General features: G+C 40.0%; 8 protein-coding genes across 31 annotated transcripts; 6 read left to right on the top strand and 2 right to left on the bottom strand.

Annotated features, from left to right (window-relative positions):
- Nucleotides 1-22,225: 22,225 nt before the first annotated feature.
- On the top strand, nucleotides 22,226-24,992 carry LOC108388477 (polyadenylate-binding protein 1-like 2). Its single transcript, XM_073227692.1, has one exon. The coding sequence runs from the start codon at nucleotides 22,798-22,800 to the stop codon at nucleotides 23,398-23,400; it is 603 nt and encodes a 200-aa protein (XP_073083793.1). The 5' UTR covers nucleotides 22,226-22,797; the 3' UTR covers nucleotides 23,401-24,992.
- Nucleotides 24,993-226,152: 201,160 nt separating this feature from the next.
- PABPC1L2B (poly(A) binding protein cytoplasmic 1 like 2B) lies at nucleotides 226,153-230,534 on the bottom strand. Its single transcript, XM_073227669.1, has one exon. The coding sequence runs from the start codon at nucleotides 229,956-229,958 to the stop codon at nucleotides 229,356-229,358; it is 603 nt and encodes a 200-aa protein (XP_073083770.1). The 5' UTR covers nucleotides 229,959-230,534; the 3' UTR covers nucleotides 226,153-229,355.
- A 66,955-nt stretch (nucleotides 230,535-297,489) lies between these two features.
- Nucleotides 297,490-361,809, bottom strand: DMRTC1B (DMRT like family C1B). Its single transcript, XM_017681333.3, is given in 7 exon segments — nucleotides 297,490-297,519; nucleotides 299,075-299,295; nucleotides 359,921-359,976; nucleotides 359,978-360,063; nucleotides 360,589-360,725; nucleotides 361,358-361,512; nucleotides 361,595-361,809. Coding segments are annotated over 7 exon segments (900 nt in total).
- Nucleotides 361,810-434,329: 72,520 nt separating this feature from the next.
- PHKA1 (phosphorylase kinase regulatory subunit alpha 1) lies at nucleotides 434,330-611,380 on the top strand. 6 transcript variants are annotated; one of them, XM_037002880.2, is made up of 31 exons: nucleotides 434,332-434,822; nucleotides 435,541-435,699; nucleotides 443,600-443,647; nucleotides 445,422-445,590; nucleotides 468,401-468,483; nucleotides 472,045-472,125; nucleotides 498,529-498,627; nucleotides 499,577-499,723; nucleotides 500,714-500,767; nucleotides 501,959-502,081; nucleotides 512,692-512,787; nucleotides 513,711-513,818; nucleotides 515,292-515,370; nucleotides 521,939-522,073; nucleotides 546,630-546,739; nucleotides 553,434-553,578; nucleotides 560,508-560,583; nucleotides 561,581-561,747; nucleotides 564,025-564,201; nucleotides 565,745-565,836; nucleotides 566,414-566,553; nucleotides 582,259-582,415; nucleotides 582,883-582,962; nucleotides 584,144-584,222; nucleotides 584,363-584,492; nucleotides 586,436-586,537; nucleotides 588,208-588,323; nucleotides 605,325-605,495; nucleotides 607,925-607,978; nucleotides 609,625-609,825; nucleotides 611,010-611,380. In XM_037002880.2, exons 1-31 carry the CDS (start codon nucleotides 434,745-434,747, stop codon nucleotides 611,181-611,183), a joined length of 3,630 nt encoding a protein of 1,209 aa, XP_036858775.1. In that variant the 5' UTR covers nucleotides 434,332-434,744; the 3' UTR covers nucleotides 611,184-611,380. The 6 variants fall into 6 exon arrangements, with proteins under 6 accessions (XP_073083982.1, XP_036858777.1, XP_036858775.1 ...); XM_037002879.2 differs by having other exon boundaries at nucleotides 560,505-560,583; XM_073227881.1 differs by lacking the exon at nucleotides 586,436-586,537 and having other exon boundaries at nucleotides 434,330-434,822; nucleotides 560,505-560,583.
- A 6,859-nt stretch (nucleotides 611,381-618,239) lies between these two features.
- On the top strand, nucleotides 618,240-916,702 carry HDAC8 (histone deacetylase 8). 12 transcript variants are annotated; one of them, XM_017662711.3, is made up of 12 exons: nucleotides 618,255-618,712; nucleotides 619,221-619,273; nucleotides 621,453-621,583; nucleotides 624,128-624,269; nucleotides 723,025-723,137; nucleotides 726,993-727,070; nucleotides 727,682-727,790; nucleotides 778,995-779,167; nucleotides 781,641-781,735; nucleotides 888,052-888,157; nucleotides 915,459-915,539; nucleotides 916,145-916,702. In XM_017662711.3, exons 1-12 carry the CDS (start codon nucleotides 618,602-618,604, stop codon nucleotides 916,165-916,167), a joined length of 1,215 nt encoding a protein of 404 aa, XP_017518200.1. In that variant the 5' UTR covers nucleotides 618,255-618,601; the 3' UTR covers nucleotides 916,168-916,702. The 12 variants fall into 12 exon arrangements, 10 of the variants coding, with proteins under 10 accessions (XP_073083984.1, XP_073083983.1, XP_036858888.1 ...); XR_001853462.3 differs by lacking the exons at nucleotides 915,459-915,539; nucleotides 916,145-916,702 and adding an exon at nucleotides 878,660-878,897 and having other exon boundaries at nucleotides 618,254-618,712; XM_017662712.3 differs by lacking the exon at nucleotides 915,459-915,539 and having other exon boundaries at nucleotides 618,264-618,712.
- Nucleotides 916,703-943,928: 27,226 nt separating this feature from the next.
- CITED1 (Cbp/p300 interacting transactivator with Glu/Asp rich carboxy-terminal domain 1) lies at nucleotides 943,929-949,580 on the top strand. Of its 7 annotated transcripts, XM_073227761.1 has the most exons (5): nucleotides 944,530-944,880; nucleotides 944,998-945,239; nucleotides 945,416-945,529; nucleotides 948,277-948,401; nucleotides 948,983-949,580. In XM_073227761.1, exons 3-5 carry the CDS (start codon nucleotides 945,526-945,528, stop codon nucleotides 949,502-949,504), a joined length of 651 nt encoding a protein of 216 aa, XP_073083862.1. In that variant the 5' UTR covers nucleotides 944,530-944,880; nucleotides 944,998-945,239; nucleotides 945,416-945,525; the 3' UTR covers nucleotides 949,505-949,580. The 7 variants fall into 7 exon arrangements, with proteins under 7 accessions (XP_017518194.1, XP_017518192.1, XP_017518197.1 ...); XM_017662705.3 differs by lacking the exons at nucleotides 944,530-944,880; nucleotides 944,998-945,239; nucleotides 945,416-945,529 and adding an exon at nucleotides 943,929-944,349; XM_017662703.3 differs by lacking the exons at nucleotides 944,530-944,880; nucleotides 944,998-945,239; nucleotides 945,416-945,529 and adding an exon at nucleotides 944,422-944,514.
- Nucleotides 949,581-986,811: 37,231 nt separating this feature from the next.
- Nucleotides 986,812-992,275, top strand: RPS4X (ribosomal protein S4 X-linked). Of its 2 annotated transcripts, none has more exons than XM_073227481.1 (7): nucleotides 986,812-986,989; nucleotides 987,927-988,034; nucleotides 988,525-988,705; nucleotides 989,002-989,099; nucleotides 990,415-990,586; nucleotides 991,414-991,571; nucleotides 992,114-992,275. In XM_073227481.1, exons 1-7 carry the CDS (start codon nucleotides 986,987-986,989, stop codon nucleotides 992,213-992,215), a joined length of 822 nt encoding a protein of 273 aa, XP_073083582.1. In that variant the 5' UTR covers nucleotides 986,812-986,986; the 3' UTR covers nucleotides 992,216-992,275. The 2 variants fall into 2 exon arrangements, with proteins under 2 accessions (XP_073083582.1, XP_017518198.1); XM_017662709.3 differs by having other exon boundaries at nucleotides 986,914-986,989; nucleotides 987,927-988,004.
- An 80,264-nt stretch (nucleotides 992,276-1,072,539) lies between these two features.
- On the top strand, nucleotides 1,072,540-1,152,395 carry ERCC6L (ERCC excision repair 6 like, spindle assembly checkpoint helicase). The gene is made up of 2 exons (XM_037002884.2): nucleotides 1,072,540-1,072,659; nucleotides 1,147,332-1,152,395. The coding sequence occupies exons 1-2, from the start codon at nucleotides 1,072,571-1,072,573 to the stop codon at nucleotides 1,150,915-1,150,917; spliced, it is 3,675 nt and encodes a 1,224-aa protein (XP_036858779.1). The 5' UTR covers nucleotides 1,072,540-1,072,570; the 3' UTR covers nucleotides 1,150,918-1,152,395.
- Nucleotides 1,152,396-1,153,433: the final 1,038 nt, after the last annotated feature.

The following is a 1,153,433-nucleotide window of genomic DNA, read 5'->3' as shown; positions in this document are numbered from 1 at the left end:
ATTACCAGTTCAATCTTGTTACTAGTAATTAGTCTGTTCATATTTTCTGTTTCTTCCTAGGTTTATCTTGGAAGGTTGTACTTTTGTAAGAACTTGTTCATTTTTCATAGGTTCTCCAATTTACTGGCATATAGTTTTGCATATAATTCTCTAATATTTCTTTGTATTTATGTGGTGTCAGTTGTAACTTCTTTTTCATCTCTGATTTCATTTACTTGTTTCCTCTGTCTTTTTTCTTGATAAGCCTGGCTAGGGGTTTGTCCATTTTGTTTCTCTTCTCAAAGAACCAGCTCTTGGTCTCAATTTTTTCTATTGTTTTCTTATTCTCTATTTTGTTTATTTCTCCTCTGATCTTTATTATGTCTTTCCTTCTACTATCTTTGGGTTTCATTTGTTCTTTTTCTAGATTCTTTAGTTCAGATTTAGATTGTTTATTTGGGATTGTTCTTGTTTCACGAGGTAGGTCTCTTTTGCAATGTACTTTCCTCTTAGAACTGTTTCTGCAGCATCCCACATACTTTGAACTGTTGTGCTTGTTTTCATTTGTCTCCATGTATTATTTGATTCTTTGATTTGTTCATTGATCCATTGATTATTTAAATGCATGTCGTTTAACCTCATGTGTTTGTGGGTTTTTTAAATTTCTTCATGTAATTGATTTATAGCTTCATATTATTGTCATTGAAAAGATGCTTGATACAATTTAAATATTATTTAATAGATTGAGGCTCTTTTTGTGTCCTAATATGTGATCTATTCTGGAGAATGTTCCATGTGCACTTGAGAAAAATGTGTTCCCTTCTGCTTTTGGGTGAAACAATCTGTATATATCTGTTATGTCCATCTGGTCTACTATGTCATTCAAGCCACTGCTAATTTATTTTTTTTCTGGATGATCTATTGAAGTAAGTGGCATGTTAAAATCACCTAATATGATTGTACTGCAGTCTATTACCCCCTTTAGGTCTGTTAGTATTTGTTTTATATATCTAGGTGTTCTGATGTTGGCTGCATGGGTATTTACAGTTGTTATATCCTCTTGATGGATTGATTCCTTTATGACTATGTAATATCCTTCTTTGTCTCTTGTGGCTTTGTTTTGAAGTATGATATAAGTACTGCTACTCCTGCTTTTCTCTCCCTTTTATCTGCATGAAATATCTTTTTCCATCCCTTCACTTTCAGTCTGTGTATGTCTCAGGTCTGAAATGAATCTCTTGTAGGCAGCAGACAGATGGGTCTTGTTTCTTTATCCATTCTGCAACCCTAAGTCATTTGACTGGTGCATTCAGTCCATTTACATTAAGGCAGTTGTTGATAGGTATATACGTACTGCCATTTTATTAATTGTTTTCTCTTTGTTTTTGTAGTTCCTTTCTGTTCCTTTCCTCCTCTCTCGTCCTTTTCTATTGTGATTTGTTGCTTTTCTTTAGTTTTATGGTAAAGAGAATTGGATTCATTTTAAAAAATTTTTGTGTATTTATTATAGGCTTTAGGTTTGTGGTTACCATATGGTTTTTAGATAGGTTACTAAATATATAACAGTCTGTATTAAGTTGATGTTTGCTGCTTTTTGAACACAATCTAAAAGTACTACATTGTTTTCTTCCTTTTCCTCCACACTTTATGTATAAGATGTCATAATCTACATCTTTTGTGTATCTCTTGACTGATTTTGTGTATAGCTGATTTAACTACTTTTGTTTTCTTACCTTTATACTTTCTTAGTAAGTTATTCATCTACTACTTTACTGTAGGTTTATTTTTACTGGTCAAAAATATTTAGGCTTAAGAACATTTCTATCCACAGATGTCTCCTTAAGATATATTGTAAGGCTGGTTTAATGGTGGTGAATTCTTTTAACTTCCACTTATCTGGGAAACTTTGAATCTCTCCTTCAATTCTGAATGATAATCTTGTTGTTTTGAGGATTCTTGTTTTTAGGTTCTTCCATTTCATTAATTAAGTATTTCATGCCACTCCCTTCTGGCCTAAATAACTTCTGCTGAGAAATCTGCTGATAGCCTTAGGGTGCTTCCCTTATATGTAACTGTCTACCTCTCTTGTTGCTTTTAAGATTCTCTCTTTATCTTTAATCTTTGCCATTTTAATCACTGTATGTCTTGGTGTTGTCTTCCTGGAGTTCCTTTTGTTTAGGGCTTTCTGTACTTCCAGGATCTTGGTGTCTATTTCCTTCCCCTGATTGGGGAAGTTTTCAGCCATTATTTCTTCAGAGAGATTCTACTCCTCTGTATTCTCTTCTCCTTCCAGGGCCCCTATTATGCAAATATTGTTTCATTTGGACTTGTCACACAGCTCTCTTAGCATCCTCTCATTTTTAGAAATTCTTTTTTGTCTGTGTTCCTCAGCATGGTTGTTTTCCTGTTCTCTAATTTCCATCTCACTGATTTCTCTCCTTTTACTCCCAGCAGTCCACTCTTCATTCCATGGTATTTTTCATTGCAGTTATTGTATTGTTCAGCTCTGAGTGGTTCTTTTTCAAATATTCTATCTCTTTGTTGAAGTTCTCACTGAGATCATCCATTCTTCTCTCCAGGTCAGTGAGCATCTTTATTACTATTACTTAATTTCATTTGAATGTATACCCAGAAGTGGGATTTCTGGGTCCTAAGGCAGCTGCATTTTTATTTTCTTTTTATAGTAACCTGCTACCTGTTTCTAGGGTGGGTGCACTAATTTACATTTCTACCAGCACTGTACATTTCCTTTCCTTCATCTTCTCACCAGCATTTATCTTTATTTTTATAACAGCCATTTTAATAAGCATGAAGCAATATCTCATTGTGTTTTTGATTCACACTTCTCTGATGATTAGTGATGTCAAGCAACTTTTCACATATCTGATGGCGACTTTTTATGTCTTCTTTTGACAAATGTCTATTTAGGTTTTCCAGTCCATTTGGGCTGCATAAAAATACTATATACTGGGTAGGTTTTATATAAACAAAGAGCATTTTTTTCACAGTTCTAGAGTCTGGGACATCCAAGATCAAGGGCCTGACAAATTCAGTGTCTGGTTGAGGATCTGGTTCTTTTTTCATAGAAGGCCATGTTTTCATTGTGTCCTCCCATGGCAGAATCAAGGGAGATTTCTGGGGTCTTGTTTATAAGGACTCTAATCCCATTCATGAGACCTCATGACCTAGCCATTCACAAAATGATCCAACCTCCAAATACCATCAAATTGAGGATTAGATTTCAACATATAAATTTTGAGAGGACACAGTCATTCTATAATATTCTGCCCCTGACCCACCAAGATTCATGTCCTTCTCACACACAGAATGCATTCATCACATCCCATCAGTCCCCAAAGTCTTCACTCTTTCCAACATCAACTCAAAAGTCTAACGTCCAAAGTCTCATCGAAATATCATCTAAAGCAGTTATGGGTGAAACTCAAGTTATAATTCATATTGAGACAAATTCCTCTCCAGCTGTGAACCTGTAAATTCAACATGTTACACATTTCAAAAAAGTACAATGGTGGCACAGGCAGAGGATAGACATTCTCATCCTAAAAGAAAGAAATAGGAAAGACGAAAGGATAACAGAACCTAAGCAAGTCCAGACTACAAGGAAAATTCTATGAGATTTTGTGGCTTGAAAACAATCTTCTTGGGCTGGATGCTCTGCCATCCAGACCCACTGGGAAAGAGGTCCCGCCTTCCAGATCCCCTGCTGCGGCAGTTCTAGTACTACACCTTTGCTGCACTGGAGTTGGGCCCCCATGTTCCAGGTAGGCCTGCACCAAAGCATTTGGTGGCCCTGCTTGCATGGCTTCTTCTAGCATGCACCTCAGAACTTTTCTAGCTTCTATCCTTTACCCAATTCCAAAGCTGCATCCATACTTTTTACATATTTATTACAGCAGCTTTCTACTTCTGGTATCAAATTCTGTCTTAGTCTGCTTGGGCTGTTATAACAAAATACTATATATTGTTTGGTTTATTAACAGCAAACATTTATTCTTCACAGTTCTGAATGCTGGGATGTCCAAGATCCAAGTGCTGGAAGATTCAGTGTCTGTGAGGGTCTGCCTCCTTGTTCATGGTGTTTTTGCTGTGCCCTCACATGATGGAAGTGGATAGGGAGCTTTCTATGTTCATTTTTATAAGATCATTAATCTCATTCATGAGTACTCCAACCTCATGACCTAATAACCTCTCAAACATCCCACCTGCAGATACCATCACACTGGGGATGAGGTTTCAGCATAAGAATTTTGAGGGTACACATTTAGTCTATAGCAAGGTCCTTTTTCTACCTTTTAATCAAGTCATTTTAGTTTTGCAATTGACTTGTATGTATTCCCTATTTGTTTTGACTATTAACCACCTGCCAGATATATGGTTTGCAAATATTTTCCTCCCATTCCATAGATTGCTTTTCCCACTCTGTTGATTGTTTCCTTTGCTGTACAAAAGCTTTTTAGTGTGATGCAGTCCCACTTGTCTATTTCTGCTCTTGTTTCCTGTGCTTTTGGGGACATACCCAAAAAAATCATTGCCCAGACCAATGTCAAGAAACTTTTCCCCTGTGTTTCCTTCTACTAATTCTATGGTTTTAGGTCTTACATTTAAGTCTTTAATCCATTTTGAGTTGTTTTTTATATGATGTGAGGTATGAATTTAATTTCATTCTTCTGTGTGTGAATATCCAGTATTTCCAACATTTATTGAAGAGACTGTCCCTTCCTTATTGTGTGTTCTTGACACCTTTGTCAAAAATCAGTTGACTATGGATGACGGATACATTTCTGGGCTCCATATACTGTTGCCTGGGTGTATGTGTCCATTTTTATACCAGTACAATACTGTTTTGATTACTATTGCTTTGTAATATACTTTGAAATCATGACGCCTCTAGCTTTGTTCACTTAGCTCAAGATTGCTTTGACTATGGAGGGTCTTTTGTTGCTACATTTGAATTTTAGGACTGATTGTTCCATTTCTGTAAGGAATGTAGTCAGTGTTTTAATGGGGATTCCAATGACTTTATAGATGACTTTGGATTGCATGGACATTTTAACATACGAATTTTTCCAATCCATGAATATGGGATGTCTTTCCATTTACCTACATCTTCTTTAATTTTCTTCATCAATGTGCTACAATTTGTGTACAAGTCTTTCACTTCTTTGACTAAGTTTATTTCTGAGTATTATATTCTTTTTGTTGCTATTATGAATGGGATTATTTACATGTTTTTTTAGTTGGTATTTAGAGTTTTTTGCACATATGAACATGTCATCTGTAAGCAGAGATAATTTTACTTCTTACTTTCTGGTGTGGACAACTTTTGGTCTTTTTCTTGCTTCCTTGTCTTGGCCAGGATTTCCAGTACTATATTAAATAAAGTGACAAGAGTGGTCATCCTTGCCTAGAACTGTATGTTAGAGGTCAAGCTTTCACGTTTTTCCCAGTGATTCTTATATTTGCTCTGGGCTTTTCGTATACAGCCTGTATAGTGTTGAAGTAAGTCATTTTTATACCTATTTTATTGAGACTTTTCAATCGTGAAAGGGTGTTGAATTCTGGCAGTTTTTCGGTGTCTATTGAATGATCACGTCTCTTTTTAAAACCATTTTGTTAAGGTAGTGTGTCACATTTATTGATTTGCATATGTCAAACCATTCCTTTTATCAGTTTTATTGAAGTATGACTGGCAAATAAATTTTGTACATATTTAGATTCTACAGTGTGATGTTTTATAAAGTGCACAAAGTAACAGATTAGCATACATATCCATTGTGAAATGATCATTACAACCACATTAATTAACACACCCATCCTGTCAGATAGTTACTTTTTCTTGCGGTGAGAACAGTAAAGACATATTCTCTTGACAAATGCTTCTCTTTGAAGTATACAGCACAGTATTTTAACTATGGTCACCATGCTGTACATTACATCTCCAGAATATATTCATATTATAACTGAGAGTTTGTGTCCCATGACCAACATCTCATTTTCCCCACTTACCAGTTCCTGATAATGATCATTCTGCTCTCTGCTTCTGTGAGTTTAACTTTTTGTATTTTGCATATAAGTGAGACCATACAGTATTTGTCTTTCTCCTTCTGGCTTTTTTCACTTAGAGTATTGTCGTCCAGATTCACCCATTCACCCATATGACCTCAAATGGCAGGACTTCCTTCTTTATTTAATTGGTGAGGAATATTCATATATGTATTATTTTTATATATCATTTTAAAAATACTGTTTGCATTTGCATTGTATATACACACACAAGTGGGATTGCTGGATCATATGGTAGTTTTATTTTAACTTTTTTAGGACCCTCATACTGCTTTTCATAATGGCTGTACCAATTTACATTCTCACCTACAACTCCTACAAGGGTTCCATTTATGCTACACTTTCACCAACACTTGTTACCTTTAGTCTTTTTGATAATAGCCACATGAAGTGGTAAGAGGTTTTGATTTGCATTTGCTTGATGATTGGTGTCCGGTAAATGGCAGAATTTCCAGAATCTCCCGCCTGGCCTTAGTCCATTTACACATCAATGGGTGTTTATTGCTGCAGCCTCCCACAGCCTCTGGCGGATCTGGGATGAGGGGTGGAAAGAAAATGGCCATTCTCTCCTTCTCTCCATTCATGATATGTAATTGGCCTGGCATCTGCCAGTCACCAAGGACCTGCCCATGGAGTTCCTCAAAGAGTGGGTGGGTGGGGAGAAGTGGGAGTGTGCACCACAGCCAGAGGGGATAGGCAGAGCCAGGCTGGGCTAGTGAATTCGAGCAAGCTGTGAGCAACAAACATGTTTTTTTCATTGCCTTACTTCACTTTCACCAGATTCATAGGGGAATTTGTTCCAGGAGGGGAACCCCCTTACACCCAGAGCTACATTTAGTGTAGACTCAGCAGGGTCTGGTGAACCCAAAATCTGTCCTTATGGGTCCAGTGTTTCAGCAGGCTGTCCCTATAGATGATGGAGAACTACCCTTGGACCCCCACCCATGGGTGGTGGGGAGGCAGGCACCTGGGGACCCTCCTGTGGATGGTTTGGATTCACCTGGAGATTCCCCAGTGGGGATTTGGTCAAGATGCCTCCTAGAAGAGTGGTGGGGACTGGAGACCACATGTAGAATTAGCAATTCAAGGTGCCTCCCAGAATTGGGGATGGCTGGGGACACTGGAGGCTGTGCAGTTCGCCTTCTGCAAAATAAGGGACTCCTTAGGGGAACTGAGTGGCCATGGGGTGGCAGAAAATGTGGAGTGGTTGTTTCTCATGGCATTGGAAAGGGTTGTCAAGGAGAGAGACACACTTCAGCATCAGCAGAACAGGGAGACGAGTTGTGGGATGCTCTGAGAGAGGAACAACAGCTATTGAGAACTGAGATCGTGCTGCTGAGAGACATACTAGTGGCATGGGAGGGGGCAGCAGAAAAATGTAAGCTGCAAAAGGCCGTGAGGAAGGTGAAGGAAGGGGTGGTGCCTTCAGCTCTGGAAATGATAAAGGAGATGTCAGAGGGGGAGGAGCCAGGGGAGGATGAAGGGGTGGGGCTGAGGGTGGAACTGTTGCTGAGGCTGCAACCTGAGGAACCAGCCCCTCCTGTATTGAAAGCCCACCTGGTTGTAGTTAAGGAAACAAAGACACAGCAACTGTGGGTTCCTCAGGGAAAGAAGCAGCCCCCTCCCCAGGTTGTGGAGCACTCCATGCTCCACCCATATACCCGGGCTGAGCTGGTGGATTTGAGCACCGAGTTTCAGCAGAAGCCCTCAGAGCCTCTGCCCACACAGATTTTGAATCTTTGGGATTTAGGAGAAGAGGGCATTGTTCTGTCTGCATCATAAATGGGAAAAGTGGCTTCCCTGATGACTCACCCCTCTCTCCTGCAGAGGTTGCAAAATGCCCATCACGCCTCAGGGAATCATGTGCTTCTGGATTGGCTGACAGAAGCCCTTAGGGCAGTTTGGCCTAATCAGGGTGATTTACCATATATCCCTGCTAGCTGGCAAACATATGCAGAGCTCCAGCAGGTTTTATGGGAGTTGGGCATGAAAAATATCATCTATAATATGGGCCCTCAGGGCCCCAATGAGGAGCTGTTCAACATGGGAATGAGAAACCTAGTGCTCCATATAGCTCACCCATCCCTCTTTGGGCCCCTAGTGATTATTCTTGCCCTTCATGTAGGGCAACCCATAAGTGAGGTTACTCATACTATAGCAGATCTGGGGGAGGTTGAAACAATAAAAGTGCAGAAAACACATTCTACTACTGAAAGAAGAGGTTCAGAGGGCTCCAAGAAGGTCTCAAGGACCCAGACATAGATTGATTGATAAAGGTGAGGGCGGTGAAAGAAAAACTTGGTGGACATCTCAATAGGATCTTGCTAGAGCTGTGGCATCAAAGCCAGAGGAGCAACTCCAGCTGCTGCTGGGGTCAAAGACAGAAGCCAGAGGCAAAGCCCCATGTGCTTGCAGGACTTCCTAGAGGAGAGTACCCAGACCCCATCTAGACCCCTGACTCCACAGGAAGGCGATAGGACATTGTGGTTTGAAGGCGGAGGGGTCAAGACCCCCACCTTGGGGGACATGGTGGGGACTGGAGACCACATGTAAATTAGCAATTCATTGGTCCCCAGGAATGTACAACATGTCCTGGCACCGGTGGACACAGGGGCTGAATGCTCTCTAATTTATGGCAACCCTGAGTGATTTCCTGGGACCCCTGCTGTGATAGATGGCTTATGGGGGTAAGGAAATTAGAGTGAAGAAAGCCCAAATCCCACTGGGAATAGTGCATTTACCCTTAAAGGAGTATACCATGTATATTTCTCCCATCCCTGAATTTATTTTGGTGGTGGATATCCTGCAGGGCCTGTGGTTACAGACCACTGCAGGTGGGTTCAGACTGAGGTTATGTGTAGTAAAGGCAGCTCTGAGGGGACATGCTAAGCACCCACCTGTAGCTTTGCCTGTACCTCAGTGGGTGACAAATACTAAGCAATATAAATTGCCCAGGGGGCACAAAGAAATTAGAGAAAGTCCACAGGAGCTGAAGAATGTGGGTATCAGAAAGCCCACTCATAGTCCTTTTAATTCCCCAGCATAGTCAGTGAAAAAGCCAGATGGCCCCTGGTGTATAACCATGGATTACAGAGAACTGAATAAAGTCACACCACCTCTGCATGTTGCTGTCCCCTCTATAGCAGTCCTTGTGGACATACTCAGTCATGAGCTAGAAACATATCATGTTGTGGACCTTGCAAATGCTTTATTCTCTACTGACATAGCAAAAGAAAGCCAGGAACAGGTTGCCTTCATGTGGGAAGGCCAGCAGGGGACATTCACTGTCCTTCCACAGGGACACCTCCACAGTCTCACCATTTGTCATGGACTTGTAGCCCAGGACTTGGCCACACGGAAGAAACCGCAAGAGGTGCAGCTGTATCACTACACTGATGATATTATGCTCATGTCTGATTCTCTTGTAGACTGAGAAGGGACAGTTCCTATACTGCTGCAACATCTACAGGAGGAAGGATGGGCTGTGAACACCAAGATTCAGGGACCTGGTTTGTCAGTAAAGTTCTTGGGGGTTTTCTGGTCGGGTAAGACTAAAGTTATCCCAGAAGCATTCATAGATAACGTCCAGGCTTTCCCTACCCCTACAGCTGTGGCAGTATTACAAGAGTTTTGGGGTCTTTTGGGCTACTGGAGAGTGTTTACTCCTACACTTGGCACAGATTCTGAGGCCCTTATACAGGTTGGCACAAAAAGGCATCAGGTGGGACTGGGATGTAACATGTGCATCTGCTTTTACTGCTCCTAAATGAGCAGTCAAGGCCATATAGGCCTTGACTATAATGGACCCATCAAGTCCCTGTGAGCTAGATGTTCATGTAATGGAAGATGGTTATGGATGGTGGTCTCTGGCAGTGGCTTGAATGAACCTGCCAACCTATTGGATTCTGGTTGCAACTCTGGAAAGGAGCAGAGGTCCGGTACACCTTGATAGAGAAGCAACTGGCTGCTGTGTACCATGCCTTGCTGGCTATAGAGCCCATCACCAGAACAGCTCTGACCAAGGTAATAACCACTGATCCCATCATGGGGGTGGGTGAAAGACTGGACTCAAAGGCTAAAGAATGGCATGGCACAGACACCTACACTGGTCAAATGGGGCACATATTTACAGCAGTGTAGCATCCTTTCCAATAGCCGCTTATTGGGGCCAGTGATACATACCAGTGGAAAGCAGAAATTGGTAGCCAAGAGTCCTTATCAGGAGGGAAAAGCCTCTGTACCTGAAGATGTTTGCCTTACAGATGGCTCCAGTCATGGGCAGCCCCCTGAAGTGGAGGGCTGTGGCTTTCCATCTTAAGATGGAAACTATATGGATGGAAGATGGGGAGGGGAAGAGTAGTCAATGAGGTGAGCTGTGGGCAGTATGGTTCATGATCATCCAGGAGCCCTCCCCAATAGTTGTCTGCACTGACAGCTTGGCTGTCTGTTGAGGGTTGATTCTGTGGCTACTGACATGGTACCATGCCAGCTGGATGGTTGGTCACTGGCCCCTTTGGGGGCAAGAGTTTTGGCAAGACCTATGGGCCTCTAGTCTGACTAAGACAGTCACTGTATATCATGTGAATGGCCATTTGCCTTTGGCATCCCCAGGGAATGATGAAGCAGACACATTGGTGCAGGTGCGTTGACTAGAAGGAAAGCCTGCCTCTGATGTAGCCCAATGGTTACATCAGTGTTTGTTGCACACAGGGCAAAAGACAAAGTGGGCTGTAGCCCGTTGGTGGGGCTTGCTGTTGACCTTTGAAGAAGTCAGCAGAGCCCAGAGGGCCTGCGTTGTGTGCTCTAAGGGGGACTTACACTGAGTCCCGCAGCAACTTGGGACACTAGTAAAGGGGCCGATACCCCTTGTTATGTGGCAGATAGACTATATTGGGCCTCTGCCCATATCAGAAGGGCATCAGTATGCCATGACTTGTGGGGACACAGCTACTGGACTGTTGTTTGCTTTTCCTGCACGTCATGCAGATCAGCAACCACCAAAAGGGGCCTAGAGCATCTCTTTGCAACCTATGGTCAGCTGCAGGTAATTGAGGGTGATCAAGGCACCCACTTTACTGGACATGCATTACAAGAATGCGCACAACAATTAGGGATACGGTGGAAGTTTCATGCACCATGGAGCTCTACCAGGGTAGATAGAAAGGCGCAATGGTTTGTTAAAATCTGGCCTGAAGTCAGGCACCAATGGCCTATGGGACTGGTCAGTCAGCTTGTGGACAGTGTTACAGCATTTGAATGAGAAGTGCCGGAAGGGGGCATTGAGCCCTGTGGACATGCTAACACACATTGCTGCCTCTTTTATACAAGTGAATATGCAAACCAAGGAGGAATTATTGAAGCCAGGATTTGGCCTGCAGAACAACATCCTGCTGCCAGGACCAACCATGCTCAACCCTGGAGGCTCTGTTGAGTGGACGTAGCCCTGGACATTTCGACACATGGACCAGTAATGGTTGGCCCTTCTGGTGCTTTGGGGGCAAGTCCTGGAAGCTGGCCTTCTGTGTGTTCCTGGAGTAACAGCAGAGTGGCCCCCAAAGATCATGGTAATGTATCCAAAATGGCCAGAAAGTAAGAGCATCTTGCAGGGGAGTTTTGTTTTGTCCTTATGGCCAATGCATGTACATCGTGTAGCCCTACAAATTGACCCATCTGTAACTCCCACAGGGAGAGGGGTGAAGGTCTGGTATGATAGACCAGGACAGGACCCCATTCCTGCCACTGTCCTATCATAGGACCACTCTCTTGCACGCATCCTACCTGATGGACAGGACTTGCCTATGCTGGTATCATTGAAAAATGAATCTAATCATCCTTAAGGTTATTCTCTTCCACAGTCTTTGTGGATTGGGTCCACCACCCCCTAGCCACAGCTGCTACTCGCTGGGTTTGTGTGGAGCTCCCTACAGGTTCAGCTGTTGGCCTCCTGTGGAATGGGCAAGCTACAGACTTAACTGGAATAGGACTTTGAACTCAGCTGTACCCTCAGGCTTGAGGATTGTCATGAATTTATTGCTCCCTGTATCACAATTTCTGTTGTTATTGTATGTTATTAGTCTTGTTGCAGTACTCCAGCTTTCTCACAGAGGGGCCATTGTGGAAGATTGAGGGTGTGTGGATTGTAAGGGGAGAATTCTGGAGAGGTGGGTTGTGGGGTAAAGGGCAGAATTTCCAGAATCTCCTGCCTGGCTTTACAACATGCATCAATGGGTGTTTACCACTGCTACCTCCCACAGCCTCTGGTAGATTCGGAGCAAGTGGTGGAGAGAAAACGGCCATTCTCTCCTCCCCTCCATCCTTGGTATGTAATTGGTCTGGCATCTGCCAGTCATCAAGAACCCACCTGTGGATTTCCTTCCTCCCAGAGGGGACGAGTGGGGGGAAGTGCGAGTGCACAGTGGGGACAGAGGGGACTAACAGAGCTGGGCCTGCCTAGCAAATTTGAGCAAGCTGTGAGCAATAAAAACGTTTTTGTTTTTTCTTTTTTGTCCTTGCCTTAGGTTTCATGGATTCATAGGGGAATTTGTTCTGGGAGGGGAATCCCCTTACTTCTGGAGCTACAATTAGTATCGTTGAGTACCTTTACATAAGCCTGTTGGCTACTGTATGTTTTCATTAGAAAAATGTCTATTCAGATCTTTTGCTCATTTTTTGATCAGATCATGTGTTATTTTGCTATTGAGTTGTATGAGTTCATTACAGTTTTTGGATATTAACCCCTTACCAGATATATGATTTTCAAATATTTTCTCCCATCCCATATGTGGCAACTTCATTTTCTTTCATTGATTTCTTTGCTGTACAGAAGCTTTTTAGTTTGATATAGTCCCATTTTATTTTTGCTTATACTCCACATCTTATTATGTCATATCCAGAACTATCATTGAGTCCAGTATCAGTGGGGTTTTCCCCTAGGAACTTTATGGTTTCAGGTTGTACAGTTAAGTGTTTGGTCCATTACCAGGTATTTTTTCTGTTTGGTTTAAGTGTCCAATTACATTCTATACCCTCTCCCTTGTGTGTTCTTGGCTCATTTGTAAAAAACTAGTTGACTAAGTAAATGTGTTACAGAAATTGATCTCCAAAATGGCCCCAAAAAGGGTGCTCAAAGGGATGAAGAGCAATTGAGGGAAAATTCACTCCCAACTCAATACCCCACTTCATTGGTAATAGCATTACTAAGTCTTCAGGGTGGTTTTCCTGAGTACAGAAAATGGCATGCTTTCATGTGCTGACTTGTGAGATCCTTGGACCTCAGGGCAAATAAATAAATGGATCATATACAGGTCTTAAGGAAAACCTGAGTGAGGGTGTAAGCTAAGTGAGTTTAGGCCAGAGAATCAGGGAGTTGCCGAGAGTAAAATCCAGCCATACTCTGGGATGTAATCCAGAGAATCAGACTCCCTCTGACCTGACAGTTTGGTCCTGGTTAGAGGGAAAATTCCAGGCTTCCTTGGACACCAGAAAGGAAAGACACTGGGCCTCCAAGAAACCAGCTGAACAAGGATATCTTCAGGACAGAGGGAGATGACATTAATACGGAGTCTCCTGTGTTGGGCAGTGAATGCATGCCAGGCACTATGAAACACATTTAACGTACATTATCACTTCTTTTCACCCTTACAAGTATCCCTTTGTACAGATGAAGACTCCAAAGCTAAAGAAACAAACAAAAAAGGTAAGGCAACTTGACCAAGGTAAGCACAGATAGTAAGTCATGGCCTGGGGCATATCTATAGGTATATTTTGGTAAGATCCCTTCTGTAAACCGCCTAAGATCATGACAAAGAAGGGCGCTAGTTAAAATTTTAAGCATATGTTGGAAGGAGAAGTGGTTCCCAGAGAGAAAAAAAAAATATCTGAAATGCTGTGTAAAATCCATCAATCGAGATACCACTTTGCTCTTGGTTCCTAAGTAGGGTTGGGGTAAAACTGCTTCTTATAAAGGAAATTCCTGACAAGCTTAATTATGGTTTCTGAAATTAAAGCGCAAAGCACATACTGAGACTCAGAGTGGTTAGGTGTTTTGTTCTGGAATTCTGCCTATGAGTAAATCCATTTGACTCCAAGGCCCCTCTTCTTCGAGGAATTTAGGCCCAGGAATTTAGAAATATGTAAGAACTGCTAACAGTATTGGCTTCTTCATCTCTCATGACCATTCTGAGCCCAAATACCACCAACTATGTTCCCTTTTGTGGACCCTGTCTGCTTCTGAGAGACAAAGAGCAAAGGACCAAAGAAATTCCCGACCTCAGGGAAGGAAAAAGACAGAGACAGAAAAATAAATTAGAGAGAGAAACTGCGGACTTACTTGTCTTCTACCTTTAACCACACCCAGAAGTGATCTAGGTATGGTATGTGCCCTACTGGGGGAGAGGGGAATGGAATTGGACAGTGCCCCAAAGGGGAAGGTAGCTGTATTTTGCACTGTTTTATCACCCAAAAATCTAGACATCTGAAACAAAAATAGGGCATATGTTTTTGTTTTTCTTCATTGTGAGTGATGTGTACTTGAATGAGTGTTCTGTGACTCACGATAATTTTCTGTATGTTTAAGGACCTGTCCATGATTTTAAAAAGATGGAGAAAGATGGTTTCAAGTAGGCAGAAGCCCTCAGGAAGGATCGAGACTGGATCCTGGAGTAGTCAGAATATTCTAAAGAAGGCCTACGATGACCAAGATATAGAGAGGTGAGAATGGAGAGGTTGGCAAGGGCCAGGCCATGCAGTGCATTCCATGTAAGCCAAGTTGAAGAGTTTGCATTTTAGTCGAGGTGAAATGGAGAGTCTTTCTGTGGTTTTGAGTAGGGGAGGCTAAAAGCGCCATTTGTTTTTCAGAAAGATCAGTCTGGCTACTGGATGGAGAAGGGAGTTTGGTGGAAGCTGGCGACTGTCAGGAGGCTACAACAGGAACTCATGGAGTTGGAGAGGTTCAAGTGATGTTTGGGAGATAGAGGTGATAAGAATGGCTGAAGGATGAGATTGTGGCCAGAGGAAGATGTGAGAGTGGGAGAGGAAGCAAATAAAGATGTCCCTCTATTTTTATTTCAGTTGAATACCTGGATGGATGGTGGTGTTATTCATTGGGAAGGGGAAGGCTTCTGTGGGAGGAGCAAAGGGCAAGGAGCGTAGGCAGCTGGAGGTGAAAGAAGCTCAGGAGTCACACTTTTGTCATTTCACGTAGAAATGCCTATGAGACATCCAGGTGGATATTCAAATACACAAACAAATATGAGATCACAACCTCCTATCTTCACCCCCCTCACACACAGATGGGGCCATGTACTGTTTCCTTCTCTGCAATCCACTTTTCTCACTTAACAATAGCATATTTTGGAAGTCTCCCTAAATCAGCCCATATAGACATAACTCATGCCTGTTAGTGGTTGTATGGTACATGGAACCGCTGCACTACAATGTCTTCAGTCGCTCCCCAACTGATGAGTACTTGCTTCATGTCCTAGTTTGCCCAATATGAATCTTGCTGTGACAGACAGGCTGGTGCATATGTCCTGATGTTTTGGTGCTCTTATTTCTATAGGCCCGCATTCCCACTCCTTCCTGGCCCCACATGTATGTCTCTCTGAACACTTCGCTTTATAAGGATCCAAAGGACCGTTTGGTAAGTGTGCTGTATTTATCTAAGACAACTTAATAGTCATTGTTATTATTTGTTAAATAACAGGGGCACATCCAAGCACTTACCAATTATTCCTAAAGAAAAGTCAAAGGCTGCCTGTTTTGTTGGCCTATACCTCGTAACTTAATTTGCGCAATTTGGGGAGGCATGTGAATTGACAAAAGGAATTTCCCTATTCCAAGATACAGTTCTGCTTTCATCCTCTGTTCCCCTGAGCATCCTTCCTGTAGCTGTGTCAATGACAAATTGGTAGGAAGAGACTTCTTTATCTAGGTCCCTGTTTTCAGGGTTTTGGTTCATTTTTGCATACAGAATCAATCTGCCCCACTCCCCATTGGTACTCCATCCCCCACGTTCTTCCATTCTTTTCTACTCTTTTCCCCTGCTCTCTGAATCGCATCCCCACTCTGTTCTATTTCTCTCTCCTGATAGGAAGAAGGAGGTGGGCCATATGAAATGGAAACACAGCACTGGCTCCAAACACTCGTTGAATATCTCTGTATTTGAACCTACCTCTTTTTATAGCTCCACTGAGAAATGAACAGAAAGAGAAGACTACACCCTAGCACACAGTCTTTGCTGTCCAGCTTTAAACCAACTTCCATACACATGCAGCAGGAGCACTGAAAGCAGGACCTGAGAGAGGACCTTGAGGCTGGACCATGCAAGGCCTTGGAGAGAAGTTAGGTTTGGGGCCAGCCTATTTACTGCCCCATCCTTCTCAACCTCTTTTGCTGCCCGGTCATCCTCAATCCAGCCTCTACTATGTTGGCATGTCTCAGGGAATAGCCCTGCACCTTCTTCCCCTGACTATAGTGTCTCTAGGTGATCCTGCCCAGTCTCTTGGCTTTAAATACTATCTGTGTCTCAATAATTCTGTTTCTCCAGCTCACATGGATGACAAATAAACGTCAGAGACTTAATATGTGCAATAGGAACTCTTGACAGCCCCGCCCCCAACTGTCTTTCTCCCTTCTCTGAATCTACCACAACCACTCCCTGTATTGCCCACGACCATCCATAACACTTCCATGATCAAGACTTGCAAGAAAATACTCTCACAGTAATCATTGTTTTCTTAAGACTGTTTACCGACTGCCTTCAATCCATCAACAAGTGATGTCTCTTGTCTTCCCCAAATATCATGTGAACCTAAGCACTATTCTCCAAATTCGTGGGGCCAGTCTGGGCCAAGCCACAGCCATCTCTCAACTGGACTACTGCAAGAGGGTCTGAATCGGTCTCCTTACTTCCCTTTGCACCTTGTCCACTTGGAGTATTTTCCACAGAGAGCAGCCTGAGATAAATTATTGAATATAATTACGTCACAGCACTCCCTTGATTCAGTCCTCTCTCTGGCTCCCCAGAGCACTTTGAGTAAAAACCAAACTCTTCATCATGGCTCCTTCTCACCACTACATCTTCCCCCTCAGTTCCCTACATCCCCTCTCTCACTGGGCTCCAGTCACCCTGGCATCCTTTCTGCCCCTTTGATGGCCCCTGTTTTCCACCACAAGGCTAGGTAAACTGCAGTTCTCCCTGCTGGGCAGGTGTTTTCCCCTGGTTTCTAGCAGGGCTGGCCACTTATCATTGTCCTCAGAAAGGCTGTCCCTGACCTTTGCCACTTCTCTTGGGCTCTAGGCAATATGTGCCAAATCATGTTGTTTATTTCCCTGAGGGCATTTACAGCAACCTTTAAGTGCTTTTATATTTTCTGATGTGTTTATTGTCTGTCATTCACCTACTATGAAATAAGCTCTCTGAGTGCAGGGACCCTCTGCCTAGAAGAATGCCTGGTACATAGCAGGCCCTCCATTAGTACTTGCGGAATCACTGAGTGAATGAAATGAAGAGCACTTCCTCCCACAAGAAAGGGACCTCTCCCTCCCTCCACTGATGCTCCACAGGGCTCTTCATTTTTGCCTCTGTTGCAGCACCTAGTGGTCAAAATACTTTTGACTGCAGATGGCAGAAACTGACCAAAAAAGGGGAGGGGGGACCACCATGGAGGTCTCTGTGAGGAAGAACTTGGAGAGCACTCTCCAGCAGCTCTCCTTGTCACTTTAATAGCCCCATTCCTGTCGCTGGAGGTTCAGGGGACTAGGGGTTGTCTTCAGATTTGACAGGTTTGGGGATTTGCTGGCCACAGCATGACTTACTGAAACCTCTCTTCCCTGCTGTTTCACTGATTTTCATTGGCTCTGTGGGCTGGAAGTCAAGGCCAGAGAAAGAGATGCTGTTGAGTCCTGGTCCTTGAATTGGTCCGCTTTGTCATTTTTGTCTCCTAGCAATGGGCAGAGAAGTTCTTCTCATCATCCCCACATCCCCTACTCCCCACCCCACCCCGAGCAATCATGGCTTCCCCCTTGGCCTCTGCCTCCTTGGGCCCCTTTTGGATGGCCACTTGCAAAGGTGAGGTACAGTCCATTGGCCTCCTGCCCACAAGCAACCTAGACCCCCATGAGATGGCACCTAACAGCATTGACAGTGATCACCTTGGTCAGGCACCAGTACAGCAGTCTTTACCCAGGTCTCTGTCCCTTTCCTTTGCTGGCAGAGGGCTGAACTTTGCAAGCTGGCAAGGTACATGTCTGTGTGTCTGCTTCTCAGGTGTCTTGGGATGCTTTCCAGCCAACAATGGGGAAGTTCTCACTGCCTCGCACCTCCTGGTGACTCGGTCACTTCTGCAGGTTGAGGGTTGTTCTGTCACGTGCAACTGCCCAGGTCCAGCCAACGCTACTAGCACAAAAACCAAATTTATTTACCCAAAGAAGGTGGATGGGTGGGAATGAGGGGAAGGAGAGACTATGTGCTGGGCAGATGAAATTCCATGGCCATTATAGTCCAATCGCATAGCTCGTATAGCCCTCTGCTGGCATTTCTGTTGCTTGTAATGGGCAGCCTGAGCTTTAGTGGAGTGAGACATCCTGATGGAAAGCACTAATGTTTGATCATATTTTTTATATATGACCCCACAGCCCACATAGTTCAATGCCCCGGTCATGGTAAGTGTGAAACTCCCTATTTGTTGAAGGAAAAGAGGGACTAAGAGAAGGGTTGTTTTGACTCTTTTGAAAGTGGTCACATCTGACTTCTTTTTGTTCTGTCAGCTCTGTCTCAGTTGTGTGTGTATGTGTGTGCATATGTGCATTTGTATATGTATTGATGGGGTTTATCCCTCTCAGTTTTATTGAGATATAATTGACATATAATATTGCATAGGTTTAAGGTGTACAAAATGACGATACAAAATGATGATTTGATCATGTGTTGCAAAATGATTACCACAATTAAGTTTAGTTAACATCCATCACCTTGCATAGTTGCACATTTTCTACTTTATAATGAGAACTTTTAAGATCGACTTTTTAAAAAGAAATCCTGCCATTTGCGACAACATAGATGGACCTAGAGGCTGTTTTGCTAAGTGAAATAAGCCAGGCGGAGAAAGACAAGTGCCATATGATTTAACTTGTATGTGGAATCTAAAACAAAATAAAATAACAAAACAGCAGTAGACTCATAGACACTGGGAAGGGACTGGAGTTGACATGGGGGAGGGTTTGGGGTGGGTGGGTGAAACAGGTTGAAGGGAATAAAGAAGCACAAAATCTCAATCACAATATAAATCAGTCATGGGGATGAAAGTACATCATAGAGAATATAGTCAACAGTTGGGTAACATCTTTCTATGTTGACAGATAGTCACTGCACGAGTTAGGGTGAGGATTTAATAATGTGTATAACTGTTGAATCACTATGTTGTATACTTGAAGCCAATAAAATATTGTATATCAGCTATACTTCAATTAGAAATTAATTAAAAATAATAAACATATCAATAGAAAAAAAGAAGACCTACTCTTTTAGCTACTTTCTGCATTGATGTTTAGTTTGTACTCTTCCTAAGATCTGATCATGCCAATTCCCTCCTTGAATGTGGTGAGTGGTGTCCATGAGCTTGTGTTTACAGTCCCCAAGCACCTTAACTTGCTTTTTAGGGTCGCGCACCTTCCAGCCCCATCTCCTGCCATATGCTCTTGGAGACCATGAACTCTGTCCATGCCAGATTAAGAGGCCTGACCAGGAGTAACCACGTATGTGCTAGGGAGACAGGGACCATGGGATTAGGCAGAGTAGGGTGAGGGCCTCTGGAGAAAAAGCAGAGCAAGATAATTACAGTCAGAACAATGTAACAATATGCAAAGAAGTCCCTACCAAAACTCTGTGTTAAGCATTATGCAAAGTCAGAGTCACACTAATTCTCTAGGGTAAAGATTTGTATACATGACTAGGAATATAGACACTCTTCAGTGAAATCGCTTAAAGCTCAAAAGACCAGGAGCAACTTGGCCTGGAATGTTTGAGCGTTCTGCAGATAAAGAAAAGTATCTCAGCATAAACCATCACTTTATTGTATCAATTACATCATGACAATGTAAAATTTACCTTATCCTGCTAAAAGGCCCAGTTTATTTTAATTGTAACTATGTGCTATTTTCCCTTCTCTAATCGTAATCAAGTAATCTGCAACATAGGCAAAAGACTACTTTGGTAAGCAATCTCAACTATAAACAACCCAAGCAAACAGACAACAACCCAGCCCACCTTGGGGGCAGGGCAGGCGGTCTTACAAGTCTGCACCCCTAACCCTGTACCCTCATTCCTGAAAATGCTCAACCGCGCAATAAAACCTCTAGGCAATGAGCCAAGCACAGACTCTGTTGTCCCCTCCTGGCGTGAGCTGGGAGCTCTGTCCTCTCACTTTACCTCTAAATAAAAGCCTGTACCTTGCTCTCCTACCTTGAGTGTTTGTGAAGCTCATTTTTCGGCTTTGTGAACAAGAACCCCGGCATCACTAGCATGCCACAGGGTCTTGGACACGCACTGACCCCCTCTGGCTAGAATGCCTTCCCTTCTGCCTGGGCATGGTGGACTGCTGCTCATTTCTCAGAGCTCACCTTGGGGGTTTCATCTTCTGTGCAGCGTCACTTGATTCCTACCAGGAAGAGTTAATGGCTGGGTCCTCCTTTCTGAAGTGGGACATTAGCCTCTTTTACGCTCCACTCTAATGGTTGCGTGCTTGCCGATCCCCTAGGCATTTGGCCCTGTGTGGCCTCTCTGTTCCCACAACACACACTGCCCACCTTTTTTCACCCTGCCCTACATCTTCAATACATGAACTCTCACTGCTTGCTTATCATAAATTGCGTGTAGCTTAGCCTCCCAGTGCCCAGTGCCTGATAAGGCTTCCAAAAATATTAGCTGGTGAACTGAGACCAGGCACCTCATTCTAAAGAGACTTTAGGTTTTGTGTTTGTTTTGAACATGGATGTGCCTTTCTTGGTTCATGTTGGGAACCTCAGCACCTTGAGAACTGAGTGAGGAACAAACCAGTGCCTGGCTCGGGACCAGGCCCCGTCTCCAGACCTTGGTTTGGTTTCCCTCACTGTATCATGGAAGACAGCAAGCACTAAGGACAGGGTGCTCTTGACCACCCCCTACCCCTCACCCCAGGCTGCATGTATTGAGTCTGGATGGGCGGGAGGAGCTGGAGGGCTGAAAAACCCCTGGTTCCTCCTTCTCCTATAATCTGGAGCAGGGGCAGGATTGCCAGTCCAGACTGTCCACTCCCAGAGGCAAGCTCAAAACGTGCCCTCCAGACCCCAGTATTCCTAGGGACCCGCACCAGCTCCATAACTATTTGTGGCATGGTATTATGAATGTATGAATGAATAGTGTTCTTGTGTTCTATATTCCTCCTTTTGCAAGTGTTGCAGAAGAAGGAAAGAGCTGGAAAAAGAGGAGGGGTCTCTAGGAAAATGGGCCAGCAGGCTGCAGTGGGAGCTTGTCCTCCACACCCCCAGTTCCTGCTCACAGGAATAGAAGTTGTTTCCTTGGTGGCAGTGATGTTGGAGAGCCTGCGTACTTTGAGGTGGGGAAAACCCCTAAATGTGAAAAAACCATTTTTCTTGGCTTTGTTTAGGCCGGGCAAGTGGGCAAGTGTATTCTCAATGGCACCCACCCTCTCTCGCAGGGTAGTTGATTGAATCATGTAAATGGTCTATGCAGAGAGGAGGGATGAAACAAAACTCCCTAAACCTAAGCTGTATTCCCTCAGGCCACAGCGGAGCCCTAGCCCTGGCTTCCTCTTCATAAATATTCACGTGACCCGAGAGGCTGAGGACTCACACCCTCACACCCTCGAACCCCTCGCCCTCCCAGCCTCCTGCTCCCGCCCCCTCCCACCGCCCGCAGCCCCGCAGCCCCGCAGCCCCGCAGCCCCCCGCAGCAGCCACAGGGGGAACCAAAGAGACAGAAGCCTTCCCAGCTGCCCGGACCACAGACGCCAACAACCCCCCGCCCCCCACCACACGCCCGCCCGCCCGCGCCCCGCACGCTAGCCCACGACCGAGCGGCGGCGGCAGCAGCAGGCTGCAGGCGGCGGCGACTCGCACCGGCGTGCTCCTGGCAGCGCTCGCCATCCCAGGTGACTTGGACTCGCCAGATCGGCTGGCCCCGGGTCCCCCGCCCCAGCTCCCGCTCGCGCCCCGGGCCCAGGTTCCGGGTCCCACCCGCCCTCCTGCTCTCTCCCGCCTTTCCGCTCCCCAGCTCGCGGGAAGGGAGGTCGCGGCAGCGGCCTGGCGGCACCGGCGACCGTGGCGACAGCGGCAACAGTGGCGGCGGCGGTGGCGGCAGCGGCGGCGGCGGCGGCGGAGGCTGCGGCGGCGACCGTGGCGGAGGCGGTGGCAGAGGCCTCCGTGGCAGAGGCGGAAGCAGAGGTGGAGGCTGAAGTGGAGGCCGAGGCCTCAGTAGAGGAGGCAGTGGCGGAGGCCAACCTGCGGGAGGCAGCGGCCTCCCTGGCAGGGGAGGAGGCGGAGGCCGCCCTGGCGGCCGCGGCCGCGGCTGTGGCCGAGGCCAGCGCAGCCGAAGCAGGCTCTGCAGCAGAGGTTGCGGCGCCCCCCTTGGGGGAGGGGGAGGCGGATGCGGATGCGGATGCGGATGTAGGGGTGGCGGCGGCTGCAGATGCAGATGCGGAGACGGGCGGGGGCTCCGAGGGGAACCCAGACTTTCCTATGGCCTCACTGTACGTGGGCGACCTGCACCCTGAGGTGACAGAGGCAATGCTGTACGAGAAGTTCAGCCCGGCCGGGCCCATCCTCTCCATCCGCATCTGCAGGGACAAGATTACCCGCCGCTCGCTGGGCTACGCGTATGTCAACTACCAGCAACCAGTGGACGCCAAGCGGGCCCTGGAGACCCTGAACTTCGATGTCATCAAGGGCAGGCCAGTGCGCATCATGTGGTCGCAGCGGGACCCATCGCTCCGCAAGAGCGGGGTGGGCAACGTCTTCATCAAGAACCTGGGCAAGACCATCGACAACAAGGCGCTGTACAACATCTTCTCGGCGTTTGGCAACATCCTCTCCTGCAAAGTGGCCTGCGACGAAAAGGGGCCCAAGGGCTACGGGTTTGTGCACTTCCAGAAACAGGAATCAGCCGAGCGGGCCATCGACGCGATGAATGGAATGTTCCTGAACTACCGCAAAATTTTCGTTGGGAGGTTCAAATCGCACAAAGAACGAGAGGCGGAAAGGGGAGCCTGGGCCAGGCAGTCCACCAGTGCTGACGTCAAGGATTTCGAGGAAGACACTGACGAGGAGGCCACCTTGCGATGAAGACATCTCGGGAGCGGGCCAGCCAGCAGAGCCAACCCTTGGCTCCCACCCGGTTTACAACCCTCCCTTTGACCCCTTAACCCACCAGCAGTGTATTGTATTGGGAGTGCAGGTCTCTCTCTCTGTCTCCCCACCCCTTTCCTCTCTCTCTCTCTTCCAGTCTCCACCCCTCCCTCTTTCTCTTCTCCCCTTCCCTCCTCTGGCTTCCCCTCTTCTCCCCTCCCCTCCCTTTCTCCCCCCTCCCCTTCCCTCCCCTCCCTTCCCACCACTCCCCTCCCTTCTTCCCCTCTCCTGTCTTCTCCCTTCCCTTCCCTTTACCCCAACCCGTCAAGGGCGTTGTGAATAACCTTGCTAATCTGTGCCACTTGATAGGTTACAGGCTGCCTCTTCTCCTTGTGGTTTGGTTTAAAAGCACTTTCATTCTCGCTTTGTTTACTACACAGGTGATAACAATTTCATGGTAGAAACATCAATAAGGAGAAGGAAATCAGATGAGGCAAAACCAAGAAAGCAGTTACTCCCCGTGATCCTACCACCCAGAGACAACCACTTTTACCTTTTTGGTGTGCTGTTTTTCCAGGCTCTCCTCTCTGCCCTTCCTCACCACCACCCCACCTTCCCTTTTAACACACTGTTATAGAATGGTTCCTGTATGTGCTGTTTCTTAACCTGCTTTCAGAAACTAAAACCAAACAAAAATCAACCCACTGAACTTCTTTCCATGTTATTCAACAGGCTTCCGAAACGTCATTTTCAGTGCCTGCCGAGTGTATCCATGGACCTTAACATTTCTGTAATCATTCCCGCACTGTTGGACATTCAGGTGGTGCCTAGTTCTCTCCCTGTGTTTAAACCCAACACTGCGTACTCTGATGAGTGAACCCTTCCCTGTCAAGCCAAATCTCCGTTAGCATACTGGATGGCCTTCTTAATTGTGGACTTGCAGGATCCACATGTGGACATTTTAAAGATATTTCCTGTGTGTTGCCAAATGGCCCCTTCATAAGCATTGTACCAATTTGCATTCATGCCAGCCAGCACAGCTAGTAAAAAGAGTATGTCCATTTTCCCTGCATAGTCTCCTAGTCACTGTAATTGACTCTGTGTGTGTGTGTGTGTGTGTGTGTGTGTGTGTGTGTGTGTGTGTGTGTGCGCGCGCGTGCCAGCTTGGTGGGCTGCAAATGGCATTTTGCTGTCCTTGATTGTTTTCCTGGATTTAAATACTGTTTATTACCTCCTTCCCCTGTGTCCACTTACTGCCCTTTTCCCCATGGTCAGAAAAATAATTCAGCTTCATCGCAGCAAAAACATCACAAAGCAGGCAAGTTAAAAGAAGCAAATTAATGCCTCCAGTAAACCATCTTACTGACCATATCTTCTTGAAACATTTTCGTTCATACCTCTGTAATTTCCCAAGAACTACCTGATATATTTTTGACTGCACCTCTGGTATTTTTCTTTTGCATATATCATATGTAAATAATAATGTACATAGTGTTTTTATATCTCCTTTTTCATATTTAATTGTGTGTATATATATATATTTATACACACACATACCCTTGATTTTCAGTCACGTCATTAAAGTTACTTTCAAAATATTTTCTCAGGTTGTTAATATCTCATTGAATTGATGACTCAATAGATGGATGGATGTGTGTACATGTATATCCATGGGTATACCTCTGTTTTTGTAGTTGTGTATATGCACTTTAACTAGTTCCTCACTGTTGATTATCTAGGTTATTCCTGGTTTTTCTTTAACTAAACAAAGCTGCCAAATACATCATAATGCACAAATGCCGGTGACTTTCAAGATCATTTTCTAAACAAACTTAGCTAAAAGAGGAAATGAAGTGTCAAAGGACAAGGGCAGTTTGGCAGAGATGTGCATTATTAAATGGCCATCTATAAAGATAATATAAGTGTATCTTTATAATGTGCAGTAATATTATAAAAGGACCCAGATACTTGTATTATTTTCTGCACTTGTCATTGCAGTCATTTCTGCATTTTCCCAATATTTTATCAAGGAAACAGGAGGGTTTTTTGTTTTTATTTATTTTAAACTTATTTTAAAGAAATTGTATATGATTATAATAGGAAATATCTTTTAAAAATAAAATGTAACAAAGGAAAGTAAAAATCCTAATACTACTACTTGATAAAATAAATTTTTAACAGATATCTACATACCTTTATATTTATAATACAATATGCATTGTTTCATTGGAGGGTATTTTCATTATAACAGTTCTCTGGGATCTTCTAAATCATTAAATATTCTCCTCTAATTCTATTGTTATATAATATTACTTCATAAAGATGATCTATAATTTCTACAACTGAGACTCCTTGGATTATATTGAAAACATTTCTGATTTTTTTACTTATAAGGTCAGTTCTGTGATGAACACCTTTGTGCCTGAATGCCTTGGAATATTTTATTGCTTCCTATTCCTTACTATTAGAATTGCAGGCTGATAGATATGGATGTGTCAAATATTTTTTTTAGTCTGTTGCCAAATGTTTCTCCCCTAAAATATACATCAAGCAGTAGTGTAGAAGAGTGCACATATCCATGCCCAGCTTCTTAAACTGGTCAAAACATTCTTTTAAGTTTTATGAAATTGAAGTGGTTTGCACATTTTTCTTTCATTACTTTGTTTTACAAGTATACTTTTTAAAAAATGAAATCAAGCACATTAAAATGTAGATAACAAACACTTTAGACATTATTTTCTTTTTCTTTTTTTTTTTTACATTTTCGGTTATTTATTTATTTATTTATTTTCATGTTGCAAATGTTTTAATATGTATTTCTAAAGATAAGGATTTCTGTAATACCCTAAATATTATAATGATAGTTTTGTTTTTCATTGCTACTCCTTCCTACATGAATTTGCCCAGGTCTCTTTTTATTTATTTATTTATTTATTAAATTTTTTATTTTCTTATCATTAATCTACAATTACATGAAGAACATTATGTTTACTATGCTCTCCCCTACCCCAAGTCTCCCCCACAAACCGCATTACAGTCACTGTCCGTCAGCATAGTAAGATGTTGTACAATCACTACTTGCTTCTCTGTGTTGCACAGCCCTCCCGTTTCCGCCAACCGCCACACTATACATGCTAATCGTCAAGCCCCCTTTCTTCTTCCCCACCCTTCTCCCTCCCTACCCTCTCATTCTCCCCAGTCTCTTTACCTTTGGTAACTGTTAGTCCATTCCTGGGTTCTATGATTCTGCTGCTGTTTAGTTTCTTCAGTTTTTCCTTTGTTCTTATACTCCACAGATGAGTGAAATCATTAGGTATTTGTCTTTCTCTGCTTGGCTTATTTCACTGAGCATAATACCCTCTAGCTCCATCCATGTTGCTGCAAATTGTAGGATTTGTTTTATTCTTATGGCTGAATAATATTCCATTTTGTATATGTACCACATCTTCTTTATCCATTCACTTGCTGATGGACACTTAGGTTGCTTCCATTTCTTGGCTATTGTAAATAGTGCTGCGATAAACATAGGGGTGCATCTGTCTTTTTCAAACTGGAGTGCTGCATTCTTAGGGTAAATTCCTAGAAGTGGAATTCCTGGGTCAAATGGTAAGTCTATTTTGAGCATTTTGAGGAAACTCCATACTGCTTTCCACAATGGTTGAACTAATTTACATTCCTACCAGCAGTGTAGGAGTGTTCCCCTTTCTCCACAACCACACCAACATTTGTTGTTGTTTGTCTTTTGGATGGTAGCCATCCTTACTGGTGTGAGGTGATATCTCATTGTGATTTTCATTTGCATTTCTCTGATAATTAGCGATGTGGAGCATCTTTTCATGTGTCTATTGGCCATCTGAATTTCTTCTTTGGAGAACTGTCTGTTCAGCTCCTCTGCCCATTTTTTAATTGGATTATTTGCTTTTGTTTGTGGAGGTGCATGAGCTCTTTATATACTTTGGATGTCAAGCCTTTATCGGATTTGTCATTTACGAATATATTCTCCCATAGTGTAGGCTAACTTTTTGTTCTGTAGATGGTGTCCTTTGCTGTACAGAAGCTTTTCAGCTTGATATAGTCCCACTTGTTTATTTTCGCTTTTGTTTTCCTTGTCCGGGGAGATATATTCCTGAAGAAGTCGCTAATGTTTATGTCCAAGAGATTTTTGCCTAGGTTTTTTTCTATGAGTTTTATGATTTCATAACTTACATTCAGGTCTTTGATCCATTTCGAATTTACTTTTGTGTATGGGGTTAGACAGTGATCCAGTTTCATTCTCTTACATGTAGTTGTCCAGTTTTGCCAGCACCATCTGTTGAAGAGACTATCATTTCCCCATTGTATTTCCATGGCTCCTTTATCATGTATTAATTGGCCACATATATGTTTGGGTTAATATCTGGAGTCTCTAATCTGTTCCACTGGTCTGTGGCTCTATTCTTGTGCCAGTACCAAATTGTCTTGATTACTGTAGCTTTGTAGTAGAGCTTGAAGATGAGAAGTGAGATCTCCCCCACATTATTCTTCCTTCTCAGGATTGCTTTGGTTATTTGGGGTCTTCGGTGATTCCATATGAATTTCTGAACTATTTGTTCCAGTTCATTGAAGAATGCTGTTGGGAATTTGATAGGGATTGCATCAAATCTGTATATTGCTTTGGGCAGGATGGCCATTTTGACTATATTAATTCTTCCTAGCCAAGAGCATGGGATGAGTTTCCATTCGTTAGTGTCCTCTTTAATTTCTCTTAAGAGTGTCTTATAGTTTTCAGGGTATAGGTCTTCACTTCTTTGGTTAGGTTTATTCCTAGGTATTTAATTCTTTTTGATGCAATTGTGAATGGAATTGTTTTTCTGATTTCTCTTTCTATTGGCAAATTGTTAGTGTATAGGAAAGCCACAGATTTCGGTGTGTTAATTTTGTATCCTGCAACTTTGCTGTATTCCGATATCAGTTCTTAATAGTTTTAGAGTGGAGTCTTTAGGGTTTTTTATGTACCTGCACATAGTGACAATTTAACTTCTTCTTTACCAATCTGGATTCCTCGTATTTCTTTGTTTGGTCTAATTGCTGTGGCTAGGACCTCTAGTACTATGTTAAATAACAGTGGGGAGAGTGGGCATCCCTGCCTTGTTCCCGATCTTGGAGGAAAAGCTTTCAGCTTCTCGCTGTTCAGTATGATGTTGGCTGTGAGTTTATAATATATGGCCCTTATTATGTTGAGGTACTTGCCCTCTATTCCCATTTTGCTGAGAGTTTTTATCATGAATGGATGTTGAATTTTATCAAATGCTTTTTCAGCATCTATGGAGATGATCATGTGGTTTTTGTCTTTCATTTTGTTGATGTGGTGGATGATGTTGATAGATTTTCGAATGTTGTACCATCCTTGCATCCCTGGGATTAATCCCACTTGGTTGTAGTGTATGATCCTTTAGATATATTTTTGAATTCGGTTTGCGAATATTTTACTGAGTATTTTTGCATCTATGTTCATCAGGAATATTGGTCTGTAATTTTCTTTTCTGGTGGGGTCTTTGCCTGGTTTTGGTATTAGGGTAATGTTGGCTTCATAGAATGAGTTTGGGAGTATTCCCTCCTCTTATATTTTTTGGAAAACGTTAAGGAAAATAGGTATTATATCTTCTCTGTATGTCTCATAAAATTCCGAGGTAAATCCATGTGCCCCGGGGCTTTTGTTCTTGGGTAGTTTTTGATTACTGCTTAAAATTCTTTGCTGGTAATTGGCTTGTTTAGTTTTTGTGTTTCTTCCTTGGTTAGTCTTGGAAGGTTGTACTTTTCTAGGAAGTTTTCCATTTCTGCTAGGTTTTCAAGCTTCTTAGCATATAGGTTTTCCTAGTAGTCTCTAATAATTCTTTGTATTTCTGTTGGCTTTGTCGTTATGTTTCCTTTCTTGTTTCTGATTCTGTTGATGTGTGTTGATTCTCTTTTTCTCTTAATAAGTCTGTCTAGAGGCTTATCTATTTTGTTTATTTTCTCAAAGAACCAGCTCTTGGTTTCATTGATTTTTTTCTATTGTTTTTTTCGTTTTTTTCTTAGAGGGCATCTCTCATATTTATTGATCAAATGGTTGTTAACAACAATAAAAATCTGTATAGGGGGTCAATGCTCAATGCACAATCATTAATCCATCTCAAGCCTAATTCTCGTCAGTCTCCAATCTTCTGAAGCATAACGAACAAGTTCTTACATGGTGAACGAATTCTTACATAGTGAATAAGTTACATGGTGAACAGTACAAGGGCAGTCATCACAGAAACTTTCGGTTTTGATCATGCATTATGAACTATAAACAATCAGGTCAAATATGAATATTAGTTTGATTTTTATACTTGATTTATATGTTGATCCCACATTTCCCCCTTTATTATTATTATTATTATTTTTATTTTTAATAAAATGCTGAAGTGGTAGGTAGATGCAAGATAAAGGTAGAAAACATAGTTTAGTGCTATAAGAGGGCAAATGTTCATGATCAGGTGTGTGCCTATGGACTAAGTATTAATCCAAGCTAGACAAGGGCAGCAAAACATCCACGGATGCAGAAGATTTCTCTCAAGCAGGGGGTGTGAGGTTCTGAGCCTCACCTCTGTTGATCCCCAATTTCTCACCGGATGACCCCCCTGAGACTGTGCCTGTCTTAGGTTGTTCCTCCCTTGAGGAATCTTACCTGTCTCTGGCTAACCAGTCATCTTCCGGGGCCATACAGGGAAATGTAAAGTTGGTAAGTGAGAGAGAAGCCATAGTGTTTGAAAAGGTTAGCTTTTTTCTTCTTTGCAGATTTATGCCCTGTGGCTTCTATGCCCAGCACTTGCCTCGAGGTATCTTTACCACCTGGAGGAATTATGATACTCGGTAAATTCGATATGAGGCACGAATTCTATTTAAGGGTTGTAATTAGGAAGGAAGAAGAAAAGCTATAGAGGTAGCATATGGAAGAAAACATGGGAGGATTGATTATTTCTTTGACAAATCTTCTTATAGAGTACCTTAAGTATGTATAGGTTTTAAACTGCTAACTAATTTGCACACACATATTAACATAATAGGAATACGGTGACATAAACAAAGCAAATCTATAATTACCAGCCATCTCCAGTGAAGCCAAGAAAACCATTTAGGCACCCTAGGCATTTGTGAAAATTTGTCTATGATATGATGGATATTGTCCAACTGTACTTGAACATTCTGAGAGAAATCAGACAAATTAAAGCAGCCCATTTCTGGGATCTATTCACATCCCCTTTGTTCTTTTAACTGTAGATAGTCTATAGTCATACGATTTTGGAGTGCTACAACTTGCACCCCTCCCAACTCCTGGTTGAGTTCCAACAGTACAGATCCGGTCAAATTCGTTGTCTCACTGTATGCACATGCCAGCCTAGACATCTCCCTCCTCATTCCAATGGCAAGTCCAGGAAAAGGTGGGGTGGATGCAGCCACAACCGCAGCATCACGCAGATCCCTGTGGAGGCTTTTTGTTGATCATTCCCCTGGCAATAGTCCTCCAGAGAGTGCTGATGCTGGACGCTCCTCCTCATATCGTATCTTAGTTCATTTTCTGGGTATCCAAGCTAGGCCTTGATCTTCTGCATAGAAACAAACAGACCCTTTGCCCACACTTTGACATGCCCTCTATACCACTGTGCAGAACTCACTGGAGGTCAGCACACAGGAACTGCTTTTTAAAAAATTTTTTTTATGTTTTATTAAGAGAAAGGAACATTATCAGAAAAGAGTACCTCCAGAGCTGATCATCTGACACCCTTTAAGTGATCAACATTAAGGATATTTAAAGCATGTGTTAATCTTTATTTACCAATAGTTTTATCCTATCAAGGAGTAATCCCCCTTTTCTTTCTTTCTTTCTTTTTTTTTAATCTTTAATCTTCACTTACATGAAGAATACTATGTTTACTATGCTCTCCCCTATATCAGGTCCCCACTAACAACCACATTACGGTTACTGTCCATCAGCTTAGCAAAATGTTGTAGAATCACTACTTGTCCTCTCTGTGTTGTGCAGCCCACCCTCCCCTTTCTCCCTCTCACCCATGCATGCTAATCTTAATACCCCCCTTCTTTTCCCCCCCCTTATCCCTCCCTGCCCACCCATCCTCCCCAGTTCCTTTCCCTTTGGTACCTGTTAGTCCATTTTTGGGTTCTGTAATTCCGCTGCTGTTTTGTTCTTTCACTTTTTCCTTTGTTCTTATACTCCTCAGATGAGTGAAATCATTTGGTATTTCTCTTTCTCTGCTTGGCTTATTTCACTGAGCATAATACTCTCCAGCTCCATCCATGTTGCTGCAAATGGTTGGATTTTTCCACTTCTTATGGCTGAGTAGTATTCCATTGTGTATATGTACCACATCTTCTTTATGCATTCATCTACCGATGGACATTTAGGTGGCTTCCAATTCTTGGCTATTGTAAATACTGCTGCGATAAACATAGGGGTGCATCTGTCTTTCTCAAACTTGATTGCTGCGTTCTTAGGGTAAATTCCTAGGAGTGGAATTCCTGGGTCAAATGGTAGGTCTGTTTTGAGCATTTTGATGAACCTCCATACTGCTTTCCACAATGGTTGAACTAATTTACATTCCCACCGGCAGTGCAGGAGGGTTCCGTTTTCTCCACAGCCTCGCCAACATTTGTTGTTGTTTGTCTTTTGGATGGCAGCTATCCTTACTGGTGTGAGGTGATACCTCATTGTAGTTTTAGTTTGCATTTCTCAGAAAATTAGCGATGTGGAGCATCTTTTCATGTGTCTCTTGGCCATCTGTATTTCTTTTTTAGAGAACTGTCTGTTCAGTTCCTCTGCCCATTTTTTAATTGGGTTATTTATTTTTGTTTGTTGAGGCGTGTGAGCTCTTTATATATTCCGGACGTCAAGCCTTTATTGGATCTGTCATTTTCAAATATATTCTCCCATACTGTAGGGTTCCTTTTTGTTCTATTGATGGTGTCTTTTGCTGTACAGAAGCTTTTCAGCTTAATATAGCCCCACTTCGTTGATTTTTGCTATTGTTTTATTCTTCTCAATATTGTTTATTTCTTCTCTGATCTTTATTATGTCCCTCATTCTGCTGACTTTAGGCCTCATTTGTTCTTCTTTTTCCAGTTTCGATAATTGTGATGTTAGACTATTCATTTGGGATTGTTCTTCCTTCTTCAAGTGTGCCTGGATTACTATATACTTTCCTCTTAAGACTGCTTTCGCTGCATCCCACAGAAGTTGGGGCTTAGTGTTGTTGTCATTTGTTTCTATATATTCCGTGATCCCTATTTTGATTGGTTCATTGATCCATTGATTATTTAGTAGCATGTTGTTAAGCCTCCATGTGTTTGTGAGCCTTTTTGTTTTCTTTGTAGAATTTATTTCTACTTTTATGCCTTTGTGGTCTGAAAAATTGGTTGGTAGAATTTCAATATTTTGGAATTTACTGTGGCTCTTTTTGTGAGCTAGTATGTGGTCTATTCTGGAGAATGTTCCATGTGCACTTGAGAAGAATGTATATCCTGTTGCTTTTGGATGTAGAGTTCTATAGATGTCTATTAGGTCCATCTGTTCTAGTGTTTTGTTCAGTGCCTGTGTGTCCTTACTTATTTTCTGCTGGGTGGATCTATCCTTTGGGGTGAGTGGTGTATTGAAGTCTCCTACAATGAATGCATTGCAGTCTATTTCCCTCTTTAGTTCTGTTAGTATTTGCTTCACATATGCTGGTGCTCCTGTATTGGGTGCATATATATTTAGAATGGTTATATCCTCTTGTTGGACTGAGCCCTTTATCATTATGTAGTGGCCTTCTTTATCTCTTGTTACTTTCTGTGTTTTGAAGTCTATTTTGTCTGATATTAGTACTGCAACCCCTGCTTTCTTCTCACTGTTGTTTGCCTGAAATATGTTTTTCCATCCCTTGACTTTTAGTCTATGCTTGTCTTTGGGTTTAAGGTGAGTTTCTTGTAAGCAGCATGTAGATGGGTCTTGCTTTTTTATCCATTCTATTACTCTGTAGTTTTGCCTTTTCATGGTGATAGAGATCGTTTGCAGAGCTGATACAAGTGACAGCTGGGAGAGCTTTCCTTCTTGTTGGTTTGTGGCCTTCCTCTCCTGGGGGAATAGCAACCTCTAGTGGCTTGTGATGGCAGCTGTGTGCAGACAGGGCTTCTGCTTCCTGCCCAGTTGCTATGGCGTTTATCTCCGCTGTTGCTGTGGGCGTGGCCTGGCTGGGGCTGCTCCTCCAAAATGGTGGAGCCCCGTTGGAAGGGGAGCGGCCGGGAGGCTATTTATCTCCGTAAAGGGCCTCTGTGCTTCCTTCTGCCCAGGGGGTTAGAGGCCCCAGCGATCCCCAGATTCCCTGCCTCTGGTCTAAGTGACCTGTCCTGCCCATTTAAGACTTCCAAAAAGCACTCTCCAAACCAAACAACAACAGCAACAATGAGAGAGGGAACAGGAAAAAAAAAAAAAAAGGAAAAAACACGCAATTTTTTTTTTTGTCCTCAGGCGCCGGTCCCAGACACCCGCTCACTGGTCGTGCTGCCCTGTCTCGCTAGCACCAGTGTCCCTGTCTCTTCAAGGCTTCCAAAAAGCACCCACCCACCGGTCCCGCTGGGAAAAACGCGCTATATTCTTTGTCCTCAGGCGCTGGTCCCAGGCTCCCACTCACCAGTCCCGCCGCCCTGCCTCCCTAGCACCAGGGTCCCTGTCCCTTTAAGGCTTCCAAAAAACACTCGCCAAAAAGAGGAAAAAAAAGGGGAAAACGCGCGATTTCCTCCATCTTCAGGTGCTGATCTCAGGCACCCGCAGGGAAAAATGCGGGATATTCTTTGTCCTCAGGCACTGGTCCCAGGCACCCGCTCACCAGTCCCGCCGACCTGCCTCCTTAGCACCAGGGTCCTTGTCCCTTTAAGGCTTCCAAAAAGCACTCGCCAAAAAGAGAAAAAAAAAGGGGGGGGAAACGCGCGATTTCCTCCGTCCTCAGGTGCTGGTCTCAGGCACCTGCCCACCGGTCCTGCAGGGAAAGACGCGGGATATTCTTTGTCCTCAGGCGCCGGTCCCAGACACCCGCTCACCAGTTCTGCCACCCTGCCTCCCTAGCACCGGGGTCCCTGTCCATTTAAGGCTTCCAAAAAGCACTCGCCAAAAAGAAGGAAAAAAAGTGGAAAAATGCGCGATCTCCTCCGTCCTCAGGTGCCGGTCTCAGGCACCCGCCCACCGGTCCCGCAGGGAAAAACGCGCAATATTCTTTGCCCTCAGGCGCTGCTCCCAGGCACCCACTCACCGGTCTTGCTGCTCTGCCTCCCTAGCACTGGTGTCCCTGTCCCTTTAAGGCTTCCAAAAAGCAATCGCCAAAAAGAGAAAAAAAAAGGGGAAAAACACATGATTTCCTCCATCCTCAGGTGCCGGTCTCAGGCACCCGCCCTCCGGTCCCGCAGGGAAAAATGCGGGATATTCTTTGTCCTCAGGCAACGGTCCCAGGCACCCACTCACCGGTCCCACCACCCTGCCTCCCTAGCACCGGGGTCCCTGTCCCTTTAAGGCTTCCAAAAAGCACTCGCCAAAAAGAAAAAAAAAGGGAAAAACGCGCAATTTCCTCCATCCTCAGGTGCCGGTCCCAGGCACCCGCTCACTGGTCCTGCTGCCCTGCCTCCCTAGCACCGGGGTCCCTGTCCCTTCAAGGCTTCCAAAAAGCACCCGCCCACCGGTCCCGCAGGAAAAATGCGTGATATTCTTTGTCCTCAGGCGCCGGTCCCAGGCACCCGCTCACCAGTCCTGCTGCTCTGCCTCCATAGCACCGGGGTCCCTGTCCCTTTAAGGCTTCCAAAAAGCACTCGCCAAAAAAAAAACAAAAAACGCTCCGGTTTCTTTCCACCCGCTGGGAGCCGGGGGGAGGGGCGCTCGGGTTCCGCCGGGCTGGAGCTTGTATCTTACCCCCTTCGCAAGGCGCTGGGTTCTTGCAGGTGTGGATGTGGTCTGGATGTTGTCCTGTGTCCTCTGGTCTCTATTTTAGGAAGAGCTTTCTTTGATATATTTTCATAGCTCTATGTGTTTTTGGGAGGAGATTTCCACTGCTCTACTGACACCGCCATCCTGGCTCTGCCCTCCTCTATTGTTTCATTCTTTTCAATTTTGTTTATTTCTTCTCTGATCTTTATAATGTCCCTCTGTCTGCTGACTTAGGCCTCATTTGTTCTTCTTTTTCCTATTTTGATCATTGTGATGTTAGACTATTCATTTGTGTTTGTTCTTCCTTCTTTAAATATGCCTGGATTGCTATATACTTTCCTCTTAAGTCTGCTTTTGCTGCATCCCACATAAGTTGGAGGTTTGTGTTGTTGTTGTCATTTATTTCCATATATTGCTGGATCTCCATTTTAATTTGGTCGTTCATCCATTTACTATTTAGGAGCATGTTGTTGAACCTCCATGTGTCTGTGAGCCTTTTTGCTTTCTTTGAGCAATTTATTTCTAGTTTTATACCTTTTTGGTCTGAAAAGTTGGTTGGTAGAATTTCAATCTTTTGGAATTTACTGAGGCTCTTTTTGTGTCCTATTATGTGGTCTATTCTGGAGAATGTTCCATGTGCACTTGAGAAGAATGTGTATCCTGTTGCTTTGGGGTATAGAGTTCTATAGATGTCTATTAGGTCCATCTGTTCTAGTGAGGTTTTCAGTGCCTCTGTGTCCTTACTTATTTTCTACCTGGTGGGTCTATCCTTTGGAGTGAATGGTGTGTTGAAGTCTCCTAAAATGAATGCATTGCAGTCTATTTCCCTCTTTAGTTTTGTTAGTATTTGTTTCACAAATGCTGGTGCTCCTGTGTTGGGTGCATATATATTTATAATGGTTATATCCTCCTGTTGGACTGAGACCTTTATCATTATGTAATGTCCTTCTTTATCTCTTGTTACTTTCTTTGTTTTGAAGTCTATTTTGTCTGATACTAGCACTGCAAAACCTGCTTTTTTCTCCCTATTATTTGCATGAAATATCTTTTTCCATCCCTTGATTTTAGTCTGTGCATGTCTTTGGGTTTGAGGTGAGTCTCTTATAAGCTGCATATAGATGGGTCTTGTTTTTTTATCCATTCATTAACTCTATGTCTTTTGATTGCTGCATTCAGTCCATTTACATTTAGGGTGATTATCGATAGGTATGTACTTATTGCCATTTCAGGCTTTAGATTCATGGTTACCAAATGTTCCAGGTTACTTTCCTTACTATCTAAGAGTCTAACTTAACTCACTTAGTATGCTGTTACAAACACAATATAAAGGTTCTTTTCTATTTTCCTCCTTTTTCTTCCTCCTTCATTCTGTATATATTAGGTATCAAATTCTGTGCTTCTGGTCTGTCCCTTGATTGACATTGGGGATAGTCAATTTAATTTTGCATTTGCCTCACAATCAGCTGCTCTACCCTCCCTACCTTAGTTTTACTACCTCTGGTGACAGCTATCCAACCCTACGAACACTGCCGTCTATAGCAGTCCCTCCAAAATAGACTGCAGAGATGGTTTGTGAGCGGTAAACTCTCTCAGCTTTTGCTTATCTGGAAATTGTTTAATCCCTCCTTCAAATTTAAATGATAATCTTGCCGGGTAAAGTAATCTTGGTTCCAGGACCTTCTGTTTCATAGCATTGAATACATCATGCCACTCCCTTCTGGCCTGTAAGGTTTCTGCTGAAAAGTCTGATGACAGCCTGGTGGGCTTTCCTTTGTATGTGATCTTATTTCTGCCTCTGGTTTCTTTTAACAGTCTGTCCTTATCCTTGATCTTTCCCATTCTAATTACTATGTGTCTTGGTGTTGTCTTCCTTGGATCCCTTCTGTTGGGAGATCTGTGGATCTCCATGGCCTGAGAGACTATCTCCTTCCCCAGATTGGGGAAGTTTTCAGCAACTACCTCCTCAAATACACTTTCTATTCCTTTATCTCTCTCTTCTTCTTCTCGTGTCCCTATAATGTGAATATTGTTCTGCTTGGATTGGTCACACAGTTCTCTCAATATTCTTTCATTTTTAGTGATCCTTTTTTTCTCTCTGTGCTTCAGCTTCTTTGTATTCCTCTTGTCTAGTTTCTATTTCATTTATTGTCTCCTCCACCATATCCAACCTGCTTTTAATACCCTCCATTTTGCTCTTAAATGATTGGATCTCTGACTTGAATTCATTCCTAAGTTCTTAGATGTCTTTCCATACCTCCATTTGTATGTTGATGATTTTTATTTTGAACTCCCTTTCAGGAAGAGTCATGAGGTCCACATCATTTAAGTCTTTCTCAGGAGTTGTATTAATAATTTTACTCTGGACAAGGTTCCTTTGGCATTTCATGTTTGTATATGGCACCCTCTAGTGTCCAGAAGCTCTACTCCAGAGCTGCTAAGCCCCTGAAACAATGTCAGGGGTCGCAGGGGAGCGGTACTGGTACCTGGGGGGAGGGAAGAGCTGTTCCCCGCCTCCTGGCTGCTGTGCCTGTCTCCACTACCTGAGCCAGTTGGCTGGGCAAACAGGTATAAGTTTTTGTCCAAGAGCAGCCCGATATGGATCCCTGCTTTCCACAAGTGGCCGGAATCCCAGTCTCCCCAGGAACTCTGCCTGTATTAACTTTCCAACCTGGTAGTCATGTGAGTCTGAAAGCACCATAAAATGTAGGTTTGTGCTCCCAGTGCTGATCTCCAGAGCTAGGTACTCAGCAGTCCCAAGCCTTCCACTCCCTCCCTGCTCCATTTCTCTTCCTCCCGCCAGTGAGCTGGGGTGAGGGAGGGGCTTGGGTTCCGTGGAGCCACATCTCTGGTCTGGTACGTTACCCCGGTTGGTGAGGTCTGCTCTTTTCTCCAAGTGTGTGCAGTCTGACGCTGTCCTCTTTCCTGTTGCTCTCTCAGGATTAGTTGTGCCAACTATATTTTCTAATTGTATCCAGTTTTAGGAGGAAACCTCTGTCTCTCCTCTCATGCCACCATCTTTAATCCCTATAGACATTACTTTCTATTCCTTTACATGTTTTCTCTATCCATCTAGAAGCATTTTTTGAAAATTATAGAACCATACTGAATATATTTTATCCTGTAATTTACTTCCCAATGTATTGCAAACATATGTAAAATATCTATGGCTATTCAGTTTTCTTCTACAACTCAGTATCATTGTATAGGCCTGGAATTTTTTTAAAGAGTGCCCTAATTTTGGATATCAAATTAGTTCCCATATTTCCCCATTAAATCCAACTTAACCGTCAATTTTCTCAGTGGAATCTCTTCTTCCCCCAGGTAAAAACATTTAACATTCCTTTACCTAGCACACACTGTGAGTTAACACTTAAAAATCAAGACAAGGGTCAGAAACAGTGATTTTAAAGGAAGAAGAAGCATCTTTAAGGAGCCATTTATAGTTAACACATTTTTACAAACTATAAAGATGTGAAAAGAAGGTCCCTGTCTTGGTGGAAGAAAAAGCCTACTTCTGTTAAGGCTATGTACAGACCCTCATTTTAGGCCAATGTAGCTTTGACCATTTGGCAATACTTCAGGACAAATAAGCCCTTTCTTTTAAGGTTTATGTTTGCAGTATATGAATTGATGTTATTTATTCATACAAATTGTATATTTTATTTTGTTGTTATATTTCTGTATCCCATTATATAAAGGGTTCAGAAATAACCCCTCATTCCCATGCCCTGAGGTGGATAGCTGTTGTTAGTCTATGTTCAGCACTAGGAAGGATCTGGAATCAGCTTTGATCTGATCAGGATAAAATACATCTCAACACCACTGGGAAAATAAGCTGAAAATAATGAGGGTTTGGGGAAGAGAGAGAGAAGAGAGAGGGAGAGGGAGAGGGAAAAAAGGAGAAAGGGAGAGAGAGATGCCAGAGCTGAATAACTAGGAGAAACCATGGCCAGAATAGTGATACAGTGCTGCCTGGAAAAAAGTCATTTAATGGCTACCATCCTAAAAATCCAACCAATTATATAAATACAGTGAAAATTCTCTTGACAATATGTAATGTGATTTTGGATTAAGAGGAAAAAATGTTATATTATTACAGAAAATGTTATCCCTGTATTTAAGAATAGAAATTATAAAACATCATGATATAAACAAAATTAAAACTAACATTGTGAGCATTCACATGTTAAAAATTACATGTATTTTATAATCCTTGCAGAAGTAGGTATTTTTTCTTTCAAACCTCACATCTAATTAAGCACAAAATTCTGTTGGTTTTATCCCCATAATATTGCTAGAATGTGCCCCTTCTCTCCATTTCTACTGCTATGTTTCTGGTTCAAGCCTCTAACATCTCTCACTCAGAATGTTACAGTATCTTCAGGCTGAACTCTGTATCCAGTCTTGATCATGTATAATTCACCCTCTATCTTGCAGTTAGAAAAGGTATCTAAAATTTTATATAATTTCATGAAATACCCATGCTTAATTAGATGTGAGGCTTGAGAGAAAATAATACCTAAGAGAATTTTCCAGATGAAGGCAATCTCTGCCTGTATTAACTTTTTATAACAGCTTTTTAAAATGTAATTTTAGTATCACACAGTTTGTCCATTTAAAATATACAATTGAATGTTTTCTGGTATATTCACAGAATTGTGCAAGCATTGCCACAGTCAATTTTAGAACATTTTCATCACCCCATAAAGAAACCCTATGACCATTAGCACCCTTTACTTCTCTCCAACCCAGCCAGCCCTATGCTACCAATAATCTATTTTTGATATCTGTAGATTTTCCAGTGATGAACATTTACATTAAGGGACTCATGCAATGTGTGGTCCTTTGTTACTGGCTTTTTAAACTTCACTTATTTTCAAGATCCATCCATGTTGTAGCATATGTCACTACTTCATTACTTTTTATTGTCAAGTAATATCCTAGTGTATGGATATAGCACTTTGTCCGTGATGGACATTGGTTTGTTTCCACTTTTCAGCTATTATAGAAATGCTATTATGAACAAGCTTCTTCATAGACACATGTTTTAAATTCTTTTGGGTCTATACTGAAGAATGAAATTGCTGATCATAGAAAAATATTGCACCTTTTGAGAAATTGCAAGAGTGCTTCCAACAGAGGATGTGCCATTTTATGTGCTGACCAGCAGTGTATAAGGATTCCAATTCCTCCACATACTTGCCAAGACTTGTTACCTTTTTAAAATTGTAGCCATCCTTGAAGGTGTAATGTGGTATTTGATTGTGATTTTTACATTTATTTCCCTGAAGACTAGGTTGAACATCTCTTAATTTGCTTATTGGCTGTTTTTTGTTTTCTTTAGAGAAATGTCTATCTAGATCCTTTGCAAAATTTTTTCAAAATTAGGTAATTTGTCTCATTATTTTGTTGAAAGTGTTCTGTATATATTCTTGATAGAAGTTCCTCATGAAATACATGATTTGCAAATGCTTCCTCCAATTCCATGGGTTATCTTTGAACTTTCTTGGTGATATCTTTTGAAGCACAATGTTCTCAATATCAGTGAAGTCCAACTTAATTTATCTTTATTCTGTCACTCGTGCTTTGGTTGTTGAATCTAAGGACACTTCAACCAAAGTTCATGAACAATTGCTCCTATAATTTATTGTACAATTTTAATAATTTTAGTTCTTACATTTGGGTTTGTGATTCATTTAGAGTTTTAATAATATGAGAAAAGAATCCACCTTCATTATTTTGCATGCAAGACATGCAGTTGTTCCTGTACCAACTGTTGAGAAGACTTCTTTTCTCATTGAAATGGAACACTTGCCAAAAACTGATTGACCAAAAATATAGGGTTTATTTCTGGACTTGTAATTATATTATGTTGATCAATATATGTATCCTGTGCCAGTACTACAGTCTTGATTATTGTAGCTTTATGATAAATTTTGGAATCAAGAAGTGTAAGTCCTCCATCTTTGTTCTTCATTTCAACATTGTTTTATCTATTCTGGGTCTTTTGCAATTCTATATAAATTTTAAAATCAATTTATCTATGTCTACAAAGAAGACAGCTGAGGCTCTGATAGGAATTATGTAAAATATGTGGATCAATTTGTGTAGCATTGTCAATTTAGCAATGTTAAGTTTTCTAATCCATGGACATTGGATGTCTTACCATTTATGTAGGTCTTTAATTTCTATCAGCAATGTTTTGTGGCTTTCAGAGTAACACCTTGCACTGACTGTGTTAAATTTCTTCTTAAGCTTTTAACTATTTTGGATGCTGTTTTAAATAGAGTTGTTTTCTTAATTTCATTTTTGGTTTTCTCATTGCTACTGAATAGAAATGTTACAGATTTCTGTACATTGATCTCTTATTCCAAAACTTGCTGGAGTCACCTATCAGTTTGAATATATTTTAATAGATTCCTTAGGATTGTCTGCATAATAAATTATGTTATCTGTGGTAGAGATAGTTTCTTCTTTTCCAATCTGGATGCCTTTTACTTCATTTTCTTGCCTAGTCATCTTGGCTAGAACCTTCAAATAAAATGTTAACTAGAAGTGTCAAGAGTGGATACCCATGTCTTGTTCCTGATGTTAAGAAGGAAAGCATTTACTCTTTCACCATTAAGTGTTATGCTAACTGTGGGTTTTTGTAGATGTTGTTTTTCAGATTATGGAAGATCCCATGTATGCCTAATTTTTACAGTGTTTTTACCATGAAAGGGTGTTGGGTTTTATCAAATGCTTTTTCTGGGTCTTTGAGATGATCTTGTCTTTTTTATTCCTTATTGTATTGGTCTGGTGTATTACATTAAGCAATTTTCATATGTGAAATCAATTTTGCATTCTTTGAATAAAACTCACTTGGATCTTGTACATTAATGAATTCAGTTTGCTAGTATTTTGTTGGGGATTTTTCCTCAACATATGTTAAAAAAATAAATATACCTATATTCATGAAGCATATTGTTTTGTGGTTTTCTTTTCTTGTGTTGTGCTGGTTGGTTTTGTTACCAGGATAATACTGGACTAATGAGTTGGAAAGTGTTTTACTTTTTCTATTTTCTGGAAGATACTTTGATGAAATGGCATTCATTTTTCTTTGAATGTGTGGTAAAATTCACCAGTGATGTAATCTGTGTCTAGATTTATTTTTGTAGAACTTTAAAAAATGTTCTAACTTTAGTTACTAAGCATCTATTCATATTTTCTATTTCTTTTTTTGGTCAGTTTCAGTCGTTTGTGTCTATCTAGGAATTTTTCTATTTCATGTGTGTGATCTAATTTGTTGGTATACAACAGTTCATAGTTTTCCTTTATAATCCTTTTTATAACTGTAAAGTTGGTAGTGATATCCCCTTCTTGATTCCTGATTTTATTAATTTGTTTCTTTTCCCTTTTCTCCTGGTCTAGCTAAATATTTGTCAATATTGTTGATCTTTTTAAAGAACCAATTTCAGGTTTTGATTTTTCTTTGCTGTTTTTCTGCTCTTCATTTCATTAATTTCTCTTTTAATTTCTAGTATTTCCTTCCTTATGCTTCCATTATTATTAATTTGCTCTCCTTGCTCTAATGTCTTAATGTGGAAATTTATGAACTGAGATCTTTCCTTTTACTTAATATAGGCACTTACAGCCTATATTCCCACTTGCATTTCCTTCTAAACACTGCTTTAGTTGCATCCCATAGTTTTGATATATTGTGTTTTCATTTTCCTTTTTCTCAAAGTATTTTAGAATTTCCCTTGTAATTTCTGTAATTCTATATGAATTTTAAAATCAATTTGTCTATTTCTACAAAGAAGACAGCTGAGCCTTTGATAGGAATTATGTAAAATATATGTCCTGTTATTGATTACTAATTTTATTTCATTGTGTTTGGGGAACATACATTGTGTGACTGTAATTATTTTAAATTTATTTGGGCTTGTTTAATGCTCTAAAATATGGTCTCTCCTGGAGAATGTTCCATGTGTAGTTGAGAAGAATGTTTATTCTACTATTGTTTGGTGGAGTGTTCTCTAGATGTCTGTTAGGTCTAGTTGGTTTATAATGTTCAAAATTTCCTATTTCAATGTTGATCTCTGCCTGATAGTTCTATCCATTATTGAAAATTACTCATTGAAGTCTCCCACTGTTATTATTGAATTGTGTATTTCTCTCTATTTCTGTTAATTTTTCCTTCATTTATTTTAGGGCTCTGTTTTTAGTTGTATATATACTTATACTTTTTGTTTCTTCTTGAGGTATTGAAACATTTATCATTATAATGTATCCCTCTTTATCTCTAGCAACATTATTTTTACTTTAAAGTCTGTTTTGTATAATAGTGTAGCCACATCATCTTTTTAAAGTTTAATTTTATATAAAATTTTTATTGGAATAGAGTTGATATACAATATTATATTGGTTTCAGATATATGACATAGTAACTCAATAATTATATACATTACTAAACGTTCACCATAGGAAGTGTAGATACCCCCTGTAACCATACCAAAATATTACAAGATTACTGGTTATGTTATCTACATTGTACTGCCATTCCTGTGACTAATTAATTTTATAATTTGAAGTCTGTATCTCTTTTATCCCGTTCACCTATTTAACCAATCCTCCCTATGGCAACCAAAACTCTCTTGTCAGTATTTATGGGTCTATTTCTTTTTTGTTTGTTTGTTTTCTAGATTCCACATATAAGTAAAATCATATGGCATTTGCCTTTCTCTGACTTATTTCGCTTATCATGATACCCTCTATGCACATCAGTGTTGTCACAAAAGGCAAGATTTCATTATTTATTTATGGCTGAGTAATATTCCATTGCACATCACCTCTCTTATGCTTTCTTTAGACTTATTTGTATCTTTGAATCTAAAATGTGGTTCCTGTAGAAAACATATACTTTCATCTTGCTTTTTTTATTTAGTCTTACAATATTTGCCTCTTGATTGGATTGTTTAATCCTTTCATGTTTAATGTTTTTATTAATAAAACTGGATAGTTGGATATACATCAGCCATTTTATTTTGTTTTCAATATATTTCATGTCTTTTTTGTTCCCTATCCCTCCTTTACTGCTGTATTTGTATTACATGCATATTTTTGAGTATAATATTTTAATACATTTACTGACTTTTTTGCTGTATTTCTGAGTAATTTTTTACTGTTTTATCTGGGGCTTAATATATACATCTTATTAGAAATTTATTCAGATATATACTAACTTAATTCCTGTGAGATATGCAAATGTTATTCCCATGTAGTTTTATTTGCTCTTCCTCCTTTCGGGGCTATTATCTTATATATACTGCATGTATATATGTTAAAAATCTAACAATACATTATTATAATTATTAATATATATGATTCTGTGTCTTTTGAGCAACCTGAGAGAAGAAAGGAGAGTGAGTATATGTTTATAGAATTTTTTTATATTATGTTTCATTTTTTTAACATTTTGGTTTCTTTACTTTTTTCTGTGGATTTGAGTGTCTGTTCCTTACCCCAATTCAGCTTTGCTTTCATCTGCCTTCTTTGTATTGTTATTGTCAAATATATTACATTTCTATGTTATAGATCCAACAATACAATCATATGCATATTGTATTATAACATTTATTTTTAAATCAATTAAGAGAAAAAAGGAAATAGAATATTCATTTATACACTGTTTTGTTATTAAATAATTATCTTTAGTTGTGCTCTTGCTTTTTCATATGTATTCAAACTGCTGTCTGGAGTCACTTTCAGCCTGCAAAAATTCATTATCTCTTGTATGGACTGTGTGATAGCAACAAATTCTATTTTTGTTTACCTTGGAATGTCTTTGTTTCATCTACATTTTTCCACATTTATTGAGAAATAATTGACATATATCATTATATAAGTTTAAAGTGTATAGCATGATGGTTTCATTTCAATATATTGTGAAAATGATTACTGCAATAGGTTCAGCTAACATCTGTCTTCCCATATAGATACAATAAAAAGAAAAAGGAAAAAAGGAAAAATAAGTTCTCCTTGTAATGAAAACTGTTAGGATTTACTCTTAACATCTTCCTATATATCATACATCAGTGTTAGCAATACTCATGTTGTACATTACATTCTCAGTACTAATTTATCTTATAAGTAGAACTTTGTACCTTTTAATCATCTTCCTCCAGTTCCTCCTCTCCTCACCCTTCACTTCTGGTAACCAAAAGTCCAATCTCTTTTTCCATGATTTTGGGTTTTTTGTTCACTTTGTTTTGTTTAGATTTCACATATAATTGAGAGTCATGGTATTTTCTTTCTCTGTCCAACTTACTTCATTTAGCATAATGCCTTCAAGTCCCACCCATGTTGTTGCAAATTTTAGGATTTCCTCATTTTTAATGGCTGAATAATATTCTATTATATATATATATATATATATATATATATATATATATATATATATCACAACTTCTTTATATATTCATCTATTATTAATACTTAGATTGTTTCAATGTCTTGTCTAAATAATTCTGCTATGAACATGGGTTGCAGATATATTTTTGAGTGAGTATTTTCATTTCCTTTGAATACATTCCCAGACGTGGAATTGCTGGATCATTGCTGGTAGTTCTATTTTTAATTTTTGAGGATCTTCCATATTGCGGTCCATAGTGGCTGTACCAATTTACAACCCACAAACAGTGCCAAGTGCTCCCTTTTCTCCACATCCACACCAACATTTGTTATCTCCTGTCTTTTTTTATGATAGCCATTCTAGTAGGCATGAGGTGATACCGCATTACAGTTTTGATTTGTTTCCCTAATGACTAGTGCTGTGGAGAATATGTTGGTCTTTCATATATCTTCTTTGGGAATGATTAATCAGGTCTTTTACCCATTTTTTAACAGGGATATTTGATTTTTGCTATCCAGTTGTATAAGTTATTTACATATTTTGGATATTAAACCCTTAACAGATATGTGGTTTGCAAATAATTTACTCATTCTGGGGGCTGTCTTTTCACTTTGTTCATGGTTTCTCTATATTTTTTAATTTGGTGCTTGTGATCTTTATTCCTATGTTATCTTTTAGGAATTTCATGGTTTCAAGTCTTATATTTAGCCTTTAATCCATTTTGAGTTAATTTTTGTGAGTGGTAAAAGGGATGGGTGTAGTTTCAGTATTTTACATGTGAATATCCAATTATCCCAGCACTATTTATTGAAAAGAGTCTTTCTCCATTGAGTATTCTAGGCTCTTCTGTCAAATATTAGTTGACTATATGAGTTTATTTTTGGGCTCTTCTCTTCTGCTCCTTTGTTTGTCTGTTTTTTTGCCAGTACCATACTGTTTTGATGACTATAGCTCTATAGTACAGCTAAATTTAGGAAATATGAGGCCTCCTGCTGTTTTATCTTTCTCAGTATTTATTTGGCTATTCAGGGCCTTTTGTGGTTCAATATAAATTTTAAGAGTGTTTTTTCTACTTCTATAAAAAAAATTCCTTGGGACTCCTGATAGGAATTGCATTGAATCTTTAGATAGATTTTTATAGTATTGATATTTTAACAATATTAATTCTTCCAATCCATAAACATGAGCTACTTTTCCATTTATTTGCATACTCTTCAGTTTTCATCAATGCCTTGTAGTTTGCACAGTAGATATCTTTTGCTTCAATTAAATTTATTCTGAGAATTTTCTTGTTTTTGATGTTATTGTAAATGGTAATTTTTCTTTTTTGGAAGATTTGTTAGTGTGTAGGTTTTTACTTATTAACTTAACATACTAAAACTTTGCTGAATTCATTGGTTAGATCTAACATGTCTTGGTTGAGTCTTTAGGATTTCCTATGTATAAAATCATGTTATCTGCAAACAGAGACAGTTTTATTTTTTCCTTTCCAAGTCTGATACCCTTTGTTTCTTTTTCTTCACTGATTGCTCTAACTAGGACTTCTAGTATTATATTGAATGAAAACAGTGATAGTGGACACTCTTTTCTTGTACCTGATCTTAGGGGAAAAGCTTTCACCCTTTCACCATTGAATATGGTTAGCTATGAACTTGTCATATATGGCCTTTATTATGTTAATATATATTCCCTGTATTCCTACTTTGTTAAGAGTTTTATTTATAAAATAAATTTGTTATCATGAATAGATGTTAAATTTTGTCATATGCTTTTTCTGTGTCTATTGAAATGAGAATAAATGAGAATGTGATTCTTTACTTTCATTCTATTAATGTGATGCAACACATTGATTTCTATATATTGTACCATCCAAGCATCCCAGGGATAAATCCCACTTGATCATGGTGAATGATACTTGTATGCTGCTGACTTTGATTCGATAGTGTTTTATTGAGCATTTTTTCATCTATATTCATCAGGGATATTGGCCTGTAGTTTTCTTTTCTGAGGGCGTCCTTTTCTGGTTTTGGAATCAGGAGAATGTTGGCCTTGTAAGATGAGTTCAGGAATACTCCCTCCTCTTCATTTCTTTGGAAGAATTTCAAAAATATTGGTATTAATTTTTCTTTAAATGTTTGGTAAAATTCACCAATGCAGCCATACTGTCATTTTCTTCATTGGAAGAATTTTGATTACTGATTCAATCTCCTTACTAGTAATTGTTCCATTCAGATTTTCTTTTTCTTCCTCATTGAGTCTTAGTAAGTTGTATGCTTCTAAGATTTTTCCATTGCTTCTAGGTTGTCTGATTTGTTGGAATGTAGTTATTCATACTACATTTTTTGAAAGCCTATTAAAAATATCAGATTATTGGTTGACTATCTTTTCTTTTTCTCTTTCAGCTTTGGATATACTATCCCACCATCTTCTGACTTCCATTGTTTCTGGTAAGAAGTCAGGTCTTATCTTGTTGGGTTTTCCTTGTAGGTGACAAACTGTTTTTCTTTTCATGCTTTCAAGACTTTCTTTTTATTTCTTTCTTTCAGCATTTTTATTGTGATGTGCTTAAGTGGAGATCTGGAATGATCAGTATTATGTGTCAAGTTGGTAGGCTACAGTCCCAAGTTATTTACTCAATAAAAATCTAGGTTTTGCTGTGAAGATACTTTGTAAATGTGATTAAAGTCAATAATCAGTTGACTTTAAATAAGGGAAATTATCCTCAATAGTCTGCATTGACATGATTCAGTGAGTTGAAAAGCCTTAAGAACAGAATCAAAACTCCCTGAAGAAGAAATTCCACCTGTGAGTAGCAGCTTTACCTCATACCTTAGATGTCTAGTCTGCCTTTCCTAGTGGCCTGCTCTGTGTAATTTGAACTGCTTACCCAGCTGCACCATCATGTAAGCCAATTACTTACATTTATTAATATACCTCTTACTGGTTCTATTCCTGTGGTTGACTCCTGGCTGACACATATTTTGTTACTGAATTAATTCTAGAGGAATATAATTTCACAGATGAATTTCTGAATTGGTTCTGGGTTTTCTGAAACTGATTCTTTAATCTGATTAGATTCAGTCATTAATGACTCTTCTTTCAGTAAAGAGGGTACATGTAACACATAACATGATATGGCCATAGAGATAAGCAAAGTACTTATAGGTGATGGTCTGAGTGACCATGTATTGGCTACTTTAGAACATTTTAGTCAAAACAAGAAATATAATTCTGAATCTCTGCTTAATGGGCCCTTATGTGAATAAGTTGCTACTCCTAATTGTACTGTAGAAATTGGGGAAATAAAAAGATATACCAAAGTGTCAAATTCTCAGCTCAACCTCTGCATAAATGACCCAAAAGCTTTTTATATACCCTGACTGAAACCCTTATCTCCTATAGTCACAAAGTCAAACTTTCTTGTTTTATTGAAATATAGTTGATATACAATATTTGAAAGGTTTCAGATGTACAACATAGTGATTCAACAATTATATACATTATGAAATGTTAACCATAAGTTAACATTTGTATGTTAACCATACAAATATATTACAATATTTATGACCATATTGAACTTTTCATTCCCTTAACTTATTTATTTTACAATTAGAAATCTGTCCCTCTTTATTCTCTTCACTTATTTCACCAACCCCCTTCACTATGGCAACCACTAGTTTGTTTTCAGTGTTTATGAGTTTATTTTTGTTTTGTTTGCTCATTTGTTTTATTTTTTAGATTCCATATGTAAGTGAAATCATATGGCACTTGTCTTTAACCAAGATTTCTGAAAACCATACCCAGAGTCTCATTCCGGGAGTCACTGAATCACAACATTAATTGAGATAACAACTTGTCATGGTGTCTTCTGTTAAAATGAGACATTGATTGGGAAGGGAAAGGATCCTAAAAATTGGAAAAGAAACATATGAGCCATTCTTGGTGACTCTGGAGACCTCAAACCCCTAAAATCTGCTGACATTTTTTACCAGTAGAAGCAACCCATCCACCTCTGCCTAAGGAAGTTGGTTTCCCTTTACCTGAATAACTTTTAGTGCCTTCCTTATCAGGTAGTTACCCTACAAAGTACAGCTTGTTTTGTACTACCTTGTCACTCCTTTTTGATTCCAGACCTATAGCTAGTCTTAAGTCCCAGCAGGCTCCAAGAGTGAGATACAAAGTGTGACCTATGAGAACCTGCACTACTACCAAAAGAATTACATGACTTTTCCAGTTCTTACAGATGGAAACCTGAGGAATAAGACTTGGAAAGGATCCTAAGGCTGTGGGATTTTAGTGGAAGTAATATAAAGTTAAATAAGGAAATATTTGTTGATAAGGTCCAATTAAGCAGAGATTCAGATTTAAATGTTTTTTTTTTTTAATTGAGAGGGCATCTGTCATATTTATTGATCAAATGGTTGTTAACAACAATAAAATTCTGTATAGGGGACTCAATGCACAGTCATTAATCAACCCCAAGCCTATATCACAACAGTCTCCAATCTTCTGAAGCATAACAAACAAGTTCTTACATGGTGAACAAGTTCTTACATAGTGAATAAGTTCTTACATGGTGAACAGTGCAAGGGCAGTCATATCACAGAAACTTTCAGTTTTGATCATGCCTCATGAACTATAAACATCAGATTTAAATGTTTTATCTTGAGAGGTTATAAATGTTTCTAATAGCCTGTTTGGTTAATAGACTGAAACATGTTCCCAAAGGTGACTACACTAAATGAACTTGAAATGCCAGAACTGCCTTAGTATACTATAGAGGAGTGTATATAAAACATTAAGAAGATTGGAATGTTGAAGTGGATTAATTATGTAAGACTTTCTCATCCACCCTTGGAGGTTCCATATGTGGATGGTCTTTTATACCATTACTGAAAAATAAATTTTTGAGGGAAATACCAGTGTCCTTGAAGAGCTCTGTGGTCACTGTTTTCTGTAGATCAGAAATTACAGTTGGAACAGCTATACATGGAGCCAGAATCCCTAAATGCAATGAGGATAAATGAGATATCAGGACAGCAGGGCCAAGTGACAGTATTTAGTTGCTAAATACAAGGTGTGCATGGTTAATGAGAAGGACACTGGAGCCAAAACAGTAATCAGAATATTAGGATGAAGAAAGACACATGGTATTAGTGGAACATGGTGTCACAGAAGAGGAATAGATGGGCAATCTACCATATTCTTACTTGATTTGCATAAATGGGTTTCTAGGTCAGGTTAACAAAAATCTAACATAAATCACTAAAACAAGAATCACAGATCCTCAATCAATTTCCTGACTTGAACCCATTTACAGATTCAGAATCCCTTGAATGGAGAGGTGGCTGGGCCTCTTGAGGAAGGACCCAGATACACTGCCAAAAATTTATACTGTTAATTTTTCTCCAAGCCTTCTCCAAAAGGACCTATGGCCTTTTACCACTGTGACTGTGGATTGGGGAAAATAATCAGTTTTCTGATTATTTCTGAACACTGACACTAATTCAAGGATACCCAAAATGTCACTGTGTTCCACAATCACAGCAGGGGTTTATGGAGGTCAGGTGATCTATGGAGCTTTAACTTTACACAGTTAACCTTACACAGGGTTCAGTGGGTATCCAAACCAATCCTGTGGTTATTTCTCCAGTTCTAGAATGCATAATTAAAAAAGACATACTCAGGAACTGGAAGAACCCCCACATTGGTCCCCTTACCAGTGGAGTGAGGACTTTTATGGTGGAAAGGCCAAATGGAGGTCACTACAACTGCTTCTAGTTAGGAAAATAGTAAACCAAAAGCAAAATCACATTCCTGGAAGGATTTTAGAGAATGGTTTTTAACCATCAAGGATTTTTAAAATGAGGGGCAGTGATTCCCACCATATCCCCATTTAATTCAATTGTTTAGTCTATTCTGAAAACAGATGAATTATAGTGAATGATAGTGGATTATCATAAACTTATCTAAGAGATGACTTTAGTTGAAGTTGCTGTTCCAGATGTGGTTTCAGTTCTTAAGTAAACTGACACACTTTCTGGCATCTGGTATAGAACTATTGATATAGCAAATATTTTTTTTCTCAATACCTGCTGGTAAAAACTACCATAAGCATTTTCCTTCACCTGACAAGGTCAGCAGTACACCATCATTATTCTACCTCAGGGGTATATTAACTCTCCAGCTGTATGTCATAATTTATTCTGCAAGGACTTTGATAGCTTTTCTCTTTCAGAAGACACCACAACAGTACATTGATTTTATGATATTATGCTGATTGGACATAGTGAACAAGAAGTAGAAACTACTGGAGACTTACCAGTAAGATTTTCTTGTCATAAAGTGGAAAACAAATCTGACAAAAATTTAGAGACCTTCCATTTCAGTGAAGTTACTAGGGACCCAGTGGTGTGGGGCATGTTGATATATTCCTTGTAAGGTGAAGGATAAAATTGCTGCATCTAGCTTCTCTGCATTTAAAACAATAGGCACAATGCCTAGTTGGCCTCTTCATTTCAGAGGCAACATATCCCTCATTTGGGTGTGACACAGTGGCCTATTTACTGTGTGACCTACACAGCTGATGATTTTGAGTGAGGCTCAGTAAAGGAGAAGGCTCTGCAACAGGTCCACACTGCCATGCAAACAATGGATCTTCAGGTGTGGCAGATAGAGATGCTGTTTGGAACATTTCACAGGCCCCTAAAGGTGAATCACATCACAGACTGTTAGGATGTTGGAGCAAAGCTCTTCCATCCTCTGCAGATAACTCTCAGTTTGAGAAACAGCGTTTATCTTGCTGCTGGGCCTTATAACAGATTGAACAGTTAACCACAGGCCATTAAATTGCCATGTAACCTGAATTTCCCATCATGACCTGGGTGTTGCCTGACCCACCACTCCATTACAATGAGTGTGCACAGCAGCAGTCCATCATCAAATGGAAGTAATGTATATGAGACCAGGATTGAACAGTCCCTGAAAGCACTAGTAAATTGCATGAAGAAGTGGGTCAAATGCCCATTGCCTTTACGCCTGCTATATTGCCTTCTTTTTCCCAGCTTACATCTCTGGACTCAGAAGTAGTTCTTTGTGATAAATTATCTGAGGAAGAGAAAACTCAGGCCTGAGTTACAGGTGGTTCTGTATAATATGCAGGAAACACTCAAAAGTTTAGAGCAATACTACTGTGGCCCATTTCTGGGTTTTCTCTAATACAATGGTGAAGGGGAAATTCTCTCAGTAGAGAGAAGTTTGAGCATGTATATATTCATTTTGCTTCAAATAAGACATGGTTAGAGGTCTGAATCTATACCCATTCATGGGCTATGACAAATGATATGGATGTATGTCAGTGATCAGAAAGGACATGAGAAAACTGGTGACAAGGAAGTCTGGGGAAGAAGTATGTGGACAAACTTTACCAAATTGCAAAAGGTGTGAAAATGTTTGTGTCTCATGTGCATGCTTACCAAAGGATAAACTCAGCAAAGAAGGATTTTAACAATCAAGTAGACAGGAAGACTCTTTCTGTGGATACCATTCAGCCTCTTTCTCCAGCCACCATTAGAATTCCCTAATGTTCTCATGAGCAAACTGACCATGGTGGCAAGGATGGATGTTAGGCATAAGCTCAACAACATGGCTTCCACTCACCAAAGCCAACCTGGCTATGGTCACTGTTGAGTGTCCAATTGGCTAGTCCCCAGTATGGGACAATTACCCAGAGTAATCAACCAGCTACCTGGTGGCAGGTTGAGTATATTGGAACATTTCTATCATGGAAGAAGCTGTGCTTTATTTATCACTGTAATAGACACTTGCTAGGGGTGTAGATGTGCTTTCCCTACATATAATATTTCTACCAAAACTACTGTCCATTTTCTTACAGAATGCCTCTTCACCAACATGGTATTCTACACAGAATTATTCTGGTCAATGAGCTCAGTTCACAACAAAATACATGAGACATTGGGACTGTGTTCATAGAATTCATTTTTTGCTGATTTATTTATTTATTATTTAAAAAAAATAATTGACATACATAATTGTATTAGTTTTGGGTTTGCAACTTAATGATTGGATACTTATATATATTATGAAATAGTCATCACAATAAATCTAGTTACCATCTGTCACCACAAAAAGTTGTTAAAATATTATTGGCTATGTTCCCTATGCAGTACATTCCATCACCCCATATTATTTATTTTATAACAGGAAGATTGTATTTCTTAAGCCCCTTCATCTATTTTAACCATCCTCCAATTCACACCCATCTGATAACCACCAATTTATTTCCTATATCTGAGTCTGTTTCTGTTTTATTTTGATTATTCATTTGTTTTGTTTTTTAGGTTCCACATATAAGTGAAGTCATGGTATGTCTTTTCCTGACATATTTGATTTAAAGTAACAGTCTCTAGGTCCATCCAATTGTAGCAAATGCCAAAGTTTCATTCTTTTTATGGCTAAGTAATATCCCATTGTACATACATATGAGATCTTCTTTATACATTCATTCAGCAATGGACATTTAGTTGCTTGCATATCTTGGAAACTGTAAATAATGTCATGAGAAACATAGGGGAGTCTTTTTGAATTAGCATTTTTGTTTTCTTTGGATAAATACCTAGAAGTGGAATAACTGGATTACATGTTAGTTCTGTTTTTAAGCTTTTGAGAAACCTCCATACTGTTTTTCATAGTAGCTGTACCAATTTAGATTCCCACCAAAAGTGTACATGAGTTTTCTTTTCTCCATGTCATTACTGTCTTTTTGATAATAATAGCCAATCTGAAAGGTGTAAGATGATTTTTTGTGGTTTTCACTTATATTTTCCTGAAGATTGGAAATGTTTAGCATCTTTTCACATGCTTGTTAGCAATGTATTTGTCTTTGGAAAAATGTCTGTTCAGGTCTACCCATTTTTCAATTGAATTGTTTGTTTTCTTCATATTGAGTTTTGTGAGTCCTTTAATTATTTCAGATGTTAACTCCTTATCAGATATATCATTTGTGAGTATTTCTCCCATTCACCAGGTGCCTTTTCATTTGTTTTGATATTTCTCTGCTTTGAAAAAGCTTTTTAGTTTGATGTGGTCCATTCTTTGTTTATTTTTGCTATTGTTGCCCTTGCCTGAGAAAACACATCCAAAAAAATATTGCTTATGTCAAATAGCTTACTTCCTACGAATTCTTCTATCTTCATTCAGGTTTATATTTAATAATTTTATTAAGTACTAAACTTATTCATTCAGATCTTATATTTAAATCTCTAATCCACTTTGAGTTTATTTTATATATGGTGTAAGAAATTGGTCCAGTTTCATTCTTCTTCAAGTAGCTGTCCAGTTTCCCAGCACCATTTGTTGAAGAGAATTTTTCCCATTGCATATGCATTCCACCTTTATCATAGATTGATTGACCATATAAGTGTAAGATTATTTCTGTGCTCTCTATTCTACTCCATTGATCTACGGGTCTGTTTTTGTGCCACTATCATCCTGTTCTGATTACTATAGCTTTGTAGGATAGTTTGCCATCCAGGAGCATACTATATTTTGCTCTTATATCTCAAGATTGTTTTGTCTATTCAGGGTCTTTTTTGGTTCCATGCAAATTTTAGGATTAGTTAGTCAAGTTGTGAGAAAAATGCTATTGGTTTTTTGATAGGGATTGCATGGAATTTATAGATTGCTTTATGTAGTATTGATATATTAGTAATATTAATTCTTCCAATGTATAAGTGCAGTATATTTTTGCATTTATTTCTCTTATGTTCAATTTCTTTCATAAGAGTTTTATAGTTTTCAGAGTTCAGGATATTTACTCACTTGGTTAAACTTATTCCTAGGTATTTTATTCTGATTGATTAAGTTATAAATGGGATTTTTAAAATTTATATTTCTTCTATTTTTTTATTAGAATAAAGTTGATATACAATATTATATTGCAGATGTGCAATACAGTGATGCAATAACTACATACACTGCTAGATGTTGCTATGATAAGTATAGTTATCCCATTGCCATGCCAGATATTGTAATACTATTAGATATATTCTCTCTGTTCTACTTCCACTCCTTTGATTAACTTATATTATCTGTAGTTTTTAATTATTTATCTGTCTTACCAATTTCACCCATTGCCCCACAGCCTTCCCTATGGTAATCAACAGTCTATTATCCATATTTATGTGTCTATATCTTCTTCGTTGGTTGGTGTGTTAGATTCCACATACACATTAAATTTTATGGTATTTATCTTCCCTGCCTGGCTTATTTCACTCAGCAAGATATGCTCTAGTTCCATCCATGTTGTTGCAAATGGAAAGATTTCCTTCTTTTACATGGCAAAAAAAAATCCATTTGGTATATGTCCCACATCTTCTTTATCCATTCATCTCTTTTTTAAAATTTTGATATCATTAATATACAATTACATGAGCAACATTGTGGTTACTAGACTCCCCCCATCATCAAGTCCCTACCAGATACCCCATTACAGTCTCTATCCATCAGGATAGTAAGATGCTATAGAATCACTACTTGTCTTCTCTGTGTCGTACAGCCCTCCCTGTGCCCCCCCTACATTATGTCTGCTAATCATAATGCCCCATTTCCCCCTTGTCCCTCCTTTCCCTCCCATCCTCCCTAGTCACTTTCCCTTTGGTAACCGTTAGTCTATTCTTGGGTTCTGTGAGTCTACTGCTGTTTGGTTCCTTCAGTTTTTTTTCTTTGTTTTTATATTCCATAGATGAGTGAAATCATCTGATACTTGTTTTTCCCGACCTGGCTTATTTCACTGAGCATAATACCCTCTACCTCCATCAGTGTTGTTGCAAATGGTAGGATTTGTTTTCTTCTTATGGCTGAATAATATTTCATTGTGTATATGAACCACATCTTCTTTATTCATTCATCTACTGATGGACACTTAGGTTGCTTCCATTTCTTGGCTATTGTAAATAGTGGTGCAATAAACATAGGGGTGCTTAGGTTTATCTCCCCAAGCTCCTTCTCAGGGGTTGTCTCTGTTAGTCTGGTCTGGAGCAAATTCTTCTGCATTTTCATGGTGATAGAGGTAGTTGTGGGGAGTTGGCATGTGTATCAGCTGGAGAGAACATCCGTTCTTGCTAGTTTGTTGCCTTCTTCTTCTGTGGGAATTTTGACCCTTAGTGGCTTGTGCTGGACAGCTGCACCCAGTCGGAGTCTCTGATTCTTGCATGGGCCAGTGTGGAGGAAGCTCTGCACAGCTGCTGTGGGAATGACCGGCCTCAGCCTGCTGCTCCTCTATGGCATGGCCATGCTAGAGGGGGAACAGGCAGGAGGCTGTCTATCACTGTGAGGGGCCTCCACACTTCACTGCCGCCCAGGGGTTTATGGCACCGGGAGTTCCCTGGGATTCCCAGCTGCTGGGTTGAGTACACCAGGATACTTCTGTACAGCCGTCAGGCCCCTGTCCCTTTAAGACTTTCAAAAAGCAGTCAGTTTTCTCTTGTCCCAGGGGCACCAGCTATGGGGACCCACTCACAGATTTTACTGTCCCATTTCCCTAGTATCCAGCACACCATGCACTGTGTGTCTGTGCTCCTGGTGCAGATGGCTAGGGCTGGGTATTTAGCAGTCCTGAGCTCCCTCTCCCTCCCTGCTCCAACTCCTATCCTGCCAAAGACCTGGGGTGAGGGGTGCGTTTGCATCCCGCCGGGCTGCAGCTGGTATTTTACCACCTTCATGAGGTGCTGGGTTCTCACAGGTGTAGATGTAGTCTGGCTGTTGTATTGTATCTTCTGGTCTCTCTTTTAGGAATAGTTGTATTTGTTGTATTTTCAAAAATATATGTGGTTTTGGGAGGAGATTTTGCCTGCTCTACTCACGCCGCCATCTTGTCTCCAGATATTATTATTTTTTTGGTGTAATTGAAAATGGAATTGTTTTCCTGATTTCTCTTTCTGCTAGTTCATTTTTAATATATAGGAATGCAACAGATTTTTGTATATTGCTGTTATATTCTGCATCTCTGCTGAATCTAGTTACTAGTTCTAAGTTTTCTGATGGAGTCTTTAGGATTTTCTATATAATTTATCATGTCATCTGCAAATAGTGACAGGTTCACTTCTTCCTTACCAATTTGGATGCCTTTTATTTCTTTATCTTTATCTTGTCTGTTGCATGGCTAGGACTTCCAGTACTGTGTTGAGTAAGAGTACTGAGAATGGGCATCCTTGTCTTGTTTCTGATCTTTGAGAAAAGGCTTTCAGTTTTTGCCATTAATAATGATGGTAGTTGTGGGTTTGTCATATATGACCTTTACTATGTTGATGTATGTTACTTCTATATCCATTTTGTTGAGACTTTTTATCATGAATGGATGTTGAATTTTGTCAAATGCTTTTTTAGCATCTATTGTGATGCTCATATGGTTTTTACCTTTCTTCTGTTAATGTGGTGTATAACATTTTTTGATTTATGTCTGTTGTTCCATCCTTGCATCCCTGGAATAAATTGCACTAGTTCCTGATGAATGATCCTTTTGTCAAATTTTTCAATTTTTTTGCTAATATTTTCTTGAGGACTTTTGCATCAGTATTCATCAGATATATTGTTCTATAATAATTTTTTGTAATGTCTTTGTTTTTTGTATTAGAGTAAAATTGGTCTCATACAATGAGTTTGGAAGTATTTCCTCTTTTTCTATGTTTTGAAATACTTTAAGAAGGATAGGTATCAGCTCATCATTAAATGTGAGGAAGAATTCAGCTGTGAACTCATCTGGCCAATGTCTTGTTTCTTGGGAGTTTTTTTTGTTACAGTTTAATTTTTTTACTAGTAATTAGTCTGTTAAAAATTTTTGTTTCTTCCTTGGTTCATCTTGGAAGATTTATGTTACCCTGAATTTATCTGTTTCTTGTAGGTTTTTTGCCATATATTTCCCCATTTATTGCCATATAACTTTTCATAAAATTCTATTATAATTCTTTGAATTTCTGTGGTGGTGTGTGTAACTTCTCCTTTTTAATTTCTCATTTGGTTTATTTTTGTCCTGTCTCCTTTTCTCTTTATGTGTATGTCTAGGGGTTTGTCTATTTTGTTTATCTTCTTGAAGAACCAGCTTTTGGTTTTGTTGACTTTTTTCTATTGTTTTCTCCATCTCTATTTTATTTGTTTCTGTTCTGATCTTTATAATGTTCCTCCTTCTACTAATTTTAGGTTTTGTTCTTCTTTTTCTATTTCCTTTGGTTGTAAGATTATATAGTTTATTTGGGGTTGTTATTGTTTCTTGACGTAGGCTTGTGTAATATGGACTCCCCCTCTTAGAACCACTTTTGCTGCATTCTATATATTTTGAACCACTGTGTTTCTGTTTTCATTTGTCTCCACCTATTGTTTGAATTCCTCTGTTCTTTTCCTTGATCCACTGATTATGTAGAAGCATGTTGTTTTACCTGCACAAGTGTGTGATTTTTCAATTTTTTCCTTGTAATAGATTTCTAGTTTCATACCATTTTAGTATGAGAATATGCTTGATACAATTTCAATTTTAAATTTCTTGATACATTTTCTGTCCTTATATGTGATCTATTTTGGAGAATGTTCCATGTGCACTTGACAAAAATGAGTATTCTGTTGCTTTGTGGTGGAATGTTCTGTATATATCTGTTAAGTCCATCTGGTCTAATGTACCATTCAGTGCCTCTATTTCTTTGTTTATTTTCTGTCTGGCTGATATATCCATTGATGTAAGTGGGATGATAAAGTCCCTTACTATTATAATGTTGCTATCATTTCCTCCCTTTTGTTCTATTAGTATTTGTTTTATGCAGTTAGGTACTCCTGTGTTGGTTGCATGTTTTTGATTGTTATATCCTTTTGTTGGACCACTCCCTTTATCATTATGTAATGTCCCTCTTTGTCTCTTAGTTTGTTTTGAAGTCTATTTTGTTTGATATATGTTTCACAACTCCAACTTTTTTAACCCTATTTGCACAGTATAACTTTTACTGTCTCTTCTTTTTCAGTCTGTCCTTAGATCTGAAGTGAGTCTCTTGTAGGCAGCAAATAGATGGGTCTTGCTTTTTTATCCATTCTCCGATCCTATGTATTTTTATCACAGCATTTAGTCCACTTGCATTTAAAGTAATTACTAATATGTATGGACATATTGTCATTATGTAAAATGTTTCCTTGTTGTTTTTGCTGTTCTTTTCTGATCATTTCTTCTCTTGCTCTCTTCTCCTGTGTTTTATGGCTTTCTTTAGTGTTATGAATGGGTTCCCTTCTATCCTTTATTGTATGTCTATTGTAAGTTTTTGTTTGTACTTATCATGGAGTTCTTATATAACATCCTATAACAATCGATAATGAACTGATTGTCACTTACGTTCAATTGCATTCTAACAGCACTATATTTTGTACTCTCCCTCCTTCACATTTTATGTATATATCTTCTTACCCCACATGTTATTTAGTAATTCCCTTAACTAATTTTAGATATAATTGCTTTTGCTACTTTTGTCTTTTTTTTTTTTGAAAGGGCATCTCTCATATTTATTGATCAAATGGTTGTTAAAAACAATAAACTTCTGTATAGGGAGATCAATGCTCAGTGCACAATCATTAATCCATCTCAACCCTAATTCTCATCAGTCTCCAATCTTCTGAAGCATAACAAACAAGTTCTTACATGGTGAACGAATTCTTACATAGTGAATAAGTTCTTACATGGTGAACAGTACAAGGGCATTCATCACAGAAAATTTCGGTTTTGATCATGCATTATGAATTACAAACAATCAGGTCAAATATGAATATTTGTTTGAATTTTATACTTGATTTATATGTGGATCCCACATTTCTCCCTTTATTATTATTTTTATTTTTAATAAACTGCTGGAGTGGTAGGTAGATGCAAGATAAAGGTAGAAAACATAGTTTAGTGTTGTAAGAGAGCAATTGTAGATGATCAGGTGTGTGCCTGTAGACTATGTGCTACTTCGAGCTATACAAGGGGAATAAAACATCCATGGATGCAGAAGCTTTCTCTCAACACAGGGAGGGGGGGTGAGGTTCTAAGCTTCACCACTGTTGTTCCCCAATTTCTCATCTGATGGCCCTCCTGCAACTGTGCCTGTCTTAGGTTGTTCCTCCCTTCAGGAATTTTACCCGTCTCTGGCTAACCAGTCATCTTCCGGGGCCATACAGGGAGATGTAAAGTTCGTAAGTGAGAGAGAAGCCATATTGTTTGAAAAGGTTAGCTTTTTACTTCTTTGCAGATTTATGCCCAGTGGCTTCTATGCCCAGCACTTGTCTCGAGGTATCTTTACCACCTGGAGAAATTATGATGCTCAGTAAATTCGATATGAGGCACGAATTCTATTTAAGGGTTGTAATTAGGATGGAAGAAGAAAAGCTATAGAGGTAGCATATGGAAGGAAACATGGGAGGTTTGATTATTTCTTTGACATATCTTCTTGTAAAGTACCTTAAGCAGGTTTTAAACTACTAACATGTGCACACATATTAACATAATAGGAATACGGTGACATAAACTAAGCAAATCTATAATTACCAGCCATCTCCAGTGAAGCCAAGAAAACCTGTTAGGCACCCTAGGCATTTGTGAGAATTTGTCTATGATATGATGGATATTGTCCAACTGTACTTGAACAGTCTGAGAGAAATCAGACAAATTAAAGCAACCCATTTCTGGGATCTGTTCACATCCCATATGTTCTTTTAACCGTAGATAGTCTATAGTCATAAGATTTTGGAGCGTTACAACTTGCACCCCTCCCAACTCCTGGTTGAGTTCCAACAGTACAGATCCACTCAAATTCATTGTCTCACTGTATGCACATGCCAGCCTAGACATCTCCCTCCTCATTCCAGTGGCAAGCCCAGGAAACGGTGGGATGGACACAGCCACAACCGCAGCATTGCCCGGATCCCTGTGGAGGCTTTTTGATGATCATCCCCCGGCACGAGTCCTCCAGAGAGTGCTGATGCCGGAAGCTCCTCCTCATATCGTATCTTAGTTCATTTTCTGGGTAGCCAAGCTAGTCCTTGATCTTTTGCATAAAAACAAACAGACCCTTTGCCCACACTTTGACATGCCCTCTATACCACTGTATAGAACTCATTGGAGGTCAGCACACAGGACCTGCATTTTTTTTTTATTAAGAGAAAGGAATATTATCAGAAAAGAGTACCTCCCTAGCTGATCATCTGACACCCTTTAAATGATCAAAATTAAGGATATTTAAAGCATGCGTTAATCTTTGATTTACCAATAGTTTTATCCCGTCAAGGAGTAATCCCCCTTTTCTTTCTTTCTTTCTTTCTTTCTTTCTTTCTTTCTTTCTTTCTTTCTTTCTTTCTTTCTTTCTTTCTTTCTTTCTTTCTTTCTTTCTTTCTCTCTCTCTCTCTTTCTTTCTTTCTTTCTTTTCCTTTTTTTTAAAATCTTAAATCTACACTTACATGAAGAATACTATGTTTACTATGCTCTCCCCTATACCAAGTCCCCCCTAAAAACCACATTACAGTCACTGTCCATCAGCTTAGCAAAATGTTGTATAATCACTACTTGTCCTCTCTGTGTTGTACAGCCCTCCCTCCACTTTCTCCCTTCCCCCCATGCATGTTAATCTTAATACACCCTTTCTTCTTCCCCCCCTTGTCGCTCCCTGCCCACACATCCTCCCCAGTTCCTTTCCCTTTGGTACCTGTTAGTCCATTTTTGGATTCTGTAATTCCACTGCTGTTTCGTTCCTTCAGTTTTTCCTTTGTTCTTATACTCCTCAGATGAGTGAAATCATTTGGTATTTCTCTTTGTCTTCTTGGCTTATTTCACTGAGCATAATACTCTCTAGCTCCATCCATGTTGCTGCAAATGGTAGGATTTTCCCTCTTCTTATGGCTGAGAAGTATTCCATTGTGTATATGTACCACATCTTCTTTATCCATTCATCTACTGATGGACATTTAGGTTGCCTCCAATTTTTGGCTATTGTAAATAGTGCTGCGATAAAGATAGGGGTGCATCTGCCTTTCTCAAACTTGATTGCTGCGTTCTTAGGGTAAATTCCTAGGAGTGTAATTCCTGGGTCAAATGGTAGGTCTGTTTTGAGCATTTTGATGAACCTCCATACTGCTTTCCACAATGGTTGAACTAATTTGCATTCCCACCAGCAGTGTAGGAGGGTTTCCCTTTCTCCACAGCCTCGCCAACATTTGTTGTTGTTTGTCTTTTGGATGGCAGCCATCCTTACTGGTGTGAGGTGATACCTCATTGTAGTTTTAATTTGCATTTCTCTGATAATTAGCGATGTGGAGCATCTTTTCATGTGTCTGTTGGTCATCTGTATTTCTTTTTTAGAGAACTGTCTGTTCAGTTCCTCTGCCCATTTTTTAATTGGGTTATTTGTTTTTTGTTTGTTGAGGCGTGTGAGCTCTTTATATATTCTGGACGTCAAGCCTTTATCAGATTTGTCATTTTCAAATATATTCTCCCATACTGTAGGGTTCCTTTTTGTTCTATTGATGGTGCCTTTCACTGTACAGAAGCTTTTCAGCTTAATGTAGTCCCACTTGCTCATTTTTGCTGTTGTTTTCCTTGCCCAGGGAGATATGTTCAAGAAGAGGTCACTCATGTTTATGTCTAAGAGGTTTTTGCCTATGTTTTTTTCCAAGAGTTTAATGGTTTCATCACTTACATTCAGGTCTTTGATCCATTTTGAATTTACCTTTGTATATGGGGTTAAACAATGGTCCAGTTTCATTCTCCTACATGTAGTTGTCCAGTTCTGCCAGCACCATCTGTTGAAGAGACTATCATTTTGCCATTGTATGTCCATGGCTCCTTTATCAAATATTAATTGACCATATATGTTTGGGTTAATTTCTGGTGTCTCTAATCTGTTCCACTGGTCTGTGGCTCTGTACTTGTGCCAGTACCAAATTGTCTTGATTACTGTAGCTTTGTAGTAGAGCTTGAAGTTGGGGAGTGAGAACCCCCCCCCCCCCCGCGTTATTCTTCTTTCTCTGGATTGCTTTGGCTCTTCAGGGTCTTTGGTGTTTCCATATGAATTTTTGAACTATTTGTTCCAGTTCATTGAAGAATGTTGTTGGTAATTTGATAGGGATTGCATCAAATCTGTAAATTGCTTTGGGCAGGATGGCCATTTAGGCTATATTAATTCTTCCTAGCCAGGAGCAGGGGATGAGTTTCCATTTGTTAGTGTCCTCTTTAATTTCTCTTAAGAGTGTCTTATAGTTCTCAGGGTATAGGTCTTTCACATTTTTGGTTAGGTTTATTCCTAGGTATTTTATTCTTTTGGATGCAATTGCGAATGGAATTGTTTTCCTGATTTCTCTTTCTATTGGTTCATTGTTAGTGTATAGGAAAGCCACAGATTTCTGTGTGTTAATTTTATATCCTACAGCTTTGCTGTATTCCAATATCAGTTCTAGTAGTCTTGGAGTGGAGTCTTTAGGGTTTTTATTTACAATATCATGTCATCTGCAAATAGTGACAGTTTACCTTCTTCTTTACCAATCTGGATTCCATGTAGTTCTTTGTTTTGTCTAATTGCCTTGGCTAGGACCTCCAGTACTCTGTTAAATAATAGTGGGGAGAGTGGGCATTCCTGTCTTGTTCCCAATATCAGAGGAAAAGCTTTCAGCTTCTCGCTGTTCGGTATGATGTTGGCTGTGTGTTTATCATATATGGCCTTTATTATTTTGAGGTACTAGCCCTCTATACACATTTTTCTGAGAGTTTTTATCATGAACGGATGTTGAATTTTGTCTAATGCTTTTTCAGCATCTATGGAGATGATCATGTGGTTTTTGTCCATCTTTTTGCTGATGTGGTGGATGATGTTGATGGATTTTCGAATGTTGTACCATCCTTGCATCCCTGGGATGAATCCCACTTGGTAGTGGTGTATGAACCTTTTGATATATTTTTGAATTCTGTTTGCTAATATTTTATTTAGTGTTTTTGCATCTACATTCATCAGGGATATTGGTCTGTAATTTCCTTTTCTGGTGGTGTCTTTGCCTGGTTTTGGTATTAGGGTGATGTTGGCTTCATAGAATGAGTTTAGCAGTATTTCCTCCTCTTCTATTTTTTTGAAAATTTTAAGGAGAATGGGTTTTATATCTTCTCTGGATGTCTGATAAAATTCCAAGAAAAATCCGTCTAGCCCATGGGTTTCGTTCTTGGATAGTTTTTTGATTGCCACTTCAATTTCTTTGCTGGTAATTGGTTTGTTTAGATTGTGTGCTTCTTCTTGGTCAGTCTTGGAAGGTTGTATTTTTCTAGGAAGTTGTCCTTTTCTTCTAGGTTTTCCAGCTTGTTAGCATATAGGTTTTCATAGTAGTCTCTAATAATTGTTTGTATTTCTGTTGAGTCCGTCGTGATGTTTCCTTTCTCGTTTCTGATTCTGTTGATGTGTGTTGATTCTCTTTTTCTCTTAGTAAGTCTGGCTAGAGGCTTATCTATTTTGTTTATATTCTCCAAGAACCAGCTCTTTGTTTCATTGATTTTTTTCTATTGTTTTATTCTTCTCAATTTTATTAATTTCTTCTCTGATCTTTATTATGTCCCTCTTTCTGCAGACTTTAGGCCTCATTTGTTCTTCTTTTCTCAATTTTGATAATTGTGACATTAGACTATTCATTTGAGTTTGTTCTTCTTTCTTTAAATATGCCTGGATTGCTATATACTTTCCTCTTAAGACTGCTTTTGCTGCGTCCCACAGAAGGTGGGGCTTTGTGTTCTTGTTGTCATATCTTTCCATATATTGCTGGATCTCCATTTTAATTTGGTCAGTGATCCATTGACTATTTAGGAGCATGTTGTTAAGCCTCCATGTGTTTGTGAGCCATTTTCATTCTTTGTACAATTTATTTCTAGTTTTATACCTTTGTGGTCTGAAAAGTTGGTTGGTAGAATTTCAATCTTTTGGAATTTACTGCAGCTCTTTTTGTGGCCTAGTATGTGGTCTATTCTGGGGAATGTTCCATGTGCACTTGAGAAGAATTTGTATCCTGTTGCTTTTGGATGTAGAGTTCTGTAGAGTTCCATCTGTTCTAGTGTGTTTTTCAGTGCCTCTGTGTCCTTACTTATTTTCTGCCTGGTGGGTCTATCCTTTGGAGTGAATGGTGTGTTGAAGTCTCCTAAAATGAATGCATTGCAGTCTATTTCCCTCTTTAGTTTTGTTAGTATTTGTTTCACAAATGCTGGTGCTCCTGTGTTGGGTGCATATATATTTATAATGGTTATATCCTCTTGTTGGACTGAGCCCTTTATCATTACGTAATGTCCTTCTTTATCTCTTGTTACTTTGTTTTGAAGTCCATTTTGTCTGATACTAGTACTGCAACACCTGCTTTTTTCTCCCTATTATTTGCATGAAATATCTTTTTCTATCCCTTGACTTTTAGTCTGTGCATGTCTTCGGGTTTGAGGTGAGTCTATTGTAAGCAGCATATAGATGGGTCTTGTTTTTTATCCATTCAGTGACTCTATGTCTTTTGATTGGTCCATTCAGTCCATTTACATTTAGGGTGATTATCAATAGGTATGTACTTATTGCCATTTCAGGCTTTAGATTCGTGGTTAACAACGGTTCCAGGTTACTTTCCTTACTATCTAAGAGTGTAACTTAACTCACTTAGTATGCTATTACAAACACAAGCTATAGGTTCTTTTCTATTTCTCCTCCTTTTTTGTCCTCCTTCATTCTTCATATATTAGTTTTCAAATTGTGTACTTTTTGTGTCTATTCCTTGATTGACTTTGGGGATAGTCTATTTAAATTTGCATTTGCCTCACAATCAGTTGCTCCACCCTCCCTACCATGGTTTTACTACCTCTGGTGACAGCTGTCCAACCTGAGGAACACTTCCGTCCATAGCAGTCCCTCCAAAATAGACTGCAGAGATGGTTTGTGTAAGGTAAACTCTCTCAGATTTTGCTTATCTGGAAATTGTTTAATCCCTCCTTCAAATTTAAATGATAATCTTGCCGGATAAAGTAATCTTGGTTCCAGGACCTTCTGCTTCATGGCATTGAATACATCATGCCACTCCCTTCTGGCCTGTAAGCTTTCTGCTGAGAAGTCTGATGACAGCCTGATGGGCTTTCCCTTGTATGTGATCTTATTTCTGCTTCTGGCTGCTTTTAACAGTCTGTTCTTATCCTTGATCTTTCCCATTTTAGTTACTGTGTGTCTTGGTGTTGTCTTCCTTAGATCCCTTGTGTTGGGAGATCTGTGGATCTTCATGGCCTGTGTGACAATCTCCTTCCCCAGATTGGGGAAGTTTTCAGCAACTACCTCCTCAAAGACATTTTCTATCCCTTTCTGTCTCTCTTCTTCTTCTGGTATCCCTATAATGCAAATATTGTTCCACTTGGATTGGTCACACAGTTCTCTCAATATTCTTTCATTTTTAGAGATCCTTTTTTCTCTCTGTGCCTCAGCTTCTTTGTATTCCTCTTCTCTAGTTTGTATATTTCATTTATTGTCTCCTCCACCGTATCCAGCCTTCTTTTAATGTGCTCTTCAATGAATTAGTTGAAAGTGCTCACTCTCCAAGTCCTGAAGAATTGGACTTGTGTGGGAGATTTCTCTAGGTAGACTCCATATGCCTCATGGCTTTGGCAAACTGGAGGACTAGTTAGTGTGAGATGCAGTTTTCCTGTTTCTGGGGCTTTGAAGGCATGGTCCCAGGTGTGAGACCTTTGGGGCCTGTTTCATGAACTCTTGCATAGATACCTGTGGAGTCTGTGCTTCTAGGGGCAAGGTGGTGGGACAGTGGCAAGTTTGGGGTGCACTCTCAGATTTGCAGCAGCTGAGTTCCCAATGCCTCCTCACCCAGATGCCTGCTCATTCCTTCAGCCACTCTGGATCACTTTTGGGCATTCCTCCATTGGGTGCCCATTGGGTCCAACTCCAGCATAGAATCAGGCCCCATGCACATTCTGTCTCAGCCCCTACATGCTCTGGGCTACTCCCAGGAATTCCTGAGTTGAGAAATGTGTACCTGTTTGTGGCGGGGATCAGGCACCATGGACGCATGTGTTCAATTCCCAGGGAATTCCTGTGTCAGTGCCCACCGCATCCTGCTCATGACCAGGGGTAAGGCCCCACACTCAAGTTCCCCTGCAGCATTTTGGGGAGTTACTTCAGTGATACCAGCCCACAGATTCTTGACCTTCCTGTGTGCCAAGGAAATTTCTGTTTCTGATGATGGGGTCTGAGCCTAGATCAAATCTGAGATTGGTCTGTGCACCCAGATGCTTCTTTCAGCTTCACTAAGATTTTCAGAAAGAGCACACTCTATGGGGCTGGCTTGCTCCTCTTGTCCCAGATTGCCTCCAATTGTTTCATTGCCAAGCAGTAGGTGTTTAGTTCTGCAACTTAGATTCTTTTACTTATGGCCTAGTTACACTTTAAAACACAGCTTTTTTCCTGCCCCTCAGGGCATGGAGTCCATTCCTGGCTCTCTCAGTGATATCCCTTCCTCTCCCCTTTACCAGTCAGTATGCTGGGGATAGGGTTCCCATGGTTACCATGTCTCTTTCATCATTTGGGTTCTTTAAGTGTGATCTTTCTGTTCCTCATTGTATAGAAGGTGTTCAGTTCAGTATCCATTCTTCTTCATGGTGAAATGCTCTGTGCGTAGGTATAGATTTGGTGGGCAGGTGGGAGAAGATGGATTCAGGCTCACTCTACTTGCCATCTTCCCAGAATTCTCCTCTTAATTTCAATTTCTGGTAGTTCATTATTAATGTACAGAAATGCAACAGATATCTATATATTCATTTTGTATCCTGAAACTTTACAGAATTCATTAGTTCTAACAGTTTTGGGTTGGAGGGTTTAGGGTTGTCCATATATAGTATAATATCATGACTTCTGCAAATAGTTCCAGTTTTACCTCTTCTTCTCTAATTTGGATGCCCTTTTTTCTTTTTCTTGTCTAATTGCTGTGACTAGTATATCCACTATTGTGTTGAATAATGTGGCTTATCTTACTCCTGGTCTTAGAGGGAAAGCCTTCAGATTTTCACCATTGAATATAATGTTAGCTGTTGATTTATAATATATAGCCTTTATTATGTTGAGATACATTCTCTTTATATCCACTTTGTTGAGAGTTTTTTATCATAAAGGGATGTTGAGTTTTGTCAAATATTTATTAAGCATTTATTCTGATCATTTGAGTTTTATCATTTGTTTTACTTATGTGGTGTATGGTATTGATTGATTTTCACATATTGAACCATCCTTGCGTCCCTGAAATAAGTTCCCTTTGATCATGATGTATGATCCTTTTAATGTATGGTTGAATTTGGTTTGCTAATATTTTATTGAGGATTTTTGCATCTATGAATATAGGAGGTATTGGTCTGTAATCTTTCTCTTTGTAGTGCCTTTGTCTAATTAGGTATAAGGCTAATCCTGGTCTCATAGAATGAACGTTGAAGTGTTCCTTCATCTTCAGTTTTTTGTAACAGTTTGAGAAAGGTAAGTATTAATTTTCTTTAAATGTTTAGTAGAATTTAACTGTAAAGCTGTCTTGTCCTTGAGGGCTTTTTTGTTAGGATTTTTTTCTTAATTCAATTTCATTATTAGTAATTAGCCTATTCACATTTTCTCTTCCTGATTTAGTCTTGGAATATTGTATGTTTCTAGGAATTTAGAACTTCTTCTAGGTATCTAATTTGTTAGTGTATTACTGCTTGTAGTAGTCTCGCAATCCTTTGTATTTCTGTGGTGTACATTGTGACTTGTCCACTTTCATTTCTGACTTTATTTGGGGCCTCTTTTATCTTGATGTATCTTACCAATGGCTTATCAATTTTGTTTATCTTTTCCAAGAACCAGACCCTTGTTTCATTAATTTTTTCTGTGTTTTAGGCTTTATTTTATTTATTTCCTCTATCATCTTTATTATTTCCTTTCTTATACTAATTTTAGGATTTGTATTTTTCTTCTTTTTTTAGTTCCTTTAGGTGTAAGGTTAGATTTTTTTATTTGATATTTTTTTTGTTTATTGAGGTGAGCCTATATCATGCTGTTCTTCCTTCTTAAAGCTGCTTTTGCTATGTCTTATAGACTTTAGAGCACTAAGTTTTCATTTTCATTTTCCCCAAGGTTTAAAAAATTTCCTCATTGATTTCTTCTTTGAGCAAGTGGTTGTTTAGTAGCATGTTATTTAGTCTCCATTTGTTTGTGTTTTTTCTAATTTTCTTTTTGTCATTGATATCTAGTTTTATATTGTGGTTGAAAAAATCCTGATATGATTTCAATCTTCTTAAATTTATTGAGATTTGTTTTGTGGCCTAACATGTGACCTACAGAGAATGTTCCATGTGCACTTGAAAAGAATATGTATTCTACTGACTAGATGGAATTTTCCGTATATTTCTGTTAAGTCCATCTTGTTTAATGTGTCATTCAAGACCAATGTATCCTTAATAATGTTCTGTCTGGATAATTTCAATTGATGTAAGTAGGGATTTAAAGTCCCCTATTATTATTGTATTACTATCAATTTCTCCCTTTTTGTCTGTTAATATTTGCTTTATGCACTGAGGTGCTCCTTTTTGAGGTGCATAAATATTTATAAATATATCTTTTTGTTGGGTTGGTGGCTTTATCATTAAGTAATGCCTATCTATGTTTCTTGCTACACCCTTTGTTTTAAAGTTGATTTTGTCTTATTGTTACACCAGCTTTCTTTTCATTTCCATTTGCATAGAATATTTTTTCTATCCCTTCACTTTCAGGTTTTGTGTTTTTAGATCTAAATTGATTCTTTTGTAGTCAGCATACAGATGGGACTAGTTTATTTATACATTCAATCACCCTGTGTGTTTTTTTTGGAGCATTTAGTCCACTTACATTTAAATTAATTATTTACAGGTATGTAGTTATTGTAATTTTGTTAGTTATTTTCCAATTTTTATGTAGTCCTTCTTAGTTCCTTTCTCCTTCCCTTGTAGTTTGATATCTATCTCTAGCATTATAGTTGAATACTTATCTCTTTATTTTTGTGTATCTATTATAGATTTTTTAGTTTGCAGTTACCAAGAGGCTCATACATAACAGCTTATGTATATAGGAGTCTATTTTAAGTTGGTGCTCATTTAAGTTTGAATGCATTCTGAAAACACTATTTGTAGTCTCCCCTCCACATTTTATACTTTTGATGTAATATTTTTTTTTTGAGAGGGCATCTCTCATATTTATTGATCAAATGGTTGTTAACAACAATAAAATTCAGTATAGGGGGGTCAATGCTCAATGTACAATCATTAATCCATCTCAAGCCTAATTCTCGTCAGTCTCCAATCTTCTGAAGCATAATGAACAAGTTCTTACATGGTGAACGAATTCTTACATAGTGAATAAATTCTTACATGGTGAACAGTACAAGGGCATTCATCACAGAAACTTACGGTTTTGATCACGCATTATAACCCATAAACAATCAGGTCAAATATGAATATCCATTTGATTTTTGTACTTGATTTATATGTTGACCCACATTTCTCCCTCTATTATTATTATTATTTTTAATTTTAATAAAATGCTGCAGTGGTAGGTAGATGCAACATAAAGGTAGAAAACAGAGTTTAGTGCTGTAAGAGAGCAAATGTAGATGATCAGATGATCAGGTGTGTGCCTACGGACTAAGTATTAATCCAGGCTAGACAAGGGCAGCAAGACATCCATGGATGGAGAAGATTTCTCTCAAAGCGGGGGGGGGGGGGTGAGGTTCTGAGCCTCACCTCTGTTGATCACCAAATTCTCCCCTGATGGCCCCCATGCGAATGTGCCTGTCTTAGGTTGTTCCTCCCTTGAGGAATCTTACCCGTCTCTGGCTAACCAGCCATCTTCTGGGGCCATACAGGGAAATGTAAAGTTGGTAAGTGAGAGAGAAGCCATATTGTTTGAAAAGGTTAGCTTTTTACTTCTTTGCAGATTTATGCCCTGTGGCTTCTATGCCCAGCACTTGTCTCGAGGTATCTTTACCACCTGGAGGAATTATGATACTCGGTAAATTCGATATGAGGCACGAATTCTATTTAAGGGTTGTAATTAGGAAGGAAGAAGAAAAGCTATAGAGGTAGCATATGGAAGGAAACATGGGAGGATTGATTATTTCTTTGACATATCTTCTTGTAGAGTACCTTAAGTATGTATAGGTTTTACAACTACTAACTAATTTGCACACACATATTAACATAATAGGAATACGGTGACATAAACAAAGCAAATCTATAATTACCATCCATCGCCAGTGAAGTCAAGAAAACCATTTAGGCACCCTAGGCATTTGTGAAAATTTATGTATGATATGATGGATATTGTCCAACTGTACTTGAACAATCAGACAAATTAAAGCAGCCCATTTCTGGGATCTGTTCACATCCCATATGTTCTTTTAACCGTACATAGTCTATAGTCATAAGATTTTGGAGTGCTACAACTTGCACCCCTCCCAACTCCTGGTTGAGTTCCAACAGTACAGATCTGGTCAAATTCATTGTCTCACTGTATGCACATGCCAGCCTAGACATCTCCCTCCTCATTCCTATGGCAAGTCCAGGAGATGGTGGGCTGGATGCAGCCACAACCGCAGCATCGTCCGGATCCCTGTGGAAACATTTTGATGATCATCCCCCTGGCACAAGTCCTCCAGAGAGTGCTGATGCCGGAAGCTCCTCCTCATATCATATCTTAGTTCATTTTCTGGGTATCAAAGCTAGGCCATGATCTTCTGCATAGAAACAAATAGACCCTTTGCCCACACTTTGACATGCCCTCTATACCACTGTGCAGAACTCATTGGAGGTCAGCACACAGTAACTGCTTTTTTTTGTTATTAAGAGAAAGGAATATTATCAGAAAAGAGTACCTCCATAGCTGATCATCTGACACCCTTTAAGTGATCAACATTAAGGATATTTAAAGCATGCATTGATCTTTGATTTACCAATAGTTTTATCCTATCAAGTAGTAATCCCCCTTTTCTTTCTTTCTTTCTTTCTTTCTTTCTTTCTTTTTTTTTTTAGTTTTTAATCTACACTTACATGAAGAATACTATGTTTACTATGCTCTCCCTATATCAGGTCCCCCCTAACAACCACATTACGGTTACTGTCCATCAGCTTAGCAAAATGTTGTAGAGTCACTACTTGTCCTCTCTGAGTTGTGCAGCCCACCCTCCCCTTTCTCCCTCTCCCCCATGCATGCTAATCTTAATACCCCCCTTCTTCTTCCCCCCCCTTATCCCTCCCTGCCCACCCATCCTCCCCAGTTCCTTTCCCTTTGGTACCTGTTAGTCCATTTTTGGGTTCTGTAATTCTGCTGCTGTTTTGTTCCTTCAGTTTTTCCTTTGTTCCTATAGTCCTCAGATGAGTGAAATCATTTGGTATTTCTCTTTCTCCGCTTGGCTTATTTCACTGAGCATAATACTCTCAAGCTCCATCCATGTTGTTGCAAATGGTTGGAATTTTCCAGTTCTTATGGCTGAGTAGTATTCCATTGTGTATATGTACCACATCTTCTTTATCCATTCATCTACCGATGGACATTAAGGTTGCTTCCAATTCTTGGCTATTGTAAATAGTGCTGCGATAAACATAGGGGTGCATCTGTCTTTCTCAAACTTGATTGCTGTGTTCGTAGGGTAAATTCCTAGGAGTGGAATTCCTGGGTCAAATGGTAGGTCTGTTTTGAGCATTTTGATGAACCTCCAAACTGCTTTCCACAATGGTTGAACTAATTTACATTCCCACCAGCAGTGTAGGAGGGTTCCCCTTTCTCCACAGCCTCGCCAACATTTGTTGTTGTTTGTCTTTTGGATGGCAGCTATCCTTACTGGTGTGAGGTGATACCGCATTGTAGTTTTAGTTTGCATTTCTCTGATAATTAGCGATGTGGAGCATCTTTTCATGTGTCTGTTGGCCATCTGTATTTCTTTTTTAGAGAACTGTCTGTTCAGTTCCTCTGCCCATTTTTTAATTGGGTTATTTGTTTTTTGTTTGTTGAGGCCTGTGAGCTCTTTATATATTCTGGACGTCAAGCCTTTATGGGATCTGTCATTTTCAAATATATTCTCCCATAATGTAGGGTTCTTTTTGTTCTATTGATGGTGTCTTTCGCTGTACAGAAGCTTTTCAGCTTAATGTAGTCCCACTTGCTCATTTTTGCTGTTGTTTTACTTGCCCGGGGAGATATATTCAAGAAGAGGTCACTCATGTTTATGTCTAAGAGGTTTTTGCCTATGTTTTTTTCCAAGAGTTTAATGGTTTCATGACTTAATTCAGGTCTTTGATCCATTTTGAGTTTACCTTTGTATATGGGGTTAGACAATGGTCCAGTTTCATTCTCCTACATGTAGCTGTCCAGTTTTGCCAGCACCATCTGTTGAAGAGACTGTCATTTTACCATTGTACGTCCATGGCTCCTTTATCAAATATTAATTGACCATATATGTTTGGGTTAATTTCTGGAGTCTATAATCTGTTCCACTGGTCTGTGGCTCTGTTCTTGTTCCAGTACCAAATTGTCTTGATTACTATGGCTTTGTAGTAGAGCTTGAAGTTGTGGAGTGAGATCCCCCCTATTTATTCTTCTTTTTCAGGATTGCTTTGGCTATTCGGGGTCTTTGCTGTTTCCATACGAATTTTTGAATTATTTGTTCCAATTCATTGAAGAATGTTGCTGGTAATTTGAGAGGGATTGCATCAAATCTTTATATTGCTTTGGGCAGGATGGCCATTTTGACGATATTAATTCTTCCTAGCCATGAGCATGGGATGAGTTTCCATTTATTAGTGTCCCCTTTAATTTCTCTTAAGAGTGACTTGTAGTTTTCAGAGTATAAGTCTTTCACTTCTTTGGTTAGGTTTATTCCTAGGTATTTTATTCTTTTTGATGCAATGGTGAATGGAATTGTTTTCCTGATTTCTCTTTCTATTGATTCATTGTTAGTGTATAGGAAAGCTACAGATTTCTGTGTGTTAGTTTTGTATCCTGCAACTTTGCTGTATTCCGATATCAGTTCTAGTAGTTTTGGAGTGGAGTCTTAGGGTTTTTTATGTACAGTATCATATCATCTGCAAATAGTGACAGTTTAACTTCTTCTTTACCAATCTGGATTCCTTGTATTTCTTTGTTTTGTCTGATTGCCGTGGCTAGGACCTCCAGTACTATGTTAAATAACAGTGGGGAGAGTGGGGTTCCCTGTCTGGTTCCCGATCTCAGAGGAAATGCTTTCAGCTTCTCACTGTTCAGTATAATGGTGTCTGTGGGTTTATCATATATGGCCTTTATTATGTTGAGGTACTTGCCCTCTATTCCCATTTTGCTGAGAGTTTTTATCATGAATGGATGTTGAATTTTGTCAAATGCTTTTTCAGCATCTATGGAGATGATCATGTGGTTTTTGTCTTTCTTTTTGTTGATGTGGTGGATGATGTTGATGGATTTTCGAATGTTGTACCATCCTTGCATCCCTGGGATGTACCCCACTTGGTTATGATGTATGATCCTTATGATATACTGTTGAATTCTGTTTGCTAATATTTTGTTGAGTATTTTTGCATCTACATTCATCAGGGATATTGGTCTGTAATTTTCTTTTTTGGTGGGGTCTTTGCCTGGTTTTGGTATTAGGGTGATGTTGGCTTCATAGAATGAGTTTGGGAGTATTCCCTCTTATTCTATTTTGTGGAACACTTTAAGGAGAATGGGTATTATGTCTTCTCTGTGTGTCTGATAAAATTCCGAGGTAAATCCGTCTGGCCCCGGGATTTTGTTCTTGGGTAGTTTTTGGTTACTGTTTCAATTTCTTTGCTCGTAATTGGTTTGTTTAACTTTTCTGTTTCTTCCTTGGTCAGTCTTAGGAGGTTGTATTTTTCTAGGAAGTTGTCCATTTCTTCTAGGTTTTCCAGCTTGTTGGCATATGGGTTTTCATAGTAGTCTTTAATAATTCTTTTTATTTCTGTGGAGTCTGTCGTGATTTTTCCATTCTCATTTCTGATTCTGTTGATTTGTGTTGATTCTCTTTTTCTCTTAATAAGTTGGGCTAGAGGCTTATCTATTTTGTTTATTTTCTCGAAGAACCAGCTCTTGGTTTCGTTGATTTTTGCTATTGTTTTATTCTTCTCAGTTTTGTTTATTTCTTCTCTGATCTTTATTATATCCCTCCTTCTGCTGACTTTAGGCCTCATTTGTTCTTCTTTTTCCAGTTTCGATAATTGTGATGTTAGACTATTCATTTGGGATTGTTCTTCCTTCTTCAAGTGTGCCTGGATTGCTATATACTTTCCTCTTAAGACTGCTTTCGCTGCGTCCCACAGAATTTGGGGCTTAGTGTTGTTGCTGTCATTTGTTTCTATATATTCCTTGATCTCTATTTTGATTTGTTCAGTGATCCATTGATTATTTAGTAGCATGTTGTTAAGCCTCCATGTGTTTGTGAGCCTTTTTGTTTTCTTTGTAGAATTTATTTCTACTTTTATACCTTTGTGGTCTGAAAAATTGGTTGGTAGAATTTCAATATTTTGGAATTTACTGAGGCTCTTTTTGTGAGCTAGTATGTGGTCTATTCTGGAGAATGTTCCATGTGCACTTGAGAAGAATGTATATCCTGTTTCTTTTGGATGTAGAGTTCTATAGATGTCTATTAGGTCCATCTGTTCTAGTGTGTTGTTTAGTGCCTGTGTGTTCTTACTTATTTTCTGCTCTGTGGATCTATCCTTTTTGGTGAGTGGTGTGTTGAAGTCTCCTACAATGAATGCATTGCAGTCTATTTCCCTCTTTAGTTCTGTTAGTATTTGCTTCACATATGCTGGTGCTCCTGTATTGGGTGCATATATATTTAGAATGGTTATATCCTCTTGTTGGACTGAGCCCTTTATCATTATGTAGTGGCCTTCTTTATCTCTTGTTACTTTCTGTGTTTTGAAGTCTATTTTGTCTGATATTAGTACTGCAACCCCTGCTTTCTTCTCACTGTTGTTTGCCTGAAATATGTTTTTCCATCCCTTGACTTTTAGTCTATGCTTGTCTTTGGGTTTAAGGTGAGTTTCTTGTAAGCAGCATGTAGATGGGTCTTGCTTTTTTATCCATTCTATTACTCTGTAGTTTTGCCTTTTCATGGTGATAGAGATCGTTTGCAGAGCTGATACAAGTGACAGCTGGGAGAGCTTTCCTTCTTGTTGGTTTGTGGCCTTCCTCTCCTGGGGGAATAGCAACCTCTAGTGGCTTGTGATGGCAGCTGTGTGCAGACAGGGATTCTGCTTCCTGCCCAGTTGCTATGGCGTTTATCTCCGCTGTTGCTGTGGGCGTGGCCTGGCTGGGGCTGCTCCTCCAAAATGGTGGAGCCCCGTTGGAAGGGGAGCGGCCGGGAGGCTATTTATCTCCGTAAAGGGCCTCTGTGCTTCCTTCTGCCCAGGGGGTTAGAGGCCCCAGCGATCCCCAGATTCCCTGCCTCTGGTCTAAGTGACCTGTCCTGCCCATTTAAGACTTCCAAAAAGCACTCTCCAAACCAAACAACAACAGCAACAATGAGAGAGGGAACAGGAAAAAAAAAAAAAAAGGAAAAAACACGCAATTTTTTTTTTTGTCCTCAGGCGCCGGTCCCAGACACCCGCTCACTGGTCGTGCTGCCCTGTCTCGCTAGCACCAGTGTCCCTGTCTCTTCAAGGCTTCCAAAAAGCACCCACCCACCGGTCCCGCTGGGAAAAACGCGCTATATTCTTTGTCCTCAGGCGCTGGTCCCAGGCTCCCACTCACCAGTCCCGCCGCCCTGCCTCCCTAGCACCAGGGTCCCTGTCCCTTTAAGGCTTCCAAAAAACACTCGCCAAAAAGAGGAAAAAAAAGGGGAAAACGCGCGATTTCCTCCATCCTCAGGTGCTGATCTCAGGCACCCGCAGGGAAAAATGCGGGATATTCTTTGTCCTCAGGCACTGGTCCCAGGCACCCGCTCACCAGTCCCGCCGACCTGCCTCCTTAGCACCAGGGTCCTTGTCCCTTTAAGGCTTCCAAAAAGCACTCGCCAAAAAGAGAAAAAAAAAGGGGGGGGAAACGCGCGATTTCCTCCGTCCTCAGGTGCTGGTCTCAGGCACCTGCCCACCGGTCCTGCAGGGAAAGACGCGGGATATTCTTTGTCCTCAGGCGCCGGTCCCAGACACCCGCTCACCAGTTCTGCCACCCTGCCTCCCTAGCACCGGGGTCCCTGTCCCTTTAAGGCTTCCAAAGAGCGCTCGCCAAAAAGAAAAAAAAAAGGGGGAAAAACTCGTGATTTCCCCTGTCCTCAGTTACCGGTCTCAGGCACTCTCCCACCGGTCCCTTAGGGAAAGACGCTGGATATTCTTTGTCCTCAGGTGCCGGTCCCAGGCACCTGCTCACCAGTCCCGCCGCCCTGCCTCCCTAGCACCGGGGTCCCTGTCCCTTTAAGGCTTCCAAAAAACGCTCGCCAAAAAGAGAAAAAAAAAGGGGAAAAACGCGCGATTTCCTCCGTCCTCAGGTGCCGGTCTCAGGCACCCGCCCACCGGTCCCTCAGGGAAAGACACGGGATATTCTTTGTCCTCAGGCACCGGTCCCAGGCACCCGCTCACCAGTCCCGCCACCCTGCCTCCCTAGCAACAGGGGCCCTGTCCCTTTAAGGCTTCCGAAAAGCACTCACCAAAAAAAAAACCGCTGTGGTTTCTTTCCACCCACCGGGAGCCGGGGGGGTGGGGCGTTCGGGTCCCGCTGGGCCGGGGCTTGTATCTTACCCCCTTCACAAGGCGCTGGGTTCTTGCAGGTGTGGATGTGGTCTGGATGTTGTCCTGTGTCCTGTGGTCTCTGTTTTAGGAAGATTTTTCTTTGTTATATTTTCATAGCTCTATGTGTTTTTGGGAGGAGATTTCCACTGCTCTACTCACGCTTCCATCCTGGCTCCGCCTCCTTGATGTAATATTTTAAATATTTTTAAAAGTGTATCACTTAACTCATTATTGTAGTTTTATTTGATTTTAATACTTTTGTTTTTAACCCTTATAATAGCTTTATAAGTGGTTGATCTGCTATCTTTTCCATGTTTGCCTTTATCAATGAGATATTTTCCTTTCATGTATTCATTTAGTTCTAGTTATGCTTTTCCTTTTCCACTTAAAGACATCCCTTTAATATTTCTTGTAAAGCCAGTTTAGTGATGACAAACTCTTTTTGATTTTTGCTTGTCTAGGAAACTTTCTCTTCCCTTAAAATCTAAATGATAACCTTGCCTGGAAGAGAGTATCCTTGGTTGTAATTATTTTTTCCTTTCAGAAATTTGAATATATTGTTCCACTCCCTTCTGGTCTTCTATGTTTCTTCTGAACAATCAGTAAGTATCTCATGAGGATTCCGTTATATGTAACTAATTGCTTGTCTCTTGCTGCTTTTAAGATTATCTTTATCTTTAATTTTTCTCATTTTAATTATAATGTGTCCTGTTGTGGATTATGTTGAGTTCATCTTTTTTGGGACTCTCCGTGATTCCTGTATCTGGATAACTGTTTCCTTCCACAGGCTAGGGAAGTTTTCAGTGATTATTTATTCAAATAATTGTTCTGCTCTTTTCAATCTCCCTTTTCCTTCCATGACTCCTATAATATATCCGTTAGCATGTTTTTGATGTTATCCAGAGTTCCCTTATTCTGCTCTCAATTTTTCTTATTCCTTTTTTCCTGCTATTCAGTATGGTTAATTAACACTACCCTTTCTCCCAGATCACTGATCCACTTTTTTCTGTATCTTCTAATCTGCTATTTATTCCACCTAGAATATTTTTCATTTCTGTCATTTTATTTTTCAGCTCTTATTGGTGTTTTATGTTTCATATGTTTTTGTTGAAGTTCTCACTGTGTTAATTTCTTCTTCTCCTGACTTCAGTAAGCATCTTTATGACATTACTTTCAACTCTTTATTGGATAGATTTCTTATCTCAATTTCTCTCAGATCGTTTTATGAGATTTTGTCTTGTTATTTTGTTTGGAACATATTCCTTTGTCTCCTCATTTCACATAACTCTGTTTATTTATTAGTTGTGTCTCCTTGGTCTTCAAGGAGTTGTCTAATGTAGGAGATGTCCTGTGTGGCCCAGAAGTGCAATGTCCCCTGGCCAGTACAGCCAATGCTCCAGGTTTTTTTCTCTGGTGTCTGGCTTTGAAGTCTGGCTGTGACTGCTGTGGGCACACAGATGGGTGGGATGGCTGTAGGTCCAACTGGCAGCAAGACCTTTCAATGACTGCTGCAGGCATGCTGTTGGGCACAGCTGACTCCTGGTATGACTGGCTGCAAGGTCTGGTCACAATTTCTGTGGGTACACTGGTTGGTGGGGTTATCATCCTATTGGCTCTGAGGCCCAGCCAAGGTGCATAGTTTGGAGCTCTTACTGGGGTGACCCACTGAAGTTAAAAATCCAATGGAAGGGTTCCAAAATGGTGCCTGCTACTTCTGGGATCAGCATGGCAGAAGCAGATAGCAAAAATGGCTGTTGCCAATGTCTCAATTTCCAGGAAGAGGCCCAGCTTCCTCCTCCCTTTCCAACATGTGATCCAAGATTATTAAGTGTGTCTCTGTCCTATGGTCTATGCACTTTTTGATCCTGTATTTGGTTTATTCATTGAGTGAGTCTGAATGCAGGTGCCTTAAGAGTGGGTTTTCTGTTACCTACACTTCTAATAGGTTTCCTGGAGATACTCCTTATTGTTTTTCAAGTCAGGTGTTTAGGGGCTTGTCTCTCCTCTGAAGGACCTAAGGCTTGGGTTGTCTGATGTGGGAATTTTCAAAGGAAAATTATGCACCTTCAAGATCCTCCCAACAATAGAGTTCTGTGATTGGGGTGTGCATTTTCCTTAGTGAGACCATATTTCTGCCTCTTTTACTTGTCTTAGTGCTGTCCCTTTTTGTGGAGGCTCTATTCATCCAGTTTCCAGGTACCCCTTAGAAGGAATTGTTCTGAATGCTGTTTAGGTTGTTGTGTCTGTGAGAGGAGATAAGCTAAGGATCTTCTCAGTGTAGACATCTTGAAACTTCTACTGGAATTCACTGGAATTACCATCTTCTCCATCATTGTGAGGAATGGTTTGATAGAATGATAGAATTTGTGAAATAACCTTTTGAATACACAATTACAGTGCTAGCTATATGGCAATACCTTGTGGGTATGGAGCAATGTCTTCAGGGATGGTATAGATACCCTAAATTAAATTTCAATATGCAGTGATATTTTTCCATAGCCAGTATTCATGGGTACAGGAATCAAATATTGGGAATGGGACTTGCACAACTCACTGTTTGATCCACTATCAAAATATTTCCATTTTCATCAGTAATGACTTTAGATTATGTTGTTTAGAAGTATTTGTTCAAAATGCATGACTACTTCCACCTGAAGTTATAACAGTGACTCCATTGAACTCAAAGTTGAAACTGCCATATAAATATTTTCATCTGTTCATGCTCTGAATCAACAGGCAACAAATGAAGTTACTGTACTGAGTCAGGCAATTAATCCTGGTTATTCATGGGATAAGTAAGAGGGTAATTAAGATTGTATATTATCCATGGGATAAGATAATAGGGTTAAGTAAGATTGTGTCTGGAATACAGAGGATACCTTAGGACATGTCTTAGTACTAAAATGTCCTATGGTTAGGAGTAATGCAAACTCTAACAACCCAATTCAGGAAGGAGTCATAATATTCCAGACACATTAGGAATGAAGGTTTGGGTAGCCCAAGAAAGAAATGAACCATGATGAGCTGAGGGTTATGAAAGTCAAGGGAATATAGAATGAATAGTGAAGAAGGTGGTTATAAATACCAGCTCTGATTATATAACCAGTTGCACAAATGAGGACTAGTTATATTTATTTCTTAATGTATGAATATGTTTGTATATATATTAACTGAATATTTTTGTGTACTTTCCTCTATTTTTCCCTTTTCATCTTTAACATAACATGTATCAATAATGATTAACTCTATTACTGTATTTCAGTTACAGGATATCAAAGAAGAGTAAACATCATTCAGTGACTATGCATTCCTTTCTTGGTAAACACCAAACTTTCAGATGTATAAAGGATAGTATTATGATTGGTATAAGTATGACTTTGTTATTGTATTTATGTGATGATTAGATATCATTTATGAAGATGTGTATGGGTGCCAAACTGACAAGGGGTAGACTGTAATGGTCAGTTTTATGTGTTATTTTGGCCATGTTACTATACCAGTTGTTTAAACACTAATCTAGGTGTTAATGTGATAGTTTTCATAAATATGTGATTAAAGTCCATAATCAGATGAATTTAAGTAAGGGATATTATCCTACATAATCTGGGTGGGCCTGATTCAATGAGCTGAAAGGACTTAAGAGCATTTTCTAGAGCTCCTTGAAGAAGAAATTCCACCTGTGGATAGCAACATCAGCTTGCGTCTGAGAGTTCCACTCTGGCTTTGCTAAGGATCCACTCTACATATTTCAGACTTGTCTAGGTACCCTCACAACTGCATAACTCTATTCCCTGCAATATATATATTTTTACAGTTAGGCAAATAGAATAAACCCTGAATAATAACTATTTTATCTGTGCATTATCTTTGCATGGAGGTTGTTGTGATTCTGTGATGTAAAGATTAATGATTTCATCACATTTGGGTAGTTTTCACCTTTATCTTGCATTTTTTCTGCCTATTTCTCTCTCTCCTTTCCTTCTAATATTCTCATGCATTTGTTGGTGTACTTAATGGTTTCCAACATTTCTGTGAATCCCCAACCATTTGTATTTTTCTCTCTGTGTTCCTTCTATTGCATAATCTCTTTCAAGTTCAATGACCATTTCTGCTGCCTGCTAAATAAATCTACTGTTCAGTTCCTGTAGTGAATTTTTCAATTCAGTTATTATAATTTTCAACCCAGTAGTTCTATTTGGTTCATTTCTTACAGTTTCTATCTCTTTATTAATATTCTCTATGTCATATGGTATTACCACCATATTTTCCTTGATGTCTTTAAATGTGGTATCCTTTAAAATTTGAAATATTTATCATAGCTGCTCTCAGATTATTGTTTACAGTCCTGTGTCTCTGTAAGTCTTTAAAATCTTTTTTTGAAAATTGGACATTTAAAATAATGTAGCAATTCTGCATATTGATATTATTTTTCTAGGGCTTCTTATTGTAGTTATTTGTCTGTTTGTTTGATGAATTAGCTGAATATTTTATTGAAGTCAGTTTCCCACAGTGCTAACCCCATCATGCACCCTGTCTCCTTGGGATAGCAGTGATTTCAACAGAGTTTGTTTTTCTGTTCCATCTTCTCATTTCTTTATTAAATTGTCTTTCTCTGCTACTACCACACCCAGCTATTGATCTCCATGAATCGCCAGCTGATTGCTACATTATACTTGAAATGTCCTCTTGCATACATTAATCTAGAAACCTGATCCATTTAGATTTATGTTCATGTATTTTGATAATAATTTATTTTTTAGGAAACAGTTTTGGGTTTATAATAAAATTGATAAGAAGGTACAAATATTTCCTATATACCCCTATCCCCACAAATGCATAGCCTTCAACAGTAACAATATCATTTACAAGCATGGAACTATTTTGTTTTACCAAGTATGAATTTATATTGACATGTCATACATCATCCAAAGTTTATAGTTTACCTAAGGATTAAATTTTGGTGTTGTATATTCTATGGGTTTGGACAAATGTGTAATGACATATATCCATCATTATAACATCAGACAGAGTATTTTCACTGTCTTAAAAATTCTCTTTGCTTTGCCTATTCATCTCCTCCTTCACCACCCAGGAGCAACTACTGAACTTTTGAGTGATTCCATAGTTTGCCTTTTCCAGAATGTTATATAGTTGGACTCATACAGTATATAGCCTTCTCATGTTGTATTCTTTCACCTAATAATATGCATTTAAGGTTCCTCCTCCATATCTTTGAATGGCTTAATAGCTCATTTCTTTTTAGTGCTGATTAATATTACATTTTCTGGGTGTGCCCTGGTTTATTTATCCATTAACCTACTGAAGGACCTCTTGGTTGCTTCCAAATGTTCCCAATCAGGAATAAAAGTTCTATAAATATCTGTGTGCAGATTTTTGTGTGGACATAAATTTTCAACACCTTTGAATAAATGCCAAGAAATCTGATTGCTGGATTGTATGGGGAGTGTGTTTAATTTTGTAAGAGGCTGCTAAACTGTCTTCCAAAATGGTTGCACTATTTTGTATTACCATTTGTAATGAATGAAAGTTCCTGTTGCTCCATATTCTTATCAGCATTTTGTCATTGTTCTAGGTTTTGGCCATTCGAATAGGCATGTAGTGGTATATTATTGTTGTTTTAATTTGCATTTCCTCGATAACATATGATGTGGAACATATGCTTATTTGCCATTTGTATATCTTCTTTGGTGAAGTGTATTTAGGTCCTTGTCCTATTTCTTAAATGGGTTGCTCTCTTATTGTTGAGTTTTAAGAGTTCTTTGTATATTTTGCATGATAGTTGTTTATTAGATATATCTTCTACAAATATTTTTCATCTCTGTGATTTGTCTTATGATTTTTTTATTGCATGATTGTATTCATATGAAATATACAGAAGAGACAAAGCTTTATGCAGGAAGTCGATTTGTAGTTGCCCAGAGTAAGGGGTTGACAGTAAATGTGCATGAGGGATCTTATTGAGTCATGAAAATAGTCTAAAACTGCTTTATGGTGATGGTTACACATGTAAAATAGTACAATAACTCTATTAAAATCATTGAATTATATACTTTATATGAGTGAATTATGTGATATGCATATATGCCTTAATAAAATTGTTGAGAACAAGATAAATTTAACAATTTTTCCATCTCAGCCACTATTCTAACAATTTTTTTATTGAAGTGTAGTTGGTACATAATCTTATATTGGTTTCAAGTATAAAATGCAGGCCTCCAACAGTTACCCATATTAAATCCTCACCCCCAATATTAGTTATCTGTCAACATAGGAAGATGTTATAGAAATACTGGTTATATTCTCCATATTGTACTACCATACCTGTAACCAACTTATGTTATTATTGAGAATTTTCATGCCCCATTACCCCCTTAACCCTCCCCATCCACCCACTCCAGACCTGCCCTCATTGAAACCACCAGTCACTTCTCAGTGTCTGTGCATTTACTGCTATTTTGTTCATTTTGTCTTGTTCTGTCTTTGGATTTCACAAATAAGTGACATCATATTGTATTTCTCTTTCTCCACCTGGCTCATTTCACTTACCATAATACCCTGTAGGTCCATCCATGTTGTCACAAATGGCATGGTTTCTTTCTTTTTAACAGCAGAATAATATTTTATCATGTATATATACCACTTCTTCTTTATCCATTCATCTTTTGATGGACACTTTGGTTGCTTCCAAATTTTGGTTCTTATAAATAATGTAGCAATAAACACAGGGGTGCATACATCTTTTTTGAATCAGGTATTTTGTTTTCTTTGGGTAAATTCCTACACATGGAATTACTGGGTCTTATGGTATTTCTAGTTTTAGTTTCTTGAGGAACCTCCATACTGCTTTGCACAGTTCACTGCACCAATTTACATTCCCACCAACAGTGCAGAAGTGTTTCATTTTCTGCACCTCCTTGTCAACACTTGCTGTTTCTTGTCTTTTGGATAGTAACGATCTGTTCTAACTAGTGTGAGATGCTATCTTATTGTGGTTTTGATTTGCATTTCCCTAATGATTATCAATGTGAAGCATTCTTTCATGTGGTTCTTGGCCATCTGTATTTCTTCTTTGGAAAAATGTTCAGGTCCTCTGCTCACTTTTTAATGAAGTTACTTGTTATTTTGGTGTTGAGTAATATCAGAGCTTTATATATTTTGGATGTTAACCGCTTATCAGATAAATCATTTGCAAGTATATTCTCCCATATTATTCATTGCTCTATTGTTCTGTTAATGGTGTCCTTTGGTGTACAGAAGCTTTTTAGTTTGATGTAGTCCTACTTGTTTATTTTGTTTTGTCCAAGGAGAGGGGACAAGAAAAAAATTGATCATGCTTATGTTCAAGAGATTTTTGCCTGTTTTCTTCTGAGTCTTATGGTTTCATGCCTTACAAATGGATATTTCATCCATTTTGAGATTACTTTTCTGCATGGATTTATACAGTAATACAGTTTCATTATTTTGCATGTAGCTGACCAGTTTTCCCAGCACCAGTTATTGAAGAAGATGTCTTTTCCACATTGTATATTCATGGTTCCTTTATCATATACTAATTGACCATATATACATGGTTTATATCTGGGCTTTCTATTCTGTTCTATAGATCTATGAGTCAGTTATTTTGCCAGTAGCATACTGCTTTAATTACTGTAACTTCATAGTATACTTTAAAGTCACGGAGAAAAACACATCCACTTTGTTCTTCTTTCTCAGGATTGCTTTGGCTATTATGGATCTTTTGTAGTTCCATATGAATTTTAGGATTCATTGATCTAGTTCACTGACAAATGCTGTTCATATTTTTATCAGGAGTGCATTGAATCTGTAAATTGTCATAGGCTGAATGGCCATTTTGACAATATTAATTCTTCCTATCCTTAAACATGGGAGAGATATCTATTTATTTGTGTCTTCTTTAATTTCTTTCATGAGGTTTTATAGTTTTCTGAGTGCAGGTCTTTCACCTCCTTGGTTAGGTTTTTTCCTAGGTTTTTTTTTTATGCAATTGTAAATGAATTGCTTTCCTGGTTGTTGTTTCTTCTATTTCGTTTATAGTATATAGGAATAGAAGAAATTTCTGTGTATTAATTTTATATCCTGAAACTTTGCTGAATCCACTGATTAGTCCTAATAGGTTTGTGGTAGAGTCTTTAGGGTTTTCTCTATATAATACCATGTCATCTGCAAATAGTGACAATTTTACTTCTTACTTACGAATTTGGATGCCTTTTATGGTATTTTATTTATTTTTTACTAAGGTATTATTGATATACACTATTATGAAGGTTTCAAATGCAAAAACAATGTGGTTATTACATTTACCCATATTATCAAGTCCCCAACCATACCCCAATGCAGTCACTGCCCATCATTGTAGTAAGATGCCACAGATTCACTACTTGCCTTCTCTGTGCTACACTGTTTTCCCCATGATTCCCCACACCATGTGTACTAAACATAATACCCCTCAACCCCCTTCTCCCTCCCTCCACACCCACCCTCCCACATCTCTCCTCTTTGGTAACCACTAGTTCCTTCTTGGAGTCTCTGAGTCTCCTGCTGTTTTGTTCCTTCAGTTTTGCTTCATTGTCATACTCCAGAAATGAGGGAAATAATTTGGCACTTGTCTTTCTATGCCTGGCTTATTTCACTGAGCATAATGTCCTCTAGCTCCATCCATGTTGTTGCAAATGGTAGGATTTGTTTCTTTCTTATGGCTGAATAGTATTCCATTGTGTATATGTACCACATCTTCTTTATCCATTCATCTACTGATGGACACTTAGGTTGCTTCCATGTCTTGGCTATTGTTAAAAGTGCTGCAATGAATATAGGGGTGCATATGTCTTTTTGAATATGAGAAATTGTATTCTTTGGGTAAATTCCAAGGAGTGGGATTCCCAGGTCAAATGTATTTCTATTTTCAGTTTTTTAAGGAACCTCCATATTGCTTTCCACAATAGAATGAACTAGCTTACATTCCCACCAGCAGTGTAGGAGGGTTACCCTTTCTCTGCATCCTCACCAGCAATTTGGATGCCTTTTATCTCTATCTTCTCTGGCTGCTAAGGCTAGGACCTCCAATATTCTGTTGAATGAGTTGTGTGAATGGATATCCTTGTCTTATTCCTGATTTAAGAGGAAATGCTAACAGCATTTCACCATTGAGTATGATATTAGTTGTGGTTTTGGCATATATAGCCCTTATTATGTTGAAGTATATATCCTCTCTACCCACTTTTGTTGAGAGTGTTTATAATGAATGGATATTGAATGTTATCAAATGCTGTTTCAGCATCTACTGATATGATCAGGTGGTTTTTGTCCTTCTTTTTGTTAAAGTGGTATATGATGTTGATTGATTTATGAATATTGTACCATCCTTGCATCCCTGGAATAAATCCCACTTGGTTATGATGGATGATCCTTTTGATGTAGTTTTAAATTAAGTTTGCTAATACTCTGTTGAGTATTTTTGCATCTATGTTCATCCGAGTTATTGGTCTATAATTTTCTCTTTTTTGTAATGTCTTTTTCTGGTTTGTGTATTAAAGTGATGCTAGCTTCATAGAACGAATTTGAAAGTATTTTTTCCTTTCTACTTTTTGGATTATTTTAAGAATGATGTGTATTAGCTCTTTTTTAAATGTTTGGTAAAATTCAGCTGTGATTCCACCTGTTTCTGGACTTTTATTTGTTGGGAGTTTTCTGATTACCAACTCAATTTTGTTATTGGTAATTGGTTCGTTCAGATTTTCTGTTTCTTCCTGGGTCAGCCTTGGAAGGTTTTACTTTTCTAAGAATTTGTCCCTTTCTTCTAAGTTGTCCAGCTTATTGGCATGTACATTTTCATAGTATTGTCTAATAATTCTTTATACTTGTGTGGTATCAGTTGTGACTATTCTTTCTTCATTTCTGATTTTGTTTATTATGTGTTCTCATTTTTTCTTGATATGGCTGGATAAGGGTTTGTCTATTTTGTTTATCTTCTCCAAGAATCAGTGTTTTGTTGCATTGATTTTTTTCTATTTTTTCTTCTCTATTTTATTTATTTCTGCTCTGGTCTTTATTATGTCCCTTCTCCTAACTTTGGCTTTCATTTGTTCATCTTTTTAAAATTTCTTTAATTGTGTTTATAGACTTTATTTGGGATTGTTATTGTTTTATGAGGTATGCTTGTATGTCTATGTACTTCCCTCTCAGAGCAAATTTTGTGCCATCCCACAAATTTTGGACTGTTGTATTTTTGTTTCCATTTGACTCCATCCATTGCTTTAGTTCTGTATTGATTTTTTAATTATTTAGAAGAATAATGAAAATTTCTTCATTATTCACTATTTCTATCTAATAATTCTTCATTATTAGAAGAAATTTGATTTCTTCATTATTTAGAAGAAATAAAATGAAGTATTTGATTTCTTCATTATTATTAGAAGAAAACACATACCTCTATGTGTTTGTGGGCTTTTTTGATTTTGTGTAATTTATTTCTAGTTTCATAACAATATGGTCTGAGAAGTTGTTTCATATAATTTCAATCTTTTAAATTTCATTTTGGTCCTTTTTGTGGCCTTGTATATTATCTGTACTAGAGAATATTCAATGTACATGAGAACAATGTGTCTCCTGCTGCTTTCGGGTCAATGGTCTGTAAATATCTCTTAAATCCATCTGATCTAATATGATGTTCAGTGCTTCTGTTTCCTTATTTATTTTCTGTCTGACTGATCTGTCTATTGATGTGAGTGTGTGTAGAGACCTCTAATATGAATGAGCGTCAGCCTATTTCTCTCTTTAGTGGTGTTAGTATTTGTTTTACATATTTAGGTACTCATGCTGGGTACATAGAAATTTATAATTATTATAACACCTTGTTGGACTGATTCCTTTACAATTATGTAATATACTTCTTTGTCTCTAGTTAATTTCATTGTTTTGAAGTCCATTTTGTATATAAGTACTTTGGATATAAGTAATACTACTCATGCTGTTTTTTTATCCCTGTTGTTTGTATGAAATATCTTTTCTATCCCTTCACTTTCACTCATGTATGTCTTTAGGTCTGAAATGAGTCTTTTGTAGAAAGCATATATATGGGCCTTCCCTCTTTATTCATTATGCCACCCTATGTCTGTTGATTCATGCATGCAGTCCATTTACATTTAAGGTATGTACTTACTACCATTTTATTAATTGTTTTCTGGTTGTTTTTGTAGCTCCTTTCAGTTCCTTTCTTCCTCTCTCATACTTTTGTTATTTGATGGTTTCCTTTAGTTTGATTGGATTTAAAAAAATTTTGTGTATCTATTATTGGTTGGTTTGTAGTTACTATATATAGGTTCATGGATAGTTTCCTAAATATAGAAGAGTCTATATTAAGTTGGTGATTGCCCTATTTCAAACATAATCTAAAAGTATGTTTTTATTCTTCTTTCTCCTCCACACTTGATGTACTACATGTTACAATCTTCACTTTTTGTGTATACCTTGACTGATTTTGTGCATATTTGGTTTTACTACTTTTAATTCCATACTTGCTTGATAAATAATTGGTCTATTACCTGTACTTTGGGTTTATTTTCACTAGTGAAAAATATTTAGGCTTAAGAACATTTCCATCTATAAAATTCCCTTTAACATATCCTGTAATGCAAATTTAGTGGTGTTGAATTCATTCAGCCTTCATTTTTCTGTGAAATGTTTAATCTGCCTTTCAATTTTGAATGATAATCTTGTTGGATAGAGGATTCTTGATTGAATTTCCTTTTGTTCAATATATTAAATATTTCATGCCACTCCCTTCTGGCCTGTAAAGTTTCTGCTGATTAGTCTTCTGATAGCTTTTGTCAGGGGCTCTCTGCATTTCCAGAATCTGGGTGTCTATTTCCTTTCCCAGATTGGGGGATTTTTGAGCAATTATTTCTTCAAAGAAACTTTCTACCCTTTTGTCTCTCTTTTCTCCTTCTGGGAGCCCTATAATATGAATATTGTTTCCTTTGTAGTTGCCACACAGCTCTTTAAGTATCCTCTTCTTTCTAGAGATTCTTTTTTTCTCTCTGTTTCTCAGCTTCATTATGTTACTACTCTCTAATTTTCATCTCATTGATTGTCTCCTTTACTTGAAGCAATCTATTATTCTTTCCCTCCATTGTATGTTTCATTTCAGTTACTGTATTCAGCTCTGAGTGGCTCTTTTCCAGCTCTTGTATCTCTTTGTTGAAGTCCTCCCTGAGATCTTTAATACTTTTATGCAGATCAGTGAGCATAGTTATGACTATTTTGAAATATTTATCAGGAAGATTGGTGATCTCCATGTCATTTACCTCTCTTTGTGATGTCTCATCCTGTACTTTTGTATGGAACATATTCCTCTGCCTCATTTTGTCAGGGTTTCTGTGTTTCTTCCTTTGTATAAGATGTATCTGCCATGCTTCCAAGTCCAGAAAGTAATGTCTTTATGAAGAAGATGTCCTGTGATGCTCAGAACAAGTGCCTGGTTCTCCTTTGCAGTGGAGCCCCAGTTTTGGTGGTGGGCTATGGGTGATGTTGCCTTTTTACCTTTCTGTCTGTGGTTGCCTATTTCAGTCTGCTGTAGACGGAAGCTCCCCTCAGCTGGCCCTTCGTGAGCTGAGAAGTGGTGCTGGTGCTGAGATTGTTGTGGGTAGAGCTGCTCTCTGCCTGCCCTGTAATGTAAGCAGCACTGCTGGCCTAACAGGTTGGGTGGGGCAAGTATACAGTGCTGGTGTGGATGCAGGGCAGTTGGGCATGCATAGACAAGTGAACATGTGGGCGAGAGGCACTGGGATGGCTGCCTGGAAGAATGAAGGAGCATTTCAACTTGCACTGCCCACAGAAGCCTCCCCAGTTGAGCTGAGAGAGGGCCAAGAATGTTGGGAAAGCCTCCCTTTGCATGTCAGGCAGCATAGTCTGCTACTACTGATCCAATCAGCCTGGGTGTGTGGGCAGCTGGGCAGGGAGGCACCTCAGGGCTTAGCTGCCAGTGAGAGTTTTGGAGCACTTGGGGTGCCTGTGCATGCCTGACCAGTTAGGCTGAGGAGGGATGGAGAAGTGTCGTCCACCTCCATTTTCTCCTGTGGGGCAAGTTCCATACGACCCTTGCCTCTCTCACACCCTTACCATTGCTAGTAAATCCTTCAAACTACTATCTCTATCTTGGGTCTCAGCAGGACGGATGGAGTCAGCAGTGAGCCTGTCCTCCACAAGCAGTAAGAGTCTCATCTTCCCAAAGTGTTCTGATTCTCTCTGGTGTCCAGTTCCATTAATCACCAAAGCCCAATGCAATGTGGACTCATATTTCCAAAACAGATATTTAGGGCAAGGTGTGCAGAGTTCCTGAGTGCTTATCCCCTCTCTGCTCTGTTCCTCTTCCCTTCCGCTTGTGGGCTGGGATTGGGGAATGGCTGAGTTCTTGATCAATCATGGCTCTGCCACTTTACCCTTATTTGTGTGGTCCTCTCTTCTTTACCATGTGTAGATGGTCTGTTCTGCAGTCTTGAAGTCATTTTCAGAGTTAGTTGTATTTGTGTAGTTGCTTCCTTGCTGTGCGTGTGGGAGGAGGTTTCCACCTTGCCTTCCTACTGTGCCATCTTTTTCTCCCTCCCATAATTTCTTGATACTGTCTTTTAGGGAGCAGAAGTTTTTAATTTAATGAAATCTTACTTATCGGTTATTTCAAGAACTGTGTCTTTGTTGTTGTATCTAAAAAGACATTGCTTTAACCTAGATCATCCAGGTTTTCTCTTATGTTATAGGAGTTTCATGGTTTTGTGTTTCATATTTAGGTCTATGATCCATTTTGAGTTATTTTTATGAGGTATGTATAGTCTATATACAGATTAAATTTGTTGCATATGAATGCCCAGTAGATCCAGCACCACTTGTTTAAGAGACTATATTTGCTCTATTATACTGCTTTTGCTCCTTTGTCAAAGATCAGTTGGGTCTGGATTTGAGATTTCTATTTTATATATCCACTGATCTATTTGTTCTTTCCTCAATATCACACTGTCTTCATTATTGCAGCCTTATACTATCTGGATGTCATCTAGTGTCAGTCCTTTGACTTTGTTCTCCTTCAATATTGTGTTGGATATTCTGGATTTTTGTGTCTCCACATAAACCCTAGAACTGGCTTTTCAATATCTGTAAAATAACTTGCTAAGATTTTGATTGTTGTCTAGGGAAGTTTCCTTGGACAACTAGAGTTTCCAAGATAAATAAAAGATATAAGCAGAGATAATCTTTCCTTTTTGTGAAAAATCAATCAATGTTTCTTTTCTAAGGTAAAAATGAGGATGAGAAAACTGTGGATTTGAATTTTACATAGTGTTTTCATTTGGTAATTCACTTGGCAATCTTTGGCTTACAGCCCATGATTTCTACATCCACTGTTTGTAGGAATGTAAATCTGCTTTTAAAAGCATTTTTCTCTTTGTTTTCATGCCATATGTTCAAATGCATAAAATTACACTAATTTAGTCAAACTTTCTATCAGTCTAGATGCATTACATTTTCTACCATTTTATTATCTTTATTCCCATTGCCCAACCTAACATACATCTAATTTGCTTTCTTCCAGGTCACTTTCTATGTCTTTTATTTCATCTATTATGACTATGATATTATGACCATTCATTTCATAATATGACAATACTAATATTAATAAATGCTAAAACATTTAGTATATGGCAACAGATTGTATAATTCATTATATAAGTTATTTTTTATGTAATTCTATTTTTGAGATCTATTGATATTAAGCAATTATATCTGGTTGATTCATTTAAAATCATTGTAATGTTAACTTATATAACTATACCATAATTTATTTGTCCATTCTGCCTTTGATGGACATCTTAGGTTTTCCCAACATTTTGCTAATAATACCACATAGCAATGAACACTTTTACATGTATTTCCTTAGAAAAGTTTGTAGAGTTGGAATTTCTGTATCTTAGAATTGTATTCCAATTTACTATATATACTGTCATAATATTATTTTAAATTGCTGTACTGATTTACATTTCCACCAGATGGTTAGGAGAATCTCCATTTCTGCTTGCCTCATCTATATCATATATTATTTTAATTTATAATCTTAATAATTACATAGGTAAAATTCTATCTTTCTCAAATCTAGATGCTGCCAGAATGTTACTCATTCTTTAATTTTTAGTTAATAACAAATTGTACCATGTGCAATTTATGACGTTGTCAGTTTATTCCATGGAGGTTATCTATACCAATAATGGTTAATGCAAATTTTATATTTATTTCTCAGCTAATCCATATGAAAATTGTAAGAAATTTAATACAATAAAAGGGTAATAGGCAAAAGAAAGTAGGATGGGTGAATGGCAAAGGCAAGAGACAATGAAGTAAAGTGAGACAAAGAAAGTATACAAAGAAAGATCAAAACAGGTCAGTAAATTTTAACAGCCAAAAGATACACAATGATGGGGTTGGATAGTACTAAATATAACCTAATAATTCTATCTCTTCAAGGTTAATCATGAAAACAGCTTCCCTTGAAATACAAATTCCTGAAGATTCCTCAAAAGCATTTCTGTATTTCTTAATTTTGATTTCCTTACATAATGATCTGCATCAGAGTAACAATGTGACACATCAATGAAACATCTTTCTACATGACAATACAAACCAGTTAATATGCATAATATTTAATATTGTCTCTATATGCTAAATTATTAGCCTGAGGATATTCATCAATATGACAGGAGACACATATAGATAGAGATGTAGATATGGATATATATACATAAACATTTAAATTCTACCCTCTTAGCAAATTTCAGTTATAGAATACAGTGTCATCAAGTATTGTCACCATATTATAAATTACATCCTCAGACATTATTCATATTATAGCTGAAAATTTGTACATTTTTACCAACTTCTCCCTACTTCCTCCACTCCACAACCTGGCAACAACTTTTCTATTTTCTGTTTCTAGGAGTTTGACTTTCTGTTTTTAAGATTCCATGCATAAATGATACTATGCAGTATTGTCATTTTATGTCTGTATTATTTCACTTAGCATAATGCCCTCAAGGTCATATGTTATTGCAAATGACAGGGTGTCTGGACAGACATGTAGATTGTTTCCATAACTTGGCTATTGTGAATAATGAAGCTTTGAACATGGGCTGCAGATATATCTTCATGGCTGTGATTTCATTTCTTTGGCTATGTATCCAAAGTTTGGATTGCCGGATCATATGATACTTCTATTGGGGAAGTTTGAGCTGTTATTTCTTCAAACCGATTTTCTACCCCTTTAGATCTCTCTTCTCCTTCTGGGACCATGATTATGCAAATATTCTTTCATTTGGAGTTGTCACACAGCTCTCTTAGTGATGCTGGGGTTCTTGTTTATGAAGCAGAATAATGAACTTCACAAACCCTCAAGGTAGGAGAGCAAGGTACAGGCTTTTATTTAGAGATAAAGTGAAAGGACAGAGCTCCCAGCTCATGCCAGGAGGGGACAAGAGAGTCCGTGGTGGTGTGTTGTCTAGGGGTTTTATAGGCAGTTGAGGATATTTGGGAACGTGAAAAAAAACTTATGGATGTGGACTTGTTAAGTGGTCCCTGAATGTTAAAAATTAACTTAACATATGGAATTTCCTGCCTTGATTTCTCTCTGGGATACTGGCATCTGGTCTGGGAGCATATCAAAAGGCTGCCTGCCCAGCCTCCAAGGTGGGCTGAGGTATTGTCTATTTGCTGAAGAATCCTGCCTCTCAAACTTCCTGGATGTTAAAATGCAATCTTTTAAGATGGAATTCTTCCTGCCTTTTACTATGTCGTCTACAGCTGGGTCTGCATGCTGTTAGTTGCTCAGTTTGCAAAATCACCTCATCAGATCTGAAGGAGGAACGACAGCACATAGGCCTGGATCTTTAGTATGCTAAAGTGAATCTTACACATCATTACAAATGATTAGCAAAATAAAACATGTCCTGCTCTTCTTTACCTGGGGAACATTAACTGATCTCACTGAAGAATTATTCTAGAGCTTAATGTTTAACATAGAGTTTTAGTAGGGGGGGTTTCCTTGCATGTAGTTACATTGCCCTGACTGCAAATATCCCGCCCTGCCCCCTCAAGGGGCCCTCACCCTACTCTGACTACATCTATGGTCCCTGTCTCATTCCCCCCTCTGCAGATAGAGACCCTGGCTGCTGCTAGGGAAAGGAGGCGATGACCGCTCTGGCTCCTTCATGCTGAGAGGGGGCGCAGTAAGGGGTGCAGCTAGGTCTCCATCAGTGGACGGTTGAGAGGGCCTCAGAAGATGGGCACTTCTATTCCAGGTTCCATTTCAATTACTATTTGCAGTTTTGTGGCTTCTAGGCAAGATAGAAAAAATCACGTTATTAAGTTAAGTAGCAGTATCTGGAGTTGGATTTTCCATTCTGGAAGGACAAACTTGATGAGATTAAGAATGCATGGTTGAATATAAGAACTAGAAATAGTAAAACTTTAATTGAAATGATAGGAGAAAACTAAAACCTCTGGGAAATCATAGTCAGATATTTTGAAGAAGCTAGAATTCTGGATCTAGTTTATGTCCTAATGACTAGTATTAGGATTTAGTATGGATAAGGCTGCATTATTGAAACAATACTTTTCTCCAAAATCACCCTCATTTTTATTAGAAGTAACCAGATTAAGAAAATAACACTTGGCTTTATTATTTGCATAAGTGCAGCAAAAAGAGCAATTGATTACATAGGCTCTTTTAAATGTGCTTTGCTGGAACTTTTTGTAAAGAATTTCAGATTGAACTTTTAAAGGCCTCTCGAGGTTAGAAAGCCAAGTAAGACTTGCTCTCAGGTTTTGCCTGTGGTACCTGTAGATCTGGGTGAATTCCTCTCTTCTCGAAGTCAAGACATCCTGAGGTTCCTGTACCTGCCAGGAAGTGACCTTCTTTACTCACCTGGTAAGGCTGCTAGGAACCTGTAACAAGGTACCAGGCCAGTTCTTCCAAGGGGCTTTGTTGGCTTTATAAAGTCAACCTTAGTTCCTTAAAGCTGTTCATATCTGAGCTTTATGCACGTGTCTCTCAGGTATGATATTCTAGTCAAAGCCTTGGTAGTATAATCTGTGTTTTTAATTGGTCTTCTTACAAGGAAAGCAGGTTCTTATTGAACTTATGCAAATACTGCCATGAAATATAAAAATACTGAAAGCCTTTAAATTCTTGAGGGGTCAGGTAGAGAGAAAGATAAATGTTTCAATTCTGCTTATAAAGGTATTGTAATTTACAAAACTGTTGTCAGTCAGCTTAAGAAAAAAAGCTTTAAACACTTTATGAGCAACATTTGAAACAAAAAGCCACAAAATCATCTTTAGTTACTTAATCTTATGTAACTAATACCTGTTCTGCTGAAATCTGGTTCTTTACTAGCTTAGGAGCAATAATAGTGACTCTAAATGACAAACTACTTATAAATGACAATGGTTAAAGATCTGATGAGAGCTTACTGTAAGACAGTTGACATAAGGAAATTCTGATATTTCTGTAACACAAAACATTCAGTAACAAAGTTTAGCATCATTCCCTTTGGCAGTGCTTTCCAGGTAATTAAGCAGGTAATTAAATAAGCCAAATTACCCAAATACTTTCTCCAATGAGAAAAAATTCCTCTGATATGTTCCAGGGGCCCTCTGGAACATATCAGAGTTAACTATCAGAACTTAAAACTATTAGGTACCTTAATGTTTAGTAAACAATGAGAAGCAGGCTATTATAAACTGAAAGGAAAGGAGCAACACACAGCAGCAATTCACCGGAGGGAAATTGCTGGGTTATATTAGGGAAAGGTGCTGGGTTATATAGGAAGGGGCATGAATTGATTGAGGTGTCACTTCTACGGGGCTGGTGGCTGCTGGCTAGGTGCTGGGATTGGGAGGGGGGCGAGAGGTGATTGGGCTTCAGGTGGCGCCGGCGAAACCGAGGACCCCCGAAGAGAAGCCGGAAGTTTGCCATCTTACTGGTGGGGGCCCTTCATTCCTCCCTTTCTCCTCCATGGGGTTGTGGAAGTTGCTTTCTCTCTGGCTGTTTCTTGCTGAACAGGGGCGGAGAAGGGAGTGAGGGCTTGAGGATTGGGAGGAAAGGGGTGATAGGACTCCCCACAGTAAGGATAAGTAGATGTGGACTTCTTCAGGTTTGGAAATCAATGAAGGTTCCCTGTAACCATAGGTCGAGGACCTGTTGATTCCAATGGTGCCAAGAGGATATGGGTGTCAGGAGCCAGGCGTCTGCTGCCATTGTTTCTAGGAACAGCTTCCAGTGGAGAGACGGGTCCATCTCAGCATGTGGTGAGGAGGTCATGTGAGGGTGAGGGATCTTCTGTGGCCAGAAGCTGGTAGTTCCTGAGTAAAAGCTGATTGAAAGCTTGATTAGAGATTTTTCCGACTTGTGATTTGATGAACTTTATTATACAAGGTAAGAAGAGACAGGCGAGAAGAATGATTATTATGGGGCCTGCAATGGGCCAGAGCTAGGTGAGGAGGGGTTTTGTTAGTATTGAAGAGAATGGGTTGGAATTGGAAGCAGAGTGGAGGCTGGAGGCAAGGTCGGTGAGTTTGGTGATGTCAGTTTCTACAATGCCGGATTCGTTGATGTAATAGCAGCACTCTTCCCAGAGGAAGACGCAGGTGCCGACCTTCTCGGGTGTAAGCAGATCTAGGGCCCGCCGGTTTTGAAGGGTGACCTTAGCTAGCGAAGTGACTTGTCTTTGGAGAGAGGCTAGGGAATCGGCAGTGGATGTCAGGGCTCCCTCAAGTTTGGCGTTGAGATCTCTAACTGCCCATAAAGAGTAACCCAAGGCTTCTCCCGAAAACCCTGCCCCAATGGCTGAGGTGATCAAAGAGCTACTGACCAAGATGGGAAGGAAAGCAGCTCTTTTTTGTGCGCGAGGGCAAGGGAGGTTGGAGCTCAAGAAATTCTGCCATGCTGTAAAGTGTAAATTGTGGGATTAGGGTGACGAGAATACAGGGTGTATCAGAGTTGAGAGGCAGTGAATTGAAAAGACTGCCATTACACCAAAAGAAGTGTCCTGGTTGCGTAAAAGTCTTAGAGCTGGAGGTAGGGGTGTAGATAGAGAGGCAGTGAAGTGCGCTGGAGGGGGGTGGAGTTGGGCTTACACAGTGGTGGATGGTGAGATTATCTGCGTATTCTGGTTTCCATAGGGGTATGTCTGCCAGGGGGCAGAGGGGTTGTCTTTCTGCATGGAAGGAGTAATTGGAAATATTAAGGGGCACGGCGGCCAGCAGCGGGTGCTGTAGTGATGCGCACAAGAAACAATTGGCTGTGTTAAGGGTGTGGTTGAGAAAGATGGTGGTGTCCTGAATGCGCTGTAATGAAGAGTAGGAGAAATGGGAAGAGGGGCGGGGATAAGAAGATGAAGAGGCGCCGTCAAGAGTTTGGATAATGACTTTTTCTGAATGTCTGCTATCTGATGCAACTTGAGAGATCTGGGAATGAGAGGGAACATACTTTCGAGAGATATGAAGGGTACCATTGGGGGTCGAGGATCCCTCATAGTAAACTAAGGCTTTGACTCCGGCGGCCCATCGAGAGTCCCAGGGATCTGGGATTGATAAGTAGAATGAGCCATTGGGATATTTCATGAAACGGTTGGAGGAGTAATACTGTGGGTACTGGAAGTTACTCATGTAGTGAATGGCGCAAGACCAGTAGGGACATTTCCTGTAGGTGTCTGGCTATCACCTGCGATAGGCTTGTTTTTGGTCATAGAGGAAGCAGAGGTAGGGAGAATAAGGGTAGCTGCTAGTGAACACTTCGGTGGAGGGAGGAAAGTGGAGGTATAAAGGCTCAGAGCAGCTTTTCAGAGGGCAGTCTGGTGTGGCAATGAGGGCGGTAACTTTTGTTTGATGCTGTGTGTAAGTCTGTCTGACTTTGAATCTCCATACAAAGGAGGCTGGGGTGGCGGGGAAGACAACAAGAATGAGGAAAAAAAGCAAGAGAGCAGTAAAGGAGGAAAAAGTCATGATTCGGGTATGGATGGCAAAGGGGGTGAACGGGATTTTGAAGGAAAGAGGACAGTAAGGTCAGGAGTCTGAAGGGAGGGAGAGTCTATGAACTTTTGTAGGTTAAGAGATCTTTTAGGTGATGTGGGGACAGAATGGTAAGGGACGCCCTGAATGTCAGTTTATGAGCTTCTTTCTGCAAGAGCTGTCTAGCGGCTAATGCTCGTAGGTAGGGGGCCCATCCCCAAACTGTGGGGTCTAATTGCTTGGAGAGATAAGCTACTGGGGCAAAGGATGGGCCATAATATTGGCCTAGGACTCCTAGAGCTTGACTGGACCTCTCATGAATGTATAATGAGAAGGGTTTCGACAAATCAGAGAGATGGAGAGCTGGAGCTTTCACAAGGGCTTGACGGAGCTTAATGAAGGAGTGTCGGGGTGAGGAGGATAATGGTTCTTTAGGGGGGCCCTTGCTGAGGTCGTATAGGGGACTTGCTAACAGGGAGAAGTTAGGGATCTACACTCTAAAATATCTAGCCAGGCCTAGAAAGGGAAGAATTTTTGTCTTGGCTTTGGGAACAGGCAGGTCAGAGAGGAGCCATTTTCTGTCTAAGGTAATGGACTTTCTTTGTTGAGATAGAAGGAATCTGAGGTAAGTGACAGGAGGGGAAGAGATTTGAGCTTTGACGGGGGATACTCGGTAACCTCTGGAAGCTAGAAGGTTAAGTAGGGAGGCAGTGTCAAGTTGAGACTGTTCCCACGAGGGACTGCAGAGTAGAAGATTGTCCATGTATTGTAATAAGGTGGACTTGGAGTGATCATGATGAAACTGTTTGAGGTCCTGAGCTAGGACCTGTCTAAAAATATGGGGACTATCTTGGAAGCTTTGTGGCAAAACTAAGTGAGTTGTTCAGAATGTCTTGTGTATGTGTCCTTCCAGGTGAAGATCATAAAATCTTGGGAGCAGGGGTCTAGAGGGATAGAAAAATGGGTCCTTGAGATCTAGGACTGAGAAGTGGGATGCTGAGGCTGTATGGATTTGGAACTAAGGGATGGATAGGGACAATGGCTATGTTGATGAGGCGAAGGTTTTGGACAAGGCGGAAAGATCCGTTGGTTTTTTTAACAGCTAATATGGGGGTATTAAATGGGGAGTGAGTGGGTCTTCTTGAATGATAGGTTGGAGGCCTATGAGGGCTGAAGTGGTTAGGGGGTATTGGGCCTGACAGATATACTGAGAGGGGTCACATAATTTGATAGAGGCAGGGGGACATAGGGCCACGGAGGGGCTTGTAATGTCCCAAACTTTGGGATTTACAGGGTGTATGAGGGCGGAACTGGAGCTTTCATTGGGTAGAGGGGGGTTGTCGGCTATGAGGGCCATCAGAAAGGGAGTACTGGGGGCTGTGGGAGTGGATATAGTTATGGAAATGTGGAGGAGGGAAAGGTTGTCTCGTCTTAGTGAAGGGACACTGGGGCATAACTAGGAAGGAGTGGGAGAAACGTATGGGACTGTCTAGGATTGTGCTTAAAAGGGGGGGGTGGTTTTAATGGGAAAATCTGTTTACCTCCTACCCCGACTATAGGAGTAATGGCTGGCGTGGTAGGGCCCCGGTATTCTCGCAAGACTGAGAAGGTGGCTCTTGTATCTAGGAGGAAGGAGATGGGGCGACCGTCTACTGTTAAAGTAACCCTGGGCTCCTGTTTGGTGATGGAAATGGTCGGGCGAGAAGCTCCCAGGCCCCGTCAATCTTCTTCTGCCAGCCCCACTATGGCGGGCTTAGGATGGGGGTTGTTCGTCCAGCCTCCCCTTTGGGTGGTTGGGCAATCAGACCCCCAGTGGCCCTTTCTGTGGCATCTGGGGCATGGGATGGTAGGAGATCTGGGGGAGGGGCACGCCCTTGACCAATGTCCCTCTTTTCTACACTTGAAACAAGCTCTTGGTGGGAGCTTGTTTGTAGAGGGGCGCCCAGGTTGTGGTTTTATCAGCTGGGCTAACATCTGGAAATTGGCCTGATCAGCCTTTTGTTTACGGCATTCTTTCTCCTCCTCCCGGTTATGGAAGACTTTAAAGGCCACTGTTAGGATCTCAGTCTGTGGGATAGTGGGGCCCTGTTCTAACTTTTTGAGTTTATCTTTAATGTCGGGATAGCTTTGAGCTAGGATGTCATAAGGACATGTCTTCTTTCAGGTGTTTCTGGGTCCAGGCTGGTATGCTGTAATAGGGCTTGAGTGAGTCTAAGAACTCAGAGGGGGTTTCGTCTCTCTTTTGAATTATGTCTTGGAGCTTTTGAAAATTGACTACTTTACGAACTGCCTTTTTCAGACTTGCTATTAAGCAGGAGGCAAAAATATTTCGAGAGCAGAGACTCATGGCGGTGTTATAATCTCAGTGTGGGTCTTGTTCAGGGACAGCAGTGGGGCCAGGGGGATAGGTGGGGTCAGTCTTGTGGGTTTCGGTAGCGTGCATTTGGGCGAAGTCTCAAACTCGTCTACGCTCTTCAGGGAGGAGAGTATTGGCCAGGAGCATGAAAATGTCATGATGTGTGAGGCTGTAAGACTGGAGGGTCCATTGAAACTCCCTGATGTATGTCGTGGGATCAGTGGAAAAGGAACTTAAGCGTTTCTCTAGTTGGGCTAAATCTCCTAAGGAGAAAGGGATGTGAACGCGCAGGATGCCTTCGGATCTTGCTACTTCCCAGAGGGGGGCGATAATTTTGGGAGGCTCTCGGGACTGAGTCTGAGGGGGACTGAAGGGTTCTGGCTCAGTCTGTGGGGGAGTGACGTGGTCTAGCTGTGCCTATTCAAGCAGGTCCTGAAGTGCAGAAGGGGGGCAAAGAAAATAAAGAAAGATAGAATCAGACTCACATGTTGCCAGCCTGCAGCCCAGCTGCTTGCCTCTGCTGCTCTAGTTGGGCTTGAATTCATGACTCTGAGGTTAAGAGTCTCATGCTCTACTAATTGAGCTACAGCAGGGCTCCAGTTAATTGCTTATGGAATGCGTTGTTTTCTATTCTTGCCACATCGGCAAGTGGAGGAAGGGCATAGCTAGAAGCAGGGGCAGTGTTTCTACACATCTTTAAGGTCTCCCTATTTTCAGAGTGAGGAGTCTTGGCAAGATATGTTTTTGTGGACAGATAACTTCTAAGGACTGCACATGTTTTTGTGGACAGATAACTTCTAAGGACTGCACCAGTTTTTTTTAGCTTGTGCTTTCCCATGCTGCGTTCAGACATGGGGGGAGGTGCTTTCCCATTCTCTCTACAAACATGTGAGAAGACAAAGGCAGTCCCTAACAGGGGAGAAACAGGTGATGAGGGCAAAGACGGAGGAGGCCCCTGGGACTTAGTTAAAGGGGGGCTGAAAGGCTCAGGCTTAAACTGCAGGGAATGAAGGTGGAGGAGGTGAGATGGGGGAGGAGATGGTTGGGGAGGAAGGGAGGAGGGCTGTTGTAGAAGAAGAAGGGGAAGGGAGTGAACGGGAGGCTTCTGCAGGGGCGGCGGCTTCCAGGCTAGGAGAACTTGGGAGGGGGCGGGGAGAGGAGGAGGCGGAAAGCTTTGATATAGGGAATCTCCTTCCATTTTTTCAGGCGCTGGCAGTAGTTAAAAAGATTGCGAGTGATGTTAGGATTAAGAGTTCCCCCTGCGGGCCATTGGTTGTTATTGTCTAGGGGGTATGTCGGCCAATCTTGGGAGCAATATTTACGGAGAAGTTTTGGTTTTATATCAGGCATCAGGGAGAGGGTAGCCAGATGCTTAAGCAGGCATTCAAGAGGTGAACTTTCAGGGAGGGATGAGGAGGCTCCCATGGCTAAAGGAGAGAGAAGGAGACAAACAGGGGAAGACGAACAGAGATCCTCGAACTGGAAGTAGACCACAAGGAGACAAAGGGCATCTCCGATGATCCTTGGTGGTCTGCGGAAACTCGTATACGAGTCAGAATTTCTTAGGAAGTGTGGGTCGTCACCCAGACTTCCCTAAGAAGGCAGAGTGCCGGAGTCACGAGGTACCTAGCGCTAGGTGTTTTCGGTGGACAGAGCAGAAGGAGGAGGGGGGGAAAAGGGAGCGTTCTCATCCACAAAGGAGTCACCTCGTTTATGGCTGTTGGAGGGGGGTGCCTGAGAGTCGGCCGCAGCCGTGAAGGCCTGAGGCGGGGAGAGTTCCCTCCTCATCCCCAAGCGTCAGGGCCTTGCTGGACGATCACGGTCAATGGCACTGCGATAGCTCGGGGAAGTGTGGCTCACCCCGGGGAAATTTTGCTTAAAAACTTTTAGCACTGATGGAAGGGACGGTGAATGCATTTATGACTGTTGGAGGAGGGGCCTGAGCGTCCGCTGCAGCCGTAAAGGCTTGAGGTGAGGATTTATGGCTGTTGGAGTAGGGGCCTGAGGGTCCGCCGCAGCCGTGAAGGCCTGAGGCAGGGAGAGTTCCCTCCTCATCTCCAAGTGTCCGGGCCTTGCCGGACGATCACGGTCAATGGCACTGCGATAGCTCGGAGAAGAGTGGCCCACTCCGGGGGGAAAACTTACCTAAAGGCCAGAGAGGAGTGGTGAGTGTGATGAGCCAGCGCCGGAAAAAGAGGACGAGGGCAAGCTGCTGCTGGTGTCGGGGGGAAGACGGGGCCCAGTTGGGGTGTCCCGTCTCCCGGGTTTCGGCACCAATGAAAGGAAAGGAGCGACACATAGCAGCAATTCACCGGAGAGTTCTGCTTTATTAGGGAAAGGTGCTGGGTTATATAGGAAGGGGAATGAATTGATTGAGGTGTCACTTCTACAGGGCTGTTGGCTGTGGGCTAGGTGCTGGGATTGGGAGGGGGGCAAGAGGTGATTGGGCTTCAGGTGGTGCCGGCGGGAACTGAGGACCCCGAAGAGATGCCGGAAGTTTGCCATCTTACTGGTGGGGACCCTTCACTCTCAAACACCAGTTTCTGCCACTGCCTGGAAATTATCCCACTAGTCACCCACTGTAAGAAATCTTATCACTGAGACAAGAGGTCAGGTGTCATTGGCGACTCTCGCATAGGCAGCAGCCTAGCTGGAGGTTCACTCAGTGCCATCAGATCAATCGGCCGGAGCCGAGATCCAAGAACCACTGTCTACTAGTCCGGTCTGCCCTCGGAGTCCACAGATTAGGAGAGGAAAGTAGGAAATCGGCTCAGTCACTCCCCGATATTCCTGTCCATCTGGAGGCAGGGGATCAAGGAGCGGCAGACACCGGGAAACCTTTCACCCGAGACTTAAGACTGGTAGCTGATGCTAATCGTCTTTTAAGTGGCTAACGGGTGCCGAGACACATTTTTATGAGATAAAAAGTATAGCATTTTAGTTAGGAATAAGAGTGGAGCGTGGATCTCCTACCTTGCCATGGTGAGCATTGGGTTCCATGAAATTGATAAAGTTAGAAGGGAGTTAGGAATGCCCCCTGCCTCACTGAGGCCAGGGTGGCCTGAAGAAGCAGGCTGGAAGTCAAAGAGAAAGAGAGACGCTCCTCATGGATACCCAGCTGGGCTGTCGGGGTCTGATTCCAGACACGCGGGCCTTTGAGAAACCGCTGAAGTGTAGCCTCAGCCTAGACTCTCGCAGTTGCCTACGGCTTTCCTCAGTCCCTCACATCCAAGGAGATGCCTCTGAAAGGGAATCCTGGCCTCCACTCCGCTGACATTCCCGGCTCCCAAGGGAGATTGGGGATCCACTGAGGGAGATGCAGGGGAAGCTGTCGCTTGAGACTTTGAGATCAACAGCCAGGCTAGTCCCATTTAAGTGGCTGACAAGCACCCTATTTTGTGTGCCACAGATGGCTTCCTTCTATAAGGACAGTGAAAGAAAAGGCAGGCTAGGATGCCTATACTCACCTCCGAAGTTATCCCGGACGAGCCCCCAAAAATGATGCCGGGGTTCTTGTTTACAGAGCTGAAGAATGAGCTTCACAAACAGTCAACGTAGGAGAGCAAGGTACAGGCTTTTATTTGGAGATAAAGTGAAAGGACAGAGCTCCCAGCTCATGCCAGGAGGGGACAAGAGAGTACGTAGTGGTGCATTGTCTAGGGGGTTTTATAGGCAGTTGAGGATTTTTCTAGAACATGAAAACACTTAGGGGTGGGGACTTGTTAAGTGGTCCCTGAATATTAAAAATTAACTTAACTGTAAGGAATTTCCTGCCTTGATTTCTCTCTGGGACACCAGCGCCTTGGTCTGGAAGCATATCAAAAGGCTGCCTGCCTAGCCCCCAAGGTGGGCTGATGTATTGTCTACTTGCTTAAGAATCTTGCCTCTTGAACTTCCTGGGTGTTAAAATGCAATCTTATCTTCAAGATGGAATTCTTCCTGCCCTTTACTATACTGGGTCCTCATGCTAAGTTAGTTGCTCAGTTTGCAGAATCACCTGTCAGATCCAAAAGGAGGAAAGACAGCACATAGGCCTGGGCCTTTTAGTATGCTAAAGTGAATCTTACACATGGCTACAAATGATTAGCATGATAAAACATGTGCTACTCTTCTTTATCTGGGGAACATTAACTGATCTCACTGAAGAATGATTCTAGAGCTCAATGTTTAACATAGAGTTTTAGTAGGGGGTTTCCTTGCATGTCGTTACATTGCCCTGACAGCAAATATCCCGCCCTGCCCCCTCGGGGGACCCTCCCCCTACTCTGACTACATCTATGGTCCCTGTCTCAGGTATGCAGGGGAGTGCCACTGCTGAGGTGAACTGCCAGGAAGGCAGTTGGAGAGTTCCACAGCTGGCTCCCCAAAAGTGCCTGACCAGTTGGGCTGGGAGAGGGCTGATAAAGTATTGTCCACCAATCCTTTCTCCTCTGCAGAAAGCTCCCTCTGACCCTCACCATTCTGGCATACTTTCCACTGCTAGCAAATCTTTCAAACTGTCACCCTTGTGTTGGATCTCAGTGGCACCAACAGAATTCACCAGTCCTCCACAAGCAACAGGGGACTTGGTCACCCACAGCACTCTAACTTCCCATTTTTCCAGGCCTGTTAATCATCAAAGCCCAATGCAATGTGGACTCATAGTCCCTGAGCAGATCTTCAGGGCCAGCTGTGCTGGATTTCTGAGCATTTATCTCCTCCCTGCTCCATTTCACTCCCTTCTACTTGTGGAATGGAAGAAGATCAATCAATCAATCATAGTTCTCAATCAATCATAGTTCTGCCACTTTGCCCTCTTCTATGTGGTCTTCTTTTTTTACTAGGTCATTTTCAGGGTTGATTATATTGTAGTTGCTTTCTCTCTGTGTTTGTGGGAGGTTTTTGCCTTGCCATCCTATTCAGCCATCTTCTTCTGTTTGACTCCCATTCTGATCTTTATTATTTCCTTCCTTTTATGAATTTTTGCCTTTGTTCCTTTTCTATTTCTTTTTGGCATTAAGTTATATTGATAGGGAAAATTTACAAGGACAGCAACTTAGCAGGTGGCTCCACTCTGTCTTGCACCCCTCCATCCTCAACATAAACAACACTACAAGGACAGTAATTTATGAGGTGGCTCCCTCTGCCTCAACTCCCTCCTCAACCCAAGCAAAAAAAGTACACTCCCCTGGTTCCCACTCTGCTGAGCACCTGGTCCCACGGTTCATTCCCTAAACTCCCTCACCATTGCCTGCTCGCTCGCTGTGCCCATAGGAATGTTACAGATAAGGAAGCAGAAAGGTATATATTGCTCCCTTTTCCTTTGTTCGGGGCTCAGACTTTTTGGGAGATTACTCCCCTCTGAGCTTGCCGGTGTGAAATAAAGCCTCAACACTCCAAGACCTCCTAGTGCCACTTGGTTTTTTCCGTCGGTGATGTAGTCCAGACTTTTTTTCAGTATTTTCCATAACAATGTTGTTTATTTGGGATTTTTCTTGTGTCTTGGGGTAGGCATGCATTGCTATGAACTTCCCCTCTTGGAACTACTTTTTTTGTTTCTGATAGATTTTAGAAAGATGGGTTTCCATTTTCATTTGTATTAAAATACTTTTTATTTCCTCTTTGATTTCTTTTTGGCCCATTGGTTGTTTAGTTTCTGCGTGTTTGTATTTTTTCAGTTTTTTTCTTTTAATTAATTGCTAGTTTCATGTCACTGTGGTCAGAAAAGTTGTTTGATATAATTTCAATTTTAAATTTATTGAGACTTGTTCTGTGGCTTAAAATGTGCTCTATTCTGGAGAATATTATGTGTGAACTTGGAAAGGATGTGCATTCTGTAATTTGGGGATGAAATATTCTGTATATATCTATTAAATCTATTTGTTGTAATGTGCCCTTTAAACCCATGTTTCCTTATTGATTTTCTGCCTGAATGATCTATCCATTGATGCAAGTAAGGTGTTAAAGACCCCTACCATTATTGTATTTCTGTTAATTTCTCCCTTTACGTATGTTAATATTTGCTTTATATACATATATGCTCCTATGTTGGGGTCATAAATATTTATGAATGTATCCTCTTCTTGGATTGACTCATTTATCATTATGTAATGTTCTTTGCTCTCTGTTACATTCTTTGTTTTAAAGTCTTTTGTGTGGTATGAGTATTGCTACAACTGTTTCTTTTTGTTTCAATTTGTATGGAATATATATATTTTGTCCTTTAATTTTTAGTCTGTGTATGCCCTTATATCTGAAGTGAGTTTCTTGTAGGCCGCATATACATGGGCCTTTTTTAAAAAAATACATTCAGCCACCCTGTGTCTTTTGATTGTAACATTTAGTTCAATTACATTGAAAATAATTATCGAGAGGTATATATTTATTACCATTTTCTTAATTGCTTTCTGATCATTTTTGCTGTTCTTCCCTGTTCCTTCCCTTGGAATTTTGCCTTATGGTTTCATGGTTTTCTTTAATGTTATGCTTTGGTTCCTTTATTTTTATTTTTTGTGTATCTCTTAGTCTGTGGTTACCAAGAGGTTTATATATATTGACATATATGTCAATCTATTTTAAGCTGATATCACTTAAGTTTGAACACATTCTAAATGCACTACGTTTTTGATATCTCATTTGACATCTTTTACTTTGTGTATCTCCTAACTACTCATTGTATTTACAACTGTAGTTACAATTGACTTTACTATTTTAGTCTTTTAACTTTCATACTAACTTTTTTTTTAAGTGGCTGGTTTCCTGCCTTTTCTTGGTATTTGCTATTATATATTTTTTTCTTTCATATATATTTTTACTTCTAGTTATTTTCCTTTATTTTCCACTTAAGGAAAAGAAAACATTTCTGTAAGTCTTTAACATTTAACATTTAACATTTAACATTTTTTGTAAGGCTGGTTTAGTGGTGATGAACTCCCAGATGGTTGTCTGGTAAATTTTATCTGTTCTTCAGTTCTGAATGATTAGTTTACCAGGCAGAGTATTATTTGTTGCAAGTTTTTCCTTTTCATCTCTTTAAATATATGTTGCTACTCCTTTCTGGACTACAGATTTTTCTGATGAAAAATTAGTTGATCATATTATGGGATTTCCCTTCTATGGGGCTCTTCATTTTTCTCTTGCTGCCTTTTCTTTTTATGCTTAATGTTGCTATTTTAGTTATCATTATACTTCTTCATATGAATATCTTTGGTTTCATCTTATTTAGGACTCTCTGTACCTCCTGGACTTGGATGTCTGTTTAATTCCACAGGTTAGGGAAGTTTTCAGCCAATATTTCTTCAAATACATTTTTTTGCCACTTTCTATCTCACTTCCTTCTGGGACTTGTATGTGAATTTATTCTGCTTTATGTTGTCTCAAAGGGTCCCTTAAGCTATTCTCATTTTTTAAAGTTCTTTTTTTCATTTTGCTATCTTGATTGGATAATTTCCACTATTCTCTCTTCCAGATTACTTATCCATTCTTCTCTATCATCTAATCTGTTGTTGATTCCTTCTAGTGTACTTTTCAGTTCATATTTCATATTCTTCAACTTTGTGTCATCTGTTTGGTACTTTCTTGTATTTTCTAATTTGTTGAATTTCTCACTGTGTTCCTCAATACTTCTGAGTTCATAGAGCATCACTGAGACTCTTACATTGATTTCTTTATTATGTAAATTACTTCATTTCTTTAGGGGTTTTTTTTAGAGTTTCATCTTATTCTTTTGTTTGAAATATATTCCTAGTTCTGCTCATTGACTATTTTTTGTTTGTTTATGTGAATTAGGTTGAACAGCTCCCTTTCCTGGTTTTGAAGGAATGACCTTTGTAGGAATATCCTCTGTGTAGACTATGTGTGCTTGGTGGCTGCCTGGCCAGCTGGAGGTGAAGCAGGTGGGGGCTGACACTTCCTGGGGAGCTGTGTGACAGGACTTCCTTGGTGGGATAGCTGTAACTAGAATGGGTGAACTTGAGGTTCTTCATGCCAGTGTTGCCTTAGCAAGACAGCTGGAACTGGAGCTGGCATATGCTAAGAATGTTCTGGGGGGAGCACCATGCCATGGTACCTTACCTGATGGCTGGAGCAGGTGCTGGGTGGAGCACTGCACATAGTGGGTGCTTTGGCAGGAAGGTAGGAGCTTGGATGTGTGTGGTTGACACATCCCAGGGAACTCTACACCATGGTTGCTCTGGTAAGTTGGCTGAAGTTGGAGCAGGCATGGGCTAGCAGTTTCTCGGCACTCCATGCAGGGACTTCCCTGGTTGGACAGTTGGAGCTGGAGTGGAAGCAGACCATGGAGTTAGTTCTGAGGTGATCCATTCTGGGGCTACCCCAGCAGGACAGCTGGAGATGCAGTGGGTATAGGCTGGGGCATCTGATGATGTGGACATCCTGGTAAGACTGCTGTAGCCATAATGGGAGGAAGCTGGGTGGATCACAGGGTTCTCTGCACCAGAGATTTCCTAGCAGGAGAGCTGGAACTGCAGTGGGTGTTGGCTGGGGTACTCCACACCAGTACTGCTCTGGAAGGATTGCTGGAACTGGATCAAATGTTGGGCTACTTGGGGAATGGCTGGAGCTGGTGTGGTTTACTTGGAATCCCAAAGCTCACTTGGGAGCTATAGTGCCTGAACCCTGATCTCATATGCACTCTCAAGGTGGAGGAGAAACATAAACAATAGAAATTCCTAGCACATTGAACACCATGGAGAATTCTAGTAGTTCACCCATTTTGCAAACAGTCTAGGATTAATATATACATTTCCTTCACTTACAGCCTCAGTGTCCTATTTTGCTGTGGCTCGATGTGGGCAAGTGTGCATGGGGGATTCTCAGTGATACCACTGTATACTACAGGTGGTCACATCAGGGGTGGAGTTCCTCTGGTTACCATGTTCCTATCACACTTCTATATGTGGTTCCTCTATTATTTTCTGTTGCACAAGCTGTCCAATGATCCTTCAGTCCTTCTTCAGAAGGAATCACTCTATATGTAGATGTAGATTCAGTGTGTCTATGGGAGGAAGTGAATTCAATGTTTTCCTATGCCACCATCTTGGACAATCTCCCAAATATAAGAATTACAAACATATGCACCTAGCAACTAAGTACCAAAATAAATGCAACAAAATTTGCCATAAATGAAGGGAAAAATAGAAAATCAAAATAGTAATCAGAAACCTCAATACACCAATTTCAACAGAAAAACTAGGTAGAAGATCAATAGGAAAATAGAAGAATTGAACACTAAAAACCTACTAGATGTAACAGACATCTATAGTACACTTAACTCAACAGTAGAATATATTCTTTTTTTATTTTTAGTTTTTACACTCTTATGAAAATTTCACAAGAAAATCAATGTGGTTACTACATTCACCCTTATTATCGAGTCCTCCCCATACCCCATTGCAGTCACTGTCCATCAGTGTAGTAAGATGCCACAGAATCCCTACTTGTCTTCTCTATGCTACACTATTTTCCCCATGAACCCACACACACCATGTGCACTAATCACGATACCCCATTATCTCCTTCTCCCTCCCTCCCCACCCACCCTCTCCCAACCCTCCCCCTTGGTAACTGCTAGTCCCTTCTCGGAGTCTGTGAGTCTGCTGCTCTTTTGTTCCTTCAGTATTGTTTCACTGTTATACTCAACAGATGAGGCAAATCGCTTGGTATTTGTCTTTCTCTGCCTGACTTATTTCACTGAACACAATACTCTAGCTCCATCCATGTTGTTGCAAATGGTAGGATTTGTTTCTTACTTATAGCTGAATAGTATTCCATCATGTATATGTACCACTTCTTCATTATCCATTCATCTACTGATGGACACTTTGGTTGCTACCATATCTTGGCTATTGTAAGTAGTGCTGCAATAAACATAGGGGTGCATATGTCTTTCTGAATCTGAGAAGTTGTTTTCTTTGGGTAAATTCCTAGGAGTGGAATTCTTGGGTCAAATGGTATTTCTATTTTTAGTTTTTTGAGGAAACTCCACATTGCTTTCCACAATGGTGGAACTAGTTTGCATTTCCACCAGCAGTAAAGAGGGTTCACATTTCTTTGTATCCTCACCAGCATTTGTTGTTCCTAGTCTTTTGGAGGTTGGCCATCCTAACTGGTGTGAGGTGATATCTCATTGTGGTTTTAATCTGCATTTCCCCGATAATTAATGATGTGGAATATTTTTCCATGTGCCTATTGGCAATCTGAATTTCTTCTTTGTAGAAGTGTATGTTCAGATCCTCCCCCCATTTTTTAATGGGGTTATTTGCTTTATGGGTGCTGAGGCATGTGAGCTCTTTATATATTTTAGATGTTAACCCCTTGTCAGATATGTCATTTACAAATATATTCTCCCACACTGTAGGATGTGTTTATGTTCTGTTGATGGTGTCCTTCACTCTACAGAAGCTTTTTAGCTTGATGTAGTCCCACTTGTTCATTTTTGCTTTTGTTTCCCTTACCCAAGGAAATGCATTCAGGAAAAAGTTGCTGATGCTTATATTCAATAAATATTTGCATATGTTTTCATGGAAAAGTTTTATGGTTTCATTGACTTACATTTAGGTCTATGATCCATTTTGAGTTTACTTTTGTGTATGGGGTTAGACAATAATCCAGTTTCATTCTCTTGCATGGAGCTGTCCAGTTTCACCAACACAAGTTTTAGAGGAGGCTGTCATTTCCCCATTGTATATCCATGGCTCCTTTATCATATATTAATTGACCATATATGCCTGGGTTTATATCTGGGCTCTCTATAGTTCATTCTATGGATCTCCTCTTGTGCCAGTACCAAATTGTCTTGACTACTGTGGCTTTGTAGTAGAGGTTGAACTCAGGGAGCATAGTCCCCTCAGCTTTATTCTTCCTTCTCAGGATTGCTTTGGCTACTGAGGTCTTTTATGGTTCCATATGAATTTTAGAACTGTTTGTTCCAGTTTGTTGAAGAATGCTGTTGGTATTATTATAGGGATGGCATTGAATCTGTAGAATGCTTTAGGCAGATGGCCATTTTGACAATATTAATTCTTCCTATCCATGAGCATGGGATGTGTTTCCATTTCTTTGTATCTTCTTTAATTTCTCTCATGAGTGTCTTGTAGTTTTCAGGGTATAGGTCTTTCACTTTCTTGGTTAGGTTTATTCCTAGGTATTTCATTATTTTTGATGCAACTGTGAATGAAATTGTTTTCCTGATATCTTTCTGCTAGTTCATCGTTAGTGTATAGGAAAACAACATATTTCTCTGTATTAATTTGTATCCTGCAACTTTGCTGAATTCAGATATTAGATCTAGTAGTTTTGGAGCAGATTCTTTAGGGTTTTTAATGTAAAATATAATGTCATATGCAAACAGGGACAGTTCAACTTCTTCCTTGCCAATCTGTATAATTTTTATTCTTTGTGTTGTCTGATTGCCGTGGGTAGGATCTCCAGAACTATGTTGAATAAAAGTGGAGAGAGTGGGCATCCTTGTGTTCTTCCCGATCTTAAAGGAAAAGCTTTCAGATTCTCACTGTGAAGTATGATGTTGCTTGTGTGTTTGTTATATATGGCCTTTATTATGTTGAGGTACGTGCCCTCTATACCCATTTTGTTGAGAGTTTTTATCATGAATGGATGTTGAATTTTTCGAATGCTTTTTCAGCATCTATGGAGATGATCATGTGATTTTTGTCCTTCTGTTGATGTAGTGCATGATGTTGACAGATGTTCTAATATTGTATCATCCTTGCATCCCCAGAATAAATACTAGTTGATCATGATGGGTGATCTTTCTGATTTATTTTTGAATTCAGTTCGCTAATATTTTGTTTAAGATTTTTGCATCTATGTTCATCAAGGATATTGGTCTGTAATTTTCTTTTTTTGTGGTATCTTTGCTTGGTTTTGGTGCTAGAGTGATGCTGGACTCATAGAATGTAATTTTGAGTATTCCCTCCTCTTGTACTTTTTGGAAAACTTTAAGGAGGATGGGTACTAGGTCTTCACTAAATGGTGGATAAAATTCAGCAGTTCAACCATCTGGTCCAGGAGTTTTGTTCTTCGGTAGTTTTTTTTTTTTAATTCAATTTTGTTGCTGCTAATTGGTCTGTTCAGATTTTCTGTTTCTTCCTGGGTCAGCCTCAGAAGGTTGTATTTTTCTAGAAAGTTGTCCATTTCTTCTAGGTTATCCAGTTTGTTAGCATAATTTTTCATAGTATTCTCTCATAATTCTGTGTATTTCTGTGGTGTCCATAGTGATTTTTCCTTTATTATTTCTGATTCTGTTTATGTGTGTAGACTCTCTTTTTTTCTTGATAAGTCTGGCTAGGGTTTTATCTATTTTGTTTATTTTCTTGAAGAACCAGATCTTGCTTTCATTGATTCTTTCTATTGTTTTATTCTTCTCAATTTTATTTATTTCTTTTCTCATCTTTATTATGTCCCTCCTTCTACTGAATTTGGGCCTTGTTTTTTCTTCTTTTTCTAGTTTCTTTAATTGTGTGTTCAGACTGTTCATATGGGATTGTTCTTCTTTCCTGAATAGGCCTGTGTTGCAATATACTTCCCTCTTATCATGGCCCTTGCTTCATCCCACAGCTTTTGTGGTGTTTAATTATTGTCATTTTTCTCCATATATTGCTTAATCTCTGTTTTTATTTGGTCATTGATCCATTGGTTCTTTAGGAGCATGTTGTTAAGCCTCCATGTGTTTGTGGGCTCTTTCATTTTCTTTACATTATTTATTTCTAATTTTATTCCTTTGTGGTCTGAGAAGCTGGTTGGTACAATTTCAATCTTTTTGAATTTACTGAGACTCTTTTTGTGGCCTAGTATATGATCTATTCTTCAAAATATTCCATGTGCACTTGAGAAGAATGTGTATCCTTCTGCTTTTTTGTGGTCTGTTCTGTAGATGTCTGATAGGTCCATCTCTTCTAATGTGTTTTTCAGTGCCTCTGTCTCCTTACTTATTTTCTGTTTGGTCAATTTGTCCTTTGGAGTCAGTAGTGTCTTGAAGTCTCCTAAAATGAATGCATTGTACTCTATTTCCCCCTTCAATTCTGTTTGTATTTGTTTCACATATGTAGGTGGTCCTGTGTTGAGTGCATAGATATTTATAGTAGTTATATCCTCTTGTTGGACTGACTGCTTTATCATTATGTATTGCCCTTCTTTGTCCCTCTTGCGATTTTCTTTGTTTTGAAGTAAATTTTGTCTGATACACATACTGCAACCTCTGCTTTGTTCTTCTTATTAGTTGCATGAACTTTTCTTTTCCATCCCTTCACTTTCAGTCTGTGTATGTCTTTGGGTTAAAGTGAGTCCCTTGTAGGCAGCATATGGATTGGTCTTTTTTTTTTAATCCATTCAGTGACTCTGTGTCTTTGGTGTATTCAGACCATTTACATTTAGGGTGATTATCAATAGGTATCTACTTATTGCCATTGCAGGCTGTGCTTTTGTTGTTACCAAAGGTTCAAGGTAATTTTCTTACTATCTGTCTAATTTAAATCAGTATGTTACTACAAACACAACTTAAAGGTTCTATTACTTTTCCCTCCTTTTACTTCCTCCTCCATTCTTCATATATTAGGTGTCATATTCTGTACTCTTTGTCTATCCCTTAACTTACTTTGGGGATAGTTGATTTGATTTTGCATCTGTTTAGTAATTAATTGTTCTACTTTCTTTACTGTAGTTTTATTTCCTTTGGTGACAGCTATATAGCCTTAGGAACACTTCAATCTATAGCAGTCCCTCCAAAATACACTGTACAAGTGGTTTGTGGGAGGATCAGTTCTCTCAATTTTTGCTTATCTGGAAATTGTTTAAACCCTCCTTCAAATTTAAATGATAATCTTACCGGGTAGAGTAGTCTTGGTTCAAGGCCCTTCTGTTCCATTTCATTAAATATATCATGCCCTCCCTTCTGGTCTGTAAGGTTTCTGTTGAGTAGTATGATGATAGCCTTGTGGGTTTTACTTTGTATGTGACTTTTTCCTCTCTCTAGCTGCTTTTAAAAATCTGTCCTTAGCCTTGATCTTTGCCATTTTAATTATTATATGTCTTGATGTTGTCTTCCTTGGGTCCCTTGTGTTGGAAGATCTGTGCCCCTCCATGGCATGAAAAACTATCTCCTTCCCCAGATTGGGGAAGTTTTCAGCAATTACCTCCTCCAAGACACTTTCTGTTCCTTTTTCTCTCTTCTTCTTCTTCTGGTACCCCTATAATGCGAATACTGATCCTTTTGGATTGGTCACACAGTTCTCTCAATATTCTTTCATTCCTAGTGATCCTTTTTTCTCCCTGTGATTCAGCTTCTTTGTATTCCTCTTCCCTAATTTCTATTCCATTTACTCTCTCTTCTACTACACCTAATGTGCTTTTAAATCCCTCCTTTGTATGTTCCATTTCAGATATAGAATTTCTCAATGATTGAATTTTTACATCTGGAGTTCTTCCCTGAGTTCTTGAATATTTTTCTGTTCTCCCAAGAGCATGTTTATGATTTTTATTTTGAAATCTCTTTCAGGAAGATTGATGAGTTCAGTTTCACTGGCTGTTTTTTTGGTGTTTGTGGGATTTGGTTTGACCAGGTTCCATTGATGTTTCAGATTTGTATGTGGTGCCCTCCAGTGCCCAGAAGCTCTACTCTTTCGAGTTTCTCAGCTGCTGGAGTGATGTCGGGGGTCACAGGGGAGTGGCACTGGTGCATGGGTGGGGGGAAGAGCTGTTTCCTGCTTCCCTGCTGCTGTGCCTGTCTCCACTGTCATAATCAGTGGGCCAAGCACACAGGGGAAAGCCTCTGTGTTTTGCATTTGTAGCTGCTGTAGGCAGGGGCTCCCTCTAGCTAGTCTGATGCTAGGGCAAGGACTGCTGGTTTGCGAGCCAGTGCCAGCAGGTCAGGAGGAAAGTGCAGCAGGGTGCTTATCACATTGGGGGTCCTCAGAGCTGAGTAGCCAGGCAGGGGGATGGAGTGCATGAAGCTCCTGAAAGTTCCCAACCTGCTGGGCAGAGTGCACCCATACAATTTTTTCCACCTATCCTTTCTCATGAGCACTAAGCTCTGTGCAATCCTTGTCCCTTTAGCAAAGCTATCATTGTTAAGAAGTCTCTCCAACTGTCCACTTTTCTTTTGTCCCAGAGCAGCCAGATTTGGATCTCTGTTTTCCATAAATGGCTGGAATCTCAGTCTCTCTAAGTATTCTACCTGTTAGCTTTCCAACCCCACTAATCTCAGAGCACCATGTAATGTAGGTTTGTGCTCCCAAAGAAGATCTCCAGGGTTGGGTGTTCAGCAGTCCTAAGATACCACTCACTCCTCACTCCATTTCTCTTTCTCCTACTGGTGAGCTGGGGTGGGGAAAGGGCTTAGGTCCCACCAGATCAAGGCTTTGGTATGTTACACTGTTTCATAAGGTCTGCTCTTTTCTCCAGGTTTCTGCAGTCTGGCCAGCCTTCTTTCCTGTTGCTCTTTTAGGATTAGTTGTGTTAACTATATTTTCATATTATATGTAGTTTTTGGAGGAGTTCTCAGTGTCACCTCTCCTGCTGCCATCTTTAATCCTCCACAGGTCAGTAAAATCAGTAGAACATATTCTTATTAAGTACTTATGGATAGTCTTCAAGATAGTCCACATATTATATCACAAAGCAAGTATCAATAATGTTTTTAAATGAAAAAATGGAAAGCACCTTGTCTGTCCACAGTGGAAAGACCCTGGAAATCAATAATGGGTGGACACATGGAAAATTCACAGTTATTTGAAAATGAAATAGTGACTCTTAAATAACCGATTAATAAAAGAAAAAATTACAGTGGAAATTAGGAAATACTTGGAGACAAATTAAATCAAACCCACAGCATACCAAAACTTATCAGAACAAAAGCAAAATTCATACAGAATTCACATTTTAAATGCCTATATTAAACAGGAAAAAAAGATATCAAATCACAAACCAAACAGGATATGTTAAGGATTTAGAAAAATATGAGTAAAATTAACATAAAGTGAGTTGAAGAATGGAAGTAACAAGCATTAGAGCAGACATAAGTAATATAGAGTATGGAACACAAGAGAATGAACAAAACCAATAGTTAATTCTTTTAAAAGTTCAACAAAATTGATAAACCATTAGGCTGACCAATAAAGAAAGATAGAATACTAAAATCACAAAATCCATAGTGAAATTAGCAACATTAATAACAATCACAAAGATTTAAAAGAGTTGTGAAGGAAACCTATGACTAATTGGATCACCTAGAGGAAATGGTCTAATTTCTATAAACACCGAGACTATCAGAACTCAAGAAAAAATATAAAATCTTTAAAAGAGATTAAATCTATTAAATGGAAAGAGGTTGAATCAGTAACCTAAAACTTCCCAACAAAGAAACATCCAAGATAAAATGCGTTCACTAGGAAATTATACAAAACAACTAAAAAAGAAATAGAACTGAAGCTTTTCAAACTCTTTTAAAAATAGAGAATTAGGGAATGTGTCTTTAATTATTCTATTGGAAAATAATATACCTGATAGCAATGATAGAGACATCACAAGAAAAGATAATTACAAAACAAAGGTGGAGAAGATGGTGAAATAGGTCACTGTGGTAACTTCCTCCCATGTATACATTGAGGAAGCAAGTATATCTAATACAGTTAACTCTGAAAAATGGCCTGAAGAGCGACAGAAAAGTCTTTCTACACCTGGCAAACATGAGAAGACCACATTAAGAAAGGTAAAGGGGCAGAGCCATGATCAGTTGAGATCTAAGCTCTTCCTCCATCCCAAACTGCAGGTGGGAGAGAGAAAGGAATGGAGTGGGGAGGAGATAGATGTCCATGAACCTGGCACACCTGGTTCTGGGGATCTGACCTGAGAAGATGAGTCCCCATACACTGGACTTTGAACATGAGCAGGAGTGGATTCAAGGTAGACCTGGAGGTCTGTTGTGGGGCCAAGTCTCTACTCACTCATGGAGGACCAGAATGCTCTGTTGTTTACTGTGAGACCCATAACAGAAATAGCAGTTTGAAATGAGATTTGCTAGCTTTGGCAAGTGTGCCAGAGGAACATCAATCTGAGGGAGCTATCTCTAGTGCAGAAAGGCCTTTCCTCAGCCCAGCTGGCCAGACTTTTTGGGGGAGCCAGTTCTGAAACTGTCTATGTGTCCCGACCTGCAGGACTATCAACGGGGGTTGACGACCTGGAAGAGAGAATGAAGGGGCAAGGGACACAAAGAACGGACAGCAAGACAGGATGTCTGATCAAGCTGACACAGTTTATTGTTTGCAGGCTCAATTTATACAGGTAACAAGGAAGGGGTTGGTCAGAAAGTGATTGGGCCTTAGGTGGCGCTGGCAGCAAGGTGTAGGGGGGGTGATTGGGCCTTGGCTGGCGCTGGTGGGAGCGGAGGACCCGGAAGAGAAGCAGGGAGTTCGCCATCTTGTGGGTGGGGGCCCTTGGGAGGGAGGTTTCAAGGGTGGGGCTTTCCCCTGGGGCAGAGGGTGTTTCTTGATTAACAAGATGTTGGAAATATTAATAGGCCAGTGGAAAGAACAGAAAAGCACAGGTTGCTAGGTAACTTAACCACTAGTTCCGGCTTAGGAGTTTGCTAAATGCGTTTCTTGGTAATAGGGGAAAACTTGTTTCTAACGCATGGATGGATTCATTGTTTCTGACTTTACAGGAGAGACTTTACTCAAAGGTTGCTGTTGTCTTAAGGCTTTTGTAACCGAGCCTGCTTAAAGGCCCACAGGTTGCTCCCAACATCTATGTACCCAAGTTGCTCTGCACTAGCATTTTCCCCTGCTGACTGCTCCATGTAAAAGCCCAGCCAAGTGGGAGTTGCATTAGCCATTGCTGACAGCCAGGATGAGTGTGGAACCCAACCACAGAACTTCATAATGAAGCAGCCAATCATTAACCTGCTCCAATGTTGTACACTGAGGCAGAAGTGTCTATCAAAATTTTTGTTAGCCAGACAGAATGCTGGCCTAACCTAAAGCCCACAAATAGTAGTCATGGCTCAGACACCACAGGAGGGTACACATAGCCTACAGGGGAGAACACTGGAGCATCTGGCTCTGGTGAGCAGGGGATTTTGTGATTATGTGCAGTACAGGATACCTACTTCATAAAGCCACTACTTCCAAGATGGGAAGACATAGCTCATCTATCCAATGCATAGAAACGAAGCCAGACCAGACAAAATATGGAGGTAGAAGAATACGTTCCACACAAAAGAACAAGATAAAACAAGGAAAAGTGCTAAATGAGACAGATACAAGCACTCAACCTGATAAAGAATTCAAAGTAATAGTCATAAAAATGCTCACTGAACTGGAGAAAAGAATAGATGAATTCAGAGAGGACTTCAAAAGACATATAAAATATAAAAAGAATTAGTCACAGCTGAAAAACACAATAACCAAAACTAAAACATAATATAGGGAATGAATAGAAGGCTAGAAAATGCAGAAGAACAGATTAGCAAGCTGGAAAAGAGAGTAGTGGAATGTAATCAAAATGAGGAACATAGAGAAAAATATTTTCTAAAAATTAAAACATTCTAAGAGAGCTCTGCAACAACCACAAGTGAAACAATATTTCCATAATAGGGGTCCCAGAAGGGGAAAAGTGAGAAATTGGTAGAAAGTGTATTCAAAGAAATAAAAGCTACAATGTCCCCAACCTGGGGAAGGAAACAGATATCCATGTCCTGGAAGTGCAGAAAGCCCCTAAGAAGATGAACCCAAAAGAAGTTCACACCAAATACATAGTAATTAAAGTGGCAAATATTAAAGATAGAGAATCTTAAAAGGAGTAAGAGAAAGGCAGGCAGTTTCCTGTAAGAGAAACTCCTTAAGGCTATCAGCACACTTCTCCAAAGAAATTTTGCAGGCTCAATGGGAATGAAATAGATATTCAAAGTGCTAAATGGGAAAAATCTACAAGCAAAAATAATCTACCCAGTGAGATTATTATTGAGAATTGAAGGGGAGATAAAAACATTTGCAGATAAACAAGTGTTAAAAGAATTCATTGTCATTAAACTGCTCTTTCAAGATACGTTAAAAGGGCTTCTTTAAATGGAAATGTTTTTCAATTTAAATGTTTTTCATCAGAGAAATTGAGCCTATAGTAAAGGTAGTAGACCAATTACTTACAAAGTGAGTATGAAGTTCAAAAGAAAAACATAGCAAAATCAATTATACACAAAAGTTACTCAAGGGATACATAAATAAAAAGATAAATTATGACATAAAATAAAATGTGGAGAGAGGGAAAGTAATAAAATAGGCTTTTAGAATGTGTTCAAAATTAAGCAACCATCAACCTAATATAGACTGTATGTATATTGGATGTCATATACGATAATTATGGAACAACAAGGCAAAAGCATCTAATAGATGCACAAAAAATAAAGAGAAAGGAATCCAAGCATAACAATAAAGTAATCAAATCACAAAGAAGAGAGGAATAAAGGAACAAAGAAGAACTACAAATACAAACAAAGAAACAACAAAAACAGCAATAAGTATAAACTTATGAATAATTACTTTAAAAATAAGTGGACTAAATGCTCCAATTAGAAGACATAGAGTGACTGACTGTATAAGAAACAAGAATCATCTATATGCTGCCTTCAAGAGACTTATTTCACAACTAATGACACATATAAACTAAAAGTGGAGGGTTGGAAAAAATATTCCATGGAAACAAGAGTGAGAAAAAGGAAGAGTAGCAACACTTACATCAAACAAAATAGTCTTCAAAACAAAGAAAGTAAGAGATAAGTCCAACAAGAGGATATAATTGTAAATATCTATGCCCCCAAAATAGAAACATGTAAATATGTAAACCAAATACTGACATAAAAGGAGATATTGACAATAATATAATAATAGAGGTGGAATGTAACACCGCATTTACACCTATGGATAGATGATCCAGACAGAAAATCAATAAGGAAAAAGTGGATCTTGATGTCACATTATACCTGATGGATATCACCAATACATATAGAACATTCCACCCAAAAGCAGCAGAATACATATTCTTCTCAAGTGCACATGAAACATTCTCCAGGACTGACCATATGTTAGGTCATAAAACAAGTTTCAATAGATAAAAGAATACCGAAACTGTATCAAGCAGTTTCTCTGACTACACTTGTAGGAAACTAGAAATTAATTAAAAGAAAAAACTGGGAAAACATGTCAAAGTTAAATAACATGCTTCTAAATAATCAATGGATCAAGGAACAGATCAAAAAGGAAACAAAATAATACATGGAAACAAATGAAATCAGAAACACAGTGTTTCAAAATTTGTGAGATAGAGATACAGCAAAAACAGTTCTAACAGGGGTGTTCATAGCAATACACACCTATATAAAGAAACAAAAATAACCTGAAATAAACAATCTAACCTTAATACTAAAGGACATAGAAAAAGAACAATTAAAGCCCAAAGTTAGTAGAAGAGGGGACATAATAAAAATGGGAGCAGAAATAAATGAGATAAAGATTTTTTAAAGAAAGTACAAAAAAATAAATGAAACCATGATTTAGTTTCTTGAAAAGTAAACAAGATAAACAAACTCTTAGCCAGACTTATCATGAAAAAAGAAGCCACAAATAAAATAAAAAATGAAAAAGAAGTTACAACTGACTCCATGGAAATTTAAATGAAAATAGGAGAATTCTATAAAATATTATATGCCAACAAATTGGGCAATCTAGAAAAAATGAATAAATACATAGGAACATATAATCTTCAAAGACTAACAAGAAAGAAACATAATATATGAACAGATGGATTACTAGTAATGAAATTGAATTGGTAATCATAAAACGCCCAACAAACAAAAGTCTAGAAAGAGATGGCTTCATGACTGAGTTCTACGAAATATTTGAACAGCTAATACTTATCCTTCTTAAAGTATTACAAAAAATAAAAGAGGAAGGAATATTGCCAAACACATCCTATGATGCTTGCATTACTCTAATACCTAAACCAAAGACACCTCAAAAATAGTAAACTGAAGGACACTTCCCCAAAAATCCTTAACAAAGTATTAGCAAACATTTCACAAATACATCAAAAGGATCATTCACCATGACATATGGGATTTATTCCAGGGAAGCAAGGAAATTCAACATATGCTAGTCAATCGATGTGATACACACCAACAAAATGAAGGGTAAAATATAAAGGGTCATCTCAACTGATGCTGAAAAAACATTTGACAAAATTCAACATCCATTCATGCTAATAACTCTCAACAAAGTGGATATAGAACGAGGATGCTTCAATGTAATAAAGACCAAGTAGGACGAATCCACAGCTGACATCACACTCAATGGTGAAAAGTTGAATGTTTTTCCTCTAAGACTAGAAACAAGACAAGGGTGTCCTCTCATCATTCTTATTCATCATAGCACTGAAAATCCTAGCCATGGCAAAAAGAAAAGGAAAAGGAATAAAAGACATCCAAACTGGTAAGGAAGAGGTAAAACTGTCAGTATTTGCAGATGACATGATACTATTTATTGAAGACCCTAAAGACGCCTCCTAAAGATATTGAAACAAATAAGTGAGGAGGATTTCTACAAAAGAGAGTGAAGTAGAAAGGCAAGGTGGACCCTTCCTACCACACTGTCTGGCCAATGGGTTTCAGCCCTGGGCAAGTTCCCTATGGAATCAATATGACCAAAGAAATTGACAGCAAAACGTTCTTGGAGTGAAAGGGTTATACCCAACTTTATTTCCAGGTGGCAGTTCAGTCACTAAAACCCCATTCACTCAGAGCGAGTCTGCATGCAGAAACACGGTCTCTGCCTCTGGGTCCCTCTGCACAGCCATCCTCTGAGCCTCCCTGCTTCCACAGCCGTTCCACACAGCTGTCCTCTGGGCTTCTCTGCCTGCACAGGTGTCCTGCACAGCTGTCCCACACAGCCTTCCTCTGGGTCTCTGTCCTCAGTGCTGCCACCACTCCAGCCTCTGCTCTGCTCTCCTGCAGCCTTGCAGCCATGCCACCATGTTGTGCCCAGAGCACTGGGTGGAGCTCTTTATATAGAGTTAACAGCCATTTATTGCCCAGAGGTGTGCAGTGAGCTAGTCAACCAGGGTCAGGTGAGAATCCTGGCCACAGGAACTCTCACTTTATCCACACTCCTCCCCTCCAGGATTCTCTCCTCACAATCTATGTGCCCTTAGTCCTCCAGAATGGTCCCTGTGCAAAGAAGCTTAAATATTCTTCTCCAGCCTTTCCAGCAAAAAGTCTTGCAGACACACAGACCAGACTCATGGCTCTGTCTCTGATCTCTGCCTCTTTAGCCTTAATGGCTTGAACTGCTGCACTGGTTTCAGTTGTTTCTATAGCTCTACTAAGATCCAGTTTGACTTCCCATCTAATTTCCTTCCATCTACTCCTGCCTGTAGTAAATAAACCAACATCTGGGTCCTCATAACCTTCATAGGGTCCCTAAAATTCTTCTTCTGGGTAACAGGTCTTATTTCTTTCTGGGTTCCCATTGCTTCAGCCTCTCCTAAGTCTGCTACTGTATGTGACACCTCTCTTATGGGATGCCCTAAGTGAGGGGAAAGAATGGCCACTAGAGACCCAAAGAGGGATATAGGAGCCATTCGAAGTACAATATTTTTCATCCCAGTAGTGAAAATCTCTTCATCTGGACCATATTTCTCTGGACTATAGATGGCATTTCTTATGCCTAGCTCTCATAACACCTGTTGGAACTCAGCATACATCTGCCATCTAACACCTGTTGGAACTCAGCATACATCTGCCATAGATCACCCAGATTGGGCCACACAGTACAAAATGCAGCCATAAGCCAATTGAGGAGCGAATGACTCCCTGGGGTCTGATGTGCACTTTGTAATTGCTGCCTCAAGGCAGGCTTCACTGTCAGGGAAGACAGCTTTCCCATCTCTAATCCTGAGAGAACAATTCCATCCACCCCTAAGTCCCACAGATGCAGGAGCCAAGCTCATATTGACTACAAGTGCTTCTGCCTAAACTGGGAGCCCAAATCCACCAGGTCAGCCTGAATATAGGGGTGGAGCATAGAGTGCTCCATGACCTGGAGAGGGGGCTGCTCTTCTGCTTTGGGAACTTTCAGCTGCTGGGTCTTTATTTTCTTTACAACCACTGGGCTAGTTTTCAATACAGGAGGGGCCAGTGCCTCTGGCACCACCCCTTCATCCTTCCCCAGCTGCTCCATTTCTGGGGTTGATGGCATCTTTCTCTCCCTTCTCCCTAGTGCCTCCTCTGCTACAACCTTTACCTTTTCTGTGCCTCACAGCAATGCTATCTCAGTCTTCAGATGCTCCCTTATGTTCACCTCAATGCTGTGCAGCTAACATTCTCATGCCACCTCTGCCTGTGCTTCCCTTAGGAGTTCATCTTTTTCCCTGATGATCGCTTCCTCCTTCAGAACACCTGATAGTGCTGCCATCTCATTTTATAAAGAATCATTTACCTCTCCAGTGGCACCCAGCTGCCGGCATTCTTGTGCTGCCTCCTCTCACATCAATGCCATTTCCTTCTTCAGGGAATCCACAGAAGTTTGCAGCTCGCATTATTGTGCTGCCATTTCCTGGGTCTCTTCCATAGACCTTTTAAATACTGTCAGAATCAGCCAACCTACAGTCCCCACTGCCTCATGGGCACTCTGTTTCTCCAAGGATATACTCACAATACCAAGGGCCACCCCTACAGCCTCAGGTGTCACCTCCACTTGCCTCCAGTCCTGAGGTGATACCCAGTTCTCTAGGAGGCAAGCCATCACAACCACATACCCATTGGGAGACAATCCACTGTTTCCCCGTTCACAGGGGCAGCCTGCTGAAGCACCCCTCCCATAAGGGTAGCCTGTCTTTTTCCTTGGTCAACAATGAATCCTTCCAACTATGCCAATTGTCTTGCCAGTGGGTTTCAACCATGGGCAAGTTCGCTATGGATTCAATGTGACCAAAGAAATTGACAGCAATACGTTCTTGGGGTGAAAGGGTTATACCCAACTTTACTTCCAGGTGGCAGGTCAGTCACTAAAATCCCGTTCACTCAGAGTGAGTCTGTATGCAGCAAGCCAGTCGCTGCCTCTCGGCCCCCTGTCCACACATCTGTACTCGGGCCCCTCTGTCTGCACAGCCATCCTCTGGGCCTCTCTGCCTGCACAGTCATCCCACACAGCCATCCTCTGAGCCTCTCTGCCTGCACAGCTGTCCTCTGGGCCTCTGCACAGTCATCTCACACAGCTGTCCTCTGGGACTCTGCCGCCACTCCAGCCTCTGCTCTGGTCTCATGCAGCTTTGCAACTGTGCCACCATGTCATGCCCAGAGCACTGGGTGGCGCTCTTTATATAGAGTTAACAGCCATGTATTGCCCACAGGTGTGCAGTGAGCTAGTCAAACAGGGCTGGGAGAGAATCCTGGCCACAGGAACTCTCATTTTATCCACACACACACACCAAGAAGCAACTATAGCAAATAAAACTAAACCTGAAAATACCTGAAATCTACAAACAGACCTACTACACATGATGAAGAAGAGAAAACCACACTGAGAAGGGTAAAGGGGCAAAGCCATGATTGATTGGGCCCTAAGTCCTACCCCCATCCCACCCCACAAGTGGGAGAGAAAGGGATAGAACAAGGAGGGGATAAACACTCAGGAATCTGGCACAACTGCTCCAGAAACATGAGCCAACATAGCATTGTGTTTCAGTGATTAATGGGGCTGGACACCAGGGAGACTTGGAGAACTGGGAGGCCAAGACCCTTGTCACTTGTGGAGAACAGGCATGCTCCACTGATCCTACTGAGAGCTGACACAGAGGTGGCAGTTTGAAAGATTTACCAGCAGCAAGATGTGTGCCAGAGGGATGGAGGGTGGAGATAGCTCTCTGTGGAAGTGAAAAGGCAGATGGAATAAGATTACATAGCCCCCCATCTCCCCAACTGTTTGGGTGCTCATGGGAGCCAGCTCCAAATGCTCAATCTCCATTGTTGATGACTCAGCCCTGTGGCAGCACTTCCCTGTGTACCAGCCCTGCCCGGAACACACAGCCCAACAGTTGTCCAACATTCCTGTCCAGAAAGACAAAGGAGGACACTTTCCCACATCTGTGGCCCTCCTTCAACCCAAAGGTCAGAAACTTGTGGTAGCCAACTCAAAATTCTCCAGCTCCCTCACCAGTGCTTCAGCCCTATGGTGCTATTTCCCTGCATACCCTGCCTGGCCCATCCATCCCTGCAGTAGCCACAATTGCTGACCAGCAGATGACAGCCCCACCCACCACAAATCCCAGCAGAAGTGCCTCATGTCACACAAAGGACATAGAGTCAGGCTGTCAACCTCTGCTAAGAGAGATCAGCCAGTGTGGGCAGGCTGGAAGAAAGGTGCCCCTGCCCAAAACCCATCAATATCAACTGTGTCTTTACCATGAAGGAGAATGAGGCACTGGTGAGCAGGCTCTTGAGCTTATGGGCACCACAAGACAACTACTTCATAAAGCCATTACTTTCTAGACAAGGAAGCATAACTAATCTAATATAAAGGAAGAAATACAGAAATACAGACAAAATGAGGAGGCAGAGGAATACCTTTGAAACAAAAGAACAAGGTAAGACACCAGAACAAAAGGTGAAATAAAATGGAGATTAGCAATCTTGATAAAGATTTCAAAGTAAGAATCATAAAGATGCTCACTGACCTGGGAGAAAGAATTCATGTAGTGAGAGATTTAACAAAGATAACATTTGAAAAAACCACTCAGAGCTGAAGAACACAATAATTGAAAAAAATGCAATGTAGGTACTTAATAGTAGACTGCTGGAAGTCGGGGATAAAATTAATGTGGAAGACAGTGAACAGGAAAACAACAAAGAAGGACAGGTAGAAGAATGAATTTCTAATAGAGAAACCTCAAGAAGAAAAGAGATGACATAAATAAACAAAATAAAAAAGGAAAAAGGAGAAGTTTAAAACTGACACCACAGAAATACAAAGTATTATTAAAGAATTCTATGAAAAATTGTATGTCAATCAATTGGACAACTCAGAAGAAATGGACAAATTCCTAGAAAACTACAATCTTCTAAAACTGACCCAAAAAGAAACATAAACTCAGGACACACCAATTACCAGTAACAAAATTGCATTGCTAATCAAAAAACTACCAAAAACAAAATTCCAAGACTAGGTGGCTTCACAGCTGAATTCTACCAAACATTTAAAAAAGAACTAATGCCTATCCTTAAAATATTTCAAAAAGTGAAAGAGGAGAGAATACTTCCTTATTCATTATATGAAGCAAACATCACTCTAGTATCAAAACCAGACACACACACACAAAAGAGAAAATTATAGACCAATAACCTGATGAACATAGATGCAAAAGTCCTCAACAAAATATTAACAATGTGATTTCAAAAATACTTCAAAACAATCATCCATCATGATCAAGTGAGATTTATTACAATGAGGCAAGGATGTTACAATATTCATAAATCAATCAGTGTGATATACCACATTAACAAAAGGAAAGATAAAAGATATGTTCCTCACAATAAATGCTGAAAATACACTTGAAAAAATTCGGTATCCATTAATGATAAATACTCAACAAAATGCGATTGAGGGAACATACCTCAATGTAATAAAGGCCATATATGACAAACCCACAGTCAACATCATACTCAATAGTAACAAGCAGAAAGTTTTCCTTTAAAATCAGAAAAAAGTCAGGGATTCCCACTCTCACACTTTTATTCAACATAGCACTGGAGGTCCTAGCTATAGCAAGCAGATAAGAAAAAGAGACAAAAAACCATCTAAATTGATAAGGAAGGAGAAAACTGTCATTATTTGCAAATGACATGATAATATATGTGGAAAACCCTAAAGACTACACACAAACAAAATTAGAGTTAATAACTGGATTCAGCAAAGTCACAGGATAAAAAATCAATTAACAGAAATCTGTTGCATTCCTATATACTAACTAGCAGAAATAGAAATCAGTAAAACAGTTGATTGTAATTGCACTAAAAATATAAAGATCGGTACTCTGATAATTATACAACACTGATGAAATAATTGAGAAAGACACAGATAAATGGAAATCTCTCCCATGCTCAAGCATAGGAAGAATTAACATTTTCTAAATCTCTATCGTGCCCAAATATATTTACAGATTCAATGTAATCCTTATCAAAACACCCATGGCATTTTTCAATGAGCTAGAGTAAAGAATCTTAAAATTTATATGAAACCACAAAGGACTCCAAATGGCCAAAGCAATCATGAGAAAGAAGAACAAAGCTGGGGGTGTCATGCTCCTTGACTTCAAGCTGTACTACAAAGCTACAGTGATCAAAACTGTACAGTACTGGCACAAGAAGAGACTCATAGATCAATGGTACAGAGTAGAAAGCCCAGAAATAAACCTATGTATATATGGTCAATGAATATATAGAAAGAAGATATAAATATGAAGTGCAGAAAAGAGTCTCTTCAATAGCTGGTGTTGGGAAAACTGGACAGCTACATGCAAAAGAATTAAACTGGCTAACTGTTTAACTGCATAAAAAATGTAAACTCAAAATGGCTTAAAGACCTAAATATAAGACATGAAACAATAAAACTCTAGAAGAAAACATAGGCAAAAATCCCTTGAGCATAATGATGAGCAATTTTTTTTCTGGATCCATCTCCTTGGGCAAGGGAGAGAAAATAAAAAATGAACAATTGGCACTACATCAAAGTAATAAGTTTCTGTACAACAAAGGAAAGCACCAACAAAACAAGACAAAATAAAGGCCACCTACAGTATGGGAGAATATATTCATAAATATTACCAATAAGGTGTTAACATTCAAAATATATAAAAATTCATACATCTCAACAACCAAAAATAAAAAAAAAATTGGCAGAAGACCTGAATAGATATTTTTTCTAAGCAAAAATACAGATGGCCAACAGACACATGAAAAGATGCTCCACATTGCTAATCATTAGGGAAATGCAAATCAAAACCACAATGCGATATCACTTTACACTAGTCAGAATGTCCACTATCCAAAAGATAAGAAATACCAAGTATTGGGGCAGATATGGAGAAAAGGAAACATTCCTACAGTGTTGGTGGGAATGCAAATTGGTACAGCCACTATGAAAGCAGTATGGAGTTTATTCAAAAAACAAAAAAGTAGTACCATATGATGCAGTAACTCCACTCATAAGAATTTACCCAAAGAAAAGAAAATCTCTGATTTGAAGATACATGGACACCGATGTTTATTGCCATATTATTTACAATAGCCAAGGTATGGAATAAACCTAAATGTCTATCAATAGATGAGTAGATAAAGAAGAGGTGGTATGTATACATTTTTCAGCCATAAGAAAGAAATCCTGTCATTTGTGACAACATGGATGGACCTATAGGGTATTATGTTAGGTGATATAAGACAGTCAGAAGAAGACAAATACCATATAATTTCACTTATTTGTGGAATCTAAAACCAAAACAAAACAAAATAAACAAAGCAATAGACTTATAGACACTTAGAAGTGACAGGTGGTTACCATGATGCAGGAATTGAGATGGGTTGCTGAAATAGGTGAAGGGGATAAAGAGACACAAAATCTCAATCACAGTATAAATTAGTCATGGGGATGAAAGTACAACACGGAGAATATAGACAATAGTTCTGTAACATTTTTCTATGTTGACAGTAACTACACTAGTTGAGTGAGAATTTAATACTGTGTATAACTTTGGAATCACAATGTTGTATATATGATACCAATATAATATTACATATCAACTATACTTCAGTAAAAATTTAAATAACGGAATAAGTGAATTCATTGATGTTTCAGGAAACAAAATTAATACATAGATTTCTGTTACATTCTATATACGAATAATGAACTAGTAGGAAGAAATCAAGAATACAATTTAATTTATAATTGCATCAAAAAAATAAAACACTAGTAATAAATCTGACGAAGGAAATGAATGGCCTGTACTCAAAAGCATTAAGACATTGATGAAAAAAATTGAAGGTGACACAAATAAATGGAAACATTGTAGATTTTTTGTAATATTCCTCTAAATATTAAAAATAGAACTATCATATGATATAACAATTCTGGTTCAAATGTTAAATCATATCATTGTACACCTGAAACTAATCTGATGTTATTTATACCTCAATTAAAAAATAAGATAAAATCCTGTGTTGTTTGCTAATGTGAGGTTTTATAAGGGAAGGGACAGGAATAGTATACAAATATACACCAGGTGAACTTGGGCATCACTTGAATATGATTACATTAGAGATGAAGTTCCTTCCAGAAGTGATTTTCAGAGACAGTAGTGTGAAGCCACCATTTTAAGAAATAATATCTGAAATTTTAAAAAATATAATGAGATACATAACTCCACACAAATCTCAATGAAAGAATCTCATGGTTCTCCAAGAATCTCAATGAAAACCTAGTATGATAAATTCTAAGAAATTGACACCAAGTCACATTATAATCGATATTTCCATAACCAAAGATAAAAGGAGGACCCTGATAGCAGAAACAGAGGAGTGAATCATGTACAGTGGGAACTCACATAGACTAAGAGCCAATTTATTATGAGAAAACATGAACACAAGGAGCAGTGGATATTTTTTGTGTTAAAATATAAAACTGTTGACAAAAAATTCTATACTGATCAAAAATAATATTCAAATAGAGAATATCTTAAAACATTCCAACATAATCAAAAGGTAAGGAAGTTTTTATTAATATACAGGACCTACAGGCCATAATAAAGGTACTGCTCCAGGTTGAAATTATTGGACTCTAGTCATATTCAAAGTCATATAAAGAAATAAAGGATGCTGCTACAGGTAACTATGTAGATAAATACAAATTTACAATTAATATATTTTTCGTTTGTAACCTATTATTTCCTATATGATTTAAAAGACCAAGATATATAGCAATAATTGCACATTGATTTTAATAGGCACACAATGTGTAAAGGTGTAACACATGAAAATAACAATATAAAAATAGGACATATCTGTCTAGGAATAGTTTTTAATCCATTGAAGCTAGACTGCTACAAATTTACAAATTTATAAATTTATAAATTTATTGTAACCACCTGGTTACCCATTAATAAAACACATAAGGTACAGAAAAGGAATGAGAATGTAATGAAAATGCTACACTGAGAAACAAAGAAGTCAGTAATGGAGAAAATGAGAAGTAAAAAATGATTCAACAGGAGCCAGGATGGCGGCGTGAGTAGAGCAGTGGAAATCTCCTCCTAAAAACACATAGAGCTATGAAAATATAACAAAGAAAAATCTTCCTAAAATAGAGACCACAGGACACAGGACAACATCCAGACCACATCCACACCCGCAGGAACCCAGCGCCTTGCGAAGGGGAGTGCTTTTTGGAAGTCTTAAAGGGGCAGGACAGGTCACTTAGACCAGAGGCAGGGAATCTGGGGATCTCTGGGCACTCTAACCCCCTGGGCAGCAGGGAGCACAGAGAACCCTTACGGAGATAAATAGCCTCCTGGCCACTCCCCCTCCAAAGGGGCTCCACCATTTAGGAGGAACAGCCCCAGCCAGGCCAAGCCCACAGCAACAGCGGAGATAAACCGCAAAGCAACTGGGCAGGAAGCAGAAGCCCTGTCTGCGCACAGCTGCCCAGCACAAGCAACTAGAGGTCGCTATTCTCCCAGGAAAAGGCTACAAACCAACAAGAAGGGAAGCTCTTCCAGCGGTCACTTGTACCAGCTCTGCAAACTATCTCTATCACCATGAAAACGCAAAACTACAGGCAGACAAAGATCACAGAGACAACACCTGAGAAGGAGACAGACCTAACTAGTCCTCCTGAAAAAGAATTCAAAATAAAAATCATGAACATGCTGACAGAGATGCAGAGAAAAATGCAAGAGCAATGGGATGAGATGCAGAGAAAAATGCAAGAGCAGTGGGATGAGATGCAGAGGAAAATGCAAGAGCAGTGGGATGAAGTCCGGAAGGAGATCACAGATGTCAGGAAAGAGATCACAGAAGTGAAACAATCCCTGGAAGGATTTATAAGCAGAATGGATAAGATGCAAGAGGCCATTGAAGGAATAGAAGCCAGAGAACAGGAACGTATAGAAGCTGACATAGAGAGAGATAAAAGGATCTCCAGGAATGAAACAACACTAAGAGAAATATGTGACCAATACAAAAGGAATAACATTCGTATTATAGGGATACCAGAAGAGGAAGAAAGAGGAAAAGGGATAGAAAGTGTCTTTGAAGAAATAATTGCTGAAAACTTCCCCAAACTGGGGGAGGAAATAATCGAACAGACCATGGAATTACACAGAGCCCCCAACAGAAAGGATCCAAGGAGGACAACACCAAGACACATAGTAATTAAAATGGCAGTGATCAAGGACAAGGAAAGAGTTTTAAAGGCAGCTAGAGAGAAAAAGGTCACCTATAAAGGAAAACGAATCAGGCTAACATCAGGCTTCTCAACAGAAACCCTACAGGCCAGAAGAGAATGGCATGATATACTTAATGCAATGAAACAGAAGGGCCTTGAACCAAGGATACTGTATCCAGCACGACTATCATTTAAATATGATGGTGGGATCAAACAATTCCCAGACAAGCAAAAGCTGAGGGAATTTGCTTCCCACAAACCACCTTTACAGGGCATCCTACAGGGACTGCTCTAGATGGGAGCACCCCTAAAAAGAGCACAGAACAAAACACACAACATATGAAGAATGGAGGAGGAGGAATAAGAAGGGAGAGAAGAAAAGAATCTCCAGACAGTGTATATAACAGCTCAATAAGCGAGATAAGTTAGGCAGTAAGATACTAAAGAAGCTAACCTTGAACCTTTGGTAACCACGAATCTAAAGCCTGAAATGGCAATAAGTACATATCTCTCAATAGTCACCCTAAATGTAAATGGACTTAATGCACCAATCAAAAGACATAGAGTAATAGAATGGATAAAAAAGCAAGACCCATCTATATGCAGCTTACAAGAAATTCACCTTAAACCCAAAGATAAGCATAGACTAAAAGTCAAGGGATGGAAAAACATATTTCAGGCAAACAACAGTGAGAAGAAAGCAGGGGTTGCAGTAGTACTATCAGACAAAATAGACTTTAAAACAAAGAAAGTAACAAGAGATAAAGAAGGCCACTACATAATGATAAAGGGCTCAGTCCAACAAGAGGATATAATCATTCTAAATATATATGCACCCAAAACAGGAGCACCATCATATGTGAAGCAAATACTAACAGAACTAAAGAGGGAAATAGACTGCAATGCATTCATTGTAGGAGAATTTAACACACCACTCACCCCAAAGGATAGATCCACCGGGCAGAAAATAAGTAAAGACACACAGGGACTGAAAAACACACTAGAATAGATGGACCTAATAGATATCTATAGAACTCTACATCCAAAAGCAACAGGATATACATTCTTCTCAAGTGCACATGGAACATTCTCCAGAATAGACCACATACTAGCTCACAAAAAGAGCCTCAGTAAATTCCAAAATATTGAAATTCTACCAACCAATTTTTCAGACCACAAAGGTATGAAAGTAGAAATAAATTCTACAAAAAAAACAAAAAGGCTCACAAACACATGGAGGCTTAACAACATGCGACTAAATAATCAATGGATCACTGAACAAATCAAAATAGAGATCAAGGAATATATAGAAACAAATGACAACAACAACACTAAGCCCCAACTTCTGTGGGATGCAGCGAAAGCAGTCTTAAGAGGAAAGTATATAGCAATCCAGGCACACTTGAAGAAGGAAGAACAATCCCAAATGAATGTCTAACATCACAATTATTAAAACTGGAAAAAGAAGAACAAAGAAGGCCTAAAGTCAGCAGAAGGAGGGACATAATAAAGATCAGAGAAGAAATAAACAAAATTGAGAAGAATAAAACAATAGCAAAAATCAACGAAACCAAGAGCTGGTTCTTTGAGAAAATAAACAAAACAGATAAGCCTCTAGCCCAACTTATTAAGAGAAAAAGAGAGTCAACACAAATCAACATAATCAGAAATGAGAATGGAAAAATCATGACAGACTCCACAGAAATACAAAGAATTATTAAAGACTACTATGAAAACCTATATGCCAACAAGCTGGAAAACCTAGAAGAAATGGACAACTTCCTAGAAAAATACAACCTCCCAAGACTGACCAAGGAAGAAACACAAAAGTTAAACAAACCAATTACAAGCAAAGAAATTGAAACAGTAATCAAAAAACTACCCAAGAACAAAACCCAGGGGCCGGATGGATTTACCTCGGAATTTTATCAGACACACAGAGAAGACATAATACCCATTCTCCTTAAAGTGTTCCACAAAATAGAAGAAGAGGGAATACTCCCAAACTCATTCTATGAAGCCAACATCACCCTAATACCAAAACCAGGCAAAGACCCCACCAAAAAAGAAAATTACAGACCAATAACCCTGATGAATGTAGATGCAAAAATACTCAATAAAATATTAGCAAACAGAATTCAACAGTATATCAAAAGGATCATACACCATGACCAAGTGGGGTTCATCCCAGGGATGCAAGGATGGTACAACATTCGAAAATCCATCAACATCATCCACCACATCAACAAAAAGAAAGACAAAAACCACATGATCATCTCCATAGATGCTGAAAAAGCATTTGACAAAATTCAACATCCATTCATGATAAAAACTCTCAGCAAAATGGGAATAGAGGGCAAGTACCTCAACATAATAAAGGCCATATATGATAAACCCACAGCCAGCATTATACTGAACAGCGAGAAGCTGAAAGCATTTCCACTGAGATCGGGAACCAGACAGGGATGCCCACTCTCTCCACTGTTATTTAACATAGTACTGGAGGTCCTAGCCACAGCAATCAGACAAAACAAAGAAATACAAGGAATCCAGATTGGTAAAGAAGAAGTTAAACTGTCACTATTTGCAGATGATATGATACTGTACATAAAAAACCCTAAAGACTCCACTCCAAAACTACTAGAACTGATATCGGAATACAGCAAAGTTGCAGGATACAAAATTAACACACAGAAATCTGTAGCTTTCCTATACACTAACAACGAATCAATAGAAAGAGAAATCAGGAAAACAATTCCATTCACAATTGCATCAAAAAGAATAAAATACCTAGGAATAAACCTAACCAAAGAAGTGAAAGACTTATACTCTGAAAACTACAAGTCACTCTTAAGAGAAATTAAAGGGGACACTAATAAATGGAAACTCATCCCATGCTCATGGCTAGGAAGAATTAATATCGTCAAAATGGCCATCCTGCCCAAAGCAATATACAGATTTGATGCAATCCCTCTCAAATTACCAGCAACATTCTTCAATGAATTGGAACAAATAATTCAAAAATTCGTATGGAAACAGCAAAGACCCCGAATAGCCAAAGCAATACTGAAAAAGAAGAATAAATAGGGGGGATCTCACTCCACAACTTCAAGCTCTACTACAAAGCCATAGTAATCAAGACAATTTGGTACTGGCACAAGAACTGGGCCACAGACCAGTGGAACAGATTAGAGACCCCAGTAATTAACCCAAACATATACGGTCAATTAATATTTGATAAAGGAGCCATGGACATACAATGGCAAAATGACAGTCTCTTCAACAGATGGTGCTGGCAAAACTGGACAGCTACATGTAGGAGAATGAAACTGGACCATTGTCTAACCCCATATACAAAGGTAAACTCAAAATGGATCAAAGACCTGAATGTAAGTCATGAAACCATTAAACTCTTGGAAAAAAACATAGGCAAAAACCTCTTAGACATAAACATGAGTGACCTCTTCTTGAACATATCTCCCCGGGCAAGGAAAACAACAGCAAAAATGAGCAAGTGGGACTACATTAAGCTGAAAAGCTTCTGTACAGCGAAAGACACCATCAATAGAACAAAAAGGAACCCTACAGTATGGGAGAATATATTTGAAAATGACAGATCTGATAAAGGCTTGACATCCAGAATATATAAAGAGCTCACACGCCTCAACAAACAAAAAACAAATAACCCAATTAAAAAATGGGCAGAGGAACTGAACAGACAGGTCTCCAAAAAAGAAATACAGATGGCCAAGAGACACATGAAAAGATGTTCCACATCGCTAACTATCAGAGAAATGCAAATTAAAACTACAATGAGGTATCACCTCACACCAGTAAGGATAGCTGCCATCCAAAAGACAAACAACAACAAATGTTGGCGAGGCTGTGGAGAAAGGGGAACCCTCCTACACTCCTGGTGGGAATGTAAATTAGTTCAACCACTGTGGAAAGCAGTATGGAGGTGCATCAAAATGCTCAAAACAGACCTACCATTTGACCCAGGAATTCCACTCCTAGGAATTTACCCTAAGAACGCAGCAATCAAGTTTGAGAAAGACAGATGCACTCCTATGTTTATCACAGCACTATTTACAATAGCCAGGAATTGGAAGGAACCTAAATGTCCATCGGTAGATGAATGGATAAAGAAGATGTGGTATATATACACAATGGAATACTACTCAGCCATAAGAAGTGGAAAAATCCAACCATTTGCAGCAACATGGATGGAGCTGGAGAGTATTATGCTCAGTGAAATAAGCCAAGCGGAGAAAGAGAAATACCAAATGATTTCACTCATCTGAGGAGTATAGGAACAAAGGAAAAACTGAAGGAACAAAACAGCAGCGGAATTACAGAACCCACAAATGGACTAACAGGTACCAAAGGGAAAGGAACTGGGGAGGATGGGTGGGCAGGGAGGGATAAGGGGGGGGAAGAAGAAGGGGGGTATTAAGATTAGCATGCATGGGGGGAGGGAGAAAGGGGAGGGTGGGCTGCACAACACAGAGAGGACATGTAGTGACTCTACAACATTTTGCTAAGCTGATGGACAGTAACCGTAATGTGGTTGTTAGGGGGGACCTGATATAGGGGAGAGCATAGTAAACATAGCATTCTTCATGTAAGTGTAGATTAAAAATTAAAAAAAAAAAAGTAAGAAAGAAAAGGGGGATTACTCCTTAACAGGATAAAACTATTGGTAAATCAAAGATCAACGCATGCTTTAAATATCCTTAATGTTGATCACTTAAAGGGTGTCAGATGATCAGCTATGGAGGTACTCTTTTCTGATAATATTCCTTTCTCTTAATTAAAAAAAAAAAAGCAGTTACTGTGTGCTGACCTCCAATGAGTTCTGCACAGTGATATAGAGGGCATGTCAAAGTGTGGGCAAAGGGTCTGTTTGTTTCTATGCAGAAGATCAAGGCCTAGCTTGGATACCCAGAAAATGAACTAAGATACAATATGAGGAGGAGCTTCCGGCATCAGCACTCTCTGGAGGACTTGTGCCAGGGGGATGATCATCAAAAAGCTTTCACAGGGATCCGGACGATGGTGCGGTTGGGGCTGCATCCAGCCCACCGTCTCCTGGACTTGCCATAGGAATGAGGAGGGAGATGTCTAGGCTGGCATGTGCATACAGTGAGACAACGAATTTTACCGGATCTGTACTGTTGGAACTCAACCAGGAGTTGGGAGGGGTGCAAGTTGTAGCACTCCAAAATCTCATGACTATAGACTATCTATGGTTAAAAGAACATATGGGATGTGAACAGATCCCAGAAATGGGCTGCTTTAATTTGTCTGATGGTTCAAGTACAGTTGGACAATATCCATCATATCATAGATAAATTTTCACAAATGCCTAGGGTGCCTAAATGGTTTTCTTGGCTTCACTGGAGATGGATGGTAATTATAGATTTGCTTTGTTTATGTCACCGTACTCCTATTATGTTAATATGTGTGTGCAAATTAGTTAGTAGTTCAAAACCTATACATACTTAAGGTACTATACAAGAAGATATGTCAAAGAAATAATCAATCCTCCCATGTTTCCTTCCTATGCTACATCTATAGCTTTTCTTCTTCCTTTCTAATTACAACCCTTAAATAGAATTCGTGCCTCATGTCTAATTTACCGAGTATCATAATTCCTCCAGGTGGTAAAGATACCTCGAGACAAGTGCTGGGCATAGAAGCCACAGGGCATAAATCTGCAAAGAAGTAAAAAGCTAACCTTTGCAAACAATATGGCTTCTCTCTCACTTACCAACTTTACATTTCCCTGTATGGCCCTGGAAGATGACTGGTTAGCCAGAGACGGGTAAGATTCCTCAAGGGAGGAACAACCTAAGACAGGCACAGTCGCAGGGGGGCCATCAGGTGAGAATTTGGGGATCAACAGAGGTGAGGCTCAGAACCTCACCCCCCCTGCTTTGAGAGAAATCTTCTGCATCCGTGAATGTCTTGCTGCCCTTGTCTAGCCTGGATTAATACTTAGTCCATAGGCACACACCTGATCATCTGATCATCTACATTTGCCTTCTTACAGCACTAAACTATGTTTTCTACCTTTATCTTGCATCTACCTATCACTTCAGCATTTTATTAAAAATAAAAAAAATAATAATAATAGGAGAAATGTGGGATCAACATATAAATCAAGTACAAAAATCAAACGAATATTCATATTTGACCTGATTGTTTATAGGTCATATTGCATGATCGAAACCGAAAGTTTCTGTGATGAATGCCCTTGTACTGTTTGTTCACCATGTAAGAATTTATTCACTATTTAAGAATTCGTTCACCATGTAAGAACTTGTTTGTTATGCTTCAGAAGATTGGAGACTGACGAGAATTAGGCTTGAGATGGATTAATGATTGTACATTGAGCGTTGACCCCCCTATACTGAATTTTATTGTTGTTAACAACCATTTGATCAATAAATATGAGAGATGCTCTCTCAAAAAAAAAATGATTCAACATACAGAAATGAAATAACAAAATGGAAAAAGTCCTTCCTTTTCAGTGAACATTTTAAATATAAATAGTTTTATACAATCCAATTAAAATACAAAAATGGGAAAAATTGGGTAAAAAATGTCACCAATAATATGGTATCTACAAGAGACTCAGTTTAGATCCAAAGATAAAAATCGATTGCAGTAAATGGACTGAAAATGTATAGTATGGAAAGAATAACAAAAATATAACTGAGATGATCTAGTAATATCAGCCAAAAGAGACTTTAAGTTAAAAAATTGATACAAGAGACAAAGAAGTTTATAACATGATTACAAAAGGGTCACTCCATCAGGAAGAGATAGCAATTGTAAGTATATAAGCACTGAAAGACAGACCCAAATTTTACCTTCAGAAATTGACACAATTGAATGGAAATATTCACTCTCTTGGAAAATAAATATTGCCATTGGATGTCAATAATAGTTGGGGATTTGAATATCCTGGCATCAGTAATGGATAAAACATCTATACAATTTAATAATGACATTGAGTATTTGAACAATATAAACCAACTAGACTTAAAAGACATAGAACACTTCACCCACAAAGAGCAGAATACATGTATTTCTCAAGTGCACATGGGGTATTCCTTACAATAGACCATATGTTAGGGCATAAGACTATCAGAAAGTCAGAGTTGAAATAATACAAGATATCTTTTCTGACCACAATGGAATAAAACTAGACATAAATATCCCAAAGAAAACTGGAAAATTCCCAAATAATGAAAATTTAACAACACACTCAACCAACCAGTATGTCAAGTGAAATCACAATGAAGAATAGAAAACACTTAGAGATTAATGAAAATGAAAACACAGCACACCAAAATTAATAGGATATAGCAAAAGCAGTGTACAAGAAGAAATGCACAACTGTAAATGCCTATATTAAAATATAAGAAATATCCCAAATCAACTAACTTTAAACCTTAATGATCCTTGATTGAAAGAGCACAGTGAACCCAAAACTAGGAGAAACAGGATACACTAAAGATTAAGGTTGCAAATAAATGAAATAGAAAAAAGGCAAACAATATATAGAGAGTGACATAAAAAAACCCTCCCTTCTTCCAGAGATACTGAAATAACACCAATAAATAAACCAGAATATCTCTGAAAACTCTATAGACCATTTGAAAAGTTACAGCTCCCATCCCACTGTCAAATCAAGAGGGAATTGCAGCAAAAATTATTGGGGAAATTTACAGTATTTAGCACATCAATCCATGTCTTTCCAACTATCCAGTGTAGCATGCAGCAAGCAGAAGGAAATTCTCCACACCAGGTCTCTTACCTCCAGATGGAAACAACAGTAGACCATGATGTTTTAGCTAATTTTGATGTTGCCCAAGGAAGTACATTGCCTGGCTCAGGGTGCTGATGTGACTAATGTCAGCATTTGCAGGTTTCCAAAAACAGTGACTAGAATGCAACACACTACAGCTGCCATTGTTCAGGCAGGTACCAGGAAGAGCAAGAGATTAGAAAATATTTGAGAAGTACTAGCACATTTAGTAAAATTGGAAACCTGTATGGATAGACTGGGAGAGTTGGATTTCCAAAAAAAAGTATTACCAGGGAAGTGATGGTTTGTAAATGCCCAAAACCCAATTAAAGATTACAAGGCATACAAAGAAACAGACAATATAAAGCTGAATTGAAAGAAAGAAATAAAATTCCAGGAACCTACCCTAGAGAAATGCAGATCTATGAGCTGACTGACTTTAAAAGAGTTAAAATAACTATCAAAAGATGCTCAAGGAGATTAATGAAAGACAACTAAACAAAATGAGAAAAAGCATTGCATGAACAGAATGAATATATCAAAAAGAAAAGGAAACTATTTTTTTAAAACCCAGAAAAATTCTGGACCTAAAAAATACAATATCTGCACTAAAAAGCTTATTAGAAGTGTTCAACAGCAGCCTAAATCAGGAAAATGAAGGAATAAGTAAATTTGAAACAGGTCATTTGAAATCATTAATTCAGAGAAGAAAAAAGAAAAAAATGAAGAAAAATGGAGAGCTTGAGGAACTTATGGGTTAATTTTAAACAGGCCAAAATATGCATTATGGGAATCCCAGATGGAGAAAATTGATATATACAGAGCTTCTTTGAAGAAATAGTGGCTGAAAACTTACTAAATCTGAGGAAAGAGATAGACAAGAATCTCAAAATCAACAAATATGAAAAATCCAAAGAGAACTACATTGAGACACGGTACCATCAATGTATCTAATGTCAAAGACAGAGAATTATGACAGCAGCAAGAAAACATATGTGATTTGTCACATAAATGGTGTTTCCATAAAATTATCAGATTTCTCAGCAGAAACTTTACAGTCCAGATGATAGTGGGGTGATATATTCAAAGGTACTGCAAGGTAAAAATTATCTATCAAAAATACTGTAAAAACTGCCTTTCAAAAATAAAGGAGTCATTAAGACATTCCCAGTTAAACAAGAGTTAAGGTAATGAATTGTCACTAGACATGATCTACAAAAAATGCTGGAGTACTTCCAGATGAAAAAAAAATAGGATGGAAGACAGTTGTATGAAAATATAAGGTCCTAATGAACAAGTGGGTCTATATTAAGCTGAAAAGCTTCTGTACAGCAAAAGACACCATCAATGGAACAAAAAGGAACCCTACAGTATGGGAGAATATATTTGTAAATGAAAGATCTGATAAAGGCTTGACATCCAAAATATATAAAGAGCTCACATGCCACAACAAACAAAAATCAAATAATCCAATTAAAAAATGGGCAGAGGAACTGAACAGACAGTCCTCCAAAAAAGAAATACAGATGGCCAACAGACACATGAAAAGATGCTCCACATCGCTAATTATCAGAGAAATGCAAATTAAAGCTACAATGAGGTATCACCTCACACCAGTAAGGATGGCTGCCATCCAAAAGACAAACAACAAATGTTGGCAACGCTGTGGAGAAAGGGGAACCCTCCTACACTGCTGGTGGGAATGTAAATTAGTTCAACCATTGTGGAAAGCAGTATGGAGGTTCATCAAAATGTTCAAAACAGACTTACCATTTGACCCAGGAATTCCACTCCTAGGAATTTACCCTAAGAATGCAGCAATCAAGTTTGGGAAAGAGAGATGCACCCCTATGTTTATCACAGCACTATTTACAATAGCCAAGAATTGGAAGCAAACTAAGTGTCCATAAGTAGATGAATGGATAAAGAAGATGTGGTACATATACACAATGGAATACTACTCAGCCATAAGAAGAGGCAAATCCTAACATTTGCAGCAATATGGATGGACCTGGAGGGTATTATGCTCAGTGAAATAAGCCAAGCAGAGAAAGAGAAATACCGAATGATTTCACTTATCTGTGGAGTATAAGAAAAAAGGAAAAACTGAAGGAACAAAACAGCAGCAGAATCACAGAACCCAAGAATGGACTAACAGTTACCAAAGGGAAAGGGACTGGGGAGGATGGGTGGGTAGGGAGGGATAAGGGGTGGGAAGAAGAAAGGGGGTATTATGATTAGCATGCATAATGTGGGGGTGGGAGAAGGGGGAGGGCTGGGCAACACAGAGAAGACAAGTAGTGATTCCAGAACATTTTGCTATGCTGGTGGACAGTGACTGTAGTGGGGTTTGTGGGGTGTCTTGGTATAGGGGAGAGCCTAGTAAACATAATATTCTTCATGTAATTGTAGATTAATGATTAGAAAAAAAGGCGAATTATTCCCTGATAGGATAAAACTAACTGCAAATCAACTATTAATGCATGCTTTATATATCCTTAATTTTGATCTTTCAAAAGGTGTCAGATGATCAGCTATGGAAGTACATTTTTCTGATAATATTCCTTTCTCTTAAAGAAAAAAGCAGTTCCTGTGTGGTGATCTCCAATAGGTTCATCACAATGGTATAAAGTTCATATCAAAGTGTGGGCAAAGGGTTTGTTTGTGTTTATACAGAGTATCAAATCCTAATTTGGCCTCACAGAAAACGAATTAAGATACGATATGAAGAAGAACTTCCAACATTAACATCCTCTGGAAGAGTCATTCCAGAAGATGAACATCAAAAAACTTCAACAAAGATCCTGGCGCTGCTGCATTTGTAGCTGCAGTCATCCCACCAGTTCCTGGACTTGCCATTGGAATGAAGAAGGAGAGATCTAAGCTGGCCTGTGCATACAGTAAAACAACAAATTTGACTGGATCCATACTGTCGGAACTCAACCAAGAATTAGGAGAAGTGCAATTTGCAGCACTTCAAAATCGTGAGACTATAGACTATCTACTGTTAAAAGAACACATGGGATGTGAACACTTCCCAGGAATGTGTTGCTTTAATTTGTCTGATTTTTCTCAAATTATTCAAATCCAGTTAAGCAATATCCATCATATCATTGGTAAGTTTTCACAAATGCCTAGGAGACCTAACTGGTTTTCTTGGTTTCACTGGAGACGGCTGGTAATTGTAGGTCTGCTTTTATTATGTAGCTGTATTCCTATTATATTAATGTATGTGCAGAATTTAATTAGTAATTTAAAACCTATACATGCTTATGTTACTCTACAAGAAGATATATCAAAGAAATAATCAATCTTCCCATGTTTTCTTCCATCTGCTACTTCTATAGCTTTTCATCTTCCTTCCTAATTACAACCCATTAGTAGAATTAGTGCCTCATATAAAAAATTAATGAGTATTGTAATTCTTCCAAGTGGTAAAGATACCTCAAGATACATGCTGGGCATAGAAGCCACAGGGCATAAATCTGCAAAGAAGTAAAAACCTAACCTTTTCAAACAATATTGCTTCTCTCTCACTTACCAACTTTACATTTCCCTGTATGGCCCCAGAAGATGACTTGTTAGCCAGAAATGGGTAAGATTCCTCAAGGGAGGAACAACCTAAGACAGGCACAGTTGCAGAGGGGCCATCAGGTGAGAAATCAGGGATCAACAGAGGTGAGACTTAGAACCTCACACACCCCCTGTTTTGAGAGAAATCTTCTGCATCCATGGATGTTTTGTTGCCCTTGTCTAGCTTGGATTAATACTTAGTCTATAGGTACACACCTGATCATCTACATTTGTCCTCTTACAGCACTAAATTATGTTTTCTACCTTTATCTTGCATCTACCTACCACTTCAGCATTTCATTAAAACAAAAATGGAGAAATGTGGGATCCACATATAAATCAAGTATAAAAATCAAATGAATATTCATATTTGACCTGATTGTTTATAGTTCATAATGCGTGATCGAAACTGAATGTGTCTGTGATGACTGCCCTTGCACTGTTCACCATGTAAGAACTTATTCACTATGAGAGAATTTGTTCACCATGTAAGAACTTGTTCGTTATGCTTCAGAAGATTGGAGACTGTTGAGATATAGTCTTGGGGTTTATTAATGACTGTGTATTGAGTCCCCTATACAGAACTTTATTGTTTTTAACAACCATTTGATCAATAAATATGAGAGATGCCCTCTAAAAAAAAGCAGTTAACAAAATAGCAAGAGTAAGTCTTCCCTATCAGTAATTAGTTTAAATAAAAATGGATTTAAATATCCAGTAAAAACAAAGATTGGCTGAATGCATTTACAAAGAAAGTTCCAACTACTGTTGTTTCAAAGAGACCCATACTACACCTAATGACACATATAGGTTGAAAGTGAAAGGATACAAAAAGATATTCCATGCAAAAGTTAAGGAAAGATAGAAGGAGCCAAGATGGTGGCATAAGAAGGGAAGCAGGAATTTCCTTCCAAAACCATACATATTTTTGAAAATACAACAAATACAACTACTCCTAAAAGAGAGACCAGAAGATACAATAAAACAGCCAGGCTACATCTACACCTGTGAGAACCTAGTGCCTCACAAAGGGGGTAACATACTAGCTGCGGCCTGGCGGGACCAGAGTGTGCCCCTGACCACAGCTCCCGGGCAGGAGGAGAGGAGTCAGAGTGGAGATGGTGTGGGAGCCCAGGACTGCTAAATACCCAGGCCTAGTCATCCACACTGGGAGAGCAGACACACAGTGTGTGGTGAGCTAGATTCCAGGGAAACGGAACAGTAAAACCTGAGAGCAGGTCTCCACAGCCGGTGCCCCCAGGACAAAAGAAAAGTGAGTGCTTTTTGAAAGTTATAAAGGGACAAGAGCCTCACAACTTCATGGAAGCATACTGGCACACTCAGCCCAGCAGCTGAGAATCCCGGGGAACTCCGGGTGCCCTAACCCTCTGGACCACATCACATATCTGAGGCCCCTTTACGGTGATAAACAGCCTCCTGCATGTTCCAGCCAGGGCATGACCCAGCCGCAGTGGAGCAGCAGCCAGAGACCGGCCATGCCCACAGCAGCTACGCAGAGCCACTTCCGCAGTTGCCTGGGCCAGACTAAGAGGCCCCATTGGTGCACAGCTGCCCAGCTCAAGCTTCTTGGAGTTGCCATACATGCAGGAGAGGAAGGTGACGAGTAAGCACGAAGGGACTTTGTTCTCCCAGCTGACGTACGTACCGACTGCCAACAACTACCTCTATCACCATGAAAATACAGAAGAATTTGATACAGATCAGAATAACCCAGACAGCCCCTGAGAAGGAACCTGGGGAGATAGATTTAACCAATCTTCCTGAAAAATTATTCAAAATAGAGGTCATAACCATGTTGATGGAGCTGCAGAGAAAAATGCAAGAGCTAATGGATAAAGTTGGGAGGGAGAATACAGAAATAAAACAATCTCTGGAAGGGCTTAAAAGCAGAATGGATGAGATGGAGGAGGCCATTAATGGAATAGAAATCAGAGAACAGGAATGCAGAGAAGCTGATGCAGAGAGAGATAAAAGGATCTCCAGGAATGGAACAGTATTAAGAGAACTGTGTGACCAATCCAAACTGAAAAATATCCACATTACAGGGGTACCAGAAGAAGAAGAGAGATAAAAAGGGATAGAAAGTGTATTTGAAGAAATAACTGCTGAAAACTTCCCCAAACTGAGGGAGGAAATAGTTGCTCAGATCATGGAAGCATACAGAACTACCAACAGAAGGGACCCAAGGAGGACAACAGTAAGACACATAATAAATAAAATGGCAAAGATCAAGGACAAGGACAGAGTATTAAAGGCAGCCAGAGAGAGAAGAAAGGTCAACTACAAAGGAAAACCCATCAGGCTATCGTCAGACTTCTCAACAGATACCTTACAGGCTAGAAGAGAATGGCATGATATATTTTATGCAATGAAATAGAAGGGCCTTGAACCAAGAATACTGTATCCAGCACAATTATCATTTAAATATGAAGCAGGGATTAAACAATTCCCAGAAAAGCAAAAGTTGAGGGAATTTGTCTCCCACAAACCAACTCTACAGGGTATTCTAGAGGGACTGCTCTAGATGGAAGCACTCCCAAGGCTAAACAGATATCACCAGAGAAAATAAAATCACAGCAAAGAAAGCAGACAAACCAAATACTAACTAAAGGCAAAAAATAAAATCAACTACCCACAAAAGCAGTCAAAGGAAACACAAAAGAGCACAGAATAAAACATCCAACACATAAAGAATGGAGGGGGAGGAATAAGAATGGAGAGAAATAAAGAATCATCAGACTATGTTTATAATAGCTCAATAAGTGAGTTAAGTTAGACGGTAAGATACTAAAAAAACTAACCTCTTGAAACCATGAATCTAAAGCCTGCAATGGCAATAAGTACGTATATTTCAATAATTACCCTAAATGTAAATGGACTGAATGCACAAATCAAAAGACACAAAGTAAGAGAATGCATTAAAAAGCCAAACCCATCTATATGCTGCTTACAAGAGACTGACCTCAAACCCAAAGACATGCACAGATTAAAAGTCAAGGGATGGAAAAAGATATTTCATGCAAACAACAAAGAGAAAAAAGCAGGTGTTGCAGTACCAATATCAGACAAAATAGACTTCAAAACAATGGAAATAACAAGAGATAAAGAAGGACACTACGTAGTGATAAAGAGGTCAGTCCAACAGGAGGATATAACCATTATAAATATATATGCACCCAATACAGGAGCACCAACATATGTGAAACAAATACTAACAGAACTAAAGGAGGAAATAGAATGCAATGCATTCATTTTAGGAGACTTCAACACATTACTCACTCCAACGGACAGACCCACTAGACAGAAAATGAGTAAGGACACAGAGACACTGAACAACACACTAGAACAGATGGACCTAATAGAAATCTACAGAACTCTACACCCGAAAGCAGCAGGACACCCACTCTTCTCAAGTGCACATGGAACATTTTTCCAGAATTGGCCACATACTAGGCAACAAAAAGAGCCTCAGTAAATTTCAAGATTGAAATTCTACCAACCAACTTTTCAGACCACAAAGGTATCAAACTAGAAATAAATTGTACAAAGAAAACAAAAAGGTTCACAAACACATGGAGACTTAACAACATGCTCCTAAATAATCAATGGATCAATGTCCAAATTAAAATAAAGATCAAGTAATATATGGAAACAAATGAAAACAACAACACAAAGTACCAGCTTCTGCGGGATGCAGTGAAAGCAGTTCTAAGGGGAAAATATATAGCAATCCAGGCATATTTAAAGATGGAAGAACAATCCCAAATGAAAAGTCTAAAGTCACAATTATCGAAATTTTGAAAAGAAGAAATGAGGCCTAAAGTCAGCATAAGGAGAGACATAAAAATATCTGAGATAAAATAAGTAAAATTGAAAAGAATAAAAAAAAAAATCAATGAAACCAAGAGCTGGTTCTTTCAGATAATAAACAGAATAGTAAGCCTCTAGCCAGACTTACTAAGAGAAAAAGAGAATCGACACACATAAACAGAATCAGAAATGAGAAAGGAAAAATCATGATGGACACCACAGAAATAGAATTATTAGAGAATACTATGAAAACCTGTATGCTAACAAGCTGGAAAACCTAGAAGAAATTGACAACTTCCTAGAAAAATGTAACCTTCCAAGACTGACCAAGGAAGAAACAGAAAATCTACACAGACCAATTACTAGCAACAAAATTGCAGCAGTAATCAAAAATCTACCCAAGAGCAAAACTCCCAGGCTGGATGGATTTACCATGGAGTTTTATCAGACATACAGAGAAGACATAAAACCCTTCCTCCTTAAATTTTTCCAAAAAATAGAAGAGGAGGGAATACTTTCAGACAGATCCTATGAAGCCAGCATCACCCTAATACCAAAACCAGGCAAAGACACCACCAATAAAGAAAATTACAGACCAATATCCCTAATGAACCCAGATGTAAAAATACTCAACAAAATATTAGCAAACCGAATTCAAAAATATATCAACAGGATCATACAACATGACCAAGTGGGATTCATCCCAGGGATGCAAGGATGGTACAACATTTGAAAATCCATCAACATCATTCACCACATAAAGAAAAGGGACGAAAATCACATGATCATCTCCATAAATGCTGAAAAAGCTTTCGACAAACCATTCATGATAAAAACTCTCAACAAAATGGATATGGAGGGCAAATACCTCAACATAATAAAGGCCATACATGATAAACCCACAGCCAACATCATGCTGAACAGAGAGAAGCTGAAAGCTTTTCGTCTAAGGTCGGGAACAAGACAGGGATGCACAATCTCCCCACTGTTATTCAACATAGTACTGGAGGTCCTAGCACGGCAATTAGACAAAGCAAAGAAATACAAGGAGACCGGATTGGTAAAGAAGAAGTCAAACTGTCACTATTTACAGATGACATGGTATTGTACATAAAAAACCCTAAAGATTCCACTACAAAACTACTAGATTTAATATCGGAATACAGCAAAGTTGCAGGATACAAAATTAATCTAAATTACATAAAGAACATTATGTTTACTAGTCTCCCCCTTCACCAAGTCCACCAAAATTAATACATAGAAATTCCTGTACAATAATGATGAACTAGCAGAAAGATAAATCGGGGAAAAAAACTCCATTCACAATTGCATCAAAAAGAATAAAACACCTAGGAATAAACCTAACCAAGGAAGTGGAAGACCTATACCCTGAAAACTACAAGACACTCTTAAGAGAAATTAAGGAGGACACTAACAAATGGAAACTCATCCTATGCTCTTGGCTAGGAAAAATTAATATTGCCAAAATGGCCATTCTGCCTAAAGCAGTCTACAGATTTGATACAATCCCTATCAAATTACCAAAAGCATTCTTCAACGAACTGGAACAATTAGTTCAAAAATTCATATGGAAACACCAAAGAGCCTGAATAGCCAAAGCAATCCTGAGAAGGAAGAATAAAGTGTGGGGAGGATCTCGTTCCCCAACTTCAAGCTCTACTACAAAGCCAAAGTAATCAAGACAATTTGGTACTGGCACAAGAACAGAGTCACAGACCAGTGGAACAGAATAGGGATTCCTGATATTAACCCAAACATATATGGTCAATTAACATATGATAAAAGAGCCATGGACATACAATGGGGAAGTGACAGCCTCTTCAACAGCTGGTGTTGGCAAAATTGGACAGCTACATGTAAGAGAATGAAACTGGATCATTGTCTAACCCCATACACAAAAGTAAATTCGAAATGATTCAAAGACCTGAATGTAAGTCATAAAACCATAAAACTCTTAGAAAAAAACATAGGCAAACATCGGTCGGACATAAGCATGAGCGACTTCCTCATGAATATATCTCCCAAGGAAAGAGAAAGAAAAGCAAAAAAAACCCAGTAGGACTATATCAAGCTGAAAAGCTTCTGTACAGCAAAGGACACCATCAATAGAACAAAATGGTATCCTACAGTATGGGAGAATATATTCATAACTGACAGGTTGGATAAAGGGATCACATCCAAAATATATAAAGAGCTCACACACCTCAACAAACAAAAAGCAAATAATCCAATTAAAAAATGGGCAGAGGAGCTGAACAGACAGTTCTCCAAAATAGAAATTCAGATGGTTAACAGGCACATGAAAAGATGCTCCACATTACTAGTCATCAGAGAAATGCAAATGAAAACTGCAATGAGATATTACCTCACACCACTAAGGTTCGCCACCATGCAAAAGACAAACAACAACAAATGTTGGTGAGGTTGTGGAGAAAGGGGAACCCTCCTACAATGCTGGCAGGAATGTAAACTAGTTCCACCATTGTGGAAAGCAATATGGACGTTCCTCAAAAATATCAAAATAGAAATACCATTTGACCCAGGAATTCTACCTCTAGGAATTTACCCTAAGAATACAGCAGCCCAGTTTGAAAAAAATAGATGCACCCCTATGTTTATCACAGCACTGTTTACAATAGCCAAGAAATGGAAGCAACCTAAGTGTCCATCAGTAGATGAGTGGATATAGAAGATGTGGTACATATACAGAATGGAATATTATTTAGCCATAAGAAGAAAACAAATCCTACCATTTGCAACAACATGGATGGAGCTAGAGTGTATTATGCTCAGTGAAATAAGCTAGGCAGAGAAAGACTAGTATCAAATGATTTTACTCATATGTGGAGTATAAGAACAAAGAAAAAACTGAAGGAACAAAACAGCAGCAGAATCACAGAACCCAAGAGTGGACGAACAGTTACCAAAGGGAAAGGAACTGGGGAGGATGTGTGGGAAGGGAGAAATAAGGCGAGGGGGGAGAGAAAGGGGACATTACGATTAGCATGTATAATGTGGTGGGGGCATGGGGAGGGATGTGCAGCGCAGAGAAGACAAGTAATGATTCTATAGCATCTTACTATGCTAATGGACAGTGACTGTAATGGGGTTGATGGGGTGGACTTGGTGAAGGGGGACACTAGTAAACATAATGTTCTTTATGTAATTTAGATTAATGATACAAAAAAAGTTATGCAAAAGAGAGCAGGAATGCCTATATTAATATCACACAAAGTCAAAAACTGTTAAGGGAAATAGGGTCAGACATTATAAAATAATAAAATATTAAGTTCTCCAAGAATATAAATATAAATATTTATTCACCAAACCTTACAGCTCCTAAATATATGTGGTAAACTTTGACAGAATTGTGTGATGAGCAGCAACACAATAATAGTAAGATACTTCAAAACTTACTTTATGTGTAGAACAAAACCAGACAGAATATTAATAAGGAAATTATAGATGTGAACAACACTATAGACCAATGGGGCCTCACATATTTAAAACATTCCATCCAAATATGTTAAAGTATAAATTTGTCTCAAGTACACATAGAACACTCTCCAGGAGATGACATGATAGGCAACAAAAGAAGTTTTAAATAATTCAAGAAGATTCTAATCATACAAAGCAAGTTTTCATATCACAATGGAATAAAACTATAAATCAGTAACAGAAGACCTGAAAAATTCACAAATATGTGTAAATTAAACAACACACACCTAAAGAACCAATGTGGAAAATAAGTCACAAAGGAAATTATCAAATATCTGGAGACAAATGAAAACAGCCTGTCAAAAGTTACAGGACTACTATAAAAGATAATATCACCAAGATGGCATTGTAGAAAACCACAGTTTCTGTCCTTCCAACAAAGATCATCAAGTAGACAGCTATCCATGAGCAAGGACAACTCTGAGAGAGCTTTGGAGTCCACTTAGGAAACTTCATCAACACAGTGGAACAAAACATATGAGAATAGCTACACAAAAAGGGAAGGAAGGATGGTTTCATTTTATCTGCATCATCTCATCCTCCAAGCCAGCATTAATCAATGCTAGAAAGAACCCCTCTTACTGAAAAAGGAAGATGAGGGTGAGCAACAAGCCTCCCTCACTCTTTGGAGAATTACAAGGGGGACCCGCTTCAGTTTCACCCTACCCAGGGACTGGCAAAGCTGAGATATATAGGTATGCCTGGGAAAGGAAGAAAAACAGAGAGTATACCAGTATCGGCCATACAGCAGGAGTGACTGCAGTAGTAGTGACCTATGAAAATGACCTCAGGAGTTTTTGCCACTGAAAAAAACAATGGTCAACACAGCTGCCACAGACCCCCTGCATACTTCAGTGAGTTTCTTGCCACAGGCATTCATGTTCATGATGCCAGCCAGTGGAGTCCTTCCCTGCTTCCTCCTGCCACACAGTGCATGAGCACAGGGCCTGCACAGTAAGCCAAATAGACATCTGCAGCTGCACAATTGAAAGAGCCCAGAATCAAACCCTACAGCTGATCTCCACCATCATACATGTGCTCAAGACTAGCCCCTCCAGCTATATACTTGCATGCCACTGCCTAAGGCCCATTATCAGCCTCCATTGTAATGAGTGCACCTGTGGCAAGAATCTCCAGACATGGAAGCACACACTGAAAGTAAAGGCCCCACAGTTGCTTGTGGCCCCACATGCAGCCCTATTTCCTGTCATTGGTCTGCATCACTGGGCTCACAACTATGTCCACCAGCTTGTACCTGCATGCCCTCAGTCTAATCCCTGTTGATGGCCTACACTGTTGTGTGTCAGTGATGAAAAGTTTCAACCACAGAACACACACATATCCAGGGCCCCTGCAATTGCATGGATTTCATCCTGTCTCCTATCATTGACCTGCACAACTGCACTCAACTATAGCTAGCTCATCCATTTGTGGACCTGTGTGATCCTGAGTACCAACACTATCTTTGACTGTCATTCACCTGTCATGAGAAACAACTGTCCCAGAAGTATACTCTGATAGCCAGGGCTCCTGTAGATACCAGTGCACCTGATGTTTTCCATCCTTTGCTGTTTGCCATGGTTCTTACCATTATATGTGTGTCTCCAGTCAGATCCTGACACTACCCAGAGACCAGTAGCTGGCTCCCAAAGCCAAAAGTGTGCACACCACAAGCTCTAGCTACAACTGCTGCCTGCCCTGGTCCTTAGCTCCTGGACTGGGAAGTGCTGCTGAGGACCTCAATAGTCATTGTGGTCTCTGAAAACTCACCAGTATTCACCAAGCACCACACATATGTCAATGCTGAGGAACACAGTGGCCACTTGCCCATGAACTTGGTACCTTGCACCACTAGACCCAGGGACACAATAGGACACCTGAAGTTTAGGGCCCTGAAATTGCTTGGATTTGGTCCTGTCTCTTATCAATGGCCTGCACAACTGCACTCAACTATAGCTAGCTCACCCTTTTGTGGACCTGTGTGCTCTGAGGTGACTTCATCTGAAAGTAAAAGTCATTTACTACAATCAGTACATGAAATCTGGAAGAGATTTCTACTTCTTCACAGTCACAGAAAACTATGTAAGTCTACAGGGATCATGAAGTATCATGGAAACATGATGTCAAAAAAGGAATAAACTTTCAACTGATCCCAAAGAAATGAACATATGAATTGCCAAAGAATTAAACATTTTTCTAAAAATGCTTAGAGAGCTACAAAAGAACACAGATAGAAAACTTAAATAATAAGAAAAACAATACAGGAACAAAATGAGAATCTCAACAGAGACTAAAAAAAAAAAAAAGCAAAAAACAGAAATTTTGCAGCTCAATAACCAATAGTTGAACTGGAGAATTCAATAGAGATCTTCAAGAGCTGACTAGACCAAGCAGAAAAATATCAGTGAGCCTGAAGACAGATCATTTAAAATAATCCCCTCAGAGGAACATAAAGAAAAAAAAGAATGAATAAAGCATCTGAAATTTATGGTATATCATTAAGAAAACAATATATGCATCACTACAGTCCAAGAAAGAGATGCGAGGGACAAAGGGGTAGAAAGCTTATTTAAAGAAATAATGCCTGTAAAGATGGAGGTGTGAGAGGTGAGACAGAGGCCTCCTCCCAAAACCACATATAATACAAAAATATAATTAATAAAACTAATCCTGAAAGAGCAACAGGAAAGAAGGATGCACCACACTGCATACACCGGGATAAGAGAAAATAACATCATGGGTCAGAATAACGTACCAAAGCCATATCTGTTGGGACCCAAGCCCTTCCCCCACTCCAGCTCACCAGTGGGAGGAAGAGAAACAGGGTGGGGAGGGTGTGGAGGCTTAGGACTGCTGAACAAACAGCCTTGGAGATCTGCTCTGGGAACACGAACCTACATTGCAGGGCGCTTCTACAGATTAGTGGGATTGGAAAGCTAAAACCGGTGGAATACTTGGAGACACTGAGATTCTAGTGATTTGTGGGAAACAGGGATCCACATCCAGCTGCTCTGGGACAAAAGAAAGGCGGGCAATTTGAGAGATGTCCTAACAGCAAGAAGGCTGCTGAAAGAGCAAGGATTGCATAGACCTTATTCCTCAGGAAAAGAAGAAGTAGACAAATTTATCTGGGTGCATTCTGCCCAGCAGTTTGGGAACTTTCAGGAGGTTCTGGCACTCCTTCCACCTGACAGTTTATACAGCTCCAAGGCCCCCCACCATGATATGCAGCCTGCTGTGTCTTTCTCCTGGACAGCCTGCACTGGCTGGCAAACTGGCAGCCCCTTACTTGGCGTCAGGTCAGCCAGAGGGAAGCCTGGCCTATGGCAGCTACAAACACAAAGCACAGAGGCTTACACCTGAGTGCTTGGCCACTCGTTCTGGCAGTGGAGGCAGGCATAGCAGCAAAGAAGCAGGAAACAGCTCTTTCCTCCCCACAGGCACCAGTACTGCTCCCCTGCAACCCCTGACACCACTCCAGAGGAAAAGCAGTTTGCAAGAGTAGAGCTTCTGGGCACTAGATGGTGCCACATACAAATATGAAATGTCAAAGGAACCTAGTTCAACCCAAAATCCCACAAATACCAGGAAAAGGACCAAGTGAAACTAAACTCATCAATCTTCCTGAAAGAGATTTAAAAATAAACATCATGAGGGGCAGAGCCAAGATGGCGGCGTGAGTAGAGCAGAGGAACTCTCCTCACAAAACCACATAGAATTATGAAAATATAACAAAGACAACTTCCTAAAATAGAGACCAGAGGACACAGGACAACATCCAGACCACATCCACACCTGCGAGAACCCAGTGCCTCACGAAGGGAATAAGATACAAGCCCTGGCCCGGCGGGACCCGAGCGCCCCTCCCCCCAGCTCCCGGTGGGTGGAAAGAAATTGGAGCAGATTTTTCTTTTTTTTTTTTGGTGAGTGCATTTTGGAAGCCTTAAAGGGACAGGGACCCCAATACCAGGGAAACAGGGCAGTAAGGCCGGTGAGTGGGTGCCTAAGACCAGCACCTGAGGACAAAGAAAATCGCAAGTTTCTCCCCTTTTTTTTGGCGAGTGCTATTTGGAAGCCTTAAAGGGACAGGGACCCAAATACTAGGGAAACAGGGAAGCAAGACCAGTGAGCGGGTGCCTCAGACCGGCACCTGAGGCAAAGAAAATCGTACGTTTTCCCCTTTTTTTTGGCGAGTGCTTTTTGGAAGCCTTAAGGGGACAGGTTCCCCAATACTAGGGAAAGAGGGGAGCAAGACCGGTGAGCGGGTGCCTGAGACAGGTGCATGAGGACAAACAATATCACGCGTTTCTCCCTTTTTTTTTTTTTTGAGAGTGATTTTTGGAAGCCTTAAAGGGACAGGGACCCCAATACTAGGGAAACAAGGCAGCAAGACTGGTGAGCAGGTGCCTGAGACTGGCGCCTGAGGACAAAGAAAATCGCGCATTTTTTCCTTTTTTTTTCTTTCCTCTTTCATTGTTGCTGTTGTTGTTTTGGTTTGGAGAGTGCTTTTTGGAAGTCTTAAAGGGACAGGACAGAACACTTAGCCCAGAGGCAGAGAATCTGGGGATCTCTGGGCACTCTAACGCACAGGGAAACAGAGAGCACAGAGGCCCACTACAGAGATAAATAGCCTCCCGGCCACTCCCCATCCAACGGGGCACCACCATTTTGGAGGAGCAGCCCCAGCCAGGCCACGCCCACCGCAAGAGTGCATATAAACTCCATAGCAACCGGGCAGGTAGCAGAAGCCCTGTCTGCACAGAGCTGCCAAGCATAAGCCACTAGAGGTCGCTCTTCTCTCAGGAGAGGACGGCCACAAACCAACAAGAAGGGAAGCTCTTCCAGTGGTCACTCGTACCAACTCTGCAAACTATCTCTATCACCACGAAAAGGCAAAACTACAGGCAGACAAAGATCATAGAGACAACACCGGAGAAGGAGACAGACCTAACCAGTCCTCCTGAAAAAGAATTCACAATACAAATCATGAACATGCTGACAGAGATGCAGAGAAAAATGCAAGAGCAATGGGATGAGATGCAGAGAAAAATGCAAGAGCAGTGGGATGAGATGCAGAGAAAAATGCAAGAGCAATGGGATGAAGTCCCGAGGGAGATCACAGATGTCAGGAAGGAGATCACAGAAGTGAAACAATCCCTGGAAGGATTTATAAGCAGAATGGATAAGATGCAAGAGGCCATTGAAGGAATAGAAACCAGAGAACAGGAACGTACAGCAGCTGACATAGAAAGAGATAAAAGGATCTCCAGGAACGAAACAACACTAAGAGAACTATGTGACCAATCCAAAAGGAATAATATTCATATAATAGGGGTACCAGAAGAAGAAGAAAGAGGAAAAGGGATAGAAAGTCTCTTTGAAGAAATAACTGCTGAAAACTTCCCCAAACTGGGGGAGGAAATAATCGAACAGACCACAGAAATACACAGAACCCCCAACAGAAAGGATCCAAGGAGGACAACACCAAGACACATAGTAATTAAAATGGCAAGGATCAAGGACAAGGAAAGAGTTTTAAAGGCAGCTAGAGAGAAAAAGGTCACCTATAAAGGAAAACCCATCAGGCTAACATCAGCCTTCTCGACAGAAACCCTGCAGGCCAAAAGAGAATGGCATGATATATTAAATGCAATGAAACAGAAGGGCCTTGAACCAAGGATACTGTATCCAGCACGACTATCATTTAAATATGATGGCGGGATTAGACAATTCTCAGACACGAAAAAGCTGAGGGAATTTGCTTCCAACAAACCACCTCTACAGGGCAACATACAGGGACTGCTCTAGATGGCAGCACCCCTAAAAAGAGCACAGAACAAAACATACAACATATGAAGAATGGAGGAGGAGGAATAAGAAGGGAGAGAAGAAAAGAATCTCCAGACAGTGTATATAACAGCTCAATAAGTGAGCTAAGTTAGGCAGTAAGATACTAAAGAAGCTAACCTTGAACCTTTGGTAACCACAAATCTAAAGCCTGCAATGGCAATAAGTACATATTTCTCAATAGTAACCCTAAATGTAAATGGACTTAATGCACCAATCAAAAGACACAGAGTAATAGAATGGATAAAAAAGCAAGACCCATCTATATGCTGCTTACAAGAAACTCACCTCAAATCCAAAGACAAGCACAGACTAAAAGTCAAAGGATGGAAAAACGTATTTCAGGCAAACAGCAGTGAGAGAAAGTAGGGGTTGCAGTACTAATATCAGACAAAATAGACTTCAAAACAAAGAAAGTAACAAGAGATAAAGAAGGACACTGCATAATGATAAAGGACTCAGTCCAACAAGAGGATATAACCATTCTAAATATATATGCACTCAAAACAGGAGCACCAGCATTTGTGAAACAAATACAAACAGAACTAAAGAGGGAAATAGACTGCAATGCATTCATCTTAGGAGACTTCAACACAGCACTCACCCCAAAGGATAGATCCACCGGGCAGAAAATAAGTAAGGACACACAGGCATTGAACAACACACTAGAACAGATGGACCTAACAGACATCTATAGAACTCTACATCCAAAAGCAACAGGATATACATTCTTCTCAAGTACACATGGAACATTCTCCAGAATAGACCACATACTAGCTCACAAAAAGAGCCTCAGTAAATTCCAAAATATTGAAATTCTACCAACCAATTGTTCAGACCACAAAGGTATAAAACTAGAAATAAATTCTACAAAGAAAACAAAAAGGCTCACAAACACGTGGAGGCTTAACAATATGCTTCTCAATAATCAATGGATGAATGAACAAATCAAAATAGAGATCAAGGAATATATAGAAACAAATGACAACAACAACACAAAGCCCCAACTTCTGTGGGACGCAGCGAAAGCAGTCTTAAGAGGAAAGTATATAGTGATCCAGGCACACCTGAAGAAGGAAGAAAAATCCCAAATGAATAGTTTAACATCACAACTATCAAAACTGGAAAAAGAAGAACAAATGAGGCCTAATGTCAGCAGAAGGAGGGACATAATAAAGTTCAGAGAAGAAATAAACAAAATTGAGAAGAATCAAACAATAGCAAAAATCAACGAAACCAAGAGCTGGTTCTTTGAGAAAATAAACAAAATAGATAAGCCTCTAGCCAAACTTATTAAGAGAAAAAGAGAATCAACACAAATCAACAGCATCAGAAATGAGAATGGAAAAATCACGACTGACCCTACAGAAATACAAAGAATTATTAAAGACTACTATGAAAACTTATATGCCAACAAGCTGGAAAACCTAGAAGAAATGGACAACTTCCTAGAAAAATACAACCTCCCATGACTGACCAAGGAAGAAACACAAAACTTAAACAAACCAATTACGAGCAAAGAAATTGAAACGGTAATCAAAAAACTACCCAAGAACAAAACCCCGGGGCCGGACGGATTTACCTCGGAATTTTATCAGACACACAGAGAAGACATAATACCCATTCTCCTTAAAGTGTTCCAATAAATAGAAGAGGAGGGAATACTCCCAAACTCATTCTATGAAGCCAACATCACCCTAATGCCAAAACCAGGCAAAGACCACAACAAAAAAGAAAACTACAGACCAATATCCCTGATGAACGTAGCTGCAAAAATACTCACCAAAATATTAGTAAACCGAATTCAAAAATACATTAAAATGATCATACACCATGACCAAGTGGGATTCATCCCAGGGATGCAAGGATGGTACAACATTCAAAAATCCATCAACATCACCCACCACATCAACAAAAAGGATAAAAACCACATGATCATATCCATAGATGCTGAAAAAGCATTCGACAAAATTCAACATCCATTCATGATAAAAACTCTCAGCAAAATGGGCAAGGAGGGCAAGTACCTCAACATAATAAAGGCCATATATGATAAACCCTCAGCCAGCATTATACTGAACAGCGTAAAGCTGAAAGCATTTCCTCTGATATCGGGAACCAGACAGGGTTGCCCACTCTCCCCACTGTTAGTTAACATAGTACTGGAGGTCCTAGCCACAGCAATCAGACAAAATAAAGAAATACAAGGAATCCAGATTGGTAAAGAAGAAGTTAAACTGTCACTATTTGCAGATGATATGATACTGTACATAAAAATCCCTAAAGACTCCACTCCAAAACTACTAGAACTGATATCGGAATACAGCAAAGTTGCAGGATACAAAATTAACACACAGAAATCTGTAGCTTTCCTATACACTAACAATGAACCAATAGAAAGAGAAATCAGGAAAACAATTCCATTCACAATTGCATCAAAAAAATAAAATACCTAGGAATAAGCCTAACCAAAGAAGTGAAAGACTTATACTCTGAAAACTACAAGTCACTCTTAAGAGAAATTAAAGGGGACACTGACAAATGGAAACTCATCCCCTGCTCATGGCTAGGAAGAATTAATATCGTCAAAATGGCCATCCTGCCTAAAGCAATATACAGATTTGATGCAATCCCTATCAAAATACCAGCAACATTCTTCAATGAACTGGAACAAATGATTCAAAAATTCATATGGGAACACCAAAGACCCTGAATAGTCAAAGCAATCCTGAGAAAGAAGAATGAAGTAGGGGGGATCTCACTCCCCAACTTCAAGCTCTACTACAAAGCCATAGTAATCCAGACAATTTGGTACTGGCACAAGAACAGAGCCACAGACCAGTGAAACAGATGAGAGACTCCAGAAATTAACCCAAACATATACGGTCAATTAATATTTGATAAAAGAGCCATGGACATACAATGGCAAAATGACAGTCTCTTCAGCAGATGGTGCTGGCAAAACTGGACAGCTACATGTAGGAGAATGAAACTGGGCTTTTGTCTACCCCATATACAAAGGTAAACTCAAAATGGATCAAAGACCTGAATGTAAGTCATGAAACCATTAAACTCTTGGAAAAAAACATAGGCAAAAACCTCTTAGACATAAACATGAGTGACCTCTTCTTGAACTTATCTCCCCAGGCAAGGAAAACAACAGCCAAAATGAGCAAGTGGGACAACACTAAGCTGAAAAGTTTCTGTACAGCGAAAGAAACCGTCAATAGAATAAAAAGGAACCCTACAGTATGGGAGAATATATTTGAAAATGACAGGTCCGATAAAGGATTGACATCCAGAATATATAAAGAGCTCACACGCCTCAACAAACAAAAAACAAATAACCCAATTAAAAAATGGGCAGAGAAACTGGACAGACAGTTCTCCAAAAAAGAAATACAGATGGCCAACAGACACATGAAAAGATGCTCCACATAGCTAATTATCAGAGAAATGCAGATTAAAACTACAATGAGGTATCACCTCACACCAGTAAGGATAGCTGCCATCCAAAAGACAAACAGCAACAAATGTTGGCGAGGCTGTGGTGAAAGGGGAACCCTCCTACACTGCTGGTGGGAATGTAAATTAGTTCAACAATTGTGGAAAGCAGTATGGAGGTTCATCAAAATACTCAAAACAGACCTACCATTTGACCCAGGAATTCCACGTCTAGGAATTTACCCTAAGAATGCAGCAATCAAGTTTGAGAAAGACAGATGCACCCCTATGTTTATCGCAGCACTATTTACAATAGCCAAGAATTGGAAGCCGCCTAAATGTCCATCGGTAGATGAATGCATAAAGAAGATGTGGTACATATACACAATGGAATACTACTCAGCCTTAAGAAGAGGAAAAATCTTGCCATTTGCAGCAACATGGATGGAGCTGGGCAGTATTATGCTCAGTGAAGTAAGCCAAGCAGAGAAAGAGAAATACCAAATGATTTCACTCATCTGAGGAGTATAAGAACAAAGGAAAAACTGAAGGAACAAAACAGCAACAGAATTACAGAACCAAAAAATGGACTATCAGGTACCAATGGGAAAGGAACTGGGGAGGATTGGTGGGCAGGGGGGATAAGGTGGGGGGAAGAAGAAGGGGGGTATTAAGATTAGCATGTGTAGTGGGGGGAGGGAGTAAGGCGAGGGAGGGCTATACAACACAGAGAGGACAAGTAGTGATTCTACATTTTGCTATGCTGATGGACAGTGACCGTAATGTGGTTTTATTGGGGACCTGATATAGGGGAGAGCATAGTAAACATAGTATTCTTCATGTATGTGTAGATTTAAGATTTTAAAAAAATCAGTTCCTGTGTGCTGACCTCCAATGAGTTCTACACAGTGGTATAGAGGGCATGTCAAAGTGTGAGCAAGGGTCTGCTTGTTTCTATGCCGAACATCAAGGCCTAGCTTGGCTACCCAGAAAATGAACTAAGATATGATATGAGGAGGAACTTCCGGCATCAGCACTCTCTGAAAGACTTGGGCCGGGGGATGATCATCAAAATGCCTCCACAGGGATCTGGGCGATGCTGCGGTTGTGGCTGCGTCCACCTCACCGTTTCCTGGACTTGCCATTGGAATGAGGAGGGAGATGTCTAGGCTGGCATGTGCATACAGTGAAACAACGAGTTTGACCAGATCTGTACTGTTGGAACTCAATCAGGAGTTGGGAGGGGTGCAAGTGGTAGCACTCCAAAATCTTACGACTATAGACTATCTACGGTTAAAAGAACATATGGGATATGAACAGATCCCAGAAATGGGTTGCTTTAATTTGTCTGACTTCTCTCAGACTGTTCAAGTACAGTTGGACAATATCCATCATATCATAGACTAATTTTCACAAATGCCTACGGTGCCTAAATGGTTTTCCTGGCGTCACTGGAGATGGCTGGTAATTGTAGATTTGCTTTGTTTATGTCACTATATTCCTCTTATTTTAATATGTGTGAGCAAGTTAGTTAGTAGTTTAAAACCTATACATACTTAAGGTACTCTACAAGAAGATATGTCAAAGAAATAATCAATCCTCCCATGTTTTCTTTCATATGCTACCTCTATAGCTTTTCTTCTTCCTTCCTCATTACAACCCTTAAATAGAATTCGTGCCTCATATCGAATTTACCAAGTATCATAATTCCTCCAGGTGGTAAAGATACCTCGAGACAAGTGCTGGGCATAGAAGCCACAGGGCATAAATATGCAAAGAAGTAAAAAGCTAGCCTTTTCAAACAATATGGCTTCTCTCTCACTTACCAACTTTACATTTCCCTGTATGGCCCTGGAAGATGACTGGTTAGCCAGAGACGGGTAAGATTCCTGAAGGGAGGAACAACCTAAGACAGGCACAGTCACAGGAGGGCCATCAGGTGAGAAATTGGGGAACAACAGTGTTGAAGCTTAGAACCTCACCCCCCCTCCCTGTGTTGAGAGAAAGCTTCTGCATCCATGGATGTTTTATTCCCCTTTTCTAGCTCAAAGTACCACATAGTCTACAGGCACACACCTGATCATCTACAATTGCTCTCTTACAACACTAAACTATGTTTTCTACCTTTATCTTGCATCTACCTACCACTTCAGCAGTTTATTAAAAATAAAAATAATATTAAAGGGAGAAATGTGGGATCCACAAGTAAATCAAGTATAAAAATCAAACGAATATTCATATTTGACCTGATTGTTTATAGTTCATAATGCGTGATCAAAACCAAAAGTTTCTGTGATGAATGCCCTTGTACTGTTCACCATGTAAGAACTTATTCACTATGTAACAATTCGTTCACCATGTAAGAACTTGTTTGTTATGCTTCAGAAGATTGGAGACTGAAGAGAACTAGGCTTGAGATCGATTAATGACTGTGCATTGAGCATTGACACCCCTATACAGAATTTTATTGTTGTTAACAACCATTTGATCAATAAATATGAGAGATGCCCTCTCAAAAAAAGTAAAAAATAAGAAAAAATAAACATCCTAACCATACTCATGGAGGTACAGAAAAATATTCAAGAAATAGGGAAGAATTCTGGATGGACATTCAATTATTACTGAATATAGTATCAGAAATGAACCATACAATAGAGGAATTTAAAAGCAGATTAGATATAGTGGAGAAAATGGAAAATGGAATAGAAATTCGACAAGAGGAATACAAAGAAGCTGAGTTACAGAGGGTAAAAAGGATCTCTAGGAATGAAAGAATATTGAGACAATTGTGTGAACAATCAAAATGGAACAATATTTCCTTTATAGGAGTAACAGAAAAAGAAGAGAGAGAAAACGGGTCAGAAAGTGTCTTCAAGGAGGTAATTGTTGAAAACTTCCCCAATCTGGGGAAGGAGATAGTCTTTTAGGCCATGGAGGCGCACAGATCTTCCAACACAAGGGACCCAAGGAAGACAACATCAAGCCATATAACAATTAGAATGGCAAAGATCAAAGATAAGGACAGAGTATTAAAAGCAGCCAGAGAGAGAAAAAAGATCACATACAAAGGAAAACCCATCAGGCTATCATCACATTTCTCAGCAAAAACCTTACAGGCCAGAAGGGAGTGGCATGACATATTTAATACAATGAAATGTAAGGACATTGAACCAGGAATACTTTATACAACAAGACTATCTTTTAAATTTGAAGGAGGGATTGAACAATTTCCAGAGAAGCAAAAGCTTAGAGAATTTACCCCCCACAAACCATCTCTACAGTGCATTTTGGAGGGACTACTATAGATTGAAGTATTCCTAAGGCTAAGTAGCTGCCATCAGAGGAAATGAAAAAACAGTAAAGAAAGTAGAACAATTAAATGCTAAGCAGATGCAAAAGTAAATCAACTACCCCCAAAGTCAGTCAAGAGATAGACAAAGAGCACAGAATATGACACCAAATATATGAAGAATGGAGGAGGAAGAAAAAGGATGGAAAAAGAAAACCTTTAGATTGTGCTTACAATAGCAAACTTAGTGAGTTAAGTTAGACTGTTAGATAGTAAGGAAGTTATCATTGAACCTTTGGTAATCAAAAATCTAAAGCCTGCAAAGACAGTAAGTACATACCTATCAATAATCACCATAAATGTATATGGTCTGAATGCACCAATCAAAAGATAGAGTCAATAAATGGATAAAAAAACAAGATGCATCTATATGCTTCCTACAAGAGACTTCAAACCAAAGACATACACAGAATGAAAGTGAAGGGATGGAAAAAGATATTTCATGAACCTAATAGGGAGAAAAAAGGAGAAGTTGCATTACTTGTATCAGAAAAAATAGACTTTGAAACAAAGAAAGTCACAAGAGACAAAGAAGGACATTACAAAATGATAAAGGGGTCAGTCCAAGGAGAGGACATAACCATCATAAAAATTTTTGCACCCAACACAGAAGCACTTACATATATGAAACAAATACTGACAGAATTGAAAGGGGAAATAGAATGCAATGCATTCATTTAGAAGAGTACTACACACCACTCACTCCAAAGGACAGATCAACCACACAGAATACAAGTAAGGAGACAGAGTCACTGAACGAACACATTAGAACAGATGGATATAACAGACATCTACAGAACACTCCACCCAAAAGCAGCAAGGTACACATTCTTCTCAAGTGTACATGGAATATTTGGAAGAATAGATCATATACTAGGCCACAAAAAGGGCCTCAGTAAATTTAAAAAGATTGAAATTGTACCAACCACCTTTAAAGACCACAGAGGTATGAAACCAGAAGTCAATTATGCAAAGAAAATGAAAAATCTCACAAAAACATGGAGGCTTAACAACATGCTCCTTAACAATGAATGGATCATTTAACCAAATAAAAATAGAGATCAAGCAATATATGGAGAAAAATGAAAACAATAATTCAACAACACAAAAATCTGTGGGACACAGCAAAGACCATGCTAATAGAGAAGTATATTGCAATATAGGCCTACCCCAGGAAAGAAGAACAATCCCATGTGAACAGTCTAAACTCACAATTAACAAATGTAGAAAAAGAAGAACAAATGAGTCCCAAAGTCATGAGAAGGAGGGACATAATAAAGATTAGAGCATAAATAAATAAAATTGAGAAGAATAAAACAATGGAAAGAATCAATAAAAGCATGAGCTAGTTCTTTGAGAAAATAAATAAAATAGATAAACCCCTAACCAGACTTATCAAGACAAAAAGAGAGTCTGCACACATAAACAAAATCAGAAATAAGAAAGGAAAAATCACTACAGACACCACAGAAATACAAAGAACTATTAGAGAATACTATGAAAAATAATATGCTACCAAACTTTTTAACCTAGAAGAAATGGACAACTTTCTAGAAAAATACAACTTTCCAAGGCTGACCCAGGAAGAAACAGAAAATCTGAATAGACAAATTACCAGCAAGGAAATTGAACTGGTAATCAAAAAACTACCTAAGAACAAAAACCTGCAACAGATGGTTTCATTGCTGAATTTTATCAAACATTTAGTGAAGACAGCACCCTTCCTTCTTAAAGTTTTCCAAAAAGTAGAAGAGGAGGGAATACTGCCAAACTCATTCTATGAGGCCAGCATCACTCTAGTACCAAAACCAGGAAAAGACACCACAAAAAAATAAAATTACAGACCAATATCCCTGACGAACGTAGATGCAAAAATCCTCAATAAAATAGTAACAAACCGAATTAAAAAATACATCAAAATGATCATGCATCATGATCGAGTAGGATTTTTTCTGGGGATATAAGGGTTATATAATATTAGAAAATCCATCAACATCATCGACCACATCAAAAAAAGGGCAAAAACCACATGATCATCTCCATAGATGCTGAAAAAGCAGTAGACAAAATTCAACATGCATTCATGATAAAAAACCCTCAACAAAATGGGTTTAGAGGGCACATATCTCAGCATAATAAATGCCATATATGACAAACCCACAACCAACATCATACTTCACAGTGAGAATCTGAAAGCTTTTTCTTTAAGATCGGGAACAACACAGGAATGCCCACTCTCTGCACTTTTATTCAACATAGTTCTGGAGGTCCTAGCCACAGCAATCAGACAACACAAAGAAATAAAAGGCATCCAGATTGCCAAGGAATTTAAACTGTCCCTGTTTGCACATGACATTATATTGTACATTCAAAACCCTAAAGAATCCACTCCAAACTACTAGACTTAATATGTGAATTCAACAAAGTTACAGGGTACAAATTAATACAGATAAATCTGTTGCATTCCTATACACTAACGATGAACTAGCAGAAAGAGAAATCAGGAAAGCAATTCCATTCGTAGTTGTATCAAAAAAGAATAAAGTACCTAGGAAAAACCTAACCAAGGAAGTGAAAGACCTATACCCTGAAAATTACAAGGCACTCATGACAGAAATTAAAGAATATATCGATAAATGGAAACACATCCCATGCTCATGGATAGGAAGAATTAATAGTGTCAAAATGGCCATCCTGCCTAAAGCAATCTGTAGACTCAATGCCATCCCTATAATAATACCAACAGCATTCTTCACCAAACTAGAGCAAATAGTTCTAAAGTTCATATGGAACCACAAAAGACCCCAAATAGCCAAACTGATCCTGAAAAGGAAGAGTAAAGCTGGGGGGATTATGCTCCCTGACTTCGAGTTCTACTATAAAGCCACAGTGATCAAGAAAATTTGGCACTGGCACAAGAACAGATCCATAGACAAATGGAACAGACTAGAGAGTCCAGGTATAAACCCAACCATATATGGTCAATTAATATATGATAAATGAGCCATGGACATACAATGGGGGAATGACAGCCTCTTCAACAGCTGGTGTTGGCAAAACTGGAAAGCTACGTGTAAGAGAATGAAACTGTATTATTGTCTAACCCCATACACAAAAGTAAACTCAAAATGAATCAAAGACCTGAATGTATGTCATGAAACCATAAAACTCTTAAAAGACAACATATGCAAAATTTTTTTAATATAAACATGCGCAACTTTTTCCTGAATGCATCTCCTTGGGCAAGGGAAACAAAAGCAAAAATGAACACATGGGAGTATAACAAGCTAAAAAGCTTCTGTACAGCAAAGGACGCCATCAGATAAATGAAAAGGGATCCTACAGTATGGGAGAATATATTTGTATATGACATATCTGACAAGGGGTGAACATGCAAAATATATAAAAACTCACATGCCTCAACAACCTAAAGCAAATAACCCCATTAAAAATTGGTTGGGGGATATGAACAGACAATTCTCCAAAGAAGAAATTGAGATGGCCAGAGGCAAATGAAAATATGTCCAGATGGCTAATTATCAGGGAAATTCAAATTAAAACCACAATGAGATATCACCTCACACCAGTTAGGATGGCCAGCATTTTAAAAAGACTAAGAACAACAAATGCTGGTGAGGATGCAAGAACGGGAACCTTCCTACACTGTTGGTGAGAATGTAATCTAGTTCAACAAGTGTGGAAAGAAATATGTAGGTTCTTCAAAAAACTAAAAATAGAAATACCATTTGACCCGGGAATTCCACTCCTAGGAATTTACCCAAAGAATACATGTTCTTAGATTCAAACAGACATATGCACCCCTGTGTTTATCACAGCACAATTTACAATAGCCAAGATATGGAATCAACCTAAGTGTCTGTCAGTTAATGAATGGATAATGAAGTTGTATATATACATAATGGAATACTATTCAGCCATAAGAGAGAAACAAATCCTACCACTTGCAACAACATGGATGGAGCTAGAAGGTATTATGCTCAGTGAAATAATCCAGGCAGAGAAAGACAAGTACCAACTGATTTCCCTCATTTGTGGAGTATAACAATGAAGCAAAACTGTAGGAACAAAACAGCAGGAGACTCACAAACTCCATACAACTAGCAGTTACCAAAGGGGAGGGGTGGGTGAGGATGGGTGGGGAGGGAGAAGGGGATTGAGGGGTATTATGATTAGAACACGTGGTTTGGGGGGAATTCTGGAGAAGACAGAGTAGCACAGAGAAGTCATTTAGTGACTCTGTGGAATCTTACTACACTGATGGACAGTGACTGCAATGGGGAATGGGGAGAGTCAACATGGGTGAATGTAGTAACCACATTGTTTTTCATGTGAAACCTTCCTAAGAGTGTATATCAGTAACACCTCAATAAAAAATTGTAAAAGAAAAAAGAAAGTATGGCTGAGGACATCCCAACCTGGGGAGAGATATAGACGTTCATGTTCACGAAGTTAACAGGTCCCCCCAAAATCTCAACTCAAAACTATCTTCTCTGAAACACGTCCAAATAAAACTATCAAATATCAAAAATGAAGAAAGAATTTTTACAGTAGCAGTAGAAAAATATTTCTTTCATACAAGGGTACCTATACAAGACTATTAGATTTCTCAGCAGAAAACTTGGTGGATACCAGAGAATGGGATGGTGCAGTCAAATTGCTGAAAGAGAGAAACTGCTAACCAAGAAAACTTTACCTAGAAGAGTTATCCCTCAAAAATTAAGGTAAGGGAAGACTTTCCCTAACAAAGGAAAGCTAAAGGAATTCATCACCACTATACCTACCTTACAATAAATGCTGGAAAGAGTTCTTCAAAATGAAATGAGCAGAAAATAATTAGTAGTAAGAAATTATAAGTATACAAATACTGGTAAGGTAAGTATACAATGGGATTCACAATACTCTAATACTATAATATGCCATATATTAACCCATAATTCTGGTATAAATATATAAAGACAAATGTATTTATAATTGTTATTGTTATAGCCACTAAAATTTATTAATGAATACACAATATAAAAATGTAAATTGTGGCATAAAGAAACAAAATTTGAAGGGGCTGTAAAAGTTTAGAGTTTTTGTATGCAATCAAAGTTATAGCTTAAAATGAACTTTTGTATTTATAATAAATCGCAAGTAAGCCTCAGAATAACCAAAAAGCAAAACCCTATAGTAGATACATCCAATATAAAGGTATGGGAATTAAACTATAGTAGAGTAAATCCTTAGTTCATAAATGAAGAGAGCAAGGGAAGAAGAAAGAAGCAAAGGAAATAAAACAACTATAAAACAATTAACAAGATGGCAATAGTATGTTCATACCTATGACAAATTACTTGAAATGTTTATGGATCAAATATCCAATCAAAAGTCATTTAGTGGCTGAATGGGTGAAAAACAAGCCCCAGATTAATACTACCTAGAGAGACTCTTTAGCTCCAAGGACACTCATAGGCTTAAACTGAAGTGATGGAAAAAGATATCCCATGCCAATGAAAAAAACTGAGAACAGGTGTAGCTATACTTACATAAGACAAAACAGACCTTAAATCATAAACAACACTACTAGGACAAAAAGAGTCATTATATAAGGACAAAGGGTGAATTCTTCAAGGGGAATAACAATTGTAAATCAATATGCACTCGACATATGAACTCCTAACTTTAGTAAGCAAATACTAACATATCTGATGGGAGAAATAGACAACAGGCAATATGAGTAGGAGAGTTCAATATCCCACTTTCAACAATATATAGGCCATCTAGACAGAAAATCAATATGGAAGCAGTGGAATTGAACTATATTTCAGAAAAATTGGGCCTGACAAACATATATAGAACATCCCACTCAGTAGGAACAGAAAAAATTCTTCGCAAGTGTACATGAAACATTCTCCAGGTTTTATATGTTAGGTCACAAAACATGTCCTAGCAAATTTAAGGAGATCGAAATCATGCCAAGTACTTTTCAGACCACAATGGTATGAAACTACAAATCAACAACAGGAGAAAACTAAAAAACTAACATATATGGAAATTAAACAGCACACTTCTGAAAAACAAATAGGTCATGGATGAAAAATGTCTTGGAATAAGCAAAAATGAAGCACATCTGCTAAAACTTATGGTATGCTGCAAACAGTGATTAGACGGAATTTTATAGTAACAAATACCTGCATTAAGAAAGAAAAAATGATCTCAAATAATGTAACTTTTAATCTCAAAGAACTAGAAAATCAGTAACAAACTGAGCCCAAGTTAACACATGGAAGGGGATAACAAAAATCAGTATAAACAAATGAAATAAATCTCAGAAAAATAATAGAAAAGATAAGTGAAACTGGATTGGCTTCTGTAAAATATAAACAAAATAGAGAAGCCTTAGCTAGACTTTCCCAGAGAAAAAAGAAAGGACTGAAATAAAAAACTGATAGATGAAAGAACGACCTTAATATGATACTGTAGAAATGCAAATGAAAGATGGCACTTAATATGATACTGTAGAAATGCAAAGGATCATAAGAGTGTACTCTGAAAACTTATATGTCAACTAATTTTGCAACCTAAAAGAACTGGATAAATTTGTACAAACATACAACCAACCAGGTCTGAATAAAGAAGGAATAGAAAATCTGAACAGACCAAAGAATATCACAATGAGATTGAATTAGTAATCCTAAATCACCCAACAAAAGAAAGCCCAAACTGGATGGCTCATGGGAAAAGCCATCAAATAATTAAGGAAGAAAGAAATACAAAGTTTTCTAAAACTCTTTCATAAACTGAGAGGGAGAAAATGCTCCAAACCCCATTTAATGAGACCAGCATTACTCTGACACCAAAGCCAGATAAGCACACTACAAGAAAATAAAACTACAGAACAATACCTTTAATGAGTATAGATGCAAAAATTCTCACCAAAATACCATCAAATCAAATTCAAAACCCCATTAAAAAGATAATACACAACCCATGCTTCTGGGTAGGAAGAATTAATATTGTCAAAATGGCCATTCTGCCTAAAGCAATCTACAGATTCAATGCAATCCCAATCAAAATACCTACAGCATTCTTCAATGAACTAGAAAAAATAGTTCTAAAATTCATATGGAACCACCAAAGATCCCAAATAGACAAAGAAATCCTGAGAAGGAAGAATAAAGTAAGGGGATCTTGCTTCCCAACTTCAAGCTCTACTACAAAGCCACAATAATTAAGACAATTTGGTACTGGCACAAAAACAGACACCCAGAACAGTGGAACAGAATAGAGAGTCAAGATATTAACCCAAACATAAATGGCCAATTAATATACAACAAAGGAGCCATGGACATATGATGGGGAAATGACAGCCTCTTCAACAGCTGGTGTTGGCAAAACTGGACAGCTACATGTAAGAGAATGAAACTGAATCATTGTCTAACCGCATACATAAAAGTATATTTGAAATGGATCAAAGACCTGAACGTAAGTCATGAAACCATAAAACTCTTAGAAAAAATCATAGGCAAAACTCTTTTGAATATATCATGAGCTACTTCTTCATGAAGATACTTCCCCAGGCAAAAGAAACACAAGCAAAAATGAACAAGTGGGACTATATAAAATGAAAAAGCTTCTATACAGCAAAGGACAACATCAATAGAACAAAAAGGCATCCTACAGTATGGGAGAATATATTCATAAATGACATAACCAATTAAGTGTTGACATCCAAAATATATAAAGAGCTCATGCACCTCAACAAACAAAATCCAAATAAGCCAATTAAAAAATGGGCAGATGATCCGAACAGACACTCCTCCCAAGAAGAAATTCAGATAGCCAACAGGCACATGAAAAGATGCTCCACATCGCTAATCATCAGAGAAATGAAAATTAAAACCACAAAGAGGTATCACCTCACACCAGTTAGGATGGCCACCATCCAAAAGACAAACAACAACAAATGTTGGCAAGGTTGTGGAGAAAGGGGAACCCTCTTACACTGCTGGTGGGGATGTAAATTAGTTCATCCATTGTGGAAAGCAGTATGGAGGTTCCTCAAAAATCTCAAAAAAGAAGTACCATTTGACCCAGGAATTCCACTCCTAGGAATTTATCTTAAGAATTCAGGAGCCCAGTTTGAAGAAGACATATGCACCCATATGTTTATTGTAGCACTATTTACAATAGCCAATAAATGGCAGCAAACTAAGTGTTCATCAGTAGATGAAAAGATAAAGAAGATGTGGTATATATATATATACAATGGAATATCATTCAGCCATAAGAAGAAAACAAATCCTACCATTTGCAACAACATGGATGGAGCTAGAGGGTATTATGCTCAGTGAAATAAGCCAGGCAGAGAAAGACAAGTATCAAATGATTTTACTCATATGTGGAGTACAAGAACAAAGAAAAAACTGAAGAACAAAATAACAGCAGACTCACAGAACCCAAGAATGGCTTAACAGTTACCAAAGGGAAAGGAACTGGGGAGGATGGGTGGGAAGGGAGGGATAAGGGGGTAAAAGGTGCATTACGATTAGCATACTAAATCTAGGGGGCTGCACGGGGAAGGCTGTACAACACAGAGAAGACAAGTAGTGATTGTACAGCATCTTACTATGCTGATGGACAGTGACTGTAATGGGGTATGTGGTGGGAACTTGATAATGGGGGGAGTCTAGTAACCATAATGTTGGTCATGTAATTATAGATTAATGATACAAAAAAATATATACCATACACCATGATCCAGTAGGATTTATTTTCCTGGGGTGCAAGGATGTTTCATATATGCAAATCAGTGAATGTGATACACCATTTTAGTAGAATAATGAAACAAAAAATATCTCTACAGGTATAGAAAAAGAATTTGCCAAAATTCAAGATCCTTTTGTGATAAAAATTACAACAAATTGTGCACAAAAGGAACAAACCTCAACATAATAAAGGCAATAGATAGCAAACTTACAGTTACTATCATCACCAACAGTGAAACCATTAAACCTTTCCCTCTAAAATCAGTGATAAGACAAAAGTACCCACTTTCATAACACCTGTTCACTTAATACTTGTAGTCCTAGCCAGAATAATTAGGCAGAAAAAAGAAATAATAGGCATCCAAATCAGAAAGGAAGAAGTGAAAGTGTTTCCGTTTGCTAATCACATTATCTCACATGTAGTAAATCCTGCCAATTCCACCAAAATATTTTGACTTAAAAAAATTCAGTAAATTCTCAGTGTACAAAATCAACAAACATAAATCAGTTGTACTTGCATAAATTAACAATGGACATGCTGAAAAAGAATAAATCAAACAATAATATGAATAGGCAACCTATGGAATGGGGGGAAATATTTGCAATTGGTATGTTTAACAAAGGTTTAACATCCAAAATATATAAGAAACTTATACACCTCAATAGCAGTAAAGCATAAACAATACCAACTGAAAAGTGAGCAGAAGAATTGAATAGACTCATTTAAAAAGAAGACATACAAATGGGCAACAAGTACATGGAAATGTGTTCAACATCACTAATCATCACAGAAATTTAAATCAAAGCCACAATAAGCTATCACTCACACCTATTAGAATGGCTATTATCAAAAACACAAATAATATAAATTAGATGGTGATAATGTAGTGAAACAGAAATCCTGGTATACCATGAGTGAGAATGCAAATTCATACATCCACTATAGAAAAAATTATAGAAGTTCTTCAAAAAATTCAAAACAATAGTACCATATATCAACAATCCCACTTTTGAGTATATATCTGAAAAAGATAAAATTAGTATTTTTCAGAGATATCTGCACTTCCATTATGGTTATAGCATTATTTACCATAGCCAAGGCATGGAAGCAAGCTAACTGTTCATTTATGAATAAGTGGATAAAGATAATGTAGTGTACATATATACTATTGAATATTATTCAGCCCTGAAAAGGAGGGAAACCTGCCATGTGCAGCATGGATGAACCTTCAGGTCATTACACTAGGTGAAATGTCAGACTGTATGATCTCATTTATGTATGGAATCACAAAAATCTCAATCCATAGAAAGAGCATAACATGGTGGTTGCCAGAGGCTGAGAACTGGGGGTAATAGGGAGATGTTGGTCAAAGGGTATGAATTTTGAGTTAAAAGTTCTGGGGAATCTAATGTACAGCATGATGAATAGAGTTAACAATACTGTCTTGCACACTTCAAAGTAGCCCCATCAACTCATCAAATTTTCTACCATATGCTTATATAATGTTATGTCATTTATATATCAATAAATCTGGGTAAAAAAATCGAAATCACAATGAGATACTACCTCACACCTATTCATATACAAATAAACAGCAAAATATAACAAATTTTAGTGAGAATGTAGAGAGATTAGAACACTTGTGAATTGCTGATAGGAAAGTGAAATGTAGCCATTATGGAAATCTGTTCAGTGGTTCTTCAAAATACTAAACTTAAAATTCAGCTCCAAAATTACGTGACTATAGACTAGCTACTATTAAAAGAACATATGGGATGTGAACAGTTCCCAGGAATGTGTTGTTTTAATTTGTCTGATTTTTCTCAAACTATTCAAATTCAGTTAGAGAATATCCATCATATCATTGATAAGTTTTCACAAATGCCTAGGGTGCCTAACTGGTTTTCTTGGTTTCACTGGATATGGCTGGTAATTGTAGGTCTGCTTTTGTTATGTATCTGTATTTCTATTCTGTTAATGTGTGTATGCAATTTATTTAGCAGTTTGTTAAAACCTATACATGCTTATGTTACTCTACAAGAAGATATGTCAAAGAAATAATCAATCTTCCCATGTTTTCTTCCGTCTGCTACTTCTATAGCTTTTCTTCTTCCTTCCTAATTACAACCCTTTAGTAGAATTTGTGCCTCATATCGAAATTACCAAGTATCATAATTCTTCCAAGTGGTAAAGATACCTCAAGACGCATGCTGGGCATAGAAGCCACAGGGCATAAATATGCAAAGAAGTAAAAAGCTAACCTTTTCAAACAATATTGCTTCTCTCTCACCAACTTTACATTTCCCTGTATGGTCCCGGAAGATGACTGGTTAGCCAGAGATGGGTAAGATTCCTCAAGGGAGGAACAACCTAAGGCAGGCACAGTCGCAGGGGGGGCCATCAGGTGAGAAATTGGGGATCAACAGAGGGGATGCTTAGAACCTCACCCCCCTGTTTTGAGAGAAATCTTCTGCATCCGTGGATGTTTTGTTGCCTTTGTCTAGCTTGGATTAATACTTAGTCTATAGGCACAGACCTGATCATCTACATTTGCCCTCTTGCAGCACTAAATTATGTTTTCTACCTTTATCTTGCATCTACCTACCACTTCAGCGTTTTATTTAAAAAAATAATAATAATAAGGGAGAAGTGTGGAATTCACATATAAATCAAGTATAAATATAAAACGAATAATCATATCTGACTTTATTGTTTATAGTTCATGATGCGTGATCAAAACCGAAAGTTTCTGTGATATGACTGCCCTTGCACTGTTCACCATGTAAGAACTTATTCACTATGTAAAAACTTGTTCACCATATAAGAACTTGTTCATTATGCTTCAGAAGATTGGAGACTGTTGAGGATTAGGCTTGGGGTTGATTAATGATTGTGCATTGAGTCCCCTATACAGAATTTTATTGTTGTTAACAACCATTTGATCAATAAATATGAGAGATGACCTCTCAAAAAAAATTCAGCTTACCATGAATCAAAGGAATTTAAAGCAGGAACTTGAATACAGCTACCTGTTCATAACAGTATTATTTGCAAAAGCCAAAAGGTGGAAACAACCCAAATGTCCATCAATAGGTGAATGATTAAACAAACTATGATGTATCCGTACAATGGAATATTACTCAGCCTTTAAAAAGGATGGAATTCTGATACATGATACAATATTGATAAACCTTGAAAACATTATGTAAAGTGAAAGAAGTCAAACATAAAATGACAAATATTGTATGATCCCAGTTATAAAAGGTACATAGGTTAGTCAAATTCATAAAGATAGAAAGCAGAATTGTTCCCATTAGCAGGGTTTTTTTTTTATTGTGTACAGTGTTTCTGTTTGGGGTGATGAGCAAGTTTTGGAGATGAATGGTGGTGATAACTGCACAACATTGTGAATGTACTAATACCTCCAAATTGTATTCTTAAGTACGGTTAAGATTATAAATTTTATGTTATCTAATTTTACCATAATTTTTTAAAACGTGAAAAAAATTTATGCGATGCCATGGAAGCAGTGCTAATTATGTATGTAAAAAATGAGGACCACAAATCAACAGCTTGTTTCTATACTTTAAGTAATTAGAAAAAGAAGAAGAAAAGTAAACCCAAAGCTAACAGAAGGATGGAAATAAAAAAGATGAGAGCAGAGATAGACTAGAAAAACATACAAAAAGTCAACAAAACTACGAGTTTGTTTTGAAAATATCAACGAAATTGAAAAATACTTAGCTAGATTAAGCAAAAGAGAGAGCGTAGTTATATAACTAACAAAAATTTAAACAGGGGTCATTACAAACAATGCTAAAGAAATAATTATTATAATTTTTCATCCTTTTTTTCCAATTTTTTATTCTTATTTATTTATTTATTTTATTTTTTGGTATCATTAATCTAAAATTACATGAAGAACATTATGTTTACTAGACTCCCCCCATCACCAAGTACCCCCCCACAAGCCCAATTACAGTCACTGTCCATCAGCATAGCAAGATGCTGTAAAATCACAACTTGTCTTCTCTGTGCTGCACAGCCCTCCCCATGCCCCCACCACCACATTATACATGTTAATCATATTTTGAACAATTATACACCAACAAATTAAATTTGAGGAAATGGATAACTTACTAGAAACACATAACCTACCAAGACATATTTATGAATTGAAAACCTTAACAAACAAGGTTCAGGAGATTGAATCAGAAATCAAAAACCTCCCAACAAAGAAAATAGGAACATATGGCTTCATTGGAGAATTATATGAAACATTTTAAGACTGAGCGCCAATTCTCTTCAAACTCTTTGCAAAAATTGAGGAGTAGGGAATAATTCCATATGGACTCAAGAATTACCATGATACCAAAGACAAAGACTCCAGAAGGAAAGATAACTGTGGAATATTGATACAAAAATCCTCAAAAAACAACATAAACTGAATCCAACATTGTATTAGAAAGACTATACAACATGACAAAGTGGGAGTTATTCCTGGAATACAAGGATGGCTAATATATGTAAACCAATCAGTGAAATACACTATATTATCAGAATGAAGGAGAAAAAACTTGTGACCATCTCAATTGGTGGATAAAACCCATTTTACATAATTCAACATGTTTTCATCATATGAAACACTCACAAACTAGGACTAGAAGGAAACTACTTCAAAACAGCAAAGACCATTCATGGAAAGCCCACAATTAGCTTAATACTCATTGATGAAGACTTTGAACTTTTCCCCTAAGATCAGGAACAAAGAAAAAATGCCTACTCTCACTATTATTCAACATAGTATTGGAAATGCTAACCAGGGTGATTAGGCAGGAAAAAATAAATAAAATACATCAAAATTGGAATGGAAATAGTAAAATTATCCTTCTGTACAGATGACATGATCTTATAAGAAAACCCAAAGATTCCACAAAATAATCTAGTGTAACTAATAAATAAATTTGCAGAATACAAAACCAACACATAAAACCAGCTGCGTTTCTATATACTAACAATGATAATTCAGAAGAAGGAAATGAAGAAAAGAATCTCATTTACAATAGCCTCAAAAGAATAAAATACTTAAGAGTAGAGCTTGCCAAGGAATTAAAAGACTTGTATAAACTATAAAACAACAATGAAAGAAATTAAAGAAGATACAAATAAATGGGAAGATATCCCATGTTCATGGATGAGAAGACTTCATATATTTAAGATGTCAATACTACCCAAAGAAATGTACAGATTCAACAAAATCACTATCAACATGTCCATGACATTCCTTGCAACAATAGAAAAATTAATCTTAAAATGCATGTTGAATATCAATGGACTCCAAATAGACAAGGCAATTTTGACAGAGTATATTGGAGGAATCAGATTTTCTAGTTTCAAAACATTTCAAAGCTGTGATAATCAAAACAGTGGTACTAACATAAATATAGACAAATTAAGCAATGAAATAGAATGGAGATCCCAGAAATAAATCCTATTTTATATGGTTAAATGATCTTTTACAAGGGACCCTAGATAACTCAATGGGAAAAGGGCAGTCCCTACAAAAACTGTTAAGAAAATTGAATTTCTATATATCAAATAGCAAAATTGGTCCCAGGAATTTAAGGCTAGCTCAACATATGAAAAGCAACCAATGTAATACATCTCATTAATAGACTGAAGAAAAAAAGCTAAAGAGCCATAAAAATACATGTGATACATTTGACAGAATCTAACGACCTTCCATGATATAAAACACCCAGCAAATAAGGAATAAAAGGGAAATTCAGGATTATGATAAAGGAGATTTATAAAAAAGGAGCTATTAGCTAATATTATACCCAAAGGTGAAAAACTGGAATCTTTGCCCTTAAAATCAGGAACAAGACAAATGAGCTCACTCTTGCCTTCTCTATTCAATATTGCACTGGAAATCCTAGCCAAGAAAAGAATTAAAATCACCCAAATTGGAGCAGAAGTGAAATTATCTCTATATACTGATAATACTATTCCACATATAAAAAAACTCTAATCCACAAAAATAATCAGAGATAATATACAAATTCAGCAAACTGCAGGATAGAACATCAGTCTGCAATGATAACAGCAACATTATGGTTGCTAAACTACCCACATTATCAAGACATACCCCATTATAGTCACTGTCCATCAGTTTAGTGAGATGCTATAGAGTCACTACTTGTCTTCTCTGTGCTATACTGCCTTCCCTGTGCAATATGTGTGCTAATCACAATGCCCCTTATTCCCCTTATCCCTTCCTTCCCACCCATCCTCCCCAGTCCCTTTCCCTTTGGTAACTGTTAGTACATTCTTGGGTTCTGTGAGTCTGCTGCTGTTTTGTTCCTTCAGTTCTTTCTTTGTTCTTATACTTACAGATAAGTGAAATCATTCGATATTTGTCTTTCTCCACCTGGTTTATTTCACTGAGCATAATACCCTGTAGCTCCATCCATGTAGTTGCAAACGGTAGGATTTGTTTTCTTCTTACGGCTGAATGATATTCCATTGTGTGTATGGCACACATATTGTTTATCAGTTCATCTACTGATGGACACTTAAGTTGCTTTCATTTCTTGGCTATTGTAAATAGTGATGCGATAAACATATGGGTGAATATGCCTTTTTTATATTGGGCTCCTGCATTCTTAGAGTAGATTCCTAGGAGTGGAATTCCTGGGTCAAATGGTATTCCTATTTTGACTTTTTTGAGGAACCTCTATACTGCTTTCCACAATGGTTGAACTAATTTACATTCCCACCAGCAGTGTAGGAGGGTTCCCCTTTCTCCACCTCATCACCAACATTTGCTGTTGTTTGTCTTTTGGATGTTGGCCATCCTAACTGATGTGAGGTTTTATCTCAGTATGGTTTTAATTTTCATTTCTCTGATGATTAGTGATGTGGAGCATCTTTTCATGTGCCTGTTGGCCAACTGAATTTCTTCTTTGGAGAAGTGCCTGTTCAGATCCTTTCCCCAATTTTTAATTGGTTTATTTGCTTTTTATTTGTTGAAGTGTGTGAGCTCTTTATATATTTTGGATGTCAATCTTTTATCGGATCTGTCATTTATGAATATATTCTCCCATACTGTAGGATGCCTTTTTGTTCTATTGGTGGTGTCCTTTGCTATACAGAAGCTTTTCAGCTTGACATAGTCCCACTTCTTCATTTTTGCTTTTGTTTCCTTGCCCAGAGAGATGTAGTCATGAAGAAGTCGCTGATGTTTATGTCCAAGAGATTTTTGCCTATGTTTTTTTCTGAGTTTTATGGTTTCATGACTTACATTCAGGTCTTTGATCCATTTCGAATTTACTTTTGTGTATGGAGTTAGACAATGATCCAGTTTCATTCTCTTACATGTAGCTGTCCAGTTTTGCCAGCACCAACTGTTGAAGAGGCTGTCATTTCCCCTTTTTATGTCCATGGCTCCTTTATAGTATATTAACTGACCATACAGGTTAGGGTTAATGTCTGGAGTCTCTATTCTGTTCCACTTGTCTGTGGCGCTGTTCTTGTGCCAGTACCAAATTGTCTTGATTACTGTGGCTTTGTAGTAGAGCTTGAAGTTGGGAAGCGAGATCCCCCCAGCTTTATTCTTCCATCTCAGTATTGCTTTGTGTATTCAGGGTCTTTTGTGGTTCCATATGAATTTCAGAACTATTTGTTGTAATTCATTGAAGAATGCTGTAGGTATTTTGATAGGGATTGCATTGAATCTGTAGATTGCTTTAGGCAGGATGGCCATTTTGGCAATATTAATTCTTCCTACCCAAGAGCATGGGATGAGTTTCCATTTGTTAGTGTCCTCTTTAATTTCTTTTAAGAGTGTCTTCTAGTTTTGAGGGTATAGGTCTTTCACTTCCTTCATTAGCTTCATTCCTTGGTATTTCATTATTTTTAATGCAATTGTGAATGGAGTTTTTTCCTGATTTATCTTTCTGCTAGTTCATCATTAGTGTATAGGAATGCAACAGATTTCTGTGTATTAATTTTGTGTCCTGAAACTTTGATTAATTCAGATATTAGTTCTAGACAATGATAACTTTTAATTCTATGCACCAGTAATGAATAATATGAAAATGACTTTAAGGAAAAAACTCCATTTACAATGGAAAGAGGACATACAAAATTTAGCAATAAAGTTAAGGAAGTACAAGACTTGTACACTGAGACCTATAAGACATTGCTGAAAGAAATTTTAAAAGTCCTAAATTAATGAGGAACATCCTGTATTTATGGATTTGAAGATTAGTTAAGATGGAAATATTCCCCAAAATATCTACAGATTCAATACAATCTTTATAAAAGTCTCAATGGACTTCTTTTCAGAAGTGGAAAAATTAATGATAATGTACATATGGTCACACCATATTGTGAATGAACTAAATGCCACTGAATATTACACACTGAAATGGTTAATTATATGCTATATGAGTTTTACTTCAATAAAGCATCCATATAAAAAGATACCTTATAAAGTTACAAAAATTGATCAAAATGATACCAGACTTCTCATCAGGGACCATACAAACAAGAAGCTGAACACAGTATAGAAATAACCTAATTTGTATGTTTTAAAGCCATTTAAATATATTGTGGCTTGATTCATAGCTTATCCCATGAACTATCAGGAAGAATGATCCATGTACACGAGATAAATACATATATATTTGATGTTCTTGGGTGAACTGTTGTATAAATATTGTTTGGTCTACATTGCATACAATTTTGTTCAAATCTAATACTTTGTTCAAATTTTTACTAGTTCTACCATGAATGTAACTGGGGTTTAGAATTCTCCAACTCTTCTATTTATTGTTTCTTTCCATTTAATTCTGTTACATATTGCTGTATGTATTTTTTAGCTCTGATGATAGATGCATATATATATTTAAAATATCTTTGTCAATAGATTTTCCCTTTTTTCCTTATAAAATGTGTGTATTTTTCCTCTGGTAAACTGTCTGTATTAACGTCTGTTTTGTTTGATATTTTTGTTATCATTCCCAGTATCTTTTGGATACAGTTTGTATGGAACTGTTGCAAACAGGTATATCTTTTTAACTCTTTTACTTTTAACCAATTTGTACTTCATTGTAAAGTGTTTTCTTTGTAGGGAGTATTTAGACGAATCATTTCCTTTTATCCATTCTGCCAATATCTACCCTTCAATTGAATTGTTTAATCAATTTAAAAATAATATAATTACTATTAAGATTTACATGTGAAATTTTAGGGTTTTTTAAAATTAAAGTACAATTGATACACACTATTTTATTGTTTTCAAGTATACAACACAGTGGCTCTACAATTAAACACATTAAAACCTCTCCCTAATTAGGGTAGTTATTATTTGTTACCATACAAAGATGTTACAGAACAATTGCCTGTATTATCCATGCTTCACTTCCATCCCTGTGCCAACTTACATGATTATTGGGACTTTTGTGCCCTTTTATCCCCCTCACACATGCTACCCATTTATCCCAACCTATCCCTCATGGCAACCACCAGTCACTTCTCAGTTTCTCTCACTCTATTGATGTTTTGTTCATTCAGTTTTCTTTTGTTTTTAGATTCTAAAAATAAGTTAAATCATATGGTATTTGACTTTCTCTGCCTGGCTTATTTCACTTAGCATAATACCCTCTAGGTCCATCCATGTTGTTTCAAATGGCAGGATATCTTTCTCTTCATGGCTGAGTAATATTCCATTGTGTATATGTACCACATCTTTTTTATCCATTAATCTACTGACAGATTGGTTGCTTCTATATTGGCTATTGTAAATAATGCAGCAATAAACATAAGGGTGCATATGTCTTTTTTAATCAGAGATTTTGTTTTCTTTGGGTATATAACCAGGAGTGCAGTTACTGGGTCATATGAATTTCTATTTTAAGTTTTTTGAGGAACCTCCATACTGCTTTCTATAGTGGCTGCACTACTTTACATTCTCACCAACAGCGTGGGAGGTTTTCTTTTTCTCAACATCCTTGCCAACACGTTATTTCTTGTCTTTTGAAATAGTGGCCATTCTGACTGGTGTGAGTTGATATCTCATTGTGGTTTTGACTTGCATTTCTCTGATGATTAGTAACATGCAACATCTTTTCATGTGCCTGTTGGCTATCTATTTTTTTTGGAAAAATGTCTGTTCAGGTCCTCTGCCCATTTTTTAATCAGGTCACTGTCTTTTTGGTGTTGAGGCATATGCGTTCTTTATATATTTTCAATTTTAACCTCTTATCTAATAAGTCTTTATTAAGATATTCTCCTATATTGTAGGTTGCCTTTTTGTTTTGTTGATAGTGTCCTTTGCTATACAGAAGCATTTTAGTTTCATGTAGTCCCAAGTGCTCATCTTTTATTTTGTTTCCCTTGTGTGGGAAACTGTGTCCAGAAAAAAAATTGTTCATATGATTTTCAAGAGATTTTTATCTATGTTTTCTTCTAAAAGTTCTATGGTTTCATGTCTTGTATTTGGGTCTTCTATCCATTTTGAGTTTAGTTTTGCTTATGGAGTTAGATAGTAATCCAGTTTCTTTCTTTTGCTTGGAGTTGTCCAGTTTTCCCAACACCATTTATTGAATAGAATGTCTTTTTCCCATTGTATATTCATGGCTACTTTGTCATATGTAATTGACATTTATACATGGGTTTATTTATTGGCTCTCTATTCTGTTCCACTGGTTTATGCTTTAGTTCTTGCGCCAGTACCATACTGTTTTGATTACTATAACTTTGTCATTTAGCTTGAAGTCAGGAAGAATAATACCCATTTTGTTCTTCCCAAGATTGTTTTAGCTATTTTGTAGTTGCACATGAATTTTAGGATTCTTTCCTCTAGTTCATTGAAAAATGCCATTGATATTTTGATAGGAATTGCACTGAATGTGTAAATTACTTATGGCAGGATGGTCATTTTCACAATATTGATTCTTCCTATCCATGAGCATGGACTAGATTTCCATTTATTTGTGTCTTTTTCAATTTATTTCATCAATGGCTCATTTTCAGAGTACAGGTATTTCACCTCCTTGGTTAGGTTTATTTCTAGGTATTATTCTTTTTGATACAATTTTAAATGGAATTGTTTGCTTGATTTCTCTTTCTGCTAGCTCATTGTTAGTATTTAGGGGTGCAACAGGTTTCTGTGTATTAATTTTGTATGTTACAACTTTGCTGAATTCAGTTATTATCACTGCTGGGCTTATAGAGTGGTTGGGGGGAGTTTGTAGGGAAGAGTGATGTAGGCCTGAGCCACCAGTGAGGGAAAGGAGTCCTTGGAGCTGGCTCTAACTGTCACCTCCCTGTTGGAGGGAGAGAGGGCCAGGAATGCTGGAAAGTCTCCCTCTGCCTGCCAGGCAGCAGAGTCTTCCCACTTTTGGGCCAAATGTACCAGCAGGCAGGAGGGTGGGAGCATGCAGGGAAGGCCCTTGGGGCTGCATTGCCAGCAGGATTGATGGAACATTTGGAGTGGCTCCCATGAGTGTCCAACAATTTGGGCTGAGGGATGTTTAGGGAAGCATTATTCACCTAACCTTTCTCCTCTAGAGAAAGCACCCTCCAACCCCCGCCCTTCTTGCATGCTTCCTGTTGCTTGTAAATCTTTCAAATTGCTGTCTCTGGGTCTCAGAAGCATGGATGGAGCATGCCTGTCCTACTCAAATGATAGGAGTCTCAGCCTCCCAGTGTCCTCCAGCTATCCCTATTATCCAGCCCAGTGCAATCTGGATTTGTATTTCCAGGGCAGATCCCCAGGGCCAGGTGTGCAGGATTCCTGCATGCTTTTCCCCTAAGTACTCAGTTCCCTTCCCTCCCACTTATGGGCTGAGATGTGAGAACAGCTTGGCTCTCACTCAATCGCTGCTCTGCCACTTTACTTTTCTCTATGTTGTCTTCATTTCACCAGGTTTTGATGGTCTGTTCTGCATGCTTCAGTTCATTTTCAGCGTTAGTTGTATATGCTGTAGTTGCTTCCTAAGGTGGGAAGAGGTTTCCTTCTGACCTTACTACTCTTCCATTTATCCCCCAACATTTTACTATTAGGTTTCTGTATGTCTTCTGTATTTTATTCCTCTATGACTACCTTCCTTTTTTAATAGATATTTTTTAGTATACTCTTTAAAATACCTTGTCACTCTCTTACTAACTTTTTTGAGTTTTCTATTTTAGTGGCTAACCTGTGATTACAATTAACCTGTTAACTTAAACTAACTTGAATAATACCAACTTAACTTAAATATTATACAAAAATGTATCAATGAGCTTCATTCTCTCCATCCTACTATACGCTATTACTGTCATAAAAATTATATCATTATACACTATGTGCCCATAAATGATGGTTTTCCTAGCTTTATTTTACATCAATAGGAGAGAAAAGAATCACAAACAAAAAATATAGTCATACTGTTTCTTGTACTATATTATTATTTTACCATTGTTCTTTGTTCATCTGACTTTGAGTTTCTGTCTAGTATACTCGATTCCAGCCTGAAGTATATTTGTAGGTTTGGCTGTTGACAATGAAATCTTTCAGCTTTAATTTGTCTCAGAATGTCTTAATTTCTTCTTCATTTGTGAATGTTAGTTTTGCTGTGTATAGAAATCTTGGTTTGTTGGGACCTTTTGCCTCTTTTAGGCCTGTGACGGCCGCAGACTGGAGGTTTCCATCCTCCCTCATTACTTCTGCATTCATGGCCTAACTAGCTTCCCGTGCATGCACTCTTGGCCCTAACTCCACCTCCCCACCTAACCCAAAACCTGCCTAAAGACCCTACTGACAGATGAGATAATAAATTCCCATTGGTTTCTGTTACTTCCTTATCTTCCCCTATATAACTAAGCCTCTGATGGAATAAAGCTGAAGTTTGCTGCGCCCTTGAGGCTGACACATCTCCTGGCTTGGTGTGGTTTTTTTTTTTCCCCAGATCTCGGGGTGGGGTGGGGTGTCCAAGCTGCCGACACTTGCCCTCTCGCTCAGCCCCGGGGATAACAGGCTGGTCCTGCTTGTCCCCCCACCTTCTTGTTGCTGAAGAGCAACAACTGGTGCCCCATGTGAGGAACGAGGAACTTCACTGATGAGCTAATCATACTACGGGTAAGTGTAATCCCATAAAATAAGGGACATTCTTCTTCCAAGCCTGATCCCTCTCTTGAATCCCTTAGGGTCCTCCTCCGAAGTAGAGGCCTAGAGCTCTCTAACAGCCAAGCTATCAAAACCTGGAAGACCTTAGTTAAGGTCGCCCCGTGGCTGCCTGCAAGTAATTTGTTTGACTGGGAAACTTGGGACAGGGTGGAGCAACTCATACGCAAAGCCCAAGTTAATTGGGGTGATATCCCCCTCTGGGGACCTCCCCCACTTTAGCAGCCCTTAAGAGTTGCTTCCCTCCTCAGCCATCGAAGCCAGCTGCCAAGAACTTAATAGACAGGGAAACCACCGGGTCAGGAGCCCCTTTCCAGGGAGATTCTGATCCCCTTCCTCAGGCTGAGTCCACGTTGGCAGGACAAGAAAGCCATAAAGAGCCAGATGAGAATCGTGGCAATGGCACCCTCGACCCTTTTGATGCTGCCCCCTGGCCTCCCAAATCCATGGCTCCTTTGTACCCACCACTTCCTGGTACTAGTTCCTCTTCTAACCCTTTCAAATCATCATCAGCCCCCCTCCTCCATACCAACGGGCAGGGGTTTCAGCTCCTCTCCCATATAAGGATTTAGGCTCTCCTATTGGTTGTCAACCTCAAGAGAATCCAGGGCTCCACCCACAACCTGCCTAGGACCATGTCAGCTATTTCCGGTCAATGTTAATACTGAAGGTTACCGACCTGCCTCCTGGTACCCTTGGGAGCCAGGGGAACTTAAGGAATTAAAGAAGGCCATTCTTGAGGATGGCCCCAATGCTCCTTGGACTGAGACCATCCTCCAGGGACTTGCTCACCATCTTGTACACCACTGCAGATTGGAGGGCTCTTGCCTGGGCAGTTCTCCCTGTCCCCCTTTATATTAAGTGGTGTGTTTTGTATAAAGAGGAATGCCAGCAACAAGCGGAGAGGAATCTGATATACTCTTTTACATATATATGGATGATATTATCTTGGAGGCCACTTGTTCCCACAAATTAGACGACCTCTTTAAAAGGTGCCTTTCCCTGCTCAAAAACTACAACTTTCAAATTGCCCCAGATAAAGTTCAACAGATAGCTCCTTTTAAAATTTTGAGGACTACTTTAACATTAGATGTTGTCTCCCCTGTTAAGCCCCAGTTATGTATTCAAGACGCATATATGCTACCACAGCTCCAGAAATTGCTAGGAGAAATCAATTGGATGAGGCCCTGGATTCCTATAACCACAGCTGATCTTATCCCTATTTTTGACCTATTAAAAGGCCTTGATCTAGCTTCAACAGTGACTTTAAACCCTATACATAGAAATACATTAACAAAAGTTCAACATGCCATTGATAATGCTGCCTTAAAAAGATATGATCCAAACTTGCCGCTGTTCCTCTATATTATGGCAGGAGGGACCCTCCTCACTGCCCTTTTGGCTCAGAAGGGAGATCCCATACATTGGATACATCTATCTGTGGGAGGGGCACCCCGAGTGTACTCGATAGTGGATCAAATGGCCAACTGCATTGTCAAGGGACGAGATCTTTCTGTCCGTCTTTTTGGGTGTGAACCCACTCTTTGATCATCCCTTTTCGGGTCAATGATTTCTCGTGGCTACAGAGAAATAATTCCAGATTGGCAATGGCCATGGAAAGCTTTCTGGAGATAGTGGACTGTCACTATGGTCCCTATAAGTGGATGAGTTCTTTTAGCCAGTTGGCATGGCAGCCGCCAAAAATGTTCCTCACTGAGGCAGACCCCTCTTTCCCCTCTGTTTTTACTGACAGGGGTAAACGGGGAGTCTCTATGGTAATGTTCCCCCCAGGCACAAGTGAGTGCCCTCCGGCCATAACCCTCTTTCATGAGGTACAGGGCTCCGCCCAGTTTAAAGAGCTTTATGCTGTTGTTTTAGCTCTATCTGAGATCCAAGGCCCTCTTAATCTGTTTTCAGATAGCCTTTACATTGTCAATCTACTGCCCAACCTTGTGGGCGCACACATCAGACTTGACAATAATCCCATCACTCCTTTGATGATTCAAGCCCACAATTTGTTAAAACAGAGACTATTTCCCCTTTTTGTACAACATCGAAGGGGACATCAAGATTTGCCAAGCTTTTTGTCAAGAGGCAATGCTCTTGCCGACCAACTAGCTTCAGCCTACGCAGTACAGGAGGCCACCTCTTTTCATCAACTTACACATGCTAATTGGAGGGGACTATACCATCGGTTCCCTCAGGTCCCTGTCAGAGACTTAAAAAAGATCATTAGAACATGTAAATCATACCAACGCTTTCTACAGGTTCCTCCGCTTCAAAAGGGTGGAGTGAACCCTCGAGGCCTGAGGCCCAATAACCTTTGGCAGACTGATGTCACACATTTTGCCCCTTTTGGGAAGCTTAGATACATATTTATAACAGTTGATACCTTCTCCCATGCTTGTTGGGCCACAGCCCATCTGGGAGAAAAATCCAAACATGCCATAAGCCATTTTCTCCAGTGCTTTGCCGTCCTTGGCCTGCCAGATCAAATCAAAACTGATAGTGGTCCCTGCTTTATCAGTAGGTCTTTTACTGAATTCTTGAGTAAATGGCAAATCTCTCATGCCACTGGAATTCCTCATAACCCTAAAGAAAAACACAATCATATCCTCAAAGGTCAATTAATAAAACAAAAAGGGGGAACACTTTCCCCCCATGATCAACTAAAGATGGCATTATTTACTCTGAATATTTTAAATTTTGCCAAAGGCGAACACTTCTCGCCTTTCCAAAAGCACTGGACAACAACCGTTACTTATCAGATGATTAGAGCCCGATGGAAGGACCCCCTTACTGGAGAATGGAGGGGCCCAGACCCCCTCACTACAGCTAGAAGGGGATTCAGCTGTGTCTTTCTGACCAATGAAAAAAGGCCTATCTGGGTCTCCGCAAGGGATCCTAAGTATTACCCCCCAAAGGAGGGGGAGTTCATTGATGTCAATGATGACCCAGAAGGCTCCCCACCTCCTGAGGATATCTCTCTTCTTTCTTTCTTTCAGAGTCTGCAATGAACCCAATGATGCCGGTCTTCCTGTTAATGGCAATAAATCTCCCATTAGCTAGGACAGGATTTGGAGATCCTGGTCAAGCAAGAGCCATACTATGAAAAACCATCGGAGACCCCTGCACAGCCTGCACTTACTCCAAGGCCCCTCCCCCCGCACACTGTTATACTTCTACCAAAACCTGCCCTAATGGGCAACGGGCAGTTACACTTATGCAAGGGACAGAAAATGGATGCCCCGGAAGGGTTCTCAATCATAAATGTTGGCGAGGCCCCAAAGTATCCTCACCCGCCCCAGGGAAACCCCCTCTAATTGTCCTTGCACCACTTTTCAAGCCTGCGTTCATGCTACATGCTATCAGGAGGTTAGCCCCTGCACTCACCATAACAAAACATACTGGTATGCGATTCTGACAAAAGGCAAGGCTGAATATGCTGACTGTCAAAAGAATAGGGGACAGCAAGTCTGTTGGAATACATATGCCCCTATAGGCATCTCTGATGGGGGCAGAGTCCAAGATCAGGCTCGACAGCACAAAATTAGAAAACTGGTAGACAGGCTGATTGAAGACCCAAATCCCCTAATTTACCACCCTCTTAGCCTCCCGGAGATCAGGGGAGAATTGCTCTTGATCCTGAGACACAATCAATCATACAGGCTGCTTTTACCTTACTCAACACTACCAATCCCGATTTAGCTAAAGATTGCTGGCTGTGCCTGAAGCCGGGACCATTACGAGTCAATGCTCTTCTTGTTAACCTGTCACAGACCAAGCCCCAGTGCCCTCTATTGCCCTCAAGCTCTGGGGTCTATCTAGACCCTCTCTTCCCTAAAGGCCCATGCTTCAAAGCTGACCCCCATTCTGATAATACTAGTGGGATAGATGTAGGTCGAATCCACTATTCCTTTTGCCAACAAAATATTACTGTGAATAATACCTTTCTTTGTCCCCTTAATGGAACAGTCTTCATTTGCGGGGAAGACTCGTTTAGCTTTCTCCCGACGAACTGGATGGGGCTTTGTGCTCCAGCTGTAATTTTCCCTGACATTGGAGTGGTCCCTAATAATCAGAGTCTCCCTATTCCTGCTTTAGACCACATCGGAGGAAGATCAAAAAGGGCCATTCAGGTTATCCCCCTGCTTTTAGGCCTTGGGGTGGCCACCAGAGCTGCCACAGGGGCAGCAGGATTAGGGACCTCCCTACATTATTATAAAGCCCTTTCTCAACAGATGATCGATGATATACAAGCTGTAGCCAGCACAATTCTTGACCTCCAAGCACAATTGGATTCCCTCACGACAGTAGTCCTACAGAACCGTAGGGGGCTTGATCTCCTCACAGCTGAAAAGGGAGGCTTATGTCTCTTTTTACAGGAAGAGTGCTGCTTTTATGTAAACCACTCCAGCATAGTCCAAAATAAGGTCAAGCAACTTCAAGAAGACCTCAAGAGATGCCGAAAAGAATGACAAGCCAATTTTCTTTGGACTGAGTTACATGGGTGGTTGCCCTATATTCTGCCATTCCTTGGTCCTATTCTTCTTTTGCTCCTTCTTTTCACTTTTGGGCCCTGCATTATTAACAAGATTATCCAGCTTGTCCAAAAAAGATTTGAATCAATTCAGTTGATGTGCATGCAGGTACATTAACAGAGAGTTGCCACAGAAGCCAGTGACCCCTATGATCGCTGTGAACCTTATGATGAGGCTGTGTCCATTAATTCCCCCTAACTATCTCCCCACGTGCCCATGACGGGTAAGATCTCCAAGGTGGAGACAACCTAAGATAGGCCCCGGAGGATGAGTAAGCTTGGGAAAACCAAAGAGCTGCAAGGTACCCAGTGATGGGTAAGATCCCCAGAGGGGGACAACCTAAGACAGGGGCCTTGCCTGCTGGGACATCCCAGAGCATTTATAAAACAAAAAGGGGGAATTGTTGGGACCTTTTGCCTCTTTTAGGCCTGTGATGGCTGCAGACTGGAGGTTTCCATCCTCCCTCGTTACTTCCGCGTTCGTGGCCTAACTAGCTTCCCGCGCATGTGCTCTTGACCCTAACTCCGCCTCCCCGCCTAACCCAAAACCTGCCTAAAGACCCTACTGACAGATGAGATAATCAATTCCCATTGGTTTCTGTTACTTCCTTATCTTCCCCTATATAACCAAGCCTCTGATGGAATAAAGCTGAGTTTTGCTGCACCCTTGAGGCTGACACATCTCCTGGCTTGGTGTGGTTTCATTTTTCCCCAGATCTCAGGGGAGGGTGTCCAAGCTGCCGACACTTGCCCTCTCACTCAGCCCCGGGGATAACAAGCTGGTCCTGCTTGTCCCCCAGCCTTCTTGTTGCTGAAGAGCAACATTGGTTCACTTTTTATTTTAGTTCTTCATGTCTTCACACTTCCTGAATCCTCCATATTTTCCAATAAGTATGCAGCTTATAAGGATATGGTTTTTTGATCAATTGCTTCTTTTGTGATGCTTTCATGATTATTTCTTTGACTTTGACATTTTGCAATTGATTATGATGTGTGTGGCTCTCCTTGATTTTTTTTCTATATGGAGTTTTTTGAGCTATGGAATATGTAGATTAGTGTTTCCTTCAACTTTGAAGAATGTGCAATATAGTGTCCTACTTGTCTCTAGGTTCTGTTTTCGTGTCACACATTCACTTATCTTTCTGTTTATCAGACTCTACAATCCCAATTTGCCTTTATTCAAGTATGCTTATTCTTTCTTCTGCTTATTCAGAACTATTGAAGTCATTTAAAAATTTTTAACTTTAATTTTAATTTATATTGTAATTCTCAACTTCAAAATTTACTTTTGGTTATTTTTCTATAATTCCTAATTCTACATTGATATTCTCTGTATGTTTAGAAATGGTTCTTACATATGTATTTATTTTTTATTTGATTTCCTTTTTGTTTTTAAACATATTTAAAATAGTTGACTTAACATCCAGCACCTAGGATTCTTCTTTGGAGAGAGGTTCCTACTGAATGCTTTCTATCCTGATTATGGGATATATGTTTTGTTTTTTTGCACACCATTTGGTGACAGCTCAGACCTCAGCCACTTACCACAGTACATTGTTCTTTTTTTGCTTAGTGATTAATTGACATGACTGGTAAAGTATGAAATATTTGTATATGAGCTTAATAGGTATATACAGATTATTCTACCCAAAAGCAGCAAAATTTACCTCCTTTTTGGGTGCACATGGAATGTTCATCAGAGTATATCATATGTCAGGTCACAAAACAAGTCTCAACAAATTTAAGAAGATTGAAATCATATCAAGCATATTGTTCAATCATAAGATATGAAAATAGAAACCAATTATGAGAAGAAAACTTGAAAAAAGACAAATATGTGGAGATTAAAGTACATGATACTGAACAACCAATAAATCAGTGAAGAAATCAAAGGAGAAATAAAAAATACTTCTAGACAAATAACATAGAAATGCAAAATACCAAAATCTATGGGATATAGCAAAAGCAGTTCTAAAGGGAAGATTATAGTGATACAAGGCTACCTCAAGGAACAAGAAAAAATGTAAATAATCTAACTTTACACCTAAAGGAACTAGAAAATAACACACAAATCTCAAAGTTAGTAGAAGAAAGGACATAACAAAGATCAGAGAGGATTCTAATGAAATAGAGATTAAAAAGACAATAGGAAAGATCACTGAAATGAGGAACTGTTTCTTTGAGAAGATTAACATTAATTTGCAAACTTTTAGCTAGATTAACAAAGAAAAGAAAGGACTCAAAATGAAAAATGAGAGAGGAAAAATTACAACTGATGCCACAGAAATACAAAGGATGACAAGAAATTACAATGAACAATTACATGTCTACAAACTGAACAACCTGGAAGAAAAAGATAAATTCCTGGAAGCATAAAATCTTCCAAGAATGAATCATGAAGAAACAGAAAATCTGATCACAACAATTACTAGAAAGGAGATTGAATTAGTAATCAAACACCTCCTAACAAACAAAAGTCCAATATGAGATGGCTTTACTGGTGAATTCTACCAAACATTGAAAGAAGAGTTAATACAAGTCCTTTTCTAACCTTTCCCCCCAAGAAAGAAGAGATGACAATACTTTCAAACTCATTTTAGGAGGCCAGAATTACCCTTATACCGAAACAAGGGACGGACACCACAAAAAAGAAAATTATAAACCAATATCCCTTATGAACAAAGATATAAAAATCCTCAACAAAATATTAGCAAACTGATTTTATCACATTACATTAAAAAGATCAGACAGTAGGATTTATTCCAGCTATGCAAGGATGGTTCAATATCTGCTAATCAATTCTGATAAAGCACATTAATAAAAGGAAGGATAAAAAGTATATGATTATCTCAATAGACACAAAAAGCCATTTGACAAAATTCAACAACCATTTATGATTAAAACTCTCAAGGAAGTGGGTATAGAGGGAATGTACCTCAACAAGATAAAGGCCATACCTGACAAGCCCACAGACAATATCATACAATGGTTAAAAACGGAGAGATTTTCCTCTAGTTCAGGAACAAGATGAAGATACCCACTCTTACCACTTTTATTTAACATAGTATTAGAAGTCCTAGACAGAGAAATTAGGGGTAATATGCAAAATATATAAAAAACTTGTACAACTAAATAGGCAAAAAAATCAATCTGATTTAAAAGTGGGCAGAAGATATGAATAGATGTTTTCCCAAAGAAGACACAGATGGCCATCAGGTACATTAATGTGCTCGATGTCACTAATCATCAGGGAAATTTAAACAAAACCCACAATATGTTATCAACTCACACCTGTTAAAGTGGATATTATGAAAATGGCAAGAAATAATGTTTGGCAAGGGTGTGGAGAAAAGGAAACCCTTGTGCATTGTTGGTGGAAATGTAAATTAGTTCAGCAACTGTGGAAAATACAATGGCGGTCCCTCAAAAAATTAAAAATAGCACTATCATATGATAAATCAATTCCACTCCTGGAATAATATGAACTAATTTAAAACTATGTATTCAGCTGCTCCCTCTCTCTGGGGGCAGCCATTTTCTCTTTCAGATAATAAAATCTCTTGCATGGGCCTGGGTCTCCTGAGTTGTTCTGGGTAAGGAGAGTCACAGCAAGATACCCTTTCATTGGTGCCATGAGTTCAGATGAGGTTCTCCCATTGACTTTGCTCTTCCTCTGGGAATCTAAGCTGTTCTGGGAACCCACACTGCCCTATCCTCCTCCGTGGGCTCACTGTCCATTCCCCAGTCACTCGTCTTCTTGCTCAAAATCAGCCTTCAATTTGTTACTCCTTCAGGGCTATCAAGGCCTTCTCACGAAGAATAATGAAACCAGCTAGATGACATCACGAATCATCTCAAGATTCCCACCCTTCTTCAACACTATAGCAATGACCTTGCTAACCCCAGAATCTGTGCCCCCTTCCAGCAGGAAGTAGCTAGAGAATGAGATTCTACACCCACTCCCCCAGAGGCCCAATTAAGAAAAGAAAAAGATGGGAATGAAGGCAAATTCTGTCACACTTAAGATCCAATCACCAACACAGAACACACCCTACCCCTACTCCTTAAAAATGCGCTTCCTCACCCACGAGCTGCTGCTCCCTCTCTGTGGGGGCAGCCATTTTCTCTTTCAGATAATAAAATCTCTTGTGTGGGAAAAAAAATATATGTATGCAGGCTTATGTTAATTTCGGCATTACTTTAAGATATGAAAACTACCTAAGTGTCCATCAATAAAAGAATGGATAGAATGGATAAAGATGTGGTGTTGTGTGTGTGTGTGTATATAATGGACTACTACTCATCCATAAAAAAGAATGAAATATTGCCATTTGTGACAACATGGATGGATCTTGAGGGTATTATTCTAAATGAAATAAGTCAGACACTGACAAACACTGTAAGATCACACTTATGTGTTAAACCTAAAAAATATAAAACTCACAGATGTAAAAACAAAGTGGTGGTTGCCATAGTGTAGGGGTTTGTGTGTGAGTGAAATGGGTAAAGGGAGTCAAGAAGTACTAACCTAAAGTTGAAAAATAAATAAGGTATGGGGATATAATCTATAGAATTGGGATTATAGTCAATAATATTTTAGTGAATATTTGAAAATTGTCAAAAGGGTAAATCTTAAAAGTTTCATCACAAGAAAAAATTTGTATAACTTTGTATGGTAACATGGTAACTAGACTTATTGTGGTGTTCATTTTGCAGTATATACAAATATCCAATCATTACTTTGTAAACCTCAATCCCATATGTCATATATCAATTATACCTCAGAAATCATTTGTGTTCTATACACATAATTATGAAAAAATAAATTACGAAAATAATCCTATTTACTAAAGCATAAAAAGTCATAAAATACTTAGGAATAAATTTAACCAAGGAGGTGAAAGATATGTACACTAGAATCTATAAGACATTGATGAAAGCAATTGAAAAGAACACAGCTGCAAAAGGTCTCATGTTCATAGATTAGAAAAATTAATATTGTTGAAAAGTCTATACTACATAAAATTATCTGCAGATTTAATACAATCCCTATCAAAATTCCAATGGCATTTTCACAGAAACAGAAATAACATTCTTAAGTTTCATGTGGAACCACAAAAGATCCCAAATACCCAAAGTAATACTGAAAAAGAACAAAGCTGGAGACATCACACTTCCTGATTTTATATTATATTATAAAGCATAGTAATCAAAACAATATGTCATAAAAACAAATTCAGAGACCAATGAAAGAGATTCAAAACCCCAGAAATAAGCCTACACGTATATTGTCGACTAATATTAGACAAGAGAGCCAAGAATACTCAATGGAGAAAAGATAGTCTTCAATAAATGGTTCTGAGAAACTGGATATTCACATGCCCAATAATTAAACTGGAACCTTACATTATACTGCTTATTAAAAATTAACTTAAAATGGATTAATAATTTAAAATAAGACCTGAAACCATAAAACTCCAAGAAGAAAATAAATTGAAGACTTTCTTGATATTTGTCTTAGGAATGATTTTATGGATATGACACTGAAACTACAAGCAACCAAAGAAAAATTAACAGGTATAAATATACCAAACTTAAAAACACATCTGCACAGCAAAAGAGATGATAAACAAAATGAAAAGGTAACCTATGAAATGGAGAAAATATTTCCCAAGCATATATGTAATAATGGGTTAATATCTAAAATATATAAGGAATTCATACAACGGAACAAAAACAATGAAGATTTTAAAGCAGGCAAAGGCTGTGAACAGACATATTTCCAAAGAAGATATTCAAATGGCCAACAGGTACATGCACATATGCTCAACATCACTACTCTTCAGGAAAATTTAAATCAAGACCACAAGGAAATAACTTCACAACTTTGGAATGCCTACTATTGAACAGAAAAGAGGCAACATGTTCTGACAAATATTTGGAGAAAAGGGAACCCTATTGCACTGTGTGGTTATGTAAACTGATCTATCCACTGTGGAATACAGTATGGGAGTTCCTCAAAAACTAAAAACAGAACTACCTTATGATCCAGCAATTCCACTACTAGATGTATATCTCAAGGAAATAAGATCACTATGTCATAGATATATCTGCACCCCTATGTCCATGACAGCATTATTTACATAGATAAGATATGAAAAGAGCTTCAGTTTCCATTGATGAATGAATGAAGAAAATGAGATTTATATATGAACATGTATTTTATAAATGTACAAAATGGATGACTCTTAAGGGCACTATGCTAAGTGAAATATGTCAGACAGAGAAAGACAAATACTGTATGCTCTCACTTATATATGGAGTCTAAAGAAATCAAATTCATAAACAGAGAACAGATTGGTGGTTGCCAGAGGGTGGGGGTGTGGGGGAAATGGAGTGAAGGTGGTGTAAGTGTAAAAACTTCCAGTTATAAGATCAATAACTTGTGGGCATTTAATGTAGAACATGGTGACTATAGTTAATAACTGTATTGTTTATTTGAAAGTTGCTAAGAGAGTAGATTTTTACATTTTCCCCCTAAAAAATTATAACAATATGAGGTGATGGATGTGTTAACTAACCTTACTGTGGTAATCACTTTGCAATATATTCATATATAAAATCACTATTTTCTACACCTTAAACTAATATCATATCATATGTTAATTGTATCTCAGTATAGCTGGGGAAAAATAATTAATTTGAATTCTTCTGAAGCTCTTCTAAAAAACTGATGAGGAAAGAACACTCACAAAATGATTGTATGAGACCAACATTATCCTGATACCAAAGCCAGATAAGGACACCACAAGAATATAAAACTGCAGGCCAATATCCATGATTAATCAGCAAAATACTAGCAAACCATATTCACCAGAATTTTAAAAGGTACACACACACCATGAACAAGTAGGATTTATTCTGGGATGCAAAGATGTTCTAACATAAGTGAATCAATAAATTTGATGCATCACATTAATAAAATAAAAGACACAAATGATATGATCTCAATAGATGCAGAAAAAGCATTTGACAAAATTTAGCATCCATTCATGATTAAAAACTCTCAGCAAATTGTGGGTAGGAGAATGTACCTCATCATAATAAAGGCAATATGTTACAAGTCTATACCTAAAATCATACTCAACAGGAAAAGGTTGAAAGCTTTTTTTTCTAACATCATGAATTACGCAAGTGTGAACACTTTTACCATTTCTATTCAACATGGTACTGGAAGTCCTAGTCAGAGCAGTCAGGAAAGAAAAATAAATAAAAAGTATACAAATTGAAAGGAGAAGAATTGTGTAGATTAAGTAAGAGAAAAAGATGGAAGACTCTGACTGAAATTTGAGATTGGAAGACGATGTTGTTAAGATGTCACTGTTAAATTGATTGACAAATTCAATACAATACCTACAAAAATCACAGTGGCATTTTTTGCAGAAATAGAAATATCCATCACAAAATTCAAATGGGATCTCAGAGTTCTACAAAGAGCCAAAATAATCTTGAAAAATGTCAATTTGGAGGTGTTACACTTCTTTTTTTGTCTATTAAATTTCTTTTTAATTAAAAAAATTAACTGACAGGAATCTCTTCAAATCTTCAACCCATTTGGAGTATGATGCTCTTTTTTATTTTTTTTATTTATTCATTTTGTTATCTTTAATCTACAATTACATGAAGAACATATGTTTACTAGATCCCCCCTTCACCAAGTTTCCCCGCAAACCCAATTATAGTCACTGTCCATCAGCGTAGTAAGATGCTGTAGAATCACTACTTGTTTTCTGTGTTGCACGGACCTCCCCGTGCACCCCCCCCACATTATACATGCTAATCCTAAGGCCCCCTTTCTTTTTCTCCGCCCTTTCCCTCCCTTTCCACCCATCCTCCCCAGTCCCTTTCCCTTTGGTATCTGTTAGTCCATTCTTGAGTTCTGTGATTCTGCTGCTGTTTTGTTCCTTCACTTTTTCTTTGTTCTTATACTCCACATATGAGTGAAATCATTTGTTACTTGCCTTTCTCCGCCTGGCTTATTTCACTCAGCATAATACACTCTAGTTTCATTCATGTTGTTGCAAATGGTAGGATTTGTTTTCTTATGGCTGAATAATATTCCATTGTGTATATGTGCCACATCTTTATCCATTCATCTACTGATGGAGACTTAGGTTGTTTCCATTTCTCGGCTATTGTAAATAGTGCTGCGATAAACATAGGGGTGCATCTGTCTTTTTCAAACTGGGCTGCTGCATTTTTAGGGTAAATTCCTAGAAGAGGAATTCCTGGGTCAAATGGTATTTCTCATTTGAGTTTTTTGAGGAACCTCCATACTGCTTTCCACAATGGTTGAACTAATTTACATTCCCACCAGCAGTGTAGGAGGGTTCCCCTTTCTCCACAACCTTGCCAGTATTTTTTGTTGTTTGTCTTTTGGATGGTGGCCATCCTTACTGGTGTGAGGTGATATCTCATTGTGTTTTTCATTTGCATTTCTCTGATGACTAGTGATGTGGAGCATCTTTTCATGTGTCTGTTGGCCATCTGAATTTCTTTTTTGGAGAACTGTCTGTTCAGCTCCTCTGCCCATTTCTTAATTGGATTATTTGCTTTTTGTTTGTTGAGGTGTGTGAGCTCTTTATATATTTTGGATGTCAAGCCTCTATCAGATCTGTCATTTATGAATATATTCTCCCATCCTGTAGGATACCTTTTTGTTCTATTCCTGGTGTCGTTTGCTGTACAGAAGCTTTTCAGCTTGACGTAGTCCCACTTGTTCATTTTTCTTTTCTTTCCCTTGTCTGGGGAGATATATTCATGAAGAAGTAGCTCATGTTTATCTCCAAGATATTTTTGCCTGTTTTTTTCTAAGAGTTTTTATGGTTTCATGACTTACATTCAGGTCTTTGATCCATTTCAAATTTACTTTTGTGTATGGAGTTAGACAATGATCCAGTTTCATTCTCTTACATTTAACTGTCCAGTTTTGCCAGCACTATCTGTTGAAGAGACTGTCATTTCCCCATTGTATGTCCATGGCTCCTTTATCATGTATTCATTGACCATATATGTTTGGGTTAATGTCTGGAGTCTCTATTTTGTTCCATTGGTCTGTGGCTCTGTTCTTGTGCCAGTACCAAACTGTCTTGATTACTATGGCTTTGTAGTAGAGCTTGAAGTTGGGGAGCGAGATCCCCCTCCACTTTATTCTTCCTTCTCAGCATTGCTTTGGCTATTCGGGCTCTTTGGTGTTTCCATAAGAATTTTTGAACTATTTGTTCCAGTTCGTTGAAGAATGCTGTTGGTAATTTGATAGGGATTGCATCAAATCTGTAGACTGCTTTAGGCAGAATGGCCATTTTGGCAATATTAATTATTCCTAGCCAGGAGCATGGGATGAATTTCCATTTGTTAGTGTCCTCTTTAATTTCTTTTAAGAGTGTCTTATAGTTTTCAGGGAATAGGTCTTTCACATCTTTGGTTAGGTTTATTCCTAGGTATTTTTCTTTATGCAATTGTGAATGGAATTCTTTGCCTGATTTCTCTTTCTATTGGTTCATTGTTACTGTATAGAAAAGCCACAGATTTCTGTGTGTTAATTTTGTATCCTGCAACTTTGCTGTATTCCGATATCAGTTCTAGTAGTTTTGGAGTGGATTCTTTTGGGTATTTTATGTACAATATCATGTCATCTGCACATAGTGACAGTTTAGCTTCTTCTTTATCAATCTGGATTCCCTGTAATTCTTGGTTTTGTCTAATTGCTGTGGGTAGGACCTCCAGTACTATGTTGAATAACAGTGGGGAGAGTGGGCATCCCTGTCTTGTTCCCGATCTCAGAGGAAAATCTTTCAGCTTCGCACTGTTCAGTATTATGTTGGCTGTGGGTTTATCATTTATGGCCTTTATTATGTTAATGTACTTGCCCTGTATACCCATTTTGTTAAGAGTTTTTATCATGAGTGGATGTTGAATTTCATCAAGTGCTTTTTCAGCATCTATGGAGATGATCATGTGGTTTTTGTCCTTTTTGTTTATGTGGTGGGTGATGTTGATGGATTTTCGAATGTTGTACGATCCTTGCATCCCTGGGATGAATTCCACTTGGTCATGGTGTGTGATCCTCTTGATGTATTTTTGAATTCGGTTTGCTAATATTTTGTTGAGTATTTTTGCTTCTACGTTCCTCAGGGATATTGGTCTGTAATTTTCTTTTTTGGTGGGGTCTTTGCCTGGTTTTGGTATTAGGGTGATGTTGGCTTCATAGAATGAGTTTGGGAGTATTCCCTCCTCTTCTATTTTTTGGAAAACTTTAAGGAGAATTGGTATTATATCTTCTTTGTGTGTCTGATAAAAATCCATCTGACCCGCGGGTTTTGTTTTTGGGTAGTTTTTTAATTACTGCTTCAATTTCTTTGCTGGTAATTGACTTGTTTAAATTTTGTGTTTCTTCCTTGGTCAGTCTTGGAAGGTTGTATTTTACTAGGAAGTTGTTCATTCCTTCTAGGTTTTCCAGCTTGTTAGCATATAGGTTTTCATAGTATTCTCTAATAATTCTTTGTAGTTCTGTGGTGTCCGTCATGATGTTTCCTTTCTTATTTCTGATTCTGTTGATGTGTGTTGATTCTCTTTTTCTCTTAACAAGTCTGGCTAGAGACTTATCTATTTTGTTTATTCTGTTGAAGAACCAGCTCTTGGTTTCATTGATTTTTTTCTATTGTTTTATTATTCTCAATTTTATTTATTTGTTCTCTGATCTTTATTATGTCCCTCCTTCTGCTGACTGTAGACCTCATTTGTTCTTCTTTTTCCAATTTCAATAATTATGATGTTAGACTATTCAATTGGGTTTGTTCTTCCTTCTTTAAATATGCCTGGATTTCTATATACTTTCCTGTTAAAACTGCTTTCGTTGCATCCCACAGAAGTTTGGGTTTTGTGTTGTTGTCATTTATTTCCATATATTGCTTGATCTCTATTTTAATTTGTTCATTGATCAATTGATTATTTATGAGCATGTTGTTAAGCCTCCATGTGTTTGTGGGCCTTTTGATTTCTTTGTACAATTTATTTCTAGTTTTATAACTTTGTGGTCTGAAAAGTTGGTTGGTAGAATTTCAATCTTTTTGAATTTACTGAGGCTCTTTTTGTGGCCTAGTATGTGGTCTATTCTGGAGAATGTTCCATGTGTACTTGAGAAGAATGTATATCCTGTTGCTTTTGGATATAGAGTTCTGTAGATGTCTATTAGGTCCATCTGTTCTAGTGTGTTGTTCAGTGCCTCTGTGTCTTTACTTATTTTCTATTTGGTGGATCTGTCCTTTGGAGTGAATGGCATGTTGAAGTCTCCTAAAATGAATGCATTGCATTCTATTTTCTCCTTTAGTTTTGTTAGTATTTGTTTCACATATGTTTGTGCTCCTGTGTTGGGTTCATATATATTTATAATGGTTATATCCTCTTGTTTGACTGAGCCCTTTATCATTATGTAATGCCCTTCTTTATCTCTTGTTACTTTCTTTCTTTTGAAGTCTATTTTGTCTGATACTAGTACTGCAACACCTGCTTTTTTCTCTCTGTTGTTTGCATGAAATATCTTTTTCCATCCTTTGACATTTAGTCTGTGCATGTCTTTGGGTTTGAGGTGAGTCTCTTGTAAGCATAAAAATGGGTCTTGTTTTTTTATCCATTCAGTGACTCCATGTCTTTTGATTTGTGCATTCAGTCCATTTACATTTAGGGTGATTATCGATAGGTATGTACTTATTGCCATTTCAGGCTTTAGATTCGTGGTTAACAAAGGTTCTAGGTTACTTTCCTTACTATCTTAGAGTCTAACTTAACTCACTTTGTATGCTATTACAAACACAATCTAAAGGTTCTTTCCTGTTTCTTCTCCTTTTTCTTCTTCCTCCATTCTTTACATACTAGGTATCATATTCTGTACTTTTTGAATATCCCTTGATTGACTTTGGGAATAGTTAATTTAACTTTGCATTTGCTTAGTAATTAGCTATTCAACTTTCTTTACTGCTGTTTTATTAACTCTGTTGACAGCTATTCAACCTTAGGAACACATCTATCTATGGTAGTCCCTCCAAAATAGACTGTAGAGATGGTTTGTGGGAGCTAAATTCTCTCAACTTTTCCTTATCTGGAAATTGTTTAATCCCTCCTTCAAATTTAAATGATAATCTCATTGGATAAAGTAATCTTGGTTTCAGGCCCTTGTCCTTCATGGCATTAAATACATCATGCCACTCCCTTCTGGCCTTTAAGGTTTCTGCTGAGAAGTCTCATGTTAGCCTGATGGGTTTTCCTTCTTATGTGATCTTATTTCTGTCTCTGGCTGCTTTTATCAGTCTGTCCTTATCTTTTATTTTTTCCATTTTAATTATTATGTGTCTTGGTGGTGTCTTCCTTGGATCCCTTGTGTTGGGAGATCTGTGGATCTCCATGGCCTTAGTGACAATCTCCTTCTCCTGATTGGGGAAGATTTCAGCAACTACCTCCTCAAAGACACTTTCTATCCCTTTCTCTCTCTTCTTCTTCTGGTATCCCTATAATGTGAATATTATTCTGTTTGGAATGGTCACACAGTTCTCTTAATATTCTTTCATTATTACGGATCCTTTTTTCTCTCTGTGCCTCAGCTTCTTTGTATTCCTCTTCTCTAGTTTCTATTTCATTTCCCGTCTCCTCCACCATACCCAACCTGCTTTTAATACCCTCCATCATGCTCTTCTATGATTGGATCTCTGACCTGAATTCATTCCTGAGTTCTTGGATGTCTTTCCATACCTCCATTAGCATGTTGATGATTTTTATTTGAACTCCCTTTCAGAAAGAGTCAGAAGGTCCTTATCATTTAAATATTTCTCAGGGGTTGTATTAATAATTTTTCTCTGGACCGGGTTTCTTTGGTGTTTCATGTTTGTATATGGCACTCTCTAGTGTCCAGAAACTCTATTCTGGAGCTGCTCAGACCCTGAGGTGATGTCGGGGGTTGCTGCCAGCAGTATTGGTGCCTGGGGGGAGCAAAGAGCTATTCCCCACTTCCCCACTGCTGTGCCTGTCTCCCCACTGCCTGAACCAGTGGGCTGAACACACAGGTATAAGCTTTTGTTCCAGAACAGCTGGATATGTATCCCTGCCTTCCACAAGTGGCCAGAATCACAGTCTCCCCAGGAACTCAACCCATGCCAGCTTTCCAACCCTGTAATCAGAAGAGTATAATAAAAGTACCATGAAATGTAGGTTTGTGCTCCCAGCACAGATCTCCAGAGCTAGGTATTCAGCAGTCCCAAGCCTTCCACTCCCTCCCAGCTCAGTTTCTCTTCCTCCCACTGGTGAGCTGGGGTGGGGGATGGGCATGGTTCCTGCTGAACCACAGCTCTGGTACGTTACCCCATTCAGTGAGGTCTTCTCTTTTCTCCAGGTGTGTGCAGTCTGGCACCATCCTCTTTCCTGTTGCTCTCTTAGGATTAGTTGTGCAAACTATATTTTCTAATTGTATCCAGTTTTAGGAGGAAGCCTCTGTCTCTCCTCTCATGCCTCCATCTTTAATCCAATGATCTTAGTATCAAAAGTTATTAAAGAACTACCACAATCAAAATAATGTGATATTGGAAGAAGCTCAAGATGGCGGCATGTGTAGGGCAGCAAACATCTCCTCCCAAAACCATATATATATATATATATGTGTGTGTGTGTGTGTGTGTGTGTGTGTGTGTGTGTGTGTGTGTATGTATTGAAAATACAACAAATACAACTATTCGTAAAAGAGAGACCAGAAGATACAGTACAATAGCCAGGCTACATCTACATCTCTGAGAACTCAGCATCTCATGAAAGGGGTAAGCTACAAAGTCGTGACCCAACAGAATCAAAGCACTCCCCCCACCCCAGCTCACCTGTGGGAGGAAAAGAGTCAGAGTGGGGAGGGAGTGGAAGCACAGGACAGCTAAATAACCAGCCCTAGGAATCTGCACTTGGAGTACAGACACACATTTCATGGTATAGTGGATATTAGTGAAGCGAAAAAGTGAAATCCGAGATGGAGACTATGAGCAGATCCTCACAGCCAGCTCCCCTGAAACAAAAGAAATGCGGATGCTTTTTAAAAGTCTTAAAGGGACAAGGGCTCAACAGCTGGACAAAATCGTCCCAACACACAGCCCAGCAGGATGGGAATCTTGAGGAACTTCAGGCCCCCTAATCCCTTGAGGCATAAGGCAGCCCCAAAATCCCTCACAGTGATAAGCAGCCTGACATTTGTTCCCCCCTTACCCCTGGCCAGCACTACAAGTTGATGGGCTGACCCACCACAGCTGTGGGGCAGCCAGAGAACAGCCCCACCCAAAGCAACCACACAGAGTCTTCTCCCAGCATACTGCTAACCAGGACAGACGAAGGAACCCAGAGCAAGGTTCGGAAGGCATGAAAGGGTGACATTCTCACAGGAGAACACATCCAGCATGTCTTCCAATCCCCCCATGCCCACCCTGAGGCTATCTTGAGGCCTGCCCCACCCATGGAAGCTCAGGAGATTGTCCCAGAGACTGCTTGTGTGTGCGGGTAACCAGCACAGGCAGCGCAAGCCAGAGCAAGGTCCAGAAGGCACCAAGAGGTGCCATTGTCACAGGAGAATACACCTGGCATGGCTGCGACTCCATGCAGTGCTCTACGTTGGCCTGAGGGTGGCCCTGCCCACAGCAGCTCAGGAGATTATCCCAGAGTCTGCTCCCAGTGTGCGGGTAACCGGTACATTCAGCGGAAGCCAGAGTAAGGTCTGGAAGCCACTAAGGGGTGCCCTTCTCACAGGAGAACACACCCAGCACAGCTGAGACCCCCTGCAAAGCTCCAGGCTAGCCCCCAGGAAGCCCCACCAATGGCAGCAAAGAAGATTGTCACAGAGACTGCCTCCAGTGTGTGGGTAACTAGCACAGGCAGTGTAAGCCAAAGCAAGGTCCAGAAGGCACCAAGGGGCACCAATATCACAGGAGAACACCACTGGTGCAGCTGCAACCCACTGCAGTACTCTAGTTTTGCCCCAGTGTGGCCCTGCCCATGGCTGCAAACCAGATTGTCCCAGAGACTGCCTCCCAGTGTGTGGGTAACCAGCACAGGCAGTAGAAGCCAGAGCAAGGTCAGTAAGGCAGCAAGGGATACTGTTCGCAGAGGAGAGCACACTCGGCCAGTTTGCGACCTGCCACAGTATGGTAGGCTACCCCGAGGGCTGCCCCACCCATGGCAGCTCAGGAGTTGTCCCAGAGACTGCTCCCAGTGTGCAGGTAGATAGCACAGACAGCAGAGAAGGGCAAGGCAACCAACAAGCAGGAAGGGACATTGTTTTACCAGCTGACAAATGCACCACCTGTCTCAACCACTTCTATCACCATTAAAAGGCAAAAAAATCTGGTCTAGTCAAAATTCACTCAGGCAACCTCAGAGAGAGGGCCTGGTGAGATAGATATAACCAATCTTCTGGAAAAATAATTCAAACTAAAAGTCATAAACATGCTGATGGACATGCAGAGAAATATGCAAGAGCTAAGGGATGAATTCAGGAGGGAGACAACAGAAATGAAACAATCAACAGAAGGTCTAAAGAGCAGATGAGACGAGCTGCAAGAGACTGAATAGAATCGAAATAAGAGAACATGAATACAGAGAAGCAGAGAGAGATAAAAGGATCTCTAGGAATGAGAGAATATTAAGAGAACTGTGTGACCAATCAAAATGGAACAATATTCAGATTATAGGGTTACCAGAAGAAGAAGGGAGAGAAAAAGGGATAGAAAGTGTCTTTGAAGGAATAATTGCCGAAAATTTCCCCAAGATGGGGAAGGAAATAGTCTCTCACACCATGGAAGCACATAGATCTCCCAACACAAGGGACCGAAAGAGGACAACACCAAGACAAGGACAGAGTATTAGAGGCAGCCAGAGAGAGAAAAATCACCTGCAAAGTAAAACCAATCAGGCTATCAACAGACTTCTCAACAGAAACCTTACAGGCCAGAAGAGAATGGCATGACATATTCACTGCAATGAAACAGAAGGGCCTCGAACCAAGAATACTGTATTCAGCAAGATTATCATTTAAATTTGAAGGAGGGATTAAACAATTCCAAATAAGCAAAAGTTGAGGGAATTTGCCTCCCACAAACTATCTCTACAGGATATCTTAAAGGGGCTGCTGTAGATGAAAGCTCTCCTAAGGCTAAATAGATGTCACCAGAGAAAATAAAATCACAGCAAATAAAGCAGACCAACCAAATACCCACTAAAGGCAAAAAGGAAAATCAACTATTCCCAAAAGCAGTCAAAGAAAACACAAAAGAACACAGAATAAAACACGTAACACATAAAGAATGGAAGATGAAGAATAAGAAGGAAGAGAAATAAAGAATCATCAGACTGTGTTTATAACAGCTTAATAAGAGAGGTAAGTAAGATGGTTAGATAGTAGAGCAGCTACCCTTGAACCTTTGGTAAACATGAATCCAAAGCCTGCAGTGACAATAAAGTACATATCTTTCAATAATCACCCTAAATGTAAATGGACTGAATGCAATAATCAAAAGACACAGAGTAACAGAATGGACAAAAAAGCAAGACCCTTCTATATGCTTTTACAAGAGACTCACCACAAACCCAAACATATACACAGACTAAAAGTGAAGGAATGGAAAAAGATATTTCACGCAAACAATAGGGAGAAAAAAGCAGGTGTTGCAGTACTTGTATGAGAGAAAATAGACATCAAAACAAAGAAAGTCACAAGAGATAAAGAAGGACATTACATAATGATAAAGGGGTCAGTGCAATAAGAGGATATAACCATTATAAATATATATGCACCCAACACAGGAGCACCAACATATGTGAAACAAATACTAACAGAATTAAAGGAAGAAATAGAATGCAATGCATTCATTTTAGTAGACTTTAACACACCACTCACTCCAGAGGACAGATCAACTAGACAGAAAATAAGTAAGGACACAGAGGCACTGAACAACACACTAGAACAGATGGAACTAACCGACATCTACAGAACTCTACACCCAAAAGCAGCAGGATACACATTCCTCTCAAGTGCACATGGAACATTTTCCAGAATGGACCACATACTAGGCCACAAAAAGAACCTCAGTAAATTAAAAAAGTTTGAAATTCTACCAACCAACTTTTCAGATCACGAAGGTATAAAACTAGAAATAAATAGTACAAAGAAAACAGAAAAGCTAACAAACACATGGAGGCTTAACAACATGCTTCTAAATAATCAATGGATCGAAGATCAAATTAGAGCAGAGATCAAGCAATATATGGAGAGAAAGCACAATAACAGCACAAAGCCCCAACTTCTGTGAGATGCAGTGAAGGCAGTTCTAAGAGGAAAGTGCATTGCAATCCAGGCCTATTTAAAGAAGGAAGAACAATCCCAAATTAAAAGTCTAAAGTCACAATTATTGAAACTGGAAAAAGAAGAACAAGTGAGACACAAAGTCAGCAGAAGGAGGGACATAATAAAAATCAGACAAGAAATAAATAAAATTAGGAAGAATAAAACAATAGAAAAAAATCAATGAGATCAAGAGCTGGTTCTTTGAGAAAATAAACAAAATAAATAAACCCCTAGCCAGACTTATTAAGAGAAAAAGAGAATCTACACACATAAACAGGGTCAGAAATGAGAAAGGAAAATCACAATGAACCCCACAGAAATACAAAGAATTATTAGAGATTACTATGAAAATCTATATGCTAACAAGCTGGAAGACCTAGAAGAAATGGACAGCTTCTTAGAAAAATACAACATTCCAGACTGACCAAGGAAGAAACAGAAAATCTAAACAGACCAATTACCAGCAAATAAATTGAATTGAAAATCAAAAAACTACCCAAGAATAAACCCCCACTGAATTTTATTAGACATATAGAGCAGACATAATGCCCATTCTTCTTAAAGTTTTCCAAAAAATAGAAGAGGAGGGAATACTTCCAAACTCATTCTATGAAGCCAACATCACTCTAGTACCAAAACCAGGCAAGACCTCACCAAAAAAGAAAATTACAGACCTATGTCCCTGATGAACATAGATGCAAAAATCCTCAACAAATTATTAGCATGCACAATTTAAAAATACATCAAGATTATCATACACCATGATCAAGTGGGATTCATCCCAGGGATGCAAGGATGGTAAAACATTCGAAATCCTTCAACATCATCCACCACTTTAACAAAAAAAACCAAAAACCACATGACCATCTCCAAAGATGCTGGAAAAACATTCAACTAAATTCAACATCCATTCATGATAAAAATTCTCAAAAAATGTGTAGAGAGGGCAGTTACCTCAACATAATAAAGGCCATACATGACAAACCCACAGCCAACATCATACATAACAGCAAGAACCTGAAAACTTTTCAGCTAAGATTGGCAACAAGCCAGGGATGCCCTCTCTCCCCCACTGTTATTCTACATAGTACTGCAGGTCCTAGCCATGGCAATCAGACAAAACAAAGAAATACACTGCATCCACATTGCTAAAGAAGAAGTCAAACTTTTACTATTTGCAGATAACATGATATTGTACATAAAAAAAACCCTGAACACTCCACTCCAAAACTACTATCAGTAATATCTGAATTCAGCAAAGTTGCAGGATACAAAATTATTACACAGAAATCTGTTGCTTTCCTTATACACTAACGATGAGCTAGCATAAAGAAGAAACAGGAAAACAATTCCATTCACAGTTGCATCAAAATAATGAAATACCTAGGAAAAGACCTAATCAAGGAAGTGAGAGACCTATATGCTGGAAACTACAAGACACTCCTAAAAGAAATTAAAGAGAACACTAGCAAATGGAAACTCATCCCATCCTCTTGGCTAGGAAGAATTAATATTGTCAAAATGGCCATCCTGCCTAAAGAAATCTACAGATTCAATGCAATCCTTATCAAAATACCAATAGCATTCTTCAATGAACTGGAACAAATAGTTCTAAAATTCATATGGAACCACAAAAGACCCCAAATAGCCAAAGCAATCCTGAGAAGGAAGAATAAAGTAAAGGGGATCTTGCTTCCCAACTTCAAGCTCTACTACAAAGCCACAGTAATCTAGACAATTTAGTACTGTCACTAGAACAGATCTACAGACCAGTGGAACAGAATAGAGAGTCTGGATATTAACCCAAACATATATGGTCAATTAATATATGATAAAGAAGCCATGGATATACAATGGGGAAATGACAGCCTCTTCAACAGCTGGTGTTGGTAAAATTGGACAGCTACATGTAAGAGAATGAAACTGTTTTAATGTCTAACTCTATACACAAAAGTAAACTCAAAATGGATCAGACCTGAATATAAGTCTTGAAATCATAAAACTCTTAGAAAAAAACATAGGCAAAAATCTCTTGGACATAAATGTGAGCAACTTCTTCATGAACATATCTCCCTGGGCAAAGGAAACCAAAGCAAAAATGAACAAGTGGGTCTCTAGCTGGAAACAGGGAAAAATCTTCATGACATTGGATTTGGCAGTGATTTCTGGGTGCATGATACCAAAAGTGCAGGCAGCAATAGAAATAATAGGGAAGCGGGAATACATTGACATTAAAAATAATTGTGCATAAAGAACATAAACAACAGAGTGAAATATTAACCCATAGACTGGGATGAAGTATTTTCAAATCATATATGTCATAAGGGGTTAATATTTAGAAAATATAAAAATTCCTGGAGTTTCAGCTTAAGATGGCAATGTAGGAAGATCTTGAACTCATTTCTTCCAATGGGCATGCCAAATCTGAATCTACATATGGAACAACTTCCTCTCAAAAAAACCCTGAAAACTGGCTGTGTGAACTTGTATACATCAGGCAAATGAGGGAACACCCACACTGAAGCAAGTAAGAGAGGCTAGGATACAATCTCACCACAAACGCTATCCCTGGCATGGCAACCCACAACTAGAGGGAACTCATAACTTGGAGATTTTCCCTGAGGAATTAAGTGATTTAATCCCACATCAGGCACCTCATCTTTGAAGATCTGCACATAAGAGATGAGCTCTCAAAATATCTAGTTTCAAAACCAGCTGGACTTATGTCCATGAGACATACAAAGGTATAAGAAAACAAGAAATGGTTCTTAAATGACTCACATGCACTTACCTGTCCCAGGGCTTAGTACTGAGGTAACTGGTCAAAAAGTGCCCTGACTTTATGTGAAGGAGGCTCATTTGCTGGTCTTGGAGCCTGAGGTACAGGCTTCTAATTAAATATACATCTAAAGACTGATTATAATCTTTTCCAGAGGCTTCAGCAGGTGGGCACTATCTTTACATTCTTTCTCTATTGTGCTCCAGAGTGCCAGTATCTTCCAGAGGGGAGATTTTACACTTGGTTAGTGCCTTGGTTTTTAAGTCTGGTGTCCCACTTTTTGTGTCTGCTGTCCAGGGCACTCTCTTTGATCACCCACTTCTGGTGGCAAGGAGGCCTGGTGTTCCTGGGTACTACAGGAGTGTAACAAGTAGAAAGACAGTTCTTGGCAGACTACCACACTAAGGGTACTTCACAGACAGCAGACAGAAACACACCCCCAGTCTTTCTGTGAAAGAAGCATATGTGCTTGTTCTGGAGCTTTGGCCTAAGGAACAAGCTTCAGGCACACATTTATGGCCTATAGAGAGGTCTTCTCAGAAAATGTAGGCCAGTGGTTGCTATCTTTGCACTCTCCCTCTGCCTCACTACAATTTGCAGATATTTTCCAGAAAAGAATTTATACACTTGTCTGGAGCTTTAATTTTTGCAACTGCAACACAGAGGACACCTCCAGATCCCCTGTCTCTGGTAGCCAGCAGAACTTAAGCTTGCAGTATCACAAGACTGTATATATTTGTTCACTTTAAAAGCTGTAGCCTTAGTGTATGGCTTCCAAGCAGCCTGAAATTAGGTGTTGCCTGACATCCTCCCCTTTGGGACACTAACAGGTCTGGGCACACCCTCAACTACTGAGAGCCATTAAAAAGAAAATAGGCTGCTTTGACATCATAAAGGTTTGAAAGACAACCAAAGGCTAGGCAGGGTTGAACAGTAAGTTTTATTTCCTGAGCAAGTTCACTCCTTCAAGACTGGGAGTGGTAGCTCTTTTATCTAATGCATAGAAACCAATGCACAGAGTCAAACAAAGTAATGAAACAGCAGAGTATGTTCCAAAGCAAAGAAAAAGATAATACCGCAGGAGAAAACCTTAATGAAAGAGAAATAGTTAACCTGATAAGTACTTCAAAATGATGGTCATAAAGATAATGAACTCAAGAGAAGAATGGATGAACACAAGAACTTCACCAAAGGGATAGAAAATATAAGAAAATGCCAAACAGAAATAACAGAGCTGAATAATACAATAAATTAACTGAAAAATACACTACATGTGGTCAACAGCAGACCAGATGAAGCAGAAGAATTGTTCAGTACACTTGAAAACAGAACAGTGGAAATCACCTAATCAGAGCAGCATAAAGATTTTAAAAAATGGAAAAAAGTGAAGATAGCTTATGGGACTATGATAGAGCATCAAGTGAGGACTAACATTCACATTATAGGGTTGCAGAAGGAGAAGAGAGAAAGAAAGGGCAGAAAAATTATTTAAATAAATAATGACTGAAAACAATGGTAACCTGGTGAAGGAAACAGACAGCTAGGTCCAGGAAGCCCAGAGTATCCCAAATAAGATAACTTAAAGAGACCCAGTCTGAGACACATTATAATTGAAATGTCAAAAATTTAAAGACAAGAGAGAATCTTAAAAAGAACAAGAGAAAAACAACTTGTTATATACAGGGGAAGCCTCATAAGTCTATAGCAGATTTTTCAGCAGAAACTTTGCAGGTTAGAAGGTAGATAGTTGTACAATACATTCAAAGTGCTGTAAGAAAAAATTCTAACCGAGAATACTCTACTCAGCAAGTTACCATTGAGAAGTGAAGGAGAGATAGTTTTACAGATAAGCTAAAGTCAAGGGAGACCACCACCACTTAATCCACCTTACAAATAATGTTGAAGGGGCTTCTTTAAGCTGAAAAGAGAAGACACTATTAATAACAAGAAAATATGTGAAAGTATAAATGACACTGGTAAATGTAAGTACATAGCAAAGGTAGTGGATAAGTCATTTATAAAGTTAGTATGAAGATTAAAAGACAAGTAATAAAAATAACTTAACTACAATAATTAGTTGAGACACACAAGATAAAAAGGTGTAAAATGTGACATAAGAAACTAAAAATGTTGGAGGAGGGAAAGTAAAACTAGTGCTTTGGAAAGTGTTCAAATAAGTTATTAACTTAAAATAGACTGATATAAATTTAAGTTGCTTTATTTAAGCTTCATGGTAATGACAAATAAAAAAACATATAGTAGGTATTCAAAACATAAAGAGAAAGAAATCTAAGCATACCATTAAGGAAAGTCATCAATCACAAAGGAAGTGAGAAAGAGAAGTTAAGAGGAACAGGGAGGAACTATAAAGGAGTCAGAAAACAATTAACAACATTGCAATAAGCACGTACCTATAAATAATTATTTTAAGTGTAAATGGACTTAATTCTCCAATCAAAAAAATGAGGTGGCTCAACGGATTTAAAAAAACCCATTTATATAAAGCCTACAAGAGAGTCACTTCAGATGAAAGCACACACACATACTGAAAATGAAGGGGTAAGAAAAGATATTCTACACAAACGAGAACAAAAGGAAACTGAGTTAGCTAAACTTATATCATACAAAGTAGACTTTGTTGACTTTAAAAATAAAATCTTTAGTTATTTTTCCAGCAAAAATGGGTTTATTCAGGAATAGCAGAGAATTGAAACTCAGAACAAGTAATTTAGATGGTGTCCTCCCAACTTCACTTTAGTGAGGGTTCCCTTTCTTAATTTTCTCAACTTTAAAATGAAGACTACAATAAGAGACAAAGAATGACATTATATCATGATGAAAGGGCCAATCCAGCAAAGAGTCATTACATCTGTAAATATTTATGCACACAGGGAGCATCTAAAAATATAAAGCAAAAATTATCAGACCTAAAGGAAGAACTCAAATCCATACAATAATACCACATTTATGTCAATGAATGTATCATCCGGACAGAAAATTAATAAAGAATTATGGGCTTTAAATGACACATTAGACCAGAGGGACTTATATACAAAACATTCCATCCAAAAGTAACAGACTCCACATTCTTCTCACTTGCAAATGGAACATTCTCAAGTATAGGTCATAAGTGAGGTCACAATAAAAGTCTTAATAAACCTAAGATAACTGAAATCATATCAAGCATCTTCTCTAACCATAATGGTATGAAGTTAGAAATCAACTGCAAGAAGAAAACTGGGAAACTCAAAGATATGTGGAGATTAAACAACATGATACTGAATAACAAATGTGTCAAGGGAGAAATAAAATAATGACAAATGAAAATGGAAACACAATATACCAAAACTTATAGGATGCAACAAAAGGAGTTCTAAGAGGAAACTTCATATCAATAAATGCATGCCTCATGAAATAAGAAAAAAATCAAGTAGGCAATCAATCTTTACACCTGTATGAACTTGAAAAAGAACAAATGAGCCCAAAGTTACTAGAAGAAAAGAATTAATAAAGATCAGAGAGGAAATAAATGAACTAGAGACTAAAAAGACAAGAGAAATGAGCAATGAAACTAAGAGCTGGGTTCTTTGAAAAGATAAATTTGACAAATCTTTAAGCACATTCACCAAGAAAAAAAGGGAGAGCACTCAAAAAAATGAAATCATAAATGAAAGAGAGGTTACAAGTGATACCACAGAAATACCAAAAATCATGAGACCACTGTGAACAATTATATGTCACCAAATTTAACCACCTAGGAGAAATGGATAAATTCCTGGAAGCATACAACCTACCAAGATTCAATAATGAAGAAACAGAAAATCTAAGTAGACCAATTACTAGTAAGAGGATTAAATCAATAATAACAAAACCTCCCAACAAACAAAACTCCAGGAACAGGCAGCTTCACTGATGAATTCACACTAATCCTTCCCAAATTCTTCCAAAAAAAGAGGAGAAAGGAGTACTTCCAAAGTCGTTTTACAAGGCCAGAGTTACTCTGATGCCAAAATCAGATAAAGATAACACAGGAAAATAAAAGTACAAGACACGTCTTATGAACACATTTACAAAAGTCCAACAAAATATTAGCAAACTGAATTAAACAATACATTAAAAGAATCATATACCATGATTGAATGGAATTTGTTCCAGGGATGCAAGGATGGTTCAATGTCTGTAAATCAATCAATGTGATACAACACATTTACAAAATGAAGGATAAAAATTATATGATCATTTCCATAAATGTAGAAAAAGCATTTAACAAGATTCAACATTCATTCATGATAAATACATCAACAGAGTGGGTGAAAGGGAATATACCCCAATATAATAAAGACCATGTATGACAAGCCCACACCTAGCATCACATTCAGTGGTGAAAAACTGAAAGCTTTTCTAAGATCTGGAACAAGATAGGAGTGTTCACTCTTGCCACCTTTATTCAACATAGCATTGGAAGTCTTAACCAGCACAATTAGGCAAGAAAAAGAAATAAAATCATCCAAATCAGAAAATAAGACATAGATTGTTTTTGCAGAGTACCTAATATATATGGGAAAGACGAAGGAACTGTTAGAATTAATTTAGATTCAAAAAGGAAGATAATTCTGATACATGGTACAACATAGATGAATCTTGAAGACATTATGCTAAATGAAAGAAGGTATTCATGAAAAAGAAAATACTGTTTGGTTTCACCTATATGCATTACATAGACTAGTCAAATTCATAGAGATAGAAAATAGAATAGTAGTTTTCAGAATCTAGTGTGAGGAAGAAATGGGGTGTTATACAGTTTCAGTTTGAAAACATTTCAGAAATAGGTAGTCATGATGGTTTCGTAACAATGTGAATATACTTAATGACACTCATCTGTACACTTAAAATAATTAAAATAGTAAATTTTATGCTAGAGATGTCTTATCTCAACAAAAAATTAAAATATGCCACATATTGTATGATTTAATTTTAATGAAATGTCCAGAATAAGTGAATTTATGGAAAAGTAATGCATACTAGTGATTTCCTTGCACTGGGGGGCAGGTAAGGAATGAAAATGTCTGGTATTTGTTACAGTATATCTTGCTGAGGTGATGGAAATGTTTTAAAAATTGACATAATGGTGATGGTTGCACAGCCATGTGAATATACAAAAATAATTGAGTTTAACACTTTAAATGGGTAAATTTTATGGCATGTGAATTATAGTTTAAGATGTTAAAAATAATAAAAATATTGGACCAGACTTTCATAACATAGTATCCAATAGGCCTAGTGTTCAATATAAAATCACTCATAACAAAAAGAAACAGAAAAATTGCATGTTGAATATGAAAACATAATCAACAGATGCCAACACAGAAATAAATAATATATTGAAATTACCCAACAAGGACTTTAAAGCAGCTTTCATACAAATGTTTCAACACACTGTTACTAATTATTTTGCAACAAGGAAACTCATATAAAATGTCAGGAAAGAAATAAAATACATAAAAACAATGAAAATTATACTACTGAAATATATAATAACCAAAATTAGAAACTTACTGGACTCAGTAATAGAGGGGAGATTGTAGAGAATTGAATTGGTAAATTTGAAACAGATCATTGGAATTTATCTAAACTGAACAATATGCAACAGGAACAGAAAAAAGTAATCAGAGACCTCTGGGTCTTTAAAAATTGAGATAACTTATGTACCAGTTGAGTCCCAGAAGGAGAGGCAAGACACAAGTTGACCTGAAAAAGTATTAGAAGAAATAATGACTGGAAACTTATGGAGTTTGGTGAAAGACATAATGCTAAGGATTCACAAAGTTAGTGAAACAGAAGTAGGATAAACTCAAAGAAATCCAAATCAGGTCATATCATAATGAAACTCCTGAATGTAAACACCAAGAATTGAAAGCCACACTAACAATGAAGGAATACTAATTTGAATGACAGCTGGTCTTTATTCTGAAACCAGGGAGGCCTGAGAGAAGTGATACAACATAGCTGAAGTGTTAAAATTAAAACAAAAATACAACCTATCAGATCAAAATTCTATATATGAGCAACAATGTCAGGAATGAAGGAAAAATATATTTTCAGACAAAGGGAAACTAAGAGTATTTGTTACTTACAAATCTATTCCTAAAGAAAGACTAAAAGGAAGGTTTCCAAAGAGAAAACATTATAAAAGAAAAACTTAGAACTTCAGAAAGGAAAGGACATGAGAATGGATGAAAACAGAATGTACAGAAAATACAAGAGCCCACTGTGCTTTATCATGAGTTTCTTAAATCATAGCTAATTATCGAATCAAAAGTTATAATGAAATCTGATGTGATAGTCAAATACATAAAGGAAGTACTTAAGACAATTATATTTTTAAAGTATAAAATGTAGAAAACTCTAAATGGAAGTAAGGTTTCTGTATGTCACTCAGAGTGGTAAAACACTGATATCAGTATACTGTGTTGTTATGTATGTACATTTTAATACCTGGAATGACAGCTAAGGAAACTATGTAAGGCAATATACTAAAAGCAAGAATAAAATGTAAGTAAATCAAGATGAAGTCTCCTAAAAATGTTTAAGTAACACATAGGAAGGCACGAAAAGTGTTAGAGGAAATGAGAACCAGAGGAGATAAATACAAAATGTATAATAAAATGTTAGATTTAATTACTAACATACCATCAATTGCCTTAAAATTAAATGTTCTAAATACAACAATTTAAAGACAGATTGGCAGAGATGATTAAAAACAAAAATGAGCCAATAATATGCTGCCTACAAGAAAATCACTGCAGATTCAATACCATACGTAGCTTAAAAATAAAAGGATGAGAAGAAAACAAATCCTACTATTTGCAACAACATGGATGGAGCTAGAGGGTATTATGCTCAGTGAAATAAGCCAGGTGGAAAAAGACAAGTATCAAATGATTTCATTCATCTGTGGAGTATAAGAACAAAGCAAACACTGAAGGGACAAAACAGCAGCAGATTCACAGAATCCAAGAATGGACTAACAGTTACCAAGGGGAAAGGGACTGGGGAAGATGGGTGGGAAGGGTGGGATAAGGGAGAAAAGGGGGCATTACGATTAGCACACATAATGCAGGGGGTGGGACACGGGAAAGGCAGTATAACACAGAGAAGACAAGTAGTGACTCTATAGCATCTTACTATGCTGATGGACAGTGACTGTAATGGGGTATGTGGTGGGGACTTGATAATAGGGGGAGTCTAGTAACCATAATGTTGCTCATGTGATTGTATATCAATGATACCTTAATGTAAATAAATAAATAGATAGATAGATAGATAGATAGATAGATAGATAGATAGATAGATAAATAAATAAAAGATAAAAGGATGGACCAATCTGTACCATGCAAATATTATCTTTTTTAAAAGGAGTGTTTATATTGATATCAGAAAGAGTGGACTTCAGGACAAAGAGAATTACTAAAAACAAAGGAACTTACAACTCACCATGAAGACATCAAATGTGTGTGGTTCAAACAACAAAGCTTCAAAATACATAAAACATAACCTAATGCGTGATAGAAGGATAGACAAAACTCACAATTTCATTTAAAAATTCTGTTTAATTTGCTGTGATAGGTTTTTCATTGTTTGATCAGCTAGTACAATAAAAACGATATTTAACTTTTGACAGTATATCTGATAACATTCATTTAAGAAATCTGTTATATATATGTATAGTTTTGATCCATATATTGACCTCTTCAGGTACTACTTTTATTTCATTTTACAGATCAAGGTTTTGTTTCAGAAAGGACTTTCCCACAGCGAGTGGTAGAAATAGATATACAGAAATTTTCTTTTTTAAGTACCAAAAAGAAAAAGAGAGAAAAATAAAAGTGTTCACTTTTTAATCCCACATTTGCTAAAGTAGGTATGCTTATTCATATGAAATCACAAAGTCATGCAGAAAGAATTAATTGCAATTATCTCTTATGGAACCGTTAGTGAATGTTTTTTTCTTGCTGTGTATTCCAAATTTTCTTCAACAGCCTTCTATTTCTAATGCCATATGTAAAAATGTTAAAAACATGTGAAATAAGCTATCATTTTAACATCATCCAATTCATGAAGTTTAAAAAGTGATTAAAGTTTGGATGGAGTTTGTTTAGGGAAATAAACAGTCTCCCAGTGTTAAGAATACATATTACTACAAACATGATAGAATGCAATTAAACATTTTACTAAAAAATCTTAAAATGTTTTATCTATGGATTTTTTGACAATGCTTTCTAAATCAATAATATTTAAAAGAAGGGTTACCCTACTATGTTTATAGCAGTCTCAACTTTTAAAACTTAATAGGCTTTATACACAACGGTTGTAGATTTACAGAAAAATTGAGCAGATAAAACAGAGGATTCCCACATAACCTAGCAAATCCTGTGCACAGGTTCCCTTATTATCTTGCATTAATACAGTACTTTTGTTACAATTAATGTACCAATATTGATACATTACTACTTAAAAAGATCTATACTCTACATTAAGGTTCATTCATTTTGTTGTGTGGTTCTATTGGTTTTGACAAATGTATATCATGCATCCATCATTAAAGTCTCATACAGAATAAAATCCTTTCGTACTTTTCCTATCCATCCCTCTTTCCCTCCCACAGGACCACTGGCAACCAATGATATATTTACCATCTTATAGTTTTGCCTTTTCTGGCATGTCATATAGTTGGAAGAGTACAGTATGTAGCAGGCTGGCTGCTTTAATATTATTCATGTAAGGTTTCTCCATACCTTTTTTTGTGGCATGGCAGCTCATTTTTTTTGCACTGAAAAATACTCCACTGTATAATATATAAAAGTGTATCCATTCACCCATGGAATGGTATCTTGTCTGTTTCTAGCTTTTGGACATCATAAATAAAGCGTCTATATAAATACACATGCAGGTTTTTGTGTTGCCGTGTTTTCAACTCATTTGGGTAAATTACCTAGGAGCACTATTGCTGGATCTTATGGTAAGACTATATTTAGTTTCTACAAAATTGCCAAATGGCCTTGCAAAGTACCTGTTACATTTTGCATTACAAAGAACAATTCATGGCAGTGCCGGTTTCTTTTCATCATTGCCACCATCTGCTGTTGTCTGTGTTTGGATTTTGGCTATTCTACTATGTGTGTAGTGGTCTCATTGTAATTTTAATTTGCAATTCCCTAACGACATCTGATGTTGAGAACGGTTTTGTGTGTTTATTTGCTATCTGTATATCTTCTTTCATGAAGTTTTTGTTCAGATCTTATGCCTATTTTTTAATTGGGACTTATTTTTAATTGAAGTATCATTGATATTGTTTTCAATCTTGTATTGACTTCAAGTATACAACACAGTGGTTCAACAGTCACCCATATTATTAAATCCTCACCCTACTATTGCAGTTACTATCTGTCAACTTAGGAAGATGTTACAGAATCATTTCCTATGTTCTCCATGGTATACTACTATTCCCGTGACCAACTTCTTTTCTTATTGTTTAGTTTTAAGTATTCTTCAAGTATTCTGGATACAAGATATGTGTTTTGCAAATATTTTCCTGTAGACTGTGTTTTATCTTTTTCATTCTCTTAACAGTGACTTTTATAGAGCAGTTTTAAACTTTTATTTTGTTTTTACTTATATTTTTCCAGCGTTATTGAAAATTAACAAAAAATTGTATACATTTAAAGTGTACAATGTGATGATACAATAAACATTGTGAAATGATTACCCCAGGCAAGTTAATAAATACATCCATTACCTCACATGGTTACCTTTTTATGTGGTGACAATGATTAATTAAGATCACTCTCTTAGCAAATTTCAAGTGTACTTGAAATATAGTATTATAAACTATATTCACTGTACTGTACATTAGGTCCCCAGAACTAATACATCTTATAACTGAAACTTTGTACACTTTGACCAGTAATCTCATTTCCTCCACACCTCCAGTCCTTGGCCACCACCATTCTACTCTGTTTCAATTGGTTTGTCTTTTTTTTTTTTTTTAGATTCCACGTGTAAGTGAGATCATACAGTATTTGTCTTTCTCTACTCGGCTTATTTCACTTAGCATAATGTCCTCCAGATTCATCCATGTTGTTGGAAATGACTGGATTTACTTTTTTTTATGGCTCAATAGCATTCCATTGTGTATGTGCATTGGTATGTGTGTGTGGGGGGTATGTGTGCATGTATGACATTTTCATAATGTATTCATCCATTGATGGACCCTTAGGTTGTTTTCTCATTTTGACTATTGTGAATAATGCTGCAGTGAACATGGGAGTGGAGCTCTATCTTTAAGATACTGATTTTATCTTTGAATATATTCCCAGAAGTAGGAATGGTAGATCATACACTAGATCTATTTTACATTTTTTGAGGAACCTCCCCACTGTTTTCCATAATGGCTGTGCCACCTTACATCCCACCAACAGTGTGCAAGTGTTCCCTTCTCTCCATATCCTTGTCAATACTTCTTATTTCCTGTATTCTTCATAATAGTTACCCTAACATGTGTGAGGTAACTAACTGGTTTTGATTTGCATTTCCCTGATGATTAGTAATGTTGACCACATTTTTATGTATCTGTTGGATACTTGAATATCTTCTTTGGAGAAATATCTGTTCAGGTTCTTTGCCCACTTTTTAATTTATCTTTTTATATTGAGATGTATGAGTTCCTTGTGTATTATGGAAATTTATATATATTGTTTGCAAGTATTTTCTTCCATTCAGCATGTTGCCTTTTCACTCTTGATTTTCTTTGCTACAGCAACTTTTTAGTTTGATATATACTTGTCTATATTTGTTTTGGTTGCCTGTGTATTTGGTGTTATGCCCAAAATATAAATGCCAGGGTCAATATCAAGGATCTTTTCCCTTGTTTTATTCTAGAATTTTTACACTTTCCAGCCTTATATTTCAAGGTAATTTTTGAACAGTGTAAGATAGGAGTTCACTTTCATTTATTTTTGCATATGAATATCCAGTTTCCTAACACCATTTATTGAATAGACAATCTTTTCCCCATTGTGTGCTTTTGGTACCCTTGTCAAATAGTAGTTGACTTATGTAGTTGGGTTTATCTCTGGGCTCTCATTCTGTGTCTTTGATTCTTTCTTCTGCTTGATTGACCCTGCTGTTCAAGCTCTCTATTGAAATCTTCAGTTCAGTCGTTGTATTCTTCAGCTCTAATATTTGTTTGTTTCTTTTTGGTGGTGTCTATTTCTTTGGTGAACTTCTCATTTTGTTCATTCATTGTGCTCCTAATTTCATGTGTTTTTGTGTTCTTGTAATTCACAGAACTTCTTTATTACTCTGAGTTATTTGTCTGACAGTTCACACATGCATCTCCATTTCTTTAAGGTCAGTTATTGGACCTTTATTAGTTTCCTTTGTTGTTGTAACCATTACTTGATTCTTCATGATCCTTGACTCTTTGCATTAGTATCTGCTTATCTGAGTGAGTGGTCTCCTCTTCAATATTTTCTTGAGCAAGGAAAGACCTTCACAAGTCAGCTTGGCTGGTAGCATATCTGGGCAGGTGTGGATTGCCTCTGGGGTCTCTAGTTGGGTGCAGCCACTGCCCATGTTATGTGGTTATGTGGGACCATGAGCTGAGTTCTGTAGTCACCTCTGGTCAGGTGAGGTTACAGGCTATGTTCATAGGTAGGGTGGTGCCAAGGGTTGTATTCCATGAGTGGGCAGGGATGTAGGCTGGGCTCCACTATCTGTCCTGGATAGGTGGAGTTTTGAGCTGTGCTTCCAGATCAGATGGTGTTGCTGGCTTGACTCCAGGTCCAGTTGGGGCCACAGGCACATCTTCACAATCAGGTAAGTCACTGACTGTTGCACAAGGTCGCCGGCTAGGCTGTCTAGTCAGGAGGGGTGTCCAGCTGCATCGTATGATTGGATGGGCCAGAGACCAGGCAAAATGCTTTGTAGTCAGCTGAGCATGTGGTTCATGCTCTGTAACTGGGCAGGATCACTGGCTGGGTTCCCTGCCTGAGTAGGGCCACAGGTTATGTTAGAAAATTGGGTGGGGTTGTAGGCTGGGTTTCACAGCTCAGAATACCATGAGCTAGGCTCTGATCCTGCCTAGGTTCACTGTTCAGGCTCTCTGGTTATGTGGGGTGAAAGGCTGTTTTCAGCAGTTGGACAACGTTTCTGCCTCACGTCCTTCCCCAAGCAGGGCTGGAGGATAGGTTCCACAGCTGCCAGTGTTCTCTGAATAGGTTTCTTGATGGGCATGACTCTAGGCTACCCTTAGCAGTTAGAAAGGGCTGCAACTTTGCTTCCCTCCTTCGGTGGAGCAGTAGGATGGGCTCCCTGGTGAGTAAGGTCTGTTGACTGGGGATCCATATCAGGCATAACTGCCAAAATCGAACTCCCAGGCCAGATAGGTCACTGCCTCAGCTCTGCAGATGGGCAGAGTCACTGGCTGGGATCTCTGCTCTGAAGCCACTGCAAGCAGGATTGAGGTCTGCAAAGATCTGAGCACTGATTGCTATAAAACCCTCTCATCTCCTCTGTCTCTACTTGATCTCTAGTTGTAGAGTCCCACAGATTCTCTCAGTACTCCTTGTGGGATAACACCGAAGTGGGCTTACTAGGAAGTGTTCTACAACACTGGGGAAGCCTGGATGTCGATCTTGGGTTCTCCTTCACCCCTGGAGAAACCATACCACAGGGGACCCTTTTGGTGTGGCTCCATGTCAGCCTGGGGGAGGGGTGATACTGTCACATTGTAGTCCCTCCTCCTACCCATCTAATGGGGTCTTTCTTGGTCTCTGTGGGGCAAAGGGGAGGTTTAGCCTCACTTTCGGATTCTGGTATCTTCTTAAAGATGTCGTATCTATGGACAGTTGCTAGTTGGTCTTCTTGAGAGTAGGACGAAAAAGGAGCACAACCTGCATCATCATTTTGATGACATTATCCACTTTTTTAAAGATGTGTTTTACTAAGTAAAACCCTTAAGGAAAATTTATTTGAATGTATTTTTTGTTAAAATATGCTTACATATGCATAAGAAAAAGGGATTTGGAAACATAAGGAACATTATGGACAGTCATGTTTTTTCAAAACTACACTTCAGTAGTTAACAGCACAGACTATGAATCTATACTGCATGGGTTCATATTCTAGTCGATTGTTACCTGTATGACTTTGGACTACAACCTGGCTTCTCTATGTCTCAGTCACCTTATCTGTAAACTGGGGAAAATAATATTATATATAACATAGGTGTTTTTCTGAGGATTAAATTAGTTATTACATGAGAAGCACTTATAACAATGCCTGACACAAATTGATTATATTCTGACTCAAACAATTTCAAATCATGTTTTAAAAATAAATAGAAAAATGATTTGCCTTTTGAAACATGTTTACCCCACACTTTAAAAAGAATTACAAGTGAATATAACAGTGCAAAAAAGTGAACAAAACTGTAAACTAGAGATGGATTGTGGAGGGTTAAAGTGGAAAAGATCTCACAGTGTTCATGACAGCGTGATGATTTACTTCGTAATTAAACTTTGAATAAATGTATGATAAATAAACTCTTCTGAATGTGTGAATATATGACTGTAAAAATAGTCCTCCCATAGGTTTGATTTAACATGGAAACAAAAATCCACTATGTAATTCAGCTGGTTTATAAAAATGATGACCTATACGTACCTTAATATACTATGTAAGTACTGCAAATAGTATTGTGTAATATTAAGTGACATGGATATATGTCAATAAGGCATTTTAGGAAAACAACAAGTATTGGATATGTAGATATAGGTATATGCACCTAAGTCTATGCATATATAAGTGTCAAGTGAATGATTATATAACTAAATTTACATGTGGTATCTACTCAGTAGTAGGATTATAGTTATGTTCCATTTTATACAACCTGTTTAACAATACATTATGAATTTTCTAGGATTTGTATGCCTAGAAAACAGAAGCAAAAAGAAAAAAATGGAATTACAAGTAAAATTTTAAACTATGAATTCTGTTTTATCCACTGAAAACATAGAAAAGTTTAATATAAATTCTAATACCAAATTCAGAGCCCCGTGCAAATAACTGGGTACACATTTATACTGAAAATAACAATAATACTGTAAGTTGACATAACTTTATAAGTGGAAATTTGACCATAAGGTGTAGTCTGGGAAATATTCTACTTTCTTCTGCTTTTTTCCTCTCAAAGTGCTTGCTATAGAAAAAATTATGGATGTGACTGTAAATTTAGGTAAAAAGTAACAAATATAGTGGTTTTAAATTAAAAGAGAATTGGAACCAAAGAAAATAACAATGTAGGAATTAAAGAACAAATTGATCCATATACACAATAGGTTCAAAGGTCATTGTAAATAATGTGAAAAAATAAACATGAAAATATATCCAAGGTTTATTACTAAATATTTTGAAACAATATAAAGGTGTAAAGTGTGATATATCTTACATATAATATATATATGTAATCATTATGTATTATAAAATGCAATATCATATATACACATATGTATACATAAAATTTTTTATTTGTGTTAGCAATGCTTTTATTTTCTTTATTTTGCCTAACAATGCCATGTGATTTTTTTTAGTGAATTTATATTCCCTGAATAACAAGCAAAACATTTTTTAAAAGTTGGAAAAGGAAAAGAAAAAATTAGCTATTTTTGGTAGCATTTTGTCAGCATAAAATAAAGTTTATAATATCCAGGGAGAAATTTGTGCAGTAAAATGAGCATTCCTCCAACATATCAGTGGAAATGCAAATTGGTATATCCAGGACACTTGATGGTACATTAAAGTCTTTTTAAGGCTTCTACTTTTCAATTCCAGTTCTTTGCATTTATGAAAATACAATAATTCTGTGGCAAAATTATTCACCACAGATTTTAGTTTAATGGGGAAAATTTAGAAACTAAAGTCCAAAGTAAAGAACACTTTAAAAAAAATTCTGATCCACCTATACAATGATAGTGAGTTGTGGGAGAATATTAAATGGCCAAAGATGTTTTCGATGTATTTACAATATATTGGAAATGAAATTTTGACAGAATAAATTGTGATCCTATATTTGTTTTAAACTTTATGGAAAAATAGGAAAAAACCTGTAAAGGCAAAAAATAATATCTTTAAAGTGGTTGTTGTGTATATTTAATATGTGTATCATCCTTATCAAGCAATGTACTTGTAAAGTTAAATAATAAAAGAAAAAATCCACAAGCCTAACCCATTTCTCATAACAAAAAAATACTAATCTGAGAAGATGAGCAGTGAAATATACTCTTTTGTACTGTTAATGGTCATAAGCTTCATGGTAGAAGCATTTGGCAACAGACTGGCAAGATATATAAGGCAATTAAATATCTCAATGTCACCAAATATTGAGTTACAAATGTGTTCCCTGTTGAATTAATCATACTGGGAAAAATCCAGAACAATTTAATGTATACCAAGGAGCTGAATTCTAGAAATTATAGTTCATCCATAAGATGGAACATAAGTAAAGACAAAATTAGAGCATATTTAATAATTTGGAAAGATGAGAAAGAACAATTACAGTGAAAGTCTCCCATAATGAAAAAATTCATGTTACATTTTTGAATATATTAGTTTTTAATGTACATGTTTCATGTGTTTCATATTTTTTGTCAAGTGATAGAATTAAAAGTGATTTAAGATTTTTTTCCTTATTGTTCAAAAGTGTCTACTATGATACTGTACTATTTTTATAAAAATAAATGTTTAAAATAAAAAAAGCTACAGTTCCCCTAATAAAATATTGGGAGAGTGCAGAAATTATTGAAATACCAAGTCCAGAAAAGTAAGCAAGTTTCCAAGTCCTCTCACATTATTTATGTACTTGATGAGGGTAAACTGATTTTTGTGGGCAGTCATTTAATAACTAAACAACAAAAAAGATTTAAAACCTTCCAACCTTCGACACTTTAATTTTTCTTTTAGCAATGTTTGTTCGGGAAATGACCTTGAATGCAACTAAGGTTTGTGCACTAATATTATTAGAAGCTTGAGTTGGATAAGGAAAAAATAACAGAAAACATACAAATATTCAACAATGAGGAAGTAAGGAAAACAACTATTCCCATACTTATATCTAAATATGGATATATATGCATAAAATATCCATCTATTCCACTATTTAGCCCATCCGCTGGAAAACTAAACAGCCATGAAAACTATTTTAGAAGAATATTTAATGAAATGAAAAGAAGTTCAAGAATATCTATCTATACAACAATATCCCTATATATTATATATTCATGTGTGAAAAAGCAGATATTCAAACAATATATACATTAAAATTCACATATATATCACATGAAAAATACTGGCAGGTGCAGATGAAAATGATTCAGAAAGTTATAGTCATTAGGGTGGAATACTGGAGGCATTCTTCTGTTAACTTGTCTGCTTTGTGATGTTTTTGCTGCGATGAAGCTGAATTATTTTTCTGACCATGGGGAAAAGGGCAGTAAGTGGACACAGGGGAAGGAGGTAATAAACAGTATTTAAATCCAGGAAAACAATCAAGGACAGCAAAATGCCATTTGCAGCCCACGAGGCTGGCACGCGTGCGCACGCACACACACACACACACACACACACACACACACACACAGAGTCAATTACAGTGACTAGGAGACTATGCAGGGAAAATGGACATACTCTTTTTACTAGCTGTGCTGGCTGGCATGAATGCAAATTGGTACAATGCTTATGAAGGGGCCATTTGGCAACACACAGGAAATGTCTTTAAAATGTCCACATGTGGATCCTGCAAGTCCATAATTAAGAAGGCCATCCAGTATGCTAGCGGAGATTTGGCTTGACAGGGAAGGGTTCACTCATCAGAGTACGCAGTGTTGGGTTTAAACACAGGGAGAGAACTAGGCACCACCTGAATGTCCAACAGTGCGGGAATGATTACAGAAATGTTAAGGTCCATGGATACACTCGGCAGGCACTGAAAATGACGTTTCGGAAGCCTGTTGAATAACATGGAAAGAAGTTCAGTGGGTTGATTTTTGTTTGGTTTTAGTTTCTGAAAGCAGGTTAAGAAACAGCACATACAGGAACCATTCTATAACAGTGTGTTAAAAGGGAAGGTGGGGTGGTGGTGAGGAAGGGCAGAGAGGAGAGCCTGGAAAAACAGCACACCAAAAAGGTAAAAGTGGTTGTCTCTGGGTGGTAGGATCACGGGGAGTAACTGCTTTCTTGGTTTTGCCTCATCTGATTTCCTTCTCCTTATTGATGTTTCTACCATGAAATTGTTATCACCTGTGTAGTAAACAAAGCGAGAATGAAAGTGCTTTTAAACCAAACCACAAGGAGAAGAGGCAGCCTGTAACCTATCAAGTGGCACAGATTAGCAAGGTTATTCACAACGCCCTTGACGGGTTGGGGTAAAGGGAAGGGAAGGGAGAAGACAGGAGAGGGGAAGAAGGGAGGGGAGTGGTGGGAAGGGAGGGGAGGGAAGGGGAGGGGGGAGAAAGGGAGGGGAGGGGAGAAGAGGGGAAGCCAGAGGAGGGAAGGGGAGAAGAGAAAGAGGGAGGGGTGGAGACTGGAAGAGAGAGAGAGAGGAAAGGGGTGGGGAGACAGAGAGAGAGACCTGCACTCCCAATACAATACACTGCTGGTGGGTTAAGGGGTCAAAGGGAGGGTTGTAAACCGGGTGGGAGCCAAGGGTTGGCTCTGCTGGCTGGCCCGCTCCCGAGATGTCTTCATCGCAAGGTGGCCTCCTCGTCAGTGTCTTCCTCGAAATCCTTGACGTCAGCACTGGTGGACTGCCTGGCCCAGGCTCCCCTTTCCGCCTCTCGTTCTTTGTGCGATTTGAACCTCCCAACGAAAATTTTGCGGTAGTTCAGGAACATTCCATTCATCGCGTCGATGGCCCGCTCGGCTGATTCCTGTTTCTGGAAGTGCACAAACCCGTAGCCCTTGGGCCCCTTTTCGTCGCAGGCCACTTTGCAGGAGAGGATGTTGCCAAACGCCGAGAAGATGTTGTACAGCGCCTTGTTGTCGATGGTCTTGCCCAGGTTCTTGATGAAGACGTTGCCCACCCCGCTCTTGCGGAGCGATGGGTCCCGCTGCGACCACATGATGCGCACTGGCCTGCCCTTGATGACATCGAAGTTCAGGGTCTCCAGGGCCCGCTTGGCGTCCACTGGTTGCTGGTAGTTGACATACGCGTAGCCCAGCGAGCGGCGGGTAATCTTGTCCCTGCAGATGCGGATGGAGAGGATGGGCCCGGCCGGGCTGAACTTCTCGTACAGCATTGCCTCTGTCACCTCAGGGTGCAGGTCGCCCACGTACAGTGAGGCCATAGGAAAGTCTGGGTTCCCCTCGGAGCCCCCGCCCGTCTCCGCATCTGCATCTGCAGCCGCCGCCACCCCTACATCCGCATCCGCATCCGCATCCGCCTCCCCCTCCCCCAAGGGGGGCGCCGCAACCTCTGCTGCAGAGCCTGCTTCGGCTGCGCTGGCCTCGGCCACAGCCGCGGCCGCGGCCGCCAGGGCGGCCTCCGCCTCCTCCCCTGCCAGGGAGGCCGCTGCCTCCCGCAGGTTGGCCTCCGCCACTGCCTCCTCTACTGAGGCCTCGGCCTCCACTTCAGCCTCCACCTCTGCTTCCGCCTCTGCCACGGAGGCCTCTGCCACCGCCTCCGCCACGGTCGCCGCCGCAGCCTCCGCCGCCGCCGCCGCCGCTGCCGCCACCGCCGCCGCCACTGTTGCCGCTGTCGCCACGGTCGCCGGTGCCGCCAGGCCGCTGCCGCGACCTCCCTTCCCGCGAGCTGGGGAGCGGAAAGGCGGGAGAGAGCAGGAGGGCGGGTGGGACCCGGAACCTGGGCCCGGGGCGCGAGCGGGAGCTGGGGCGGGGGACCCGGGGCCAGCCGATCTGGCGAGTCCAAGTCACCTGGGATGGCGAGCGCTGCCAGGAGCACGCCGGTGCGAGTCGCCGCCGCCTGCAGCCTGCTGCTGCCGCCGCCGCTCGGTCGTGGGCTAGCGTGCGGGGCGCGGGCGGGCGGGCGTGTGGTGGGGGGCGGGGGGTTGTTGGCGTCTGTGGTCCGGGCAGCTGGGAAGGCTTCTGTCTCTTTGGTTCCCCCTGTGGCTGCTGCGGGGGGCTGCGGGGCTGCGGGGCTGCGGGGCTGCGGGCGGTGGGAGGGGGCGGGAGCAGGAGGCTGGGAGGGCGAGGGGTTCGAGGGTGTGAGGGTGTGAGTCCTCAGCCTCTCGGGTCACGTGAATATTTATGAAGAGGAAGCCAGGGCTAGGGCTCCGCTGTGGCCTGAGGGAATACAGCTTAGGTTTAGGGAGTTTTGTTTCATCCCTCCTCTCTGCATAGACCATTTACATGATTCAATCAACTACCCTGCGAGAGAGGGTGGGTGCCATTGAGAATACACTTGCCCACTTGCCCGGCCTAAACAAAGCCAAGAAAAATGGTTTTTTCACATTTAGGGGTTTTCCCCACCTCAAAGTACGCAGGCTCTCCAACATCACTGCCACCAAGGAAACAACTTCTATTCCTGTGAGCAGGAACTGGGGGTGTGGAGGACAAGCTCCCACTGCAGCCTGCTGGCCCATTTTCCTAGAGACCCCTCCTCTTTTTCCAGCTCTTTCCTTCTTCTGCAACACTTGCAAAAGGAGGAATATAGAACACAAGAACACTATTCATTCATACATTCATAATACCATGCCACAAATAGTTATGGAGCTGGTGCGGGTCCCTAGGAATACTGGGGTCTGGAGGGCACGTTTTGAGCTTGCCTCTGGGAGTGGACAGTCTGGACTGGCAATCCTGCCCCTGCTCCAGATTATAGGAGAAGGAGGAACCAGGGGTTTTTCAGCCCTCCAGCTCCTCCCGCCCATCCAGACTCAATACATGCAGCCTGGGGTGAGGGGTAGGGGGTGGTCAAGAGCACCCTGTCCTTAGTGCTTGCTGTCTTCCATGATACAGTGAGGGAAACCAAACCAAGGTCTGGAGACGGGGCCTGGTCCCGAGCCAGGCACTGGTTTGTTCCTCACTCAGTTCTCAAGGTGCTGAGGTTCCCAACATGAACCAAGAAAGGCACATCCATGTTCAAAACAAACACAAAACCTAAAGTCTCTTTAGAATGAGGTGCCTGGTCTCAGTTCACCAGCTAATATTTTTGGAAGCCTTATCAGGCACTGGGCACTGGGAGGCTAAGCTACACGCAATTTATGATAAGCAAGCAGTGAGAGTTCATGTATTGAAGATGTAGGGCAGGGTGAAAAAAGGTGGGCAGTGTGTGTTGTGGGAACAGAGAGGCCACACAGGGCCAAATGCCTAGGGGATCGGCAAGCACGCAACCATTAGAGTGGAGCGTAAAAGAGGCTAATGTCCCACTTCAGAAAGGAGGACCCAGCCATTAACTCTTCCTGGTAGGAATCAAGTGACGCTGCACAGAAGATGAAACCCCCAAGGTGAGCTCTGAGAAATGAGCAGCAGTCCACCATGCCCAGGCAGAAGGGAAGGCATTCTAGCCAGAGGGGGTCAGTGCGTGTCCAAGACCCTGTGGCATGCTAGTGATGCCGGGGTTCTTGTTCACAAAGCCGAAAAATGAGCTTCACAAACACTCAAGGTAGGAGAGCAAGGTACAGGCTTTTATTTAGAGGTAAAGTGAGAGGACAGAGCTCCCAGCTCACGCCAGGAGGGGACAACAGAGTCTGTGCTTGGCTCATTGCCTAGAGGTTTTATTGCGCGGTTGAGCATTTTCAGGAATGAGGGTACAGGGTTAGGGGTGCAGACTTGTAAGACCGCCTGCCCTGCCCCCAAGGTGGGCTGGGTTGTTGTCTGTTTGCTTGGGTTGTTTATAGTTGAGATTGCTTACCAAAGTAGTCTTTTGCCTATGTTGCAGATTACTTGATTACGATTAGAGAAGGGAAAATAGCACATAGTTACAATTAAAATAAACTGGGCCTTTTAGCAGGATAAGGTAAATTTTACATTGTCATGATGTAATTGATACAATAAAGTGATGGTTTATGCTGAGATACTTTTCTTTATCTGCAGAACGCTCAAACATTCCAGGCCAAGTTGCTCCTGGTCTTTTGAGCTTTAAGCGATTTCACTGAAGAGTGTCTATATTCCTAGTCATGTATACAAATCTTTACCCTAGAGAATTAGTGTGACTCTGACTTTGCATAATGCTTAACACAGAGTTTTGGTAGGGACTTCTTTGCATATTGTTACATTGTTCTGACTGTAATTATCTTGCTCTGCTTTTTCTCCAGAGGCCCTCACCCTACTCTGCCTAATCCCATGGTCCCTGTCTCCCTAGCACATACGTGGTTACTCCTGGTCAGGCCTCTTAATCTGGCATGGACAGAGTTCATGGTCTCCAAGAGCATATGGCAGGAGATGGGGCTGGAAGGTGCGCGACCCTAAAAAGCAAGTTAAGGTGCTTGGGGACTGTAAACACAAGCTCATGGACACCACTCACCACATTCAAGGAGGGAATTGGCATGATCAGATCTTAGGAAGAGTACAAACTAAACATCAATGCAGAAAGTAGCTAAAAGAGTAGGTCTTCTTTTTTTCTATTGATATGTTTATTATTTTTAATTAATTTCTAATTGAAGTATAGCTGATATACAATATTTTATTGGCTTCAAGTATACAACATAGTGATTCAACAGTTATACACATTATTAAATCCTCACCCTAACTCGTGCAGTGACTATCTGTCAACATAGAAAGATGTTACCCAACTGTTGACTATATTCTCTATGATGTACTTTCATCCCCATGACTGATTTATATTGTGATTGAGATTTTGTGCTTCTTTATTCCCTTCAACCTGTTTCACCCACCCACCCCAAACCCTCCCCCATGTCAACTCCAGTCCCTTCCCAGTGTCTATGAGTCTACTGCTGTTTTGTTATTTTATTTTGTTTTAGATTCCACATACAAGTTAAATCATATGGCACTTGTCTTTCTCCGCCTGGCTTATTTCACTTAGCAAAACAGCCTCTAGGTCCATCTATGTTGTCGCAAATGGCAGGATTTCTTTTTAAAAAGTCGATCTTAAAAGTTCTCATTATAAAGTAGAAAATGTGCAACTATGCAAGGTGATGGATGTTAACTAAACTTAATTGTGGTAATCATTTTGCAACACATGATCAAATCATCATTTTGTATCGTCATTTTGTACACCTTAAACCTATGCAATATTATATGTCAATTATATCTCAATAAAACTGAGAGGGATAAACCCCATCAATACATATACAAATGCACATATGCACACACATACACACACAACTGAGACAGAGCTGACAGAACAAAAAGAAGTCAGATGTGACCACTTTCAAAAGAGTCAAAACAACCCTTCTCTTAGTCCCTCTTTTCCTTCAACAAATAGGGAGTTTCACACTTACCATGACCGGGGCATTGAACTATGTGGGCTGTGGGGTCATATATAAAAAATATGATCAAACATTAGTGCTTTCCATCAGGATGTCTCACTCCACTAAAGCTCAGGCTGCCCATTACAAGCAACAGAAATGCCAGCAGAGGGCTATACGAGCTATGCGATTGGACTATAATGGCCATGGAATTTCATCTGCCCAGCACATAGTCTCTCCTTCCCCTCATTCCCACCCATCCACCTTCTTTGGGTAAATAAATTTGGTTTTTGTGCTAGTAGCGTTGGCTGGACCTGGGCAGTTGCACGTGACAGAACAACCCTCAACCTGCAGAAGTGACCGAGTCACCAGGAGGTGCGAGGCAGTGAGAACTTCCCCATTGTTGGCTGGAAAGCATCCCAAGACACCTGAGAAGCAGACACACAGACATGTACCTTGCCAGCTTGCAAAGTTCAGCCCTCTGCCAGCAAAGGAAAGGGACAGAGACCTGGGTAAAGACTGCTGTACTGGTGCCTGACCAAGGTGATCACTGTCAATGCTGTTAGGTGCCATCTCATGGGGGTCTAGGTTGCTTGTGGGCAGGAGGCCAATGGACTGTACCTCACCTTTGCAAGTGGCCATCCAAAAGGGGCCCAAGGAGGCAGAGGCCAAGGGGGAAGCCATGATTGCTCGGGGTGGGGTGGGGAGTAGGGGATGTGGGGATGATGAGAAGAACTTCTCTGCCCATTGCTAGGAGACAAAAATGACAAAGCGGACCAATTCAAGGACCAGGACTCAACAGCATCTCTTTCTCTGGCCTTGACTTCCAGCCCACAGAGCCAATGAAAATCAGTGAAACAGCAGGGAAGAGAGGTTTCAGTAAGTCATGCTGTGGCCAGCAAATCCCCAAACCTGTCAAATCTGAAGACAACCCCTAGTCCCCTGAACCTCCAGCGACAGGAATGGGGCTATTAAAGTGACAAGGAGAGCTGCTGGAGAGTGCTCTCCAAGTTCTTCCTCACAGAGACCTCCATGGTGGTCCCCCCTCCCCTTTTTTGGTCAGTTTCTGCCATCTGCAGTCAAAAGTATTTTGACCACTAGGTGCTGCAACAGAGGCAAAAATGAAGAGCCCTGTGGAGCATCAGTGGAGGGAGGGAGAGGTCCCTTTCTTGTGGGAGGAAGTGCTCTTCATTTCATTCACTCAGTGATTCCGCAAGTACTAATGGAGGGCCTGCTATGTACCAGGCATTCTTCTAGGCAGAGGGTCCCTGCACTCAGAGAGCTTATTTCATAGTAGGTGAATGACAGACAATAAACACATCAGAAAATATAAAAGCACTTAAAGGTTGCTGTAAATGCCCTCAGGGAAATAAACAACATGATTTGGCACATATTGCCTAGAGCCCAAGAGAAGTGGCAAAGGTCAGGGACAGCCTTTCTGAGGACAATGATAAGTGGCCAGCCCTGCTAGAAACCAGGGGAAAACACCTGCCCAGCAGGGAGAACTGCAGTTTACCTAGCCTTGTGGTGGAAAACAGGGGCCATCAAAGGGGCAGAAAGGATGCCAGGGTGACTGGAGCCCAGTGAGAGAGGGGATGTAGGGAACTGAGGGGGAAGATGTAGTGGTGAGAAGGAGCCATGATGAAGAGTTTGGTTTTTACTCAAAGTGCTCTGGGGAGCCAGAGAGAGGACTGAATCAAGGGAGTGCTGTGACGTAATTATATTCAATAATTTATCTCAGGCTGCTCTCTGTGGAAAATACTCCAAGTGGACAAGGTGCAAAGGGAAGTAAGGAGACCGATTCAGACCCTCTTGCAGTAGTCCAGTTGAGAGATGGCTGTGGCTTGGCCCAGACTGGCCCCACGAATTTGGAGAATAGTGCTTAGGTTCACATGATATTTGGGGAAGACAAGAGACATCACTTGTTGATGGATTGAAGGCAGTCGGTAAACAGTCTTAAGAAAACAATGATTACTGTGAGAGTATTTTCTTGCAAGTCTTGATCATGGAAGTGTTATGGATGGTCGTGGGCAATACAGGGAGTGGTTGTGGTAGATTCAGAGAAGGGAGAAAGACAGTTGGGGGCGGGGCTGTCAAGAGTTCCTATTGCACATATTAAGTCTCTGACGTTTATTTGTCATCCATGTGAGCTGGAGAAACAGAATTATTGAGACACAGATAGTATTTAAAGCCAAGAGACTGGGCAGGATCACCTAGAGACACTATAGTCAGGGGAAGAAGGTGCAGGGCTATTCCCTGAGACATGCCAACATAGTAGAGGCTGGATTGAGGATGACCGGGCAGCAAAAGAGGTTGAGAAGGATGGGGCAGTAAATAGGCTGGCCCCAAACCTAACTTCTCTCCAAGGCCTTGCATGGTCCAGCCTCAAGGTCCTCTCTCAGGTCCTGCTTTCAGTGCTCCTGCTGCATGTGTATGGAAGTTGGTTTAAAGCTGGACAGCAAAGACTGTGTGCTAGGGTGTAGTCTTCTCTTTCTGTTCATTTCTCAGTGGAGCTATAAAAAGAGGTAGGTTCAAATACAGAGATATTCAACGAGTGTTTGGAGCCAGTGCTGTGTTTCCATTTCATATGGCCCACCTCCTTCTTCCTATCAGGAGAGAGAAATAGAACAGAGTGGGGATGCGATTCAGAGAGCAGGGGAAAAGAGTAGAAAAGAATGGAAGAACGTGGGGGATGGAGTACCAATGGGGAGTGGGGCAGATTGATTCTGTATGCAAAAATGAACCAAAACCCTGAAAACAGGGACCTAGATAAAGAAGTCTCTTCCTACCAATTTGTCATTGACACAGCTACAGGAAGGATGCTCAGGGGAACAGAGGATGAAAGCAGAACTGTATCTTGGAATAGGGAAATTCCTTTTGTCAATTCACATGCCTCCCCAAATTGCGCAAATTAAGTTACGAGGTATAGGCCAACAAAACAGGCAGCCTTTGACTTTTCTTTAGGAATAATTGGTAAGTGCTTGGATGTGCCCCTGTTATTTAACAAATAATAACAATGACTATTAAGTTGTCTTAGATAAATACAGCACACTTACCAAACGGTCCTTTGGATCCTTATAAAGCGAAGTGTTCAGAGAGACATACATGTGGGGCCAGGAAGGAGTGGGAATGCGGGCCTATAGAAATAAGAGCACCAAAACATCAGGACATATGCACCAGCCTGTCTGTCACAGCAAGATTCATATTGGGCAAACTAGGACATGAAGCAAGTACTCATCAGTTGGGGAGCGACTGAAGACATTGTAGTGCAGCGGTTCCATGTACCATACAACCACTAACAGGCATGAGTTATGTCTATATGGGCTGATTTAGGGAGACTTCCAAAATATGCTATTGTTAAGTGAGAAAAGTGGATTGCAGAGAAGGAAACAGTACATGGCCCCATCTGTGTGTGAGGGGGGTGAAGATAGGAGGTTGTGATCTCATATTTGTTTGTGTATTTGAATATCCACCTGGATGTCTCATAGGCATTTCTACGTGAAATGACAAAAGTGTGACTCCTGAGCTTCTTTCACCTCCAGCTGCCTACGCTCCTTGCCTTTTGCTCCTCCCACAGAAGCCTTCCCCTTCCCAATGAATAACACCACCATCCATCCAGGTATTCAACTGAAATAAAAATAGAGGGACATCTTTATTTGCTTCCTCTCCCACTCTCACATCTTCCTCTGGCCAAAATCTCATCCTTCAGCCATTCTTATCACCTCTATCTCCCAAACATCACTTGAACCTCTCCAACTCCATGAGTTCCTGTTGTAGCCTCCTGACAGTCGCCAGCTTCCACCAAACTCCCTTCTCCATCCAGTAGCCAGACTGATCTTTCTGAAAAACAAATGGTGCTTTTAGCCTCCCCTACTCAAAACCACAGAAAGACTCTCCATTTCACCTCGACTAAAATGCAAACTCTTCAACTTGGCTTACATGGAATGCACTGCATGGCCTGGCCCTTGCCAACCTCTCCATTCTCACCTCTCTATATCTTGGTCATCGTAGGCCTTCTTTAGAATATTCTGACTACTCCAGGATCCAGTCTCGATCCTTCCTGAGGGCTTCTGCCTACTTGAAACCATCTTTCTCCATCTTTTTAAAATCATGGACAGGTCCTTAAACATACAGAAAATTATCGTGAGTCACAGAACACTCATTCAAGTACACATCACTCACAATGAAGAAAAACAAAAACATATGCCCTATTTTTGTTTCAGATGTCTAGATTTTTGGGTGATAAAACAGTGCAAAATACAGCTACCTTCCCCTTTGGGGCACTGTCCAATTCCATTCCCCTCTCCCCCAGTAGGGCACATACCATACCTAGATCACTTCTGGGTGTGGTTAAAGGTAGAAGACAAGTAAGTCCGCGGTTTCTCTCTCTAATTTCTTTTTCTGTCTCTGTCTTTTTCCTTCCCTGAGGTCGGGAATTTCTTTGGTCCTTTGCTCTTTGTCTCTCAGAAGCAGACAGGGTCCACAAAAGGGAACATAGTTGGTGGTATTTGGGCTCAGAATGGTCATGAGAGATGAAGAAGCCAATACTGTTAGCAGTTCTTACATATTTCTAAATTCCTGGGCCTAAATTCCTCGAAGAAGAGGGGCCTTGGAGTCAAATGGATTTACTCATAGGCAGAATTCCAGAACAAAACACCTAACCACTCTGAGTCTCAGTATGTGCTTTGCGCTTTAATTTCAGAAACCATAATTAAGCTTGTCAGGAATTTCCTTTATAAGAAGCAGTTTTACCCCAACCCTACTTAGGAACCAAGAGCAAAGTGGTATCTCGATTGATGGATTTTACACAGCATTTCAGATATTTTTTTTTTCTCTCTGGGAACCACTTCTCCTTCCAACATATGCTTAAAATTTTAACTAGCGCCCTTCTTTGTCATGATCTTAGGCGGTTTACAGAAGGGATCTTACCAAAATATACCTATAGATATGCCCCAGGCCATGACTTACTATCTGTGCTTACCTTGGTCAAGTTGCCTTACCTTTTTTGTTTGTTTCTTTAGCTTTGGAGTCTTCATCTGTACAAAGGGATACTTGTAAGGGTGAAAAGAAGTGATAATGTACGTTAAATGTGTTTCATAGTGCCTGGCATGCATTCACTGCCCAACACAGGAGACTCCGTATTAATGTCATCTCCCTCTGTCCTGAAGATATCCTTGTTCAGCTGGTTTCTTGGAGGCCCAGTGTCTTTCCTTTCTGGTGTCCAAGGAAGCCTGGAATTTTCCCTCTAACCAGGACCAAACTGTCAGGTCAGAGGGAGTCTGATTCTCTGGATTACATCCCAGAGTATGGCTGGATTTTACTCTCGGCAACTCCCTGATTCTCTGGCCTAAACTCACTTAGCTTACACCCTCACTCAGGTTTTCCTTAAGACCTGTATATGATCCATTTATTTATTTGCCCTGAGGTCCAAGGATCTCACAAGTCAGCACATGAAAGCATGCCATTTTCTGTACTCAGGAAAACCACCCTGAAGACTTAGTAATGCTATTACCAATGAAGTGGGGTATTGAGTTGGGAGTGAATTTTCCCTCAATTGCTCTTCATCCCTTTGAGCACCCTTTTTGGGGCCATTTTGGAGATCAATTTCTGTAACACATTTACTTAGTCAACTAGTTTTTTACAAATGAGCCAAGAACACACAAGGGAGAGGGTATAGAATGTAATTGGACACTTAAACCAAACAGAAAAAATACCTGGTAATGGACCAAACACTTAACTGTACAACCTGAAACCATAAAGTTCCTAGGGGAAAACCCCACTGATACTGGACTCAATGATAGTTCTGGATATGACATAATAAGATGTGGAGTATAAGCAAAAATAAAATGGGACTATATCAAACTAAAAAGCTTCTGTACAGCAAAGAAATCAATGAAAGAAAATGAAGTTGCCACATATGGGATGGGAGAAAATATTTGAAAATCATATATCTGGTAAGGGGTTAATATCCAAAAACTGTAATGAACTCATACAACTCAATAGCAAAATAACACATGATCTGATCAAAAAATGAGCAAAAGATCTGAATAGACATTTTTCTAATGAAAACATACAGTAGCCAACAGGCTTATGTAAAGGTACTCAACGATACTAATTGTAGCTCCAGAAGTAAGGGGATTCCCCTCCCAGAACAAATTCCCCTATGAATCCATGAAACCTAAGGCAAGGACAAAAAAGAAAAAACAAAAACGTTTTTATTGCTCACAGCTTGCTCAAATTTGCTAGGCAGGCCCAGCTCTGTTAGTCCCCTCTGGCCCCACTGTGCACTCGCACTTCCCCCCACTCGTCCCCTCTGGGAGGAAGGAAATCCACAGGTGGGTTCTTGATGACTGGCAGATGCCAGACCAATTACATACCAAGGATGGAGGGGAGGAGAGAATGGCCGTTTTCTCTCCACCACTTGCTCCGAATCTACCAGAGGCTGTGGGAGTAGCAGTGGTAAACACCCATTGATGCATGTTGTAAAGCCAGGCAGGAGATTCTGGAAATTCTGCCCTTTACCCCACAACCCACCTCTCCAGAATTCTCCCCTTACAATCCACACACCCTCAATCTTCCACAATGGCCCCTCTGTGAGAAAGCTGGAGTACTGCAACAAGACTAATAACATACAATAACAACAGAAATTGTGATACAGGGAGCAATAAATTCATGACAATCCTCAAGCCTGAGGGTACAGCTGAGTTCAAAGTCCTATTCCAGTTAAGTCTGTAGCTTGCCCATTCCACAGGAGGCCAACAGCTGAACCTGTAGGGAGCTCCACACAAACCCAGCGAGTAGCAGCTGTGGCTAGGGGGTGGTGGACCCAATCCACAAAGACTGTGGAAGAGAATAACCTTAAGGATGATTAGATTCATTTTTCAATGATACCAGCATAGGCAAGTCCTGTCCATCAGGTAGGATGCGTGCAAGAGAGTGGTCCTATGATAGGACAGTGGCAGGAATGGGGTCCTGTCCTGGTCTATCATACCAGACCTTCACCCCTCTCCCTGTGGGAGTTACAGATGGGTCAATTTGTAGGGCTACACGATGTACATGCATTGGCCATAAGGACAAAACAAAACTCCCCTGCAAGATGCTCTTACTTTCTGGCCATTTTGGATACATTACCATGATCTTTGGGGGCCACTCTGCTGTTACTCCAGGAACACACAGAAGGCCAGCTTCCAGGACTTGCCCCCAAAGCACCAGAAGGGCCAACCATTACTGGTCCATGTGTCGAAATGTCCAGGGCTACGTCCACTCAACAGAGCCTCCAGGGTTGAGCATGGTTGGTCCTGGCAGCAGGATGTTGTTCTGCAGGCCAAATCCTGGCTTCAATAATTCCTCCTTGGTTTGCATATTCACTTGTATAAAAGAGGCAGCAATGTGTGTTAGCATGTCCACAGGGCTCAATGCCCCCTTCCGGCACTTCTCATTCAAATGCTGTAACACTGTCCACAAGCTGACTGACCAGTCCCATAGGCCATTGGTGCCTGACTTCAGGCCAGATTTTAACAAACCATTGCGCCTTTCTATCTACCCTGGTAGAGCTCCATGGTGCATGAAACTTCCACCGTATCCCTAATTGTTGTGCGCATTCTTGTAATGCATGTCCAGTAAAGTGGGTGCCTTGATCACCCTCAATTACCTGCAGCTGACCATAGGTTGCAAAGAGATGCTCTAGGCCCCTTTTGGTGGTTGCTGATCTGCATGACGTGCAGGAAAAGCAAACAACAGTCCAGTAGCTGTGTCCCCACAAGTCATGGCATACTGATGCCCTTCTGATATGGGCAGAGGCCCAATATAGTCTATCTGCCACATAACAAGGGGTATCGGCCCCTTTACTAGTGTCCCAAGTTGCTGCGGGACTCAGTGTAAGTCCCCCTTAGAGCACACAACGCAGGCCCTCTGGGCTCTGCTGACTTCTTCAAAGGTCAACAGCAAGCCCCACCAACGGGCTACAGCCCACTTTGTCTTTTGCCCTGTGTGCAACAAACACTGATGTAACCATTGGGCTACATCAGAGGCAGGCTTTCCTTCTAGTCAACGCACCTGCACCAATGTGTCTGCTTCATCATTCCCTGGGGATGCCAAAGGCAAATGGCCATTCACATGATATACAGTGACTGTCTTAGTCAGACTAGAGGCCCATAGGTCTTGCCAAAACTCTTGCCCCCAAAGGGGCCAGTGACCAACCATCCAGCTGGCATGGTACCATGTCAGTAGCCACAGAATCAACCCTCAACAGACAGCCAAGCTGTCAGTGCAGACAACTATTGGGGAGGGCTCCTGGATGATCATGAACCATACTGCCCACAGCTCACCTCATTGACTACTCTTCCCCTCCCCATCTTCCATCCATATAGTTTCCATCTTAAGATGGAAAGCCACAGCCCTCCACTTCAGGGGGCTGCCCATGACTGGAGCCATCTGTAAGGCAAACATCTTCAGGTATAGAGGCTTTTCCCTCCTGATAAGGACTCTTGGCTACCAATTTCTGCTTTCCACTGGTATGTATCACTGGCCCCAATAAGCGGCTATTGGAAAGGATGCTACACTGCTGTAAATATGTGCCCCATTTGACCAGTGTAGGTGTCTGTGCCATGCCATTCTTTAGCCTTTGAGTCCAGTCTTTCACCCACCCCCATGATGGGATCAGTGGTTATTACCTTGGTCAGAGCTGTTCTGGTGATGGGCTCTATAGCCAGCAAGGCATGGTACACAGCAGCCAGTTGCTTCTCTATCAAGGTGTACCGGACCTCTGCTCCTTTCCAGAGTTGCAACCAGAATCCAATAGGTTGGCAGGTTCATTCAAGCCACTGCCAGAGACCACCATCCATAACCATCTTCCATTACATGAACATCTAGCTCACAGGGACTTGATGGGTCCATTATAGTCAAGGCCTATATGGCCTTGACTGCTCATTTAGGAGCAGTAAAAGCAGATGCACATGTTACATCCCAGTCCCACCTGATGCCTTTTTGTGCCAACCTGTATAAGGGCCTCAGAATCTGTGCCAAGTGTAGGAGTAAACACTCTCCAGTAGCCCAAAAGACCCCAAAACTCTTGTAATACTGCCACAGCTGTAGGGGTAGGGAAAGCCTGGACGTTATCTATGAATGCTTCTGGGATAACTTTAGTCTTACCCGACCAGAAAACCCCCAAGAACTTTACTGACAAACCAGGTCCCTGAATCTTGGTGTTCACAGCCCATCCTTCCTCCTGTAGATGTTGCAGCAGTATAGGAACTGTCCCTTCTCAGTCTACAAGAGAATCAGACATGAGCATAATATCATCAGTGTAGTGATACAGCTGCACCTCTTGCGGTTTCTTCCGTGTGGCCAAGTCCTGGGCTACAAGTCCATGACAAATGGTGAGACTGTGGAGGTGTCCCTGTGGAAGGACAGTGAATGTCCCCTGCTGGCCTTCCCACATGAAGGCAACCTGTTCCTGGCTTTCTTTTGCTATGTCAGTAGAGAATAAAGCATTTGCAAGGTCCACAACATGATATGTTTCTAGCTCATGACTGAGTATGTCCACAAGGACTGCTATAGAGGGGACAGCAACATGCAGAGGTGGTGTGACTTTATTCAGTTCTCTGTAATCCATGGTTATACACCAGGGGCCATCTGGCTTTTTCACTGACTATGCTGGGGAATTAAAAGGACTATGAGTGGGCTTTCTGATACCCACATTCTTCAGCTCCTGTGGACTTTCTCTAATTTCTTTGTGCCCCCTGGGCAATTTATATTGCTTAGTATTTGTCACCCACTGAGGTACAGGCAAAGCTACAGGTGGGTGCTTAGCATGTCCCCTCAGAGCTGCCTTTACTACACATAACCTCAGTCTGAACCCACCTGCAGTGGTCTGTAACCACAGGCCCTGCAGGATATCCACCACCAAAATAAATTCAGGGATGGGAGAAATATACATGGTATACTCCTTTAAGGGTAAATGCACTATTCCCAGTGGGATTTGGGCTTTCTTCACTCTAATTTCCTTACCCCCATAAGCCATCTATCACAGCAGGGGTCCCAGGAAATCACTCAGGGTTGCCATAAATTAGAGAGCATTCAGCCCCTGTGTCCACCGGTGCCAGGACATGTTGTACATTCCTGGGGACCAATGAATTGCTAATTTACATGTGGTCTCCAGTCCCCACCATGTCCCCCAAGGTGGGGGTCTTGACCCCTCCGCCTTCAAACCACAATGTCCTATCGCCTTCCTGTGGAGTCAGGGGTCTAGATGGGGTCTGGGTACTCTCCTCTAGGAAGTCCTGCAAGCACATGGGGCTTTGCCTCTGGCTTCTGTCTTTGACCCCAGCAGCAGCTGGAGTTGCTCCTCTGGCTTTGATGCCACAGCTCTAGCAAGATCCTATTGAGATGTCCACCAAGTTTTTCTTTCACCGCCCTCACCTTTATCAATCAATCTATGTCTGGGTCCTTGAGACCTTCTTGGAGCCCTCTGAACCTCTTCTTTCAGTAGTAGAATGTGTTTTCTGCACTTTTATTGTTTCAACCTCCCCCAGATCTGCTATAGTATGAGTAACCTCACTTATGGGTTGCCCTACATGAAGGGCAAGAATAATCACTAGGGGCCCAAAGAGGGATGGGTGAGCTATATGGAGCACTAGGTTTCTCATTCCCATGTTGAACAGCTCCTCATTGGGGCCCTGAGGGCCCATATTATAGATGATATTTTTCATGCCCAACTCCCATAAAACCTGCTGGAGCTCTGCATATGTTTGCCAGCTAGCAGGGATATATGGTAAATCACCCTGATTAGGCCAAACTGCCCTAAGGGCTTCTGTCAGCCAATCCAGAAGCACATGATTCCCTGAGGCGTGATGGGCATTTTGCAACCTCTGCAGGAGAGAGGGGTGAGTCATCAGGGAAGCCACTTTTCCCATTTATGATGCAGACAGAACAATGCCCTCTTCTCCTAAATCCCAAAGATTCAAAATCTGTGTGGGCAGAGGCTCTGAGGGCTTCTGCTGAAACTCGGTGCTCAAATCCACCAGCTCAGCCCGGGTATATGGGTGGAGCATGGAGTGCTCCACAACCTGGGGAGGGGGCTGCTTCTTTCCCTGAGGAACCCACAGTTGCTGTGTCTTTGTTTCCTTAACTACAACCAGGTGGGCTTTCAATACAGGAGGGGCTGGTTCCTCAGGTTGCAGCCTCAGCAACAGTTCCACCCTCAGCCCCACCCCTTCATCCTCCCCTGGCTCCTCCCCCTCTGACATCTCCTTTATCATTTCCAGAGCTGAAGGCACCACCCCTTCCTTCACCTTCCTCACGGCCTTTTGCAGCTTACATTTTTCTGCTGCCCCCTCCCATGCCACTAGTATGTCTCTCAGCAGCACGATCTCAGTTCTCAATAGCTGTTGTTCCTCTCTCAGAGCATCCCACAACTCGTCTCCCTGTTCTGCTGATGCTGAAGTGTGTCTCTCTCCTTGACAACCCTTTCCAATGCCATGAGAAACAACCACTCCACATTTTCTGCCACCCCATGGCCACTCAGTTCCCCTAAGGAGTCCCTTATTTTGCAGAAGGCGAACTGCACAGCCTCCAGTGTCCCCAGCCATCCCCAATTCTGGGAGGCACCTTGAATTGCTAATTCTACATGTGGTCTCCAGTCCCCACCACTCTTCTAGGAGGCATCTTGACCAAATCCCCACTGGGGAATCTCCAGGTGAATCCAAACCATCCACAGGAGGGTCCCCAGGTGCCTGCCTCCCCACCACCCATGGGTGGGGGTCCAAGGGTAGTTCTCCATCATCTATAGGGACAGCCTGCTGAAACACTGGACCCATAAGGACAGATTTTGGGTTCACCAGACCCTGCTGAGTCTACACTAAATGTAGCTCTGGGTGTAAGGGGGTTCCCCTCCTGGAACAAATTCCCCTATGAATCTGGTGAAAGTGAAGTAAGGCAATGAAAAAAACATGTTTGTTGCTCACAGCTTGCTCGAATTCACTAGCCCAGCCTGGCTCTGCCTATCCCCTCTGGCTGTGGTGCACACTCCCACTTCTCCCCACCCACCCACTCTTTGAGGAACTCCATGGGCAGGTCCTTGGTGACTGGCAGATGCCAGGCCAATTACATATCATGAATGGAGAGAAGGAGAGAATGGCCATTTTCTTTCCACCCCTCATCCCAGATCCGCCAGAGGCTGTGGGAGGCTGCAGCAATAAACACCCATTGATGTGTAAATGGACTAAGGCCAGGCGGGAGATTCTGGAAATTCTGCCATTTACCGGACACCAATCATCAAGCAAATGCAAATCAAAACCTCTTACCACTTCATGTGGCTATTATCAAAAAGACTAAAGGTAACAAGTGTTGGTGAAAGTGTAGCATAAATGGAACCCTTGTAGGAGTTGTAGGTGAGAATGTAAATTGGTACAGCCATTATGAAAAGCAGTATGAGGGTCCTAAAAAAGTTAAAATAAAACTACCATATGATCCAGCAATCCCACTTGTGTGTGTATATACAATGCAAATGCAAACAGTATTTTTAAAATGATATATAAAAATAATACATATATGAATATTCCTCACCAATTAAATAAAGAAGGAAGTCCTGCCATTTGAGGTCATATGGGTGAATGGGTGAATCTGGACGACAATACTCTAAGTGAAAAAAGCCAGAAGGAGAAAGACAAATACTGTATGGTCTCACTTATATGCAAAATACAAAAAGTTAAACTCACAGAAGCAGAGAGCAGAATGATCATTATCAGGAACTGGTAAGTGGGGAAAATGAGATGTTGGTCATGGGACACAAACTCTCAGTTATAATATGAATATATTCTGGAGATGTAATGTACAGCATGGTGACCATAGTTAAAATACTGTGCTGTATACTTCAAAGAGAAGCATTTGTCAAGAGAATATGTCTTTACTGTTCTCACCGCAAGAAAAAGTAACTATCTGACAGGATGGGTGTGTTAATTAATGTGGTTGTAATGATCATTTCACAATGGATATGTATGCTAATCTGTTACTTTGTGCACTTTATAAAACATCACACTGTAGAATCTAAATATGTACAAAATTTATTTGCCAGTCATACTTCAATAAAACTGATAAAAGGAATGGTTTGACATATGCAAATCAATAAATGTGACACACTACCTTAACAAAATGGTTTTAAAAAGAGACGTGATCATTCAATAGACACCGAAAAACTGCCAGAATTCAACACCCTTTCACGATTGAAAAGTCTCAATAAAATAGGTATAAAAATGACTTACTTCAACACTATACAGGCTGTATACGAAAAGCCCAGAGCAAATATAAGAATCACTGGGAAAAACGTGAAAGCTTGACCTCTAACATACAGTTCTAGGCAAGGATGACCACTCTTGTCACTTTATTTAATATAGTACTGGAAATCCTGGCCAAGACAAGGAAGCAAGAAAAAGACCAAAAGTTGTCCACACCAGAAAGTAAGAAGTAAAATTATCTCTGCTTACAGATGACATGTTCATATGTGCAAAAAACTCTAAATACCAACTAAAAAAACATGTAAATAATCCCATTCATAATAGCAACAAAAAGAATATAATACTCAGAAATAAACTTAGTCAAAGAAGTGAAAGACTTGTACACAAATTGTAGCACATTGATGAAGAAAATTAAAGAAGATGTAGGTAAATGGAAAGACATCCCATATTCATGGATTGGAAAAATTCGTATGTTAAAATGTCCATGCAATCCAAAGTCATCTATAAAGTCATTGGAATCCCCATTAAAACACTGACTACATTCCTTACAGAAATGGAACAATCAGTCCTAAAATTCAAATGTAGCAACAAAAGACCCTCCATAGTCAAAGCAATCTTGAGCTAAGTGAACAAAGCTAGAGGCGTCATGATTTCAAAGTATATTACAAAGCAATAGTAATCAAAACAGTATTGTACTGGTATAAAAATGGACACATACACCCAGGCAACAGTATATGGAGCCCAGAAATGTATCCGTCATCCATAGTCAACTGATTTTTGACAAAGGTGTCAAGAACACACAATAAGGAAGGGACAGTCTCTTCAATAAATGTTGGAAATACTGGATATTCACACACAGAAGAATGAAATTAAATTCATACCTCACATCATATAAAAAACAACTCAAAATGGATTAAAGACTTAAATGTAAGACCTAAAACCATAGAATTAGTAGAAGGAAACACAGGGGAAAAGTTTCTTGACATTGGTCTGGGCAATGATTTTTTTGGGTATGTCCCCAAAAGCACAGGAAACAAGAGCAGAAATAGACAAGTGGGACTGCATCACACTAAAAAGCTTTTGTACAGCAAAGGAAACAATCAACAGAGTGGGAAAAGCAATCTATGGAATGGGAGGAAAATATTTGCAAACCATATATCTGGCAGGTGGTTAATAGTCAAAACAAATAGGGAATACATACAAGTCAATTGCAAAACTAAAATGACTTGATTAAAAGGTAGAAAAAGGACCTTGCTATAGACTAAATGTGTACCCTCAAAATTCTTATGCTGAAACCTCATCCCCAGTGTGATGGTATTTGCAGGTGGGATGTTTGAGAGGTTATTAGGTCATGAGGTTGGAGTACTCATGAATGAGATTAATGATCTTATAAAAATGAACATAGAAAGCTCCCTATCCACTTCCATCATGTGAGGGCACAGCAAAAACACCATGAACAAGGAGGCAGACCCTCACAGACACTGAATCTTCCAGCACTTGGATCTTGGACATCCCAGCATTCAGAACTGTGAAGAATAAATGTTTGCTGTTAATAAACCAAACAATATATAGTATTTTGTTATAACAGCCCAAGCAGACTAAGACAGAATTTGATACCAGAAGTAGAAAGCTGCTGTAATAAATATGTAAAAAGTATGGATGCAGCTTTGGAATTGGGTAAAGGATAGAAGCTAGAAAAGTTCTGAGGTGCATGCTAGAAGAAGCCATGCAAGCAGGGCCACCAAATGCTTTGGTGCAGGCCTACCTGGAACATGGGGGCCCAACTCCAGTGCAGCAAAGGTGTAGTACTAGAACTGCCGCAGCAGGGGATCTGGAAGGCGGGACCTCTTTCCCAGTGGGTCTGGATGGCAGAGCATCCAGCCCAAGAAGATTGTTTTCAAGCCACAAAATCTCATAGAATTTTCCTTGTAGTCTGGACTTGCTTAGGTTCTGTTATCCTTTCGTCTTTCCTATTTCTTTCTTTTAGGATGAGAATGTCTATCCTCTGCCTGTGCCACCATTGTACTTTTTTGAAATGTGTAACATGTTGAATTTACAGGTTCACAGCTGGAGAGGAATTTGTCTCAATATGAATTATAACTTGAGTTTCACCCATAACTGCTTTAGATGATATTTCGATGAGACTTTGGACGTTAGACTTTTGAGTTGATGTTGGAAAGAGTGAAGACTTTGGGGACTGATGGGATGTGATGAATGCATTCTGTGTGTGAGAAGGACATGAATCTTGGTGGGTCAGGGGCAGAATATTATAGAATGACTGTGTCCTCTCAAAATTTATATGTTGAAATCTAATCCTCAATTTGATGGTATTTGGAGGTTGGATCATTTTGTGAATGGCTAGGTCATGAGGTCTCATGAATGGGATTAGAGTCCTTATAAACAAGACCCCAGAAATCTCCCTTGATTCTGCCATGGGAGGACACAATGAAAACATGGCCTTCTATGAAAAAAGAACCAGATCCTCAACCAGACACTGAATTTGTCAGGCCCTTGATCTTGGATGTCCCAGACTCTAGAACTGTGAAAAAAATGCTCTTTGTTTATATAAAACCTACCCAGTATATAGTATTTTTATGCAGCCCAAATGGACTGGAAAACCTAAATAGACATTTGTCAAAAGAAGACATAAAAAGTCGCCATCAGATATGTGAAAAGTTGCTTGACATCACTAATCATCAGAGAAGTGTGAATCAAAAACACAATGAGATATTGCTTCATGCTTATTAAAATGGCTGTTATAAAAATAAAGATAAATGCTGGTGAGAAGATGAAGGAAAGGAAATGTACAGTGCTGGTAGAAATGTAAATTAGTGCACCCACCCTAGAAACAGGTAGCAGGTTACTATAAAAAGAAAATAAAAATGCAGCTGCCTTAGGACCCAGAAATCCCACTTCTGGGTATACATTCAAATGAAATTAAGTAATAGTAATAAAGATGCTCACTGACCTGGAGAGAAGAATGGATGATCTCAGTGAGAACTTCAACAAAGAGATAGAATATTTGAAAAAGAACCACTCAGAGCTGAACAATACAATAACTGCAATGAAAAATACCATGGAATGAAGAGTGGACTGCTGGGAGTAAAAGGAGAGAAATCAGTGAGATGGAAATTAGAGAACAGGAAAACAACCATGCTGAGGAACACAGACAAAAAAGAATTTCTAAAAATGAGAGGATGCTAAGAGAGCTGTGTGACAAGTCCAAATGAAACAATATTTGCATAATAGGGGCCCTGGAAGGAGAAGAGAATACAGAGGAGTAGAATCTCTCTGAAGAAATAATGGCTGAAAACTTCCCCAATCAGGGGAAGGAAATAGACACCAAGATCCTGGAAGTACAGAAAGCCCTAAACAAAAGGAACTCCAGGAAGACAACACCAAGACATACAGTGATTAAAATGGCAAAGATTAAAGATAAAGAGAGAATCTTAAAAGCAACAAGAGAGGTAGACAGTTACATATAAGGGAAGCACCCTAAGGCTATCAGCAGATTTCTCAGCAGAAGTTATTTAGGCCAGAAGGGAGTGGCATGAAATACTTAATTAATGAAATGGAAGAACCTAAAAACAAGAATCCTCAAAACAACAAGATTATCATTCAGAATTGAAGGAGAGATTCAAAGTTTCCCAGATAAGTGGAAGTTAAAAGAATTCACCACCATTAAACCAGCCTTACAATATATCTTAAGGAGACATCTGTGGATAGAAATGTTCTTAAGCCTAAATATTTTTGACCAGTAAAAATAAACCTACAGTAAAGTAGTAGATGAATAACTTACTAAGAAAGTATAAAGGTAAGAAAACAAAAGTAGTTAAATCAGCTATACACAAAATCAGTCAAGAGATACACAAAAGATGTAGATTATGACATCTTATACATAAAGTGTGGAGGAAAAGGAAGAAAACAATGTAGTACTTTTAGATTGTGTTCAAAAAGCAGCAAACATCAACTTAATACAGACTGTTATATATTTAGTAACCTATCTAAAAACCATATGGTAACCACAAACCTAAAGCCTATAATAAATACACAAAAATTTTTTAAAATGAATCCAATTCTCTTTACCATAAAACTAAAGAAAAGCAACAAATCACAATAGAAAAGGACGAGAGAGGAGGAAAGGAACAGAAAGGAACTACAAAAACAAAGAGAAAACAATTAATAAAATGGCAGTACGTATATACCTATCAACAACTGCCTTAATGTAAATGGACTGAATGCACCAGTCAAATGACTTAGGGTTGCAGAATGGATAAAGAAACAAGACCCATCTGTCTGCTGCCTACAAGAGATTCATTTCAGACCTGAGACATACACAGACTGAAAGTGAAGGGATGGAAAAAGATATTTCATGCAGATAAAAGGGAGAGAAAAGCAGGAGTAGCAGTACTTATATCATACTTCAAAACAAAGCCACAAGAGACAAAGAAGGATATTACATAGTCATAAAGGAATCAATCCATCAAGAGGATATAACAACTGTAAATACCCATGCAGCCAACATCAGAACACCTAGATATATAAAACAAATACTAACAGACCTAAAGGGGGTAATAGACTGCAGTACAATCATATTAGGTGATTTTAACATGCCACTTACTTCAATAGATCATCCAGAAAAAAAATAAATTAGCAGTGGCTTGAATGACATAGTAGACCAGATGGACATAACAGATATATACAGATTGTTTCACCCAAAAGCAGAAGGGAACACATTTTTCTCAAGTGCACATGGAACATTCTCCAGAATAGATCACATATTAGGACACAAAAAGAGCCTCAATCTATTAAATAATATTTAAATTGTATCAAGCATCTTTTCAATGACAATAATATGAAGCTATAAATCAATTACATGAAGAAATTTAAAAAACCCACAAACACATGAGGTTAAACGACATGCATTTAAATAATCAATGGATCAATGAACAAATCAAAGAATCAAATAATACATGGAGACAAATGAAAACAAGCACAACAGTTCAAAGTATGTGGGATGCTGCAGAAACAGTTCTAAGAGGAAAGTACATTGCAAAAGAGACCTACCTCGTGAAACAAGAACAATCCCAAATAAACAATCTAAATCTGAACTAAAGAATCTAGAAAAAGAACAAATGAAACCCAAAGATAGTAGAAGGAAAGACATAATAAAGATCAGAGGAGAAATAAACAAAATAGAGAATAAGAAAACAATAGAAAAAATTGAGACCAAGAGCTGGTTCTTTGAGAAGAGAAACAAAATGGACAAACCCCTAGCCAGGCTTATCAAGAAAAAAGACAGAGGAAACAAGTAAATGAAATCAGGGATGAAAAAGAAGTTACAACTGACACCACATAAATACAAAGAAATATTAGAGAATTATATGCAAAACTATATGCCAGTAAATTGGAGAACCTATGAAAAATGAACAAGTTCTTACAAAAGTACAACCTTCCAAGATAAACCTAGGAAGAAACAGAAAATATGAACAGACTAATTACTAGTAACAAGATTGAACTGGTAATCAAAAAACTTCTAACAAACAAAAAAGTCAAGGAGCAGATGGCTTCACAAGTGAATTCTACCAAACATTTAAAGAAAAGCTAACACCCATTCTTCTTAAAGGATACCAAAAAATAGAAGAGGAGGGAATACTTCCCAAATCATTCTATGAGGCCAACATCACTGTAATACCAGAACCAGAGAAAGACACTACAGAAAAAGAAAATTGTAGACCAATAATGCTGATGAACATAGGTGCAAAAATCCTCAACAAAATATTAGCAAACTGAATTAAAAAATACATCAAAAAGAGCATTGTTCATGACCATGTGGGATTTATTCCACTGATGCAAGGATGGTACAATATTGGTAAATCAATGTGATACACCATTTTAAAAAAGGAAGGATAGAAACCATATGATCATCTCAATAGATGCTGAAAAAGCATTGGACAAAATTCACCATCCATTCACGCTAAAAAACGTACAACAAAATGGGTATCAAGGGAACATAGCTCAACATAATAAAGGTCATATATGACAAAACCATAGTCAACATCATACTCCATGACAAAACGTTGAAAGCTTTTCCTCTAAGACCAGGAATGAGACAAGGATGCCCACTCTCACTAGTTTTATTCAACATAGTACTGGAAGCCCTAGCCATGGAAATCAGAAGAGAAAAGGCAATTAAAGGCATTCAGATTGGTTAGGAAGAAGTAAAACTGTCACGATTTGAAGATGACGTGATACTATATATAGAAAACCCTAAAGACTCCACCAGAAAACCACTAGAACTAATGAACAGATTCACAAGAGATCCAAGATACAAAATCAATATACAGAAATCTGTTTCATTCCTATATACAAACAATGAACTAGGAGGAAGAGAAATTAGGAAAAGGATTCCATTAACAAGTTCATCAAAAAGAATAAACTACCTAGGAATAAACCTAACCAAGGAAGTGAAAGACATGTACTCCAAAAAGTATAAGAGATTGATGAAAGAAATAGAAGACACAAATCAATGGAAATAGATACTATGCTCAGGAATAGGAAGAATTAACATTGTGCATATGGCCATGTTGCCGAAAGCAATTTACAGATTCACTGCAATCCCAATAAAAATTCCAACAACATTTTTCAAAGAACTAGAGCAAAGAATCCTAAAATTCATATGGAACCATGAAAGAACCCAAATAGCCAAAGTAATCTTGAGAAAGAAGAACAAAGCTGGAGGTGTCATGCTTCCTGGTATCAAGCTATACTACAAAGCTACAGTGATGAAAACAGTATGGTACTGGCATAAGAACAGATGCGTAGATCAATGGAACAGAATGGGAAGCCCAGAAATAAACCCATGCATATACGATCAACTGATATATGATAAAGTCCTATGAATATACAAAGGGAAAAGGCAGTTGTTTCAATAAATGGTGTTGGGAAAAATGGACAGCTACCTGCAATGCAATGGCACTGGATTACTGTCTAACTCCGTACACAAAAGTAAACTCAAAATGGATTAAAGAACTGAGTATAAAACATGAAACCATAAAACTCTTAGAAGAAAACACAGGCAAAACTATCTTGAACATAAGCACGAGCAATTTTTTTCTGGACATGACTCCCCGGGCAAGAGAAACAAATGCAAAAATTAACAAAGGGAACTACATCAAACTGAAAAAGCTTCTGTGCAGCAAGGGACACTATTAACAAAACAAAGAATGGAGAATATGTTGGTAAATGATAATATCTGATAGAGTCAACATCCAAAATTTATAAAGAACTCATAGACATCAATACCAGAAAAACAGATAACCGGATTAAGAAATGGGAAGAGGACCTACATAGACACTTTTCCAAAGAAGACATAAAGATGGCCATTAAACACATGAAAAGATGCTCCACATCACTAATCATCAGGGAAATGTAAACCAAAATCACAATGAGATGTCACCTCGCACCAGTCAGAATGACCACTATCCAAAAGACAAGAAATAACAAGTGTTGGCAAGGATGTGGAGAAGAGGGAACCCTCCTGCGTTGTTGGTGGGATTGTAAATTGGTGCAGCCACTATGGAAATTAATATGGAGGTTCCTCAAAAACTAAAAGGAGAAATACCATATGACTCAGTAACTCCACTTCTAGGAATTTCATCGAAAGAAAAAAAAATATCTGATTCGAAATGATATATGCACCCCTATGTTTACTGCTGCATTATTTACAATAGCCAAGATATGGGAAGGAATTAAAGTGTCCTTTAGATGAATGGATAAAGAAGAAATTGTACATGTACACAGTGGAATATTATTCATCCCTAGAAAGAAAGAAATCCTGCCATTTGCGACAACATGGATGGACCTAGAAGGTATTATGCTAAGAGAAATAAGCCAGGAAGAGAAAGACAAATACCATATGATTTCACTTACATGAGGAATCTAAAAACAAAACAAAGCAAAATGAACAGAACGGCAGTAGAGACTCATAGACACTGAGAAGTGACTGGTGGTTGCCATTGGGGAGGCGTTTTGGGTGGGTGGTGAAGTAGGTGAAGGGGATAAAGAGGCACAAAATCTCGACTGAAATATAAATTAGTCACGGGGATGAAAGCACAGAGTAGAGAACATAGTCAGTAGTTCTGTAACATCTTTCTATGTTGACAGATAGTAACTACACTAGATGGGGTGAGGATTTAATAATGTATATAACTGTTGAATTACTATGTTGTCCCCTTGAAATGAGTATAGTATTGTATATCAACTGTACTTCAATTAAAGAAAACAGTTATAGTGGCACATAAATCGATGCAGAGATCAATGGAACAGAACTGAGACCCAGAAATAAACCCTCCCATGTGAGGTTAACAAATATGTGACAAGGGAACCAAAAAGAATCGATGGGAAAAAAGATAGTCACTTCTATAAATGGTGTTGGGAACCTGGAGGTAACTACATGCAGAAGATTGAAATTGAATTCCCATCGTACACCATCAGACAAACTAACTTGAAATGGATTAAAGACTTAAAGATAAGAACTGAAACTAAACGTATCCTAGAAGAAACCGTAGGGAGAAAACTTCTTGACATTGACCTTGGCAATGATCTTTTTGTATACAATAGCAAAAGCACAAGCAACAGAAACAAAAATTTAAAAGTGGGACTGCATCAAACTAAAAAGCTTCTGTACAGCAAAAGCAGTAATCAACAAAATGCAAAGGCAACCTACAGAATGGGAGAAAATATTTGCAAACCACATATTTGATAAGGGGTTAATATCCAAAATATATAAAGAACTCATATAACTCAACAGGAAATATATCCTGTTAAAAAATGGGTAGATGACCTGAATAGGCATTTTTCCAAAGAAGACATACAGATAGCCAATAGGTATGTGAAAATATGCTCAAAATCACTAATCATCAGGGAAATGCAAATGAAACCACAATGAGATATCACGTCACATCTGTTAGACTATCATCAAAAAGATGAAATATAAGTGTTGGTGAGACAGTGGAGAAATGTGAACCCTTGTAGACTGTTGCTGGGAATGCAAATTGCACAGCCGCTATGGAAAACAGTATGGAAGTTCCCCCCAAAACTAAAAATAGAATTGCCATATGGTGCATCTATCCCACTTCGGGATATATACCCAAAGGAAATGAAATCATGATCTCAAAGAGTTAGCTATACTACCATGTTCATTGCAGCATTATTCATGATAGGGAGATACAAAAACAACCTAAGCATCTTATATATATGCAATGACATACTGCTCAGCCATGACAAAGAAGGAAGTCCTGTTGTTTATGACAACATGGATGGACCTTAAGGGCATTATGCTAAGTGAAAAGATTCAGATGAAGAAAGACAAGTCCTGTATGATCCTCCCACTTATATGTAGACCCTGAGGAATAAAAAGCAAAACCAACTGAACTCATAGATACAGCAGACACATTGGTGTCAGGGTAGGTGAAAAAGGTCAAGGTGTTCCAAAGGTATAAACTTCCAGTATAAAATAAGTGAGTCCTGGGGATGTAATGTACAGCATAGTGACTGTAGTTCACAATACAGTATTACATATTTGAAAGTTGCCCAGAGTAGATTTAAGTGTTCGCACCACAAGAAAATAAAATGGTAATACAGAGAGGTGATGGAGGTGTAAGCTAATGCTACATCTAATCATATCTCAATATATAAATGTATGAAATCAACATGATGTGTATCTTAAATCTAAACAATGTTGTATCTCAAATGTAAAAATTAAAGTTAAAAATAAATATAAATTTGGCTAATCTGCATCCAAGAATTAAATATGTGTCTGTAAATATACAAACTGTGGCATGTAGTCATAACGTAAGTAATCTCCGATGAATTTTTTTCTTTCTCTCTCTCTGTTGTTATTGTTGTTGTTTTTGTAGTTCAATGTCCATATTATGTCTGATATGGATACAAATAGAGCTGGAAAAAAAGTGCTAGAAGAAAATATATGAGGAAAGACCCGAGTAGATATTTCTCAAATGACAATATTCTGATGGGCAACAAGTACACGAAAAGATGCATAGTCATTAGGGAAATGCAAATCAAAACTACATTGGGATGCGATTTCACATTCAACTAGATGGCTATAGTAAAAAGACAAACACTAACAAGAACTGGGAAGTCTGTGGAGTAAAAAATTAAAGGGCTGCTACATTGCTGGTGGGAGTATAAAACGACACAACTCCTATGGAAAACAGTATGGCAATTGATCAAATGAGTAAATGTAAACCTCATGACCCAGTAATTGCACACCTAAGTATATATCCGAAAGCATAGAACACGTAGGTCCACACAAAAGCTTTTATAAGACTCTCATAGTAGCAATATTTATAATAGTCATAAAAGGTGGAAACAGCCCAAATGTCTATCACCTGATTAACAGATAAACATAAGTGGTATGGCCATACAATGGAATATTATTCAGGCACAAAACCGGAATGAAGTACTAATACATGTTACAACATGGGTGACCCTTGTGAACATTATGTTGAAGAGAAATAAGCCATCACAAAGATGACATCCTATATTATTTCATCTACATGAAATGTCCAGAGTAGGCAAATCCATAAGGCAGAGAGTAGATTACCAGTTTTCTGAGTCTGGTGGATGGGGGCAATGGAGAATGATGGCTACTGGATGGCGCTTTTTTGGGGGGTGGATGATGAAATTTTTCTAAAATTGATTGGCGATGGTTTCACAAGTCTGTGAGCATACCTAAAACCACTGAATTGTATACCCTACGAGGGTGATGTTTATGGTATGAGAATTGTATCTCAATAAGAATATATATATTTATATGTATGTTTAGATATTGCTAAGCACTGGTAAATGATTCTCCGAAAAGGTGGTGCTAATTCACAGTCCTGGGCCTAGCACAGGAGGGCATCCATTTTTCTTCACCTTCCACATTTGATGTTATCCTCATTTTAAAATTCTGCAAATTTGATGGTTGGAATGTGGGAAGGTGTCGGTGACAGCCTCCCTTACATAAACAGTGGGGGTACATGCCTGGTCTTCCCTTGGATTCTTTCACAGGTTAGGCCCTGGGGATGCAAGAGGAATAAAGTATAGCTACCATCACAGGCCCGGGAGCATGGGGTGCAGGGAACAGGACAATTATCACAGAGAGGGATAGAGAGAGCCTTTGGGGCTCTGAGAGAGCTCAGGCTGGATACTCTGTGCTAGGTGACAGGCTTGGAGTCAGTGAAGGCTTCCTACCCAAATGAGTATGGAAAAAAGTTAGCCAGGGTCAGTATCGCATGAAATACAAGCAATAAAGTGAGAGTATGCAACTTCAGGTAACCAGACCCAGCTTTCTGTTCTGTGCCTCAGTGGAAGTCAACATCAGACACAGGAGGCAGAACAGGATTAAAAACGTGTGGCCCAGCATGACTCAGAGCATGTTAACTCATTTATTAAGAACCCTGATGTTCATTCAGTGCTCAGACTGAATCCTGGGTGACCCTCCCAAGTTCTAGCCCTCTAGGATGAACAGAGATATATCCAGGGCATTATCTAGAGCTTCTGAAACATTCCACTGTGGCTTAGGGTGGTGACATCTGCTTTCACCTCCAGGAACCTGGGCTACGATGTGCCACTGACCCCACAGCTCTGGGCTATGGAGTTGGAAGCTTTAGGTAGAATGAGGAGCCTGAAGTATCAGTCAGTGTCTTAAAGAAAAGAGCCAATGGGGAGCCACATGGAAAACATCCCCCTGAAACCCACACCCAACCCCAGTGCAACAGTGTGCTCAGGGGCCCTACAACAAGTCTTTGGCTGGTATAGAAGTCAGCTGCAAGCATACCAATCCCCTAAATGGCATACCATCGTGGGCTGTGAGAGCCAAACTGTTCAAGGCTACTGGTTGTACATGGGGAGACTCAGGCCTGAGGAGAAGAAGGATGGGCCTTGTGCGAGCTTGACTGGAGAGCTGATGGCTCCCCCTGGCTGAGAGCATGAGAACAGGGGTGTTTGTGTTCAGACGGTGAGTGAGGACAGTGTTATTAGGACTGACTGATAAAACATGTCTTCCCCTGGAGCAGAGAAGGCCCAGAAACAAAGGGTATGGGCAAAGAGGGCGGTGGGTGGGTCCTATTGAGGCATCATGGCAAGGAGGGCCTGAGGTGAGTCAGAACAGTCAGGAACCAAATCAACAGCAGTGGTGTTCCTGTAACGGCACAATGCTTGATTGATACTGTGTGTGTATATAAGTAACCCCTTGGTGGTGGTGAACAGGGAGTTGTTGTGAGCCTGGGCTGTGTGTGTGTCTGTGTATGACGGGATGGGGCATGAGGAATACAGGTGAAGTCTCTTGATTGCCAAGCCGTACTCCATTAAATCCCACCATTGCCACTTGAGTTTCTAGCATTGTTTGTCAAGTTATGGCCCCTGTTTACCCACTGGATTGGAGGGAGAGTGGTGCCATCACAGCCAAGGGTCCCTTCTCCAAGCACTGTCCTGAAGTGAAGGAGTGAGGAGGCCTCAGAACCTTGTCCCTTGGGCCTGGGATCTGTCAGCAGTGGCAGCAGCTACGTCCACCTCTGTATCCCATGCGGTCTCACGCCCCTTGCCCTTCCTATTGTTGGCCAGACCAGATTCATTTGAGGAATGCAGAAAAGCCTTTGGCACCTCCAGGAAGGAAGGCTGCTGTCAGCTGAGACTTTGGAAGCATCCAACTTCATTCGGGCAGGAGGCTCTGGCCTCCATGCTAGGAGAAATAAAAAGAATACAGCTTGCCATTGTCCCAGATCAGAGAGTACAGGAACGTTAAAGGCTTAATGAAACCATGCTCACTGACTCACCTTTTTCGGTAAACATTTATCGGGACCGTGCTACATGTGAAGTCCCAGTGTCATGTAATGGTTGGTCCAGGACCAACAAGGCACAGCTCCTGCCCTAGAGATGAGAGTCTGGGTGGGACAGTCATGAAAAATTGACCCATCAGGGTGACATGTCAGTGTGAGAAATGCTGTGGGAGGGGGAAGTATCCGGTGTGTTTGTGTGCACAGCAGAGGCGGGGCAGGTGACCACGGGCTGGGGAGATCTGGGAAGAAGGAAGAGTCTCCTTCTGGGTGTAGGAATATGAGAGACCACAAGGACAAGTGAAAGGTCACATAGGGAAATATTGGTTTCAGAGGAGAGCTGTAAGTACAAAGGCCCCGAGGCAAGCAAGAACCTTTTTGGGATTGAACACAAATTTTAGATATGCTCTGGAGAGAGATGAGGCTGTTGGAAGGGAACAGAGTCCAGATGTCTCAGAGTCCAGGTGGTCTGAGAGATGGGAGACAAAATCTTAGATGGAAAGGGCATCTTGCAGAATCATCTCATTTTGGATCTGGGTGACCCAGAAAGAAGACTCATTCCTGGTCTGGAATATGTCCTGGGCTCCTGTCCCTGTGCAGATTTCTACACTGTACAAACTGGGTCTTCTAAATGTTCCACCTCTAGGGAACAATGGGGAGGTCAGGGTGATGCCCACCTGAGCTGCTCCCCAGAAGCCAGTGACTAGGGACTATCTGTTGCGTCCTGGAGTAACCAGAGACCAGTGCACAATGAGAACATTGATGTGAGTTTATCTAGAATAAAACGAGGGAAAGATAAGGAAGTGCTGGCTATTTAGGAGTTGTGAAATGCATGAAAAGAGGCAGAATTGTGGGGATAGGACCTTGGAAATGGGAAACAAAGAGAGAGGGGAAGGGAAGGAGGGAGGGAGACAAAGAGGGTTGGCAATGGTGAGGGGGAGGAAGAGGGAGAGGGAAATGTGGGTATTTGTTCCTTTGTATAAGGGATATGGCCTCTGAACTGCATCCAGCTGGGACTGCCTCCCTCACACCAGAATGTTTGTTTGTTTGTTTGTTTGTTTGTTTGTTTGTTTGTTTGTTTAGAAAAGCATCTGCTCTGATATGCTTCCTTTTTGGAGAACAAAAGCTTTTGTGCTACTTGATAGGAAGGTATTTTTTCCTGGGTTGGTTTTTTGAGTACTGAAACCCTCCTGGGTCACTGGGGAGCTCCTGCGAGGCTGATGCAGGGTCCCAGATCAACTATGTTAATACTCATGGGCACCATTTACTGAGAGCCTAGTATGTATCAGACATCCTGTCATTGAGTTGCAAAGAAATTGACAGTTATCTTTCCAATACTCCTGTAAGTTGAGCATCAGCCGAATCTCACAGAAGAGTAAACTAAGCCAGAGACTTTGAGTGATTTGCCTGAGGTGACACAGATGATTAGTGACAAAGCTGCGACTAGAGCCCAGGTCAGACTAATATGTGGACACGCCTTGTGCCACCCTGGCCCCTAAGAAGCCCTCCCAGGCTGAGTCAGGCCTGTCTTATGGCCCCAGCCTCCAGAGATTCCTGCTGTCTTCAATATTATTGAGTGCTGCATAACAAATTACCGTGAAACATGGTGGCATAAAACGACACACAGTTCTTTCTCAGGGGGCTGTGGACCGGGGACTATCATGGGTACGACATAAGTGGTTCCCTTACTTTCCATCTCTCACAAGGCTGCACTCAAGGTGTCAGCTCAGGGACTGCGGTCTCATCTGAAGGCTCAAGTTGGGGAGGATCCACTTCCAAGCTCACTCATATGACTATTGGCAGGATCCAGTTCCGCCTGGGTTATTGGGCTGACGGCCTCGGTTCTTCTCTGGCTGTTGTCCGGGGACTGCCATCAGCTCCGTGCCACGTGGCCCTCTCCATCAGAGCAAGAATGCAAGAAGTGCCAGAGGGAGAGGAGGAAGGCCAGCAAGATGAAAGTTGCAGTCTTGGTATAGCCGAACGTCGGAAATGACATGCCATTACTTTTGACAAATTGTGTTGGTTAGAGGCAAGTTAGGCCCAGCCCACACTCCAGGGGGAAGAGGTGATATAGGGGCATGAGTGCCAGGTTGCAGGGATCTGTACAGGCCATTTTAGAAAGCTGCCTACCACGTACTTGCTGTCTGCACCCACCTCAGTACAGTGAGCCCCTGCAGGTTTCAGCCACCTTGATGGAGCTCATGGCTGATGGGTCACCTTGGACAGGGCTGCATGGTCTGGTGATCCCAGCCGGCTTCCAGTAGGCCCACTGGGTGGGTCTCACCAGGACTCGGGTCTGCCTGGTCCTGCTTTCTTCCCCATCCCCACCAGCCATACCTGACATTGAGCCCATGGGGCATGACAGCAGCTGTCAAGGGACCAGCCCCTTGTGTGAATGAAGCATTCCTGTCACTTGAGCAGGGCTGGGAACCAGGATGGTGCCCCTGGCCTCTCTTGGTAAAAGAGATGAAGAGCTCAGCTCCCCCACTGAGACAGGGCCTACCTCACAGGAACACATTTCTAGATGGGAGAGGACTGGGTCCTGGTTTATCTGTAAAAGATGCTGAGGTGTTCTTGCTTTTGCCCCCTGGGTTGGGATTCAGGGTTGTAGAAGCCCCCATGTTCCCCAGGAGGCATCAGGGAACCATTTCCAAGATGATGTGGGTGTCACCCATGCAGGAGGTGGGAGCTGCTCTGAAGCCCCATGGAGACCTAGGATTACTCAGACACCAGGGAGGAGCTGAGTGAGTATGGGTTGGGGGATGCTTTACATGTGTTCATGACATGTAATTCAAAAGGAGAGAGAGAGAGAGATCTGAAGCACTTACGGCAAAGTGTTACTAAATAGGGGTGGTGGTTGCCATATTGTTCTCTCTTTTTCTTCTGCAGGTTTGAAATATTATAGTAGAAAATACTGTAAGAGTGGAAAACAGGATGGAGTCTCAGAGCACCTGGACCGCACATTTCCTTGATGCAGCTCAGAGCCTTATGCAGCAAGTCAAGGGGCCTGGTGGTCTCAGGAGTTTCCGAGGAGCCAGACGGTTCCACTAGGTCGTGGGAGTATGGACTGCATGGGCCTGGTCTCCCCTAGTAGAGCCTTAGGCAGGATCAGAACAGTCCTAGAAAAGCCCAAGCCTTTCCCAGTTCCGGGAAGTACTTGCCAGCCTCAGCTCTTCCCCTGCCGCTATTTTACTGCAATACATACCAAGAGCAGCTTACAAAGGGACATGGTGTCATAGTATGAGACGAGCAGCCAGAGGTAACTGGTGAGACCATGTGCTGGAGGGACTCCTTCCAGAGGTGGAGTGAGGGTTGTTGTGGTCAGATTATAGCTTAGTGGCTCTCGTGCCTCAAAAAGCCTTGGGTTCTGTGACATCTTCTTTCCTTCTGACCCAACCTCCCTGTCTCCCTACTCACTGCCCTCATTCCCCACCCCGATGGCTATCACTCAGTCACTGCTCAATGGCTACCCTTTTGGAAATGTTTGAAAGTGGTAGGATGATTACCTCCCCAACAAACACAGTCCTATCCCAACAAAAAAATGAGAAACAAGCAGTACTGCTCCCAGACAAAGGAGCACCGGACTCATATGGCTAACTCCTTCTCCCCAGTCCCCAGCCCTCACCCCAGTACCCCCACCAAAAGAGGCAAACCATAAAGCTCAGGAGGTGGACACTGGTGTGGAAAGGGACAATGAATACCATGAGGCTGAAAGTATCAAGCATGCCTCATCTATTTTAAGCCTGATGACAGAGAAACTGGGAAAATAGGGGCATGTGGCAGCAGAAGGGGCTTGGCTACCTTTCATGGACCTGTGTGTGAGAGTTCTGTGGTCTCGATTTCTTAGTGGCCAGTATCCTCCCCTATAAAGGCAAAGCAGACTGTCGGCTGGACCCTCGTGAACCCTGGGGGAAGTTGGGCTTGGCCTGGGGGCTCTCTGGGGAAACCAGGAAGAGGAGGTGCATTGGCCTGGCTGTGAGCAGTGAGAGAGGCAGAGGCTGGTTCTGAACTCTCACCAGAAGGACTTGGTGAAACATGCCAGGGCTCTCTGGACCCAGCTCCTCCAAGACCCATGGGGACTGCAGGCTCCCTGGGCAAGCCTGTGTCATTGGATGAGTTCTCTGGGGTGTTGACAGAATACATGAAGGGCACAGTGTCTTCAGTTGAGTAGGTCCTGTTCTGGAAAATGGAGAAAAATCATGCTGGCCAGCACTCTCATTCACTCCTTCCTTCATCAAGTGTTTGTTGAGGGCCTACCATGTGTACACCAGGCTCAGTTCTAAGCACCAAGGGTACAACAGTGAACTCTAGAGATCTAGATCCCAGCCCTCCTTGAACTGACGATCTGCGAAGCTGGAAGGAAATAAGACTCACCGGGTCAGGACTTAACAGCAGCAGGATGCCAGTGAAGTTCATGTTTTCTGGGAGGTACAATGTGCACGTCATGTCAGAAAGGACTTGTTGCTCTTCATTCTGCTGGGTGTAAAGAGGCTGAGGGGCCTGTCCCCTCCTTGAAATTCCATCCTGCCTCCCTGGCCGAGATTTTCACCATCCCATCCTGTAGATGAGTGCACTGTGTTCAAGCAGTTGGTACGTTCTCCCATACTCCTCAGGCACTGAAATGCCTCACTGACTGATATCATTGTTTCCCTTTCCTTTCCCCGACTCTCCCATAAATCCACTCTAATCAGGCTTCCAGTCCCCGCTGCCCCCTGCTCCACTTTAACAAAGATGGTTAAATGACTAATTGAAACTGCTGGCTCCCAACTTTTACATCACTCTATTTATGAATATATAAGCCTAAAGACTTAAGGAAAGACCAGTTTGTGCGTTCTTTACTTTAAGCTCTAATGAAATTCAAGCCAAAGTAGTTGTTGACTGTGGCTTTCTCCTTACCAGCCCCATTCTCATATCCAGAAACTCAGCTTGTAGGCAAGAAGGCTCTGCCAAATCCTGGAAACTGACCCTGAATTTGCAACGAGCAGAGCCCTGGCTTTGCTGGGGATGTAAAATCAAACTGCGGGTTTCTCTTCTGTGTGTTAGTGGAAACCAATGTAGGGCAGTCAAGGGAAGACAGATCTAGAAACTTGTGTCTTGCAGAGACCCTGAGACCTTTGGCTGTAATTCTTGAGAGTCAGGCTGCTCAGTCAAGGCCCGGGGACCCCTCCCAAGGTCCTGACCTTGAGCATGCCAAGGGTGTGCCCAGGGCAATGGATCTTAAGGCTGGAACATCTGAGCCCCCAGGGCCCTGGTCTAGGAAGCATCAATTGTCCCAGCCTGCTCCTAGTTCTGGTCTGTGGCAGTAGGAAGAAGGAGAATTTGGAGATGCAACAGCAGGGCAAATATATTAAAGCTGATGAATCCCTGTTAAGTGGCTTGCCAAAGATTCTGTACCGATTCACACTCACAATATCGGTGTATGATACCCATTTGGTATCATTAATTTTTTAAGTGTTTGTCAATTTGCAGCCGGAAAAGTGTTACCTCACTGCTATTTCATTTCCATTATTGCTTGAGGTGTCGAGCTTTGTATTCCTGTTGCGTTGGCCATTTGTCTTTCCATTAATGGCCTGTTCAAATTCTCTGCTACCTTTTCTATTGTTGTTTGTTTGTGAGTGTGTGTTTCTTGAGTTGTTTCATCAGAGTTCTCTGTATAGTGTAAATATGATTCTTTAGTCTGTTGTAACTGAAGAACACATGTTTGCTCCCAGCCTCTCACTTCTGTTTCCATTTTATTTCCTGTGTCTTCTCATATGGCCGCGTTTCCATTTGGGGTGTACATACTGGCTATTCTATTTAGTCCTCACCACAACCATGCGAGGTTAGTAATACTTACCCAAATTTTCAACACATGGAAAACAAGACTTTGAGAAGGTGCAGTGATTTGCCCCCAGATGCTAATCTGAGATCCTAGCCTATGAGTATGCAAGAATCAAAGCCTGTGTAATGAGCTGGGTGCGTGGCAGGCTGTCAGCCAGCACTAAGGCCCCCTTGACACCTGCCACCTCTCAGGCATGGAGGGAAAAACGTACAGAACAAAACTAGCCCCCTTTTACCCGTGGATGCGCATGCCTACTTTACATCCCTGTGACAAAGGTATTGCAGACAAACAGGACATGCTAATGGGCCTGCTGGACAGAAGAGCACTGCATCGAGGCTCAGGAGATCTGGGAGCCAGAACCAGACCCATCACTGACTGTGGCTTGGCTAAGTAACTGTCTCTCTCCTGGCCGCGTACCGGAAACGAAAAAAACAGTTCTGAGCCTTGCTTCACAAGTCAGGGCAGCGGAATTCTTTGACCCTAGCTGGGTTTAAAGGGAAGGAGATGCAATATGCCTTCAGCGACCATTTCAGCAGCCCGTAGTCCTCCTCAGTGCAGTCCTCCTCTCAGCTACTGCCAGCATCCTCATGATTTCCACGCAAATGGCTGTTGTGCAGGCCCAGAGGACAAATGAGATCCAACGCCCACCCCAAAGGGCTTGAACTCAAGGAAACTGCTGAGTGTTGGCTCTGGGCCCAGTTCAACACCTACTGCCCTGTGGAAGGGGCATCCCGCTTAACACTTACAGCCCTCTGTGAGGCAGAAGCTATTATTCCTGTAAGTCCCTGGGCTCATCCCTCCAAAGGGGTCACAACAGCAGTCCTTCTCAACTCCTGAGGAAGGCTGCGGAGATTAATGAGGTAAATCCGACAGCGCCGGGAGACATTAGAAAGCACAGAGCGTGATACAAGTCCGACTGTTTACTGATGTAGTCAAATGCAGAAAAAACAGGGCTTCTTTTAGTCCATATGAGACAAATGGTGACTGTTATTACTGTTCAGTATCAAATTCCTCCTGGTGAGAGTTACAAATGCCACCCAAAACGGCATGGCTCCTTCCTTCTAAGGAAATATGGCCAGACACTTTTACCAGGGGCCAGGTTTTGCCTGGCACTCCTCTACATTTTTACCCCATTTAGTTCTCATGGCAAGTAGAGAACATCAGGATTATGATTTCTAAGTCTAGCTCCTGCCTCTGGGAGGAGACAGTCACAGTAACCCTCACCACCCCCAGAGGACATTGATAAGTAACCCAGGGCCAAAGCTTCCCAATCCATGCTCCATGGTGGTGTGTGCCATGAATAGTTTATGTGCGTCCCTGAAATATACGTCTTGCTGGTTCTAGAGTGGCCAACCAGGGTCTGAGGCAGCCTCCTCTGTTCACATCAATGTCCCATACAAATTACTGCCCCCAAATGGCTAAGAACCACTGGCTTTGAGCCCCACCTTCACACCACACACCAAAATGTTACACACTTGGTATGTGTGTTATCATGTAGTAAGAAAAATAAATATAATAGAATATGTATCCACTCCCTCCCCAGTGGGGCAGAATACCGTTGATATCCTTTGTCACTGAGAGCCTTTAAAGGTAATTTTCACCAACACATCAGCTCTATGAATTTTAGCAGAGTCCAAGTCCAGACCTGACGTCTGCAGTTCCCCACTGAATCCTGCTTCACCACCTGTGATCCCTATCTTGGTAATGGCAACCCCAGGCTAAAGGTCACTCAAGCAGGAAACCTGGGTGTCATCCTTGACCCCTCTTTGCCCCTCCCCCCAGGCCCATCTCCAATCTAAGACAGCGCCATCCTATCTATCCTATGTAGAACATCTCTCAAATCACGCCACATCCCTCCACCCACTCTTCCACTACTTTTTAGCCTACTTCTAAAACCCACAAGTGAGTGGGTGTCCTGTGGGTGCAGTTTCTCCATCTGCCTGTCTTTCGTCTGTGACTGAGACCAGGAGTTTCTGAAGATGGCCAGTGATAAACACAATTGACTGGCATTGTCGTGGATACAAGCAAGGGCCATGTTGGCTCCCACTGGCTAGATCTCAGTACATTTCCTCACACTGGAGTCACAGAAAAACCAAGTGCCTCTTTATAATTGATGCAGGGAGGGTGGGTCAGCCTTTTGCGGGAGTGTTCCTCAAGAATGTGCTCTCTCTTTGGGAAGGCTGAAAGATTGAGTTGCCCACCCTGGGAAGCTGAGGGTCCCACACTTGGGGTCCCAGTGAGATGCAGTTTTCCCCATACCATAAGGAAAAAGAAGGTGAATGTGATTTGACAGGGGTCCTTATGAGGTCCGCTCACTCATTCGCCCGTGCCCAAGAGGCCCACCAGTAGATTCCATCTTTTACGTGAGACTGGTGGTTTTCAGACCATACTCAGGAGCACCCCCAGAGGTCTGTAGAATTGCCCCAGGGGACCACAGGGAGCAATGGGGGGACCATAGCAAAGGAAGAGAGCTCAGAACTTGGGCTCAGTCCTATTTCCCATAACAAAAATGGGAAACTGGTGACGCACACTTTTCCTACTGCTGACCTGTCTGTCCCCTTCCTCCACGTAATGTCCCTGTGTGCAGTGATTTTCCTCTGACTGCTCAGGGGGTAATGGAGCCCTTCTTGAGGTGCGCAAATTCACTTGTTCCTAGTCATGTCTGACAGTAAGGTGGGGGGCATATTTGCTGCTTGTCGGGTGATTCGGGAGCAATGGGGAAAGGGTACGGCGGATGTGGCTCTTTTTCCCATTGGGTTACCCCCATCGTTTAATTAGTAGGAATAATTCCCCAGTTGGGGCTGGTGTGGGATGAGATTAGACAGTGGGCAGTGGCAACTGTCTCCAGGAGACACTGCCACCTAGGAACCTGACTCCCTTAAGGTTTTAGCTTTCTTGGGTGTGAGACTGCAAGTACAGAATCCCTGTCCCTAAGGAGATGAGCTGTGACACACAGTGAATCAGGACCCCATGGCTGCTAGCTGGGGAGAGCGGTGCATGCTTAGGCTGCACTGCTGTAATAGAAGGGCCCTTGCCTCGGATGGACCAGGGACCGGATGCTGGCTCTGTCACTCGCTGGTGATGTGATCTCTGAATGATGCTCACATGGCTCACCTGGTTTCGGGTGATTGAAGAATAAACCAAATATGTGTGAAGCCCTGCCAACATACCAGGCTGAGTAATGCTTGGCAGAGTTGAGGACAAATGTTGCCATCTCCCCAAGGGTGCCCAGGATTCACTAGGCTACAGCACCAGAGAGCATGAGGATGGATGGGGCACACACACACACAAAATCATGCTCAATCTCTTGCTCACTCATCCACTCTAAGGGTCATCTGTTCGCTGGGAGCCGGGAGATCCTGCTGACCCCACACCCTCTCCTGAGGAACTGGCCACTTTCCTCACCTACCTGAGCCATTTGTTTGGGTGCAAGGATTGCGACATTATGCAGCTGGGGGCGGTGGTGGGGATGTTAGCAAAGGAGGAGAACTCAGAACTTGGGCTCAGCCCTATTTCCCATAACAAAAATGGGAAACCAGTGACCCACGCCTTTTCCTACTGCTGACCTGTCTGTCCCCTTCCTCCACGTGATGTCCCTGCTTGGGTTTCAACTGTGGCTGCCGAGTTGTGTGCTGTGTTTATACATCAGATTTTGCCATATTCTTTCTGGTTTCACATCCTAAACACACATATCACACACATACACAGACACACAGAGACTCTGCTTGTCACTTCCAGTCATGTCCAGTAACTGATGTAACAGCAGTTACAGAAGAAGGAATGCCCATCAGGCTCCCCAGCCCTCCCTGAGTGTTGGAGTTCCTTTCCTCTTTTGACAGGGCTGATTCCCAGGAATGTGAGATCCCACCCCCTTTTGGAGGAGCGGTGACATGGAGCTGAGCGTCCCCACTGAGTTGGGGCCCAGATTAGGAGAGCAGAGGCATTCTGGGGAGAGGGGGTGTTTCCTAGGCCATCACGAGCAGCTGCTGAGATACCAGAGCTAAAACAAGCCAGTCACACTAGGACTGTACCTATGGGTCCCACCTTGGCAGCCCTCTGTGATGTAGGAAGAGGGCTATGGGACTTCCAAATGCTGTCTCCTACCTGAACCCTACCTCACCTGGGCTTCAATAGTGCTTAAAGACACTGGACCCCTAAGCAACTAAAGGGCAATAAATTCACATAGCAGGCCCTGCCAAAGTACTTTTTCCTCTCCTGCGCTTCCAAATGGGACTAGTGAGTCAGGGAGAAAGCATATTTTGGGGTCCTTGTGTGCTAGTTAGGCTCTTTGATACTAAAGGATACATCCAATTTCCTTGCCCATTGGCCTGGGGCTTCTAGATGTTGCAACATCTAACAGAGTGGACAAATAGGATATTAACCAACCCACCACCACCACTGAATACACCAAAAATTTCCAGATTTATTTCAGTCCTAATGAGAGAGAAACAGAAGCAAGTAAAGGAATGTGGTGGAAGAGAGGATGGGTCAGCTTCTTATGGAAGTGTGTTCTCCTCCGGGCAGGCTAAGACATTAGAACTACCCACCAGGCAAAGCTAAGGGTCCCATTCGGTGGGTCCCAGTGGGATTCAGCTTCCTATCCAGTAAGGAAAGGGATTAATATGATTTGGTGGAGGCCTCTCTGAGGGCCACTCATGCATTACCTGTGTAGGAAGGGCCCACCGTTTGTCCATTGGCCTGGGGATTCCAGGTGTTGCAATAGCTAACAGGGCTCACACATGTTGGGTTTAAGGGACAAATATGTTCCAATTCCCTGAATAGGCTTCCTCTGCTGATATTATGTTGCAGTACATATCAAGGTCACCTTAGGGAGACAGGGAAAAAAAACCTTTATCATATGGAAATGAACAATCTGTAGCTAGAGGCAAGGTTGCCTGTTGGAGGTACTCTGTCTTGTGGTGGAGTGAGGGTGCTTGGGAGCTGACTATATGTATACGAATCTAAGAGCTTTTCTTAGGATCCATACATTCTTTTTTCATGTGTCCCTCCCCCTCCATATAAACATGGCCCAGCTGTTCTCAGATACTAAGGCTGTGTGTGGTGCTGGGGAAAGAGAGATGTTATTTCCTCTTTGTTCCTGCACTCATTTCCCCCATCAGAGTCAGAGCAGTCCTCTGTGGAAAATTCAATCTTCACTGGCAACTGTGACTGAGGAGCCAGCAGCACTGCTCCAAGAAGGAGGGTGTATGGACTCCTAAGGCTAATTAAGATGCTAGCTCACTCCCTCCACCACCCGAGCACCACCACAACCGATAACCCCCAAGTCACCTGAGGCTGGTGTTGGTGTTGAAAGTTACATTGTTGAAAAGTTGAAGCAGAAACAGTCAAGCATGTCAGCATTTATTTCAGGCCCAGCAACCCACTGGAGGAACTGGGGAAAGCAGGGGCATGTGGCAGCAGAGGGCGATTGATCACCATTCATGGGTCTATGTCTGTGGGTCTCATGGTCTCAATTTCCAAGTGTCTGGTGTCCTCCCCTACAAAGGCAAAACAGAATGGCAGCCGGACTCCTGGGAACTCTGGGGAAGTCAGGCCTGGCCTGGAGGCTCTCTGGGTGGAAAGGGAAGGGGAGGTGCATCGGTTTGGTTCAGAGCAGTGAAAGAGGCAGAAGCTGATTTCAAGCTCTCACCTGAAGCACTTGGTGAAACATGCTAGGGTTCTCTGGAACCAGCTACTCCAAGATTTTCAGAGACCAGCAGGCTCCCCGGGTGAGCCTGTGCCGCTGAATGGGCTCTCTGTAGTGTCAGACAAAACAACACATTACTCAGTGTCTTTAAGCCTGCCCTTCACGTTTTGCCAAAATCAAAGGAAGAAGGAAAGAAAGAGAGAGAGAGAGAGAGAGAGAGAGAAAGGAAGAAAAGAAAGAAGGGGAAGGAAGGAAGGAAGGAAGGAAGGAAGGAAGGAAGGAAGGAACGAAGGAAGGAAGGAAGGAAGGAAGGAACGAAGGAAGGAACGAAGGAAGGAAGAGAGGGAGGGAGGGAGGAGTAAGGGTAAATATCCTTGTCCTAATGGTGCCCTCCTTCATTACTTTATTCAACAAGTATTATGTTCATCCCCAGCGCGGTTCCAGGTACTGGGGATACAGCAGTGATCTCTACAGACAAAACCCTGGCCCCCTGACATCCCATGACAAAGACCATGAAGGGACATCAGACTCACCAGGTCAGGAGGTGGAAGGAAGGGAGTGCAGATCATGCTTCCAGGAGAAAGTGATGTGCCAGTAGTGACCAGCAGGACTTCCTTGAAGAGACCAGCAAAACTCCTTACTCTGCTGCATGCAAAGCAGCTGAGGGCCTGGCCCCAAAATGCCTCTGCCCCAGCCCCTGGGACTCCGCCCTGTCTTTCCTCCCTCCTACAGCCAAGTGCACTGTGCTCAAGCAGTGGGTACATTTCTGGCATGTGACATCCCTCTGTTCCTGTGTCTCATACTCCCATACCTTCGATCTCTTTTTCTCTCTTTCTTTCTCTTTCTCTCTTTTTCTCTTCTTTCCTCTGAACCTCCCATCAGGCTCAAGATGGGTTTCTACTTGCTAAGCAATAAAAGCAGAGGTGTTCAAGGCAGATGGTGAGTTGTCATTTGGTGGGGATGCCATAGACAGGAGTGTTCATGTGGGGCCTCCCCACATTTAGATTCATAGGGTTATGCACATCAAAGTCCTGGGGAAGTATAAGGTTCCAAATGTGTTATCAAAGCCAGGAGGGTGAGCTGGGTGATGGCATCGACAGTCACAACGAACAGCAGAGGTTTTCCTCTCAGAGGGTTATGTGAGATGCCGCATCAGGTGGGTAGTGGACACATGGTATTGGGCTTGAAGGGCTTGGAAAATGTGAGGGACAGAGAGGAAGGGCCTGGGCATGGCTAAATTGAAAGCAGAACAACTGAGGTGAGAGCTCCCTGTTGCCTAGTCCTGTGATATGAAATTCCATCTTTGACACTTGAGTTTCAAGCAAAGCTGCCTTGTTATGCCCGCTGTTTGCCACCCAGGACTATGACAGTGTGTGCCACTGGCTTCAAGGGAGCTTGCTGGAAACTCAAGTTGATTTTGCATATGGTGTGATTTTGCATTTTGAGTTGATTTTTTGCATATGGTGTGAGGTAGTATCGAACTTTGTTTGTGGTTTCTTTTTCCATTTGGGAGGCAAAGAGGAAGTAGGTGGCTTCAGAGGCCTTTATTTGGTTTTTGAAATAATAATGTTGTTTAGGAAAGCATCTCTTATATAACTGAGGAGATACAGGGCTGATCTTCTCTGGGAGCCTATCATGGGCTGTGGCCTGGGGTTATAGAAGTGAATGAGACTTGCTGCTTCAAGCCATTCTGTGGGAGGGATGCCAAGAAAAGGATGATTACAGCAGAGAGTGGTGGAAGGAAGTTTATGCAGCTATCGGAGGACCGGAGGACCGAGGAGGGGCAGACACCCGGCCTCGGGAATTGGAGTATATATAGTCTTGGAGATTTCCCAGAGGAGGCACGCCTGAAATGAGTGAGGAAAGAAGCTGGCCAGGAAATAGAGAGAGGGGAGAGCTTCGCAACCTAAACCCAAGACAATAAAGTGAGTTCATATAACTGGAAACAAGCAGATCCAGGTTTCTGTTCTAGGGGTTAAGTAGAAGTCAAGGTCAGTCATGAGGTTCCAGTACGTGAGTAGAAAATGATGGGTCACATAGATACTGAACTCTGGTTTTTGAGATGCAAAAGTTTTTGTTTTTAATTTTGATAACAGTCCATTGATTATTTTTCCTTTGTGATTCCATGCTTTCTGACTGAATGTCCCACCTGACGTATCTTTGCCTAACCTCATGACTCAAAAGTGTTCTCTTATATTTTCTTGTAGGTTTTCAAATTTACAATTTACACTTAGATCTATCATTTATTTTGAGTTGATTTTTTGCATATGGTGTGAGGTAGTATCGAACTTTGTGGTTTCTTTTTCCATTTGGAGATCCACTTTCTCCAGCACCACCAGTTAATTATTAATTAATTTAATAATCTTAGCACTTTAGTCCCAGATCAACTTACCATCTATGTGTAGGTCTATTTCTGGGATTTCTATTTTATCCATTGGTCCATGTGTCTATTTTGAGTGTGGTGACATCACTCAAAATCACTGTTGTGATTACCATACCCTTATATTAAGTCAGGGAATTTGGTAGAGCAACCCCTCTATCTTTGTTCTTTTCCAAATGGTTTTGGCTATTCTATGTCTTTTGCATTTCCATGTAAGTTTTAGAAGTAGCTTTCCATCTTTGGTGCATTTGATTACGGCGAATCTATAGATGCATTACCTGAGAATTTACATCTTAAGCCTTTTTTGGTCTTCTGATCTATGAGCACAGCATCTCTCCATTTACTTAGGTCTTCTTTAATTTTTCTCAGCAATATTGTATAGTTACCTGCATGCGAGTCTTGCCCAGATGTAAATCCCAGACATTATATCATGTTATGTGTGTTATGTTATGTTATGTTGTTATATTATATTATAAATTATATTATATTATATATTGATATTGTGACATTAAACAAAATTTGCATCTCCAGTTATAGTTCCTAGAATATTGAAATGAAAAGGACTTCCCTATATTGACTTTCTGTCCTGTCATCTTGTTAAATTGCTTATTAGACCTGGGATATGATTTCCATTTTTTTCTAGATTACCAAGCATTTTCCATGTAGACCATCATGCCTTCTGAAAATAAAGACAGTTTTTGACTTCTTCCTTTTGTATCTGTATGCCCTTTATCTCTTTGTCTTCTCTTATCTCGTCAACTAGGACCTCAAGCATATGGTTGAATAGACGTGGTGAGAGTGGACATTCTGCCATATTCCTCATCTTGCGGGAGAAGCATTCAGTCTTTTACCACTAAGTATGATGCCAGCAGCAGGTTTTTGGCAGAAGCATTTTATAAGGTTGAGGATGTCCCCTTATGTTCTTAAGTTGCCAGATGTTCTTACCATGAGTGGGTGTTTTATATTATCAAATGACTTTTCTGTCATATACGGTGATGATCATTGTTTATCTTTCATTTCCTTAATATGGAAAAATACATCAGTGCATTTTTTTTTTACGTTAAAATGACCTGGCATTCTTAGGGTAGACTCTGTTTGGTCATGGATTATACTTTTCATGCATCACTGGATCGAAATTTCTAAAATTTCACTAGGACGTTTTACATCTATGTTCATCAGGGATAATGGCCTGTAGTGCTCTTTCCCCCTTGTAGTGTCTTTTGTTTTTATATTTTTCATATAAACATAATGCTACTCATAAAATTAATTGGCAAGAATTCCTCCAAGAGTATTTTCTGGAAAAATCCTGTAGGACTGTTACTATTTTTTTCTTTTAGATGTGTGATACCCTTTGCCAGTGAAACCATCTAGGACTGACATTTTCTTTATGGGAAAATTTTGAATTACAAAGTAAATTTTTATAATCTTTTTATTTTAATGAGATCCTTAGAGATAATCAACAATTAAGTGTATGTAGTTATTAGACAATAATGCAATTATAACCAAACACTATCATTGGTAAAGCCTTAACTATATTCCTAATGAAAATTTTGCCTTTGGTATCTATATCTCTATCTCTATCAGAAATTTCTTGCCAGGGTAAGGTAATTTTCCATGAGACGGAGTCTTTCTTTCTTTCCTCATTATGGTAAAATATACATAGCATAACATTTACTATTTTTACCATGATAAGTATAAAATGCAATGACATTCAGCACATTCACATTGTTGTGCAATCTTCCCCACCATCCACGTCTAGAAGCTTTTGATCATCCCAACCTGAAACCCTGTGCCCAATAAACAATAACTCTTCCATGCCTCTCTCCCTGCAGACCCTGGCAATCACGATTCTGATTTCTGTCTCTATGAATTTGACTACTCTAAGTACCTCACGTAAGTGGAGCCATATGGTAATTGTCTCTTGGTATCTGGCTTAGCACAGTTTCTTCAAGGTTCATCCATGTTGTGGCATACACCAGAATTTCTTTCCTTCTCAAGCCTGAATAGTATTGTGTTGTATGTATGTACCACATTCTGTTTATCCTTTTGTCTTCCAGTGGACACCTGTGTTGTTTCCACCCTTTTCTGTTTGAGTCCCTGTTTTCAATTTTTTTGCTTTTGGTGTTATATACCTAGAAGTAGAATTGCTGGATAACATGGCAATTCTATACCTAGTTTTTTGAGGGGCCCCCTTACAGTCTTCCACAGCAGCTGCACCATTTTACATCCCCACCAGTAATGCACAATGGTCCCCATTTTCCACATCTTTGCCAACACTTGTTATTTTCTGTTTTAAAGAATAATAGCCACTAGAAGTGATATCTCATTGTGGTTTTGATTTGCATTTGCCTAATGACTAATGATGTTGAGCATTTTAGGATATTTTTTCTATCTCTACAAAAATAAATGTCATTGGGATTTTGACAAGGATTGTGTTAAATCTTTAGAGTGCTCTGGGCAGAGTTGGCATGTTAATAATATGAAGCCTTCCAATCCATGAGTACAGGATGTCTTTCCATTTATTTATGTCTCTCTTAATTTATTTCAGCAATGTTTTACAATTTTCATTGTACAAGTCGTTCACCTGCTTGATGAAGTTCATTCCCAAATACATTATTCTTTTTAATATAAGTGGAATTATTTCATAGTTACCTTAGCGGATTGGTCATTGTCAGTGCGTAGAAGTTTAAGTGCTTATTGTATGTTTGTTTGTATGCAGCGAGCTTTCTGAATTAGTTTATTAGTTCTAATAGTTTTGCTTTTGGAGTCTTTAGGGTTTTCTCTATATAAGTTCATGTCACCTGTGAGCAGATAATTTTACTTCCTCCTTTGCAATTTGGATGCCCTTTGTTCCTTTTGCTTGCCTAACTGTTCTGGTTAAGGCTTCCAGTACTATGTTGAATAGAAATAGTGAAAGTAGTCATCCTTATCTTATTTCCGATCCATGAGGAAAAGTTTTCATCATTCCACCACTGAATGTGATATTAGGTGTGCATTTTCCGTCTATGGCTTTTATCACATTGAGGAACTTTCTTTCTATTCCTACTTTGTAGATGGGTTTTATCATGAGTGGGTGTGAATTTTGTCAAATGCGTTTTCTGCACAAATTGAGATAATGTGGGTATTTTTTCCCTTCATCTGTTAATGTGATGTGTCACACTGATTGGTTTCCTATGTTAACCTATCCTTGCATTCCAAAAGTAAATTCTACCTAGTCATAGTGTATAAGCCTTTTAAAATGATGCTAACCTTGCTTTGATAGCAGTTTCTTGAGGATTTTTGCATTAATATTCATAAAGGATATTAGTTGTAGTTGTTTCCACCCTTTTCTGTTTGAGTCCCTGTTTTCGATTTTTTTTCTGACAAAAGGATAAACAGAATGTGGTATATACATACAACACAATACTATTCAGGCTTCCTTTTTTTTTTACTTTGTGTGTATGTGCGTGTGTGTGTGTGTGTGTGTGTGTGTGTGTGTGTGTGTAGTGTCTTTCTCTGGCATTGGTATCATGGTAATAATGGTCTCATGGATGAATTGAGAAGCCATTTTTCTGGAAGGGTTTGTAAAGAATTGACACTGATTCTTCTTTAAATTTTTGTTAGAATTTGCCAGTAAAGCAATCTGCTCCTGGACTTTTTTTTCGGGGAGGTTTTTGGTTACTTAATCTGCTTACTAGTTATGGTCTAGTTATGTTGTATAGTTACAGCTTTATTCCCATATTCTCATTCTTCATGATTCATCCTTTATAGGTCACATATTTCTAGGAATTTGTCCATTTCATGTTTACTATCCAATGATTTGGTAAAAAATTGTCTGTGGTACTCTTTTTAATCCCTCTTATTTTTTAACATCAGGAGTATTATCCCCCCCATCTTTTCTGAGTTGAGTACCCCCCACCCACCCACTTTTTAAGTAAATCTAGCTGAAAGTTTTTTCAATTCCGTAACTCCTCAAGGAATCAACACTTTGTTTCATTGGTTTTCCCCTATTGTATGTCTTTTCTCTCTTTTATTTATGTCTGCATGGTCATTATTTTTCCTTCCTTATGATAGCTCTGTGCTTGCTTTGTTCTTCTCTTTCTAGTTGCTTGTGCTGTAATGTTAGGTGGCTCATTACAGACCGTTCTTCATTTTTATTGGAAGTGTTTACAGCTACAAATTGTCCTCTTAGGACTGCTTTTGCTGCATCGCTTGGTATTGGGCATATTGTGCTTTCATTTTCATTTTCTCAAGATATTGCCTAATTTCCCATGATATTTCTTCTTGGACCCATTGCTTGTTTAAGAGCATCATGTTTAAATTCCACATATTTGTGCATTTTCCAGGTTTCCCTCTCTTCCTTCTGCTATTGATTTCTAGTTTCACTCTACTGAGATTGGCAATCCTACTTTGCATGGTTTCCATCTCCCCAAAATTTTTATGACTTGTTTTTTGGACCAACGTATGGTTTATCCTGGAAGATATTCCAGGTGCACTAGAGAAAATGTGTTTTCTTTTGTTCTGGGATGGAATGCTCTGTGTATTTTTGTAAGGTTCAGCTGTTCTATAGGGTTGTTCAAGTCCTGTATCTCATTATTGATGAGTTCTGGTTGGCTGTTCTATCCATCACTGAAAGTGGAATATTGAAATCTCCTTCATAATTATAAAGCTCACTATGTCTCCCTTCAATTCTGTCAATGCTTTCTTCATATATTTTTGAGCTCTGATATTTGGTGCACATATGTTTATAGTTATTATATCTTCCTGGTACATTGACTCTTTTATCATTATATAGTCCCACTTTTAAAAGAAATCAATGTCTCTTTTAACAATTCTCACTTAAATTCTATTTTGTGTGGTATTATTATAGCCACTCTAGCTCTCTTTAACTTACTGTTTGCATGGAAAATAATTTTCTGCCTTTCTCACACTCTGTATGTCCTTAGATCTTAACTGAGTTTCTAGTGAATAGCATATAGTTGGATCATTTTTTTAAATCCATTCTTCCAATCTGTGTCCTTTGATTGGGCAGTTTACGCACTTACCTTTAAAAGTAATTACTGGTAGGCAAATAATTTCTCGATTTTATTATTTGTTTTCTATATTTCTGATAGTTTGTTATGCCCTCATTTCCTCCATTACTGACTTCCTTGTATCTAGCTGTCTTTTGTAGTTTCACATTTAGATTCCCCCCTTGCTTTTCTGTGCATATACTTGACAGATATTTTCTCTGTGGTTACTGTGGGAATGGTGCATACCATACTAAAGTGTGACAATCTATCTTAAATTTATACCAACTTAACTTCAATTGCATACACAAACTCCAGTCCTTTACAGTTTTGCCTCATTTTTTATGTTATTGGTTTCATGAATTAGGTATTTGCCTATTGTGAACACATTAACATAGATTTATCATCATATTTTATGCACTTGCTCTTTATACCCTGCAGAAAATATAAATGAAGTTATGAACAAAAATTACAAAAACAAGTTTCTGTTTGCCCAGATAGTCACCTTTACTGGAGAACTTTATACTATCATGTGGCTTCAAATTGCTGTCTAGAGTCCTTTAGTTTTAATTCGAAAGACTCTAGCATATCTTGGATGGCAGGCCTAGTGGTAATGAACTGCATCAGTTTTTGTTTGTGTCAAAACATCTTAATTTCTCTGTAATTTTGAAGCTGGTATTGCTGTATACAGCATTCTTGGTTGACAGTATTTTGCTTACAGCACTTCAATACATCATCTCACTACCGTCTTTACTGCAAGGTTTCTGCTGAGAAATTGGCTAATTTCTGTTTGCTCTTACAAATTTCGTGTTGGTGTTTTCAAGATTCTATCAAAAACCTTGGCTTTTGACAGGTTGATTACAATGTGTGTTTATCTTTCTCGGAGTTCTTCAGTATCTTGGATTTGTATATTTATATATTTCTTCAAATTTGGGAAGTTTTCAGCCATTGTCTTTTCAAATAATGTCTCTGTGCATGCGCGCACACACACACACACATACACACACACACACACACACACACACACTTACCCTTCTAGGACAAGGCTTCCCCATCCCTGTTGGGATGATTTCAGTAGTTTCATCACCATACAGTGTTGCATGCTTCTTGTTTCCTTTGGGTGAAATGAGAGAACAAAAAACACAGACAATACAGACAGACAGACAATGGCTGCAGCCCCGATGTGGTACAGCACCTTTATTTTTATACTGCCTTTTTTGGACTTCAGCCAAGTGCTATACTCATCTTTCCCTTCTCAGGGGGGACAGGCCAGAGCACCTTGTTGATTTTCTTAAAGTCTTCCCAGTAAGCAGGGGTGGTGTTTTCACACGTCTTCAAGGTCTCCCTGTTTTCAGAGTGAGGCTTCCTGGCTCTTTTTCGAAGGCAAGATATGCTTCAGTGGGCAGATAACGTCCAAGGACTGCACCAGTTGTTCTCAAGCTGGTGCTTCCCCATGCTGCATTCAGACGTGGGGGAAGGTGCTTTCCCATTCTGCGTTGAGACATGTGAGAAGACAAAGGCCATCCCCATCATCCCCTCCTTTCCTTAAATATTACGTGGCTGAGATCAAATATGTCGAAAGACAGGCATAACGTGAGCGTTTTGCTTCACGGTTTATTTTCTTCATTTCCACCAGCAGTAGACTAGGAGACAGAAACATAGTAAGAACAAAGTTCTTGAGCTAAGCCTAGAGGAAGCAAAAGCACCCTTAATCTGTGATATGGGGTTAAGGTCAGAGAGCTCTTGAGCTATTCCATTAAAAATATCCTCTCTACTTAATTTGGGAATTCTTGGGCAAAGGTATTAGTTATTTGGGTTTCAAGTTCTCGTATTCTCGCAGATGTGTTTTTGTGCTCTCAGAGAAGATCTTTTATCTTAGCCCATTCTGATGATGTATTATATGGGATTGGGGTTACACAGAACTGAGTGGAATTCCAACCACATCTCAGTGAGGACTGCGTAGTAAGTACGTGAATCTGGTCTCCAAGCCAGGAGACTGTTTGTTTAAAATTTGGAATATCAGTTTCCAATTGAATATCAATATCATGTTGTTGCTGCCGTAATAAATGGGAATTGTAATGCCAATTTTGCACAAAATCTGCTGTTTGGAGACTTTCTTGTAGAGCCACTCTTGCTACTGCTGCTGTAGAAGCAATAGCTGTAAGTCCTAAAACTACAGTTATAAGTGTTCCTACAAAGAGCTTTGTTCTACAAGTGAGGTCGGTGACTAATTGGTATACTTGTGTTATTCCAGCAGACTCGCTCTAGGGACGGGTGAGATTCACCGGGAGCCAGAGTTCTGTCCGTGCGCAAAGCAAATAAAGGCTCTATGAACTAGAATTTAAAGTTAGAGAGGCATTGATGCAAGTAAAAAGCTGACACTCTGAGGTGCAATTTAGAGATCTATCCTCCGGGTGCCAGGTCACGGAGCCTTTTAAAAGGAGAAAAGGGAATTGTACACATGCTTGAATATTTTTAGTGATGTTAGTATGTAAATGTATTTTAACAGAGTTATTTTCATATGACATATTTCCTCTCCACGTCTTAATAGGTTTAATAGGTTCAAGGGTTGCGAGCAGTTTCCAAATATGTCCTTGAACCATTACCAATCCATTCAAATGAGGCAGAGGGGGAGTCAACCCTGCCTCATGCCAAATAATAGTTTCATTACCCTGGGCAGAGATGCCATGGTTTTCTTTATGCCACTTGAGAGGTATTTGGGAAAATTTTGTTCTAAAATCACCATGAGGACTCTATTCAATAATGGAAAAAGACTGATTATTTGCTTCTGTACTGGATATTAATATTTTTGGGTTAAGCCTTCTACATAGGGTCTATGTAAAATGAGAAATCTCAGCATTTACTTCAGGAATCAGGCATAAAGAGACAAGCGTAGGGGGGGGGTGTCTCTTCGTGGTGATGTTTCCTACTTTAAAGCTTTTTACAGACAGCAAAAAGGTGTTCGAGGCGAGATGAGAATGATTATATCTGAGACCCCAGGCTTCGTGTGTTGTTTGAAGACAATGAGATCCCTTTCCAATGCATAGGGGGATACCCTCTGCCCCTAAGGGGAAAGAACAAGAATTGTTATTTCCTCCAGCGGGTTTCCCTTCTTCATTGGGATGTGCAGGCAGAAGAGGGTCAAAAGGTCCTGGCATTCATTGTGTTTCATTCGTATACACTAAAACTTCAGGATCTCTCCATGAGACAGCTTGGAAAAGAGGGGGGGTTTGGGATATAGGCCCAGTATACATGATCTGCGCCTATCTGCCATGTGACAATGGCCATCATCACCAAAAAGAGAGACGAAGGTGCCAACGTTTGGCCTGCTTGTGGAACAACACGTTCACCTTCTTGGGTGAACTTCTTTAGCTGTCCCCAGGTGGGGACTGAAGCCTGTCTAGTTCCCCTAGTATGGATCTGAGCCCTGACATTGAGGTCTTGGAATTCTCGTAGAAAATCTTCATCCCTACTACTACATTTGGTCATGGCGCAATTTCAGGCGTTTGCTAGGTTGCCACTCACACTGGTTTCCTGTGGAAACATAAGCATAACCACGTCCCCAATGTAAAACATGTCCAGGGAGCCATTGTCCTCCCAGAGTCCTGTAAAAGACAGGTTGGTAAACAGAAGAACGAGTAGTTGAGGGGGTGAAATGTGTTTCTGCTGCTGAACCTTTAGGGAATGCGTCCCAGTGATTCAAAAAATTGAGAGTAAATAAAGCTTTGTATATAAGTATCCGTGGGGTCGTGGTAATAAGGGAATTTCCTGTGTCTCCCTCTTTGTGTTTATGTAAATAATCTTTACATGTCTTATTGGTACATTCGATAATGGCTTGACCTTGACTATTAAAAGGGATGTCGGTAATGTGTTGAATATGATAATGTTGTAGGAAAGTGGATAATTTTTTAGAGGTGTATGCAGGGGCATTATCAATCTTCAAAGTTCAGGGGAGACCCATAACAGCAAAGTAGGATAACAAATGCTGAATGACGGTATTGGCTTTTTCAGAAGATGAAGGGGTTGCTCACTGAAAATGAGAAAAAGTGTCAATGGTGTGGTGAATGTAGGGCAGCTTCTTAAAGGGAGGGAATTGAAAAACATCTACTTGCCAGATATGGTTCTCGTAAAGACCATGGGGATTACATCTTGGTGGGAGAGAAGGGGTGTTAAGGGAGTGACAAATAGAACAAGAGCGGAGGATATCACGGGCCTGTTGGCGTGTGATATGGAATCGAGAACGTAGACCACAGGCATTAGTATGATGCAGTGCATGTTCTTCTGTTGCTGCTTGGAGAGTACCTATTAGGAGAGAATCAATTTTAGCATTTTTATCACTAAGAGGACCTGGAAGAGAAGAATGTGAAGGAACATGAGTGATGAAAAAAGGTGAAAGGCGATGGAGAATAAGTGACTGGACAGCGGAGAAGAGTGACAGGAGGGAAGTAGGTTGTGAAGCAAATGAGGAGGGCAAGCGTGTAAAAGGCAACAGGGACACAGTATAAACAGCATATTGAGAGTCACTGACAATATTAAAAGGGCAGGGAAATTCTTGAAGAGCTAAGAAAATAGGAAACAATTCACTCTGTTGTACAGAGGTATATGGAGAGGAAACAATTTTCTGTTTATTCTTTGACCAATAGCCAGCTTTTCTAGAACTGGAGGCGTCAGTGAAAAGCGTAGGGCCTGTTACTGGGATTGAAGTGATGATGGTGAGAGGCACCATTAGGTAAATCTTCAAAAAGGAAAATAGTTTGTTAGGAGGACAATGATTATCAAAAGTACCTTGAAAATCAGCACAGGCGATCTGCCAATTGACATGGAACTCAAGACACTGAGAAATTTCTGAGGAGGATAAATTAGAAATAATTTGGGAAGGATCGATACCTTGGAGTTGACAACACCGATGACGACCTTTAAGAATTAAGCAAACAATTTTATCAAGATATGCCACCAGCCATTTGTTTTGTCTGTTAGGTAAAAAAAAATCCACTCTGAAAGACCATGAGGTTGGCCTAGCGCAGCAGAAGGTGAGTGAGAAGTATGGAAAATGTATAGTGAGAGAGGATATGAAGGGTCTAGGCGTGAAAGAAAGGCTTCTGAAATTCGCTGTTCAACAAATTGGAGTTCTTGTTCAGCCCAAGGGGATAAGGAGCGAGGGCTATCTAACTGTGAAGCGCCCTCTAGAGTGTGAAATAGATGCTGCAAGGCATAGGTAGGGATGCTTAAGGAGGGACGTAACCAATTAATGTCACCTAAAAGTTTCTGGAAATCATTCAAGGTCTTTAAGTTGTCACGTCTAATTGAAGTCCTTTGAGGTTTGATTTGTGCATCTCCTAGAATGTATCCAAGATAATGTATAGGAAGGCTTTTCTGTACTTTTTTAGGAGCTATACATAAGTTATATAAGGACAACTGAGATAGAAGATATTGATAAGCTTCTTGTTGCATAGATACAGTAGGTGCGGCTTAAAGAATATCATCTATGTAATGGTATAAGAGGATTTGAGGATATTGTTGTCTGACTGGCGAGAGGGCTCTATCTACAAATTCTTGGCATAAAGTTGGGCTATTGAGCATACCTTGAGGCAGAACATGCCACTGATATCTGGCTGTGGGCCTATCATGGTTATATTCAGGAACAGTAAAAGTGAATTTTTCTTTATTTGAATCTTGTAAAGGGATGGCAAAAAAAAACAATCTTTCAAATCAATTACTAATAAGGGCCAATCTTTAGGAACCATAGAGGGGCAGGGCACTCCTAATTGTAGGGGACTCATAGGCTTAATGCATTTATTAACTTCCCTTAAATCTGTCAGAAGCTTCCATTTGCCACTAGCCTTTTTTTATAACAAATACAGGTGAATTCCAGGAGGAGACAGACGGTTCAATATGTTGAAGTTCCAACTGTTCCTGAACTAAAGATTTTAGAGCCTCGAGTTTATCTTTTGGAAGTGGCCACTGCTCCACCCAGACAGGTTCAATTGGGACCCATTCTAGCTGTAACGCTCGAGGAAACAGGTGGGCAGTGGCTTCTAGTTTAAAGGTTTTCGTGTGAGCTTTATTTGTGCTGGATCAGCATGGGTGATAGGATCAAATCCCACATTCATCATGATATTCTTGGCTTGTGGGGACAAAGATGGAATATTAAGAAAAGCTCTAAATTGTTTAAGTACATCTTGGCCCCATAGATTGATGGGGATATCCACTGTATAAAAAAAGACAACAGCCGTTTGTCCCTCTGGCCCAACACATGTCATGGGCGAGGAGCTTTGAAAGACATCTCTGGGTACTTCCCAACCCAGATAAGGTAATTTGTACTTTTTGTTTGTCCCATGATGTAGGCCATGCACTTAAAGAAATAATGGAGACATCAACTCCAGTGTCAATTAGTCCTAAAAATTCTATATCTTGTATTTTTAAGATCAGAGGAGGTCTCTGATCATTAATTAATGTTTCCCCCCAAATTTTCTTCCCTGTACTACCGAAACCACCACTTCGGGACTGTTCTATTTTGGGGAAGGTTACATAAGGAAAAAGCAACAATTGGGCTATACGATCTCCAGGGAGAACGTGTAATGTTTGGGAAACACTTGCCATAATTTTAATTTCTCTGTTGTAATCTTCATTTATCACTCCTACATGTACAAATAATCTTTTCATGGTGGAACTGCTACGGCCGATAATCAGTCCCACAGTCTTTGGAGGGACGGAACCAAAGATACCCGTTGATAATTTGTACACTCCTCCACTGGGGGATAAAGTATAATTGTGAGCTGAACTAAGATCAGCAGTAGCACTTGCCAGGGGTGGCTGCTCGAAGATCGGACGCTGTTAATTTGGAAAATTGCTCATTTGGTGTGCCACCCCATTGCTGACCAGGAAGGGAGGAGATCCTGTATTGTTGTTCTGCGGGGCCCAGGACAGAGGCCCCTCCCCATTGTTTCCCGGTGGGGGGAGAGGGTTGCCATTCCTATCAGTACGGGTTTTACATGTCTGAGTCCAATGCCTCCCTCTCCCACAGCGTCTACAGAACCTCGAAGGCACCTTAGATGCTTTTTGTAAAAAATCATATTTTCTGCTTTTGCATTCTCTTTTTATATGCCCACGTCTTCCACAATTAAAACACGTTAGTTTAGGAGTACTCTTTTGAAGTGCAGCAGCAAGAATCTCAGCTTGATAAGCAACCCCGCCTATGCCAGCACAGGCTCTTATAAATTCATCAACTGGAGCGCCGCTAGCTTTTAATGGGCGAAGCGCTTTCTGACACTGTGGGTTTGCATTTTCAAGTGCCAGTACTTGAAGAAGCCTGTTAGCTGCAGGACTATCTCCTAAGCTGCGGAAAACAGCATCCTTTAAACGAGATAAAAAATCAGTATATGGTTCCAAAGGACCTTGAGTGGTTTTTGTGAATGAAGGGGCTATCTTTCCTGAGATTTCAATTTTCATCTATGATTTTAACACTATGAACTTCACCTGAGTTAAGGCCAAATCCCTAAGTCCAGCTTGAGCCTCCAAGGAGGCATGAGAGGCCCCGTCCCGGTGAGTTCAGACTCCACTGGACCAGGAGGTGGCCGAGTGGCATTCCTCCTAGCTTGCGAGGTAGCTTCCTCATACCACCAACTTTTTAACTGTAACCATTGTGACCCTTCCAAAACAGTTTTACAGATATTTTCCCAATCCAAGGGTAGCAACAAATTTTCTGCAGAAACAGTATTAAGTAGGCCTAATACAAAAGGAGGAGATTGAGGGCCATAATTTTGGACGGTTGTTTTAACTCTTTCAGGACCTTATATGTTACTGGGAGATAATTTACCTTAAGTCCTCCTTGAGGGAATTGGGCGTTAGGAGGGATCACTCGTCTAGTGATTGGGAAGACAGAAAAGCTAATGGGTGTATGATGAGAGGCGGAAGGAGAGACAAAATCAGGAGGTGGCAGGAGATCTTATTCACAAGGACCAGGACCAGACTCCTTGGGAACGGTAAAGGAGCGTCCAGCAGCCAGCAGCGGCGGCGGCGGCAGGAGAAAAGTGGGAAAGGCAGAAAGCGGCGGAGCAGAGGGTGAAAGCTTGGGGGGAGGGGCAGCTACTGTCAATTTCCCTATAAACTCTGTCAATATACGAGTGAGCTTCTGAATACCAGAATGAGAGGCAGAAGACACACTGGAACTATTGTCTTCCGGATCAGACTCACCCCCACCTTCATCAGGAGGAGGTGGCAAACTCAAAACCTCCGGAACAGCTTCATATAAAGGACTACGCTTATCAGAGACAGACAGAGCGAGCATCTCTCTCAGAGTCCGTTTCTAACAGCTGCAAAGCTTGAGAAATAGAGCTACAAGGGGACCACAAAGTAGCAGGCATTGTGTCCCCCTGTTGATGAGCCTGGAGAAGAGTTTTGACAACTTTACACCATGCTTCATTATTTAATTGCACCTCTGACTGAAAGCGAAACCAAAAGCAATGCTTCCGGACCCTGGTAAATAAATCTTTCAACAGCTTATCTTTGGCAGTTAACGCCAAGAGAATGTAGAACTAACTCCCTGTATGAGCTGTTGATACTCCCTCTCAAGAGAGGGAGAGTTCCCCATTAGTACTCCTTGTTTCTTCCTGAAGTCCAAGTATCACGGTGTCGGCTTACTCGATGTTGACCTCCTCCTGGGTCCCTAGTCACCCCTGGCGTCCCCTCTCCAATTTCTTCAGGGTTGTGAGGTCCTACCTCACAGTGGGGTCGTCCACTCAAGCCCCACGTTGGGCGCCAGATGTTGCGTGCCGCTTGTTTTCTTTGGGTGAAATGAGAGAACAAAAAACACAGACAACACAGACAGACAGACAATGGCTGCAGCCCCGATGTGGTACAGCACCTTTATTTTTATACTGCCTTTCTCGGACCTCAGCCAAGTGCTATACTCATCTTTTCCTTCTCAGAGGGGACAGGCCAGAGCACCTTGTTGATTTTCTTAAAGTCTGCCCAGTAAGCAGGGGCGGTGTTTTCACATGTCTTCAAGGTCTCCCTGTTTTCAGAGTGAGGCTTCCTGGCTCGTTTTCGAAGACAAGATATGCTTCAGTGGGCAGATAACGTCCAAGGACTGCACCAGTTGTTCTCAAGCTGGTGCTTCCCCATGCTGCATTCAGACGTGGGGGAAGGTGCTTTCCCATTCTGCGTTCAGACATGTGAAAAGACAAAGGCCGTCCCCATCAATACAGTGGTAAGGGAGCAACCTCAAACCATGCACTAAAGGGAAAGTGTTCCAGCACATCAAAAAATGAAGTGAATGGGATGGAAATGATTATAAAACATCAAGATTTGCAGGATGAAGCTAAAGCATTGCTGAAAGGGAAATTTATATCGTTAGGGATTTCATTAATTTTTTAAAAAGTATCAAATCAATCTAAGCTCTTAACCTCAGGAAACTAGAAGAAGAGTAAAATAAACCCAAAGCAGGCAGAACCCAAAGGAAGGGAATACTAAATATAAGTCCAGTCATCAATGACATCAAAGACAGGACACAATACAGAAAATCAATGAAACAAACATCTGGCTCTTAGAAAAGATCTGTAAAACTTACAAACAAAAGTCTCTCTAGTGAGACTGACAAGGTAAACCTACAATGGCTTAGTGCATTTGCACATATTTACCGAATGACTTTAATAATTTATGATGTATTTCCTATAGTATACTTTCAAAGCCTATGTTCTCAGTATGTCTCGCACAGTGGAAAGAGAAATAAGAGAAACATCGTACTCTTGATTTAAATTAACAATGAAGTTTGATTTCCAGCATAACAGCTAGATCGCTGTCCTTCATGGCAGAATCTGTTTTTGGCAATATCTTTCATAATTAGCTCAAATTCTTTCCTAAGTGATAGAAATGATTTCACAATATCTGTGCCACAAATTCAGTTTTTAAGATACAATTATGTCTTCGCAAATTGGAAAGTCCTTGGAGATAAAATGCACCCAAAGTAGTAATTGGCTAGGGTCTCAAGTCTCATGACTCATGTAATGGTAAAAATAAGGCATTTGAAATTTTTTTCAGATTTTGAATCAATTGCTCTCTTTGTATTGTTGGAAAAGTCTTGTATTTTATAGACTTAGCCAAAGATCTTCAGCTTTATGTAAATTGAAGGGTCCCCACCAGTAAGATGTCAAACTTCTGGCTTCTTTTCGGGGGTCCTCGGTTCCCGCCGGCGCCACCTGAAGCCCAATCACCTCTCGCCCCCCTCCCAATCCCAGCACCTAGCCAACAGCCACCAGCCCCGTAGAAGTAACACCACAATCACCCTGACTCATGTAATGGTAAAAATAAGGCATTTGAAATTTTTTTCAGATTTTGAATCAATTGCTCTCTTTGTATTGTTGGAAAAGTCTTGTATTTTATAGACTTAGCCAAAGATCTTCAGATTTATGTAAATAGTTACATAAGATGTCACAATTCTCTCACATACATTCTGTATCTGAAACAACAATGCTTTTCTTTTCGTTTTTTACCACGTCTTCACCTGAAATGTCTGTGTGTATGTGCATGCACACAAGATCCAAGCCATTTTCTAGCTGGCCAAATTTATAACTCAGGTCCTCTTAATAATTGTTGAAATCTTTTTTTCTGTTGATGTTGACAGTTCACTCTAAAATCGGGCAACAGAATTTCTCATTCTGTTTGGACTGTCACAGGAAGTTCGTACCAAAGTCATCTTTATTTGTTTACATATCTTCTAAAATTGTCCACTTCGTTTTCCTTGTATTTCTTTGAGCACAACAAAGCATCAGCTTCTCATCTTTCTCTGCTGCTGAGAACACAGCAGCAGCAGTAATAGCAAGGTGGGGCGTGGGAGGCTGGGATGCTCACCTTTACAGCAAAATGCCCACCAGCGGACATAGACCAGAATGATAGAAATAGAGAACCACCATTTTCCAACCACCAAAGTTGTAGTCAAATCAGAGGGGAATGCTGAATGAAAACTCAGGCCAAGAGGTGAAAATATGTCGGAGAATGGAATACCTACATGGTATCAAACTTTCACACCATGGACTGCTTATAAATCACGGAGGGACAAAAGGTGCCTTTCCACTGGAGCGATCTGTCCAACAACACCTGAAGTGATCAACCCGAGTAATGCCAACAGAGCACTGACAGCTTGACAAACCGACCTTAGGAGTCTCCAGATATGATGTAATGTGAATTACTCATCACCTACTTAATATTCTTGTCCAAAAGGTTAAACATAAATCTAAGCAAGGAAAATATCAGGCCAACCCACAAAGTGGACACCACATGCAAACAGGCCTAGGCTCTTGGAAAATGTCCTTGTCATGGAAGATTTAAGTTGAGTGACTGTTTGGGACAAGAGGATACTAAAGATTCATGAGAACTGGATGCAGTGTATGATGCTTGTTTGAATTACTGGTCCTCAAAAGCATATTATTGGGACAATTGGGGAAATCTGAATACACACTGTATATGGACTTAGACAATATGATGTCACTGTCAAATTTCTTCAATGTGATGTTAGTACTGAGGCTAGACGGCAGAATATCCCAGTTCTCAGGAGATAGGCTCTGAAGTAATTGGATGAGGTGTTTGGAATTGTTAAGTGGTTAGGCAAAAAGAACAAAAAGGAGAGGTAAACCAATGGGATAACACCAATCTAGGTAAAAGAATGTGGTGAAAATTACTCTAGGGAAACTTCACTAACATGCAGTCGAGAGGCCAGCAGGGGGAGCCCTCAAGCCCTACCACTTCTCCTCAATTGCAGACCCAGGCAGAAGAGAGGGACCTTGCAAGTCCATACTGCTTTAGGTAACACTTTTCTGTCCCAGCAGGGGGAAGGAAAGCTTTCCTCCTCCCTCGGCTACAGCCCAGCCAATGAGAGATGGGTCACAACTCAGCCAACGCAAAGCCACTATACTTGGAACTCCCAGCTCACTCCAATGGACTTTTTGTTTACATCAGCCCCTCCCAAATCTGCCCTTTCCTCTGTAAAAGAGCAGTTCTCCTTTGTTCTCTGGACTTGCCTATGGTTTTGCCATAGCTTGCTTGCCCTGAATTGCAATTCTCTGCTATTTCTTAAGAAAACCATTTTGGCTGGTAAAATAACTGACAGTTTTGTTTTTAAGATCAGCAATGTTCGCTTTTCAAATTTGTGCACTTTCATAGGAAAAAGTTGAGGGAAATGGATTGCTCATATTTTAGAGGTAGGTAGGCAGTGAAATATTTAGCAATGAAATAAGATGATTCCTGGCATTTTCTTGAAAACAGTCTGGGAGCGGGGTAGGGGTGAAGATATACATGAAATGAGTTTGGCTATGAGTTGTTAATGGTTGCAGTTGGGTGATGGTTAACTGGAGATCCTTCACTATTCTGTCTTGTAGAGCGGTTCTTAAAGTGTGTGGTTCTCCCACCAGCAGCATCTGCATCACCAGAGAACTTGGCAGAAAAGCGAACTCTGGGTCCTACCCCGTATTTTTAAATCTGAGGCTATAGATGCGGGTCTCAGCAGTCTGTGCTTTAACAAGCCCTTTGGGTGATTCTGATGCAAGCTAATGTTCCAAGACCACAGCTCTACTGTAGTGAACCTGGAGTTTGTAAGTTTTTATACGAACTCTATTTGTATTTTGTTTGAAATTATCCACAGTGCAATTTAGAAACAAATAATAAAGAAAGGCACCCCAGCAGTTTAGCAGTCAAGTTTTAATAATGAAGTCTCAAGACAGATAATACTAATCTTATACAAACAATGCCAGAGGACAGAAGAGAGGGACTGTTCCCCAACTCAGTCTATGAGACTAGAAAACCTTGACCCTGGAATCAGTGAAGATAGTATGAGAAAGAGAAACATCAAGTCTATCTCTCTCATGAACAGAAGATGCAAAAACCCTAAGCAAAACTTTAGCAAACTGAACCCACCAGCGTACACGAAGGATGATACACCGTAACTTGGTTACATTTATCCTAGGAGAGCAAAGTTGTTTTAATAGTAGAGAAACTATAGGTGGAAGGGGGCATGAGAGGGGTTTGTGTGTTTCAAATATGTTCTGTTGCTTGCTCTAGGTGCTAACTGAATGTGTGTGTTTAATTTTTGAAAACTCATTAAGGTACACACTTAGGATTTTTGTCATTTTTTACTATAAGATCAACTTTTCTAACGATTTGGGGGGGGGAATCTATAAATAACACTCACTGTATCAAGAGATTAAATAAATAGACTCCTGCTCATTTTAATGGAGGCAGAAGAGTACAATGCAATATCTCTTCATGATTTTTAAGACAAACTTTTAAAAGTAGGAATATAAGGTAAGTTTCTTAATCTGATAAAGGGAGAGAGAAAGAGAAAGAAAGAAAGAAAGAAAGAAAGAAAGGAAGAAAGAAAGAAAGAAAGAAAGAAAGAAAGAAAGAAAGGAAGGAAGGAAGGAAGGAAGGAAGGAAGGAAGGAAGGAAGGAAGGAAGGAAGGAAAGAAGAAAGAAAGAGAAGGCAGTGAAACACAGCAAACCCATTTTAATATGGAAGTGTTGGCAGCATTCTACTTACCATTAGGAAGAACGCAAAGATGCTCAGGTTTGCCATCTCTATTCAACCTTGTAGTGGGTGTCCTCACCGGCTCATTAAGAAACCTGTAAGTTGCTGTTACTCACACAGATTCACAGAAAACTGCAGAATGCATATAGACAAATTATTAGATACCACAGAATTTGGTATAGAGGCTGATTTTAAGTTCAATATACTTTTTAAAAAGCCCAATGGATTTCTAGAAATTAGATACAAATAGAAAATGTGATTTTAAACAGATATCAAGTTCAAGAGCAACAACGCTCTCGATTATCTTGGGATAAATCCAGTAAAAGAAGTACAGGATCCATTCATATACTGATGAACACTTAGGTTGCTTCCATTTCTTGGCTATTTTAAATAGAGTTGTGATAAACATAGGGGTGCATATGTATTTCTCAAACTGGGCTGCTGCATTCTTAGGGTAAATTCCTAGGAGTGGAATTCCTGGGTCAAATGGTATTTCTGTAACAGTTACCAAAGGGAAAGGGACTGGGGAGGATGGGTGGGAAGGGAGGGACAAGGGTGGAAAAGGAGCATTATGATTAGCAGACATAATGTGGGGGGGGGTGCACAGGGAGAGCTGTACGACACAGAGAAGACAAGTAGTGATTCGATAGCATCTGACTACGCTGATGGACAGTGACTGTAATGGGGTATGTGGTGGGGACTTGATGATGGGGGGAGTCTAGTAAGCATAATGTTGCTCATGTAATTGTACATTAATGATACCAAAATAAAATTAAAGAAATAAATAAGTAAAAGAAGTACAGGATCTGAATATATGAAAGATACAGCTAAATAGTAAACTGAGAGATTAAAATGTTAAGGAAGACCCACATGAATAGAGAGACATCCCATGTTTGGTGATTAGAAGGCTGGACATCATATAGTTGGTTCTCCCTTAACTGATTCCACAGATTCCATAAAAACGCTATCCAAATGTGTTGCAGATGAGTTTTCAGGGATCAGGGCATGCTGATCCTAGCACTTACATGAAGGGCAAAAGGCAAAGAATAGCGAAGATACGCCTGAAGATGATGAATAAGACATGGGAACTTGCCCTGCCAGAGACCAAGATGTCTTACCAAGAGATAAAAGTTAAGATACTGTAGCTGTTGACACAGGAATAGACACATTTATCTGTGGGACCGCACAGGAAGCTCAGCAACAGAGACACAGGAATATGGACCAGAATGACTCCAGACACTGCCAAATGTTGTCTGGGGGTGGAAAATCGCCCCTGATTAGGAATCCCTGACATGGGAATATGGATCGATCCTAAAAACACATGCTGAATTTTGTAAAAGTAAATTACAGAATACCAAGGCCATGAGTTTAACAGTGCATGCACATATAATATTCACATCCAGAAAGAGAACAGTCTGGGAAACAAGGATTGGGGAGCACAAGACTCTGCTTCATGAGTTACTGGCTGGCTGAGTAAAGTGAGCAGAAGGAGCAGCCGCGGGGAGGCGAGGGGGGCGGGACTTTGTGGGGAGTTAGCTTTGGTGGAACTCAAAGGTCACTGGTTGCCGGCCACAGCAGTGGGAGGTGGAAGGTAGTGCTGGAAGCTCAGTGGCCATTGTGGGAAGGGCGGGAAGTGGGGTGAGAGCTGGGTCTTCCCTCACGCCTGTCGTCGCTGCTGATTGATTCTGACCTGTTGGAGGCTGAGATAACCACGGGCTGGCATCAGGAATATGACCCTTGCTCTCCATACCTCTTCTTTCCTCCCTCCCTCTGGCTCTGGATCCCCAATCCCTTCTCCTCTCCACCTCAGCATGGTTTCTTCACCTGCTCCCGATGTCCCACTCCGTCCCCTGCCTCCCCCTCTATGGAAGAACCCCTGTGGGAGGACTCCTTGCCCCAGGCCCCCTGGGTCAGGGCCCATGCTCTTGCCTTTGATTCTGAGGTGGGGGCAGTAGTGAATGATTGAGCTGCCTGAGAGGAGTTGGTGCACTCTGGGTGTGTGTGTCAGGACACCGGGGGGTCGGGGGCGGGTGTGCGCTGAAGCAACATTGTTGAAGCATGATGAGGAGCATGGAAGATTGTTGGGAGGCAATGCGTGGGTTTGCTTGAAAGCAGAGACGGTGCATTGTTGTAAGAAATCAGTGCAGTGAGGAGTTGGCTGTTGGCGAGATCAGGTCTGGCGTTCGATATAGGTCTCAACAAACATCTATTCAATGAATAATCGAGGGGATGAATGAATGAAAACAATTATTGAAAGAAGGGCTTGGGATCCAGCCTAGTACTATGATTTCATGGGGGTACAAAAAGGAGTGTCAGCCTAAAGAGTGGGCGAGAGAATAATGAAGATTGCTGTGAGGTCCAAGAAAAAAGTCAGAATGGAATGTGAGAGAAAATTGAATGTGGGGAAGCTAATATTGGAATTGAGTGCAAGGGGCATAGAATCATGGGTAGGGATGAGTGAAAGCAGGCGGTCAGGCAGACAGTTGTGGAAGTGGATGCGGGGAATAATAGTTGTGTATAGCAGAGTGCAGGATGATACATGAGAGAGTAGTAATTGTTGAGGGGGGCACAAGGGTGCATGTGTATGCCTGAAGAAAGGGGGGTCTCTGTGGAGTGAAGGTAAGCAAAGAGAATAATAATTGGATTGCAAGTGTACAGGATCCATGCCAAGAGTTTCATGGAACAAGGCTAATGCGTGAGTGGGGCTTCCTGGGAAGGAGGCTACATGAGCAAGAAGGGAGGGTGCAAACTGATATCAGCAGTGAGCAGGCTGAAGAAGAGTCCAGTCACCTCAGATGGGCTGTTCCAAGGGCAGAGGAAGCACTTCGAGGGTAGGGGATCATGTGGCCATTGTGACCTCCACTCCTGGCTCTAGAACCATGGATCCCGATGAAATGCCTGCTGTGCCCTTTTGCCCCTCCAACTCCACCACTGGGCGTGAGGCTGCAGCCCCATGCGGGACTGACCTTGGCCCCAGAAGAGCTATAAGACACTGTGCCCACTGCCACAACCACGGAATCACTGACCAAGTCAAGGATGAGGAGCACTCTTGCCTCTTTGAGGCCTGCGAGTGTCACAAGGATGCCCTCTTCTCGTGAGTATGGTGTCTGACAAGGGCAGGGGAGTGGGCCTCCTTTAAATGTGACTGACTTGAGATGTACAATCCTCCACTTTAGGGAGAATCCTATGGTCTTGCCTGCCGAGAGTGCCTTGAAGATGGAGCAAGGGCACCTAAAGAGGCACCTGCCTCAAGGGCTGTTAAGGAGTGGGGCCACCTCTCCCAAGGCTCACAGCCCTGTGAAGAAATTGGCCGTCCAAGGAGGAGCCTTCAGTGAGTGTCGCTGTCCAGGGAGGGAGCCTGGGTTTCAGTGCAGGGAGCCTGAGTAGCTCTGTCGCCAGTCCTACCTCTGAATTTTTATATGGCCTTGGGTGTTACTTCTCAGGCCTTGGCTTCCCCAACTCTGTTATCTACCAAGAGTTGGTGGGAAGTGGAGATCTGGGGAGGTCAAAGAGGCCCATGGTGAGATGAGAACTCAGATTGGGGGTGAGGTAGAGTTGGGTGGGGTCAGTGGGAAAGGCTCACCTAAGCTGTCCCCAGTCTCTCACATCTGGGGAGGAGAACATCATGCCCCAGCTGGAGGCCCACCCCTGTGCAACTGCCTGGGGAAGTAAGGAGAGTCTGGGGCCAGTGGGAGAGGATCCCACCTCAGCCACCACCCAGACCCCTTCCTCTGTGTCCTGAAGTCCTGGGTTCCATCTCTAACCCTACTGCAACTCGCCATGTGACCTTGGGGAGAAAGTACTTCTGGGCCAGTTGCAAGGTGACAAGTAGGACAGGCTGGTCTTCAAGGTCATTTCAGCTCTGACATCCTGGGCTCCTATCCCAGTCACAAAACATGCCCATGTCTCCTCCCCATGGCTGGCCTGGTACCTGACTCCAACCTATGCTCTCTGCTCCTGCAGGAAAGCTCCCAGGGTACTCTGCTGACAGACCATACCCCAGAATCTTTGTCTCCATCCTGGACTCCAGCAGCCTTGAAGATGCAACTGACAATTTCTCTTTCCAGGGCTTCCCTGAGGCCTCCTGCACTGCCCAGCAGGTGAGTTGAGTGAGGAGGACCATGGTGCTAGTTGTGTATTGTGTTTGGGTGCCCAACTTTGTGCCTGATGCCATGGGAGATAGATGAGGAAGTGGAGGCAGTGGCAGATGAGCAGGAGGAGGAGGAGCAGGAACAGGAGGATGTGGAAGAGGAGAAGGAGGGGAGGAGAAGGCGGCATCTCATACTCCCACATCCAAATATTACAAATGCCTGCCCCTCTCTATCTACTGGTAGTACGTGTCTGTCAGAGGCTTTAATCTCCTGGCCTCTTCTTTGCTTCCAGATGCTCAACTCTGATCCTCCAGCTTTGTGCCAACCTTGACCCTCTTCTACTGCAGCCACAGATTCTGGGAAAATAGTGGAGTCCTGAACCCTGGCAGGGGCAGAGCTCAGTGAATGGGAAGAGCAGAAGGCCCAGGGATGGGTGGGGCCTTCAGTGGAACTGGGGACTGAAGGGGCACTTGTCACACAAGGGGGGAGGTGTGCGTTCTCAGCTCCCATTCTCTCACACCCTTTCCTTTGCAGGCTCCCAAAGCTTGTGAGCAGGCCTCGGTTTCTGCCTCAGAGTGGTGGCAGAAGCTGGAGGTGGCTGAGGCTCTGCTGAGTCTGAAACTCTCCCCAAGCCCCTTCTGGCTCCACTTTGCTGTTCCATCCCTGCATCGCACCGGGTAGCCTGGTTCTGGAAAGAGAACACAGGGTGGGGATAGTTGGGAAATGGGAGGGCTTTGTGGTAAGCAGGGCCTAACTGGGGACACACAGTCTCCTTGGTCTGATGATGCCGGAGATGGCAGCTGATGGTTGCTCAGTGAATCATTAGTTTATCAAGCTTTGTGCTCAACAGCAAATGTCCAGCACCCTGATGTCAAGAAACAAGGAAACTGAGGCCCTGAGAGTGGCAGTGACTTTCCCCAGGGCATGCAGCATATCATGTGCAAAGCAGGTGTCCTGACTCCCAACCCAGAGCTTGCTACCCAGCCCCCCGCAGGTCTGCTGTGGTCTGGGGAGGACATACACATAGGTGATAAGAGCCTAGTCTGGAAGGAGATCTGGTCCCTGCCTTCAGGGAGCTTCCAGTTAAGGTGTAGAGCCTGGGCACTTTCACAAGTTGTGTTCTTGACTAAATCTCAACGATGAGCCTGGAGAGGAAGGACTGGAGGTAGTCCCAGGAGAGACAGATACCTGGGGAGGCTGAGCAGAAAGGCTGGGCACCCCCAGACCACAATGGTGGATGGGGTATGGTGTGTGAATGAAGCAGCAACCCTGGAGGGGTTGAGAAGGAGTGAGGCTAGAGAGGCTGCCAATCAAGAGGTCTGGCATGCTAGACCAGCAACTGTGGGTCGTGAGGAGCCAGGGACTGTCTGAGCCAAGGAGGAGAGTATTCAAAGGCCCTGGGCTTGATGAAGAGGAATGCGGTGGTTGTGATGGAGGGACTGGAGCAGGCAAGCATTGAGGTGGGCAGATCAGCAAGGAAGAGCTCTGTGCAAGAGTCCAGGCGACAAAGCCTCGATTGGATGGAATGTAAAGGAGGGAAGAGCAGGGAGGGGAAATGGATGTGACCTGGCCCTGACCCCTTCCTCTCTGTCTACAGCTCCTCCTGCTGAAAATAGAGGACTCCAGAGTCCTAGCCACTCTATCCAACCCAGTCTGGCCAGCTCCATTTCACTGCCTAAAGGACATCTGGGGTGCATCTCCCTCTTGAGTTAGAAGCTCAGAGGACGAGGCCTCTATGCACAAGAGTAGTGCCTGTCTATGCATTTGCACAACGTTTAGTGTGCAAAATGCTTAACATCTTTTTTAAGCCGCATGTGCTTTTGTAAGCTTTCATACCTTTTTTATCACATGGGGGAAGTTCCTTGGCTGAGGGCAGATATTCTTGTGCCTGCATCTCAGAATCCCTTGGAGCCTGGAGCTGTTCATGTTTCTGATAAAAAACAGGTTGTAGGGAGGATCACGGGGAGATGGCGGCATGAGTAGTTCAGAGGAAATCTCCTCCCCAAAACATATATGTTTATGAAAATACAATAAATACAACTATTCCTAAAAGAGACACCAGAGGATGCAGTACAACAGCCAGGATACATCTACATCTTTGAGAACTCAACATCACACGAAGGGGGTAAGATACAAGCCGTGGCCAGGCGGGACCTGAACGCTCCCCCACCCCAGGACCCGGTGGGAAGAAAGGAGTCAGAACGGGGAGGGAGTGAAAGCCTAGGACTGCTAAACAACCAGCTCTAGAAATCCGCACCCGGAGCACAGGTACAAGGTGCACGGGGTGCTGGATATTAGAGAAATGGTAAAGCAAAACCTGTGGGCAGGTCCCCACAACCGGCGCCCCTGAGACAAAAGAAAAGCGAGTGCTTTCTGCAAGTCTTAAAGAGACAGGGACCCCATAGCTGGACAAAGTCATCCCGGCACACTGAGCCAGCGGCTGGGAATCCTGGGGAACCTTAGGCGCCCTAAACCCTGGAGAGGCAGCGCAGCTCTGAAGACCCTCACAGCACTAAGCAGCCTGCCAGTCGTTCCTCCAACTGGCGCGGACCCCGACACACCGGCCCAGTAGCAGGAGAGTGGTAGCATGTGCCAGGGGCGGCCATGCTGGAAGGGGCCGGGAGCAGATCGCATGCACCAACAGTGCCAGAGGAGACCAGGAGAGGCTTCTGCGAGCCCACAGTGGCGGCAACCAAACAGCCCGGGCATGGCTTGCGCGCACTGGCGGCAGTGGAGCCAGAGGAGCCCAGTACAGGCCTGCGCGGGAGAGCCCCGCACGCACCTGCAGCGGAGCCAGAGGGAGCAGGTGTGCTCCCAGCAGCCAACCGAAATCCCAGCCCAACGCACAGCTGCCCAGGCCAGACCCAAAGGCCGCTGCTGGCACACAGCTGCCCGGCAGGGGTGCCGCTTTCACAGAGGAGCGCACCTGGCATGCCTGCCACTCCCCGCAGGGCTGTGCACTGCTCTGACGGAGACCCCTCCCACAGAAGCTTAGGGGACTAATCTGGTGGCTGCTCCAGGAGTGCGGGTAACCTCCACAGGCAGTGGAGAAGGGCAAGGCATCCAGCAAGCAGGAAAGGACTTTCTTCTCCCAGCTGACACACCCACAACCTGCCTACAGCCACCACTATCACCATGAAAAGGCAAAAAAATTTAGTCCAGTCCAAAATAGTTCAGACAACACCTGAGAGAAGAATTGCAGAGAAAGACCTAACCAGTCCCCCCAAAAAAGAATTCAAAATAAAAATCATAAACATGCTGACAGAGCTGCAGAGAAATATGCAAGAGCTAAGGGATGAAGTCCAGAGGGAGATCACAGACATCCGGAGGGAGATTACAGAAGTGAAACAAACTCTGGAAGGATTTATAAGCAGAATGGATAAGACGCAAGAGGCCATTGATGGAATAGAAACCAGAGAACAGAAACGCATAGAAGCTGATGCAGAGAGAGATAAAAGGATCTCCAGGAATGAAACAATATTAAGAGAACTGTGTGACCAATCCAAAAGGAACAATATCCACATTATAGGGGTACCAGAAGAGGAAGAGAGAGAAAAAGGGATAGAAAGTGTGTTTGAAAAAAGTTGCTGAGAACTTCCCCAAACTGGGGGAGGAAATAGTTGCTCAGACTACAGAGGCACACAGAACTCCCGAGAGACGAGACCCAAACAGGACAACACCAAGACACATAATAATTAAAATGGCAAAGATCAAGGACAAGGACAGAGTATTAAAAGCAGCCAGAGAGAGCAAAAAGGTCACCTACAAAGGAAAACCCATCAGGCTGTCATCAGACTTCTCAACAGAGACCTTACAGGCCAGAAGAGAATGGCATGATATATTTAATGCAATGAAACAGAAGGGCCTTGAACCAAGGATACTGTATCCAGCACGATTATCATGTAAATATGAAGGAGGGGTTAAACAATTCCCAGACAAGCAAAAATTGAGGGAATTTACCACCCACAATCCACCTCTACAGGGTATCTTAGAGGGACTGCTCTAGATGGGAGCACTTCTAAAAAGAGCACACAACAAAACACCCAACATATGAAGAATGGAGGAGGAGGAATAAGAAGGGAGAGAAATAATCATCAGACTGTGTTTATAATAGCTCAATATGGGAGTTAAGTTAGATGGTAAGGTAGTAAACAAGCTAACCCTGAATCTTTGGTGACCACAAATCTAAAGCCTGCAATGGCAATAAGTACATATCTTTCAATAATCACCCTAAATGTAAATGGAATGAAGGCACCAATCAAAAGACACACAGTAATAGAACGGATAAAAAAGCCAGACCGATCTATATGCTGCTTACAAGAGACTCACCGCAAACCCAAAGACATGCACAGATTAAAAGCCAAGGGATGGAAAAAGATATTTCATGCAAACAACAGAGAGAGAAAAGCAGGTGTTGCAATACTAGTATCAGACAAAATAGACTTCAAAATAAAGAAAGTAATAAGAGATAAAGAAGGACATTACATAATGATAAAGGGCTCAGTCCAACAAGAGGATATAACCATTATAAACATATATGCACCCAATACAGGAGCACCAATATATGTGAAACAAATACTAACAGAATTAAAGGAGGAAATAGAATGCAATGCATTCATTTTGGGAGACTTTAACACACCACTCACTCCAAAGGACAGATCCACCAGACAGAAAATAAGTAAGGACTCAGAGGTACTGAAAAAAAACAGAAGAACAGATGGACCAAATAGACATCTATAGAACTCTACATCCAAAAGCAACAGGATACACATTCTTCTCAAGTGCACATGGAACATTCTCCAGAATAGAGCACATGCTAGGCCACAAAAAGAACCTCAGTAAATTAAAAAAGACTGAAATCCTACCAACCAACTTTTCAGACCACAAAGGTATAAAACTAGAAATAAATTGTACAAAGAAAGCAAAAAGGCTCACAAACACATGGAGGCTTAACAACATGCTCCTAAATAATCAATGGATCAACGACCAAATTAAAATGGAGATCCAGCAATATATGGAAACAAATGACAACAACAACACAAAGCTCCAACTTTTGTGGGACACAGCAAAAGCAGTCTTAAGAGGAAAATATATAGCAATCCAGGCATATTTAAAGAAGGAAGAACAATCCCAAATGAATAGTCTAATGTCACAATTATCGAAACTGGAAAAAGAAGAACAAATGAGGCCCAAGGTGAGCAGATGGAGGGACATAAAAAACATCAGAGAAGAAATAAATAAAATTGGGAAGAATAAAACAATAGAAAAAAATCAATGAAACCAAGAGCTGGTACTTTGAGAAAATGAACAAAATAGATAAGCCTCTAGCCAGACTTATTAAGAGAAAAAGAGAGTCAACACACATCAACAGAATCAGAAACGAGAAAGGAAAAATCAGGAAGGACCCCACAGAGATACAAAAAATTATTAGAGAATACTATGAAAACCTATATGCTAACAAGCTGGGAAACCTAGGAGAAATGGACAACTTCCTAGAAAAATAAAACCTTCCAAGACTGACCTAGAAAGAAACAGGAAATCTAAACAGGCCAATTACCAGCAACAAAATTGAAGCAGTAATCAAAAACCTACCCAAGAACAAACCCCCTGGGCCAGATGGATTTACCTCGGACACACAGACACACAGAGAAGACATAATACCCATTCTCCTTAAAGTTTTCCAAAAAATAGAAGAGGAGGGAATACTCCCAAACTCAGTCTATGAAGCCAACATCACCCTAATACCAAAACCAGGCAAAGACCCCACCAAAAAAGAAAACTACAGACCAATATCCCTGATGTACGTAGATGCAAAAATGCTCAACAAAATATTAGCAAACCGAATTCAAAAATACATCAAGAGGATCATACACCATGACCAACTGGGATTCATCCGAGGGATGCAAGGATGGTGCAACATTCGAAAATCCATCAACATCATCCACCACATCAGCAAAAAGAAAGACAAAAACCACATGATCATCTCCATAGATGCTGAAAAAGCATTCGACAAAATTCAACATCCATTCATGATAAAAACTCTCAACACAATGGGCATAGAGGGCAAGCACCTCAACATAATAAAGGCCATATATGATAAACCCACAGCTAACATCATACTGAACAGCGAGAGGCAGAAAGCTTTTCCTCTGAGATCGGGAACAAGACAGGGATGCCCACTCACCCCACTGTTATTCAACATAGTGCTGGAGGTCCTAGCCATGGCAATCAGACAAAACAAAGAAATACAAGGAATCCAGATTGGTAAAGAAGAAGTCAAAGTGTCACTATTTGCAGATGACATGATATTGTACATAAAAATCCCTAAAGGCTCCACTGCAAAACTACCAGAACTAATATCGGAATTCAGCAAAGTTGCAGGATACAAAATTAACAGACAGAAATCTCTAGCTTTCCTATACACTAACAATGAACCAATAGAAAGAGAAATCAGGAAAACAATTCCATTCACAATTGCATCCAAAAGAATAAAATACCTAGGAATAAACCTAACCAAGGAAGTGAAAGACCTATACCCTGAGAACTATAAGACACTCTTAAGAGAAATTAAAGAGGTCACTAACAAATGGAAACTCATCCCATGCTTCTGGCTAGGAAGAATTAATATCATCAAAATGGCCATCCTGCCCGAAGCAATATACAGATCTGATGCAGTCCCTATCAAATTACCAACAGCATTCTTTAATGAACCAGAACAAATACTTCAAAAATTCATATGGAACCGCCAAAGACCCCGAATAGCCAAAGCAATCCTGAGACGGAAGAATAAAGTGGGGGGATCTCACTCCCCAACTTCAAACTCTACTACAAAGCCACAGTAATCAAGAAAATTTGGTAGTGGCACAAGAAGAGAGCCACAGACCAGTGGAACAGAATGGAGACTCCAGACATTAACCCAAACATATATGAGGCCAATTAATACATGATAAAGGAGCCATGGACATACAATGGGGAAATGACAGTCTCTTCATCAGATGGTGCTGGCAAAACTGGACAGCTACATGTAAGAGAATGAAACTGGATCACTGTCTAACCCCATACACAAAAGTAAATTCGAAATGGATCAAAGACCTGAATGTAAGTCATGAAACCATAAAACTTTTAGAAAAAAACATAGGCAAAAATCTCATGGACATAAACATGAGTGACTTCTTCATGAACATATCTCCCCGGGCAAGGGAAACAAAGGCAAAAATGAACAAGTGGGAGTGTATCAAGCTAAAAAACTTCTGTACAGCAAAGGACACCATCAATAGAACAAAAAGGTATCCTTCAGGATGGGAGAATATATTCATAAATGACAGATCTGATAAAGGACTGACATCCAAAATATATAAAGAGCTCACACACTTCAACAAATGAAAAGCAAGTAATCCAATTAAGAAATGGGCAGAGGAGCTGAATAGACAGTTCTCTAAAGAAGAAATCCAGATGGCCAACAGGCACATGAAAAGATGTTCCACATCGCTGATCATCAGAGAAATGCAATTTAAAACCACAATGAGGTATCACCTCACACCAGTAAGGATTGCCATCATCGAAAAGACAAACAACAACAGATGTGGGCAAGGTTGTGGAGAAAGGGGAATCCTCCTACACTGCTGGTGGGAATGTAAATTACTTCAACCATTGGGGAAAGCAGTATGGAGGTTCCTCAGAATGCTCAAAATAGAAATACCATTTGACCCAGGTATTCCACTTCGAGGAATTTGCCCTAAGAATGCAGCACTCCAGTTTGAAAAAGACAGATGCACCTCTATGTTTATTGCTGCACTATTTACAATAGCCAAGATATGGAAGCAACCTAAATATCCGTCAGTAGATGAATGGATAAAGAAGATGTGGTACATATACACAATGGAATATTACTCAGCCATAAGAAAAAAACAGATCCTACCATTCACAACAACATGGATGGAGCTAGAGGGTATTATGCTCCGTGAAATAAGCCAGGCGGAGAAAGACAAGTACCAAATGATTTCACTCATATGTGGAGTATAAGAACAAAGGAAAACTGAAGGAACAAAACAGCAGCAGAATCACAGAACCCAAGAATGGACTAACAGTTACCAAACGGAAAGGGACTGGGGAGGATGGGTGGGAAGGGAGGGATAAGGGCAGGGAAAAAGAAAGAGGACATTACAATTAGCATGTATAGTGGGTGGGGGGCACGGGGAGGGCTGTTCAACACAGAGAAGTCAAGTAGTGATTTTACAGCATCTTACTACACAGAAGGACAGTGACTATGAAGGGGTATGTAGGGGGGACTTGGTGAAGGGGGAGCCTAGTAAACATAATGTTCTCCATGTAATTGTAGATTAATGATACCAAAGAAAAAAATAAAACAGGTTGTACAAGCCAAGCCAATCAGTCTCTAAATAGGGCTGTGTGAGTTCATTCATTCATATGCCACAGTTTCTCTTTGACTTGTGATTGCTAGCATACCGGTGCACTCATGCCCATATCCATGCATATGGAAATATGAGGATGCTTTCATTTTGGTTCTAAGTTTGTGTGTGTGAACAGATAATAAACCCTTGTTGTTGTAAGCCACTGAGATACAGGAGTTGTTTGTTACCACAGTATAATCTAGACCATCCTGACTCTAACAGACTTGTTCAATTCACTTCTCAAAGTGAGAGCAGACTTGTGACATAATCTTTAGCAAATTTTAACAATGTATCTTTTAGATTGATTCCTAGATGTACTGTTGCTGACTAAGGGCAAAAACACATGTAATCTTGTCCATTACTGTCAAATTTCCCTCTATGAAGGTTGTACCTATTGCCTTTTCTCCATAAATGTATGAGAGTGCAAGTTTTCCCTGAGCTTCACCAGGAGCGTTGCCAGACTTTTGAATTTTGCCAATCTGGTAGGTGATAAATGGTGTATCAGTGTATTTTTAAACTTGCATTTATCTTAATGTGTGCAAGACTCATGTCATTTTCTTTTGGATAAGACCCATTCCTGTTTTCTTTCTTCTCCTGCATGGCCAATTGATATTTCTTGCCCAGTTTCTATAGGGTCTTTGGTTTTTTTCTTCTTTTCAGAAAAGCTCTTTATATCCTACAAATGTACTAACTAGGGCATTTGCCCCCCTTTCTATGATTAAAGTTGCAGATATTTTCTCACAGTTGTGCACAACCAATTTTCCCAGGGTCGTTTTTAATGTGCTCATGGTATTGAAAAAAACTTTTTTGCCATTAAAATCATTTTATGTTTATGCAGCCAACTTTATCAATATTTTAACTCATTTTTTCTGGATTAACACTCTTAGTTAAGAGATTTTTCCTCATTTTTACAGCCAAAAAGGGAAAATTTCTTCTGGTATTTATATGGTTTTGTATTTTACATTCTAAAGTTTGATCTATTTGGACTTTTATTTAAAAAACTTTTTAGGAATGCTGTTTGTAATTTTTAGTTTAATTTATGATTGAATTTCATTCCTTTTTGTTTGTTAAGGTTTTAACTATTTTTTCATTTTTTATTGATGCATACTTGATAAGCAATATTATATTTCTCTGAGTTGTACAACATAGTTATTCAACTATTACACAAATTAAAAGTTTCTCACCATCAGTGCAGTTATTTTATGCCATCGTGTGAGGATGTTACAATATTACCTGTTGTGTGGTGTGAGGAAGAGATCCGGTGATTCCAAAATCATTTGTTTAGAAGTGCATCATGGGAGTGACTTCAGGAAGAGGGCAAACAGGAAGCTACAGGCCCTCCTTCCACTCAGAGAGACATTGTGTTAACAGCATGAGCAAAAATAACTCTGTGAGAACTCTAGAACCTAGTTGAGAAGCTACAGCACCCAAGCTATTGGAAAACCAAGAAGCAAATCCAGCAAAATTGGCAGGAAGATTTGTGGTGTTTGGAGGTCTGTTTGTGGTCCTCCCCTTATGATGCATACCATGGAGCAACTAGAAGGAAGACCCCATTTGGGGTCCCTGCAGGGAAAGGGAAAAAATAGATTGGACTGTGCATTCAATGTCTTGATTGTCCAAACGTTGTCTGAGGGACTGGTTTCTGTCTTGCCTGACTCATAGCACTGAGAGGACTGGTGCTAGGATTTGGAAGCTGCTGACAACAGAGGCTGGCAGCACATTTGAGAAGACTCAGGGAGGAAGCAAGAGATCAGAACGTTTTAGTTGTCTTCGAACCTCCATCTGGGGTGATTGGTGAAGGTCTTCAACTATACAAAGCCAGATTCAAAGACTGGGAGAGGCAGCTGTTTTTTCAAAACATCCAAATTCCAGCAAAATATTACTAGACATTCAAAGAAACAGATAAACATGTCCCACCCACTCAAAGGAACAAAATAAAACTTCCAGAAACTAACCCTAAGGAAATTCAGATCTGTAAGCTGCCTAACAAAGAATTTAAAATAACTGTCATAAGCCAAAGCATTCTTGAGAAAGAACAAAGCTGTGTGTATATCACCCCACCTGATTTCAAACCATACTACAAAGCTACAGTAATAAAAACAGTATGATAGTGGCACAAGACCAGATACATAAATTAATAGAATAGACTACAGAGCCCATAAATAAACCCATAACTATGTAGTTAATTAATATATGACAAGGGAGTTAAGACTATGCAATGGGGAAGAGACAGTCTCTTTAATGAGTGGGATTGGAAAAACTGAAAAAAATACATGCAAAAAATGAAACTGGATCACTGACACCATATCCAAAAATAAACTCAAAATGAATTAAAGACCTAAATATAAACTGAAACTCCTAGAAGAAAACACAAACATGCACTCTTGGACATCAGCATTAGTAGGTTCTTTTTTGGTTTTTGGTACCTATCTCCCCAGGCAAGAGAAACAAAAGCAAAAATAAACAAGTGGTACTACATCAACCAGAAAGCTGCTACACAGCAAAGGACACCACCAACAAAACAAAGGGCAACCTACTATATGGTAGAATATGTTTTCAAATGATGTATCTAATAAGGGGATAATATCCAAAGTGTATAAAGAACTCGTACAACTCATCACACAAATGAAACAAATAATCCAATTTAAAAATGGGCAGAAGCTCTGAATAGACATTTTTCCAAAGGAGAGATACAGATGGCAAGAGACACATGAAAAGATGCTCCACATCACTAATCATCAGGGAAATGCAAATCAAAACCACAATGATATATCATCTCACATCAGTCAGAGTAGCTAATATAAGCAGGACAAGAATGTGGAGAAGAGTGAACACACATAAACTGCTGGTAGGATTGTAAATTGGTATAGCCACTATGGAAAGCAGGATGCGGGTATTTCTAAAAACAGAAATACCATATGACCCAGAAATTCTGAAAATTTACCTGAAGAAACCAAAACCCTTAATTCAAAAAGATTTGTGCATTCTTCCAATTAGCACACACAATATAGGTAGGTCACGGGGAAGGCAGTATAGAACAGAGAAGACAAGTAATGACTCTATAGCATCTTACTACACTGATGGACAGTGGTTGCTGATGGACAGTGTAGGGGTGGACATGATAATATGGGTGAATGTTGAAACCACAATCTTGCTCATGTGAAACCTTCATAAGATTGTATATCAATGATACCTTAATTAAAAAAAGAGAATCAATGCATAGTTTAATGATAAAAAAGATATATGTGTTCTAGCATTTATCGTAGCATTACTTATAATAGCTAAAATGTGGAAGCAACCTAAATGTCCGTCGATGGATGAATGTAAAAAATTTGGTACATATATACAATGGAGTATTTACTCAGCCACCAAAATGAATGAAATCTGACCATTTGCAACAACATGGCTGGACCTAAAAGGTAATATGCTGAGTGAAATAAGTCAGACAGAGAAAGACAAATACCAATACCATATGATCTCACTTATATTTGGAATCTAAAAAAAAACAAAACAAAAAAACCCCAGAAAATAGACTCATAGACATGGGGAACAGACTGGTGGTTGATATGGGGAGGTGAAGTAGGTAAGGAGGAAAAAATTAAGTAGTGAGAAGGTTTGATAGCTTGATCTGGGTGATGGTTACATCAGTGTATACACGTGTCAAAATTCATTGACATGTATCTCAGTAAAAAAGTAACTGTCATAAAGATGCTCAAAGAACTGAAAGACAACAAAGTAAGGAAAATAATGCATGAATAAAAAGAGAATATTTACAAAAATGGAAAGTACAAAGGAATTTCTGGAGCTGAAGAGCACAATAACAGCAGAAAATTTCATTAGAGCAATTCAACAGCAGGCTTGAATAAGAATAGAGAGAAGAAAGAATAAGTGAATTTGAAGATGGTTCGTCTGAAATCATTGAGTGAGAGGAAGAGAGTGTAAAGAGAATAAAGAGAAAAGTGGCTATGGGATGCTATCAAGCAGACTAATATACACATTACGCAGTTCTGAAGGAGAAAGGAGAAAGTTTATTTGAAGAAATAATGACGGAAAGCTTTCCAGGTCTGAGGAAAGAAATGGACACACAAATTCAGAAAGCCTCAACAATTTGAAGTAGGATAAGTCCAAAAAGAACCACAGTGAGAAACATGATAATCAAACTGTCTAAAGTCAAAGCCATAGAGAGAATCCTGAGAGCAACAATAGAAGAGCAATTTGTCACATACAAGGGAGCTTCCATAAGATTATGAGTGGACTTTTCAGCAGAAACTTTGTATGCCAGAAATGAGTGAATGATATTATATTCAAAGTGCTGAAAGAAGAAACTGTCAACCAAGAATACTGTATTTGGCAAAACTTCCCTAAAAAGTGAAGGAGAAACTAAGACTGCTGAGATAAAGAAAAGCTTAAGGATCTCATTACCACTAAACCTGGTCTTAACTAGAAATGATGAAGGAAGTCTTTTAAGTTTAAACAGAAGGATTTAGAGAGCATCATTAAGCCATATGAAAATGTTTATTTTGTAAAGGTAAATACAGAGAGAAATATAATAACCTGTGCTATTATGATTTTGGCATATAAAATTTAAATGACAAAACCAGGAAACCTTATGTTAATGGGTACCTGATACCTAAAGATTCAGTCTCTGAGATCGGTAACATAAATGATGGTGGAGAAGTAAATGAATAAAGATTTTGTAGGCAATAGAAGTTAAGTTGTTATCAGTTTAAAATAGATTGCTATAGCCTTAAAATATTATGTAATTACAATATAACCACAAAGCAATGTAGAGTATACACAATAATAAGTAAGGATGGAATCAAATCATATCCCTACAAAAATATCAGTAAAGCATAAAGGAAGGCAGAAGGGAGGGAAAGAAGGGACAAAAAAAACTACAAGACATGCAGAAAACAATGAGCAAAATGGCAGTAGAAAGGCCTTCCCCGTCAGTAATTACAGTGAATGTAAATGGATTAAACACACCAATCAAAAGACATAGAATGGCTGGATGGATAAAAAAAGACAGGATCCAACTATATGCTGTCTACATGAGACTCATTTTGGATATAAGGACACACATAGGCTGAGAGTGAGATGATGAAAGAATATGTTCCCTGCAAATAGTAACCAAAAGAAAGCAGGGGTGGCTACACTAATATCAGACAAAAGAGACTTTAAATAAAGAACTCTTACAAGAGACAAAGAAGGATATCATATAATGATAAAGGGGTCAATTCACCAAGAAGACATAAAAGTTATAAATATTTATGTACCAAACCTTAGAGCTTCTAAATATATAAAGAAAAATTTTACAGACTTGAAGGGGAAAATAGACAGTAACACAACAATAGTAGGAGACATCAATACCCGACCTTTGTTAATGAATAGAACAACCAGACAGATGATCAATTTGGAAATACCAGACTTACAGAACAGTATAAGACAATCGAGCCTAACAGGCATGTACAGAACCCTCCATCCAACAGCAGAATACACATTTTACTCAACTGTGCATGGAACATTCTCCAGGAGAGACTACATATTGGTCCTCAAAACAAGTTGTAAGAAATTGGAGAAGATTGAAATCATACAAATTCTCTGTTTTAATGACCATGGAATGAAAGCAGAATTCAACAGCAGAAGGATAACTAGAAAATCCAGAAATATGTGGAAATTAAACAACATACTCTTAAGCAACCAATAAATCAAACAAGTCATAAGAGAAATTAGAAAATACCTTGAGACAAATGAGTATGAAAACACACCATTCCAAAACCCATGGGATGCAGCAAGAGTGCTAAGAGGGAAGATTATAGTTATAAATGCATATATCAGAAAGGAGGACTGAATTCAAACCAACTTAATTATGCATTTCAAGAAACCAGAAAAATAACATAACAGCTACAACAAAAGCCCAAAGGTAGCAGAGGGAAGGAAAAAAACAAAGACTAAAGCAGAAATAAAAAAAATAGAGAATAGAAGAATATCAATGAAATTGAGTTGATTTTTTTTTGAGAGGGCATCTCTCATATTTATTGATCAAATGGTTGTTAACAACAATAAAATTCAGTATGGGGGGGTCAATGCTCAATGTACAATCATTAATCCATCTCAAGCCTAATTCTCATCAGTCTCCAATCTTCTGAAGCATAACGGACAAGTTCTTACATGGTGAACGAATTCTTACATAGTGAATAAATTCTTACATGGTGAACAGTACAAGGGCATTCATCACAGAAACTTTCGGTTTTGATCACGCATTATGACCCATAAACAATCAGGTCAAATATGAATATTCATTTGATTTTTGTACTTGATTTATATGTGGATCCCACATTTCTCCCTCTATTATTATTATTATTTTTATTTTTAATAAAATGCTGAAGTGGTAGGTAGATGCAAGATAAAGGTAGAAAACATAGTTTAGTGCTGTAAGAGGGCAAATGTAGATGATCAGATGATCAGGTGTGTGCCTATGGACTAAGTATTAATCCAGGCTAGACAAGGGCAGCAAGACATCCACGGATGCAGAAGATTTCTCTCAAAGCAGGGGGGGTGAGGTTCGGAGCCTCACCTCTGTTGATCCCCAAATTCTCACCTGATGGCCCCCCTGCGACTGTGCCTGTCTTAGGTTGTTCCTCCCTTGAGGAATCTTACCCGTCTCTGGCTAACCAGCCATCTTCCGGGGCCATACAGGGAAATGTAAAGTTGGTAAGTGAGAGAGAAGCCATATTGTTTGAAAAGGTTAGCTCTTTACTTCTTTGCAGATTTATGCCCTGTGGCTTCTATGCCCAGCACTTGTCTCGAGGTATCTTTACCACCTGGAGGAATTATGATACTCGGTAAATTCGATATGAGGCACAAATTCTATTTAAAGGTTGTAATTAGGAAGGAAGAAGAAAAGCTATAGAGGTAGCATATGGAAGGAAATATGGGAGGATTGATTATTTCTTTGACATATCTTCTTGTAGAGTACCTTAAGTATGTATAGGTTTTAAACTACTAACTAATTTTCACACACATATTAACATAATAGGAGTACGGTGACATAAACAAAGCAAATCTATAATTACCATCCATCTCCAGTGAAGCCAAGAAAACCATTTAGGCACCCTAGGCATTTGTGAAAATTTATCTATGATATGATGGATATTGTCCAACTGTGCTTGAACAATCAGACAAATTAAAGCAGCCCATTTCTGGGATCTGTTCACATCCCATATGTTCTTTTAACTGTAGATAGTCTATAGTCATGAGATTTTGGAGTGCTACAACTTGCACCCCTCCCAACTCCTGGTTGAGTTCCAACAGTACAGATCTGGTCAAATTCGTTGTCTCACTGTATGCACATGCCAGCCTAGACATCTCCCTCCTCATTCCTATGGCAAGTCCAGGAGACGGTGGGCTGGATGCAGCCACAACCGCAGCATCGTCCGGATCCCTGTGGAGGCTTTTTGATGATCATCCCCCTGGCACAAGTCCTCCAGAGAGTGCTGATGCCAGAAGCTCCTCCTCATATCGTATCTTAGTTCATTTCCTGGGTATCCAAGCTAGGCCTTGATCTTCTGCATAGAAATAAACAGACCCTTTGCCCACATTTTGACATGCCCTCTATATCACTGTGCAGAACTCATTGGAGGTCAGCACACAGTAACTGCTTTTTTTTTTAAAAAAAAGAAAGGAATATTATCAGAAAAGAGTTCCTCCATAGCTGATCATCTGACACCCTTTAAGTGATCAACATTAAGGACATTTAAAGCATGCGTTGATCTTTGATTTACCAATAGTTTTATCCTATCAAGGAGTAATCCCCCTTTTCTTTCTTTCTTTCTTCCTTTTTTTTTTCTTTAAATTTTTAATCTACACTTACATGAAGAATACTATGTATACTATGCTCTCCCCTATATCAGGTCCCCCCAAACAACCACATTACGGTTACTGTCCATCAGCTTAGCAAAATGTTGTGGAGTCACTACTTGTCCTCTCTGTGTTGTGCAGCCCACCCTCCCCTTTCTCCCTCCCCCCCATGCATGCTAATCTTAATAACCCCCCTTTTTCTTACCCCCCCCTTATCCCTCCCTGCCCACCCATCCTCCCTAGTTCTTTTCCCTTTGGTACCTGTTAGTCCATTTTTGGGTTCTGTAATTCCGCTGCTGTTTTGTTCCTTCAGTTTTTCCTTTGTTCCTATTCTCCTCAGATGAGTGAAATCATTTGGTATTTCTCTTTCTCCGCTTGGCTTATTTCACTGAGCATAATACTCTCCAGCTCCACCCATGTTGCTGCAAATGGTTGGATTTTTCCACTTCTTATGGCTGAGTAGTCTTCCATTGTGTATATGTACCACATCTTCTTTATCCATTCATCTACCCATGGACATTTAGGTTGCTTCCAATTCTTGGCTATTGTAAATAGTGCTGCAATAAACATAGGGGTGCATCTGTCTTTCTCAAACTTGATTGCTGCGTTCTTAGGGTAAATTCCTAGGAGTGGAATTCCTGGGTCAAATGGTAGGTCTGTTTTGAGCATTTTGATGAACCTCCATACTGCTTTCCACAATGGTTGAACTAATTTACATTCCCACCAGCAGTGTAGGAGGGTTCCCCTTTCTCCACAGCCTCGCCAACATTTGTTGTTGTTTGTCTTTTGGATGTCAGCTATCCTTACTGGTGTGAGGTGATACCTCATTGTAGTTTTAATTTGCATTTCTCTGATAATTAGCAATGTGGAGCATCTTTTGATGTGTCTGTTGGCCATCTGTATTTCTTTTTTAGAGAACTGTCTGTTCAGTTCCTCTGCCCATTTTTTAATTGGGTTATTTGTTTTTTGTTTGTTGAGGCGTGTGAGCTCTTTATATATTCTGGACGTCAAGCCTTTATCGGATCTGTCATTTTCAAATATATTCTCCCATACTGTAGGGTTCCTTTTTGTTCTATTGATGGTGTGTTTTGCTGTATAGAAGCTTTTCGGCTTAATGTAGTCCCATTTGCTCATTTTTGCTGTTGTTTTCCTTGCCCGGGGAGATATGTTCAAGAAGAGGTCACTCATGTTTATGTCTAAGAGGTTTTTGCCTATGTTTTTTTCCAAGAGTTTAATGGTTTCATGACTTACATTCAGGTCTTTGATCCATTTTGAGTTTACCTTTGTATATGGGGTTAGACAATTGTCTAGTTTCACTCTCCTACATGTAGCTGTCCAGTTTTGCCAGCACCATCTGTTGAAGAGACTGTCATTTTGCCATTGTATGTCCATGGCTCCTTTATCAAATATTAATTGACCATTTATGTTTGGGTTAATTTCTGGTGTCTCTAATCTGTTCCACTGGTCTGTGGCTCTGTTCTTGTGCCAGTACCAAATTGTCTTGATTACTATGGCTTTGTAGTAGAGCTTGAAGTTGGGGAGTGAGATCCCCCCTACTTCATTCTTCTTTTTCAGGATTGCTTTGGCTATTCGGGGTCTTTGGTGTTTCCATATGAATTTTTGAATTATTTGTTCCAATTCATTGAAGAATGTTGCTGGTAATTTGATAGGGATTGCATCAAATCTGTATATTGCTTTGGGCAGGATGGCCATTTTGATTTTATTCATTCTTCCTAAACAGGAGCATGGGATGAGTTTCCATCTGTTAGTGTCCCCTTTAATTTCTCTTAAGAGTGACTTGTAGTTTTCAGAATAAGTCTTTCACTTCTTTGGTTAGGTTTATTCCTAGGTATTTTATTCTTTTTAATGCAATGGTGAATGGAATTGTTTTCCTGATTTCTCTTTCTATTGATTCATTGTTAGTATATAGGAAAGCTACAGATTTCTGTGTGTTAATTTTGTATCCTGCAACTTTGCTGTATTCCGATATCAGTTCTAGTAGTTTTGGAGTGGAGTCTTCAGGGTTTTTTATGTACAGTATCATATCATCTGCAAATAGTGACAGTTTAACTTCTTCTTTACCAATCTGGATTCCTTATATTTCTTTGTTTTGTCTGATTGCCGTGGCTAGGACCTCCAGTACTATGTTAAATAACAGTGGGGAGAGTGGGCATCCCTGTCTGGTTCCCGATCTCAGAGGAAATGCTTTCAGCTTCTCGCTGTTCAGTATAATGCTGGCTGCGGGTTTATCATATATGGCCTTTATTATGTTGAGGTACTTGCCCTCTATTCCTATTTTGCTGAGAGTTTTTATCATGAATGGATGTTGAATTTTGTCAAATGCTTTTTCAGCATCTATGGAGATGACCATGTGGTTTTTGTCTTTCTTTTTGTTGATGTGGTGGATGATGTTGATGGATTTTCGAATGTTGTACCATCCTTGCATCCCTGGGATGAACCCCACTTGGTCATGGTGTATGATCCTTTTGATATACTGTTGAATTCTGTTTGCTAATATTTCATTGAGTATTTTTGCATCTACATTCATCAGGGATATTGGTCTGTAATTTTCTTTTTTGGTGGGGTCTTTGCCTGGTTTTGGTATTAGGGTGATGTTGGCTTCATAGAATGAGTTTGGGAGTATTCCCTCTTCTTCTATTTTTTGGAACACTTTAAGGAGAATGGGTATTATGTCTTCTGTGTGTGTCTGATAAAATTCCGAGGTAAATCCGTCCGGCCCCGGGGTTTTGTTCTTGGGTAGTTTTTTGATTACTGTTTCAATTTCTTTGCTCATAATTGGTTTGTTTAACTTTTGTGTTTCTTCCTTGGTAAGTCTTGGGAGGTTGTATTTTTCTAGGAAGTTGTCCATTTCTTCTAGGTTTTCCAGCTTGTTGGCATATAGGTTTTCATAGTAGTCTTTAATAATTCTTGGTATTTCTGTGGAGTCTGTCGTGATTTCTCCATTCTCATTTCTGATTATGTTGATTTGTGTTGATTCTCTTTTTCTCTTAATAAGTTGGGCTAGAGGCTTATCTATTTTGTTTATTTTCTCGAAGAACCAGCTCTTGGTTTCGTTGATTTTTGCTATTGTTTTATTCTTCTCTATTTTGTTTATTTCTTCTCTGATCTTTATTATGTCCCTCCTTCTGCTGACTTTAGGCCTCATTTGTTCTTCTTTTTCCAGTTTTGATAATTGTGATGTTAGACTATTCATTTGGGATTGTTCTTCCTTCTTCGAGTGTGCCTGGATTGCTATATACTTTCCTCTTAAGACTGCTTTCGCTGCGTCCCACAGAAGTTGGGGCTTAGTGTTGTTGTCATTTGTTTCTATATATTCCGTGATCCCTATTTTGATTGGTTCATTGATCCATTGATTATTAACTAGCATGTTGTTAAGCCTCCATGTGTTTGTGAGCCTTTTTGTTTTCTTTGTAGAATTTATTTCTACTTTTATACCTTTGTGGTCTGAAAAATTGGTCTGTAGAATTTCAATATTTTGGAATTTACTGAGGCTCTTTTTGTGAGCTAGTATGTGGTCTATTCTGGAGAATGTTCCATGTGCACTTGAGAAGAATGCATATCCTGTTGCTTTTGGATGTAGAGTTCTATAGATGTCTATTAGGTCCATCTGTTCTAGTGTGTTGTTCAGTGCCTGTGTGTCCTTACTTATTTTCTGCCCGGTGGATCTATCCTTTGGGGTGAGTGGTGTGTTGAAGTCTCCTAAAATGAATGCATTGCAGTCTGTTTCCCTCTTTAGTTCTGTTAGTATTTGCTTCACATATGCTGGTGCTCCTGTATTGGGTGCATATATATTTAGAATGGTTATATCCTCTTGTTGGACTGAGCCCTTTATCATTATGTAGTATCCTTCTTTATCTCTTGTTACTTTCTGTGTTTTGAAGTCTATTTTGTCTGATATTAGTACTGCAACCCCTGCTTTCTTCTCACTGTTGTTTGCCTGAAATATGTTTTTCCATCCCTTGACTTTTAGTCTATGCTTATCTTTGGGTTTAAGGTGAGTTTCTTGTAAGGAGCATATAGATGGGTCTTGCTTTTTTATGCATTCTATTACTCTATGTCTTTTGATTGGTGCATTAAGTCCATTTACATTTAGGGTGACTATTGAGAGATATGTACTTATTGCCATTGCAGGCTTTAGATTCGTGGTTACCAAAGGTTCAAGGTTAGCTTCTTTAGTATCTTACTGCCTAACTTAGCTCGCTTATTGAGCTGTTATACATACTGTCTGGAGATTCTTTTCTTCTCTCCCTTCTTATTCGTCCTCCTCCCTTCTTCATATGTTGGGTGTTTTGTTCTGTGCTCTTTTTAGGGGTGCTCCCATCTAGAGCAGTCCCTGTAGGATGCCCTGTAGAGGTGGTTTGTGGGAAGCAAATTCCCTCAGCTTTTGCTTGTCTGGGAATATTTTAATCCTGCCATCATATTTAAATGATAGTCGTCCTGGATACAGTATCCTTGGTTCAAGGCCCTTCTGTTTCATTGCATTAAGTATATCATGCCATTCTCTTCTGGCCTGTAGGGTTTCTGTCGAGAAGTCTGATGTTAGCCTGATGGGTTTTCCTTTATAGGTGACCTTTTTCTCTCTAGCTGCCTTTAAAACTCTTTCCTTGTCCTTGATGCTTGCCATTTTAATTACTATGTGTCTTGGTGTTGTCCTCCTTGGATCCTTTCTGTTGGGGGTCCTGTGTAATTCCATGGTCTGTTCGATTATTTCCTCCCCCAGTTTGGGGAAGTTTTCAGCAATTATTTCTTCAAAGAGACTTTCTATCCCTTTTCCTCTTTCTTCTTCTTCTGGTATCCCTATAATACGAATATTATTCCTTTTGGCTTGGTCACATAGTTCTCTTAGTGTTGTTTCATTCCTGGAGATCCTTTTATCTCTCTCTATGTCAGCTTCTATACGTTCCTGTTCTCTGGCTTCTATTCCTTCAATGGCCTCTTGCATCTTGTCCATTCTGCTTATAAATCCTTCCAGGGATTGTTTCACTTCTGTGATCTCCTTCCTGACATCTGTGATCTCCTTCCGGACTTCATCCCACTGCTCTTGCATTTTTCTCTGCATCTCTTTCAGCATGTTCATGATTTTTATTTTGAATTCTTTTTCAGGAGGACTGGTTAGGTCTGTCTCCTTCTCAGGTGTTGTCTCTGTGATCTTTGTCTGCCTGTAGTTTTGCCTTTTCATGGTGATAGAGATAGTTTGCAGAGCTGGTACAAGTGACAGCTGGGAGAGCTTTCCTTCTTGTTGGTTTGTGGCCTTCCTTTCCTGGGAGAATAGTGACCTCTAGTGGCTTGTGCTGGGCAGCTGTGTGCAGACAGGGCTTCTGCTTCCTGCCCATTTGCTATGGGGTTTATGTCCGCTGTTGCTGTGGGCGTGGCCTGGCTGGGGCTGCTCCTCCAAAATGGTGGAGCCCCATTGGAGGGGGAGCGGCCGGGAGGCTATTTATCTCCATAAGGGGCCTCTGTGCTTCCTGCTGCCCAGGGGCTTAGAGTGCCCAGAGATTCCCAGATTCCCTGCCTCTGGTCTAAGTGACCTGTCCTGCCCCTTTAAGACTTCCAAAAAGCACTCTCCAAACCAAAACAACAACAGCAACAATGAGAGGGGGAACAGAAAAAAAAAAAAAAAAAGGAAAAAACACGCAATTTTTTTTTTGTCCTCAGGCGCCGGTCCCAGGCACCCGCTCACTGGTCCTGCTGCCCTGTCTCCCTAGCACCAGTGTCCCTGTCCCTTCAAGGCTTCCAAAAAGCACCCACCCACCGGTCTTGCAGGGAAAAACGCGTGATATTCTTTGTCCTTAGGCACCGGTCCCAGGAACCCGCTCACCAGTCCCACCGCCCTGCCTCCCTAGCACCGGGGTCCCTGTCCCTTTAAGGCTTCCAAAAAGCACTCGCCAAAGAGAGAAAAAAAAAGGGGAAAAACGCACGATTTCCTCCGTCCTCAGGCCCCGGTCTCAGGCACCCGCCCACCGGTCCCGCAGGGAAAAATGCGGGATAATCTTTGTCCTCAGGCGCCGGTGCCAGTCACCCGCTCATCAGTCCCGCCACCCTGCCTCCCTAGCAACGGGGGCCCTGTCCCTTTAAGGCTTCCAAAAAACACTCACCAAAAAAAAAACCGCTGCGGTTTCTTTCCACCCGCTGGGAGCCGGGGGGAGGGGCGCTCGGGTCCCACCGGGCCGGGGCTTGTATCTTACCCCCTTCTCAAGGCGCTGGGTTCTTGCAGGTGTGGATGTGGTCTGGATGTTGTCCTGTGTCCTGTGGTCTCTCTTTTAGGAAGATTTTTCTTTGTTATATTTTCATAGCTCTATGTGTTTTTGGGAGGAGATTTCCACTGCTCTACTCACGCCGCCATCCTGGCTCTGCCTCGAGTTGATTTTTTTAAGATAAAAAAATTGACAAAGTTGGCTGGACTAAGAATAAAAAAGTCTCCATTTACCAAAATCAGATATAAAGGAGGATACATTACAAATGATGCCACAGAAATAAAAAGAATTGTAAGACAATACTATGGAAAACTGTAGGTCAATAAATTGGGTAACCTAGAAGTGGCACGTTCCTAAAACACACAACCTACCAAGATTGAGTCAAGGAGAAATAGAAAATCTAAACAGACCAATTACAAATAAGGAGACTGAATGACTAATATAAAACCTGCCAACGAAGAAAATCCCAGGACCAGATGGCTTCAGTAATTCTACCAATCATTTAAGAACAATTAATGCCAATCCTTCTCAAACTCTGCCAAAAGCAGTGGAGGAGGGAACACTTCCAAATTCATTTTAAAAGGCCACCATTACCCTATAACCAAAGCCAGATAAGGGCATCACAAGAAAAGAAAATTACAAGCCAATATCCTTGATGAATATAGATTGAAACACTCTCAGCAAAATACTAGTAAACCAAACTCAACAGCACACGAAAAGGATCATACACCATGATCAAGTGGGATTTATTCCTGTAATGCAAGGATGATTCAACATACAAAAATCAATGTAATACACCACATTAACAGAATGAAGAATGAAAACCACATGATCATCTCAACTGATGGAGCAAAAGCATTTGACAAAATTCATCATCCATTCATGATAAAAACTCTCAAAGAATCGGGTGTAGAAGGAGCATACCTCCACATAATGGCCACAGCTAACATCATACTTAATGGTGAAGGTTGAAAGGTTTTACCCTAAGGTCAAATACAGGACCTCTCACCCCTCTTATTCAACATTGTCATGGAAGGCCTAGCCAGACCAATCAGCCAAGGAAGAGAAAAAAAGACACCAGAATCATAAAGGAAGAAGTAAAATCATCTGTTTGTGGCTGATGTGATCTTATGTGCAGAAAACCCTAAAGACTCCACCAAGAAAACAGTTAGTTGTAGGATACAAAATCAGCATACATAAATCAACTGGTTTTCTAAAGACTGAAAATGAACTGAGGAAGAAACAAAGAACACAGATAAGACAGCAATTTCTACCAGTAATGATAGAAAGTATGGGAAAATATACCTAGAAAATGTAAAGAACATACGTCAAATCACAATGAAAGTTTAATAGTGGTAAAGATTTTGTCATATTTTTCTTGTTTCCTCTGTTTCCCAGAGGCTTCATCAAAAAGAATTAGAACTAAAAACTGGATTCAGAAAATTTGTAGGATTCAAAATTAATATATAGAAATCTGTTGCAATCCTATATATTAACAGTGGATTAGAAGAAGGAGAAATCTGGGCAACAACTCCATTTACAATTGCATTGAAAAGAAGAAAATACCTAGAAATAGACCTAACCAAGGAGGTGAAAGACCTGTCCTCTGAAAAACATGACAGTGATGAAAGAAACTGAAGAAGACACAAATAAATGGGAGTCCATCTCATGCACAAGGATAGGAAGAATTAATACTGGGGTGTGTCAAAACGGCCATCCTGACCAAAGCAATTTACCGATTCTATGCAATCCCTATCAAAACACCAATGACATTTTTCAATAAACTTCAGCAAAGAATCCTAAAATTTATATGGAAGTGCAAAAGTCCCCAAATAGCCAAAGCAATCTTGAGAAAGAACAAAGCAAGAAGTATTACACTCCCTGACTTCAGGCTATACTACAAAGCTAAAGTAATCTAAACAGTATGACACTGGAATAAGAACAGACTAAGATCAGTGGAACAGAAATAGAGCCGAGAAATAACCCACGCATATATGGTCAACTAATATATGACAAAGGAGCCATGAATATACAATAGGGAAAAGACAGTCTCTTCAACAAGTGGTGTTGGGAAAATGGACAGCTACATGCAAGAGAATGAAACTGGATTACTCCCTAGCACCATACACAAAAGTAAACTCGAAGTGGATTAAAGACCTAAATGTAAGACCTAAATGTAAAAGTCTTGAAGGAAACACACCAAACTGGTAATTGTGCTCATCTGCAGCTAGAGGACTGTTCATGAAGTGGGTGATCAATAGAGGGCTATTTTTTAAAATCATTTTCAGTCAGAATGCACACAGGGAATATTTGTATAAATAAGACAACTTTCAAAGCAGATGGAAAGAATAGGGGCTAGTTACATTATTGCTGTCCCCAGAATGACAAGCTCCCCTTCCCTTCTTGGAGGAATTTCTGAGAATTTGGCTATACTTGTCCATCCTGGCATTCACCAGAAGCTTATTGAGAGCCTAGTCTGTCCCAGAAGCCTTCATGTATACAATCACATCCAACTTGCACAAAAGGCCTGTGACTCTCATGGATAGGAGGGACCAGTTACATCCCTTCCACTATAGCATCTCTCTGCTTGCATAGACCCCTCTGGTGTGGCTAACTCACTACCTCATGAAGCTTTGGGATGACTGGACAGATGGGGAGGATTTCTTTATATTTATCCTAGTCTCAGTGTGGAGATCTGGTTAACTTCAAGCCCCTTCCCCTAACCCTGTCTCTAGAAATAACTTCTGGGGATAAGCCGAATTCCTAGAGCTTTATTCCAGATTTTATTCTCTGAGCCTCAAGGCCTACAGTTTGAAGACCTGGACCCTCATCTTCCCCTCCTACAACTTCATATTTCAGTACATTCTCCACTCAGTTTTAACTTTCAGTCCCATGGAGGAAAGGGCAGCTCCAGACACACCCAAGCTGCCCCGCCTCAGTCTTTGACTTATTTCTATTCTTTGGGCCGACTACATTCCCACTCTCCTTAATGCTTGTCCTCTTGTTCTCTGATGACATCTCACCACAAGGAATACTTCTCTCTTTTCCCCAACTACTCTCACCCCATGCTTGTTAGGTGTCTCTCACAACACAGTGAATTGATACTGCTGATTTGGTTAGCTTCTATGACTTTCTCCAATCCTCTCTGCCCACTCTCATTTCTTGGACAGAGTTTGTGTATCTTGTTCATCCTCCTATCCTCAGCACTAGGATAATTAACATAATTTAATGTATGTGGAGTAAACAAGTTAACAAGCATTCTCTAGTATTCCACAAGTGTTCATTTTCCCCTTTGTACTTAGGTATACAAGTGAATCCATGTGACACAGACTTAAATACAAAACTACCCCACCACTTTCCCTTTCCTTTCCTTTTCTTTTATGTCTTTTAGGAAGCTTTCAAGGAACAGTCGATTCCAATCCTGTGCAAGAAGTTATCAGTCATAAGTGTGTAATTTCTCAATAATATCTTTTAAAGCCCAGCAGAGCTCCTAGTCCTTAATACTAGAGACAGAAATTAAAATCTGTTGGACTGATTCCATTCATTAACCTACATTCCAATCTTAACCCAACAATCTATTAAGATGTTACAAAACATTGTTATAGCATCTAAGGTAATAACATCTAAGGTAGATAGGTGGAAAGCTAAATCACCAAGTAACAACTATGAATTGGATAAAAAATACATCAGGCAGCATGCTCCCCCTCACCCCACCCCTTCACTTCTTATAAATCAGCATCCTAGTGTCCATTTGTTCTGGTCTCATGAAAGAGCCTGCTGCAAACACAAACTGTTGTATCTTCTCCATACAGTTCTAGCAGGGGTCGTGGTACTGGCCATGGCACTACTATTGGTGCTTTCGCTGGCACTTTTACTTACGCTGCACATGCCTTTATCACCAGCATTGCCTCCAGAGGCTCCCAAAAACATCCTGTTTTCACTCATTTCATGGGCACCCACATTACAGCCCTTGCTTACAGTTTAACTAGCTTTACTCTATATAAACACTTGAGTACTCCAAGTACTTCTGCTTCACAAAACCTTTATTGGTGAGGGCCTCCAGCTCTCCAAAGTTGAAGTGCTTCTTCCCAGGATGGACCTACAACATTTGCAGCACCTCCTGACATCCTCCTCAGGAGTATGTGTAGTCTTCATGAAAGTCACTATCAGGATAGTCACAAGGAGCACTGCCTATGACTTACTTTTGCCTCATTGCCCCACTAAGCAAGGCATGTAGTTGGTTGTTCAGGGTGGAGGAGTGTTGCACAGGATCCTGTTCCTCACATGGCATTCTAAGACAGTCCCCAAATTCTCATAGAACCTCTGAGAATCTCAGAGGACAAACCTTTGAAGGCTTGAGTACATGCCTAGGCCTGTATGATTTTTTTTATTGGCACCTTCGTTTGGTCCTCAACCAGTAGAAGAGGTATCAACGTAGCTGCCTTCTTGTCCAGAGAGTCCAATGGGACACGCTCCAGGCAAAGTGAGTCTTAGGAGGTACTGGGCTATCCCTGGAGCTGTGGAGCTCCCTTTTGGGGTTACTATGGGGAGGTGAGTAGTTGACAGGTATTGCAGAGGAGGTTCTCTGAACCACCTGGTGAGTACTTAGCACTTTCTCTGTGATGCTCCAGGAATTCTGTCTGCCCTCAGGCATAAGTGTCCTAGTGCTGTAGGGAATGCTCCAGGAGTCCAAACTTGGGGCAGTTAGGGGCCTCATCAGAGCAGCTCATGCTTCGGTACAAGGCCCCACACACAGTAAATACTTAGTAACTGCACTGCATTAATATAGCAGGGCTTGCCAACAAGGAGCCCTCATCCCTGTTCCTCACCCACAGCCACAGGCCAGGCCTGACTAGGGTTCTTGACTTTGCCCCTTACATTATCCCTGATGATGATTTTCACCTCTGCCTCTCACACTGTCAAGGCCTTCCAGGCCTAGAACCACCTGTTCCCCACCCATCAGATGCTTTCTCTGTTTGCCTCTCTGTCTCTCTCTCACTCTCACTCTCACACACATACATCCACAACGTAATCCCCCGAGAGGAGTACCTCTGCTGTTGATGTGAGTGCTGGAAGCCATCACCCATCTCAGGCCCTGCTTGCTTTGAGTATCCATTTGTAACCTGCCTGCCTCCCAGCACACAAGCCCTTGGTTTCAGGCCTCTCCCAACTTGGGGCAGGACATGTTCTTGTTGCCAGTCTCAGTCCTTACTGATGGTCTCACGACAAATATTCCTCCTCCCTCAGACTAGGGTGGATATTTTATCTTTGTCTGTCCTTATCCAAGCCCCTTCCCTTTCCCAGGCCCCAGTTGCCCCTTAGCTAAAATGAAGCAGTTTGGCTCCAAACTGTCAAGAGTTTTCTAGCACAAAGCCCCAGGGGAAAGAGAGGGGAAATTTTTCAATAGCTTTATGTTCCATCCAGATACACCCTGCAACATCCTAGAGTACAAGACCTTGAAAGAGAAGGTATGACTATTTCCTTGTTAATATCCATGTTCTCCCACTCTGAGAGAGAGTCTTGGCTGAGTTCCCTCTCTTCTCTGGGACTTAGTTTCTTCTTACATAAAATGAAGGGGTGTATTCCAAATTGCTGAATTCTCCCAGCCCAAGAACCTGGTAGGGGCTGGGAGAGCAGTACTCATGACATTCTTTTAAGTTCCAGACATGAACTAGAGCACCCTAAATCAGATCATGACCCACATTTGGGCCACCAACAGGGCAGGACCCCAGGGATGGTCCCTGGGCATGCTGGTCCGGAGCAAAAGGACCTAAGGTGTCTGTGAGGCAAAACTGTTCTAATCCTGGGGCAGTTCTTTACTAGGCCTGGCGCACTGAAGAGAGACATGGTGTTTGATTAGAGACATGCAGCAAACAGCCTTTTCTCACTGATAGTATTAGAGACATTTTGAGGGTTGAGCAGGTCCTTCGTGTCTACTACATGATAGAGGGAGTTGTTAACGGGACAGACAGATTGCTGGTCTGACCCAAAGAAGTGTGTCTAATGGTAGGTTTCCAGACCCACTTTGGCCAAAATTGAAGTTTTTGAAAAACAAAACAAAATAACTGTTAATTGCTGATTATAATAAGATCAGCACAGCTTTTTTTGAATGAAAATTCTCCATATCTTTCAATATTTTAAATCTGCATATATACTTCCCAAAAGAGAAATACTCCTGTATGTAAAAGGATGATTACACAAGAATTTCCCTAGAGCACTTATTACAGTAGGGAAAAATTAGAAACTAGTCCTATGTTAATCACAAGAACTGAAGTAATTTTTTACCAATCACATAGTGAAATACTATTTGACCATTGAGAATAATATGAGTAACATTCTGGAAAAGGTGAAAACGCAGATATAAAATAGATCAGTGGTTGTTGGGGGTTGTGGATGGGAGGAAAGGAAAGAGCTGTCCACAAAGTAAACTAAGGAAATTTGGGGGAATAAGTGAACTGTTCTGTATCTTGATGTTGGTGGTAGTTATATGACAGAATGCATTTGTCAAACTTCTCGCATTGAACACTAAAAGTGGTGGATTTTACCATTTGTAAGTTATACATCAATTTGAAAAGAAAGAAACAGTTATGTTTAAATCTCAAAGTATATCTCCATAAAATAGTCATTAATTAAGAAGGGAAATACAAACTTTATAATGAGAAAACCCAACAGACACCAACTTAACCTAGTAATAAAAGTTAATATCACAGCCATGAAACACAAAGAAAGGCTATCAGATAAAAGAAATCTGACAACCAAATGCACCGTGTAACCCTGAATTTGATCATGGATCAGGAGAAAAGAAAGTTTGGTATAAAGAGTATTATTGGTATAAAAATTAAATAGTGAATAAGGTGTATAGATTAAATTATAATACTGCATCAGTGTTAATTCCTGATTTTTGGATTATGTAACAGAATGTCCTTCTTCTTAGGAAATATATACTCTGAGCTATTTAGTGGGCAATAGCCATTCAGTCTGCAACTTGATCTCAAATGGCTCAAAATTTGTACATTATGTATGTATATAATTTATACATTACATATACATATGTATAATTTATACATATGTATGATTATGTGTATACATATGTATAAAATGTATACATTATATATGTATATGTGTGTGTGTGTATGTATAGAGACAGATGCAGAGAGAGAGAGACAGATTAATTTGTTGTAAGAAATTGGCTCACACAAATATGGAGGCTGACAAATCCCAAGATCAGCCAGGTGAGTCAGTAAACTGGAGACCAGGAATGCTGATGGTATAGTTACAGTGCAAAGGCCAGTAGGCTTGAGACACAGGAAGTGCTGATGCCTTAGTTTGAGCCCACAGGCAGGAAAGAGCTGATGCATCACAGAGGAGAGTCAGCCATTTTGTTCTCTGCAGGCTTTCAAATGATTGGATGAGGCCCACTCACCTTAGGAAGGGCAATCTGCTTTACTCAATCTTCTGCTTTAAATGTGAATCTCATCCAAAATCACTGTCACAGATGCACCTAGAATGATGTTTGATTAAATATCTTGGTACCCCATGGCCCAATCAAGTTGACACATAAAATTAACCATTGCCACAAGTGCTAGCATATGCACAGAAAATATACTAGAAAGAATACACACCTTGCTTGTAAGTGGAAGGAAAGAGTACATTACAGGGAGTTTTCACAAAGTTATATATTTGTATAATATTTCAAATATTTTCAACAAGAATATGTAACTCTTAATCTGAAAAAAGAAACCAAGTATTTTTCTACTGAAAAAACAGATCACGTCTCTCATCCTAATTAGACCCTGTTACCTACAAGGTAAAGATCTATACCACTATCTTGGCTTCTGGTGCCCTCAAAATGTGTCCCAAACCCACACTTTCAATGTCATCTCTCATCATTGCCCTCAGTACAGTTTATTCCTATGCCTGGAATTTATGAGGAAAGAGAAGCTTGCACTTACAGGGTAGAATTATTCTTGTCACTGGGAGTGAAGTTTCAAGAGGCTTAAGAAGTAAGTGTTCTTACAATTTCCCAAGGAGAAAATAATTTATAACTGTAGAAAATGTGATAGATGCTCTCCAGTCATCTGGAATTACTGTTGTTCTGACAGATCTCCCTTTATATACTTAACACCAGAGAACCACTGGCTATGATTTCTCTTGGTTTGTTTATGCCCCCAAAATGCATGTCCTTTTTACTTACTGTGGTTAAATATACATAACACAACATTTATGACTTACCAATTTTAATTGTACAGTTTATACTCATTAAACAATTCCCCATTCCACCTTCTCTGCATTCCCCCACTGGCATCCACCCATTCTACTTCCTTTCTCTCTAAATTTGACTCTATGTGACCCACATAAGTGAATTCATAGAATATTTATCCTTTTGTGACTAGTATATTTTATTTAACATAATATCTCCAGGTCTACCCATTTCATTCCTTTTTATTGCTGAATAATCTTCAATTGTATGTATAGACTGCATTTTGTTTATCCATTCATTTGTTGCTGGGCACTTGAATTGTTTCATATTTTCACTATTATGAATAATGCTTCCTTGAACATGGCTCTACGAATATCTGCTTGAGTCTCTGCTTTTAGTTCTTTTAGATATATACCCAGAAGTACAGCAGCTGGATCATATAATTCTATGTTTAACCTTTCCAAGGACTGCCATACTGTTTCCCATTTTCCATTCCCACCAATGATACACAAAGGTTCCAGTTTCTCTACATCGTAATACTCATTGTTTCCTTTTAAAAAAGGTAATGTCCATCCTAATGGGTGTGAAGTGGTATCTCATTGTGGTTTTCATTTGTCTCTTCCTAATGATTAGTGATGATGTGCATCTTTACGTGCATATCTATCTGTATAGCTTAGAAAAATGTCTATTCTGGTCTTTTGACTATTTTTGAACTGAGTTGTTTATTTTTTGGTTGTTGAATTGTAGGTGTTCATTATATATTGTGGACATCAATCCCCTATCAGATATATGATTTACAAATATTTGCTCCCACTCTGTGAGTTGCCTTTTCACTCCATTGATAGTGCCCCTTGATGCACAAAAGTGAATGTACTTTTATTTCGATTTAATTTTAAGGATGTTTTCATAGATACAGAGTTCTAGGCTTAACAATACCTTTCAGCCCCTTGACAATACTTTTCCATTTCCTTTGGTTTCCATATTTCCTTAGCTATAGGTCTAATTGTTATTTCTTTGAAGGGGATGTACCTTTTTTCACTGACTGCTTTTACGATTTCTGTCTTTGATCTTGTGTAGTCCAATTATGATATGCCTAAGCATGGCTTTCTTGACCAACTGAGGTTCACAGAACTTCTTAAATCTATGGCTTGATGTCTTTGCTCAGTATTGGAAAATTCTCCTCCATTATTTAAAACATTGTTTATCTCTCTTCTCTCCTTATGAGGCCCAGATAAATGTAAGTTTGACCTTGGACTTGAATCCTCTACCCTCTCTTCTCTAAATTACATCCTTTGTGTCTTGAAGCTTCATTCCAGATTTCTATTTTGCCTACTGTTAATCTCACTGTACTTCTATTGTATAGTACATGAAATTCTCCCTTTTGTACATTTAATCTGCTGTCTTTTGATTCATTATGAGGAAGAAACACATATTTGGTCTTTGTCCCTACTTCCTGATACAGAGCTCCTGAATCCCTTGGAACGTCCTGGATGATAGGAGCATCTTTTGTTCTAATGTAGCAACTTTTGGCAGGTCCCTACATAGCTTCAGGACGGGACTGGTTGCCAAAGATACCAAACCTTGATAAGAAACCTAGAACTTTCACTTCCATTCCCCGCAACCTCTGTGTGTTGGGGGGGGGGGGGAGAAAGCCCTGGAGATCGAGTTACTAATCAATCATTCCCACATGATGAAACCTCTATGAAGCCCCTAAATGAAGAAGTGCAGAAAGCATCTGAGTTGGTTAACACATCCACATGTGAGGAAGGTGGCACACCCCAACTCCGTGGGGAAAGAAGCTTCTCCATTTGGGGCCCTCTGGACTTTGCCCTGTGTACCTCTTCATTGAGCAATTTATTTGTACCTTTTATAATATCCTTTATAATAAATAACTAAATGTAAGTCAAGTGTATTTCTGAGTTGGTAAGCCATTCTAGAAAATTACCAAACCTGAGAAGGTGTCAGGGGAATTCCTAATTTACAGCCAGTCTGTGATATGTACGGGAGGCCTGAGACATGTGACTGACATATGAAGTGGGAGGCAGTCTTGTGGGACTGAGCCCTTAACCTATGAAGTCTGCACTAACTCTGGGTAGCTAGTGTCAGAACTGAATTCTTGAACAGCGAGTTGGTGTCTGGAGAATCAAAGAATAGGTTGTTAGTGCTGTAAAATACATCAGAATTAATATCAGTTATTCTATTTTTCTTGTTCCAAAATTTATAGATAGTTCTTTTCTAATTTTTCTGTTATTACTTAGGATATTTTCTATTGAAATATAGCTGATATACAATAGTATACTGGTTTCACGTCTACAAGGTAGTGATTAGACAGTTTTATACATTATTAAATCCTAACCTCAACCAGTGTAGTTACTATCTGCCAACATAGAAAGATGTTACAGAACCATTGAGTATATTCTCTGCTTTACTTTCATCCTCATGATGAATTTATATTATGATTGAGATTTTGAGCCTCTTTATCCCCTTCACATACTTCACTCAACACCCCAACCCATTCCAATGGTAATAAACAGTCACTTTTCAGAGTCTATGTATCTATTGCTGTTTTGTAGATTTTGTTTTGCTTTGTTTTTAGATTCCACATATAAGTAAAATAATATGGTATTTGTCTTTCTCTGCTTGAATTATTTCACTTAGCATAATACCTTGTCAGTCCATGAATGTTGCCCCAAATGACAGGATTTCTTTCTCTTTTATGGCTGAATAATATTCCATATGCACCACATCTTCTTTATCCATTCATCTATTGATGGACACTTTGGTTGCTTCCACATCATGGCTATTGTAAATAACAAGGCAATAGACAAGGAGTGCATAGATCTTTTCAAATAAGATATTTTGTTTTCTTCTCATAAATTGCTAGGAGCGGAATTACTGCGTGGTATGGCATTTCTACTTTTAGTTTTTTGAGGAACCTCCATACTGCTTTCCATAGTGGATGCACCCATTTAAATTCCGAACAGTGTAGAAGGGTTCCAACTTTTCCACATTCTTGCCAATACTTGTTATTTCTTGTCTTTTTGATAGTGGACATTCTGACTGGTGTGAGGTGATATCTCGTTGTGGTTTTGATTTGCATTTCCTTGATGATTAGTGATGTGGAGAATCCTTTCACGTACCTGTTGGCCACCTGATTTTCTTTTTTGGAAAAATCTCTGTTCAAGTCCTCTACCCATTTTTTAATCGGGTCATTTGTTTTTCTGCTAAGTTCTTTTTATATTTTGGATGCTAAAACCTTACCAGATATATAATTTACCAACATATTCTCCCATACTGTAGGTTGGCTTTTTGTTTTGTTGATGGTGACCTTAGCTTTTTAGTTTGATGTAGTCTCACTTGTTCATTTTTGCTTTTGTTTTCCTTGCCCCAGACATGTGTCCAGAAAAAAGTTATTCATGGCTATGTTCAAGAGATTCATGCCTATGTTTTCTTCTGGGAGTTTCATGGTTTCGCATCTTACATTTAGGTCTTTAATTCACTTCGAGTTTACTTTTGTGTATGGTGCTAGGGAGTAATCCAGTTTCATTCTCTTGCATGTAGCTGTCCATTTTCCCAACACCACTTGTTGAAGAGACTGTCTTTTCCCTATTGTATATTCATGGCTCCTTTGTCATATATTAGTTGACCATATATGCGTGGGTTATTTCTCGGCTCTATTTCTGTTCCACTGATCTTAGTCTGTTCTTATTCCAGTGTCATACTGTTTAGATTACTTTAGCTTTGTAGTATAGCCTGAAGTCAGGGAGTGTAATACTTCTTGCTTTGTTCTTTCTCAAGATTGCTTTGGCTATTTGGGGACTTTTGCACTTCCATATAAATTTTAGGATTCTTTGCTGTAGTTTATTGAAAAATGTCATTGGTGTTTTGATAGGGATTGCATAGAATCGGTAAATTGCTTTGGTCAGGATGGCCGTTTTGACACACCCCAGTATTAATTCTTCCTATCCTTGTGCATGAGATGGACTCCCATTTATTTGTGTCTTCTTCAGTTTCTTTCATCAGTGTCATGTTTTTCAGAGGACAAGTCTTTCACCTCCTTGGTTAGGTCTATTTCTAGGTATTTTCTTCTTTTCAATGCAATTGTAAATGGAGTTGTTGCCCAGATTTCTCCTTCTTCTAATCCACTGTTAATATATAGGATTGCAACAGATTTCTATATATTAATTTTGAATCCTACAAATTTTCTGAATCCAGTTTTTAGTTCTAATTCTTTTTGGTGAAGCCTATAGGGTTTTCTATACATAGTATAATGTTGTCTGTAAATACTGAAAGTTTTACTTCTTCCTTACCAATTTTGATGCCTTCTATATCTTTTTCTTGTCCGTTTGCCATGGCTAGGACCTCCAGTACTATGTTGAATAAAAGTGGTGAGAATGGGCATCCTTGTCGTGTTCCTGATCTTAGAGGTAAACCTTTTGACTTTACACCACTGAGTATGATGTTGGCTGTGGATTTGTCTTTTACAGCTTTCATTATGTTAATGTATGTTCCCACTATACACATTTTTTTAGAATTTTTATCATGAATGGATAGTGAATTTTCTGAAATGTCTTTCAATCCTTTTCGAGATGATCATATAGTTTTTATCCTTCCTTTTTTGTCAAGATAATTTAATACATATATTCACACCTACAGAAACACAATGTTTTGGTTTATGTATCTTGTTATGTACATACACAGGACCATGCTGCATATAGCAAATTTGCTTTTCAACTTTAAACATAAGCATGAGGGACTTTGTTATGCTAATATAGAGATAGCTTTCTCTTTACTTTTAACTCCCTATTTTGAAATTTACATTTATAAAAATGTTTCAAAGTACAAAGTTCCTATATACCTTTCCCCCAGCTTTCCCCCATATTCACTTATATAAACCATGGCACATTTACCAAAACTGAGAGATTATCATTGGTACATTACTATTAACTAAACAATAGACTTTATTTGGATTCCTCAGTTTTTCTGCTAGTACCGTTTCTGTTCCAAAACTCAATCCAGAACACCAAGTTGCATTTAGTTTTCATGTCTCCTTAGTCTGGGACAATTTCTCAGACTTTCCTTCTTTTTTGCATATCTCACATTTTTAACAGCTGCATAGTATTCTGTAATTTCTGTGAGCCATAATTCATTAAACTCTTGCCCTGCTGATGGATACTTAGGTTGATCGAAATTCTTTTAATTTTGCCAGTACTGATGTAATTGTTATCCTTGGGCATGTCATTTTCTTTATAGTGCATGCATTGCTGTAGAACAGATACTTGGAAAAGGAAACTGGAGTAGCAATGTATGTACATTTAAAATTCAGTGATGCTGCCACTCAATTATGGCTGCACCAGTTAACACTCACACACAAGTTACTAAATTTTCCATTTACTCTGCCCTCACCACCATTTGTTGTTATTACTCTTTATACTGTTGGCTGACTTGGTGGGTGATCAATTTTATGTTTTAGTTTTGTCAAGGTTACTCACTGAGGTTAAGCACATTGTCATGTCTTCGTTGGCCGGTTATATTTCTAAAAATCCCTCAGTCATAACCTTGCTGACTTTTCATTTTTAACCTTTGGTATTGTAAATTAGAGTACACAGACACAATAAGTTCTCAAACAGGAATGTTTAGCTCAAACTATTTTTCACAGATTACATACTATTTTAACCACTCTGTATTTAAGCCTCCCACTCTAAGCACAGCAGAAACCCCACTCAAGCCCCATATCCATTCCTACACCTGCTTTAATACCAATGTTAGCTACTATTCTGAAATTTTGGGTAATCATTTCCTTGCTCTTTTTTCAAGTTTTACCCATGAAGTATGAATCCCTAATTACTACAGTTCACTTGCAAGGCTCCCACCTCCACCTGCCTTTTTTGGACTTCACATAAACCAATTCGTTCAATATGTGCTCTTTTACATCTGGCTTCTTTACGTTAACGGTTTGCGAGTTTCATCAGTGCTGTTGCATGTAACTATAATTGGTACATATCCATTATTGGATAACATTGTTTTGTGTTGACATGCCACATTTTCATCCATTCTACTCCTCATGTACAACTGAGTAGTTTTTGCTTAGGGACTTTTTGCAAATAGTGCTACTAGGAATATACTTGTGCATGTCTCTTTGTGCTCTTACGCATACATTTCTGTTGGTTATATGCCCAGGAATGGAATTTCCAGGTCATATGATGTGTGTATCTTCACCTGAAGTAGCTCATTACAAACTGTTTTCCAAACTGGTTTACCAATTTACATTTCCACCAGCAGTACATAAGCGTTCCCCTTGATCCACATCCTCACCAACATTCCTCAGTCTGTTTAATTTTACATACTTGATGTTTGTGCAGTGGTATCTTGTAGTGATTTTAAATTGCCTTCCTTTCCCTGACCAATAGTGAGGCTAAGCAATTTTTTATATGTTCCTGAGTCCTTTGGGTATCCATTTTGTGGAGTACTTGCTCATGTCTTTTGTCAGTTTTTCAAAGTGGATTGTTCGTCTCCTGTGCATTGGTATACATGTCTGGAAATGAGAGGTTCATCTTACCTCTAAGATGAGCCCTTTGAGGGTCTGTTGAATTCAGGGACGACATTTCCTGTAAGGACATCAAAGTACTTCCTGTCTCCCAATCCAGAGTCATGTGTGCCAGGATCCACATTCTGGAAGAACCACCTCAATAAACATCCCTTCAGTAAACAGTTCTTGAGCACCTGTGCTAAGACCTGGACTGGAATGCAAAGCCTGATAAGAAATTATCCGTGTATCATGGGCTTTCCTGGTTTAAAGCCAAGAGAGAAGAGAGTAGAGAATATCACGATATTGTGTGAGCCAGAGAGAGAAACAAAGACACTGTGGGTTTAGAGAACTGGGGCTCTTTATTTAAATTTGCCTTGGCCTGGTGTGGGTGTCTGGCTTTACAAGAGTCATGTGTGTCCTTGATAGATAATTGAGGTTCTGTGGTTCAGGGCTCCTGTTGTGCTGGGAATTCTCATATTGGAAACTCCTTGTCCAGTCTCCATTTAAATATCAGTTGTGAGTCATTATCTTGCAGACAGTCAGTTTTCTTTCATCTGTACTTTTATGCGGTACTTATGTGTGTGTGACTTGTGCATGCACATATGTGTGTGTTGCATTGAGTTCACAAGTGCCCGTGAGAGTGAGACAGTAAACAAAAATATATACACACACGGTGGGAATCAGGCAACTAATGGCTTTATTTTCTTTCACAAGGATCAGATGAATAGGATGTTATGGAGTCTGTTTTAGACATTAGAACCTGGCTAATGCCTCAGATTTTCTACAAAGTTGGCAAAACACTTACCCAAAAAGCACCAGAAGCAGCACACAAAATATGATTAACCAATGCCATTCATAAAGCTACATTATTAAGCTCACTCAAGCATGTTTTTAAAAGGGACAAAACACCTGAAAGACAGAAAACCTGAGCTAAGCCATCAGATTGAACACATGGGGAAATTCTTCTGGGCAGTGTGTTCTTTGCCCCACCCCCCTCCACAACTCAACACTGAAGCAGTCCCTTTGATTGCCCACCTCCAAAGACAAGGAGAAGGGCCTGCCTCAGGCTGCCTTCAGGGGCCAGAGGAAGAACCACTAGCGCTAGCATGGGCATTGGTTCTGGATCTCGCCTCCTCACGTTATCTGATCACATCATATTGAAACAGGATGTCTGTGAGATCTTTCCTGTGAATTTTGTTCACAAATTTCAGGACTTTGATTTTGACAGTTTCTAGGAATGCTTGGAGACACCACAAGGAGTCATACTCCTCTGAGTTTCTGTTGGGCACCCTCCTGTACTCTAGGTACTGCCACTCTACAGAATATCTAGTGATGAGTTTCTAAGGTTTTCCTAAGAGCAAAGTCTCCCTGTTGGGCTCATAGGAAGTCCCAAGGTGCACAGAAAGCCCCAGACCTCTTGCTCCCTAATGCAATTGCTCTGCATGAGGATTAAGCCTAGAATGATTGTACAAGGCTCCACCATGCCTGTGTCCAGCTCCTGGTTTCCTGTGAACTCTGCATCATTTCATCAGGCTTCAGAGAGTTGAAAATGATGTATGAGCACTCCTTAGGCTCAAGTGCCATGTCTTGGTACCCAAAGATGTACAGCAGTTCCTTGCTGGCTTGGAGGAAGATCTTGGGAAACAAGTGCAATCTTGCTCTTTGATGGTGTACTGGAGCACCTCAGTTTTGGCAACAGACAGCTTCTTCTGGTCCTGAATCAGTATGAATAGTGCCAAGTAGGCCACCTTCATGTGGATAGGGTCATGAACTTCCTGCCCAGAATAACAAACTTTTCCCACCAAGGGGCCTGGCTTTTCTGTGGGGCTCTCAAGAAACTCTAAGCCTGGGAAATAGTGTAGGTGACACTGAAGGTTTCAGGAGAGGTACTGAGAACCCTCTTGGTACTGTCAGAGGCCTCCTCCAGGAATGCTCCCAGGAGTGGCTCACTGTGGTTCCGCAGCAGTGAGCGTAACACTCAGGGTCATGGAGGTGATGTCCTTGAAGTTAAAAAAGACATTCAAGGTGGGGGCAGAAAGGAGGTGACAGAATGGTCCTCTGACAAACAGGAAGGCAGGTCCTTTGGCTCGCTCTGCACCCCTGCATGACCACCTGTCTGTTACACTGGGATAGTGTATGATATGAAAAGTCTTACAACAAATGATCACTTTGCTTGACTTGAGGACCTTGCAGTGTAATGGGGGAAAGAGGAGAAAATTAATGATGCCACAGTACTGTGTTAGCCAAAGTGAGTGATTAAGAGAGTTCAGGTTTTGGGCAGAGGTGGAAGCAGCAGACTCAAGGAAAAATATTTCTTCTAAAGCCAGCTGCCTACAGCGGGCCAAGGCAAATTTAGAATAGAAGACAGTATCAGAGCTGAGGATGTAGAAACTCTTCCCTGCCCTTGGAATCTGGGATTCCAGAGTCCTGAAGGAACGTTGAGGACAGAAGTAATCATCCTGGTGCCATCACTCCAAGGGACCTATTTAGGCTTTCCCTTCTGTCCTGCTGATATGGTTCCTGGGAATGAGGTATGTATGGCAAGGAGGGTGCTCTGATTAAACCAGCAGTTGCCATACAAAAGTGTGGAGATGGAGTGTGGCTTTCAGATCCTATGTGTGATAGTGGAGTGGGAGAGACTAGTCCATTTAGATAGTGATCATAGTTAAAAGCAGAATCTGTGAACCAGAGTTTGAAACACACTTTTCTGCATATATATTCATCTATTTCTTATTGCATTAAATAAACGTGCATGACATAAACTCTGGGAAACAGAGGAAACAAGAAAAATATAACAAAATCTTTACCACTATTAAACTTTCATTGTGATTTGACGTATGTTCTTTACATTTTCTAGGTATATTTTCCCATACTTTCTATCATTATTGGTAGAAATTGCTGTCTTATCTGTGTTCTTTGTTTCTTCCTCAGTTCATTTTCAGTCTTTAGAAAACCAGTTGATTTATGTATGCTGATTTTGTATCCTACAACTAACTGTTTTCTTGGTGGAGTCTTTAGGGTTTTCTGCACATAAGATCACATCATCCACAAACAGATGATTTTACTTCTTCCTTTATGATTCTGGTGTCTTTTTTTCTTTTCCTTGGCTGATTGGTCTGGCTAGGCCTTCCATGACAATGTTGAATAAGAGGGGTGAGAGGTCCTGTATTTGACCTTAGGGTAAAACCTTTCAACCTTCACCATTAAGTATGATGTTAGCTGTGGCCATTATGTGGAGGTATGCTCCTTCTACACCCGATTCTTTGAGAGTTTTTATCATGAATGGATGATGAATTTTGTCAAATGCTTTTGCTCCATCAGTTGAGATGATCATGTGGTTTTCATTCTTCATTCTGTTAATGTGGTGTATTACATTGATTTTTGTATGTTGAATCATCCTTGCATTACAGGAATAAATCCCACTTGATCATGGTGTATGATCCTTTTCGTGTGCTGTTGAGTTTGGTTTACTAGTATTTTGCTGAGAGTGTTTCAATCTATATTCATCAAGGATATTGGCTTGTAATTTTCTTTTCTTGTGATGCCCTTATCTGGCTTTGGTTATAGGGTAATGGTGGCCTTTTAAAATGAATTTGGAAGTGTTCCCTCCTCCACTGCTTTTGGCAGAGTTTGAGAAGGATTGGCATTAATTGTTCTTAAATGATTGGTAGAATTACTGAAGCCATCTGGTCCTGGGATTTTCTTCGTTGGCAGGTTTTATATTAGTCATTCAGTCTCCTTATTTGTAATTGGTCTGTTTAGATTTTCTATTTCTCCTTGACTCAATCTTGGTAGGTTGTGTGTTTTAGGAACGTGCCACTTCTAGGTTACCCAATTTATTGACCTACAGTTTTCCATAGTATTGTCTTACAATTCTTTTTATTTCTGTGGCATCATTTGTAATGTATCCTCCTTTATATCTGATTTTGGTAATTGGAGACTTTTTTATTCTTAGTCTAGCCAAGTTTGTCAATTTTTTCATCTTAAAAAAATCAACTCAAGGGGGAGCCAGGATGGTGGCGTGAGTAGAGCAGTGGAAATCTCCTCCAAAAAACACATAGAGCTATGAAAATATAACAAAGAAAAATCTTCCTAAAAGAGAGACCACAGGACACAGGACAACATCCAGACCACACCCACACCTGCAAGAACCCAGCGCCTTGAGAAGGGGGTAAGATACAAGCCCCGGCCCGGTGGGACCCGAGCGCCCCTCCCCCCGGCTCCCAGCGGGTGGAAAGAAACCTCAGTGGTTTTTTTTTTGGCGAGTGCTTTTTGGAAGTCTTAAAGGGACAGGGCCACCGTTGCTAGGGAGGCAGGGTGGCGGGACCGATGAGCGGGTGACTGGCACCGGCGCCTGAGGACAAAGATTATCCCGCATTTTTCCCTGCGGGACCGGTGGGCGGGTGCCTGAGACCGGGGCCTGAGGACGGAGGAAATCGTGCGTTTTTCCCCTTTTTTTTTCTCTCTTTGGCAAGTGCTTTTTGGAAGCCTTAAAGGGACAGGGACCCCGGTGCTAGGGAGGCAGGGCAGCAGGACTGGTGAGCGGGTGCCTGGGACCGGTGCCTGAGGACAAAGAATATCCCGCGTTTTTCCCTGCGGGACCGGTGGGCAGGTGCCTGAGACCGGCACCTGAGGACGGAGGAAATCGCGCGTTTTTCCCCTTTTTTTCCCTCTTTTTGGCGAGTGCTTTTTGGAATCCTTAAAGGGACAGGGGCCCCAGTGCTAGGGAGGCAGGGCGGTGGGACTGCTGAGCGGGTTCCTTGGACCGGTGCCTGAGGACAAAGAATATCGTGCGTTTTTCCCTGCAAGACCGGTGGGTGGGTGCTTTTTGGAAGCCTTGAAGGGACAGGGACACTGGTGCTAGGGAAACAGGGCAGCAGCACCAGTGAGCGGGTGCCTGGGACCGGCGCCTGAGGACAAAAAAAAAAAATTGCGTGTTTTTTCCTTTTTTTTTTTTTTTTCTGTTCCCTCTCTCATTGTTGCTGTTGTTGTTTTGGTTTGGAGAGTGCTTTTTGGAAGTCTTAAAGGGGCAGGACAGGTCACTTAGACCAGAGGCAGGGAATCTGGGGATCTCTGGGCACTCTAAGCCCCTGGGCAGCAGGAAGCACAGAGGCCCCTTATGGAGATAAATAGCCTCCCGGCCTCTCCCCCTCCAATGGGGCTCCACCATTTTGGAGGAGCAGCCCCAGCCAGGCCACGCCCACAGCAACAGCGGACATAAACCCCATAGCAACTGGGCAGGAAGCAGAAGCCCTGTCTGCACACAGCTGCCCAGCACAAGCCACTAGAGGTCACTATTCTCCCAGGAGAGGAAGGCCACAAACCAACAAGAAGGAAAGCTCTCCCAGCTGTCACTTGTACCAGCTCTGCAAACTATCTCTATCACCATGAAAAGGCAAAACTACAGGCAGACAAAGATCACAGAGACAACACCTGAGAAGGAGACAGACCTAACCAGTCCTCCTGAAAAAGAATTCAAAATAAAAATCATGAACATGCTGACAGAGATGCAGAGAAAAATGCAAGAGCAATGGGATGAGATGCAGAGAAAAATGCAAGAGCAGTGGGATGAAGTCAGGAAGGAGATCACAGAAGTGAAACAATCCCTGGAAGGATTTATAAGCAGAATGGACAAGATGCAAGAGGCCATTGAAGGAATAGAAGCCAGAGAACAGGAACGTATAGAAGCTGACATAGAGAGAGATAAAAGGATCTCCAGGAATGAAACAACACTAAGAGAACTATGTGACCAAGCCAAAAGGAATAATATTCATATTATAGGGATACCAGAAGAAGAAGAAAGAGGAAAAGGGATAGAAAGTCTCTTTGAAGAAGTAATTGCTGAAAACTTCCCCAATCTGGGGGAGGAAATAATCGAACAGACCATGGAATTACACAGGAACCCCAACAGAAAGGATCCAAGGAGGACAACACCAAGACACATAGTAATTAAAATGGCAAGCATCAAGGACAAGGAAAGAGTTTTAAAGGCAGCTAGAGAGAAAAAGGTCACCTATAAAGGAAAACCCATCAGGCTAACATCAGACTTCTCGACAGAAACCCTACAGGCCAGAAGAGAATGGCATGATATACTTAATGCAATGAAACAGAAGGGCCTTGAACCAAGGATACTGTATCCAGGACGACTATCATTTAAATATGAATTCGGGATTAAAATATTCCCAGACAAGCAAAAGCTGAGGGAATTTGCTTCCTACAAACCACCTCTACAGGGCATCCTACAGGGACTGCTCTAGATGGGAGCACCCCTAAAAAGAGCACAGAAAAAAACACCCAACATATGAAGAAGGGAGGAGGACGAATAAGAAGGGAGAGAAGAAAAGAATCTCCAGACAGTGTGTATAACAGCTCAATAAGCGAGCTAAGTTAGGCAGTAAGATACTAAAGAAGCTAACCTTGAACCTTTGGTAACCACGAATCTAAAGCCTGAAATGGCAATAAGTACATATCTCTCAATAGTCACCCTAAATGTAAATGGACTTAATGCACCAATCAAAAGACATAGAGTAATAGAATGCATAAAAAAGCAAGACCCATCTATATGCTCCTTACAAGAAACTCACCTTAAACCCAAAGATAAGCATAGACTAAAAGTCAAGGGATGGAAAATCATATTTCAGGCAAACAACAGTGAGAAGAAAGCAGGGGTTGCAGTACTAATATCAGACAAAATAGACTTCAAAACACAGAAAGTAACAAGAGATAAAGAAGGATACTACATAATGATAAAGGGCTCAGTCCAACAAGAGGATATAACCATTCTAAATATATATGCACCCAATACAGGAGCACAAGCATATGTGAAACAAATACTAACAGAACTAAACAGGAAAATAGACTGCAATGCATTCATTTTAGGAGACTTCAATACACCACTCACCCCAAAGGATAGATCCACTGGGAAGAAAATAAGTAAGGACACACAGGCACTGAACAACACACTAGAACAGATGGACCTAATAGACATCTATAGAACTCTACATCCAAAAGCAACAGGATATACATTCTTCTCAAGTGCACATGGAACATTCTCCAGAATAGACCACATACTAGCTCACAAAAAGAGCCTCAGTAAATTCCAAAATATTGAAATTCTACCGACCAATTTTTCAGACCACAAAGGTATAAAAGTAGAAATAAATTCTACAAAGAAAACAAAAAGGCTCACAAACACATGGGGGCTTAACAACATGCTACTAAATAATCAATGGATCAATGAACCAATCAAAATAGGGATCACGGAATATATAGAAACAAATGACAACAACACTAAGCCCCAACTTCTGTGGGACGCAGCGAAAGCAGTCTTAAGAGGAAAGTATATAGCAATCCAGGCACACTTGAAGAAGGAAGAACAATCCCAAATGAATAGTCTAACATCACAATTATCAAAACTGGAAAAAGAAGAACAAATGAGGCCTAAAGTCAGCAGAAGGAGGGACATAATAAAGATCAGAGAAGAAATAAACAAAATAGAGAAGAATAAAACAATAGCAAAAATCAACGAAACCAAGAGCTGGTTCTTCGAGAAAATAAACAAAATAGATAAGCCTCTAGCCCAACTTATTAAGAGAAAAAGAGAATCAACACAAATCAACATAATCAGAAATGAGAATGGAAAAATCACGACAGACTCCACAGAAATACCAAGAATTATTAAAGACTACTATGAAAACCTATATGCCAACAAGCTGGAAAACCTAGAAGAAATGGACAACTTCCTAGAAAAATACAACCTCCCAAGACTTACCAAGGAAGAAACACAAAAGTTAAACAAACCAATTATGAGCAAAGAAATTGAAACAGTAATCAAAAAACTACCCAAGAACAAAACCCCGGGGCCGGACGGATTTACCTCGGAATTTTATCAGACACACACAGAAGACATAATACCCATTCTCCTTAAAGTGTTCCAAAAAATAGAAGAAGAGGGAATACTCCCAAACTCATTCTATGAAGCCAACATCACCCTAATACCAAAACCAGGCAAAGACCCCACCAAAAAAGAAAATTACAGACCAATATCCCTGATGAATGTAGATGCAAAAATACTCAATGAAATATTAGCAAACAGAATTCAACAGTATATCAAAAGGATCATACACCATGACCAAGTGGGGTTCATCCCAGGGATGCAAGGATGGTACAACATTCGAAAATCCATCAACATCATCCACCACATCAACAAAAAGAAAGACAAAAACCACATGGTCATCTCCATAGATGCTGAAAAAGCATTTGACAAAATTCAACATCCATTCATGATAAAAACTCTCAGCAAAATAGGAATAGAGGGCAAGTACCTCAACATAATAAAGGCCATATATGATAAACCCGCAGCCAGCATTATACTGAACAGCGAGAAGCTGAAAGCATTTCCTCTGAGATCGGGAACCAGACAGGGATGCCCACTCTCCCCACTGTTATTTAACATAGTACTGGAGGTCCTAGCCACGGCAATCAGACAAAACAAAGAAATATAAGGAATCCAGATTGGTAAAGAAGAAGTTAAACTGTCACTATTTGCAGATGATATGATACTGTACATAAAAAACCCTGAAGACTCCACTCCAAAACTACTAGAACTGATATCGGAATACAGCAAAGTTGCAGGATACAAAATTAACACACAGAAATCTGTAGCTTTCCTATATACTAACAATGAATCAATAGAAAGAGAAATCAGGAAAACAATTCCATTCACCATTGCATTAAAAAGAATAAAATACCTAGGAATAAACCTAACCAAAGAAGTGAAAGACTTATTCTGAAAACTACAAGTCACTCTTAAGAGAAATTAAAGGGGACACTAACAGATGGAAACTCATCCCATGCTCCTGTTTAGGAAGAATGAATAAAATCAAAATGGCCATCCTGCCCAAAGCAATATACAGATTTGATGCAATCCCTATCAAATTACCAGCAACATTCTTCAATGAATTGGAACAAATAATTCAAAAATTCATATGGAAACACCAAAGACCCCGAATAGCCAAAGCAATCCTGAAAAAGAAGAATAAAGTAGGAGGGATCTCACTCCCCAACTTCAAGCTCTACTACAAAGCCATAGTAATCAAGACAATTTGGACCTGGCACAAGAACAGAGCCACAGACCAGTGGAACAGATTAGAGACACCAGAAATTAACCCAAACATAAATGGTCAATTAATATTTGATAAAGGAGCCTTGGACATACAATGGCAAAATGACAGTCTCTTCAACAGATGGAGCTGGCAAAACTGGACAGCTACATGTAGGAGAGTGAAACTAGACAATTGTCTAACCCCATATACAAAGGTAAACTCAAAATGGATCAAAGACCTGAATGTAAGTCATGAAACCATTAAACTCTTGGAAAAAAACATAGGCAAAAACCTCTTAGACATAAACATGAGTGACCTCTTCTTGAACATATCTCCCCGGGCAAGGAAAACAACAGCAAAAATGAGCAAATGGGACTACATTAGGCTGAAAAGCTTCTATACAGCAAAACACACCATCAATAGAACAAAAAGGAATCCTACAGTATGGGAGAATATATTTGAAAATGACAGATCCGATAAAGGCTTGACGTCCAGAATATATAAAGAGCTCACACGCCTCAACAAACAAAAAACAAATAACCCAATTAAAAAATGGGCAGAGGAACTGAACAGACAGTTCTCTAAAAAAGAAATACAGATGGCCAACAGACACATCAAAAGATGCTCCACATTGCTAATTATCAGAGAAATGCAAATTAAAACTACAATGAGGTATCACCTCACACCAGTAAGGATAGCTGACATCCAAAAGACAAACAACAACAAATGTTGGCGAGGCTGTGGAGAAAGGGGAACCCTCCTACACTGCTGGTGGGAATGTAAATTAGTTCAACCATTGTGGAAAGCAGTATGGAGGTTCATCAAAATGCTCAAAACAGACCTACCATTTGACCCAGGAATTCCACTCCTAGGAATTTACCCTAAGAACGCAGCAATCAAGTTTGAGAAAGACAGATGCACCCCTATGTTTATTGCAGCACTATTTACAATAGCCAAGAATTGGAAGCAACCTAAATGTCCATGGGTAGATGAATGGATAAAGAAGATGTGGTACATATACACAATGGAATACTACTCAGCCATAAGAAGTGGAAAAATCCAACCATTTGCAGCAACATGGGTGGAGCTGGAGAGTATTATGCTCAGTGAAATAAGCCAAGCGGAGAAAGAGAAATACCAAATGATTTCACTCATCTGAGGAGAATAGGAACAAAGGAAAAACTGAAGGAACAAAACAGCAGCGGAATTACAGAACCCAAAAATGGACTAACAGGTACCAAAGGGAAAGGAACTAGGGAGGATGGGTGGGCAGGGAGGGATAAGGGGGGGTAAGAAAAAGGGGGGTTATTAAGATTAGCATGCATGGGGGGGAGGGAGAAAGGGGAGGGTGGGCTGCACAACACAGAGAGGACAAGTAGTGACTCCACAACATTTTGCTAAGCTGATGGACAGTAACCGTAATGTGGTTGTTAGGGGGGACCTGATATAGGGGAGAGCATAGTATACATAGTATTCTTCATGTAAGTGTAGATTAAAAATTTAAAGAAAAAAAAAAAGGAAGAAAGAAAGAAAGAAAAGGGGGATTACTCCTTGATAGGATAAAACTATTGGTAAATCAAAGATCAACGCATGCTTTAAATGTCCTTAATGTTGATCACTTAAAGGGTGTCAGATGATCAGCTATGGAGGAACTCTTTTCTGATAATATTCCTTTCTCTTAAAAAAAAAAAAAAAAAGCAGTTACTGTGTGCTGACCTCCAATGAGTTCTGCACAGTGATATAGAGGGCATGTCAAAATGTGGGCAAAGGGTCTGTTTATTTCTATGCAGAAGATCAAGGCCTAGCTTGGATACCCAGGAAATGAACTAAGATACGATATGAGGAGGAGCTTCTGGCATCAGCACTCTCTGGAGGACTTGTGCCAGGGGGATGATCATCAAAAAGCCTCCACAGGGATCCGGACGATGCTGCGGTTGTGGCTGCATCCAGCCCACCGTCTCCTGGACTTGCCATAGGAATGAGGAGGGAGATGTCTAGGCTGGCATGTGCATACAGTGAGACAACGAATTTGACCAGATCTGTACTGTTGGAACTCAACCAGGAGTTGGGAGGGGTGCAAGTTGTAGCACTCCAAAATCTCATGACTATAGACTATCTACAGTTAAAAGAACATATGGGATGTGAACAGATCCCAGAAATGGGCTGCTTTAATTTGTCTGATTGTTCAAGCACAGTTGGACAATATCCATCATATCATAGATAAATTTTCACAAATGCCTAGGGTGCCTAAATGGTTTTCTTGGCTTCACTGGAGATGGATGGTAATTATAGATTTGCTTTGTTTATGTCACCGTACTCCTATTATGTTAATATGTGTGTGAAAATTAGTTAGTAGTTTAAAACCTATACATACTTAAGGTACTCTACAAGAAGATATGTCAAAGAAATAATCAATCCTCCCATATTTCCTTCCATATGCTACCTCTATAGCTTTTCTTCTTCCTTCCTAATTACAACCTTTAAATAGAATTTGTGCCTCATATCGAATTTACCGAGTATCATAATTCCTCCAGGTGGTAAAGATACCTCGAGACAAGTGCTGGGCATAGAAGCCACAGGGCATAAATCTGCAAAGAAGTAAAGAGCTAACCTTTTCAAACAATATGGCTTCTCTCTCACTTACCAACTTTACATTTCCCTGTATGGCCCCGGAAGATGGCTGGTTAGCCAGAGACGGGTAAGATTCCTCAAGGGAGGAACAACCTAAGACAGGCACAGTCGCAGGGGGGCCATCAGGTGAGAATTTGGGGATCAACAGAGGTGAGGCTCCGAACCTCACCCCCCCTGCTTTGAGAGAAATCTTCTGCATCCGTGGATGTCTTGCTGCCCTTGTCTAGCCTGGATTAATACTTAGTCCATAGGCACACACCTGATCATCTGATCATCTACATTTGCCCTCTTACAGCACTAAACTATGTTTTCTACCTTTATCTTGCATCTACCTACCACTTCAGCATTTTATTAAAAATAAAAATAATAATAATAATAGAGGGAGAAATGTGGGATCCACATATAAATCAAGTACAAAAATCAAATGAATATTCATATTTGACCTGATTGTTTATGGGTCATAATGCGTGATCAAAACCGAAAGTTTCTGTGATGAATGCCCTTGTACTGTTCACCATGTAAGAATTTATTCACTATGTAAGAATTCGTTCACCATGTAAGAACTTGTCCGTTATGCTTCAGAAGATTGGAGACTGATGAGAATTAGGCTTGAGATGGATTAATGATTGTACATTGAGCATTGACCCCCCCATACTGAATTTTATTGTTGTTAACAACCATTTGATCAATAAATATGAGAGATGCCCTCTCAAAAAAAAATCAACTCAATTTCATTGATATTCTTCTATTCTCTATTTTTTTTATTTCTGCTTTAGTCTTTGTTTTTTTCCTTCCCTCTGCTACCTTTGGGCTTTTGTTGTAGCTGTTATGTTATTTTTCTGGTTTCTTGAAATGCATAATTAAGTTGGTTTGAATTCAGTCCTCCTTTCTGATATATGCATTTATAACTATAATCTTCCCTCTTAGCACTCTTGCTGCATCCCATGGGTTTTGGAATGGTGTGTTTTCATACTCATTTGTCTCAAGGTATTTTCTAATTTCTCTTATGACTTGTTTGATTTATTGGTTGCTTAAGAGTATGTTGTTTAATTTCCACATATTTCTGGATTTTCTAGTTATCCTTCTGCTGTTGAATTCTGCTTTCATTCCATGGTCATTAAAACAGAGAATTTGTATGATTTCAATCTTCTCCAATTTCTTACAACTTGTTTTGAGGACCAATATGTAGTCTCTCCTGGAGAATGTTCCATGCACAGTTGAGTAAAATGTGTATTCTGCTGTTGGATGGAGGGTTCTGTACATGCCTGTTAGGCTCGATTGTCTTATACTGTTCTGTAAGTCTGGTATTTCCAAATTGATCATCTGTCTGGTTGTTCTATTCATTAACAAAGGTCGGGTATTGATGTCTCCTACTATTGTTGTGTTACTGTCTATTTTCCCCTTCAAGTCTGTAAAATTTTTCTTTATATATTTAGAAGCTCTAAGGTTTGGTACATAAATATTTATAACTTTTATGTCTTCTTGGTGAATTGACCCCTTTATCATTATATGATATCCTTCTTTGTCTCTTGTAAGAGTTCTTTATTTAAAGTCTCTTTTGTCTGATATTAGTGTAGCCACCCCTGCTTTCTTTTGGTTACTATTTGCAAGGAACATATTCTTTCATCATCTCACTCTCAGCCTATGTGTGTCCTTATATCCAAAATGAGTCTCATGTAGACAGCATATAGTTGGATCCTGTCTTTTTTTATCCATCCAGCCATTCTATGTCTTTTGATTGGTGTGTTTAATCCATTTACATTCACTGTAATTACTGACGGGGAAGGCCTTTCTACTGCCATTTTGCTCATTGTTTTCTGCATGTCTTGTAGTTTTTTTTGTCCCTTCTTTCCCTCCCTTCTGCCTTCCTTTATGCTTTACTGATATTTTTGTAGGGATATGATTTGATTCCATCCTTACTTATTATTGTGTATACTCTACATTGCTTTGTGGTTATATTGTAATTACATAATATTTTAAGGCTATAGCAATCTATTTTAAACTGATAACAACTTAACTTCTATTGCCTACAAAATCTTTATTCATTTACTTCTCCACCATCATTTATGTTACCGATCTCAGAGACTGAATCTTTAGGTATCAGGTACCCATTAACATAAGGTTTCCTGGTTTTGTCATTTAAATTTTATATGCCAAAATCATAATAGCACAGGTTATTATATTTCTCTCTGTATTTACCTTTACAAAATAAACATTTTCATATGGCTTAATGATGCTCTCTAAATCCTTCTGTTTAAACTTAAAAGACTTCCTTCATCATTTCTAGTTAAGACCAGGTTTAGTGGTAATGAGATCCTTAAGCTTTTCTTTATCTCAGCAGTCTTAGTTTCTCCTTCACTTTTTAGGGAAGTTTTGCCAAATACAGTATTCTTGGTTGACAGTTTCTTCTTTCAGCACTTTGAATATAATATCATTCACTCATTTCTGGCATACAAAGTTTCTGCTGAAAAGTCCACTCATAATCTTATGGAAGCTCCCTTGTATGTGACAAATTGCTCTTCTATTGTTGCTCTCAGGATTCTCTCTATGGCTTTGACTTTAGACAGTTTGATTATCATGTTTCTCACTGTGGTTCTTTTTGGACTTATCCTACTTCAAATTGTTGAGGCTTTCTGAATTTGTGTGTCCATTTCTTTCCTCAGACCTGGAAAGCTTTCCGTCATTATTTCTTCAAATAAACTTTCTCCTTTCTCCTTCAGAACTGCGTAATGTGTATATTAGTCTGCTTGATAGCATCCCATAGCCACTTTTCTCTTTATTCTCTTTACACTCTCTTCCTCTCACTCAATGATTTCAGACGAACCATCTTCAAATTCACTTATTCTTTCTTCTCTCTATTCTTATTCAAGCCTGCTGTTGAATTGCTCTAATGAAATTTTCTGCTGTTATTGTGCTCTTCAGCTCCAGAAATTCCTTTGTACTTTCCATTTTTGTAAATATTCTCTTTTTATTCATGCATTATTTTCCTTACTTTGTTGTCTTTCAGTTCTTTGAGCATCTTTATGACAGTTACTTTTTTACTGAGATACATGTCAATGAATTTTGACACGTGTATACACTGATGTAACCATCACCCAGATCAAGCTATCAAACCTTCTCACTACTTAATTTTTTCCTCCTTACCTACTTCACCTCCCCATATCAACCACCAGTCTGTTCCCCATGTCTATGAGTCTATTTTCTGGGGTTTTTTTGTTTTGTTTTTTTTTAGATTCCAAATATAAGTGAGATCATATGGTATTGGTATTTGTCTTTCTCTGTCTGACTTATTTCACTCAGCATATTACCTTTTAGGTCCAGCCATGTTGTTGCAAATGGTCAGATTTCATTCATTTTGGTGGCTGAGTAAATACTCCATTGTATATATGTACCAAATTTTTTACATTCATCCATCGACGGACATTTAGGTTGCTTCCACATTTTAGCTATTATAAGTAATGCTACGATAAATGCTAGAACACATATATCTTTTTTATCATTAAACTATGCATTGATTCTCTTTTTTTAATTAAGGTATCATTGATATACAATCTTATGAAGGTTTCACATGATTGTGGTTTCAACATTCACCCATATTATCATGTCCACCCCTACACTGTCCATCAGCAACCACTGTCCATCAGCGTAGTAAGATGCTATAGAGTCATTACTTGTCTTCTCTGTTCTATACTGCCTTCCCCGTGACCTACCTATATTGTGTGTGCTAATTGGAAGAATGCACAAATCTTTTTGAATTAAGGGTTTTGGTTTCTTCAGGTAAATTTTCAGAATTTCTGGGTCATATGGTATTTCTGTTTTTAGAAATACCCGCATCCTGCTTTCCATAGTGGCTATACCAATTTACAATCCTACCAGCAGTTTATGTGTGTTCACTCTTCTCCACATTCTTGTCCTGCTTATATTAGCTACTCTGACTGATGTGAGATGATATATCATTGTGGTTTTGATTTGCATTTCCCTGATGATTAGTGATGTGGAGCATCTTTTCATGTGTCTCTTGCCATCTGTATCTCTCCTTTGGAAAAATGTCTATTCAGAGCTTCTGCCCATTTTTAAATTGGATTATTTGTTTCATTTGTGTGATGAGTTGTACGAGTTCTTTATACACTTTGGATATTATCCCCTTATTAGATACATCATTTGAAAACATATTCTACCATATAGTAGGTTGCCCTTTGTTTTGTTGGTGGTGTCCTTTGCTGTGTAGCAGCTTTCTGGTTGATGTAGTACCACTTGTTTATTTTTGCTTTTGTTTCTCTTGCCTGGGGAGATAGGTACCAAAAACCAAAAAAGAACCTACTAATGCTGATGTCCAAGAGTGCATGTTTGTGTTTTCTTCTAGGAGTTTCAGTTTATATTTAGGTCTTTAATTCATTTTGAGTTTATTTTTGGATATGGTGTCAGTGATCCAGTTTCATTTTTTGCATGTATTTTTTTCAGTTTTTCCAATCCCACTCATTAAAGAGACTGTCTCTTCCCCATTGCATAGTCTTAACTCCCTTGTCATATATTAATTAACTACATAGTTATGGGTTTATTTATGGGCTCTGTAGTCTATTCTATTAATTTATGTATCTGGTCTTGTGCCACTATCATACTGTTTTTATTACTGTAGCTTTGTAGTATGGTTTGAAATCAGGTGGGGTGATATACACACAGCTTTGTTCTTTCTCAAGAATGCTTTGGCTTATGACAGTTATTTTAAATTCTTTGTTAGGCAGCTTACAGATCTGAATTTCCTTAGGGTTAGTTTCTGGAAGTTTTATTTTGTTCCTTTGAGTGGGTGGGACATGTTTATCTGTTTCTTTGAATGTCTAGTAATATTTTGCTGGAATTTGGATGTTTTGAAAAAACAGCTGCCTCTCCCAGTCTTTGAATCTGGCTTTGTATAGTTGAAGACCTTCACCAATCACCCCAGATGGAGGTTCGAAGACAACTAAAACGTTCTGATCTCTTGCTTCCTCCCTGAGTCTTCTCAAATGTGCTGCCAGCCTCTGTTGTCAGCAGCTTCCAAATCCTAGCACCAGTCCTCTCAGTGCTATGAGTCAGGCAAGACAGAAACCAGTCCCTCAGACAACGTTTGGACAATCAAGACATTGAATGCACAGTCCAATCTATTTTTTCCCTTTCCCTGCAGGGACCCCAAATGGGGTCTTCCTTCTAGTTGCTCCATGGTATGCATCATAAGGGGAGGACCACAAACAGACCTCCAAACACCACAAATCTTCCTGCCAATTTTGCTGGATTTGCTTCTTGGTTTTCCAATAGCTTGGGTGCTGTAGCTTCTCAACTAGGTTCTAGAGTTCTCACAGAGTTATTTTTGCTCATGCTGTTAACACAATGTCTCTCTGAGTGGAAGGAGGGCCTGTAGCTTCCTGTTTGCCCTCTTCCTGAAGTCACTCCCATGATGCACTTCTAAACAAATGATTTTGGAATCACCGGATCTCTTCCTCACACCACACAACAGGTAATATTGTAACATCCTCACACGATGGCATAAAATAACTGCACTGATGGTGAGAAACTTTTAATTTGTGTAATAGTTGAATAACTATGTTGTACAACTCAGAGAAATATAATATTGCTTATCAAGTATGCATCAATAAAAAATGAAAAAATAGTTAAAACCTTAACAAACAAAAAGGAATGAAATTCAATCATAAATTAAACTAAAAATTACAAACAGCATTCCTAAAAAGTTTTTTAAATAAAAGTCCAAATAGATCAAACTTTAGAATGTAAAATACAAAACCATATAAATACCAGAAGAAATTTTCCCTTTTTGGCTGTAAAAATGAGGAAAAATCTCTTAACTAAGAGTGTTAATCCAGAAAAAATGAGTTAAAATATTGATAAAGTTGGCTGCATAAACATAAAATGATTTTAATGGCAAAAAAGTTTTTTTCAATACCATGAGCACATTAAAAACGACCCTGGGAAAATTGGTTGTGCACAACTGTGAGAAAATATCTGCAACTTTAATCATAGAAAGGGGGGCAAATGCCCTAGTTAGTACATTTGTAGGATATAAAGAGCTTTTCTGAAAAGAAGAAAAAAACCAAAGACCCTATAGAAACTGGGCAAGAAATATCAATTGGCCATGCAGGAGAAGAAAGAAAACAGGAATGGGTCTTATCCAAAAGAAAATGACATGAGTCTTGCACACATTAAGATAAATGCAAGTTTAAAAATACACTGATACACCATTTATCACCTACCAGATTGGCAAAATTCAAAAGTCTGGCAACGCTCCTGGTGAAGCTCAGGGAAAACTTGCACTCTCATACATTTATGGAGAAAAGGCAATAGGTACAACCTTCATAGAGGGAAATTTGACAGTAATGGACAAGATTACATGTGTTTTTGCCCTTAGTCAGCAACAGTACATCTAGGAATCAATCTAAAAGATACATTGTTAAAATTTGCTAAAGATTATGTCACAAGTCTGCTCTCACTTTGAGAAGTGAATTGAACAAGTCTGTTAGAGTCAGGATGGTCTAGATTATACTGTGGTAACAAACAACTCCTGTATCTCAGTGGCTTACAACAACAAGGGTTTATTATCTGTTCACACACACAAACTTAGAACCAAAATGAAAGCATCCTCATATTTCCATATGCATGGATATGGGCATGAGTGCACCGGTATGCTAGCAATCACAAGTCAAAGAGAAACTGTGGCATATGAATGAATGAACTCACACAGCCCTATTTAGAGACTGATTGGCTTGGCTTGTACAACCTGTTTTATTTTTTTCTTTGGTATCATTAATCTACAATTACATGGAGAACATTATGTTTACTAGGCTCCCCCTTCACCAAGTCCCCCCTACATACCCCTTCATAGTCACTGTCCTTCTGTGTAGTAAGATGCTGTAAAATCACTACTTGACTTCTCTGTGTTGAACAGCCCTCCCCGTGCCCCCCACCCACTATACATGCTAATTGTAATGTCCTCTTTCTTTTTCCCTGCCCTTATCCCTCCCTTCCCACCCATCCTCCCCAGTCCCTTTCCGTTTGGTAACTGTTAGTCCATTCTTGGGTTCTGTGATTCTGCTGCTGTTTTGTTCCTTCAGTTTTCCTTTGTTCTTATACTCCACATATGAGTGAAATCATTTGGTACTTGTCTTTCTCCGCCTGGCTTATTTCACGGAGCATAATACCCTCTAGCTCCATCCATGTTGTTGTGAATGGTAGGATCTGTTTTTTTCTTATGGCTGAGTAATATTCCATTGTGTATATGTACCACATCTTCTTTATCCATTCATCTACTGACGGATATTTAGGTTGCTTCCATATCTTGGCTATTGTAAATAGTGCAGCAATAAACATAGAGGTGCATCTGTCTTTTTCAAACTGGAGTGCTGCATTCTTAGGGCAAATTCCTCGAAGTGGAATACCTGGGTCAAATGGTATTTCTATTTTGAGCATTCTGAGGAACCTCCATACTGCTTTCCCCAATGGTTGAACTAATTTACATTCCCACCAGCAGTGTAGGAGGATTCCCCTTTCTCCACAACCTTGCCCACATCTGTTGTTGTTTGTCTTTTCGATGATGGCAATCCTTACTGGTGTGAGGTGATACCTCATTGTGGTTTTAAATTGCATTTCTCTGATGATCAGCGATGTGGAACATCTTTTCATGTGCCTGTTGGCCATCTGGATTTCTTCTTTAGAGAACTGTCTATTCAGCTCCTCTGCCCATTTCTTAATTGGATTACTTGCTTTTCATTTGTTGAAGTGTGTGAGCTCTTTATATATTTTGGATGTCAGTCCTTTATCAGATCTGTCATTTATGAATATATTCTCCCATCCTGAAGGATACCTTTTTGTTCTATTGATGGTGTCCTTTGCTGTACAGAAGTTTTTTAGCTTGATACACTCCCACTTGTTCATTTTTGCCTTTGTTTCCCTTGCCCAGGGAGATATGTTCATGAAGAAGTCACTCATGTTTATGTCCATGAGATTTTTGCCTATGTTTTTTTCTAAAAGTTTTATGGTTTCATGACTTACATTCAGGTCTTTGATCCATTTCGAATTTACTTTTGTGTATGGGGTTAGACAGTGATCCAGTTTCATTCTCTTACATGTAGCTGTCCAGTTTTGCCAGCACCATCTGATGAAGAGACTGTCATTTCCCCATTGTATGTCCATGGCTCCTTTATCATGTATTAATTGGCCTCATATATGTTTGGGTTAATGTCTGGAGTCTCCATTCTGTTCCACTGGTCTGTGGCTCTCTTCTTGTGCCACTACCAAATTTTCTTGATTACTGTGGCTTTGTAGTAGAGTTTGAAGTTGGGGAGTGAGATCCCCCCCACTTTATTCTTCCGTCTCAGGATTGCTTTGGCTATTCGGGGTCTTTGGCGGTTCCATATGAATTTTTGAAGTATTTGTTCTGGTTCATTAAAGAATGCTGTTGGTAATTTGATAGGGACTGCATCAGATCTGTATATTGCTTCGGGCAGGATGGCCATTTTGATGATATTAATTCTTCCTAGCCAGAAGCATGGGATGAGTTTCCATTTGTTAGTGACCTCTTTAATTTCTCTTAAGAGTGTCTTATAGTTCTCAGGGTATAGGTCTTTCACTTCCTTGGTTAGGTTTATTCCTAGGTATTTTATTCTTTTGGATGCAATTGTGAATGGAATTGTTTTCCTGATTTCTCTTTCTATTGGTTCATTGTTAGTGTATAGGAAAGCTAGAGATTTCTGTCTGTTAATTTTGTATCCTGCAACTTTGCTGAATTCCGATATTAGTTCTGGTAGTTTTGCAGTGGAGCCTTTAGGGATTTTTATGTACAATATCATGTCATCTGCAAATAGTGACACTTTGACTTCTTCTTTACCAATCTGGATTCCTTGTATTTCTTTGTTTTGTCTGATTGCCATGGCTAGGACCTCCAGCACTATGTTGAATAACAGTGGGGTGAGTGGGCATCCCTGTCTTGTTCCCGATCTCAGAGGAAAAGCTTTCTGCCTCTCGCTGTTCAGTATGATGTTAGCTGTGGGTTTATCATATATGGCCTTTATTATGTTGAGGTGCTTGCCCTCTATGCCCATTGTGTTGAGAGTTTTTATCATGAATGGATGTTGAATTTTGTCGAATGCTTTTTCAGCATCTATGGAGATGATCATGTGGTTTTTGTCTTTCTTTTTGCTGATGTGGTGGATGATGTTGATGGATTTTCGAATGTTGCACCATCCTTGCATCCCTCGGATGAATCCCAGTTGGTCATGGTGTATGATCCTCTTGATGTATTTTTGAATTCGGTTTGCTAATATTTTGTTGAGCATTTTTGCATCTACGTACATCAGGGATATTGGTCTGTAGTTTTCTTTTTTGGTGGGGTCTTTGCCTGGTTTTGGTATTAGGGTGATGTTGGCTTCATAGACTGAGTTTGGGAGTATTCCCTCCTCTTCTATTTTTTGGAAAACTTTAAGGAGAATGGGTATTATGTCTTCTCTGTGTGTCTGTGTGTCCGAGGTAAATCCATCTGGCCCAGGGGGTTTGTTCTTGGGTAGGTTTTTGATTACTGCTTCAATTTTGTTGCTGGTAATTGGCCTGTTTAGATTTCCTGTTTCTTTCTAGGTCAGTCTTGGAAGGTTGTATTTTTCTAGGAAGTTGTCCATTTCTCCTAGGTTTCCCAGCTTGTTAGCATATAGGTTTTCATAGTATTCTCTAATAATTTTTTGTATCTCTGTGGGGTCCTTCCTGATTTTTCCTTTCTCGTTTCTGATTCTGTTGATGTGTGTTGACTCTCTTTTTCTCTTAATAAGTCTGGCTAGAGGCTTATCTATTTTGTTCATTTTCTCAAAGTACCAGCTCTTGGTTTCATTGATTTTTTTCTATTGTTTTATTCTTCCCAATTTTATTTATTTCTTCTCTGATGTTTTTTATGTCCCTCCATCTGCTCACCTTGGGCCTCATTTGTTCTTCTTTTTCCAGTTTCGATAATTGTGACATTAGACTATTCATTTGGGATTGTTCTTCCTTCTTTAAATATGCCTGGATTGCTATATATTTTCCTCTTAAGACTGCTTTTGCTGTGTCCCACAAAAGTTGGAGCTTTGTGTTGTTGTTGTCATTTGTTTCCATATATTGCTGGATCTCCATTTTAATTTGGTCGTTGATCCATTGATTATTTAGGAGCATGTTGTTAAGCCTCCATGTGTTTGTGAGCCTTTTTGCTTTCTTTGTACAATTTATTTCTAGTTTTATACCTTTGTGGTCTGAAAAGTTGGTTGGTAGGATTTCAGTCTTTTTTAATTTACTGAGGTTCTTTTTGTGGCCTAGCATGTGCTCTATTCTGGAGAATGTTCCATGTGCACTTGAGAAGAATGTGTATCCTGTTGCTTTTGGATGTAGAGTTCTATAGATGTCTATTTGGTCCATCTGTTCTTCTGTTTTTTTTCAGTACCTCTGAGTCCTTACTTATTTTCTGTCTGGTGGATCTGTCCTTTGGAGTGAGTGGTGTGTTAAAGTCTCCCAAAATGAATGCATTGCATTCTATTTCCTCCTTTAATTCTGTTAGTATTTGTTTCACATATATTGGTGCTCCTGTATTGGGTGCATATATGTTTATAATGGTTATATCCTCTTGTTGGACTGAGCCCTTTATCATTATGTAATGTCCTTCTTTATCTCTTATTACTTTCTTTATTTTGAAGTCTATTTTGTCTGATACTAGTATTGCAACACCTGCTTTTCTCTCTCTGTTGTTTGCATGAAATATCTTTTTCCATCCCTTGGCTTTTAATCTGTGCATGTCTTTGGGTTTGCGGTGAGTCTCTTGTAAGCAGCATATAGATCGGTCTGGCTTTTTTATCCGTTCTATTACTGTGTGTCTTTTGATTGGTGCCTTCATTCCATTTACATTTAGGGTGATTATTGAAAGATATGTACTTATTGCCATTGCAGGCTTTAGATTTGTGGTCACCAAAGATTCAGGGTTAGCTTGTTTACTACCTTACCATCTAACTTAACTCCCATATTGAGCTATTATAAACACAGTCTGATGATTATTTCTCTCCCTTCTTATTCCTCCTCCTCCATTCTTCATATGTTGGGTGTTTTGTTGTGTGCTCTTTTTAGAAGTGCTCCCATCTAGAGCAGTCCCTCTAAGATACCCTGTAGAGGTGGATTGTGGGTGGTAAATTCCCTCAATTTTTGCTTGTCTGGGAATTGTTTAACCCCTCCTTCATATTTACATGATAATCGTGCTGGATACAGTATCCTTGGTTCAAGGCCCTTCTGTTTCATTGCATTAAATATATCATGCCATTCTCTTCTGGCCTGTAAGGTCTCTGTTGAGAAGTCTGATGACAGCCTGATGGGTTTTCCTTTGTAGGTGACCTTTTTGCTCTCTCTGGCTGCTTTTAATACTCTGTCCTTGTCCTTGATCTTTGCCATTTTAATTATTATGTGTCTTGGTGTTGTCCTGTTTGGGTCTCGTCTCTCGGGAGTTCTGTGTGCCTCTGTAGTCTGAGCAACTATTTCCTCCCCCAGTTTGGGGAAGTTCTCAGCAACTTTTCTTCAAACACACTTTCTATCCCTTTTTCTCTCTCTTCCTCTTCTGGTACCCCTATAATGTGGATATTGTTCCTTTTGGATTGGTCACACAGTTCTCTTAATATTGTTTCATTCCTGGAGATCCTTTTATCTCTCTCTGCATCAGCTTCTATGCGTTTCTGTTCTCTGGTTTCTATTCCATCAATGGCCTCTTGCGTCTTATCCATTCTGCTTATAAATCCTTCCAGAGTTTGTTTCACTTCTGTAATCTCCCTCCGGATGTCTGTGATCTCCCTCTGGACTTCATCCCTTAGCTCTTGCATATTTCTCTGCAGCTCTGTCAGCATGTTTATGATTTTTATTTTGAATTCTTTTTTGGGGGGACTGGTTAGGTCTTTTTCTGCAATTCTTCTCTCAGGTGTTGTCTGAACTATTTTGGACTGGACTAAATTTTTTTGCCTTTTCATGGTGATAGTGGTGGCTGTAGGCAGGTTGTGGGTGTGTCAGCTGGGAGAAGAAAGTCCTTTCCTGCTTGCTGGATGCCTTGCCCTTCTCCACTGCCTGTGGAGGTTACCCGCACTCCTGGAGCAGCCACCAGATTAGTCCCCTAAGCTTCTGTGGGAGGGGTCTCCGTCAGAGCAGTGCACAGCCCTGCGGGGAGTGGCAGGCATGCCAGGTGCACTCCTCTGTGAAAGCAGCACCCCTGCCGGGCAGCTGTGTGCCAGCAGCGGCCTTTGGGTCTGGCCTGGGCAGCTGTGCGTTGGGCTGGGATTTCAGTTGGCTGCTGGGAGCACACCTGCTCCCTCTGGCTCCGCTGCAGGTGCGTGCGGGGCTCTCCCGCGCAGGCCTGTACTGGGCTCCTCTGGCTCCACTGCCGCCAGTGCGCGCAAGCCATGCCCGGGCTGTTTGGTTGCCGCCACTGTGGGCTCGCAGAAGCCTCTCCTGGTCTCCTCTGGCACTGTTGGTGCATGCGATCTGCTCCCGGCCCCTTCCAGCATGGCCGCCCCTGGCACATGCTACCACTCTCCTGCTACTGGGCCGGTGTGTCGGGGTCCGCGCCAGTTGGAGGAACGACTGGCAGGCTGCTTAGTGCTGTGAGGGTCTTCAGAGCTGCGCTGCCTCTCCAGGGTTTAGGGCGCCTAAGGTTCCCCAGGATTCCCAGCCGCTGGCTCAGTGTGCCGGGATGACTTTGTCCAGCTATGGGGTCCCTGTCTCTTTAAGACTTGCAGAAAGCACTCGCTTTTCTTTTGTCTCAGGGGCGCCGGTTGTGGGGACCTGCCCACAGGTTTTGCTTTACCATTTCTCTAATATCCAGCACCCCGTGCACCTTGTACCTGTGCTCCGGGTGCGGATTTCTAGAGCTGGTTGTTTAGCAGTCCTAGGCTTTCACTCCCTCCCCGTTCTGACTCCTTTCTTCCCACCGGGTCCTGGGGTGGGGGAGCGTTCAGGTCCCGCCTGGCCACGGCTTGTATCTTACCCCCTTCGTGTGATGTTGAGTTCTCAAAGATGTAGATGTATCCTGGCTGTTGTACTGCATCCTCTGGTGTCTCTTTTAGGAATAGTTGTATTTATTGTATTTTCATAAACATATATGTTTTGGGGAGGAGATTTCCTCTGAACTACTCATGCCGCCATCTCCCCGTGATCCTCCCTACAACCTGTTTTTTATCAGAAACATGAACAGCTCCAGGCTCCAAGGGATTCTGAGATGCAGGCACAAGAATATCTGCCCTCAGCCAAGGAACTTCCCCCATGTGATAAAAAAGGTATGAAAGCTTACAAAAGCACATGCGGCTTAAAAAAGATGTTAAGCATTTTGCACACTAAACGTTGTGCAAATGCATAGACAGGCACTACTCTTGTGCATAGAGGCCTCGTCCTCTGAGCTTCTAACTCAAGAGGGAGATGCACCCCAGATGTCCTTTAGGCAGTGAAATGGAGCTGGCCAGACTGGGTTGGATAGAGTGGCTAGGACTCTGGAGTCCTCTATTTTCAGCAGGAGGAGCTGTAGACAGAGAGGAAGGGGTCAGGGCCAGGTCACATCCATTTCCCCTCCCTGCTCTTCCCTCCTTTACATTCCATCCAATCGAGGCTTTGTCGCCTGGACTCTTGCACAGAGCTCTTCCTTGCTGATCTGCCCACCTCAATGCTTGCCTGCTCCAGTCCCTCCATCACAACCACCGCATTCCTCTTCATCAAGCCCAGGGCCTTTGAATACTCTCCTCCTTGGCTCAGACAGTCCCTGGCTCCTCACGACCCACAGTTGCTGGTCTAGCATGCCAGACCTCTTGATTGGCAGCCTCTCTAGCCTCACTCCTTCTCAACCCCTCCAGGGTTGCTGCTTCATTCACACACCATACCCCATCCACCATTGTGGTCTGGGGGTGCCCAGCCTTTCTGCTCAGCCTCCCCAGGTATCTGTCTCTCCTGGGACTACCTCCAGTCCTTCCTCTCCAGGCTCATCGTTGAGATTTAGTCAAGAACACAACTTGTGAAAGTGCCCAGGCTCTACACCTTAACTGGAAGCTCCCTGAAGGCAGGGACCAGATCTCCTTCCAGACTAGGCTCTTATCACCTATGTGTATGTCCTCCCCAGACCACAGCAGACTTGCGGGGGGCTGGGTAGCAAGCTCTGGGTTGGGAGTCAGGACACCTGCTTTGCACATGATATGCTGCATGCCCTGGGGAAAGTCACTGCCACTCTCAGGGCCTCAGTTTCCTTGTTTCTTGACATCAGGGTGCTGGACATTTGCTGTTGAGCACAAAGCTTGATAAACTAATGATTCACTGAGCAACCATCAGCTGCCATCTCCGGCATCATCAGACCAAGGAGACTGTGTGTCCCCAGTTAGGCCCTGCTTACCACAAAGCCCTCCCATTTCCCAACTATCCCCACCCTGTGTTCTCTTTCCAGAACCAGGCTACCCGGTGCGATGCAGGGATGGAACAGCAAAGTGGAGCCAGAAGGGGCTTGGGGAGAGTTTCAGACTCAGCAGAGCCTCAGCCACCTCCAGCTTCTGCCACCACTCTGAGGCAGAAACCGAGGCCTGCTCACAAGCTTTGGGAGCCTGCAAAGGAAAGGGTGTGAGAGAATGGGAGCTGAGAACGCACACCTCCCCCCTTGTGTGACAAGTGCCCCTTCAGTCCCCAGTTCCACTGAAGGCCCCACCCATCCCTGGGCCTTCTGCTCTTCCCATTCACTGAGCTCTGCCCCTGCCAGGGTTCAGGACTCCACTATTTTCCCAGAATCTGTGGCTGCAGTAGAAGAGGGTCAAGGTTGGCACAAAGCTGGAGGATCAGAGTTGAGCATCTGGAAGCAAAGAAGAGGCCAGGAGATTAAAGCCTCTGACAGACACGTACTACCAGTAGATAGAGAGGGGCAGGCATTTGTAATATTTGGATGTGGGAGTATGAGATGCCGCCTTCTCCTCCCCTCCTTCTCCTCTTCCACATCCTCCTGTTCCTGCTCCTCCTCCTCCTGCTCATCTGCCACTGCCTCCACTTCCTCATCTATCTCCCATGGCATCAGGCACAAAGTTGGGCACCCAAACACAATACACAACTAGCACCATGGTCCTCCTCACTCAACTCACCTGCTGGGCAGTGCAGGAGGCCTCAGGGAAGCCCTGGAAAGAGAAATTGTCAGTTGCATCTTCAAGGCTGCTGGAGTCCAGGATGGAGACAAAGATTCTGGGGTATGGTCTGTCAGCAGAGTACCCTGGGAGCTTTCCTGCAGGAGCAGAGAGCATAGGTTGGAGTCAGGTACCAGGCCAGCCATGGGGAGGAGACATGGGCATGTTTTGTGACTGGGATAGGAGCCCAGGATGTCAGAGCTGAAATGACCTTGAAGACCAGCCTGTCCTACTTGTCACCTTGCAACTGGCCCAGAAGTACTTTCTCCCCAAGGTCACATGGCGAGTTGCAGTAGGGTTAGAGATGGAACCCAGGACTTCAGGACACAGAGGAAGGGGTCTGGGTGGTGGCTGAGGTGGGATCCTCTCCCACTGGCCCCAGACTCTCCTTACTTCCCCAGGCAGTTGCACAGGGGTGGGCCTCCAGCTGGGGCATGATGTTCTCCTCCCCAGATGTGAGAGACTGGGGACAGCTTAGGTGAGCCTTTCCCACTGACCCCACCCAACTCTACCTCACCCCCAATCTGAGTTCTCATCTCACCATGGGCCTCTTTGACCTCCCCAGATCTCCACTTCCCACCAACTCTTGGTAGATAACAGAGTTGGGGAAGCCAAGGCCTGAGAAGTAACACCCAAGGCCATATAAAAATTCAGAGGTAGGACTGGCGACAGAGCTACTCAGGCTCCCTGCACTGAAACCCAGGCTCCCTCCCTGGACAGCGACACTCACTGAAGGCTCCTCCTTGGACGGCCAATTTCTTCACAGGGCTGTGAGCCTTGGGAGAGGTGGCCCCACTCCTTAACAGCCCTTGAGGCAGGTGCCTCTTTAGGTGCCCTTGCTCCGTCTTCAAGGCACTCTCGGCAGGCAAGACCATAGGATTCTCCCTAAAGTGGAGGATTGTACATCTCAAGTCAGTCACATTTAAAGGAGGCCCACTCCCCTGCCCTTGTCAGACACCATACTCACGAGAAGAGGGCATCCTTGTGACACTCGCAGGCCTCAAAGAGGCAAGAGTGCTCCTCATCCTTGACTTGGTCAGTGATTCCGTGGTTGTGGCAGTGGGCACAGTGTCTTATAGCTCTTCTGGGGCCAAGGTCAGTCCCGCATGGGGCTGCAGCCTCACGCCCAGTGGTGGAGTTGGAGGGGCAAAAGGGCACAGCAGGCATTTCATCGGGATCCATGGTTCTAGAGCCAGGAGTGGAGGTCACAATGGCCACATGATCCCCTACCCTCGAAGTGCTTCCTCTGCCCTTGGAACAGCCCATCTGAGGTGACTGGACTCTTCTTCAGCCTGCTCACTGCTGATATCAGTTTGCACCCTCCCTTCTTGCTCATGTAGCCTCCTTCCCAGGAAGCCCCACTCACGCATTAGCCTTGTTCCATGAAACTCTTGGCATGGATCCTGTACACTTGCAATCCAATTATTATTCTCTTTGCTTACCTTCACTCCACAGAGACCCCCCTTTCTTCAGGCATACACATGCACCCTTGTGCCCCCCTCAACAATTACTACTCTCTCATGTATCATCCTGCACTCTGCTATACACAACTATTATTCCCCGCATCCACTTCCACAACTGTCTGCCTGACCGCCTGCTTTCACTCATCCCTACCCATGATTCTATGCCCCTTGCACTCAATTCCAATATTAGCTTCCCCACATTCAATTTTCTCTCACATTCCATTCTGACTTTTTTCTTGGACCTCACAGCAATCTTCATTATTCTCTCGCCCACTCTTTAGGCTGACACTCCTTTTTGTACCCCCATGAAATCATAGTACTAGGCTGGATCCCAAGCCCTTCTTTCAATAATTGTTTTCATTCATTCATCCCCTCGATTATTCATTGAATAGATGTTTGTTGAGACCTATATCGAACGCCAGACCTGATCTCGCCAACAGCCAACTCCTCACTGCACTGATTTCTTACAACAATGCACCGTCTCTGCTTTCAAGCAAACCCACGCATTGCCTCCCAACAATCTTCCATGCTCCTCATCATGCTTCAACAATGTTGCTTCAGCGCACACCCGCCCCCGACCCCCCGGTGTCCTGACACACACACCCAGAGTGCACCAACTCCTCTCAGGCAGCTCAATCATTCACTACTGCCCCCACCTCAGAATCAAAGGCAAGAGCATGGGCCCTGACCCAGGGGGCCTGGGGCAAGGAGTCCTCCCACAGGGGTTCTTCCATAGAGGGGGAGGCAGGGGACGGAGTGGGACATCGGGAGCAGGTGAAGAAACCATGCTGAGGTGGAGAGGAGAAGGGATTGGGGATCCAGAGCCAGAGGGAGGGAGGAAAGAAGAGGTATGGAGAGCAAGGGTCATATTCCTGATGCCAGCCCGTGGTTATCTCAGCCTCCAACAGGTCAGAATCAATCAGCAGCGACGACAGGCGTGAGGGAAGACCCAGCTCTCACCCCACTTCCCGCCCTTCCCACAATGGCCACTGAGCTTCCAGCACTACCTTCCACCTCCCACTGCTGTGGCCGGCAACCAGTGACCTTTGAGTTCCACCAAAGCTAACTCCCCACAAAGTCCCGCCCCCCTCGCCTCCCCGCGGCTGCTCCTTCTGCTCACTTTACTCAGCCAGCCAGTAACTCATGAAGCAGAGTCTTGTGCTCCCCAATCCTTGTTTCCCAGACTGTTCTCTTTCTGGATGTGAATATTATATGTGCATGCACTGTTAAACTCATGGCCTTGGTATTCTGTAATTTACTTTTACAAAATTCAGCATGTGTTTTTAGGATCGATCCATATTCCCATGTCAGGGATTCCTAATCAGGGGCGATTTTCCACCCCCAGACAACATTTGGCAGTGTCTGGAGTCATTCTGGTCCATATTCCTGTGTCTCTGTTGCTGAGCTTCCTGTGCGGTCCCACAGATAAATGTGTCTATTCCTGTGTCAACAGCTACAGTATCTTAACTTTTATCTCTTGGTAAGACATCTTGGTCTCTGGCAGGGCAAGTTCCCATGTCTTATTCATCATCTTCAGGCGTATCTTCGCTATTCTTTGCCTTTTGCCCTTCATGTAAGTGCTAGGATCAGCATGCCCTGATCCCTGAAAACTCATCTGCAACACATTTGGATAGCGTTTTTATGGAATCTGTGGAATCAGTTAAGGGAGAACCAACTATATGATGTCCAGCCTTCTAATCACCAAACATGGGATGTCTCTCTATTCATGTGGGTCTTCCTTAACATTTTAATCTCTCAGTTTACTATTTAGCTGTATCTTTCATATATTCAGATCCTGTACTTCTTTTACTTATTTATTTCTTTAATTTTATTTTGGTATCATTAATGTACAATTACATGAGCAACATTATGCTTACTAGACTCCCCCCATCATCAAGTCCCCACCACATACCCCATTACAGTCACTGTCCATCAGCGTAGTCAGATGCTATCGAATCACTACTTGTCTTCTCTGTGTCGTACAGCTCTCCCTGTGCACCCCCCCCCACATTATGTCTGCTAATCATAATGCTCCTTTTCCACCCTTGTCCCTCCCTTCCCACCCATCCTCCCCAGTCCCTTTCCCTTTGGTAACTGTTACAGAAATACCATTTGACCCAGGAATTCCACTCCTAGGAATTTACCCTAAGAATGCAGCAGCCCAGTTTGAGAAATACATATGCACCCCTATGTTTATCACAACTCTATTTAAAATAGCCAAGAAATGGAAGCAACCTAAGTGTTCATCAGTATATGAATGGATCCTGTACTTCTTTTACTGGATTTATCCCAAGATAATCGAGAGCGTTGTTGCTCTTGAACTTGATATCTGTTTAAAATCACATTTTCTATTTGTATCTAATTTCTAGAAATCCATTGGGCTTTTTAAAAAGTATATTGAACTTAAAATCAGCCTCTATACCAAATTCTGTGGTATCTAATAATTTGTCTATATGCATTCTGCAGTTTTCTGTGAATCTGTGTGAGTAACAGCAACTTACAGGTTTCTTAATGAGCCGGTGAGGACACCCACTACAAGGTTGAATAGAGATGGCAAACCTGAGCATCTTTGCGTTCTTCCTAATGGTAAGTAGAATGCTGCCAACACTTCCATATTAAAATGGGTTTGCTGTGTTTCACTGCCTTCTCTTTCTTTCTTCTTTCCTTCCTTCCTTCCTTCCTTCCTTCCTTCCTTCCTTCCTTCCTTCCTTCCTTCCTTTCTTTCTTTCTTTCTTTCTTTCTTTCTTTCTTTCTTTCTTTCTTTCTTTCTTTCTTTCTTCCTTTCTTTCTTTCTTTCTTTCTTTCTTTCTCTTTCTCTCTCCCTTTATCAGATTAAGAAACTTACCTTATATTCCTACTTTTAAAAGTTTGTCTTAAAAATCATGAAGAGATATTGCATTGTACTCTTCTGCCTCCATTAAAATGAGCAGGAGTCTATTTATTTAATCTCTTGATACAGTGAGTGTTATTTATAGATTCCCCCCCCCAAATCGTTAGAAAAGTTGATCTTATAGTAAAAAATGACAAAAATCCTAAGTGTGTACCTTAATGAGTTTTCAAAAATTAAACACACACATTCAGTTAGCACCTAGAGCAAGCAACAGAACATATTTGAAACACACAAACCCCTCTCATGCCCCCTTCCACCTATAGTTTCTCTACTATTAAAACAACTTTGCTCTCCTAGGATAAATGTAACCAAGTTACGGTGTATCATCCTTCGTGTACGCTGGTGGGTTCAGTTTGCTAAAGTTTTGCTTAGGGTTTTTGCATCTTCTGTTCATGAGAGAGATAGACTTGATGTTTCTCTTTCTCATACTATCTTCACTGATTCCAGGGTCAAGGTTTTCTAGTCTCATAGACTGAGTTGGGGAACAGTCCCTCTCTTCTGTCCTCTGGCATTGTTTGTATAAGATTAGTATTATCTGTCTTGAGACTTCATTATTAAAACTTGACTGCTAAACTGCTGGGGTGCCTTTCTTTATTATTTGTTTCTAAATTGCACTGTGGATAATTTCAAACAAAATACAAATAGAGTTCGTATAAAAACTTACAAACTCCAGGTTCACTACAGTAGAGCTGTGGTCTTGGAACATTAGCTTGCATCAGAATCACCCAAAGGGCTTGTTAAAGCACAGACTGCTGAGACCCGCATCTATAGCCTCAGATTTAAAAATACGGGGTAGGACCCAGAGTTCGCTTTTCTGCCAAGTTCTCTGGTGATGCAGATGCTGCTGGTGGGAGAACCACACACTTTAAGAACCGCTCTACAAGACAGAATAGTGAAGGATCTCCAGTTAACCATCACCCAACTGCAACCATTAACAACTCATAGCCAAACTCATTTCATGTATATCTTCACCCCTACCCCGCTCCCAGACTGTTTTCAAGAAAATGCCAGGAATCATCTTATTTCATTGCTAAATATTTCACTGCCTACCTACCTCTAAAATATGAGCAATCCATTTCCCTCAACTTTTTCCTATGAAAGTGCACAAATTTGAAAAGCGAACATTGCTGATCTTAAAAACAAAACTGTCAGTTATTTTACCAGCCAAAATGGTTTTCTTAAGAAATAGCAGAGAATTGCAATTCAGGGCAAGCAAGCTATGGCAAAACCATAGGCAAGTCCAGAGAACAAAGGAGAACTGCTCTTTTACAGAGGAAAGGGCAGATTTGGGAGGGGCTGATGTAAACAAAAAGTCCATTGGAGTGAGCTGGGAGTTCCAAGTATAGTGGCTTTGCGTTGGCTGAGTTGTGACCCATCTCTCATTGGCTGGGCTGTAGCCGAGGGAGGAGGAAAGCTTTCCTTCCCCCTGCTGGGACAGAAAAGTGTTACCTAAAGCAGTATGGACTTGCAAGGTCCCTCTCTTCTGCCTGGGTCTGCAATTGAGGAGAAGTGGTAGGGCTTGAGGGCTCCCCCTGCTGGCCTCTCGACTGCATGTTAGTGAAGTTTCCCTAGAGTAATTTTCACCACATTCTTTTACCTAGATTGGTGTTATCCCATTGGTTTACCTCTCCTTTTTGTTCTTTTTGCCTAACCACTTAACAATTCCAAACACCTCATCCAATTACTTCAGAGCCTATCTCCTGAGAACTGGGATATTCTGCCGTCTAGCCTCAGTACTAACATCACATTGAAGAAATTTGACAGTGACATCATATTGTCTAAGTCCATATACAGTGTGTATTCAGATTTCCCCAATTGTCCCAATAATATGCTTTTGAGGACCAGTAATTCAAACAAGCATCATACACTGCATCCAGTTCTCATGAATCTTTAGTATCCTCTTGTCCCAAACAGTCACTCAACTTAAATCTTCCATGACAAGGACATTTTCCAAGAGCCTAGGCCTGTTTGCATGTGGTGTCCACTTTGTGGGTTGGCCTGATATTTTCCTTGCTTAGATTTATGTTTAACCTTTTGGACAAGAATATTAAGTAGGTGATGAGTAATTCACATTACATCATATCTGGAGACTCCTAAGGTCGGTTTGTCAAGCTGTCAGTGCTCTGTTGGCATTACTCGGGTTGATCACTTCAGGTGTTGTTGGACAGATCGCTCCAGTGGAAAGGCACCTTTTGTCCCTCCGTGATTTATAAGCAGTCCATGGTGTGAAAGTTTGATACCATGTAGGTATTCCATTCTCCGACATATTTTCACCTCTTGGCCTGAGTTTTCATTCAGCATTCCCCTCTGATTTGACTACAACTTTGGTGGTTGGAAAATGGTGGTTCTCTATTTCTATCATTCTGGTCTATGTCCGCTGGTGGGCATTTTGCTGTAAAGGTGAGCATCCCAGCCTCCCACGCCCCACCTTGCTATTACTGCTGCTGCTGTGTTCTCAGCAGCAGAGAAAGATGAGAAGCTGATGCTTTGTTGTGCTCAAAGAAATACAAGGAAAACGAAGTGGACAATTTTAGAAGATATGTAAACAAATAAAGATGACTTTGGTACGAACTTCCTGTGACAGTCCAAACAGAATGAGAAATTCTGTTGCCCGATTTTAGAGTGAACTGTCAACATCAACAGAAAAAAAGATTTCAACAATTATTAAGAGGACCTGAGTTATAAATTTGGCCAGCTAGAAAATGGCTTGGATCTTGTGTGCATGCACATACACACAGACATTTCAGGTGAAGACGTGGTAAAAAACGAAAAGAAAAGCATTGTTGTTTCAGATACAGAATGTATGTGAGAGAATTGTGACATCTTATGTAACTATTTACATAAATCTGAAGATCTTTGGCTAAGTCTATAAAATACAAGACTTTTCCAACAATACAAAGAGAGCAATTGATTCAAAATCTGAAAAAAATTTCAAATGCCTTATTTTTACCATTACATGAGTCAGGGTGATTGTGGTGTTACTTCTACGGGGCTGGTGGCTGTTGGCTAGGTGCTGGGATTGGGAGGGGGGCGAGAGGTGATTGGGCTTCAGGTGGCGCCGGCGGGAACCGAGGACCCCCGAAAAGAAGCCAGAAGTTTGACATCTTACTGGTGGGGACCCTTCAATTTACATAAAGCTGAAGATCTTTGGCTAAGTCTATAAAATACAAGACTTTTCCAACAATACAAAGAGAGCAATTGATTCAAAATCTGAAAAAAATTTCAAATGCCTTATTTTTACCATTACATGAGTCATGAGACTTGAGACCCTAGCCAATTACTACTTTGGGTGCATTTTATCTCCAAGGACTTTCCAATTTGCGAAGACATAATTGTATCTTAAAAACTGAATTTGTGGCACAGATATTGTGAAATCATTTCTATCACTTAGGAAAGAATTTGAGCTAATTATGAAAGATATTGCCAAAAACAGATTCTGCCATGAAGGACAGCGATCTAGCTGTTATGCTGGAAATCAAACTTCATTGTTAATTTAAATCAAGAGTACGATGTTTCTCTTATTTCTCTTTCCACTGTGCGAGACATACTGAGAACATAGGCTTTGAAAGTATACTATAGGAAATACATCATAAATTATTAAAGTCATTCGGTAAATATGTGCAAATGCACTAAGCCATTGTAGGTTTACCTTGTCAGTCTCACTAGAGAGACTTTTGTTTGTAAGTTTTACAGATCTTTTCTAAGAGCCAGATGTTTGTTTCATTGATTTTCTGTATTGTGTCCTGTCTTTGATGTCATTGATGACTGGACTTATATTTAGTATTCCCTTCCTTTGGGTTCTGCCTGCTTTGGGTTTATTTTACTCTTCTTCTAGTTTCCTGAGGTTAAGAGCTTAGATTGATTTGATACTTTTTAAAAAATTAATGAAATCCCTAACGATATAAATTTCCCTTTCAGCAATGCTTTAGCTTCATCCTGCAAATCTTGATGTTTTATAATCATTTCCATCCCATTCACTTCATTTTTTGATGTGCTGGAACACTTTCCCTTTAGTGCATGGTTTGAGGTTGCTCCCTTACCACTGTATTGATGGGGACGGCCTTTGTCTTTTCACATGTCTGAACGCAGAATGGGAAAGCACCTTCCCCCACGTCTGAATGCAGCATGGGGAAGCACCAGCTTGAGAACAACTGGTGCAGTCCTTGGACGTTATCTGCCCACTGAAGCATATCTTGTCTTCGAAAACGAGCCAGGAAGCCTCACTCTGAAAACAGGGAGACCTTGAAGACATGTGAAAACACCGCCCCTGCTTACTGGGCAGACTTTAAGAAAATCAACAAGGTGCTCTGGCCTGTCCCCTCTGAGAAGGAAAAGATGAGTATAGCACTTGGCTGAGGTCCGAGAAAGGCAGTATAAAAATAAAGGTGCTGTACCACATCGGGGCTGCAGCCATTGTCTGTCTGTCTGTGTTGTCTGTGTTTTTTGTTCTCTCATTTCACCCAAAGAAAACAAGCGGCACGCAACATCTGGCGCCCAACGTGGGGCTTGAGTGGACGACCCCACTGTGAGGTAGGACCTCACAACCCTGAAGAAATTGGAGAGGGGACGCCAGGGGTGACTAGGGACCCAGGAGGAGGTCAACATCGAGTAAGCCGACACCGTGATACTTGGACTTCAGGAAGAAACAAGGAGTACTAATGGGGAACTCTCCCTCTCTTGAGAGGGAGTATCAACAGCTCATACAGGGAGTTAGTTCTACATTCTCTTGGCGTTAACTGCCAAAGATAAGCTGTTGAAAGATTTATTTACCAGGGTCCGGAAGCATTGCTTTTGGTTTCGCTTTCAGTCAGAGGTGCAATTAAATAATGAAGCATGGTGTAAAGTTGTCAAAACTCTTCTCCAGGCTCATCAACAGGGGGACACAATGCCTGCTACTTTGTGGTCCCCTTGTAGCTCTATTTCTCAAGCTTTGCAGCTGTTAGAAACGGACTCTGAGAGAGATGCTCGCTCTGTCTGTCTCTGATAAGCGTAGTCCTTTATATGAAGCTGTTCCGGAGGTTTTGAGTTTGCCACCTCCTCCTGATGAAGGTGGGGGTGAGTCTGATCCGGAAGACAATAGTTCCAGTGTGTCTTCTGCCTCTCATTCTGGTATTCAGAAGCTCACTCGTATATTGACAGAGTTTATAGGGAAATTGACAGTAGCTGCCCCTCCCCCCAAGCTTTCACCCTCTGCTCCGCCGCTTTCTGCCTTTCCCACTTTTCTCCTGCCGCCGCCGCCGCTGCTGGCTGCTGGACGCTCCTTTACCGTTCCCAAGGAGTCTGGTCCTGGTCCTTGTGAATAAGATCTCCTGCCACCTCCTGATTTTGTCTCTCCTTCCGCCTCTCATCATACACCCATTAGCTTTTCTGTCTTCCCAATCACTAGACGAGTGATCCCTCCTAACGCCCAATTCCCTCAAGGAGGACTTAAGGTAAATTATCTCCCAGTAACATATAAGGTCCTGAAAGAGTTAAAACAACCGTCCAAAATTATGGCCCTCAATCTCCTCCTTTTGTATTAGGCCTACTTAATACTGTTTCTGCAGAAAATTTGTTGCTACCCTTGGATTGGGAAAATATCTGTAAAACTGTTTTGGAAGGGTCACAATGGTTACAGTTAAAAAGTTGGTGGTATGAGGAAGCTACCTCGCAAGCTAGGAGGAATGCCACTCGGCCACCTCCTGGTCCAGTGGAGTCTGAACTCACCGGGACGGGGCCTCTCATGCCTCCTTGGAGGCTCAAGCTGGACTTAGGGATTTGGCCTTAACTCAGGTGAAGTTCATAGTGTTAAAATCATAGATGAAAATTGAAATCTCAGGAAAGATAGCCCCTTCATTCACAAAAACCACTCAAGGTCCTTTGGAACCATATACTGATTTTTTATCTCGTTTAAAGGATGCTGTTTTCCGCAGCTTAGGAGATAGTCCTGCAGCTAACAGGCTTCTTCAAGTACTGGCACTTGAAAATGCAAACCCACAGTGTCAGAAAGCGCTTCGCCCATTAAAAGCTAGCGGCGCTCCAGTTGATGAATTTATAAGAGCCTGTGCTGGCATAGGCGGGGTTGCTTATCAAGCTGAGATTCTTGCTGCTGCACTTCAAAAGAGTACTCCTAAACTAACGTGTTTTAATTGTGGAAGACGTGGGCATATAAAAAGAGAATGCAAAAGCAGAAAATATGATTTTTTACAAAAAGCATCTAAGGTGCCTTCGAGGTTCTGTAGACGCTGTGGGAGAGGGAGGCATTGGACTCAGACATGTAAAACCCGTACTGATAGGAATGGCAACCCTCTCCCCCCACCGGGAAACAATGGGGAGGGGCCTCTGTCCTGGGCCCCGCAGAACAACAATACAGGATCTCCTCCCTTCCTGGTCAGCAATGGGGTGGCACACCAAATGAGCAATTTTCCAAATTAACAGCGTCCGATCTTCGAGCAGCCACCCCTGGCAAGTGCTACTGCTGATCTTAGTTCAGCTCACAATTATACTTTATCCCCCAGTGGAGGAGTGTACAAATTATCAACGGGTATCTTTGGTTCCGTCCCTCCAAAGACTGTGGGACTGATTATCGGCCGTAGCAGTTCCACCATGAAAAGATTATTTGTACATGTAGGAGTGATAAATGAAGATTACAACAGAGAAATTAAAATTATGGCAAGTGTTTCCCAAACATTACACGTTCTCCCTGGAGATCGTATAGCCCAATTGTTGCTTTTTCCTTATGTAACCTTCCCCAAAATAGAACAGTCCCGAAGTGGTGGTTTCGGTAGTACAGGGAAGAAAATTTGGGGGGAAACATTAATTAATGATCAGAGACCTCCTCTGATCTTAAAAATACAAGATATAGAATTTTTAGGACTAATTGACACTGGAGTTGATGTCTCCATTATTTCTTTAAGTGCATGGCCTACATCATGGGACAAACAAAAAGTACAAATTACCTTATCTGGGTTGGGAAGTACCCAGAGATGTCTTTCAAAGCTCCTCGCCCATGACATGTGTTGGGCCAGAGGGACAAACGGCTGTTGTCTTTTTTTATACAGTGGATATCCCCATCAATCTATGGGGCCAAGATGTACTTAAACAATTTAGAGCTTTTCTTAATATTCCATCTTTGTCCCCACAAGCCAAGAATATCATGATGAATGTGGGATTTGATCCTATCACCCATGCTGATCCAGCACAAATAAAGCTCACACGAAAACCTTTAAACTAGAAGCCACTGCCCACCTGTTTCCTCGAGCGTTACAGCTAGAATGGGTCCCAATTGAACCTGTCTGGGTGGAGCAGTGGCCACTTCCAAAAGATAAACTCGAGGCTCTAAAATCTTTAGTTCAGGAACAGTTGGAACTTCAACATATTGAACCGTCTGTCTCCTCCTGGAATTCACCTGTATTTGTTATAAAAAAAGGCTAGTGGCAAATGGAAGCTTCTGACAGATTTAAGGGAAGTTAATAAATGCATTAAGCCTATGAGTCCCCTACAATTAGGAGTGCCCTGCCCCTCTATGGTTCCTAAAGATTGGCCCTTATTAGTAATTGATTTGAAAGATTGTTTTTTTTTGCCATCCCTTTACAAGATTCAAATAAAGAAAAATTCACTTTTACTGTTCCTGAATATAACCATGATAGGCCCACAGCCAGATATCAGTGGCATGTTCTGCCTCAAGGTATGCTCAATAGCCCAACTTTATGCCAAGAATTTGTAGATAGAGCCCTCTCGCCAGTCAGACAACAATATCCTCAAATCCTCTTATACCATTACATAGATGATATTCTTTAAGCCGCACCTACTGTATCTATGCAACAAGAAGCTTATCAATATCTTCTATCTCAGTTGTCCTTATATAACTTATGTATAGCTCCTAAAAAAGTACAGAAAAGCCTTCCTATACATTATCTTGGATACATTCTAGGAGATGCACAAATCAAACCTCAAAGGACTTCAATTAGACGTGACAACTTAAAGACCTTGAATGATTTCCAGAAACTTTTAGGTGACATTAATTGGTTACGTCCCTCCTTAAGCATCCCTACCTATGCCTTGCAGCATCTATTTCACACTCTAGAGGGCGCTTCACAGTTAGATAGCCCTCGCTCCTTATCCCCTTGGGCTGAACAAGAACTCCAATTTGTTGAACAGCGAATTTCAGAAGCCTTTCTTTCACGCCTAGACCCTTCATATCCTCTCTCACTATACATTTTCCATACTTCTCACTCACCTTCTGCTGCGCTAGGCCAACCTCATGGTCTTTCAGAGTGGATTTTTTTTTACCTAACAGACAAAACAAATGGCTGGTGGCATATCTTGATAAAATTGTTTGCTTAATTCTTAAAGGTCGTCATCGGTGTTGTCAACTCCAAGGTATCGATCCTTCCCAAATTATTTCTAATTTATCCTCCTCAGAAATTTCTCAGTGTCTTGAGTTCCATGTCAATTGGCAGATCGCCTGTGCTGATTTTCAAGGTACTTTTGATAATCATTGTCCTCCTAACAAACTATTTTCCTTTTTGAAGATTTACCTAATGGTGCCTCTCACCATCATCACTTCAATCCCAGTAACAGGCCCTACGCTTTTCACTGACGCCTCCAGTTCTAGAAAAGCTGGCTATTGGTCAAAGAATAAACAGAAAATTGTTTCCTCTCCATATACCTCTGTACAACAGAGTGAATTGTTTCCTATTTTCTTAGCTCTTCAAGAATTTCCCTGCCCTTTTAATATTGTCAGTGACTCTCAATATGCTGTTTATACTGTGTCCCTGTTGCCTTTTACACGCTTGCCCTCCTCATTTGCTTCACAACCTACTTCCCTCCTGTCACTCTTCTCCGCTGTCCAGTCACTTATTCTCCATCGCCTTTCACCTTTTTTCATCACTCATGTTCCTTCACATTCTTCTCTTCCAGGTCCTCTTAGTGATAAAAATGCTAAAATTGATTCTCTCCTAATAGGTACTCTCCAAGCAGCAACAGAAGAACATGCACTGCATCATACTAATGCCTGTGGTCTACGTTCTCGATTCCATATCACACGCCAACAGGCCCGTGATATCCTCCGCTCTTGTTCTATTTGTCACTCCCTTAACACCCCTTCTCTCCCACCAAGATGTAATCCCCATGGTCTTTACGAGAACCATATCTGGCAAGTAGATGTTTTTCAATTCCCTCCCTTTAAGAAGCTGCCCTACATTCACCACACCATTGACACTTTTTCTCATTTTCAGTGAGCAACCCCTTCATCTTCTGAAAAAGCCAATACCGTCATTCAGCATTTGTTATCCTACTTTGCTGTTATGGGTCTCCCCTGAACTTTGAAGATTGATAATGCCCCTGCATACACCTCTAAAAAATTATCCACTTTCCTACAACATTATCATATTCAACACATTACCGACATCCCTTTTAATAGTCAAGGTCAAGCCATTATCGAATGTACCAATAAGACATGTAAAGATTATTTACATAAACACAAAGAGGGAGACACAGGAAATTCCCTTATTACCACGACCCCACGGATACTTATATACAAAGCTTTATTTACTCTCAATTTTTTGAATCACTGGGACGCATTCCCTAAAGGTTCAGCAGCAGAAACACATTTCACCCCCTCAACTACTCGTTCTTCTGTTTACCAACCTGTCTTTTACAGGACTCTGGGAGGACAATGGCTCCCTGGACATGTTTTACATTGGGGACGTGGTTATGCTTATGTTTCCACAGGAAACCAGTGTGAGTGGCAACCTAGCAAACGCCTGAAATTGCGCCATGACCAAATGTAGTAGGGATGAAGATTTTCTACGAGAATTCCAAGACCTCAATGTCAGGGCTCAGATCCATACTAGGGGAACTAGACAGGCTTCAGTCCCCACCTGGGGACAGCTAAAGAAGTTCACCCAAGAAGGTGAACGTGTTGTTCCACAAGCAGGCCAAACGTTGGCACCTTCGTCTCTCTTTTTGGTGATGATGGCCATTGTCACATGGCAGATAGGCGCAGATCATGTATACTGGGCCTATATCCCAAACCCCCCCTCTTTTCCAAGCTGTCTCATGGAGAGATCCTGAAGTTTTAGTGTATACGAATGAAACACAATGAATGCCAGGACCTTTTGACCCTCTTCTGCCTGCACATCCCAATGAAGAAGGGAAACCCGCTGGAGGAAATAACAATTCTTGTTCTTTCCCCTTAGGGGCAGAGGGTATCCCCCTATGCATTGGAAAGGGATCTCATTGTCTTCAAACAACACACGAAGCCTGGGGTCTCAGATATAATCATTCTCATCTCGCCTCGAACACCTTTTTGCTGTCTGTGAAAAGCTTTAAAGTAGGAAACATCACCACGAAGAGACACCCCCCCCTACGCTTGTCTCTTTATGCCTGATTCCTGAAGTAAATGCTGAGATTTCTCATTTTACATAGACCCTATGTAGAAGGCTTAACCCAAAAATATTAATATCCAGTACAGAAGCAAATAATCAGTCTTTTTCCATTATTGAATAGAGTCCTCATGGTGATTTTAGAACAAAATTTTCCCAAATACCTCTCAAGTGGCATAAAGAAAACCATGGCATCTCTGCCCAGGGTAATGAAACTATTATTTGGCATGAGGCAGGGTTGACTCCCCCTCTGCCTCATTTGAATGGATTGGTAATGGTTCAAGGACATATTTGGAAACTGCTCGCAACCCTTGAACCTATTAAACCTATTAAGACGTGGAGAGGAAATATGTCATATGAAAATAACTCTGTTAAAATACATTTACATACTAACATCACTAAAAATATTCAAGCATGTGTACAATTCCCTTTTCTCCTTTTAAAAGGCTCCGTGACCTGGCACCCGGAGGATAGATCTCTAAATTGCACCTCAGAGTGTCAGCTTTTTACTTGCATCAATGCCTCTCTAACTTTAAATTCTAGTTCATAGAGCCTTTATTTGCTTTGCGCACGGACAGAACTCTGGCTCCCGGTGAATCTCACCCGTCCCTAGAGCGAGTCTGCTGGAATAACACAAGTATACCAATTAGTCACCGACCTCACTTGTAGAACAAAGCTCTTTGTAGGAACACTTATAACTGTAGTTTTAGGACTTACAGCTATTGCTTCTACAGCAGCAGTAGCAAGAGTGGCTCTACAAGAAAGTCTCCAAACAGCAGATTTTGTGCAAAATTGGCATTACAATTCCCATTTATTACGGCAGCAACAACATGATATTGATATTCAATTGGAAACTGATATTCCAAATTTTAAACAAACAGTCTCCTGGCTTGGAGACCAGATTCACGTACTTACTACGCAGTCCTCACTGAGATGTGGTTGGAATTCCACTCAGTTCTGTGTAACCCCAATCCCATATAATACATCATCAGAATGGGCTAAGATAAAAGATCTTCTCTGAGAGCACAAAAACACATCTGCGAGAATACGAGAACTTGAAACCCAAATAACTAATACCTTTGCCCAAGAATTCCCAAATTAAGTAGAGAGGATATTTTTAATGGAATAGCTCAAGAGCTCTCTGACCTTAACCCCATATCACAGATTAAGGGTGCTTTTGCTTCCTCTAGGCTTAGCTCAAGAACTTTGTTCTTACTATGTTTCTGTCTCCTAGTCTACTGCTGGTGGAAATGAAGAAAACAAACCGTGAAGCAAAACGCTCACGTTATGCCTGTCTTTCGACATATTTGATCTCAGCCACGTAATATTTAAGGAAAGGAGGGGATGATGGGGATGGCCTTTGTCTTCTCACATGTCTCAACGCAGAATGGGAAAGCACCTTCCCCCACGTCTGAATGCAGCATGGGGAAGCACCAGCTTGAGAACAACTGGTGCAGTCCTTGGACGTTATCTGCCCACTGAAGCATATCTTGCCTTCGAAAAAGAGCCAGGAAGCCTCACTCTGAAAACAGGGAGACCTTGAAGACGTGTGAAAACACCACCCCTGCTTACTGGGAAGACTTTAAGAAAATCAACAAGGTGCTCTGGCCTGTCCCCCCTGAGAAGGGAAAGATGAGTATAGCACTTGGCTGAAGTCCAAAAAAGGCAGTATAAAAATAAAGGTGCTGTACCACATCGGGGCTGCAGCCATTGTCTGTCTGTCTGTATTGTCTGTGTTTTTTGTTCTCTCATTTCACCCAAAGGAAACAAGAAGCATGCAACACTGTATGGTGATGAAACTACTGAAATCATCCCAACAGGGATGGGGAAGCCTTGTCCTAGAAGGGTAAGTGTGTGTGTGTGTGTGTGTGTGTGTGTATGTGTGTGTGTGTGTGCGCGCATGCACAGAGACATTATTTGAAAAGACAATGGCTGAAAACTTCCCAAATTTGAAGAAATATATAAATATACAAATCCAAGATACTGAAGAACTCCGAGAAAGATAAACACACATTGTAATCAACCTGTCAAAAGCCAAGGTTTTTGATAGAATCTTGAAAACACCAACACGAAATTTGTAAGAGCAAACAGAAATTAGCCAATTTCTCAGCAGAAACCTTGCAGTAAAGACGGTAGTGAGATGATGTATTGAAGTGCTGTAAGCAAAATACTGTCAACCAAGAATGCTGTATACAGCAATACCAGCTTCAAAATTACAGAGAAATTAAGATGTTTTGACACAAACAAAAACTGATGCAGTTCATTACCACTAGGCCTGCCATCCAAGATATGCTAGAGTCTTTCGAATTAAAACTAAAGGACTCTAGACAGCAATTTGAAGCCACATGATAGTATAAAGTTCTCCAGTAAAGGTGACTATCTGGGCAAACAGAAACTTGTTTTTGTAATTTTTGTTCATAACTTCATTTATATTTTCTGCAGGGTATAAAGAGCAAGTGCATAAAATATGATGATAAATCTATGTTAATGTGTTCACAATAGGCAAATACCTAATTCATGAAACCAATAACATAAAAAATGAGGCAAAACTGTAAAGGACTGGAGTTTGTGTATGCAATTGAAGTTAAGTTGGTATAAATTTAAGATAGATTGTCACACTTTAGTATGGTATGCACCATTCCCACAGTAACCACAGAGAAAATATCTGTCAAGTATATGCACAGAAAAGCAAGGGGGGAATCTAAATGTGAAACTACAAAAGACAGCTAGATACAAGGAAGTCAGTAATGGAGGAAATGAGGGCATAACAAACTATCAGAAATATAGAAAACAAATAATAAAATCGAGAAATTATTTGCCTACCAGTAATTACTTTTAAAGGTAAGTGCGTAAACTGCCCAATCAAAGGACACAGATTGGAAGAATGGATTTAAAAAAATGATCCAACTATATGCTATTCACTAGAAACTCAGTTAAGATCTAAGGACATACAGAGTGTGAGAAAGGCAGAAAATTATTTTCCATGCAAACAGTAAGTTAAAGAGAGCTAGAGTGGCTATAATAATACCACACAAAATAGAATTTAAGTGAGAATTGTTAAAAGAGACATTGATTTCTTTTAAAAGTGGGACTATATAATGATAAAAGAGTCAATGTACCAGGAAGATATAATAACTATAAACATATGTGCACCAAATATCAGAGCTCAAAAATATATGAAGAAAGCATTGACAGAATTGAAGGGAGACATAGTGAGCTTTATAATTATGAAGGAGATTTCAATATTCCACTTTCAGTGATGGATAGAACAGCCAACCAGAACTCATCAATAATGAGATACAGGACTTGAACAACCCTATAGAACAGCTGAACCTTACAAAAATACACAGAGCATTCCATCCCAGAACAAAAGAAAACACATTTTCTCTAGTGCACCTGGAATATCTTCCAGGATAAACCATACGTTGGTCCAAAAAACAAGTCATAAAAATTTTGGGGAGATGGAAACCATGCAAAGTAGGATTGCCAATCTCAGTAGAGTGAAACTAGAAATCAATAGCAGAAGGAAGAGAGGGAAACCTGGAAAATGCACAAATATGTGGAATTTAAACATGATGCTCTTAAACAAGCAATGGGTCCAAGAAGAAATATCATGGGAAATTAGGCAATATCTTGAGAAAATGAAAATGAAAGCACAATATGCCCAATACCAAGCGATGCAGCAAAAGCAGTCCTAAGAGGACAATTTGTAGCTGTAAACACTTCCAATAAAAATGAAGAACGGTCTGTAATGAGCCACCTAACATTACAGCACAAGCAACTAGAAAGAGAAGAACAAAGCAAGCACAGAGCTATCATAAGGAAGGAAAAATAATGACCATGCAGACATAAATAAAAGAGAGAAAAGACATACAATAGGGGAAAACCAATGAAACAAAGTGTTGATTCCTTGAGGAGTTACGGAATTGAAAAAACTTTCAGCTAGATTTACTTAAAAAGTGGGTGGGTGGGGGGTACTCAACTCAGAAAAGATGGGGGGGATAATACTCCTGATGTTAAAAAATAAGAGGGATTAAAAAGAGTACCACAGACAATTTTTTACCAAATCATTGGATAGTAAACATGAAATGGACAAATTCCTAGAAATATGTGACCTATAAAGGATGAATCATGAAGAATGAGAATATGGGAATAAAGCTGTAACTATACAACATAACTAGACCATAACTAGTAAGCAGATTAAGTAACCAAAAACCTCCCCGAAAAAAAAGTCCAGGAGCAGATTGCTTTACTGGCAAATTCTAACAAAAATTTAAAGAAGAATCAGTGTCAATTCTTTACAAACCCTTCCAGAAAAATGGCTTCTCAATTCATCCATGAGACCATTATTACCATGATACCAATGCCAGAGAAAGACACTACACACACACACACACACACACACACACACACACACACGCACATACACACAAAGTAAAAAAAAAAGGAAGCCTGAATAGTATTGTGTTGTATGTATATACCACATTCTGTTTATCCTTTTGTCAGAAAAAAAATCGAAAACAGGGACTCAAACAGAAAAGGGTGGAAACAACTACAACTAATATCCTTTATGAATATTAATGCAAAAATCCTCAAGAAACTGCTATCAAAGCAAGGTTAGCATCATTTTAAAAGGCTTATACACTATGACTAGGTAGAATTTACTTTTGGAATGCAAGGATAGGTTAACATAGGAAACCAATCAGTGTGACACATCACATTAACAGATGAAGGGAAAAAATACCCACATTATCTCAATTTGTGCAGAAAACGCATTTGACAAAATTCACACCCACTCATGATAAAACCCATCTACAAAGTAGGAATAGAAAGAAAGTTCCTCAATGTGATAAAAGCCATAGACGGAAAATGCACACCTAATATCACATTCAGTGGTGGAATGATGAAAACTTTTCCTCATGGATCGGAAATAAGATAAGGATGACTACTTTCACTATTTCTATTCAACATAGTACTGGAAGCCTTAACCAGAACAGTTAGGCAAGCAAAAGGAACAAAGGGCATCCAAATTGCAAAGGAGGAAGTAAAATTATCTGCTCACAGGTGACATGAACTTATATAGAGAAAACCCTAAAGACTCCAAAAGCAAAACTATTAGAACTAATAAACTAATTCAGAAAGCTCGCTGCATACAAACAAACATACAATAAGCACTTAAACTTCTACGCACTGACAATGACCAATCCGCTAAGGTAACTATGAAATAATTCCACTTATATTAAAAAGAATAATGTATTTGGGAATGAACTTCATCAAGCAGGTGAACGACTTGTACAATGAAAATTGTAAAACATTGCTGAAATAAATTAAGAGAGACATAAATAAATGGAAAGACATCCTGTACTCATGGATTGGAAGGCTTCATATTATTAACATGCCAACTCTGCCCAGAGCACTCTAAAGATTTAACACAATCCTTGTCAAAATCCCAATGACATTTATTTTTGTAGAGATAGAAAAAATATCCTAAAATGCTCAACATCATTAGTCATTAGGCAAATGCAAATCAAAACCACAATGAGATATCACTTCTAGTGGCTATTATTCTTTAAAACAGAAAATAACAAGTGTTGGCAAAGATGTGGAAAATGGGGACCATTGTGCATTACTGGTGGGGATGTAAAATGGTGCAGCTGCTGTGGAAGACTGTAAGGGGGCCCCTCAAAAAACTAGGTATAGAATTGCCATGTTATCCAGCAATTCTACTTCTAGGTATATAACACCAAAAGCAAAAAAATTGAAAACAGGGACTCAAACAGAAAAGGGTGGAAACAACACAGGTGTCCACTGGAAGACAAAAGGATAAACAGAATGTGGTACATACATACAACACAATACTATTCAGGCTTGAGAAGGAAAGAAATTCTGGTGTATGCCACAACATGGATGAACCTTGAAGAAACTGTGCTAAGCCAGATACCAAGAGACAATTACCATATGGCTCCACTTACGTGAGGTACTTAGAGTAGTCAAATTCATAGAGACAGAAATCAGAATCGTGATTGCCAGGGTCTGCAGGGAGAGAGGCATGGAAGAGTTATTGTTTATTGGGCACAGGGTTTCAGGTTGGGATGATCAAAAGCTTCTAGACGTGGATGGTGGGGAAGATTGCACAACAATGTGAATGTGCTGAATGTCATTGCATTTTATACTTATCATGGTAAAAATAGTAAATGTTATGCTATGTATATTTTACCATAATGAGGAAAGAAAGAAAGACTCCGTCTCATGGAAAATTACCTTACCCTGGCAAGAAATTTCTGATAGAGATAGAGATATAGATACCAAAGGCAAAATTTTCATTAGGAATATAGTTAAGGCTTTACCAATGATAGTGTTTGGTTATAATTGCATTATTGTCTAATAACTACATACACTTAATTGTTGATTATCTCTAAGGATCTCATTAAAATAAAAAGATTATAAAAATTTACTTTGTAATTCAAAATTTTCCCATAAAGAAAATGTCAGTCCTAGATGGTTTCACTGGCAAAGGGTATCACACATCTAAAAGAAAAAAATAGTAACAGTCCTACAGGATTTTTCCAGAAAATACTCTTGGAGGAATTCTTGCCAATTAATTTTATGAGTAGCATTATGTTTATATGAAAAATATAAAAACAAAAGACACTACAAGGGGGAAAGAGCACTACAGGCCATTATCCCTGATGAACATAGATGTAAAACGTCCTAGTGAAATTTTAGAAATTTCGATCCAGTGATGCATGAAAAGTATAATCCATGACCAAACAGAGTCTACCCTAAGAATGCCAGGTCATTTTAACGTAAAAAAAAAATGCACTGATGTATTTTTCCATATTAAGGAAATGAAAGATAAACAATGATCATCACCGTATATGACAGAAAAGTCATTTGATAATATAAAACACCCACTCATGGTAAGAACATCTGGCAACTTAAGAACATAAGGGGACATCCTCAACCTTATAAAATGCTTCTGCCAAAAACCTGCTGCTGGCATCATACTTAGTGGTAAAAGACTGAATGCTTCTCCCGCAAGATGAGGAATATGGCAGAATGTCCACTCTCACCACGTCTATTCAACCATATGCTTGAGGTCCTAGTTGACGAGATAAGAGAAGACAAAGAGATAAAGGGCATACAGATACAAAAGGAAGAAGTCAAAAACTGTCTTTATTTTCAGAAGGCATGATGGTCTACATGGAAAATGCTTGGTAATCTAGAAAAAAATGGAAATCATATCCCAGGTCTAATAAGCAATTTAACAAGATGACAGGACAGAAAGTCAATATAGGGAAGTCCTTTTCATTTCAATATTCTAGGAACTATAACTGGAGATGCAAATTTTGTTTAATGTCACAATATCAATATATAATATAATATAATTTATAATATAATATAACAACATAACATAACATAACACACATAACATGATATAATGTCTGGGATTTACATCTGGGCAAGACTCGCATGCAGGTAACTATACAATATTGCTGAGAAAAATTAAAGAAGACCTAAGTAAATGGAGAGATGCTGTGCTCATAGATCAGAAGACCAAAAAAGGCTTAAGATGTAAATTCTCAGGTAATGCATCTATAGATTCGCCGTAATCAAATGCACCAAAGATGGAAAGCTACTTCTAAAACTTACATGGAAATGCAAAAGACATAGAATAGCCAAAACCATTTGGAAAAGAACAAAGATAGAGGGGTTGCTCTACCAAATTCCCTGACTTAATATAAGGGTATGGTAATCACAACAGTGATTTTGAGTGATGTCACCACACTCAAAATAGACACATGGACCAATGGATAAAATAGAAATCCCAGAAATAGACCTACACATAGATGGTAAGTTGATCTGGGACTAAAGTGCTAAGATTATTAAATTAATTAATAATTAACTGGTGGTGCTGGAGAAAGTGGATCTCCAAATGGAAAAAGAAACCACAAAGTTCGATACTACCTCACACCATATGCAAAAAATCAACTCAAAATAAATGATAGATCTAAGTGTAAATTGTAAATTTGAAAACCTACAAGAAAATATAAGAGAACACTTTTGAGTCATGAGGTTAGGCAAAGATACGTCAGGTGGGACATTCAGTCAGAAAGCATGGAATCACAAAGGAAAAATAATCAATGGACTGTTATCAAAATTAAAAACAAAAACTTTTGCATCTCAAAAACCAGAGTTCAGTATCTATGTGACCCATCATTTTCTACTCACGTACTGGAACCTCATGACTGACCTTGACTTCTACTTAACCCCTAGAACAGAAACCTGGATCTGCTTGTTTCCAGTTATATGAACTCACTTTATTGTCTTGGGTTTAGGTTGCGAAGCTCTCCCCTCTCTCTATTTCCTGGCCAGCTTCTTTCCTCACTCATTTCAGGCGTGCCTCCTCTGGGAAATCTCCAAGACTATATATACTCCAATTCCCGAGGCCGGGTGTCTGCCCCTCCTCGGTCCTCCGGTCCTCCGATAGCTGCATAAACTTCCTTCCACCACTCTCTGCTGTAATCATCCTTTTCTTGGCATCCCTCCCACAGAATGGCTTGAAGCAGCAAGTCTCATTCACTTCTATAACCCCAGGCCACAGCCCATGATAGGCTCCCAGAGAAGATCAGCCCTGTATCTCCTCAGTTATATAAGAGATGCTTTCCTAAACAACATTATTATTTCAAAAACCAAATAAAGGCCTCTGAAGCCACCTACTTCCTCTTTGCCTCCCAAATGGAAAAAGAAACCACAAACAAAGTTCGATACTACCTCACACCATATGCAAAAAATCAACTCAAAATGCAAAATCACACCATATGCAAAATCAACTTGAGTTTCCAGCAAGCTCCCTTGAAGCCAGTGGCACACACTGTCATAGTCCTGGGTGGCAAACAGCGGGCATAACAAGGCAGCTTTGCTTGAAACTCAAGTGTCAAAGATGGAATTTCATATCACAGGACTAGGCAACAGGGAGCTCTCACCTCAGTTGTTCTGCTTTCAATTTAGCCATGCCCAGGCCCTTCCTCTCTGTCCCTCACATTTTCCAAGCCCTTCAAGCCCAATACCATGTGTCCACTACCCACCTGATGCGGCATCTCACATAACCCTCTGAGAGGAAAACCTCTGCTGTTCGTTGTGACTGTCGATGCCATCACCCAGCTCACCCTCCTGGCTTTGATAACACATTTGGAACCTTATACTTCCCCAGGACTTTGATGTGCATAACCCTATGAATCTAAATGTGGGGAGGCCCCACATGAACACTCCTGTCTATGGCATCCCCACCAAATGACAACTCACCATCTGCCTTGAACACCTCTGCTTTTATTGCTTAGCAAGTAGAAACCCATCTTGAGCCTGATGGGAGGTTCAGAGGAAAGAAGAGAAAAAGAGAGAAAGAGAAAGAAAGAGAGAAAAAGAGATCGAAGGTATGGGAGTATGAGACACAGGAACAGAGGGATGTCACATGCCAGAAATGTACCCACTGCTTGAGCACAGTGCACTTGGCTGTAGGAGGGAGGAAAGACAGGGCGGAGTCCCAGGGGCTGGGGCAGAGGCATTTTGGGGCCAGGCCCTCAGCTGCTTTGCATGCAGCAGAGTAAGGAGTTTTGCTGGTCTCTTCAAGGAAGTCCTGCTGGTCACTACTGGCACATCACTTTCTCCTGGAAGCATGATCTGCACTCCCTTCCTTCCACCTCCTGACCTGGTGAGTCTGATGTCCCTTCATGGTCTTTGTCATGGGATGTCAGGGGGCCAGGGTTTTGTCTGTAGAGATCACTGCTGTATCCCCAGTACCTGGAACCGCGCTGGGGATGAACATAATACTTGTTGAATAAAGTAATGAAGGAGGGCACCATTAGGACAAGGATATTTACCCTTACTCCTCCCTCCCTCCCTCTCTTCCTTCCTTCGTTCCTTCCTTCGTTCCTTCCTTCCTTCCTTCCTTCCTTCGTTCCTTCCTTCCTTCCTTCCTTCCTTCCTTCCTTCCCCTTCTTTCTTTTCTTCCTTTCTCTCTCTCTCTCTCTCTCTCTCTCTCTTTCTTTCCTTCTTCCTTTGATTTTGGCAAAACGTGAAGGGCAGGCTTAAAGACACTGAGTAATGTGTTGTTTTGTCTGACACTACAGAGAGCCCATTCAGCGGCACAGGCTCACCCGGGGAGCCTGCTGGTCTCTGAAAATCTTGGAGTAGCTGGTTCCAGAGAACCCTAGCATGTTTCACCAAGTGCTTCAGGTGAGAGCTTGAAATCAGCTTCTGCCTCTTTCACTGCTCTGAACCAAACCGATGCACCTCCCCTTCCCTTTCCACCCAGAGAGCCTCCAGGCCAGGCCTGACTTCCCCAGAGTTCCCAGGAGTCCGGCTGCCATTCTGTTTTGCCTTTGTAGGGGAGGACACCAGACACTTGGAAATTGAGACCATGAGACCCACAGACATAGACCCATGAATGGTGATCAATCGCCCTCTGCTGCCACATGCCCCTGCTTTCCCCAGTTCCTCCAGTGGGTTGCTGGGCCTGAAATAAATGCTGACATGCTTGACTGTTTCTGCTTCAACTTTTCAACAATGTAACTTTCAACACCAACACCAGCCTCAGGTGACTTGGGGGTTATCGGTTGTGGTGGTGCTCGGGTGGTGGAGGGAGTGAGCTAGCATCTTAATTAGCCTTAGGAGTCCATACACCCTCCTTCTTGGAGCAGTGCTGCTGGCTCCTCAGTCACAGTTGCCAGTGAAGATTGAATTTTCCACAGAGGACTGCTCTGACTCTGATGGGGGAAATGAGTGCAGGAACAAAGAGGAAATAACATCTCTCTTTCCCCAGCACCACACACAGCCTTAGTATCTGAGAACAGCTGGGCCATGTTTATATGGAGGGGGAGGGACACATGAAAAAAGAATGTATGGATCCTAAGAAAAGCTCTTAGATTCGTATACATATAGTCAGCTCCCAAGCACCCTCACTCCACCACAAGACAGAGTACCTCCAACAGGCAACCTTGCCTCTAGCTACAGATTGTTCATTTCCATATGATAAAGGTTTTTTTTCCCTGTCTCCCTAAGGTGACCTTGATATGTACTGCAACATAATATCAGCAGAGGAAGCCTATTCAGGGAATTGGAACATATTTGTCCCTTAAACCCAACATGTGTGAGCCCTGTTAGCTATTGCAACACCTGGAATCCCCAGGCCAATGGACAAACGGTGGGCCCTTCCTACACAGGTAATGCATGAGTGGCCCTCAGAGAGGCCTCCACCAAATCATATTAATCCCTTTCCTTACTGGATAGGAAGCTGAATCCCACTGGGACCCACCGAATGGGACCCTTAGCTTTGCCTGGTGGGTAGTTCTAATGTCTTAGCCTGCCCGGAGGAGAACACACTTCCATAAGAAGCTGACCCATCCTCTCTTCCACCACATTCCTTTACTTGCTTCTGTTTCTCTCTCATTAGGACTGAAATAAATCTGGAAATTTTTGGTGTATTCAGTGGTGGTGGTGGGTTGGTTAATATCCTATTTGTCCACTCTGTTAGATGTTGCAACATCTAGAAGCCCCAGGCCAATGGGCAAGGAAATTGGATGTATCCTTTAGTATCAAAGAGCCTAACTAGCACACAAGGACCCCAAAATATGCTTTCTCCCTGACTCACTAGTCCCATTTGGAAGCGCAGGAGAGGAAAAAGTACTTTGGCAGGGCCTGCTATGTGAATTTATTGCCCTTTAGTTGCTTAGGGGTCCAGTGTCTTTAAGCACTATTGAAGCCCAGGTGAGGTAGGGTTCAGGTAGGAGACAGCATTTGGAAGTCCCATAGCCCTCTTCCTACATCACAGAGGGCTGCCAAGGTGGGACCCATAGGTACAGTCCTAGTGTGACTGGCTTGTTTTAGCTCTGGTATCTCAGCAGCTGCTCGTGATGGCCTAGGAAACACCCCCTCTCCCCAGAATGCCTCTGCTCTCCTAATCTGGGCCCCAACTCAGTGGGGACGCTCAGCTCCATGTCACCGCTCCTCCAAAAGGGGGTGGGATCTCACATTCCTGGGAATCAGCCCTGTCAAAAGAGGAAAGGAACTCCAACACTCAGGGAGGGCTGGGGAGCCTGATGGGCATTCCTTCTTCTGTAACTGCTGTTACATCAGTTACTGGACATGACTGGAAGTGACAAGCAGAGTCTCTGTGTGTCTGTGTATGTGTGTGATATGTGTGTTTAGGATGTGAAACCAGAAAGAATATGGCAAAATCTGATGGATAAACACAGCACACAACTCGGCAGCCACAGTTGAAACCCAAGCAGGGACATCACGTGGAGGAAGGGGACAGACAGGTCAGCAGTAGGAAAAGGCGTGGGTCACTGGTTTCCCATTTTTGTTATGGGAAATAGGGCTGAGCCCAAGTTCTGAGTTCTCCTCCTTTGCTAACATCCCCACCACCGCCCCCAGCTGCATAATGTCGCAATCCTTGCACCCAAACAAATGGCTCAGGTAGGTGAGGAAAGTGGCCAGTTCCTCAGGAGAGGGTGTGGGGTCAGCAGGATCTCCCGGCTCCCAGCGAACAGATGACCCTTAGAGTGGATGAGTGAGCAAGAGATTAAGCATGATTTTGTGTGTGTGTGTGCCCCATCCATCCTCATGCTCTCTGGTGCTGTAGCCTAGTGAATCCTGGGCACCCTTGGGGAGATGGCAACATTTGTCCTCAACTCTGCCAAGCATTACTCAGCCTGGTATGTTGGCAGGGCTTCACACATATTTGGTTTATTCTTCAATCACCCGAAACCAGGTGAGCCATGTGAGCATCATTCAGAGATCACATCACCAGCGAGTGACAGAGCCAGCATCCGGTCCCTGGTCCATCCGAGGCAAGGGCCCTTCTATTACAGCAGTGCAGCCTAAGCATGCACCGCTCTCCCCAGCTAGCAGCCATGGGGTCCTGATTCACTGTGTGTCACAGCTCATCTCCTTAGGGACAGGGATTCTGTACTTGCAGTCTCACACCCAAGAAAGCTAAAACCTTAAGGGAGTCAGGTTCCTAGGTGGCAGTGTCTCCTGGAGACAGTTGCCACTGCCCACTGTCTAATCTCATCCCACACCAGCCCCGACTGGGGAATTATTCCTACTAATTAAACGATGGGGGTAACCCAATGGGAAAAAGAGCCACATCCGCCGTACCCTTTCCCCATTGCTCCCGAATCACCCGACAAGCAGCAAATATGCCCCCCACCTTACTGTCAGACATGACTAGGAACAAGTGAATTTGCGCACCTCAAGAAGGGCTCCATTACCCCCTGAGCAGTCAGAGGAAAATCACTGCACACAGGGACATTACGTGGAGGAAGGGGACAGACAGGTCAGCAGTAGGAAAAGTGTGCGTCACCAGTTTCCCATTTTTGTTATGGGAAATAGGACTGAGCCCAAGTTCTGAGCTCTCTTCCTTTGCTATGGTCCCCCCATTGCTCCCTGTGGTCCCCTGGGGCAATTCTACAGACCTCTGGGGGTGCTCCTGAGTATGGTCTGAAAACCACCAGTCTCACGTAAAAGATGGAATCTACTGGTGGGCCTCTTGGGCACGGGCGAATGAGTGAGCGGACCTCATAAGGACCCCTGTCAAATCACATTCACCTTCTTTTTCCTTATGGTATGGGGAAAACTGCATCTCACTGGGACCCCAAGTGTGGGACCCTCAGCTTCCCAGGGTGGGCAACTCAATCTTTCAGCCTTCCCAAAGAGAGAGCACATTCTTGAGGAACACTCCCGCAAAAGGCTGACCCACCCTCCCTGCATCAATTATAAAGAGGCACTTGGTTTTTCTGTGACTCCAGTGTGAGGAAATGTACTGAGATCTAGCCAGTGGGAGCCAACATGGCCCTTGCTTGTATCCACGACAATGCCAGTCAATTGTGTTTATCACTGGCCATCTTCAGAAACTCCTGGTCTCAGTCACAGACGAAAGACAGGCAGATGGAGAAACTGCACCCACAGGACACCCACTCACTTGTGGGTTTTAGAAGTAGGCTAAAAAGTAGTGGAAGAGTGGGTGGAGGGATGTGGCGTGATTTGAGAGATGTTCTACATAGGATAGATAGGATGGCGCTGTCTTAGATTGGAGATGGGCCTGGGGGGAGGGGCAAAGAGGGGTCAAGGATGACACCCAGGTTTCCTGCTTGAGTGACCTTTAGCCTGGGGTTGCCATTACCAAGATAGGGATCACAGGTGGTGAAGCAGGATTCAGTGGGGAACTGCAGACGTCAGGTCTGGACTTGGACTCTGCTAAAATTCATAGAGCTGATGTGTTGGTGAAAATTACCTTTAAAGGCTCTCAGTGACAAAGGATATCAACGGTATTCTGCCCCACTGGGGAGGGAGTGGATACATATTCTATTATATTTATTTTTCTTACTACATGATAACACACATACCAAGTGTGTAACATTTTGGTGTGTGGTGTGAAGGTGGGGCTCAAAGCCAGTGGTTCTTAGCCATTTGGGGGCAGTAATTTGTATGGGACATTGATGTGAACAGAGGAGGCTGCCTCAGACCCTGGTTGGCCACTCTAGAACCAGCAAGACGTATATTTCAGGGACGCACATAAACTATTCATGGCACACACCACCATGGAGCATGGATTGGGAAGCTTTGGCCCTGGGTTACTTATCAATGTCCTCTGGGGGTGGTGAGGGTTACTGTGACTGTCTCCTCCCAGAGGCAGGAGCTAGACTTAGAAATCATAATCCTGATGTTCTCTACTTGCCATGAGAACTAAATGGGGTAAAAATGTAGAGGAGTGCCAGGCAAAACCTGGCCCCTGGTAAAAGTGTCTGGCCATATTTCCTTAGAAGGAAGGAGCCATGCCGTTTTGGGTGGCATTTGTAACTCTCACCAGGAGGAATTTGATACTGAACAGTAATAACAGTCACCATTTGTCTCATATGGACTAAAAGAAGCCCTGTTTTTTCTGCATTTGACTACATCAGTAAACAGTCGGACTTGTATCACGCTCTGTGCTTTCTAATGTCTCCCGGCGCTGTCGGATTTACCTCATTAATCTCCGCAGCCTTCCTCAGGAGTTGAGAAGGACTGCTGTTGTGACCCCTTTGGAGGGATGAGCCCAGGGACTTACAGGAATAATAGCTTCTGCCTCACAGAGGGCTGTAAGTGTTAAGCGGGATGCCCCTTCCACAGGGCAGTAGGTGTTGAACTGGGCCCAGAGCCAACACTCAGCAGTTTCCTTGAGTTCAAGCCCTTTGGGGTGGGCGTTGGATCTCATTTGTCCTCTGGGCCTGCACAACAGCCATTTGCGTGGAAATCATGAGGATGCTGGCAGTAGCTGAGAGGAGGACTGCACTGAGGAGGACTACGGGCTGCTGAAATGGTCGCTGAAGGCATATTGCATCTCCTTCCCTTTAAACCCAGCTAGGGTCAAAGAATTCCGCTGCCCTGACTTGTGAAGCAAGGCTCAGAACTGTTTTTTTCGTTTCCGGTACGCGGCCAGGAGAGAGACAGTTACTTAGCCAAGCCACAGTCAGTGATGGGTCTGGTTCTGGCTCCCAGATCTCCTGAGCCTCGATGCAGTGCTCTTCTGTCCAGCAGGCCCATTAGCATGTCCTGTTTGTCTGCAATACCTTTGTCACAGGGATGTAAAGTAGGCATGCGCATCCACGGGTAAAAGGGGGCTAGTTTTGTTCTGTACGTTTTTCCCTCCATGCCTGAGAGGTGGCAGGTGTCAAGGGGGCCTTAGTGCTGGCTGACAGCCTGCCACGCACCCAGCTCATTACACAGGCTTTGATTCTTGCATACTCATAGGCTAAGATCTCAGATTAGCATCTGGGGGCAAATCACTGCACCTTCTCAAAGTCTTGTTTTCCATGTGTTGAAAATTCGGGTAAGTATTACTAACCTCGCATGGTTGTGGTGAGGACTAAATAGAATAGCCAGTATGTACACCCCAAATGGAAACGCGGCCATATGAGAAGACACAGGAAATAAAATGGAAACAGAAGTGAGAGGCTGGGAGCAAACATGTGTTCTTCAGTTACAACAGACTAAAGAATCATATTTACACTATACAGAGAACTCTGATGAAACAACTCAAGAAACACACACTCACAAACAAACAACAATAGAAAAGGTAGCAGAGAATTTGAACAGGCCATTAATGGAAAGACAAATGGCCAACGCAACAGGAATACAAAGCTCGACACCTCAAGCAATAATGGAAATGAAATAGCAGTGAGGTAACACTTTTCCGGCTGCAAATTGACAAACACTTAAAAAATTAATGATACCAAATGGGTATCATACACCGATATTGTGAGTGTGAATCGGTACAGAATCTTTGGCAAGCCACTTAACAGGGATTCATCAGCTTTAATATATTTGCCCTGCTGTTGCATCTCCAAATTCTCCTTCTTCCTACTGCCACAGACCAGAACTAGGAGCAGGCTGGGACAATTGATGCTTCCTAGACCAGGGCCCTGGGGGCTCAGATGTTCCAGCCTTAAGATCCATTGCCCTGGGCACACCCTTGGCATGCTCAAGGTCAGGACCTTGGGAGGGGTCCCCGGGCCTTGACTGAGCAGCCTGACTCTCAAGAATTACAGCCAAAGGTCTCAGGGTCTCTGCAAGACACAAGTTTCTAGATCTGTCTTCCCTTGACTGCCCTACATTGGTTTCCACTAACACACAGAAGAGAAACCCGCAGTTTGATTTTACATCCCCAGCAAAGCCAGGGCTCTGCTCGTTGCAAATTCAGGGTCAGTTTCCAGGATTTGGCAGAGCCTTCTTGCCTACAAGCTGAGTTTCTGGATATGAGAATGGGGCTGGTAAGGAGAAAGCCACAGTCAACAACTACTTTGGCTTGAATTTCATTAGAGCTTAAAGTAAAGAACGCACAAACTGGTCTTTCCTTAAGTCTTTAGGCTTATATATTCATAAATAGAGTGATGTAAAAGTTGGGAGCCAGCAGTTTCAATTAGTCATTTAACCATCTTTGTTAAAGTGGAGCAGGGGGCAGCGGGGACTGGAAGCCTGATTAGAGTGGATTTATGGGAGAGTCGGGGAAAGGAAAGGGAAACAATGATATCAGTCAGTGAGGCATTTCAGTGCCTGAGGAGTATGGGAGAACGTACCAACTGCTTGAACACAGTGCACTCATCTACAGGATGGGATGGTGAAAATCTCGGCCAGGGAGGCAGGATGGAATTTCAAGGAGGGGACAGGCCCCTCAGCCTCTTTACACCCAGCAGAATGAAGAGCAACAAGTCCTTTCTGACATGACGTGCACATTGTACCTCCCAGAAAACATGAACTTCACTGGCATCCTGCTGCTGTTAAGTCCTGACCCGGTGAGTCTTATTTCCTTCCAGCTTCGCAGATCGTCAGTTCAAGGAGGGCTGGGATCTAGATCTCTAGAGTTCACTGTTGTACCCTTGGTGCTTAGAACTGAGCCTGGTGTACACATGGTAGGCCCTCAACAAACACTTGATGAAGGAAGGAGTGAATGAGAGTGCTGGCCAGCATGATTTTTCTCCATTTTCCAGAACAGGACCTACTCAACTGAAGACACTGTGCCCTTCATGTATTCTGTCAACACCCCAGAGAACTCATCCAATGACACAGGCTTGCCCAGGGAGCCTGCAGTCCCCATGGGTCTTGGAGGAGCTGGGTCCAGAGAGCCCTGGCATGTTTCACCAAGTCCTTCTGGTGAGAGTTCAGAACCAGCCTCTGCCTCTCTCACTGCTCACAGCCAGGCCAATGCACCTCCTCTTCCTGGTTTCCCCAGAGAGCCCCCAGGCCAAGCCCAACTTCCCCCAGGGTTCACGAGGGTCCAGCCGACAGTCTGCTTTGCCTTTATAGGGGAGGATACTGGCCACTAAGAAATCGAGACCACAGAACTCTCACACACAGGTCCATGAAAGGTAGCCAAGCCCCTTCTGCTGCCACATGCCCCTATTTTCCCAGTTTCTCTGTCATCAGGCTTAAAATAGATGAGGCATGCTTGATACTTTCAGCCTCATGGTATTCATTGTCCCTTTCCACACCAGTGTCCACCTCCTGAGCTTTATGGTTTGCCTCTTTTGGTGGGGGTACTGGGGTGAGGGCTGGGGACTGGGGAGAAGGAGTTAGCCATATGAGTCCGGTGCTCCTTTGTCTGGGAGCAGTACTGCTTGTTTCTCATTTTTTTGTTGGGATAGGACTGTGTTTGTTGGGGAGGTAATCATCCTACCACTTTCAAACATTTCCAAAAGGGTAGCCATTGAGCAGTGACTGAGTGATAGCCATCGGGGTGGGGAATGAGGGCAGTGAGTAGGGAGACAGGGAGGTTGGGTCAGAAGGAAAGAAGATGTCACAGAACCCAAGGCTTTTTGAGGCACGAGAGCCACTAAGCTATAATCTGACCACAACAACCCTCACTCCACCTCTGGAAGGAGTCCCTCCAGCACATGGTCTCACCAGTTACCTCTGGCTGCTCGTCTCATACTATGACACCATGTCCCTTTGTAAGCTGCTCTTGGTATGTATTGCAGTAAAATAGCGGCAGGGGAAGAGCTGAGGCTGGCAAGTACTTCCCGGAACTGGGAAAGGCTTGGGCTTTTCTAGGACTGTTCTGATCCTGCCTAAGGCTCTACTAGGGGAGACCAGGCCCATGCAGTCCATACTCCCACGACCTAGTGGAACCGTCTGGCTCCTCGGAAACTCCTGAGACCACCAGGCCCCTTGACTTGCTGCATAAGGCTCTGAGCTGCATCAAGGAAATGTGCGGTCCAGGTGCTCTGAGACTCCATCCTGTTTTCCACTCTTACAGTATTTTCTACTATAATATTTCAAACCTGCAGAAGAAAAAGAGAGAACAATATGGCAACCACCACCCCTATTTAGTAACACTTTGCCGTAAGTGCTTCAGATCTCTCTCTCTCTCTCCTTTTGAATTACATGTCATGAACACATGTAAAGCATCCCCCAACCCATACTCACTCAGCTCCTCCCTGGTGTCTGAGTAATCCTAGGTCTCCATGGGGCTTCAGAGCAGCTCCCACCTCCTGCATGGGTGACACCCACATCATCTTGGAAATGGTTCCCTGATGCCTCCTGGGGAACATGGGGGCTTCTACAACCCTGAATCCCAACCCAGGGGGCAAAAGCAAGAACACCTCAGCATCTTTTACAGATAAACCAGGACCCAGTCCTCTCCCATCTAGAAATGTGTTCCTGTGAGGTAGGCCCTGTCTCAGTGGGGGAGCTGAGCTCTTCATCTCTTTTACCAAGAGAGGCCAGGGGCACCATCCTGGTTCCCAGCCCTGCTCAAGTGACAGGAATGCTTCATTCACACAAGGGGCTGGTCCCTTGACAGCTGCTGTCATGCCCCATGGGCTCAATGTCAGGTATGGCTGGTGGGGATGGGGAAGAAAGCAGGACCAGGCAGACCCGAGTCCTGGTGAGACCCACCCAGTGGGCCTACTGGAAGCCGGCTGGGATCACCAGACCATGCAGCCCTGTCCAAGGTGACCCATCAGCCATGAGCTCCATCAAGGTGGCTGAAACCTGCAGGGGCTCACTGTACTGAGGTGGGTGCAGACAGCAAGTACGTGGTAGGCAGCTTTCTAAAATGGCCTGTACAGATCCCTGCAACCTGGCACTCATGCCCCTATATCACCTCTTCCCCCTGGAGTGTGGGCTGGGCCTAACTTGCCTCTAACCAACACAATTTGTCAAAAGTAATGGCATGTCATTTCCGACGTTCGGCTATACCAAGACTGCAACTTTCATCTTGCTGGCCTTCCTCCTCTCCCTCTGGCACTTCTTGCATTCTTGCTCTGATGGAGAGGGCCACGTGGCACAGAGCTGATGGCAGTCCCCGGACAACAGCCAGAGAAGAACCGAGGCCGTCAGCCCAATAACCCAGGCGGAACTGGATCCTGCCAATAGTCATATGAGTGAGCTTGGAAGTGGATCCTCCCCAACTTGAGCCTTCAGATGAGACCGCAGTCCCTGAGCTGACACCTTGAGTGCAGCCTTGTGAGAGATGTAAAGTAAGGGAACCACTTATGTCGTACCCATGATAGTCCCCGGTCCACAGCCCCCTGAGAAAGAACTGTGTGTCGTTTTATGCCACCATGTTTCACGGTAATTTGTTATGCAGCACTCAATAATATTGAAGACAGCAGGAATCTCTGGAGGCTGGGGCCATAAGACAGGCCTGACTCAGCCTGGGAGGGCTTCTTAGGGGCCAGGGTGGCACAAGGCGTGTCCACATATTAGTCTGACCTGGGCTCTAGTCGCAGCTTTGTCACTAATCATCTGTGTCACCTCAGGCAAATCACTCAAAGTCTCTGGCTTAGTTTACTCTTCTGTGAGATTCGGCTGATGCTCAACTTACAGGAGTATTGGAAAGATAACTGTCAATTTCTTTGCAACTCAATGACAGGATGTCTGATACATACTAGGCTCTCAGTAAATGGTGCCCATGAGTATTAACATAGTTGATCTGGGACCCTGCATCAGCCTCGCAGGAGCTCCCCAGTGACCCAGGAGGGTTTCAGTACTCAAAAAACCAACCCAGGAAAAAATACCTTCCTATCAAGTAGCACAAAAGCTTTTGTTCTCCAAAAAGGAAGCATATCTGAGCAGATACTTTTCTAAACAAACAAACAAACAAACAAACAAACATTCTGGTGTGAGGGAGGCAGTCCCAGCTGGATGCAGTTCAGAGGCCATATCCCTTATACAAAGGAACAAATACCACATTTCCCTCTCCCTCTTCCTTCCCCTCACCATTGCCAACCCCCTTTGTCTCCCTCCCTCCTTCCCTTCTCCTCTCTCTTTGTTTCCCATTTCCAAGGTCCTATCCCCACAACTCTGCCTCTTTTCATGCATTTCACAACTCTTAAATAGCCAGCACTTCCTTATCTTTCCCTCGTTTTATTCTAGATAAACTCACATCAATGTTCTCATTGTGCACTGGTCTCTGGTTACTCCAGGACGCATCAGATAGTCCCTAGTCACTGGCTTCTGGGGAGCAGCTCAGGTGGGCATCACCCTGACCTCCCCATTGTTCCCTAGAGGTGGAACATTTAGAAGACCCAGTTTGTACAGTGTAGAAATCTGCACAGGGACAGGAGCCCAGGACATATTCCAGACCAGGAATGAGTCTTCTTTCTGGGTCACCCAGATCCAAAATGAGATGATTCCGCAAGAGGCCCTTTCCATCCAAGATTTTGTCTCCCATCTCTCAGACCACCTGGACTCTGAGACATCTGGACTCTGTTCCCTTCCAACAGCCTCATCTCTCTCCAGAGCATATCTAAAATTTGTGTTCAATCCCAAAAAGGTTCTTGCTTGCCTCGGGGCCTTTGTACTTACAGCTCTCCTCTGAAACCAATATTTCCCTATGTGACCTTTCACTTGTCCTTGTGGTCTCTCATATTCCTACACCCAGAAGGAGACTCTTCCTTCTTCCCAGATCTCCCCAGCCCGTGGTCACCTGCCCTGCCTCTGCTGTGCACACAAACACACCGGATACTTCCCCCTACCACAGCATTTCTCACACTGACATGTCACCTCCGATGGGTCAATTTGCATGACTGTCCCACCCAGACTCTCATCTCTAGGGCAGGAGCTGTGCCTTGTTGGTCCTGGACCAACCATTACATGACACTGGGACTTCACATGCAGCAGGGTCCCGATAAATGTTTACCGAAAAAGGTGAGTCAGTGAGCATGGTTTCATTAAGCCTTTAACGTTCCTGTACTCTCTGATCTGGGACAATGGCAAGCTGTATTCTTTTTATTTCTCCTAGCATGGAGGCCAGAGCCTCCTGCCCGAATGAAGCTGGATGCTTCCAAAGTCTCAGCTAACAGCAGCCTTCCTGGAGGTGCCAAAGGCTTTTCTGCATTCCTCAAATGAATCTGGTCTGGCCAACAATAGGAAGGGCAAGGGGCGTGAGACGGCATGGGATACAGAGGTGGAGGTAGCTGCTGCCGCTGCTGACAGATCCCAAGCCCAAGGGACAAGGTTCTGAGGCCTCCTCACTCAGGACAGTGCTTGGTTATATCCCTTCTCCAATGGAACTTTGCTTTTCTTCTGTCCTCTCCCTTTATATACAATGCATATGAAACGCATAACACTTTCAGCATGAGCTTACTTTAGATGGATTAAAAATGCATGGTACATATACATATGGAATATTATTCAGCCATAAAAAGAAGAAAAATTCTACCATTTGCAACAACATGGATGGAGCTAGAGGCTAATATGCTCAGTGAAATAATCCAGGTGCGGAAAGACAAGTACCAAATGATTTCCCACATTTGTGGAGTATAACGACAAAACAAAACTGAAGTAACTAAACAGCAGCAGACTCACAGACTCCAAGAAGTGATGAGCATTTATCAAAGGAGAGGTGCGGAGGAGGGTGGGTGGGGAGTGAGGGAGAAGGGGATTAAGTGGTATTTTGATTAGTACACATGGTGTGTAGGGGGTCATGGGGAAGACAGTGTAGCACCGAGAAGGCAAGTAGTAACTCTGGCATCTTACTATGTTGGTGGACAGTGACTTCAATGGGGTATGGGGGGGACTTGATAATATTGGTAAATGTAATAACCACACTGTTTTTCATGTGCAATCTTCATAATCTTCATAACAGCTATCAATGATAGCTTAATAAAAATAAAAAACTATGAAGATGCTGAACAGATGAGAAAACCATGGTGGAACTCAAGGCAGACCTCCAGAAAGAGATAGAAAGCCTATAGAAGAACAAATCAGAGATGAAGAATTCAACAGGTGAAATAAAACATACACTGGTGGAAATGAACAGCAGACTAGAAGATGCATCAAAGCAGATCAGTGACTTGGAAGACAGGGTAATGCAAAGCATTCAAGGAGAACAATAGAAAGAAGAAAGAAGTAAAAGAAATGAGGCTAGATAAGAGAGCTTTTGGACAACATCAAATGTCCTAACATCTGCATTATAGAAGTCCCAGAAGGAAAAGAGAGAGAGAAAGGAGTAAAAAATTTATTTGAAAAGATAATAGATGAAAACATCCCTAACCTGGGGGAAAAAACAGTCTACCACATCCAGGAAGCACAGAGAGCTCAAAAAATGATGAACCTAAGGATATCAATACCAAAACACATCATAATCAAAACACCAAAATCAAAGACAAAGAGAGACTCTTAAAAGAAGCAAGAGAAAAATGACAAAATGCCTGTAAGTGAAACCCCATACAGTTAATAGCTAATTTTTCTGCAGCAACTTTACAGGCCAGAAGGGAGTGGCATATTACAGTCAAAATGCTAAAAGAGAAAGATGTACAGTGAAGAATATTCTACCCAGCAAGGTTATAATTCAGAATCAAAGGAGAGACAAGGAGATTCACAGATAAACATGTTAATAAACAACATTACTACTAAATCAGTCTTCAAGAAATGTTAAGGGCTTCCTAAGAGGAAAATAAAAGACACTAAATAGAAGCAATAAATTTAAGAAAGGGAAAATTTTCCACGGATGGGGCAAAGATATAGCAGAAATACTAGATCAATTACTTAAAATCTAGTATGAAGGTCAAAAACACAAAAGTAGCAAAAGCAATATGAAGGTCAAAAACACAAAAGTAGCAAAAGCAATTACATCTAAAAATTAATTAAGGGAATCACTAAATAAAAAGTTTTAAAAGAAGATATAATATATATAAAATACAGAGGAGGGGGAGCAAGAAATGTAGTGCTGTTAGAATGTGTTTTAACTTAATTGACCATCAGCATAATATAGATTGTTATGTTCATAGGATGTCATACAAGATCCCCAATGGTGAGGAGACAGCTCAAGATGGCAGCATGAGTGGGAGAGCTGAAATCTCCTCCCAAAACAATGTATATTTTTGAAAATACAACTATTCCTAAAAGAATGACCAGGAGGTAAAGTACAATAGCCAGGCTACATCTACATCTGTGAGAACTCAGCATCTCATGAAAAGGGTAAGAAGCAAAGCCATTACCCGATGGGACCCGAGCACTCCCCCACCCCAGCTCATAGATGGGAGGAAAAGAATCAGAGTGGGGAGGGAGTGGAGGCACAGGACTGCTAAATAACTAGCCTTAGTAATCTGCACTGGGAGCACAGACAAACATTGCATGGTGTACTGGATATTAGAGAAAAGGAAAAACAAACTACAAGACAGAGACTGCAAGTGGGTCCCCACAGCCTGCTCCCCTGGGACAAAAGAAAAGGAGGCACTTTTAAAATTCTTAAAGGGACAAGGGCTTAACAGCTGGACAAAATTTTCCTGGCACACACAGCCCAGTAGGCTGGGAATCTTAAGGAACTTCAGGTGCCCTAAGTCCCTGGGTGGCAACACAGCACAGAAGTCCCTCACAGCAATAAGCAGCATGCTGTTCATTCCCCCCACCACTGGCACTGCAAGCAAAATGGCTGACCCGCCACTGCTGTGGAGCAGCTGGGGAGCAGGCACGCCCACAGCAAGCAAACAGAGTCTTCTCCCAGCACGCAGCTAACAGAGCCATACCCAGAGGCTGCTGCCAATGCACAGCTGCCTGGCACAGACAGAAGAAGCTGGAACAAGGTCCAGAAGACACAAAGGGGCACCTTTCTCAGAGGAGAACTCACACAGAGCATCTTCAAAGCCCCACAGTGCCCTAGGCTATCACAAGGGCCACACTGCCCACAGCAGCTCAGGAGATTAACACAGAGACTACTCAAGGTGTGCAGATAACTAGCACAGGCAGTGGAGAAGGGCAAGGTGAACAGCTAGCAGGAAGGGACTTTGTTCTCCCAGCTGACACAAGCACCACCTGCGAGAAATCACTCCTATCACCATGAAAAGGCAGAGGAATCTGGTCCAGTCAAAAAGCAATGAGACAACACCAGAGAGAGGGCCTCATGAGAGAGATATAACCAACCTGAAAAAGAATTAAAAATAAAAATCATAACCATGTTGATGGACCTGCAGAGAAATAGGCAAGAACTAAGGGATGAAGTCCAGAGGGAGATTACAGAAATGAAACAATCAATAGAAGGACTTAAGAGCAGGCTGGATGAGGTGCAAGAGACAGCAAATGGAATAGAAATCAGAGAATAGGAATACAGAGAAGCTGGGGCAGAGAAAGATAAAGGGATTTCTAGAAATGAAGGAATAGTAAGAGAACTGTGTGACCAATCTAAATGGAACAATATTCGCATTACAGGGATACCAGAAGAAGTAGAAGAGAGAAAAAGGGATAGAAAGTGTCTTTGAAGAAATAATTGCTGAAAACTACCCCAAGCTGGGGTAGGAAATACTCTCTCAGACCATGGAAGCCCACAGATCTCCAAACACAAGGGACCCAAGGAGGACAACACCAAGACAAACAATAATTAACATGACAAAGATAAAAGACAAGGACAAGGTACTAAAGGCAGCCAAAGAGAGAAAAAAGATCACCTATATATAAAGGAAAATGAATCAGGCTATCATCAGACTTCACAACAGAAACCTTACAGGCCAGAAGACAATGGCAGATATATTTAATGCAATGAAACAGAAGGGCCTTGAAGAAAGAATAGTGTATGCAGCACGATTATCATTTAAACTTGAAGGTGGGATTAAAAAATTTCCAGATAAGTAAAAGTTGAGGAAATTTCCCTCCAACAAACCACCTCTATGGTATATTTTAAAGGGACTGCTTGAGATGGAAGTACTCCTAGGGCTAAATAGATTTCACCAGTGGAAATAAAATCACAGCAAAGAAAGCAGACCAAAAAGATTGAAATTCTACCAACCAACTTCTCAGATCACAAAGGTATAAAAGTAAAAATAAATTGTACAAATTAAACAAAAAGAGTCACAAACACTTGGAGGCTTAACAATATGCTCCTAATAATCAATGGATCAATGACCTAATTAAAACAGACATCAAGCAATATGTGGAAACAAATGACAACAATGGCACAATGCCCCAACTTCTGTGGGAAACAGTGAAGGCAGTTCTAAGAGGAAAGTATATAGCAATCCAGGCCTATCTAAAGAAGGAAGAACAATCCCAAATGAATAGTCTAAAGGCACAATTATTAAAAATGGGGAAAAAAAAGAACAAATGAGGCCCAATGTGAGCAGAAGAAGGGACATAATAAAGATTACAGAAGAAATAAATAATATTGAGAAGAATAAAACAACAGAAAAAAATCAATGAAACCAAGTGCTGGTTCTTTGAGAAAATAAACAAAATAGATAAACCCCTAGTTAGACTTAGTAAGAAAAAAAGAGAACCTGCATACATAAACAAAATCAGAATTGAGAAAGGGAAAATCAAGACAGACACCACAGAAATACAAAAAATGATTAGAGAATACTATTAAAATCCATATGCTAACAAACTGGATAACCTAGAAGAAATGGACAACTTTCTAGAAAAATACAACTTTCCACAGCTGACTAAAGAAAAAACAGAAAATCTGAAAAGACCAATTACCAGCAATGAAATTGAATTGATAGTAAAAACACTACCTAACAATAAAACTCCTGGAACAGATACCTTCACTGGTGAATTTTGCCAACATTTAGTGAAGAACTAATACCCATCCTCCTTAAAGTTTTCCAAAAAGTAGAAGAGGAGGTAATACTTCAGACTAATTCTATGAGGCCAGCATCACTCTAATACCAAAACCAGGCAAAGAACCCACAAAAAATGAAAATTACAGAACAATACCACTGATGAACATAGTTGCAAAAATTCTCAACAAAATATTAGCAAAACGAATTCAAAAATACATCAAAAAGATCACACATCATGATCAAGTAAGATTTATTTCAGGCATGCAATGATGGTACAACATTTGAAAATCCATCAACATCATCCACCACCACAACAAAAAGAAGAAAAAAATCACAAGTTCATCTCCATAGATGCTGAAAAAGCATTTGACAAAATTCAACATCCATCCATAATAAAAACTCTCAACAAAATGGGTATAGAGGGCAAGTACCTCAACATAATAAAGGCCATATATGACAAACCCACAGGCAACACCATACTTAACAGTGAGAAGCTAAAAGCTCTTCACCTAAGATCAGGAACAAGACAAGGATGCCCACTATCCCCACTTTTATTTAACAGAGTATTGGGGGTCTTAGTCATGGCAATCAGATAAAACAAAGAAATACAAGGCATCCAGATTGGTAAAGAAGAAGTCAAACTGTCACTGTTTGCAGAAGACATGATATTGTACATAAAAACCCTAAAGAACCCACTCGAAAACAACTAGAAATAATATGTGAATTCAGCAAAGTTGCAGGATACAAAATCAATACACAGAAATCTGTCACTTTCCTATGCACTAATGATGAACTAGCAGAAAGAGAAATCAGGAAAGCATTTCCATTCACAATTGTGACAAAAAGAATAAAATACCTAGGAACAAACTTAACCAAAGAAGTGAAAGAACTATATACCCTGAAAACTAAAAGACACTCTTAAGAGAAATTAAAGAGGACACTCACATATGAAAATTCATCCCATGCGCTTGCGTAGGAAGAATTAATGTTGTCAAAATGGCCATCCTGCCTAAAAACAATCTACAGATTCAATGCAATCCCTATCAAAATACCAAAAGAATTCTTCAACAAACTGGAACAAATAGTTCTAAAATTCATCCACAAAAGGCACCAAATACCCAAAGCAATCCTGAGAAGGAAGAATAAAGCAGGGGGGACCTCGCTTCCCAACTTCAAGCTCTACTACAAAGCCACAGTAATCAAGACAATTTGGTACTGGCACAGGAATAGACCCACAGACCAGTGGAACAGAATAGAGTCTAGATATTAACCCAAACATATATGGTCAATTAACATACGATAAAAGAGCCACGGATATACAATGGGGAAATGACAGCCTCTTCAACAGCTATTGTTGGGAAAACTGGACAGCTACATGTAGGAGAATGAAACTGGATCATTCTCTAATCCCATAACAAAAATAAACTCGAAATGGATCAAAGACCTGAATGTAAGTCATGAAACCATAAAACTCCTAGCAAAAAGCATAGGCAAAAATCTCCTGGACATAAACATGAGCAACTTCTTGATGAACATTGCCCTTCCCTCCCTGGGCAAGGGAAACAAAAGCAAAAATGAACAAGTGGGACTATATCAAGTTGAAAAGCTCCTGTACAGCAAAGGACATCATCAATAGAATAAAAAGGGACCCTACAGTATGGGAGAATATATTCATAAATGACAGATCCGAGAAAGGGTTAACATCCAAAATATATAAAGAGCTCATGCACTTCAACAAACAATAAGCAAATAATTCAATTAAAAAATGGGCAGAGGAGGAGATTCAAGAGGGCAAGTACCTCAACATAATAAAGGCCATATATGACAAACCCACAGGCAACACCATACTTAACAGTGAGAAGCTAAAAGCTCTTCACCTAAGATCAGGAACAAGACAAGGATGCCCACTATCCCCACTTTTATTTAACAGAGTATTGGGGGTCTTAGTCATGGCAATCAGATAAAACAAAGAAATACAAGGCATCCAGATTGGTAAAGAAGAAGTCAAACTGTCACTGTTTGCAGAAGACATGATATTGTACATAAAAACCCTAAAGAACCCACTCGAAAACAACTAGAAATAATATGTGAATTCAGCAAAGTTGCAGGATACAAAATCAATACACAGAAATCTGTCACTTTCCTATGCACTAATGATGAACTAGCAGAAAGAGAGGTGAGACAGAGAATTCCTCCCAAAACCACAGATAGTATGAAAATGTGCTTAATTAATACAACTAACCCTAAAACAACAACAAAAAAGAAGGTTGAGCCAGACTGCATACTGACCTCACGAACAGAGCAGACCTCATGAAACAGGGTAACGTATGAAAGCCTTAATCCAAGAGTACTTGAGCCCTTCCCCCATCCAAGCTCACCATCAGGAGAAAGAGAAACGGAGAGAGGAAGGGGGGTGGAACCCTAGAACTGATGAACACCCATCCCTGGACGTCTGCTTTGGGAGCAGAGAACTCCACTGTGTGGTGCTCTGGAAGTTGGGGAGCTCAGACAGGTGGAGTGCTTGAGAGACAGATTGCAGCCATTTGTGGAGGAGGGGATCCACACCCGGCCGCTCTTGGACAAGGGAAAGACAGGTGGTCTGAGAGGCTTCCTAGCAGCTAGTGGGCTGCTGAAGGAGTGGGGTTTGCACGGAGCATGCTGTGTGGGAGAGGGGAGAGCTGGACAAGGTTGTCTGGCTGTGCTCTGCCCAGCTGGTTTGGACTTTGAGGAGCTTCACGTACCCCATCCCCTTGACTGCCTACTCAGCTCCAAAGCACCCACCCCCACACTGTGACACACAGCCTCCTGTGCCTTCCTCCTAGCTTGCCAACACCAGTTTACAAACCTGCAGTCACTGTGCTGGCATCATACCAGCCAGAGGGAGGCCCCACCTACAACAGCTAGAGATGCAAACTGCAGAGGCTAACACCTGTGTGCTGGGCCCACTGGCTCTGACACTGGAGACAGGCACCACAGATGGGAATCAGGAAACAAATCTTTCCTCACCCCAGCCACCAATTCCTCTCCCGTACAACCCCCAACCTCACTCTAGAGGCTGAGAAGCTCCAGAGACTGGAGCATCTGGGCAATAGTGGGCACCACACAGAAATATGAAACATCAAAAGAACATGGTTCAGACCAAAATCTCACAAATACCAGAAAAAGGGTCAAATGAAACTGAAATCACCAATCTGCCTGAAAGAGAGTTCAAAATAAAAATCATAAACATGCTTATGGAGGTACAAAAAAATATTCAAGAACTCAGGAATGGAAGAGGACTGAAGATGGTGGCAAGAGAGGAGAGACAGAGGCTTCCTCCTAAAACTGGATACAATTAGAAAATATAGCTGGTGCAACTAATCCTGACAGAGCAACAGGAAAGAGGGTGGTGTCAGACTGCACACACCTGGAGAAAAGAGCAGACCTCACTGAATGGGGTAACATACAGTGCTGTGGCTCCATGGGACCCGAGCCCTTCCCCCACCCCAACTCACTGGCAGGAGGAAGAGGAACAGGGCAGGGAGGGAGTGGAAGGCTTGGGACTGCTGAATACCTAGCTCCAAAGATCTGCTCTGGGAGCACAAACATACATTTCATGTTGCTTCCATGAGACTCACATGACTACTGGGTTGGAAAGTTAATACAGGCAGAGTTGGGGAGACTGGGATTCTGGCAGCTTGTGGAAAGCAGGGATCCATATCTGGCTTCTCTGGGAGGAAACCTTATACCTGTGTGACCCACTCACTGGCTCAGGCAGTGGAGACAGGCACAGCAGCCGGGAGGCGGGCAACAGCTCTTCCCTCCCCCCAGGCACCAGGACCACTCCCCTGCGACCCCTGACATTAATTGAGGGGATGAGCAGCTACAGAATAGAGCTTCTGGACATTAGAGGGTGCCATATACAAACATGAAACACCAAAGAAATATTGTCCAGAGTAAAATTATTAATACAACTCCTGAGAAAGATTTAAATAATATGGACCTCATGACTCTTCCTGAAAGGGAGTTCAAAAGAAAAATCAACATTCTAATGGCAGTACGGAAAGACATCCAAGAACTCAAGAATGAATTCAGGTCAGAGATCCAATCATTGAAGAACGCAATGGAGAGTATTAAAAGCAGGTTGGATACAGTGGAGGAGACAATAAATGAAATAGAAACTAGAGAAGAGGAATACAAAGAAGCTGAGGCACAGAGAGAAAAAAGGACCTCTAAAAATGAAAGAATATTGAGAGAACTGTGTGACCAAACAAAGCAGAACAATATTTGCAAAATAGGGATACCAAAAGAAGAAGAGAGAGAGAAAGGGATAGAAAGTGTATTTGAGGAGGTAGGTGCTGAAAACTTCGCCAATCTAGGGAAGGAGATAGTCTCTCAGGCCATGGAGATCCACAGATCTCCCAACACAAGGAACCCAAGGAAGACAACAGCAAGACACATAGTAATTAGAATGGGAAAGATCAAGGATAAGGACAGACAGTTAAAAGCAGCCAGAGGCAGAAATAAGATCACATACAAAGGAAAGCCCATCAGGCTAACATGACACTTCTCAGCAGAAACCTTACAGGCCACAAGGGAGAGGCATGATGTATTTAATGCCATGAAGCAGAAGGGCCTGGAACCAAGATTACTTTATCTGGCAAGATTATCATTTAAATTTGAAGGAGAGATTAAACAATTTCCAGAAAGCAAAAGCTGAGAGAATTTACCTCCCACAAACCATCTCTACAGCCTATTTTGGAGGGACTGCTATAGATGGAAGTATTCCTAAGGTTGAATAGCTGTCATCAGAGGGAATAAAACCACAGTAAATAAAGAGCACCTAATTATGAAGCAAATGCAAAATTACATTAACTATCCCCAAAGTCAATCAAGGGATAGACAAAAAGTACAGAATTTGATACCTAATGTATAAAGAATGAAGGAGGAAGAAAAAGGAGGAGAAATAGAAAAGAGCTTTTAGATTTTGTTTGTAACAGCATACTAAGTGAGTTAAGTTAGACTCTTAGAGAGTAAGGAAAGTAACCTTGAACCTTTGGTAACCACAAATCTAAAGTCTGAAATGGCAAATAGGTACATACCTATCAATAATCACCCTAAATGTAAATGAACTGAATGCACCAATCAAAAGACACAGAGTAAGAGAATGGATAAAGAAGCAAGACCCATCTATATGCTGCTTACAAGAGATTCACCTCAAACCCAAAGGCATGCACAGACTACAAGTCAAGGGATGGAAAAAGATATTTGATGCAAACAATAGGGAGAAAAAAACAGGTGCTGCAGTACTAGTATCAGACAAAATAGACTTCAAAACAAAGAAAGTAACAAGAGATAAAGAAGGACATTAAAAAATGATAAAGGGCTCAGACCAACAAGAGGATATAACCTTTATAAATATGTATGCACCCAACACGGGAGCACCTTCATATGTGAAACAAATACTAGAGGCACTGAACAACACACTAGAACAAATGGACCTAATAGACATCTATAGAACTCTACATCCAAAAGCAACAAAATACACATTCTTCTCAAGTGCACATGGAACATTCTCCAGAATAAATCACATACTAGGCCGCAAAAAGAGCTGCAGTAAATTCCAAAAGATTGAAATTCTACCAACCAACTTTTCAGACCAGAAAGGTACAAACAATAAATAAATTGTACAAAGAAGGAAAATAGCTCACAAACACATGGAGGCTTAACAACATGCTCCTAAATAATCAATGGATCAATGACCCAATTAAAATGGAGATCCAGCAATATATGGAAACATATGACAACAAGAACACAAAGCCCCAACTTCTGTGGGATGCAGCAAAAGCAGTCTTAAGAGGAAAGTATATAGCAATCGAGGCATATTTAAAGAAGGAAGAACAAACTCAAATGAATAGTCTAATGTCACAATTATCAAAATTGGGAAAAGAAGAACAAATGAGGCCTAAAGTCTGCAGAAGGATGGACATAATAAAGATCAGAGAAGAAATAAACAAAATTGAGAAGAATAAAACAATAGAAAAAATCAATGAAACAAAGAGCTGGTTCTTTGAGAATATAAACAAAATAGATAAGCTTCTAGCCAGACTTATTAAGAGAAAAAGAGAATCAACACACATCAACAGAATCAGAAACGAGAAAGGAAACATCACGACGGACTCAACAGAAATACAAAGAATTATTAAGGGCTACTATAAAAACCTATATGCTAAGAAGCTGGAAAACCTAGAAGAAATGGACAACTTCCTAGAAAAATACAACCTTCCAAGACTGACCAAGGAAGAAACACAAAATCTAAACAAACCAATTACCAGCAAAGAAATTGAAGCGGTAATCAAAAAACTACCCAAGGACAAAACCCCAGGGCCGGACGGATTTACCTTGGAATTTTATCAGACATACAGAGAAGAAATAATACCCATTATCCTTAAAGTTTTCCAAAACATAGAAGAGGAGGGAATACTCCCAAACTCATTCTATGAAGCCAACATTACCCTAATACCAAAACCAGGCAAAGACCCCACCAAAAAAGAAAACTACAGACCAATATCCCTGATAAACATAGATGCCAAAATACTCAACAAAATATTAGCAAACCGAATTCAAAAATACATCAAGAGGATCATACACCATGACCAAGTGGGATTCATCCCAGGGATGCAAGGATGGTACAACATTCGAAAATCCATCAACATCATCCACCACATCCACAAAATGAAGGACAAAAATCACATGATCATCTCCATAGATGCTGAAAAAGCATTCGACAAAATTCAACATCAATTCATGATAAAAACTCTCAACAAAATGGCTATAGAGGGCAGGTACCTCAACATAATAAAGGCCATACATGATGAACTCACAGTCAACATCATACTGAACAGTGAGAAGCTGTAAGCTTTTCCTTTGAGATCAGGATCAAGACAGGAATGCCCACTCTCCCCACTGTTATTCAACATAGTACTGGAGGTCCAAGCCACATCAATTAGACAAAGCAAAGAAATACAAGGAATCCAAATTGGTAAAGAAGAAGTCAAACTGTCACTATTTGCAGATGACATGATATTGTACATAAAAAACCCTAAAGATTCCACTCCAAAACGACGGAACTGATATTGAAATACAGCAAAGTTGAAGGATACAATATTAACACACAGAAATCTGTGGCTTTCCTATACACTAACAATGAACTAAAAGAAAGAGAAATTAGGAAAACAATTTCATTCACAATTGCATCGAAAAGAATAAAATACCTAGGAATAAACCTTACCAAGTAAGTGAAAGACCTAAACCCTGTAAACTATGACACTCTTAAGAGAAATTAAAGGGGACACTAACAAATGGAAACTCATCCCATGCTCTTGGCTAGGAACAACTAATATCGTCAAAATGGCCATCCTGCCCAAAGCAATATACAGATCTGATGCAATCCCCATCAAATTACCAACAACATTCTTCACCTAACTAGAACAAATATTTCAAAAATTCATATGGAACCTCCAAAGACCCCAAATAGCCAAACCAATCCTGAGAAGGAAGAATAAAGTGGGGGGGATCTTGCTCCCCAACATCAAGCTCTACTGAAAAGCCACAGTAATCAAGACAGTTTGGTACTGGCACAAGAACAGAGCCACAGACCAGTGGAACAGAATAGAGACCCCAGACATTAACCCAAGCATATGTGGTCAATTAATATATGATAAAGGAGCCATGGGTATACAATAGGGAAATCACAGTCTCTTCAACAGATGGGGCTGGCAAAACTGGACAGCTACATGTAAGAGAATGAAACTGGACCACTGTCTAATCCCATACACAAAAGTTAATTCAAAATGGATCAAAGACCTGATTGTAAGTCATGAAACCATAAAACTCTTAGAAAAAAACATAGGCAAAAATATCTTGGACATAAACATGAGTGACTTCTTCATGAACATATCTTCCCAGGAAAGGGAAACAAAAGCAAAAGTGAACAAGTGGGACTACATCAAGCTGAAAAGTTTCTGTACAGCAAAGGACACCATCAATTAAACAGAAAGGTACCCTAAAGTATGGGAGAATACATTCATAAATGACAGATCCGATAAAGGGTTGACATCAAAAATATATACAGAGCTCATGCACCTCAACAAACAAAAAGAAAATAAGTCAATTAAAAAATGGGCAGAGGAGCCGAACAGGCAATTATCTAAGAAGAATTTCAGATGGCCAACAGACACATGAAAAGATGCTCCACATCGCTTGTCATCAGAGAAATGCAAATTAAAACCACAATGAGATATCACCTCACACCAGTAAGGATTGCCACCATCCAATAGACAAACAACATCAAATGTTTGAGAGATTGCATAGAAAGGGGAACCCTCCTACACTGCTGGTGGGAATGTAAATTAGTTCAACCATTGTGGAAAGAAGTATGGAGGTTCCTCAAAAAGCTCAAAACAGAAATACCATTTGACCCAGGAATTCAACTCCTAGGAATTTACCCTAAGAACACAGCAATCAAGTTTGAAAAAGACAGATGCACCCCTATGTTTATCACAGCATTATTTACAATAGCCAAGAAATGGAAGCAACCTAAGTGTCCATCAATAGATGAATAGATAAAGAAGATGTGGTACATATACACAATGGAATATTATTCAGCCATAAGAAGAAGACAAATCCTACCATTTGCAACAACATGGATGGATCTAGAGGATATGATGCCCCGTGAAATAAGCCAGGTGGAGAAAGACATGTACCAAATGATTTCACTCATATGTGGAGTATAAGAATAAAGGAAAACTGAAGGAACAAAACAGCAGCAGAATCACAGAACCCAAGAATGGACCAATGGTTACCAAAGGGAAAGGGACTGGGCAGGAGGGGTGGGAAGCAAGGAATAAGGGCAGGGAAAAAGAAAGGGGGCCTTACGATGAGCAAGTATAATGTGGGGGGGCATAGGGAGAGGGCATAGGGCAACACAGAGAAGACAGGTAGTTATTCCACAGCATCTTACTATGCCGATGGACAGTGCCTGTAATGGGGTTTGTGTGGAGGGACTTGGTGAATGGGGTAGTCTAGTAAACATAATGTTCTTCATGTAGTTGTAGATTAATGATAATAAAATGAATTTAAAAAAGAAAAGAAAATATTCTAACTCTCCAAGAAAAACAAAAGAACTCAGGAATGAATTTAAGTTGTAGATTCAATCATTAAGAAATTTCATATCTGAAATGAAACATACAATGGGGGGATTTAACAGCAGATTAGATGTAGTAGAATAGATGGTAAATGGAATAGAAATTAGAGAGGAGGACTACAAAGAAGCTGAGGCACAAAGAGGAAAAAGAATCTCTAAGAATGAAAGAATATTCTGAGAAACGTGTGATGAATCTGAAATCAACAATATTCATATTATAGGGGTACCAAAAGAAGAACAGAGAGAAAAAGGGACAGAAAGTGTCGTTGAGGCGGCAATTGCTGAATACTTCTCCAATCTGGGGAAAGAGATTGTCTCTCAATCCGTGGAGGTGCACAGATCTCCCAACGCAAGAGACCCAAGGAAGACAACATCAAGACATACAATAATTAACATGGCAAAGATCAAGGATAAAGACAGACTTTTAAAAGCAACTAGAGAGATAAAAGATCACATACAAAGGAAAACACATGAGGCTATCAGACTTCTCAACAGAAAACTTACAGGCCAGAAGGGAGTGGCAGGATATATTTAATGCAATGAAGCAAAAGGGCCTTGTACCAAGAATACTATACCCGGCAAGGTTATCATTTAAATTTGAAGGAGGGATTAAACAATTTTCAGATAAGAGAAAGTTGAAAGAATTTACCTCCCACAAACCCCTCTACAGTGCATTTTGGAGGGACTCACTCCTATAAATGGAAGTATTCCTAAGGATAAATAGATGTCACCCAAGGGATAGACAAAGAGTGCAGAATATGACTCATAACATACAAAGAATGGGGGGGGGAGAAAAAGGAGGAAAATAAAATGAGAACCTTTATGTTGTGTTTGTAATAGCACACAAAGTGAGTTAAATTAGACTGTTAGATAATAAGGTAATTACCCTTGAACCTTTGGTAACCACAAATCTAAAGCCTGCAATGGCAATAAGTACATACCTATTGATAATCACCCTAAATGTAAATGATCTGAATGCACCAATTAAAACACAGAGTCACTGAATGGATTAAAAAACAAGATCAGTCTATATGCTGCCTACAAGAGACTCACTTAAAATCCAAAGACATACACAGACTGAAAGTGATGGGATGGAAAAGGATACTTCATGCAACTAACAGGGAGAAAAAAACAGGAGTTGCAGTACTTGTATCAGACAAAATAGACTTCCAAACAGAGAAAGTAACAAGAGACAAAGAAGGACAATTACATAATGGTAAAGGGGTCTATCCACCAAGAGGATATAACTATTATAAATATCTGTGCAGCCAACACAGGATAACCTATATATGTGAAACAACTACTAACAGAATTAAAGGGGGAAATAGAATGCAATGCATTCATTTTAGGAGACTTCAACACATCACTCACTCCAAAGGACAGATCATTCAGACAGAAAATAAGAGACAGAGGCACTGAACAATGTATTAGAACAGATGGATCTAATGGACATATACAGAACACTCCAATCAAAAGCAACAGGATACACATTCCTCTCAAGTGTACATGAAACATTTCCAAGAATATCCAAGAATACATAATATACTAGGCCACTAAAAGAACCTCAGTAAATTGAAAAAGATTGAAATTGTTCCAACCAGCTTCTCAGAACACAGAGGTATGATACTACAAATAAATTACAGAAAGAAAATGAAAAATCCCACAAACAAATGGAGGCTTAATAACATGCTCCTAAATAATCAATGGATCAATGACCAAATAAAAACAGAGATAAAGCAGTATATAGAGACAAATGCCAACAATGATTCAACACCACAAAATCTGTGGGACCCAGGAAGGCCATGATAAGAGGGAAGTATATTGCAATACAGGCCCACCTCAGGAAAGAAGAACAATCCCAAATGAACAGTCTAAACTCACAATTAATGAAACTAGAAAAGAAAGAATAAATGAGGCCCAAACTCAGTAGAAGGAGGGACATAATAAAGATTAAAGTAGAAATAAATAAAACTGAGAAGAATAAAACAATAGAAAGAATTAATGAAAGCAGGAGCTGGTTCTTTGATAAAATAAACAAAATAGATAAACCCCTTCCCAGTCTTATCAAGAAAAATATAGAGTCTCCACACATAAACAGAATCAGAAATGAGAAAGGAAAAATCACTACGGGCAACACAGAAATGCTAAGAATTATTAGAGCATACTATGAAAAATTATATGCTAACAAACTGGACAAAGTAGAAGAAATGGACAACTTTCTAGAAAAATACAACTTTCCAAGGCTGACCCAGACAGAAACAGAAAATCTGAATAGACCAATTACTAGCAAAGAAATTGAATTGGTAATCAAGCAACTAACTAAGGACAAAACCCTTGGACCAGATGCATTCACTGCTGACTTTTATCAAAAATTTAGTGAAGACTTAATACCCATCCTCCTTCAAGTTTTCCAAAAAGTAGAAGAGAAGGGGATACTCCCAAATGCATCTATGACAAAACCAGGCAAAGAGCCCACAAAAAAGAAAATTACAGACCAATATCCCTGATGAACATAGTTGCAAAAATTCTCAACAAAATATTAGCAAACTGAAATCAAAAACACATCAAGAAGATCATCCATAATGATCAAGTGGGATTCATCCCAGGGATGCAAGTATGCTACAACATTCGAAAATCCATCAACATCATTCACTACATCAACAAAGAGAAGGACAAAAACTGCATGATCATCTCCATAGATGATAAAAAGCATTTGATAAAATTCAATATCCATTATGATAAAAACTCTCAACAAAATGGGTATACAGGGCAAGTACCTCAACATAATAAAGGCCATATATGACAAACCCACAGCCAACATTATATTTAAAAGCAAGAAGCTGAAAGCTTTTCCTTTAAGATAAGGAATAAGACAAGGATACCCACTCTCCCCACTTTTATTCAACATAGTTCTGGAGGTCCTAGCCATGGTAATCAGACAACACAATGAAATAAAAGGCATACAGAAAGGCAAGGAAGAAGTCAAACTGTCCCTGTTTGCCAATGACATGATATTGTACATAAAAAATTCTAAAGAACCCACTCCAAAACTACTAGATCTAACATCTGAATTCAGCAAAGCTGTGGGATACGAAATTAATACACAGAAATCTGTTTTGCATTCCTATGCACTAATGATGAACTAGCAGAAAGAGAAATCAGGAAAACGATTCCATTCACAATTGCATCAAAAAGAACAAAATACCTAGGAATAAACCTAACGAAGGAAGTGAAAGACCTATACCCTGAAAACTATGGGACACTCTTAAGAGAAATTAAAGAGGACACTAACAAATGGAAATTCATCCCATGCTCTTGGCTAGGATAAATCAATATTGTCAAAATGGGCATCCTGCCTAAAGCAATATACAGATTCAATTCAATCCTTATCAATATACCTGTAGCATTCTTCAATGAACTAGAGAAAATAGTTCTAAAATTCTTATGGAATGATAAAAGACCCAAAATAGCCAAAGCAATCCTGAAAAGGAGGAACAAAGCAGGGGGAATTACACTCCCTGACCTCAAGCTCTACTACAAAGCCACAGTAATCAAGACAATTTGGTACTAGGAAAAGAGCTGACCCATAGACCAGTGGAAGAGAATAGAGAGTCCAGATATAAACTCAAGCATATATGGTCAATTAATATACTATAAAGGATCCATGGATAAACAATCAGGAAATGACAGCCTCATCAACAGCTGGTGTTGGCAAAACTGGACAGCTACATGTAACAGAATGAAACTGGATTATTGTCTAACCCCAGACACAAAAGTAAACTCAAAATGGATTAAATACCTGAATATAAGTCATGAAACCATAAAACTCTTAGAAAAAAATATAGGCAAAAATCTCTTGGATATAAACATGAGCAACTTCTTCATGAACATTGCCCTTTCCTCCCTGTGCAAGGGAAACAAAAGCAAGAATGAACAAGTGGGAGTATATCAATCTAAAAGCCTTCTGTACAGCAAAGGATACCATCAGTAGAACAAAAGGTCATTCTACAGTATGAAATAACATATTCATAAATGACATCTGATAAGGGGTTGACATCCAAATTATACAAAGTGCTCATGCACCTCAACAAACAAAAAGCAAATAAGCCAATTAAAAAATGGGCAGAGGAGCTGAACAGACAGTTCTCCAAGAAGAAATTCAGATGGCTAGCAGGCATGTGAAAAGATGCTCCACATCGCTAATTATCAGAGAAATGCAAATTAAAACCACAATGTGTTATCACCTCACACCAGTTAGGATGGCCAACATCCAAATGACAAACAACAACAGATGCTGGCAAGGATGTGGAGAAAGGGGAACCCTCCTACATTGTTGGTGGGAATGTAAACTAGTTCAACCATTGTGGAAAACAGTATGGAGGTTCCTCAAAAAAACTCAAAATAGAAATACCGTTTGCACCAGAAATTCCACTCCTAGAAATTTACCCTAAGAATGCAGCAGCCCAGTTTGAAAAAGACAGATGCACCCCTATGTTTATTGCAGCACTATTTACAATAGCCAAGAAATGGAAGCAACCTAAGTGTCCATCAGTAGATGAATGGATAAAGAATATGTGGTACATATACACAATGGAATATTATTCAGCCATAAGAAGAAAACAAATCCTACCATTTGCAACAACATGGATGGAGCTAGAGGGTATTATTCTCAGTGAAATAAGCCAGGCAGAGAAAGACAAGTACCAAATGATTTCAGTTATCTGTGGAGTATAACAACAAAGCAAAAACTGAAGGAACAAAACAGCAGCAGAATCACAGAACCCAAGAATGGACTAACAGTTACCAAAGGGAAAGATACTGGGAGGATGGGTAGGAAGGAAGGATAAAGGAGGAAAAGGGGCATTAAGATTAGCAGACATAATGTAGCAGGGGGCATGGGGAAGGCTGTACAACACAGATAAGACATGTAGTGATTCTATGGCATCTTACTACAGTGACAGACAGTGACTGTAATTGTTTATGTAGTGGGGACTTAAAAATGGGGGGAGTCTAGTAACCATAATGTTGCTCATGTAATTGTAGATTAATGGGACCAAAAAAAATTCTCCAATGGTAACCACAAACCACCAAAATTATAGATACAGAAAAAGGAGAAGGGAGCACAATCATAACACTAAAGACATTCATAAAACACAAGAGAAAAGACCAAAACAGAAAGAAAATATCAGAGAAGAATGACAAAAATAACCAGGAAACATTTAACAAAACAGCAATAAGTATCTTATATTGATAATTACATTAAATTAAAATGGACTAAATGCTCCAATCAAAATACATAGGTGACTGAATGGATAAAAAGCAGACCCATCTATTTGCTGCTGGCAGGAGACACATTTCAGACCGAAAGACACACCAGACTGAAATTGAAAGGATGGAAAAACATACCATGCAAATAGGGACAAAAAAAGTGCAGGAGTTGCAAAACTATATCAGAGAAAGTCAACTGTAAAACAAAGAAACTAGGAAGTAGATTACATAATGGTAAGGGAATCAGTCCAACAAGAGGATATAACAATCAGAAACACCTATGCACCCAGCATAGGAGCACCTAAATATATAAACCAAATACTAACATATCTCATGGAAAAATTGATAGCAACATAATAGTAGGGGATATTAACACCCCACTTACATCAATGGCTGGATCATTCATACAGAAAATAAACAGAGGTATTGAATGCCATATTAGACCAGATGGACTTAACAGGTTTTTACATAACATTCTACCCAAATACACATTTTTCTCAAGTGTACATGGAAACTTGCCCAGATAGATCACAGCACACAAAACAAGACTCAAGAAATATAAGAAGACTGAAATTGTATCAAGCATCCTCTCAGATCACAATGGTAGGAAACTAGAAAAAAACTGAAAAAATATGAACATGTGGAGCCCAAGCAACATACATCTAAATAATCAATGACCAAAGGAACATATCAAAGAGGAAATCAAACAATACATGGAGACAAAAAGAAAACAGAAACACAACAGTTCAAATTATGTGGGATGTAGCAAAAGTGGTTCTAAGAAGTTCATAGCAGTATAGGCCTAAATCAAAAACAAAACAACCTCAAATAAGCAATCTAAGCTCAAAACTAAATGAACTAGCAAAGGAAGAACAAAGCCCAAAATCAGTAGAAGGAGGGACATAAGGAAAGAAATTACAGACAAAAATAAAATAGAAAAAAATCAATGAAACCAATAGTTTGTTCTTCAAGAAGATAACAAAATAGACAAACACTTAGCCAGACTTAAGACAAAAAAGAGAGAGGACACAAATAAACAAAATCAGAAAGGAAAAAGGAGAAGTTAAAACTGATACCACAGAAATTCAAAGAATTATAAGAGAATTTGTGAAAAACCATATGCCAATAAATCAGATAACCTAGAAGAAATGGACAAATTCCTAGAAACATATGACCTTCCAAGACCTACGCAGGAAGAAACAGAAAATCTGAACAATACAATTACCAGTAATGAAATCAAATTGTTAATCAGAAAACTTCCACCAAACCAAATTCCAGGCCCACATACTTCACAGGTGAATTCTAGCAATCATTTAAGGAATACCTAATACCCATCTTTCTTCAAGTACTCCAGAAAGTAGAAAAGGAAGGAATAGTTCAAAACCCATTCTATGAGGTGAGCATCACTCTAATTCTTAAAGCAGAAAAAGACACAACAAGAAAAGAAAATTATAGATCAATATCCCTGATGAACAAAATATTGGCAAACCAAATTAAAAAAAAATAGATAAGAAGATGATTCAAAATGGTCATATGGGATTTATTCCAGGGATGTAAGGATCATACAATATCCAAAAATCAATCAATGTGATACACCACATTGATTGATGGAATGATAAAAAACACAAAAGGAATGATAAAAAACATTTGGGCATCTCAATAAATTCTGAAAAAGCATTGGACAATATTCAACATCCATTCATTATAAAAACTCTCAACAAATTGGTTATAGAGGGAACATACCTCAACATAATAAAAGCCATATAAGACAAACCCACTACCAACATCATACTCAATAGTTAAAAGCAGAAGGCTTTTCCTTTAAGGTCAGAAACAAGACAAGGATGCCCACTCTCACCACTTGTATTCAACATAGTACTGGAAGTCCTAGCTTTGGTAACCAGATAAGAAAAAGGAATAAAAGGCATCTAAATGGTAAGGAAGAAGCAAAACTATCGCTATTGGCAGATGATATGATACTATATATAAAAACCTAAAGAGTCCACCAAAAAACTATTCAAACTCAGAAATTAATTCAGTACAATTTCAGAATACAAGATCAATATATACAGAAATTGGTTGCATTCTTATGTACTAAAAATGATCTAGCAGAAAAAGAAATGAACAATTCCATTTATAGTTACATCAAAAAGAATAAAATACCTAGTAATAAACCTAACCAAGGAGGTGAAAGACCTGTACTCTGAAAACTATAAGATACTGATGAAATAAATTGAAGAAGACACAAATAAATGGACGTTTATTCCATGCTCATGGATAGGAAGAATATACCATTAAAATGGTCATCCTGTCCAAAGGAATTTATAGATTCAATGCAATTCCCATCAAAATACTAATGGCATTTTTCAATAAACTAGAGCAGAGAATCCTAAAGTTTATATGGAACCACAAAAAATCCCAAATAGGCAAAACAATCTTGAGAAAGAAGAACAAAGCTGAGAGTGTCATATTCCCTTATTTCAAACTATACTACAAACCTACAGTGATTAAAATGGTATGTTGCTGGCTAAAGAACAGATACATAGATCAATGCAATAGATTAGTGAGCCCAGAAATAAACCCACATGTATGTGTTCAGTTAATATATGACAAAGCAGGCAAGACTATACAATGGGTCAAAGACAGTCTTTTCAATAAGTGGTTTGGGAAAACTGGACAGCTACATGCAAGAGAATGAGAATAGATCACTGCACTGTCTTACCCCATACACAAAGGTCAATGTTAAATGGATTAAAAACTTAAATGTAAGACAGAAAACTCTTACAATAAAACATAGGGGAGAATCTCTTGAATGTCAACATGAGAAATTTTTTCTGGATATGTCTTCCCAGGCAAGGGAAACAAAACCAAAATGAAACAACTGGGACTACACCAAACTAAAGTTTCTGCACAGCAAAGGGAGCCCTCAACGAAACAAAAAGGCAACCTACCATATGGGAGAATTTATTTGGAAATGATATATGTGATAAGGGGCTGATATCCAAGATATATAGAGAACTAATACAACTCAAAACAAATAAAAAAAATAATCCAATTTAAAAATGGGCAGCAGAACTGAATAGAGATTTTTCCAAAGAAGACATACAGATGGACAACAGACACATGAAAAGACACTCAATGTCACTAATCATTAGGGAAATGCAAATCAAAACCACAGTGAGTTACCCCTCACACCAGTCAGGATGACCACTACTTACAAAAAAAGAAATAACAAATGCTGGTGAGAATGTGGAGAAAAGGGAATGCTTCTACTCTGTTGGTGACCATATGGAGGTTCCTCAAAAAACTAACTACAAATAGAAATACCATACGATGCAGCAATTCCACTTCTGAGAATTTACCTGAAGGAAATGAAATCAATGATTTGAAAAAATACATGCACACCTATGTTCATTGCAGCATTATTTACAATAGCAAAGATATGGAAGCAACATTAGTGTGCATTGATGGATGAATGGATATAGAAGATGTGGTACGTATACACAATGGAATATTACTCGGTCATTAAAAGGAAGAAAATCTTGCCTTTTGCAGCAAAGTGGATGGACATAGAGTATATCATGCTGAGTGAAATAAGCCAGGCAGAGAAAGACAAATGCCATATGATTTTACTTATATGTGAAATCTCAAAAACAAACAAGAAAGAAATAGGCCCACAAATATAAACAACAGACTGCTGGTTTCCACAATGAAGGGGGTGGGAGAATGGGTGAAAGAGGTGAAGGGGATAAAAAGTTACAAACTTAAAAATGTAAAATAAATTAGACATATGAATTTAAGTAAAACAGAGATTATAATCAATAATATTATAATATATTGCTATGATGATGGGGTAACTACACTTACTGTGAGAAGCACCTAATAATGTTGTACATCCAAAACCAACATAAAATTGTATATCAGCTTTACTGCAGTTTAAAATAAAATAAAATATAAAGTCTGGAAGTTTTCCAGACTTAGGAAGTAGCATAATTGTGAAAGAATGCATAGTGATTTCAGACAACTGCAAATACTTCAGGATAGCTAAAGCCTAGGGATAGGGCAGACTGGAAAGAATACATGACATGCTAAAGATTTGGGGTTTATCTTAAAGACTGAGAATCCACAGGAGAATTTTAAGTTAGGGAGTAACAGAGCCAAATTTGCATTTAAAAGATGAATTTGAAAGCATTATGGAAAATGGGGAATAAATCTGAAGGCAAGGAGAGCAGTTAAAAGGTTGTTACTAGAGTCTAGGGAGAAACTAAGGCAGTGATAGTAGGGACCAAAGTATAGATCAGATATTAAGGATGTAGAATCTATACGACTTGGTGGCAAATTTTGAAATGTAGGAAGGAGGTATTAGAGGGAGGAAGGAGTCAAGGATTACTCAAGTTCTGGTTGGGGGCAAGTGGGTAAAGAGTGGTGCCATTTACAGAGGAACACTGGAGAAGGAGTAAGTTAGGTAGGAAAAAAATTTCACAAGCATAAAGAACTGCAGAAGGCTGCTCAGTATTTTAGACTTAAACAGTGCATCACATATACTTTCCCATTTAATCCCTTTAGTTAAGGAGATGAAAACAGGCTCATACCGCTTAAATAGTTTACCCAAGATTACACAGCCTAGGACATGAGTCTAGAGTAGACCCCAAGTTCAATATTCATCCTACTTCTTCAAAGCTACTTTGCCAGAGACTTTGAAGCAAAGTGGAAGAGCACTTTAAAAAATGAATGAAGGTGAGATAGAGGATTAAAGATGGTGGCGTGAGCAGTGAGACAGAGGCTTCCTCCAAAAACTGCATATAATAAAAATATATAATTAATACAACTAACCCTGAGAGAGCAACAGGAAAGAGGACTGTGCCAGACTGTATACACCTGGAGAAAAGAGCAGACCTCACAGAACAGGGTAACGTAACAAAGCCGTGGCCTGGCAGGACCTAAGCCCTTCCCCCACCCCAGCTCACTGGCTGAAGGAAGAGAAAGAGTGGGGAGGGAGTGGAGGCCTGGGACTGCTGAATATCTAACTCTGGAGACCTGCTCTGGGAGCACAAACCTACATTTCATGGTGCTTTCATGATACTCTCATGATTATGGAATTGGAAAGCTAACACAGGCAGAATTCCTGGAGCGACTGAGACTCCAGCCACTTGTGGAAAGCAGGGATCCATATCCAGCTGCTCTGGGACAAAATAAAGGTAGGCAGTCTGAGAGAATTCCTAACAAGGAAGCCCTTAGCATGAGGGCTGCTAAAGGGGCAAGGATTGCACAGAGCTTAATGCTCAGGAGAAAGGACAAGCAGACAAAATTCTCTGGGTGCACTCTGCCCAGCAGTTGGGAGCTTTCACAATTTTCAGGTGCTTCAGCTCCCTGGCTGGCTACACAGCTCCAAGAACCTCCTCCATAACAGGCAGCCTACTGCACCTTTCTCCTGGCCAGCCCCACCTGGCTCACAAAGTGGCAAACACTACCCTGGTGTTATGCCAGCCAGAGGGAATATTTGTCTCCAGCAACTACAAACACAAAGCATAGAGGCTTATACCTGTGTGCTCGGCCCACTGGTTCAGGTAGTGGGGTCAGGCATGGTGGTCAGAAAGCAGGAAACAGCCCTTTCCTCCTCCGAGGCACAAATACCATTCCCCTACAACCCCTGATATTGCTTCAGGGGCTGATCAATTCCAGAGAGTAGAGCTTATGGGCATTAGAGGGTGCCGTATACAAATATGAAAGGCCAAAGGAACCTGTTTCCAAGTAAAATTATAAATACAACACCTGAGAAAGAAAAAAATGACATCAATCTTATGAATTTTCCTGAAATAGAGAGCAAAATAAAAATCATTAACATGCTCCTGGGGGTATGGAAAGATGTTCAAGAACTCAGGAATGAGTTCTGGTTGGAGATCCAATTGTTGAAGAGCACAATGGAGGGTATTAGAAGCAGATTGGATAAGGTGGAGGAGACAAAAAATGAAATAGAAACCAGAGAAGATGAATACAAAGAAGCTGAGGCACAGAGAGAAAAAAGGATCTCTAAGAATGAAAGACTATTGAGAGAAATGTGTGACCAATCCAAATGGAACAATATTCCCATTATAGGGGTACCAGAAAAGGAGAGAGAGATAAAGGGATAGAAAGTATCTTTGAAGAGGTAATTGCTGAAAACTTCCCCAATCTAGGGCAGGAGACAGTTTCTCAGGCCATGGAGACCAAAAGATCTCCCAACACAAGAGACCCAAGGAAGACAACACCAAGACATATAATAATTAAAATGGCAAAGATCAAGGATAAGGACAGACTATTAAAATCAGTCAGAGAGAGAAAAAAGATCACCTACAAAGGAAAACCCATCCAGGCTATCATCAGACTTTTCAGCAGAAACCTTACAGGCCAGAAGGGAGTGGCAAGATATATTTAATGCAATGAAGCAGCAGGGCCTTGAACCAAGAATACTCTACCTGGTAAGATTATCATTTAAATTTGAAGGAAGTATTAAACAATTTCCAGATAAGCAACATCTGAGAGAATTTACCTCCTAAAAACCATCTCTACAGTGTATTTTGGATGGACTGATAGAAATGGAAGTGTTCCTAAGGTTAAATAGCTATCACCAGAGGTAATGAAAAGGGATAGACAAGGAGTACAGAATATGATACCTAATATATAAAGAATGGAGGAGGAAGAAAAGGAGGGGAATAAAAAGAACCTTTAGATTGTGTTTGTAATAGCATATTAAGTTGGTTAAGTCAGACTCTTAGATAGTAAGGAAGTTAACCTTGAACCATTCATAACCATGAATCTAAAGCCTGCAAAGGCAATAAGTACATACCTATCGATAATCAACCTAAATGTAAATCGTCTGAATGCACCAATCAAAAGACATACAGTCACTGAATGAAGAAAGAAACAAGACCCAACAATATGCTGCCTACAAGAGACTCACTTCAAACCCAAAGTCATACACAGAATAAAAGTGAAGTGTTGGAAAAGGATATTCCATGCAACTAACAGGGACAAAAAAGCAGGTGTTGCAGTACTTGCATCAGAAAAAATGGACTTTAAAACAAAGAAAGTCACACAAGATGAAGAAGGACAGTACATAATGATAAAGGGGTGAATCCAACAGGAGGGAATAACCATTATAAATATCTATGCACCCAACACAGGGGCACCTACATATGTGAAACAAATACTAACAGAATTAAAAGGGAAAATAGAATGCAATGCATTCATTCTAGGAGACTTCAACACTCCACTCACTCCACAGGACAGATCAACCAGACAGACAATAAGCAAGGAGACAGAGGCATTGAACAACATATTAAAACAGATGGACCTAACACATATCTACAGAACCTTACATCCAAAAGCAGCAGGATACACATTCTTCTCAAGTGCACATAGAATACTTTCAAGAATAGATCATACACTAGGCCACAAAAAGAACCTCAGTAAATTCACAAAGATTGAAATTGTACCAACCAGCTTTGCAGACCATAAAGGTATGAAACTAGAAATAAATTATGCAAAGAAAATGAAAAATCCCACAAATGCATGGAGGCTTAACAACATGCTCCTAAATAACCGATGGATCAATGACCAAATAAAAACACAGATCAAGCAATATATAGAGACAAATGACAATAATAATTCAATACTGCAAAATCTGTGAGACACAGTGAAGGCCATGCTAAGGGGCAAGTATATGGCAATACAGGCCTGCCTACTGCAGGATAGAAAAACAATTTCATATGAACAGTCTAAACTCATAATTAACGAAACTACAAAAAGGAGAACAAATGAGGACCAAAGTCAGTAGAAGGAAGGACATAATTAAGATTAGAGAAGAAATAAATAAAATTGAGAAGAATAAAACAATAGAAAGAATCAATGAAAGCAGGAGCTGGTTCTTCGAGAAAATAAACAAAATAGATAAATCCCTAGCCAGACTTTTCAAGAAAAAAAGAGAGTCTACACATGTAAACAGAATCAGAAATGAGAAAGGAAAAATCACTACAGACACCACAGAAATACAAAGAATTATTAGAGAATACTATGAAAAATTATATGCTAACAAACTGGATAACCTAGAAGAAATGGACAGTGTTATAGAAAAATACAACTTTCCAAGGATGACCCATGAAGAAACAGAAAATCAGAAGAGACAAGTTACCAGCAAGGAAATTGAATTGGTAATCAAAAAACTACCTAGGAACAAAATGCCTTGACCTTATGACTTCACCACTGAATTTTATCAAACATTTAGAGAAGATCTAATACCCTTTTCTCCTTAAAGTTTTCCAAAAAGTAGAAGCAGAGGGAATACTTCCAAACTCATTCTATGAGGCCAGCATCACTCTAATACCAAAACTAGACAAAGACACCACAAAAAAAGAAAATTACAGAGCAATAAACCTGATGAACATAGATGCAAAAATACTCAACAAAATATTAACAAACCAAATTCAAAAATACATCAAAAAAATCGTCCATCATGATCAAGTAGGATTTATTCCAGGGATGCAAGGATGGTACAACATTCGAAAATCCATCAACATCATACACCACATCAACAAAATGGACAAAAACCACATGATCATCTCCATAGATGCTGAAAAAGCATTTGGCAAAATTCAATATCTATTCGTGATAAAAACTCTCAACAAAACGGGTATGGAGGGCAAGTACCTCAACATAATAATGGCCATATATGACAAACCCACAGCCAACATCATACTTAACAGCGAGAAGCTGAAAGCTTTCCTTTAAGATTGGGAACAAGACAAGGATGTCCACTTTCCCCACTTCTATTCAACATAGCACTGGAGGTCCTAGCCATGGCTATCAGACAACACAAAGAAATAAAAGGCATCCAGATTGGCAAGGAAGAAGTTGAACTGTCCCTGTTTACAGATGACATGATATTGTACATAAAAATCCCTAAAGAATCCACTCCAAAACTACTAGATCTAATATGTGAATTCAGCAAAGTTGCAGGATACAAAATCAGTACACAGAAATCTGTGGCATTCCTATACACTGACAATTAACTAACAGAGAGACAAATCAGGAAAACAATTCCATTCACAATTGCATCAAAAAGAATAAAATACCTAGGAATAAATGTAACCAAGGAAGTGAAATATCTGTACCCTGAAAACTACAAGACACACTTAAGAGAAATTGAAGAAGATACCAATAAATGGAAACACATCCCGTGCTCATGGATAGGAAGAATTAATATTGTCAAAATGACTATCCTGCCTAAAGCAATCTATACATTCAATGTAATTCCTATCAAAATGCCAACGGAATTCTTCAAGGAACTAGAGAAAATCATTCTAAAATTCATATGGAACCACAAAAGACCTCAAATAGCCAAAGCAATTCTGAGAAGGAGGAATAAAGCTGGGGCCTTTATGCTCCCCAACTTCAAGGTCTACAAAAAAGCCACAGTAATCAAGACAATTTGGTATGGGCACAAGAACATATCCATAGACCAATGGAACAGACTAGAGAGCCCTGATATAAATGCAACCATATATGGTCAATTAATATATGATAAAGGAGCAATGGATATACAATGGGGAAATGACAGCCTCTTCAACAGCTGGTGTTGGCAAAACTGGACAGCTACGTGCAAGAGGATGAAACTGGACTATTGTTTAACCCCATACACAAAAGTAAACTCGAAATGATCAAAGACTTGAATGTAAGTCATGAAACCATAAAACTCTTAGAAGACAACATAGGCAAACATCTCCTGAATATATGCATGAGCAACTTCTTCCTGAACGTATCTCCTCAAGCAAGGAAAACAAAAGCAACAATGAACTCATGGGACTACATTAAACTAAAAAGTTTCTGTACAGGGCCCAGTGACTGGCTGAATGTGAAGAAAAGGAGTGATGGCCACTGGGTTTTGGCTCCCAAATGGAGCCATTCATGGGAGCGGAGTCATGGGAGAACCAGCCACTGTGAAGACCGATGTTCGGTCAGTTTGGGATCTGTAGAGTCTTTGGTGTCTGGAGGTCACCAAATCCAGAGCTCAAAACACTGTTCAAGTTGAAGATAGAGATTTGAATTTCCATGGCACCACAGCAAGGTTGGGGGATCTCGCAAACCACCAGCAGTGCCACCACCACCTACTGGGCCCCAGCACTCCCCACCCCTTGCTTTCCCAATTTGGCTCTGGAAACAGACTAAGCGTAGCAAAGTGCAGGGGGCCACCTACAGCTCCACACTTCATAAATGTCCATATTGTTGGAGTTTTTGAATGATCATATATTTTGCTTTATAAGGTTTTTTAGGGGTTGGAATTGGTTTTTATTGAAATGATAGTCTTTATACTGTTGCAGTCTTTTATAAGACATTGTTATTGTCCTTAATAACATGTTGTGCTTTTATAACACATACATTGAAACTCTTCTACTGAAAAAAAAATCTAAATGCTCAGTTTTAAACACCCCATTAAAATATTGCTATTGTGACTAACTGTATACTTACATTATGCCAAACCTCAACCTTATCACTGTCCTAAATTTAAAATCCAAGAACTTAACGACAACGAAATAGGAGAAAGGAAATATAATATTAGTCAAGAAGCTACAATATCAATGTCTTTTTATGAATTCTTAAGAAAAACCAACAGGAGTAATGTCATCTTTAAAGCTTTTATTAAACACCATTTCAAGAAAAGGTATAGAAATTAATAAATGAATTTAAAATGATATGTACATTAAACACAAAAGAGTTTTGCTATACACTTTCCCTTGATGTGTGGGTTTATTTTGCCAGATACAAAACTTCATATATAATCAAGAACTATTTTTTTAAGACATAAAACCATGAATGTAAATGCCATCTAATTTTATACAGGGATACTTCATTTTATTGCACATTACTTTATTGCACTTTGCAGATACAGCATTTTTTACAAATTGAAGGGTTGGCAACCCTGCATTGAGCAAGCCTATTAATATCATTTTTCTAACAGTATTTTCTCACTTTGTGTATCTCTGTCACATTTTGGTAATTCTCAATATCTCAAACTTTTCAATTATTATTATTTTTGTTACAGTGAACTGCGACCAGTAATCTTTGATATTACTATTGTAATTGTTTGGGGCACCACAGTTGCACCTATGTAAGATGATGGATTCAATCAATAAATGTTATGTGTGTTCTTACTGTAAAAAAAAAGTTTCTGTACAGCAAAGGACACCATCAACAGAACAAAAAGGCATCCTACAGTATGGGACAATATATTTGTAAATGACATATCCGACAAAGGGTTTACATCCAAAATATATACAGAACTTACATGCCTCAACAACCAAAAAGCAAATAACCCAATTAAAAAATGGGCAGAGGATATGAAAAGGCAGTTCTCCAAAGAAGAAATTCAGATGGCTAACAGACACATTAAAAGATGCTCCACATCACTAATCATCAGGGAAATGCAAATTAAAACCACAATGAGATATCACCTCACACCAGTAAGGATGGACAGCATCAAAAAGACTAAGAACAACAAATGCTGGTGAGGATGTGGAGAGAGGGGAACCCTCCTACACTACTGGTGGGAATGTAAGCTAGTTCAACCATTGTGGAAAGCAATATGGAGGTTCCTAAAAAAATCTGAAAATAGAAATACCATTTGACCCAGGAATCCCACTCCTTGGAATTTAACCAAAGAATACAACTTCTCAGATTCAAAAAGACATATGCACTCCTATGTTTACTACAGCACTTTTTACAATAGCCAAGATATGGAAGCAACCTAAGTGTCCATCAGTAGATGAATGGACAAAGAAGATGTGGTACATATACACAATGGAATACTATTCGGCCATAAGAAAGAAAGAAATCCTACCATTTGCAACAACGTGGATGGAGTTGGAGGACATTATGCTCAGTGAAATAAGCCAGGTGGAGAAAGACAAATGCCAAATGATTTCCCTCATTTGTGGAATATAACAATGAAGCAAAAATGAAGGAACAAAATAGCAGCAGACTTGGAGAATCCAAGAATGAGCTAGTGGTTACCAAAGGGGAGGGGTGTGGGAGGGCGGGTGGAGAGGGAGAGAGAAGGGGATTGAGGGGTATTATGTTTAGTACACATGGTGTGGGGGATCGCGAGGAGAACACTATAGCACAGAGAAGGCACTTAGTGAATCTGTGGCATCTTACTACACTGATGGGCAGTGACTGCATTGTTGTATAGATGGGGATTTGATGATATGGGTAAATGCAGTACACACATTGTTTTTTCATATGAAATCTTCATAAGAGTGTATATCAATCATATCTTAAAAAAAAGAAATAGAGAAGGCACAAATAAAGTACACCAGAACTACAAAGGTGGACGTGATTCACATTCAGACAAGACTTAAAAGTTATAAACAAAGTTTTGCACAACTTTACAGTAATAAACTTTGACCCCCAAAGGATATTTGGTAAGATCAGGACACTGATTGTCACAACATGTGGGGCAGGGGTAAAGGGGTGGGTGGGTGTTGCTGACATCTGCTAAACACAATAGGCCTCACAACCAAGAATCAGCCTTCCCAAAGTTTCAATCATGCCAAAATTGAGAAACCCTGACCTGGATTAAACTGAAAAGCTTCTGGGGAAATATTAATTATCAACATGGACCCGTGAGGAAACTGAAAATCTGGATAATGCAATAACTAGAAATGAAATTGAAATAGTTTTCATAAATCTACTTGTCTTCAAAAGACACCAGGTGAATAAATCCTACCAGGTGAGTACTACCAAGATTTCAAGGAACACAGTTTTCATTTCATACAAACAAGTTTTATATAAACTATCAAAGTAATTTCACAAGCAAGCATAACCTTGACACTGAAGCCAAATAAGGACACCAAAAAATAAAAGATTATAGACCAATATGATTTAAAAGCAAAGATGCAAAAATCCTAAATAAAGTATTAGTAGATTTAATCTAGTGCATATTTAAAATATAGTTCATCATAACCATGGGTGCTTTATCTTAAGAATAAAACTATGGTTCACCATAAGGAAACATAGATGTAATTCACACATTAACCAAGTAAAGGAATAAATTATATGATTTCTTTCAATACATGTAGGAAATGCATCCAATAAAATTCAACGTTCATTCATAATAATATTAATGATGAAGTTTTAGGAAATGAAGGAGAGAAAGAAATTATTTTAAAGAGAAAAATGGTATCTTCTGGAAAACAATACAGACATATTTAATGTTGAAACATTAGAACAGTCCATTAAAGTCAGGAACAAGAACTAGCACCACTATAAGAGTTATAAAGATTTGAAAGGTAAAGACACAACTGTTAGTATTTGCAAATGATATGACTGTATATATAGAAAATCCAGAAACATTACATTCAAACCATTACACCTAGTGAGTTAACATAAAATGTGGATATAAGTACACAAAAATCATTTTCCCATACATTATAATAACCAATTAAAATATAAGAGAAAAAAATCTTGTCCTTAAAGCAACAAAAATTATCAAGTACCAAGAAATAAACCTAACAAAAAATGTGCAAGGTTTTTATGGAGAAAACATAAAGTTTACTGAAAGAAATAAAAGAAAGCCTGAATAAATAAATATACACTGTTCATAGACAGGAAAGCTAAATATTGTTAATATGTCCATTCTCTGCAAATGAATCATAAACTCAATGCAATCACAATAAAAATCAGGATTTTCCTTAAAACATGACTAGATAATTCTAATGTTCATATGAAAGATTAGAGCTTGCGAATAGCCAAGGTAGTGCAATATCGATGGAGTGGAAAAATTAATGGAACAGACTAGTGATCCAAAAACAGATCCATGGGTAAAATCAAAGTAGCATTTCAAATCAGTGGGAAGACAATAACTAATTAAGTGGTGTTAGTGCAATTGGCTAACCATTTAGGAAAATATTATGCTGAATTTCTACCTAAGCCCATTTATAAAAATAAATTATAAAGGAATTAAAAGAGTTATGGATAAAGAACAAAACAATAAACGTGTTAGAAAAAAATTATAATGTTATGATGGTGTTGGGGGCAGGAAGGCTTTATTAGTTTCTTAGGGCTGAAATAACAAATTGCCACAAACTTGTGGTTTAAAACAACAGAAATTCATTCTCTCACAGTCTGGAATCCAGAAGTCTGATTCCAAGGTGTCCACAGGGTTGGCTCCTTCTGGAGACTGATGGAGAATCTGTTCCATGCTTCTCTACTGGCTTCTTGTGGCTGCTGGCAATTGTTGGCATTCCTTGGCTTGTAAATGTGTCACTTACATCTCTGCGTCTGTCTTCACATTGCCTTCTCCTCCCTGTGTCTTCTTTACCTATGAGGACACTTGTCATTGTATTTAGGGCTCAGTAGGAAAATCCAGCATGATCTCATCTCCAGATCTTCAACTGAATTACATCTGCAAAGGCCCTTTTTCCATATAAGGTCACATTCACAATTTCTGTGGGAATATAACTTTTGGGGGGCCACCATTCAACCTACAATAAAGGCCTTCTAAAATAAGGCAAAAAAGAAAAGACTCATAAATTTGACTTCATTAAAAATAAGAGCAACATTAAAAAAGACATCATAAATAATAATTAATAGACAAACCACTTATGGAAAAATGTGCTATATCTCTTTTAGATTATTTATTTTTTAAGTTAAAATCCAGAATACATAAATATATAATTCCTGTAAATCAGTAAGAAACATGCCAATAGAAAAATGATGAAGTATATAGACACTTCTTAATGAGAAAAAGTAAAATAAATGAACATAATATAAAATATAAGTTAAATAAAGTAAACATAAAAAATGACATTAGTATTCAGGCAAATAAAAGTAAGCTACCATTTTTCACCCATTAGATTGCTCAACATCAAAGTTTAATAATAGCAAGTATTGGTAAAGATGAGGGAAATGGAGACTTTCACATACTTCTGTTTGGTGCATACAATCAAATTTGCAATGCTTATTTCCAAAACATCTGCATGCATTCACAAGAAGACATATATATTTTTTCCCTGAAGTATTGTTTTCAAGAGTTCTAACATGGAAACAAACTAAATGCTTAACAATAGAAGAATGCCTATATAAACCATGATGTTTAAGGTAGATCTCTACATAATAACATAACTAGATCTCCATGATGTAATTTTGAATGAATAGGGCAATCTGCACAACAATAGACAGTATGGTATTGTTTATATTAAAAGAATATACAGAAAACAACAATATTTCACATGCATTTCCATATATATATGTAAATCCATAGGAAATAATCTGGAAGGAGACAAACCAATCCCATAATAGTGGTTAACCTTTGGGAAGACTGTGATTGTAGGTTATAGACACAGGAAACTTTAACCTTATCTGTAATATTTTAACTTTTGTCATGAAGAATACGTTCACATATTATTCATACAATTTTTAAAAATTTTTCAAGAGAGTGAATGGGAAATAATGGAGATAGTGTATAGAGTAATTTTTTCAATAAATTTAATAATAAAAGATCTATTATTAATTAATAATAATAGCTAAGCAAACTGTGGGACATCTACTAGAGGGAAGATTAATATAGACATTAACATAAAATGTAAAACCACGGGAAAAACCTATAGAATGTGAATTTCAAAAAATTTTGGATTTTTGAAAATTAGTATGATTAAAACTTCCAGAAAATATAAGGCAGCAACAATACAAATATTCACAGGAACTTCAAAATAAAATTTTATTCAAGAGTTAAGCTATATAATTAGTGTACAATTAATCAAATGGAACAATCACCTTCAATAAACTGATTGGCAAGACTTCCAGACCTGCAAGACTTGGCTATAACTTCGCTGATAATTCTGACATATCTAAAGAAAGAATGTGTCAGTGAGCCTTGGAAGCATTGAAAAGGGAGAATCGGTGAAGCCAATATAAACAGAGCAGTCTTTTTATTTCTTCATCTTCCTGTGCCTTAGTTACTCCCTCTCTAAGGGGGTTAATAATCATATTTGCTTTGTAGGGTTATTGTATAAAACAAAAGAGCACTTGGTAAAGAGTCATGCTTATACATTATTAAAGGTAGGGAATGTGGTGGTCAGGCTAATATAAACTGTCACAGTTCTATTTCTCATTATCAACCACCATCCTGGTTTTCAAACATCAGTCTCTCATGCTGTAGTCAGCATGAGTCAGCCTCCAGAGTCAGACCAGCTCTTGGACACAGAGGAGATCAAGATTGTGAGGCTACAGGACTGAAGGTTCAGCCTGGACTGAGGTTGAAAGCATCAAGATAATGTCATCCAGCAAGGCCTCTTGGTAGCCAGCCAGGTACCCTTCTTGATACCTTACCTTTGGCATTCCTAATGTATTCATCCTTATAAATAACTTGGGGGTTGGGGGAGGTCTGTGCATTAGAAATTTTAAAACCTTGAAAAAATAAACTAAAATATTAAAGGTGGTTGTGGGTGTGAAGGAATTACAGGTCATTTGCTTTCATTTTCTATACTATCCAAGTTTTCTTTGGTGAGCATCAATTGCTTTAATATTTTTAAAACATGTTTGAATGCTGGTAAAGTGAAGAAAAAGAGAGGGCAGAAGTTTCAAGGGAACGAGGGTAGAGAACGGGCTTTTTGAGGCTACAGGCTGAGGTGAAGAATCAGGGGATTAGGGGCTGAGAGGGAACAACCAAGCATTCTGCTCCAAAATGAAGCAGGTTTCCCTGGAAAAACTTTTCCTCCCTCTCTGCACGTGGGCCTTAAAGCAGCCTGTTGTGTGCCAGTCACGGCATTTGCATAGTTAGTGACTTCAGTGGAAACTATTTGCTTGAGATTTCTAGTGGATAGTTGTGTCCAAGTGTATCACTGGCCTTTTAACCCGGAAGTCCCAAATCCCAGTTCTTGAGCATTCCCTCCTTCATCATCATTACCAAATATTTGCTAATCTCTTGTAGGTGCTGTCTTTATGCTAATTTGGGCCGGGGTGAGGGTGACGGCTGGAACAGAGGGAACTTACTGGGAGAGACTAAATTTAGAAAAATAGATGAATGAGAATGCAAAGTCACAATGGTGGCTAGAGAAGGTTTAGAATCAGATTCTCGGTGCTGGATTTGAAGGGTCAATCGGTCTAATTCCCCTACCCCGCGATTCAGAGAGCAAGTGGTACCTAAACCTAGCGTGGAAAGACTTGCAGGGTTTGGATAAGCGGAGAACAAAAGGGGATTGAGGGTGCGGGGACGCAGCAAATGGAGAGAGCAAAGGTCCTGGGGCCAGGACACCCGCCAGGGTGCGAACCAGTTAACGCGGCCAGTGATCTGTGTTACCAGCTGGCTTTTTTCTAGCCTCCCTTTAGCTCCCTCCCCTTTATTTTTCAGCTTAGTCTTTGGTGCCTCGGCCTTGTGACCTACGTGTGCACGAGGGAGCCTTCTAAAGCAGTTATGCTATCTCCTCCAGCTCCTTTCCAGCTAAAGCCTTTCAGAGCAATCGCTCGCTCCCAGTCCATTTCCCCGCCTGGGACACTTGCTTCCTCAGAGCGTGCTACTGCCCCTTCTTTTCCAGCCCGCCAATAAGTCAGTTTATAAGGAATAAAGTCTCTTAGGGAGTTCTTTCTTGTTTGGTTTGGATCGAAGGGAGGAGTTTAATCTAAGCTTTTAGTCAAAAGTATAAAATACGATCAAGACCCAGAAATCCCAATTCTTTAGACCTTGAATGCAAACGTGCGTCTTGCCTTTTGGGTTGGAAGTTACAATAGGTTCCTAACCTAGTCCGGTATGAGGAACCAGAAGAAAGAGCCTTGTCAACATCCTGTGTGCACAGCAAGTGTGGAAAACTGAAACAGTCATTTGAAGTGTTTCGAAAATAAACCTCTGCGAGCACATTACCTACGGTATCACATTCTCGGCCCTGGGGCGGGCGGGGACGCTGGGACCGGCGCAGGCGGGGTCGACGCAGAGGGCCTCTGGAGTGCAAAGCGCAGCTGCCAGGACCCAGCGCCGCCCCGCCTCTCGCTCGCGCCTCCCGAGAGGTGGAGGCAGCGCTGCGGCCGTTGACCTGCTGCCGGCGGCCGTGCGGGACGCTCTTGGCCATCCGAGTCGCAGGGAGCTGGGCGGAGCATGCCGGAGCCACACGCTGGGACTGGGTGGGCGTAAGGATAACAGAGAGCGGCGCTGGGGGCGTAGTGGTGGGCCGCTAGCTGGCGTGGAGCAGAGAGAAGGGTGCTCTACAGCCGCGGCCGGAACAGCAGGCGGCCCCAGATCCGAACGGTGGGAGGGGTCTACTAGGCCTGGCACTCGGGCTACCCCAGCTTCGGGTGAAGCTGTGTTGGAGCCTGCTTCTTCGAAGCACCGAGGCCCCTACGACACCCGGGCCATTTCTCTGAGGGTATCGGAAACGTGACGTGATGAGGAGCCGGAGTAACTCGGGGGTCCGACTGGACGGCTACGCTAGGCTGGTGCATCAGACCATCCTGTGCCATCAGGTAAGTGAGGGATGGATGTCTCACGTAATCACCAAGGAAATGTAGGTGACAGCCTGGACAGAGACCTTGGGTGAACCCTCGCGCGAGTGTGTGTGTGTCTCTCTCTGTGTGTGTAGCAGGTTCTCCCGCCCCCTAGCTGGGGAAGTCATAAAGGACCTGAAAAAACGATAGGAGCTGGGCCAGGCACTTTTAGCCGCAAGTCCTAAGTCGTGGCTTCTGAACCCCCTGTACCCAAGCCACAGCTGGGTTCCAGGAGTCAGAGTTGAAAGATGTGTTGAAGCTTGTGTATTGACACCTCTACCCCCCACCCCAGTTTTGGCATCATCTCCTAGCCCCTCCCGCCAAAGAGGTAGGGGAATATTTACTCATCTTTAGACTATTGGGAAGACCTGAACTACCTTGTAGATACAGTTAATTAATTATATTGCCTCTACTTTAATGCTGTTTTTTTGTTGATAGTTCTTCTTAACTGGAGAGTTAAAACATTGTCTTTTTATTAACAGTACCCACACTTCAGACTTCTAAGATTTCAGTCAGCTCTTTTCCCTTATTCAAGATAGCATTTGCATGCACTTGGTCAGAAGAGGAGGTTATAAAACTCAGGAGTGGGGAAGTAGAAGAAAGACCAAAGTCCCTAAGTAACCCATTTGATAGATTCTGTCTCCTCATACCAACACCCTATGGTTACATGTCCATCCTCTTTTTCTTGGCCTTTCAGAATCCCGTGACTGGCTTGCTTCCAGCCAGTTATGATCAGAAAGACGCCTGGGTCCGGGATAACGTGTACAGCGTCTTGGCTGTGTGGGGTTTGGGCCTAGCTTATCGAAAGAATGCAGACCGGGATGAGGATAAGGCAAAGGCCTATGAACTTGAACAGGTACTCAGATAAAAAATACAGGGAAATCTGGAGCTGGGGGGTGGGAGGGCAGAGAGCAGGGATTGAAAGAATGTAGCCCGTAAGAGGTAAAAGAACTGTATTTTGTCTTTCTCTTTCTTCCCCTTCCTGAAACTACATTCCAAAGAGCTTTCCTGTATTGTACTCAATTTTTTTGGCCATGGAAACTTGAAACTTGCTGATTCAGGAGGAGAGGCCACAGATCGTTCTGTTACAGTGGAAAATCCTGTCCTGGGATCTTTGCTAAAATGTGTAATCCTCTAAGTAAATGTATTTTGCAGTTTCCAGAGTATTTATTCTCATTGAGAAGAATGTTTGGGAGCAGGTTATCTACCATTTTACTTCATTTTTGAAAAGTACAGGTGGTATTTAAGGGTAACAGACACAAATGGGCAGAACTCCTCAACTAGACACAAGTGAAGATTGTTGACTTTTAAACCTGTGCATGAGGCTGGGATACATTTCCGTGTATTTGTATCTTCTTCAGTGTCTTATAGTTTTCAGAGTATAGGTCTTTCACCTCCTTGGTTAGGTATATTCCTAGGTATTTTATTCTTTTTGATACAATTGTCTGTGGAATTGTTTTTCTGATTTCTCTTTCTGCTAGTTTGTTGTTAGTATATAGAAATGCAACAGGTTTCTGTATATTGATTTTGTATCCTGTGACTTTGCTGAATGTGTTTCTAATAGTTTTTTAATGGAGTCTTTCAAGTTTTCTATATATAATATCATGCCATCTGCAAATAATGACAGTTTTACTTCTTCCTTACCAATTTGACTGCCTTTTATCTCTTCATCTTGCCTGACTGCCCCTGGCTAGGATTTCCAGTACTATGTTGAATAAAAGTGTTAAGAGTGGGCATTCTTCCTTGTCTTGTTCCTGATCTTAGAGGAAAAGCTTTCAGTTTTTCACCGTTGATTATGATGTTGGCTGAGGGTTTGTCGTATATGGCCTTTATTATGTTGAGGTATGTTCCTTCTATTCCCATTTTGTTGAGAGTTTTTATCATGAATGGATGTTGAATTTTGTCCAGTGCTTTTTCTACATCTATGGAGATGACCATATGGTTTTTATCCTTCCTTTTGCTAATGTAGTGTAGCATATTGATTGATTTACGAATATTGTACCATCCTCACATCCCTGGAATAAATCCCTCTTGAATGTGATGGATGATCTTTTTGAGTATTTTTTAATTCAGTTTGCTAATATTTTGTTGAGTATTTTTGCATCTATGTTCATCATGGATGTTGGTCTGTTTATCACCAGGGAAATGCAAACCAAAACCACAATGAGCTATCACCTCACACCAGTCAGAATGGCTAATACCCAAAAGACAAGAAATAACAAGTTTTGGCGAGGATGGGGAGAAAAGGGAACTCTCCTTCACTATTGGTGGGAATGCATATTAATCCAGCCACTGTGGAAAACAACATGGAGGTTCCTCAAAAAACTAAAAATAGAAATACCATATGGCCTAGCAATTCCACTTCTGGGAATTTACCCAAAGAAAATAAAATCACTTATTTGAAAAGATCTATGCACATCTGTGTTCATTGCAGCATTATTTACAATAGCCAAGGTATGGAAGCAGCCCAAATACACATAGATGAATGCATAAAGAAGATGTGGTACATATACAGAATGGAATATTGCTTAGCCATTAAAAGGAAGGAAATCTTGCCATTTGCAACAACATGAATTGACCTAGAGGGTATTATGCTAAGTGAAATAAGCCAGGCAGACAAAGACAAAAACCATATAATATGGAATCTAACAAAACAAACAAAAAAAATAGACTAAAAAATATGGACAACAGACTGTTGGTTACCATAAGAAGGGGTGTGGGGGGATGAGTGAAGTTGGTGAAGGGGATAAAGAGGTACAAACCATGAATTGTAAAATAAGTTAGTTGTAGAAATGGAAGTTCAACATATAGAATATAAGCAATAATATTATAATATCTTGGTATGGTAATGGGAACTAATTGTGGCAAGCATCTAGTACTATATATAATTTTTGAGTCACTATGTTGTACATCTGAAATAATATTGTACATTAACTTTATTCCAATTAGAAAAAAATAAACCTATTACCACTGTTTCAGAACTTATACCCTCCAACCCCAACTCAAAATAAAGTCAAGAGTCAGCAGACACCTTTAAACTAACTTTTAAGTCCCTAACTTTCAGTAAAGAAGTATCCTTTATAGAACTCTTTAGGCACAGGGTGCTGTGTCTTCTTGAATAACCAAGAAAACAATATTCTGGGCTACATGGAACTCTTTTTCCTTTTTTATTAAAGTACCATTGACATACAATCTTATGATGGTTTCACATAGACAACACAGTGGTTTCAACATTCACCCTACATGGTACTCTTAACATTGAGATACTCTGCTGTCACCTGTAGGGTGCATGTGAATTATTTTCCGTTAGTGGAAATGATTCTCTCTACACCAACCATTTTCTTAAGTGGTCTCCCTCAAACTTAGACAATCTGATCTCCAGTCTTCATCTATAAATCAAAATATTGAGATTTTGTTTTTTGTTAAGGGCACCAACATACTGTGGGGTTGCAGTCCTTAGCCATAGAGAAGTTACACTGTGTTGTCCTCTGCAATAGTAGGCATTTTTCAAGTTGTTATTAGGTACTTAGGTCCATCAGAAAAATTTGTTCATCCTATTGCTCTAGCCCAGATCAATATTTTTATAACTTATAGAAATAATACATAACTATTGTAAGAATTTGGAAAATATAGAGGAGTGTTAAAAAAAATCACCTGTAATCCTACTCCTTCTCCACCCCTGAAATCTTACATCCAACCCTAATGTTTTGCTGTTTTGTTTGTTTTGTTTTGCTAGAAGTTAATACCCATGGAACAAAACCCAGGATTCCATACCCTGGTACAATTTGACCTTTTTTTCAGTGCTATTAGAAAAAATCTGATGTCTCCTTACTGACCAGTCATTCTACAAACGTGACATTTTTCCTGTGGCCCAGGTAGAAAGAATTTAACAGAAGAAGGTGGGGAAATTTGGGAAACATTAAATTGTTCATTCTAAAAGTTTCATGCTCCATTAATTTTTCACATAGCCCAATTTGTTGGAGTTATCCTCCAACAAATACTTTTCATTATACCTCATAACAACTTTGGAATGTCTCAGAAACATCATGACAGTAGGAAACATCTTCAAAAAAGACATTTCTTTGGGAATTCTAAAATTTCTATGAACTTTTATTTTTGAATTAAAACAGATTTTATTATTAGGTCTCAACTTTTCTTTCTCAAACCTGACTCAGTTAATTCAGACCAGAGACAGAAAAGCATCTCTATAAAGTGCCATATAGGAAATATTTTTGGCATTGTGGGTCACCTGTGGTCTCTGCCTAACTACTCAGCTCTCCCATTATTGCCCCAAAGCAGCTAGAGACAACATAATTAAATAAGCATGGCTATATTCCAATAAGCTTTATTTACAAAAACGGGCAGTGAGCTGGAGTTGTCCCTAGGTCTACATGAGTGGTTTTGAATCTGGGTATACATTGGCATAACTTGGAAAGTTTTAAGAAATACTTGTCCTGGACCCCACTCTATAATAATTTAGATAAATCTTGAAGGGCAGCCCAGGGGCATTCAATATTTTTAAAAAATCTACCCAGGTGATTCTAAAGTGTAGCAGGAATAATAACTACTGACCTATGGCCAATAAATGAGCACAGATTATACCCCACCTACTGTCAACTTTCCCTTACTGTATGAACAAACCCATCCCTTCCCTCCAACTCTCACCTTGATTTCTCTCTGAGAAATAATGTCAGAGAACTAAAGAGAATTCTGGATAAAACTAGGTCAAGGATTTTAGTTGACTCTTCTATCCTAAGTTAAGATAAATTTATACACATATGGGTTTTTACAAATGCCCTTTTCTCTTAGTCATATAGATAAAGACACAGACCCATAAAAATAAAAACACACACAAATAGAACCATTTGGCTGCCTCCAGTTCTACTTCCTCCTCATTTTTATTCTCTTTGTATAGTCTCATCTTTTCTCATGACTTTAACTATTACCTTTATGAGAATGACTTCCAAATCTTCATCTTTAATTCTGACCTCACTTCAAACTGATTTTCATTTATCTTCTGATCAGTTGCTCCTGCATATACTGTGGCTTCTCAAACTCAGTATGTCTGAAACCCACCTTCCCTACTGAGAACAGATTACCAAACCACAGCAACTCACCTTTACTCCTGTTGGTGTCCTCATTCTACCTGGGTGATATTATTTAGAGCATTTCTCATAGTATATTCTGTGGGACATTAGGTCAACTAAGTTTGGGTCAGTCTTTAATAGTGGGTTTCTTAACACCATAATTTCTCAGAGCCTTGGATGTACTAGTGTGCTTTTTTAATCTAAGATGGGGGTGAATTTTACAGCCTTTCCAGAATTTTCTGGACTACTGTTTTGTAAAACAGTGTTTGAAAAGAGCTGCCATTTGGGTGGTTTTTGACTTGTCCCTTTTGTCTTTTGATACATGGAGACCAAAGTCCATTGATTCTTATAATTTTTCTTGACTCCATCCCCTTCTTTCTGTTCCTTTCTGCCTCAACCCTAGTGTAAACCATAGCCACTTAACACTATTGTGAAAAACACACTTAAATTATATCATTTCCATTCTCAGCAATCTTTCTGTGGCTTTCATTTACCTATGAATAAAATCCAAATGATTTGTATTAATAGGCAGGGCTCCCTAAGGCTTTGGTCCCAGCCTTCTTTTTTAGTATTACATCATGCTAGTGCCCTGCATTATACCCCCAGTTCCAGCCAGATTGGTGTCTTCATGACTCCTCTAATAATCCCTTAATAAAAATATCTGACATTCATGTAAATACTTTTCATTATACTACATACTTTCCCATAATTACAAGTATTTTATTTACACAGTACTCTGTGAGGTAGGTATTATTTTCCTAATTTACAAGTGAAGAGATTGAACAAGCGGATGAAGCTGGAATTTGGCAGTGCCATGAATACAACCTGGGTCTTATGACTTCAGCTTTAGTCTTTTTAAATTGTTCCTCCATGGACGCCAGGGACATTCCCACCTCCAAATCTTTTTATAAGCTGTTTCTTCCACTGTGTTGCCTGTTCCCTTCCAATCTGAACTAACACCCTCCTTTCAGAACCTGGCACCAATCCCACTATTTATGTGGCTCAGCTGTACACTGATGACTTCTTTCTTAGGACTGCTTTCTTGGAACTTCTAGATCATTTATGGTGTGTGCCATTCAACATGTTCAGTTTTTGATGTAGCAGACTTTGTAATTGTTATGCGCCAGGTTCTATAATAGATACAAAAAATAAAATGGGAGAAAATGTTTATATTTAACTCTCAACTTTTTATTCAAAAATTTTTTTAATTTACAGAAAAGTAAAAATAGTAAAATGAACCTTTTTGCATATACTCATTACCTAGATTCACTAGTTGTTAACATTTTGTCATGTTTGCATCCTCCCTTTCTGTAAATGCATACATATATACACACACATACACACACACAATAAGCCATTTAAGAGTTACTTACAGACATAAGTTATATATTTTTAAAGACACAATCTGCTTAGTCCATTGACCTAAAGTCCTATTTCTGAACCTGGTCTCTGCCCCTTTTTCTCAAGGAGTTCATAGTCTGATAGGGGAGATTGATATATAAACAAATAGTTATAATACATTAGGACAGATACTGTAAGTACTGCATATATAGGAGATAAAGTACAAAGTTCTGTGGGGACACAGAGAGATAGGAATGTCTCATTCCCCTTGAACATAGCAAGGAAGGATTAACAGAGGAGTAGGGTTTTAAAGCATAACTAGGAATTGTTAGGTAGACTATGTTTATGGTTTAGGGTTTTCTTTAAACATATCTGTCCTGTCTCTACTGTCTTTATGTTCCACAAAGCCTGGTAGAGTGCTTTGCATATTGTATATGCTCAATAAATATATGATTATACATATACCTGGACAGAGAAAGATGAATACTTATATAGATACAGTTGTATATAGTTATATATCCTTATATACTCAATTTACAAATATATAGGTCCATATCCTCAAAAAGAGTAGGCAAGAGGAGGGTGTCACTTGGTGTGATTAGAAGCCCTGGCATATGAATAAACATATATAATTAATGCCAACAGTGCACCTGAATTGGAAAATGACCAGTTGGGGTAACACAGAGTACAGATACCCCCTCTGATTCCTATATCCCCATGCTTCCTTTCAATTTTATACTGACTTGGAAGTTGGAACTTGAGGACAGAAATGGCTATCAATGGTCATTCCAGGAGGACAAAGTGGATGGCACTCAGGAATCCTCCACTGGGTCCTTGATTCCCCAGGTTTGCTGTTTAAGCTAAAGAAAATGTAGATGGGAGTAGCAGGGCTGGATGGTAGAGAGTTGAAAGGTTGTGACAGAAAACTGAGTATGTGTTAACACAAAGAAGGTAATTCCGAAGTGATCAAGTTCCCCCACAGAGTGAGGAGGCTGTGTGAAATGCTTTCTGTAACAAGGTATATTAAAGGATGGTTTGTTTCACTGGGGTCAGAGTAATGATAGAGATCTTCTTGCACGGGTTGCAGTCAGTTTCATTATAATAATGCTGTGCTTTAAAAGGTAATAAGATCAGGCACTGCCTATTCTCTCTCCCTCGCTCTCCCTCCCTCCCTACTTCCCTCCCTCCACCTTGCTCCTTCGCTCCACCCCTCTTTTTCTTTCCTTGATCTATAAGGGTTGGGGACCATTTATAGACAGAAATTACGTAAGAAAGGGAAACTGCTCAAGGAAACACTTTTTTTCCTCAGTTAGACTTTATAAAGAGTTGAAGCATTATTTAATAGGTACCTATCCTTATCATGCCTATTTCTGGTAGTCCCACTTGAATGTTTTGAAGGAATAAAAAATGATGCTGTTCCCAAGTAGATTAGTTTTCAGAGGTGTCCTCAAGCCACCTCTGAGCCAGCATTCCCTGGAGTAACCTAGTTGTATTTCTTCTGGACTGTGAAGCAGAAAGTTTAAAGAAATGGAAAAGCTATTTTGTGGTACATTCTTTCAAAACATATTGCCTATCCATGCCACAGTTGATGGGCCCTTCCAGTGTCATGAAGTGTAACTAGTATAGAATAGTATTACTATACTATATCATAATTAAATAATTATTATTACTATATCATATATTAGCTAGTATACTATAGTTGGAAATCAGAATTTTGGAATGTTACGATTGGAAAATTAACTACTTTAGAAATTCTCAAGCCCTAGTAAGAGAAATAGTTATGACTTTAGACTTGAAGAAGTTTGTGACATTTTTCTCATGAAAAAGGGGTTGAGTTGCACTAGCAATTCTCCTTTGTACTTGTTCTGAGTTGGAGTTGATTTATTCTTTAGGGAAAATGTCTAGATAACTATTTCTGTAGACTCTTGCAGATAAGTCTTGGCTAGTTTAGAAAAAGTAAAAGTGATGATGTTTGCTTTTCTAGGCTGTAAGATGTGTTTTAGAATATCCTGATAGCTTTATGATTTTTGAGCTACTTGTCCTTTTACTCTGAGTAGAAAGTCCCTAATAGGATGATTGGCTTAGTTTTACATAAGCCTGTTGGAGCTTGGAATTTTTTTAATCTGAAGGAGTCACCAACTGCATGTTTTGATTCCACTTTTAGCTGCAATCTGCTCTTCTGTGTACGTATAAAGTAAATGCCATGTAAATAGGAACCCAGGATAGGGTTACTTGTTCTAAAAGGTCATGTACCAACTGCAGTTGCTGAGTAAGTGTTCCTGCACCTAGGGTTGTTTATAACAGTCTTGTTTCCATTTATTTCTGCAGAGCATAGTGAAGCTGATGAGGGGACTGCTGCACTGCATGATCAGACAGGTATGGTATTGTTAAAAGCTCCCTCTCTAATAAAAGCATATTGTAATGATATCTCTATCCCCTAGATAATGTTTATAGTTTATATATTTTTTTCAATTGTACAAACAGTTCACGCTAATTTTAGAAAATTTGTAAATTCAAGTGCCGAAATGTCACCCATGATCTCACCACCCAGTTACCACTGGAATGTTTCCTTCTAGTTTTTTTTCTGTCTACAAATGTCTTTTTAATATGCTTTATCATTACTGTACGTGAAATTATGTATATTGAGTGAAACATGATATAGATCTATAAGCACTCATCTGAAACCCTTGGGACCAGATGAATTTTAGAATTCAGAATTTCTTAGACTTTTGAAAGGTAGTACAGTGCACATTCCATATATTATGTTATGCCCTCAACAGGTTCAAAACAGCACTCTATCATCAAAAACATTAGTCTCTGTCTATAGGGAAACATGCTTTTTCATATTAAGTGGAATAAATAAAAAACTGTGTATTGCCCCATGTTGATTTGAATGAAGTGTTGCCACCATATGAAATTTGTTGCAAAACTTAGCTGAAAAACTTTTGGGAAGTGTTTTAGATTTTAGGATTGGAGATAATGGGGCCAAGGATTTATATCTATTTGCATTAATTTGCATTTTTCTGATCTTCAGTGAAGGTGAGCATCTTTTCTTTTATAGATTGAAAATTTGCATTTCTTCTTCTTATTAATTTCCTATTAAGTCCTTTGCGTATTTTTCTTTCTTGCCTATTTGAGGAGTTTCATACATTATAGATACTAACCCTTTGTCACATATACTGCAAATATTTTTTAGCAGTCTATGGTTTATCTTTTGCTTTCTTTATGATATTTTTTCCAGTAAAAAGAATTTTAGAAAAAGAAAGTTTTATTTTTATCCTAGGAAATCTTTATGCATGTTGCACACATTGAATCTGAACTGATTCCCTTGAGACCAAGATTACATTTTATTAGAAGAATTGAGGCCCACATTAATAAACTGACTATCCACAGGCATACAAGTCTAAAGTAAAAATAAATCAACTCCAGACTCCTGAACCTCTGTATCAGTACTCTTTATATGGGCTATCTCACAGTCATCATTTCTTCTTTTATTCTTTGCTACTTTTTTTTCCATTTTAGATATTTGCATTTTCTACTTTACCAAATGAGTTTAAAGTCACTAATTTCATAAACTGCATTTAAGGTTTAATAGGTACTATCATGTATCAGATGCATATATAATCAAATCTAAGTTTCAGAGACTAGTTGTTCCTTGCACAATGTTTCATTTCTGACTTCTGGTTTCAGCTTTCATTCATATCTTTTTTCTGTCACTCCATGTATCTCTCCCCAGCTCTTTTCATTACTGTTTCAAAATATATCCTTTTGCTCTAATTTCCCTCAAAATCCCTACCTTTGTTTCAGAAACAAATATCTTTTTTACAACTCAGTTATCTTTTACTAAGCTGTCCTCACTCAACCGCTCTGCATCTCAAATTATGTCTACAATGTGGTAAAATAAAAGAAAGATAATGAATAAAAAATAGCTGGTTTTGACTAGTATTATTTTCTAATTAAATTGCTTAAATTAAAAAACACCAGACTTTCCTAGCTGTAGTAGTGCAGGGAAAAAGAAGTAATAATGTCTTTTAAATATTTATAACTGCCTGAAGACCTAATTCAATGACTGTGTTAGAGTACTACAGAAGTGTGGTATGTGGGCTAATTTTTCTGGATAGACTTCTTTAATTGTTTTTGTTTTCTTCAGGTGGATAAAGTAGAATCCTTCAAATATAGTCAGAGTACCAAGGATAGCCTCCATGCCAAGTACAACACCAAAACTTGTGCCACTGTAGTGGGTGATGACCAGTGGGGACACCTGCAGTTGGATGCTACCTCTGTGTACCTGCTTTTCTTAGCACAAATGACTGCCTCAGGTTAGTACAAGGACGGAAGTACTGGGAACCACTGCAGAGTAAAGCATTTGCTCTGGCACACATGACTTCTCCAGAGGTGTTGGCCAGAAAACATAGCTATTTATATTACTCAAAGATGCATATTGGAAACTTAATATTTTGCAGATTTTATACAGACAAACAAATCTTTGAGATCTAGTTGGTATACTTTTACACTGTGAAGCAAGTCTGGAGTACTAACTAATACTTTTTGAAAATTGAGAACCAGGAAATATTGGATGGGTTTTCTTTAGGTGGGTATTTTTATCTTTTATTAATCCTCAGGTACCATCAGATGAGAAAGAAGAGCTAGGGTTTATTACTTGTTCTCATATTATGCACTGACCAGCCTGTAGTAGTATTAACATAAGTTGAATCAACTACTTTATACTACTCATTGTGAATATATTATAGATAAGGTATCTGTCTATAGGCATCTAAATTTTATTAAGGGAATTAACTTAAGAATCAGAATTTAAGTGTTTATTTTTTATTATTGAATAATACACCCTTACAGATAGTTTTGCTATTAGTTTTAGATGCTAAGTAGTTTAGAGTTTAGTCTGTATCAGTAGAGAGCTCCTCAAAATAAATAATCAGGGAAGCTTCAGATAATTCACCCCAGTAGCAGGAGGACAGATTGGTTGGGGAAGAAATCAAGATGGAGGACTGGTTAGAATGTTAGCGAAATATGTTAGGCAAGAAATAATGCAGAATTTAGGTAAGGAGGTTGCCTTGAGGATGAAAAGGATAGATGTGAGAGATGATCAGTAGGTAGAATACAAAAGATCTTTATGGAAAATTTAGCAATTCTGTGCACAATTTTGAATTCTTAAAAATCTTAACTTAGGTTAAAAGACAGGCTTAGATAGAAACTGACTGCAACTTACAGAGAAACATTTATTCAAGGCAATCTAAACTTGGTAAGAGCAGTGAAAGAGTGCAATATTTGGGCCATAAACAACCCCCACCCCTGCCCCAGGTTCACCATAAGAGAAGCACTACTGGAGGTAAGTGTGCAGCCAAGAACACAAGTCTCTCTCTCTCTCCAGTTTCTGGTCTAGGGCTATGATATCCCCTTGAGAGACATAGGTTGCCAGCATTTTTCATCCTCCCCAGTTGTGTGGCAGAAGTTCTAGTCTAGCCAAGAATAACTAAGAAAGCTGGAACAAATTCCTATCCCCCAGTTAAACTCATGGAGTGGAAGCTTAACCACAGACAGAGCAGGCCAAGAACACTAGGCTTGGCCCAACATGCTAGTAGTATGAAGGGAGAGGTAGGCCATAAGAATAGAAAGTTCCATAGGTCTTTTCAAGAGAACTGACTTTATTTGGAACAGAGTGTGGGGAAGTTCAAGCCTAAGGTCATTCTCAAAAACAATGCAGATTTTGGTTGTAATAAATCAGGAGGAGGCTGATGGCTCAATAAGAGCAACAAGCTAACCCATATACCAGCTAGAAGTTTTAATAGAGAAACAATGAAAGAGCTAAAAAAAAGTACTCCTGGAGTTAAAACAGGTGCCAAAGGCTAGCTAACATCAAAGACCACTGAAAAGAGGCCTGAATTTAATCAGATGAGACTGTGGAATAATTTGTATCTCAGGACATTATACAATATAATAGAACAGTCAGCTGGAAATTAGTGGAGATTAACAGCTGAGTATGATGCCAACAGAGGCAGACACTTAATAGATCACAGAAAGAAACAGTTGCTAAAACTAAAATCACTGTCTTCCTGGGGTGACATTGCCCTTGCCCATGCCCAAGGCTACACCCTCCTGAGGAGCAACATCAGAAGCTGCATACTGTGGGGAAAATAAATTTCACTGAAATAGTCCAGCCAAGTCACTAAACAAACAAGTAAACAAAAACAAGCACCATAGAGGAGCAGGTATCAGTATCTATAGAGTTCCTATAGCATATTGTCTACAATATCCAGTTTTTAACAAAAACTTGTGATGCATGAAAAAATAACAGGAAAGTCTAATCCAACAGAAAAAAAACAAGGTAACAGAAACTACCTTTGAGATGAAGCGTATGTTGAACTTAAGAAAAAAAGACTTCAAAGCAATTACTATAAAAATGTCCAAACTTCTAAACGATACCATGCTTAAATAAGTAAAGAAATATGTGATGAAAGTATTTCTTCAAATAGAGAATATCAATAAAGAGATAAAAATGAACCAAATGGAAATTCTGGAGTTGAAAAATATAACAACTGAAATGAAAAATTCACCAAAGAAACTTAACATATTTGAGCTGGCAGAAGAAACAGTCAGTATTCTTAAAGGTAGATCAGTAAAGATTAAGCAGTCTGAAGAACAGAGGAAAAAAAATAAAGAAAAATGAATAGAACCTCAGAGAAATGTAGGACAGCATTTGAGCACCAATTCATATGTAATGAGAATACCAGAAGGAAAGTAAGGAACAGAAAATATATTCAAAAAAATTATGGCTGAAAAAATTCCAAACTTGAGGAAAATCTTTAATCTACACATCTAAGAATCACAGTGACCTCCAAGTAGGGGTAAACAGAGATCCACACCTAGAATCATCATAGTAAAAATGTTAAAAAAAAGAAATAGAATATTTTGAAAACAATATGATAAAAATGACAAATCATATACAAGGGAATCCAAATAAGATAATTAAATGACTTCTCTTAAGAAAAAAATAGAGGCCAGTAGGCAGTGGAATGATATATTCAAAGGTTTGAAAAAAAAGATCTGTGAACCAAGAATCTTGCATCCAGTGAAACTATCTTTCACAAACAAAGTGAAATAAAGACATTCCCAAACAAAAGCTGAGAGAATTTGTTACTAGTATACCTACCTTGCAAGAAATACTAAAAGTTCTTCAGACTGAAAGCAGGTGACCCCAGAGAGTAATAGTAATCCACACAGACAAAAAACAGACCACTTATAAAAGTAATTATAAAATACAGTGTAATTGTATATTTCTTCCTCTGTCTTCTCAAGTAATCTAAAAATCAACTGTATAAAGCAATGTAATTATATTGTTTGGCTTATGGCATATAAAAATGTAATATATTTGATAATAGAATTAAAGAGGTGAGTGAAAGCAAAGCTATATTGAATTAAGGCAATGACCAAATGGCAATTCAAATCCATAGTAACAAATGAAGAGAAATAGAAATGGTAAATTAGAAAGTTAATAAAATATAAACATATAATTTCCTCTCAGCTTTTTTAAAAGATAGAAAATCTTTTAAAGAGTAATAATTGTAACAATGAATTGTTGTTTGTAATATATATATGTAAAAAGATTGAAGAAGATATACCATGCCCACAGCCACCATAAGAAAGATGGAATAACTAATTTAAGAGAAAACAGACTTAAAAACAAAAACTGTCACTAGACTATAAAAGTGGGACATTTTAGAATGGTAAAATAATCAGCCATCAGGAAGGTATAACAATTATAAACACACATGCATTTAACAACAGAGTCCCAAAATAATGAAGAAAAAGCTGGCAGAATTAAAGGCAGAAGTAGATAATTTAACAATAGTTAGAGACTTCAGTACCCATCTTTCAATAATGCATAGAATAGGCAGAAGATCAACACAGAAATAGAAAACTTAAACCAACTAGATCTAATATACATCTATAGAACACTTCATCCAACAACAACAGAATATATATTCTTCCCAAATACCTTCAGAACATTCACCAGGATAAACTATATAGTAGACCATAAAATAAGCCTCAATAAATTTAAGAAGATTGATGTCACACAGATATCTTCTATGACCAAAATGGAATGAAATTTGAAATCAGTGACATAAAGAAATGTGGGGAGGTGGAGCCAAGATGGCGGCGTGAGTAGGACAGTGGGAATCTCCTCCCAAAAACATATTTTTTTGAAAATACAACAAATACAACTAATCCTAAAAGAGAGACAAGAAGACACAGGACAACAGCCAGACTACATCCACATCTGTGAGAACCCAGCTCCTGGTGAAAGGGGTAAGATACAAGCCCTGGACCAGCGAGAGCTGAGCACCCCTCACCCCAGCTCCCGGTGGGAGGAGAGGAGAGGAGTCGGAGCAGAGAGGGAGAGGAAGCCCAGGACTGCTAAACACCCAGCCCTAGCCATCCGCACCAGAATGCAGACACAGTGCATGCGTGGGGTGCTGGAAACTAGGGAAACAGGACAGCAAGACCTTTGAGCGGGTCCTGAAGCCAGCGCCCCTGTGACAATGAAAAGGGAGTGCTTTTTGAAAGTCTTAAAGGGACAGGGATGCCACAGCTGGATGGAAGCTAATTGGGTAAAAGTCCAGCAGTTGGAAATTCCAGGGAACCCCGGGTGCACTAACCCCCTGGGCAACAGCTATGAGACCCCTCATGGAGGTAAACAGCCAAACAGCCTCCCGTCCATTATCCCTCTGGGCCCCTGCAAGAGCAGAGTGGCAGTCTGAGGCTGGACACCCCCACAGCAAGGAAGCTTCCTCCATACTGGATGGGCAAGATACACAGACCCAGGCTACACGCAATTGCCCAACACAAGCCACTAGGGGGTCGCAGTTGTCCCAGTAAATAAAAGCCAGGAGCTACTGGAAAGCCTTGGCCCTCCAAGCTGATAGAAAGTAAATAGGTCAACATTGCACCTATCAACATGAAAAGGCAAAAAAAAATTGATCCAGACAAAACTAACCCAGACAGCTTCGACATCTTCTACATCTTCCCCTGAGAAGGAACCTGGGGAGATAGATTTAACCAGTCTTCCTGAAAAAGAATTCAAAACAAAAATCATAACCATGCTGATGGACTAGAGAAATATGCAAGAACTAAGGAGGGAGAATACAGAAATAAAACAAGCTCTGGAAGGACTTCAAAACAGAATGGACGAGATGCAAGAGACCATTAATGGACTAGAAAACAGAGAACAGGAACGGAGAGAAGCTGATGCAGAGAGAGATAAAAGGATCTCCAGGAATGAAAGAATTCTAAGAGAACTGAGTGACCAATCGAAAAGGATCAATGTCCGCATTATAGGGGTACCAGAAGAAGAGAGAGAAAAAGGGATAGAAAGTGTCTTTGAAGAAATAATTGCTGAAAACTTCCCCAAACTAGGGAAGGAAATGGCCTCTCAGATCACAAAGGTACCCAGAACTCCCATGACAAGGGATCCAAGGAGGGCAACACCAAGACACATAATAATTAAAATGGCAAAGATCAAAGACAAGGACAAAGTATTAAAGGCAGCCAGAGAGAAAAAAAAAGTCACCTGCAAAGGAAAACCCATAAGGCTATCATCAGACTTCTCAACAGAAACCCTACAGGCCAGAAGAGAATGGCATGATATACTTAATGCAATGAAACACAAGGGCCTCGAACCAAGACTACTGTATCCAGCACGATTATCATTTAAATATGAAGGAGGGATTAAACAATTCCCAGACAAGCAAAAGTGGATGGGAGCACTCCTAAAAAGAGGACAGAACAAAACACCCAACATGTGAAGAAGGGAGAAGGAGGAATAAGAAGGGAGAGAAATAAAGAATCATCAGACCGCATGTATAATACCTCAACAAGCGAGTTAACTTAGACAGTAAGATAGTAAAGAGGCTAACCCTGAACATTTGGCAACCACAAACTTAAAGCCTGCAATGGCAATAAGTTCATACCTCTCAATAATCACCCTAAATGTAAATGGACTGAATGCAACAATCAAAAGACACAGAGTAATAGAATGGATAAAAAAGCAAGATCCATCCATATGCTGCTTACAAGAAACTCACCTCAAACCCAAAGACATGCACAGACTTAAAGTCAAGGGATGGAAAAAGATATTTCATGCAAACAACAGAGAGAAGATAGCAGGTGTTACAATTCTGGTATGAGACAAAAGAGAATTCAAAATAAAGAAAGTAACAAAAGACAAAAAAGGACATTACATAATGAGAAAGGGCTCAGTCCACCAAGAGGATATAACCATTATAAACATATATGCACCCAATACAGGTGCACTAACATATGTGAAACAAATACTAACAGAACTAAAGAAGGAAATAGAATGCAATGCATTCATTCTAGGAGACTTCAACACACCACTCACTCCAAAGGACAAATCCACCAGACAGAAAATAAGTAAGGACACAGAGGCACTGAACAACACACTAGAACAGATGGACCTAATAGACGTCTACAGAACTCTACATCCAAAAGCAACAGGATACACATTCTTCTCAAGTGCACATGAAACATTCTTCAGAATAGACCACATACTAGGCCACAAAAAGAGCCTCAGTAAATTCCAAAAGATTGAAATCCTACCAACCAACTTTTCAGACCACAAAGGCATAAAACCAGAAATAAACTGTACAGAGAAAGCAAAAAGGCTCACAAACACATGGAGGCTTAACGACATCCTCCTAAATAATCAATGGATCAATGACCAAATCAAAATGGAAATCCAGCAATATATGGAAACAAACGACAGCAACAACACAAAGCCCCAACTACTGTGGGATACAACAAAAGCAGTCTTAAGAGGAAACTACATAGCAATCCAGGCATACTTAAAGAAGGAAGAAAATTCCCAAATGAATGGTCTAATGTCACAATTATCAAAATTGGAAAAAGAAGAACAAATGAGGCCTAAGGTCAGCAGAAGGAGGGACATAATAAAGATCAGAGAAGAAAGAAATAAAATTGTGAAGAATAAATCAATAGCAAAAATCAATGAAACCAAGAGCTGGTTCTTTGAGAAAATAAACAAAATAGATAAGCCTCTAGCCAGACTTATTAAGAGGAAAAGAGAGTCAACACAAATCAACAGTATCAGAAACGAGAAAGGAAAAATCACGACGGACCCCACAGAAATACAAAGAATTATTAGAGAGTACTATGAAAACCTATATACTAACAAGCTGGGAAACGTAGGAGAAATGGACAACTTCCTAGAAAAATACAACCTTCCAAGACTGACCCAGAAAGAAACAGAAAATCTAAACAGACCAATTACCAGCAATGAATCAAAGCGGTAATCAAAATACTACCAAAGAACAAAACCCCTGGGCCAGATGGATTTACCTTGGAATTTTATCAGACACACAGAGAAGACATAATACCCATTCTCCTTAAAATGTTCCAAAAAATAGAAGAAGAGGGAATACTTCATAGAATACTCATTCTATGAAGCCAACATCACCCTAATACTAAAACCAGGCAAAGACCCCACCAAAAAAGAAAACTACAGACCAATATCCCTGATGAACGTAGATGCAAAAATACTCAACAAAATATTAGCAAACTGAATTCAAATATACATCAAAAGGATCGTACACCATGACCAAGTGGGATTCATCCCAGGGATGCAAGGATGGTACAACATTCGAAAGTCCATCAACATCATCCACCACATCAACAAAAAGAAAGACAAAAACCACATGATCATCTCCATACATGCTGAAAAAGCATTTGACAAAGTTCAACATGCATTAATGATAGAAACTGTCAGCAAAATGGGAATACTGGGCAAGTACCTCAACATAATAAAGGCCATTTATGATAAACCCACAGCCAACATTATATTGAACAGCGAGAAGCTGAAAGCTTTTCCTCGGAGATCGGGAACTAGACAGGGATGCCCACTCTCCCCACTGTTCTTTAACATAGTACTGGAGGTCTTAGCCACGGCAATTAGACAAAACCAAACATACAAGGAATCCAGATTGGTAAAGAAGAAGTTAAACTGTCACTATTTGCAGATGACATGATATTGTACATAAAAAACACTAAATACTCCACTTTGAAACTAATAGAGCTAGTATCGGAATTCAGCAAAGTTGCAGGATACAAAATCAACACACAGAAATCTGTGGCTTTCCTATACACTTACAATAAATTAATAGAAAGAGAATTCAGGAAAACAATTCCATTCACAATAGCATCAAAAAGAACAAAATACCTAGAAATAAACCTAACCAAGGATGTGAAAGACCTATACCCTGAAAACTATAAGACACTCTTAAGAGAAATTAAAAAGTTCACTAACAAATGGAAACTCATCCCATGCTCCTGGCTCGGAAGAATTAATATCGTCAAAATGGCCATCCTGCCCAAAGCAATATACAGATTTGATGCAATTTCTATCAAATTACCAACAGCTTTCTTCAATGAACTGGAACAAGTAGTTCAAAAATTCATATGGAAACACCAAAGACCCCGAATAGCTAATGCAATCCAGAGAAGGAAGAATAAAGTGGGGGGGGGGATTTCACTCCCCAACTTCAAGCTCTACTACAAAGCCACAGTAATCAAGACAATTTGGTACTGTCACAAGAACCAATGGAACAGAATAGAGACTCCAAACATTAACCCAAACATATATGGTCAACTAATATCCGATAAAGGGGTCATAGACATACAATGGGGAAATGACTGTCTCTTCAACAGATGGTGCTGGCAAAACTGGAGAGCTACATGTAAGAGAATGAAACTGGATCACTGTCTAACTCCATACACAAAAGTAAATTCGAAATGGATCAAAGAATTGAATGTAAGTCATGAAACCATAAAACTCTTATAAAAAAGCATAGGCAAAAATCTCTTAGACATAAACATGAGTGACCTCTTCTTGAACATATCTCTCCGGGCATGGGAAACAAACGCAAAAATGAACAAATGGGACTATATCAAGCTGAAATGCTTCTGTACAGCAAAGGACACCATCAATAGAACATAAAGATATCCTACAGTATGGGAGAATATATGCAAAAATGGCAGATCCGATAAAGGATTGACATCCAAAATATATAAAGAGCTCACACACCTCAACAAACAAAAAGCAAATAATCCAATTAAAAAATGGGCAGAGGAGCTGAATAGACAGTTCTCTAAAGAAGAAATTCAGATGGCCAACAGACACATGAAAAGATGCTCCACATCGATTGTCATCAGAGAAATGCAAATTAAAACCACAATGAGATATCATCTCACACCAGTAAGGATGGCTACCATCCAAAAGACAAACAACAACAAATGTTGGTGAGGTTCTGGAGAAAGTGGAACCCTCCTATATTGCTGGTGAGAATGTACATTAGTTCAACCTTTGTGGAAAGCAGTATGGAGGTTCCTCAAAATGCTCAAAATAGAAATACCTTTTGACCCAGGAATTCCACTTCTAGGAATTTACCCTAAGAATGCAGCACTCCAGTTTGAAAAAGACAGATGCACCCCTATGTTTATCTCTGCACTATTTACAATAGCCAAGATATGGAAGCAACCTAAATGTCCATCAGTAGATGAATGGGTAAAGAAGATGTGGTACATATACACAATGGAATATTACTCAGCCATAAGAAAAAAACAAATCCTACCATTTGCAACAACATGGATGGATCTAGAGGGTATTATGCTCAGTGAAATAAGCCAGGCGGAGAAAGACAAGTACCAAATAATTTCACTCATATGTGGAGTATAAGAACAAAAGAAAACTGAAGGAACAAAACAGCAGCAGAAGCACAGAACCCAAGAATGGACTATAGTTACTAATGGGAAAGGGACTGGGGAGGACGAGTGGGAAGGGAGGGATAAGGGCAGGAAGAAAAGAAAGGGGGCATTACAATTAACATGTATAGTATTTTGGGGGCATGGGGAGGGCTGTGCAACACAGAGAAGACAAGTAGTGATTTTACAGCATCTTACTATGTTTAAGGACAGTGACTGTGAACTTGGTGACAAGTAGTGATTTTACAGCATCTTACTATTTTGATGGACAGTGACTGTGAACGGGGATGTTGAGGGGGGACTTGGTGAACGGGGGAGCCTAGTAAACATAATGTCCTTCATGTAATTGTAGATTAGTGATACCAAAATAAAAATAATAAAAATAAAGGAATAAAAAAGAAATTTGGGAAACTCAGAAATTAAACAACAAACTCCTAAATAACCAGTAAATCAGAGAATAACAAGGGAAATTAGAAAAGCATTGAGCTGAAGGAAAATGAATATACAACATACCAAAACTTATGGGACTCAGGGAAAGCAGTGGTTAGGATTTTAAAGCTCTAAGTGCCCATCTTAAAAAAAAGTAGAAAGACTTCATGTCTATAATTGAGCTTCCATCTAAGACACTGGGGAAAAAAAGAGCAAACTAAACCTAAAGCATGTAGAAAGAATAAAATCCTAAACATTGTGCAGAAATTAATGAAAAAGAGAAAGAAAAAACAAGAGAAAATCAAGCAAACCAAAAGTTGATTCTTTAAAAAGATTTACAAAATTAACAAACCTTTAGCTAGACTGACCAAGAGAAAAAGAGAAAGACCTCAAATTACTAAAATCAAGAACAAAAGATGGGACATCACTGCAACCTTACAGAAATATAAGGAATACTGTGAACAAATGTTTAATTTTGATAAAATGGACAAATTCTTAGAAAGACACAAAGTACTACATCTGACTCAAGAAGCAAGGACATCTGAATCAGTCATAATTCAGGGGATAGAATTAGTGATATAATGACTTCAAACAAAGAAAAACCCAGACACAGATAGTTTCACTGATAAACTTTACCAAATATTTAAAAAACTATTACCAATTATTTACAAACACTTCCATGAAATAGAAGAGTAAGCAATACTTGCAAATTCACTCTATGCAGCCAATATTATTCTGACACCAAAACCAGGTAAAGATGTCACAGGAGAAGTGCAAACTAATATCTGTTATGAATGTATATTTTAAGATTCTGAACAAAATATTAGCAAACTGAATCCAGCAATATATAAAAAGGATTGTACACCATAATGAAGTTGCAGTTATATCTGAAAATCAATTACTGTAATACATCATGTCAATGGAATAAAAGACAAATCCATACAATCATCTCCCTAGATGCAGAGAAAGCATTTGACAAATCCAATACATTTTCATCCTAAAGACACTCAAAAAACAAGTAATAGAAGGGACTAAATTGATCTATACATTCAATGCAATTCCTACCAAAATCTAAGCTGTCTCCTTTGCAGAAATTTACAATCTGATCCTAAAATGCATATGGCAGTTCAAGGGACCCAGAATGGCCAAAACAATTTTGAGAAAGCACAACAAAATTAGAGGACTCACACTTTTGAATTAAAACCTTATGGCAAAGCTACAGTAATCAAAACAGTATGGTGCTGGCATAAGCATAGATTGCAGAGAAATGGAATAGAATTGAGAGCCTAGAAATAAACCATCACATTATGGTCAGTTGATCTTTAACAAGAATGCCAAGATAATTCAATGGTGAAAGAACAATTTTATTAACAAATGGTGCTGGAGAAACTGGATATTCACATGCAAAATTATGAAATTGGACTTCCTCATACCATAGAAAATAATTAACTCAAAATGACCCATAGACCTAAATGTAAGAGGGAAACTATAAACCATTATTAATCTTCTAGGACTACCATGACATAATACCACAGGATGAGTTGCTTAAACAACAGAAATTTATTTTCTCATAGCTGTGGAGGAAAGAAGTCTAAGATCAAGGCATCAGCAGGGCTGCTTTTGGTGAGCCCACTTGCTTTAGCTTGCAGACAGGTGCCTTCTCTGCTGTGTCCTCACATGGCCTTTTCTCTGTGTGCGTGCATTCCTGATGTCTCTTATAAGAACACCAGTTCCTATTGTATCAGGGCCCCACCCTTATGATCATATTTAAACTTAATTGCCTCCTTACAGGCCTTATCTCCAAATATAGTCACATGTGGGTTAAGGCTTCAACATATATAAGGGACACAACTGAGTTCATAACAAACACTTTGAGGAAAATATAGGAGTAAATCTTCCTGACTTTGGGATAGACAAAGCTTTGTTAAATATGACACCAAAAGCATAAGGAACTAAAGAAAAATAAATTGTAATTTATCAAATTAAGAACTTTTGTGCTTCAAAGGATTCCTTTAAGGAAGTAAAAAAAACCCACAGTATGATAGGAAATATTCACAAATTATATATCTGATAAGGGACTTGTGTCTCTAATTTATAAGGAACTCTCACAACTCCATAATAAAAAGGTAACTACCTAATTTAAAATGGGCAAGGAATCTGAATTGATGTTTCTTCAAAGATATTCAAATGGCCAATAAGTACATGAAAAAAAATGCTGAACATAATTAGTTACTACGGAAACGCAGATCCAAACCATAATTAGATACCATGTCACACCCTGTAGGATGGCTAAAACCAAAAAGAGAGAAAATAACAAGTGCTGCTGAGGACATGGAGAAACTGGAGCCCTCATACAGTGCTGGGGGGAAGTGTAAAATGGTGCAGCCATTTTGGGAAACAGTCTGGCAGTTTTCCAAGGGTTAAGCAGAGTTGCCATATGATCTAGCAGTTTCACTTCTAAGTATATGCCCAAGAGAAATGAAAACATATGTTCACCCAAAAGTTTGTGCACATACATGAATTTCATAGCAGCATTGTTTATAACAGCCAAACTATGGAAATAACCAAACGTCCATCCACTAATGATTGGATAAGTAAAATGTGATACATCCATACAATGGAATATATTTTAGCAATAAAAAATGAAGTTCTGATACAGACTACAACACAAATAAATTTTGAAAACATTATGCTAAGTGAAGGAACCCAGGCATACAAGGCCACATATTATATGGTTGCACTTATATGAATGCCCAGTAAGGCAAATTTACAGAGACATACTTTATGTATCTAAAGTAGATTAGTGATTTCTTAGGTGGGGGTGGAAGACAAGTGATGAATGAGAATGGGGACTGACTGCTAATGGATACAGAGTTTCTTTTGGGAGTATGAAACATTCTAAAACTGATTGTAGTGATGGTTGGAGAACATTGCATACCCTAAAAACTATTAAATTATATATCTAAAATGGATGAATTGTATGGTATGTGAATTATATGTTAATGTTTTTAAAAATGAATGAGAAAGAGACATAATGTTATTTGAATGCAAGTTAGTCTAAGTGTGGTAGACCACTGGGATGGTCTGATTTATAGAGCCCTGCATGTTTTAGTGTGCTTTGTATAGCACTGCCATCTTTGCCCTTACCCAGCCCTACCTCATTTTACCTCTGTGTACTCACCTCTTCTACCCTCTGTTCTACGAGGACTGCCTTGGGTCCAGGGAAGGAACAGGACTCAGAGCTCCTGCCTGTATGGTCTTGCCACAGGAGATAGTTCCTTCTTCTGTGGTTAACAGGGTTATTTAAGATCATTCAATAAATAATTTTGAACATCTTTTCAGTATTATTTAATACCATTCAGAATACTAGATGAGATACTTTTAGGGGCTATGTGAGATACTTTCCGGGACTGCAAATATAAATAAGATATGGTTCTTTCCTTCAAATGCAAGTATGTATTTATCTATAGTACAGAGTAAAGAATAAGTTCATAAGAGTAAATAAAATACAATTCTATGAAGCACAGAAGAGGAAAATAAGTGACAGCATTACAGAGGAGACAGCATTTGAGCTCAGAATTGAAAGAAGAGTTAGGATTTCAAGATGTGGAGAAGGCCACTTAAATAGAATATCATAAGCAAAGGGACAGATAGAAATGTGTGTCATGTATGGCATACAGTGACTCGTTAGCTGTGACACAAGTCTAAGAGATAGACAAAACCAGTTTCATACCTTCTGACTTCTCTCAACCTCTGTGAGTACTTTAGCACACAAAGGTGACAAGATGAAGCTATGAAGCTGATGTCCAATGTTATTATCTCTCTTCTTTTTTCCCATCTTTCAAGAGGTTAAGATCATTACTGCTTCAAGGAAGACCCTTTGTTGCTGCTGCTGCCCTTTCCTGTGGTTGTTATTTTGACATGACCATGGATCAGGAGTTTGAATCTGATTACATGTATTGTATAGTCCTTCTTAGTTCTAAAGTTACAGAGTTCTATGATTTAAAATATCTGTCAATAGCGGGAGAAAAGATGGCAATGTGAGAAGTGTGGCGGAAATCTCCTTCCAAAACCACATATATTTTGAAAATATATGTGAATATATTTCAAATATATTTGAAAATACAGCAAATACAACTATTCCTAAGTGTGATCAGAAGTAAGAGTACACCAGCCAGTCTACATCTGGGAAAAGTGAACACCTCATGGAAAAGGGTAAAGTAAAAAGCCTCAACCCAGTGGGACCTGAGCACTCCCCCCACCCAAGCTCACTGGTAGGAGGAAGAGAATCAGAGTGGTGAGGGAGTGGAAGCACAAGACTGATAGATACCCTGCCCTAGCAGTCTACTCCAGGAGAACAGACCCACAGTGCATGGTGCTCTGGAGATTAGAGGGGTTGAAAACCAAAGTCAGAGACTAAGACTGCAAGCAGGTTCCCACAAGTGGCTGCCCTGGGAAAAAAGAAAAGCAGGCACTTTAAAAGACTTCCCAACAGTCAGAAAGCTGCTAATGGGGGGTTTTGGAGAGGGAACAGATGGACAAAATCATCCCATAACTCTCAGCCCAGCAGGTAGGGAACTTTGAGGAGCTTCAGGCACCCTATTCCCCTGGTTGGCAAAGTAGCCCCAAGGTCTTTCACCGGGATAAGCATCCAGCCACTAGTTTATCCCCATTGGCACCTGTGTGCAAACCCACCATCCCTGCCATTGCTGCAGACAAGACAGAGGGCAGCCCCTCCTACAGCAACAACACAGCTTAACGCAGAGGTTTCTCCTGCATGTGGCTAACCTGCACAGACAGCAGAGACAGGAGGCATGAAAGGGCTTCGCCCTCTCGGCAAACACCTGCACCACTTGCCAGCAAAACCCGCCATTGCCCTAGGCTACCCCGAGGACCACCTGCCCATGGCATATTAGGGGATTAACCCAGAGGCTGCTCCCTGGGTGCAGTTAACTGGCACAGACAGTGGAGACAGACACAGTGACCAGCAAGCACGAAAGGGCTTTAAACTCCCTGAAAATACTTGTGCTGCTCCCCTACGACCCCTGCCATCACCATAGGCCAGCAAGAGGGCAGCTCCCCACCCCACGGCAGCTTATGGGATTAACACAAAGAACACTCCTGCATGTGGCTGACTGGCCCAGACAGTAGATACAGGCACAGCGACCAGGAAGCAGGAAGGGACTTTGTCCTCCCAGCTGACACTGGCACCACTGAACTGCAACCACTCCCATCGATCCAGGACTGTGAAAAGGCAGAAGAACCTTGTTCAATTCAAAATTCCTCAAATACCAGAAAGAGATCTTGGTGAGACTCAAATCACCATTCTTCCTGAAAAAGAATTCAAAATAAAAGTCATAAGCATGTTAATGGAGCTACAGAAAAATATTCAAGAGCTAAGAGATGAATTCAGGAGGGAAATAGACACCTTAAAAATACAGTAATTGAAATGAAAAGTTGGAGGATTTAAAAGCAGATTAGATAAGGTAGAGAGACAGTAAATAGAATAGAAATTAGAGAACACGTATACAAAGAAGCTGAGGCACAGAGAGAAAAAAAGGATCTCTAGGAATGAAAGAATATTAAGAGAACTGTGTGACCAATCAAAATGGCACAATGTACTCATTATAGCAGTACCAGAAGAAAAAGTGAGAGAAAAAGGGATAGAAAGTATCTTTGAAGAAATAATTGCTGAAAACTTCCCAATCTGTGGAAGGAAATAGTCTCTCAGGCCATGGAAGTGCACAACTCTCTCCACACAAGGGATGCAAAGAGGACAACACCGAGACATATAATAATTAAAATGGAAAAGATCAAGGACAAGGACAGAGTATTAAAAGTAGCCAGAAAGAGAAAAAAAGGACCTACAAAGGAAAACTCATCAGGCTATCATCAGACATCTCATCAGAAACCTTACAGGCCAGAAAGGAGTGGCATGTTATATTCAATGCAATGAAACAGAAGGGTCTTGAACCAAGAATATTCTACCCAGCAAGATTATCATTTAAAATTGAAAGAGGGATTAAACAATTCCCAGATAAAAGTTGAGGGAATTTACTTCCTACAAACTATCTCTACAGTGTATTTTAAAGGGACTGCTCTGGATGGAAGTGGGCCTAAGGCTAAATAGTTGTCACCAGAGAAAATAAAACCACAACAAAGGAAGTAAACCAATTAAATACTAATCAAATGCAAAATAAAATCAGCTATCCAGACAGTCAGCCAAGGGATACACAAAGAGTAAAGAATATGACACCTAACATATAAAGAGTAGAGGAGGAAGAAAAAGAAGGGAGAAAAGAATCTTCAGATTGTGTTTATAATAGTGAGTTAGGGTAGACTACAAGATAGTAAAGAAGCTGCCTTTGATGCTTTGGTAACCACGAATCCAAAGGCTGCAATGGCAATAAGCACATATCTATGAATAATCACTCTAAATGTAAATGGACTGGATGCACCAATCAGAAGACAGAGAGTTACAGAATGAATAAAAAAGCAAGACCCATCTATGCACTGCCTACAAGAGACTCACTTCAAGCCCAAACACATACACAGACTGAAAGTGAAGGGATGGAAAAAGATACTTGATGCAAACAATAGGGAGAAAAAAGCACGAGTTGCAGTACTTGTATCAGACAAAATAGACTTGAAAACAAAGTAACAATAGACAAAGAAGGACATTACATAATGATAAAGGGGTTAATCCAACAACAAGATATAACCATTATAAATATCTATGCAGGGGCACCTACATATGTGAAACAAATATTAACAGAATTGAAGGAGGAAATAGAATGCAATGCACTCATTTTGGGAGACTTCAACACACCACTCACTCCAAAGGACAGATCAACCACACAGAAAATAATAAGGAGACAGAGGCACTGAACAACACATTAGAAGAGATGGACCTAACAGACATCTACAGAACACTCCAACCAAAAGGAGCAGGTTACACATTCTTCTCCAGGGCACATGGAACATTTTCCAGAATAGATCACATACTAGGCCACAAAAAGAGCCTCAGGAAATTCAAAAAGATTGAAATTGTACTAACCAACTTCTGAGATCACAAAGTTATGAAACTAGAAATAAATTGTACAAAGAAAACAAAAAGGCTCACAAACACGAGAAGGCTTAACATGTTCCTAAATAATCAAGAAATCAATGAACAAATTAAAACAGAGATCAAGCAATATATGGAAACAGATGAAAACAACAGTGCAACACCCAAACCTCTGTGGGATGCAGTGAAAGCACTTCTAAGAGGAAAGTATATAGGAATCCAGGCCTATTTAAAGAAGGAAAAAGAATCCCAAATGAATAATCTAAAATCACAATTATTGAAACTGGAAAAAGAAGAACAAAGGAGGCCCAAAGTCAATAGAAGGAGAGACATAATAAAGATCAGAGAAGAAATAAATAGAATAGAGAAGAATAAAACAATAGAAAATATTAATGAAACTAAGAGCTGGTTCTTTGAGAAAAAAAAACAAAATAGATAAACCCCTAGCCAGACTTATCAAGAAAAAAAGAGAGTCTACACACTTAAACAGAATCAGAAATGAGAAAGGAAAAATCACTATGGACACCACAGAAATACAAAGAATTATGAGAGAATACTATGCAAAATTTTATGCTAACAAACTGAATAACCTAGAAGTAATGGACAACTTTCTAGGAAAATACAACCTTCCAAGACTGACCCAGGAAGAAACAAGACATCTGAACAAACCAATTACCAGCAATGAAACTGAATCAGTAATCAAGTAACTACCAAAGAACAAAATCCCCTGCCAGACGGCTTCACCACTGAATTTTATCAGACATTTAGAGAAGTCGTAGTACCCATTCTCCTTAAAGTTTTCCAAAAAATAGAAGAGGAGGGAATACTTCCAAACTTATTCTATGAAGCCAGCATCACTCTAACACCAAAACCAGGCAAAGACCCCATGAAAAAACTAAACTACAGATTAATATCCCTGATGAACATAGATGCAAAAATACTCCACAAAATATTAGCAATCAGAATTCAAAAATACATCAAGAGGATCATACACCATGATCAAATGGGATACATCTCAGGTATGCAAGGATGGTACAATGTTCGAAAATCCATCAACATTATCCACCACATAAACAAAAAGAAGGACAAAAACCACATGATCATCTCCATAGATGCTGAAAGAGCATTCTACAAAATTCAACGTCTATTCATGATAAAAACTCAACAAAATGGGTATAGAGGGCAAGTACATTAACATAATAAAGGCCATATATGACAAAGCCACAGCCAGCATCATACTTAACAGTGAAAAGCTGAACGCCTTTCCTTTAAGGTCAGGAACAAGACAAGGATGCCCACTCTCTCCACTGTTATTCAGTACAATTCTGGAGGTCCTCACCATGGCAATCAGACAACATGAAGAAATAAAAGGCATTGATAAGGAAGATTACTTTACAGATTGGTAATGTAAGGAAGATTGGTAAGGAAGACTGCCTTACAGATTAGTAAGGAAGAAGTTAAACTGTCCCGGTTTGCAGATGACATGACATTGTACATAAAATAAACCCCCAAAGAATCTACTCCAAAACTACTAGAGCTAATATCTGAATTCAGCAAATTTGCAGGATACAAAATTAATACACAGACATCTGTTTCATTCCTATACACGAATGATGAACTAGCAGAAAAAGAAATCAGGAAAACAATTCCATTTACAATTGCATCAAAATGAATAAAATACTTAGGAATAAACCTAACCAAGGAAGTGAAAGACCTATATCCTGAAAACTACAAAACACTCATGAGAGAAATTAAAGATGACACTACCACACTCTTGGATAGGAAGAATTAATATTGTCAAAATGCCATCCTGCCTGAAGCAATCTACAGATTCAATGCAATCCCCATCAAAATACTGAAAGAATTCTTCAATGAACTGTAACAAATAGTTCTGAAATTCATATGAAACCACAAGAGACTCCAAATAGCCAAAGCAATCCTGAGAGGGAAGAATAACGCAGTGGGGTGGGGGGGATTACACTCCCCAACATCAAGCTCTATTACAAAGCCAAAGTAATCAAGACAATTTGGTACTGGCACAAGAACAGACCCATAGATCAATGAAACAGAATAGACAGCCCAGATATAAACCCACACATATATGGCCAATGAATATATGATAAAAGAGCCATGGACAAACAATGGGGAAATGACAGCCTCTTCAACAGCTGGTGTTGGCAAAACTGGACAGCTACATGTAAGAGAATAAAACTGGATTACTGTCTAACTCCATACACAAAAGTAAACTCGAAATGGATCAAACACCTGAATGTAAGTCATGAAACCATTTAACTCTCAGAAGAAAACATAGTCAAAACTCTCTTGAATATAAACATGGTTAACTTTTTCATGAAGATAGCTCCTCAGGCAAGGGAAACAACAGCCAAAATGAACAAGTGGGACTATATCAAACTAAAAAGCTTCTGTACATCAAAGGACACCATCAGCAGAACAAAAATGCATCCTACAGTGTGAAAGGATATATTCATAAATGACGTATCTGATAATGGGCTGGTATCCAAAATATATAAAGAGGTCTCATGCCTCAACACCCAAAAAGCAAATAACATGATGAAAAAATGGGCAGAGGATCTGACAAATCCTTCTCCAAAGAAGAAATTCAGATGGCCAATAGGCACATGAAAAGATGCTCCACATCACTAATGATTAGAGAAGTGCAAATTAAAACCACAATGAGTTATCAGCTCACACCAGTAATGATGGCCAACATCCAAAAGACAAGGAACAACAAATGTTGGCGAACATGTGGAGAAAAGGAAACCATCCTAGACTGCTTGCTGGTGGGAATGTAAATTAGTTCATCCATTCTGCAAAGTATGGAGATTCCTCAAAAAACTAAAAATAGAAATACAATTTGACCCAGGAATTCCACTCCTAGGAATTTATCCTAAGAAAACAGGATCCCAGACTCAAAAAGACATATGCACCCCTATGTTTATCGCAGCACTATTTACAATAGCCAAGAAATGGAAGCAACCTAAGTGTCCATCAGTAGATGAATGGGTAAAGAAGATGTGGTACATATACACTATGGAATATTATTCAGCCATAAGAAGAAATCAAATCCTACCATTTGCAACAACATGGATGGAGCTAGAGGATATTATGGTCAGTGAAATAAGCCAGGCGGAGAAAGACAAGTACCAAATGATTTCACTCGTATGTGGAGTATAAGAACAAAGAATAAACTGAAGGAACAAAACAGCAGCAGACACACAGAACCCAAGAATGGACTAACAGTTACCAAATGGAAAGGGAAGGAGGAGGATGGGTGGAAGGGAGGGATAAGGGAGAAAAAGGGGCATTATGATTAGCACACATAATGTAGGCGGGGCACGGGGAAGGCAGTATAGCACAGAAAAGACAAGTAGTGACTCTATAGTATCTTACTATGCTGATCGACAGTAACTATAGTTGTGTATGTGGTGGGGTCTTGATGATAGGGGGAATGTAGTAACCACAATGTTGCTCATGTGATACCTGACCATAAGATTTGATATCACTGATACCTTAATAAAAAAAAAATAATAATATAAAATATCTGTCAATAAATCAGAGATTTAAATGCAAAAAAAATGAAACTATAAAACTACCCAAAAATTCATGGGATAGAGCTTTTTAATAAAAGTTTCTGAGAAAAAATATACTGTAAACAAAGTCAAAGTTAAAAGAAAAACACTTGCAACACACATACTAGGCAAAAAGTTAATTTTCTTAATATTCATTAATATGTCAATGACAGAAAGATCGCTAATTCAATATTGGTGAAGCATACAACCAAACAGTTCATAGGCAAAGAAATAAAGTGGCCTATAAATATATAAAAAGACTCACAACCTTGCTCATAATAAAAAACTGCAGACTGAACTACCAGAAGATTCTATTTCTCATCCATTAGAGTGGCAAAGATAAACTTTTATTAAAGCTTGTGTTGACAAGGGTATAGGGAACAGGCAGACAGTACTTACTGGTATGTAAATTGGAGAAGTTCCTTGCAGAATAACTTGGTGATGATTTTCATCATTTAATATATAGAGAGAGAAATATTTAATAAGTGTGCCGATATTTGCAACTTAGGAATTTATTTTAAAAATGGACTGATAGATGGATAGTAATGTGATGAAGAAGTATAGTAAAATGTTAACGATACCTTAATAACAAAAATAGTAATAAAATAAAATATCTGTCAATAGATCAGAGATTTAAATGCAAATAAATGAAACTATAAAAGTACAAAAAAATTCATGGGATAGAGATTTTTAATAAAAGTTTCTGAGAAAAAAATATAGTGTAAACAAAGTCAAAGTTGAGTCCAGATGGTATGTTTACAGGTATACACTACAAAATTCTGTCATTTTTTTATGTTCGTTTGAAAATTTTCGTAATAAAATGTTGGAAAAAATAATATGCATGAATCTGTAATTCAGCAATTCTCCTTCTAAGAATCTGCCTTGATATACTATGTACAAAGATATAGATGTGTGTGTATATGTCACTGGCTGAGACGCTGTTTTTCCCAGGACTGTGTCTCAGAGACAATGAAGAATGAAGCCAACAGACAAAAGAATGGAGCTACCAGCAAGCTTTTAACAAGGAGTGTAAAGAAAATGCCTCCTGCTAATCAGGAGGGGCTATTAGGGCAGATGCCAGCAAGGCTGCAGTATCTAGAGTTTATAAGCTTGGAGAAATTTATATTACTGCATTAATTATAGTGATGAAATATTAGAAACAAACTAAATATCTTTCAATAGGGAACTAGTTATATGAATAGTCATTCAGTGGAGTGCTATGTAGCCATTAAAAAATAAGGTAGATATATTTAAAATGGTGTCCAAGTTACACATGAAAAAAGCAAGGTGCAGTATAGTATACTACTATTTGCATAATTTTTATATATGCATAATATATCTCTGAAAGGTTACAGAGGAAACAACTAAGACTGGTTTGTCCCAGAAGGAGATTTGGCAGGGTGGGTGTGATGTGATTCTGGGTGGAAGGAAGACTTTCACTTTCATTGTATACCTGTTGGTATTTCTCTTGCTACAAATGGGTGAGGGAAAAGAAAGAGGTGATAGAAGAAGAGAATCAGGTTTTAAACAAAAATGGATGATATTGCACATATTGGAAAGCAGTATAGCATCTTTACTATGCTTAGGAATTCAGTCTCTGAAGTGAAATCGAAATTGATAGTTGAGTTCTGGTTCCACCATTTATATTAGTTACATGACCTTAGACAAATATTTAACCTTTCTAAGCCTCATGGAGAGAAATAGAGGGAGCCACCTCTTAAGTTGTAAAAATTAAATTGTTAATTCATGCAAAACACTCCATTTGTATACTATAGCAATCTTTGTATAACTTATATTTAGAATAATTTTCATTTTTTTCCAAAAATATGATTTTAAGTTCTTAAAATCATAATCTTTATCTACTTCTTGCTTAGTATTGAGACTGCCTCCAACTCGTTTTGAAATATTTGTCTTCCTTTTTCCAGATTCCTAGGTTTTCACATTATGAATTAGGTGCCTATAGAATTAGGAATCTGAGACTTCCTCTTAAGACCTACAAATAACAATTAAAATTCTTCCATTTTAAAATATGGTGGTATCTCGCTTAGTTGAAGACTAGTTTAGGATTCATCTGTGGTCTTGTCTTTATGGTTGAGGAATCAAAGTGCCTCCCATTATTCCTAAGCAGGAGTAGGAATACTTGGGAATAGTGTGGCTAGTTAGTCACTATGACTGCCTATAATGCCTATAGCAATAATTAACTAGCTTTATATCTTTATCCTCTCTTTCCAGGACTTCATATCATCCACAGCCTAGATGAAGTCAATTTCATACAGAACCTTGTGTTTTACATTGAAGCTGCATATAAAACTGCTGTAAGTAATCACTTTGGAATTTATTTTAATCATATGAATCTTTGAAAATATTGGACAGCCCATTTCTTCTCTTAATGCTGCCCCTTATAGTGAACCACTCTATAAGGCTTCTGGTAGAAATTGCCTTTAGCCTTTTTCTTTACCAAGCTCTGTCATCCTCTGTGTGCGTTCTTCCCAAGGGAGTTCGAGAGGCAAGAGAGTGAAGATGCTATGCTTCCATTCTTTTCAAACTATGTAATATCTCACAGTATGTATTTGGCTATCTGGGGCTAAACTGTGGTATTATTTTAATGGTTTATGTTCTTAAATGGAAACAGGAAGACTAGGGAATATTATGGACCAGTTAGCTACTTAGAAATAAAATTTAGTCATGTTTTTAATATCATCTGTAGACATTCATTCAGTGCTTACTATACAAAAGTATTTATTTGTCTTTTCAACTACTATATGAAGTATGTCTATATTAAATCATAATGTATTTAACATCTCCTTTCCCAGGAATCCCTGCTCTTCATTGCATGATGTTCATTGTATTAGAAATGGCTGTCATAGTAGTACAGATTTTTTTTTTAGTTGTTTAGTTTTAGTTGTTTTTTTAGCTGTTTTATGTGGGAGGGTAAATCTGGAATCTGTCACTCCATGTTTGCCAAAAGGGTAAGTCTAACATAGACATATACGATATAAGCAGACATTATTTGTTGAATGATCACTTTGCCTTCTGATACCATAGGCCTGCTGTGGTCCAGGGCACAAGTCAGGGTTCTCTGGCCTCTCCATTGCAGCCAAGGGTTGCAGCAGTAGAATGAACAATATTTATGCCTTCTAACACTCTTTGCTGAACAAACTAGGTTTGTGGTAGGTGAGGCCAGTTATGGGATAACTATGGCTTACCTTCCTGAAGCTTCACTTTAACTCAGAGAGTTGACATGAAACGTAATTTAAGGTAGAAACAGAAATAAATATGGAGGGTGTAAGTGTATGTGCATGCACACACATGTGTGCACATGGCTATTTCCAAGTTCTGTTTAGTGAGAGGTCCTAGAAACAATAGCACCACAGTGACAATGAATACCAGTGCCCAGGTCCTGGACTGTAACTATCATTCTCTAATAAAAGAAAAGAGGATTCATTGTAGAAGTGTTTGATTCCAGGGCTAGGGCAAGGAACATACAAGGTAAGACTGGAGAATCTTGTAATGACAGAAACTGAGGAAATGTTCAAAACGGAATGGTGCATGTCAGATGGGCACAGCACCCAACCTGAAGAACTCCCAATGGACAAAGCTGGAACAATTGAAGCAACAAAATAAATAATGATAACATTTTATTATAACCCAGAGAATAACCCAAATACCCATAAGTTCATACTTATCTAATAAGTTACTGAATAAATTAATGGGAGAGAAAGAACAGCTCTTTCTAAGAGAGGAATTGCAATTATGTTTGTGAAGGTATGAAGGAACTAGAAAATCAACACTGAAACACTACTGTGTTAATTGTTGCAAGCAAGATTCACTAATGTATGCCAAGTTTGTGGGTGGATGTTTGAGCAGAAACAGGATGTTTGTAAAGTCATAAAGTATCTCTCTCAAGTTATTTATTAATTACAAAGGGAAAATAGTAACAGTAGAATGGAGAAACTTTGCAGACACCACTTTAAAAAACAGGTGAAGGTTAACATCACCAGTCACCAGACATCAATGTCACGAATACCATGATATGATGCACCGAGAGTGCAGCATAATATCTGTAGTATTCTTGCCAAAAATGTATAACCTTAGCCTAATCAAGAGAAGACATCAGGCAAACCCAAACTGAAGAAAATCTGCAAAATACCTGACCACAGATCTTCAGAAAGTGCTCAGGTCATGAAGGACAAAACTTGAGAACTTGTAACTGATTGAAAGAGGCTAGGGAGGCATGACAAATACAGCATGGTATTCTGGACTGAATCCTGGAATGGAAGTGGAAAAATTAGTGGAAAAACGAGTGAAATCCTAATAAAGCCCATATTTTCTTACTAATGTTGAACTGATGTTAATTCTTAGCTTTGACAATTGTGCTGTGGTTATTTCAGGTGTTAACATTAGGAGAAGCTGAGTGAAAGGTATATGGGAAGTCACTGTACTATTTTTTCAACTTTTCTGTAAGTCTAAAGTTATTTCAAAATAAAAAGGTTTCAAAAAACAATTTTTAAATGTTATCTTTATGTTATGGAAGAGCCATATAGAGCTATGGTAAGAATGTAGGCTTTGTAGTGAGAGTAAGGCAGTAAGTGAGAATAATTTGGGCTCAGTCCCTAATTACTTCTTAGCTGTGTGACCTTGGGTGAGTCACTTAACCTCTCTTTGCACCTCAGTTTCATCATCTATAATATGTAAGGATTAGGGAAGATGATAGTGTAAAGTATATAGGTTAGTGCATGGTACATTGTTAATGACAATAGAGAGTAAAATTAGAATGGATGTTTAAGATATAATACTGTGGTACTGTTTAGGCTTCATCTTCTAGATTCCCTAGGTATCTGCTTTGATAAAAAGTTTGGAGAAGTACCTTTCTTCATGGACTGAGTTACAGTTCTTTGTCCTGATCCAACTGTAGAGGAGTCTTCCAACTTCATGAAGGCCCCAGTGAAATTTAAAACAATTGAGAAAATACTTTTAGGGAAAACCCAACTCATTGACATGTCCTTAATAAGCACTGTTGGTACATTGTGCACTGTTGGTGGAATGTAAATTGGTATAGCAGTATGGAAAACAGTATGATATTATCTCAAAAAGCTAAAAATAGAAATACCATACGACCTAGTAATTCCACTTCTAGCAATTTACCCAAATAAAACAAAGTCACTAATTTGAAAAGATGTATGTACCCCTGTGTTTATTTGCACCATTATTTACAATAGCCAAGATATGGAAGCAACCTAAGTGTCCATCAGTAAATGAATGGAGAAGGATGTAATAAATATACACAATAGAATATTACTCAGCCATAAAAAAAGAATGAGATCTTGCCATTTGTGACAACTTGGGTGGACCTAGAGGGTATTTTGTTAAGTGAAATAAGTCAGACAGAGAAACACAAATACCATATGATTTCACTTACATGTGGAATCTTAAAAAGTAAAGTAAACAAACAGAAATGGACTAATAAATACAGAGAACAAACTGGTGGTTGCCACAGCAGAGAGGGAACTGGAGTGAGAAAAATAGGTGAAGGGTATAGAGAGGTGCAAACTTTCAATTTTAAAATAAGTCACAAAGATGGAAAGTACGGCATAGGAAATATAGTCAATAAGATTGTAATAATTTTGTATGATGACAGATGGTAAATATACTTACCATGGCGAGCATTTCATAATGTATGTAATTGTTGAATCACTATGTTGTACACCTGAAACTAACATAATATTGTATATCAACTATACTTCAATTTTAAAAAAGCTTTGTGGGTAAACATGTATGGCAAATTAGCTACTATGTGTGCCTTTTATTCAAGGGCTGTTCATCTAGTAAGCATTTAGTAATGACTTGCTAATGGTATGCTGGTTATTTTATGCCAGGACTTTGGGATATGGGAACGTGGAGACAAGACCAACCAAGGGATCTCAGAATTGAATGCCAGTTCAGTTGGAATGGCAAAGGTAATTTTCCTTGCTTTGTATCAGGTGTGGGGTAAAGAACTCTGGTACACATTTGCCAGAGATAAAGGCTTAATGTGTTTGTGGACCATTATCAGTTTAACTGTTCTTTAAACCACAGGAAAATTCAGATTCTCCCATGGAACTATGAACATGTGGCTAAAGACTTCTTTCATAAGTTCCAGATTTGTGTATCTAATTGCTCTGGTAGCATATCTCTACTTACATATCCCACAGGGACCTCAGAGAATATATCTTAAACTAAGTTCATCATCTCTACCGTTACAAAGAAAAACTAAGGGAGAGAGAAGTGGAAAAGATGGAGGAGTAAGACTAGGGCAAGGTGAAAACCTCCTCCCACATATACACTAAGGAAGCAACCACAGCAAATACAACTAACCCTGAGAATGATGGGAAGACTGCAGAACAGACCATGTACACATGGCGAAGAAGAAAGGACCACATGGAGAAGGGTAAATGGGCAGAGCCATGATCGATTGGGACCCAAGCACTTCCTCTATCCCAGCCCTGGGAGGGAGAGGATAAATACTCAGGAATCCAGCACACTTGGCCCTGGAGATCTGCTCTGGGAATACGAATCCACATTGCACTGGGCTTTGGTGCTTAATGGGGCTGGCATCAGGGAGAGCTGGAGCATAGTGAGGGGTCAAGACTCCTGTCACTTGTGGAGGACAAGCACACTCTGTCAGTCCTGCTGAAATTCAACACAGATGTAGCAGTTTGAAAGATTTACCAAGAGCAGGAAGTGTGCTAGAGGGGTAAGGGTCAGTGGGAGCTCCCTCCAGAGGAGAAAGGGTGGGTGAACATTGCTTTCCAAGCCCTTCCTCAGCTGAACTAGTCAGATGCTTATGGGAACCAGCTCCAAAATGCCCCATCTTTCTTGCTGCCAGCTCAACCCCATGGAGGTGCTCCCCTGCATACCTGCCCCACCTGACCTGCTCAACCCAACAGGGGTCCAATTTTGCTGACTGACAGGCAGAGGGTGAACACTTCCTTGGCTTGCCCAGCTCTCCCCCAGCTCAACTAGCCAGATGCATGCAGGAACCAGCTCTGAACTCTCCAGCTGCGCTATTGGCTCAACTCCAGTGCCCCATGGCAGCCCTGCCCTTCCCAGAACAATAGGCCCAGCAGTGATCCACCATTACTGACCAGCAGAGGATGTCCCTGCCCACAACAAACCCCAGCAGAAGTGCCACACATCACACAAAGCGCACACAGCAGTGAGCTGTTGGGACCAGCCACTTCTAACAAACAGGCACAAAGGCGGGCCCCTCCCACAGCCTACCAACAGCAATTGTGGCTCAGCCACAAAAGAGAAACAGGCATGGGTGAGCAAGGAGTCTGCAGCTTTTGGGCAACACAGGATACCCACTTCATAAAGCCATTAATTTCATGACCAGGAGGCATAGCCAATCTATCTAATACAAAAGAAGAAACACAGAAACCCTGATAAAATGAGGAGGCAGAGGAACATGTTCCAAACAAAAGAAAGATAAACACCATAAAAAAGTGCTAAATGACATGGGAATTAGCAATCTTCTTGCTAAAGAATTCAGAGTTACAGTCAGAAAAATTTTAACTGAACTGGGGAAAAGATTATTTCAGTGAGAACTTCAACAAAGAGGTAGACAATATGAAAAAGCCAATCAGAGCTGAAGAATACAATAACTGTAGTGAAAAATTCAATAGAGGGAATGAATACCAGACTTCTGGAAACAGAGGAAAGAATAAGTGTGATGGAAGGTAGAGAGCAACAGAATAACCTAGCTGAGTAACAGAGAGAAAAAAGAATTTCTAAAAATGAGATGCTAAGAGAGCTGTGTGACAACTCTAATCAAAACAATATTTTCATGATAAGCGTCCCAGAAGGAAAAGAGAGAGACAAAAGACTTGAAAGTCTCTTAGAAGAAATAGTAGCTGAAAACTTCCCCCAAGCTGGGGGAGGAAATAGACTTCCAGATGCTGAAAGTGCAGAGAGCACCTGACAAGAGGAATCCCAGGAATACAACACCAAGACATACAGTAATTAAAATGGCGAAGATTAAAGATAAAGATAAATCTTAAAAGCAACAAGAGAGATGCAGATGGGGTTGATGAGCCTGAAGATGTCTGAGTAGGAAGGCAAGGTGGAAACCTCCTCCCACACACGCACAAAGGAAGCAACTACAGCAAATACAAGTAACCCGGAAAACAACCTGAGGACTACAGAACAGACCACCTACACCTGGTGAAGAAGAGAAGCCCACACAGAACAGGATAAAGTGGCAGAGCCATGATTGAGTGGGACCAAAGCCCTTCCCCCATCCCAGCCTGTGGGTGGGAAGAAGAGGAACTGAACCGAAAGGAGATAGGCACCTAGGAACTCTTCACACCTGGCCCTGGAGATCTGTTCCAGGAACACAAGTCCACATTGCACTGGATTATGGTGATTAGCAAGACTGGACACCAGAGACAGTTGGAACACTCTAGAGCCTGAGACACTAGCCCCCTATGGAGCACAGGCATGCTCCCACTGGTCCCACTGAGACCCAATGCAGGGGAAGAAGTTTGAAAGACTTTCCAGCAGTTGGAGGGGAGCCAGAGGGGTGAGGGTTGGAAGGAGGTATCTCTGCAGGAGATAGGGCAGGTGGGCAATACGTCCCTAGCCCTCCCTTGGCCCAACAGGTCGTGCACTCTCAGGAGCCCCAGACACTACATTCTCCTCACTGGTGGCTCAGCCCTGAGGCACTTCTCTGGGCACCCCAGTGAGTCAGCCCACTTGGCCAAGCAGTATTGTACTTTACTTCCTGGCAGGCAGAGGGAGATTCTCCCAGGTTTCTCAGCCCTGTTTCCAACCAAGTTTGGAGGTGCCTGCAGGAGCCAGCTCTGAGAGCTCCTTCCTTCCCATGGGTGGCCAAGCCTCTTGCTATGTGCCTCACTGCTGCTAATGTGTACCAACATGACTTGCTGCAGCAACTGTGCACCACTGGCATGGCCTACCACTGAACAACTCACCACTGCCACTGGCCTACATGCCCCTGCACCCTCCTACTAAGGATACCTCCCTGCCTCTGGGAGCCCACTCACCTTCCTACTGGGCAACTCACTGCCACAGTGCATCCCTACACCCTCCCATTGGCTGATTTACTGCCGCTGATGTGCACCCTAGTACCCTCCTGCCATGTGACTGGCCATCACTGCAGAGCGCCCACACACTTTGCAACCATGCAATTTGCCACCACCATGAGCCCGGGCACCCTGCCATTGTACAACTCACCATGTGACTGCCCCACCCACCCCATTAACCCAGCAGCCCTGCCATACTGCAGGGCAAGCAGAGGTGGCACCACCCAAAACTATCCCAATGGAAGACACTGCTCTGATCACAAAGGGCCATCTGAAGCAAACTGCCAGCCTCAGCTTACTGAGGTAAACAATTGCCAGCAGACAGACAGAAAAGCAACCCCACTCATTGCCTACCAACAGCAAAGGAGAACTATACACTGGAGAGGAAAATGTCCTGAGCTGCTGGGCACCACAGGACCCCTTCTTCATATAGCTATTACTCTCTAGACCAAGGAACCTAGCAGACCCATCCAGTACAAAGGAAGAAACACATAAACCCTGACAAAATGAGGAGGAAGAGGAATATATTCCAAAAAATAACTACATGATAAGACACCAGAAAGAGGGTTAAATGAAATGGAGATTACCAATCTTCTTGATAAAGATTTCAAAGGAAAAGTCATAAATATGCTCAGTGATATGGGGAAAAGTATTGAAGATCTCAGAGAGGACTTCAACAAAGGTATATAAGAGCTGAAAAAGAGCCACTCAGAGCTGAAGAATACAGTAACTGAAATGAAATATACTTGGGAGGGAATGAATAACAGATTGCTGCAAGTAGAGGAGACCATCAATGAGAGAGAAATTAGAGAACAGGAACACAATGAAGCTGAACAATGCAGAGAAATAAAGATCTCTAGTAATGAAAGATAAGTGAGCTATGTGACCAATCCTAACACAGGAATGTTTACATAATAGTGGTACCAGAAGGAGAAGAGAGAGACAAAGGGATAGAAAGCCTCCTTGGCGAAATAATTGTTGAAAATTTCCCCAATCTGGGGAAGGAAATAGACACTCAGATCATGGAGCACAAAGAGTCTCTAACAAAAGGAACCCCAGAAAGACAACACCAAGACATATAATAATTAAAATGGCAAAGATTAAGCATAAGGAGAGAATATTGAAGGCAGCCAGAGAGAGAAAAAAGATTACTTGTAAGGGAAATCCCTTCAGGTTATCAGCAGACTTCTCAGCAGAACCTTTATAGGCCATAAGGGAGTGGCATGAAATATTTAATGTATTGAAAGGGAAGAACCTACACCCAAAGAATTCTCTACCCAGCAAGGTTACATTCAGAATTGAAGGAGAGATTAAAAGATTCCCAGATAAGTGAAAGTTAAAAAAATTCACTACCACTGAACCAGCCTTATAGGTTATGTATGCTGAGTGAAATAAGCCAGGTAGAGAAAGACAAATACCATATGATTTCACTTATATGTGGAACCTAAAACAAAATGAACAAAACAGCAATAGAGTCATAAACACTGAGAAATGACTGGATGTTACCATGGGGGAGGGGTTGGGTGGGTGGGTAAAATAAGTGAAGTGAATAAAGAGGCACAAAATCTCGATCATAATATAAATTAGGAACAGGGATGAAGTCAGCATAGAGAACATATTCTGTAATGTCTTTCTGTGTTGACTTATAGTAACTACACTAATTGGGGTGAAGATTTAATAATGTATGTAACTGTTGAATCACTATGTTGTATACTTGAAACCAATATAATATGATATTTCAACTATACTTCAATAACAAATATCAACAACAACAAAAAACAAACAATAGAAGGCTTTTGCTCCTTCCATATACCAGTTAACAAAGCTTGATATCAGGGAACCATCTCTCGGTCCCCTACCCCACTCACTCAGTCCTGCTTCATGCATATTGTTATCATTATCATCATTGCTAAGTTTTCACTTGGCTCCATATTTTCCTTCCTACTGCTACTACCATAACTCTAGCTCTTATCTTTGGAGACAGGAAAGAAGGCATAAAATAGGATAGCAAGAATATGATCAAACCTATACATTATGACAAATGTACATTACTTCCTTTAAGGTTCTCCTACCAAAAGGCAAAAACACTGACTGATTTAAAATTTTAAAAAAGGAAATCCAATCTATACCACATATAAGAGCTCTAACATAACAAATTGATATAGAAAGATGAAAAATAGAAGGATGGGCAAAGTCTGGCTAGCATAAACAAAAGACAGCACTAGTGAATATGTGGCTATCAACTGAACTCAAAACAAAAAGTATTACAGGGAACAAAAAGAACAAGGAGGGTCAAGATAAAATTATAATGAGAAAATCTGGCCTGGAATGTAGTTTCAATTTCTACAGGACAAAGTATATCCAAAATACAAGACAAAATACAAACAGTTATAAGGGGATAATTTAACAAAAACCGTTGCCAGACTATGATAATGAAATAAAACAAAAATAAGGTTATAGAAAACTTAAACCATATAGCTAGTATGGTCGAGTTAGTAAATATTTATGGAACTTTGTACCTATAAAATGTTTATCCACTGGGTAAACTTTTTCTTTTTAGTGTATTTCTTAATTACTTTAATGGTACAGTTAGTGAGTTTATTTATTTATTTATTTATTTTTGTAGATAATTATTTTTTATTGAAGGGTAGTTGATACACAGTATTACATTAGTTTCAGGTGTACAACACAGTGATTCAACATTTATATACATGATAATTCTAGGTACCAGCTATCACCATACCAAGTTGTTACAATATTTTGACTATATTCATTATGCTATACATTACATCCCGGTTACTTATTTATTTTACAATTGGAAGTGTGTACTTTTTTTTTTTTGTGAGGGCATCTCTCCTATTTATTGATCAAATGGTTGTTAACAACAATAAAATTCTGTATAGGGAAGTCAATGCTCAATGCACAATCATTAATCCACCCCAAGCCTAATTTTTGTCAGTCTCCAATCTTCTGAAGCATAACGAACAAGTTATTACATGGAGAACAAATTCTTACATAGTGAATAAGTTACATGGTGAACAGTAGAAGGGCAGTCATCACAGAAACTTTCGGTTTTGATCACGCATTATGAACTATAAACAATCAGTCCAAATATGAATATTTGTTTGATATTTATACTTGATTTATATGTGGATACCACATTTCTCTATTATTATTATTTTTAATAAAATGCTGAAGTGGTAGGTAGATGCAAGATAAAGGTAGAAAACATAGTTTAGTGTTGTAAGAGAGCAAATGTAGATGATCAGGTGTGTGCCTGTAGACTATGTGTTAATCCAAGCTAGACAAGGGCAATAAAACATCCACGGATGCAGAAGATTTCTCTCAAAACAGTGGAGGTGAGGTTCTAAGCCTCACCTCTGTTGATCCACAATTTCTCACCTGATGACCCCCCTGCAAGTGTACCTGTCTTAGGTTGTTCCTCCCTTGAGGAATTTTACCCATCTCTGGCTAACCAGTCATCTTCTGGGGCCATGCAGGGAAATGTAAAGTTGGTAAGTGAGAGAGAAGCCTTATTGTTTGAAAAGGTTAGTTTATTACTTCTTTGCATATTTATGCCCTGTGGCTTCTATGCCCAGCATTTGTCTTGAGGTATCTTTACCACTTGGAAGAATTATGATTCATGGTAAATTCGATATGAGGCTAGAATTCTATATAAGGGTTGTAATTAGGAAGGAAGAAGAAAAGCTATAGAAGTAGCAGGCAGAAGAAAACTTGGGAAGATTGATTATTTCTTTGACATATCTTCTTGTAGAGTAACATAAGGATGTATAGGTTTTAAACTACTAAATAAATTGTGCACACACATTAACATAATAGGAGTACAGTTACATAACCAAAGCATACCTATAATTACCAGCCATCTCCAGTGAAACCAAGAAAACCAGTTAGACACCTTAGGCATTTGTGAAAACTTATCTATGATATGGTGGATATTGTCCAACTGAACTTGAACAGTCTGAGAAAAATCAGACAAATTAAAACAGCCAATTCCTGGGGACTGTTCACATCCCATATGTTCTTTTAACAGTAAATAGTCTGTAGTTGTAAGATTTTGGAGCGCTACAATTTGCACTTCTCCTAATTTTTGGTTGAGTTCCAACACTATAGATCCAGTCAAATTTTTTGTTTTACTGCATGCATAGGCCAGCTTAGATATCTCCTTTTTCATTACCATGGCAAGTCCAGGAACCAGTGGGATGAGTGCATCTACACCGGTAGCAGCGCATGGATCTTTGTTGGGGTTTTTTGATGATCATCTTCTGGCATGAGTCTTCCAGAGAGTGCTGATGTTGGAAGTTCTTTTTCGTATCGTATCTTAGTTCATTTTCGGGGTAGCCAACTTAGGCTTTGATCCTCTGTATAACCAGGTCCCCCTATAAACCCCTTTACAGTCACTGTCCATCAGCATAGCAAAATGTTGTAGAATCACTACTTGTCTTCTCTGTGTTGTACAGCCCTCCCCTTTCTTCCACCCCACCATGCATGCTAATCTTAATACCCCCATCCTTCTTCCCCCCCGTATCCCTCCCTACACACCCCATCCTCCCCAGACCCTTTCCCATTGGTACCTGTTAATCCATTCTTGAGTTCTGTGATTCTGCTGCTGTTTTGTTCCTTGTTTTTCCTTTGTTCTTATACTCCACAGATGAGAGAAATCATTTGGTATTTCTCTTTCTCCACTTGGCTCATTTCGCTGAGCATAATCCCCTCCAGCTCCATCCATGTTGCTGCAAATGGTAGGATTTGCCCTTTTCTAATGGCTGAGTAGTATTCCATTGTGTATATGTAACCACATCTTCTTTATCCATTCATCTATCGATGGACATTTAGGTTGCTTCCAATTCTTGGCTATTGTAAATAGTGCTGCGATAAACATAGGGGTGCATCTGTTTTTCTCAAACTTGATTGCTGCCTTCATAGGGTAAATTTCTAGGAGTGGAATTCCTTGGTCAAATGGTAAGTCTGTTTTGAGCATTTTGATGTACCTCCATACTGCTTTCCACAATGGTTGAACTAATTTACGTTCCCACCAGCAGTGTAGGAGGGTTCCCCTTTCTCTACAGCCTCGCCAACATTTGTTGTTGTTTGTCTTTTGGATGGCAGCCATACTTACTGGTGTGAGGTGATACCTCATTGTAGTTTTAATTTGCATTTCTCTGATAATTAGCGATGTGGAGCATCTTTTCATGTGTCTGTTGGCCATCTGTATTTCTTTTTTAGAGAACTGTCTGTTCAGTTCCTCTGCCCATGTTTTAATTGTGTTATTTGTTTTTTGTTTGTTGAGGCATGTAAGCTCTTTATATATTCTGGACATCAAGCCTTTATCGGGTCTGTCATTTTCAAATATATTCTCCCATACTGTAGGGTTCCTTTTTGTTCTATTGGTGGTGTCTTTTGCTGTACAGAAGCTTTTCAGCTTAATATAGTCCCACTTGATTGTTTTTGCTGTTGTTTTCCTTGCCTGGGGAGATATGTTCAAGAAGAGGTGACTCATGTTTATGTCTAAGAGGTTTTTGCCTATGTTTTTTACCAAGAGTTTAATGGTTTCATGACTTATATTCATGTCTTTGATGCATTTTGAGTTTACTTTTGTATATGGGGTTAGACAGTGGTCCAGTTTCATTCTCCTCCATGTAGCTGTCCAGTTTTGCCAGCACCATCTGTTGAAGAGACTTTCATTTCACCATTGTATGTCCATGGCTCCTTTATCAAATATTAATTGACCATATATGTCTGGGTTAATGTCTGGATTCTCTAGTCTGTTCCATTGGTCTGTGTCTCTGCTCTTGTGCCACTACCAAATTGTCTTGATTACTATGGCTTTATAGTAGAGCTTGAAGTTGGGGAGTGAGATCCCCCCTACTTTATTCTTCTTTCTCAGGATTGCTTTGGCTATTCGGGGTCTTTGGTGTTTCCATATGGATTGTTGAATTCTTTGTATTTCTCTGGGGTCCATCATGATTTTTCCTTTCTCGTTTCTGACACTGTTGATTTGTGTTTACTCTCTTTTCCTCTTAATAAGTCTGGCTAGAGGCTTATCTCTTTTGTTTATTTTCTCAAAGAAACAGCTCTTGGTTTCATTGATTTTTGCTATTGTTTTATTCTTCTCAATTTTATTTCTTTCTTCTCTGATCTTTATTATGTCCCTCCTTCTGCTGACCTTAGGCCTCATTTGTTCTTCTTTTTCCAATTTCCTAAATTGTTATATTAGACCATTAATTTGGGTTTGTTCTTCCTTTTTTAAATATGCCTGGATTGCTTTATACTTTCCTCTTAAGACTGCTTTTGCTGTGTCCCACAGTAGTTGGGGCTTTGTGTTGTTGTTGTCGTTTGTTTCCATATATTGCTGGAACTCCATTTTGATTTGGTCATTGATCCATTGATTATTTAGGAGGATGTTGTTAAGCCTCCATGTGTTTGTGAGCCTTTTCGCTTTCTTTGTATAGTTTATTTCTAGTTTTATACCTTTGTGGTCTGAAAAGTTGGTTGGTAGGATTTCAATCTTTTGGAATTTACTGAGGCTCTTTTTGTGGCCTAGTATGTGGTCTATTCTGGAGAATGTTCCATGTGCTCTTGAGAAGAATGTGTATCCTGTTGCTTTTGGATGTAGAGTTCTATAGATGTCTATTAGGACCATCTGTTCTAGTGTGTTGTTCAGTGCCTCTGTGTCCTTACTTATTTTCTGTCCGGTGGATCGGTCCTTTGGACTGAGTGAATGCATTGCATTCTATTTCCTCCTTTAGTTCTGTTAGTATTTGTTTCAGGTATGTTGTGCTCCTGTTTTGGGTGCATATATATTTATAATGGTTATATCCTCTTGATGGACTGAGACCTTTATCATTATGTAGTGTCCTTCTTTATGTTTTGTTACTTTCTTTATTTTGAAGTCTGTTTTGTCTCATACCAGAATTGCAACACCTGCTTTCTTCTCTTTGTTGTTTGCATGAAATATGTTTTTCCATCCCTTGACTTTTAGTCTGTGCATGTCTTTGGGTTTGAGGTGAGTCTCTTCTATGCAGCGTATGGATGAATCTTGCTTTTTTATCCATTCTATTACTCTGTGTCTTTTGATTGTTGCATTCAGTCCATTTACATTTAGGGTGATTATTGAGAGGTGTGAACTTATTGCCATTGCAGGCTTTAAGTTTGTGGTTGCCAAAGGTTCAGGGTTAGCTTCTTTACTATCTTACTGTCTAACTTAACTCGCTTGTTGAGCTATTATAAATGCGGTCTGATGATTCTTTATTTCTCTCCCTTCTTATTCCTCCTCCTCCCTTCTTCATATGTTGGGTGTTTTGTTCTCTGCTCTTTTTAGGAGTGCTCCCATCTAGAGAAGTCCCTGTAGGATGCCCTGTAGAGGTGGTTTGTGGGAGGCCTCCACTTTTGCTTGTCTTGGAATTGTTTAATCCCTCCTTTATATTTAAATGATATTCATGCTGGATACAGTAGTCTTGGTTCGAGGCCCTTGTGTTTCATTGCATTAAGTATATCATGCCATTCTCTTCTGGCCTGTAGGGTTTCTGTTGAGAGTCTGTTGATAGCCTTATGGGTTTTCCTTTGCAAGTGACTTTTTTTTTCTCTCTGGCTGCCTTTAATACTTTGTCCTTGTCTTTGATCTTTGCCATTTTAATTATTATGTGTCTTGGTGTTGCCCTCCTTGGATCCCTTGTCATGGGAGTTCTGTGTACCTCTGTGGTCTGAGAGGCCATTTCTTCCCCTAGTTTGAGGAAGTTTTCAGCAATTATTTCTTCAAAGACACTTTCTATCCCTTTTTCTCTCTCTTCTTCTGGTACCCCTATAATGCGGACATTGATCCTTTTCGATTGGTCACTCAGTTCTCTTAGAATTCTTTCATTCCTGGAGATCCTTTTATCTCTCTCTGCATCAGCTTCTCTGCATTCCTGTTCTCTGTTTTCTAGTCCATTAATGGTCTCTTGCATCTCATCCATTCTGTTTTGAAGTCCTTCCAGAGCTTGTTTTATTTCTGTATTCTCATTCCTTAGTTCTTGCATATTTCTCTGCAAGTCCATCAGCATGGTTATGACTTTTGTTTTGAATTCTTTTTCAGGAAGACAGGTTAAATCTATCTCCCCAGGTTCCTTCTCAGGGGAAGATGTAGCAGATGCTGAAGCTGTCTGGGTTAGTCTTGTCTGGATCATATTTTTTTGCCTTTTCGTGTTGACAGGTGCTATTGACTGTCAGCTGGGAGGGCCAAACTTTTCACTTGCTACTGGCCTTTCTTCATTAGGACAACTGCGACCCCTAGTGGCTTGTGTTGGGTAATTGCGTGTAGACTGGGTCTTTGTGTCTTGCCCGGCAGATGTGGAGGAATTTCCCTTTCTGTGGGCATGGTCTGCCTTAGGCTGTTTCTCTGCTTTCACAGCTCCCAGAGGGGTAATGGATGGGGGGGGGTGCTGTTTGGCTGTTTACCTCCGTGAGGGGTCTCAGAGCTGTTGCCCAGGGGGTTAGTGTGCCCAGTTTTCCCTGGAATTTCCAGCCACTGGGCTGTGACCTGTGTTGTATCCATCCAGCTGTTATGTCCCTGTCCCTTTAAGACTTTCAAAAAGCACTCGCTTTTCTTTGTCACGGTGGCATCAGCTTCGGAACCCACTCAGAGGTCTTGCTGCCCTATTTCTCTATTTTCCAGCCCTCCACGCATGCAGTGTGTCTGTGCTTTGGTGTGGGTGGCTGGGGCTGGGTGTTTAGCAGTCCTGGGCTCCCTGTCTCTCCTGCCGGGAGCTGGGGCGAGGTGTGCTCGGGTCCCGCCTGGCCGGTGGTTGTATCTTACCCCTTTCACCAGGCGCTGGGTTCTTGCACGTGTGGATGTAGTCTGGCTGTTGTCCTGTGTCTTCTGGTCTCTCTTTTATGATTAGTTGTATTTGTTGTATTTTCAGAAATATAGATGTTTTTGGGAGGAGATTCCCACTGTCCTACTCACGCCGCAATGTTAGTGAGTTTATTTTTAAAAAATAAATCCTACCATATTTACTTTGGTGTAACCTAATTTTTTTAATTCAGCAATCTCATATTTCACCAAACAACATAACCAAACATCCTTCCATATCATTTCATACAGATAGTCTAGTTCATTCTTTTCAGTTGGTATACAGTATTTAATAATTCCTCTACTGATGGAATTGCCTCCAATTTTCACTTTTTAGATAATGCTTCAATGAGGATCTTTGTAGATACATACTGGTGAACTTGCACAAATATTTTTGTAGGATAGATTCCTAAAAGTGCACTCATTGGGTTAAGGAATATACACTTTAAAATTGTCCCCAAAATAATTTCCACCACCATACACTTTCCCAGATAAATGCCATTATATGCCGTATATATTTTTTTATTGTGCTTATTTTTTTAATTTTATCTATTTTTCATTTTTATTTTTTGAAGAACATTATGTTTACTAGGCTCTCCCCTACCCCACGACCATGCCACAATCCCCATTACAGTCACTGTCCATCAGCATGGTAAGATGTTGTAGAATCACTACTTGTCTTCTCTGTGTTGCAAAGCCCTCCCCTTTCCACCAACTCCCACATTATACATGCTAATCATACTACCCCCTTTATTCTTCCCCACTCTTATCCCTCCCTACCCTCCCATTCTCCCCAGTCTCTTTCCCTTTGGTAACTGTTAGTCCATTCTTGTGTTCTGTGATTCTGCTGCTGTTTTGTTCCTTCAGTTTTTCTTTTGTTCTTATACTCCACAGATTAGTGAAATCATTTGGTATTTGTCTTTTTCCACTTGGCTTATTTCACTGAGCATAATACCCTCTAGCTCCATCCATGTAGTTGCAAATGGTAGGATTTGTTTTCTTCTTATGGCTGAATAATATTCTATAGTGTATATATACCACATCTTCTTTATCGATTCGTCTACTAATGGACACTTAGGTTGCTTCCATTTCTTGCCTATTGTAAATAGTCCTGAGATAAACATAGGGGTGCATCTGTCTTTTTCAAACTGGAGTGCTGCATCCTTAGGGTAAGTTCCTAGAAGTGGAATTCCTGGGTCAAATGGTAAGTCTATTTTGAGGAACCTCCATATTGCTTTCCACGATGGTTGAACTAATTTACATTCCCACCAGCAGTGTAGGAGGGTTCCCCTTTCTCTGCAACCTCACCAACATTTGTTGTTGTTTGTCTTTTGGATGGTGGCAATCCTTACTGGTCTGAGGTGATATCTCATTGTGGTTTTAATTTGCATTTCTCTAATGACTAGCGATGTGGAGCATCTTTTCATGTGTCTGTTGGCCATCTGAATTTCTTCTTTGGAGAACTGTCTGTTCAGCTCCTCTGCCCATTTTTTAATTGGTTTATTTGTTTTTGTTCGTTGAGGTGAGTGAGCTCTTTATATATTTTGTATGTCAACCCTTTATCAGATCTGTCATTTATGAATATATTCTCCTATACTGTAGGGTACCATTTTGTTCTATTGATGGTGTCCTTTGCTATACGAAAGCTTTTCAGCTTGATCTAGTCCCACTTGTTCATTTTTGCTTTTGTTTTCCTTGCCTGGGGAGATCTGTTCATGAAGAAGTCACCCATGTTTATGTCCATGATATTTTTGCCTATGTTTTTTTCTAAGAGTTTTATGGTTTCATGACTTACATTCAGGTCATTGATCCATTTCAAATTTACTTTTGTGTATGGGGTTAGACAGTGATCCAGTTTCAGTCTCTTACATGTAGCTGTCCAGTTCTGCCAGCACCATCTGTTGAAGAGACTGTCATTTCCCCATTGTATGTCCATGGCTCCTTTATCGAATATTAATTGACCATATATGTTTGGATTAATGTCTGGAGTCTCTAATCTGTTCCACTGGTCTGTGGCTCTGTTCTTGTGCCAGTACCAAATTGTCTTGATAACTATGGCTTTGTAGTAGAGCTTGAAGTTGGGGAGTGAGATCCCCCCACTTTATTCTTCTTTCTCAGGATTGCTTTGGCTATTCGGGGTCTTTGGTGTTTCCATATGAATTTTTGAACTATTTGTTCCAGTTTGTTGAAGAATGTTGTTGGTAATTTGATAGGGATTGCATCAAATCTGTATATTGCTTTGGGCAGGATGGCCATTTTGACGATAGTAATTCTTCCTAGCCAAGAGCATGGGATGAATTTCCATTTGTTAGTGTCCTCTTTAATTTCTCTTAAGAGTGTCTTATAGTTTTCAGGGTATAGGTCTTTCACTTCTTTGGTTAGGTTTATTCCTAGGTATTTTATTCTTTTTCCTCCAATTGTGAATGGAATTGTCTTCCTGATTTCTCTTTCTATTGGCTCATTGTTAGTGTATAGGAAAGCCACAGATTTCTGTGTGTTAATTTTGTATCCTGAAACTTTGCTGTATTCCAATATCAGTTCTACTAGTTTTGGAGTGGAGTCTTTAGGGTTTTTATGTACAATATCATGTCATCTGCAAATAGTGACAGTTTAACTTCTTCTTTACCAATCTGGATTCCTTGTATTTCTTTGTTTTGTCTAATTGCTGTGGCTAGGACTTCCAGTACTATGTTAAATAACAGTGGGGAGAGTGGGCATCCCTGTCTTGTTCCCGATCTCAGAGGAAAATCTTTCAGCTTCTTGCTGTTAAGCATGATGTTGGCTGTGGGTTTTTCGTATATAGCCTTTGTTATGTTGAGGTACTTGCCCTCTGTACCTATTTTGCTGAGAGTTTTTTCATGAATGGATGTTGAACTTTGTCGAATGCTTTTTCAGCATGTATGGAGATGATCATGTGGTTTTTGTCTTTCTTTTTGTTGATGTGGTGAATGATGTTGATGGATTTTCGAATGTTGTACCATCCTTGCATCCCTGGGATGAATCCCACTTGGTCGTGGTCTCTATGTGCTATATTTGCCATTTTCCTCAAACTCTCACCAACTGTGAATATTATCAGTATTTTTGAATAATTTGACTTTTAAAAATTTTAATCACTGAAACATTTTCTTTTACTCCTGATTTTTAAGTCATTTCAGACTTAGAGAAAAGTTGCAAGAATTGTGCAAAGAATTCCCATGTACCCTTCATGTTCCCCACTTGTTAATATTTGCTTTATCTTTCTAATTACACACATACATACACATACACACAGGTTATTTTTTCTCAACGAATTGAAAGTAAATTGTAGACATTATGCCCCATTTCTCCTAAATACTTCAGTGTGAATTTCCTCAAAGTCTCTTCCATAACCATGGTACAATCATCAAAATCAGGAAGTGCATGCTGGCATTATACTGCCACCTAATCCACAGGCCTCATTTAAATTTCTTTAATTGTCCCAATAATGTAATTTATGGGACACACACACACAAGTTGTGATCCAGGATCCAAACCAGGATAACATGTTATGTTATATTTAGTTCTAATGTCTCTTTAGGCTCCCTTAATCTGAAATAATTTCTGACATAATTTACTTTTTATGATCTTGGCACTTTTTGAGTATAGGCGAGTTATTTTATAGAATATCCCTCAGTTTGATTTTGTGTGCTGTCTCCTCATGATTTGATTCAAGTTATGCATTTTTGGCCTGAATACCACGGAAATGATGCTTTGTTCTCAGTGCATCATCAGGAAGTACATGAGGTGGATTTGTCCCATTACTGTTGATGTTAAGTTTGAGGGCTTCATTAAGAGGGTATCTGCCATATTTCTCTGCTGTAAATTTGCTATTTTCTCTTTTGTAATTAATAAATATCTTCTGCTTGGACAACTTCTGCTTATTCTTTAGATCTCAGTTCAGACATCCAGGGAGGCTTTCCAGATCTACCTGCTATCCCAAAGACTAAGTCAGTTCTGCCTCACACTTGAGGAACAAATAAAAAAAGTAACTAATACTTACTTGAAAGAATATTCAAACTTGTTAGTTTGAATGAGAGTTTTTTCATGAATGGATGTTGAATTTTGTCGAATTCTTTTTCAGCATATATGGAGATGATCTTGTGGTTTTTGTAAAGAGTTTTGTAAACCACAAGAGTTTGAGTAAAATTAATAGAAATATTAATGCAACAGATACACCATCTTTTCTATCAAATTAGGAAAAAATTCTAAGAAAATACTTTGTTTGCATTAAAGAAGCTGCTGTCATACACTGCTAATGACAATTACATTGGTACAACTTGCATGAAAAGCAGTTTAGCATTATCTCTTAAAAAATTTTCATACCCTCTGACCCAGTGATTCTGCTTCAGAGAACAAATGCTTAGAAAACAACTCCAAATGAAAACAAAGAATTATTCCGTTAGTTCAACACCATTTAAGCATATGCCCTGCTGTGTGCTAGGCATTGGTGAAAACACAAACCCTGACCTCGAGGAATTTATAATTTTAGCAAGAGATGTTTATCAATGTTCTGTTTCTAATAGTACATAATTAAAGGTAATCTAAATTTCCAACTTTAGTAAATGGTTTAAAGAAAACTTTATTACAGCCATATAAGATAATATTATGTTGAAATAAAGTGAGTGATTTAATAACATGAAGATGCATTTATACTGTAGTATCCTAAACTGTATGTCAAATGTGATCTCATCTATTGAAAAATATGCATAGAAAAAAATAATAGGAAATGTGTCAAAATGTTACGTGATTATTTTGGGGTGATTTTTTGCCCTTTCTGTACTTTTCTAGGCTTTCAAAGTATTTTATAAGGAGTATGTTATGTTTTTAATCAGAAAAACAAGAAATTAACAAGTAAATTCTATTTTTTAAAGAAAACATGGTAACTCATCTTTTGCTTCTGTGACTAAAACTTTTTTTTCTTCAGTCAAACATAGTGTCTTTATAAGGCATTCACTTCTCTATGGAAACTTAGCTATATGGCAATATCTAATAGTTGTTGCATTTTAATATCTTATATCCACACGACTTCTAGCATTTCTCATGTGCTGGTATTATATTTGTAGCTCTCCTGCCAAAAGAAAGGTTTACTATAAATTAATCCGTGCCATGTTCAAATTATTTTTAGTGTGACACTTGATAATGCTATAACCTCCCTCTTTTTTATTTTTTATTTTATTTTGATAACATGTAACATGAGACCTACCTCAACACATTTTTATGTGTGCAATGCAATATTCTGGATTGTGGGTACAATGTTGTATAGCTGAGTGTAGAACTTAATTCGTTCTGGTCAGTAGTTTTTTTTTTTTTGATGTTTCAAAACATTTATTTTAAAGCATTTTTATACAGTCTCCAGTATATTGAGATTTTTTTAGTTAAGATATTATTAATATACAATTTTAAGAAGGTTTCACCTGAAAAACAATGTGGTTACTGCATTCACCCATATTATCACGTCCCCCCCATACCCCATTGCAGTCACTGTCTACCAGTATAGAAAGATGCCACAGAGTCCCTTTGTCTTCTTTGAGCTACATACACTGTCTTCCCTGTGACCACACCCACTCCATGTGCACCAATCATGATAGCCCACAATCCCCTTCTCCCTCCCTCCCTACCTGCCCTCCCCCACCCCTCCCCTTTGGCAACCACTAGTCCCTTTTTGGAGTCTTTGAGTCTGCTGCTATTTTGTTCCTTCAGTTTTGCTTCGTTGTTATACTCCACAAATGAGGGAAATCATTTGGTACTTGTACTCCGCCTGGCTTATTTCACTGAGCATAATATACTCCAGCTCCATCAATGTTGTTGCAAATGGTAGGATTTGTTTTTCTTCTTATGGCTAAATAATATTCCATTGTGTATATGTACCAAATCTACTTTATCCATTCATCTACTGATGGACACTTAGGATACTTCCATTTCTTGGCTATTGTAAACAGTGCTGCAATAAACATAGGGGTGCATATGTTTTTTTGAATATGGAAACTATATTCTTTGGGTAAATTCCTAGGAGTTGAATTCCCTGGTCAAATGGTATTTCTATTTTAGTTTTTTGGAACCTCCATTTTGCTTTCCACAATAGTTGAAATAGTTTACATTCACACCAGCAGTGTAGGAGGGTTCCCGTTTCTCTGCATCCTCTCCAGCATTTGTTGTTGTTTGTCCTTGGGATGTTGGCCATCCTAACTGGTGTGAGGTGATATCTCATTGTGGTTTTAATTTGCATTTCCCTGATGATTAGCTACATGGAGCATCTTTTCATATGCCTGTTGGCCATCTGAATTTCTTCTTTGGAGAACTGTCTGTTCAGATCCTATGCCCATTTTGTAATCGGGTTATTTGCTTTTTGGGTGTTGAGGCATGTGAGTTCTTTATAAATTTTGGATGTTAACCCTTTTTTGGATATGCCATTTACAAATATATTCTCCCATAATATAGGATACCTTTTTGTTCTGCAGATGATGTCCTTTGCTGTACAGAAGCTTTTTAGCTTGATGCAGTCCCATTTGTTAATTTTGATTTTGTTTCCATTGCCCAAGGAGATGCATTCAGGAAAAAGTTGCTCATGTTTACATTCAAGAGATTTTTGTCTATGTTGTCTTCTAAGAGTCTTATGGTTTCATGACTTACATTCAGGTCTTTGATCCATCTTGAGTTTACAGTTGTGTATGGGGTTGGACAGTAATCCAGTTTCATTCTCCTGTATGTAGCTGTCCAGTTTTACAACACCAGTTGTTGAAGAGGCTCTCATTTCCCCATTTTATATCCATGGCTCCTTTATAGTATATTAATTGACCATATATGCTTGGGTTAATATCTGGGCTCTCTAGTCTGTTCCTTTGGTCTATGGGTCTGTTCTTGTGCCAGTACCAAATTGTCTTGATTACTGTGGCTTTGTAGTAGAGCTTGAAGTTGGGAAGCGTAATCCCCCCTGCTTCATTTTTCCCTCTCAGGACTGCTTTGGCTATTTGTCTTTTGTGGTTCCATATGAATTTTAGAACTATTTGCTCTAGTTCCTTGAAGAAGGCTGTTGGCATTTTGATAGGAATTGCATTGAGTCTGTAGATTGCTCTAGGCAGCATGGCCATTTTGATGAAATTAATTCTTCCTATCCATGAGCACGGGATGTGTTTCCATTTATTTGGTATCTTCTTTAATTTCTCTCATGAGTGTCTTGTAGTTTTCAGAGTATGGGTCTTTCACTTCCTTGGTTAGGTTTATTCCTAGGTATTTTATTCTTTTTGGTGCAATTGCAAATGGAATTGTTTTCCTGATTTCTCTTTTGCTAGTTCATCATTAGTGTATAGGAATGTAACAGATTTCTGTGTATTAATTTTGTATCGTGCAACTTTGCTGAATTCAGATATTAGATATAGTAGTTTTGGGGTGGATTCTTTAGGGTTTTTTATGTACAATATCATGTCATCTGCAAACAGGGACAGGTTTAACTTCCTCCTTGCCAATCTGGATACATTTTATGTCTTTGTGTTGTCTAATTGTCATGGCTAGGACCTCCAGTACTATGTTAAATAAAAGTGGGGAGATTGAGCATCCTTGTCTTGCTCCCAATCTTAAAGGAAAAGTTTTCAGCTTCTTGCTGTTAAGTATGATACTGGCTGTGGGTTTGTCATATATGGCCTTTATTATGTTGAGGTACATTTCCCTCTATACACATTTTGTTGAGAGTTTTTATCATGATTGGGTGTTGAATTTTGTCAAATGCTTTTCAGTGTCTCTTGAAATGATCATGTGTTTTTTGTTTTACTTTTTGTTGATGTGGTGGATGGTGTTGATGGATTTTCAAATATTGTACCATCCTTGCATCCCTGGAGTAAATCCTACTTCATCATGATGGGTGATCTTTTCTATGTATTTTTGAATTCAGTTTGCTAATATTTTGTTGAGTATTTTTGCGTCTATTTCATCAGGGATATTGGTCTTTAATTTTCTTTTTTTGTGGTGTCTTTGCCTGGTTTTGGTATTAAAGTGATGCTGGCCTCATAGAATGAGTTTGGAGGATTCCTTCCTCTTCTACTTTTTGGAAAACTTTAAGGAGGCTGGGTATTAGGTCTTCACTAAATGTTGATAAAATTCAGCAGTGAAACCTTCTGGTCCAGGGGTTTTGTTCTTAGGTAGTTTTTTGACTACCAATTCAATTTTGTTGCTCTAATTGGTCTATTCAGATTTTCTGTTTCTTCCTGTGTCAGCTTTGGAAGGTTGTATTTTTCTAGAAAGTTGTACATATCCTCTAGGTTATCCAGTTTGTTAGCATGTCAGTTTCCATAGTATTGTCTAATAATTCCTTTGTATTTCTGTGGTGTCCATAGTGATTTTTCCTTTACTATTTCTGATTCTGTTTATGTGTGTAGACTCTCCTTTTTCCTTAATATATCTGGCTAGGGGTTTATTTTGTTTATTTTTCTGAAGAAGGAACTCCTGCTTTCATTGATTCTTTCTATTGTTTTATTCTTCACGATTTTATTTATTTATGCTCTAATCTTTATTATGTCCCTCCTCTACTGACTTTGGACTTCATTTGTTCTTCTTTTTCTAGTTTCATTAATTGTTATTCTTTCCTGAGGTAGGCCTGTATTGCAATATACTTCCTTCTTAGCATGGCCTTCAGAGTCCCACAGATTTTTGCAGTGTTGAATTACTGCTGTCATTTGTCTCCATATATTGCTTGATCTCTGTTATTATTTGGTCATTGATTCATTGGCTATTTAGGAGTATGTTATGATGACTCCATGTGTTTGTGGGATTTTTCATGTTCTTTGTGTAATTTATTTCTAGTTTCATATGTTTGTGGTCTGAGAAACTGGTTGGTACAATTTCAATCTTTTTGAATTTACCGAGGTTCTTTTTGTGGCCTAGTATATGATCTATTCTTGAAAATGTGCCATGTGTGTTTAAGAAGAATGTGTATTCTGTTGCTTTTGGGTGTAGAGTTCTGTAGATGTCTGATAGATCCATCTATTCTAATGTGTTGTTCATTGCCTCTTTCTCCTTTCTTATTTTCTATCTGGTTAATCTGTCCTATGGAGGGAGTGGAGTGTTGAAGTCTCCTAGGATTAATGCATTGCATTCTATTTTGCCTTTTAATTCTGTTAGTATTTGTTTCACATATGTAGGTACCCCTGTGTTGGTGCATAGATATTTATAATGGTTATATCTTCTTGTTGGATTGACCCCTTAATCGTTATGTAATGTCCTTCTTTGTCTCTTGTGACATCCTTTGTTTTGAAGTCTATTTTGTCTGATACAAGTACTGCAACCCCTGCTTTTTTCTCCCTATTAGTTGCATGAAATATCTTTCTCCATCCCTTTACTTTTAGTCTCTAGATATAATTGGGTTTAAAGTGAGTCTCTTGTAGGCAGCATATACATGGGTTCTGTTTTTTTATACATTCAGTGACTCTGTGTCTTTTGATTGGTGCATTCAGACCATTTACATTTAGGGTGATTATAAATGTGTATGTCCTTATTGCCATTGCAAGCTTTAGATTTGTGGTTACCAAAGGTTCAAGATTACTTCCTTACTATCTAAGAATCTAACTTAACTCACTTAGTATGCTATTACAAACACCATCTAAAGGTTCTTTTTTTCTGCTCCTTTTTCTTCCTCCTCCATTCTTTATATATCAGGTATCATTTTCTGCACTCTTTATCTATCCCTTGACTGACTTTGGGGGTAGTTGGTTTAATTTGTATTTGCTTAGTAATTAGTTGTTCTTTATTCTTTACTGTGGTTTTATTACCCCTGGTAACAGCTGTTTAGCCTTAGGAACAGTTCCTTCTATAGCAGTTCCTCCAAAATACACTTTAGTGACTGTTTGTGGGAGGTAAATTGTCTTAGCTTTTGCTTATCTGGAAATTGTTTAATCCCCCCTTCAAATTTAAATGATAATCTTGCTGGAAAGAGTATTATTGTTTCAAGGCCCTTCTGCTTCATGGCATTAAATACATCATGCCACTGCCTTGTGGCCTGTAAGGTTTCTGCTGAGAAATCTGATGTTAGCCTGATGGGCTTTCCTTTGTACGTGATCTTTTTTCTCTCTCTGGCTGCTTTTAATAGTCTGTCCTTATCCTTGATCTTTGCCATCTTAATTACTATATGTCTTGGTGTTGTCTTCCGTGGGTCCCTTGTGTTGGGAGATCTGTGGATCTCCATGGCCTGAGTGACTATCTCCCTCCCCAGATTGAGGAAGTTCAGCAATTACCTCCTCAAAGACACTTTCTATCTCTTTTTCTGTCTCTACTTCTTCTGGTACCCCTATAATATGAATATTGTTCCGTTTGGATTGGTCACAGTTCTCTCAATATTCTTTCATTCTTAGAGGTCCTTTTTTCTCTCTGTGCCTCAGTTTCTTTGTATTCCTCTTCTCTAATTTCTGTTTCTTTTATCATTTCCTCCACCATATCTAATGTTCTTTTAAAACCCTCCATTGTATTCCTTAATGATTGGATCTCTGACTAGAATTCATTCTTGAGTTCTCGAATATTTTTCTGTACCTCCATGAGCATGTTTATGAGTTTTATTTTGCAACTCTTTCAGGAAGATTGATGAGATCTTTCATTTCACTCTTTTTCTGGTGTTTGTATGAATCTGGTTTGAACCAGGTCCCTGATGTTTCATATTTGTGTTTGGTGCCCTCTTGTGCCCAGAAGCTCTGCTGTCTAGAGCTGCTCATCCCCTGGAGTGATGTCGGGTGTGGCAGGGGAGCAGTGTTGGTGCCTGTGGGGAGGAAAGAACTGTTTCCTGCTTTCAGGATGCTATACCTGTCTCCCCTGCCAGAACAAGTGGGCCAAACACAGAGGTGTAAGCCTTTATCCTTTGCAATTGTAGTTGCTGTAGGTGGGGCTTCCCTCTTCCTGGCCTGACGCCATTGCAGGAGTTGCCTTTTTGTGATCCAGGGGCGGGCTGCTGGGGAGGAAAGTGCAGCAGGCTGCATGTCATGGTGGGGGGCCTTGGAGCTGTGTAGCCAGCCAGGGGTATGGAGTGTCTGAAGCTGCTGGGTAGAGTGTGCCTGGACAATTTTGTCTTCTTGTCCTTTCTCCTGAGCAGTAAGCTCTGTGCAATCCTTGCCCCTTTAGCAGCCCTCTCCCTGTTAGGAAGTCTCTCAGACTTCCTGCCTTTCTTTTGTCCCAGTGCAGCTGGATATGGATCCCTGTTTTCCACAAGCATCTGGAATCTCAGTCTCTCCAGGTATTCTCCCTGTCTTAGCTTTCCAACCCCACTAATCACCAGAGCAACATGCAAGATAAGTTTGTGTACCCAGAGCAGATCTCCAGACCTAGATATTCTGCAGTCCCAGGCCTCCACTTCCTCCTCCCTCCATTTCTCTTCCTCCCACCAGTGAACTGGGGTGGGGGAAGGGCTTGGGTCCCACCAGATTACGGCTTTGGTACATTACCCTGTTATGTGAGGTCTGTTCTTTCTCCAGGGGTATGCAGTCTGGTGCAGCCTTCTTTCCTCTTGCTCTTTTAGGAATACTTGTATTATATGTGGTTTTAGGAGGAGACCGCTGTCTCACCTCTCATGCTGCCATCTTTAATCCTCTCTAACCTCCCTTTTTAAAAAACGTTTTTATAAAGACATAATTGACATAATATGTAAATTTGAGGCATACCGTGTCTTGATTTATGTATGAAAATATGATTATCACCATAATGTTAGCTAATCCCCCTATCATGTCAAATATTTATCATTTTTTGTGATGGGAACAATTGATATTTCATCTCTTAGCAACTCAGAAGTTTATAATTAAGTATTGTCTATAATCACTGTGCTGTACATTAGATCTCTAGGACTTACTTATCTACTGGTAATAAATTTGTACCCTTAAACAACACCTCCCTAATTCCTCCACTCCCAGCCCCTGGTAATCACCATTTTGCTCTGTTTTTACAAGTGTGGCTTTGTTAGGTGCTACATATATGTGATATAATGCAGTATTTGTCTTTCTCTGTCTGACTTATCTCACTTAGCATAATGCCTTCAGGGTTCATCCATGTTGTCATAAATCACAGGATTTCCTTCTTTCTCATGGCTGAATAATGTTCCATACACCACAACTACTTTAACCTTGCTTATTACTTTGTCTTTTTGGTGATAGCCATTCTAATAGGCGTAAGGTGGTTTTGATTTACATTTCCATGTTGATTAGTGATGTTGAGCACCTTTTCATGTACCTGTTGGCCATTTGTATGTCTTCTTTGGAAAATGTCTATTCAGTTCCTTTGCTCATTTTGTTATCCAATTATTCGTTTTTTTTGTTGAGTTGTATGCATTCTTTATATATTTTGGGTATTAACTTCTAATCAAATATATAGCTTGCAAATATTTTCTCCCATTCTGTAGGTTGCCTTTTCATTTTCTTAACTGTTTCTTTTGCTGTGTAGAAGCTTTTTAGTTTGATATAGTACTACTTGTTGACTTTTGCTTTTGGTGCTTGTGCTTTTTTTTTTGGTCTCTAAATGTTTATTTTTTATTTATTTTTTTTTGAGAGGGCATCTCTCATATTTATTGATCAAATGGTTGTTAACAACAATAAAATTCTGTATAGGGGGGTCAATGCTCAATGCACAATCATTAATCCATCTCAAGCCTAATTCTCGTCAGTCTCCAATCTTCTGAAGCATAATGAACAAGTTCTTACATGGTGAACGAATTCTTACATAGTGAATAAATTCTTATATGGTGAACAGTACAAGGGCATTCATCACAGAAACTTTTGGTTTTGATCACACATTATGAACTATAAACAATCAGGTCAAATATGAATATTTGTTTGATTTTTATACTTGATTTATATGTGGATACCACAGTTCTCCCTTTATTATTATTATTATTATTATTTTTTTTTTTTTTTTAATAAAATGCTGAAGTGGTAGGTAGATGCAAGATAAAGGTCAACAGAGGTGAGGCTCAGAACCTCACCCTCCCTGTTTTGAGAGAAATCTTCTGCATCCGTGGATGTTTTGCTGCCCTTGTCTAGCTTGGATTAATACTTAGTCCATAGGCACACACCTGATCATCTACATTTGCCCTCTTACTGCTTGTACTTTTGATGTCATATTTAAAAAATCATTACCTAGACCACTGTAAAGGAAGGAGCTTCTTTCCCATGTTTTCTTCTAGGAGTTTTACAGTATCAGGTCTTATGTTTAATCCATGTTGAGTTAATTGTTATGAGTGGTATAAAATAGGGGTCCAATTTCATTCTTCTGCATGCAGTTCTCCAGTTTTCCCAGCATCATTTGGTAAAGATATTATCCTTTCCCTGTTGACTGTTACTGGCTTCCTTGTCAAATATTCATTGACTGTACATGCAGAGGTTTATTTATGAGCTTTCTGTTCTGTTCCATTGGTCTATATGTCTATTTTGATGCCTGTACCATACTATTTTAATTACTATAGCTTTGTAGTATACTTTGAAATCAAGAAGTGTGATGCCTTCATCTTTGTTCCCCTTTCTCACAATGGCTTTGACTACTCAGGGTCTTTTGTGGTTCTATACAAATTTTAGGATTGTTTTTCCTGTTTCTGTGAAAAATGCCATTGGAATTTTTATAGGGATTGCATTGGATCTGTGGGTGCTTTAGGTATGGACATTTTTAACAATTCTTTTGATACAGTTAACATGGGATATCTTTCCACTTGTTTGTGTATTCCATTTCTTACATCAACGTATATTTTTCATTGTACAGATCTTTGACCTCCATGGTTAAACTTACTCTTAAGTATTTTATTGCTCTTAATGTTATTGTGAATGGGATAGTTTTCATTTCTTTTTCAGATATTTTGTTATAATGTACAGAAATGCCACTGATTTCTGCATGTTGATTTCATATCTTGCAACTTTAGTGAACTCATTGATTAGTTCCAACAGGTTTTTGGTTGAACCTTTAGGGTTCTCTATATATAAGATCATATCTGTAGGTAATGATAATCTTCCTTCTTCCTTTTCAATCTGAATGTCTTTTTCTTGCCTAATTGCTCTAGCTAGGACATCCAATACTACGTTGAATAATAGTGAGGAGAGTGGGCACCCTTGTCTCCTGATCTTAGGGGAAAAGCTTTCAGTTTTTCACCATTGAGTATAATGTTTGTTGTGAGTTTGTTGTGCATATAGGCCTTCATTATGTTGAGGTATGTTCCTTCTACATCAAAATTATTGAGGGTTGTTATCATGAAAGGATTGTTACAACATCCATCTCAACTGTCTCTAGTCCAATATGAGAGGCAAAGAAAAATTCAGAGGCCCCTGGAAATAAAGAATGTTATTGTATTTTCTGTTCTCCTAAACCTATTCAAAATGATATCACATGCATTGATATGATACCAAGGTTCAGGGAGAATAATTATGTATCTGTAATGCCGAAGTTGTCCTTTCATTCTTTGCTTTCCACAGGCAGCCCTGGAAGCATTAGATGAACTGGACCTTTTTGGGGTGAAAGGTGGGCCCCAATCAGTCATCCATGTTCTGGCTGATGAAGTACAACACTGCCAGGTAAGATAATAATGTTTCACATTGTAGAAAAATTTATTTTTACTCAGACTCAGACATAGAATGGGCTGTAGCATAAGGAAACCTGAGAGTGCATAATCTGATTTATAGCCATGTACCAAAAATGTCTTATCAAGATTCCTATATTGTGATAATCCTGATATAGCATGAATTATAATAGGTCATAGGCTGTTCTCTCACCCAAAGTTTTAAAATGATCCCACCATGGTATATAAAACCCTCCAGTGTTGTCATATTGAGGATCTATGGGCTCTGCTCCTGAGTATCTCTTTTTCTATACCAAGAGAACAAGAGATGATCAATTTTGAGTGTACTTCCTAATAGGGGCCCTGAATCATTCTTTTGTCTCTGGTTAGCTCTAGGGTTACATGTTTGGAGATTAGGCTGTTAAAAATATTAATATGAATCTTCAATTTTGTTTAAGACTATGCTATGTGTTGAAACGTTAAGGCTCTTCTCACTGGCAAGATGACAGTTCTCCTCTTCTTTAGACCCTGATTAGAACCCATAGTGTTCTAATGAATATAAACTCACCTAGTTTTGAAAAATGCAAAATTTTCCCTGGAAAAGATGAATGTCAGGGGTATGGGAGCTGAGCCTTCTATATCCTGCTTCTTCGCAGCTATATTTTCTCCTGTCTTTATGCTTTAATGGTTGCTAGTGGAGCAACAAGGTTGTGGGTGGGATAATGATGTTAGAGTATTCTTTATGCATCAGCAGCTGCTTAAGATTTAGGATTTGGAAGCATTGAGAGCATTAAAACAAGAGATGACTTCCAGAAATAGCTAGTTTTCTAAGCTCTCACTATTGAATATGTTTAGATTTTCTTCTGAGTGATCCTCTTTCACAAAAATCTTTCAAAACTAAAGCTGTTAGTTTTGTAATCTTGAGTTATTTACTAATGTGCCATATTTGACTTATTTTCTCTTAGTCTATCCTTAATTCGATACTCCCCCGGGCTTCAACATCCAAGGAGGTTGACGCTAGTCTACTTTCAGTTATTTCCTTCCCAGCCTTTGCAGTAGAAGATAACCAGTTGGTGGAACTCACCAAACAGGAAATCATCACCAAACTTCAGGTATGTCCGTATGTGCCTTTCTTTTCATTAGGGCTCTGACTTTAAGGGGAAATTAGTATCTTTTGAGGCCTTGATTATGACCTGTGTCAGTGATTTAAGAAATGAATAAGGTTAACATCTTCAGTAGAAAGACATTGATGTCATGTACCTACTGCCACAGTACACTGAGAAGTGTATAGCACCTCTGTGGTATTCTTCTCAATATTGCATAACCTTGATATAATCATAAGAAAACATCAGACAAAACCAAATAGAGGAACATTCTACGAAATAGCTGATGGACACTCTTGAAAAGTGTCAAAGTGATGAAAAACAAGGAAAGACTGAGGAACTGTGACAGATTGGAAGAGGCTAAGGAGACATGACACCAAAATGCAGTAGGATCCTGAATTGGATACTGAAACAGAAGAAAGTCATTGGTAGAAAAATTGGTAAAATCCAATTTAATAAGTTCTGTACTGTGGTTAACAGTGTTGTACCAAGGTTAATTTTTTATTTTGATAAACATTCTATGGTTATGTAAAATGTTTATGTAAGGGAGCAGTGATTGAGTAATATACAGGGACTCTCTATCCTGTTTTTGCAACTCTTCTGTAAGTCTCAAATTATCTCCAAATTTAAAAAATACGTTGCCTTTTTTTTCTAAAAGCCTGTGGTCTCTTATGAGCTATGTGAACAGGACCACATCGATTAGCAACTGGGTTCTCACAGACTTACCCTGTGGTGGAAAGCCATAGAGCAGATAGTATTAGGAACTCTGCTTTACAGAAGAGCCTGTGACTTAGCCCTCACTTGATATCACATTGCTGAAATCAGTTTTTGCTGCTGGGCTGATATCAGGAGTTTTTTAATTATTATTTCTAAAGTATTGTGTCTGTATTGGTGGGTGATAGGTTAGTGCATGTAGCTGTCACAAAGAATGTATTTCTGATGAATTATATGGTTGTGCCCAATGTACATGATTCTGACCTTTTTTCTTTGCATTCCCAGGGTCGTTACGGTTGCTGTCGTTTTCTACGAGATGGATATAAAACTCCTAAGGAGGTAGGTTTCTTTTCCCCAAAATAAGTTCAGAGTGGAATCGTAACTATGATTTGCAGCCTCATTCAGAGAAAATGCTTGCCTCCCTGATGGTATTTAAAATAACTGCTAAATAGGATAACAGTGTTTGATGTTTGCTACTTTTGTTGGAGTTAGTTGCCAAGTTTTGTTTGTGGGCCTTTCTGACTTAAGTAAAATAGAAGAAAGTAAGTCCTTCCACCTGCTGCATTGGTTAGTTTTAGGAAAGAGCTACTGATGGATGCTTAAATCAGTAGATGAAAGTTTAAATAGAAACAGAATCTTTTACACACTCTCAAAATATCTCTCCTCCAAATATTTAATAATTACAAAGAAAAAATTTCCATCAACAGATCTTTCTGGCACCCTTCCACCTTTTGCAGTTGAATAGTTCTAAACAGTACTTGCTCTTGAAATTTTAACTTCCTATTGTTCCATTTGTCAAAAGTTCTCGTTAGAAATGTTAATGGAGAAAAATTAAGTATTATTAAAAGGAATGAATGGTCAATAAGAAGCACTTCCATTGTCAATATAAACATCATTTAAGACTTAGGTTTGCTGGTTAAAAGCCATTAAAATTTTTTTTTATCATCAAGCTCAAACTCTTATGTTCTTGCTCCTCTCCTCCACTTTATTCTTTAGCCTTGTTGACTTCTTCCCCTACCAATCTATTAAAATTATGCTCTGAAATATTATCATAACTTTCTATGACCAATCTAATAGTTTTTTCTAAATCCTTATTCTCCTTGACTTCTATTCTTGAAATTCTTCTCCCATTGTAATTTTCACAATACTACACCATCCTAATTCTTCTCCTTTTCTGTCCTTCCCTCTGCACAATGTGAGGGTATACCACATTCTGCTCTTGGGCCATTTGTTCATTATATATAGGCGCTACATCTATAACCTGTGCTTCATGAGCATGATTCCCACACCCTTATCACAAAACAATTTCACTTCTTCATACACCTGCCTATGGTGTCATTATTATCCCGGTTCTACTAGTTAGAAGTCACATCACAAAGTACTTGCTAAGGGAGAGGAGTATGTATGTGCTCTGGCCTCTGTGAAGCAAACTATTAGTATTGAAAGGCTATATTGTAATACTTCTAAACTGAAGATGTATGTCTATCCTTGGAGTGATAAGACGGACATTGTTTGTTGTGTTTTGGCCAGGATCCCAATCGCCTGTACTATGAACCATCTGAGCTGAAGTTATTTGAAAACATTGAATGTGAATGGCCATTGTTCTGGACGTACTTTATTCTGGATGGGGTATTCAGTGGCAATACAGAACAGGTAATACACTGGAGAAAAAGCTTCTCAGCAGAATATTCTTATTATATTTTCTTTCAGTTAATGGCTGTGCTGACCCTGTGTCCAAGTGGAAGTCTTCCCCAATAGGAGAAGATAGAGTTCTCTTCTAGTGACTAGTAGTTGAGGGCACTTGGTTAAGAATTGGAAAACCTGGATATTGCCATCACTCAGAGTTGGCTTTTGACAAATACAGAAATCAAAAGAGCAAGCCCTATACACTTGCCTCAATCATTAGGGGTATTTATATTTACCTCCTGAATTTTTTTTTTTGAGAGGGCATCTCTCATATTTATTGATCAAATGGTTGTTAACAACAATAAAATTCTGTATAAGGGAGTCAATGCCCAATGCACAATCATTAATCCACCCCAAGCCTAATTCTCATCAGTCTCCAATCTTCTGAAGCATAACAAACAAGTTATTACATGGTGAACAAATTCTGACATAGTGAATAAGTTCTTACATGGTAAACAATACAAGGGCAGTCATCACAGAAACTTTCAGTTTTGATCACACATTATGAACTATAAACAATCAGGTCAAATATGAATATTAGTTTGATTTTTATACTTGATTTATATGTGGATCCCACATTTCTCCCTTTATTATTATTATTATTATTATTTTTAATAAAATGCTGAAGTGGTAGGTAAATGCAAGATAAAGGTAGAAAACATAGTTTAGTGTTCTAAGAGAGCAAATGTAGATGATCAGGTGTGTGCCTGTAGACTATGTGTTAATCCAAGCTAGACAAGGGCATTAAAACATCCACAGATGCAGAAGATTTCTCTCAAAACAGGGGGCGTGAGGTTCTAAGCCTCACCACTGTTGATCCCCAATTTCTCACTGATAGCACCCCTGCGACTGTGCCTGTCTTAGGTTGTTCCTCCCTTGAGGAATCTTACCCGTCTCTGGCTAACCAGTCATCTTCAGGGGCCATACAGGGAGATGTAAAGTTGGTAAATGAGAGAGAAGCCATATTGTTTGAAAAGGTTAGCTTTTTACTTCTTTGCAGATTTATGCCCTGTGGCTTCTATGCCCAGCATTTGTCTTGAGGTATCTTTACCAGTTGTAGGAATTATGATACTCGGTAAATTCGATATGAGGCACGAATTCTATTTAAGGGTTGTAATTAGGAAGGAAGAAGAAAAGCTATAGAGGTAGCAGATGGAAGAAAACATGGGAGGATTTATTATTTCTTTGACATATCTTCTTGTAGAGTAACTTAAGCATGTATAGGTTTTAAACTACTAATTAAATTGCGCACACACATTAACATAATAGGAATACAGTTACATAACCAAAGCAGATCTATAATTACCAGCCATCTCCCGTGAAGCCAAGAAAACCAGTTAGGCACCCTAGGCATTTGTGAAAATTTGCCTATGATATGATGGATATTGTCCAACTGTACTTGAACAGTCTGAGAGAAATGAGACAAATTAAAACAACCCATTCCTGGGAACTGTTCACATCCCGTATGTTCTTTTAACAGTAGATAGTCTGTAGTTGTAGGATTTTGGAGTGCTACAACTTGCACTTCTCCTAATTCTTGGTTGAGCTGCAACAGTATAGATCCAGTCAAATTTGTTGTTTTACTGAAAGCACAGGCCAGCTTAGATATCTCCTTGTTCATTCCAATGGCAAGTCCAGGAACTGGTGGAATGGATGCAGCTACAACTACAGCATCGCCTGGATCTTTGTTGAGGTTTCCTGATGATCATCTTCTGGTATGACTCTTCCAGAGAGTGCTGATGTTGGAAGTTCTTGATATTGTATCTTAGTTCATTTTCTGGGTAGCCAAATTAGGCTTTGATCCTCTGAATAAACACAAACAGAACCTTTGCCCATACTTTGATATGCCCTTTATACCCTTGTGTAGAACTCATTGGAGATCACCACACAGGAACTGCTTTTATTTTTTTTTTAAGAGAAAGGAATATTGTCAGAAAAGTGTACCTCCATAGCTGATCATCTGACACCCTTTAAGTGATGAAAATTAAGGATATTTAAAGCATGTGTTAATTGTTGACTTGCAGTTAGTTTTATCCTATCAAGGAATAATTCCCCTTTTCTTTCTTTCTTTTTTTTATCTTTAATCTACACTTACATGAAGAATATTATGTTTACTAGGCTCTCCCCTATACCAGGTCCCCCCTATAAACCACTTTACAGTCACTGTCCATCAGCATAGCAAAATGTTGTAGAATCACTACTTATCTTCTCTGTGCTGTACAGCCCTCCCCTTTCTCCCACCCCCCCATGCATTCTAATCTTAATAACCCCCTTATTCTTCCCCCCCCTTATCGCTCCCTGCCCACCCATCCTCCCCAGTCCCTTTCCCTTTGGTACCTATTTGTCCATTCTTGAGTTATGTGATTCTGCTGCTGTTTTGTTCCTTCAGTTTTTCCTTTGTTCTTATACTCCACAGATGAGGAAAATCATTTGGTATTTCTCTTTCTCTACTTGGCTTATTTCACTGAGCATAACACCCTCCAGCTCCATCCATGTTGCTGCAAATGGTAGGATGTGCCCTCTTCTTATGGCTGTGTAGTATTCCATTGTGTATCTGTACCACATCTTCTTTATCCATTCATCTACTGATGGACATTTAGGTTGCTTCCAATTCTTGGCTATTGTAAATAGTGCTGCGGTAAACATAGGGGTGCATCTGTCTTTCTCAAACTTGATTGCTGTGTTTATAGGGTAAATTCCTAGGAGTGGAATTCCTGGGTCAAATGATAGGTCTGTTTTGAGCATTTTGATGAACCTCCATACTGCTTTCCACAATGGCTGAACTAATTTACATTCCCTCCAGCAGTGTAGGAGGGTTCCCCTTTCTCCACAGCCTCGCCAACATTTGTTGTTGTTTGTCTTTTGGATGGCAGCCATCCTTACTGGTGTGAGGTGATATCTAATTGTAGTTTTAATTTGCATTTCTCTGATAATTAGTGACGTGGAGTATCTTTTCATGTGTCTGTTGGCCATCTGTATTTCTTTTTTGGAGAACTGTCTGTTCAGTTCCTCTGCCCATTTTTTAATTGGGTTATTTGTTTTTTGTTTGTTGAGGCATGTGAGCTCTTTATATATTTTGGACGTCAAGCCTTTATCGGATCTGTTATTTACAAATATATTCTCCCATACTGTAGGGTTCCTTTTTGTTCTATTGATGGTGTCTTTTGCTGTACAGAAGCTTTTCAGCTTAATATAGTCCCACTTGATCATTTTTGCTGTTGTTTTCCTTGCCCGGGGAGATATGTTCAAGAAGAGGTCACTCATGTTTATGTCTAAAAGGTTTTTGCCTATGTTTTTTTCTAAGAGATTTATGGTTTCATGACTTACATTTAGGTCTTTGATCCATTTTAAATTTACTCTTGTGTATGGGGTTATACAATGGTCCAGTTTCATTCTCCTACATGTAGATGTCCAGTTTTGCCAGTACCATCTGTTGAAGAGACTGTCATTTTGCCATTGTATGTCCATGGCTCCTTTATCAAATATTAATTGACCATATATGTTTGGGTTAATGTCTGGAGTCTCTAATCTGTTCCACTGGTCTGTGGCTATATTCTTGTTCCAGTACCAAATTGTCTTGATAACTATGGCTTTGTAGTAGAGCTTTAAGTTTGGGAGTGAGATCCCCCCTACTTTATTCTTCTTTCTCAGGATTGCTTTGGCTATTCAGCATCTTTGGTGTTTCCATATGAATTTTTGAATTATTTGTTCCAGTTCATCGAAGAATGTTGCTGGTAATTTGATAGGGATTGCATCAAATCTGTATATTGCCTTGGGCAGGATGGCCATTTTGATGATATTAATTCTTCCTAGCCATGAGCATGGGATGAGTTTCCATTTGCTAGTGTACCCTGTAATTTCTCTTAAGAGTTACTTGCAGTTTTCAGGGTATAGGTCTTTCACTTCTTTGGTTAGGTTTATTCCTAGGTATTTTATTCTTTTTCCTCCAATTGTGAATGGAATTGTCTTCCTGATTTCTCTTTCTATTGGCTCATTGTTAGTGTATAGGAAAGCCACAGATTTCTGTGTGTTAATTTTGTATCCTGAAACTTTGCTGTATTCCAATATCAGTTCTACTAGTTTTGGAGTGGAGTCTTTAGGGTTTTTATGTACAATATCATGTCATCTGCAAATAGTGACAGTTTAACTTCTTCTTTACCAATCTGGATTCCTTGTATTTCTTTGTTTTGTCTAATTGCTGTGGCTAGGACTTCCAGTACTATGTTAAATAACAGTGGGGAGAGTGGGCATCCCTGTCTTGTTCCCGATCTCAGAGGAAAAGCTTTCAGCTTCTTGCTGTTAAGCATGATGTTGGCTGTGGGTTTTCGTATATAGCCTTTATTATGTTGAGGTACTTGCCCTCTGTACCTATTTTGCTGAGAGTTTTTATCATGAATGGATGTTGAACTTTGTCGAATGCTTTTTCAGCATGTATGGAGATGATCATGTGGTTTTTGTCTTTCTTTTTGTTGATGTGGTGAATGATGTTGATGGATTTTCGAATGTTGTACCATCCTTGCATCCCTTGGATGAATCCCATTTGGTCATGGTGTATGATCCTTTTGATATGCTGTTCAATTCTGTTTGCTAATATTTTATTGAGTATTTTTGCATCTACATTCATCAGGGATATTGGTCTGTAATTTTCTTTTTTTGTGGGGTCTTTGCCTGGTTTTGGTATTACGGTGATGTTGGCTTCATACAGTGAGTTTGGGAGTATTCCTTCCTCTTCTATTTTTTGGAAAACTTTAAGGAGAATGCGTATTATATCTTCTCTGTGTGTCTGATTAAATTCTGAGTTAAATTCGCCCGGCCCCGGGGTTTAGTTCTTGGGTAGTTTTTTGATTACCGTTTCAATTTCTTTGCTCATAATTGGTTTGTTTAACTTTTGTGTTTCTTCCTTGGTCAGTCTTGGGAGGTTGTATTTTTCTAGGAAGTTGTCCATTTCTTCTAGGTTTTCTAGCTTGTTGGCATATAGGTTTTCATAGTAGTCTTTAATAATTCTCTGTGTTTCTGTGGAGTCTGTCGTGATTTTTCCATTCTCATTTCTGATTATGTTGATTTGTGTTGATTCTCTTTTTCTCTTAATAATTTTGGCTAGAGGCTTATCTATTTTCTTTATTTTCTCAAAGAACCAGCTCTTGGTTTCATTGATTTTTGATGTTGTTTTATTCTTCTCAATTTTGTTTATTTCTTCTCTGATCTTTATTATCTCCCTCCTTCTGCTGACTTTAGGCCTCATTTGTTCTTCTTTTTCCAGTTTTTATAGTTGTGATGTTAGACTATTCATTTGGGATTGTTCTTCTTTCTTCAAGTGTGCCTGGATTGCTATATACTTTCCTCTTAAGACTGCTTTCACTGCGTCCCACAGAAGTTGGGGCTGTGTGTTGTTGTTGTGATTTGTTTCTATATATTCCTTGATCTCTATTTTGATTTGTTCGTTGATCCATTGATTATTTAGAAGCATGTTGTTAAGCCTCCATGTGTTTGTGAGCCTTTTTGTTTTCTTTGTAGAATTTATTTCTAGTTTTATACCTTTGTGGTCTGAAAAATTGGTTGGTAGAATTTCAATATTTTGGAATTTACCAAGGTCTTTTTATGGGCTAGTAGGTGGTCTATTCTGGAGAATGTTCCATGTGCAGTTAAGAAGAATGTATATACTGTTGCTTTTGGATGTAGAGTTCTATAGATGTCTATTAGGTCCATCTGTTCTAGTGTGTTGTTCAGTGCCTGTGTGTCCTTACTTATTTTCTGCCCGGTGGATCTATCCTTTGGGGTGAGTGGTGTGTTGAAGTCTCCTAAAATGAATGCATTGCAGTCTATTTCCCTCTTTAGTTCTGTTAGTATTTGTTTCACATATGCTGGTGCTCCTGTGTTGGGTGTATATATATTTTGAATGGTTATATTTTCTTGTTGGATGGAGTCCTTTATCATTATGTAGTGTCCTTCTTTATCTCATTCCTTTCTTTGTTTGAAGTCTATTTTGTCTGATATTAGTACTGCAACCCCTGCTTTCTTCTCACTGTGGTTTGCCTGAAATATGTTTTTCCATCCCTTGACTTTTAGTCTGTGCATGTCTTTGGGTTTGAGGTGAGTTTCTTGTAAGCAGCATATAGATGGGTCTTCCTTTTTATCTATTCTATTACTCTGTGTCTTTTGATTGGCGCATTAAGTCCATTTACATTTAGGGTGACTATTGAGAGAGATGTACTTATTGCCATTGCAGGCTTTACATTCGTGGTTACCATAAGTTCAAGGTTAGCCTCTTTAGTATCTTACTGCCTTACTTAGCTCGCTTATTGAGCTGTTATATACACTGTCTGGAGATTCTTTTCTTCTCTCCCTTCTTATTCCTCCTCCTCCATTCTTCATATGTTGTGTGTTTTGTTCTGTGCTCTTTTTAGGAGTGCTCCCATCTAGAGCAGTCCCTGTAAGATGCCCTGTAGAGGTGGTTTGTGGGAAGCAAATTCCCTCAGCTTTTGCTTGTCTGGGAATTGTTTAATCCCTCCATCATATTTAAATGATAGTCGTGCTGGATACAGTATCCTTGGTTCAAGTCCCTTCTGTTTCATTGTATTAAATATATCATGCCATTCTCTTCTGGCCTGTAGGGTTTCTGTCGAGATGTCTGATGTTAGCCTGATGGGTTTTCCTTTATAGGTGACCTTTTTCTCTCTAGCTGCCTTTAAAACTCTTTCCTTGTCCTTGATCCTTGCCATTTTAATTACTATGTGTCTTGGTGTTGTCCTCCTTGGATCCTTTCTGTTTGGGGTTCTGTGTATTTCTGTGGTCTGTTTGATTATTTCCTCCCCCAGTTTGGGGAAGTTTTCAGCAATTATTTCATCAAAGACACTTTCTATCCCTTTTCCTCTCTCTTCTTCTTCTGGTAACCCTATAATACGGATTTTGGTCCTTTTGGATTGGTCACATAGTTCTCAGTATTGTTTCGTTCCTGGAGATCCTTTTATCTCTATGTCAGCTTCTATACATTTCTGTTCTGTTTTCTATTCCTTCAATGGCCTCTTGCATCTTATCCATTCTGCTTATAAATCCTTCCAGGGCTTGTTTCACTTCTGTGATCTCCTTCCTGACATCTGTGATCTCCCTCCGAACTTCATCCCATTGCTCTTGCATTTTTCTCTGCATCTTCGTCAGCATGTTCATGATTTTGAATTCTTTTTCAGGCAGTCTGGTTAGGTCTATCTCCTTCTCAGGTGTTGACTCTGTGATCTTTGTCTGCCTGTAGTTTTGTCTTTTCATTGTGATAGAGATAGTTTGCAGAGCTGGTACGAGTGACGGCTGGAAAAGCTTTCCTTCTTGTTGGTTTGTGGCCTTCCTCTCCTGGGAGAATAGCGACCTCTAGTAGCTTGTGCTGGGCAGCTGTGCGCAGACAGGGCTTCTGCTTCCTGCCCCGCTGCTATGGAGTTTATCTCCGCTGTCGCTGTGGGTGTTGCCTGGCTCGGGCTCCTGCTCCAAAATGGTGGAGCCCTGTTAGAGGGGTAGCAGCCGGGAGGCTATTTATCTTCTTAAGGGGCCTCCATGCTCCCTGCTGCCCAGGGGGTTAAAGTGCCCAGAGATCCCCAGATTCCCTGCCTCTGGACTAAGTGTCCTGCCTTGCCCCTTTAAGACTTCCAAAAAGCACTCTCCAAACCAAAACAACAACAGAAACAACAACAACCACAAAATAAAAATTAAATAATTAAAAAAAAAAAAAGAAAAACGCACGATTTTCTTTGTCCTCAGGCACTGGTCTCAGGCACCTGCTCACTGGTCTTGCTGCCCTGTTTCCCTAGTATTGGGGTCCCTGTCCCTTTAAGACTTCCAAAAAGGACTCGCAAAAAAAAAAAAAAATGGCTGCACCCGTTTCTTTGTTCTCCAGCATCAGCCTCAGGCACCCGCTTACCAGTCTTGCCAACCTGTTTCCCTAGTATCCAGGACCCCGCGCTTGCACTGTGTCTGCGCTCTGGTCCGGATGGCTGGGACTGGGTGTTCAGCAGTCCTGGGCTCCTTCTCCCTTCTGCTCAGATCTCTCTCTTCCTGCTGGGAGCTGGGGGGAGGGGCGATCAGAACCCGCTGGGCTGGGGTTTGTATCTTGCCCCGTTCGTGAGGTGCTGGGTTCTCACAGGTATGGATGTGGTCTGGATGTTGTCCTGTGTCCTCTGGTCTCTATTTTAGGAAGAGTTGTCTTTGTTATATTTTCATAGATATATGTGGTTTTTGGGAGGAGATTTCTGCTGCTCTACTCACGCTGCCATCTTGGCTCCCTGTACCTCCTGACTTTTATATCATTTTTTCAAAAATAAAAGTTAGAAATGATGTTCTGATTTCAGCCAAAACTACAACAAAAAACAACAACCTACTAATACTCTATCTTTGCCCCCCAAAACACAGTCATCATTGCTTCTTGAGCTAAATGACTAAAGTAGTGTAGAAACCACCATGGGAAAACAATGAGACTGGGAAACTTACTCAAGTAATTTTAGTGTGAGGCATTCTACAAATTCGTTATGGTCTAAACTTGCATGTAAATCCAGTGCATTTGAGAGTCATTTATACTTGGCCATGTAAAATACAATTTTGAGTAATCCGAATTCTTTGGCTAGTATTTATCTGTAACTACTAATATGAGTTTAAGTAATAGGTTATATCAAAGTTTCAGAAGGCCACAAAGTGCTATTTTACTCTAAATTTTAGTAAATTATTGAGTACCCTTTTTTGAACAAGCAAATAAGATACGCAATAATAGAAGTAACCTGCCCTATTTTGACTACCGTATTTTGATACTACCATTTTTCTTAGTCTTCAAATTCCACAACACTGTTTATCAAAAAAGTTGCTTGCTCAAAAAAATTTTTGTCACAGGTGCCTAAGTACTAAGTACAAATCACATTCAGGTTTTTAAAACTCAGAGAAAAAAAGTTGCAAGACCTGAATTTTTTTTATTCTTTTTTCTTTCTGGGCCTTGCTCCTGGCCATTGAGTAGCCCAAGCACTGTCATTGACTTCTTTGGCTTTTCTCTACGTATGATGAGAATAATTTTTCACTTCCATTGAAGAAGAAAATATCCCTAAAGTTCTTTGAATTTCACAGATAAGGACCTTGTACGTGCATGGTACAGTCAGTGCTGCTACAATGAGCCATACATGTTCCTAAAAAATCACTCTTTGCTGTCGATTAGTAATACATAAAAAAGGAAAAATACTATAAAAAACATAGTTCTGCTATAACAGTTGTTTTGAAAATGCAGATTTGTTTGTTTCAATGTGTTTGATATATTAGGAAACAGTTTGGGCATATAGGGAATTTCACATTTGCTTATGTACAACTTTGGCCTACATAGTTAAGAAAATAAAATTGCAGAGCTTATGGGAAAATGGGATTGGGCAGAACACTTAGAAAGTTCATCAGAAATAGATACAAAATGATATCAAACTTAATAAAATCAGTAACACAGCTTTATAAATGTGAAATGGTTAAGAAACAGATACATACCACAATATATATGGTACTTGTACCTTGAAAAAGACCTGAAGTTTACTTGTGGAAATGTGTGTCCATCCCACCAGCTTATCCACCAAGATCCTGTGCCCACATCCTGTGTACCAGAGTAAGAGAATAAGAGAGAGAGAGCAAAAGAGTGAGGGAAAAGAGTAAAAGAACACACAACAAGGAGGAAATGAAAGAGAAGGGAAGGCACAGAGCCATGCACTAGGGTGGGCATGAGAAGGGAATAGCCATGAGAAGGGAGTCATTGTGCAGTAGTGAAAGGAGGGTTATCTGAGATCAGACAGAAAGTTGTAATACCACAGGTGGATGCATGTGCAGCATTGTCCTCCTGAGGTGTGTGTATATGTGTGTTTTGTGTGTATTCTTACACAGCTCAATTTAGCTGAGAGCATTTTCAGATCAAAATTGTGCATAAGCAAATGTGAAATTCCCTATATGCCCAAACTGTTTCCTAATATATCAAACACATTGAAACAAATATGCGTTATCAAAACAACTGTTATAGCAGAACTATGTTTTTTATAGTATTTTTCCTTTTTTATGTATTACTAATCTACAGCAAAAAGTTAAGCAAAAAATGTACACATGAACATAATAGAAACTTAATTTAGCAGTTAAAATGCAGTTTTAAAAGCTAGTACCTGTGAAGTTGAGAAGTTATCCTTAGGAAAGTACATAGTGGATTAAAACAGGCCTGTAGAGGCAGACTAACTTGGGCTCAAATATGGGCTCAACCTTGCATTCACTGTATGATCTTCCACAAATTCATAACTTCTTTGATCTTAATTTCCCTTTAAAATGGCTTTAATTACACATACCTCCTAGAGTGGTTCTTTAAATTAAATGCATTAAAGTATACAAAACGCTTAACATAGTATCTGGCCTACAATAAGCACTTAGTGACTGCTACTTCTTCCTTCTCCCTTTTATGGATAAGATAATAATAAAATAATAAAATAAGGTGAATACACTTTTTTGCCACAGGACCTGTTTTGGCTACAACCCTCCCTCTATTCGTCCCCAAAGGGAATTCTCTGTAAAATGTTTTTCTCCCTGTCTTTCTTGTACAGGTTCAAGAATATAGAGAGGCTCTTGAAGCAGTCCTCATCAAGGGCAAAAATGGAGTCCCACTTCTGCCAGAGCTGTACAGTGTTCCTTCTGACAAGGTGAGCTGTACAGGGCCGTTAACGTAGAGCTGGGAGAGACGAGCAGTACTTCGTCAGGACAGCCCTATTTGAGTCCAATAATGTTTACACTTTGGATTTTGATGTTCTAAAATTTTGTCTTTAGGTATAGGGCAGTAAAAATACAGTTTCATTTCTTTAGCAATACCTTTATAAAGCAGTCTCAGTTATGACAGTGTTGCGTAGTGAGACAAGGTTAGGAGCAAACCTCACCATGGTCGTTCCATAGGTGTCAGCTGATCCTCAAACTCATCAAAGTGCGCACATAAAATATGTATGGCCTTTTTGTATGCCAACCATACCTCGATTTACAAAAGTAAAATGAGTTGTTCAGAGATTGATTTTTTTTAAAAAGACTGAACCTTAAGGTTGAGAATGATATAGAGATGAATGAGCAAACTAGAGTGATGTTCTGTGTGAACTCTCAGGATTTGGTATTCTCTGCTTCGAGGCCAGTAATCTGGGATCAGCTAGATCAGGCTTTGAAAGTGAACTATGGCTCCATTTTCCCAAAATGCCTTCTGGGAGTACCATTGCTCCTCTTCTCTGTTTCGAAAGAACATTTTCTGTGGAAGAGATACAGTCTTCAATTCTGGTGAGGATGAGTGGAATAAGCTCCTAGCACTATAAGCAATAGCATCTGAGAGTTTATTAGAAATATAGATTTTGGGCCTTCCCCCATACATACTCAGTAATAATCCGCCTTTGGACGAGATCCTCAGGTGATTTGTAACTGCACGCATGTGGAGGAGCACTGCCCTAGATAGTAGTCATAGTGCTTGACTTTTCCGTGCATGACATATGTGACTTTTGTAGGGTATGAATCACAATCCAGACTCAGCCTTTCTGTTGTCTAGTATCTTAAACCTATTACCCTTTGTATGGTCTCTTTATCTTTATTTCAGATTGATGAAGAATATCAAAATCCTCACACGGTGGACCGAGTCCCCATGGGCAAGTTACCTCATATGTGGGGTCAGTCTCTATACATCTTAGGAAGCTTGATGGCAGAGGTAAGGGGGAAAATTCAAGACTCTTCCATGGATTTTCTGCTTTAGCCACCATAATCAGATTTGTGACTAGTTCATGAAATCTGAAGGATGTGTCTTTTGCCTTTTGTATTCTGCCTTACAGAGTTTTCTCCAGATTGTTAGAGTGGGAGCGTGGTCAGTTCTTGACAAAAATCTTTCCCCCTCCCAGCCATATTGCTTATGCTGTCCAGGGATTCCTGCCTAGGTACTGTACTTGGAGCTGCTCTAGGATCAGGCCTAATATCTTGCCCTCTTAAAATGCCCGTTGGTGCCTTACCTGGTAACTGACTGATCAATGCACTTGTGCTTACATAGTACTGACTGATGGTAATGACTAATTTAAGTGCTAACTTTTCCAAGCAACATGTTTCATTCTTTAATTGAATAAACTGATATGATCATTTCAAGCACCTTGACAGGAGGTTGGAAGCATCATAGTTTTTTGCTTACTTATTTGTTGCTTTGGTTTTTGGTAAGGGGCTCTTATATTAAATTCTTTTGACACAGCTTTTAATGAAGCACTTGGGAATTTCTTACTTTAGGTCCAGCTTACTCGTGACATTTTGAGCCTATAGGAAGGGTTCTCTTTCTCAAAGTTTTCCAGATGTACTGGCAAATCTATTTCTCCATTGTAAATTATTATGATAAGCTGTATAACCCAGGCTCCTAGAGGATCTAGGATGGAACTTATCTATCCTCTCTGAGCCAGGTTCTTTGACGTGCCTACATATGACTATTTTCTGAAGCTGTTTTCATTCATTCTGTGTTGTTTTGCTTTGTTTTCCCCAGTTTTATTGAGATATAATTGACATGCATCAATACGAGTTTCAGATATACAGCATAAAGGTTTGATTACCTTTAGTTGACACTATTATGAAGGTAGCAAGAATGGGCAGAATGATTTGTTTAAAATAATCCTTACCTGGTGACTTTCTCATTCAATTAGAATAAATTAAATGGTCTGAAAAACAGAGGGGATGAATGGTATTCTTAAGAGCGAAACAGGTGAGTTCATCCCATTTCATCATGGACAGAAACAAAAGGCAAGTCAAAAGATTTTGAGCAGGAAGAATAGCAGTCATGTGAATAAATGAGAAAGCAACAAAGCTAATGACTTAACTTACTGATAATAAGCATTGTGATCTGATCATTTAATCATGTACATCCAATGAAGGTGGAAAACCTTACAAAATTTTCTGCTTCTCATTTATATCCCATCTATTTCCAAAACTTGGAATTTGTGACAGCCACTAGAAATTAACTCCAGGTAAAATTAATTAGATCAGGATTCTGGAGTTCAGATATTTTCATACAGTAAAGGTATTTGTTTTCTTTGTATACCTGCCTCTCACATGTTATGGTGCAGGGTTCTCGCACTGGTATGTTGTTTCTCCTCAAACATTAGCTTTTTTTTTTTGAGACATATTAATCGATCTTTTTATGGTTTTTCTTTAGGGATTTTTAGCCCCTGGAGAAATTGATCCTCTGAATCGTAGGTTTTCTACTGTACCAAAGCCAGATGTTGTGGTTCAAGGTATGTTTTCTTATTCCCAGCAGCAGAAACTTTATATTAAAGATCCTGTTTAGACCAGTAAAAGGCTACTTTATTCTTTATCATGTATTTTGGTAGGCTACAAAATGTATAGAATAAACTTGGTTCTGTTTGGTTTCAGAATTGCTGTTAATCTGAATCATGAACAAAAGCTTAAGAAATGGTGTTATGTGACACTCTTAACCACTCCTTAGTTCTGAAAACTCATTTCATCGTCATGACATTGTATCCTCCTGATTATCTCTGCTTTCTTTATGAGCATTCCTTTGTGCTTTTTCTGCTAGTACTCCTTTCTTCTCATATCCTCCTAATAGTTATATACTTAGTTTTATAGTCTTGCCTTTGTGTATTTGTACCCTGTATTAGTTTGGTAGGTGCTGCTTCCTTCATAATAAATTTGCTTCCGTGGCTACAACTATTACCTATTTAGAGAGTACTCCAAATCTTTATTTTTTGTTCCTAACAACTAACTTAAGTTATGAGTTATCTATGCAAAACACTGGGCTGAGCTCCATAAATATATTAAGAATTTTAGCCCCAATATTTATAAAACATTTTTACCACTTACACTTCAAATGCAAACTGACCTCTTTTTCCTCCATCCCATCCTTTTACCTTTCCCAGAAAAAGCAGATCTTTCCATGTTCCTTATCTCTCTCAGTGACATACATCACTGTTATCCTAGTCTCCTAGGTAGACAGTTTGAAGTGATTTCTGACTCTCCAACAACACTCTCCAATATACTACCAAGTCCTCCCATAAAGCTCCTCTGAAATATCTCCAGTCACTTGACTTTGAAGTTCGGTTAATATGGAAAATAATCCTGTGTGTTCTCTAAGCCATCTTACATTTGGCATCCTATGTGCTCATACAGGTAGTCTTTTGCTTATCAATGTACATAGCAAACATTATATAAAAGACCATTACTCTTCCCATCCGATGAGAAAGCTGGTTTTCCTGTGAGGCTTATGTCATCTGGCTATATTGCTCTCCTGGTTGCTCTAATTCATTTATTGAAGACTTTGAGGCTTGGGTCACATTCTTCTTCTTCTACCCCAACTCCTGCCATAGTTCTGGATTTCAGCATAGAAGGAAGTGCCACCTAATATTTTAGCCTCAAAATTATTAGATACCCATAAACCCTAGTGACATTTCCCTCCACCTCTACCTTAGCCACACTCACTTTGAGGACCAAACTGTGGGACAGTTCCATCCCAGATATCTTTCATTCCAAAAAACCCCAATCTCCAGTCATAGCTATGTATTATTTCAGTTTTCCTTTTCCTCCTGTTATACTAATTTCTATCTTCTCCTCCTCTGCCCTTCCCAACCTCTTGGTTGATATCTTAATCACCAGGGTACCATACTTCTACTACATCCACCAGAAAAATCATAGCCCCAGGACAATTTTATGGTATGCATTTTCCAGTCCTATACCTGGCCTGCTAATGTCTACTGGGAAAAAATCACAAAAATGAGCAGAGTGGTAGCACTGTAAATCCACAGTCTCCAACTTACCTAGGCCCCCAATGCCTCCTGTTAGTCCTTGTTCTTATTGTTAGCACTTTCGTTCTTCTTATCCACTGTTCCAAACCTTTGTTTTCAAACCCCACCCCTTGTTTTCAGCCTCCTTCTTGGTCTGCTACGTCATGCTGGATAATCTTAATATTCTGATCTTTGTCATTTCCCACCCCTTCCCCACAATCTTACTTATATCTTCACTCATCCTTGCCTCTCTTTCTCCAGTCTCAGAAAAGGCATTTCTTCTCCTCTTCAAGGCCAACTCTGCCCTCTGTTGCTTGATCCTATCCTCTTCTCTACCCTTCTTAGAAACCTACTCTTTCCTGTAATCTTCAAGCTCTTCCTCTCTGTTGGTTGTGATTTTCAGTTCCATTGACATGTTCTTCTCCCTCTCGTTATCCCATCCTTCCTTTCTCATCAAACTGCCACTTCATTTTTTCCCATTCTTTCTGTAGTCCTTTACAGTCCAGCTTATTACTCCTTGGCAAATGCATTTGCTTAAATGGTTGCCAAACTCAGTAGATATTTTTCAATCCATATCTTAGTGGATTTTTCTATTTCATTTATTTTCTATCTTTCTGAAAACTCTTAACTCCCATGTCTTCTGTGATACTATACTCTCATGGGTCTCCTTCAACCTAAACTTTGCAATTTTCTAACTCATTCTGGGCTTCCTCTTCTATTTGCCTTTTAACTGTTGGTGTTCCTTGGAGTTCTCTCCATAGCCCACTGCTCTTCTAACTCAGAATATTTGTTCTTGTTGCTCAGCCTCCTCCTATTCCAAACCTTTTCCCTTTTCCTGCCTCCCACTTTGTTCCTCTCAGAAGATGATCTCACCTCCTATCCTGTAGAGAAAATATAGGCCACAAGACAAAAACCTTTTACTCCCACCCCCAGGCTTTTCTTCCTCTGCCCATTTCTTATATGTTGAAATTTCTCAAGGTTATATTCTGGTTATACTCTTCTCTTCTCTATATAATCTCCTTGACCCACCTTATCTCTTTCTATGCTAATGACTTCTGAATCTATATCAATGTCCTTTAAGACAGCCCCACTTGGATGTCTCACATGCACTTTGAAGTTAGCATGTGTAAAATCAGTTTCATCCTCCTGGTACTACGTCATCCATAACTGCTCTTCTCCCTATGCGCCTATGTCATTATATGGCATACCATTCTCTCAGTTAAACAGATAAACACCTGGGAAATGATTTTCAATTTCTTCTCCTCTCTCACCTTCTACATTCAGTAAGTTAACAAGTCCTGCTTTCTTTACCTCCTAAGTAATTCTGAAATCCATCTAGATCTCTCTAGTACCAATGTCATCATCCTAATACAGGTAATCAGCATCCCTCCCATACATTACTACAATAACTTTTTAAGTGGTCTCCCTGTCTTTAGTCTAGGCCTACTGCAGTATATCAGTTTATTCTTTAATCATCAACATGTTTTTTTAAGATGCAGATATGGGTTTGTTATTCCCTGAATTACAATTCTGCAGGGGTCTCCCATAGCCAGCCTCCTAAACCTCCTTAACATGGCTTATAAGGCTGTTTGTGATCGAATATCTGTCCTTGTCTCCAGTGTCATTTCTCACCATTGCTCCTTCACCCTCCATGCTCCAGCTGTAAAGAACTTTTGGTAATTCTTAAATCTGCCTTGTTCTCTGTGGCCCTTGAGCCTTTGTCTGTGCTATTTCTTCTGTCTGGAACAAATTCTCCCTCACTTTTGCTTTGACCTTTGCCAGATTATTTCCTGTGTAGCCCTCTTGAAGGACCCAATGTCAGTGTCATTTTCCCTAGGGATCATTTCTATCTTTGTATCCCTAGCATTTGGAAGTGCCTAGCACATAGGTGGTACCAAATAAGCATTTTCTAAATGTTTTATAAAGCATGCAGTAAACAGAAAGCTGAGTTGTTGGGGTTGAAAGTATTTCTGGAGCCCCAGAGTGTTGTTCAATTGCCTCTCCTCAGTGTCCTCTACTCCAACTACCAACTGCATTATCCTCTTCAGAAACCTGATTGCCAGTAGAGTGCAGTTTGGAAACTGTTACCCAAGGATGAAATATAAAATCCTTAGAGCAACACATATGACCTTCATGATGCTCTAGCCTCTGTCTACCTTTCCAGATTCTTTTCTGTACTCTGAAAGGTATTTCATGCTGCAATAATATTGAAGTATACAGAGTCATCCCATCCACACTGACACACACACACACACACACACACACACACACACACACACAAATGTTCTTTTTCATTATCATGCTTTATAATCATTTTGGACCTACCTAAAATACCTTCCTGCATTCCTGTTCCCTTCTTTCCCCTAACTAACTTATTCATTCTTTAAAACTCACGTTAGATATCAAGTCTTTCAAGCAAACCTTTTCTGAAATCACCTCCTACAAACTCTGCACTAGATAGGTGTCACTCTTGGGTGATCTTATAATGTTTCATGTGAATCTGTATTTACCTAACAGAGTATTTTCTAATCAGTTTGTATGCTTCAGTCCCATTACACTGTGAGCTCCTTGAGGAAGAAACTAACTTATTCATCTCAATATCCCTAGTGCCTAGCCTAATACATCATCCATTTAGGTGCTTAGTACATATTTATTAATGAATGAATGGATGACCACGTGTGTTTCCCTGGACTCTTCTCAACCCACTACCATTCTTCTTCTATGCATTTTATCTGTAGAATCTATTGTTTTTTGTTTGTTTGTTTTTTGAGAGGGCATCTCTCATATTTATTGATCAAATGGTTGTTAATAATAGTAAAATTCTATATAGGGGACTCAATGCACAATCATTAATCAACCCTAAGCCTAATTCTCAACAGTCTCCAATCTTCTGAAGCATAATGAACAAGTTCTTAGATGGTGAACAAGTTCTTACCTAGTGAATAAGTTCTTACATGGTGAACAGTGCAAGGGCAGTCATATCACAGAAACTTTTGGTTTTGATCACGCATCATGAACTATAAACAATCAAGTCAGATATGATTATTCATTTGATTTTTATATTTGATATATATGTGAATCCCACATTTCTCCCTTATTATTATTATTTTTTTTTAATAAAATGCTGAAGTGGTAGGTAGATGCAAGATAAAGGTAGAAAACATAATTTAGTGCTGTAAGAGGGCAAATGTAGATGATCAGGTCTATGCCTATAGACTAAGTATTAATCCAAGCTAGACAAGGGCAACAAAAGAACATATGGGATGTGAAGAGTTCCCAGGAATGTGTTGTTTTAATTTGTCCGATTTTTCTCAAACTATTCAAATTCAGTTAGACAATATCCATCATATTATTGATAAGTTTTCACAAATGCCTAGGGTACCTAACTGGTTCTCTTGGTTTCACTGGATATGGCTGGTAATTATAGGTCTGCTTTTGTTATGTATCTGTATTCCTATTCTGTTAGTGTGTGTACGCAATTTAATTAGTAGTTTGTTAAAACCTATACATACTTATGTTACTCTACAAGAAGTTATATCAAAGAAATAATCAATCTTCCCAAGTTTTCTTCCGTCTGCTACTTCTATAGCTCTTCTTCCTTCCTAATTACAACCCTTTAGTAGAATTCATGCCTCATATCGAAAATTACCAAGTAGCATAATTCTTCCAAGTGGTACAGATACCTCAAGACAAATGCTGGGCATAGAAGCCACAGGGCATAAATCTGCAAAGAAGTAAAAAGCTAACCTTTTCAAAGAATATTGCTTCTCTCTCACTTACCAAATTTACATTTCCCTGTATGGCCCCGGAAGACGGCTGGTTAGCCAGAGACAGGTAAGATTCCTCAAGGGAGGAACAACCTAAGACAGGCACAGTCACAGGGGGGCCATCAGGTGAGAAATTGGGGATCAACAGAGGTGAGGCTTAGAACCTCACCCCCCCTGTTTTGAGAGAAATCTTCTGCATCCAAGAATCTATTATTTTCATGTTTTGTATATATCATTGTCATGTTTTGAATCTATCATTTTCATGTTTTCATTTATAAGTAATCAAGATTGTGTTATGTCCCGGGAACTCTGTAGTCACCATATCCTGCATATCCTGCCCCACACAACAGCAACACAGCACCATGAGGTTCCCACAGTAGAAAAATACACCAGAGATAATGGCAGAAAAAAGCAAAGTAGCACTCTGTTAACTAGGCTTTTGCCTCAAAAATTCAACATAAAGAATACTGGTAAGCTGGAATCAACCAAGCGGTACCTTCTTTTTCCCATAAGCCCAATTCACCACATCTACCAGCACTAAAGGAGGAGGAATATGTTGCATGTTTGCCCTTCATGCTTAGTGTCAAGCCAGCAGAGCCCCCAGTCAGATTAGTGTTTCTCAGCCAGGTATCTGTCCTATAGAGGAGCTGGTCTGACCTCTTTCCTTGTAAATATGATTTACCACTTCAGAGACATGAGTGTAAGAGGAAGAAAAAAGGAGGTGTCCAGGCTTGACAGGCTCTGAATCTAGAGGATTTTTATCCCCATTCCCCCATCCTCCAAAAACAACCACATACAATTTCAACTATGGTACCTCAGTTCTTTCTCACAAGTTTACCTTGCCTTCTACCATTCTCTAGCTATGGAACAATTCTTATCATTAGGGTACTCTTTATTACCCTCATAATCCTGACTCTGGTCTTAAGGGTAGAGATATGAAAGAGCCTTGGGGAATCAACTTTTACTAAAGCTATAAGACATCACATGTTGGATATTTTGTTCCTATTTAAACATGAAATCCCAGATATAAAGATAGTGTGTCATTCTCTAGGAACACATAACTGCTTAGTCAAAAAGCAGAATCTAATCTGGTCATGAAATCTTTTTTCCCTTTCCATTTAGATAATATTGTTGTGTACGTGATCTTTGTTTCATCAAAGTTTCTCAATAACTGTTGTTAATTACCTACCCTTCCTTTCTCTTCCCTTCAAAGGAAATTATATGACTTGAGAGATTTTTAGGTTCCTATTAAAGTAAAATTTTCTGTTCACCTCATCTTCTTTCTTTCTTTCCTATAGTTTCCATTCTAGCTGAGACAGAAGAAATCAAAGCCATTTTGAAGGACAAGGGAATTGATGTGGAGACCATTGCCGAGGTGTACCCCATCAGAGTACAACCAGCTCGTATTCTCAGCCACATTTATGCCAGCCTAGGTAAGGAGATTGGCCAGCCTGCTAATACTAAAAGCATTATTTGATACAAGCTGGTTTCTTTCCTCTTTTCCTTTTTTTTTTTGATCTTGTATTGCTTTATTAAAATGGATCTGAAAAGGAATTTAGAATCTCTGGAATCTAAGTTTCTATATATCCTGAGCAAGCTTGCTAAATATAGGTGGCTTTATGAACTCTTTGATACATAGGGCATGACTGATACCAGACAATGTTACATCTTCATTCCAAGTGTGTGCTTAACTAACATGTTCCCCCCTCTCTTGGGACCTGTATTTCTGTTTTGAATGCATGCTAATCATATGTAGAGTAATTGCCAAGGAATTTGTTTTTAGGTACTTCTATTCTTCATCATGTAGTGAACTCATTGACAGTATAAAAAATTCCACTTCATAATCTAATACTTGTTTTTAATTAGTACTCAATTTCTATTCAATTTGCTCAACTTAGTGATAGGCACATTAAACCAATTACAAATTATGTATGTACACAGTTATTACACATTTCACATTAAACAAACTATTATACTGTTAACTAAAAAAAGGATATGCAAGATTTCTGAACTTGGAATGCTGAATAGTGACCCCTGAAGATATCCAGAGCCCAAAATACATCCAGGTCCTAATTCCTGGAACGTTTATATGGCAAAAGAGACTTTGCAGGTATTATTAAATTAAGGAGCTTAAAATGAGGGGGATTATCCTGGATTATCCAGTTGGACCCTAAATATAATCACAAGTGTCCTTATAAAAGGAAGACAGAGGGAGATCAGATTATCTATACAAGTAGGAGATAGGAGGATGGAAATAAGGTATTGGAGTGACGCAGCTATGAGCCAGATTTCCAAGGAATGCCCACAGCTTCTAAAAGTTGGAATTGGCAAGGAACAGATTCTCCCCAGGAGCTTCCAGAAGAAACCAGTCCTGCTGACACCTTGATTTTGCTTTTAGTCCTGTAATATTCATTTTGGACTTCTGACCTCCAAAACTGTAAGAGAATAAATACGTTGTGGACAAAAATTCATTTAAGTCACCTTGAAATAAAGATGAAATTTTATTTGAGCCTCCCTGAGGACTTCTAAGTGCAGAAACATTAAGTCCCATGGATAAGAGAAATATTTCAAGGAGTCCAAGTTTTAAGATCATTTTTATATCCTCAGGGAGACATGCAAGAAAGACAGAATTTCAAAAAGGATACATTCCATAAAATATGCCATGCTAAAAGAAGGGTTGGGGTCCATATACATCTTGGCACCAAAGGGCATTAAGGGGAAGGGCAAACATTCTCACTTATCTTACATCCTTGAGCAGGAATCTGACAGCAAAGGAGAACAGATGTGGTGATACATACTTGCTTTTAGCTTTTAACTTGGCTTTAATTAACAGATGTTAATAGAGTTAGAAAATTTAAGTTTTCAGGGGAGGCCATAATGAGACTCCCAGAGTCAATGAAACTTTCAGTACTTAGGCCTTAGAAATCTTTTTGGTGGTCCCTAATACAGTGGTCAGTTTTCTTTATTTAATGTGCTGTTTTAAGCCACTAAGTTTGTAATAATTTGTTACAGCAGAAATAGGAAAGTAATACAGATTTTGGTACTAGAAAATGATATGATGCTGTAAGAAATTCCTAAAAATGTGGAAGTGGCTTTGGAATCAAGTATTGGGTAGAAGCTGATAGAATTTTGAGTCACACAGCAGAAAAAGTCTAGACTGCCTCAAACAAACTGTTGGTAGAAATATGGATTCTAAAGGACTAAGCAGGAAATGAGGAACATGTTATTAGAAACTTGAGGAGAAGGATTCTTGTTATACAGTGGCAGAAAGCTTATGAGCTGAATGGCATTTTATAATTTTGTCAGAACTATAAGTGATGAACTTGGATATTTAGCTGAGGAGATTTTCAAGCAAAATATTGAAATCATGCCTGGTTTTTTTTTCTTGCTTCTTATAGTAAAATGCAAGAGGAAAGAAGTAAGTTGAGGAAAGAAAAATAAAGCAAAAAGAACCAGGACTTGACATTCTCAGCCTGTCCACATTGGAAAAGATAACAAAATTAGGAGATCTGCTATCAGGAAAGCATGCTCTGGGAAAAAAGTCAAGGGAGTAGCTGGACAACCTTTTGCTAGTGCTTTGGAAAGAGCAAAAGATCAGAGTATTCACATAGAGAGTTCTTTGAAGAGATTAGGTCTGTGACTCATGGATCCCCTCAACCATCTCACAGAATCTAGGAACAATGATGGGATAATCCAGGAAAGAACTTGATGAGAACCCTCTTGTCTAATAATGTGAACCCCTCTGACATACATGCAGTACTCACAAGGTTTTTGAGAATGTTATACAGCAGAAACACTGCCAACTTGGACTAGAAGGCAGAGGGAGAGATCAAGATATAAGCAGTGTTGGAATTACAAAATTCTGTAGTCAAGAAGCAGGCTGATAAAACTACTCAGTGGCAAACAAGGACTAGCCTTCGAGAAAAAGGAAGGGTGACTTCAAGGGAGGTGACTTGGGCTCAGAGGTAGAGCCTCAAGCCTACCATGCCTTGAAACCTGATGGAGTTTACCCAGTTGGATTTCAAAATTGCTTGGGGCTGCTGACTCCTTTATTTCTTCCATTTTCTCCTTTGTGGGAGGACTCTCCCAGGAGACTCCAGAAGAAACCAACCCTGCTGACATCTTAATTTTGACTTTACCTCATAATAGCCATAAGGCTCATTTTGGACTTCTGACCTCCAAAACTAAGAGTATAAATGTGTGTTGTTTTAAGCCACAAGTTTGCTATAGCACCAATGGAAAAATAATATAATCTTAAAACAAGACACAAAGGGGTAAATTTGTAAAGATTGCATCTTAGAGAGTGGATTGCAACTTACCAACCCAAAGCCTACTTTGTGTATATGAGTGTGGGAGTACTTTTTGTGTATAAATGTGTGTGTGTGTGTGTGTGTGTGTGTGTGTGCATTTTTTCTTCACCAAGAATGGTCTGTTAGTAATTACAGTCAAGCCAAATCTGGTCTAGCTCAAAACCAGACTCCTCTTTTTACTGACACCTACTCCAGACAGTCAGTTTCTATGGCAGTTATGTAAATCCAAATTGTGAGGAATCAACCAAGGAGGAGAAAACCAACAGTCAAAGCTGACTTTTCTCTGGCTCTCCTAGGCACCCATATTTTATGCCAACAAGACCTGAACTCCCAGAGCTATTAACACTGCATACGTCTTTAGAAATACACAGATTTCCCCCTCTCTTCCATCCTAGCTATAATGTAGGAATTCCCTTTTCTTTTCAATTCAAGTGCAAGGTTGGAATTTCCTAAAGAAACTGTAAAAATATAAACACAAATTTATACTTGAAACCAATAGAATATTGTATATCAACTACACTTCAATTTAAAAAAGATATAAACACACAGGACTTAACAAGTTTGTTTCAGATCCTAATTAATTTCTAAAATCCAGCCACAAATTAGCTTGACTGTTATAAAATACTGAGCCCCTGGTCTCCTTCCCTTTTTCAACTTTACCCCAGGAAAATGCCAAGTCAAGACTCTGAAACTTCTGAGACTGATTAAGCTTGATACTTTACTAGGTGGGATGGGTACCTCAGTCCTTCCCAGAACCTGCTTTCTGTTTTTTATTTCCTTGGCCATTCCCTCTAGTCTCAGAATGTAAGGTGCTCCTAGTCTCCACATGCCAGTCCACTAGCACTAAAGCCCTTGACATAAGGAAGATATTTCTCTATCTGGCCCAAATTGTACACCCTGAGAATTAGTTGACCTTGTAATCACCTTCTCTGCCCCCTTAGAAGTCTCTATGGTTGGGGGTTCATGCAAGTCATATTGGTACCTTTGACCTAGTTATCTCTGGCTGTCACTCAGAAGTTGCAGGTTAATTTTACCCTTTACTTCTTCACAGTCATTATTCTAAACTCAACATAATCTCACTAGGATATAGGTAACTTCCAAGCTGTGGGCTATCATTCCTGGAATCTACCTGCTTCACATCAAATCTCTCCAACAAGAAGAAGCAAAGTCCTACTGATTAATTTTTCACAGCCTACACTCTGTTTTAGGCCTCTTACTAAGTTATTTCCCTGCCAAAGGAAATAAGGACTGATGGGTCTTGAGTTTAATTAATGACCAAACATTTCCAGGACCCAAGTAACTAGATATATTTATTTTCTAAATATGCTCCTTTATTGGCTTCATTCATTCATTTCTTTAATAAGGACTTGTTACTCACTTATTGTGTACCAGGCACTGGGCTAGATGCTGTGGGAAACAGACATAACCAAATATGGTACCATCTTATAAATGTTTTAACGATGGTGTTATGGACAAAGTACAGAAGAAATGATAGATTTGCCTGAGAATGTCAAGAAAGGCATGATTTGATGACTTACTAAAAGACTCACTCTTCAAAATGCTATTTTAGAAACAATTTCACAGTAACAGAATTGCTTTAAGCATACATTGAATGGAAGCTGTAATTCCACCAAAGAAAAAGGGATATTGGTTCACCAAGAGTGTTCATTTATATGTTAACTAAATGGAATCCTCTACCTCACTTTAACCATTCAGTATTTCATGTATTTCAGTTCCATAATATTCTTTAAATTTTCTTAAATTACAAGGTTAATTACTATAGGAACCTAAGAAATAAATATTAAACTCAAATATTTATAGAATGCTAATTATTTTTTAATTTGTTAGTACACATAGATACACATTCATAGTTATATGTAGTGTGTACATATTTACTTGTGTTCTATTTTTTTACTTATTCTTTCATATATTTGCACATATTAAAAGAGCTATGTATTACTCCATCAAATTGAAGTAATTGTTCCCTTATTATTCAGTACGTGAATTGTTTCCAACATTTTTATCCTTCTAGGAATGCCTTTGTATATGCATCCATACATATACCCCTGTATCCTTGGAGTATATTCTCAGAAAAGGGATTCTGGATAAAGAGTATGAACAGTATTGTAGCTCTTGTCACACATTGCCAGATTATTCTTTAAAAAGACCAACCAGACAAGAGGGATTAAAGATGGTGGCGGAAGAGGAGAGACAGAGGCTTCTTCCTAAAACTGGATACAATTAGAAAATTTAATTGGCACAACTAATCCTGAGAGACAAACAGGAAAGAGGACGGCATCAGACAGCACACACCTGGAGAAAAGAGTAGGCCCCACAGAATGGGCTAACGTACTAGAGCTGTGGCTCCCAAGCCCTTCCCCCACTCCAGCTCACCAAGAGGAGGAAGAGAGATGGAGCAGGGAGGGAGTGGAAGGCTCGGGACTGCTGAATACCTAGCTCTGGAGATCTGCTCTGGGAGCACAAACCTACATTTCATGGTGCTTTCATGAGACTCACATAACTACCGGGTTGGAAAGTTAATATAGGCAGAGTTCCTGGGGAGACTGGGATCCCGGCCGCTTGTGGAAAGCAGGGATCCATCTCCAGGTGCTCTGGGACAAAAACTTACACCTGTGTGCCCGGCCCACTGGTTCAGGCAGTGGAGACAGGCACAGCAGCCAGGTGGTGGAGAACAGCTCTTTCCTCCCCCCAGGCACCCATACCGCTCCCCTCCAACACCCTACATTGCCTCAGGGGCTGAGCAGCTCCAGAACAGAGCTTCTAGACACTAGAGGGCACCATATACAAACATGAAATGCCAAAGGAACCTTGTCCAGAGTAAAATTATTAATACAACTCCCGAGAAATATTTAAATGATATGGACCTCGTGACTCTTCCTGAAAGGGAGTTCAAAATAAAAATCATCAACATTCTAATGGAGGTACAGAATGACATCCAAGAACTCAGGAATGAATTCAGGTTGGAGATCCAATTGTTGAAAAGCACGATGGAGGGTATTAAAAGCAGGTTGGATACAGTGGAGGAGACAATAAATGAAACAGAAACTAGAGAAGGGGAATACAAAGAAGCTGAGGCACAGAGAGAAAAAAGGATCTCTAAGAATGAAAGAATATTGAGAGAACTGTGTGACCAATCCAAGCAGAACAATATTTGCATTATAGGGATACAAGAAGAAGAAGAAGAGAGAGAAAGGGATAGAAAATGTCTTTGAGGAGGTAGTTGCTGAAAACTTCCCCGATCTGGGGAAGGACATAGTCTCTCAGACCATGGAGATCCACGGATCTCCCAACACAAGTGAGACAAGGAAGAAAACACCAAGACACATAGTAATTAAAATGGGAAAGATCAAGGATAAGGACAGACTGTTAAAAGCAGCCAGAGGCAGAAATAAGATCACATACAAAGGAAATCCCATCAGGTTAACATCAGACTTCTCAGCAGAAACCTTACAGGCCACAAGGGAGTGGCATGATGTATTTAATGCCATGAAGCAGAAGGGCCTGGAACCAAGATTACTTTATCCAGCAAGATTATCATTTAAATTTGAAGGAGGGATTAAACACTTTCCAGATAAGCAAAAGCTGAGAGAGTTTACGTCCCACAAACCATCGCTACAGTCTATTCTGGAGGGACTGCTATAGATGGAAGTGTTCCTAAGGTTGGATACCTGTCACCAGAGGTAGTAAAACCATGGTAGGGAGGGTGGAGCAGCTGATTGTGAGGCAAATGCAAAATTAAAAAGACTATCCCCAATGTCAATCAAGGGATAGACAATAAGTACAGAATATGATACCTAATATAGAAAGAATGAAGGAGGAAGAAAAAGGAGGAGAAATAGAAAAGAACCTTTAGATTGTGTTTGTAACAGCATACTAAGTGAGTTAAGTTAGACTCTTAGATAGTAAGGAAAGTAACCTGGAACCATTGGTAACCATGAATCTTAAGCCTGAAATGGCAATAAGTACATACCTATCGATAATCACCCTAAATGTAAATGGACTGAATGCACCAAACAAAAGACATAGAGTCACTGAATGGATAAAAAAACAAGACCCATCTATATGCTGCTTACAAGGGACTCACCTCAAACCCAAAGACATGCACAGACTAAAAGTCAAGGGATGGAAAAAGATATTTCATGCAAACAGTAGGGAGAAAAAAGCAGGTGTTGCAGTACTAGTATCAGACAAAATAGACTTCAAAACAAAGAAAGTAACAAGAGATAAAGAAGGACGTTACATAATGATAAAGGGCTCAGTCCAACAAGAGAACATAACCATTATAAATATATATGCACCCAACACAGGACCACCAGCATATGTGAAACAAATGCTAACAGAACTAAAGGAGAAAATAGAATACAATGCATTCATTTTAGAAGACTCCAACACACAATTCACACCAAAGGACAGATCCACCAGACAGAAAATAAGTAAGGATACAGAGGCACTGAACAACACATTAGAACAGATGTACTAATAGACATCTATAGAACTCTACACCCAAAAGCAACAGGATACACATTCTTCTCAAGTGCACATGGAACATTCTCCATAATAGACCACATACTAGGCCACAACAAGAGCCTCAGTAAATTTAGAAAGATTAAAATTCTACCAACCAACTTTTCAGACCACAAATGTATAAAACTAGAAATAAATGACAACAAAAAGGCTCACAAGCACATCGAGGCTTAACAACATGCTTCTAAATAGTCAATGGATCAACAACCAAATTAAAATGGAGATCCAGCAATATATGGAAATAAATGACGAAAACACAAAGCTGCAACTTCTGTGGGACGCAGTGAAAGCAGTCTTAAGAGGAAAGTATATAGCAATCCAGGCATATTTAAAGAAGGAAGAACAAACCCAAATGAACAGTCTAATGTCACAATTATCAAAATTGGAAAAAGAAGAACAAATGAGGACTAAAGTCAGCAGAAGGATGGACATAATAAAGAGAGAAGAAATAAACAAAATTGAGAGGAATAAAACAATAGAAAAAATCAATGAAGCCAAGAGCTGGTTCTTTGAGAAAATAAACAAAATGGATAATCCTCTAGCCAGACTTATTAAGAGAAAAAGGGAATCAACACACATCAACAGAATCAGAAATGAGAAAGGAAATATCACGATGGACCCAGCAGAAATACAAAGAATTATTAGAGACTACTATGAAAACCTATATGCTAACAAGCTGGAATACCTAGGAGAAATGGACAACTTCCTAGAAAAATACAACCTTCCAAGACTGACAAAGGAAGAAACACAAATCTAAACAAACCAATTACCAGCAAAGAAATTGAGGCAGTAATCAAAAAACTACCCAAGAAAATAAAAAACCCAGGCCAGATGGATTTACCTTGGAATTTTATCAGACATTTAGAGAAGACATAATACCCATTCTCCTTAAACTTTTCCAAAAAATAGAAGAGGAGGGAATACTCCCAAACTCATTCTATGAAGCCAACATCACCCTAATACCAAAACCAGGCAAAGACCCAACCAAAAAAGAAAATTACAGACCAATATCCCTGATGAATGTAGATGGAAAACTACTCAATAAAATATTAGCAAACTGAATTTAAAAATATATCAAAAGGATCATACACCACGACCAAGTGGGATTCATCCTAGGGATGCAAGGATAGTACAACATTCGAAAATCCATCAACATCATCCACCATATAAACAAAAAGAAAGACCAAAAACACATGACCATCTCCATAGATGGTGAAAAAGCATTCAACAAATTCAACATCCATTCATGATAAAAACTCTCAGCAAAATGGGTATAGAGGGCAAGTACCTCAACATAATAAAAGTCATATATAATAAACCCAGAGCCAATATCATACTGAAGAGTGAAAAGCTGAAAGCTTTTCCTCTGAGATCTGGAACAAGACAGGGATGCCCCCTCTCCCCACTGTTATTCAACATATTACTGGAGGTCCTAGCCACAGCAATTAGACAAAATTAAGAAATACAAGGAATCCAGATTGGTAAAGAAGAAGTCACACTGTCACTATTTGCAGATGACATGACATTGTACATAGAAAACCCTAAAGACTCCACTCGAAAACTACTGCAACTGATATTGGAATACAGCAAAGTTGCAGGATACAAAATTAACACACAGAAATCTGTGGCTTTCCTATACACTAACAGTGAACCAATAGGAAGAGAAATCAGGAAAACAATTCCATTCACAATTGTATCAAAAAGAATAAAATACCTAGGAATAAACCTAACCAAAGAAGTGAAAGACCTATAGCCTGAAAACTACAAGACACTCTTAAGAGAAATTAAAGAGGACACTAACAAATGGAAGCTCATCCCATGCTCCTGGCTAGGAAGAAATAATATCGTCAAAATGACCATCCTGCCCAAAGCAAAAGATAGATTCGATGCAATCCCTATCAAATTACCAAGCATTCTTCAATGAACTGGAACAAATAGTTCAAAATTCATATGGAACTGTCAAAGACCCCGAATAGCCAAAGCAATCCTGAGAAGGAAGAATAAAGTGGGGGAGGGATCTCACTCCCCAACTTCAAGCTCTACTACAAAGCCACAGTAATCAAGACAATTTGGTATTGGCACAAGAACAGAGCCACAGACCAGTGGAACAGAATAGAGACCCCAGACGTTAACCCAAGCATATATGGCCAATTAATATACAATAAAGTAGCCATGGACATACAATGGGGAAATGACAGTCTCTTCAACAGATGGTGCTGGCAAAACTGGACAGCTACATGTAAGTGAATGAAACTGGATCACTGTCTAACCTGATACACAAAAGTATACTCCAAATGGATCAAAGACCTGAATGTAAGTCATGAAACCATAAAACTCTCAGAAAAAAACAGAGACAAAAATCTCATGGACATAAACATGAGTGACTTCTTCATGAACATATCTCTCCGGGCAAGGGAAACAAAGACAAAAATGAGCAAGTGGGACTATATCAAGCTAAAAAGCTTCTGTACAGCAAAGGACACCATCAATAGAACTAAAAGGCATCCTACAGTATGGGAGAACATATTCTTAAATGACAGATCCGATAAAGAATTTACATCCAAAATATATAAAGAGCTCACATGCCTCAACAAACCAAAAGCAAATAATCCAATTAAAAAATGGGCAAGAAGCTGAATAGACAGTTCTCTAAAGAAGAAATCCATATGGCCAACAGGCACGTGAAAAGATGTTCCACATCGCTAGTCATCAGAGAAATGCAAATTAAAACCACAATGAGATATCACCTCACACCAGTAAGGATCACCATCATTAAAAAGACAAACAACAACAAATGTTGGTGAGGTTGTGGAGAAAGGGGAACCCTCCTACACTGCTGGTGGGAATGTAGTCTAGTTCAACTATTGTGGAAAGCAGTATGGAGATTCCTCAGAATGCTCAAAATAGAAATACCATTTGACCCAGGAATTCCACTTCTAGGAATTTACCCTAAGAATGCAGCAGTCCAGTTTGAAAAAGACAGATGCACCCCTATGTTTATCGCTGCACTATTTACAATAGCCAAGATATGGAAGCAACCTAAGTGTCCATCAGTAGATGAATTGATAAAGAAGATGTGGTACATATACACAATGGAGTATTACACAGCCATAAGAAAAAAACAGATCCTACCATTCACAACAACATGGATGGAGCTAGAGGGTATTATGTTCAGTGAAATAAGCCAGGCAGAGAAGGACAAGTACCAAATGATTTCACTCATATGTGGAGTATAAGAACAAAGGAAAACTGAAGGAACAAAACAGCAGCAGAATCATAGAACCCAAGAATGGACTAATAGTTACCAGAGGGAAAGGGACTGGGGACAATGGGTGGGAAGGGAGGGATAAGGGTGGGGAAAAAGAAATAGGACATTACAATTAGCATGTATTGTGCGTGGGGGGCACTGGGAGGGCTGTGCAACACAGAGCAGACAAGTAGCGATTTTACAGCATCTTACTACGCAGATGGACAGTGACTGTGAAGGGGTGCGTGGGGGGGACTTGGTGAAGGGGGGAACCTAGTAAATATAATGTTCTTTCTGTAATTGTAGATTAATGATACCAAAATAAAAATAAATAAATAAATAAAAATAAATAAATAAATCTAGGAGTTTAGAGGTCATAACTGAGGATAATACTGCAGGTTGGTCTCACTCTACTGCATGGGGTGCTAATGACAAAGACACCTTGGCAAGAGCCATGGAAGTAGACTGTGTAGAAAGGAGTTCACATGGCAGGCCTGAGAATGCTCTCCTCAGAAAGGCCTACTCATAAGATTAGCTCTTGGCTGTCATCTAGGAACTTGGATTTGGGGAGGATTCCACCATCTTCTTAATAATAAGGGTGATCTACTGTGTCTAAACTGTGCAAATAGTACAGCTTACACTGAATACCTGCTTTCCTTCTGAGAGTTTGGAGTTTTGGTACATGCTAGGCAGAGGGTAGCTATGTGACCAGAACCTCCTAAAAATGAACTTAATAAGCTTCCTCAGTAGACAGTCTTTCTCATGTGTTCTCAGGATTTTATGCTGGAGGAATTAAGTGTGTCCTGTGTAATTCCACTAGGTGAGGACTCGGGAGCTTGTGCCTAGTTTCCTCTGGACTTCGCATTACACACCTTTTTTCTTTGCTGGTTTTGTTTGTATGCTTTTGTTATTATAAACCTTAGTCATTAGTGTGGTTATGTGCCAAGTCCTGTGAATCCTAGTGAGTCACCAAAACTGGAGACAATCTTTGGGACCTCCAACATAGCAAGAATGTTCATAGAAACTTTATTTATAATAACAAAAACCGGGCAAAAAAACTCAAATGTCCATTAACAAGTGAGTGGATAAATAATGATACATTCATACACTGGAATATTATATAGCAATGAAAAAAATGGGTGGATTCTATATATAACAACATGGATAAATCTCATAGACATAATGTTGAGTGACAGAAACCAGATGCAAAAAGATTTATATTGTATAATTCTATTAATATAAAACTCAAATATTGACAACTCCTACTTGTTTATGGTGATTGAAGTTTAAATGGTGGTTAACTGGGAGCTGGGGTACCTTATCAAATTGGAGGGGGCACAAGGGAGGCTTCTGCAGTGCTGGTAATGTTCCATATGTTGATTTGGGTTGTTTGTTTACTTTTTAAAAATACATCAATTTTTTTTTTTTGAGAGGGCATCTCTCATATTTATTGATCAAATGGTTGTTAACAACAATAAAATTCAGTATAGGGGGGTCAATGCTCAATGTACAATCATTAATCCATCTCAAGTCTAATTCTCATCAGTCTCCAATCTTCTGAAGCATAACGAACAAGTTCTTACATGGTGAACGAATTCTTACATAGTGAATAAATTCTTACATGGTGAACAGTACAAGGGCATTCATCACAGAAACTTTTGGTTTTGATCATGCATTATGACCTATAAACAATCAGGTCAAATATGAATATTCGTTTGATTTTTGTACTTGATTTATATGTGGATCCCACATTTCTCCCTTTATTATTATTATTATTTTTATTTTTAATAAAATGCTGAAGTGGTAGGTAGATGCAAGATAAAGGTAGAAAACATAGTTTAGTGCTGTAAGAGGGCAAATGTAGATGATCAGATGATCAGGTGTGTGCCTATGGACTAAGTATTAATCCAGGCTAGACAAGGGCAACAAGACATCCACGGATGCAGAAGATTTCTCTCAAAGCAGGGAGGGGTGAGGTTCTGAGCCTCACCTCTGTTGATCCCCAAATTCTCACCTGATGGCCCCCCTGCGACTGTGCCTGTCTTAGGTTGTTCCTCCCTTGAGGAATCTTACCCGTCTCTGGCTAACCAGTCATCTTCCGGGGCCATACAGGGAAATGTAAAATTGGTAAGTGAGAGAGAAGCCATATTGTTTGAAAAGGTTAGCTTTTTACTTCTTTGCAGATTTATGCCCTGTGGCTTCTATGCCCAGCACTTGTCTCGAGGTATCTTTACCACCTGGAGGAATTATGATACTCGGTAAATTCGATATGAGGCACGAATTCTATTTAAGGGTTGTAATTAGGAAGAAAGAAGAAAAGCTATAGATGTAGCATATGGAAGGAAACATGGGAGGATTGATTATTTCTTTGACATATCTTCTTGTAGAGTACCTTAAGTATGTATAGGTTTTACAACTACTAACTAATTTGCACACACATATTAACATAATAGGAATACGGTGACATAAACAAAGCAAATCTATAATTACCATCCATCGCCAGTGAAGTCAAGAAAACCATTTAGGCACCCTAGGCATTTGTGAAAATTTATGTATGATATGATGGATATTGTCCAACTGTACTTGAACAATCAGACAAATTAAAGCAGCCCATTTCTGGGATCTGTTCACATCCCATATGTTCTTTTAACCGTAGATAGTCTATAGTCATAAGATTTTGGAGTGCTACAACTTGCACCCCTCCCAACTCCTGGTTGAGTTCCAACAGTACAGATCTGGTCAAATTCATTGTCTCACTGTATGCACATGCCAGCCTAGACATCTCCCTCCTCATTCCTATGGCAAGTCCAGGAGATGGTGGGCTGGATGCAGCCACAACCGCAGCATCGTCCGGATCCCTGTGGAAACATTTTGATGATCATCCCCCTGGCACAAGTCCTCCAGAGAGTGCTGATGCCGGAAGCTCCTCCTCATATCGTATCTTAGTTCATTTTCTGGGTATCCAAGCTAGGCCTTGATCTTCTGCATAGAAACAAACAGAACCTTTGCCCACACTTTGACATGCCCTCTATACCACTGTGCAGAACTCATTGGAGGTCAGCACACAGTAACTGCTTTTTTTTTTTTTAAGAGAAAGGAATATTATCAGAAAAGAGTACCTCCATAGCTGATCATCTGACACCCTTTAAGTGATCAACATTAAGGATATTTAAAGCATGCGTTGATCTTTGATTTACCAATAGTTTTATCCTATCAAGGAGTAATCCCCCTTTTCTTTCTTTCTTTCTTTTTTTTTTAAATTTTTAATCTACACTTACATGAAGAATACTATGTTTACTATGCTCTCCCCTATATCAGGCCCCCCCTAACAACCACATTACGGTTACTGTCCATCAGCTTAGCAAAATGTAGAGTGACTACTTGTCCTCTCTGTGTTGTGCAGCCCACCCTCCCCTTTATCCCTCCCCCCCATGCATGCTAATCTTAATACCCCCTTCTTCTTCCCCCCCCCCTTATCCCTCCCTGCCCACCCATCCTCCCCAGTTCCTTTCCCTTTGGTACCTGTTAGTCCATTTTTGGGTTCTGTAATTCCGCTGCTGTTTTGTTCCTTCAGTTTTTCCTTTGTTCCTATACTCCTCAGATGAGTGAAATCATTTGGTATTTCTCTTTCTCCACTTGGCTTATTTCACTGAGCATAATACTCTCCAGCTCCATCCATGTTGCTGCAAATGGTTGGATTTTTTCACTTCTTATGGCTGAGTAGTATTCCATTGTGTATATGTACCACATCTTCTTTATCCATTCATCTACCGATGGACATTTAGGTTGCTTCCAATTCTTGGCTATTGTAAATAGTGCTGCGATAAACATAGGGGTGCATCTGTCTTTCTCAAACTTGATTGCTGTGTTCTTAGGGTAAATTCCTAGGAGTGGAATTCCTGGGTCAAATGGTAAAAAATACATCAATTTTTATATTTAAGATTCATTTACTTCATGTGTATTATGCTATAAGAAATTACCAAAAAAAGGTTCTAGTGTCCATTTGTGGATGAAAAAGTAAACAAAATGTGGTATGTACATAGAATGGAATATTATTTAGCCTTAAAAGAGAATAAAATTTTGACACATAATACAAAATGGAGAAACCTTGGAGACATTATGTTAAGTGGAATAAGCCAGTCACAAAAGGACAAATATTATATGACTCCACATATATAAAGTACCTAGGATAAGCAAATTCATCCAGACAGAAACGTGGTTTCCAGGGACTAGGGGGAGGGGCGCATGAGGAGTTATTGTTCAATGGGTACAGTTTCAGTTTGGGGAGATGAAAAAGTTCTGCAGATGGATGGTGGTAACAGTTGTACAATACTGTGAATGTATTTAATGCCACTGAACAATTAAGAATGGTTAAAATAGTAAGTTTTATGTTATACATATTTTACCATAATAAAAAGAAACAAAATAGTAGGAGCAGTGGCTAATCCTGGTTGTGTTATCAATCTCAGGTAAAATGTGTGCTTAACAGAGCAGACTTTAGAATACAGCCAAGGTACTGACAGTTCTCTGGTTCTGTTGTTAAGAGTGAAGCAACACTGACAATGTGGCATATTTGTTAAGTATCACACTTAGGATAAAGCAGGGGAAAAAAGAAATCCCCAAGAAAAATGTGTTCCAACTAAAAAAAAAAAGCAGTACTAGTTCTGTCAGTACTGACATCAAAGGATATTCAATACATATTTTGGGGGAAAGACTTTGAAAATAGTGTTTATTGTGTTATTGTACATGATAAAAGGAAAATATGCATGTGAATAAATAAACTATTTCTTCGCTGTAAGAGGTATTCATATACTAATTGCTTTTTGAAAGACAAAAAGAAATTCAACTACATTTAACATAGTCCTCAATTATCAGACAGATTTTTATTTCAGAATGTAAACTATAAAGGAGACATCTTGTTCTCAAGGAAATAAGGTGGATGTGTGTGTGTTTGAATGTGCACATGTGTGTGTACATACATAACATATGCACACAAAAGTGATATTTAGAAACAATATATATAGTCTATTTAAATTATCATTAAAATTGTGCCTTACTTCTGCAGTTGTCTGAGATTCAAGTCTTCCTCCTTTATCAAGTTTTAAAAACGTTTCCTCTACCAAGCAAATTTTACTCTGTAGACAAGGTTCACAAAATTTCCTGTCACATACAGAGGATTAAAACATTTTTTTTAGATAATTATTTTTTATTGAAGAGTAGTTGACATACAGTATTACATTAGTTTCAGGTATAAAACACAGTGATTGAAAATTTATATACATGATAATTCTAGGTACCAGCTATCACCATACCAAGTTGTCACAATATATTGACTATATTCCTTATGCTATACATTACATCCCGGTTACTTACTTATTTTACAATTGGCAGTGTGTACTTTATTTTATTTATTTATTTATTTATTTATTTATTTATTTATTTTATTTATTTATTTTGTGAGGGCATCTCTCCTATTTTTTTTGATCAAATGGTCGTTAACAACAATAAAATTCTGTATAGGGTACTCAATGCTCAATGTATAATTATTAATCCACCCCAAGCCTAATTTTCGTCAGTCTCCAACCTTCTGAAGCATAACGAACAAGTTCTTCAATAGAGAACAAATTCTTACATAGTGAATAAGTTACATGTACATGGTGAATAGTACCAGGGCAGTCATCACAGAAACTTTCGGTTTTGATCATGCATTATGAACTATAAACAATCAGTCCAAATATGAATATTTGTTTGATATTTATACGTAATTTATATGTGGATACCACATTTCTCTATTATTATTATTTTTAATAAAATGCTGAAGTGGTAGGTAGATGCAAGATAAAGGTAGAAAACATAGCTTAGTGTTGTAAGAGAGCAAATGTAGATGATCAGGTGTGTGCCTGTAGACTATGTGTTAATCCAAGCTAGACAAGGGCAATAAAACATCCACGGATGCAGAAGATTTCTCTCAGAACGGGGGGGGGAGGTTCTAAGCCTCACCTCTGTTGATCCCCAATTCCTCACCTGATGGCCCCCCTGCGGCTGTGCCTGTCTTAGGTTGTTCCTCCCTTGAGGAATCTTACCCGTCTGTGGCTAACCAGTCATCTTCTGGGGCCATATAGGGAAATTTAAGTTGGTAAGTGAGAGAGAAGCCTTATTGTTTGAAAAGGTTAGTATTTTACTTCTTTGCATATTTATGCCCTATGGCTTCTATGCCTAGCATTTGTCTTGAGGTATCTTTACCACATAGAAGAATTGTGATACACAGTAAATTCGATATTAGGCATGAAGTCTATTTATGGGTTGTAATTAGGAAGGAAGAAGAAAAGCTATAGAAGTAGCAGGTGTAAGAAAACATGGGAAGATTGATTATTTCTTTGACATATCTTCTTGTATAGTAACTTCAGCATGTATAGGTTTTAAACTACTAAATAAATTGTGCACACACATTAACATAATAGGAATACAATTATGTAACCAAAGCATACTTATAATTACCAGCCATCTCCAGTGAAACCAAGAAAACCAGTTAGGCACCTTAGGCATTTGTGAAAAATTATCTGTGATATGGTGGATATTGTCCAACTCAACTTGAATAGTCTGAGAGAAATCAGACAAATTAAAACAACCCATTCCTGTGGACTGTTCACATCCCATATGTTCTTTTAACAGTAAATAGTCTGTAGTTGTAAGATTTTGGAGTGCTACAATTTGCACTTCTCCTAATTTTTGGTTGAGTTCCAACAGTGTAGATCCAGTCAAATTTGTTGTTTTACTGTATGCACAGGCCAGCTTAGATATCTCCTTCTTCATTCCCATGGCAAGTCCAGGAATCGGTGGGATGAGTGCATCTACACATGTAGCAGTGCGTGGATCTTTGTTGGGGTTTTTTGATGATCATCTTCTGGCATGAATCTTCCAGAGAGTGCTGATGTTGGAAGTTCTTTTTCATATCATATCTTAGTTCATTTTCGGGATAGCCAAATTAGGCTTTGATCCTATGTATAAGCACAAACAAACCCTTTGCCTACACTTTTATATGCCCTTTATACCATTGTGTAGAACTCATTGGAGGTCACCACACAGGAACTGCTTTTTTGTTGTTGTTGTTGTTATCATTAATCTATGCTTACATGATGAATATTATGTTTACTAGGCTCTCCCCTATACCAGATCCCCCCTATAAACACCTTTACAGTCACTGTCCATAAACATAACGAAGTGTTGTACAGTCACTACTTGTCTTCTCTGCATTGTACAGCCCTCCCCTTTCTCCCACCCCCCATGCATGCTAGTCTTAATACCCCCCTTCTTCTTCCCACCATCCCTCCCCACCCACCCATCCTCCCCAGTCCCTTTCCCTTTGGTACCTGTTAGTCCATTCTTGAGTTCTGTGATTCTGCTGCTGTTTTGTTCCTTCAGTTTTTCCTTTGTTCTTATACTCCACAGATGAGGGAAATCATTTGGTATTTCTCTTTCTCCGCTTGGCTTATTTCGCTGAGCATAATACCCTCCAGCTCCATCCATGTTGCTGCAAATGGTAGGATTTGACCTTTTCTTATGACTGAGTAGTATTCTATTGTGTATATGTACCACATCTTCTTTATCCATTCATCTATCGATGGACATTTAGGTTGCTTCCAATTCTTGGCTATTGTAAATAGTGCAGCGATAAACATAGGGGTGCACCTGTCTTTCTCAAACTTGATTGCTACATTCTTAGGGTAAATTCCTAGGAGTGGAATTCCTGGGTCAAATGGCAAGTCTGTTTTGAGCATTTTGATGTACCTCCATACTGCTTTCCACAATGGTTGAACTAATTTACATTCGCACCAGCAGTGTAGGAGGGGTCCCCTTTCTCCACAGCCTCTCCAACATTTGTTGTTGTTTGTCTTTTGGATGGCAGCCATCCTTACTGGTGTGAGGTGATACCTCATTGCAGTTTAATTTGCATTTCTCTGATAATTAGTGATGTGGAGCATCTTTTAATGTGTCTGTTGGCCATCTGTATTTCTTTTTTAGAGAACTGTCTGTTCAGTTCCTCTGCCCATTTTTTAATTGGGTTATTTGTTTTTTGTTTGTTGAGGCATGTGAGCTCTCCATATATTCTGGATGTCAAGCCTTTATCGGATCTGTCATTTTCAAATATATTCTCCCATACTATAGGGTTCCTTTTTGTTCTATTGATGGTGTTTTTGCTGTACAGAAGCTTTTCAGCTTAATATAGCCCCACTTGCTCATTTTTGCTGTTGTTTTCCTTGCCTGGGGAGATATGTTCAAGAAGAGGTCACTCATGTTTATGTCTAAGAGGTTTTTGCCTATGTTTTTTTCCAAGAGTTTAATGGTTTCATGACTTAAATTAAGGTCTTTGATCCATTTTGAATTTACTTTTGTACATGGGGTTAGGCAATGGTCCAGTTTCATTCTCCCACATGTAGCTGTCCGGTTTTGCCAGCCCCATCTGTTGAAGAGACTGTCACTTCCCCATTGTATGGCCATGGCTCCTTTATCAAATATTAATTGACCATATATATATGGGTTAATGTCTGGAGTCTCTAATCAGTTCCACTCGTCTGTGGCTATATTCTTGTGCCAGTACCAAATTGTCTTGATAACTATGGCTTTGTAGTAGAGCTTGAAGTTTGGGAGTGAGATCCCCCCTACTTTATTCTTCTTTCTCAGGATTGCTTTGGCTATTTGGGGTCTTTGGTGTTTCCATATGAATTTTTGAATTATTTGTTCCAGTTTATTGAAGAATGTTGCTGGTAGTTTCATAGGGATTGCATCAAATCTGTATATTGCTTTGGGCAGGATGGCCATTTTGACGATATTAATTCTTCCTAACCAGGAGCATGGGATGAGTTTCCATCTGTTAGTATCCCCTTTAATTTCTCTTAAGAGTGACTTGTAGTTTTCAGAATAAAAGTCTTTCACTTCTTTGGTTAGGTTTATTCCTAGGTATTTTTTTTTTTGATGCAATTGTGAGTGGAGTTGTTTTCCTGATTTCTCTTTCTCTTGGTTCATTGTTAGTGTATAGGAAAGCCACAGATTTCTGTGTGTTGATTTTGTATCCTGCAAATTTGCTGTATTCTGATATCAGTTCTAGTAGTTTTGGGGTGGACTCTTTAGGGTTTTTTATGTAGAGTATCCTGTCATCTGCAAATAGTGACACTTTAACTTCTTCTTTATCAATCTGGATTCCTTGTATTTCTTTGTTTTGTCTGATTGCCATGGCTAGGACCTCCAGTACTGTGTTAAATACCAGTGGGGAGAGTGGGCATCCCTGTCTAGTTCCCGATCTCAGAGGAAAAGCTTTCAGCTTCTCATTGTTCAGTATAATGTTGGCTGTGGGTTTTTCATAGATGGCCTTTATTATGTTGAGGTACTTGCCCTCTATTCCCATTTTGCTGAGAGTTTTTATCATGAATGGATGTTGAACTTTGTCAAATGCTTTTTCCGCATCTATGGAGATGATCATGTGATTTTTGTCTTTCTTTTTGTTGATGTGGTGAATGATGTTGATGGATTTTCGAATGTTGTACCATCCTTGCATCCCTGGGATGAATCCCACTTGGTCATGGTGTACGATCCTTTTGATGTATTTTTGAATTCGGTTTGCTAATATTTTGTTCAGTATTTTTGCATCTACATTCATCAGGGATACTGGTTTGTAGTTTTCTTTTTTTGGTTGGGTCTTTGCCTGGTTTTGGTATTAGGGTTTTGTTGGCTTCATAGAGTGAGTTTGGGAGTATCTCCTCCTCTTCTATTTTCTGGAAAACGTTAAGGAGAAAGGGTATTATGTCTTCCCTGTATGTTTGATAAAATTCTCAGGTGAATCCATCTGGCCCGGGAATTTTTTTCTTTGGTAGTTTTTTGATTACCACTTCAATTTCATTGCTGGTAATTGGTCTGTTTAGATTTTCTGTTTCTTTCTGGGTCAGTCTTGGAAGGTTGTATTTTTCTAGGAAGTTATCCATTTCTCCTAGGTTTCCAAGCTTGTTAGCATATAGGTTTTCATAGTACTCACTAATAATTCTTTGTATTTCTGTGGGCCTGTGGTGATTTTTCCTTTCTCGTTTCTGATACTGTTGATTTGTGTTGACTCTCTTTTCCTCTTAATAAGTCTGGCTAGAGGCTTATCTATTTTGTCTATTTCCTTGAAGAACCAGCTCTTGGTTTCATTGATTTTGGCTATTGATTTATTCTTCACAATTTTATTTATTTCTTCTCTGATCTTTGTTATGTCCCTCCTTCTGCTGACCTTAGGCCTCATTTGTTCTTCTTTTTCCAATTTTGATAATTGTGACGTTAGACGATTTATTTGGGATTGTTCTTCCTTTTTGAGATATGCCTGGATTGCTATATAGTTTCCTCTTAAGACTCTTTTTGCTGTGTCCCACAGTAGTTGGGGCTTAGTGTTGTTGTTGTCGTTTGTTTCCATATATTGCTGGATCTCCATATTGATTTGGTCATTGATCCATTGATTATTTAGGAGCGTGTTCTTAAGCCTCCATGTGTTTGTTAGCCTTTTTGCCTTCTTTGTACTATTTATTTCTAGTTTTATGCCTTTGTGGTCTGAAAAGTTGGTTGGTAGGATTTCCATCTTTTTTAATTTACTGAGGCTCTTTTTGTGGCCTAGTATGTGGTCTATTCTGGAGAATGTTCCATGTGCACTTGAGAAGAATGTGTATCCTGTTGCTTTTGAATGTAGAGTTCTCTAGATGTTTTTAGTTCCATCTGTTCTATTGTGTTGTTCAGTGCCTCTGTGTCCTTACTTATTTTCTGCCAGGTGGATGTATCTTTTGGGTTGGGTGGTGTCTTGAAGTCTCCTAAAATGAATGCATTGCAGTCTATTTCCCTCTTTAGTTTTGTTAGTATTTGTTTCATATATTCTGGTGCTCCTGTGTTGGGTGCATATATATTTAGAATGGTTATATCCTCTTGTCGGACTGAGCCCTTTATCATTATGTAGTGTCCTTCTTTATCTCTTGTTACTTTCTTTGTTTAGAATTCTATTTTGTCTGATATTAGTACTCTAACCCCTGCTTTCTTCTCACTGTTGTTTACCTGAAATACGTTTTTCCATCCCTTGACTTTTAGTCTGTGCATGTCTTTGGGTTTGAGGTGAGTTTCTTGTAAGCAGCATATAGATGGGTCTTGCTTTTTTATCCATTCTGTTACTCTGTGTCTTTTGATTGATGCATTAAGTCCATTTACATTTAGGGTGACTATTGAGAGATATGTACTTATTGCCATTGCAGGCTTAAGATTCGTGGTTACCAAACATTCAAGGTTAGCTTCTTTAGTATCTTATTGCCTAACTTAGCTCATTTATTGAGCTGTTGTATACACTGTCTGGAGATTCTTTTCTTCTCCCCTTTCTTATTCCTCCTCCTCCATTCTTCATATGTTGTGTGTTTTGTTCTGTGCTCTTTTTAGGAGTGCTCCTATCTAGAGCAGTCCCTGTAAGATGCCCTGTAGAGGTGGTTTATGGGAAGCAAATTGCCTCAGCTTTTGCTTGTCTGGGAATTGTTTAATCCTGCCATCATATTTAAATGATAGTCGTGCTGGATACAGTATCCTTGGTTCAAGTCCCTTCTGTTTCATTGTATTAAATATATCATGCCATTCTCTTCTGGCCTGTAGGGTTTCTGTCGAGAAGTCTGATGTTAGCCTGATGGGTTTTCCTTTATAGATGACCTTTTTCTCTCTAGCTGCCTTTAAAACTCTTTCCTTGTCCTTCATCCTTGCCATTTTAATTAGTATGTGTCTTGGTGTTGTCCTCCTTGGATCCTTTCTGTTGGGGGTTCTGTGTATTTCCGTGGTCTGTTTGATTATTTCCTCCCCCAGTTAGGGGAAGTTTTCAGCAATTATTTCTTCAAAGAGACTTTCTATCCCTTTTCCTCTTTCTTCCTCTTCTTGTACCCCTATAATATGGATATGATTCCTTTTGGATTGGTCACATAATTCTCTTAGTATTGTTTCGTTCGTGGAGATCCTTTTATCTCTCTCTGTGTCAGCTTCTATACATTCCTGTTCTCTGGTTTCTATTCCTTCTATGGCCTCTTGCATCTTATTCATTCTGCTTATAAATCCTTCCAGGGATTGTTTCACTTCTGTGATCTCCTTCCTGACATCTGTGATCTCCCTCCGGACTTCATCCAATTGCTCTTGCATTTTTCTCTGCATCTCATCCCATTGCTCTTGCATTTTTCTCTGCATCTCCGTCAGCATGTTCATGACTTTTATTTTGAATTCTTTTTCAGGAAGACTGGTTAGGTCTGTCTCCTTCTCAGGTGTTGTCTCTGTGATCTTTGTCTGCCTGTAATATAGCCTTTTCATGGTGATAGAGATAGTTTGCAGATCTGGTACGAGTGACAGCTGGAAGACCTTTCCTTCTTGTTGGTTTGTGGCCTTCCTCTCCTGGGAGAATAGCGACCTCTAGTGGCTTGTGCTTATCAGCTGTGCGCAGATAGGGCTTCTGCTTCCTGCCCGGTTGCTATGGAGTTTATCTAGGCTGCTGCTGTGGGCTTGGCATGGCTTGGGCTGCTCCTTCAAAATGGTGGAGCCCCATTAGAGGGGTAGCCGCCAGGAGGCTATTTATCTCCGTAAGGGTCCTCTATGCTCCCTGCTGCCCAGGGGGTTAGAGTGCCCAGAGATCCCCAGATTCCCTGCCTCTTGTCTACATGTCCTGTCCTGCCCCTTTAAGACTTCCAAAAAGCACTCTCCAAACCAATACAACAACAGCAACAATGAAAGAAAAAAAAATTAAATAAATAATTTTTTTTAAAAAAAAGGAAAAACGCACGATTTTCTTTGTCCTCAGGCACCGTTCTCAGGCACCTGCTCACCATTCTTGCTCCCTGTTTCCCTAGTATTGGGGTCCCTGTCCCTTTAAGGCTTCCAAAAAGCACTCGCCAAAAAAAAAAAGCTGCTCCCGTTTCTTTGGTCTCCGGCATCGGCCTCAGGCACCCGCTGACCAGTCCACCAGTCCTGCCACCCTGTTTCCCTAGTACCCAGGGCCCCGTGCATGCACTGTGTCTGTGTTCTGGTCTGGAATCCTGAGGCTGGGTGTTCAGCAATCCTGGGCTCCCTAGCCCTCCTTGCTGACTCCTCTCCACCTGCTGGGAGCCGGGGGGAGGTGCGCTCGGGTCCCGCCGGGCCTGAGCTTGTATCTTACCCCCTTCATGAGGCGCTGGGTTCTCGCAAGTGTGGATGTGGTCTGGATGTTGTCCTGTGTTCTCTGGTCTCTATTTTAGGAAGAGTTGTCTTTGTTATATTTTCATAGATAAATGTGGTTTTGGGAGGAGATTTCTGCTGCCCCACTCATGCCGCCATCTCCCCCCAGCGGATTAAAATATTTTGACTTCTTTGGATAAGATGTTACATTGAACTGTTTAGCACTATACTGTAGAAAGAGGTCAAGGTATACTCTTCATTTTTTCAGCTTAGTATGCCATCTTAAAGCTGATGAGGTTTTTTTCTTGTTCAGATTTGTTGAGGCAGTTTACCTTGGTAAGGTTGATCACCAGTATCGCTTTTGCACTTTTCATGGGCTTTAAGGAAATTCAGTGTGTGAATATTGGTATTAGAACTCTGTTATTCATAGAACTGTTAATTTTTATGTGCATTCTTGCCTTTCACATGTAGATGATGTGGATTCTTTATAAGGGCACAAAGTTCTTCAAGATCAGAGATAATTGCCTGTTCTTTCCCTAGGAGAGCCCCACAGTGCTTATTAGTATGACCGTATACATGGCATGCGCACTAACATTGAGACAAGTAACTTAGTTTATTCAGTCAGGAAGAGAAGACTAATACAAAAAATGTTTTCTGATTGGATTTGTGCACTAAAAATATCTTCACCTTTTCTCAATTCTCTCTCAGGATGCAACAGTAGAATGAAACTCAGTGGAAGACCCTACAGACACATGGGAGTCCTTGGAACTTCAAAACTCTATGACATTCGGAAAACTATCTTTACCTTCACACCACAGGTGAGTGGAATGAGCTTTAACAAACATTGAGATGAATGGAAATAAAAGAGAAACTACAGAAATAAAGCATTAACAAGATATGGGACAAGTGTCAGAGTTCCATGTGGCCTACACATATTAAGTTGCACAGAAAATATTTATTGAGTTGGACTGAACTGAACTTGCAGCACATAGAATGCTGAGTGAGTGTGACTTCCAAGAGTAGTCCTGGGTGTTGCCAAAACAGTGACTAGGTATTTTACAGTGTTGGAATATTTTAAGAAAGTATTCCTTACTTTTAAAAGTTAAAAGTAAGACATTATAGACTAAAGATGGCAGTGTGAGAGGAGAGACAGAGGCTTCCTCTTAAAACTGGATACAATTAGAAAACATAGTTGGCGCAACTAATCCTGAGAGAGCAACAGGAAAGAGGATGGTGCCAGACTGCATACACCTGCAGAAAAGAGCATACCTCACTGAACAGGGTAATGTACCAGAGCCGCAGCCCAGCAGGACCCAGGCCCTTTCCCCACCCCAGCTCACTGGCGGAAGGAAGAGAAACTGACCAGGAAGGGAGTAGAAGGCTTTGGACTGCTGAATACCTAGCTCAGGAGATCTGCCCTGGGAGCACAAACCTACATTTCATGGTGCTTTCATCATACTCTTCTGATTACGGGGTTGGAAAGCTGGGACAGGCAGAGTTCCAGGGGAGACTGGGATTCCGGATGCTTGTGGAAAGCAGGGATCCATATCCTGCTGCTCTGGGACAAAAACTTATACCTGTGTGCTCGGACCACTGGTTCAGGCAGTGGAGACAGGCACAGCATCCGGGGAGCAGGGAACAGCTCTTTCCTCCCCTCAGACACCAATACCACTCCCCTGCGACCACTGACATTGCTTCAGAGGCTGAGCAGGTCGAGAATACACCTTCTGGACAATAGAGGGCACCATATACAAACATGAAAAGCCAAAGAAACCTGCTCCACAGTAAAATTACTAATACAACTCCCGAGAAAGATTTAAATGATAATGGACCTCGTGATTCTTCCTGAAAGGGAGTTCAAAGTAGAAATCATCAACATTCTAATGGAGGTACAGAATGACATCCAAGAACTCAGGAATGAATTCAGGTTGGAGATCCAATCATTGAGGAGCACGATTGAGGGTATTGAAAGCAGGTTGGATATGGTGGACAAGATGATAAATGAAATAGAAACTAGAGAAGAGGAAGACAAAGAAGCTGAGGCACAGAGAGAAAAAAGCATATCTAAGAATGAAAGAATATTGAGAGAACTGTGTGACCAATCCAAATGGAACAATATTCTCATTATAGGGATACCAGAAGAAGAAGAGAGAGAGAAAGGGATAGAAAGTGTCTTTGAGGAGGTAGTTGCTGAAAACTTCCCCAATCTGGGGAAGGAAATAGTTGCTCAGGATACAGAAGCAGACAGAACTCCCAACAGAAGGGACCCAAAGAGGACAACAAGAAACAGTAATTAAAATGGAAAAGATCAAGGGTAAAGACAGACTGCTAAAATCAGCCAGAGACAGAAAAAAGATCACATACAAAGGAAAGCCCATAAGGCTGTCATCAGACTTCTCAGCAGAAACCTAACAGGCCAGAAGGGAGTGGCATGATGTATTTAATGCCATGAAGCAGAAGGGCCTGGAACCAAGATTACTTTATCCTCCAAGATTATCACTTAAATTTGAAGGAGGGATTAAACAATTTCCAGAAAAGCAAAAGCTGAGAGAGTTTACCTCTCACAAACCATCGCTACAGTCTATTTTGGAAGGACTGCTATAGATGGAAGTGTTCCTAGGGTTGGATAGCTGTCACCAGAGGTAGTAAAACCATGGTAGGGATGGTGGAGCAGCTGATTGTGAGGCAAATGCAGAATTAAATATACTATCCCCAATGTCAATCAAGGGATAGACAAAAAGTACAGAATATGATACCTAATATGGAAAGAATGAAGGAGGAAGAAAAAGGAGGAGAAATAGAAAAGAACCTTTAGATTGTATTTGTAACAGCATACTAAGTGAGTTAAGTTAGATTCTTAGATAGTAAGGAAAGTAACCTGGAAACATTGGTAACCACAAATCTAAATCCTGAAATGGCAATAAGTACATACCTATCAATAATCACCCTAAATGTAAATGGACTGAATGCACCAATCAAAAGACATAGAGTCACTGAATGGATTAAAAAACAAGACACATCTATATGCTGCTTACAAGAGACTCACCTCAAACCCAAACACATGCACAAACTAAAAGTCAAGAGATAGAAAAAGATATTTCATGCAAACAATGGGGAGAAAAAAGCAGGTGTTGCAGTACTAGTATCAGACAAAATAGACTTCAAAACAAAGAAAGTAACAAGAGATAAAGAAGGACATTACATAATGATAAAGGGCTCAGTCCAAGAAGAGGATATAACCATTATAAATATATATGCACCCAACACAGGTGCAACAGCATATGTGAAACAAGTACTAACATAACTAAAGGAGGAAATAGAATGCAATGCATTCATTTTGGGAGACTTTAACAAACCATTCACTCCAAAGGACAGATCCACCAGACAGAAAATAAGTAAGGACACAGAGGCACTGAAAAATACACTAGAACAGATGTACTAATAGACATCTATAGAACTCTACACCCAAAGCAACAGGATACACATTCTTCTCAAGTGCACATGGAACATTCTCCAGATTAGACCACATACTAGGCCACAAAAAGAGCCTCAGTAAATTCAAAAAGATTGAAATTCTACCAACTTTTCAGACGACAAAGGCATGAAACAAGAACTAAATTGTACAAAGAAAGCAAAAAGGCCCACAAACACATGGAGACTTAACAGCATGCTCCTAAATAAACAATGGATCAATGACCAAATTAAAATGGAGATCCAGCAATGTATGGAAACGAATGACAACAACAGCACAAAGCCCCAACTTCTGTGAGATGCAGAGAAAGCAGTCTTAAGAGGAAAGTATATAGCAATCCAGGCATACTTAAAGAAGGAAGAATAATCCGAAATGAATAGTCTAAACATCACAATTATTGAAATCAGAAAAAGAAGAACAAATGAGGCCTAAGGTCAGCAGAAGGAGGGACATAATAAAGATAAGAGAAGAAACAAATAAAATTGGAAGAATAAAACAATAGAAAAAATCTATGAAACCAAGAGCTGGTTCTTCAACAGAATAAACAGAATAGATAAGCCTCTAGCCAGACTTATTAAGAGAAAAAGAGAATCAACACACATCAACAGAATCAGAAACGAGAAAGGAAACATCACCACAGGCCCACAGAAATACAAAGAATTATTAGAGACTACTATGAAAACCTATATGCTAAGAAGCTGGAAAACCTGGAAGAAATGGACAACTTCCTAGAAAAATACAACCTTCTAAGATTGACCAAGGAAGAAACACAAAATCTAAACAAACCAGTTACCAGCAAAGAAATTGAAGCAGTAATAAAAAAAATAACCAAGATCAAAATCCCCGAGCCAGATGGATTTACCTCGAAATTTTATCAGACATACAGAGAAGACATAATACCCATTCTCCTTAAAGATCTCCAAAAAATAGAGGTGGAGGGAATACTCCCAACCTCATTCTATGAAGCCAACATCACCCTAATACCAAAACCAGGCAAAGACCCCACCAAAAAAGTAAACTACAGACCAATATCCCTGATGAACGTAGATGCAAAAATACTCAACAAAATATTAGCAAACCGAATTCAAAAGTACATCAAAAGGATCATACACCATGACCAAGTGGGATTCATCCCAGGAATGCAAGGATGGTACAACATTCGAAAATCCATCAACATCATCCACCACATAAACCAAAAGAAGGACAAAACCACATGATCATCTCCATTGATGCTGAAAAAGCATTCAACAAAATTCAACATCCATTCATGATAAAAACTCTTAAGAGAATGGGTATAGAGGGCAAGTACCTCAATATAATAAAGGCCATATACGATAAACCCACTGTCAACATCATACTGAACAGTGAGAAGCTGAAAGCTTTTCCTCTGAGATCGGGAACAAGACAGGGATGCCCACTCTCCCCACTGTTATTCAACATAGCACTGGAGGTCCTAGCCATGGCAATTAGACAAAACAAAGAAATACAAGGAATCCAAATTGATAAAGAAGAAGTTAAACTGTCACTATTTGCAGATGACATCATACTGTACATAACCAACCCTAAAGACTCCACTCCAAAACTACTAGAACTGATATTGGAATACAAAAAAGTTGCAGGATACAAAGTCAACACACAGAAATCTGTGGCTTTCCTGTACACTAACAGTGAACTAATAGAAAGAGAAATCAGGAAAACAATACCATTCACAATTGCATCAAAAAGAATAAAATACCTAGGAATAAACCTAACCAAGAAAGTGAAAGACCTATACCCTGAAAACTACAAGACACTCTTAAGAGAAATTAAAAAGGACAATAAGAAATGGAAACTCATCCCATTGCTCCTTGGTAGGAAGAATTAATATCATCAAAATGACCATCCTGCTCAAAGCAATATACAGATTCAATGCAATTCCTATCAAATTAGCAACAGCATTCTTCAATGAACTGGAACAAATAGTTCAAAAATTTATATGGAACCACCAAAGATCCCAAATAGCCAAAGCAATCCTGAGAAGGAAGGAAAAAGTGGGGGAATCTGACTCCCCAACTTCAAGCTCTACTACAAAGCCACAGTAATCAAGACAATTTGGTACTGGCACAGGAACAGAGCCACAGACCAGTGGAACAGAATACAGACTCCAAACATTAACTCAAACATATATGGCCAATTAATATTCGATAAAGGAGCCATGGACATGCAATGGGGAAATGACAGTCTCTTCAACAGATAGTGGCGGCCAAAGTGGACAGCTACATGTAAGAGAATGAAACTGGATCACTGTCTAACCCCATACACAAAAGTAAATTTGAAATGGATCAACGACCTGAATGTAAGTCATGAAACCATAAAACTCTTAGAAAAAAACATAGGCAAAAATATCATGGATAAACATGGGTGACTTCTTCATGAACATATCTCCCCAGGGAAGGAAAACAAAAGCAAAAATGAACAAGTGGGACTAGATCAAGCTGAAAAGCTTTCGTATAGCAAAGGACACCATCAATAGAACAAAATGGTACCCTACACTATGGGAGAATATATTCATAAATGACAGATCCGATAAAGGGTTGACATCCAAAATATATAAAGAGCTCACTCACCTCAACAAACAAAAACAAATAATCCAATTAAAAAATGGGCAGAGGAGCTGAACAGACAGTTTTCCAAAGAAGAAATTCAGATGGCCAACAGACACATGAAAAGATGCTCCACATCGCTAGTCATCAGAGAAATGCAAATTAAAACCACAATGAGATATCACCTCAGACCAGTAAGGATTGCCACCATCCAAAAGACAAACAACAACAAATGTTGGCGAGGTTGCAGAGAAAGGGGAACCCTCCTACGCTGCTGGTGGGAATGTAAATTAGCTCAACCATTGTGGAAAACAGTATGGAGGTTCCTCAAAAAGCTCAAAATAGAAATACTATTTGACCCAGGAATTCTACTTCTAGGAATTTACCTTAAGAATGCAGCAGTCCAGTTTGAAAAAGACAGATGCACCCCTATGTTTATCACAGCACCATTTACTATAGCCAAGAAGTGGAAGCAACCTAAGTGTCCATCAGTAGATGAATGGATAAAGAAGATGTGGTACATACACACAATGGAATATTATTCAGCCATAAGAAGAAATCAAATCCTACCATTTGCAACAACATGGATGGAGCTAGAGGGTATTATGCTCAGTGAAATAAGCCAGGTGGAGAAAGACAAGTACCAAATGATTTCACTCATATGTGGAGTATAAGAACAAAGGAAAACTGAAGGAACAAAACAGCAGCAGAATCACAGAACCCAAGAATGGACTAACAGTTTTGAAAGGGAAAGGCCCTGGGGAAGATGGGTGGGAATGGTGGGATAAGGGCAGGGAAAAAGAAAGGGGGCCTTACGATTAGCATGTATAATGTGGGGGGTGCTTTAGGAGGGCTGTGCATTACAGAGAAGACACATAGTGTTTCTACAGCATCTTACTATGCTGATTGACAGTTACTGTAATTGGGTTTTGGGGGAAGAATTGGTGAAGTGGGGAGTCTGGTAAGCATATTGTTCTTCATGTAATGTAGATTAATGATAACAAAATGAATTAAAAAATCTATAAAAAATTTGTTGTAAATAAAACTAAAGTGTATTGTAGAAAATGTGGAATATAAAGTATAAAGAAGAAAATGAAAATCACCTATATTGTTAACTGTCAAAAAAAAAGTTAAAAGTAAGGCACTATTTATCCTTTATAACTAAATATAGCCTTTTATATTCAGCTGCTAAATTATGTGTTCACTTCGTTCTGGGAAGGGGCCCTTTGTACATGTCTAGAAATCTTTGATATCCTCTTCTAAACTAAAATGTCAGTACTGTTTTATCTATGATTATGCACATTGTTAGCCTGATGTTTATTAGCCACATTACAATAACAAGCTTGATTATATGTGTGTGACATCTTCTCTACTCTTATGATTATGTGAGTACATTAAAATATTATTTAATAATTATGAGAGTAAATTATTGTGAGCTATTCTTTTTCTTTTTCTCAGTTTATAGACCAGCAACAGTTCTACTTGGCTCTGGATAATAAGATGATAGTGGAAATGCTTAGAACAGACCTCTCCTACCTCTGTAGTCGCTGGAGGATGACAGGCCAGCCCACCATCACCTTCCCCATCTCACATACCATGCTTGGTAAGATTGTATGAGGCAAGGAATGAATGTATTTTTGGAATAAGTCATGTGGTTAGCCCTTCAAAATCTTAAAGTCACCAGAGAGCTATTTCTTATCATTTATTCTTTCAGTTATTTGTCAGCCCCTATTTTGTGCCAGGCACTTAATTATGCACCAGAGATACATAAGGTAAATAAGGCAAATGAGATTTCTACTCTCATGAAGCTTATCTATTTTAGAATAAATATGCAACAAACCAATACTCAAGAATATTTTAGGTGGTCTGAGAACTGCAATTCAAAAAGTATAGCAGAACAATTTTGGGGGGAGGGTACTTCAGATCATTGGTTTCTATTTCAATTTGCAGAAACTTTTTTAATACAATTTATTTTAAAGACAGTGATACTACATTCTGTAACTAACTCACTCCAGTGGAACATCAAGATTTTACAGATAGTTCCCAGACTTCTCTTCCAAGGCTTCTCTAACTGAAGCAGTAAAATCTAATATGGAAATGTGAAAAGGCTTTCAGTTTATCTTTCCCTTAGTGGACATTGCTTACTTAAAACCAGATGAATGGCTTTATTGTTTTGTTCTCTCAATTCCTGAAGGACTAGAGACAATGTAAAACACTGCTTCCTTTCTGTGTCTCTGCTGTTGCTTCTAAAAGCCTGTTTGTACTGCCAAAGCAGTTGGAATTCCCTTTCAGTAGAGAAGAATCCTTTGTCATGGATCCTAAAGTCTAGACAGACTGTTAGGGATTTTGGTCACATCCTTAAAAGGCTTCAAAAGCACAGGTGTTGAGGAAGTAGTCTGTCTTCCTTAAGATAATTAAAAATACTGATTTAATAACTACTGTGTTCCCAGAATTGTGTTCAGAAGTATAAAGTCTAATTGGAAAGGCAAAGCTAATACACAAAAATAATATTAAAAAATTCAAGACAGTATATAAAGAAGTACTAAATAATTAGATAAGTATTTTACAGTGAAGGTGATCAAGTTGTCAGAGAAAATTTCTTGGCTGAAGGAGAATTTATCCAGGCTTTTGGGATGGGTAATATTCATATGGGAGGACAGAAGAAGAAAAGGTACTTTAGGTAAGGGAAAAAATACCATGAATGAGGCCTGGAGGCAGGAATGAGCTTGACTTATGAATGGACACTAAAGAGGCCAACCTGAATAGAGTGAGCTTTGCATGTAGGCATATAATTATCAACAAAATTGGATAAGTAACGTAAGGTCAAATTATGAAGACCTTGAAAATTAGCAGACATATTTAAAACAGACTTTCTCAGAAGTTTAAAACTTTCAGTTTCTGGGCAAGGAGTGACGTGATAAAAGTGATGTTTAGGGAATATTGATTTGGTGACAGTAGACATTGTAGTGAGGATAATCTGATAAGGAAACAATCCAGGTATAAGACAATGAAAAGATACACTGGATTGATGATAAAGTAGGGAAGAAGGATGCAAGAGTCGCTTTAAACAGCACCTGTAAATCAAGTGTTGGCTAGCTAGATATGAGATATGAAACAAGATGATGTCATGATTTAGACACCAGATATATAATTCTGCCATTGATAGAAGCAGAGAAACTGTATAGGAAGATGCCAGTTATAAAGGAACATACTGAGTTTGTATTGACAAAGAGGGTTCAAAATTGAAATACCTAATAGTTTGAATGAGGTACACAGCCATAGCTTGGGAAGAAAAATATAACTAAAGATCTAGATTTAAATCACAAAGTTTGATATTTGGTATATGGGCACACAACAAAAACAGCAGCAACAATAGCAATAGTAACTACAGTGTTTATTGAACACATTCTCTGTGCCAGGCACTGAGCTAAATGCTTTCAGTGCATTATTTTGAAATCTCTACAGCAACCCTACTCAGGTAGGCACTATTAATAGGCCCATTTTATAGATGAGAATGGTAACTTATTGTCCAAACTCACAAAGATAGTAAGTGACAGAGTCAGGCCTCTGACCAGATCTGTCAATCTCCAAAGCCTTCATTACCAACAGCTGTGTGTTTTTGTCGGAGAAAATTTTGTGCTGATGAAATGAGGATGAACATACTAGTGATCGCATTAAAATGTAAATCAGTTAAATTCTCATATTAATGACAAAAATCCCCAGAGTATCTAAAGAGCAAAATCCAGCTAGATGCTACTTACAAGAGATATCCTTAAAATAAGTTTATATGGAGAAATGGAAATTATGGAATGTAAACATGTATCATATAAATGCAAACAAAAATGAAGCAATGGTGGCAATATTAATATCAAAACTAGTAAAGATAATTCAAGGCACAAATCAGTAAATGGGACATAGATATTTTATGTTGATAAGAATTACAATACACCAGGGTGTTACAACATTTATAAACTTTTGTCTACTAAATAACAGCAATGAAATGTATAAAGCAGATATTTAGGAAAACTTAAGAATAGTATGATAAAACCATTGTACAATCACAGTGGGAAACTATGACACCTCATCAGAATGTCACAGATCAAGTGTACAAAATAATTAAAGATACAGAGTATTAATAAACCTGAGTTTTGTATTTATGAGTGTATATAAAACTATACCCCAAAAGACAAAATACACAAAAAATATTTTCTTTTTAAAAATTAGAAATCATATCAATGATACTGCCCAGGCATATAAAACTATAACATGAAAATAGTAAAAAAAAAAATCTGACCAAGAAGGAATGAAAATTTTTCCAAATAATTCCTAGGTTAAAGAGAACATCAAATTTGAAATTATGTAGTGTTTTAAAATGAAAAAATAATACCACAACTTATCAAAACTTAAGACATTTGGCCAAAGTCACATTTAGAAATTTCCATATCCTTAAATACTTCCATTATGAAAAAGAAAAGAGTTCTAGTTGCTAAACAAATGAAGTAGACTTACTTCTCCCTATTCTTCCTGTTAAGTACAGCTAAAAACCCTGGACATTATCTATAGAACAAAAGTAAGAAGACTCTGAAAGTTAGAAAAAAGAAGGAAACTGGCTAGGGACTTTGTAACTGAGAAATGACACAGCAGTGAATTTCCTGGGTTTTCCTTTGTCTCATATATCCTGGACTGAGTGCTAGAGAAACTACTATCCCAGAAATACAAATGGGTACAGATTTTTTAAAAGGCCCAAGATAAACATTCTCCCTCTAGCCAAAGGAACAAGAAAGGGGCAGCCTAGCCAGACAGAAACCTTTTAGACAGTAACTGTTCTACTCCAGCCAAACACCACAGGAAAAAACTGAACTGCAGCCCCATTCCCACCCCTGTCAGCAGAGGTTGAGTAGGTACTCTAGACTTCTGCTTCCCATAGCTATAAACAGACAACCCTCTCCCTCCTTAGGGGTAGTGTCTGGGAAGTGCTAGTGGGGAGCTTAGATTTTCATCCTTGCCCAAAAGTAGAGAACCCCTTTCCATACCCACCTATCAGTACCAAGTCAGTGCTCGCTTCCCTGCCACACAGTATAAGAGCAGATCTGCTGAATCAGAAGATTCAATAAGATCCAGAGTCTCATAAGATGATACCCCAAATTTCTAAAATACAATAGGAAATCACTCATACAAATGTCCAGGAAAATCTCAACTTCAATGAGAAAAGAGGATCAAACAATACCAATACTAAGAGGACAAAGACATTGGGATTATGACAAAGATTTTAAGGCTATTATCATAAAAATTATTTGTTATATAATTATGACCACACTTGAAACTTGAAAGTAGGAAGTGTCAACAAAGAAGTAGAAATTCTCAGCAAAGAAATTGAAGATATAAAGAAGTGAAGGTTTTAGAACTGAAAACTATAACTTCAAGTGAACTTGACGACAGAACTATAGAAATGACCTATTCTGAACAATAGTAAAAATAGGCTGGAGAAATAGGAACAGAGCCTCAGGGACTTGTAGGACATATAAAATTCAGGTTGTAAGAGTTCCAGAAGGAAAGGAAAAAGAATATGGAACTGATTTAAACTAATAATCGCTGAAAAATTGGCAAAAGGTATCAACTTGCAGATTCGAAAAGCTGAGGAAGCCCCAGACAGGGTAAACCCAAAGAAACCCATGCCAAAACACATAATAATCAAACTCCTGAGCATTAAAGAAAAAGAAAAAAAATCTTGAGATCAGTAAGAGAGAAACAATACCTTGCCTTTCTGGGAAAAACAATTCAAATGACAGCCTATTTTTCATAGAAAAACCTGGAGAACAGGGGGAATTGGCACATTTTTTTCCACTTCAGTTTTCTAAATTATGTTTGACGGTTGAAACAAAAATCATAGTACTGTCTTATGTGGTTCTCAGAGTATGTAGAGGAAATCTATAAGACAATTATAAGTGGGAGAAGGTACGGTTGACTGAAAGGGAGGTAAGGTTTTCTACACATCACTTTAACTGGTAAAATGTTGACACTAATAGGCAGTGAGATATGTATGATGCCTATTGTTATGTACAATGTAATACTACTAAAAAATCTATACAAGGAGAAGATGTAGTCAAAAAGAAAAACTATAGATAAATCAAAATGGAATTCTTGCATGTGTTTTAGAAGGTAGGAAGAAAAAAATAGAGAAATGAAAAACAGGAACAAACAGGAAATAATAAGTAAAATGGCAGACTTAATCCTAATATATTAATAGCCTAAATACACCAATTAAAAGACTGAGTTGGCAAAATGACCCACATATATGCTGTCTCTATGAAGTTTACTTCATATCTAAACTATGGGTAGACTGAAATGTAAAGAATGGGAAAAGATATATAATGTACATTTAATTTTAAATAATTAGAAGGGGCTACATTAGTATCTGGTAAAGTAGACTTCATACCAAAGAAAAAAACAGATAATAAAAACACTAGGAATAAGAAAGGGTATATAATAACAGAAATGGAGTAGACTAAAAATGTTAAAAGAATACCAAGTACAATTTTGTTAATTTACATAAAATTGAAAATTTTTCCAGAAAAGTAATAATACAAAGATAAGCTTAGTAAGGATCATGCATAGAAGTATATGAGAAAGACTAAAAAACTAATGAAAAGCATAAAAGAATTTAATTACTAGAGAGATATACCATATAGCTACATGGAAATAGTGAATACTGAGCAGATATCCATTCTCATTAATCTATCAATTCAGTGCAATACCAAATTAAAATAAAAACACAAATTTTTATGAACACACTGAATCTAAATTCCATACAGTAGAGAAAATGTACAAGAATAAACATATTTTTAAAAACTAAAAACAATGAAATAAGACATCATAATACTGTCTTATGTGGTTCTCAGAGTATGTAGAGGAAATCTTTAAGACAATTATAAGTGGGAGAAGGTAAGGTTAACTGAAAGGGAAAGTCATTTATTCAGGCCTGCTACTCTACATTTATGCAAAAGTAAATTCTGAATAGATTAAAATGCTAAGCAAAATAAACAAATAAATGAACCAAAAAGTATTAGAAGAAGATATGGGAGAATGTTTTTTGTGATCTTGGACTGATGTCCCTTGCAAGACACGAAAAGGAAAAATTTACAAATTTAAAACCATGAAAATTTAAATAAATTTTTTATACATAAAGGGCTGTAGAACACAGAGAAGACAGGTAGTGATTCTATAGCATCTACTATGCTGATGGATGGTGACTGTAATGGGGTATGTGGTGGGGACTTGATGATGGGGGGAGTCTAGTAACCATAATGTTGCTAATGTAATTGTACATTAATGATAACCAAATAAAAAATATAAATAAATAAATAAAAACACTAAAAAAATAAAATAAAATGAACCATGGTTTTGGTTGAAAGACAATAATGAAGTAGATAAAATATTTGCCAAACGTATGACAGAGAAAGGGGTAATGGTCACAAAATATAAAAAGGCCTTCAAAGTCAGTTGAAAAAAAAGGTAAACTGCTTAATAGAAATATGGGGACAGGCAATTTAAAAAAATACAGACAACCAGTATGTACATGAGAACATGTTTGATCTTATATGCTAGAAACTTAACCACTAATAATAAAATTAAATGGCCATTTTTATAAAGTCATAAAAATTAAATTAATAAAATTTAAATAATATATTTAATAAATATATTTGATAAATGTAATAAAGTTAAAACAATGTCTTTTTGAATGTATCAGATAAATATTTTAAAAGATTATAAATGCCTATTGTTGTTAATGATGTGGAGAAACAGTCATTTCTTATACTGATGGTGGAGATAAAATTGGCACAACTTTTTTGGTGGACAATCTGGCAGTCTATAAAATTTTTAGTAAGTGTTCCTTTGTCCTAACAATTCTACTTGTAAGAATTAACCCTAAGGAAATAATAGAGTAAGTGAATAAAGATGTACATATAATCATTTTCATCACAGTGTTGCTTCTAGTACATAAACAGTCTAAAAGTCGGCTATGGAATCACTTTTAGCTTTTACAAAGGATAGTTAGAAAAAGTAGATCACAAAAGCATATGTGTAGTGTGATCCCCTTCGCATAAGGTTGGATAGGTGTTAGCCTTGTTTATTTTTTGTGCCTACACACATAAACCAAGGCTCATTAGATGAGATAATACATAAAATGTTCAGCATAGTGCTTGGCACATAGCATTCAACAAAGGGTTGTTGTTATTATTATTGTTAACATTCAGTACTCATTATGTGGTCTGCCATCAGCCACTGTACTAAGCACTTATGATAAATAAGATACTGTCTTTGAGGAACTCTATTGGTCATCATCCCTTACCATTTGCCCATTCTGTAGTGTTATTGGCTCTTAGATCAATTGTTGAAACAAAGGGTGGTCAGTGAGGAGTGTCTCATTTGTACCAGCACCAACAGAATGTTGGTTTGAAATCATTGAAAGCATACCCTTATTTCAAAGTTAAAACCACAAAGATGTTTTAAAATTCTCTTCATTTCAAGAAGAAGATGGAACCAACTTGAATTCAAATATCCTGGCAGCACTCCGAAAAATGCAGGATGGCTATTTTGGTGGGGCAAGGTAAATGACCTCTACACACTCTTTAGTGAAATGAAATGAAATTTGCAAACTGGGTATAGTGATGGTAGACTTGTGATGCCTTTCTCTGTATCTTTAACAATAATCCCATCCTATTCAGAGGGGTTTGTGTTTGATAGATTGAGCCAAGGAATTTAATGTTATAGAGAAGGGTAGGTATTATTCCCCACCCTGTTCTTTGCCTAGACCTCATAAATTCAGTGGACCAAATGTTCTGTATCCACATCCTTTCTCCAATAGTCTTTGACCAAATGGTCTTACCTTCCACTGATGAATCTGTATTACTAATGGGGTTGTAAAATGGCAATTCTATGTTTCTATCACTCTGTATACATTTATTAGTTGGAATCCTCCTGTAAAAAATAAAAAATAAAAGAATTTTCCCTTACCCTCTTTTATTTTATGGTTTTAGTGTCAGTATAGATTCATGGATCCTTATTTTATTTAATACGTCATGCTCCATTCCTGTCATTATTTATTTCAGTGCTCAAATTATCCAAGATCTGGCCATCGGGAGGGCCTTCTAGCTGGCTTCTTTAGAAAATCAGCTTGACTTTCCCTTTGGGTATTGCAATTGGTTTTATAAGTAGGGGAGGATATGACTTACAATCTGTAATTCCTAACATTTTCAAATACCATCTTTAATTTTCAAAATGGCCTTTTTTAAAGGATGTGGTAGATCTGTGGTGATTTCTCTTCATTCTGTCTAGCTTCTCTTGTAGTCAATGGAAATTTTTACCAAATGTTTGGCTAGTGGATTGTGAACCTATTACTGTAGTCTTTACTAACATAGTACCCTAGCCTATACTACACTATGCCTAGTAGTGCTGTAAAATTTCGCCTTTACAAAGTTTAAACTAATGGATAAGCGTTAGTAGTCCCCCAACAAAATATTCTAGATATCCTCTTTTCACTAACTTGTGTTGTTCTAAAAAGGATTTCCTCTGATACTGTTTTCTATTTACCCTCTACTTGTCAGGGTTCAAACAGGTAAATTGTCAGAATTTTTGACCACCTCTTGCTGCACACATTTGAGCTTCATGGACCCTGGACCTGAGGGTAAGCTCTACAATGATGATTACGATGACAACTATAATGAACTGGAATCTGGTGACTGGATGAATGACTATGGTTCAACCAGTAATGGTAAGGAGGCTTCATAAAGGCATTGGCCTTGCTGGACAAGAATACAAAGTATTGTTAAGCATCCTCCTTAATATTTCTCACTGCCAGCAGTCTCACTCCTATTTAATGCACCTCAATTTCTACTTTTGTTTGGCTTCACTTTTCATCCTTCCACTTACCTTTGGTTTCTGGTCTAATATCCTTGTGGTGGTTATGGAGTATAAAGTTAGACTGTCCCTTACTAAATAAGGTTAGAAAAGACTTCTTTCCTGGGCATGTAAAATGGCTGGTGATTTTTGGAATGGGAGGAAGCAGTAGTGAGTGAGAGAGATTTCATCAACTGTATAGTAGGGAAACCTTACCTATACCTATACAGTACTGCTTTTGACATTAAAAACATAAAAATATGAAAATCAGTTAGAGTGCTTTTTAAATATAATGTGACGTGGGCACATCAGAATCTCCAGGGCAATCTGCATAGTTTGAAAAGGCCTGTTCAGTGTGCCTCTTGCTTTCATATCACAAACTACACAAAGCACAACAAAATCTAATTGGCTGCTAGGTAGAAAGATGATGGAGTGAGAAAGCATCTTGGGAGCATATGTTAAAAATGACTGAAAACACCCTAAAGTGTTAAAATACTGATGTAGACAGACAGGCAAACATTACACTGCTTGAATCTCAAAGGGAGAAGAGCCAGTAGGAGGGAATCATCCTTCTAGCTATCTAAAACACAGTTTGCCTGCTCTCATTGTCTGGATATTTTTAACTGTTAGCCTATATCTTAAGACATCCAATATTTTTATCTTAAGTGGGGTGTATTGGAGAAAGGAAAAAACAAATTGGCTTTCCTTGGTGAGGTAGTAAGCATTATCTCATATACAATAGACCAACATATTAGCAGTCAGAAGAACTATTTTCTTATTTGGGCTCAGCCTCTACTCACCTAAGTGCCATTTAATTCACTCTGTATTTGTTTGTAAGAGCTAACATATAACATACTGTGAATTTCTTTGTTGGAAACATACATTAAATACAAGGTTATTTCCTGTTATCAGCAATAACCAAAGTCATGATAATCCATCTTGGCATGAGCTAAAATATTTTGAAAACAAGACAAGAACAATTTCATATTGAGGTTGTTTACTATTCCATGGTTGTGATTTACATCTGTAGCACACATTCTTTTAGATTACTTTCTAAAATATGTCTTTTTAATGATATGTATTTCTATATTTGATAGTGTGCATTCTTAGTCACTTACCCCTCTCATCGTCACTGATGAGGTTCAGCGAACATGTTCATTGGTTACCAGCTCTTCAATGGGGGGAGCATTTCTCTACGTTTTCTTCATAGTCCTCCACTGTATCTAGATTGTTTTCAAGGTTATATTGTCATTAATACGAGCTGCATATGAGCTCCATTCTAGCAGCTTTGCTAGTCCCCATTATTTACATCAGAGCACATAAAAACATCTGGAGGGATCACCGAAGATGATCAAAAACCAGATAATGCATGACTGACCTAGTACACTTCAGTATTGATCCAACTGCACTTTTCCAGCTATAAATGTTGTGAATATTCATGTAAAGTCTACAGTATTATGCATCCATAGGGTATATGTCTATTTTTTGTTTCCATTATCCATAGTCAGAAAGTAGATGGAAGAAGGAAAACACAAGAGGATAGGCACCGTATCTGTCTTCTGCACTCCTGAAACCTCAGCACCTAGCACACTACCCAGTACAAATGTAACAGGCAATAAATATTTGGTGAATAAACAAATGAGGCAAATCAAAAGACCCATGCATGGCCAGTAGTCCTTTTGACACCACTGCCACATGGAGACCATTTTTTTTTTATAACAGTTGAAGCTGGAGTCTGGGTATTTTCAGCTATGTTCACTGTTGAGTGGAAGATTTTTGCCCTTCCCCACAAAAGTCTCCTCATGCCAGTGAGAATTGAAGGGCCCTGTCCTGTTCCTCTTTCTCCACCACCACCAGCACTATCACATGCACATACACAGATTATGAACTGCTTGCTCGACCTGTCCTATAATAAGCTCATACTGCTTTCAGGAGCCTTAATATTGTGGTAGATCCTTGTAAATAGTCATAGTTTCTGAGTGGTTAAGATACGAGATCACATACTTTTTTGTTCCCGTGAGCTAAAACAACCTACTTCTGCGGCTGTGCTGTGGACATAGGAGCCAGTCATTCTCTTTGGTGGGGTAGACTGTGAAGTCACTAAAATGTTCATTTTTTTTTCTCTTCCTCCTCCCCTCCACTAACCTGGCAGCTCGCTGTGGTGATGAAGTCGCTCGTTATTTAGATCACCTTTTGGCTCACACTGCTCCCCAGCCTAAATTAGCCCCAACCTCACAGAAAGGAGGGCCAGATCGGTTCCAAGCTGCTGTGCAAACAACCTGTGACTTAATGTCCTTGGTGACCAAGGCCAAGGAGCTGCATGTACAGAGTGAGTAATGCCGAGACTCACTGGGGTCAAGCACAGGATGATGGGAAGCCCAGGATGGGGACAGGCCGTTTATCACAGTGTAAGCAGGAACTTTGTTTTGTTCACTGCTTTGTTCCAAGCATCTTGGACAGCACCTGTAATATATTTAGGCCCTCAAGTATTTGTAAAATAAATGAATTGGGTATAATTTTGCTGTAGATATTGCTATGGAGTCTGGTTTAGCCAGTTGGGTAGTGAGAAGAGGAAGAACAAGAGACATGAGCATATTCAATTACGTGAACATCAAAGTATGAAAATGGTGGAAAGGATTTTTACCTTTGGAGAAATTACTCCTTTGAGAATAATTTTATTTAAAGAGAAAGCGTTGCAAACTATTACAAGGTAGCCTTGCAATGGAGAGGGAGATACTCTCCCATAAGGAAGCTACTTCTGGTTCCTTTATGCCAGCTGTAACTTTTATAGTCAGTTGTTCCAGCAGTGTAGAGCTGTGTGGCAAAGTTGGAGACTGAGTACCATGTTGACATTCTCCTCCCCACGACCACTACCTTCCTTCAGTAGTATTTGCAGTGGAGGGTGTCTTCTACTACACATAGCTAGGAGTTGTTGTGGTTCCTAAGAGTGTTCAATTCCTCTTTAGTAGCTGCATATGAAGGGACAGAGAGCTCCTTGGCCACAGCTGGAGGACATAAATGTTAATATTTTATAAATGATGACAATGATTGAGATGCATGCTCTTGCTGTCTAAAACTTTATTGACCATTACTAACCAAATATGTTAAATGTGAACATTAGGGAATAACTTAACATTTAGAATTGGGAAAAGCTTAGCATATCCTCTGAGTATGCTTCCCTGAGAAAGGGCCCATGTGAAGAGATCAGCTTTATTAAGTTACACTTCTAGATTGTGAATCAGGAAACTTGAATTTAATTCCCAGCTCCACTACTTACTTGCTTGAGCAGTTATTTGAGTTCTGTATTTTTCTTTCTGTATCTGTAAGCTGGTGAAAATGACAAGATAGTCTCTCCTTAGAGATTATGGTAAGTATTTCACCAATGGACTGTAAGTAAAAATCTTAGGAATATCTCAAAGTTGGTCAGTCACTACATTTTTTGATTCCCTAAGTAGGATCATCCATTTCTCTATTCTCAAGGAAATCCACCTGCTAAAATCCAGGCATTCTGCTAGGAAAGTCAAGAAAATATAAAACATAACTGGTTCTTCCTGTTACATGTGATATTCTGTCAAAGTATCAGTGGTAGCACCACTGTGGAATTGATTACATTCATAGAATATCTTACATGTCCATCTGATGCTACAATTATAGACATTCCATTCAAAATAATGCTTATTGATTAATTGAACATTCTTTAAATCATCTTATATTCATATTTCTTTTCTTTGATATTACCAAGAAATAATAAATTTCTCATTCTTGTTCTATAAAGAACCAACCCATGTGTAATGTCATTGTTGAGGTCAACTGTACATTTTTATTAGTCTCTTAATTATCTAACCTTGCCCATAAATGTCATCCTCTTACAGATGTTCACATGTATCTTCCTACAAAGATATTTCAGGCTTCCCGGCCTTCACTCAACTTACTTGACTCACTTCATCCCACACGAGAGGACCAGGTAAACTTGTACATGAGGTATTTCTGTCAGCTTTTTGAAAAACTGCCATGCATATGAAAAATAATAGAATTAGTCATATGGCTTCTGCTGGTAACTGGTGGTTGGCAAAATGCTGCTATGGTGAAGATATATGTCCTTTTTATACAAAAATCTCAATCATAATGTAAGTTGGTCATGGGGATGGTTCTGTGACATCTTTCTATGTTGACAGATAGTAACTGCACTAGTGGGGGTAAGGATTTAATAATGTGTGTAATTGTTCAAACACTGTGTCGTACATTGAAACCAATATAATATTGTATATCAACTATACTCCAATTTTTAAAATACACTTAAAAAAACAGATATATGCCCTTTGTAGTTCCCTTTTTAAATGGGCATGTTTTTCTAGCCAGGTCTTAAGAAAACTAGACTGCTGTATCATATGTCTTGAAGGTTTCACTGTTTTTGCCTTACTTTTCATGAAACTTTAGGGAATTCTTTAAGAAGTTTAAAGATGAAAAGACCAACACTCTAGGGCATTATTTAAGTTAAACACTTGTGGACTGAATTTTTTTCATCCTTTCTCAAACTGAAGGTTCCCTCTGTTCGTGTAGAAATACATGTTCCTAGAGACCAGTCTGGGGAGGTGGACTTCAAAGCACTGGTTTTACAGTTGAAGGAGACCTCCAGCTTACAGGAGCAAGCTGACATCCTCTACATGCTGTGTAGTCTGAAGTAAGTGATGGATATTATAAATCTATTTTAATGTTCATATAGAGAAGGAAGTATACCATAGTAAATATAGTACAGCTTTGGAGTCTCACTAATTTGGATTTGAATACAGCTTTGCAACCTACCCACTGTGTAACTTCAAAGCCTCAGTTATCCTTATTTATAAAGTTTGGATTATACCTATCTCATCTAACTTTTGTAAAGATTAAACAAGATGTAATACCTGAAAAGTCTCTAATACAGTGTCTGGTACATAGTAGGTGACCAATAACTGATAACGATTCTTATCATTATTATGGCTATTTTAAGTCCCCATCATTTGGTAAAATCCACAGAATATTTTAAAGATCCACAGATTATTACCTCAAAAGAAGTAAGAATATGGAGGCTTATAGGAAAAAGAAACCCACATTTTTGAGTGTTTGCTATGTGTCAGGTACACTGCTAGGTGTGTTATATCTAGGTACCTCAAACTCAAATGAATTCCTATGCCCAAATTGAACTCCTCTCCTGTCCCTCATATCCCCTCACAAAAATAACTTCTGGATGGTCATATGCTGTGAGGGACTTCCTCTCTCATTTATTAATGTTGTCATCCCCCTGTAGAGGCAGGATGAACTCCCCACCCCTAAGTTTGGTTGAATGTCAAGATTTGTGATGCTACACACATACCAAATGGGTATTTATTACTTTCTGGGGAGAGCAGAGCAGATGCCCAAGTTGGTCCAAAGAAAGCTTGAGTGAGCAAGGAAAGGAGGCTGAACTTGGAATTTTATTATGATTAAGTAGTGAGGCTGGGATGAGGGTTCTCACTCGCACCAAATGAGGGAATGCTCAAATTCTATGTGATGGAAGGGAAAGGGGAGTGATAGGATTTGAAAGCAGTCAACAGTCAAAGATCAAAGTGGAGTCAGACACTGAAATTTTCCATCTCCCTTGTTGGAAACAACACCTGTGTAATCATCCAGCTTCTCTCCATATCCAGTTAATCACCAGATCTATTAGTTTTAGCTCTAAATATTTATCTTCTGTATGTCTAGTATTGCTGCCTTCATTCAGGCCTTTGTCTCTACCAGGACTATTGCTATGGCTTCCAAACAAGTCTTCCTACTTCCATCTTGTTCTCCTCAAGCCCATCCTCCACAAAGGAGAGAGTAGCTTTTCTTTTTCACTTTTGTTGATAGAAATGTTCAAACTTATACAAAAGTAGAAAGAATGGTATAATGAACACTTTTGGAATCATCACCCAGCCTGAGCAATTATAAATACATGATTAATCTTGTTACATCTATAGTCTCACTCTCTCTTCCCCCTGGATTATTTTGAAAAAGATACCAGACATTTTATCATTTTCAAAATAATAAGTATTTCAGTATTATGTGTTTTTAGGAATCTCTTAAAACATAACCACAATGGGACTTCTGGTTCCAGACAAGACAGAGTAGATGCATTTCTCTCTGTTCCTCCTGCTAAGTACAGGAGGACATTATTTATAAAACAAATATAACAAGATGTTGAAAGGTTGGGAAGAAGAAGTCAGAGTGGCTAAGGACCTCATGACCTGAGGAATGACAAGGCAATAAGGTCCCCATCTGCTAACAAGACACAAGCCCTAGGTCATGAATACCCCAGACCACTGTTGCCATTCAGAGCTCTCTAGCTTAGAGAGTCTCCACAGTGCTACTCAGGGACATCACCTAGACATGTAGCCCCCTCCCCTCCCCTCTGAAAGGTCCCTTGCCCACTTCCTTTTCTGGGTGGTAGAACCTTCACCTAATATAAGCCTCTGATGGTCACCTGCTGTGAGGACCTTCCCATCTCCTACAGCCCTGCTGAAGGTCACTACCAAAAGATTTATGTGTATACGACTCTTATTCTTTTGATACTTTTCTTTCTTTGTTTTTTCCCTTTAGGATGGGTCACTTTATTCAGTAGGTGTCTGTTGAATACTTATGTGGCAGGAACAATGCTAAATGCAGAGTAAATGAAACAATAGAGAAGGTAAAAAGAGATAAGGGGTAAGGACAGAATGATTATACCTGGAATGAAAACTAAAGATTCAGCAGGGTAGTCGAGATGGGCAAATGAAAAGACCTGTACATGAAAAGCCATACTGTCCCACTAAATCAGATGATTCATGGTTGACTGCCAACTCTTCTCCTAATACATGAGTTTTCTTCATATAATCTTAAACATTAACTTCACCATATCTGCTTAAATCGTGCAATCTTCCTAAAACTAATACTCCAGGTAATATCAAACTTCTTGAGTAGATTATGTATGATGTGCTTCCTGGGTTTTAATACACTTGGAATTCTGCCTAAAATCCTGTGTAGATTTAAGAGTAGAAGTTAGGAGGTGGGGTTTCCTATGTCTATTGGCTGGTATTCCTTCTGTGAATTGTCTGTTCATAACCTTTGTTTGTTATTTATTGAGTTATTTATATTTTTTCTTATTGATATTAGAATTTTGTTATATTTGTTGCAGATATTTTGTCTAAAGATTGTGCTTTTTAACTTTGTTTATATGATATTCTCTATGCAAAAGTATAGTTTTTATATAGTCAAATCTATTGATCTTTTCCCTTTTTGGCTTCTGGGTTTCTTTTCATGTGTGGGAGACCCCCCTTTTCCCCTCCCAGAATTTAAAAACATTTGAAATACCTTGAATAATTTCTTTTAAATTTATGTCTTTGATCTGCTTAGAATTTATTTTTATATATGTCTTTTTAACTTACCATGTCTGAAATCAAATTCCCTATCTTTACCAAAAACCTACTACTTCCTGACCCTGTTGATAGTATCATCATTCTTTTGGTCACAGACTTGAAATTGTGTTATCATCTTCAACATCTCCTCTTCTCCTGCCTCTCCCTACCGAATCCCCACTACCATCGGGAATCTTCTGTGATCTGACTTTCAAACTTTATCTAGTATTGCTCCCCCCTCACAGTGTGAATACTCCCACCAAAACAGCCTGCTACTTATATCCAAAACACAGCTTATATATGACTCGTTTTGTACCTTGGTTCATGTTTCTTCCTCTGCCTGGCCTACTTATTCTCCTTCACCACCCCCATCTCTCCTTGTCAGAATTGTGGCTATCCATCAAGGCCTATTTCATCTGTAACCCCATGAAGCTTTTTCTGATCAATAGGAATAAAAAAGATCTCTGACTGTGAGATCTCATAGCACTTCTTTTCATTTTATTTATGTGTTTGTTTGTGTGTTTTATTTTGACCATATTGAACTTAGAGAAAGGCTCTAAGGATAGTACAAAAAAAACTTTCTGGATATCCTTTGCCCAGATCTCTCAGATGTTTACATTGAATTTTTTATCTCTCTTTCTCTGTCTGTCTTTGCCCTTCTGTCTGTCTGTCTCACTCCCTCTTTCTTTTTCTATCATTATCATCATTCACACGTATATTACATTTTTCAGAACCATTTGAAAGTGGCAGACATGATCCCATTTTCCCCTTAAGTACTTCAGTGTGCATTTCCTAAAGACTAGGAATTCTCTTACATTAGCACAGTACAATCACCAAAATCAGAAAATTAATGTTAAAATAATACTATTATCCAGTCTGCAGACCTTGTCAAGATTTGTCAGTGGTTCCAATAATGTCTTTATAGCAAATGAAAATCTAAATTATGCATTTCTTTCAGTTCTCATGTGTCCCTAGTCTCCTTTAATCTGGAAGAGTTCCTGTGTTTTTATTTTTCATGTTACTGACATTTTTGAAGAATACAGACCAGTTATTTTGTATAATGTCCCTAAATTTGGGGTTATCTGAATTAAATTCAGGTTAGGCATTTTTGGCAGGAACACCACTGAAATGATGCTGAGTTCTTAGTGCGTCATGTCAGGAGGCACTTAGTGTTGGTGAGTCACATTGCTAGTAACTTTGGCCACTTGGTTAAAGAAATATCCTTCACCGTAAAGTTATTATGTTACACTTTATAACTAAAGAGTATCTTGTGAAGATGTGCTTTGAAACTATGTAAATATACTGTTACTCTTCAAACTTCCCTTCAGTTTTTTAATCCATTGATGATTCTTCCTACAGCACTTTTTATTTCAGGTTTTTAAAAATATATTTAACATGTTAAATATATTTATTATATTAACTATCATTATATATAATGCTATATATTCATAGATAAAACATGATCATGGTTCAAACTTTTTAAAGTACAAAAGGATACAGTGAAAGCATGAAAAGTCTTTCTCCCACCTCTGTCCCCCAGGTACCTGGTTTCCTAACAGGCATTCGGTGTTACTAGTTTTTTGTGCATCCATTCAGGGACATTTTATGCAAATACAGAGATATGTGTATACTTTTATACCTGTTTACCCAAATGGTAGCATAGTATACTTACTGCCCTGTACCTTGCTTTTTTTCACTAAAACTATATATCTTGAAGATCATTACATATATGTTCCAGTTATCACTGCATAACAAATCACCCCAGAATTCAGTGGCTTAAAATGACAAAAACAAAAAGTGTTTATCTTCCACAGTTCTGAGGCTTGCCTGGGTTCAGCTAGGCAGTTCTCACTTGGGTCTCACTCAGTTGAAGTCCAACAATATCTGGGGCTGAAGTCGTTATGAGGCTTGTCCACTCATAGATCAGTAGCGGTTGATCCTGGCTATTAAGTTGGAGCCTCAGTTGGGCCTGTCACCTGGAACACCTACAGATGACCTCCCCAGCTCTCTCCACTTCCTCACAGCATGCTATCTAGGTTCCAAGAGAATGTGTTCCAAGAAAGGACCAAGTGGAAGCTGCGTTACTGTTTATGACCTAGCTTCAGAAATCAGTCAGCATCACTTTACCTTAGTCACAGGCATGCCTGGGTTGAAAGCGGGAGAATACAGATCCCATCTCTTAATGGGAGAATTATAGAAGTCACATTGGAAGAACATGTTAGATGGAACATTGTTGCAGCCATTTTGAAACCTAAATCTGCTATAGTCAAGATCTACATCATATTTTCTTAATAGTTGCATAGCATTCTGTCATTTCACTATACCATATAATTTGTTTAACTAGTCTCCTGTTGATGGATATTTGGATTGTTTCCAGTCGTTCACTATCACAAACAATTTTATAGCAAATAACCTCATAGCATGTGTCATTTTCATCTGTGGAATTTATCCTACAGATATACTAGAAGTGAAATTGTGAGATCAAAGAATATAGGCATTTTTAATGTCGATACATATTTCCAAAGAGCCCTGCAGAGGAATTGTCTCAATTTTCACTCCCACTGGCAACATACTGAGTGTGCCTTTTCTTCCAAAGCCTCACCAATGCAGTGTTATAAAATTTGGGGTTTTTTGACAATATGATAGACAAAGATATTATCTTAGTGTAGTGTTAATTTTAATTTGTTTTACTATGAGTGAAATCGAACACACTTTCCTGTGTTTAAAAGCCGTCAGTGTTTGTTTTGCCAGATTTTCTTTTGTTGCTTATCTCTTGTCTATTTATTGGAGCACCTGATATATTAGTGAGATTAGCCTACAAATTGCAAATATTTTTCTGTTTGCTTACAGTTTTTGCAATGAGGATTTTGTTGCTTTCACATATATAAATGTATCAATCTTTTATAGCTTCTGATGTATAGTTCATAGTTAAAATATCCTCTTGCCTCCAAAGCTATAAAATAGTTGTCCCATATTTTTTCTAGTACCTTTACATTTAAGTCTTTGCACTGGGAATTTTGATGTACAGTGTGAGGCAGGAATCCAACTTCATTCTCAGATGGCTACTTGATTGTCTAAACATCATTTAATAAATAATCTACCTTTACTACATATAAAATTCCCAGTTTTTTTTTTGAGAGGGCATCTCTCCTATTTATTGATCAAATGGTTGTTAACAGCAATAAAATTCTGTATAGGGGACTCGATGCACAGTCATTCATCAACCCCAAGCCTAATCTTCAACAGTCTCCAATCTTCTGAAGCATAACGAACAAGGTCTTACATGGTGAACTAGTTCTTACATAGTGACTAAGTTCTTACATGGTGAACGGTGCAAGGGCTCTCATATCACAGACACTTTCGGTTTTGATCATGCATTGTGAACTATAAACAATCAAGTCAGATATGATGGTTCGTTTGATTTTTATACTTGATTTATATGTGAATCCCACATTTCTCCATTATTTTTTATTTTCAGTTTTTAATAAAATGCTGAAGTGGTCGGTAGATGCAAGATAAAGGTAGAAAACATAATTTAGTGCTGTAAGAGGGCAAATATAGATGATCAGGTCTGTGCCTATAGACTAAGTATTAATCCAAGCTAGACAAGGGTCACAAAACATCCACGGATGCAGAAGATTTCTCTCAAAAAAGGGGGGGTGAGGTTTTAAGCCTCACCTCTGTGGATCCCCAATTTCTCACCTGATGGCCCCCCTGCGACTGTGCCTGCCTTAGGTTGTTCCTCCCTTGAGGAATCTTACCCATCTCTGGTTAACCCGCCATCTTCCGGGGCCAGACAGACAACTGTAAAGTCGATGAGAGAGAAGCAATATTCTTTGAAAAGGTTAGCTTTTTACTTCTTTGCAGATGTATGCCCTGTGGCTTCTATGCCTGCCCTTTGTCTTGAGGTATCTTTACCGCTTGGAAGAATTACGATACTTGGTGATTTTCGATATGAGGCACGGATTCTACTAAAGCGCTGTAATTAGGAAGGAAGAACAAAAGCTATAGAAGTAGCAGACGGGAGAGAACACGTGAAGATGGATTATTTCTCTGACATAACTTCTTGTAGAGTAACATAAGCATGTATAGGTTTTAACAGACTACTAATTAAATTGCATACGCACATTCACAGAAAAGCAATACAGATACATAACGAAAGCAGACCTACCGTTACCAGCCCTATCCAGTGAAACCCAGAAAACCGGTGAGGTACCTAGGCATTGGTGAAAACTAATCAATCATAGGATGGATATTGTCTAACTGAATGTGAATAGTTTGAGAAAATTCAGAGAAATTAAAACACGTGGCTCATTCCTGGGAACGGTTCACATCCCATATGTTCTTTTAACAGTAGATAGTCTATAGTCTCACAATTTTGGAGCACTGCGACTTGCACTTCTTCTAATTCTTGGTTGAGTTCCGACAATATCGATCCAGTCAAGTTCGTTGTTTTACGGTATGCACAGGCCAGCTTAGGTATCTTCCTCTTCATTCCAATTGCAAGTCCAGGAACTGGCGGGATGAATGCAGCTACAACTGCCACAGCGCCAGGATCTTTGTTGAGGGTTTTTTTTTTTTTTTGAGAGGGCATCTCTCATATTTATTGATCAAATGGTTGTTAACAACAGTAAAATTCTTTATAGGGGACTCACTGCACAGTCATTAATCAACCCCAACCCTATATCTCAACAGTCTCCTATCTTCTGAAGCATAACAAACAAGTTCTTACATAGTGAACAAGGTCTTACATAGTGAATAAGTTCTTACATGGTGAACAGTGCAAGGGCAGTCATATCACAGAAACTTTCGGTTTTGATCACACATCATGAACTATAAACAATCAAGTCAGATATGATTATTCATTTGATTTTTATACATGGTTTATATGTGAATCCCACATTTCTCCCTTATTATTATTATTATTATTATTATTTTAATAAAATGCTGAAGTGGTAGGTAGATGCAAGATTAAGGTAGAAAACATAATTTAGTGCTGTAAGAGGGCAAATGTAGATGATCAGGTCTGTGCCTATAGACTAAGTATTAATGCAAGCTAGACAAGGGCAACAAGACATCCACGGATGCAGAAGATTTCTCTCAAAATCGGGGGGGTGAGGTTCTAAGCCTCCCCTCTGTTGTTCCCCAATTTCTCTCCTGATGGCCCCCCCTGCGACTGTGCCTGTCTTAGGTTGTTCCTCCCTTGAGGAATCTTACCTGTCTCTGGCTAATCAGTCATCTTCCAGGGCCATACAGGGAAATATAAAGTTGGTAAGTGAGAGAGAAGCAATATTCTTTGAAAAGGTTAGCTTTTTACTTCTTTGCAGATTTATGCTCTGTGGCTTCTATGCCCAGCATTTGTTTTGAGGTATCTTTACCACTTGGAAGAATTATGATACTCGGTAATTTTCTATATGAGGCACTAATTCTACTAAAGGGTTGTAATTAGGAAGGAAGAAGAAAAGTTATAGAAGTAGTAGATGGAAGAAAACATGGGAAGATTGATTATTTCCTTGACATATCTTCTTGTAGAGTAACATAAGCATGTATAGGTGTTAAACTACTAATTAAATTGTGAACATACATTAACATAATAGGAATACAGCTACATAACAAAAGCAGACCTACAATTACCAGCCATATCCAGTGAAACCAAGAAAACCAGTTAGGTACCCTAGGCATTTGTGAAAAGTTATCAATAATATGATGGATATTGTCTAACTGAATTTGAATAGTTGAGAAAAATCAGACAAATTAAAACAACACATTCCTGGGAACTGTTCATATCCCATGTTCTTTTAACAGTAGATAGTCTATAGTCGCACAATTTTGGAGCACTGCAACTTGCACTTCTCCTAATCCTTGGTTGAGTTCCAACAGTATGGACCCAGTCAAATTTGTTGTTTTACTGTATGCACAGGCCAGCTTAGATATCTCCTTCTTCATTCCAGTGGCAAGTCCAGGAACCGGTGGGATGACTGCAGCTACAACTGCAGCAGCGCCAGGATCTTTGTTGAAGTTCTTTGATGTTCATCTTCTGGAATGACTCTTCCAGAGGATGTTGATGTTGGAAGTTCTTCTTCATATCGTATCTTAACTCGTTTTCTGGGTAGACAAATTAGGGTTTGATCCTCTGTATAAACACAAACAAACCCTTTGCCCACACTTTGATATGACCTTTATACCATTGTGAAGAACCTATTGGAGATCACCACACAGGAACTGCTTTTTTTTTTTAAGAGAAAGGAATATTATCAGAAAAATGTACTTCCATAGCTGATCACCTGACACCCTTTGAAAGATCAAAATTAAGGATATGTAAAGCATGCATTAATTGTTGATTTGCAGTTAGTTTTATCCTATCAGGGAGTAATCCCCCTTTTCTTTCTCTTTCTTTTTTTTGTTATCATTAATCTACAATTACATGAAGAATATTATGTTTACTAGGCTCTCCCCTATACCATGTCCCCCCTACAAACCCCATTACAGTCACTGCCCATCAGCATAGCAAAATGTTGTAGAATCACTACTTGTCTTCTCTGTGTTGCCCAGCCCTCCCCTTTCTCCCACCCCCCACATTATGCATGCTAATCATAATACCCCCCTACTTCTTCCCCCTCTTATTCCTCCCTACCCACCCATCCTCCCCAGTCCCTTTCCCTTTGATACCTGTTAGTCCATTCTTGGGTTCTGTGATTCTGCTGCTGTTTTGTTCCTTCAGTTTTTCCTTTGTTCTTATACTCCACAGATGAGAGAAATCATTTGGTATTTCTTTTTCTCCACTTGGCTTATTTCACTGAGCATAATACCCTCTAGCTCCATCCATGTTGTTGCAAATGGTAGGATTTGTTTTCTTCTTATGGCTGAATAATATTCCATTGTGTATATGTACCACATCTTCTTTATCCATTCATCTACTGATGGACACTTAGGTTGCTTCCAATTCTTGGCTATTGTAAATAGTGCTGTGATAAACATAGGGGTGCATCTGTCTTTTTCAAACTGGATTACTGCATTCTTAGGGTAAATTCCTAGAAGTGGAATTCCTGGGTCAAATGGTAAGTCTATTTTTAGCATTTTGAGGAACCTCCATACTGCTTTCCACAATGGTTGAACCAACTTACATTCCCACCAGCAGTGTAGGAGGGCTCCCCTTTCACCACAACCTCGCCAACATTTGTTGTTGTTTGTCTTTTGGATGGTAGCCATCCTTACTGCTGTGAGGTGATACCTCATTGTGGTTTTAATTTGCATTTCTCTGATAATTAGCGATGTGGAGCATCTTTTCATGTGTCTGTTGGCCATCTGTATTTCTTTTTTGGAGAACTGTCTGTTCAGTTCCTCTGCCCATTTTTTAACTGGATTATTTGTTTTTTGTTTGTTGAGGTGGGTGAGCTCCTTATATATTTTGGATGTCAAGCCTTTATCAGATCTGTCATTTACAAATATATTCTCCCATACTTAGGGTACCTTTTTGTTCTATTGATGTTGTCTTTTGCTGTACAGAAGCTTTTCAGCTTTATATAGTCCCACTTGTTCATTTTTGCTTTTGATTTCCTTGCCCAGGGAGATACGTTCATGAAGATGTTGCTCATGTTTATGTCCAAGAGATTTTTGCCAATGTTTTTTTCTAAGAGTTTTATGGTTTCATGACTTGCATTCAGGTCTTTGATCCATTTCGAATTTACTTTTGTGTATGGGGTTAGACAGTGGTCCAGTTTCATTCCTTACATGTAGCTGTCCAGTTTTGCCAGCACCATCTGTTGAAGAGACTGTCATTTCCCCATTGTATGTCCATCGCTCCTTTATCAAATATTAATTGACCATATATGTTTGGGTTAATGTCTGGAGTATCTATTCTGTTCCACTGGTCTGTGGCTCTGTTCTGCTGCCCGTACCAAATTGTCTTGATTACTGTGGCTTTGTAGTAGAACTTGAAGTTGGGGAGTGAGATCCCCCCACTTTATTCTTCCTTCTCAGGATTGCTTTGGCTATTCGGCGTCTTTGGTGTTTCCATATGAATTTTTGAACTATTTGTTCCAGTTCTTTGAATGGTGTTGCTGGTAATTTGATAGGGATTGCATAAAATCTGTATATTGCTTTGGGCAGGGTGGCCATTATGAGGATATTAATTCTTCCTAGCCAAGAGCATGGAATGAGTTTCCATTTGTTAGTGTCCCCTTTAATTTCTCTTAAGAGTGTCTTGTAGTTTTCAGGGTATAGGTCTTTGACTTCTTTGGTTAGGTTTATCCCTAGGTTTTTTTTTTTTTTTGATGCAATTGTGAATGGAGTTGTTTTCCTGATTTCTCTTTCTATTGGTTCATTTTTAGTGTATAGAAAAGCCACAGATTTATGTGTGTTAATTTTGTATCCTGCAACTTTGCTGTATTCTGATATCAGTTCTAGTAGTTTTGGGGTGGAGTCTTTAGGGTTTTTTATGTACAGTATCATGTCATATGCAAATAGTGACAGTTTAACTTCTTCTTTACCAATCTGGATTCCTTGTATTTCTTTGTTTTGTCTAATTGCCATGGCTAGGACCTCCAGTACTATGTTAAATAACAGTGGGGAGAGTGAGCATCCCTGTCTTGTTCCTGATCTCAGAGGAAAAGCTTTCAGCTTTTCGCTGCTCAGTATGATGTTGGCTGTGGGTTTATCATATATGGCCTTTATTATGTTGAGGTACTTGCCCTCTATACACATTTTGCTGAGAGTTTTTATCATGAATGGATGTTGAATTTTGTCAAATGCTTTTCAGCATCTATGGAGATGATCATGTGGTTTTTGTCTTTCTTTTTGTTGATGTGGTGGATGATGTTGATGGATTTTTGAATGTTGTACCATCCTTGCATCCCTGGGATGAATCCCACTTGGTCATGGTGCATGATTCTTTTGATATATTTTTGAATTCGGTTTGCTAATATTTTATTGAGTGTTTTAGCATCTACATTCATCAGGGATATTGGTCTGTAATTTTCTTTTTTGGTTGGGTCTTTGCCTGGTTTTGGTATTAGGGTGATGTTGGCTTCATAGAATGAGTTCGGGAGTATTCCCTCCTCTTCTGTTTTTTAGAAAACTTTAAGGAGAATAGGTATTATGTCTTTTCTGTGTGTCTGATAAAATTCCGAGGTAAATCCGTCTGGCCTGGGGGTTTTGTTCCTGGGTAGTTTTTTGATTACCGTTTCAATTTCTTTGCTCGTAATTCGTTTGTTTACCTTTTGTGTTTCTTCCTTGGTCTGTCTTGGAAGGTTGTATTTTTCTAGCAAGTTGTCCATTTCTTCTAGGTTTTCCAGCTTGTTAGCATATAGGTTTTCATAGTAGTCTTTAGTAATTCTTTATATTTCTGTGGAGTCTGTTGTGATTTTTCCATTCTCATTTGTGATTCTGTTGATATGTGTTGATTCTCTTTTTCTCTTAATAACTTTGGCTAGAGGCTTGTCTATTTTGTTTATTTTCTCAAAGAACCAGCTCTTGGTTTCATTGATTTTTTCTATTGTTTTTTTCTTCTCAATTTTTTTATTTCTTCTCTAATATTTATTATGTCCCTCCTTCTGCTGACTTTAGGCCTCATTTGTTCTTCTTTTTCCAGTTTCGATAATTGTGATGTTAGAGTATTCATTTGGGATTGTTCTTCCTTCTTTAAGTGTGCCTGCATCACTATATACTTTCCTCTTAAGACTGCTTTCGCTGCGTCCCACAGAAGTTGGGGCTTTGTGTTGTTGTTGTCATTTGTTTCCATATATTCCTTGATCACTATTTTAATTTGTTCGTTGATCCATTGATTATTTAGGAGCATGTTGTTAAGCTTCCATGTGTTTGTGAGCCTTTTTGTTTTCTCTGTAGAATTTATTTCTAGTTTTATACCTTTGCGGTCTGAAAAGTTGGTTGGTAGAATTTCAATCTTTTGGAATTTACTGAGGCTCTTTTTGTGAGTTAGTATGTGTTCTATTCTGGAGAATGTTCCATGTGCACTTGAGAAGAATGTGTATCCTATTTCTTTTGGATGTAGAGTTCTATAGATGTCTGTTAGGTCCATCTGTTCTAGTGTGTTGTTCAGTGCCTGTGTGCCCTCACTTATTTTCTGCCCGGTGGATCTATCCTTTGGGGTGAGTGGTGTGTTGAAGTCTCCTAAAATGAATGCATTGCAGTCTATTTCCCTCTTTAGTTCTGTTAGTATTTGTTTCACATATGCTGGTGCTCCTGCATTGGGTGCATATACATTTTGAATGGTTATATCCTCCTGTTGGACTGAGCCCTTTATCATTATGTAATGTCCTTCTTTATCTCTTGTTATTTTCTTTGTTTTGAAGTCTATTTTGTCTGATACTTGTACTGCAACCCTTGCTTTCTTCTCTCTGTTGTTTGCATGAAATATGTTTTTCCATCCCTTGACTTTTAGTCTGTGCATGTCTTTGGGTTTGAGGTGAGTTTCTTGTAAGTAGCATATAGATGGGTCTTGCTTTTTTATCCATTCTGTTACTCTGTGTCTTTTGATTGGTGCATTCAGTCCATTTACATTTAGGGTGACTGTTGAAAGATATGTACTTATTGCCATTGCAGGCTTTAGATTCCTGGTTACCAAAGGTTCAACTTTAGCTTCTTTAGTATCTTACTGCCTAACTTAGCTCACTTATTGAGCTGTTATATATACTGTCTGGAGATTCTTTTCTTCTCTCCCTTCTTATTCCTCCTCCTCCATTCTTTATATCTTGGTTGTTTTATTCTATGGTCTTTTGTGTTTCCTTTAACTGCTTTTGTGGGTAGTTGATTTTATTTTTTGCCTTTAGTTAGTATTTGGTTGGTCTGCTTTCTTTGGTGTGATTTTATTTTCTCTTTTGACATCTGTTCAGTCTTAAGAGTGCTCCCGTCTAGAACAGTCCCTCTAAAATACCCTGTAGAGGTGGTTTGTGGGACGCAAATTCCCTCAATTTTTGCTTGTCTGGGAGTTGTTCAATCCCTCCTTCATATTTAAATTATAATCGTGCTGGATACAGTATCCTTGGTTCAAGGCCCTTCTGTTTCATTGCATTAAATATATCATGTCATTCTCTTCTGGCCTGTAAGGTTTCTGTTGAGAAGTCTGATGATAGCCTGATGGGTTTTCCTTTATAGGTGACCTTTTTCTCTCTAGTTGCCTTTAAAACTCTTTCCTTGTCCTTGATCTTTGCCATTTTAATTATTATGTGTCTTGGTGTTGTCCTCCTTGGGTCCTTTCTGTTGGGAGTTCTGTGTATTTCCACGGTCTGTTCGATTATTTCCTCCCCCCCTTTGGGGAAGTTTTTAGCAATTATTTCTTCAAAGACACTTTCTATCCCTTTTTCTCTCTTCTTCTTCTTCTGGTACCCCTATAATACGGATATTGTTCCTTTTGGATTGGTCACAAGGTTCTCTTAATATTGTTTCATTCCTGGAGATTCTTTTATCTCTCTCTGTGTCAGCCTCTATGCATTCCTGTTCTCTGGTTTCTATTCCATCAATGGCCTCTTGCATCTTATCCATTCTGCTTATAAATCCTTCTAGAGTTTGTTTCACTTCTGTAATCTCCTTGCTGGCATCTGTAGTCTCCCTCCGGACTTCATCCCTTAGCTCTTGTATATTTCTCTGCATCTCCATCAGCATGTTTATGATTTTTATTTTGAATTCTTTTTCAGGGAGACTGGTTAGGTCTGTCTCCTTCTCTGGTGTTGACTCTGTGATCTTGGTCTGCCTCTAATTTTGCCTTTTCATGGTGATAGAGATAGTTTGCAGAGCTGGCACGAGTGATGGCTGGAAGAACTTCCCTTCTTGTTGGTTTGTGGCCTTCCTCTCCTGTGAGAACAGCGACCTCTAGTGGCTTGTGCTGGGCAGCTGCGTGCAGAAAGGGCTTCTGATTTCCTGCCCTGCTGCTATGGAGTTTATCTCCGTTGTTGCTGTGGGCGTGGCCTGCCTCGGGCTGCTGCTCTGATATGGTGGAGCCGCATTGGAGTGGGAACGTCCAGGAGGCTATTTATCTCCATGAGGGGCCTCCGTGCTCCCTGCTGCCCAGGGGGTTAGAGTGCGCAGAGATCCTCAGATTCCCTGCTGCTGGACTAAGTGTCCCAGGATGCTTTCATCCAGCTGTGGGGTCCCTGTCCCTTTAATACTTCCAAAAAGCACTCGCTTTTCTTTATCCCAGGTGCAACGTCTGCAGGGACCCACTCACAGGTCTTACTGTCCTTTTTCCCTAGTTTCCAGCACCTCATGCATGCACTGTGTCTGCTCTCTGGTTAGGATTCCTGGGGGTGGGTATTTAGCAGTCCTGGGCTCCCTCTCCCTCCCCAATCCGACTCCTCTCCTCCCGCCAGGAGCTGGGGTGTGAGGCGCTCAGGTCCCGCTGGGCTGAGGCTTGTATCTTACCCCCTTCGTGAGGCACTGGGTTCTCGCAGGTGTGGATGTGGTCTGGCTGTTGTCCTGTGTCTTCTGGTCTCTGTTTTAGGAAGAGTTTTCTTTGTTGTATTTTCAAAAATATATGTGGTTTTGGGAGGAGATTTCCGCTGCTCTACTCATGCCGCCATCTTGGCTCTGCCCTAAATTCTCATTTTTATAGTGCTTTTTCTTCTACAGTGCTTCACAGTTGACTTGTGCTGTAGTAATTGTTACAATAATGATGTGTAGGTATCCTTTAAAAATAAGCACACATCCTTCTTAGTTCTACAGTAGTTCCCTATGTATAGCATACTTTCTGAACTGCCAGTAGTTAAATTAAATCTTTGACTGTTTTCCAGTGTTTTGAAGCACATGAAGATGGTAAAAGAATGCATTTTGTCAAGATACAGCTGAAATTAAGACTTATTCTTGTCTCGGTATTTGGCTTTCAGGGCTGACTATTAATCATAACTTTACAAGGATCCTTAGTAAATAACATTCATTTCCTAATGAGAGAGACCTATTAAAATCAGACATATCCGTTATAACACTGAAACGAAAGATTATTGCCAGTGGCTTTACTTATAATTAATGTAAGCTTGTCTTGAACATTTCAGTGGACCTGACTGGGATACCGGGTTATATGATGAGGAGAGTGTGACTGTCCGAGAGCTGCTTGCTGAACTATATAGCAGAGTTGGAGAAATTCGTCACTGGGGCCTGATTCGATACATCTCTGGAATCTTAAGGAAGAAGGTGGAAGCACTTGATGAGGTACCATAAATTCTTCTGGAATTTATACCAAATCTAAATGGAGGTGGGTTTGAAAATCAGTTTCCATAATTTATTTTTTAAGACAACCACAGTGTCTATTCATTTGAGTATTGTCTTTCCCACATAAAGTTTCTGGCATCCAGTTAGCTTTTTCTTTGTGAATGTCAAATATACTGAAGTATATAAACTGTAAACTTGTAGAGGTGTTATAAACTATAAGAATTCTAGGTCTTAAGAATGTATTTACTGTAGGGTAAAAGTTCCTACCTCTTAGCAGATAAAAATACCTCATTGTTCCTTCCTAGAAACCCCTTTTTTCTGATCTTTATGGTATTTTCTGAGGAAGAGAGTTTAGTGTGTCATTAAATAAAGGGGGAGCAAAGGCTGAGAAGAATGGAAATGGGAACACTTCATGGAAATTTGAGGTGTTATAGGAAGGATAATGCTTTTATGCTATTTCTTCTTAGGCCTGCACAGACCTTCTCTCCCACCAGAAACATTTGACAGTGGGACTCCCTCCAGAACCTCGAGAGAAGACCATCTCTGCGTAAGTATGGTTTTTGGTTGAATTTGATCAAGCTTCTCTGAGATTTCAGGAGCTATATGTACTAACCACAATTCTCTTGCCCTAATCTGTTGATGGGTGATAACATCCAACATTTGTGAGCTTTTGTCAGAGACACTTGGCATGAAAATATTCAGACAGCATGAGTAAATGAAAGAGAAATGTCACAGGAAGTAGTGAAACATACTTTGCTTTTTGTGTTTTTGTTTGATTGTTTGCTTACTTATTGGCTTTCCCAAACATGCCATTCAGAAAACAAACAGGACAACCGGAATTAGCACCCACAAAAAATCGGCTATACTTTGGACTTTATCCAGGCCTCTCTCCTTGGCCTATAATGTCTGTTTTCTCCCTATGTCTCTTCATATTTCTTTCCTCTACGTGTCTCTGTGTCCACATTTCCCATTTATATAAGAACAGCACTCATATTGGATTAGTCCATCCAATGAGCTCACTTTAAATTAATTACCTCTGTAAGGACCTCATCTCCAAATAAGGTCACACTCTGAAGGACTAGGGTTAGGATTTCAACATGTGAACTTTGAGGGGATACAATACAATGCATAATACCTGGATCCTAGCAAACAAAACCTTTTATCACACATCAGATAAAGTGTGTGACTACTGAGCAATCCAAAAGAAGATGCATGGTCCCTGCTCCTAGAGTGCTCAGTATCAATAGGAGAGTCCAAAGTGTGGAAGGAGGGTGCGTACCTGTATGTTTGTGTATGCATATAAACTCATGAAACTGTAGAAAATCAGTTTAACTGTAAGGTATGATTGTAAAATAATAAAATGGCTTACAAAAGACACAGCTTACATTGAGCTTATTAATTTCTAGCCATAATAGTTACTTCTCAAATGACAAGAATTAACCATGAAAGACTACTCTGCAAGGACACCATGTGGTGAGTTGTAAATAAAATTTGGAAGGAGAAGGGCAATCCAGGTTTGGAGATAAAAGAGCAGAGCCCTCCTGAGTTGATATGGGCCAGAGTGGTTTGATGAGACAATGAATCTTGAAGACTGAAAGAATCAGAATGCTACCAGTAATGATGAGATGTTGAAGCAGTGACTTTGACTTGGGAAGAGCTTTTGTATTTTCTCAATATGTTTAGGTTTAAGTAGTTACAGAATTTTGTCTTTACTGTCTTCTTCCTCAGTCCTCTGCCCTATGAAGTACTCACTCAGCTGATAGATGAAGCCAGTGAGGGGGACATGAGCATTTCTATCCTTACACAGGTGAGCAGAATTATAAAGCCTGATATGGTGATTGATATTTTAAAGTTCCTTATCAATTGATCTGGCAGTTTCCAAAGACCACAAAATGGGCCTTGTGAGACCTAGGCCATGATTTTTGTCTGTGTCTATTCAATGTGCAGGAAATAATGGTGTATCTAGCCATGTATATGCGGACCCAGCCTGGCCTCTTTGCTGAAATGTTTCGACTTCGAATTGGTCTGATCATACAAGTTATGGCAACAGAACTGGCCCATTCCCTTCAATGCTCAGGTACTCAACTCAGTAACTATTTTACGTAAAATTCACTTGTAATGTGGGTCTGTTGAGTTTTGGATCAGGAGGGAAAGCAAGCTAAAACATTCTTAGCAGTATCTTAGAAGCTGCATATAGCAATCTTGTTCCCATGCTCATCAACCTCTATTTATACAAGTCAAGGGACTGTTATAATGGCAGATTTATATATTACTTCTACAACTTCAAATTATGTTCCGCCTAGAGTGATCTGGAGCATGCATTGAACTTCAGTGTGGCAGACTTGGTTCAATTCTGATTCAGGCAGTGCAGCTTGTAGACACCAGATTGAGCCACCACATCCGTTTGATCATAGTGTCAGTATTCGTCTAGTCAACATTAGGACTGAATAAAGGAAGACAGTATTTCTATTACTTTATCTGATAGGACTGTCTTTAAAATTAACCGTAGGGTATATTTGGCAAGATAGCAGTTTTGGAAGAATAGTTGGGGCCTATGGAAGCTGTAGTGCAGAATCATATAAAATGTAAGTGGGAAAGCAGAAGGGGTCCCCATGGCATGACTGTTTATTCCATTGGTGTGTGTTTGATTTCAACAAAAATCGCAAAATAATAGGTATGGATTGTATACAAAAATAAAAGCACAGTTGCAAAACTGAGTTTTAGCCATTATTTCAGTTAAATTTCCCCAAAAGGCTTTTAATTGAGCTGTTAAGTATGTCAATTTATTGGTTTGAGTCTAACCTCAATTATATGAGATGATTTGTATTTAAGTAATCCTTTAAAGGGAAGAGAGCTAATGATTATTTTATGCCTCCCATATGTCAGACACAATGTTTTTTGCTTTATATTTACATACATTATCTCATTTAATCCTTACCACAACCATCTGAAGATGGTATTTTTGTCCCATTTTTACTAATGAGAAAATTTCCCCAAAGTTAGATAGCTAGTAAATAGTAGAATTTGAGTTCAAATCATCTGCCTGACTCCAAATATATATATTCTCTAACTATGGTATCAAGGGCTGTTATATGATCTGATTATTCAATAAAACCTCGATGAAGGATAAATCTCCAAACGTTCTTCACTTTTCCTTAATTACCTCTTAAGGATCTTTTTTTCCTGTGGATTTGTCAAAATCATAGCTCGTTATTTTTTACAGGATAAAGTCAAGACCTCTGGGTCTGAGATTTGAGACTCAATAGTCTGGCCCCTATCTACTACTTTAATACTACTTCCCTCTGATTTTATCAGTCCCCATCCTTAAAGACTGATGTTACCTCTGATTACCAAAGCATTTATTATCTATACCCCTCATTTGGCACTTGGTATGGCCATGTGTTATTGCTTTTATCTTGTTTATATGTCCAGTCTCTCCCAAGTAGTTGAGCAGCCTTTCGTGGTCAAGTATGATATCGTACTTGTTCATATTAACATCACTTAAAATTGTGGCCTACATGTGGTAAACTATTACTAAGTGTCTGATGTTAACAAACAAGTTCTAGTTATATTCTTAATATTGTTCATAATCTCATAATTCATATAAGTTATCTCTTAAGTCCCCATATTTCCAGACTGAGAAGTTTGTATTATTTTAGTCTGTCTGCATATATATATTCATTGCCTTCCTCTGACTGACTTCCAGTTCCATTATTCTCCTTTCATTCTCCACACCTTTAAATAAAGATTCTACTGAGTACCCTAGTAGTGTGAAAGGGAGAGGAAGAAGAAATCAGACCTGTTAATCTCTAAAGTGGATGGGATGGTCAGTCCTTAAATTAATAAGAACCTATTTAGTATGAATACCTAGCCAATGTGGTGCTAGAAATTTATCTTATAATTATATTCTTCTAATCAAGTGACTTAGAAATTCTAAACAAGAAAGGAAACAGAGAAAAAATAGCACGGGTTTCGCAGGCCAGTTAGAAAGCCCACTGTTTTAACATTTCTGCTGACTAGCTGAGGAAGCCACGGATGGCCTGATGAATCTCAGTCCTTCAGCCATGAAGAACCTCCTGCATCACATTCTCAGTGGCAAGGAGTTTGGAGTGGAACGAAGTGGTAAGGTTGAATAACTACATTTCCATTTCAGAAGGTTTTAAGTGTCTCACTGTTTTTTTTAATGTTTTTCTTTTATCAGAGGAACCTTTTCCCCCAAATAAATAGAACCCCAATATATGAAACATTTAAGTAAATCTGTCTTCTGAAACAAAATTTAGAAACCAGTGTGTCATTCTTTTCCTTAAATGATTTGTCAACTAAACAGATTGCTATCATGTTTTGTTTTGAACTGCTTTATCCATTCCTGTACATTATCCTAAGTGTTTACTTCAGGACAACTAACAACACATATCATTTGAAACTTTCTTGTATTCCAGTTGGCAATAATTCAGTAGGACTTAACCGTGGTGTGTGTGTGTGTGAATGCCATATCCTTTCACCTTTATATACAAATACATATAGGGGTCCACCACAGATTAATCCTCCACCTGCACTAGGTGATTTTGGCAGTGGCATTTGGTATCAAGTACCTAACACATCAGAACAAATGAAAAGGATTATCTCTCATACTCAAGTTTTTGGCTTAGGATAAATATATATAGTCATTCGCACCTACCTGTGGTTTCACTTTTGCAGTTTCAGTTACCCAAGGTCAGCTGCAGTCTGGAAACAGATGGTCTTCCTTCTGACTTATTGTCAGACTTATTGTCAGAAGGTCAGTGGTAGCCAAATGCTGTGTCACATATCCTTCATCTCACTTCATGTTATCAGATAGGCATTTTATCCTCTCATCAGCACAGGAAGAAAGGTGAAAACAGTACAATAAAAAGTTTGAGACAGAGAGACCACATTCACCTAACTTTTATTACATGATATTGTTATAATTGTTCTGTTGTATTACTGTTGTTACTCTTACTGTACCTAATTTATAAATAAATTTTATCATTGGCATGTATGTACAATTGACTCTTGAACAATTTGGGGAGTAGGATCTCTGACACCACCATCAGCAGTCGAAAATCTCTGTATAACTTCTAACTCTCCCAAAACTTAATCACTAATAGCCATAGACCAAGAGCCTTACTGATAACATAAACAGTAAATTAACTCACATTTTGTATATTACATGTAGTATATACTGTATTCTTACCATAAAGTAAGCTAGAGAAAAAAAATATTTTTCAAATTGTCAGAAAACTCCAAAAATTTTCCAATATATTTATAGAAAAAAATCCACATATAAGTGGACCCATACAGTTCAAACCTATGTTGTTCAAGGGTCAGCTGTACAGGAAAAAACTTGGTATATACAGGGTTCAGTCTATCTGTGTTTTAAGGCATTCACCAGGGTCTTGGAACGTGAAGACTGTGGCTAAGGGAAGACTACTGTAATGTCAGATTGATAAATGCTAGACCTTAGAGTGGAAAAAAAAAAGTTAAAAACCAGTGCTCCTCAAGCTTTACTGTGCATAAGAATCACCTGGGGAATCTTACTAAGATGCAGACCCTGATCCAGTAGGTATGGAGTGAGGCTTAAGATTCTAACAAACTCCTAGGTGCTGCTGCTGCTGGTCCATGCACCACACTTCGGATAGTAAGGCTATACTTGGCTGATAGTTAGGGCTTTTTTATTAACATAAAAGATAGACACACTACATCTTCTAAACATGGTAGGGAAAAAAACCTGAACCTGATTATACTCTTTCTTTTTAATCTTTCATGCTATATAGTTCGTCCCATTGATTCAAATGTCAGCTCTGCGATTTCTATCCATGAGATCGGTGCTGTAGGAGCAACCAAAACAGAACGAACTGGGATCATGCAGTTAAAAAGTGAGATAAAGCAGGTAGGATATCTTGGGAGATTAGATGGGAGATTGTCATGTTTAAGAACATTCTTTTGGAATCAGAATTTGTTGGGATCGTGTATTTTGTTTTATGTCCTGACTTTAATTTGAGCCATTTATTTTTCAGGTGGAATTTTGTACATTGTCTATTTCAACTGAAAGTCAGGTGAAACAACTAGGGCCCCTTTAACACAGTTTAATCTGCCTTTAGTTCTATATAACATGCATGAGCTCAATACCTTCTACAAATAAGATAAGAAGCCACAGGGTAGCTGATTCTCCTTTATAGCAATCGTTTTGTAGACAGCATTCCTTACTCTGCACCAAACTATTTTGCTAATTTTTAGAGGACAATAATTGCTTTCTGATTGCAAGAAATTGAAATCCTGAGTTCCCCATGTTAGAATTAACATGTAATTTTGGAATTATTTTTTTTTGGTTCAAGTAGACTTAGATTTTTTACTTTAAGAAACATACTAGAGCAAACATAAGATTAGCTGAGGGCCTTTTGAAAATCTATTTTTAGGTGTACTAAAATTATGTTTTTATCATTGCCATGAGAGAGATATGTGAAAGATGATGTGAACACATAGAAGAAAAAAAATCTAAATCAGTCTGGAAGTTGGTGGAAGTCACCAAACATCATACTGTAGCCTCTAACTCATTTCTCCTGCAGATGAAAAGAAGTGAGTTATTGTATTATACAAAGAAATACTTAATAGCTTCTTTCAAAACTCTGGGAAATCATATGATTTCAAAGTCTCCAAGTTGAGAAGATATTGATTTGGTCTCTCCGACCAGCACTTACTATGAATCCTTAAAACTACTCCTCCTATTAACCTTGAACCTTTGGTAACCATGAATCTAAAGCCTGCAATGGCAATAAGTACATACCTATCAATAATCACCCTAAATGTAAATGGACTGAATTCACCAATCAAAAGACATAGAGTCACTGAATGGATAAAAAAACAAGACCCATCTATATGCTGCTTACAAGAGACTCACCTCAAACCAAAAGACATGCACAAACTAAAAGTCAAGGATGGAAAAAGATATTTCATGCAAACAACAGGGAGAAAAAAGCAGGTGTTGCAGTCCTAGTATTAGAGAAAATAGACTTCAAAACAAAGAAAGTAACAAGAGATAAAGAAGGACATTACATAATGATAAAGGGGCCAATCCAACAAGAGGACATAACCATCATAAATATATATGCACCCAACAGAGGAGCAACAGCTTATGTGAAACAAATACTAACAGAATTAAAGGAGGAAATAGAATGCAATGCGTTCATCTTAAGAGACTTCAACACACCACTCACCCCAAAGGATAGATCCACTAGGCAGAAAATAAGTAAGGACACGGAGGCACTGAACAACACACTAGAACAGATGGACCTAATAGACATCTATAGAACTCTACATCCAAAAGCAACAGGATACACATTCTTCTCAAGTGCACATGGAACATTCTCCAAAATAGACCACATACTAGGCCACAAAAAGAGCCTCAGTAAATTCCAAAAGATTGAAATACTACCAACCAACTTTTCAGACCACAAAGGTCTGAAATAAATTGTACAAAGAAATCTAAAAGGCCCACAAACACATGGAGGCTTAACAACATGCTCCTAAATAATCAATAGATCAATGACCAAATTAAAGTAGAGATCAAGCAATATATGGAAACAAATGACAACAACAGCACAAAGCCCCAAATTCTGTGGGACGCAGCAAAAGCAGTCTTAAGAGGAATGTATATAACAATCCAGGCATATTTAAAGAAGGAAGAAAAAAATCAAATGAATAGTCTAACATCACAATTATCGAAATTGAAAAAAGAACAAATGAGGCCTAAAGTCATCAGGAGGGACATAATAAAGATCAAAGAAGAAATATATAAAATTGAGGAAAAAAAACAATAGAAAAAAATCAATGAAAACAAGAGCTGGTTCTTTGAGAAAATAAACAAAATAGGTAAGCCTCTTATCAGACTTATTAAGAGAAAAAGACAATAAACACACATCAACAGAATCAGAAATGAGAAAGAAAAATTACAACAGACCCCACAGAAATACAAAGAATTATTAGAGACTACTATGAAAACCTATATGCTAACAAGCTGGAAAACCTAGAAGAAATGGACAACTTCCTAGAAAAATAAAACCTTCCAAGACTAACCAAGGAAGAAACACAAAATCTAAACCAATTAGCAGCAAAGAAATTGAAGTGGTAATCAAAAAAACTACGCAAGAACAAACCCCCGGGACCAGATGGATTTACCTCAGAATTTCATCAGACACACAGAGAAGATATAGTACCCATTCTCCTTAAAGTTTTCCAAAATATAGAAGAGGAGGGACTATCCCCAAACTCATTCTATGAAGCCAACATCACCCTAATACCAAAACCAAGCAAAGACCCCACCAAAAAAGAAAATTACAGACCAATATCCCTGATGAATGTAGATTCAAAAACACTCAACAAAATATTAGCAAACCGAATTCAAAAATACATCAAAAAGATCATGCACCATGACCAAGTAGGATTCATCCCAGGAATGCAAGGATGGTACAACATTTGAAAATCCATCAACAACATCTGCCACATAAACCAAAAGAAGGACAAAACCACATGATCATCTCCATTGATGCTGAAAAAGCATTTGACAAAATTCAACATCCATTCATGATGGAAACTCTCAACACAATAGGTATAGAGGGCAGGTACCACAACATAATAAAGGCCATATATGACAAACCCACAGCCAACATCATACTGAACAGCGAGAAGCTGAAAATAATTCCTCTGAAATCAGAAACAAGACAGGGATGCCAACTCTCCCCACTGTTATTCAACATAGTACTGGAGATCCTAGCCACAGCAATTAGACAAAACTAAGAAATACAAGAAATCCAGATTGGTAAAGAGGAAGCCAAACAGTCACTATTTGCAGATGATATGATATTGTACATTAAAAAACCCTAAAGACTCCACTCCAAAACTAATAGAACTGATATCAGAATACAGCAAAGTTGCAGGATACAAAATTAACACACAGAAATCTGTGGCTTTCCTATACACTAAAAATAAACTAATAGAAAGAGAGATCAGGAAAACAATTCCATGCACAATAACATCAAAAAAATAAAATACCTAGGAATAAACCTAACCAAGGAAGTGAAAGACCTATACCCTGAAAACTATAAGACACTCAAGAGAAATTAAAGGGGACACTAACAAATGGAAACTCATCCCATGCTCTTGGTAGGAAGAATTAATATCCTCAAAATGGCCATCCTGCCCAAAGAAATATACAGATTTGATGCAATCCCTATCAAATTACCAACAGTATTCTTCAATGAACTGGAACAAATACTTCAAAAATTCATTATGGAAACACCAAAGACCCCAAACAGCCAAAGCAATCCTGAGAAGGAAGAATTAAGTATGGGGATCTCACTGCCCAACCTCAAGCTCTACTACAAAGCCACAGTAATCAAGACAATTTGGTACTGGCATAAGAACAGACCCACAGACCAGTGGAATAGAATAGAGACTCCAGACATTAACCCAAATTTATACAGTCAATTAATATATGGTAAGGGAGCCATGGACATACAGTGGGGAAATGACAGTCTCTTCAACAGATGGTGCTGGCAAAACTGGACAGCTACATGTAAGAGAATGAAACTGGACCACTGTCTAACCCCATACACAAAAGTAAATTTGAAATGGATCAAAGACCTGAATGCAAGTCATGAATCCATAAAACTCTTAGAAAAAAACATTGACAAAAATCTCTTGGACATAAACATGAGCAACATCTTCATGAACATATCTCCCTGGGCAAGGGAAACCAAAGCAAAAATGAACAAGTGGGACTATATCAAGCTGAAAAGCTTCTGTACAGCAAGGGACACCATCAATAGAAGAAAAAGGTCCCATACAGTATGGGAGAATATATTCATAAATGACAGATCCAATAAAGGATTGACATCCAAAATATATAAAGAGCTGACTCACCTCAACAAACAAAAAGCAAATAATCCAATTTAAAAATGGGCAGAGGAGCTGAACAGACAGTTCTCCAAAGAAGAAATTCAGATGGCCAACAGACACATGAAAAGATGCTCCACATCGCTAGTCATTAGAGAAATGCAAATTAAAACCACAATGAGATATTACCTCACACCATTAAGGATCGCCACCATCCAAAAGACAAACAACAACAAATGTTGGTGAGATTGTGGAGAACGGGGAACCCTCCTACACTGCTGGTGGGAATGTAAATTAGTTCAACCATTGTGGAAAACAGTATGGAGGTCCCTCAAAATGCTCAAAATAGAAATACCATTTGACCCAGGAATTCCACTTCTAGGAATTTACCCTAAGAATGCAGCAATCCAGTTTGAAAAAGACAGATGCACCCCTATGTTTATTGCAGCACTATTTACAATAGCCAAGAAATGGAAGCAACCTAGGTGTCCATCAGTAGATGAATGGATAAAGAAGATGTGGTACATATACACAATGGAACATTATTCAGCCATAAGAAGAAAACAAATCCTACCATTTGCAACAACATGGACGGAGCTAGAGGGTATTATGCTCAGTGAAATAAGCCAGGCAGAGAAAGACAAGTACCAAATGATGTCACTCATATGTGGCGTATAAGAACAAAGAAAAACTGAAGGAACAAAACAGCAACAGAATCACAGAACCCAAGAATGGACTAACAGTTACCAAAGGGAAAGGGCCTGGGGAGGATGGGTGGGAATGGTGGGATAAGGGCAGGGAAAAAGAAAGGGGACTGTATGATTAGCATGTATAGTGTGGGGGGGTCATAGGGAGGGCTGTGCAACACAGAGAAGACAAGTAGTGATTTTACAGCATCTTACTACACTGATGGACAGTGACTGTAATGGGGTTTGTGGGGGGGACTTGGTGAAGGGGGAGGTCTAGTAAACATAATGTTCTTCATGTAATTGTAGATTAATGATAACAAAATGAATTATAAAAACTACTCTTCCTGCTTTCAAAATAGTTATGCTTCTTTACAAGTATTAAGGCATATCTTGAAGAGGAGAGGCAAAATGGAAATGTTCGTTTTTAGGAGTCAGAAACCATTTAAGACAAGAGTGAGCCAATACTTGAAGTTTAATTGGAAGTAAACTTAATTTAGTTCACTTAATCATATAAGTTTTCACATATATGTTATGCAAGAGCAAGAACAGAATGGAATATGAAAGGGCCTTATGATACAAAAAAAGTTCACTTTCATGCTTTTTTTCCCAGATAATTTGCATAATCTGAACATTTTCCTATCTGAAAGGTCCAAGAATACATTTAATACTGAAAAGTTAAATTGGTGTTGTTGGTAAACAATCCTTGTTTTGGTTTGAAGTGATTGGCTAAACATTTTATAGTTATTTATAGTCACACAGTATTACTTACAAGTTCATTATATATTTAGAACTTGAAGCCCATGTTCCCAGCTAGGTTAATATGGTATTAAGGACTTGACCTACTCAGCTGTATCATTTAATTCTTTTCTTTTTTGCCTGTCTACTACCTACAGGACCATATATAATCCTAAATCATTCCATATATAAGCCTAAATCATTAGGACTGTAAGTTAGAGGATTGAGAGCCCTAAATTTTCATTACCTTACTTCCAATTATTGATTTCCATCCAGAAAAGAGAAGCACTTTTCTCTGTCACTCACCCATGCCCTCTTTTCTCTGCCACTCACCCAATAGAAAAAATATTTTCAAATATAGCTTTATTTACTTTACCCTTTACTGTGACTTCTAGAGTAAGGCTATTTCATCAGCTCTTTTAATGGTAGGCATGCTGGCTAGTTACTTGAATGGTCTGTAATTTTAGTCGGCTAATAACTTTTTTTAAAACACAACTAATATTTGCCTTACCTCATCCCTTTTAAAATGTTATTTTCTCAAATTCTTTTCATAGTCCAATGGTGGTCATCCCCTGAGCATAGTTTTGATGTCACTGTCTTTTCTGGTAACTACTGTTATCTTGTATTATATAGTATTCACAAGTACTTTGAATATGGTGTTATATAAATCATGACATGTACTCATTGTGAAAATAAAAACAAAATGAATCAAATACTAAAATACATATAAATGAACTTCATGTCTAGGGCTGAAATCTTTCCATTTCTTTCCCAAAAGACAGGAAAGGGGGTTTAATTCCAACCTCTTTTCCATTTAAGAAAACAAAATTCAATTTAATAAGTATCTGTTAAGTATCTGTTTATTCATTCATTCAACTAGTATAATTAACTGTTTGCCTACTATGCACCAGATGCTATACTACACAGCATCAGCACTCCTTGTAAACTTCTTAGAATTGTAAATTATTGGTCCCCGCCCTAGGCCTACCAAATCAGAAAGGCTGGGGTGAGGCCCAGCAATATGTTTTTATAATAAGCTTTCTAGGTGATTCTGATGGCACTTTTAAGTTTCAGACAACTGGATAATCTACTTTTCTGATTACTAATTCATTTAGTAAATATTGACTGAGTACCAGTTTCATGCCAGGCACTGGAAATACAATTGTGAAAAAATGGATATAACCTTGCCTTCATGAAGCTTAAAGTTTAGGAAGACTGATTCTAAATTTCCTTGGTTTAAATCAATGATTCATAATGGCCTATGATTTCAGATCTCTTAAGCTAAAAAGATTATGGCCAGACAACAACTAAACAAAAAATGGAAAACTATTGGAAACAATATTGGTATTTCTGTTGACCTTAACCAAGTACCCTATAATGAATTAGTATAATAAGACTTGGCAACTCTGTCATATCCACACTGAGGAGAGAGGTATTCAAGAGAAGTTATTCTAAAAACTCAAAACTATTGATATTTGTGTTTGGAAAATAGAATACCGTTTGTGGTTTGACCCCAATATCAGCAGCCTAGTATCTTGGTGATAGAGATGAAGACAACAAAGATAAATCAAATAGCAGTTCACCTACTTGGTACATTAGTGTGATATTACTGGCCAATAGAAATGTCATAGGGCACTTTTCTATTTTACATAACAATGGTTGGTGATGTAAGTGTTTGGCACAAATTAAAATGTCAGAAGTTCTTTTCTCAAAAATGTTTTTTATTAATTTTATATTTTATATTTCTTTTTGAGTCTAAACTGTCAAAGAATCACTTTCCCCAATGTATTTCAACCTTTAATTAGTGTAAGTTTTTCAAAGTTATTTTGTTGCAGCTTGTTATCAGTACTTCATTCTTTTGTATTCCTGGAAAAAATGTGGTTGTATTAATGCATACCACATTTTATTTATCCATTCATCAGTAGATGGACATCTGGATTCCTTCTGGTTTGGGGCTATTATGAATGATGTTGCTATGAACTTTCATATACAAGGTTTGTGTGGATATGTCTTTTACTTTTCTCTTGGATACATATCTAATAATGGAAGAGCTGGGTCATTTGGTAAATATGTTGAGCATTCTGAAGAATTGCCAAACTGTTTACCAAAGGGGCTATACCATTTTACATTCCCACCAACAATGTATGAGAGTTCCAGTTTCTTCATGGCTTCACCAACCCTTTTTATTGTCCATCTTTTCGATTCTAACCATTTTAGTGGGTGTGAAGTGGTATCATTTTGTGCTTTTGATTTGCGTTTCCCTAATGGCTTATAATATTGAGCATCTTCATGTGCCTATTGTTTATTTGTTTATTTTCATTGGAGAAATGTCAGTTCAGAGCCATTGCTCATTTGGTAACTGGGTAATCTGTTATTTTATTGTTAATTTGTCAATGTCCTTTATATATTCTGGATGCAAGTCCCTTGATAGATAAGAATTGAAAATATTTTCCCCCATTCTATGGATTCTTTTCACTTTCTTTTTTTTTCCCCTACAGAGAACATCAATGACAGAACTTCTTTTCATTTTTTTAAATTTTACTTCTTTCTTTCTTTCTTTCTTTCTTTCTTTCTTTCTTTCTTTTTTTCTTTCTTTCTTTCTTTCTTTCTTTCTTTTTTTCTTTCTTTCTTTCTTTTTCTTTCTTTTCTTTCTTTCTTTTGGTACTGTTAATGTACAATTACTTGAACAAAATTATAGTTACTAGACTACCCCTATTATCAAGTACCCACCACATACCCCATTACAGTCACTGTCCATCAGTGTAGTAAGATGCTATAGAATCATTAATTTCTTCTCTTTATTATAATGCCTTTCCCATGAACCCCAACACTACATTATGTGTGCTAAATGTAACTCACCTTACTCCCCCTTATACCTCCCTTCCCACCCATCTTACCCAGTCCCTTTCTCTTTGGTAACTGTTAGTCCATTCTTGGGTTCTGTGAGTCTGCTGCTGTTTTGTTCCTTCAGTTTTTGCTTTGTTATTTTACTCCACAGATGAGTGAAATCATTTGGTACTTGTCTTTCACTGCCTGGCTTATTTCACTGAGCATAATACCCTCTAGCTCCATCCATGTTGTTGCAAATGGTAGGATTTGTTTTCTTCTTATGGCTGAATAATATTCCATTGTGTATATGTACCACATCTTCTTTATCCATTCATCTACTGATGGACACTTAGGTTGTTTCCATTTCTTGGCTATTGTAAATAGTGCTGCGATAAACATAGGGGTGCATCTGTCTTTTTCAAATTGGGCTGCTGCATTCTTAGGGTAAATTCCTAGAAGTGGAATTCCTGGGTCAAATAGTATTTCTATTTTGAGCTTTTTGAGGAATCTCCATACTGCTTTCAACAGTGGTTGAACTAATTTACATTCTCACTAGCAGTGTTTCCCTTTTTCCACAACCTCACCAACATTTGATGTTGTTTGTCTTTTGGATGGTGGCAATCCTTACTGGTGTGAGGTGATATCTCATTGTGGTTTTAATTTGCGTTTCTCTGATGACCAGTGATGTGGAGCATCTTCTCACATGTCTGTTGGCCATCTGAATTTCTTCTTTGGAGAACTGTCTGTTCAGCTCCTTCGCCCATCTTTCAATTGGATTGTTCACTTTGTGTTTGTTGAGGTGCATAAGCTCTTTATGTATTTTGGATGTCAACCCTTTATCGGATCTGTCATTTATGAATATATTCTCCCATACTGTAGGGTGCCCTTCCGCTCTATTGACGGTGTCCTTTGCTGCACAGAAACCCCTCAGCTCAATACAGTCCCACTTGTTCATTTTTGCTTTGGTTTCCCTTGCCCAGGGAGATATGCTCATGAAGAAGTTGCTCATGTTTATGTCCAAGAGATTTTTGCCTGTCTTTTTCTAAGAGTTTTATGGTTTCATGACTTACATTCAGGTTTTTGATCCATTTTGAGTTTACTTTTGTGTGTGGGGTTAGACAATAATCCAGTTTCATTCTCTTACATGTAGCTGTCCAGTTTTGCCAACACGAGCTGTTGAAGAGGCTGTCATATCCCATTGTATATCCATGGCTTCCTTATCATATATTAATTGACCATATATTTTTGGGTTAATATCTGGGCTCTCTATTCTGTTCCACTGGTCTCTGGGTTTGTTCTTCTGCCAGTACCAAACTATCTTGTTTACTGTGGCTTTGTAGTAGGGCTTGAAGTAAGGGAGCATAATTCCCCCCGATTTATTCTTCCTTCTCAGGAATGCTTTGGCTATTCAGGGTCTTTTGTGGTTCCATATGAATTTTAGAACTACTTGCTCTAGTTCACTGAAGAATGCTGTTGGTATTTTGATAGGGAATGCATTGAACCTGTAGAATGCTTTAGGCAGGATGGCCATTTTGACAATATTAATTCTTCCTATCCATGAGCATTTGATGTATTTCCATTTATTGGTATCTTCTTTTATTTTTCTCATGAGTGTCTTATAGTTTTCAAGGTATAAGTCTTTCATTTCCTTGGTTAGGTTTATTCCTAGGTATTTTATTCTTTTTGATGCAATTGAGAGTGGAATTGTTTTCCTGATTCCTCTTTCTGCTAGTTCGTCAGTAGTGTACAGGAAAGGAACAGATTTCTCTGTATTAATTTTGTATCCCACAACTTTGCTGAATTCAGATATTAAATCTAGTAGTTTTAGAGTGGATTCTTTAGGGTATTTTGTGTACAATATCACATCATCTGCAAACAGGGACAGTTTGACTTCTTCCTTGCCAATCTGGATGCCTTTTATTTCTTTGTGCTGTCTGATTACCATGGCTAGGACTTCCAAAACTATGTTGAATAAAAGTGGGGAGAGTGGGCATCCTTGTCTTGTTCCCAATCTTAGAGGAAAAGCTTTCAGCTTCTTGCTATTAAGTATGATGTTGGCTGTGGGTTTGTCATATATGGCCTTTATTATGCTGAGTACTTGCCCTGTATACCCATTTTGTTGAGAGTTTTTATCATGAATGGATGTTGAATTTTGTCAAATGCCTTTTCAGCATCTATGGAGATAATCATGTGGTTTTTGTCCTTCTTTTTGTTGTTGTAGTAGATGATGTTGATGGATTTCTGAATGTTGTACTATCCTTGCATCCCTGCGATTAATCCCAGTTGATCATGATGGGTGATCTTTTTGATGTATTTTTTAATTCGGTTTGCTAATATTTTGTTGATCATTTTTACATCTACATTCATCAGAGATATTGATCTGTAATTTCCTTTTTTTTGTGGTGTCTTTGCCTGGTTTTGGTATTAGAGTGATCTTGTCCTCCTAGAATGAGTTTGGGCATATTCCCTCCTCTTCTACTTTTTGGAAAACTTTAAGGAGGATGCATATTAGGTCTTCACTAAATGTTTGATAAAATTCAGCAGTGAAACCATCTGGGCCAGGAATTTTTTTTCTTAGGTAGTGTTTTGATTACCAGTTCAATTTCCTTGCTGATAATTGGTCTATTCAGATTTTCTGTTTCTTCCTGGGTGAGCCTCGGAAGGTTGTATTTTTCTAGAAAGTTGTCCATTTCCTCTAGGTTATCCAGTTTGTTACCATATTATTTTTCATAGTATTCTCTCATAATTCTTTGTGTTTCTGTGGTGTCCATAGTGACTTTTCCTTTCTCATTTCAGATTCTGTTTGGTGTGTAGACTCTTTTTTTCTTCATGAGTCTGGCTAGGGGTTTATCTGTTTTGTTTATTTTCTTGAAGAAACAACTGCTGCTTTCAATGATTTTTTCTATTGTTTTATTCTTCTCAACTTTATTTATTTCAGCTTTAGTCTTTATTATGTCCCTTCTTCTACTGACTTTGGGTGTCATTTGCTCTTCCTTTTCTGGTTTCATTAATTGTGAGTTTACACTGTTCATTTGGGATTGTTCTTCTTTCCTGAGGTAGGCCTGTATTGCAACATAATTCCCTCTTAGCACAGCCTTCACTAGGTCCCACAGATTTTGTGGAGTTGAATTTTGTTGTCATTTGTCTCCATATATTGCTTAATCTCTGTTTTTATTAGGTCATTGATCCATTGATTATTTAGGAACATGTTATTAAGCCTCCATGTGTTTGTAGACTTTTTCATTTTCTTTGTGTGTTTTATTTCTAGTTTCATACCTTTGTGATCTGAGAAGCTGCTTGGTACAATTTCGATCAGTTCAGTTTCATTTGGCCCTTTTTCTGGGGTTTGTGAGATTTTGGCCTGAACCAGGTTCTTTTGATGTTTCATATTTCTATGTGGTGCTCTCTATTGCCCAGAATTTCCAGTCTCTGGAGCTGCTGAGCACCTAGAGTGAGGTTGGGTGTTGTAGGGGAGCTGATCTGGTGCCTGGGGGGAGGAAAAATCTCTTTCCTGATTCCCATCTGTGGTGCCTGTCTCCGGTAGCATAGCCAGTGGGCCAAGCACACAGGTTTAAGCCTCTTTGCTTTGCATCTCTAGCTGTTGTAGGCAGGGCCTCCCTCTGACTGGCCTGATGCCAGCACAGTGAATGCTAGTTTGCGAGCCAGTGCTGTCAAGCCAGGAGGAAGGCCCGGCAGGCTGTGTGTCACAGTGAGGGTCCTCAGAGCTGAGCAGCCAGCCAGGGGGATGGTGCACCTGAAGCTCCTCAAAGTTCCCAACCTGCTGGGCAGTGCACACCCAGACAGCCTTGTCTAGCTCTCCCTTCTCCTGTGCAGCAAGCTCCATGCAAACCCCGCCCCTTCAGCAGCCTTCTCGCTGCTAGGACAGACTGCCTCCCTTTCCTTTGTCCCAGAGTGGCCGTATGTGAATACTGTCCTCCACAAACGGCTGGAATCTCATTCTCTCAAGCACTCCACCTGTCCAAGCTCCCCAACCCCCCAACCTCCACAGCACCACACAATGCAGGTTTCTGCTCACAAAGCAGACCTCCAGGGCTGGGTGTTCAGCAGTCCCAGGCTTCCACCCCCTCCCTGCTCCGTTTCTCTTCCTCCCACCTGTGAGCTGGGGTTGGGGAGGGGCTCTGGTCCTGCCAGATCAAGGCTTTCATACATTACCCTGTTTCATGAGGTCTGCTCTGTTCATGAGGTTTGTATGCAGTCTGGTTCAGCCTTCTTTCCTGTTGCTGTTTTAGGGTTTGTTGCATTAACTAACTATATTTTCATACTATTTGTGGCTTTGATAGGAGTTCTCCATCTCACCTCTCATGCTGCCATCTTGAATCCCTCCAGAATTTCCTTTCTTAATAGTGTTATTTGATGAACGGAAGTTTTCAATTTTGATGAAGTCCAATTTATCTATTTTTTTTTCTTTTAATGTTATACCTAAGAAGGCTTTGGTTAACCCAAGGTCACAAAAATGTATTTCTATTTTTCATTTCAAGTGTTTTGTAGTTTTGGCTCTTACACTTAGGTGTATGATTATATTTGGGGGTCCCCAAGACCACTCCCAGGTTCAATGACTCACTAGGAGGACTCACAGGACTAAAAGCATATAGTCATACTCACAACTATGATTAACTACAGCAAAAAGATGCAAAGCAAAATCAGTAATGGGAAAAGGTGCATTGGACGAAGTCCAAGGAAAATAGGTACCAGCTTCCAAAGTATTCTCCCAGTGAGTCACACAGGATTAGCTTAGTTCCCCCCTGCAATGAGTTCTGACAACATGTATGAAATATTACCAATCAGGGAAGCTCATTAAAGACCCAGCACCCAGGGATTTTATTAGAGTAGATAGTCACTTAAATTGCCTCTGTCTGGTACATGCCACAACTCCAAACTCCCAGAGGAAAAATAAGTGTTTAACATAAACTACTGTGTTTGCACAAATAGTTTAGGCACAGTAACTCACTCTTCTCAATTCTAGGAATGATGGAGACCCTACCCACATCCAGGTCTCCAAATGCTAGCCAAGGGCCTGTCTTCTAAGCAGGCCTTTCCAAGAATAGCATTTTTGGCCTGCTGTGTTAACTCTTTTCTGCATGATAACATACTTGGACTTAATTTCTGTTTATATGAGTTAGGGGGTCCAGCCTTATTCTTTTGCATCTGAATATCCAGTTGTTCTAGCACTATTTCTTGAAAAGACTTTCTCTCCCCCATTTTCTTGGTACCCTTGTTGAAAATTAATTGACAAAATGTATGGTTTATTTCTGAACTCCCAATTCTGTTCTACTGCTCTACATGCCTAGCCCATGCCTGTATGACAGTGTCATGAGTATTGTAGCTTTGTAATAAGTTTTGAAATTGGGAATTGTGAGTTCTTCAACTTTGGTTTTCTTTTTTAAGATTATATTAACTATCCTGGGTCCCTTGAATGTCTGAATGAATGTTAGGATAAGCTTGTCAATTTCTGCAAAGGACCCAGTGGGATTTTGATAAAGATTGTGTTCAATCTGTAGATCAATTTCAAGAGTATTGCTGTCTTAACAATGTTATGTCTTCTGATTCATGAACAAACCATTTCTTTCCATTTATTTAAGTCTTCAGTTTCTTTCAACATGTTTTGTAGTTTTCACAGTACATGTTTTATACTTGTTAAATCAATTCCTAAACATTTTATTTCCTGATGCTACTTTAAATGGAATTGTTTTCTTAATTTTATTTTCAGACTGTTTAAAAGTACAATTAATTTTTGTATATTGATTTCATATTGTACAACTTACTGAACTCATTTATTAGTTCTATTGTTTTTTAGTGAATTCCTTATATACAAGATCATGTCACCTGCAAATAGAGATAGTTTTACTTCTCCCTTTCCCCTCTGGATGACTATTATTTCTTTTCTTAACAGCCCTGGCTGGAACCTCCAGTGTAATGCTGATTATGTAGCAAGTGTGAACGTCTTTGTCTTGTTCTAATCTTAGGAGGGAAAACATTCAGTCTTCGACCATTCATTATGATATCAGCTGTGGGTTTTTTGTAGATGTCCTTTATTAGATTGAGGAAGTTCCCTTCTTTTCCTAGTTTTGTTGAGTGTTGTTATTATGAAGAGATGTTAGATTTCATTAAATCCTTTTATTTTAATGCAGATTTTATTTTACTTATTTTTATTAAGGTACCATAGATACACAGTCTTATTAAGGTTTCACATGAGCAACATTGTGGTTAAAACATTCACCCATATTATCAAGTTGCCCCCACACCCCATTGCAGTCACTGTCCATCAGCATAGTAACATGCTGATGAGTCGCTACTTGTCTTCTCCGTGTTATACTACCTTCCCTGTGACCCACCTACATTATGTGTGTTAATTGTAATGCCCCTTAATTCCCTTCTCCCTCCCTCCCTACCCATCCTTCCCATCCCCTACCCTTTGGGAACCACTAGTCCCTTCTTGGAGTCTGTGAGTCTGCTGCTGTTTTGTTCCTTCAGTTTCACTTTGTTGTTATACTCCACAAATGAGGGAGATCATTTGATATTTATCTTTTCTCTTCCTGGCTTATTTCACTGAGCATAATACTCTCTAGCTCCATCCATGTTGTTGCAAAGGGTAGGATTTGTTTTCTTCTTATGACTGAATAATATTCCGTTGTGCATATGTACCACATCTTCTTTATCCGTTCATCTACTTAGATTGCTTCCATAGATTGGCTATTGTGAATTTTGCTGCGATAAACATCAGGGAGCATATGTCTTTTTGAATCTGGGATTCTCTGCATTCTTAGGGTAAATTCCTAGGAGTGGAATTCCTGGGTCAAATGGTATTTCTATTTTTAGTTTTTTGAGGAACCTCCATATTGCTTTCCACAATGGTTGCACTAATTTACATTCCCACCAACAGTGTAGGAGTGTTCCCCTTTCTCTGCATCCTCGCCAGCACTTTTTGTTCCTTGTCTTTTGGATGGTGGCCATCCTAACTGGTGTAAGGTGATATTTCATTGTGGTTTTAATTTGCATTTCCCTGATATTAGTGATGTGGAGCATCTTTTCATGTGCCTGTTGGCCATCTGAATTTCTTCCTTGGAGAAGTGTCTGTTCAGATCCTCCATCCATTTTTTAACCAGGTTATTTGCTTTCTGGGTGTTGAGGTATGTGAGTTCTTCATATATTTTGGATGTTAACCCCTTTTCATATATGTCATTTATGAATATATTCCCCCATACTGTAGGATGCCTTTTTGTTCTTTAATGCAAATTTTATTAAATGGTGCATTTATTAGAATAATGTGTGTGGTTTTTATTATTTATTCTATTGATATGGTATATTACATTAATTGATGTCCAGATACTAAAACAACCTTGAATTTCTGGAATAAATCCTATTTCATCATGATGCGTAGTCCTTTTTATATGCTGTTCAATTTTGTTTGCTTATATTTTGTTAAGGATTTTTGTATCTGTATTTACAAGGGACATTTGTCTGTAGTTTTCTTGTGATGTCTGTCTGATTTTGAAATAAGGGTAATACTGGCCTCATAGAATGAGTTGGGAAGTTCCTCCTCTTCTCTCTTTTCAAAGAGTTTGTGAAGAACTGATATTAATTCTTCTTTAAATCTTTGATAGAATTAACAAGTGCAGCCATCTGCACCTGGGATTTTCCTTGTGTGAAGTTTTGTAATTACTAATTTTATCTCTTTGTTATAGATCTACTCAGATTTTCTGTTTCTTCTTGAGTCAGTTTGAATAGTTTATGCCCTTCCAGAAATTTGTCCATTTCATCTATGTTACCTTTTTTGTTGACATATTGCTGCCAATGGTATGTCCTTATAATCCCTTTTATTTCTTTAAGGTTAGAAGTGATGTTCCCTTTTTCAATCCTAATTTTAATATATTGAGTCTTTCCTCTTTCTTTTTTTTCTTGGTCCATCTAGCTAAAGATTTGTCAGTTCTGTTGATTTTTTTTTCAAAGAAAGCAGTTTTGGTTTCATTAAATTTTCTCTATTGTTTTTTTCTTTTTTATTCCTTTCTGCTGTACACTTTATTATTTTCTTCCTTCTCATTATCTTTGGTTTAGTTTTCTCTTTTGTTTTTTTTTTCATTGTCTTAAGGTAGAAGATTTGGTTATTGATTTGAGATCTTTTTTAATGCTGGCATTTGTAACATAAATTTCACTTTACACAGTGTTTTAGCTGTATCCTGTAAGTTTTGGTATATTGTGTTTTCATTTTCATTCCTCTCAGAGTGCTTTCTAGTTTTCCTTGTGATTTCTCTCATAAAGGTTATTTAGAGGTATGTTGTCTAATTTCTACATATTTATAAATTTCCCAAATGTTATTCATTTCTAATTTAATTGTCATCAGAGAACACAACTTGGTCTAATTTCAGTTATTTTAAATTGATTGAAGCTTGTGTTACAGCCCATGAGAGTAATAAAGTAAGCCATAGACCAGCTGGAAGTTTAATAGAGATAACCAGAGAAAGAGACAGCCAAGAACCTCCTGTGTCATCAGTATTTTTATGGCTCCTCTTATGTATCACTAGATTGCTTTTTAAATGGATTGTACCATTTTATATTGTTGCTAGCTACTCATAAGTCCACTAGCTTCAGTATAACCTCTGTATCTTGGGTGCTGCACTTAATATGTGGTTTATGACTCTACAGAGTATGTTTATTATTCATTGTGCTATAATAGTTTATCAGAAGAACAGAGATAACATTTGTGTTCTTTCCTGTCCTTTTCTCCCAAGTCACCTGGAGCTTCCATGACTCCAAGTAGTGGGTCCTTTCCTAGTGCCTACAGTCAACATACATCTAAAGATAATCGTCAAGGTCAATGGCACCGCCGAAGAAGGCTGGATGGCGCACTGAATAGAGTTCCTATTGGATTTTATCAAAAAGTATGGAAAGTTTTGCAGAAGGTGAGCATAACACATAATAGATGTCTCTTCATTTTCTCCCTCGAAATCCTCAGCCTTCTTGGCTAAGATATGATATGACTGTGATGTCACTGCAATTATATAAAAGTCATGCTCATATGGACAAGACCTAAAAGAAAACATAAAAACAAAACAGTTTATTTGTTATTTTGACAATATTGATAATTTAGTCTCTTTCCATTATTGTTGCTATAGTATTATTTATAAATTAGATTTCAGAAATCATCACTTCTCTGCCTTTGGCCATAGTTGGTTATTGTGGGACATTGTCATACATTTGCTGCTAATCAAATAAATTTGATGATAAAGAGCTCACTTTCTTTGTAACTGTTATAGAGTAGAAGTGTTCTTTGTAGCAATGTGCTGTTTATAACTAAATGTCACTACCGTAAAACAATTGGAGCATCTGGGGAGTTTGTATAAAAAGCTCTTGCTTAATAGCACAGAGAAGACAAGTAGCAACTCTGTACCATCTTACTAAGCTGATGGACAGTGACTGCAATGGGGTGTGGTGGGGGGGTCTTGATAATATGGGTGAATGTAGTAACCACTGTGTTGCTCATGTGAAACCTTCATAAGATTGTATATCAATGATACCTTAATAAAAAAAAAGCTCTTACCTATATTTTTTCTGGAATGAAAACTAAAATGAAAAGTCATAATTATGCTAATAGTCCAAAGACTCTGTTGGTCTGAACAATTTTTGCCTTTTTTTTTAAAGGTCTTGTTTGCCGAAGTCATTTAAGGGGACATGACACCACTGTGATTGTGACAGATTTAGAGGGCCAAGAAGACTGTGTACTCATGCATAGGTCTTATTTATAGTCTATTAGGTGCCACTTTTTGCTTTATTGCCCCTGGCAAAGACCTGAAGAACACTTCATCCAGAACTTTAAGGCTTTTAGCTCTGTTTCTCCCTTTAGCACATTGATACTCTTTCAGGGTCAGAATCAAGTGATCCTTCGGGAAGATGAAAGTTCATTCTTTAGACTATATGGGGAGTCTGTATAAAAAGCTCTTGCCTAATAGCACAGAGAAGACAAGTAGCAACTCTGTAGCATCTTACTAAGCTGATGGGCAGTGACTGCAATGGGGGGGGGGGGGGTCTTCTTTTCAAAGAGTACCTAAAACTTTCCTCCATCTAACTTCTATAGCACAGTAGTGACAGATATGTACTTTATGTCCCCAGTTATGCCTGGGTTCTGGTAATTCAATTTCACAGACATGTAGCAGATGCTATTCTACTTCAGATTCCCTGGAAGGTTTCTGTTCTTGTTATCAAGTTCAATCCATAGTTGTCTTCTTAAATAGCAGCTATAATGCAAAGGCCAAAATGTGTTATGAAGGTATAAAGCCACAAGGCTGTCATAATACAAGAGAAATAACTTTTAAATTTGACAGGAAAGATTGGATATTTTGCAGCAGAATCAAAACCTGGACTTGGAATCCTAATGTAAGAGGAAAAGAAGCCTCCTGTTTTTCATTCCATTCCTTTCAGGGTTTGAATGCAACATAATCACTTTGCATATTTGTTTGAAGACTGGTAATTCTCTGTACAAAAGTTGTTATTTGGCATGTGAAACATGGGATAGAAGTCTCTACTACGAAAGTCAGTAAACCTGTTAGACTGGAATCTTTATCTATACTTCAATATATAACGTTTCGATTTACTTAAAACTTAAAACAGCATGTCATTAATCCCACTATTGTTTAATAATTGAGTTGGTAGTGAGGGAGAAGATAAAATATCACTCATTTATTTGTTATTTCTTGAGCATCTGCTGTGCTCTAGGCTATGTCCTACGTGCTTACAGCAATACAGCAAAGACCAAAAGAGACAAAAATCCCTGTTCTTATGGAACTTACATTCTACTATGGAGAGATAAACAATAAATAATAAATATAATAAGTTATATAGAATGTGAAAAGATGACAAGCACTATAGAAAAATCTAGTAGAGCAAGTTGAGGAGATCAGGAGTGCTGATGGGGTATGGTTAAATAGAAAACATAATAACTATGCATATCCAATAAATCATATCTTGAGCTTTTTTCTTCAGCTTAAGAATCTTTCTGAGAGCCTATTTGTGGTGGTTCTGGGTCATAGCATGGTATCCTCCCAGGTGTCTCTGAATCTTTGCAGCTAGTCTATCCCAGAAGGTAATCCTTACCTATCCCTGCAACTCCCCTAAGTAGAGGATGAACCTTGGGTCTCCTGTAGTCCAGCCCTGCTTCTTGCCATGTAGCAATCACAAGCTCTTGGCAAGGACACTTGGGCTGTAGGACTTTTCACTGGCCTATGATTACTCAGCATCTACCCCATGAAGTACACTTAGAAATACTAAGTGTCTGCTTACAGCCTCCCAGTTGTCAGCATGTCCTTGGTAACAACATGTTTTTGCTGTTTTATAGTGTCATGGACTTTCTGTGGAAGGTTTTGTTCTTCCTTCTTCAACCACTAGAGAGGTAAGGCTCTTTCACACTTATGTGATTGATACTTTGTCTGACTGAAGTATTTCAGTGGTCACTTTTCAAAATAACAGATTTATGCTTTTATAAATCAACTGAACATGAAATGCTTTTGAAGAAAAGAAAGTTTTTTAAAAATAGAATGGGCATATTAGGAGAGTAATTATTTATTACATTAATGATACAAGGATAGCTTCTTTTAATGGTTAATTAAGTTAGGCTGTTCTTTTTTTTAGTATTGCCAGAGTTTTAGAGAGAACAGACAAGATAGAAATCTAAGAATGAATGACTTTTCATGTCCCCATCCTTCTCATCCCTACCTTTCTCTAGTAGGATGCTTGTAAACTGTTAGATCATAAACCAGTGGTCCTTAGCTCTAAATATATGTCACAGTAACCTGAGCTCCTAACTCCAATTACGTGGATTAGAATCTCCAGGGACAGGGCACGAGCATCTGTACTTAAAAAAAAATTTTTGGAATAAGTCTGATGGAAAACATTGCCATGAACCACAGACATAGATAATCAGGTGCTTTTATATTTCACTTTTTGCTCAATCACACAGAAGTTAAACAGAAATAGCTTTTATAAAAAATCAACAAAGACATGAGAAGTAGCAAGCTAGGAATAGTAAGACTGGACAGTAGCAAATTCTTGAAAACACTACAATTGTTGCAGATAATGGCTGGAGGGGCAGATACAGAAAGCTAATACTACGTGTCAGGGCTTCACACTTGCCTATAGACCTTTTCTCTAATAAAGTACACTGTGTCCTCTATTTGTCTTTTCTCTACCTTTAGCGAGATTGAAATGTTAATAGAATTAATAATAATGCATACCTGAATGGTACCTTTAGGAGTCTTCAAAGCAGCTTCACATATTCATTAATTTGATATCCAACACAACTGTGAGACAGCTTAGGATGGGATTATACTTCCTGATTTACAGAGAAGGAAACAAATTTAGAAAGATGAATTGTCCAAGGTTATATAGAATGAGTAACTTGACAAAGGCAGGACTTGAACTCAGATCTTTAGACTCCAGGTCTCCATTGTTACCCTAAAGTGTATACTAAATACAATTTTACCAAAAATGATTCAGTTACCTTCACCCTAAAGTACTTTATATACTTCATGCCTATTTTTATCTAGCAGTATGTAAATGTGCATAGTTCTAATCATCATGTATGTACAATTTTAAGTTCTACTTATATTTTTCTTTATCCACAGTTATCATGTTTATTCTGTTAAATTATAAAAACTCATGAAGTTGCATTACCATGATATGCCATTATTTACACAACCATTCCCAAATTAAGGTTACTTCTAGTTTTACACTTGTGCCTAATGCTGCTATAAACACTCTTACACACAGGACTTATTTCCTTTCATGAATTATTTCCTTAGGATGAACTCCAAGAATGAGAAGTATAGGTTGGAGGGCAGTTACACTTTTATGGCTCTTGTTATGCACTGCCGGGGTGTCTTCCAAAAAGACTGAACCAATTTAATTTACTCTGTCAGTTACCTTAAAGGACACCAAAACAACACTCCTAGCTACAGTGGTTTTACTGCCTTTCAGAATAGGTGATTGATGCCTCCTAGATGATGTGCTAAGAAGTAGTTTCCTTTTCCTCTACCACAGATGACTCCAGGCGAGATTAAATTCTCTGTTCATGTGGAGTCTGTCCTGAATCGTGTGCCTCAGCCAGAGTACCGTCAGCTTCTGGTTGAAGCCATCCTTGTCCTCACCATGATGGCAGATATTGAAATTCATAGTATCAGAAGTATCATTGCTGTGGAAAAAATAGTGCATATTGCCAATGACTTGTTCCTTCAAGAACAGGTAGGCAAATCTCTTGTTTGTCTCAAAGGGGGATGTTTGAGATTAGCCTGACTGCATTCAGAGCTCTTCATGAAGCCAGTGTCACTTTCTCGTGTCCTCTTCCTCATAGCTCTTTTCTGGGCCCCCACTGAGCTCTGCAAAAGAAGTAAGCTCTGGGATGACCTCTGGCTTTTACCATATGTTTCATGGTTGTTAGATGGTAAAGTTGTCTGGGACTCAGGAGGCTTTTCTGCTTTTTATCATATTTCAAACTTCTTATCACACAACTTTTTTATAGTGATAAGGACTTGATAAAAGACTATTGGGTAGCATATCCTTTCTGGACTCTTGAAAAGATATTTGATTTTGGTTTGGTTTGGTTTGGTTTTGGTTTTTGCTACTTACTATGGGAAAATACCAAAGTGAAACTTTTAATTCTACATTTTTCTTATTTTCTTAATAAATCTTCCAGGAAATTAGTCACGTTTTGAAAATATAAGTATTTATTAAAGCTTTCCAAATCTCTCCTAGATTAAGAGTAGGGACACAGGGACACATATGGTGAAGGACATGCACTGCTATCAACAGGGAAATCTCCAAAACATGTAATAGGTGTTTCATTCTATCAGGCACTGAAGGTAATACAAAAGAAATTAAAACCATCCAGGATTTTCTAGGACAGTCCTAATTTTAAATATTCTGGATTGCCATTAGTCCATGTATCAGAAAATGTGATCCCTTTTAGGCATAGACTCTAGCTTGGAAAGCTTACAGTCTGTTTGAATTAAGTCAATTTAGAAAGAAATAATGATCAAATACAAGATATAATAATACATGCTGAAATCAGTAGTATTAGAATGATTCAGACCTAAGTACCTCTAGGGTGATTTGTACGTATGAACATATGATTGTTAACAGGCACAACTCATTTAATTAACTATTATATTTAAATTTCACAAATTCTAAATAATTAATACTTTAAAAATTATTTCATATACTTTTGGGATCTAGTGAAAAATACATGTATAGAAACTCATATTCGCCATTTTGATCATAACCCTGATCCCTTTCTGGCTAAACAGCCTAAAATCCAACTAGCTGGTGATGGAAAAGAGGCTCTGTGTTATCCTAATCAGAACTTTAATTAAAGGGATTAGTAATTTTTTCCTTTCCATTGTGTTTTCCCACCCTTAAAAACCAAACAGAAAACCCTCGGTGCGGATGATATCATGTTGGCAAAGGATCCTGCGACTGGCATCTGTATTCTTCTGTATGACAGTGCACCCAGTGGCAGGTTTGGCACCATGACCTACCTCTCCAAGGCAGCTGCCACCTACGTGCAGGAGTTCCTGCCCCACAGCATCTGTGCCATGCAATGAAACCTTTGGGCCCTGGCTGCTGGAAACCTTTTGATAGCTGGTTCTTGCCTCGGTTGATTGTGCATGGAGGTGAAATGTGGTGGCCTGATCACGCCCACCCTGCCCCTTTCTATTCCATCCCTTAGAGCAAACTTTTCTGATAAACTAACAGCTTTAGAAGAAATAAACCCTTATTGGAGTAATATGCTCACCCAGCACTTCATTGTGGGCCTTAATTCTTTCACAGTTCATAAAAGTTTGCACGTGTTTTTATTTTCTAGATCTGTTATAAACTTAGTCTTCTAATTCCTGTTTGGGAAGCAGGTATTAATAATAACTTATTTCTAAAGTTTGGTTTTCCCTAATGTGTGGTTTCATTGTATGAATGAGTAGTACTTTGGGACATTATCTCAAGTGAGTAAACCCTTTGGGACATTATCTAAAGTGAATAAACCCTAGGTTGTTTGGATTTTATGCTACTATAAATTGGAAATATCTGTTCTGAGTGCCTTTTCTTAGAAAAAGAGAGTACCAGACTATGGTTTCCTTCTATACTCAAGTGTTGCCTCACACTGAGCAATGAACTTGCATTGTAGAATTATTATCTCTGCTTTTGCATTCTCTGTATTATGCCCACATAATTCCTACTCTCTCTTTGGTGAAATACCAAAAAAAATGCAAATGCAGTGAGTATATGTAAGGACTTCTGCATTAACACTTGAAATCACATTTTATGAAGATTACAGGTACTCAGAGATGTATCTGTAGCAGAAAATGCAGAATAACCCAGAGAAATTGAGCCAGGAGTCCAATTCCAGAGAGGAAGGGGAAAGAAGGGAAGATGCCTGGGTAGTGCCTTACACCCCAGGAACAGAGAGGGAATCAGCGGTGGGCTAGTGCCTGGAAGAGCACCCTCTACACCTAATCCATGCCTCTGAAAAGTGGGCTGGCATACAACACACAGAATAATTGAAGCCTCTATCTTTTGCAAAGCAGGTAAAATAGCTACTTTACCAAAGACTATTTCCTTTTGCCCACTCACTTTCTACAGAATACAGCACCCTCCCCCACCAAATCCCTGCCCTCCCACCTATTCTTAAACTCTTCCACTTACTTTTTCCCTTCCTGATTCTAATGTTCATACCTATGTATATCTTGGTATCTGTGGACATATCTGTTTCTTGTAAACACCTGCATTTTTGTGGGTGTCTCAGCATATGGGGGAATTTTTCTGAATGTAATTTGTTTTAATGTGTCTATATCTGTGTGCACAGTTGAAAGACTGAGTGTGTAAATATGTGTTGCTTGGGAAGTGGGGTATGACTGTGACCTTAGGCTGACATACAAAGGGTAATGCGGGAATCCTGAAATCCCCTTCTCTGGCCCCATGTTTAGGTAGCCTTCTTTGAAGAGTATTTCTCCTAACTTTCTGTCTTAGTCAGTTCAGGCTGCTATAACAAAATACCCTAGACTGAGTGGCTTAAACAACATACATTTATTTCTCACAGTTCTGGAGACTGAGAGGTCCAAGATCAAGGTCCCAGCATATTTAGTGTCTCTTCCTAGTTTGCAGATGGCCACCTGTGTCCTCACATGATGCAGAGACAGAGAGCTCTATTCTCTTCCTCATTTTATAAGGGCCCTAAGCCTGTCCTGGCAATCCCACCTTCATGACTTCATTGAATCTTGATTGCCTGCCAAAGGCCCCCACCTCCAAATACCATGCCATTGGGGATTAAGGCTTCAAGATGGGAATTTTGCCATCTGCAAACTAGGAAGAGACACTGAATATGCTAAAAGACATGTTGGACTTTTTTTTAAAGCACTTATTTTTTTTTGGTTTTTCTTTTATTGAAGTGTAGTTGATGTATGTGCTCTTCTACTAGTTTCAAGTACAACACAGTAGTTCAACAGTTACCCATATCATTAAATCCTCACCCCTGCTAGTGTGGTTACTATCTGCCGGCATAGGGAAGATGTTACAGAATCATTGGCTATATTCTCCATGCTGTACTACCATCCCTGTGACCAACTTACATTATGATTAAGATTTTTTGTAAAGTTCAAATTTACAATTAAATCATGTCTACTACCAGTGTGCAAAACTTTAAATATGTTTTTGTGATTGGAGCTTATTTCATGGCTATATTATACAGTATAGTCAAGGCTCAATTGGACCAAAGTAGAATATTAATACATAAGTCATATGTTATACATTATATAATATGTTATAAGTAAAGAAGTGCAGTTTTACAGTTCAAATACATGCCTGTTCAAACTAGGCTCAGTAAATTCAAAAGGGTTTATTGAGGTCTCTAGGGAACCTGTTCTGATGAATGAATAAAACTGATTTTTATTTAGCATTATAATTGTGTGCAAATGGTGCTTCTGCACTACTGAAGGGTACTTCAAAACAATTTGTTCTAAGTATACCTGTTCAGCAGAATCTTGTTTATACTATTCATTAGCCTTTTGTGTAACCAGAAAGGGCTTATCCAGCAAGGATGAACAGTCTCTACAGTCTAGGTTTTACTACATTCTGGGAATTTTATGCAGCTGGGAGGGCAAAAGTTGTTCTCAACCACAGCTCACAAAACCTCATTGTCCCTTTTTTGCACTTACCAAATACCAGTACCTGTATTAATGCAGTGGAAATAAATGCAGTGTTTTCCACATTTAGTCTTCATTCCTATTAAACTTGAATGACCTTAGGTCTTGGTTTGCCTAAGACAGTCCCCATTTATGCCTGTTGTCCTGGCATAATTATTAATAGCACTCTCTGTCACTCTCAAAAGTGTCCCAGTTTGGATGATATGGTCTCCCTATATTTAGCAGAAGTCTGATTTCTTTTAAGGCTAGGCCTAAAAGCCAAGGGCCTGTTCTCAGACCACTAGCAGTACTCTTACAGTATGGTATGGGGGCTGAGGACAACAGTGGATTGAGACTTTTCCAAAAATTAAGGAATATTTGGCACACTACCTCTTAAATAATAACCAACATTTGGGTGCTTACCAAATGCCAACCATTGTTATACAGGCACTTGGTGTAGGCCATCTTATTCTGTCTTCACAATCACCATGTCAGATACCTACTCTTGTCATCTCCATGTTATAGACAAGGGAACTGAAGCACTGAATGGTTAAGCAAATAGTTCAAGATCAGCTAGTGACTGGAGAGCTGGGAGTTGAGCCCAAGCAGTCTGACTCTAGAGTTGCATTCTCAATCATGACACTCTGCAAGGGAAAGACATTAAGAAATGATGTGTTAGGCAAGGGTCAGTCTGTTAGGCACAGTTGAAGCATCAGTGGTTAGACTGTGAAACACACAGAGCAGGTGGCCAGAGGTAGCATCTTTTTAATGTGTGTGTTTTGCCTGCTGGCAGAAGCAGGCAGGCAGAGGCAGGAGAGATTGCCAAAGTGGGGATTACCCCTAACCTAACCTACCCCTAACCACAGCCTAACCTAACCTTGCTGAAATTGGTAGTTCCAAAACTACCTTTAGCAGTAATGGTTGAGGAAAGTGAGTCAAGGAACTTGCCAGGGGCCACCACATCAGCGAATGAAGCCCAGATTCATCCTACTTCCTCAGACCTCAAGTCCTCTGACTGCGAATCTAGTGCTTTGCGAAGGGTTTTCTTCACAATGTAAGGACAAGATGGGTGTTAAGCATGTAGTAAATTGAGGTTAGGGACCTGTGGAGTGGCTTGTGCTCTGTCTTAATCATGAACAAGTGTCTAGTCTCCCTATGAGATATACTGCAGGAATATGCTGCCAATGTCAGAGCCTCTTGCAACAATTTATCTTTCTCCATAGTTGAAACATCTTGCCACATTGTATGCCAAATGAGGATACTATTTCCAGTTTAGCAGTAAAGCTCCTGCCTTGAAGTGTTCAGCTTCCTGTTGCTAGATCTGAAAGAACACATGGAACAATCCATTTTCATGCCATCTGATTAGAGTGCAGATTTTAGGGTGTCAGTTGGCCAGCCTGTACTGTGTGCTCTTCCTTCCTCTGCCTATCCATGAAGTCCCATTTCCTCCTTATATTGCCAACCTGTCAGGATCTCATCTTTCAGTCAACTCCTACAGCTCCATTGAATCTTTCCCTTCTGTCTGTAAATGTGGATTTCTCTGTTTTCCTAAGAAATCATTCTTGGGCTCTTACATCTCCCTGCCCCCAGGCTGCTATACTGATTCCTTCCTTTCACAATCAAATTTCTTCAAAGAAGAAGCTACACTTCACAATGTGGCTTTAGTCCTTAACCCCTTGCAATCTGACTCCCTCCCAACCTCCCTCCCGTTTTTATCCTCATAGAGAACCAGTGTGCTCCTAATGGCAAAAGGGGTCTTTGACCCTTTTGCAATACATGGGATGGTTACTATATCTCCCTTCTTGTAACCCTCCTCTCATCCCTCGATTTCTGTGAAACTATGCTGCATCTGTTCCCATCCAACTGTTCGTTTTTTGTCTTCTTTCTGGCATCTTTTCCTCTCCCTAACCCCCACAACAGGCATTTCCCAAAATTATACTCATCCCAGCTCAAAGGTTCTCATCATGGTGTGGGGCAGGTTTTAAAAAGTGACAAGATGTAATTTATGTATTTTTAGGAGCTCACTCTGGTGGCTGCAAAAAGAATGGATTGTAGGTCAACAAGAGTGGAAGAAGGAACCAATTAGATATTGCAGAAAGTCCAGGTGAGAAATCACAGTGCCAGGACTGGTGTGGCAGCAGTGCAGAGGAAGAGAAGTGGGTGCATTTAAGATGTGTCCTAGAGGTGGAACTGATGGAAATTGCTGCTGGATTAGATTTGGGGATAGGGAAAAGGAGGGAACACAAAAATTTCCCTGGTTCCTGACTTAGGCAACTGGATAGATGTTGGTATCTTTACTGAGCTATGAAAGATAGGGAAGGGGTGGAAAAGACTTGGATGGCAAATGGGGAGTTTGGTTTGAAAATGCTAAGATAGATATGACTATGAGATATTTCAGTAGAGAAAGCCATGTTCCCCTGACTATTTCAGCCTCTCTGATGACTTTAGCTACCTCTTCGTTATGTGTGTGTGATGGGGCAGGGATGTACAGGTGCTTATCCCATTGAGCCATGAAACCCAACACTTTTAAAATCATACTCATGTCCACTCAGTCCTACACTATGAGTTCTTCCTCCTCATTTCTCTATTCCTTATATTGATATTCCTGGCCTTCTCTTCACCCAGACTTTTAAGAGTTTTCAGTGAATCTCAAACACCTCCCTCTCCCACCAATATTCAAGTAGTAAGGAAGTCTTATTGAACCTACCCTGTGCATTGGTTTTCCCTCTTTGTTCACGTTGCCCCTGCTGTAGTTTAAATCATCATTACTTCTTACCTGGAACAGTGCAGCATCTCACTGCCTCTAGTCTTTAAATAGCTCATCTTTCCTACACACCACTGCTGTAGAAATCTTGTTTTAAAGAAAGATTTCTGTTTAAATGCATACCATTTCCCACAGGATGAAGTCTATTCTCTTTAGCCTGGCATTCAAAACTCTTCATGGTCCAGCCCTCTCAGCTAAATTAGACTGGAAATATTCTCTTTTTTGTTTTTGCTTATGCTGTCGATTCTAGCAGCATGCCCTCCCCTCACTCCCATCTTCACCAAGTAAATCCTGTCTCTCTCAAGTGCCACTGAATAAGAATCCTGGTTGCCATTTATTAAGTATCAATAATTGAATACTTAATGCTTATTTATTAAGTAATCTAAGCATCCTACATTGTTATCTGACTCTGCATTGCCTATGGTTTCTTGTATGTTTGTCTCATTCGTACAAGAATGTGAATTTCCTGAGAGCAGAGATCAGATTGTAATTCATCTTGAAAACTGAATCTACAGCTAAACTGTACACTTAGTTGATGTTAGATAAATGTTTGATGAATGGCTGATTGATTGCAGAACTTTGAACTAGTTGGTATGGGAAGATATAAAAGAAACTTACGAGCTTACATTCTAGTTAAAGAACGCATCAGAGAAAAAATATTCCAGAATACTAAGTACTGACAGATACTAAATGGAGGGTTGAGCAAAGTTAGGTTTAACTCAAAATCATCCTGGAGGAATCAAGTTTATATAGTAAAGGGAATATTTAAAGGCTTCAGTTTCAGGCAGACCTGGTTTTGAATTCCTGCATTTCTGCTTGCTAAGTGTGTGACTTTGAACAGTTACTTGCTTTCTAAACTGCATCTGTAAAAGGGGTATATTACAAGCTCCTTCATAGGACTGTTGCAAGGATGAAATGAGGTAATATGTCCAAGTGTATTTCACAATACTCAGTAAATGTTTAAACAGGAAAAAAACAAGCTAGAGTTTTAAAGAAGATTAGGATATTGGATTATCTAGGGGTGTTAGTAGGTCAGTTAAGGTTGATGTGAGCTGGAGGCTTGGGCATTGGCCAGCTTGCATCAGATCATAGGGACCCCCAGGAACCTGGAAATATTGATAGTAATTCTAAAACTGCTTCAGGATATTTTTTATTGTGGATCCTCACAGTAAACCTAAAATATCTCCCTAACCTTTGTATAGTTAGAGGCAAAAGGAGGGAGGAAAGAGGAGCTTCCATTACCAAACATCACTGAAAATACCTGATTATACACTTACTTCCCCTGAATTTTCAAGCATTTTCACCAAGCAAGTTCCAGAGTACCAGCCAGCGTCTTGGGAGAGTACTATCAGCTTTTCCAGTGTAAATTCTTGAGAATATTAACTCTTACGTGGACATGGATAGTTAATGTTGAAAAGCAATGAAGTAAAGTTGCGGTACAGAATATACCGCGTAAACTTTTCAAACCATTTGTACCGTTAATTAGTCCCCAACCAAGAAAAGCCTGCTTGATGTAGCTGGGTGGTGCTAGCCCCTTAGTGGACCCATCGTGTCTGTCTTTAAACATTTCTATAGGTTGTAGATTGAAACAATTCGTAAAGAGTTGGGGTTGCTTTTTTTCCCCCTTTTTCAGCGCTAAAACTCAAATTCGCGGCTCTTTTAGTAATCAGCCCCGGTTCTTCCGCTACCGAAACCCCTCGAAACTACATCTACCAGCATGCTCTGAAGCTGGTCTGACCTCATCTCAAATGGCCCCGTAGGGCAACAAGGATGGTTCGTTTTGACCGTGCTTATTTGTGCCATAAACTATCTATCCTAATTGGCAGCTATTTGGGTTCTTCTGTCGGCCGAACTCCCGTTTTTGAACTGTGGTCACTAAATAAAGGGGTTCTGACCTGGGAAAGCCCATATATTCCTCTCATTGGATGGGGAGCGGGGACAGTGTCTCCGGCGATCTCGAGAATAGGAGGGAATGTTGACCAGGGAGCACCGCTGCGGCCGATCAAAGGAGCAGGAACCGGAGCCCGGGCTGAGTCCGAAAAAAGCCGGATCCGGACGGTGGCTCCGGAACGGCTGGAAGTAGAAGATGGAGGAGGCGGAGGAACCGGCGGACAGTGGGCAGTCGCTGCCACCGGTTTACATCTACAGTCCCGAATATGTCAGCATGTGCGACTCCCTGGCCAAAGTCCCCAAACGGGTAAGAGAGGTTGAAATGAAAGACCGTGGGCTTTTGGTGTGGGGGTGGGGGACTGTGGACGGGAAGGCACTAGAAAGCCAAGAGAGTACTAGGCTGAGGGAAATCTTTAGCAGAAATTTGGGCCGCTGTACCAGGTGATGGAGGAAGTGTTCCCTTATAGTTTTTGAGAGCGCAGTATTTATCAGCCAGGCGTCCAAGGGACAGGTGGGGATGGCGGTGCGGGGGAGGGGAAGGCGTCTCTACAGCCAGGGATGCCTGAAGTGGTGGAGAAGAAGCTGCAGGAGGAAAGTGTTCCATCACCTCAGTAAGGCCGGGTACCTTCTCCTTAGCGGTTTAGATACTTTGTATCCATATTGTTTAAGTGCATTGTTAACTGTTAAGTGAAAAGAAGGGAGGGAAGCTAAAAGTTAGCTCCTTTGTTCAGAATGATGAAGTCTACGGGATTTCTCTGAATTAAACAATAAAGAGACTATTTTCTGCCTTTTTTTTTCTTTGCTGATGTTTTTAGGCCAGTATGGTACATTCTTTGATTGAAGCATATGCACTGCATAAGCAAATGAGGTAAGTTGTCTTTTGTGAACAGAGCCCTGAACGGAAGTGTTCATAACCTTAATATCCTGCTTCACAGTGGGATTATTTAGGAAGAGAATGGTCCTTTTTAAAAAGCCTTTTGGAATTCAGTGTTTGTAATCTGCCTGTAACTTAGTGAAAGCCCTTGAAAAATTAAGAAAACCTGAAAAAACTACGTGAAGCAGGTAAGAGCCATTAAGATTTTATTACTGGGAAGGAAAAAAGTATCCTAAGGATAGGTGCTTTGTGGAGATTTTGAGGTGAGTACTTTTGGGTACAAAACCCTATATGATAGGGGAAAAAAAGGTGGTGGTCAGCTAGTTTTCTGGTTTGGGGGTTTTTCTTTTCGTAAGCTAGACCTGAGGGTGTGTGTTCAACAAGACTTTTTAGATACCCCATCACCACCACCAGACTTTAATGAATGAGTTTACAGACAGTCAAGACCAAAGCAAACACCTGCTAGCAAGGTCAGAACTCAGCACAGAGCTAAGTGCTCCTTTAGAAAAATGAACTTGCTGTTTGTCGTTGTAAGAGTAAAGATTATAACCTTGCCACTTGTGGGATTATGTGTGATGTTTTCTGGCCAGTGGGTGATTATCTGTCTATGTATGCCAGCTAGTGTGGTATGCTTCATTTATCTCCTGGAATTTTATCATTAACAAAGTCACTTATTGAATACCTTCTTTAGGAATGTTTCTCAGCTGTTTTAACCCATGTGCTTGGTAAGCATAAAAACTTCATGCCATCCATCAAAGCTGTTTAACCTTTCAAAAATCACTTTAAGATGAGAAAGCAAAAAAGCTGTCCAATTTCCTTGTTGTTAAGTAGAGAGGTTTCCATGAATATCCGTTAAATACAAGGAAGGTTGCTTAAAAAGGCAGCTATTAAGCCTGGGAAACATGGTCCAAGAAACTGTAAAATTTTGATTTTGATGGGCAGATTTGTCACCTCTGAGGGTGTAGACATGTTTTCTTAAAGCAAGAATCCTTGCATCTTGGCTTACATATATTTAGTTTTTGAGGCTGATCCACAGGATTTTTTTTTTGGCCTGTTTGGTCATAGTAGTAGCCTGTACAGTCATATTAATTCACTAGAAACTCATGGCCATGGTCCCATTTGGCAAATGTAAAAAGCCACTACTGCCTCCCAGTGGCCTAGGTCATTGCTCTTCCAACTGGAAAGTGCATATAAATCACCTTGTTAAAATACAAATTCTGATTCAGGAGATCTGAAGTGAGGCTGAAATTCAACTTTTCTAACAAGCCCCCAGGTGGTGATGCTTCTGGCCTATAGACCACCCTCTGAGTGGCAGTGCTGAGAGCTAGAGAGCAGTAGTGGCAGCAGCGGGGTCAAGAAAAGGAAATGGGGAATGGGCCACTAGAGGTTAGAGATGGTAAGTCCTGTTGTTAGCTTAGCCCCCTGTGTTCTGTCAGTCACTCCTATTTGTGAAGAGGTGGTTAACAGCTTCTGAGTGAATCCTGGTTCCAACCTGTTTGCCCCTTCTCTTCTTCTGCTCAAAGGCATATGTGAAGGACTTTTACACTCTGGGTTCCCTATTTTTTTATCCTTTAATAATAGTGATAGTTATCCACAAAGCATTTTCATATCTGTATCATTTAATCTTCACATAAGTCTTAGAAGATCTCCCCACTTTACAGATGAGGAAACTAAACTACAGAATAGTCAACTTACCTGAGGTTATAGATCTGGTAAGTACAGAGTTATGACAGGGTCCCAGTTCCCTGACTCCAAATTCAAAATTCATGACAATATAGCTGCCCACTAAAGAAAACCATAACCAAAGGGATTATATGCCCCAATTAGGAACTGATTCAAATGAAAATATGCTGGTTTATCATGAAAGTTGTAACTCAGAGTGTCTAATACCTGATTATTTAATTTGAATATGCTCACTCTATTTTCCACCTGCCTAAAAACTCAAGGGGAAAAAATTTATCCACTCACCCCTTATTAATGGCATCATTACCTAGATATGAGGAAGTAAAGATTATATAGGTCACTAGAGGAACAGACATTTTTGTTGTGTCAGCCCACTGGAATCAGAAACTGGGAGTTGTATTTTATGCTCAGAATGCTGGCTCCTACTTCTAGCTTCTGACATTCTCTGGGTCTGACTCACTCACCTCTCTTTGTTCTCTGTTGTTATTAGGATAGTTAAGCCCAAAGTGGCCTCCATGGAGGAGATGGCCACCTTCCACACTGATGCCTATCTGCAGCATCTCCAGAAGGTCAGCCAAGAAGGAGATGATGATCATCCAGACTCCACAGAATATGGGCTAGGTAAAATCATTACCAGGCAATGATGGGAGCTAGACAACCTCCGCATGTAGATTGTAACTACTTAACCTTTTATAATTGGCATGATGGTCTTAAATACTTTTAAATTAAGAACCAATGTGTTCATCACAGTGTTATGACACTCTCTTTTTTTTAATCTCTAAATCTTCACTGTATGTATCTCACCAAGCAAACCATATGAGTTGAGCAGATGTGAATGATAGATCAGATGGGGGAAATCTTTCAATTGTTTAGGCTTTTGTAGCAGTACCCAAACCATGGCTGTATACATGCTGATTTAACTGTCCTGTGACCTTATATTTTAACTTCAGTACAGATTTCTGTTCTGGCTAAGTTTTCAACTTCATCTCTCATTAAACAGCTGCATTTTTTTTATTAAGGTATCATTGATATACACTCTTATAAAGGTTTCACATGAGCAACATTGTGGTTACAACATTCACCCATGTTATCAAGTCCCCCCACTCCCCATTGCAATCACTGTCCATCAGCATAGTAACATGCTATAGAGTCACTACTTTTCTTTTCTGTGCTGTACTGCCTTCCCTGTGACCCCCCTACATTATGTGTGCTAATCATAATGCCCTTTAATCCGTTTCTCCCTCCCTCCCCACCACCTTCCCTTTGGTAACCGCTAGTCCCTTCTTGGAATCTGTGAGTCTGCTGCTGTTTTGTTCCTTTAGTTTTGCTTTGTTGTTATACTCCAAAAATGAGTGAAATCATTTGGTACTTGTCTTTCTCTGCCTGACTTATTTCACTGAGCATTATACCCTCTAGCTCCATCCATGTTGTTGTAAATGGTAGGATTCATTTTCTTCTTATGGCTGAATAATATTCCATTGTGTATATGTACCACATCTTCTTCATCCATATACTAATGAACACTTAGGTTGCTTCCATATCTTGGCTATTGTAAATAGTGCTGCAATAAACATAGGGATGCATATGTCTTTTTGAATCTGGGATCTTGTTTTCTTTAGGTAGATTCCTAGGAGTGGGAATGTAGTAACCACAGTTTTGTTCATGGGAAACCTGAGCATAAGATTGTATATCAATGATACCTTAATAATAAAAAATTTCCTAGGAGTGGACTTCCTGGCTCAAATGGTATTGCTATTTTTAGTTTTTTGAGGAACCTCCATATTGCTTTCCAAATAGTTGAACTAATTTACATTCCCACCAACAGTATAGGAGGGTTCCCCTTTCTCTGCATCCTCACCAGCATTTGTTGTTTCTTGTCTTGAATGTTGGCCAGCTGAATTTTTTTGAAGTGGCCAGTAGGACAGTCTAGAGAAACAGCATGGTTTTGTAGAACTCTGGACTGGGTTGGAGGGATGGCAGGGGAGTCAAGAGACCTGGGTCCCAGGCCTGGCTCTGAGTGACCATAGATGAAAGACATCATCTCCTAGGCCTTTCTTTCCCCATCTGTAGAATGTGACTAGATCATCTCAAAGGTTTAGCATTTCTAGCTCTAACAAAATTTTCTCCCAAATACTGTAAATGTTTATCTCTCATTTGGAGTTGATGTTAGCACAGTAGGTTTTGGTAGGGTGTGTTGTTCTTACCTCTTAACCTATTCCTCCTGGTAGGGTTTTGGACCCATTTCCAATCTGTGGAGGGGTGTTTCCTCCCCCCCGACCACCACCACAAACCAATGCTCAGGACACCAGCTAGGTGTCCTACAATTCAACTCAACTGTGACACTACCCAGAGATGGCATCCGAATCCACAGGTAAAGGGTTCAGTCCCCTAAGACCACTCCCTATTTCAGATGCCAATCATAAGTCCAGGTTGTTACCTGTGCTTCTGAGTAATTGGTTAGAGATTGGAGGTTTTGGCGACCCCCTCCAACTCAGGATGCCAATCGCAAATCCAGGTTGTTACCTGTCCTTCTGTCCAACTGGCTGCAAAGCAGAAGTTCCCACAGCCCCCTCCTTGGGTTCAACTGATTTACTAAAGCTGCTCACAGAATTCAGGAAACTCATTCACTCACTAGATTATGGGTTAATTATAAATGGATATAACTCAGGAACAGCCAGGGGGAAGAGATGCATAGGGGAAGATATGAAAAAAGGATGTGGAGCTTCTATGCCTTCTCCAGGCGTGCCCCTATCCCTGCATCTCTATGTGTTCACCAACTGGGAAGCTGTCTGAACATTTCCCTTTTGGTGTTATGAACATGAGTTCATTACATAGGCATGATTGATTAAATCACGGGCCCGTTGATGACTGAGCTCAATCTCCAGCTCCTCACCCCTTACAGGACGTCAGGAGTGTTGGGACTGGTTTTTCTAACCCTCTAATCACCTGGTTGGATCCACTGGCAAACTCCAACCTTAGGTGCAGCAAGTCACCTCCATTAACCTAACAAAGATAGCTTTATTGCTGTCATCACTTGGAAAATTCCAAGACTTTTAAGTGCTCTGTCCAGAAACCAAATATATATTTCTTATTATAAATCACAATGTCATACCTCCTATTTCTCCATTTCCTCTTTTAACAAACTCTTCTGATATTTGCCCAAAGGTTATGACTGCCCAGCGACCGAAGGGATATTTGACTACGCAGCTGCTGTAGGAGGGGCTACAATCACAGCGGCCCAATGCCTGATTGATGGAATGTGCAAAGTAGCGATTAACTGGTCCGGAGGGTGGCATCATGCAAAGAAGTAAGAAAATGACCTTTCTGCTTTCTGTCTCGTTTCTTGAGTCAGGTTCTCAGTTACGTAAGCTCTTATGCTTATTGAATTGGTACTTACTGAAAGACGTGTGTGTGTGTGTGTGTGTGTGTGTGTCACTTTCCTAGGCATCCTGAAGAGATACAAGAGACATAGAAAATGGCATAAAATTGTGGAAAGCACACTATTAAAAGTCAGGACATCTGGGCTCTGTGCCTAGTTTTCCTACGAACTTGGCTAACTGACTTGGACAAATTAACCTCTCTAAGCCTCAGTTTCTTCATAAGGAAAATGGGTGTGGCAAAGGATATAACTAGAAAATCTCTAAATTCTTTTTCAGCTTTCTGGAAATTCCCGTGTCTTCAGAGGACTCTAGAAACACTAACAAAACTAGAATAATTAGGGAGCAACATCAATTTTGATAACAATTGAATGCACATATGAGCTGGAGTTTTAGCAGGAGGAAGAAATTAATCATGGAAGTCTCAGAAGAGGTGAATTTTAAAGCGAGTTCTTGAAAGAAGTGGTAAGCAGGTTTTTGAATAGGTGGAGAATTGATGAGTATAGATTTAAAGCAAAATGCTGAAGAATTAACAAAGGGTTATTCTGCTGTCTCTAAGGAAAGTGGCAACCAACCGAGAGTTAGGCTTATGAAACATCTGTTCTTAGGTGCTACTTGGAGTTAGAGGAGAAGTCCTTTTGGAGTTTTGTGTTAATGTTTCAAATAGCAGTACTCTGTCTGACAAGGACTGCTGGGCCTTATTCAGCATTTTGCTTCTTGCTCAATATGTCTGTAGTACTTAATACATGTTGGACGGGAAGGATTTTTAAAACTCTGACTTTATCAATGTGCTGTGTGAATGAAATGAAGCAGCAGTGGTACGAACTACTGATGCATCATTCACGCACCAGTTGTTCATACCATTGGCCATGACCTTGATACTCTGGTGCTCTTGAGTCTAGAGAAAACCGCACTTTATTTTTCAGAATAAAACCTTGAGCACAATTTCAGCATATGCAGGTTAAGATAATAACATGGAATTCTTTTCATCAAAGCAGCAGATTTCATGACCAAAAAAAAAGAGTTTACTAGTAGACTCTACTACTGAGGAAATGGAGCAAAGAGAAACAGTGTTTAGTAAAGAGTTTTGCATGGCCTTAAAAACAAGAGAAACCACCTGCCCTTTGTTAGCCTTTGCTCTATTAAAACAATTCAAAATAAAGACATGATCCCTAGGAGAAAAAAATAATCTCTTTCCTATACACTACAGATGAAAGGGGAAAAACCAAGCTTATTCAAACTAAGGACTTCTATGCCTTGATATGCTTAGCAAGGTGAAAAGAAAAGTAGTGTGGTTTCATGGAAAATGCCTGTTCATACAAATCAGATCTAGTTTCTGCACAGAGCATTGGAGAATCTTATGTGTTTAAATTCACTGCTTAAGGCGTGGTAGGGCCTGGGTCAGTTTCTAGTGGAATACCCAGATATCTGCAACTTCTTATGACTATTTAGCTGCCAAAGGAAGCATACTCTATCTTGAGCTAACCATGGCTGCTTCTGGTCTGCCAGTAGGTGTGGGCATACCCACACACTATTACCTTACCCATTTCAGACAGCTTTCAGCTTATCTTGCCTAGAAACAGACACGCCCGTGGGGAATATAAATTACAGAGAGTCTCTAGGGATTGCCTCAATTTAGGTCCAAATTCTAGAGGGTTCTTGGCACCTGTTAAATCTCTCTACAGATGGACTACAGGCATTTAGGCTACAAACTCACATCTATCCAGCAGTTATCTAAGTTATCTATTATAACCATAATATTTGCTTAAACTTCCCCATCCCCCAAAACATGTATAGATTCATACATGTAACTTATTCAATATGCACTGATTAAGCACCTACTGTATGTCAAGCATGTTTATCATCATTAATAAGCAGAGATATAAAATTTGAAGCATTGTATATTTTATATACTACCAATTTTGAAAAAAAAGTTCATCATACTCAGGTGCTGGCAGGATTAGAGAGAAGTTGGCACACTCTTTTTGAAAACTTTGGAAATCAGTGTTAAGAGAGTGAGGGAAACATTCATGCCTATTGACCAAGTAATACTATGCTTAGCAGTCTATTATAAGGGAAAAAACCAGTCGTGTCCTCAAGAAATCCATATCTTAGAAGTAAGAAACCAAATAAGTGCATTTGAAAGCCAAGGAAGAGTGATTTTCAAAGAAAATTCTGCAAAAGAAGTGAGGGACTAATGCTATTGGATATTAAACATACAAAACTAGAGTAATGAAAACACCTGTATGACTGGTCTAAGATTGGACAATGTTATAGTACACTCCCCGAGAATGATATATATAAAAGTTCAGTCTGTTAAAGAGGATGTATTACAATTGAATGGCAGGAAAGGATTGTACAGTAAATGATGTTGTGACAGCTTGTAGCATTTATACCCTCATCTCCTGTAATAAACTAAGTGGAGCTGGTTGAAGAGTTAAGTATAAAATAGCAAATTAAAAAAAGAACTAGAATCTAGAATGAATGAATGTTTACAAGCTTCTGAAGGGGAATAGTTTTCTAAGCTCAGGAAGTAATAGAAAAATAAAGAACGAGATCAACAAATTTGGCTATATAAAATTTTAAAACAAAAAATAAGTTTGGTGGCCATTTAAAAAATAAAATTTAAACACAGACTAAAAAGGCATATTTGATGTAAATATGAAGTGATAGGTGTGTATTTTTTAAAGTACTCATACAGTATTACATATAGGAAAAAATACAAAAAACATGAATAAACTACTTGAAAAAGAGTTTAAGTACAACTGGAGAATATGGGATAATGTTCATCATTACTAGCCAAAGAAATGGAAATTAAAATAAGTAGGTAGCCTCTTCTGTTATAATTTTATAACAATTGAAAAGGAGAGTACTCAGTTTGCTAGTAATACTGTAGTTTGCCTCAACCCCTTAAGAAAGAAGTCCAGTAACCAACATGTATTAATGTACTTATATCAAGTAATTCGACTCCTGAGAATGTTTCCTAAGAAACTAATCCAAAATAAGGAAAGAACTATCTGCATGATGGTGTTTATCAGTGTTATTTATAAATCAAAAATATTAGAAATAGCATGAATTCTAGCAATAAGGAAATGGTGAATCTACTCCATGGAATATGATTTTAAATGATGATTATGAAGAGTATAGGGCTATTTGGGAAAATACTTTTGTGTTCATTAAAAAGCAGGTCTTTGCACACTGCAATTACAACTTAGGAAACACATAAAAAAACCTAGTGGGAATGATAATAGTGGTTATGTTAGGGTGCCAGAAATATTGATGACTTTCAAAAATGTATTTCTCTGGTTTTCAGGAGTTCTGTAATGAGATTTTATTACTTTTGTGCTAAAATAGCAACAAAAACAGGCAAGAAAATAGTCATGGCAAATATAACAGAGTTAAAAATCTTTATTCTCATTAAGTTTTTTAAACACTAGTATTCAGAAAATGGGCAAAAGACATGAACAATTCACAAAAAAGGAAACAAATAATAAACATGAAAAAGTATTTAGCATTGCTAATAATGAGAGGAAGAGAAATGGAAACATTATATATACATGTGTATATTTTCCTCCTACCAAATTTGAGCCAACAGAAGAAAGATCTTTAATACATCTGTTACTCTTGGTAATCTAAGGAAATAAGTCAATCCAAAATATGGAAAAGCTGTGTATATACAAAGATGATAATTCCTATACCTAATCTGTAATAGCAAAAAGAAGTGGGGGAGGGGGACCTCCATATTCAATAGCAGAATGGTTAGGTAGTATACAGCAGCATATCCACTTGGTGGGCTATTCCAGAACCATTAAAAATGGTGGTTAGGATGATTACATAATAAGAAAAAAATGCATATCCTATAATGTTGCCTTTGCTTTTAAAGGACAGGTAGCTGCAACCTTGTAACAAATATATATATCATTTAGTAAATACACGCATATGGAAAAAATCATAGAAGGAAATACAACAGAATGATACCAGTGAAGGTGGAGCCAAGATATCGGCATGAGTAGGACAGTGGGAATCTCCTCCCAAAAACATATATATTTTTGAAAATACAACAAATACAACTATCCATAAAAGAGACACCAGAAGATACAGGACAACAGCCAGACTACATCCACACCTGCGAGAACCCAGCACCTCATGAAGGGGGTAAGATACAAGCCCTGGCCCGGCAGGACCCAAGCGCCCCTCACCCCAGGTTCCAGCAGGAGGAGAGGAGTCAGAGCGGGGAGGGAGAGGGAGCCCAGGACTGCTAAACAGCCAGCCCAAGCCATCCACACCTGGAGCACAGACACAGTGCAAGGAGTGCGGGAAACTAGTGAAACGGGACAGTAAAACATGCAAGCGGGTCCCTGCAGCCAGCATCCCTGGGACAAAGAAAAGCGAGTGCTTTTTGAAAGTCTTAAAGGGACAGGGACCCCACAGCTCGACGGAAGCATCCCCGGGACACTTAGCCCAGCACCTGGGAATCCCAGGGAACTCCAGGTGCCCTAACCCCCTGGGCAGCAGCGCAGCTCTGAGACCCCTCACGGCGATAAACAGCCCCCCCGACCATTCACCCTCTGGTGCAGCCCTGCCATAGCAGAGTAGCAGCCTGAGGCTGGCCACGCCCACAGCAAGGGAGCTTCCTACATAGTGGCTGGGCAAGAAACAGAGACCCACTCTACGTGCAACTGCCCAACACAAGCTGCTAGGGGTCACTGTTGTCCCAGGAAAGAAAGGCCAGGAGCAAGTGGAAAGGGTCTTGGTTCTCCCAGCTGACACACGAGCCAACAGCATACCACTGCATCTATTGACATGAAAAGGCAGAAAAATTTGATCCAGACCAGACTAACCCAGACATCCTCCACATCCTCCCCTGAGAAGGAATCTGGGGAGATAGATTTAACCAATCTTCATGAAAAAGAATTCAAAATAAATGTCATAACCATGCTGATGGACTTGCGGAGAAATATGCAAGAGCTAAGGGGGGAGAATACAGAAATAAAACAATCTCTGGAAGGACTTCAAAGCAGAATGGACAAGATGTAAGAGACCATTAATGGACTAGAAATCACAGAACAGGAATGCAGACAAGCTGATGCAGAAAGAGAGAGAAGGATCTCCAGGAATGAAAGAATATTAAGAGAACTGTGTGACCAATTGAAACGGAACAATATTCTCATTATAGGAGTACAAGAAGAAGAGAGAGAAAAAGGGATAGAAAATGTCTTTGAAAAAATAATTGCTGAAAACTTCCCCAAATTGGGTGAGGAAATGGCCTATCACACCACAGAAGCACACAGAACTCCAATAACAAGGGACCCGAGGAGGGCAACACCAAGACACATAATAATTAAAATGGCAAAGATCAAAGACAAGGACGGAGTATTAAAGGCAGCCGCAGAGGAAAAAAAGGTCACCTACAGAGGAAAACCCATCAGGCTATCATCAGAATTAACAGAAACCTTACAGGCCAGAAGAGAATGGCATGATATATTTAATGCAATGAAACAGAAGGGCCTTGAACCAAGAATACCGTATCTAGCACGATTATCATTTAAATATGAAGGAGGGATTAAACAATTCCCAGACAAGCAAAAGTTGAGGAGATTTGCCTCCCACAAACCACCTCTACAGGGTATTTTAGAGGGACTGCTCTAGATGGGAGCACTCCTAAAAAGAGCACAGAAAAAAACGTACAACATATGAAGAATGGAGGAGGAGGAATAAGAAGGGAGAGAAATAATCATCAGACAGTGTTTATAATAGCTCAGTAAGTGAGTTACGTTAGACAGTAAGATAGTAAAGAAGCTAACCTTGAACCTTTGGTAACCACAGACTTAAAGCCTGCAATGGCAATAAGTACATATCTTTCAATAATTACCCTAAATGTAAATGGACTGAATGCACCAACCAAAAGACACAGAGTAATAGAATGGATAAAAAAGCAAGACCCATCTATATGCTGCTTACAACAGACTCACCTCAAAACGAAAGGCATACACTGATTTAAAGTCAAGGAAGGAAAAAGATACTTCATGCAAACAACAGAGGGAAAAAGCAGGTGTTGCAGTTCTAGTATCACACAAAATAGACTTCAAAACAAAGAAAGTAACGAGATATAGAAGGACATTACATAATGATAAAAAGGGCTCAGTCCAACAAGAGGATATAACCATTATAAATATATATGTACCCAATACAGGAGCACCAACATATGTGAAACAAATACTAACAGAATTAAAGGAGGAAATAGAATGCAATGCATTCATTTTGGGAGACATCAACACATCACTCACTCCAAAGGACAGATCCACCAGACAGAAAATAAGACACAGAGGCAGTGAACAACACACTAGAACAGATGCACCTAATAGACATCTATAGAACTCTACATCCAAAAGAAACAGGCTACACATTCTTCGCAAGTGCACATGGAACATTCTCCAGAATAGACCACATACTAGGCCACAAAAAGAGCCTCAGTAAATTCCAAAAGATTGAAATTCTACCAACCAACTTTTCAGACTACAAAGGTATAAACTAGAAATAAATTGTACAAAGAAAGCAAAAAGGCTCACAAACACATGGAGGCTTAACAGCATGCTCCCAAATAATCAATGGATCAATGACCAAATTAAAATGGAGATTCAGCAATATATGGAAATAAATGACAACAACAACACAAAGCCCCAAATTCTGTGGGAAGTAGCAAAAGAAGTCTTGAGAGGAAAGTATATAGCAATCCAGGCATATTTAAAGAAGGAAAAACAAACCCAAATGAATAGTCTAACATCACAGTTATCGAAATTGGAAAAAGAACAAATGAGGCTCAAAGTCTGCAGAAGGAGGGACATAATAAAGATCAGAGAAGAAATAAATAAAATTGAGAAGAATAAAACAATAGAAAAAATCAATGAAACCAAGAGCTGATTCTTCGACAGAATAAACAAAATAGATAAGCCTCTAGCCAGACTTATTAAGAGAAAAAGAGAATCAACAGAATCAGAAACAAGAAAGGAAAAATCACGAGAGACCCCACAGAAATACAAAGAATTATTAGAGACTGCTATGAACACCTATATGCTAACAAGCTGGAAAACCTAGTAGAAATGGACAACTTCCTAGAAAAATACAACCTTCCAAGACTGACCCAGAAAGAAACAGAAAATCTAAACAGACCAATTACCACCAATGAAATTGAAGCAGTAATCAAAAAACTACCCAAAAACAAAACCCCCGGGCCAGATGGATTTACCTCAGAATTTTATCAGACATACAGAGAAGACATAATACCCATTCTCCTTAAAGTTTTCCAAAAAATAGAAGAGGAGGGAACACTCCCAAACTCATTCTATAAAGCCAACATCACCCTAATACCAAAACCAGGCAAAGACCCCACCAAAAAAGAAAACTACAGACCAATATCCCTGATGAACATAGATGCAAAAATACTCAACAGAATATTAGCAAACTGAATTCAAAAATACATCAAAAGGATCATACACCATGACCAAGTGGGATTCATCCCAGGCATGCAAGGATGGTACAACATTCGAAAATCCATCAACATCATGCACCACATCAACAAAAAGGACAAAAAACACATGATCATCTCCATAGATGCTGAAAAAGCATTCAACAAAATTCAACATCCATTCATGATAAAAACTCTCAATAAAATGGGTATAGATGGCAAGTACCTCAACATAATAAAGGCCATATATGATAAACCCACAGCCAATATCATACTGAGCAGCGAAAAGCTGAAGGCTTTTCCTCTGAGATCAGGAACAAGACAGGGATGCCCACTCTCCCCAGTGTTATTTAGCATAGTACTGGAGGTCCTAGCCATGGCAATTAGGCAAAACAAAGAAATACAAAGAATCCAGATTGGTAAAGAGGAAGTTAAACTGTCACTGTTTGCAGATGACATGATATTGTACATAAAAAACCCTAAAGACTCCACTCCAAAACTACTAGAACTAATACCGGAATTCAGCAAAGTTACAGGATACAAAATTAACACACAGAAATCTGTGGCTCTCCTATACACTAACAATGAACTAATAGAAAGAGAAATAAGGAAAACAATTCCATTCACAATTGCATCAAAAAGAATAATATACCTAGGAATAAACCTAACCAAGGAAGTGAAAGACCTATACCCTGAGAACTATAAGACACTCTTAAGAGAAATTAAAGAGGTCACTAACAAATGGAAACTCATCCCATGCTCCTGGCTAGGAAGAATTATATTGTCAAAATGGCCATCCTTCCCAAAACAATATACAGATTTGATGCAATCCCTATCAAATTACCAATAGCATTCTTCAGTGAACTGGAACAAATAGTTCAAAAATTCATATGGAAACACCAAAGACCCCGAGTAGCCAAGGCAATCCTGAGAAGGAAGAATAAAGTGGGGGGGATCTCACTGCCCAACTTCAAGCTCTACTACAAAGCCACAGTAATCAAGACAATTTGGTACTGGCACAAGAGCAGAGCCACAGACCAATGGAACAGAATAGAGTCTCCAAACATTAACCCAAACATATATGGTCAATTAATATATGATAAAGGATCCATGCACATACAATGGGGAAATGACAATCTCTTCAGCAGATGGTGCTGGGAAGACTGGACAGCTACAAATAAGAGAATTAAACTGAGTCACTGTCTAATCCCATACACAAAATTAAATTCCGAATGGATCAAAGACTTGAACATAAGTCATGAAACCATAAAACTCTTAGAAAAATACATAGTCAAAAATCTCTTAGACATAAGCATGAGTCACCTCTTCTTGAACTTATCTCTCCGTGCAAGGAAAACAAAAGCAGAAATGAACAAGTGGGACTATATCAAGCTGAAAAGCCTCTGTAGAGCAAAGGACACCATCAATAGAACAAAAATGTATCCTACAGTATGGGAGAATATATTCATAAATGACAGGTCTGATAAAGGGTTGACATCCATAATATATAAAGAGCTCACACACCTCATCAAACAGAAAGCAAATAATCCAATTAAAAAATGGGCAGGGAAGCTAAATAGACAGTTCTCTAAAGAAGAAATTCAGATGGGCAACAGACACATGAAAAGATGCTCCACATCACTTGTCATCAGAAAAATGCAAATTAAAACCATAATGAGATATCACCTTACACCAATAAGGATGGCTTCCATCCAAAAGACAACAACAGCAAATGTTGCCAAGGCTGTGGAGAAAGGGGATCCCTCCTACACTGCTGGTGGGAATGTAAATTAGTTCAACCATTGTGGAAAGCAGTTCAAAGGTTCCTCAAAATGCTCAAAATAGAAATACCATTTGACCCAGGAATTCCACTTTTAGGAATTTACCCTAAGAATGCAGCAGTCCAGTTTGAAAAAGACAGATGCACCTCTATGTTTATTGCAGCACTATTTATAATAGCCAAGAAATGGAAGCAACCCAAGTGTCCATCAGTAGATGAATGGATAAAGAAGATGTGGTACATATACACAATGGAATATTATTCAGCCATAAGGAGAAAATGAATCCTACCATTTGCAACAACATGGATGGAGCTAGAGGGTATTATGCTCAGTGAAATAAGCCAGGCGAAGAAGGAGAAGTACCAAGTGATTTCACTCACATGTGAAGCATAAGAACAAAGAAAAACTGAAGAAACCAAACAGCAGCAGAATCACAGAACCCGTGAATGGACTAACAGTTACCAAAGGGAAAGGGACTGGGGATGATGGGTTTGTAAGGGAGGGATAAGGGCGGGGAAAAAGAAAGGGGGCATTACAATTAGCATGTATAGTGTTGTGGGGGGTACAGGGGGGCTGTACAACACAGAAGACAGGTGGTGATTATACAGCCTCTTGCTACACTGATGGACAGTGACTGTAGTGGGGTGTGTGGGGGGAACTTGGTGAGAGGGATGTGGTGGGGGACTTGCTGAGAGCCTGGTAAACATAGTGTTCTTCATGTAATTGCAGATTAATGATAGCAAAAATAAAAAATAAAAAAAGCTTAAAAGCCCCCCAAAAATGGTACCAATGACTTTGTGAGGGTGATGATATTGTGAGATATGTGTATGTGTTTGTGTATACACGTGCATACATATACATGCACCTTTTTCTGTTTCCTCTTTTCTCTAATGATACTATTATCAATAAAACTTTTATGATAAAAACAGCTTGAAGCAAGTTTAGAAGTGGTTTCAGTACAGGCACAATGTGGTGGTGTACACTACAGTTATGTGCAGGGTAGTGAGGTGTACAGGAGAAGGAGAATGTGTTTGCCTTCCCACTGATGGGGATGGAGAAATCCAAGCAGAGGGAGTATAAAAGCATGGCAGCAGGAGAGTATGAGGGCATTTGGAGAAATACATGTAGTTCATTGTGGCCAGAATATGAGAGCAAATAGAGTGAGACCAGATTATGAAGGTTTTATAAGCCACACTGAGGAGCTGGACTTTTTTCTGGGGCTGGTGGGGATTTACTGAAGAATTTTAGAGAAGGTGGCAATGTGCTGATTGTATCAGAGGGAACTAAAACTGGAGGCAGAGGAGAAAGCTATTACAATTATTCATTTAAAAAATGTATTAAGCTCCTGCAATATGCCAGGTGATGAGGAGACAAAGAGAATGGATATAGGATGTTCTCATTATTTGAGGGCATTTGATATCAGATAAAAGGCCACTAAGTGAATCCATTTAAAAGGAGGACTAAAATTTTAGAGTAAATAGTAGAGGACATATGGCTTGATTGATATTTAACTTGAGTAACTAAAAGCTATTAAAATAAGTTCATTTTGCCTCTTTAAATAAAAATGAATGCTAAGTAATTCTTATAACAAAGAATGTATCAAGGACTGGTTGTTTTTGTTTGCGGCCTAATTTTTCTAACAAAATTGCCTGATATTTCATCATGGTACATTTCATTCTCTGCAAGACTTTAAGAGGGTCAATATTGCCAAATATTCAAGAACTTCATCAGTTTTCACAAGGGCTTCTCCTTAATCATTTGGTATTAAAAGCACTCTTTTGAACCACTTTTAAAATCATTATCCTTATTTATTTTTCTCCTCTTCAGTTGTAAACTAGTCTACCAAATCCTTGTAAGTTTTGTATATTGACTTCATGATATCCTGCATCTATTTATAAGACTTGTAATTTCTCTTTATGGTAGATTTGCATTAAATTGCTTGCTGATATCTCTGACAGTCCATGAGACACAAAGTAATTGAACAGATGGATGGCAGTAGATGCTAGTGTTTAAAGGAGTAGGTTGTTTTAATGGGGACTGATGCAAGTGGTCAGTTCATTAGCAAATGCTTTCATGTTATGACAGCTTTTTTATCGCTAGGAAACCACAAAACCTTGGAACTTCTGGGGCTAAGATAAATTCTCAGTAATCAGAGCTCCCTGTATCAGCAAAGGTCTAATGCAATATTTTCAAACAGGATTATAATTCATTAATAGAACATTGTATCAATTCAGTGGGGCTGCAACCAGCATTCTTTTATATCAATGTGGATTTCATGAAACATGTTCTAGCGTATGTGTGTCTATTTTTGTGTCCTAGATCACAGTGTAAAATGTCAAGCTACTGTAGAGTGGAATGACTGTGAACTTTCAAGTAAGACCTAGATGCAAATCCAGGCTGTACAACTTACTGACCATGTATGTAACCTTAGGGCTAGTCCAAGAACAGCATGTGCATAGGCACAGAGGAGTGAAAACTGAGGGAACTTCCAAGTCTATAATTAAAGCTGCAACCAAGGGCTCTTATATTCAAGTGGCTGGAGAGGTAAGGTGGAAGAGGTATGAAGGGTCCTTGTATGCCAGGCTAAGTAGCTTGGACTTGAAGCTTCAGGGCAGTGGTTCTTGATCTATTTTGGTCATGGACCCATCTGAAAATCTGATGAAAACTATATACACTGTCCCTAGAGAAATGGATATATACAAATGTTTCCTTATAATTTGAGAAAGTATAAAGATCTCCTAAAGCCCATATATGGATCCCTGGTTAAGAACCTTGGCTTCAGATAATGAGGAATCACTGATGGAATTTTTAGTGGGGAGGAGATAACATCAGATTTGCATTTTAGGAATATGATTCTAGCAAGAGTGGGCAGATAAGTTGGGTGGGGGGGGGGATGTTGATAGAGAAATCTGTTAAGACCTTACAGAAATAATCTACCCCAAAGGATATGAAAGCAGTGGTGATTAGCATAGAAGAGGAAATAAACTCAAGAGCCATTTAGCAGGTAGGAAATGAATGGTAATCAGTTTGGTATAATTATAAGAAAAGTAATCCAAATTTCTTGTGCAGATGACTGAGTAAATTATATTACCATTAATCATGAAGAATAGGGAATGAGAGCTGATAGGCTTATGGAACATCTACCAGAGGTGTCTATTAGAGAGCTGGTAAAAGGGCCCAGCTCACATGAAATATCTCAGGTATCCTGCAGATTCTGGAGCAGGAGGTCTGGGGTGGAACCTGAGAATCTGTTTTTAACTCCCAGGTGATACTAAATGCTGCCAGTTTGTGGACCGTACTTGGTCTTGCAAGAGGCTGGAGCTCAGCAGATTCATCTTCACAGAAGATACAGATTTGGAGAGTCAATGGAATAATAGTCATTAAAACTAAAGAAATAGATAAAAATCACTTGGTAAGCATGTGTAGAATAATATAGAAAGACAGAATAAAAATACTGAGACTTGTGAAATGCCAGTGTATACAGGGCAGGTGGAACTAAAAAGACCTACAAAGAAGTCTTAGGAGGGACTGATCAGTGGGAGAGAATCAGACAAGACTTGTCACAGAAATTAAAGATGAGCCTCAAAAAGACCAGTTTGAATACAATGGCTACCACTGCAGAGCACACAGTCTCAACAGGGGCCATATTGCCCCCAAGAGAGCAAAAATTGATTTTTTGCTGGGGCATAGAACTCAGATATTACATGGAGTTGGGGCATAAAATTCAGATGTTACATGGTTTGTGGTCCAAAGGGCTGCAGCACATAAACAAATGGATGGTATATCTGTGATAATAAAATTTCATGGAAAGGAGGATCCAAGATGGCAGCGTGAATAGTTCAGCAGAAATCTCCTCCCAAAAACATATTTTTAAAAATACAACAAATACAACTATTCCTAAAAGAGAGACCAGTGGATTCAGGGAAACAGCCAGGCTACATCTACATCTGTGAAAACTCAGAATCAGACAAAGGGGGTAAGATACAAGCCATGACCCAGCAGGACTTGAGCGCCTCCCCACCCCAGCTCCCCAGCAGGAAGAAAGGAGTCAGAGCAGGGAGGGAGTGAAAGCCCAGGACTGCTAAACAACCAGCTCTAGTAATCTGCACCAGGAGTGCAGTCACATGGTGCACAGTGTGCTGGATATTAGAGAAAGGGAAAAGCAAAATCTGCAAGCAGGACCCTGTAACCGGCTCCCCTGGGACAAAAGAAAAGCAAGTGCTTTTTGAAAGTCTCAAAGGGACAGGGACCTCACAGCTGGATGAAATCATCCAGCACACTAAGCCCAACAGCTGGGAATACCAAGGAACTTCAGGCGACCTAACCCCCTCGGTGGCAGCACAGCTCTGAAAACCCTCACAGCGATAAGCAGCATGCCAGTCATTCCCCCGGCTGGCACGGACCCTGACACACTGGCCCAGTAGCGGGAGAACGGCTGTGCATGCCCACAGCAGTGGCACCAGAGGGGCCCAGGAGCAGCCTGTGCAAGCCAGTGGTGGTGGCAGCCGAGAGGCCCAGAAGCAGCTGGCGCATGTGGACGGTGCCAGAGTTGCCCAGGAGTGACCTGTGTGCACCAGCAGTGCCAGAAGGGCCCAGGAGCGTCCTGTGCAAGCCCTCGGCAGTGGCATCCAAGCAGCCCAGGAATGACCTGTGTGAGCCCGTGGCAGCGATGGCTGAAGAGACTGGGAGCGGCTGTGCCTCCATCAGCTTCCCAGAATCTCCTGGCACACAGCTGCCCAGGCCAAACCCGAAGGCAACTGCCAGAGTGTAGCTGCCCGGCAGGAGCACCCCTCTCATAGGAGAGCACAGCCGGTGCGTCTGCCACTCCCCACAGGGCTCTGCACTACCATGACGGAGAACCCACCCACAGCAGCTTAGGGGATAAATCTGGAGGCTTCTCTAGGTTTGCAGGTAACCGACACAGGCAGCGGAGAAGGGCAAGGTGACCAGCAAGCAGGAAAGGACTTTGTTCTCCAAGGTGACACACACGCTACCTGCCTACAGTTACCTCTATCACCATGAAAAGGCGGAAGAATTTGGTCCAGTCCAGAATTACCCAGACAACCCCCGAGTGAGGGCCTGGGGACATAGACTTAACCAATCTCCCAAAAAAGAATTCAAAATAAAGGTCATAACCATGCTGATGGATCTGCAGAGAAATATGCAAGAGGTAAAGGAGAAAGTTAGGAGGGAAAATACAGAAATAAAACAATCTCTGGAAGGACTTAAGAGCAGACTGGATGAGGTGTAAGAGGCCATTAATGGAATAGAAATCAGAGAACAGGGACACAAAGAAGCCAAGGCAGAGAGAGATAAAAGGATCTCCAGCAATGAAAGAAAATTAAGAGAATTGTGTGACTAATCCAAATGGAACAATATTTGCATTATAGGGGTACCAGAAGAAGAAGAAGAGCTCTAGAGAAAGGGATAGAAAGTGTCTTTGAGGAAATAATTGCTGAAAACTTCCCCAAACTGGGGGAAGAAACAGTCTCTCAGACCATGGAGGCCCACAGAACTCCCAACACAATGGACCCAAGGAGGAAAACACCAAGACACATAATAATTAAAATGGCAAAGACCAAAGACAAGGACAGAGTATTAAAGGCAGCCAGAGAGAAAAAAGGTCACCTACAAAGGAAAACCCATTAGGCTATCATCAGACTTCTCCACAGAAACTTTAGAGGCCAGAAGAGAATGGCATGATATATTCAGTGCAATGAAACAGAAGGGCCTTGAACCAAGAATACCATATCCAGCACAATTGTCATTTAAGTATGAAAGAGGGATTAAACAGTTCCCAGACAAGCAAAAGTTGAGGGAATTTGCCTCCCACAAACCACCTCTACAGGGTATTTTAGAGGGACTGCTCTAATGGAAGCAATCCTAAGGCTAAATAGATGTCACCAGAGAAAATAAAATCACAGCAAAGAAAGCAGACCAACCAAATACTAACTAAAGGAAAAAATAAAGTCAACTACTCACAAAAGCAGTCAAATGAAACACAAAAGAACACAGAATAAAACACCTAACATATAAAGAATGGAGGAGGAGGAATAAGAAGGGAGAGAAATAAAGAATCATCAGACATTGCTTATAATAGCTTCATAAGCAAGTTAAGTTAGACAGTTAAATACTAAAGAAACTAACCTTGAACTTTTGGTAACCACAAATCTAAAGCCTGCAATGACAATAAGTACATATCTTTCAATAATTACCCTAAATGTAAATGGACTGAATACACCAATCAAAAGACACAGAGTAACAGAATGGATAAAAAAGCAAGACCTATCTATATGCTGCTTACAATATACTCACTTCAAACCCAAAGACATACACAGACTAAAAGTGAAGGGATGGAGAAAGATATTTCATGCACACAATACGGAGAAAAATACAGGTGTAGCAGTACTGGTATAAGACAAAATAGAATTCCAAACAAAGAAAGTAACAAGAGATAAAGAAGAGCATTGCATAATGATAAAGAGGCCAGTTCAATAAGAGGATATAACCACTATAAATATATATGCACCCAATACAGGAGCACCAACATATGTTAAACAAATACTGACAGAACTAAAGGAGGAAATAGAAGGCAATGCATTCGTTCTAGAAGACTTCAACACACCACTCACCCGAAAGGACAGATCCACCAGACAGATAATAAGTAAGGACGCAGAGGCACTGAACAACACACTAGAACAGATGGCCTTAACAGACATCTACAGAATTCTACACCCAAAAGCAGCAGGATACACATTCTTCTCAAGTGCACATGGAACATTCTCAAGAATAGACCACATACTAGGCCACAACAAGATCCTCAGTAAATTCAAAAAGATTGAAATTCTACCAAGCAACTTCTCAGACAACAAAGGCACAAAACTAGAAATAAACTGTACAAAGAAAACAAAAAGGCTCACAAACACATGGAGGCTTAACAACATGCTTCTAAATAATCAATGGATCAATGAGCAAGTTAAAACAGAGATCAAGCAATATATGGAGACAAATGACACTGACAGCATAAAGCCCCAGCTTCTGTGGTACGCAGAGAAGGCAGTTCTAAGAGGAAAGTATTTAGCAGTCCAGGCCTATCTAAAGAAGGAAGAACAATCCCAAATGAATAGTCTAAAGTCACACTTATTGAAACTGGAAAAAGAAGAACAAATGAGGCCCAAAGTCAGCAGAAGGAGGGACATAATAAAGATCAGAGAAGAAATAAATAATATTAAGAACAATAAAACAATAAGAAAAAGCAATGAAACCAAGAGTTGGTTCTTTGAAAAAATGAAATAGATAAGCCCCTCGCCAGACTTATTTAGAGAAAAAGAGAATCTACACACATCAACAGAATCAGAAATGAGAAAGGAAAAATTATGACAGATCCCACAGAAATACAGAAAATTATTAGAGAATACTATGGAAAACGATATGCTAAAAAGCTGCAAAACCTGGAAGAAATGGACAACTTCCTAGAAAAATACAACTATCCAAGACTGATCAAGGAAGAAACAGTAAATCTAAACAGACCAATTAACAGCAAAGAAATTGAATTGGTAATCAAAAATCTACCCAAGAACAAAACTCCTGGTCCAGATGGATTCACCACTGAATTTTATCAGACATATAGAGAAGACAAAATACCCATTCTCCTTAAAGTTTTCCAAAGAATAGAAGAGGAGGGAATACTTCCAATATGATTCTATGAAGCCAGCATCACTCTAATACCAAAATCAGGCAAAGACCCCATCAAAAAAGAAAATTACAGACCAATATCCCTGATGAACATAGATGCAAAAATACCCAACAAAATATTAGCAAACCGAATTCAAAAATACATCAAGAGGATCATACACCATGATCAAGTGGAATTCATCTCAGGGATGCAAGGATGGTACAACATTCGAAAATCCATCAACATCATCATCCACCACATCAACAAAAAGCAGGACAAACCACATGATCAACTCCATAGACACTGAAAAAGCATTCGACAAAATTCAACATCCATTCATGATAAAAACTCTCAACAAAATGGGTGTACAGGGCAAGTGCCTCAACATAATAAAGGCCATATCCGACAAACCCACAGCCAACATCATACTTAACACCGAGAAGCTAAATGCTTTTCCTCTAAGATCAGGAACAAGACAGGGATGCCCACTCTCCCCACTGTTATTCAACATAGTACTGGAGGTCCTAGCCATGGCAATTAGACAAAACAAAGAAATACAAGGAATCCAGATTGGTAAAGAGGAAGTCAAACATCACTATTTGCAGATGACATGATATTGTACATAAAAAACCCTAAAGACTCCATTCCAAAACTACTAGAACTAATATCTGAATTCAGCAAAGTGGCAGGATACAAAATTAATAAACAGAAATCTGTTGCTTTCCTATACACTAATGACAAATTAACAGAAAGAGAAATCAGGAAAGCAATTCCATTCACAGTTGCAACAAAAAGAACAAAATACCTAGGAATAAATGTAACCAAAGAAGTGAAAGACGTATACCCTGAAAACTATAAGTCACTCTTAATAGAAATTAAAGGGGACACTAACAAATGGAAACTCATCCCATGCTCTTGGGTAGGAAGAATTAATATTGTCAAAATGGCCATCCTGCCTAAAGCAATCTATAGATTCAACACAATGCCTGTCAAAATACCAACAACATTCTTCAGCAAACTGGAACAAATAGTTTTAAAATTAATATGGAGCCACAAATGATCCAGAATAGCCAAAGCAATCCTGAGAAGGAAAAATAAAGCAGGGGGCATCTCGCTTCCCAACTTCAAGCTCTACTACAAAGCCACAGTAATCAAGACAATTTGGTACTGGCACAGGAACAGAGCCACAGACCAGTGGAATGGAATAGAGAGTCCAAATATTAACCCAAATGTACACAGTCAATTAATATATGATAAAGGAGCTATGGACATACAGTGGGGGAATGACAGCCTCTACTACAGCTGGCGTTGGCAAAACTGGACAGCTACATGTAAGAGAATGAAACTGGATCATTGTCTAGCCCCATACACAAAAGTAAATTCAAAATAGATCAAAGACCTGCATGTAAGTCATGAAAGCATAAAACTCTTAGAAAAAAACACAGGGAAAAATCTCTTGCACATAAACATGAGTGACTTCTCCATGAACATATCTCCCTGGGCAATGGAAACAGAAGCAAAAATGTACAAGTGGAACTATATCAAGCTGAAAAGCTTCTGTACAGCAAAGGACACCACCAAGAGAACAAAAAGGCATCCTACAGTAATGGAGAATATATTCATAAATGACAGATCTGATAAAGGGTTGACTTCAAAAATATATAAAGAGCTCATGCACCTTAACAAACAAAAAGGAAATAATCCAATTAAAAAATGGGCAGAGTAGCTTAACAGACAGTTCTCCAAAGAAGAAATTCATATGGCCAATAGACACACGAAAAGATGGTCCACATCGCTAATCATCAGAGAAATTCAAATTAAAACCACAATGAGATATCACCCCACACCAGTAAGGATCGCCACCATCCAAAAGACAAACAACAACATATGTTGGCAAGCTTCTGGAGAATGGGGAACCCTCCTACACTGCTGGTGGGAATGTAAACTAGTTCAACCATTGTGGAAAGCAGTATGGAGGTTCCTCAAAAAGCTCAAAATAGAAATACCATTTGACCCAAGAATTCCACTTCTAGGAATTTACCCTAAGAATGCAGCAGCCCAGTTTGAAAAAGACATATGCACCCCTATGTTTATTGCAGCACTATTTATAATAGCCAAGAAATGGAAGCAACCCAAGTGTCCATCAGTAGATGAATGGATAAAGAAGATGTGGTACATATACACAATGGAATATTATTCAGCCATAAGAAGAAAACAAATCTTACCATTTGCAACAACATGGATGGAGTTAGAGGGTATTATGCTCAGTGAAATAAGCCAGGTGGAGAAAGACAAGTACCAAATGATTTCATTCATCTGTGGAGTATAAGGACAAAGAAAAAAGTGAAGGAACAAAACAGCAGCAGAATCACAGAACCCAAGAATGGACCAATAGTTACCAAAGGGAAAGGGACTGGTGAGGGTGTGTGGGAAGGGAAGGTTAAGGTGTGGGGTGAGAAAGGGGGCATTATGATTAGCATGTATATTGTGGTTCAGGGCACGGGGAGGGCTGTGCAACACAGAGAAGACAAGTAGTGATTCTACAGCACCTTACTATGCTGATGGACAGTGACTGTAATGGGGTTTGTGGGGTGGACTCGGTAATGGTGGGAGTATAGTAAACATAATGTTTCTCATGTAATTGTAGATTAATGATACCAAAATAAAAAAAGATAATTTCATGGAGGTGTCAATTAAGAAAAAGTTTCTAAAAAGGCTCCTTGGGTTGGTGAGTGATAATTGAAATGTGATTGAGAAACAGAGCTGTAGAGACCTATTTGTAAGGTAGTTATGGTTGAAGACTTCAAAGGATGAAAAGGAGTGTGCCAGGGAGACAAGGAAGTAAAGGGCATTTCAGATGGCCACAATGGCCCTGTAAAAGCAGAGCAATATAAAATCTCTTGGCAGGTTTGAGGAACTACACATAGTCCAGTATTGCTGGAAGTTAAGGTACAAAGTGGATAATGGCAGAAGATGAGTGGCCTGCCAGTGGGTTTCCACCCTGGGCAATTTCACTATGGGTTCAATGAAACCAAGGAGTGACAATGGAATGTTCTTGGGGTGAAAAGGTTTATACCCAACTTTATTGCCACAGTGACAGGTCAATCACTAGAATCCCATCCACTCAGAGCAAGTCTGCATGCAGCAAGCCTGTCTCTGCCTCTGGTCCTCTCTGACCCCCTCAGCCATCTCAGTCTCTGTCCTTGGACTGCCACCACTCCAGCCTCTGCTCTGCTCTCCTGCAGTTGTGCAGCCATGCCAGAGCTGGGTGTCACCCAGAGTACTGGGTGGAGCTCTTTGTATAGAGTCAATAACAAAGTATTGCCCATACATGTGTGGTGAGCAAGCCAACCACAGCCAGGTGAGAATCCTGGTCATAGGAACCTTCGCGTTATCCACACTCCATCCCTCCAAGATTCTCGCCTCTCAATCTATGTGCCCTCAATCCTCTGCAATGGCCCCTGTGCAAGGAAGCTGGAATATTGTAACCAAATCCCATAAGAACTTAATACAATATACAAATAACAAATTATAATAACTCTCAAGCCTGAGGAGATCCATTGCCACCAAGTGGTCATCCTGGCTGTATTCAAACCAGTTCTACTCAAATGAGTTAACCGAAAGGGCTGTGGGTGTGCCTTACAATACCCCCCTTCTCCAGCCTGTCCAGCAAAAAGTTTTGCAGTCACATAGGCCTATCTTGTTTCTTTATCTCTGCCTTCTGCTTCATCCTCAGCAGCCAGAACTGCTGCTCAAGACTCAGTTGTTGCCACAGCTCCAGTCATCCAATTTCTTTCTGTCTGCTCCTGCCTTTTCAAACCAACCCACATCTGGGTCCTCATGACCTTCACGGGGCCCTTTAAATTCTTCCTTCAAGTAGCAGACTGTATTTCCTTTTGTACTTTCATTGCTTGAGACTGAGGATAGGAGTAGAGCATAGAGTGCTCCACAACCTGAGGAGCGGGCTGCACCTCTCCTGGAGGAACCCGCAGTTGCCAAGTCCTTATTTTCTTTTGGGCTTTCAACCAGGTGGTTTCAACCGAGGAGGAGCTGATGCCTGTGGCATCAGCAGGACCTCCACCCCCACCTGTTCTTCAAACCTCGGCTCCTCCATTTCTGGGGCTATGGCTGTACTACATCCTTCACTTTCCCCACAGTACCTGGCAGCCTGCACTCTTGTGCCACTTCTTGTGCTGCCTCTTCCCAGGCTACCGCTTCCTAGACCACTGTTTCCTCTCATGCTGCTTCCTCCTGGGCCACCACGACATCCTTTACCATTTCCACAGCACCTCCTAGTGATACCATTGCATTCACCAACAAATTTTTTACCTCCTCAATCGCACCTTGCAGCTCACATTCTCATGCTGCCTCATCTCCTGGTTCCTGCAGGAGGGTGTCTTTCTCCCTTACAGCCTTTATCAATATTGTAAGGAAAAAGCTTCCCACCATTCCTACCACCTCACAGGCACTCTGTTTCTCTAAGAAATTCTCTGTTTTGCTGAGGACCAACTTTACTGCCTCAGGTGTGGCCTCCACCCATTCCAGTCTTGGAGTGGGGCCCAGCCCTCTAGGAGGCAAGCCACATTGGACCACATGTCCACTGGGGGACACTTGAATGTCTCCCCATCCATAGGGGCAGCCCACTGAAACACTCCTTCCATGAAGGCAGCTTTTTCTTTTCCTTGGTCAACAGTGAATCCTGCCAACTATGCCAGTTGTCTTGCCAGTGGGTTTCAATCCTGAGCAAGTTCACTATGAATTCAATGAGACCAAGGAATGACAATGGAATGTTCTTGGGGTGAAAGGGTTTATACCCAACTTTATTCCCACTGTGGCAGATTAATCACTAGAATCTTCACTTTATCCACAATGAGGCTGAAAATTAGGAAATGGGTCATGGAAGGCTTTGTGTATACCAGAATCACCCAACTGAAAAATGCAGTTTTCTAGGTCTCTCAGAGATCTTGATCAGGTAGGTTTGGAGTGGTGTGCCTGAACCTGTACTTTCAAACTCGAGGGGTGATTCTGATGCACAGACTTTCAGAAAGTCTGCAGTAGGAAGTGGGAGGCCACTGAAAACATGTTAGGAAGTAACATGATTAGGTTTGTGTTTTAGTACAGTAACTCTGACTGCAGTAATAGAGGATGGATGGGAGGTAGGGAAAGACTGGAGGCCAGGAGAATGCTGAGGGTATCAGCAGTCCCCCTGACCAGTGACAAGAACCTGAACTAAGGCAGAGCAGTGCTACTGGGGCATAGAGAACAGTGAAGGCAGCTTAAAAAGAAAATCAAGTGTTTGTGATTGAGAGGGTATGGGAGGAGATGAAAGATGAGGAAGATGACTCAGCTTTCTGGCTTGCTTAAGCAGAGTCCCAAACAAGATAGGAATTAATCACAATAGCTAATATATGTTGAGCTCTGTGCCAGATGTTACCTGACATGCATTTTTCTCATATTTCTCATTTTCTCACATACTGTTATTCTCTCGCCTTTACACATGGGAGTACAGAGAATTTAAACAGCTTCTTGTAGTTTGGTAAGTGGCCACATTGGGATTTAGAGCTCGGATTCTTCAACCTATGCCCTTAACCTTTGTGTTACACTACCTCAGTAAACAGAAGTGGGTGGTGGTATGCAGTAGAGGTTGTGATACCCAGGAACTTAGGATACTCAGATTTGGAGATGGAAGTGGAACATAGGGATACAGATTTGGACATAGGGATGCATTGCCATTACATAATGTGCAAACCATGGAAATTGGTGGGATTACTCTGGGGAAAGGCAGAGAGTGAAGAGAAAAAATAGTAGAGCCTAGAGCCCCAGGAAACACCAACTTATAATAGACAAGTATCAGAAGAGGCCCCAGAAAATTCAGCTGAAGAGCAGCAATCAGGGGTAGCCAGATAATGAAAGTAGAAAGGGACCCTGGAATCTCAAGGGGGCAGAAGAGTTTAAAGAAGAAAAGAGCTCTCAACAGTGTCCTGTGCTGTGGAGAGCCCAATCCAAAGAGGTACTAATGTGTCAGTCATATTTGGCAATTAATGTAGTCATTAATGACCTTGGTAAGATAATGTTTTGGAGAGTGGTGGGAATACAAACTGTTGAGGGGTGAGTGGGAACTTAGGAAATGGATGGGAAAAGACCATTAATCTGTCCGAAAGTTTGAGAAAGAAAAGAGGACAGTGGCCAAGGGAAAGGAAGGGTTGAGGAGTAGCATGTTGTGTTGTTCTGTTTTAAGAGATTTAAGAATATGTATGGGCTATGAGGGAAATACTGGAAGTATGAGAAGGATAAGATATGGAGCAAAGTCTCAGAGGAGGCAGGAGAGGGTGGGTTGAGTGGCTTTGCGGGGAGGAAAACCATCTCTTCTGAAGCCAGAACTAAAGAAGCAAAGGTGGGGATTGGCACAACAAAGAAGTGTGGGGGTTGCTTACTAGTGAACAGAGGGAGTGTCCCCCCAGTAGCCTCTACTTTCTCTCTGAAATGACTTATGTCCTCTTCTCTTGCTTGCTCACAGGCCTCTTTGAATCCTTTAATTCTGCTTTTTGTAGTCTGTCTCTTAGGAAATCATCTTGTTCCATCCAGATTCCCTTAAATGGAACTCACCCTGTCCATGTAAGCATATGCTAGGAGGTATTAAAATCCAACACAGGACAGTGACTCCTAACCTCCAGAATTTGTCAAGATCACATCTTGTTTCTCCACTTTGGCTGTTCCTCATTCTTACCTCTTCAGTTGTTTTACCCTGTTTGACTCTGTATCTCAGCTCCCAATATTTTCCTTTATCTCATTCCAATAATCCATTTAAGACCTACATCTCTAGCTCACCCATGCCCTTCTTCCTCCCGCAATTCTTTTATTTGCCTTCTTGTCCCATGATACTTCAGCCTTCCACCTGGCAACACACCATCTTTTGCTGGGCCCCCTCTGTCCTGCCAGGAGTGGGAGAGATCATTGTCCTAGAATGCTGCCACCAGGAGGCAGTGAATGGTAGAGCCATTAAACTGCCCTGTTTCTTGGCAAGCTGTACAAGAAGAATGTAGAACTCTACCTCCAACTCTTAGTTACTACCTCCCTGGCAGTTAGGATCAAAACTGAGTTGTCAAGCGCTCCAGTTCTTTATGCAGAGAGAGAGTGAATGACAGGGAATTGCATTACATTTCCAGTTCCGCACAGGGCTCTGTGCAGTATAACTTGTTCAGCAAGCAGCCACATTCCCTCCACCTGTGCCACCACCACCTCTAGCCTTCATAAACAGATGCCTGCAAGAAAATGGAGGCCTGGATTCAGTGTTGGGCACATCACCTCACCACCAATGCAGCCTCCTCCTTCATCCACCAAGGGCACCCCCCTGTCACTTCCTCCTCATACCTGTTCCCTGCTGGCACCTGCAGAACAGGCACATCACCAGACAAAATAGGCCTTTCCCATAGTAGCCCAGATAATTCTGATCATACATGTCCAGCCCACCAGACACCAGGCACCTCCATCAGAAAACTGCCTGGCTAGCCAGCAAAGTAGGAACCAGTTAAGACATGCTTTGTCCCTATGGCATCCCCACCTCTAATCGCTAGGGTATATGTATTCCTCTGGTTCCTGTCACACTTGGGAATATGGTGTATCACAGTGATTCAGTGTCACACAGAGAATCCCAGCTCCATAACTTACTAGCTTTAAAACCTCTCTGTGCCTCAGTGTCCTCATTTAGAAATTGGAGATAATAATGGAACCTAGCTCACAGGGTTATAAGGATTAAATCTAACAATTACATTGAAGAGCTTAGCAAAGAGCCTGATGCCTAGTGAATGTTTGATAAAAGTTGTTACATCCAGACTGGGTCACATGTGTCCTCTTAGGGTCTTATGTGTCCTCTCCGGTAAGTCCCTGGTCCAGCATATCCCACTGCCTATCAGTCCCTGTTCCTGGCCGACAGTAGCCTGTACACTATTGAAAGGTGAAAGGATCCTTGTCCTTTGCTTTACCAGAGTTTCAATACCAGCATTCTCTCTATCCCTACTCCTCCCAAACAGCACATGGAATTCCCTGTTTGACCCACCCCTCATGCTGCTAGGTCTAACCTGGAGTCATAAAGCAAATGAAGATACTACCCACTAAGATACAGAGGGACCACCCTTAGGTGGCAAGGATGACTGCAATGGAGCTGATACCCTACCCAGGGCTTTGCTTACTGACAATGCAGTGGGTTCTTTCTGAGTCTAAAATTAAGACCTTCTATAAAATAAAAGCTTTGGACAGTAGCTCGCAGCAGGTTTCATGAGATTCCCTATCTCTTCCACACTGATCTTGAGACTCTTTCTGAAAATAAAAAGCGAGTTCTTGTCGAGATATTCTATCCTTAGTGTAATCAGTATTCATGATTCTTTCTGTTACTCTGGAACCTCCTAACTCAGTTGCACAAGGCTCTGGCCCTCACAGAGATGTCTGTCCCTTAGGGTCTCCTACAACCTCATCTAGACCAAGAAAGATCTTAGTGGCAAACTCCTGCATGGTGCCCCACCTTTTTCCAGCAAATGAGATCACATTCCACCTCCTCAGACAACTATTTACCTGGGCGGTATTTTGATAAAATTTATTTAATGTGACTTCACAGAATCTCTGAACTGCATGGTAATGTAATGATTGTACTAATATGACCTCCAGGCCAGCCCCCGAAGTGTAAAAGTGTTTCTGGACAGAGTTACACAGTGCTGGGTAAGATATAAACCTTTCTGAAATGAAGTCCCCCAGGATAATTTAAGATGCCAAGAAGCCCTTAATACCACAAGCAATTCCTCTACTACCTCTGCATCTTCCCTACCCCAGTATCCTTTCTCCTTAAGACAAAGGAATTTGGTCCCCCACATAAAAATGACCTTCCAGTAGCTGAAGGCCTTCTACCCTACCCTAGCCTGTACTGTTGACTGGTGACTTCAAAACTCCATGTGCTGAGTGGGGGAAGTTACCTTGTCACAGGAAGACCTGGGTACTTTGATCTCTACTCTTGAACCCACATCTCCAGGAAGCTGGCCCTAACCAAGGCCAGTTACCCCAAGTGGGAATGAGAGCTCTTTGTGATTGAGTCTACTTTCAAGATGGGGAGACATGTCCTTTAAGAGGGACAAGCAGTTTGTGATCATGAGTTCAAACTCAAGCCATTAGAGCCCAGAGCAGCCAGGGCTTTCTTGTACACTCAGCCCATAGCAAGTAAAGTAGACCCTTCCCAGAGCACCCATCGTGTTTCAGAATACAGAATATCAAGTGGCAGTGAAAATGGGCTCCAGGCTGAGAATGTCACAGCTATTTACCCCAGCCACAGCATGGGGAACAGGCGGATGCACATGTAGAACATAAAGATCCAGGTGTCTCACCTGGGGCAGCCCAGAGGTTTATGTTGTTCCAAGGTGCCCCATTCAGTTAGGATCAGGAGTTGCCCTTGCTCATGGACACCACTCCAACAGGCCAACACAACCTATTCAAATTGCATATAATCTCATATTTCATACTGTGGTCTGCAGACCACCTGTATCTGAATCCTAAAGTAAACATTCCTGAAAGAGACCCTCTAGTGGTGGAGCCCAAGAAAATTCATTTTTTACCAGTGCCTCCCTAGGTGATTCTGATGCACAGTTTGAAAAGTCTTGGTTTAAGGGTTCTACCTCTAGTATATGCCTGTATGATTCCTGTTAATTGAAGTAAAGACAGACCAAGGTAACCTCCAGGCCCTTGAGACATCATCCCAATGAACTTCAGTGCAGGTTTTACATCCTCCCACATCTGTAACACCTTCTTACTAGTGGTGGATCCCTCTTGCCTGTTACCCCAGTTCACACCAGCCATTGGTTCCCATGCAGCAAAAATGTCTTCCACTTTCACAGGTTCCATGACCATCTGCTCTCCAACCACAGCTCCCAGTTCATTAACTAGGTTTGAGAATGCTGTTCAAAGTCCTCCACATTCACCAGTCCACCCTACCACTGTATACAGAAGACAACCTGCCAGGCCATTCGGATTAACCAGGTGCTGCTACACCTCCAGCACATAATACACGTGGTCTTCTGTCCCAGCCTCCTCAAAATTCATTTGTATCTCTTTACACAGCACTCCATGTAAACCTCTTCCTTTCATGGCAGTAATTGCTTCTAGCTCTGTCTAGGTGCTGGGACCATTGACATCCTTGAGCATTGGCTACCCAAGTATGGAATACCCAAAGGCACATTCAATTAGCCTTCACCACACAACATGGCAAAAGGGTTAAGAGAAGAGATTCTGAAATTACATTGCCTGGGTTTGAATCCCAGCACTACTACCTTCTACATGACCTTGAACAACTTACTTAAACTTTCTGTTCCTTGATTTTCTAACCTATAAAATGGAGATAATAGTACCTACCTCACAAAGCTGTTATATCAACTAATGTGTATAAAGTATACAGAATGATGCCTGGTACATACAAAAAGTGTTTGCTGTTGAATGCATATGGATTACACTAACTGGATCATTCAGATGTAAGACACCAGTTAGATTTCCTTTTGGCACAGACCCATCTGCCTTTGCCAGACACTGGAGGACTCTTACTGAGAAACCTTTGAAGTGAAATTTGGTCATCCACCTGTAGACCTCCTACATCAGCAACTCATAGAATTTCATGCCCTTCCTACTCCATGATCACACATCCAGTACTTCACTACTCCTTGTGAACTTGTCTACCTTGTACCCTGCTGTTAGCTGAGCAGCCTAAGGCTGAGAGACAAGTTTCAACATGCCGGAGGTGCTGACTTTCCAGCGACGTCATGGTTGGCCCACTGCCTGATTCACTGGAAGGTAATTAATCAGGAAATAGTTTGGGGGACCACACAGGGGACCTGATCTCATGACCCAGTTGCAGGTGTGCTTTTTCAGCTCAACCTCAGCAGTCTCTTAAATGTAATCCTGGTGTTCACTTTCAGGTCATGGTACCAATACTGGGAGTAAATTACACTCTCATTTATGCCCTCCCCCTTGGCTCCACCTCCACCTCATGACCCCAGATCAGCTGGACTCCTCTACCCAGTCTCACTAATAAAGGAAAAGTATGAACAAAGGAAGTGACAGTGGAAATTAAGGGAAGGCGAGCACTTGAGAATTATTTTAGAGGCATAATTGACACAACTTGGCGATCAGTTGGTTATTGAGGATAAGAAGGGAAATACCAAAAATACCGAGTTTCTTGTGTAAGTAGGTGGCAGTGTTGTTACTAAGATTGGAAATGGCACACCGAAAACATACTGAGATATCGAGGGTTTGTGACACAGAAGTCTGGGTAAATGGATAGGTAGGAAATGAGGGCAGAAAATAGATTGGTTGGTGGATGTCTGACTGACATCTCAAACTTAATATGACCAAAACCTAACTCCTAGTATTACCAGGCACTAACCCCCATATGGCAGCCTTCTTCTTCCAGTTGTTCAAGCCAAACATGTTCTAATCATCCTGGACTCCATTCTGTCACACCCCACATTCAGTATGTAAAAAACCCCATCAATTCAGCCTCCAAAATACATCCAGAATCTGACCAATTTTCACTACCTCAAGCACTACGATCCTAGTCCAAGCTGTCACCATCTCTCTCTTGGATTATTGCAACCACCTCCCAACTAGTGCTTCTTGTCTTAGCTGTCTTTGATCTGTACTCCGTAGTAGGCATCATGATCCTGTTAAAACAGAAGTCAGATCTCATTTCTCCTCTGCTCAAAACCCTGCAGTATCTCCCTGTTTCACTCTGAGTAAAATCCAAAGTCGCTACAATCGCCTACAAAGCCCAGCACCATCCCCTCCCCCTCCTCCCTTCCCCCTTTAGAACTACCTCTCTCTTCTTCCTTTCCTCGCTGTTCTCTGGCCACTGGGCCCCTCATGTCTCTTGACCATACCAGGCATGTTTCTATCTCTCCACCTTTGCTCTTGCTGTTCCCACTGCGTGAAACACTTCCCACAGGTGTACCTGTCTACCTCCTTCGAGTCTTTGCTCAAATACCACTTTCTCAGTATGGCCATTGCTGACCACGTTTTAAAATTTGCACTGCAAGAAAGCTTCCCATTGCTGTTTCCCTGTTTGAGTGTTCTTCATACTATTGATCATCTAAAAAATGGTTTAATGTACTTACTAATTATTTATATCTTCTCCCTCCTTCCATTAGAATATAAATTTCATAGGAGATAGGGATTCTTACATGTTTTGTTCATTAGTATAGCTCCACTGGCTAGAACTCTACCTGGCACATAGTAAACCCTGAGTAAAATTTAGTTGAGTGAACAATCGAATGTGAAAGTTGAAATGAGATGGACAGGAGAGAGATGAGAGGGAAACATTGATTCCTGATCCTTTGGGAGTATGTCCCTCTTGGTGCTACAGGTTGACTTGTGAAAATAAAGAATAAAATGTAATAAAGTTATTAAATTGGGAAGATGAACTAGGGCCATCTCAAGGTAGGCCCTCAATAAATGTTTGTTGAATGAATCAGTGGTAATATCTTCACAGATATTATGAAATTATCAGAACCAGGAGAGAGAGAGAGATACATAAAGAGAGAGGGAGGGAGACAGAAGAGATTCCACACAGCAGTTGGAGGTTTGAATGTTCACAAAGTTGAAGAAGCAGTCAGCATGTCAGAGTTCCAGCATATTGAACATGACCAAATTGTGGGCTGTTATATAAGCCTTGCGTTTTTAACCATGAGACCACTAGAGGGCGCGCAAAGTTAAATCAAGAGTTCTTTGCTTGAGGTTTTATTAACATCATCCACATTTCTATTTACTGATATCTGATGTTCATCTAAACTGTTTCATCAGTTCAGAGTGTTCTCCTGAGCTAATTTCTTTCATCAGCCCAGTATCTGGTTCATAACAGGTCTCCAATACATATTTATAATTTGAATGAAAGAATGAATATTTAGAATCAAGAGATTTTCACCTTGAAGTTTGTGTTTTACTGATTAACTGGTCAGCATTTTCATGAGGAAACTATCCTTCAGAGTTTATAATCTGGCTGATAAATAGAGTCCTTGGTGCTTGGTGCTTAAAGAACCCTTAGACAAGAGGAGGGCAAGAGTCTAACTTGGAGTTTGTGTGCTTTATTTGTGTAAGTGATTGTGTTAGACAACTACACACTTGGTAACATCTGAGCTAGGAGCCGCTAGAGACCCGGGAGGCCTCTCTCCCCACACCAGCTCCTCCCTCGCTCTGGAGGGGCCGGCAGCTGATGAAGGATTCAGGTCACCTGGGCTGGGCTGGCTGCCCCCACCCTTCCACCACTCTCCCCCAGAATTGTTAGCTCAAATTCTGCAAGTGGAGATTTCACTCCTTTTGAAACCTGCTGTCTACAATGTGTTTTAGAGCTCTAGGGTAGTTTGGGATAAAGTTAAACAGGCTTTACTTATTGTCTTAATTATCTATTGTCCCCATTGAAATTCTCAGAAGTGTTTTTTTGGGTGCCTGGGTTTGCAGCTATCTGAGCTGGAGTATCCTGTGTGTGTGTGGAGTCCTTGTCCTGTTGTCATCTAATGGCTGACGTCTCTGTGTGTCCTTGATCCAGGCCCATGAGCTGGGCCCTCAGTATTAGGTACTTTCATTAGTGGAATAATTTCAAATAGCCTGAGAAGTATAACTCATTTTAATAAAGTTTACTGTTGAGAAAAGTTGTAGATTTACAGAAAAATTGAGCAGATAGTACAGAGAGTTCCAATATTACCTATACCCAGTTTCCCCTGTTCATTAATACCTTGCTATGAATATGATACATTTGTTACAATTAATGATACAATATTGATACATTATTATTAACTACAGTTCATAGCTTATTCAAATTTCTTTATTTTTTCCTAATGTCCTTTTTCTGCCCCAGGATCCCATCCAGGACACCACGTCACATTTACTTGTCATGTCTTCTTAGGCTTCTCTGGGCTGTGCTATTTTCTCAGACATTCCTTATATTTTATGACTGTTTTGAGAAGTACTGGTCATAATACTCAGTATTATGTATTTTTCAGTCTATTTTATGTCTTTCTATGTGTTTTTCACCCTATTTAATAGACTCATTTCAAATAGCCTGATAAATACACTTATTTTTATTGCTCTTCCCAGCACCTATTTTTATAGTAAATCTGAACAATTTCTGAAACTGGTTCTTGCTAGAGTGGGCAGGTGAGTACAGCATTGGTGAATTTTTCTAATACAGTTGACACTCAAGAGTGAATTTTTCTATTGTCTGTAGCCATCAAACCCATGCTGGTATCATCTTTTCTCAGGAAACTTAAATGGAAATTGAAGGTGAAAATTCAAAGTGTGTACTTAGAACTACTTGGGCTTACTTTCTATTTTTTCTAATGTCTGAACTATAAGGAGAGTCTTCCTTTTCAGTTTTACTGTTTAACTGTAAGAACCAAGAGCTCTGTGGAGGAAAAGAGGAAGGAATGAGAGCTGGAAAGAGCCACATGTTGTTCCACAGCTTTACCTTATTTGAATTTCCACCCCAACCTTTCTTTAACATAAGCTGTGTTATCACCAAGATAAAACTCAGCTTTCTTTTTCTTTCCAGCATATTTTCAAATATTTAATACAACTATCCATACAGATTCTTATATAATTGATACCACTAAATTTAATTGGAATGCTAGTAAGCTGCATTCACTTCCTAGCTGGTCTTTGCTAGAGTTTGGTGGATTGTTCTTCTGAGAATCCTTATTTGTTATGCATTTTATGTACTGTCTTTGGAATTTAGTAAAAATGGCTCTTAAAACTCTCCTGGAGACTGGGGGCAAATCAAGATAAGGTATAAATTGAGAGGAATTAAAATCACTAATCTTGCCTGATGTACTTTACTATAACAGTACTAATACAAGGTGGATTAAGTCAAGTGGTAATTATGGACTTTATTCCAGACAACTAACAAATGCCCTCTAAGAGATTATTACAGCTTCCCTTAGGAAGTATCTTGAAGGTTGCTAAGCTCTTATTAATGCCTTGGCCGGGAATCCCTACCTGTGAATTTCCTGTAGGAGAGATATACATCCATAAAGAAGATACTCCAATTAACTTTAGAGACTTCTGTTTGCCCTTCAAAGCTTATTTCATATAAACAATATCAATATTTATTAAAAATTTATCATGCATGCTAATTATAGGAGATCTGATGTGAATAGTTGGAATTCAAGCCATTCACATTAAATAAAATTAATTATTGGGAGTAATTGTACCAACTGTGGAACTTTTAGAACTGGTAAGGTAAGAGGTCTTTCCACCTTATTAGATGGCAACTTTCGAGTAGGCTTGATGTTGACTGCAGGTCACAAGGACTGAATGATTGGTCTGTGAAGTACTCAAGTGTATTTTGCTTCTGATAAAAATTGGTTTTCTTGCTAGTTGGCTCAGGCAGTTAGAATGTAGTGCTAATAAGGCCAAGATCATGATTTTCATCCTGATACAAACCAGTACATTTTCGCTAATTCTCATGCCACCGGCTGCACCATTCATCTTGGCCAGCCATCACTTCAACCCATATCCCAAATCACAAGGGAGGCCATGCTGGGGTATGCAGAAATGGTAAGTGTAAATCTTTCCCACCTTTGAGAAAATAGCCCAAAGCCCCCTTTCTCTCGGTGCAGGGCCAATTGTGTAATTTCTGCTGGTTTGCCTCGCCTTGTTATGAGTTCTCTAAAACACAGAACTATGTCTATTGCCTTCTCGGTTTCATATTCTATTATCTCAGGAATGACTTTCATTCCATTGAACACCAGACTGTGGGGTATATTTTTGTAAGCAAGTGTAGGTGTACCAGAGCCAAAAAAGGTTGTGAACAACTGTAGACAAACTGATCTCACTGTTCTTAGAGCTGCCAACTCTAGGCACAGAGCCCTTAAAGTGGACTGTAAATGTAGTGGTTAAAAGAAAATCCATTATGTGGAATTCATTCTGGCTTCCCACAGTCAGGTGCATGCATTTGGTTGTACATGTTTTATGTGGAGAAAAGCAGGTGTGCACAAAACTGATTTATTTAGCTATACTAAATGAGAACTGGGGTCTCAGTGAGAGAAAAAATTGTGAGTTGGATAATCAGGATAGTTAGTACTTGGAAATTTTTTAAAATAAATGCCTTTATTTAAACTTATCATGACAACACTCTTATGAAGGAAGTAGGTAGATAGGAACTTTATGATAAATCAAAAAACTGAAGCTGAGGGACCTCGGTCTCTTGGTTCCTACCCCAGTTTCTATCATTGGAACACATAAGTCTCTAAGAGGACTTGTTGGACATACCTATGGAATCAGATTACAAAGAATTTCTTGTTTTTAAGTTTCCCTCTTTGGTAAAGGAATCAATGGTGTTATAAATAAACACAGAAACTTAATCTGTAGAAGTCATTGAGTCAGTTCTCACAAAAGACAGCAACATGAACTGGCTGCAGGAGTAGTGAACAGGGTGTTAGGAAAGGGAGCCCACAAAAGGCATTATGACCAGGTTTGGACATTAGGCATGGAAATTTGATTATACAATATGTTAATCAGTCATAAACTATAATGACACAAGCTGGGACTTCTTAGCTTATTTTTCCTTCCCTAGATCACTATAACCAGCAGAGGGGAAAGGAAACCTAATGTGTTCTAATAGTGATTTCAGCCCTGTCCTAAAGATCAAGTACATGTATGCTGTAATTTAAGAAAACTCAGGAAGTCAGAATGGCCACTATCCAAAAGACATGAAATAATAAGTGTTGATCAGCATGTGGAGAGAAGGGGACCCTCCTACAGTGTTGGTGGGAATGTAAGTTGGTGCAGCCACTATGGAAAGCAATATGGAGGGTCCTCAAGAAACTAAAAATAGAAATACATATGATCCAGTAATTCCACTTCTGGAATTTCTGAAAAAAACAAAATCTCTGATTCGAAAGATAATATGCACCCCTATGTTTACTGCCACATGATTTACAATAGCCAAAATATGGAAGCATCCAAAGTGTCCATCAGTAGATGAGTGGACAAAGAAGGTATGGTACATATACACACTGGAGTATTATTCAGCCATAAAAAATAAAGAAATCCTGCCATTTGTGACAACATGGATGGGCCTAGGAGGTATTATGCTAAGTGAAATGAGCCAGGCAGAGAAAGACAAGTACCATATGATTTCACTTACATGTGGAATCTAAAACAACAAAACAAAACGAAACAGCAATAGACTCATAGACACTGAGAAGTGACCAGTGGTTACCATTGAGGAGGAGTTGGAGTGGGGTGGGTACAATAGGTGAAGGGGATAAAGAGACACAAAATATTAATCATAACATAAATTAGTCATGGGGATGAAAGTATAGCATAGAGAATATAGTCAATAGTTCTGAACCATCTTCCTGTGTTGACAGACAGTAACTACACTAGTTGGGGTGAGGATTTAATAATATATGTAACTACTGAATTAGTATGTTGTATACTTGAAACCAATATAATATTATATATCAACTATACTTTAGTGAAAAAATTAATAAAAAATTCATCACTTAAAAAACAAAAAGGAAACTCAGAAAATAAAAAAAAATACACATTGCCAAATGGAGGGATACAGTGGTTGGATAGAGAACTCATTTTATATAAGGAGACTTTACTATAACAGGATTCACAGAGTTCCTTAAATTAATTCCTCTAGCAAATTCAAGATTTGATTTGCCAAGAGTCAGTTATCACATAACTTTTTAGCAATGTGTCTGCTACAAGGCTTACTATATACTATTTGTAAAATATATATGTTCATAATGCATAATCTATGTACCAACATGAAGTAAAGAGCAGATTCCATACAGTTTTATTTTCCTGAATTTTCATAGTAGTGTATGACTTATTTAGATTTATATGTAGGCCAAAGCAAAACAGGATTGTGAGTGCTTTCTAGAAAGACGGAGAAATACAAGGTACTAAGAGAGGATTAGAATTACATGGGCAAAAGATATTTAAAAAGGAAAGAGCATTGATGATTGTGGCCATTTCTCATTTCTGGGAAAGCCATCTTGCTTTCCATCCATCTCTGGTATGCCTCTCACCCCTGACCAATTAGTTGAATTTTTCTCTCTTGCTAATCTATAACCATTCCAGCTATAAAACATAAAAGTTATCCATAAAGATACAAAGAGCATCATTTAGTGAAGCCACAACCATTCTCAAAATGGATAAGAGGTTTGATCATCTAGTACTGAAAATGAGGAAAAAAGTACCTCATTTGAAAATAAGAATGCAACTTGTTAAGTGCAACCCCCGATCATAAAGGCTACAGGCTTGGATGGGGATGCCCTTAAATGCCAGAGTTACAGAAAAGTTCCCTTATCCTGAACTGCCAGCAAGTGTGGAAATTTACAGAATTTCCAATAGCTGCAAATCTGTAGAAAATGGTGGACAGAATTATAAAAACAGATTTCAGAACTTCTAGCTAATTGCAGTTAAATACCCAAATATATAAAGTAAATAAATTTCCAAAGGGCATCTTCCCACATCATAAAAAGCATCAGCAGTTTTCTTCATCCTTTCATGTAATAATCAGCATGTATCAAGTTCTGGAATAACTATCCCTGGCTCTACCAGGACAGGCCCCTTGAAAATGTGCATTTGAAGCATCACTTCTTTCCATTTCTTTAGATCTTTAATTTCTCCAAACAATATTTTGTAGTTTTCAGTATACCAGTCTTACACTTCTCTTGTTACATTTATTCTTAGTATTCTTTTTGATGCTATAATAGATAAGTAGAATTTTCTTAATTTCACTTTTGGATTGTTCATTGCTATAGACATACAATTTGCTTTTGTATTCTGATCTTGTATCCCAAAATCTTGCTCAACTTATTACTTCTAATCATTTTTTAGAAGAATCCTTAGGATTTTCTATATACAAGATAATATCATACTAGCTTCAGGAAATGAATTGGGAAAAATTTCCTCTGCTTCTGTTCTCTGGAAGACCTTATAGGTAATTGGTATTTTCTATTCCTTAAATGTTTGGTAGAATTCACCAGTGAAACCATTTAAGCCTGGGATTTTTTGCAGAAATTGACATGGTGGTCATAAAATTCATATGGACTGGCTAAATTCATAAGAATGACTAAAGCAATCCTGAAAAAGAGTAACAAACTTGGAAGACTCATACTTCCCAATTTCAAAACTTACTACAAAGCTGTGATGATAAAAAGTCTGTTACTAACATAAGGAAAAACATATAGGTAAGCGACATAGAATTGTGAATAGAGAAAGAAGCCTGTACATCCATGCACAATTGATTTTGGACAAGGAAACCAAGACAATTTAGTGGGGAAAGAATAGTCTTTTCAACAAATAGGTCTGCAATAACTGGATAACCACACGCAAAAGAATGAAGTTGGACGTTTACCTCACATCACATATAAAAATTAACTCAAAATAGATCAAAGACCTAACTGTAAGAGATAAAACTCTTTGAAGAAGACTTAGGAGTAAATCTTCATGACCTTGGATTAGGCAGTGGTTTTTTAGATACAACACTAAAAGCACAAGTGACAAAAGAAAAGTTGAATTGGACTTTGTCAAAATTTAAAACATTTGCACTGCAAATGGTATCTTCAAGTAAGTAGAAAGACAACTCATAAAATGTGAGAAAATATTTGTAAAGCATATATCTGATAAGGATCTTGTATCCAAAATATATGTAAAATGCTTACAACATAAAAATAAAAAGAACAATAACCCAATTGAAAAAATGTGCAAAGGATTTGAACAGACATTTCTTGAAATAAATGGCCAATAAAGATGTTAAGAGATGTCAGCATCACTAGTCATTAAGGAAATGCAAATCACATCTGCAGTAAATACAACTTCACTCCCACTAGGATGGCTGTCTTCAGTAAGATGGACAATAGCAAATGTTAAAGGGGAGATGGAGAAACTGGAGCTCTTATACATGGCTGGTGAAAATCTAAAGTAATACAGCCACTTTGGAAAACAGTTTGGCAGTTCCTCATAGATAAACACAGACTGAAGCGATATGACACAGAACTTCTACTCTTAGGTATATACCCAAGAAAATTAAAACTATATGTCCACACAAAAAAATTTATGCTAATATTCATTGCAGCATTATTCCCTACAAGCAAAAGCTAGAAAAAAACAAATGTCCATTAATTGATGAATTCAAAATGTCATATATCCATATAATGGGATATTGACCAAAAAAGGAAAGAAATTCTGACATAAGCACCACAGATGAACCTGGAAAACATTATGCTGAGTTAAAGAAGCTAGTCACAAAATTCCTCATATTATATATTCCATATATGAAATATCCAGAGTAGTTACATATATAGAGACAGAACATAGATTAGTGGCTGCCAGGGCCCAAGAGCTTTCAGGAAAATTGAGGAGGAGTGACTGCTAATGCGTACAGTTTCTTTTTAGGGTGATAAAAAATGATGTAGAATTGATTGTAGTGATGGACACACCACTTAGTGAACATACTAAAAGCCATTGAATTGTACTCTTTAAATGGGTGAATTGTATGGCATGTGATTTACAGCTCACTAAAGCTGTTTTGTTTTGTTTTTAAGAACCAGAACTTACGGGTCTTGCACTAGTGCATTTTAGTGAGCAGAAAAGAAATTTTTTTCTAAGAAATCAATGTGTATTTATGTTCAGTGGAAGAAGAGGATGGGGAACCCGAGTAATTAATTCAGGGATCCCTCCAAATTTGCACTTTTCAGAAAATGATTCTTATCATTGTTTTGCTTCTTCAAATAATATAGATTTTACAGAGTAATTTCACACTTGAAACATCCTCTTTGCAGTACAAATTTCCTATTAGGAGGTGCTTTTCACATGAAATACAGATCAGATCCACTACTTACCCTTCTCACATACAGTACAAATCCAGACACTCGCCAGGGTGGTTTTAAAAGTCTGGCCTTAGCCTGCCTTTCTAGCCTCATCAACTGCCATTCCCTGCACTAGGCACTTCTCTCCATAACTCCTCTGTGCCTTCCCATGTGCCCCCTCTATCTAGAATACTCTATACCCCTTTTCTCTTTCTGAAAAACCACTTCTCCAAGGCACAGATTAACTGTTACCTTCCTAGAGTTCTTCCTGACTCCCATAGACAGAATTAATTGCACTTGCCTCTTTTACTAGTATTCGTTTTGCCTCCAGCATATCAAGTTATAAGTATTAGTTTAGCAGTCTTTGTCAGCCAAGCCTTCAAAAACAGAAACTAAGTGTTTACTTCTGTACCCACTGAATGTAGCAAGTATATGCCTGGCCCATGGTAAGGAAATAATCAGTGTTTGATGTATGGACAGATGGACGGACAGATGGATGGATAAATGGATAGAGAGTTAAATAGAAAAATTGAGTCTACTTGCTTGTTGTGGTCTGGAAAAGGTAGCATAAGATAACACTCCTCCCCATACCCAGCTTCTTGATTATCTGCAGTAAGTATTTCCTAAGTCCTTCTGGAATGTCTAATATGGAAGATCCAGAAATATATATATTTAAGTCATTATGGTCCCTGCCCTTAAGGATCTTCTGTAATGAAAGAGATAAGACTCAGATGTATCATGCAACTAGAAAACAAAAAATAGCATATAATTGAGTGTTCAACAATGTAAGCAGATTATAATTGCTATCAGAATTCAGTGAAAAAGAAACTATCTTGTTCCTACTCTTAGGTGTTAGAGCTACATAGCACAGCCTTTTGGACAATTGAGGGCCCTTAGGAGGGTCCCCGCAAGTAGATTTCCAAAGTGGCAACAGAAGGCTATCAGCTACCAGCACCATGGTAGGCAAGCAGTAAACTATATGCATATTCCTCAAGCCAGCCTAGTTAAGGGAGAAATAAGCCCTGGCTCCTTGGAGCATTTTTAAAGCTTTTAGGCCCTCTGCCACTCACTGGAATCCCTGTACCTTTACCTCTTTTATGGAATTTTTTTAAAAAATCCACTTAATCACAAATAATTATTGAATAGTGTGTTCTTTTCCTATTGCTGCTCTAAGATTATTACAAATTTAGTGACTTAAAACAATAGGAATTTATTCTCTTATAGTTCTGGAGGCCATGTCCAAAATGAGTCTTACAGGGCTAAAACCAAGCTGTCAGCAGGGCCACACTCCCTCTGGAAGCTCTCAGGGAAAATCTGTTTCCTCACCTTTTCCAGTGTCTAGAATTATATTCCTTGCTCATGACACCTTCCTCCAGCTTCAAATCTGGCAGCATAGCTGCTTCTCTCTCCAACTCTGCTTGCCTTATGTGACCCTCTTTTTTGTGTGTCAAATCTCCCCCTGCTTCCCTCTTAGAAGGACACTTGAGATTGCATGAAGGATATATCTGGATGATCCAGGATAATCGCCCCATCTCAGGATCCTTAATTTAATCACATCTGCAAAGTCTCTCTGGCCCTGTTGTGTGGCATATGTACACCGGTCTGGGGATTAAGACATGGACATCTTTGGGGGCCACTATGCAGCCTTCCATAAGTACTTACTGCATAGCAGGCACAGTGCTAGGCACTCTGTACCTTTGCTACCCTTACTGTATTCATTAGCTTCTCTCTCCTGCTACAGTGTAAATTCCTGGAAGAGAGAGTCCATGTTGCTTTCTGTCTTACAATAACCAGCATGTAGACTTGCTTGTAGCTTATAATAGATACCTAGGAAAGCATTAATGAATGCTCTGAGCAACACCCTGTCACACAGAAGAATTTAAATTAACTTCATTCAAAAAATACTTATGGAGTCAGAGAAGGGAAGAGTCTTTGATATCTGGATAGTAGATATAATCCAGCAAACAGTTGTTGTGCTTCTACTGTGTACCAGTTACCTTACTAGTTACTAAAGATAAGGACAGGAGGAAGGTGAGCCTGCTGCTGAGGAGAAATAGTGAGCAGCTAAGTGTGTCCGGGCTGGCTCAGAAAGGCCTGATTGGTGGAGAAGCTGCATCCCAATCAGCAGGCATCTCTGAGGGGTGCAGGTTAATGGATGCCCTGTCTAGAAGGGACCCTGTGGGCTATCTAGCACCACCACCACCATCACCTCACCATCACCTCCCTATCTGCTATTGAAATTCCCTCTCCTGGAGTTCTCCAGCTGCTAATTGGACACCTCTTACCAGAGGAAGCTCTCTTTTCCTAGTGGCAGCCCATTTGATCCTCAAGCCATTCTAAAAGTTTTAAAAAATTCTCTCTTCCATTGAGCTAAAATAATGTCACTGCTCTTCCTGGCTTTTCTGCCTCCTGCAGCCACACAGAAGTCTATTTTCTCTGGCCAGGACAGCCATTCAGATATTTCTAGGCACTCCCCTAAGTCTTATCTTCCTATTCATCCATTTATTATTTCAACAAGTACTTTCTGAACATCTCTCATATGCTTGCCATGGTGCAGAGATGGGAGATACAGAAATGAGCAGGACAAAATCCTGTCCTCAAGGAGCTCCTAATCTAGCAGGGAAGCAGCCATGTGAATAGTGCTACATGGCAGGGGTTCTGGGCAAAGAAAATATAATGATGCTTTGGGAACATGGGGTGGAGACCAATCAGCTACACCTGGGACTCTTAAGAGGTCAAGAAGGTGGTATTTGGGCTTGGGCTTGCTCATTCATTCATTATTTATTGAGTACTGACTGTGTCAGATTCTCTGCTAGGAGTACCTAGGAGTTTAGGTACTAACTGCATCTTCTCCAAATAATCATGGCTCTAAGAATTTGCCAGGCAGAGTGTGCCAGGCAAAGGGATCAACATTTGCAAAGGCAAAAAGGCTTTCACTTATTTAAACATTTATTTCGGTTGTTGAGTTTTTACTGCGTTCCACGTAAAGATGCTAGACACTGGAGATACAGAGATAAACCACACTGACACTGGCCCTGATTTCAACAAGCTTGTGGTCAACTGGAAAATATACTGACAAGGAAACTAGCATTCGGGCATAATGGGATTAACGGCTGGAATCAGCACAGACTCCTAGGGACACACATAAATGAGGATACTCAGCTCTGCAGGGGTTTGGGCTTTTCTGAAGTTTTGAGGCTGTCATGATGCTTGAGCTGAGTCTTCAGGAGCAAAGAAGCATAAGCTGGACAGGTGTCAGGAAGGAGGATAAGGAAAATGGAACTGAACATGCAAAGGTAAGAAGGCATGAGAGAGTAATATTTATGATGAGAGGTGTCAAGAATTAAGTGTGGCTGAGGCAGAAAGTTTGTATGGGCCAGTGACAAGGGATGAAGCTGGAAATTTAGATGAGGCCAGATCCTTAAGGACCGTGTGTACTGTACTAAAGTATTTGGACTCTTTCCTAAAGGCAGTGGGGAGCCATAAAAGATCATTAAGCAGGGAAGTGACACAATCAGATTTTTTTTCTTTGACAAAAATAACTCTGGCCGCAGACTAGAGGCAGGAATACTGGGTAAAAGGCTGGTATAGTCATCCAGGGGGGTTGCTAATGAGGGCAGTGGCAGAGGAAACAGAAAGGGGATGGGGGCAGAGAGACGATTCATAAAGTACAATCATCAGGGAGAGGAAGACAGAATAATCAGAACTGACACTCAGGTTGCCAGTGTGAAAATGGTGGTAGGAATACAGGAAGAGGAGGAGGTTTCAAGGGTGATGATGAGTTCATTGTTGGTCATGCTATCTCCAGGGTACCTGAGAGGTAGAAAGCTGCCTGGTAAGCCACTGGTTTTAAGAGTCTAGAGTGCAGCAAAGGGGTCTGGTAATGAACGAGAATGGCATGTTGAAATAACAGTTCTTAATTCAACAAATATTTTTGAGTATTCATATACGTCATAGACTGAAGGACATTCCTGAGGTTCCTGGAGTCACAAAGATGCATAAGGCAGTCTGTGGCCTCCAAGAACTCTGCTGTGTTGGGAAAACAGATGTAGAAACAAAAAATAATAAGGCAGCATAGAAACACAACAACGGAGATCTGCACAAGACGTTCTTAAGGGGCCACTGACAAGAAGCACCTAACCTGAGGGAGAAGAGAGAAGGCCTCCTGGATTAAATGCTATCTCTGCTGAATCTTGGAAAGGCAATAGGAGTTAACCATGTAAAAAAAAGGAAGGGTTAAGGGAACAGCAAAAGCAAAGTAAGGGAGACCAGAAAAAAAAATGGTATATGCATATCAGTATTGCTAGAGTACAAAATACAAGAGATAAAACTAGAGTACATAAAGGCTGGATCATAGAAGGTCCTCATGTGCCAAGTTCAGGTTGTTTGGACTCTAAACAAGTGGGAAGAGCCAGCAAAGGTTTTAAGAAGACTGACTTGGTCAGAGCTGCATATGTGTGGATCATTCTGATGGTTGTGTTTCCCTCTGCTACAATGCAAGCTCCATGAGGAAAAGGATTTTTGTCTCAGTGCCTAGAACAGGGACCATCTAATAGTCCTTAATAGATACTTGTTGAATAAAAGGACCTATGTGAGGGGCCAAGACTAAAGACCAAAACTAAAAGTTGAAAATAATCCAGAGAGAAGAGATTAAAGATGGCAGCATGAGAGGTGAGACAGAGGCCTCCTCCCAAAAGCATGTATAATACGAAAATATAACTAATACAACTAATCCTGAAAGAGCAACAGGAAAGAAGGCTGTGCCAGACTGCATACACCTAGAGAAGAGAACAGACCTCATGGAACATGGTAACATACTAAAGCTGTGACCTGGTGGGACACAAGCCCTTCCCCCACCCCAGCTCACTGGTGGGAAGAAGAGAAATTGAGGGGGGAGGGAGTGGAGGCCTAGAACTACTGAACACGCAGCCCTGGATATCTGCCCTGGGAGCACGAACCTACATCGCATGGTGCTCTGTAGATGAGTGGGGTTGGAAAACTAAGACAGGTGGAATACCTGGAGAAACTGAGATTCCAGCCGCTTGTGGAAAACAAGGATCCACATCCAGCTGCTCTGGGAAAAAAGAAAGGCGGGGAGTGTGAGAGAGTTCCTAACAGTCAGAGGGCTGCTAAAGCGGAAAGGATTGCACAGAGCTTACTGCTCAGGAGAAAGGACAGGTAGACAAAATTGTCCAGGCACACTCTGCCCAGCAGGTTGGGGCACTCCATCCCCCTGGCTGGCTGCACAGCTTCAGGGCCCCTCACTGTGATATGCAGCCTGTTGTGCCTTCCTCATGGCCAGCCCACAATGGCTTTCCAACCTGGTAATCCCTGCCCTGGTATCAGGCCTGCCGGGAGGGAAGCACCACCTATTGCAGCTACAAATGCAAAAGAGACTTACACCTGTGTTCTCAGTCTACTGGTTCTGCCAGTGGAGACAGGCATAGCAGCCGGGAAGCAGGAAACAGCTCTTTCATTCCCCAAGGCACCAGCACCGCTCCCCTTCAACCCCTGACATCACTCAAGGGAATGAGCAACTCCAGAGACTAGAGCTTCTGGGCACCAGAGAGCGCTACTTACAAATATGAAATATCAAAGGCACCTCGTTCAAACCAAAATCACACAAACACTACAAAAAGGGTAAGTGAAACTGAACTCATCAATCTTCCTGAAAAAGATTTGAAAATGAAAATCATAAACATGTTCATGGAAGTACAGAAAATTATTCAAAAACTCATGGAAGAATTCCAGACAGAGATCCAATCATTACACAATATAGTGTCAGAAATGAAACATACAATGGAAGGATTTAAAAGCCGACTAGATATAGTGGAGGAGACAGTAAAGGGAATAGAAATTTAAAAAGAAGACTAAAAAGAAGCTGAGGCACAGAGAGAGAAAACATCTTTAGGAATGAAAGAATTCTTTTTTTAATTTTATTTTGGTATCATTAATCTACAATTACAAGAAGGACATTATATTTACTAGGCTCCCCCCTTCACCAAGTCCCCCCATATCCCCGTTCACAGTCACTGTCCATCAACATAGTAAGATACTGTAAAAACACTACTTGTCTTCTCTGTGTTGCACAGCCCTCCCCGTGCCCCCCCCCACACTATACATGCTAATCGTAATGCCCCCTTTCTTTTTTTCCTGCCCTTATCCCTCCCTTCCACTCGTCCTCACCAGTCCCTTTCCTTTGGTAACTATTAGTCCTTTCTTGGGTTCTATGCTTCTGCTGCTGTTTTGTTCCTTCAGTTTTCTTTTGTTCTTATACTCCACATATGAGTGAAATCATATGGTACTTGTCTTTCTCTGCCTGGCTTATTTCACTGAGCATAATACTCTCTAGCTCCATCCATGTTGTTGTGAATGGTAGGATTTGTTTTTTTCTTATGGCTGAATAATATTCCATTGTGTATATGTACCACATCTTCTTTATCCAATCATTTAATGATGGACATTTAGGTTGCTTCCATATCTTGGCTATTGGAAATAGTGCAGCGATAAACATACGGGTGCATCTGTCTTTTTCAATCTGGAGTGCTGCATTCTTAGGGTAAATTCCTAGAAGTGGAATTCCTGGGTCAAATGGTATTTCTATTTTGAGCATTTTGAGGAACCTCCATACTGCTTTCCATAATGGTTGAACTAATTTACATTCCCACCAGCAGTGTATGAGGGTTCCCCTTTCTCCACAACCTCGCCAACATTTGTTGTTGTTTGTCTTTTCGATGGTAGCCATCCTTACTGGTGTGAGATGATATCTCATTGTGGTTTTAATTTGCATTTCTCTGATGACAAGCAATGTGGGGCATCTTTTCATGTGTCTGTTGGCCATCTGAATTTCTTCTTTAGAGAACAGTCTATTCAGCTCCTCTGCCCATTTTTTAATTGGATTATTTGCTTTTTGTTTGTTGAGGTGTGTGAGCTCTTTATATATTCTGGATATCAACCCTTTATTGGATCTGTCATTTTCAAATATATTCTCCAATACTGTAAGATACCTTTTTGTTCTATAGATGGTGTCCTTTGCTGTACAGAAGCTTTTCAGCTTGATATAGTCCCATTTGTTCATTTTTGCATTTGTTTCCCTTGCCCAGGGAGATATGTTCAAGAAGAGGTCACTCATGTTTATGTCTAAGAGATTTTTGCCTATGTTTTTTTCTTAGAGTTTTATGGTTTCATGACTTACATTCAAGTCTTTGATCCATTTCGAATTTACTTTTGTGTATGGGGTTAAACAGTGATCTAGTTTCATTCTCTTACATATAGCTGTCCAGTTTTGCCAGCACCATCTGTTGAAGAGACTGTCATTTCCCCATTGTATGTCCATGGCCCCTTTATCGAATGTTAGTTGACCATATATGTTTGGGTTAATGTTTGGAGTCTCTATTCTGTTCCATTGTTCTGTGGCTCTGTTCTTGTACCAGTACCAAACTGTTTTGATTACTGTGGCTTGGTAGTAGAGCTTGAAGTTGGGGAGTGAGATACCCCCCTACTTTATTCTTCCTTCTCAGGATTGCTTCAGCTATTCGGGGTCTTTGGTGTTTCCATATGAATTTTTGAACTATCTGTTCCAGTTCACTGAAAAATGCTGTCGGTTGTTTGATAGGGATTGCATCGAATCTGTATATTCCTTTGGGCAGGATGGTCATTTTGACGATATTAATTCTTCCTAGCCAGGAGCATGGGATGAGTTTCCATTTGTTAGTGACCTCTTTAATTTCTCTTAAGAGTGTCTTATAGTTTTCAGGGTATAGGTCTTTCACTTCCTTGCTTAGATTTATTCCTAGGTATTTTATTCTTTTTGATGCTATTGTGAATGGAATTGTCTTCCTGATTTCTCTTTCTATTAGTTTTTTGTTAGTGTATAGGAAATACACAGATTTCTGTGTGTTAATTTTGTATCCAGCATCTTTCCTGAATTCCAATATTAGTTCTAGTAGCTTTGGTGTGGAGTTTTTAGGGTTTTTTATGTACAATATCATGTTATCTGCAAAGAGTGACAGTTTAACTTCTTCTTTACCAATCTGGATTCCTTGTATTTCTTTGTTTTGTCTGATTGCCGTGGCTAGGACCTCCAGTACTATGTTAAATACCAGTGGGGAGAGGGGGCATCCCTGTCTTGTTCCCGATCACAGAGGAAAAGCTTTCAGCTTCTCGCTGTTCAGTATGATGTTGGCTGTGGGTTTATCATATATGGCCTTTATTATGTTGAGGAACCTGCCCTCTATACCCATTTTGTTGAGAGTTTTTATCATGAATGGATGTTGAATTTTATTGAATGCTTTTTCAGCGACTATGGAGATAATCATGTGGTTTTTGTCTTTCTTTTTTGTTGATGTGGTGGATGATGTTGATGCATTTTCGAATGTTGTACCATCCTTGCATCCCTTGGATGAATGCCAATTGGATGCCCACTCTCCCCACTGTTCTTCAACATAGTACTGGAGGTGCTAGCCACAGCAATTAGACAAAACAAGGAAATACAAGGAATCTATATTTTTGCATTCGGTTTGCTAATATTTTGTTGAGTATTTTTGCATCTACATTTATCAAGGATATTGGTCTGTAGTTTTCTTTTTTGGTGGGGTCTTTGCCTGGTTTTGGTATTAGGGTGATGTTGGCTTCATAGAATGAGTTTGGGAGTATTCCCTCCTCTTCTATTTTTTGGAAAACTTCAAGGAGAATGGGTATTATGTCTTCTCTCTATGTCTGATGAAATTCTGAGGTAAATCCATCTGGCCCAGGGGTTTTGTTATGTGGTAGTTTTTTGATTACCGCCTCAATTTCGTTCCTGGTAATTGGTCTGTTTAGATTTTCTGTTTCTTTCTGGGTCAGTCTTGGAAGGTTGTATTTTTCTAGAAAGTTGTGCATTTGTCCTGGTTTTCCAGCTTTTTAGCATGTAGGTTTTCATAGTACGCTCTAATAATTCTTTGTATTTCTGTGGGGTCCGTCGTGATTTTTCCTTTCTCGTTTCTGATTCTGTTGATTTCTGTTGACTCTCTTTTCCTCTTAATAAGTCTGGCTAGAGGCTTATCTATTTTGTTTATTTTCTCAAAGAACCAGCTCTTGGTTTCATTGATTTTTTCTATTGTTTTATTCTTCTCAGTTTTATTTATTTCTTCTCTTATCTTTATTATGTCCCTCCATCTGCTGACCTTAGACCTCATTTGTTCTTCCTTTTCCAATTTTGATAATTGTGACATTAGACCATTCATTTGGGATTGTTCTTCCTTCTTTAAATATGCCTGGATTGCTATATACTTTCCTCTTAAGGCTGCTTTTGCTGTATCCCACAGTAGTTGGGGCTTTGTGTTGTTGTTGTCATTTGTTTCCATATATTGCTGGATCTCCATTTTGATTTGGTCATTGATCCATTGATTATTTAGGAGCGTGTTGTTAAGCTTCCATGTGTTTGTGTGCCTTTTTGCTTTCTTTGTACAGTTTATTTCTAGTTTTATGCCTTTGTGGTCTGAAAAGTTGGTTGGTAGGATTTCAATCTTCTGGAATTTAATGAGGCTCTTTTTGTGGCCTAGTATGTGGTCTATTCTGGAGAATGTTTTATGTGCACTTGAGAAGAATGTGTATCCTGTTGCTTTTGGATGTGGAGGTCTGTAGATGTCTATTAGGTTCATCTGTTCTAGTGTGTTGTTCAGTGCCTCTGTGTCCTTACTTATTTTCTGTCTGGTGGATCTGTCCTTTGGAGTGAGTGGTGTGTTAAAGTCTCCCCGAATGAATGCATTGCATTCTATTTCCTCCTTTAATTCTGTTAGTATTTTTTATCATATTTTGGTGCTCCTGTATTGGGTGCATATATATTTATAACGGTTATATCCTCTTGTTGAACTGAGCCCTTTATCATTATGTAATGTCCTTCTTTATCTTTTGTTTCTTTATTTTGAAGTCTATTTTGTCTGATACTAGTATTGCAACACCTGCTTTTTTCTCTCTGTTGTTTGCATGAAATATCTTTTTCCATCCCTTGACTTTAAGTCTGTGCATGTCTTTGGGTTTGAGGTGAGTCTCTTGTAAGCAGCATATGGATGGGTCTTGCTTTTTTATTCGTTCTATTACTCTGTGTCTTTTGATTGGTGCATTCAGTCCATTTACATTTAGGGTGATTATTGAAAAGTATGTACTTACTGCCATTGCAGTCTTTAAGTTTGTGGTTACCAAAGGTTCAAGGTTAGCTTCTTTACTATCTTACTGTCTAACTTATTTCAGTTATTGAGCTATTATAAACACAGTCTGATGATTCTTTATTTCTCTCCCTTCTTATTCCTTCTCCTCCCTTCGTCATATGTGGGGTGTTTTGTTCTGTGCTCTTTTTAGGAGTGCTCCCATCTAGAGCACTCCCTGTAAGATGCCTGTAGAGGTGGTTTGTGGGAGGCAAATTCCCTCCACTTTTGCTTGTCTGGGAATTGTTCGATCCCTCCTTCATATTTAAATGATAATCGTGCTGGATATAGTAGTCTTGGTTCGAGGCCCTTGTGTTTCATTGCATTCAGTATATCATGCCATTTTCTTCTGGCCTGTAGGGTTTCTGTTGAGAAGTCTTATGATAGCCTTATGGGTTTTCCTTTGTAGGTGACCTTTTTTTTCTCTCTGACTGCCTTTAATACTTTGTCCTTGTCTTTGATCTTTGCCATTTTAATTATTATGTGTCTTGGTGTTGCCCTCCTTGGATCCCTTGTCATGGGAGTTCTATGTACCTCTGTGGTCTGAGAGGCTATTTCCTTCCCTAGTTTGGGGAAGTTTTCAGCAATTATTTCTTCAAAGACACTTTCTATCCCTTTTTCTCTCTTCTTCTTCTTCTGGTATCCCTATAATGCAGATATTGTTCCTTTTGGATTGGTCACAGAGTTCTCTTTAAATTCTTTCATTCCTGGAGATCCTTTTATCTCTCTCTGCATCAGCTTCTCTGCATTCCTGTTCTCTGTTTTCTAGTCCATTAATGGTCTCTTGCATCTCGTCCATTCTGTTTTGAAGTCCTTCCAGAGATTGTTTTATTTCTGTATTCTCCCCCCTTAGTTCTCGCATATTTCTCTGCAAGTCTATCAGCATGGTTATGACTTTTGTTTTGAATTCTTTTTCAGGAAGACTGGTTAAATCTATTTCCCCAGGTTCCTTCTTAGGAGAAGATGTAGAAGATGTCGAAGCTGTCTGGGTTAGTCTTGTCTGGATCAAATTTTTTTGCCTTTTCATGTTGATAGGTGCGGTGGAGTGCTATTGACGTGTCTATCAGCTGGGGGAATCAAGCCTTTTTCCACTTGCTCCTGGCCTTTCTTTACTGTGACAACTGCAACCCTTAGTGGCTTGTGTTGAGCAATTATGTGTAGACTGGGTGTTTGTATCTTACCCCGCTGCTATGGGGGAAGCTCCCTTTCTGTGGGCATGGCCAGCCTCAGTCTGCTGCTCTGCTATGGCGGTGCCCTTGAGGTGTAATGGATGGGGGGCGGTTTGGCTGTTTACCACTGTGAGGGGTCTCAGAGCTGTTGCCCAAGGGTTTAATGTGCCCAGAGTTCCCTGGAATTTCCAGCTGCTGGACTGTGACCTGGGATGCTTCCGTCCAGCTGTGGTGTCCCTGTCCCTTTAAGACTTTCAAAAAGCACTCACTTTTCTTTGTCACAGGGGTGCCAGCTTTGGGACCTGCTAACAGGTCTTTCTGTCCTGTTTCCCTAGTTTCCAGCACCCCACGCATGCACTGTGTCTGTGCTCTGTTGCGGATGGCTAGTGCTGGGTGTTTAGCAGTCCTGGGCTCCCTCTCCCTCCCCGCTCCAACTCCTTTCCTCCTGCCGGGAGCTGGGGTGTGAGGCGCTTGGGTCCCGCCAGGCTGGGGCTTGTATCTTACCCCCTTCGTGAGGCACTGGGTTCTCGCAGGTGTGGATGTGGTCTGGCTGTTGTCCTGTGTCTTCTGGTCTCTCTTTTAGGAAGAGTTTTCTTTGTTGTATTTTCAAAAATATATGTTTTTGGGAGGAGATTCCCACTGTCCTACTCATACCACCATTTTGGCTCTACCCCCAGAATGAAAGAATTCTGAGAGAAATGTGTGAGCAATCCAAACAGAACAATATTTGCATTATAGGATTACTAGCAGAAGAAGAGAGAAAAGAGGATAGAAAGTGTCTTTGAGGAGGTAATTGCTGAAAACTTCCCTAATCTGGGGAGGGAGATAGTCTCTCAGGCCATGGAGTTGCACAGGTCTCCCAAAATAAGGGACCCAAGGAAGACAACACCAAGATATATAATAATTAAAATGGCAAAGATCAAGGATAAGGACAGACTATTAAAAGCAGCCAGAGAGAGAAAAAAGATCACATACAAAGGAAAACCCATCAGGCTATCATCAGACATCTCAGCAGAAACCTTACTGGCCAGAACAGAGTGGCATGATGTACTTAATGCAATGGAACAGAAGGACCTTGAACCAAGAATACTCTATCTGGCAAGATTATCATTTAAATTTGAAGGAGGGTTTAAAAATTTTCCAGAGAAGCAAAAGCTGAGAGAATTTACCTCCCAAAAACCACCTCTACAGTGCATTTTGGAGGGACTGCTGTAGACGGAAATGTTCCTAAGGTTAAACATCTGTCACCACTGGATATAAAACCACAGTAAAGAAAGTAGAACAATTCATTACTGAGCAAATGCAAAATTAAATCAACTACCCCCAATATTAGACAAGGATAGACAAAGAGTACAGAATATGATACCTAATATATAAAGAATGGAGGAAGAAGAAAAAGGAGGAGTAAAAAGACAATCTTTAGATTGCATTTGTAATAGCATAATAAGTGCATTAAGGTAGACCCTTAGATTGTAAGGAAGTTACTCTTCAACCTTTGGTAACCATGAATCTAAAACCTGCAATGGCAATAGGTACATACCTACTGATAATCACCCTAAATGTACATGGTCTGAATGCACCAAGCAAAAGACATAGTGTCATTGAATGGATAATAAAACAAGACCCATCTATATGCTGCCTACAAAAGACTCACTTCAAACCCAAAGACATACAAAGACTAAAAGTGCAGGAATGGAAAAAGATATTTCATGGAACTAGTAGGGAGAAAAAAGCAGGAGTTGCAGTACTTACATCAGAAAAAATAGACTTCAAAACAAAGAAAGTAACAAGAGACAAAGTAGGATATTATGTAATGATAAAGGGGTCAGTCTAACAAGAGGATATAACCATTATAAATATCTATGCACCCAACACAGGAGCACCTCCATATATGAAACAAATACTAACAGAATTGAAGGGGGAAATAGAATGCAATGCATTCATTTTAGGAGACTTCAACACACCACCCACTCCAACCAACAGATCAAGCAGACAGAAAATAAGTAAGGAGACCAAGGCACTGAAGAACACATTAGAACAGATGGACCTAACAGCCATCTACAGAATTCTCCACCCCAAAGCAGCAGGATACACATTCTTCTCAAGTGCACATGGAACATTTTCAAGAAGAGATCATATACTAGGCCAACAAAAGAGCCTCAGTAAATCAAAGAGATCGAAATTCTACCAACCAACTTTTCAGACCACAAAGGTATGAAACTAGAAATAAGTTACGCAAAGAAAATGAAAAATCCCACAAACACATGTAGGCTTGATAACATGCTCCTAAATAATCAATGGATCAATGACCAAATAAAAACAGAGATCAAGCAAATATATGAATACAAATGACAACAATAATTCAACACCACAAAATCTGTGGGACCTAGTGAAGGCTGTGCTAAGAGGGAAGTATATTGCAATACAGGCCTACCTCAGGAAAGAAGAACAATCCCATATAAACAGTCTAAACTCACAATTAACAAAAGTAGAAAAAGAAGAACAAATGAGGTCCAAAGTCAGTAGACAGAGGGCCATAATAAAGATCAGAGCAGAAATAAATAAACTGGAGAAGAATAAAACAATAGAAATAATCAATGAAAGCAAGATCTGGTTCTTTGAGAAAATAAACAAAATAGATAACCCCCTAGCCAGATGGATCAAGATGAAAAGAGAGTCTACATGCATAAACACAATCAGAAATGGGAAAGGAAAAATCACTACAGACAACACAGCAATACAAAGAATTATTATAGGATACTATGAAAAATTATATGCTAACAAACTGTATACCCTAGAATAAAAGGACAACTTTCTAGAAAAATACAACCTTCCAAGGGTGACCCAGGAAGAAACAGAAAATCTGAACCTACCAATTGCCAACAGTGAAATTGAACTGATAATCAAAAAACTACCTAGGAATAAAACTCCTGGACCAGATACCTTCACTGCTGAATTTTATCAAACATTTAGTGAAGACCTAATACCCATCCTCCTTAAAGTTTTCCAGAAAGTAGAAGAGAAGGGAATACTTCAAACTCATTCTATGAGGCCAGAATCACTCTAATACTAAAACCAGGCAAAGACACCACAAAAAAAAGAAAATTACTGACCAATATCCCTGATGAAGATAGTTGCAAAAATTCTCAACAAAATATTAGCAAACCAAATTCAAAAATACATCAAAAAGATCATCCATCATGATCAAGTAGGATTTATTCCAGGGATGCAAGGATGGTACAATATTAGAAAATCCACCACATCAAACAAAAAGAAGGACAAAAACCACATGATCATCTCCATAGATGCTGAAAAAGCATTTGACAAAATTCAATATCCATTCATGATAAAAACTCAACAAAATGGGTATACAGGGCAAGTACGTCAACATAATAAAGGCCATATATGACAAATCCATAGCCAACACCATACCTAACAGCAAGAAGCTGAAAGCTTTTCCTTTAAGATCAGGAACAAGAGAAGGATACCCACTCTCCCCATTTTTATTCAACATAGTACTGGAGATCCTAGCCATGGCAATCAGACAACACAAAGAAATAAAAGGCATCCAGGTTGGTAAAGAAGAAGTTAAACTGTCACTGTTTGCAGATGACATGATATTGTACGTAAAAAAACTCTAAAGAATCCACTCCAAAACTACTAGATCTAATATCTGAATTCAGCAAAGTTGCAGGATACAAAATTAATACACAGAAATCAGTTGCATTCCTATACACTAATGATGAACTAGCAGAAAGAGAAAATAGGAAAGCAATTCCACTCACAGTTGCATCAAAAAGAATAAAACACCTAGGAATAAACCTAACCAAGGAAGTAAAAGATTTCTGCCCTGAAAATTGCAAGATACTCCTAAGGGAAATTAAGTAGGACACCAACAAATGGAAACTCATCCCATTCTCTTGGCTAGGAAGAATTAATATTGTCAAAATGGCCATCCTGCCTGAAGCAATCTACAGATTCAATGCAATCCCTATCAAAATACAGACAGCATTCTTCAACGAACTGGAACAAATAGTTCTAAAATTCATATGGGACCACAAAACACCCCAAATAGCCAAAGCAATCCTGAGATTTTTATCTCAAAATAAAGCAGAGGGGCTCTCACTTCCCAACTTGAAGCTCTACTACAAAGCCACAGTAATCAAGACAGTTTGGTACTGGCACAAGAACAGACCCATAGACCACTGGAACAGACTAAAGATTCCAGATATAAACCCAAGCATATATGGTCAATTAATATACAATAAGGGAGCCATGGACATACAATGGGGAAATGACAGCCTCTTCAACAACTAGTGTTGCCAAAATTGGACAGCTACATGCAACAGAATGAAACTGGGTTATTGTCTAACCCCACACACAAAAGTAAATTCGAAATGGATCAAAGACCTGAATGTAAGTCATGAAACCATAAAACTCTTAGGAGACAACACAGGCAAATATATCCTGAATATAAACATGAGCAAGGTTTTCCTGAATGCATCTCCTCGAGCAATGGAAACAAAAGCAAAAATGAACACATGGTACTGCATCAAACTAAAAATCTTGTGTACAGCAAAGGACACCATCAGCAAAACAAAAAGGCATCCTACAGTATGGCAGAATATATTTGTAAATGACATCTGAAAAGGAGTTAACATCCAAAATATATAAAGAACTCACATGCCTCAAAACCCAAAAAGCAAATAACCTGATTTAAAAAAGGGCTGAGGATATGAACAGACAATTCTCCATAAAAGATATTCAGATGGCTAACAGGCACATGAAAAGATGCTGAATATCACTAATTATCAGGGAAATGCAAAGTAAAACCACAATGAGATATCACCTCACACCAGTAAGGATGGACAGTATCAAAAAGACTAAGAACAACAAATGCTGGTGAGGATGTGGAAAAAGGGGAATCCTCCTACACTGCTGGTGGGAATGTAAGCTAGTTCATTCCATTGTGGAAAACAATATGGAGGTTTCTCAAAAAACTAAAAATAGATCACACATTATGAACTATAAACAATCAGTTCAAATATGAATATTCGTTTTATTTTTATACTTGATTTATATGTATATACCACATTTCTCTCTTTATTATTATTATTTTTAATAAAATGCTGAAGTGGTAGGTAGATGCAAGATAAAGGTAGAAAACATAGTTTAGTGTTGTAAAAGAGCAAATGTAGATGATCAGGTGTGTGCCTGTAGACTATGTGTTAATCCAAGCTAGACAAGGGCAATAAAACATCCACGGATGCAGAAGATTTCTCTCAAAACAGTGGAGGTGAGGTTCTAAGCCTCACCTCTGTTGATCCCCAATTTCTCACCTGATGGCCCCCCTGCGACTGAGCCTGTCTTAGGTTGTTCCTCTCTTGAGGAATCTTACCTGTCTCCAGCTAACCAGTCATCTTGCAGGGCCATACAGGGAAATGTAAAATTGGTAAGTGAGAGAGAAGCCATATTGTTTGAAAAGGTTAGCTTTTTACTTCTTTGAATATTTATGCCCTGTGGCTTCTATGCCCAGTATGTGTCTTGAGGTATCTTTACCACTTGGAGGAATTATGATACTCGGTAAATTCTATATGAGGCATGAATTCTATTTAAGGGTTGTAATTAGGAAGAAGAAAAGCTATAGAAGTAGCAGGTGGAAGAAAACATGGGAAGTTTGTTTATATCTTTGACATATCTTCTTGTAGAGTAACTTTAGCATGTATAGGTTTTAAACTACTAATTAAATTGCGCACACACATTAACATAATAGGAGTACAGTTACATAACCAAAGCAGACCTATAATTACCAGCCATCTCCAGTGAAACCAGGAAAACCAGTTAGGCACCTTAGGCATTTGTGAAAACTTATCTATGATATGGTGGCTATTGTCCAACTGAACTTGAACAGTCTGAGAGAAATCAGAAAAATTAAAACAACCCATTCCTGGGGACTGTTCACATCCCATATGTTCTTTTAATAGTAGATAGTCTGTAGTTGTAAGATTTTGGAGTGTTACAACTTGCACTTCTCCTAATTCTTGGTTGAGTTCCAACAGTATAGATCCAGTCAAATTTGTTGTTTTACTGTATGCACAGGCCAGCTTAGATATCTCCTTCTTCATTCCCATGACAAGTCCAGGAACCGGTGGGATGAATGCAGCTACAGCTGTAGCAGCGCCTGGATATGTGTTGAGGTTTTTTGATGATCATCTTCTGGTATGGGTCTTCCAGAGAGTGCTGATGTTGGAAGTTATTCTTCATATCATATCTTAGTTCATTTTCTGGGTAGCCAAATTAGGCTTTGATCCTCTGTATAAACAAAAACAGACCCTTTGCCCACACTTTGATATGCCCTTTATACCATTGTGTAGAACTCATTGGAGGTCACCACACAGGAACTGCTTTTTTTTTTTAAGAGAAAGGAATATTATCAGAAAAATGTACCTCCATAGCCAATCATCTGACACCCTTTGAGGGATCAAAATTAAGGATATTTAAAGCATACATTAATCGTTGGTTTACAGTTAGTTTTATCCTATCAGGGAATAATCCCCCTTTTCTTTCTTTCTTTTTTTTTGTTATCATTAATCTACACTTACATGATGAATATTATGTTTACTAGGCTCTCCCCTATACCAGGTCCCCCCTATAAACCCCTTTACAGTCACTGTCCATTAGCATAGCAAAATGTTGTAGAATCACTACTTGTCTTCTCTGTGTTGTACAGCTCTCCCCTTTCTCCCACCCCCCCATGCATGCTAATCCTAATACCCCACTTCTTCTTCCCTCCCCTTATCCCTCCCTACCCATCCATCCTCCCCAGTCCCTTTCCCTTTGGTACGTGTTAGTCCATTCTTGGGTTCTGCGATTCTGCTGCTGTTTTGTTCCTTCAGTTTTTCCTTTGTTCTTATACTCCACAGATGAGTGAAATCATTTGGTATTTCTCTTTCTCTGCTTGGCTTATTTCACTGAGCATAATACCCTCCAGCTCCATCCATGTTGCTGCAAATGGTAGGATTTGCCCTCTTCTTACGCTGAGCAGTATTCCATTGTGTATATGTACCACATCTTCTTTATCCATTCATCTATCAATGGACATTTAGGTTGCTTCCAATTCTTGGCTATTGTAAATAGTGCTGCGATAAACATAGGGGTGCATCTGTCTGTCTCAAACTTGATTGCTGTGTTCTTAGGGTAAATTCCTAGGAGTGGAATTCCTGGGTCAAATGGTAAGTCTGTTTTGAGCATTTTAATGAACCTCCATACTGCTTTCCACAATGGTTGAACTAATTTACATTCCCACCAGCAGTGTAGGAGGGTTCCCCTTTCTCCGCATCCTCGCCAACATTTTTTGTTCTTTGTCTTTTGGATGGCAACCATCCTTACTGGTGTGAGGTGATACCTCATTGTAGTTTTAATTTGCATTTCTCTGATAATTAGCGATGTGGAGCATCTTTTCATGTGTCTGTTGGCCATCTGTATTTCTTTTTTGGAGAACTGTCTGCTCAGTTCCTCTGTCCATTTTTTAATTGGGTTATTTGTTTTTTGTTTGTTGAGGCCTGTGAGCTCTTTATATATTCTGGACGTCAAGCCTTTATCGGATCTGTCATTTTCAAATATATCCTCCCATATTGTAGGTTTCCTTTTTGTTCTATTGATGGTGTCTTTTGCTGTACAGAAGCTTTTCAGCTTAATATAGTCCCACTTGTTCATTTTTGCTGTTGTTTTCCTTGCCCACGGAGATATGTTCAAGAAGAGGTCACTCATGTTTATGTCTAAGAGGTTTTTGCTATGTTTTTTTCCAAGATTTTAATGGTTTCATGACTGACATTCAGGTCTTTGATCCATTTTGAGTTTACTTTTGTATATGGGGTTAGACAATGGTCCAGTTTCATTCTCCTACATGTAGCTGTCCAGTTTTGCCAGCACCATCTGTTGAAGAGACTGTCATTTTGCCATTGTATGTCCATGGCTCCTTTATCAAATATTAATTGACCATATATGTCTGGGTTAATGTCTGGATTCTCTAGTCTGTTCCATTTGTCTGTGGCTATGTTCTTGTGCCAGTACCAAATTGTCTTGATTACTATGGCTTTATAGTAGAGCTTGAGGTTGGGGAGTGAGATCCCCCCTACATTCTTCTTCTTTCTCAGGATTAAAACAAGCAATTTTATAGAAAGCAGAAGGAAAGAAAAAATTGCTTGAATGAGATATAGAATCAAGGGAAGTTTAATTTGGTGGGGGTGGAAGAAGAAATACCACACAGAGATAATATAAACTTTGAATGTGCCATAACAGGCACATGAATGTTCTTGTAACAACCCTTAGGGTTGGTGGTATTGTCAGGCCCATTGTGTATATGGGGAACCTGAGGCTCAGAAAGATGAAATGGGTTGGCCCCAGGTGTCACAGAGAATGAGCCATTGGTGTGTGCCTGTGGGGCTCCACCCACTGGTTAAGCCCTGAAAATACCAAGGTTCGTAAAATGTGGCCACTAGCTTACATTCCATCACTTCTCTAACCTGGGTTTTCCTCCCTCGTGTGGTTTTATGTTCTTTTTTTTTTGCTTGTTCTGGGCAGGCCATGGTAACCCATGAACCTGGATGTGGATTGTTTGTCTCTGCTTGGGATGAAAAGAGAAGGAAAGCCTAGCATGGGAGGGCAAGTGGTTGTTAGTGACAATGAAGCTGAGTATGTTAAGAACTGAGGACAGACTGTTGGATTTAGCAATCAAAAGATTACTAGGATATTTTCAGTGGTGTTAAAAGAGCAGACTGAGGAGCAAATGAACAATGACAAAATAAAGGCAGTAGAGAGAAAAAAAGGGGGAGAGTTATAGATGAGGCCTAGTAAAGTATGGGTAACTTTAAAAGCACTTCTTATTATGCTCAAATTATTCCAAATTTGGCCAGTGAGAACCACCCTTCAAGCCAACTCTTATGTATTTTTTACATGACACTGTCAGTTCTTTATTGCATCTTTACTTTCTGGTGAACAAGTTTTCCCCAGTTCACATTGACCTTCCTCTGCCCCAGTCCTGAAAGCAGCCATTTATCTCAGGAGCCCTGGTTCCCGTTAGTAGGAAATGATATTTCAGTACCACAATCTAGGCACTGGGTAGGTGCAGTGCTACTGATGTGCATTGCTTTTAGGCCTGCTCTGTAGACTGAGTTAGGAAATATATATATATACTTTTAGAAACTGTGAAAATATTAATGGAAATGGATTATAGTGCAATCATCATCCATCAGTCCATAGTGATATTTCAAAGACAGAGTGGATGAAAAGGAGAAAGATCTACTTTCTAGCAAAATGGTACCTAATAAATGTAAATGGAAGATAAAACTTAGAAATCACCTTTTTGCAGCCCCCAGTATAATGATTGATTTTGGCAAAGATCATCAAGTGGATGCTAAAACCATCAAGTAAAATGTTCTTGCGGAACAGGATATTCACACAGTCTCAAATTATCACCCCATAGATTCCTTGCTAATTCCAAAGGGGGAGATGTATTTACAAGGGAAAATCTGGCAGTCACTAGGTTAAAAAAAGTGATTAAACCCCACCACTGTCAATAGCAGGACAACCTGACATTGTGCCTCCTGATGTGATGTAATAAGAAGGACACAGCATCATTTATGAAGTATTCTTGCCAAAAATCTTTAACCTGAATCTAAATATAAAGAAGCAATTAGACAAACCTTTAGTGTGAGACATCCAACAAGTCAGCTGACCTGGACTCTTCAAAAATCCGTTATCATGAAAAACAAAAAAAGGTAGAGGAATTGTTCTAGATTGAAAGAATACAATGAATTCTAACAATCAAGTGCAGTGTGCAAACTTGAATGGATTCCGCATTGTGGGTTGGAGGTGGGGATCATTAAAAAAAAAAACAGCTATGAAAGACATTTTGGAAAAATTTGGTAAATTTGAATATAGACCACATATTAGGTTATATTATTGAATTAATTTTGATTTTCTTAGGTATGATAATGTGGAAGACTTGTTTTTCTTAGGAGATGCATACTGAAGTATTTAGAAGTGAAGTGTCCTCGTATTTGTAGCTTACTTTCAAATGGCTCAGCAAAAAGTGTGTGTGTGTGTGTGTGTGTGTGTCTGTGTGTCTGTGTGTCTGTGTGTGTGTATTTGGAGATAGAACAAATGTGGGAAATTAAGAATTTGTGAATCTAGGTGAAAGATATGTGACTGTACTATTATTTCAATTCTTCTGTAGGTTTAAAAGTTTTCAAAACCATTAGAAAAACTTCTTTTCAAAGCCTTTGAAATGTATCACTGAGATTCAACAAGTGGAGCTGGGACAATTAGATACACACATGCAAAAAGATGAAATCAGACCTTATCTCATACCATACACAAAAATTACCTCAGAGTGAATAAGAGATCTAAACATAAAAGCTAAAACTATAAAACTTTGAAGCAAACATAAGAGAAAATCTTTGAGACCTTGGTAAGGCATCCATTTCTTAGATACAACAAAAAAATCATGATCCACAAAACAAAAAGTTGGTAAACTGGACCTCATGAAAAGCAAAAGGTTGTATGTACTTCAGAAGACACCATGATAAGAATGAAAAGAAGTTGTAAACTGGATAAATATTTGCAGATTGCAACTGATAAAGGTGTTGTATCCAGAATATACAACGAATTTTTTAAATTCAGTAGTAATGAAACAAAACACAATTTCAAAATAGGCAAAAGATTTGAATAGACATTTCACCAATGAAAATATATGAATAATTAATGGACACATGAGAAGATTCTCAATATCATTAATCATTTGGGAAATGCAAATTAGAGCCACAATATGAGATACCATTACAGAGCTATTAGAATGGCTATAATAAAAAGACAGATGATAAATGCTGGCAGGGATGTTGAAAAATAGAAATCCTGATAAATTGCTGGTAGGAATATAGAGTTGTACAGACACTTTGGAGAACAGTTAAACAGTTTGTTAAGAAGTTAAATTCATTGTACATCCCACCGATTTCACTCCCAATAGAAATAAAAGAATATGTCTATATGAAGACTTGCAGTGAATGTTCATAGCAGCTCTGTTCTGTTCTGTTCTATTTGGTTATTCAGAATAACCAAAAAGTAAGAACAACCCAAATGTCTATCAACTAGTGCATGGACAAACAAAATGTGGTGTATCTATATAATGGCATACTATTCAGCAATTTAAAAAGGAATGAAGTGCTGATACATGCTGCAGCATGAATGAGCCTTAAAAACATTGTGCTCAGCAATCATGCACATAGGTATTCACCCATTGAGTTGAAAACTTATGCCCAGACAAAAGCCTGCACACAAAATGTTTATAGCAGCATTATTCATAATTGTCAAAATCTAGAAGCAACCAAAATGTCCATCAATAGGTAAATGAATAAGCAAACGGTGGTACATCCATACAATAGAATATTATTCAGCCATTTTAAAAATGAGCTATCCTGTATTGTATAATTAAAATAAGCTAAGAGAGTAGAACTTAAATATTTTCACCAAGAAAAAGAGAGATAATATTTGAGGTGTTAAATGTGTTAATTAATTAGATGGGGACAGTCCTTTCACAATGTATACATATACTAAATCATCATGGTGTACACTTTAAATATCTTACAATTTTATATGTCAATTATACCCTAGTAAGTAAAGCTGAATTTTTTTAATGAGCTGTGGAGTCATGAGAAGACATGCAGGAAACTTTTAAATGCAAATTTCTAAGTGAAAGAAGCTAATCTGAGAAGACTACATAATGTATGATTCCAGCTGTGTGACATTCTGAAAAAGGAAAAACTGTAATAACAGTGATTAGTGATTGCCAGGGGCTTGGAAGGGAGGGGAGGAATAATTAGGTGGAACATGGGATTTTTAGGGCAGTGAAACTATTCTCTGTGATTCTGTAATGGTGGATAAATGACATACAGTTGTCAACATGCATCTAACTGTCCAACACTAAGAGCAACCCTAATGTGAGCTGTGGACTTAGTTATAATGTATCAATATTGTAACAGTGTACCAGACTAAAGCAAGATCTTAGTAGAGGAAACTATACGCTGCAGAGGGGTATATGTGAACTTTCTCTCCTATCTGCTTAATTTCTGTAATTCTAAAACTGTTCTAATAAACTCTGTTAATTAAAAAAAGTATATCAAGTAGAAGATACCAGATAGAAAAAAAACACATATTGTATAATTCTATTTATATGAACATCCAGAAAGACAAATCTATAGAGACAGAAAGTAGGTTAGTGATTACCTGGCTCTGGGGGTAGGAACAGGGGTTAACTGTAAACAGGCATAGGAATCTTATTAGAGGGATGAAAATGTTCTAAAACTGGATTGTGGTGATGGTTACCCAACTCAGTAAATTTATTAAAAATCATTGAATTGTATACCTAATATGGCTGAATTTTATGGTATCTAAATTATTGTACCTCAATAAAGTGTCAAAAATTCATTTTATTTCACATTGGAAAATTGCCTGTTAATACATTAGTTCCTGACACTGTGAATCATATAAATAATGTGTAATAGGATCCTGTGTTCTTTGATCAGAAAACTTAATATTGTTAAGATGGCAGTACTCTTAAGTTGAGCTACAGATTCAGCACAATCCCTACCAAAATGCCAGATATTTTTTTGTAGAAATTGATAAGCTGATCCTAAAAACTCGTATGGAAGTGCAAGAGACCTAACAGCAGCCAAAACAATCTTGAAAAAGAACAAAGTTGGAGGACAACACGAAGACAGTGTAGTACTGGCATAAAGATAGATATAGATCAGTGGAATAGTATTGATAGTCCAGAAATAAACCCTCACATTTATGGTTAGTTGTTTTTTGACAAAAGCACTAAGATACTTCAATAGGGTAAGAATAGTCTATTCAAAAAATGATGCTAGGACAACTCAATCCACATGCGAAAGAATGAATTTGGACCTCTACTTCATACCATACATAAAAAGTAACTCAAAATGGATCATAAACCTAAATATAAGAGCTAAAACTATAGAACTGTTAGAAGAAAGCATAGGAGTAAATCTTTATAACCTTGGGTTAGGCAATGTCTTCTTAGATATATCACCACAAGCACAAGCAACTAAAGAAAAAAATTAATAAATTGGACTTCATCAAAATTACATGATTTGGGGCCTCAAACAACACCATCAAGAAAGTGAAAAGGAAACCAAGAGAATAGGAAAGAACATTTGTAAATCATATACCTAATCAGAAGTTTGCATCCAGAATATATAAAGGACCCTTTCAACTCAGAAATAAAAAGACAAAAAAACAATTAAAATATGGGCAAAGTAAGACGGAGAAAGACAAGTGCCAAATGATTTCCCTCATTTGTGGAGTATGACAAAGAAGCAAAACTGAAGGAACAAAATAGCAGCAGACTCACAGACTCCAAGAAGGAACTAGTGGTTACCAAATGGGAGGGGTGTGGGAGGTCGGGTGGGGAGGGAGGGAGAAGGGGATTGAGGGGTATTATGTTTAGTACACATGGTGTGGGGGATCATGGGGAAAACAGTGTAGCACAGAGAAGGCAAATAGTGAATCTGTGGCATCTTAATACAGTGATGGACAGTGACTGCATTGTTGTATGGGTGGGGACTTGATAATATGGGTAAATGTAGTCATCACATTGTTTTTTCATGTGAAACCTTCATAAGAGTGTATATAAATAATACCTTAATTAAAAAAATATGGGCAAAGTATATGAATAGATGTTTATCCAGAAAAGATATACTAATGGCCAATAAGCACATAAAAAGATGTTCAACATCATTGGTCATCAGGGAAATGCAAACCAAAACCACAATGAGATACCACTTCACACCCACTAGGATGATTAGAATCAAACGAGAGTTAATAACAAAGGCACATGAGGACAGGGAGAAATTAGAATGTCCATACATTGCTGGTGAGAATGCAAAATGGTGCAGCTGCTTTTTTGGAAAACAGTTTGGCAGTTCCTCAAAAGCAAGCCAGTAACTGCAGACGCATACCATTATCCACTGATGTTTCTTAGGAGCAGCAGGAAGGCCATGTGGCTGGGGCAAAGTGAGTTAGGGGGACAATGTCAGGAGAGGACAGAGAATTGACAGTGGCCACATCATGCAAGGCCTTGTGGACAATGGTAGGACTTTGGATTTTATTGTGAACACGATGGAATTTGTAGTAGGAGGTCCTGGGTCTTAGTAAGTTTGTGGTATGCATTTTAAGGCATGAGAAAGAGACACTTAGAGAAAAGTCAGTGATTACTGAGCAGCCTTGAAGGCCCATCCACAACTGGGAACCATAAGTGTGTAATGGTGCACATCTGCAGTTATGTGGTTTGTTCCAACAGCACTTGGCCATCCTATCTTTAGGAGCACAAAAAAAATGGGTGGTCAGACTGATTTAAAGTTGGAATTTGAGGTTCAGATACCAGCAGGAAACTGGCTGAGGTAGTTTGCCTTGGTAAACTAACTCCTAAGTAAGTGTTCAGGTAGGTAATTACATAGAAAAATCGAATTTTCAGGAGCCCTTAAGAAAGGAAGTGCTGTGTTTCTACCTTTTTCTGCCATCTTTCACTGCTTTACTGTGAACAATTTAGAAGCAATTAATTTAGTGAGAACAGCTTTGAGAGTCAGAAGACTTAAATATGAGCCTGAGCTTTCCCAGTGACTAACACCAAGGGCAAATTGGTGAGAAGACTAAAGAAATCATCTTTCTGGCAACTTGTGAAATCATACCAAGAAATTAGCTTTATGCCATTAAATAAAATTCTTCAACCTTTCTTGGCAACAATTCTCCTTAATTTCCTCTGTCTTGCCAAATTTCTCCTGATGCAGTTTAACCCATTCTACCTTCTACTAAAGATCACTTATACCATATCCCCTCATAGAATAAATGATCGTTTAAATTTGATCCTATCCCTCCTCTGCTCGAAACCCTCCAACAGCTTCCCATCTCACTGAGAATAAAGTCCGTACTCCTTGTGATAGCCTGTGTGATTTGGTCCCATCAGAACTCATCTTGTACCACTCTCCTTCATTAACTATGTTCTAGCCACACTGGCCTTTCAGCTTCTCAATAGGCCAAGGAAGTTCTTTCCTGCTTCAGAGCTTTTGCAGTGCTGTTCTCTCTGCATGGAAGACTTCTCCATCTCAGTCTGGGTGAGTTTCTTCTCACTTTTCAGGTCTCTGTTTAAATGTCACCTACTCAGAGAAGCTTCCCTGACCAACCTTTCTCAAGCAGTCGCCCCACCCCACCCCCATTACTCTCTCATTACTGTGTGTTATTTTTTGTAATATTGCTTGTCACAATATGCTGTTTTCTTGTTTGTTTTTGTATTTTTCATCTGCCGCCATGGCCCCCCTGCCCTGCTCCACTGTGAGATCCTTGAGAATTAGCTATTGTCTGTATTATCTGTTCATTATTATGCCAGACTACAGAAAAGAGTAAGTGCTCAATACACAAATTTGTATGCTGAGGGAAGAAGGAAGGGAGAACCTCTTTTGTTACCTTCACCCAATAAGTAATCCCTCATGAAGATTGTTTCTCAAGCCTTTAGTTATTTGTATTGCTCTCCACTGGACTGTTCTGTATGTGGAATAAAATCCTGGTTTCCTGACTGATTTGGAATATTAGAGAGTAGGTTATCATGTTAAAGATTTGCAGAGTCAGAAAGAACTAGAAGTCATCTATTCAAACCTCTTTCTCCGTATGGAAACCTTTTCCACAGCCGCAATGCCAGGAGTTCCTTAGAGGTGCCTCAGTGCCAAATACAGAAAGTAAAGGGGTGGCTAAACACATAGGGTGCTGGGTCCCCAAGTGTCCACCCCCTACTCACAGTTTAACCAGAGAAGTGCTGGTTTTGTTTTATATATTGGGATGCCACATGAAGTTTCATCTGAAAAAAACATTCTGCTGCTTAAAAAAGTTTAAAAATGGATGATCTGACCTACTCCTGAACATGCTCAGTGACTAGAAATGCACTATCTTGATATTCCTTTGTGCTGTTTTCACAGCTCTGGCTTTAATATGTAAAGATGATACTACTGACAGCAGTCACTACTGATGCACATGCTCACTACTACAAAGACAAATGTATTGCCAAACAGTTCTTTCTACATTTAAAGCCTGTCCTTTGATCTGAGGCAGTAGCCATGAGCTGAAGGAGCAGTTTGTTTCATCTTGATTCTACACATCCAGATGGCAGGTGGCCTGTGTGGCCTCTCAGCATTCTGTAGCTGGGCTGCGGCACTCAGAGCCACTTCAAATATGACCTTACAGTGTATCTTCCAGCTCCTGACTTGCTTTGCCTCAGTGAATTACCTTCTGTGTTTCAATATTAAATCTCATGCTAATGATATCAACCCACTTTGCCAGTCGATTCATTTTGATTTTAAGTGTGTCTATCAAACAATACTGCCACCTCTTAACTCTATTTTTGGATATATTTAGTGCAGAGCTCTCTATTCTGTCACACATTTAAAAAAAAGAGCTAATGACATGTCTCTAGATCCAGAACCAGTCTCTGCACAAATCCCTGCTTTGTTTCTCTGTTTGCCCATTTATTCTGGTGGAGCAGGGAGGCAGGGCAGTGAGTCTTGGGCCCTTAAAGCTTCCTGATTTGGGCACGGACAAGTCCATTTCTTAGCAATCTGTTCCAGTGTTTTTCTAGTTTATCACGTTGGAATTTGTAAATGTATAATTTGAAGGTTATTTTTCTGTTTTCTTTGAAGTAAATATGAATCCTTTTCTCCATTCTTTAGATGGTTCCCCATTCCCATAAATTCTTTAAAATAAAAAGAAATGTTCTTCAGAGCCTACCATGTGCCAAGCACTGTCCTAGCTATTGACGGTATAAAGATAAATAACATATACTCCTTGCTCTCACAGAGTTTACAGTCTAGTGGAAGAGACAGGTACAGAAAGTAATCATTGCAAGCCAGTTTCATAAGTACTATGGGAGAGGTTCGAATAAACTGCTGGAGCACAAAAAAGGAATCAACTTTCTCTGCCTGGGAAAGAAAGGTGGACCTTCAGGAATGTCTTTGCAGCTGGATCTGAAAGGGTGGGTCAGAGGTTGCCGGGCAGAGGAGGTGGAAGTCATTCTACATCCAAAAGCATATGTGCAAAGCCTCAGAGACTTGAAAAATAAATTATGTTTGGGATAGGAAGGAAAGTTTGATGCAGTTAAGTTGTGGGTACTTGAGGGTAATGGTGAGACAAGAGGCCTGAGAAATAGGCAGGGACAAAATTACAAAGGGCCTTGTGTACTAAAAAAAGGATCTTTTTTCCTGTAGGCATGGAGACTCATTGAGGGGTTTTGAAGCAGGGTAGTGGTATTGTGAGAATCGTGCTTTAGAAAGTTATGAGTAGTATAAAATGTGCATCAGAGGAGGGAACAGTAGAAGGAATACAGGACTGCTAAAGGCTCTGCAGTATGTGGCCAATTCCTTAAGTACCCCGGGACAGAATCACTTTTGTTTCTCAACTGTAAAAAAGGAAAGCCTTTGCTTTCCCTACTTCACATGGAGCTAATGAGAGCATACGTCCCCTAGCCTCTTAGAAAAAAGCTTACAGGTGAAGGGTAGGTGGTTGGAAGTGGAGACAAGCATAGTCTATGCCGCATAGTTTAACACTTACTCATGCACATGTTAGGTATTTTTAAAACATAATTTGTCTTTTCTTACAGCTCAATTCAACTCAATCATAAGCTCCTCAAGGGCAGGGTCCAGGAGGCCATCTTGCATTGTATACAACCTCTAGTACAGAGACAGAGCACAGAATGAGTCCTTAGTACTTACCTGCAGGCCGATTGCACACAGTGTCTCCTCTTAGAGAGACTGCGTGAGACGGAAGCATCAGAGGAAGGCCGTGGTGCTACTGGGGACTAGTAGTAATGTTCTATTTCAGGGCTCCTCCTCTAGGCCAAAGATTCCAAGCTTCGTTCAGAGCCAGAAAGGGCATGCCTGCCTTGGGCAGGATGCCTCCTTATAAATATAAAAGGTAAATCACGGAAGTTCCCTTTGTATAAAGTAGAAATAATTACCATTTTGCTAGGAAGTCACAATCTACAGGTGAAAGATGTTGAGTAGAATATATGCATATTACAATTGTGAATAATATTTCAGAATTTAGCTAGTTATTTGCAGAAAAGGTGTCAAAATGATGCTCAAAATGGCATGTTTTGTCTTCCTGGTGATATAATTAATGTAGATATAACATGCTAATGACCTCGGTGTTTTTAATCCAAGTTTTGAACAACTTCAGGAATATGTGCTCAGACTCTGTAGAGGGGCTTAATCCTGTGGCCAAAAGGGTATTAGGAGCATCCATATGTTTTTCTTGTATGTCAGAAATTACCCTAGATTTGCATCAGCAGAAGCCCAGGAAGATTGAGCATTCTGTGCGTTTTTAAAGCAAGCAGTCTTCTCTCTCTCCTGATTGAGCAGAAGTTGTGATCAGTTCACAGAACACAATGGCATTTCCTCCTATCCACACTTAATATAAACTCCAGCCAATTTAATGGGATCTATTACATAGGTTGGGGATGCAAGCATATAAAGTCTTTGGCTTTTGAGACACTCACCTTGTGTGCCAGGACCAGGTATAGAAATACAAACACATAGATAGTAAGCCTGGGACAACTGCTTTGCCAGTGCTTTTGGGTTTCTCTATTTAACTAGGAGGGTTGAGCAGGCGTGATTTCCATCAGTTATATGTGAAATGTTGTTTTTCTTATGAAGGAAGAGGGTACATTTAATTCCTCAATCCAGTGTTGATGTCTAAGTCATTGAGGTTTTTAAGTTCATTCAATGAGGGTTTAAAGTAAAAGGTGACATTTTTGATTAACCAGAATGCTCAGGGATGGAATATTCTGGTTAATTTAATTTTCTTGCTTAAAGGACTTCCACCAGACAGACATTTTTGTTGTTGTTTTATACATATTCTTTAACCTCCTTTCAAATGTATCTATACATTTCTGCCTTAGTAAGCACAGTTGGTTGGACGTGGTTAACTCTTGCTACTATCACTTGGAGTTACACTGTGTTTCTGTACTATAGATTCTAACTGGGTAAGATTGTTGGAGGTAGCAGATACTGACTAAATCTGGGCTGAATTTGAGGTACACGCTGTGAAATTGCTTTTGGAAATGTGTCTGATTTCTTCTCATTCATTAACTTACTTCCCTAAAAGCAGAGATTATAAAAAAAATTCACTATATGAGTGAAGATTCATTTGCTAATCTATATTTTACTGAATGAAAACATTTTAGAGCAGGAAAAATCTACATCATCTGAGAAAAATATGATGAAGAAGCTCAGATCCAGAAAAGTGAGACCTTACTCATCCAAAGAAACAACAAATGAATTTAGTTCATCATGATCTATCCATTCAGTTTATTCTCTAGCTGAATTAGTCTCACAGCAATTATCAGGGATCCACTGACCTCTTTGACTCTTCCCTAATGCAAATATTTGGTACTGTTTATAAACTATCTAAGATTCCTGGTGGAAAACAGACTGCTTTACATGTTTTCATTAGTTTACCTTGGATAATTTAATTATCCAAAGGGAAATATGGCCCATGGATTCTTTTTTTATTTTTTATTTTGATATCGTTAATGTACAATTACTTGAACAACATTATGTTTACTAGACTCCCCATATTATCAAGTCCCCCCTACATACCCCATTACAGTCACTGTCCATCAGTGTAGTGAGATGCTATAGAATCACTACTTGTCTTCTCTGTTATACTGCCTTCCCCGTGCCCCCCAATATTATGCAAATATTGTTCTGTTTGAGTTGGTCACACAGTTCTCTCAATATTCTTTCATTCTTAAGAGATTCTTTTTTCTCTGTGTGCCTCAGTTTCTTTGTATTCCTCTTCTCTAATGTCTATTCCATTTACCATCTCTTCTACTACATCTAATCTGCTTTTAAATCTCTCCATTGTATGTTTCATTTTAGGTATGGAATTTCTTAATGATTGAATCTCTGACTTAAATTCATTCCTGAGATCTTGAATGTTTTTCTGTACCTCCATAAGCATGTTTATGATTTTTGTTTTAAACTCTCTTTCAGGCAGATTGGTGAGTTCAGTTTCATTTGACCCTTTTTCTGGGGTTTGTGAGATTTTTGTCTGAACCATGTTCTTTTGATATTTCATATGTCTGTGTGGTGCCCACTAGTGCCCAGAAGCTCCAGTCTCTGGAGGAGCTCAGCACCTAGAGTGAGGTTGGGGGGCGTAGGAGAACGGAGCTTGTGCCTTGGGGGAGGAAAGATCTGTTTCCTGATTCCCGTCTGTGGTGCCTGTCTCCAGTGTCAGAGCCAGTGGGCCCAGCACTCAGGTGTCAGCCTCTGTGCTCTGCGTCACTAGCTGTTGTAGGCAGGGCCTCCCTCTGGTGGGCCTGATGCCAGCACAGTGACTGCCAGTTTGCAAACCAGTACCGGCAGACTAGGAAGAAGGTGCAGCAGGCTGCGTGTCACAAAGGGGGCCTCGGAGCTGGGCAGCCAGTCAGGGAGATGGAGCGCCTGAAGCACCTCAAAGTTCCCAACCAGCTGGACAGAGCATGCCCAGAAAACCTTGTCCAGCTCTCCCCTCCCCCACACAGCAAGCCCTGTTCAATACCTGCCCCTTCAGCAGCCCTCTTGTTGCTAGGAAGCCTCTCAGACCTCCCACCTTTCCTCTGACACAGAGAGTGGCAGGATGTGGATCCCATCCTCCACAAACAGCTAGAATCTCAGTCTCTCAAGCACTCCGCCTGTTTGAGCTCCCCAACGTCCAGAGCACCACACTATATAGGTTTCTGCTCACAAAGCAGATCTCCAGTGCTAGGTGTTCAGCAGTCCCAGGCATCCACCCCCTCCCTGCTCCATTTCTCTTCCTTACTCCAGTGAACTGGGTGGGGGAAGGGCTTGGGTCCTACTGGATCAAGGCTTTCGGACGTTACCCTGTCCATGAGGTCTGGTCTGTTGGTGAGGTCTGTATGCAATCTGGTGCAGCCTTCTTTCTTGTTGCTGTTTTAGGGTTAATTGTATCAATTAACCACATTTTCATACTATTTGTGGTTTTGGGAGGAGTTCTCCATCTCACCTCACATGCCGCCATCTTGAATCTCTGTCAGGAGCATGTACATTTTTTTTGGCCCATGGATTCTTAAAGTGATCTTCTGGCACTTTCCAATATAATGACTTCATAGTATGTTTTCTTGATTCATTTTCAAGCAAATTTTACCTTATTTTTACTCTCCTTAGCCTTCATTTGTCTTCAGTAGTGACTGCTCACTATGCCAAATGGTGTGGAGAGAGTGAGAACTGTGTAGAATTATGCTGCTGTTATGTTTATTTTGTTTCCTGGATAACATTTTTAGTTTTGTCACACACAGTAAATGGATTTGTTTCTGTTACCAAGTAGGGCCTTCTTGACCTAATCCTTTTTCACACATATTCTGATATAAATTCTAAATCTAAAGGTGCTCGGTCAATAGTGAACTTGGATTTATTGAGGAAAGGATCACCACAAAGTCAATTTGTGCAAATTTGGTCCTGGGTTATTTACTTACCTTTTGAGGGGATATATAAAAGCCCATTTATTCCGAATCAAATAGTCCAAAAGTTGAAATGGTTGAAGTTTGGTAGGTTATTGTAACAGAGATCTGGAGAGAAAAGTTGCTCCTAGAAGAATCTGTGGTGGAGTCATTTTTTAACCAAAAAGTTCTTAAATCCAAATCAGAAAATAGCAAAGGGGATATTGGCAAACAGAAAAAGTAGTAAAGTGGTAAATAGGGAAAGACAAGTGAAATGGCAAGGAAAGTGACTTCTCCAACATTATGAAATTGAAATGGTAAAAAGAGAATAGACATAAAGGAAAGGTGGAAGAAATTATGAGGAAGGGGAAAAGCAATACATGTTACTAGAATGATACCAAAACTGTTTAGCAAAGTAATTAAACTAGTGGGCTGACGGGCCAGACCGCCTAAATTCCAATTCAAGATCAGCTATTTCTTAATTCTGTGATGTTGGACAAGTTATTTACTCCCTCTATGTTTTAGTTTCTTCATTTGTGAAATGGAAGTAATTATAGTACCTACCTCACAGGATTGTTGTGAAAATTGATTGAGTTAACAAATTGAAAGCACCTAGTATGGTTCCTGCCACAGGGTAATCACAGAATATATGTTGGTTATTATTTTTATTATATGCCAACAATAGAGAAAAGACAAGCCATACTACCAGCTGCTTCCAAAACAGCTGTAATGAAAGTAAAGAATTATGAGACTTATCTTAATCTTAAAAAAGAAAATTGACATCTGAGGAAATCTTAGGAATGTCCCAATAAGAAAATACTCTAAATCCATAATGCTGACTTATGATACCAGGACTGAGAGAAAAAGCAGATTCTTACAAAATCTTTCCCAGTAAAAATTTAGCTGTTGAAAAGTGCAGGTCAGGTATCTGGCTCTGACTGGCTGAGGTAGCCACTGGATATTTAGAAAAATGTTTTGATGTTGTGAACCAAGAATCCATGATTTCTGGTGTGATGGACATAAAAACAGCAGATGCATATAAACAGACGTGCTTGACTGAACTCTGTGCTTTTTCTTTATTTCTTTTTTTTGGTATTATTAAAGTGCAATTACAAGAGCAACATTTTGGTTACTAGACTTCCCCCTTTATCAAGTTCCCACCACATACCCGATTAGAGTCACTGCCCATCAGCATAGTAAAATGCTGTAGAATCACTACTTATCTTCTCTGTTTTGTACAGCCCTCCCCATGACCCCTACACCTTACATATGTCTAGTAATCATAATGCCCCTTTTTTCCCCTTGTCCCTCCCTTCCCACTCATCCTCCCCAGTCCCTTTACCTTTGGTAACTGTTAGTCCATTCTTGGGTCATGTGAGTCTGCTGCTGTTTTGTTCCTTCAGTTTTTCCTTTGTCCTTATACCCCACAGGTGAGTGAAATCATATGATACTTGTCTTACTCTGCCTGGCTTATTTCATTGAGCATGGTTGTTGCAAATGGTAGGATTTGTTTTCTTCTTATGGCTGAATAATATTCCATTGTGTATATGTACTACCTCTTCTTTATCCATTCATTTTACTGATGGACACTTAGGTTGCTTCCACTTCTTGGCTATTGTAAATAGTGCTGTGATAAACATAAGGGTGCATATGTCTTTTACAAACTGGGCTCCTGCATTCTTAGGGTAAATTCCTAGGAGTGGAATTACTGGGTCAAATGGTATTTCTATTTTGAGTATTTTGAGGAACTTCCATACTGCTTTCCACAATGGTTGAACAAGTTTACATTTCCTCCAGCAGTGTAAGAGGGTTCCCCTTTCTCCACATCCTCACCAACATTTGTTGTTGTTTGGCTTTTGGATGGTGGCCATCCTAACTGGTGTGAGGTGATATCTCATTGTGGTTTTAATATGCATTTCTCTGATGATTAGGGATGTTGAGCATCTTTTCATGTGCCTGTTGGCCATCTGAATTTCTTATTTGGAGAAGTGTCTGTTCAGATCCTCTGCCAATTTTTTACTTGGATTATTTGCTTTTTGTTTGTTGAGGTGCAAGAGCTCTTTATATATTTTGGATGTCAACCCTTTATCGGCTATGTCATTTATGAATATATTCTCCCATACTGTAGGATGCCTATTGATGGTGTCCTTTGCTGTACAGAAGCTTTTCAGCTTGATATAGTCCCACTTGTTCATTTTTGCTTTTGTTTCCCTTGCCTGGGGAGATATGTTAATGAAGAAGTTGCTCATATTTATGTCCAAGAGATTTTTGCCTATGTTTTTTTCTAAGAGTTTTATGGTTTAATGACTTACATTCAGGTCTTTGATCCATTTTGAGTTTACTTTTGTGTATGGGGTTAGACAGTGATCCAGTTTCATTCTCTTACATGTAGCTGTCCAGTTTTGCCAACACCAGATGTTGAAGAGACTGTCATTTCCCCATTGTATGTCCATGGCTCCTTTATCATATATTAATTGACCATATATGCTTGGGCTAAGATCTGGACTGTCTATTCTGTTCCACTGATCTGTGGGTCTGTTCTTGTGCCAGTACCAAATTGTCTTGATTACTGTGGCTTTGACTAGAGCTTCGAGTTGGGAAGCGAGATCCCCCTGCTTTATTCTTCCTTCTCAGGATTGCTTTGGCTAATTGGGGTGTTTTTTGTTCCCATATGAATTTTAGAACTATTTGTTCCAGTTTGTTGAAGAATGCTGTCTGTATTTTGACAGGGATTGCATTGAATCTTTAGATTGCTTCTGGCAGGATGGCCATTTTGACAATATTTATTCTTCCTAGCCAAGACTGTGGGACAAGTTTCCATTTGTTATTATCCTTCTTAATTTCCCTTAGAAGTGTTGCAGTTTCAGGGCATAGGTCTTTTACTTCGTTGGTTAAGTTTATTCCTAGGTATTTTATTCTTTTTGATACAATTGTGAATGGAATTGTTTTCCTGATTTCTCTTTCTGCTAGTTCATTGGGAGTGTATAGGAATGCCACAGATTTCTGTGTATTAATTTTGTATCCTGCAACTTTGCTGAATTCAGATATTAGATCTAGTGTTTTTGGAGTGGATTCTTTGGGGTTTTTTATGTACAATATCATGTCCTCTGCAAACAGGGGCAGTTTTACTTCTTCCTTGCCAATCTTGATGGCTTTTATTTCTTTGTGTTGTCTGATTGCCTTGACTAGGACCTCCAGAACTATATTGAATAAAAGTGGGGAGAGTGGGCATCCTTGTCTTGTTCCCTATCTAAAAGGAAAAGCTTTCAGTTTCTCGCTGTTAAATATAATGTTGGCTGTGGGTTTGTCATATATGGCCTTTATTATGTTGAGGTACTTTCTCAGAATACCCATTTTGCTGAGAGTTCTTATCATCAAAGGATGTTGAATTTCATCAAATCCTTTTTCAATGTCTATAGAGATGATCATGTAGTTTTTGTCCTTTTTGTTGATGTAGTGGATGTTGTTGATGGATTTTTGAATGTTGTACCATACTTGCATCCCTGGGATGAATCCCACTTTGATCATGATGGATGATGTTTTTGGTGTATTTTTTAATTCAGTTTGCTAATATTTTGTTGAGTATTTTTGCATCTATACTATATTCATCAGGGATATTGCTCTGTAATTTTCTTTTTTGTGGTGTCTTTGCCTTGTTTTAGTATTAGAGTGATGTTGGCCTCATAGAATGAGTTTGGGTGTATTCTCTCCTACTTTTTGCAAAACTGTAAGGAGGATGGATATTAGGTCTTCACTAAATGTTTGATAAAATTCAGCAGTGAAACCATCTGGTCCGGGGATTTTGTTCTTAGGTAGTTTTTCATTACCAATTCAAAATCTTTGCTGGTAATTGATCTATTCAGATTTTCTGTTTCTTCCTGGGTCAGCCTTGAAAGGTTTTATTTTTCTAGAAAGTTGTCCATTTCTGCTAGGTTATCAGATTTGTTGCCATATACTTTTTTATAGTATTCTCTCATAATTCATTGTATTTCTGTGGTGTCCATAGTGATTTTTCCTTTCTCATTTCTGATTCTGTTTATGTGTGTAGACTCTCTTTCTTTTTGATAAATCTCACCTGGGGTTTATCTATTTTGTTTATTTTCTCGAAGAACCAGCTCCTGCTTTAATTGATTCTATTGTTTTATTCTTCTCGATTTTATTCATTTCTGCTTTAATCTTTATTACGTCCCTCCTTCTACTGACTTTTGACCTTATTTGTACTTCCTTTTTTAGTTTAATTAATTGTGAGTTTAGACTGTTCATTTGGGGTTGTTCTTCTTTCCTGAGGTAGGCCTGTATTGCAATATATTTCCCTCTTAGCATGGCATTCACTGCATCCCACAGATTTTGTGGTGTTGAATTATTGTTGTCATTTTTCTCTATATATTGCTTGATCTCTGTTTTAATTTCATCTTTGATCCATTGATTATTTAGGAGCATGTTATTAAGTCTCCATGTGTTTGTGGGCTTTTTCATTTTCTTTGTGAAATTTATTTCATTTCATACCTTTGTGATCTGAGAAGATTGTTGGTACAATTTCAATCTTTTTGAATTTACTGAGGTTCTTTTTGTGGCCTAGTATATGATCTGTTCTTGAAAATGTTCCATGTGCACTTGAGAAGAATGTGTATTCTGTTGCTTTGGGATGGAGTGTTCTGTAGATGTCTGTTAAGTCCATCTGTTCTAATATGTTTTTCCATGCCTCTGTGTCCTTACTTATTTTCTGTCTAGTTGATCTATTCTTTCGAGTGAGTGGTGTGTTGAAGTCTCCTAAAATGTATACATTGCATTCTATTTCCCTGTTCAATTCTGTTAGTATTTGTTTCACATATGTAGGTGCTGCTGTGTTGGGTGCATAGATATTTATAATGGTTATATCCTCTTGTTGGACTGACCGTTTTATCATTAAGTAATATCCTTCTTTGTCTCTTGTTACTTTCTTTGTTTTGAAGTCTGTTTTGTCTGATTCATATACTGCAACTGCGGCTTTTTTCTCCCTGTGAGTTACATGAAATATCTTTTTCCATCCCTTTACTTTTACTCTGTGTATGTCTTTGGGTTTGAAGTAAGTCTCTTCTAGGCAGCATATAGATGGTTCTTCTTGTTTTATCCATTCAGTAACCCTATGTCTTTTGATTGGTGCATTCAGACCATTGACATTTAGGGTAATTATCGATAGGTATGTACTTATTGCCATTGTACGCTTTAGATTCATGGTTACCAAAGGTTCAAGGATAATTCCCTTACTATCTAACAGTCTAATTTAACTTACTTCGTATGCTATTACAAACACAACTTAAAGGTTCTTTTTATTTCCTCCTTTTTCTTCCTCCTCCATTCTTTGTACATTTTGAATCATATTCTTTACTCTTCGTCTATCCCTTGGGTGATGTCTATTTAGCCTTAGGAATACTTCCATCTATAGGTGTCCCTCCAAAATGCACTGTAGAGGTAATTTGTGGGAGATAAATAATCTCAGCTTTTGCTTATCTGAAAATTGTTTAATCCCTCCTTCAAATTTAAATGATAACCTTGTTGGATAGAGTATTCTTGGTTCAACGCCCTTTTGCTTCATTGCATTAAATATGTCATGCCACTCCCTTCTAGCCTGTAAGGTTCTGTTGAGAAGTCTGATGATATCCTGATGGGTTTTCCTTTATGCGTGATCTTTTTTCTGTCTCTAGTTGCTTCTAAAGGTCTGTCTTTATCCTTGATCTTTGCCATTTTAATTATTATATGTCTTGATTTTGTCTTCCTTGGGTCCCTTGTGATGGGAGATCTGTGCACCTCCATGGCTTGAGAGACTATCTCCTTCCCCAGATTTGGGAAGTTTTCAGCAATTATCTCTTCAATGACACTTTCAACCCCTTTTTCTCTCTCTTCTTCTCCTCATACCCCTATAATGTGAATATTGTTCCATTCGGATTGGTCACATAGTTCTCTCAATATTCTTTCATTCTTAGATATTCTTTTTCCTCTCTGTGCCTCTGTTTCTTTCTGTTCCTCCTCTCTAATTTCTATTCCATTTACCTTCTCTTCTACTACAGCTAATCTGCTTTTAAATCCCTCCATTGTATGTTTCATTTCAGGTATGGAATTTCTTAATGATTGAATCTCTGACTTAAATTCATTCCTGAGTTCTTGAATTTTTTTCTGTACCTGCATAAGCATGTTCATGATTTCTATTTTGAACTCTCTGTCAGGCAGGCTGGTGAGTTCAGTTTCATTTGACCCTTTTTCTGGGGTTTGTGATATTTTTTTTTCTGAACCATGTTCTTTTGATGTTTCATATTTCTGTGTGGTGTCCACTAGTGCCCAGAAGCTCCAGTTTCTGGAGGTACTCAGACCCTAGAGTGAGGTTGGAGCTCATAGATGAGTGGAGCTAGTGCCTGGGGGCAAGATAGATCTGTTTCCAGATTCCCATCTGCATTGTCTGTCTCTGCTGGCAGAACCAGTGGGCCAAGCACACAGGTGTAAGTCTCTGTGGTTTGCATCTCTAACTGTTGTATGTGGGGCCTCCCCTTTGGCTAGCCTGACACCAGCACAGTGACTGCCAGTTTGTAAACCATTGCCAGCAGGCTAGGAGGAAGGAGTAGCAGGCTGCATGTCACAAAGGGGGGCCTCAGAGCTGAGTAGGCAGTCAGGGGGATGGAGTGCCTAAAGTTCCGAATCACCTGGACTGAGCACACCCAGAGAACCTTGTCCAGCTCTCCCCTCCTCCGTGCAGTAAGCTCCTTGCAAACCCCGCCCCTTCAGCAGGCCTCTTGCTGCTCAGAAACCTCTCAGACCGCCTGACTTTCCTCTGACACAGAGCAGCTGGATGTGAATCCCCTACTTCACAAATGGCTGGAATCTCAGTCTCTTAAGCACTCCAAACTGTCTAAGCTCCCCAACAACCATAGCGCCACACAATATAGGTTTCTGCTCCCAAAGCAGATCTCCAGGGCCAGGTGTTCATCAGTCCCAGTCTTCCACCCCATTGAGCTTGTGTGGGAGTAGGGCCTGTGTCCCACCAGACCCCAAGTCTTTCATACATTACCATTTCATGAGGTCTTCTCTGTTCTTGAATTCTTTATGCAGTCTGGTCCAGCCTTCTTTCTTGTTGCTGTTTTAGGCTTAGTTGTATTAATTAACTATATTTTTGTAGTATTTGTGGTTTTGGGAGGCGTTCTCTGTCTCACCTCACATGCCGCCATCTTGAATTTCCTCTTGTGATTTTTTTTTCCTGTTTCGGCTGTTCTACTGTTCTTTGCTTTCAGATCTTGTTTCTCTTTTTTGTTTACTCATTGTTTCCAAATTTATTATGGTTCGATTATTAGTATCTTTTTTGTTATAATTAATCTACAATTACATGAAGAACATTATGTTTACTATACTCCCACCATTACCAAGTCCCCCCCACAAACCCCATTACAGTCACTGTCCATCAGCATAGTAAGATGTTGTAGAATCACTACTTGTCTTCTCTGTGTTGCACAGCCCTCCCCTTTCCCCCACCCCCCACATTATACATGCTATTCATAATACCCCCTTTCTTCTTCCCCACCCTTATCCCTCCCTAGCCTCCCATTCTCCTCAGTCTCTTTCCCTCTGGTAACTGTTAGTCCATTCTTGGGTTCTGTGATTCTGCTGCTGTTTTGTTCCTTCAGTTTTTCCTTTGTTCTTATACTCCACAGATGAGTGAAATCATTTGGTATTTCTCTTTCTCCGCTTGGTTTATTTCACTGAGCATAATACCCTCTTCTCCATTCATGTTGTTGCAAATTGTAGGATTTGTTTTCTTCTTATGGCTGAATAATATTCCATTGTGTATATGTACCACATCTTCTTTATCCATTCATCTACTGATGGACACTTAGGTTGCTTTAATTTTTTGGCTATTGTAAATAGTGCTGCAATAAACATAGAGGTGCATCTGTCTTTTTCAAAATGGAGTGCTGCATTCTTAGGGTAAATTCGTAGAAGTGGAATTCCTGGGTCAAATGGTAAGTCTATTTTGAGCTTTTTGAGGAACCTCCATACTGCTTTCCACAATGGTTGAACTAATTTACATTCCCACCATCAGTGTAGGAGGGTTCCCCTTTCTCCACAACCTCGCAAACATTTGTTTCTGTTTGCCTTTTGGATTGTGGCCATTACTACTGGTGTGAGGTGATATCTCATTGTGGTTTTAATTTACATTTCTCTACATCTTTTAGTGTGCCCATTGGCCATCTGAATTTCTTCATTGGAGAAGTGTCTGTTCATGTCCTCTGCCCATTTTTAAACTAGATTATTTGCTTTTTGTTTGTTGAGGTTCATGAGCTCTTTATATATTTTGGATGTCAAGCCTTTATCGGATCTGTCATTTATGAATATATTCTCCCATACTGTAGGGTAACATTTTGCTTTATTGATAGTGTCCTTTGCTGTACAGAACCTTTCAGCTTGATATAGTCCCACTTGTTCATTTTTGCTTTTGTTTTCCTTGCCCAACAAGATGTGTTCCTGATGAAGTCACTAATCTTTATGTCCATGAGATTTTTGCCTATGTTTTTTTCTAAGAGTTTTATGGTTTCATGACTTACATTCAGGTATTTGATCCATTTTGAATTTAATTTTGTGTACGGGGTTAGACAGTGTTCAAGTTTCATTCTCTTACATGTACCTGTCCAGTTTTGCAGGCACCATCTGTTGAAGAGACTGTCATTTTGCCATAGTATGTCCATGGCTCCTTAATCAAATATTAATTGACCATATATGTTTGGGTTAATGTCTGGAGTCTCTAATCTGTTCCACTGGTCTGTGGCTCTGTTCTTGTGCCAGTACCAAATTCTCTTGATTACTATGGCTTTGTAGTAGAGCTTGAAGTTGGGAAGTGAGATCCCCACCCCCACTTTATTCTTCTTTCTCAGGATTGCTTTGGTTAATCGGGGTCTTTGGTGTTTCCATATGAATTTTTGAATTATTTGTTCCAGTTCATTGAAGAATGCTGTTGCTAATTTGATAGGGATTCAAACAAATCTGTATATTGCTTTGAGCAGGATGGCCATTTTAACGATATTAATTCTTCCTAGCCAAAAGCATGGGTTGAGTTTCCATTTGTTAGTGTCCTCTGTAATTTGTCGTAAGAGTGTCTTATAGTTCTCAGGGTATAGGTCTTTCACTTCTTTGGTTAGGTTTATTCTTAGGTATTTTATTTTTTTGATGCAATTATGAATGGAATTGTTTTCCTGATTTCTCTTTCTATTGGTTCATTGTTAGTGTATAGGAAAGCCACAGATTTCTGTGTGTTAATTTTGTATCCTGCAACTTTGCTGTATTCCGATATCAGTTCCAACAGTTTTGGAGTGGTGTCTTTAGAGAGTTTTTTATGTACAATATCATGTCATCTGCAAACAGAGACAGTTTAACTTCTTCTTCACCAATCTGGATTTCTTGTACTTCTTTGTTTTGTCTGATTGCCGTGGCTAGGACCTCCAGTACTATGTTGAATAACAGTGGGGAGTGTGGGCATCCCTGTCTTGTTCCCAATCTCAGAGGAAAAGCTTTCAGCTTTTCGCTGCTCAGTATGATGTTAGCTGTGGGTTTATCATATATGGCCTTTATTATGTTGAGATATTTGCCCTCTATGCCCATTTTGTTGAGAGTTTTTATCATGAACGGATGTTGAATTTTGTCAAATGCTTTTTCAGCATCTATGGAGATGATAGAGTGGTTTTTGTCTGTCTTTTTGTTGACGTGGTGGATGATGTTGGTGGATTTTCGGATTTGTACCATCCTTGCATACCTGGGATGAATCCCACTTGGTCATGGTGTACGATCCTTTTGATGTATTTTTTAATTCGAATTGCTAATATTTTGTTGAGTATTTTTGCATCTACGTTCATCAGGGATATTGGTCTGTAGTTTTCTTTTATCGTGGGGTCTTTGTATTTCTGTGGGGTCCATCGTGATTTTTCCTTTCTTGTTTTTGATTCTGTTAATGTGTGTTGATTCTCTTTTTCTCTTAATAAGTCTGACTAGAGGCATATCTATTATGTTTATTTTCTCAAAGAACCAGCTCTTAGTTTCATTGATTTTTTTCTATTGTTTTATTCTACTTAATTTTGTTTATTTCTTCTCTAATCTTTATTATGTCTCTCTTTCTGCTGACTTTAGGCCTCATTTGTTCTTCTTTTTCCAATTTTGTTAATTGTGATGTTAGACAATTCATTTGGGTTTGTTCTTCCATCTTTAAATATGCCTGGAATGCTATATACTTTCCTCTTAAGACTTCTTTCGCTGCATCCCACAGAAGTTGGGGCTTTGTGTTGTTGTTGTCATTTATTTCCATATATTGCTTGATCTCCATTTTAATTTGTTCATTGATCCATTGACTATTTAGGAGCGTGTTGTTAAACGTCCATGTATTTGTGAGCCTTTCTGCTTTCTTTGTACAATTTATTTCTAGTTTTAAACCTTTGTGGTCTGAAAAGTTGGTTGGTAGAATTTCAATCTTTTTGAATTTACTGAGGCTCTTTTTGTGGCCTAGTGTGTGGTCCTTTCTGGAGAATGTTCTATGTGCACTTGAAAGAATGTGTATCCTGTTGCTTTTGGGTGTAGTGTTCCATAGATGTCTATTAGGTCCATCTGTTCTAGTGTGTTGTTCAGTGCCTCTGCGTCCTGCTTTTTTTCTGTCTGGTGGATCTGTCCTTTGGAGTGAATGGTGTGTTGAAGTCTCCTAAAATGAATGCATTGCATTCTATTTCCTCCTTTAGTTCTGTTAGTATTTGTTTCACATATGCTGGTGCTCCTGTGTTGACTGCATATATATTTATAATGTTTATATCCTCTTGTTGGACTGAGTCCTTTATCATTATGTAATGTCCTTCTTTATCTATTGTTACTTTCTTTGTTTTGAAGTCTATTTTGTCTGATACTAGTACTGCAACACCTGCTTTTTTCTCCCTATTGTTTGCCTGAAATATCTTTTTCCATCCCTTGAATTTTTGTCTGTGCATGTCTTTGGTATTGAGGTGAGTCTCTTGTAAGCAGCACATAGATGGGTCTTGTTTTTTTTATCCATTCAGTGACTCTATGTCTTTTGATTGGTGCATTCAGTCCATTTACATTTAGGGTGATTATCTATAAGTATGTACTTATTGTCATTTCAGGCTTTAGATTCGTGGTTACCAACGGTTCCAGGTTACTTTCCTTACTATCTAAGAGTCTAACTTAACTCACTTAGTATGCTGTTACAGACACAATCTAAAGGTTCTTTTTCTATTTCTCCTCCTTTTTCTTCCTCCTTCATTCTTTATATATTAGGTATCAAATTATGTTTTTTGTCTATCCCTTGATTGACATTGGGGATAGTTAATTTAATTTTGCATTTCCCTTGCAATCAGCTGCTCCACCCTCCCTACCATGGTTTTACTACGTCTGGTGACAGACAGCTATCCAACTCTATGAACACTTCCATCTATAGCAGTCCCTCCAAAATAGAGTGCAGAGATGGCTTGTGGAAGCTTAATTCTCTCAGCTTTTGCTTATCTGGAAATTGTTTAATCCCTCCTTCAAATTTAAATGATAATCTCGCTGGATAAAGTAATCTTGGTTCCAGGACCTTCTGCTTCATGGCATTGAATACATCATGCCACTCCCTTCTGGCCTGTAAAGTTTCTGCTGAGAAGTCTGATGTTAGCCTCATGGGCTTTCCTTTGTATGTGATATTATTTCTGTCTCTGGCTGCTTTTAACAGTCTGTCCTTATCCTTGTCCTTTCCCATTTTAATTGCTATGTGTCTTGGTGTTGTCCTCCTTGGGTCCCTTGTGTTGGGAGATCTGTGGATCTCCATGGCCTGAGAGGCTATCTCCTTCCCCAGATTGGGGATGTTTTCAGCAACTACCTCCTCAAAGACACTTTCTATCCCTTTCTCTCTCTCTTCTGGTATCCCTATGATGCAAATATTGTTCCACTTGAATTGGTCACACATTTCTCTCATTATTCTTTCATTCTTAGAGATCCTTTTCTCTCTCTGTAGCTCAGCTTCTTTGTATTCCTCTTCTCTAGTTTCTATTTCATTTATTGTCTCATCCACTGTATCCAACTTGCTTTTAATACCCTCCATCGTGCTCTTCAATGATTGCATCTCCGACCTGAATTCATTCCTAAGTTTTTGGATGTCTTTCTGTACCTCCATTAGAATGTTGATGATTTTTATTTTAAACTCCCTTTCAGGAAGAGTCATGAGGTCCATATCACTTAAATCTTTCTCGGGAGTTGTATTAACAGTTTTACTCTGGACAAGGTTCCTTTGGTGTTTCATGTTTGTATATGGTGCCCTCTAGTGTCCAGAAGCTCTATTCTGGAGCTGCTCAGCCCCTGAAGCAATGTTGGGCACTGCAGGGGAGCAGTACTGGTGACTGGGGGAAGGAAAGAGCTGTCTCCCACCCTCTCGGCTGCTGTGCCTGACTCCAGTGCATGAGCCAGTGGGCCAATCACACAGGTATAAGTTTTTGTCCCAGAGCAGCCAGATATGGATCCCTGCTTTCCACAAGTGGCCGGAATCCCAGTCTCCCCAGGAACTCTGCCTGTATTAACTTTCCAACCCGGTAGTCATGCGAGTCTCATGAAAGCATCATGAAATGTAGGTTTGTGCTCCCAGAGCAGATCTCCGGAACTAGGTATTCAGCAATCCCAAGCCTTCCACTCCCTCCCTGCTCTGTTTCTCTTCCTCCTGCCAGTGAGCTGGGGTGGGGGAAGGGCTCACGTCCCATGGAGCCACAGCTCTGGTAGGTTACCCCGTTCGCTGAGGTCTGCTCTTTTCTCCAGGTGTGTGCAGTCTGACACCGTCCTCTTTCCTGTTGCTCTCTCAGGATTATTTGCACCAATTAAATTTTCTAATTGTATCCAATTTTAGGAGGAAGCCTCTGTCTCTCCTCTCATGCTGCCATCTTTAATCCTTTCCTCCTCTTTTATTTTTGAATTCAGTTTGCTAATATTTTGTTGAGTATTTTTGCGTCTACGTTCATCAGGGATATTTGTCTGTAATTTTCTTTTTTGGTGGGTTCTTCACCTGATTTTGGTAGTGGAGTGATGCTGGCTTCATAGAATGAGTTTGGAAGTATTCCCTCCTCTTTTACTTTTTGGAAAACTTTAAGGAGAATGGGTATTATGTCTTCTCTAAAGGTCTGCCAAAATTCAGCAGTGAGTCCATCTGGACCAGGATTGTTTTTCTTCAGGAATTTTTTGATTACCAATTCAATTTCATTGCTGGTAATTGGTCTGTTTAGATTTTCTGTTTCTTCTTTGGTCAGTCTTGGAAGGTTGTAATTTTCTGGAAAGTTGTCCATTACTTCTAGATCATCCAGTTTGTTAGCATATAGATTTTCATAGCATTCTCTAATAATTTTTATATTTCTGTGGGGTCCATCGTGATGTTTCCTTTATCATTTCTGATTCTGTTTATGTGTGAAGATTCTTTTTTTCTCTTAATAAGTCTGGCTAGGGTTTTATCTATTTTGTTTATATTCTCAAAGAACCAGCTCTTGGTTTCATTGATTTTTTTCTATTGTTTTATTCTCAATTTTATTTATTTCTTCTCTGATCTTTATTATGTTCCTCCTTCTGATGACTTTGGGCCTCATTTGTTCTTCTTTTTCCAGTTTCCATAATTGTGACTTTAGAGTATTTATTTGGGATTGTTCTTCCTTCTTTAAATAGGCCTGGATATACTTTCCTCTTAGAACTGCCTTCTCTATGTCCCACAGAAGTTGGAGCTTCATGCTGTTGTTGTCATTTGTCTCCATATATTGCTTGATCTCTGTCTTAATTAGGTCACTGATCCATTCATTATTTAGGAGCATGTTCTTAAGCCTCCATGTGTTCATGAGCCTTTTTGTTTTCTTTGAACAATTTGTTTCCAGTTTTATACCTTTGTGATCTGAGAAGTTGGTTGGTAGAATTTCAATCTTTTTTAATTTACTGAGGCTGTTTTTGTGTCCTAGTATGTGGTCTATTCTGGAAAATGTTACATGTGTACTTGAGAAGAATGCATATCCTACTGCTTTTGGGTGTAGAGTTCTGTAGATGTCTGTTAGGTCCATCTGTTCCAGTGTGTTGTTCAGTGCCTCTGCATCCTTACTTATATCCTGTCTGGTTGATCTGTTCTTTGGAGTGAGTGGTGTGTTGCTGTCTCCTAAAATGAATGCATTGCATTCTATTTCCTCCTTTAATTCTCTTAGTATTTGTTTCACATAGATCAGTGCTCCTGTGTTGGATGCATAGATATTTATAATGGTTATGTCCTCTTGTTGGACTGAACCCTTTATCATTATGTAATGTCCTTGTTTGTCTCTTTATACTTTCTTTGTTTTGAACTCTATTTTGTCTGATACAAGTACTACAACACCTGCTTTTTTCTCCCTATTTTTGCATGAAATATATTTTTCCATCCCTTCCCTTTTACTCTGTGTATGTCTTTGCGTTAGAGGTGAGTCTCTTGTAAGAAACATATGGATGGTTCTTGCTTTTTCATCCATTCTATTACTGTCTCTTTTGATTGGTGCATTAAGTCCATTTTCATTGGGGTGATTATCAACAGATATGTACTTATTGCCATTGCAGGCTTTGGATTTGTGGTTATGAAAAGTTCAAGAGTAGCTTCTTTACTATCTATCCATCTAATTTTAACTCACTTATTATGCTATTATAAACACAGTGTGATGATTTCTTATTTCTATCTCTTCTTCCTCTTCCAGTCTTTCTACGTTAGGTATTTTATTCTGTACTCTTTTGTGTCTCCTTTGACTGCTTTTGTGGATTTTATTTTTTTTGTCTTTAGTGGGTATTTGGCTGGTTTGCTTTCTTTGATGTGATTGTATTTTTTCTGGGTACATCTATTTAGCCTTAGAAGTACCTCCATCTAGAGAAGTCCCTTTACAATACCCTGGAGAGGTGGTTTGTGGTAGGTAAATTCCCTCAGCTTTTGCTTATCTGGAAATTGTTTACTCCCTCCTTCTAATTTAAATGATAATCATGCTGCAGATAGTGTTCTTGGTTCAAGGCCCTTCTTTTTCATTGCATTAAATATATCATGCCATTCTCTCTGGCCTGAAAGGTTTCTTTTGAGAAGTCTGATGATAGCCTGATGCGTTTTCTTTTGCTGGGGATTTTTTTCTTTCTCTAGCTGCCTTTAATACCCTCTCCTTGTTTTTGATCTTTGCCATTTTAATTATTATATGTCTTGGTGTTGTCCTCCTTGGGTCCCTTGTGTTGAAAGATCTGTGGGCTTCCATGGTCTGAGTGATTATTTCCTTCTGCAGCTTAGGGAAGTTTACAGCAATTATTTCTTCAAAGACACTTTCTGTCCCCTTTTCTCTCTTTTCTTCTTCTGGTACCCCTATTATATGAATATTTTTCTGTTTGGATTGGTCACACTATTCTCTTAATCTTCTTTCATTCCTAGATATCCTTTTATCTCTCTCTGCCTCAGCTTCTCTATATTCCTGTTCTCTGATTTCTATTCCACTGAGTCTCTTACACCTCATCCAGTCTGTTATTACCTCCTTCCACTGTTTGTTTTATTTGTGTTATTTCCCTCTGTACTTCATCCCTTAGCTCTTACATATTTCTGTGTAGCTACGTGAGCATGGTTATGAGTTTTGTTTTGAATTCTTGTTCAGGAAGATTGTTATATCTGTCTCACCAGGCCCTGTCTCTGGCACCTGAGTGAATTTGGACTGGACCAGGTTCTTCTGCCTTTTTATGGCAATAGAAGTGATCACTGGCAAGTGGCACATGTGTCAGCTATGAGAACAAAGTCCCCTCCTGCTTAATGGTCACCTTACCCTTCTCTGCTGCCCATGCTGGCCAACCACACACAGGGAGCAGTCTCTGGGCTAATCCCCTTAGCTTCCGTGGGTGAGGCAGTCCTCGGCATAGCCTAGGGCACTGGCAGGGGCCCCACACGAGCGGCATGTGTTCTCCTGTGAGAACAGCACCCCTTCATGCCTTCTGGACTTTGCACCAGCTTACATTGCTTGTGCTGGTCAGCTGTGTGCACGGGGCAGCCTCTGTGTCTGGCCCAGTTAGCTGCATGGTAGGAGAAGACTCTTTGTGGTTGCTGTGAGTGCAGCTGCTCCCCAGCTCCTCTGCAGCAATGGGGGTTCAGCCAGTATGCTTGCAGTGCTGGTGAGGGGCAATGAACGGCAGGCTGCTTATCACCATGAGGGGCTTCAAAGCTGCCTTGATACCCAGTGGGTTAGGGTGTCTGAAGTTCCTTAAGATGCTCAGTCTCCTGGGCTGAGTGTGCCAGGAAGATTTTACCCACCTGTTCAACCCTTGTCCCTTTAAGACTTTTAAAGTACCAGCTTTTCTATTGTCCCAGAGAAGCTTGCTGTGGGAACCTGTTCACAGTCTGTCTCAGACTGTACTTCTCTATTTTTCTAATATCCAGTACACCATGCAATGTGTGTCTCTGCTCCCAGTGCAGATTACTAGGGCTGGTTATTTAGCAGTCCTGTGCTTCTGCTCCCTCCCCATTCTGATTCTTTTCCTCTCACCAGTGAGCTGGGATCTGGGGAGTGCTCAAGTCCCGCTAGGTCATGGCTATGTATCTCACCCTTTTCATGAGATGCGTTTTCACAGATGTAGATGTAGCCTGGATATTGTGCTGTATCTTCTGGTCTCTCTTTTAAGAATAGTTATATTTGCTGTATTTTCAAAATATATGTGGTTTTGGGAGGATATTTCCACTGCCCTACTCACACCGCCATCTTGAGAAATCCCTCCCCCTGTGCTTTTTTTAAAAGACTGACTTTGTGGTTTACAGTTCACCAGGGCATTTCAAAAGCTACAAGTTTCTGGTAAAGAATAAAATTGCCTAACCACAAAGCTGCAGACAAATCTCTGAAAAGTTTTCAGAAATGTGTTTCCTGAACCTGGTCAATCCTCAAATGCCTTTGAGTTGATGTGTAAAAGAAAAATGCACTGGACAATTGAGGAAGTGATTTTATTCAGGTCTTACCATAAAGGAGAACATCTATTAATGATGAATATCTCAAAGAAAAGAAAGAGAGCCTGGGATTTTATAGAGGCAGGTAAATGAGGGAGTCATCTGCAAGTCTTGTGAAAGTCATTAGGGAGGATGAAGATGGGTCTTATCTCAAAATAATAAGCCAGGGTAGGATGATCCCTTGTAGTTAGCCTTTTCCTGAAAACAAAAGTGGGGGAGTGGAGGCAGTTCTTAACCATCACTGATTTCTGGAAAGCACAGGGCTCAGATAAACTTCAACATTATCATGTCCCCCTTTTTTTAAGACAAGTATCATTCATTACCAAGCAACTCAGAGGCAATCATAAACCCCCTGAGTAAGGTAAAGCAGGGCATAAGAAATAGTCTCTTGAGGACTCTGTGTTGTTCCTGTAAAACCAGTTGAACCATATGTTGAGAAGTGGTAGAAGAAGTCAGTTGTTTTAGGGTCTTGGAGATCAGGCATCTTGAAAGAGGGAAGACTAAAATGAAAAAAATATTTATTAATGTAAAAGGTTGTACTATAGTAAAGAGCCAAGAATTGAACCCTGAAGGTAGCCAGTCAAGTGGATTCCAAGACATCAGTAGAGGAAAATCTTTCCATTTTGTAGCACCACTCGTGGAGTTAGGATGTCAGTGCTCATGATGACATTGTCTATAACCTAGGTTACCTCTCATGTAAGGAGATGCATGACCTGGAGCATTTCTCCAGGCTAACTTAGTGGTGTAGGCAGCAGCTTGTTCAAGAAGAATGCCAGTCAAGCCTGGTCTGCTACGGTGGTGAGTTCTTCCAGGTGTCTATCAAGTTGCTGGGCTTTAGCTTCAGGGCTGCTTCAGATTCCAGAGAAGGGAGCAAGCTATAAGGCAAAGTAGGCTACCAATAGGTATTCGGGCAGTCAGGGTTTAATTCTTGGTGACTCTCAAATCAGGCAGGAGGAGAAAAAATTGGAAAAGTTAGTTTGGAGGATATAAGCCAGACTTTGAAGAAAACTGAAAGAATTGAAAATTTGATAAGGATCAACAATTTGAACAAGGTAGCAGGATTCAGTCTGATTTCCAAATAGGTACCAAAACTGTTTTTTTCTACATAAGGATGGAAGTCAATTATATCTCTACCCCAGAAGACAAAGTACACATATTCATCAATAATCTGCAATTTATAAAGAGATGAAAATTAGCTCAAAGACAGTAACTAGTTTCTGATAACCTGGAGTGGTGTGCTATAGATCAGACAGAGTTTTCCTTTGAAACACAGAATTTCTCTATACAGTCACCCTCCCCTTTTGATCAAATGTAATCTCCAAGAAAGATTTTTCTTGAACTCAAAATAAGGCTGGTCTCACACGCAGCAAAAGAAAAAATAAATTGGAGTTCATGAAAATTTAAAACTTTGGTGTATCAAAGGACATTATCAAGACAATGATCAATTTATAGAATAGGAGTAAATATTTATAAATCATATATCTGATAATAGTCTGATATCAAAAATATATAAATCCATACAACTCAATAACAAAAAGACAGGCAACCCAATTTAAAAATTAGAAAAGGATCTGAAGAGACTTTTCTCCAAAGAAGATACACAGATGGCTAACAAGCACACAAAATGATGTCTAACATCATTAGTTACCAGGGAAGTGCAAATCAAATCCACCATGAAACACTTCACGCCCTATAGAATGGCCAGAATTTAAAAAAGAAAAACAAAAATAACAAGTGTTGGTGAAGATGTGGAGAAATTAGAACCCTTGTACATTGCTGGTGAGGATGTAAAATGGTGCATCTGCTGGAAGTTTTCATAAGAAATCTCACTTTAAAAATGTTTTAAACCTGTTAAGTCTCAGAAGCCAAACTAAGTAACCCAAATACCCATCAATGGATGAATGTATAAACAAATGTGATGCATCCTATATAATGGAATATTACTCAGCCATAAAAAAGAATGACGTACTGATGCATGCTAAGACATAGATGATCCTCAAAAACATCATGCTAAGTGAAAGAATCCAGGCACAAAAGATCACATATTGTATGATACCACTTATGGAAAATATCCAGAATAAGTAAATCCATAGAGCCAGAATGCAGACTGGTGGTTGTGAGGGTCTAGGGAGAGGGAGGAATAAGGAATGACAGCTTTATTGGTGCAGTTTCTTTTGAGATGTGAAAATGTTTTAGAACTAGATTGAGGTCGAGTCGTGCAATATTATGAATGTACTGAATGCCACTGAATTATATACTTCAGTTATTATTCTACTGTGTGTATTTTACCTCAATAAAAAATATTGAAAATTAAAAATTGATCTCATTAAATTTAGCCTGGTTATTTATATAGGTATAGCAAGAATGATAATTTATCATATAAACCTTCTTAAGCTTTCTTTGATGGAAGTTTTCATAAGAAATCTCACTTTAAAAATGTTTTAAACCTGTTAAGTCTCAGAAGCCAAACTAAGTATATTTTTACTGCAATGCCTATAAATCTGGGAGAATTCCTCTCTTCCTGGGGTCCCCTTTCCAGGGCCCAGGGCCTGTCAGGAACAAATCTTCCTTACTCACTTGTAAGGTTAGGAACTCTATAAACTATGTACCAGACTAGTTTTCCCAAGAAGGCTTGCATGCATTGGCTCAATAGTGTCAATGATTCGTACTTTGAAAGTGTCTGATTTTATCTGATTCAATGAGAATCATTCATAAATATGACATTCCAAGCAGCGCCTTGGTTATGTCGCCAATGTTTCCAATCATGTCCTGATAACAAGTATAGCAGAAAGCTTCTTACTGAACTTAATGCAGATAATTACATTGCTATGAAAATAAGGATACTTTATAAGTTTCCAAATTCTGAAGGGCTCAGGCAGGAGGACTAAGATATTGTTTATGTATTCCATTTCTGTTTACAAAAGCATGGTTTACTAAATTATTATGAGCTATAGATAATGTCAGAGAAATGAGAAATAAGTTCCTTATACATCCAGAAAAACAGAACTTTGAAACATCGGCAATATTCTACATAAAAACCACATTCATCCCTAATCAATTCATTCAGGTCTACATAATTAGTTCTTGTTCTACTTGACTTTCCATTAGCAGTCTAATTAATACAGCTGCTTCTCAACTGGAGTTCTTGAAATCCTGACTCAATACACTGGCATGGTCTCAAAGCTGTTTATACCATCAGAAGCCTGTACGCAACAGTATTTGGCATAATCCTTTTCCATGAGGCTCTGAAACAGTCTTTCTTTGTTGAAGATGAAGAACTCTACTTGTACTTGATTGCAAGTGCTTTCAGGGACACATCAGATTAAAACAAAAAGCTGGTGGTAGATGGCAGAAGACATACAATAGCTGTGGTTAACATGCTCCTGATTATTTTCAAAAGGGATAGATCTGATGAGAATTCATTACAAGAATAATAATGCAACTGACAAGGACATGTGGTTGTTTCTGTGACACACAAAACAAGATTAAAGTCAATTCAGAAAATTTTTTGACAAAATATCCATAAACATGATGATTAACCCTTTTTTCAAAGAGAGGGTATTATGTCCAATTTATAAAAATCAATGAACATACAAATCTTTATAGAGACAAAAATCCTCAAATATAACATGTAATAATTCTGATATAATATACCTCAGATATACCAAGCATATAGTTAGAATATACCCAGAATATATCAAGAAAATGAAAAAAAAATTGTAAACTGGAGTAGGTCTTAAACATTTATATATTAATAAAAATCCATAGGTATGTGATATGAGTCCCCAATTGAAAACTAATGACCTAGCAACTGCTAGATTCAAAATAAAGATGCAAAGTTGAGACCAAGTTAGCATTAAAAAATTTTCTTTTAATTATGACTGAAAGTACTATGCTCTTAGTCATCTAATATCTGACAAGACAGCACCAGGACTCTGACAAATAGGAACATATCATTGCCAGAAAAGGCATTGATTCATCTCTAGGAACTTCCTATACAGCATACAATTTCTGAAATAGTTATATAAATAACATTGTGCCTATACCAATTTAACCTAGGGAAAGCTGAGCATCACTTCTTTTTTTTTTTTTTGAAAATTTTTTTTTGTTGTTGTTGTTGAAGGGTAGTTGACACACAGTATTACATTAGTTTCAGGTGTACAACACAGTGATTCAACATTTATATACATGATAATTCTAGCTAGCAGCTATCACCATACAAAGTTGTTACAATATTTTGACTATATTCCTTATGCTATACATTACATCTCGGTTACTTATTTATTTTACAATTGGAAGTCTGTACTTTTTGTTTGTTTTTTGAGAGAGCATCTCTCATATTTATTGATCAAATGGTTGTTAACAACAATAAAATTCTGTATAGGGGAGTAAATGCTCAATGAACAATCATTAATCCACCCCAAGCCTAATTTTCGTCAGTCTCCAATCTTCTGAAGCATAACGAACAAGTTCTTACATGGAGAACAAATTCTTACATAGTGAATAAGTTACATGGTGAACAGTACAAGGGCAGTCATCACAGAAACTTTCTGTTTTGATCATGCATTATGAACTATAAACAATCAGTCCAAATATGAATATTTGATTTTTATACTTGATTTATATGTGGATACCACATTTCTCTCTTTATTATTATTATTTTCAATAAAATGCTGAAGTGGTAGGTAGATGCAAGATAAAGGTAGAAAACATAGTTTAGTGTTGTAAGAGAGCAAATGTATATGGTCAGGTGTGTGCCTGTAGACTATGTGTTAATCCAAGCTAGACAAGGGCAATGAAACATCCACGGATGCAGAAGATTTCTCTCAAAACAGGGGGGGGGGAGGTTCTAAACCTCACCTCTGTTGATCCCTAATTTCTCACCTGATGGCCCCCCTGCGACTGTACCTGTCTTAGGTTGTTCCTCCCTTGAGGAATCTTACCTGTCTCTGGCTAACCAGCCGTCTTCCGGGGCCATACAGGGAAATGTAAAGTTGGTAAGTGAGAGAGAAGCCATATTGTTTGAAAAGGTTAGCTTTTTACTTCTTTGCAGATTTATGTCCTGTGGCTTCTATGCCCAGCATTTGTCTTGAGGTATCTTTACCACTTGGAAGAATTATGATACTCGATAAATTCAAAATGAGGCACGAATTCTATTTAAGGGTTGTAATTAGGAAGGAAGAAGAAAAGCTATAGAAGTAGCAGGTGGAAGAAAACATGGGAAGTTTGATTATTTGACATAACTTCTTGTAGAGTAACTTCAGCATGTATAGGTTTTAAACTACTAATTAAATTGCGCACACACATTAACATAATAGGAGTACAGTTACATAACCAAAGCAGACCTATAATTACCAGCCATCTCCATTGAAACCAAGAGAACCAGTTAGGCATCTTAGGCATTTGTGAAAACTTATCTATGATATGGTGGATATTGTCCAACTGAACTTGAACAGTCTGAGAGAAATCAGAAAAATTATAACAACCCATTCCTGGGGACTGTTCACATCCCATATGTTCTTTTAACAGTAGATAGTCTATAGTTGTAAGATTTTGGAGCGCTACAATTTGCACTTCTCCTAATTCTTGGTTGAGTTCCAACAGTATAGATCCAGTCAAATTTGTTGTTTTACTGTATGCACAGGCCAGCTTAGATATCTCCTTCTTCATTCCCATGGCAAGTCCAGGAACTGGTGGGATGAGTGCATCTACACCGGTAGCAGCGCGTGGATCTTTGTTGGGGTTTTTTGATGATCTTCTGGCATGAGTCTTCCAGAGAGTGCTGATGTTGGAAGTTCTTTTTCATATGGTATCTTAGTTCATTTTCTGGGTAGCCAAATTAGGCTTTGATCCTCTGTATAAACACAAACAGACCCTTTGCCTACACTTTTATATGCCCTTTATACCATTGTGTAGAACTCATTGGAGGTCACCACACAGGAACTGCTTTTTTTTTTTAAGAGAAAGGAATATTATCAGAAAAGTGTACATCCATAGCCGATCATCTGGCATGCTTTAAGTGATCAAAATTAAGGATATTTAAAGCATGCATTAATCGTTGATTTACAGTTAGTTTTATCCTATCAGGGAGTAATCCCCCTTCCCTTTCTTTCTTTTTTGTTTTTTTTTTGTTTTTTTGCTATCATTAATCTACACTTACATGATGAATATTATGTTTACTAGGCTCTCCCCTATACCAGGTCCCCCCTATAAACCCCTTCACAATCACTGTCCATCAGCATAGCAAAATGTTGTAGAATCACTACTTGTCTTCTCTGTGTTGTACAGCCCTCCCCTTTCTCCCACCCCCCATGCATGCTAATCTTAATACCCCCATTCTTCTCCCCCCCCTTATCCCTCACTACCCACCCATCCTCCGCAGTCCCTTTCCCTTTGGTACCTCTTAGTCCATTCTTGGGTTCTGTGATTCCACTGCTGTTTTGTTCCTTCAGTTTTTCCTTTTTTCTTATACTCCACAGATGAGTGAAATCATTTGGTATTTCTCTTTCTCCTCTTGGCTTATTTCACTGAGCATAATGCCCTTCAGCTCCATCCATGTTGCTGCAAATGGTAGGATTTGCCCTCTTCTTATGGCTGAGTAGTATTCCATTGTGTATATGTACCACATCCTCTTTATCCATTCACCTATTGATGGACATTTAGGTTGCTTCCAATTCTTGACTATTGTAAATAGTGCTGTGATAAACATAGGGGTGCATCTGTCTTTCTCAAACTTGATTGCTGCATTCTTAGGGTAAATTCCTAGGAATGGAATTCCTGGGTCAAATGGTAAGTCTGTTTTGAGCATTTTGATGTACCTCCATACTGCTTTCCACAATGGTTGAACTAATTTACATTCCCACCAGTAGTGTAGGAGGGTTCCCCTTTCTCCACAGCCTCACCAACATTTGTTGTTGTTTGTCTTTTGGATGGCAGCCATCCTTACTGGTGTGAGGTGATACCTCATTGTAGTTTTAATTTGCATTTCTCTGATAATTAGACGTGTGGAGCATCTTTTCATGTGTCTGTTGGCCATCTGTATTTCTTTTTTGGAGAACTGTCTGTTCAGTTCCTCTGCCCATTTTTTAATTGGGTTATTTGTCTTTGGTTTGTTGAGGCGTGTGAGCTCTTTATATATTTTGGACGTCAAGCCTTTACCGGATCTGTCATTTTCGAATATATTCTCCCATACTGTAGTGTTCCTTTTTGTTATATTGATGGTGTCTTTTGCTGTACAGAAGCTTTTCAGCTTAATATAGTCCCACTTGTTCATTTTTGCTGTTGTTTTCCTTGCCCGGGGAGATATGTTCATGAAGAGGTCACTCATGTTTATGTCTAAGAGGTTTTTGCCTATGTTTTTTCCAAGAGGTTAATGGTTTCATGACTTACATTCAGGCCTTTGATCCATTTTGAGTTTACTTTTGTATATGGGGTTAGACAATGGTCCAGTTTCATTCTCCTACATGTAGCTGTCCAGTTTTGCCAGCACCATCTGTTGAAGAGACTGTCATTTTGCCATTGTATGTCCATGGCTCCTTTATCAAATATTAATTGACCATATATGTTTGGGTTAATGTCTGGATTCTCTAGTCTGTTCCATTGGCCTGTGGCTCTGTTCTTGTGCCAGTAACAAATTGTCTTCATTACTATGGCTTTATAGTAGAGCTTGAAGTTGGGGAGTGAGATCCGCCCTACTTTATTCTTCTTTCTCAGGATTGCTTTGGCTATTCGGGGTCTTTGGTGTTTCCCTATGAATTTTTGAATTATTTGATCCAGTTCATTGAAGAATGTTGCTGGTAGTTTCATAGGGATTGCATCAAATCTGTATATTGCTTTAGGCAGGATGGCCATTTTGACGATATTAATTCTTCCTAGTCACGAACCTGGGATGAGTTTCCATCTGTTAGTGTCCCCTTTAATTTCTCTTAAGAGTGACTTGTCGTTTTCAGAGTAAAAGTCTTTCACTTCTTTGGTTAGGTTTATTCCTAGGTATTTTATTTTTTTTGATGCAATTGTGAATGGAGTTGTTTTCCTGATTTCTCTTTCTATTGGTTCATTTTTAGTGTATAGGAAAGCCACAGATTTCTGTGTGTTGATTTTGTATCCTGCAACTTTGCTGTCTTCCGATATCAGTTCTAGTAGTTTTGGTGTGGAGTGTTTAGGTTTTTAATGTACAGTATCATGTCATCTGCAAATAGTGACAGTTTAACTTCTTCTTTACCAATCTGGGTTCCTTGTATTTTTTGGTTTTGTCTGATTGCCGTGGCTAGGACCTCCATTACTATTTTAAATAACAGTGGGGAGAGTGGGCATCCCTGTCTAGTTCCCGATCTCAGAGGAAAAGCTTTCAGCTTCTCGCTGTTCAATATAATCTTGGCTGTGGGTTTATCATAAATGGCCTTTATTATGTTGAGGTACTTGCCCTGTATTCCCATTTTGCTGAGAGTTTTTTTATCATGAATGGATGTTGAACTTTGTCAAATGCTTTTTCAGCATCTATGGAGATCATCATGTGGTTTTTGTCTTTCTTTTTGTTGATGTGGTGGATGATGTTGATGGACTTTCGAATGTTGTACCATCCTTGCATCCCTGGGATGAATCCCACTTGGTCATGGTGTACAGTCCTTTTGATGTATTTTTGAATTTGGTTTGCTAATATTTTGTTGAGTATTTTTGCATCTATGTTCATCAGGGATATTGGTCTGTAGTTTTCTTTTTGGGTGGGGTCTTTGCCTGGTTTTGGTATTAGGGTGATATTAGCTTCATATAATGAGTTTGGGAGTATCCCCTTCTCTTCTCTTTTTTGGAAAACTTTAAGGAGAATGGGTATTATGTCTTCTCTAAATGTCTGATAAAATTCCAAGGTAAATCCATCTGGCCCAGGTTTTTTATTTTCTTGGGTAGGTTTTTGATTACTGCTTCAATTTCTTTGCTGGTAATTGGTTTGTTTAGATTTGTGTTTCTTCCTTTGTCAGTCTTGGAAGGTTGTATTTTTCTAGGAAGTTGTCCATTTCTCCTAGGTTTCCCAGCTTGTTAGCATATAGGTTTTCATAGTATTCTCTAACAAAACAATGAGAGCTCCTTTAATTAAAGAAAATATTAGGAAAATATAACACATTCATAAACGCCTTTCTGAACTACAGACATCGTCATCATTATTATTCAGGCTATTACCAAAGCCAAAATGTTGATTAATAAACATCTCAAAGAAAAGGAAGGGGGCCTTGGCAGTTTCATAGAGGCAGGTAGGTAAGGAGTACATCTGAGAGTCTTACAGGAGTCACGAGGAAGCATAAAGATGGTTCTTTCCTTGGTACTCTCAGAGGCCGTGTGGTCCTTTGCGGTTAACCATTTCTTAGAACACAGAAGGGTGAGGGGTTTCATAACCATTTGTAGAAACATGGGGCTCAGATGAAGTTTAATACTATCAGTGAGATGACTGCTCTGTTAGTTTTGTCTATAGAATTTACCTGTATTATTTACATGTCATTATCTTTGCTTGCCTTTTTTGTTTGTCCTTTGGTTTTGTTTTTCTGTGCTGACAATTTACCTCCCTAATTTACCCGTAGGCTCTCTGAAGGAAGTATGTCTTGTATTGATTTGTATTTCCCCTCCTCCCCTTCTCCCTCCGCTTTTTGCCCACCTACCCAAAAGTTACTGATGTTCAATATGAAGACAGATGATCTCTTTTTTGATGTGCTAAGACAGTAGGCTTATAAAATGTAAGTTTTTCCTAATTGGAAAATAGCATCCAAGAACCTTTGAAGTCACATTTTTAACTTTTATTTTCAGAGAATTCATGGATGGGCAAATCTTTTTCTCTCATTGGCTTCTTCCAGGTTACGTACATAAGGCCAAGCTGTTCTTTTGCTAAGTGATCACTGAGTTCCCCTGAGGAAAGTCAATGTCTAGTGATATTTTTACCAACTTCCTGCTCACCAATGTGACTGTCTTGTTGATTCAGCCTGCAAACCAGGGCATTGTTCAGAATATGAAACGTTATTATGGAAGAGATTTCGTGAACAGCTTTATGCATTGTATAGGCACTAGAAAAATCTTACAATCTCAGAGTAGCAAAGATGCCATTTTAAGCGATGTTCATGCCTAGAATTCTGTTTCAGGTAAAACATCAGGGAGAACTTAGAAAAAAGTGGGTTGGATATTTGAAGTGTCTGTGGAAATAAGAGAAACTGAAGCATTTAGGATGAGGCCTTAAAAATAAATTCTAATACATTTTTTATGTAAAGAATGTTCTTTTACAGTAACTCAATGAAGCTTAATGGAAACCTAGTAAAAGAGTAGGTTAATGTTGACAAGAGGTTAAAGTGACACAGTATTGCTGATTGCAAAAACGCTAAAGGACACCTGTGAAGTCAATGAAGACAGTTTTAGTGAAGGAAACATAACTTTAGAAGAAGCTGCTTCATGCTATGTTGTAATAGTAACATTTACAGAAAAGCAACCATGTTATACTGCCACGGGGTTATGCATTTGTTAGTTCTACACTCAGCTTTTATGAACAACAAGTGCCAAGACTTACTCAAAAAAAAAAAAACTTTTAGGTTATGTCATGGGGTCAGTACAGAGAATCCGATCTCCCGCTTTTACATCTAGCTGAGCAAAATTGTCTTAAGGTCCCTTCTAAATTTTAGCTTTCTTAGGGTCCTATAAATGATAATCAGGGTTCATCTTGATGAACCCAGGGGACTGCAAAGTTTTTTAAATTATTCCTGAATCAGTACAGAAAGGTTCTGATTTGTTTAATATGGTTATAATATTCTAGTTCTTTGAAAATCTGGGATCCTGAATGGAAAATGTTATCAGTCAACCTGAATATTTAGTTTACCAAAACACTTCATGCCATGATCAATCTGGCCATTAACTATATAATGTTTGTAGGTAGATTTTTGTTTTGCTTAAAAGAAGGGGAAATTGCAAGGGAATAGACCTCAAGGGTTAGATCTTTGGCTGTAAAGACTCCCTTGGATTGCTTTTGGCTGTTGGCTGTAGCAACTTGTTTTCTTGCAGAGATGAAGCATCTGGTTTTTGTTATCTCAATGATGCTGTCCTGGGAATATTACGGTTGCGACGGAAATTTGACCGTATTCTCTATGTGGATTTGGATCTGCACCATGGAGATGGTAAGCCCTTCACTTTCAAAGATGCTTCATTGCCAGGACATCAGGTTCTTACTTAAGCTGCTTCTAGGCAATTGGTAAAGAGAAGTGCCTGTTGCAATTGAAATTTTTCAAATTGGGAATCCTCAAGTGGGTAGAGATTTTTCTAACTGATACAATTCCTCCTTAGCTGAACAAGATGCTTTTAAAATACCAGGTTTATGTAAATTTTCTCCCACCCCTCACTCACCTCCAATAGCAAAGCTCTCCAGTAGAGAACATTAAGAAGTGGAACTCTTACTTGGTGTTTACCCCAGTGCTCAGTAACCTCCCTCAGGCCACTTCCATAGGTTCTAAGTGAAATCTGAAGTTAGGGCTGACAGTCTTTTTTTTATTGAAATACAGTTGATATATAAGATTATATTTGTTTCAGTTATACAGAGGTGACAGTCTTGAGGCATCTCTTAAGATAGAATGGGTGCATGATGATGAACTAACATTCTGAATTTTTCACCAATAGAGAAACCAACTCATGCAATGATCAGAATCTGTGCTACTTTCTTTGTATTGCTAAAATATTTAGACCTGAACAAACCCAGGGCATCTTCTCTAATTTTTAATAGCAGCAGAATCTTTAGCAGCTTGCCTTAATTAATGAAATAAATTGCCCATTAATCCTCTCTTAGAAGACTTTGCCAAAAGGGTATATCCAGCCTCTCCTATGTACAGTCCATTTAGAGCAACTGTGACAGTGCCCACATTCCATTTCTTTAGTAAACCCTGTGTGTGATGCATATTTCCACTGACATAGGAACACCTAACCCAGTAAAATTAGTTAAGGATATCCCCTTCTGTCCCCGCTATCAGAAACTGCTGCCTCCCTGTTTCTAGGGATTTGGGAAGATTAACTAACATAATCAAGGCATAAGAGAGGAAAAGAATAGTATACCACAGAGGCTAGGGTTGGCTCTGCTGCCAAACAGAAAAAGAAGAAATTGTGGGGGAAACCTCCTGGGGGACTTCACCTAGATAGATGCTACTATGAAATTGTGACAAGAAGATTAAAGGTAACAGAAAAGGATTCAAACAACCACTGTACAACTTTGAGAAACATGTCCACTGCATATCTGGATAGTCAGCCACTGCAAAACACAGCCTTGCTCAGAAACCTTCAGAGGTGCTTTAATTGCCTGTAACATGGGTAACATTTGGCCCACGGCTTTTTTTGTGTGTGGCCAGCAAGCTAAGAATGTCTTTTTTTTTCATTTTCACAAGGTTGTAAAGAAAAAAAATGTGCAATAGAGATCACGTAGTTTTCAAAGCCAAAAGTATTTATTATGGAGCCACTTGGTTTGCTAACCCTTTGCCTATAAGCGATGGTTCTCAAACTTGGAGTTGTAATAAAATGACCTGAGGAGGCTTGTTTTAAAATGCAGATTCCTGGGCCCCGTCCACCAGATATTCAGATTTAGTGGTCTGGTACAGAACCTGGGAATCTATCTTTTAACAACACCCTAGTTGTTTCACAAACCCCACTTTGAAAAACGGTGGTATTTAAGGTAAAGTCCACGCTCTGTACCCTGTCCTTTGAGGCCTGTCTCAAAGAGGCCTCAACTCATCTTTCCAGCCTTCTCTCCCACTACTTGCTATCCAGGCTACACTACTCAGTGATCTGTAGACATGTCTCACTGCTCCCACCTCCCTGACTGCATCACTTTTTCCTGACTTAGTTTTGCTTTCTCCTCATCGGTTGCATCTCCACATTCAACCCCGAAACTCAAGTCCCATCAATAGCAGCAGGTTTGCCCTCACCGCTGAAGCCCAAGGGTTCTCTCCACCTGCTCAAGTCCTGTATTGTTTATATCACTGATTTGATATTGAGTTATATATTGTCTTGTATTGTTAGTTAATTTTTTAATGTGTCTGTATCTTCTCCTCCCATAGAAACTTTCAGTTCCTTCAGAGCAGAGATTAAGTTGTTTACTCCTGTCCTGCACAATGGCTTGAACAAACAGAACTACGCCTATAGTAGTGGTTCAGTAAAGTATTTGTTGAATGAATGATTATGAAATTAGACTGTTAATATTAGAGTTCAAGAATAGAATCAACTCTATTGATCCACATCAGAATGAAATAAGACTGTCAACTGAAACTGTTCTTTCCATTTACAGTGCTATTTCTACACCATTTAGAGTTTCCTGTTTTAGCCAACTTTTATGGTGTGTTTCATTTCAGGTTATTTCCCCTCTTCAGCACCTCCCTTCCAATGACCCCTGAACACCTCCAGACTCCTACACATTTGGTTTATTTTAAATTTCCAATGATTCCATAACTAGCATCCTATGTTGGCTTCACCAGCACTCTTACCCAGTCCTCACCTTCTTTCATCTACCTAACCACCTTTCTCCTTCATACCAAGCCCCATACCCTCCACCTATCTGTATGTGTCCTTTTTTAAAGTAGGATTTCCTTGCAATGCTTAAGGGTATTTCCTGTGAGAACAGATACAAATGCCCACTAAACACGAAAAGGTGCTCAATAGCCCAATACACAGAGAAATGCAAATTAGAACATGACCATTGTTTCTACCTAAGATTAAAAAGGGTAATAATAGCCAGTGCTACTCAGGGTGTATGAAAATGGGAACTCTTACATACCACTGATAGAAGTGAAAATTGGTACTGCCTTTCTGGATGGACAAATTATCAGGATTTTCATGAATTACCCTTGTTTATTAACTTCAGTTTCGATGTTAAAATGCTATTTCAATTTATTTTGTTTTATTTTGTTTACTTAATACTTTGTGCCTAGAGCCCTTAACTGGTTTTAACTGCCTCCCTAGGGCAAAACATAAGGCTTGGGAAATTCAAACATAGCCTTGATGTACAAATAGAGTTAATAATTTTTAAGGTATTTTTGTTGGCCGCTAATGAAGACTGAAAGGATTAAGTAAACACAGAGACTATCTCTTTTTTTGAAACATAAAAGAAGTGTGTGAATTTGCTAGTAGTCTTCCATTTTACAGATGGAATATCTGAATACATGTTGACATGTAATTATGGGAGGAAAGTGTGGAGGTAGGCAGTGTGTTTGTATGAATAAGTAGTAGCTCATAATAGTTACATCTTCTGTCTCTCAGGTCGCTGTTCATTTTCTGATTATGTTTAAATAGAAAGGGGACTCCTTTCTAGAAAAGTTTTGTCCCCCATCTTTCTCCAGGCTTTAAAACTCTGTTGTTAAGTGACTATTAGGTGACAGGGCCTTCCATGTTTTAGCCAGAAAGATGTACTATAGATTATCTATTACACACATGGGATTTGGAGTGAACTGCATTTATAACCAAATCTGTATCATAAAGAGGCACTTGTAATTAGGTTTTCACTATTAATGCCTAATGTTTATTCTGATCATGTTTTTCAAAGAGTTGCCACGTTGTACTCCTTTGGAAAAACATCCCAAGAATTTAACTGGAACCACTGAAACAAAACCTAAAACTTCCAAGATGGTGCCAGTTTCCTCTATTCAGCTCTGTGGATAATGCCTCCATTCTGAGCTCAAGACTTTGCCCACCTTTTAGAACAGGTTATCAAAGAAAGCCTGGATATCCATGGCTTGAAAAGGGGAAATCCAGTTAAAATTTGCTGTGAATTTGAAAAGGAACCCCCTATACTTTACTCAAGACCACAGTTCTACCTTATCCTATAATGACACAGATCGAGGACCAGAGGGTATTGTTGCTTGTATTCCTCCACTTGTTAGCTTGATCACTGCTACCTCCTCGTCTTTCTTCATTCCCACAGTGGCTTTCTAGAGTTTCAGTTGTTGGAAACAGGAGTTGCATGTATGAAGTGATTCTTCTGCTGTTTATTTCTCTGGTAGGTGTAGAAGATGCCTTCAGTTTCACCTCCAAAGTCATGACGGTGTCCCTGCACAAATTCTCCCCAGGATTTTTCCCAGGCAAGTGACCTGTGTGCTCAATATTACATTTGAGGAATAAATCCTGCAGTTCTTCCATACATTTCTTATGTGTTATATTTGGATCATTTCATGTGGATAATACTTTATTGACTACTTACTCTGCAAAATTTTAACAGGTCATTTCAGGAGACAGCGTTAAAGGGAATGTAATAGTGTTTGTTTTTCCAGATGATTTTTATGAACTGTCAATAGGCAGCTCCCTTACACTGACTGAACTATCAAATATCCTGCAAAATTCCTAACATCCTAAAATTGCAATCATACAGTAATATTATGTTGGTCTATTATGTCAGTCTTGATGTATGAAAAGTCAAGCAAAGGAATTAATCTCTTTTCCTTTTGCATTTGCTCCAGCAAGATGGAAAGCAAGGTTTTTCCATTCTCTTATAGTTTGGCTGCTTCCCCAACATTATTTATAACAGTTACACTTCCATATTATTTTTCTTAATTTAATTCCCTTAGAAGCCAACACTAATTCAGGATTGTTCTCCTAATTGACCTTTTGGTCTGATGAATTCCTGCCAGAGAATGCTTCAAGTTTCCAATGCTGATGTTCTTAAAACTGTTCACAGTGATCTTCTGTTTTACAGGAACAGGTGATGTGTCTGATGTTGGCCTAGGGAAGGGACGGTACTACAGTGTAAATGTGCCCATTCAGGATGGTATCCAGGATGAGAAGTATTACCACATCTGTGAAAGGTATGGTTGTAACAGTGAGCCAGTATGAAGTAGATTACATTTCTGTAGGATGAAATGGCCTCCATTCTTTAAAAATTGAGAATTCTTGTTCTCAGAGAACAATTTGAAAAAGAAAAAACCACTATATACCTATGTAGCTTTTGCGTACTGCTCGCTATACTTATTTGATTATATAACCATCCAGTTTGGGAAAGCCAAGCATTGGGACCATAGCCACACTCTTGCTTTCATCTTACCTGCTACCCTAGATGATTAAGGCCATCCCAAGAGCAGAGCTTCTGTGCTATCCTGGGAAATCCCTTGTCTGCTATTTTCCTAGCTAAAACCTGCATGTATGTGATTTCATTAACCTGGAATGGTCTGAATGTTTTGGTTTTCTATTCAGATCTGCTGCCATACATTGGTGTGAATATTAGAGAATTCTTTACTACAAGTTCTTGAGTTCTATCCTTTGTGTTCAAAATGGAGTCTGTGTGTAAAAAGAAATCTGTTCTTTTTATACAACAGTTAAGGATTAAATTAAAGCCACTTGTAGGCAACACAGCTCTATGCCAGTGTGTAGACCATTGGGGCTGAAAAGCCCTGCAGAATTGGTGGGGTGCAGGGGTGCTGAACTCATATTCATAAAAATTGAGATTGGTCAAGTACAAACTCACTGCTGAGACTGGAAGTAGAGCAAGTGAGTCTGAGTAGAAATTAGCAAGCCAACATTTCTTAAGGTAAGTAATCGGGATTGTGGTGCTTTTGATCCTTCCCCACTTCAGCTCAAATTTCTCCCAACCTCTGGTGGAAATAGGGACTTCCCAAAGGTGCCTACACTGGCCATCATTGCTGAAAGTTGTATAAACAAAGTCAAAGTATTAAAAAAATAAAAACTTTATGCTTCAGAGGTGGCTCTTGGATCAAGAGATTTGGCAAGCCAAGTCATCGTGCAAAAGCTCTAGACTCTTCATGGTTTTGATCATGTACCCTGGCTACCTCTGTGTTTTCAGACTGAAAAGGCCTTTTTTTTTTCAGAGCCTGCTATTGATAATTTTAATTGCCCTTCTTTGTTACCCTTAGGCTCTGTTCCATCTGTCTTGAGGTGTGCAGATCAGAGCTGCTTATGTAACTTTACCAATGAAGATGTCCTTTGGTTCTATGTAAAAAGATACTTATTTTGTTTTGTTTTTTTAATCCCCTTCTTAATAGTATTCAACGTTTTGTTGCCCTTTTCTTTGCCATAGCAGAAAACTAGATGTTCTCTTGAGGGCTCTGTCCACAGGGTTTCCTACAGCTTTATCCTGGGTGTTCATTGAAAGGTCAGCACCCATCATCCTGAAAGTGTAGTTTGTAATATTTGGCCCTCCCTGAATGAATTACCTTACACATGCCCCTATGGAAGCTCATGTGCCAATCATAAAACCTCCTGAGATTGTCCTTTAACCGCCATCAACCTGACATTTCACTGCCTGGAAAAGCTGAGTATCATCTGCACACTTGAAGATTTCCCAGTACTCACCCCCAAGAAAGTCTAGTACTTACCCTTATTCAATCAGAAAACTGTCTGTCTCTCCCTGTATTTTCTTTTTTTCTCTTTTGCCAAACCAGTTCCATCTACATGATTTAAAGGAATTATTGAAATCCCATGGTAATTCCTGTTTAAAATAGCACTGGTATTAGACTTAATTAGAAGCATTTAAAAAGTGAGTTTAGCCCCAAGAGAAAGATGAAGATCACTCATGATTTCCCTTTACGGAAACCATGTGCTGCCCCCACCCCAGTGTACAGGAGACCAGCATTTATTAAAGATTCTTCCAGCTTGCCTATCAAGGTACCAGATACTCATCAATTTATAGTTCCCAGGGCCTCATTTGCCTGTGGAGCCACACCAGCAATGCATACAGTGATCATCCAGAATAACAGGTTCCAGGTTTTCATTAGTACCATCATTTTTCCTTTTGATTCCTTTCAGAAGTCAAGTCTAGTCAGGGCATTATGGGAAGGCACCTCTGATTCCAAGGGTGCCAGGAAGGCTTCCTGACCTAAACATCTCTCTCATCTGTTGAGCCAATATCTGAAATTCCTTTAACAAGGCACATACTTTTACTCTGTAATTAGAAATAGGCCTTAAACCGGAATTTTGGCACAGTCTCTCTTTCACACCCTCACTCTGCCATAACTGTTTGGTTTCCCAGAGCTTTTCCTGACAGCAGTTTTTGGAATGGTTAGGGCATGAACACAAGCATTCAGAGAAGCAGGAACTAGGTAGTGGAGCAGTACAGGGAAAGAGGCACCAAAAGAGACAATTTCTGCCAACCAAATAGTTGTGCAAAGGGTCAGCCCTGGTGATTGTATCACTTAGCCCCAGTCGTTATGCTTTTGACTACTTCCAGTTTGCTGCTTGGAACCAGAGTCTCTTGCTCATTTGCCATTATGACCTCTGGCCTATCTGCCTCCCTCAAAAGACATAATAGACATAGGAATGGTTTATACATGGAAAAAAGCCATTCAGTGTATCTGCCATCTCCTCTTCATCCTTTTTGTTCCATAAGCCCACTAGTTTTCTGGCTCACTCCTTACTTGTGATAAATAAGGGACTACTTACTGCTGGTTCATTTACAAAATGTTCTAATTTTTGTTTGCACTTGATTTCTTGTTTGCCTTTGAACTACCTCTCCCTATGGGATTCTATTTATTTTCCTCACCTCTCCATTCTTCTCCTTCCTTCCTTCCCTCCTTTATGGCCTTTTCCTCTACTATAGCCTTTTTGACTTGGCCAGCTAGTCAGGCAGGAACTTACTGGTTTCATCTTAAGGTTGAACACACTCTCTTTATTTTAAAAAATTGTCTTATGGTTTCTTTCTTTAATAGACTGGATATAGAATCTTTACATGAATGTTTTCAACACCAAAAGACCCTGGTTTCATTTTATACAAAAGACAATTTCACAGTCAGAGCTCCCTAGGTCATTCAATACTAATTTAAAAGGACAAGGGTCACTGATTCCCAAAAGCTTCCAGTAATTTCCATGGGAGCTACTAGAGTTGGTATTACAGTTAGAACCCTCTTTTAACTAGCATAAAGTAATATCAACATTTTTCTTGTAAGCACACCTGCTCCTTCAAATAGAAGCTTTGGACCCAGCATAGAGATGATGAAGGTATATTATATGCTAGATTTACAAGAAGTGCCCCCCTCCTGCTGGGCCACAAGCGCACAGATACACAAAGTTTAATGGGAAGGGAAGGCTGTTTTGCCAAAGGGAGGATGTGCTAGTTCCCAAGCTACATCATCTTGAAGAGGAAATACTGCTTTGCCTATGTTTAACCTGTTTACTCTCTAATTATATTTGCAATGTAAGGTAATCTTAATAATGTCTAAGCTCTTACCTAAACCACTATGTTGATGACTTTGGGCATTTATAGTTAAGGACTGTGGGAGAGAAAGATAAGTACTTCCTTGTTGTTCATCCTAGAAAAGTTTTGATAAATGGTAGGGTATCACTCTGAAAACCCAAATCTTTCAGGATGACCATACTACTTGCCCATTATGAACTGTCATGACATATGTGAAGTTTGAAAAAGAAATTCAGAGTTGTGCTTAAACTTCTTAGTTTGTATCCTACCTATGATTTTACAACCCTAACAGCAAAACACATTCTTTTCTAAATGTCTCATTATTAATATGATCTCATAGGAAAGCTATATATGGTATTTATAGTATCTATGGATACAAAATATACTGACGTTGACAGTTCAACACTTTGAAAAAAAAACCTTACATATTACTAAGAATATTCAAGTATTCAACTCTGTAAGATAATTAAGTACAAGCACTGCATAAATATTTCACCAAAAGGAAAACACATTGTTGAACAAACTTCTTAATGAACAAGACTAATAAAAGGCTCTATTTAAACAGGACTACTCATTCAATAACATTCTTTAGATCCACATATGCAAAACTTTGCTAGTTAGAGCTATGAGCCCAACCAAAGAAACAATCTTATTCTAGTGAACTGGGGTTCACAATGGTAGTTATTAAAATAAGAATCTACCTGGATTTGGTTCTTGGCCTGTTTACCTTCAGTGCTATGGCTGATATTCTGTATCTCAAAATTGAAAGAAACCTTTTTTCCCCCATCAAAGACCACTAACCTAAAGAAAAATTCAGATACCAGATCTAAAAAAAGGAAACTTAATATTTTTGGCTCTTTTCTTATAGTAGAGAAATATTATACTTTTTATTTTTAATGATTTTATATCTCTTTAACTCCTTTTTGAAACATTCACTCTACTGTGCATGGGGTTAACTAGAGCAGTCTACCCAGGAAAAACTTGTTCAAAGACAACAGTAAGCTCATTAAAGGAACAGCTCATTTAAACTTTTATTTCATTCCTGTGGGAAATTCCTTTCTCCATATACACTGAGCTCTACCACTATCCAACAAAGAAAAAACATATCGCTAATACTCAATGCAGTGTTTCTGTAGTATATGTTTGTCATACAAGAATTGTCCTTAGGGAGCCAAAATGGCGGTATGAGTACAGCAACAGAAATCTCCTCCCAAAACCATATATATTTTTGAAAATACAACAGACACAACTATTCCTAAAAGAGAGACCAGGAGACACAGGACAACAGCCAGACTACATCTACATCTGAGAGAACACAGCACCTCATGAAGGGGGTAAGATACAAGCCACAGCCCAGTGGGACCCGAACGTCCCTCACCCCAGCTCCCAGCAGGAGGAGAGGAGTCAGAGCAGGGAGCGAGAATGAGACCAGGACTACTAAATAGCCAGCCCTAGTCATCTGCACCAGGAGCACAGACACACAGTGCGTGGTGTGCTGGATACTAGGGAAACGGGACAGTAAAACCTGTGGGAGGGTCCCCGCAGCTGGCATGCCTGGGACAAAGAAAAGCAAGTGCTTTTTGAAAGTCTTAAAGGGACAGGGACCCCACAGCTGGATGGAAGTGTCCCAGGACACATAATCCAGCAGCTGGGAATCCCAGGGAACTCCAGGCACCCTAACCCCCTGGGCGGCACCACAGCTCGTAGGCCCCTCATGGCAATAAACAGCCTCCTGCCCATTTCCCCTCTGATGTAGCTCCGCCATATTGGAGCAGCAGCCTGAAGCCAGCCATGACCACAGTAACTGCAGAGCTCCACAGCAACTGGGCAAGAAACAGAGACTCTGTCTGCACACAGCTGCCCAGCACAAGCCGCTAGGGGTTGCTGTTCTCCCAGGAGAGGAAAGCCACAAACAAGCAAGAAGGGACATTCTCCCAGCCAACACACACAGCAGCTCCCCATGACTACCTCTATCACCATGAAAAGGCAGAAGAATTTGATACAAACCAGACTAACCATGACATCCTCCCCTGAGAAGGAATCTGTGGAGATAGACCTAACCAATCTCCCTGAAAAAGAATTCAAAGTAAAAGTCATAACCATGCAGATGGATCTTCAGAGAAATATGCAAGAGCTAAGAGATGAAGTCCAGAGGGAGATTACAGAAATGAAAGAATCTCTGAAAGGACTTAAGAGCAGACTGGATGAGGTGCAAGAGGCCGTTAATGGAATAGAAATCAGAGAACAGGAACAGAGACAAGCTGACACAGAGAGATAAAAGGATCTCCAGGAATGAAACAATATTAAGAGAACTGTGTGACCAATCGAAAAGGAAAAATATCCTCATTATAGGGGTACCAGGAGAAGAAGAGAGAAAAAGGGATAATATGTGTATTTGAAGAAATCATTGCTGAAAATTTCCCCCAACTGGGGGAGGAAATAATCAACCAGACCACGGAAGAACACAGAATGCCCAACAGAAGGGACCCAAGGAAGACAACAACAAGACACATGATAATTAAAATGGCAAAGATCAAGGACAAGGACAGAGTTTTAAAGCAGCTAGAGGGAGGAAAAAGGACACTGACAAAGGAAAACCCATCAGGCTATCATCAGACTTCTCAACAGAAACCTTACAGGCCAGAAGAGAATGGCATGATATATTTAATGCAATGAAACAGAAGGGCCTCGAACCAAGAATACTGTACCGAGCATGATTATCATTTAAATACGAAGGAGGGATGAAACAATTCCCAGACAAGCAAAAGTTAAGGGAATTTGCCTCCCACAAACCACCTCTACAGGGTATTTTAGAGGGACTGCTCTAGATGAGAGCACTCCTAAGACTAAATAGAAGTCACCAGAGAAAATAAAATCACAGCAAAGAAAGCAGACCAAACAAATACTAACTAAAGGTAAAAAATAAAATCAACTACCCACAAAAACAGTTAAATGAAACACAGGAGAGCACAGAATAAAACAACCAACATATAAAGAATGGAGGAGGGGGAATAAGAAGGGAGAGAAATAAAGAATCACCAGACAGTGTTTATAACAGCTCAATAAGTGAGTTAAGTTAGACAGTAAGATACTAAAGAAGCTAACCTTGAACATTTGGTAACCACGAATCTAAAGCCATTACACTAAATGTAAATGGACTGAATGCACCAATCAAAAGACACAGAGTAATAGAATGGATAAAAAAGCAAGACCCATCTATATGCTACTTACAAGAGACTCACCTAAAACCCAAAGATATGCACAGACTAAAGTCAAGGGATGGAAAAGATATTTCATGCAAACAACAGGGAGAATAAAGCAGGTGTTGCAGTACAAGTATCAGAGAAAATAGACTTCAAAACAAAGAAAGTAACAAGAGACAAAGAAGGACATTACATAATGATAAAGGGCTCAGTTCAACAAGAGGATATAACCATTATAAATATATATGCACCCAACAAAGGAACAGCAACATATATGAAACTAATACTAACAGAACTAAAGGAGGAAATAGAATGCAATGCAATCATTTCAGGAGACTTCAATATGCCACTCACTCCAAAGGATAGATCCACTGGAAAGAAAATAAGTAAGAACGCAGAGGCACTGAACAACACACTACAACAGATGGAACTAATAGACATCTATAGAACTCTACATCCAAAAGCAACAGGATACACATTCTTTCAAGTGCACATGGAACATTCTCCAGAATAGACCATATATTAGGCCAAAAAAACAGCCTCAGTAAATTCAAAAAGATTAAAATTCTACCAACCAACTTTTCAGACCACAAAGGTATAAAACCAGAAATAGATTGTACAAAGAAAACAAAAAGGCTCACAAACACATGAAGGCTTAACAACATGTTCCTAAATAATCAATGGATCAATGACCAAATTAAAATAGAGATCAAGGAATATATGGGAAAAAATGACAAAACAACACAAAGCCCCAACTTTTGTGCAACTAAGTGAAAGCAGTCTTAAGAAGGAAGTATATAGCAAACCAGGCATACTTAAAGAAGGAAGAACAAACCTAAAAGAAAAGTCTAATGTCACAATTACGGAAATTGGAAAAAGAAGAACAAGTGAGGCCTAAAGTCAGCAGAAGGAGGGATATAACAAAGATCAGAGGAGAAATAAATAAAATTGAGAAGAATAAAACAATAGAAAAAAATCAATGAAACCAAGAGCTGGTTGTTTGAGAAAATAAACAAAATATATAAGCCTCTAGGCAAACTTATTAAGAGAAAAAGAGAATCAACACACATCAACAGAATCAGAAACGAGAAAGGAAAAATCAAGACAGACCCCACAGAAATACAAAGAATTATTAGAGAATACTATGAAAACCTACATGCTAACAAGCTGGAAAACCTAGAAGAAATGGACAACTCCTAGAAAAATAAAACCTTCCAAGACTCACCAAGGAAGAATCACAAAATGTAAACAAACCAATTATGAGCAAAGAAATTGAAGCGGTAATCAGAAAACTACCTAAGAACAAAACCCCTGGGCCAGATCAATTTACCTCAGAATTTTGTCAGACATACAGAGAAGACATAACACCCATTCTCCTTAACGTTTTCAAAAAAAACTGGAGGAGGAGGGAATACTCCCAAACTCATTCTGTCAAGCCAACGTCACCCTAATACCAAAACCAGGCAAAGACCCCACCAAAAAGAAAACTACAGACCAATATCCCTGATGGACATAGATGCAAAAATACTCAACAAAATATTAGCAGGCCAAATTTAAAAATATATCAAAAGCATCATACACCATGATCAAGTGGGATTCATCCCAGGGATGCAAAGATGGCACAACATTAGAAAATCCCTCAACATCATCCACTACATAAACAAAAAGGACAAAAACCACATGATCATCTCCATAGATGCTGAAAAAGCATTTGACAAAATTTAACATCCATTCATGATAAACACTCTCAACAAAATGGGTATGGAGGGCAAGTACCTCAACATAAATAAAGGTCATATATGATCAACCCACAGCCAACATCATACTGAACAGTGAGAAGCTGAAAGCGTTTCCTCTGAGATCGGGAACAAGACAGGGATGCCCACCCTCCCCACTGTTATTCAACATAATACTGGAGGTCCTAGCCACGGCAATTAGACAAAACAAAGAAATACAAGGAACCCAGATTGGTAAAGAATAAGTTAAACTGTCACTCTTTGCAGATAACATGATATTGTACATAAAAAAACCTGAAGGCTCCACTCCACAACTACAAGAACTGATATCGGAATACTGAAAAGTTGCAGGATACAAAATTAACCCACAGAAATCTGTGGCTTCCCTATACACTAACAATGAATGAATAGAAAGAGAAATCAGAAAAACAATTCCATTCACAATTGCATCAAAAAGAATAAAATACCTAGGAATAAACCTAACCAAGAAAGTGAAAGACCTATAACCTGAGAACTATAAGACACTCTTAAGAGAAATTAAAGAGGTCACTAACAAATGGAAACTCATCCATGCTCCTGGCTAGGAAGAATTAATATCATCAAAATGGCCATCCTGCCCCAAGCAATATACAGATCTGATGCAGTCCCTATCAAATTACCAACAGCATTCTTCAACGAACTGGAACAAATACTTCAAAAATTCATACGGAAACACCAAACACCCTGAATAGCCAAAGCAGTTCTGAGAAGGAAGAATAAAGTGGGGGGGATCTCGCTCCCCAACTTCAAGCTCTACTACAAAGCCACAGTAATCAAGACAATTTGGAACTGGCACAATAACAGAGCCACGGAGCAGTGGAACAGAATAGAGACTCCAGGCGTTAACCCAAACACATATGTCAATCAATATATGATAAAGGAGCCATGGCCATACAATGGGGAAATGACAGTCTCTTCAACAGATGGTGCTGGCAAAACTGGACAGCTACATGTAAGAGAATGATACTGGATCACTGTCTCACCCCATACACAAAAGTAAATTCAAAATGGATCAAATACCTGAATGTAACTCATGGAACCATAAAACTCTTAGAAAAAAACATAGACAAAAATCTCCTGGACATAAACATGAGTGACTTTTTCATGAACATATCTCCCCGGGCAAGGGAAACAAAATCAAAAATGAAGTAGGACTATATCAAGCTGAAAAGCTTCTGTGCACCAAAGGACACCATCAATAGAACAAAAAGGTACCCTACAGTATGGGAGAATATACTCATAAATGACAGATCTGATAAAGGCTTGACATCCAAAATATATAAAGAGCTCACCCACCTCAACAAACAAAAAAAAAAATAATCCAATTAAAAAACGGGCAGAGTCGCTGAACAGACACTTCTCCAAAGAAGAAATTTAGATGGCCATCAGACAAAGGAAAAGATGCTCCACATTGCTAGTTATCAGAGAAATGCAAATTAAAACCACAATGAGATATCACCTCACACCAGTAAGTATGGCTACCATCCAAAAGACAAACAGAAACAAATGTTGGCGAGGTTGTGGAGAAAGGGGAACCCTCCTACCCTGCTGGTGGGAATGCAAATTAGTTCAACCATTGTAGAAAGCAGTATGGAGGTTCCTCAAAAAGCTCAAAATAGAAATACCATTTGACCCAGGAATTCCACTTTTAGGAATTTACCCTAAGAATGCAGCAACCCAGTTTGAAAAAGACAGATGCACCCCTATTTTTATGACAGCACTATTTACAATAGCCAAGAAATGGAAGCAACCTAAGTGTCCATCAGTAGATGAATGGATAAAGAAGATGTGGAACATATACACAAAGGAGTATTATTCAGCCATAAGAAGAAAACAAATCCTACCATTTGCAACAACATGGGTGGGGCTAGCGGGTATTATGCTTAGTGAAATAAGCCAGGTGGAGAAAGACAAATACCAAATGATTTCACTCATATGTGGGGTATAAGAACAAAGAAAAACTGAAGGAAGAAAACAACAGCAGAATCACAGAACCCAAGAATGGACTAACAGTTACAAAAGGGAAATGAACTGGGCAGAATGGGAGAAAAGGGAGGGATAAGAGCAGGGAAAAAGAAAGAGGGTATTACGATCAGCATGTATAATGTCGGGGGGGGCATGGGGAGGGCTGTGCAACACAGAGAAGACAAGTAGTGATTCTACAACATTTTGCTAGCTGATGGACAGTGACTATAATGGGGTTTGTGGGGGGGACTTGGTGAAAGGGGGATCCTAGTAAACATAGTGTTCTTCATGTAATTGTATATTAATGATAACAAAAAAATAGTTAAAGGATTTGAGCTGACACATTATAAAATAAAAATTCAGATGTCAAAAAAAAATAAGAAGAATTGTCCTTAGACCCTGATATAACCTCAGAAATACAAGTCAGTGGTATTTTAAGCACAGGACTTATTCCTGCACATCTGGGGCCAAAATTCACCTCTCTGAAGCCACTCTGACCTTCCTACAAAAGAACTGAGCACCTCAAGTTACTTGTAGTATTTTTTCAAGGTATTATTGATATACAAACTTATGAAGGTTCCACATGAAAAACAATGTGGTTACTACATTCACTTATATTATCAAGTCTGCCCCACCAAACGCCATTGCAGTCACTGTCCTTCAGTCTTCTAAGATGTCACAGAGTCACTATTTGCCTTCTTTATGCTACACTGTCTTCCCCATGATACCCCCTACACCATGTGTCCCAATCTTAATACCCCTCAATCCCCTTCTCCCTCCCCTCCCACCTACCCTCCCAGACCCCTCCCCTTTGGTAAGTCCCAGTCCCTTCTTGGAGTCTGAGTCTGTACTGCTTTGGTCCTTCAGTTTTGCCTCATTGTTATACTCCAAAAATGAGGGAAATCATTTGGTACTTGTCTTTATCCATCTGGCTTATTTCACTGAGCATAATATCTTCCATCTCCGTCCATGTTGCTGCATATGGTAGAATTTGTTTCTTTCTTATGGCTGAATAGTATTCCGTTGTGTACATGTACCATGTCTTTATCCATTCATTTACTGATTGACACTTAGGTTGCTTCCATATCTTGGCTATTGTAATTAGTGCTTCAATAAACATAGGGGTTCATATTTCTTTTTGATTCTGAGAAATTATATTCCTTCAGTAAATTTGTAGGAGTGGAAATCTGGGGTCAAATGGTATTTCTATTTTCAGTTTTTTGAGGACTTCCATATTGCTTTCCACAATGATTGCACTTGATACTGGCCATCCTAACTGCTGTGTGGTTAGGATGAAAGACTGAAGAAACAAAACAGCAGCAGAATCACAGAACCCAAGAATGGACTAACAGTTACCACAGGGAAAGGAACTGGGGAGAATGGGAGGGAAGGGGGGGGATAAGAGCGGGGAAAAAGATATCTAATTATGGTTTTTATTTGCATTTCCCTGATAATTAGTGATGGGGAGCATCTTTTCATGTGCCTGTTGGCCATCTGAATTTCTTCTTTGGAGAAATGTCTGTTCCTATCCTCCACCGAATTTTTAATTGGGTTATTTGCTTTTTGGTCATTGAGGTGTGTGGGTTCTTTATATATTTGGATGTTAACACCTTGTTGGATATGTCATTTACAAATATATTCTCCCATTGTGTAGGATGCCTTTTGTTATGCTGATGCTGTCCTTTGCGTATAGAAGCTTTTTAGCTTGATGTAGTCCCATGTGCTCATTTTTGCTTTTGTTTCCCTTGCTCGAGGACATGCGTTCAGGAAAAAGTTGCTCATGTTTATATTCAGGAGATATTTGCCTATGTGTTTTTTTTTTGGTATCATTAATCTACAATTACATGAGGAAGAGTATGTTTATTAGACTCCCCCCATCACCAAGTCCCCCCCCACATACCCCATTACAGTCACTGTCCATCAGCATACTAAGATGCTATAGAATCACTACTTGTTTTCTCTGTGTTGTACCACCCTCCCTGTGCCACCCCCACATTATATATGCTAATAGTAATTCCCCCTCCCCTTTTTTTCCCTTATCCCTCCCTCCCACCCATCCTCCCCAGTTCCTTTCCCTTTGGTAACTGTTAGTCCATTCTTGGGTTCTGTCATTCTGCTTCAGCTTTTTCTTTATTCTTCTACTCCACAGATGACTGAAATCATTTGATACTTGTCTTTTTCTGCCTGGATTATTTCACTGAGCATAATACCCTCTAGCTCCATCCATATTGTTGCAAATGGTAGGATTTGTTTTCTTCTTATGGCTGAATAATATTCCATTGTGTATATGTACCACATCTTCTTTAACCATTCATCTACTGATGGACACTTAAATTGCTTCCATTTCTTGGCTATTCTAAATTGTGCTGCGATAAACATAGGGGTGCTTATGTCCTTTTCAAGCTGGGATACTGCATTCTTAGGGTAAATTCCTAGGAGGAGTGGAATTCCTGGGTCAAATGGCATTTCTATTTTGAGCATTCTGAGGAACCTCCATACTGCTTTCCACAATGGTTGAACTAATTTACATTCCCACCACCAGTGTAGGAGGGTTCCCCTTTCTCCACAGCCTCTCCAACATTTGTTTCTGTCTGCCTTTTGGATTGTGGCCATCGTTACTGGTGTGAGGTGATATCTCATTGTGGTTTTAATTTGCATTTCTCTAATGATTAGTGATGTGGAGCATCTTTTCATGTGCCCATTGGCCATCTGAATTTCTTCTTTGGAGAAGTGTCTGTTCATGTCTTCTGCCCATTTTTAAACTAGATTATTTGCTTTTTGTTTGTTGAGGTTCATGAGCTCTTTATATATTTTGGATGTCAACCCTTTATCGGATCAGTCATTTATTAATATACTTTCTCATACTGTAGGATGCCTTTTTGTTCTATTGATGGTGTCCTTTGCTGTACAGAAGCTTTTCTGCTGGATATAGTCCTACTTGTTCATTTTTTGCTTTTGTTTTCCTTGCCTGGGGTGATATGTTCATGAAGATGTTACACATGTTTATGTCCAAGAGATTTTTGCCTATTTTTTTTCTAAGAGTGTTATGGTTTCATAAATTACCTTCAGGACTTTGATCCATTTTGAATTTACTTTTGTGTATGGAGTTAGACAATGATCCAGTTTCATTCTCTTAAATTCAGCTGTCCAATTTTGCTTACTCGAGCTGTTGTAGGGGGTGTCATTTCCCCATTGTATGTCCATGGCTCCTTTATCATATATTAATTGACCATATATGTTTGGATTAATATCTGGACTCTCTATTCTGTTCCGGTGGTCTGTAGTTCTGTTCTTGTGCCAGTACCAAATTGTCTTGATTACTATAGCTTTGTAGTAGAGCTTGAAGTTGGGAGGAGAGATCCCCCCTGCTTTATTCTTCTTTCTCAGGATTGCTTTGGCTATTTGGGGTCTTTTGTTGTTCCATATCAATTTTAAAACTATTTGTTCCAGTTCGTTGAAGAGTGCTGTTGGTATTTTGATAGGGATTGGATTGAATCTGTAGATTGCTTTAGGGAGGAAGACCATTTTGACAATATTATTTCTTCCTGACCAAGATTATGGGATGAGTTTCCATTTGTTAGTGTCCTCTTTAATTTCTCTTAAGAGTGTCTTGTAGTTTTCAGAGTATAGGTCTTTCACTTCTTCTCTGATTAGGTTTACTCCTAAGTATTTTATTCTTTTTGATGCAATTGTGAATGGATTTGTTTTCCTGATATCTGTTTCTGCTAGTTCATCATTAGTGTATAGGAAAGCAACAGATATCTGTGTATTAATTTTGTATCCCGCAAGTTTGCTGAATTCAGATATTAGATCTACTAGTTTTTGCGTGGACTCTTTGGAGATTTTTATGTACAGTATCATGTCATCTACAAACAGGGACTGTTTGACTTCTCCCTTGCCAATCTTGATGCCTTGTATTTCTTTGTTTTGTCTGATTGCCGTGGCTAGGATCTCCAGTCCTATGTTTTTTCTGAGAGTTTTATGGTTTCATGACTTACATTCAGGTCTTTGATCCATTTTGAGATTACTTTTGTGTATGGGGTTAGACAATGATCCAGTTCCATTCTCTTCCAAGTTGCTGTCCAGTTTTGCCAACACCAGTTGTTGAAGATGCTGTCATTTCCCCATTGTATGTCTATTGCTCCTTTATTGTATATTAATTTACCATATATGCTTGGGTTTATATCTGGGCTCTGTAATCTGTTCCCTTGGTCTGTGGGTCTGTTCTTGTGCCAGTACCAAATTGTCTTGATTACTGTGGCTTTGTAGTAGAGCTTGAAGTCAGGGGACATAATTCTCCCCACTTTATTCTTCCTTCTCAGGATAGCTTTGGCTATTCGGAATGTTTTGTGTTTCTATATGATTTTTAGAAGTATTTGTTCTAGTTTCTTGAAGAATGCTGTCAGTATTTTGACAGGGATTGCATTGAATCTTTAGATTACTTTAGGCAGGATGGCCATTTTGACAATATTTATTCTTCATATCCATGAGCACAGAATATGTTACCATTAATTGGTATCTTCTTTAATTTCTCTCATGAGTGTCTTGTAGTTTCCAGAGTATAGGTCTTTCACTTTCTTGGTTAGGTTTATTCCTAGGTATTTTATTATTTTTGATGCAATTGTGAAAGGAATTGTTTTCCTAATTTCTCTTTCTGCTAGCTCATCATTACTGTATAGGAATGCAACAGATTTCTGTGTATTAATTTTGTATCCTGCAACTTTGCTGAATTCAGATATTAGATCTAGTAGTTTGGAGTGGTTTTTTTATGGTTTTTATGTACAGTATCCTCTCATCTGCAAGCAGTGACAGTTTGACTTCTTCTTTACCAATCTGGATGCCTTTTATTTATTTGTATTGTCTGATTGATGTGGCAAGTACCTCCAGAACTCTTGTGAATACAAGTGGAGAGACTGGGCATCCTTGTCTTATTACCGATCTTAAAGGAAAAGCTTTCAGCTTCTTGTTGTTAAGTATGATGTTGGCTTTGTGTTTGTCATATATGGCCTTTATTATATTGCGGTTCTTGCACTCTATCCCCATTTTGTTGGGAGTTTTTATCCTGAATGGATATTGAATTTTGTCAAATGCTTTTTCAGCAGCTATGGAGATGATCATGTGGTTTCTTTCCTTCGTTATGTTGATGTGGCGAATGATGTTGATGGATTTTGTAATATTGTGCCATCCTTGCATCCCTGGAATAAATCCTACTTGATCATGATGGATGATCTCTTTGATGTATTTTTTAATTCGGTTTGCTAATATTTTGTTCAATATTTTTGCATCTAAGTTCATCAGGGATATTGGTCTGTAATTTTCTTTTTTTGTGGTGTCTTTGCCTGGTTTTCATATTAGAGTGATGCTGGATTCATAGAATGAATATGGAAGTATTCATTCCTCTTCTACTTTTGGGAAAACTTTAAGGAGGATGGGTATTAGGTCTTCACTAAGTTTATGATAAAATTCAGCAGGGAACCATTTGGTCCACGGGTTTTGTTCTTAAGTAGGTTATTTATTACCAATTAAATTTCGTTGATTGTAATTAATCTGTTCAGATTTTCTGTTTCTTCCTTGGTCAGCCTTGAAAGGTTATATTTTTCTAGAAAGTTGTCCATTTCTTCTATGTTATCCAGTTTTTTAGCATATAATTTTTCATACTATTCTCTAATAATTCTTCGTATTTCTGTAGTGATATTTCCTTTCTCATTTCTGATTCTGTTTATGTGTGTAGACTCTCTTTTCTTCTTGGTACGTCTTTCTAGGGCGTCATCTATTTTGTTTTTTTCTCAAAGAACCAGCTCCTGCTTTCATTGATTCTTTCAGTATTTTTATTCTTCTCAATTTTATTTCTTTCTGCTCTGATCTTTATTATGTCCCTCCTTCTAGTGACTTTGGGCCACATTTGTTCTTCTTTATCTAGTTTTTTTTTAATTGTGAGTTTAGACTGTTTATATGGGATTGTTCTTTCCTGAGGTAGGCCTGTATTGCAATATACTTCCCTCTTATCATGGCCTTCGCTAGGTCCCACAGATTTTGCAGTGTTGAATTATTGTCATTTGTCTCCATATATTGCTTGAGCTCTCTTTTTATTTGGTCATTGATCCCTTGGTTAGTTGGGAGCATGTTGTGAATCCTCCATGTGTTTGTGGTATTTTTCATTTTCTTTGTGTAATTTATTTCTTGTTTCATACTTTCATGGTCTGAGAAACTGGTAGGTACAATTTCAATCATTTTGAATTTACTGAGGCCTAGTATATGATCTATTCTTGAAAATATTCCATGTGTACTTGAGAAGAATGTGTATCCTGCTGCTTTGGTTGTTGAGCTCTGTAGATGTCTGTTAGGTCCATCTGTTCTAATGTGTTGTTCAATGCCTTTGTCTCTTTCCTTGTTTTCCATCTGGTTGACCTGTCCTTTGGAGTGAGTGGTGTCTTGAAGTCTCCTAAATTGAATGCATTACATTCTATTTCCCCTTTTAGTTTTGTTGGTATTTGTTTCACATGTGTAAGTGCTCCTATGTTGTGTTCATAGATATTTATAATGATTATATCCTCTTGTTGGATTGGCCCCATTATCTTTATGTAATGTCCTTCTTTGTCTCTTGTGACTTTCTTTGTTTTGAATTCTATTTTATCTGATATAAGTACTCCAACTCCTGTTTTTTTCTCCCTATTAGTTGCATGAAATATCTTTTTCCATCCCTTCACTTTTAGTCAGAGTATGTCTTTGGATTTGAAGTGAGTCTCTTGTATGCAGCATATCGATGGGTCTTATTATCCATTCAGTTACTCTATGTCTTTTGATTGGTGCATTCAGACCATTTACATTTACAGTCATTATTGATTGGTATGTACTTATGGCCATTGCCAGTTTTAGATTCATGGTTACCAAGGGTTCAAGGATAACTTCCTTACTATCTAAGAGTCTAACTTAACTCACTTAGTATGCTATTAAAAACACGATCTAAATGTACTTTTTTTCTCCTCCTTTTTCTTCCTCCTCCATTTTTATATACTAGGTATCATATTCTGTACTCTTTGTCTATCTCTTAATTGACTTTGGGGATACTTTATTTAATTTTACATTTGCTTAGTAATTAATTGTTTTACTTTTTTTACTGTATTTTTATTTCCTCTGTTGATAGCTATTTAGCCTTAGGAACACTTCCATCTCTAGTGGTCCCACCAAAATATACTGTAGAGACAGTGTATGGAAGGAAAATTCTCTCAACTTTTGCTTATCTGGAAATTGTTTAATCCCTCCTTCAAATTTAAATCTTTCTGGGTAGAGTATTCTTGGTCCGAGGTCCTTCTGCTTCATTGCATTAAATATATCATGCCACTCCCTTCTGGCCTGTAAGGTTTCTGCTGAGAAGTCTGATGATATCCTGATGGGTTTTCCTTTTTATGTGATCTTTTTCCTCTCTCTGGCTGCTTTTAATAGTCTGTCCTTATTCTTGATCTTTGCCATTTTAATTATTATGTCTTGGTGTTGTCTTCCTTGGGTCCCTTGTGTTGTGAGATCTGTGCACCTCCATGACCTGAGAGACTATCTCCTTCCTGAGATTAGGGAAGTTTTCAGCAGTTACCTCCTCAAAGACACTTTCTGTCCCTTTTTCTCTCTTTCTTGTGGTACTCCTATAATGCAAATATTGTTCCGTTTGGATTCATCACACATTTTTCTCAATATTCTTTCATTCCTAGAGATCCTTTTTTCTCTTTGTGCCTCACCTTCATTATATTCCTCTTCTCTAATTTCTATTCCATTTACTGTCTCCTCCACTATATCTAATCTGCTTTTAAATCCCTCCATTGTATGTTTCATTTCTGATACTGTATTCTGTAATGATTGTAATGGATCTCTACTCAGAATTCTTCCCTGAGTTCTTGAATAATTTTCTGTACATCCGTGAGCATGTTTATGATTTTTATATTGAAATCTCTTTCAGGACGATTGATGAGTTGTTTCATTTTACCCTTTTTCTAGTGTTTGTGGGATTTTGGTTTGAATCAGGTGCCTTTGATATTTCATATTTGTATGTGGTGTCCTCTGATGCCCAGAAGCTCTCCTCTCTCAAGCTGCTTAGTCCCTGGAGTGATGTCAGGGGTCGCAGAGGAGCAGTGCTATTGCCTGGGGGAAGGAAAGAGCTGTTTCCTGCTTCCTGGCTGCTATGTCTGTCTCCACTGCCAGAACCAGTGGGCCAAACACACAGGTGTAAGCCTCTATGCTTTGCATTTGTAGCTGCCATAGGCGGGGCCACCAGTTTGCTAGCCAGGTGCGGGCTGGCAGGGAGGAAGGCACAGCAGGTTGCATATCAGGGTGGGGGTCCTTGGAGCTGTGTAACCAGCCAGGGGGATGGAGCACCTGAAGCTCCTGAATGTTTCCAACCTACTGGGCAGAGTGCACCCAAACAATTCTGTCTACCTGTCCTTTCTCCTGAGCAGTAAGCTCTGTACAATCCTTGCCCCCTTTTAGAAGTCCTTTCACTGTTAGGAAGTCTCTCAGACTGCCTGCCTTTATTTTGTCCCAGAGCAGGTAAATATGGACCTCTGTTTTCCACAAGTGGCTGGAATCTCAGTCTCTCCAGGTATTCCACCTGTCTTAGCTTTCCAACCCCACTAATCACCAGAGCACCATGCACTATAGGGTTGTGCTCCCAGAGCACATCTCCAATGCTAAGTGTTCGACAGTCCCAAGCTTCCACTCCCTCCTTGCTCCATTTCTCTTCTTCCCACCAGTGAGCTTGGGTAGGGGAAGGGCTTGGGTCCCACTGGATCATGGCTTTGGTATGTTACCCTGTTCCGTGAGGTCTTTTCTTTTCTCCATGTGTATGAAGTCTGGCACAACCTTCTTTCCTGTTGCTCTGTCAGGATTAGTTGTATTAATTATATTTTTGTATTATATGTGCTTTTGGGAGGAGGTTTCTGTCTCACCTCTCATGCCATCATCTTTAATCTTCCTCCACCTTGTAGTATTGTCTAAACATTCAGACAAGAATAAAGGGGGACTACCATGCAACATAAGGTATTTATGTATCTTTGAGTATAGTGATTCTATTTTATTCATTCATTCGACAAATATTTATTGAAGGTCTGTTTTATGCCAGCATTTTACCTAGGTAATGGTGGTGGTAAACATGACAGATGAGGTACCTGCACCCTGGAGCTTAGCTACTTGGGAGTACTTTCCTGTTCCAGGTATTTCACTGAACATTTATTTGATAGTGTTCATTTGATCCTTATAGCCATGTACAACGTACAATACCTGCCAAGGTAGGGACTCATTCTCATCTTACAAATGAGAAAACTGGAGCTTAGAAAGGTTCATTTGCTTAAGGTCAAACAATTAGTAAGTGGCAAAACCAGAGTTTGGACCCATGTCTGTCTGCCTGTTAACCATTGGCTACATTTTCCCCAGTGTTATATGGAAGTATGTAATTTTTTCACAAAGAAAAAATTACCATCTCCAAGACTCCTTGGAGAATTTTCTCTCAGGGGATTGCAGAAAAACTCTAAAAAAGAAACCATTTAATGCAAATGATCCAAATGATCTGTAGTATACACAATCCATTGTGTTTATGTTTGTGAAAGTGAAACTTTGATTTTTGTCCCTGAAAAAGAAGAATCTATTAATCCTGAGGATTTACTTAATCATTTTATGGATAGAAAACAAGAAGAAATCTTGCCAGATTTTACTTCTTAGGTTTTAAATTGCTAACTGATGTTTAAAAACACCGAGATTCTATCAACCCACTTTTTCCATTATTTTCAATGGAGAAAATCCTGACTTCCTGCTTTAGAAAGTGAAGCATCACATTTCATTTCATAGACGTCTTCCCATGTAATTGTATCCTTTTTTTATGTGTGTTTTTTTAGATTAGTATAACTAAATATATGTATTTTGGTATCATTAATATACAATTACTTGAACAACATTATAGTCACTAGACTCCCCTAATGTCAAGTCCCTCCCCACATATCCCATTACAGTCACTGTCCATCAGCGCAGCAAGATGCTATAGAATCATTACCTGTCTTCTCTGCATACACTGCCTTTCCCGTGTTTCCCCCCCAGCAGCTACATTATGTGTGCTAATCATAATGCCCCTTTTTCCTCATTATTCCTCCCTTCTCACCCATCCTCCCCAGTCCCTTTCCTTTTGGTAACTGTTAGCCCATTCTTGAGTTCTGTAAGTCTGTTGCTGTTTTGTGCCTTCACTTTTTTCTTTGTTCTTATACTACATAGATGAGTGAAATCATTTGATACTTGTCTTTTTCTGCATGGCTTATTTCACTGAGCATAATACCCTCTAGCTCCATCCATGTTGTTGCAAATGGTAGGATTTGTTTTCTTCTTATGGCTGAATAATATTCTATTGTGTATATGTACCACATCTTCTTTGTCCATTCATCTACTGATGGACACTTAGGTTGCTTCCATTTCTTGGCTATTGTGAATAATGCTGCGATAAACATAGGGGTGCATATGTCTTTTTCAACCTGAGCTGCTACATTATTAGGGTAAATTCCTAGGAGTGGAATTCCTGGGTCAAATGGTATTTCTATTTTGAGTTTTTTGAGGAACCTCCATACTGCTTTCCAAAATGGTTGAACTGGTTTACATTTCCACCAGCAGTGTATGAGGGTTCCCCTTTCTTCACATCCTCACCAACATTTGCTGTTGTTTGTCTTTTGGATGGTGGCAATACTTACTGGTATGAGGTGATATCTCATTGTGGTTTTAATTTGCATTTCTCTGATGATTAACGATGTGGAGCATCTTTTCATGTGCCTGTTGGCCATCTGAATTTCTTCTTTAGAGAAGTGTCTGTTCAGCTTCTCTGCCCATTTTTTAATTGGCTTATTTGTTCTTTGTTTGTTGAGATGCATAAGCTTTTTATATAATTCGGATGTCAACCCCTTATCAGATATGTCATTTATGAATGTGTTCTCCCATACTGTACAATGTCTTTTCTACTGATGATGTCCTTTGCTGTACAGAAGGTTTTTAGTTTGACATAGTCCCACTTGTTCATTTTTGCTTTTGTTTCCCTTGCCCAGGGAGATATGTTCATGAAGTAGTTGCTCATGTTTATGTTCAAGAGATTTTTGCCTATATTTTTTTCTAAGAGTTTTATGGTTTCATGACTTACATTCAGGTCTTTGATCCATTTTGACTTTACTTTTGTGTATATAGTTAGACAATAATCCAGTTTCATTCTCTTGCATGTAGCTGTCCAGTTTTGCCAACACCAGCTGTTGAAGAGGCTGTCATTTCCCCATTGTATATCCATGGCTCCTTTATCATATATTTATTGACTATATATGCTTGAGTGTATATCTGGGTTCTCTATTCTGTTCTACTGGTCTATGGGTCTGTTCTTGTGTCAGTACCAAATTGTCCTGATTACTGTGGCTTTGTAGTAGAGCTTGAAGTCAGGAAGCATAATTCCCCCTGCTTTATTCTTCCTTCTCAGGATTGCTTTGGCTATTTGGGGTCTTTTGTCATTCCAGTATTGCTAAATATTTTTAACACTATGCAGTTTTGCAAGTGTAGGCATGATTGGAGACATCTACAATATACTGTAGGCATCTCTTTTCCTGCCAGAAGGCCATATCTACATAGAAGGTTAGAAATTCTCCATCCATGCTATAAGCTGTTCATCCAGTACCAGTGGAATAAAAGGAGAACCAAGGGACATCACTAAAGCACATTTAAGTGAAATGTTTACTTTCACTATTGACTTTTATGTTAATATTTAAAGAGGAGGAGTTTTGATGATGATAGGTTTTTCTTTCATTATAATGATAAGTCATCTAGAATTTATCTTCCACTTGAGACTCTAGACACTTTGTCATGCCATTTTAGAAGCAGATAGATTCTCAGTGAAAGAGAACCCAACAGTCTCAGCCTGCTGTTTGAGCTTGGTGATGTGTCAAAAGCAAGACAAACACAAATCCATACATAACTGTGTTGAGCAATACAAATTTTTTTGAAATTCTCTTTCATTTGATGAGAAGGGAAGAAGTCTAGCAATTTGCATTTGAGAACAAATAATTATATAGCCTTGCTTCCATCTTTACCCCCATTTTCATCCCAGTCTGAGAGCTGGAAAAATTCTTTACAGAATGATTCTGCCTGTCTTGAATTGGATCACAGCTACACCACCTTGATCATCAACCAGCTCGCTTTGGCTCAGAGATGAACACAATGGAAGCTGCTGATTTATTTTATAAGACTTACAGTTCAAACTCAGACTTCTATAAGTAAGATATTTGTATTAAATGCTTTTATACTAGTTGATAAACTTCTGCCCATATGTGCTATGGCAGATGTAAAATCGCCTGTTGTTTCTAGAAAATGGGTGCCTCACAGACTAATTCAATTCCCTGGTAATGTTGGCCATGGGTGTAAATGAGGCCAATGCACTCTGTTCATTTATTGTTCCTAGTTTGATGTATCTTTTAAAGAACTAAATTCAAAAAACATTAAGTGTCTGAGAATATAGGATAATATGGAGGGGTATACTGTGCTTAATTATCTGAGTTGTCCTGAACCTTCTGTCAGTGAGCTCGCCCTGCCTGTTCACAGTACTTGGTTAGGGTTGCAGAGAACTGATTTTTCCCCTCACTTTATCCATTGAGCCTTAAATTCAGGTGGTTAGAGGGACAGTTCTTGGTCACCGTCTTTCATAACTAGTTCCTAAACTCCTGCACCAAGTAGCCCTGACACCATGACAGCCATATACCCACAACAATCTTCATAGGTGATATTTTTCTCATTTAAGTCAAGGAGGACAGTCTCCGGGAGCTCTGGATTTGTTCTGAAACTCTAATGTGCACCTTCTCTGCTCTCTTCTTGGTACTGAATGATCCCTGACCCCCTGGAGAATGTGACTTGATTCTTCCACAGCAGTTTAATAGGGTCTGAAGCTAGAACATGCTCTGAAACTATCAAGGGACAGGAAGACCTTGCTCATAAATGGAAATCTTGAGAATTACACCCTGTAACATAGGGCTGCTCTGAAAAGAATCCTAAACTTGACTGTATCTGTGCTTGATAGAACATTCTGACATCAAAATTCCTATTACTTCTCTCAGCTGCTCTCCACCATGTGCCCCCTGCCCCCACCCTAACTCCCTCCCAGCCTGTGTTCTTTCATCACTGCTGTGTTCCTCTAGCCTAGCCTAGAAAAACTCCCCTTTAGGCTCTGCTTTCACATGTTACAGCTTTGAATGACTGAGCCTGACACAGCCATTCACTCGGCAGCCACCAGCCCTGATGAGCTGCCTCGTGGTGTTCTGTTGGCATGGACTGTACAGAGATCAAGTTAAATCCGGTGTCCCCCACCTTATGAAAAGGTCCGATGCTAAGTGTGACTGGGCTTTGCTCTCTGTGCACTGTTACCCACTGTGCTATCAGGAAGGAACCATACCTATTGGTACTTAAAGAAGCACCAAAGGAAAGGCTCCTCAGAAAAGGTCATACCAAATAAGCAACTAACAAGTTCACCAGTGAAAGGCTCTGTATGTGCACCAGGCACTAAAGGCAGTGTGTTTTCCTGGAGACCATGCAAGGGCAGCTGAGGAGGGAGCTAGAGGGGAATAGATTCCTGTGTGCTGGCTGTAGGCCAAAGAACCCTAAAGAGGAGGGGGAAGGGTTGGAGAGACCATATTAAATATATAGGGATGAAAGTAGAAAAATATCTATCTTATTTAAATATAGGCAAGCCTCACTAACTCAGCCTAATTAGAGGAAAGCCAGTCGGAATCATGGAATATTTTTAAATGCATTTTTGTTACTTTCCAGCACTGGAAACGCTAGTGATTCAAACTAGACTAACATCATTGTGCAGCACCTCGGGGAAAGGGCTCTCAGAATCATTTGTAATTAGCGTATCAATTATTTGTATGTAAGTGGATGTGCACAAAGTGCATGAAAAGTTTATTCTCTTAAGTAGGACAAACATTCCCCAGTGCAGTCCTGTTTACACTATTAATTTGCTTAGCCAGCCCTTTTTGTGCCAAGATAGATGTATGTAAGTCATGCTTATTTCCTCAGGGAAGAATGAATCGCTTCCCTGTGTTTAGTCCAGTAACTAAGAAGCAGAGTGCCACTTGATTGGTTTGGGATTTCCAGGCTATGGAGTTTTGCATTTGCATACAGACTAGAGAGATTTCAAATGGAGAAGATCTGGCAGCCATTGCCAGAGACCCAGTTTCCCCATCTGGATTTCATTGAAGTGATCTGGATTTCATCAAGCAACAGGACACTGATCCTAAATGATCCACCAGCCATAGGCATGGTTAAAATACATCCTGCCCCAGAAAAATAGCTGTTAAAATATGATAAGTTGGAGTAACTCTGTATGCAGGACTTAAAAGTAATAAAAATGCATTTCTTTTTAAATTCTCTCAAAAACCATGTAATGTAAAGTTAATAATGAAAATCAATCCCCAAACTCTTTCTTGCACATCTCATTGTGTGATGTCATGGCAGATATTTCCAATCATCTGGGAAAGGATATTTTATTTTGATGAGCTACACCAGGTGCTAACTATATGGCAGGATTTCAGCTTTGACTCTTAGGAAGGCCCTCCTGGTTAAAGTAGTGTGAGGGAAGTGCTAGGGGCATGTTTATTGTTAACAAATCATTCTTATCTACCTAAGTTCGAAAATCAGAGCAACTGAATTGGAAAAGAAGTATCAGGTACATAGGGAGTGTAAAAAATATGATTAGGAAATGAGAAACAGAAATACAGGCCTATACTTCTACCTGTACATGTTAAACTGTGCTCTAGGTAAATTGTGAATTCTTCAAGGCTTAACGAGTAAAAACTGAGTGCAGGAGAAGCATAAGCACAAGCAGTAAACATAAGCACAAATGTTGTATGTATAGTTTGGAATGACTGCAGCTCTCCCCTTTCCCCCAACGGCATCACTATCCACGGCCTGCACAGGCCAAATAGCTGTTTGGCTTCCAATCTGATTTTTTACCTAAGAAATCAGAGAAGTTGTTTTCAATTTTAATAATATATTCTCCCAACCTCTATCTAACAGAAAGGCACTTGTATTTCTGTCCCTTCTTAAAGTGAATTTTGTATTTGGTGAAAGGTAATAGATTGGCAGCCCTGGAACAGGAATTACTGTATTTCCAGAACAGGTACAACCAGGCAGTGACACTGAAATTTCTCTGCCTTTGGGGAACATTCGAATACTACTCAGGAAGTTACTGTGTGGTGTGCTGTGCTGAACTCAGCAGTATCCTAGTGGGCCAAGAGAATTAACATAGCACTTGAAGGGCCCAATTTAAGGCCATTCATTTATTCATTCAACATTAGGGAGTGCTTACTATGTGCCTGGTGCTGGGAGAACCCACTTTTGCAAATGTTCTGTCATTTAATCCTCACACTAACCATGTGAGGGAGAAAACATGCTTATTTTACCGGGAAGGAAGCTGAGGTTCAGAGAAGTAAAGTGATTTTCTCTGAGCTGCTATTGCAAGCCCTGGATCTAACTTTGACCCCATGTGCAATATTATCCCTGAACCCAGTGCTGTGGAGGCTGCAAAGGGAGTGGTTGAGACATATGCCCAAACAACGTGATACAGGGCAGAATGCAATCTGGGCTATGCGAGTGGTTCTGCTGGTTACAGAGCAGTGAAATAATCTACCCCAGACCAAGCGAAGAGTCATTAGTCCAGCTAGTCTTAGGATTCCTATTCTTCAGGTCTTCTTCCGTTTTAGGTTTTTTTTTTTGTTTTGTTCCGTTTTGTTTTTTAGCTCAGCTCTGCAAACCACCCTGCCTCTCCACCCACCACACCCCCTGCCCAGATAATCTATACTCAGCTTACTGGGGCCTCTGGCCTTGAAGCAGGAGGAAAGCCAAAGGGCACTGGGGTCTAGTGAAAAGAGCACTGGAGTCGAAATAGAATCAGTGTTCTAATTCTAGCTCTGACGATTCACTCTAGGCCACTGCTAAGGTCCTTTAATTCTGGATGACTCACTTTCCCCTGTATTAATGAGCATGGTTTAATTCGAAGAGGTAAAGAAATAAGTAATAATAAACTAAAAATAGTACACACCCTTTTTGTTGCCAATTTTTGGTGGTGTATAATTGATGAATAGAATTACTTACTACAAGGCATATTAGAAAAAAATGCCATTTAGAATCTATGTTTCTATATAGTGACCCAGCAATGAGAGAAAAGATGCCCCTGCAAAGTGTTCAGTAACTACATCTTGAAAATTAAAACAGCAAAAGGGATCCAAAGGTTTTTAGTTTGTTTAGGGGGAGTTGGGATTTAGGGATTTGAGGGTTCTTTGCATGCGTGTGTGTGTGTGTGCACGCATGTGTGTGGTTTGGGTTTTTTTGTTTGTTTTTTGTACTAAAGATGTTAATGGAACCAGTAAAGCTTGTTGGATGCTAAAAGCAGAAAGAGACACTTATAGGAAATAAAATGTCTTTTGCTTATGTCCAAAGGCACCCATGGCCCCAAACAAAACAACATGTCATCCTCACTGCAGGGAACCTACCCCCACCATTCCCTGCATCCCTGAACCATTTGTGGTAGATGTTCAGGAATCACTGAGGCATTTACCATACGCTGATTCCCCTGGCAGGTTGAGTTTTTTCATAATGAGTCAGCAGTACCTAAATTGAGATAGGATTGAGGCAAGTTAGAAAAATCATACCTGTGAAGAATTGAAAGAGCTCCTATTTGGGATTGATCAGTGAAAATTCTGGGTCCTTAACACAATCCTCCTCTGAAACCTATCCAGTGTAATAGGTTTAAAATTTATATGATAGAATGGGTTTTGCTGCTGGCAATAACTTTCTTAGACTGGCTTTGGGAACTCACAGCATTAGTAACAAATATTTCTCTCTTCTCTCCCTCTACATCCTACCCTTCTTCATTTTTCGACTTTGAATTCCTCATTTTTTTAATCCCCATTGGGGAAGTCTCTATAGGGTGCTGAGAATGCTTGTTGGAAAACATAGACATGATAAGGCTGGTCTAGGCTAGTTTGCAAACTAGAAAGTCAGGAGGTGGAACCCACTGGGAGCATGCACTGATCAGAGAGAGGCCTGGCTAGAGGGACAAGTTTGGATTTACCAGATCCTACCACCAGCACTGATTAAGGGTGACTGTAACACCATCTCTCTGGCATCCCATTCCCCTAAGATGGATCTTCTAGGACTTCAGATACTGAAAAACAAACAAACAAAATAAAACCAGGTCTGCCCCTGGTATTAGAGGTAAAGTGGCACCAGGGAATGATCTCCAGGGGATACCATAGAAGCTATGGTCTACCCTGATGCAGCAAAAGAAAAGGGAATAACTCTACAATTTAATTCTTGGGCTTTTCCTTTTATCTAAAAGCATATTAATGTCCCCACCCCTGGCTTTTATCCTCCTCAGGCTCCAACCACCTTCCACAAATCAGTGCCTGTAGAAACAGCTGCCGCACCCTGTCTTCCTCATTTGCATAGGCTTTTCTGAAAACCAGACGGCTGGATGCTGAGGGATCAGGTTTCTCATCAAGAAAACTGCATTTCAAATGAATATCTTGTGTGTTTATAGGGAAGTTACTAATGTGATGTAATGAGATGCCTGTCCTCCCCCTCCTTTCTGGGTAAGAGATTTTATACTTTCCCAAAACCTAAAATTAATGATTTGCAGGGTAGCAAACAGTACTGTTACAGTGGTTAGGAAAACATTCCCAAAAGCAATCTGGAGTAATGTTTCATTCATTTAGTTATGTAATGGCTATTTATTGAAGGCATACTTTGTACAACGTATTGATTCTACCCTCAAGGATGTTAGTGGAAATTTTTTTTTGGTATCATTAATCTACAATTACATGAAGGACATTATGTTTACTAGGCTCCCCCCTTCACTAAGTCCCCCCCACATACCCCTTCACAGTCACTGTCCATCAGCATAGACATAAACATGAGTGACCTCTTCTTGAACATATCTCCCTGGGCAAGGGAAACAAAAGCAAAAATGAACAAGTGAGACTATATCAAGCTGAAAAGTTTCTGTACAGCAAAGAACACCATCAATAGAACAAAAAGGTATCCTACAGTGTGGGAGAATATATTCATGAATGACAGATCCGATAAAGGGTTGACATCCAAATATAAAGAGCTCACACACCTCAACAAAAAGCAAATAATCCAATGTTAGTGGAAATTTAAAAATTATAGATACATGGAGAAATATACCTATATATTTTTATTCACACACATTTGAATAAAGTAAAGTATGGAAAGTTATATGAACCATAACTTGCTGTAGGTACTCAAAGGGAGAAAACATTTTAGAAAAAGGCTTAATTTGAGGAGGTAATATTTGATCTATTTGATCTGGGTTCTAAAGGGTAACTACTATATCTTTACAAAGTGTGTGAATGTGTATGTGTTTGTGCAATCTGGTTAGATTTAAATACACAGAGAGTTTAGGGAAGGATGTTCTACACAGAGGGTACAGAAGGATCAATGCTGGTGGAGGTGAGCTATGTACAGAGAACAGCAGTGGTTTAGTTTGGCTGTACTGTAAAGTGCATGAGAAGGACAAGTCGCAAAGATTGGGAGAGTGGGTGGGAGTAACATCATGCAGGAACTGGAATTCTTAGCTATGAAAATTTGTACCATATTCTGTAAGCCTTCGAAGAGCTGCTGAAGGTTTTAGAATGATGCCATAATATGATCAGAACTGGCTTGGGAAGATTAGCACTCAAAATATAATAATGCTATGGCTGCTACTTCTCTTATACTAAGTAATGTGTACATAGTGGTTGGCACAAGCACCTGATGCTTAGTAGCTCAGTAAGTCATGGAAGCATGTATGTTGAAGTGGTTTAGAGCACGGACTCTGGTGCCAAGCTGCCTGGGTTCAAAAACCAGCTGTGACACTTAACAGCTGAGTGATCTTATACAGATTTCTTAACTTCTCTGTGCTTCTGTTTCCCCATCTATAAAAGATTAATAAAAATACTTAAAAATTGTCAGGAAAGTCAAGTAAGCTAATACATATAAAGAGCACAGAACAGTGCTTTGTTTGAATAAAGTGCTCAATAAACATTAGCTGCTATTATTATCATTTTTTATTCATGAAGGAGATGGACACTGAGCTAGCCTTTAAAGAATAAATATGATGTAGACATGTAGGAAGGTGACTTTCAGGCACAGAGAAATCCATGGCAAAAAGCATACTTGTAAGAAAGTGCAAGGTAAGTGAGGTGAACCATGGACACTTCATTATTTTTATCCTAAAGGATAATACGGTTTAAGGGGAAATTGGAAAATAAGATAAGAAGGTTAGGTTGGAGTCAGATCATGAAAGACTTTGAATCATAGGCTAAGAATTTTAAGCATTACCAAGGACAATAGAAGGACATTAAAGGTTTTGGAGTTAAGAAGTGACTTGATAAAAACCATCCCTAAGAAAAATTAATCTGATGGTAGTGTGTGTGTGATGGATTGGAGAGGCAAGAGAATTGAGGCAGGGAAATAAATTAGGAAACTGTTGGTATAATCCACAAAGGAAGTCAGAGAGCTAGATTAGAGTAACTGCAGTGAGAGTTGAAAGGGGGGAATGGAAAGAGATTGGTGCAAGACTGGTAACTGAAGGGGAACAGAGAATGAGAGGTATCACAAAGATCCTCAGAGCTTTGAACATGGGTGACTGAAAGGTGGGGTATCATTAGCAAAGACAGGGAATAGAGGAGGAGGTAAAATGACAGGTTTGGCTGGTCAACAATAGAGTTATAAATTACAGCTAACCTTGTAGAAATCAACAAGCTGATCCTGAAATTTATGTGGAAATTCAACCTGGAATAACTAAAACAATCTTGAAAAGGAAGAACAAGTTTGGAAGACACAATTCCCAACTTCAAAACCTACTACAAAACTACTCTAATCAAGACAATGTCATACTGGCATGAGGTTAGACACAGCAATGAAATAGAATTCAGAATCCAGAAATATGAGTCAATTGATTTTACCCAAAGGGTACCAAGACAATTAAATGGAGGAAATTGTCTTTTCAACAAATGGTGCTGGGACACCTAGATATCAACTTACAAAGGAAGGAATTTGGACCTTTATCTCACACCATATACAAAAATTAAGTCCAAGTAGTCTAAATGTAAGAGCTAAAACTATAAAACTTCTTAGAAGAAAATAGATGTAAATGATCATGACCTTGAATTAGGTAATGCTGTCTTTAGATATGGCACCAAAATCACAAGCAACAGAAGAAAACACAGATAACTTGGATTTCATCAAAATTAAAAATTTTTGTGCTTCAAAGGACCCTATCAAGATAACCCACAGAATAGAAGAAAATTTTTGCAAAGTATGTATCTGATAAGGTACCTGTATTTGAAATATATAAACACTTATAATTCAATATTAAAAAGATAAGTGATCCAACTTAAAAATGGACAAAGAACTTGCATGGGCTTTGCTCCGAAGATATACAAATGACCAAAAAGCACATAAACAGATGCACAACATCATTAGTCACAAGTGAAAATGCAAATCAAAACTACAATGAAATACCACTGTGCACCTGCTAGGATGGCTATAATATTATTTTTTTTAATAACAAGTGTTGGCAAAGATGTGGAAGAATTGGAATCTACATACATTATACATTGCTGGGGATAATGTAAAGTGGTGGGGCCACTGTGGAAAGCAGTCTGGCAGTTTCTCAAAAGGTTAAACATAGAGTTCCCATATGACCCAGCAAGACTACTTCTCAGTATATACCCAAGAGAAATGAAAACATATCCATACAAAAACGTGTACATGAATGTCCTTTAACAGCATTTTTCATATTAGAAAAAAAGTACAAATAAATGTCTATCGACTGATGAATGGATAAAGAAATGTGGTATAAACAAGCACTAGAATATTATTTGGCCATAAAAAGGAATGAAGTACCTAAACATACTGCAATATGGATGAACCTTGAAAACATTATGCTAAATGAAAGAAGCCAGTCACAAAAGACCATGTGTTATAATATTCCATTTAGACAAATCCATATACATTACTGTTTGCCAGGGGCCAGGGGTTGAAGAGTGGTAGGAACGGATAGTAACTGCTATGGGTATGGGCTTTCCTTGGGGGTTAATGAAAGTGTTCTGAAATTCATTGTGGTAATGGTTGCACAACTCTGTGAATATACTAAAGGCTATTGAATTGTATGCTCTAAATGGGGGAATTGTATAATACATGAATATCAATCAAGTTGCTTTTTTTCTTAATTTTTTTATGTTGGTATCATTAATCTACAATTACATGAGCAAGATTATGTTTACCAGACTCCCCCCATCATCAAGTCCCCCCAACATACCCCATTACAGTCACTGTCCATCAACGTAGTAAGATGCTATAGAATCACTACTTGTCTTCTCTGTGTTGCACAGCCCTCCCCATGCCCCCCCTACATTATGTATGCTAATCATAATGCCTCTTTTTATTCCCCTCATCCCTCCCTTCCCACCCACCATCCAAAGTCCCTTTCTGTTTGGTAACTGTTAGTCCATTCTTGGGTTCTGTCATTCTGCTACTGTTTTGTTCCTTCAGTTTTTTCTTTGTTCTTATACTCCACACAAGAGCGAAATCTTTGATACTTGTCTTTTTCCGCCTGGCTTATTTCATTGAGCATAATGCCCTCTAGCTCCATCCATGTTGTTGCAAATGGTAGGATTTGTTTTCTCTTATGGCTGAATAATATTCCATTATGTATATGTCCCACATCTTCTTTATCCATTCATCTACTGATGGACACTTGGGTTGCTTCCATTTCTTGGCTACTGTAAATTGTGCTGCAATAAACATAGGGGTGCATATGTCTTTTTCAAACTGGGCTGCTGCATTCTTAGGGTAAATTCTTAGAAGTGGAATTCCTGGGTCAAATGGTATTTCTATTTTGAGTTTTTTGAGGAACCTCCATACTGCTTTCCACAATGGTTGAACTAGTTTACATTCCCACCAGCAGGGTAGGAGGGTTCCCCTTTCTCCATATCCTCGCCAACATTTGTTGTGGTTTGTCTTTTGAATGGTGGCCATCCTTATTGGTGTGAGGTGATATCTCATTGTCAGTGGTTTTAATTTTCATTTCTCTGGTGATTAGTGATGTGGAGCATATTTCCATGTGCCTGTTGGACATCTGAATTTCTTCTTTGGAGGAGTGTCTGTTCAGATCCTGTGCCCATTTTTTAATTGGATTATTTGCTTTTTGTTTTTTAAGGTGCAAGAGCTCTTTATATATTTTGGATATCAACCCTTTATCAGATATGTCATTTATGAATATATTCTCCCATACTGTAGGATGCCTATTGATGGTGTCCTTTGCTGTACAGAAGCTTTTCAGCTTCACATAGTCCCACTTGTTCATTTTTTATTTTGTTTCCCTTGCCCATGTTCTTCCCTTGTTAATGAAGAAGTTGCTCATGTTTATGTCCAAGAGATTTTGCCTATGTTTTTTTCTAAAAGTTTTATAGTTTCACAACTTACATTCAGGTCTTTGATCCATTTTGACTTTACTTTTGTGTATATAGTTAGACAATAATCCAGTTTCATTCTCTTACATGTAGCTGTCCAGTTTTGCCAACACCAGCTGTTAAAGAGACTGTCATTTCCCCATTGTATGTCCATGTCTCATTTATCATATATTAATGGACCATATGTGTTTGGGTTAATATCTGGACTCTCTCTTCTGTTCCACTGGTCTTTGGGTCTGTTCTTGTGCCAGTACCAAATTGTCTTGATTACTGTGGCTTTGTAGTAGAGTTTGAAGTCAGGGAGCATAATTCCCCCTGCTTTATTCTTCCTTCTCAGGATTGCTTTGGCTATTCGGGGTCTTTTGTCATTCCATATGAGTTTTAAAACTTTTTGTTCCTGTTCATTGAAGAATGCTGTCTGTATTTTGATAGAGATTGCATTGAATTGGTAGATTGTGTTAGGCCAGATGGCCATTTTTTTTCATCTTTTTTTTATTAAGATGTGATTGATATACACTCTTATGAAGGTTTCACATGAAAAAATAATGTGGTTAGTACATTTACCCATGTTATCAAGTCCCCACCCTTACCCCAATGCAGTCACTGTCCATCAGTGTCGTAAGATGCCACAGGTCCACTATGTGCCTTCTCTGTGCTACAGTGTTCTCCCCATGATCCCCCACACCGTGTGTGCTAAACATAATACCCCTCAACCCCCTTCTCCCTCCCTCCCCAACCACCCTCCCACACCTCTCACCTTTGGTAAACACTAGTTCCTTCTTGGAGCTTCTGTGTCTGCTGCTATTTTGCTCCTTCAGTTTTCCTTCATTGTTATACTCCACAAATGAGGGAAATCATTTGGCATTTGTCTTTCTCCACCTGGCTTATTTCACTGAGATTAATGTCCTCCAGCTCCATCCATGTTGTCACAAATGGTAGGATTTGTTTCTTTCTTATGGCTGAATAGTATTCCATTGTGTATATGTACCACCTCTTCTTTATCCATTCATCTCCTGACAGACACTCAGGTTGCTTCCATGTCTTGGCAATTGTAAAAAGTGCTGCAATAAACATAGGGGTGCATATGTCTTTTTGAGTCTGAGAAGTTGTATTCTTTGGGTAAATTCCAAGGTGTGGGATTCCCGGGGCAAATGACATTTCTATTTTTAGTTATTTGAGGAACCTCCATATTGCTTTTCACAATGGTTATAGTAGCTTACATTCCCACCAGCAGTGTAGGAGGGTTCCACTTTCTCCCAGTCTTCACCAGCACTTGTTCTTAGTCTTTTCAATGCTGGCCATCCTTATTGGTGGGAGGTGATATCTCATTGTGGTTTTAATTTGCATTTCCCTGATGATTAGTGATGTGGAGCATCTTTTTCATTCACCTGTTGGCCATCTGAAATTCTTCATTGGAGAGCTGTCTCTTCATATCCTCTGCCCATCTGTTAATCGGGTTATTTGCTTTTTGGGTGTTGAGGCATGTAAGTTCTCTATATATTTTGGATGTTAACCCCTTGTCGGATGTCATTTACAAATATTTTCTCCCATACCGTAGGATGCACTTTTGTTCTGTTGATAATGTCCTTTCTGTACAGAAATTTTTTAGTTTGATTTAGTCCCATGAGTTCATTTTTGCTTTTGCTTCTCTTGATTGAGGAGATGCATTCAGGAAGAAGTTACTCATGCTTATATTCAGGAGATGTTTGCCTATGTTGTCTGCTAAAAGTTTTATGCTTTCATGGCTTACATTCAAGTCTTTAATCCATTTCTAGTTTACTTTTGTGTATGGGATTAAACAATGATGCAGTTTCATTCTCTTGCACATAGCTGTCCCGTTTTGCCAACACCACCTGTTGAAGAGACTGTCATTTCTCCATTGTATATCCATGGCTACTTTATTGTATATTAATTGACCATATCTGGTTGGGTTTATATCAGGGATCTCTAGTCTGCTGCACTAGTCTATGGGTATGTTCTTGTGCCAGTACCAAATTGTCTTGATTACTGTGGCTTTGTAGTAGAGCTTGAAGTTGGGGAGCATAATGACCCCAGCTTTATTCTTCCTTCTCAGAACTGCTTTGGCTATTCAAGGTATTTTTTGGTCCCATATGAATTTTAGAATGATTTTCTCTAGTTCGTTGAAGAATGCTGTTGGTATTGTGATAAGAATTGCACTGAATCTATACATTGCTTTAGGCACAATGGCCATTTTGACAATATTAAGTCTTCCAATCCATGGGCATGGGATGAGTTTCCATTTATTGGTATCTTCCTTAATTTATCTTCAAATTGTCTGGTAGTTCTCTGGGTATAGGTCTTTCACAGGATGGCCATTTTGACAATATTAATTCCTCCTCGCCAAGGTCATGGGATGAGTTTCCATTTGTTAGTGTCCTCTTTAGTTTCTCTTAAGTGTGTCTTGTAGTTTTCAGGGTATAGGTCTTTCTCTTCCTTGGTTAGGTTTATTCCTAGGTATTTTATTCTTTTTGATACAATTGTGAATGGAATTGTTTTCCTGATTTCTCTTTCTGCTAGTTCATCTGTAGTGTATAGGAATGCCACAGATTTCTGTGTATTAATTTTGTATCCTGCAACTTTGCTGAATTCAGATATTAGTTCTAGTATTGTTGGAGTGGAGTCTTTAGGGTGTTTTTTTTTACAATATCATGTCATCTGCAAACAGTGACAGTTTGACTTCTTTACCAATCTGGATGTTGAATGGATGTTGAATTTTGTCAGATGCTTTTTCAGCATCTATAGAAATGATCATGTGGTTTCTGTCCTTCTTTTTGTTGATGTGGTGGATGATGTTCATGAATTTTCAAATGCTGTACCGTCCTTGCATCACTGAGATGAATTCCACTTGATCATGGTGTATGATCCTCTTGAGGTATTTTTGAATTCTGCTGCTAATATGTTGTTGAGTATTTTTGAATCTATGTTCATCAGGGATATTGGTCTCTAATTTCTTTTTTTGTGTCGTCTTTCCCCGGTTTTGTTATTAAAGTGATGCTAGCTTCATAGAATGAGTTTGGAAGTATTCCATCCTCTTCTATTTTTTGGAAAACTTTTAGGAGAATGGATATTATGTCTTCTCTATATGTCTGATAAAATTCAGCATTGAATCCACTTCACCTGGAAATTTTGTTCTTGGGTAGTTTTTTGATTACCAATTCCATTTCATTGCTGGTAATTGGTCTGTTTAGATTTTCTGTTTCTTCCTTTGGTTAGTCTTTGTAGGTTGTATTTTTCAAGGAAGTTGTCCATTTCTTCTAGGTTTTCCATCTTGTTAGCATATAGATTTTCTATATATTTCTAGCATATAGTATTCTCTAATAATTCTTTGTATTTCTGTGGAGTCCATCGTGATTTTTCCTTTCTCATTTCTGTTTCTGTTTATCTGTGTAGGTTCTCTTTTTCTCTTGATAAGTCTGTCTAGGCATTTATCTATTTTGTTTATTTTCTCAAAGAACCAGGTCTTGGTTTCATTGATTTTTTCTATTGTTTTATTCTTCTCAATTTTATTTATTTCTTCTCTGATCTTTATTATGTCCCTCCTTCTGCTGACTTTAGGCCTCATTTGTTCTTCTTTTTCCAATTTAGATAATTTTGACTTTAGATGATTCATTTGGGATTGTTCCTCCTTCTTTAAATATGCCTGGATTGCTATATACTTTCCTCTTAAGATTGTGTTCGCTGCATCCCAAGAAGTTGGGGCTTTTTGCTGTGGTTGTCATTTGTCTCCATATATTGCTTGATCTGTATTTTAATTTGGTCATTGATCCATTGATTATTTAGAAGGATGCTGTTTAGCCTCCATGTGTTTGTGAGCCTTTTTGTTTTCTTTGTACAATTTATTTCTAGTTTTATACCTTTGTAATGTGAGAAGTTGGTTGGTAGAATTTCAATCTTTTTGAATTTACTGAGGCTCTTTTTGTGGCCTAGTATGTGATCTATTCTGGAAAATGTTACATGTGCACTTGAGAAGAATGCATATCCTGCTGCTTTTGGGTGTATAGTTCTGTATCTGTTAGGTCCATCTGTTCCAGTGTATTCTTCAGTTCCTCTGTTTCCTTACTTATTTTCTGTTTGGTGGATCTGCCCTTTGCTGTGTATGGTGTATTGAAGTCTCCTAGAATGAAGGCATCGCATTCTATTTCCTCCTTTAATTCTGTTGGTATTTGTTTCACATATGTCGGTGCTCCTGTGTTGGGTGCATATTTTTTATAATGGTTATATCCTTTTGTTGAACTGGCCCCTTTATCATTACATTATTCCTTCTTTATCTCTGTTACTTTCTTTGATTTGAAGTCTATTTTGTCTGATACAAGTAGTGAAATACCTGCTTTTTTATCCCTATTGTTTACATGAAATATCTTTTTCCATCCCTTCACTTTTAGTCTGTGTATATCTTTGGGTTTGAGGTGAGTCTCTTGTAAGCACCATATAGATAGGTCTTACTTTTTTATCCATTCTATTACTCTCTGTCTTTTGATTGGTGCATTCAGTCCACTTCCACTTAGGGTGATTATCAATATATATGTACTTATTGCCATTGCAGGCTTTGGATTCGTGTTTACCAAAGGTTCAAGGGTAGCTTCTTTACTATCTAGCCATCTAACTTTATCTCTCTTATTATGCTATTATAAACACAATCTGATGATTTTTTATTTCTCTCCCTTCTTATTATTCCTTCTCTATTCTTTATATGTTAGGTGTTTTATTCTGTACTCTTTTGTGTTTCCTTTGAGTACTTTTGTGAAGTCGATTTTATTTTTTGCCTTTAGTTATTATTTAGTTGGTTTGCTTTCTTTGGTGTGATTTTATTTTCTCTTTTGACATGTATTTAGCCTGAGGAGTGCTTCCATCTACAGCATTCCCTTTAAAATATCCTTTAGAGGTGGTTTGTGGGAGGCAAATTCAATCAGCTCTTGCTTGTCTGGGAATTGTTTAATCCCTCCTTCAAATTTACATGATAATCGTGCTGCAGATAGTATTCTTGGTTCAAGGACCTTCTTTTTTATTGCATTAAATATATCATGCCATTCTCTTCTGGCCTGTAAGGTCTCTGTTGAGAAGTCTGATAGCCTGATGCATTTTCCTTTGTAGGTGATCTTTTTTCTTTCTCTGGCTGCATTTAATACCCTGTCCTTGTCTTTGATCTTTGCCATTTTAATTATTATATGTCTTGGTGTTGTCCTCCTTGGGTCCCTTGTGTTGGGAGATCTGTGGGCTTCCATGGTCTAAGAGACTGTTTCCTCCCCCAATTTGGGGACGTTTTCAGCAATTATTTCTTCAGACACTTTCTGACCCTTTTCTGTCTTCTTCTTCTGGTACTCCTATAATGCAAATATTATTCCATCTGGATTGGTCACACAGTTCTCTTAATATTCTTTCATTCCTAGAGATCCTTTTTATCTCTCTCTGTCTCAGCTTCTCTGTATTCCTGTTCTCTGATTTCTATTCCATTAACAGTCTCTTGTTTCTCATCCAATCTGCTCTTAAGTCCTTCCAGAGATTGTTTCATTTCTGTTATCTTCCTCCTGATTTCATCCCTTTGCTCTTGTATATTTCTCTGCAGGACCATCAGCATGGTTATGACCTTTATTTTGAATTCTTTTTCATGAAGATTGTTTATATCTATCTCCCCAGGCCCTCTCTCTGGGGTTGTCTGAATGATTCTTGACTGGACCAGATTCTTCTGCCTTTTCATGGTGATAGAGGTGGTCGTAGGCAGGTGGCGTGTGTGTCAGCTGGGAGAACAAAGTCCCCTCCTGCTTGCTGGTCACCTTGCCCTTCTCTGCTGTCTGTGTTAGTTACCCACACACAGGGAGCAGTATCTGAGATAATCTCCTGAGTTGCCATGGTTGGTCAGCCTTTGGGATAGTCCAGAGCCCTGCAGAGAGTGGTAGACCTGTAGGGTGTATTCTCCTGGAAGAACAGATGCCCCTTCGTGTCTTCTGGACCTTGCTCTGACTTCAAATGTCTGTGCCTTGCAGCTACACACCGGTGGCAGCCTCTCGGTCTCTCACCATTAGGGGCGTGCTGTGAGGAGACTCTGTGTTGTTGCTCTGATCAGGGCCACTCTCTGGCAGCTCCGTCGCTGTGGTGCATCAGCTGGTTTGCTTGTAGCACTGCCACAGGGAATGAATGGCAGGCTGCTTATCCCCGTGAGGGGTTTTGGGGATGGGTTACCTCCCAGGGGTTTGGGGCACTTGAAGTTCCTTAGGATTCCCAGCCTGCTCTGCTGAGTGTGCCAGGATGATTCCATCCAGCTGTTAAGCCCCTGTCCCTTTAAGACTTCTAAATAGCACCCGCTTTTCTTTTGTCCCAGGGAAGCTGGCTGTGGGGACCCACTCACAGTCTCTGTCTCAGATTTTACTTTTCTGTTTCTCTAATATCCAGTGCACCATGCAATGTGTCTGTGCTTGCAGTGCAGGTTACTAGGGCTGGTTATTTAGTAGTCCTGTGCTTCCACTCCCTCCCCACTCTGATTCTTTTCCTCCCGCCAGTGAGCTGGGGTGGGTGGCATACTCAGGTCCAGCTGGGTCATGGCTTTGTATCTTACCCTTTTTGTGAGATGCTGAGTTCTTGCAGATGTAGATGTAGCCTGGCTGTTGTACTGTATCTTCTGGTCTCTTTTTTAGGCGTAGTTGTATTTCTTGTATTTTCAAAAATATATATGGTTTTGGGCGAAAATTTCCTCTGCCCTCCTCATGCTGCTATCTTGAGCCTCTCTCAATCAAGTTGCTTTTTAAAAAAGATTTTTAAAATACCTTTTAATGGAGCTCTTGCCATTGATGACCAGCTGCAGATTTTTGAATATTATCAACTGTCAGTTGTTGCATAGAAGCTGAAAAAGATAACAGAGAAAAGACTTTTGGATATCGTGACCAAGAGGTCTCTCTCCCTTCAAGAGAGCAGTTTCAGGAGAGCATTGAGATCAGATACTAGATTGCAAGCAGTATGTAAAGGTGGCCAGTAAGTGGAAACCTTTGGCAGTGAAAAGAAGGGAGGAGGAGACAGGCAACTTGTAACCTGAAGGAATGGAATCAGTAGGAAGACAGGGACTAAAGATGTAAGAAGACCTCACTGGTGATACATGGCCTAAGATCAACAGGAAAGGGATCTAGCGCCCAAAGAAATGAAATTTAGCCTAAAGGAACAGGAAGTATATGAGGGGAGACTTTGTCAGGTAAAAAAGAAGTAAAGGAATGCATTCATTACACATAGCTTCAACCAACTCAGTCAAGTATAAGGCAGAAAAAGTTTGAACTGGAAAGGTACACATGAAACTTTTTCTGCTTCATACTTGACCCAGCTGGTTGAAACTTTGTGTAACAAATCAGCAGTTCCCTCTGGAGAGGGAGTGGAGATGGAGAGAGGGAGATTTTTCACTTTTATTTGATAGACTTTGACATTTGATTTTTTTTAGTATCAAGAATGTACTTTCATATTTGTATTTTTTAAAAATTAGACTCAATGCTGCAAGAAATGCAATAGTTTACTAATTGGATGTGAAGTGAAGGATTGCCAGGCTGCCCAGAGGGCGTGGCACATGTTAATCACTCAATTAATGTTTATGGAATTTGTTGAATTGGAGTGTAAGCATAAACTAAAGGAAGCAACTGGTTGGATTGCTCAACTTTCTCCAGCAGAACAGAGCAGAAAATTCTGACAGTGAGGATTATCCAAAGCCTTAAGGATTGACAGGGCAAAAATAACAAAAGTGTGAGGAAATCAAGCTAGTAAGAGTTTTTCTAATGACTAACCATACTCCCCAAAATGAGTAATGAAGCAAGTGAGGTCAAAAGATAGGTCGGTGGACTTTAAAAATAGAAGAAAGACTAGGAAATAGGAGTGGTAAGTGAGAATAAAGAGCAAGTTCAATGGGGGAAACATGGAAGGACATAAAATTGTACACAGAAAAAGTATTTCAGAGTCTTAGAAGTGGAGCAATTCTAAGTACTTCCTTGTCAGGCCCCACAGAAAGCATGGCCATGCCTAAAGATAACTAAAGTGGCATGCAGGTGAACATGACTGTTGCTCAAAAGTTGAAGAAACTGTGATGTCAGAGAATTAGAAGGGTCACAGGGGGAAGGGGAAGGTCTCTTTTGTTCCATACAGTAAACCTACTTCCCAACCTAGTGCCTGATATATGGTAGGCATTCAGCTAAGGTTTCTTGACTGAATGAATAAACATTATAGCATTTATCATAGTTATTTGATTTCCTCTCTTCTTGCCCTACTGGACCATAAGCTCCTTGGGTCTTACTTATTTCTGTATCTCTAGAGCCTAGCATAGGGAAGAGTAGGTGCTTGAATCAAGATCTGAGTGAGTGAATGAACACTGAACTGCAGAGAATGAGGACAAGGAAAGAGAGAGAGAAAAGTTGTAAACCAATTGCTAAAATCCTCAGAGGAGGGGAAGGAATACACTGTAGGACTACAGATAAGAACTTTGATAGTATTTGAGTAGTATAAGCAAAATTGCTTATACTACTCAAATACTACTCAAAGGAGGAGAGATTGATGAGAAAGAATAACACTGGATTTGGAAGTCACAAGAGGAAAGGAATATTCTAATTTCTCTTTACCCCTCCCGTGAATTCTGGAGGAAAGGGCACAGTGTGTTTTCCCCTTTGACTCCCCCTTAACCCACCCAGTCTGTCACCTAGCCCTCTCCATTTTTTCCAAATATACCTTACTTTGCTGCCTGTTGCTGTTGCACCTAGAATGCTTCTATCCCCTTTTTGCCAACACCTCTACCTAGACTTTCTTTTGGCCTTACAGGCAACAGCAAAAGTCAGACTTCCTAAGCTTTGTTTTTCAGCAGCATCAGTCCTTACAATTCTCCAGTGGCTCCCATTGGGCCATCTAACCAAAAGAAAACTTCCAGTGCTACATTTAAGAGGATCCACCACATAGCCCTCTGTGAGCTGTCCTTGCTTTCAGTTGCTTTGACACTGACATGGTGTACAAAATACCCTACCTTTTCCAAAGCTTCTAATGACCCTTTTCTCTCCCTGTCTAGAGCCCTCTTTATCAGAACACCCCGAGGATTCATTGTCTCTTCCTGGCTATCATTAAAATACTAACCCAGAAACACCTGCCTTCCTGGATCCTTCCTCCTCTCTCCTAGTACCAGGCGCTCTGAAATGTTGTATGTATATGCTTTCCTTGTATGTCAATATGTGTTGCTGTATCAATTCTACCATAGAAGTATCTCCCAAATGCAACTTTTCTCCCTACCCTTGCTGCCACTGACCTGGATGGTGGCAAAACCCTACTGATAACCTTCAGTGTGTGCTGTTATATACAGCCAGAGTATCTTTTCAAAATGTAGATCTAATCATGCCCCCAATACCCACATGCACACACATACACATTAAGGTTTGAGACATCTCATATCTTTAAGTAAAAGACTAAACTCATTAGCCTGCCTGGCATATCTGGCTCCTTGTGCTCTAACCCACATTTGCTTTACTAGCTTCACTCTTACCATCCCTGTTTCAAGCCTTCGTGCTTTTGTGTATATGGTTCTTTCTCTAAACCTAGTCCCCTACCAATAACCTGAACATCAATCCCTGCTTCCAACTCCTCTGCCTTTGCCCACATGCCTGTAAACTTGTCCTAGTCTTTTTTTATCTTTTATTTTGAGATAATCATAGACTCACAAGAGGTTGCAAAGAAATGTGTAGGGAAGTCCCATGCACCTTGCTCCAGCCTCCTCCAATGTTGACATCTTGAACAATTACAACATCAAAATCAAGAAGTTGACATTAACACAATCCACAGAGCCTATTCGGTTTTCACCAGTATACATGCACCGTGTCTGTACATGTGTCTAGCTCTATGGAATTTTATCACATGTACATAACCACAACCACAATCAAGATACAGAACTATACCAACACCCACCACAAGGCTTTCTCATGCTACCCTTTTATAGCCACACCCCATCTCTAACCTTTGTCAACCACTAATCTGTTCTCCATCCTCAAACTGTTAACAAATGGTATGTAAGTGGAATAATGCAGTTGTTTCCAGTTTGGGTTGTTGAAAACAAAGTTTCTATGAACATTCATATACCAGTTCTCTATGAAAATAAGTCTTAACTTCTTCTCTGAAATAAATGACCAAGAGTGCAATTGCTGGATTGTATGGTAAGTCTATTTTTAGTTTTGACAGGAACTGCCAAACTATTTTCCAGAGTGGCTATACCATTTTACATTCCCACCTGCAAGGTATGTGTGATGTAGTTCTTCCACATCCTCACCAGCAATTGATGTTATCATTATTTTTCATTTTAGCCATCTGACAGATGGCTCACTGTAGATCTTCTCATCTTTTAAGACCTAAGTCATAAGTTACCTCTATAGAGCCTTTTCTAACATCCTCTGAAAAAAGTTGATTACTCCCTCTGTGCCATCACTCATATGTAATTTATCATTGCATTTTTTGGTATCATTAATCTACAATTACATGAGGAACATTATGTTTACTAGACTACACCCATCACCAAGTCCCCCCCACATACCACATTACAGTCACTGTTCATCATCATAGTACGATGCTGTAGAATAACTCCTTGTCTTCTCTGTGTTGTACAACCCTCCCCAACCCCCCCCACATTATACATGCTAATCATAGTGCCCCCTTTCTTCCATCCCCCCCCTTATCCCTCCCTTCCCACCCATCCTCCCCAGTCCCTTTCCTTTTAGTAACTGTTACTCCATTCCTGGGTTCTGTGAATCTGTTGCTGTTTTGCTCCTTCAGTTCTTTCTTTCTTCTTATACTCCACAGATCAGTGAAATCATTTGATACTTGTCTTTTTCTGCCTGGCTTATTTCACTGAGCATAATACCCTCTAGCTCCATCCATGTTGTTGCAAGTGGTAGGATTTGTTTTCTTCTTATGGCTGAAGAATATTCCATTGTGTATATGTACCACATCTTCTTTATCCATTCATCTACTGATGGACACATAGGTTGCTTCCATTTCTTGGCTATTGGAAATAGTGCTGCGATAAACATAGGAGTGCATATGTCTTTTTCAAACTGGGCTGATGCATTCTTAGGGTAAATTCCTAGGAGTGGAATTCCTGGGTCAAATGGTATTTCTATTTTGAGTTTTTTGAGGAACCTCCATACTGCTTTCCACAATGGTTGAACTAGTTTACATTCCCACCAGCAGTGTAGGAGAGTTCCCTTTTCTCCATATCCTCACCAACATTTCTTGTGGTTTCTCTTTTGGGTGATGGTGATCCTTATTGATGTGAGGTGATATCTCATTTTGGTTTTAATTTGCATTTCTCTGATGATTAGTGATGTTGAGCATCTTTTCATGTGTCTGTTTGCCATCTGAATTTCTTTGGAGAAGTGTCTGTTCAGATCCTGTGCCCATTTTTAATTGGATTGTTTGCTTTTTGTTTGTTGAGGTGCATGAGCTCTTTATATATTTTGGATGTCAACCATTTATTGGATCTGTCATTTATGAATATATTCTCCCATAATGTAGAATGCCTTTATGTTTTATTGGTGGTGTCCTTTGCTGTACAAAAGCTTTACAGCTTGATATAGTCCCACTTGTTAATTTTTTATTTTGTTTCCCTTGCCCGGGGAGATATATTCATGAAGAAGTTGCTCAAGTTTACATCCAAGAGATTTTAGCCTATGTTTTTTCTAAGAGTTGTATGATTTCATGACTTACATTCAGATCTTTAATCCATTTCGAATTTACTTTCATGTATGGGGTTAGACAATGATCCAGTTTCATTCTCATACATGTAGCTGTCCAGTTTTGCCAGCACCAGCTGTTAAAGAGACTGTCATTTCCCCATTGTGTGTCCATGTCTCCATTATCGTATGTTAATTGACCATATATGATTGGGTTATTATCTGGACTTTCTATTCTGTTTCACAGGTCTGTGGGTCTGCTCTTGTGCCAGTACCAAATTGTCTTAATTGCTTTGGCTTTGTAATAGAGCTTGAAGGTGGTCAGTGAGATAACCCCTGCTTTATTCTTCCTTCTCAGGATTGTTTTGGCTATTTGGGGTCTTTTGTGGTTCCATATGAATTTTAAAACTATTTGTTCCAGTTCATTGAAGAATGCTGTTGGTATTTTAATAGGGATTGCATTGAATCTGTAGATTGCTTTAGGCAGGATGGCCATTTTGACAATATTAATTCTTCCTAGCCAAGAGCAGGGGATGCGTTTCCATTTGTTAGTGTCCTCTTTAATTTCTCTTAAGAGTTTCTTGTAGTTTCCAGATTATAGGTCTTTCACTTCATTGGTTAGGCTTATTCCTAGGTATTTTATTCTTTTTGATGCAATTCTGAATGGAATCACTCTCCTGATTTTTCTTTCTGTTAGTTCATCAGTAGTGTATAGGAATGCCACAGGTTTCTATGTATTAATTTTGTATCCTGAAACTTTGCTAAATTCAGATATTTATTCTAGTATTTTGGAGTGGCATCTTTAGGGTTTTTTATGTACAATATCATGTCACCTGCAAATAGTGACAGTTTGACTTCTTCTTTACCAATCTGGATGGCGCGTATTTCTTTGTTTTGTCTGATTGCTGTGGCTAGGACCTCCAGTAGTATGTTGAATAACAGTGAGGAGAGTGGGCATCCCTGTCTTGGTCCCAATCTTAGAAGAAAAGCTTTCAACTTCTTGCTGTTAAGTATGGTGTTGGCTTTGGGTTTGTCATATATGTCCTTTATAATATTGAGGTACTTGCCCTCTATCCATATTTTGTTGAGAGTTTTTATCATGAATGGATGTTGAATTTTGTCAAATACTTTGTCCGCATCTATGGAGATGATCATGTGGATTTTGTCCTTCTTTTTGTTGATGTGGTGGGTGATGTTGATGGATTTTCGAATGTTGTACCATCTTTGCATCCCTGAGATGAATCCCCCTTGATCACGGTGTATGATCCTCTTGATGTATTTTTGAATTCACTTTGCTAATATTTTGTAGAGTATTTTTGCATCTATGTTCATCAGGGATATTGGTCTGTAATTTTCTTTTTTTTGTGGGGTCTTTGCCTGGTTTTGGTATTATAGTGATGCAGGCTTCATAGAATGAGTTTGGAAGTTTTCCCTCCTCTTCTATTTTTTGGAAAACTTTAAGGAGGATGGGTATTATATCTTCTACATATGTCTGATAAAATTCAGAGGTGAATGCACCTGGCCCAGGGGTTTTGCTCTTCTGTCGTTTTTTGATTAACGCTTCAATTTCATTGCTGGTAATTGGTCTGTTTAGATTTTCTGTTTCTTCCTTCGTCAGTCTTGGAAGGTTGTAGTTTTCTAGGAACTTGTCCATTTCTTCTAGGTTATATAAATGTTGTTAGCATATAGATTTTAATAGTATTCTCTAATCATTCTTTGTATTTCTGTGGTGTCTGTCGTGATTTTTCCTTTCTCATTTCTGATTCTGTATGTCTGTGTAGGTTCTCTTTTTCTCTTAGTAAGTCTGCCTAGGCATTTATCTATTTTGTTTATTTTCTCAAAGAACCAGCTCTTGGTTTCATTAATTTTTTCTATTGTTTTATTCTTCTCAATTTTATTTATTTCTTCTCTGATCTTTTTTATGTCCCTGCTTCTGCTCACTTTGGGCCTCATTTGTTCTTCTTTTTCCAGTTTCAATAATTGTGACTTTAGACTATTCATTTGGGATTGTTTTTCCTTCTTTAAATAGGCCTGTATTGCTATATACTTTCCTCTTAGAACTGCCTTCACTGCGTCCCACAGAAGTTGGGGCTTGTTCTGTTGTTGTCATTTGTCTCCATATATTGCTTGATCTGTATTTTAATTTTGTCATTGATCCATTGATTATTTAGGTGCATGTTGTTAAGCTTCCATGTATTTTTCAGCCTTTTTGTTTTCTTTCTATAATTTATTTCTAGTTTTGTACCTTTGTGGTCTGAGATGTTGGTTGGTAGAATTTCAATCTTTTGAAATTTACTGAGGCTCTTTTTGTGGCCTAGTATGTGGTCTATTCTGGAAAATGTTCCATGTGCACTTGAGAGGAATGTGTATCCTGTTGCTTTTGGGTTTAGAGTTCTATAGATGTCTTTTAGATCCATCTGTTCTAGTGTTTTGTTCAGCGCCTCTGTGTCCTTACTTATTTTCTGTCTGGTTGATCTGTCATTTGGAGTGAGTGGTGTGTTGAAGTCTCCTGAAATGAATGCATTGTATTCTATTTCCTCCTTTAATTCTGTTAGTATTTGTTTCACATATGCTGGTGCTCCTGTGTTGGGTGCATATATATTTAGAATGGTTACATCATCTTGTAACACTGAGCCCTTTATCATTATGTAGTGTCCTTCTTTATCTCTTGTTACTTTCATTGTTTTGAAGTCTATTTTTTCTGATGCTAGTACCACAATACCTGCCTTTTTCTCCTTGTTGTTTGCATGAAATATCTTTTTCCATCCCTTGACTTTTAGTCTGTGCATGTCTTTGGGTTTAAGGTGAGTCTCTTGTAAGCAACATATAGATGGGTCTTGTTTTTTTATCCATTCTATTACTCTGCATCTTTTGATTCATGCATTCATTCTATTTACATTGGGGTGATTATTGAAAGATATGTACTTATTGCCATTGAAGGCTTTAGATTCGTGGTTACCAAAGGCTCAGGGTTAGCTTCTTTACTATCTAACTGTCTAATTTAACTCGCTTATTAAGCTATTATAAACACAGTCTGATGATTCTTTATTTTTCTCCCTTCTTATTCCTTCTCCTCCATTCTTTATATATTAGGTGTTTTATTCTGTACTCTTTTGTGTTTCCTTTGATTGCTTTTGTGAATAGTTGATATTATTTTTTTGCCTTTGGTTAGTATGTGGTTGGTCTGTTTTCTTTGGTGTGGTTTTATTTTCTCTGATGACATCTATTTAGCCTTAGGAGTGCTTCCATTTAGAGCGATCCATTTAAAATATCCTGTAAAGGTTGTTTATGGGACACAAATTCCCTGAACTTTCGCTTGTCTGGGAATTGTTTAATCCCTCCTTGATATTTAAATGATAATCGTGCTGGATACATTATTCTTGGTTCAAGGCCCTTCTGTTTCATTGCATTAATTATATCATGCCATTTTCATCTCGCCTGTAAGGTTTCTGCTGAGATGTCTGATTATAGCCCAATGGATTTCCTTTGTAGGTGACTCTTCTCTCTCTGGTTGCCTTTAATACTCTGTCCTTGTCTTTGATCTTTGCCATTCTAATTATTTTATGTCTTGGTGTTGTCCTCCTTGGGTCCCTTGTGTTGGGAGATCTGTGGGCTTCCATGGTCTGAGAGACTATTTCCTCCTCCAGTTTAGGGAAGTTTTCAGCAATTATTTCTTCAAAGACACTTTCTATCCCTTTTTCTCTCTCTTCTTCTTCTGGTACCCCTATTATATGAATATTGTTCCATTTGGATTGGTCACACAGTTCTCTTAATATTCTTTCATTCCTGGAGATCCTTTTATCTCTCTCTGCCTCTGCTTCTCTGTATTACTCTTCTCTGACTTCTATTCCATTAACGGTCACTTACACCTCATCCAGTCTGCTCTTAAGTCCTTCCAGAGATCATTTTATTTCTGTATTCTCCCTCCTAACTTGATCCTTTAGCTCCTGCATATTTCTCTGCAGTTCCATCAGCATGGTTATGACCTTTATTTTGAATTCTTTTTCAGGATGGTTGGTTATATCTATCTCCCCAGGTCCTCTCTAAGGAGTTGTCTTGGTGATTCTTGACTGGACCAATTTCTTCTGCCTTTTCATGGTGATACAGGTAGTCGTAGGCAGTTGGCATGCATATCAGCTGGGAGAACAAAGTCCCTTCCTGCTTACTGGTTGCCCTGCCCCTCTCCACTGCCTTTGTTGGTTACCCACACACTGGGAGCAGCCCTCAGGGTAGCCCATTGCCCTGTGGGGATTGGCAGGAGTGCTGGGTGTTCTCTCCTGAGAGAACAGCACCCCTTCGTGCCCTGCTCCAGCTTTCTCTGCCTTCGCCAGGAAGATGCATGCCAGCAGTGGCCCCGGGTCTGGCCTGGGTGGCTGTGTGCTGGGAGGAGACTCTGGGCAGCTGCTGTGGGCATGGCTGCTTTCAGGCTGCTTGACCTCTGTAGTGGGGCCATGCTGGAGGGGGAATGAATGGCAGGCTGTTTATTGTTGCGAGGGTCTTCAGAGCTGTACTGCCTCCCAGAGGGCTGGGGCACCCAAAGCTCCTCAGAGTTCCCAGCCTACTGGGCCGAGTGTTCAGGATGATTCCTTACTGCCGTGAAGCCCCTGTCCCTTTAAGACTTTCAAAAAGCACTCCCTTTTCATTTGTCCCAGAGGAGCCGGCTGCGTGGATCCACTTGCAGATATTACTTTTCCATTTCCCTAATATCCAGCCCACTGTACAGAGTGTGTTTGCCCTCCTGGTGCGGATGTCTAGGGATGGTTATTTAGCAGTCCTGCACTTCCACTCACTCCCCACTGTGACTCCTTTCCTCCCACCAGGGAGCTGGGGTGGGGGGCGCACTCAGGTCCTGATGGGCCACGGCTTTTATCTTACCCCCTTTGTGAAGTGTTAAGTACTCGCATATGTAGATGTAGCCTTTCTGTTGTACTGTATCCTCTGGTTTCTCTTTTAGGAATAGTTGTATTTGTTGTATTTTCAAAAATATATATGGGTTTTGGGAGGAGATTTCCGCTGCCCTACTCATGCCACCATCTTGGCTCCTCTGAAGAAGTCGTATCTGTGCATTTTAATTACTAATTGACATAGTCTGAGTTTTCCCTTCTGTTCTGAGCTACATGAAGATAAGAGCTTTGCCATATTCATCTTCGTTCCTGTAGCAGCTAGTACAGTTAGTTGCATGCTGGACACACACTAAATGTGTGTGAAGTGAGGGAAAGAATGAATGAGAAAACATTAGTCTAGCTTTCCTCTTCATTAAGCTGTAAACCTTTTTAGAATAGAGATCATGCCTTCCTCTTTGTCTCCTGGCAGCAGCTGATAGGGTGCTCTATGCATGTAGATGTTTAATAAATGTTGGCTAACTATTCAGGTGGCTTATCTTCCCTCTGCACCAAGAGATAAGCACAGGAAAGAGACAGTAGACTCGAGTATTGCTGTATTAAGGATCATATGTCATAAATTTTACAGTATTCTTAAAATCTCCACAATCTATATTTTTCTGTATATATGAGAAATCAAAACAAAACAGTCTTTTGAGTCAAAGAATGCTTCTGCAGCTGAGCACTTTTCAGTAGTTTCAACACTCTGGTTACATGTGAATTTGGGAGAATGACATTTTATATCCCTGAATTCTTTCTGTGGTTGCAGAAGGATCTGGTAATCTTTTGGTTTGGCTGCACTAGTATAATTTGACATGTTGATTGTGAAGGGGTCATTAACCCCTCCATTTTTTCATCACTTTTTGACTCTGCACTTTCTCAACTGTGAAGTATGTTAATTTGCACTTGTTTATATGTCTGTGTAAGAGTTACTCAGGCCCTCGAGGACTGGTATATGTTTTGTCTGGGAACTAGATTGTAAGCCCCTTGAGAGCAGGGGCCTCATAACTCCTAGGAATGCATTCTGGACATTGTCAGTGTTGAACTAATGATGATACTGGAAGCCTGTCTGAGGTCATCTGTCACACTGACAATTTCCTTTTCGTCATAAGGCTTCTAACTGTTGAATAAAGCTGTTGGGTTGATTTGATAACAGTGAATGATTCTACCCAAGATTACACTCCTGATTACCCACTGCAATTTGTTCTTTTGGGTGCTTTCAGATTTATAATTTTGGATTAGTTGTTATGGTTCCCTTCCCTATAGTACTCTGGTTACATATGAATTAGGGAGGGAGGGCTTCATTTCATAACCCAAAAGTCCTTTAGCATAGTAAAATGTTAGCTGATGACATTTATGCTTTCATAGCATGTAATTCTTCTAACCAGGCCCCACTAATAACTAGATGATAAATTCCAATTATGTTGTCAATCCTAAATTATCAGAAATAACCCTTAATAACTATTTAATGTATATGTTTTATTTTCCCAGATTATAAAATGGGGCAAATGTGTACAGTATGTGTCATATGGTTGTTGAGGTTAAATTAATATGAATATTTAAAGAATTCTGAGTTCTAAAACAGAAGGGCAAATTTAGTCCTTGATGAGGGTGGAGGGATGGGTTTTTTTGGTAAGTCAGGTTTATTAAGGTAAATTTTACATAGTCAGACTTACCCTTTTTAGGTGAAAAGTTTGACAAGTTTGACAAGTTGATTTTTTTCCCATTCACTATTTCCTGATTCGACTGTACTTCCAACTGGCCCCACCAACACCACCACCCCTAGACCAAAATGACCTATCTTTTCCTGATAGTTTGTATCCTTTCTCTTTTCTACAGTGTACTAAAGGAGGTATACATAGCCTTTAGTCCCAAAGCAGTGGTCTTACAGCTGGGAGCTGATACAATAGCTGGGGATCCCATGTGCTCCTTTAACATGACTCCAGTGGGACTTGGCAAGTGTCTTAAGTACATCCTTCAGTGGCAATTGGCAACGCTCATTTTGGGAGGAGGTGAGTACAAAAGGAGGTCATCAGGAGAATTTGTTGACCTTCCTCCACATTTTGTCCATTGACACTTGGCCTTCTTAGATTGGATAATTTCAGTCTGCCTGTGGTCCAGAAGCCTGAGTCAATGAACTCTGCTACCTTCACAGTTCATCGCGAGGAATTATTCTGACAAATTTTTCCTCCTCAGGTTGGCATGTGCATTGACTCCTTGGCACTCTGAAATCTTAAGTTTTAATTCCTGAATCAAAGGTCCTTTGCTTAAAGGAGACATAGATCTCATTAAGAATTGAGTATGTTAACCCCAGTGGACTTTACTCTATCTTCTCTTAGTGTAGTCTTTGATTCTCGGTTCTAATAATCATCTTTAGAAAACACCACTAAAATTTTAACCCTACTTATATGTAAGTAGTGAATACACGTATTACTTAAATATCTAATGTGAATTCAAGAACTTTGCCTTCCCCACTTAAAAACCTGGATTTGTTACAACAAAGCCACATGGAGAGCTCTAATGAGTCTCTAGGGCATTCTTGCCTTCAATGTGTACTGATGTTTTGTATGACTTAACTAGTGGAAAGCTGGGTCTATTCAGTAGAAGCATTTACATATTTATGAAAGGGACCTTTCACAACCTCAAAATACCTTTAAAAGAGGCCTTGCTCAGAATCTTCTGTCTCTCTCAGTGGCACTATCTTTATTTTACTGGATGGACTGATGTGTTAAAATAACATGGTCAAACAAATTGAGCTTAAAATGTATAGTTTATAGAACAGCTAATAGTTGTTACCTGTTGTTTTATCAACCCAATGTAAGATCGTGGGAGGCCTTATGAAAATGAGTAAGCATTCAACACAAATGCACCAGACCGGTCCCTTGGCAGCCTCAAATCCTAGAGGAGTCAAAATTAAGGGTGATTACAAGAAATAACCTTTTATGAAAAGCTGGCAATAAATGTTTTAACTTCAACTCAGGGAAAAGATAAAGTTGATAAATACTGAGTGATATATTACTTTCTTGATGTCACTAAGGATGATGATTATGATACAGGAACAGCTAGGAGGAAGAAAGAGCCCTTTCCACAGCATACGTTTGTGTAAATTCAACTTTTGTTTGAGGCTGCAGCCTTTACTCAGAATATTCAAAGCTGCTTTGCTTTCTCAGTCCAGTTTTGGCTTTTGAATGTATAAGTATAATTCTTCTCATACAATAGGTATATTCCTGAAAATGCCTGCACATAGATGGAATTTTTGCAAATCAAATCATATTGTATGTGCACCAGAGAGAGCTTACTACTTATAACCTATAGTGATTATTTTTGAAACCAAATAATCATGTCCAGTAGATCAATGTTATAAATGCAGATTTTCCACATCAGGGGTATTTAAAGTAATACCTGTACTAGTTCACTTAAATTCTCAACCCCATAAAAAAATGGACAATTATTTTTGGAGATGGCCATGTCCCCATGCTTCAGTGGACCCTACTGAGCCCTAAAAGACACATTCCAGAAGCTTCAACATCCCTGACCTTCCAAGGAGTAGAAAGGCTTAAGAAAAGGGTAACTGTATGTCCCAATTTGTACATGTTATTTCACTGTAATTAGTAATAGTGTCCCATTTTACTCTTAAAAGTATACCATTTTGGATGATACATTTTATGGTCACCCTACCTAAAATAGACCAGATTCTATTTCCCTCAGATTGCACTGAGGTTGGGAAATATTCCATTTTATCCTTACACTCTTGGAATTTAGCTAAAGGCCAATGTTCTAACACTTAGATGGCAAAACACATCTATTCAGCACAAAAACATGCTGATTATTAGCCAGCATAATATGGCTGCTGGGTGACTCTGACAGGACCTGACAAGTTGGGTTGGAGTGTCAAATCAACAGTCCCTTCCGTGTTTCATTCTCTTTGACCTCTGCCACAAGGCATGTGTTTTGTGGAGAAAAGGAATGCTGATAGTAAAAGAAGGAAGTCTATTTCTGTCTGCATTTTCCTTTTCTCTTTCCTGGATGTTTCTAGGGATCTATCGGCCAATAGCTTTAGCATATAAATCACATTCAATGGTTATTTTGTACAATTGTTGCAAAATTCATCACAGAAATCTTCACATTGGCTAGGTCACCTCAAGAAATCTGGGTTCCAGGAATCTCAATCTTGGCGATGACTCTTGATGGAACTGAGGAGCTTGGAATCCTCAGGTGCATATTTGTTCAGAGATGAGGGCCTCTTTAATCTTTGTAGGCCTTGGACTTCCCAGTTCCACACTGCATGATCTGACTGGTCCACTAAAGTCTGCCTAATAGGTGATCCAAGATATCATAAAGGGATAGTTTGGTGAAATTCTGCAAGTTGCAGTTGTCTTTTTCACACTTTTATTAAAACATTTTTCTCTCCTTCCTTACCCCCCTTCCCTCTCCTGCTGTTTTGTGACTATTCTTTCCTAACTTCACAATTCTTGATGGAGACAGGAGGCTATAACCTTGCCAACACAGCTCGATGCTGGACATACTTGACCGGGGTCATCCTAGGGAAAACACTATCCTCTGAGATCCCAGATCATGAGGTAAGTAAGGCTCTGACAAGTCCTCTCTTCTTTAAGGGGAAGAGCTGAGTCATTCCACCTAATCAAAATCACATCCTCACCACTCAATACTGTTTTGTTGAGAGACACTCCAATAACAATAACACACTGTCTTGGCAGAATAGTGGACTCTTGTTCCAAAATATCCAAGACCTTCTGCCTTTTTTTTACAGGAGATCTCGAAGGCCAACCAACTTTAATTTCTCAATTAATTACAGAGACTGTGGGAAGGGGTCACCTATTCACACAAAGAACTCTTTGGAATATGTGCATATTTTCAGTCCCTAGTCTCAAAATACAAGGGACAATTTTTTAAATGTATAAGCTGGGTTCTCTTCTATCTTTAAAAAGTCCCATAGGTGACGTGTCACACCTATGTTAGTTGATGGTAGTCCTGGTCTCTCAAATTTTTTTGACTAATATAAAGTTTACAAAACCCATAATCACCACAAAGACAGATCTGATGTTTTTCCAGTGATTAGTGGCACACAGAGGTTGGGGCAGAACCATCCAAATCATGAAACACATTGTCTGAACCCTTGCCATTTTCTTTAGTCATATGAGATGGTTATGTGTTTTCCAAAGCAAAGGAGTCTGTCCTAGTTTTCCCGAAACAGGTTACTAGAAAGCCATCTGAGACCTGTGAGTATGCTGATAATCCCTTTTCTGAAGGTGTACCCCTTTTCTTCCCACTCTCCCCTACCTACACTTGGCAGGAAGCATGTTGTAACAGATCAGGATGTATAGCTGCAGGCCTTATACTGTGTGACTTATTATAATGAACCAGTACCTACAACCCCACCTTCTCAAGCCATTTCCCAAGGAGTAAAGATGGTACTTTGGTTATAATATTTTGATGCCTGCTAGATGCAGAAGCTGTATACTTGGGACCATTATGCTTTTTACAGTTACTATTATTTTTTTAAATTAGAAACAACTTAAAACTAACTTCATTCCAGTTTTCTTCTAACCACACATGAGGTATATTATGTATCTCAGAAAAACCACTCAATGTATCTAGAATGCAAATAGAAGGCACATTATAATTTAAAACAATTTGCTGGTGTCAGGGTTAATAGAAGTCTCTTTTCTTGATTTGATTAACCTTTATTCAGTATTTGGAATCATTATGAAATATAAAGGTAAGCAAGAAAATTACATTTATGAACAAATGTAGTTGCTATTACTGCTGTGAGAATATCTCAGATTGCATTATAATTTAAAGCACTGAGATTTTAAAAGCTGATAAAAAAAGTTTTAAGTTGTAGAAGCCTCAATTGAAAATAAGTGTTCTGTTCCTAGGAAATAATGCACATCTGTAGATTTATCTGTCTTAAAAGGTTGATAAAATTTTAATAAAGATGAGTACTGTCTCTGGTACCTGGAGAAGCTATGTGCCTGAATGAATGTGGGCTTGGGCTTATAGATAGACATGTCCTGTCTTTATACTGGCATCTTCTGCCAGATTAAATGAGGCTTAAATATGTCAAGTGCCTAACACAGAGTTCTTGGCACATAATAGGCACTTCTGAAATGCAAGTTTTCTCCTTCCCCTTTGCATGCTAAGAACTTCTCTTACCCAAACATTTATGACTTTGTCATTCATAAATTTGTCCAAACCCTTTTTGAATCCCTTCTGTCATATCCTTCTGGTGTAAGAGATGTGAGTCATCCAAGAAGGAACAAATAAGAAAATTGAAATGACAGACTTCCAGGTACAATAAGATAACATTTTAATGAAAATTGCCAAAAATAGACTACACAGTGTGAAGGCATATATAAGTTTTATGCCACAGTACACCATTGCACACAAATATCTTTGTTGTCCTCTGTAATCAGATCAAAAATAGTACATAAAAAAATATTTACTGAACACCCATTGTGTGCCAGGCACAATTCTAGGTGTCTTGGAAGATGCAAAGACGTTAAGACTTCATCCCCTACCTCAGGCAGCCTGGGACAGAGGGTAGTGTAAGTGCTGGGGAGCTATGTAGATTTACAAATAATTATATTACAGAGCAGAATAAGAACCACAGGACAGTAGGAACAATAGCTATGGAGATGTGCATCAAATCCAGAAGGCATACATAGGAGTATACAAAACATCCTGCCCTCGGGAGCTGAAAATGTAATTGAGAAATCCAGACGGTGAAAAAGTCACGACAGTACAGCAGTCAGCTGCAGTCTGGGTGACCCCCCTCACTGTTTTCACTCTCAGTCTTGGGCTTTTGTTCTTCTGTCTCCTAGGATAATAATCTTCCTCCTACAAATGCCCTCTCCCATCTCTCTACTGTCTTTCTATAACCAGCTTCAAGCCCTATGGCTTTAAAAGTCCTTTACCTAAACATACCAAAGCCCTCTGAGTTCTTCCTTCACATTCACTTGTTCCTTCATTCATTTAACAAATACTCTTTGGGCCCCTATACTACTTGCTAGGGCTTATTTAGACCTAGATTCAGTGGTACAATGACTAACATAAATCTAGTGCCCTCAAAAATCTCATCATCTAATAAAGGTGACAGAATAATATGCACAGATCCAGGACAGATGAGAAGCATTGAGGAAATGTTTCACCAAGACTTTGAACTGAATCTTAGAGGTTGACTGGGAGTGTGCCAAGTGAAGAAGAGGGACAGGATTCTAGGCAGGGGGAACAGAGATTGGAAAGGACATTGGTGCTTCATGGGACCAGTAAAGTTTGATATCGTGATAGAATATAGGGTTCATGAAAGAGTGTGGGAAGGGTTAAGGCTTGAATGGAAATTGAAGCCACATTATGAAGAGCCGTGAATGTTGCACTAAAGAGTTCAGAAATTTTTTCCTTGAAAACAGATGAGCTTTGATGTTTAGAAAGCTCACTTGGGAAAGCACAGTGGATTGCAAAAGAGAGAGACTTGAGAAAGGCAACCCTGTCAAAATGTCTCAGTACAGTTCTATAGCACTTATAGTCTGTATCATTCGTTTTGGTTGTCTGCCTTCCCCCTCAGTGCTTAGAAGAGTGTTAACCACCCACCTAGTTGGTGTTTGTTCATCCAAGGCACAGCTGAATAAATAAGTGTTTGAATAATAAGTGTCTCAACATTCACATTGGAAAACACCTACTTTTAAGATGGAAGAATTAGAAGTATAATCTAGCCTTTTTCCATAAACAATTAAACCCCAGCAGCAACTACCCATTCTTTGTAGGAAGTACCAAGCATCACAGCTGTAGGAACTAGATATATCTATGGGAAAACACTACATTGCCAGTGAAGGAAAGGGAGTTGGGAAGGCAAGCCCAGCACAAATATTAGAAGTGATTAGTGGTACGATTTCAATCACAGTCCTCAGGAGATACAAAAACTCTAATGTCTTAAAGTCAGTGATCAGGGAGTTATCACAGCCCAGGAATCCGGGAGCCAGGTTGGCCAGCCAGGCATGGAATAAGGAGGCAATCCCAGCTATAAGAAGAGTTGGGCCCTACTGGGAAAGCTGAGAGGAATGGAGCCTGCCCATGTGACTGACCCTGGTATTGCTATCATAGGGCAAGCCTAAAGGTGACATGGGGTCCCATAAAAACAACCAGTACATGACAAATTTAGCAGATACCTACTCCATGTAATAAGGCTGATGGGTGTTATACATAAGAATGTGCTGTAACCCAGGAATACTCTTCGGATCCTATGATCTAGGCTATAGTAAGACAGTTAAATTATATCATGTATTCATATATACAGACATATCAAGTATATGTATGTACGTGAATCATCAGGTAGGTTTATTAACAAAGTTAAGTGAACAAAATACATTTACTTAACCAGACCACTTTTAATGGACTGGTTGGATAAACTATATCTCATTCATATGAGGGAATTTATGTAGCCACTGAAAAGAATTAAGTCAATTTATATACAAGTATATGTTACTCATGTAAAACAAATCTTTGCACTAAATCTGTAGATTGATTTGGGGAGAAATAACATCTTAACATTAGTTACTCTTTCAATCCATGAATTTGCTCTATCTTTCCATTTACTTAAGTCTTTAATTTCAATTTTTAATTTACACTTTTCAGTGGACAGTTCTTGCACAATTTTGTTAAATTTGTCCCTAAGTATTTTCATGATTTTGATGTTATTATAAATGATATTTTTAAATTTCAATTTCCAATTGTTTGTTGCTAGAATATAGAAGTACAATTTATTTTTCATATTGATCTTAAATAATGTAACATTGCAATATTCATTAGCTCTAGTAGCTTTTTTATAGATTCCTTAGCATGTTCCATGTATACAAACATGTGATCTATGAATCAAGAGAGTTTTACTTATTCCTTTACAATATTCATGCCTTTTATTTCTTTTTCTTGCCTTATTACACTCGTTGGGACCTCCAATGCAATGTTGAATAGAAGTGGTGAGAGTGAACATCCTTGTCTTGTTCCCAATCAGAGGGGGAAAGCACTTAAATCTTTCACTATGAAGTGTGATGTTAGCTGTAGGTTTTTCATAAATGTCCTTTATTAGGTTGAGCAAGTTCCCTTCTATTCCTAATTTACTGAGAATTTTTCTTACAAATGGGTGTTGAGTTTTCACAAAATGCTTTTTCTTCATCTATTGGAATGATCTTATGTTGTTCTGTTATTCTGTTAATAGAGTAAATTGTATTAATTGTTGCTTTTTTATGTTAAACTAACCTTGCATTTCTTGGATAAACCCTACATGGTCATGTCATATTATCCCTTCTGTATATTGCTGGATTCAGTTTGCTGAAGTTTTGTCAAGGATTTTTGTGTCTATGTCGATAAGGGATATTGACCTATTGTTTTCATTTCTCGTAATGTCAGGGCAATACTGATCTTATAAAATAACTTGGGAAGTATCCTTGCCTCCTCTGTTTTCTGAAGGAGGTTATGTAAAAGTGATATGCTTTACTTAAATATTTGATAGAATTCACCAGTGAAAACATTTGAGCTTTGGTTTTTAATTGTAAATTCTATTTCTTTGTTAGTTATATGGCTATTTGTATTTTCTGTTTCTTCTTGCTTCCATGTTGATATTTTGTCTTCAAGGAATTTGCCTACTCACTCATAATATCACCTTATTACTGCATTACTGCCTGTAGGAGCTGTAGTGATTTCCCTGCTTTCATTGCTAATACTGCTAAATTCTTTCCTTTTTTCTCTTTGATCATTTTAGCTTGTGGTTTATCAGTTTTATGGAACGTTTTTTCAAAGAAACAGCTTTAATTTGCCTGTCTTTATTTTTCTCTTTTTATATCATTATTTCTGCTCATATCTTTGTTATTTCCTTCCCTTTACTTACTTTATATTGATTTTTAGTTCTTTTTTTAGTTTCTTATGATAGAAACTTGTTCCTTGATTTTAAACCTTTCTTCTTTTCTAATATATGCATTTTATGCTATGAATTTCCATCTAAATGCTTCTTAGCTGCATCCCACACATTTTGGTATATTGTTTTCATTTTCATTTGGTTCAAAACATTTTCTAATTTTCTTGTTTGATGGGTTATTTAGAAGTGTGGGTTTTTAAAAATTAATTTTGAAATATTTGAGAACTTTCCAGATTTTTTTCTACTGATACTAATTTTAATTTTAATTTAATTTTGTTGTGCTCAGAGAACATACTTGCATGATTTCAGTCCTTTTCTCTTTATTGAATTTTGTTTTATGGCCCAGCATATGATCTTCTTAGTGATTACTTCATGTGCAATTTGCAAAGAGTGTGTTATTTGTTGTTATTGGATAGCATCTTCTATCATTATCAATTAAGTCAGGTTGGTTCAGAGTATTGCTTATGTCTTTTATATACCTATTGTCTGCCTGCTTGTTCTGTCAATTACTGAGAGAGTTGAAATTTCCAACCATGATTTTAAACTTGGCAATTTTCCCCTTCAGTTATGCTGGTTTGAGTTCATGTATTTTCGAAGCTTTGTTGTTAGACACATACACATTTGGAGTTGTTTTATCTTCTTGATGAATTGACTCCTTTATTATTATGAAATATTCCTCTTTATCTCTGATAATATTCCTTGTTCTGAAATCTACTTTGTCAGATTTTAATACTGTCACACCTGCTTCCTTACAATTATATTTTTTTGTGGCTTATTTTTTCTGTCCTTTTAACCTACTTTTGTCTTCATATTTGAATTGGGTTTCTTGTAGGTAGAATATTGTTTGGTCATGATTTTTTATCCAGTCTGATAGTTCGGATACTTGGACCACTTATGTTTAAATATATTATTTACATGTTTAAGTTTAAGTCCATCTTCCTATTTGTTTTCTATGTGTCCCATCTGTTCTTTGTTCCTTTCTATTTCCTGCCTTCTTGTAATTAAATGAATATAATTTTAGGATTCCATTTATATCCTTTATCGTCTTACTAGCTCTAACTCTTTGTTTTGATTTTCTGTGGTTACTCCGGGGTTTACAGTATGTATTTTTCAATTATCACAGTCTACCTCCAAATAGTATTACACTACTTCATGTATAATTCAGCACCCTTATGACACTGTTCATGCATTTTTCCCTTTTCCTTCCTTTGTGCTAGCATAGTCAAATATTTTACTTTTGCAAATGCTATAAACCCCATGATACACTGTTATCATCTTGCTTTAAACAATTATATATTTTTAATTTTAAAATATTTATTAATTCATTTAAAATAAGAATAACAAATACAGTACATGTTAGTATCAATAATATGTTGGATAAAAAAATAACTGTATTTTCCAAAACAAAAAGAAATTTCCTGAGAATGACAATGATATACATTTTTGTACTTTGCTATATAATGTCTGGCTTAATGGATGATAGCTTATTTTTCATACCTGAGTGTTGTAATGTTGTTTTTGTTAAAGTATATGAAGAAAATCCAGCTTCACATAAGTATGTAGTTAGAAAAGGGAGGAATGTGTTAAGAACCTTTATATATAATTATGGATATTCTTCTTTGATACTACACAAAAACTCTACAAATGGAAGTCTCTTAAGGGTTAATTCTGTGTGGAATCTGAAATCGTATCATTGAACTTTTTATGTACTGTTACATTAAAATTCATTGGTCATCTTGTACTTTGAATGGATATTTGAGTCATCTTATACATATTGGCTGTTTGGAAAATATTGGTTCACTAAGTTATGCAAATATTATAAATGATTAAACATTTTATGCAGTATCAAAAAAGTCACATTGATTGATATCACCACTGATCTCATTGGAACAAAGCTAAAGTTTTAGGAAACTGTTAAGCTTGTAGTGACAGAACAAAGCTTTTCAAAATTATAATTTTCAAAACATAAAATGTTATCATGGGCAACAAATATTTGTCAGTTGTTTATCTTAAAGTGATAGTCTCACTTCAGTTTTGAGAATATATCTGCCAAACACCCAAATATTTAATCATTGTTTTTCCATCAGTTGTTCTTCCAATCAAAAATGGTGTTCCATGAAAAGTGGCTATTAGAGTTGCAACTCAATCACAGATGTGCTTTTCCTCAGAACACCACCACAGTATAGTTTATGAAACAAGCACCTTCTGCATACCCCCGATTTGGTCATATAGAATATTAAATCCAGGATCAAGATTTAATTACTTTTAGTGCCTCACCAAGGACATGCTTAAGTGAAATTGGATTTATTTTCTTACTGTGAGTACATGGCAGTAGAGAATACAGTAACTGCTAGTATGCTTTGGTATTACTGCCTTAATTTATACCATGGTGCCAGCAGTTTTACCCACCATTGCTTGTGAACCTCCACGCAAATATAAATAAAGTTACTTCAGAATAAACTGTGAGATTCAAACAAGTTATTTAGCACTTTCAATATTTTAGTACCACTTGTGTTTCTTTGCATCCATTTACATAAAAAATTCTTCAAAGATTAGTTACTGATACCATAAGACTATAAGCAAAACAGCAAGTCCAGCCACCTTTGTAGACTTATCTGTCTGTTAGGTGAAAATACAATTTGGAAAGTGAGATAATAACTAAGTCTTCATGTTTGGAGCTAAATATTTAAATAAACAAGTGACTATACCATTGAAAAGAGGCAGTGCTATGAGTTATTTTACTAACTTTTTATCCAGTAGGTATTGAGCAATGTTAGCTGTCCAAGGCTTTATTGGTCTCTAAGCTATTATGTGCATTTCTCTAGCCCATGAAGTTCAATAGCTTATGCATAAGATTCTTCAGTGACCTTTTTGTTTCTAGTTTGAAAAGCTCTAATAAAAAAATTTTTGGTTTTTAGAAAGCCCATCATGTCTACACTTAAAATACTCAATTTCCTTCCCTTTAACTGTGAATGAATGATCTGAAAATGATGCCAAAAATTACATAGTGCATTATTTTGAAACTATATGAAAAGGTTTGTGAATAAGACAAAATAAGGTAAATTAATGACATGTATAAAGATAATTTATATCACATTTTCATTACTTACTTGTATAATGCAGCACCCTTATGACACTGTTTGTGCATTTTTCCCTTTTCCTTCCTTTGTGCTAGTGTAGTCAAATATTTTACTTTTACAAATGCTATAAACCCAATGTCTTTGAAGTAAATGTCTTCCTTTCATGAGTCAGAGGCCTCACTGATACTTCAGTTTCATCTTTTTAAGCTTCTTCAAACATAGATGTTGCAGCTCTGGTTTGAGTAAGCAAGTCTTCTAATCTCCCTTTATTAAGCCAACACTAATGCTCTTATCTAGATGGGAGTAAAATTCTGGGATTTTAAGTAATGATTTACTAAACAATAATAAAGTTACAGAGATTATAGCAGGCATAACTAAGGATACCTTTTCCCTGACCCTCTTGTGGCTAGGGAGTCCAAGCACTGATCATGGTACCAGTACTTCAGAGGAGAGAACTGCTAAGCTTAAACAAAGAGATGAGAGAGAAGACCCAGAGCCCAACCAGGCAAGAAGCCTCAAATATATAGTAGGTGCACCTGCTTCAAGTGCCCCAGCAGCGGGTGTAGGTAGATTAGACAACAACTTATACCAGCCAAAGGATGTGGTGCTCAGGCTAGAATGCACCAGCTATCAGCAGCTCTAGACCACACCCGCTATGCCCCCAGGTGGGCTGTGCCACCTTTTGAGGGGATTGTGTTGCTCTACTTACTCTGCCACCAGTCTGACAGCTTGCCTTATTCCTCCATGGCCTTCAATGGTACTCATTTGCAGTCAGCACCCATGCAGCCACCACTGAACCTGCTACCCCCACCATGGCCCTAAAATTATCATCCAAAGAAATTAAAAGATGAGTAAGTAAATATCGTTCATATTTATCCATATATTTACCCTTTCCAGCATTTTTCAATCTTTTGTGTAGATCCAGGTTTCCATCTGGTAAAAGTTATATTCTGCCTAAAGAACTTCAGGAAATTTTTCTTATAGTGTACGTCTACTAGCAAAAAAAAATTCTCCCAGCTCTTGTTTGAGAAATCTTTATTTTGTCTTAATTTTTGAAAGAAATTTTCACTGGGTGCAGAGATTTAGGTTGGTAACATTTTTCCTGCAGAACTTTAAAGATACCATTCCATTGTCTTCTTACTTGCATATTTCCTCAAGAGAAGTCTGTGATTGCTCTAATCTTTGTTCGTGAGTATAATATGTGCCTTTTTCCCTCTGGCTGCTTCTTAACTTTTCTTTGTTACTAGTTTTCAGCAGCTTGAGTATAGTTTTCCCTGGTGTGGTTTTTCTCTTTAAGCTTCTAGGATCTAAGAGTTTGTAGATTTAATCAAATTTGGAAATATTTCAGCCATTACTTCTTTTCTGTCTTTTCTCTCCTCTGCTTCTGGGACTCTAGTTAAACCTATGTTAGACCAGTTCACTGAGACCCTTTTGAGTTTTTTTCAGCCTTTTATTTCTCTCTCTGATTCATGTTGGCTATTTCCTATTGCTTTGCCTTCAAGTACATTGATATTTTCTTCTGCAATATATAACTGCTATTAATCCCATCCAGTGAAATTTTCCTTTGAGATATCACATTTTTCATCTCTAGAATGTCCATTTTTAAAAATATCTTCCAAAAAAAATCTTTTAAGAAAGCCAACCAGGAAAGAAAATCTTCCATTTATATCCTCATTGTATTTATATTTTCTGTACATCCTTGAAACATATGAAGCATATTTATAATAGCTGTTTTAAGGTTCTTGTCTAGTAATTCCATTATCTCTGTCATCTCTGAGTCTGTTTCTGTTGACTGATTTTTCTCAAGGCTTCTCCAAAGATTTCTGGCTTCCTTATATGTTTAGTAATATGTTAATTAGATATCCAACATCATGAATTTTACATTGTTGAGGGCTGGATTTTTTGGTATTGATTTTGGGAGAATTGTATTTTTTCTGATAGACAAGTTATTGTGGATAAGTTTGATCTTTTGAGGTCTGTTTTTAAGCTCCTTTAAGCTAGGTCTTGAATTAGCTCTTACTCTAATTTAGCCAATTTTGAAGGCACTACCCCTCTGAAATTTCTACTAATGTCCCAAGTGTTTAGTGAGGTTTCTCTACTTTGGCCTGTTGTGAACTCTAGGAAGTGTTCATCTTATAACTCTTCAGAAATTGTTTCCCTGGAAGTTTTTCTAGACTATCTTTGTGAAGTTTTACCCTATACATGTTCAGATTGGAATTCATCAAAAGACTCAAAGGGGCCTCTATGCATATCACTAGTTCTCTTTTTTTGGCTTAGTTCCATTCTCACAATTTCTAAACACCATGGCCTTTCTGAACTCCAGTCTGTCTCCTGTACTCAAAGATTGCTAGGTTTTGTTTTGATCAGCTAGTATAAAAGCAGAGCCAAGACTGAAACTCAAAAATTTCAGATTTCAAGGCTTGTCCTTTTCTCCCTACTTTCTGTGGACAAGACCCGTGGTTTTAGTGTAAAGAATACATGAGAGAAAAATAAACATTTATAAGTATCTACTACTGGCTAGACTACATGTTAAATGCATTATTTCATTTCTGTTTCAAAACATTATTTTATTCAATCCTCACAATAACCCTATGAGAAGGTATAAAACTAACATTTTTTGAGCACCTGCTGTGCACCTAATACTTCAGCAGGGTTTATATAAAATACCTTACATGGTCTTCTAACAGCCCAGTGATATATGTATTATCCCCACTACTAGGAAGAAACCAAGCTGAGCTTCTGCCACGCTTGCCTGCCTTCCAAGGCAATGCTAAAGGACACCTCTGCAGGACACATATTTCTAAGCATTTTGCAGAATATGAATTCTACAAAAATTACTTTTAAAGTACAGTCCAGGCAACACAAAGTTCTGTCCATACTAGTGGCTTTTTAATCTTTTGCGTGGTCATGGACCCCTTTGAGAATCTGGCAACCCCTCCTCCCAGATAAATGCTTACAATTATACAATTTTGGATACAATTTCAGAGCTTTCAGCAATTACCTAAAGCCCATCAATGGGCCCTTTGTTTAAAACAAACAAACAAAAACTGGCTCTAAAGAACAAAATTAAATCTTAGGAATAAGAAAGCTTATTAATGCTTCAATTATTGAGTTTTACAAGTCCTCCAGGACACTAACACCTATATTTGGCCATCTATTACGTTTCACAAAATAGATGGTGGTCCTGTTTCTCTTTCAGTCTTTCAGCCTTGGCACTATTGACATGTCTGGTGGTATGATTCTTTGTTGTTGGGGGACTGTCCTGTGCATTATAGGATACAGAGCAGCATCCATGCCCCTTCTCACTAGATGCCTCCTCCAGTTTTCACAACCAAGAATGTACCCAGTATTGACAAATATCCCCTGGGGGAGGGAAAATATCCCCCTGTAGAGAACCACTGGTTTGTAGTTGTCACTCCTGAGACAGTCACAAGCATAAAGGGCCTAAGAACCAGATTTTTTGTTGTTGTACACTTCGCAGTGATTATGTAAAAGAACCAGATTTTTTAAAGTATATCCTTTTCTTGCTTAAGGTCTCCTACAGTGCTTATTAATTGGATTGAGAAAGATGATTCATCTTAACAATTAATTGCTAGATGAAGTTGTTATTACCTAAGAGGCCAAAAAGAAAATTTATAAGCTGCCTGCTTTATTGATTTAGTGATTGACTTATCAAGTAATTCCATCATTCAAGGAATATTTATTGAATGCTGACATTGTGCCAGCTGTGTAGCTGTGGTCCCTGCATCATGGACTGTGCAATCCAGCGAGGAAGACAGACTGCAGAACAATTAAAAAATAAATGAAAATAATTATGAACTGCGATAAGTACCGTGATGGAAGCACACAAAGTGCAGAGATAGAGACTAAGAATGGGATATAGTTAGGGTAATTAGGAAAAGCATCTCTGAAGATGTGACATTGAAAGCTAGAACTCAAAGGGTGAGAAAAAGCCAGCCAGGCTAAAACACACACACACACGCACACGCACACACACCACCACCAACAACAACTTAGAGAGCTGTTGTCCCAGGCAGAGCAGGCACCCATGTGCAAAGACCCTGATGTGTTGTGAGTACTGAAAAAAGGCCACTGACTTAGTGCTAGTGAGTAAGGGGCATGGGCTATGAGGTGGAATAGGCAGGGACCAGAACCTGCAGGATGCTTCAGGCTGTGATGAGGAGTTGGATCTCATTCTTAATAGAATGAGAAAGCACCAGAGGTTTTTAACCAGGAGAGGTACCATGATTTGATGGACATTTAAAAACTACTCTGGCTATTGTGTGAAGTAGGGGGTGGGTGGCAAGAATGGAAGTACGCAGACCAGTTAGGATGCTGATGCCAGTTGAGAGATGATGGTGGCAGCAGTGGAGGTGAAAAGAATGACATATTTAGGAGACAGAATTGATGCAATATGCTAAGGGATTAGATGTAGAGGGTAAGAGAAATGGAGGAAAGAAGGTTTCTGATTCAGTCATTTAGGTGGATGGTGGTGGGATTTATTGAAATGGGAGAGACCAGCTTGGTAAAGACATTCTTTTCCTGGTCAAATGCGCCATAAATGTAGATACATAACTAGTTATTCAGTGAAAAGGGAAGTAATTCAGTTCAACAAAGACTCATTAAGCACCTAGTGTATGCTGAGCACCATGGTAAGTGCTGAGTATACAAGGAAGTAAAAGACATGTCCCTCTGCTCAAAGAGCTTACATCCCAGCAGGGGACACAGACTTAAACAGACAACTTCAATTGGTTATGTTAAGTATCAAGTTAGAGGCATGCATGGAGTCTATAAAAAAGTCACAAAAGAGAGCCAATTAGTTTGACTTGGGCAGGGATGTGGGGGATCCTGAAGATGACATCTGAGCTAAAGACGGAGCTGAGTATTAGGCAGATAAAATAAGTGTGTGAAAGCATAGGAGGTTAGGGAAACAGCAATAGAAAGGCACACAGCCATGAAACAGCATGACACCTTTAGGGAATTACAAATGATACAGTATTACTAAAACATAAACTCAAAGGCAGGGAATGGGAGGGGATGAGACTACATGCATGATATTGACAATAGCTAATAATTATTGAGAACTTATGATATGCCAGGAAATGTTCTAAGTGCCTTACATGAAAATCTCATGTAATTCTCAAAATTATAATACAAATATGAAAACTACGACAGAAGGAGATTGGGTACCTTGCCCAAAATTACACTCTGTCAGAGCTGATATTCAAACCAGGTAATTTAACTCCAGAACCCATGCTTTTAACCACAGAAAGTTGTTTCAGGTAAAGAACTGAGAATTTATCTGTTGGCAATATTGAGTCATGGAAGGGCAGTGATCAGATCTGTGTTTGGGTGAGATGTCTGGGGATATATTTAAGAGAGGCCAGGCTGAAGACTGTTACAGTACATCAGGCAAGTGATGAAGAGAGTTTGAAGAACAGATGGAGACAACAAAAAAAACTTAAGAAATTTTTAGGAAACAAAATTAACCCAACTTGGTAATTAACTGGATTCTGAAGGCAAAAGAAAAGAAGAAATCTAGAATATAACCATGTTTTCTGGTTTCGATGACTGGATGATGTTACAATATGACAAATACAGGAGGCAGAGCACTACAAGTGAACTGTTTTTTACATTGAGAACTAGGTGCCAGTGGAACATCCAAGTGGATCTGAGCAAGATGCAGTTGGATCTAAGAGTCTGAAGTTCGGGGGATAAGTCATGACTATATAGATCTAAGTATTAAGAGCATGTGGTGAAAACCATAGGAGTAAATGAGACTACCCATGGAGAGTGTTTAAGAGGGAGACCATAGTGCCAACAAGGGAATCTTGGAGAATTTCAGAGTTTAAGGGACCAGCAAAAATGAGCTCACAAAGGAAACTGGAAAAGTATGTTAAGGATAAGCAGTATAGCAAAAGGATTGGAATCATGGGCCCTGGACCCAGTCTGTGTGGTTTTATATCCTCCAGACTCTGCCACTTACCAACTGGGTGACTTGGGGCAAGTTACTTCACCCCTCTAAGCCTCAACTGTTTGAAGATTAAAAGTATATGTAATACATGTAAATCCTTTAGAATAGTGCCTGATAAACACACCGTAAGTATTAGCTAATACTTAAAGGAAGAAAACAAGAGTAGGATCGCAGAAACCAGAAGTTGAAAGTTTAAAAGATGAAGAAAATTCTGAGATGTGTCTGAGGTAGCTGAGAGGCCCAAAAAGTTAATGACTTACAAGTATGAATTAGATTTGACAAAATGGAGGCTACTGATGAGAAGAATTTCAATACACTGGAAAGGGCAGAGGCCAGACAATGGTAAGTTGTGTGGTGAATAGAAGGTAAAAAAAAAAAAGCAAAACTCTTTCAACAAACTTTCTGTTTAAGAAATAAATCTCAAGTGAAAACACAAATATGTAACCTTAACATTTTTATGATAGCAAAAACATGGAACTGTCCTAAATGTCCAAGAATTAGGGAATGAAAAGTCAGTAGCAGGGCTTGGGAAAATGGTAAATACAGGAACAGTAATTGAGGAGAATAGGAGAAGTACCTGACCAGAGCCAAGTGAAAGGAAAATGAAGAAGCCTGGAAAGTGCATCAGAAGTTGGAAACCGCTGATTCGTGATATCAATTTGTCCAGAGGTACAATTGTCTCCAATGGTAACAGAACAGAGAAGCCAAATTGCAGAAACTGATCTGGAGTGGTGACTATTCCAGGCAGATGGGGCAAAAGGACAGAGGTTGAAGGTGATGGTGACAAGAGTTCAAGTGTATAATCATGTGCTCTAGGCTGGATGTGAGACCAAAAGGAGGAAGACACACAAGGAGAAAATAGATATCAGGGAACATGGGTGTCTCTGTGGGGCTAGAAGACAGGGAGTTAGGTGTAGGCATAATAGAATTGGTGGGACCAGAATTTGGACCAGAGTGCAATATGTTGGAGGCAACATGGTAGAAAGGGTATTGATTTTGAAATCAGGCAAATTGTAATTTGAATCAAAGCTCCAATATTGAATAATTGTACAATTTTCGGCAAGCTCTTTGAACTTTGTAAACTACTGTTTCCTTATGTGAAAAGTAAATATAATGACATCTGTCTCACAGAAATACTAGTATATGGTCACCATTCAAGAGTTATTAGCTTTCCTTCCCTGCCACTCAACATTTATCATGCACCAAGTATGAAACATTCTTTTCTGGGGATACCAAGACGAAGGTCAATTCACTTCCTTTTAGAGACTCCTGATTTAGTAGGAGTGACACAAAATACAAAGAGGCAAAATATAGTACAATGTAAACAGATAAATTAGCATTCTTACTGCTAAATGAAATAATAGCAGCATGAACACAGTGTTATAGGAACCCAATGAAGGTGTGACTAATAGTGCCAGATGGAGTAAGGGAAGACTTACCTGAAAAGCTATTCACAGCCCAATTTTTAGTTCTAATGTTGCCTGAAAAAAGGTAGCAGGAGGATTAAAGCTGTCAGCATGAGAGGAGAAACAGAGGCTTCCTCCTAAAACTGGATACAATTAGAAAATTTAATTGGCGCAACTAATCCTGAGAGAGCAACAGGAAAGAAGATGGCATCAGACTGCACACACCTGGAGAAAAGAGCAGACCTCACTGAATGGGGTAACGTACCAGAGCTGTAGCTCCATGGGACCCGAGCCCCTCCCCCACCCCAGCTCAATGGTGGGAGGAAGAGAAACGGAGCAGGGAGGGAGTGGAAGGCTTGAGACTGCTGAATACCTAGCTCAGAGATCTGCACTGAGAGCAAAAACCTACATTTCATGGTGCTTTCAGAGACTCACATGACTACTGGGTTGAAAGTTAATACAGGCAGAGTTCCTGGGGAGACTGGGACTCTGGTTGCTTGTGAAAACCAGGGATCCATATCTGGCTGCTCTGAGACAAAAACATACCTGTGTGACCAGCCCACTGGCTCAGGCAGTGGAGAGAGGCACAGCAGCCGGGAGGTGGGGAACTGCTCTTTCCTACCCCCAGGCACCAGTACCGCTCCCCTGTGACCCCCAACATTGCTTCAGGGGCTGAGCAGCTCCAGAATAGAGCTTCTGGAAACTAGAGGGCACCATATACAAACATGAAATGCCAAAGGAACCTTGTCCAGAGTGAAATTATTTATACAACTCCCGAGAAAGATTTAAATGATATGGACCTCATGACTCTTCCTGAAAGGGAGTTCAAAATAAAAATCATCAACATTCTAATGGAGGTACAGAAAGACATCCAAGAACTCAGGAATGAATTCAGGTCAGAGATCCAATCGTTGAAGAGTACGATGGAGGGTATTAAAAGCAGGTTGGATATGATGAAGGAGACAATAAATGAAATAGAAACTAGAGAAGAGGAATACAAAGAAGCTGAGGCACAGATAGAAAAAAGGATCTCTAAAAATGAAAGCATATTAAGAGAACTGTGTGACCAATCCAAGCGGAACAATATTCGCATGATAAGGATTCCAGAAGAAAAGAGAGAGAGAAAGGGATAGAAAGTGTCTTTGAGGAGGTAGTTGCTGAAAACCTCCCCAATCTGGGGAAGGAGATAGTCTCTCAGGCTGTGGAGATTCACAGATATCCCAATACAAGGGACCCAAGGAAGACAACACCAAGACACATAGTAATTAAAATATGAAAGACCAAGGATAAGGAGAGACTGTTAAAAGCAGCTGGAGGCAGAAATAAGATCACATACAAAGGAAAGCCCATGAGGCTAACATCAGACTTCTCAGCAGAAACCATACAGGCCAGAAGGGAGTGGCATGATGTATTTAATGCCATGAAGCAGAAGGTCCTGGAACCAAGATTACTTTATCTGGCAAGATTATCATTTAAATTTGAAGGAGGGATTATACAATTTCAAGATAATCAAAAGCTGAGAGAGCTTACCTCCCACAAACCATCTCTGCAGTCCATATTGGAGGGACTGCTATAGATGGAAGTGTTCCTAGGGTTGGATAGTTGTCACCAGATGCAGTAAAACCATGGTAGGGAGGGTAGAGCAGCTGATTACAAGGCAAATGCAAAATTAGATTGACTATCCCCAATGTCAATCAAGGGATAGACAAAAAGTACAGAATTTGATACCTAATATATAAAGAATGAAGGAGGAAGAAAAAGGAAGAGAAATAGAAAAGAACCTTTAGATTGTGTTTGTAACAGCATACTGAGTTAAGTTACACTCTTAGATAGTGAGGAAAGTAACCTGGAACCTTTGGTAACCACGAATCTAAAGCCTGAAATGGCAATAAGTGCATACCTATTGATAATCACCCTAAATGTAAATGGACTGAATGCACCAATCAAAAGACATAGGGTCACTGAATGGATTAAAAAAACAAGACCCACCTATATGCTGCTTACAGGAGACTCACCTCAAACCCAAAGACATACACAGACTAAAAGTCAAGGGATGGAAAAAGTATTTCATGCAAACAATAGGGAGAAAAAACCCGGTGTTGCAGTACTTGTATCAGGCAAAATAGACTTCAAAACAAAGAAAGTAACAATAGATAAAGAAGGACATTACATAATGATAAAGGACTCAGTCCAACAAGAGGATATAACCATTATAAATATATATGCACCCAACACAGCAGCACCAGCATATGTGAAACAAATACTAACAGAACTAAAGGAGGAAATAGAATGCAATGCATTCAATTTAGGAGACTTCAACACACCATTCACTCCAAAGGACAGATCCACCAGACAGAAAATAAGTAAGGACACAGAGGCAATGAACAACACACTAGAATAGATGAACCTAATAGACATATATAGAACTCTACACCCAAAAGCAACAGGATACACATTCTTCTCAAGTGCACACAGGACATTCTCCATAATAGACCACATACTAGGCCACAAGGAGAGCCTCAGTAAATTTCAAAAGACTGAAATCCTACCAACCAACTTTTCAAACCACAAAGGTATAAAACTAGAAATAAATTGTACAAAGACAGCAAAAAGTCTAACAAACACATGGAGGCTTAAGAACACGCTTCTAAATAGTCAGTGGATCAATGCCCAAATTAAAATGGAGATCCAGCAATATATGGAAATACATGACAACAACAACACAAAGCCCCAACTTCTGCAGGATGCAGCAAAAGCAGTCTTAAGAGGAAAGTATATAGCAATCCAGGCATATATAAAGAAGGAAGAACAAACCCAAATGAATAGTCTAATGTCACAATTATCAAAATTGGAAAAAGAACAAATGAGGCCTAAAGTCAGCAGAAGGAGGGACATAATAAAGATCAGAGAAGAAATAAACAAAATTGAGAAGAAAAAAACAATAGAGAAAATCAATGAAATCAAGAGCTGGTTCTTTGAGAAAATAAACAAAATAGATAAGCCTCTAGCCAGACTTATTAAGAGAAAAAGACAATCAATACACATCAACAGAATCAGAAATGAGAAAGGAAACATCACGACGGACCCAACAGAAATACAAAGAATTATTAGAGACTACTATGAAAACCTATATGCTAAGAAGCTGGAAAACCTAGAAGAAATGGACAACTTCCTAGAAAAATACAACCTTCCAAGACTGACCAAGGAAGAAACACAAAATCTAAACAAACCAGTTACCAGCAAAGAAATTGAAGTGGTAATCAAAAAACTACCCAAGAGAAAAACCCCGGGCCAGATGGATTTACCTCAGAATTTTTCAGACATACAGAGAGAATATAATACCCATTCTCCTTAAAGTTTTCTAAAAAATAGAAGAGGAGGGAATACCCCCAAACTCATTCTATGAAGCTAACATCACCCTAAAACCAAAACCAGGCAAAGAGCCCACAAAAAAGAAAATTACAGGCCAATATCCCTGATGAACATAGATGTAAAAATACTCAATAAAAGATTAGCAAACCGAATTAAAAAATATATCAAAAGTATCATACACCACAACCGAGTGGAATTCATCCCAGGGATGCAAGGATGGTACAACATTTGAAAATCCATCAACGTCATCCACCACATCAACAAAAAGGACAAAAAGCACATGATCATCTCCATAGATGCTGAAAAAGCATTTGACAAAATTCATCATCCATTCATGATAAAAACTCTCAAGAAAATGGGTATAGAGGGAAGTACCTTAACATAATAAAGGCCATATATGATAAACCCACAGCCAACATCCTACAGAACAGCGAGAAGCTGAAAGCTTTTCCTCTGAGATCGGGAATAAGACAGGGATGCCCACTCTCCCCACTGTTATTTAACATAGTACTGGATGTCCTAGCCACAGAAATTAGACAAAACAAAGAAATACAAGGAATCCAGATTGGTAAAGAAGAAGTTAAACTGTCACTATTTGCAGATGACATGATATTGTCATAAAAAACTCTAGAGACACCACTCCAAAACTGCTGGAACTGATATCGGAATACAGCAAAGTTGCAGAATACAAAATTAACACACAGAAATCTGTGGTTTTCCTATACACTAACAATGAACCAATAGAAAGAGAAATCAGGAAAACAATTCCATTCACAATAGCATCAAAAAGAATAAAATACCTCGGAATAAACCTAACCAAGGAAGTGAAAGACCTATACCCTGAAAAGTATAAGACACTCTTACAAGAAATTAAAGAGGATACTAACAAATGGAAACTCATCCCATGCTCTTGGCTGGGAAGAATTAATATTGTCAAAATGGCCATCCTGCCCAAAGCAATATACAGATTTGATGCAATCCCTATCAAATTACCAAAAACATTCTTCAATGAACTGAAACAAATAGTTCTAAAATTCATATGGAAAAATCAAAGGTCCCGAATAGCCAAAGCAATCCTGAGAAAGAAGAATAAAGTGGGGGGGATCTCACTCCCCAACTTCAAGCTCTACTACAAAGCCACAGTAATCAAGACAGTTTGGTACTGGCACAAGAACAGAGCCACAGACCAGTGGAACAGATTAGAGACTCCAGACATTAACCCAAACATATATGGTCAATTAATATTTGATAAAGGAGCCATGGACATACAATGGGGAAATGACAGTCTCTTCAACAGATGGTGCTGGCAAAACTGGACAGCTACATGTAAGAGAATGAAACTGGATCACTGTCTAACCCCATATGCAAAAGTAAATTCAAAATGGATCAAATACCTGAGTGTAAGTCATGAAACCATATAACTCTTAGAAAAAAACATAGGCAAAAATATCTTGGACATAAACATTAGTGACTTCTTCATGAACATATCTCCCTGGGCAAGGAAAACAAAAGCAAAAATGAACAAGTGGGACTATATCAAGCTGAAGAGCTTATGTGCTGCAAAGGACACCATCAATAGAATGAAAAGGTACCCTACAGTATGGGAGAATGTATTCATAAATGACAGACCAATAAAGGCTTGACATCCAAAATATATAAAGAGCTCATGCACCTCAATAAACAAAAAGCAAATAATCCAATTAAAAAATGGGCAGAGGAGCTGAATAGACAGTTCTCCAAAGAAGAAATTCAGATGGCCAACAGACACATGAAAAAATGCTCCACAATGCTAGTTATCAGAGAAATGCAAATTAAAACCACAATGAGATATCATCTCACACCAGTAAGGATGGCTACCATCCAAAAGACAAACAACAACAAATGTTGGTGAGGTTGTGGAGAAAGGGGAACCCTCCTACACTGCTGGTGCAAATGTAAATTAGTTCAACCATTGTGGAAAGCAGTATGGAGGTTCCTCAAAATGCTCAAAATAGAAATACCATTTGACCCAGGAATTCCACTTCTAGGAATTTACCCCAAGAATGCAGCACTCCAGTTTGAAAAAGGCAGATGCACCTCTATTTACAATAGCCAAGATATGGAACCAACCTAAGTGTCCATCAGTAGGTGAATGGATAAAGAAGATGTGGTACATATACACACATGGAATATTATTCAGCCATAAGAAGAAAACAAATCCTACCATTTGCAACAACATGGTTGGAGCTAGAGGGTATTATGCTCAGTGAAATAAGCCAAGCGGAGAAAGACAAATACCAAATGATTTCACTCATCTGTGGAGTATGAGAACAAAGGAAAAACTGAAGGAACAAAACAGCAGCAGAATCACAGAACCCAAGAATGGACTAACAGTTACCAAAGGGAAAGAGACTGGGGAGAATGGGAGGGTACGGAGGAATAAGGGTGGAGAAGATGATAGGGGGTATTATGATTAGCATGTATAATGTGGGGGGTAGGGGAAGGGGAGGGCTGTGCAACACAGAGAATACAAGTAGTGATTCTATAACATCTTACTATCCTGACTGTAGTGGGGTTTGTGGGGGGTACTGGAGTAGGGGAGAGCCTAGCAAACATAATGTTCTTCATGTAATTGTAGATTAATGATAATAAAATAAAAAATAGTTCAAAAAAAATTTTTTTAAAGTAGCAGGAAATGGGGAGATAACACTTTAAGGGTGAACAACAGCATTTGCTTTTATTTTCCTAGATAGTATTCTAAGGGGCAACAGATTCAAGAGAAAGTGTTTGTTTAAAGAAAATGAGCTCTGCAAGTCTGTTAACTGAGACATATGCAATGAAGTGACACATATTTACAATTACTGATAGGAAAGGAAACAATCAAGAGTTCAAGTTTCCAGAGGAGTTAAAATCTGGAGCCCAGGTTAGGGGTTTACTCCCGGACAGGATATCAAAACGCCTTCCTCTAAAATGAGGGTGGGGGGAAAAAGCATAGATAATTTACATCTAAAAAAATAGGAAAGAAGTCAATTTCTGGAAATTGCATTCTATCTGTATGCATTTTTTCTTGTTTTTTGTAAACCAAGAATATACTCTCAATGTATTCACAACCAACTTGAGGAACTAATGCGTACAACTGATGGACCTGCCAACTGTTGGTAAAATAGAACCAATAGAAATGAAGACAATTTAAGCCTTCCCTTATGCACCTGGAAAAAGGGGGTGCTGGCTGCTGCCACAGCAGGGGAGGACAGTGACAGGGAGCGGCAACCTCCTCTCATTTACTTGCACCTTCAGTCCTTAACTAGTTCCTACATGAGGCCCATTTGCCCATTCTAATCTTCTTTTGCTCCAATCCACACATATGCACACCTCGTGAAAAAATTTTCCAACCTAAATTTTGCCCATTTCTGAATAGAATTCGCAGCCCACACATCAGCTGTGCTGGCTAAATGGACGCAAGAGCATTTGACTATATCATGCTCACTCTTGATCTCTGCAGCCAGTGACTTCCCCTTTCTGGGATAATATCCCACAGTTACTTCTCACTGGTGTGTTCCTCCAAAAAGTATACTTGAATGAGGCTTGCTGGCAGTAATACAAGGTTAATATCTCTGCTTAGCCCCACTAGGAACATAGTAGGGGGTAGACCCAGGCACTGGGAATTTACCAGCTGCTTTATGACTAATACCTCTTCAAATTGTACCATTTAATAAAATCAGAAGAATTAATTAAAACTCTGCATTGTAGGACCTTCAGTTAATTGCTGCTTTCCTGCTTCTTCTCTAAGCACACGTCAAAATAACAAAATGTCTCTACAAATTGGAACCAGACTTCTTATCCTTTTACTATTAATGTGAAAAAATGTCTACATTTTCTGCTAGATCACACACTGGCCTTGTAAACTTTAGGACCTTTTTTTATAACCAGGAAAAAATTCCAAGGGACGAAGACAATCCCTGTAAAAAGACAGAATTTTTTCCAAGGTGGTGAAGAGAACAGTTTCTCCTTAGAGCAGTACAACAGAAGGAGGAGGGCTCAGGAAGGTGAAGAGACTATTTCCTTCGAGGGAATTAGCAGACCTCACTGAAAAGGAGCAAAAAAGAAAGGGAACTAACAGTTACTGAGATATCTACTATATGCCAGGTACTGTGCTAGATTTTTTCACAGGCCTCAGGTCATTTAACCTTCACAACAACCTTGTGAGGTATTTATCTACATTTATAGGAGAAAAGGCTCTGTCTCAAGGTTAGCTGGTTGGTCATGAGTAAGTGGTAGAGGGGAGTAAAGGAAGTAAGGGAAGATCCACAATGATACTTGGGCAAGAGAGTAGATCCCTGGTATCCACACTTTGAATCTAAAGTACTGGTATGTTTTGAAACTTATTATATCGATGGGCAGCCCTTTTCTATTCCTGGAGTAGCCCTAGACTGGAAGGTTAATCATCATTTTAAAAAAGGAACTAGCATTCTTTAGTCACTTTGACTACTTCCCTCTTGCCTCCATGTTCATTCTCTCAAATGCTCCAAGCTAATCTAGACTACTCACTACTCATTTACTCAACTAATTAACATACATCCCCTATTCTTTCTACTCATTTGTTAGTTCCTTGGTTCAACCAACAATAATTTATTAAATGACTGATATGTGTCAGTATTCTTCCAAGTGTTAGAAAAACAAACGTGAAGACTAGGTTCCTGGTCTAGAAAGATTCACAACCTAAAGGGGGCCATAGAATGGAAACATTTGTTCAGGTTCTATGATAAAGCACAATGGGAGACCCATATTTTGTAAGCCTGAAGTTTACACAACTTTTTGGTGGGGGTGGGGGACTATTTAAGAAAAGGAACATAAAATTAGTAATATAAAATTATGTACAAATGAATATTTGGAATAATAAAAGAAACTGCAAAAATTTACAAATTTTAGAAAGCTAAAAGGTACTACAAACATCACTAACTGCAAAACCATTCAAACATACATTTTATTGATTAAACATGTGATGCATCTATTGTACTTTTTTCCTACACTTTTTGGCTGCATATGATTTTGTACTGTCATTTTCAATAGAAAGAATGGAAAGATAATTCAATCATTCCTCTAGTGTAGTCAAAAACATTTGATCACAATTTGTTTTTAATTACTTATAGGTGGTGTATTAATGTGTTCAGGCTACCATAACAAAATACCACAGAATGGGTGACTTAAACAACAGTAATTTATTTCCCACTGTTCTGAAGCCTGGAAGTCCCAGGTCAAAGTATAACAGGATTCAGTTTCTGGTGAGAGCCTTTCATGGCCTTTCCTCTAAGTGCACATGGGAAGACAGAGAGAGATCTATCTTCTGCTTCTTTTAAAGCCACCAATCCAGTCAGACGACAGTCCTACCCTTATGTCTTCATTTAACCTTAATTAGTTCCTAAAGGCCCTATCTCCAAATACACTCACATTGGAGGTTAGAGCTTCAGCATATGATTTTGAGAGGGTAGACACAATTCAACCCATAGCAAATGGGGTGCATAAAACATGTAATTGTACCCACAGACATACTTGCTGTTTGTTATACTACTAGGAGTTATACCAAGCAAATGCCAGTTCTAGGAGTTTGGGGTCCTTCAAAAATATGAATTTGACAAGTTCTATTTTGCACAGTTCCCTTGAAAAAATTAAAAATATTATGCTTCTTTTAGAGTTGTGTATGATGTATTGATTATATTTTTGAAAGGAGAAGGCTTTCATTTTGACTAGGCATTATTGAAACACAAGTCCTCCACTTAAAATTTACATGTGATGATTAGGAGAATTTTCCACAAACTAACTTTGGACTTCAAACATTTGAAACTTTGTTTCTCTGCTACCTGATATGTTTAAGACCAGGTACTATGGGATACATTCATATCACAATTCTACCTCTGGCTCTGTCTTTTTTGTGTAAAGATGCTGAGTATGTCAGGACATTGAGTTTGGGAGCTTTCCTAAAACCATTCCTACACCATTAGCAATACATTAACTATACGCCTAAGTCACTGCCAACCACATAAATGTATCCCACTAAACCTAAAGTAAACCTGTCCACAGCTCAAATTCCTCCTAGTCACTCTAGTGCCACCGAACACAAGGGAAAGTTCTGATGGAGGAAAAGTCAGACTGGAGAAAACAACCTTAATCAAACATGGTTAAATATCTTACTATGCAAATTAGATAGAAACATATAACCTTTTAAAAATTAGTTAGGGCCCCTCCAAGGACCTTAGAAAGGGTCTATCCAAGTGAAGGGCTTTGAGCATTTATGATTAACTTCATGGTAAATTAGCCTTCAAAGAAAGATATATTTAAGTTGCTTTAGGTGATCAGCAAAAGCTTCACAAGGGAGGTGGTAATATTTGAGCTGAATCTTTAAAGGTACTTAAGGGGAAGGGCATTTCAGGAAAAGTGATTGCATATACAAAGCCACAGAGGAGTAAAAGAACACAGGGTCTTGGGTAACTACAAATAGTTTATTATGTCTATAGGTCATCAGAGAGAATGGTGGGACATAACACAGCACAGGCAGATCTGCAACTGAAAGGTATCAGACTCTTGGAAAGTAATGGAAACGCCTGCTTACATAATTCCCTAAGCTACCTTTTTCTTTTGTTATCATTAATCTACAATTACATGAAGGACATTATGTTTACTAGGCTCCCCCCTTCACCAAGTCCCCCCCACATCCCTGTTCACAGTCACTGTCCATCAACATAGTAAGATGCTGTAAAATCACTACTTGTCACCAAGTTCATAGTCACTGTCCTTCAACATAGTAAGATGCTGTAGAAGCACTACTTCTCTATGTTGCACAGCCCTCCCCATGCCCCACAAAACTCTATACATGCTAATCATAATGCACCCTTTCTTTTCTTCCCACCCTTATCCCTCCTTTCCCACCCGTCCTCCCCAGTACCTTTCCCTTTAATAACTATTAGTCCATTCTTGGGTTCTGTGCTTCTGCTGCTGTTTTGTTCCTTGAGCTTTCTTTTGTTCTTATACTCCACATATGAGTGAGATCACGTGGTACTTGTCTTTCTCTGCCTGGCTTATTTTACTGAGCATAATACCCTCTAGCTCCATCCATGTTGTTGCAAATGGTAGGATTTGTTTTTTTCTTATGGCTGAATAATATTCCATTGTGTATATGTACCACATCTTCTTTATCCAATCATTTAATGATGGACATTTAGGTTGCTTCCATATCTTGGCTATTGTAAATAGTGCAGCGATAAACATACGGGTGCATCTGTCTTTTTCAATCTGGAGTGCTGCATTCTTAGGGTAAATTCCTAGAAGTGGAATTCCTGGGTCAAATGGTATTTCTATTTTGAGCATTTTGAGGAACCTCCATACTGCTTTCCATAATGGTTGAACTAATTTACATTCCCACCAGCAGTGTATGAGGGTTCCCCTTTCTCCACAACCTCGCCAACATTTGTTGTTGTTTGTCTTTTGGATGGTAGCCATCCTTACTGGTGTGAGATGATATCTCACTGTGGTTTTAATTTGCATTTCTCTGATGACAAGCAATGTGGGGCACCTTTTCATGTGTCTGTTGGCCATCTGAATTTCTTCTTTAGAGAACAGTCTATTCAGCTCCTCTGCCCATTTTTTAATTGGATTATTTGCTTTTTGTTTGTTGAGGTGTGTGAGCTCTTTATATATTTTGGATGTCAACCCTTTATAAGATCTGTCATTTTTGAATATATTCTCCCATACTGTAGGATATCTTTTTGTTCTATTGATGGTGTTCTTTGCTGTACAGAAGCTTTTCTTCTTGATATAGTCCCATTTGTTCATTTTTGTGTTTGTTTCCCTTGCCCGGGGAGATATGTTCAAGAAGAGGTCACTCATGTTTATGTCTAAGAGATTTTCGCCTAAATTTTTTTCTAAGTTTTATGGTTTCATGACTTACATTCAAGTCTTTGATCCATTTCAAATTTACTTTTCTGTATTGGGTTAGACAGTGATCCAGTTTCATTCTCTTACATGTAGCTGTCCAGTTTTGCCAGCACCATCTGTTGAACAGACTGTTATTTCCCCATTGTATGTCTATGGCCCCTTTATCGAATATTAGTTGACCATATATGTTTGGGTTAATGTTTGGAGTCTCTATTCTGTTCCATTGGTCTGTGGCTCTGTTCTTGTGCCAGTACCAAATTGTCTTGATTACTGTGGCTTTGTAGTAGAGCTTGAAGTTAGGGAGTGAGATCCCCCCACTTCATTCTTCCTTCTTAGGATTGCTTTAGCTATTTGGGGTCTTTGGTGTTTCCATATGAATTTTTGAACTTTTTGTTCCAGTTCATTGAAGAAAGCTGTTGGTAATTTGATAGGGATTGCATCGAATCTGTATATTGCTTTGGGCAGGATGTCCATTTTGATGATATTAATTCTTCCTAGCCAAGAGCATGGGATGAGTTACCATTTGTTAGTAACCTCTTTAATTTCTTGTAAGAGTGTCTTATACTTTTCAGGGTATAGGTCTTTCACTTCCTTGGTTAGGTTTATTCCTAGGTATTTTATTCTTTTTGAATGTATTCTGAATGGAATTGTCTTCCTGATTTCTCTTTCTATTAGTTTATTGTTAGTGTATAGGAAAGCCACAGATTTCTGTGTGTTAATTTTGTATTCTGCAACTTTGCTGAATTCCGATATTAGCTCTAGTAGTTTCGGAGTGGAGTCTTTAGGGTTTTTTATGTACAATATCATGTCATCTGCAAATAGTGACAGTTTAACTTCTTCTTTACCAATCTGGATTCCTTGTATTTCTTTGTTTTGTCTAATTTCTGTGGCTAGGACCTCCAGTACTATGTTGAATAACAGTGGGGATAGTGGGCATCCCTGTCTTGTTCCCGATTGCAGAGGAAAAGCTTTCAGCTTTTCGCTGCTCAGTATGATGTTGGCTGTGGGTTTATCATATATGGCCTTTATTATGTTAAGGTACATGCCCTCTATACCCATTTTGTTCAGAGTTTTTATCATGAATGGATGTTGAATTTTATTGAATGCTTTTTCACAATCTATGGAGATGATCATGTGGTTTTTGTCTCCCTTTTTGTTGACGTGGTGGATGATGTTGCTGGATTTTCGAATGCTGTACCATTCTTGCATCCCTGGGATGAATCCTACTTGGTCATGGTGTACGATCCTTTTGATGTATTTTTGAATTCGGTTTGCTAATATTTTGTTGACTATTTTTGCATTTACGTTCATCAAGGATATTGGTCTGTAGTTTTCTTTTTTGGTGGGATCTTTGCCTGGTTTTGGTATTAGGGTGATGTTGGCTTCATAGAATGAGTTTAGGAGTATTCCCTCCTCTTCTATTTTTTGGAAAACTTTAAGGAGAATGAGTATTTTGTCTTCCCTGTATGTCTGATAAAATTCTGAGGTGAATCCATCTGGCCTGGGGGTTTTGTTCTTTGGAAGATTTTTGATTACCGCTTCAATTTCGTTGCTGGTAATTGGTCTGTTTAGATTTTCTGTTTCTTTCTGGGTCAGTCTTGGAAGGTTGTATTTTTCTAGGAAGTTATCCATTTCTCCTAGGTTTCCCAGCTTGTTAGCATATAGGTTTTCATAGTACTCTCTAATAATTCTTTGTATTTCTGTGGGGTCCGTCGTGATTTTTTCTTTCTCGTTTCTGATTCTGTTGATTTGTGTTGACTCTCTTTTCCTCTTAATGAGTCTGGCTAGAGGGTTATCTATTTTGTCTATTTTCTCGAAGAACCAGCTCTTGATTTCATTGATTTTCGCTTTTGTTTTGTTCTTCTCAATTTTATTTATTTCTTCTCTGATTTTTATTATGTCCCTCCATCTGCTGACCTTAGGCCTCATTTGTTCTTCTTTTTCCAATTTTGATAATTGTGACATTAGACCATTCATTTGGGATCGTTCTTCCTTCTTTAAATATGCCTGGATTGCTATATACTTTCCTCTTAAGACTGCCGTTGCTGTATCCCACAGTAGTTGGGGCTTTGTGTTGTTGTTGTCATTTGTTTCCATATATTGCTGGATCTCCATTTTGATTTGGTCATTGATCCATTGATTATTTAGGAGCGTGTTGTTAAGCCTCCATGTGTTTGTGTGCCTTTTTGCTTTCTTTGTACAGTTTATTTCTAGTTTTATGCCTTTGTGGTCTGAAAAGTTGGTTGGTAGGATTTCAATCTTTTGAAATTTACTGAGGCTCTTTTTGTGGCCTAGAATGTGGTCTATTCTGGATAATGTTCCATGTGCACTTGAGAAGAAGGTGTATCCTGTTGCTTTTGGATGTAGAGTTCTATAGATGTCTATTAGGTCCATCTGTTCTAGTGTGTTGTTCAGTGGCTCTTTATCCTTACTTATTTTCTGACTGGTGGATCTGTCCATTGAAGTGAGTGATGTGTTGACGTCTCCCAAAATGAATGCATTGCATTCTATTTCCTCCTTTAGTTCTGTTAGTATTTGTTTCACATATGTTGGTGCTCCTGTATTGGGTGCATATATATTTATAATGGTTATATCCTCTTGTTGGACTGAGCCCTTTATCATTATGTAATGTCCTTCTTTATCTTTTGTTACTTTTTTTTTTGAAGTCTGTTTTGTCTGATACTAGTATTGCAACACCTGCTTTTTTCTCTCTGTTGTTTGCATGAAATATCTTTTTCCATCCCTTGACTTTAAGTCTGTGCATGTCTTTGGGTTTGAAGTGAGTCTCTTGTAAGCAGCATATGGATGGGTCTTGCTTTTTTATCCATTCTATTACTCTGTGTTTTTGACTGGTGCATTCAGTCCATTTACATTTAGGGTGATTATTGAAAAGTATGTACTTATTGCCATTGCAGGCTTTAAGTTTGTGGTTACCAAAGGTTCAAGGTTAGCTTCTTTACTATCTTACTGTCTAACTTAACTCAGTTATTGAGCTATTATAAACATGGTCTGATGATTCTTTGTTTCTCTCCCTTCTTATTCCTTCTCCTCCCTTCTTCATATGTTGGGTTTTTGGTTCTGTGCTCTTTTTAGGAGTGCTCCCATCTAGAGCACTCCCTGTAAGATGCCTTGTAGAGGTGGTTTGTGGGAGGCAAATTGCCTCTGCTTTTGCTTGTCTGGGAATTGTTTAATCCCTCCTTCATATTTAAATGATAGTCGTGCTGGATACAGTATTCTTGGTTTGAGGTCCTTCTGTTTCATTGCATTAAGTATATCATGCCATTCTCTTCTGGCCTGTAGGGTTTCTGTTGAGAAGTCTGATGATAGCCTGATGGGTTTTCCTTTGTAGGTGACCTTTTTTTTTCTCTCTGGCTGCCTTTAATACTTTGTCCTTGTCTTTGATCTTTGCCATTTTAATTATTATGTGTCTTGGTGTTGCCCTCCTTGGATCTCTTGTCATGGGAGTTCTGTGTACCTCTGTGGTCTGAGAGGCCATTTCCTCCCCTAGTTTTGGGAAGTTTTCAGGAATTATTTCTTCAAAGACACTTTCTATCCCTTTTTCTCTCTTCTTCTTCTTCTGGTACCCCTATCATGCGGATATTGTTCCATTTCGATTGGTCACTCAGCTCTCTTAGAATTCTTTCATTCCTGGAGATCCTTTTATCTCTCTCTGAATCAGCTTCTCTGCATTCCTGTTCTCTGTTTTCTAGTCCATTAATGGTCTCTTGCATCTCATCCATTCTGTTTTGAAGTCCTTCCAGAGCTTGTTTTATTTCTGTATTCTCCTTCCTTAGTTCTTGCATATTTCTCTGCAAGTCCATCAGTATGGTTATGACTTTTGTTTTGAATTCTTTTTCAGGAAGACTGGTTAAATCTATCTCCCCAGGTTCCTTCTCAGGAGAAGATGTAGCAGATGCCGAAGCTGTCTGGGTTAGTCTTGTCTGGATCAAATTTTTTTGCCTTTTCATGTGGATCAGTGCAGTTTAGTGCTATTGATGCGTCTATCAGCTTTCCACTTGGCTCCTGGCCTTTCTTTACTGGTACAACAGCGACCCCTAGTGGCTTGTGTTGGGCAGTTGCGTGTAGACTGGGTCTTTGTATCTTGCCCGGCCGGTGTGGAGGAAGCTCCCTTGCTGACGGCATGGCCAGCCTCAGGCTGCTTCTCTGCTTTTGCAGGGCCCCAGAGGGGTAATGGACAGGGGGCTGTTTGGCCGTTTACCTCCGTGAGGTGTCTTAGAGGTATTGCCCAGGGGGTTAGTGTGCCCAGATTTCCCTGGAATTTCCAGCTGCTGGACTGTGACCTGGGTTGTTTCTGTCCAGCTGTGGCATCCCTGTCCCTTTAAGACTTTCAAAAAGCACTCACTTTTCTTTGTCACAGGGGCATCAGTTTCAGGACCCACTCAGTGGTCTTGCTGCCCTGTTTCCCTAGTTTCCAGCCCTCCACGCATGCACTGTATCTGCGTTCTGGTGCGGATGGCTGGGGCTGGGTGTTTAGCAGTCCTGGGCTCCCTCTCCCTCCCCGCTCTGACTCTTCTCCTCCCTCTGGGAGCTGTGGTGAGGGGCACTCAGGTCCCACTGGGCTTGTATCTTACCCCTTTCACCAGGCACTGGGCACTCACAGGTGTGGATGTAGTCTGCCTGTTGTCCTGTGTCTTCTGATCTCTCTTTGAGGATTAGTTATATTTGTTGTATTTTCAAAAATATGTATGTTTTTGGGAGGAGATTCCCACTGTCCTACTCATGCTGCCATCTTGGCTCCGCCTCCCTTGCCTAAGCTACTTTAAGTTCTCTAACTCTCACTGAGAAGAAGTTATTTTTATCTGTACCTATTATGAGTGTGATAGAACAATTAGACAGAAAATCAGGAATGATATAGAAGAACTCAAAAGCACCATCAACCAAGATCTGATTGACATTTGTAGAACACTCCACTCAACAACAGCAGAATACACATCCTTTTTAAGCACCCATTGAACATATACAAGATAGACCATATCAAAAATAATGGAGTACGCAATATCAAGTTCCCATCACCCAGTGGAACATAAAAAACAAAGAAACTATCAGAAACAACTTTACCAAAACACTGGAAAACAATCAAAAGTTCACAACAAACAAGCAAATCCCAGTTCAAGGAAAAGTCTACATAAAAATGGTAATAAACCACAGTGTGTTACCACTTCATACCAATTAATATGACTATTATTTTTAAAATGGAAAATAACAAGAGTTGGTGAGGATATGGAGAAACTGGAACTCTCATACATTGCTGGTAGGAATGTAAAATTAAGCAGCTGCTGTGGAAAATAGCTTGACAGTTCCCAAAATGTTAGGTATAAAATTACCATATGAACCAACAATTTCACTTCTAGAATATACCCAAAAGAATCAAAAGCAGATAGTTGTGTATTAAAGCATTATTCAAAAAAGCCAAAAGAACGAAATAACCCAAACATCCATCAAAAGATGAATAAATAAACAAAAGATGGTATATGCATACAATGGAATATTATTCAGGCTTAAAAAGAATGAAATTCTAACACATACTCCAAAATGGATGAACCTTAAAAGCATTATGCTAAGTCAAATAAGCCAGACACAAAATAGGAAACATTTCCCCATATACACAGCTCCTGATAATCTTAATTTTCCAAAGAAACACTCTACCTGGCTTTTCCTGCCAGGACTTAGGCTATCTATTGTATGTCTTATCTTTTGCTTCAAGTATCTGTGGGTTGTTCATCAACCTTATGATGTTTTCAAACAATGCCTGCCATTCTCCAGGCCTGGCCAAGTTCCAAGTATGTGCAACAGAGATGAGTGCCCTTCATCTGTCATTCAGTAGCCCCTGACAGGTTAAAATAGATCAACACAGTAATTTTCAAATAAGGTCTGTTCCATTCCCATTGGAACCATGCTCTAGGTTTCCACACTAGGAACAGGGACTATTGCTTTCAAGAATGCTGCGCAGCCAGGGTGGGAATGAGACAAGGGCGAATAAAACTGCTGGAAAGCTTTCCAGAGTGAGAGTGGGAGAAGGCTGAGTAAAAATGCCAGAAAGCTTTCCTACCATTTAAAAAACATAGGTATCTTTTTACTTGTATCATGAGCTAGGGTTTTTTTCTCCTTTAATTGCATGTAGACTAGGATTAATTACAAGGTGCACATTTAGATTTGACCTTGAAGAAGTGTGTTGTTTGTCTTTTTTTTTAAGTTTCTGGCATTCAAGGAAATCTCCTTCAAAACTAGCAATTCGAGGGAAGGGACACAAGATGGTGGCATGAGTAGGATAGTGGAAATCTCCCCCCAAAATGATATATATTTTTGAAAACACAACAAATGCAACTATTCCTAAATGAGAGACCAGAAGATACTGTACAACAGCCAGGCTGCATTTACATCTGTGACAACTCAGCATCTCACAAAAAGGATAAAATACAAAGCTGTGGCCTGGTGGGACCTGAGCACTCACCCCACCCCAAGTCAGCAGCAGGAGGAAAAGAATCAGAGTGGGGAGGGAGTGGAAGCACAGGACTACTAAATAACCAGCCCTAGTAATCTTCACCAGGAGCACAGACACACACTGCATGGTATACTGGATTTTAGAGAAATGGAAAAGTAAAATCTGAGACATACACTGTGAGCAGGTCCCCACAGCAGGCTCCCCTGGGAATAAGGAAAAGTGGGCACTTTTAAAAGTCTTAAAGGGGCAAGGGCTTAACAGCTGGGCAAAATTGTCCCAGCACACTCAGTCCACCAGACTGGGAATCTTGAGGAACTTCAGGCACCCTAACCCCCTGAGTGCCCACACAGCTCCGAAGCCCCTCATGACAATAAGCAGTTGGCCGTTCATTCCTCCCTGCCAGTGCTGCAAGCAAACCAGCTGACTCACCACAGATACAGAGCAGCCAGGAAGCAGCCCCACCCACAGCAACCACACAGAGTCTCCTCCCAGATCGCAGCTAACCAGGACAGACCCAGAGGCTGCTACAAGTGCACAGCTACCCAGCACAGACAGAGGAAGCTGGAGGAAGGTCCAGAGGGAAGGAAGGGGTGCTGTTCTCAAAGGAGAACACACCCAGCGCATCTGCAAACACCACCCTGCCCTAGGTTATACCGAGAGCCTCCAAACCATGGCAGCTCAGCAGATTATCCCAGAGACTGCTCCCAGTGTGCAGGTAATGGGGACAGTCAGCAGAAAAGGGCAAGACAACCAGCAAGCAGGAAGGACCTTTGTTCTCCCAGATGACACACATGCCACCTGCCGGCAATCACTTCTATCATCATGAAAAGGCAGACAGTATGGTCCAGTCAAAAATCACACAGACAACCCCTGAGAGAGGGCCTGGTGAGATAGATATAACCAATCTTCCTGAAAAAGAATTCAAAATAAAAGTCATGACCATGCTGATAGACCTGAAGAGAAATATGCAAGAGCTAAAGGATGAATACAGGAGGGAGAATACAGAAATGAATCAATCAATAGAAGGACTTAAGTTCAGACTGGATGAGGTGCAAGAGACTGTTAGTGGAATAGAAATCAGAGAACAGGAATACAGAGAAGATGAGGCAGAGAGAGATAAAAGGATCTCCAGGAATGAAAGAATACTAAGAGAACTGTGCGACCAATCCAAATGGAACAGTATTCGCATTATAGGGGTACCAGAAGAAGAGGAAGACAGAAAAGGGAAAGAGAGTGACTTTGAAGAAATAATTGCTGAAAATTTCACCAGCTGGGGAAGGAAATAGTCTCTCAGACCACGGAACCCCACATATCTCCCAACACAATGGACCCAAGGAGGACGACACCAAGACATAATGATTAAATGGCTAAGATCAAAGACAAGGACAGGGTATTAAAGGCAGCCAGAGAGAGAAAAAAGATCACTTACAAAGGAAAACCCATCAGGCTATCATCAGACTTCTCAACAGAAACCTTACAGGCCAGAACAGAATGGCATGATATATTTAATGCAATGAACCAGAAGGACCTTGAACCAAGAATACTGCATCCAGCAAGATTATCATTTAAATTTGAAGCAGGGATTAAATAATTTTCAGATAAGCAGAAGTTGAGGGAATTTGCCTCCCACAAACCACCTCTACAGGATATTTTAAAGGGACTGCTCTAGATGGAAGTACTCCTAAGGTTAAATAGATACTAAAAGAGAAAATAAAATGACAGCAAAGAAAGCAGAACAACCAAATACTAACTAAAGGAAAAAAAATAAAATCAACTATCCACAAAAGCAGTCAAAGGAAACACAAAGACTACAGAATAAAACACCTAACATAAAGAATGGAGGAGGAAGAATAAGAAGGGAGAGAAATAAAGAATCATCAGACTGTGTTTATAATAGCATAAGAAGCAAGTTAAGAAAGACAGACAATTAGACAGTAGTGAAGCTATCCTTGAATCTTTGGTAACCACAAATCCAAAGCCTGCAATGGCAATAAGTACATTTATATCTATAATCACCCTAAGTGTAAATGGACTGAATGCACCAATCAAAACACACACAATAATAGGATGGATAGAAAATCAAGACCCATCTATATGCTGCTTACAAGAGACTCACCTCAAACCCAAAGACATACACAGACTAAAAGTGAAGGGATGTAAAAAGATATTTCATGCAAACAATAGGAAGAAAAAAGCAGGTATTGCACTACTTGTATCAGAGAAAATAGACTTCAAAACAAAGAAAGTAGCAAGACATAAAGAAGGACATTACATAATGTTAAAGGGGTCAGTCCAAAAAGAGGATGTAACCACTATAAATATATTTGCATGCAAGATAAGAGAACCAACAGGTGTAAAACAAATACTAGCAGAACTAAAGGAGAAAATAGAATGCAATGCATACATTCTAGGAGACTTCAACACACCACTCACGCCAAAGGACAGATCAACCAGACAGAAAACAAGTAAGGACACAGAGGCACTGAACAACACACTAGAACAGATGGACCTAACAGACATCTACAGAACTCTGCACCCAAAAGCAGCAGGATACATGTTCTTCTCAAGTGCACATGGAACATTCTCCAGAATAGACCACATACTAGACCACAAAAAGAGACTCAGTAAATTCAAAAAGATTGAAATTCTACCAACAAACTTCTCAGACCACCAAGGTATAAAACTATAAATAAATTGTACAAAGAAAACAAAATGGCTCACAAAGACATGGAGGCTTAACAACATTCTCCTAAATAGTCAATGAATCCATGACCAAATTAAAACAAAGATCAAGCTATGGATGGAGACAAATGACAACAACAGCACAATGCCCCAACTTCTGTGGGATGCAGTGAAGGCAGTTGTAAGACGAAAGTATATAGCAATCTAGGCCTATTTAATGAAGGAAGAACAATCCCAAATGAATAGTCTAAAGTCACAGTTATTGAAACTGGAAAAAGAAGAACAAATGAGGCCCAAAGTGAGCAGAAGGAGGGACATAATAAAGATCAGCAAAGAAATAAATAAAATTGAGAACAATAAAACAATAGAAAAAATCAATGAAACCAAGAGCTGCTGCTTTGAGAAAATAAACAAAATAGATAAACCCGTAGCCAGACTTATTAAGATAAAAAGAAAATTTACACACATAAACAGAATCAGAAATGAGAAAGGAAAAATCATGACGGATCCCACCGAAACACAAAGAATTATTAGAGAACACTATGAAAATATGTATGCTAAAAAGCTGGAAAACCTAGAAGAAATGGACAAGTTCCTACAAAAATGCAACCTTCCAAGACTGACCAAGGAAGAAACAGAAAATCTAAACAGACCAATTACCAGCAAAGAAATTGAATTGGTAATCAAAAAACTACCTAAAACAAAACCCCCAGGCCTGATGGATGCACTGCTGAGTTTTCAAAGACATATATAGAAGACATAATATCCATTCTACTTAAAGTTTTACAAAAAATAAAAGAAGATAGAATACTTCCAAACTCATTCTATGAAGCCAGCATCACTCTAATACCAAAACCAGGGAAAGACCCCACCAAAAAAGAAAATTACAGACCAATATCCCTGATAAGCATAGATGCAAAAATACTCAACAAAATATTAGCAAACCAAATTCAAAAATACATCAAAAGGATCATACACCATGACCAAGTGGGATTCAACTCAGGGATTCACAGGTGGTACAACATTTGAAAATACATCAACATCATCTACCACATCAAGAAAAAGGAAAAAAACCACATGATCATTTCTACAGATCTGACAAAGTATTCAACAAAATTCAACATCCATTCATGTTAAAAACTCTCAACAAAATGGGGATAGAGGGCAAGTACCTCAACATAATAAAGGCCATATCTGACAAACCCACAGCCAACATCATACTTAACAGTGAGAAGCTGAAAGCTTTTCCTCTAAGATGGGGAACAAGACAGGGATGTCCACTCTCCCCACTGTTATTCAACATAGTACTGGAGGTCCTAGCCACGGCAATCAGACAACCCAAAGAAATACAAAGAATCCAGATTGGCAAAGAAGAAGTCAAACTGTCACTGTTTGCAGATGACATGATATTGTACATAAAAACCCTAAAGAATCCACTCCAAAACTACTAGATCTAATATCTGAATTCAGCAAAGTTGCAGGATACAAAATTAATACACAGAAATCTGTGGCATTCCTATACACTCCCAATGAACTAGCAGAAAGAGAAATCAGGAAAACAATTTCATTCACAATTGTATCAAAAAGAATAAAATACCTAGGAATAAACCTAACCAAGGAAGTGAAAGACCTATGCCCTGAAACTGCAAGACACTCCTAACGGAAATTAAGGAGGACACTAACGAATGGAAACTCATCCCACAGTCTTGGCTAGGGAGAATAAATATTGTCAAAATGGCCATCCTGCTGGAAGCAATCTAAAGATTCAATGCAATCCCTATCAAAATACAGACAGCATTCTTCAACAAACTGGAACAAATAGTTCTAAAATTCATATGGGACCACAAAACACCCCAGATAGCCAAAGCAATCCTGAGAAGGAAGAATAAAGTGGGGGGATCTCTCTCCCCAACTTCAAGCTCTACTACAAAGCCACAGTAATCAAGACAGTTTGGTACTGGCACAAGAACAGAGCCACAGACCAGTGGAACAGAAGACAGAGTCCAGATATGAACCCAAACATATACGGTCAATTAATATACAATAAAGGAGCCATGGATCTACAATGAGGAAATGACAGCCTCTTCAACAGCTGTTGTTGGCAAAACTGGAGAGCTGCATGTAAGAGAGTGAAACTGGATCATTGTCTAACCCCATACACAAAAGTAAATTCGAAATGGATCAAAGACCTGAATGTAGGTCATGAAACCATAAAACTCTTAGAAAAAAACACAGACAAAAATATCCTGGACATAAACATAAGCAACTTCTTCATGAACATATCCCCCCGGGCAAGGGAAACAAAAGCAAAAATGAACAAGTGGGACTATATCAAGGTGAAAACTTCTGTACAGCGAAGGACTTCATCAGTAGAACAAAAAGACATCCTACAGTGTGGGAGAATATATTCGTAAATGACAGATCCGATAAAGGATTGACATCCAAAATATATAAAGAGCTCATGCAACTCAACAAACAAAAAGGAAATAATCCAGTTAAAATATGGGCACAAGGTCTGAACAGACACTTCTCCAAAGAAGAAATTCAGATGGCCAAGGGACACATGAAAAGATGCTCCACATCACTAATCATCAGAGAAATGAAAATTAAAACCACAATGAGATATCACCTCACACCAGGAAGGATGGCCACCATCCAAAAGACAAACAACAGCAAATGTTGGCAAGGATGTGAAGAAAGGGAAACCCTCCTACACTGCTGGTGGGAATGTAAATTAGTTCAACCATTGTGGAAAGCAGTATGGAGGCTCCTCAAAAAATTCAAAATAGAAATACCATTTGACCCAGGAATTCCGCTCCTAGGAATTTACCCTAAGAATGCAGCAGCCCAGTTTGAAAAAGACTTATGCACCCCTATGTTTATCACAGCACTATTTACAATAGCCAAGAAATGGAAGCAACCCAAGTGTCCATCAGTAGATGAATGGATAAAGAAGATGTGGGGCATATACACAATGGAATATTATTCAGCCATAAGAAGAAAACAAATCTTACCATTTGCAACAACATGGATGGAGCTAGAGGGTATTATGCTCAGTGAAATAAGCCATGTGGAAAAAGATGAGAATCAAATGATTTCACTCATCTGTGGAGTATAAAAACAAAGAAAAACTGAAGGAACAAAACAGCAGCAGACTCTCAGAACCCAGGAATGGACTCACAGTTACCAAAGAGAAAGGGACTGGGGAGGATCGGTGGGAAAAGAGGGACAAGAGGGGAAAAGGGGCACTACAATTAGCAGGCATAATGTAGGGGGTGGGGCACATGGGTAGGGCTGTACAACATAGAGAAGACAAGTAGTGATTCTACAGCATCTTACTATGCTGATGGACAGTGACTCTAATGGGGTATGTGGTGGGGACTTGATGATGGGTGGAGTCTAGTAACCATAATGTCGCTCATGTAATTGTAGATTAATGATAGCAAAAGAAAAAAAACTGAGGGAGAAATTAAGACATTCTCAGATAAACAAAAGCTGGGGGAGTTCATTACCCCTAGACCTTCCCTAGAAGAAATGCTAAAAGAAGTCCTTCAGGTTGATATGAAAGGCACTAGATAGTAACTCGAAGCTGTGTGAAGAAAATCAAGATCTCTGGTAAAGGGAACTACATGGGCGATTATAAAAGGTAGTGCTACTGTATTTTGGGTTTGAAACCCCACTTTTTGCTTCCTACATTACCTAAAAGACAAATGCATAAAATAACTATAAATCTATGCTATTGGGCACACAATATTTAAACATATAATTTGTGACAACAATAACATAAAGAAAGGGACAGAACTAAATAATAACAGAGTTTTTATATACTGTTGAAGTTTTAATTCAAACTAGGTTGTAATAAATTTAGTATGTTAAATGTAATCTGCATGGTCATTACAAAATAAATATTTATAAAATGTACAAATGGAAATGAGAAGAGAGAATCAAAAAGGTTCACTCAACTAATCAACTACAAGGAGGCAGTAATGGAGGAAATGAGGGACAAAAGCAGATTTAAAGAGAAAACATAGCAAAACAGCAGAAATCCTTCCTTATCAATAAACACATTGAATGCAAATAGATTAAAGTCTTCACTCAAAGGGAGAAATTGGGGAGAGTGAATTTAAAAAAGAAACCATGGTCCAACTATATGCTGCTTGTAAGCTCACTTTAGATCCAAAGACACAAGTAGGTTGAACGTGAAAGGATAGAAAAAAATATTCCATGCAAATGATAACCAAAAACAGCTGATGTGGCTATATTAATTTCACACAAAATATACTTTAAGTCAAAAACTCTTACAAGAGACAAAAACACTATATATTGATAAAAGGATCAACTCATCAGGAAGATACAGTTATAAGCCTTTATGCACCATACAAACCCTCATAATATAGAAAGCAAATGTTTACAGAATTGAAAAGAGAGATAGACAGTTTACTATACTAGTTGAAGACTTCAATAAACCATTTTCAATAAAGTATAGAACATCTAGACATAACAGCAATAAGAAAATAGAAAACTTGAACAGCATTTTAAACCAATTAGACCAAGTAGATACATATATAGAACATTATCCCCAACAACAGCAGAATGTACCTTCTTTTCGAGTGCACATGGAATATTCCCCAGGATAGAATATATGTTAGACCACAAAACAAGTTTCAATAAATTTAAGGAGATTGAAACCATATAAACTGTCTTCTTCAACTACAATGAAATAGTTAAAAAACAACAGAAGGAAAAATAAAAAAGCTCAACAATATGTGGAAATTAAGCAACACACTCTTAAAACTAGACTGATAAAAGAGAGAGAGAAGATGCAAATAACCAAAAGCAGAAATGGAAGTGGACATTACTACCAGCTTTATGGAAATTTTTAAAAGAATTATAAGAGAATACAATTAACAATTGTACCATAACAAATTAGATAGCCTAGAAACAAATTCCTAGAAACAAATTACCTAAACTAACTCAAGAAGAAATATAACATCTCAACATATCTGTAACAAGTAAAGAAATTGGATTAGTTATGAAAGACCTCCCAACAAAGTAAAGTACAGGCCCGCATGCCTTTACTGGTGAATCCTATAGAAGATTTAAAGACTTAACACCAATCCTTCTCAAACCCTTCCTGATAATTGAATAACATGGAACACCTGCCAACTCATTCTGTGAGGCCAAATTTGTGTCCAAACTTAATACAATTCCTATCAAAATTCCAGCATGTTTTTTGAAGACAGGATAATTATAAAATTTATATGGAAAAAAAGCAACTACAATAGCTAAAAGAATTTTATAAAAGGATAAACTAGGAGGAATCACTACCAATTTTAAGACTGATACAGCTACAGTAATCAAGACTGTGGTATTGGCAAAGGAATGGACACATTATGAGAACAGAATAGAGATTTCAGAAATAGACCCACACAAATGTGGCTAACTGATTTTTGACTAAGGTCCAGAAGTGATTCAATGGAGGAAAGGCATCCTTTTTAATAAATAGTACTGGAGCAGTTGGACATCCATCAGCAAACTGCTAAATTTGATTTAAGAAACAGAAATTTATTGTGTTGTTTTTACAGCTTTTCTATAGGTTTGAAAGTTTTCAAAATAAAAAAAACATTGTGAAGAAACATAAAATATATTACAATTATATTAATTTATAGAGGAAGATATGCCTGTCAGGTAACCACAGTAGTCTCACCTACTCTAAGGGCATTTCTTTCCCAGGATCAAGGGACGAAGGGAACTGAATTAGTAAGTCAGAAGGTTAAGCATGGAATCAGAGTGAAGAAAGTGGAATGGTAAAGGCCATGCATAATTGAGTCAACACCCTTAGGGACCATATGTGTGTCCATCATATGCATGGTTTACCCAGATCCCTTTGTTCTCCAGCCGATGCACAGTCTCCCTCCCTTAATCCCTCCCCACTCCTCTACATAATAAGGAGAGGGGGGTGCTAGACAAACAGTATCATTTCTTTACTGTCTATTTCCTCTTTTTCCTATAACTCATAAACCACCTTTCCATAATACATTATTCTTCAGACAGTTTACAGTAAAGCTGATTAGTTTGCAACTTTCTTCCAATACATTCCAGTCCTGCAAATATGCCGATCACCTTAATTACACTTGGATATTTCCCAGTTCTCCACCAGTAACACATCTACAACCATGTGTTATTTCATTCTCAGAGTTCTTCTAAGCCTATCTCAAAATTCCCAGGTCACCTTGCTGCAGCCCAGGCTGTGACTACATTTCTTTAGTTTGATTTATTTTGCCAAGGTACCATCAGAGACAGATTTTTTTGACAAGGTATTGACAATATTACTGATTCTTTTGGTGTCTTTGCCACTGCTCTACACATGTATTTTCCAAGCAGGATGAGCTAAAGAAGGTATAACAGATTAAACGATAAAATTAGATTTTATATATATATATATATATATGCTTTGAACGTTAAAAGTACTGAAAAAATTTGAGAAATTATTATTGCTGTTAAAAGTACTGAAAAATTTGAGAAATTATTATTGCTGTAATTTAATTAGTGAAGCCAGAAGCTGCTTCAGGCCAGAACTCATAGGAGAGCAGCACTTGAGGATCCTCCAGTCAGTCTGCTCTGTACTTTTGCCACTTCACATTTCTCTCCCATTTTGAGTCCCACCATGGGATGACTAGTCTCTGGGGAGTGAGTCCATGCTGTCAAAGCCACAGAGATTAATTTATAATGGGCAACATATCAGGCAAGACAAGCCTTTCATCATCTATATAAGGCCCTCCTGGCTGGTGGGTCATCCCAGTCAAGAGACCAGTTATTTTAAAAATTATATTAAAAAATTATATATATAAAAAATACAAAAGAAAGCTGTATGGTGAACACATAATTAGAACAAAAGGAATTCGACATTCTCCAGAGTTGAGCTTTTTTTTTTTTAATCAAACCTAGGTTCCTAAGAAATTGCCCTCCTCCATTATTGGAAGAATTCTGTCGAAAGAAGAAAAGAAGTCATCCAGAAATAGTACTCTTCATAGTCATTCCTGGATTCTCACACACAGATTTTCTCTTCTCCACATATCTCACTTTGCCAGTCATTTAAAGCATCTGTCTTTAACAGCATGTTACAATTTCCCACATTACACTTTATCTTAACAATAGTAACATTTTCATGTGGTCATTTATTGACACTTTAATCGCCATTTCCCAATATTCAGTGGGCCATCATGGCAGGCAGGCCCCAGTTCACTACCTCAAAATTTGCTCATCCACCAGTGCCACAAAGAAGCTTACGCTTCGCTTTTTGAACTTACTCATCCATTTTCCCCATCTCATAAGTAGCCAAAGTGCATTCTAGTGCCTTTAGGATATCAAAAGGCACTACCTGGAGGCAAAAAAGAATACCTGCAGGTCTATACCCAGCACCAATCATTTGGGAACCAGAAATCTAGGCTGCTAAAGTTCAAAGGGATGTGAGAAAAGTGAAGCTTAGAAAAGATAAATAATTCAATAAAATAATATATATGAAAGTCCCTAGCACAGAGCCTGACACATAGTAGGTCCTCAATAATTGTTTGTAAAGAAATGAGCAAATTCTCCAAAGTCTCCCAAATAGTCAGTGACAGGGCCAAAACTTCCACACCTATTTGTTGCCCCTCTAACCCAGAGCCTCAAAAGTCAGCTTTAAAAATATTTTGCTTTCCATCCTACTTTTAAAAAATATTTTGCAGGGAAGAGCAGTGGGAAGCGTCAGTGCTCTCATTTCATTGTGGACTAGAACTTGTTGACTTCAGGGTCAGAGAAACTTTCCTTGAAGCCTTCCCTGAGCTCCTTCTTCTGAGCCCCCAGAGCCCTTTGATTTAATATTGCCATTTTTCATCATTTGTACTTCCTTCTCTCCTATTTCTGGTTTCTTAAATATAAACTCTTGAAGTGTATACTTACATATCTTTATATCCCCCACAGTGAGTGCCCACTGTAGAGCCTGGAACATAGTGAGTGCTCAACAAAGTTCTGGTGAATGGAACTGAATTCCCTTGGCCCAAGAGTCTGTGATTCACATGATTTGGTACCTGAATTATCTGCTTCTGTCTCCAATTCCTTTTAATAGTTTATGCTACAAGCTGGGTGAAACTAGACATGCTGTTTTCAAAATCCAATAGAACTCTTTTCAAAAATGTCTTTTCCTTCCTTTTCTTCACTATCCATTTTTGAGCTCTGCCTCCATCTCCCCTTTCATTCATTCATTTATTCATTCACTCACAAATGTTCATTGATCTCTCACTATGTGCTAGACACTGGAGATACAATGGTAAAGTAGACAGAGGGGCCTTACCTTTTAGAACTTTTAATCTCCTAGGAAATAAGAGGTAAACAAATAATAAAATAATTACAGATTATAATAAGTACTAAGAAGAGAATAAACAGATGATACAGAGATCAGGACTGACCTCTCTGAGGGGATCAAATCTAGGTCTGAAGTACCAAAGATGTGAAGAACCCTGCCAAAGAGCTGCTTTCCAGGGAATAGCATGTGAAAAAGTAGGAAATAGATGATATGCTCAAGGAAAAATAAGCAAGTCATGTGACTAGGGTGTTTTGAGTGAGGGGTGAGTGGAAGGGATGAGGTCATGTGGAAACCTGGTAAGCCAGAGTAAGGAGTGAGATCTGAATCTAAGTGCAGTGGAAGCCAAAGAGTTTTCATGCACAGGAGTAATATAATCTAACTGACATTTTTAAAAGATGATGCTGAATGTTGTGTGGAAACCAGAGTGTAAGGACAAGAGAGGGTGCACAGAGAGCACTGTCAAGGCTAGTACAGTGGTGCAGGTGAGAGCTGCTGGGGCCTGGACTAAGGTGGTGGCAATAAAGATGGAGACGGTGATTCAAGAGATATTTTTGAGGGAGAGTTGACAGGATTTTCTGCTAATGTGAATGTAGAACCTCTTTGTTTTACTGGTTAGGAAGGTAAGGCACAGAAAGGCCAAGTTGATAGGGAATAATTTTTGTAATATATTGGAACTGTGATTTCCTAATCCCTGGTGTTATGTTATTTCTCTTAACCTACTCTACTTTTTGTAATCTTAAGCAATTCTACTACCTTTGTGTATTCTCCCATATGGAATAATTCACCAAATCCAGCCCCCTGTTTTTCTGTGCCTCCCTAAATCTCCCACCTACACTTGCCATGCCCAGTCTGCTCTAGATTATTGTGACTGCCTCCTGGCTGTCCTCACTGCCGCCTTCCAGCCTTGCAGTGCAGGTCATTTTGTATGACTTTACTTCATCTGTGTCTCTAATAACTCTTCAGCAACTCCCTGCTCATACAAAATGAAAACCCAGACTTTGGGCAGTGGCTTCACAGTACTTTCCCAGCTATCTGCACCCAATCCTTCCTGTTTGCCCTTGTCTCCCATTATATCCCAGCCTACACCTTCAATATCAGCCTTTTTGTAGCTACCTCTCCCACCTCTGAGCTTTTAGGCTAGCTGCTTTCTATATGAAATTCTGTCCCTTCATCTATTCTCTCTTCTTGACTAATACAGTCAAGTACTTTTTTCTGAATCATTTTAGGCATTCTTTATCTCAGCAAATAATAATTGAGTACTACCTTTGGGCTGGAGGCTACTAGCTACTGGGGATAAAAAATCATTAGGAGTTTACAGTCTGGTTGGGGAGGCAGATATGTAACCCAATAATCACAATGCATTGTATTAAATAAACAGTGCATTACAGGGACTATAGATAAAAATGGTGGAGATACAAATATGAAGTAACAACAAACCCTATTGAGGGAAACAAGAAAGCCTCCTCAGAGGAAATGACATTTGAATTGACTAGACAAGTATATAAGTATTTTTCCAGTTGAAGAAAGGGTATAAGGGCATTCCTGAAAGAAGGAACCTATTGTTATGTGATGATAACAGCTAGCTTGTATTGTTTTTTCAGGTTCATGTGCATTTGTGATAGGGCAGACTATCTTGGATTACAGTGAGAGATTCAGTATGACTGGAGTATGCAGTACATAGGGAAGCATATTAGAAAATGAGGCTAGAAGGAGAGGTTGGGACAAGATTCTACAAGCAGCAGAAGCCAGTAGAGATATTTAAAGGAGGGAGCGATATGATGAGTTTGGGCACTGTGGCAGCTACAATGAAGTTAGTAGAAGGCTATAGAATCATGGAGGTGATTACAGTGGTCCCATGAGAGATGAGAGCTTTAACCAAGGTGATGGTAGGGGGAACAGAGAAGAGGTTATATCTAAAGTAAAACTGACAGATCGCAGACTCCAAGAAGGGACTAGCAGTTCCCAAAGGGAAGCGGTTGGGGAGAGTAGGTGTGGGTGGGGCGAGAGAAGGGGACTAAAGGGCACTATAATTAGCAATCACAATATAGGTAAGTCATGGGGAAGGCAGTACAGCACGAAGAAGACAAGTAATGACTCAATAGCATTTTACTATGCTGATGGACAGTGACTGCAATGGGGTATGTGGGGGGACTTGGTAATATGGGGGAATGTTCTAACCACAGTGTTGCCCATGTGAAACCTCCATAAAATTGTGTATCAGTGATACTTTAATTAAAAAAAGGAAAACTGACAGAGTTGGGTATCTAGTTAGGCAGAGTATTGTGGGAGAAATCAGAATCAGGAGATGACTTTTGCCAACAACAGCTGTTGAAGAGGCTGTCATTTCCCCATTGTTTATCCATGGCTCCTTTATCGTATATTAATTGACCATATATGTTTGAGTTAATATCTGGACTCTCTATTCTGTTCCACTGGTCTGTAGGTCTGTTCTTGTGCCAGTACCAAATTGTCTTAATTACTGTGGCTTTGTAGTAGACCTTGAAGTTGGGAAGCGAGATTGCCCCTGCTTTTTTCTTCCTTCTCAGGATTGCTTTGGCTATTCGGGGTCTTTTGTGGTCGCATATGAATTTCAGAACTATTTGTTTCAGTTCGTTGAAGAATGCTGTTGGTATTTTGATAGGGATTGCATTGAATCTGTAGATTGCTTTAGGCAGGATGGCCTTTTTGAAAATATTAATTCTTTATATCCAAGACTGTGGGATAAGTTTCCATTTGTTAGTGTCCTCCTTAATTTCTCTTAAGGGTGTCTAGTAGTTTTCAGGGTATAGGTCTTTCACCTCCTAGGTTAGGTTTATTCCTAGGTATTTTATTCTTTTTGATGCAGTTGCAAGTGGAATTGTTTTCCTGATTTCTCTTTCTGCTAGTTCATTGGGAGTGAATAGGAAAGCAACAGATTTATGTGTATTAATTTTGTATCATGCAACTTTTCTGAATTCAGATATTAGATCTAGTAGTTTTGGAATGGAGTCTTTAGGGTTTTTTGTGTACAATATCATGTCATTGGCAAACAGTGACAGTTTGACTTCTTCTTTACCTATCTGGATTCCTTGTATTTCTTTATGTTGTCTGATTGCTGTGGCTAGGACCTCCAGTACTATGTTGAATAACAGTGGGGAGAGTGGGCATCCCTGTCTTGCTCCCCATCTTAGAGGAAAAGCTTTCAGCTTCTTGCTGTTCAGTATGATGTTGGCTGTGGGTTTGTCATATATGGCCTTTATTACGTTGAGGTACTTGCCCTCTATCCCCATTTTGTTGAGAGTTTTTATCGTGAATGGATGTTGAATTTTGTTGAATACTTTGTCAGCATCTGTGGAATGATCATGTGGTTTTTGTCCTTTTTCTTGATGTGGTAGATAATGTTGATGTATTTTCAAATGTTGTACCACCTGTGAATCCCTGAGTTGAATCCCACTTGGTCATGGTGTATGATCCTTTTGATGTATTTTTGAATTTGGTTTGCTAATATTTTGTTGAGTATTTTTGCATCTACGTTCATCAGGGATATTGGTCTGTAATTTTCTTTTTTTCTGGGGTCTTTACCTGGTTTTGGTATTAGAGTGATGCTGACTTCATAGAATGAGTTTGGAAGTATTTCCCCCTCTTCTATTTTTTGGAAAACTTTAAGGAGAATGGGTATCATGTCTTCTCTATATGTCTGATAAAATTCAGAGGTGACTCCATCTAGCCTGGAGGTTTTCCTCTTGGGTAGTTTTTTGATAACAGATTCAATTTCATTGCTGGTAATTGGTCTGTTTAGATTTCTGTTTCTTCCTTGATCAGTCTTGGAAGATTGTATTTTTCTAGGCACTTGTCCATTTCTTCTAGGTCTTCCAGCTTGTTATCATACAGATTTTCATAGTATTCTCTAATAATTCTTTGTATTTCTGTGGGGTCCATTGTGACTTTTCCCTTCTCATGTCTGATTCTGTTAATGTGTGTAGATTCTCTTTTTCTCTTAATAAGTCTGGCTAGGCATTTATATATTTTGTTTATTTTCTCAAAGAACCAGCTCTTGGTTTCATTGATTTTTTCTATTGTTTTATTCTTCTCAATTTTATTTATTTCTCCACTGATCTTTATTATGTCCCTCCTTCTGCTCACTTTGGGCCTCATTTGTTCTTCTTTTTCCAGTTTCAATAATTGTAACTTTAGACTATTCATTTAGGATTGTTCTTCCTTCATTAAATAGGCCTTGATTGTTATATACTTTCCTCTTAGAACTGCCTGCACTGCATCCCACAGAATTTGGGGCATTGTGCTGTTGTTGTCATTTGTCTCCATATATAGCTTGATCTCTGTTTTAATTTGGACATGGATCCATTAAATATTTAGGAGAATGTTGTTTCACCTCCATGTGTTTGTGAGCCTTTTTGTTTTATTTGTACAATTTAGTTCTAGTTTTATAACTTTGTGGTCTGAGAAGTTGTTTGGTAGAATTTCAATCTTTTTGAATTTACTGAGGCTCTTTTTGTGGCCTAGTATGTGGTCTATTCTGGAAAATGTTCCATGTACACTTGAGAAGAACATGTATCCTGCTGCTTTTGGGTGCAGAGTTCTGTAGATGTCTGTTAGGTCCATCTGTTCTAGTGTGTTGTTCAGTGCCTCTATGTCCTTACTTGTTTTCTGTCTGGTTGATCTGTCCTTTGGAGTGAGTGGTGTGCTGAAGTCTCCTAGAAAGAATGCATTGCATTCTATTTCCTCCTTTAATTCTGTTATTATTTGTTTCACATATGTCGATGCTCCTGTTTTGAATGCATATATATTTATAATGGTTATATCCTCTTGTTGGACTGGTCCCTTTATCCTTAAGTAATATCCTTCTTTATCTCTTGTTACTTTCTTTGTTTTGAAGTCTATTTTGTCTGGTACAAGTACTGCAACACCTGCTTTTTTCTCCCTATTATTTGCATGAAATACTTTTTCCATCCCTTGACTTTTAGTCTGTGTATGTCTTTGGGTTTGAGGTGAGTCTCTTGTAAGCAGCATATAGATGTGTCTTGCTTTTTTATCCATTCTGTTACTCCTTGTCTTTTGATTGGAGCATTCAGTCCATTTACATTTAGGGTGATTATTGAAAGATGTGTACTTATTGACATTGCATGCTTTAGATTCTTCATTACCAAAGGTTCAAGAGTAGCTTATTTACTATCTAACTGTCTAACTTAACTTGCTTATTAAGCTATTCTAAGCACAGTGTTATTATTCTTTATTTCTCTCCTTATTCCTCCTCCTCCATTCTTTATATGTTATCTGTTTTATTCTGTACTCTTTTGTGTTTCCTTTGACTGCTTTTGTGAATAGTTAATTTTATTTTTTGCCTTTAGTTAGTATGTGGTTGGTCTGCTTTGTTTGGTGTGATTTTATTTTGTCTGGTGACATCTATTTAGCCTTAGGAATGCTTCCATCTTGAGTGGTCCCTTTAAAATATCCTGTAGAGGTGGTTTGTGGGAGGCATATTCTCTCAACTTTTGCTTTTCTGGGAATTGTTTCATCCCTCCTTCATATTTAAATGTTAATCGTGATGGATACAGTATTCTTGGTTCAAAGCCCTTCTGTTTCATTGCATTAAATATATCATGCCATTCTCTTCTGGCCTCTATAGTTTCTGTTGAGAAGTCTGATGATAGCCTAAAGGGTTTTCCTTTGTAGGTGACCTTTTTCCTCTCTCTAGCTGCCTTTCAAATTCTGTCCTTGTCCTTGAGCTTTGCCATTTTAATTATTATATGTCTTGGTGTTGTCCTCTTTGGGTCCCTTCTGTTAGGAGTTCTGTGTACTTCTATGGTCTGAGCAACTATTTACTCCCCCAGTTTGGGGAAGTTTTCAGCAGTTATTTCTTCAAAGACACTTTCTATCCCTTTTTCTCTCTTCTTCTTCTTCTGGTACCCCTATTATGTGAATATTGTTCCATTTGGATTGGTCACACATTTGTCTTAATATTCTTTCATTCCTGGAGATCCTTTTATCTCTCTCTGCCTCAGCTTCTGTGTATTCCTGTTTTCTGATCTCTATTCCATTAACAGTCTCTTGCACCTCATCCAGTCTGCCCTTAAGTCCTTCCAGAGATTGTTTCATTTCTGTATTCTCCCTCCTGACTTCATCCCTTAACTCTTGCCTATTTCTCTGCAGTTCCATCAGCATGGTTATGACATTTATTTTGAATTCTTCTTTAGGAAGATTGGTTATATCTATCTCCCCAGGCCCTCTCTCGGGGGATGTCTGGGTGATTCTTGACTGGACCAAATTCTTCTGCCTTTTTATGGTGATAGAGGTGTTCATAGGCAAGTGGGATGTGTGTCAGCTGGGAGAACAAAGTCCCTTCCTGCTTGCTGGTCACCTTGCCCTTCTCTGCTACCTGTGTCAGTTACCCACACACCAGGAGCCGCCTCTGGGCTAATCTCCTGAGCTACCATGGGCAGCACAGCCCTTGGGGTAGCCCAGAGCCCTGCAGGGAGTGGCAGAGACACCAGATGTGTTCTCCTGTGAGAACAGTGCCTCTTCGTGCCTTGCCCCAGTCTCCACTGTCTGTGCCGGCAGCTGTGCACTGGCAGCATCCTCTGGGTCTGGCCTGGTGGCTGCGTTCTGGGAGGAGACTCTGGGCTGCTGCTTTGGGCAGGGCTGCTCTCCAGCTGCTCCACTGCCGTGGAGGGGCAGCACCTGCTGGGGGAATGAATGGCAGGCTGCTTATCACCATGGTGCCTCAGAGATGTGTTGCCACCCAGGGGGCTGGGGTGCCTGAAGTTCCTCAGGATTCCCACCCTGCTCAGCAGAGTGTGCCAGGATGATTCCATCCAGCTGTGAAGACTTCAAAAAGCACTTGCTTTTGTTTTGCCCCAGGGGAGCTGGCTATGGGGACCCACTCGCAAATTTTACTTTTCCGTTTCTTTAATATCCAGCACACCATGCAATGTGTGTATGTGCTCCCAGTGCATATTACTAGGGCTGATTATTTAGTAGTCCTGTGCTTCCAGTCCCTCCCCTCTCCAACTCCTTTCCTTCCACCAGAGAGCTGGGTTGGGGGGAGTGCTTGGATCACACCAGGTCATGGCTTTTTATCTTACTCCCTTTGTGAGATGCTGAGTTCTCACAGATGTAGGGTAGCCTGGCTGTTGTACTGTATCTTCTGGTCTCTCTGTTAGGTGTAGTTGTATTTGTTGTATTTTCAAAAATATATATGAGTTTGGGAGGAGATTTCCGCTGTCTTACTCACACTGCCATCTTGGCCCCTCACAATCATTTTTTCTATTTTTTTCACCATAGCATTAATCATCTGATAACATACTGTGTAATTTATTTATTTATTATGTTTATTGTTTTTCCAACTCTGTTCCTCTGGTATGTAAGCTTCTTAATAGCACGTATTTTTCTCTCTTGTTCACTAATCTATATCAAGTATCTAAAACAGTGCTTGGAGTATGGGAAGTGCTCAGTATATATTTATATCTGTTCAATAAATGAATGAGGGTATAGGTTCCTGCATCATTCTCCCTCCCAAAATTTCTATTTGCCATGGGCCCTCTAACCTCAGAGCCAAATAGAAATAAGGGTAAGGGAACTGAGAACATTCAAGAATGATAACTAGAGCCATTTTGGCAGCCACGCATTTCTGGCATATTAGAGCAAAGCCTTTCTTAACTGGCCCTATTCATAGTTTGTATTAGTTTCTTATTGCTACCATAACAAACTACCATAAACTTAGTAGCTTAAAGCAACACAAATTTATTATCTTAGAGTTGTGGAGGTCAGAAGTCTAAAATGCATCACAGGACTACATTCCTTCTGGAGGTTCTAATGAAGAATCTGTTTCTTTGCCTTTTCCAGCTTCTAGAGGCTTCCTTCTTTCCTTGGTTCATGGATCCTTCCTCCATCTTCAAAGTACATCACTCCAACCTCTGCTTCCATCACCACATCACCTCTATATGTCTTTCCTGCTTTCCTATTTCCCTTACAAGGATCCTTGTGATTACGTTTAGCCCACCCATATAATCCAGGATAATCTCCCTCCTTCAAGATACTTAATATGTCTGCCAAGACCCTTTTGCCATGTAAAGTAGCATAGTCACAGGTTCTGGGAATATTAGGACTTGGACATCTTCAGGGTTGTACATATAAAAGGCAGGTTGACAAGGGTTTTTTCAAGGATGTAACCAAGCTGTAAAGCCACCACACATCCTGGGGGCATATGCAGACTCAAATGTTTTAGAAGAGCACTAGTCAATAAAACTTTGTGTGATGATGGGAATGTTCTATATCTGCGCTCTCTGATATAGTAGCCACTAGCCATATGTTCTTGAGCACTTGAAATATGTCTAGTAAGACTGAAGAAATGAAGTTTTTAGTTCATTTTAATTAATTTAAATTTAAATTTAATAGCCACATGTGGCTAGTGGTTACTATATTGGACAGCACAGGCCTAGAGCTGTGGGTAAGGGACAGATAATAAGACAATTTTTTTTGTCTAAGCCTTATCTTTGGTTGAATTAAAAACAAACAAAAAAATACCTCTCTAAAATTTTATGGTACCTAGGTTTGGAGGCTGAATATATATTGTGTGAATGATCCAAAAAGCCACCACTCATGAATTTTAATTTAAAGTAGACCTAGATCTGTAATGCAGGGAAAATAAAATGAAAATCTCTCACTGGAGAATTCACCTTCACTCCTAGGCCTTATGGAAATCCCCCAAAGGTTCGTGAAAGGCAATATTTCACAATCAAAATCACAATTTATATAACAAAACCAATTAGCAGGAGGGAGAACAGTGAAAAAAGAAAGATAAAACATAACCATACCCACAAAGATCTTAAGTATTGAAATTATCACATGCAGAATATAAAATATATATGTTAAACACATTTAAAGAAATAAAAAGTACAGAACAAAGAGCAAGAGACTATCAGAAATGACCTATCTTGAAAAAGAACTAAATGGAATGCCAAGGAATGAATGAGATAATAATTGAAATTAAAAATTCAGTGAAGGTTATGAATCAGTTGAAGAGGAATTAGGAAACTGGAAAGTAGATCTGGAAGAAATTGCACAACATAGCACAGAGTTACAAAGAGATAGAAAATATGAGTGTTTTTAAGAGATAGAGGATAGAGCCAGAAGGCCCAACATTAATCTCTTCAGAATTCTAGAAAGAAATAACAGAAAATGGAGAGAAACATTCAGATACATCATAGCTGAAGAATTTCCAGAACTTGCAAAAAAACCCAAAAATCTTCAGGTTCAGGAAGCCTAATAAATTCCCAACAAGATGAATAAACAGAAATTCATATTAACATGAGTCATAGTCAAACTGCAAAACAACAAAGAGAAAGATAAAATCTTAAAACAACCTAGAAGGGAAAGACCAATCATGTATAAAAGAACAATTAGACTGATAACTGACTTCTCAATAGCAACAATGGAAACCAGATTAGAATATAATGTTGAAAGTGCTTAGAGAAGATTATTTTTCTCTTAGGATAATATATTCTGTGAGGCTATCTTTGGAGGGAAACGGCACTATAAACGCTTTTTAATATAAAAGATTTTTGAAAGAGTTTACTACCAACATTTGTCACTAAATAAGTAAAGTTTTCCAAAAATAAAGTTCTGAAATATAAGAACTTTAAGTAAGTAAAAGTTAAACATGTGGATGATATTAGTAATTTATTATTTGTGGGATAAAAGAAGACAAAAACACCGAATTTAAAGGCTTCACAATAGCAACTCATGTTATTGAGGATTAGACTCAAAGCATTCTAAGGTCCCTTTGAGAAAATGGCAAATATATTAATTAACTCTAGATTTTAATGAATTGAGTAAGCATGTTAGAATTCTCAGTGTAGCCACTAAAAGAAAAGAAAAAGAATGAGTACCTTCCAAACTAATATAAGTAGAAAAATAGAATGAGGAAAAATAAACCTCAATTAATTCAAAAGGGAAAAAAACAAAATGGAACTCATAGCACAAAATAAGGCAATAAAAATAAATCCATATACATAGTTTTTTCCCTAAAATACAGGTCAAAGAAGAAATTTTAATGGAAATTAGAAAATTTTTAGAAATGAGCTTGTGTATTTCACCTAAAGTAGTGCTTAGAAGAGTGTTTGTCACCTTAAAGGCATATACTAAAAAGGAGGGAATGCTGAAAGTTAATGAGCTAAGCATTCAACCTAAGAAGTTAGATAATGAACAACAGAATAAATCCAAAGAAAGCAGAAAGAAAGAAATAATAGGCATAAAAGCAAAGATTATTAAAATAGAAAATAAGTAGAAGAGATCAAGACCAAGAATTGGTTATTTAAAAGGATAAATTGACAAACCTCAGAAAATATTGATCAAGAAAAAAAAAAGAAATAAGGTCCAAATAAACATTGTTAGAAAAGGGAGACATTCCTACAGATGTGGTAGATTAAAATTTTAGTAAGAAAATACTGTGAACCATTTCATGTCAATAAATTAAAAGGTATAGACCAAATAAACAAATTACTAGAAAAAGATAACTACCAAAACTGATTCAAGAACAGGAAACAGAAGTACTTACATAACCATTAAAGAAATTCTGTCAGTAATTAAAATATTCCCACAAGGAAAACACTAAATCTAGGTGGTTTTATCAAATATTCAAAGAAAAATTAATTCCAATATTATGAAAGTTCTTCTTAAGAGTAGAAAAAAATGGAATATTTCCAAGCCAATAGTATGGGATTGGTATAACCTTAATACTAAAACCACACAAGGGCAGTATTGGGAATGTGCTGACTTGTTGAGTGGATATCAAGGAGGACAGTGTGTCTGGAGCTGAGTGAATGAGAGGAAGAGTAGTAGATAAGATCCGAGATTTAAAAGGGAACCAGATGTGTAAGGCCATGCAGACCACTTAAAGAACTTCAGATTTTACTCTCTAGTCCCTTGACTGAACAGGGTACAAAAAATATAAACACCCTCAATTTTGATAACAGCCTCCAAACCATACACATATCCACTGATAAAGGTAAAAATCTAACCAGCTTAGGAAGCTTATGCATAACCTTGACAATAAGTGGCTTGTGCCAACTCTGGGTAGTCAGGCTAAAAGATAAAAACAAGGGAAAAAATCTGAGCAGGGACATCAAAAGCTTCACTCTGTGGGGAGGATTAACTTCACAAAGTTCACTCAAGTTATTAAACAAATAACCAAGCAATTAAGAGCCACCATCCCTGGGGTGGGTAGGGAATAAGTATTCCAGAGTTCCTACCACATAGTATCTAAAATGCCCATGTTTCAACAAAAAAAAAAGAGAGACATGCAAAAACAAAAACAGGAAAGTGACCCATACACAAAAACAACAACAAAAGACAAACAATAAAAACAGTCTTTGAAGGGGCTCAGATGGCAAACTCAGCAGACAAAGATTTCAAAAATTGTTATACGTATGCTCAAAGAACTAAAGGTAGCCATGCTTAAAAAGATGTAAGGGAAGCAAATATTATGGCAATGTCTCAACAGATATATATTATCAATAAAGAGATAGAAACTATTTAAAAGGTCCAAATAGATATTATGGAGTTGAAAAGTACAATAACAAAGGAATATTTGCTAGTGGCAACTCTACTATAGATTTGAGATGGCAGAAGAAAGAATCGGTCAAATTGAAGATATATCAGTAAAGATTATGCAATCTGAAGAACAGAGAAAAATGAAGATGAACAAACCCTCAGAGAAATGTGGGATATAACTAAGTGCACTAACATATGCATAAATGGGAACACTAGAAAGAGAAGAATGCACAAAAAGGTCATACAATGTTATTCAGAGAAATAATTGCTGAAAAACCCTCAAATTTGATGTAAAACATTAATCTCTACACCCCAGTAACTCAATTAGTTCCAAGTAAAGAAACACAAAGAGACCGTACCCAGAGCAATCATAGTAAATTGTTGAAAGACAAAGAGAAAATCTTGAAAGCAAGAGGAGAAAAAAAGACTCATCTATCCAAAGGAACCTTAATAAGATTAACAGTTGACTTCCCATCAGAAACAATGGAGGCAAGAAGGCAGCAGGATAATATAGTCAAACTATTGAGTTTTTTTAAGAAGCACCAAGAATCATATAGCTACCAAAAATGAAAGTGAAATAAAGATATTCCCATATGAAAAAAAACTGAGAGAATTCATTGCATACCTAGCTTACCTTTCTTAAATACTAAGTGAAGTTCTTCAGACTGGAAGCAAGTGATGTCAGACAGTAATCTGAATCCACATGAAAAACAACGAAAGCTGATGAAGGTAATTATTTAAGTAATTAGAAAAGACAGTATAATTGTATAGTTCCTCCTCTTTCCTCCCTTGACTGATTTAAAAATCAGTTGCATAAAATAATATGAATATTAATGTATTATTGGGACTATAATATCTAGAATACAACATATTTGACAATAACAGCACAATGAAGAGGCATGAAAACAAAGCTGCATTGGAATAAGGAAATGACACTAGTTGGTAACATATTCTACAGGAAGAAATGAGAAGAAGCAGAAGAGTAAATAGGAATATTAATAAACATTATAAATATATATTTGCTTTCTTTTCTTCTCTCAGCCTTTTTAAAAATCATAGAATTATATAAATTAATAAGTACAACAATGTATTGTTGAATTTGTACCATATATAAGTCTTTATGTACATATAATAATAATATTAAAAAGAAGGAGAGGTAATGAAACTATATTAAATGTCTTAATTTCACTGGAATTAAGTCAGTGAATCACCTGAAGGGATTCTAATAAGATGTATATTTCAAGCCCTAAAGAAACCACTTAGAAGATAACTCAAAAATAATTTTAAAATCATGAAAATAATTAAAATGTTACTTGAGAAAACAGTCACTTAATACAAAGGAAGATATGGCCTTTAGAAAAAATGACATATGACCTATAGAAAACATAAAGCAAAATAGCAGTATAAATTCAAACATATCAGTAATAACATTAAATGTGAATGAATTAAACAGTCAAAAGACAAATATTCTCAGACTGGATTAAAAAAAGATGAGATCCAACAATATGCTCCCTAATATAAAATCTAAAAACAAAACAAAATGAATAAAGCATCAGTAGATTTATAGGTACTGAGAAGTTACTGGTGGTTACCATGGGGGAGGGGAGGGGATGGGTGGGTGAAACAGGTGAAGGGGATAAAGAGGCACAAAATCTCAATCATAATATAAATTAGTCACAAGGATAAAAGAACTGCATAGAGAATATAGTCAATAGTTCTTTAACATCTTTCTATGTTGACAGATACTAACTACACTAGTTGGGGTGAACATTTAATAATGTAGATAACTGTTGAATCCCATGTTGTATACTTGAAACCAATACAATATTGTGTATCAACTACACTTCAATAAATAAATAAGTACATTAAATGAAGAACTTTATCACTGCAAACAAGTTATCACTTTAGACAAGTAACCAAACTTAGCATCACTAATATCATGACAAGCTGACATATATGCCTCCTTATGTGATCGAGTTACAAAGTTATATCCTATGAAGAAAGTGTTGTGAAAACAGTTTAACTTAAATGTAATCAAGCCTTTAAAACTAGTTTTATTTTTATAGACAATAAGGTAGATAGAGTTACATGTTACAAAATACCACTGGAAATCAGACAAACCAATCCATAAGCATTCTATACCTTGTTTTCATCAAATGGTAATGTTGTTGAGAAAAAGTGTGCTTTGGATTAAAAGAGATTAAGAGAAAACTTTAAATATATATATAATATGTTAGAGACTCTCTGTACTTTCTGTTCAATTTTGCTGTGGACCTAGAACTGCTCTAAGAAAATGAAATGTGCTGATTTTTAAATGTAAAAAAGAAAACAATATGCTGTCTACATGAGGCATACTTTTTATTCAAAGATACAAATAGGCTGAAAGTGAAAGGATAGAAAATAATATATCATGCAAACAACCATAAAAAAGCTGCAGTGACTAAACTAATACAAAAACTAGACATTATAACAAAAATCATAACAAGATGAGGAGGGACATTTCATAATGATAAAAGGGTCCATCAGGAAGATACAATAATTATAAACATATATGCACCTAACAAAAGAGCCCCAAAATACATGAAGCAATAACTGATAGAATGGACAGAGTAGAAGGGAGAAACAGACAATTAAACAATAACAATTTGAGAATTCAGTACACACTTTCAATAGCAGATATAACAACTAGGCAGAAGAACAAGGGAATAGAAGACTTGAACAAAACTAAACTAGACCTGACATACATCTAAGAACACTCCACTGAAAAACAGCAGAATATACATTCTTCTCAAGTGCACATGGAACAGTCTCCACAATAGACCATAAGCTAGATAATAAAGCACAGAAGAATGAAATCATGCAAATTAAGTTTTCTGGCCACAATGGAATGAAAGTAGAAATCAGTAACAGAAGGAAATTTGGGAAATTCACAAATATGTGGAAATTAAACAACACACTCCTAAATAACCAATGGGTCAAAGAAAAAATCACAAGGGAAATTAGAAAATACTTTGAGATAAGTGAAAATGAAGAAACAACATACCAAAACTTATGGAATACAACTAAAGCAGTGCTCAGAGGAAAATTTGTAGCTAGAAATACCTATGATAAAAAAGAAAGATCTCAAATCAATAACCTAACTTTTCACCTGACAAAACCTGGAAAAGAACAAATTAAACCAAAAGCAAGCAGAAAGAAGGAAAAAGCAAAGATTAGAGAAAGAATAAATGAAATAGAGAATAAAAAAATTAGACAAATCAATGAAACCAAAAGTTGTTCTTTGAAAATATCAACAAAATTGACAAATCTTCAGATAGGTTGACTAAGAAAAAAAGGCAAGACAAATTACTAATATCAGATGAAAATGGAGGCATTACTACCAATTTTACAGAAATAAAAAGAATTGTATTAAAATTCAATAGCAAAAAAACAATCTGATTAAAAAATAGGCAAAGATTAACAGATGGCTACCACATACATGAAAAAGTGCTCAACATCACTAACCATCAGGGAAATGCAAATCAAAATCACAATAAGATACTACTTCATAGCTGTTAAGATGTCTATTATCAAAAATACAAGAAATAAAAAGTGCTGAAGAGGGTGTGGAGAAAAGGGGACCCTGTGTACTGTTGGTGGGATTGTAAATTGGGGCAGCCACTCTGAAAAATAATATGAAGGTCCTCAAAAAATTAAAAATAGAACTGCCATATGATCCAGCAATTCATGGGTATTCTGGGTATTTATCCAAGGAAAACAAATACAATAATTCAAAATAATATATGCACCCCCATATTCATTGCTGCATTGGGGTATTTACAGTAGCCAAGATATGTAAGCAACCTGAGTGTCCATCAGAGGATGAATGGAGTAAGAAAATGTGGTATATATGTACAATGGAATATTATTCAGCCATAAAAAGGAAATCTTGCTATTTGTGGCAACATGGAAGGACCCTGAGGGCATTATACTAAGTGAAATAAGATAGAAAAAGACAAATGCCATATGTTCACATTTGTATGTGGAACCTACAAAAACAAAACTAAACAAGTTCATAGATACTGAGAACAGATTGGTTGTTGCTGGAGGGGAATGGAGGGTGGGTGAAACAGGCCAAGGAAGTCAAAAGGTACAAATTTCCAGTTATAAAATAAATGTAAGTCATGGGGATATAATGTATAGCATGAGTGTAGTTAATAATACCATATTGTATATTTGAAAGTTGCTAAGAGAGTGGATCTTAAAAGCCTTCATCAAAAAAATTTATAACTATGTTTTTAAAAAAAGATAAAAATAGAAGGTATCTATGAAGAAAATCTAACAAAAGATGTGCCAGAGGCCCTTTATGGAGGAAATTATAAATCTTTATTGAAATGGAGAGCTATGTTCTGTCAGGCTGCTTAATATTGTGAAGATATCCTTTCTCTCTGACTCAATCATAGTGTAATTTCAATCAAAATCCCAAATGTTTCTTAATGGAATCTGACAAGCCAGTTCTAAGCTTTATATGGAAGTGCAAAGAAAAGTCAAAGAGCAACAAGGTAGAAAAACTTACTCTACCAGATATTAATATTTACTACACAGCTATATCACTTAAAAGAGTGTGATATTGGCACAGAGGTTTGACAGACAGGCCAAGGGTACAGAATAGAAACTCAAAAATAGACCTATACCTATTTGGAAATTTGATGTATTACAAGTAGCATTGCAGATTAATGGGTGAAAGGGTTAACTTTTCAATAACTGATGTTGGGGAAATTGGTTACCCATAAAGAAATAATAAAATTAGAATAAATTATATTCCCAGTTCACATCAAACACAAAAATCAATTCTCTGGTATCTTAGAGGGACTGCTGTAAATGGGAGTACTCCTAAAAATAGCACAGAACAAAACACCCAACATATGAAGAATGGAGGAGGAGGAAAAAGAAGGGAAAGAAATAATCATCAGACTGTGTTTATAACAGCTCAATAAGCGAGTGAGGTCAGACAGTAAGATAGTAAACAAAAATCAATTCTGGATATAGTAAATCCATTAAACTTTTAGAAGAAAATACAGTTCAGAAATCCTCAACTGGCAATACCCCCACCCAGGGGATGTTTGAAAATGTACAGGAGTATTTGGGTTGTTATAATGACAGGAACAGTGCTAAAGGCATTTGGTACCCAGGGTCCAGGGATGCTAAGTGTCCTGCAGTGAGAGCCAGACCCACATAAAGAATAATTGCCTTACCCTGAATGCCAGTAATCTCCCTGCTCACAAAGAAACACTGTTATAGGAGAATATTTCTGTAATCTTGGGATAGGGAGAATTTCTTTAAAGAAATGCAAAAAGCACCAACCATAAAGGAAAAGAGTAATAAATTCAATTACATTAGAATGTAGTGCCTCTGTTTACCAAAAAATACCATAAAATGAAAAGACAAGACACAAAGTGGAAGAACATTTTTAGCATTCATATTACTGACAACGTATTAGTATTTGAAATATACAAGCTTCATATGACAATACCTAAAAAAAATTCCAGAAGAAAAATGGGCAGAAGATATGAACAGTCCTTTCACAGAAGAGGAAATTTGAGTGTCAAGAGACATGAAAAGATGCTCAGCCTCATTACTAATCAAGGAGATGCAAATTAATACCACCATGAATGACCCTGCACCCAAAACATGAAATTCCATTTTAATTAACCAGATTGAAATAAATAATGTGAATTAAACAATACTAAGTTAGTGAGGATGCGGAACACTTATGCTTCTGGCAGGGGTGTATATGGGACAACCAATTTGGGAAACAATTTGGCATTATCTAACAAATTTGAACATATGTGTACTTTACAGCTCATTGATTCCACTCCTAGAAACATACCTTAGAAAAACTTGGGCAAGTGTAGTATAAAGAAAATTTATAGCAACATTGCTCAGAATAGCAAAAAAAAAAAAAAAAAAACAGAAACAATAGATGTAGAATATCTCTCTCTTGTAGTATACTTACAAAATGAAATATTAGGCAGCAATGAAAATGGATGACCCACTGCTAGAGGTAACAATGTGAAAGATTTGCAGACACAATTTTGAGTAAAAACAAATTGCAGAATAATTTATATGATACCAATATTTACAGTTCAAAACCAAGCAAAACTAAAGAGTTTATTGTTTAGGGATATGCATATGTGTAGGAAGACTATAAGGAAATGTAAGGGAGTGACTTAAAGGTTCATTATTGTGGGGACTTCTGGGAAAAAGATAGGGTGGTGGCTGGAGAGAAGCAGCAGGGAGCTGCAGTGGTGCTGAAAATGTTCTAATAAGATGGATGGTAGGCTCACAGGCATTTATTTTATTATTTTGCTTCATAACTTATATGTTAAGTATTTTTTCATATAGAAATTACATACAAATATGATTTACATATATTAAACATTTTGTACATACATCAATTGCATCATTTCTTTAAAGGAAGAATGCAGGAGAACTCACTCCTGACTCTTCAGCTGCTGCATCTGTTCACAGCAGCAGTGTTGCCTTCGGACACACAGTTCTCCTGATCTCCTCACACTGAAGGTCATGGAGCCAAAGGCAGGCTTCAAATGGCAGTATGGCCCTTCTCCAGCTAGGTCAGGAATTCAAAAATAAGCACTCCCTCTCTCACGATCAAGGGTGTGCTCGGTCCCTGGGCCTGCCGTCATTGTCATGGGATAGCCATAGAGAGAGCCAGCAGAAAAACCCACACACTTTGCCGTGGGGGTCTCTGCAAGTGGGAAGTGGGAGGGTGGACAGAAGGCACTGGACTGGTGCCAGAGAAACCGGGTTGCCTTCTAATGGCATCCACATTAGCTCATGAGACCCTTAGCAATTCATTTCCCTTCTCCAGGCTCCACTTCCTCCCCTGTCCTCTTCAGGGTTAACTAGAATGCACTTTAAAGGTGGTTCCAGCCTGACACCCGAGGATTCTTGGTCCACTTGAGGGGAAAACAGTTTGCATATTGCTAGTCTCCAGGCTGGTGAATAATGAAGCTTCTCTCTATTGATCAGAGTTTTTGGAGGTATTGCTGAGTTGGTTCTCTGATAGTGTGGAGAAATAAACACACGTGCATCTACAAATGGCCATTCTTGAGGAAGAAATTCCCATTTGCACAATTAGCCCTAAGAATATAAATGGAAGTAGGAGTAAAACTGTCCTCAAGCTTGTGCAGCTTGTCCCCCTTCGCCAGACTGCCTTTGATTACAGAGGTTTCAATCCCTTCGTGCATCACCTTCTCGAGGCGTTCTTCCTTACATGCACATTTTGAGGGAGAAAAAAAGAAACCTGTCTTTTTCAAGTTTTCCCCACCAACCCTCCCGTACATCTGCAGTATTCCTCTGCTTTATAACAACCACTATCTCAACCAGAAGAGACTTGCATAATAAGCAAAATGAGCTTTGTCATTTGGGGGCTGGACTAAGGGTTAAATTAAAGAGACAACTGGCTAGAATGAGGGGAGGGACAGCAGCATTTGTGCCAGCTGCTTCTCACTTTTATTCTTGCCCACTGTTTGTCTCCCTGCCCAGGGGTGCTGAGCTGCAAGGCTTTCCAGGCTCCTGGGAAGTTCCAAGTAGTGAGCTGGGGCTGAGGTAACCTAACTTCCCCTGGACAAAAGATGTTTCAGGCTCAAATTTGGAACTGAAAAGGAAATCTAAAATGCACAAGTCATTTTTTCATCACTTGCAAATAATCACTCTCTCCTTCCCCAAAATCTTCTAGGCTTATTTAAAGCAATATTTTGCTCTTAGAGCTTTTTCTTTCCCTTGGGCTATAGTTATTTTGTTTTGCTTTTCTTAGCAGCACTTTTGAGGAACTTCTTTTCTAAAGGAAAGAGAGACTATGTGTTTCTTTGGGTGAGTCACTGTTCTTCAGTCAGTGCTAGTGAGAATCTGAAAGATTAACAAAGATTGCCAAGGGTGGCTGCAATCCAGTACCCAAATGCTCACATAAGTTGCCTCCCTTTCCATTTCAGGGTGAAAATAATCAGGGACAAGAAGAGGAAGGGATTTATGTGAATAAATAAGATACTGTCTTACAGCCAAAGCAACGTTCAGATTCTCAGCTGGCAAAGAAATTCTTGAGCCTGATCTGTAGTGGAAGTATGAGCGAACTGCTGAATGGAATGCAAAGAAAACCCTGGGCTTAACCTCCGTTCCAGTCAGTCTACAGAGTCTCAGAGCAGTACTATTCCTGGAAGGCAAAGTGCTTGCCCATGCACTGTCCTACCCCCAGCATGAGAAATCCAGGGCCTCCGTGACTGTGCCTGCACCCTGCCTCCTATTTCTGCAGTCCAGTTGCTTTGGTGAAATGGGAATGTACAATGCCTATCCATGAAGGACCACTCTGAAAGTGATTTATAAACTGTAAAGTACTAGGGGATGTCAGGTGGCCCTGTCACTCGCCCATTTCTATTGTATACTGCACTCCTTCACTTGTCTTCTCTCATTATTGGACAAAAACCACAGAAATCTGTGGTGAGAGGTCAGGCCCTGCATATATCACTCATTCACAAGTCCCAAGGCATAGAAGCATAAATCGACCTCAATTCTAGATTTCCCAGTCTACACATGGAGAGCATTTGCCAATCAGTAACCTCACAAAGATGTCATAGAATGGTCATTAATTGCCTTAAGACAGCTTTTGGTGGAGGGGAGAGCTTTAAAGCCTTTTGAAGGAAAACCTCACAATTTCAACATGCTGTTATTACTTCTGCACTGAAGTAAAAACTCTGGTGTTTATATAACCTTTTATTCCAATGTCAGAAATTTGATGACTTCTCATGGCTCTGCCGTGAAGTGAGGAGAAGGCAGTCACGCTGTAGGTGCTATAGCCAGTGAGGTGCTCTGCCCAGAGTGACTGGAAAGCAAGATCGAAAAGCCAAGCACCATCCACTCTGCAGACTAGGGCATCCTTGGGCTGTATTAAAGGACTGCTATCCTTCCTCAGCACCTCACCCAAGCTCTACATTTAGTAAACAGAGGAACTTGAAATTTGTGATAAAATTACATTAAAAAAAAAGAACTTCAGCATTCCATTCACTCATCTGCTGGTTATTTGAGTATGTACTTACTAGCACTTTCCAGAACAAAGTAATCCCCATGTAGAGACAAAGATGGGTCTAATACCAGGGCATGGTGGGGAAGGGGCATTGCACTCCTTCCCTCCTCTACCCTCCTTTTCCCAGGGCCCATCCAGCTGACAGGTGCCAGAAGGCAAGAAATGTTACCAAATGTTAGTTTCCAGCCCCAAAGAAGCTGTCACAAAAGGGAGACAGAACAAGGCAGCTCTTAAAATCCTTCAACTGAGGGATATAGCAAGGCCTATCTAATTACACAAAATTAGAAACGGTTTAACTTGTTGAGAATGTGCTACATGTGAAATGAAATAAAATGATACCTCTGGCACCCTGCAATGATACTGTATTGGAAGGAAAGCACAAAGCATTTGTTCACGCTATCAGTAACACCAGTTTTTCTCATCCAACATTTTCAACACATCTGGTTTTAATATGGTGGTCTAAGTGAAGTAAGTTAACTTTTCACCCACTGTTCTGGCCCTCCTTTTCTTTCTTCCCTGTACAGTTCCATTTGTGTTGGCATTGTCCTTCTCTCACCCATCCCTCCCCAAGCTAACAGAGGGAGAAGAGGATTATGCTGAGAAACTTTGCTTATCTCTGGGCTCTTGATTATTTCACTGTTCAAATAGCACTAACAATGATTTGAAAGCAAGATTAGTCTTTGTTCCAGCTAAAGTCAACAGATTTTAGCTTTGTCCTTCTATGTAATTTGTTAAACTATCAACACTGAATAAGACCTAAGTAATGGATGAGTCATAAAACATCCTGATTTTCCAAAATTAGGGAAAGATCATCTCAGTTACTCTTAACTAGAATGCTCCAGGAATCTTGTATCTGCCTAACTGGTTTCTAGCTAACACAGGAGTAACTTGACCATTTGGGGCCTGTGTTGGCCAAAAAAAAATACTTGGTGATTATGTACCAAAGGGGTTTACAAAATTGGTGTATTTCCCATGAAAATGGAATTTTCAAACTACAAAATGTGTTTTCTTCTACACATTCCTTGTCAGAACAGAAAAAGGATTTTACTTGCCCAGAACCAGGAAAAGATAGTAGGATTTTGCAAATGGCTATGACTAAAAGCTAAAGTTTAGGGTTGTTTTTTTTTAGTGCTCTAATACAAAAAACGTTACTAATATTTACTAATTTTTTTTGCCTTCTTTAGAATTGTGGCTCACACAACTTTGCAAATAGCAAAATTTGTCACTCTAAACTGACAGGGATTTTCTACTGTGATTATAAGGTTCAATTTAAATTGTGCTCAATCTTGACTCTTTTTTAGACCTTTCGCTGCGTTCTAAATTCTCTCTGAATTACAGATTGTACTTGGAAGAAGATAGGCGTGAATGATCTACAGGTCCCCTGAAAGGTGCAGTCTTTCAGATGGCTTCTGATGTATTTTTCCTCTCTCTGAAAGCAATCCAACAGGGAACTTCTATAGCAAATGTTTTAACCCAAAAAAATGACTAGTAATGGGACTTTTCATGCCCTCTGGCAAGCCAGTGGGGTTGATGATTTGGGCCACGTGTACCATTCAGTGCCTGAAACATCACAAGGATGTCTGTCTGTGTAGGGCTGTTGCCCGCTGTGTGGCGCCATGAAGGGGCTAGCAAGCAGTGCTATCTATAGCCTTGACCTAAGGGAAGCTCCATTTTTACTACATCCAAAGTCAGCAAGCAGTCATTAAGCACATGCTATGTGCAAAGCCTTGTTCGGTTTCTGTAACTTTCTCTGTAATGTGTTAATAGATTTATTTTTCCAAGTGCTCTGGGATTTCATCAATCATTTACTGACTACTACTGTATGTAGGCATGGTGCTGGGGATACCAAGATGAATCGGAGGTGTTACCTGACTTACAGAGCTCAGAGTACAGTGTGATAAAGAAAAAATTACAATGGGGTGTGAGAGTACAGATTCCTTGCAAAGAGTTTTGTGAGCGTAACCTGTATCCTAAAAGATGGGTAGGATTTCACCAGGCAGACAGGAGAGGATCCCAAGCAGAGGGAACAGCATGTGCAAAAGCTCACTAAAGCATATTATAGAGAGGGCAAATATAAGTTTTACTAATGTTGAGTTTGGATTTTATTCTCAGGATTACATTGCCCTTTTTAAATATAAGACATGATATTTTAAGGCAATGACAAGAAAAGGCCTGATAGTTTGGAAGTTCTCCTCTTTATGCTGTGATGCTTATCTAGTGTCTTGCACATAGCAGGCCCTCAATAAATGCTTGCTGAATGATGAGTTCCATATCTCTTTCCATGCATAAATTACTACTCTATCAAGGATCAGCTTACAAAGGAAAGCTTCTGCCTGTGACTTAGGAATAGATGTTCACAGTTCTGCTGTCACCCCAGCCTCCTCTACTCTTGAGAAGTATGTCTCTGCCATTGGACCTTAATTGCATTTATGAGTAGGAAAGGCCGCCCTTACTTTGAATCCTCAGTAACACAGATTTCTACTTGGAGTGCCTCTATATATTTGTAATCCAAAAAAGTACCATTTGAGCAGCACAATCCTCATGTTGATGACACAGGGGTGGGTATCCTAGGAACTTCAGTGATACTGGCTAATATGGATAGGTACACCTCCCATTTTAAACTTTATAATAGAACCTAAACATGATTGATAGAACACTTTACATGGCAATAATAAAGATATGAGTTGTCTGCACTGAACAGCCTTGACAGCATAACGTGGTACTGCCTATTCTTTTTTGTTAAGAAAGAGAAGATAAATTTTTATTATTTTTATAAATTATGCAATAACCTTTAAAGTAGTAGTAAATTTTTTGCCTTGAAATTCACTAGAGAATAGATGACAGAGAATGTAGTTAGACATAAAACATTTGCAAATCATATGCAAGTACACTTGTAACCCTTTCAGTGGGTTTCTGGATCCAGTCTTTGGGAAAATTCCCACCAGGGAATCTTGTTTTGCTGTGAATCTAAAATGTATCAGAAGTATGCTTCTTTAGTTCCAAATCTTGGGAGCTATGTGACTGGCTCTTTCAGGCCTGATTTCTATAGCCATACCTTTCTAGACGCCACAATAGCAGGACATAGAATGTACTATCTTTTGGTCCCTGTGCTACACTGAGTAAATTCTTTCCACAAATGATTGAGTGCCTCCTAGAGCCAAGCACAGTGGTGGGGTCTATGTATACAGAAGTAAATAAGATAGCTACAGCCCTGCCCCATGTCTCCCTCAGCCCAGTGAAATGGCTCGGACTCTCTTTTGGGTCGTGGTCCCTTTTGAAAACCTGATTCCAACTGGCCCTGTATTACTTAAATATTAGGGTGGTGGCTTCCCGCTTCCCCAAAGAAAAGCGAGAACTTTTGTCCCTGATGAATGAAGTCTGGTGAGAGCCAGCGTAGGAAGTTATTCTTTCTAGATGTTCACCTTTATCCTCTTTTGGAGCCTGTAGTATGGCAGAAAGGACATGGGCTTTTGAGCTAATCAGCTGGGGACTTTGATCCTCTAACTAGCAGTGAGACCTTGGGTAATTTGCCCATCTCTCACAAACTCAGTTTCCTTATCCCTAAAACAGTGCTCCTCATATGCACTTTGCAGGGTGACATATAAGGATACCAACCCTATGGGATGAGGGCCATACCTTTATGACCTCATTTAACATTAATTGCTTCCTCATTCTAAATATAGTCACATTGGGGGGTTAAGGATTCAACATATGATTTGAGGGGAACACAGTTTAGTCCATAGCAGAGAGAGAGAGAGAGAGAGTGTGTGTGTGTGTGTGTGTGTGTGTGTGTGTGTGTGTGTATGTGTGTGTGTATGTGTATTTAATCACTCTGGCGTTTGTATAGACAGTAGATTAAAAAGGTGTACCAGTGGAACTAGAAAGACCAGTTAGGAGGCTGTTGTGGTAGTATGGATTCCAAACATATCTTGAAGATAGAACCAACAAGGCTTGTTGATGAATCAGATGTAGGGGTGAAAGAGGGAAGTGTCATGGAGGACCTCAGGGTTCTTTCTTGGGCAGCTGGGTAAATGATTGATTGTATAAGGGAACACCGGAGGAGGAGGTATGGGTTGGGAATGGAGGCATCAGGGCAGCTCATCTGGTCTCCCTCCCTCCAGTCTTTCCATCCATAAGCCATCCTTCATGTCAGTTATTTTTGAGCAATGCAACATTAATCATGCTATCCCCCTGCTTCAAATATAGATACACACACACACACACACACACACACACACACACATACCTCCAAGAGCTTACAGATCCAAAATTCTTAGAAAAGTACACAAGATCCTTCTGGATTGGACCCTAATCTATTTTTCCACTATACTCACCCTACCGCTGCCCTGAATCATGGTTTAGTCAAGCCTTTGACCAAGATATTGCTTCTACTAGGAATGTCCTTCCTCCCACATGGCTGCCTGATGAAGTCCTAGTCTTCCTTCAAGTTCCAACTCCCACCTCATCTGTCTGTGACATCCTCCCTGGCCTCCTCTCCCCTCCAAAGCTAATCACTTCTTTCTCTGAGATCTTCTAGTACCTGACACATTGAGTTATCTGAGACCTTATCATATTGCTTGTAATTCATTTACTTATCTGTTTCCCCAGCTAAACTAAATGCAAGGGTAAAAACTGTTTCTGATCCTTCTCCCCAGCCCAAATTCATATCCACAGGGCCAGGAAACAAGAAAGTACTCAAATACAATGATGGTAATAATAATATCAAACACTCATTGAATGATTACTATGTGCCTCGCACATTCTAAATGCTTTAGATGCATTTCCTCATCTATATCCTCAGCAATTCTGTTATTATCCCCATTTCACAGATGGCTCTCCCAAGTTGGCAGAATGAATAAGTAGCACAGCCAGGATTCAGACCCAGGAAGGCTGGCTCTAGAGTCTGAGCTCTTCACCACTGCACTGCACAGCTTCCCAGTGTCTGTTGTTGCTCAAGTGATTGGCTGTTACTTTTCAGACTCTCTTCCCAACAAAGCAGTCTTCATCTGTTCTCACCCCACTGTTTCCCTGTGTTATTTCCTTGTATCCTGGGAGCTGCTATGATGATGACACCAGAGAGTAGGGGGATTATTCCACTAAAATTAGAGGACACAGCAGGAAGAGAGCTACAGAAACACCCCCTTCCTATTCCATCTTTCCTTTCTCTCCAACTGCCCCACTCCTCAAGCACTGCATACCTGCTTCCTTCTGCCTTAGAAGAAGCCAAAGGATTTTCTTCTTTCCTCCTAGTCTTCTTTTCAACTCTACTTGGCTTCCAGCTCCTCTCTGCCCAACATTTTATAGTATAGGAACTAGGCTTAGCTAACTTCTGCAAACTCTAGTTCACACACAGACTCAAATTGAGTGTGTGCCCTGTAATGCCCCCAGCTGAGCCTATATCATTTTGCTCTGTCTGATATTTTGTTTTGTTTTGTTTTGTTTTTGAGGGGGAGCAGGGTTTTTGGTTCTGAGTCCCTCAAGAGAGAGAGGTCCCTGCTGTTTAACTCTGAGTTAGTGCTAACTCAGCTCCCAGGTGGGGTCCTCACCACCACCCCCAGCCTAGTATTTAGCAAATACAAAGAGGCAGGCAGGGTAACAACTGCACAGCTGTGTTCACTCCCCCCACTTCGCATTACCTCAGCATTTAGGGAATGCAGGTTTTAGGGAACTGGTTTTGTGCTGTTATGTTTAGATTTTGAGAATTTTTAGAAGGGTAAATGTTATGGAAGGTAAAAGCATGGTTCTTGGGGCTAGATATATCCAGCACTTACTATGTGACCCAAGGAAGTCGTTTAACCTCTCTTTGCCTCAACTTCCTCATCTGTAAAATGGATCTAGTATAGTACCTACTTCATAGGGTGTTTGTAAGGATTCAATGAGTCAACTCATGTGAAACACTTAGAACTATATCTGGTACATAGTAGGTGTTCAGTAAACATTAGCTGATATTATTTTTTAAATACAGTATAGTGACAGAGAAGAATAGGACAAATGCACATATTCCCACCATTCAGAATTGAAATTGGTTAAGATTTCATCTAAGCTTTATGTCTTTTCTTAAAAATAAATTATTATAGACAAGTTGAATATTCTGTGACCCTCATCCTCAGTCTTATTCTGCTCTCAGCTCCCTGAAGGCATCCATTGCCATAAATTTGATGTGTATCTTTCCAGTCCATTTTCACAGTAATCAGAAACAAGATGGGGGGGGTGAGTGGTTTATTTTTTTATTTACACAAATGGTACTATAATGTGCATATCATTTTGCAACCTGCTTTGTTCACTCAATGGTGTTTTTGAGATCTATCCATACAGATCTAGTTCAGTCCACTTAATAGCTATATAGTATCTTGTTGTGTGGATATTCTATGTTTTATGTATCCATTCACATCTGTAGGGACATTTGGGTCAGTCCTGATTTTTTGCCACTGAATTGTCACTTGCAGTGAGCGTTCTTGCACTTGTCTCCTTGAGCATATGTGCAAGTTTCTGTAAAGCACAAAGCTACAAATGGAATTGCTGGTCATAGTGTATTCATTTACAACTTTCCTAGACACTGCAGGCTGGCAGAGGCAGTAGAACACAGTGAACCAGAGCATGACTTGCGGTCCAATAAATCTAGGCTCATATCCCGGTTCCATTATTTCCTAAGCTGTGTGACATTTAGCAGTTCTTTGTGCCTCAGTTTCCCTATCTGTAAAATGAGGAGAATAGTGCATACCTCATAGGGTTGTTGTGTGCATTAAATGGAATAATGCATGCAAGGTGCTTTAGTAACTAAAACAGGGTGAGCTATTATACTTTTTTACTATATTTTATCAAATATCTTCCCCTCAAATATGAGGATAGACCTTTTGAAAAGTATAGATGTGTGAATAGAAAAAACACTAGGATAGTCATTTCAGTGTTAACTATTGTTAGAAATGTGAGTGATCTCTTTTCTGTGTACTTTCTCATATCTTTCAAGTTTTCTACAAATGAAATGTGTTACCTTTGTAATTAGACAACAAAAGCACCGTAAATGCAAGTTTAATGGAAAAAAATATAAAGGAGTTGAGATTTTTTTCAAAAAGAATTTCCCATCTGTGGAGCAGAACTGCTACAAGAATAATGAAAGAGGTATAATGAGTAGCTTTATAAAAATTAAGGAACAATCTAAATGCCTACCAATAGAGGATTGATTAAATATAGTACGTTGTGCAGGATCTTAAGATAAAATGGTTAAGAGAAAAGAGCAAGTACAGGACACTGTGTAGAGGATGTTACCATACTGTATTAAAATCATTTTTTTTTTTTTGCTTACTTACGCAGTCTATCTCTTGAAAGAATCACAAAAATGCTGGTAAGGGAACTGGGTGTCTAAAGCATGGCAGAGATTTATTCTTGTACTAAATATACTTTTCTATCTTTGAAATGTTGTACCATAGACATCTAGTACTTATTCAGATTTTTAAAATAAAGTACTTTTAAAGTAGCATATGCTAGAATTTAATGGACTTTCTGCTGTTATTGTCAATATCTCAACTGCCTTTAATCTAATCCAAAGTTAGAGGGAAAAGGTTAGATCAGGGCCCTGACTTGCCCTGGCAACCAGCTCAATAGCCTATATTCTTACCAGCTATCCTGCCACCCCACCTCTAGTGCAAATGATTCAGTTAGCCAGGTGCAGAAGGTTGGAAAGCAGTTCTAGGAGAGCATAACAGCCTGAAAAAAGGTGTGGCTGCATGTGTGTGTCTGTGTGCAAGTACAAACAATTATGTGAAAAATGTAAGGCAGAAAATGGTAAGAGATGTAGCTAGAGAGGTATGTTGGGGCCAGGCTATGGAGCTAACATTTTATGAGTCATGCTAAGTAGCTGAGACCCTCCTATCAAAGAAGTGGTGTCACTAAAGGGTTTATAGTAAGAAAGTAACAAGATATAATTCGTATTTTTGAGAGTTTACATGGGCTGCTGTACAAAGGATGGCTTTGAGAGATAGGAAGAGTAACTCAGAAGCTGTTAAGAGATTATGAAAGCCTGAATTACAAATGCAAGCTAGAATTTGAACCCAGGCTTGCCTGACTCCAAAGATAAAATGTTATTTCTCCATACAGCACACTGCCTAAAGAAATGAACAATTGAGTTCCTTTGTACCAGCTTTCCCTACACTAAGAGCAGAACTGTTACTAACAGATACACATCTTCATTTACATTAATATGAAAAGGAAAAAGCTCCGTCTGAATAAATCCTGTGGTCCCACAAAAGCAATTCCTTATGAGGAATTCCGCTGAATATATGCTGGCACCTTTCTGGTTTGGTTATTTTCATTAAGTACTCTTGCTTATAACATCTTGGGAAAACAAGAAGTTTGCATCTTTCCTTGTTCTTTAAGTACTTTGCTTTACTATTAGTATAATTTACCCAGTATGGTTCACACTTTAGGTATTGAAACGTTTAAAGAAGGATATCATCCACGGATTCCCAATTTCCAAGAAATTTGGAATATGAATACCACTAACATTGTAATTAACATATTTTAATCTTTGAGGATACAAAAGGCAATTCGTGAATCCAGCGTGTCTCTGGGTCAATGTTAAGACCATCATTATCATAAGCTCCTAATAGAAAGGGCAGGGTTTATTCATACTGCATCTCTCCTCAGTGCCCACTACATACCAGACTTTCAACAAATTAATGAATGAATAGGTTAATAAATTGTAGAGGATGGTAGCAGTAGACTGGATAGATGCTTCTGATCTTATAGTTTTCCTAGTACCAGCTTACATGCCTTTCTTTTGCTTCTTTCTCCTGTACTTAGAATACAGAGTAGCAAGTCTGAGAAGATTATCTACAGGAGCTTTTTGGCAGGGAAGAGGGAAGAAATCATTGAATGACTCTTAAGTTTTTTTGAAACAACTTACCAAGATACAATTCTCATACCATAAAATTCACCCATTTTAAGTGTGCATCTCAGTGGTATTCAGTATATTCACAAAGCTGTGCGATCGTTACCACTAATTCCAGAACATTTTCATCCCCCCTAAAAGAAATCCCATACCCACCAGCAGTCAATCTTCATTCCTCTCCCCTCAACCCTAGCAAGAACTAATCTACCTTCTGTCTCTACAGATTCACCTATTCTGGACATTCCATAGGGATGGAATTCTGTAATATGTGGTCTTTTATCAGCGGCTTCTTTCACTTAGCATCATGTTTTCAAAGGTCATCACCTTGCAGCATTTATCAGCACTTAGTTTCTTTTTATTACTGTATAGGAGCTTTCTGAGCCAGTAGTTTGTGGTTTAGATTATCACAGTATTTCCTACATTTCAGACAACTAAAGGAGTTCATTTAAAACTGACGAGAAGCCAGCATGAATACAACCCAGAATGAATGAGCTTACAGCCATCCTCATCTTTGGCAATAGCACAATTATGCTGAGCCAAAGATCTGTCTTAACAGGACGGCAGGCCCAATTTATATGTTGTGACCTCCTGCTGGCACTGGTCTAGTCTGGGAAGGGCTCATGGGTGCTGGTGTAACTGGATGAGGCAAGTGCCTCGTAGCTTGTGTTTCTGGCTTGGGCAGAGGTTGGGTGCAATTCCTTGTCAGACATCTGAGAAAAGTATGTCGGGGATCTCATAGTTCCATTTGTTCTGTTTGCCAGTGGGCAGAGTACACTGCACTGTACAGACAGGTTAGACAGTTTATTGTAGGCTGATGAAAGCAGATTAAAAAACCATCAGTTTGGTGGGAAACTAGCTCAGAATCCAATCCAAATGTCAGATGAAATATTTACACAGCCAGGAGATAAACCAAGGGAAACAGTGTGCTCTTTGTGTGTGCATCTAAGTGTGCAGGCACACACAGAGCTGCTGACCATTTGTCAACTTCCAAGATTTATTCTGCTGCTTCTGGCAAGGGACAACCTAATGATTTAATAGCTTGTCAACACCTACACAGAGAAACAAGGACTGGCACTTCCTCATTTCTTATTTTCTTTGCTTTAAATAGGAATTCCTATTCTAAGTCACTGGAACCTGGAAATCAGACTGTCAGGTTTCTCTTGACTTCAGTGCACAGTTCCTGAATCTGAGCATGATGAATGTTGTAACTTCTCTGTTATACAAACACAGGATTGCTACTCTTTCAGAAGAACCCATTGAGTTTATGTCCTAAAGCCTGAGTGTTTGCTTCAGACCGTTGCCATGAGCCAATTTCAAATGGAGTGAAACTGTTTTGATTCTGTCCCATGAACCTCTTGAGTTGAATGCCTGCCTGAGCAATCCAGTGAATAGCTGCCACCTTTACATTTGAGATAGAGAAGTTGTTTAGAGGATTTAGTGGGGAAGAAGACTGGACTTCTTGTGCAAGGTATTATTCTCCAGGCATCCTTTGGCAGTTGTTAGTTCCCTGAAAGCAGGAACCATACCATGTCCTCTTCAACTCAGCAAATTTCACAATGCTTACTTAGTACAGCAGCTGGCACACAGTCACCTTACTTGACTGATTTTCAGATAATTCAACTATGACCTAGTGACCAGACTGATAACCAAAGAGTTACACTTTATATTAGACTAATACGTTGGGTACCCTGGGCCTTTATCTCAAAGACAGATAGTACAGTGTAGTATAGAGCTTTACTTCTCAAACTTGAGTATGTATGTGAATTACCTAGGGTGTATTACATCCAAATTCTGATTCAGTAAGTCTAGGGTGGAGTCTGAGACTGCCTTTCTTGCAGGCTCCCAGGTGATAAAATGCTGCCCATCTAGAAACCACACTGAATAGCAAGGACCTAGAGCTATGTCGTCCAATATGATAACCATTAGCACTTGGAACATGGCTAGTCCAAACTGAGATGTGCTATAAGTGTAAAATGCATATCGGATTGCAGACTTAGTAAGAAAAAAATGTTAAATATCTTAATAATTTTATATAGTGATTATATGTTGAAATCACAATATTTTGAATATATTAGGTTAAATAAAATATATTCCTAAAGTTAATTCCACCTTCTTTTTATTGTTTTAATGTGGCTAGTCAAAAATTTTTTAATAACAGAAAATGTGGCTCACATTATGTTTCTACTTACCAGCAATAATCTAGAGCAGGTAACAGAAAAGCCTCTCAGTAAAGGGCCAGATCATAAATATTTTAGGCTTTTCAGTCTGTATGCTCTCTGTCCCACTATTCAGCTGTACTGTTGAAAACACAAAAGCAGCTATAGACAACACATAAGTGAAGGACCATGGTTGGGTTCCAATAAAAATTTATTTACCAAAACAAGTAGAAGTGATAGCCTTGAAAACCAACAGCCCACAATCTTGGTGAAAACCAGTGGCCTAGCAGCCACCAGAGGGAGCCAAACAGTGTTAGAGCTCCTTCAAAGCCTCATTTTCAGAGAATTATTATTTGACCTGTCTGGTGGTCCCCTGGAAGACCCCACTTGCAAGGCTTTCTTTATTACACCTGACCCAAGAGCTTGTTCAGTGTGAAGAAAATTTTCCCTGGGGCACTTGTCAAAAACAATTAGAGGCAAATTATTAATTTCACAGCTGCCTGAGGCAGTAGATAATAGTTAGGGCAAACATCAGGCAACCCAAAAAGCTTAAAAGGAAAAGCTACAGAGTAAGATGTCCATACGGGCTTTGAAAAGCTCCAACATATTCCTGGGAATCTAGAAGAGCACATGCTCAGAAAGGACCTGAGAAAGGGCTAAGGTCTCACCCATGGCTGACCTTCAAGCTCTGCACAAATGAAGTGCTAAGACAGAGTTATCCCATTGCCTGGCTGAATGTTGAGGTTATGTCCCCCAACATGCACACAAAATCTCTTGGCAAAGACTGGGAGACTTCCTGGTTCCAGGCATTAAAGACTTCTCTGTCCAACTATTAGCCTACTAAGCTAACCAAATAGAGACTAAAGTGGCCACACATGACAAAAAACACAGACTTTACAGAATTAAACTAGAAGTCACTAAACAAACACTGCCAGCAACACCTATCAACCCTGGAGCAGGGTAAAATCTGATTCCCAGAGTTACTACATTATACAATTTAAAATGTCCACTTTTCAATAAAAATTATAAGACATGCAAAGAAAAAAAGAAAATATTGTCAATACACTGGAAACATTAATCAACATAAACTGTCCCTGCAGACATGCTGGACTTACTAGATAAAGACTTTAAATCAGCTATTTTAAATATGTACAAATAATTAAAGAAAATTATAAGAACAATTTCTCACCAAAGAATATCAATAAAGAGACAAAAATTAAAAAATAAAATTTAAAAACAAATACAAATTGTGGAGTCAGAAAGTATAATAATTGAAATGAAAAATTCACTAGAGGAGCTCAACAGCGCACTTGAGCAAGCAGAAGAATCAGCAAACTTGAAAATAGGTTAATTGATATTATCTAGTCTGAGAGGCAGAAAACAAAAATAATGAAAAAATCAACAGAACATTAGAGACCTCTGTGACAGTATCAAGGGTACCAACATATATATAAATGGGAGTCCCAGAAGGAGAGGAGCTAAAGGGACAAAAATAATATTTGAAGAAATAATGGCCCCAAACTTCCCAAATTTGATCAAAGACATTGATCTATACATCCAAGAAGTTCAACAAACTTGAAGCAGGATGAACTCAAAGAGATTCACACTAAGACACATCATAAACTGCCAGACAACAAAGATGAAGAGAGAACTTGAAAGCAGTAAGAGAAAACTCATCATGTATAAGGAATCCTCAATAAGGTTAACAGCTCGCTGCTGACCAGAAAGGATGGAGGCCAGGTATTCAAAGTGCCGAAAGTAAAATAAAGTCAACCAAAGTAATCTATATCTGGCAAAACTATTCATGGAAAATGAAGGGGAAATAAACACCTTCACAGATAATGCTTACTTCAACAATTTAATGCTGCAAGAAATACTAAACCTGCCCTATAAGAAATACTAAAGGGAATCCTTTAGGCTGAAATGAAAGTTCATATAGGCAAATAGACAGTAATTTGAATCTGTATGAAGAAATAAAGACTACCAGTAAGAGTCACTACATAAGTAAATGTAAAAGTACAAATTTATTTTTCCATGTAGCTTTGTTTTCCTATATGATTTAAAAGAAAACTATAAAGCAATCGCTATAAATCTGCTTTGATAAGTGCAAAATGTATAATGATGCAATTAATATGACAAAAACAGCATAAAAGAGGTTGTATGAAAATGGAGTTGTATAGTAGCAAAGTGTTTGTATAATACTGAGTTATGTTGGTCCAAACAAGATTGATAAAAGTAAAGATGTTAACTGTAATCCCCAGATCAACCACTGAGAAAAAAAATAAACACACACACACACGCACTTATATATAATACATTTAAATATATTTAAAGTAACAAGGGAATTTAAATGGTACACTAGAAGATATCTAGTAAAAAAAGACAGTAATGGAGGGATAGAGGAACAAAAAGTATAAGATGTAGAAGACAAATAACAATGGTATGCTTACGCCATTCCTTATCAGTAATTACATGAAATATAAATGAAGTATACATTCCAGTTAAGTCAATGACCGGCAAAATGGGTTAATAAAACATGATCCAACTGTATGTTTTCTGTAAGAGGAATACTTTAAAGTCAAAGTCACACATAGGTTGAAAGTAAAAAGATGGCAAAAGATACATTATGCACACAGTGACCAAAAGAGAGCTGGGTGGCCATGCTAATATTAGACAAAATAGACTGTAAAACAAAAATTGTTACTAGAGACAACAAAGGATATTTGATGATGATAAAATGTCAGGCTTCAGGAAAATGTAACAATTGCATATATATATATATATGCACATAACAACAGAGCCCCAAAATACATAAAGTAAAAACTGAAGAATTGAAGAGAGAAATAAACAATTCAGCAATAATAGTTGGAGATATCAATACACCAGTTTCAGTAATGGATGAAACAACCAAATAGAAGATTAACAAGGAAACTAAATACTTGAACAACACCATAAACCAGCTAGACCTAACAGGCATATATAAAACATACCACCCAACAACAGCAGCATACACATTCTTCTCAAGTGCACATGGAACATTTTCCAGGATAGAATGTATGTTAGAGCACAAAACAAGTCTCAATAAATTTTAAAGGACTGAAATCATACAAAGTACCCTGGAAAGAAATTATATGGAAAGGGATGAAATTAGAAATAAGTAAAAGAAGGAAATCCTGGAAATTCACAAATATGTGGAAATTAAACAACACACTCCTAAATAACCAATGTGTTAAAGAAGATATCACAAACAAGGTTAGAAAAGACTTTGAGATGGATGAAAAGCCCAAACAAAACATGCCAAAACATATTGAATGCAGTGGACGTAGTGTTTAGAGGTAAATTTGTAACTACAAATGTCTATACTTAAAAAGAAGAAAGATCGCAAATCAATAACCTAGCCTTCTATCTTAGGAAACTAGAAAAAGAAAAGCAAACTAAACTCAAAGCAAGCAGAAGAAATAAAATAATAAAAATTAGAGCAAAAATAAATGAAAAAGAGAATAGAAAAAAATAGAGGAAATCAGAGACCGAAGTCGATTCTTTGAAATTATCAGCAAAATTGACAAATCTTTAGGTAGACTGACCAAGAAAAAAAGAGAAGACTCAAATTATTAAGATCAGAAATGAGAGTGGGGACATTACTACCAATCTTACAGAAATAAACAGGAATATATGGGAGTACTATGAGCAAATGTATGTCAACAAATTGCATAACCTAGATTAATGGACATATTTCTAGAAAGACACTATAGAAATTAACTCAAGAAAAAAAATAGAAAAGCTGAATAGACCTATAACAAGCAAAAGAGATTGCACTAATTAATTTTAATCCCACAAAGAAAACCCCAGGCCCAGCTGGTTTCACTGGTTAAGTCTACCAAACATGTAAAGACTTAACACCAACCCTTCATTTTAAAAAGATATAAGAGGAGGTGACAGTTTTCAATGCATAGTATGAAGCCAGTATTTCCCTGATACCAAAGCTAGACAAAAACAACACAAGAAAACTACAAACCAATATCTCTTATGAATATGGACACAAAAATCTTCAACAAAGTATTAGCAAACCAAATCCAGCAACATATAAAAAGGGTCATGCACCATGACCAAGTAGGATTTATCTGAGGAATGCAGTTGTTGTCACATCTGTAAATCAATTAATGAAATATACCATATCAATAGAATAAAAAGCAAAAAAAATATGATCATCTCAATAGACATTAAAAAACCATTTGACAAAATCCTATACTCTTTCATCATAAAAATACTCAATAAAAAGGAATAGAAGGGAACTTCTTTAACCTGATAAAGGACATCTATGAAAAGTCTATCTAATATCATACTTAATAGCAAAAGACTGAAAGCTTCTCTCCCACAATCAGAAACCAGACAAGGATGTCCACTCTTGCCACTTATTCAGCACTAGGTTGGAGGTTCTGTCTGGGGCAATTGGAGAAAAAGAAATAAAAGCATCCAGATGAGAATGGAAAAAGTAAAGCTGCGACAATTTCAGATGACATGATTTTGTATATAGAAGATCCTAAAGTATCACAAAAAATTATTAGAGCTAAAAAAATGAGTTCATATAGCCAAAATCCAGAACACTGGCAAACACCAAATGATGATAAGGATGTGGGACAACAGGAACTCTCATTCACTGCTGATGGGAATGTAAAATGGTACAGAGACTTTGGAAGACAGCTTACCAGTTTCTCACAAAATTAAGCATACTCTTACCAAAAGATCCAGCAACTGTGCTCCTTGGTATACATCCATAGTAGTTGAAAACTTCCGTCCACATAAAAAGCAACACATGGGTGTGTAGAACAAGCAGTCTTATTCATAATTGCCAAATCTTGAAAGCAGCCAAGATGTCTTCTAGTAGGTGAATGGATACACAAACTAATACTTCCAGATAATATAATATCATTCTGCACTAAAAAGAAATGAGCTTTCAAACCATGGAAAGACTTGGAGGAACGTTAACTGTATATCACTAAGTGAAATAAGCACTCTGAAAAGATTACATGCTGTATGGCTCCAGATATATGATGTTCTGGAAAAGGAAACACTCTGGAGACAAGCAAAAATATCAGAGGTTGAGGATGGGGGGAGAGAAGAATAGATAGAACAGAGAGGATTTTTAGGGCAGTGAAAATACTCTATACAATATTATAATGATGAATATATGTATCATGATACATTTGTCCAAATCTGTGGAACCAAAACAAGAGTGAACCGTAGGGTAAACTATGGACATTGGGTGATAATGATACATCAGTGTATGTTCATCAATTATAACAAATGTAGCAGTCTGGTGGGGGATGAAGATAATGAAGGAATGTATGCACATGTGGAGGCAGGGTGTATATGGCAAATCTCTGTACCTTCCTCTCAATGTTACTATGAACATAAAATTGCTCTAAAAATTAAATTTTTTAAAATGAGTTCAAGTTTGCTGGATACAAGATCAATATACAAAAATGAAATGTATCTTCATACATAGAAATGAACAATCCAAAAATGTAATTAAGAAAACAATTCCTATTAAAGTACATCAAAAAAACGAAATGCTTATAAGTAAATTTAAGAGGAGTGTAAGACTTGTATGCCCAAAACCACACGACACTGTTGAAAGAAATTAAAGAAGACCTATATGTATGCAAATACATCTTGTGTTCATGGATTGGGAGGCTTAACATTCTTAAGATGGCAATACTTCCAAAACTGATCTGCCAGTTCAACATAATCCCTATCAAAATCTCAACTATTCTTTTAAGGAATTGATAAACTGACCTGAAAATTCATACTGAAATGCAGGGCACCCAGAATATTCAAAATAATACAGAAAAAGAACAAAGTTGGAGGACCCACATTTCCTGATTTCAAAGCTTAGTTGTAGAGCTACAATGATCAAGACAGTGGTAGTGGCACACAGATAGACATGTAGATCAATGTAGTGGAAATGAGAGTCCAGAAATAAAACCATATACATCTATGGCCAAATGACAAGAGTGCCAAGACCCTTCTATGGGGAAAGAATAGTCTTTTCAACAAATGCTGTTAGGAAAAATGGATATCCACATGCAAAAGAAAGAAGTTGTGAGGAGAGGAGCCAAGATGGTGGCATGAGTAGTTCTGCAGAAAACTCCTCCCAAAAACATATATATTTTTGAAAATAAAACAAATGCAAGTATTCCTAAAAGAGAGACCAGTGGATACAGTACAACAGCCAGGCTTCATCTACATCTTTGAGAACTCAGCAACACATGAAGGGGGTAAGATACAAGCTGTAGCCCGGCGGAACCCGAGCTCCCCTCCACCCCAGCTCCCCAGCAGGAAGAAAGGAGTCAGAGTGGAGAGGGATGGAAAGCCCAGGACTACTAAACAACCAGCTCTAGTAATCTGCACTGGGAGAGCAGACACACGGTGCATGGTGTGCCGGATATTAGAGAAACGGAAAAGCAAAACCTGTGAGCGGGTCCCTGCAACAGGCTCCCCTGGGACAAAAGAAAAGCGAGTGCTTTTTGAAAGTCTTAAAGGGACAGGGACCGCACAGCTGGACAAAATCATCCCGGCACACTCAGCCCAGAAGCTGAGAATCCTGGGGAACTCTAGGTGACCTAACCCCCTGGGCAGCAGCACAGCTCTGAACTCCCCACAGCAATAAACAGCCTGACAGTTGTTCCCCCACCTGGCGCAACTGCCAACACACCAGCCCAGTAGCGGGAGAGCAACCACACATGCCGGCAGCAGCAGCATCAGAGGGGCCCAGGAACGGCCCATGCACACTGGCGGCAGTGGCACCAGAGGGGTCCAGGAGCAGCATGCGCAATCCCATGTCAGCGGCAGCCGAGTGGCCTGGCAGCGGCCCGGGCAAGTAGGTGGCGGTGGCAACCGAGCTGTCCGGGAACAGCCTCATGCCCCACAGCTGTGCAGAGTCTCCTCCCAGTGCACAGCTGCATGGGCCAGACATAAAAGCTGCCGCCAGCATGCAGCTGGTGCACTGCCACTACCTGAAGGGTTCTGTGCCACCCTGATGGAGATTCTGCCCACAACAGCTTAGGGGATTAACACAGAGGCTGCTCCATGGGTGCAGGTATCCAACACACAGAGCGGAGAAGGGCAAGGTGACCAGCAAGCAGGAAAGGACTTTGTTCTCCCAGCTGACACATGCACTACCTGCCTACAGCTACCTCTATCACCATGAAAAGGCAGAAGAATTTGGTCCAGTCCAGAATTACCCCAACAACCCCTGAGAGAGGGCCTGGGGAGATAGACTTGATGAATCTCCCTGAAAAAGAATTCAAAATAAAGGTCATAACCATGCTGATGGATCTACAGAGAAATATGCAAGAGTTAAAGGAGAAACTTAGGAGGGAGAACACAGAAATAAAACAATCTCTGGAATGACTTAAGAGCAGACTGGATGAGGTCCAAGGGGCAGATAATGGAATAGAAATCAGACAACAGGAACACAGAGAAGCTGAGGCAGAGAGAGATAAAAGGATCTCAGGAAATGAAAGAATATTAAGAGAACTGTGTGACCAATCCAAATGGAACAATATTTGCATTATAGGGGTACCAGAAGAAGAAGAGAGAGAAAACGGGATAGAAAGTGTCTTTGAAGAAATAAATGCTGAACACTTCCCCAAACTGGGGGAGGAAATAGTCTCTCAGACCATGGAGGCCCACAGAACTCCAAACACAAGGGACCCAAGGATGACAACAGCAAGACATATAGTAACTAAAATGGAAAACACCAAAGACAAGGACAGAGTATTAAAGGCAGCCAGAGAGAAAAAAGGTCACCTACAAAGGAAAACCCATTAGGCTATCATCAGACTTCTCAACAGAAACTATAGAGGCCAGAAGAGAATGGCATGATATATTCAGTGCAATGAAACAGAAGGGCCTTGAATGAAGAATACAATATCCAGCATGATTATCATTTAAATATGAAGGAGGTATTAAACAATTCCCAGACAAGCAAAAGTTGAGGGAATTTACCTCCCACAAAACACCTCTACAGGGTATTTTAGAGGTACTTCTCTAGATGGAAGCAATCCTAAGGCTAAATAGATGTCACCAGAAAAAATAAAATCACAGCAAAGAAAGCAGACCTACCAAATACTAACTAAGGCAAAAAATAAAATCAACTACTCACAAAAGCAGTCAAAGGAAACACAAAAGAGCACAGAATAAAACGCCTAACATATAAAGAAAGGAGGAGGAGGAATAAGAAGGGAGAGAAATAAAGAATCATCAGACTCTGTTTATAATAGTTTAATAAGCAAGTTAAGTTAGACAGTAAGATAGTAAAGAAGCTAACCTTGAACCTTTGATAACCACAAATCTAAAGCCTTCAATGGCAATAAGTACATATCTTTCCATAATAACCCTAAATGTAAATGGACTGAATGCACCAATCAAAAGACACGGAGTAATAGAATGGATAAAAAAGCAAGACCATCTATATGCTGCTTACAAGAGACTCACCTCAAACCCAAAGACATGCACAGACTAAAAGTGAAGGAATGGAAAAAGATATTTCATGCAAACAACAAGGAGAAAAAAGCAGGTGTTGCAGTACAAGTATCAGACAAAATAGACTTCAAAACAAAGAAAGTAACAAGAGATAAAGAAGGACATTACATAATGATAAAGGGCTCAGTCCAACAAGAGGATATAACCATTACAAATATATATGCACCCAACACAGGTACACCAACATATGTGAAACAAATACTAACATAATTACAGGAGGAAATAGAATGCAATGCACTCATTTTAGAACACTTCAACACACCACTCACTCCAAAGGATAGATCCACCAGGCAGAAAATAAGTAAGGACACAGAGGCAATGAACAACACACTAGAACAGATGGACCTAATAGACATCTACAGAACTCTACATCCAAAAGCAGCAGGATACACGTTCTTCTCAAGTGCACATGGAACATTCTCCAGAATAGACCACATACTAGGCCACAAGAAGAGCCTCAGTAAATTCAAAAAGATTGAAATTCTACCAACCAATTTCTCAGACCACAAAGGTATAAAACTATAAATATATTGTACAAAGAAAACAAAAAGGCTCACAAATATATGGAGGCTTAAAAACATGTTTCTAAATAATCAATGGATCAATGACCAAATTCAAACAGAGATCAAGCAATATATGGAGACAAATGACACTGACAGCTTAAAGCCCCAACTTCTGTAGGATGCAGTGAAGGCATTTCTAAGAAGAAATGATACAGCAATCCAGGCCTATCTAAAGAAGGAAGAACAATCCCAAATGAATACTCTAAAGTCACAATTATTGAAACTGGAAAAAGAAGAACAAATGAGGCCCAAAGTCAGCAGAAGGAGAGACATAATAAAGATCAGAGAAGTAATAAATAAAATTGAGAACAATAAAACACTAGAAAAAAATCACTGAAACCAAGAGCTGGTTCTTTGTGAAAATACACAAAATAGATAAGCCCCTAGTCAGACTTATTAAGAGAGAAAGAGAATCGACACACATCAACAGAATCAGAAATGAGAAAGGAAAAATCACAACACACCCCACAGAAATACAAAAAACTTATTATAGAATACTATGAAAATCTATATGCTAACAAGCTGCAAAATGTAGAAGAAATGGACAACTTGCTAGAAAACTACAACATTCCAAGACTGACCCAGAAAGAAACAGAAAATCTAAGCAAATCAATTACCAGCAACAAAATTGAATTGGTAATCAAAATCAAGAAATGGACAACTTACTAGAAAACTACAACATTCCAAGACTGACCCAGAAAGAAACAGAAATCTAAGCAAACCAATTACCAGCAACAAAATTGAATTGGTAATCAAAATTGATAACAAAAGCCCTGGTCCAGATGGCTTCATTGCTGAATTTTATCAGACATTTAGGGAAGACAGAATACCCTTTCTCCTTAAAGTTTTCCAAAAAATAGAAGGGGAAAGAATACTTCCACTCATTCTATGAAGGCAACATCACCCTAATACCAAAACCAGGCAAAGACCCCACCAAAAAAGAAAATTACAGACCAATGTCCCTGATGAACACAGATGCAAACATACTCAACAAAATATTAGCAAACCGAATTCAAAAATACATCAAGAGGATCATACACCATGATCAAGGGGGATTTATCTCAGGGATGCAAGGATGGTACAACATTCGAAAATCCATCAACAACTACCACATGAACAAAAAAAGGACAGAAACCACATTATCATTTCCATAGATGTTGAAAAAGCCTTAGACAAAATTCAACATGCATTCATGATAAAAACTCTCAACAAAATGGGTATACAAGACAAGTACCTCAACATAATAAAGGCCATATACAACAAACCCACAGCCAACATCATACTTAACAGCCAGAAGCTGAAAGATTTTCCTCTAAAATCAGGAACAACACAGGGATGCCCACTCTCCCCACTGTTATTCAATATAGTACTGGAGGTCCTAGCCACGGAAATCAGACAAAACAAAGAAAAAAAAGGAATCCATATTGGTAAAGAGGAAGTCAAACTGCCACTGTTTGCAGGTGACATGATATTGTACATAAAAAAACCCTAAAGACTCCATTCCAAAACTACTAGAACTAATATCTGAATTCAGCAAAGTTGCAGGATACAAAATTAATACACAGAAATTTGTTGCTTTCCTATACACTCCCAATGAACTGGCAGAAAGAGAAATCAGGAAAACAATTCCATTCACAATTGCATCAAAAAGAATAAAATACCTAGGAATAAACCTAACCAAGGAAGTGAAAGACCTATACCCTGAAAACTACAAGAAACTCTTAAGACAAATTAAATAGGACCCTAACAAATGGAAACTCATCCAATGCTCTTGGCTAGGAAGAATTAATATTGTCAAAATGGGCATCCTGCCTAAAGCAATCTATAGACTCAATGCAATCCCTATCAAAATACTAACAGCACTGCAACAAACAGGAACAAATAGTTCTAAAATTCATATGGAACCACAAAACACCCCGAATAGCTAAAGCAAACTTGAGAAGGAAGAATAAAGCAGAGGGGATCTCACTTCCCAACTTCAAGCTCTACTACAAAGCCACAGTAATAAAAACAATTTGGTACTGGCACCAGAACAGATCCACAGACCAGTGGTACAGAACAGAGAGTCCAGATATTAACCCAAATATATACAGTCAATTAATATATGATAAAGGAGCCATGGACATACAATGGGGAAATGACAGCCTCTTCAACAGCTGGTGTTGGAAAAACTGGGCAGCTTCATGTAAGAGAATAAAACTGAAACATTCTCTAACCCCATACACAAAAGTAAATTCAAAATTGATCAAAGAACTGAATGTAACTTATGAAACCATAAAACTCTTGGAAAAAAACATTGGCAAAAATCTCTTGGACATAAACATAAGCAACTTCTTCATGAACATATCTCCCTGAGTAAGAGAAACAAAATCAAAAATGAAAAAGTGGGACTATATCAAGCTGAAAAGCTTCTGTACAGCAAAGGATACCACCAAGAGAACAAAAAGGCATCCTACAGTAATGGAGAGTATATTCATAAATGACAGATCCGATAAAGGGTTGACATCCTAAATATATAAAGAGCTCATGCACCTCAACAAACTAAAAGCAAATAATCCAATTAAAAAATGAGCAGAGGAGCTGAACAGACAGTTCTCCAAAGAAGAAATTCAGATGGCCAACAGACACATGAAAAGATGCTCCACATTGCTAATCATCAGAGAAATGGAAATTAAAACCACAATGAGATAGCACCTCACACCAGTAAGGATCACCACCTTCCAAAAGACAAACAACAACAAATGTTGGCGAGGTTGTGAAGAAACAGGAACCCTCCTACACTGCTGGTGGGAATGTAAATTAGTTCAACCATTCTGGAAAGCAGTATGGAGGTTCCTCAAAAAACTCAAAACAGAAATACCATTTGACCCAGGAATTCCACTTCTAAGAATTTACCCTAAGAATGCAGCAGCCCAGTTTGAAAAAGACATATGCACCCCTATGTTTATTGCAGCACAATTTACAGTAGCCAAGAAATGGAAGCAACCTAAGTGTCCATCAGTAGATGAATGGATAAAGAAGATGCAGTACATATACACAATGGAATATTATTCAGCCATAAGGAGAAAACAGATCCTACCATTCGCAACAACATGGATGGAGCTAGAGGGTATTATGCTCAGTGAAATAAGCCAGGCAGAGAAAGACAAATACCAAATGATTTCAGTCACATGTAGAGTATAAGAACAAAGAAAAAACTGAAGGAACAAAACAACAGCAGAAACACAGAACCCAAGAATGGACTAACAGTTACCAATGGGAAAGGGACTGGGGAGGATGGCTGGGAAGGGAGGGATAAGGGGGGACAAAAAGAAAGGGGGCATTACAAATAGCATGTATAATGTCGGGGGGCCACGGGAGAACTGCAACACAGAGAAGACAAGTAGTGATTCTACAGCATCTTACTGCACTGCTGGGCAGTAACTGTAATGGGGTTTGTGTGGGGAACTTGGTGATGGGGGGAGTCTAGTAAACATAATGTTCCTCATGTAACTGTAGATTAATTATACCAAAATAAAAAAATAGAAAAAATGAAGTTGCACCCTTGCCTCACACCATATACAAAAGTTAACTCAAAATGGATTAAAGACCTAAATGTGAGAGGTAAAACTATAATACACCTAGAAGAAATGTAAGGGTAATTTTTATAACCTTGGATTTGTTGCTTTGATATGATGCCAAATAGCCAGGCTACTGAAATAAAACTTAAATTTGCTCTTACCGCAATAAAAAAATAAAATGGATACATTGGGCTTCATCAAAATTGAATACCTTTGTGCTTCAGAGAACACTATCAAGAAAGTGAAAAGACAACCCACAAAATGGAAGAAAATTTTTGCAAATCATATATCTGTTAAGGGACTTGTATTCACAGTTCATTTTAAAAACTCCTCAACTCAATAACAAAGAGCAAAATAACCCAATTTAAAAATGAGCAAAAGAATGTGAATCCAAGAAGATATATAAATGGCCAATAAACAAATGGGGAAATATTCACCATCACTAGTCATTAGAGAGATGCAAATGAGGACCACCATGAAATGCCACTTCACTCTTACTAGAATAACTATAATCAAAATGATAGACAATAACAAGTGTTCAAAGGTGTGGAGAAACTGAAATCCTCATACATTGCTGATAGGAATATAAAATGGTGCTGCCACTTTGGAAAAGTCTGGCAGTTCTTCAAAAAGTTAAACATTTACCAAGTGACCCAGAAATTCCACTCCTAGGTATATAACCACATATGTTCACACAAAAACTTGTACACAAAATTTCATAGCATTATTCATAATATCCAAAAAGAAATCCAAATGTTCATCAGCTGGTGAATGCATAAATGAAATGTGGTATAATCTATACAATGGAATATTATTCAACCATATAAAGGAATAAAATTCTGATACATGCTACAGCATCAATGAACCAGTGTTCTTCTGGGGAGCATATTTATTCTTTCATCCAGCCATTCATTCGTGTGTTCATTAAACATGTACAAGATCCCAACTATGTTCTAGGCCCTGTACTGTATAGATATAAGAAGGCATATTCTCAAAAAACGAAGGCATACTCTCTACTCTCAAAGAATCAAAGTCTAGTGGGGAAGATAATTATAATCCAGATGGTTAGTGCTATATGAGAGATTCACACAAGGATAGTGTGGAAGCAGGGAAGACCCAGAGGATATTGTGGAGATGAGAAGAAGGAAGGACCTGTGAAAGCTTCCTGGAGAAAGTGGTAGCTAGAGAGGAATGTGGATTAATCAGGTAAAGGAAGGGACAATTAAATCTGAAATGAGGTTAAAGTATATATACAGGTCAAGAGGCCCAGGAGCCCCTGGTGAAACCCAGGCACGGCATCCAACATGACTGAAGGCCAGGCTGCAGGGGTTGGGGGGTGGTCCTGGAAAAGCCTCAGTGCCACGCAGGTTTGGTCCTGGCAACTACCCAGCATTCCCTAGCCTCCTTACCTTCCATTATTTTAACTTGCAGCACTTATCACCATCTGACATATATCCTTGCTGTTAACTTACTGTCTGTCTCCTCCCATGAGAATGTAAGCTCCCTGAGGGCAGGGACTTTATTTTGATCACTGCTCTGTCTCCTTTGTCTACCACATGCACATGTTTGTATTACCTGGCTATAGTAGGCACTCAACAAATACTCTTAAATATGTGAATGAGTGAAACATAATGAATAAACTAATGTCCTGGAAGCTCAAGGGAAGGCAGAGAGCATTAAGATACAGACCCAACCCCCAGGACGTTACAGGCTGGTGGGTTACCTAACATGTGGACATGAACACTTTTACACCCTGTCTCCTCCTTCACTTCCTGCCTCCTCTCCTAGAACTTTCAGACTGTCCTCTGGCCACTCAAATTTCCTATTCCCTCACATACATTTCTCTAACCCATGCAGAACTTTGCATTTCTCAACAGCAGTCCATGCTCCAACATATACTGGCCCACCCTCATGGCTCTGCCTATCCAAAATCCCATCCCTGATAGCTTTGTGCAGTCTGCTATGTGTTGTTAACATGATTCTCACTAATGTATGAATCACTAGCAGAGAAGCCTAGGGTGTATGATTTTTAAAAACTTCTTGTTATGGCAACTTTCAAACATACACAGCAAAGAAAATGAGAAGGAGAAAAGAACCCCCATATGCCCATCACCCAGACTTCAACAATTATCAATATTCTATCATTCTTATTTCTTCTATGCCCATGTTTTTTTGAAGTATTTTAAAGCAAATCCCAGGTACCGTACCATTCCACAATGACTGGCCTGCAAATATTTCAGTATGTTTCTCCAACAGATAAGAGCCTTCTCCTGACATAACCATAATACCATTATCAAGTTTTACCTATTTGTCTCAAAAGATCTTTCTGCACAGATTTGTTCAAAACAGGATCCAAACATGGGCCACACATTAAGCACCTACTTATTAGGTTTAAGGCCTATTGGTAGAATTTCAAGCTGCATGGAGAAGTGGGGACTAATCACCCAAAGCCTCTGTGAGCACCCCAGATTCCCTAGCCCTAGGGGCTTCAGGGTGGCCTCTCCCCAGCCAGAGAAAGGAGCAACCATCCAAGCCCCTATCAGACCTTTGTTCTGTTCTCCATTAAGAGGTAGAGGGATTGGCACCTCAGAGTGGGGTGAGGAGGGGAGAGGAAAGAAAACCAGAGAAATGCCTTGTAATTAGCTTTCTGCTCTGCCTCCTGCCCAGACACCCCCAGCCCCCAATTCCATCCTGACCTCAGAAGTGTTTGATTCAGCTGTGTAAAAGTAATCATAATTGCAGTCGTTTCTAGGAACTGCTTACCATTATGCCTAAATAGAGTACAGCATAATACTCATTATGTATATCATTAAAGATGTGTCAGATTGACTTTGTCACAAGTTTTATTTGATTGCAGTACAAAACCGCTCCAGCATACACAGGCTTCAGAGCTTTTGCTCCTGGTCCTGGAACCACACAGCAGGAGACCAGCTGTCAGCAAGCCAGCTGCTGAGCATCCAATCCTGTCCCATCCTGTCCTCTCCACATCCGTGTGTACTTGCTGTGCTACAGCCCAGGCCGGTGGTGCCTGCCTGCCTGCCCTTCCTTTCTTCCTTTCCTCGGGCTGCACATCTGGGCTTGAGGCAGAATGATTCACACTCACAAACAGAAACAATCAAAACAACAAAACCCTGCAGGCTCTGCCAGCATCAACTACTGCTTCCCCTGTCCACAGGGATCTTGGTCAAGCTTCTTATTGACTAAATTCTTGCAACATCTTTATTATTCCCCCCATTTGGGGGATGGGAAATGTGAGATGAGCTGATGTGTCCAAAGTCATCGAGTTCATCATTAGCAGAACCAGAAGGAGAACCAGAGGGTGTGGCCACTGAGCCAGAGTGTCTATGAGAGCTCAGGCCAGGTCAGGCTCCATCCATTGGGCATTCCTCTTTAGTAATGGATGCATTTTCAATTTTCAAATGTACTAAGTGATGTTACCTGTGCTGCTGGACAACTTTCTGAGAAGCAAGCACATGAGAGTTGAGGGGTGGGGCTGGAGAGTAGCAGTTTTCCAACTCACGTTTGCAGGTCATGGGAACCAAATCAATAGCCTGAACCAGGAGGCCACCCAGGCCTTACCTCATGGGTACCTTGTTTGGCTCTGCCAGCAGGTTTCTTGCTACTTGCCAGCACCAAGGCAGTTGCTGATCAGGTATACCAGTGTAGAAAAAGCATGTGTACCATGTCAGATCACTACCTAATGAGCCTTCCCTTTGGGTCCTGTGCAGAGCCAATAAATGAGTTTGGTGCACGGATGCTCAATGCTCATTTGTTCAGCTGGCCTTGAGTGGGGGTCATCTTTGTGCCCTGCTCTGTGCTAAGTAAAGCTACCATATGCTTCTTGCTCCTGACAGTTGCACTCATGGGGAAGAAGGGCATGCAAACAAATATGCCAGATTGGGCCAGCGGGTTGTAAAAGGCCTTATGGAGCAAGAGAGAAGGGAAGGAGGAACTCTGCCTTTGGGGAGTCAGCAAAAACTTCAAAGATGTTACATTCAAGCTGGTCCTTGAAGGATGAGTAGGAATGGCGTAGGCTCAGAAGGGAGGGCCAGGCATTCTCTGCAAAGGGAACAGTGAGCAGATAGGCAGGGAGGTGTGACAGAGTGGGAAGGAACCCAGGGTCCTTTAGCAGATGCAGAGTAAATGACTTCCTACTGATATATCTCAAGGCCTTAATAATTTAAGGTCAGACTTCCAGGTGGGCCATCACTCCAGTTTACTGATTCCCCGTGACCTTTACTTCCCCTCCCTGCTTTTGTGCCAGCCTTTTGGGCTTTTTGCAGTCCCTCTGCACTTAGCTCAAAAGCTGATGCTTAAATTTGCCATTTCAATTTGTTCATTCCAAATTTTGCACCAACCACACTGGCCAACTAGAATGGCTTTACTACATATTCTAGGTTTCTCAGGGCAGCAAAAGGAGGCCTTTTTTCCCAAGAGTCAACCCAAGGAAGCAGAGCCTGCTGTGGGGAGGGGTGGCCCCAAATCTCTGAGGACACCTGGACTCCATGTTCTAAGCCTTTGCTGCCCTGTGCCAGTTCTCAACCAAATGGCCTGTTTGTTTAGCGACTGACCTCCATCTTCTTTTGAAGGACATTAAAACACTGTTGGTTTGAGTGTGTCAAAGTAATGAATTGTCCTTTTGTGGACTCAGATAAACTATTAGCAGACAAGCCCAAGAGTACCTTTACTAATCTGCTGATAAGCATTAGCTACATCTAGAGTAATGAAAGGATCTAACAGCCGCAAGTTAGAGTATTTGAAATGAAAGTGAAACCCCTTCCATTGTCTAGTCTCTAGAGCTTTTCACAAAATTCTTCCACTGAGCCTTATAAACACACCACTAAAGTTGGCAGGGTGGACATTTGTGTCCCCATTTTACCAATGCAGAGACTGAGACTTGAGGGGCTACATGATTCCAGGTGGTTCTGATGTTATTGGAAACCAAGCCTCAGATCACGGTGCTGGGAGCATTCCTACTGCCCCATGCTACCTGCTGCTGGGCCAGCCTTGCCCCTATGGTGGGGTGAATGTGGGCAAAGGCAGCACTCACACATTTACAGGACAGCTGGTTGCTGTTTACCATGCAGTCTACAGGTTCATCGCACCGTCCACAGCACACTCACCTTAAGAAGGACCTCCAGATGTTTGCCATGTTAGCACCAAACTAGTACAATAGATACAGAGTGATAAAGAGCAACCTCTGGAAGCAGATACCTCTCCAAGTTTTAAGTCATTTACTCCCTTCTTACCAGCAGGATCAGATTCAACCTGCATAAATCTGTTTTAGTGTATTTTAATTGCTTGTAAACTAAATGTTTCCTGGGTATGCCACTGACCATGAATAATTAAAATAATTTCAATGACTGGGTTTTCAAAGTTAATGGGAGAGCAGACAAAAAGGGGCTGCTCAGAAGGGAGAGTCATTGTTAAAGCCTAAGTGGAAGCGTCATCTCAGCCTTCTCCAGTTTTGTTTTGTTTTTTTTCATGATGTCACTAGAGCTGCCTGTTTTTCAGCTACCCTGGCTTGCCCTTCATTTTGCATCTCTAAAGTTAGGTAATGCCAGCTGCTGACAACAACCAAGTCCAAGTAGCCCAAGTGGCCAAATGTCAGAGTCATTCACTCACTCAGCAAAGATGGATGGAGCACCTACTATGTGCCAGGCACATACCAAATCTCAAGGATAAAGAAAAGAATAAGTCCCAGTTCCCAACCTTGAGAAGAACACTGCCTAGTTGAGGAGACAGGCACATAAACAAACAATGACACTATACTGTGGTAAGTGCTACAACAGATTGGACAGCAGCCTGTGGGAACACACAGGAGGAATTTAGTCCATCTCGGGGAGTTGAGGCCAGTGCAGGAGAGAAGCAACATTTAGCAGGGGCTCAGGGATGCAGAAGCGTTGACCAGATAAAGAGGAGCAGGGAGAGACACTAGAGTTCAGTGCAGCTGCAGGTTAGGGGCCAGATCCCAGACCGTGCTGAGCAATAAGACTGTGAAGGCCTTTGTATATCCTGCTTTAGAGTTTGGACTTGATCGTACAGTCAGTAGGGAGCCAACCACGGTTTTGAAGCAAGGGGAATGACATGATCAGAGCTGACTTTCTGACTGAAAACTCAGAGAGGGAAAGAAGATAGAGAAATCAGTTAAAGGCTAACTCAGAACATGGCTTTGGTTTGTCTTCCCTCTAGATTCCAGGACCTCCTTGCCTGCGCATCTGTTATGGCACTTACCACAGTGCATAAGAGTCAGGCTTTGCACAGCTGTCTCTCCATCTCCTCCTTGAGGGCAAGGGCTGAGTCTCATTCATCTCTTGGCACCCAGAGCCTGGCACATAGCAGAGCTCAGGAGACATTGGCATCAAGTGAATGAGGGAAGAAATTAATCCATAGGTTCTAAGCAAGTACAACTCCGATCTGCTCCCCAAGTAACCACTCTAATGGATGTATCAGAGATAAATCCTGCTCTGCTGGAGTATCAAGTCCATCCATGACTTTTCCCCTGCCGCTGCCAAGCCCATCAATCTACCACTATCATAAAGGAAGGATATGCCTGTGCTGAGAAGATGAGATGGTTACTCACAAACTGTGCTGGTGTGGGTTATGACACAGTACTCTATTCTTTCTCAGAAATTAATTTTTGATGGTTTGTTTAGACTGTATTTTCATTGTCCTCATTCTGCTCCTTTGGCCTTTCTTACCTTCTTTCCCTTCCTGTTTAAATCTTACTCATCTTTCAAGACCAGTTCAGTGGCTTCCCATCTCTTCCATGAAGCCTTATCCATTACCTGGCCCCCACACCCAGAATTAAGAATTCCCACTTGAATTCCCTTAGCTCTAAAGAAATGATTCACCTCTAACACTCATCTCATTATAGTTATTCCTTTGCCTGTCTGCCTTCTCTACCATACTGTAAGCTCCTCAAGTGCAGGGATTATCTGCCTCCCAGCACCTCCCACGCTGCAGCCCATCTCAGCAGATAGCCTGTGAGTGCTTTCAGTAACACCCAAGGTGTATTGTTTGTTGTTCAGCTGTCCCCTAAAAGATAATGCCAGTCTTGGGAGTACCCTCTGCCTCTGTCTATCTTCTTGCACATGGTTAGAAATGCTTTTCTTCCTCTGACAAATGGCAAGAAAAAAAATCATTGCTCATCAAACAATAGGAATATCTCACAAAGATAGAGCTCCCCTAATCTCTGTTGCTTAATCCCATGTCATTTCAAGTATTTTGAAAGTACCCAATCCAGTGCTTCTAAACAAAGCATAAGTACACTGACCCATTCAAGGTCATAAGTTCAAATCTTTGCTGAGGAGCTTATGGTGCTGAGTGAACAAAAAAGAAAATGAACATTCTCTTTGGAAGGACTTATTCTGAAATAGCACTACTTGGAACACATTGAGCATCAAGTACAAAGAATTCAAGTGTCCTAGGTAGAAATGTCCAGCAGATAATTATAAATTCAAGTCAGAGGCTGCAGATAAACACTGGACTCAGAGATGTAGGACCTCTGCATAGAAGTGATTAAAACAACAGTGGAGAGAATGAACTCTCACAGAGAGAGAGAAAAGAGCTGAGAATACAACCCACATGTGAGAAACAGGTGAAGGAAGAGGACTCAGGGAAGGAGACTGAGAAGGAGCTACGAAAGGAGTGGTGATGAGAGAGAAGATAGTGCCAAAAAGAGGGGTAGTTGCTGACATATGCCAGAGAGACATCACATACGACAAGTGGTAACTGAGAAGACATCAGGTTGGGCAATTAGGAGGTCACTCTTGGGGTCCTAAAGCAGGAATAGCAAATACAGGGCACAGATGTCTCCATCCCTCCAGCCCCTACCCTGCCCACCATGTACTCCCACAGATTACTTGTCAAACTGATCTTGGCACATTTTTCTGCTGAACCTAAACACAGCCTCAGCATCCTTTTCAACACAGTACCCCCAAGCAGCCTACTACCAATCAATCAGAATTGCTAACAAGCTTAATTCTCTTTGCCAACCTTCTTCTAGAAGTCATCTCAGTGGAGGTATGGGAAAGAAGCCAGACAGCCGTTGGTTGAACTATCTGAGAAATGAAGAGGTCGAGGTGGTGAAGAAAAGAGAGGTCTTAAAAAGACTAGCAGTAAAGGAACAGAGAGGGGGCAATTGTTTGGAGTAGCACAAGGATCAAGCCAAGGCAGCACTTTACTGATCCTCCAGCAGAACCCATTTTCAAAGTCATCTTCCTACTTGTCCAGCAGCAAGCCAGGTAAAGCAATATCCCTACATTCACTCTCCTTTCTTCCATCTTCACCCTTGGCTTAGGAGAAAACTGATGAAAAAAGCTTCATGTTATAGGCTTGTTTCCAAAATATTCATTTGATTAACAGAGACATATGGTATAACCAGAGTTGGCCCTGCATATATTTATGAAGGAGGAATTCTAATAGTGGAAATTTGAGGGTCAGCAGTGATGTGGGGAAGGTATTAGTCTTGGCCAGGCCTTTCCCCCAAGCCCCTGAAGCCACACCCTAAGGGAAAACCATGGCCTGCAGGGAGACCCCTAACAAATTGGTGGCCACTCTGCCCTTGTCTCTCCTGCCACCTCCTCTGTACCTCCTTCCTTCCCTAGCCTGTTTGCACCACCCCCTCAATTTTTACCTCCTCTCCTTTCTATCACCTCTGTCCCCCTGCCTCTCTTTCCCACCACTTCCAATTTCTCATTCCTCCTGTCTTCCACCTTTCTTAGTCCCTTCCATTTGGGTCTTTCTCTTCTTGATTCCTCTGCCCTCTTTCTGGCTTCAGAGTTTTCAGATACAGGGTACGCTCTTCGGAATTCACCCTCATTCAGTCTGAATGGACGTTTGTATAGAAATCCACTTTTACTACTGTCCAGTACATGCAGAACTCCTGTTTCTTTGTATAGCTGATAAAAGCACAAAAAAACAATATCTAGAATTTAATGAGAGCAATTACAGAGCATTTGCTGCAGGCACTGTTCTAAGGGCTCTACATGAATTAACTCACTTATTGTCACAACAACTCTATAAGACATGTTCAATTATCCTCATTTTACAAACAAGAAAACCAAGGCACAGAACAGTTCAGTAACTTGCCAAAGGTCACACAGCTAGTAAATGATGGAGCAAAGATTTAGGGCTCATCTCATAAGACTCCAGAAATCTCACTCTTTAACCACCTTGCTTTTTGCTTCATGATGTAATGGAAAGCCTACGGGGCTGAAAGCATGAAGCCATAGGTTAAAGTTCACATCTGGTACTTGAGCGCAATGATCTTAGACAAGTCACCTCACTTATCCAGGGCCCCATGCATGTGAGGGCATTTTATTGTACTCTAGCCAATACCACACAGTTAAGCTTAGATTTATTCCTCTGCTCTTCCTGTAGTTGTATCTATTTAGATTTTCATCTCCTTGAGAGCAATCACCAGATCTTATTATTTTTTTGGACTCAGCTTTCTCCCAGAACCAAGAATGATGCTCAGCACCTAAAGAACATATGCATGCACACACACACACATACACACACACACATACACACCATAAGCACATACAAATTACTGTGAATTGACCTTCCTGAATGATGATACACTAAAGGACTATGTATATGTGTGTGCATGACATCTCTAAGTACGTTAGCTAATGAAATAAGACAAGAGAATATTGGGCATATTCTTTGCTTAAGTACAATTGGTGCTCAAAGAAGCTAACATTTCCCAGGTTTACCTGATTATTTTGCTTAATGAACTTTTGTCTATGCCAATAGTTAAAATACCATTAAAACTTATGAATAATAAATCTATTTCCATGGCCTATCCATTCATCCACTCAGTCATTCAAATAGTTCTTGGCACTGGTATATGAGCCCCACCATGAAGCAGTTCTTCAGTACTGACTCTGCTCAAGGGCTAAGATGAGTACCACAGGCAGGACACAGATGTGGTCTAGAGGAGATGCCAGGTTTCCATCCTCATGGCCACCTCCACATGTAACACCTTATCTCCAGCAGCCCATATCTCCCTGCCCTCTCAGTCATGCTTTGGACACTTCAAGTTCCCCATTCCCCAGCCTACAAGCCATCATCTTTGATGTGCTACTTCCTGCCAGTGCAGTCTAACAACTAACTAATGGGGTTATTATTTTTGTTTGTGTTGTAAAGCCATGGCAAAAAAAAATGTATTCCCAATAATACTGCTGCAATATTATGTCCTTAAAATGTACCATAAATTATATATATAACAACTGAATTTCCTGTAAATGCAAATTTTTTTTTCTGGGGAAAAGGCCTTTTTTGTTTCTATCATAGTGGGGCCCAAGTTCTTCGATGGAGTAATTGATGATATAGGAAAGATTAAGAAGCATCATACAGGATCATGTTACAGTTCAAAGCACTGGTGCTGCTTCTCTGGTTTGGATGGGTTGTGTTCACTAAGTGACTCAATACAAGAAATGCTCTTCCTGATCAGGGCCCACATCACAGTCACCCGCACAAGCACCCCAACTGAAGACAGAGCAAAGCCTCAGGGGTCTGTAAGAGGCATTGACACCGATGTTGTGCTTACCTGATAGAATCAAGTCTAATTTTTAGGAAAGGGTTAACCTTGAGTTCACAATAAAAAATCTGAGAGCTATTTACAATATTACAAAAATGGGGCTCTCTAGAAGCAGTGTCATTGTATTGCCTACTGCATAGGAGAGGAATGCTAGTTTAGCCACAGGAGCTACTGCCAGTGTAGCAAATGTACCTCTGCAGCAATCTCTAAAGCCCAAAGGCCATGAGATTTCACTCTGCAGTTCTTTCTTGGTTGCTCTTTTTCTGCCTGTTCACTGTTCCTTTTTCTTAAAAGCCCCTACGACCTTAGGCCTCAGCCATGACCTCACTTCCACACACCATCATCATTTCTCCTACTAAGCATGGTGACCCAGATGCCCTGCTGTCATCTCAGACCCAACTAAACCCAAGTCCTTAGCCACATTAAACCTTTCCATAGCCACACTAGCTCTTCCTGTTCATTTGCCCCAACTCCATTGATGGCACTATGATTCTCCCACTTACCTAGACTCAAAATCTAGGAGTCAACTGTGACTTCTCCCCTCTCTCTTTTCCTCCACAGCCAGCCAGTGAGCAAAGTCCTGGGGAATCATCCTTCACAATGGCCCTTTCCCTTCCTCTCCATCTCCACAGCAATCACCCTTGTTCAAGCCCTTGTTGTCTCCCTCTTGAACTACTACAGAAGCCTCCCCGCTGGTCACCCAGCATTTGTACACTGCTCCCAAGTTTCCAAAGGCACAGCTCCAGTCCAGACACTGCCCTGGTGCCTGTCACAATAGCTCCCATCTGTATGACTTAGTTGTGAGAATTAAGTTAGTCAATCCATAAAAGGTGCTGAGACACTTTAGCTGCCTGACATGTAATTAGCCTTTAATAAATGTTAACTGTCATTACTTTTATCTTTATCACATACACCTGGGATTCAAGGCTCTCCATGCTCTCCTTTTCTACCTTTAGCCAACTTACTATACTTGCTGCTCCCCAGACTTGTCCTGCATTCTCTTGCCTCCATGGACTATGCCCAACCCCACCCCATCCCTGCCTGTTGGCAATCACCCTAGCCTTCAAGACCCTAATTCTCCCTGCTGGATGTCAATCTCCTCAAAATCCCAAACACATTTTATTTAATTTGTTCAACAAACATGAATTGAGTACCCATTGTTTTCCAGGCCCTATGCTAGGACCTGTAAGTAATATAAATATGAATAAAACAGGGTTCTTACCCCATGGAGCTCTGGATAAGGGGCCAAAAAGGCAGGCACAACTAACTCTAAATCCCTATCAGGTTGCCTCAGATTCCCCTCCTATGGGCTCTTCCCCTCAGTCTATAAATATTCTTAAGATCCTCCCATCTTAAAACACCTACCCTACCTCAGCCCCACCCATGTCAAACTCTGAAAAAGAGAGTGCGTTCTTACCATCATGCTCATCTCCACTTCCTCCCATGTGACACTTCAGCCCACTGCAGTCAGGCCTTGTTCACACCCTCCACTGACTTTGCCTCAGCAAAGGTCTCCTTACCATGGGCAAATCAAAAGACTCCCCTTCGTTTATTTAATCTCTCTACAGATCTCAAATTGTTGCCAGAACCATTTACACACCCTCTATCCATCTCCGAAGCAGTAGAGGTCGCCCATGACTCTTTCCCTGCCTCTCCTCTCTTCTCACCTTGTGGTAAGCCTCCCCTGCCAACAACGGCAGTTCCCGGCAAGTCTCGTCCACTTCCCTCATATCACTGATAGCTCCCAAATCTCTAGCACAGATACTGTATCTTAGGCCCAACCTCTCTCTGAAACTCCAGACCACTCTATCATCATGATCCTGACCCTCAACCTGCCCCCTGCTGAAACCCCACCTTACACACACACCCTGCCCTGAGCCCTTGTCCTCTGCCTGTATTCCTCATCCTCCTACACAGCCAGAAATCCTTGACTCTCCCTTCCTACCTTCCCACATCCAATTCATTTGTTTAGTCCTATTGGTGCTATATTTTCAGTCTTTCAGTCTCTCCATTCCTCCCACAACTATCCTCATTCAGGCCTGTTCCTCATCACTGACTGAAGCACCAGCCTTTTCACATGTCTCCCTGCTTGCATCCCTCCCATCACCATTCTCCACACTGTGGCCACTGAGCCCTGTAAAGTGTACAGCTGACCTCTTCATTCCCTCATTTACAAGCTCCACCAGGTTTCCACCCACTTAGCCCCCAAATAGTTATTTGCCACTTACTAGATGCAAGCACTATTTGGGAAACTGGCAATACAGCAAGGAGCAAAACCATGTCCTGCCCTCATGGACCTTCCAGTCTGGGATAAAGCCCACAAATGCCTTAGTGTGAGAAGCAGGCAGGCACCTAACATGAGACTCATGCCTGCCTCCCCAGCTGTGTGTCCTGATTCTCCTTATGCCCTACACTCGAGCCACATCAAATCATTAAATTGCGTAAAATGTGCTGTTCTGTTCCACACTCCCTGCCTTTGTCCCAGCTCTTTTGGAAATGCCTCCCTCCCACTTGCCATATCCCCTTTGCAGAGCCACCTATGCAGTCACTTCCTCTGGGGTAGCTTGGAGGTTCCTGTAAGTAGTGCTGACCTACAGAATGACCTGGGTTCAAATGTCTCAGTTACACATGTGCTAGCTCTGTGACCTCAGTGAAGTTATCTGACTGTTCTGTGTTTCAGATCCTCATTTTAAAATGGAAATAATTGTAGTACGTCGGTATGAGTTGGTTGTGAGAATTCTGTTAGTCAATCTATAACAAGTGCTGAGACACTTTAGGTGCCTGACATATAATAAGCCTTTAATAAATGTTAACTGTTACCAACTTTTATCTTTAGTGTCATCATTACACCTCTCATCGCACTGCTCTATAATCCTTCCTATGAAATCTGTCTTACTGTCTTTGTATTCCAGTGACTTTCCTAGTCAGACACACAGTAGGTACTTAAGAAATGTTGAAGGAAGGATGAAAGAACTGGCAAGTCCAGTTTTATGGCCTGGTTCCCTGTGACTGAATAGGGTTGTGAAGGAATAACAGCAACCTGAAGGCACCTTCTGAACAGCTCTTTGACCAAATACCTAAGTGCTTGCTGTTTGTGTTGTTTGAACAAGAGAGGAGAGCACTGAGCAAGAAAGATACCAAGCTGTACCAGATGAGCCCTGAGCTATTTCCATTTCTTTATTCATTGGTTCTTGGGTCCAGAAGGGACTATCAAGCAACCATTACCTTCAGCTCCCGTCCATCAGCCCCACCTCGTATTTTCCATTTGCCCCCTTCCCACTACCATGTTTTGCTCAAAAAATGTATAAACTGAAACCTGGAAAGCCAAAGAGGTACTAAAGGAAAAGGGGACGGGGTGGAGAAGGGTTAGAACCTCCCTCCTTTTGCTGAGATTAAGGACAGCATTTTCACTTGAAGGCTGGCTGGCCCCTTTCACCGCCTGCTCCACCTGTCTGTGAATGGGATTGCTGCTTGCCCATTTCCTTTCCTCTTCAGGGCTGGAGGGCAGCCTCAGGGTGGAGCCTTGAGCTATTTCTAGTGCTGGTGAAATCCCTCCACTCCAACATCTCCTTTGCCTTCTGCGATCAGATTTCCTTTCTGCCTCGCCAGTAAGTAGCAAGTGGCAGGTGACTGTGGGAGAAGTCAGTTTCCCCACAGGCTCTAGGCAGAGCTTATGACTTAAGCAAATGGAGAGAACACTAGGGCTGCTGGGCTTTACCTGGCAGGATGAACAGGCTCATCTTTCTGCATTGCAGCCCCAAGGGCTTGCCCCAACACCCCCCAGGATATGGGTGAGGTCCAGTTAGGCAAGGGCCTCTCTCCTCAGGAGAAAGGAGTTTACATTCCCTGAAGTCCTACTATGCGTTGGGTCCTGTGCTAGGCCCTTTTGTGTACATTATCTCAGTGGTTCCTAGAAACCCAGCCAGATTGGCATTTATCATCCCTCTGGTAGCACTGGAGAAACAGAGATTAAGAAGCTGGCCTGAGGCACCCAGCTAAATCCAGTATGACAACCCAGCTCTGCCAGACTCTAAAGCCAGTGCTCTTTCCACCTCATCATGCTGCCTCAAGAGTTTAGAGAAGCTATAATGTTATGAGTTGCATTATTCCACAGAATTAACTGAACAGCCAGCTAAATCTTTTGTGAATTAATTTCAATCAGCATAATTTTAAAATAAAGGTTTAAGGAGAATCTTTGATGATGGGTTCAACTCTACAGGCTATGCAAAGAGAATGAGACAGAAGTTTCTGCCTTTGCAGAATAATCCAGTAGAAAATAATGAGCACAAAAATAGAAAGCATAATATCACATAGAAACATAGAAATACCACGAAAGATCCCCAGAGGAAAAGAGGGCACCACTTTTGCCTTTGATACTATGTCTGTTTTCCCAGGACCTGTCGCTCCCCTCAGCCCCAGGCCAGCTTCCCAAGGCTGGGACCAGCCAAGGCACCATGTGTAACTGCATCACAAAACAGGGGCCTTTTTAAATCATCTGTGTCCCCTAGCCTGAAAACAGTGCACAAAAGCAGATCCTGGAAGTAATATGTGATTGGCAAAGATGGATAAATGTTTAGAAACCCAGACTTGACTATTCCCTGCAGCCAGCCTGCCTCAGCAGAGAATGGGTTATTTGTGGGTTTGTATGCTCTTGGTTAAACCCAAGAGAGGACAAAAGTAGGAGAGTGTGGGTAACCATGTGGTAGGCACTCACAATGAGGATGTGTTGTTCCCAACACTCAGCCCTCGACAGATAGCTCACACTATGTCTTGCTGACTGATGGTCAGCAGTGTTACCTTCATAGATGGAGATAGTACATTCCCTCCTCCATACCTCAACAAGGCCCCCTGCCTCTGGTTTTTATAGTATTTTGATGCCAGGAGTTTGGGTCTCCTAGAGTGACTGTTGCATCACAGCTGCCTTCCTTCTATAGCTCTCTTTAAACCTGTCTTTCCATATGCATGAAATGAGCATGCTACTTGACACCCTCTGGAGGAGAGGCCACGTAAGGAGAAAGGGCCACACATGTTTGAAGCCTTCTCTTCCAGAGGCAAGGTCCATGAGGTCCTCAGGCTTGGACTGAGGGGCCCTGCTTGGCTAAAAGTACAAATCTCTCAAGTTTCTTTGATCATGTTGGGGGCATAGGTTAGCTTCTGGATATGTCCCCCAGGTAACCTTACTTGTCTGGTCCACATTTGGGTTTGGTAAAGATAATCTCTGTTCAAGGCCTCGTCTATCTCCAGAACTTGGACCTTCAGGCACCAGAGTAATAACTCCAGCAGGAAGGAATTAGGCCACTCTCTCCTTTCTAGGTCAGTATACAAACACACACACACACACACACACACACAAAGGTATCACAAGCATTGGCACAGTCTTAAGCACTTTCCTTTTAATTAAATGTGTAGAGTTTTCTGTCATGGATGTGCAAAAGCCATCTCCCCATCAAATTACTCTTGTGGATTCCACAAAGACCCTGCTCGAATCCTTAGCAATTGTTCCACAACTTCTCCCACATGTACATCCAGACTCTTAACAAGGATAATTTTGTGGCAATGGCAATAACCCTGGATTTTTTTAGAGGCTCTTTGAATGACATCACATTCATGGCACATATCAAGATCCCTTTTTTCATGTCCTCTGTACTAATTTTTCCCATGGAATTTGAATTTCCCTGGCTTACTTACCATCTAACAATATCACTATTGAAAGCACGTAATGTTAAGGACCATATGCTCTCTCTCCAGAGAGTGTGCACAAATACTATTTCTGTTAGAAACTAAATAGAAATAGTAGCTCTGCGTATTTCCCATTCAAAGACTTATCCCAACTGAATGATTCCCTTTGTCATGGAGTGCTTTTCCCCAAGCAGGCCCTAATGAAGGAGCTGAATAAGATATTGTGACTTACCAAAGGTCACAAAGAGTCATCTAGTGAGCTAGAAATAGAATCCAAAAACCTTTATTTTGATTCCTTGGATCTAAAAACAAATAAACTCTACTATAGAGAAAGAAAAAGTAGAGAAACTAAGCTTGTTTGACATTCCTGGGTCAGGAATTTAAGGCAACCAAAACTAATAGGCAGCTGCCATGGGCTGTGAAAACCAAGATGACAAGTAAGACAAAGGTGCTGCCTGCCTTCAAAGAGCTGATGACCCAGTGTGGGGAGTGCAGATCACTGTTGCAAAATCTCTGTCCAATCTAGAATGGGCTTGTGAACACCTAGGGGACCCCAGAAAAGGTCTTATCCATCTTCAGAGCCCCCAAGAAGCCAGCACAGTGACCCAGATGTGAAAGGCAGGCAAGCACTGTCTATTTCTTGAACAAGGGCCATAAGAGAGGTACCAACAGAATACTCTGGAGGTTGGTGGAAAATGAGGGACAGCTTTGTGAAGGAGGTGACATTTGAGCAGTGCCTGGAAGGATGGGGAAGTTTTCCCAGGCAGCAAGGATTGGGGGATGGACTTTGCAGGCCCCAAGGAAGAGCAATCATGAAGAGCCTAGGAGGGGGCAAAGTATAGTATGATTTGGGACAGCCCATAGTGGGCCAGTGTGGCTAGAGAACAGGAGCAGTAAGAGCTAAGACTAGGGAGAGAAGTTGAGAGCTGAGCAGAGAGAACCCTGAACAGCAAGCTAAAGAATTTAACAGTCACTGTCACTAGAGGTTTTGAACAAGGGCAGTGGTACCACCAAGACAGGGCTTCCTGCTGTGGCACCCAGCCCTGCCCACCTGGGCCTCCCCTATCTTGTCGGTAGTAGTGGGTTTCTTGTGATTGTTCTGTTTGTATGTGGTGGTTTAGAGGCTTTCTGTGGTTTAGTTTGTTTTTTTGGCCTTTCCCTTTGCCTTGCAGTTTTTCACAGCATATGGCCCTGATTATGTGCTGGAAATCACACCAAGCTGCCGACCAGACCGCAATGAGCCCCACCGAGTTCAGCAAACCCTCAACTACATCAAAGGTGAGCACCACCCTTGAGTCCTGTCCTCCTCATTCCACCCAGCTTGTGGCGGCCCATCAGTGGGGGCTTCCACAAATACCATTTGTCTTTTGGTGGCTAATCGTTTCACTGACTTGGAAGGGAAACCTTTTCTTGGCCTGATAGCTTATAGTTAGAATTCCACACTGGCCACTCTGGCCAAGATTGTCATTTGGCCAGCTAATGTCACCTTCAGGGGGACAAAAGGTTCAACTTTAGGCACCTCCAGTGGAAAACTAGTTCTAATGTGTGCCCTGAACACTTTCTCTTTTAAAAGGGCAACAGTTAAACCCTCTTTAAGATGACAGAAGTTCAAGTAAATCAAGACTTGTGGTGGCGAGAGGAGGGGCTCTCACACATTCTGTTCCAGGGAGGTTCCTTGGTCCAGTAGAGCCTTGAGAGACTGTGGGCCTACAATGAGTAGTCAGGAATTCCAATGGCCTGGGAATGGGGACCCCAGTCTCACCCAGGGCACCAGAGATAGAGCTGCTTCCCCATCCTCCTCTTCCCTAGGTCTGGCCAACAATTATTCTGGCCTTTGAACAGAGGGAAAATGGCTGTCATCAGGTTACTGCCTTCTTGATCACAACTGTCCACTAGGTTTGGGGGACACTGCCCTCAGCTTTCTGGTACAGCCCACCTCCCAACTCCAGCTACTGCTTCACAGTTTAACTCACTTCATCTACCACTTTTTTAAAGTAGTTTCAGCACCAAGTTTCCTGTTTAATTGAATTTGTATGTACACATGCATATCTTTTTGGGTCCTAATTATTCAGAGTTAAGAAGCCAAGGGTATATCACCCATTCTAGAGAGTGAAATATCTGTGTTTATTCATATGATGACCAAGATGACACCCATTCTGCTACCTTTGACTCCCTCTTTGAAGTGGAACCCAGCATGAATTGGAGGCCTGTTCAGCATGGGAGTTAATCAGAGGGAACACATTGTGTCCTGGGGGGTCTTTGCTGAGGGTTATATTAAGGTCCTATCTTCTATTAGAGCCTAGTCTGTGACAATAGCCAAGTCCATAGGCAAGGACTCCATGTCACAGAGAACAGTTGGGCAGAGAACATTTTCTAAGTTCACAAGTCATACAGTCATAAGGTTATGCTCAGCAATGCTTATTGCTTCTCTAAGGTGTCCCATACCCCTCAGCCTTCTCCTGACCCTAGTTTCAAGCCACCTCACTCTGGCCTCTCAATGGCTACCAATGCCATAAATCTTCACTTCCTAACCAAGTCCTCCTCCCTTGTTCAACCGTTAAAGCCTTTCAGATCCTTCTATCCTTGGCCCTTCTCCAGCCCTTCTCACTGTGCTGCAGCCCTGATCAACACTAGCACTCTTACCCCAGTTTCCTCCTGCCCCTCTCAGACCTAGGACACAGTTCCTATTTCCTCTGGGACTGATCCTGGGCCAACTTCTCTTACCCTTCTTCTTTCAGCCTTGCCATTTTCCCCCCATCCAGGCTTTAAATCCTGATAGAGCACAGACAAAGCAATAGAAACAAAGAAACTATACAAGCCTCTACAGCTACTTGCTCACACCTACATTTGTGTAGATGTCTGTATGCCCTCATGCTTTCCTGCACACATACCCAGATACATATCTCCAGAGAGTAGTGACATCTTGCTATTGAAGAAATTGAAATGACAAGCGAGAGAAGACATAAAGAAGGTAATTTAAAGGGAAGAGAACTAGGAAAGGTAAGAAACCCGAAAGAGGAATAAATTTTAAAGAGACTTGAGATAAAAGACCAGTTTGAGGGTTGGTGAAAATATAGTAGAAAATCTTAGAGTACATGTACGTTACATGGAAGTCAAGAGTTCTTAAATATCCTAACAGGTTACAGCAATATTATGATTTTGACACAATGAAATTAAACTGGTAGAAAAATGTATCAACCAGGAATCTGTTCCTCAAAAGCAACTGTACACATACAAGGTAGCTTTAGTAGCATTTTGTCTGGAAGAGAGTTAGGGATTTTAGTCAACATGGAGCTCAGTGTGAGTCATCAGGGCAAGGTGGCCTCCAGAGATTCTGATGCAGTATCAACCTCACTTTAAAAGAGCTCTAGACAAACAGGAGCATGCTCCAGGTCAGTCAGGATGGGAAGAGGACTGGAGCCCAAGCTCCAAGAGGTCTGGTTGGAGCAGCTGGGACTTCTGGAGAAAAGAAGACCCAGGGGGATGTGGTCTCTGCTTCATCTCTCTGAGAGGCTTTCATGAAGCAGAGGGCATAGACAGAGTCTATGTGATCACAGGGCAAAGAGCTAGGACCCATGGGTACATATTTTAAAAAGGCAGATTTTCATTCAGTAGCAGGAAGAATTTTTTAACAACTAGAGCTGTCCAAAGTGGAACACGCTGCCCAGGAAGGAATGACATCTCCATTGCTGGACACATAAAGCAGAGGCTAGACAGCCACTTAGCTATCATGCTGCAGAGGGGCCCCATCACCAGGGGAGAGTGATTGTACTGGATTATTGTTACAGTTCCTTCTAACCCTAAGATTCCAGCATGCTGTACATTAAAATGAGAAAACAGAAAAACAATAAAAAGAATATGGTAATAGTGCAGGGGTTGGTAGATGTGGGTGGGCAAGTAATGCTGTGTATAGGAAAGAACTGATGAGAGGAAAAGAAGACACTAAGCAGCTGAGAGTGGGGAGTGGGAGGACCCAGGGAGGGCAGACAGCAAGACGAGTGGCTGTAGAATACTAGAAATGTTCAGATTTTCCATTTAGTCATCCCTTTGATATTGACAAAGTCTTGTGTTCTAGCCATGCAAATAAGCAGAGGACACAAGTCCAGAACCAAAAGAAAATTCAGCTAAAACTAGAAGAAATGAGAGTAGAAAGAAGTCCAAATGTTGCTAAAAATGGTCAGGCTAACCTGCTATACTGAGACTGTGCCCCTCCAACCTGATGACGCATGCTACCATCAGATAGAGCGTTGCCATGACAATGGTCAGTGTGGAAAGGCTGCTGAATTTTCTGCATTCTGAAAGATTTTCCTGAACCTGCCTACAAGACTGTCATTTGTTCTTGCATATAAAAACATCAGTGAGGCAGGCTATTTCTCACCGTGCCTCCCTTCCCTCTTCCCCAACATTAAAAACAAAGGCTGGGGCGGGGGAGGCACGGATTGATTTGGGGAGGTGGGATGGCAGTGAGGGAGTGGGTGGATTAAGCTCCACTCTATGGGAGGAAGTTCGGCTAGCATGTCTAGTTGAATTTGTTCAGCCTTCGAGCTTGGGGTTTTGCTCTCTCTCACCACATTCCTCAGAAACACAAAAAACTGGGTTTTTAACCTACCAGAGATCAAACCTGAGAAGGTTCATCTTATAAAGATGCATTCCACATGCCAGAGGATGACTGGAGGGACAGGAAAATTTAGACCTCACCTTATCCCATCTTTGCTGTCCATTAGTCTTTCAGAGAGGAAAAAAGACAAAAATAAAACCTTGGAGTGTCAATTCAAGCTGTTAGCTTTATACAGAGAAAAACTATTATGTTTTGCTCCCCAAAATTGCTCTTCTCGTGCCAATGAATCTTGAAGATACCTGTCATCTTTCACAAGGAAGTGTGGGTTACAGAGTGGATAGCTCAGCCTAGCTCATGATCACTAATGTCAAATCATTCTCACACTGTCTTCACATGCTCAAACTAGTTTGCTTTAACTCTGGCTGACATACCCCAAAGGAATTAGCTTGCAGTGGACCTTTCAGCACTGGAACAGTGTCAGTGTGATCAGTCCCCAGAGGTGGCTAGTTCCTCAAGCCTGGCTAGCTCTGCAGAGGTAGAAACAGAGGTAGACGTCTTCTAGTCGCTGGTACTGATGATGTTTGAATCAAGTCAGGGTCCCTAGGGAGCCAAAAGCTTCATGCTGTAGCACAGGCCCACCCTTAGGAGTATGGAAAGTGGGAAGGGACGGTGAGTTGTACATATGTGAGTATGTGCTGAGATTGTAACTGGAGGTTTCTATAATTGCTCTGGGTTCCCAGACTGTACCCCAAGTTTGCCTGGGATAGAAAAGGAAACAAATGGGGCCAGGAGGTAAGGAAGAGGGGGAGGACACAAGAGGGAAGAGAAGGTTTTGTGTATATCTGCTTTTTCTGAACCTTAATGAAGGAGGCTTAGTATGGCAGCCTCTAAAGCACAGGGTTTGGGAGATGTGGCAGGAAACTGATGCAAGTATGGGGAGAGACAACACAGGTGAAATAATAACAGTAATAGTTATTATTTATCTTACAGATGGGGAAACTGAGGCTCAGAAAGGATAAGTCATTTGGCCAAAGTCACCTATATTCATTCATTCAGCAGTAATTACTAAGCACTTACTATGTTCCACACACTGTGCTAATACGTGGTGGAGCAGTCATATGAGCTGAGGTTTGTCTGAACTGGTGCTTTAGAATTAGGCTGTTTGGCCTTTTCAAGTACCACTCCTCTCTTTGCGGTGTTGCATTGTCAAGTCTATTCATCATCCTGCATTTATCCAATCCCATTTTTCCAAAATCCTCCTGCTTTTTCCAATCGCCCCTAGTAAATTGTCCTCTTCCCACCATGCACCATGCATCCAGCTCCTTCTGTGGCATTGATGCAGAGCACCTGAAATCCCATGTCTCACTGGAAAGAGGGGGCAGACAGCTGTGAGAAGAATTTGAAATTGTGGCCCTTGACCTAGGCCTTAGAGCCCTCCCTAAGCCCCCACCCTTGCTATGCCCCCATCACCCCACAATACTGTAACTCAAGCAGTCAGCTCCACTTGAAGCTGAGTAGAGAAGTAAAAGAGAAGGACAGAAGGTGTAAGATGCCAATCCACCAAACTCCTGCTGCCTGAAGTGTACTGTGGTCACCAGCCCTAGTCTGCCATTTACAGTTCCACAGCCCCAAGCTGAGACTCTTTGCGTATCTATGGCAATATTCTCAGGAGAACGCTGTGCTGGATGTAAGCAGCATGTCCTCTGGCAGCCTAAAGCCTGGGATTGACATTCTTCTAGGGACTAGCAATTGCAGCGTCAGGTCTGGGAATGTCCAGGTCCTGCTGGAGCCCCAAGCTTGACACAGTGCCCCTGCCTGGTGGGCCTCCACACCATGGAAATGCGGCTGGCTTACTTCCACACTTTTTCTTACTTCCTGAGAAACCATGAGTATAAGTTGAAAGGCAGGGTTGATCCCAAGACAGATTGCCCATTTGCTTCAGGGCTTCCTAGAAGGAATTTGGAGCAGGATTGTGGAGGATACCCTGAACCAGATGGCTGAGAGCTGTTTGGAAGAGAGTATCAGCACTTTATAGGGAATAAAACAGAAAGGAAGGAGTAAAGATGACTCTGAGGTTCCCAGCCTGTATACCAACTGTGATGGGGAGCTGTTGAAGGTGGGGGTTGGGGGTGGGGTGTTTTATAGAAACGTATACTTGATATGTTCTGTTTTGATATGTTGAATTTGGGGGAAGATACAATGACTCAGTATATCTACATGGAATAGTTTGCTGCATCATATTAAAATTTTTAAAGATAATTTGATGACACAACAATATGCTCATGATAACAATGTTCAGTGAAAAAACCAGGATACAAAATGACTTAATACCATACAGTGTCAGTTTTGTAAAGATACATAATGTGTGTATGTGTGAGTGTGTGGATATGCATAAAAAAACTAGAAAAAAATTTTCTAAAAATACTAACAGTCGTTAACACTGGTGGTGGCATTGGAATTATGGGTAATTTTTTCTTCTTTATTCTTTTTTTTGGGGTATCATTCATCTACAATTACATGAAGAACATTATGTTTACTAGACTCCCACCTTCACCACGTTCCCCCCACATACCCCTTCACAGTTACTGTCCATCTGCGTAGTAAGATGCTGTAAAATCACTACTTGTCTTCTCTGTGTTGTACAGCCCTCCCCATGCCCCCCACGCACTATACATGCTAATAGTAATGCCCTCTTTCTTTTTCCCCGCCCTTATCCCTCCCTTCCCACACATCCTCCCCAGTCCCTTTCCCTTTGGTTACTGTTAATCCATTCTTGGGTTCTGTGATTCTACTGCTGTTTGGTTCCTTCAGTTTTCCTTTGTTCTTATACTCCACATATGAGTGAAATCATTTGGTACTTGTCTCTCTCTGCCTGGCTTATTTCACTGAGCATAATAGCCTGTAGCTCCATCCATGTTATTGCGAATGGTAGGATCTGTTTTTTTGTTATGGCTGAGTAATATTCCATTGTGTATATGTACCACATTTCTTTATACAGCATTTAGGTTGCTTCCATATCTTGGCTATTGTAAATAGTGCAGCGATAAACATAGGGGTGCATCTGTCTTTTTCAAACTGGAGTGCTGCATTCTTAGGGCAAATTTCTCAAAGTGGAATTCCTGGGACAAATGGTATTTCTATTTTGAGCATTCTGACGAACCTCCATACTGCTTTCCACAATGGTTGAACTAATTTACGTTCCCACCAGCAGTGTAGGAGGGTTCCCCTTTCTCTACAACCTCGCCAACATTTGTTGTTGTTTGTCTTTTCGATGATGGTGATCCTTACTGGTGTGAGGCAATATCTCATTGCGGTTTTAATTTGCATTTCTCTGATGATTAGCGATGTGGAGCATCTTTTCATGTGCCTGTTGGCCATCTGGATTTCTTCTTTAGAGAACTGTCTATTCAGCTCCTCTGCCCATTTCTTAATTGGATTATTTGCTTTTTGTTTGTTGAGGTGTGTGAGCTCTTTATATATTTTGGATGTCAATCCTTTATCGGATCTGTCATTTATGAATATATTTCCCATACTGTAGGATACCTTTTTGTTCTATTGATGGTGTCTTTTGCTGTACAGAAGCTTTTTAGCTTGATATAGTCCCACTTGTTCATTTTTGCCTTTGTTTCCCTTGCCCAGGGAGATATGTTCATGAAGAAGTCACTCATGTTTATGTCCATGAGATTTTTGTCTATGTTTTTTTCTAAGAGTTTTATGCTTTCATGACTTACATACAGCTCTTTGATCCATTTCGAATTTACTTTTGTGTATGGGGTTAGACAGTGATCCAGTTTCATTCTCTTACATGTAGCTGTCCGGTTTTGCCAGCACCATCTGTTGAAGAGACTGTCATTACCCCATTGTATGTCCGTGGCTCCTTTATTGTATATTAGTTGACCATATATGTTTGGGTTAATGTTTGGAGTCTCTATTCTGTTCCATTGGTCTGTGGCTCTGTTCTTGTGCCAGTACCAAATTTTCTTGATTACTGTGGCTTTGTAGTAGAGCTTGAAGTTGGGGAGCAAGATCCCCCCCACTTTATTCTTCCTTCTCAGGATTGCTTTGGCTATTCGGGGTGTTTGGCGGTTCCATATGAATTTTTGAACTATTTGTTCCAGTTCATTGAAGAATGCTATTGGTAATTTGATAGGGATTGCATCAAATTTGTATATTGCTTTGGGCAGGATGGCCATTTTGACTATATTAATTCTTCCTAACCAGGAGCATGGGATGAGTTTCCATTTGTTAGTGACCTCTTTAATTTCTCTTAAGAGTGTCTTATAGTTTTCAGGGTATAGGTCTTTCACTTCCTTGGTTAGCTTTATTCTTTTTGATGCAATTATGAATGGAATTGTTATCTGTGTTAATTTTGTATCCTGCAACTTGGCTGAATTCCGATATTAGTTCTAGTAGTTTTGCAGTGGATTTTTTAGTGTTTTTTATGTACAATATCATGTCATCTGCAAATAGTGACAGTTTGACTTCTTCTTTACCAATCTGGAATCCTTCTATTTCTTTGTTTTGTCTAATTGCTGTGGCTAGGACCTCCAGTACTATGTTGAATAACAGTGGGGAGTGTGGGCATCCCTGTCTTGTTCCCGATCTCAGAGGAAAAGCTTTCAGCCTCTCGCTGTTCAGTATGATGTTAGCTGTGGGTTTATCATATATGGCCTTTATTATGTTGAGGTACTTGCCCTCTATGCCCATTTTATTGAGAGTGTTTATCATGAATGGATGTTGAATTTTGTCGAATGCTTTTTCAGCATCTATGGAGATGATCATGTGATTTTTGTCCTTCATTTTGTTGATGTGGTGGATGATGTTGATGGATTTTCGAATGTTGTACCATCCTTGCATCCCTGGGATGAATCCCACTTGGTCACTGTGTATGATCCTCTTGATGTATTTTTGAATTTGGTTTGCTAATATTTTGTTGAGTATTTTTGCATCTACGCCCATCAGGGATATTGGTCTGTAGCTTTCTTTTTTGGTGGGGTCTTTGCCTGGTTTTGGTATTAGGGTGATGTTGGCTTCATAGAATGAGTTTGAGAGTATGCCCTCCTCGTCTATTTTTTGGAAAACTTTAACGAGAATGGGTATTATGTCTTCTCTGTATGTCTGACAAAATTCCAAGGTAAATCCATCTGGCCCGGGGGTTTTGTTCTTGGGTAGTTTTTTTATTACCGCTTCAATGTCGTTGCTGGTAATTGGTCTGTTTAGATTTTCTGTTTCTTTCTGGGTCAGTCTTGGAAGGTTGTATTTTTCTAGGAAACTGTCCATTTCTCCTAGGTTTTCCAGCTTGTTAGCATATAGTTTTTCATAGTATTCTCTAATAATTCTTTGTATTTCTGTGGGGTCCGTTGCGATTTTTCCTTTCTCGTTTCTGATTCTGTTGATGTGTGTTGACTCTCTTTTTCTCTTAATAAATCTGGCTAGAGGCTTATCTGTTTTGTTTATTTCCTCAAAGAACTGCTCTTGTGTTCATTGATTTTTTTCTATTGTTTTATTCTTCTCAATTTTATTTATTTCTTCTCTGATCTTTATTATGTCCCTCCATTGGCTGACCTTAGGCCTCATTTGTTCTTCTTTTTCCATTTAGATAATTGTGACATTAGACTATTCATTTGGCATTGTTCTTCCTTCTTCACATATACCTGGATTGCTGCATACTTTCCTCTTAAGACTGCTTTTGCTGCGTCCCACAGAAGTTGGGGCTTTGTGTTGTTGTCATTTGTAACCATATATTGCTGGATCTCCATTTTAATTTGGTCATTGATCCATTGATTATTTAGGAGCATGTTGTTAAACCTCCGTGTGTTTGCGAGCCTTTTTGCTGTCTATGTACAATTTATTTCTAGTTTTATGCCTTTGTGGTCTGAAAAGTTGGTTGGTAGGATTTCAATCTTTTTGAATTTAGTGAGGCTCTTTTTGTGGCCTAGTATATGGTCTATTCTGGGGAATGTTCCATGTGCATTTGAGAAGAATGTGTATCCTGTTGCTTCTGGGTGTAGTGTTCTATAGATGTCTATTAGGTCCATCTGTTCTAGTGTGTTGTTCAGTGCCTCTGTGTCCTTATTTTCTGTCTGGTGGATCTGTCCTTTGGAGTGAGTGGTGTGTTACAGTCTCCCAAAATGAATGCATTGCATTCTATTTCCTCCTTTAATTCTGTTAGTATTTGTTTCACATATGCTGCTGCTCCTCTATTGGGTGCATATATATTTACAATGGTTATATCCTCTTGTTGGACTGAGCCCTTTATCATTATGTAATGTCATTCTTTATCTCTTGTTATCTTCTTTATTTTGAAGTCTATTTTGTCTGATACTAGTATTGCAACACCTGCTCTTTTCTCTGTTGTTTGCATGAAATATCTTTTTCATCCCTTGACTTTTAATCTGTGCATGTCTTTGGGTTTGAGGTGAGTCTCTTGTAAGCGGCATTTAGATGGGTCTTGCTTTTTTATTCATTCTATTACACTGTGTCTTTTGGTTGGTGCATTCGGTCCATTTACATTTAGGGTGATTATTGAAAGATATGTACTTATTGCCATTGCAGGCTTTAGATTCGTGGTTACCAAAGGTTCAAGGTTAGTCTGTTTACTACCTTACTGTCTAACTTAACTCACTTATTGAGCTATTATAAACAGTCTGATGATTATTGCCCTCCCTTCTTATTCCTCCTCCTCCATTCTTCATATGTTGGGTATTTTGTTCTGTACTCTTTTTAGGAGTGCTCTCATATAGAGCAGTTTCTCTAAGATACCATGTTGAGGTGGTTTGTGGGAGGCAAATTCCCTCAACTTTTGCTTGTCTGGGAATTGTTTAATCCCTCCTTCATATTTAAATGATAATCATACTGGTTACAGTATCCTTGGTTCAAGGCCCTTCTGTTTCATTGCATTAAATATATCATGCCATTCTCTTCTGGCCTGTAAGGTTTCTGTTGAGAAGTCTGATGATAGCCTGATGGGTTTTCCTTTGTAGGTGACCTTTTTTCTCTCTCTGCCTGCCTTTAGTACTCTGTCCTTGTCCTTGATCTTTGCCATTTTAATTATTATGTGTCTTGGTGTTGTTCTCTTTGGGTCCCATCTCTCGGGAGTTCTGTGTGCCTCCGTAGTCTGAGCAACTATTTCCTCCCCCACTTTGAGGAAGTTCTCAGCAATTATTTCTTCAAAGACACTTTCTATCCCTTTTTCTCTTTCTTCTTCTGGTACCCCTATAATGCAGATATTGTTCCTTTTGGATTGGTCACACAATTCTCTTAATATTGTTTCATTCCTGGAGATCCTTTTATCTCTCTCTGCATCAGCTACTATGCGTTCCTGTTCTCTGGTTTCTATTCCATCAATGGCCTCTTGCATCTTATCCATTCTGCTTATATATCCTTCCAGAGTTTGTTTCACTTCTGTAATCTCCCTCTGGACTTCATCCTTTAGTTCTTGCATATTTCTCTGCAGCTCTGCCAGCATGTTTATAATTTTTATTTTCAATTCATTTTCAGGGAGACTAGTTAGGTCTGTCTCTGCAGATCCTCTCTCAGGTGTTGTCTGAACGGTCTTGGACTGGACTAAATTTTTTTGCCTTTTCATGGTGATAGTGGTGGCTGTAGGCAGGTTGTGGGTGTGTCGGCTGTGAGAAGAAAGTCCTTTCCTGCTTGCAGGATGCCTTGCCCTTCTCCGCTGCCTGTGTTAGTTACCCGCACTCCTGGTGCAGCCACCGGGTTAGTCCCCTAAGCTCCTGTGGGAGGGGTCTCCGTCAGAGCAGCGCGGAGCCCTGCAGGGAGTGGCAGGCATGCCAGGTGCACTCCTCCGTGTTAGCGGTGCCCCTGCCAGGCAGCTGTGTGCCAGCAGCGGCCTTTTGGTCTGGCCCAGGTGGCTCTGCATTGGGCTGTGATTCCGGTCGGCTGCAGGGAGTGCACCTGCTCCCTCTGGCTCCGCTGCAGGTGCACGCAGGACTGTCCTGTGTGGGTCTCTACTGGGCTCCACTGGCTCCACTGCCACCAGTGCACACGAACCGTACCTGGGCTGTTTGGTTGCTGCCGCTGCGGGCTCACACAATCTGCTCCTGGTCTCCTCTGGTGCTGTTGGCACACGCAATCTGCTCCCAGTCCCTTCCAGTGCAGCCGCCCCCGGCACATGCTACCACTCTCCCGCTACTGGGCTGGTGTGTCAGGGTCCGTGCCAGTTGGAGGAACGACTGGCAGGCTGCTTAGTGCCGTGAGGGGCTTCAGAGCTGCGCTGCCACCCCAGGGTTTAGGGCGCCTAAGCTTCCCCAGGATTCCCAGCTGCTAGCTACGTGTGCTGGGACGACTTCGTCCAGCTATGGAGTCCCTGCCTCTTTAAGACTTGCAGAAATCACTCACTTTTCTTTTGTCTCAGGGGCGCCAGTTGTGGGGGCCTGCCCACAGGTTTTGCTTTTCCATTTCTCTAATATCCAGCACCCTGTGCACCCTGTATCTGCGCTCTGGGTGCAGATTTCTAGAGCTGGTTGTTTAGCAGTCCTGGGCTTTCACTCCCTTCCCATTCCAACTCCTTTCTTCCCGCCGGGTTCTGGGGTGGGGGGGAGCGTTCGGGTACCGCCTGGCCACGGCTTGTATCTTACCCTCTTCATGTGATGTTGAGTTCTCACATATGAAGATGTATCCTGGCTGTTGTACTGCATCCACTGGTGTCTCTTTTAGGAATAGTTGTATTTATTGTATTTTCATAAATATATATGTTTTGGGGAGGAGATTTCCTCTGAACTACTCACACCGCCATCTTCCCGTGATCCCTGTTCTTTATTCTTTTTATGTATTTTTCAAAGTTCTACCATGAATGTGTATAACTTTTATAGTCAGAAAAAAGTTAATACATGTTTGGGTTTTTTAAGAAAAAGACAATAAACAATCTTTTAGCAGACCTTATTATGCAATTTTTTCTTTTCAAAATCTGGTCACTGCACCTTCACACTGCTGGAAAAATAAGGAACTGGAGAGTAGTTTACATGGCTCAGGTGCTATTCCCTTTCTTAGGTACCTCTAGAAATTCTAGGGTGCTTCCATTTGTCTTGAAAAGCAGATCCTCCCTGGACTCACAATATAAAGCCTCTTCTGTCTAGTACAAGAACAGAAAATCCAGATAGCTCCATAGGACCATATCCCTTTCCAAAATTCTTGGTCACTTGAAGGCAACTGTCTCAGACTTTCTAGGCTTTCTCTTCTGCTCCATTAATCTATGTGTCTATTCCTCCCCACTGTCTTGATTACTGTAGTTATATAATAAATCTTAAAATCAGGTAGAGTGAACCCTCCTACACTGCTGGTGGGAATGTAAACTAGTTCAACCACTGTGGAAAGCAGTATGGAGGCTCCTCAAAAAGCTCAAAATAGAAATACCATTTGACCCAGGAATTCCACTTCTAGGAATTTACCCTAAGAATGCAGCAGCCCACTTTGAAAAAGACACATGCACCCCTATGTTTATCACAGCACTGTTTACAATAGCCAAGAAATGGAAGCAACCTAAGTGTCCATCAGTAGATGAATGGATAAAGAAATGTGGTACATATACACAATGGAATATTATGCAGCCATAAGAAGAAAACAAATCCTACCATTCGCAACAACATGGATGGAGCTAGAGGGTATTATGCTCCATGAAATAAGCCAGGTGGAGACAGACAAGTACCAAATGATTTCACTCATATGTGTAGAATAAGAACAAAGAAAAACTGAAGGAACAAAACAGCAGCAGAATCACAGAACCCAAGAATGGACTAAGAGTTACCAAAGGGAAAGGGACTGGGGAGGATGGGTGGAAAGGGAGGGATGGAGGGAAAGGGGCCATTAAGATTAGCATGCATAATGTGGTGGGGGAGCACAGGGAGGGCTGTGCAACACAGAGAAGACAAGTAGTGATTCTACAGCATCTTACTACACTGATGGACAGTGACTGTAATGGAGTTCGTGTGGGGGACTTGGTGATGGGGGGAGTCTAGTAAACATAGTGTACCTCATGTAATTGTAGATTAATTATACCAACAATAAAAAAAATCAGGTAGAGTGATTCCTCTTTCTTTTTCAAAATCATTTTAGCTATTCTAGTTCCTCCTCTGTATTTCCATATAAACTTTAGAGTAATTTGATCTGTATCTACAAAAAAAATTGATGTGACTTTTGTTAGGAATTGTGTTTAACCTGCATAGCAATATAGGGAGAATTGACATCTTTATTGAGTCTTCCAGTCCATGAACATGGTGTGTCTCTCCATTTATTTACATCTTCTTGAATTTCTTTCATCAGCATTTTTAATTTATGCATGCAGATCCTGAACATGTTTTATACCTAAGGGATTTTTTGAGTTATTGTAATTTTCATTTGGTTTCCATATAGTCATTGCTAGTATATAGAAATACTGTTTTTGTGTCTTGAGTTTGTATCCTGTGACCTTGCTGTATTTATTTATTAGCTCTGTTTTCTTATAGATTCCTTAGTGTTTTCCACAACAAATCTGTACATTCATCTGCAGATGGCTTATTGCTTCTTTTCTGATCTGTGTGTTTTTTGTTTCCTTTACTTGCCTTATTATGCTGGTTTAGACTTCCAGTATTATGTTGGATAAAAGTGTTGAAAGCAGAGAGCCCTGCCCTGTTTCAGAACTTAGAGATAAAATATTCAGTCTTTCACCATTAAATATGATGTTAGCTGTAGGTTGTTGTAGATTTTCCTTATCAACTTCAGGCAGCACCCCCTCTGTATTCCTAGTTCTCTGAGAGTTTTTGTCATGAGTGGATTTTGAATTTTGTTAAATGCTCTTTCTGCATCAGTTGATACTAATACTGATATAGATGTAATATTTCTTCTATAGCCTTTTAATATAGTAGGGTACCTTGATTGATTTTCAAATATTGAACCAGCTCTGTATACATGGAATAAGCCCCACCTAGTCATGGTGTATAATTTATATATTACTGAATTCTATTTGCTAATATTTTGTTGAGGATTTTGCATCTATATTCATGAGAGATATTAGTCTATAGTTTACTTTTTTGTATTGTTATCATCTGCTTTCAGTGTCAGGACAATACCAGTCTTATAAAAAAATGAGTTTGGAAATGTTCTCTCCTCTTCGAGAGATAATGTGGAATTGGTGTAATTCTCCTTGTTAGTAGAATTCTTCAGTGAGACCATCTGGGATTGGAGACTTCTTTTTAAGGAGATTTTTCATTTCTACTTTGAGACCATTGTGGTCTGAAAACATGCTCTGTATAATTTCAATTATTTTCAACTTGTTCAGGTTTGTTTTTGGGGCCAGCATATGTTCAATCTTGGTATTTGTTCTATTGGTGCTTGAAAAGAATGTGTACTTTGCTGTTCTTTGGTGGAGTGTTCTGTTGATAACAGGTCCTGTTGATTGATAGCATTGTTCATTTATTCTATATCCTTGCTTACTTTCTGTCTAGTTGTTCTATTATCAATTGCTGAGAGAGGAATGTTGAAGTCTCCAACTCTAATTGTGGATCTCTCTATTTCTCCTCATAGCTCTATCAGTTTTTGCTTCATGCATTCTAAAAATATGTTATTTAAAACATGGACATTTAAAATTGCTGTATCTTCGTAGTTTGACCCCTTTACCATTATGTCTCTGTCTGTCCTTGATAATTTTCTTTGCTCTGAAGTCTACTTTATATTATATCAGTATAGTCACTCTTATTTTCTTTTGATTAATGTGTTACATGGCATGTGTTAATCTGTCCTTTTACTTTCAACCTACTTATGTCATATTTGAAGTGAGTTTCTTGTAAAGAGCGTACTGTTGAATCACGTTCTTTTGGCCACTCTGCCAATCTTTGTCTTTTAATGGGTGTACCTATATCATTTACATCCCATGTGATTTTTACTAGGCTAGAAATTAAATCTGCCATTTTACTTCCTGTTTTCTCTTTGTTCCCTCTGTTCTTTGTTTCTGTTTTCTTCTTCCTCCTTTATTGTTGGTGACTTCTACCTTTGTTCAAATTCCATTTTGATTTATCTATAGTGGTTTTAATTTTGTCTCCTTGCATAGCCTTTTTAGTCGTTGCTTGGGGCATATATTATACATATGTAATTTTCACAGACTACCGGTATGATTTTACCAGTTTGAGTGAAATGTAGAATCTTATCTACCTTTAAGTCCATTTCCCCTCCCCCATTTACATTATGTGTCTTAAATATTTCTTCTATGTATATTTAGAACTATATCATACAGTATTGTAGTTTTTGCTTGAATCATCAAATAATTTAGAACACTCAAAGGAAGAAAATTGTATTTACCTGTATTTTAACTCTATCCATTGTTCTTTCTTCCTTCCTTATGTTCCAGATTCCTTCTTTTATTATTTTCTTTCCTTTTCAGAAACTCCCTTTAGCAATTCTTTTAGGGTAGGTCTGATGGCAACAAATTCTCTTAGTTTTCCCTTCATTCCTGAAGGATATTTTCACTGGATATAGAATTCGTTGACAGTTATTTTCTTTCAGCACCTGAAAAATGTTGTACCACCTCCTTCCGGCCTTCATGATTTTTGATGAGAAAACCACTGTCATTTGAATTATTTTCCCTTGTAGACAAGGCTTTGTTACTGCTTGCTGCTTTCCAGATTTTTTCTTTTTCTTTGGTTTTCACTGATTTGATTATGATGGACCTTGCTGTGGATTTCTTCAAGTTTAACTAGTCTAGAGTTCAATTACTTCTTGAATCTGTACATTTATGTATTTTGACAGATTTGGGAAATCTTTAGCCATTATTTCTTCAAATACTTTTTCAGTGCCACCCTCTTTCTCTTCTCCCTCTGGAACTATGGTGACATGAATGTTAGGCCTTTTATCATAATCCAACTTGGTTCCTGAGGCTCTGCTCATTTTGTCAGACTATTGTCTTTTGTTCAAGTTGAGTAATGTCTATTGTTCAATATTCCAGTTTACTGATTTTTCCTCTACTCTCTCCATTCTGCTATGGAGACCATCTGTTAAGTTTTTTATTTCACTTATTGTAGTTTTCAGTTCTACAATTTCTGTTTAGTTTTTCTTTATTTCTTTGCTGAGGCTTCTTACTTTTTCATTTGTTTCAAGCATTTCCACAATTGCGCACTGAAGTGTTTTTATGATGGCTGCTGTAAAGTCCTTGTCAGATATTTCCAACATTGTGTCATCTACATGTTGGCATCTATTGATTGTCTTTTTCTCTTTCAACTTGAGTGGTTCCTGTTCTTGGTATAAGTGACTTTCTATTGTATTCTGAACATTTTAGATATTTTTATGAAACCTGTATCTTACTTAAATCTTCTGTTTTAGCAGGCTTTCTCTAACACCATGCTCTCAGGGGAGAGACACCACCCCCATTATCTCCAGTTGGGGGTAAAAGTCTAGGTTTCCCACTCAGCTGCCATTGACAGCCTGGGTAGAGGAGGGACACCTCATTACTGCTGGGGAGAAATGAAAATTCAGGCTCCCCACTACACCTCCAGATACCACCCTGGCTAGGAATGGGAATGACACCTTGTTATACCTCCCCATGTGGCCTCTACTGACACAGCAGGGGTGGGCCCTCTTGCCATTGGATAGGGATGAAAGTCCTGGCTTTTCCATTCTGTCTTTCCTGACAACCAGCTGGTGAGGTGGATTAGAATTTTGGTTATTACTAGGCTCATTGTTAATTTTAATGTTTAATTTATTCAGTAAATATGTATTTGATGTTAATATGTGCCAGGCACTATTCTAGGTATTGGTGATAGAGATGTAAATAGGACAGGTAAAGGCCTTGCCCATCATTGAGCTTACATTCTAGTGAGGAAGATAGACAATAAGCAAGTAAATATTTAGTGTTGACTACTGGTAAGTTTGGAGGGGGTGCTCTTTTAGATAGGATGGTCAGTAAAGGCCCACCTGAGGAGGTGACATTTGAGAATAGAGTTTAATGAAGTGAGGGAAGGAGCCTTGTGAAAACTGGGTGAACATTCCAGATGAAGGGAAGACCCCAAGGCAGGAAAGGGTTTGGTGTACTTAGTGTATATGTTTTAATGTGTATTGGAAAGAAATATAACTATTACATCAAACTCTTTAATTTCACAGACATTATTGCTTAAGATGAGGTCAAGTTTTTTAAAAGTGGAGAGTCTGTGTAAGAGAGGTTTCCATCTAAGCAGTATGTGAATATGGTAAAATTCTTGACATATTGAAGTTTGGGAAACAAAGCTGTCGCTGAGATAGATTGTTATTAGTCCCATTTAACACATGAGAGAACTGAGGTTTAGGAAGGTTGATTAGCTTGTACAAGGTCACACAGCAAATAAGTGAGGGAGCTGGGATTCCTCGTGAGAAACTGAAGACCATGCCCAAAGTTTAGAAGAGGAAAGACAGAATTTTCCTTCTGCCTGGTGGAGCTGCTGATTGTTGCATACAACAAACCAAGAACTTTTGAAGAACAGTTGGAGACCTCTAATGTGTTGAAGCATTTTTTGTTGGTTTGCCCAAAGTACATGCCTAAAACAATTTTATTGCTTATTCCCCTCCAGCCTTTAGCTGTAGAATAATCAAGGGGCAAAAAGGGAGCTGAAATTTATTGAAGAAAATAAGGTAAACCACTCAAGGCTCTGGAATGCCTAACTGTTGACAATTTTCTCAGCCTATCCGAGGCCCTTTAACCAACTGAGATTTGGGTGCTGTCTTTAGCACAGTAACCAAGTCCAGCAGGGCTGAGGGATGTTTTATGCTAGAGTAGCAGGCCCAGCCTCCCTGGCCTTGATGCTGATGGAGAGCGTTTGCAGAACTCTCACCACAAAGTTTCAGAGGAAGCTCTGCAGACATCCCATCCCGAGGACTGCTCTGCTCAACCTGGTCAGGGACATCCCCAAGCCACAGTCAGGCCACCAAACAGCTCTTGGTGTTTTGAGAAAGGGACACATCTTTATAGGTTCCTGGCTTATATTCTGCCTCTTTGCAGCTACAAGCATATTTTGGAGGGAGATTTCATACAGATTTCTAAATTGAGTTAGAATTTGCAAGTCTATTGTGACATGCAAATTAGTCCTGTTTGCCCATTGGCAGCAATGCAGCTGAAGTGCCTAGAGACGGGCCATAAAATGAAAACATCAAAGTGATTAAATGTGCCCGAAGAGCATAATTGAGTGCATGAATAAGAGAAAATAAAACAAATTGATTTTCTCCAGTGCCAGAAAAACAGAATAATTGAGAACAAAATAATAGAGTTTGAAGTAATCAAAGTGAGAAATGCACCATAGTGACATAGAAACAGCCAGTTGTGGGAGAGATTTATTGTGTTTCTGTTATAATTTTTACAACTTTAATTTCATTAGCTAATAAATACAAATCAATTGAAAAATCAGTCAACCAGAGAGGAGTCAGTCCCAAGCCGAGATTTTTATTCACATCTCTAAAACAGGCTGAGGCGGTGATCCTTAATCTATTTTCATAGGCACTCATATCCCACAGAAAACAAGTTGTAGGAGGTCTCTCTGCTTTGGAAGTGATTATGTTCTGTTCTGCCAGTCACTTTCCACATATAGGTTTACAAATTCAACTTTCAAAAGGGTTGCTTTTATACCCCGCCAAGATTCCCAACAGACAGAAATGCCTGAGTACAGCATCTTGGTTTACAAAGGTGACATTTTCATGGCACTGACCTGCACCTATGATCTTGCACAGGGTCATTCTGAAGCCACGTGGTGCAGGTGGCAGCAGTGGCAACAGTTATGGCTGCAACAAGAGCAGGAGCACCTGCCACTCTTGAAATACTGCTGAGCATCTTAGCTCACTGCTTCCACTGTCATTCCCACCCCACCCCTGCTACCATCCCCCATCCCCACGCACACACACATATATATGCACGCACACACACACACACACACACACACACACACACACACACACAATGAAATCTAATCTAAAACCAAGAGGACCAAGCAAGAGTATGCCACCCCTTTGGTTTCCAGCCTGGCAGCCATGATGCTGGGGAGGATCAAGGGAAAGGAGCTAGGCCAGGAGCACTGGGGACACCAAGCTATGCCAGGATCAGGTACTGGAAGATCATAGAGCAAACATGAAACCACTGCAGAAATATTTTTAAAGCTTCTCCAAGGAAAGAATCCCTCCACCTGACTCCTCAGCTGTTCATGACTTAGCTCAGTGGCCTTTCACTTCAGAATCTGCAGTGATAGCTGGTGAGACTTAAATTGTGGTTTTTCCTTTCACAGGCCCTTGCACCACTCTGCCAGCTGTTGGCACTTTCAGATATTCGTGGCACACCCTACCTTCAGGGCTTCACAGCTAGCGGCCATGCCTTTGGCCCCAGTAAAGGTCTTTAGGACCACTGGGGCTGTAAATCAGGATGTGAGAAGGAGTTTGCACTGCTGGGGCTGGCACTACCTGCTGGCTCAGTCAGGATGGTATGGTTAATAGATTGTGCCTGCCAGGCAATTTGTCCCGGTGAATTTATCTTCCAGGAAGCACCTAGAAGTTGAGAGGAGTCTCTCTGACCATCTGGTGACATCATGATGTGCCTTGAGTTAAACAGGCAATGTTAGCAATTAACTCCTTTCTGCAAGAAAACAAGAGTTTGTCTCCAGTTCAGACCAAAAATCCCAGCTTCTATTTCCCACTCATGTTTCGGTGGAGCAAATGGCTTTCACAACTCTAAAGCCTTATACAGATGTAAGGCCGTATTATGCTTCCTGCCGCTGCTATTCCCATTATCCTGGATTTCCCAGCCCAGAATTTTGTTGTCTGCAGAAGAAGGAGAAAACACATGGACCAAAGAACCCGGAGCCATGACTCTAAATGGCTGGGAGGCATTGCACGGCCCAGCAGATAGATCCACCCCAAGGCCAAGCTCCTCTGGCTGGCTGGCCAGCAGGCAAGCAGCCCCCTCCTGTGACGTCACCTCTACAGTCACTTGTACCTATCCCTCCACATGGAGCCAGAAGATTTAGGCACAGGAGGGGAGAAAAAATGAATCATAGGCTATTTTAGAAATTGCTTTGATTCCATTTGAGACTGCACTAGTCCTTTGCAAGCTAAGACCAGAGCACCCTAAACATCAGGGTGATATCCTTTAAATGTTGATATCCTGTAAATGCCAGAACCTGGTGGGATTAATCCACTGCCTCATGTTCTAATTCAGGTCAGAGGCAGACAAGTGGTGATTGGTGGTTGTACTTAATTATCATTGAGAGGCTTTCTGATGACAGGAAGGATCTACATTCCAAGGCAAGCAAAATAGTTCACAGTTAAGAGCTAAAAATTAAATCAATCATCCATATCAGCTCATGCCCAATGCTTCATAGAAATCCCTTGTTCTGCCATTGTTCTAGGTAGAATGAGACCCTCAAGGAGCTGGGAAACTTCCTTTAGCCCTAGATCACAATAGAAGGGCTTCATCCACATCTTAAAATAATTCAGAGGCTTCCTATGGCTTCTAGGATAAGGTTATGGCCCTCCAGGCCCTTGATGATCTGGCCTCTGGCCACCTTTCCAGCTTTATGACTCACCCTCCCCACTGTCCCCACCACCACCCCGCCAACCCTCATCCTGTGTACTGGTCACAAAAGCTTTACAGTTGCCTTCATGCATCCTTCTGTATTCCTCCTGCCTCAAACATTCTCTCCCTTTTGCCCTATAAGATGCCACCTCTGTAAAGCCTGCGACACCCTCTCTTTGTATGCTGTCAGATCTCTGTACAGACTGGTATTTTATTGCCTTGTTGCTATGGACAATGATGTGTTTTTCTCCATATTTGGCTTCCTCACTAGACTAAGAACTCCTTGAGGGCAAGAACTATGTTTTGTCCTCTGTGACCCCAGCACCCAGCACAGGGCCTACTCCATTGCTGACATCAGTAAAGGCTTGTGAAATAAATGGACAGAGACTGGAATCAGATTAGGCTGAGGGAGGTGGGTGGTGGGGGCAGGAGTGCACCGTCTGAGATTCTTGTATACTAGAGGCCAATAGTAAAACAGCAGCCTGGGCACCAGCAGTCCAAGGGCAATCCCTACAATGATTTTTACCCAAATGTGCCTCATGTACCTCTGAATGAGAGCCAATTTGAGGTGACATAAAAACATATTTCATTTTAATGATCGTATTTGTTTTAATGGATGCTTAAAATGTACTAAGCACATCAAGTATGATGATAATGATGATTGCTTAGGATAGATGAGGCTAAAAGAGGTATTAAATTTTTAAAAGGGAGTAGATATAAAGAAAATAGTGTTACTATTAATTCGATAGTAGGTAGATATGATGACATTTCCTGAAAGGAGCACCCATATGATGAAAGTTTTGAAAACACTTGTAACAATCCGAAATTCTCTTCTCTGTTCCTCTCTGGTGCCACTCAGCCTCCAAGTGTTGTGGAGTCACTCCCAGCACTCCTCCAAACTGCTATGATGCTAACTGTCTCCAGACCTCATTTGCCACTTGGCCTGGTAGCTTGAGTAAACATGTTGGCTCACCTCAACCACATTTATAAGAGCAATGACCAAGTTTAAGCCTCTGAACAGGAAAGTGCTCTCTCAGCTTCCCTGTAGCTCTACCAATGTTCATTCCTTCAATCAATATTTATAGAGCAACTATTATGTGCCAGGCAGTGCTGAGTACTAACAGTAGAGTGATGAGCAGGACAGACAAGGTACCTGCCCATATAGAGCTTGCGAGGGGAGACAGACAAGAAGCAAATAAATATACAAGCTGTTTTCAGTGTGCTAAGTGCATTAAAAAATTAAACAAGATGATGTGGCACAAAATGAGTGACAGGGGTGGCCACTTACGTTGCACGATCTTAAGGCCTCTCAGAGGTGACTTTTAAATTGAGACCTGAGCAATGAGAAGAGTCAGAAATGGAGATATCTAGGCACAGAGCATTCCAGGCAGCAGGAACAGCAAGTACAAAGAAGGAGGAAGCCCTAAGAGGGAAAAATTACTCATGTGTTCTCACAGCACAAAGAAACCTCATGTAGCTAGAACAGAGTGAGCAAGGAAGGCAGTCATAGGAGACACAGGACAGGGGCCCAACCCTGCAGGGCTTGGTAGCTAAATAGTTTGGATTGTATTCTAGGTGTAATTAGAAGCCATACCATATCTTGAGCATGAGAGTAATGTGGTCTGACCTAAGTTTTAACTGAATACTCTGGCTCTATGTAGAGTATAGGTTGTAGGAGACAAAGATGGAAGCAGGAAGACCAGTTTTGAGGCTATTAGAGTCATCCATGCAAGAAGTGACAATGGTTTGGAGTAAAGTTATAGCAATGAAGAATGGAGGGAAGTGGGTGGTTTTGGAATATATTATGGAGGTAGAACTGATAGGATTTGTTAATGTATTGAAAGGGAGGTTGTAAATGAAGGAAGAAATAAGGATGACCCCTAGTCAATGTCATGAAAGAAAAAAAGCACAAGGGAGCTATCCTGGATCTATGCTGTCCAATACAGGCACCACTAGCCACATGTGGCCATTTAAATTGAAGTTAATTAAAATTAAATAGAATTTAAAATTTTCTTGTTCACTCGTACTAGCCACATTTCAAGTACTCAATAGCCACATGTCACTAGTGGCTACCACATTGGGCAGCATAGACACAGAACATTTCCATCATCCCAGAAAGTTCTATCAGATAATACTGCTCTACATTAAAAGATTAAAGATATGAGAATAAAAAGACAAGCCATACAGACTGGGAGAAATTATTTGCAAAACACATATCCAATAAAGGACTGGCATCCAAAATAAACAAATAACTCTCAAAACTCAATAATAAGAAAGCAAACAATCTGATTTAAAAATGGGCCAAAGACCTTAGCAGACACCCCACCAAAGAAGATATACAGATGATAAGGAAGTATATGAAAATATGCTCCCTATAATGTTACTAAGAACTGAAAATTAAAACAGTGAGATACCACTACATACCTATTAGAACAACAAAAACCAGATTACTGACAACACCAAATGCTGACAAGGATGTAGAGCAACAGGAACTCTCATGCATTGCTGGTGGGAATGCAAAACAGTACAGCCAGTTTGGAAGACAGTTTGCTGGTTTCCTCCAAAGCTAAACAGTTTTAAAATACAATCCAACAATTGTGTTCCTTGCTATTTACTCAAATAAGTTGAAAACTCGTCCTCACAGAAACGTGCACATGAAGGTTTAGAGCACTTTATTGATAATTGCCAAAACTTGGAAGCAACCAAGATGTCCTTCAGGAGGTGAATGGAGAAATAAACTATGGTACATCCAGACAGTGGAATACTTTCCAGTGCTAACAAGAAATGAGCTGTCAAGCTACAAATAGACATGGAGGAAACTTAAATGCTAAGTGAAGGAAACAACTTAAATGTTGCTAAGTGAGGGAAACTAGTCTGAAAAGTATTCCAACCGTATTACATTCTGGAAAAGGCAAAACTATAAAGACAGTAAAAGAGTCAGTGGTTTCCAGGGCTTTAGGGGAAGGAAGGGATGGATGAATATGTGAAGCACAGGATTTTTAGGGCAGTGAAACTATTCTGTGTGCTACTGTAATGGTGAGTGCATACATTATACATTTGTCAAAACTCAGAATTGTGCAACACCAAGAGTGAACACTAATATAAATGACGGACTTTACTTAATAATGGTGTGCCAGTATTCATTTATCAGCTATTACAAAGGCACCATTCTAATGCAAGATGTTAATACTAGGGGAACTGCCTGCCTGAGGAGGAGAGGGCAGGAGGACTACAAGAGCTCTCTGCATTTTCTGCTCAGTTTTTCTGTAAACCTAAAACTTGAAAAATAAAGTATTTTAATTTTAAAAAGAAAGACTAAAGAGGGTGCATATCAGCACCTACTACCTGGTAAGGAATAGACACCCCGTAAATGTTTATCAAATAAATGGATGAACAAATAAGTCCATCAGTTGATGAATCAATAGAATCCAGGTCTACTGGGTTGCAATTTATACTCCTTCTTGTACATCAGAGGAAGGAGGATGACATAATTTATTGTCCAAACCAGGGTATTTGAAAGTGAAAGAAGGTGCCACAGGCGTAAGTCACAACTGTCCCAGAGATAACCCAGAGATCACAAACTGGGAGCCCATAAGCCACATCCTTGCCTCCAAAATTGCTTTGTTTGGCCTTACATATTGATGTCCCACACAATATTCTTAAAAGTTTTTAAATTAACTATTCAGATTTAACACTGTGGAAATTTGAATAAAGGTGTAAATGTCTGACTTCTGTTGGAAAATGGAAAGGACTGGTCACACTGGGCTCACAGTCCTGCTCAGTCATGAATGGCTGGGGCTGAGTAGCAGCTGCCCCTTTTGTGAACATATGCCTTCCTGTTTGCCACAGTCCCTACCATTCCCTGTTGGTCTCCTACTCTAGGCCAAAGGTGCATTTACATTTATTATCTCATACTGTTTTGGCTTTTTCTTTTGTAATAGAGTTAAGAAAAAAAGGAAACTATTTTTTTTCTACTCATGTCATGATTCAAATTAGGAAAAAGACAAAAGGTTCAAGCAAGCTCCATATGTCTTGCCCCCAGTCTGCTCTCCTCACATACAGTACATTCTCTGCCTCTATAAGCATTTGAGTTTGCCCCATCTAGTCTGTATCTCATGTCTTGCCAGTCCCCAGACCAAGCTGGAGAAGCTAGATGTAAGGGGAAAACAATGGGCATTATTTAAGCTTACATTTTTATCGTTATCCAAATTCAGTATTTTTCATCAGCAACTTTTGGTGGAACTTATTTCTGTTTTTTTTCTTAATTGCCTCCAAATGTAACTGGAGAGTAAGACAGAGCAGCAGATAATCCGGTACACACACCTTTCCTTTCTGTGAACACGTGTTGCTGGAACACTTGAACATGGAAGGTTGTTTATCCATGCATTCACTCATTCATCAAACTCTACTGTACTGACAGATGGGAGGACCCTAACTTCAGCACCAGGAGCCCCTGTAGGTTTTCCCCAGCAGAGGCAACAACACAAGCAAAGGCCCACGTGGTGATAGGAAACTATGGATGGGGCACATTTAAGCCAAGGTGTTGGACTTCATTCATAGGTAGTCAGGAGCTGCTCAGGTTTTTTTTCGAGCAGAAGCAGCATATAATAACAGCTAGCAATTATGTGGGGACAGCTCCAGAGGCAGAAGCAGCAGGTAAGAGGCTGTTGCAGTGATTTGAGTGATAAGAGATGCAACTAAGGTGGAGACGGTAGAACAGAAAGGAGAGGACAGATTTGAGAGGCATCTTTGCAGTAGAGCTTGGCGACTCATACAATGTGGAGGGAGCTTGAAATAAGAGGTGAAGAATAAAAAATTATCCAGGGACTGTAAGCTTAGGGGTTTAAAATGCCAAAAGCAAGGTCCAAACAATTAACTGTTGCTTTACAAGAGTTAAGAGAATGAAAAGACAAGTTACATACTGAGATAAAATATTTGCAAATCACATATCCAACAACAGATTTGTATCTAGAACATATTAAGAACTCTCCAAATTCAACGGTAAAAAAATCCAATTAGCACAAGACATGAAAAGGATATACAGACAGCAAATAAGCACATGAAAGGATGTTCAACATTATTAGCCATTAGGAAAATGCAAATTGGACCACAGTGAGAGATCCCTACACACCTATAGGAATGGCCAAAACAAAAATCAGTGATACCACCAAATGCTGACAAGAATGCTGAGAAACTAGATCTTTCATACTTTGCTGATGGTAATGCAAAATGGTATGGCCACTCTGGAAAAGTTTGCCAGTTTCTTATCAAACTGAACATGCATCTACCATATGACCCCGCAATTGCACTCGGGCATTTATCCCAGAGAAGTGAAAACTATGGTCACACAAAAACTTGTATGTGAATGTTCATAGCAGTTTTATGTATAATAGCCCAAACTGGAACCCACCCAGATGTCCTTCAGTGGGTGGAATGGTTGAACAAACTGTGCTACATCCATACCGTGGAATGTTGCTCTGCAATAAAAAGGAACAAACAATGGGCAACAACTCACATGGATCTTAAGGGCAGTATGCTGAGTGAAAAAAGCCAGTCTCAAAAACTTATATACTGTAAGATTCCATTTCTGTAACACTCTCAAAATGACAAAGTTATAGAGCTGCTGACCAGATTAATGGTTGTCAGGGTTTAGGAATTGGGGATTGGGTCACAGTGACAAGGTAGCATGAGGGAGACTTTTGTGGTGATGGGATAGTTCTATATCTTCTTGTAGTGGGAGTTACACAAAGCTGAACATGTGATAAAATTGCACAGAACTACACACTTAAACACACACACAAATCAGCGTATATAAAACTGGTGAAATCTGAATATGGTCTGTGAAGTATACCAATGTCAATTTCCTGGTTTTGATATGAAATGAAGATCATGTAAGATGCTGCTACTTGGGGAAACTTGGTGAAGAGTACCTCTTGGTACATTTTTTTGCAACTTCCTATAAATCTATACTAATTTAAAAGTTAAAAAGTTAAACACCCAAGAAAAGAAATGAAGTACTGATACATCTAAAAATTTGCATGAAACTCGAAGGTGTTATGCTGCATGCAAGAAGCCAGTCTTAAAATGTTACATACTGCTTGATTCCATTTATGTGACATTCTTGAAAAGACAACACATACAGTGATGGAGAACAACTCAGTGGCTGCCAGGTAGTAAGGGGGAGGGAGGGATGTGACTGCACAGGGATAGCACATGGGCTTTTGGAGGTTAATAAGACTGTTCTGCATCATGAATCTGGACATATGTTAAAAATCATAGAATTGCACATACAAAAAATTCAATTTTACTGTATGTTAATTTAAAAATCAAAAATTAAACTGGATGGGCAAGTGGGTGCTGATTGGCTTTTTCATTCCTTTCTTCCTATCTTCCATTCATCCATTCATTCTGTCATTTATTGGGCACCTACTATGTATGAGGCACTGTGCTAGATCATCCAAAAGTAAAGCAGCCCAGATCCCTGTCCTCACGGAGCCTTCTTCCTGTTTCAGAGGAGAAGTGGTCAGTAAGGTTGGGAGCCCAGTGTTTCTGCTTGGGGAAGTGGGGCAAGGAGAAGCCTGCGGAGGGACCAAGTAAGCAAACTTTTCATTCCTAGAGCCTCATCCTATAGGATTTCCAGTAATCGCTTTTTCCTAAAAGACTCTTGGGCCTGAGGGCAGGGGAAAATCCCCAATTTGTTTTTCACAAGTACTCAGGAGAGAAAATGCTGAGAGAGTTGTACCCTGCTAAGGGGGCAAAGAAGGTTGGGATGGGGGAAGATTTGGTGCAGTTAGTAAAGTACAAGTTCTGAAAAGTTGCCTGAATTTGTGTGTATGTGTGGCTTAAAACAATCATTTGTTTAGCTCCTGACTCCTGGATTGGCAGTTGGGCTGGGCTCAGCTGGGCAGTTCTTCTGCTGGTTTGGGCTGGGTTCATCCAGCACTGCAGTCCACTGGCTGTCAAAGGATGTGCTCACATATCTGGAAGTCGGCTGCTAGTTGCTGGGGTAACTGGGCCATATGTCTCTCACCATCCAGAAGGCTAGCCTGGACTTGTTCATATGTTGGGGTCTCAGGGTTCCCAACAACAGCAAAAGAACAAGGCCCAAAATGCAAGTGCTTTTTTTTAGCAGCTTGATTTGAGGTATAATTCACATATGTTACCTGAATTTAAATTTTGTTTTCTCTCCTGTTTGCAGGGAATCTGAAGCATGTGGTCTAGTTGACAAAAAGAGATCAGGTTTCCAGAGCCGAGGAGCAGTGCCTGTAATGAAGACAGCGTGTTTATGCGAAAAGTGTGTGGAATTTGTGACTGCGGGGGAAATTTGGAAGAAATTACTTCCTGAAAATTTCCAAGGGGCACAAAGTGGCATCTGGCCTCCTGGGGTGAGGCAGGAAGGCACCCCAGAGGCCTCAACTAGGTATGGGGGAAGAGGGAGATTTCCAACATTTAAAGTGTTTATTTTTTAAAAATACACAAATGCCATTTCTAATCTTTGAAAATTATTTTTAAGTAAGTTGGGGATGGGGTATTTTTATTTTCTTAAAGGAGAAGGTGGAGGGAAGTGTGGAGCTTGGGCCAACAGTTGGTGGGGCAGCAGGAAACTGAGAGGCTGGGTCTGGATCTCAGGACCATCTGGGTAGAGCCCTTGGAGAAGGGGACTGGTCAGCAGACTGGGAGGTAGGGAGAAGTCCACCTGTATTGTTTTTATGCTTATGGATCTATTTTGTTTTTTAATAAAATCTCTGAAAACCTGCCTCTTTGTCCCATGTCCTCCCTGTGAAGTGCCACTGATGGCACACACATTTCTGAACGTTTATTCTCATTGAAATATCAAGAATAACCTGGCTGCTTCCACGTTCTGCTCTGGCCTTACCTTGGGGGCTGACTCTGGGTGCCGGACCCACTGGGAAACTAGTGTGCCCCCACTAAGCTCTGAGCAGAGAAGGGCAAGCTCTGTCCTGTGCCTAGGGTCTGTGCACGTTTCATGGAAATACAAGCAAGCACTGTAACCTTGTAGAGTCTTGCTGGCACCCCGGGAGGGGCACCTATCCCTGCCTGGGGAGACACTCAGGGATGGGAAGGGCAGGCAGCAAGTCAGATCTAAAGGGACATTTCGGTGAACAGAGAGTATACTTCCCAGTCAAATGTAGACAGCACACCTGATGAAAATGGTATACAGTCATGATCCATTGGCAGTCCTGTAACCTTGCCGGGTGGGACAAGATGGCAAGGTAGGGATGAGAGATAAGCAGGGAGATGAGGAGCAGAAGGGACAGCCAAACACCATGGTTTTGTAACTTGATTCACCAGTTACTGGGGCTAGGATAGGAGACCTCCCCATCCTGGCCATCAAGAAACTCCCAGACAAGGCAAAGGTGGGAGGAAAGAACCAGATTGCACCGTGTTTCACACTGGAACCAAAAGGAACCCAGAGCTGGGGAGCACTAAGGAGAGAGCAACTCCCCCTGCCAGGCCAGCATCCCGGGGCATTTCAAGGGGGATGATATTTGAGCCGGGCCTTGTAGGGTGAGTTGTATTTCTCCAAGCCTCTGAAGGGTGAAAGAGCATTATGCAGAAGGGAGTGGAGAAAACCTTTACCTTGTCCTGGGATGGGAATAGCCAACTTTTTATTACAGCATCGGGATGCCTGGTTGGCTAGGAACACCAGTCACTTCAAATGCCAACTATTCTAATTATACACTCTCAGCTTGAGGGCTGTTTTACTTATACCAAAAAGAAGGGGCATTTTTAAAAAATGGAAGATGGGGAGGTGCTGAATGGGGCAGCTGGGGGTTGGGAGGGGCCAAGGAAGGCAAATGGAAACTGAATTTCCATCCTTCAAGAAACCTGTATGGTCTCTTCTCTTCTCAAAGACTTGAATGGTCCAGTTTGGGCTCCCCATCCCAACTGTTTCTAGGGAACGCACCCCCAAAGTCATCACCCAAATTCCTGTGAAGGGATCAATCCCCTGAGAAGCAGGGCCTGGTCAAGCGGTGAGAACTAAAGGGAAATGGCCTGAGAAACAAGGAGCCCTTTCCCACTGGGCAGCCAGTGCCAACCTCTCCTGTCCTGTGGCTGGCACTGCCTGAGCCCCAGTGCTGGCCCATGAGTAGCAGGGCAAAAAGCTGCTGAACTAACTTATTGCTGGGCCTCCTAGCATCCAGGCTTGTTCCTGAGAGAGGGTACCACTTCAGTGACCTTCAGGATTACTTTTCCTTTGATTCTTGTCGAAACTATTAGGGAAAAACCAAAATCCCATAGGTAGAACTAGGAATAACTTTAAATTTTTAAAAATTAAAATCCAAACATCTAAAAGTGGGCATGGCATTCACAAAACAAGCAAGACAGATGAAGAGTTACTCTGTTCAGTCTAAACTCATCAAATTGTACATATTGAATGTGACAGCTTTTGGAATATCAATCATATACCTCAATAAAGCTGTAAAAAATTTTGTTAATAATCACAAGTGACTGGCGGAGGCAGGGTGGGAGAGGGGTGAACTGAAAGGAAATACGCCAAAATATTAACTGAGCTGGGCATCTGTGGAGGAAGAAGAGATAAGGATGGTTTAAGTTTTGTTCTTTGTACTTTTCAGTATTTTCTGGATTTTCTCTAGTGAGCACGTTCTAGTTTTATTAATAGGAAAAACAAATAAACTTTTCTTTAAAAAAAGCAATTGATCTTCAGAGAAAGTTACAGATCAAAGTAAATTCAAAACACCCACAGAGGAAGAGTTTGTGCTCAAGCCCTAGGGCTGTTCTAACCGCCCAGCCATTCTGAGCTGGCTAGGAAGAGAGGTCAAACAGGAGGGCTCCTGATTCACAATTCACTAAGCTGAGAGGGTCCTTTTAGTGAAGGTGGATTGAAGGTGGAGCAACTTTGTACCCTGCCTTCCCTTCAAGAAACAGCTGCTTTTGTGCCCACTAAGACCAGCTGCAATAACCATAATAACAATGCAAAGCAAACACTAGAGTAAATCCCATTTCACAAATCACTTTCACTTATAGTAAGTCAAGATCCACCTTGCTGGGTGGTTATTATTATCCCCACTTAATAGATTAGCAAACTGAGGTTACAAACTGGGAAGTAAGTTGCCCAGTTGTAAGCAGCAGAGCCAGGAAGCAAACCCAGGCGGCTACAAGTTCCCCATGCTTTGTCCACTGGCCCACAGCTACTGCCACTGCAGTATTTTTAAACTGTGACTTCGAAGTAAACAAGTTTCGTCTTGCTTCCAAAGTCCAAGCTGGACCAAGCCACACGCTGCTCCCAGGCCCTCACCACACAATGACATCATTAATTAGCTGGGTGCTTTTCAGCAAATTACTTGACCTTTCAGGGTCTGTTTCCTACCCACAAAGTGGGGTGAATAATTCTTACACTTCATGGGTTATTGTGAGTGCTTGATGAATTATCACAGATGGAAGGACTCTGAAGAGTCTAAAGTGTTGTGTGCAGGAAGGCTGCCATGAAAATGGGCCTGTAAAGGCGAACGTCTGAGGAAACTGCAGTACTCCCAGGAGCCCCACAGGCCTCCACTATCTCCAAGGCACGCACAGGGGCCAAAGAGCCCAAAAGAGATGTTGCGGCTGTGTCTGCAACTCAAGAGTTAACAAAATAGCCATTTAAAAGAGGATATATATATATATTGGAGATGTCTATATTTGCATAAAACATCTTCTGAAAGATACACAAGAGACTAGGGCACCTCAGTTGCCTACAGGCAGGGGAACCAGGTGGCAGGTAGCAGGGGAGTGAGGGAGACTTGCACTGTGTTCCTTTTTGTACCTTTTGATTTTTGAGTCATGTGAATGTATTACCTGACCCCAAAAAAGTAAATAAATAATTTTTTTAAGCCAATGGAAAAATCCCACGCCAGTTTCCCTAAGATGGATTTGCCTCTGCTACGTTCATTGTGAGCTATCACAGAGAGCACAGTGTATCTCCAATTCTTTATTTAAAAGACTCTTTCTAAGGCAGAAAGACTTGTTTATAAGAAAATCAAATATTGTCATTCAACAAAGAAAGAAGGAGAAAGAAAGAAGAGGTGGACAAGGAGAAAGAGAAAGAAGGAAAGCCAAGAGCCCTGCAGCCCTAGCAGGTCTTGACATCTCTAAGCCCCTCCACAGAAAGTGCCACAGCTGCTCCTCCCCTGCCTTTGCTCAGAACAGAACCCCAAACCTCGATGCTTGGTGCCCATCCCAAGCTGAACAGCAGTGCCTTGGCATGCAGGCAACATGGGCACTTCAGCCCCAGATTGCCTGGGTTTAAGTCCCTTCCCTGTCACTCCCTAGCTATGTGACGTTGGCCAGGTAAGTCACTCTTTCTGCACCTTAGTTTCTTCGTCTATCAAAAGGGGATAATACCAGTATGTATTTCTTGTGTGGGGAGAGGTATTAAGAGATCAAAGAAATAATGAAGGAAAGCTCATAGAGTACTTATTAGACCCAGTATTAGACATTGCTCCTGCCCTAAATGTGAACCCAGTCTGGGCAGGGAATCTTCCTGAGGCTTCCTGGCTGCAGGAATCAGGGAAATAATAGGCAAATTCACATGGCTGTGCATTTGTACATTCTTCTGAGGCAAGGAGCAATAGCTCTTGTCAAATTCTCAACACTCAAAAGGGTTTTCATGATCCCCAAAAGAATGTGATCTACAGATGCAGAGGTAAAAACAGCCATAAATAGAGCCTCCTAAGGCAGAAGCCCCCTCACCTCAGGGTCTCTGCACATGCTAGTCCTTCTGCCTGGAATGCCCAGATTTTTCCCAGACTGGCTCCTGCTCATCCAGTTCTCAGCCATGATGTCACTACCTCAGTAAAATGCCCTTGCCACCCCATCCAAAGTAGCCCTCTTTGTTCCAAAATGCCATGTATTTTTATACCATTTATCATTATCTTATTTATTTATTTATTCACACACACACACACACACACACACACACACACACACACACCACGTTTACTTTAGAAGCCTGGAAACTTTGGCAGTTTCATCGCTGCATCCCCAGTGCCTGGCATGGTACCTGTAATACTCAATACACACCTATGAAATAGTAGACCTGTGTACTAAGACAAAGCGATGCCTTACATTCTGAGTATTATGGGACACAGAGGAGAGACAGGCAACTAGAGTGGGGCAACCATGAAGGCTACAAGCTGGCGATGACACTCAAGCTGATCTTGGGCCAAGCGCCCAGAGGGTGGGCGTTCTAGGCAACGGCACATGAGATTTAGGAAATGACAAGCTGGAACACATAATATGAGACAGTACTCAAGCAAACCAACTATAGAAAGATATTTTTGATACAATAGAGGAAATTTGGACAAGGACAAGGTGATGTTAAGAAATTATTGATAATTTTGTTAACTACAATAACAGCATGGTAGTTATATATTCATTTAAGTCGTCATCTATTAGAGATACAAAACAAAGTATTTACATGTGACACAATATATTCTGGGTTTATTTTAAAATATTCTAAAAAGGGAGAAGTGTATGTGTGTGTGGCAGCAGGTGGTGGGTGGAGATAAACGAAACAAAATTTGAAAAATGGTAATCATTGTTGAAGTTGGTTTGATGGACACATGGAGGTTGACTATACTTATTCCCTCTGCTTTTGTGTGCTTTTTAATTTCCATAATAAAAAGTTGAGAGATATATTAGTGAGTGACAGGAAGCAAAATAGCAGGAGCCAGATCACAAAGGGCCTCCTGTGCCAGGTGGAGGAGGCTGGACTTGATCCTGCAGGTAAGGGAGTCATCAAAGAGTTTTAAGCTAAAGAGTGGCCTGATCACATTTACATTTTAAAAAGATCATTCTAGCTGCTGGGATGAGAGAAATGAGCCTGCTGAGGCCCAGCTCCAAAGTGGCTGTCTATGAGAAGCCTCTGTTTACATCAGACGAAATCCTAACGCCTGTCTCTCTCAGCCCACAGTGCCTTTCTTCTCACCATCTACTTGGCAAGAGATGGAGAGAGAGAGAGAGAGAGAGAGAGAGTTTAATGGAAATACTCTTTTTTTTTGCAATATATGCTTGAGGTAAAAACATTCAAATACAGATAATGGTTCCCTCATAACCCTACACCTCAGCAATAACCACTACTAGCTGTTTGGCGTTTATCTTTCAAGAGTTTTTCCATTTATTCCATAAATACTTATTGAGCACTTATTAAGGAGCATGCAGTGTGCCAGGCACTGGGATTTCATCTGTGGCCAGAAGAGATAACAGTTCTTGCCCTCACAGAGCTGGCATTATGCATACATGATCGTTTGACTTTTACATGAGTGAAATCATACTGTTTCATAACCTGATTCTCTCACTTCACTGTATACTATGTGGATTCCATATCAATCCATAATTACCTTATTCATCTTTTATTATGACATCATTCAGACATACCAAAAAGTATGGTACAACTGATATCTTAAAGTGGTGACTTTCTATGGATGCTCCAAAATTTGTTTAACCTTACCCTTAATGCTGAACATTCAGAATTCTCTCATTTTTCCTTTCAAACAAAAACATTACACAATAACAACAGCAACAAAACTGCTAGAGCTAATAAACAAAGTCAGCAAAGTTGCAGCTACAAGGTTAACAAACAAAAATCAGTTGTGTTTCTATATCAGTGAACAACCTGAAAAGGAAATTCAGAAACCAGTCCTATTTACAATAGGATCTAAAAGAGCAAAATACTTAAAAATTAACCAAGGAAATTAAACTCTTGTATGCTGAAAACTACAGAATGTGGCTGAGCGAAATTTAAAAAGACACAAATAAATAGAAAGACATTTGTATTCATGTTTTGGAAGACTTAATTTTCCCATGGTGTCGGTACTACCTATAGTGATCGATAGATTCAATGCAGTTCCAATGACTTCTTTGCACAAGTAGAAAAATCCATCCAGAAATTCATATGGAATCTGAAATCAGGCTGACTAGCCAAAACAATCATGAAAAAGAACGAGTTGGAGATACCACACTTCCTGATTTCAGTACTTACTACAAAGCTATGGTAATCAAAATAGTGTGCTACTGGCATGAATATAGACATACAAATCAATGGAACAGAATTGAAAGTACAGAAGTAAACCCATACATCTATGGCCATTTGATTTTGGACAAAGGTACCAAGTCCATTCAATAGGGAAGAACAGTATCTTCAACCAACAGTAGTGGGACAACTGTATTTCCTCATGCAGAAGAATAAAGTTGGACCCCTACCTCACACCATATGCAAAAATCAACTCAAAATGGATCATAGGCCTGAATGTAAGAGTAAAAACCATAAAACTCTTGGAAACATATGGGTTAATCTTCTGACCTTGAGTTTGGCAATGCATTCTTAGATATGACACCAAATTGCAGAAGCAATAAAAAGAAAAATAGATTGGACTTCATCAAAATTTAAATTTTTTGTGCTGCAAAGAACATTATCAAGAGACAACCCATAGAACAGGTGAAAATATTTACAAATCATGTAATAAAGTATCCAAAATATATAAAGAACAAAAAAACACACAACCCAGTTTAAAAATGGGCAAAGAACTTGATTAAACATTTCTCCAAAGAAGATAAACAAATGGACAAGTACATGAAAAGATGCTCAACATGATTAGTCATTAGGGAAATTCAAAGCAAAACCACAATGAGTTGTCAGTTATTTCTATTTGGATGACTGTAATTAAAAAGGAGAAAGAAAGAAAGAAAATAACAGGAGCCTACAAGGATGTGGTAAAGTTACAAGCCTCATACGTTGCTGTGGAAACATAAAATGGTGTAGCCACTGTGGAAAACAGTTTGGCAGTTCCTCAACAAGTTAAATGTAGTATTTACCATATGACCCACCAATTCCAGTTCTAGGCACATACACCCAAAGAACTGAAAACAGATGTTTGCATACTTATACATGGAATGTTCATAGCAGCACTATTCCCAATAGCCAAAAGTGTAAACAACTCAAATGTCCATCAACTGATGAATGGATAAACAAACTGGGGCATATGCATACAATGGAATATTACTCAGCCATAAGAAGGAATGAAGAACTGATACATGATGCAGGACTCAAAAGCACCATGCTAAGTAAAAGAAGCCAGACACCGAAAGTCACATAGTGTGTGATTCAATTTATATGAGATCCCAGAAAAAGCAAGACTAAAGACAGAAAGCAGATTGGTTGTTGTCAGAGCCTGAGACGGGGAAGTGGGCAGTAACTGTTTAATGGCTTTGGATTTTATTCGGAGATAATGAAAATGTTCTGAAACTAGGTAGAGGTGATGGTTGCACAACATTGTGAATGCACCAAATGCCTCTGAATTGTTGATTTTAAAGTGGTTAATTTTATGTTATGTGAATTTTGCCTCAAAAGCAATCATTGTAATGAAGATCCTTTTACTTACACCCTTGCACATTTGTTGTATTACTTCCTTATAATGAATTTGTTGAAGTGGAACTGCTGGAACAAAGGACATGTACATTAAAAACAAACAACAGAGAATGGATTTTGATCTCCAGAAGTGCTGTCCCAATTCACAGTCCTACTAGCACTGCCTGTGTCTGCTCCCGCCGCCCGCTAGAACTCCATCTTTGTCCATCTAAGGGATAAAGGTAGCTCCTTGTTTGCATTTTCGTTTCTCTGATTTTATTGGTGAGGTTGGACGTGTTTTCATATGCCATTCTTTCTGGCACAAGTGTTATAAGCACGTTATGATTTTTTATTGGTATCATTAATCTACAATTACATGAAGAACATTATGTTTACTAGGCTCCCCCCTTCACCAAGTCCCCCCCACATACCCCTTCACAGTCACTGTCCATCTGTGTAGTAAGATGCTATAAAATCACTACTTGTCTTCTCTGTGTTAAGCACGTTATGATTTAACCATCTGCCTTCTCCACTACCCTCGAGACCTTCCCCACTTCTTCATGTCAGCAGTCCTGACTGGCACACAGTCGGGCCTCAGTCAACGTTTTGAGGCAGTAAAGGGAGAACAGTGACTGTAATCTCCTCCTGGTTCCCCTGGACCCAGGCTGGCTATAGACATCCAGTACAATTCTAACATATGTTCCCCCAAATTTCACCTAAATGCCTTTTGAAATGTGCTGCTGGGAATCACACTGTAACATGGAGGGCATGGAGTTGCACTAGTTGGAAGTGGAGATATGGACAGAAGGGTGAGAATGAGGGTTGAACAGGGAGTAGGAACAACGGGTACATGTGCATGGAGACAAGCAGAAAAGCAGAAGAGAAACCACCCAAATCACAGCTGTATATGTGTTTATGGTGAGGGGATGGGGTGCAAGGATAGCTACCATTTCTCAAGGTCAATTCTAGTTTTGTGGGGCTTGCTTCTCTGCCAGGTTAGTGGCACCACTCACTGCAGCTTTCCTGCCAGACTGGGCTGCCTCTGAAGGAGGCTGGCAGCTCCAGGGTATGATCCTTGGGTTACCAGCCTAGAAGGCTGGAGGGAGGGGAAAACCACCATCCTTCCAACCCTACCCTGTCTGCCCATGAGCTACTGGACTCTTCACCACCCTCCATCTGGCTTTCACTCATATCTTTTCTCCTTTGAATAATATTCTGCAGAATGTTTCATACACTCATGAGCCCATTTAGCTCATCTCTGCCGCATCTCACCTCTGCCTCTCCTGTGATTCTTTCTCCCACATCCAGAATCCAGGCTCTCAGGTTCAGTCATTCCTTCACTCAACAGGTATTTTTTGACAGCACGCATCTGCCAGGCAGTGTACTAGTCATCAGTGATACAGAAGTGAACAAAAGCCCTACCTTTATGTTGAGTGCCTTCTAGCTGGGGAGGCGAACAATAAATATAAGCAAGAGGAGATCAGTACTACAGAGAAAAATTAAACAAAAGTCGATCTTGAGAGCAACAGGGTTGCTATTTTAGATAGGGTGCCCAGGGAAGGGCCATTTGAGCAGGTGACACTTAGCAAAGACCTGACATGGCAAGCTATGTGGCTATTGGGGAAAGAATGTTCCCAGCAGAGGGAATAGCAAATGCAAAGAGCCTGAGACAAGAACCATTTTGTCTCACCCAAGAAACAGCAAGGACAGTGTGCCTGAAGCTGCAGGAATGAGGGGCAGTTGGGGAGGAAAAGAATGTGGAGAAGAGGGACCAGGTCATATAATGCTGCTGTATGGATTTTGGCTTTTGCCCTGGGTGAATGGAGAGCAGTTGGAGGCTCCTGAGAAGAGAAGGACAAAATTCTTCTGGCTGCTATATAAACAGACTTTAGGGGACAGGGCACAGGGGGACGGGCAAAAAGAGCAGTCAGGAGGCTGTGGCCATGATCTAGGTAAGAGATGACAGTGGCTTGGACCAGAGTAGTGGCTGTGGAAGGAGTGAAAAGCAATTCCAATCCTGGATGTATTCTAAAGAGAAAGCGGACAGAATTTGCTAATCAGCTGGACATGGCATGAGGGAGAAAGAGAAAGATGAGGGCGAGGTTTTTGGCCTAAGAAACTGGGTGAATAGAGGTGACATTACCAAGCTTGGGAAGCTGGGGCGGGGGGCGTGGATATGAGGCACAGGGTATCAAGTGCTTTATTTGGCCAAGGTCAGGAGAGAGGACTGGGATCTCTCCCAGAAGCTCAGGGCTTGGCTTGATTGCTTGGTGGTGGGAGTAGAGGGTAGACAGAGAAGGCTGACCATGAGCATGCTGTACTGGGCTCTATGTTTATCTGCTCATGTCAATTTCAGTGAGCACATCAAGGCTGAATTTCTTAGTTTAGCATCCAAGTCTGGCTCCTGTGACCTCACCAACCCCATCCCGTGCTGGTCTCCTAGTTTCCATTAATGCCTTTGCACATACTGTCCCCAATACCTGGTGAATGGTGGCCCTCAGCTCAGGTGTCACCTCCTCCTATCTCCCACTTGATTTTATTAGTATCTGCTCTTCTAATCCCCCTACTGAATTGAGGGTCAAAGGGGCATCTTGATCCCTCCCTCTGAGGCCTTGGTGACCAGAGCAGGGACAAGCAGGGGCTCAACTCACATCAGTGGCCTAAAGGAACATATGCATGGGACTAACAGCCAGCCCTGAGCCCACCCCAGTGGGTTGGGAGGCCTGACTTCCCGCACAGTCATATGTGACAATGAGGAAAACAGGGCCAAGGAAGTGAAGTCAGGCTTGGAACTGGACTTGGACTGGAAAGCTGACTCCATCCCTGAAGCAGCAGGGAGCAGGGATCTGGGAAAAGCAACTACTCACATATGTACAGCACTTGAGAGTTTATAGTCACAGACATTATCTCATTCAACACTGGCACAGCCTCATGAGGTAGGTATTCCTATTTTCCCCACTTTACATCTAAGGAAACTGAGGCCCAATGACCTGAAGTCACTTGCCCGAGGTCACACAGCTAGGAAGTGGCAGCCATGGGACTTGAATCAAGGTCAATCAGATGGCAGAGCCCCATGCTAGCCATATCTGACCAGGCCATGCCTTGAGCTGGCTGGGAAGGTGACCAATCAGGTATGGGCAGCCACTATCCCCTCCCTCCCTGCCCCTCTTGCATTCTAGCCTATGGTAGCACGAAATGGCATTTATCCATTCGCTTAGACCAGGCAAGGCCAGGGCCAGGCAACCTGGGATTCAAACATAGCAAGGTATCATCCATATTTGAGTCCCCAAAGGTAATTCTTGGGGGAGGTTTGAAGAAAATGCACAAGAAGTGCGAAGAGAGGTTGTGGGAACCTTCCTCCCCCAGGAGCTCTTCTGTGACAAGCCCCACTGGGCCTGCTGAGGGTCTGCCCTGCCCCTAGGAGAGGGCAGCTCCCCACTATTCTTTCAGCCAAAGGCCCCCTGGAAAGGTCTCTGCGGGGGCCATGTCTTCTTTCTGGTTGGACCCTGGGCCCAGATGCTTCTTGGCTGACAACAGCTGGGCCCTTGCACCTGTCAGTCTATCTCCCCTGCTTCACAAACACACGCCCCCGCAGAGCTCCGCGCTGCTTCCAGATGGCCAGTCACTTGTGCCTTCACCCTACTTTGGGCCTTTTTCTTTCTCATTTGATTTCTTTTCTTTGCTTTGTTTTCTTCCCAAGCCCTAGCTCTCTCACTCTTTTGCTCTTTCTCACACACTCATTCATTTTGTCTCTCCACTGAGTATGTTCCTTTCTGCTCTGTGTGTCTGTCTGTCTGTTTTCCCCTGATTCTAACCAGGTATCATCAGGTATCAGTCCAGTGCTAGCTTCCTTCTCTGTAACAGTGAGAGGCTCAGATGAAGTCATCTCTCCAGTTCCCACTGGCTCTGACATTCAGTTTTGAGGAAAGGCAAGAACCTTGGGAGGGGATAGCTAGAGAGCAGGAAAGGGAGCTAGAACCAGGCAGAACTGGATTCAAATTCCAGCATCTTCGCTTGCTACCTGTGTGACCTCCACAAGGTTGCCTCACCTCTCTGAGCCTCCTTCCTTCATCTGTAAAATGGGATTGACAATAATAGTGACAACCTCCCAAGGGGGTGGGGGGCGCCTGAGAACTGACCTTGCTCATGGATAGGGAAGGCCTTTGTGAATCATAAGTGGCAGGTCCCAACAGGTACTACTTTGCAGGCAGTGAGGCCCTGTGGCCACTAGCAGAGGTTCTGGGGACCCATTTGCCTGGTTCAAATCCTCAGCCCAAAATGCACAGGGAGTAGAGTGCTGGCAAGCTGCCTAATAACACTGTGCCTCAATTTCCCTCTCAGCAAAATAGGGGTGAGGTAATCATAGCACAGCCCTGCCACCTCCAGTTGCTGTGGGATTAGATGAGAGAACAGGTATAGAACACTAAGAAGAGTTGAGGGCCCGCCACCTAGCAAGTGTTCAGAAAACATTAGCACTGATGTTTTAAATCAGAGCTAGTAGGAATAAAACTCCCCTGAGGAAGGGTTCTTAGGGGTACTGGGCCACTGCAGGACCCTGAGCCCTGGGGTGACCCTGGCTCCAGTAAGTGTGCCTACACAGGTTGTGTCCCCCATGGGGGGCTTGTGTTCCTCTGGCCAAGCCGAGTGTCCTGAGGTGAGGCTTGTGAAGCCTGGACGGAGTAGCACCTGTTTTTAATTAGTCCTCCCCAAGGAGGTGCCTTTTTGTGATTAGCACAAGGAGAGTATCTGTGCTAGCTAAGGGGCACTGTCTCCCTGCCAGGGTAGGAGAGGGACCTTGGGTAACCCAGCCTGGGGGCCTCTCTTTGTGGCTGGCAGCAGAGGCAGCACCCTGACCCCCTGAGGTTCTCTGGATCCTCAATCCATCTCCAGCTCTGATTGCTAATCCCGAGAAGGACAAGTGGCTGTGGCTGTGGGAGCCTGGGGAAATATTTCCAGTCCTCCAGGTTGTACATGCGAAATGAATCCTAACCATGTTCCTGCTGCCATGTTTGTCTGAGCCAGCCCCTGACCTAGAGGCAAGAGGGACTACTGGCTCACAAGTCAAGACTTCTGCATGACGGTGGGGACTCTGAATGGAGGCAAACTGGGGTCCATGGATGGATGATGAATGGAAATTTGAGGCCTCAGGTGGAGTGGGATTGGGAGGTGGGGAGGGCAGAGCCTAAGAGATGTGAGTGCAAGGAAATTCTCCCAGCTTGAAGATGTGACAGGAGACCAAGGGACTGCCAGGCCCCCTCAGGGCTCAGGTAAGGGGGAGTTCAGCCTGACACTGCAGGGAGCAGGGCCAGACTAAAATGGCCTCACCTTTTTAGAGATGGAGAGAGCTGAGAGACACTGCACTGGCCCTGAGAGTGGCAGGTGGCAGGAAAGGGAGAGCAAACAAGGCCCCGAAGCCTTGTGTTCTAGATGCTGAAGAGAAACTAGGTAAGGCTTGGCATTCTTGAGGCGGAGTGAGATGAGGCCCCTGTCTCTCCCTGGTGCAGGGAAATTTATGGACAGAGATCTCACCCAGCCCTTTTGGGATTTGAAGCCTTTGTCCATGATTGTGTTGGGCTGAAGGGGCTGGAGAACAAAGAGGAAGGGAGAGCTGTGGTGAAACCTCAGCATCCCCGGGACCTGTGGAGCAAGCCCCTCTCTGTGCCGATGGAGAGAGGAAGGGAAAAGTTCCCCATGCTTTGGCTGAAAGTCATCCTGCCAATTGCTCTTTCTGACACAGCCTCACACTTTCTTTCCAGTCCTATATTCCTGGCTGTGTGCAAGCTATTTCCACTTGGATGTTCTGCCAAAAGCTTAAACTAAACATGCTTAAAGCAGAGTTTCTCTTCCCCCACAAAGCCTCACACCTTCCCAAGGCCTCCTTCTTAATGATGGACACCCAAAAGGCCCAGGGCCTGGCCAGCCTGGCAACTTCTCTTTCCCTCCCTGCGTCTGAACCTTAAGCTTTTCCCTAGGGGTATTTTTCAGTCATCTTTGCCATCCCCAGGCTGCAGTCCTCTCCCACCCTGCACCACAACCCTGGAGCTTCCTGCCTCAGCACCAAACTGGGCTCCCTCACTCAGGGTCTCTCTGAGCCAGGCATATGTTCTGGCCACACACATTGACCATCCACTGCAGTGGATGGGGTGGAGCAGCCCTTCCAACAGAAAGAAAAGCCTGGACACAGGTAGCAGAGGAGCAGGTAACCTAGCGGGCAGAGCTTGCCTGAGGAATGAGTCAAACCTGGCTGTAAGTCCCAGGTCTGCCTCTTACTAGCTGTGTGATGCAGGGCTTGTTACTTCACCTCTCTGTGCCTCAATCCCCTTCTCTCTAAAATGGAGATGAAAATGTTGAGTTCCTAGAATTCTTGTGAAGCTGGGTGCCAGAAGGGGCACACACTGGAATGACGTCCCCAAAGGCTGGTACAGGCACAGCCGGGGAGATGGTCCCCAAGGACACGAGAGGATGGGTGGCTGGAGCTGTTTGTATATTTGCAGTTTTCCCATTATGTATAAATAACAGGAAATCAAGTAGGGATTCAATTCAACTGGACCCAAGTCTTGGGCCTTTCCAAAACTTCCCCCACCCCCTTGTGTAAACAGGAAATCAAGGCTATACTCTCCAAGGCTGACTGGAGTGCCCGAGGATGCCCTGTTATCTCTGCTTTCAGTTTTGTTTCTTAAGGCCCTTTCCCCAGTACTAATCATGTTCTCCTCTCTTCTTCTGTTCAGTTTCTCCTCCTCCTCCTTCTCCTCTTTTTTTTTTTTTTTTTTACACGGGAACAGAAGGGAGTGCCTGTCCAAGCCTGCTGGCCTGGGACAGAGGAATGCCGCTGCTCCCTCTGAGGGGCAACGAGCCACCTGTGCTCACTCAGGCTGGCAGCAGCCAGCGTGCAGAGCAGGGGAGGCTTGCCGGCACCTTGCTCTGAGAGGCTGGAAAGCACTACAGACATTAGCTCATCACTCCCTGGCAGAGGCCGACCAGTCTGCTGGTCTCACTAGCATCCTGCAGATGGGGAAATGGAGGCACAACCACACTCAGGGTGGGTGAAGTCTCACGGGGCCCCAAGAGGACTTCTGGGCAGGATCTCTAGAAGGGGTAAGGGGAGAAAGGACACCCAGACTTCCCCAAATGGACTCCTATTCCTTGAGACTGTACAGGATAAGGAAGGTTATAGGAAAGAACTGTGGTCCAAGCTGCAGTATCTGAGGGGGACCACCAGGGAAGAATGGAAGAGATGGCTAGGACCCTCCATCTCCGGAGCACTTGAAAGGGCCCCGCAAATGGCTGCAAATTCTCTCCCTAGCCCATGAGGAATGACTTAAGCCACTCTTACTGAGAAGATGTTTCCCCCCCTCATTGCCTCTGGAATAAGATGCAGTGGAGATAGTCTGCATGGCTGGACACAGAAAGGTTAACTAAGATGCAGTTGGGTTATTATGTTTTCCACCTAGTGCTTTTCTGTTATTTCCAAATTCTGTGCAGGGAGCAATTACGACACTTAGGACCAGACAAAATGTTAATTATTTTTAATTATTAAAAAGAAGCAACTGGGATGTGGTGGCCAAGCCCTGGGCTTGGAGTGAGGAGCCCCAGGTCAAGCCCCTCTCTTATATCCCAGGGTGTGACCAGGATCAAGTGACTTCACCTCTTTGAATTTCAGCCCTCTATCAAATGCCGAGAATTGGCACCCAGAGTTTGGCAGCAGATTTAGAGATAATGTATGGGAAAATGCTTGTTAAAAATTATTTATGCTAACAAGATAGAAAACCTAGAAGAATGGACAACTTCCTAGAAAAATACAACCTTCTGAGACTGACCAAGGAAGAAACAGAAAATCTGAATAGACCAAATACCAGCAACGAAATTGAATTGGTAATCAAAAAATTGCCCTAGAACAAAAACCCCAAGCCAGATGGATTCACCACTGAATTTTATCAGACATATAGAGAAGACATAATACCCGTTCTCCTTAAAGTTTTCCATAAAATAGAAGGGGAGGGAATACTCCCAAACTCACTCTATGAAGCCAGCATCACTCTAATAACAAAACCAGGCAAAGACCCCACGAAAAAAGAAAATTACAGACCAATATCCCTGATGAACATAGATGCAAAAATACTCAACAAAATATGGGCAAACCAAATTCAAAAATACATCAAGAGGTTCATACACCATGATCAACTAGGATTCATCTCAGGGATGCAAGGATGGTACAACATTGGAAAATCCATCAACATCATCCACCACATCAACAAAAAGAAGGACAGAAAGCACATGATCATCTCCATAGATGAGGAAAAAGCATTCGACAAAATTCAACATGCATTCATGATAAACACTCAACAAAATGGGTATAGAGGGCAAGTACCTCAACATAATAAAGTCCATATATGACAAACCCACAGCCAAAATCATACTTAACAGCAAGAAGCTGAAAACTTTTCCTCTAAGATTTGGAACAAGATAGGGATGCCCACTCTCCCCACTGCTATTCCACATAGTGCTGGAGGTCCTAGCTATGGCGATCAGACAAAGCAAAGAAATACAAGGCATCCAGATTGGTAAAGAAGAAGGTAAACTGTCACTATTTGCAGAAGACATGATACTGTACATAAAAAACCCTGAAGACTCCACTCCGAAACTACTAGAACTAATATCTGAATTCAGCAAAGTTGCAGGATACAAAATTAACACACAGAAATCTGTGGCTTTCCTACACACTAACAATGAGCTAGCAGAAAGAGAAATTAGGAAAACAATTCCATTTACAATTGCATCAAAAAGAATAAAATACCTAGGAATAAACCTAACCAAGGAAGTGAAAGACCTATACCCTGAAAACTACAAGACACTCCTAAGAGAAATTAAAGAGGACACTAACAAATGAAAATTCATCCCATGCTCTTGGCAAGGAAGAAGTAATATTGTCAAAATGGCCATCCTGCCTAAAGCAATCTACAGATTCAATGCAATGCCTATCAAAATACCAACAGCATTCTTCAACGAATTGGAACAAATATTTCTAAAATTCATATGAGACCATAAATGACTCCAAACAGCCAAAACAATCCTGAGAAGGAAGAACAAAGCAGGGGGATCTCACTTTCCAACTTCAAGCTCTACTACAAAGCCACAGTAATCAAGACAATTTGGTACTGGCACAAGAACAGACCCACAGACGAGTGGAACAGAATAGAGAGTCCAAGTATTAACCCAAACATAGATGGTCAATTAATATATGATAAAGGAGCCATGGATATACAATGAGGAAATGACAGCCTCTTCAATAGCTGGTGTTGGCAAAACTGGACAGCTACATGTAAGAGAATGAAACTGGATCATTGTCTAACCCCATACACAAAAGTAAATTCACAATTGGATCAAAGACCTGAATGTAAGTCATTAAAACATAAAACTCTTAGAAAAGAACATAGGCAATAATCTTGATAGGAGGAGCCAAGATGGCAGTGTGATTAGGGCAGTGGAAATCTCCTCCCAAAACCATATATATTTTTGAAAATACAACAAATACAACTATTCCTAAAAGAGAGACCAGAAGATCCAGTACAACAGCCAAGCTACATCTACATATGTGAGAACTCACTGCCTCACAAAGGGGGTAAGATACAAGAAGTAGCACGGTGGGAGAAAAGCGCCCCCCCCACCAGCTCCCCGGCAGGAGGAAAGGAGTTGGAGCAGGGAGGGAGTGGAAGTGCAGGACTGTTAAATACCCAGTCCTAGTCATCCACACCAGGAGCGCAGACACACATTGCATGGTGTGCTGGATATCAGGGAAACAAAACAGTAAAACCTGCGAGTAGGTTCCCCGCAGATGGTGAACCCAGGACAAAAGAAAAGCGAGGGCTTTTTGAAAGTCTTAAAGGGACAGGAGCCTCACAGCTGGACAGCAGCATCCTGGCATAGTAAGCCCAGCAGCTGAGAATCCCAGGGAAATTCAAGCGCCATCACCCCCTGGGCAGCAGCACAGCTATGAAACCCCTCATGGTGATAAACAGCCTCCTGTCCATTCCCCCCTCTAGTGTGACCCCACCATAGCAGGGGAGCAGCCTAGGAGCAGCTGCGCCCACAGCAGCCACCCAGAGCATCCTCCACAGCCCCTGGGCCAGACTCAGAGGCCCTACCAGCGCACACAGACAGAGGAAGCTAGGACAAGGCTCCAAGAGTCACCGTTCTCACAGGAGGGGACACCTGGTGCACCTGCTGCAACCTGCAGGGCTCTGGGCTGCCCCAAGAGCTGCCCTGCCCGTGGCAGCTCAGGAAATAAAACCAGAAACTGCACCGAGGATGTACAAGGTGATCAGCAAGAAGGAAGGGACTTTGTTCTCCCAGTCAACAAATGCACCAACTGCACACAACTATGTCTATCACCATGAAAAGGCAGAAGAATTTGATCCAGTACAGAATAACACAGACAACCCCTGAGAGGGAGCCTGGGGAGATAGATTTAACCAATCTTCCTGAAAAACAATTCAAAATAAAGGTCATAACCATGCTGATGGACCTGCAGAGAAATATGCAAGAGCTAAAGGATGAAGTTAGGAGGGAGACTACAGAAATAAAACAATGTCTGCAAGAACTTAAAAGCAGAATAGACGAGATGCAAGAGGCCATTAATGGAATAGAAAACAGAGAGTAGGAATGCAGAGAAGCTAACCCAGAGAGAGACAAAAGGATCTCCAAAAATGAAACAATATAAAGAGAATTGTGTGACCAATCCAAAAGGAACAATATCCATATTATATGGGTACCAGAAGAAGAAGAGAGAGAAAAAGGGACAGAAAGTGTATTAGAAGAAATAATTGCTGAAAACTTCCCCAAACAGGGGGAGTAAATAGTTGCTCAGACCACAGAAGTACACAGAACTCCCAACAGAAGGGACCCAAGGAGGACAACACCAAGACACATAATAATTAAAGTGGCAAAGATTAAGGACAAGGACAGAGTATTAAAGGCAGCCAGACAGAGGGAAAAGGTCACCTACAAAGGAAAATCCATCAGGCTATCATCAGACTTCTCAACAAAAATCTTACAGGCAAGAAAAGAATGGCATGTTATATTTAATGCAATGAAACAGAAGGGCCTTGAATGAAGAACACTGTATGCAGCACTGTTATCATTTAAATATGAAGGAGGGATGAAACAATTCCCAGACAAGCAAAAGTTGAGGGAATTTGCCTCCCACAAACCACCTCTACAGGATATTTTAAAGGGACTGCTCTAGACAGAAGCACTCCTAAGGCAAAATAGATGTCACCAGAGAAAATAAAATCACAACAAAGAAAGCAGACCTACCGAATACTAACTAAGGCAAAAAATAAAATCAACTACTCACAAAAGCAGTCAAAGGAAACACAAAAGAGCACAGAATAAAACACCTAACATATAAAGAATGGAGGAGGAAGAATAAGAAGGGAGAGAAATAAAGAATCATCAGACTCTGTTTATAATAGCTTAATAAGCAAATTAAGTTAGACAGTTAGATAGCAAAGAAGCTAACCTTGAACCTTTGGTAACCACAAAACTAAAGCCTTCAATGGCAATAAGTACATATCTTTCAATAATCACCCTAAATGCAAATGGACTGAATGCACCAATCAAAAGACACAGAATAATAGAATGGATAAAAAAGCAAGACCCATCTATATGCTGCTTAAAAGAGACTCACCTCAAACACAAAGACATACACAGACTAAAAGTCAAGGGATGGAAAAAGATCTTTCATGCAAACAATAGGGAGAAAAAAGTGGGTGTTGCAGTACTAGTATCAGACAAAATAGACTTCAAAACAAAGAAAGTAACAAGAGATAAAGAAGGATGTTACTTAAGGATAAAGGGGCCAGTCCAACAAGAGGATATAACCATTATAAATATATATGCATTCAAAACAGGAGCACCAACATATATGAAACAAATACTAACAGAATTAAAGGAGGAAATAGAATGCAATGCATGAATTTGTGGAGACATCAACACACCACTCACTCTAAAGGACAGATCCACAAGACAGAAAATAAGTAAGGACACAGAGGCAGTGAACAACACACTAGAACAGATGGACTTAACAGACATCTACAGAACTCTACACCCAAAAGCAACAGGATACACATTCTTCTCAAGGGCACATGGAACATTCTCCACATATTAGGCCACAAGAAGAGCCTCAGTAAATTCAAAAAGATTGAAATTCTACCAACCAACTTCTCAGACCACAAAGGTATAAAACTAGAACTAAATTGTACAAATAAAACAAAAAGGCTCACAAATACATGGAGGCTTAACAACATGCTTCTATATAATCAATGAATCAATGAGCAAATTAAAACAGAGATCAAGCAATATATGGAGACAAATGACACTGACAGCCTAAAGCTACAACTTCTCTGGGATGCAGTGAAGGCATTTCTAAGAGGAGAGGATATAGCAATCCAGGCCTATTTAAAGAAGGAAGAACAATCCCAAATTAATAGTCTAAAGTCCCAATTATTGAAATTGGAGAAAGAAGAACAAATGAGGCCCAAAGTCAGCAGAAGGAGGAACATAATAAAGATCAGAGAAGAAATAAATAAAATTGAGAAGAATAAAGCAATAGAAAAAAAATCAATGAAACCAAGAGCTGTTTCTTTGAGAAAACAAACAAAACATATAAACCCCTAGCCAGACTTATCAACAGAAAAAGAGAATCTACACACATCACCAGAATCAGAAATGAGAAACGAAAAATCACAACGGAGCCCACAGAAATATAAAGAATCATTAGAGAATACTACAAAAATCTATATTCTAACAAGATGAAAAACCTAGAAGAAATGGACTACTTCCTAAAATACAACCTTCCAAGACTGACCCAGGAAGAAACAGAAAATCTAAACAGACCAGTTACCAGCAACAAAATTGTATCAGTAATCAAAATATGACCCAAGAACAAAACCCCTGGGCAAAATGGATTCACCACTGAATTTTATCAGACATACAGAGAAGACATAATACCCATTCTCCTTAAAATTTTCCAAAAAATAGAGGAGGAGGGAATACTTCCAAACTCATTCAATAAAACCAGCATCACCCTAATACCAAAACCAGGCAAAGACCCCACCAAAAAAGAAAATTACAGACCAATATCCCTGATGAACATAGATGCAAAAATACTGAACAAAATATGGGCAAACCGAATTCAAAAATACATCAAGAGGATCATACACCATGATCAAGTGGGATTCATCTCAGGGATGCAAAGATGGTACAACATTCGAAAATCCATCAACATCATCCACCACATCAACAAAAAGAAGGACAGATAACACATGATCATCTCCATAGATGCTGAAAAAGCATTCAACAAAATTCAACATCCATTCATGATAAAATCTCTCAACAAAATGAGTATAGAGGGCAAGCACCTCAACATCATAAATTCCATATATGACAAACCCACAGCCAACATCATAGTTAACAATGAGAAGCTGAAAGCTTTTCCTCTAAGAACAGGAACAAGACAGGGATGCCCACTCTCCCCACTGTTATTCAATATAGTACTGGAGGTCCTAGCCATGGCATCAGACAAAACAAAGAAATATAAGGCATCTAGACTGGTAAAAAGGAAGTCAAACTGTCACTATTTGCAGATGACATGATATTGTACATAAAAAACCCTAAAGACTCCATTCCAAAACTACTATAACTAATATCTGAATTCAGCAATGTTGCAGGGTACAATATTAATACACAGAAATTTATTGCTTTCCTATACACTAATGATGAATTAACAAAAAGAGAAATCAGGAAAACAATTCCACTCACAATTGCATCAAAAAGAATAAAATACCTAGGAATAAACCTAACTGAGGAAGTGAACGACCTATACCCTGAGAACTACAAGACACTCTTAGGAAAATTAAAGAGGACACTAACAAATGGAAACTCATCCCATGCTCTTGGCTAGGAAGAATTAATATTGACAAAATGGCCATCTGGCCTAAAGCAATCTACAGATTCAAAGCAATGCCTATCAAAATACCAACAACATTCTTCAACGAACTGGAACAAATAGTATTAAAATTCATATGGAATCACAAAAGACCCCGAATAGCCAAAGCAAACCTGAGAAAGAAGAATAAAGCAGGGGGCATCTTGCTTCCCAACTTCAAGCTGTACTACAAAGCCACAGTAATCAAGACAGTTTGGTAGTGGCACAAGAACAGACCCACAGACCAATGGAACAGAATAGAGAGTCCAGATATTAACCCAAACATATACAGTCAATTAATATATGATAAAGAAGCCATGGACATACAATGGGGAAATGACAGCCTCTTCAATAGCTGGTGCTGGCAAAACTGGACAGCTACATGTAAGAGAATGAAACTGGGTCATTGTCTAACCCCATACACAAAAGTAAATTCAAAATGGATCAAAGACCTAAATGTAAGTCATGAAACTATAAAACTCTTGGAATAAAACATAGGCAAAAATCTCTTGGACATAAACATGAGTGACTTCTTCATGAACATATCTCCCTGGGCAAGGGAAACAAAATCTAAAATGAACAAGTGGGACTATATCAAGCTGAAAAGCTTCTGTACAGCAAAGAACACCACCAAGAGAACAAAAAGGCATCTTACAGTAATGGAAAATGTATTCATAAATCACACATCTGATAAAGGGTTGACATCCAAAACTTATAAAGAGCTCACACACTTCAACAAACAAAAAGCACATAATCCAATTTAAAAATGGAACAGACACTCCTCCAAAGAAGAAATTCAGATGTCTAACAGACACATGAAAAGATGCTCCACATCGCTAGTCATCAGAGAAATGAAAATTAAAACCACAATGATACATCACCTCACACCAATAAGGATCACCACCATCCAAAAGACAAACCACAACAAATGTTGGTGAGGTTGTGGAGAAACGGGAACCCTCCTACACTGCTGGTGGGGATGTAAATTAGTTCAACCATTATGGAAAGCAGTATGGAGGTTCCTCAAAAAGCTCAAAATAGAAATACCATTTGACCCAGGAATTCCACTTCTAGGAATTTACCCTAAGAATGCAGCAGCCCAGTTTGAAAAAGACATATGGACCCTTTTGTTTATTGCAGCACTATTTACAATAGCCAAGAAATGGAAGCAACCTAAGTGCCCATCAGTAGATGAATGGATAAAGAAGAGGTGGTACATATACACAATGGAATATTATTCAGCCATAGAAAAGAAAACAAATTGTACCATTTGCAACAACATGGATAGAGCTAGAGGGTATTATGCTCAGTGAAATAAGCCAGGCAGAGAAAGACAAATACCAAATAATTTCACTCATATGTGGAATATAAGAACAAAGAAAAAACTGAAGGAACAAAACAACAGCAAAAACACAGAGCCCAAGAATGGACTAACAGTTACCAAAGGGAAAGAGACTGGGGAGGATGGCTGGGAAGGGAGGGATAAGGGGGGAAAAAAAGAAAGGGGGCATTACAAATAGCATGCATAATGTGGAGGGGATCATGGGGAGAACTGCAACACAGAGAAGAAAAGTAGTGATTCTACAGCATCTTACTACGCTGATGGACAGTGACTGTAATGGGGTTTGTGTGGGTGACTTGGTGATGGTGGGAGTCTAGTAAACATAATGTTCCTTATGCAATTGTAGATTAATTATACCAAAATAAAAAGTAATAATAATAATACATGGTATCTAGCAAATTTGTAAAATGAGAAAATCATGTATAAAGAAGAAAACAGAAGTCACCGATAACCCCACCACCCAAAGATAATCACATTTTGGAGAAGTTTATTATTTATTCTATGCACATACATATATTTTTTATCCAAAGTAGAATTCTATTGTATGTGCCATTTGCCGGTATGTTATTTTAATTATAAAAGTAAGAAAATCATACTGCAGAAAAATCAAGAGGGGAAATTACCCATAATCCTTTACCACCTAGTATAAAAACTGTTAATATTTTAATATATTTCCTTTCCATTTTTTTCAACTTACGTACATACTTTAATACACATGGGATTATTCTCATTATGAATTTTTCAAATTATGAATGTTTTAATTGTAAGAAATCAATATAACCATATCACAAATAATAAAGAAAAATACCGCCCGTAATCCCACTACTCCATTATAATCTCTGTGAACATTTAGGTGTATTTACTTCCAAAATTTTTTCTATACACATATAATTTTAACAGAAGTGGGAGCATACTGCTTATGCAGTTCATTAACTATGAAGTTACATTTAATTTATAATAATAATATAATGATATTGCATAACATGGAGAAAAGAGAAACAAAAATCACTCATGGTTCTACCACCCTACCAATACTATTATTGGTTTGACTAACTGCTTCCTTATAGTCATACATGGCTAGAAACAAAGTATTTCATTTTCTACTCTTCCTGCCCTTTGCGACTTGGCATCATATATATGCAACTTTGTACCCAGCATTTTTTGAAGTATTTTGTTGTGAGCATTTTCCCATGAATAAAAGAGGTTTTGAAATCAGGATTTTATTTATTTATTTATTTTAGTGTCAAGGTACCAAAGGATACTCCCTTAAATGGACATTTAGATTGCTTTCCATTTCTCAGTATTATGAAAAATTCTGCTCCAAACATTCTTGAACAAAGACTTGTGCTTTTTAACTTTTCTACACACATATTGTCTATGTTTCTGGAGACCACTCTGTATGTTTATGGGATTTCCTGTAAAAAGTGACCATCTTTTATTGGTCCCTAATTTACTCCTGTCATATGGCTAAGGCAGCCCTTGGTTCAGGAAGATGGAATTTTGAGAATAAATCTGCATTTTCCTATCTGCCCCCTTCCTGAGTTTATAGACCTACCTCCTTCATCCCCTCTCAACCTGGTTTTTTAAAGTAATCAGTCTTGGCAAGTGTTCTTGAACCCGAAGTCTGTGAGCTAAGGCAAGGCAAGCCATCTCCCTCAAAAGTAAAGGGATGGCTTTTGTGCTCCAAAGCTGAAGGAAAAGAACCAAAAGGCACAATAACAGCATTATTGACCTCTTACTACACAGCAGGCACCAACCAGGCTAAGCTTTTCCTTCTGATCCTTGCAACGACCCCCAGAGTTGCTACCATTACTATCCCCATTTAACAAATGGGAAAACCGAGGCCCAAAGAATGAAGCCACTTAGCCTACGATTATAAAGCTAGTAGCAGAGTAGGAATTTAAACTCAAGTGGACTGACCTCTGAACCTGTACTCTTGACCACCAGTCTAGAGGATCTCCGCACGGTCCCAGGCAGCAAGTTGAAGGGGTGAGAGTAAGGACTCTACAGTCAGCCTGACTGGATTCCAACATCTGGCCTCCTGGCTGTGTGCACGTGGGCAAATCTCTGGGACTTCATGTCACCTTTGGTAAACCCTACCTCACAGGACTGTCGTGGGAATTAAATGACATGATGGTTGGGAACATGCCAGGCCCAATTCTGGTGCATAGAAGGTTCTTGCTGTGTGACCATCTCTGTCCTCTCCTTTCCTGTGGAGCTCCTGGTCTAGTTGCCAAGTTGGAGATAAGAGTTCAGCGGAGAGCTCTGAGCTGGGCTATAGCCTAATGAGAAGTCTGTGATCCAGAGCATATTTGCAGAAAAATGCAAATGTCTCCTTTGCTCTCTCCCTGCCTCTTTGCTAACCTCTCCCATCTCCCTCAAAAGGAAAGAGATGGCTTTTGTGCTCCAAAGCTGAATGCTTGAAGCCCCTCACTTTCCTGCTCCCCAGGAGGTAGACCGTGAAGATGACAGGAAACTACCAGTGCGAGACCCTTTCTGGCATGTGGGCACAGAGAAATGTGGCGGAGGGCACTCCTTTTTCTGCCCTTCAATGGTCCGGATGGGGGAGGGGGCTGGCTGTTGAGCAACTGCTCCGGAGACACTCCAGAAGCAGAGAAGAACATATGCCTCTTTCTAACAATTGGCCTGGGAACCATCCAATAGATGGAGGGCGGATCCGCCGCCTCCCGGATCCGGAGCCTGCAGCACAGCAGCAGCCGCCGTTTCTAGAGCGGCTCCGCAGCGGGGGACTCGGAGGGGGAGGGTAGGTCGGAGGTCCAAATTAGCAACTTACAGTTATAAAGCCTAGGGTCGTTCACTTCAGGCAAACACCAAAATGTTTGGTGTTTCACATGCAAACCAAAGATGTTTGGTTTTTCACATGCAAACTCTGTAGCATTTTAGGGTCCTGACAGGTCTCACTTTTTATCAGGGAAACGGGGCACGACCCACAATCTTTGGGCAAAGTGAGAAAACGCAGCGATGATGTGTGAGGTGTGGTCATTACTGGAGTTTGTGTTGGGACAGAGTGAGGGGAGGCAATGGAGACGGACAAGGCAGCTTTAGGGGTTGGGCAATGGGTTTACATGACGTCCAGAGCATTCGCCCCGGCTTCCTCCAGGTGTCAAGGAAGGGCCTTGATCAGTCCCTCTGCACAGCATCTTTACGTCAGTAAGCCGGTCAGTCCGTCAACAAACAGAACTTTGTTAGAAGAACAAAATGCAGGGCACGTGGGGATACTTAAAAAAAAAGAAGAAGAAGAAGAAGAAGAAGAAGAAGAAGAAGAAGAAGAAGAAGAAGAAGAAAGGAAATTAAAGGAAGGGGAGGGGAGAGGGAGGGAGGGAAGACTCTTAGGTTTCAAATCCAATGAAGAAGTCAGAACACATACATAGTGAAAATGACTTCATGACATTCCCTCCCCCACTGTTTTCCTTAACATCAGGACTCTTTATAAAGAGAATGTTTTATAAACAGTGTAAACTGAGTAGTTGTTGCTTCAGGGGCCAAAAAAGGGAGTTTGGTAAAGAGATAATCCTGATGGCCTTCCTGTAAGAGGTGAGATGGGAGTTTGTTGGCCACAAGGAACTCGAACCAAGATGAAGACACGGACCTCTTTCCCATAAAGGTTTGTAAAATAGTGTCCCAACCTGAGGAAGATGTGCTCCAGATGCAAAATGCTATCCTTGCTAGATGGGAATGATTATATAATCTTAGTAAGATAACCTGGCACGATGGGAACGTAGGAGGAATCCGCGAGTGCTGGAGTACGCTCTTTGTTCCCTGCTGCCGGTTCGTGGCTTTTCAGCTTGTCTAGTGAGCTGCACCTGGCCCCGCCGTCCGGGAGGACAACAGATCTCTGCATCGCATCCCGCCAGCCTCCTTCCGCCCTGGATGACCACAAGAGAGAATCCCTCGAACCCAACCTGGCTCAGGTGTTCGAGGGAAGCCACAACCGCCAGATCGGCCCTCCATAAATCTCTGCCCAGAATCCAGCGACTTTTAAGGGGAAAGGAACGCCCCCAGCCTCGGCCTTTCAACAAGGGAGATGGTGCAGCCCAAAGGGGACAGACAGGCTCGGAGAGAGCCCTGCAGAAAACCCGAACTATGCCCCGCGGACCGCGTCCCGTCTTCGTCCCCCTCCTCTGGGTCATTCTCTCAGCCTGTAGTTCTCCCCCCAACCCTCTGAAGCCCGCTCTGGCCACCCGCTATATTTAGGTCAGAAAACAGACATTAACAGTTCTCCCTCGCCTCAGCGAAATTACTAAGTGGAATTTATTGGGCAAGTCCATGCAGGGCGGTGGGGAGAGAGCGCGTCCCGGGCCCGGGCCCCCGCCAGCTTTAGAAGCGCAGGCGTCGGCCTGCTCACGGCTCAGGGTGCTCACTGCCTGGGCACGCCAGCGCCCACCCAGCTCCCGCCGGGAGCTGTGGCCAGTCCCCGGTGCTCCCGGACCCGCGGGGCCTCTCTGACTCCGTTCCCCAGCCGGCCCTTCGCTTTCACACGATCCGCGGTGACTACACCAGCTCGAGCGCCTTTAAAGGGCCACGCTATAAAATGCTCCCGGCGGCAGAGCTGCAAAAGGGTCACCGCTGAGCTGCCGAAAGGAGGCTCGCTCCGCCCGGGTGCCCGCCCGCAGTCCGCCTGCGAGGGGTCATTCCCCGCGAAGAGGAAGAGGCCTGAGGAAGGCACACCACTCGCTCTGGCCCTCGGTGAGTATCCAGTTCAGATTTTGCCACCAACTCGCTCACGAGCCAGGACATGTGCTAATAATGCCCTAAGCCGGTTATAAAGACGTGGAAATTAGGGGGAGAGAAAAAAAGGGGAAAAGGGTCTGTCCTTCCTGGGATTCCCAGCCGAGGCCAGCCTGCTGCTGTGTGCGTGTGCGTCAGGGCTCTCCGGGCGGCAGTGGGGGCTTGACAGCCGGGTCGCCAGCCCCGGGAAGGGAGCGCGGTGGCCACTACCGCCACCGCCCCGGAGTCAGACGCCGTAGCTGCGGGCGGTCGGGCGGGCAGGCGGGAACGGGCGCGAGCCGGGGCTGTTTGGCGCGGCACGGTGCGGTGCGGCGGCGGCGCGGCGGTGCGGGTTTTACCCAGGCGCCCCGGGGTAGGGGGGCACGGAGCGCGACCAGCTCGCGGCGGTGGTGGCGGTGTGCGTGCCAGGGACCGGGGGCTCCGCCGCTTCGCCCGCGGCTTCACCCGGCTCCGCGATTCCCTCTCTCCAGGGTAGGCGGCTTCGTGGAGGTAAGCCAGGCCGCCGGGCAGGACGCTGGACGGGGCTGCGGGGCCGTGGACTCCAGAGGAGCGGGTGTGGGGAGCAGGCGGCGGGGGGCTTCGAAGGACTTGTTTTCTGTTTGAAAGCTGCTCGGCTGGGGGCGGAGGCGCCCCCGCCTGCCCACCCGCCAGCCCTCCAGCCAGCGAGTCGCTTCGCTCGCCAGCGCGTCCGCCTGCGGGCCAGCCAGGCCAAGCGTCCGCTTCTCCTTGGGAGACAGCAGCACCTTTTTTCCCCGCGCCCGCGCTTTCTCCAGCTTGGTGGCCACCGACTTTGCTGATCGCCCACACCGCATCTGGACCCTCTGGCTCCAGGGCTACACAAAGCTCAGGTTTCCTTCGGGGGCCGGAGGCAAGAGGGGCTTTTCGGGCCGAGTTCGGCGGATTTGCGGGATGGAAGTTAGCGAATTTGGGCAACTTGCCTCTACTACCCAGCCGACCTCTGCTCTTACCCCCACCCCACGCACACCCGCACACCCATGCACACACCCCTCTCCCTATAAACCAGGGCGGCGAGGCCCGGCCGCGCACGGAGCCCCTGACTCGCAGAGAGCGGGACTTGGAGGCACACAGACCTGGCTGCGAACTCCGGCTCCGCCACTTTGTAGCGCTGTGACCATGGGCAAGTTACCGAACCTCTCCTAGCCTTTCTCGCTCTGCCGGCAGCGGGGTTATTGCAGTGACCATGGGCGGCTTGGCTAGGGGGTAGGCTCAGCCTGCGGCCGCGTCGAATACTCAGCGAGCGCTCAGTAAGTGTTGGTGAGGCGCGGAAGTGGCCGCCGCCGGCGCCCGAGTGCGCCCCCGCGCGCGGAAACACAACAGGGCCCCAAACTCGCCTCTGTGGCCGAGACCCTGAGCCCCAACCCGCCTGTCTGTCGTGTCTCTACGAAAGGTGCCTCGTACAGCATTTGCGGGAGCGGACGCTTGGGGCCCTGTGGTCGCCTGGGTGCTCGCGCCCACCATGCAGGGATGCTCTCGGCCGCCCCAGCTCCGGCGCCTCCACCTGGGCTGCGGCGAGGAGGGCGGCCGAGCTATCCGCAAACAACGGGCCTTTAGTTTTCAGGTGGCGAAACTGACTGGTCTGGTTAGAGCGCGTCCAAGCCAAGCTGCAGTACTGTTTGGATTTTTAAATTTCTCCCTCTGAGTGAGAAAATAGCAATCGAGTTGGAACCATCCGGTTGGTGCCATTTTAACTTTTGGTCCCCCAACAGGTCAAAGACGCGGCCCCCTACCTGCCTCTCCCTTCTCTCTTCTTCCTCTCTCGTCCCCACCCCCATCTAAGCAGGAGGGGGCTGCCGGCCCAGGGGAAGGTCTGTAGCGAAGGACGGGCGACAGGACCGGAAACTGGTGGCCGGGGTCCGCGAGGCACCAGTGGGCGAGGCGGCACTTGTTGCTCTGCGTGCCCAGCCGCCTCTCGCAGCCGTTTCTCAGTGGTCAGCCCGGCTGGGACGTTTCCGCGCTGCCAAGTTTTACCTTGGAATAGGCTGGATGGCAGACTGGGGACAGCAAATTGGGGAAGCAGGGACAGGGATTCCGATCGAAACGCGATTGCCTCTTCAGACGGATTCAGCAACACTTACTGAGCGCCTGCGGAGCACAGACCCGGGCCGGGGGTCAGGGGCGGAGATGGGAGGCCATGGACCTGAATGGGAACGGGGTCCCGCCTAGAGGAGCTCCTAACCTGAAAGGGGAGACATGAGGAAATGATCCTCCCCAGGAACTGATACCAGAACAGAGAGAGTTTTTCCCATTCTCTCATTTTTTCTATTTCTTTTTTTCCCTCCTCTTTCTGTTTCTTTTTATTATTGTGTTGCTGCTATTGTTTTTTCTTTTGTACGTTCGGGTATCAGGGGACATATAGAAGGAAGGCTGGATAGGAACAGGAAAAAAGGGGCAGGGCCACCCAGACGTTTTTCTTAGGACATGAAAAGGTGCCGGGCTCTTAAAGACGACATGGATTAGACTCCTTGTCTTGTGATCACCGGCTTGAAATATTCTCGGGTTGCCTCAGAGATGAAACAGGGCTCCAATCAAGCAGTGGTGACAAACACAGCAACTGATTTTTTAAATCATGTTTTCTTTTTTTCCTCACTTTCTTCCTTTCTTTATTTTCTGACCTCCCTCCCCAACAAGTAAGTGGTGCAGAAATGATATAGGGAGGTAGTAAGTGGCTGCTTTCTGGAAGTGTCTGTTCAGATTCTCAATGACCACAGGCAGAAGGAGATGTAGTAGAAAATTCTTGCCTTTTTGAAAAGATTAGAGACTCTTTTAAGGTCCTGAAGATTCTTTGAGCCAAGGAGTATATGTAAAGATAAAATTAAACATCTCTTAATTCATTATGAAAGCTAGAATACATGGGGCTTTAAAAAAAAAGCTCCTAGGAAACTGACTTGATAGTCTTCAGATATTTTTTTTTAATTTCCTGGTTTGGCGGTGGGGTGGGGGTATTCCTTTCCCCTCCTCCCCTTATCCTTTGGCACTTGAGCTAGGGAATCATTTCTTCAGGAGGCATTTGAATAATTTCAGGTATGATGACTTGGCCAGTGGTCAGGTGAGGCATGTGGACATAGGAGTGCTAGATCCTGCTTCCAGAACCACTGTTGACTGATGTGATGTGAAAGCTGCTGAAGCTCTGTGCCTCAGTTTTCCTCCAAGGAGAATTATTCTCACTTGTCACTACAGACTGGGGTGGCTGGGCTACTGGAAAAGCCCAGTGCTGCTAGAGCTGTCTTGCAGGAGGCTTGAGGCATGGAGGAATCTGAGACATTCCTAGCTGCTCTCTGGCTGCCTCAGAGTCCCCAGACCACTCTGATCACCCCGGCTTCTCTCACACCCATGCCCAGGGCAGGGCTTTGGAGCCCCGTGACAATTGCTCTGGGGATTTATTCCCTCCCTGGGCTGAAGGCTCTGGCTTTCTAGGTCTTCCTTGCCCTGACTCCTTCCTCCGAGTCCCATGGAGGTCCCAGCTCTCCAGCCCAGATGCCAGTGGCCCATTGAGACAGTGTGCTACTTACTCAGAGACATTCCTGCCCTCAGTATCAGGAACAGTGCCCTGCCTCCCCCCCTCCCCCCCAACACATTTGGGGCTCTAAAATCACTTGTATGAGGAAACAGTCACATGTGTCCCTTTGTGGTGATGTGGATAGCTGGCTGCCTAGACAGCACCTGCCTGAATCAAGTGCCTTTCCTGCCTCAGGCACATGTTCTAGCTTGATCTCCTCCCTTTGTGAAGGTGGTCTCTGGTCTTGGGTCTAACCCCATCACCATACTTGCCTTGTAGCTGTGTGGAGCTGCCCTGCTTCGGGCTTTGCTAGTCTTTCTCCATCAATGAAGCCTTTGCTCTTGTTACCTCTTCTCCTTCATGTACAGCACAACAGCTCCAGCTGGCAGCATCACCTCCCACCAATTTACCCAACTTCTGCCAAGGCTCTGAAATGCCAACTATGTCGAGGCCTGCACTTGATGTCAAGGGTGGCACCTCACCTGTGAAGGAGGTAACTTTTGCCATTTTACAGATGGAGACACTGAAGCACAGAAAGACAAACCCGTGTGGGGCCATGTGGTAGGCCCTCAGGGTGGTGTCTGGTGTCCCTGAGCAGAGAGGAGACAGCAGAGCTTTCTATGGGGAGAATGAGAGTAGCTTCTGCCTAAATGTGGGCAAATCAATCCCACTAGGGATGTTGAAAGATGGTGGGGTTGGAAGTAGAGAAGAGAAATTGCCAGAAGACCCTCCATTGAAAAGAACGAAGTCAGGCTGAGAATGAGATGCCCTTGTCTGAATGGTGAAGTGAAAGGAAGGCAGGGATGGGGGTGAGGTAGGGATGAAAACAGGGAACCCATTTAGGATGGTAGGGGCCCAGCACAAGGACTTGGGTCTGAGCTCAGTGTTCAGAACCATGGTAGCAAAAGGGAGCTGGGATCCTTGAGCTGGGAACCTAACTCCCAGGGGGCCTTTTTGCTGCCTCCCCACTACTGGCCCCAGATGAAGTACATAGAGGAGCTTTCTGGGCCTGATGAATGCTGAGGGACAAGCCAGGAGCAAGACAACTATGCTGTGCCTTTCTCTGTCTCTTAGGATGCCAGCCAAGAGATGAGCTCTCTGGCCTACCCTAACCTGGGGATGAAAGATCGCAAAGCAGTGGCCATTCTGCACTACCCTGGGGTAGCCCCAAATGGAACCAAGGCCAGTGGGGCTCCCACTAGTTCCTCAGACTCTCCGTCTCCAATAAGCTCTCCCACCCCTCCCACTAAACCCCCTCCCTTCAACCTGCACCCCACCCCTCACCTGCTGGCCAGTATGCAGCTGCAGAAACTTAATAGCCAGTATCATGGGATGTCTGCCACCACTCCAGGCCAAACTGGGGAGGCAGGGCCCCTGCAAAACTGGGGCTTTGAGGCACAGGCAGGAGGGGTGGGGCCACTGCCTCCTTCTACCGGTGCCCAGAGCCCTGCTATCATTGATTCGGACCCGGTCGATGAGGAAGTGCTGATGTCGCTGGTGGTGGAACTAGGACTGGACCGAGCCAATGAGCTTCCGGAGCTGTGGCTGGGGCAGAATGAGTTTGACTTCACTGCGGACTTTCCATCTAGCTGCTGATGCCAGCTGTCCCTAAAGATGGAGGAATAAAGCCACCAATTCTGTTGTAAATAAAAATAAAGGTTACTTACAAAGAGATGGGCCAATTGGAAGCACTCTTCACTGAGGTTTGAAGGTGTGTGGCATAGTATAATATCCTTTTAGTAATTCTGAGGCCTACGGTACGGCTGTGGGTGGACAGCTGGGAGGGAGCTGGCTGGCATGGGATGTAAGGGGAGGGCTGAGGAGTATTGCTCACTGCATTCCTACTGCCACTGCCACTGCCCTTATCTCTTCAGGAGCCCAGGTACCTAGCCTCATAGCCCTAAGGCCCCAGGAACACCGTCCTATGCAAGGTTGAATACAGAGGCTGGTTGGGGGCATTCTTGAGAGAAACACTGATCCAGACCCTTCTGCAGCCTCCTCATCACTTGCACATCCAGGTCTAAAGGGTTGCCCTGGCCCCACGGCACACACTGCTCCAACTCTAAAAGCCACTCACACCCATTCTCTAGTCCCAGTCCAACTGACCCATCAAAACCACCCCTTTGCCCTTTTGCCTATGGGCAATAGATGGGACTTAAGACTACTACTATGACCTGGGAGCTCAGATTTGCTTGGAAAATTGCCAAGCTACAGACTCCCACCATTAAACCAGGATTGTATGTGCCTTTTCAAGTCCCTCAGACAGTTTTGCTCAATCCTCCCCTTTAAGCCTAGGATGCTCTGAGCTCCTCTTAAGTGTCCCCTAACTCCAGCCTTCCTGGCCCACCTGGTATGGGGACAGCCTATTTCTTTGAACTGGCATCTCCATCTTAGAGATACAGATCAGGGCTGGGCTTGGCAAGTTTATCATTCGGGGATATAGCAGCCCTTGCCCTTAGATTACCTGCCCAGGAGGCAGTGGCTTCAGAAGCATGCCAGATGACACAAGAGTGGCACTGAACTGGATCCTGGCCCCAGGAGTGGAGGACAATCCAGCCTCATCCTTTTGTTGACACAACCCAAGAGCCTGGAGACTCCTCTGCCCACATTTCAGATTCCCAGAGGCATTCTTCCTTGGATATTGTGAAAACGAATTAGCTTCTCAGGACTAGCATTAGGTCTGTCCCATAACAAGCACATTCAAAGGTGCCCCTGGCAGAGGGAAGGTATTGGATTCAGCACTCCCTGACACTTGCTAGGCACTGGGAGCATGAATTAGGTACAGTTTGTACCTTTGACAGGGTGCCCCATCTAGAAGGCACCAAGAAATCACAATAAAACAGCATTTCCTTTAACACAGGGGGAAGGTACTATTCGAACCCAGAAAAATAAACAGCTCCATCTGCCTGGGAAGTCTGAGGAAGGCTTGCTGGTATTAAACTGGTTCCTTTGTGTTTTTATATCTCACAAGTAATAAGTACATGATATAATCTCCTTGTGAAAAGCAGAAACTTTACAGATAAGGCGAAAGTACATTTTGACCAACACTCCCTCAACCCTGATTGCCTCTCACCCTCCACAGAGGTAGCAACTGTTTATCTCTGGCATATCTTCACTGGCCTTGCTCTACCTTTACACACAGACATATCTACTCATAGAAACAAGTGGGTTTTAGAAGAAGGCTGGAGTCAACCCAGGAAAAAACGAGTGGGGAGAGCGGCTGTTATGCAGGTGCAGGTTCCTGAAAGGAGCTGCAGTGGCTAAAAAACAGATGTGCAGCAGGCAAGGTCATAGGGCTGGTGGGGGGTTTGGGAGGAGGTGCTGTGGAAGAAGGTTGCAAGAGACAGAGCACACAAGGGCCTTCTGGGCCAAACGGGGAGTGTGCTTTTATTCTCTCTTGGAGTGGCCCTTAGAACAGAACCACCAGCCCTGTGGCTTGTGGAGGACCTCTGGAAGTTTGTAGGAAAGCAAAGAATTAACCCACTTTGATTTTTAGGATGGTCCCACTGAAGGTGGATGGTAAGATTCACCTAAGTCTGTAAACAGGGAGACATGGGATTCTGAGGGGGCTGGTGAAGCAGTGGTAGGAAAATGAAAAGGGAAGAAAAAAAGCTGGAGAGCAGGTGGAAGAACAGGGTGGACTCGAGGGCCAGCATTCAGAGGAGAGACCAGGATTGGGGGAGGCGCCAAGTGAAGAGGAAGGAGGGATGCTGTGGAGGGCAGGAGGATTTCAGAATCTGAATAGCTCTAGTGACCCAGGGCAGGGGTGGGCTTAGGAGTGAGGTCTAAAGCAGAATGGCAGGATGTGAAAGGAGCCCAGACCCTCAAAGGCTGGAGGGCTTGGCATCCTTCCCCCGCTGGGGCCTTTATAAAACATGATTCTGGCCAAAAAGACAGGTCGGCAGGCTGGATCTGGCACCTAGTCCCAAGCTTGCCACCCCTGACCTCTGTGAACCCGGGAGCCCCAGGATACCAGCAGCCTTTGGGGTGGGAGGAAGCCCAAGCCAGGAGCTAATGCCTCTGTGAGGAGGACGGGCTGCCTTGGAGTCATAGAGGTGACAGAGGCACAGTTGGGAAGCAGCTGATGATGAGAAATGGCCTGGACATCGCTGGAGAAGGTGCTTCTGAATGAGGAGGGAGAACAGGGACTTGGGCATAGCAACTGTGCCTGCTGATGCCAGGGGCCCAAAGAGTGACTAAGCAGACTCCTCTCCACAGGGCTTGGAGGGAGAGGGCAGCAGGGAGCATCCTCTAGGGACAGCCTGGGCTCTGCTCGGTAAGGGTAAGGAGGGGAGGGTGTGGGGGTGATGATTGGTTATTGCTAGAGAAGGGTGGGAACAAGAGAACCTGGGGAAAGTCAGGGAAGCCTCCACCCCTGCCCCACCATTTCCTGTTCAATCCTCTCAAGCACAAGACATGTTCATTCAGTTTTCAGAAGATGCCTGAAGTCTTGCCCAGGGCTGATCCCCCGGGACTAGGAAGCAAGGCTCCCAGAGGTATGCAGGCAAGGAGCACTGTCTGCCCTCAAGGAGTTTGTAGCCAGGGAGTGGGTGGAAAGATGTAAACAAGAGCACCTCCTACAGACCAGGAGTTATGCTGGTCCCTAGAGACAAATTAGGGGGACCCTATCACTTCTCTCAAGAAATTCAAAGTCCAGTGGTAGAGACTGCCATAGTCTTAAAGGATGAATTGGATTTCTATAAGACAGTAATGCTGGTGGGGAACTGAGGGGAGGGCATGGCCTTCAAGCATAGGGAGCAATTGAAGCACAAATAAAAAGATAAAATCAGGGCATGAAGTAAACTACAGCCAAGCCTTAGAAAGCCTATGGCTCTTCCAGGGAAGGATGGAAAGTCCAGCAGCTTGACTTTCTTGAAGGGCAGTGGGTTGAGAGAAAAGATCTGGTTGGAACCACATCTTGCAGTCATTTTTACTTTATTCCACAGGCCAGGGAGAGCCCATCATTCCACAAACATGCACTGAGCACCTGCTATGTACCAGGTGCTCACTAAACACTGGAAATACGTGGTGAGCACATTGCCTTTGCTCTCATGAAGCTTGAAGTTTAGCAAAGAGATAACAGTAAAATAATCATGCAGATAACTAAAACTACAAATCATGAGAAGTAATGGAAAAAAGGTACAAGTACTATGACAGGGTGTAATGGGTGGCTTAATTTCAACTGCAGTATCAGGGAGGCCTTCTGAAGGTTTTGAATAAAGGAGTTTTGTGGTCAGGGCCTGCACAAGGAAAAGGAATCAGGCTCTAGTGTACAAGACAGATTGGAATTACAGTGATGCAAGTAAGCCATTACAGCGGTCCAGGCAAGAGGTAACAAAGACAGGAAATTTGTCTATGATGAAAAGGTAGCATTCCAATGGGGAGTTGTTTAATAAGTAGAGTTCACTTTTGCAAGATAAAAAAGTTATAGAAATCTGTTGCACAACAGTGTGAATAACTTAGCACTACTGAAATATACACTTAAAAATGGTGAAGATGGTGAATTTTATGTAATGTTTTTTACCACAATGTTTTTTAAAGATGGCATTTTAAAGTAGGGGGGAAATCATGGACTATTCAATAAATGCTTTGGGACAACTGTAAACATTACCTCATGCTTCACACCAAAATGGATTCCAGATGGATGAAAGATTCAAAAACTAAAAGATGAAGCCATGAAAATACTAGAAGAAAATATGAGGGATTTTAAAAGAAAATCATGAAGTTAGGAGGCCTTTCCAAGAATGACACAAAACCCAGAAGCTATGGAAAATATTAATATATTCAACTACAGTTTTTAAAACTGCATGGCAAAAAAATAACATAAAAAAGGCAAAATCAAAAGATAAACAATAAGCTGGGGGAAATACCTGCAATTCATAGTATGAAAACAACACTTACAAGTCAATATGTCAAAGACCACCAGCCCAATATAAAAATGGGCAACTGTTTTCAATAAACAATATCAAAATGAAATATGAAAAGGAAATTAAAATGGCTTTAAAACTTATCAAAAAGATGCTCAAATTCACTCTGAAAAAAGAAATGTACTTTAAAACTATACTAGGAAACTTCTGGTTCTGGAACAAGATGATGTAGATCCACATTTCCCTTCTGTTCTCCTTCAAATACGAGTATATACCCTAGAAATTATTCAACAGACAATGATGAAAGGACTCTGAAAGCAGGACAGAAGAAGATGAACTGCCTGGGAACTTCAGGACTCCAGGAGTGACCACATGGTACTTTCTTCAGTGTTCTTGTTGTCTGCCATACACCCCTATGCTGGGTGCCAAAGAGGCCTGCAACCCCAAATCACCAACAGCCATACACACTTACACACACGGACTGAGGAGGGAGACGCCCACCAGAGGCCCAGTGGGGATGGGGGTCCCCAAGCTGCTGCAGGGGGTGTTCTGATCTCCCAGCGGCAGCAAAGCCCCAGGCTGTCTCAGTCTCCACCCCAGAACGGGGACACCACAGGCAGCAGTAGCAGTAACTAAGTCTTATAGCTCCCTACCCTCCACCTAGTGGCGTAAGGAGAACCAGACACAATGTTTTCAGCAGCTTCTCCCACACCCAGATCAGCCAGCAAAAACAAGCATTTTAGGGAAGTGACTTTTGCCCCTGTAGACATGTACCAGCAAAGACTGAACAGGAGCCACAGGGAGAACAGAAAAATGAAGCCAACTGAAATAGCCTTGCAAAGGCTTGGAAAACAAGGCTGGCATTGGGACTACAGCCCTCCGAAGTAGACCAGCACATACATGCTGTACCTAAACAGAGTGAGTGCCTGCTAAAGTAGAAGACTAAAATGGGAATCCTAAGAGAACCAAAATGGCCAGGATACAATAGAAAATCAGTCACCATAACAAACAAGAGCCAGGGAAACAAAATTTGAGTGAGAAAACATAATCAACTGACACCAATACCAAGAGAAATCATATGTTGAAATTGTCTGACAAGGATTTTAAAGCAGCTATCATAAAAATACTTCAACAAGCAAAACAAATTAATGAAATTTTGAAAATCATAAACAGAAAATTGAAAATCTCAACAAATAAAGACAAGTTATAAAACAGAACTAAATGAAAATTTTAGAATTAAAGAAAAATAACTGAGGTAAAAAACTCACTGGGTGGACTCAATAATTTTTTTAAAATTTTTTATTAAGGTATTATTGATATATACTCTTACGAAGGTTTCACATGAAAAAACAGTGTGGTTACTACACTTACCCATATTATCAAGTCCCCACCCATACCTCAATGCAGTCACTGTCCATCAGTGTAGTAAGATGCCACAGACTCGCTGTCTGCTTTCTCTGTGCTACACTGTTTTCCTTGTGACCCCCCATACCATGTGTACTAAACATAATACCCCTCAATCCCCATCTCCCTCCCTCCCGACCCACTCTCCCACACCTCCCCTTTGGTAACCACTAGTCCTTCCTTGGAGTCTGTGAGTCTGCTGCTATTTTGTTCCTTCAGTTTTGCTTTGTTGTTATACTCCACAAATGAGGGAAATCATTTGGCACTTGTCTTTCTCCGCCTGGCTTATTTCACTGAGCAAAGCCTCCAGCTGCATCCATGTTGTTGCAAATGGTAGGATTTCTTTCTTTCTTATGGCTGAATAGTATTCCATTGTGTATATGTACCACATCTTCTTTATCCATTCATCTACTGATAGACACTTAGGTTGCTTCCATATCTTGGCTATTGTAAATAGTGCTGTTATAAACATAGGGGTACATATGCCTTTTGGAGTCTGAGAAGTTGTATTCTTTGGGTAAATTCCAAGGAGTGAGATTCCCGGGGCAAATGGTATTTCTATTTTTAGTTTTTTGAGAAACCTCCATATTGCTTTCCACAATGGTTGAACTAGCTTACATTCCCACCAGCAGTGCAGGCGGGTTCCCCTTTCTCTGCATCCTCACCAGCATTTGTTGTTCGTAGTCTTTTGGATGGTGGCCATCCTAACTGGTGTGAGGTGATATCTCCTTGTGGTTTTAATTTGCATTTCCCTGATGATTAGTGATGTGGAGCATCTTTTCACATGTCTGTTGGCCATCTGAATTTCTTCTTTGGAGAATTGTCTCTTCATATCCTCTGCCCATTTTTTAAGAGGGTTATTTGCTGTTGGGGACTGAAGCATGTGAGTTCTTTATATATTTTGGATGTTAATCCCTTGTTGGTTATGTCATTTACAAATGTATTCTCCCATACTGTAGGATGCCTTTTTGTTCTATTGATAGTGTCCTTTGCCACACAGAAACTTTTTAGTTTGATGTAGTCCCATGTGTTCATATTTGCTTTTGTTTCCCTTGCTCGAGGAGATGCGTTCAGGAAGAAGTTCCTCATGTTTACATTCAGAAGATTTTTGCCTATGTTGTCTTCTAAGAGTTTTATAGTTTCATGACTTACATTCAGGTCTTTGATCATTTCAAGTTTACTTTTGTGTATGGGGTTAAACAATAATCTAGTTTCGTTATCTTGCATGTAGCTGTCCAGTTTTGCCAACAGCACTTGTTGAAGAGTCTGTCATTTCCCCATTGTATGTCCATGGCTCCTTTATCATATATTAATTGACCATATATGGTTGGCTTTATATCAGGGCTCTCTAGTCTGTTCCATCAGTCTATGGGTCTGTTCTTGTGCTAGTACCAAATTGTCTTGATTACTGTGACTTTGCACTAGAGCTTGAAGTTGGGAAGCAAGATCCCCCCTGCTTTATTCTTCCTCCTCAAGATTGTTTTGGCTATTCAGGGTCTTTTGTGGTTCCATATGAATTTTAGAATGATATGCTCTAGTTCATTGAAGAATGCTGCTGGTGTTTTGATAGGCATTGCTTTGAATCTATAGATTGCTTTAGGCAGGATGGCCATTTTAACAGTATTAATTCTTCCTACTCAAGAGCATGGGATGTGTTCCCATTTATTGGTATCTTCTTTAATTTCTCTCATGAGTGTCTTGTAGTTTTCAGAGTATAGCTCTTTTCACTTCCTTGGTTAGATTTATTCTTATTTTATTCTTTTTGATGCAATTGTGAAAGGAATTGTTTTCCTGATTTCTCTTTCTGCTAGTTCATCATTAGTGTATAGGAATGCAGCAGATTTCTGTGTATTAATTTTATATCCCACAATTTTGCAGAATTCAGATATTAGTTCTAGTAGTTTGGGCATGGATTCTTTAGGGTTTTTTATGTACAATATCATGTCATCTGCAAACAGGGACAGTTTAACTTCTTCCTTGCCAATCTTGATGCTTTTTATTTCTTTGTTTTGTCTGATTGCCGTGGCTAGGATCTCCAGTAGTATGTTGAATAGAAGTGGAGAGAGTGGGCATCCTTGTCTTCTTCCTGATCTTAAAGGAAATATTTCAGCTTTTTGCTGTTAAGTATAATGTTGGCTGTGGGTTTGTCATATATGGCCTTTATTATGTTGAGGCACTTCCCTGTATATCCATTTTGTTGAGAATTTTTATCATGAATGGATATTGAATTTTGTCAAATACTTTGCCAGCATCCATGGAGATGATCATGTGCTTTTTGTCCTTTTTGTTGATGTGGTGGATGATGTTGATGGATTTTCGAATGATGTAACATCCTTGCATCCCTGAGATGAATCCCACTTGATCATGGTGTATGATCCTCTTGATGTATTTTTGAATTTGGTTTGCTAATATTTTGTTGAGTATTTTTGCATCTATGTTCATCAGGGATATTGGTCTGTAATTTTCTTTTTTTGTGGTGTCATTGCCTGGTTTGGGTATTAGAGTGATGCTGGCTTCATAGAATGAGTTTGGAAGTATTCCCTCTTCTTCTACTCTTTGGAAAACTTTAAGGAGAGTGGGTATTAAGTCTTCACTAAATGTTTGATAAAATTCAGTGGTGAAGCCATCTGGTCCAGGTGTTTTGTTCTTGGGTAGTTTTTTGATTACCAATTCAGTTTCCTTGCTGGTAATTGGTCTGTTTAGATTTTCTGTTTCTTTCTGGGTCAGCCTTGGAAGGTGTTATTTTTCTAGAAAGTTGTCCATTTCTCCTAGGTTATCCAGTTTGTTGGCATATAATTTTTCATAGTATTCTCTAATAATTCTTTGTATTTCTGCAGTGTCTGTAGTGATTTTTCCTTTCCCATTTCTGATTCTGTTTATGTGTGTAGACTCTCTTTTTTTCTTGATAAGTCTGGCTAGGTGTTTATCTATTCTGTTTATTTCATTGAAGAACCCACTCTTGGTTTCATTGATTCTTCCTATTGTTTTATTCTTCTCGATTTTATTTATTACTGCTCTGATCTTTATTATGTCCCTCCTTCTTGTGACTTTGGGCCTCATTTGTTCTTCTTTTTCTAGTTTCATTAATTGTGAGTTTAGAGTGTTCATATGGGATTGTTCTTCTTTCCTTAGGTAGGCCTGTATTGCAATATACTTTCCTCTTAGCACGGCCTTCACTGCATCCCACAGATTTTGTGGTGTTGAATTATTGTTGTCATTTGTCTCCATATATTCTTTGATCTCTGTTTTTATTTGGTCATTTATCCATTGGTTATTTAGGAGCATGTTGTAAAGCCTCCATGTGTTTGTGGGATTTTTCACTTTCTTTGTGTAATTTATTTCTAGTTTCATACCTTTGTGGTCTGAGAAACTGGTTGGTAGAATTTCAATCTTTTTGAATTTACTGAGGTTCTTTTTGTGGCCTAGTATATGATCTATTCTTGAAAATGTTCCATGTGCACTTGAGAAGAATGTGTATTCTGCTGCTTTTGAGTGTAGAGTTCTGTAGATGTCTGTTAGGTCCATCTGTTATAATGTCTTGTTCAGTACCTCTGTCTCATTACTTATTTTCTGTCTGGTTTATCTGTCCTTCAGAGTGAGTGGAGTGTTGAAGTCTCCTAGAATGAATGCATTGCCTTCTATTTCCCCTTTTAATTCTGTTAATATTTGTTTCACATATGTAGGTGCTCATGTGTTGGGCACATAGATATTTATAATGGTTATATCTTCTTGTTAGACTGACCCCTTAATCATTATGTAATGTCCTTCTTTGTCTCTTGTGACTTTCATTGTTTTGAAGTCTATTTGGTCTGATATTAGTACTGCAACTCCTGCTTATTCCTCCCTATTAGTTGCATGAAATATCTTTTTCCATCCCTTCACTTTTAGTCTGTTTATGTCTCTAGGTTAAAGTGAGTCTCTTGTAGGCAGCATATAGATTGGTCCTGTTTTTTTATCCATTCAGTGACTGTGTCTTTTGATTGGTGCATTCATTCCATTTACATTTAGGTTGATTATCAATAGGTATGTACATATTGCCATTGCAGGCTTTAGATTTGTGGTTACGAAAGGTTCAAGGTTAACTTCCTTACTATCTAAGAGTCTAAGTTAACTCACTTAGTATGCTATTAGAAACACAATATCTAAATGTTCTTTTTTCCTCGTCCTTTTTCTTCCTCCTCCATTCTTTCTATATTAGATATCATATTCTGTACTCTTTGTCTATCCCTTGATTGAGTTTGGGGATAGTTGATTTAATTTTTCATATGCTTAGTAATTAACTGTTCTACTTTCTTCACTGTGGTTTTATTACCTATGCTGACAGCTATTAAACCTTAGGAACACTTCCATCTATAGCAGTGCTTCCAAAATTCACTGAAGAGATGGTTTGTGTGAGGTAAATTCTCTCAGCTTTTGCTTATCTGGAAGTTGTTTAATCCCTCCTTCAAATTTAAATGATAATCTTGCCAGATAAAATATTCTTGGTTCAAGTCCTGCTGGGCCATGGCTTTGGTACGTTACCCTGTTCCATGAGGTTTATTCTTTTTCCCAGGTGTATGCAGTTTGGTGCAGCCCTCTTTCCTTGTTGCTCTTTCAGAATTAGTCATATTAATTATATTTTCATATTATATGTGGTTTTAGGAGGAAGCCTCTGTCTGTCTCGCTCTCATGCCACCATCTTTAACCTCAATAATTTATTAAGTGAAGATGACAGAAGATAGAATCAATGAACAGGAAACAGATTAATAGAATTTAGTCAATCTGAACTCACTTGAATGCGAGTAAACTGTGATAAGGTACATATGTATATGATAGTATCTCAAGAAAGCATTAAGAAAACTATACAATCAATAAACTCAGGATCACTATATATGAATCCAAATGAAACTCCAAAATATGTTCAGGTAACTCACAGGAATGCAAACAAAAATAAACAAAAGAATGAGAAACAGAAACCAAATAATAAAATGGTAGGCTTAAGCCCTGACATATCAATAATTACCTTAAATGCAAGTAGACTAACTATAGCAATTAAAAGAAAGAGATAAGTAAAGTGGGTTTAAGAAAACATGACCCAAGTATATGCTGCCTATGAGAAACTCACTTCAAACAGCAGCATAGGTAGATTGAAAGTAAAAGGATGAAAAAAAAGATCATGTAAACATTTATTCTTTAAAAAACGGAAGTTATTACATTAATATCCTACAAAATAGACTTCAGAGCAAAGAAAATTACCAGGGACAAGAGGGACATGACATAATGTTAAAAGGGTCAATCCACCAAGAAGACAGCAATCCTGAATGTGTGTGCACCAACAACAAAGCTTCAAAATATGTGAAACCAAAACTGAGAGTTCTGTAAGGTAGAACAGATGGATTTACGATTTGAGTTGCAGAGTTCAACACCCTCTCTCAGCAACTAACAGAACATCTAAACAAATTCTGCAAAGATATACAAGAACTTAACAGCACCGTCAACCAAGAGAATCTAATTGAAATTTATAAAACACCTCGCTCACCAACAGTTACCCTGGGTCATCAAACAAACGTTAAGAAATGCAAAATAACTGAAATGATACAGAGTATACTCTCTGGCTATAATGAAATCAAACTAGAATTCAGTAACATAAAGATTCCAGGGAAATCTCTCAACACTTGGAAACTAAATAATGCATGAGTCAAAAAGGAAGTCTCAAAGGAAATTTTTAAAAAATATATTGAACTGAATAAAAATGAGAAAATTACATATCAAAATTTGTGGGATGCAGTTAAGGCAGAAAGGGAAATTTATAGCTCTAAATACTTGCATTAGAAAAAGAGGAAAGGCCCCCAAACAACAGTTTAAATTCCTACCCGAAGAACCAAGAAAAAGAAGAGCAAAATAAACCGAAACCAAGCAGAAAGAAGGAAATAAAAGAAATCAATGAAACTGAAAACAAGCAAACAATGAGAAAATCGATGAAACAAAAAGCTGGTTCTTCAGAAAAGAAAATCAATAAAATTGACAAATCTCTAGCGGGACTGACACAAATAAAAAGAGAGAAATCACAAATAAGCAATATCAGGAATGAAAGAGGGGACATCACTACTGATTCTACAGCTGTTAAAGGGATAAGGAAATACCACAAACAACTTCATGCTCATAAATTCAATGTAGAAGAAATAGACCAATTTCTTAAAACCCAGAAGCTACCAAAACTCTACCAAGATGAAATAGATCATCTGAACAGTCCTGTAACTAGTAAAAAAAATTGCATTTGCATAATTAAGGAGCTGCCAGAAAAGAAATCTCCAGGTCCAAGTTTTTTCACTGGAGAATTTTATGGAATATTAAAAGAAGAATTAATGTGAATTTTACACAATGTCTTCCGGTAACTAAGAGGAGGAAACACCTCCCAAGTATTACCCTGATCCCCAAACCAGACAAAGACAACACAGAAGAAGAAAAAATTACAGACCAATGCCTCTCCTGAAATTAGGTGCACAAATTCTAAACAAAAATGTAGCAAATTGAAGATAATAAAATATAAAAAGGATAATATACCATGGCCAAGTGGAATTTATTCCAAGTATGCAGGTTGGTTCAAGACTCAAAATTCAATCAATATAATTTAGCATATCAACAGACTTAAAGAATAAAATATATGATCATATCACTTAATGCAGGAAAAACACTTGACAGTTTCCAACACTAAATCATGATTAAAAAATAAACTCTCAAAACACTAGGAATAGAGGAGAATTTTATCAATTTCATAAAAAACATCTTCAAAAAACCTACAGTTAGCATTACACTTAATGGAGAAAAACTAAATTCTTTCTTTCTAAACTTGGGTACAATACAGGGATACACATTCATCATTCTTATTCAATATATCACTGGAAGTCCTAGGCAAGAAAAAGACATATAAAGCATACAGATTGGAAAGAAAGAATGAAAACATTCTCTTTTTGCAGATGGCATGATTGTCTACAAAGAAAATCCCAAGGAATCGACAAAAACACTCCAAGAACTATTAAGTGGGTTCAGCAAGTTCGAAGGTACAGGATCAACATACAAAAAAAATGGTATTTTTATATACTAGTGATGAATACATGGAAATAAAAATTTAAGACATGATACCATTTACAATCACATAAATATACACCCACACAAACACACAGACACACACACATGCCTATGTACAAAACCTGGTCAAGAATCTGTATGCTGAAAATGACAAAACACTGATGAAAGAAATCAGAACATCTGAATTGATCTATAAATGTAAGATACTGGTGGAGGAGAGTCACATAGATCAGTGCAACAGAATATAGGACCCAGAAATAGATTCATACAAATCCCACCAAATGATTTTTGACAAATTTGCAAAAGCAATTTACAGGACAAGGGATAGCTCTTTCAAAGAATGCTGCTGGAGCAATTGGACCCATAGCCAAAAAAAAATTGAACTTCAACCCAAATCTCACATCATATATAAAAAATAACTCAAAAGGTTATTGATTTAATTGTCAAACAACACTTTTAAGATAAAAACGTAGAAGAAAATCCTCAAAACCTAGGGCCAGGTGAAGAATTCTTAGACTTGACACCAAAAGCATGATCTATAACAGGAAAAATTGATAAATTTAATCTCATCAAAATTAAAAACTTTTGTTCTAAGGAAGCCTATGTGAAAAGGATGAAAAGACAAGCTATAGATGGGAAGATAATATTTCCAAACCACCTCTCCGACAAAGAACTAGTATCTAGAATACAGAAAGCACTCTGAAAAACAACGTATATAAAGAATTCTCCAACTCACCAGCAGAAAAAACAAACCAATTAGAAAATGGGCAAAAGATATGCACAGACATTTCACTGAAGAGGACATTCAGATGCCAAATAAATAAGCACATGAAAAGGTGCTCAACATCACCTAGCCATTAGGGAAATTGAATTAAAACTGCAATGAGATATCACTACACACCTACCAGAATGGCTAAAAAAAAAAAAGTTGCAAAAACAGATGCTGACAAGGATGCAGAGGAACTGGATCACTCACACATTGCTGGTGGGAATGTAGGATAGTACAGCCACTGTGGTACAGAATATGGCACCTTAATCAAAGCAAACATGCTTTTACCATACAACCCAGCAATTGCACTCTAAGGCATTTGCCTCAGAGAAATGAATACTATGTCCACACAAAACGTGTACACAAATGTTCCTAGCAGCTCTATTCCCCAAAGCCCCAAGTTGAAAACCTCCCAGATGTGTTTCCATGGGTTAAATAAATGGTGGTAAATCCATACTATGGAATACTATTCAGCAATAAATAGGATGAACAACTTGGATGAGCATCAAGGAAATTGTGCTGAGTGAAAAACAGCCAGTCTCTGAAGGATAGATACTGCATGATTCCATGTACATAACATATGTGAAATGACATAATTGTAGAAATGGAAAACAGACCACAGAAGGCTAAACTGTTAAGAGCATAGAGAAGTTTGAAATTAGACTGGCTTCTAAACCCAGCTCCACCGTGTGCTAGCAGGAGTTTGGTTGAGTTGCTCAATCTCCCTGAGCCTTGATTTCCTCATGCATAAAATAGTTTGCATTCATTTATTCAGTCAGTCAGTCAACAGACATTTAGTTCCAGGCGTCAAGGATAGCAGTGAACAAGACAGACAAAATATATACCCTCATAGAGCTGACATTCTAGTGCGGGGGTAGGAAGGCAATAAACAAACACACTATTAATATATATCAGCAGGGATTCTACACTTAGGAAAAGTGAAGCAAGTTGAGATGAGAAAGAAGAGAAAGCATATACAGTGTTAAGCACAGTGCTAGAGCCCAGTAAATGTTAAAAAAATATTAGTTGTTACACATTGTTTTAATAATCAGAAAGATTGCTATTTTGAATGGTTGAAGTGTTAGTAAGGATGAAGAGAAATGAATACTCTCATACACTGCTGGTGGGGGGCAATGTATACAGCTTCTTTGGAGACTGTTTGGTAGGTCTTTCAAAATTAAAATTTCCCATGCAATATGACCCAGCAAACTAAACTCTTGGCGCCAAACTATCTGAGTTCAAACTCTGGCTCTGCTATTGACTAGCTGTGTGACCTTTGATAAATTGTTTAACCTCTCTGTGCCTTGTTTTCTTCATCTGTAAAACAAGGATAAAAACATGGGGTTGGGAGTTGGGATTAAAGATGGTGGCGTGACAGGAGAGACAGAGGCTTCCTCCTAAAACTCGATACAATTAGAAAATTTAATTGGAGCAACTAATCCTGAGAGAGCAACAGGAAAGAGGATGGCATCAGACTGCACACACCTGGAGAAAAGAGCAGACCTCAGCGAATGGGGTAATGTACCAGAGCTGTGGCTCCGCGGGACCCGAGCCCCTCCCACACCCCAGTTCACCAGCGGGAGGAAGACAAACAGATCAGGGATGGAGTGGAAGGCTTGTGACTGATGAATACCTAACTCCAGAGATCTGCTCTGGGAGCACAAACCTACATTTCGTGGTGCTTTCATGAGACTCGCATGACTACTGGGTTGGAAAGTTAACACAGGCAGAGTTCCCAGGGAGACTGGGATTCTGGCTCCTTGCGGAAAGCAGGGATCCATATCTGGCTGCTCTGGGACAAAAACTTCTACCTGTGTGACCGGCCCACTGGCTCAGGCAGTGGAGACAGGCACAGCAGCCAGGAGGCGGGGAACAGCTCTTTCCTACCCCAAGGCAGCAGTACCGCTCCCCTGCGACCCCCAACATTGCTTCAGGGGCTCAGCAGCTCCAGAATAGAACTTCTGGATACTAGAGGGCGCCATATACAAACATGAAACGCCAAAGGAATCTTGTCCAGAGTAAAATTGTTAATACAACCCCCGAGAAAGATTTAAATGATATAGACCTCATGACTCTTCCTGAAAGGGAGTTCAAAATAAAAATCATCAACATCCTAATGGAGGTACAGAAAGACATCCAAGAACTCAGGAATGAATTCAGGTCACAGATCCAATCGTTAAAGAACACAATGGAGGGTAATAAAAGCAGGTTGGATATGGTGGAGGAGACAATAAATGAAATAGAAACTAGAGAAGAGGAATACAAAGAAGCTGAGGCACAGATAGAAAAAAGAACCTCTAAAAATGAAAGAATATTGAGAGAACTGTGTGACCAATCTAAGCAGAAAAATATTCACATTATAGGGATACCAGAAGAAGAAGAGAGAGGCAAAGGGATAGAAAGTGTCTTTGAGGAGGTAGTTGCTGAAAACTTCCCCAATCTGGGGAAGGACATAGTCTGTCAGGCCATGGAGATCCACAGATCCCCCAACACAAGGGACCCAAGGAAGACAACAGCAAGACACATAGTAATTAAAATGCGAAAGATCAAGGATAAGGACAGACTGTTAAAAGAAGCCAGAGGCAGAAATAAGATCACATACAATGGAAAGCCCATTAGACTAACATCAGACTTCTCAGCAGAAACCATACAGGCCAGAAGGGAGTGGCATGATGTATTAAATTCCATGAAGCAGAAGGGCCTGGAACAAAGATTAATTCATCCAGCAAGATTATCATTTAAATTTGAAGGAGGGATTAAACAATTTCCAGATAAGCAAAAGCTAAGAGAGTTTACCTCCCACAAACAATCTCTGCAGTCTATTTTGGAGGGACTGCTATAGATGGAAGTGTTCCTAGGGGTGGATAGCTGTCACCAGAGGTAGTAAAATCACGCACAGTAGGGAAGGTGAAGCAGCTGATTGTGAGGCAAATGCAAAATTAAACTGACTATCCCCAAAGTCAATCAAGGGATAGACAGAAAGTACAGAATTTGATACCTAATATACAAAAAATGAAGGAGGAGAACAGAAAAGAACCTTTAGATTGTGTTTGTAACAGTGAGTTAAGTTAGACTCTTAGATAGTAAGGAAGTTAACCTTGAACCTTTGCTAAACACGAATCTAAAGCCTGAAATGGCAATAAGTACATACCTATCGATAATCACCCTAAATGTAAATGGACTCAATGCACCAATCACAAGACATGGAGTCACTGAATGGATAAAAAAACAAGACCCATCTATATGCTGCTTACAAGAGACTCACCTCAAACCCAAAGACATGCACAGACTAAAAGTCAAGGGATGGAAAAAGATATTCATGCAAACAATAGGGAGAAAAAAGCAGGTGTTGCAGTACTAGTATCAGACAGAATAGACTTCAAAACAAAGAAAGTAACAAGAGATAAATAAGGACATTACATAATGATAAAGGGCCCAGTCCAACAAGAGGATATAACCATTATAAATATATATGCACCCAACACAGGAGCACCAGCATATGTGAAACAAATACTAGCAGAACTAAAGGAGGAAATAGACAGCAATGCATTCACTTTAGGAGACTTCAACACACCATTCACTCCAAAGGAGAGATTCACCAAACAGAAAATAAGTAAGGACACAGAGGCACTGAATAGCACACTAGAACAGATGGACCTAATAGACATCTATAGAACTCTACACCCAAAAGCAATAGGATATACATTCTTCTCAAGTGCACATGGAACATTCTCCAGAATAGACCACATACTGGGCCACAAAAAGAGCCTCAGTAAATTCAAAAAGATTGAAATCCTACCAACCAACTTTTCAGACCACAAAGGTATTAAACTAGAAATAAATTGTACCAAGAGAGCAAAAAGGCTCACAAACACATGGAGGCTTAACAACACGCTTCTAAATACTCAATGGATCAATGACCAAACTAAAATGGAGATCCAGCAATATATGGAAATAAATGACAACAACACAAAGCCCCAACTTCTGTGGGACACAGCAAAAGCAGTCTTAAGAGGAAACTCTATAGCAATCCAGGCATATGTAAAGAAGGAAGAACAAACCCAAATGAATAGTCTAATGTCACAATTATCAAAGTTGGAAAAAGAGGCACAAATGAGGCCTTAAGAAGCAGAAGGAGGGACATAATAAAGATCAGAGAAGAAATAAATAAAATTGAGAAGAATAAACCAATAGAAAAAATCAATGAAACCAAGAGCTGGTCCTTTGAGAAAATAAACAAAATAGATAAGCCTCTAGCCAGACTTATTAAGAGAAAAAGAGAATCAAGACACATCAACAGAATCAGAAATGAGAGAGGAAACATCACAATGGACTCAACAGAAATACAAAGAATTATTAGAGACTACTATGAAAAGCTATATGCTAAGAAGCTGGAAAACCTAGAAGAAATGGACAACTTCCTAGAAAAATACAACCTTCCAAGACTGACCCAGAAAGAAACACAAAATCTAAACAAACCAATTACCAGCAAATAAATTGAAGTGGTAATCAAAAAACTACCCCCAAAAAAACACCTGGGCCAGATGAATTTACCTCGAAATTTTATCAGACATACAGAGAAGATATAATACCCATTCTCCTAAAAGTTTTCCAAAAAATAGAAGAGGAGGGAATACTCCCAAACTCATTCTATGAAGCCAACATCACCCTAATACCAAAACCAGGCAAAGACCCCACCAAAAAAGAAAACTACAGACCAATATCCCTGATGAACATAGATGCAAAAATACTCAACAAAATATTAGCAAACCAAATTCAAAAGTACATCAAAAGGACCATACACCATGACCAAGTGGGATTCATCCCATGAATGCATGGATGGTACAACATTCGAAAATCCATCAACATCATCCACCACATCAACAAAAAGACGGACAAAAACCACATGATCATCTCCATAGATGCTGAAAAAGCATTCAACAAAGTTTAACATCTGTTCATAATAAAAACTCTCAGTGAAATGGGCATAGAGGGTAAGTACCTCAACATAATAAAGGCCATATATGATAAACCCACAGCCAACATCATACTGAACAGCGAGAAGCTGAAAGCTTTTCCTCTGAGATCGGAAACAAGAAATGGATGCGCACTCACCCCACTGTTATTTAACATAGTACTGGAGGTCCTAGCCACGGCTATTAGACAAAACAAATAAATACAAGGAATCCAGATTGGTAAAGAAGAAGTTAAACGGTCACTATTTGCAGATGACATGATATTGTACATAAAAAACCCTAAAGACTCCACTCCAAAACTACTAGAACTGATATCGGAATTCAGCAAAGTTGTAGGATACAAAATTAACACAGAAATCTGTGGCTTTCCTAAACACTAACAATGAACCAATAGAAAGAGAAATCAGAAAAACAATTCCATTCACACCTGCGTCAAAAAGAATAAAATACCTAGGAATAAACCTAACCAAAGAAGTCAAAGACCTACACCCTGAAATCTATAAGACACTCTTAAGAGAAATTAAATTGGACACTAACAAATGGAAACTCATCCCATGCTCTTGGCTAGGAAGAATTAATATTGACAAAATGGCTATCCTGTCCAAAGCAATATAAAGATTTGATGCAATCCCTATGCAATTACCAACAATGTTCCTCGACGAACTGGAACAAATCGTTCTAAAATTCATATGGAAACACCAAAGACCCCGAAGAGCCAAAACAATCCTGAGAAAGAAGAATAAAGTGGCGGGGATCTCACTCCCCAACTTCAAGCTCTACTACAAAGCCATAGTAATCAAGACAATTTGGTACTGGCACAAGAACAGAGCCACAGACCAGTGGAACAGATTAGAGACTCCAAACATTAACCCAAACATATATGGTCAACTAAAAAATATTTGATAAAAGGGCCATGGACAAACAATGGGGAAATGACAGTCTCTTCAACAGATGGTGCTGGCAAAACTGGACAGCTACATGTTAGAGAGTGAAACTGGATCACTGTCTAACCCCATACACAAAAGTAAATCTGAAATGGATCAAAGACCTGAATGTAAGTCATGAAACCATAAAACTCTTAGAAAAAAACATAGGCAAAAATCTCTTGGACATAAACATGAGTGACTTCTTCATGAATATATCTTCCCGGGCAAGGAAAACAAAAGCAAGAATGAACAAGTGGGACTATATCAAGCTGAAAAGCTTCTGTACAGCAAAGGACACCATCAATAGAACAAAAAGGCATCCTACAGTATTGGAGAATATATTCATGAATGACAAATCCAATAAAGGGTTGACATCCAAAATATACAAAGAGCTCACGCACCTCAACAAACAAAAAGCAAATAATCCAATTAAAAAATGGGCAGAGGAGCTGAATAGACAGTTCTCCAAAGAAGAAATTCAGATGGCCAACAGATACATGAAACGATGCTCCACATCGCTTTTCATCAGAGAAATGCAAATTAAAACCACAATGAGATATCATCTCACACCAGTAAGGATGGCTACCATCTGAAAGACAAACAACAACAAATGTTGGCAAGGATGTGGAGAAAGGGACCCCTCCTACACTGCTGGTGCAAATGTAAATTAGTTCAACCAATTTGGAAAGCAATATGGAGGTTCCTCAAAATGCTCAAAATAGACTTACCATTTGACCAAGGAATTCCACTTCTAGGAATTTACCCTAAGGATGCAGCACTCCAGTTTGAAAAAGACAGATGCACCCCTATGTTTACCGCAGAACTATTTACAATAGCCAAGAAATGGAAGCAACCTAAGTGTCCATCAGTAGATGAATGGATAAAGAAGATGTGGTACATATACACAATGGAATGTTATTCAGCCATAAGAAGAAAACAAATCCTACCATTTGCAACAACATGGATGGAGCTAGAGGGTATTATGCTCAGTGAAATAAGCCAAGTGGAGAAAGACAAATACCAAATCATTTCACTCATCTGTGGAGTATAAGAACAAAGGAAAAACTGAAGGAACAAAACAGCAGCAGAATCACAGAACCCAAGAATGGACTGACAGTTACCAAAGGGAAAGAGACTGGGGAGAATGGGAGGGTAGGGAGAGATAAGGGCAGGGAAGAAGAAAGGGGGTATTATGATTAGCATGTATAATGTGGGGTGTGGGGGAAAGGGGAGGGCTGTACAACACAGAGAAGACAAGTAGTGATTCTACAACATCTTACTATGCTGATGGACAGTGACTGTAATGGGATTTGTGGGGGGGGACTTGGGGTAGGGTAGAGCCTAGTAAACATAATGTTCTTCATGTAATTGTAGATTAATGATAACAAAATTAAAAACAATTAAAAATGAAACATGGGGTTGTTGTGAGTATTAAGTGAATACATATATATAAAACATTTAGAAGAGCACTTAGCATATGATGTTTTATATGTATTTGTTGTGTAACTTCTGCTTCTCAGTATCTACCTAGAGAAACACACATGTGCACCAAAAGCAGGCTCAGGGGTGCTCATCCACAGCATTGTTTACAGTACTAGAAAAAAATGGAAACTACCTAAATACTCCAATTAGCTGCCAGTTAAAGTAAGGTTAATCATTCTATGATATACTATGAAGCAGCTAAAGACCATGGAACAGATCTTTAAGTTCTGACATGGAAAGATCTCTGAGAGTTATTATGAACCAAAAAAGCCAGACCCAGAATGATACATGTAGAATGACCTATCAACACAAAACATACATTATTATCTGTACATATCCATATGTAGAAAAAGATCTGGAAGGGTATACCTCAAATCAATGTCATTAAAGTTGTTACCTGATGGGCAGTGGTGGGGGAAGCATGATTGGATGTAAAAGTGCTCAAAAATGATTTTATATTTTACAAGGATGATATAGTCATCTGTGACTTATGTGATTAAAAATAATTTTTTAATATGAGGAAGTAGCCAGAAGAGAATAATCTTTTCAACAAATGGTTCTGTAACAGTTGGATATTCACAAGAAATAAATGCCCTCTATTCATACCTTGTCTCACACACAAAAGTTACAAAATGGATCATAAACCTAAAACTATTAAATGTCTAGGAGTCATAGAAGAAAATCTATGTGACCTTAAGTTAGACAAAGATTTCTTACATACAATACCAAAAGCACAATCCACACAAGAAAAAAAATTGATAAATTGGGCTTCATCATAATTAAGTACTTCTGCTTTTTGAAAAACACTGTTTAAAAAACGAAAAGACAAAGCACAGACTTTGAAAAAATATTGGCAAATTACAAAACTGAAGAGGAATTTTCATCCAGAATATATAAAGAATTCTTAATGCAATAATAAGAAATAAACAGCTCAATTTTGAAAAACGGGCCAAACATTTGAACAGATGTTTTACCAAAGAAGATATATGAATAGCAAAATAGCACATGAAAAGATATTGAGCATCACCTGCTATCAAGGAAATGCAAAATAAAACCACAATGATGTACCACTAAACAAATGGCCAAAATTAAAGACTGATCTTCCACAGGCAACAAAAGTAAGAACAGAAAAACTGCACTTCATCAAAATTAAAAACATTTGTACATCAAAGGATGCAAAACAGTGAAAAGACAAGCCACAGAATAGGAGAAAATATTTGCAAATCATATATCTGATAAGCGATTAATATCCAGACTATATAAGTAACTCCTACAACTCAACAACAAAAAGATGAGTAACCTAATTCAAAAATAGGCAAAGGACTTGAATAGACATTTCTCTAAAGAAGATAGGCAAATGGCCAATAAGCACGTGAAAAGATGTTCAACATCACTAATCATTAGGGAAATGCAAATCAAAACCACAGAATAAATACTACTTCTCATATATTAGAATGGATATTATTTTTTTAATAGAATATAACAAGTATTGGGAAAGACGTGGAGAAACTTGGAACTCTTGTGCATTGCTGGTGGGATTGTAAAATGGAGCAGCCACTGTAGAAAACAATTTGTCAGTTTCCCAAAAAGTTAAGGATGAAATTACCATATGATCCAGCAATTCTATTTCTAGGTGTAGAACCAAATGAAAAGAAGGGGCTCAGATACTTATACACCCATATTCATTGCAGTAGTATTCACAATAGCCAGAAGGTAGAAACAACCCAAGTGTCCATCAACAGATGAATGGATAAACAAAATGTGCTATATGCATACAATGAACTATTATTCAGACTTAAAAAGGAGTAAAAATATGAAACATGCTACAACACAGACAAAACTTGAAAACATTATGCTAACTGAAATAAACCGTATACAAATGGACAAATATTGTATGATTCCACTTATATAAGGTAACTAGAATAGGCAAATTCACATAGAGACAGAAAGTAGAACAGACACACCACCAGGGGCTAGGGCAGGTGGGGAGATGGAGAGCGATTGTTTAATGGGTACAAAGTATCTGTTTGAGAAGATGAAAAAGTCCTGAAAATGAATAATGGTGATAGCATAACATTGTGAAAGTACTTAATGACACTTAACTGTACACTTACAAATAGTCAAAATGATTTTACATTATGTATGTTTTACCACAATAAAATTTTTTATTAAAGTATCTTTGATATGCATTCTTATGTTGGTTTCAAATATACAACACAGTGGTTCAGTAGTTGCCCATATTATTAAATCCCCACCCCCTCTAGTGCAGTTACTATCAAAGTAGTAAGATGTTACAGAATCATTGACTATATTCTCCATTCTGTGCTACAGTGCCCATGACCAACTTATATTGTGATTGCAAATTATCGTGCGCCTTTATCCCCTTCACCCTCCCCCCACGACCTGTGACAACTCCTTCCCCTTGTTAACCACTAGTCCCTTCTCAGTGAGTCTACTGCTATTTTGTTCCTTCTGTTTTGCTTTGTTTTTATACTCCACAAATAAGTGGTATTTGTCTTTCTCCACCTGGCTTATTTCACTGAGCATAATACCCTCTAGCTTCATCTGTGTTGTTGCAAATGGTAGGATTTGTTTTATTCTTATGGCTGAATAATATTCCATTGTGTATATGTACCACATCTTCTTTATTCATTCATCTACTGATGGACACTTAGGTTGCTTCCACATCTTAGCTATTGTATGTACTGCTTCAATAAACATAAGGGTGCATATGTCTTTTTTTTTATTTTATTTTGGTATCATTAATCTACAATTACATGAAGGACATTATGTTTACTAGGTTCCCCCCTTCACCAAGTCCCCCCCACATACCCGTTCAGAGTCACTGTCCGTCAACATAGTAAGATGCTGTAAAATCACTACTTATTTTCTCTGTGTTGCACAGCCCTCCCCGTGCCCCCACACACACTATACATGTTAATTATAATGCCCCCTTTCTTTTTTCTCACCCTTATCCCTCCCTTCCCACCCGTCCTCCCCAGTCCCTTTCCCTTTGGTAACTGTTAGTCCATTCATGGGTTCTGTGCTTCTGCTGCTGTTTTGTTCCTTCAGTTTACTTTTGTTCATTTTTCTTTTTTTTAAATTTTATTTTGGTATCATTAATCTACAATTACATGATGGACATTGTGTTTACTAGGCTCCCCACTTCACCAAGTCCCCCCCCCCACATCCCCATTCACAGTCACTGTCCATCAACATAGTAAGATGCTATAAAATCACTACTTGTCTTCTCTGTGTTGCACAGCCCTCCCCATGCCCCGACACACACTATACATGCTAATAGTAATGCCCCCTTTCCTTTTTTCCCACCCTTATTCCTCCCTTCCCACCCGTCCTCCCCAGTCCCTTTCCCTTTTGTAACTATTAGTCCATTCTTGGGTTCTGTGCTTCTGCTGCTGTTTTGTTCCTTCAGTTTTCTTTTGTTTTCATACTCCACATATGAGTGAAATCATTTGGTACTTCCTTTCTCTGCCTGGCTTATTTCACTGAACATAATACCCTCTAGCTCCATCCATGTTGTTGCAAATGGTAGGATTTGCTTTTTTGTTATGGCTTAGTAATATTCCATTGTGTATATGCACCACATCTTCTTTATCCATTCACCTACTGATGGACATTTAGGTTGCTTCCATATCTTGGCTATTGTAAATAGTGCAGCGATAAACATAGGGGTGCATCTGCCTTTTTCAAACTGGAGTGCTGCATCCTTAGGGTAAATTCCTACAAGTGGAATTCCTTGGTCAAATGGTAAGTCTATTTTGAGCATTTTGAGGAACCTCCATATTGCTTTCCAAATTGGTTGAACTAATTTACATTTGCACCAGCAGTGTAGGAGGGGTCCCTTTCTCCACATCCTTGCCAACATTTGTTGTTGTTTGTCTTTCGGATGGTAGCCATCCTTACTGGTGTGAGATGATATCTCATTGTGGTTTTAATTTGCATTTCTCTGATGAAAAGCGATGTGGAGCATCATTTCATGTATCTGTTGGCCATCTGAATTTCTTCTTTGGAGAACTGTCTATTCAGCTCCTCTGCCCATTTTTTAATTGGATTATTTGCTTTTTGTTTGTTGAGGTGCGTGAGCTCTTTGTATATTTTGGATGTCAACCCTTTATTGGATTTGTCATTCATGAATATATTCTCCAATACTGTAGGATGCCTTTTTGTTCTATTGATGGTGTCCTTTGCTGTACAGAAGCTTTTCAGCTTGATATAGTCCAACCTGTTCATTTTTGCTTTTGTTTCCCTTGCCCGGGGAGATATGTTCAAGAAGAGGTCACTCATGTTTATGTCCAAGAGATTTTTGCCTATGTTTTTTTCTAAGAGTTTTATGGTTTCATGACTTACATTCAAGTCTTTGATCCATTTCGAATTCACTTTTATGTATGGGGTTGGACAGTGATCCAGTTTCATTCTCTTACATGTAACTGTCCAGTTTTGCCAGCACCATCTGTTGAAGAGATTGGCATTTCCCCATTGTATGTCCATGGCCCTTTTATCAAATATTTTTTAGTTGACCATATATGTTTGGGTTAATGTTTGGAGTCTCTAATCTGTTCCACTGGTCTGTGGCTCTGTTCTTGTGCCAGTACCAAATTGTCTTGATTACTGTGGCTTCGTAGTAGAGCTTGAAGTTGGGGAGTGAGATCCCCCCCACTTTATTTTTCCTTCTCAGGATTGCTTTAGCTATTTGGGGTCTTTGGTGTTTCCATATGAATTTTTGATCTATTTGTTTCAGTTCACTGAAGAATCCTGTTTGGTAGTTTGATAGGGATTGCATCGAATCTGTATATTGCTTTGGGCAGGATGGCCATTTTGATGATACTAATTCTTCCTAGCCAGGAGCATGGGATGAGTTTCCATTTGTTAGTGACCTCTTTAATTTCTCTTAAGAGTGCCTTATAGTTCTCAGGGTATAGGTCTTTCACTTCCTTGATTAGGTTTATTCCTAGGTATTTTATTCTTTTTGAATGTATTCTAAATGGAATTGTCTTCCTGATTTCTCTTTCTATTAGTTTATTGTTAGTGTATAGGAAAGCCACAGATTTCTGTGTGTTAATTTTGTATCCTGCAACTTTGCTGAATTCCGATATTAGCTCTAGTAGTTTCCGAGTGGAGGCTTTAGGGTTTTTTGTGTACAATATCATGCCATCTGCAAATAGTGACAGTATAACTTCTTCTTTACCAATCCGGATTCCTTGTATTTCTTTGTTTTGTCTAAGTGCCGTGGCAAGGATCTCCAGTACTATGTTGAATAACAGTGGGGAGAGTGGGCATCCCTGTCTTGTTCCCAATCTCAGAGAAAAAGCTTTCAGCTTTTCGCTGTTCAGTATGATGTTGACTGTGGGTTTATCAAATATGGCCTTTATTATGTTGAGGTACTTGCCCTCTATGCTAATTTTGTTGAGAGTTTTTATCATGAATGGATGTTGAATTTTGTCGAATGCTTTTTCAGCATCTATGGAGATGATCATGTGGTTTTTGTCTTTCTTGTTGTTGATGTGCTGTATGATGTTGATGGATTTTCGAATGTTGTACCATCCATGCATCCATGGGATGAATCTCACTTGGTCATTGTGTATGATCCTTTTGATGTACTTTTGAATTTGGTTTGCTAATATTTTGTTGAGTATTTTTGCATCTATGTTCATCAGGGATATTGGTCTGTAGTTTTCTTATTTGGTGGGGTCTTTGCCTGGTTTTGGTATTAGGGTGATGTTGGCTTCATAGAATGACTTTGGGAGTGTTCCCTCCTCTTTTATTTTTTGGAAAACTTTATGGAGAATGGGTATTATTTCTTCTCTGTATGTCTGATAAAATTCCGATGTAAATCTATCTGGCCCGGGGGTTTTGTTCTTGGGTAGTTTTTTTATTACCGCTTCAATTTCATTGCTGTTAATTGGTCTGTTTAGATTTTGTGTTTCTTTCTGGGTCAGTCTTGGAAGGTTGTATTTTTCTAGTAAGTTGTCCATTTCTCCTAGGTTTCCCAGCATGTTGGCATATAGGTTTTCGTAGTATTCTCTAATAATTCTTTGTATTTCTGTGGGGTTCGTCGTGATTTTTCCTTTCTCATTTCTGATTCTGTTGATGTGTGTTGACTCTCTTTTCCTCTTAATAAGTGTTGCTAGAGGCTTATCTATTTTGTTTATTTTCTCGAAGTACCAGCTCTTGTTTTCACTGATTTTTTCTATTGTTTTATTCTTCTCAATTTTGTTTATTTCTTCTCTGATCTTTATTATGTCCCTCCATCTGCTGACCTTAGGCCTCATTTGTTCTTTTTCCAATTTTGATAATTGTGACATTAGACCATTCATTTGGGGTTGTTCTTCCTTCTTCAAATATGCCTGGATTGCTATAGAGTTTCCTCTTAAGACTGCTTTTGCTGTATCCCACAGTAGTTGGGGCTTTGTGTTGTTGTTGTCATTTGTTTCCATATATTGCTGGATCTCCATTTTGGTTTGGTCATTGATCCATTGATTATTTAGGAGCATGTGTTTGTGAGCCTTTTTGCTTTCTTTGTACAGTTTATTTCTAATTTTATGCCTTTGTGGTCTGAAAAGTTGGTTGGTAGGATTTCAATCTTTTTGAATTTACTGAGGCTCTTTTTGTGGCCTAGTATGTGGTCTATTCTGGAGAATGTTCCATGTGCACTTGAGAAGAATGTGTATCCTGTTGCTTTTGGGTGTAGAGTTCTATAGATGTCTATTAAGTCCATCTGTTCTAGTATGTTGTTCCGTGCCTCTGTGCCTTACTTATTTTCTGTCTGGTAGATCTGTCCTTTGGAGTGAGTGGTGTGTTGAAGTCTCCCAGTATGAGTGCATTGCATTCTATTTCTTCCTTTAATTCTGTTAGTATTTGTTTCACATATGTTGGTGCTCCTGTGTTGGGTGCATGTATATTTATAATGGTTATATCCTCTTCTTGGACTGAGCACTTTATCATTATGTGATGTCCTTCTTTATCTTTTGTTACCTTCTTTATTTTGAAGTCTATTTTGTCTGATACTAGTATTGCAACACCTGCTTTTTTCTCTCTGTTGTTTGCATGATATATCTTTTTCCATCCCTTGACTTTAAGTCTGTGCATGTCTTTGGGTTTGAAGTGAGTCTCTTGTAAGCAGTATATGGATGGGTCTTGCTTTTTTATCCATTCTATTACTCTGGGTCTTTTGATTGGTGCATTCAGTCCATTTACATTTAGGGTGATTATTGAAAGGTATGTACTTATTGCCATTGCAGGCTTTAAGTTTGTGGTTACCAAAGGTTCAAGGTTAGCCTCTTTACTATCTTACTGTCTAACTTAACTCGCTTATTGAGCTATTATAAACACGGTCTGATGATTCTTTATTTCTCTCCCTTCTTATTCCTCCTCCTCCATTCTTCATATGTTGGGTGTTTTGTTCTGTGCTCTTTTTAGGAGTGCTCCCATCTAGAGCAGTCCCTGTAAGATGCCCTGTAAAGGTGGTTTGTGGAAGGCAAATTGCCTCCGCTTTTGCTTGTCTATGAATTGTTTAATCCCTCCTTCATATTTAAATGATAATCGTGCTGGATACAGTATTCTTGGTTCGAGGCCCTTCTGTTTCATTGCATTAAGTATATCATGCCATTCTCTTCTGGCCTATAGGGTTTCTGTTGAGAAGTCTGATGATAGCCTGATGGGTTTTCCTTTGTACGTGACCTTTTTTTTTCTCTCTGGCTGCCTTTAATACTTTGTCCTTGTCTTTGATCTTTGCCATTTTAATTATTATGTGTCTTGGTGTTGCCCTCCTTGGATCCCTTGTCATGGGAGTTCTGGGTACCTCTGTTGTCTGAAAGGCCATTTCCTCCCCTAGTTTTGGGAAGTTTTCAGCAATTATTTCTTCAAAGACACTTTCTATCCCTTTTTCTCTCTTCTTCTTCTTCTGGTACCCCTATAATGTGGATATTGTTCCATTTCGATTGGTCACTCAGCTCTCTTAGAATTCTTTCATTCCTGGAGATCCTTTTATCTCTCTCTGCATTCCTGTTCTCTGTTTTCTAGTCCATTAATGGTCTCTTGCATCTCGTCCATTCTGTTCTGAAGTCCTTCCAGAGCTTGTTTTATTTCTGTATTCTCCTTCCTTAGTTCTTGCATATTTCTCTGCAAGTCCATCAGCATGGTTATGACTTTTGTTTTGAATTCTTTTTCAGGAAGACTGATTAAATCTATCTCCCCAGGTTCCTTCTCAGGGGAAGATGTAGAATATGTCAAAGCTGTCTGGTTTAGTCTTGTCTGGATCAAATTTTTTTGCCTTTTTGTGTTGATAGGTGCTGGGATTGACAGATTGAAGTGTCTGTCAGCTGGGAGAGCCTAGACTTTCTCCAATTGCTCCTGGCCTTTCTTTACCGGGACAACTGCAACCCCTAGTAGCTCTTGTTGGGCAATTGCGTGTAGACTGGGTCTGTGTATCTTGCCCAGCTGGTATGGAGGAAGCTCCCTTGCTGTGGGCGTGGCCAGCCTCAGGCTGCTTCTCTGCTATGGTGGGGCCCCGGCGGGGTAATTGTTGGGGGCTGTTTGGCTGTTTACCTCCATGAGGGGTCTCAGAGCTGTTGCCCAGGGGGTTAGTGCACCCAGAGTTCCCTGGAATTTCCAGCTGCTGGACTGTGGCCTGGGATGCTTCCATCCAGCTGTGGGGTCCCTGTCCCTTTAAGACTTTCATAAAGCACTCACTTTTCTTTGTCCCAGGAGTGCCAACTGCAGGACCTGCTCACAGGTCTTACTGTCCTGCTTCCCTGGTTTCTGGCACCCCATGGATGCACTGTGTGTCTGTGCTCTGGTGCGGCTGGCTAGGCCTGGGTGTTTAGCAGTCCTGGGCTCCCTCTCCCTCCCCGCTCTGACTCCTCTCCTCCCGCCGGGAGCTGGGGTGAGGGGCCTCGGATCTGGCTGGGCCGGGGCTTGTATCTTACCCCTTTCACCAGGCACTGGGTTCTCGCAGGTGTGGATATAGTCTGGCTGTTGTCCTGTGTCTTCTGGTCTCTCTTTTAGGAATAGTTGTATTTGTTATATTTTCAAAAATATATACGTTTTTGGGAGGAGATTCCCAAAATGACAGTCCTTCTCATGCTGCCATATTGGCTCTGCCTCCTTTCTGCATATGTCTTTTTGAATGAGGGATTTTGTTTTCTTTCATAAATTCCCAGGAGTGTAATTACTGGATGAAATTGTATTTCCATTTTTAGTTTTTTGAGGAACCTCCATATTGCTTTCCACAGCAGTTGCACCAATTTACATCCCCACCAACATTGTTCCTCCCCATTTCTCAACATCTTCACCAACATTTGTTATTTCTTGTCTTTTGGATAGTGGATATCCTAACTGGTGTGAGGTGGTATCTCATTGTGATTTTAATTTGCATTTCCCTGATGATTAGCAATGTGGAGTATCTTTTCATGTGCCTGTTTACCATTAGCTGTTTCTTCTTTGGAAAAGTGTCCATTCAGGTCTTCTACCCATTTTTAAATGGGTTATTTGGTTTTTGAGTTGAAGCATGTGACTTCTTTATATATTTTGGATGTTAACCTTTTGTCAGATGTGTCATTTACAGATATATTCTTCCATACTGTGGGATGCCTTTTTGTTCTGCTGATGGTGTCCTTTGCTATACTGAAGCTTTTTAGTTTGGTGTAGTCCCACTTGTTCATTTTTTATTTTGTTTCCATTGCCCAAGGAGATGTGTCCATGAAAAAATTGCTCATGCTTATATTTAAGAGATTTTTTGGCTATGTTTTCTTGTATGAGTTTTATGGTCTCATGACTTACATTCAGGCCTTTGATCCATTTTGAGTTCACTTTTGTGTATGGAGTTTAACAATAATACAGTTTCATTCTCTTACATGTAGGCGTCCAGTTTTCCCAACACCATTTGTTGAAGAAGCTGTCTTTTCCCCATTTTATATTCATGGCTCTTTTATCATATATTAATTGACCATATATGCATGGGTTTATATCTGGGCTCTCTAGTCTGTTCCATTGATCTATGGGTCTGTTCTTGTGCCAGTACCAAATTGTTTTGATTACTGTACCTTTGTACTAGAGCTTGAAGTGAGGGAGCATAATCCCCCCAACTTTGTTCTTCTTTCTAAAGATTGCTTTGGATATTTGGGGTCTTTTGTGGTTCCATATGAATTTTAGAACTATTTTTTCTAGCTTATTGAAGAATACTGTTAGTATTTTGATAAGGATTGCATTGTATCCGTAAATTTCTTTTGGCGGGGTGGCCATTTTGATTATATTAATTCTTCCTATCCATGAGTATAGGATAAATTTACATTTATTGGTACCTTCTTCAATTTCTTTCATGAGTGTCTTATAGTTTTCAGAGTATCTTATACACAATAAAATTTTTTCAGAAAGACTGACCTTAACACATGTTGGCAAGGATATAGAGCAACTGGAACATTCTTGCTAACAAGAATGTAAAATAATACGACCACTTTGGAAAACAGTTTGCCAATATTTTAAAGTTAAACATACCTCTACTGTATGACCTAGCCAGTCCACTTGTAGGTATTTGCCAGAGAAATGAAAGCACTTGCCCATAAAAAGATTTGTATAGGAATGTTCATAGCAGCTATGTTTGTAATCACCCCAAACTGGAAAGAACCCAAATGTCTATCCACAGGTGAATGGATAAACTAATTGCAGAATAGCTGTACAATGAAGTACTAATCAGCAATAAAAAGAGTAAACTGCTGATACGTGCAATAGCATGGATGAATCTCAAAATAATTATGCTGAGCAAAAGTTGCTGGACCAAAACAAAAAAAAGATGCTGGACCAAAAAAGCATATACTGTGAGATTTCCATTTATTTAAAATTCTAGAAATGTGAATTAATCTATATCGAGAGAAAGCAGATCAGTAGTTGCCTGGGAATTCATGGGGAGAGGCTGGAATGAGAGATTACAAAGGGACATGAGAAAACTTTTGGGAGTGATGGATGTGTTTATTATCTTAGTTGAGGTGATGATTTCACCAGTTGGGTGTACAAGTGCATCAAAATTTGTCAAACTGTGTATTTAAATATGTGCCATTTATTGTATGTCAATTATTCCTCAATAAAGCTGTTTAAAAAATAAGTTTAAGAAGGGAGTAGCCAAAAGTGGCCAGGAGGGAATTGGAGCACTAATTCATCAATTCAGTCACTACTATGTTCTGTGCATTTCCTATATCCTGTCTGAGCCTTACCACAAACTGAGGAGTAAGTATTGTTATCTCTATTTTCCAGATACAGAACCTGTGGTGAGAGAGGTGAAGCCACTTACTCAAGGGCACAGGAAGACAGATTCAAGCTGTGCTCTGTCCACTCTGCCTCACCATCTCCCAGGAATGTAAGAAATGGAGGAGTAGGCTGTGCTGGTTCATTAATTGCTGAAAATAAATTATCCAGAAATATGAGGCATGTAAAATTACTCTTTAAAATGGGGAATTAAATGTAATTTAAAATGTGGGGCTTGAACTGCTCCACTCATGCACTGACTTAATGACCATGAACTATGCCTACTCATCCCTTCCTTCTGATAAACTGGGACAGGATTTTGAGGACATACATCTCAGTTCTCCTATTCACCATAGACTCCATCTCTTATGCCACACTTACAGAAAGAGAACTGTGTACTGTTTGATTTCATTGATTGTATGCTAACACAGTTCTTACAAAACAACAAGAGAAGTGAAAGATCATTCAACATATTACAGAAAGAAAATAGGTTAACCACTTGGGGAAAAAGAATTTTTTTCTACTTATTTATTTAGTCTATTTATCTTTATCAACCCTAAGTTGATAAAGAATTAAATATGTATTATTAAATAGAATTGAGTTGCAGATCTTTGAGCTGATGGCAGTCTTCTAAGCTTTGAATTCACAAGAAGAAATTACAAGAGAGAAGATCAACAATAAGTTGGTCATGGGGATAGTAGTACAGCATGGAGAATATAGTGAGTGATTCTGTAGTAGCTTCCTATGTTGACAGGTAGTAACCGTACTAATGAGGGTGAGGAATTAATAATATGGATAACTGTTGAACTGCTGTGTTGTACACTTGAAACCAATATAATATTGTATATCAATGATACTTCGATTTTAAAAAGCTTTGAAAAAAAGCATATTTAATGGGCACAAGGATTTGGGGGGGTGATGAAAATTCTAAAATTGATTATGATGATGGTTGCACCACTCTGTGACTACTCTAAAAACCACTGAATTGTACACTTTAAATGGGTGAATTATATGGTTTGTGAATTATATTCAAGGAAACAATTATTTTTAAATGCATATTTATGAAATTTAGGATAACTTGATCTACACAAAATGTGCTTTTATTTCATATCCTATAAGAAATGAAAGGCTGTTCTTACAAAAAAAAGGGAGAGAAAAGATCAACAGATTTGGCTATATAAAATTTTGAATTTTTGTACATAGGAAAATATAACCAAAGGAAAATAACCAATTGGTAAAAATATCTGCCTTAAATACAACAAAAGATGAACTTCTATGTTCTCTAAAGCACTCATGCAAATCAATCAGAAAAAGATGTCCCCCAAAAGATAAGTGGGCAGAGACACTTCACACAATAGGAAGTGGAATGAGTAAACAAACATATAGCAAAATGTCCAACCTCACTAGTGATTTTTTTAAGTGCAGATTAAAACAATTACATTCATAAAAGTTAAAAATAAGTAATTACCAGGCTGGCATGAGTATAGTAAAATTGCAAGGATCCTCTGAGAAGGGTTTTTGGCAACACATATATACTACTGTCAAAGTGTTCAGACTCTTAACATAGTGTTTCCCTTCCAAACAGTTACTGCCAACCACTCATTTGGACAGCACAGACGTACCAGTTCTTTCAGATGCGAATCCCCAACCCAGTTCTTGCACATGAGCTCAGACCTGTGCCTATGAGACGTCTCCAGTCTGATGTCCTCCCTCCTCAGCTCCATGTCTCGCAGCAAGCAAGCCTCCTCCTTGTTCCCAGTGAATGCACCACTGAGTCACCAAGCCGAAACCTGGAAACCATCCTAATTAACTCCTTGTCCCTCACCCCTGCACATTCATCACTTCCCAACCACATCATGCCAATACTCCATTTGCAATGTCTTTTGAATCTGCCCTCTCGTCCTGCACCCCATGGTCACAGGCCTGGGTCCCCCCCTTGTGTTTGTTGCTTCTATCATTGAAACAGCCCTGACCTGTCTCTTCCAAGCCACTTGCACTTCCCTCAAAGCATTCTACAGGGAGCAGTCAGTGTTATCTTTTTGGGGGGTATCATTAATCTACAATTACATGAGGAACATTATGCTTACTAGACTCCCCCCTTCACCAAGCCCTCCACACATACCCCATTAGTCACTGTCCATGAGTGTAGTAAGATGCTGTAAAATTACTACTTGTCTTCTCTGTGTTGCACAGCCCACCCCGTGCCCCCCCCACATTTTACATGCTAATCATAGTGCGCCCTTTCTCCCCCCTCCCATCCCTCCTTTCTCACCCATCCTCCCCAGTCCCTTTCCCTTTGCTGTTAGTCCATTCTTGCGTTCTGTGAGTCTGCCGCTGTTTTGCTCCTTCAGTTTTTTTCTTTGTTCTTATACTCCACATATGAGTGAAATCATTTGATACTTGCTTTTTTCAGCCTGCCTTTTTGTTTGTTGAGGTGCATGAGCTCTTTACATATTTTGGATGTCAATCCTTTATCAGATATGTCATTTATGAATATATTCTCCCATACTGTAGGATACCTTTTCTATTGATGGTGTCCTTTGCTGTACAGAAGCTTTACAGCTTGATATAGTCCCACTTGTTCATTTTTGCTTATGTTTTCCTTGCCTGGGGAAATATGTTCATGAAGACGTCGCTCATGTTTATGTCCAAGAGATTTTTGCCTATGTTTTTTTCTAAGAGTTTTATGGTTTCATGGCTTACATTTTGGTCTTTGATCCATTTCTAATTTATTTTTGTGTATGGAGTTAGATAATTATCCAGTTCAGTGTTATCTTTTTAAAGCACAAAGGTGATCTTGCTCCCCTCAGATCTTTCAACAGCTGCCCATTGTCTACCTACAGGCTAAAGTCCAAGATTCTTAAGATTTAGCAGCCCTCTATGCTCCAAACTGCCTTGCCACCATCTTTTCTCTGATGAGTTTCTCCTGGCTTTCTGTCCCCTCCTCCTAGCCTGCCTCTCCCATTGTAATGTGAATTCCTTGAGAGCAGGGATCTTAATCATCTCTGCATCCCCGGTTCATAATGCAGGGCTTGACACAGAGTAGGCACTCAATAAATGTTGGGTGAAGGAATGGATTTATTCTGAGGAAATCATTCAACTGAAGGAAAAAGCCATATGAAAGAAACTGTTCACTGGAGCAACATTCATAATAAAGAAAAAGGGCAAAAAACTAAATGTTCAATAGAGAACTTTTATTAATTGTGGGACATCCATTGAATAGAATATGATGCAGCTGTTAAAATAATAATTATGAAGATTATGTAGCAACTCAGAAAGTGTTCATAATTTAATAAAAGCAGAATACAAAATGGTGTCTCTGCTAGGACTAAAATTATGTAAAAGTATGCATGCACACAAACCAGTCCGAATGAGAACAGGAATAGGAACAAATGAATACGGATGATGTGTTTAGGGTGTTTGGGGAGTACTGTTTGTGATTTTCTCATGATCTTTCCAAATTCCCTTTATTGTAGTTAGGGTGTCATTTGTGCATAAATACAAACTGACAGAAAAAAAGTATACTGAAATAAGGTGCTTTGTTTCCCTCAAATCCTTGGACAAGCTGTGGAACAAAAAGCAAACCAACCACTGACCTGGGAGGCAGAGACCAACCTCCAAGCCCTCAACCCCTTAATTGGCTGTATGATCTTGGTTAAATAAAGTCTGCAGCTCTAGCCAGCCATTTCTCCTGTCCTCTCAATCTGGAAGTCCCATGGTTATTGCTCACTCCCAAGTCAATCCCCATCATTTCTGTTGCCTGCAGTGCCCTCAAAATGAAAGCCTCAGGATCCACCTTCCATTGCCTCATTACCTTGACTGTCTCTCTAATCCCCACCTCCAATCAATCGTCCCTTCTTTCTAGTCATCATTTATAGCATGCTTTACCATGGACCTAGTTTCAGACAAGGAGTCCCCACCCTCCTAGTTAATACTGTCTGGTCGAGAAGGGCCAACATTTTTTTTTTCTTGCTTGCTCCTCTGCAGACTGATGAGGGGTGAAGTGGAGGGTAGAGACAGAGACCTGTAAAGTGCAGCCTCCTGAGTTAGGAGCTTGACCCCAGGATGGGAAGAGTTCAGGCACAGGCTAGATGCTCTCAGGGAGAGTAGTGTATAACTTGGCACAACGATCAGGATGTTGATTCAATTTATTCATTCAACAAGTATTTACCAAGTGCTGGATACATCACCAAGCTCTCTGTTAGGTGGCAGAGAGCCTGCCCAGATGAATTAGGGCAGGCTCTGTCTGTCATGGAGATGCTCTCAGTCTAGCAGAGGACAGACAAGGAAACTAGTCATTACAATCCAACGTGCTAAGTGCTGTCATCAAATTTGAACTGGTGGCCTTTGAGGCTGAAGATTGTGGGACTGACCCTGTTGAGAGGGCTGGGGGCTCACAGAACCAGGGGAACCTGAGAGGTGTGTATTCCCAAGGCTGAGGAGTGGGATTAGTTGCCCAGAAAGGGGCTTGGACTGTCCATGGCAGTTCCAAGCTGAGGAATCATGAGGTCCACAGGCAGGAGGCTTGAATGAGGTGGCTTCTCAGAGCAGCTTGGAGTTGGCTTAAGCTTTGAGATTTCGGGATGGGGGAAAGGAGCAATGGGTGTCCAAGCATAAGAGACCACAGGTGATGTGCAGAGGGACCTGTTGGGGCCAGGTAGGAGGGCTGAGGGAAGTTAGATAAACGGATGGTCACCAATGTCCCCTCTCTTCCCTGAGACTTTATGGTAAGTGTCGAGTACGTTGTACAGGAAGCGAGAGGCAGGCTGCCGAGGTTCAAGCAGGAATTCTAACCCTTCCACCACCCCACCCCCTGCCATCTGCAGAGAGGAGAGGAAAAGAAATGTTAGTTCTTCCCAACTTATAGTATGGGCAGCTTGGCCTGCTCGAGCGAACATGGAAGATGGAACAGACAAAATGTGTTTAAGACACAATATTAAATAGTAAAATGCATTCTATTGACTGTATAATCATGTGTATGAGAACAGCCTCCCTTGTGCACTCTTCTCGAAGGTTGGGAACTTGGCTAACTCGTCTTTGTATTTTCAGCACAACACAGACTCAGGCACTCCAGAGGCGCTCAGCTATGCTGGAGCAGGGGGGACGGGGAAAAGGAGGGAGGAAATTGCCCTTAGGAGACGCTTTTTCGGCGCCGTTTCCCAAGCTCCGGACCTCTGACCTCCCACCAGCAGGTGGCAAGACAGAATGTCGCGCACCCGGAAGGAGAAGTGCTGGGCGGAGCAACAGAGACACCGGTGCGCGCAGCCTCCAAGCCTCTTTTTTTGGGCGCACCGGAAGGTGCTGGTCCTCTTTCCGTGCCTAGCGCAGCCATGGTAAGGTCGCTTCTTTGCGGGCTCTTGTGTTGTATCAGCCTCCATCCTCTCAGGATCGAGGCTGCCCGAGGTTTCAGAGCTCCCGCAGGGGGTGGCCGGGCGGAGCCGAAGGGAGTGCAGCCTGCGGCGTTGGCCCAGGCGGGCTCAAGCCGACGGCGCGGGCGAACGCCGGCCATGGTTGGAGGAATCGGTGCCGCTAGCGGGAAGGCGTCAGTCTCCGGCCGGGCCACGCATTCTGTGACCCTGGGAGGGGCTGACTTCGGGCTTGGGGTGGGTGGGCGCCAGGTCTGTCCGGCGGAGGAGCGCTCTCCGTTGCTGTCTTAGGCATGGCCTGTGTGCAGTGTGGCTGGTAAGTGTGTGTGCACAGCGTGAAAAAGGCTTCCGCGTTTTAAGGTGAAAGTTGGTTTCAGCTTTTGGCTTTAAGAGTTTGAGGGAGTAGCTGTTGGCACGTGGTTGTGCTGAGGTCGGATTTCGCACCAGGCACTTCCAAATCACACGGTTATTTTGTGAAAACTTTTATATTTGATTAACAAGTAGAAGCACAGGGTGGGCCCTGGTCTGTTTCTGTTGCCGGCTGGCGTTGTGTCACGAGGTCCAACTCCTGGCCGTTCAACCAGCATGGTGTCCTAGAAAAAGCCTTTAGAAACACACACACTTAGAAGCAATAACGTGAAAATACTTTGCGCAGTTCTCAAAGATAATAATCAGTGACTGTTCTCGCTTCAAAAAAGTTAGAGTTATGGAGCCTATAGTATTTTCTAGAAACTGTTTGTTTCTGTGCTTTTTTACCTATCACAGCCCCATGTTTTTTATTTAAAATCCACATTTTGCTAAAGAGGAAACCGGAGACTTGGTTCTTTGAAGAAGTCACTAGATGGTGTAAGCTGTTTGAAATTGTTTAACAGCACCAAAATGTAAAACTCTAAAATTTCTTTAGGCTCGTGGTCCCAAGAAGCATCTGAAGCGTGTAGCAGCTCCAAAGCATTGGATGCTGGATAAACTGACTGGTGTGTTTGTAAGTATGCTTATGTCACATTTCGTATTGGTAAGTATCTTGAAGGACACTTTTTTCCAGTTTACTGCAATAAAATTGACATATTTAAGGGGGCCGTTTTATACTGCTCCTTTATATGACAGGCATCCCTGATAAGTATATCCATAATTTTTCTTGCCTCCTGTAAGTCAGTGCTAGGGAATGAGTGTTCTTGGCTTCTGTTCTTGAATTCCCTGTGCTGTCTAGCTGCGCCCCACCTCTCTCTGTGCCTGATATATTCTATGTACCACATGGTACACTTACACAGACTCAGGACTCAAATGTTCTTAAAGGGGTCGGGTCCTCTGGAGGGGGAAAGTGTAAAACTTACAGGAACAGAATAGTTTTATAAGCTTTGAACACCTCTTGTTTACCCAACAGGATGGGGACGGGTGGGGTCATGGACAGTCTCATGAGACATCTCAGGACTTGGGAAGTGGATTTGAGTGAGTCCCAACAATGGTTTGGGAGAATTTTCTTCTTGATCATTTTTTTTTTACAGGCTCCTCGTCCATCTACCGGCCCACACAAGCTGAGAGAATGTCTTCCTCTCATCATTTTCCTGAGGAACAGACTTAAGTATGCTCTGACTGGAGATGAAGTGAAGAAGATTTGCATGCAGCGTTTCATTAAGATTGATGGGAAGGTCCGAACGGATATAACCTATCCTGCTGGTTTTATGGGTAAGTGGTTCATGAAGGGCAGTTGGTGGTGATTTCCTTTTGATGTTTTAGCTCCCTCTCCAAAATAAATGGTGGTTGTATTGAAAGTTTAGTTGACTTCAGATTTTACATGTCATAAAAAAACAGGTTTTGAAACATTACAGATTAACTATCATTAATCTTTGTAATCCTTACTGGTATTCAAAATGGGAAGTATGAGGGCTTGCTTGGATTTTTTGGTATAACACTGTGGTAACTGAACTTGGAGTAGTAGGGGGTCACTGTAGTAAATAACCTTAATTAGTATTTGATATCAGATGTCATCAGCATTGACAAGACTGGAGAGAATTTCCGTCTGATCTATGACACCAAGGGTCGCTTTGCTGTTCATCGTATCACACCTGAGGAGGCCAAGGTGAGTGTTACCAGCAGCCTGGGTCTTTGTTCAGTAAAATCACTTGGTTCTAAGCTCAAGTCTGAATTAAATGTGTGGGCTGGTCCCTTGAGATGAGGTGAGTAGATTAAAATCACTTATATTAAAGTTAATTGGAAATAGCCAGTTAACTATTTGGTGAGATCCTGTTGTATGTACAATTCTTTCATTAAAAGTCTTGCTAGTATCTATACAGCAGTCCATTGCTGGGTATCTAATAATTGATGCCATTTGAAGTTAACATCCTCAACAGATTGTGTTTTCTTGATTGTGTTCTGGCAGAAATAAATTCCAGTTGAACAGTGACTTCTTGCTTGCCTTTTTTAGAAGCAAGGAGAATGATTTCTAGGAATGCTTGAGTGCCAGAAGTATGGGTCCTTTTAGGGTAAGAGACCAGAAAACCACTGGACAAGAAAATCAATATTTAATCTGATGCAATTGGCCCTTTGTCATAGGTCTCCATTTGTGTATCTACCTTTACTCTGGGAAGTGGAAAGGTGTTACTGGAGGAGGCTGATAATCCTTGGGGCACTGGTTTGAGATCGTTCAAAAAAAAGATTACAGATTAAATACTGATTATTTAATCCAGTTTGTTGTGATGGTTTTGGTTTTACATGGAAGTTTAAGGACTCTCAAATTATTGATTATAAATGCAGGTTGATTCACTTGGGTGATTCGGCCCCTAATTTGCTTAGCTGCATTATCAGCAGGCTGTAGAGCGTGTTTAATGGCATCAAGGTGATTGATTTACTTCAAGGATGTCAGGGAGTGAAAAATCCAAAGTTGAAATGCTTTCTGAAATATTTGTTGGTTAGATGAACTGGTAATATGGTTGCAGCTGGTGAGACAAAACTCAAGTGATGGGAGAGCCATTAAGAGTTGCTTTTTAGGAGTAAGTGCCAGCAGGGTGTATTGAAAGAATTCAGAGAGCCCATGAGGCTTAAATAGCCTGGTGAAAGGAGGGTGATTTGCACTGGAGGAGGGGAGAGATCCTGGTTCCAGTTTTGCGGTTGGGGGCCTTCTAACAGGTGATATGGTGCTACAGGGAGAATGCATAATAGGAAGACTAGTCTAGAGAGAAGTAGTGTGCAGTATAAGTTAATGGAGGACAGGAAAAAGACAGGGACACCGTTACTCTATGCAGTTGGGGAAGGAGAGCATTCCTGTGTGGAGCTGTTGACCTTTAGCTGCTGATGGCATTTTTAAGCCAGTGACTTGTGGTTTTGAAAGAACGTTTTCAGCCACTGGAGCACAGTGTGTGTATGCTAGATTAAATGTGGGTGACCCTTGCTTCTAGTACAAGTTGTGCAAGGTGAGGAAGATCTTTGTGGGCACAAAAGGAATCCCTCATCTGGTGACCCATGATGCTCGCACCATCCGCTACCCTGATCCTCTCATCAAGGTGAATGACACCATTCAGATTGATTTGGAGACTGGCAAGATTACTGATTTCATCAAGTTTGACACTGGTAAGCAGCTTTTGTGCTACCTGGGCACTTTTTTAGGTATAAAAGCTGTTCTTTGTTTTTCATTCTGTCTCTTTTACTTGAAATTAGGTTGAGCATGATGACTAACTAGTACAGGGTTAGGTTTGGTTTTTGAGCCGTCCAGGTGATTCTGATTATCAGGCTGCTTAGCAACCAAAGCAAGATGTCTTGATGATGTAGTAAGGTATCTGAAGAGGGCAACTCGTAATAGTTTTAAGAAATGTTCAGGGAGTGTGTGAAACCTTATGGTGTCTCATTTCAACATGGCTTGCAGTTGCAGTAAGGGTTAGAGATAGTGTATTCTGAATGGGAGGAGACAGTTATGAGTGGCTTTGATGGGGGATTCATGAGAAGTTGAACAGGTTTGTATTTGGGTGAAGGATAAAAAATAACTGGAAAGTGTATCTGCTCCAACACCCAGGTATATATAGTATTTTTACTTCCAGGGGCCCAAATGCTCAGAAGAATATTCTGGGTGGCTGAGGTGAGGTCAGGTATGAGATGTCTCAGGCCTGCTCTAGATACCTTAATAACTAGAGCATTGTACCTTGGATGAACAGCCGTAGTCTAGGCAGGACATGGTGAGGACTGCAGACCTGGTGAGGGTGGGTAGGGTGGGGCTTACATTTGCCGGTGTATAGAAGGGAGGGGGCAGGTCTTGAGAGTCGTAGCTTGGGTAACAGCTGTAGGAGTAAATTCAAATGGGAAAAAAGAATTAATTTGTTCTAGATCTATCTATGTCATTTGTTACATTGGGGTATTAGTTTGCACTGTTGCTCTGAGCAGATTATTATCTTCTGCCCACCTAGGTAACCTGTGTATGGTGACTGGAGGTGCTAACTTAGGAAGAATTGGTGTGATCACCAACAGAGAGAGACATCCTGGTTCTTTTGATGTAGTTCATGTGAAGGATGCCAATGGCAACAGCTTTGCTACCCGGCTCTCCAACATTTTTGTTATTGGCAAAGTAAGTTTGAGTTCCCTTCTCTCTAGTACCGGGAAACCTGTAGGTGCAGATAACTGCTGGTATTGCAGCACCTAGCTGAACCCAGTGTCAAGCCTCTTTGGGAATAGGGCTCCCACGGCGGGACTGGGCAAACCTGTGCTGGGTCAATACCACAGAAGCAGCAGGGGACCTGATCACTTCAGTTGGGGGAAATGGAGTAAATAGACCTTAGAGTTAGGTTCTTCACTTTGTTGCTGTGGTTTCTTTGGGGAAACTAATGATCACCCTTGGGCACCACTCTAAGACAATAATTGCAAAGGGTATTAGATAGTTCATATCTGTAAATGAGCAGCAAGGCTAATGGAATAGCCCTAGCACTCAGGCAGAGGGTATTTCTGATAAACCAGCATTCTGTGTGTCCTAAGACTGCCTAGCTGTTGCTGAGTGCTTTCACAAGCAGGCTTCTGTTCCTTTAAACGGAGGGTGGACAAATATAGCGTGTGCCAAGCTGCTAATGCAATTCATGTGTAGCAGGTTTTAAGTCTCCTCGTTTTCTCCTCCAGGGCAACAAACCATGGATTTCTTTTCCCCGTGGAAAGGGTATCCGCCTCACTATTGCGGAAGAGAGAGACAAGAGACTGGCGGCCAAGCAGAGCAGTGGGTGAAATGATCTCTAGGTGACATAATTGGAAGAGTTAATACTTCATTAAAGTTAATCAACATAATTAATTGCCTCTTGGTGTATATTACAGTTTGGTTTGTTTAAATTTAGTTTCCTGATAACTTTAGTTCACAATGAAAGTAGATTGGGTTTTCTAGCAGGTTTAGGCTTCTGTGACGTGAATCTTCTCACATATAAGGCTGTGTGTGCATGGTGGAGGAGCAGATTTGGTGGGAAAACACACCAGATTTGGCAATGAAGGAATAGCAAGTAACCCAGCATGGAAAGCCAGGGAAGCCCAGAGTGTTGAGCTCCCTTATGTTGGCTGAGAACAAATCTACCGTTATGTCCTCTTGGCTTAAAAAAAAATAGTGCCTGCCTTTCTCTCGTCTTCAGTTGCACCAGCCCATCCGCATGCCTTGGCTAATCTCTTTCCCATTCCTGTGCCCAGTTTGCCAAACCCAGGGTGAAATTCTCCACCTGCAGATATGGGTCATTGTAAATGTATGGGCTGTTGATGTCCCAAAGCAGTGTGCTTACTTGGACTTAGGCCTTTCCCCAGTAGCCACTGATCCTTAGGACTCAGCAGAACAGAAACCATCATGTAAAAAATCAGCTTGTTCCCTGAATTTGTAGTGTCATGTCCGACCTGCCTGTCAATCTCAAGAAGAGGTATCCCTGCTACAAGAAGCCAGCTCTTGGACCTGTTCACCGTGTCAAGCCCTGGGTACCCCAAGAATATCAATTAACCTGCCTTGTGATACCAACCACCTCAGTCAATTCTCATTCCTGTTGCCTTATAATAGGTATCTTCCTGACAAACCAGAGCCACCTTTGGCTCCTATGCCAGGGTTCATTGCCCTTCAGACGTTGGAGCCAGAGAATTTGTGAGTGGCTGTTGTGTGACTTGTAGGGTGTTGATCTGCATCCCTGACCTCTGCCCACCAGATGTTACAGCATGCCGTCCCACTGCCCAGTTGTGATAACCAGAAACAACTCCAGGAATTAGCAAATATGCCTTGTAGATACTCCTGTCTCACCATCACTTTTAACGCCTTCACTTGCTTGCAGACCATTCAAGCTTACTAAGTCATCCTACCATGACAGGTTTTGGGGTAAAAAAAAAACAGTATTGGACATATTTCTCCATCTGAAGCATGGTGAACCTGTGTAAAATCACTTTGCCTATTTAACAGAGTATATCTAATGAGCTCTGGTGCCCAGGCCTTTGGGCCAGCAGTGGAGGGGGCCTGCCAAGGCCCTGTGGCAGTGTCTGCACACTTAGCTGGGTACTGGGCTTGCAGTCAGGAGCCACAGAATACCTGTCTTGCTGCAGAATGGCAGTGTCCAAACTAAAAAGCTAAAGGAGATAGGCCCAGGGGGCTCCATAGCCCAGGTTCGGCCCCACAGGGCTGCACTGCCTTCCCCATTGCAGACTCAGAGCACTGCTGATGGGCACCCAAGTGCAATCACCTGGGGCCTCAGGTCCTCTGCTTAAGCAGAAGGAATTTCTGTGGGAACTAGATCCAACGAAGTCAGATGGGAGAGGAGCATACAAGTCAGCTCTCCAGACACTGCTTCCACATGGTTCTCTTGCCAAGAGTGGAATTCATCGAGACAAGCAGTTCTGCTGAGGGGCCACTTCAGAAGTAATCTTACAGTGCCCCTTGAGAAAAAGGGAGTTGAGGATGAAAGGACAGAGGGTGGGAGTCCTGGATGCTGGTGGATTCTCTTGCCACCCTGCTCACGTGACCTGTGGCTGTGTGGTCCTTTCCAGGTTTGTGTTAAGTCTCCACTCAGCAGATGATAGAAATAGTTTGATTTCACCTAAGGACCCAAAGCAAATCAATGAGGCCTCTACGCAGCCCAAGCACAGTGGTTCCCTGGATGCTGACTGGCCACCAGCTCACAGCAGCCCAGTTGGTGTGTTTGGCTGCAATCTCCTCACATGACCAGAATTTTTTTGACGCTTTTTAAATGTAGTTCGGTTTTTTTATTGTTAAACCAGCACAGGAAATTTTTTTTTTGTTAGCAGTTAGCCCCCTTGTGAGGAAGATTTCCATCCTAATAAAAGATTATATCAGTGGACTTAGCCAAAGCAGCCTGTATCATTGGAGTAAGCTACCAGTTTCCAAATAAAATGGCTTGTGCCTTTCGTGGGGCTTTTTTTTTTTTTTTTTTTTTTTAAGGATTCCAGCTTGATTCATTAGACCTAAGAGCTGGAGGGAAACATAAGAGTTAGGCAGACAAATGGTTCCCAGGTGAAACCCTGAGGCCAGCATAACGTCATTGGGCTTGGTTTTCTTCCCTTAGGCCTTCGGTAGGCTGGGCCTCACTGCAGTCAGCACAGCACAGCCTTGAGAAAAGGAATAGAAACAGCTAGGACTTGGATAGTGCTTTATAGTTTACAGGAGCCATCTTGCCTTTGTGATACCCAAATCCTGTGTTCTTTCTACACCAGATGTTACTGAGTGACAGCCACCTCACTGCCCCCTGCCCCATACCCATCCATTCTATTCTATCTACAGTGTTCCTGTCTCATGTCGTGGCAATTTCCATCTTAACAGTCAGGCCAAATACTTTGGATGTGTCCTTGATTCATCTCTATCTCACGTTCCACATATAATTTTATTAGAAGATCCTGTTGGTTCCACCTTCAAAATGTACCCAGAATCCATCTTTGGTGATATTTAGAAATTACTGTTAATTTTTTGTGTGGTGACCATGAAATTCCCTATCTTTCAGAGATGCATATTCAAGGATTTGCAGAAGAAGTGACAAGCAATCTGAAATTTGCTTTAAGATAATCTGGGCGAGGAAGATCAGTGAAACAAGGCTGACCATGTACTCATAATGTTAAAACTGGGTGATGGATACATGGGGTTCATTACACTAGTTGCTCTACTTCTGTGTATACTTGACATTTTTTATAATAAACTTACAAAAGGACAAATAGATAAATAGTATGATGTCTGCTCTCACCCCACCCCACCCCCAATAATATCAGGCCACTTCTCATCACCTGCATTGCTAACACCCTGGCCTGGGCCACCAAAAACTCTTGCCTATGTTATAGATTATAGCATTGACCCCCTGACTCATCTCCTGGCTAAATCAGGTCAGGTCACTCCTCTGCTCAGAGCTCCCAAATGGCTCCTGTCTCACTCAGGCTAAAGACATAGTCATCACTTGACCCTACAAGGTGCCCACAATCTGGCCTCTGACCTTACCTCCCTACTCTCCCTGTGGCTCAATCTGTTCCAGCCACACTGGCCTGCTGTTTTTGAACATGAGAGGTACTCTCCTGTCTTAGCACCTTACACTGACTCCTTTTTTTATATGTCATTTATGCTAGGAACATTTTCAAATATATAGCAAAACTGAAAGAGTAGTACAATGACTACCTATATAGACACCAGCTAGATTCAATAAATATTAACATTTTGCCATATTTGCTTCATTTCTCTATGTAGACATGTACACATGTGCACACCTGTTTTTCTGAACCCTTTGAAAGTACGTTGTTAACATCATGACCTTGGGTTCCTGGTGCCAAGAGATGTCAAGTGTTGGCTCTCAGGGGCTCCACTTTAGGAGTTAATTTCCATGTTACCTTGGGTAGAAACTAGATACCCAAGAGAGATGCTATCTTTTCAGGTAGGGCTTTCCCACCCTGAATCAGGGAAATCTATACATCTGCCCAGGGTTGTGGGAACTGAAAAATTACCGAAGCCCCAAAATAAATCCTACAGCCCAAAGAGATCATGGGGCAGGAATCTGTGGGCCAATTTTCTCTACCATTTGACTTCTGAGAATGTACTGTTTGGACAATAAATAATAATAAAATAGCAAAGAATGTTCCCAAGAGACAACAAACAAACTTTAATAATAATGATAGCAACAACAAGGTACTGGCCACCAAGTGCCAAAAGATTTTTAGTTTATTTCTGGGGCTTTCCTAGGGATATGCTCATGTATTCTTAGCTTTGCTATAGCAATGGTGAACATGTGTAATCAACAGAGTGCTGGTAAACGTTTAATAACCAGCTCTCTGGAAAGAAATGTGTGTGTGTGTGCGTGCATGTGTGTGTTACTGGTATAAAGGCTGTATAATACAATTTGCAAATAATAAAATAGGCAGTACACTTTATTGTGAATCCCATATAGCCAGTTGATTCTCACAGAATGCTTTCACTGATTTTTGCCAAACTTTTGTATCCATAACAACCTATGGTTATGGTTGCAATCGACAAAGAAACATAGTTCTGACAAGAGTGTTGGTTGATACCTTTGTTCACTAACAAAGACAAAAGTGAAACAACAAAGACATAATAGCATTTCACTCTCACTTTACTCGTCTGTCTGATGCAACTTCTTTGCTGAATCAGATAATAGTTCTTTGGGTACTGAAAGAATATTTCCTTAATTTTTTGTACTATTCACAATGTAATGGCTGCAAGACAAAACACACTTCTAAATTTAATCTGCATTTCAGCATTTTCCCCATCATTTCCTTAATGCTAGACGATCAGTGAAACAAGTCCTGATTTTTAGTGCTTACCAATTTCTACAGCCGATTTCAAGCTACCACCATGTCACTGAACAGGGAGCTGGGAAGAGATAACCAGTAGTGAGTCATTACATAGCATCCCCACCATGCAGATATGATAGGCATAAATAACCTCAAGGGCATAAATAATAGTGAAGTGTGGTAAAGTAATTAGGAAGTATTTACTTATTACCTTTGCATTTAATATACTTAATTATAAGTTTATATGTTAACATTTCAAGTATTTTTAGTATTTCTACATTTTTAATAATGGCTGCTTTTTAACAAGTGGCTCAGAAAATTCCTGAAGATTTAATAATTGTTTCTCATGAACTTGTATGAGCTGGTTCTAGCACACCACCTTGTGTCATGCTGTGAGACCCCACTGGCTGCCCTGGTCCTGTTAACTGTGCCTCCTCAGCACCTCTCCCATATGCACTCCTTCTCCATCCTCCTCAGCCACCACTGCCACAGGATGGCTTCCTTGGCTCCCACCTTAGTCTCTCCACACACTGCGGCCCAATACCTAGAGTCCAGCTTGAATTGTGTCACTTCCTCTTCAAAACTCTTGTTCAAATGCATTGCCTGTAAAATCAAGTCCAAATTCTTCAGACTAACCCTGCAAACCTTTCCCAATGTGGTCCTGTTATTTTCTCAATAGAAGGATGACACAGTAGTTCCCCATGCTTGGGTCTCTAATCACAACTTCTTTCTTAGACATCAGACTCACACTCATTTGCCACCTAGACATCTCCTCCTGGTATTCCCCAGACATCTCAAACTCAGCATGGCCCAAACAGCTTCTCCTTTTCCTCTCCCTCCCACCCCCACAGTGCTTCTATTACTGTAGTTCTTGGTTTTTGTTCAGCCCTCAAATTACCTTGTTCCCTGCTCTCATCATATTCTTAGGACACTTTTTTAAATTCCAGGAACATTTTGTTCCCACTCTACCTCCCTACTTGCCCCCTCCCCTAACTTTTTTCTGGCTACTATAACCCATATTTCAGGTCTAGCTGAGGTAGTCCCTCTTCTAAGAAATCTCTGAGAAGGTTAGGGGCACACAGCACACCATTTCCCTATTCTTCCCATCATAGAATTTACCATGCTGTATTAAAAATGTCTATTCAATTGCCTTTCTCCTCCAGGAAACTGGGAGGTCCATAATGTTACTCTTGCTCACCACTGTGTCTCCAGTATCTACTCCAGTTACTGGCACATCGTGGGGGCTGAATGAATGAATGAATGAAAGATATATCCTATAGTTCCCCTACAAACCCTCCTCTCCATCTGTTTTCTTTCATCACTGTTCTCTAAGCATACCTTGTACTTTTTCACTTTAAAAAAGAAGCCATACTTTCTGCTTGTGCTTTAGGGTACAAGTTCTGCAAATATCACTGTCTGAAATTGCAACTAATAGAATCAACATTGAATAGATGAGATCAGCCATCTGCAAAATAATCCACTTTAAGCATTGGCTTGTAAATGTGGTACCAACGACACAAGGGTGCTTCTCAGGTCTCTATGGTGACCAGCATGTTGCCACAGGCTGAGAATCTGCCAAATATAAAGAAAGCAATAATGTCAATCAGTTGTAACCTGATTGCTAGACATAATCGGTATAAGCAGGAGGGCCCTTGTCTGCATGGGGTCTTAGAAAGAGTTGAGCCAAAGAGCAACACATTTTCTGTGTCTGATCATCATCAAGTGTTACGTGCAGCCCTTTGCTGTTTTAAAGCACCTCCATGTATTACCTCAGTGAATCTCCATGATGATCTTGCCAAGTGGGCCCTATTTATCATTTTACAGACAACAAAAATAAAGTTCAGGGAGGTGAATCAACTTGCCCCGAATACCCTCCACCCACTGCTAACACGTCTTCATCTAAGCCCACAGGGAGCAAGAAAGTTAGGAACCCAAGGACAGAAGGGCAGAGACAGAAAATTCTTGCAGTGACCAAGAGGTGGTCAACCCAGCCACTGTGTTTCAGGGTGATTCTGTGCTCATTTAGCAGCTTTTGGCTTTGAAGAGGTCTGGCTCAGGGCCTTGGACCCCCTGAAGAGAGGAGGGAGGGGGCGGGGCAGGATTGCTGCCAGGCTGGTTTCTTGTTCATTCAGCAAACATTTATTGGACAACTACTGTGTGCCCAGCAGTGCTAAGAGTTTGGGATGTACTGAGTGAGACACAGAACTCCTTGCCAAGCTGATGGCCTAATTTCAGAAGTCTGACAAGAAATATAGTAGTAGTCCCCCCTTATCCAAGGAAGATACATTCCAAATCCCTAGTGGATGCCTGAAACTGTGGCTATTACTGAACCCTATATATACTATGTTTTTTCCTATACACTCATACCTAGGATAAAGTTTCATTTATAAATTAGGCATGGCTGTAAAGTGGTTTATAGGGGGGACCTGGTATAGGGGAGAGCCTAGTAAACATAATATTCTTCATGTAAGTGTAGATTAAAGATTAAAAAAAAAAAGAAAGAAAGAAAGAAAAGGGGGATTACTCCTTGATAGGATAAAACTAATGGTAAATCAACGATTAACGCATGCTTTAAATATCCTTAATTTTGATCACTTAAAGGGTGTCAGATGATCAGCTATGGAGGTACACTTTTCTGATAATATTCCTTTCTCTTAAAAAAAAAAAGCAGTTCCTATGTGGTGACCTCCAATGAGTTCTACATTATAAAGGGCATATCAAAGTGTGGGCAAAGGGTCTGTTTGTGTTTATACAGAGGATCAAAGCCTAATTTGGCTACCCAGAAAATGAACTAAGATATGATATGAAAAAGAACTTCCAACATCAGCACTCTCTGGAACTCATACCAGAAGATGATCATCAAAAAACCTCAACAAAGATCCAGGCGATGCTGCAGTTGTAGCTGCATCCATCCCACCAGTTCCTGGACTTGCCATTGGAATGAAGAAGGAGATATCTGAGCTGGCCTGTGCATACAGTAAAACAACAAATTTGACTGGATCTATACTGTTGGAACTCAACCAAGACTTAGGAGAAGTGCAAGTTGTAGCGCTCCAAAATCTTACGACTACAGACTATCTACGGTTAAAAGAACATATGGGATGTGAACAGTCCCCAGGAATGGGTTGTTTTAATTTGTCTGATTTCTCTCAGACTGTTCAAGTACAGTTGGAAAATATCCATCATATCATAGACAAATTTTCACAAATGCCTAGGGTGCCTAACTGGTTTTCTTGGCTTCACTGGAGATGGCTGGTAATTATAGATCTGCTTTGGTTATGTAACTGTATTCCTATTATGTTAATGTGTGTGCGCAATTTAGGTAGTAGTTTTAAACCTATACATGCTTAAGTTACTCTACAAGAAGATATGTCAAAGAAATAATCAATCTTCCCATGTTTTCTTCTATCTGCTACCTCTATAGCTTTTCTTCTTCCTTCCTAATTACAACCCTTAAATAGAATTCGTGCCTCATATCGAATTTACCGAGTATCATAATTCCTCCAAGTGGTAAAGATACCTCAAACAAATGCTGGGCTAAGAAGCCACAGGACATAAATCTGCAAAGAAGTAAAAAGCTAACCTTTTCAAACAATATGGCTTCTCTCTCACTTACCAACTTTACATCTCCCTGTATGGCCCCAGAAGATGACTGGTTAGCCAGAGACGGGTAAGATTCCTCAAGAGAGGAACAACCTAAGACAGGCATAGTCACAGGGGGGCCATCAGGTGAGAAATTGGGGATCAACAGTGGTGAGGCTTAGAACCTCACCCCCCCCCTGTTTTGAGAGAAATCTTCTGCATCTGTGGATGTTTTAATGCCCTTGTCTCACTTGGATTAACACATAGTCTACAGGCACACACCTGATCATCTGCAATTGCTCTCTTACAACACTAAACTATGTTTTCTACCTTTATCTTGCATCTACCTACCACTTCAGCATTTTATTAAAAATAAAAATAATAATAATAATAAAGGGAGAAATGTGGGATCCACATATAAATCAAGTATAAAAATCAAACGAATATTCATATTTGACCTGATTGTTTATAGTTCATAATGCGTGATCAAAACCGAAAGTTTCTGTGATGACTGCCCTTGTACTGTTCACCATGTAAGAACTTATTCACTATGTAAGAATTTGTTCACCATGTAAGAACTTGTTCATTATGTTTCAGAAGATTGGAGACTGACAAGAATTAGGCTTGAGATGGATTAATGATTGTGCATTGAGCATTGACTCCCCTATACAGAATTTTACTGTTGTTAACAACCATTTGATCAATAAATATGAGAGATACCCTCTCAAAAAAAAAATTAGGCATGGCATAAGATTAACAGCAATAACTACTAATAAAATAGAACGATTATAATAATATGCTGTAATAAAAGTTATGGGAATGTGATCTCTCTCTCAAAATCTCTTACTGTACTATACTCGACCTTCTTGTGATGTGAGATGATAAAATGCCAACATGCTGAGATGAAGTGAGGCGAGTGATATAGGCATTGTGATGTCGTGTTGGACTACTGTTGACTTTCTGATGATAAGTCGAAAGGATATCATCTGCTTCCAGACTGCAGTTGACTGACGGCAACCAAAGGAGAGAAAGTGAAAGCTCAGGTAAGAGGGGACTACTCAGATGATAAGCATGGTGCACTAGAGCTCTGAGGGCAGAAGCACAGGGTGTTCAGGGACCATAGAAGAGCCATCTATGGGAGCCTGGGGGAGGGGCTGGGGAGGCTTCCCAGGGGAGTTGATACCCGAGTTGATCCTGGAAGAGACTTAGCGATCTAAAAGGGGGCTGCAGGAATCAGAGGATGGGGAGAAAAAAACTTTCCAGTGTAAGAGAGTGAGAAAGCTGGGGGGTGACAGTGTGTGGCAATAAAAGGCCAGGGAAGGCAGATGGTGGACGGGTTGTAAGAGGTGAGGCTAGAGAGATAATCATAAAATCGAAATTTATGTAATAATAACCTCATGATAATAATGTATAATGCAATATAACAAGATCCATAATGCTATTAATCACAACTATTAATCATTAATTTATTAGATCAATAATAATTGATATGGCTGATACTGATAAAGTGTATAATCCTAAGATCTAACTTGCAGTGAATGATTACAACACCTTGGTACAGGGCTTGGAGCTCAGTGCTGGTAGGTATTGTGATTGTCCTACTGCACAAATAAAAAAATTGCAGGTTAGAGAGATTAAGAAATGTACCGATCACTTTGGCTTTTAGGTGGCTGGTCTGGCAGCAAGGTTTTTTTTTTCTTACCCAATTCAAACACTGTTTCTTTCCACAGTATTTTTCAGTTTCGATGGGTGCTGCCATAAAATGGAAATAATAAAACATTTGTTAACTTCTCACATATTTCCTTTGAAAGAAGAATAGAGCTTGAAAAATCTTAAAATATGGAAGCTTAACTATGTCTCTATAGAATATATTTGCAGGAATCAAACACTGTAATGAACCCATCTTGGAAAATGGTTTGCTTAATAACACAGCACCTCATCAGACATGTATGAGAATTTTGACTTAATCCTAACAGAACTGAAGTCATCAAATAATTTTGGGCAGGGAAGAGACACCCAGATTTGTTTTAAAAAGCTCACCCTGGCTGCTTGCCCTGGAGGATGGACTGGATGGGGGGAAATAGAGGCAGAAGGAGTAGGGAAAGGCTTTTGCCTTTTCTTCATCTCTCAGATGGTGGTGACTCAGATTAGGGAGGTAGAGGTATGGATGAAGAGAAGGGAGTGGATTCATGAGATACATAGAAGGTATCATTGACAGGTCCTAGTGCCTAAAGGCATGTGAGGAGTGAAGGCAAAGATGATTCCCAGGGTTCTGGATTAAGCAGATGGATAAATGACTTTCCCAACATCAAACAGCTAGTGAATGTTGGTGGAGGCTTTGAACACAGTCTTACTGCAAAGGCCATATGCTTAATCACTACGCTATGTCTCTTCAAATGGTTGGATCAAACACTTGTCCCACATGTGAAAGCCTTGTATCCCATGGGGCACTGGGATAGGCTGAGAGAGGAGAGGAACACAGGAGGAGGAAGAGGTTCTGAGCGGAGAAGACAAAGAGTTCACACTGCAGGTGGAGCACACGGTCCATGAGAGACACTGAGGAGGAGTGGTCTGGGAAGCAGCTGGAGAGATGGTTTGAGAGCTCAGAGAAGAGGCCTGCACCAGGCATCAGGATCAAGGTGATTCTAGGCATGGACAGGTGAGGTCTTCCGGGTGTGCAGAGCAAGAAAGGCAAGGGTAGATGCACACAAGCATTTGAGGAAGGACCAAGTGAAAAGGGTCTGCCAGAAACTGCAAAGGGTCTGCTGCTCCTATGGGAGGGGACAGCTAGCAGGCCTGAGGTGGAACTCAGACATCAACTCCTTGAACTGAAAGGACTTTTGGAAGGTGTTTGGTTCAAACCTCTCACTTAGAGATGCCTCTCCAATGAGGGACACTGGGCAGCACCATTGCCAGTTTGAGCACTCATGTATTTTGCAGCGAGGGTGAGGGATTGGGTCTGGTCTTCAGCCATGGGGTGGGCTCCCGAGAGCCAATCCCACTCTCACAACCCATCCCAGTGCCCCAGGGAATACAAGGCTCTCACATGTGTGTGGGAATTCATATATAAAGTACAAAAATCATATGAATAATCATATCTGACTTGATTGTTTGTTTATAGTTTATGATTCATAGTTAAGACAGAAACAGTAGCCAAGACAGGAACAGTTTCTGTGATACGAGTGCTCTTGTATTGTTCACCATGAGGACTTGTTCGTTATGTTTCAGAAGGTTGGCAACTGTTGAGAATTGGACTTGATTAATGATTGTGCATAGAGACCCCTACACAGAATCTTATTGTTGTTAACAACCATTTAATCAATAAGTATGAGAGGTGCCCTCTCAGCACAACTCTTGCGCTGTCACGCCTTGAGTCCCTTGGCTGGTCCTTTCAGGTCTTTGACGACTAATCGCATCTCTTCCCTCATCTGCGGGGTCAGAGACAGGGAAGGGACCCGACAAGTGGAGCCCGAACAGGGACCTGAAAGACCGTCAGAACTCAGGGCGGAGAACCTCCGCTTGGCAGCACTTGCATTTCAAAGGCGGGAAAAAGCTCCGAAGATCGTCGATCCGGTAAGATTCCCGGGAAAGTGCGCATAGGGGACAGGATCGAGACATCAGGGACACTATAATGGGCCAAAACAAAACTAAAGCAACTAAACCGGATGATTATTTAAAATTACTCCGTGCCCTCCTAAAAACATCAGGAGTGAAAACTTCTAAAAAGGACTCTGCTCAACTTCACAAATATATTAAAAAATATTGTTATTGGTTACCACCACAAGGGACACTTAAACAGGCTGATTGGGATAATGTATTAAGAGACTTTAAAAAGGCTCACAGACAGGGAAACGTCATCCCTGTGCCTGTTTGGTCTTTATGTAATTTGATCACTCTGGCCTTGCAGCCTTTGCAAACTCCCCCACTGTCTGAAACCAAGTTAGACACACAAGAGTGTGAGAGAGAACTCTTAGATGATGTGGTGGAATCAAGTAAGCGATCTTAATCCCCACATCCGTCTGACTCCTCTTCATCCTCCTCTTCCTCTTCTTCAGAGAGACTGATGATGAGAGTTCTGTTCGTTCCTCTCATCATAAAAAATCCCCAGTCTCTGTGAAGGGGTATGTGGGGGGGACTTGGTGAAGGAGGGAGCCTAGTAAACATAATGTTCTTCATGTAATTGTAGATTAATGATGCCAAAAAAAAATCCTCAGTCTCTGTTCCTGCTGCGTCTGCCTTCGTGCAGGAATAAGTAAAGCCCAGAGGGAGGGTGATATAGATGCTTATCTGACACCCTTAGTAGCACCAGTTAATATAACTCCTTTTGGGCCAGGTGAGGATCCTGATTTTCCGCAGGGAGGGGTCAAAGCACTTTATACACCTATTCCTTACAAGACATTAAAAGACTTTAAACAGGCTGTTTCCTCTTATGGCACTAATTCTCCATATGTTGTGGGTCTCTTGAGGGGGTTGGCAGAACAGGAAAGGATGATTCCTCATGATTGGGATTTATTGGCTCTTACTTGTCTAGACTCTTCAGAGTTTTTACATTTTAAAACGTGGTGGTATGAGGAAGCAAAAGCACAAGGTTTGAGAAATCAGCATGCCAATCCTCCAGTTCTTATAACTGCTGAACAACTAGCAGGACAAGGAGACTGGCTGCAGATAGAAAGACAAGCTGGGTACGATGACACGTAGTAGTTAGACACTAAAAGAATTTTCCACAAGCCCATGGAATTCTCCTGTATTTGTTGTAAAAAAGAAATCAGGAAATTGGAGACTTTTACAAGACTTAAGACAAACTAATGCAGTTCTTAAACCTATGGGACCTTTACAACAAGGCCTCCCTTCTCCAGCTATGGTTCCAAAAGACTGGAACATGGCTATAATTGATCTTAAAGATTGTTTTTTTTACAATTCCTTTAGCCATAATAGATAGAGAAAAGTTTGCTTTTACCGTCCCTTCTTTAAATTTGCAGGCACCTTCAGAAAGATTCCAATGGAAAGTACTTCCTCAAGGAATGTTAAACAGCCCTACAATTTGTCAAAATTATGTGCACAGAGTTCTTCAGCCTATATGTGAAAAATGGCCCTCAACTTATATCATTCATTGTATGGATGATATTCTCATAGCCCCCTACCTAGGCATTTATCTCTTACCAATATTCTCAATGAGACTGAAAGTGAATTAAAACAATGGGGATTACAAATAGCCCCAGATAAAATACAAATGCAATACCCAATGAATTATTTGGGGAATAAAATTCAAGAAAATACAATAATCCCTCAGAAAATTCAGATTAGGAGAGATCATCTTAAAACTTTAAATGATTTTCAAAAGCTCTTAGGAGATATTAATTGGATCTGACCATTATTAAGAATTCCAACTTATAAGTTACAACATCTTTTCAATACTTTAAAAGGACTCTCAGATCTTAATAGTCCTACAGACTTAACCTCAAAAGCTGAGGAAGAACTTAAGAGGATAGAACAACACATTCAAAAAGCTCAATTATCAAGAATTGACTTACCCAAACCATTACTTTTATTAATTTACTTTACTCCTCATTCTCCTACAGGATTGCTCTGTCAGTGTGACCGTTGGTTAGAATGGATATTTTTGCAGTATCAAACTAAAACCCTCGTCACAACCTTACATTGACAACGTAGCCTCCATTATCCTTAAAGGACGACAGAGACTAAGACAGATGATTGGTCAAGACCCTCACTCCATTATTCTTCCTTTATCTAAACAAAATATTATGCAAGTACTTCAAGAAAATACTCATTGGCAAATTTCACTTTCAGATTATTTAGGAAATATTGACCGTCCATTACCCTAAGAATAAATTATTTTCCTTTTTTCAGTGCCATCAATGAATCCTTCCTCAAAAAACTTCTAATCCATTATCAAATACTGTTACCTGTTTTACAGATGGTAAAAAAATCTTTTAAAGCAGCCTATACACCTTGTTCTGGTTTGGCAAAAACTTTTCAAACGTCTTTTAGTTCTGCACAACAAAATGAGTTATATGCTGTATTGCAAGCTCTGCAAGATTTTCCAGGTCCTCTCAATATTGTTACTGATTCTGCTTATGCTGTCTTTTCTGTTCCTTTATTAGAAACTGCAACATTGGGCACCATACAATCTCCTATTAACACTTTATTTTCTCAATTACAGGTGTGTATCCATCAATATCTATATCCCTTTTTCATCACTCATATACGATCACATTCTAATTTACCAGGTCCTTTATCATACTATAACGATAAAGTAGATAAGCTTGTTTATTTAGTTAATCACTCACCAGCTCAAGGATATCACGACCTAACTTATGATCCTTCCTTCACCTTACAGAAGCGTTTTTCTCTCTCTGCATCTAAAGCTCAAAATATCTTGAATTCTTGTCAAACCTGTTCTCAAATTAATTCTCCTCATTTACAAGCAGGAACCGTTCCCCGGAGAACATGCCCCAATGTCCTATGGCAAATGGATGTTACTATTGTTGCTGAATTTGGAACTCTCAAACATGTTCGTGTTTCTATTGATACTTATTCTTCCGCTTCGTGGGCAATAGCTTTAACAGGAAAACGATCTCATCATGTTATTACTCATCTTTTACAAGCATTTGCAGTACTAGGCATTCCTGCCACCATAAAAACTAACAGTGCTCCAGTTTATCTCTCCTCTAAGCTAAAGAAACTTTTCAACTGTATAATACTACTCATAAAACAGGCACTCCTTACAATTCTACAGGTCAAGCTCTAATTGAACATCGTCATCTTACTCTTAAGCACTACTTATTAAAACAAAAAGGGGGATTACTCCCCAATATGATAAAATTAACTGCAAATCAACGATTAATGCATGCTTTACATGTTCTCAATTTTCATCTCTTAAAAGGTAATAGACAATCAGCTATGGAAATAAATTTTTCTGACAATATTTCTTTTCCTGAAACAACAGCAGTTCCTGTATGGTGGTCTCCAATAGGTTCTTCACAGTGGTACAAAAGGTCATATCAAAGTGTGGGGCAAAGGGTTTGTTTGTGTTGTTACAGAGGATCAATGCTTGATTTGGCTGCCCAGAAAAAGATACGATATGAAGAAGAACTCCCAACATCAACATCCTCCGGAAGAGTTGCTCCAGAGGATGGCCACCAACAAACTTCACCACTGGAATGAAGCTTCCTGGATAATGAAGTTTCCACTTTTATTTTTGGTGATAGCATTCATACATATACACACTGCACAAGCTTGCACTATTAGAGCGAGTGTGAGCAGTCCTCCATAATTAGGCTGAGGAGTAGTCCTTCATTGTGTATCCACATGATCTACTCCTGTGGTCCTATAGTATGGAAAAAAGATGGCAAAGAGATTATAGACAAAAGTATGAAGTAAAGGCGGAGCCAGGATGGCGGCATGAGTAGAGCAGCAGAAATCTCCTCCCAAAACCACATATATCTATGAAAATATAACAAAGACAACTCTTCCTAGAATAAAGACCAGAGGACACAGGACAACATCCAGACCACATCAACACCTGCGAGAACTCAGCGCCTCACAAAGGCGGTAAGATACAAACCCCGGCCCGGCGGGTCCCGAGCGCCCCTCCCCCCAGCTCATGGTGGGAGGAGAGAGGTCTGAGTGGGAGGGAGAAGGAGCCCAGGACTGCTGAACACCCAGCCCCAGCCATCCTGACCAGAGCACAGACACAGTGCATGCACAGGGCCCTGGATACTAGGGAAAAAGGGCAGCAAGAACAGAGAGCGGGTACCGGAGGCCGGTGCTGGAGGACAAAAGAAAAGTGAGCGGCCATCTTTGTTGTTGTTGTTGTTTTGTTGTGGAGAGTGACTTTTGGAAGTCTTAAAGGGACAGGGACCGCAATATTAGGGAAACAGGGCAGCAACAGCGACGAGCGGGTATTGGAGACCAGCACCAGAGAACAAAAGAAACCGGAGTGCCACCTTTTTTTATTTTTATTTTTATTTATTTTTTGTTGTTGTTGTTGTTTTGTTGTGGCAAGTGCTTTTTGGAAGTCTTAAAGGGACAGGGACCCCAATACTAGGGAAACACGGCAACAAGTCCGGTGAGTGGGTGCCCGAGGCTGGCACCAGAGAATAAAGAAAAACGAGCAGACATTTTTTTTTTTTTTGTGGTCATTGTTTTGTTTTGGTGGGTGCTTTTTGGAAGTTTTAAAGGGGCAGGGCAGGACACTTAGTCCAGAGGTAGGGAATCCAGGGATCTCTGGGCACTCTAATCCCCTGGGCTACAGGGAGCATGGAGGCCCCTTACGGAGATAAATAGCCTCCCGGCCGCTCCCCCTCCAATGCAACTCCACCACGTGGGAGCAGCAGCCTGAGCCAGGCCACACCCATAGCAAGAGTGGAGATAAACTCCATAGCAGCCAGGCAGGAAGCAGAAGCCCTGTCTGCACACAGCTACCCAGCACAAGCCACTAGAGGTCGCTATTCTCCCAGGAGAGGAAGGCCACAAGCCAACAAGAAGGGAAGTTCTTCCAGCTGTCACTAGTCCCAGCTCTGCAAACTATTCCTATCACCATGGAAAGACAAAATTACAGGCAAACCAAGATCACAGAGACACCAGAGGAGACAGACCTAACCAGTCTCCCTGACAAAGAATTCAAAATAAAAATCATAAACATGCTGACAGAGATGCAGAGAAATACGCAAGAGAAATGGGATGAAGTCCGGAGGGAGATCACAGATGCCAGAAAGGAGATTACAGAAATGAAACAAACTCTGGAAGGATTTATAAGCAGAATGGATAAGATGCAAGAGGCCATTGATGGAATTGAAACCAGAGAACAGGAACGCATAGAAGCTGACATAGAGAGAGATAAAAGGATCTCCAGGAATGAAACAATATTAAGAGAACTGTGTGACCAATCCAAAAGGAACAATATCCGTATTATAGAGGTACCAGAAATGAAGAGACAGGAAAAGGGACGGAAAGTATCTTGGAAGAAATAATTGCTGAAAACTTCCCCAAACTGGGGGAGGAAATAATAGAACAGACCACAGAAATACACAGAACCCCCAACAGAAAGGATCTAAGGAGGACAACACCAAGACACATAATAATTAAAATGGCAAAGACCAAGGACAAGGAAAGAGTTTTAAAGGCAGCTAGAGAGAAAAAAGTCACCTATAAAGGAAAACCCACCAGCCTAACATCAGACATCTCGACAGAAACCATACAGGCCAGAACAGAATGGCATGATATATTTAATGCAATGAAACAGAAGGGCCTTCAACCAAGGATACTGTATCCAGCATGACTATCATTTAAATATGATGGCGGGATTAAACAATTCCCAGACAAGCAAAAGCTGAGGGAATTTGCTTCCCACAAACCACCTTTACAGGGCATCCTACAGGAACTGCTCTAGATGGGAGCACTCCTAGAAAGAGCACAGAACAAAACACACAACATATGAAGAATGGAGGAGGAGGAATAAGAAGGGAGAGAAGAAAAGAATCTCCAGACAGTGTATATAACAGCTCAATAAGCGAGTTAAGTTAGACAGTAAGATAGTAAAGAAGCTAACCTTTAACCTGTGGTAACCACGAATTTAAAGTCTGCAATGGCAATAATTACATATCTTTCAATAGTCACCCTAAATGTAAATGGGCTGAATGCACCAATCAAAAGACACAGAGTAATGGAATGGATAAAAAAGCGAGACCCATCTATATGCTGCTTACAAGAAACTCACCTCAAACCCAAAGACATGTACAGACTAAAAGTCAAGGGATGGAAAAACATATTTCAGGCAAACAACAGCAAGAAGAAAGCAGGGGTTGCAGTACTAATATCAGACAAAATAGACCTCAAAACAATGAAAGTAACAAGAGATAAAGAAGGACACTACATAATGATAAAGGGCTCAGACCAACAAGAGGACATAACCATTCTAAACATATATGCACCCAACACAGGAGCACCAGCATATGTGAAACAAATACTAACAGAACTAAAGGGGGAAATAGACTGCAATGCGTTTATTTTAGGAGACTTCAACACACCACTCACCCCAAAGGATAGATCCACCAGGCAGAAAATAAGTAAGGACACGGAAGCACTGAACAACACAGTAGAACAGATTGACCTAATAGAGATCTATAGAACTCTACATCCAAAAGCAACAGGATATACATTCTTCTCAAGTGCACATGGAACATTCTCCAGAATAGACCACATACTAGCACACAAAAAGGGCCTCAGTAAATTCCAAAATATTGAAATTCTACCAACCAATTTTTCAGAACACAAAGGTATAAAACTAGAAATAAATTCTACAAAGAAAACAAAAAGGCTCACAAACACATGGAAGTTTAACAACATGCTACTAAATAATCAATGGATCAATGAACAAATTAAAATAGAGATCAAGGAATATATAGAAACAAATGACAACAACAACACAAAGCCGCAACTTCTGTGGGATGCAGCGAAAGCAGTCCTAAGAGGAAAGTATATAGCGATCCAGGTACACTTGAAGAAGAAAGAACAATCCCAAATGAATAGTTTAACATCACAATTATGGAAATTGGAAAAAGAAGAACAAATGAGGCCTAAAGTCAGCAGAAGGAGGGACATAATAAAGATCAGAGAAGAAATAAACAAAATTGAGAAGAATAAAACAATAGAAAAAATCAATGAAACCAAGAGCTGCTTCTTTGAGAAAATAAACAAAATAGATAAGCCTCTAGCCAAACTTATTAAGAGAAAAAGAGAAACAACACAAATCAACAGCATCAGAAATGAGAATGGAAAACTCACGCCAGACTCCACAGAAATACAAAGAATAATTAAAGACTACTATGAAAACCTATATGCCAACAAGCTGGAAAACCTAGAAGAAATGGACAACGTCCTAGAAAAATACAACCTTCCAAGACTGACCAAGGAAGAAACACAAAAGTTAAGCAAACCAATTACGAGCCAAGAAATTGAAACGGTAATCAAAAAACTACCCAAGGACAAAGCACCCGGGCTGGATGGATTTACCTAGGAATTTTATCAGACACACAGAGAAGACAGAGCACCCATTCTCCTTAAACTTTTCCAAAAAATAGAAGAGGAGGGAATACTCCCAAACTCATTCTATGGAGCCAACATCACCCTATTACGAAAACCAGGCAAAGAACCCACCAAAAAAGAAAACTACAGACCAATATCCCTGATGAATGTGGATGCAAAAATACTTATTAAAATATTAGCTAACCGAATTCAAAAGTATATCAAAAGGATCATACACCATGACCAAGTGGGATTCATCCCAGGGATGCAAGGATGGTACAACATTCGAAAATCCATCAACATCATCCACCACATCAACAAAAAGAAAGACAAAAACCATATGATCATCTCCATAGATGCTGAAGAAGCATTTGAGAAAATTCAACATCCATTCATGATAAAAACTCTCAGCAAAATGGGAATAGAGGGCAAGTACCTCAACATAATAAAGGCCATATATCATAAACCCACAGCCAACATTATACTGAACAGTGAGAAGCTGAAAGCTTTTCCTCTGAGATCAGGAACTAGACAGGGATGCCCACTCCCCCCAATGCTATTTAACATAGTACTGGAGGTCCTAGCCACGGCAATCAGACAAAACAAAGAAATATAAGGAATCCAGATTGGTAAAGAAGAAGTTAAACTGTCACTATTTGCAGATGACATGATATTGTACATAAAAAACCCTAAAGACTCCACCCCAAAACTACTAGAACTGATATCAGAATACAGCAAAGTTGCAAGATACAAAATTAACACCCAGAAATCTGTAGCTTTCCTATACACTAACAATGAACTAATAGAAAGAGAAATCAGGAAAACAATTCCATTCACAATTGCATCAAAAAGAATAAAATACCAAGGAATAAACCTAACCAAAGAAGTGAAAGACCTATAACCTGAAAACAACAGGACACTCTTAAAAGAAATTAAAGAAGACACTAACAAATGGAAACTTATCCCATGTTCTTGGCTAGGAAGAAATAATATTGTAGAAATGCCCATCCTTCCGAACACAATATACAGATTCGATGCAATCCCTATCAAATTACCAACAGCATTCTTCAATGAACTGGAACAAATAGTTAAAAAATTCATATGGAAACACCAAAGACCCCGAATAGCCAACACAATCCTGAGAAGTAAGAATAAAGTGGAGGGAATCTCACTCCCTAACTTCAAGCTCTACTACAAAGCCACAGTAATCAAGACAATTAGGTGCTGGCACAAGAAATAGAGCCACAGACCAGTGGAACAGAATAGAGACTCCGAACATTAACCCAAAGATATGTGGTCAATTAATATTCGATAAAGTAGCCATGGACATACAATGGGGAAATGACAATCTCTTCAACAGATGGTGCTGGCAAAACTGGACAGCTACATGTAAGAGAGTGAAACTGGATCACTGTCCAACGCCATACATAAAAGTAAATTCGAAATGAATCAAAGACCTGAATGTAAGTCATGAAACCATTAAACTCTTGGAAAAAAACATAGGCAAAAACCTCTTAGACATTAACATGAGTGACCTCTTCTTGAACACATCTCCCCAGGCAAGGAAAACAACAGCAAAAATGAACAAGTGGGACTATATTATGCTGAAAAGCTTCTGTACAGCAAAAGACACCATCAATAGAACAAAAAGGAACCCTACAGTAGGGGAGAATATATTTGTAAATGACAGATCCTATAAAGGTTTGACGTCCAAAATATATAAAGAGCTCACACGCCTCAACAAACAAAAATCAAATAAACCAATTAAAAAATGGGCAGAGGAACTGAACAGTTCTCCAAAAAAGCAATACAGATGGCCAACAGACACATGAAAAGATGCTCCACATCGCTAATTATCAGAGAAATGCAAATTAAAACTGCAATGAGGTATCACCTCACACCAGTAAGGATGGCTGCCATCCAAAAGACAAACAACAACAAATGTTGGTGAGGCTGTGGAGAAAGGGGAACCCTCCTACACTGCTGGTGGGAATGTAAATTAGTTCAACCATTGTGGAAAGCAATATGGAGGTTCATCAAAATGCTCAAAACAGACTTACCATTTGACCCAGGAATTCCACTCCTAGGAATTTACCCTAAGAATGCAGCAATCAAGGTTGAGAAAGACAGATGCACCCCTACGTTTATCGCAGCACTATTTACAATAGCCAAGAATTGGAAGCAACTTAAATGTCCATCGGTAGATGAATGGATAAAGAAGATGTGGGACATATACACAATGGAATACTACTCAGCCATAAGAAGAGGGCAAATCCTACCACTTGCAGCAACATGGATGGACCTGGAGGGTATTATGCTCAGTGAAATAAGCCAAGCAGAGAAAGAGAAATACCAAATGATTTCACTCATCTGTGCAGTATAAGAACAAAGGAAAAACTGAAGGAACAAAACAGCAGCAGAATCACAGAACCCAAGAATGGACTAACAGGTACCAAAGGGAAAGGGACTGGGGAGGATGGGTGGGTAGGGAGGGATAAGGGGGGGAAGAAGAAGGGGTGTATTAAGATTAGCATGCATAGGGGGGAGGGAGAAAGGGGAGGGCTGTACAACACAGAGAAGACAAGTAGTGATTCTACAATAGTTTGCTATGCTGATGGACAGTGACTGTAAAGGGGTTTATAGGGGGGACCTGGTATAGGGAAGAGCCTAGTAAACATAATATTCTTCATGTAAGTGTAGATTAAAGATAAAAAGAAAGAAAGAGAAGGGGGATTACTCCCTGATAGGATAAAACTAACTGTAAATCAACGATTAATGCTTGCTTTAAATATCCTTAATTTTCATCAATTACAGGGTGTCAGGTGATCGGCTATGGATGTACGCTTTTCTGATAATATTCTTTTCTCTTAAAAAAAAAAGCAGTTCCTGTGTGGTGACCTCCAATGAGTTCTACACAATGGTATAAAGGGCATATCAAAGTGTGGGCAAAGGGTCTGTTTGTGTTTATACAGAGGATCAAAGCCTAATTTGGCTACCCAGAAAATGAACTAAGATATGATATGAAAAAGAACTTCCAACATCAGCACTCTCTGGAAGACTCATACCAGAAGATGATCATCAAAAAACCTCAACAAAGATCCAGGCGCTGCTACAGGTGTAGCTGCATCCATCCCACCGGTTCCTGAACTTGCCATGGGAATGAAGAAGGAGATATCTAAGCTGGCCTGTGCATACAGTAAAATAACAAATTTGACTGGATCTATACTGTTGGAACTCAACCAAGAATTAGGAGAAGTGCAAGTTGTAGCGCTTCAAAATCTTACAACTACAGACTATTACTGTTAAAAGATCATATGGGATGTGAACAGTTCCCAGGAATGGGTTGTTTTAATTTGTCTGATTTCTCTCAGACTGTTCAAGTACAGTTGGAAAATATCCATTATATCATCAACAAATTTTTACAAATGCCTAGGGTGCCTAACTTGTTTTCTTGGCTTCACTGGAGATGGCTGGTAATTATAGATCTGCTTTGGTTATGTAACTGTATTCCTATTATGTTAATATGTGTGTGCAATTTAATTAGTAGTTTAAAACCTATACAGGCTTACATTACTCTACAAGAAGATATGTCAAAGAAATAATCAATCTTCCCATGTTTTCTTCCATCTGCTACCTCTATAGCTTTTCTTCTTCCTTCCTAATTACAACCCTTAAATAGAATTCGTGCCTCATATCGAATTCACCGAGTATCATAACTCCTCCAAGTGGTAAAGATACCTCAAGACAAATGCTGGGCATAGAAGCCACAGGGCATAAATCTGCAAAGAAGTAAAAAGCTATCCCTTTCAAACAATATGGCTTCTCTCTCACTTACCAGCTTTACATCTCCCTGTATGGCCCCAGAAGATGACTGGTTAGCCAGAGACAGGTAAGATTCCTCAAGGGAGGAACAACCTAAGACAGGCACAGTCACAGGGGGGCCATCAGGTGAGAAATTGGGGATCAACAGTGGTGAGGCTTAGAACCTCACACCCCACCCCCCCTGTTTTGAGAGAAATCTTCTGCATCCGTGGATGTTTTAATGCCCTGTCTCACTTGGATTAACACATAGTCTACAGGCACACACCTGATTATCTACATTTGCTCTCTTACAACACTAAACTATGTTTTCTACCTTTATCTTGCATCTACCTACCACTTCAGCATTTTATTTAAAAAAATAATGTTAATAAAGGGAAAAATGTGGGATTCACATATAAATCAAGTATAAAAATCAAACGAATATTCATATTTGACCTGATTGTTTATAGTTCATAATGAGTGATCAAAACCGAAAGTTTTTGTGATGACTGCCCTTGTACTGTTCACCATGTAAGAACTTATTCACTATGCAAGAATTTGGTCACCATGTAAGAATTTGTTCATTATGCTTCAGAAGATTGGAGACTGATGAGAATTAGGCTGGTGGTAGATTAATGATTGTGCATTGAGCATTGACTCCCTTATACAGAATTTTATTGTTGTTAACAACCATTTGATCAATAAATATGAGAGATGCCCTCTCAAAGAAAAAAAAGTATGGAGTAAAACTTGGATGGTATAATGCAATTAATCAGTCTAAAAGAAATAATATTCGTTATGACATTTATAAAATAGTTTTGACCCGAAATGATATTGGCAATTATTCTTGCGAGAAATATTAAGAAGGAACTCCTGATATATTATATAAAAGTAGTTATGTCTACCTAGACATATCACTCTCTTTAGGGAGTTTTCCTCGCCTAAACTCACAAGTCAGGGATTGAACAAGTCATCTTTTTATGTAGCAGAAGATTCTTCTATTAGTGGATTATTAAAGAAAAATTTGATAGGTATAGGACTCCCTTTTTCTGTTTTCACTAATATTTCAGGAATAAACATTACTCACTCTCCTAAAGTTCTTACTCGTGAAGTTCAATTGAATTTACCTGTCAATACTACTATAGTTTCTGAATGTATATGTATTAATTGCACTCATATTCCGTCCTACTGCAATTCTACCATTCATGTAAAATGGCCCTTTGGATATAGACTTCTGAATGGCTGGGTGTTTTTATGCAATAACAAAACATATCGAGCTTTTTCTTCACATTATCAAGGTGTTTGTGGTGTGGGACTTATTCTTCCTGCTCTTATAGACCATCCTGGATATAAATACAAACAGGTTTCTCGAGCCCTGCCACCTGATTGTGACGACAACTTGAAGTTGTTGGATTCTCTTGCTGTAGCTGCCGCTGCTGCATTCATCTTGCCAGTTCCAGGACTTGTTGTAGGAATGCAGAACAAAATATCCAAGATGGCCTGTGCATACAGTAAAACAACAAATCTGACTGCTTCTTTATTATCTGAACTCAACCAAGAACTAGAAGTATGAGTTGCAGTACTTCAAGATCGTGCTACTATAGACTATCTTTTGTTAAAAGAACATATGGGATGTGAACAGTTTCCAGACATGTGTTGTTTTAATTTGTCTGACTTTTCTCAAACTATTCACAATCAATTAGATAATATTCATCATATTATTGATAAATTTTCTTAAATGCCTGAGTTACCTAACTGGTTTTCTTGGTTTCACTGGATATGGCCAGTAATTGCAGACCTGCTCCTTTTAGGTATTTGCCTTCCTATCTTGATAGCCTGAATGCGTCATATAGTTGCCAGTTTATTGAAACCAATACATGCTTATGCTACTTTCCTAGAAATGATGTCTAAAAAATGATTGCTCTTTTGTTACTCATGAAGGTCCGTGTACCAAATCTTTGTATTTTGTGATTTCTATGATTAAGGCTGGACATAAGAGTGAGAGTATGAAACCAAACATCAATCAACTCCTTATGTCTCCTTTTTCCATATGTTCTACCCCTGTGTGGCCCCAGGAGATGGCTGGTTAGCCAGAGATGGGTAAGATTCCTCATGGGAGGAACAACCTAAGACAGGCACAGTTGTAAAGGGCCAACAGGTGAGGAGGTGGGGGCCAACTGAGGCGAGGCTTAGAACCTCATCCCCCCATTTATATGAGGCATTCTCTGCTGCTTTTGTCCAGCTAGGTTAATACTTAAAAAAAATAAAAGCAGACCTTTCATTTGAGTTACAACAATCATTACTTTGAAGCTCTTTAATTTAAAAAAAGGGGAGGAAATGTGGGAATTCATATATAAAGCATAAAAATCATATGAATAATCATATCTGACTTGATTTTTTGTTTATATAGTTTATGATTCATAATTAAGACAGAAACAGTAGCCAAGACAGAAACAGTTTCTGTGATACGAGTGCTCTTGTATTGTTCACTATGAGGACTTGTTTGTTATGTTTCAGAAGGTTGGAAACTGTTGAGAGTTGGACTTGATTAATGATTGTGCATGGAGGCCCCTATACAGAATATTATTGTTGTTAACAACCATTTAATCAATAAATATGAGAGGTGCCTCTGAGCACCACTCTTGTGCTGTCACGCCTTGAGTCCCCTGGCTGGTCCTTTCAGGTCTTTGACAACTAATCGCATCTCTTCCCTCATCTGCAGGTCAGAGACAGGGAAGGGACCTGACACCTGTGTGACAAAAGTTCGGTCCGCCATTTGAAGCAACATAGCATAATGATTAAGCATATGGCCTTTGCAGTAAGACTGTCTGTGTTCAAAGCCTCCACCAACATTCACTAGCTGTTTGATATTGAGCAAATCAATTCATCCCCACCTCTGATTCTTAGCTTTTCTATATGTAAAAGGGGATTGCAACTGTACCAACCTCACAGGGTTTGTTTGAGGATAAAATGAACTAGAATATTCCTTAGCAGGTAGTAAATTCTCTGGAGTGTTAGCTCATCCTGGCCAGCAATAATGTGTCTGACCCATTACAGTTTCTGAACCCATATTCTCCTGGATTTAATTGCTCACTAAAAATGTTTAGGGCATTTCCTCAAGCAGGCACAACATAAAGCAACCCAAAAGTGTTGGGAGAAGTATATGGTAGTTGATATTTCAAAGGCCTCCATTAAAGTAGTCACCACAGGAAAAATAAGAACTTGATTGGACTTTCCCTTTGGCAGTTCGGTGTAATTTTTACTCTGAATCACCTAATGATAGTAGTAGTATTGAGTGTGGAGTGGTGGGGGTTGGAGGTATCATTCATATCTTTTCAGTACTTAGAGCTGTAAGTCATAGTCTCAGATAATTCTGTTTGAGCCTCTCATCAAGCCTGTGAAGGGGGTGTCAGTTGTAGAGGTTCAGAGAGGTCAAGAACCTGGCCCAAGTTCACACAACTAAAAGGGACAGGGCTAGATGGGAACCCAGGTGGATGCTGCTGGAGCTTCCCACGAGGTGGTGGACTGGCGTTCATAGTTCTGGAGGGGTTCCTCAGCGTGGACTTATTGGCCCCATGGAAGGGGCTTTCATGCTTTTGTGCAAGAAGTAAGGGAGTAAGGGTTGGGGAGCTGGTGGCAGGTGTCAGGCTGGAGTGATTTAGGCCAGAAGGCAAAGATGGCCTTTTTGGAAAGCCCCCTCCTTGGAGGCCATATGTTCTCAATCAGTGTGTACAGCCAGGGTAGGTGGAGGCTGTCCTGGCCAATGGCCAAGCCAGATGTTTGTTGTGTGACTCCACACATCACAGAGTTCAGTAACCCCTCATCGTGTGGGTAAGTTGTATGCCATAGTTACGACCAGCTTCATTCTGTAACTCAGAATTTCATAGGTCCTCTGGGTTGAGGTTGGCACAAGGCACAGCCAGGGAGGCAGGAGGTTGGGACTCACACCTCCCTGTTGGGGTCCCTTTCCTGGCATATGGCTTTCTTTCCTTCACACACTCTCCACTCCCAGAAACTCCCTGTCCTGCAGCCTTGCTCACTCAGGGACTTGCACTAAGGCCTGCCTGCCATTAACTTCATTTCCTCCTGCCTGTTGTGAAGGATGAGCTCCTCTTTTCTGCCTAACAAAGTTCCACTCATCCTTCAGTCCCCTCCAATCTTGGCTCTGCTGTGAAGCTTTTCCGGCTTCCTCAGAAAGGAAAGGACAAGGGGGCAAGTGCTCACTCAGAGAGCACCCATTCTGTGCCAGCCATTGAACTGGGGGCTTTACATACCTCACCTCATTAAATCTTCACAATAGCCCAGTGAGGTTCTACAGGTAAGGGAACCCAGGTTCAGAGATGGAAAGCAACTTGCCAAAGGTCACACAGCTGAGAAGGCAGGGGTGTAACTCAATTTAACCCCCAAGTCCATATGAAATCGACTTTCTCCAGTTCCTACCACACTGCCTGCTCTCAAGACATGTTCCTCCTTGATCACCTTCGATGCCTCTCTTTTTGTCCCATCACATGGCCAAATCCATCAGCAAATCCTGTTGGCTCCACTTTCACAATAGATCCAGAATCCACCACTTCTCACCATCTAGAGCCACAGGGGTCAGCCTGGGCTAAGCTCCCATCATCTTCCACCTGGATTACTGCATCAGTACCTGAACAGCTCCTTTGCCATTCTCACTCTTACCAGTGCTCCTAGCTGCTTCACCCTTGCCCCTCACCACCACCCCTTCCCCCAAGGTCTGTTCACACACAGAAGCCAAAGGGTTCTTATTAAAGCAAGTCAAATCATGTCATGTGTCCACCTCAAAATCCTGCCATGGCTCCCATTTCGTTTGCAGTTCCTTACGTTGGCCTATATGGCCTGTGTGCTCTGTCTCTGCCTCTCTCCTAGACCTCTCTCCCTTGCTCACTGTGCTCTGGCTAGCCTGGACTCACTGCTGTTCCTCCAACACACCAGTCATGCTCCTGCCTCAGGGTCTGTTTAAATGTGCAACCCCTACCCCACCAACAATTCCTATTCCTACTCTCCTGTTTTATGTTTCTCCCTTGCTTGTACTTATCACCAACTGTGACGGTCTATTTTATGTGTCAACTTCACTGGGCCATGGGATGCCCACATATTCAGGTAAACATTATTTCTGGGTGTGTCTGTAAGGGTGTTTCAGGATGAGATTACATTTGAACCTATAAACTGAGGAAAGCAGATTGCCCTCCTGGTATTGGTGGGCCTCACTCAATTCATTGAAGGCCTGAATCCAATAAGAGGTTGAACTGGAAACCTTTGTCTCTGCCTGACTGTCCTGGAGCTGGGACATGAGTTTCCTCCTGCCTTCGGACTCAGACTGGAACTTACACCATTGCCTCTGCTGGATCTCAAGCCTTTGGACTTGGACTGGAGCTAGATATACTATTGGCTCTCCTGGCTCTCCAGCTTGCCTACTGCACATCTTGGACTTCTCAGCCTCTGAAATTGCATGAGCCAAATCCTTACAGTTAATCTCTATGCATACATATGTACTCAACTGGTTCTATTTCTCTGGAGAATCCAGACAAGTCCACCAACTAACACTATACTTTTGTTATTTTCCTTCACTCCAACGTGAAGTTCATTAGACAGATTTTTGTTGTTCACTGCTGTATCCTCAGCACAATGCCTGGCATATAGTTGGTACTTAATAAATGATTATTGAATGAGTGGTGGCCCTTATAACTGTACCTTGTTTCTGTGTCTTGCTTTTCGTCTCCCAAAAGTCTACCACAAGAACCGGCCTTTGCATCCCTAAGGTCAGGCAAAGGGCCCACCCCAAAGGTGCCTGGTGCATATTGAATGAAATGTTTTGATATCCATTCAGAACATTCGAATGTCCAGAACCAAACAGGACAGAACCCTCCTCAGAACCTAGTTCAGGAAGACCACCTCTCTGCTCCCCTGCCCTCGCTGCAACCCCCACCTTGGCACGGCTGCCGCCTGCCTGGTATGCTCTGCCTCTGTCCCTCCCTCCCTTTCTCACCTCTTTCCTCCATCCCCCACCCAAGCTCCTCGCCCGCCTGGGTAGAGGCGATTATCTGGGGGTGGTAATTATTGCGAGTAAATTGGAAGTTGTTTTGCACAGGGCTGTGTCTCACGCAGGTCTATTTGTGTGCTTCCTGGGTATTTGTGACACTCCAGAAATGCCATAGCAACGGCCCGGCAGTGCCGGGTTCACTGACTGCAGGAGGTGAGCAGGGAGCGGGCGCACCCCAGGCCAACACCTTGGGCACGGGCAGGCAGTGCCTTCTCAGCCGCCACCTCTCCAAGGCTCGGTTTCCCCTGTGGCAGCACAGGAATAACCACGCGCACGCAGGCTGTTGTGGGGCAGAAATGTGATAATGGCTTGAACAGTTTGTAAAACTGGAAACCCAGGGCTGGCTATTAGCTCAATGACTATTCTTTTGCGTGGCACTGTCCTTTCCCTCTTCTCCCTGCCTTTCCTTGGCTCCCCCCTGCCCGCCTCGCCCCTGCCAGGAGCCAGCACCTGCCAGATTCCCCGCCGCTGGCGTGGGGTTCCTACTGGCCCTCCTGCTGGCCCTCCTTAGTGCTGAAATCATGGCTCCTGGAACACCTTTTAGCGATGAGGCTCACGGAGACACCGCCAGCTCATGCTATGGAGGCCAAGCCACTGATTAAATTGTATTCAGTCTGCCTTTTGGTCATTCAGATTGGTTGGGAGGAGGCCAGCAGGAATTAGTGACAAATTTGAGGCAGAGAATATTGACAAAGGAGGGCCATTTTATTGCTTGGGATGATATGCTATAATTCAAAGGAGGCTTCCCTAGTGTTTCCAAGGACAGCTGTGGTCAGTGACTAGGTAAGACTTTTTTGCTAATTATTTGGATAGAGCACACCTCAAGCCCTTACAATCGGTTTTGCTGCCTTCAATGACTTGAAAAGCAACCATTTCTTCTCCAGTTGCCCCCTCCCTCTCTAAACATGAGATCCCCACCAGGAGAAGGCTTTGAAAACAAGAAAGCACTATTGCACTATTCACTGGTTCCAAATATTTTTTAAGCACCTACTATGCACCAGAACTATTGTGTGTATTGGAGATACAGACATAGCGCTAAAACTCCAGAGGAGGAACAGACCATATGGACATAAACAGAGAAAGGAGATACTTTGAAATAGTAGCAAGAGCTCTACAGGATATAAATGGGATGAGAAAATGGGTCAGGAAAGGTCTCACAGGAGACCAGGAGAGATGGCTGAGATTGGAATAATAAGTAGTCAGTCATACTAAGATTTTAGGAAAAAGTGTTCCTGGCCATGGGAATAGCAAATAGAGACGCTGTGGTGGAAATGGTATTGGTTGTTCCAAGAGGAAAAAGAAAGACAAAGTGCTTGAGGTGAAATAAGCAAGCAACATGAGATTGGATGGGCCAGGTCACTAAGGACTTGCAGGCCACAGGTAAGAAGTTTGGACATAGTTTCATTGTCAACTCACTGGGAGGTCTTAAGCAAGGAGTGATGTGATCTGCTTCCTATTTCTTTAAAAAGATTATTGGCTACTATGTGAAGAATGGATTCGATTTTCCTAATAAGAAAAATGGACTGGGAGACAACAATGGGAGTAGGGAGGCCAGTTAGGAAGCCATTGGTAAATGCCAGGTGGCTTAGGCTTGAATGCTTGCAGTTGGTTGGGAAGAAGTAGAGAGATTCAGGATATATTTTAGAGGTAGAGCCCACAGGGCTTGATGAGTGTGGGGAAAATGGAAGTTCCAACAGCCAAGATCCTCACCTGACCCTGAACTACTTGATGATATAAATGGCCTACTGCTTCTACACCCTAGGCAATAAGCTGTTATTGACTGAGTCACTACATAGAGAGCTCTGTTGAGTGGTCTGTGCAGAGGCGGGGACGGAAGTGGATTACAGATCTGCAGACTGCTGGATGCAGATGTGATTCTCATGTGACCTACCACCAGGAGAGCAAAGCTGGATATAACCACTTTTACCCCAAGAACGTTCCATTGTTATTTCTCAGTCTCACTGAGTGTGGATAAAATGAGAGTTCCTATGGCCAGGATTCTCACCTGGCCATGGTTGACTAGCTCATTGCACACCTGTGGGCAATACATGGCTGTTGACTCTATAAAAAGAGCTCCACCCAGTGCTATGGCATGACACAGTGGCAGGGCTCCAAGGCTCTAGGAGAGAGGAGAAGAGGCTGCAGTGGTGCCAGCACTAGGATAGAGGCCCAGAGGACAGTTGTGCAGGACAACTGTGCAGAGAGGCCCAGAGGATGGTTGTGCGGGACGACTGTGCAGACAGAGGGGCCCAGAGGCAGAGACCAGCTTGCTGCATGCAGACTCACTCTGAGTGAACAGGATTTTAGTGACTGACCTGCCACCTGGAAATAAAGTTGGGTATAACCCTTTCTACCCAACAACATTTTGCTGTAATTTTCTTTGGTCGCACTGACTCCATAGTGAACTTGCCCAGGGTTGAAACCCATTGGCAAGACAATTGGTGAAAGTTGGCAGGGTTCATTGTTGACCAAGGAAAAAGACAGGCTGCGCTTATGGGAGGGGTGCTTCAGCGGGCTGCCCCTGTGAATGGGGAAACAGTGGATCGTCCCCCAATGAATATGTGGTCTGAGGTGGCTTGCCTCCTAGAGGACTGGGCCCCACCCCAGGGCTAGAGGCAAGTGGAGGTGACACCTGAGGAAGCAGGGGTGGCTCTTGGTAGAGTGAGCAGATCCTTTGAGAAGCAGAGTGTCCATGAGGCAGTGGGGACTGTGGGTTGGCTGCTTCTCACAGTCTTAAAAAGGTCTACAGAGAAGACCCAAGAAATGGTGGCACAAGAACACGAGCTGCAAACTTCAGTAGTTCCCCAAGGAGAGGAGCATCCTACTCCACAGGTCATGGAGCACTCTATGGTCCATCCCTATACTCAGGCTGAGCTGGTGGATTTGGGCTCCTGGTTTAGGCAGAAGCCCTCGGAGTCAATATCAGCTTGGACCCTGCATCTGTGGGACTTAGGGGTGGATGGAATTGTTCTTTCAGGATCAGAGATGGGAAAGCTGTCTTCCCTGACAGTGCAACCTGCCTTGAGGCAGCGATTACAAAATGCACATCAGACCCCAGGGAGTCAATCCCTCCTCAATTGGCTTATGGCTGCACTTCGTGCTGTGTGGCCCAATCCGGGTGATCTGCCATCCTCTCCTGTTACATGGCAGACATATGCTGAACTCCAACAGGTGCTACGAGAGCTAGGCATAAGAAATGCCATCTATAGTCCAGAGAATTATAACCCAGGTGAAGAGATTTTCATTCCTGGGATGAGAAATACTGTACTTCAAACAGCTCCTACATCCCTCTGTGGGTCTCTAGTGGCCATTCTTTCCCCTTACTTAGGGCATCCCGTAAGCGAGGTGACATGTACAGTAGCCGACTTAGGAGAGGCAGAAGCAATAAGAATCCAGAAAGAAATAAGGCCTGTTACTCACAAGAAGAATTTACAGGGCCCTATGAAGGTTACAAGGACCTAGATGTGGGTTGATTTAATACGGGCAGGAGCAGATGGAAGGAAATTAGATGGGAAGTCATATAGGATCTTACTAGAGCTGTGGCAACAGCTGAAACCAGAGCAGCAGTTCCAGCCATTAAGACCAAAGAGGCAGAGGTCAGAGAGAGAGCCACGAGTCCAACCTGTGTGTTTGCAAGACTTCCTGCTGGAGAACTCGCCAACCCGTTGGATTCTGGTCACAACTCTGGAAAGGGGCAGAGGTACGATACACTTTGATAGAAAAACAACTGGCTGCCATGTATCATGCCTTGCTGGCTACAGAACCCATCACTGAAATGGCCCCAATAAAGGTAATAACCACCTATCCCATCCTGGGGTGGGTACGAGACTGGACCCAAAAGCCAAGGAGTGGTGTGGCACAAACACCCACACTAGCCAAGTGGGGTGCTTACCTAGAGCAGCGTAGTGCCCTCTCTAGTAGCCCCTTGAGTGAAGAACTCCAATGCTTGTTGGGGCTGGTGGTTATATACTAGTGAAAAGCAGGAAGAACTTGCTTTTGAACCATTAGCAGCAGAGAGTCCCTATCAGGAGGGAAAAGCCCCTCTACCCAAAGACGCATGGTACACAGATGGCTCCAGCCGTGGGCAGCCCCCCAAAATGGAGGGCCATAGCTTTCCATCCTAAGACTGAGACAATATGGATGGAAGATGGTGAGGGGAAGAGCAGCCAGTGGGCAGAGTTGCAGACTCTGTGGCTTGTGATCAGCAAGGAGCCCTTCCCTATAGTTGTCTGCACTGATAGCTGCACTGTCTATAGGGGCTTGACCCTATGGCTACCAACCTGGTACCATGCCAACTGGCTGGTTGATCACCAACCCCTCTAGGGGCAAGAACTGTGGCAAGACTTATGGGCCTGTGGTCAGACTAAAATAATTACAGTATGCCATGTGACAGGTCATTTGCCACTGGCATCCCCAGGAAATGATGAGGCAGATAAATTGGCCCAAATACGTTGGTTAGAAGGAAAGCCTGCCTCTGATGTAGCCCAATGGCTGCATCAGTGTTTGTTGCATGCAGGGCAAAAGACAATGTCAGCTGTAGCCCGTCAGTGGGGCTTGCCTTTGACCTTCAAAGAAGTTAGTAGAGCCTGGCACAAGTGTGTCGTGTGCTCCAAAGGGACTTACACCGAGTTCCACAGCAACATGGGACAATAGCTAAGGGGCCTATACCCTTCGTTAGGTGGCAGATTGACTATATTGGGCATCTACCTGTGTCAGAAGGCTATCAGTATGCGATGACTTGTGTGGACACAGCTACTGGACTTTTGGTTGCTTTTCCTACCCATTGTGCAGACCAGCAGATGACCAAAAGAGGCCTGGAGCATCTCTTTGCTGCCTAGGGCCGACCACAGGTGATTGAGAGTGATCAGGGCACTCATTTTACTGGACATACACTGCAAGAATGAGTACATCAGCTGAGAATCAAGTGGAAGTTTCATGTGCCATACAATCCTATGGCAGCAAGCATGATAGAGAGGCACAATGGTTTGTTAAAATCTGGACTAAAGTCACATACCAATAGTCTGTGGGGATGGTCAGTCCGCTTATGGACCGTGCTATGGCATTTGAATGAGAGACCCCAAAAGGGAGCTCTGAGCCCCATAGACATGTTAACACATATGGCTGCCTCCCTTATACAACTGCAAGTACAAACCAAGGAAGAATCACTGAAGCTGAGGTTTGGCCACCAGAATAACATCTTGCTGCCAGCACCAACTGCACTGAACCCCGGAGACTCCATTGAATGGATGTGGTCTTGGACCTTTTGACACATGGACCAATGATGGCTGGCTCTCCTGGCACCTTGGGGACAAGGCTTGGAAGCTGGCCTCCTGTGTATTCCTGGAATAATGGCAGAGTGGCTGCCAAAGTTTACAGTAGTATATCCTGAACGGCCAGAAGTAAGAACATCTTACCGGGGTGTTTTGTTTTATCATTGTGGCCAGTGCATGCACCTCCAGTAGCACTATACATAGACCCTTCAGTAACCCCCACGGGGAAAGGAGTAAAAGTTTGGTGTACTAGACCTGGAATGGACCCCTTTCCTACTACAGTCCTATCACAGGACCGCTCTTTGCATGCATCCTATCTGATGGACAAGATTTGTCTATTTGGTGACATTAAAATATGTGTCTTATTGCCCCTAAAGTCTTTGTGGATTCGGAACTTCCTCTGGCTTGAGGATTATTATAATTTTTATTATTAGGAACCTCCTCTGGCTAGAGGATTATTATAATTTTTGTATCAAAATCTTGCTGTATCTTCATTTTTATTATCTCTAAGTTGTTGTTATCCTCTGTTGCAATTGTTGAGTCTAGTTACACTGCTCCAGCTTTCTCGCACAGGGACCATTGCGGAAGATTGAAAGCATGTAGATTGTAAGGCAAGAATCATGGAGGGGTGAAGTGTGGGGAACTTGGGGTTCCTATGGCCAGGATCCTCACTGAACTTAAACCACCTGATGATGTAACTGGCCTGTTGCTGGGCTGCTGTTTCCACCCTCCTTTAGGCAATAAGCTATTATTGCGCTATATAGAGAGCTCAGCCCAGTGCTCTGGGTGGAGGCAGAGATGCTAGTGCTCGACCTACCACCAGAGAACAAGCCGGGTAATAAAACCTTTCACCCCAAAGAACGTTTTGCTGTCAATTTCTTTGGTCACACTGAATCCATAGTGAGCTTGCCTGGAGCTGAAAACCATTGGCAAGACACATGTACAGTAGCTGAAGCAATGAGAACCCAGAAAGAAATAAGACCTGTTACAGGAGGAATTTGAGGGGCCTCATGAGGGTTATGAAGACCCAGATGTGGGTTGATTTGATACGGGCAGGAGTAGATGGAAGGAAATTAGACGGGAAGCCAAATAGGATCTTACTGGATCTATGGCAAGAATTGAAACCAGAGCAGCAGTTCCAGTCATTAAGACCAAAGAGGCAGAGGTCAGAGACAGAGCCACGTGTCTGGTCTGTGTGTGCAAGACTTTTTGCTGGAGAGGCTGGAGAACAATGTTTGAGCTTCCTTGCACAGGGACCATTGCAGAGGACTAAGGGCACATAGATTGAGAGGAGAGAATCCTGGAGGGGTGGAGTGTGGATAAAATGAGAGTTCTTGTGGCCAGGATTCTCACCTGGTCGTGGTTAACTAGCTCACTGCACACCTGTGGGCAATACGTGGCTGTTGACTCTATAAAAAGAGCTCCACCCAGTGCTCTGGGCATGATATGGTGGCAGGGCTGCAAGGCTGAAGGAGAGCAGAGCAGAGGCTGGAGTGGTGGCAGCACCGAGGAAAGAGGCCCAGAGAATGGCTGTGTGGGATGACTGTGCAGAGAGGCCCAGAGGATGGCTGTCTGGACAGAGATGTCCAGAGAACAGCTGTGAGGACAGAGGGGCCCAGAGGCAGAGACTGGCTTGCTGCATGCAGACTCGCTCTGAGTGAATGGGATTTTAGTGACTGACCTGCCACCTGGAAATAAAGTTGGGTATAACCCTTTCACCCCAAGAACATTTTGCTGTCAATTTCTTTGGTCACACTGAATCCATAGCGAATTTGCCCAGGGCTGAAACCCATTGGCAAGACACTGAGTCAAGAGTGAACTTTCCCAGGGCCAAAACCCACTGGCAAGACATAGGTTGGATGAAGGACAGAGAAGAGACAATGTTCCAGCTTCTAGGTTTTGAGCTTGAGCAGCTAGGTAGATGGTGGTGCCAATTACAGAGATGGGGAAGACTGAGACAGATCAGGTTTGAATATGGGCTGGGAATACTTAACTTTTCTTTTGGATATTTTCAGCAGTCCTTGATAAAAAAGTCTGGTGCTCATGTGGGAGGTCTGACCTAAGAAAGCCATTTAAGACACCTTAATATTCAGTTAAGAATTCTTGGGATTTCTGGTAACTTGTTCAAAGCTAACCCTAAGCTAGAAGAGAAACGTGGGCAGATAACTGCCTCCTTCTCTGCCTCCAAAACAACACCCTTCTCCTCCCCTTGAATGCCCTTCACCTGTCTCAGTGAAGAATTACTCTCAGGGGAAATGCAAAAGAAAGCTATAAGGTATGACTTTTTTATAATCAGAAGGGTGAAGATCAAAAGGTCGGAGAACACTGTTAGCAAAGGTGTAGGGAAATAGGCACCCTCATATACTGTTGATAGGAATGTAAGTTTGCCCATCCCTTATGGAAGGCAATTTAGCAGTTCTATCAAAATGAGAAAGACACATATGCGTTGACCCAACTATTCCACTTTGAGGAAATTATCCTATAGCTATACTCACACATATTCACAAAAGTGCATGTACCAGGATATTTGTGGCCACAATGTTCATAATAGCAAAAGAGTGGAAAAGATATGCATCAACAGGGAACTGGTTAAATAAATTAAGGTACAGTAGACTATATGTAATGGACCATTAAAACTAAGAAAGATTTTGTTTTTGTTTAAATTGAGATGAAATTCACCTAACATTAAATTCACCCTTTTAACCATTTTAAAGTGTAAGCTTCAGTGTCTTTATGTTTTGATATGAAACATCTTCTAAGATATAAGTGCCTACTCTCATTCACCTTCTGTTCCTGTCTGCCTACCTCTGCTGGTGATAGTGGGAGGAACTATTTCCAATGAGCCCCTTTGAAAAGTCTCCAAGACAGAGAAGGCTGAGAAAGTCTGTTGCTTGGTAAAGGCGGTGATAATATTTATCAGGAGTTCTCAGACCAGCTGCACATTAGCACTACCTGGGGAGAGTAAACAAAATGCTTTTACCCCAGCCCCACCTCTAGAGATTTTTATTTAATTAATCAGGGGTGGAGCCTGGGCATGATTTTTTAAATTGAGGCATAATTTACACACAGCAAAATGCATAGATCTTATGTTTAATGAATTGTGGTAACTGTGGTAATTTTGGGCAGTGTGTAACCACCACCCCAATAAAATTGTTAACCATTTCTACCACCCCAGGCAATATCCCCACCCTTGCTAGAGGCAACCACCATTCTTATTTCTATTGTAAACTCATTTTGATTGCTCTTGAACCGAATATAAGCGGAATCAAGGAGTATGTAACATTCTGAGATTGACCTCTTTCACTTAACATAATGCCTTTGAGATTCACCCAAATGGAGGCCCTTATAAGTATTTCATTCCTTTTCATTGCTGAATTGTATTCTCCTGTATACAACAAAATTTCTCTTTGAAACACCAAAGTTTGCTTAGCTATTCACACATCCAGGAAGGTTTGGGTTGTTCACAGTCTCTTTGTTGGTATATGTACTCATTTCTCTTGGGGTGGAATTACTAGATTTATGTTGAGCTTATTTGAAACTGCCAGTTTTCTAAAGTTCTTGTACCAATTTACACTTCCACCAGCAAAATATGAGAGTTACCGTTGTTCCATGTCCTTGCCAACATTTTGCATTGTTTGTTTTTTTAATTATAGCCATTCTCATGGGTACATAGTGGTATCTCACTGTGGTTTTAAATTGCATTCCCTAATGGCTGTTACATCAATCATCTTTTCACATGCTCATGCATCTATATCATGAGTTGCCTGTTCCAGCGTTTTGCCCATATTTTTAGGTTGTCATTTTATTATTGATTTATAGGGGCTCTTTATATATTCTTGATACTAGTCCTTTGTCAAATACATGAACTGCAAATATAATTACTGTTTGAAAGATCCACAGTGATTGTAACATGAATCTAGGGTTGATAACCCTTGGTACACTAAAAATTCAACTGCAGAGTCTCCCTGCATTTATGGGTACCCAAATTTGCCCCCCTGGCAACTGTGCCTAAGTATTGGTTCTTCAGTGCATGTGAACATCCATGACAGCAGGAGTGAGGGGTACCTTTTCAGTCTTCCTCCTATGGATCTGTCTGGCTTCTTGGACAGGTCCATTCATCTGAATTGTTGTCTTATGCTCTGATGTGAGACCTTAGGGAAGTCTTTTCTTGTCTCCATCCTAAACATCTCCACCCTCCTTCCATGTGTGAAACTTGACCTTATTGCCCAACCCATTCCTACCATCTGGAGATGGTGTGTGTCAAAGGGACAAAGACATATTTTCTCCTGGATAGAGCAAGCTATGTCCTAGGCATAGAAGGAGTGTAACTTTCTGTATCCCCTCCCAGCCATTATCCTAGGCTGCCTACCTGCCCACTGAAAGAGAGAATCATTTTCTAGCAGCCTCAGAAACCATTCACCAAGGGGCTGGAAGTTGATGGCCTGGTCCTGGTCTCTGAATCTGCTGTGTACTTGCTGCAAGACCTAACATAAGGCAATCAACCTCTCTGACTCTTGTTTCCTGCAACTGGTAAAGGAGAACAGTAACTTCTCGCTTGGTGTGAGGTAAGTGCCTAGCATAAAGTAGGTGTTCACAAAGCCATTAGTTCCCTTGAAGGAGTAGCTGGAAAGGCTTGGCTCTGGAGCAGTGCAGCTGGGTTGTGAGAGGAGTTCTCTGCCTGGGGACTTGCCATGCCCTCAACATGCCCTAGTGTCATGTATCTGCCCCTTCCCTCCACACCTTCAGAGGCCTAGATTGGCCAAAGTCCCTCCTGCTGTGTTACCCTCACCTGGCCCTTCTTGGCTAATTTTAACAGAGCATCCAACAAGGGCCCCTAGGCTCTTTAAACTCAGAGCACATGGCTGGGAAGCTGGTTCTCTGGGACACACAGTTCCTGACTCAGATCTGGGCAGAGGGCCAAGGCCTTCAAAGGGCTGTAGAGAAATGTAACCTTCAACCCCTTCTCAAGAGTTTGTAGTTTTTACTGTTTGTCTTTTACAGTGCCAGAGAGGAAGGTGAAAGGACCACAAAGGTTAAGATGAGGTGCCCCCTGGGAGCCCTTTCTTGGACTGGCACCAGCAGGGAGGCTTGACTCCAGCTTTTGGGAGAGGTGGTCATTCCATATAGGGAGGATTTCTCTGCTGCTGCAGGAGGTGGATGAAGAAGCTGAGGAGCAATTCACAGGGAGCTGCCAGAAATGCCCTTGACTTGGGGAACAAGTGGGTACAGGGCATACAGAGAGTCCACTAACATTAGGCACTGGCTGGAGCCCATTCATCTCACAGCCAAGCAAGAGTGGCTTTGTCCCAGCACAAGATTTGGGAAGGAAACAGAAGAGGAGTGCCCCATTCATGGGTGTAACTCATATTCCTCTATGCTATTTCCAGATCTGTCTTGAGGCAGGTTCAAGAGGGAGACAGGGGCAATGCTGGCAAGAGGAGTGGCTGGGATGAGCATGCTCAGGCCTCCACCCTTTCCCTGGCTCCTGGTCCCTATTATTGCTTTGGATATGTCAATCCCACCAATGGCCTCATTCTAGCTCTCCAACAGGGAGCCCATTGTTCCATTGTGATTAGGAAATTGACAAATTCATCCATCCAACAAATATTTTCTTTTTTTTATTTTGGTATCGTTAATGTATAATTACATGAGCAACAATATGGTTACTAGACTCCCCCTATTATCAGGTCCCCACCACATACCCCATTACAGTCACTGTCCATCAGTGTAGTAAGATGATATAAAATCACTACTTTTCTTCCCTGTGCTATATGGCCTTCCCCATCAACCCCCACATTATGTGTGCTAATCATAATGCCCCTTTTTCCCCCTTATTCCTCCCTTCCCACCTATCCCTCCCAGTCCCTTTCCCTTTGGTAACTGTTAGTCCATTCTTGGGTTCTGTGAGTCTGCTGCTGTTTTGTTCCTTTAGGTTTTTCTGTGTTCTTATACTCCACAGATGAATGAAATCATTTGGTACTTGTCTTTCTCTGCCTGGCTTATTTCACTGAACATAATACCCTCTAGCTCCATCCATGTTGTTGCAAATGGTAGGATTTGTTTTCTTCTTATGGCTGAATAATATTCCATTGTGTATATGTATCACATCTTCTTTATCCACTCATCTACTGATGGACACTTAGGTTGCTTCCATTTCTTGGCTATTGTAAATAGTGCTGCGATAAACATAGGGGTGCATATGTCTTTTACAACTCGGCTGCTGCATTCTTAGTGTAAATTCCTAGGAGTGGAATTCCTGGGTTAAATGGTATTTCTATTTTGAGTATTTTGAGGAACCTCCATACTGCTTTCCACAATGGTTGAACTAATTTACATTTCCACCAGCAGTGTAGGATGGTTCCCCTTTCTCCACATCCTTGCCAACATTTGTTGTTGTTTGTCTTTTGTATGGTAGCCATCCTTACTGGTGTGAGGTGATATCTCATTGTGGTTTTAATTTGCATTTCTCTGATGATTAGTGATGTGGAGCATCTTTTCATGTGCCTGTTGACCATCTGAATTTCTTCTTTGGAGAACTGTCTGTTCAGTTCCTCTGCCCATTTTTTAATTAACATATTTGCTTTTTGTTTGTTGAGGTGTGTGAGCTCTTTGTATAATTTGGATGTCAACCCCTTATTGGATATGTCATCTATGAATATATTCTCCCATACTGTAGGATGTCTTTTTGTTCTGTTGATGGTGTCCTTTGCTGTACAGAAGCTTTTTAGTTTGATATAGTCCCACTTGTTCATTTTTGCTTTTGTTTCCCTTGCCCAGGGAGATATGTTCATGAAGAAGTTGCTCATGTTTTTGCCCAAGAAATTTTTGCGTATGTTTTTTTCTAAGAGTTTTATGGTTTCATGACTTACATTCAGGCCTTTGATCCATTTTGAGTTTACTTTTTTGTATGTAGTCAGACAGTAATCCAGTTTCATTCTCTTACATGTAGCTGTCCAGTTTTGCCAACAAATATTTTCTTATCAGCTACTATGTATAGGTACTATGCTAAGCTCTGTGAAGCTGTTAACTGTGAAAAAGACAGACCTGTCCTTCACAAAGCCCACATGATCATGGGGGAGCCAGAGAGGTAACCAGGCAGCCACATTCCATGGAGTAAATCTAGTGGTAAATGCAGAGTGTGTCACACTGTGTCACAGAGGGTAACTGTTGGGAAGGATCAAGAAAGGTACCTGAAAGAAGGGAAATTAAACTGAGGAATGAACAGAAGAATAGTGAAACAAAAAAGAAGAAAGTCCAAGTAGACGAATCAGCATGTGAGAGGCCCTAGAGGCAAGATTTGAGTATGTGGAAGTTGTTCAGTTTGAGAAGAGGATAGTGTGGGCGGGGGCAATGAAGATGTGAGACATAAGGTGGAAGACGAAGTGAGGAGCCAGTTCAGGAGGGCCTTGTAAATCAGCAGGAGGAGGCAGGACATGATTTTGAGGGCAAGAAGGAGGCTTTGAAGGGGTTTAGACAGGGCCATGACATAATCAGATTGGTATTTTTCAAAGATCCCTCTGGTTTCTGGGTATAGAGATAATGGAAAGCAGGAAGAAAGTCACAAGGTTATTGCAGTGAGCCAGAGAGAGATGATGGTGGCATAGACCAGAATGGCAGCAGTGATAGAAAAGAAATGTTTGGGTTTTGGGTGTATTTTGGAGGTAGAGCCAACTTCCTGGTGACTTAGAAACATGTCTCCCGGTTTCTGATTTGAACAATGAGGGTGTTGCTAGTGCTGTTCGTGGAGATGAGGAATATTGAGGGAACAGATCTAGGGGAGGATGGGAGATGAGTTCAGTGCCATGATGACTTTGAACATCCAGGAAGACATGTCTTGTAGCCAATTGGCCATCAAGGTCTGAAGCTGAGGAGAGGGGATGAGGCTAGAGATAGGATTGTGAGGTGTTGGGAGTGGATGAGGTAGCTTGAAGGGAGTGGAGGATGCCATGTTTTGTACAGCAGCATTGTCCTGTCAAAAGATCCCCTACCCTTTGGTGCCCACTTCAACCCAAACCCTGGGAGTCAGTTTTCAACGGCACTCATCAAAGACTTCAATTTAGTGCAAAGACCCTGCAGATAATCCTAATAATTGGCTCCCTCTTTCCCCTCAGTTTCTGTTATTTCCACACCATCTTGGGCTGACTGTTTCCAATAACCATTTATACAGCCCAGGGACCAAGCCAGCAGCCATTCTTAGGAAATTCGGTTTCTGGCTCCCCCTGCTGGCAGAGCTAGAGATGACTCACGTCTGAAAGAGCTGGAGATCACCCTCACTCGTGCTTCTCCTGGGACAGGTGCTTCTTACCCGGAAAGGGGGGATTAAGACCTCAGTCCCAGTCCTCTTCTCCACCCCCCCCCCAAAAAACCACAACCACTTTAGAACCCTAGCTAGAAAGAGGGGGAGAAAAGCCTAATTAAGTATCTGGGAATCACAAATTAAATTCTTCTGTTTCCAAATAACTTCTTTTTTTCGGCCCCAAACCCACTCTTGATCTCCATGCCCATGAAGACTTCATTTGGTTATTTATACTTATTCCAAAAACACCCTATCCAATTCTCAGTCCCTAAGAGCAGCATTTTGCTGACACCCAGTTGGTCTCCCTCCTCTATATGGAGGGAAGCCACGGTCTATACTGTAAAGAGCCCTGAGCTGGGAAGGAATCAGGGAACCTAGGTTTGAGTCCCATCTCCGCCACTGATTCAGGGTGTAACCTTGGACCAGTCACTTCCTTCTTCTCCAGTGGCAGTTCCTGCATCAGTGACATTGGAACACTGCCAAAAAAAACCATTCTAACTCTAGCATTCTAAAGGCTTTGCTCCAACCACCTTAGCCTTTTCAGTTTTTAACATGCCTCGAGCTCTCTCCTGCCCCAGGGCCTTTAGTCATACTCTTCCTCCTCTCTTTTTTGTTTAGTTAATTCCTCCTCTTTCAGCTCTCTGCTCAAACACTTCTTAGTCAGAAAAACCTCTCCCAGCTCCTCCAGACTGGGTCAGCTACCTCATCAATATCCTCTTAGAATGCCCTGGAGCTGTCCTCCTGTGCCCTCATCACAGTTTGTAGCTTTCCACATGCTTGCATGATTATTGTTTCATGTCTCCCCTGCCCCCACCAAACTTTAAAGTCCTTGGTAGCAAGGACCTGTCTATTTTACTCACCACTGTACCCAGCACCCAGATCCTTGCCTGGCCATTTTGTAAAGGCTCAAGACATATCTATTAGATACATTAAGTAAATGAATAAATGAGTCCTTCTTATCATCTGCTTTCTATACTTAACTAGCAGAGCATTTAAGAGCAAAAAAGTCAGAAGCCAGACTGCCTGGGTTTAGAACCCAGCTTTACCACCCACAAGCTGTGTAAACTTGTGTAACTTAGTCAGTCTTTCTGGGCCTCAGTTTCCTTACCTGTAAAGGGATGATAACAATAGTGTACCCTACCTAACAAGGTTGTTGTGAGGATTAATATATGTAAAGTATGTAGAACACGACCTGGCACTCCTGTACTTTATCAGCAATAGCTATTGTTCTTCTGCCTCATCCATCTCCCCCTTTATCCGTTCTGAACTCTCCCACAAGGCCTCATTATCTCATTTCCATTCTGCGAGTATGGGTGACTCAGTGTAATTTGCAGATTAGACAGTTAAGTTTTTATTATTATTATGGAAAATTTCAAACATGCAGAGAAGTAGAAAGAAGAGGATAATGAACCTCTGTAACAAGCTTCAACAATTATCAACATTTTGCCAATCTATGTTCATCCATGACCCTCTCGTTTTTCTCCCTACCAGAGAAATTTAATGTGAATCCCAGATGTCAGCATTTTATCTGAAAATACTCCATTATGTATGTCTATAGATAAGGACTCAGAAAAATACAATACCTTTAACACATTTGAAAATTAACAATAACCAGGGAAGGCTTTTTAAACCCCACTCCCTTGAGGGAAGCTGGGGGAATGGGCACCCTCACACCAGGGTAAATGTGAAAGAGGACCAGCCAAGAGAGTTAATGTATGTGAAGTGCTCTGAACAGGGCCTGACTGAAGGGGACTTAGTTTTTTCCCCCAGAAGTTAATTTTATTTTTAGAACCCTTCTTAGCATAAGAGCTGCCATTTCAAGGAGCCTACCTCAGCCAATTGGGACCCGGATCCTACCTCAGCCAATCGGAGCTTTGGCTCTCTCCTCACCAGTCAGCAAGAAGCCCACCAACTACCCCTAGACCCAGACAATCGGCCAAGGCCATACCTCTCACCCCACCAGCTGCCCCTAGATCCCCAATAAAACCTTTGTACTTTTGAAACTCGCGCTCTTTCTCTGCCATCTTGCCACTGCGTTGGTGCAGATGAGAGATTGAGCTCAAGCTAGCTCGAATAAAGGCTCTGTGCTTTTGCATCAGTGTTGGCTCCTTGCTGGTCTTCTGGGATTCACAACTTTGGGCACAACATTTGGGAGCTCGTCCAGGATCCCAGAGACCCCCAGGACCCTCAACCTGGAGGGCCCTCTGCCAGCTGGTGAATGCACTCAGTTATCTGTCTGTCTTTGTCTGTCTGTGTCTCACTGTTTTTGTTCACGAACAAGCCTGAAGCCTGTATAAGCCTGTAGGAGCTCCAATCTGTATCAGGGTTGGCATTGACTTAGGCGGACACACTGGCAGGTCGTCGACCGGGGGTCTTGGGAGACGTCCCTTGCCCCCGTCTGGAGGACGAGGTCCTCATCTGTGAGGAAAGTCGGCTGCCGCTGCAGTCTGACAGGCCCTCAACTTACTTTTAGTTTTGCCTCCGCGGCCGCGGCAGATTCTTCTCTGTAGGCACCTGTTTGTTGTTTGTCATGTTTGTCTTAGCCTTGTTGATGACAGAAGAAATGGGACAGATGCAGACGACCCCCTTGTCTCTCATGACAGACTATTTTCCAGATGTTAGAGAGAGAGCTCACAATCTGAGCACGGACGTCAGGAAGGGAAAATTTCGTTTTCTGCACTTCCGAGTGGCCATCCTTTAATGTTGGCTGGCCGCCGGAGGGAACATTTGATCTAACCACTCTTTTACAGGTTAAAGATATCAGGGGAAGAGCTAACAACCTCAGTGTGGAAGTCCAGAAGGGTCGGTGGCAGACTTTTTGTTCTAGTGAGTAGCCAGCTTTCAATGTCGAATGGCTGCCAGAGGGAACCTTATTACGTCTCAGTCTGTATGTCTGTGTGTCTAAGTGTGTAAATGAAAATATCTTTCTACCTCCGGATAGTATTAATGAAATTGATTTAAAGACAAGCACTTGTGAAAATTGGGCATTCTAAAACTCCCAGAAAATTCTAATAAAAATATTAAGCATTAATGCAAATTTAAATTTAACTGAAACGTCCTTATAGTTATCAGCTGCCAAAGTTTACTTAAAGTCATTTAAGTTGATGTTACCTGTTAAACATTTCAAGAAGATGCTTAAAGAAAAGCTTGACTTTGTCTAATGCTTGGTAAAAGTTTTGTAAGTAATCTAGCATGGTTGCTAAAAATAAGTAAACAAGTATAGCAAATAAACATCTTATAATAATACTGTATTAATGTATAACAGTGTATATATATGCAAACAGCCTGAGAATTTTTGTGGTAACCAAAGTTCTTAAAGTTTGCTAAGTTATATAGACATATTTTGTGCCTAATGAGAAATTGTGCTGTAAAGCACATTTCCAAAAATGATAATATATGTTCATAGATGTATCAATCTGAAGAATGCTAGTGTAACAGTTTACAGTGGCCTATTTTTCAGTGTTCACTGAAAGTTAAAGTATCAAATGGTTTTAAGTTCTAATGAAAACTACTTAAATAAGGAAAACATTTCTCTATGCTAAAAGATGTATGTTTTAATAAGAGAAGGTATAAAGAATGAAAACTCACCTGCATGCTAAAGAATGTGTCTTTGTTCTAAAGTACAGCTATTTATTTAAAGGGGACAGAGAGACAGAGAGAGAGCAGTGTGGTGCAGCAGCGTGGTGTCTTTTATTGTGGCGGATCCGCTCAGCCTGTTGCTTTGGGGGAGAGTCAGGATGTTTAGAGATAACGCAGGATAAACCCAGTCAAGCCCCAGGCAAGCCCAGGCATAATTCTCACCAGCTTATGTGCTTGGGACCATGGGGCAAATGGAGAATAAATTACTATATTCTTACAGATATAGTCATGCTATGTGAAATTAAAGCAAGTGAGTCTTGTTATCAAGTACACAGCAAAATTAGAATTTTGTTTCCAGTTAAAAAGACACAGTTTTCTTTAACTGTTAGTCTGCTCTTAATGTTGAAAGATTGCAAAAGGTTCTCTAATTGTTTTATCAAAGCAGTTTCTCATGCTTAAAGTCTCAGTGAGTTGCTGGAATACTTTAAAAATTGAAATCTTAATATTAAAAAGACTAAAAGCTAAAGTTTGTCAACAACTGTGTAACCTTTATTTGCCTTTGAAATATTTTGTTGTCATTCTGGTTAAATAGATAAGTATTGCTTCATAGCAACCTATAATCCTATTTAAGCAAGTGCCAAAAAAAAAATCAAATGCAAAAGGGTGCTTTTACCTCTAGTTAATTCTGATATTTTCCAGAGGGCCCCTGGAACATGTCAGAGGAATTTTTTCTCATTGGAGAAAGTATTTGACTAATTTGGCTTATTTATCTTATATATATATATATATATATATATATATATATATATATATATATCAGGAAAGCACTGTCAAAGAGAATGATGCTAAACTTTGTTACTGAATGTTTTGTGTTACAGAAATATCCAAATTTTCTTATATCAACTCTTATAGTAAGTTCTCATCAAGTCTTTAACCATGGTCATTTGTAAGTCTTTTGTCATTTATAGTCACTGTTTTATTATTCTTAAACTAGTAAAGAACTAGATTTCAGCAGAACAGGTATTAGTTACATAAGATTACATAAACTAAATAAAATGATTTTGTGTCTTTTTGTTACAAATGTTGCTGATAGTGTTTTAAGCTTGTTTTCTTAAGCTGACAACAGTTTAGTAAATGACTATCTTTATAAGCAGAATTGAAACATTTATCTTTCTCTTTACCTGATCCCTCCAGAATTTAAAAACTTTCAGTGACTATTTTTATATTTCATGGTAGTATGTTTATTTGCACAAGTTCAATAAGAATCTGCTTTCCTTGCAAGAAGACCAATTAAAAACACTGGTTGTACTACCAAGGCTTTGACTGGAATGTCATACCTGAGAGGCATGTGCATAAACTCAGATATGAACAGCTTTAAGGAACTAAAGTTGACTTAATAAAGCCAACAAAGCCCCTTGGAAGAACTGGCCTGGTACCTTGCTTACAGGGTTCCTAGCAGCCTTACCAGGTGAGTAAAGAAGGTCACTTCCTGGCAGGTGCAGGAACCTCAGGATGTCTTAGGGACCTCGAAAAGAAAAGAATTCACCCAAATCTACAGGTACTGCAGGCACAACCTGATGGCAAGTCTGGCTTTGCTTTCTGGCCTCAAGAAGCCTTTAAAAGTTCAATCTGAAATTCCTTATAAAAAGTTCCAGCAACGCATATTTAAAAGAGCCTATGTAATCAATTGCTCTTCTTGCTGCACTTATACAAATAATTAAGCCAAGTGTTAATTATTTTCTTAACCTAGTTACTTCTAATAAAAATGAGGGTGATTTTAGAGAAAAGTATTGTTTCAATAATGCAGTCTTATCTATACTAAATCCTAATACTAGTCATTGAGATGTAAACTTGATCCAGAATTCTAGTTTCCCCGTGATACCTATGATTCTCAATTAGAATCTTCATATTTCTAGTTCTCATATTCAGCCATGCATTCTTAATCTTGTCAAGCTTGTCCTTCCAGAATAGAAAATCCAACTCCAGATTTTGCTACTTAACTTAATAACATGATTTGTTCTATCTCACCTAGAAGCCATAAAACTGCAAATAATAATAGAAATGAAACCCAGAAGTACCAACCTTCCTAGGCCCTCTCAACTGACCAGTGATAGAGACCTAACTGCACCCCGTACTGCACCCCCTTTCAGCATGAAGCAGCCAGAGCAGTCATCGCCCCCTTTCCCTAGCAGCAGCTAAGGTCTCTATCTGTAGAGGGCCAAATGAGACAGGGACCATAGGCTTAGACAGAATAAGGTGAGAGCCTCTGGGAAAAAAAAAAGCAAAGCAAGATATTTGCAATCAGAGCAATGTAACTACATGCTAAGAACCCCCCCTACTAAAATTATGTTACACATTAAGCTCTAGAACCATTCTTCAGTAAAATCAATTAATGTTCCCCAGATAAAGAAGAGTAGCACATGTTTTATTATGCTAATCATTTGTAATCACGTATAAGATTACTTTAGCATACTAAAGGCCCAAGCCTATGTGCTGTCTTTCCTCCTTCAGATCTGAGGAAGTAATTGCAAACCGAGCAACTAACTTAGCATGCAGACCCAGCTGTAGACTACACAGTAAAAGGCAGGAAGAATTCCATTGTACAAATAAGATTGCATTTTAACACCCAGGAAGTTCAAGAGGCCGGATTCTTTAGCAAATAGACAATACCTCAGCACACCTTAGAGGCTGGGCAGGCAGTCTTTTGATGTGCTCCCGGACCAAGGTGCCAGTATCCCAGAGAGAAATCAAGGCAGGAAATTAATTTGTAATATTCAAGGACCCCTTGCCATCCTACTCCTGTTACTAACCCTTGAGCCCTGTATTACCAACAAGCTAGTCCAGTTTGTCAGAGACCACGTGGAGGCCATCCGACTGATAGTCCTCCATGCTCAATACAGGCCCCTAGTAATCTTGTTACTCCTGCTTACCTTTAAACCATGTATCCTCAATAAACTGATAACTTTTATTAAAAATAGTGTTAATACAGTTCAGCTTTTAGTACTAAGACAACAGTATCAGCCTTTGTCTCCTTATGGCTGTAAGACCTCATTAGACCCATGATTGGGTCCCCTCTTATGATCCAGAGAGAGGGGGGAATGAAGGGGACTTACTTTTTCCCCCAGAAGTTAATTTTATTTTTAGAACCCTCCTTAGCATAAGTGCTGCCATTTCAAGGATTCTACCTCAGCCAATCAGGACCCGGATCCTACCTCAGCCAATCGGAGCTTCGGCTCTCTCCTCACCAGTCAACAAGAAGCCCACCAACTACTCCTAGACCCAGCCAATCGGCCAAGGCCACACCTCTCACCCCCACCAACTGCCCCTAGATCCCCAATAAAACCTTTGTACTTTTGAAATTCGCGCCCTTTCTCTGCCATCTTGCCACTGCATTGGTGCAGATGAGAGATTGAGCTCAAGCTAGCTCGAATAAAGGCTCTGTGCTTTTGCATTGGTGTTGGCTCCTTGGTGGTCTTCTGGGATTCACAACTTAGGGCATAACACTGACAAACAAATGGGATATATTAGTAACTATAATTTTGATTTACTTTCATTCTCTCCACTTAGCCATTCTAAATCCTCCCCAACCTCTCTCTTATTTCCAGTCTGTGAATGTGTGTGACATTTACAGTGGAGGACTAGGAGTCCAGAGCGGCAAGTTTCCTGGGTCACTGGTGCCCTGGGGTAGCTGTTGGAACTCCAGAAGGTACTGAGAAGGGCCCAAAGGAAGCAGTGACTGCAGGACTGAGGGGGAGGGAAGAAGAGCTGCAAGACTTGTGGGTTTAAAGAAGGGGGAGTCCTGTGGCTGTGTGAGAAAATGGCACCAGGAAAGATCCAATAGCATTAAGGGAGGCAAATGCAAAGGTTAGTCCTTTCTTCTTCATGATCAGGGCCTTTGGGCATCACTGCCTGCTGGAAAGCAGGGAAGCAGTAGCCTGACTCCTGAGGGAGTTCCTTTTAGCTTTTCCCCGCAGTTCACTGACAGGCAGCTGCCTAAGACTGACAGCAATCAGGGTTCTGCTTTACTTCATCTTGAGTTCTCAGCAGTTCCAAAGATAGTAGCCATGATGGCAGAAACTGAGCCAAAGCACTAGAGATGGCATTCCCCAGACTCCAGATGAAGATTTTCATGCTTCCATCTGCTTTTCCTTCCTGTGTAATTCTTCCCACCAGCCCTTTGCACCACACTCATCCTTTGGGTAAGTGGGGCACCTGCACAAGCCATCCACCCCAATCCAAACTTGCCTCCAGGAAAAGAAGTGATTCAAATACTTCAGCAGGGTAAATAAGGTCCCTCACAATCTGGCCTCCACTACCTCATCAGCCTCATTGCCTACTGTTAGGCAGGAAAATAGAGTGTGGTGGAAAGAGAAAAAGGCCAGAAATTTCACTAAAAATACCCAAAAATGAATCAATTAGAGCTCAAAAAGCCAGGAGCAACTTGGCCTGGAATGTTTGAATATTCCCCAGATAAAGGAGGGTACCTCAGCATAGCCCATGTCTTTATTGTGTTAAACATGCAGGCCCAGCCATAAACAACATAGTGAAAGGCAGGAAAGATTCCACCTTAAAGACTGTACTTTAATATCCCAGGAAGTTAAAAATGTAAAATTCTTAACTTACTCTTTAGCAAACAGACAGTAACTCAGCTCACCTTGGGGGCTGGGCAGGCAGCCTGTTTGATCTGCTCCCAGACCAAGACACCGGTATCCCAGGGAGAAATAAAAGCAGCAACTTCCTTGTGTTAAGTTAATTCTAAGTATTTAAAGACCACTTAACAAGTCTGCACCCCCAGCCCTTAGTCACATTCCTAAAGAATCCTTAAAAGGGGGAACTCCCAACCTTTTGGGGCGCTCCTCTCTCTGAGGTTGCCCACACTTTCTAAGTGTGTAACCTTTTAACTTTAAATTCTCTCTTTTCAACCTTTCAGGGGCCGTTCCTCTCTCTGAGGTCACCCACACCTTCTAAGTGTGTAACCTTTTAATCTTAAACTTTCTCCAACCTCTCCTTGCTGAGGTTGCCTGCTGCACTTCTTCTCTCTTTAAGTAACTTTAAATAAAACTTTTACTCTGCTTCACTACTGTGTCTCTGCCCTTCAATTCTTTGTTGCGGTGGGGACAAGGACCGAGGAAAATACACAACGCTCCCCTAACACTACCACTCCCCTCCCTCTTCTGGCAATATGCAGTGTGACATAGCGAATGAGCACAGATGTCCTTATAGACTTGGTATTGAATTCTGGCTCTGCCATTTCCCAGTTTGGGAACCTTAGCTAAAGTCACTTTACTTGTCTGAGCTTCAGTTTTCACATCTGAAAATGGAGATAATAGTGGTATACTAAGCCCTTTTAACAGAGGGTCTAAAGCTATATGAACATATGACTTAAAGTCATATACACCAGGAAAATAGCCCATCTTCTGTAAGATCCCTTTTTTATTTAACTCCTAATGGCCTGTGAAATTTACAAAAAGCTTTAAATGCTCTGGACATATATGGTAGACATATTACTAGACCAATACATAAGTTTTCAAATACTGAATGTTAATTAGTGCCTTAATGTTAGTAAAGAGTATAAAACCTAAATGTGATTTATTCCCACTAGGATGTTTAAACATTTTAACAGTAAGGTATTAACAAAGGGCCACATGGTGGAAGCTGCTCTGGCTGAGAGTGGAGGTGGGAGTGGAGGAATTGATAAGGGCCTGGCGATACCTGTTTGAGTTTTTTAAACCTACCAATAAGATTAAGACAAATTTAAAAGAAAGATATAACTGGCTCAGGCGATGTCTGGAGAAGAACATGAACCCTGTAGTACTCAGCCAATGAGGAACCAGGGGAGGAACTCGCGTACTAGGCAATAAATTACTAGCGCTGAACTCGCCATGTGTTCCTGCTCACCAGACACCCAATCTTGCAAGACTGTCATTAAAGCCTCGCTCCACTGTTCTCTTTGTCTCCATGTCCACTTATTGAATTTGGACCAGTGAGTGTGTTTCTCACAATTTGAGGGATCGTCCGGGATCCTCTTGCCTATGTGAGGTGGGGGCCCAAGCGGAGTGGGAAGATGAGTCCTGCCCGGCTTTGGGCGGCCCGCTCTGTCTGGGTGTTTCACCTTCACACAGAAGCTGAGAGAAGGCCCGAGACTGTTGTGCGGAGACAGCATGACCAATGCAGGGGAGAAAATGCAGGCACTGCAGCAACCAGGCAACCTCGTGCACGAGCCAAGGTAGGAAAATTTGGCCATAAATACTGCCTTGGTGGTTGGGCATTTTTCAGAGGTCGAGTGTGTGGCTGAGACATGTCCTAGATAGGAAGCGAGTGTGGAGTCCCAATCTGTGGTTCTGTTCTCCCGTGAGGGAAATGGCCAGAGACAGATGAAGCGAATCTCAGGGTGTGTGCAAAAAACTTCCTTTATGGGGGATTGAGTACACAGGGAACTCAGACACAGAGACCTCTTGAAAGATGGAAAACAAAAATTCTAGGTCTAGGGAAACAGAGAAAGGGAACCAGATGAGCTCCCTTGAAATTCCCCCAGATAGCCTGCTGGGGTGAAGGTTACAGTACTGGAGGGACATCTCCTGTACCGAGTTAAGGACAAACAGAAGATAATCAAATTTTGCTGTTTTGTCTGGATTAAAGTTGGATCAGATGAAAACTGGCTTTACCAGGTTTAAGTTATTGTTTGATAGTAATAAAGCCTCCAGTTCACCTGAGGAATCTGTTGGTTACCAAGGGTGCTTCCCCTATTTCCCCTCAACACCAGAGAAGAGAAAGCTAAAGAGGAGGAACTATAAGAGACTTCCCAGGACAAGCCCTGGTGTTGGGAGAGCGTTGTGTGTTTTCCTCGGTCCTTTTCCCCACTGCAGCCACAGGGGAGAGTTGACGGGCGGGGACACGGCTGAGTGAAAAGTTTTGTTTAGAGTTACTCAGGGAGAGAGAAAATGCAGGCCACCTCGGAAGGGAGGGGCGCCCTGGGAAGTTGGAGAGAAAAAGTTTTAAGTTAAACATTTGGCACTTTGAGGGTGCTGGCAGCTTCGGAGAGAGGAGCGCCCCAGGGGTTGGGGGTTCCCTTTTAAAAGATTCTTTAGGAGTGTGGCCAGGACCTGGAGGTGAAGACTTGTTAAGTGGTCTCAAGTTGATGAGACATTAAATTTCTTATCCGTCCTCTAAATAATTCTGCAAAATTAGCTTACTACAAGAAATTTACTGCTTTAGTCCCCTCCCAAGATAGCAGCTTCCTGGTATGGAAGCATATCAGGACTGTCTGCTCTTCTTCCAAGGGGGGCAGAGTTATTGTCTGATTGCTAATGAGTAAGTTTAGAGTCTTGCTTCTTGACCTCCTGAGTATTAAAATGCAATCTGGGATGAAATCCTTCCTGCCTTTTGCTGTGTTGTTTACAACTGTGCCTGCATGCTGAATTGATTGCCTGGGTTGCAGACTATTTGAAAGGAGTCAGAGGGAAAAAAAAGAAAAGAAAAAATAACATATAAATAAAGTTAAAAAAGAAAAGAAGAAGCTGGGCCTGTATGATTAACATAATAAAGACAGGCTATGCTGAGATACCCTCCTTTATCTGAGGGATATTCAAACATTACAGGCAAAGTAGCTCCTGTCTTTTCTAATTAAATTTAATTTTTTAAAATTTTGGTATCATAAATCTACAATTACATGAAGAACATTATGTTTACTAAGCTCCCCCCATCACCAAGTCCCCCCCCACAAACCCCATTACAGTCACAGTCCATCAGCGTAGGAAGATGCTGAGGAATCACAACTTGTCTTCTCTCTGTTGCACAGCCCTCCCCGTGCACCACCACACATTAAACATGCTAACCATAATGCCCCGTTTCATTTTCCCTGCCCTTATCCCTACCTTCCCACCCATCCACCCCAGTCCCTTTCCCTTTGGTAATTGTTAGTCCATTCTTGGGTTCTGTGATTCTGCTGCTGTTTTGTTCCTTCAGTTTTTCTTTGTGCTTATACTACACATATCAGTGAAATCATTTGGGACTTGTCTGTCTCCACCTGGCTTATTTCATGGAGCATAATACCCTCTAGCTTCATCCATGTTGTTGAGAATGATAGGATTTGTTTTCTTCTTATGGCTGAATAATATTCCATTGTGTATATGTATCACATCTTCTTTATCCATTCAATCTACAGATGGACACTTAGGTTGCTTCCATTTCTTGGCTATTGTAAATAGTGCTGTGATAAACATAGGGGTGCATGTCTTTTTCAAACTGGGCTGCTGCATTCTTAGGATAAATTCCTAGAAGTGGAAATCCTGGGTCAAATGGTATTTCTATTTTGAGCTTTTTGAGGAACCTCCATAATGCTTTCCACAATGCTCAAACTAATTTACAATCCCACCAGCACTGTAGGAGGGTTCACCTTTCTCCACAACCTTGCCAACATGTATTGTTGTTTGTCTTTTGGATGGTGGTGATCCTTACTGGTGTGAGGTGATATCTAATTGTGGTTTTAATTTGCATTTCTCTGATAACTAGCGATGTGGAGCATCTTTTCATGTGTCTGTTGGCCATCTGAATTTCTTCTTTGGAGAATTGTCTGTTCAGCTCCTCTGCCCATTTTTTTGATTTTGGTATGATTAATCTACAATTACATGAAGGACATTAAGTTCACTAGGCTCCCCCCTTCACCAAGTCCCCCCCACATACCCATTCACAGTCACTGTCCATCAATATAATAAGATGCTATAAATCACTACTTGTCTTCTCTGTGTTGCACAGCCCTCCCCATGCCCCCCCACTACACATTTTAATTGTAATGCCCCCTTTCTTTTTTCCCACCCTTATCCCTCCCTTCCCACCAATCCTCCCCAGTCCCTTTCCCTTTAGTAACTGTTAGTCCATTCTTGGGTTCTGTGCTTTCTGCTGCTGTTTTGTTCCTTCAGTTTTCTTTTGTTCTTATAGTCCACATATGAGTAAAATCATTTGGTACTTGTCTACCTCCACCTGGCTTATTTCACTGAGCATAATACCCTCTAGCTCCATCCATGTTGTTGCAAATGGTAGGATCTGATTTTTTCTTATAGCTGAGTAATATTCCATTGTGTATATGTACCACATCTTCTTTATCCATTCATCTACTGATGGACATTTAGGTTGCTTCCATATCTTGGCTATAGTAAATAGCGCAGCGATAAACATAGGGGTGCATCTGTCTTTTTCAAACTGGAGTGCTGCATTCTTAGGGTAAATTCCTAGAAGTGGAGTTCCTGGGTCAAATGGTATTTCTATTTTGAGCATTTTGAGGAACCTCCATACTGCTTTCCACAATGGTTGAACTAATTTACATTCCCACCAGCAGTGTAGGAGGGTTCCCCTTTCTCCACAACCTAGCCAACATTTGTTGTTTGTCTTTTGGATGGTAGCCATCCTTACAGGTGTGAGATGATATCTCATTGTGGTTTTAATTTGCATTTCTCTGATGATTAGTGATGTGGAGCATCTTTTCATGTGTCTGTTGGCCATCTGAATTTCTTCTTTGGAGAACTGTCTTCAGCTCCTCTGCCCTTTTTTTAATTGGATTATTTGCTTTTGGTTTGTTGAGGTACATGAGCTCTTTATATATTTTGGATGTCAATCCTTTATCGGATATGTCATTTATGAATATATTCTCCCATACTGTAGGATACCTTTTTGTTCTAATGATGGTGCCCTTTGCTGTACAGAGGCTTTTCAGCTTGATATAGACCCACTTGTTCATTTTTGCTTTTGTTTCCCCTTGACCAGCGAGATGTGTTCATGCAGAAGCTGCTTATGTTTATGTCCAAAAGATTTCTGCCTATGTTTTTTTCTAAGAGTTTTATGGTTTCATGACTTACATTCAGGTCTTTGATTCATTTCGAATTTACTTTTGTGTATGGCGTTGGACAGTGATCCAGTTTCACTCTCTTACATGTAGCTGTCCAGTTTTGCCAGCACCATCTGTTGAAGAGACTGTCATTTCCCCATTGTATGTCCATGGCTCCTTTATCGAATATTAATTGGCCACATATCTTTGGGTTAATGTTTGGAGTCTCTATTCTGTTCCACTGGTCTGTGGCTCTGTTTCTTGTGCCAGCACCTAATTGTCTTGATTACTGTGGCTTTGTAGTAGAGCTTGAAGTTGGGGAACGAGATTCCCCCCACTTTATTCTTACTTCTCAGGATTGTGTTGGCTATTCGGGGTCTTTGATGTTTCCATATGAATTTTTTAACTATTTGTTCCAGTTCATTGAAGAATGCTGTTGGTAATTTGATAGGGATTGCATCGAATCTGTATATTGTGTTCAGAAGGATGGCCATTTCTACAATATTAATTCTTCCTAGCCAAGAACATGGGATAAGTTTCCATTTGTTAGTGTCTTCTTTAATTTCTTTTAAGAGTGTCCTGTTGTTTTCAGGTTATAGGTCTTTCACTCCTTTGGTTAGGTTTATTCCTAGGTATTTTATTATTTTTGATGCAATTGTGAATGGAATTGTTTTCCTGATTTCTTTCTATTAGTTCATTGTTACTGTATAGGAAAGCCACAGATTTCTGTGGCTTAATTTTGTATCCTGCAACTTTGCTGAATTCCGATTTTAGTTCCAGTAGTTTTACAGTGGAATCATTAGGGTTTTTTATGCACAATATCATGTCATCTGCAAATAGTGACAGTTTAACTTCTTCTTTACCTATCTGGATTCCTTATATTTCTTTCTTTTCTAATTGCCATGGCTAGGACCTCCAGTACTATGTTTAATAACAGTGGGGAGAGTGGGCATCCCTGTCTTGTTCCCGATCTCAGAGGAAAAGCTTTCAGCTTCTCGCTATTCAGTATGATGTTGGCTGTGGGTTTATCATATATGGCCTTTATTATGTTGAGGTACTTGCCCTCTATGCCCATTCTGTTTAGAGTTTTTATCATAAATGGATGTTGAATTGTGTTGAATGCTTTTTCAGCATCTATGGAGATGATCCTGTGGTTTTTGTCCTTTTTGTTGATGTGGTCAATGATGTTGATGGATTTTTTAATGTTGTACCATCCTTGCATCCTTGTGATGAATTCCACCTGATCATGGTGTATGATCCTTTTTATGTATTTTTGAATTCGGTTTGCTAATATTTTGTTGAGTATTTTTGCATCTGTGTTAATCAGGGATCTTGGTCTGTAGTTTTCTTTTTTGGTGGGGTCTTTGCCTGGTTTTGGTATTAGGGTGATGTTGGCTTCATAGAATGACTTTGGGAGTATTCCCTCCTCTTCTATTTTTTGGAAAACTTTTAGGAGAATGGGTATTATGTCTTCTCTGTATGTCTGATAAAATTCTGAGGTAAATCCATCTGGCTAGAGGGATTTGTTCTTGGGTAGGTTTTTGATTACCACTTCAATTTTGTTGCTGGTAATTGGTCTGTTTAGATTTTCTGTTTCTTCCTGGGTCAGTCTTGGAAGGTTGTATTTTTCTAGGAAACTGTCCATTTCTTCTAGGTTTTCCAGCTTATTAGCATATAGATTTTCATAGTATTCTCTAATGATTCTTTGTATTTCTGTAGGGTCTGTAGTGATTTTTCCTTTCTCATTTCTGATTCTGTTGATGTGTGTTGATTCTCTTTTTCTCTTAATAAGTCTGGCTAGAGGCTTATCTATTTTGTTTATTTTCTCAAAGATCCAGCTCTTGGTTTCATTGACTTTTTCTATTGTTTTATTCTTCTCAATTTTATTTATTTCTTCGCTGATCTTTATTATGTCCTTCCATCTGCTGACCTTAGGCCTCATTTGTTCTTCTTTTTCCAGTTTAGATTATTGTGACATTAGACTATTCATTTGGGATTGTTCTTCCTTCTTCAAATATGCCTGGATTGCTATATACTTTCCTCTTAAGACTGCTTTTGCTGCATCCCACAGAAGTTGGGGCTTTGTGTTGTTGTTGTCATTTGTATCCATATATTGCTGGATCTCCATTTTAATTTGGTCACTGATCCATTGATTATTTAGGAGCATGTTGTTAAACCTCCATGTGTTTGCAAGCATTTTTGCTGTCTTTGTACAGTTTATTTCTAGTTTTATACCTTTGTGGTCTGAAAAGTTGGTTGGTAGGATTTCAATCTTTTGAATTTAGTGAGGCTCTTTTTGTAGCCTAGTATATGGTCTATTCTGGAGAATGTTCCATGTGCATTTGAGAAGAATGTGTATCCTGATGCTTTTGGGTGTAGTGTTCTGTAGATGTTTATTAGGTCCATCTGTTCTAGTGTGTTGTTCAGTGCCTCTGTGTCCTTACTTATTTTCTGTCTGGTGGATATGTCCTTTGGAGTGAGTGGTGTGTTAAAGTCTCCCAAAATGAATTCATTGCATTCTATTTCCTCCTTTAATTGTGTGAGTATTTGTTTAACATATGCTGGTGCTCCGGTATTAGGTGCATGTAGATTTATAATGGTTATATCCTCTTGTTGGACTGAGCCCTTTATCATTATGTAATGTCCTTCTTTATCTCCTGTTACTTTGTTTTGAAGTCTATTTTGTCTGATACTAGTACTGCAACACCTTCTTTCTTCTCCCTGTTGTTTGCATAAAATATCTTTTTCCATCCCTTGACTTTTAGTCTGTACATGTCTTTGGGTTTGAGGTGAGTCTCTTGTAAGCAGCATATAGGTGGGTCTTGCTTTTTTATCCATTCTGTTACTCTGTGTCTTTTGATTGGTGCATTCAGTCCATTTACATTTAGTGTTATTATTGAAAGATATGTAGTTATTGCCATTGCAGGCTTTAGATTCATGGTTACCAATGGTTCAAGGTTAGCTTCTTTACTATCATACTGTCTAACTTAACTCACTTATTGAGCTATTATAAACACTGTCTGGTGTTTCTTTATTTCTCTCTCTTCTTATTCCTCCTCATCCATTCTTTATATGTTGGGTGTTTTATTCTGTGCTCTTTTGTGTTTCCTTTGACTGCTTTTGTGAATAGTTGATTTTATTTTTTACCTTTAGTTAGTATTTGGTTGGTCTGCTTTCTTTGCTGTGATTTTATTTTCTCTGGTGACATCTATTTAGCCTTAGGATTGCTCCCATTTAGAGCAGTCCCTCTAAAATACCCTGTAGAGGTGGTTTGTGTGAGGCAAATTGCCTTAACTTTTGCTTGTCTGGGAATTGTTTCATCCCTCCTTCATATTTAAATGATAACAGTGCTGCATACAGTATTCTTGGTTCAAGGCCCTTCTGTTTCATTGCATTGAATATATCATGCCAATCTCTTCTGGCCTGTAACGTTTCTGTTGAGAAGTTGGATGATAGCCTAATGGGTTTTCCTATGTAGATGACCTTTTCCCTCTCTCTACCTGTCTTTAAAATTCTCTCCTTTTCCTTGATCTTTGCCATTTTAATTATTATGTGTCTTGGTGTTGTCCTCTTTGGGTTCCTTCTGTTGGGAGTTCTGTGTGCTTCTGTGGTTTGAGCGAATATTTCCTCCCCCTGTTTGGGGAAGTTTTCAGCAATTATTTCTTCTAATACACTTTCTGTCCCTTCTTCCCTCTCTTCTTCTGGTACCCGTATAATATGGATATTGTTCCTTTTGGATTGGTCACACAGTTCTCTTTATATTGTTTCATTTTTGGAGATCCTTTTGTCTCTCTCTGGGTTAGCTTCTCTGCATTCCTGCTCTCTGTTTTCTATTCCATTAATGGCCTCTTGCATCTCGTCTATTCTGCTTTTAAGTTCTTGCAGACGTTGTTTTATTTCTGTAGTCTCCCTCCTAACTTCATCCTTTAGCTCTTGCATATTTCTCTGCAGGTCCATCAGCATGGTTATCACCTTTATTTTGAATTCTTTTTCAGGAAGATTGGTTAGGTCTATCTCCCCAAGCTCCTTCCCAGGGGTTGTCTCTGTTAGTCTGGTCTGGATCAAATTCTTCTGCCTTTTCTTGGCTATAGAGGTAGTTATGGGGAGTTGGCGCATGTGTCAGCTGGGAGAATGTCCCTTCTTGCTACTTTGTGGCCTTCCTCTCCTGTGAGAATGGCGAACACTAGCGACTTTTGCTGGGCAGCTGTGCACCAATGGCATCTCTGATTCTTGCCCTGCCCTCTGTGGAGGAAGCTCTGCGTGGTTACTGTAAGTGTGGCCAGCCTCAGGCTGCAGCTCTGCCATGGTGGGGCCACACCGGAGTGGAAACGGGCAGGAGGCTGTTTATCGCAGTGAGGGTCCTCCAAGCTGCCCTACTACCCAAAGGGTTTGGGCACCTGGATTTCCCTGGGATTCCCAGCTGCTGGGCTGAGTGTGCTGTGATACTTCCGCCCAGCTGTGAGACCCCTGTCCCTTTAAGACTTTCAAAAAGCACTTGTTTTTCTTTTGTCCCAGGGGCACCGGCTTCAGGGACCCACTTGCAGATTTTACTTTCCTGTTTCCCTAGTGAAGGGCCCCCACTAGTAAGATGGCGAACTTCCGGCTTCTCTTCTGGGACCTCAGTTCTTGACGGCGCCAACTGAAGACCAATCACTTCTCTCCCCCCTCCTACTCATAGCACCTAGCCAATAGCCACCAGCCCCGTAGAAGTGACACCACAATCAGCTCATGCCCCTTCCTATATAACTCAGCACCTTTCCCTAATAAAGAGGAATTCTCTGGTGAATTGCTGCTGTGTGTCGCTCCTTTCCTTTCATTGGTGCCAAAACCTGGGAGATGGGACACCCCAACTGGGCCCCGTCTTCCCCCTGACACCAGCAGCAGCTTGCCCTCGTCCTCTTTTTCCGGTGCTGGCTCATCACACTCACCACTCCTCTCTGGACTTTAGGTAAGTTTTTCCCCGGAGTGGGCCACTCTTCCCCGAGCTATCGCACTGCCATTGACCGTGATCGTCTGGCAAGGCTCTGATGCTCAGGGACGAGGAGGGAACTCTCCCCGCCTCAGGCCTTCATGGCTGCGGTGGACCCTCAGACCCCCCTCCAACAGCCATAAATTGCCACCTCCAGCCTTCACAGCTGCAGCAGACCCTCAGGCCCCCCACCAACAGCCATAAATCGCCACCTAAGGCCTTCACGGCTTCAGCAGACCCTCAGGCCCCCCTCCAACAGCCATAACTTGCTACCTCCACCCTTCACACTGCGGTCGACCCTCAGGCCCCCCCCTCCAACAGCCATAAACCCTGCCTCAGGCCTTCACAGCTGTGACAGACCCTCAGGCCCCTCCTCCAACAGCCATAAATGAGGTGACTCCTTTGTGGATGAGAACGCTCCCTTTTTCCCCCCTCCTTCCGTTCTGCCTGCTGAAATCCATTCCGCCCGCCGAAAATTCCTAGTAGTAGGTACCTCGTGACTCCGGCACTCTGCCTTCTTAGAGAAGTCTGGGTGACGACCCACACTCCCTAAGAAATTCCGACTCTTATACGAGTTTCCGCAGACTACCAAGGATCATCAGGAATGCCCTTTGTCTCCTTGTGGTCTGCCTCCAGTCAGAGGATCTCTGTTCGTCTTCCCCTGTTTGTCTCCTTCTCTGTCCTTTAGCCATGGGAGCCTCCTCATCCCTCCCTGAAAGTTCACCTCTTGAATGCCTGCTTAAGCATCTGGCTACCCTCTCCCTGACGCCTGATATAAAACCAAAACTTCGTAAATACTGCTCCCAAGATTAGCCAACATACCCCCTAGACAATAACAACCAATGGCCCGCAGGGGGAACTCTTGATCCTAACATCACTCGCGATCTCTTTAACTACTGCCAGCGCCTGAAGAAATGGAAGGAGATTCCCTATATCGAAGCTTTCCGCCTCCTCCTCACCCCGCCCCCCACAAGTTCTCCTAGCCTGCAAGCCGCCGCCCCCGCAGAAGCCTCCCATTCACTCCCTTCCCCTTCTTCTCCTACAACAGCCCTTCTCCCTTCCTCCCCGACCATCTCCTCCCCCATCTCACCTCCTCCACCTTCGTCCCCACTGATTAAGCCTGAGCCTTTCAGCCCCTCCTTTAACTAAGTCCCGGGGGCCTCCTCCATTTTACCATCATCACCTGTTTCTCCCCTGTGGGGACCGCCTTTGTCTTCTCACATGTTTGTAGGCAGAATGGGAAAGCACATTCCCCCATGTCTGAATGCAGCATAGGAAAGTACAAGCTTGAGAAAAACCGGGGCAGTCCTTGGAAGTTATCTGTCCACAAAAACATATCTTGTCCTTAAAGAGGAGCCAAGACTCCTCACTCTGAAAATAGAGAGACCTTGAAGATATGTAGAAACACCACCCCTGCTTCTAGCTATGCCCTTCCCCCACTTGCCGATGTGGCAGGAACAAAGATCAAAAACATTCTGTTTATGCATTCCATAAGCAACTAACAGGAGCCCTGCTGTAGCTCAATTGGTAGAGCATGGGACTCTTAACCTCAGAGTCATGAGTTCAAGCCCAACTGGAGTGGTAGAGGCAAGCCCAACTGGAGCGCATGGGAGTGTCAGCCCTCCCAGTTCTTTCTTTCTTTATTTTCTTTGCCCTCCTTCCACACTTCAGGACCTGCTCGACTAGGCGCGGCTGGACTGCGTCACCCCCCCACAGACTGAGCCAGAACCCTTCTGTCCCCCTCAGACTCGGTACCGAGGGCCTCCTAAAATTATCACCCCCCTCCGGGACGTAGCATAGACAGACTCACTCAAGCCCTATTACAGTATACCAGCCTTGACCCAGAAACTCCTGACGGAAGACATGTCCTTATGACATACTTCCTTGCTCAAAGCTACCCCGACATTAAAGCTAATCTCAAAAAGTTAGAACAGGTCCCCACTACCCCACAGACTGAGATCCTAACAGTGGCCTTTAAAGTCTTCCATAACCAGGAGGAGGAGAAAGAACGCCGTAAACAAAAGGCTGATCAGGCCAATTTCCAAATGTTGGCCCAGCTGATAAAACCACAACCTGGCTGCCCTTCTACAAACAAGCACCCCCCTGAAGCTTTTTTCAAGTGCAGACAAGAACGACATTGGTCAAGGGCATGCCCCTCCCCCAGATCTCCTACCACCCCATGCCCCATATGCCACAAAAAGGGCCACTGGGGGTCAGATAGCCCAGCCACCTGAAGGGGAGGCTGGACGAACAACCCCCATCCTAAGCCCACCCTAGTGGGGCTGACAGAAGAAGATTGACAGGGCCCGGGGGCTACTCACCCAACCATTTCCATCACCAAACAGGAGCCCAGGGTTACTTTAATAGTAGATGGTTGCCCCATCTCCTTCCTCCTAGATACAGGAGCCAACTTCTCAGTCTTGTGGGAATACCGGGGCCCTACCACACCTGCCATTACTCCTATAGTCGGGGTAGGAAGTAAACAGGTTTTCCCATTAACCCCCCCCCCACCTTTTATGCACAATCCAAGACAATCCCATACCTTTCTCTGACTCCTTCCTGTTTATGCCCCAGTGTCCCATCCCTTTACTAGGACGGGACATCCTTTCTCTCCTCCACATTTCTATAACTATGTCCACTCCCACAGCCCCCAGTACTCCCTTTCTGATGGCCCTCATAGCCGACGACCCCCCTCTACCCAATGAAAGCTCCGGTTCCACCCTCATACACCCTGTAAATCCCAAAGTTTGGGATATTACAAGCCCATCCGTAGCTCTATGTCCTCCTGCCTCTATCAAATTACGTGACCCCTCTCAGTATATCTGTCAGGCCCAATACCCCCTAACTACTTTAGCCCTCATAGGCCTACAACCCATCATTCAAGATCTCTTAAACAAAAATTACCTCAGACCCACTCACTCCCCATTTAATACCCCCATATTAGCTGTTAAAAAACCAGCAGATCTTTCCGCCTTGTCCAAGACCTTCGCCTCATCAACATGGCCATTGTCCCTATCCATCCCTTAGTTCCAAATCCATACACCCTTTTATTGCAAATCCCTGCCTCAGCATCCCACTTCTCAGTCCTAGGTCTCAAGGACCCATTTTTCTATCCCTCTGGACCCCTCCTCCCAAGATTTTTTCATCTTCACCTGGACGGACCCATACACAAGACATTCTGAACAACTCACTTGGACAGTTTTGCCAAAAAGCTTCCGAGATAGTCCACATATTTTTAGACAGGTCCTAGCTCAGGACCTCAAACAGTTTAATCATGATCACTCCGAGTCCACTTTATTACAATATGTAGACGATCTTCTACTCTGCAGTCCCTTGTGGGAACAGTCTCAACTTGACTCTGCCTCTCTACTTAACCTTCTAGCTTCCAGAGGTTACTGGGTATCCCCCGTCAAAGCTCAACTCTCTTCCCCTTGTCACTTACCTCAGATTCCTTCTGTCTCAACAAAGAAAGTCCATTACCTTAGACAGAAAACGACTCCTCTCTGACCTGCCTGTTCCCAAAACCAAGACAGAAATCCTTTCCTTTCTAGACCTGGCTGGGTATTTTAGAGCGTGGATCCCTAACTTCTCCCTGTTGGCAAGACCCCTATACGACCTCAGCAAGGGCCCCCCTGAAGAACCATTATCCTCCTCACCCCGACACTCCTTCATTAAGCTCCGTTGAGCCCTTGTGGAAGCACCAGCTCTCCATCTTCCTGATTTGTTGAAGCCCTTCTCATTATACATTCATGAGAGGTCCAGTCAAGCTCTAGGAGTCCTAGGCCAATATTATGGCCCATCCGTTGCCCCAGTAGCTTATCTCTCCAAGCAATTAGACCCCACAGTTCAGAGATGGGCCCCCTGCCTATGGGCATTAGCTGCTGGACAGCTCTTGCAGAAGGAAACTCATAAACTAACATTCAGGGAGCCCCTTACCATTCTGTCCCCACATCACCTAAAAGATCTCTTAACCTACAAAAGTTTACAGACTCTCTCTCCCTCCAGACTCCTGACCTTACTGTCCACTTTCCTCCAAAATCTCGTTCACCCCCTTTGCCATCCATACCCGAATCATGACTTTTTCCTCCTTTACTGCTCTGTCGCTTTTTTTCCTCATTCCTATTGTCTTCTCCGCCACCCCATTCTCCTTTGTATGGCAATTCAAAGTCAGACAGACTTACACACAGCATCAAACAAAAGTTACTACCCTCATTGCCACATCAGACTGCCCTCTGAAAAGCTGCTCTGAGCCTTTATACCTCCACTTTCCTCCCTCCACCGAAGTGTTCACTAGCAGCTACCTTTATTCTCCCTACCTCTGCTTCCTCTATGACCAAAAACAAGCCTGTTGCAGGTGATGGCCAGACACCTACGGGAGATGTCCCTACTGGTCTTGCGCCATTCACTACATGGGTAACTCCTGGTACCCACAATATTACTCCTCCAACCGTTTCATGAAATATCCCAACGGCTCATTCTCCTTATCAATCCCAGATCCCTGGGACTCTCGATGGGCTGCCGGAGTCACAGCCTCAGTTTACTACGGGGGTCCTCGACCCCCCATGGTAACCTTCATATCTCTCAAAAGTATGTTTCCTCTCATTCCCAGATCTCTCAAGTTGCATCAGATATCAGACATTCTGAAAAAGTCATTATCCAAACTCTTGATGGCGCCTCTTCATCTTCTTATCCCTGCCCCTCTTCCCATTTCTCCTACTCTTCATTACAGCTCATTCAGGGCACCACCATCTTTCTCAACCACACCCTTAACACTGCCAATTGTTTCTTGTGCGCATCACTACAGCACCCGCTGCTGGCCGCTGTGCCCCTTAATATTTCCTATTACTCCTTCCATGCAGAAGGACAACCCCTCTGCCCCCTGGCAGACATACCCCTATGGGAACCAGAATACGCAGATAATCTCACCATCCACCACTGTGTAGGCCCAACTCCACACCCCTCCAACGCACTTCACTGCCTCCCAACTCTAGCACACCCTACATTCTCGTCACCCTAATCCCACAGCTTATACTTTACAGCATGGCAGAATTCCTTGAGCTCCAACCTCCCTTGCCCTCACGCACAAAAAGGGCTGCTTTTATTCCCATCATGGTCATTATCTCTTTGACCACCTCTGCCATTGAGGCAAGATTTTCTGGGGGAGCCTTGAGTCACTCTATGGGCAATTAAAGATCTCAATGCCAAACTTGAGGGAGCCCTGACATCCACTGCCAATTCCCTGGCCTCTCTCCAAAGACAGGTCATTTTGCTAGCTAAAGTCACCCTTCAAAACCAGTGGGCCTTAAATCTGCTTATAGCCGAGAAGGGCGGCACCTGCGTCTTCCTTCAAGAAGAGTGCTGCTATTACATCAATGACTCCGGCATTGTAGAAACTGACATTGCCAAACTCACTGACCTTGCCTCCAGTCTCCACTCTGCTTCCAATTCCAACCCATTCTCTTCAATACTAACAAAACCCTTCCTCGCCTGGCTCTGGCCCATTGCAGGCCCCATAATAATCATTCTTCTTGCCTGTCTCTTCTTACCCTGTAGAATAAAGTTCATCAAATCCCAAGTCAGAAAAATCTCTAATCAAACTTTCAACCAGCTTTTACTCAGGAACTATCATCTTCTGGCCACAGAAGATCCCTCACCCTCACGTAACCTCCTCACCACATGCTGAGATGGACCCCTCTCTCCACTGGAAATTGTTCCTGGAAACAATGGCCACAGACACCTGGCTTCTAGCACCCGTATCCTCCTGGAACCACCATTAGAATCAACAAGTCCTCGACCTATGGTTACAGGGAACCTTCACTGATTTCCAACTTGAAGAAGTCCACATCTACTGGTCCTTACTGTGGAGAGTCCTATCAACCCTTTCCTCCCAATCCTCAAGCCCTTAATCCTTTCTCCTCCCCCATTCAGCAGGAAGGAGTCAGAGAGAAAACAACGTCCACAACCCCATAGAGAAGAAAGGGGGGAATGAAGGGCCCCCACCAGTAAGATGGCAAACTTCCGGCTTCTCTTCCAGGTCCTCAGTTCCCGACTGTGCCACCTGAAGACCAATCACCTCTCTCCCCCCTCCCACTCCCAGCACCTAGCCAATAGCCACCAGCCCCGTAGAAGTGACACCTCAATCAGCTCATGCCCCTTCCTATATAACCCAGCAGCTTTCCTTAATAAAGCAGAATTCTCCAGTGAATTGCTGCTGTGTGTTGCTCCTTTCCTTTTACCTAGTATCCAGTACACCACGCACTGTGTGTCTGTGCTCCCGGTGTGTATGTCTAGGGCTGGGTATTCAGCACTCCTGGGATCCTTCTCCCTCCCCACGCAACTCCTCTCCTCCCGCTGGGGAGTTGGGGTCGGGGGCACACTTGGATCCCACTGGGCTGCAGCTTATATGTTACCCCCTTCGTGAGGCTCTGGGTTCTCGCAGGTGTGGATGTAGTCTGGCTGTTGTACTGTATCTTCTGGTCTCTCTTTTAGGAGCAGTTGTGCTTGTTGTATTTACAAAAATATATATGGTTTTGGGAGGAGATTTCCGCTGCTTTACTCATGCCCCCCATCTTGTCTCCTCCTCCGCTCCTGTCTTTTTGACCTTTAATTAATTAACTCTGAGTCTTTTTAGGGGACTTTCCTGGCTTTTTTCTCTTTCCACCCCACTCATATCTATTTAACATTGAGACCCACTTTCTTGTCTCCCTCCCTGTGGGTAAAATTGTAACATTTCCAGTATATGTCACCTGGATTTGGTACATCTGCATATCAACAGGCATTCAGAAGTGGAAAGAAGTATGGCTTTAGTGCATTTACATCTTTCCTCAGTGGTGGAGAGAAGTTCATCTATCTCCATATCAATGGGTAATTACCTGAGCAACAGAGTGCTTATCTGTACCTGAGAGGTGAGGGGGAGGGCCAGTTTTTGGCTGATGCTAGAGCCTGAAAGAGAGAAACGGGCCCAGACTGCAGCTTGTGAGCAATGAATAGATTTTAATCTTTATTTCTCCCTTTCACTGATATCAGTTTTTAGAGTATTTTGCCCCCGGGATTTCCTCTCCCTGGACTTAATGTAAGAAGGACTTAAGAGTTTCCCATTGCCTTCTGGGGAGTCCACCAGGAATCCCAAGAGGTTTCCATTGAGAGAGGTTCCACTAGGACAAGGGGAAATCTGTTAATGCTCCCCTCACGAGTACTGAAGTGAGAAATTTTAAGCATTGCTAGAAGATTCCCTTGGCCTAGTGGACCAACTAGATCAATTCCTGGGACCTAATATATATACTTAGACTGAACTGATGTCCATCATGAATATCCTATTCCCTGGTGGTGAGAGGGGGTGATCAGGAGAACTGCTGTATCCATTTGAGAACAAAAACACCCACTGGGCCAGAGTGTCCAGCCAGCAGAACAAAAGTTCCCAAATGTAGATCCTAGATGGGGTGATAATAATCTACGGGATAGAACTAAAATGCAGGATCTTAGAAGGCTAATTATAAAGGGAATTAGGGAATCAGCCCCAAGATCTCAAAATGTTTCTAAGGTGTTTGAAGTGCAACAGAGACTCAGGGACCAGATGGGAAAGTATTCAGGACTTGACCCAGATGCTCAGGTAAGACAGGATCTTTTTTTAAAATAATTAATTAATTAATTATTTTTTTGAAGAACATTATGTTTACTAAGCTCTCCCCTACCCCAAGCCCCCCCACAAACCCCATTACAGTCACGGTCCATCAGCATAGTATGATGTTGTAGAATCACTACTTGTATTCTGTGTTGCAAAGCCCTCCCCTTTTCCCCACCCCCCACATTATACATGCTAATCATAATACCTCCTTTCTTCCTCCCCGCCCTTATCCCTCCCTACCCTCTCATTCTCCCCAGTCTCTTTCCCTTTCGTAACTGTTAGTCCATTCTTGGGTTCTGTGATTCTGCTGCTGTTTTGTTCCTTCAGTTTTACTTTTGTTCTCATACTCCACAGACGAGGAAATCATTTGGTATTTCTTTTCTCCACTTGGCTTATTTCACTGAGCATAATACCCTTGAGCTCCATTCATGTTGTTGCAAATGGTAGGATTTGTTTTCTTCTTATAGCTGAGTAATATTCCATTCTGTATATGTACCACATATTCTTTATCTATTCATCTACTGATGGACACTTAGGTTGATTCCATTTCTTGGCTATTATAAATAGTGTTGCGATAAACATAGGGGTACATCTGTCTTTTTCAAACTGGAGTGCTGCATTCTTAGGGTAAATTCCTAGAAGTGGAATTCCTGGGTCAAATGGTAAGCATATTTTTAGCATTTTGAGGAACCTCCGTACTGCTTTCCACAATGGTTGAACTAATTTACATTCCCACCAACAGTGTAGGAGGGTTCCCCTTTCTCCACAGCCTCGCCAACATTTGTTATTGTTTGTCTTTTGGATGGTGGCCATCCTTCCTGGTGTGAGGTGATATCTCATTGTGGTTTTAATTTGCATTTCGCTAATAACTAGCAATGTGGAGCATCTTTTCATGTGTCTGTTCGCCATTGAATTTCTTCTTTGGAGAACTGTCCATTCAGCTCCTCTGCCCATTTTTAAATTGGATTATTTGCTTTTTGTTTGTTGAGGTGCATGAGCTCTTCATATATTTTGGATGTCAACCCTTTATTGGATCTGTCATTTACAAAAATATTCTCCCATACTGTAGGGTACCTTTTCTGTTCTACTGATGGTGTCCTTTGCTGAACAGAAGCTTTTCAGCTTGATATAGTCCCACTTGTTCATTTTTGCTTTTGTTTTCCTTGCCCGGGGAGATATATTCATGAAGAAGTCACTAATGTTCACATCCAAGAGATTCTTGTATATGTCTTTTTCTAAGTTTTATGATTTCATGACTTACATTCAGGTTTTTGATCCATTATGAATTTACTTTTCTGTATGGGGTTAGACAGTGATCCAGTTTCATTCTGTTACTTCCAGCTGTCCAGTTTTGCCAGCACCATCTGTTGAAGAGACTGTCATTTCCCCATTGTATGTCCATGGCTCCTTTATCAAATATTAATTGACGATATATGTTTGGGTTAATGTCTGGAGTCTCTAATTTGTTCCACTGGTCTGTGGTTCTGTTCTTGTGCCAGTACCAAATTGTCTTGATTACTATGGCTTTGTAGTAGAGCTTGAAGTTGGGGAGTGAGATCCCCGCCACTTTATTCTTCTTTCTCAGGATTGCTTTGGCTCTTCGGTGTCTTTGGTGTTTCCATATGAATTTTTGAACTATTTGTTCCAGTTCATTGAGGAACGTTGTTGGTAATTGGATAGGGATTGCATCAAATCTTTATATTGCTTTGGACAGGATGGCCATTTTGTCAATATTAATTCTTCCTAGCCAAGAGCATGGGATGAGTTTCCATTTGTTAGTGTCCTCTTTAATTTCTCTTAAGAGTGTCTTATAGTTTTCAGGGTATAGGTCTTTCACTTCTTTGGTTAGGTTTATTCCTAGGTATTTTATTCTTTTTAATGCAATTGTGAATGGAATTGTTTTTCTGATTTCTCTTTCTATTGGTTCATTGTTAGTGTTTAGGAAAGCCACAGATTTCTGTGTGTTAATTTTGTATCCTACAACTTTGCTGAATTCCGATATCAGTTCTAGTAGTTTTGGAGTGGAGTCTTTAGGGTTTTTTATGTACAATATCATGTCATCTGCAAATAGTGACCGTTTAACTTCTTCTTTACCAATCTGGATTCCTTGTATTTATGTTTTGTCTAGTAGCCGTGGCTACAACCTCCAGTACTATGTTAAATAATAGTGGGGTGAGTGCACATCCATTTCTTGTTCCCGATCTCAGAGGAAAAGCTTTCAGCTTCTCGCTGTTCAGTATGATGTTGGCTGTGGGTTTATCATATATGGCCTTTATTATGTTTAGGTACTTGCCCTCTATACCCATTTTGCTGAGAGTTTTTATCATGAATGGATGTTGAATTTTGTTGAATGCTTTTTCAGCATCTATGTAGATGATCATGTGGTTTTTGTCCTTTTTGTTGATGTGGTGGATGATGCTGATGGATTTTCGAATATTGTACCATCCTTGCATTCCTGGGATGAATCCCACTTGGTAGTGCTCTATGATGCTTTTGATATATTTTTGAATTCGGTTTGCTAATATTTTATTGAGTATTTTTGCATCTACATTCATCAGGGATATTGATCTGTAATTTTCATTTTTGGTGGTGTCTTTGCCTGGTTTTGGTAATAGGGTGATGTTGGCTTCATAGAATGAGTTTGGGAGTGAGTATTCCCTCCTCTTCTATTTTTTGTAAAACTTTAAGGAGAATGGGTATTATATCTTCTCTCTATGTCTGATAAAATTCCGAGGTAAATCCATCTGGCCCAGGGTTTTTCTCTTGGGTAGATTTTTGACTACCGTCTCAATTTCTTTGCTGGTAATTGGTTTGTTTAGATTTTGTGTTTCTCCCTTGGTCAGTCTTGGAAGGTTGTATTTTTCTCGGAAGTTGTCCATTTCTTCTAGGTTTTCCAGCTTATTAGCATGTAGGTTTACATAGTAGTCTCTAATAATTCTTTGTATTTCTGTTGGGTCCGTCATGATATTTCCTTTCTCATTTCTGATTCTGTTGATGTGTATTGATTCTCTTTTTCTCTTAATAAGTCTGGCTAGAGGCTTATCTATTTTGTTTATTTTCTCAAAGAACCAGCTCTTGGTTTCATTGATTTTTGCTATTGTTTTATTCTTCTCAATTTTATTTCTTTCTTCTCTGATCTTTATTATGTCCCTCCTTCTGCTGACTTTAGGCCTCATTTGTTCTTCTTTTCCCAATTTTGATAACTGTGATGTTAGACTATTCATTTCGGTTTGTTCTTCTGTCTTTAAATATGCCTGGATTGCTGTATACTTTCGTCTTAAGACTGCTTTCACTGCATCCCACAGAAGTGGGGGCTTTGTGTTGGGTTGTCATTTATTTCCATATATTGCTGGATCTCCATTTTGATTTGGTTGTTGATCCATCGACTATTTAGAAGTGTGTTGTGAAGCCTCCATGTGTTTGTGAGTCTTTTTGCTTTCTTGGTACAATTTATTTCTAGTTCTATACCTTTGTGGTCTGAAAATTGGTTGGTAGGATTTAAATCTTTTTGAATTTACTGAGGCTCTTTTTGTGGCTTAGCATGTGGTCTATTCTGGAGAATGTTCCATGTGCACTTGAGAAGAATGTGTATCCTGTTGATTTTGGGTGTAGAGTTCTATAGATGTCTATTAGGTCCATCTGTTCTAGTGTGTTGTTCAGGGCCTCTGTGTCCTTACTTATTTTCTGTTTGGTGGATCTGTCCTTTGGAGTGAATGGTGTGTTGAAATCTCCTAAAATGAATGCATTGCAGTCTATTTCCTCCTTTAGTTCTGTTAGTATTTGTTTCACATATGCTGGTGCTCCTGTGTTGGGTGCATATGTATTTATAATGGTTATATCCTCTTGTTTGACTGAGGCCTTTATCATTATGTAATGTCCTTCTTTATCTCTTGTTACTTTCTTCGTTTTGAAGTCTATTTTGTCTGATACCAGTACTGCAACTCCTGCTTTGTTCTCCCTATTGCTTGCATGAAATATCTTTTTCCATCCCGTGACTTTTAGTCTGTGCATGTCTTTGGGTTTGAGGTGAGTCTCTTGTAAGCAAGATATATCAATTTTTTTTATCCATTCAGTGACTCTATGTCTTTTGATTGGTGCATTCAGTCCATTTACATTTACGGTGATTATTGATAGGTACGTACTTATTGCCATTTCAGGCTTTAGATTCATGGTTACCAAAGGATCCAGGTTACTTTTCTTACTATCTAAGAGTCTGACTTAACTCACTTAGTGTGCTGTTACAAGCACAATCTAAAGGTTCTTTTCTATTTCTCCTCCTTCATTCTTTACATATTAGGTATCAGATTCTATAATTTTCCTGTATCCCTTGATTGGCTTTGGGGATAGTCCATTTAATTTTGCATTTGCCTAGCAATCAGCTGCTCCACCCTCCCTACCATGATTTTACTACCTCTGGTGACAGCTATCCAACCCTTGGAACACTTCCACTAATAGCAGTCCCTCCAAAATAGACTGCAGAGATGGTTTGTGGGAGGTAAACTCTCTCAGCTTTTGCTTATCTGGAAATTGTTTAATCCCTCCTTCAAATTTAAATGATAATCTCACCGGATAAAGTAATCTTGGTTCCAGGCCCTTCTGCTTCATGGCATTAAATACATCATGCCACTCCCTCCTGGCCTGTATGGTTTCTGCTAAGAACTCTGTTGTTAGTCTGATGGGCTTTCCTTTGTATGTGATCTTATTTCTGCCTCTGGCTGTTTTTAACAGTCTGTCCTTATCCTTGATCTTTCCCATTTTAATTACTATGTGTCTTGCTGTTGTCTTCCTTGGGTCCCTTGTGTAGGGGGATCTGTGGATCTCCATAGCCTGAGAGACTATGTCCTTCCCCAGATTGGGGAAGTTTTCAGCAACTACCTCCTCAAAGACACTTTCTATCCCATTTTCTCTCTGTTCTTCTTCTGGTTTCCCTATAATGCGAATATTGTTCCACTTGGATTGCTCACACAGTTCTCTCAATATTCTTTCATTTTTAGAGATCCTTTTTTCTCTTTGTGCCTCAGCTTCTTTGTATTCCTCTTCTCTAGTTTCTATTTCATTGTCTGTTCCACTGTATCCAACCTGCTTTTAATACCATCCATCGTGTTCTTCAACGATTGGATCTCTGACCTAAATTCACTCCTGAGTTCTTGGATGTCTTTCTGTACCTCCATTAGGATGTTGATTATTTTCATTTTGAACTCCCTTTCAGGAAGTGTCACGAGGTCTATATTATTTAAATCTTTCTTGGGAGTTGTATTGACAATTTTACTCTGGACAAGGTTCCTTTGGCATTTCATGTTTGTATATGGCACCCTCTAGTGTCCAAAAGCTCTATTCTGGAGTTTCTGAGCCCCTGAAGCAGTGTCGGGGGTCACAGGGGAGCGGTACTGGGGGTAAGAAAGAGCTGTTCCCTGCCTCCTGGCTCCTGTGCCTGTCTCCACTGCCTGAGCCAGTGGGCCGGACACAGAGGTATAAGTTTTTGTCCCAGAGCAGCCAGATATGGATCCCTGCTTTCCACAAGCAGCCAAAATCCCAGTCTCCGCAGGAACTCTGCCTGTATTAACTTTCCAACCCTGTAGCCATGCGAGTCTCATGAAAGCACCATGAAATGTAGGTTTGTGCTCCCAGAGCAGATCTCCAGAACTAGGTATTCAGCAGTCCCAAGCCTTCCACTCCCTCCCTGCTCCATTTCTCTTCCTCCCGCCAGTGAGCTGGGGTGGTGGAGGGGCTCAGGTTCTGTGGAGCCATAGCTCTGGTACGTTACCCCGTTCGCTGAGGTCTGCTCTTTTCTCCAGGGGTGTACAGTCTGGCATGTCCTCTTTCCTGTTGCTCTCTCAGGATTAGTTGCGCCAATTAAATTTCCTATTTGTATCCAGTTTTAGGAGGAAGCCTCTGTCTCTCCTTTCACTCTGCCATCTTTAATCCAAGTTCAAGACAGGATCTTTTAAAAGCCAATTTTGTAACCAAAAGTTGGCCAGACATTGCTAAGAAATTACAGAATTTAGATGGATGGAATAAGAAACCTGTAGAAGAATTACTGAGAGAAGCTCAAAAAGTGTCTGTTAGAAGAGAGGCTAGAAGTTTGTATTTCAAATTGTTAGAGAGAGAGCCAGATTCTCTCCAATGGACCCCAGGGAACTGCAAATTCTACAAGAATATAAAGCAATCTTTAGTCACTGCCCCAGTCCTGGCACTCCCATCTTTAGAGAAGCCATTTCACTAGTTTGTTACTGTTGAACAAGGTTCCCTGTATGGGTTTTGACCCAAGCCTGGGGAGGAAAGAAATAACTAGTGGCGTTTATGTCTTAACTATTAGACCCTGTCTCTTGAGGATGGACTGACTGCATTCAGGCCATCACAACCCTGGCCTTACTAGTGGAAGAGAGCAGGAAATTAAATTGGAAGAACCCTCATGTTCAGTACTCCTCACCAGGTTCAGGTCATACTTATTTAATCAGTGAGCTGGGCACTAGCTAAAGGATTCTCAAATTTTAAAATATGAAGCAAGTTTACTTGAAAAATATGACCTGATCTTAACCACAGATACCTCTCTCAACCCAACCAGCTTCCTGTGTGCAGGGGAGGCTGGTCAATCAGAATTGAGCCATAGTTGCATAGACCTCATAGAGTATCAGACTAAAGTCGGGCCTGATTTAAGGGAAACTCCTCTAGGTGGGGGTATGAAACTGTTTATAGATGGGTCCTCCCAGATGATAGAGGGCAAATGACATAATGGCTATGCCATCACTGATGGAGACCAGGTATCCATCTGCAAAAAGGGGAGATTACCCAAACCTGAGTTGTTTGCTCTTAATCAGGCCTTAAAACTACTTTCAGATAAAGAGGGCACCATTTACACAGACTCCAAATATTTCTTAAGAGTAGTCCATACCTTTGGAAAAGTTTGGACAGAAAGAAGTCTCGTAAATAGTAAAGGACAGGAATTGATTCATGGGTAATTAATTAAAGAGGTTCTAGAAAATCTTGTACTTCCAGCTGAGATTTCCATAATGCATGTGAATGGTCACCAGAAAGGAAGTTCTTATGAAGCAGCAGGTAATAAGATTGCTAATGTAGCTGCTGAAGAGGCTGTATCTGAAGATGAAATTAGATTTTTGAAACTCACTCCAAATATCCCTAAAATTTCATTTATCCCAAAGGTTTCCAAGGACATTAAGAAGCTACAGGAGTTGAGGGCATCTCGAGATGAGAAAGGGAGGTGGACTTTACCAGATGGGAGGGAAATGATCAACCAGCCTATTATGAGAGAGCGGATGAACATGTTACATAGAGGGAGCCATTGGGGTTCCCAGGAGATGTGTGATGCTTTGCTAAAAGTTTATGGGTGTATTAGCATTTACACCATTGCTAAACAGGTTTGTAGGAGCTGCATAACGTGCCAAGAATTAATAAGAAGTGTATGAGAAAGCCAGTATCTGGAGAGAGACTCCCAAGAATAAGACCATTCCAACATATTCAGATTGACTTTACTGAGATGCCAAAAGTGGGAAAGCTTAAATATTTAGTAGTGATTGTTGACCATCTCACTGGATGGGTGGAGGCCCACCCATTAACAACTGCAATGGCAGGATCAGAGATAAAGGTATTTTAGAGCAAGTTATTCCTAGGTTTGGGTTAATAGAAAATGTTGATTCAGATAATGGGAGTCATTTTACTTCAAAAGTATGACAGGGAATAATGATGCCATTCCAGGTACAGTGGGATTTCCATACTCCTTGGCACCCACCATCCTCTGGAAAGGTAGAAAGAATGAATCAAACTCTTAAGAAGCATTTAACCAAATTAATATTAGAAACCAAGTTGCCTTGGACTAAATGTCTTCCTAATAGCACTCCTAAGGATCAGAACTGCTCTCCCAAAGGATTTGGGACTTTCTCCTTACGAATTATTATATGAGCTGCCATATCTAGGAAGGGCAACAGACTTGCTTACTATAGAAACTAAAGATCAATTTTTAAGAGAATATGTGCTGGCCTTGTCTTCTACCTTATCTTCTTTCAGGCTGAAAGGACTTCTCACCCAGACTCCCCCACTTGAGTTCTTTGCTCACTGCTTCCAGCCTGGGGACCTAGTGTTAGCAAAATCCTGGAAAGAAGATCGACTCCAGCCCAGCTGGGAAGGCCCCTACCATGTGCTCCTGACCACAGAGACTGCAGTGAAGATGGCTGAAAAGGGTTGGACTCATTACATCAGAGTAAAAGAAACTGACTGGGGGATCTGGGGACAAAACAGAGAATTGGCAGGTGTCCCAGGTGGCTAACCAACCCTTAAAGCTGAAACTAAAAAGAACTTAAGAATGTTAACTTTTATCCTTTTAACTCTGTATTTCACAGGCAAGTCATAGAGAGCCCTAGAATGGGAAAGAACTCCTAGTTATCCTATTGAACTAGTAATCAATATTACTAAAACATCAAGCCCCCAAACCATTAAGTTTGATGCTTGTCAGGTTCTCTCTTGTGGTGACCTAAATGACCAAAGACAGCTTTCTAGAGATAATAAGTATCTCTGTCCTAAATAGACAAATCTTAATAGAATAAAAAAGGCAAGTGGGCCCCCATGTCCAGGGTGGAGCAGTGTTTGGTAGACTACCCAGTTTCAAGAATGGATGGCCCCTCGTGCCGCAGAAAAATCTTTAAAAAGAAAGCTCCACTTAGCTAAAGGAATTCCTCCTGATAATTGCCAAGACAGACAGTGTAACCCCCTTTTATTAACTATACATAAACCTCAAGACTTAGACTCAGACCCTGTAATTGCTCCTCGTGTTTAAGGACTCGGTGCCGTTATCATTAGAGTAGATCCTGTGGGAAAGTTTGGTCTTAATTTAATCAAAGAAAAGACTTCACCCATAGGGCCCACCCCTGATCCTGAGGGAAATAATGAGCCAGAGATTCCCCATAATGACCCTAGACTAGTTACTGTAACAGAGATAAAAGATCTAATACAGACTCTTAAAATAGAGATGAGTTATGGAGACACCAATGCCTGTGTAGAATGGGTTAAATTTTCAGTGCTGGCTTTAAATAAAAGTGATTGTTATGCATGTGCTGCTAGATGGCTACAAGCACAGGTGGTCCTGGTCCCTCTGGGCTGGGACACAGACCCCACTGAGATGAACTGCATGTTAGCCCTGTATCAGGGCAAGGACGCTTGGAGAGATGAGACTCGCAAGAACTTATCTTTACTCCTTCATGCACTAAAGAAGTCAGACTCGAGGGCAATCCCCTCTTTTTCCATAGAGAAGATGAATCACCCCTCTTGCCTCTCTAGGCAAGGGGAAGGTTTCACAACTCCTGTGGGGAACTTACTGACTTGTACCCCATGTCCTAAATGTCTCTAAAGACCTCGCAACTTCTTGAAATTATGCATCCCCCGAGCAGATGTTTGGTGGTAATGTGGAAAGGGGAACCTGCGCTACTCGTTGCCACCCAACTGGACTGGGATTTGTGCTTTAGTCCAATTGGACATTCCATTTACCCTGGCATTTCTCTCCACACCCAATGAAAAAAATTTTTTCATAGAAGTCACAGATCATTACAAGGATCCTTTGATTTGAATGTATACATTGACTCAATAGGAGTCCCCAGGGGAGTCCCTGATGAATTTAAAGCTAGAAACCAAATAGCTGCAAGATTTGAGTCAGCACTATTTTAGTGGTCCACCATCAACAAAACAGATTAGATCAGTTACATTTACTATAATCAACAAAGATTCATTAACTGTACCAGGGATGCTCTTCAAGGAGTAGCTCGTCAACTAGTATTTTAATTTACACTTGGTCTTCTCTCAAATTTCTCTACTAGCTTTTTACTTTTCCTCATATTTCAATTTTTCTTCTATTAACATATTTTGGTGTAGGTCATAGGTATTTACTTGTTTATGACTGCCTCTATAAGAACAAGGGATGTTAAAACAGAGGCAACCATACCTTTCCATTTTCCAAACCATCCTTCTAGCTAGTCTGTGAAAGGGTCACTGATGCCAGAGTTTTCAGCTAATTCATTAGCTGAAGTGGTGAGTCTCTGTAGGGTTTTAGTAATAGTACCATCAGGGGCAGTATTATTTGGAATAAAATAAAAAATTCTTAAATAAAAAGAGGGGGGAACTGTTAGGAAAGTATAAAACCTAGATGTGATTTATTCCCACTAGGATGTTTAAACATTTTAACAGTAAAGTATTAACAAAGGGCCACGTGGTGGAAGCTGCTCGGGCTGAGAGTGGGGGTGGGAGTGGAGGAATTGATAAGGGCCTGGCATAACTGTTTTGAGTTTTTTAAATCTACCAGTAAGATTAGGACAAATTTAAAAGAAAGACATAACTGGCTTAGGCGAAGTCAGGAGAAGAATGTGAACCCTGTAGTACTCAGCCAATGAGGAACCAGGGGAGGGACTTGCGCACTAGGAGATAAATTACTGGCACCAATTTTCCCAGGTGTGCCTGCTCACCAGACACCAGATCTTGCAAGACTGTCATTAAAGCCTCGCTCTGTTGTTCTGTTTGTCTCCGTGTCCACTTATTCAATTTTGACCAGTGAGTGTGTTTCTCACACTTAAGGAATCATAATGTCTATGTTTTTACCAGTATATGAAAGAAGACAGTTTCTTTCTGTTGGTCCACAACCTCCTATTTAGCTTTGCCCAAGCAAGCCACTTAAACTCATTGCCATTTCCTGAAGCCCTAAGCTCTGCCTTTGAAAATGTGACTGCTATCTCAGTTGGAGCTTCTTAAGAAATAGTGACCATATATCACATCACTACTTTTTTTTATTAAAGTATTGTTGATATACAATCATGTTGGTTTCAAATACACAACACAGTGGTTCAACAGTTGTCTATATTATTAAATTCTCACCCCCTTACTATCAAAGTAATAAGATGTTACAGAATCGTTAACTGTATTCTCCATGCTGTACAACAGTCCAGTGGCCAACTTATATTGTAATTGTGTATTGTGCCCCTTTATCCCTTTCACCCCCACCAAATCCACTCCAACCCCTCCCCCTTGGTAACCACGAGTCCCTTCTCAGTGTCTATGAGTCCACTGTTATTTCGTTTTGCTTTTTTATACTCCACAAATAAGTGAAATCATAAGGTATTTATCTTTTTCTTCCTGACTTATTTCAGTGAGCATAATACCCTCTAGATCCATCCATGTTGTTGCGAATGGGAGGATTTCTTTTCTTTTTGTGGCTGAATGACTGAATAATATTTACTTATTTCTTAAAGGAGAGCTTTGGCTTGGTGCTTGACGACCCTTCTTCAATGTGAGCTTAAGTCAGGGGACCATGCCTCCCAGGATGTTCGAATTCAAAGCATGCTCTGAGACAGGCACTGGCGAGCAAGGAAAGGGTATTTGGGAGCACAAGCTGTGGGGGAGGCCTCTAAGGGCCACTAAAATGACTGAAATCAGTGACCCAAGGGAAGGTTTCCTAAGAGGCAGCCTGGTCCACTCAGGAGGATAACACACAGGTACACGCAGGAACTGGCCGCAGAACAGTCCGGACTGAACTGAAAATATAGGTGACATCAAGAAAACGCTACCTAACCGGCATCGCGGGGAACGCGAAGACCTCCTAGACCCAACGCGCGTAGGCGTAAGCGCAGTCGCGCGACCTTCATGGGCGGGGCTCAGGCAGTGGCGCCGGAGAGTGGTGCTTCGGATTGGTCAGTCGTTAAGTCAACAGTTGGCCCTGCCTCCCCTCCAAACGCAGAGCGCATGCGCAGGGCGGGAGCGAGCGAAATTCAGTCCCCCGGACAAGATACATGGAGCCCAAGCGGAGGGTTATGGAGGCGTCCCGAGGTTTTGCGGAAGACAAGGCCTTAAGCTCAGAGCAGGCTGCCCGTTACCTGAGGTATGTCTGGGCCTCTGAGCAGGTCTAGCTCGTAGGCCCTGGCCGGGAGTGCGCATAAGGGGCCTTCTGACCCTTTCTAGGTCCCAAATTGTTGAGGTGGAGATTGGTGAGATGCGCACCCGCGTTCTCACAAGAATGCGTGGGCATTTACTCATATTTCTAAAGGCGGGGGCGGGGGGATGCTCAGTACCCCATGTTTTCGTCAAATAACTCTACGGTATAAAATCTGTAAGAACCAGAACTTCAGTCGATCATGGCTCTCTTGAGTCTTTCCAGACTACCAAGCTCCAAACCTAGGGGATACGGAGATGAGTAAAATACTGTTCCTGTCCCCAGATTGTTTATAATCTAGTAATGGAAATGGATGGGTAGGCCATTAATCGCTATCTGCTGTGAGAGATATAATGTGCAAAGCATAGAATGGGCATAAAGGGGGGAATGGCCAACTACACAGTTCAGTGAGCCAAGGGAAGGCCTCCTAAGAGGCAGCATTTGTGTTGAAAAATGAATAAGCATTAGCCGAATGGCTAAGAATCGGGGGCATGGTGATGTGGAAGTGAGCATTAAAAATTTTTTTAATTGTAATAAAATACATACAATATAAAATTTACCATCGTAACCATTCTTAAGTGTACAGTTCAGTAATATGAAATACATTAACGCTGTTCAACCATCACCACCATCCATCTCCAGAAATCTTCATCTTGCAAAACTAAAACTCTAATTCTGTACTTAAACAACTTCTCATTCCCTGCTCCTGGCAACCACTATTTTACCTTCTCTTTCTTAATTTAACTCCTGTAGGGATCTCACATAAACTGAATCATACCATATTTGTCTTTCTGTGACTTTTTTTTTTATTAAGCATAACGTCCTAAAGGTTCATCCATGTTGTGTCATGTGACAGGATTTCCGTTCTTTTGAAGAATGAATAACATTGTGTTGTGGGCATAGATCACGTTTTCTTTACCCATTTTTCCATTGATGGGCACCGGTTGCCTCCCTCTCTGACTGTTGTGAAGAGTGCTGCTGTGAACTTGTGCGGATTGTGTGGGTGCTCTTCGGGATCCTCATGCAGTTCCCTTGGATGTGTATACAGAAGTGAGAATGCTGGATCATATGGTAATTCCATTTTTCGTTTTCTGAGGATCTGCCGCACCGTCTTCTGTAGCAGCTCTACCATCTTCATGTGCTTATTGTCTTTGGGTAAATGTTTGGTCAAGTCCTTTGCCCATTATTTGTTTGTTTGTGTTGAAGTATTTTTTGTTTGAAAGTGTTTCTGAAAAACGAGTATTGTTTCTGTGTATGTATTTCACATTTATGCAAATGCTTGTGGTATATACATCCCATTCCATTTCTTTTTCTTTCTGTTTAATTTTTTAAATTCAAATACAGTTGATATACACTATTATATTGGTTTCAGGTGTATGAACAACATAGTGATTTGACAATCATATATGGTACTAAATACTCACCAGGATAAGAGTAATTGCTGTTTGTCAACAAAGATGTTGCAATGTTATTGACAATACTTCCTATGTTGTATTTTCATCCCTGTGACTTATTTTATAATTGGATGTTTGTGCCTCTTTATCCTCTTCACCTTTATGTCACCCATCCCTAGCCCCCTTCCCTTTTTCCCATTTTTTAGTCTGTTTGTTTTGTTTTTTTGTTGTTGAGTTGTAGTTCTTTATGTATTTTGGATGTTAGCCCCTTATCAGATACATGATTTGCAGATATTTTCTTCAATATAGGCTGCCTTTTCACTCTGTTGACACTGCACTTTGATGCACAGAAGTTTTAATTTTAAATGTAGTACAAATAAATAAATTGGGGCAGTGAAATACCTCTCTCTCCTTTTCAAAAAAAAAGAATGTTTTAAGGCTGTTGAAAGACAAAAGGTCTCCTTACAGAGGAGTAAAAGCGTTTGGACTAAGTTGCATGACTTCCATAAGGAAGACTTGGGGAAATCAGGAAGGTACAGTACAGTGTGGTAGAGCACTGGCTTTAGAGTTGGGCCATTTGGGGTCCAAATTACGGCTCTGCCACTTGCTAGCTGGGAAATCTCAAGCAAGTCACTTGAATATTCTGAGCCTCAATTTTCTTATCTGAAAAATGGGGATAATAAGGCTTAAGCCCTTTAGTCCCCTCCCTGAGCAAGCGAGTGGGCCTCTCAGCTTGTACTGATTGCCCACCATTGCCTCTCACGCTGGCACCGGTCTCTCCCTTGCTCACACGTGCTCTACTGAACGTTCTCACACTTGTTCCCACTGCCCTAAACAGTCACCCACTTCTCTTACAACCCCACCTTTCGCTCACAGTCTCCCTGGGTCTCTCATGACATCCCATCTCTCAGGTCCCCTCAACTCTCACAGTCCTTTTATTTCTCTCTCTCTCCCCTCCTCTTCCAAATCGTGCCCACACTGAAACCTCTTGCACAAACCATCACCTCATCCAACTTCTGCATCACCCATCAACCTGCTCCTTGGCATAGTCATACTCTCGCACAGTTTCTCTGTCTCTCTCCCTCCCTCCTCTCTCCCATTTCTGTCTTTCTTCCTTGTCTCACTGCTTCTCCTGCCTGAGATGAAAGAAAACTTTGAAACTTGCTGTCACACACTCTGCACACGTGCTTTTTCACACACCTTCATTTTCTGTCGCATACAATGACTCTGTCACACACTCTCTGTGTCATTCATGCTCTTCCTGGATGATGCCCACCTGCAAGCTCCTTTTTTACCCACCACCCACTTATGCTGACTGTATCCCCCTGCTTGCTTCCACTCTCTCTCTGGCATTCTTTCTTCCTCCCTCCCTCTCTTTCTCTCCTGCTCTTCACTCCATCCCCCCTACTCTCTCTTTCCCTCTCCCCACCCCTCTCCCCCCACTTCAGTCTCTGTCTCTTTCTGTTGCCCATTACCTCTTCTTCTGGGTCACCAATCTATCATCCACTCTTTCTCTCTGGCACTCATGTTCTCTCTCTTGCTCCCTCCCATTGTCTCTCTCTGTCACTCACCTCTCCCTGTCACCCACCTGTTCACACTCCTGTTCACAGGCAGGTCATCTACCTGTTTACACTGTAGTTCATTCTCTCTCATCCACTTACTCTTTCTGCCATCCCACTTGTTGACTCTCTATTATCCGTGTCATTCTGTCCCTTTGTCACCCTTTCTTTCTTTGTCACCTATGATCTCAACCACCCTCTCTATACCTCTTTTACCTATCCTCTTTCTGTTCCCACCCTTTCCTGTCACACACTTTCTCATTCTGTCCCCTGCCCTCTCTTTCTCTCTGTCACTGTATCATTCTAGGTCCAGTCAGGATATAGAAACCATACAGTGTGTTAAAACAGGAATTTTATTATCAAGAATTATTAAATTGATAAATGAATAGGTATAAGAAATAAAGAAACTCCTATGGCAGCTTATACTTTGTAAGAAATCAATTTTGATGTCCTGCCACTAGAATTTTTTAATTAAAGGCTTGATAAGATAAAGAAGAGAAATAAGGTAACCCCGTATGGTACCCTGTTGCTAAGGGAGAGTACCCAGGAGCGACAAACTGGGAAGGAGACCCTCTGCCAAAGGCTGAGGTTCAGACCTCCTTAGAGAAGGTGTAGTTCAGGCCACTGGACAGCAGAGAAATGTGCTGGCTGGCCCAGGCCAGAGCTGGTCTGCGTGCACTGGGCCAGCAGGAAGCAGCCTTTTGGAGTGCAGATGGGGAGCAGCTTCATCAGCTACCCATGGTGGTGTGCAGAAAGGGTAGGAGACTGGGGCACAGGTGAGCTGCTGGGGAGAGTTGATTTCCATGTAGAGAGGGCTGCAAGAAGGTTATTGTTAAGCCAGGCAGCAGTTTCAAGGTCATTGAGGGACTGCATGTTCTGGGTGCATGGCAGTGGGCCAGCTCGTTGACCCATGTTGACCCACTGTGCAACAGCCCCTGGCAACTTCCAAAGAGGCCCTTCCTCCAGCAGTGTCCCCCAGGCACCCTCTACTGAGAAAGCTTAGCGTTCTGCTCATTGTGAAGGAAAAATGCTTAAAGGAATGTTGTCTGTTACCCACAGAACAGGTATTGAGGGTTGAACTGGAAACTAAAAGATAATAAGTGATGACTGGGAGAGTCACCCACCCTCTTTGATGTGTTGCCCATTTTTTCTGTCACTGTGTCACCCCTCTCTCTGTTACCCATTTGCTTGTATTCTATGTTGTCACTCTTGGTGTCACCCATCTGATCTCTTCCTCTATTATCTGTCACCCATTTTCTATCACTCTACACAAGCTGCTTTTGTCAATGTCATCAATGATTATCATACAACAAAATCTAATGGTCAGTTCATAATCCACATCTTGATTGATGAGGAGGTATTTGACAGAGTTGATTTTCCATGAAACAGGTGACTAATTTGGCTTCTAGGACCCCTTACTCTCCTGATTTTCTTCCCACTTCACTGATTGCTGCTTCTTAGATTCTGCTGATTCCTCCTCATATACTCAATTGCTTTTTCTTCTATTGTACTTTAAATTCTCAGACATCATGGCATTTCATCTTTATTTTTTTATTAAGGTATCATTGATATACACTCTTATGAAGGTTTTACGTGAAAAACATTCTGCTTACTTCATTCACCCTCATTATCAAGTCTCCCCCACACCCCATTGCAGTCACTGTCCATCAGCATAGTAAGATGCCACAGAGTCACTACTTGACATCTCTGTGCTACACTGTTTTCCCCATGACCCCCCCCCCCACACCATGTGAACTAATCATAATGCCCCTAAAATCCCTTCTCCCTCACTCCCCACTTGCCCTTCCACAACCCTCCTCTTTGGTAACCTCTAGTCCCTTCTTGGAGTCTGTGAGTCTGCTGCTATTCTGTTCGTTCAGTTTTGCTTCGTTGTTACTCCACAAATGAGGAAAGTAATTTGGTACTTGTCTTTTCTCTGCCTGGTTTATTTCACTAAGCATAATGTCCTCCATCTCCATCCACGTTGTTGCAAATAGTAGGATTTGTTTTCTTCTTATAGCTAAATAATAGTCCATTGTGTATATGTACCACATCTTTATCCACTCATCTACTGATGGACACTTAGGCTGCTTCCATATCTTGGCTATTGTAAATAGTACTGTGATAAACAAATTGGTGCATAAATCTTTTAATCTGGGATCTTGTTTCCTTTGGGTAAATTCCTAGGAGTGGAATTCCTAGTCAAATGGTAATTCTGTTTTTAGTTTTTTGAGGAACCTCCATATTGCTTTCCACAATGTTTGAACTAATTTACATTCCCACCAGCAGTGTAGGATGATTCCTATTTCTCCACATCCTCGCCAGCATTTGTTGTTCTCAGTCTTTTCGATGCTGGCCATCCTTACTGGTGTGACATAATAACTCATTGTGGTTTTAATTTGCATTTCTCTGATGATTAGCAATGTGGAGCATCTTTTCATGTGCCTGTTGGTCATCTGAACTTCTTCTTTGGAGAAGTGTCTGTTCATATCCTCTGCCTATTTTTTAATTGGGTTACTTACTTTTTGGGTGTTGAGGTGTGTGAGTTCTTTGTATATTTTGGATGTTAACCCCTTGTCAGATATGTCATATACAAATATATTCTCCCATACTGTAGGATGTCTTTTTGTTCTACTAATAGTGTCCTTTGCTGTACAGAGGCTTTTTAGTTTGATGTAGTTCCATTTGTTCATTTTTGCTTTTGTTTCCCTTGACTGAGGAGATGTGTTCAGGAAAAAGTTGCTCATGTTATATTCAAGAGATTTTTGCCTATGTTTTCTTCTAAGAGTTTTATGGTTTCATGATGTACATTCAGGTCTTTGATCCATTTTGAATTTACTTTTGTGTATGGGGTTAGACAGTGATCCAGTTTTATTCTTTTACATGTAGCTGTCCAGTTTTGCCAACACCAGTTGTTGAAGAGGCTGTCATTACCCCATTGTATATCCATGGCTCCTTTATCATATATTAATTGATCATATATGCTTGGGTTATATCTGGGTTCTCTATGCTGTTCCATTGATCTATGGGTCTGTTCTTGTGCCAGTACCAAATTGTCTTGATTACTGTGGCTTTGTAGTAGAGCTTGAAGTCAGGGAGCAAAATTCCCCAACTTTATTCTTCCTTCTCAGGATTGCTTTTGCTATTTGGTGTCTTTTGTGGTTCTATATGAATTTAGAACTATTTGCTCTAGTTCGTTCAAGAATGTTGTCGGTATTTTGACAGGGATTTCATTGAATCTGTAGATTGCTTTAGGCTGGATGGTCATTTTGACAATATTAATTCTTCCTATCCATGAGCACAGGATGTGTTTCCATTTATTGGTATCTTCTTTAATTTCTCTCAGGAGTGTCTTGTAGTTTTCACAGTATAGGTCTTTCACTTCCTTGGTTAGGTTTAATCCTAGGTATTTTATTCTTTTTGATGCAATTGTTAATGGAATTGTTTTCTTGATTTCTTTTTCTGCTAGTTCATCATTAGTGTATAGGAACGCAACAGATTTCTGTGTATTGATTTTGTATCCTACAGCTTTGTTGAATTCAATTATTAATTCTAGTGGTTTTAGGGTGGATTCTTCAGGACTTTTTATGTACACTATCATGTCATCTGCAAACAGTGACAGTTTAACTTCTTCCTTACCAATCTAGATGCCTTTTATTTCTTTGTGTTGTCTTATTGCCGTGGCTAGGACCTCCAGTACTATGTTGAAAAAGTGTGGGGAGGGTGGGAATCCTCTTGTTCCTGATCTTTAAGGAAGAGTTTTCAGCTTCTCACTGCTAAGTATGATGTTGGCTGTGGGTTTGTAATATATAGCTTTTATTATGTTGAGGTGCTTGCCCTCTGTACCCATTTTGTTGAGAGTTTTTATCATGAATGGATGTTGAATTTTGTCATGCCTTTTCAGCATCTATGAAGATGATCATGTGATTGTTGTCCTTTTTATTGATGCCGTGTATAATGTTGATGGATTTTCAAATATTGTACCATCCTTGCATCCGTGGAATAAATCCTACTTGATCATGATGGATGATCTTTTTTATGTATTTTTAGTTTTGTTTCCTAGTATTTTGTTCAGTATTTTTACATCTTTGTTCATCAGGGATATTGGTCTGTAATTTTCTTTTTTTGTGGTGTCATTGCCTGGTTTTGGTATTAGAGTGATGCTGGAATTATAGAATGAGTTTGGACGTATTCCCTCCTTTTCTACATTTTGGAGAACTTTAAGGAGGATGGGTATTAAGTCTTCACTAAATATTTGGTAAAATTCAGCAGTGAAGCCATCTGGCCAAGGGGTTTTGTCTTAGGTAGTTTTTTGATTACCACTTCAATTTCATTGCTGGTAATTGGTCTGTTCATATTTTCTGTTTCTTCCTGGGTCAGCCTTGGAAGGTTGTATTTTTCTATAAAGTTGTCCATTTCTTCTAGGTTATCCTATTTGTTAGCACATAATTTTTTATAGTATTCTCTAATAATTCTTTATATTTCTGTGATGGCTGTAGTGATTTTTCTTTTCTCATTTCTGATTCTGTTTATGTGTGTAGACTCTTTTTTTCTTGATAAGTCTGGCTAGGGGTTTATCTATTTTTTGAATTTTCTCAAAGAACCAACTCTTGGTTTCATTGATTCTTTCTATTGTTTTCTTGTTCTTGATTTTATTTATTTCTGCTCTGCTCTTTATTATGTCCTTCCTTTTACTGACTTTGGGCCTCATTTGTTCTTCTTTTACTAGTTTCATTAATTGTAAATTTAGACTGTTCATATGGGATTGTTCTTTCCTGAGGTAAGCCTGTATTTCAATGTATTTCCCTCTTAGCATGGCCTTTGCTGTGTCCCACACATTTTGCAGTGTTGAGTTATTGTCATTTGTCTTCATATACTGCTTGATCTCTGTTTTTATTTGATCATTGATCCATTGATGATTTAGGGGCATTTAGTTAAGCCTCCATATGTTTGTGGGCTTTGTTGTTTTCTTTGCATAATTTATTTCTAGTCTCATACCTTTGTGGTCTGAGAAGCGGTTTGGTACAATTTCAGTCCTTCTGAATTTAGTGAGGCTCTTTTTGTGGCCTAGTTTATGATCTATTCTTTTTTTTTTCCACAGGGCATCTCTCATATTTATTGATCAAATGATTGTTAACAACATTAAAATTCTGTATAGAGGACTCAATGCACAATCACTTATCAACCCCAAGCCTAGTTCTCAACAGCCTCCAATCTTCTGAAGCGTAACGAACAAGTTCTTACATGGTGAACAAGTTCTTACATAGTGAATCAGTTCTTACATGGTGAACAGTGCAAGGGCAGTCATATCACAGAAACTTTCAGTTTTGATCATGCATCATGAACTATAAACAGTCAAGTCAGATACGATTATTCGTTTGATTTTCATACTTGATTTATATGTGAATCCCACATTTCTCCCTTCTACTTCTTATTATTTTTTTAAATAAAATGCTGAAGTAGTAGGTAGATGCAAGACAAAGGTAGAAAACTTAATTTAGTGCTGTAAAAGGGCAAATGTAGATGATCAGGTCTGTGCCTATAGACTAAGTATTAATCCAAGCTAGATAAGGGCAACAAAACATCCACGGATGCCAAAGATTTCTCTCAAAACAGGGGGGATGAGGTTCTGAGCCTCACCTCCGTTGATCCCCAATTTCTCACCTGATGGTCACCCTGCGACTGTGCCTGTCTTAGGTTGTTCCTCCCTTGAGGAGTCTTACCCGTCTCTGGCTAACCAGTCATCTTCCGGGGCCATACAGGGAAATGTAAAGTTGGTAAGTGAGAGAGAAGCAATATTCTTTGAAAAGGATAGCTTTTTACTTCTTTGCAGATTTATGTCATGGCTTCTATGCCCAGCATTTGTCTTGAGGTATCTTTACCGCTTGGAAGAATTATGATACTCGGTAATTTTCGATATGAGGCACGAATTCTACTAAAGGGTTGTAATTAGGAAGGAAGAAGAAAAGCTATAGAAGTAGCAGATGGAAGAAAACATGGGAAGATTGATTATTTCTTTGACATATCTTCTTGTAGAGTAACATAAGCATGTATAGGTTTTAACAAACTACTAATTAAATTGCGTACACACATTAACATAATAGGAATACAGCTACATAACAAAAGCAGACCTACAATTACCAGCCATATCCAGTGAAACCTAGAAAACCAGTTAGGTACCCTATGCATTTGTGAAAACTTATCAATGATATGATGGATATTGTCTAACTGAATTTGAATAGTTTGAGAAAAATCAGACAAATTAAAACAACACATTCCTGGGAACTACTGTTCACATCCCATATGTTCTTTTAAGAGTAGTCTATAGTCGAATGATTTTGGAGTACTGCAACTTGCACTTCTCCGAATTCTTGGTTGAGTTCCAACAGTATAGATCCAGTCAAATTTGTTGTTTTACTGTATGCACAGGCCAGCTTAGATATCTCCTTCATTCCAATGGCAAGTCCAGGAACCAGTGGGATGACTGCAGCTACAACTGCAACAGTGCCAGGATCTTTGTTGAAGTTTTTGATGATCATCTTCTGGAATGACTCTTCCAGAGGATGTTGATGTTGGAAGTTCTTCATATCGTATCTTAATTCGTTTTCTGGGTAGCCAAATTAGGCTTTGATCCTCTGTATAGACACAAAAAAACCCTTTGCCCACACTTTGATATGACCTTTATACCATTGTGAAGAACCTATTGGAGATCACCACACAGAAACGGTTTTTTTTTAAGAGAAAGGAATATTATCAGAAAAATGTATGTCCATAGCTGATCATCTGACACCCTTTGAAAGATCAAAATTAAGGATATGTAAAGCATGCATTAATCGTTGATTTGCAGTTATTTTTATCCTATCAGGGAGTAATCCCACTTTTCTTTCTCTCTTTTTTTTGTTATAATTAATCTACAATTACATGAAGAATATTATGTTTACTAGGCTCCCCCCCATCCACCATCACCAAGTTCCCCCCCACAAACCCCATTACAGTCACTGTCCATCAGCATAGCAAAATGTTATAGAATCACTACTTGTCTTCTCTGTGTTTCCCCCTTTCTCCCACCCCCCACATTGTGCATGCTAATCATAATACCCCCTTTCTTCTCCCCACCCCCTTATCCCTCTCTACCCACCCATCCTCCCCAGTCCCTTTCCCTTTGGTACCTGTTAGTCCATTCTTGGGTTCTGTGATACTGCTGCTGTTTTGTTCCTTCAGCTTTTCTTTTGTTCTTATACTCCACAGATGAGTGAAATCATTTGGTATTTGTCTTTCTCCGCCTGGCTTATTTCACTGAGCATAATACCCTCTAGCTCCATCCATGTTGTTGCAAATGGTAGGATTTGTTTTCTTCTTATGGATGAATAATACTCCATTGTGTATATGTACCACATCTTCTTTATCCATTCATCTACTGATGGACACTTAGGTTGCTTCCAATTCTTGGCTATTGTAAATACTGCTGCGATAAACATAGGGGTGCATCTGTCTTTTTCAATCTGGAGTACTGCATTCTTAGGGTAAATTCCAAGGAGTGAAATTCCTGGGTCAAATGGTAAGTCTATTTTGAGCATTTTGAGGAACCTCCATACTGCTTTCCACAATGGTTGAACTAATTTACATTCCCACCAGCAGTGTAGGAGGGTTCCCCTTTCTCCACAACCTCACCAACATTTGTTGTTGTTTGTCTTTTGTATGGTAGCCATCCTTACTGGTGTGAGGTGATACCTCATTGCAGTTTTAATTTGCATTTCTCTGATAACTAGTGATGTGGAGCATCTTTTCATTTGTCTGTTGGCCATCTGAATTTCTTTTTTGGAGAACTGTCTGTTCAGTTCCTCTGCCCATTTTTCAATTGGATTATTTGTCTTTTGGTTGGTGAGGTGGGTGAGCTATTTATATATTTTGTATTTCAAGCCTTTATTGGATCTCTCATTTACAAATATATTCTCCCATACCTTTTTGTTCTATTGATGGTGTCTTTTGCTGTACAGAAGCTTTTCAGCTTAATATAGTCCCACTTGTTCATTTTTGCTTTTGATTTCCTTGCTCGGGGAGATATGTTCAAGAAGAGGTCACTCATGTTTATGTCAAAGAGATTTTTGCCTATGTTTTTTCCTTAGAGTTTTATGGTTTCCTGACTTACATTCAGATCTTTGATCCATTTCGAATTTACATTTGTGTATGGGGTTAGACAATGGTCCAGTTTCATTCTCTTACATGTAGCTATTCAGTTTTTGCCAGCACCATCTGTTGAAGAGACTGTCCTTTCCCCATTGTATGTCCATGACTCCTTTATCAAATATTAATTGACCATATATGTTTGGATTAATGTCTGGAGTCTCTAATCTTTTCCACTGGTCTGTGGCTCTGTTCTTGTGCCAGTACCAAATTGTCTTGATTACTATGGCTTTGTAGTAGAGCTTGACGTTGGGGAGCGAGATCCCCCTTCCACTTTATTCTTCTTTCTCAGGATTGCTTTGGCTATTCAGGGTTTTTGGTGTTTCCATATGAATTTTTATTTTATTTTATTTTATTTTTTTTTTTTGAGAGGGCATCTCTCATATTTATTGATCAAATGGTTGTTAACAACAATAAAATTCAGTATAGGGGGGTCAACGCTCAATGTACAATCATTAATCCATCTCAAGCCTAATTCTCGTCAGTCTCCAATCTTCTGAAGCATAACGAACAAGTTCTTACATGGTGAACGAATTCTTACATAGTGAATAAATTCTTACATGGTGAACAGTACAAGGGCAGTCATCACAGAAACTTTCGGTTTTGATCATGCAATATGACCTATAAACAATCAGGTCAAATATGAATATTTGTTTGATTTTTGTACTTGATTTATATGTTGATCCCACATTTCTCCTATTATTATTATTATTTTTATTTTTAATAAAATGCTGAAGTGGTAGGTAGATGCAAGATAAAGGTAGAAAACATAGTTTAGTGCTGTAAGAAGGCAAATGTAGATGATCAGATGATCAGGTGTGTGCCTATGGACTAAGTATTAATCCAGGCTAGACAAGGGCAGCAAGACATCCACGGATGCAGAAGATTTCTCTCAAAGCAGGGGGGGTCAGGTTCTGAGCCTCACCTCTGTTGATCCCCAAATTCTCACCTGATGGCCCCCCTGCGACTGTGCCTGTCTTAGGTTGTTCCTTCCTTGAGGAATCTTACCCGTCTCTGGCTAACCAGTCATCTTCCGGGGCCATACAGGGAAATGTAAAGTTGGTAAGTGAGAGAGAAGCCATATTGTTTGCAAAGGTTAGCTTTTTACTTCTTTGCAGATTTATGTCCTGTGGCTTCTATGCCCAGCACTTGTCTCGAGGTATCTTTACCACCTGGAGGAATTATGATACTCGGTAAATTCGATCTGAGGCACGAATTCTATTTAAGGGTTGTAATTAGGAAGGAAGAAGAAAAGCTATAGATGTAGCATATGAAGGAAACTTGGGAGGATTGATTATTTCTTTGACATATCTTCTTGTATAGTACCTTAAGTATGTATAGGTATTAAACTACTAACTAATTTGCACACACATATTAACATAATAGGAATACGGCGACATAAACAAAGCAAATCTATAATTACCATCCATCTCCAGTGAAGCCAAGAAAACCAGTTAGGCACCCTAGGCATTTGTGAAAATTTATCTATGATATGATGGATATTGTCCAACTGTACTTGAACCATCAGACAAATTAAAGCAGCCCATTTCTGGGATCTGTTCACATCCCATATGTTCTTTTAACCATAGATAGTCTATAGTCATGAGATTTTGGAGTGCTACAACTTGCACCCCTCCCAACTCCTGGTTGAGTTCCAACAGTACAGATCCGGTCAAATTCGTTGTCTCACTGTATGCACATGCCAGCCTAGACATCTCCCTCCTCATTCCTATGGCAAGTCCAGGAGACGTGGGCTGGATGCAGCCACAACCGCAGCATCGTCCGGATCCCTGTGGAGGCTTTTTGATGATCATCCCCCGGCACAAGTCCTCCAGAGAGTGCTGATGCCGGAAGCTCCTCCTCATATCGTATCTTAGTTCATTTTCTGGGTATCCAAGCTAGGCCTTGATCTTCTGCATAGAAACAAACAGACCCTTTGCCCACACTTTGACATGCCCTCTATACCACTGTGCAGAACTCATTGGAGGTCAGCACACAGTAACTGCTTTTTTTTTTTTTTTTTTAAATTAAGAGAAAGGAATATTATCAGAAAAGAGTACCTCCATAGCTGATCATCTGACACCCTTTAAGTGATCAACATTAAGGATATTTAAAGCATGCGTTGATCTTTGATTTACCAATAGTTTTATCCTGTTAAGGAGTAATCCCCCTTTTCTTTCTTTCTTTCTTTCTTTTTTTTTTTTTTTTAAATTTTTAATCTACACTTACATGAAGAATACTATGTTAACTATGCTCTCCCCTATATCAGGTCCCCCCTAACAACCACATTACGGTTACTGTCCATCAGCTTAGCAAAATGTTGTAGAGTCACTACTTGTCCTCTCTGTGTTGTGCAGCCCACCCTCCCCTTGCTCCCTCCCCCCCATGCATGCTAATCTTAATACCCCCCTTCTTCTTCCCCCCCCTTATCCCTCCCTGCCCACCCATCCTCCCAGTTCCTTTCCCTTTGGTACCTGTTAGTCCATTTTTGGGTTCTGTAATTCCACTGCTGTTTTGTTCCTTCAGTTTTTCCTTTGTTCCTATACTCCTCAGATGAGTGACATCATTTGGTATTTCTCTTTCTCCGCTTGGCTTATTTCACTGAGCATAATACTCTCCAGCTCCATCCATGTTGCTGCAAATGGTTGGATTTTTCCACTTCTTATGGCTGAGTAGTATTCCATTGTGTATATGTACCACATCTTCTTTATCCATTCATCTACCGATGGACATTTAGGTTGCTTCCAATTCTTGGCTATTGTAAATAGTGCTGCGATAAACATAGGAGTGCATCTGTCTTTCTCAAACTTGATTGCTGCGTTCTTAGGGTAAATTCCTAGGAGTGGAATTCCTGGGTCAAATGGTAGGTCTGTTTTGAGCATTTTGATGCACCTCCATACTGCTTTCCACAATGGTTGAACTAATTTACATTCCCACCAGCAGTGTAGGAGGGTTCCCCTTTCTCCACAGCCTCGCCAACATTTGTTGTTGTTTGTCTTTTGGATGGCAGCTATCCTTACTGGTGTGAGGTGATACCTCATTGTAGTTTTAATTTGCATTTCTCTGATAATTAGCGATGTGGAGCATCTTTTCATGTGTCTCTTGGCCATCTGTATTTCTTTTTTGGAGAACTGTCTGTTCAGTTCCTCTGCCCATTTTTTAATTGGGTTATTTGTTTTTTGTTTGTTGAGGCGTGTGAGCTCTTTATATATTCTGGACGTCAAGCCTTTATCGGATCTGTCATTTTCAAATATATTCTCCCATACTGTAGGGTTCCTTTTTGTTCTATTGATGGTGTCTTTCGCTGTACAGAAGCTTTTCAGCTTAATGTAGTCCCACTTGCTCATTTTTGCTGTTGTTTTCCTTGCCCGGGGAGATATGTTAAAGAAGAGATCACTCATGTTTATGTCTAAGAGGTTTTTGCCTATGTTTTTTTCCAAGAGTTTAATGGTTTCATGACTTACATTCAGGTCTTTGATCCATTTTGAGTTTACCTTTGTATATGGGGTTAGACAATGGTCCAGTTTCATTCTCCTACATGTAGCTGTCCAGTTTTGCCAGCACCATCTGTTGAAGAGACTGCCATTTTGCCATTGTATGTCCATGGCTCCTTTATCAAATATTAATTGACCATATATGTTTGGGTTAATTTCTGGGGTCTCTAATCTGTTCCACTGGTCTGTGGCTCTGTTCTTGTGCCAGTACCAAATTGTCTTGATTACTATGGCTTTGTAGTAGAGCTTGAAGTTGGGGAGTGAGATCCCCCCTACTTTATTCTTCTTTTTCAGGATTGCTTTGGCTATTCGGGGTCTTTGGTGTTTCCATATGAATTTTTGAATTATTTGTTCCAATTCATTGAAGAATGTTGCTGGTAATTTGAGAGGGATTGCATCAAATCTGTATATTGCTTTGGGCAGGATGGCCATTTTGACGATATTAATTCTTCCTAGCCATGAGCATGGGATGAGTTTCCATTTATTAGTGTCCCCTTTAATTTCTCTTAAGAGTGACTTGTAGTTTTCAGAGTATAAGTCTTTCACTTCTTTGGTTAGGTTTATTCCTAGGTATTTTATTCTTTTTGATGCAATGGTGAATGGAATTGTTTTCCTGATTTCTCTTTCTATTGATTCGTTGTTAGTGTATAGGAAAGCTACAGATTTCTGTGTGTTAATTTTGTATCCTGCAACTTTGCTGTATTCCGATATCAGTTCTAGTAGTTTTGGAGTGGAGTCTTTAGGGTTTTTTATGTACAGTATCATATCATCTGCAAATAGTGACAGTTTAACTTCTTCTTTACCAATCTGGATTCCTTATATTTCTTTGTTTTGTCTGATTGCCATGGCTAGGACCTCCAGTACTATGTTAAATAACAGTGGGGAGAGTGGGCATCCCTGTCTGGTTCCCGATCTCAGTGGAAATGCTTTCAGCTTCTCGCTGTTCAGTATAATGCTGGCTGTGGGTTTATCATATATGGCCTTTATTATGTTGAGGTACTTGCCCTCTATTCCCATTTTGCTGAGAGTTTTTATCATGAATGGATGTTGAATTTTGTCAAATGCTTTTTCAGCATCTATGGAGATGATCATGTGGTTTTTGTCTTTCTTTTTGTTGATGTGGTGGATGATGTTGATGGATTTTCGAATGTTGTACCACCCTTGCATCCCTGGGATGAACCCCACTTGGTCATGGTGTATGATCCTTTTGATATACTGTTGAATTCTGTTTGCTAATATTTTATTGAGTATTTTTGCATCTACATTCATCAGGGATATTGGTCTGTAATTTTCTTTTTTGGTGGGGTCTTTTCCTGGTTTTGGTATTAGGGTGATGTTGGCTTCATAGAATGAGTTTGGGAGTATTCCCTCTTCTTCTATTTTGTGGAACACTTTAAGGAGAATGGGTATTATGTCTTCTCTGTGTGTCTGATAAAATTCCGAGGTAAATCCGTCCGGCCCCGGGGTTTTGTTCTTGGGTAGTTTTTTGATTACTGTTTCAATTTCTTTGCTTGTAATTGGTTTGTTTAACTTTTGTGTTTCTTCCTTGGTCAGTCTTGGGAGGTTGTATTTTTCTAGGAAGTTGTCCATTTCTTCTAGGTTTTCAGCTTGTTGGCATATAGGTTTTCATAGTAGTCTTTAATAATTCTTTGTATTTCTGTGGAGTCTGTCGTGATTTTTCCATTCTCATTTCTGATTATGTTGATTTGTGTTGATTCTCTTTTTCTCTTAATAAGTTTGGCTAGAGGCTTATCTATTTTGTTTATTTTCTCAAAGAACCAGCTCTTGGTTTCGTTGGTTTTTGCTATTGTTTTATTCTTCTCAATTTTGTTTATTTCTTCTCTGATCTTTATTATGTCCCTCCTTCTGCTGACTTTAGGCCTCCTTTGTTCTTCTTTTTCCAGTTTTAATAATTGTGATGTTAGACTATTCATTTGGGATTGTTCTTCCTTCTTCAAGTGTGCCTGGATTGCTATATACTTTCCTCTTAAGACTGCTTTCGCTGCATCCCACAGAAGTTCGGGCTTAGTGTTGTTGTTGTCATTTCTTTCTATATATTCCTTGATCTCTATTTTGATTTGTTCATTGATCCATTGATTATTTAGTAGCATGTTGTTAAGCCTCCATGTGTTTGTGAGCCTTTTTCTTTTCTTTGTAGAATGTATTTCTAGTTTTATACCTTTGTGGTCTGAAAAATTGGTTGGTGCAATTTCAATATTTTGGAATGTACTGAGGCTCTTTTTGTGAGCTAGTATGTGGTCTATTCTGTAGAATGTTCCACGTGCACTTGAGTAAAATGTATATCCTGTTGCTTTTGGATGTAGAGTTCTATAGATGTCTATTAGGTCCATCTGTTCTAGTGTGTTGTTCAGTGCCTGTGTGTCCTTACTTATTTTCTGCCCGGTGGATCTATCCTTTGGGGTGAGTGGTGTGTTGAAGTCTCCTACAATGAATGCATTGCAGTCTATTTCCCTCTTTAGTTCTGTTAGTATTTGCTTCACATATGCTGGTGCTCCTGTATTGGGTGCATATATATTTAGAATGGTTATATCCTCTTGTTGGACTGAGCCCTTTATCATTATGTAGTGGCCTTCTTTATCTCTTGTTACTTTCTTTGTTTTGAAGTCTATTTTGTCTGATATTAGTACTTCAACCCCTGCTTTCTTCTCACTGTTGTTTGCCTGAAATATGTTTTTCCATCCCTTGACTTTTAGTCTATGCTTATCTTTGGGTTTAAGGTGAGTTTCTTGTAAGCAGCATATAGATGGGTCTTGCTTTTTTATCCATTCTATTACTCTATGTCTTTTGATTGGTGCATTAAGTCCATTTACATTTAGGGTGACTAGTGAGAGATATGTACTTATTGCCATTTCAGGCTTTAGATTCGTGGTTACCAAAGGTTCAAGGTTAGCTTCTTTAGTATCTTACTGCCTAACTTAGCTCGCTTATTAAGCTGTTATATACACTGTCTGGAGATTCTTTTCTTCTCTCCCTTCTTATTCCTCCTCCTCCATTCTTCATATGTTGTGTGTTTTGTTCTGTGCTCTTTTTAGGGGTGCTCCCATCTAGAGCAGTCCCTGTAGGATGCCCTGTAGAGGTGGTTTGTGGGAAGCAAATTCCCTCAGCTTTTGCTTGTCTGGGAATTGTTTAATCCCACCATCATATTTAAATGATAGTCGTGCTGGATACAGTATCCTTGGTTCAAGGCCCTTCTGTTTCATTGCATTAAGTATATCATGCCATTCTCTTCTGGCCTGTAGGGTTTCTGTTGAGAAGTCTGATGTTAGCCTGATTGGTTTTCCTTTATAGGTGACCTTTTTCTCTCTAGCTGCCTTTAAAACTCTTTCCTTGTCCTTGATCCTTGCCATTTTAATTATTATGTGTCTTGGTGTTGTCCTCCTTGGATCCTTTCTGTTGGGAGTTCTGTGTAATTCCATGGTCTGTTCGATTATTTCCTCCCCCAGTTTGGGGAAGTTTTCAGCAATTATTTCTTCAAAGACACTTTCTATCCCTTTTCCTCTTTCTTCCTCTTCTGGCATCCCTATAATACGAATGTTTTTCCTTTTGTATTGGTCACATATTTCTCTTAGTGTTGTTTCATTCCTGGAGATCCTTTTATCTCTCTCTATGTCAGCTTCTATACGTTCCTGTTCTCTGGCTTCTATTCCTTCAATGGCCTCTTGCATCCTCTCCATTCTGCTTATAAATCCTTCCAGGGATTGTTTCACTTCTGTGATCTCTTTCCTGACATCTGTGATCTCCTTCCGGACTTCATCCCACTGCTCTTGCATTTTTCTCTGCATCTCATCCCACTGCTCTTGCATTTTTCTCTGCATCTCATCCCATTGCTCTTGCATTTTTCTCTGCATCTCTGTCAGCATGTTCATGATTTTTATTTTGAATTCTTTTTCAGGAGGACTAGTTAGGTGTGTCTCCTTCTCAGGTGTTGTCTCTGTGATCTTTGTCTGCCTGTAGTTTTGCCTTTTCATGGTGATAGAGATAGTTTGCAGAGCTGGTACAAGTGACCGCTGGAAGAGCTTCCCTTCTTGTTGGTTTGTAGCCTTTTCCTGGGAGAATAGTGACTTCTAGTTGCTTGTGCTGGGCAGCTGTGTGCAGACAGGGCTTCTGCTTCCTGCCCAGTTGCTTTGGGGTTTATCTCCGCTGTTGCTGTGGGCTTGGCCTGGCTGGGGCTGTTCCTCCAAAATGGTGGAGCCCCGTTGGATGGGGAGCGGCCAGGAGGCTATTTATCTCCGTAAGGGGCCTCTGTGCTCCCTGCTGCCCAGGGGGTTAGAGTGCCCAGAGATCCCCAGATTCCCTGCCTCTGGTCTAAGTGACCTGTCCTGCCCCTTTAAGACTTCCAAAAAGCACTCTCCAAACCAAAACAACAACAGCAACAATGAGAGAGGGAACAGAAAGAAAGAAAAAAAAAGGAAAAAACAAGCGATTTTTTTTTTTTTTTTTTGTCCTCAGGTGCCGGTCCCAGGCACCCACTCACTGGTCCTGCTGCCCTGTCTCCCTAGCACCAGGGTCCCTGTCCTTTCAAGGTTTCCAAAAAGCACCCACCCACCGGTCCCGCAGGGAAGCAACGCTCGATATTCTTTGTCCTCAGGCACTGGTCCCAGGCACCCGCTCACCAGTCCCGCTGCCCTGCCTCCCTAGCACCGGGGTCCGTGTCCCTTCAAGGCTTCCAAAAAGCACTCGCCAAAAAGAGAGAAAAAAAGGGGAAAAACACGCGATTTCTTCCGTCCTCAGGTGCCGGTCTCAGGCACCCACCCACCGGTCCCACAGGGAAAAACGCAGGATATTCTTTGTCCTCAGGTGCCGGTCCCAGGCACCCGCTCACCTGTCCCGCCGCCCTGCCTCCCTAGCACCGGGGTCCCTGTCCCTTTTAGGCTTCCAAAAAGCACTCGCAGACAAGAGAAAAAAAAAAGGGGAAAAACGCGCGATTTCCTCTGTCCTCAAGTGCCAGTCTCAGGCACCCGCCCACCGGTCCCGCAGGGAAAAACGTGGGATATTCTTTGTCCTCAGGTGCCGGTCCCAGGCACCCGCTCCCCAGTCCCGCCACCCTGCCTCCCTAGCACTGGGGTCCCCGTCCCTTCAAGGCTTCCAAAAAGCGCTCGCCAAAAAGAGAAAAAAAAAAAAAAAAGGAAAAACGCGCGACCTCCTCCGTCCTCAGGCACCGGTCTCAGGCACCTGCCCGCCGGTCCCGCAGGGAGAAACGCGGGATATTCTTTGTCCTCCGGCGCCGTTCCCAGGCACCTGCTCACCGGTCCCGCCACCCTGCCTCCCCAGCAACGGGGGCCCGTCCCTCTAAGGCTTCCAAAAAGTGCTCGCCAAAAAAAAAAAAAAAACCGCTCCGGTTTCTCTCCACCCGCCGGGAGCCGGGGGGAGGGGCGCTCGGGTCCCGCCGGGCCGGGGCTTGTATCTTACCCCCTTTGCAAGGCGCTGGTTCCTTGCAGGTGTGGATGTGGTCTGGATGTTGTCCTGTGTCCTGTGGTCTCTATTTTAGGAAGATTTTTCTTTGTTATATTTTCATAGCTCTATGTGTTTTTGGGAGGAGATTTCCACTGCTCTACTCACGCCGCCATCCTGGCTCCGCCCCCCTCATATGAATTTTTGAACTATTTGTTCCACTTCATTGAAGAATGCTGTTGGTAATTTGATAGGGATTACATAAAATCTGCATATTGCTTTGGGCAGGGTGGCCATTTTGATGATATTAATTCTTCCTAGCCAAGAGCATGGGATGAGTTTCCATTTGTTAGTGTCCCCTTTAATTTCTCCTAAGAGTGTCTTGTAGTTTTCAGGGTATAGGTCTTTCACTTCTTTGGTTAGGTTTATTCCTAGGTATTTTATTCTTTTTTTTTTTTTTTTTTGAGAGGGCATCTCTCATATTTATTGATCAAATGGTTGTTAACAACAATAAAATTCTGTATAGGGGGGTCAATGCTCAATGAACAATCATTAATCCACCCCAAGCCTAATTTTCATCAGTCTCCAATCTTCTGAAGCATAACGAACAAGTTCTTACATGGAGAACAAATTCTTACATATTGAATAAGTTACATGGTGAACAGTACAAGCGCAGTCATCACAGAAACTTTTGGTTTTACTCATGCATTATGACACAGCTCATATTTTTTTTTTTGAGAGGGCATCTCTCATATTCATCGATCAAATGGTTGTCAACAACAACAAAATTCTGTATGGGGGGTCAATGCTCAATGCACAATCATTAATCCATCTCAAGCCCAATTCTCATCAGTCTCCAATCTTCTGAAGCATAACAAACAAGTTCTTACATGGTGAACGAATTCTTACATAGTGAATAAATTCTTACATGGTCAACAGTACAAGGGCATTCATCACAGAAACTTTCTGTTTTGATCATGCATTATGAACTATAAACATTCAGGTCAAATATGAATATTCGTTTGATTTTTATACTTGATTTATATGTGGATCCCACATTTCTCCCTTTATTATTATTATTTTTATTTTTAATAAAATGCTGCAGTGGTAGGTAGATGCAAGATAAAGGTAGAAAACATAGTTTAGTGCTGTAAGAGGGCAAATGTAGATGATCTGGTGTGTGCCTATGGACTAAGTATTAATCCAAGCTAGACAAGGGCAGCAAAACATCCACGGATGCAGAAGATTTCTTTCAAAGCAGGGGGGTCAGGTTCTGAGCCTCACCTCTGTTGATCCCCAATTTCTCACCTGATGGCCCCCCTGCTACTGTGCCTGTCTTAGGTTGTTCCTCCCTTGAGGAATCTTACCCATCTCTGGCTAGCCAGTCATCTTCCGGGGCCATACAGGGAAATGTAAAGTTGGTAAGTGAGAGAGAAGCCATATTGTTTGAAAAGGTTAGCTTTTTACTTCTTTGCAGATGTATGCCCTGTGGCTTCTATGCCCAGCACTTGTCTCGAGGTATCTTTACCACCTGGAGGAATTATGATACTCGGTAAATTCGATATGAGGCACAAATTCTATTTAAGGGTTGTACTTAGGAAGGAAGAAGAAAAGCTATAGAGGTAGCATATGGAAGAAAACATGGGAGGATTGATTATTTCTTTGACATATCTTCTTGTAGAGTACCTTAAGCATGTATGGGTTTTAAACTACTAACTAACTTGCGCTCACATATTAACATAATAGGAATACGGTGACATAAACAAAGCAAATCTATAATTACCAGCCATCTCCAGTGAAGCCAAGAAAACCATTTAGGCACTCTAGGCATTTGTGAAAATTTGTCTATGATATGATGGATATTGTCCAACTGTACTTGAACACTCTGAGAGAAATCAGACAAATTAAAGCAGCCCATTTCTGGGATCTGTTCACATCCCATATGTTCTTTTAACCGTAGATAGTCTATAGTCATAAGATTTTGGAGTGCTACAACTTGCACCCCTCCCAACTCCTGGTTGAGTTCCCACAGTACAGATCCGGTCAAATTCGTTGTCTCACTGTATGCACATGCCAGCCTAGACATCTCCCTCCTCATTCCAATGGCAAGTCCAGGAAACGGTGGGGTGGATGCAGCCACAACCGCAGCATCGCCCAGATCCATGTGGAGGCTTTTTGTTGATCATCCCCATGGCACAAGTCCTCCACAGAGTGCTGATGCCGGAAGCTCCTCCTCATATCGTATCTTAGTTCATTTTCTGGGTAGCCAAGCTAGGCCTTGATCTTCCGCATAGAAACAAACAGACCCTTTGCCCACACATTGATATGCCCTCTATACCACTGTGCAGAACTCATTGGAGGTCAGTGCACAGGAACTGCTTTTTTTTTTTTTATTAAGAGAAAGGAATATTATCAGAAAAGAATACCTCCATAGCTGATCATCTGACACCCTTTAAGTGATCAACATTAAGGATATTTAAAGCATGCGTTGATCTTTGATTTACCAATAGTTTTATCCTATCAAGGAGTAATCCCCCTTCCTTCCTTCCTTCCTTCCTTCCTTCCTTCCTTCCTTCCTTCCTTCCTTCCTTCCTTCCTTCCTTCCTTCCTTTCTTCCTTCCTTCCCTCCCTCCCTCCCTCCCTCCCTCCCTCGTTCCTTCGTTTCTTTTCTTTCTTTCTTTTCTTTCTTTCTTTCTTTTCTTTCTTCTTTCTATTCTTTCTTTCTTTCTTTTCTTTTCTTTTCTTTCCTTTCTTTTCTTCTCTCTTTCTCTCTTTCTTTCTTTCTTTCTTTTCTTCTTTCTCTTTCTTTCATCTACACTTACATGAAGAATACTATGTTTACTATGCTCTCCCCTATATCAGGTCCCCCCTAACAACCACATTACGGTTACTGTCCATGAGCTTAGCAAGATGTTGTAGAATCACTCTTGTCCTCTCTGTGTTGTACAGCCCACCCTCCCCTTTCTCCCTCTCCCCCATGCATGCTAATCTTAATACCCCCCTTCTTCTTCCCCCACCTTATCCCTCCCTGCCCACCCATCCTCCCCAGTTCCTTTCCCTTTGGTACCTGTTAGTCCATTTTTGGGTTCTGTAATTCCGCTGCTGTTTTGTTCCTTCAGTTTTTCCTTTGTTCTTATGCTCCTCAGATGAGTGAAATCATTTGGTATTTCTCTTTCTCTGCTTGGCTTATTTCACTGAGCATAATACTCTCCAGCTCCATCCATGTTGCTGCAAATGGTTGGATTTTTCCACTTCTTATGGCTGAGTAGTATTCCATTGTGTATATGTACCACATCTTCTTTATCCATTCATCTACCGATGGACATTTAGGTTGCTTCCAATTCTTGGCTATTGTAAATAGTGCTGCGATAAGCATAGGGGTGCATCTGTCTTTCTCAAACTTGATTGCTGCGTTCTTAGGGTAAATTCCTAGGAGTGGAATTCCTAGGTCAAATTGTAGGTCTGTTTTGAGCATTTTGATGAACCTCCATACTGCTTTCCACAATGGTTGAACTAATTTACGTTCCCACCAGCAGTAGAGGAGGGTTCCGCTTTCTCCACAGCCTCGCCAACATTTGTTGTTGTTTGTCTTTTCGATGGCAGCTATCCTTACTGGTGTGAGGTGATACCTCATTGTAGTTTTAATTTGTATTTCTCTGATAATTAGTGATGTGGAGCATCTTTTCATGTGTCTCTTGGCCATCTGTCTTTCTTTTTTAGAGAACTGTCTGTTCAGTTCCTCTGCCCATTTTTTAATTGGGTTATTGCTTTTTGTTTGTTGAGGCGTGTGAGCTCTTTCTATATTCTGGACGTCAAGCCTTTATCGGATCTGTCATTTTCAAATATATTCTCCCATACTGTAGGGTTCCTTTTTGTTCTATTGATGGTGTCTTTCGCTGTACAGAAGCTTTTCAGCTTAATGTAGTCCCATTTGCTCATTTTTGCTGTTGTTTTCCTTGCCCAGGGAGATATGTTCAAGAAGAGGTCACTCATGTTTATGTGTAAGAGGTTTTTGCCTATGTTTTTTTCCAAGAGTTTAATGGTTTCATGACTTACATTCAGGTCTTTGATCCATTTTGAGTTTACCTTTGTATATGGAGTTATACAATGGTCCAGTTTCATTATCGTACATGTAGCTGTCCAGTTTTGCCAGCACCATCTGTTGAAGAGACTGCCATTTTGCCATTGTATGTCCATGGCTCCTTTATCAAATATTAATTGACCATATATGTGTGGGTTAATTTCTGGAGTCTCTAATCTGTTCCACTGGTCTGTGGCTCTGTTCTTGTGCCAGTACCATATTGTCTTGATTACTATGGCTTTGTAGTAGAGCTTGAAGTTGGGGAGTGAGATCCCCCCTACTTTATTCTTCTTTTTCAAGATTGCTTTGGCTATTCGGGGTCTTTGGTGTTTCCATATGAATTTTTGAATTATTTGTTCCAATTCATTGAAGAATGTTGCTGGTAATTTGAGAGGGATTGAATCAAATCTGTTTATTGCTTTGGGCAGGATTGCCATTTTGACGATATTAATTCTTCCTAGCCATGAGCATGGGATGAGTTTCCATTTATTAGTGTCCCCTTTAATTTCTCTTAAGAGTGACTTGTAGTTTTCAGAGTATAAGTCTTTCACTTCTTTGGTTAGGTTTATTCCTCGGTATTTTATTCTTTTTGATGCAATTGTGAATGGAATTGTTTTCCTGATTTCTCTTTCTATTGATTCATTGTTAGTGTATAGGAAAGCTATAGATTTCTGTGTGTTAAGTTTGTATCCTGCAACTTTGCTGTATTCCAATATCAGTTCTAGTAGTTGTGGAGTGGAGTCGTTGGGTTTTTTATGTACAGTATCATATCATCTGCAAATAGTGACAGTTTAACTTCTTCTTTACCAATCTGGATTCCTTGTATTTCTTTGTTTTGTCTGATTGCCGTAGCTAGGACCTCCAGTACTATGTTAAATAACAGTGGGGAGAGTGGGCATCCCTGTCTTGTTCCCGATCTCAGAGGAAATGCTTTCAGCTTCTCGCTGATCAGTATAATGCTGGCTGTGGGTTTATCATATATGGCCTTTATTATGTTGAGGTACTTGCCCTCTATTACCATTTTGCTGAGAGTTTTTATCATGAATGGATGTTGAATTTTGTCAAATGCTTTTTCAGCATCTATGGAGATGATCATGTGGTTTTTGTCTTTCTTTTTGTTGATGTGGTGGATGATGTTGATGGATTTTTGAATGTTGTACCATCCTTGCATCCCTGGGATGAATCCCACTTGGTCATGGTGTATGATCCTTTTGATATACTGTTGAATTCTGTTTGCTAATATTTTATTGAGTATTTTTGCATCTACATCAGGGATATTGGTCTGTAATTTTCTTTTTTGGTGGGGTCTTTGCCTGGTTTTGGTATTAGGGTGATGTTGGCTTCATAGAATGAGTTTGGGTGTATTCCCTCTTCTTCTATTTTTTGGAACACTTTAAGGAGAATGGGTATTATGTCTTCTCTGTGTGTCTGATAAAATTCCGAGGTAAACCCGTCTGGCCTCGGGGTTTTCTTCTTGGGTAGTTTTTTGCTTACTGTTTCAATTTCTTTGCTCATAATTGGTTTGTTTAAGTTTTGTATTTCTTCCTTGGTCAGTCTTGGGAGGTTGTATTTTTCTAGGAAGTTGTCCATTTCTTCTAGGTTTTCAGCTTGTTGGCATATAGGTTTTCATAGTAGTCTTTAATAATTCTTTGTATTTCTGTGGAGTCTGTCGTGATTTTTCCATTCTCATTTCTGATTATGTTGATTTGTGTTGATTCTCTTTTTCTCTTAATAAGTTTGGCTAGAGGCTTATCTATTTTGTTTATTTTCTCAAAGAACCAGCTCTTGGTTTCGTTGATTTTTGCTATTGTTTTAGTCTTCTCAATTTTGTTTATTTCTTCTGTGATATTTATTATGTCCTTCCTTCTGCTGACTTTAGGCCTCATTTGTTCTTTTTCCAGTTTTGATAATTTTGTGATGTTAGACTATTCATTTGGGATTATTCTTCCTTCTTCAAGTGTGCGTGGATTGCTGTATACTTTCCTCTTAAGACTGCTTTCGCTGCGTCCCACAGAAGTTGGGGCTTAGTGTTGTTGTCATTTGTTTCTATATATTCCTTGATCTCTATTTTGATTTGTTCATTGATCCATTGATTATTTAGGAGCATGTTGTTAAGCCTCCATGTGTTTGTGAGCCTTTTTCTTTTCTTTGTAGAATGTATTTCTAGTTTTATACCTTTGTGGTCTGAAAAATTGGTTGGTGCAATTTCAATATTTTGGAATGTACTGAGGCTCTTTTTGTGAGCTAGTATGTGGTCTATTCTGTAGAATGTTCCACGTGCACTTGAGTAAAATGTATATCCTGTTGCTTTTGGATGTAGAGTTCTATAGATGTCTATTAGGTCCATCTGTTCTAGTGTGTTGTTCAGTGCCTGTGTGTCCTTACTTATTTTCTGCCCGGTGGATCTATCCTTTGGGGTGAGTGGTGTGTTGAAGTCTCCTAAAATGAATGCATTGCAGTCTATTTCCCTCTTTAGTTCTGTTAGTATTTGTTTCACAAATGCTGGTGCTCCTGTGTTGGGTGCATATATATTTAGAATGGTTATATCCTCTTGTTGGACTGAGCCCTTTATCATTATGTAGTGTCCTTTATCTCTTGTTACTTTCTTTGTTTTGAAGTCTATTTTGTCTGATATTAGTACTGCAACCCCTGCTTTTTTCTCACTGTGGTTTGCATGAAATATGTTTTTCCATCCCTTGACTTTTAGTCTGTGCTTGTCTTTGGGTTTAAGGTGAGTTTCTTGTAAGCAGCATATAGATGGGTCTTGCTTTTTTATCCATTCTATTACTCTATGTCTTTTGATTGGTGCATTAAGTCCATTTACATTTAGGGTGACTATTGAGAGATATGTACTTATTGCCATTGCAGGCTTTAGATTCGTGGTTACCAAAGGTTCAAGGTTAGCTTCTTTAGTATCTTACTGCCTAACTTAGCTCGCTGATTGAGCTGTTATGTACACTGTCTGGAGATTCTTTTCTTCTCTCCTTTCTTATTCCTCCTCCTCCGTTCTTCATATGTTGTGTGTTTTGTTCTGTGCTCTTTTTAGGAGTGCTCCCATCTAGGCCCGTCCCTGTAAGATGTCCTGTAGAGGTGATTTGTGGGAAGCAAATTCCCTCAGCTTTTGCTTGATTGGGAATTGTTTAATCCTGCCATCATATTTAAATGATAGTCGTGCTGGATACAGTATCCTTGGTTCAAGGCCCTTCTGTTTCATTGCATTAAGCATATCATGCCATTCTCTTCTGGCTTGTAGGGTTTCTGTCGAGAAGTCTGATGTTAGCCTGATGGGTTTTCCTTTATAGGTGACCTTCTTCTCTCTTGCTGCCTTTAAAACTCTTTCCTTGTCCTTGATCCTTGCCATTTTAATTACTATGTGTCTTGGTGTTGTCCTCCTTGGATCCTTTCTGTTGGGGGTTCTGTGTAATTCCATGGTCTGTTCGGTTATTTCCTCCCCCAGTTTGGGGAAGTTTTCAGCAATTATTTCTTCAAAGAGACTTTCTATCCCTTTTCCTCTTTCTTTTTCTTCTGGTACCTCTATAATACTAATATTATTCCTTTTTGATTGGTCACATAGTTCTCTTAGTGTTGTTTCATTCCTGGAGATCCTTTTGTCTCTCTCTATGTCAGCTTCTATACGTTCCTGTTCTCTGGCTTCTATTCCTTCAATGGCCTCTTGCATCTTATCCATTCTGCTTTTAAATCCTTCCAGGGATTGTTTCACTTCTGTGATCTCCTTCCTGACATCTGTGATCTCCCTCTGGACTTCATCCCATTGCTCTTGCATTTTTCTCTGCATCTCTGTCAGCATGTTCATGATTTTATTTTGAATTCTTTTTCAGGAGGACTGGTTAGGTCTGTCTCCTTCTCAGGTGTTATCTCTGTGATCTTTGTCTGCCTGTAGTTTTGCCTTTTTATGGTGATAGAGATAGTTTGCATAGCTGGTACAAGTGACCACTGGAAGAGCTTCCTTTCTTGTTGGTTTGTGGCCTTCCTCTCCTGGGAGAATAGCGACCTCTAGTGGCTTATGCTTGTCAGCTGTGCGCAGACAGGGCTTCTGCGACCTACCCTTTAGCTATGGAGTTTATCTCCGCTGTTGCTGTGGGTGTAGCCTGGCTGGGGCTGCTCCTCCAAAGTGGTGGAGCCCCGTTGGAGGGGGAGCTGCCGGGAGGCTATTTATCTCCGTAAGGGGCGTCTGTGCTCCCTGTTGCCCAGGGGGTTAGAATGCCCAGAGATCCCCAGATTCCCTGCCTCTTGTCTAAGTGTCCTGTCCTGCCCCTTTAAGATTTCCAAAAAGCACTCTCCAAACCAAAACAACAACAGCAACAATGAGAGAGGGAACAGAAAAAAAAAAAGGGAAAAACACGCGATTTTTGTTTTTTGTCCTTAGGCGCCGCTCCCAGGCACCCACTCACTGATCCTGCTGCCCTGCCTCCCTAGCACCAGGGTCCCTGTCCCTTCATGGCTTCCAAGAAGCAACCGCCCACTGGTCCCGCAGGGAAAAACTCGTGATATTCTTTCTACTCAGGCGCCGGTCCCAGGCACCCGCTCACCAGTACTGCTGCTCTGCCTCCCTAGCACCAGGGTCCCTGTCCCTTTAAGGCTTCCAAAAAGCACTCGCCAAAAAGAGAAATAAAAAGGGGAAAAACGTGCTATTTTCTCCGTCCTCAGGCGCCGGTCCCAGGCACCCACTCAATGATCCTGCTGCCCTGCCTCCCTAGCACTGGGGTCCCTGTCCCTTCAAGGCTTCCAAAAAGCACCCGCCCACCGGTCCCGCAGGGAAAAACGCGCGATTTCCTCCGTCCTCAGGCGCCAGTCCCAGGCACCCGCTCACTGGTCCTGCTCCTCTGCCTCCCTAGCACCGGGGTCCCTGTCCCTTTAAGGCTTCCAAAAAGCACTCGCCAAAAAGAAAAAAAAGGGGGGGGAAACGTGCGATTTCCTCCGTCCTCAGGCGCTGGTCCCAGGCACCCGCTTATTAGTCCTGCTGCCCTGCCTCCCTAGCACCGGGGTCCCTGTCCCTTCAAGGCTTCCAAAAAGCACCCGCGCACTGGTCCCACAGGGAAAAACGTGTGATATTCTTTGTCCTCAGGCGCTGGTCCCAGGCACCCGCTCACCAGTACTGCTGCTCTGCCTCCCTAGCACCAGGGTCCCTGTCCCTTTTAGGCTTACAGAAAGCACTCGCCAAAAAGAGAAAAAAAAAGGGGAAAAACACGTGATTTTCTTTGTCCTCAGGCGCCGGTCCCAGGCACCCGCTCACCAGTCCTGCTGTTCTGCCTCCCTAGCACCGGGGTCCCTGTCCCCCGCTCACCAGTCCCGCTGTTCTGCCTCTCTAGCACCGGGGTCCCTCTCCCTTTAAGGTTCCAAAAAGCGCTCGCCAAAAAGAGAAAAAAAAGGGGAAAAATGCGCGATTTCCTCCGTCCTCAGGCGCCGTTCTCAGGCACCCGCCCACTGGGTCCCGTAGGGAAAAACGTGCGATAATCTTTGTCCTCAGGCGCCGGTCCCAGGCACCCGCTTACCGGTCCCGCCGCCCTGCCTCCCTAGCAATGAGGTCCCTGTCACTTTAAGGCTTCCAAAAAGCACTTGCCAAAAAAAAAAAAAAAAAACCGCTCCGGTTTCTTTCCACCCGCCGGGAGCCAGGAGGAGGGGCGCTCGGGTCCCGCCGGGCCGGGGCTTGTATCTTACACCCTTCGCAAGGCACTGGGTTCTTGCATGTGTGGATGTGGTCTGTATGTTGTCCTGTGTCCTCTGGTCTCTATTTTAGGAAGAGTTTTCTTTGTTATATTTTCATAGCTCTAAGTGTTTTTGGGAGGAGATTTCCACTGCTCTACTCACGCCGCCATCCTGGCTCCGCCTCCTGTAGTTTTCTTTTTTGTCGGGTGTTTGCCTGGTTTTGGTATTAGGGTGATGTTGGCTTCATAGTATGAGTTTGGGAGTATTCCCTCCTCTTCTATTTTTTTAATTGATTAATTAATTTATTTTTATATTTACTAGGCTCTCCTCTACCCCAAGTCCCCCCAACAAACCCCATTACAGTCACTGTCCATCAGCATAGTAAGATGTTGTAGAATCACTACTTGTCTTCTCTGTGTTGCACCGCCCTCCCCTTTCTCCCACCCCGTACATTATAGTTTGTAATCATAATACCCCCTTTCTTCTTCCCCGCCCTTGTCCCTTCCTTCCCACCCATCCTCCCCAGTCCCTTTCCCTTTGGTAACTATTAGTCCATTCTTGAGTTCTGTGATTCTGCTGTTTTGTTCCTTCAGTTTTTCTTTGTTCTTATACTCCACATATGAGTGAAATCATTTGGTACTTGTCTTTCTCCACCTAGCTTATTTCACTGAGCATAACACCCTCTCACTCCATCCATGTTGTTGCAAATGGTAGGATTTGACTTCTTCTTATGGCTGAATAATATTCCATTCTGTATATGTACCACATCTTCTTTATCCATTCATCTACTGATGGACACTTACATTGCTTCCATTTCTAGGCTATCGTAAATAGTGCTGCGATAAACATAGGAGTACATCTGTCCTTTTCAAACTGGACTGCCTCATTCTTAGGGTAAATTCTTAAAAGTGGGATTCCTGGGTCAAATGGTATTTCTATTTTGAGTTTTTTGAGGAACCTCCATACTGCTTTCCACAGTGGTTGAACTAGTTTACATTCCCACCAGCAGTGTAGGAGGGTTCCCCTTTCTCCACAACCTCGCCAACATTTCTTGTTGTTTGTCTTTTGGATGGTGGTGATCCTTACTGGTGTGAGGTGATATCTCATTGTGGTTATAATTTGCATTTCTCTGATGACTAGTCATGTGGAGCATCTTTTCATGTGTCTGTTAGCCATCTGAATTTCTTCTTTGGAGAACTGTCTGTTCATCTCCTCTGCCCATTTTTTAATTGGATTAATTGCTTTTTGTTTGTTGAGGTGCGTGAGCTCTCTATATTTTGGATGTCAACCCTTTATCAGATCTGTCATTTATGAATATATTCTGCCATACTGTAGGATGCCTTTTTGTTCTATTGATGGTGTCCTTTGCTGTACAGAAGTTTTCAGCTTGATATAGTCCCACTTGTTCATTTTTGCTTTTGTTTACCTTGCCCGGGGAGGTATGTTCATGAAGAAGTAACTCATGTTTATGTCCAAAACATTTTTGCTTGTGTTTTTTTCTAAGACTTTTATGGTTTCATGACTTACATTCAGGTCTTTGATACATTTCGAATTTACTTTTGTGTATGGGGTTAGACAGTGATCCAGTTTCTTTCTCTTACATGTAGCTCTCCAGTTTTGGCAGCACCATCTGTTGAAGAGACTGTCATTTCCGCTTTGTATGTCCATGGCTCCTTTATCATATATTAATTGACCGTATATGTTTGGGTTAATGTCTGGAGTGTCTACTCTGTTCCACTGGTCTGTGGCTCTGATCTTGTGCCAGTACCAAATTGTCTTTATTACTATGGCTTTGTAGTAGAGCTTGAAGTTGGGTAGTGAGATCCCCGCCACTTAATTCTTCTTTCTCAGGATTGCTTTGGCTATTCGGGATCCTTGGTGTTTCCATATGAATTTTTGAATTATTTGTTCCAGTTCTGTGAAGAATGTTGGTGGTAGTTTTATAGGGATTGCATCAATTGTTGGTTCATTTTTAGTGTATAGGAAAGCCAGAGATTTCTGTGTGTTAATTTTGTATCCTGTAACTTTGCTGTATTCTGATATCATTTCTAGTAGTTTTGGGGTGGAGTCTTTAGGGTTTTTTATGTACAGTATCATGTCATCTGTAAATAGTGACAGTTTAACTTCTTCTTTATCTGTCTGGATTCCTTGTATTTCTTTGTTTTGTCTGATTGCCGTGGCTAGGTCCTCCAGTACTACGTTAAATAACTGTGGGGAGAGTGGGCATCCCTGTCTAGTTCCCGATCTCAGAGGAAAAGCTTTCAGCTTCTCGCTGTTCAGTATAATGTTGGATGTGGGTTTATCATAAATGGCCTTTATTATGTTGAGGTACTTGCCCTCTATTCCCATTTTGCTGAGAGTTTTTATCATGAATGGATGTTGAACTTTGTCAAATGCTTTTTCAGCATCTATGGAGATGATCATGTGGTTTTTGTCTTTCTTTTTGTTGATGTCGTGGATGATGTTGATGGACTTTCGAATGTTGTACCATCCTTGCATCCCTTCGATGAATCCCACTTGGTCATGGTGTATGATCCTTTTGATGTATTTTTGAATTCAGTTTGCTAATATTTTGTGGAGTATTTTTGCATCTACGTTCATCAGGGATATTGGTCTGTAGTTTTCTTTTTTGGTGGGGTCTTTGCTTAGTTTTGTTATTAAGGTGATGTTCGCTTCATAGAATGAGTTTGGGAGTATGCCCTCCTCTTCTATTTTTTGGAAAACTTTAAGAAGAGTGGGTATTATGTCTTCCCTGTATGTCTGATAAAATTCCGAGGTGAATCCGTCTGGCCTAGGGGTTTTGTTCTGAGTAGTTTTTTAATTACCACTTCAATTTTGTTGCTGGTAATTGGTCTGTTTAAATTTTCTGTTTCTTTCTGGGTCAGTCTTGGAAGGTTGTATTTTTCTAGGAAGTTGTCCATTTCTCCTAGGTTTCCCAGCTTGTTAGCATATAGGTTTTCATAGTACTCTCTAATAATTGTTTGTATTTCTATGGTGTCCGTCATGATTTTTCCTTTCTCATTTCTGATTCTGTTGATGTGTGTTGATTCTCTTTTCCTGTTAATAAGTCTGGCTAGATGCTTATCTATTTTGTTTATTTTCTCAAAGAACCAGCTCTTGGTTTCACTGATTTTTTCTATTGTTTTATTCTTTTCAATTTTATTTATTTCTCCTCTGTTCTTTATTATGTCCCTCTTTCTGCTGACTTTAGGCCTCATTTGTTCTTCTATTATTTCCAATTTAGATAATTTTGACCTTTGACAATTCATTTGGGATTGTTCTTCCTTTAAATATGCCTGGATTGCTATATATTTTCCTTTTAAGACTGCTTTTGCTGTGTCCCACAGAAGTTGGGGCTTTGTGTTGTTGTCACTTGTTTCCATATATTGCTTGATCTCTATTTTAATTTGGTCATTGATCCAATGATTATTTAGGAGCATGTTGTTAATCCTCCATGTATTTGTGAGCCTTTTTGCTTTCTTTTTACACTGTCTTTCTCATTTTATACCTTTGTCTTTTGAAAAGTTAGTTGGTAGAGTTTCAATCTTTTTGAATTTAGTGAGACTCTTCTTGTGGCCTTGTATGTGCTCTATTCTGGAGAATGTGTATCCTGTTGCTTTTGGGTGTAAAGTTCTGTAGATGTCTATTAGGTCCTTCGTTTCTGGTGTGTTGTTCAGTGTCTCTGTGTACTTACTCATTTTTTGTCTGGTGGATCTGTCCTTTGGAGTGAGTGGTGTGTTGAAGTCTCCCAAAATGTATGTATTACATTCTATTTCCTCCTTTAATTCCGTGAGTATTTGTTTCACATAAGCTGGTGCTCCTGTATATGGTGAATATACATTTATAATGGTTATATCCTCTTGTTGGACTGAGCCCTTTATCATTAAGTAATATCCTTCTTTATCTTTTGTTACTTTCTTTGTTTTGAAGTCTCTTTTTTCTGATATTAGTAGTGCAACACCTGCTTTTTTCTCCCTGTTGTTTTCATGATGTATCTTTTTCCATCCCTTGACTTTTAGTGTGTGCATGTCTCTGGGTTTTAGGTGAGTCTCTTGTAAGCAGCATACTGATGGGTCTTGCTTTTTCATCCAGTCTGTTACTCTTGTGTCTTTTGATTGGTGCATTCAGTCCATTTACATTTAGGGTAAGTATTGAAAGATATGTACGTATTGCCATTGCAGGCTTTAGATTCGTGGTTACCAAAGGTTCAAGGTTAATTTCCTTACTATCTAAGAGTCTAACGTAACTCACTTAATATGGTGTTACAAACACAAACTAATGGTTCTTTTTTTTTTACCTCCTTTTTCTTCCTCCTCCATTCTTTATATATTAGTATTCTTTGTCTATCCCTTGATTGACTTTGTGGATAGTTATTTTAATTTTTATTTGCTTAGTAATTAGCTGTTCTATTTTCTTTACTGTGGTTTTATTTCCTCTGTTGGCAGCTATTAAACCTTAAGAACAATTCCATCTGTAGCAGTCCTTCCAAAATAGACTGTAGAGATGGTTTGTTGGAGGTAAGTTCTCTCAGCTTTTGCTAATCTGGAAATTGTTTAATCCCTCCGAAAATTTTTTTTGAGAGGACATCTCTCATATTTATTGATCAATTGATCAAATGGTTGTTAACAACAATAAAATTCTGTTTAGGGTACTCAGTGCACAATCATTAATCAACCCCAAGCCTAATTCTCAACAGCCTCCAATCTTCTGAAGCATAACAAACAACTTCTTACATGTTCTTACATAGTGAATAAGTTCTTACATAGTGAATAGTGCAAGGGCAGTCATATCACAGAAACTTTTGGTTTTGATCACACATCATGAAGTATAAACAATCAAGTCAGATATGATTATTCATTTTATTTTTATACCTGATTTATATGTGAATCCCACATTTTTCCCTTATTTTTTTAAATAAAATGCTGAAGTGATAGGTAGATGCAATATAAAGGTAGAAAACATAATTTAGTGCTGTAAGAGGGCAAATGTAGATGATCAGGTATGTGCCTATAGAGTAAGTATTAATCCAAGCTAGACAAGGGCAACAAAACATCCATGCATGCAGAAGATTTCTCTCAAAACAGGGGGTGTGAAGTTCTAAGCCTCACCTCTGTTGATCCCCAATTTCTCACCTGATGGCCCCCCTGTGACTGTGCCGGTCTTAGGTTGTTCCTCCCTTGTCCCTCCTTCAAATTTAAATGATAATCTTGCTGAATAAAATAATCTTGGTTCCAGGCTGTTTTCCTTCATTGCATTAAGTACATCATGGCACTCCCTTGTGCCCTGTAAGGTTTCTGCTGAGAAGTCTGATGTTAGCCTGATGGGCTTTCCTTTTTATGTGATCTTATTTCTCTCTCTGGCTTCTTTTAATAGTCTGTCCTTATCCTTGATCTTTGCTAATTTTATTATTACATATCTTGGTGTTATCTTCCTTGGGTCCCTTGTGTTGGGGGATCTGTGCACCTCCATGGCCTGAGAGACTATCTCCTTCCCCAGATTGGGGAAGTTTTCAGCAACTACCTCCTCAAAGACACTTTCTGTCCCTTTCTCTCTCTCTTCTTCTCGTATCCTTATAATGCGAATATTGTTCCATTTGGATTGGTCACACAGTCCTCTCAATATTCTTTCATTCTTACAGATCCTTTTTTCTCTCTGTGCCTCAGCTTCTTTGTATTCCTCTTTTCTAGTTTCTGTTTCATTTATCATCTCCTCCACCATATCCAACCTGCTTTTAATACCCTCCATCGTGCTCTTTGACGATTGGCTCTCCGACCTGAATTCATTCCTGAGTTCTTGGATGTCTTTCCGTATCTCCATTAGCATGTTGATGATTTTTATTTTGAACTCCCTTTCAGGAAGTGTCATAAGGTCCATCTCATTTAAATCTTAAATTAATTAAGATATTAATTTTACTCTGGACCAGGTTCCTTTGGCACTTCATATTTGTATATGGCACCCTCTAGTGCTCAGAGGCTCTACTCTCTGGATCTGGTCAGCCCCTGAAGCAATGTCGGCATCATAGGGGAGTGGTATTGGTGCCTAGGGGGAGGAAAGAGCTGTTTCCTGCTTCCCGGCTGCTATGCCTTTCTCCACTGCCTGAACCAGTAGGCCAAGCACACAGGTATAATCTTCTGTCCCAGAGCAGCCAGATATGGTCCTTGCTTTCCACAAGCAGCTGGAGTCTCAGTCTCACCAGGAATTCTGCCTGTATTCGCTTTCCAACTCCATAATCACAAATATCATGAAAGCACCATGAAATGTAGGTTTCTGCTCACAGAGCAGATCTACAGAGCTAGGTATTCAGCAGTCCCAGGCCTTCCACTCCCTCCCTGTTTTGTTTCTCTTACCTCCTGATGGTGAGCTGGGGTCAGGGAAGGGCTTGGGTCCCACTGGTCCTCGGCTGTGGTATGTTACCCTGTTCCATGAGGTCTGCTCTTTTCTCAAGGTGTGTGTAGTCTGGCACCATCCTCTTTACTGTTGCTCTCTCAGGATTAGTTGCACCAAGTATATTTTCTAATTGTATACATTTTTAGGAGGAAGGCTCTGTCTCTCCTCTCAGGCCACCAACTTTAATCCCTCTCCTGTCCGGTGTTTTCAAAACATGCATTAGTTCCCATTTAAAAATCAGAAATCACATAAAAATCATAATTTCCAACTTTGTTTTCAGCCATCAGAAGATCTTGGCACTCCTTGGCTCTTATTTTTGCACTGCAGTTACCATCTGGAGATGAATAGCAGCTTGCCTCCTCTAGATGGGGTGAATGCACCCCAGTGTTGCTTTTCTTGTAGCAGCTTCACTCATTTCTGTTACTTGCCTTGTCCCTAGAGGTCTTTGCTTTACCATTGCTATGCTTTGGGTATATTTGGCAAGGACCAAACCTAAAGAGTTAAAATAGAATTCTTGAGGTTTGAGGCCCACTGCTTTTCATTCCTGGATTCTGTTGTTCGCTGTAATAGCCCTCTAACTTTTCCTTCCTAGCCATTATTTCCATTTTTAACTAGTTATTTATGTGATTCTTTGATAAATATCAGTCTCCAGTACTATAAACTGTGTGAAGGCAGAGACCTGTTTTGCTTTTGGCTATATCTCCAGTGTTTAGCACAATGCTTGACACATGGTAAGTGCCTAAGATGGACAACTGACTGTCCCTTAGCATCTTTTGGTTAGTCAGATGTCCTCCAACCATAGTGGTTAAAATTTCCCCAGTGGAGGACCTGTAAACATTGGGTGATTATCACAGGACAATGTTTGTTACTGGGTATTGGTTACTCCATGCTACTCTCTCTGATTAGAGCCAATTCAGGAGCAGTTAATCTCAGAATTTTTGCTAGGCCATATAGCTAAACTGAAGCACTCCACTGAGATCTCTAGTAGCCCGAAGTTTTGATTTGTTTTAAACACAGCTGCTTATAAAAGCACTTTAGTTGTATTTATGTTGAAGTGACTTTCTCTGAATTCTAAGGTGCTATCTTGAAGGCAGTGTTTTTCAAACCACACACCAGGTCTTAGGTAGTCAGGCAGATTATAGTCTGCTACTGTATGGTTAGTGGGAGAACTTTTAAGGAAGCATCAATGGAGAGCTGCAAACTCCTGGAAAATGCAAAAGATTGCCCATTATATCTGAAAGATGCTTTCTTTCTCTTAACTTTATGAATATCCTGATCTCACCATTCCATGGCTTCAACAAATATTTACCAAATGCCTCCTGTGTACCAGCCTACATTGCTGGTAGCTGAGGATGCAGTGATGAAAAAGACATATATCATTATAGTCTAGTGAGGAAGAAAGACAAATGAAAAATTTTCATATCCCTAGCCCAGAATTCTGGGATTTGGGGTGTTTGTGTGAGTGAGAGAGAGAGAGAGAGAGAGAGAGAGAGAGAGAGAGAGAGAGAGAAGGGGGGAGTTGACAGAGGTTTCTTGGGAAAAAAATAGTACTTTTACTGACTTATAAAGGATGGGTAGGAATTAGCTGAGCATTGGGGAAGAAGCTGCTGCACATAACATACTAGACAGAGTTATGTGTTAAGGTTCAGAAGCAAGAGGAACCATGGTCCCCTCAGAGCAGTGTAGAAGTTTAGTACTGCTGGAACATGGTGGAGGCGGGAGGAGTGAAAGCAGATCTTTGGACCTTGATGGTAGGCCTGAGAGAAATATAATATGGAGGCAGGGTGGAATGGTAGATAGAGCAGTGGATTTGCATTTCACTGGCTTCACTTAAAATTCTAGCTCTGCCACTTGTTTTGTTAGTTATATGACTTCACACAATTCGTTTGACCATGCTGAGTCTCAGTTTTTTTATATATAAAATGGGGAAAACTGGGCCTAGATCAGTTACTCTGTTCTTTCTCCTAACAAAGTTATTGTGCTTTTTTCCAGATTGATCTGTTTCTGCCTACCCATATCCATTCTCTCAAGCCCCTCAAACAAATGGCAGTTCCTCAAAAAGTTAAATGTAGAATTACTATATGACCCAGAAATACTACTTCTGGGTACAGACCCAGAAGAATGAAAACAGGGACCCAAAAAGATACTTGCACACCAGTGTTCATTGCAGCATTATTTACAAGAGCCAAAAGGTGGAAAGAACCCAGTGTCCATCAATAGATAAGTAGATAAACAAAATGTGGTGTTTATATGCAATGAAATATTATTTACACTTAAAAAGGGAGTGAAATTGTGACACATGCTACAATATTGATGAGGCTTGAAAATGTTACGCTAAGTGAAATAAGCCAGGCATGAAAGAACAAATATTGTATGATTCCATTTGTGTAAGATACCTGGATTAGGCAAATTCACATAGAGACAGAAGTAGACTAGAAGTTACCAGAGGCAGAAGGCAGGGGGAATGGAGAGTTACTGCTCAATGGGTACAGAGTTTTGTTTGGGGTGATGAAAAAGTTTTAGAAGTAGTGGAGATGGCTGTACAATATTATGAGTTAATTACATTTATGCCATTGAAGTACAATTCAAATGGTTAAAATGGCAAGTTTTATATAGACTTCATCACAATAAAAAAAGTCCCCAGAAATTTATACTTTCATAGTTCTGGAGGCCAGGAGTCTGAAATCAAAGTGTCAGTGGGGTTAGTTTCTTTTTGGAGGCTCTGAGAATGAATTTATTCCATGCCTCTTATAGCTGGTGGTACTGACAATCCTTGGAGTTCCTTGGCTTATTAAAGATGAATTGCTCCAGTCTCTGCCTCTGTCTTCATATGACATTCCCCACTCTATCACTATGTCTCTCTGGCTCCAAATGTGCCTTTTAAAAGGATACAAGTCATGTTGGATTAGGGTCCACTGTGATCTGAGTATGACCTCAATTTTTTTCCTGTTTCTTTTTATTGAGGTACATACAATAAAATGCACAAATCTTACTGTAAAGCTAGATGAATTTTGACATGTGTATGCACTCTTGTAACCATCACCCAAATCAAGATATCAAACATTCTCACCAGTTTATTTTTTCCCTTCACCTATTTCACTCCCTCCACCCGCTTCCATATGGCAGCCACCAGTCTGATCTCTGTGTTTATGAGTCTTTTTCTGTTTTGTTTGTTTTTTTTGGTTCCACATATAAGTGAGATCATATGGTATTTGTCTTTCTCTGTCTGACCTTTTCACTTAATATAATACCTTCTAGTTCCATCCGTGTTGTCACAAATGGCAAAATTTCTTTCTTTTTGATGGCAGAGCAACATTCCATTGTATATATGCACCACATCTTCTTTATCCATTCATCTATCAATGGACACTTAAGTTCCTTCCTTATTTTGGCTATTGTAAATAATGGTGCAGTAAACACAGCAGTGCATATATCTTTTTGAATCAGTGATTTTGTTTTCTTTGGGTAAATTCCCAGAAAAATTATAGGGTTGTATGGTATTTCTATTTTTAGGTATTTAAGAAACCTCCATACCGTTTTCCACAGTGGTTGCACCAGTGTAATTCCCACCAACAGTGAACGAAGGTTCCCTTTGCTCCACATCCTTGCCAATGCTTGTTTCTTGTCTTGCTGATATTAGCTATCCTGACTGGTGTGTAGCAATATCTCATTGTTGTGGTTTTGATTTGCATTTCTCAAGATAATTAATGATATTAAGCATCTTTTCATGTGTCTTTTGGGCTTCTGTATGTCACTTTGGAAAAGTGTCTGTGCAAGTGCTCTGCCCATTTTTTAACTGGATTATGTGTTTTTGTGTTCACTTGCATGAATTCTTTATATATTTTGGATATTAGCCCTTTATTGGATATATCATTTGCAAATATCTTCTGCCATTCAGTATGTTGTCTTGTCATTTTGTTGATGGTTTCCATTGCTGTGCAGAAGCTTTTTAGTTAGATGTAGTCCCCTTGTTTATTTTTACTTTTGTGTCCCTTGCCTGGGGAGATGAATCCAGAAAAAAATTACTAATGCCAATGTCCAAGAGTTTACCGCCTATGTTTTCTTCTAGGAGTTTTATGGTTTCAGGTCTTAATTTAAGTCTTTAATTCATTTTGAGTTAATTTTTGTGTATGGTATAAGACAGATCCAGTTTCATTCTTTTGCATATAGTTGTCTAGTTTTCCCAACACCATTTATTGCAGAGACTTTCTTTGCCCCATTTTATAATCTTGCCTCTTTTGTCACAGATTAATTGATAATGTACGCATGGGTTTATTTCTGGGCTCTCTATTCTGTTCCATTGATTTATGTGTCTATTTTTGTGCCAGTACCATACTGTTTTGATTACTATAGCTTTGTAGTATAGTTTGAAACCAGGGAGTATGGTACCCCCAACTTTGTTCTTACTCAAGATTTCTTTGGCTATTCAGGGTCTTTTGTGGTTCTGTACAACTTTTAGGATTATTTGCCCTAGATCTGTGAACAATGCCATTGGTATTTTGATACGGATTGCATTGAATCTGTAGATTGCTTTGGGTATTATGGTCATTTAGACAATATTAGGTCTTCCAGTCAATGAGCATGGAATAGCGTTCCATTTATTTCTGTTGTCTTCAATTTTTTTTCCATCAGTGTCTTATAGCTTTCAGAGTACAGGCAGTATAACATCATCTTAACTTGAGTACATCTGCAAAGACCCTATTTCCAGGTAAGGGCACATTCATGGGTTCCAGGTTGACATGAAATTTTGAAGGATGCTATGAAACCTAGTACAGAGCCACTGCCGTGGATAAAATCTTCTGGGGCAGAGGAGCCAAGATGGCGGCATGAGTAGTTCAGCAGAAATCTCCCAAAAACATATATATTTTTGAAAATACAGCAAATACAACTATTCCTAAAAGAGACACCAGTGGATACAGTACAACAGCCAGGCTACATCTACATCCGTGAGAACTCAGCATCACACGAAGGGGGTAAGATACAAGCCACGGCCTGGCAGGAACCGAGCGCTCCCCTACCCCATCCCCCCGGTGGGATAAAAGGAGTCGGAGCGGGGAGGGAGTGAAGGCCCAGGACTGCTAAACAACCTGCTCTGGTAGTCTGCACCAGGAGCGCAGACACACGGTGCACGGAGTGCTAGACATTTGAGAAACGGAAACGCAAAACCTGCGAGTGGGTCCTGCAACTGGTACACCTGGGACAAAAGAAAAGCAAGTGTGTTTTACAAGTCTTAAAGGAACAGGGACCTCACAGCTGGATTAAGTTGTCCCAGCACACTCAGCCGAGCAGCTGGGAATCCTGGGGAACTCTAGGCAACCTAACCCCCTGGGTGGCAGCACAGCTCTGAAGCCCCTCACAGTGATAAGCAGCCTGCCAGTCATTCCCCCATCTGGCACGGACCCCCACACACTGGCCCAGTAGCAGGAGAGCAGCGGTGCGTGCTGGCGGTGGCAGCACCAGAGGTGCCCAGGGGAGGCCCGTACAAGCCAGTGGTGGCGGCAGCCATGCTGCCCAGGACCAGCCCATGTGAGCCAGCAACAGAAGCAGCGGAGTGGCCCGTGTGAGCCTGCGGCAGCAGCGGCCAAACAACACGGGACAGGCCTGTGTGAGCTGGCGGTGACGGAGTGGTCCACGCGCGCCAGCAGCAGCAGTTCCAGAGGGGCCTGCGAGCCACCCACAGGAGCCGGCTGTGGTAGCAGAGCAGCCCAGGAGTAGCCGCAACACCAGCAGCTGCCCAGAATCTCAGCCCAGTGCAGAGCCACCCAGGCCAGACCAAAGGCTGCAGCCAGCGCACAGCTGCCCAGCAGGGGTGCTGCTTTTGCAGGACAGCTCACCTGGCGTGCCTGTCACTCCCCACAGGAATCTGCACTACTCTGACAGAGACTCTGCCCACAGCAGCTTCAGGGATTAACCTGGAAGCTGCTCCAGGAGTGCAGGTAAGCAACAGGTAGCAGAGAAGGGCAAGGCGACCAGCAAGCAGGAAAGGACTTTGTTCTCCCAGCTGACGCACGCGCTACCTGCCTACAGCTACCTCTATCAACAATGAGAGGCAGAAGAATTTGGTCCAGTCCAAAATTACCCAGACAACCCCCGAGAGAGGGCCTGGGAGATAGATTTAACCAATCTCCCCCAAAAATAATTCAAAATAAAGGTCATAACCATGCTAATGAATCTGCAGAGAAATATGCAAAAGCTAAAGGAGCAAGTACAGAGGAGAATACAGAAATAACACAATCTCTGGAAGAATTTAAGAGCACACTGGATGAGGTGCAAGAGGCCATTAATGGAATAGAAATCGGAGAACAGGGACGCAGAGAAGCTGACGCAGAGAGGGATAAAAGGATCTCTAGAAATGAAAGAATATTAAGAGAACTGTGTGACCAATCCAAATGGAACAATATTTGCATCATAGGTGTTCCAGAAGAAGGAGAGAGAGAAAAAGGGATAGAAAGTGTATTTGAAGAAATAATTGCTGAAAACTTCCCCAAACTGGGGGAGGAAATAGTCTCTCAGACCATGGAGGACCACAGAACTCCCAACACAAGGGACCCAAGAAGGACAACACCAAGGCATATAATAATTAAAATAGCAAAGGTCAAAGACATGGACAGAATATTAAAGGCAGCCAGAGAGAGAAAAAAGGTCACCTACAAAGGAAAACCCATTAGGCTATCATCAGACTTCTCAACAGAAACCCTACAGGCCAGAAGAGAATGGCGTGATATATTTAATGCAATGAAACAGAAGGGCCTTGAACCAAGAATACTGTATCCAGCACGATTATCATTTAAATATGAAGGAGGGATTAAACAATTCCCAGATAAGCAAAAGTTGAGGGAATTTGCCTCCCACAAACCACCTCTACAGGGTATTCTAGAGGGACTATTCTAGACGGGAGCATTCCTAAGACTAAACAGATGTCACCAGAGAAAATAAAATCACAGCAAAGACAGCAGACCAACCAAATACTAAGTAAAGGCAAAAAAATAAAATCACCTACTCACAAAAGGAGTCAAAGGAAACACAAAAGTGTACAGAATAAAACACCTAACATATAAAGATTGGAGGAGGAGAAATAAGAAGGGAGGGAAGTAATCATCAGACTGTGCTAACAATAGCTTAATAAGTGAGTTAAGTTAGAAAGCTAGATAGTAAAGAAGCTAACCTTGAACCTTTGGTAACCACGAATGTAAGGCTGCAATGGCAATAAGTGCATATCTCTCAGTAATCACCCTAAGTGTAAATGGACTGAATGCACCAATCGAAAGACACAGAGTAACAGAATGGATAAAAAAGCAAGACCCAAGAGACTCACCTCAAACCCAAAGACATACACAGATTAAAAGTCAAGGGATGCAAAAAGATACTTCATGGAAACAATAAGGAGAAAAAAGCAGGTGTAGCAGTATTGCTATCAGACAAAATAGACTTCAAAACAAAGAAAGTAACAAGAGATAAAGAAGGACATTATATAATGATAAAAGGGGTCAGCCCAACAAGAGGATATAACCATTACAAATATATATGCACCCAATACAGGAGCACCAACATATGTGAAACAAATACTAACAGAATTAAAGGAGGAAATAGAATGCAGTACATTTCTCCTAGGATACTTCAACACACCACTCACTCTAAAGGACAGATCCACCAGAGAGAAAATAAAAACACAGAGGCACTGAACAACACACTAGAACATATGGACTTAACAGACATCCACAGAACTCTACACCCAAAAACAGCAGAATACACATTCTTCTCAAGTGCACATGGAACATTCTCCAGAACAGATCACATACTAGGCCACAAAAAGAGCCTCAGTAAATTCAAAAAGATTTAAATTCTACCAACCAACTTCTCAGACCACAAAGGCATAAAACTAGAAATAAATTGTACAAAGAAAGCAAAAAGGCTCACAAACACATGGAGGCTTAATGACATGCATCTAAATAACCAATGGATCAATGACCAAATTAAAACAGAAATTGAGCATTATATGGAGAAAAATGACCCTGACAGCATAAAGCCCCAACTTCTGTGGGACACAGCGAAGGCAGTTCTAAGAGGAAAGTACACAGCAATCCAGGCCTATATAAAGAAGGAAGAACATGCCCAAATGAATAGTTTAAAGTCACAATTATTGAAACTGGAAAAAGAAGAACAAATGAAGCCCAAAGTGAGCACAAGGAGGGTCATAATAAAGATCAGACAAGAAATAAATAAAATTGAGAAGAATAAAACAATAGAAAATATCAATGAAACCAAGAGGTGGTTCTCTGAGAAAATAAACAAAATAGATAAACCCCTAGCCAGACTTACTAAGAGAAAAAGAGAATCTACAAATATAAACAGAATCAGAAATGAGAAAGGAAAAAATCACGACAGACCCCACAGAAATACAAAAAATTATTAGAGAGTACTATGAAAATCTATATGCTGACAAGCTGCAAAACCTAGAAGAAATGGACAACTTCCTAGAAAAATACAACCTTCCAAGACTGACCCAGGAAGAAACAGAATGTCTAAACAGACCAATTACCAGCAAAGAAATTAAAGCAGTAATCAAAAACCTACCCAAGAACCTACCCCTGCTCCAGATGGATTCACCTCAGAATTTTATCAGACATACAGAGAAGACATAATACCCATTCTCCATAAAGTTTTCCAAAAAATAGAAGGGGAAAGAATACTTCCACTCATTCTATGAAGGCAACATCACCCTAATGCCAAAACCAGGCAAAGACCCCACCAAAAAAGAAAATTACAGAGCAATATCCCTGATGAACATACATGCAAAAATACTCAACAGAACATTAGCAAACCAAATTCAAAAATACATCAAGAGAATCATACACCATGATCAAGTGGGATTCATCTCAGGGATGCAAGGATGATACAACATTCGAAAACCCATCAAATCATCCACCACAAAAACAAAAAGAAAGACAAAAATCACATGATAATCTCCATAGAGACTGAGAAAGCACTCGACAAAATTCAACATCCATTCATGATAAAAACCCTCAGCAAAATGAGTATAGAGAGCAAGTACCTCAACGTAATAAAGGCCATATATGATATATCCACAGCCAACATCATACTTAACAGTGAGAAGCTGAAAGCTTTTCCTCTAAGATTGGGAACAAGACAGGGATGCCCACTCTCCCCACTGTTACTCAACATAGTACTGGAGGTCCTAGCCACGGCAATTAGACAAAACAAAGAAATACAAGGAATCCAGACTGGTAAAGAAGAAGTCAAACTGTCACTATTTGCAGATGACATGATATTGTACATAAAAAACCCTTAAAACTCCACTCTAAAACTACTAGAGCTAATATCAGAATTCAGCAAAGTTGCAGGATACAAAATTAAGCCACAGAAATCTGTGGCTTTCCTATACACTAACAATGAACTAATAGAGAAATCAGGAAAACAATTCCATTCACAATTGCATCAAAAAGAATAAAATACCTAGGAATAAACCTAACCAAGGAAGTGAAAGACCTATACCCTGAAAACTATAAGACACTCTTAAGAGAAAGTAAAGAGGACACTAACAAATGGAAACTCATCCCATGCTCTTGGCTAGGAAGAATTAATATAGTCAAAATGGCCATCATGCCCAAAGCAATCTACAGATTCAATGCAATCCCTATCAAATTACCAACAGCATTCTTCAACGAACTGGAACAAATAGTTCAAAAATTCATATGGAAACACCAAAGACCCCGAATAGCCAAAGCAACCTGTCGGCCTCCTCCCTGTCTCCGGCCCGCAGATAGAAGAGGTGATGCGATGAGATATCGAAGACCTGAGTAGGCCAGTCAGGGTACTCAAGGCATACCAGCTCAAGAGTGGTGCTCGAAAGGCACCTCTCATATTTATTGATCAGGCATCACATTCTTGAGTGGGTTAACAAGTTTCTAGACACAATGATTAACATGCTTTACTACAGGAATGTGATTGCCTCCAGGTCGCTGGGGCAAGTCGTCCCTGGTGCCAGGCAATGAGGGGGTAGAGATAACAAGAAACAGATCTCAGTTTAGATTTAGTGAGCTGTGGCATGCACCACAGATAACAAGGAAGGCAAACAATTCCTATAGAAACAAAATCATCTATGGATGGCAACCCACATTTCCCCTGTTTTTATATTAAAAAAGGAAGAGAAGTCCATTATTCCACCACAGCTTGGTAAATAAAAGGGGTGACAAGAAATGCCTCGTTACGGGGGGTGAGGTGCTAAGCCACGCCTAAGTTGACCCCCTCATTTCTTGACCTGTTGGCACCCGCGACTGTGCCTGTCTTAGGTTGTTCCTCCCGTGAGGAATCTTACCCATCTCTGGCTAGCCAGCCATCTCTTGGGGCTGTACAGGGAGTAAATGCGACAGAGCAAAGAGGCATACAAAAGATTTATGCAAACACTTCGTCATCCCCTTAATTGCTGTGCAATTTTAAAATATAGTGATCTGTCATATGGACTCTCAAGAAAATAACATGCAATTATTAATTTTTTGCCATGACTTCTTGAAATATAGCATATGCATGAATTGGCTTTATTAAGCCAGCAATCAGATGGCGCACCCATGTTACTAAAACGGGAAGGCAAATGCATAAAAGAAGTAGGCCTACAAGTATTGGCCATAGCCAGTGAAACCATCAGAACAGATCAGGTAATCCAGGTAATTGTGAGAACTTATCAACAGTATGGTGAACATCATCCAACTGGTTTTGAATTGTCTGTGAAAAATCAGATATATTAAAACACATTCCAGGAAATTGTTCACAGCCTAAATATTCTTTCAGCAACAAATAGTCTATGGTAGCATGATTCTGTAGCACTGCCACTCAAACTTCTCCAAGTTCCTGATTAAGTCTGACAGTATGGAAGCAGTCAGATTTGTAGTTTTGCTGTAGGCACAGGCCAGCTTAGATATGTCCTTCTGCATTCCTACAACAAGTCCTGGTACAGGCAATACAAACGCAGCTGCAACTGCAACAGCAACGGGGTCCAACAATTTCAAGCTGTCATCACAATCTGGAGGCAGGGCTCGAGTCACTTTTCGGTGTTTAAATCCAGGATGATCTATAAGGGCTGGGAGAATACGTCCTATATCACAGACGCCTTGATAATATGAGGAAAAGGCTTGATAGGTTTTGTTATCACACAAAAACACCCAGCCATTTGGGAGTCTATATCCATATGGCCACTTTACATGAATAGCAGAATTACAGTAAGAAGGTATATTAGTACAATTGATACATTTGCAACTAGAAACTATAGTAGTACTAACTGGTAAATTCAATTAAATTTCTTGAGTAAGAATCTTGGGAACTAAAGTAATATTTATTCCAGAAATATTAGTAAACACAGAAAAAGGGAGTCCTATGCCTATCAAATTCTTCCTTAAGATTCCACTAATAGAGGAATCGCCTGCTACACAAAAAGATGTCTTGTTAAGCCCTTGATTAGCCAATTGCAACCACATATTAAGTGAAGAATACTCATTTTCTGGGGTTAGTGAAATATCCAAATAAACGTAACTACTTTTATATATTTGATCAGGGCTTCCCTTCTGGAATTTTTCACAAGAATAATTGCCAATATCATTTCAGGTTAAAACTGTTTTATAAATATCATAGTGGGTATTGTCTCTTTTAGTAGCATTATCCCAACCAAGTTTTCCTCTATCTTTCTGTCTATATATTTCATTACCATCTTTTTTCCAAATCACCGGGCCTACAGGAGTTGAACAAGTGGAGATACAATGAAGTACTACTCCCCGGCCAAAGTACGGAGGACTGCTAATACTAGCAGTAATAGTACAGGCCTGGATTATGTATATGTGTATAGAGATTAGAATCAAAAACTTCATTATCATGTACGGATCCTCACTCCAGTGACGGAACCGGTTGAGGGACATCGCCTGGGACAGCCGTCTCAGATGGCAATGTTGCTGGGAGTTCCTCTTTATAGCGTATCTTCATCTACTTTCTAGGCAGCCAGATCAAGCATTGGTCCTCTGTAGTGACACAAACAAACCCTTTGCCCCACACCTTAATATGACTTTTATACCATTGTGAAGAACCTATTGGAGACCACCATACAGGAACTACTATTGTTTTAGAAAAATAAATATTATCAGAAAAATGCACTTCCATAGCTGATTGTCACCCTTTAAAAGACCAAAATTAAGGATATGTAAAGCATGTATTAATCATTGATTTGCAATTAAGTTTATCATATTGGGCAGTAATCTCCCTTTTTGTTTTAACAAATAATGCTTAAGAGTAAGATGGTGATGTTCAATTAGACCTTGGCCTATAGAATTGTATGAAATACCTGTTTTATGAGTGATATTATATAGCTGAAAAAAAATTTTTTTAGCGTAGAGGAGAGGCAAACTGGAGCATTGTCAGTCAAGAGAAAAAGCTTAAAACATTTTGTCAGCAACATTTGAAACAAAAAGCTACAAAATCATCTTCTCTAGTTTACTTAATCCTATGTAACCAATACTTATTCTGCTGAAATCTAGTTCTTTACTAGTTTAGGAGTAATAAAACAGTGACATTAAATGACAAAAGACTTACAAATGACAATGGTTAACGACTTGATGAGAGCTTACATAAGATAGTTGGCATAAGAAAATTTGGATATTTCTGTACCACAAAACATTCAGTAACAAAGCTTAGCATCATTTCTTTTGACAGTGCTTTCTAGACAAATATATATATCAGATAAATAAACCAAATTAGCCAAATATTTTTCCCGATGAGGAGAAAAAATTCTTCTGACATGTTCCAGGAGCCCTCTGGAAAATATCAGAGGTAAGTAGAGGTAAAAGCACCTTTTTCAATTTGAGTTTGGAAAGTTGTCAAAAGAAAGTTTCTTTGGCATTTGATTAAATAAGATTATAGGTTGCCATGAAGCAATACTTACCGGTTTAACTAGAATGACAACAAAATACTTCAAAGGCAGATACAGAAGTTTACACAGTTGTTAGCAAAGTTTAACTTTTAGTCCTTTGATATTAGAATCTCATTTTCTTCCATACTCAGACATTCATTTAGACTTTAAGCATGAGAAACTATTTTAACAAAACAATTAGAAAACCTTTTGCAATCTTTCAACATCAAGAGCAGACTAACAGTTTAAGAAAACTTTGTCTTTTTAACTGAAAACAAAATTCTAATTTTGCTGTGTACTTGATATCAAGACTCACTTGCTTTAATTTCACATAGCACGACTATATCAATTTTTCCACAAGCTTTCTACAACTTTTTCCTTTTTTTTTGTAGATAATTATTTTTTATTGAAGGGTAGTTGACATACAGTATTACATTAGTTTCAGGTGTACAACACAATGACTCAACATTTATACACATGATAATTCTAGCTACCAGCTATCACCATACAAAGTTGTTACAATATTTTGACTATATTCCTTATGCTATACATCACATCCCGGTTACTTATTTATTTTACAATTGGAAGTCTTTACTTTTTTTTTTTTTTGAGAGGGCATCTCTCATATTTATTGAACAAATGGTTGTTAACAACAATAAAATTCTGTATAGGGGAGTCAGTGCTCAATGAACAATCATTAATCCACCCCAAGCCTAATTTTCATCAGTCTCCAATCTTCTGAAGCATAACGAACAAGTTCTTACATGGAGAACAAATTCTTACATAGTGAATAAGTTACATGGTGAACAGTGCAAGGGCAGTCATCACAGAAACTTTCGGTTTTGATCACGCATTATAAACTATAAACAATCAGTTCAAATATGAATATTCATTTGATTTTTATACTTGATTTATATATGGATACCACATTTCTCTTTATTATTATTATTTTTAATAAAATGCTGAAGTGGTAGGTAGATGCAAGATAAAGGTAGAAAACATAGTTTAGTGTTGTAAAAGAGCAAATGTAGATGATCAGGTGTGTGCCTGTAGACTATGTATTAATCCAAGCTAGACAAGGGCAATAAAACATCCATGGATTCAGAAGATTTCTCTCAGAACAGGGGGGGTGATGTTCTAAGATTCACCTCTGTTGATCCCCAATTTATCACCTGATGGCCCCCCTGCGACTGTGCCTGTCTTAGGTTGTTCCTCCCTTGAGGAATCTTACCCATCTCTGGCTAAAAACAGTCATCTTCTGGGGCCATACAGGGAAATGTAAAATTGGTAAGTGAGAGAGAAGCCATATTATTTGAAAAGGTTAGCTTTTTACTTCTTTGCATATTTATGCCCTGTGGCTTCTATGCCCAGCATTTATCTTGAGGTATCTTTACTACTTGGAGGAATTATGATACTCGGTAAATTCGATATGAGGCACGAATTCTATTTAAGGGTTGTAATTAGGAAGGAAGAAGAAAAGCTATAGAAGTAGCAGGTGGAAGAAAACATGGGAAGTTTGTTTATTTCTTTGACATATCTTCTTGTAGAGTAACTTCAACATGTATAGGTTTTAAACTACTAATTAAATTGTGCACACACAATAACATAATAGGAGTACAGTTACATAACCAAAGCAGACCTATAATTACCAGCCATCTCCAATGAAACCAAGAAAACCAGTTAGGCAGCTTAGGCATTTGTGAAAACATCTATGATATGGTGGATATTGTCCAACTGAACTTGAACAGTCTGAGAGAAATCAGAAAAATTAAAACAACCCATTCCTGGGGACTGCTCACATCCCATATGTTCTTTTAATAGTAGATAGTCTGTAGTTGTAATATTTTGGAGCGTTACAACTTGCACTTCTCCTAATTCTTGGTTGAGTTCCAACAGTATAGATCCAGTCAAATTTTTTGTTTTACTATATGCACAGGCCAGCTTAGATATCTCCTTCTTCATTCCCATGGCAAGTCCAGGAACCGGTGGGATGAATGCAGCTACACCTGTAGCAGCGCCTGCATTTTTGTTGAGGTTTTTTAATGATCATCTTCTGGTATGGGTCTTCCAGAAGTGCTGATGTTGGAAGTTCTTCTTCATATCATATCTTAGTTCATTTTCTGGGTAGCCAAATTAGGCTTTGATCCTCTATATAAATACAAACAGACCCTTTGCCTACACTTTGATATGCCCTTCATACCATTGTGTAGAACTCATTGGAGGTCACCACACAGGAACTGCTTTTTTTTTTTCTTAAGAGAAAGGAATATTATCAGAAAAATGTACCTCCATAGCCAATCATCTGACACCCTTTAAGTGATCAAAATTAAGGATATTTAAAGCATGAATTAATCGTTGATTTACAGTTAGTTTTATGCTATCAGGGAGTAATCCCCCTTTTCCTTCTTTCTTTTATTTTTGTTATCATTAATCTACACATACATGACGAATATTATGTTTACTAGGCTCTCCCCTCTACCAGGTCCCCCCTATAAACCCCATTACAGTCACTGTCCATCAGCATAGCAAAATGTTGTAGAATCACTACATGTCTTCTCTGTGTTGTACAGCCCTCAGCCCTCCCCTTTCTCCCAACCCCCCAGGCATGCTAATCTTAATACCCCCCTTCTTCTTACCCCCCCCTTTTCCCTCCCTACCAACCCATCCTCCCCAGTCCCTTTCCCTTTGGTACCTGTTAGTCCATTCTTGGGTTCTGTGATACTGCTGCTGTTTTGTTCCTTCAGTTTTTCCTTTGTTCTTATACTCCACAGATCAGTGAAATCATTCGGTATTTCGCTTTCTCCAGTTGGCTTATTTCACTCAGCATAATACCCTCCAGCTCCATCCATGTTGCTGCAAGTGGTAGGATTTGCCCTCTTCTTATGGCTGAGTAGTATTCCATTGTATATATGTACCACATCTTCTTTATCCATTCATCTATCGATGGACATTTAGGTTGCTTCCAATTCTTGGCTATTGTAAATAGTGCTGCGATAAACATAGGGGTGCATCTGTCTTTCTCAAGCTTGATTGCTGCGTTCTTAGGGTAGATTCCTAGGAGTGGAATTCCTGGGTCAAATGGTAAGTCTGTTTTGTGCATTTTGATGAACCTCCATACTGCTTTCCACAATGGTTGAACTAATTTACATTCCCACCAGCAGTGTAGGAGGGTCCCCCTTTCTCCACATCCTCGCCAACATTTCTTGTTTGTCTTTCAGATGGCAGCCATCCTTACTGGTGTGAGGTGATACCTCATTGTAGTTTTAATTTGCATTTCTCTGATAATTAGCAATGTGGAGCATCTTTTCATGTGTCTGTTGGCCATCTGTATTTCTTTTTTGGAGAACTGTCTGTTCAGTTCCTCTTCCCATTTTTTAATTGGGTTATTTGCTTTTGTTTGTTGAGGCATGTGAGCTCTTTATATATTCTGGACGTCAAGCCTTTATCGGATCTGTCATTTTCAAATATATTCTCCCCTACTGTAGGGTTCCTTTTTGTTCTATTGATGGTGTCTTTTGCTGTACAGAAGCTTTTCAGCTTAATATAGTCCCACTTGTTCATTTTTGCTGTTGTTTTCCTTGCCCGGGGAGATATGTTCAAGAAGAGGTCACTCATGTTTATGTCTAAGAGGTTTTTGCCTATGTTTTTTTCCAAGAGTTTAATGGTTTCATGACTTACATTCAGGTCTTTGATCCATTTTGAGTTTACTTTTGTATATGGGGTTAGACAATGGTCCAGTTTCATTCTCGTACATGTAGCTGTCCAGTTTTGCCAGCACCATCTGTTGAAGAGACTGTCATTTCCCCACTGTATGTTCATGGCTCCTTTATCATATATTAATTGACCATATATGTTTGCGTTAATGTCTGGAGTCTCTGTTCTGTTCCACTAGTGTGTGGCTCTGTTTTTTTGCCAGTACCAAATTGTCTTGATTACTGTGGCTTTGTAGTAGAGCTTGAAGTTAGGGAGCAAGATCTCCCCCCACTGTATTCTTCCTTCTCAGGATTGCTTTGGCTATTCGGGGTCTTTGGTGTTACCGTATGAATTTTTTAACTGTTTGTTGCAGTTCATTGAAGAATGCTGTTGGTAATTTGATAGGGATTGAATCAAATCTGTATATTGCTTTGGGCAGGATGGCCATTTTGACGATATTAATTATTCCTAGCCACGAGCATGGGATGAGTTTCCATTTATTAGTGTCCCCTTTAATTTCTCTTAAGAGTGACTTGTAGTTTTCAGAGTATAAGTCTTTCACTTATTTGGTTAGGTTTATTCCTAGGTATTTTATTCTTTTTGATGTAATTGTGAATGGAGTTGTTTTCATGATTTCTATTTCTACTGGTTCATTTTTAGTGTATAGGAAAGCCAGAGATTTCTGTGTGTTAATTTTGTATCCTGCAACTTTGCTGTATTCCGATATCAGTTCTAGTAGTTTTGGGGTGGAGTCTTTAGGGTTTTTTATGTACAGTATCATGTCATCTGCAAATAGTGACAGTTAACTTCTTCTTTACCAATCTGAATTCCTTGTATTTCTTTCTTTTGTCTGATTGCCATGGCTAGGACCTCCAGTACTATGTTAAATAACAGTGGGGAGAGTGGGCATCCCTGTCTAGATCCCGATCTCAGAGGAAAAGCTTTCAGCTTCTCGCTGTTCAATATAATGTTGGATGTGGGATTATCATAAATGGTCTTTATTATGTTGAGGTACTTGCCCTCTATTCCCATTTTGCTGAGAGTTTTTATCATGAATGGATGTTGAACTTTGTCAAATGCTTTTTCAGCATCTATGGAGATGATCATGTGGATTTTGTCTTTCTTTTTATTGATGTGGTGGATGATGTTGATGGACTTTCGAATGTTATACCATCCTTGCATCCCTGGGATGAATCCCACTTGGTCATGATGTATGATTCTTTTGATGTATTTTTGAATTCGGTTTGCTAATATTTTGTTGAGTATTTTTGCATCTACGTTCATCAGGGATATTGGTCTATAGTTTTCTTTTTTGGTGGGGTCTTTGCCTGGTTTTGGTATTAGGGTGATGTTGGCTTCATAGAATGAGTTTGGGAGTATTCCATCCTCTTGTTTTTTGGAAAACTTTAAGGAGATTGGGTATTATGTGTTTCCTGTATGTCTGATAAAATTCCGAGGTGAATCCATCTGGCCTGGGAGTTTTGTTCTTTTGTAGTTTTTTGATTACCGCTTCAATTTCGTTGCCTGTAATTAGTCTGTTTAGATTTTCTGTTTCTTTCTGGGTCAGTCTGGAAAGTTGTATTTTTCTAGGAAGTTGTCCATTTCTCCTAGGTTTCCCAGCTTGTTAGCATATAGGTTTTCATAGTACTCTCTAATAATTCTTTGTATTTCTGTGGGGTCTGTCGTGATTTTTCCTTTCTCGTTTCTGATTCTGTTGATTTGTGTTGACTCTCTTTTCCTCTTAATAAGTCTGGCTAGAGGGTTATCTATTTTGTTCATTTTCTCGAAGAACCAGCTCTTGGTTTCATTGATTTTTTTCTATTGTTTTATTCTTCTCAATTTTATTTATTTATTCTCTGATCTTTATTATGTCCCTCCTTCTTCTGACCTTAGGCCTCATTTGTTCTTCTTTTTCCAATTTCGATAGTTGTGACATTAGACCATTCATTTGGGATTGTTCTTCCTTTTTTAGATATGCCTGGATTGCTATATACTTTCCTCTTAAGACTGCTTTTGCTCTGTGCCACAGTAGTTTGTGGCTTTGTGTTGTTGTTATCGTTTGTTTCCATATATTGCTGGATCTCCATTTTGATTTGGTCATTGATCCATTGATTATTTAGGAGCATGTTGTTAAGCCTCCATGTGTTTGTGAGCCTTTTTGCTTTCTTTGTACAGTTTATTTCTAGCTTTATACATTTGTGGTCTGAAAAGTTGGTTGGTAGGATTTCAATCTTTTGGCAATTACTGAGGCTCTCTTTGTGGCCAAGTATGTGGTCTATTCTGGAGACTGTCCCATGTGCAATTGAGAAGAATGTGTATCCTGTTGCTTTTGGATGTAGAGTTTTGTAGATGTCTATTAGGTCCATCTGTTCTAGAGTGTTGTTCAGTGCCTCTGTGTCCTTACTTATTTTCTGTCTGGTGGATCTGTCCTTTGGAGTGAGTGGTGTGTTGAAGTCTCCTAGAATGAATGCAGTGCATTCTATTTCCTCCCTTAGTTCTGTTAGTATTTGTTTCAGATATGTTGGTGCTCCTGTATTGGGTGCATATATATTTATAATGGTTATATCCTCTTGTTGGACTGAGCCCTTTGTCATTATGTAATATCCTTCTTTATCTTTTGTTACTTTCTTTATTTTGAAGTCTGTTTTGTCTGATACCATAATTGCAAACCTGCTTTCTTCTCTCTGTTGTTTGCATGAAATATATTTTTCCATCCCTTGACTTTAAGTCTGTGCATGTCTTTGGGTTTGAGGTGATTCTCTTGTAAGCAGCATATGGATGGATATTGCTTTTTTATCCATTCTATTACTCTGTGTCTTTTGATTGGTGCATTCAGTCCATTTACATTTAGGGTGATTATTGAAAGGTATGTACTTATTGCTATTGCAAGATTTACGTTTGTGGTTACCAAAGGTTCACGGTTAGCTTCTTTACTATTTTACTGTCTAACTTAACTTGCTTGTTGAGCTAATATAAACACAGTCTGATGATTCTTTATTTCTCCCCCTTCTTTTTCCTCCTCCTCCCTTCTTCATATGTTGAGTGTTTCGTTCTGTGCTCTTTTTAGGAGTGCTACCATCTAGAGCAGTCCCTGTAGGATGCCCTGTAGAGGTGGTTTGTGGGAGGCAAATTCCCTCAACTTTTGCTTGTCTGGGAATTGTTTTATCCCTCCTTCATATTTAAATGATAATCATGCTGGATACAGTAGTCTTGGTTCGAGGCCCTTCTGTTTCATTGCATTAAGTATATCATGCCATTCTCTTCTGGCCTGTAGGGTTTCTGTTGAGAAGTCTGATGATAGCCTGATTGGTTTTCCTTTGTAGGTAACCTTTTTTTTCTCTCTGGCTGCTTTTAATACTTTGTCCTTGTCTTTGATCTTTGCTATTTTAATTATTATGTGTCTTGGTGTTGCCCTCCTTGGATCCCTTGTCATGGGAGTTCTGTGTACCTCTGTGGTCTGAGAGGCCATTTCTTCCCCTAGTTTGGGGAAGTTTTCAGCAATTATTTCTTCAAAGACACTTTCTATCCCTTTTTCCTCTCTCTTCTTCTTCTGGTACCCCTATAATGCGGATATCGTTCTCTTTCAATTGGTCACTCAACTCTCTTAGAATTCTTTCATTCCTGGAGATCCTTTTATCTCTCTCTGCGTTCCTGTTCTCTGTTTTCTAGTCCATTAATGGTCTCTTGCATCTCGTCCATTCAGTTCTGAAGTCCTTCCAGAGCTTGTTTTATTTCTGTATTCTCCTTCCTCAGTTCTTGCATATTTCTCTGCAAGTCCATCAGCATGGTTATGTCTTTTGTTTTGAATTCTTTTTCAGGAAGACTGATTAAATCTATCTCCCCAGGTTCCTTCTCAGGGGAAGATGTAGCAGATGCCGAAGCTGCCTGGGTTAGTCTTGTCTGGATCATATTTTTTTGCCTTTTCATGTTGATAGGTGCTATTGACTGTCAGCTGGGGGGTCAAACTTTTCACTTGCTACTGGCCTTCTTTACTGGGACAGCTGCGACCCCCAGTGGCTTGTGTTGGGTAATTGCGTGTAGTCTGGGTCTTTGGTCTTGCCCGGCCGGTGTGGAGGAAGCTCCCTTTCTGAGGGCGAGGCCTGCCTTAGGCTGCTTCTCTGCTTTCACAGTGCCCGGAGGGGTAATGGATGGGGGACTTTTTGGCTGTTTACCTCCGTGAGGGGTCTCAGAGCTGTTGCCCAGGGGGTTAGTGCGCCTGGTTTTCCCTGTAATTTCCAGCCACTGGGCTGTGACCTGTGTTGTCCATCCAGCTGTTACGTCCCTGTCCCTTTAAGACTTTCAAATAGCACTCGCTTTTCTTTGTCACAGGGGCGTCAGCTTTGGAACCCGCTCAGAGGTCTTGCTGCCCTGTTTCCCTAGTTTCCAGCCCGCCCTGTTTCCCTAGTTTCCAGCCCTCCACGCATGCACTGTTTGTGTGCTCTGGTGCGGGTGGCTGGGGCTGGGTGTTTAGCAGGCCTGGGATCCCTATCCCTCCCCACTGTGACTCCTCTCCTCCCGCCGGGAGCTGGGGAGAGGTGTGCTCAGGTCCTGCCGGGCCGGGGGTTGTATCTTACCCCTTTCACCAGGCGCTGGGCTCTCGCACATGTGGATGTAGTCTGGCTGTTGTCCTGTGTCTTCTGGTCTCTCTTTTAGGATTAGTTTTATATGTTGTATTTTCAAAAATATATATGTTTTGGGGAGGAGATTCCCACTCTCCTACTCACGCCACCATGTTGGCTCTGCCTCTGCAACTTTCTTTTTACATTCAGTATTCTCCCCCTTTAAGTAAATAGCTGTACTTTAGAACAATTACCTTCTTTTACCCTCAACAAAACGAATTTCCATTCTTTATACTTTCTCTTATTAAAACACACATCTTTAGCATACTGAAATATTTTCCTTATTATATTAAATAGTTTTCATTAGAACTTAAAACCATTTGATACTTTAACTTTCAGTGAACACTGAAAAATAGGCCACTGTAAACTGTTACACTAGCATTCTTCAGACTGATACATCTATGAACATATTATCATTTTTGGAAATGTGCTTTACAGCACAATTTCTCATTAGCCACAAAATATGTCTATATAACTTAGCAAACTTTAAGAACTTTGGTTACCACAAAAATTCTCAGGCTGTTTGCATATATATACCCTGTTATACAGTAATACAGTATTATTATTATTAACATGTTTTATTTGCTACACTTCTTTACTTATTTTTAGCAACCATGCTAGATTACTTACAAAACTTTTACCAAACATTAGACAAAGTCAAGCTTTTCTTTAAGCATCTTCTTGAAATGTTTAACAGGTAACATCAACTTAAATGACTTTAAGTAAACTTTGGCAGCTGATAACTATAAGGGCGTTTCAGTTAAATTTAAATTTGCATTAATGCTTAATATTTTTATTAGAATTTTCTGGGAGTTTTAGAATGCCCAATTTTCACAAGCAGTTCTTTTTAAATCAATTTTTATTAATACCATCCAGAGGTAGGAAAACATTTTTCATTTACACACTTAGACACACAAAGATACAAATTGAGACATAATGACTACAGTTAGCAACACTTTTCATATAAAAACATATACACAGACAAACTGATATAAAGATTTGAGTTACTGATATTTAATTGCTTTCTTTCTTTTTAGCTTATTTGACTAAAAGTATCTCAGTTTTCAAGAATACACTCTAAGGACAAGCAGTTTACATAACTGGGTTAAGGTTCAGATGGCCTCAGACTAACAGGGCCGATGAAGGCTCTGAACTGATGATAGGGACTTTGAATGAAATGCAAGTACAATTCTAGCTCCAGTCATTTAAAGCCAGGCTGTATTGCAGAAGATAAATTTCTTCTATTTCAGGGAGTTTAGTTTAAGACTTCTCAATTCTCAAAGGCAGTGATGAACTTAATAAGTAGAATGGATGTTCACTAAAAGAATTTAGAAAACTAGCTCCATATTGTAGTAGTTCATGGGACTTTTGACTTTTCTTCCCTTGTGGCAAAATATATTTAGCTGCATAACATTATATTCCATAGTTCTTTCAGGGGCCAAGCCTCTCTATTCAGAGAGTTTGTACTGGGGCCAGGTTTGTGTGCAGAAGATAAGATACTTTTTTTTGAGAGTTTAGGGATTGAATTGCTCTCAGTTAGTTTTCCTAGTTTTTTCTGCCCTAGCTTTAGTCATTCCTTGAGAGGCCCCTGCCTGTCTGATAAATGCAGGGACTGTGTGACTTTCACTACTAGAGCCTTGATCTGAGTCACAAGCTTGTTTTGCTTCCCTGGGGCTGCAGACAAGGAAATGCTTAGCTCCAGAATGACTGCCTCTAAGGAAAGCAGTTAATAGAATAGAGCTATTTACATGGTGATCTGAGGGTTTAGCGTGATTACAGACTATTTACATTACACAGGAGAAAGTAATGCAGGCCTAAGAGGACTGCTTTGAATGGGGAGCAAGGTAAAAAAGCAATCTTTAAGGTCAATGACAGCCATATTCCAGTGTTTTGGAATCATAGCTGGAAAAGGGGGGCCTTGTTGTAAAGGTCCCATAGGTTTAAGAATCGCATTAATTTGCCTTAAGTCATGTAAGAGTCTCTAATTTCCTGACTTCTTGTTTTTAACAAATACAGGGGAATTCCACGGGCTTGAAAATTCTAATCTATCTAGCTGAAGCTGTTCTTTAACATGTATAAGAATGCCACTTTTTCTTTATTAAGGGGCTATTGATCCACCCAAAAAGGTACAGGGATAATGTTTCCCTGTCTGTGAGCCTCTTTGAAATTTCTTAATGCATTACTCCCATCAGCTTGTTTGAGGGTTCCCTGTGGAGGCAACTGATAACAATACTTTTTAATATATTTATGAGGTTGAGCAAAGTTCTTTTTAGAAGTTTTCACTCCTGGTGTTTTCAGGAGGGCACGGACTAATTTTAAGTAATCCTCCGGTTTATCTGCTTTAGTTTCATGTTGGCCCATTATAGTGTCCCTGACGTCTCGATCCTGTTCCCTACATATGCTTTCCTGGGAATCTTACCGGATCGACGATCTTCGGAGCTTTTTCCCACCCTTGAATTGCAAGTGCCGCCGAGCGGAGGTTCTCCACCGAGTTTCGACCGTCTTTCAGGTTCCTGTTCCAGCGCCACTTGTCAGCCTCCTCCCGTCTCTGGCCCGCAGATAGAGGAGGCGACACAATGGGGAAATGACAGCCTCTTCAACAGTTGGTGTTGGCAAAACTGGACACAATGAGATATCGAAGACCTGAGTAGCCCAACCAGGGGACTCAAGGCATACCAGCTCAAGAGTGGTGCTGGAAAGGCACCTCTCATATTTATTGATCAGGCATCACATTCTTGAGTGGGTTAACAAGTTTCTAGACACAATGATTAACATGCTTTACTACAGGAATGTAATTGCCTCCAGGTCGCTGGGGCAAGTCATCCCTGGCGCCAGGCAATGAGGGGGTAGAGATAACAAGAAACAGATCTCATTTTAGATTTAGTGAGCTGTGGCATGCACCACAGATAACAAGGAAGGCAAACAATTCCCATAGAAACAGAATCATCTATGGATGGCAACCCACACAACCATGAGAAGAAAGAATAAAGTGGGGGGGATCTCGCTCCCCAACTTCAAGCTCTACTACAAAGCCACAGTAATCAAGACAATTTGGTACTGGCACAAGAACAGAGCCACAGACCAGTGGAACAGAGTAGAGACTCCATACATTAACCCAGCATATATGGTCAATTAATATATGATGAAGGAGCCATGGACATACAATGGGGAAATGACAGCCTCTTAAACAGTTGGTGTTGGCAAAACTGGACAGCTACATGTAAGAGAATGAAACTGGATCATTGTCTAACCCCATACACAAAAGTAAATTCAAAATGGATCAAAGACCTGAATGTAAGTCATGAAACCATAAAACTCTTGATAAAAAACATAGGCAGAAATGTTTTGGACAAAAACATGAGCGACGTCTTCATGAGCATATCTCCCTGGGCAAGGGAAACAAAAGCAAAAATGAACAAGTGGGACTATATTAAGCTTAAAAGCTTCTGTACAGCAAAGGACACCATCAATAGAACAAAAAGGCATCCTACAGTATGGGAGAATATATTCATAAATGACAGATCCGATAAATGGTTGACATCCAAAATATATAAAGAGCTCATGCACCTCAACAAACAAAAAGCGAATAATCCAATTAAAAAATGGGCAGAGGAGCTGAACAGACAGTTCTCCAAAGAAGAAATTCAGATGGCCAACAGACACATGAAAAATGCTCCACATGACTAGTCATCAGAGAAATGCAAATTAAAACCACAATGAGATATCACCTCACACCAGTAAGGATCACCACCATCCAAAAGACAAACAACAACAAATGTTGGCGAGGTTGTGGAGGAAGGGGAACCCTCCTACACTGCTGGTGGGAATGTAAACTAGTTCAACCACTGTGGAAAGCAGTATGGAGGTTCCTCAAAAAACTCAAAATAGAAATACCATTTGACCCAGGAATCCCACTTCTAGGAATTTACCCTAAGAATGCAGCAGCCCAGTCTGAAAAAGACAGATGCACACCTATGTTTATTGCAACACTGTTTACAATAGCAGAGAAATGGAAGCAACCTAAGTGTCCATCAGTAGATGAATGGATAAAGAAGAGGTGGTACATATACACAATGAAATATTATTCAGCCATAAGAAAAAAACAAATCCTATCATTTGAAACAACATGGATAGAGCTAGAGGGTATTATGCTCAGTGAAATAAGCCAAGCAGAGAAAGACAAATACCAAATGATTTCACTCATATGTGGAGTATAAAAACAAAGAAAAAACTGAAGGAACAAAACAACAGCAGAATCACAGAACCCAAGAATGGACTAACAGTTACCAAAGGGAAAGGGACTGGAAAGGATGGGTGGGAAGGATGGATAAGGGGGGTGTAAAAGAAAGGGAGCATTACGAATAGCATGTATAGCATGTATAATGGGGGGGTGCACGGGGAGGGCTGTACAACACAGAGAACACAAGTAGTGATTCTATAGCATCTTACTATGCTGATGGATAGTGACTGTAATGGGGTTTGTGGAGAGCACTTGGTCATGGCGGGAGTCTAGTAACATGATATTCCTCATGTAACAGTAGTTTATTTATACCAAAAATTAAAAATTAGGGGAAAAAAAGATCAAGAGAAGAGAAGATTCAGAAAAAAAAAATCTTCTGGGGCAGTGATAAGAAAATGATCTTTGGAAATACTGGCGTTTATATGAGAAGGGACAGACTGGGTAAGAAGCCAAATGCGGTATGTTGAGTTATGGCTTCTAGTTATGTGTGGCTTCAAACTGAGAGGCAAGAATTTGTGGGCAAAAACAGTTGTTTTTTTTTTATCTACCACCCAGATTCTATTATTAATATTTCTCTAACCTCAGTTTGTCACATATCTATTCTACCAATCCATCTCATTTTGGATGCATTTCAGAGTAAATTACAAATATCAGGATACTTCCTCCAACTTCAGCATACAGACTATTAACTAGATTTCAATATTGTACTTGTTTTTTCTTTTGAGGCAACATTTACATACAAAGAAATGCATAAATTTTAAGTGTACATTTGGTGACTTTTGACAGATGTATATATCTGTGTAACCCAAATGTCTATGAAGGTATAGAACATTATCATCAACTCATAATGTTCTTATATACCTTCCCAGGCAATTCCTACTCCCACCCTCCACCTTCAGGGGCAACCACTGCTCTGATGTTATCCATCACAGGTTAGTTTTGCCTATTCCAGAACTTCATGTAAGTAAAATCACACTGCTTCTACTTTTATGCCTGGCTTCTTTGGCTCAGCACATTTTTTAGATTCATACATGCATGCATTCTTACATATAATAGTTCATTTTTTTAATATTATTGAGAAGTATTGCTTTGAGTACACTACAGATTATTAATCCAACTTGGACTAATCCAACTTGAGTTATTTCCAGTTTTTGGCTATTAAGAGTAAAGCAATGTAGGTTTGTTTCTTTTTTAATTCTTAGCTGTCTCTCATAAAAGGAGCTAAGCAGGGAAAAGCTAATTATTAAATAATCAGTAATACTTGCTGTTTGAGTTAAATGTGAACCATATTCTCTAATTTATCCCAGAAATTGCTATTTAATAGTTTGTATTTATAAGTGATAGTGATAAATTGTTTTCCACTTTCATTAAAATGATCATCCCTGGAAGTGAAGCTGAAAGACAGCCATTCTTCCCAGGTTTTTCCCAGTTCTTCCATGACTTGGGCTTGGAAGCACTGGTTTCCAATACAGGCAGTCAGGTAACCTGCAGTTTTTATGTCAGCCACACATGTTTTATTGATTATTATTGCAATTCAAAAGACTTAGCAGTTGTGTCTGATGTATTCACATGCACCTTGACAAGGGGACTGGATACATAGAGATATGTCAGGGAACTTCCTTATCAGGGAACAGGATCACAATAGGGGGACTGAGTTCTGTGGGAAGGACAGTGATAAGTCTACTCACATGCGCTGAGATTAACACGACCAGGCCCCTGCACAGCTATCAGAGGCTCAGTGTCTGGTGGCCAGGTTAGAAAACAAAGAACAACTTCTGGTTGCTTTGTATGTGAAACAAAGTTTTGTTGGGTCATGGTCTTTGCATTTAGTTCCATATCCCACCATATTCCAGAAGAACATCATAGGGAATGTTCCAAAGGGCCCTCCAAAAACCTAGTGTTAGTCTCTGCATCTTAAGCTTGTGTCTTTTCAGCTGCTGATTTGCAAACACTGCTCAGTTTGTCTGGGATTAGATTTTTGGGGATTAAGTATAGTATGGCTAGTTGGTTTCTTTGGGTAGAAAAACTTTCCAGCAGCTGAGCCTGACAATCCCTCTCTGGGGAGGAAAGGCTTCTCAACGTATCAGCCAGCTCTGAAGGGTGGTAAATAGAATGGGATGGGACTGTTGAGATGTTTCTTGGCCATGGTTGAGGTAGCTGTTTGCATCAGGGGAAACAGAGCTTTTGGGCAGCGATGGTGTTTAGTGGCCACTTGGGCGGGGTTTCTTGTGGTAAAGACCTTTAGCTGGTCTTAGGACCCAGAGAGTTGGCAACTGGGCCATTCTGCCAGTGAAACGGTAGCTTTGCAGGTACAGGACTTGTAGCCCATATTTAATGGTTGTGTCTTCTTCTTCCAGGAGTTGTTTATATATAATCTTTCTATATGTCCTTTAAAACGGTCCTAAAATGGACCCATGTTCTAGGCATGTAATTTCAGGTACAGTCATTAAAATGTAAAGATTTTTGTTTTATTGTTCCTTGCTATGGAATTAAAATATTTTTTCTGGGTTAGCAGTTTTGCATTTGAATAGTTCTTTAACATACTAGAGCATGTATGAGTGTCTTTTAAAAAATTAGTAAATTGGTAAATGAAAAACAAAAAATGGCATTCTCCCCCCATACTCTAGCACTGTTTTCCTTCCTGTTCTGCTTGACAGGAGGTTCTTGCTCCTGAACTAGTTACACTCCCTGTGTCCTCTTGACTCCCAAGCAGGCCTGGCTTCTCCTGGTCATGCCCAAGGAGAATAGAGGGGCAATTTTGGAAAAAATATTTGAGCCCATGAAGTGTTAGCTAAGTTCTCCAGGTTATTAGGGATCCTATGTGCTGTAGATGGACACATGATTGCATTAGTAGTAAAAATGATGTTTTACTTACATGCTCTGGAATGTAAGATGTTATAGAAGTGATTAGAGGTTAAGTGGCTAAATCAAACTGCATTGCAGAAATCATTCGGTTTTCTAAATAACCAGAGATCCAGAGCAGTGCTACAAAAACCAGATTTTACTTTTTCCCCAATTCCATTATATGGAAAGAATGTCTCCTCAGGTCCTACTTCACAGGTAGCGCAGACAGAGTGCATGGGAATAGCTGAGATACAGTATTAGACCTGCTAACTAGGGTGGACCAAGGACTGGAAGCCATCTTGGCTGGAATCAGGGCTTCAGCCCAGCCAGAAAGTGGTGGTGTCCAAGGGATACTAGTAAATTCTAGCTGTGGTTTAGGCAGAAGGTTGACAAATGTGGGAGTTGTAGAGGATGGGGAGAAGCAATATGAGTCTTAGGATGGTGGTAAGAAGTCTAGGCAGACAGTTGCCATTGAAAAAGTTGGTGTGTGATTATGGGGACTCTGGCCCAGAGGTAGAGCTCAAGGGAAGCCCTTTATTTACTCTTGGGAGGAAGCCTGTTTGGAGCTAGAAGCCTGGGCTACATAAGGGTTCAAGACACTGGGTACAGTTCAGGAACTTGGTAATGAAAATGACCTATGTTCTCCTTCAAGGTCTGGACCCAAAGCCGAAGACCAGCTATCCAGGTGAAGGCCTCAGGTGGGGAGGGTCAGGAGGAAAGGGAGAGTGGAAAATGGGTTCAAGGCCTGGCACTTGGGTGGAAGAGTACAGTGGTCACCACTGTAGCCTCATGTTTGAGATCAGATTAACGGGGAATGGAACTTAATTCTAAAGCCCACCGGTGTAGGGAAGGTGGGCAGCTGACCTCCCAAGGTAGGAATGGTAGAGTTTTGCAATCATCAAGCTCTTTTCTTCCTCTTCTCCTCCTGTTTATCTTTTCATTCAGTCGACTTTTTCTGACTGTCTGCTCTTAAGACCTGATCCCTACCCTTGTTCTCAAGGAGTTCATGGGTAGCTACACAGCAGGCAGATACACAAGCAGATAAGTTTTTTCCTTGTTCTTTTTAAATAAACTTTTAATTTTAGAGTAGTTTTAGATGTACAGAAATGTTGCAAAGAGAGTACAGAGTTCCCATAAAGCCACACTTAGTTTCCCTGTTGTCAACATCTTACATTTGTATGGTACATTTATTACAGTAACCAACATGGATACACTATTATTAAGTAAATCCATAGTTTATTTAGATTTCTTTAGCTTTTATCTAATGTCCTTTTTCTGTTCCAGCATCCTACCTAGGATACCACATTACATTTAGTCACATGTCTCCTTCCTCCTCTTGGCTTATGGTAATTTCTTAGACTTCCCTTGTTTTTGATGACCTTGACAGTTTTGAGAAGTACTGCTCAGGTATTTTGTAAAATGTTCCCCCAATTGGGGTTTGCGGTTTTTTTCTCATGATTATATGGGGGTTTTGGATTTTTTGAGGGAAAGACTACAGAGGTAAATTACCCTTTTCATCAAATCATACCAAGGGTACATACTATCAACATGACTTAATCACTGTTGATGACTATAATCATGTCATTGAGGTAGCTTCTCTCTTTAACGTTACCCCCCCAACTATACCTTTCCATACTATACTTTTTGGAAAGATGTCACTATATGCACTCCATATCAAAGGAACTGGAATTATGCTCCAGCTCCTTGAGGGTGGAGTATCTACATAAATTATTTGAAATTTTTCTATATGAGATATTTGTCTCTTCTATATTTATTCACTCATTTATATCATATGGACTTAGATATTTATTTTATACTTTGGGTTATAATCCAGTACTATATTTTGTTGCTCAAATTGTTCCAGCTTTGACTATTGGGAGTTCTTTTATTTGACTCCTGTGTGTCTGATACCCCCATCATTGTGGGGCGTTGGTTGTTTCATGTATTTGGGGTGGTTTTTTGAGCACTTCCTTGCTTTCTGATATTGAAGGTGCTCCAGGCTCATCTGTGGTAGATTTCCTGCAACAGTTCTAGAATCAGCCATTTTCCAAGGAACCCTTGTTCCTATCATTGGAGAGTGGTTGAGAAATCAAGGTCAAGTGTGAGGTGTGCTTATTACTACTGGGGTTTCCTTGCTCCTCGGCCCTCTCAGCTGACAGCAAGGAAACGTGTGCATACTAGCCCATGTCTATACACATTGGCAAATATTTCTACATGTAACCATGTGTGTCTATGCTAAAGGTGAGTTTGTACTGATGTCTCCAATTCTGATCCATTACCACATAGATGACCCTAACCATCTCCTTGCTTATCTTTGTAAACTTCCGCTCCATCAGTGAGAACCCTGGCTCCCACTACAGCCACCCATTTTCTTAATTCTTCAATTCTAGTATACATACATGTATTGCAGTATTAGAATTGTCAGCCCATCCCCCATGGGAAACAGCTTAATCTACTGCCCTAGGTTACAGTGCTTAGGTCTTAATGTTGTATCTTTTGCTTTTAGTCTTACAGACTTCACTCATTTCTTAGGTTACTTAGGTCAGGACCTTTTACTGCCGACCTCTTTAGGGAGATTGTTTTATTCATTTGTGATACAGCTAGATTGTTTTGTAATTATTTAATACACTGATAGAATATTGTGGTCTCTGTACCACAAGCATTACTATCACCTGGAAACTTTATAGGGATACAAGTTCTTGGTTCTCATTACAGAAACAGGAATTCTGGTGTTGGGGGTCCAGCAATCCACGTTTTAATAAGCCCTCCAGGAGATTCTACAGAACGCTGAGAATCTGCCTGAAATAATGAGTTCAGTGAGGATAGCTTGGTGAAAGGAGAGGAGTGCTTTCCAAAAAGAGGAGTGTTCTGTGAGCCTAAGCTTAGAGGACACAAACTAGCAGGATGGGCATAGGGGGTTAAAATAAAATGTTTGAGGCAGAAAGTGGCAGGGATTAAAGCAGAGAGATCAGCAGTTCCTGGCTGTATCAGGGAGGGCTTGGAATGCCAGGCTAAGGAGCTTAAACTGCATTCTGTAGGCCATGGGAAGCCGCTGAAGAATTTATTTTGTTAACAGCTTTATTGGTAAAATTGACATACCATACATTTCACCTATTTATTTAAATTCTTAAGTGTAGTCATAGAGTTGTGCACCCATCACCATAATTAGTTTTAGAACATATTCATCACCCTAGAAAGAAATCCTTTACCCTTTAGACATTATCTCTTGCCCCCCTGCAAGTCCCTAAATCCTCTACCCCCTGGCAACCACAAATGTACTTTTTCTATGAATTTGCCTATTCTGGACATTTCATATAAATGGAATCATAAAATGTGTGGCCTTTTGTGACTGGATTTTTTCATGTAGCAAAATGTTTTCAAGGCTCATTCATGTTCAGTATGAACCAACATTTCATTCCTTTTTATGGCTGTATAATAGTCCATTGTACGGATACACCACTTTTTATCCACTCATCTGTTGGTGGACATTTGTGTTATTTCCTCTTTTGGCTTTATAAATAATACTCTTATGAACATTTATGTACAAGATTTTCTGTGGACAAATATTTTCATTTCTCTTAGGTATGTACCTGGGAGTCAAATTCCTGATCACATGGTAACTGTGTTACTTTCTGAGGAACTGACAACTGATTTCCAAAGCAGCTGTGCCATTTTACATTCTCACCAACAGCGTTAAGAGTTCCAGTTTTTCCACTTTGTTGCCAGTGCTTGGTATTTTCTAATGTTTTGATTCTAGCCATCCTAAATGGGTATGAGATGATATCCCCATTAAGGTTTGGGTTTGCATTTCCCTGATGACTAATGATGTTGAGCACATTTGTATATCTACTTTGGAGATTGTAAAAGCACTACATTTTTAATACCCGCTCCACATTTTATGTATGCAATGTTATATTTTATATCTTTTTATTTTATGATTCCCTTAACTAGTTTTTTAGCTGTATTTTTTTTTTACCACTTTTGTCTTTTACCCTTCATTGTAGCATTTAAGTGATTGACCTACTGCCTTTGGGTGTTTGCTTTTACCAGTGTAAGTTTTCCCTTTCATAATGTTTTTATTTCTATTTATAGGCTTTTTTTCCATTTAAAGAAGACCCTTTAACATTTCTTGTAAGACTGGTTTAGTGGTGATGGATTCCTTTAGCTTTTCTTTGTCTGGGAAACAATCTCCCCAATTCTGAGTGATACTTTGCCAGGTAGAGTATTCTTGGTTGTAGGTTTTTTTGTTTTTTTTTCATTTCAGCACTTTGAATATCTCATGCCACTCTTTTCTGGCCTGCAGAGTTTCTGCTGAAAAATTGGCTGATAGCATTATGGGGTTTGCCTTGTACCTCACTCATTATTTTTCTTTTGCTTTTAAGATTTTTCTTTAATTTTGATATTTTAATTATTATGTGTCTTGGTGTGGAACCCCTTGGGTTCATCTTGTTTGGGGTGCTCAACTTCCTGGACCTGGATGTCTGTGTCCTTCCCATTTTTGGGAAGTTTTCTGCTATTTCTTCAAATAGGTCTTCTGCCCTTTTCTCTTTCTTCTCCTTCTGGAACCCCTGTAATGCGAATACTAGTATGCTTGATTTTGTCCTAGAGGTCCCTTAACCTATTGTCATTTTTAGAGTCTTTTTTTATTTTTGCTGTTCAGTTTGGGTGCTTTTCATTTCCCTATCTTCCACACTAATCTATTCTTCTGCATCCTCCAATTTGCTGTTGATACACTAGAGGGCTAATGTATTTTTTATTTCAGTTATTGTATTCTCCAACTCTCATTGGTTTTTTTATATTTTCTGTCTCTTTGTTGGAGTTCTCAGTGAGTTCATCCACTCTTCTCTGAAGTCTGATAAGCATCTTTATAACTGTTACTTTGAACTGTTGATTAGGTAGATTGCTTAACTCTGTTTTCTTCTATTCTTTTCCTGAAAGTTTGTCTTGTTCTTTCATTTGGAGCATATTCCTATATCTTCTAGTTTTGACTTTCTGTGTTTCTATGAATTAGGCTGCCTTTCCCAGTCTTGAAGGAGTAGCCTTGTGTAGGAATGTCCCCCTGTGTGTGCCTGGCAGCTTTGATTGGCTGGCTGGTGCTGTAGGAGGTACAGGCTGGAGGTCCCTGGGCACTCCACACTGGGGCCATCCTGGCAGGATGGCTGGAGCTGAAGCAGGTCCAGGCTGGGGGCTTCCAAGTCTCTCCACACAGGGGACATCCTGGCTGACAGTTAGGGCTGAAGTGGGCATAGGCCGGGTGGTCCTTGCATGCTGTGCACTGAGGCTGCCCTGGCAGGTTGACTGGAGCTGAAGTGGGCGTGGGCTGGGGGACCCTATTGCATTTCCTGCGGGGGTGCCCTGGCAGGACAGCTGGAGCCCATGTGGGTGTGGATCTGAGGTCCCAGGGCACTCTGTTGTAAGGGTTGCCGTGGCAGGATGGCTGGAGTCCAAGTGGGTATGGGCCTTTGCCCTTTTTTTTCTTGAGTTGTAAACATTTATATCCTAAATACAAATTTTTTATCAGATACATGATTTGCAGATATTTTCTTTCATTCTTTGGGTTGTCTTTCACATTGTTGATGGTATCCTTTGAAGTACAAAAGTTATTTTGATGAAGCTCAATTTTTTGTTCCCTTTGGTTGCTTGTATGTTGGGTAACATTTCTTAGAAACCATTGCCAAATGCAATGCCATGAAAATTTATGTCTATATTTTCTTAGAATTTTGTAGTTTTAGCTCTTTGATCCATTTTGAATCAATGTTTGTGTACAGTGTGGGGAAGAGGACCAATTTCTTTCTTCTGCACATGGATATCCAGTTGAAAAGACTGCTTCCCTCAGTGAATTGTTTCACATCCTTCCAAAATCGTGATTTTCAGGAGTGACATGATTTCCTTTGTGTTTTAAGACATTGTCACTGTCTGCTATGTAGAGAATGTATTGGCAAGGCCAAGAGTGGATATAGGGAGCCCAGTGAGTAGGAAGTTGCAGTTATCTAGGCCAGAGATGATGGTGACTTGGTCTGTAGTAGTGGTAATAGAGGTGGAAAGACACAGGTTATGATTGGGAAATAATGTTATTAGGACTCAGGGACTGTCTGACTGATGAGGAGGGTTATAAAAGAGGGAAGAGATCAAGGATGACCATATTTGGATTGGAGTCAAAGATGATCTTCAGATTTCTAGCTTATATGACTAAGTGGATTGTAGTGTCATTTGTTACCACACAAATGGAGAAGTATGTTTTTAGATGGAAATAATGAGTTTAATTTGGGATTCACTGAATTTGAGGTACCTATGAAACTTTCAAGTGGATATGTCCAGAGGCAGTTATAATGTGGGTCTAGAGTAGAGTGTGGGGGCAAGCCCTGGGTTGGACGAGTGATTTGGTAGTCATGAGCACATAGGTGGGACTGGAAGCTCTGGGAGAGCCTGAGGAGAGAGTCAGAGGAGTGAGAAGAGAGCTTAGGGCTGAGAATGGGAACCTGAGGAGGACACAGAAAAGAAATGGCCAGTGAGAGAGAACCAAGATGGCGGGGTGAGTAGAGCAGCGGAAATCTCCTCCCAAAACCATATATATCTTTGAAAATACAACAAATACAACTATTCCTAAAAGAGAGACCAGAAGACACAGGACAACAGCCAGGCTACATCCACACCTGTGAGAACCCAGCGCTTCGCAAAGGGGGTAAGATACAAGTCACAGCCCGGTGGGACCCGAGCGCCCCTCACCCCAGCTCCCAGAGGGAGGAGAGGAGTCAGAGAGGGGAGGGAGAGGGAGCCCAGGACTGCTGAATAGTCAGCCCTAGCCATCCACACCAGAGCACAGACACACAGTGCGTGCGTGGGGTGCTGGAAACTAGGAAAACAGGACAGTAAGACCTGTGAGCAGGTCCTCGCAGCCGGCGCACCCAGGACAAAGAAAAGTGAGTGCTTTTTGAAAGTCTTAAAGGGACACAGACCCCACAGCTGGATGGAAGTGTCCCGGGACACATAGCCCAGCAGCTGGGGATCCCAGGGAACACCGGGTGCCCTAACCTCCTGGGCGGCAGCGCGGCTCAGAGGCCCCTCACAGTGATAAACAGCCTCCCGCCCATTCCCCCTCTGACACAGCTCCGCCATACTGGAGAAGCAGCCTGAGGCTGGCCACGCCCACAGCAACCACGGAGCTCCACAGTGGCTGGGCAAGAATGAAAACCCCGCCTGCAGGCAGCTACCCAGCACAAGCTGCTAGGGGTCGCTGTTCTCCCAGGAAAGGAAGGCCACAAACCAGCAAGAACGGACTTTCTCTTAGCCAACACATGCGCCAGCTCCCCACAAATACCTCTATCGCCATGAAAAGGCAGAAGAATTTGATACAGACCAAGATCACAGAGGCAAACACTGAGAAGGAGATAGACCTACCCAATCTCCCTGAAAAATAATTAAAAATAAACCTCATAACCATGCTGATGGAGCTGCAGAGAAATATGCAAGAGCTAAGGGATGATGTCCGGAAGGAGTTTACAGAAATGAAACAGTCTCTGGAAGGATTTATAAGCAGAATGGATAAGATGTAAGAGGCCATTGATGGAATAGAAACCAGAGAACAGGAATGCATAGAAGCTGATGCAGAGAGAGATAAAAGGATCTCCAGGAATGAAAGAATATTAAGAGAATTGTGTGACCAATCCAAAAGGAACAATATCTGCATTATAGGGCTACTAGGAGAAGAAGACAGAAAAAGGGATAGAAAGTGTATTTGAAGAAATAATTGCTGAAAACTTCCCCAAACTGGGGAAGGAAATAATCGATCAGACCACGGAAGTGCACAGAACCTCCAACAGAAGAGACCCAAGGAGGACAACACCAAGACACATAATAATTAAAATGGCAAAGATCAAGGACAAGGGCAGAGTTTTAAAGGCAGCTAGAGAGAAAAAGGTCACCTATAAAGGAAAACCCATCAGGCTATCATCAGACTTCTCAACAGAAACCTTACAGGCCAGAAGAGAATGGCATGATATATTTAATGCCATGAAACAGAAGGGCCTTGAACCAAGGATACTGTATCCAGCATGATTATCATTTAAATATGAAGGAGGGATTAAACAATTCCCAGACAAGCAAAAGTTGAGGGAATTTGCCTCCCACAAACCACCTCTACAGGGTATTCTAGAGGGACTATTCTAGACGGGAGCATTCCTAAGACTAAACAGATGTCACCAGAGAAAATAAAATCACAGCAAAGAAAGCAGACCAACCAAATACTAACTAAAGGCAAAAAATAAAATCAACTACCCACAAAAGCAGTCAAAGGAAACACAAAAGAGCACAGAATAAAACAACCAACATATAAAGAACGGAGGAGGAAGAACAAGAAGAGAGAAAAGTAAAGAATCACCAGACAGTGTTTAAAATAGCTCAATAAGCAAGTTAAGCTAGACAGTAAGATACTAAAGAAGCTAACCTTGAACCTTTGGTAACCACGAATCTAAAGCCTGCAATGGCAATAAGTACATATCTTTCAATAATCACCCTAAATGTAAATGGACTGAATGCACCAATCAAAAGACACAGAGTAATAGAATGGATAAAAAAGCAAGACCCATCTCTATGCTGCTTACAAGAGACACCTCAAACCCAAAGACATGCACAGACTAAAAGCCAAGGGATGGAAAAAGATATTTCATGCAAACAACAGGGAGAGAAAAGCAGGTGTTGCAGTAGTATCAGACAAAATAGACCTCAAAACAAAGAAAGTAACAAAAGATAAAGAAGGACATTACATAATGATAAAGGGCTCAGTCCAACAAGAGGATATAACCATTATAAATATATATGCACCCAACACAGGAGCACCAACATATGTGAAACAAATACTAACAGAACTAAAGGAGGAAAGAGAATACAATGCATTCATTTTAGGAGACTTCAACACGTCACTCAGTCCAAAGGACAGATCCACCAGACAGAAAATAAGTAAGGACACAGAGGCACTGAACAACACACTAGAACAGATGGACCTAATAGACATCTATAGAACTGTACATCCAAAAGCCACTATTTACAATAGCCAAGAAATGGAAGCAACCTAAGTGTCCATCAGTAGATGAATGGATAAAGAAGATGTGGTACATATACACAATAGAGTATTATTCAGCCATAAGAAGAAAAACAAATCCTACCATTTGCAACAACATGGATGGAGCTAGAGGGTATAAAATAGCCAGGCAGAGAAAGAAAAACACCAAATGATTTCACTCATACGTGGAGTATAGGAACAAAGAAAGACTGAAGGAACAAAACAGCAGCAGAATCACAGAACCTAAGAATGGACTAACAGTTACCAAAGGGAAAGGGACTGGGGAGAATAGGAGGGAAGGGAGGGATAAGGATGGGGTAAAAGAAAGGAGGCATTACCATTAGCAAGTATAATGTGGGGGCGGGCATGGGGAAGGCTGCACAACACAGAGAAGACAAGTGGCGATTCTACAGCATCTTACTGCTCTGATGGGCAGTGACTGTAATGGGGTTTGTGGGGGGCACTTGGTGAAGGGGGGACCCTAGTAAACATAATGTTCTTCATGTAACTGTAGATTAATGACAACAAAATTTTTTTAAAAATGAAAAAAAAAAAGAAAAGAAATGGCCGGTGATGGCGGAGCAATCCAGGAGGAATCCGTAGGAATTGAATAGGAGGGAATCTTAAGGTGGGGGCGGGTGGTTGATCAGTAATATCAAATGCATCACAGAGGTCCAGAAAAATAAGGCCTGAGAAGTGCCCATGTATCCTTACTGTTTCTGTGCTCCCACGGTAGTTTGATTGGTTGGTTGGTTGATTTCACAAAAAAATAGCTTCATACTTCTTTCAGGTGACAATTTTTTAATACTCTGGAACCAGTAATCTTTACATATACATTTTCCACAGCAAGTGCCTGGAGGTATTGCTGGCAGTGTCTGGTGGATATTTGTGTCTTAAGCGGTGCCACCTTTCATTGGCATCATCTGTGCTAACCTTTCCCATCCTGAATTGAGGGTATTAAAAGCCCAGCTACAGTTTGGATTCCAAAATGGATTTCAAAAAGTGTTCTTAGACTGGATGTTCAATCTGTTTCCTTTCTTTCTAATCTTACATAATATTCTTTTACCATTTTTTTAAACCAGATACGTGAAAGAGGCCAAAGAAGCAACTAAGAGTGGAGATCTGGAAGCAGCATTAAAACTTTTCAGTTTGGCAAAGGAAATTTTTCCCAATGAAAAGGTTATGAGCAGAATCCGAAAAATACAGGAAGCCTTGGAGGAGGTGGCAAAACACGGCGATGATGAATTCACAGATGTGTGCAACTCTGGCCTGTTGCTTTATCGAGAACTGCACAACCAACTATTTGAGCACCAGAAGGAAGGTGTAGCTTTCCTCTATAGCCTATACAGGGATGGTAGAAAAGGTGGTATTCTAGCAGATGATATGGGGTTAGGGAAGACTGTTCAAATCATTGCTTTCCTTTCTGGTATGTTTGATTCTTCCCTTGTGAATCATGTGCTTCTGATCATGCCAACTAATCTTATTAGCACATGGGTAAAAGAATTTGTCAAGTGGACTCCAGGAATGAGAGTCAAAACCTTTCATGGTCCTAGCAAGGATGAACGTACCAGAAACCTCACTCGGATTCAGCAAAGGAATGGTGTCATTATCACTACATACCAAATGTTAATAAATAATTGGCAGCAACTTTCAAGTTTGAATGGCCAAGAGTTTGTGTGGGACTATGTCATCCTTGATGAAGCACATAAAATCAAAACCTCATCTACTAAGTCAGCAATATGTGCTCGTGCTATTCCTGCCAGTAATCGCATCCTCCTCACAGGAACCCCAATCCAGAATAATTTACAAGAACTGTGGTCCCTGTTTGACTTTGCTTGTCAGGGTTCCCTGCTAGGAACATTACGAACTTTTAAAATGGAGTATGAAACTCCGATTACTAGAGCAAGAGAGAAAGATGCTACCTCAGGGGAAAAAGCCTTGGGATTTAAAATATCTGAAAACTTAATGGCCATCATAAAACCCTATTTTCTCAGGAGGTCAAAAGAAGAGGTACAGAGGAAAAAGTCAAGCAGCCCAGAGGTGAGACTCAGTGAAGGGAATGTAGATATTGATGCCATTTGTGAAATGCCTTCCCTTTCCAGGAAAAATGACTTAATTATTTGGATACGTCTTGTACCTTTACAAGAAGAAATATACAGGAAATTTGTGTCTCTAGATCATATCAAGGAGTTGTTAATGGAGACACGCTCACCTTTGGCTGAGCTAGGTGTCTTAAAGAAGCTATGTGATCATCCTAGACTACTTTCTGCACGGGCTTGTCATTTGTTGAATCTAGGGGCTGTCAAATTCTCTGTTCAGGGTGAAACTGAAGGGGAAGATTCCTCAGATGTGGACCATATTGATCAAATAACTGATGATACACTGATGGAAGAATCTGGAAAAATGGTATTTCTAATGGACCTGCTAAAGAGACTGCAAGAGGAAGGGCATCAAACTCTGGTGTTTTCCCAATCAAGACAAATCCTAAACATCATTGAATGCCTCTTAAGGAATAGGCACTTTAAGATACTAAGAATCGATGGAACAATTACTCATCTTGTGGAACGAGAAAAAAGAATTAACTTATTCCAGCATAATAAAGATTACTCTGTTTTTCTGCTTACCACTCAAGTAGGTGGGGTTGGTTTAACATTAACTGCAGCAACTAGAGTGGTAATTTTTGACCCTAGCTGGAACCCTGCAACTGATGCTCAAGCTGTGGATAGAGTTTACCGAATTGGACAGAAAGAAAATGTTGTGGTTTATAGGCTAATCACTTGTGGGACTGTCGAGGAAAAAATATACAGAAGACAGGTTTTTAAGGACTCATTAATAAGACAAACTACTGGTGATAAGAAGAACCCTTTCCGCTATTTTAGTAAACAGGAATTAAGAGAGCTCTTTACAGTTGAGGATTTTCAGAACTCTGCAACCCAACTGCAGCTTCAGTATCTGCACGCTGCACAGAGGAGGTCTGATAAGAAATTAGATGAACATATTGCCTACCTGTACTCTTTGGGGATAGCTGGAATCTCAGACCACGATTTGATGTACACACATGATCTGTCTGTTAAAGAAGAGCTTGATGTGACAGAAGAATCTCACTATATTCAACAAAGGGTTCAGAAGGCTCAATTCCTTGTTGAACTGGAGTCTCAAAATACAGAGCTCTTAATGGAAAGACAAAGAACTGGAAATGAGAGGATCTGGCCAAAAAAAACTCGACTTCCTTCTCAAACAAAAAAGAAATGCCCTGAATTGAATAAACCACAGCCACAGCTTTCACCTCCTCTAATTCATCATACTGCAGAAGAAGAAATCAGTTCCCAAATGGCAAGTGTAATCATTGATGATCTGCCCGAAGAGCTTGAGACTGTCCTGCAAGATGGTATCCATCCATGTGAAAGCATGTTTGGAGCTGACTTTGTAGCTACTTTACCCAAGGGGTGTGAACATGTAGAAGATATTTGGGCCAACTCCTTAGTAGGAATGGCTCTACAGAAAGAGGCACAGCGAGAGGGGCCTACACAGGAGGCACTGGAAGAGAAGCCTCTGGGAGATCTCAGTCAACTGAAGGATGATGGTACTTTACATCACTGCAGTCCCCTGGCCATTAATCCCATAATCAATGAAAATCAAAATACAGACTCAAATGTATCTGTTACTGAAACAGCGGACAGTGATCTGGCAGCATCCCACAGTGCACTGCAGGGTGCTCCAGCAAATGGGGTCACGTTGAACGAGGAATTTTTAGCATCTCCATCACAGTATGTGTGTGATTTCAATCTTTTCTTGGAAGACTCTGCAGACGATGGACAGAATCCTTCCAGGCAGTCTTCGGAGCATGCTGAGCATGAAAATAGCTTGTGTGGCTCTGCAGCTAATTCTGGAGCACAGTTTGTTCAGAGCAAAGCAGGTCTCAGTCTGAATCTTTCTGAGAAAGAGGATGAGATGGAAGAAGTAGTAGTTAAAATTAGAAGTAAGGCTAGAAGGATCGTTTCAGATGGTGAAGATGAAGAAGACGTTTTTAAAGATACTTCAGGCACAAATCCATTCAACACATCTCCCTTTCAATTCCCATCTGTAAAGCAGTTTGATGCTTCAACTCCAAAAAGTGACAGTTCACCAGGAACGTTCTTTTCACCCAAAATACCTGATAGTATAAATAAGTTTGTAAACTCGAGAAGATCCCTGGCTTCTAGGAGATCTCTTATTAATGTGGTTTTAGACCATGTGGAGGATATGGAGGAAAGACTTGACAAGAGCAATGAAGCAGAGGTTTCCAAAGGTCACCTGGAAGAAGGAGCAGAGGAAAGCAGTGGTGAAGCCTCAGAGTGTACAGAAGAGTATCCTTCTAGAGAAACACTGTCTTCAGAAAGTAAGTCCAGCTTGTTAACTACACCTAAGTCTGATGTTCTCAGTCAAGAGACCTTTCCTGGTGACCTAGATCCTTTGTCTGGTAGACAGTTGGTTGATTCTACCCTGGATAAGGCAGTGGAGGCTGCACACGACTATGAGACTCTTGTTATGCATGGAAAAGAACTGAAAGAGTGTGGAAAAATACAGGAGGCCCTAAACTGCTTTGTTAGAGCACTTGACATAAAAAGCGCAGATCCTGAAGTCATGCTCATGACATTAAGTTTGTATAAGCAACTTAATAAAACTTGAGAATATAACTTGTTTATTGTATTTTAAAGTTACCAGAGTATGAGGTAATTTGTTCCCATAATTAGACTCTTTGGAAGCATGAAGCATTCAGGCAGGCTAAAGGCTAGAGAGATCTCAAAAAGCAAGGTTTGTTTATAACTTTTTGGTAAAGTATCCCTTTATTCCCTGCTTTTCTTATATTTAGGTATTCTGAGCATTACATTAATATTCCTTTACTTGAATATTCTTGTATTTTTCTTTTAGGCATACATACTCAATAAACTGTTATTTTGAGAAAATTTTTTGTAAAATTATTCTAGCCATTCTTAATTTTATTCTGAAAGTGGTAACTTTGGTATCTCAGAGTTCAGATAATAATATTAAAGTTACTTTTCTCAAGTGTTTTCCATTCACTTTCACTGAGAGGATACTGGCAAATGCATATAGAAACTCCTTAGTTTAGGCCGGAGCTTGTCATTAGTCTTTCAAATCTAAGACTTGCTTATTAACATGCTAATTTATGCTCTCATCTTACTATAGCAGAAGGCTGTGACAAGGTGCCTGGTTAGGCTTCTTCATCACCGGCACTCTACCCTGGGGTCACCTTGCTGACCATTCAGCTGTTCTTCACTCCCCACCAATGCATTCGGACACATGCCAGCACACTGTATCTTGTGGGTTGTGGGAGTTTGGTTCTCTCAGAAACAAAGCGCAGTATATCACTCCACTCTGTCACTAGAGAAAAGGAACTGCCATTTATGGAGTGCCTACCATGTATCGGGTACTCTACATAGGTTTCTTGTTTAATCCTTAACCATAATCCTGTGAGGTAGAGGATTTCTATTTTTTAGTTTGAAGTAAGGCTTAGTGAGATGATCTGCCACCATCACATAGTAAGGGGTGAAATGCATTTTTAACCATACATTACCTCATGAAAAGCCACTGTAATGTAGAGTTGTTTTTACAATACTGTTAGGGTCCAGAGTCAACCACCTCTCAAATAGACAGAAGACACTCACGATAATGCAAGTCACACAGCGAGGTTTATTTCCAGCTAGCTGGGGTCCAAGTGTCTGCCTGACACAGCGGGTTTCAGCAAGGACCCAGAGCACTCAAAGCCAAGGGTTTATATAGCATTTTCAAAGCACTTAACTCACAGTAATTTTCTTCAGTTACATATTATTTTTGCAAGTCACATCCTGGGGGTTAAGCAAGAGCAAGATAAGACCACTCCTCAATTAGACAGAGTGGTTTTGCAAGATAAGCTGACCAGGGTCACAGCCGCCCACAACCTGGTGTCCATGATTAATTTGTTCTTCAAAACCTGTTTATCAAGCCTTACCCAGTTCCTCCTCCCCCGAGTCACGCACTCATAAAATGGCTTTTCAGCCCTTACAAATACTTCTTACATCAAATGTGGGAGGTGGTTTTCCACACCAAGCAGTTCTCCAATTTTCTGCAGACATCAACTGAGTGTCTTACAATTCAACTCAATTCTGGCACCACCTGGAGTTAGGGTCAGACTTCACAGGTTTAGAGGCTCACTCCCTAGGCCTGCCCTCACTTCAGGAGCCAGCTGTTGTGTTGTTGTTAGTGCTGGGCTTCTACGTCATCTACTTTCTGTCCTATGCTACAAATTGAGGGTTCCCATGTGTGGGTGAAGTGAAGGTTCCTGGGGCCAGGATTCTCACCTGGCCCTGGTTGGCTAGCTCACTACATGTGTGGGCAGTATGTCATCAGACTTTATATAAAGAGCCCTGCCCAGTGCTCTGGGTGACATAGTGGCACAGCTGCAAGTCTGCAGGAGAGCAGAGATGAGACTGGAGTGGTGGCAGCGCCAAAACAGAGACTGAGACAGCTGCACGGGTAGAGAGGCCCAGAGGCAGAGACCAGCTTGCTGCATGCAATCGTGGATACGATTCTAGTGATTGACCTGCCACCATGGAAATAAAGTTGGGTATAACCCTTTCACCCCAAGAACCTTCTACTGTCATTCCTTTGGTCACACTCTGAATCCATAGTGAACTTGCCTAGGGCTGAAACCCATTGGTAAGATGCCATGACTGCTCCTTCAGGTTCAATAATTTGCTACAACATCTCAGAATCAGGAAAACATATATTTACACAGTTAAGTACAGAATAATTGTTTTGTAAAACAAAACTTTTGATTACTTAAGTATAATTGGTGTCCTTTGTCATCCTATGTATTTTATTCATGTAAAACCAACACTCTGAGAACGGAGCCACAGGCTTGGACAAACTGCCAAAGGGCTCCATTGCAAACAGATTAAGACTCCTAATTTAAGGGTATGATGTAAAAAGTCTCTCAACTGCCCCTGCCCCCAGGTTTGGATTGCTGTTCCTGGAGACAGTCTATGTATGTATAGGCACAAGCACGTATGTGTGTGGGTAAAATTGTAGTACGTCCAGAATATCTCCCCTGGCTTTAGTACATATGCATATGAACAGGAGCTCAAGGGTGAAGAGAAGTATGGCTTTAGTGCATTTGCATCATTCCTCAGGGGTGGGGAGAAGTT

The sequence above is a fragment of the Manis javanica genome, chromosome X, assembly GCF_040802235.1.
Source record: "Manis javanica isolate MJ-LG chromosome X, MJ_LKY, whole genome shotgun sequence".
NCBI lineage: Eukaryota > Metazoa > Chordata > Mammalia > Pholidota > Manidae > Manis > Manis javanica.
This window is presented reverse-complemented; position numbering and strand designations above follow the sequence as displayed.

Excerpts from the sequence above, each read along its gene's own strand:
- ERCC6L (XM_037002884.2), top strand. The coding sequence starts at position 1,072,571 with ATGGAGCCCAAGCGGAGGGTTATGGAGGCGTCCCGAGGTTTTGCGGAA. Across the intron at positions 1,072,660-1,147,331 it reads CAGGCTGCCCGTTACCTGAG|ATACGTGAAAGAGGCCAAAG; the intron begins GTATGTCTGGGC and ends TTTTTAAACCAG.
- HDAC8 (XM_017662711.3), top strand. The coding sequence starts at position 618,602 with ATGGAGGAGGCGGAGGAACCGGCGGACAGTGGGCAGTCGCTGCCACCG. Across the intron at positions 781,736-888,051 it reads CTGAGATCCCAGATCATGAG|TTTTTCACAGCATATGGCCC; the intron begins GTAAGTAAGGCT and ends TTTGCCTTGCAG. Across the intron at positions 915,540-916,144 it reads GAAGCCTGCGGAGGGACCAA|GGAATCTGAAGCATGTGGTC; the intron begins GTAAGCAAACTT and ends TCCTGTTTGCAG.
- PHKA1 (XM_037002879.2), top strand. The coding sequence starts at position 434,745 with ATGAGGAGCCGGAGTAACTCGGGGGTCCGACTGGACGGCTACGCTAGG. Across the intron at positions 582,963-584,143 it reads CGAGAGAAGACCATCTCTGC|TCCTCTGCCCTATGAAGTAC; the intron begins GTAAGTATGGTT and ends CTTCTTCCTCAG. Across the intron at positions 584,223-584,362 it reads GCATTTCTATCCTTACACAG|GAAATAATGGTGTATCTAGC; the intron begins GTGAGCAGAATT and ends TTCAATGTGCAG.
- LOC108388477 (XM_073227692.1), top strand. The coding sequence starts at position 22,798 with ATGGCCTCACTGTACGTGGGCGACCTGCACCCTGAGGTGACAGAGGCA.
- CITED1 (XM_073227760.1), top strand. The coding sequence starts at position 945,301 with ATGGAAGTTAGCGAATTTGGGCAACTTGCCTCTACTACCCAGCCGACC. Across the intron at positions 945,530-948,276 it reads TTGTAGCGCTGTGACCATGG|CACAACAGCTCCAGCTGGCA; the intron begins GCAAGTTACCGA and ends CTTCATGTACAG. Across the intron at positions 948,402-948,982 it reads GCACCTCACCTGTGAAGGAG|GATGCCAGCCAAGAGATGAG; the intron begins GTAACTTTTGCC and ends TCTGTCTCTTAG.
- RPS4X (XM_073227481.1), top strand. Across the intron at positions 988,706-989,001 it reads CTATCCTGCTGGTTTTATGG|ATGTCATCAGCATTGACAAG; the intron begins GTAAGTGGTTCA and ends ATTTGATATCAG. Across the intron at positions 991,572-992,113 it reads ACATTTTTGTTATTGGCAAA|GGCAACAAACCATGGATTTC; the intron begins GTAAGTTTGAGT and ends TTTCTCCTCCAG.
- PABPC1L2B (XM_073227669.1), bottom strand. The coding sequence starts at position 229,958 with ATGGCCTCACTGTACGTGGGCGACCTGCACCCTGAGGTGACAGAGGCA.